At 42.6% G+C, this 1,153,433-nt stretch overlaps 3 protein-coding genes, 2 non-coding genes and 1 pseudogene across 10 annotated transcripts; 2 read left to right on the top strand and 4 right to left on the bottom strand.

The window, feature by feature from the left end:
• Window positions 1-1,117: 1,117 nt before the first annotated feature.
• Window positions 1,118-155,566, bottom strand: LOC124795194 (pyrroline-5-carboxylate reductase 1, mitochondrial-like). Of its 2 annotated transcripts, XM_047259098.1 has the most exons (6): window positions 155,416-155,566; window positions 79,197-79,267; window positions 61,812-61,991; window positions 27,885-28,097; window positions 23,435-23,600; window positions 1,118-1,276 (listed from the first exon to the last, which is right to left on the bottom strand). In XM_047259098.1, exons 1-6 carry the CDS (start codon window positions 155,483-155,485, stop codon window positions 1,164-1,166), a joined length of 813 nt encoding a protein of 270 aa, XP_047115054.1. In that variant the 5' UTR covers window positions 155,486-155,566; the 3' UTR covers window positions 1,118-1,163. The 2 variants fall into 2 exon arrangements, with proteins under 2 accessions (XP_047115054.1, XP_047115055.1); XM_047259099.1 differs by lacking the exon at window positions 61,812-61,991.
• Window positions 18,888-19,004, bottom strand: LOC124796934 (annotated as a pseudogene).
• Window positions 84,319-84,393, top strand: Trnat-ugu. The gene has a single exon. It is a non-coding gene; the product is annotated as a tRNA-Thr (tRNA).
• Window positions 155,567-234,792: 79,226 nt separating the features above from the next.
• LOC124796334 (FH1/FH2 domain-containing protein 3) lies at window positions 234,793-881,221 on the bottom strand. Of its 5 annotated transcripts, XM_047260468.1 has the most exons (27): window positions 881,073-881,221; window positions 874,092-874,341; window positions 861,874-862,111; window positions 858,009-858,271; window positions 842,882-842,957; window positions 828,840-828,888; window positions 467,777-467,886; window positions 402,088-402,146; window positions 394,790-394,857; window positions 384,946-385,051; window positions 378,286-378,492; window positions 365,456-365,636; window positions 353,385-353,510; window positions 349,932-350,152; window positions 343,319-343,441; window positions 332,335-332,564; window positions 323,614-324,142; window positions 307,716-307,876; window positions 304,871-305,053; window positions 284,615-284,734; window positions 283,445-283,719; window positions 279,881-279,955; window positions 279,388-279,580; window positions 279,148-279,280; window positions 272,272-272,439; window positions 251,056-251,126; window positions 234,793-236,310 (listed from the first exon to the last, which is right to left on the bottom strand). In XM_047260468.1, the coding sequence occupies exons 2-26, from the start codon at window positions 874,291-874,293 to the stop codon at window positions 251,068-251,070; spliced, it is 4,155 nt and encodes a 1,384-aa protein (XP_047116424.1). In that variant the 5' UTR covers window positions 874,294-874,341; window positions 881,073-881,221; the 3' UTR covers window positions 234,793-236,310; window positions 251,056-251,067. The 5 variants fall into 5 exon arrangements, with proteins under 5 accessions (XP_047116424.1, XP_047116422.1, XP_047116423.1 ...); XM_047260466.1 differs by lacking the exon at window positions 251,056-251,126 and having other exon boundaries at window positions 307,716-307,874; window positions 323,615-324,142; XM_047260467.1 differs by lacking the exon at window positions 251,056-251,126 and having other exon boundaries at window positions 861,874-862,108.
• On the top strand, window positions 394,122-394,196 carry Trnat-ugu. Its single transcript has one exon. It is a non-coding gene; the product is annotated as a tRNA-Thr (tRNA).
• Window positions 881,222-901,043: 19,822 nt separating the features above from the next.
• LOC124795763 (dentin sialophosphoprotein-like) lies at window positions 901,044-1,122,559 on the bottom strand. The gene is made up of 8 exons (XM_047259846.1): window positions 1,122,445-1,122,559; window positions 974,150-974,224; window positions 944,802-945,023; window positions 939,260-939,606; window positions 933,277-933,607; window positions 914,829-915,211; window positions 905,824-906,272; window positions 901,044-901,048 (listed from the first exon to the last, which is right to left on the bottom strand). The coding sequence occupies exons 1-8, from the start codon at window positions 1,122,535-1,122,537 to the stop codon at window positions 901,044-901,046; spliced, it is 1,905 nt and encodes a 634-aa protein (XP_047115802.1). The 5' UTR covers window positions 1,122,538-1,122,559.
• Between the last annotated feature and the right edge of the window lie 30,874 nt (window positions 1,122,560-1,153,433).

The raw sequence follows: 1,153,433 nt of genomic DNA, 5'->3' as shown, positions 1-1,153,433 counted from the left end.
GTGTGCTACCCTCTATCAATGCACCTGCCTTCTTTCCCTTTACTGCTCCTCTCCATTTCTGCTCCACAACCCCCCCCCCCCCCCACCTTGCCCCACCATCAACCTGCCTCGCATCTCCCTGACACTACCCCTGGCGGTCTTCAGCCTCCATCTAGTTCTTGCACCTGGCGGTCTTCATGCCTCCATCTAGTCTCTGCATGCTCTGCCAGACAGTGCTCATCCCTCCACCTATTTGTATCCCTTCCCCTTCCCTGCTGCCTCCAAATTGCTACTTTCATTCCATGTGACAGTTGCATTCTGGTCTGAGCTGCCAGAGATAGCAGTTGTGTGTGCATGCAGTGTGCTTCTCTGTGTGAATGAATGTCTGTGTGTTTTCTTTCCTGAAAAAGGTTTTGGCCAAAAGCTAAATCATAACAGTATTTTCATTGTGCCTTTTTGGAACTCAGTTTGTCTTCTTTGCGGTGAGTTGCAATCTGTCTTTATCCTTACATTGTTGAAAAATATAAAACTTTTTCAACATTGTTAAGGAAATGCTGTGTCTCTGAAAAAGAGTTGTGACATGTCGGTGTTCTTCTTGTCTCATTTTGTGACATCGAACATGAACCGTAAGCTCTATTTATTCAGAAAGTAACAACAAATCATTTGAAAATTTTCTTTATTGTTTTTAATGTTAAGTAACAGGTAGTTCTTAGATTCATTAAAAGTTCCTTGAATGAAATGTGTATATCCTCAATAAATAGTTGTCAGATATGCCCAATGAATGCAGTATGAATGCAAGTACTGTGGTAATCTGAATTACAACAACATTTCCAGATCAGTTACAAATGCCTATAAAGCCTATTTTTTGTTCTGCAGTCTTTGTTTCAGCAATAAATTATGAAATATGTTACTTCATGAGAAATTACATGGCTCCTTCTTTGTTATATATGGCACTTGACTATATATGCAAGTAGCCTATTCTCTCCTTTACAGCCCCCCCAAATCCATCTCTCTCTCTCTCTCTCTCTCTCTCTCTCTCGCCACTTACTATGTGTGGGGGCACACACACACACACACACACACACACACACAGAACCAATGTTGTGGTTTTTTATGCTCTTATGCATTTTAGTTCTTCTTGTAGTGATGTGATGTCCTGTGCTGTAGGTACTTATGGTTAAAAATTATCTCTTCAAATTCACTTCTTTACACTTCTTTGTGGCAACTTCAACTGCTCCTATTAGTGCAGCTCGTAGTCTGCTCTGTTCCAGCCAATAAAGAGCCTCGGCAGTGGAACCTGCAATGCAACACGTTTTTGTTATTTGTAATTATTGTGGAGTACATGTGGTATAACCATTTTAAGATCATGGGGATTTGTTGTTCATATGCAATGACAATGCTTCTCTGGTGATAGTAAAAATTGCTTTACTTTCTTTAATACATTACAATTTTATTAACCTGCACTGTATTATTATACAAGGATTGTACCAGAAGTGATATATTAAGTATGAATTGAAGAGAACAGCCATGTGAGTTTATATGATAGAAGAATGTTGGGCAATTAATACAATAATGGAAAGTTGTGGTAGAATGTAAATAATTAGGAGTAAAGGTAACAGCTTTCCAAATACTAGAGGTGTTGAGTCATCACCAGGCACAAAGTTTTGAGTTATTTATGTGCCTGTTGATGAGTCAACACCCGTGGTATTCCGTGAGTTATTACCTTTACTCCTAAATTATTTACACAATTATTTGACTTCTATTCAGGGGAGATGTAATTGTGTGAGCTATAACCTGTCTGAATAATAGAAATGTTTCTTGGACAAAGAATATCCTGTTCCTTGTCACCTCATTTTACAGTGAAAGTGAAGCTGTCGACAAAATGTTGAGTCACTCAATTAACATGCGGTTCAATAATTTGTGACAACGTCTGTTCTCAACAGCAGCCATATAAATAGTATTTTCCTTTATATTAAAAACAAATTTGGATTCTGCATTGTAGTAGATGTTTTTACCTCAAATGTGTTTCATGTTTTACTTGAAAAACCATCTCCTCTGGGCAAAATATTTGGTGTATGGGAGAAATTTTGTTGTGACAAGCTTTATAATTGTTGACTGGACTGCCCTTTAGCAACCAACTCACATTAACCTTGCTGCTGCGTGCTATTGTGCATGACCTTGTTTACCTTACTGCTTGCTTCAAAACAAGTGGATATTTATAGAACCCCTTTTTTATGTCTAAAATGAAGAGTCTTAAAACATTCAAATATTGAATTCGTTTGTTGTTTCACCTACAAATGTCATGAAAGGAAACTCAAAGCTGCCATTAATAGGCCTCATGATAATTTGCGTTCTTTATTTCCCTTTCTGATTTGCCAGTCCAAGCTCGTCAACATTATTTGGTGACACTAACTGAAAACAGTTTCTCAAATGGAGCAAACCCTCCACTAAGTTTGCATCTATTGGTTTGTTGTTTTGCTCCTGTTACTGCATAAATGGGGCAGTTATTTGATCAGGACAATGCAACTACTTCTTGTTTTTCTTCTTTACAGTTAGCTCACCAACATTTTCAATATTGTTTGTCTACCTACTAACCAACAGCTCAACTGTACAGTGAGGTGTTATCTTTATTTAATTTTACTATTAAAAATGAATGCCATTTAGAAAGTAACGTACTAGGAAGCGTGTGTAAGAATTCCAATATTTTTATTATAAGCTTTTGTTTAATGAATATGTTTTGTTCATTAGCGGCATTTCCCCAGAACAGAGAGTGAAAATACAATAAATAATGTAGTACCTTAGTCTCCAGTTTAGGTAATTTAAAACAGATACAAAACATCCTGACCAGAACTGTTTGGTTAATTTTTCTGTGTTGGCTTAATTTTAGCTTGTCATGTGCAAGGAAAACAAGGAATTTTAAACATATTTCATTCAGCACTTGATCATTAAAATCTCTTTCTGACGCAAATAACTCATTTTCATTTTTCTGAAACTGCATAATATGCTCGATTTTAATGACCGCTTCAGAACCCATGCCATACAGATCTCCCCTATCCCAACACCAGCTTTTATGAACTACACAGGTATGAGTTGTTCTTGCAACACATCCTTTGTTCTCATAATCCTCCTGGCCTCAATTTCTGCTAGTGTCTGCCCTGCAACCAACTCCCACTCCCACTCGGGAACCCAACTTCATCCAGTCTACACTAACGTCCTCTTTCCCACAGTCTCTCCTTCCTCTGTCTGTCATTTACTCCCAATCCATTCTTCCACATATTCATCATCGTGTGCTGCGTGAACTCATTACTGCCAGAGTCTGTGTGTCTCATTCCCCTGCAACTCCCCACTCGAGTAAACCTCCAGAACTGTAGTCTCGGTACTATGTATTCAACCAGAAACAAGGAATTCTTGAAAGTTTGCCAGGATAAGACCTCAAAACTACTTTCTGCAATCTCACACCCAAGACACTGCTCACTTCCTTCACCACCTTCCGCAGTTCCTGTCCCATTACCACTAGACATCTTGTTGGTCACTGTGGATATGGTGACCGTATACACCAACAGCCCCATGCCCATGGCCATGCGGCACGGAACAGTTTCTTTCCCATCCTCCTCTTGATGCCAAACCCAGCACTTCTTTCACAATCCTCCTAGCCAACTACATCCCAATTCACTATTATTCCAATTTTGAAATCCATAATCTGTAAACAAATCTATCAACAAATCTGTGGTTCTGCCATGGGTACTAGGAGAGCAGCATCCTGTGCCAACTTATTTATGGGCCATCTTCCTAAAAATCGATTCCTGAGTATTTGTTGTTGTTGTGGTCTTCAGTCCAGAGACTCGTTTGATGCAGCTCTCCATGCTACTCTATCCTGTGCAAGCTTCTTCGTCTCACAGTACCTACTGCATCTGTTTAGTATATTCATCTCTTGGTCTCCCTCTATGATTTTTATCCTCCACACTGCCCTCCAATACTAAATTGGTGATCCCTTGGTGCCTCAGAATATGTCCTACCAACCGATCCCTTCTTCTAGTCAAGCTGTGCCACAAATTTTTCTTCTCCTCAATTCTATTCAATACCTCCTGATTAGTTATGTGATCTACCCATCTAATCTTCAGCATTCTTCTGTAGCACCACATTTCAAAATCTTCTATTCTCTTCTTGTCCAAACGGTTTATCATCCATGTTTCACTTCCATACATGGCTACACTCCATACAAATACTTTCAGAAACGACTTCCCGACACTTAAATCTATACTCGATGTTAACAAATTTATCTTCTTCAGAAACGCTTTCTTGCCATTGCCAGTCTACATTTTATATCCTCTCTACTTCAACCATCATCAGTTATTTTGCTCCCCAAATAGCAAAACTCCTTTACTACTTTAAGCATCTCATTTCCTAATCTAATTCCCTCAGCATCACCTGATATAATTCGACTACATTCCATTACCCTTGTTTTGCTTTTGTTGATTTTCATCTTATATCCTCCTTTCAAGACACTGTCCATTCCGTTCAACTGCTCTTCCAAGTCCCTTGCTGTCTCTGACAGAATTACAATGTCGTCGGTGAACCTCTAAAGTTTTTATTTCTTCTCCATGGATTTTAATACCTACTCTCTATTTTTCTTTTGTTTCCTTTACTGCTTGCTCAATATACAGATTAAATATCATCGGGGATAGGCCACAACCCTGCCTCACTCCTTTCCCAACCACTGCTTCCCTTTCATGCTCCTCGATTCTTATAACTGCCATCTGGTTTCTGTACAAATTGTAAATAGCCTTTCGCTCCCTGTATTTTACCCCTGCCACCTTCAGAATTTGAAAGAGAATATTCCAGTCAATGTTGTCAAAAGCTTTCTCTAAGTCTGCAAATGCTAGAAACATAGGTTTGCCTTTCCTTAATCTATTTTCTAAGATTAGTCTTAGGATCAGTATTGTCTCGTGTGTTCCAACATTTTTATGGAATCCAAACTGATCTCCCCTGAGGTCGGCTTCTACCAGTTTTTCCATTCGTCTGTAAAGAATTTGTGTTAGCAATTTGCAGCCGTAGCTTATTAAACTGATGGTTCGGTAATTTTCACATCTGTCAACACCTGCTTTCTTTGGGATTAGAATTATTATATTCTTCTTGATGTATGAGGGTATTTTGGCTGTCTCATAAATCTTGCTCTCCAGATGGTAGAGTTTTGTCAGGACTGGTCTCTCAAGGCTGTCAGTAGTTCTAATGGAATGTTGTCTACTCCCGGGGCCTTGTTTTGACTTAGGTCTTTCAGTGCTCTGTCAAACTCTTCACGCAGTATCATATCTCCCATTTCATCTTCATCTACCTCCTGTTCCATTTCCATAATATTGTCCTCAAGAACATCGCCCCTGTATAGACCCTCTATATACTCCTTCCACCTTTCTGTTTTCCCTTCTTTGCTTAGAACTGGGTTTCCATCTGAGCTCTTGATATTCATGCAAGTGGTTCTCTTTTCTCCAAAGGTCTCTTTAATTTTCCTGTAGGCAGTATCTATCTTACCCCTAGTGAGATAAGCCTCTACATCCTTACATTTGTCCTCTAGCCATCCCTGCTTAGCCATTGTGCACTTCCTGTCGATCTCATTTTTGAGACGTTTGTATTCCTTTTTGCCTGCTTCACTTACTGCATTTTTGTATTTTCTTCTTTCATCAATTAAATTCAGTACCTCTTCTGTTACCCAAGGATTTCTACTAGCCCTCGTCTTTTACCAACTTGATCCTCTGTTGCCTTCACTATTTCATTCCTCAAAGCTACCCATTCTTCTTCTACTGTATTTCTTTCCCCCATTCCTGTCAATTGTTCCCTTGTGCTCTCCCTGAAACTCTGCACAACCTCTGGTTCTTTCAGTTTATCCACGTCCCATCTCCTTAAATTCCCACCTTTTTGCAGTTCCTTCAGTTTTAATCTACAGTTCATAACAATAGAGTCCACATCTGCCCCTGGAAATGTCTTACAATTTAAAATCTGGTTCCTAAATCTCTGTCTTACCATTATATAATCTATCTGAAACCTTTTAGTATCTCCAGGGTTCCTCCATGTATACAACCTTCTTTCGTGATTCTTGAACCAAGATTTTTTATGTTATGCTCTGTGCAAAATTCTGCCAGGTGGCTTCCTCTTTCATTTCTTAGGCCCAATCCATATTCACCTACTACGTTTCCTTCTCTTTCTTTTCCTACAGTCGAATTCCAGTCACCCATGACTATTAAATTTTCTTCTCCCTTCACTACCTGAATAATTTCTTTTATCTCATCATACATTTCATCAATTTCTTCATCATCTGTTTTGGGTGAGGGTTTCTATTCCCTGTAGAGGAATGGAAGTACACTCCTTATAATCTTATGATCTCTTGCCATCTGTCAAAAACCCTTCACATGGTCTCGTTGCACTGTTAAAGATTGTATGGGGCATGACAACTGTTGTTCATGTCACTTATTTGGCAACTTTTCCTTTATCTCTGTAGAGCTCCTGCATTGTACTATAACCGCTTCTGTTGCCACTATTATAAGTTGTCATGGGAACAAAGCAACTGCTGTTAGTGAAAGTGAGACCCTTCTCTGTAATTGATCAGTAACCTCTGCTAGCATATCTAAGTTCAATTTTGTACATGAATTTATAATGGTTTGCACTGGGGCTTGTCCACATCATCCAAAGCAGTGAGTTCATCAGCGATATGTCTGCTGGAAGGGTTTTTAAATGCCAAAGGTATTATGAAGGGGTTTCCTTCCTCATCTCTTCATGATATAGCAACTAAAGAATTTGTTGTTCTGCTGCTGTGGAAGTCCATTGTATTAACACTGACTTCAAGAGTTTGTAATGAAGGGAAATTGGTGGGATGACAATGATATCTTCCACCATAGATGTAAAGTTTTAATGAAGTTGGATGACCGTATAGGCAAACTTTGTCTTATGATTCTTTATTTCACTATAGAAAAATATTGCTTACACTTATGCACACCAAGTTTTTAGACAGTGTGGTCAAAACAGCAGTAGACAGAGGGCCACTTCCGAGATCAAACCTGTGGCACCGCTGCAGATGAAATTTCAGCCAGCATTGCTTGTGTCTCACATTTCCTTCTTCCTGCTATCTTGTAATTGTCTGTAAATTCCTGTCCTTCTGATGTCAACACGATTTACACATGTGCACTTTATATCTGTGAAACTGGTACTGTGTTCATAAAACTAGGGTCACGGTTGTTTATCTACAGACACACCAAAAAATCCCTGCAGAATACTTGATTGGTTTATTGATTAATATTGCTCATTACTTAGCTGAGAAATATAAATATTGAATGTAAGAAGCTCATTCAGAACAATGAAAACTAAGAGAATGCAGTCAATGATCTCAAAAACACAACTGTTCTAGGCCATATAGGAGCCTGTGTGCCTTCAGTGCTGCTTCATCAATTCACCATCATCTGATACAAAGTCCTGCATAACTGTTTCTAAAATTGATATATTTAGACCTACAATTAAGAGACAATGAACCATAAGGTACTAAATAAGAACCTTCATTAATAACAATAATTTCGGACAAATGTACAGTACGAAATGCCAAAACTTCACGAGATGTAAAACTTTCCAATCCAGTCCTAGAAGCATAATGACAAACAACAACAGCGAATGCAATCCAACCATTACCTATACTACTTGATTCGGATGATTTAGCAATAGAAAAATTCAATTTCAGACCTAAAAAGTATTTAGGACCTGACAATACAGATATACTGGCGATCTTCTTCAGATTGGATAGCTTCCTGCTGGTACCCTACATTGGGTAATGGGGATGGGGGCATGGTCTTCTTGCTGGTACCCTACATTGGGTAATGGGGATGGGGGCATGGTCTAGGGGTAGCATCTTTGCCTAGTGATCAAACATCCTGGGTTCTGGATCTGAACCCAGCCACTGCTTAAATTCTGAATAAAAATCCTCAGCAGTCATGGCCAAAGACTTCTGGTATAACAAGTCACTTTCATGCTGCCAACGGCTTTGTCAAAGTGGGTCGAAGAATGGACACTGGTTCAGGGCATTCTCTTGCCTTTGGGGTGGAAAACTGCCCCTAAAAGGAGGCAAACTCAGCATTGATCAATGACATGAGGATGCAGAAGGGAACGGAAACAACTGCATTCAAGACACACAATGTGTATCCACAGAACATGTGGCCTGTAATTGAAAAATTACTACAATAATCTCTCCAGTGGTGAAAGATTCCAGATTAGCCCCCCATTTGGATCACTGGGAAGTGACTGCCAAGGGTGATTTGACCATGGGGAAAAAATAGAATAACCAATGACAGAATACAATTCTATGATTTGGAGCATGGAATATCAGAAGTTTGAACATAGTAGGAAAGCTAGAAAATCTCAAAAAGGAAATGCAAATGCGCAATCTAGATATGGTAGGGATCAGTGAATTGAAAAGGAAAGAAGATCTGGATTTACAGCGAGATGAATATCAACAGCAGGAGTAGGATTCATTATGTATATGAAAGTAGGGCAGACAGCAAGCTGCTGTGAATAGTTCACTGATAGAGTTATTCTCATCACATTTAACAGAAATCAACATCAACAACGATATTTCAAGTATACAAGCCAATGTTGCAAGCAGATGATGAAAGAGGGAGATAAAGCGTGTGAGGATATTGAATGGGTAATCCAGTACATAGAGAGAGATGAAAATGTAATGACTATGGGGGATTGGGATGTGGTTGTAGAGGAAGGAATAGAAGAAAAGATTACAGAAGAATATGCACTTGGTAGCAGGAATGAGAGAGGGGAAAGACTAACTGAGTTCTGCAATAAATTTCAGATGGCAGTAACGAATATTCTGTTGAAGAACCACAAGAGGAATAGGTATACAGTAGAACCTCACACAGTGAGCATAATTCGTTCTATATTTGTACTTGTAGTGTGAAACACTCATTAAATGAAACAATTTAGCCCATATAAATTAATGTAAAATACAATAATGTGTTTCATGCAGAAATAGCATTAGAAGTTTTACCTTATTCATGCCATTCATTCAAAGGAAATTATACATACATCTACATCTATGTGGATACTCTGCAAATCACATTTAAGTGCTTGGCAGAGCTTCATCGAACCACCTTCACAATTCTCAATTATTCTAATCTCATATAGCATGTGGAAAGAACAAGCACCTATATCTTTCTGTACGAGCTCTGATTTCCCTTATTTTATTGTGGTAATCGTTTTCTCCCTATGTGGGTTGGTGTCAACAAAATATTTTCACATTCGGAGGAGATAGTTGGTGATTTGAATTTTATGGGAAGATTCCATCGCAACGAAAAATGCCTTTCTTGTAATGATGTCCAGCCCAAATCCTGTATCATTTCAGTGACACTATCTCCCATATTTCGTGATAATATGAAATGTGCTGACCTTCTTTAAACTTTTTCAATGTACTCCATCAGTCCTATCTGGTAAGGATCCCACACCACGCAGCAGTATTCTAAAAGAGGACGGACAAGCATAGTGTAGGCAGTCTCCTTAGTATGTCTGTTAATTTTCTAAGTGTCCTGCCAATAAAACACGGTCTTTAGTTAGCCTTCCGCACAACATTTGTTGTTTGTAATTGTAATTTCTAGGTATTTAGCTGAATTTATGGCCTTTAGATTTGACTGATTTATCATGTAACCGAAGTTTACCAAATTCCTTTTAGCACTCATGTGGATGACCTCACACTTTTCATTACTTAGGGTCAACCGCTAATTTTCACACCATTCAGAAATCTTTTCTAAACTGTTTTGCAATTTGTTTTGATTTTCTGATGACTTTATTAGTCGATAAATGACAGCATCACCTGCAAACAACCTAAGATGGCTGTGCACATTCTTTCCCAAATTGTTTACGTAGATAAGGAACAGGAAAGCGCCTAAAACACTACCTTGGGGAATGCCAGAAATCACTTATGTTTTACTCGATGACTTTCCCACAGTTACTACGAACTGTGACCTCTCTGACAGGAAATCACAAATCCAGTCACATAACTGAGATGATATTCCATAAGTATGCAATTTCACTATAAACTGCTTGTGTGGTACAGTGACAGAAGCCTTCCGGAAATCCAGAAATACAGGATCGATCTAAAATCCCTTGTCAGTAGCACTCGACACTTCTTGTGAATAAAGAGCTAGTTGTGTTTCACAAGAACAATGTTTTCTAAACCCATGCTGACTTTGTGTCAATAGACCATTTTCTTCAAGGTAATTCATAATGTTCAAACAAAATATATGTTCCAAAATCCTCCTGCATATCGATGTTAACAATATGGGAATGAAATTAAGTGGATTACTCCTACTACCTTTCTTGAATATTGGTGTGATCTGTGCAACTTTCCAGTCTTTGGGTACAGATCTTTTGTTGAGCGAACGGTTCTATATGATTATTAAGTATTGAGCTAATGCATCAGCATACTCTTAAAGGTACCTAACTGGTATACAGTCTGGACCAGAAGACTTGCATTTATTAAGTGATTTAAGTTGCTTCAATACTTTGAGGATATTCACTTCTATGTTATTCATGTTGGCAGCTGTTCTTGATTCAAATTCTGGAATATTTACTTTGTCTTCTTTCGTGAACGCATTTCAGAAGGCTGTGTTTAATAACTCTTCTTTGGCAGCACTGTATTCGATAGTATCTTCATTGCTAAAGCACAGAGAAGGCATTGATTGTTTCTTGCCGCTAACATACTTCACATACGACCAGAATCTCTTCGGATTTTCTGCCAGGTTTTGAGACAAAGTTACGTTGTGGAAACTGTTATAAGCATCTCACACTGAAGTCCACACTAAATTTTGAGCTTCTGTAAAAGATCACCAATCATGGGGATTTTGTGTCTTTTTAAATTTGGCATGTTTGTTTTGTTGTTTTTGCAACAGTGTTCTGACCTGTTTTGTGTACCAAGGAGGGTCTGCTCCATCGTTTGTTAATTTATTTGGTATAAATCTCTCAATTGCTGCTGATACTGTTTCTTTGAATTCAAGCCACATCTGGTTTACACTTATATTATTAATTTGGAAGGAGTGGAGATTGTCTCTCAGGAAGGTGTCAAGTGAATTTTTATCTGATTTTTTTAAAAGGTATATTTTTGTTCATTCTTGAAGGATTTTGGGGTTACAATATTCAATAAAGTGTTCTGTACTTTATTATTCATGATACATAATAAATTCTTTTTACTAGGAAGTTGTCTATAGTCATTTGTTTCTACCGGTACTTCAACACTTGGCAAAAATGCAACACAGCATTATTGGGGTGATGATTTACAAAGTATGATGCTACCAATTCCCATGCTTTCTGCATTTCTTTTATTGCACCAGAAGATTGCTGCTTTACTGTTACCACCAACACCTCTTCCTCCTCCTCCTCCTCCTCCTCCTCCTCCTCCTCCCCTTCCCCCTCTGTTATCCAAAGACACAATATCATTGATTACAGGCTCCACAGGTACTGACTCAAATGCCTCAGAGTTACATTTGACAATTCACTCCGGCCAAAGCTTCTTCCAAGCAGAAATGAGAGTTCTCTTGGTAACCCCTTCCCACCCCTCTTCTTATCTCATGCTCTTGACCAAAAGCACAATCTCATTGACTACAGGCTCCACAGCTACTGACTCAAATGCCTCAGGGTCACATTCGACAATGCACTCCAGCCAAAGCTTCTTTCAGGCAGAAATGAGGGTTTTCTTGGTAACCCCTTCCCATACCTTTTCAATCATCCTGACACAACGAACAATACTGAAGTAATATTTCCAAAACTTTCTGAGAGAGAGATTGGTAGTTTCACTCAACTCAGAGCAATGCTTCAAGAGCACTTTAGTGTAGAGTTTTTTAAAGTTAGACATAACCTGCTGGTCCATAGGTTGGAGTAACAGAGTAGAGCTGGGAGGCAGAAATTGGATCATGATTAAATGAAATTCTTCAATGAGGTGGTCTTGTAGGCCTGGAAAATGGGCAAGAGCATTGTCCATAACAAGAAAGACACGGAATGGCAGATTCGTCTCAAGCAAACATTTTTTCACTGAAGGACCAAACACTTCATTGACCCAGTCAGAAAAAAGACCAAGTATTTAGATTAGATTAGATTTGATTAGATCTACTTTCATTCCAATTGATCCATAGTGAGGAGGTCCTCCAGGATGTAGAACATGTCAGAAAAACAACAATACATGACAAATATTTACAACTCAAACAAATAAGCTAATGTACCATTCCACAGGTCCCAAGTGAAATGATTGTCATTTTTTAATGAACACAATATGAAAGGATCATTTTACAAATGCTAATGCACTGAATTTAAAATAAATTTTTTATTTATTTATTCATAAGATAATAAACATGTAATACAACTGTATGATACTTATTTACACACACACACACACTTATTTACAATGAACACATTACTGCACTGAAATTGTGCATTAATCATATCATACTTATATATATATTGGCCACCAATAAATCCTTTAGGCTTCTCTTAAACTGAATTTCATTGGTTGTTAAGCTTTTTATGGCTGCTGGCAAGTTATTGAAAATGTGTGTTCCTGAATAATGCACACCTTTTTGTACAAGACTAAGTGACTTTAAATCCTTGTGAAGATTATTCTTATTTCTAGTATTGATTCCATGAATTGAGCTGTTGGTTTGAAAAAGTTATATATTTTTAATGACAAATTTCATTAAAGAATAAATATATTGGGAAGGAGTAGTTAGTATCCCTAATTCCCTAAACAGGCTTCTGCAGGATGTTCTTGAGTTCACACCACATATAACACTTACTGCACATTTTTGTGCCCGGAAAACTTTAGCTTGGCTTGATGAATTACCCCAAAAAATAATCCCATATGACATTATGAAATGAAAGTAAGCATAGTATGCCAGCTTTTTCATTTTTATATCCCCTATGTCTGACACAATTCGCATTGCAAATAGACATTTGTTAAGATGCTTCAGCAGTTCTGTGGTGTGCTTTTCCCAGTTGACTTTATTATCAAGCTGTAATCCCAAGAATTTAACACTGTCCACTTCTTCTGTTGGCTTGTCATTGTATGTTAGGCATATACTCGTGGGACACCCCTTACAAGTTCTGAACTGCATGTAGTGTGTTTTTTTCAAAGTTTAGTGACAAAGAATTGACTAGGAACCAGTGATTAATGTCCACAAATATTTTATTAGCTGATCTTTCTAAGACATCACTTGAATTGCTATTTATTGCAATGTTTGTATCATCATCAAACAAAACGAACTTGGCCTCTGGTAATGATAATTTTGAAAGGTCATTGATATACAGAAGAAAAAGTAAGGGCCCTAAAATGGAACCTTATGGGACCCCACATGTAATTAGTTCCCAGTTGGATGATGCCTGATAGCTTGTTACATGTCTCTTTCCTAATAACACCCTTTGTTTCCTGCCAGAGATATGAGATTTGAACCATTTTGTAGCATTTCCTGTTATACTATAATATTCTAATTTGCTTAAAAGGATATTGTGATTTACACAGTCAAATGCCTTTGACAGATCACAAAATATACCAGTTGCCTGCAATTTTTTATCTAATGAATTAAGCACATTTTTCACTAAGTATAGATAGCCTTCTCAATATCAGACCCCTTTAGAAATCCGAACTGTGACTTTGACAGTATGTTATTTGAGATAAGATGGTTATAAAGCCAATTGTACATTACTTTTTTCTAAAATTTTTGAGAATGCTGGCAAAAGTGAATTTGGACAGAAATTTGATGCTATTTCATTATCTCCCTTCTTAAACAGTGGCTTAACTTCAGCATATTTTAACCATTCAGGAAATATTCCACTGATAAATGACTGGTTACAAAGATAGCTTAACATGTTACTTAACTCAGAATCACATTCTTTAATTAGCTTTGTTGATATTTCATCATACCCACTAGATGTTTTTGATTTTAAAGATTTTATGTTGGACATTATTTCTGCTGGGGTAGTGAGCGTCAAATTCATACTGTGGAAGTTACTTGAAATGTCTGGTCTGAGGTATTCCATAGCAGCATCTACAGAATCTGACAACTCCATCTTTGCAGTAACAGTTACAAAATGTTTGTTAAAAAATTCTGCAACACTACACACATCTGTCACCAATGTATCATTTACTCTTAATGCTATTTGACCCTCTTCATGTCTGGCTCTACCAGTCTCCTCGTTCACTATATCCCATATTGTCTTTATTTTGTTATTGGATGTGACTATCTTTTCCTTGTAATATATTTGCTTTGATGTCTGTATTACAGTCTTTAATATTTTGCAGTATTTCTTGTAATGTGGTATAGCATCAACATCGGAATTGTTTCGGATTGACAGATACAGTTTTCTTTTTGTTTTACAAGATACCCTTATGCCTTGAGTAATCCATGGCTTCTTTGTAGACTTTTCTCTAACCTTGGTAAGTTTTTGGGGAAAACAGTGTTCGAATAAGGTAAGCACTTTATTAGCAAAAGTGTTATATTTTTCATTCATGCCGTGAGCACTGTAAACATCAGTCCAATGAATGTCTCTGAGGAGTGTCCTAAAATAATCAATTTTTGACTTATTGAGTACCCTCTTGAGCTCAGATTTAACAGATTTTATATCCTGTTCAGTATTAACATTTAGCAGAAGGAACTGCATGTCATGATCTGAGAGGCCATATTTTGTTCATTGGACTTTTCTATAAAGATATTACCAATGGCTCTTTGTGAGCAATTGGCTACCCTAGTGGGGAACTTTACAGTGGGAATTATGTTGAATGATAGTGTCACTAACTCAAATACGTTCTTATTGAGAGAGTTTTTAAGGAAATCTGCATTGAAATCACCAGCAACCACTATTTCTTTGTTTTTGGTTGTTAAATTGACCAGTACAGCTTCAAGGTGGTTTACGAACAGATTAAAGTTACCTGCAGGTGCTCGATATACACTTAATATTATGAAGGATTTTTTGTGAAATTCTACTTCTGTTGCACATGCTTCCATATGCTGTTCTAGGCAAAATTTATGCATGTCTATGTTCTTAAATTTATGACAGTTCCTGATGAATGTGGCAACTCCTCCTTTCTCCATTTCTGATCTACAAAAGTGAGATGCTAACCTAAACCCTGTAACACTTAAAAGTTCTATACCAGTGGTCACATGATGTTCAGAGAGGCAGTTTATGTTAGCTGGGTTTGAGGCCTCTAATTCATGTATTTTATTTCTCAGTCCTCAAAATATTTTGATGCAATAAAGATAGCTGACATTTCACATTGACTGAGTTAAAATTGGGTAGAGTTAAAATATCTGCTGACTGTTGAAAATTCTTAACCAATGGCTGTTTATGCTAATGTAATAAGCTAGAATTATGTTTTTTAGTTTCTTTCTCAAAATGAAGATTTGTCTCAGTCCTAACCTCTCTTAAAATTTGGTTTCATTCTGTCCTCGCTACCCTAAAAAAGGGTCTTTTCTGAACCCTATTACCACTGGTATTTTATCACTCATTGCCTCCCCCCTTTAACTTTCCTGCTATTTTACCAGCCAGTTTGCCCTTCCCCTTCCTGTTGAGGTGAAGGCCATGTCTAGTATAATCCCACCTATTGAGAGAATCAACAGGAACCACACCAATGTGTGACCCTGCACCTGACATAAGCAACCGTTACAACTCCAAATTAACTCCCTTGACAGAAGAGTTCAAATGGAGTCGGTCATGGTGCCCAAGAACAGATACAAACTCAACACTTTCATTGGCTTGTGACCAGGCAATGTATTCTCCTCTGCTGTTATAAAGGTACATTTGGCATTTGCATCAGATAACCTCAGAATATATGAGCATCTTGGAGTTGCTGATGAAGTTCTCTGCTGCCTTTTTGTCAGAGCTGGCTGCTTCACCTTGCCTCACAACACTGTGGATACTGGTTCTTCTCTTGTGCTTCATGATCCACCCACAGCTTCTCTCAAACACTTCTTTGGCCACTGATAATCCTGGTGTCAACATAATGAGGTCAGTGAAAATCATTCTTGCCTTCTTACTAATGATGTCCTCATTAATAGTGTCATCTTGCAGTTGCTTTTCATTTATCCATATAAGGAGCAATCTTTCAAATTCATCCAGAATACAAAACTGTTGTTTAGATACTCTTGTCACTCCCTTTGAAGCATCCATCTCCTTAATCTAGTCCTTGTTCTTGAGGATATTGCAAATAATTGATGTAAACTGATTGTATGTGCATGCTAAATCAGCAACACTCACATGGTATTCATGTTTTGCAATAATTTTACATTTTATTTCTAAGGTCATTTTATTTCTGTTAGAGTTGTGCTCTTGCAACTTTATCTTCAGGGGCATTTCTATGAAGGTTATTAAAATTTTCACACAAAAAAATACTGTGTGAATGAAAGTTTATAAAAATATATGATCACAAGCTGCACTAAGATGGTAGCAGAAAGAGCACTAAACCCAGACTGCAATATTTGCCAAAGACATTGTTCATAAGCTGCTGCTGCTATTAATGAAAGGGTGTTCACATTGTTGAACCTTTCCCCTGCAGCATGTGAATGGCTGGTGATAGCACACTAAATTGTCATCACTCATTATGGGAAACATCACTCATTAGGTGAGTCATTTTTTTTATAATTTGTTTTGCTCATTATGCAAATTGTGTGTTATGGGAGGTGCTCCTTAAGTGTTGTTCCACTATACTTGGAAAATATCCAGAGAGACAGGAAGATTCCAGCTGGATTACATCATGGTGAAATAGAGATTCTGAAATTAGATATTGGATTGTAAGGTATATCCAAGTGCAGATGTAGACTCAGATCACAATTTAGTAAGGATGAAGAGTACACTGAAGTTTAAGAGAATCATCCACAAGAGTCATTTTGGAAGGAAATGCGATACTGATGTACTGAGGAATGATGAGACACATTTGAATTTCACTACAGATGTGGATGATGCATTAAGGAATACCAGAGTAGGCAGTACCGTTGAAGAGGGTTGGGCATGTATAAAAGTACGATCACAGACGTTGAACAGATGAACACAGGTACAAGGCAAGTAACTGCGAGGAAACCTTGGGTAACAGAAGAAATACAGAATGTTTATAAATGAATTCAGTGCTTTTAAAAATTGATAATAAATTGGTTTGTTTCTTTATATGGGCAAACCTTACAGCATAAGCAGTGGCAACTGTCCAAGTTTTTGATGCGCTACCCGCAGTTCACTTATGATGCTTAGGGTGCAGGTGTAGAATCTGTATCCAAGATGGCTTCACACCAGGAAGAGGTTTCCTTTGTTCTCAGGTTTGAGGTGTCCAGGCCTGTGGTTACAGTGCAGTGTGAGTTTCATGCACAGTTTAAGGAAGACCCACCACTCAAGAGTAACCTACGTAGGTGGTACTGACAGTTTGTGGAAACCAGATACCTTTGTAAGGAAAAGAGTCCTGGTCAACCTAGTGTGTCTGATGCAAATGTCGAAAGAGGTCACAAGGTATTCCACAGAAGTCCTTGTAAGACATTTAGTAAAGCAAAGCAGGGAACTGTTCGTGCAAAGGTTACAATGTGGAAGCTATTGCATAAGCAGCTATGTTTTAAACTGTACAAAGTGGGGTTAGTGCAGGTCCTTATGCCAGCAGATAAAGGAGAAATGCATGACTTTTGTGAAGAGCTGCAGTTAAAAATGAAAGGCAGTGGTTTTGTAGAAAGACTCATCTTCAGCAGTGAAACCACTTTCGATGTAAATGGTGAGGTGAACAAACACAGTGTCCATATGTTTGTACCTGGGTAAGCAATAAACCACATATGCAGATAGAGCACCAGCATAACTCTCCAAAAGGAGTGTTTTTTATGCAACATTGCACAAGAAAGCACATGGTCCATTTTTCTTTGAACAACAAAACAGTGTCAGGTAATTCATTTCAAGGTATGTTGGAAACCTGGTTGTTACCCATTCTGAATACCAGTCATGATGACTACATTTTGAAACTGGACTGTGCTCCACCCCATTTTCAGAGAAATGTCAAGAGCTTCTTAATCATGTTCTTCAGTAACACTGGACTGGATGTGCTGCAGCAGCAAACAACAATTTTCTTCCCTGGCCACCCGTTCACCATATTAATCATCATACAATTTTTTTATGGAGATTTGTGAAGGTTTATGTACCACCAATGCTCATGTTCCCTTTTTGTGACTGGATAAAGCATTTACTGCAGACCATCATGGAGGACATGCTATATCAAGTTTGGGAACACTTTGATTACTGTGTACATGTGTGTCATGTGACCAAGGAAGCACATTTTGAGGGACTGTGATTAATGCATCAGAAACCTGGATGGTTGCCACTGCTCATGGTGCCCATATAAAGGAATAAATTGATTTTTTTATTAATTTTTAAAATGGAACTATTCGTTTATAAATGTCCTGTACTTCAACTCGTCAAAAAAAGAAGGAAGTAAAAAAAAATGTTCATAGAAAGACAAGAATACTGCAATATAAATCCCTTAGGAATGAAATATATAGGAAGTGCAGGTCAGCCAAGGTGAAATGGCATCAGGAAAGATGTGAAGGAATTGTAAAAGAGATCATAGTTGGGAAAATTGACCAAGCATATACAAAAATCAAAACAGGCTTTGGGTAAAATAAAAGCAAAGGTGGCAACATTAAAAACTAAAAAAACTAAACTCCTCCCAAACAGGCCATGAAGGCCCAACAGTACCGACTGGCCTCCGTGTCATCCTCAGCTCCCAGGCGTCACTGGATGCGGAGATGGAGGGGCATGTGGTCAGCACACCACTCTCCCGGCCATATGTCAGTTTCTGAGACCGGAGGTGCTACTTCTCAATCAAGTAGCTCCTCAGTTTGCCTCACAATAGCTGAGTGCACCCCACTTGCTAACAGCACTCAGCAGGCGGATGGTCACCCATCCAAGTGCTAGCCCAGCCCAACAGCGCTTAACTTCGATGAACTGATGGGAACCGGTGTTTCCACTGTGGCAAGGCTGTTGGCAGCAACATTAAAAGTGCATTGGTAATTCCATTGTTAAATGCAGAGTCCAGAGCAGATAGTTGGAAAGAGTGTGTTGAAGGCCTCTAAGGAGAACTTGTCTGATGACGTGATAGGAGAACAAATTTCAGTCGATATGGAAGACAGAGAGTCCAGCATTAGAGTCAGAATTTAAAAGAGCTCTGGAAGACCTTGGATCAAATAAGACAGAAGAGATAGATTGCATTCCATCAGAATTCCAAAAATCACTGGGGAAAGTGGCAACCAAATGACTGAGTTGATATGTAGACTATGAGACTGACATGTCATCAAATTTTTGGAAAAATATTCGCACAATACCGAAGCCAGCAAAGGGAGGTAAGGGCAAAAATTATCATACAATCAGCTCATGCACCCAATATACTTACTAGAATAATATACAAAAGAATAGGAAAGAAAATTGAGGATCTGTTAGTTGATGATCGGTTCAACTTTAGGAAAGGTAAACATACCAGGGAGGCAATTCTGACATTTCACTGGCTAACGGAAGCAAGACTGAAGGAAAATCAAGTCATATTCAAGCATTTGTCAATCTGTAAAAAGTGTTTAGCAATTAAAATGGTGTAAGACACTCGGAATTCTGAGAAAACTAGGATTACGCTATAGGGGAAGAAGGGTAATACACAGTATGTGCAAGAACCAAGAGAGAAAAATAAGGTTGGAAGACCAAAAATTAAGTGGCCATATTAAAAGGGGTGTAAGACAAGGATGCAGCCTTTCACCTTTATTGTTCAATCTATACATCAAAGAAGCAATGATAGAAATAAAATAAAGGTTCGAGAGCAGGTTTTAAATTCAGAATGAAAGGATATCAGTGATAAGAGTTGCTGACGTTGCTATCCTCAGTGAAACTGAAGAAGAATTATGGGGTGTGTTGAACGGAATGAACAGTCTAATGAGCACAGAAATGTACTGAGAGTAAACTAGAAAAAGACAGAAGTAATGAGAAGTATCAGAAATGAGAATAGCAAGTAACTTAAAATCAAAATTGGTGAACACAAAATAGACAAGGTTAAGGAATTGTGCTACCTTGCAGGCAAAATAATCCATGACAAACAAAGCAAGAAGGATGTAAAAACACAGAGAAAAGTCTACCGGTATCAAACATAGATCTCAATTTGAGAAAGAAATTTCTGAAAATGTGTTTCGAGCACAGAATTATATGGTAGTGAATCATGGATAGTGGGAAAAGTGGAACAAAAGAGAATCGAAGTGTTTGAGTTCTGGGGCTGCAGAAGAATGCTGAAAATTATGTGGACTGATAATATAAGGAATGAGGAGGTTCTCTGCAGAATAGGTGAGGGGAAAAATATATGAAAAATACTGACAAGAAGAAGGGGCAGGACTAGAGACAAGCATTAAGATCATAGTAAATAATCTCCATGGTACTAGAGGGAGTTGTAAAGGGGAAAAACCATAGGGAAAGACACAGATTGGAATAAATTCAATGAGTAATAGAGGATGTAGGGTGCAAATGCTACTCTGGGATGAAGAGATTAGCATAAGAGAGGAATTCATGGTGGATCACATCAAATCAGTCTTCTGTTGAAACAATCCCTGACATGATCATCATGCACATTAAGGTGGAAAGAAGACTGACCAAAGGAAACAAGATACTCCAAGTCCACGCCGTTTGGCTTCACATTTATTTACAGAGGTGTTCATTTAGAGAAACATGCCAGTGTGTCATCGAACCTAAGGCTCCGCAGAACCTTCCTAAGTATATGACACAGCAATTCCCACGGTAGATCATTTCTCTATGAATTACAGTACAATCTGTGAACAGTGGTAGAGAGTGCTTAACATTATAAAATAACAAATTGATGTTTATCATTATTATAAGCTGCCACATCACACTTTTGTGCATTATGTGACTTTATGATGATGAGTCTGCATCAAGGATAAACTTTGCTGAGCACTACTTGATGCAGTTTACTTGATCACATAACATGTCAGATATTCCCATAATATCTTAATAATTAACTGATAGTGCATAATAGTATCAAAAGCTTTAAGTTAAGAGATATGGATCATCAGATGTATAATCATGATGAAACAGTGTTTATAATCAAATGGTAACAACAGAAATTCCCATGGAAAAATTTAAGAAATAAGATGGGTTTTAAAATGAATTGAGACAGAATTATCCTCCTCTTTTTCATAAATAAATCAGGTAGTCATAAAGTGCAACCTTTTTGCATAGTCAAAAGTAAAAGCCTGAGATGTTTGAAGTTGTAGACATGTCATTATTACAGTTCACCTACATGCATTAAGGAATGTTGATGACACATGACATCTTTATACAGTGGTTTTGAGAAGATTTCTTCCATGAGTTAGAAAGCACCTATAATTGTGATAGAAGAACCCCTGCTATGCTGTGTTGCAGTCAGGAGATAGAAAAACAAAAATTTGTTTTTGTCTAAAAACAGAATGACATCAATGCAGCCACTGTATTGAGGCATCATATTAGTATTTGAGGCTCATTGCTGCCATGAACTGTTCACCACAATAGTGAATTCAGATGAGGAATGTAAATTTTCTTGAAATCTGTAAATCTGAAGACTGTTACATATTTAGTAGGCCTGGTCTGGCAAAGTATCAGTCTGATCCTTATTAGGAATTTCTGGAACAAGTATTCCATTGAAGAAAATGTAACACATAAAGAATGTAGTGACACAGCTTCCAACTGCAATGACATTCAGTCTGCAAGCTATGTTCTGCCTTGCAGTATTCATCTTGAAGTTCTGAACCAGTGGGCAGCTGCTGACAATGTCCAACCAAATTCACAGATCATAGATTAAAAAGACATCATTAATATCATACAAAATGAAAAGGGTAAAGCAGTCAAAGATGAGGATTGAAAAGAAGAAGTGCCTCGTCCTGGTCAATATATATTTCAACTGCTTTGTTTTATGAAACAAAACATCAATAGACTGCATCTACTAAACTGTATAATAATAGTGTTAAATGTATGGAAATCAAACTGTACAGCAATCTCCCAAAACAAGTAGAAAGTATTCAAGAATCAACAGAATTTTAATAAGCCCTAAGAGCATTCCTAAAAAAGCATTGCTTTTACAGCACACAAGATTTTCTTGAATGTGACCTATCATAAATCTGTCATCCCAGCAGCCAGAGACTGTTGCATGTGTGTGCGAGTTGCATTTATGTGAGTGCATGTGTCTCTGATGAAGGCTTTGGTTGCCGAAAGCTCATTTTCTGACAGTCTTTTTGTTGTGTCTGTCTAGACTCGGCATTTTCATGATGTGGTGAATAGTGACTATCCTCCTCCTCATATTACTATCATAAACTAAATTAGATATTTTGGTTATCTTTAAAAACTAAATTGTTGTTTATAAATAACCTATTGTCCATAAAGAACTTTCACAGTTTTATGTGGCCAGTGTTGTTATTTGAAGTTATTCTAATATTATTATTATGAATACATACAGATCATATCTTCAGTGTTATGTTCACTATAGGAAAAAATGTTATGTATATGTATGTTCTTATATCACCTGTTTGACTTGTCCCATATCGTTGTTCATTTCTGTACACTGAATGATTTGTGTATCAATAAAGATACAATACAATACAAGAAAAAAGCATAGAAGATATTCCAAGTACATATGAAATATTAATAACATGAACAAAATGATTGTAAGCATGGAAAGACAAAGTGGCCAAAGCATATTCAGTTGTTGCATGTGCTGAACATAAAACAATATGCACAAAAGAAAATGCATGAAATGACCCACAAAAAAAAATTTAACAGACTTCTTTAGAGTGATAGAAAAATGAACCTATTGTAGGTTACAGATAGTGTTGTAAATTACTAGTTTCAACCTGTTTGAAGGGTGTGATGATTCTGCAGGTGTTTGTTTAATTAGTGAGAACTCCTCCAGTTGCTGCTGGTAACTTTATTGTGTCCACAACTGATTTTAGCTTTTACATTAGGCAATTTTCAAGTGGTCATTTGATATTGTTCCTCTACAATGTAGTCTTCTAGAACCACTTAAAAATGTCCTAATTTAAAGACTGAAACTGGTAGTGGATGTAATAAAATTCTCTACAGCAACTGGAGTGGATTTCATTAATTAAAAGGGTTGTAAATAGTTATTATTTTGTAGCATATTTTACATACCATAGTGTAATACTGTGTTTTATTTGGAACTACTGTAATGTTACAGTTGTTCATCAGTTATCTGATTGCTGTATTTGGTAAGTTTTTTTAAATGTTTTACTTCTAATACACTGTATGATACAGTAAAAAATTGCATTATGTGAATTCCATTTGTTCAACAACCCAGTTGAAATGTCTGTTCATGATTAAATTTATTCTAAGTGACCACTTTCATTTCCAAAAATAATATTCGTAGCAATGATGGGCTTACCTGCAGGGGAAGTCACATCATCACAAAGTTGTGATAAGTGTTGGTTTGACTCTACTGCTGTCTTGGCTGCACCTAGTACAGTTTGTGTCACTAGCCTTCTGGCCAATTCCCTTGGTAGGCCCATCCTCACACCTCCTGTACATAATGCTTCCATGATTGCATACACCTGAGTCAGATAATAACGTATGTTGTAACATGTATACTTCCCTTAAGACCAATGCCAGGGGTAATAGATATTTTCCTGTTTATTCATATTCATATCTTTATTTACCACTGACCATACACTGAGGTGGCAAAAGTTGTGGGATGGTGATATGCACATATACAATGGCAGTAGTACCACATACACACAATATAAAAGGGCAGTGCACTGGTGGAACTGTTATTTTTACTCAGATGATTCATGCAAGAAGGTGTTTGACATGATTATGGCCACACGACAGGAATTAACAGACTCTGAATGAAAAATGGCAATTGGAGCTAGACACTTGGGACATTCCATTTTCGAATTGTTATGGAATTCAATATTCTGAGATCCACAGAGTCAAGAGTGTGCTGAGAATACCAGATTACAGGCATTATTTCTCACCATGGACAATGCAGTGGCCAACAACCTTTGCTTAATGAGCGAGAGCAGTGGCTTTCATGAAGAGTTGTCTGTGATGACAGACAAGTAATGCTGTGTGAAATAACCACAGTAATCAATTTGGGACATATGATGAACATATACATTAGGACAGTGTGGCGAAATTTGGCATTAATGGGCACACAACTGATGCAAATGCCTTTGTTAACAGCACAAAATTATCTGCAGTGCCTCTCCTGGGCTCGTGACTGTCTCAGTTAGACCCTACATGACTGGAAAATCATGGCGTGGACAGACGAGTACTGATTTCAGATAGTAAGAGCTGCTGGTAGGGTTTGAGTGTGGCTCAATCCCCATGAAGCCATGGACCCAAGTTGTCAAGCTACTGTGTGAGCCGGTGGTGGCTCCATAATGGTGAGAGTTATGTTTATATAGAATGGACTGGGTCCTTTAGTCCAACTTAATGGGAGCATTGACTGGAAGTGGTTATGTTTGGTTGACTGGAGATCACTTGCAGCTATTCATGGACTTCATATTCCCAAACAATGATGGAACTTTTGTGGATGACAATGCACCATGTTACCAGTTTGAAGAACATTCTGGACAGTTTGAGTGAATGATTTGCCACCCAGATTGCCTCACATGAATCTCATCAAACATTTCTGGGACACAATTGAGAAGTTAGCTTGTACGCATAATCCTGCATCAGTAACATATTCACAACTATGGATAGCTATAGAGGTAGCATGGCTCAATATTTCTGTTGGGAGCTCCCAATGGCTTCTTGAGCCCATGCCATGTTGCATTGCTGCACTACACAGTGCAAAAGGAGGTGCCCCCTGACTTTGGTCACCTCACTGTACATACAATGGATTAAGCTGCATCTCTTATACATAATTACAGATGTACATAGTTAACAATACACTTAATTACAGTCATAGATAATTACTGTCATTTAGTCATACATTTGCAATTTTAACATATGTTCACAATCTGTATATCAAGAAGTCCTGATATATTATAAAACAGGATTTCAGCCAAGTAGTTAGACAATGTTCTTTGAAATAATTTCCAAGATATGTACCATGCTGGGGGTAATAAGTTATTAAAGATGGTCACAGAGCTGATTCTGGGTGAGTGGGCTACTTTTACCAGTCTGTATCTTGGAATATCCATTTCCATTTTGCCCCTGGTGTTCTGCTCATGAATATCTCCTCCTATGTGAAATTCTTTTATATTTATTATAATTTTTAGCTATGAGAGATGTATGCACAGGTTTACATTTTTGAGTATATTAAGTTTTCTAAACAGATGTTGACAGTGATCTCTTGGGTCAGTCCCACACATTTCTCATATGACCTTTTCTTTTTTATTTTCGGTATATCATGTATGATGAAGAGTGACACCCCCCCCCCCCCCTCCCCCACCAGCAGTCAATAAGAAATGTGAGACTGGAACAGACTAAATATATTATGTGAGCCATAGGTATTCAGAAGTAAATACATCTTGTATTCTCTAGACTATATATATTTCTCTTGATATTCTTTAGCAAAACTGACTGAAGTGTACTCCCCAGGTCAACTTATAGCTAATACGACATCTCAAAATTTTAGCTGATTGATTTTCTGTATTGTTAGATAGTTCTAACAGAAGATAACGATTCTCATCTGTGTTGCACAGAAATTATCTGGACGAGAACAATTTCACTGAAGCACCTAGTGATTCCAGTGACTTTTATTTTAATAATGAGTTGTCTTTATGGGTGGTAAACTATTTTTGTGTCATTTGTATAGTAGATCACAGAATAGGAAACACAACATGAGAAATTATTGATTGAAATTATGAAAAAGAATGAACCAAAAACTGATACCCGTGGCACCCCATCCTCAACAATTTTCACCAGAGATTCTCTGTTTCTCATAGAGACAAAATATTTTTATTACTGAAGTATGAAGTACTTATTTTTACGGATGTATGACCCAGAAAATTCAAGCCTCTCAAGTAATATTTCATCAGGAATAGACTCAAAGGGGTATGTAGGTCACATAAAACTATGAAGGCTATGTTCTTATTTTAAAAAGCAGTGAGTATCTGGTTAGTAACATCAAGAACTCCTGCCATGGTATTTTACTCCATCTGTAATACAACTGATTCTTTGGAAAGAGGTAATTTTCTTCAAAATAATCACTTAATTGATTGTATACAAGAGTTTCAAATATTTTGGAAATTATTGGAACTATTGAGATTGGACGAATACAGAATAAGGAATACCTTTAAGAAAATGGCAGCTGTATTCATAAAAAGTTGTTTGTGACCGAAAAACTGGGGCTTACATAGAAAACTAATTAAAAAATCTGAACTTTAATTTACACTGAAGCTGTATTAGAGAAGTAGGCACAAGCATAGAACAGATTGGACACATACCACAAAAAGGAATACATTTAAGAAAATGGGAGCTGTATTCACAAAAACTTGTTTGTGGCCTAAAAACTAGGGCTTACATAGAAAACTAATTAAAAAATCTGAAATTTAATTTAAACTGAAGTGCCTGTAGACAGGCGGAACAAATAAATAAATAAATAAATGTGCATTGGTTGGCAATGTCTATATAAGAAAAGAAGTGTCTGGTGCAGTATGGCAGGTTATCAAGATTTAAATGAGTTTGAGCGTAGTGTTATACTTGGCACATGAGTGATGGGACACAGCATCCCTGAGGTAGTGATGAAGTGAGGATTTTTCAATACAACAATTTCATGAGTGTACTGTGAATATCAGGAATCCAATAAAACATCAAATCTCTGACATTGCTGTGCACAGAAAAAGATCCTGCCAAAAAGGACCAACAATGACTGAAGAGGATCATTCATGACAGAAGTGCAACCCTTCCACAAATTGCTGCAGATTTCAATGCTGGGCCATCAACAAGTGTCTGCATGTGAACCATTCAACAAAACATCATCAATATGGGCTTTCAGAGCTAAAGGCCCACTCATTTAACATTTATGACTGCACAACACAACGCTTTGTGCCTTGCCTGGGCCCGCCAACACTGATATTGGACTGTTGATGACTGGAAACACATTGCCTGGTTGGACGAGTCTCATTTCAAATAGACATGCATGGTTACGGAGGCAACCTCATGAATCTATGTCAGCAGGGTTCTATTCAGTCTGGTGAAAGCTCTGTAATGGTGTGAGGCATGTGCAGTTGAAGTGATATGGGACCCCTGTTATGTCTAGATACAACTCTGACAGCTGACACATATGTAAGCATCCTGTCTGATCACCTGCATCGATTCATGTCCATTGTGCATTCCAATGGACTTGGGAAATTCCAGTAGGAAAATGTGACACCCTACATGTCCAGAATTGCTACAGAGTGGCTCCAGGAACGTTCTTCTGAGCTTAAACACTTCCACTGGCCACTGAACTCCCCAGACATGAACATTATTGAGCGTATCTCAGATGCCTTGCAATGTGCTGTTCAGTTGAGATCTCCACCCCCTCATACTCTTTTGGATTTATGGACAACCCTGCAGGATTCTTAGTGTCGGTTCCCTCTAGCACTACTTCAGACATTAGTCGAGTCCATGCCATGTCATGTTTCAGCATTTCTGCATGCTTGCAGGGGCCCTACATGATGTTAGGCAGGTGTACCAGTTTCTTTGGCTCTTCAGTGTATATAGGAACAGCGTTAATCAAGACTCATATTCCCAACCAAAGGCAGCATCAAAGAATATCAAAAAGAGAATAAGTTGTTAACTGAAAATTAAACAGACTCAAATTAGCACAAAATAGTATTACTATCTTCATGGCATTAATTTAGTTGTGAATAATGAGAGCAAGGATAATCTGAGCTACTTACATATGCTGGACCAGACCCACTTAATGCAGTAATAGGATCCATATAAGTTTCAGGAACCTCTTCACAAGTTCCAATTGAGCCAAACAACTTTTTTGTCAAATTTATGTCCTCAGGTCTGGCTGCACTTCCACAAGAGAATACTGATGCTGCACAACGAACAGTTGCTGGAGTATTAGGCATCACCCTGATTACACGAACATCTTTGGGTAGGCTCTGAAAGGTAGGAAATATGAAACATTTAAAATCAAACAATGGAAGATCCAGGATGGAATGTAACAATATTAGAGAAGAAAAGTTGCTACTCACTATATAGTGGAGATAATGAGTCACAATAGACACAGCAAAAAGATTCACATAATTTTAGCTTTTTGCCAATAAGGCCTTTGTCAGCAATAGACACACACACACGCACATACACACACACACACACATGCACACACACACACACACACACACACACACACACACACACACACACACATGCACGTGCGCACAAACGCAACTTGCACACACATGTGCAGTCTCAGATAACTGAAACGACACTGTGAGCAGCAGCACCAGTGCATGATGGGAGTGGAACTGGGTGGGGGTAAGGAGGAGGCTAGGACAGGGAGGGGGAGGAATAGTATGGTGGAGGTGGCGGACAGTGAAATGCTGCGTTTATATGGAGGGCAGGAGAGAATGTGGGGAGGGGGGTAAGTAGTGGAAAGGAGAGAAATAAAAATAAATTAAAAGACTGGGTGTGGCGTTGAAATGACAGCTGTGTACTGCTGGATAGGGAGCAGGGAGGGAGCTGGATGGGTGAGGACAGTGACTAATGAAGGCTGAGGCCAGGTGGGTTAGAGGAATGTAGGATGAATTGCAGGGAAAGTTCCCACCTGCGCAATTCAGAAAAGCTGGTGGTGGTAGGAAGGATCCATATGGCACAGGCTGTGAAGCAGTCAATGAGATGAGGGATATCATGTTTGGCAGCATGTTCAGCAACAGGGTGGTCCACTTATTTTTTGGCCACAGTTTGTCAGTGGCCATTCATGCAGACAGACAGCTTGTTGGTTGTCATGCCTACATAGAATGCAGCACAGTGGTTACAGCTTAGCTTGTAAATCACATGACTGGTTTCACGGGTAGCCCTGCCTTTGGTGGGATAGGTGATGTTAGTGATTGGACTGGAGTAGGTGGTGGTAGGAAGATGTATGGGACAGGTCTTGCATCTAGATCTATTACAGAGGTATGAGCCGTGAGGTAAGGGATTGGGAGCAGGGGTTGTGTAAGGATAGACGAGTATGTTGTGTATGTTTGGTGGACGGCAGAATACCACTGTAGGAGAGGTGGGAAAGATAGTGGGCAGGACATTTCTCATTTCAGGTCATGACTTAAGGTAATTGAAACTCTGGCAGAGAATGTTATTCAGTTGCTCCAGTACCGGATGGTACTGAGTTACGAGGGGAATGCTGCTCTGTGGCCAGACTGTGGGACTTTGGGCGGTGGTGGGAAACTGGAAAGATAAGGCACTGGAGATTTGTTTTTGTTCAAGGTTGGGAGGATAATTACGGTCAGTGAAGACTTCAGTGAGGCCCTTAGTATATTTTGAGAGGGACTGCTCATCACTGCTGATGCAACAACCACAGGTAGCTAGGCTGTATGGAAGGGTCTTCTTGGTATGGAATGGATGGCAGCTGTTGAAGTGGAGGTATTGCTGGTGGTTAGTAGGTTTGATATGAACATAGTTACTGATGTATCCATCTCTGAGGTGGAGGTTAACATCTAGGAAGGTGGCTTGTTGGGTTGAGTAGGACCAGGTGAAGCAAATGGGGGAGAAGTTGTTGAGGTTCTGGAGGAATGTGAATAGGGTGTCCTCACCTTCAATCCAGATAGCAAAGATGTCTTTAATGAATCTGAACCAGGTGAGAGGTTTAGAATTCTGGGTTTTTAGGAAGGATGCCCCTAGATGGCCCATGAATAGGTTGGTATAGGGTGGTGCCATGCGGGTGCCTATAGCTGTACCCTGGATTTGTTTGTAGGTAATGTCTTCAAAGGAGAAGTAATTGTGGGTGAGTATATAGTTGGTCATGGTGACTAGGAAGGAGGATGTTGGTTTGGAATACATAGGGTGTCTGGAAAGGTAGTGTTCGATAGCAGTAAGGCCATAGGCATTAGGAATGTTAGGGTACAGCGAACTGGCATCAATAGTGATGAGCAGGGCACCATGTGGTAAAGGGACAGGTGCTGTGGATAGTCAGTGGAGGAAATGGTTGGTATCTTTTATCTTGGAGGATAGGTTCTAGGTAATAGATTGAAGGTGTTGGTCTACGAGACCAGAGATTCTCTCAGCGGGGGCACAGTAACTGGCCACAATGGGGTGTTCCATTGCCTAGCCTAGCCACCCGTGGTCATCACATCTGCAGTGATGAGAGGGTCTCACTGAAGCCTTCATTGACTGTAATTATCCTCCCAACCTTGTACAAAAACAAATCTCCCATGCCTTATTTTCTAGTCTCTCACCACCTCCCAAAGTCCCACAGTCCGGCCACAGAGGAGCATTCCCCTCGTAACTCAGTAACATCCGGAACTGGAGCAACTGAATTACATTCTCCGCCAGAGTTTCGATTATCTCTCGCCGTGCCCTGAAATGAGAAATGTCCTGCCCATTCTCCTTTCCAACCCTCCTACAGTGGTATTCCACCGTCCATTGAACCTACACAATATACTCGTCTATCCTTACACAACCCCTGCCCCCAGTCCCTTACCTCATGGCTCATACCCCTGTAATAGACCTAGTTGCAAAACCTGTCCCATACATCTTCCTATCACCACCTACTCCAGTCCGATCACTTACATCACCTATCCCACCAAGGCAGAGCTACCTGTGAAACCGGTCATGTGATTTACAAGCTAAGCTGCTACCACTGTGCTGCATTCTATGTAGGCATGACAACTAACAAGCTGTCTGTCTGCATGAATGGCCACTGACAAACTGTGGCTGAAAAACAAGTGGACCACCCTATTGCTGAATATGCTGCCAAACATTATATCCCTCATCTCAATGACTGCTTCACAGCCTTTGCCATATGGATCCTTCCCGCCACCACCAGCTTTTCTGAATTGTACAGATGGGAACATTTCCTGAAATTCATCCTACATTCCAGTAGCCCTCCTGGCCTCAACCTCTGTTAGTCACTGTCCTCACCCATCTAGCTCCCTCCCTGCTCCAATTCCAGCAATACACAGCTGTCATTTCACTGCCACACCCAGTCTTTTTATTTCTCTCCTTTCTGCTACTTCCTCCTCCCCCCTCCCCTCCCCCCTACCCACCTTCTCTCCTGCCCTCCATATAAACTGCAGCACTTCACTGTCTGCCACCCCCACATACTATCCATCCCCCTCCCCGGCCCAGCCGCCTCCCCACCCCCACACAGTCACCACTCCCATCATGCACTGGTGCTGCTGCTTGCAATGTGATTTCAGTTGCCTGAGACAGCAGATATGTGTGCAAGCTGCATTTGCGTGAGTGTGTGTGTGATGTGTGTATATGTCTATTCCTGACAAAGGCCTTAATGGCCTAAAGCTATAATTGTGCGAATCTTTTTGTTGTGACTATCACGACTCAGCATCTCCACTATATGGTGAGTAGCAACTTTCCTTCCCTGATATTGAAACATTTAAAACTTATATTTACCATTCTAACTAAGATAGTCCATACTGTTATTTGAGTTAGAGGTAAATTTTGGGAGTTATATTGTTAGCACTTTGGAAATCAGTGCTCTTTAGTTCACCAGTCAAATATTCTCACTGTCATTGTGTTTATACTGAACAGACTCATAAGTGGAGACATTATCCACAACAACATAAATGTTTCACTGATTTCACGTAAGACATAGCTGCTGGAAAAGGTAGTATCAAGATTATAGTATCTAATTTTGACAGACAGAAGTGGAAAGACTCCTAATGGGCATGAAGATGATAGTGCAAGAAGCATTCAATGAATCCAAAAGTAAAATATGGTAACTGATTTGACTAAAATTAATAAGTTTCAGTGTTACATATAGTTAGTATCAGGAGAGAGACTAACATAATGTCCCTGAAGAGGAGCAGCATCCTTTAAAGTGATTGCAGTGACAACAGCTTGGATGATTGATTGATCTGACCTAGCAGCATTGGCCAGTATGGCCTAGCTATGTTGGTATTGTGAACGTCTGAGAGTGATAGGAAACCACAGCAATTATATTTCCTAATGTCCTGCAGTTCTGCTCTATGGTTTAATAATGATATCCTCTTGGGAAAACTTGTCCAGGAGGTAAATAATCACCCATTTGTATATCCAAGTGGGGACTCCTCAGGAGGGAAGAGTCATCAACAAAAACAAAGTTTTCTATGTGTTGGAGATTGGAACATTAGAACCCTTAACTGGATAAGTAGGTTACAGAATTTAAAAATTCTCATAGATAGGATGAAATTAGATATCACAGAAATTAGGGAAGTGCAGAGGCAGTAAGTGTAAGACTTCTAAGTGGTTGAGCACAAAATCAATTAGGGGTAATGAAGAAGTAAGCCTAATAAAGAATAAGAAAATAGGAATGCAGTTGAGCTACGGTGTACAGCATGGTGAAAAAATTTTCATATCTAATATAGACACAAGGTCATCAGTCACCACAGTAGTACAAATTTAAACACCTACTGGGTTTGCAGATGATGGAGAGACTGAAAGACTGTATGATGAGATAAAATAAATTGTTCAAATTATTAAGGGAGATGCAAATCTGACTGTTGTGGGTGACAGGAGTTCACAGTATGAGAAGGCAAAACATAGATTGAGGACATAGAATGAAAGGAGGAGTTACTTGGTTGAATTTTGCATGGAGCAAAATTTAATTATTGCCAACACTTGGTTTAAGAATCATGAGAGAAGTTTGTATACCTGGAAAAAAGCCTGTAGACACCAAAATATTTCAGGTAGATTATATCAGGATAAGACAAAGATACTGAGATTAGATTTCAAACTGCAAAGTATTTCCAATAGTAAAGGTGGACTCTGACAATAATGTATTAGTTGTGATCTACTGATTCAGACTAAAGGAAGTGCAGAAAGGTGGTAAGTTAATAATATGGAATCTGGATAAGTTGAAAGAATCAGAGGTTGATGATGGTTTCATAAAGAACATTAGCCAATGATTAACTGGAACACAGGAAATGAATACAAGAATGAATGTGTAGCCTTTTGAGATAATACAGTGAAAGCAGCAGATAGTCAAATAAACAAAAAGTCATGGCCCAGTAGAAATCCTTGGACAACACATAACGTACTGAAATTAACTGACAAAAGGAGGATATATAAAAATGTGTAAATGAAGTGGGTAAGAGGGGATGCTGAAGTCTAAAAAAATTAGAATGATAGTAAGTGCAAACTGACAAAGGAAGAATGGGTACTGGAGAAATTCCAGGCCGTAGAAGCAAAAATGACTACGGGAAAGACAGACAAATTGTATGGGGAAATTAAATAGATGTTTGGAGAAAAGAGGAGCACCTGTATGAATATTAAGAGGTCAGATGGTAAGTCCATACTAAGCAAAGAAGGAAAGGCAGAAAAGTGAAAGTGTGATGTAACAAGGTGAAATCCTCATCAGACTGCTGGGCATATGAGCTGCCTATAAAAAGAAGATCTATATGCCTCAGTGGCAGAGGTGCTCTACGGGGAACCAACCATCATATTTTTTTTATTTTTATTCCATGTTTGTTATTTATTCAGAAACAATTTTTTCACTTCATGAACCACAAAAAATTTCAAAGTACATATTTTGTGTTCTGGCATAACCACAAGCACCGGAACAAACTGTGTGTCAAACTTACACGAACATTGTATATAGTAAAGGACTCTGACTTGTTTGCATGTCACCCATCGCTTGTGACACCATTGTAAATTCCAAGTTAAGTATTGTCAGTTTTCTTATTTGTAATAAAAACCATTAATATTATTTGCCTGAATTATTGTACAGCATTCTGAGAATGCAGCATCCCTTAGGTACCCTATATGCAATGATTGGGTAGGACCCCAGATTTTGAATGACAAACATTCAACTAAGGAAAACACATACAATATGCTGCAACCGCAGTCTGGATGTTTAATCTGTTGCTTTATAGATTATGTTACTCATGTCACTACATGAAAAATATGTGACATATTTCCTTAAACTTACTCCTTTCTTTAAACTACGTACACCAGCAAAAAGTAAGTTGCACAAACATTTGAATGTGAGACAAAACATCATATTAAACTGTTTAAAGACTTTTACAATTAAGAGCAAATGGATAGATTTGTTCACAGTAACTCATCAACAGGCAACATATGTGGAAGAGAATTTAAACAAAATATTCTCATATAGTATTTTTGATTATAGACAAATTTGGAGCTCATAGAAATGTATGTGTAAGTCTGGCACAAGATGGTGCATAGTAATTTAACTCTAAAATTATTTTAGTATTATTCAGTAACTGTCCCCACAATTTGGAATGTTAGATGTTAAAATCAAAAGCTACTACCTGCAACTACCCATCAAGAGTGACTACACCCGGGGACTATCTACCACTTGGCTCTGCTAGACTGTGAAGTCCTCAAGAAATGAGAACAGGCAGAGTTCATTAAATCTGAATCTGAAAATCTGTCTTCCCAGGAACATAGCATGTGAGAAATCACAATATCAAACTCTCTGAACTGCCAGGGACCTGACATTCTTGATCTACATTGACTCAAGTTAAGATTAACTCATTCCACCGTCTCTCGATTGCACTTTATCTGAGCCTCTAACCCTGGAATTCTTGAAAATTGGCTCATCCAGATCTTTGAAACAGGAGTCACAGGACGGTGGCTGATATGAGTCTCCGAATGTCAGTTTCTCTAACTGATTATAGTTTGGAGGTGTGTACCTTGAATCACAAGATGACGGTGCCCCATCTGATGATAAATAATCACTCACACTCCTGTCATTTACTATGAGCACTTTTATTCTCACAGCATATACAAAGGTGTGTAGCATAGATCATGTGCTACAGAGAAATGATCTGGCAAAGATACAGTTGTTCTTGCTGCAGTAGGGCAGCACTATTATCGAGGGGTGTGGGGTGGGAGGAGGGGTGGTTGGAGCCAGTGGTTCTACATCCTCACAAATAGAATGGCATCAGAGTGACAGCTAGCAGTCATGTGGTGGTTTGTTTGTCAGGGATGAGTCAGAACATTCTGGACAGCAAGTGATTTGCAGACAGATACACATTCTTGGAAATGAAGTACTTAAGGCCGAAGAAGGGGTGTCACTGTTTGGGGATTGGAAAAACCTAGCCATTGTGAACCATGCAATCTTTTATAGCATGAAGAGATAACATTTCTCACACAGTGTGTAAAAATGCAAAGTGGAGTTTTATGGTCTTCACATTAGATGATATTTTGTGAAGGAATAAACATATTCATTAAGCAAAAACAACATATTGAAGACAATGTTGAGACTGAATTACTGGACCTCAGAGCTCTTGAACGCAAACAGCAGTTCCAGAGCTACAGATAATTAAAAAATGTATTTTACTACCACAATTTGAAGTTAGTTAACTCAATTAATAAACCTGATATGACACTCAGACCGATACCAATAGATCTCAGTGAGAGCTGTCTATTAATATATTCACTTACATCATTTGCTTGGCTGCAAAAGGCGGGTGTAACGTTGATGTTCAGTGCAGCGTTCTTTCACGGTGCGTGTGGTTTGACCTATGTAAGCCATACCACATTGGCACGGTATCTTGTAAATTCCGGCCTTTCGTAGTAACAGATTGTCCTTAACTGATCCCACAAGGTCCGCAATCTTAGATGGTGGGCAGAAAACCACTTTTACCTGAAATTTTCGGAGGATTCGTGCTATTTTAAATGAAGTGTTGCCAACAAAAGGAAGAAAAGCTAAAGATTGTTCTGGCATTTTCTCCTCTTTATTCACTTCCTGCTTCTTAGTTTTAACTGTTAGTGCCCTGTTAATCTGCTGGATGGAATACCCATGTTTGCTGAATACTGTCTTTAGATGGGTGAGTTCTTGAGATAAGCTATCTAGATCTGAGACAGTATGAGCTCCATGAACAAGTGTTTTAAGCAAACTCATGGTTTGCGATGGGTGATGGCAACTCGATGCTTGCAGGTACAAATCAGTATGAGTGGGTTTCCGGTAAACTGTATGCCCTAGAGAAGGAAGAATGATGGTTCTCTAGGGCATTCAGTTTACCGGAAACCCACTCATATTGATTTATACCTGCAAGCATCGAGTTGCCATCACCCATCGCAAACCATGAGTTTGCTTAAAACACTTGTTCATAGAGCTCATACTGTCTCAGATCTAGATAGCTTATCTCAAGAACTCACCCATCTAAAGACAGTATTCAGCGAAAATGGGTATTCCACCCGGCAGATTAACAGGGCACTAACAGTTAAAACTAAGAAGCAGGAAGTGAATAAAGAGGAGAACATGCCGGTACAATCTTTAGCTTTTCTTCCTTTCGTTGGCAACACTTCATTTAAAATAGCAAGAATCTTCCGAAAATTTCAGGTAAAAGTGGTTTTCTGCCCACCATCTAAGATTGCGGACCTTGTGGGATCAGTTAAGGACAATCTGTTACTACAAAAGGCCGGAATTTACACGATACCGTGCTAATGTGGCATGGCTTACATAGGTCAAACCACACGCACCGTGAAAGAACGCTGCACTGAACATCAACGTTACACCTGCCTTTTGCAGCCAAGCAAGTCCGCTATTGCTGAACATTGTATTTCTACTGGACATTCAATGGAGTATGAGAAAACAATGATTTTGTCCACAGCAACGTCTTTCTGGGACTCCATTATTAAAGAATCCATAGAAATACAACTGGCAGAAAATCTGTTAAACCGTGACAGCACCTACCAGCTGGACAGTGCATGGAAGGAATCTCATCATCTCCACGATTTGCTCAAATCGAAGACGACAGAGTGCGTCGACAGCCGTGGCAAACAGCAACGCAGAGGGCGACTGAGTTCCGCTATTCCACCAGCGAGGGCGCTGCCGGCGTGCAGTGTTGGTTCAACTATCAAGTTTTTGACGCATGAGCACAATAGTTACAGTACGCTATATATTGTGGAGCGGAGGATGTTACCGCCAGTCTGCGATGGCCCACCTGAAGATGACTGGCAGGTGCCCAGTTGAAATATCGTGCGAAGTATTGAACGACGACCCGAAATTTGTTTGAACAACAAAATTATAACAGGAAAAATTCTAGTAGAATGTAAGTACTTAAGGAATAAAGGAGGCCACTCACCTAAAAGCACAAGTTTTGAGTCATCGACAGGCACACATGCTGGAGTGTGTGTGTGTTTGTGTGTGTGTGTGTGTGTGTACTCTATCTTTACTCTGAAAGCTACGAAGTTTTCCATCTTTTTTGTGTGTGACTGTTGATGACTTACTGTTTCTGCTTCTTGGTGAGTGATCTCCTTTACTCCTAAAACAATTAACAAAATATTACACTGCAGCATACACTGATTTAGGTACTAGCTACCAGAATAAATACAGATTTCTATGCTTCAACAAAAATTAAGATCAAAATTAGGAAGTGTATATTAATAATATCATCAGTTATGTGAGAACCAGAAGAGCTACATTAGTTCTAAATCCGTAATTGTAGATAGGGGGTGTTCCCCTAAGGAAGATGATCTGTTTATTGTATCATCATAAAATTAAGATGGATTTTGACTGTTCAAGATCTCATATTTTATGCAAATTCTACAAATCACAGTAACTCATAAAATATTTTAATTAAAATATACCGGTAGTGTTTAGCGTCAGTTTGTTCAGAAATTAAGTATGTATGTTATAATACAATTATTTTGTAAATATCGTGTGTGCTTCAAAGGATATGAACTTTTGAGCCTGTTGAATCAGGATAGTGGTGGTTGGAGACCCAAGTTGGGGTAAAGATTATAAATTCCAAGACATGAATGTAGGGAGAGACTACTGCATGAGACATTTTTGTGTGAGGTACCTGGGCAAGTCTAGGTGATAGTTGAGCCACATGGGTGAAATAGTTGTTGGGACTTAGAAAATTAGTTGGTGCTTCATTATCTTCGATGTGACTTCATAGAATTTAACTTTAGTGAGTCAGCTATGCCCAACTGATCTTACCATTCGCTACACTCTACACATATAGTAAACAATCAATTTGACTTCAATTCTCATGTATGTCAATTATCATAATTTGAATTCAGCCTTGCATCATAATTATTTTGGAATATTTACAGTCTTTTTGAAGAATAATATCTGCAGCAGAAGAATGCAGTGGTACACAGAAAACCCTTTGACACAAATGAGCCAGTTCATCACCTTACACTGCCAAAGTAAGATTTTTGATATTAATAAAAATAAACTTTATTTTTTTTAAAACCCCAGGCCGGTGCAGAAGCATCCCTGAAGGAATACATAAAGGGGCTATATAGGGGAAACAAACTTGATGATAACATAACAAAAAGAGAAGAGAAAGAAATGATAATGAGATGGTATATATGACACTGTACGAAGAAATTCACAGAGCTCTGAAATACTTAAACTGAAAAAAGTCCTCTGGAATGGTCTATACTCCTCATCCCTGGGAGAGTGAGCTACAACAAAACTGTTCCACCTGGTGTGCAAGATGTATAAGACAGGTGAAATACCTCAGATTTCAAGTGAGTCATAATGATTCAATTTCCAAAGGATGTAAGTATGAATATTACTGAACCTTCAGTTAAATAAGACATAGTTGCAAAATACTAATATGAATTACTTACAGAGAAATGCAGAAACTGGCAGAGACCAACTTCAGAGTGGTTCCAGAGAAATGTAGGAAAATACAAGACTATACTGTCTCTATGACTTAAACTGAAGAAAGACAAGTCTACATTTATAGCATTTGTAGATTTATAGGGAGTTTTTGACAATGTTCATTTGAATATACTCTTCAAAATACTGAAGATATAAAATACAGGTAGAAAAAGTAATCTACAACTTGTACAGGAAGAGGTTGCCATCATATGAGTTAAAGAACATGAAAGGGGAGCAGCAGTAGATAAGGGAGTCAGACAGGGCTGTAGCCTATCCCCAATGTGGTTCTTCAATCCATAATTTAAGCAAGCATTAAAATAGAAAGGACTAATTTGGAAAAGGAATCAAAGTTCAAGGAGAAGATATGAAACCTTTTAGGTTTGCCAGTGACATTGTAACTTTGGTAGACACAGCAAAGGACATTGAAATCAGTACAGAATGAATAGTATTTTAAAAGAACTTCTAAGATAAATACCAACAATACCAAAACAAGGAATTAAATCAGGTGACACTGAGGATACTAGATTGGGAAATGAGATACTAAAAGTAAAAAATGTGTTTTGCTATTTGAGCAGCAAAATAACTGACAATGGCCAAAGAAGAGGAGATATAAAATACAGAATGACAATAACAAGAACAGAAATTTCAGCAAAAGAGGAGTTTTTTGACATGTAATGTAAATTTAAATGTTAGGAAATCTTTGTTGAAGGTACTTGTCTGGAATGTAGACTTTTATGCCAGTGAAATGTGAACATAATTTATGGGACATAGTACTTTATAGGGCCAATGTAAGATACAATGAAGTACAGGCTGCGCATAGCACTGAACACATTAATGGACAACAGTAATACAGGTTACATAATAGGCCAACCAGTCATCTCAAATCACCTAAATAATACTGTTTCTTTGTCTGGTCACCAAAGCACACCAGAAGACCAGCCCAGGTACCCTCGATAAGGAGGCCTGTGAGCTGTTTGGATGCACAATCTCTGAAATTTCGTGTATCATGAGTAAAGGTACATTACTCCTCCCTTTTAGGAAGTGGGAAAATCACATACAGACATAAAAACACTAAGCCCAGAAAAGTACAAGGTACAGAAAAATGTAGGGTTCAGAAAAAATGCATGGTACAGAAAAAGAAAACTGCAGCATGTGAAGGCCAGGCACTGGTGAGTTGGGGCAGAAGTGATGAGGGGGTGGTTTGGTACCTCTCTCATGAAAGGTGTTAGGGCAGGACCAGGGATGGCATCTCCATAGTGATGTCCTTGGTGAGGTCAGTGATCAGCAATGGCATCATCAGTATGGGCGTCAGAGATCATGGCCGCACAGGACCCAGAAATTGAGATGGGGGCTGCACCAGCTATGGCAGTCAAGGAGTAGGGGCAGAGGTAGGGACTCCAGACAGTGATTTGCCAGGCCGTGACCCCCACTGCTGTGCGAAACAGGCTGTCTGCAACACAAGAGCAGGCAAGGTGGGGAAAGCAGTGGGCCCTCCAGAACAGATCCCACCACGCACGGCCACAGCTGGTCAAAGTGATGGGATGTCTGCCCATCAGGAGTGTGAACAACATAAAGGTGCCAGCCCTGGCAATGCTCAATGATGGCAGGAACCCAGTTTGGCCAGTGGCTGCAATCATGAGCCCAGACAGGTGCACAAGGCTGGAACCACCACAGAGTCAGCGACACCAGTAGACATGGTGTCAGATGCAGCATGTGAAGGAGGGTCTGTGGTTGGCATCCATGTAGCAGTTCTGCCAGGCTCTCGACCCCCACCAGAGTGAGAGTGAAATGGTACAAACTCAAAAAATGGTCTAAAGCAGTTTCAGGGAATCTACCAGATACATACTTCCACATCTGAGTTTTAAATGTCCAAACCATTCAGTCAGCCTCACCATTAGGTTGAGGATGAAATGAGGGGGCTGTGAGATGATGAACACCACTAGCCTGACAAAAAGATGCAAATTCTCAAGAAACAAACTGGAGCCCATTATCAGTAGCCACTATATACGGAAACCCCCAACTGCAAAAATCTTAGACAGGGCTGAATTAGTGGTCATCATGGATGTGGATGGACAACAGGCCATGTAGGGAAACTTGAAATAGCTGTCCATGAGCCAATACAGATAATAATAATAATAATAATAATAATAATAATGAGTGTATGGCATTGGTGGCCGGGAGACCCCTCACGGGGCGGTTCGGCCGCCGCTCCACAAGTTCTTTAACGCAACTACGGCAACTTGTGAGTGAATGAGGATGAAATAATGATGAAAGACACACAACACCCAGTCATATCGAGGCACAGAAATCCCTGACCCCGCCGGGAATCGAACCTGGGACCCCATGTGTGGGAAGCAAAAATGCTATCGCAAGACCACGAGCCACAGACAGCCAATACAGATTTAGGAAGGACTCAGAAAAATTGACTTGTAGATGCTCCCACGGGCACTGCAGCATTGGCCAGGGTGAAAAAGACACCCGTGGGGCTACCTGTTGCTGAACACAGTGAGTGCAATCAGTGATAAGCTGCATAATGTCCCCATCTACACTCAGCCAATACACATGCCAGTGGGCCAAAGGTTTGGTGGGAGAGATCCCCCAATGCCCGAAATACAGAAGTCACAGTACTTATGGCATAAGGAAGCAGTGCCCTCTGTAGCTAACAAAAGAACTCCATGAAATACAGAAAGGCAGCACTGGAGAGAGAAGTAATTATGCAAGGGATCCAAGGCATGGCCTGGGGGTTTTTCCGGACAACTATGCCGCACAAAAGAAAAGACATGACTAAGTACAGTATCTACAGTCATGGCCGATGCTATTGTGGCACTAGTGATGGGAAAACCATCAACTGCATTCTGGTTCTCAGTACCTAAATAGAAACAAAGCAACTCTTCCTGGTCGAATGCCAGATTCAGCACGGTTGGAAGGCGAGATATGGCATTAACAGAGGAGTGTTGTGCCATCAGTGGGTAATGGATCTGATAATGATAACAGGAGAAGAAGAGAGCCCACCAATGCAAATGATGAGCTGCCTTGTCTGGCAAGGAAGCCAAAAGTTTAAGAAGAGCAACTAATGGCTTATGATCTGTGATTAAATGGAACTTAGAACCGTACAAAAAGACATGAAATTTCTTGAGGGTGAACATAATCACTAAAGCCTCCTTTCTTAACTGAAAATATCACTGCTGAGCAGGATTAAAGTCTTAGAAGCATAAGCAGTGAGTTATTCATACCTATCCTCATATTTATGCACCAACAGTGCACTAAGACCATGATGAGAGGCATCTGTAGCCAACACAAGATGCTGACCCAGCTGAAAAGTGGCCAGACATGGGGCAGGTTGAAGCTAAGATTTGAGCAAAATGAATGCTCGATCACAAGCTGGAGATCAGAAATAAGGCACATTTTTATGTAAAAGTGTGTCAGGCGCTGAGCAATGGTGAATGCATCCAGTAAAAGCTTATGGTAGTACACGTTACCTAGGAAAGCCTGCAGTGCCTTAATGGAGGTCGGCCATTGCAAAGCTGCAGTTGCATCAACATGATGATGCAACAGCTTGACACCTGTGTGGGAAACATCAAAATGTAGGTACTCAACCGATGTCTGAGAAAATTGTGATTTGGCAACATTGTACTTGAGACCAGCAGACTGCAAAACAGAAAACAACAATTGGAGATTGCTAAGGTGGTCTTCAGTGGAAGAATCCAAAACAGTGATATCATCAAGTTAATTGATGCACATGGCACAGAAGCTGTCAACTATTCTAAAAAATGCAGAAAAATGGAGGGCACACTAGCGATGACAAAAGGCAAGTGTTGACATTAGTACAGGCTGAAAGGTGTATTGACAAGAGAAGGTGCTTAGTGGCCTGAACCAAGGGAAGGTGGACATATGCTTCTTGACAAATCAATCTTGGAAAAGTAGTGGGCACTTGATAATTTTGTGAGCAACTTATCAGTGTGTGTATTTGTCATGGACTATAACATTGAAATCACCATAGAGGATAAGCTTATCAGTTTCTTAATGGTGACCAGTCATGTAGCGCATTCACTGGAAGAAATAGGCCAAATGACTGAGTGATGTCAAATGATCTAATTTAGCCTTGACAGACTCACAACACACAACAGGCACCTGAGATAAAACAGGGTGGGTGGACTCTTTCATGGTGGCACAACCAAGCACAAGGAATAACAGTGATGAAAACCCATAGCAGAGAGACTCCAGCTGCTGATGCAGAACCTGATCCAATGCTAAATTTACCTTATTGTCAATGGAGAAACTGAAAATGTTAAATGCATATAACCCAAATAGGCCTGCAGTATGGGAATGATCCAGAACATGGAAGGTAAGAGGGTGAATAACAGATTTTTAAAATACAGGAGTGGAGAACTGATCAAGAATCAGAATTTCTTGTTTATTGTAGCTAACCTTTATGAAGGGGGGACCGCCCAAGTCCATATACTTTTGTGCGTTTACTTAAGTCATTGCAGCTCCTGTGTCCACTATCATTTTTATCAGTTTATTAAACACACGCAAGTCAACAAACAATTTGTTCAGGGAGACAATCACTGTAGAGATACAGTTTATGTCCATTGGTGCTACTGTGTCCACCACATTTTCAGAGGAGTTATACTTCAATGCAGTGTGGCCTTTCATCTGACACTTGTTGCAAACAGCCCAATGCTTAGCATGTGCAGTTCGCTCATATTGGATGAGGCAGTGCAGGTAAGATGGGAGGGGGGCACACAGCCACTTTTATGATGTGGTCTGCTGCTGCTGTGGCCGTAACCGATGCTGTCCAATGTGACATTGAGTTTAATGTTGTACTGCTGCAACAGCTTCCCCATCATAATTAACACTTGCAGAGTGCCTAACAGGACTTGACTGAGCAACTCCCAGTACCTCCTCCCAGGCAGCAATCTGACTGCCTGTGACTCATGACACTTCAAAGAACTGTGTTATATTGAGCACAAGTGTCAAACTCTCACATTGAAGTGTCTTTTTACAGAGTTCCCTATCTGGGGCCAGATGAATAATAACATCACACATCATGTCATCAGTGTAGAATTTGTGATGGGTACTAGTGACAAATTTACAATGATAGCTCAACCTGGGTAATTCTGCAGCCCAGGCTTTGTAAGATTGATTTGAGTGTTTCTGACAATAGTAAAACACTACATTCATTACAGAGACGTGTTCTGTCACAGTCAGAGGTTGAGAGAAGCTTGTACATTTCATCAAGTGATAAGCTGGCTGGTTCTTGCAAAGGTGCAAGTTGGCATAACTGATACATGGACAATCAAAGACAGGAAAGAAAGAAAGCCCTACACAGGTTAGCATTGCCAGCACCAAAAACATGGAAATGTTGGTGTAACTGTGTCTTATAAAAGCTTCAATCAAACGGACGAGTAATCTGCCTTGAACATGCAGATACCACTTGACTAAGTGCAGTGGTGTTGTTCCATGAAAGCTTGTAGCTGGACAATGATATGTTGGAGTATTTCTTCCATTGAGATGTTTGTGAGGTGACTTAGCAGTGATGCTAACACACAGATAAAACATAACCCTCACTCATTGCCAAGTTTGTTATAGCAAGAACAAACACGATTTGTGGAACATAGTACTTTATAGAGATAATGTGAGATACAATGAAGCACAAGTTGTGTGTAGCACTGAACATATTGAACGGTCAGCAGTAATACGGGTTACAATATAGGCTAAGCATTCATTTGTGGCTGCTTAAATAATACTGTTTCTTTGGTGGCTCACCAGAGAGCACAAGAAGGCTAACTCAGGTGGCCTCTATAAGCAGGCCTGTGAACTGTATGGATACATGATTTCTGAAACTGCATGCATCATGAGTGAAGGTATGTCAAATGTGGATGACAAATACTTCCAACAAAAAGAAAATAGAAATTTCTGAAATGTAGTGCTACAGGAGAATGCTGAAGATTATTTAGATAGGTCATGTAATTAGTGAAGAGGTACTAAATCAAACTGGGAGAAAATAAAATAGTGGCTAAACAAAGGACTTGGTTGATAGGATGCATTCCAAGGTATCAAGGAACTGTCGGGTTAATAATGGATGGAAGTGTAGTGAAAAACAGTTGAGGGTGACAAAGACTTGACTACAGTAAACAGGTTCAAACAGATGCAAGTTTCAGTAATTATGCAAGGTGAAGAAGCTTGTAAGGATTGGCTAGCATGAAGAGCTGCATCAAACCTCCTTGAAAATGAACATTACAGCAATGCAAAGAAGTCAGTATACTGAAATCAACTATTCAGTCAATCAGTAACCATAATGCTACCCAAACAGATGATGTCATAAGGCTGAAATACTGAATTTGGTCTTCTGAAAGAGTCTGGTCTTCAAAGATCATGTTATAATTCCTCCTTTCAGTCATCACACAAACACTGAAATAGCAGGTATTGAGATAAGTGACTATGCAATGGAAAATCAATTAAAATTGCTCAAGAGTGGAAAGGAATATGGAGTGGATGACACACCTGTGAAATTCTACACAGATTATACAAAAGAATGTTTTTCCTTCTAACAACATTTATCGTTGGTCACTGGAGCAATGAAAGATGTGAAGTGATTGAAAAAAAGTGCAGGTCATTCTTGTTTTCAGGAATGATCCTCAGACAGAAATACATAATTATGGACTTACATCCCTAATGTCAATCTGTTGTAGAATATGTTCTATGTTCATGCATTATGACTTTTTAGGTAATGAAAATCTCCTCTCTTAAAAATAAACATGGATGCTGCAAAGAGAGATTTTGCAAAACACAATTTTGTGTCTTCAGCCAGGATACCCTGAGTGCCTTAGATTACAGTGGCTAGGTTGATGCCGTGTTGCTTGACTTCCAGAAGATATTCAGTGTAGTTCCACAGTGACATTTAGTGAACAAATTTCAAGCTTACTGAGTATTAGATTGAATTTGTGACTGGATTGAGCACTTCAAAGCTGACCAAACTCAAGGTGAAATTAACATATCTAAAGATAATTTTTGGAGGACAACAAGGTAGTGTTATAAAGCCCTTACTATCAACATATGTGAGTGATCTAGTAGAGTACATCAGAATATCTGCAAGGCTGTTTGAAGATGATGATGTCTGTAGGAATATTACAATGCCAGAAGACTCTTGCAAACTGTAGTAATAACTGCAAATTATCGATGATTGGTACAGCACTGTCAATTTATCAGTAATGTAAGTATTGTTTAGTATTGCACATAAATAGCCAAGAGATCCATAATTGCTTGAATATGCTATTGGTGATAAATTACAGAAACAGCATCAACCATAAAATATCTAGGAGTAAGTGTGCAGAGTGATCTAAAATGAAATGACCACATAGAACTAACTGTAGGAAAAGCACATGGCAGGTTGAGATCCATTGGAAGAATTTTAAAGAGATGTAATTCATCCACAAAATAAGTGGCTTACAAGATGGTTGCTTTATCTGTTTTTAAGTATTGGCCATCAATATTGAGATCTTTTACCAGGTTGGGTTAATAGAACAAATAGAGAAGCTTCAACAAGTAGTGGCACATTTCATCATGGAAATATAAAGTGAGTGCAAGAGCAATAAAATATTCTCAGATTTCTTGCTGAATCAATCTTTGGGTGATGTATTCTCTGTTCCATCTTATAACTTCAACAGAAAACATTTTCCAAAATGTTGTGGACATACTGAAAATTGAGGTAGCGGAAACCTGAGAAGATTTTATTCCATTAACATCCCATGATAACCGTCATTTGATATAACTGCAAGAGTGTTTCAAAGATGCCCCAGTGGCAGATTCTGCAAGAAAGATGTTGTGCATCACAGAGAGATGTACTGTCAAAGCTGAAGAGGTTGGCAGAAGAAAGTGGTAATAAATGCACCACATACTGATAACAAGTAGTTCCATATTTCCCCCAGAAAGTACTGTCTGCTATAAAAATTCCTCATTCCTATAGTATTTATGTTCTACTCTTTGAATTTAAGCAAATATATAACATGCAACAACGCAAAGTACTTTCTTGTGGGTTAGCACTTTCTTCCAGCAACTCCTTCAATTCCAAGAGCTTACATTCTTAGAAGAGTCTCGTAACATATTACTTCCTCCTACATGTGTTTGATAAAATGACCATGACCAAAAAATAAGAGAAATTAGAGCTAATGAAGAGGTTTACCAACAGTAGTTCTTTCCATTCACCATTCACAACTGGAACAGGCAAAGAGGGAAGGAATTATGTTACTACAAGTGCCCTCCAACACACACCATCATGTAGCTTGCAGAGAGTAGATGTAAATGTAAAAGGCAAATACAGACTACTTACTAAGATGAGTGCTACAAACTAGAAATAATTGTAAAGGTAGATGGAAATAAAAGGTACTCACTAACAGCAATAGGGAGAAAATACATAAATAAGTAATTTTTTTAAATTTCAGAAACTATAAACCACATATGGGCTGCAGGAAAAACATGGAAAGAGATAGACTCATGAAGCACTGAAAGAGACAAATGAAAGTGCTTTATCATTTAAAAAACAGTCTGTTTTACAGTTCACAGTGCAGAACATCCAAGGTCTGTGGTTTTCATTGACAAATATGATGTTGTTCTGCTAAGTTTTATCAGTATTACATCAAAGAACACATTCAGCTATAGGATATGGGGTTAAGTTAGTATAAACAGTTTGCTATCAAAAGTATTTTATTGACTTCTTTATGTGCCCAACTTTTTGATGTCTTTTGCTTACTTTCTCACACTTTTCCTGTCTTCTCATTTTCTCAATTCTTCCTTTAGTTTTAGTATAACAGTTTATTTATTTTCTTCTCACTTTTTTATTCCTAATTTCCTTTCCATCTGTGACCTGTGATTTCTTTTAGTTTCTATCTCTCATCTTTCAGCTGTTAACTGGTTCCTACCCATATTGTGTTTTGAATGTTACTTGTGTCTCCTTACCAGCTGCTGTCCTCTTATGAGATTTGGTGCTTGTAACAAAATTTACACCCTCTTACATTTGCAAGTTTCTGTCTGTCCAACTTCTTAACTCCCAATCTTTCAGAACTTATGAGTACAGCTGGGTGAATAATGGTATCGTATATTGTTCTGTACACATCTGTAGTCTGAAATTCTGTTCCTTGTCAAGAGTAACATTAAGTCTGAGTCACAGATAGGCACAACAAAAACACTGTCACAAATAAAGTTTTTGGCCAGTAAGGCCTTCATCAACAACAGATGACAGACACACACACGTACACATTCACACTCTCACGCAAACACAACTCACACACATGACTGCAGTCTCAAGCAACTGAAACCATTCTGTGAGCAGTAGCACCAGTGCAGGATCGGGGTGGCAACTGGATGGGGATAAGAGAGGCAAGGGCAGAAGTGCCGCAGGTTAGACAGTGGGCAGGGGAGTGTTGGTGGGGGGGGGGGGGGGGGGTGATAGAGGAAAAGGAGAGAAAAACCCTGTGTCAAAGACCTACTATACTTACCCCACCCTCCAAATCTCCCTCCCACCACTACACAGAATCCAGAACCTAAACAGACCCGTAACACAGTCATGAATCTTTCCTTCAGAAGCCTTAGCCCCAAGGAAATATCAGTCCTTTCCAAAGGCCTCATCTTTTGCACCATTCCCAAATTTAATCATGCAGGACTTGTAAAGACCTTCTCTCCCTTCCCAGTCCCTACAGTGGAAACACTTTTTCGCCACCAACCCTACCAATCAGACTCAACCAAAGAGCAATGCTGAATCATGCCTAATGCAGTTCACTCCTCAATCCAACCGTGATCCACCCCCACTGCCCTCAAATCACCCCCTGTTAACTTTCCAGAATTTCTTAACCTTAAACCTTGCCCCACCATCATTCTCCAAATCCCTCAAGATGCAAACTAACCTTAAATCCACAGAAAAAACTTATGTCCACCATCTAAAAACTGATACCAGTCTTATAATCCTACCTGCAGACAAACGCTCCACCACTGTTGTTTTGCACCGCAAGGATTACCAGGCAGAAGAACTAAACCAGCTGTCAGATACTTCCACCTAAAAACCTTGCCCATTCCAGAGATCCAGCAGGATCTCCAGTCACTTCTCACATCCTTAGGCTCATCCCAGAATGTCTCCCTGGAGTCTGGCTCTCTGCTCACCCCTACCACTTGCCGCACTCCTACCTTCTACATGCTTCCTGAAGTCCATAAACCCAACCACGCTGGACCCATTGTGGCCAGTTACTGTGCTCCCACTGAGACAATCTCTGCTCTTGTAGACCAACACCTTCAACTTATTACCCAGAACCTACATTCCTATATATAAGATACCATTTCCTCCATGACTCTCCACAGTTCCTGTCCCTTTACCACACTGTGCCCTGCTCATCACTATTGATGCCACCTCCCTTTACACTAACATCCCTAATGCCCATGGCCTTACCATTATTGAACACTACCTTTCCCAACACCCAATGGATTCCAAACCAACAACCTCCTTCCTAATTGCCATGACCAACTATATCCTCACTCACAATTACTTCTCCTTTGAAGGCAATACTTATGAACAAATCTGGGGTACGGCTATGGGCACTCACATGCCACCACCCCATGCCAACCTATTCATGGGCTATCTAGGGGAATCCTTCCTAAACACCAGAATACTAAACTCCTCACCTGGTTCAGATTCATTGATGATATCATTGCTATCTGGATCAAGGGTGAGGACACTCTATCCACACTCCTCCAGAACCTCAATAACTTCTCCTCCATTTTGCTTCACCTGGTCCTATTCAACTCAACAAGCCACCTTCCTAGATGTTGAGCTCCAGCTCAAAGATGGCTACAGCAGTAGCTCCATCCATATCAAACCTACTAACCACCAGCAAAACAACTGCCACCTGTTCCATACCAAGAAGTCCCTTCTGTACAATCTAGCCATCCGTGGTCATTGCATCTGCACTGATGAGTAGTCCCCCTCGAAATATATCGAGGGTCTCACTGAAGCCTTCCCAGACTCTAATTATCCTCCCAACCTTGTACAAAAACAAATCTCTGATGCCTTATCTTTCCAGTTTCCCACCACCTCCAAAAGTCCTACCGTCTGGTCACAGACAAGCATTCCCCTTGTAACTCAGTACCACCCAGGACTGGAGCAACTGAATTACATTCTCTGCCATGGTTTCAATTTCCTCTCGTCCTGCCCACTACCCTTCCCAACCTTCCCACAGTGCTTCTCCGCTGTCCACCGAACCTGCACAACACATATTCATCCATCCCTACACAACCACTGCTACTAATCCCTTACTTCATGGCTCACATGCCTGTAACAGGCCTAGATGCGAGACCTGTCCCATACATCCTCCCACCACCACCTACTCCAGTTTGGTCATAAAATCACCTATCCCATCAAAGGCAGGGCTACCTGTGAAACCAGTCATGTGATCTACAAGCTAAGCTGCAAGCACTGTCCTGCATTCCATGTGGGCATGACAACCAACAAGCTGTCCATCAGCTTGAATGGCAACTGACAAACAGTGGCCAAGAAACAAGTGGACCACTCTGTTGCTGAGCATGCTGCCAAACATGACATCCTTCATTTCAATGACTGCTTCACAGCCTGTGCCATATGGATCCTTCCCACCAAGACCAGCTTTTCTGAAATGGCTAGGTGGGAACTTTCCCTGAAATACATCCTACATTCTCATAATCCTCCTGGCCTCAACCTTTGTAAGTCACTGTCCTCATCCACCCAGCCCCTTCCCTGTTCCCATTCCAGCACTGCACAGCCTTAATTCCACCATTGCACCAAGTCTTGTACTTCTCTCCCTTTCCTCTATCCTCCACCCTCCCCACCTCTCCCCTGCCCTCTGACTAACCTGCAGCACTTCAGTGTCTGCCACCCCTACCCTACTGTCCCTCCACCTCCCAATCCCAGCCTCCTCCTTACCCCCATCCAGTCACCACTCCCATTATGCTGCAGTCATATATATGTGTGTGTGTGTGTGTGTGTGTGTGTGTGTGTGTGTGTGTGTGTGTGTGTGTGTGAGATCTATTTTTGACGAAGGCCTTACTGGCCAATAGCTTTATTTGTGACAGTCTTTTTGTTGTGCCTATCTGCAACTCAGCATCTCCACTATATAGTGAATAGCAACTTTCTTTTCATAATATTGTTACATTTCATCCCAGATTTTCCATTGTTTGATTTGTAACATTAAGTCTTGTTGATTCTCTGTCTCTCTCTCTCTCTCTACCCCCACCCCTTGCCTCTTTATTTATTTATTTACTTATTTATGGGATTGTTCATGAATCCATCTGTAAGAGTTGTGTACTCCACCAAAATGAAGCACAACTGCATACAGTCTACATTACTCATTAATTTTTGACTATAAGCAAGAATACAGGTGTTGCTCACATGCCATGCAGTTCAGACTTAGCTCTGTGTGACTTGTTCCTCTTCTCCAACAAGAGAGAGAGCAAAAATTTGACACTGTAGAGTAGACTCAAGTGGAGTTGCAGAACAGCTTAACAAAGAAATATCTGCAAGAGCCATTTTTAAAGAGGCAGAAATGTTCAGATCAGTATATTCACTCCTAAAGAGACTACTATGAAGGTGATGGTGCAAAATAAGAACTAGGTAAGATGTTATAATTTTAATTAATATATTTAAGGGATATTCAGTTACCAACCCACACATCTATACTACAAAAATATTAATAATTAATATATTTAAGGGACTTTCAGTTACCACCCCATACATATATACTACAAAAACCACCTTATGGTGGGTGCAGATGGCATTTTGTGTACCACTGTCACCTCTTTCCTTTTGTGTTCCTGTTGTGAGTGGCACACAAGAAGAATATTATTGGTAATTCTCTGAATGAATTCAAATCTCTCTAATTTTACCCTTTTTGTCTTTTGGTGGGAAACACACATGGAGAAGCAACATGTTGGTTTACTCATCTAGGAATGAACACTCTTGGAATCTTAACAATGAATCACACTATGATGCACAATGCATCTCTAGGTACCAGTGCCACTGGAGCTGGGCTTATGTGCTTTCTAAATAAACCTATGTTAAAATGAGCTTTTGTCCCAGCATCTTTTCTGTTTCCTCAGTCAATCCTCTCTGCTACTGATGAGTAATATTTGGGTCCAGGTTGAACTAGGGATACCTCCTTTGTGGCTGATTACACTTCCTAAATATTCTTCCAATGAATCCAAGTCTTGCATCTGCCTTTCCTGTAATTAGTTTTATTTGGCGATTCCACTTTAAACTGTTCTGTACGCATAGTCTGAGACATTTAATGAAAATGACTGCTTCCAATGATGGCTTGGCAATCACATAATTGTGCAATGATGGGTCTTCCCACCTATTTATATGCAACATATTCCATTTGTTTATGTTGAGGATCGCTGCCAACCACGCACCAAATGTGCAGGCCTACTTGTAGTTTGTTATAAGCTTATAGCACTGCATTTTGTCTGTATAGTGAACAGTAATGGTCCTATAACACTCCAATATGATACACTCAAAATAACTTTTACATCTTGTAATGTAACTAGTCAGTGACCTTATTTTCTCCACAAACTCTAACACACAATACATCCAAATATTTGGAATACCCAATACATTTGGACTACCAGATTACCCGATACACAAAAATACTTCGGAAATCATATATTTTGGTTTTGGTTTCATTTGCTATGATTAAATAAATTATAGAAAATTATTTCATTCAGGTACAAATACATTAAAATATACAGTAAGAAAATATTTCAAAATGTGAAAAGAATAAGCAGCTTTCACTCAGTTAATACTCGGCAGAAACCAAACCTCTATTTGAATTGGACTTCCTTAACTCTTGTGCAGAAAGGTGTGCAGCATACTGCTGCATCCATTTTCAATAAGCTACCACTTGAATTCAAAAGTCTTAGCAGTAATCCACGCGCTTTCAAATTGAAACTGAAGAGTTTCCTCATGGGTCACTCCTTCTATTCTGTCGAGAAGTTCCTTGAAAAATTTAGCTGATTCTTGTTGTATTGTTGCTTTCGTTTACTTAAACTTATGGACTGACTTTTTTCAGGTTCATAAACATTTTATTACTTTTATGTTGTAATTTCATGTACTTACATGTTCCATGACCTAGGAGATTTGCTCCTCAATTTAGTCCTATGGAACATTTATATATTAGTCTATAGAAAATAGAAAATAAACATTCACAAAAGTTTAAACACTCAAACTCAAAGTTTAAAATCTGGGTCAGTATGTAAAAACATTACATATGAGATTTAGAAACTTGAGAAGAAAACTGGGAGTGTAGCAAGAAAACTTTTGGCTATAGAAACAAAAACGGGAGAAGTAGAATATAGTCTGAGTAGTGAAATCAAACAAATCAAAGAAAAAATAAGTACCCACATGGGGAAAAATCAAATTGCTTTCCAAAGTGTCAACACAGGAATAAAAAATGTTTATGAGAATCTGAAAACCTGCATTTCTAATGTTAAAACAAATGATGAAACAAAATTAACAGCCACTGAAAGTAACCTTTATGAAAACGTGAAAGTAAATTATAGGAAGCCCAAGTTGGAATACTGACACAGAATTATGAAAAGGATAGATTGCTACTCACCATAAAGGTGATACTCTGAGTTGCAGACAGGCACAATGAAAAGATTGTAATATGCTGAGCTTTCAGCCAAAATCATTTTTTATTTTTTTAAAGTCATATATTCACACAAGTGCTGAGCATTCAGCCAAAATCATTTTTTATTTTTTTAAGTCATATATTCACACAAGCACGCACACCTCACACACATATGTTCAAGGAACAGATGCAGTGTGTAGTAAGAGTAGTGCCACATAAATTACAAAGGGTAAAAAAGGGGTGGATAGATGCTGGAAGCAGATAACTCAAGAAATTATTTGGGACAGCAGATGAAAATGATTTAATTGAGCTGAATAAGACAGCAGAAGCTGCAAGAGAACTGGCAGAAGGGGAATGGGCTACTGTAGAGAGGCATTCCACGTGGATCGTTATTTCAGAGAGCAGCATGTTGAACAACACATGCATGCTTTGACAGCTAATTAGAGAGGTAAAGGAATGCACCAGAGAGCATTGGTTAGTACTTTAAGCCAGAGTTTAGAGGCAGTTTAAACACAGATACATGAATAATGCTAACAAGACTATTGCAGTCCCTAGGAGATAGTATCGGGCTGAAAGAGTGGAGTTAACAAGCTAACTAAAGGCTCTTTATCAAACACTAAATGGGCAAATGAGTTGAGTGCTGTTGTCACCTGAGCAGTATCTGAAAGGTGTGGTGAGAATTACCACCAGAACTGCAGGTAGTAGAGAGCCCAGCAGCCAGAACCTGACTTTCTGCTAGCATGAAGCAACTGTGGAAGTATAATAAGGATAATGCACTGTTACATGTGCCACTAAAGGTACCAGTAGTGGACAAACACATATTGTTAAGGTGTTACACAGTGCAGACCTTTCCAGTAAGGCTAGAAATGGTGGGGAAGTTTGTGGAAATAACTTGGGGTGGTCACCATATGTCCTACTCATGAAATCCAGATAGGAAGTGGCACATGCACCATGCTATTGTTCAGTTGCAAGACAGAAGGTCAACCCTGCTGAAAGCAGGTGTTGGAACTGATGCTGCACTTACAGCGAGTGAGTCTACATTGGGTGTGCTCAATGTACAATGATATAGTAGTGATGGCAAGTTGCTGTGAACAAAGAAAGCCATGGGAGTTGCTTAGAGTTGAGAGACAGTTGGTGGTTGATTAATGGATCCATGTGTGATACTATGAGATCAATGTTTCATTTACCAGCTACAATTAACAGAGTGACTCTTCTAAATATAACACAACTGCAGCTATATTGGCCAGACAAGCATTTGGAGATGTTGCCTAAACAAAACATTACTGTTATTGGGACAATTTTGCCCCTTTTTTTCTTCTGCCTGTTTTGTTACCTCACAATGCAAAAATCATTTTTGAAACCATCATAAAATGTGACTCTCAATCTCTAGTTTTATAATACTTGAACAGATGACAAATTCATTATGTGTTTATACATTAAAAAATGAAAAACACATTTGGCAAAGTTACCTGGAAAACCAGATAACTTTGTCAACTGTGTTATAATCAGTGAAAATCACCAAAAAATTTCAGAAAGAGATATGTAAAATATTGAAACAGTATATACATTAGTATTAAACATTTTAATGCAGAGATAGTTACCAGAAAGGTACACACAAAAATGAAAATCCTCAAAGTTAGAAGTAGAAAGAAAAGCTTGACATTTCTATCAGAAAGAAAAATTTGTCTCAGTTTTAACTGTATGGAAGATTAATTATGTGCACAAATCTTTTACTTTCAGGGAAGCTGCATCTGGCACATTCGGGAAGTAAAAATTTTTTGCCCTGTCTGTTGTAAAGATACAACACCTCAAACTCCCTGTCTTTGTAGAACTGAATAAGTTTACCAAGAAAATGTCTGACACTTGCTTTAGTTGTGTAAGATCCCAGGTTGTTCTGGCATTCATTTTGTTTTGTTTACAAATTGTTGAATTTTGATCCTTCTCACAGCAAAAAGTGAGATGAACAGGACTGACTAATTTCTGAATAAGTTCTTTCATAGCTTTTGCATCTTGTTCAGATTCAGAGTTATTTGTGTCATATATATTTATATAAAAAAGTACGGTCAGAATCATTGCTGTTGTGATGGCTGTTCCTCTCAGTGCTCTTTCTTGGCTATTCCTGCCTATGTTATTCTTACTGCCAGCCCCCTCAATTTTATCCATTACAGAGATATCTATAAGAGACTGGTAGTTCATCAAATGTAATTCATCAACACCTTCTCATGGGGCTGTACCAGTTCTCCTTCTTCTCCCCTTCTGCAGATTGTAACTATGATTCCCACAACAGGCTTGAAGGTAGCTCATAAGTGTAGCACTAATTCTAGTAGGTGCGCCACTACCATCAGCCCTCTCTGTATCTGGGATTCTAGAATAAACTTTGTCAGGATTTAGTGTCACAGTATTAGATTTCTTGAACATCGATAAGATGTTCAATTTAATTTTCTCTTCTTCATCCAAAGCAATGAGGCCATATTTTGTTCCTTTTGGTCCTCCTATAATTCATATTTTCCTTAACAGTATAATGAAAAGGATTGTTGTTACTCACCATATAGAGTAGATGCTGAGTCACAGAAAGGTACAACAAAGAGACTGTCAGAAAGTCAACTTTCAACCAACAAGGCCTTTGTCAAAAATTGGTGATATATACTCATACGCACTCATGCAAACGCAACCCACACACACATGACCACAGCCGCTGGCAGCTGGAGCCAGTCCATTGTTTATGTTTCGCTTAACTGTTTTGAACAAAAAACCATGAAACGAGCATGCCGAAACTGCAAACATTAAAGAAATACTTGCTTTGGTAGAATTTATAACTGTTCCTGGATACTAGCATCCTCTACAAAATATCATTTTTTGCATCCTAGATCATCAGTCAAATTTGTCTTGTCATAGTTAACCCCTTAATGCTGAATGTTGTGAATTTGCATCATACCATTCCTGTTCTAATAACAGGGAGGTTAACTATTTTTGTATGCCAGTGCTGGTAGATGCTGATTATGCCTGAAGCTAGAAATGCTTCTGACAAGTGCTGCATTCTCCTGAGTATTTCAGGTACTTCTAAAGAACTGTGATTTTTTTTTTTATTTTTTATCTAGAAATTTATTCAAGCATTAAAGGGTGGAAGAACTCCTTCTAACAACTGTTTTTCAAATGACTAAAGTATGCTTTAAGCTATCTACTCTAACATTAGTTCGAGTGCAATAAATATTTTGGTACTTATGTGAACAAAGTTATTGTTTATGTCATTTCACAAAATAATGGTACTGTCATCAGCAGGTAAGTTATTTTTGAATTGTGAAATCTGCTTCCCCATGGAATCCAAGAGACTTTTCACATTGAACCATTGATCAAGAGCATCAAGAAATATTATTCCCCAGCTTGTACAAGTGGGGACTTGTTGCAAATCTCCTCTTCTTCTTCACTATTCAGTGCAATCTGGCACACTGATTACTTTAAATAGAGACACTGTACTTTGTTTTCGTTTTTTGAAGGGTATTGATCTCTTTTGGAGCTTTTCCACTGATCATTTGCTTATTAGTCACTGCAGAGACAGTTAGCTGTAATGCAGTGTCATAATAATTTTGATATATGTATGCTTTGGTTCTAATGAGCCTTCACATTTTAACAACCTATACACAGGCCCAAAATGCTCAAATAAAAAAAAGTGGGAAACAGGTAATATTCTAAATTGGCAAAGTTTTCCCTTATTTTCTGAGCTTCTTTGTACAACATTGCCAAGTTATATTATTATGCTAAATACACCACACAACTTTATTCCTAAAACTGATTCTGAAATATAATTATATACTGTATTGAACAAAAGAAATAGTTATTACTTGTTAGAATGAATAGGCAGGGTGAGACACTTTTGTAGACTACTAGAAAACAAAATGTTCCACAAGCTGAAAGAAAAAGCACTGACTGAGACCAGGAAATGATGAATGATTCTAAAATGTGTGCTGAATCTGTTGTTCATTGTTTGCACTGTGCAATGAAAGTATTAACACCTCTATTGGATGATCAAGGAACTTGGTAGAGTCAGACAATTTCATTCAAAAAGTGGAAAAGTTGCTCTAAAAAGTGTCCCAATTTATGGTACCTTCTTAAATGATATCTGGGAAACAAGACTAGCTCATATGCTAAGTCATATAATAGTTTCACAGGAGGGGCAAGATCACTGTGGACCAACTAATGCAGCCCAATGAAAAATATTGGGATGGTAGATAATGGGTAACTATGACCTTGAGTGTTGCAATTCCTAGTGCCATGATTTTGATGTAGACAGCTATTATTTCGCCGAGACAATAAGCTGTTCAGTAACCCAATCTGTCTTTAGGTAGTACTGGTTCTAGTGTACTGGATCCCTGACCAAGAGATGGAGAATGAATTTGTAGACCTTAAGGAAGATGGAAAGCAACCATAAAATTTAATGCAGTAAATGTATAGTATTTAAAATTGCCAGTCTAGTATAATCTTGAGAGAGCGTCACTTACTTTATAAATCCATAGGGGATGTAGCCATGGTGAAGATCCTGAGCAAGACCCAGGGGGATCTTTCTAAGGCATTTGACTCAGTTGACCACAAGATTCTATTAAATAAATTAGAAGCATTAAGAATAAGAGGGGTAGCTAATGACTGGTTTTGATCATACCTAACAGATAGGGTACAAATCAAACAATGGAAAATCCAGGATGGAATGTAGCAATTGTGCCTACTGCGGCTCAGCATCTCCGTTATATGGTGAGTAGCGATTGTTAGATAGGGTACATGGAGTACAGGTAACACATACTTCAAATAGATCTAAACATTTAGTAAAACACTAATCAGAACCAAAATACATTAATATAGGGGTTCCAAAAGGTAGTATATTAGGACCAATACTGTTCCTGAAATACATCAATGACTTTCTCAGAAGTGTTACAGATGGTGAAAAAGTTCTCTTCGCTGATGACAGCAATATTATTGTCACTGAGAAAACAAGTGAACTCCTTGCCGAGAAAGTGAATGAAACTCTCAAGGAAGTTTATGATCGGTCAATAAGCAATGAAGTGACATTGAACATAAAGAAAACTAATGCCATGAATTTCAGTTTGAAGAGGAGAAATGACAATGTTAAATTAAATGTAGATGGCACCTCTATAGACTGTGTAACAAATGCAAAATTTCTAAGAATGAATATTGATTCTCAGTTGAAGTGTTGTGAACACACAAAGGTACTTGCAAACAGAATGTCATCAGCATGTTATGCCCTTAGAATCCTATAATCAGTGTGTAACATGCAGTGTCTTTTAGTTGCATATTATTCATATGTACACTCAATCCTTAGCTATGGCATTCTTTTTTGGGGAACAAATGGACAAAATATGAACACAATTTTCAAACTCCAGGAAAGAGCCATAAGAATGATAACCAAAAATTCTAGTTGAGCTCATTGTAAAGATCTATTCAAAACACTAGGGATTTTAACTGCTCCATGTGAATACATTTACCAGACATTTGTACACATAAAAAAATAACACTGGCAATTACTGCACAAATAGTGCTGTCCATGACCATGCAACAAACATAAAACTCAAAACAGCATTTTCTACCAATGAATAAAATTGTACAATAAATTACCAAAAGAGATTAAAGAAATTGCAAAAATACACTTAATTAAAAAGGTAGCTAAAAAGTACCTGTTAAGAAATAGATTTCATACATTGAAGGATCACTTAGCTGCAACAGAGTAGGGGTTTGATAAAAAAATGTTATTAAATAAATAATAATAATAATGATTATAAAATATCCAACATTTCACATAACACCTTCACTTTATGTTTTTCCTTCTTTTTTCCTTTCTAGAAATACTTACTCCCAAGCTATGCATAGCGCAATACTAAACCTCTTCCTCTTTCTGAGCTCAACATCTCAACCATTATGGAGTGATGCTGACTCAGTTTTTCAGGATAGCAAATGGGAAGTTGCAGTACAGAAAATGGCCCAGAGATCACTGGTGTGTGTGTGTGTGTGTGTGTGTGTGTGTGTGTTTACTGAGTGAAGTGTTATGAAACAATGTGTGTATAGTGTGTGAAGTGACTGATAGTGAGATATGAGTGAACCATGTGGCATTACATTATTTAATAAGCTATTTTTTTAAAAATGTGTTGTATACCAGTAGTAAATCTAATGATTGTCCCTAACTAGAAGTCTGTAAATATATGTGTATACGAATTAGCTTATTTTAAATTGATCTAAATTTGTAAATATGAATATAATAGAGGGAAATATTCCATGTGGGAAAAATATATCTAAAAAGGGCCTTTACATATGTCTGCTTGTGTCTGTATATGTGCGGATGGATATGTGGATTGGAATGACTCCTTACCCTCTCCCTTAAAACCCACATCCTTTTGTCTTTCCCTCTCCTTCCCTCTTTCCTGATGAAGCAACCATAGGTTGTGAAAGCTTGAATTTTGTGAGTGTGTCTGTGTTTGTTTGTGTGTCTATCAACATACCAACACTTTCGTTTGGTAAGTTACATCATCTTTGTTTTTAGATAAATTTGTAAATACTTTGACATGTCCTATATCCTTGTAAAAAGAGAGTTACGGATGAATAAAGCTGCTACTACTACTACTACTACTACTACTACTACATGTTTATACTATTACGATCATGTGTATACTACATTTCATTTTGCACTAACCTATTTACAATTTTACCTTTTTGTCAAAACTTTTGCACTATTTTGTTGAAATCATATGTGCAGTGCATGGATAAAAGGAACATGACACTTATAAGGAGCATGAAATGTTGGAATATTGGTATATGATGCAGAATGTAAACACAACAAGTATTAAGAAAATTTGATTAACATTGATTCCTCTCCAATAATAACAGTTATTTTAGCACCTGAGCATTAACTGTGATGTGACGCTTTCCAGTTGTTTGATTTTATAACACAGTACTTATATAACTAAGGTATATCATGATGATATGAACTGTCAGTTACCCAGTGAGATGATAGAGAGTGCTGGACCATGATGAAGAGTGTGAAGTAAAGGACTTCCAAAAAAATTTTTATCAAAAGTCAGAAAAAAACTGATAAAAGCATTTTAGTCAGAAGTTTCACTTGTAATTACAAATTTTCTAAATTGAACTCTATATATATATATATATATATATATATATATATATAAAAATTGCTTTAATTAATATGATTTACTAGTAATAATAACTCATGGCATTGTAATATTTAAACACAATTTTGTTTTATCAAATATTTTTACACATTGTAAAAAAAGAACAGACCTTGATTCACACCCTTGTAGCACATGACCTGCATGCTTGTCCTGACAGAGTCGTGTACATATTTCTGATGTGCAATGCTCGGGGAGGGGGAAGGGGGGGGGCAGGGTGGTATGTGGTGTTGGAGGGTGGGTTGACACTTACCGAACTAAGTGATACCAAGTCAACCCGAGTGTTGGTGATAGCACTATCATGTATTTTACTTACCATCTATGTATACCAATTATGATATGAATTCATATGTTCACTGAGGTATGCATATAAACAAGACTTTTCTGTCATGATTAAAGAACTTTCAGCTAATTATATAATCCAATTAGGTAAATTAGTAGAACAATATTGTACATGTGGCATAGTAGCTGCAGATGTGAGCATCTGATATATGTATGGTTTTGTGTATGCGAATGTATGTACTTTTCCTAGAGAAAGAGCAAGTGTTCAAAAGCTAATGTGGCTGTTTTCTGTTGCATGTTTCTATATGCCACACATCAGTCAGATATAGGTGAGTGGTTGCTGCCTTCCCTTAATTTTATATATTATTTCATCCAGGAATTACCGTTGTTGGAAAAAAAAAGAACACTACTGGTTCTGTGCTTACCTTATTTATATTGGAGAAGCACACTGGTCTACTCCCCAGAGCACACCATCAGTGCTGGACGTAGCCTTGCTAATAATGTACACTTGTTAACAATTACTAAATCTGCAGGCATGGAATATGAAGAATCTCTAACATGCATTCATTCAAGGCAGTTGTCCAACCTCAAAATCATTTTGCAATTAAAAAAATCATTCAGTCAAAATGCCCCAATTTGTCTCCCATGGCTCACAGCATGTGACTACCATGTGAAGGAATACAACAAAGGGACTTTCACTGTTTCTAGGAGCCATACCCTGTAGCAGTGTGGATGCTACCAATACACATATTTCTTGAAAGTATAACAATGTGCCAATGTGCCATATTACATTCATTGTCAAAACGTGTGTGTGTGTGTGTGTGTGTGTGTGTGTGTGCGCACATGCATGCATATAATATTATTTCTCATACTTTGTAAGTAGGTTTTTATGAGTTTAGTGCATTGCTAATATACTTGATAAATATTGCATTCATTTGACAAATAAATAGTAGCTATTCTTACCATCTCTATTTCTTCTATTGAAATCCCCATGGCTATTGAGAGCAATAAATGTTTTTCAGATATGACAGGTTTTATGTCACTGAGGACTAGTGGTACCACCACTGGTTTCACTGCCAAAAATATCACATTGCACTGCTTCATGACAGATGAGTTACAGAACAACACATTTGCACCAAGTTTCTGTGAACAAAATGTTTCCTTTTTACATGTATGTTTCCATTAATGTAATGTCATTGAAAAATATATTGTCCAATAATAAAATGATGAGACAGAACTGCTGGTCACTAATTACCTTCAGGATATGAAATTTTTATTACTGCTGATAGACACATATAAAAGTGCACAAAACCATCTTAGATTTTCGGACTATTAGTTTCTTCCATGGGGAGGTAAGAAGGATATTTTGGGGATTGTTAAAAAGCAGGGGCAGAATTAGCCATCATTGTGCAAAAAGTCATTAAGAATCTGCTACTATACTCTCATTATTCGTTCTTCCACTCACACCAGCAGTATTGAATACTGTTGTGGGGAAATGCATCAGAGTGAGCTAATACAATACTGTAGTCATGCATCATTAATGGGGTCAAAGTAAGTGACTTTAAATCTTCATGAGTGCTATTCTTATACCTAGTATTCATTCCAATAACTGAGCCATTGGTTTGAGAAAGGGATACATTACTTATGATAAATTTTGCTATAGATTAAATATACTTGTAAGGTGTAGTTGGTATCCTTGTTTCCTTGAATAGTCCTCTGCAGCACTTCTTGAGTTCATACCACAAATAATTTGTATTACACTTTTTGGACTCAGAAAACTTTAGCTTGGCATGACAAATTACTCTAAAAAGTGATCCCATATGACAGAACGGAATGAATGTAAGTGAACTATGCTAGCTTTTTTATTATTATATAATCTAGGTATAACAAAATACACACTGTAAATAAAGATTTGTTCAGGTGGTTCAGCAGTTCATTGGTATGTGGCTCTCAATTAAATTTATTATCAAATTGTAATCTCAAGAAGTTAACACTGTCAACCTCTTCTATTCATCATATTTTACTGTATACTGGAGAGGGAGATTCTTATTAGTTCTGAAATGTATATAGTGTGTTTTTCAAAGTTTAGTGACAAATAATTGCCAAGGAATCATTTTTTAATGTTCATGGAAATTTCATTAACTAAACTTTCTGAAACTATACTTGATTTGCCACCTATCGCAATGTTTGTATCATTTTTAAGCAAAATAAACTCAGCATCTTACAATACACTGAGGAATGGTCATTAATATACATAACTGAAGGAAAGAGACCTGCAATAGAAGCCTGTGGGACATCACATGTAATTAATTTCTATTTGGATTATGAGTGATATATATTAATACAGGACTCTTTCTATCAACACTCATTGTTTTTTGTCAGAAAGGTGCAATCTGAACCATTCTGTAGCATTTCCTGTTATGCCACAATATTTTAATTTATGTGAAATTATGTAATTTATGAAGTCAAGTGTCTTTGACAGATCAAAGAATATTACCAGTAGCCATTATTTACTGTTTAATGAATTAAGTACATTCTTGCTCTTATATATTGAAATACTTAAGAAATCCAAACTGTGGATTTGATATTTCAGTTGTTGAGTACTACCTGTCAGAAATTTAGACACCAAATCAGCCTAGTGGCTGCTCTAGCACTTGAGGGTTAGGCAACCCCTTCAACACTGCTTGTGTGTGTCCACCTGCATACAGGTACTAGAGCAGCTGCCAGGCTGAACTGTTGTCGACATTCCTGAAAGTTTTCATTTATATTGGAAAACAATCAATTTTGTGACTTTTACAAGTTACTAATAAGGTGCTAATTATTTAGTCTCACCTGCATGGTTTGATAGTTTAGTTTTTGAATCTCTGCATGTTAATCTAATTTACTAGATACAGTTTTTTTCATTTTTGTCAATGTCGATAGTTGAGTTTTGCAGTGCGTATTTGTGCACTACCACTTTTAGTATGGATAGGGACTGTGTTTGCTGTGTGCATATGTAATCTGCGGTGGTGACACTGCAATCTCAGCTCCAGGATGGATTAGCTTCGGTTACACAGCTTAAGGTTGCAGTAGATGGCCATTACTGTAGGGACAGTGCATAGGAATCCAATGGACATCCAGCATGACCTACAAATCCCCAAGTCAGTCCACACCAGTGGCCAGCCTAGTTACTATTTTCATTGAGGTTGACCGCTCATTCTTTGTCAAATGGGCAGTTACCTTGGGGCATGGCAGGCTGTGAAATATGTCCTGAGGGGCCAAACATGAGCCCTCCCTGGTTAGTCTGACAGAATGCAGGTGTTATCTGTGGCTGATAATGTCCCACAGCCAGGTGCAGTCATTTGTCCTGCTTCAGAGGAACCTCCCAGCCTGCAAGTTTGGGCAATCACAGGGGGTGAAATTATTGGTAGCTGCGAGCTCCACTGTTAGATGCTTTATGAGGCCACTTAGAGAAGTGGCTCCAAGGAGGAGAAGAAAGCCACTATGCACTTCATGTGCATACTGGGTGGAGTCATTCCAGATGAGAGATAGGTCTTTCTGGATGCCATAAGGAGCACAGGCTGCAGCCAGTTCACTTTGGTACCAATGATGTGTGCTTCTTTGGATCGGAAGAGATTATCTCTGGTTTCAAGTGGCTATCTGAAGTGGTAAAGGCTGCCAGTTGTGCTTGCAAGATGAAAGCAGTGTTCACAATTTGCAGCATAGTCGACAGGCCTGATCGCAGACCTCTGGTACAGAGCTGAGTGGAGGGTCAGAATCAGAGTCTCAGATGGTTCTGTAACCATGTAGGCTGCAGATTCCTCATCTTGTGCCATAGGGTGGTGGGGTTTTGGATTTCATTAAATACACTGAAGAGCCAAAGAAACTGGTACACCTGCCTAATATTGTCTTGGACCCCCACAAGCATGCAGAAGTGCTGCAACATGACATGGCATGTACTCAACTATCGCCTGAAGTAGTGCTGGAGGGAACTGACACCATGAATTGTGCAGGGCTGTCCATAAATCCATAAGAGTACGAGGGGATGGAAATCCCTTCTGAACAGCACATTGCAAGGCATGCTGGATATGCTCAATACTGTTCATGTCTGGGGACTTTGGAAGCCAGCGGAAGTGCTTAAGCTCAGAAGAGTGTTCCTGGAACCACTCTGTAGCATTTCTGGATGGGCAGAGTGTCACATTGTCCTGCTGGAATTGTCCAAGTCCATTGGAATGCGCAATGGACATGAATGGATGCAGATTATCTGATAGGATGTTTATGTACATGTTACCTGTGGGAGTCATATTTAGAGGTATCAGGGGTCCCATATCACTCCAGTTGCACATGCCCTGCACCATTACAGAGCCTCATCCATTTTGAGCAGTCCCTTGCTGACATGCAGGGTCCATGGATTCATGAGGTTTTCTCCATATCCGTACACGTCCATCTGCTCAATACAATTTGAAATGAGATTCATATGACCAGGCAACATGTTTCCAGTCATCAACAGTCCAGTGTTACTGTTAGTGGGCCTAGACAATATGTAAAGCTTTGTGTCTTGCAGTCATCAAGGGTGTATGAGTAGGCCTTTAGCTCCAAAAGCCCATATTGATGATATTTCATTGCGTGGTTCACACACTGACAATTTCTGCAGCAATTTCTGATAGGGTTGCACTTCTGTCATGTTGAAAGATTCTCTTCAGTTGTTGCGTGTCCCATCTTGCAGGATCTATTTCCGGCCACAGTGATTTCAGAGATTTGATGTTTTACCAGATTTCTGACATTCACAGTACACTCACAAAATGGTTTTATGGGAAAATCCCCACTTCATCATTACCTCAGAAATGCTCTGTCTCATCGTTCATACCCTGATTATAACACCATGTTCCAATCTACTTAAATCTTGATAACCAGCCATTGTTGCAGCAGTAACTGATCTAACAGCTGCACCAGACCCTTGTTGTCTTATATAGGCACTGTCGACTAGAGCACCATATCCTGCCTGTTTACATATCTCTGTATTTGAATACGCATGCCTATACCAGCTTCAGTGTATATCAAGAGTCCATTACATGCTTGAGGCAGCTATATGGGTAGTGGGGGCAGTGCAACATGGACTGGTTTTTTTTTTGCGTTAGAAGGTCTCAGGGAAACTCAAAAAGGGCTTCGGTCTCAAAGAGTGAAGGTTGAACACAGGAAGAACATAGATCTAGGAACTGTCAGTATAGTGCTTGTAAATTATCATAGCTGTGTTGGGAAAGTAAAAGAGCTCCAAGGGCGAATAGAAAGCACTGATGCTTGAATTGTTACAGACAGTGAAAGCTGGCTAAAGCCAGAAATAACTTCAGCTGAAATTTTTGTGAAGTATCTAATGGCGTGTGTAGATATTAAAGTCCATGGAAAAGAAATAGAAACGTTGAGGTTCACCGATGACATTGTAATTCAGTCAGAGACAGCAAAGGACTTGGAAGAGCAGTTGAACGGAACAGACAGTGTCTTGAAAGGAGGATATAAGATGAACATCAACAAAAGCAAAACAAGGGTAATGGAATGTAGTCGAATTAAGTCAGGTGATGCTGAGGGAATTGGATTGGGAAATGAGACACTTAAAGTAGTAAAGGAGTTTTGCTATTTGGGGAGCAAAATAACTGATGGTGGTCGAAGTAGAGAGGATATAAAATGTAGACTGGCAATGGCAAGGAAAGCGTTTCAGAAGAAGAGAAATTTGTTAACATCGAGTATAGATTTAAGTGTCAGGAAGTCGTTTCTGAAAGTATTTGTATGGACTGTAGCCATGTATGGAAGTGAAACATGGACGATAAATAGTTTGGACAAAAAGAGAATAGAAGCTTTCGAAATGTGGTGTTACAGAAGAATGCTGAAGATTAGATGGGTAGATCACATAACTAATGAGGAGGTATTGAATAGAAATGGGGAGAAGAGGAGTTTGTGGCAGAACTTGACAAGAAGAAGGGACCGGTTGGTAGAACATGTTCTGAGGCATCAAGGGATCACAAATTTAGGATTGGAGGGCAGCGTGGAGGGTAAAAATCATAGAGGGATACACTAAGCAGATTCAGAAGGATGTAGGTTGCACTAAGTACTGGGAGATGAAGAAGCTTACACAGGATAGAGTAGCATGGAGAGCTGCATCGAACCAGTCTCAGGACTGAAGACAACAACAACAACAATGGTGTTCATAAAGGAACAACAATGGTGTTCATAAAGGATAGGCTATATACAGTTGGTAGTGACATGTTTGTTGCTGTAGTTTATCTTGGAGCAAAATTATAGTGTATTGTTCTTATGAGTTAGTAGGGCAGACACCATTCTTTGCAACCAGAGGATAATAATAATTGGGTTCTTTTACTGACCTTCCAGTTCAGATGATTGCTGAAAGATCAAAGAAAACTTGAGTTTAATTTCAAACATGTACTCAACTCATACAATTACATATAGCAGGTGGTCAATTTACCCTCTATACGTTGGTGAAAATGCATGTTAAATCTGGAAGTATACATAAAACATCACCCAAAATTGTGCAGAATACATTCTCTGAAAATTATTTTGAACAGTTAGTTCATGAGCCCATTCAAATAGTAAACGGTTGTGAAAACACTTGGCCTATTAACAAGTAATCCTGAGCTACTAACAACATGAAATTGCATACAGGGATCAATGAATTGCAGGGTTGTCGTAGCAAGGCTGAATACCATACCTCTCAAATACACCAAAAATAAACAAATAATATATCTATTCAAAAAAGCAGATAAAAATTCGCATGACATCTGTCTGAGAGACAATCTCCACTCCTTCCAAATTAACAGTGTAATTGTAGACCAGATGTGGCTTGAACTCAAAGAAATAGTATTGACAACAGTTGAGTCATTTATATCAAGTAAATTAATAAATGATTTAGCTGATCCTCCATGATATGCAAAATAGCACAAAACACTGTTGCAGAAACATCGAAAAAAGAATGCAAAATTCAAACAAATGCAAAATACGCCAAGATTTGTGATCTTTTACAGAAGTTTGAAATTTAGCACAGACTTCAATGTGAGATGCTTATAATAATTTCCATAATAAAACTTTGTCTCAAAACCTGGCAGAAAATCGAAAAAGATTCTTGTCATGCGTAAAGTATGCTAGTGACAAGACACGATCACTGCCTTTTCTGTGCAATAGCAATGGAAACACTATTAATGAAAATACTGCTAAAGCAAATTTGCTGGATGCAACCTTCTGAAATTCCTTCACCAAAGAAGACACAGTAAATATTCCAGGATCTGAATCAAGAGCAGCTGTCGAAATGAGGAACTCAGAAGAATATATCCTCGGAATAGTGAAGCAACTTAAATCACTTAATAAAAGCAAGTCTTCTGGTCCAAATTATATACCAGTTAGGTTCCTTTCACAGTATGCTGATGCAATAGCTCCATACTTAACAATCATTCACAACTGCTTGCTCAGCAAAGATCTGTACCAAAAGACAGGAAAGTTGGATAGGTCACATGACTATTCGAGAAAGGTAATAGGAGTAATCTACTAAATTACAAACCCATATCATTAACATTGATGTAGAGCAGGATTTTGGAACATACATTGTGTTTGAGCATTATGAAGTACCTCAAAGAGAACATCTATTGACACACAGTCAACAGAGATTTAGAAAATATCATTTTTGTGAAACACAACTAGCTATTTAATCTCAAAAAGTGCTGAATACTATCGACAAAGGATTTCAAAATGATTCTGTTTCTAGATTACCACATGGCTTTTGCATCATACCTCACAATCTGCTTGTAATCAAATTGAGTGCTTATGGAATATCATATCAGTTATGTGACTGGATTCTTTATATCCTGTCAGAGAGGTCACAGTTCATAGTAATTGATGAAGAATCATTGAGTAAAACAGAAATAATTTCTGGCACTCCCCAAGACAGTGTTACAGGCCTTCTGCTGTTCCTTATCTATATAAATAATTTAGGAGACAATCTGAGCAGCCATCTTAGGTTGGTTGCAGATGGTGCTGTAGTTTATTACCTAGTAAAGATCAAAACAAAATGTGAAATGATTTAGATAAGATATCTATATGGTACAACAATTGGCAATTGGCCCTATATAATGAAAAGTATGAGGTCATCCATATGAATACTAAAAGGAATCCATTAGACTTCAGTTACATGATAAATTAGTCAAATGTAAAGGCTGTAAATTTAACTAAATACTTAGGAATTACAATTACAGACAACTTCAATTGGAAATAACGTATGGAAACTGTTGTGGGGAAGGCAAACCAAAGACAGTGTTTTATCGATGGAGCACAGAAAATGCAACAAACCTGCTAAAGAGACTGCCTATACTACACTTGTCCATCTTTCGCAGTACTGCTGCATGGTGTGGGGTCCTTGCTAGAAAGGATCATTGGAGTACATCAAGAAAGTTCAAAGACTGGTAGAACATTTCAGATTATCAAGAAATGGGAGAGAGAGTGTCATGAACATGATACAGGATCTGATGTAGAAATCATTAAAACAAAGGCTTTTTTCATTGCAGTGGGTCATTCTCATGAAATTTCAACTATCAACTTTTTATTCCAACTGCAAAAATATTTTGTTGATGATGAACTACATAGGGAGAAATGACCATCATAATAAAATAAGGGAAATCAGAGCTTACACAGAAAGTTATAGGTGTTCATTTTTCCGCACACTGTTCAAGAGTGGAATAATACAGAATTAGTGTTAAGGTGGTTTGATAAACCATCTGCGAGGCACTTGAGTGTAATTTGGAGATTTAGTAACATTTTGCAGGATATCTTATACCCACCAGTCCACTTACAGGTAAGTGTAGAGCTATTAAGAAGAAATGTGGAAATGTAATATTTAAATCCCTAGACTTAAGTTCTTAGTATACAGACCTCTACATAGAAACCTGTGGAACTTAAATTACCACAGATACTATGGTAGTTATAGTGGTGGCAGTATAAAGGGAAAACGTATCCTTCTCTAAACCAGATGAAACAACTTCTGAGCCAACTATATTCCAAAACCAAGGTTTTAATTTTCATGAGTAATTTCAATAGCAATTTATTAACTAAAAATGATAGAAGGAGAGAATTAGAATATGTGATGAAATTGTTCAACCTAATTGCAGTAGTTAACTCTTCCACTAGAATAACATGTAACTCATGGAGTCTGTTTGACAAAACACCCATTGACAGGAGCAGGAGCAACTATATTAATGTAAGTCAGATTCTCAATAGATTCTCAGATCCTGATGGTCAACTGCTCACAGTAAATGACATTAGTCTTTGTGATGAAGTTAATCACTTCTTTAAATCTTTAAGGTCAGTCAATAATGATACCCTAGAAACCTTCAGTCTTCACTTGGAGGAGTTATACTGGTAATGAATGTCACTGAAAAGGTTAACCTGTTTTCTAACAATTTTGGGTCACTATCTGAAGCTGTATTTAGAAGAATTGTTAAGTAACAATTCTGAGGCTACAGAGGGAAACACTGGATTACTGGAGGAAGTTACATGAATTACTAAGGGTATATTGTACGCCCATAAAAAAATACTACTCTAGATTGTACTATAATATTTTAAGAAGAGGCATTAAAAATCCAAAAGTAAGTGCAACACACTGAATTTGATAGCTCCAGCAACAAAGCAAAAACTATTTGGCAAGTTATGAAAAGAAGAGTGGGAAAAAATAGAGTGCACATCTGATATACAAATAAGTCCAGGTGCAGATCCAAGGATGGGGTGGGAAAAGGGGAGAAGGGGGAAGAAGGGTGTCATGGGGATAAAGCCCCCTCCCTCTCCTTCAAAAAAAAGTATCATTAACGGTGACAGTCTCAAAAATGGCAAGGAATTCAACAAATTAGTAGCCACATTTAATATAACATAATTTTAGTTGCTTGTATGAGTGACTGCCCTCATGGGTGGACTTGCACCATGAACACACACACACACACACACACACACACACACACACACACACACATATCACACACACACACGCGCGCACACACACACACACACACACACACACACACACACACACACACACACATTCCTGGGTTGACCATTCCTGCTGTCAATAACCAATCCAGTATGGAACATTAGTCAACAGATAGAACCAACAAACAACAGAGAGTGAGAGAAGACAAATTTATGTCCAGGTAGAACTTGCTCCCAATATTCTTTGGATATATTCCAGCCTCTACCTTCCCATACAGTTTTAACCCTTCACAGCTCCCTCAAGTACTATGTAAGTTATTCCCTAATGCCCCAACACCTTTCCTATCTTCCTGACTCTTCTTCTTGTCTATGTTTTCCACATGTTTCTCTCCTCAACTATTCTGTGGAATTGACCCTATGCAGTCAAATGTGTGAGGCCATCTACACAAACGCTAAAAGGAATCCATTACACTTCAGTTACACAATAAATCAATCAAATCTAAAGAAATTGTACAAATTAGAACCACATTTAATACAGGATATTTTTCAGGAATGCCATCTTTACCTCTGTCAGTCTGCTTTTCATGTTTTCCTTGCATGAATTGTCATTTGTAAGTTTTATTTGAAGGTGGCAAAATTCCTTAATTTCATCTACTATGTGCTCCCCAGCAGAATTCCTTAATTTCATCTACTATGTGCTCCCCACATTTGATGTTAAGTTTATAGCTATCTCATTTCTGCTACTCCACATTACTTTCGTCTTTATTTAGTTCACTTTGAATCCGAGATATGTACTTATTATACTGTTCAGTTCTTACTTTCACTTTCACTGAAAGTAACAATCTTATCAGTGAATCTTAGCATTGATATTCTTCCCCCTTGAATTTAATTTCTGCTTCTGAACCCTTCTTTTATTTGCACCACTGCTTCTTTGATATACTGATTGGATAACAGGTGCAAAGAACTACATCCCTGTATTATAAACTTCGTATCCAGGGACTTCATTCTTTGTCTTTATTCTTATTTTTCTCGCTTGGTTTTCATATATATTGTATATTATACATCTTTTCATGGCTTTACATGGTCTACACCCATCAACCTGAGAATTACTAACATCTTGAACTATTTTACTTTGTTGAATGTCTTCCAGATCAATTCCCATTTCTTCTTCTAGCACATCAGAAGATAATTCCTCTGCTTTACAGAAGTCTTCAATGTACTCTTTCTGCTTATCTGCTCTCTCTTGCTTTTGCATTTGAATTCCTATTGCAATCTTAATGTTGCTTTTAACTTCAAAGAGAGTGTTATGACTATCCTAGTTAGACAAGATTTCTTTGCTGTTACCTTCCTTGTACCTATATTTGTCTGTCCAACTTTTGTAATTCACTTTTTTGTGATATCCATTCCACTTCAACTGAGCTGCCTATTGTGATATTCATTATCACAGTATCCACCCTACAGAACTTCAAATCCACCTCATCATTCACCAGTACTTCGATATCCCACTTGTTTTTGGCATTCATTCTTCCAGATGAGTCTCTCAAACTTTAGTCTACTCTTCACTCTCCATCATAACTAAATTGTGGTCTGACTGTTCTGACTGGATATATATCTGCTCTTGGGCATACCTTACACTCCACTATCTGATTTCCAAATCTCTGTCTGACAATGATATAATCCAATTGGAATCTTCCTCTACCTCCATGCCTTTTGCAAGTATATCTCCTCCTATTGTGATTTTTGAATAGTTGCAGCTTATTACTAGCTGAAATTTAATGCAGACTTCTATTAATCTTTCTCTTCTCCAATTCCTACCACTGAGCTCATGTTCTCCCGTAACATCATCTTCAGTTATTTTTACTACAACAACATTCTAATCCCCCATGATTATTAAATTATCTTTTCCCTTGACACACTGAGTTGCCCTCATATATTCTCCCTCTTCATCTCACAATAGCATATACAACATCTGTCCAAACACTTCTGAGACTGAGTTTTTTCATGGTGTACAAGCAATGTTGGTGCAGTAACTATGATGGCATCTTAAACTAACAACTGTAAATGACAGATACACTCTTGACCAGTCAGTCAGGAGCAGGCAGTTTTAAGTAGTGGATGTGCAGCCATAGTGTGTCAAAGTTGTTGTTGTGGAGCAAAATCTCTAAATTAAGTGCTCAAGACCTTCTCTAAACTGTTTGGAAGGAAGGAGAGAAAAGGGTGTGCTATGTTTGTCCTACGCACTCTGACTCTCAAACAAAAACAATGACATGTGAATGCACACTGCAACTTGATTGTAATGCAAAGCACAGACTGTTATTTTATGAAAAAAATAAAAATAAAACTATCACATGTGACAAGACTTTATGATGATGATGATGTTGGTTTGTAGGGTGCCCAACTTCATGGTCATCAATGCCTGTTCAAGATCCAAATCTGTCTGTTTCCAGTCTTGGCACTTTCCAAATGATGATGAGATGATGAGGACAACACAGACACCCAGACCCCGAGCAGAGAAAATCCCTGAACCAGCTGGCAATCGAATCCGGGGACAAGACTTGATGTTATCAATACCAACCTACTAAAAAACAATAAGATGTAGAAATTCACAGAAAGGGTCAATGCTTTGATGATACAACCAATATTGAAGCCAATGCAAAATGCAAGTTGGACGGCATCCCAATGGAGTACTCTTCTGAGTGTTTCATGTCACTGTATGAACATTCTGTGTGTTGTATGAAGTGAGGGAAGACTATGTAGAATACCTAAAGCAGTAAAACCACCATCTTCACTTTTCTCTGTTTTATTATCAATTTGGTTTCAAGACTTTTTGGACTGATGGAGTCTACCTGAATTATTGCTATTGATATTGGCTTGCTGCTGATTCTGCACACATGATCACTGTCTCTAGCAACTGAAGCCAGTCTGACTTCAGTTGCCTTGTCTACTTTCAGCAAAGGCCTTCTTGGCCGAAAGCTTACTTTCTGACAGTCTTTTTTCTGTGCATATCTGTGACTCACTTCTGCACTATACAGTGAGTAGCAACTACCCTTTTCATAATATTGTTACATTCCATCCTGGATTTTCCATTGTTCAAATCCTATTCTAGTTATATTATTTTCTGCTGCTGTCAGTACGACCATTTATTCATCTGACTGAAGATCCTTACCTTCGTCTTTCACTTTACTGATCCCTACTACCACTAGAATGAGCCTTTTCATTTTCCATTTCAGATTTCATGCCTTTCTTACCACTATCACACCTCTGACATTCCACACTCCATTTACTATCATTTATTATTCAATCTTTTATCATAGTCACTTCCCTCTTGGTAATCCCCTCATGGAAATCAGAATATGTAATCTTTCACCTGTGAAGAGAATCATCATCACACATTTTCAATTACTAGCTGTATATTCTGTAGATACACATTACATGTCTTTAATGCAGTGGTTTTTGTTACCTCATGCATCCTCATACCACTGATTATTGCTGACTCTTTCACCTCTTTGCAGTTCTCCACAAAAAGTGCATGAGACCTCCCCCAAACACTGCCTTCTATTCCTCCTTCTTTGACATGGCTGTCAGCAGAATGAGAGTGACTCCTAATATTGAAAGTCACTGGACACCATTGCTGATGGGACCAAGGCATTCTGATTACCAGTCAAAGATGCTAGTCCTAGACCTCCAACAATAAAAATAAATAACTGAATGACTGGCTTTCCCATAGGTAAAAGCCATTGAAAGAACAGCATTCTCCGTCATTTCTATCCTCATATATCCTTTGTTCATAGTCACCGTACTAAGCACAATACTGATAGTATTGAGGACAGTCTTCTATTTTACACTATGGAAATTATGACATTATCAGAATTGTGAGAGTTTGTTACCATTACAGTTCCTATATCTCTTATATTTCATGATACGTTCCTCAAATTTTTGGAGGAATGCTTTTAAAATGCTATATTTCTGTAAACTGCACTTTCATTGATGCTATATAAAGTGATGTCCTACATAGTTATGTAAACAAATCATTATTGTTATTATTATTATTATTATTGTTGTTGTTGTTGTTGTTATTATTACTATATTGAGCTGTATCTGATTCTGAGATATTTTATACATTTTATTGTTGTAATTATTATTACAATATTACTGTACAATCAATAAAATTGTAAGCATTCATAGCAGGTTAAAACAGTGGGTGACCACAAGCAATATTTTTGGTAGGTAGGGGAAGAGGCGGGAGGCAGCAGCTAACTGTAAACCTTCCCCTTCCAGAACCAAACTGGCTGTAAAGAATCAGTCAGTGATGTGACAGGCCTCCTACATGAAGTTAACATCACCAAAGTCAGTCAGATACATTTAACTCTTATCACGGTTGCAGAAATCAGAAAGGCAGCAAAAGAGATTAAAATAAAAACTTTATCCACAAGGATTCGTAGGTACTGTCACAAGTATATAAGTGCAGCCCCATGTCACACAATTAACAAATCCCTACATCGAGGTTCAATCCCACTGAAATTAAAATATGCATGTGTGAAACCACTTTTCAAGAAGGGTAAGAAAACTGAAGCAACAAACCACCATCCAATCTCTCTGGTAACGCATTTTGTCAAGGTCCTAGAAGAAACAATGTTCAGGCAGCAGTCAGAATCCTGTGACCTCTCCAAGGGTTATGACTGTGTCAAACATGAAATTCTGCCAAATAAAACAGAATTCAATGAGTTAAGCAGAATAGAGTGGGTGTGGACTAAGTTTTACCCAACAGACAGGTGGCATATTACTGACAATAAGTGGGGCACATTCAACTGTGGAATGCCACAAGGCTTGGTGCTGGGGCTCTTGATGTTCCTTATATTTTTAATGCAGCCCCCCCCTCCCCCCCCAACTGCCACCATTCTGTTCCATTGCAGTGAACAAATTTACCCCCTTTGCAGATAATATTTGTCTCCTACTGAATGCAACAGTTAGGGAAAATGTTAAAATCTCAGTTATTTGATGATAAATTCAGTTGGTTTAATTGTAATTAATTTCATGTGACAGAAAGAAAAAGAGGATATAAATATAAAACATAATGGACAAAAACTACAGCAAGTGGACTCTGGCAAATTCTTGGGTGTGTACATTGATAGCAAACTAAATAGGTCCTGCCATATCCTAGATCTGGGACTTTTGTCTTACACATAACTGCATCATATACACATAAGGATACTGTCAGTGAAGCTTACTTTAGATATTTGCATGCACTGCTGTTTTACTGCATCATTTGGCCATCACTGGCCTTCTGGAGGTGAAATTCCGAAGTTATTCAAGACACAGTCATTGAATACACCATGCAGATTACTGAAAAGACGTCAAGGAAATGGGGAAAGACCTCTAAATGGAAGACTAACAGCTTCCAACCAAGAATAAACAGTAGAAAGAAAAAAAATTGCCCTCGTCCTCATGTCACGTGGGCTCCTCTCATTCTAGGGTCTGAGTGAGCTAAAACTCCTCTCCAATTGTCTGAAACCTATCCCTCTTTCCTCAGTGACAAAGGAATTAACAGTTCTGAGTTCTAGAAATAGATTTTTTTCTGCTTTTTGTGTCTATCAGCACTGCTGGAATTTAGCCAGCTGGAGGTAAGTTCTTGTCAGCTATACTGTTTTCTTGCATCATTACAGTTTCCTAGTTCGCATAAAAATGTGTCATCCTAAGTCATTATGTAGCATATATGCGACATACAACTTTAATTTTTTTCTAGACCAGCAATTGAACTAAACTCCTATGTTTGGCTGAAGCACATACATTACACAGCTGCTTTGTGTGCTTCACTTGTTTTCGTTTCCGTATTTTCCCAAGTAGGTCTCAGCATTTGCTTGAAGTAAGGTGTTTATCACAATGTCAGCAAGACTTCAAGAAATAAAGTCAATTTGTTTTTTGTAATTTCAGAGTAGAATGTGTTTAGAACATAGTACAGTAAGCCAATATACCTTCCTCCATCAAATAAGTGGTAGTTCGTTTCATCACAACAATACTGTGATATTTTTATTTCAGTGAACCAATGGGTATACTTTCATGTTCCAGTGTTCTCATAATTTTATAGGTATTTAACATTGAATTTTCTGAATATTGCACATATTTCAGTTATTTTCTAATATATTTTTCTAATATAAACATTATTCCTAAAACTTTGGTGAATCATATCAGTTTGTTTAAAAAAATTGGTACTTTAGTCTTCTTTTGCCTCAGAACAATGAATTTACCACCAACATAAACCGATCATAAAATCTAAGCTCAGGACTGAGAAGGATAAAATAACTAAAATAATCATCAATGTGAATAAGTTAGCAGTGACTAGTTCAGCCTGTTATTATATATCATGACTCATTCCACAACTTTGAAGGTTCTTCTTCATAACTGGATTTGTGAAACCCAGTGTGAATGAATGCAGGATCAGTGCACCAATCATAAGTGTGAGAACAAGCTCAACAAAAGTTTATTCTTTTATTGTTGTTTAACCGTGATAAAAAATTGCTGTTTTGAAGAGCGCGCCACAGCACGTAGTGTGAAGCAGTCGCCCTCTGTTTCTGGCGGTGGCGCCGCTGTGGCAATCGCATCTTTGGTGTCTCCCTCTGGTGGAAAAGGGGAAAGGTTGCCTGTTCACGTGCATTTAAGGGGTGCTATGAGCTTGCCAGTCGGTAAGTCTGAGTCAGTCTCTCATACCTAGCTTGCTAGTCTGTCTCTCATCTGCATTTGTTAGGCAGTTAGTGTCTGTCTGTCGTTCGGAGTGCTAGTGTGTCTGTTGTTCAGATCAACCTTTAAAGTCAGCAAAATGAGAGTCTTTCCACTCCACCAGTAAGAGAACTCAGTGAGCAGTCGCCTGGTCAGGGCTTAGTTCCTGCATCTGAGTCTGCATGCTAGGCCGCCAGTCTGCTCGAGTTTGCTCAGGCAATGGTCATTGGTGGTAGGATCAGTCGGTTGGTCGGTCGCGCACTGAGACACTAGATGACTTGTCCGTCTTGAGCGTCGGTGCATGTGAGGTTGCCACGTGAGTCCAGTGGGCTGCAGCGTATAGCGAGAGGTAGTGACTTCGCAGTCGACATGAGAGCAACAGGAGTCAACCCACTACATCAGTCTGGCCGGTGCGAGCTGCGACGCCATGAGACGGGAGTTCGGCGCACCTTCCTGCGTCCATTGAAGCAGCTGGCAGTGGACGGTTCAGGAGAGCGATTTGGGGGGTGCTGCACCAGGTCTTCTTGAGAAGTCACAGTCTATTAGAAGTTAAGTGATTGGTGATATGTGCTTGATTTACTCTTGTTAAATTCTACTTTTTTTTTTTTTTTGTGAGGTCACCAGCCATTTTCCTTTGAGGTCATCACACCATTCTTCTTAGTTTGTCCACCCATGGGAAGGTGGTTGTTTACAAATTAGGTGGTCCGTTTTTCCCTTGTGGAGTAGCGGCAGGTTAGAACAACCTGTGGTTCAGGTTGTTCGGTAATCTCCCTATCAATCTACCGTACGTTACTAGCTGCCTCTGTCATGTTCGTCGGATTTGGTGTGTTAATGAATTTATTGCTTGGAGTGTAACAGCCTAATACCTGAAATATGTTTTGAACTTTGGAAACTTTGATATTATTGCCTATGATCTTGAGAGGCGGTATCTGTGTTCTGTAGAGCATCTTAACTATTGTTTGGCCAACCTTGTAGAATTTTATATAAGATTGCATTTCATAGGCTTTTATTTAAATGATCATTTTAGTACATAATGTTGCCACCCTTTCACCGTAAGACTTTTCTTAGAAGTTAAAATCAAGTTGCACCTTCGGTGGCAAGGTTAATATTTTAATTATTAGTGTTTTGTACCATTTCCATCCCTCCTACATGGGGTGCATAGTTTGCGTGCTTATGTAAATTGTTAAAACTCTTAGTTTAAAGTTATCTGGTGTGTTGCAGATTTGCACCAGTGTAGTCTTTCAGAGGATGTTGGAGCGGTCGTAACTACGGCCGTGTCAAAAGGGAGTGGCAAGGTTCTCTGCCTGAAAGCTCATACAGTCAAAACTTGTTTCTTTCTGCCTCTGAATAAATTGTAACTTTGATATTTAGAGAGTGCTTTCTGATTATAATTTTAAATCTGTTTCTTTTAAAAAATGCTTTTAGGCACTATTAAAGTGAATAAAATTCCCATTTGTTAAAAGGAATTTGGTTATGATTTCATCTGTTACTCCCGGGCAACTATCCATGCTTACATAGTGTGATTAAATGTGTTAATGTTTTTGATGAATCGCTAGTAAATAAAATAAATTCTTAAGAATATTCTTTGAAAATAAATCACGGTTCAGTTGTATTTTATTTTTTATCAAGGAATTCAAATTATTTTGATCCAACCCTGTACATTAAAAAACAGTAAATAGTTACCTGGAATGATTCAATAGAAGAATTGTCTGATGGATCACAACTGGCAATAATGGCATCAGCTTTTGTGAGACCTGTAACAAGCCAAATACTTTAAGAAATTTATTCTATTTATTTCATCACAATAGTTAAAAATCTACTTTGTGTATCAGTTCCCATTCATACATGGTTTATTTAAATTTACAAGCTGAGTCTAATAACAGATCTGGAGCTATAAAAGATGTATGATGCATGTAGCAATTTAAGAAATTACTTATGCATTGTGGGGACGCAAGCTCTATGGACTTCTGTCCCCAAGAATATCACTGCAAGAACAGTCCTCTGGACCTTGGGCAGTGTGTTCTGAGATGTCAAGCGTTTAAGCTGTCCATATAATGTGTATAAATAAATATTGTGTACATGAATTGGTAATGCTGACAGCCATTACACTTCATGAACATTGTGTTCATTACCCAAATCCTACATTGGTGACTCTGACGTGATATGAACACGCAACCTCCTGGTGACCCTGAGTTTTTTGACAACTGCACCATGACATTTTCGTGTGACATGTTGCTCCACCTCCATCCAAAGTGAGAATCCAACACCTTGCTGACCTGGACCCTACACACACCGATGGTCAGCCAGCTACAGTCAATGACAGCAAGTGTCATGAGCATTTATCCAACGACTTTTCACCACTTCAAGATGGAAATTGCAATACTTCTGTGTTTAATACCTGCACAACAATGAAAACTTTGTCACATCACCACAGACATAAGGAATGCCATATTAAACTTCCATCAACCACACTACCTTTAATGAACACTGAAAATGGTGCACACTAACCTTGTCAGACTACGTAACAAAGGGACAATGATGATCGATGGTCACTAACAATGGTGCTACCCTGCCACTGCCACCATTCTCGAGTGCAATATTCCAACTGATATACATTCAATTAGTGCTGATGCTACTCACAAGTCTCCCTATTGGCCGAGTGACTCTGCCATTATTGAGATTGACAGGCTAATAACAGACACCAACCACAGTGACATAACAGACGCAGAACAATCAGCGACAACAAATAAACATGCAGGTCAGTGTATTTGGTGGTCTCACAGTCAGATAGTGATTTTGAATAGAATGGTATAATTCCACAAACTGCTTTTGCTCTCACACGTCACATGGGTGACATCACAGCAGCTGCATCGCATACCACGGTACACCACGAGTGTGACATTCTGGCCCCGCCAATCACACCACTCACCACACCCCACCTTGCACTGAGATATGCTGATACCCACTGTGTGCTGGTACAGATGCTCAACACACTGTTTTACCATGATCACACATCAGCAGTTACTAGGATGTCACAACAGACTCATCAACAGCACTATGACCACAAGATGGATATCAGAATTACAACCTGACTGCTACACCACCTGAAATGACAATGAAGTGTGTCAAGTTAGAGCCAGACATTACTGCCATTCATACAGTGAACCCCATACCATGTGGGCTGGTGATCTACCACGAATTTATCCAGCTGACAATGAGTTCATGACATGCCACCAATCCTATGTGCACAACACACAGACCTACCACACCATGATGGCTTCCAAAGGACCGTGACTTCACCCCACTTACCGTGACATGTGCTATGATCGAGGGGTGCAATGCCATTAACATGGACTTACTTGCTACACCAGCCTCACCAAGCACTACATTTTGTTACACCGATGCCACCACAGCAACCGTGACAGCAGTGACGTGACTAATAGAACAGTGTGCACAGTGAACACATGGACAAACACCACCAGAAAACTGTGATATCCAACAGAACTACATATCTCTGCAGTCTGCCAATGCCTCTATACATCATATGGGTGACGGTACAGAAATATCAACTGTGCTGCGACACTCGGCGCTCCACGGGTATGACGTCACCACCCAGCCGGCTGTGCCACATGCTGGACCACAGCTCCAACCAGAATATCACACCACACCATGCCAACAGGTACAACAGACAGTGGCCATACCTCATCAGGCCACCACACTTGGTCCGAGCAATGCCGTGCAACTACTGCACGGGACAACTCAGTGGGAACAACCCAATGTCTATCAAACTCCACCTGCTGCAAATTCACACAGACTCACCAGAAATGTTGTTTGATTTATGTGAATGTATGAAGAGGACAGCAGGGATCAAGGATGACCAGAGCAAGCTGTTAATACTTCTCAACCTTCTCAGTGAACAAGTGGATCTTGTCAGCAATCTACTACTAAATACTCCGACTACACTTAAGTATAAGACACTGAAGTCACTAATATTGCAGCGATTATCACACATGCCAGAGCAACAACTGTACCTAGCCATAAATGAGATGACACTGGGCAATAACACACCATTGGTGTTATAGCACAAACTGCACCTGAAAATTGATAACAACCTACTACCAGATCAAGCCCTATGGTCATTATGGTTACCCAAGCTCCCAGAGAAAATACAAACAGCACTTCTAGTACATGTGGACACACTGTTGGAAACATGCCTACAACTGGCTGATAGGATGTTGGCACTCACACACCACCAGACACTGATCAGTACAAGGACACTTATCTATGACCACCATGCCAGCAGCAGATACAGTGCACAACAGACAAAGACAGGAGCAGTGGGAGACACAGCACAAAACACTGCACGCAGATACTGTGCAACCTCCTCCTCCCCCAGCAACTGGACCACAGCCACCTTGCAGGCTGCAACTGCTGCAGCACCACCACAATCACGGTGCATGGACCCACCTCCTGCAGGAAATAAACAAAAAAGGGAGATGCCCAATGACTGGGCCAGCACAACACAAATGAGCCAAAACAAAACGACAAGCAGCTACTGCTGGTTTCAAATGCAATTCGGCACCAACGCTCGCCACTGCCGACAGCTGTGTGGCTATCCAAACTACACTGGTAGACTGGCGTAGGTGCACCAGCCCAACTACTTTCAAGAAGCTGCCTTCCTACTGGAGGTACCAAAGCACGTAACATGCCACATACACAGGCAGATGGCGCATGACTGTTTGTTTATGAATGCCAGCTACCCCAGTACCTGCTGGTTGATATGGGTGTGGACATCAGCACACTACCCCCACATTTCACCACAGGAGATTACAAGCCCTCAACCACAAGACTCCAAACAGCAAACTATTTAATACTGGTAATGGGGACAACCTCCGCAATGCTCTGGGTAGATGACCGCACACTACATCCATGGACTTTCTTTCTGGCCGAAATGGTGGAACCGGTGCTCAGAGTTGACTTCGTCCATCATTATCACCTCATCCCAGATCTCAGCAGGGTTCTGTTATTACAAGGTGATGGACTGCGCTCTATAGGGGGCATCTGCAGTGACAATCTGCTGTCCATTACAAACCCTCCTCCTCCTCCACCACTAGACATCGAGATCACAATTAATCTTGCATTACAATGCGTAACACTGTGCGATGAACTCCATGAAGATCATGGCCTATGAGAACATCAGCAAAGAGAACAACAAAACATGTACAGAGAATAGAGAATGAGCAGCTACATAGCTGCCATCCTGAACTGGACAGCCAACTGCAATGAATATGGCAACAACTAAAGACGGCCTGGCACACCTGAGAGCCACATGATAACTGTACAACCACTAGAATGGATGCACAGGTCAGTACAGTGCCTATTATACTTCAAAAATGGTTCAAATGGCTCTGAGCACTATGGGACTCAACTTCTGAGGTCATTAGTCCCCTAGAACTTAGAACTAGTTAAACCTAACTAACCTAAGGACAGCACACACATCCATGCCCGAGGCAGGATTCGAACCTGCGACCAGAGCGGTCTCGTGGTTCCAGACTGCAGCGCCTAGAACCGCACGGCCACTTCGGCCGGCTATTATACTTGGTGATGCAGCTCTCGTGAGGGGGTTGAATAGTAACAGTGTTTACGCTCTCATGAGCAGGTCCAATAATGGTAGTGTTTCTGCTCTCATGAGCAGGTTTCCCACTGACAAGGCTACCACCCGTGCAGACAGATCAGACAACAGGATTCTGCCCCTTGGACCACCCCTACCAAACAAAACAGTTAGCATAGTTATGGACGGCACCAATCACAGAATTAATACAACACTGGGACCACGCATACGCCGCTGTCCCCGACACCTAGTCCCACACAAACTCAAGCCGGCCAAGGCAGCCATTGAAAAATTTCTCCAGGATGGTATAATCAGACCTTCAGACAGTGCATAGGCATCACCTATCACTACTCAGCCGAAGAAAGACAGTACATGACACCTCTGTGGTGACTACCAGTACCTCAATGCCAGAAGGATTATAGATAGCTACCAGGTCCCAAATATCCAAGATTTTGCACACAAGTTGGCAGGGGCAACCATCTTTACATACTGGATTGTAAAGGAGCATACCCCCAAATATCTATAGCCCTGGAGGACGTTCACAAAAGGACCATTATCACTCCATTTGGTTTATATGAATTCTTATTCATGCTGTTTGGGTTGAAAAAAGCCACACAGACTTGGGTTGTTTTTCAGTGTGCCACACTGTTACTGCTATTCAGACAATTTAATTAAATTCTCAAAATCCATGAACAACACCTGCATGGAGTATATGAGAAGCTTTCACAACACAGGGTGGAAATTAATACTGACAAATGTCAACTATGACAGTCTTGTGTCATGTTTGTCGGCACCTAGTTGATGCAACAGGCACATGGCCCACACAAGACAAAACTGAGCAGATTACTAACTGGTCCCCTCCCACAAATAACTAAGAATACATAAATTTCTCGAAGTTGTCAATTTATACCAATGACACTTACTCAATACAACTGCAACTCTATTTTTGGGAACAGATACTACCGTCATATATAGTTAAAATATGGCCTCCCGGCCATCGACCTTCTTGTGCGAACACACACACTATACCCGAACTCGTACGGGACTTGGTAGATTAATCTGCCACGAGTAATGAGTATGATGGGCAAACATCTATTAGGTGCACTACGAATGTAGTGGTGTGGACATGTTGAGAATGTGGATCTCACGGGGAGTGTGCAAGGGATAAGTCCCTGCAGACGCACTATCCTCTGTGCCCGCGGTGGCTCAGATGGATAGAGTGTCTGCCATGTAAGCAGGAGATCCCGGGTTCGAGTCCCGGTCGGGACACACATTTTCAACATGTCCCCAATGAAGTACATCAACGCCTGTTTGCAGCTTTGGTGTCCATTTAATTATCATTACAAATTGTTACATGTGACATAGAAAGGGTAGAAACCAAAGTTGACTGTTTGGAGGCTTTCACAATCTCCAAATTTAAAGAAACGAACAAAAGTATTGAATTAGTTAACAAACATGTCAAAAACACGGAAGTAGTCGTTTTAAATGAATTAATGAACCGAAAAGAAGAGTTAAAAATGTTGCAGGAACTCATTGTTTCAGAAAAAGAATTGTTAGGGGAAAGATTGAAACTAAATTCTGAAGTAGTTTCTGATAAGATATCTCGTATTGATGAGAAAGTAGAAAGTGTAACAATAGAACTGCAAACAGTCAGCTCTGATTCGATTCAAACCAGATGTTTGTGCATAATTGTAACAATGTTAGTTTAAAATGTTACCCAGGTGATGCGAAATTGCATCCGGTTGACTTTGTGCATCAGTGCAAAGACAGTTTCCAACCTAACATGCCAGAGTCTGTTAAAGTTAAATTTGCAAAACGTTTTTCGGATGGTGAAGCCCTTACATGAACGAACCAAAACATTGATACAAATACTACGTCTTTTGCCAATTTTGTACGCCAATTCTTGGGAAAGTTTTGGTCGGAAAACAAACAGGCAAGAATAAAATCTGAATTTCTTTACAGTAGCAAATATCACACAGGTCTTGCAATCAGCATGCGAGAATTTTGTGAAAAACAATTAGGGACATTGTCACATTTGAGCAAACCTTTGGACAAACTGATACAGATTGACACACTGAAACGGCGCCTACCACAACGTTTTCAGTGGGGACTCGTATATGGACCAGATGACAGTGTTGACGAATTTTTACGTTGTGTAGACAAAATTGACCGTGCATGGAAGAATGATGACAGACAGTACAATCAAAACGTCATAAACACTCAATAGGAATGGGGGGTCACAACAATATAATGGACACAGAAATAATAACTGGCGTGGTAACCAAAACAGTAGTTACAACAGACACGAAAACCATCAAGAACAGGGAAACAGTAACCAGCCTCACAACAGAAATTCCAACCAGAGAAACAGATAACCACCTCTTTGGGAGCCTGTCAATTTGAGGTGAATAGTTATGGCACAAACCAGGCAAATAGGAGGTTAAAGATACAGAAACGTAAAAGCAATCATAAATGTAATGTAAATAGGGATTACTACTTAGATGATACTAGTTATAAGCAAAACTTTTGGGATCACATGTTGAGTGAATTGAATAATGCACATACTCAAGCAGGACTACAGTTTGAACTTAATGAACATGACTTAGCATTAATTGATGACACATTAACACCTGATGTAGACAGAACTTATGATATGTATGGTATCACTAGCTTGTTTTCTGATGAAGGTAAGGATAATGAGGTATCTATATTAGTAGAAATAGGTAGCCAAAATGAGGAAATAACACCTGACTTAGATAATGAAACAGGTAGCAATTTCAGTAGTGTAACTTCAGATGTTGAACACTTAGTAGTTAAGGCAGATGTGCATGCAGAAGTGTCACCACAGATTATTTTGATGATGATTTTGATAAAGATAGTGTTGTGAAGGATGATGTATTTGAATATATATGTACACAAGAGGAATTAGATGGCATTATTTATGTTGAAGTTATTGATAATGGTGTTGCAGCTGAAAGTAACTCTGAAAGCGAAGTTGGTTCATGTGAAGATATTAAGAGTGCAAACAATGTATTAGTACCAATTTGTATAAAAGAAACCAGGTTCACAGGAGAGCTTCTGTAAAGTTTGGAAGGTAGGAGACGAGGTACTGGCAGAAGTAAAGCTGTGAGTACCGGGTGTGAGTCGTGCTTCGGTAGCTCAGTTGGTAGAGCACTTACCCGCGAAAGGCAAAGGTCCCGAGTTCGAGTCTCGGTCGAGCACACAGTTTTAATCTGCCAGGAAGTTTCACCAGTCCTAATTGTCCAAGTGTAAAGTGACCCGTTTCCAAATTACATACAAAAATAACCACTATTTCAGTATACATATAACTCGAGAATGATGTTTTGCTGATTAACATTGTTCTTATGTGAAAACCACAATATAAATGTTAAATTAATACTGTAACTAATCGAAAGAAATATTGTACATGGTCAGGATGTACCAGTAAACCTATCAGTATAAAATTACTACAGCAAATTAAATAGAACATATAAATAAAGCACGTTAATTGAATCTCCGATATATGTTAGCACTAAAATTCAGGCACTAGTTGATTTGTTATAAACAAATTTAGAAATGTAATTGTTACCTCTAACATAATTAGTCAGAAAAAGTTATATTAACTCGTAACTAAGCTGAAAATAGGTTCACCTTGTTCAGTACTGAGATTGTAAATTTTTAGCAATGTGTATCTCATATTCGGTTTAACTTTTAATTGCGATTTTACATAAAATTGTAATTTTCATTGTAGGTAATTCTTAACAAAAGTATAAATAGAGGTCATGCAGGTGCCTTGAGGCACTCGTTTTTTGGCTAGGGTTGCGAGCAAATGTATTGTAGGCTCACTCGTTCGTTGATTGTTGTGAACACTGTGTCATTTGATGTCAACTTTGGGTACATGTGATGTAACCGGTACAGTTCACCAGGCTCGGACACCAGAGTCCTGGAAGTATATTGGTGTTAAAACTGCACTGTACTTTGGAATTTATTTGGGAGTCTTCCGCAATCCTTTTCATAGGCTGCACAGTGACGAGACGAATCCAGGAATTTTACAACACCCCAAGAACTAAACAACTCTGACTGTTGGTAGAATTGACGTGAAAACAACAGTACATCGACTGGGCATTTCACTCAAAAGTCAAAACATTTGCAACGCGGAGGTGGGAAAATATAAACATCTCAACAGGCAGACTGCTATGCTGACCAAGACATCTAGATGAGTACAAGCTAGACAATATCTCCAGAGATGACCTGCACCATACCGCAACATAACTTCAGCTTTCCATGCCTTTGAGCAGGGAGCCCTGTGGGGACAAGCTCAATGGCCTTCTGTCCCCAAGAATATCACTGCAAGAACAGTATCTCTGGACCTTGAGCAGTGTGTTCTGAGACGCCAAGTATTTAAGTTGTATCTGTCCATATAATGTCTATAAGCAAATATTGTGTATGTAAATCAGTAATATGACAGTCATTACACATCATGAACATTGTATTCGTTACCCAAATCCTACAGCATATTTAAGTCAGTTTCTGTGTATTTGACATGTTCAATAGATACAAAGAACTAATGAAGAAACTTAATTTAAATTGCTACTGCCATGTGCTTTCTTTGATATTCACAGATGATTACACACTTGAGTAAATTTGTCTGTTGTTTTTATTTACAGTCTGAGCTGTGACTCAGTTCTTTTTCTGCATCTGCATCCACATCTACAGCCATACTCTGCAAACCGCTGTGAAGTGCATGGCACAGGGTATGTCCCATTGTACCAGTTATTAGGATTTTTTCCTCTTCAAATTAAAAATATAATAAAAACAGTGCAGACTGCATAAATTATTTTATTTTAAAACAACAATGACTGATCAATGTCTGATCATCCTCAGACTATTAATATGCCTTGCTGACTGTTGGAGGTTGTGGCATAGAGCACTTGTGGTGATTCCACCTGCTTTTAATTCTTTGTTTGTTGATTTTTGTCCTTGGTGTTGATGTACTCCATTGCTACACTGGCTGAAAAATGGGTTGTAGATGCCAATACACACTACTGTAAATCATTTAGCCGACAGGTGCACAGTTGCATTTCACAGTATTTCACTGTTAACAACCCGCCAATAATACACAGTTATATGGCTAGTGCACTATTGTTTAAACTTTTCATAAGCCTCATTAATAGCTAGCAGGCAAAACTCCGCATACTGCTACAATAGTTTCCTGTTGAACATCTATGAGCAGTAAAACCATAACTACAAAGTTCACAGTTATTGAAGAATAATCAGGTACATGCGGAGCAGACACTGTCACTGTTTTTACACATGGCCTAATTGTTTAACAATTATTACTGTTAAGCTGATGCATTGTTGTTGTCCTAAACAGCACAGTTTACTTGTATGAAACTCGGATGTGGGCTGACTGTCTTGTGACCAAGAATCAAGCCCTTATATATCATCACAATGATAGATGCTGAAATTACACATTGTTTAAAGTTATGTTTACAGAAAAAACAAATAAAACTTAACTCACTCAATTAACTGAATACATCGAAAATTGCATCTTTTTAACAGTTTCTTCTACTATATGGTTTAGGCCGAATTATTTGTTTAAATCATGAGAATAACAAATATAGATACACAAACAATACTTTTGACAAAACTGTTAATTATTTTGAAATTAATTAAGGGCTGGCTTTGCTAACATGTTTTTGAATAGAGCCAAATAGATACTTTAAGATTACTAGTACTTTGTCTTCCAATTGTTTACAATTATTACAGAATTTATACTTGTTTATATGTCAACAATAGAATTTAAGTTATGAAACAATCACTGATTTCACCCTATAACAAATGATACTAACTAGGAATAGTCACAAAAAATTAGAAAATCAATTACATACATAAAACTAGGCACAAAAGTAGATCCGGTGTTATATTACTTAAAACTAGGGGCCAATCTTTCTCTTTTATGAAAATGTAGATTATATTCATGTATGCTAATGGTAACTAGTTAAACATGAAAAAATGGATTTAAGGTGGCAGATGGCGAAACAAGAGGGTAATTAAAATTATTCCAGCTTGCTTTGTCACACACTAATTGCTTTAAGCTTACGCAAAGAGCAACTGATGGACCCATTTCACACCAAATCAAATGCACCAAATAATGTGACTATAGCATTGGAGCCTCTTTAAATATGCTGTCTACTGTTTTCCGCCACAAGTTGAAATCAAGAAACGGTATGTCCCACAACAGACTGGGGTGTCTCAATAGTCACATTCAGAATACACTGCACAATGAATGCTCTCAATTCATCTACATTCATAACTTGAGCACTGAATACAACATCTTTCAGATAACCTCACAGCCAAGAGCCACACAAATTAATATGATGTGATGTGAATGGCCAGCGTGTAGGAAAATGAGGGCTGATAATTCTAGCGTTTCCAAAATGCCTCTGTAACAACTGCTTATTGCCTTTGTGTTATATGGTAACAATATGCATGTAGGAGGGGTAGAGTCCAACTGGGGAACAGTAAATTATGGAGTTCCACAAGGTTCTGTCCTTGGTCTCCTGCTGTTTCTCATATATATCAATAACCTAGTTTTGTCCTCAAACAAAGCAAACATCTTTCCAATGTTTGCAGAGGACACAAGTATTGCTATAGACAATAAGACATTCCCTGACCTAGAATTAAATGCCAAACAATTACTTGGGGATATTCTGAATTGATTCACAATAAATTCTCTATCAATAGACCTCAGCAAAACCAATGACATTCATTTCCATTCTGATCACAAAAGCCCACAGGAGATAAACATTGCACATGCGAGCCAGCAGATACAGAGGGTAGATTGCATGAAATTCTTGTGCATACATATAGATAATGGGCATAACTGGTAACACCACGTCAACAAAACCGTGAAAAGACTTAGTTCAACAACATTTGCCATCTGGATAATCACCAAAATTGGCGACATCAATGCCTCAAAATCTACTTACTTTGGCTACTTCCATTCACTTATGTGTTATGGAATAATCTTTTGGAGCAATTCACCATTGTTGGAAGAAGTATCCAAAAGTCAGAAGAAAGTTGCCCGAATTTTGTGTGGAGTGCCTCCAAGAACCTCGTCCTAACCTCTTTAAGCAAATTGGATTACTAACCACTGCTTCAGAGTATCTCTTTCCAATTATGACATTTGTGCTTCACAGTCCTTCTCAGTATAAAACAAATGAAACATACTATCATCATAACACAAGAAGGAATTGTGACATACACTATGACCTGAAAAATTTGTATCTGGTGCTGTGCACTTCCAAGTAATATTAACTGTCTATGAGGTAATAATGTACTGTTTAAAAGTAAGCTAAAGGAGTTCTTGCTTGAAAAAAGTTTCTATTCTCTAGAAGAATTCTACAGCAGAGATAGCTATCGGTGATCTGTAAGTCAAGAAGATGGTCACTTACACTCTGTAAAAAATTGTTTCGATAAGATCTGAAAATTGTATCTTAACCTTTGTTAGTGAGTGTAATTAGAACTTACTGATTGTGTCACTTTACTATGATTTTCAATTTGTATTTGTAATCTTCATTTGTTGTCCAGATGGAAACAAATGTAATAATGAATTAAATGTTTTGACTCTTTCCTCATCCACGTGTTACCATGCAAAAATGGGTCTATGGAATACGTATTCCAATAAAAATAAATAAATTTGCAAGGTATGGAGGAGTCCCATCTTGCATAAAAATGATTCTACCCACAAATCTTCACTGTTGAAGGCTCGGAATGATGTTACAATGTTAAAGACTCTCATAGCATTTACCAGTGACAGTACAGGTAACAGGACCCACAGGACTCATCTCCTTGGAAAAATATGGCTCTACAATAAACGATGCCATCAACTCACATCACACAGTCACCCTTGCCAAATAAATTGGTACTGGCTGATGTGCCTGTGAATTTCCTATTGCCCATATTCTACCATTGTGTGTATTGTCTGTCCACAGAATTTTCCATGGCCATTCATTGTTCACTTCCATACAATGAAGAAATTCCAGAGTGAATGTTTGCCTTGTTAGCAAGTCAGCAGAGGCAACTTCTGAACATGTGTGATTTTGTATGGATAGCAATGCAGGATGTTACATAGGATTTTATGCACTGTGCTCACAGGCATGTCCAACGTTCAGGCAGTTCCCCATGCACTGCTGTTTGCACTCTGCCACTCAACGCCTCCTGCAATGCTGTGGCCACACCATTCTTATAAAAGAGCTTTACCAGCAGCACATGATCCCTCATGAAGAAAGTCATGTTGGGTGTCTAGGATGCAAACTGAGGAACATCTGTGCGCTATGTGTCTGTTATTGTGCATATTATGATGCTTACAGCACTGTCTATGGTCAACTTTTTTTTTCCCCCAGCATGACGATGCCTCCTGTTTCAGTAACATGTTGTTCTAATTTGACATCATTCTGAGCAGTGGTTCTCTTGCTGCAGTTTTGAAAGTGGAACTTTAATTACAAACACCCTGCATATAGTATATCTGTCTTAAGGGTTGTCAGGTGCATTATCTCTGGTGTTCTGACAGATATTTGCAATTTCGTTCTTGTAATGTGCAGCTGGTGTCACATCAAACAAATGCTACTCATCAAGTTTTATCGTGCAATGCCTAGTGTCAATGGAAAGTGTTGATTTCTTTACCACTACAAACAAAAAGATTTTTAAAGAGGAATTTTACATTCCCATTTGACTGAGCAATCCCAAATTAGTCTATTGAGATGTTCGTTTTATAAATGTGTATTAACTGGGACAGTAAAACACAAATAATAACCAATACTCCATCAGCGACAGCACCACCCTGGGCCACACTGAACACTACCACCATGCAGCAGCACTGCCCAGTCCCTGTTGGAGTACTGGTGATTCTTCATGTTTTAAAGCTCCTGTTAATAACTTAAAATTCTGCTTCAAAAATTATTTTGTTCATAATGGAAATAATGTCATGAGCAGTGTTTGTCTGAGGTGATTCCACCTGTACATCACAAAAATTGAAAATGTCTGGCAAAACATCAGAGAAAATGTGCCTGACTGATATGGATGTGTTTTAAAGGGCCGCTCTATAAATTTTTGCTGTCACAAATATATAGGTGAATACTGTAATCAGTTGCGAAAGTGTACCAGCATCTACAATTAAACTAACTGGTGGAAAACAACATCATGACCAAGACTACTTCTTTGAAGGCAAATAACAACGTAATCCTACTATCCGAACCTATTTTTGCATGCTTGGACAACAAGAAGAAGCAGCAGCCTGGGAGACTACCACCAAAACTTCATTATCAGAATGCTAAGTACAATTAATTCAGCTACACCTCCTTCATTTTTCCAAATTTAGATACTTTAGGATAGAAGATGAGTACTATAATTTGGTCATACCCAAAAGCTGTTGGGATAGGGGGATGAAGTGACATTAGATCCTTCTCAATGACTGTTCAGAAAATGTTGCTGCATATCACCTTCCTAAGTAGGCACCTGCTTCACGCACCCATGCTGACTGCTATTCATCGGTGACGAAGGCTGGAAGTTGCACAAATGGATATCCTCTGAGTGGCAACAGGTGGCCTTTTCAAATGAATCATGTTTTATGCTCAGTCAGACAGATGGCATGTATGGTGCAAAACTTCTGAAAGCAAACACCCTGCAACAGTTGTCAGAAAGTTACAGACCAGAAGAGGGAGTGTTATGGTCTGGGGAATGTTTCTTTTCCTTCTTTTTTTTAGGCACATTGGATGAACACAAGTATCCATTTGTCCTCGGGTACCCTATTCAGGCTTTAAGGAGGTGGTCACATTATGGTGTATCTCCTAAGAGTTGTCAGGTGCATTTACTCTGTTGTTTCGGCAGACATTAGGAATTTTGTTTTTGCAGTGTGTCGCTGGAGTCTGTAAAATGACTTTTTTTATAATAATATCAATACTTATATATCTGTTTGGAGAGAGAGAGAGATTGATTTTTGATTGAGATTTTTACTTTAATTCGTAACTGGTACCTGAATTTTGGTTGCTGCCTCCTTGAATGATTAGCTTCTGCACCAGTTGTTGACGTATTGCAATTTGGAGGAAGTTATTGTTCTTTAAGGTTTAAAATATGGCTCTGTTAGTTACTTGGCCATATTGCAGATAGCTTTGAGCCCAAGTTTTTGTAGCTGTTCATACCTAAGGGACCACTGTTGTAAGTAAGTAAGATCAAACAGCAATCTGCTTTTCGTGAGAAAAGGAGATTGCTTGACACACAAACTTCCTTCAAACTACACGTCCTGCTACATCAAAATTGGTCAGTGGAGTTCAGCACCATACTAGTGTGCAAGAACATAATCCAATTACTGTAATTAAGAAATTATGAGAGGTTGTTACTTATTGAATGAAAACTATAGAGAATGCATTTCTTTTCCTGTATTTTAGTGAACTTTGTACACTTACAATTCTGTTGATTGATAGACGGCAATGACAATGAAGTTCACCTCCTTTTCCAAAAACAAGATATTTCTAGTCTTCGCTTCCAAAAAATTTGTACACATAAATGTTTGGCAACTCTTACACATACTTCACTCAGTTTTATCACTAGAATATCAATTTTCATTAAATATAACAATATGTTCTGAGCGACAGCCTAGCAACACACCCTCTTTCCACAAGATACAGATTAACAGTCTTTTTTTTTAATAAAATAAATTTTTTTTTATAGTCCATACTCAAAGATTCTCTAATGCTATCGTTGTGGGGATTGTGTGCTAATGAGTTTCTTGCTGTCCAGCTGCGCTTCACTTCAAGTACTTTTTGAATCACATTTACGTTTGCGGTATTTACATACATTACTGAGCTTCTTAGAATAAAATCAGGCACAAATTAGTTAAAGAAAAAAAAGCAGTGATGCACACATAACATTACAAGTCAATCTAAATATATGGTGCTTATCATGTCTTTTATGTGACACCTGATGTCGATGAATAGTGTCACTTTATTTCCTCACAAAATGATTTTTAAAGTGGAATCTTGCATTCCCATTTCACAGAATGGCACCAAATTAGTCTAGTGTGATATTCATTTTATCAGTATCTATCAAAGGGAAATTAAAACAGAAAGAATAACGACTACTCCAGCAGCACTTCTGCATGGTGATAGTGGTGTTACCAGGCTTAGTGGAGTATCAAGTGGTGTGAACAGTGTCAGATGTTGAATGATCACTATGAAGCACAGGGAGATGTCACACACTAATGTGAGACAGAGTTATCAGAACCTGATAAGAGTTTTAAAGGGGCTTTATTGTGAGTCTCCATTTCACTGCCTCATTGTGCAATATCCAGATTTGTGGGACACTTGGTGTTGGAGTAGCTTGATGTTGGACTATGTAGTAATGTGATGGCAAGAGTACTTATCCTTAAGTTTCCAGGCGAACACGTCTGACCACCACAAGAGAGGATCACCATGTTGCATACAAATCACTTGAACCTCTTCTCTTTTGCACCTGACATCCAAGAATATGTTTGCAATATTTTGTGTTATCCCACATTATTGGTCTTAGACTAGCAGCAGCCAGACTATGGAATTACAGCAAAGTGTAGGTTGCTGTTAACACCACGATACAAACAGCTGCATTTAGAGTGGTGCTATGGTTGGGATGTGTGGAGTTGCATAGCATTGTGTTTAGAAATGAATTGTGGTTCTGCACTATGTTTTATGATCACTGTACTCCACCAATATGGGAAGCAGTTCCATACCCCAAGGTTTTGGAGAGGCACAATGGTGTTACTCCTGGTGGCATGGTGTGCTGAGCCATCAGGTATGACTTGAGGTCATGGCTGGTAGTGACTGAGAGAACTCTGACAGCACAAGGGTATGTCACTTACAACTTGCATCTTCACGTGTTACCTTTCGTGCGACAGTATTGTGCCACCATTTTTCAACAGGACAATGCTTATTTCACAAATGGTATGTGTCTCTATGAACTGTCTCTGTGATGAAGTGCACCCATGGCCAATGGGATCCCCAGATTTCACCCCAATAGAAAATATGTGGTACCAGTTCAGATGTCACCTACGTCCCAGTTTCAGAACCCAGAATATTTATGATCAGTTACATAAGTTAAATGCCAGCTTGCCTGAGGAGAGCATGCAACACATTTTGACACACTTATTAATCAAATCAGTGCATGCATTCAGGCCAGAGAGGGTGCAATGTTGTACTAATAAATGGCCTCATACTGTCAAATTCTTTGTAAATTTGATTCAGTTTTGTAACCATTAAAATAAATCACACACTCTCTTAAACCACAAATTTTCATTTGGTTCTTCTTTTGGGTGTTTTACTTTTTTGTCAGGCACTGTACTTACAGGGTAGCCAGAAACAGTCTGAAAATCTTGTAAGGTTTTCCAGGGTATGTTGTGCTGAAAAACACTTGTTGAGAAACACATTCGATACATTGTGCCGTTTCCAAGTTAATTAGCATTGAAATTAGCCAATCAGGTCTTTTGCATACAGATTCAGGCAACCCATCAGAGATGGTGTTGCCAACCCTGTTCTTTGTTTGGTTCCTTAAAACCAAACAAGAAAGCAATACAAAATGTGGAAAAGGGAGAGTAGTAAGGATTGAACCCAAGCCAAAGTCTGAGCAGTCTCGTAAGCTATCATCTACACTAAGAGAACAACTGACATTAATTTAATCTGGTGGTCAGCTTGAATTTGTGGGTGCAATGGCCGGATTGGCCGACTTCAATGCTCATCAACTCAGAAACAGCCCAATGTATCAAATGTTTTTAACAATTATTTGCCAGCACAACCTACTCTATAACAGCCTTACTAGCTTTTCAGACCATTTATGAGTGTACAGTATATCCTGCATGCAACCTTACAGTGTGTGGGGGAGAGTTCTGTTTCCACTTCCCTGTTCCATTCATGAATGCCGAGTGGTAAGAATGATTGTCGGTAAACCTTTGTATTGCCACCAATTTCTTGGATTTTCACAATGTGGTCATTTTGCGAGACATATGTGGGAGAAAGTGACATGTTACCCAACTCTTCCAGTTTCAATAGTAAACATCTCTGTGATGAACAACACCTCATTTTTAGTGCCTGGAGCTGGTGTTTAGAGTATCTCTACAATGTCCTCCATGATGAAATGTGCCAGTCTTTGTGGGACTTGTCTATCTCTTTTGTTAATTGAGATTGGTAAGGCTCCAAGAATGATAGCATTAGACAAGAATCTGTTTTAAATGTTTTGTAAGCCACTTCTTTCATACGTGAATTATGTTTCTTTGTGATTCTTCCTATGTATCTCAATCTGATATCTGATTTTGCTAATATTTATTTCATGTGGTCAGTCCACTTTATGTCATTCCAGATGGTTACTCTTCTTGCTATTTTCTTATAGATGCCTACACGATATACGAACAGCATCATGAAGCTTCTGACGTTATACACTAACGTTTGCCTGCTGATCATATATGTGGACTGTTAGTTGTAAAGGTGATCTGACATTAATGTTTTGCCTAGTAATGTGTTAGGATATGTATGTTTTTGTCAGTCTGGTGTTTTAATTGATATGTATTGTTGTCAGGGACAGTTTAAGGCCCAAGCAAAACAACCGAGCACAAAGGGTGCCAAGCTAAGAGACCACAGGTGTCAAAGTGCAGTATTTGTTTACATGGTATATCATAACTAGTACTGAAAACTACATCACTGCTTGGAAACTGCTAAGGAACAACTGACATGTGCAAGAAAATAACTGGCAATTGCTGGGGAACAACCAGCAGTTGCTACAGAACACCCGACAACGATAGCGAAAGGAAATGTAGAGGGCAGGACACATCAATTGCAGCAAAGACTCTCCATGAATGCTCTGTATGCATTCATCAGCTCATGGAGTACAATGTGTGATGAAGTTTTTTGTGGAACTGATTTGTGTGACATTCCATGTAGTACGGCAACATGTCTGCAACATATCATTTAAGTACTTCTGATTGTGGAGGGCTTGAAGCAAGTCAGAGTGTCATTATTGTGGTCACAGTAATGGTTGCATCCAAAAGTGTCATCTGAAGATTTAAAAAAGGCCACTGAAGATGGAAATGCAATTCAAAAGCATGCTGGTGGTCATAGATGGACCACCACACTGCAAGAGGACGATATGTAACCCTAGTGGTGAAAAGAAACATCTCGTTCCTGGACAGATCACTGCAGACCTTGCAGCTGCTAAAGGTACACACATCTCTGCCAGGACCATTTTGCAGTGGTTAAGTCAGGCTGGTTTGTAAATTCAGGAGCCTGTATCCTGTTTCAAGCATGCCCCTGTCAAGAAAGAATTCGTTGACGCAGGGAACATGTCAGTTGGGGTCAGCAAAAGCGGTCCCAAGAAATGTTCTCTGACGAATCTTGCTTGACTGTGGCAAGAGATTTTGGCCACCAGTTAGTCTAGAGAGAGAGGGAAACATGTTACATTTCTTGTTATAAATAAACCACTCAACGTCTATTATGTATGTACTGTGTTTCATGTTGTCCATCAATGCTTTTGATTATTCCTGTCCAACAATGTCTCTGTTCCTTAGCAGTAGTCAAACAGTGTATTTGCACAATCACTGGATCTTGATTATTTTTAAATGCCTTACCAAGACCCCAAGGAGAGAAAATTAATGACTGAGGTGGAGGGGGGGGGGGGGGGGGGGAGGAGAATGGGGAGCTAAATGATACGTCGTTTGTGCAGAAAAATATTCTCGATATTGCAGCCTGTAGATATATTAGGCCACTGGTACTTTATTTTAGGATTGTAATGTTGCTCTAGTCAGACTCTAATTCCTGATTTATGCTGGACTAAATAGGTAAATTATATGTGATGTGAAGAGTGAAGAGCTTAAAGACAAAAGTGACTCTCTTGATGTGATATTTCCAAGTAAATTAGCTCAAAGCTTGGACCATATACAGGAAGCACTGCTACAGTACAGAAAGTAATTGAAGGAAATATGCAATGAGCCGAACAGTAATGACACATTAATTCAAAGGCAATAATCATGATCATGCTGAATCACCAGGATTTATGATCGTCCCCTGGACATTAGAAAAGACAGGAAATGGTTCTGTTGGTCCTGGCGGAGGTTCGAGACCTCCCTCGGGCATGGGTGTGTGTGTCTGTCCTTAGGATAATTTAGGTTAAGTAGTGTGTAAGCTTAGGGACTGATGACCTTAGCAGTTAAGTCCCAAAAGATTTCACACAGATTTGAACACATTTTTGAAATGGTTCTCAACTGGTTGTGTGATTGCCACAGACAGCAATGCATGCTCTGTAACGTTCTTCCATTCTGGCCACAAGATTTGTATGGAGTTGCCGTGGTAGGGCGCTCCATCCCTCTGCAAGCGCATTGACGACTCTTGGATGGATGGTCATTGGTGCATGTGGACGAGCTGCAATAAGTCTCCTGAATGCATCACATATGTACTCTATGGGATTTAAGTCTGGAGTACAGGTAGATCAATCCATTCACCAAATATCCTGTCGTTCCAAGAGCTCCTCTGCCTGCGCAGTTCAACATGGCTGCATATTGTCATTCATAAAAATGGAATCAGAATCAAATGCACTCCAGAAAAGACGCATATGGACAAGGAGTACAATGTCACTGACACTGACTAATAAGTGTACTATGTTCAAGCACTGGAGGTCAGTACGCCCATGTAACATTACGCTTCCCCATTCTATAACACCTGGACCACCAAAATGATCATGTTCGACAATGTTCATTGGCGCATTATGTGTTCCCACCTCTCGTGATATGAGATATGACCAGTATCACTAATCAGACTGAATGTGCTCTCATGCAAAAAGAGGAAGTGACCCCATTCCTCATTGGTCCAGTTCCTACGCTTTTGGCACTATTGCAAATGGTGCATCCGATGTGCAGGTGTCGGTGGAACATAACACATTGCCATCAAGCAAAGAGACCACTCCATGCAGCCGCCACAGTGGATTGTGAGACTGCGTGCCTTGCAGTCCTGTTAAATGTAATTTCAATTGCACACATTGTTCGACATGGATCCCTTCTTGTCTGTTGCACAGTGTAGCGACCATCTGCTGCTATAGCTACCCATGGTTGACCACCTCCTTCCCTTTGGGCAGCAGTGCTTGCCAGTTTTGGAATGCTTCCCATACCTTTGAAACAATGCTGTGGGCATTGTCTACAATCGTCACACTTCGTCCTTCTTCCAGTTTCCCAACATTTCTTTCATGTGGGAACTCATCCAGATGCTGTCTCTGGACAATTTTGTAGTGAAAAACATGACAACAGTGCACCGTAACTCCTCGTTGACTCACACATGCTATCTTTTCCCATTCCTTCAAGTGCCGCTTGTTCGGGGCCAGCCCCATATGGAGCTATAGTCACGCTGGTCTCACACCACGTGACATCCAGATTTCTGTACACGAGTGGGAGACCGCTGGCAACAAATTGACGCATTTTCATCAATTTGTATCGAGCTCTTAGCAAGTCATGGTACTTTATCCACCCCGTGTTTAAGTTTTGCAGTCGTCCGAAGTATTTTCTCTGGTCTTTAGGCAGATATTTGCAGTTTCGTTTTTGCAACGTGTAGCTGGAGCCAGCTCCAACACCTACTGCTCATCAAGTCCTCCATGCGAGCCCAGTGTTGACGAAAAGCGTCACTTTGTTTCCCATTAGAAACAAAATTATTTTTAAAGTGGATTTTACGTGCACATGCGATAGGCCCTGTTAACACCTATCAGTGAAACGCGTAACGCACTACACTAATTTGGGAACAGCCTATCGAATGGGCACGTAAAATTCCGGTTTAAAGGCCACGTTATTTCTGACGGGAAACAAACCACGCTTTCCATTTACATTGAGTGTCGCATGAAAGACGTGATGACCAGTATTTGTTTTGAGTGACTCCAAATTGCAAAAGTGAAAAGGAAAGTATCTTCTGAAACACCTTAAAAAGTGCGCTTGATGACTCTTAGGGAGGCAGCGACATCTTTGTATGTTACGAAACATTTCGGTTCAAGGTTATGCTCGTTTCTTGCCTGTCTAAGACTAACACGATGGTTCTAATCAGACAAATGCCTTGTGATAGCATTATTCGTCCTTTGATAGGTAAGAAACCGTAACGATCATGAACTGTAATATATGTGACGTACAGAAATGTACTGTTTTAGCGGATGACAAGGGTCCTCCTATATGTTTAGTCGTGAGGATAGAGGTAAGAGTTAACTATCTTACCAAATGTTTTCGTCTATCTGTGCGTAAAATGTTACATTTTCTTATAATCAATGTGAATTACCAATCATCAATCCACTGCAGTCCTCCTTGCAGTTCACTAGTTAGGGATACTTCCTTCTTTAGTGATTGTGATTATAGTATGAGTTACTACAAGATGCAATTCATACTACTTATAGTAGAGAGAGGCACAATTTGAAGCTAGCGACCACAAATTTATTCTGTGAGTGTCGGCAATATGTAATACCTTCGACACGGAATAGTCCTGAACATAGTGGCTAGTGAAGAAGAATAATACTGTACAGTAAAAGAAAACATTCGTGAAAACATGGGCCATGGACGATCACCATACTGGCGTGTTGTGAGAAAGTGCGAATGTGAGACGAGCAGGCCGGCCTGGGTGACCGAGCGGTTCTAGGCGCTACAGACTGGACCACGCGACCGCTACGGTCGCAGGTTCGAATCCTGCCTCGGGCATGGATGTGTGTAATGTCCTTACGTTAGTTAGGTTTAAGTAGTTCTAAGTTCTAGGGGACTAATGACCTTAGAAATTAAGTCCCATATTGCTCAGAGCCATTTGAACCATTTTTTGAGACGATCAGTGGACGGACTACGGTCGCAATCCAGTGACGAAGCATGGAACACTTTACACATGAATTGGGGTGCAAAACTTAAGGACGAATAACTTGCGCATGACGTTACACTGGCAAGTTATGTAACTCAATGAAACTTGTACCATACATAGAAGGAACTGCTACAGTATAGTACAGACGGTAAACTAAAGTAAACTAAACCCCGTCCGAAGAGCCGTTGGAAGGCCCAACGGTACCGATCAGCCGCCGAGTCATCCTCAGCCCACAGGCGTCACTGGACGGGGATGTGGAGGGGCATGTGGTCAGCACACTGCTCTCCCGGCCGTATGTCAGTTTACGAGACCGGAGCCGCTACTTCTCAATCAAGTATCTCCTCAGTTTGCCTCACAATGGCTGAGTGCACTCCGCTTGCCAACAGTGCTCGACAGACCGGATGGTCACCCATCGAAGTGTCAGCCCAACCTGACAGTGCTTTAACTTCGTTGATCTGATGGGAACCGGTGTTAGCACTGTGGCAAGGCCGTAGTACAGACGGTAACTGAAAGGAATACATAATGAAATGGACAGGGATGATGATATTAATTAAAGAAAATAAGTAGGGTAAGGTGGGATAAATCCGACTGGGTGGGTAAACCCGACTGCCCTCTATTTGTGAGAAATGGCAAGGCGGAGCGATTTCGCATTAGTGTTACCATATAGAGCATTCGAAATAACGGAAATGTCACCTTGACAGCTTTGCCGCATTTGACATTTATACGCACAAAAGACAACAAGTGTGTTTTCGATTGTTGCAATTTAATTTTTGTGCAAATTGCATCGCTAGATTTACCTTATTAAATAAAACGATCGCAAAACAAACGGTAAGTGATTTTTTTCGTGCATTGAGTGACCTATTCAATGTAGGTATCGTTCTTGTTGGCAATTTTGTGTAAATAGTTTCTAAGTGTCCAGAATGAGATTTTCACTCTGCAGCGGAGTGTGCACTGATATGAAACTTCCTGGCAGATTAAAACTGTTTGCCCGACCGAGACTCGAACTCGGGACCTTTGCCTTTCGCAGGCAAGTACTCTACCAACTGAGCTACCGAAGCACGACTCACGCCCGGTACTCACAGCTTTACTTCTGCCAGTACCTCGTCTCCTACCTTCCAAACTTTACAGAAGCTCTCCTGCGAACCTTGCAGAAGTTTCATATCAGCGCACACTCCACTGCAGAGTGAAAATCTCATTCTGGAAACATCCCCCAGGCTGTGGCTAAGCCATGTCTCCGCAATATCCTTTCTTTCAGGAGTGCTAGTTGTGCAAGTTTCGCAGGAGAGCTTCTGTAAAGTTTGGAAGGTAGGAGACGAGGTACTGGCAGAAGTAAAGCTGTGAGTACCAGGCGTGAGTCGTGCTTCGGTAGCTCAGTTGGTAGAGCACTTGCCCGCGAAAGGCAAAGGTCCCGAGTTCGAGTCTCGGTCGGGCACACAGTTTTAATCTGCCAGGAAGTTTCATATCAGCGCACACTCCGCTGCAGAGTGAAAATCTCATTCTGGAAACATCCCCCAGGCTGTGGCTAAGCCATGTCCCCGCAATATCCTTTCTTTCAGGAGTGCTAGTTCTGCAAGGTTCGCAGGAGAGCTTCTGTAAAGTTTGGAAGGTAGGAGACGAGGTACTGGCAGAAGTAAAGCTGTGAGTACCGGGCGTGAGTCGTGCTTCGGTAGCTCAGTTGGTAGAACACTTGCCCGCGAAAGGCAAAGGTCCCGAGTTCGAGTCTCGGTCGGGCACACAGTTTTAATCTGCCAGGAAGTTTCAGTTTCTAAGTGTGTTAAATGAAAAATGGCATGGTGGGGTAAATTCGACCGCATATTTTTTATCGTTTATGTGTATGGAATTATTTATTTATGGAAACAAGGGGAATTCTTGTTTATTTTTAGGAAAATGGTACGAAGTTACAAACGTAAAACGACAAAACGCAATCAAAACGATACTCACGGAGCAGTTGCTGCAATGCAAATGTGAATGTCATTATGAGCTGTCGCTCATGATTTTAACATTCCGAGATCGACATTGCTGTTGCACCACTACGAAATGAAATCATCTTTTTCCAATTAAAATTTACATTCATTTAACTTTCAGTACATTTAGTTCATTTATGTAAAAAGCATAATTGCTTATAATTATTTCCAAAAAAACCGTTAATTTAGAACTATTTTTGTGCAAAATCAGCCAAAAAATAGGGGGTCGGATTTACCTTGTCAACGGCAAAAACGGACGTTTCTTGAAATACGGATATCTCAAAAACTATTGATGGTATAACAAAAATATTTTGCAAACAGTTGCTTCTTTATACACTACTGGCTATTAAAATTGCTTCACCACGAAGATGACGTTGTACAGACGCGAAATTTAACCGACAGGAAGAAGATTCTGTGATATGCAAATGATTAGCTTTTCAGAGCATTCACATAAGGCTGGCGCCGATGGCGACACCTACAACTTGCTGACATGAAAAAAGTTTCCAACCGATTTCTCATGCACAAACAGGAGTTGCCGGCATTGGCTGGTGAAACGTTGTTGTGATGCCTCGTGTAAGGAGGAGAAATACGTACCATCACGTTTCCGACTTTGATAAACGTCGGATTGTAACCTATCGCGATTGCGGTTTATCGTACCGCGAGATTGCTGCTCGCGTTGGTCGATATCCAATGACTGTTGGCAGAATATGGAATCGGTGGGGTCAGGAGGGTAATACGGAACGCCGTGCTGGATCCCAACGGCCTCGTATCATTAGCAGTCGAGATGACAGGCATCTTATCCCCATGGTTGTAACGGATCGTGCAGCCACGTCTCGATCCCTGAGTCAACAGATGGGGACGTTTGCAAGACAACAACCATCTGCACGAACAGTTCGACGACGTTTGCAGCAGCATGGACTATCAGCTCGGAGACCATGGCTGTGGTTACCCTTGACGCTGCATCACAGACAGGAGCGCCTGCGATGGTGTACTCAACGACGAACCTGGGTGCACGAATGGCAAAACGTCATTTTTTTGGATGAATCCAGTTTCTGTTTACAGCATCATGACGGTCGCATCCGTGTTTGGCGACATCGCGGTGAATGCACATTGGAAGCGTGTATTCGTCATCGCCATGCTGGCGTACCACCCGGCGTGATGGTATGGGGTGCCATTGGTTACACGCCTGGGACACCTCTTGTTCGCATTGACGGCACATTGAACAGTGGACGTTACATTTCAGATGTGTTACGACCTGTCGCTCTACCCTTCATTCGATACCTGAGAAACCCTACATTTCAGCAGGATAATGCACGACCGCATGTTGCAGGTCCTGTACGGGCCTTTCTGGATACAGACATTGTTCGACTGCTGCCCTGGCCAGCGCATTCTCCAGATCTCTCACCAACTGAAAACGTCTGGTCAATGGTGGCCGAGCAACTGGCTCGTCACAATACCCCAGTCACTAATCTTGAAGAACTGTGGTATTGTGTTGAAGCTGCATGGGAAGCTGTACCTGTACACGCCATCCAAGCTCTGTTTGACTCAATGCCCAGGTGTATCAAGGCCGTTATTGCGGCCAGAGGTGGTTATTCTGGGTACTGATTTCTCAGGATCTATGCACCCAAATTGCGTGAAAATGTAATCACATGTGAGTTCTAGTATAATATATTTGTCGAATGAATACCAGTTTATCATATGCATTTCTTCTTGGTGTAGCAATTTTAATGGGCAGTAGTGTATTACCTATAATGTAATGTATATAACGTTAAGATCCGACCTCGGATAAGCGTTTTATAGCCACAAGTAATTACTAGGTCGGATTTACTCCAACTTACACTACACTGAAGTCATCGCGTTTCATAACGGTCCCCTAGATATTACAAAAGGCGGGTTATCGCTTTTAATAGGGTGTCTGATCATCATGAGCGGCATTGTATGCTGGCGACTGGGTTGATAAGGAGTTCTTGTGGTGGGGCATTTTATTCTCCCACCAGAGCGGTTGAGAACTGCTGGATGTGGATGTGCCGCAATACGTTTGTGCCACACACGCTTGATGGGATTTAAGTTGCGGTAACGGACAGGCCAGTCTATTCGTAGAATATACTCTTGTTCCAAGAGCTCCCCCATCTGCGCTGTTCGGTGTGGTCGCACACTGTCATCCGTAAAAAGAAGTGAGGGCCGAAGGCACTGTTGAAAAGATGCACATGTAAAAGGAGCAGAATTTTACAATAGCGTTGACCGGTGAGTGAACCAAAAGGGCCGAAGGCACTGTTGAAAAGATGCACATGTAAAAGGAGCAGAATTTTACAATAGCGTTGACCGGTGAGTGTACCATCATCAAATATTTGGAAGTCGGCACGCCAAAGCAACGTAAAGCTTCCCCACATCATTACAACTGTATGACGAAACTGATCATTTTCGATTGGGCTGGACGAACCATCATATGGCGAGAAGTGGGAACATGTCGTGCACCCTGGAACTTTGTCAAACATGATTTTCTAAAGAATTACACTTTAAGATTACAAAACTCTCGAATATGACAACAGTTCTCGTAGGGGATCATTTATGAAATACACAGTTTTCAGAAAATATTAGATATCCTTTAGCGCAGCTAACCCACCATGCTGTGTTTCAAGTTAACTAATTGCATTTATGATTCATTGATTTTATAGTTATTGGATATTAGGTTTTAGGCTATCTTTTTGTGAATAACACAGTTTACACTTCTGAATATTGAAAATGAGTTATGAATCATTACATGGGTCAGAAATGTGTCAAGATTTATCTGAATGTTTGTGCAACTTTCTTCAGGCAGTACTTTATTATAGATAGTGGCATCATCTGTAAAAAGACTGAGAGTGCTATTAATGTTATCACAAAACACTTCTCAGTGGCGTACCTGAAATTGCTTGTATCATGGACAGTCAAATGAAAACGGGACAGAAAGGTAGCAAATTGTATCTCATTTCAAAAGTAACCTCCATAACTGTTAATACATATATCCCCACTGTGAAACAAGACAGTCAGTGACTTCATGGGAAAATGTTTGCAGGTGCCTGCAGGACCGTGATTATACGTAGGTATGCACCTCTTCGTCAGAAGCAAATCGACGGCCGTGGATGTCTTTCTTCAGGATTCCAGAGAATAGAAATCGCATGAGGAAAGACCGGCAATGTATGGAGGACGTGCAAGGGCTTTCCAGAGAAACTTCTGCAGCGTAGTCGAAACAGGCTTGGCAACACGTGGTCCCTCACAGTAGTGGTAAAATAAACAGCAACAGTGGTAGTAAACAATCGCCGCAATTCTAGAGCTGATGAACTTGGCCAGAATCTACACATTTATGCATTTCTTCTATACGTATAATAATTTATTACCGCTGTGCCAGACGGGTCTCCCAACCGCAGAGACTTAGTGCTGCCCGTACGAAGCAGGGGCGAGTCGTTAGTCGTCTATATTGCACAACCGAATAGACAAAAATGAAATGAAACACAACTCTGATCAGTGACCAGTAGGGGTGAGTGTTGTAGCTCGGAACACTTTTCAGACTTCCGACTCTAGCCAGGCCTGTAACAGAATTTCAATATATTTTCGTATTCTGTTTTTAAATTATGGCATTCATTTTTTTATGTGCAGCAGTCTATTTATGTAATTCTACAACTACTCCAGAAAATTAAGGTTCTTCGAATGTGAGAACATGTTCCGAGGTACAGCATGATTACGTACATAGGAGCAAACATTTTACTGAAAGCATTATAATTGAAAAAATATTATTTACACTGTACGTAGACGTCTATCTGTTACAATATTACTCTATTAGATACCAATAACTTGTAAGTGAAATCAAGTAAAGCCGAAGTTCTCTCAGAAATCAGTTAAAAGTTAAATACCTTTTGAAACTGAAGCTATTGGAAACTAACACATATTTTCGTTTTCAACACAGGTAAAACTGCCTGGACGTTAATAAAACTCGGTTACTTTGCCCCATATGCACCATAGTAAAAGACCTGCATATGTTTCAAGTTTAACCGTCCACACGTTATACAAATAGTTTTGAAAATATGTAGGATTATACTTGCTACAAAAATCTGTAACTGATGATTAACAACTTGTTCCAAATAGCTTTTAACACTTTATACAGCACTTAAATGTATAGAACTCGAAATATATTTTAAGACAAATAAAAAAAAGATGCACCACGGAGGAATTATCCGAACCAGATGGAAATCTGTGCATGTGATGTACATGTACAGACAAATAAATGATTACAATCTCAGAAAATATGGATTCAAGAGAAAGGCTTCACAAATTGAGCAAGTTAGTAACGCGCTGGTCCACCTTTGATCCTTATACAAGCAGTTATTCGGCTTGGCAGTGAATGACAGAGTTTCTGCGTGTCCTCCTGAGGGATATAGTGCCAAATTCTGTCCAGTTGGTGCACTAGGAAGTCAAAATCCCTAGGTGGTTGAAGAATCCTGACCATACTGCTCCAAATGTTCTCGTTTAGGGAAAGATACGGCGACCTTTCTGGCCAAGATAGGGTTTCTCAAGCACGAAGATAAGCTATAAAAAGTCTCTCCGTTTCTTAACGGGCATCATATTGCTGGAATAAAGTACAGGATGGCTTGCCGCGAAGGGCAACAAAACGGGGTTTGAAATATCGTCAACGTCCGCTGTGCTGTAAGGATGCCGCGAATGAGAACGAAAGGGTTCCTGCTATGAAAAGAAATGGCAATCAGGCCATCATTTGTCATTGTCGGGCCGTATAGCGGGCGACAGTCAGTTTCGTATCCCATCGCTGTCCAGGGGTCCCCAGACACGTCTTTGCTGGTCATTGGGATTCAGTTCGAAGCTGGACTCACCACTGTAGACAATTCCACTCTGTTCAATGAGATTCCAGGCCGAATACATGTTTGAGGATACCAGCCTGACTTTCGCCAGCTATAAGCATCAATATCCAGGAGTCGTGGTCTGTGGTGCCATTTCTTTTCATAGAAGGGCTCCTTTGGTTGTCATTCGCGGCACCCTTACAGAACTGTGGTACATCGACAATATTCTACTCCCCGTTTTGTTGTTATTCATAGGAAGCCATACTGCGCTTGCATTTCAGGTAGATAATGCTTGCCTGCGCACGACAAGAGTATCTACTGGTTGTCTTCGTGCTTGACAAACCCTACCTTGGCCAGCAGGGTCACCAGATCTCTTCCCAACTGAGAACGTTTGGAACATTATGGGCAGCGCTCTCCAACGGTCTCGGGATTTTGACGATCCAACGTGCCAACTATACAGAATTTGGCACTATATCCTTCAGGAAGATGTTCAACAACTCTTATCAATCAGTACCAAGCCAAGTAACTGCTTGCATAATGGCCAGACGTGGACAAACGCGTTATCGACTTGCTCAGTTTGTGAAACTCCTTCTCCTGAATAAATCACCTAATTTTTCTGAAAATGTAATCATTTGTTTATTTGTACATGTAAATCACATCTACCAATTTCCAACCCATTCGGATGATTCCTTTGTGGTGCGTTTTTCACAACAACAAAAACTGTAAAATATGCCCGCCGGTGAGGCCGAGGGGTTCTAGGCGCTACAGTCCGGCACCGCGCGACCGCTGCGGTCGCAGGTTCGAATCCTGCCTCAGGCATGGATGTGTGTGATGTCCTTAGGTTAGTTAAGTTTAAGTAGTTCTAAGTTCTAGGGGACTGATGACCTCAGATGTTAAGTCCCATAGTGCTCAGAGCCATTTTAGCCTAGACAGAATTTGGCATTATATCCCTCACTTGAAACATGGACGATAAACAGTTAGGACAAGAAGAGAATAGAAGCTTTTGAAATGTGGTGCTACAGAAGAATGCTGAAGATTAGATCGGTAGACCACATAACTAATGAGGAGGTATTGAATAGGATTGGGGAGAAGAGGAGTTTGTGGCACAACTTGACTAGAAGAAGGGATCGGTTGGTAGGTCACGTTCTGAGGCATCAAGGGATCACCAGTTTAGTATTGGAAGGCAGCGTGGAGGGTAAAAATCGTAGAGGGAGACCAAGAGATGAATACACTAAGCAGATTCAGAAGGATGTAGGTTGCAGTAGGTACTGGGAGATGAAGAAGCTTGCACAGGATAGAGTAGCATGGAGAGCTGCATCAAACCAGTCTCAGGACTGAAGACCACCACAACAACAACATCCCTCACCAGGATGTCCAATAACTCTTATCAATCAGTACCAAGCCAAATAACTGCTTGCATAATGGCCAGACGTCGACCAACGCGTTATCGACTTGCTCTGTTTGTGAAGCTCCTTCTCTTGAATAAACCATCTAATTTTTCTGAAAATGTAATCATTTGTTTATTTGTACATGTAAATCACATCTACCAATTTCCAACCGATTCGGATGACTCCTTTGTGGTGCGTTTTTCACAACAACAAAAACTGTAAAATATGACCGGGCGGTGTGGCCGAGGGGTTCTAGGCGCTACAGTCTGGTAACGCGCGACCGCTGCGGTCGCAGGTTCGAAGCTTGCCTCGGGTATGGGTGTGTATGATGTCCTTAGGTTAGTTAGGTTTAAGTAGCTATAAGTTCTAGGGGACTGATGACCTCAGATGTTAAGTCCCATAGTGCTGAGAGCCATTTGAACCATTTGTAAAATATGGCGGAAGCTGCTTATAGCGCTTTAGTGCGCATTCCTTTATGTGACTCTAAAATCAGTAACTAGACTGAAGCACCTACTAAAAACTATCACGTGTTCCTAGGTACACTACTCTCCCCTACTACATAAAAGCATCGCTTGATCACAGAACTTGACAGTGATACGATTGCTGCAGTAAGGACTACGCTGCCGATGGCTCAAGAGAAAGTGTACAGGTAACACGTATAGCCTAGTATCGGTACTGTTTGTCTGGGCTCGAGAATAAGCAAGAGAATCGTATACCAGTAGGTATAAACACAGAAGGTGAGACCATACCGCACGTCCTTTGTGATTGGATGACTACTCATTGATTATTTGCATAATATGAGTTATTTCCTGTTAATTAATTAGGGATTGTAGCATTCTCTCCTATTGTATAGTGGTGCGCCTTTTGGTAAAGTAGTAGCAGTGGATCACTTTCCTTGAACCAGAAAAAAACCTCACGGGTGACTCAGTTTCGTAGAAGTAGTAGAAATTCTCTATAGTAGACTTAATTGCCGATATTTCCTACCAGCATACATGAACGGCAGATTATTATATTCAAAATACCACCAGTTCATAAGCATAATACACGATACTTTTAGGTATTATTGGTGTTGAATATGAGAAATATTCGTATATTGATAATAATCCAGTGATGCAATGTCTCCTCACTAATGAACTGTTTGAGTATAAATAGTTTTAAACAACGCCTTACAAATAATAAAATCATTTGCGTTACAAGTTGTTTTTGACGATGAGCGAAGAATAGAAATACTTTATTGGAGTAATCAATTGTCATTACAATAGAAAACTACTTAAAAGATAGTAAAGGGTGATTGGACACTAATGTGAATCTACTACCTTACTGTTCTATAGCGACGTCAATGGCCAGAGAAACGTATCTCTCGTTCACTTGTACCACCACAAGAACGCTCTCTCAACGGTAGGTCACGAAGGACCGTTAATCTAAAGAGATAAGCACATGCGTATACAAACAAATGACAGTGAAGCGACTCTGCTACAATGGTGTATTTATATAACACATCGTAACCTACTCTTTATCTATAGTACGTAAACTTAGTTGACCTAGCACCTCTGATAATGGAATGGCGTCTCGAAATAGCGTGACCTAGAGTCCTCGCTCCCTGCCTCGATCGATTTCTGTTTACGAATCCCGTGTACCTTGTGAGTGCGGAATCAACGACAGCAAAACAGTCAGACCGCCGACATAGTTAGTGGTGATGTACAGTGCACGATGGTTGGACTGGAAGCGCTACAAATACTTTTAAAGACGAAAGATTTGTAGTAAACCCACGGGTCTGCCATCTATAGACATCATAGGTTTCTGAGGTACCTGACGATAAATGTTAGGCGTAAAAGACGAAAGATTTGCAGTGAACCCACGGGTCTGCCATCTACAGGGTGTTACAAAAAGGTACAGGCAAACATTCAGGAAACATTCCTCACACACAAATAAAGAAAAGATGTTATGTGGACATGTGTCCGGAAACGCTTAATTTCCATGCTAGAGCTCATTTTAGTTTCGTCAGTATGTACTGTACTTCCTCGATTCACCGCCAGTTGGCCCAATTGAAGGCAGGTAATGTTGACTTCGGTGCTTGTGTTGACACGCGACTCATTGCTCTACAGTACTAGCATCAAGCACATCAGTACGTAGCACCAACAGGTTATTGTTCATCACGAACGTGGTTTTGCAGTCAGTGCAATGTTTATAAATGCGGAGTTGGCAGATGCCCGTTTGATGTATGGGGCAATAGCCGTGGCGCGGTACGTTTGTATCGAGACGGATTTCCAGAACGAAGGTGTCCCGACAGAAAGACGTTCGAAGCAATTGATCGGCGTCTTAAGGAGCACGGAACATTCCAGCCTATGAATCGCTACTGGGTAAGACCTAGAACGACGAGGACACCTGCAATGGACGAGGCAGTTGACGATAACCCTAGTGTCAGCGTCAGAGAAGTTGCTGCTGTACAATTAACGTTGACCACATCACTGTATGGAGAGTGCTACGGGAGAACCAGTGTTTCCGTACCATGCACAGCGTGTGCAGGCACTATCAGCAGCTGATTGGCCTCCACGGGTACACTTCAGCGAATGTATCAATCCTCATTTCAGTGCAAATGTTCTCTTTTCGGATGAGGCTTCATTCCAACGTGATCAAATTGTAAATTTTCACAATCAACATGTGTGGGCTGACGAGAATCCGCACGCAATTGTGTGGTTCATGCACGATGGAGCTCCTGCACATATCAGTCGAAGTGTTCGTACGCTTCTCAACAACAGATTCGGTGACCGATGGATTGGTAGAGGCGGACCAATTTCATGGCCTCCACGCTCTCCTGACCTCAACCCTCTCGACTTTCATTTATGGGTGCGTTTGAAAGCTCTTGTCTACGCAACCCCGGTACCCAATGTAGAGACTCTTCGTGCTCTTATTGTGGACGGCTGTGATACAATACGCCATTCTCCAGGGCTGCATCAGCGCATCAGGGCTTCCATGCGACGGAGGGTGGATGCATGTATCCTCGCTAACGGAGGACATTTTGAACATTTCCTGTAACAAAGTGTTTGAAGTCACGCTGGTACGTTCTGTTGCTGTGTGTTTCCATTCCATGATTAATGTGATTTGAAGAGAAGTAATAAAATGAGCTCTAACATGGAAAGTAAGCGTTTCCGGATACATGTCCACATAACATATTTTCTTTCTTTGTGTGTGAGGTATGTTTCCTGAAAGTTTGGCCGTACCTTTTTGTAACACCCTGTATAGACATCATAGGTTTCCGAGGTACCTGACAGGATAAATGTTAGGCGTAAAATAAAGTTGCCTGTTAAAAATATAATTTAATTATGAAGATTGTGAACGAGACACTGACTTATACGTTGATGCGCTTCAGGAATTTCAGCTCAAAAAAAATTTTTTTATTGTTATTTCATCTCTCTTACTCACACTGACGAGAGCAGTAGGCAGTCAATGATAACGCTTATAACCGCTCTTCAGCCAGTGAGATCTAAAACATATATAATAATTAAAAGAGTTTAAAAACGTCTCAAAATATATGTTGTATAAGGTAATACATCTACATATTACTTTTAGTATTTATCACAATGTGAAAACTAATTTTTATCAGAATATAAATCACCTTGTTAACTCCACCTGGTGTTTGGTTTTATTAACGGTGATGGTACACGACTTTGGTCTGTTGGGGATCTGGGATGAACAGAGAATAACGAATTTTGTTGATTCGTGTAATTAGTGTACGACAAGGGTTTTTGTGGGAGACTTTTGTAAGAAGGACATGGTACGGAACTAATTGGGAAGAGGGCCCTGAACCAAGCTATTGGAAAGGTTGGCGGGGGAGGGGAGGAGGGAAAGAAGAGCGAGTAGAGGGAGCCCTGGCATGCAGAAGAGAGGTAGTGTTCTGCCAGCTGGAAGGGAGAGTGAATAGGTGAAAGCATGGAAAATTGTCGATACAATTGCAGCAGGGTACGACGATTGGCATTGCAAGTTGAAATGATTGGGTGAGTACTGTCGAGTTTGGGGAAGTATACACTACTGGCCATTAATATTGTTACACCACGAAGATGACGTGCTACAGACGCGAAATTTAACCGACAGGAAGAAGATGCTGTGATATGCAAATTTCAGAGCATTCACACAAGGTTGGCGCCGGTGGCGACACCTACAACGTGCTGACGTGAGGAAAGTTTCCAACCGATTTCTCATACACAAACAGCAGCTGACCACCGTTGCCTTGTGAAACGTTGCTGTGATGCCTCGTGTAAGGAGGAGAAATGCGTACCATCACGTTTCCGACTTTGATAAACGTCGGATTGTAGCCTATCGCGATTGCGGTTTATCGTATCGCGACATTCCTGCTCGCGTTGGTCGAGATCCAATGACTGTTAGCAGAATATGGAATCGGTGGGTTCAGGAGGGTAATACGGAACGCCGTGCTGGATCCCAACGGCATCGTATCACTAGCAGTCAAGATGATAGGCATCTTATCCCCATGGCTGTAACGGATCGTGCAGCCACGTCTCGATCCTGATCAACAGATGGGGACGTTTGCAAGACAACAACCATCTGCGCTAACAGTTCGACGACGTTTGCAGCAGCATGGACTGTCAGTTCGGAGACCATGGCTGTGGTCACCCTTGACGCTGCATCACAGACAGGAGCACCTGCGATGGTGTACTCAACGACGAACCTGGGTGCACGAATGGCAAAACGTCATTTTTTCGGATGAATCCAGTTTCTGTTTACAGCATCATGATGCTCGCATCCGTGTTTGGCGACATCACTGTGAACGCACATTGGAAGCGTGTTTTCGTCATCGCCATATTGGTGTATCACTCGTCGTGATGGTATGGGGTGCCATTGGTTACACGTCTCGGTCACCTCTTGTTCGCATTGACGGCACTTTGAACAGTGGACTTTACATCTCAGATGTGTTACGACCCGTGGCTCTACCCTTCATTCGATCCCTGCGAAACCCTACATTTCAGCAGGATAATGCACGACCGCATGTTGCAGGTCCTGTACGGGCCTTTCTGGATACAGAAAATGTTCGACTGCTGCCCTGGCCAGCACATTCTCCAGATCTCTCACCAACTGAAAATGTCTGGTCAATGGTGGCCGAGCAACTGGCTCGTCACAATACCCCAGTCACTACTCTTGATGAATTGTGGTATCGTGTTGAAGCTGCATGGGCAGCTGTACCTGCACGCCATCCAAGCTCTGTTTAACTCAATGTCCAGGCGTATCAAGGCCGTTATTATGGCCAGAGGTGGTAGTTCTGGGTACTGATTTCTCAGGATCTATGTACCCAAATTGCGTGAAAATGTAATCACATGTCAGTCCTAGTATAATATATTTGTCCAATGAATACCCATTTATCATCTGTATTTCTTCTTGGTGTAGCAATTTTAATGGCCAGTAGTGTAGATAACATAATGTGTTCGATGTGAGAATGTGTTCGATGTGAGAGCGGAGAAAAGGAAAGTTCATAAGTTCATTTGGGATTCGAATGGGTAAGATTAAACAGATACGGAAAGTGGAGCGGAGTGGATGCATTCCTGAATTTACAGGAAGTGACGCCTTTTGTTGATCAGCGGAAGGCATTCGATGCAGTTCCGAATGGCCCCTAATGAACAAAACACGAGTGTTCGGAATATCAGACCAGCTGCGTGATCGAATTCAGGAGTTTTTAACAAATAGAACATACGAGGGTAATCCAAAAAGTATGGTCTCATTTTTTTTATAAATACATAGACCTGTTTATTTCTACAATGGTTTACATCAGTTTACAGCTTGAATATTTAGCTACTTTTCGACATAATCACCATTTCTGTCGATGCATTTTTGTAGACGCTGTGGGAGTTTTTGTATGCCCATGTCATACCAGCTCGCCGCCATGCTGTTCAGAAAGTTATGAACCTCTTCTTTCCCCTCGTCGTCGGAGCTGAATCGCTTTCCGGCCAAATGTTCTTTTAACCAGTCCAGAAAGTTGTCCTATTCGGCTGCAGGGCGGTGAAGAAATGCGCGGGAAGCATCGACTCGTTGCCGCATGTGGTCTTCAGTCAGCATGCGTGGCACCCATCTTGCGCACACCTTCCGGTAGTTCCATGTTTCCGTTAAAATTCTGTGAGCGGTGCTTCGGGAAACCTCAGGAACCAACGTGCAGAGATCATCCAGGGTGATCCGCAGATCTTAACGCATGCTTTGCTCAACCTTCAACACTGTCTCCTCAGAAATTGACGGTCTCCCGCTCCTTTGTTCGTAGTGAATTTCGGTCGGACCAGCTGCAGACTCTCTACACCACTTACGAACATTTTTGACATCCATGCACGACTCACCATACACTTCCGTCAATTGGCGATAGATTTCAATCGGCGCAGTGCCCTTTGTGTTAAAAAACCGAATAACTGGGTGCAATTCGCACTTGGCGGTAACATCCATAGGGAGCTCTATTCTCAACGGCTGCGAAGCCAAGACTGAGCGCGGCGTGCGCATGTTTTACACAAAGCGCATGAAGCACTCTTCATAACAGTGTGACTAACTGCCACATAAACAGAGTTCTGTACTTATAAAAAAATAGAAGACCTTACTTTTGGAATTACTCTCGTAGCATGTCATTCTCTACGGAGAGAAATATTCAGACGTAAAAGTATCTTCAGGCGTACTCCAAAAGAATGTTATAGGATTAATATTTTTCATAATTATGTAAATGACCTAGTGGATGATATCGGGGGTACCAGGAGGCTTTTCGCGGATGGTGTTGTCACATACAGAGAAGTCACAACGCTAGAAAATTGTAATGAAATGCAGGAAGAACTGTCGAGAATCGACACTTGGTGCGGGGTTTGGCAATTGCTCCTCAACAAAAACAGATGCAAAATACTGCGCATTTATAGGCAGAAAGGCCCATTAGTGTATGATTACACGATTGCAGAACAATCACTGGAAGCGGTCACATTCATTAATCTAAGAGTAAGTGTACAGAGCTATTTAAAGAGCATAAAGAGAAACAAGCACATAAAACTAATTGCTGGTAAGGCAGATCCCAGACTGAGATTCAGTGCAAGAATACTCAGGAAATGTAGTACACCCACAAGAAGATGGCTGACGAAACCAATACCTGAATATTGTTTCTCGGTCTGGGATGAGTACTAGATAGGAGTGATAGAGGAAACAGAGAAGATTCAAAGAAGAGCAGAACATTTGGTTACGGGTTCATTTAGTAAGCTCGAAAACGATACGCAACTAACTCCAGTGGAAGACTCTGCAAGAGAGGCGTTCTGCATCATGGTGTGGTTCACTGTTGCAGTTCCGAGGGTGTACGTTCCTAAAAGAGATTCAATATACTGCTACATCTCACCAAAAGATCATCGACATAATACGATAGATATTCGAGCTCATACAGAGGCTTACCAACAATCGTTACTTCCGCGAACTATTCGCAAGTGGAACGGGAAAAGAGGGAAGTGACTGTGGTGCACAACGTACCCTCCGTTACACGCCATAAGGTGACTTGCAGAGTGTAGATGTAGATGTAGAGAGATATAATTAAATGGACCAGAAACACGGGCGAGATTGGTGTACTTGAAGGTGAGGTCATATCAAGTGTAGAGAATGATGGAGGGATGAAATCTCTATTTTCAGACTTTAGTAAATTTAGTCTACTGTGGGCTTTTTCTTGGATGGTTATTGGGTATGATTTTCATATTAGTTCTCTGTCAAGACTTAGTCCGACGTATTTTAGTGTGTTAGTTAATTCGATAGGTTTCTGTCCACATCCGCTGCGAAAGTATAAATCGCCAAAGGAGCAAGAGTCATCGCAAGCTGTGCAATGAATATACAGGGTGTCTCAAACTTTTTCGGTAAAACTGAAATGGGCGATAGCGGTTTCAGAACTGGTTGTATGGAATCTGCCGTTAAATGAAATGAGCGTATGTCATCGTTGGCCGGGAGGCCCCAACCGGGGAAGTTCGGACGCCAGGTGCAAGTCTTATTTCAGTCGACGCCACATTGGGCGACTTGCGCGCCGGTGATGAGGATGAAATGGTGATAGGACAACACAACACCCAGTCCCCGAGAGGAGAAAAATCTCCAGCCCGTCCGGGAATCGAACCCGGGCCCGCTAGCGTGGGAGCCGAGCACTTAACCACCCAGCTAAGCAGGCGAACGTTATCTGCCGCGTTATGGACATACACAGCGTACATTGCATTACAATAACGTAGCTCATAGTAATTGTTCAAAGTGACGACAACCAGTCTCAGTGCAGGCACGGCAAGTTCTGACACACTTTCTCGTAGATCCATGGTGTCTGTTGTAGCATGACACACGCGGCCTGGACCCTAGCAAGCAGGTCTTCATCCGTTTCTAAGGGGGTTTCATAAACTAACGCCTTGATGTAACATTAGAGGCAAGAGTCCAGAGGTATGAGAGCTTTGCGAGAGTGCGGCAGAACTGCATGCTCCGTTGCCATGCATGCATCGAGAGTCTCGGTCGTTACTTTGAACAATTACTATGAGCTACGTTGTTATGCGGTGTACGTATGTATGTCCACAAGACAATAAATATGCATTTCTGACGATTAGTTCTTATATCAATGTATTCGGTTGTGGACCCACTACCACCTTATCAATCTGATCCAAAAGGTTTGAGGCAAAATGTTTACCAACAGCGAAAACAAAACTGTCCAGAAATAAAGCAGGGTCGTCGTACGCGTTGCAGTATGACGAGATACGTCACTGAACATGTGACTGCTGGACGCCCGTTCGGCTTACATCTGTGCGAGAGGTGCGGTCCACGTGACTTGCCGGTTCCATCTATTACGGCTGGAGGCGGTGGCTGTCGTAGCGAGGTGCGACATCTCTGACTCGCTACCGATACCTGCTGTAGGCGGGGATACTAAAGACAGGACGGTTGTAAGGAGCGGTTTGAATGTCGTGGGAGCAGGAGCGGGGTGTGTTCGTTCTATAGCGTTGCCTACGACTTGGAAAGGTTGATCTTGAGGAGAGGTTGGTCGTACTAGGAGGTAAACTGGTCGAGATAGAGAGGGAAGATGATGTCGTCGGTGAACTTGAAGAGGTGGACAGAAGAAAAGGTGTTGCCATATCAGCAGTCTAGCGGATAAACAGGAATGGAAGTAGGACAGAGCCCTGGGGACACCGATAGTTGGGTGGAAGATACGTTTGTAGGCGTTGTTTGTTGTTACATAAGGTTGGTAGTTGGACAGAAAGAATTTAAAATGAATCGAACATAGTTTACTGGGACTGAATCTGTCTAGCGTCTGTAACATGCAAATTGAAGGGTCACTTAACAATACTGTGAGCAGCTTCACATCACATTCTTAACAGTTATTATTTTGGTGCATGACTTCGTGACGCTTTTGTTTTGTACGTTGGTATTCCGGTTACTATGAGTTTATTTATAGATTCTCATTTTTTATTTGAGTTTACATGTTATAATGTTGTCGTTTGTAAGTAGTGAGTGGAGCCGTGAACGCTAGAAACTGGAGTGCCAAGTAGAGAAATCGGAACATTTCCGACATATTTTTTCTGTTTGTGTTTAGAATCGGGGTGACAGCAGTGGAGACAGCCCGAAAAATTTGCACCATGTGTGAAGATAACGCTACAGGACAGAGCACGGCAAGAAAATAATTTTCTTGTTTTAAGGAGGGTCGATTTGACGTTAGTGACTTTCCACGTTCAGGAAGGTCTTTGGGGTGTCACGAGGGTAGTTTAAACGCGTTAACCCACAATCATCCACACAGCGTACTCGAGTATAGGCTGATGTGATGAACTGTGAACATTCCACCATCGTGCCGGCCGGGGTCACCGAGCGGTTCTAGGCGCTACAGTCTGGAACCGCGCGACCGTTACGGTCGCAGGTTCGAACCCTGCCTCGGACATGGATGTGTGTGATGTCCTTAGGTTAGTTAGGTTTAAGTAGTTCTAAGTTCTAGGGAACTGATGACCTCAGATATTAAGTCTCATAGTGCTCAGAGCCATTTGAACCATTTTTTCCACAATCGTTTGACATTTGCATGCAACAGGGAAGGTTAAAAAATCGGATGTGTGTGTACAAAATGCCCTCACCCAGAATCATAAAAATCAGAGGTGGGTCATATGTGCATCTCCGATTGCTTGTCATTAACTGGCTCGTGAACAACGCCACCATTCCTATCCTGTATCGTCACTGCTGACGAGAAATGATGTCAGGTGTGTCGCTCACACCAGCACAGGGAAAACTTTATTTACCAAGGAAAAAAAGTCTGTTTCGACGATAGTAACAAAATAACAATTACAATGTCTCACAAGCAGGAAGTGTTGACAGTATGGTGATCCCACATTCCGACAAAATAACACAATTAGGATCTTCATAGATAAATACACTTATATGGAAAATATTCTACGCCAGCTGAAGCTGTCCTGAATAACACGAGCATAGGTACACAAAAGCCTGTGCTGGATACAGTCCGACTGCACCCAAGGAAACAACCTTTTTTTTCCTTTATTTGAGGGCGGGCTGTCAGCAGCTTAGTACGCTGCTTTTCAGCCTACAGAATTTTTAAAACATAAGAGAAAGATAAGAAACAATAAAAACGGTGATCTAAATTGTAAAACTGCGGAAAATTGTGGAAAGTTAAAACTTGAAACAAAGGTTGGCGATGGTAATAAAATACACAGGAAGCAGGCAGGTAAAATAGTAGACAGACAATTAAAAAACACGGCGACAGTCTGGTTTCTGGTCGTAAGAGATATAAAAATCACACCCAGCGACAGTATGATTGCCGTTCGCAACACTTCGGAAAAGACGCACAACGCTGAACAACTCACTGGAAACACTGCACTAAAAAGTTAGCACGAAGATAACACACCACAGCCAAGGTCAGATTGGGGGGGGGGGGTCTGGACAGATGGGAAGAAAAAGGGGGAGGAGAGGAGAAACGAAAGGGGGGGGGAGACGGATTGAAAGGAGTCATAAGGAGGGCAGGGAAGATGCGAAAGGGAATAGGAAAAGGCAGAGGAGGGAAATGAAAAAGGGACTCGGGGGAGAGAAGGGAAGCAGAGAGAGGGTAGGCGGGGAAAAAACATGATGGAAGGGGGGGGAGAGGGAGCCCAGGAAAAGGAGAAAGGAAGGGAGGGGGAGGTGGGGATCAGAGTTGATAGGAGGGATAAATGGAGGGAGAGAGGGCATCACCAGGAGGGGGAGTCGACGGAAGCCACCTTGGGAAAGGAGATGAAGGGTGTAGAGATGGAGGGTAGGGGGGACACAACGGTGAAGGCGCGGCAGAGGGCGGGGGTTGGAGCTACCAGGGGATGAGGGGGATCAAGGTGGCGGGAGGTGTAGAGTATGCCGATATGTTCAAGGAATAGGAGCAGATGGGGGAAAGGAATCAGGTTGTAGAGGATCTGTGTGGGGGATTGGAGGCGTATATGGAAGGCGAGGTGGAGTGCATGGCGCTTGAGGATCTGGAGGAGCTTACAGAATTTGGCTGGGGGGGGGGGGGGGGTGGAACAACGATGAATGCTGAGTTCAGTGGTTTTGGTCCCTACGATGGACTTCGAGAACGTCCTAAGACGATAGGTGTGTAGCATCCGCCTGGCGGCTAGGAGGGGCACTCGAAGCCAGGAGAACTGACCTCTGCAGCTCTGGCGCCGACCTTAGTAGAGGCCGGCGGCGGAATACTCGCGGCACAAATTTCTGCTGACATGTGTAGCAGACGTGAATAGGTCCCTTGGAAGCGGCGGCCTTTGCTAGCGCTGGTACCGAGGCGTGCAGGGGCCATGCAACCTGCATGCGTGCTCGGCGTGCCCGAAGGATTGCCGATCACTTTTGTGAAGATCGCAGGTAAAGCAATGTGTTTATGCTATGCAAAGATAACGTTTGCTCTAAATGGTTCAAATGGCTCTGAGCACTATAGGACTTAACATCTTAGGTCATCAGTCCCCTAGAACTTAGAACTACTTAAACCTAACTAACCTAAGGACATCACACACATCCATGCCCAAGGCAGGATTCGAACCTGCGACCGTAGCCGTCCCGCGGTTCCGGACTGCAGCGCCTAGAACCGCACGGCCACCGCGGCCGGCTATAACGTTTGCATCTGGCGGAACAGCGACGGTGTGGTGTACTACGAATTGATTTCCCGAGGTGTAACAATAACTATTTCGTCGCACATAGCTATATCGAGTGGCAAAAGAACAATATTACTCCACAAAAAGAAAGAGAAACATGGTGAACAATGTGGAGAAGGTCAGAACGCAAAGTTGTGCTTATATGTCAGTAATAAAGTGGTAGTGCGACCTCCAGACCAGATGAGAGGAAACGAAGATCAGCAAATCGTAAATTACTTTCTTACATAAAAAATGGCGACGTGAACTGTTTAATAATCTAAAAATAACAAAACTGTATCGTTATAGATTACACTGATGATACCTTAGAACAAGAAAAAGACGAATCGTGTCTGGGGTGAATAAATTAAATGGCAGCAAGAAAAGGCGGTTTTATTTACATAACAAGTATTTCTATTATTGCTGCGGAGGATGGCCACGCAAACAAACTTGTGATGTTTATGTCCAACAAAGAACAGTCATACCAAGTGGCGTGCTGACTGCGTATCTGATTAGGCGTATCTGTATTTTTACCTGACCCTGTTGTAAAAAGTCTGTCTACTAGCAAGAAAGCAATACCAGCAAACCCGAAATGATTAAAACCTGTGAGCGATAATGACAAATTAGGGGCAAGTACGTTCAAATCTACTCGATCTTACTACGACCCTGTAAATCTGAATAAGTACAAAAGTGATCCCTGTGCGAAAATCCATAAACTGTGTGAAATAAATTTATTATCTCGTATTGGTGTCGCCTTGGGTAACGCGTTGTTCCGGTCTCAGCGCTACTAAACTAACTACAGTTTGAAAAGCCAAAATGCAAGATATTTGGCTGAGACACATTTAGAATTTCTTTAAATAAAAACGACTTGGAATTGGGAAGCGGAAAATGACTGAGGAAAACGACTGTGATATCTTACTTGAAAATTGTACTATATTGTGAAACTGACTTGGCAATTGTTACGCCATATCATAAAAATTACATTTACGCTAACAAATGATCTTTACAAAAAAATACACAAAAAGACTTCGGGTTACACACAAAGCTGGTCTCATTCGAATACGATCCACAGCAAAAGTGTATAAAAACATGAAGATTGAATACCTTATTGTCGATCGGTGCAACAATACGTAGAAAGATTCTTCATCAAAATTTCATATTATTAGCATTTTCTTAATTAATTTTACTTGAAATCTTATTTATTACATAAATCATTAATACACAACACTGAAATTATTTCCCTGAAGCCGGTCGGGGTGGCCGAGCTGTTCTAAGCGCTACAGTCTGGAACCGCGCGACCGCTACGGTCGCAGGTTGGAATTCTGCCTCGGGCATGGACGTGTGTGGTGTCCTTAGGTTAGTTAGGTTTAAGTAGTTCTAAGTTATAGGGGACTGATGGCCTCAGATGTTAGGTCCCATAGTGCTCAGAGCCATTTGAGCCACTTCCCTTAATATTTAACGTTAAGCGACTGCCCGCTCCGGAGCATCGTAACATGCACTGCCAGCCTCTGGCGCGCTATGACTGCTACTCTCGGGCAACCACTTTCTACTTCTGTACGACCTAACATGAGTTCTTTTTCTTACACATACTGTGCCTCAGAGATAGCTCCCTCGCAGCGTTCTTTTACACGTACGTCTTTGTAATCGATATATCACTTATGCTTTTGGATAATATCTCAAAAATTACAATTTTCATTATATTTACTTCTTTCAACCTCTCATACGACAGTATTGTGGTTCACTTTGCCAACAGCACAATGCTCGTCCACACATGGGACGTGTCTCTATGAAATGACTGTGTGATGCTGAGGTACTCCCACGGCCAGTAAAATCTCCAGATATGTCCTCTAAAGAACTTGTGTGGGACACCTACGGCGGCGACTCCCTCCCAGTGTCAGTATGCAGGATATCGAGGACCAATTACAACAGTTGTGGGGTAGCATCCCTCAGGAGAGGATACAACGGCTTTATGACACACATTCCAATCGAATCAATGCATTCGTCCAGGCCAGGGAGGAGTAAGGGGTTCAACATCATACTGAATAGTGGCTCATATTGCCAAGTCCTTTCTAAATTTGATCCAAATTTGTAATCACTGCAATACCATTACATACGAGGGTCACGCCAAAAGAAATGTACACTATTTTTTTTTAAATCCATCTTTTATTCTACATGTTTGAAATTTTTACAGTGTGTAGATACCTCCTTTAGGAACAATATTTTCATTTCTCTACATAATTTCCATCCCTCTCAACTGCCTTACGCCATCTTGGAACCAGCGCCTGTATACCCGCACGGTAAAATTCTGGACCAATCTGTTGGAGCCACTGTTTGGCAAGGTGCACAAGGGAGTCATCATCTTCAAACCTTGTTCCACGAAGAGAATCTTTCAGTTTCCCAAAGAGATGATAGTCACATGGAGCCAGGTGAGGACTGTAAGGCGGGTGTTTTCAGTGTTGTCCATCCGAGTTTTGTGATCGCTTCCACGGTTTTTTGACTGACATGTGGCCGTGCATTGTCGTGCAACAGCAAAGAATCCTGCTTTTGCCGATGTGGTCGAACACTACTCAGTCGAGCATGAAGTTTCTTCAATGTCGTCACATCAGAATTTATGGTGGTTCCACTTGGCAAGATGTCCACAAGCAAGAGTCCTTCGGAATCGAAAAACACTGTAGCCATAACTGTTCCAGCAGATGGTGTGGTTTTGAATTTTTTTTTCTTGGGTGAATTTGCATGATGCCACTCCATTGATTGCCTCTTCGTCTCTGGTGAAAAATGATGGAGCCATGTTTCATCACCTGTCACAATTCTTCCAAGAAATTCGTCTCCACCATTCTCGTACTGTTCCAAAAGTTCGCTGCACACCGTTTTTCTTGTTTCTTTGTGAGCCACTGTCAACATCCTGGGAACCCACCTGGCACAAACCTTTTTTAACGCCAACACTTTCAGTATTGTGTAAACACTTCCTTCCCCTATCCCAACAATTCGTTCACTGTGATTCGTCTGTCAGCAGTCACCTATTCGTTAACTCTCTGCACATTGGAGTGTGTGCAGTACGAGGCCTGCTGCTGCAAGGACAATCCTCAACCCTGCCGTGCCCGCTTTCATCACGTAACCTGCTTGCCCACCTACTAACTGTACTGCGATCGACACTAGCATCTCCATACACCTTTTTCAAGCTCTTGTGGATGTTTCCCACTGTCTCGTTTTCACAGCACAGGAATTCTATGACAGCACGTTGCTTCTGACGAACGTCAAGTGTAGCAGCCATCTTGAAGACATGCTGTGACAGCGCCACTCACGGGAACAGGTTGAACTAAGTTTGAAAACAAGCGGGAAGGATGTATCTACACACTGTAAAACTTTCACACATGCAGAATGAAAACTGTATTTTTACAAACATAATGTGCACTTTTTGGAGTGACGCTCGTGCATTCTCAATCTGTGAAACTTCATTTCGTATCCTCCTCCCTTCTGATTACTTTACTTCATTTTGTCAGGTTATGTATTTTGATAGTTGTTGTATTTTCCATGAGAGGGTGGTGTTGATATAAATGACATTTTCATGTTTCCCTCTTCTTAGCGTCTCGCAGAATATTATTTGCTAATCGCAGTACCTCCCACATGAAATAAATGTGTGATTCAAGTCACCTGATGTTGAGTCGCATGAGCGAGTGGGTGAACATAGCGTCCATCTTGTGCAGATGAATTTCCTTCTTGGAAGCGCACCCTATTTACTGACACCAGAGAGGCCTTCCCGTCACCGTGTTTCTTCACACTTGTCTTTCCCTCGCTGTAAGTAAAGGACTGTAAGCGCTCGTCGTGTTTTGTGGGTTGTGCCCCTCATGAGACGTTCCGCTCGTTCATTATGTTGGAGGCCTCGGTACAGAGGAATCAGAGAACCGCTGTAGACTTTCTGCTTCATGTTCATTTAGGTGGAAGTTGTTGGTATGTTCAAGCTGCTTCTCGAACTGGAGATGGGCACTGCATCTGCTGTAAAGTATTCTGAGGGAGCAAGTATAACTGTTGTGCCTAGAAATCAGAGAAAAAGAAGGCGCTACCCTCGCATGCATGATTCAGCTATCTTAGACCAGTCAGTAGATACACTATGTGATTGAAAGTACCCGGACAGCCCCAAAACATACATTTTTCGTATTAGGTGCATAGTACTGCCACCTACTGCCAGGTACTCCATATCAGCGACCTCAGTAGTCATTAGACATCGCGAGAGAGAGCAGAATGGGGCGCTCTGCGAAACTCACGGACTTCGAAAGTGGTCAGATGATTGGGTGTCACTTGTGTCATACGTCTGTACGCGAGATTTCCACACTCCAAAACATCCCTTGGTCCACTGTTTCCGATGTGATAGTGAATCTGAAACGCGAAGGGACACGTACAGCACAAAGGCGTACAGGCCGACCTCGTCTGTTGACTGACAGAGACCGCCTACAGTTGGAGAGGGTCGTAATGTGTAATAGGCAGATATCTACCCAGACCATCACACAGGAACTCATCATGGTCCACTGCAAGCAATATGACATTTAGGCGGGAGGTGAGAAACTTGGATTTCAGGGTCGAGCGGCTGCTCATAAGCCACATATCACGCCGGTAAATGCCAAACGAAGTCTTGATGAAGTTGGCACAGGCCTACATTGATGTTTTAAGCACCTTCTTGCTTCCCACTGTTGGAGAGCAATTCGGGGATGGCGATTGCATCTTTCAACACGATAGAGCACCTGTTCATAAACAGGTTACACGACAATAACATCCCTGTAATGGAATGGTCTGCACAGAGTCCTGACCTGAATCCTACAGAACACCTTTCATGCCAGGCCTCACCGACCGACATCGATACCTCTCCTCAGTGCAGCACTCCGTGAAGAGCGGGCTGCAATTCCCCAAGAAACCTTCCAGCATCTGATTGAATGTATGCCTGCGAGAGTGGATGCTGTCATCTTGGCTAAGGGTGGGTCCACACGATACTGAATTCCGGCGTTACCGATGGAGGGCGCCACGAACTTGTAACACTGTTACTACTTATGTGGTTGACTTCATAATTTTCATTATTTAGAGTCAATTGTTCTTTTTTTCACTATACAGATATCGTGTCTAAATCATTTTGCAAGTCGTCTTGATCACATGATGACTTAACACAACTGTAAATGGCAGTATCACCTGAAAACTATCTTATAGGGCTGCTCAGATTGTCTCCTAAATCGCTTATGTAGATCAGGAACAGCACAGGTCCTATAACAATTCCTTGGGGAATGCCAGATATAACTTCTGTTTTACTCGAAGACTTTCCATAAATTATTACGAAATGTCACCTTTCTGACAGGAAATCATGAATCCAGTCACACAACTGAGACGATACTCCATAGGCACGCAATTTGATTAGAAGTCGCTTGTGAGGAACGCTGTCGAAAGCCTTCTGGAAATCTAAAAATATGTAATCAATTTGGCATTCCCTGCAGATAGCACTCATTATTTCCTGAGAATAAAGAGCTAGTTATGTTTCATGAGAACGATATTTCCTGAATTCGCGTTGGCTGTATGTCAATGAATCGTTTTATTCTACGTAATTCATAATATTCTAACATAGTATATGTTCCAAAATCCTACTGAAAATCTATATGGATCTGTAATTCAGCGGATTGGTCTTATTTCCGTCCATGGGTATTGGTGTGACTTGTGCAATTTTCCAGTCTTTAGGTACGGATCTTTCGACAAGCGAGTGGTTATATATAATTGCTAAGTATGGAGGTATTTGATAAGCATTCTCTGAATGGAACCTGACTGGTATGCAATCTGGACCGGAAGTATTGCCTTTATTAAGTGATCTAAGCTACTTCGCTACACCGAGGATATGTATTTTTAAATAACTAAAAAAAAATGGTTCAAATGGCTCTGAATACTATGGGACTTTACATATATGGTCATCAGTTCCCTAGAACTTAGAACTACTTAAACCTAACTAACCTAAGAACATCACACAACACCCAGTCATGACGAGGCTTAAATAACTCATGTTGGCAGTTGTTCTTGATTCGAATTTTTGGAATATTAACTTGCCTACTTTGGTAAAGGAATACCGGAAAACTGTGTTTAGTAACTCTGCTTTAGAGGCGCTGTCTTCAGTAACATCACCATTGTTATTGCACAGTAGAGGTTATATATAATACATCTACGTCACATATACAGATTTCCGTCCTAATAGTGTAAGTCCTTAGTGTTGCATCTTTCGTTATATCCTTTAGAATCGATCTAACAATATTATCTTTTCAGTTGTCTTAAAACAAATTAAAAATGCAGACGGAGATGAACTTTGTGATCTCCTGGTGGATGTTGCACTGAGTGGTCGCAGATAGAGGGGCGCTCGTGTTTATTTGCTCAATAAACGGTGTACTTTGGGGTGGACTACGTTAATAATAACCTACTTTATGATTTTATCGTTGTGTTATTAGAAGGACACAGAACGGAAAGAAAAGATTTCATTCGTCAGTCGCTATCTGTTACATGAGAGACCGCAGAGGAGTCACGGGTTTACTTAGTTTTGGAATAGCAGAGCAGACGTTTGTGTGACCTCTTCTCCTGAAGGCGGGACAGTGGTTTGCGTGCTGCTATTTTGTTAGTATTTGGACAAGTTCTGTACAAATTATATATAAGGGGCAGTCAAATGAAAACGAGAAAGATGGAGGAAAGTAATTTTTTATTGTTTCAAGCGTAATCGCCATAACCGTTAACTCATTTATCCCATTGTGAGACAAGATGGTCAATGCCTTAATGGAAAAATATTTGCGGCTGCCTACAGAACTAAGACTATTCCCAGGCGTGCACCTCTTCGTCCGAGGCAAATCGACGGCCATATACGTCTTTCTTCAGGATCCAGTAACTTGGCAATCGCATAGGGCGAGACCGAGATTGTATGGAGGATGTGAAGGGCTTCGCGGAGAAATTTCTGCATCTTACTCGAAACACCATTGACATGTGGACGGCGACTGTCCTGCAACAGACTGATGTCGGCCGTTAATATTACTGAGCGTTCGGACTTGATGGCGCGTTAATTTTTGCTAAGCGTCCACTTACTAGCGTCTGTGAAATGTGCCGCCGTGTTCCACAAAATCATTGAGCAGCGGGCTCTTGCAGTAAAAACAAACGGCCATTATGATTTTCCCAGAACTTTAGATTTTTCCACTGAGGGGGAATTCATGTGCTTTCATTATTGGTTCTGACGCTTGCTCTTCGACTCAAAATGATGACACAATGTTACAATACGGGACAGGAAACTATATTCTTCATTGTGGTACCGTTCCAGGTGCCGCAGTGATATCTATATTATGTTTAACTTCTGCTCTTTCTACAGGCTGTGGGGAATCCACCGTAGCAATGACAGAAGGGTTAGTTACGCAATGAGCCTTCCCTGGCTGACTGTTGTCTTTAATTGATTCATAACCATATCGAAATCGTTTGTCCCACGCAAACATCCACTCACGTGACACACTGTGACCGTTATACACAGAGACATTCGGACATGAATTTCACTTCCTGACACTCCTTCCGCAGTCAGAAACCGCACTACCCCTAGCTATTTCTCTTTCTCGGCCTCCACAGTGAAGTCGGACGCACATGTGGCTCACGGACCTCGCCTCGAGCACGTTTAACAAACGGCACAGCAATGAAGGTTCGCGCTGTTCCTGAGTCCCAATAGAAGGCACTTCTGTACTCACACCTGTCTGCGTTGCCAATGTCCGCGCCATGCTCGTTATATAGTCTGTCTCGTTTTCATTTGACTTCCCTTATAGTTGAATTCATCTCTGAATGCTCTTCCCAAAGACACAGGAAAAGTGTTAAGTTCCATTTAAAATTAAATCGGTATCGTAATTAAGCAGATACAGAATTTAAAAATTATTTGCGTACGTCAGAAAATTTGCTACCCTGTACGCTTTAACTTAGCGAAAATCGCACCTCGATATCGTCTGTCAGTCAAAATGCTTGGGGACTGCATAAATAAAAAGTAGATAAAATTTAAGCTGCTGGTCTCAGTGCTTCAGATGTTTTACATAGTCTCCCTCCACTTGAGTACAACGTACAGAGCGTTCATATAACCATGTGAAACTGTCAGAAAAGTACTTCTTTGATATGTTGTTCAACTTGCACGTCACGCTGACTTTAATGTCAGTAATGTCGCCAAAGCGTAGACCTTTCATGTGAATCCTACTCACTGTTGCTTTGTGGTAGGTTCGCATTGATAACACCAAGTCTCGTCACCCATGATGATTTTTTTCAGAAAAGAATTGTCCGCGTTTTGCATTTCAATCAAGTCGTGGGAGGCGTCCACGGATCGTTATTTGTTCGGAAGTGAAGGTGTGAGAGACAAACTTTACACGCACTGCTCCCTTCTTCAAAACATTCTGGAGAATCATTGCTGAAAATTCTACGCACCAGTTATCAAAAGTGTGATATATTTACCATAACATGTTTCGTGACTACATTATTCCATTATCAAGTGCCGTAAAACAAGAAAACAAATTCTTGAGAACCAGCCACCAACTTATTTAAAGAGTGGCGTTAGGTTTAATGTTTTCTGTTCGCCATTATACATGGACGCACACATTACGACATAGGTCCAGTACTGGTTTTTTCGAATTCGCAGGGACTTGCCATACAATGTTCAAATATTTTACGATAGACAATAGAATCGTTGGCGGCTGCGAAATATGCATCACAGGCTAATACTGTCTTTGGTACGTGAAGCCAGCTGCCTATACTTTCCAACTGAGCCTTGTGAGAGTATTATGTACCTACGTGATAAGTTCAAGGAATAGCTTCATTATTGACAATGCATGTTTGCTGCTGGATTTTTTTCTCTTCTCGGTACGTAGAAGCTTTAAGGTATGTTGCACCACATGACCATATAAATATTTACATCGGTGTCAGTAGATGTAATGCTGCGATGCATTGATTAATTTCCTTGTTTTACAAGACTTGTTAATGGGATAATGTAGTTCCGTACATGTTGTTTTGAGAACTGGTGCATGTGATTCTCATTACTGATTGATGAGACAGTTGTACAATGTCTTCACAATAGATATTCTGGAGAACATCTTGAACACATAGTTTAGAGATTTTGCGCCATTGCAACTTGTGGTTCAAATGGTTCAAATGGCTCTGAGCACTATGCGACTTAACTTCTGAGGTCATCAGTCGCCTAGAACTTAGAACTAATTAAACCTAACTAACCTAAGGACATGACACTCATCCATGCCCGACGCAGCATTCGAATCTGCGACCGTAGCGGCCGCTCGGCTCCAGACTGTAGCGCCTAGAACCGCACGGCCACGCTGGCCGGCTGCAACTTGTGACACAACAACGTTGACACACTAAGGTCTCATGCCTACGACTTAACAGTGTCTGCTCACAAATGACTGGTCGAATGTACATCTGTTGTTTACAGTTGTTAGTTCAAGGTGCCACCGTAGTTACTATGCTGAGTCTCTTGTACGCCAGGAATAACATCAGTCTCGTAAATTTTTGGATAGACGCTGAATGTACTTGTTTTGTATATATTTTGGATGGCCTGTCTTAGCTGCCTCGCCTTGTAGACTAAAGCTAACGCCTTGGAATGAGCGACAATGACAAGTACTTCTAAGATGTAAACAGCACTTTATAATTGGATTGCATTTTTGAGTGTTCATTTGTAGACATAATCCATCTGACTTGGTATACTTACAATTAAGTTACGCTCATCTATTTTACTTGCTCTTCTTCTTAACAAGTGTCGCATTCGATTGTCCATCGAGATTTATGTATTAATGAATTTACTTAACCTAGCAATATTTAGGTGAATGCCGAGATGGTTCCTGTGAAAAGGACGCGATCTATTTACTTCCCTGTCCTCCTCCAACCTCAGCTTGCATTCCCTCTCTAAGGAGCTTGTCGTCGGCATGGCGTTATATATATAGTGTACCACTTTCGGACGAGGCCGCACATTAACAGACCGCAAGAACAAAAGGAATGAAGAGCAGACGCTTGAAACGAGCAGGTTCGATGAAGAAAATGGCTCGTTTCATGTTCAAAGAAACCACCCCCTGTGTTTATCTACATAAAAAAAAGAAATCCGAAATCTCGGTAGACTCACCGGAGTTTGAAGAGCGCTTCTAGCGAAGGCAAGTCCAGTGTCTTAAGGAATGCGTTACAGTTTGTTTTAATAGCACCTTTATCGCCTTATTTTCTTTATTAAATTGTTTTCTTTCTTAGTATAATGAAATCAAGTTTTCTGTGCAATGAATAACTTTAAAAATTAAAAATAATAAATAAACTGCACTTCAAAAAGGTTAAATCTTAAACAATCTTCTAGAGAGACAACCCTATTCTAGTAAACATGAAATACTATGTTTTCTCGAAAACTAAAATTCCCCCAGGAATCTAAGTGTTCTTGGAAGCTAAAAGCCCGCTTTTGGCCAACTTTAAAGTAATAGTATTCTCAAAAACAAAATATAATTATGCACTTACTGCGGTGTTATAGCTATCAGTAGGTCTTTCTGGAATTTGTTTCTATACTTGTCTCTGACACTGTAAAATAAAGCCGGAATGAGGTGAAGCCTGTGCTTTTTATGCGCATCTACGACAACATCGTACCACGCGGCACTGAAATTTGTAGGCAAGGCACAGGAGTGAATATTTTTCCGTAATTGAGGCCAGTATATAAGAGAGTATTTGAGTTGCGTATGATGTCGCGGGATGTTCCCAATCAGTATTTGATGAATCTACGCTGTTGCTAGCTCGATTCTCGAAATCTCTTCTCTGATGTACGAGGGCGTGCTGAAAAGTAATGCCTCCGAATTTCTTGTGTGAAACTCTTAAAAGCTTTTCAAATTAAAAAAACATTATTAACATTCTAAATCTTTATTATTCGTGTATATACAGGGTGATCCATTTATAGTGACCGGGCTAAATATCTCACGAAATAATCGTCAAACGAAAAAACTACAAGGAACGAAACTTGTCTAGCTTGAATATCAACTGCGTTTTTTTTTTAAATAGGAACCCCCATTTTTATTACATATTCGTGTAGTACGTAAAAAAAATATGAATGTTTTAGTTGGACCACTTTTTTCGCTTTGTGATAGATGGCGCTGTAATAGTTACAAACGTATAAGTACATGGTATCACGTAACATTCCGCCAGTGCGGACGGTATTTGCTTCGTGATACATTATCCGTGTTAAAATGGACCGTTTACCAATTGCGGAAAAGACCGATATCGTGTTGATGTATAGCTATTGTGATCAAAATGCCCAACGGGCGTGTGCTATGTATGCTGCTCGGTATCCTGCACGACATCATCCAAGTGTCCGGATCGTTCGTCTGGTAGTTACGTTATTTAAGGAAACAGGAAATGTTCAGTCACATGTGAAACGTCAGCCACGACCTGCAACAAATGAGGACGCCCAAGTAGATGTTTTAGCTGCTGTCGCGGCTAATCCGCACATCAGTAGCACACAAATTGCCCGAGAATCGGGAATCTCAAAAATGTCGGTGTTGAGAATGCTACAACGACATGGATTGCACCCGTACCATATTTCTATGCACCAGGAATTGCATGGCGACGACATTGAACGTCGTGTACAATCCTGCCACTGGGCACAAGAGCAATTACGGGACGATGACAGATTTTTTGCACGCGTTCTATTTAGCGACGAAGCATCATTCACCAACAGCGGTAACGTAAACCGGCATAGTATGCACTATTGGGCAACGGAAAATCCACGATGGCTGCGACAAGTGGAACATCAGCGACCTTGGCGGGTTAATGTATGGTGCGGCATTATGGAAGGAAGGGTAATTGGCCCCCATTTTATCGATGGCAATCTAAATGGTGCAATGTATGCTGATTTCCTACGAAATGTTCTACCGATGTTACTACAAGATGTTTCACTGCATGACAGAATGGCGATGTACTTCCAACATGATGGATGTCCGGCACTTTGCTCGCGTGTAGTTGAAGCGGTATTGAACAGCATATTTCATGACAGGTGGATTGGTCGTCGAAGCACCATACCATGGCCCGCACGTTCACCAGATCTAACGTTCCCGGATTTCTTTCTGTGGGAAAAGTTGAAGGTAATTTGCTATCGTGATCCGCCGACAACGCCTGACAATATGCGTCAGCGCATTGTCAATGCATGTGCGAACATTACGGAAGGCGAACTACTCGCTGTTGAGAGGAATGTCGTTACACGTATTGCCAAATGAATTGAGGTTGACGGACATCATTTTGAGCATTTATTGCATTAATGTGGTATTTACAGCTAATGTCGCTGTAACACAATGCGCTCTTAGAAATGATAAATTCACAAAGGTACGTGTATCACATTGGAACAACCGAAATAAAATGTTCACACGTACCTACGTTCTGTATTTTAATTTAAAAACCTACCTGTTACCAACTGATCGTCTAACATTGTGAGCCATATGTTTGTGACTATTACAGCGCCATCTATCACAAAGCGAAAAAAGTGGTCCAACTAAAACATTCATATTTCTTTACGTACTACACGAATATGTAATAAAAATGGGGGTTCCTATTTTTGAAAAAACAGTCGATATCCGTTTGACGTATGGCAGCGCCATCTAGCGGGCCAACCATAGCGCCATCTGGTTTCCCCCTTTAAGCTAGACAAGTTTCGTTCGTTGTAGTTTTTTCGTTTGACGCTTATTTCGTGAGATATTTAGCCCGGCCACGATCAATGGACCACCCTGTATATTTGTTGCCCTCTGCCACTAGAGGGCTTCCCATTGTAGCGTGCAACATAGCGGTGTTTAATGTAACTATGTCGATGTGTGAGGAACTGTGTGCTGCAATCGAGTTTCAAATTCGAACAGATCGTCCACACAAGGAGCACCCTCTCCTCCAGCATCACAGTATCAGACCACACAAGAGCGCTGCGACATCTGCAACAATCCGACGGTTTGGGTTCACTGTAACCGAAGGTCTTTCATACAGTCCCGACTTGGCCCCATCCGATTTCCGTCTGTTTCCGAAACATAAAGATCACCTTCGAGAACTTCACTTTCATAGTGATGAAGCTGTGCAAGAAGAGGTGAGGTTGCAGCTCAATCAATAAAGTCAAACATTCTACAGTGATGGAATCAACAAATTGGTCTCACGTTGGGAGAGATGTGTTCGTCGACATGGTGGTATGTTGAGAAAAAAATGTGTAGACGCGAAGATTAAAGAAGAAGATCGTTAATAACGTTTGTCTTATTTGAAAAGCTTCAAGAGTTTTCACATTAAAAATTCATAGGCATTACTTTTCAGCACACGCTAGTAACTGGTTTAGTACCCAGTTGAGTGGGTGATGCAGGCAAGAAGAGAGATATTACCGGGTAACCACGAGCAGTGGAACAATAACACAGAGAGACCACAATAACGTTTGGCTTTGGATCGCAACTAAAACGGTTTCAAAACGCAGGCAACTAAAATATCTTCTCGATCCGATGGAAGTTTGTCACTACTCTTCGAGGTACTGTCGGCTACTGTAAGAAATACTGCCTTAGGCAAAATCTGTACATGTGGCACTGGCGATTTTTTAGCCTGAAACTCGCACTGACAGGCGAGATGCTGGGTATCGCCCTTATAAGAACTTCGGGTGGAGGAGCGCTGGGAAGTTATGTGCCTCACAGAGCTGAGCTCGTGCTAACAATGTGGCAGCCCCAGATAGTTCAGCGACTGTCACAGGCACAAAACTTAAAGAACACCTTAAAGAACTTCATTTTCGTAGTGATGAAGGAGTGCAAGCAGAGGTGAGGTTGCAACTCCATCAAAGTCAAGCACTCTACAGAGATTGGTGGCGGCAGAGTTGCAGGCGCCTAGCCATGACTGCAACCCGCACCACTCAGTTACGTGGGGTGTAGCGGGATCGTCAGGCGCCAGCTAGATGTCACAAATGGAATCTAGGTGGAATAGGCCGATATAGCTGGCCGTTCCCCTCTAGAGGCTGGCATCTGTTGGTGCTCTGATCTCTGTGGGAGTATGCAGTTGAAACAAAGCGTCAACAACCGGATATTGCAAGTATTTTAGATATACAGTGTGAATCACCTAAAACTTACACCGCAGATATTGCAGAAATGGAAAGTGCTATTGCTGTGTGGTTTTCACCAACTGGAGTGGTAGTCAGCTGCTCGTATTGTTAGCCAATCAACAGATTGTAATAATACTTAGAAAGTGTATTTTTTGTGCAAAAATACACTTATTTAAATGAAATAATGGCTATTGACATTAACAAACTAAAAGTATGTCAAAATAAGAATATCAGTAGTGTTTGATGCAGAATTCCAGTGCGAGTCGGTTACGAGATATCGGACTTTCCAAAATTCCCACACCGATACTTGTACAGTCCCTATGGTAGCACACACTACACAACGACACAAGTGTATACACCAGTTATGTGGACTAACTACACTACTGGCCATTAAAATTCCTACACCACGAAGATGACGTGCTACAGACACGAAATTTAACCGACAGGAAGAAGATGCTGTGATATGCAAGTGATTAGCTTTTCAGAGCATTCACACAAGATTGGCGCCGGTGACGACAGCTACAACGTGCTGACATGAGGAAAGTTTCCAACCGATTTCTCATACACAAACAGCAGTTTACCAGCGTTGCCTGATGAAACGTTGTTGTGATGCCTCGTGTAAGGAGGAGAAATGCGTACCATCACGTTTCCGACTTTGATAAAGGTCGGATTGTAGCCTGTCGCGATTGCGGTTTATTGTATCGCGACATTGTTGCTCGCTTCGGTCGAGATCCAATGACTGTTAGCAGAATATGGGATCGGTGGGTTCAGGAGGGTAATACGGAACGCCGTGCTGGATCCCAACGGCCTCGTATCACTAGCAGTCGAGATGACAGGCATCTTATCCACATGGCTGTAACGGATCGTGCAGCCACGTCTCGATCCGTGTTTCAACAGATGGGGACGTTTGCAAGACAACATCCATGGGCACGAACAGTTCGACGACGTTTGCCGCAGCATGGACTATCATCTCGGAACCATGGCTGCGGTTACCCTTGACGCTGTATCACAGACAGGAGCGCCTGCGATGGTGTACTCAACGACGAACCTGGGCGCACGAATGACGAAACATCATTTTTTCGGATGAATCCAGGTTCTGTTTATAGCATCATGATGGTCGCATCCGTGTTTGGCGACATCGCGGTGAACGCACATAGGAAGCGTGTATTCGTCATCGCCATACTGGCGTATCACCCGGCGTGATGGTATGGGGTGCCATTGGTTACACGTCTCGGTCACCTCTTGTTCACATTGACGGCACTTTGAACAGTGGACGTTACATTTCAGATGTGTTACGACCCGTGGCTCTACCCTTCATTCGATCCCTGCGAAACTAAATTTCAGCAGGATAGTGCACGACCGCATGTTGCAGGTCCTGTACGGGCCTTTCTAGATACAGAAAATGTTCGACTGCTGCCCTGGCCAGCACATTCTCCAGATCTCTTAGCAATTGAAAACGTCTGGTCAATGGTGGCCGAGCAACTGGCTCGTCACAATACGCCAGTCACTACTCTTGATGAACTGTGGTATCGTGTTGAAGCTGCATGGGCAGCTGTACCTGTACACGCCATCCAAGCTCTGCCCAGGCGTATCAAGGCCGTTATTACGGCCAGAGGTGGTTGTTCTGGGTACTGATTTCTCAGGATCTATGCACCCAAATAGCGTGAAAATGTAATCACATGTCAGTTCTAGTATAACATATTTGTCCAATGAATACCCGTTTATCATCTGCATTTCTTCTTGGTGTAGCAATTTTTATGGCCAGTAGTGTAGTAACGAGACAACCGACCATCACAGTTTGTATTCAAAATGACCACTGGCAGCGGCAATACACGCTTCCGGTCTGGTATAGAACGAATGCTGGACACGCGCTAGCTTTTCAATGAAGATGTTCGAGCACTCTGCAGTAATACATCGACGCTTATGTCCTTGATGATGGCGTCTTTCAGCTTTCCCACCGAAAAAAAGTCTACAGGCATCAAATCCGGGGAATGGTCCAATCAAGACACAGGTCCCCTGCGCCCACTCCAATGATTTGGAATCAGTTCGTGAAGACATACTATAGTACTTCGTGCACTACTGGCTGGACAACCGTCATGTTGGTACCACAGGTTCCTCCTGGTCTGCAGAGGAACGTCTTCTAGCATCCGTGGAAGATGGTCTGTTAGAAGGCTGCGTTCCGTGTTCCGTCTATGAATAATGGGCCTATGACCTGATGACACACTACCCCACAACACACGTTTACACACCGTAGGTACAGTCGTTCCACCTGTAGGGGCCAACGAAGACTGTAAATAGACCAACAGCGCATGTTTCGGATTTACCTGGCCATGATTGGTAAATGTCGCTTCACTAAAAAGATACGTGACAAATCTGCAGTATCTTAGCGTAATACCAAGGTACAGAAGTTAACACGGTTCTCATAATCGTTTCCTTGCAGCTCTGGATGGAGAGAGATGTGATAGGCATGGAACCTATGTCAGTGGAAAATGCGAAGTACACTTGGCTGACTGATGCCACTTCCTCATGCGATTGCGTTTGAGCTAACGTGCGAACCAACTGCAACAAAAGCAAGATCATTAATTTCTTCCTCTTCTGTCGTCACTTGTTTCCTTCTGTTACATTGTCTAGTCGTTACACTACCAATTTCACGTAACTGGTTGAAGAGGTAGATAAGTAACTGTTAAGATGATTGATGTCTATTGGGATATCTTGCCGCATATACCTTACAAGAACGAACTGCATTATTCCTACACTCTCCATACACTACGCGCAATTCGGCTCTTTCTGCATTGATAAATCCCATCGTTCATTAACGATCTGCTGCATGGACTGTCACACACTAACTGACCAGCAAGTCGTAATGCAAACAAGGATCACCCGAGCACATTGTAAACACACATAACAACAACGTACCTAGCAATTACGCAGGTTGAAAGGCACAAACAAGTGTCGGTGTGGAAACTTTTCAAAATATGTTATCTCGTTAACGAGTCACAGTAGAATCCTGCAACAAACACCGTTGACACTAATTTACCCCACTTTTAGTTTGTTGATGTCAAAATCCATTGTTACATTTAAAATGTGTATTTACTCTTCCTAAGTATTATTACAAACTGTTTATTGAGTACCAATATATTGTGGCAAAACCACACATCAATAGCACTTTCCATTTCCCCAATACTTGCGGTGATACACACACTGTATAGCGACACTGTGAAGACTGAGCAGGCCTAGTCTTGGTGTGGCTGTTACGTTGAAGGACAGCTTGAAGAGATTTATTGATTTTATTTATTTGAGCATTTATGTCACATAGCAAGGTAGTGGGGGTCTTTTGGAGAGAATATAGTCAACGGTGAAAGATTGACTGATATATGTCAATGGTGTGAACCGAATATGATGAATGGATACCTTCATTAGGATGATATTCGCAAATTCACTTTACTTCAACATACACGACAACTTAAGATCACAATAGACTACGTTATATTAAGGCAAAGATCTTAACTTCGGATTAATGTAAGGGTATAAAGAGGAGCGGAACGTAGTACAGACCAACTGCCGCTAAAGGAGAAAATCTTCCTTAAATATGAAAATAACAACAGAGAACACCCAAAATATGACAACGCCATTGAAGAATGAAAATACAATCTAAAATTCCTCAAGAATGAGTCTGTACAATCCATGTCCAAATTACGTTTTATAGAGAAAATAAGAAAAATAAGGAAGAATAAGCAAGGCTCAGCAGATGTTATGTATGAACAGTTAAAAAATGTGTTCATGTGGTCACCCATGAAATGCTGGATCTGATCCCTAAATGCAGGTAGCACGACAACCGGTGGCATCAGGAATGGAAGAGCAGGTGTTGGATAAACGAAAGGCATATAGAACAAATCTTCACGAAGTTTCTCAAAAATAATACAGCAAATTTTTGGCTTCTCTCAAGTGTGCAACAATCCTCGAACTTTTCTCGTTGTTTAATGCAGCTTTACATGTAAGTTACATTAATAGAGTCAATATGTAAATCATGTGTATTTTTTACTGTTACAGAACAGTTAAGTTACAACAATAGTGCCAAGTATGTTTTGTACAGTTATAGAAGAAAATTTTACGTATTTTTATAAATAATACAGACAATTTAAGAGCTATTTCATTTTGGTGCAAATATCGAATTTTCGTTCGTTATCAGCGATCTGTGTGGAACCTTGACCATCATTAACTTTTACATACGAAAGTCGAGCAGTGTTTACGAAGCTTACTTATAGTATTTGGTGCATTTCGAAATAATACTTGAGTGTTACGAAAATATGCAGTTTAACTGATACACCACATTAACGCTCTCACCAAAACACACTATTTTTAATATGGTCTGTTGTCCTAAAGTGTGACGTCCGTGAATGAATATGCTATTAATATTGCTTATGGAGATGCAGTCTCTAAACTTTTTTAGGCTGTCTTGGTTCCATAATTCCTTTCACTAAATGTCACAGTCTGTTTTTGTACATCAATATTTATACCGCCAGTAATATACTCTCCTTTAGGACTAAGAGAAACCTTCATCGACGTGAAAACAGCATTGTGGCACATAATTAAGAGTCCACAGTTATGTTTTAGGTGTCAATTGTATCTTAACCTTACACAATAACAGCACTCTTCCAAAGCTTATATATTTTTGATAGATAAACATATTTTAATCGTGGATACAGTAGTTACACCAATATTGTCATTATCTTTAAGTATTTTTAATAAATATTTCAGGTCGTTCAGATTTTTTGAATATGACACCGATTTACGCATTTGAGGCCTTTCGGATATTTTCAACATGGCGCCAAATTACGCAATTCAGGTCTTTCAGATACTTAAGAACATGGTGACAATTTACGCATCTCAGGTCGTTCAGATAATTTTAAACATGGCGCCTGTGTGGCTAGATAATGATTGGCTATTTCGTTAATGCGGTTGAGGATGTGCGGATACTTTTAATCATGGCAAAGATGGTTGGTAATTTTACATATTTTTGATAAATAGTACAGACTTTTAAACGTGGAAATACTGTGACTTACGCCAGTATTGTCGATATCTTTACGTGTTTTTATGCAATGTGTGATCGTGTGTGTGTGTGTGTGTGTGTGTGTGTGTGTGTGTGTGTGTGTGTGTGTTATCTTGGTCTTTTTGAGCAGTATCGCAAATAGCCTTGATTTTGGTTTAATTTTCTTTTGTACAGACATACTACTAATTTATTTGGACAAAAGGGGAAATTCGTAACATTATTGGGCATACACCTGTGAAACCAAGACAAACTTCACACATTTTAAATTCGCATTACTAGTACTACGATTCATTTTATTCGAGTAAACAATAAATAAAAGAACCAACTTAAAGTACTTAAACTTAAGATTTGAAGGTACATGTTTAGACAAATAATACTACAAAGAGTTTGCAAATCATAGGTGGAAACATCAATGACAATGAAATTCTGAACCAGGCTTAGAGGTGTGCTCAGGTAGCCTGATTATTAAGGAACGAAATTCACCTTCAAGGACAACTTTCCATGAATTACTAAATATTTAAAACTTTCAAGTTATTCAGCCATACTTTTGTATTATCTGTTAACTTGCGGAAGTTGCTATATCACAAGCTGCAAAACCCATTTCTGGAGAAAACTGTCATTCGTTTGTACCTTCCCACAGTCTTTGGCAAGGGCCACTTTACCATCTACCTACTGCTTCCTCCTACACCATCTCGAATCCTGTTTAATGTGATCCGCAATTTTTATGGTAATTAAAAACTTAATACTTGCTTAGTCGGATTATCAGCCTAAAGTTAGGGACCGTCGTCGTCTGCCAATGTCTCTTCCATTCGTCAAGGTTGATAGGTTTTCAATTTGTGAAAAATAACTTTCGGGGTCTAAGGCGCCTTATTTGCTATAGATCTACCAGCAGAACGTGTACCATCCAGCAGCGCACAAGGAATCACAACCTACAGGTACAATAATCGAATCCCCCTCAGACGAGGGAACAGTGAGCAGTGCACAGTACATTCAGGAAGTCGCCACTCCTGTTGTTACACTGTGGAGGAGCGGAGTCCTCCTAGCAAGACATATCTCGCCAAAATATTTTTGTTTTTCCAACCGCAACCTCAGAGACGTCTTCAAAACCTCTGCCGAGTACGATGGCAAGAGCCAACCGCCATTGAGCTTGTGTGGGATGTCATAGAATTGTTTTATTCCAGTCCACAATTTTTAAGTACTGTAAAACTTCGTTACTCCAGCATAGTCATTAGGCGGAAATTATTTTCCCGGCATTACATGTTTTAGACTTCAGTAAGAAAATTGGTTTACTGCAGACCAACCTACTAGTATACTCTGTGCAAATTTGTTCATCACTGCGAGACTATTGAAAAATAAAACTAGTTTAACCTGCTTTTATGTTCAAGGCTTGCTCTCCCGCTGTAAATCCACCCCATCCCACTCCCTTTAACTTCTCTCCATTTCTAGCTTAAATATTATTTTACGCCACAGATGTAAACGCAGATGCGACCTATCACCTTAGTTTGTGTTCTATTTGATTCAGTACGTCTACATCTACAGTTACATATATACTCCACAAGCATCGTATGGTAGTACCACTACTAGTCATTTCTTTTCCTTTTACAATCTTAAATAGAGCCTTACGAGCCCTAACCCCTCTAACCTTATCTTCGTGGTCCTTACGAGAAATACGCATTGGCGGCAGTAGAATCGTTCTGCAGTTAGCCTCAAATGATAGTTCTCTAAATATTCTCAATAGTGCTCCACGAAAAGAACATCGCCTTCCCTCCAAGGATACCCATTTCAGTTCCCGAAGCATCTCCATAATACTTGAATATTGTTCGAACATACTGTTAACAGACCTAATAGCTCGCCTCTGAACTGCTTCGAAGTCTTCCTTTAGTCCGACCTGGTGCGGATCGCAAACACTCTAACAGTACTTAACGAAGGGGGCATTAGTGTCCTACATGCGGTATCCTTTACAAATGAACCATACTTTCCTTAAATTATCCCAATAAACCGAAGTCGACATTTGCCTTCCCTACTACAACCCTTACATGCTCTTCCATTATCCAACTTAGCCACTTAAAATTCGGATTCTTCTATATCCCGGACCTCAAAATATTGTTTTCTCTTCTTTTATGAGCTCACGTTTCACTATATTCCAGATAAACATTTTCAGAAAACACTTCCTGCCGTTTAGATTTAGACCTAATATTAGCAAATTTATACAGAGTTTCCCAGAAATTTTTCGACAACCGACGAGACGTTGCAGAGGGTATCATGACAAACAAATCGAGGATAGGAACCTGTGTCGGGAATGTCATGTAACGACGCTAGAGAGCGTCGAAGTTATAGGCGTCGGCGCCTACCACTAGACAACTCCTTCGGCACCAAACGTGACTGTTTACGCTGACGGAACATAGATGGAATGTCTCGCAATGTTTTTTGTTACTCAGTGATGGCGATTGCCACTGACGAGTGGAGAAGATGGTGCTAGCTGTTGCGTGGGAATTTCGGTGAATGACGGTTTCGGACACTGGTTTCTACCGTAATTTATTTATCTCCTGGCCCTCTAAAATCTCTTATGTTTTTTCGGTTTTTAGGAGGAAAATAAACTGCAGGTGGAAACCAGGGTCCGAAACAGTCATCGATTGAGGCAACATAGCATCGCATTCATAGGAGACAAGACCTGTCTAAGCAGCATCTCCACTGGCGATTATGGCAATCAGTTGCGATCACTGAATCACAAAAACATTGCGAGATGTTCTTCCTACTGCCCGTCAGCGTACAAAGTCACGTTCGGTTCCGAAAGGGTGGCTCTGTAGCATCATCGGATGACGTTTCCAGAAACGGATTCCTATCCTCAATATGTTCCTCAAGACACCGATTACAAACCCTCGAAATCTGTCGCAACATTTCTGGAACACCATGTAATTTTCCAAATCCGTTTTGTGCGCGGTCTCCTTTAAGGTTCCACCAGACTTTCCTAGAACTCTCCCAATAAATCTTGGTCGACCACACACCATCCCTACACCTAACCTTGTGCGTTCATTCCATTAATGCCGTTTCACTTTTTTTTTTTTTTTTTTATTTTTAGTCACCACTCTTCCGATTGGTTTGATGCGGCCCGCCACAAATTTCTCAACTTTTTCTTATCAGAGTAGCAATTGCAACCTACGTCTTCAATTATTTGCTGGATGTATTACAATCTCTAATTTCATCTACAGTTTTTAGCCTCTACAGATGCCTCTACAACTATGGAAATTATTCCCTCATGTCTTAACAGACATCTTATCTTCCTGTCCTTTCTCAATGTTACGTCTCGATATTAAATCGATGTATCTGAGTCAAGCAGCATACCATTAACTGTATCTGAGAATGTTGCTGGAACGGTCCTGTAGCCCATCCGCATTAACTTACCGTTATCCACATTCAAACCACGCTGTTGTTCATCATACCAAGTAGAAATTATTTCCAGGTCTTCCTAAATCTCTGCAGGGTCATTCAACGACGACACTTTTCCGAAGACAGTCTTTCATGACTAACCATCCTACCCAACGTTTTGTCAATGAATATGGAGAACAGGAGCGATCCTACCACGCCTCACTCTGACATTCAAACGTAGACTTTGTCCCTAATGAGCTTAAGGTGTCCAGATCGAAGCACTGTTTTGTATTACTCAAAAAGTCTTCGAGTAAGTCACATATCTGAAGACCTATTCCACATGCTTGGATTCTTGCTAACAGTGTCGAGACTAAGACGTTCTGTATAACGTACGCAAGTGAAGATTTGGAAGAACTGCACAATACGACCCAGAAACAAAAACTTGTCCCTGTAAAGGTTGGCGTGGAAATGAACCTCAGGAAAGAAAAATACTACACTATGTGATCAGAAGTATCCGTACGCCCCCAAAAACATACGTTTCTCGTATTAGGTGCATTGTGATGTCACCTACTGCCAGGCACTCAATATCAGCGAGTCATTAGACATCGTGAGAGAGCAGAATGGGGTGCTCCACGGAACTCACGGACTTCGAACGTGGTCAGGTGATTGGTTGTAAATTGTGTCATACGTCTGTACGCGAGATTTCCACACTCCAAAACGTCCCTAGGTCCACTGCTTCCGATGTGATAGTGAATCTGAAATGTGAAGGGACACGTACAGCACAAAAGCTACAGGCCGACCTCGTCTGTTGGCTGACAGAGACAGTTGAAGAGGGTCGTAATGTGTAATAGGCAGATATCTACCCAGACCGTCACACAGGAATTCCAAACTGCATCAGGATCCACTGTGCAAGTACTATGACATTTAGGTGGGAGGTGAGAAACTTTGATTTCAGGGTGGAGCGGCTGCTCATAAGCCACATATCACGCTGGTAAATGCCAAACGACGTCTTGCTTGGTGTAAGGAGCGTAAACATTGGACGATTGAACAGTGGAAAAACGTTGTGTGGAGTGACGAATCACGGTACACAATGTGGCGATCTGATGGCAGCGTGTGGTTATGGTGAATGTCCGGTAAACGTCATCTGCCAGCCGGTATATTGCTAAAAGTAAATTCGGAGATAGTGGTGTTATGGAGTGGTCGTGTTTTTCATGGAGGGGGCTTGCGCCCCTTGTTTTGCGTGGCACTATCACAGCACAGGCCTACATTGATGTTTTAAGCACCTTCTTGCTTCCCATTGTTGGAGAGCAAATCGGGGATGGCGATTGCATCTTTCAACACGTTCGAGCACCTGTTTATAATGCATGGTCTGTGGCGGAGTGGTTACACGACAGTAACCTCCCTGTAATGGAATGGCCTGCACAGAGTCCTGACCTGAATCCTACAGAACACTTTGGGATGTTTTGGAACGCCGACTTCGTGCCAGGCCTCACCGACCGACATCCATGCCTCTCCTGAGTGCAGCACCCAGTGAAGAATGGGCTGCCATTCGCCAAGAAACCTTCTAGCACCAGATTGAACGTGTTTTGGAACGCCGACTTCGTGCCAGGCCTCACCCACCGACATCGATACCTCTCCTCAGTGCAGCACTCCGTGCAGAATGTTCTGCCATTCCCCAACAAACCTTCTAGCACCTGATTGAACGTATGCCTGAGAGAGTGGAAGCTGTCATCAAGGCTAAGAGTGGGCAACGCCATATTGAATTCCAGCACTACCGATGGAGAGCGTCAAGAACTTGTAAGTCATTTTCAGCTATGTGTCCGGATACTTTTGATCACATAGTGTATGTCGAGGCGACAAATCACTTATAGTCAGAAACCAATCTACAGAAATTGTTCATAAACACGTCTCTTGGCCACAAGATAAAACTAGGGATAAACAATCAAAGCGCACAATAGATTTGAGCTGGGCAGAGTTCTGGAACTAAGATGAATCCTTACCAAAAAGAATTTTTTAAATAACCCGAAAGGTGAGGTCTATAATACTTGCATACTAAGATCTGGAAACTATGACTACGGCAAGTGTTCGTAAACAACAGGGCACACAACGAGCCATGGGGCGACAGTTGCTAGGTGTCAGCCTCAGGGATAAGATTCGATCGGAGGGCTTTAGAAGGAGAACGAAGGTAACACACGTTCTGTAGAAAATTGCAAGACTTAAATGGCAACGGGATGGACGCACAGATCGACAAGATTGCAGTAAGTGGCCCCCTAGTATTGTTCACTGAGACCATCAGACCACGAGAGGTATTCGAAAACCACAAAAGAGAGAGTCTGCTAATGTGAAGTTTGTGGCTGGAACACGACGATACCAGTTGCCTCAAAAGCGAAGACAGGGGTAACATATGGAGAAGGCCTATATTCGGCAGTGGATTGAGATAGGCTGAAGAAGAAGATGTAAACAAGATAGCGTGGTGGAGTTGTATCAGAAGCAACCTGAGAAATAATTAACTGTAAAGGATCAAACGATTCTGGCATCCGAGAAACTGTTTGTGAATTGCAGATAACAAGCGAAGGAAGCCGTTGTGCTCGCGCTGTGGTCAGAGGTCAGTTTCTTTGCGTAACCGCGAGCGAGTGGACTCAGTCGTAGTAGTGTGACGTCACGGAAAATGACAGCGGCGAGGTGAATGCGGCAGTGTGCAGCCGCGGCACAGATAACGCGGGACTTTGTCCGAGGGTGAGGGGTGGTCTCCGTCCAGCGCTTGGCGCGCAACCGCGATACGAGAGCACAGCCGGCCAGTGACTTAATTTCTGCAACGCCCATTAGCGAAAGCGCCGTTATAGTCCAGTGAATAAGGGAAAATTCGGGGAAAAAGTTCGTGTAGTCGCAATTTTTTGTGCAGTTGTAGGAGGGAGTGTCATGAACGACATACAGAAAATCCTGACCGGTGAAGTGTGAGCTGAGAGGGGGGACGGGGGGAGGAGCTTTTAAAGATCACTTTTTTATGTTTTTCAAGAATAGCTCAAAAACCGCAGATTTTTTCAGTAAAAAATTAAACTACATTACATTTACTACAAAAAAAGGACCTGTTAATTTTTCCTCGAGATTAATGGTTTCCATGTTCCAGGGGATGGAGAAATAGTGTTTTAATGATATAAAATTAATGTTTATTGTAACATTAAGTGGGTTAAAAGTATGAAATGTATGTATCACCTCTATGTGCAGCAGAACCTTATTAAGGGATAAATCTGTTCTGGGTTAATAACAAGGTGGAAAGGCAGGGGTGGAGAATAGAAGCGTGAAGGAAGATAGGTCGCCAAATTGTAGTCATGTACTTCCCTCCTTCATAGGTCTGCAAAATGAAGAGAGAGCAGGTTATTCCCCATTCCCTCCACGGCATTACGTCACAAAAAATAACTATAGGGTAGTTCACAAAGTTTTACAGACCCTTCCGCAGCTCGCCTTACGAACCACCGGCAACGTAGTCCGCAGACATGCCCAAGGGTGTTTATTTTCCACAGACTGCGTTAACACTACATGGAATACAGATATGAATTATTGATAATACTAACGCATGAAATGGATGTAGACAGAGTCTAAGTAAATCTCTGCACACTGCTATACGCTGCTAGAGGGGAAATTGGTTCTAAGTCTTCCCGTACGGCAGTTGTAAAATTCTTCTGACAATGGCAAGTTCCCCCACCACAAACGCTCCCTGCTTTTCATTTCACAGTAAGACTATACCTCTCCAGAATATCCTATAAAGTTCTCTCATGCGAGTAGACAAAATGAATTCATTGAGCTATTGTCACTCTAATGAGTGAGTACTTATTTCCTATGGTCGAATGTGCTATTATGCAGAAAAACTCAATAGCTGGAGCTGCCAAATGTCTACCACACTGAAGAGGCTGTCCTAAATGTAACAGGCTGGCAGTAGGTATTCGACAATGTTGATTTCATTGTCTCCAATATCAATGACTGGAACACATTTCAGAGCATGAGGCGCTGTAAAATTCATCACCCCAGCCTCAGCTCTCCCAACATCTGAAGAGGCCTAGAGGCTTAAATTAGCTCATTGTGCAACCCAACTTGCAAGATAGACTCTGGATGTGTTCGGTAGGTGGCTCCACTTCAGTGCAAACCACTCCACAAGTCCCTGCAGTTCCTGAATGGAAGAGTTTTATGCAGTCTACCAGTTACACAATTAACGGTGAGAGAAGTGCAGTAACTTTCTGGTCATTCATTAATTTAGCACTAAGTGACTACAAAACGGTTACATGGCTTTTCAATACGCTTTCAACTAAATACAACAGCAAGGCGCTATATTTACCAATCCAATCCCTTTCTCACCAACACTTCATAGGTCACTGACAACACCACACTTACAAATTAAGGTAGGAGCTCACTTAACAAATGTAAATAAGTACTCAAAAACTGGAAATAACTATGTAAACAGGAGCTCAGTGAAGCTATTTTGTCTACTCTCTTAAGAGAACTGGACAGGAAATGCTGGGGACGTAAAGTCTATCAATAAAGCGAAAAGCGAGTGACGCTCGTGCTGGGGGAAGTCGCCTTTCGCGGAAGAACGCTACATCTGCACACAGAAGGCCTAAGAATCAGTATCCCCTATAGTAGTTTGGTCCAGCGTGCAGAGATTTACGTAGAATCTGTATAAATACTTTTCTTGCGTTTGCATTATTAGCAACCCGTATCTGCATTCAACGTAGTGCTAACACACTTTTTGGAAAATATACGCCCCAGGCGGTGTCTGCGGACTGCGTCGCCAGTGATTCATAAAGCAAGCTGCGGAAGGGTTGGCATAACTTTATAAAACACCCTGCAGTTTTTTCTTTTTTTGTGACGTAGTTGGGTAGAGAGGGTGAGGACTCGCCTGCACGCTCTTCTGCCTGCAGACCTACGAAGGAGGGAAATTCATGACAACGATCCGGCGACCTACCATAATTCACAATTTAACCCTCCAAGCACCCTTTCCCTTCCATTCTTTTGCACCACTGAGAAACAATGTTTCCCTTAATAAGGCTCTACTGCACTTAGATTTGGCACACAAGTGTAATATTTATTCTTAATCCACTTCATTTATCAATAAATATTAATTTTATACGATTAAAACATCCATCTCCTGCAACGCATAAAGTGTTAGTTCCAAAGAAAAAAAACTGGGCACGTGCAAGTAGGATTCGCGTTCTGAGCGTTCGAGACACGCTTAATTATGTATACAGACAGTTAACACATCCCGGGAGTCGAGAATCTCGGCGTCTTTTGCCTGTTATCGACATCGATACTGGCAAGATAACGATCCCCGGAATATCAAGACTTCCGAGAATACTTTGATTTTAAGTTTGAAGTTGGGTAACAAATGACAGTAGAAATATTGTTTCTGTGATATAATCACAAATTAACAATTTTATGCTTTTTTTTTTTTGCTTTAGTTGTACTGTGAAACATTGCTTCTTTCAGATTTCGTGTTTATAGATCAACGGGGAGACACCTTTAGGTTTTAAAGAGTGAGTTTGCAAGTGTTAAAATATGTGATATAAATGGCCGTTTCTTTTGATTGCACTGACTTAGAAGCCTACGTTTTCTATACCGCCAACAGACCATACCCCTTAGTATGTCATACGAATTTCAACTTGATACGTTTATACGTTCCTGAGGAAAAGGAAACCGATGAGGCTTAGTGAAGCGAGCGTTGTAGTGCCATCACAATTCACAACGTAGGCTATACGAACGGTCGGGCGGATAAGCCGGAAGTTCCGTGATAATGATCGAGAAGATAGCTGTTGCCATAAATGCAAATGCAGCATCAGGAAACTGATGCCACAACCCATGCGAAATGCCGGCCGAAGTGGCCGTGCGGTTCTAGGCGCTGCAGTCTGGAACCGCGAGACGCTACGGTCGCAGGTTCGAATCCTGCCTCGGGCATGGATGTGTGTGATGTCCTTAGGTTAGTTAGGTTTAACTAGTTCTAAGTTCTAGGGGACTAATGACCTCAGCAGTTGAGTCCCATAGTACTCAGAGCCATTTTGAACCATGCGAAATCATACCGTCCAAGACGGTACAAGCAAGCCTATTTTTATTCGGTTTTTCACAGTATATTGCGACTGCCTATAGCACAGGATGAGATCGATTATAAAATTGAGAACTCGAAGAAATATAGACCGGTAAGTCGACGACATTCTACCCCCCGTTTTGTTTCTCTTCATGGCAAGCCACCCTGGGCTTACATTTCAGCAAGATAATGGCCTTCTACACATGGAGAGAGTTTCTACTGCTTGTCGTCGTGCTTGGCAAATACTCCCTTGGCCAGCAATGTCGCCAGATCTTTTCCCAGTTGAGAGCGTTTGAACCATTATCGACAGGGCTTTCCAACCAGCTCGGGATTTTTACGATCTAACGCGCCAGTTGTACAGAATATGGCACGATATTCCTCAGAAATACATCCAACAACTCTACTAATCAATGCCAAGCTGAATAAATTCTTGCTCGATGGCCATACATGAACCAACGCGTTATTGACTTCCTCAATTAGTGAAACTCTTTCTCTTGAATAAATCGTCTGAATTTTCTGAAATTGTGGTCATTTCTTCGTCTGAACATGTACAGTACATCACATCTACCGATTTCCATCCCAATCGGATAGTTCCTTCCTGGTGCATCTTTTTTGTCTTCGGGTGCATTTTTTTATGTTTTCTTCCGTTTTGTTTAGTCAAAATCAAGAAAATATGTGTATTTCATTCTGTAAGCAACTCGAAGACGTGGACCGAATGCATGTCTAAAACAACCAGTAGCAAAAAAGTAAATATTGTAATTGACTAGATTCCTTACATGGCGCTGAATTCCATTAGCTAACTTACGAGAAATTTTAGTTCAACTGTGCATAGACGAAAGGTTCAGACACATTTGAAGTATACGGTGCATCATCGCAAGCGGCAAGAGCATTGTAGCTTCGCTGAGTCCATTCATGGTCCAGACAAGCACACGTGTGCGATATAGTAGTCGTGCTCTATTAAACGTTAGGTTAATCTCTTTTAGAGTACAGACGTGGCCATGTATCTTGAGATAATGGCATCAAACCAACGTCCAACCACATCTTGGAATTAATAAAAACCTACTCGTATGCGAAAGATGTGGTACTGCTCTAATTAATCACGATATTTGGCGAATCATCTGCTGTAACTGATCGTTTATTCGAAACGACAACTTCATCTGTCACTGCAGTCTAGGCCTAATCATCCATAGCAGCTTTCGGTGTATACAATTCCAATCATGTAGAAGCTCAGCCACCTACCTCCACAACAGATAACCCCATTCCCACGAGGATGGCCAATCCTTAATCCCAAGCCATAACTTGCAATACATGTGACTAGCGCCATACCACACAGTCCCCAAATACAAACCATCCCGTCCTTCCTCTTTCCTCTAGTAAAACAATCCCCACCGTCTTCTGCCCACTACCTGAGACACTTGTCAGCTTCCCAACAATGTTTCTTCAGAACATCTTTTTCAACATTCCCACACTTTAAATCTGCTACCTTCAAACATATAAAATCAATTTCAGTATTCTTCCTCTTCCATCTCCGTGTAAAAAAACCTTGTTGTCAGAATCAGGCACAATTTTTCTTCAGCCTTCGTCTCCACAGTTCAACTGGCTCCTAGTAAAATTCTCACCACCCACAAAATTTCACAACATGAAGCGATAGACACCTCCCACTAAAACAGAACCAGTCAAAGCCCAACCTCCATTCTACACATGAACACAGTCAGCTCTCTCAACAGCCACATACTGACCTCCCCCCCCCCCCCCCCCACTATCAACTGTCAGGCATGCCACCTGCACGTCATCTACTGGGTCATCCATCACCCACAGCAGTCAAAACGGACACGACTCGAATGATGTCAGAAAATATACCCCAAATTCAGTAAAAGGCGAGAAGAGAGGATGTGTGTGTACCTAAAAGTCTCTCTTCGCAACATACGCTGTCTTAAGGGACTTAGCGTTAGTTAATGGATGAGGGTGATAGAGCTGGTTTATTAGTAGGCCTGAAAACCAGTTACAAAATGCTAAAATTACGTGTAGTGAACGCGTAAAAAGAAAATAGCGCAAATTAACAATGAACTTATACAGTTCTTTTGGCGAACTAAACATAGTTTCCAAAACTAAGACTTCAGTCAGTGTGAAACGAAAAGTTTAAAACCAGTTGTAATATCAGCTTTGAGTTAAGGTAGTAGGCTATAAACTCGTGACTGTCAAATCATTAAAAAACTGAGGCTTTTTAAGTGAGGAATGGAGAGGTACATTTTGCGAAACACTAGAGGAGACAGTAAAATAAAGATGTATCAGAGAACAAGCGGATTGGAAGACCCAATTACGATTGCGACAGAAATGAAATGGGTGTGGACAGCAACACGTAGCAGGCGAATGGACGGTTCAAATGGTTCAAATGGCTCTGTTCACTACGGGACTTAACATCTGCGGTCATCAGTCCCCTAGACATCAGTCCCCTAGAACTTAGAACTACTTAAACCTAACTAAGGACATCACACACATCCATGTCCGAGGTAGGATTCGAACCTGCAACCGTAGCAGTCGCGCGGTTCCGGACTGAAGTGCCTAGAACCGGAATGTACGGCACATCGACTGAAGAGACACTAAAAGTTAAGAAAACGGCGAGAACGCAACCAAGCGGAAGATAAGTGACAACAGTAGAAGGCAAACAGCAACAAAATGGATGAGTATCGCAGAAGATAGTAATGCATGGAGAGCTCTGAAAGAATCTTTTATCCAGCATTGGTACCATTCTCTAGAATCGAGGTTGTTTCTACACGTTTGTGCTCGGATGTAGGCGCATCGATACTGGCGACAGGAGAAACTTACGCCACCTGTGTTAGTTACTTCTCCCAAAGACCAAGTTCATGATAAATGTTATGACGGGGAACTACGCAGATCTTTCCAACTGAAGAAAAATAGAACATTTCGATACAACTACAGAATAAATAAAATAAAAATATTCATGTGGTTACTTATTGGTGACTGACACGCCTTTTTTCTTCAAAATCATTAATAATCTCTTCTCAAGAATTCACTGTGGTGTATAATAAGTTGCTAAGGAGAAATAGTTTCAGTCAACATTTAAAACACTTTTGTTATCTGTCAGATATTTCTTTGGGAAGATTGTCAGGGAGCTTTTAGTTGCATATTTCATCCCTTCCCAGACTTTGCGCCAAAGTCCTAGATCAAATTCCAAACCTGTCCGCAATGTTTCACAGAGCGAGTGCGTGCGACATTGTTGGTGGTAATTCATTTGTGGAAGGTCGTCCCTCTACATCAAGTGTTCCCAGACTTTTCCTCTGACGGAACACTCTGTGAATCCTAGTTTTTGATGGAACACTTTGTTTATTTTGAAAGTTAATAATTTCTTTTAAAAAATGAGGCAAACTTGTTTTATCCAGTGATTACCTCAGTTTTAAATCGTAACTAATGACACAGAAATCACAATAAGATTTTAAAAGATAATACTTTCAAAATCTAAAAAACATTCTTATTAACAGTTTTTTGCGGAGCATTTATTTACTTCCCGCCGGGCAGAATTCTGCGAAACATAGTATGGAAAATTCTGCTCTAGATACTACTCGTGAGCGGAAGAGTGTGCGTTCTAGACTGTCCCCTATCTCCTCTCTCATCACCATCAAAAACGCAAACAAGACGCTAAAATCCCGGTCACAGCCACACACAGATATATACTTGAGAAACAAATATTGCTCGTTACTTGGTGAAGAATCCGTTATTTAACAAAAAAAATCCTTTTCATCCTTCTATGTCTTTTGACTTTGTTATCTTGCGATGACGACACCGTACCCTGTCATTCTCCCTTCTGTCGGGCCTGGTAGTAAAGTGGTAGAACAGGTGCCTGGTAACAGTAAGGCCGCAGGTCGAACCCCGGAAAGCATTTAGTGTGCCTTTAACATGGCCTTCTCCTCTCAGTGACGTTAAAATTCGCCGAGAATTATACGTGCTTCGGATTCCACGTTAAACTGTAGGTCCCCTTTTCCAGGTAGAATTAATGTCTTAGGTAAGGGACATGCAAGTCGCCACATGGGATCCAGGCCGTTCAGGCACCGAAATTATCATTATTATTACATCCTCTCCTCTCACTATATAATTGTTTTGAAACATTTCGTAATGTATGTCGTTTCCTTGTCCAAAGAACAGCCGTATGGCTACTGCAAGCAAAACTGAGATACATTGCTAATGAAACAGAACAAAAACAACCTCAGAATGTACAGTAACTGGTTTAAATTAATCAGTTGTACACCCAACAATGCCATACGACCTTATTATTTCACGAAGAGGATAACATATGTTGTCATCCCCTATTCCAATTATACAAGTAACTGTTCCAATACATTCCATTATGTATGTCGTTTCTTTGAAGAACATCCGTACATTTGCTACCAGAAAAATTGAGAAGCATTGTCAGACAGAACAGAACTCAATCTCAGTCTATACAGTAACTAGTTTAAAGATAATCAGCTAAACTTAAGGAAAATAAACTTGAGAATGGAATTTTTAGGCCAGGTGCTCCGACACTTAAACTGTTGTGTGTAAATTTTGACTCTAAAGTCTAATTTGGAATCATCTCACAGACTCTCTATGTATTAACTACCAACGGTCACATACTTGAGTTAACTTGGAGTATAAGTGAGTGAGAACGTGTCTTTCGACTCGTACCATTAGTTTTCCATAGCCATGTAACATGCTGCATAGTGTTATGAGATAGCTCTTCTGGGACAAAAAAGATGAACAAAACAGAAGAAAGCGGTAAGGTGTTTGCAGACATCTTAAAAAGAGTGTATCCGGCGGGCCTCTTTTCGAAAACTAAGTGCTATGACAGTTTGCTCAGTATTTATACTCAATTACCCACTATACGCAAGAGAAAATCAGCACAACTACAAAGTAATACACGTCACAATCGAATCATTGAGGATTTAATAAAACTCAAACACAGCTTCGAATTAAACGTTTCAATTCTCTACGTTTCCAGGCATAGATTGTGCCATAAAAGATTTTCAAAAATTTAATACAAAACTGATTTTAAAAAAATGGTGACATGCGAGCCAGGAATTCCAAGACTTTCGAGAATGATTTAATTTCGAGTTTGAAGTCAGATAACAATCGACAAAAGATATTTTTTCGTATGGTATAATTAGAAATTAACAGTTTTTTTAATTTTTTTCCTTTGGTTGTAGCGTGAAACCTTGCTTTTTGGCAAATTCCATAATTCTACGTCAATTGTAACTACCTGTCGGTTTTGATGTCTGAGTCTGCGATCATCGAATATGTGAGATAAATGGCCGTATCTTTTGATTGCTTTGATATAGAAGATTTATTTTCTTACATCGTCAAGGGACCGTAGGTATTAACATAGGACACAAATTTCAATTTCATACGTCTACCTGTTCCTGAGAAAAAGGATTTTGAACAGTCGAACAGACAGACCTCTAAGGGTTACGTTGTTACCCGTGGCACTGCGTATTGTTTACTTTGTGCAAACTTTAGAAATCGATACCGATTGCATTTATAGTGCTCCAAAATGAAAGAATAAATTAAATTACCTGCTGCAAGGAAGCCGTTGGCGAGCGCATGCGCCATCTTTCCGGCGCCCAAGAACCCGAGGCGCAGCATGCTGACCACTGGCTGTTACTGCCCCTGGCCACTGCCTGCTGGCTACTGCTGGCGCTCTGCAGATAGACCGCTATCGCACACTGCCGCAGCCACAGGGGTCGGCCGCGTCTGTCGCAACTAAGCCTTTTATTTACTTCATATTCATAGTGACCTACACTAACATGACGTTCACAAGTTTCAAGGACGGTGGTTTCCTCGAAGAGACGGATATTTCTATGACTTTCCTACTCGTCACGTTTCGGCGAAGTGACTCATTGATGCTTCGCGTCTTTCAGAGGAATCCACTCGACTAGAAGCCCGGAAGTGTCTAAGCGCAGTCAGATACACAGATGATTAGTTTTAAAGAAATCTACGGTGTCTTTCAAAATATGAAATATTCATATACAGGGTGTTCAAAAACATGTGTCCAATACTTTGAAAGGTGTTAGTACTCATCGAAACAAGAAAAATAAGTCCAATAAACATGGATCCGAAAACGTGTACTTTCCGAGATAAACGCGTGTTTATACGAACGGCTGCCCGACGCTTGGTTGCGGTTATTAATAACACAGTTGTTGCGCTGGCGCTCCGTTAAATGTGTCGTCAGGGTATTGTGTTGTCTTACTCACAGTACTCTGCCTATCATTAGATGATCTGCTGTCATTTGTGTGGTTCGAGTCGTGTTGTGCGCTACGTCAGTTTTCGTCGTGTTTGTGTGCTTTATTCTGCAGTACTGTCAACCCTGTTGTTGTTAGAAGAGGAAGCCTACTACTCGACAAATGAAATGGCGGATATGATCAGTCTGCTATGATTTAACAAATGGACATAGTCTGCGAGGCTATGCCTTCTACGTTAAAAAAATTTCTCTGATAAGCTGTTCGGCAGACTTTTCCAGCGTCTGAGGGACGTAGGTACCATTGCACCTCGGAAACTGACAGAGGTAGGCCCCACACAGTTCGTACGCCTGACATGGAGGAGCGTGTGCTACATACAGTGGAAGAAACCCCTGGGATCAGTGTGCCACGATTAGCAGCAGCAGAAGGCGTGTCTAACTCTCTTATTTGGGGGCAGTTTATGAACAATTGCTGCACCAATATCATCTACAGCGTGTTCAGGCCCTAAGGTCACAGGATCATCATGGCAGACGGCGATTCTGTTAACGGCTGTTGCACGGATCCACTGTTCACATCCAAGAGTTTATTTACCGATGAGGCAGGGTTCACAAGAGATAGTGTTGTGAATTTCCATAACCAGCATGTGTGGTCAGACGTAAATCCTCAAACAATTCAGGAAAGAGGGCACCAACACAGACACTCAACGAATGGGCACGCGTACTTGGCTATAGATTATTAGGCCATACGTGCTACGACAAAGGTTAACTGGAGCACATTATCTGGACTTCTTCATTAATGTATTGCCTACTTTTCTGGAGGCTGTGCCATTCCAACAACAAACACAAGTATAGTTCAGGCTTGATTGTGCACCAGCACACTTTCATCACAAAGTCCGTGAACATCTAACGCAGACATTTTAGGACCGCTGGATTGGTCGGTTGAGTGGGGCGGGCGGGCGGGGGGGGGGGGGGGGGGGGGGGGGAGGGGGCGGGGACACGCCATGCCTGCTCGTTCCCGAGACCTCAATCCCTTAGAATTTTGGTTATGGGGACACTCGAAGGAATTGATCTACGCCACGCCAATCAACGATCTGCAGACAGGGTCGCGTCTTGAATGCGTGCCAGCAGGTACAACAACAACCGGTACACTTCAAAGGGTGCGTCATGCCTTACACCGAAGGGCAGAGAGTTACATTGTCATGAATGGACGCCACGTTGAACGCCTGTGCACACTTGTTTATTACAGGAAACTACTACTCAACAAAGTATTCGACACTTTTCTTTGAACACCGTGTATATGTATTACACAATATGTATTTCATAACGCCAAGATCCTGCATTAAATTTCAGAACCCTCTGCAGTACCTCATGGAGCGAGGTGACGTTGTTGATTGTGACCCATCCATCGGTGTGGCAGTTAAGCCAATATATAGCGTGAGTCGACAGAAATATGAATTGAGTGTAGGTTAAGCAACAAGGAAAATTCGTTATCGGACTGCAAGCGTGAATTATTATTATTGAGAACTAAGTTATTGCGGGGATTAAAAAATAATACGAAATCTCTCTGAATGTTTTGAGACCTGTGGATGCTCGACGGTAGGTGCAGGAGTGACAATTGATCCTGAACATAAGCAAACGAACGTACCAGTGATCCCTCCGTCAGTGCGTAAGTTGAGCCAACGTATGGCTTGAGTCGACAGAAATATGAAATGAGTGTAGGTTAAAAAAAAAGTTCAAATGTGTGTGAAATCTTATGGGACTTAACTGCTAAGGTCATCAGTCCCTAAGCTTACACACTACGTAACCTAAATTATCCTAAGGACAAACACACACACCCATGTCCGAGGGAGGACTCGAGCCTCCGCCGGGACCAGCCGCACAGTCTACGACTGTAGCGCCCTAGACCGCTCGGCTAATCCCGCGCGGCTGAGTGTAGGTTAAGTAACAAGGAAAATTCGTTATGACATTGCAAGGAAACTGTGAGGCGTGAATTATTATTATTAAGAACTAAGTTATCGTGTTATTAGAAAATAATACAAAATCTCTCTGAATGTTTTGAGACCTATGGGTGATCGATGATTGGTGCAGGGAGTGACGATTGACACTGAACATAAGTAAACGAACGTACCAGTCTTGAGCGGGAAAAGAGTGCCGTCACAGTTCGATTCACTATTGGCAATGAATCAACCGTAAATTGCCTACTAGTAACCATTAGCAGCAACCTAAAGTGCAACGATCATACAAAACTAGCTTTAGGAAAAGCAGACGAATGCATGACATTCCGTAGAAGAATCCTAAGATAGTTTAACTCACCGACGACAAAAGTCATTTCGTGAGACATTTGTGAGAGGAAGTAACATGTTACCAGACTCTTCTTGGAAAGTAAGTTCTCGGATTTTCAGCAGAAAATCTCTCCGTGATGCATAGCATCCCTGTCGTAGCGTCTGTCACACAGTATTGAAGAATCGCTCGAAATCCACTTCTCCCGTACATGAACTAAATATCTTTAATAATGCCGCAGAAGAAGCTGAGTAGCACCGTGGTGTAATGGTTATGATACGAAACTGTTCATTATGGCTCGAACTCGGGTTTCTCGCCCCGTAAACGGCGTCTCTGTCGTGGCCTGATGGGAGCCACTGTTCGTTGATAATGTGCGCTATCACAAGTTCCAATACTCAGCGCTCCACCAGAATGTCTCGTAGAAGGAGGTGTAATTAGATGAATGACGAACACTAACTTCACTTAACGAAGGTGCATTCAGCACTTGCACATACAACAGCGCGGAGTGAACTGCCTCCGGCCAGAACACATACAGTATATATACAGCTGCAGAAAATTCCAGTACAATGACTCTTGAAATTTGTGGATACTTCTAGAATGTACTCGAACCAAATATAGATATTAAAATTATACCGGCCAGGAGGTTTTGAACTCAGGACCCTCCATGGAGCAGTTTCGTACCATAACCACCCTCCATGGAGCAGTTTCGTACCATAACCATTACACCACGGTGCTCCTCAGCATTTTCTGCGACAACCCTGGTTCTACAATTAGTTTTATGCTGTCATTCCACTTTAAATGGTATCGGGTGGCCACTTCTACAGTAGTGGAAATCAGAATAAAGGCAGAGTTCCTACGAAAGTAACTGTACAATGTCTGAAGCAAAAGTGTATCGAATTTATGGTGAAAGCAGTAAATACATATACCACATAAACAATCATGACGAAATTACACAGTTTCTTTCGTAAAACGAGTAACAAGATAAAGCGTTCGTGATTACTGGATGGAAACTGGTATGAAGGCATTCAGTGTCCCGTTGTGTCATTGCATTGTTTGTACTTTGACTAACTTCCGTTCTCCTTAAACACTGCACTTAAAAAATTCTATTCGTCATTGATTTTGTTAGGGTTTGTAGTTCTTACAGTGCAGTTGCCCCACATTCTTCTCGTATAGCTCTTTTCAGCTCCCATATGGTCTCAAATTGTCTTCCATTGCAATAAACATGCGTTGTAGTCATCCCTAGAGGTTTTCTACGGGATGCTGATCCGAGTTACGTGCAAGTCTTAGCAAGACATTGATATCTTTATCTTCAAACCATTTTTGACTGTAGCAGAAACATGCACAGTGAAAGGTGGCTACACTGAGCCACTGCGCCAGAGATTGCGCCAAAGAGTATTATTAAGCCGCCTCCACAGCGCTTGTCGAGAGCTCGTAGTAGTCAGTGCCTGTTAAGAACTCGTGGCAGTCAGTGCTTGGAGAGAGCTCGTAGTAGTGAGTGCCTGTCGAGTTCTCGTGGTAGTCTGTGCTGAGATGTTGTAGGAGAGACTGTTTGTTGAGATGTGCTATTAGGCAGTGCTTGCTGAGATGTGATAGTAGAGAGTTAGTGTGAGATATAATGTAAGGATTAGAGTGATTTTCATCAGTATAAATGAGGTAATTAACTCCGTTTCTTTTTATTTCGGTATCCTAAATAATGCGTCATTACAGGTTCAGTCAACAAAGCATCTAGCGTGTGTTCTTGTATTAGAGTGTAATTCTGCTTTCCTTACGCAATTATCGTATTTCTAATTTTCTTTTATCACGTCAGTATAATTGGTATTTAAAAATTCTTGTCTTGTTGAAGAAGAACCGTGCCAGATGTGTACGCTGAGTCACACTCCCACACACAGAACAATTACATTTGTGCTTGGGTTTTGTAGGTTTTATAGTTGCTGGGGACTTAATTAATTAATTGTGTTAACGAAAAATTTCATTTCATTCTTGTTGTTGTTCTTTGCAGTCAGATAGCGTAATAATACTAGTCAGGGCCAACCGTTTACGAGACTTGCGTAATCGGACTTACAGCTACAAAAAAAACTAAAAAATATTTTCAATCATATTTAATTAAGCCCCCATGCACGTGGCGACCGCTGCTTCGGATCGTCCCTTGGAATCTTCTGATTGTAAAAATAGTAGATAGCAGTATTGTTGTAGTAATTTGTAGTTTAGTAATTGTAGTCTATTTTGCATGTGTAGATTTGGTAATTGTCATTCTTTTAATGGTATTTTTTTTCTCAGAATTTGATTTGTTGTCTTGTATACGCGTTTGACAATTTAGTGCAATTATTTCAATTGTTCGATTAATCGTGTTTGAAGGAAACATTTCGTGTGAATGGTATTGTTGGAGATAAAGTGTCATTGTGTGCAATTTTTATATAGTAACGAGTTTTGTATGATTTGTAAATGATTACGCGGTCAATGAAACAGGCAAAAATGATGAATAGTCAGAATGACGAAATTGTTGACATGGCGAACTCGCCAACACAGGAGAACAGTGTGATGAATAATGAAGTGGAAAACAATGTAATAAGTAGGGAAAATAGTCCGGAAACAGTTCAAAATTTTTCACAATCGAAAAATTCTCAGATTGCGTGGTTAACGACAGAAGAAATGGAGCAGTTGATGGGTGCTATACTGGATTTGGGATCTGAATTAAAAACATATAGGGAAACAATAGAAACACGGTTAGACTCACTGGGATCACAATTAGGAACAATTATAACCGAGATGGGAACTTTGGGATCTGAATTAAAAACCGAGATGAAAGCAGTGGGATCACAGTTACGATCTGAATTAGAAACTGATATGGGAACAATGGAAACACAGTTAGGCTCACGAACAGGGACATGTTTCAAATACACGAAAGACGAATCAAGTAAAGAAATTAGAGAAGAAGTACAACCGATTTTGAAGGCTCACAATAACAGTTTAATTTCAACAGAAATCAGACAAGAGGAACAGGACAGAGAACGGGAAGAAAAAGATCGCGTGATAGTGCAAAAATTTTCAGAATTAAATTTACAACGTGCACACGACAAGGAAGAAATAATTGAAAGAATCGAGGAATCCGTACCAAATGACAGAATAAATAACTTAACGCAACTAGTTAACTACTAAATGTGACAACACCGAAACCCGAGTCGCGACATTTACAGAAGACGTAAATAAACAGAAAGAACAATTAAGTGACTCATCGGAAAGAGTTAAGGAGATCTCAGATAAATTGACAAGTGTTAGTTTAGCAGAAGGGTTTGAAGAAAATAATTTGTTTCATTTACGGGATGCAACAAGAGAGCGCCAGGCGCGCGAACTTGACAATAATCAACATTGGGACTGGCACAGACGCGGTAGGTCTTTGTCGCCACGAGGCGAAAACTTTGACTATAAACACTTTTTGACTGTTCGGAAATTTAAGATCTTCCGCAATTCTAAGAATGACATACATCCATGTTCATGGTTAGATCAATTTACGTACGCACTTCCGCCAGATGTGCCACAAAGTCACAAACTGGAAATTATGTGCGGCTATTAAAGTACTCAGGGGATTCACTGCACTAAGTGAATATGTGCCGTAGCGAGCATAGGGCCCCGAGCTGTAGTGGTGCTATTTCTCTTTTAGTTTTCTGTACCGCTGCCTACTCTTTTACTATTCTTTGCATCTGTCAAACCAGCTCTTCGACTATCAATCTATCTAGAGAGTAAGTAGACAATAACCTGATATGACTATTTACCTAAAAGTGATTTCGGAAATTACCGTTTGGACTTACTGTATCTTCTGCAGCATTCATTCGTAGCTTAAATGAAATTTTACCTGTTTATCTTCGTGACAACATTACTTCATATGTTGACGATATTCTTATTGCTAAACATTCTTGGAGTGAGCACAACAAAATTTTGGATTCATTATTACGTATTTTTGGACGAGTTGGCACTACAGTGAACTTAGAAAAATCTGAATTTGGTCGTTCTCAGGTGAAATTTCTCGGTCACATTATTTCTACAGAAGGTATACTTCCTGATCAAAAAAAAATTAGACGCTATTCGTAATTATGCTGTTCTTACCACAAAACGTGATGTTCGTAGTTTTCTTGGTGTCTGTAATTTTCTTAGACGCTTTGTTAGATTGGACGATTTGGCCACACCTCGTTTTTGCGAACTATCTGGAAAGTTCTTTTTAAATGAAAATCAGTCGACAACTCTGTTTGGTTAGTTTGTATTCCGGATGAGTGGGTTAATAAGCTAATTTGGTATACGCATTTCAGTTATGCACACTTTGGTCCCAGAAAATGCTTTCATAAATTACGAGAAAATTGCTACTTCAGTAATATGGAAAAACGTATTCGATCTGTTCTGGCCAAATGCAAATTATGTCAAAAGGCTAAGCCGCCAACAGTTTCTCACAGAGCACCGTTGTTTCCTATCATTCCCGCGAAATTAAAGGAGATGGCTGCAGTCGATTTGTTCGGTCCAGTGGTTTGTTCTACTAATGGTTTTGCGTACATTTTCGTAGCAGTGGAGTTGACGTCAAAGTATGTGTGTTTTACACCTTTACGCAAAGCAACAGCTCGTTCAGTATCTAACGCTTTTATCAAACATTTTCTTAAAGAAGTTGGTCATGTTGATAAGGTTATATCAGATAATGGATCACAGTTTCGTTCTAAAATTTGGCTTCGTACTCTACAGCGTCGTAAAATTAAACCAATTTTCATTTCACTTTTTCACCCTCAATCTAACGCTTCAGAGAGATGGATGAAGGAAATCAATAAATTGTGTCGACTTTATTGTCATCAGAATCACAGAACTTGGGATCAGTATCTTCATATTTTTCAAAACATTCTGAATGAACTCTCTAATGATTCAACTTCTTTACCGCCTATACTGGTATTAAAAAATAAAGCACCGACAAATCGCATATCTGAAATCGTTTCTTTTCCACCTACTCGGAAACTGCGTCATTCTGAGGTTGTCAACCTGGCTCTGCAAAATATTGCATCTGCGGCTGCTAGAAGAGAGAAATCAGCTAAGCGTCCTGGTCGTTCAAAAATCTTGTCAGTTGGTCAAAAAGTGTTAATTAAGTCTCATCGTTTGTCGCACAAAGGAAAAGGCTTGTGTCGCAAATTTTTTCTGCTTTATAACGGTCCATATAGAATTCGTAAAATTATTCATGATAACACTGTCGAAGTAGAAACTCTTAAATCTCGATGCTCTAAAGGAATACATCATATATCTAACGTAAAAATTTTTGTGGAATGATATACTTTAAAAAAAAAAAAAAATTTGTAGAATGACATACTTTAGAGAAACTCAGAGCTACATGTAAACACGCAGAGAGTACAAGGATACCGCGCTGTGTTTTGGCGGCGGCACATACTCAAAGCAACAGTCGAGTCTGCGCGCCGCACAAGGCAGTCGTTGACCACAAACAATTGCTTCCTACGTCACGCGCCTACAGCTGATCGAACGGTCAGTGCGAATGCACTGACAGCCGTAAACAAATACACAGTTAAATTTCTCCGACTAAATTCAGTATAAAGCTATAGTGACTTGATGAATTATGTTATTAACATTCAGTATTTTTCAGGATACGGTTCTATAAAATGTTTAAGAACTTCAGGTAAATTCTGTGTGTCTCCGACGTTAAGAGGACTTGCTATCGAGAAATTTTCAGAAAGACTGTAATTTCCAAGAAGAAACTAATAAACTAAAAAGGTAACTATTAATTGAGTTCATTTTTCAGGTAACATATTTCCACTTAGGTACGTACTTTAGACGTAATTTGCTGCTCGCAATTACGTGATTCATACTTTGTGCTAAATTTCATGTTCTATGAAATTACTTGTGAAGCGACGTGCTTGCGTACGTTAACTGATTTTCACAATGATTATTAATGAACTGGGTTGTAACTTGTGTATATTATGCATCGCTTGGCTGCACTGCTTTTTCACTGATGTCATATTTTTCTATTATGTGCCTGCTGTGCTTATTTATTTAAATTATAATTGTCACCTGATTTATTGTGCTGATGTGGTTAGGTATGTAAGTTATACTTTGTGATTTATCTGCTTGCGCCTTCATGTTTACTTATTAGGATGACATATGAACATTTATTTGCTTATGCTGATATGATGCTCATGACCTGTTTGCTGCTATGCGTATGGATTGCATATTTATACATTTCTGTTTGTTGTCATAACTACTCTTTAATTTGGTGTATAGAAATGCTGATATACTGTGTATGAACATAGAATTTAAGTCACACTATTGCATTAATTATAGATTGTTCGCTTGGCAGAGCCTCGTTGTAGGAATTGTGCTGCATCCACTTGTTGACATTCTGTTCTCTACTGGTATATTTACTCGCTATTGCTTGTTTTGCTTACGATCAGTGCCTTATATTTTTAAGATAAGAAAATGAACTGCTATAATTCGACGAACGACATTGGTACAAAGAACTTCGTTGAGGTCACATGCGCTGAGGTTTTATGGAAGCTGTATAAATTTATGCTAATAGGAAGGAAGCTAACGACATGACATACCAAAACTAGGTTTAGACCATTGACAGTTATTACACTGCATTTTTCGCGAGCAATTGAAATTGGAAGTGACACTTGACACAAGAAACACTCCACATGTTTGCTTCTGCAATAATTCTTGAAGTGGTGTACACACTGTGAAATATTATGATCATTCACATTCCGTAATCGTACTTAATTACTGAGAGTTATTCGAACTAAGTCTGTTAGAGGACATGTATGCATTTCTTTTGTTTATAATTCATAATGAGTCGAAGATTTGGCTCAGATGGATTACACAGAGGTTGTGTGTTGACAATGTGTCTTCGGATTGTATGGGATGATGAGGTTTGCATTAGGATTTTATCTGTACTTGTTCGAGGAGACTGACTAGAGGAAAGAGTTGTTATGGAAGTGAAATGATATTGGTAATAAGGTTTATATGTATCGACGCATTGAAGAGGTACACTCCTGGAAATTGAAATAAGAACACCGTGAATTCATCGTCCCAGGAAGGGGAAACTTTATTGACACATTCCTGGGGTCAGATACATCACATGATCACACTGACAGAACCACAGGCACATAGACACAGGCAACAGAGCATGCACAATGTCGGCACTAGTACAGTGTATATCCACCTTTCGCAGCAATGCAGGCTGCCATTCTCCCATGGAGACGATCGTAGAGATGCTGGATGTAGTCCTGTGGTACGGCTTGCCATGCCATTTCCACCTGGCGCCTCAGTTGGACCAGCGTTCGTGCTGGACGTGCAGACCGCGTGAGACGACGCTTCATCCAGTCCCAAACATGCTCAATGGGGGACAGATCCGGAGATCTTGCTGGCCAGGGTAGTTGACTTACACCTTCTAGAGCACGTTGGGTGGCACGGGATACATGCGGACGTGCATTGTCCTGTTGGAACAGCAAGTTCCCTTGCCGGTCTAGGAATGGTAGAACGATGGGTTCGATGACGGTTTGGATGTACCGTGCACTATTCAGTGTCCCCTCGACGATCACCAGTGGTGTACGGCCAGTGTAGGAGATCGCTCCCCACACCATGATGCCGGGTGTTGGCCCTGTGTGCCTCGGTCGTATGCAGTCCTGATTGTGGCGCTCACCTGCACGGCGCCAAACACGCATACGACCATCATTGGCACCAAGGCAGAAGCGACTCTCATCGCTGAAGACGACACGTCTCCATTCGTCCCTCCATTCACGCCTGTCGCGACACCACTGGAGGCGGGCTGCACGATGTTGGGGCGTGAGCGGAAGACGGCCTAACGGTGTGCGGGACCGTAGCCCAGCCTCATGGAGACGGTTGCGAATGGTCCTCGCCGATACCCCAGGAGCAACAGTGTCCCTCATTTGCTGGGAAGTGGCGGTGCGGTCCCCTACGGCACTGCGTAGGATCCTACGGTCTTGGCGTGCATCCGTGCGTCGCTGCGGTCCGGTCCCAGGTCGACGGGCACGTGCACCTTCCGCCGACCACTGGCGACAACATCGATGTACTGTGGAGACCTCACGCCCCACGTGTTGAGCAATTCGGCGGTACGTCCACCCGGCCTCCCGCATGCCCACTATACGCCCTCGCTCAAAGTCTGTCACCTGCACATACGGTTCACGTCCACGCTGTCGCGGCATGCTACCAGTGTTAAAGACTGCGATGGAACTCCGTATGCCATGGCAAACTGGCTGACACTGACGGCGGCGGTGCACAAATGCTGCGCAGCTAGCGCCATTCGACGGCCAACACCGCGGTTCCTGGTGTGTCCGCTGTGCCGTGCGTGTGATCATTGCTTGTACAGCCCTCTCGCAGTGTCCGGAGCTAGTATGGTGGGTCTGACACACCGGTGTCAATGTGTTCTTTTTTCCATTTCCAGGAGTGTATTATTGAGGTATTATTGAGATTGTGTGAAGTTGATGATTATTGGAGTTTTGGTGGATAAGAGGTAAAGTAAGTGAGGAGCATATATTGGCAATAAGGTTTATATGTATCGACGCATTGAAGAGGTATTATTGAGGTATTATTGAGATTGTGTGAAGTTGATGATTATTGGAGTTTTGGTGGATAAGAGGTAAAGTAAGTGAGATGCATATTTTTTTTGTTGGTCTTATGGAACAAGGAGGATGAAGATAGCAGACTAGAACACTAAAATAGAAGGAAGATAGTCTATACACACACTTTATTAAATCACTAAGCAGTATATACTTTTTTTTTTGGAGAGAGGAAGTAATTGCATATCTTGGCTCACTGACAGTTGTTCAACAACAGTACATTTTGATCTGGCTTGGCAAACATTGGTCTTGACATGATGACTATGACGTTGACTTAACTATTATTGACTGTTATACATTGCTGCCACTACCACTTGATACACATGATGAGCATCAAATTTTGACAGAATTGCATTTACACAGTTAACACTATTCAATTACACAGTAGTACTTAATGTGAATGAAAGATGAGTGAGTGTGTTCTGTGTGTTTTCCTTTACTAATCCTACCCACCTATCTCCTAAATAATATTTTATTTGTTTGTAGTGGCTTGCATTGACACCCATAAATATTATAGGTTTTCTGATATTTGAGTATTTGTAATAGTTAATATGAAAATTATCTGACATCATTTGTGTGTTTGTTATGATTTGTATGTTTAGTGTAAAAGCATTTGTATGTGCATTCAAACTATTGTTCATGCCTGAACTGTCTGATTAGTGAAGATAAATATTGTGAACTGTTACCTGCACTTTTTCAACGTAATGTGTGACACTTAGGAATGATTAATTTCTGCTGATGAACTGTGTGATCAGTGATAGTGAATATTATGGACTGTTACTTGTACTTTTTCTACATGATTGGTGCCACTAGAACATGTTTAATTTCTGCTGATGAACAGTGTGATCAGGGATAGTGAATATTATGGACTGTTACTTGCACCTTTTCTACATGATTGGTGCCACTAGGACATGTTTAATTTGTGCTTATATACTCTGATGAACAGTGTGATCGGTGATAGTGAATATCATGGACTGCTCTCTGCACCCGCTCAACATTGCTGGGTGCAACTAATGGAACTGCTTCTACTCAAATGAAGTCACTTGTTGGTGTCTACACCTGCTCAACATTACTGGGTGCACAGAAGAATCTACTTCTATGGAAATGATGTCACTTGCCGGTGTCTGCACCTACTCAACATTGCTGGGTGCCACTGTTAGAACTGTTTCTACTGAAATGATGTTACTTCTTGCTGTCTGCACCTACTCAACATTGCTGGGTGCCACTGATGGATTGCTTCTACTGAACTAATGTGACTTGTTGCTGTATGTACCTCTTCAACATTGCTGGGTGCCACAGATGGAACTGCTTCTACTGAAATAATGTCACTTGTTGCTGTCTGCACCTACTCAACATTGCTGGGTGCCACTGATGGTTTGCTTCTACTGAACTAATGTGACTTGTTGCTGTGTGTACCTCTTCAACTTTACTGGGTGCAACTGATGGACTGCTTCTACTGAAATGATGTCACTTGTTGGTGTCTGCACCTGCTCAACATTGCTGGGTGCAACTGATGGACTGCTTCTACTGAAATGATGTCACTTGTCGGTGTCTGCACCTGCTCAACATTGCTGGGTGCAACTGATGGACTGCTTCTACTGAAATGTCACTTGTTGGTGTCTGCACCTGCTCAACATTGCTGGGTGCAACTGATGGACTGCTTCTACTGAAATGATGTCACTTGTCGGTGTCTGCACCTGCTCAACATTGCTGGGTGCAACTGATGGACTGCTTCTACTGAAATGATGTCACTTGTTGGTGTCTGCACCTGCTCAACTTTACTGGGTGCCACAGATGGAACTGCTTCTACTGAAATGATGTCACTTGTTGGTGTCTGCACCTGCTCAACATTGCTGGGTGCAACTGATGGACTGCTTCTACTGAAATGATGTCACTTGTTGGTGTCTGCACCTGCTCAACATTGCTGGGTGCAACTGATGGACTGCCTCTACTGAAATGATGTCACTTGTCGGTGTCTGCACCTGCTCAACATTGCTGGGTGCAACTGATGGACTGCTTCTACTGAAATGATGTCACTTGTTGGTGTCTGCACCTGCTCAACATTGCTGGGTGCAACTGATGGACTGCTTCTGCTGAAATGATGTCACTTGTTGGTGTTTGCACCTGTTGACCATTGCTGGGCTGGAATTATCAACTATTTGTTTTTTTTGAATAATTAAAAGTATTTTATGTGAACATTTGTATAAACTGATTTTTTATGTATTGTGTAAACTATTATGTAAAGCCACATGTATGAAAAGAATTTGTATTGCCTACTGTATTTTATATATTATGTTATTGAAAGGTCAGTGCAAAGCCAAACTTTGAACTAATTATGTGATATTTAGGTATTAATATTATCTTTTATTTTTGTCTGTATTTTTCTGGACGAATTTGGTGGTATTTTCACCACCAATGCTGGCAAAAATACCATCAAATTCTGGCCTGTAGAGGAGGGGCATACGAAAGGTGGCTACACTGAGCCACTGCGCCAGAGATTGCGCCAAAGAGTATTATTAAGCCGCCTCCACAGTGCTTGTCGAGAGCTCGTAGTAGTCAGTGCCTGTTAAGAACTCGTAGCAGTCAGTGCTTGGGGAGAGCTCGTAGTAGTGAGTGCCAGTCGAGGTCTCGTGGTAGTCTGTGCTGAGATGTTGTAGGAGAGAGTGTTTGTTGAGATGTGCTATTAGGCAGTGCTTGCTGAGATGTGATAGTAGAGAGTTAGTGTGAGATATAATGTAAGGATTATAGTGATTTTCATCAGTATAAATGAGGTAATCAACTCCGTTTCTTTTTATTTCAGTATCCTAAATAATGCGTCATTACAGGTTCAGTCAACAAAGCATCTGGCGTGTGTTCTTGTATTAGAGTGTAATTCTGCTTTCCTTACGCAATTATCGTATTTCTAATTTTCTTTTATCACGTCAGTATAATTGGTATTTAAAAATTCTTGTCTTGTTGAAGAAGAACCGTGCCAGATGTGTACGTTGAGTCACACTCCCACACACAGAACAATTACATTTGTGCTTGGGTTTTGTAGGTTTTATAGTTGCTGGGGACTTAATTAATTAATTGTGTTAACGAAAAATTTCATTTCATTCTTGTTGTTGTTCTTTGCAGTCAGATAGCGTAATAATACTAGTCAGGGCCAACCGTTTACGAGACTTGCGTAATCGGACTTACAGCTACAAAAAAAAACTAAAAAATATTTTCAATCATATTTAATTAAGACCCCATGCAACAGATGTTTTATCTTGTTGAAACTTCAGGCTTTCGTGCCCTAGGTTCTCATACATTCTTATCAGTTCTGTCACTAGCATCTCACTGTACTGTTCAGCCAAGTAATATGATTTAGCTTTGGCTGAGGAGGCTGCCCAAATCATAACACTTCCACCACCAAGATTTCTGCACATTATTACCTATCGCTCTGTTCTCAGATCATGCCAATAACACTGAAATCCACCCGGCCCATCGGAATAAAACTTCTCCCCATCACTGAATATCACCTTATCCCCAGTCCATGACATATGTTTTGCAGCAAACTCCAATCTAGTCTGTTTACTTTTGGGTGTTAGAGCAGGTCTCTGCTGTCATGTCATGTAACAAATTTTGTCGTACACGTTCGGCAAGTAGTGGCAACTGTAAATCAGAAAAAAAGTAGATAATAGTAACGGTTGTGACCCTTGATTTGCGCAATTGTAACCCATTAGATGTCTCAGGTATTTCTTTTACATTGCCCATATTTTCCGTTCTGTCCATATTGTGTACCCAACCCAACGAAATTATCAATCACAGCACCTGAACTGTTCAACTACTTGGCAGTTTGATGATTATAGAGTCCCATTTCTTAGAAAGCACCAATTTTTGCTTTTTTTAAATCACGGAATAACTGTCTTCCGTATAACATTGTCACAAGCATGGTTTACATACACAGCACGCACTGTCACTAATGGTGTGTGTTTCCTATCTGCAGTAAAGCCGCGTATACACACACTAACACCCCACAGAGCCGAATGTATTTACACAGAGTTCCACTTCTATTACCTGAGACGTTGGTTGACGTTTTGTTATATACTGCACTAGTCATCAAATGCAATACCATTTGACTGCATATGTCGGCATGTGGGATGTAGTACTATTGCATATACACGGTGGTTAACTATTCCATCCGACAATGTTAATTTTCTTACAAATATCCATGCCTTCATACTGATTCCCACTACTGTGGGCAGTTTACGGTTCTTACTGTTTCCAGTGAATTATTGGCAACAGTTCAAATGGCTCTGAGCACTGTGGGACTTAACATTGGAGGTCATCAGTCCCCTAGAACTTAGAACTACTTAAACCTAACTAACCTAAGGACATCACACACATCCATGCCCGAGGCAGGATTCGAACCTGCGACCGTAGCGGCCGTGCGGTTCCAGACTGAAGCGCCTAGAACTGCTCGGCCACACTGGCCGGCTATTGTCAACAGTGTAATCGAACAATGTCTCTCTCATCATATTTATGGGTGAAACATTACTTTTGTTTACATTCAAGATCAATTGAAGGATTTATTTCAATAGAAAGAACTGTCCATTATCTCCACTTTTCTGCTTATAATGCTTCTGAAATTAATGATACAAACAAACAGAAAGAAAAATTCATCTCTAGCAAGAAGTCATAAGCTTGAATATTTATGGTATCTCAACTGCAGAATTTTCAGCGCTCATTGGCACTACATGCACAAATCATCAATCCCTTGAAAATCTTCTTGCATTTCGCTACATTTCGGGCTTTGCAACATCCATATAGACAACACAATCGTCCATGATCATCTACAAGGAACTTTCGACGATATATTCTACAGCAGTTACACATATTTCAACTGCAACGCACTTGCAGCACACCCTTGTACTAGTCCGGTAGTTAATTTAACAACTATTTCATCATGTTAAGAACGAAGAATGGGAGGACTTGGCTCAGAATGCATTGCCGTCTGTGGTGATCACACACGCTGTTAAGAACCATGTCCTGCCGTTCCAGGGGACCACCATAAATCGCGTGTCATTTCTGTTCTTCTTGTTGGGTAATTCTTTCATTTACCTTCTGTACTACACTGTAACAGTTCTTTCTATGCACAGTATGTTCTAATTTTCATTGCGCTATCTTATTTGGCAGTGACCCATCATGCGAAAGTTACTTTCTTCCTTAAGGCGCGTTTACACTGAGTTCGCAACATTGTTCACAACATTGTTCGCAACATTTTTCGTGGCTAGTAATGGACTACCGATGTTCGCAACATGTTGGCAACATGTTCGCAACACTAAATCAATAATCTAAGGCTGCATCGATAGAGATCAAAGAAACATTGTTCGTGGCCTACTACCACTAAATTCCGCTGCGTAGCGTTAGTGTTCGTTTGCTCTGAGTGAGTGTTTTGGTGTTTGTTTTGCTGGAGTGTAGTGGTGCGTTTATTTTATGTCCCTTCATTTTTATTTGAAATGGAGTGGTCACGAGACAAAATTTTCCAATTGGTATCGCTCTATGAGGCAGAGGAGTGTCTGTGGAATGTACGTTGCGCAGATTACAAAAATACTAAAATCAAACATGAGTCATTACAAAAAGTTGCTGCGGCGCTTGGCACCAGCAGCAGTGACGTGGACAAAAAAATTAAATCTCTCTTGTCTCAGTACCGACGAGAGAAACTAAAACTAGAGGAAAGTAAAAAATGTGGATGTGGTGCTGACACACTTTACGAAACGAAGTGGTTTGGATTTATATATCTACGTTTCTTGGATGATATGGAACTATTTTGAACTATTTGAGATATGGCTCGCTTTGATAGGAATCTCCTGATGCCAGAAAACGAAGAGTAACACAAGTCTTTGGATCGCAGGGATTGTTTTTCTGAAATTTGTGACTTTCTTTGAAACAAATGGTCCTATAATATTCAACAACATTTCAAAATCTAACGGCGACATCTTACTGAAGTTGCGAAAGCCAGAACCGTCTTCCAAATTCAGCTCACAAAGCATGTCATTCCCGCCACGTCTTGTATAGTATGTTTTGGTCCACCGACGACGACTACATCGTTTTCTTCGTCTGTTTATTTCGTTAAGTATTATTAATGCAGCACCAAATGTCATTAACTCTTCCTCTTCACTTGACATAGCGTATCTCTTGATGTGAATACGCAAGGTAACGTATCAGTTCACCGCAGCAGACTATGCGAATACGTAGAAATGTTGCTCGCTAGTGTAAACGGGAATGTGAACAACGAACAATGTTGCCAACATGTTGAGGGAACAAGTTGTACACAATGTTCCGAACAAAAACATGTTCTGAGCTCAATGTAAACGCGCCTTTACGTTTCACACACCAGTATATTTTGGGACCAAATCAGATCTCAAACCTATTTAGCTCTCGTTATATAGACGGCAGTACTAAGTGCGTCCCATCTATAGACAATCTTATAGTAATATTACTGAACATATTCTTGTTTGAACTGGTGAAAAACTATTCGGTTTTCAAGAGTCGGTAACGTAACACTACGTTCGAGGCTGTTTGACTCAGACCCGTTAGTAAGAGCTGGATCGCACGACAGAGTTGACACTCACTGCCTCGGTCCGATTTCGTGGATGTCTACTCTCGGCAGTGGCACGTACTGCGTTTTTCAACTTTGCAAAAATTTCACAGAAATGTAACTTTCCAGGAGGGGACGACGTCTGAGGGAGAACACACGGATTCATTGATATTCACAACTAGTTGATTTAAACCACGTGAAACTATTTCTGAAATTTGCTTTTTAAGTTTTGTTGATAGCACTAAGAAACGCAATATTCATAGCAGTTTCTGATTGTTGCCAAAGTACGCTCGCCTATGCAGATTTCAAAATGATTGAAACACACACGCCAAAATGTGCGGAGTAATTACTGGACTCGAAGTCCTGAACAATGGATATTATCGTTTGTAGTACTGTCTGTTCGAGAGAGTTTATCGGCAGGCAGTGGTGCGGCTGTTTGTACTGCCTATCGGCGGTAGTGTTGGCAGAAACATGCATGTTGGCGTGCCCACTCATAATGGAAGGTTTTCAAATGATTGGAGCTGGGCTTCTCCAGTGGCTGAGTAAACGTAGTCCCCCACTGAAATGGCTACCAGTTACCCTCCCCATCACGAGAGAAACCCAGACTTTCAGACAGTGAGTGTGACAGCTACTATATAATATCACACTCGTCACTGTTTCCTCAAGCTGCCTCTGTAAGCAAATACCAGTCCGGTACGGTGTGTGAAAAGTGACCGTGCACGTCGAAAAACTATTTTTCGAGCAGAGCTAACATGGGTGCGAAACGTGGGCATTGAGGAAGACAAAAATGAAATGATCGTATGGCATTGTTGGCCGGGAGGCCCCATGCGGTTCCCCGCCGTATTGCAAGTCCTTAAGTTGACGCCACTTCGGCGACTTGCGTGTCAATGATGATGAAAGACACAACACCCAGAGATCACGAGGCTGAGAAAACCCCTGACCCCGACGGGAATCGAACCCGGGCCCCCACACGCGGGAAGCGAGAACGCTACCGCAAGACCACGAGCTGCGGATTGGGGAAGACAGAAATGAATCGATTGGAAGGCATTGAAAAGCGTGAGCTACAGGAGACCGTCGAACATCAGGTGGATTGATCGTGTAAGAAATGCAGGGGTCCTGTGGATGTCAATGGTAAATACTGCCAAATGGAGACAACGTTGAATCGAAGGGACAAAATTCACGGGTGCCTACCTCGACACGAGTTGCTGCTGAAAAAGTGTGTGAAACGAATATGTCGCAGGGACAGGCCTGGGTTATAACGAAATACGGCAGATCGTTATGGTATGGACCGAGGATAGTTGGCAAGCGAAGGGAGCGATATGAAGCAACAAACCTTATGTTGACGAGCAAGGCAACAAAAGCGCACATACAGTACACGAGGCAGTCCTAACCAGTCAGGCAATCCTCGTGGATTCTGGTAAATACACTACTGGCCATTAAAATTGCTACACCAAGAAGAAATGCAGATGATAAAACGGTTATCCATTGGACAAATATATATACTAGCACTGGCATGCGATTACATTTTCACGCAATTTGGGTGCATAGATCATGAGAAATCAGTACCCAGAACAGCCACCTCTGGCCTTAATAACAGCCTTGATACGCCTGGGCATTGAGTCAAACAGAGCTTGGATGGCGTGTACAGGAACAGTTGCCCATGCAGCTTCAACACGATACCACAGTTCATCAAGAGTAGTGACTGGCGTATTGTGACGAGCCAGTTGCTCGCTCACCATTGACCAGACGTTTTCAATTGGTGAGAGATCTGGAGAATGTGCCGGCCAGGGCAGCAGTCGAACATTTTTTGTATCCAGAAAGGCCCGTACAGGACCTGCAACATGCAGTTGTGCATTATCCTGCTGAAATGTAGGGTTTCGCAGGGATCGAATGAAGGGTAGAGTCACGGGTCGTAACACATCTGAAATGTAACGTCCACTGTTCGAAGTGCCGTCAATGCGAACAAGAGGTGACCGAGACGTGTAACCAATGGCACCCCATACCATCACGCCGGGTGATACGCCAGTATGACGATGACGAATACACGTTTCCAATGTGCGTTCACCGTGATGTCGCCAAACACAGATGCGACCATCATGATGCTGTAAACAGAACCTGGATTCATCCGAAAAAATGACGTTTTGCCATTCGTGCACCCAGGTTCGTCGCTGAGTACACCATCACAGGCGCTCCTGTCCGTGATGCAGCGTCAAGGGTAACCGCAGCCATGGCCTCCGAGATGATAGTCCATGCTGCTGCAAACGTCGTCGAACTGTTCGTGCAGATGGTTGTTTGTCTTGCAAACGTCCGCATCTGGACTCAGGGATCGATACGTGGCTGCACGATCCGTTACAGCTGCCTAAGATGCCTGTCATCTCGACTGCTAGTGATACGAGGTCACTGGGATCCAGCTCGGCGTTCCTTGTTACCCACCTGAACCCATCGATTTCATATTCTGCTAACAGTCATTGGATCTCGACCAACGGAGCAGCAATGTCGCAATATGATAAACCGCAATCGCGATAGGCTACAATCCGACCTTTAACAAAGTCGGAAACGTGATGGTGTCGCATTTCTCCTCCTTACACGATGCATCACAACAACGTTTCACCAGGCAACGCCGGTCAACTGCTGTTTGTGTATGAGAAATCGTTTCGAAACTTTCCTGATGTCAGCACGTTGTATGTGTCGCCACCGGCGCCAACCTTGTGTGAATGCTCTGAAAAGCTAATCATTTGCATATCACAGCATCCTGTCGGTTGAATTTCGCGTCTGTATCACGTCATCTCCGTGGTGTAGCAATTTTAATGGCCAGTAGTGTACAATTTCTGACAAAGAAAGTGAAGCACCCAGAAGACATGGCCGGATTTCAGTGTAACTTATAAACGTACGCACCATCGGCGGATACGTAAATGATTCAGAGTTGCAATTCTCTGTGACATATAGAACGGCCACCAGAGTGCATTGGCGTTGTGGTGTTTAGTGTTGTTATCACGTCTGGTAGGATTGAGTCATCACTGTCGAGGACACAGAGATGCCGCATTCTCGTGTGAGACACAACAGAGCTTGAGAGAGATCTCATTGTGGGTCCCCATTGGGGCAGTTGGTCGAATCGTGCAATTTCCAAATTTGTGGGGCATTTGTATGTGGCAGCGGTCCGATGTTGGTTCAAATGGCTCTGAGCACTATGGGACTCAACTGCTGTGGTCATTAGTCCCCTAGAACTTAGAACTACTTAAACCTAACTAACCTAAGGACATCACATACATCCATGCCCGAGGCAGGATTCGAACCTGCGACCGCCCCCGATGTTGGTCTGCATGTGAATGTGGGGGCAGGTATACTCATCGTCAAGGTTCCGGTTAACGCCTCACAACTGCGCCAGCCACCTGAAAACAAGTAGTGCAACATTCTATGACATTCGCACCATAGGTCGGAGACCAGCGGCAGCTGGATTACGCAGTTACCCTCCCATTCGTAGAATGCAGTTAACACAACAACACAAACGGCTGCGTTGGATGTGGTGCTGTGACCGCTAAGTGTGGACTGCTGGTGAATGGAGTAGTATTGTGTTCCGCAATGAATTGCTGTTCGATACTACCACAAGCGACCATCGTTGGAAAGTATGGAGGCGAGTAGGGGTGAGTGCTGTACTTCCAGTTTTTTGAAGAGACGCTCCTCACTCTTTGCATCATCGGGTATGAGTTTAGGTCATGGCTGGTAATGTTTAAGAGAACTTTGACGGCACATCTTCATGTGCGACCTCTCGTCTGATGGTATTGTGGTGCCATTTTTCAACAGGATAAAAAATGCTTCAAATGGCTCTGAGCACTGTGGGACTCAACATCTTAGGTCATCAGTTCCCTAGAACTTAGAACTACTTAAACCTAACTAACCTAAGGACATCATACACATCCATGCCCGAGGCAGAATTCGAACCTGCGACCGTAGTGGTCACGCGGTTCCAGACTGAAACGCCGAGAACCGCTCGGCCACAACGGCCGGCTTCATCAGGACAGTGCCCGTTCGCACATAGCACGTGTATCTATGAACCGTTTGTGTGATGTTAAGGTACTTCTGTGGCCAGCAAGATCTTCAGATCTGTCCCCCATAGAACATGTGTGAGACTAACTCGGACGCTGATGCACAGTATCAGTAACCAATTACGGAAGTTGTGATCCAGCTGGCCTCAGGAGAGGATACACTGGCCTTATGAAAAACTTCCCAACCGAATCAGAGCGTGCAGCCAGAGGCCAGAGGCGATGCAACGTCATACTGATAAGCAAGCTGATAATACCAAGTTCTTTGTACATTTGACTCGATTTTGTTATCACTGAAATAACATCACACGTCCTCTGAAACAGCGAAGTTTCATTTCATTTCCTGCTTCCCTTCTTGGTGCTTCACTATTTTTTGTCATGCAGTCAGGGTTGTGATATCCAGACAACGCGATTCTCGTACCAACCTCATGAAATTCTCGTATCTTAGTAAAAATTCTCGTACGTTTTGAAAATTTTTTGTTAGTATATATATAGCTGTACAATACCTTATTTACAAATGAATAAAACTATGAACAAGAATTATGAAACAAATTCGATGTCTACATCTTCTTCTTCCTGTTTCGTTTTATAAAGAGTGTCCGACGTCATTTTCTCGTACATTTCGTGTGTTGGCTCAAAAGTTACACATGTTCCGTTGTTTCCTGGTCGTTCTTTAATGCATTCAGAGGCAAGAAGTGCTCCATTCAGTGTACTGGTTTGGAGTCTGTTCCTAATTTTGGTTTTCATGAAGTTTACCTGAATTTGAACATGAAACTTCAATAACCTGACAAGTATTAAATCATATTATTAACTTGTTATTAGCTTCATTGCTTTACATACCTTAGAAAAAACTCTTTCGCAGTTTGCATTTGAATGAGGTAAACTCAAAATTGAGAGAGCGAAAACGCTCAATTCCTTAAATCCTTCAGATTCGTTGTTTAAAATATTTCACATTTTATCCGGAGATAGTTCCTATTGCAGTGAGTGTGGAAGACAAGCCAAAACCAGAGGGAGACATCTCCACTGGTCATCTGTAGCTTGTGCTAAATCGAGATCTGAGGGAGGAATTATACGTGGCAACAGTTCCATTAAAGGCATGAGTGTAGGTGTTGTATCTCGGTAACTTCGTGACAGGGCATTTGTAGGTTTGAGTGCCGCTAGTTTGGATAGCACTTTATCTTCCATATCATACCGTAATTTGATCTGGATCGAAGCTGTCTGTAATATTTTAGAATTAATAGCTCTCATTAGGTATGCCACACATAAACACACAAATGTATAGAAAACAATAAAACACAAATTATATATCATTTCAGGCAAACGAGGTGTACTCACCACAAGAAAGTTCCTGCATCGATGATAAAAATCCTTGATAAGATGTGGGTGATTATTTATCTCTGGTGTGCCAACGTTCTTCAGAATTTTCACACCCAAATACAGTTGTGAATCTTCCAGATGATGAGCTGCATTTTTTGGGTCAACATCACTGAGATTTTTTACCATGACATAAGTGCGTTTCATGAAATACACAAGTATTTCTGTATAGAGAGCTCTAACCATGTCATGAAGGTCAACAATTACTACTGCTCTAGACTGGAAATACTCGTTGAAAGTAGTAAATTTTGGTAGAATCCACTCTAAGAACATATAATACATTTTTGCAAAGGAGTCATGTAAACAGTTAAAAACTTGTTCAGCACTTAGAACTCGCTCAGAAAGCCATTTTTGGTTAAAAAACAGCATTAGAGCATCCCAGTTTTCCAGCACTGTCCTAACAACCGCGATCATTGACAGCCAACGTGTCTGTGAAGGATGTAGTAATTTGTGTGGTTCCAAGTTTAAAAATACCTGGAATAAAACATAATGTTTAGCCTATTTCCACACGATCGGACGTAAAATAAAGTCTATGAGATATAAAATGCTACAATACCTGAAATTCCTTGAACTCTGCCTGCCTCTTAGCACTGAGTTTGAAAAAAACCATAAATATTCCTCGCGAGGTCCTCACAAGCTCTTGGAAGGTTCTTGCACGCCTCGTTTGGCATATATGCACCGAATGACAAACACACTTCATTACAAAAATTCCAGAGCAGCTATCTCGGAATCTGCTTGCTACAGAATTACGAACTCCCATCATAGTATTGCAACCATCTGCTCCAAAGCCAATAATATTGGCAAATGAAATGTTATGCTGCTGAAACGTTTTTACTACACCATTGTAGAGATTTTCAGCAGTAGAAGCTTTCTCAACATTTAAGTCTCCATCTTCATAAACTTTATATAGCTCCCAAAACTTACTTTCAATACAACCTGTAAAAGGAGAAGTGATACAAAGCGGTAACTTTACAGGAAAATTTATTTTAGAATTAATTTGGTTATTATTTCAAAACTAGCTCTTATTATTACTCACCTGAATCTTTGTCATAAAAGCGGATCGCCACGCAGGAATTTTTCACAGTTCCGATATCGGTGGACTCGTCCGTCATTATGCTAAATTTGGCGTGTTGTAGTTTTTTCGCCAACATTTCTTTGTGTGACGTTCCAATAACATTAGAAACAATGGCACATGCTTTGTGCCGTTTAAGAGTCATTGCCCTTGCAATTTCCGAGTCTGGAAAAATATCTTTTAACAAATCGGATAAATGGTCAGCAACTAAAAATGCCACATTATGTTCTGCTAACAAGGGAACCTCCCCATGGCACCCCCCTCAGATTTAGTTATAATTTGACACAGTGGATAGGCCTTGAAAAACTGAACACAGATCAATCGAGAAAACAGGAAGAAGTTGTGTGGAACTATGAAAAAATAAGCAAAATATACAAACTGAGTAGTCCATGGGCAACATAGGCAACATCAAGGATAATGTGAGCACAGGTGCGCCGTGGTCCCGTGGTTAGCCTGCGGAGCGAGAGGTCCTTGGTTCAAGTCTTCCCTCGAGCGAAATGTTTACTTACTTTATTTTTGCAAAGTTATGATCTGTCCGTTCGTTCATAGACGTCTCTGTTCACTGTAATAAGTTTAGTGTCTGTGTTTTGCGACCGCACCGCAAAACCGTGCGATTAGTAGCCTGTCCAATGGAAACCGCAAACATTTGATTGCAAGGTCATAGGTCAACCGATTCCTCCACAGGAAAACACGTCTGATATATTCTATACGACACTGGTGACGGCACGTGCGTCACATGACAGGAATATGTTGTCGAGCCACCTAACTTGCACACTTGGCGTATGGGTAAAAAGATTCTTCTACCTTGCCCGATTTAGGTTTTCTTGTGGATGTGATAATCACTTCCAAAAAATTGATGAAAACATAAGAATGTGTCACATAAACTGCAACAAATGAATGCAACAGTTTCACAGTCGCAAAGTTTTCTCTGTGCTCTGTCAAAACATATGTTTTTAACGTTTTCAAATTTTTCCGTGTGTAGACCGTTAAATCCTGCATATGTCCAAGCAAATGTGAACATGTCCTGGAATTTTGGAGAGCGAAGTTGATTATGTGTGAGTGCCTGAACTCTGATAATTGTCTGAAAATAAGGAATTAAACTTTTCACTCGAGGGAAGACTTGAACCAAGGACCTCTCGTTCCGCAGCTGCTCACGCTAACCACGGGACCACGGCTCTACTGTACTCACATCGTCCTTGATGGTGCCTATGTTGCCCATGGACTACTCAGTTTGTATATTTTGCTTATTTTTTCATAGTTCCATACAACTTCTTCCCGTTTTCTCGATTGATCTGTGTTCAGTTTTTCAAGGCCTATCCACTGTGCCAACTTTTAACTAAATCTGAGGGGGGTGCGATGAGGAGGTTCCCGTGTAAGAATGCTGATAATTTGATTTCAGCTTTAGCAACCTTCCTCTTAACAGATTGTGCTTTTGTGACAAATTGAGCAACTGAAGGCTGTCGCACGGTAGCAGACTGCACCATGTTTAGGTGCTTCTTACTTCTGGAATGGTTTTTAATATTCTGGATTTCGGAAACCATGCTGGTATTGCAATATCTGCATCGCGCAGTGAGCGGATCACTATCGCGCACCAGCCAATTACGTAGACCTGGCATATGTAGCCACTCATCACGAAATTTTTGTTGTCGATGGACAGGCCATTCTGTCTTCTAGATGTCACCTGTATTTAGACGTTTTTTCTCAGGCGTGCACGAAAGTTTCGTGCTCGTGTTTTCATATTCACAGTCACTTCCCATTTCTCCTCTCACAGTAACACACAGTAACCCGAAACACTTACAAAAAGAAACTACACAGTAAATGAATTCAGCTAAACGTACTCGTAATGACTATACGCGAAATACGCATTGTTAAGAGTATCGTTTGTTGAAGACGAAACAATACCGTCTGATGAAATGTCTTTCGTTTGTACTTAACAGTTCCACAGTATTGTAGGGTAATTAGGTCTACTGTTTATTGGTTTTCAATAATATTCGATTAAAGTTCCATTTAGTGCTTTGAGATTCGTTGGCCGCTCTTTTTCTGAAACTTAACAATTCGAACTGAGTGAAATATGTCATGCAGAGCAAAGTGATTCGTTATTGTTAGCTTATTTAATTTATTTTCCACGGCCAGTCTTTGAAATAAGCCTCATTCTCGGCTTTAATCGTCTTGTCATGTCGGTAGTTTGGCGCTCTCTCTCCTGCCTGAAATTTGTTGATTGACAGAGACTGCATGTATTCGTAACAGTTTCTAATCATTTTAAAAATATAACAGATGAATTATTTTCCAAACAAATGTGTATAATGTATATTTGGTAAAAAATTTGGACCCGCCTCCATAGTCACACGACTTGGTGTGGTGTCACGAGCCACGAGCCCGCAACTACTAAGGTTCGAGTTCCCCCGTGTGCATATATGTTTCTGTGATGTCTGTAGACTAAGTTAGAATAGGATAGGGTAGACTAAGTCGTCTGTAACGACTCCAGTTATCGATCGGATAAAAAAAAAGTTTTAGGCAAAATTCTCGTGTGTTCGTGTACGATATTCACTTTTGCCTCGTACATCGTACAAATGACGTATGCGTACGAGAATTCTCGTACATATCACAACCCTGCATGCAGTGTACATCTCATTTTTTCCCTAGATCAACATTTTCCATTGTAATTCATGTCACCTCTACTAACAACTTTCAAGTAAAATTAAACATTGTTCTACTTAAAAATGTACAATAAACAGCTTCAGCAGCATGCTAACAGGTAAATAAGTAAATATTCAGTTACACAGACGCTATAGTCTACATTGTTGTATAGAAATGACATTCATTGAACATGTTCGTTGTGTTGAGTATCAGTGATTTACAGCTGTTGAGTTAAAGAAGTTGTCAAACTGATCTGATTTTAGTTAATATGTATGATTATTTTCAGGAGTACTTGGTTCTTCATATTGTTGGTTGAATTGTAAAGTATCGAACGGTTACATTCCTCAGTACTTCCGCCAGTCTTCTATGGCTGACCATTCAGAGACGTCATTGATTTGCTAGCCGGCCTCGGTGGCCGAGAGGTTCTAGGCACTTCAGTCTGGAGCCGCGCCGGGCAAGTCTTTAGGTCCAGATTGTATACCGATTAGGTTCCTTTCAGATTACGCTGATACAATAGCTCCCTACTTAGCACTCGTATACAACCGCTCGCTCACCGATAGATCTGTAACTACAGATTGGAAAATTGCGCAGGTCGCACCAGTGTTTAAGAAGGGTAGTAGGAGTAATCCATCTAACTACAGACCTATATCATTGACGTCGGTTTGCAGTAGGGTTTTGTAGCATATACTGTATTCAAACATTGTGAATCACCTCGAAGGGAACGATCTATTGATACGTAATCAGCATGGTTTCAGAAAACATCGTTCTTGTGCAACGCAGCTAGCTCTTTATTCGCACGAAGTAATGGCCGCTATCGACAGGGGATCTCAAGTTGATTCCGTATTTCTAGATTTCCGGAAAGCTTTTGACACCGTTCCTCACAAGCGACTTCTAATCAAGCTGCGGGCCTATGGGGTACCGTCTCAGTTGTGCGACTGGATTTGTGATTTCCTGTCAGGAAGGTCGCAGTTCGATAGTAATAGACGGCAAATCATCGAGTAAAACTGAAGTGATATCAGGTGTTCCCCAGGGAAGCGTCCTGAGACTTCTGCTATCCAGATCTATATAAATGACCTGGGTGACAATCTGAGCAGTTCTCTTAGGTTGTTCGCAGATGATGCTGTAATTTACCGTCTAGTAAGGTCATCCGAAGACCAGTATCAGTTGCAAAGCGATTTAGAAAAGATTGCTGAATGGTGTGGCAGGTAGCAGTTGACGCTAAATAATGAAAAGTGTGAGGTGATCCACATGAGTTCCAAAAGAAATCCGTTGGAATTCGATTACTCGATAAATAGTACAATTCTCAAGGCTGTCAATTCAACTAAGTACCTGGGTGTTAAAATTACGAACAACTTCAGTTGGAAAGACCACATAGATAATATTGTGGGGAAGGCGAGCCAAAGGTTGCGTTTCATTGGCAGGACACTTAGAAGATGCAACAAGTCCACTAAAGAGACAGCTTACACTACACTCGTTCGTGCTCTGTTAGAATATTGCTGCGCGGTGTGGGATCCTTACCGGGTGGGATTGACGGAGGACATCGAAAGGGTGCAAAAAAGGGCAGCTCGTTTTGTATTATCACGTAGTAGGGGAGAGAGTGTGGCAGATATGATACGCGAATTGGGATGGAAGTCATCACAGCACAGACGTTTTTCGTTGCGGCGGGATCTATTTGCGAAATTTCAGTCATCAACTTTCTCTTCCGAATGCGAAAATATTTTGTTGAGCCCAACCTACATAGGTAGGAATAATCATCATAATAAAATAAGAGAAATCAGAGCTCGAGCAGAAAGGTGTAGGTGTTCGTTTTTTCCGCGCGCTGTTCGGGAGTGGAATGGTAGAGAGATAGTATGATTGTGGTTCGACGAACCCTCTGCCAAGTACTTAAATGTGAATTGCAGAGTAGTCATGTAGATGTAGATATAGACTGCTACGGTCGCAGGTTCGAATCCTGCCTCGGGCATGGATGTGTGTGATGTCCTTAGGTTAGTTAGGATTAAGTAGTTCTAAGTTCTAGGGGACTGATGACCTCCAATGTTAAGTCCCATAGTGCTCAGTGCCATTTGAACCATTTTTTGAACCTGAAGCATTTCCGTAACACTCGTGTGATGATCAAACCTACCAGTAACAAATCTAGCAGCCCACCTCTGAATTGCTTCTATGTCCTCCCTCAATCCGACCTGATAGGGATCCCAAACGCTCGAGCAGCACTCAAGAATAGGTCGTATTAGGGTTTTATAAGCGGTCTCCTTTACAGATGAACCACATCTTCCCAAAATTCTACCAATGAACCGAAGACGACTATCTGCCTTCTCCACAACTGTCATTACATGCTTGTCCCATTTCATATCGCTCTGCAATGTTACGACCAAATATTTAATCGACGTGACTGTATCAAGCACTACACTACTAATGGAGTATTCAAACATTACGGGATTCTTTCTCCTATTCATCTGCATTAGTTTACATTTATCTATATTTAGATTTATCTGCCATTCTTTACACCAATCACAAATCCTGTCCAAGTCATCTTGTATCCTCCTATAGTCACTCAACGAAGACAACTTCCCGTACACCACAGCATCATCAGCAAACAGTCGCACATTGCTATCCACCCTATCCAAAAGATCATTTATGTAGATAGAAAACAACAGCGGACCTACCACACTTTCCTGGGGTACTCCAGATGATACCCTCACCTCCGATGAACACTCACCATCGAGGACAACGTACTGGGTTCTATTACTTAAAAAGTCTTCGAGCCAGTCACATACTTGGGAACCAAGTTAGGAGTCTGCAGTGGGGCACCGAGTCAAACGCATTCCGGAAGTCAAGGAATATGGCATTCGTCTGATACCCTTCATCCATGGTTCGCAAGATATCATGTGATATATCACCCCATTACATGAGGTTCCCAAAACCGGATTTTGTAAAGCGATTTCCCAACACCGCTTTTGGTTGGTCATGCAAACACTTCTGGAAATACGCTTCTAGTTGCCAGTTTTCCAATTCCGCAATCCATTTTCGCTCCCACGTAAACGCAACAGGTTTTGAAACGTGCTTGGGCTGTCAGGTTCCGTCTTGTTTTTAAAAATTTTCGACTAGTATGGAGGTGGTGACCTTTTGCACAGTGAAGGATAAGCTGAAATATTAAATTGAAGCTAGAATGAGATTTTCACTCTGCAGCGGAGTGTGCGCTGATATGAAACTTCCTGGCAGATTAAAACTGTGTGCATGACCGAGACTCGAACTCGGGACCTTTGCTTTTTTAAATTGAAGCTGTTTACACCTCGAAGGTACTAAAATCAATGGAAACTATCGTAGGAGATCGTTACCGAAAGCAGCTGATGCGTTTGAGCCCAGAACTGAAAGGCAGACGGCCATAATACAGCGATAGACTGGAAAGATGATTTTGCAGCATGACAGTTGCCCGACCCCATCTCGGAAAACCCGTCAAAACATACTTAGAGATATTGAAATGGGAAGTCCAACCCCATCCACTGTATTCTGCAGGAATGACTGACACTTCTTTCCATCAACGGTACGGGCCTGGCTGACCAGCACTTCCGGTAATACGAACAAGTGCAAAATTGGATCGATTCACGGATCTCCTCAAAAGACGCCCAGTTCTTCCGCCGCGGGATTCGTATGCTGTCCGAAAAATGGGAGAAAGTGGTGGCCCTTCTCTGTCCACGTTGAATATCCCCTGTTAGTCCTATATGGTGCGGGTCCCACAGACTTGTGTTTTGCAAGCAATCTCATTTGCAGACTGATAGCATATTTCTAGTATTCTGCCAATGAACCGAAGTCTGCACCTACTCTACCTACGACAGAGCCTATGTGATCGTTCCATTTCATACTCCTACGAAATGTTTTACTCATATATCTCCAAGAGTTGACCGAACCCAACTGTGACTCGTTGATAATGTAGTATTTGTTTACTGAAGGGCGCAAATTTACGTTTCTGAACGTCTATAGCCAGTTGTCAATCTTGCACCAGTTTGAAGTCATATCAAGATTCGATTGAATGTTTGTGCAACTTTTTTAAGCTTTCAGTAGCCGGGTGTGACCTGTGCTTTCTTCCAACTGCGGGGAACATTTGAAAATAGAGCTCAACATTTCTACTTTTGCTTTGCTAGCCTCAATTTCAGTTACTGTCTCGTCCATGAGTGTCTGACAGCCTTTATATATGAAAAATAATTTTTTGGATTTGGTGGGGGATCCTTTCGATATTCTGCTAAGGTAGTCGTTGAAGGTCTCACGCAATGCTCTCTCCACAGTCAAACTTGTCTCAATCAGCATCATCCTATGTGTAGCCCTAGTCTTTGTTTTAGACTTCAGCATGTACTGTTTTACTAGGCATTTATTTGTGAAGGGCATGGTCAACTATTCTTCTAAACCTGAGCCACACTTCTGAATGCTCTTCTCCAGAATAAATTGTATCCCACTCCTTACTGAGATACGGTAGGCTACTACCGCCGCTAACCTGAATTACCACATACAGAATCTTCTACTTGTTTTAGTTGCCGATTGTACTTCCATAATCATTGTTGCTACATCTGCCTCATGATCACTGATTCCAGTTTCTAACGAAATGTCAGAGGTGTAGTCTATTTGTTAATTTAAAGAAAAGTAATTATCCAAAGATGGCGACGAGTAGGCTATAGAAGTACTGATTAACGGTTCCGTAAATAATTATGATTTCTTATGTCAATATGGTGAAATGTTTAAATAGATACGCTTTTACGCTTGGTGCAGGAGTTAGCACACTGTACTCCAATTTGGAAGGACGACAGTTCAAATCCGCATCGGCCATCGTGATTTAAGTCTTCCGTGATTTCCCTAAATCTCTCCAGGCCAATGCTAAAATGGTCCCTGTGAAATGGTACGGCCTATTTCATTCCCTATACTTCAAATATGCCGAGATTGTGCTCCGTCTCTAATGACCACGATGTCGACGTGGTGTTTCCGTCCTTTTTACGCAGAAGTGGATACACTAGAAGTGCACAAAAGATTGTAAACAATAAACTCAGTTTGTGACTGTGGAAATAGGCTGACTTCTGCAGTTTGCATGACTCATTAACAGGTAAATGTAATGGCAACACGAACAGTGCTTTTGAAACGTTGCACTGCAATGTGGAAGCAGCGGAAATCTACAGTCTTAGACATAAAAACTGGCCGACGGCCGGCCGCCACAGAGACTAAGTCCGAGTCGTTCACTTAAGATGGCCAATAAAACTGACCGCCCCTGACAACTCTAATTCCGGCTATCTACACAGTCTGGCAACACTGTAAGATGCGGAAGTGTTAGGAGGAAGAGCTGTCTACTTCCGAGTTGTTCTCGGACTGGGTGAGCCCGTGGTCTTGCGGTGCCGGCACGGTTGCTCAGCGTGTTCGGTTAGAGGGTTGCGTGCCCTCTGTAATAAAAAAACTGAGTCAAAGAATCAACAATGAATTTGAACAGATGTCTTGTGACGTCCACCCAGACCAAACGCAACGCACAATATCGAACAAAATGAAAAAAAGTGGTAATATCGTGCATTCTAAACTTGTAGTCACATGTTCGCGTCCAGTGTATTTTTCTTTTAACCACATGTCGGTCTAAAGTTATGAGTCTGATTGAACATGGAAGATAATTCGCTTAACATTCTACCCACCAACAACAATAAGTATTCCGGAAACAATTCCGCAGGACAGCTCGTGGCTGTGTCGCGATCATAACAGCTTACGCTCGAGCGTTTCCTCGCGCTGCAGCGCCTGCCGGCCACCGGCCAGACGCCACCCGCCGCCTGAAATCCGGCGCCGCCAAGGTGAACGCGGCGCGACGCTGTCAGTGTATGTATCAACTGTCATTTTCGAATTTGAAGTTCTAATTATCATCTTGCAGTTAAGCATTGGATTTTGCATACTCGAAAATCATGAACTACAGTTAAGCATTTTAAAACTGACCGTTCTGGCATGAATGATTTTCCACTTTAAGGAAGTCTCGACTACTGATAAATGTGATAGATTACCATTTTACTGTCATGCGACATCTGCATTCAACAGGCAAAGTTCAGAAGTCTGGTGAAGGAGTACTGCATGGTCTAATTCGAAACAACAAAAATCAACGGAGTGACTTTTATTGAACGTCATCAGATCGTTCATTGAGCATTCCTATGCAGTACTGTTACTGGTGACGTGTTATGATGCCTTTATCGTTAACTTCCTAAGAAGAAATGAAAGTCTGAGCCCCACAAAAAGATGTAAACTCGACCAAAGAGTAGTGTGAACATAATATTTTACATCTGATAGCTCCAAAAGTGTGTTTTGGGCTACGAATTCTGCCTCAAGGGGTGTGTGCAACACAGCTGGAATTTGTTGCCAACAACATCCAGGAGATTGATAGGAAAGTCGTTTCTCAGGCACTTGAATTGATAGGGAAGTCCTCTCTCCAGCACTTGTCCCTCTCGTCATATATTCGTAAAATTTTACCTTCTTGATCGATCAACCGTCGACGCCATTCATTTCTAGACGAAAATACTCTTAAAAACTACACTGGCTTAATGACATTGTTAGAACCAGTGGCTTTCTACGGGCGTAGAATTTGTAAACAACTTTAGCATTGTCAGATCGTTTTAGATATCATGAAAGAAAATTCTGCTGCTGATTAATTTTTCTTTGATGATTACTGTTGCGTTTAGTAAACTAATGGAAAATGCAATTAAAATATTCACTGTACTAATACAAATTAAAATCAGCTTACTACAGAAACATCACGACAGCAGTCTATCTTAATAAAGCGTTAAGTGTCTGTAAGATGATTGAGCCTATTTTAACAGGAATTAGTAGGATATTACCGACTTTTGACTTCGTAAAGATTTGTATTTACTTCATTTCCTGTATCATTCGCAAGTATTATGAAAATGTGGCATTTCATAGATAAATTATGTATTCACAACAACAAAAAATATGTCGGCAGAAAACAAAAGTGACACGAATTTGGCAGTAGCGTACGGTTTTCGTTCTGACACTAAGGGTTACTGAAAGTAGCAAGACGAATTTTGCTCGAGCATTTTCTTATGATTCCCTTATTGAGTTTGTATCTGCCTGCTTGTAGCTCTGCTACAAAAGAATTAAAAATCTGGCCTTCAGCGAGTCTCGAAAGGCGAACGAAAGCAGCTTGCACCTGGCAGCCAAGCATGTTAGCTGGGGACTGGTTTTTTCCTAAAGTGGAAAGATATACTTTTGTGGTTGAATTGTTGGCAGATGTCAGTCAGACGTGTGCCGTTGGTCTAAGCGTTTCGGCGTGTTGAATTTGTACCAATGATTTTTCTATTGGTTTTTTTCTGTCCCAAATAGAGAGTTGAAGTCTCCCGTTAGTATTATCACGTCATCTTTACCAGAGATCTTCGATATTCTCTGCCACGCTACCTTGGACTCCCCAGAATCCGAAAATCCAACTGCCGCCTGTCGACAGCCGGGTTGTGTACCACCAAGGGTAAAGTTGACTTTGCTTACACAGTTCATGTTTGTTTGTGTTTCATTGGTTAGGTCTGGGTGAATCCAGGACCGGACAGGACCAGAGGGTATTGAGGCTTTGGAAGCAAATATTTTCAGCCGAGCTCATTGAGCTCACAGACGGTGAGCAGAGTAGCGGTGATTTTCACTCAGACGTGTCTGGATTTTGGTTTCAACGGATTGAGTAGCCGTTCAGGATTGTGTTAGTATTTGGTTCACCCCAAGTATTTGATTTCAAAATGGGTCAAATGGCTCTGAGCCCTATGGGACTTAACTTCTGAGGTCATCAGTCCCCTAGAACTTAGAGCTACTTCACCCAAACTAAACTAAATACATCACACACATCCATGCCCGAGGCAGGATTCGAACCTGCGATCGTATTTGTCGCGCGATTACAGACTGTGGCGCCTAGAACCGCTTGGCCACCCCGGCCGGCGGTATTTGATTTCCTCGGTACCACCCATATGGGGTAGGGTTTCCCCTATCCGCCACACGGGATTATTATTATATTTATTATTATTATTGTTATTGTTGTCATTATGTCATTAGCAAATCCGATATGGTGTGTCTTCCCACCACCGAAATAGATGTGTATTGTTCGATTCAGTATTTCCATCACATACATATGGGTTGTAATTACGTTACATTGCTGCTAGTAGACATATTTCTCACTTTTTCTTAGACAGTTGTTACCTGTTACTCCATCATAGGAATTTATGTGCGTAGCATTGTTGCAATACAGACGTTTAAGTTATCCGATTTCTGTAATTTCATTTTGATGCCAGATCGTTCTAATCGGATTCAGCCAGTCAGTCTTAATGTGGATATCCGACTACGACTCTCATCATATGATGGATTTTGTAAAACCACATTCTTAATCGGACTGTTGAATCTACATCACTTATCTAATACAGGGCCTGAATTCTTAAACACAGTGGAAAATAATAATCGAATATGCTTATTACAAACACGTTATATAAATATATGAACTAACGAGATAACAGTTTATTTACAGGAGCAGAGCCCCATCCATCATAGCAGAGCAGTGCGAGATTGCTTTCAGGGCCAAGAGAGGATAAAGCTGTTGCCGTTTGTTTCACGATCACCGAACATCAACCAGATAGAGAATATGTGGGCAGACGTAACAAGGTCATCGCCATGTAGACCTACAAATGCAACCGACCTTTCGACGAATACAGAAAATGTATTGTGGGAAGTAAACCATCACGCTACACTGTCGACGACTTAATGAAATCAATGGCCCTACGCCTTCGAGAAATGTTATGTAATGATCGTGGGTGGGGTGGTTACTAAAAGTATACTCGTCCACAAAACCCATGTGAACAATTATCTGATTATCGGTCAAGCTTTTCTCTGTGCAGCTCTTTAGCATAGAAGTCCATTTACTTTCAGTCTCCTGCTTACAATTCTTGCAATGCAAGGTAATTGAAAAATCTCATCCACTCAACGCCAGCTGAGGAATTGACTGGTGCATGTGTTGTTCAACACACAGTAGTTGTCACCCTCACTGGAATCAATGACTGTTTGCGTGTGCGTGTGTATGTGTGTGTGTGATTTTGTGTGTGTTTTCGTGTTCACGCACAATCTGAATCAATACTATTAACATTGGAGAGACGACAAACAATCAATATTGCATCAAATATGACTGTAAAGTATTTTAATGCGATGGGAAGTTACAAACTGAATTTTTTTCCCTCATATTACGTTAAGTAAGATGTATTAACTCCATAGTATCGTTAGCAGAGACAGGTCGCTCTTGTTGTCGAGGCTCGCGACAAGTGCAGCGATTAGCAGTGCCCAATGCCGCCGTGATTTGTTTATGTTGGCTGAGCGCGGACACTGCAGCAGACGCTTCGCCATAAACAGAAAGAAATCACCTTGGCTCTGACTGCAGTGAGCGGATATCACTGCCTGCGTGTTCTAGTAGTAACCAACGCGAGACTCTACTCACAGGTGCCATGGAGCAATTGCAACGGGTATCATGGCATTAGTCATCAGAATATTAACCAGTGATGAAATGTCCACTTTATTTGATTCCCAAGAAAATAGGAACCTTCTCACAAAGGAATGTGAGGTGATATCAAGATTTATCCAACATACAAAAATTAACTGCAGGGCTTTCATGTATGCAGTAGGAGCACACAAGGAAATATTATGTCTTGGAAGCGTATATTGCGTTTCCTCTTCTCATATTAACGCCCTTGTTTTAGTATGAAATGAGAAAATAAACATGAAAAACTAAAGTTCCTGAGAAGCAGATAAGTCAGTTCCTCTTCTCATATCATTACTTTTGTTTTAGTATGAAGTAAAAAAAAATAAACAGTTTAGGGTTGTGAAGCATAATATGACTCCAGATTCTTATCGTAGGCGCTATCGGAAACGCATAAAGCAGGGAGCTGTCCATTCTTTTGTCCATCAGAGGGTTGGATCCCCTCAGTCGACGACGTCAGGTTGCAACGCCTGGGCTACTCTCAGGTTGTAATCTCCGTCTTCGACGGTTGTGTCTGTCTGTCTGTCTGTCTGCCTGCCCGCCGCTTCCTGCTGTAGCTGTTCGTCCGTCTGTCCGCCTGCCTGCTCGCTGTCCGCCGCCGCCGCTGCTGCCTGCTGTCCGTCCATCCGTCCGTCCGTCCGTCTGCCTGTTCGCCGCCGACGCCAGCCGGTGCCCGCCGCCGCCTGCTGTCCGTCCGTCCGTCTGTTCGCCGCCGTCCGTCTGGTCGTCGCCGCCGCCAGCTGGTGGCCGTCCGCCGCCGCCGCCGCCGCCGCCAGCCGGTGCCCGCCGCCGCCGCCGCCGTTGCCGCCTGGTCGCCGCCGTCGCCGCCGTCCTGACCCTGGTCTACGGCCGTCTTCGTCTTCATCCGTCTTCGTCTTTGTCTGTCCCCAGTTTCTGTCCTTTCCTCTTCGTTCTGTTCGTTATTGTTTCTCCCTACCGTCATGTCCACCCCCACCACCGCTGCCACCGCTACCACCACCGCCATAGTTTATACTTCCCCTTCCGCCGCCTCCACCACTATCACCTGGTGTGCCCAGTCCCACCCCCCTCCTTCCATCCCTCCTCTTCTCACTCTCCCTTCGCCCTCACTCTTTGTCGCCCCCTCTCCAGCTTCTTCCTCTCGCTCTGATCCTTTCCCCCCACTCCCCCAGCCTGTCACTGCAGCTCCGGCTCGGGTGGTGGCCCGTCGGGCCACTGTCCATGCCCAGCTCTCCCCGTCGCCTTCGCCATCGCCGCCGCCACCGCCACTGCCGTCGTCACCGTCGCCTACGCCTTCACCGTCACCGTCACCATCTCCGGCGCCGACTCCGGCCCCGGGACCTGCCCCTCCCCGCCACATTCCAGTTGTTCCCATCCCCCACACCTCCTCCACCGCCGTCAAGCGCCCCGGTGGCACCCCTGCCTCCTCTGCTTCCAAAAAGGCTCCGCCTCGTCCTCCTTCCCCTGCCCATGATGCCATGGATGTCTCCCTGCCCGTCCCTGCCCCCTCATCCTCCTCCTCTACCCCCTCCTCCTACCGCTACCTCCTCTCCCGTCCTGATCCCTCTCTCCTTGAAGCCCGGAACCTCACCCTCTTCCTTCGCCAGCATTGTCCTGGTGCCCCCATCTCCCTCCTCACTCCTCGCCGTGATTCGGTCCTCATCTCCTCCCCCAGCCGAACCCTCCACACATACCTCCTTTCCCGCATCCCTGTCACACGCTTTGGCCCTCATGCCTCCCTTACCCCTGCTCCTTCTCCTTCTCCTACCCGCCAACCCCAACCCCCACGTCGCCCGCCGACCCTCACCGCCGTGATCACTCGGCTCAGTCCGTCGATCACGGAGGAGGAGGTGTTGGCAGAGCTCAAGGCCCATCCAACGCTGGAGGTGCGGGCGGTCCGCCGCATTTTCAACTCGGCCGGCCCCACCCGCCTTATGCGGGTTTTCTCTGAGGACGCCTCCTCCATTGACCGTCTCCTGAAGGAGGGTGCCCTCCTTTTTAACCAGCGTTATAAGGTTGACCCCTCCCATTCCCCTCCTCAATCCCTGTGCTGCCAGAGGTGTCTGCGCTATAACGCGCACCCCACAGCTGAGTGCCGCGAGGCCCCCACCTGCCCGCATTGTCGGCAAGCGCACTTCCTCAGGCAGTGCCCTAACCTCCAATCCCCTCCTTCCTGCAATACCTGCAATCTCCCCCATCCCACCTACTCCCAAAAGTGTAAAGCCCGACCCCCTCCAACCACTCCTGAACTCACCGTCCCTGTCCGTCCCCTGGACGCCCCCACCCCTCCTGGCAATTCCCTTCGTCCCCCCCCCCCCCACCGCTGAGGACATCATCAGGTTCCTTACCATCGTCCTCCAGAATGTTCATCCCTTTCAGCGCCCCCACACCCTCCAGCAGATCTCCCTTGCCGCCCGTTCCATATTCCAACTCAAGATGTACGCCACCTACTCCAACAACCAGGCCCATTTCACCTTCTCCCGCCTTGACACCCTCGTCTAAATCCCACTCATGGCGCGACAGCAACGTATCCTTTTCAACAACATCCGCTCCCTACCCGCCAACAGGAACCTCTTCCTGCATACACTTGCCACCCACCGCGTGGATACCTTCCTCCTTAATGAAACCTTCCTCCAAACCCACCACACCATTCACACTTCGCCCTACCTCCTCCACCGCTCCGATAACCCCCTCCCAATTGCGCGTGGCGGAGTTGCCGTTGGTCACCACCTCCAGATCCCCGTTCGGCTCCAACCTCTCCTTCCCGACCCCACCGAACACCTGATCCTTAGTCTCTTCTTCCCCGGCCTTACCGTTACCTGCGCCACCATCTATGTCCGCCCCAACGCTCCTATTCCCTTCGACTTCCTCTCCCACGTCGATCGTACCTTCTCCTCCTACGTGATCGCCGCCGACCTCAACATCCATAGTCGTTCCGCTGCCCAGTTACGGCGGTGGCATCGGTTCCTCTCCACCCTTCAAGACGACCTTGTCCCCATCCCCCAGCATACCCGTCCCGAATCCAACTCCACTCCTGATGTTATCCTCTCCTCCCCCAACCTCCTTGGCCGCATAACGGTGGATGTCCTGGAGCCTATTGGTAGCGACCATCTCCCTGTCCTCCTCACCGTTTCAGACGGTCGTCGCCCTCGCCCCGACCCTCGTACTGACCCTCCCCCTAAGTTTGTCCACGACTATTCCCGTGCCGACTGGAATGCCTACTGGGATACCCTTTCCACCCAGGTCGATAGCCACCCCTTCACCTACCACCACCCTGACGATGTCACCCATGCCGCCTCCTTTCTCCAGCAGACCTTGTCTGAGGCCGTGGAGGCCCACGTCCCTACTGTCGCCATCCACCCCCACCGTCTTACCTTACCCCCACAGGCTGTTCTCCTCCTCCGTGAATCCCGTCGTCTCTACCGTGCCTTCCTCCGCACGTGTGACCCGGACACACTACGACGCCACCGGCAACTCCAGCGACACGTTCGTAATTTGCTCGCGGCTAAGAAACGCCGGGACTGGCGACAGACATGCACCCGTTTAAATGCTGCCCTGCCAATCAAATCGTCCAAGTTCTGGTCGACCTTCCGTAGCCTTACCGGAACTAAACCCTCCCCCTATTATCCTCTTCTCCATGATGATCACCCTTTCCCTGACACCCTTACTAAGGCCAATCACTTTGCCTCCTACCTCTCCGATGTCTTTTCCATCCCCGATGATCCCCAGTTCGATTACTCCCTCTTCCCGGATGTCCGCGATCGAACTGACACCTCCGTCCCTTCCCTCGCCCCAGGTTTCCAGTACTTGGACAACATTGCACACACGGAACTCAATGCCCCTATCACTACACAGGATCTCATTGCTACACTCCGCACAAAACACAACACCGCTCCTGGTCACGATCGTGTCACCTACCGTAACCTTCGTGAAGCTCCTGTCTTTTTCCTCTCCACCCTGGCCAGGCTCTACAATGTAGTCCTGTCCACCGGTTACTACCCCGACCTGTGGAAAACCTCCCGTATCCTCATGTTCCTTAAACCTGGCAAACCGCCATCCGCCGTCTCCTCCTACCGTCCCATCTGCCTTACCTCGGTCTTCAGCAAGGTCCTGGAATCTATCCGCACCCGACGCATCCCCCAGCATCTCCGCCAGCACCGCCTCCTTCCCGTTACCCAGTGTGGCTTTCGGCCGTCCTTCTCTTCCGACGACCTTCTCCTTCACCTCACTCATCTCCTTTCTGAACAGCTTAATTCCCGTCGCTCCGCAATCTTCCTCTCCCTGGACCTCGAACGTGCATATGACCGCGTATGGCATTCCGGTCTCCTCTTCAAGCTCCAAACCTTCGCCCTTCCCATTAACTACGTCCGTCTGATCGGCTCCTTTCTCTCCCGCCGTCCTTCCTATGTCACCATCCATAACACAGATTCCTACACCTTTTTCCCCTCTGCCGGTGTGCCCCAAGGCTCCGTCCTCTCCCCCCTCCTGTATCTTTTGTACACGGCGGACATGCCGCCGCCGTCACCCCCCGTCCACCTTCTCCAGTTTGCCGATGACACTGCCTTCCTTGCCCTTGCCCCCACCCTGCAACGCTCCCAACGCCTTCTCCAATCCCATCTTGACCGATTCATCACTTGGTGTAACCAGTGGTTGCTCAAGGTCAATCCTTTGAAAACCCAGGCGATCATTGTAGGCAAAACCACCCCTTCCTTCCGCCTCCTTGATTTCTATCTCACCATCTATGGCTGTCCCATCGCCCTCACTCCCACCCTTAAGTACCTTGGCGTCACCCTCGACCGTCGCCTCTCCTGGACTCCCCATCTCCGTACAATCCAAGCCAAGGCATGTTCCCGACTCTGTCTCCTCAAGCTCCTTTCCGGCCGTACGTGGGGTCTGGACCCTTCCACAATCCTCCACACCTATAAATCTCTCATCCGCCCTATCCTTTGTTATGCCCATCCAGCCTGCATCTCCGCCCCCCCCCCCTACCTTTTATAAATCCCTCCAAATCCTTGAACGCCATGCTCTCCGCCTTGCCTATCGCATCCGTCTCCCCTCCCCCACGCGGATCCTGTATGATCTCATCCCCTTCCCCCACCTCCTCCTTTTCCTTGAAAGGATACGGATCCTGTACACCTCCCATAAACTTGATCCTCCTCACCCGCCTGTATCCCCGATCCTCTCCCATCCCCGCCCACTGCCGCGCCTGTATTCCCAAGTCCCGCCCGGTCTCCATCTCTCCACCCTCCTTACTCTCTCCCAAGGTGGCTTCCGCCAGCTCCCCCTCCCTGATGATGTCCTCGTCCCCTCCATCTACCCCTCCTATCAACTTTGATCCTGCCCCACCCCCCACTTCCGGTGTCCTTTCCTTTAGGCACCCTCCCTCCCTTCTCTTCTCTTCCCTTCTCTTTTCTTTTCCCCCATCCCCTCCCTCCACCCCCCTTCCCCCGGGCTTCCCCTACCCCTTCCTCCATCCCCCCTCTCTCCCCTGCCCGTGGCATCCCTACTCTCCCCTCTCGCTCTCCCACTCCCCTTCCTCCTCCTCCTCTCCTGGCAGGTCCCCGGACTCGCACACGCATAGTGATCTTTCGCGCGCCGGAGATCATCACCTTCTGTGTCTCATGTGTGTGACGCCGTTTAGTGTTTTTGGTGTCCGCCGTCCCGCTACTCCGTTCACTTGTGCCGTCAGATTCATCAGTGTTCTGTGCGCCGTGTCAACGTGTTTTCAGTGTTGTTCTCGTCACGTGTGAACGACCCCATGTTTTATGTGTCTCTGTGACCTCTCTCTTTTGTCCGTCACTTGTTCATTATCATTCTTCGTTCTTATGCTTTTGTGAACACTATGGCTGAAGAGCAGCGTAGTGTGCCGCTGCCAGCCTGCCTGATTTGTACGGGTATACAAATAACAATAAAGTAAAAAAAAAAAAAAAAAAACATTCTTTTGTCCAACAGTCTGTTTCCTTTCATGCATTACTCCCGCTAGGAGATTCTTATTTAAGGACTTGTAGGCATCAAGTTCTTCAGCAGAATAAGCCTAGTGTTATTATGCTAATTACGGTATGGAAAAAGTGCAACAAAGACTAGTTCCCCTAGAGCACATGTCTATATTCAGCAATAACTGCCAGCTGCCACAACACTTCACAGAATCTATGCGGCAGGCAACACTACTGTGCATGCACTTCAGACTTCATTCAGTAAGACGCCAGGTGATGGATGGAAACGTCAAATTAACGTCGTTTTCCGAGTCGTATTCAATCCAGGATGAGGTGTTATTAAGGTAGTTGAGCGTTCTAGTAATTACATTTTTATAATTCCCATATGAGTATTTCGATAGCCAAAAGAACCCGTTAGTGTGAAACCATCAGGAACTGCATTAATATCAAACTGCAAGAACTTGCGACAATACGTGGACTCTTCTCTTCGCTGGGTGTCCTATTACTGTTATTTAGGTTTCTCTCCGTCATAGTCGTAATGCAAATGGAACTTCAGAGGCGCTTTCCGCTATTCTTGACAAATGTCAGCAACTTGTAATCACTGCGAGTCACAACTGCGTGATGATAATGGTTCAGGTTGTCAGTAGTTGTGGTGGTGTTATGCTGTCAAACTGCGTTCAGTAACGTTAATGGTGGCGCACATAATTTAGCACTGACTGCCTACTTAAGTAAACATAGTGTTGTGGCGTCGTCGCTTCTCTTTATTTGGCCTCAGCTTGAGTAATCCGATTTAACGAACATAGTACTCCATTCGCGGGCTGCTAATGATACAATATGACGACAGAGATCATCGTGGGGGTATTACATTAATTCTGCAATGAATTGCTTTGCAAATATTACCCTCAGCTATGTAGCTGGAATGATTCATTATCAGGTACTCTATGTTGCATTTGGTTAAGTGATCAGTTCGCTGCAGTGCTGCTTCTACTGTTCGCAAATACTTGTATACTTCAAAAATGGCTTAAATGACTCTGAGCACTATGGGACTTAACTTCTGAGGTCATCAGTCCGCTAGCACTTAGAACTACTTAAACATAACCAACCTAAGGACATCAGACACATCCATGCCCGAGACAGGATTCGAACCTGGGACCATAGCGGTCGCGCGGTTTCAGACTGTAGCGCCTAGAACCGCTCGGCCACCCCGGCCGGCAGTATTTGATTTCCTCGGTACCACCCATATGGGGTAGGGTTTCCCCGTTTCAGCACCAGGTAGGCGGAGGCAAATAGGGGAGGGATCGAAGATTCGAGGCCTGGTCACAATGCCTCCCCCATACCTGTCACTGAGCAGCTGCATTATTCACATGTATTACATGTTTGCACCGATATATTACTTTAAATTAAAGAACAAAATTGATTTAGTTATTAAGGAATAAAATTCGTACTTTTAAACCAATACATGCCACTAAGACAGGCATTACGAAACTTCTGTTCCACTCGTTAAATCCTGGGTTTAGGAACGCTCTTGTTAATGTAGCAGTCAGCCTAGATTGCGTCCGAAAGTACTATGGCGATTGGATCTGTATAAGACTTCCACCAGCACAAACCAACACTAGAACCCTCTATGATTATATTACCAGAAATCGTCTTCACAAACCAATTCTTGTAAATTAACCTACAAAAAAACTGGAGGAACGTCTGGAAAAATATCAACAATAAAATTCTACCAACTAGAGTCAGGTAAAATAAATTACAGATTGCGGCCTCCAATGGCGTGCGTTCCTTGTAGAACATAACTTATAACAGTGAAAAGGGTGACGGAAAAATACGTAACAAACATTCATTCAGAAATAAACTCACAGTTTAGGTTATTATGCACTGGATGCATATGAGGTCTGTAACGAAGCCATTTATTTTTCAACAAATGAAAGAAATTTCGGAGCCGGAGGGGTTTTGCCAAAATAGAACAGTTATGATTTTAGAATCAACGTAAAAGAATAGTATTCTGCTTCTAACCAATAAAACTGTCCACCTCTTTGTAGATTGTAACAACTACAGAGGTATCTCTATAATCAGCGTTGTTGGTAAAATATTCTCAGGTATTTTTAAAAGGAAAGTGTGAGTATTAGTTGAGGACCAATTGGATTAAAATCGGTGTGGGTTTAGGCCTCTTAGAGGTTGCCAGGACCAGATCTTTAGCTTCCGGCAAATAATGGAGAAATGTTATGAGTGGAACAGGGAATTGATCCTTGCTTTATAGATCTAGAAAAGGCATATGACCGGATTCCTAGGAGGAAGTTATTGTCTGTTCTACGAGATTATGGAATAGGAGGCAAACTTTTGCAATCAATTAAAGGTCTTTACATGGATAGTCAGGCAGCAGTTAGAGTTGACGGTAAATTGACTTCATGGTTCAGAGTAGTTTCAGGGGTAAGACAAGGCTGCAAACTGTCTCCACTGTTGTTCATATTATTTATGGATTATATGTTGAAAACAATAGACTGGCTGGGTGAGATTAAGATATGTGAACACAAAATAAGCAGTCTTGCATATGCGGATGTCTTAGTTGTGATGGCAGATTCGATTGAAAGTTTGCAAAGTAATATTTCAGAGCTAGATCAGAAATGTAAGGACTATGGTATTAGCATCTCCAAAACGAAAGTAATGTCAGTGGGAAAGAAATATAAACGGATTGAGTGCCAAATAGGAGGAACAAAGTTAGAGCAGGTGGACGGTTTCAACTACTTAGGATGTATATTCTCACAGGATGGTAACATAGTGAAAGAACTGGAAGCGAGGTGTAGCAAAGCTAATGCCCACATAAAGCAATAGATAAAAAAATTTGAAACCATTCCTTATATTTGATTCTTCTTCAGCTTAAACTGTTCTTCTGTAATATAAAACATGTACTCTTCTAAGTTATAAGTTTTGTTTGTTACGACGTAAAACAGAAACTGTCCCAGAAGCCACGAATAACTGTTATTCTTAGCGGATGGGTAACATTTCCAGTCCGGTTGTAAAGCTTCATTTATCGGTATATGACTTTCTGCGGTTCTGTTGATAGTGCTAATTTCTTCCTAGTCCAGTTCCAAATTCTGATTCTATTTTCACATAAGAAGGTGCGCGCTACAGTTCCTACAAGCCGACATTTGTCACAGTATGGAGATGGTCTCAATTTGATTATCCATAATCGTTCCGCTGTGGGTATGGTTTCCTTTACAAAGTCGCACCATACGGCATTACTCTAGTTGGTATAATTTTGTTGTTGATATTTTTCCAGACGTTCCTCCAGTTTTTTTGTAGGTTAATTTACCGGAATTGGTTTGTGAAGACGATTTCTGGTAATATAATCATAGACGGTTCTAGTGTTGGTTTGTGCTGGTGGAAGTCTTATACAGCTCCAATCGCCATAGTACTTTCGGACGCAATCTAGGCTGGCATAGTACACTAACAGGAGCGTTCCTATCCCCAGGATCTAACGAGAGGAACAGAAGTTTCATGATGCCTGTCTTAGTGGCATGTATTAGTTTAAAAGTACGTCTTTAATTCCAAGTCCTCCGTTTTGCCTGTGCAAAGTCGCCGTGTGGAAGAATGCTTTGAAGATATTTTGTTTCCACACATACCAAGAGGCTACAGCTAATATTTTATGTGCAGTGACCTGCGGTATCGGTAAGACTGGTACGACATGATATATTTTGCTAAGTATGTATGTATTTATAAAGTGAACTTTCTGCAGTTGGTCTAACGATAGCATGCCATGCTCCTTCAACAAGGTTCCAATGACATTAAGTTTCCGCTCCCAGTTGTTCGTGGCCATGCGCTTGGGATTCGCCCTTAACTACAATCCGAGTTGGAGTCTCTCATCAGTTATATCTAACCAGTGCGCACCTATTGCACTATTGTAAGAACCTAGATGCAGGTTCATTGGGCTACAAGAATGCGTATGTTCCCCCAGCATGACAGTGCTCCTGCACATTCTAGTCGTCAGATGACACATTATCCAAACTTAACATTTCCCGGAAGATGGATCATTAGATATTGGCACTTTTCTTGGCCTTCAAGGTCCCCGGAACTTATCTCTTTGGATTTTTGCCTGCGGGGATGGTTAAAGGCGAAGTCTACAAAAAAAAAGTAAACCCAAGAGCCGATTTGATCATTTGGATTATGAATAGAGCAGCCCTCACGAAAGAACGCAAAGGCGACCTCAGAAGAGCTACACGTGGTATTATCAAGAGAAGTTAAATGTGCATTAAAGTTGGTGGGGGAATTTTTGAAAATCAGTTTTGAATGTCCTCATTTGCCTTTCTTTGAGTTTGTTAGGGTTACATACTAACAGCTGTATCTCTGTACTCAATCAAATGTAGACGCATTTATATGGAATTTTTTTTATGCAATTCGTCTGTACTACTACCTGCTAAAATATGTACTGTTCCTCCTGAAACACCCTGTATATGGATATATGTGTGGTGTCTGTTCTTTCGGATATGTCCGAAAGAAAATGCTTCATGGGAGTCTGCAACGACCTTCAATCTAGTTGCAGGGGCTGACAGAGATTTCAGAGCTGCTTGGCTGTCTCAATAAAAGTAGATGCTACGATTTTTGTAGGGTCTACTCTAATTCTCCTCCGTGCACATGCTGATAGAAGATACCGTGTAATACTGTGGCCATCTTCCCTAAAGAGATTCTAGGCAGTACACCAGACCCAGTACTTTCATTTGCTTTCGACCTGTCAGTAAACCACTATATTATGTCTCCTGAACGGTGTAGTGGTTCGTTCTTCCACTGCTCCCTGCTTCCAACTATTACATGGCAAGGTTTATTGAAACAGCTAGAAGTTATTGTATAGTTAGTCGGCATTTCCCCAGCCATCGCCATACTGATTTGTGATTCCGTATATTCTAACTATAACCAGTTATTTCCAATTTTTAGCCTTTATGTCCCTGCCGGTGCCTCCATTTTAAGCCACAGGTGTAAGGCGGGCATGTCTAGCATAATATCCATTCCGAGAGTGGATGTCCTGCCAATTCCCTCTGTTTGTGAAAGCAGGCCAGTCTCTGCACTTTGCCAGACTCCCTACCAGCCACCTTCTGTTCGACTTTGTTCATATTATAGCCCAACAAATTATCATTGGCCTCTTTGCAGAGGTGTATATTCAGTACGCACTGGGTTTAGACTCCAGTTTACCCTACAGCAGCTTCTAGTGCTTATAAGATTATCTTTCGCAGTGGAACATATTCTTTATGTGAGGTGTTCATAATAGTTTTCCATCCAGGGCTACCTCTAGATACACTACAACCCTCTCTAAAGTTTCATCGAGAAACATAATTTTTCAGTATGTGTGCTGGATATGCTTCACCATAAATAATACTACACCAATTTTCGTGGGGCTCGTCTTTAAATACTTTTTCACAATGTTCAGTGCACATAGGTTTAACAGTACTAGCAAATTTTCTAAGTCTTACTGTGAATAAATCGTCTACTTATTCTTTTCAAGAGTAGTCCCTCCCATTCAGCTCATCTATGACTTCATTCACCACTAGGTTCTTCATCTCTAACCATTTACTCGGAGGTCGTATTACTAGAACACCCGCGACATCCAGGAAGATACAGAGAGCGTCCAGAAAGGGTAGTGCTTTTTCCACAGTTTTACTTCACATGATTTGCTTCGCAAGTATTATGAAAATGTGGCAGTTCATAGATAAAATTACGTATTCACAACAACAAAAATATGTCGACAGAAAACAAAAGTGGCATTATGAATTTGGTAGTACCGTAAGGTTTTCGCTTTGACACTAAGGGTTGCTAAACGGAGCATGACGAATTTTGCTAGAGCGTTGTCTTACAATTCGCTCGTTGAATCTGTATCTGCCTGCTTGTAGTTCTGCTACAAAAGAATTAAAAATCTGGCTTTCGGCGAGTCTCGAAAGGCGAACAAAGACAGCGTGCACCTGACAGGCAAGCACGTTACCTAGGAGCTAGCGAACAGGTGCGGGTTTTTGACGTACTTATTGGCTCAGTAGCCGCTATGGCAGATAAACCGCAACATAAGAGACGAGAGTAGTTGTATTTCCTGTGTGGAACCACTTTCGTTGACTCAAAAGCATTAACTGATATCCTTATATCACATCTCAAGAGAAAATCACTCACAGTATTCAATTGAAATGACACAATAATATCAAGTGAATTTAGTAGGACAGTTCGGTGCCATCAAGGAAGTAACTCGTCGGTCACAGAGTTGCCAAACATATTCTGCGCTGTTGCCAAGTCTCAGTTATACTGCCAGAAAGCATACCAGCTGATGTGTTCTGTGAGTGATCTCGGAAGTGACTATAACTTTGTCTCAAAGTTGCGGGTGGCAAGGGCCGCAAGATCCTCATTATGTCAGTGAACCTTATTCGCATTTCTGTAAGTAGGTTTAGGGGCTAGAGTGCAATTACTTGTAATACATCGATGCACTAAATGTCATAAATTAATAACTGCGACAATTATTTGTGATTTACTGTCTTAATCGGACCGAAACCTTGAAAGCGTATTCACCAGACGCGATTCACAATTTTGGAGCTCCTACAGTGGTTGAGTTGGCAATGTATCTTTGCTGTACAATATTGTTATTGAGATCACTGTCATTGGCACATCCACCAGGAGACAGGCTTATTGTTGTCAGCTTTCCTGACGGATACTCTGCCTTTGCTCGAAATGTGAAGACTTAAGGTGAATTCGAACATTCCATATGGCGAAAATTTGATGTTTCTATTCTTCCATCTGTAACATGCAAATAACAGTTACAATAAGCGGCAGAAAAGCGCCTGTGAACCAACAGTTAATAATGCAAGCATAATTAGTGGAATCTGACAAATTCCATCTGTCACCTGATAATTGTGAAAAGCTACTTTTTTCATCTTCACAGCACCGCAGTATGAACTCAAGGGTTCCATACCTACACTTAATTTCGTTGTGATCGTTTTCAATGACAGTGGGGGAGCAGCAAAACCATCTGACTTGAAACATACTTTTCCATCGGGATTTGAATCTTTGGCTACATTTTTTTTTATAAAGGATGGGGCCCCTCCACGCCCGCACCAACGTGGTGACCAACACGAAAGTTCTACTGTCACCTCCGTATGGATGTTAGTTTTGAATCAAGGCGTCACAGGATGCAGGCTGTGATGTTATCCATGCGTCTGGGTAAGACTACTCATTAACATGGTCCATCAGGAGATAGAAGTGGTCGAAAGCGATCGAAGGGTAGCGGTTGTAAGAGCAGAGGAAAAAAAGTGCCAAGGCCAGCGCCAAGGGAAAAAAACCTCTGCGACAGTAGGATGGGTAGTAAGAGCAGTAGCGGTTTGCTAGCTGCGACAGAGCATGCAAGGTGAGGGGGGTTAGCGTGAGGTATCGTGCAACATTACCTATGTACTGCGTGGTCGTTCGCTGGGTCAGTCCGGTGCCGCGGCTGGGCTCCCTCGTTGTCTCCTGGGCCGGCCGCAGTGGCTTACTCCCTGTAACATAAAAGTTCGGCGCGGCAGCGCGGCGACGCTTGCGCGATGAAGACTGCCCTGGCGGTTTTCTTCTTTGCACCTTTCACCTGCGGTGCTGCTGGGGCAACCGCTGGGACAGGCGCGAGAACATCCTTCTGCGAGGTCGCAGGAGTGTTCGCAGGTACGACTGCACTGAGGCCTTGGGCGAAGACTGCTCGCAGTTGCCTCAAGGCCTCTTCCTTCTCTGCAGCCACGGCGGCTGCGAAGGCAGCCCTCTCCGCCGCCATGACGGCTTTGAGGGCTGCTGTGGCCTCCTTCACGGCGATGCCGAGCTCGAGGTCACATCTCTTCGCGGGAGGGCGAGCTGCGTCCTGGCTGCCCGTTTCCGAGCGGCCGTCCCCGCCCCTGGCAGGTGGATCTGCTGCTGCGCCGTCCCTCAGCTGCACCGGGCTGATCTCCGCCCTACGCCGTTTCCGACGTCGTCTGCTCTTCTGCTGCTGCCTCGGTGCGGCCGCGGCCGCTTCGCCGCCCCCGGCACGGTTGCGGCTAGAGAAAGCCGCGCAACCGCGCCAACTGGCGACGTGCGGGCCGCCACACCGGACACAATTCGGCAGAGCGTTGCTGCCGCGGTCGCAGGCGCGGCTGTCGTGCTCACCTGAGCACTTGACGCACCGCGCCGCGTTGCGGCAGTACTTCGCAACATGGCCCTCGCCCTGGCACCTGAAGCACTGGGGCTGAGGATCCATGGCGGTCGGGAGAGCCTCCGTCGTAACCGGGAAGCCCAGCAACTTCCGCAAGTCGAAGATGTCGCTCCCGCCGTCGACCGTTTGCACGGTCACGGCATAGAGCGGCGCCCTCTTCCTGTTGGTCCGGTTGTGCAACCTTGCGGCTGCATTACCAAACACGGCTCGCAGCAGCCCTTCCCGGACCGCTGCCTCGTCACAGCACCAAGGCAACCCCCTGAGGGGTGCCTTAGTCGTCTTCATCCTTCCTACGGAAGGTGCCTTCTCACGCGCCGGCGGCGCGTCGACGATGTGGTCGGCCACTGCGACCTTGATCGCCCTGTGGTCGGCCACGTTTGCGGCTCGAACGCAGATCAGCGAGTCTGTGTCGACAGACTCGTAGACCACCTCGTTCCGAGCGCAGTTCGTCATGTTGTCGAACAGCGCTTCCACCCGCCTTTGCACAAAGGGGGGACAGGCCGCGACTCGTCTTCTCGGGAGTTCCTTGCACGGTCGGCAGACTCAGAGAGTCCCACAACCGAAGGAAACTTCGTAGCGGCGGGTTTCCTCTGCGCACCCTTCTTTCCCATGCTGCGAGGCGCGGAACACGACAATTTGCACGCGTTGTCAAAACAACGCACGACAATTTGCTCTCCGCAGCGCCCACAGCACAGAAAACCTCTTCACGAGCTCTCAACGGCCGAGTAAGCGAAGCGCGCAACAGCAGCGATGCGTTCGCCTCGCCAGCTCAGGCCGCTCTCGCCGCCTGGTCTGCTGCTCTTTGGCTACAGTTGCAGTAGCACGTCCAGTGAGATATCAAGAATGTGAGCAATCACTCACTGCTATAGTATAGGCTAGGGCAGAAAGAAGCAGGTTTCCGACAAAGTAAACGGTGAGAGACACTGTCGCTGTCACTTATTAAACAGGAGTTGTTCAGAAAATTACAACTATATCTAGTGAAATGAGTAGGTTGATGCAGCTGCAGTCCGGCACTATCACTGAGTTGCCAAACATTTTCCGAATAGCACTTAAGATAAAAACGTGTGTGTGTGTGTCTGTTCTTTCGGACATTTCCGAAAGAACAGACACCACACATATATCCACATAGAGGGGGTTATATGGCATTTTTTCTGCAATTTGTCTGTACTACCACCTCCTACAGTATTTACTATTCCACCTAAAACATCCGGTATAATTATTTGGGTGCTGTGTCCAGACAGTGCCCACCGTCGAAGGTTCGAGTCCTCCCTCCGGAATGGGTGTGTGTGTTGTCCACAGCATAAGTCAGTTTATGTTAGATTAAGTAGTGTCTAAGCTTAGGGACCGATGACCTAAGCAGCTTGGTCTCATAAGTTCTTACTACAAATTTACAAAATTTTAAATCCAAAATACTGCATCTCGGTTCTTACAATAGTGCAATAGGTGCGCACTGGTTAGATGTAACTGATGAGGCCGGCCGGAGTGGCCGTGCGGTTCTAGGCGCTGCAGTCTGGAACCGAGCGACCGCTACGGTCGCAGCTTCGAATCCTACCTCGGGCATGGATGTGTGTGATGTCCTTAGGTTAGTTAGGTTTAATTAGTTCTAAGTTCTAGGCGACTGGTGACCTCAGAAGTTAAGTCCCATAGTGCACAGAGCCATTTTTGTAACTGATGAGAGACTCCAACTCGGATTGTAGTCAAGGGCGAATCCCAAGCGCATGGCCACGAACAACTGGGAGCGGAAACTTAATGTCATTGGAACCATGTTGAAGGAGCATGGCATGCGATCGTTAGACCGACTGCAGAAAGTTCACTTTATAAATACATACATACTTAGAAAAATATATCATGTCGTAGCAGTCTTACCGATGCCGCAGGTCACTGCACATAAAATATTAGCTGTAGCCTCTTGGTATGTGTGGAAACAAAATATCTTCAAAGCATTCTTCCACACGGCGACTTTGCACAGGCAAAACGGAGGACTTGGAATTAAAGACGTACTTTTAAACTAATACATGCCACTAAGACAGGCATCATGAAACTTCTGTTCCTCTCGTTAGATCCTGGGGATAGGAACGCTCCTGTTAGTGTACCATGCCAGCCTAGATTACGTCCGAAAGTACTATGGCGATTGGAGCTGTATAAGACTTCCACCAGCACAAACCAACGCTAGAACCGTCTATGATTATATTACCAGAAATCGTCTTCACAAACCAAATCCGGTGAATTAACCTACAAAAAAACTGGAGGAACGTCTGGAAAAATATCAACAGTAAAATTCTACCAACTAGAGTCAGTGCCGTATGGTGCGACTTTGTAAACGAAACCATACCCACAGCGGAACGATTATGGAAAATCAAATTGAGACCATCTCCATACTGTGACAAATGTCGGCTTGTAGAAACTGTAGCGCACATCTTATGTGAAAATAGAATCAGAATTTGGAACTGGACTAGGAAGAAATTAACACTATCAACAGAACCGCAGAAAGTCATATACCGATAAATGAAGCTTTACAACCGGACTCTAAATGTTACCCATCCGCTAAGAATAACAGTTATTCGTGGCTTCTGGGACGGTTTCTGTTTTACGATGAAACAAACAGAACTTAGAAGAGTACATGTTTTATATCACAGAAGAACATTTTAAGCTGAAGAATAATAGCAAATATAAGGAATAGTTTCAAATTTTTTTATGTATATGTGGGCTACAAAGAGGTTGACAGTTTTTTGATTAGAAGCAGAATACTATTCATTCACTTTTTTTTATTCCTGGAATATTCTTAAGCAGAAAACTATTCTTTCACTGTTTTTATCCCTGGAATATTCTTTTACATTGATTCTAAAATCAGAACGCGCTTGCGGTTTCCGAGAGAGGTCGCTGGGGCGGCTGATGGCAGCGCAGAGCAGCGACGGCAGCCTCCGCGCATGCGCCGAAGTCTTTGGTTCTTCATCCTGTAGGTGGCGTTGCTGTCCTTCCAGCTATCGGTTCATATCGTCGCCATTGGCCATCGAATTTGACGCCTCCAGGCATGCGCACTTCCTGCCTAAGACTGGCATAAATATTGGGCTCTAGTCATGCCTTAGCAGTGTGTTCGCCGCACCTGAAGATGTCGGCCAGTTGCGCTGACGAAATATTGTGGAGTTTTCACTATGACATCCGACGTCTCGCCCGAGAACCATATATACAACATGTTCGTCGGGAAAGCCTCAAGCAACAAATCCGATACCTGTACGGGGAGGAGATGGTAAAAGAAGTTAATAGTTTTGATAAACTACGGAATAAGAAGAGCAGACTGCTATGTGCCCTTACGTTTTTATTAAGATGCCGAGACCATTGAGTTATTCCGACGTTCGCTAAGGTGACGCACTTCATAACCTCTGCAGCCGCTAAAAGGATAAAAAATCGAGCAAGCCACGCACTGGTAAGAGAAAGGATTCACCATACTCGGCGAGAACTGGACTTCGTATCCAGATAGCTCTTGGCACTTCATTTGAAGATATCGTCAAGACTGTCCACTGATTCTTGGACGTGGGTTGACAGCGCTACTTGGGCGTTCTCAGACTGGAAACGACAACAAGACGCAGCACGTCAAATTGATAAGTTTCATCGCTTCAGAGACCGTTTACCACAAGATGAGAACTACGAAGTTCGTAGACGAACTGTATACAATTCAACGGACGAACCTTTGCCTGACGCGGCGGTATCGGTCTTGGAGAAAGGATTGAACTTCGCACCCACTCCGAGGACACCACCTGTTCTGGACATCATTAGCTCCGTCGAACAAGGCATCCTAAAACTTCCCAGGGAATCTGCCGAGGAGATCCGGCGGGGGACTTGCCGTGCTCTGACACGGGCTCAAGTGCCTAAGAACAACATAACAGCTGCAGAGAGGTCAGTGGTTCGATCCCTACGAGAAAACCCTGATATTGTTATTTTACCGGCGGATAAGGGAAATGCGACTGTTATCCTCTCCATGTCGATGTATCTGAGCAAGATGCACCAGCTTCTGGATGACTCTGCATATCGCACACTAGATAAGGACCCCACAGCCAAAATTCAGCGAAAAACTTTGGAGCTCCTCAAAAACAGCACGATCTCCGATGTGATTGCTAAGAGACTACGTATACAGGCGCCCGTATCTCCCAGGCTATACGGATTGCCCAAAATTCACAAGGATAATGTGCCACTGCGGCCTATTGTGAGTAATATCGGGGCACCGACGTATAATCTCGCGAAACGTCTGGCAGTGCACCTGAGCCCTTTAGTAGGAAAGTGTGAGCATCATATCCGTAGCTCACAAGACTTTATTCGTCGGCTCCAGAAGTTACGACTCGCACCATAAGATATACTCGTGAGTTTTGACGTAGTCTCACTTTTTACTCGAGTACCATTGCAGGAATCGTTGTTGCTCATTAGCGAAAAGCTGGATGGGGAACTTTTAGACTTATTCCAACATGTGCTCACCTCGACGTACTTTTTATTTAATGGACAATACTCCGAACAGACAGACGGCGTCGCAATGGGTAGTCCCTTGTCGCCCATTGTGGCTAATCTTTTCATGGAAGACTTCGAGGAGAGAGCACTTCAGACGTCGGATTTGAAACCTACGTGTTTTTGGCGATATGTGGACGACACCTTTGTTATCTGGCCACACGGCATTGCATCGCTGAATGTTTTTCTTGAGCATCTCAACTCGCTTCATCTCAACATCGAGTTCACGATGGAGATGGAGAAAAACGGCGAACTTCCATTCCTGGACGTGTTGGTACGGAGCAAAGCAGATGGCACATTAGGTCACGCAGTGTACCGTAAACCAACGCACACGGACTTATACTTACAGGCCACCAGCTGTTACCATCCTTCGCAACGAAGTGGCGTACTGAGGACGTTGGTCCGCAGAGCACGAGCCATATCAGACTCAGACAGCTTATCCAATGAGCTACTCCATCTGCGTACCACTTTCCAACAAAATGTATACACCGAACGGGAGATTCGCCGTGCCTTACAACAGAAGCGGGTTACCCAACGTGAGGAAGTGGAAGAAGGCGAAGAACAAAGGCGAATGGTCATCTTGCCATACATCGGCGGTGTCTCTTCAAAAATAGGAAGATTATTGAAGAGGCATAAAGATAAATGTGTCTTTCGTCCGCCGGCAAAACTCAGAGCTCTCTTGGGCTCATCTAAGGGCAGCCTTGGCCTAAGCAGACCCAGTGTTTACGAGATTCCTTGTAGCTGCGGCATGTCGTACATCGGACAAACTTGTCGCACTGTAGAAGAGAGATGTACTGAACACCGGCGCTACACTCGTCTGGAGCAACCAGAAAAATCTGCAGTGGCCGAGCATTGTCTCAGTATAGGCCATTCTATGAATAATCAACATACAAAAATTCTCGCATCGACAAGTTCGTACTGGGACAATGTTATTAAGGAAGCAGTGGAAATACGTAGCTCGACGAATCTTGTAAACAGAGACACGGGCTTTCAGCTTAGTACAGTTTGGGATCCAGCACTGGCCATATTGAAGTCGCTTCGAGCAGAGAGGAGTAATATTGGTCATAAGACGGATGACGATTCGCCACCAACATAAATTTTGTGTTGACAACGGGAGGATAACCAAGGCGCCTACGTGGACGCGCATTTTTGCTTGCGGGTTCCGACAGTGGTCGCTGGGTCGGCCGATGGCAGCGCAGAGCAGCGGCGGCAGCCTCCGCGCGTGCGCCGAAGTCTTTGGTTCTTCATCCTGTAGGTGGCGTTGCTGTACTTCCAGCTATCGGTTCATATCGTCGCCATTGGCCATCGAATTTGGCGCCTCCACGCATGCGCACTTCCTGCCTAAGACTGGCATAAATAGGGAGCTCTGGTCCTGCCTTAGCAACCCGTTTAAATGCTACCCTACCTATAAACTCGTCCAAGTTCTGGTCAGCCTTCCGTTGCCTTACTGGAACTAAACCTTCCCCTACTATCCTCTTCTCCATGATGATCACCCCTTCCCTGACACCCTCAGTAAGGCCAATCACTTTGCCTCCTACCTCTCCGATATCTTTTCCATCCCTGATGATCCCCAGTTCGACTACTCCCTCTTCGCGGATGACCGCGATCGAACTGACACGCCTGTCCGTCCCCTCGCTCCTGGTTTCCAGTACTTTGACAACATTGCACACACGGAACTCAATGCCCCTATCACTACACAGGACCTCATTGCTACACTCAGCACAAAACGCAACACCGCTCCTGGTCACGATCGTGTCACCTACCGCCACCTTCGAGAAGCTCCTGTTCTTTCCTCTCCACCCTGGCCAGGCTCTACAATGTAGTCCTGTCCACCGGCTACTACCCCGTCCTGTGGAAAACCTCCTGTATCCTGATGTTCCTTAAACCTGGTAAACCGCCGTCTGCCGTCTCCTGCTACCATCCCATCAGCCTTACCTCAGTCTCCAGCAAGGTCCTGGAATCCATCCTCACCCAACGCATCCACCAGCATCTCCGCCAGCACTGCCTACTTCCCGTTACCTAGTGTGGCTTTCGGCCGTCCTTCTCTTCCGATGACCTTCTCCTTCACCTCACCCATCGCCTTTCCAAGCAGCTTAATTCCCGTTGCTCTGCAATCTTACTCTCCCTGGATCTCGAACGTGCCTATGACCGCGTATGGCATTCCGGTCTCCTCTTCAAGCTCCAAACCTTCTTCCTTCCCATTAACTACGTCCGTCTGATCGGTTCCTTTCTCTCCCGCCGTCCTTCCTACGTCACCATCCATAACATGAATTCCTACACCTTTTTTCCCTCTCCCGGTGTGCCCCAAGGCTCCGTCCTCTCCCCCTTCTGTACCTTTTGTATACAGCGGACATGCCGCCGCCGTCACCCCCCGTCCACCTTCTCCAGTTTGCCGATGACCCCGCCTTCCTTGCCCTCGCCCCCACCCTGCAGCATTCCCAACACCTTCTCCAATCCCATCTTGACCGGTTCACCACTTGGTGCAACCAGTGGTTGCTCAAGGTCAATCCCTCCAAAACCCAGGCGATCATTGTAGGCAAAACCACCCCTTCCTTCCGCCTCCTTGATTTCTATCTCACCATCTATGGCCATCCTATCGCCCTCACCCCAACCCTTAAGTACCTTGGTGTCACCCTCGACCGTCGCCTCTCCTGGACCCCCCCACCTCTGGACAATCCAAGCCAAGGCACACTCCCGACTCCGTCTCCTCAAGCTCCTATCCGGCCGTACGTGGGGTCTAGACCCCTCCACCATACTCCACACCTATAAATCCCTCATCTGCCCTATCCTTTGTTACGCCCACCTGGCCTGGATCTCCGCCCCCCCCCCCTACCTTTTATAAATCCCTTCAAATCCTTGAATGCCATGCTCTCCACCTCACCTATCGCATCCGTCTCCCCTCCCCCATGCGGATCCTGTACGAGCTCATTCCGTTCCCCCAACTCCTCCTTTTCCTTGAAAGGATACGGATCCTGTACACCTCCCGTAAACTCGATCCTCCTCACATGCTTGTCTCGCCCATCTTCTCCCACCCCTGCCCGCTGCTGCGCCTGTATTTCCACGTCCCACCCGGTCTCCATTTCTCCACCCTCCTTACCCTCTCCCAAGGTGGCTTCCGCCAGCTCCCCCTCCCTGATGATGTCCTCCTCCCCTCCATCTACCACTCCTATCAACTTTGATCTTCCCCCCCCCTTCCTGTGTCTTTTCCTTTCGGCACCCTCCCTCCCTTCTCTCTCCTTTTCCCCCCATCACCCTTCCTCCACCCCTCTTCCCCCGAGCTTCCACTCCCCCTTCCTCCCTTCCCCCTATCTCCCCTGCCCATGGCATCTCTGCTCTCCCCTCTCCCTCTCCCAACCCCCCTCCTCCTCTCTTGGCAGGTCCCCGGACTCGTACACGCTCAGTGGACATTCGCGCGTCGCGCGCCGGAGATCATCGCCATCAGTGTCTCGTGTGTGTGCCTTCGTTTTGTGTTTAGTGTTCATTCGCCGTCACGCCACCACTGTTCACGTGTGCCGTCGCAGTCATCTGTGTTATGTGCGCTGTGCGCCGTGTCAACAAGTGTTAGTGTTTTTTCTCGTCCAGCGTGAACGGCTTCATGTTTATTGTTTTTCGTGTCTACAGTTTTTTGCCCGCCATTTTTATTGTTTTATCTGTGCCACCTCTATGTCATATTATTGTACCACTCACGGCTGAAGAGCAGCGTAATATGCTGCTGACAGCCCGCCTTGTATAAGTACTTAAAATAACAATAAAGAAAAAAAACCCTGCCTTAGCAGTGTCTTCGTCGCATCTGAAGATGTCGGCCAGTTGCGCTGACAAAACATTGTGGAGTTTTCACTATGACATCCGACGTCTCGCCCGAGAACCATATATACAGAACTGTTCTAATTTGGCAAAACCCCTCCGGCTCCGAAATTTCTTTCATTTGTTGAAAAATAAATGGCTTCGTTACAGACCTCATATGCATCCAGTGCATAGTAACTTAAACTGTGAATATATTTCTGAATGAATGTTTGCTATGTATTTTTCCGTCACCCTTTTCATTGTTATAAGTTATGTTCTACAAGGAACGCACGCCATTGGAGGCTGCAGTCTAATTTATTTTACCTTAATAACTACATCAGTGTTGTTCTACAATTTAAAGTAATATATGGGTGCAAACATGGAATACATGGGAATAATGCAGCTGCTCAGTGATAGGTATGGGAGAGGCATTGTGGCTAGGCCTCGGATCTTCGACCCCTCCCCTCTTTGCCTCCGCCTACCTGGTGCTGAAAGACTTCTCAACTTTAAAAAAAAAAAGTACTAGTGCAGTGATCAGCACGTGTGTCTAGTAAGCAGGAGGTCCAGGTTCGAAGCCCAGTCGGTCACAAATTTTCATCTGCCGTCGTTGCTGTATTTCAACGCGCTGTGACAGTGTCGACGTCGGTCCTTCGATATTTAAGATGCAATTGTTCTTTGAGGAAATGGAGATGATTTGCGAAGATTTGTCTTGCCATCAATGTAAAAGGACTTCAACGGCATCCAACCGTTAGTCATTGCTTTGTGCCAACGCTAGCCCATGTCATATATATGCGAATCAGATTGTAGTTCATATTTAGTCAAAGAATGGTCAGTATACAAGTATGCCGGCCGGAGTGGCCGGGCGGTTCTGGGATCTACGGTCTGAAACCGTGCGACCGTTGCGGTCACAAGTTCGAATCCTGTCTCTGGCATGGATGTGTCTGATGTCATAAGGTATAAGTTAAAAAAAAATGTGTGTAAAATCTTATGGGGTTAACTGCTAAGGTCATCAGTCCCTAAGCTTACACACTACTTAACCTAAATAATCCTAAGGACAAACACACACACACATGCCTGAGGGAGGACTCGAACCTCCGCCGGGAACAACCGCAACATTTTTTTCCATACCGTACTAGCACAATAACACTAGGCTTATTCTGCTGAAGAACTTGATGCCCCCAAGTCCTTAAATAAGAATCTCCTAGCGGGAGTAATGCATGAAAGGAAACAGACTGTTGGACAAAAGAATGGACAGCTCCCTGCTTTATGCGTTTCCGATAGCGCCTACGATAGGAATCTGGAGTCATATTATGCTTCACAACCCTAAACTGTTTATTTTTTTACTTCATATTAAAACAAAAGTGATGATATGAGAAGAGGAAATGAGTTATATGCTTCTCAGGAACTTTAGTTTTTCGTGTTTATTTTCTCACTTCATACTAAAACAAGGGCGTTAATATGAGAAGAGGAAATGAAATATACGCTTCCAAGACATAATATTTCCTTGTGTGCTACAACTACATACATGAAAGCCCTGCAGATAATTTTCGTATGTTGGATAAATCTTGATATCAACTCACATTCCTTTGTGAGAAGGTTCCTATTTTCTTGGGATTCAAATAAAGTGGACATTTCAGCACTGATTAAAATTCTGATGACTAATGCCATGATACCCGTTGCAATTGCTCCATGGCACCTGTGAGTAGAGTCTCGCGTTGGTTACTATAAGAACACGCAGGCAGTGACATCCGCTCACTGCAGTCAGAGCCAAGGTGATTTCTTTCTGTTTATGGCGAAGCGTCTGCTGCAGTGTCCGCGCTCAGCCAACATAAACAAATCGCGGCGGCATTGGGCACTGCTAATCGCTGCACTTGTCGCGAGCCTCGACAACAAGAGCGCACTGTCTCTGCTAACGATACTATGGAGTTAATACATCTTACTTAACGTAATATGCAGGAAAAAATTCAGTTTGTAACTTCCCATCCCATTAAAATACTTTACAGTCATATTTGATGCAATATTGATTGTTTGTCGTCTCTCCAATGTTAATAGTATTGATTCAGATTGTGCGTGAACACGAAAACACACACAAAATCACACACACACATACACACGCACACGCAAACAGTCATTGATTCCAGTGAGGGTGACAACTACTGTGTGTTGAACAACACATGCGCCAGTCAATTCCTCAGCTGGCGTTGAGTGGATGAGATTTTTCAATTACCTTGCATTGCAAGAATTGTAAGCAGGAGACTGAAAGTAAATGGACTTCTATGCTAAAGAGCTGCACAGAGAAAAGCTTGACCGATAATCAGATAATTGTTCACATGGGTTTTGTGGACGAGTATACTTTTAGTAACCACCCCACCCACGATCATTACATAACATTTCTCGAAGGCGTAGGGCCATTGATTTCATTAAGTCGTCGACAGTGTAGCGTGATGGTTTACTTCCCACAATACATTTTCTGTATTCGTCGAAAGGTCGGTTGCATTTGTAGGTCTACATGGCGATGACCTTGTTACGTCTGCCCACATATTCTCTATCTGGTTGATGTTCGGTGATCGTGAAACAAACGGCAACAGCTTTATCCTCTCTTGGCCCTGAAACCAATCTCGCACTGCTCTGCTATGATGGATGGGGCTCTGCTCCTGTAAATAAACTGTTATCTCGTTAGTTCATATATTTATATAACGTGTTTGTAATAAGCATATTCGATTATTATTTTCCACTGTGTTTAAGAATTCAGGCCCTGTATTAGATAAGTGATGTAGATTCAACAGTCCGATTAAGAATGTGGTTTTACAAAATCCATAATATGATGAGAGTCGTAGTCGGATATCCACATTAAGACTGACTGGCTGAATCCGATTAGAACGATCTGGCATCAAAATGAAATTACAGAAATCGGATAACTTAAACATCTGTATTGCAACAATGCTGCGCACATAAATTCCTATGATGGAGTAACAGGTAACAACTGTCTAAGAAAAAGTGAGAAATATGTCTACTAGCAGCAATGTAACGTAATTACAACCCATATGTATGTGATGGCAATACTAAATCGAACAATGGTCCCGGCGGAGGTTCGAGTCCTCCCTCGGGCATGCGTGTGTGTTTGTCCTTAAGATAATTTAGGTTAAGTAGTGTATAAACTTAGGGACTGATGACCTCAGCAGTTAAGTCTCATAAGATTTCACACACATTTGAACATTTTTTTTTAATCAAACAATACACATCTATTTCAGTGGTGGGAGGATACACCATATCGGATTTGCTGATGACATAATGACAACAACAACAACAATAAGAATAATAACAATAATCCCGTTTGGCGGATAGGGGAAACCTTACCCCATATGGGGGGTACCGAGGAAATCAAATACTGCCGGCCGTGGTGGCCGAGCGGTTCTAGGCGCTAGAGTCTGTAACCGCGCGACCAATACGGTCGCAGGTTAGAATCCTGCTCGGGCATGGATGTCTGTGATGTCCTTAGTTCAGTTTGGTTTAAGTAGCTCTAAGTTCTAGGGGACTGATGACCTCAGAAGTTAAGTCCCATAGGGCTCAGAGCCATTTGACCCATTTTGAAATCAAATGCTTGGGGTGAACCAAATACTAACACAATCCTGAACGGCTACTCAATCCGTTGAACCCAAAATCCAGACACGTCTGAGTGAAAATCACCGCTACTCTGCTCACCGCCTGTTAGCTCAATGAGCTCGGCTGAAAATATTTGCTTCCAAAGCTTCAACACCCTCTGGTCCTGTCCGGTCCTGGAATCACCCAGGCCAAACCAATGAAACACAAACAAACATGAACTGTGCAAGCAAAGTCAACTTTACTCTTGGTATTACACAACCCGGCTGTCGCCAGGCAGCAGTTGGATTTTCGGATTCTGGGGTGTCCAAGGTAGCGTGGCAGACAATATCGAAGATCTCTGGTAAAGATGACGTGATAATACTAACGGGAGACTTCAACTCTCTATTTGGGACAGAAAAAAACCAATAGAAAAATCATTGGTGCAAATTCAACACGCCGAAACGCTTAGACCAACGGCACACGTCTGACTGACATTGCCGGCCGGTGTGGCCGTGCGGTTACAGGCGCTTCAGTCTGGAACCGCGTGACCGCTACGGTCGCAGGTTCGAATCCTGCCTCGAGCATGGATGTGTGTCATGTCCTTAGGTTAGTTAGGTTTAAGTAGTTCTAAGTTCTAGGGGACTGATGACCACAGATGTTAAGTCCCACAATGCTCAGAGCCATTTGAACCATGTTTTTTTGACTGACATCTGCCAACAATTCAACCACAATAGGCTATCTTCCCACTTTAGGAAAAAACCAGTTCCCAGCTAACATGCTTGGCTGCCAGGTGCAAGCTGCTTTCGTTCGCCTTTCGAGACTCGCTGAAGGCCAGATTTCTAATTCTTTTGTAGCAGAGCTACAAGCAGGCAGATACAAACTCAATAAGGGAATCATAAGAAAACGCTGAAGTAAATACAAATCTTTACGAAGTCAAAAATCGGTAATATCCTACTAATTCCTGTCAAAATAGGCTCAATCATCTTACAGACACTTAACGCTTTATTAAGATAGACTGCTGTCGTGATGTTTCTGTAGTAAGCTGATTTTAATTTGTATTAGTACAGTGAATATTTTAATTGCATTTTCCATTAGTTTACTAAACGCAACAGTAATCATCAAAGAAAAATTAATCAGCAGCAGAGTTTTCTTTCATGATATCTAAAACAATCTGACAATGCTAAAGTAGTTTACAAATTCTACGCCCGTAGAAACCCACTGGTTCTAACAATGTCATTAAACCAGTGTAGTTTTAAGAGAATTTTCGTCTGGAAATGAATGGCGTCGACGGTTGATCGATCAAGAGCGGGAAAGGTAAAATTTTACGAATATATGACGAGAGGGACAAGTGCTGGAGAGAGGACTTCCCTATCAATTCAAGTGCCTGAGAAACGACTTTCCTATCAATCTCCTGGATGTTGTTGGCAACAAATTCCAGCTGTGTTGCACACACCCCTTGAGGCAGAATTCGTAGCCCAAAACACACTTTTGGAGCAATTAGATGTAAAATACACTCCTGGAAATTGAAATAAGAACACCGTGAATTCATTGTTCCAGGAAGGGGAAACTTTATTGACACTTTCCTGGGGTCAGATACATCACATGATCACACTGACAGAACCACAGGCACATAGACACAGGCAACAGAGCATGCACAATGTCGGCACTAGTACAGTGTATATCCACCTTTCGCAGCAATGCAGACTGCTATTCTCCCATGGAGACGATCGTAGAGATGCTGGATGTAGTCCTGTGGAACGGCTTGCCATGCCATTTCCACCTGGCGCCTCAGTTGGACCAGCGTTCGTGCTGGACGTGCAGACCGCGTGAGACGACGCTTCATCCAGTCCCAAACATGCTCAATGGGGGACAGATCCGGAGATCTTGCTGGCCAGGGTAGTTGACGTACACCTTCTAGAGCACGTTGGGTGGCACGGGATACATGCGGACGTGCATTGTCCTGTTGGAACAGCAAGTTCCCTTGCCGGTCTAGGAATGGTAGAACGATGGGTTCGATGACGGTTTGGATGTACCGTGCACTATTCAGTGTCCCCTCGACGATCACCAGTGGTGTACGGCCAGTGTAGGAGATCGCTCCCCACACCATGATGCCGGGTGTTGGCCCTGTGTGCCTCGGTCGTATGCAGTCCTGATTGTGGCGCTCACCTGCACGGCGCCAAACACGCATACGACCATCATTGGCACCAAGGCAGAAGCGACTCTCATCGCTGAAGACGACACGTCTCCATTCGTCCCTCCATTCACGCCTGTCGCGACACCACTGGAGGCGGGCTACACGATGTTGGGGCGTGAGCGGAAGACGGCCTAACGGTGTGCGGGACCGTAGCCCAGCTTCATGGAGACGGTTGCGAATGGTCCTCGCCGATACCCCAGGAGCAACAGTGTCCCTAATTTGCTGGGAAGTGGCGGTGCGGTCCCCTACGGCACTGCGTAGGATCCTACGGTCTTGGCGTGCATCCGTGCGTCGCTGCGGTCCGGTCCCAGGTCGACGGGCACGTGCACCTTCCGCCGACCACTGGCGACAACATCGATGTACTGTGGAGACCTCACGCCCCACGTGTTGAGCAATTCGGCGGTACGTCCACCCGGCCTCCCGCATGCCCACTATACGCCCTCGCTCAAAGTCCGTCAACTGCACATACGGTTCACGTCCACGCTGTCGCGGCATGCTACCAGTGTTAAAGACTGCGATGGAGCTCCGTATGCCACGGCAAACTGGCTGACACTGACGGCGGCGGTGCACAAATGCTGCGCAGCTAGCGCCATTCGGCGGCCAACACCGCGGTTCCTGGTGTGTCCGCTGTGCCGTGCGTGTGATCATTGCTTGTACAGCCCTCTCGCAGTGTCCGGAGGAAGTATGGTGGGTCTGACACACCGGTGTCAATGTGTTCTTTTTTCCATTTCCAGGAGTGTATTATGTTCACACTACTCTTTACTCGAGTTTACATCTTTTTGTGGGGCTCAGCCTTTCATTTCTTCTTAGGAAGTTAACGATAAAGGCATCATAACACGTCACCAGTAACAGTACTGCATAGGAATGCTCAATGAACGATCTGATGACGTTCAACTCCGTTGATTTTTGTTGTTTCGAATTAGAGCATGCAGTACTCCTTCACCAGACTTCTGAACTTTGCCTGTTGAATGCAGATGTCGCATGATGGTAAAATGGTAATCTATCACATACATCAGTAGTCGAGACTTCCTTAATGTGGAAAATCATTCATGCCAGAACGGTCAGTAAAATGCTTAACAGTAGTTCATGATTTTCGAGTATGCAAAATCCAATGCTTAACTGCAAGATGATAATTAGAACTTCAAATTCGAAAATGACAGTTGATACATACACTGACAGCGTCGCGCCGCGTTCACCTGGGCGGCGCCGGATTTCAGGCGGCGGGTGGCGTCTGGCCGGTGGCCGGCAGCCGCTGCAGCGCGAGGAAACGCTCGAGCGTAAGCTGTTATGATCGCGACACAGCCACGAGCTGTCCTGCGGAATTGTTTCTGGAATACTTGTTGTTGTTGGTGGGTAGAATGTTAAGCGAATTATCTTCCATGTTCAATCAGACTTATAACTTTAGACCGACATGAGGTTAAAAAAAAAAAATGTATACACTGGACGCGAACATGCGACTACAAGTTTAGAATGCATGACGATTACCACTTTTTTTCATTTTGTTCGGTATTATTCATATATATATATATATATAATATATATATAATATATATAATATATATTATATATATATAATATATATAATTCCCGGCAATCAATTGCAACAATGATGAATATAATAAGTTGTTGAAAGTCGTTTGTCGTGAAAAAACTGGCGACTTCGAACATCATTATGTTTTCCGCAAACAAAGTTGTATTTCACAAATGTTATTAATTGTCTTCATAATGTTAACCACGTATAGTTAACGGAAGACGTAGAAACGATATTCCGAAACGAATACGTATAGCGTAAGTCAAACGTTCGAATTAGAATAGAGACCCCACGAACACAAATTTGCTGTGGCAGGTATGAAATATAAACTCCGTTACTCGCTCGTTACACTTGAATGACAGATGTTGAATGGGCCGCAACGAGCCGCCGCATAACAGCGTAGTTGCCTGCTAACTTCCAAAGAAGGTAGATGCGGTCCCTAGCGCAACTTATAACACTGTCGAAAATCAGTGCGGACGGGAGAGCTTTGGTACACCCTGTTAAAAAAAAACGGAAAAATGGAGGCGGTACAATTGGAGACCGATCCGCCTTCACCAACATGCATAAGCAGTTCATTAATACTTTATGTATATATATTAATCGTCGAGAGTATTTCACCGCAACGGTTTCTTTTAACTGTCGATTTTCTCGTCAACGTCTGAGCAGCGCATCTTGGTGCTTTGCCACATTACACCTCTGGCCATGAGCTTTATTATGCGCAGTATGAATCGAATCTGAATTTCACAATTGGCGGCCTCCACTTGTTAGTCTCTGTGGCGGCCGGCCGGAGGCCAGTTTTTATGTCTAAGACTGTACATGTGCTTGCTCGAAACAACGATAGAGAGCCTCACAATATCCAAAGCAACAAACTTTCAACCAAAAATAACAGTTTTACTAAGCGAAGAAAGGTTCATCAGTTGACGTACTTTTCATGAACACAAAAATTCGATCAGATTCGATTCTCAGCTCAAGGTTAGAGCATCATGAAAGAAGTAGAATAAGAAGAACGAAATAAGTCTTAGTGTCAGTGGTGTTGAGGAACAGCTGAAATCGTTAAAACTGAACTAAGCTCCAGAGCCTGATGGAATCCCTGTCAGATTATATACTGAATTTGCAGTCATGTTAGCCCCTCTTCTAACTATAATCTATCGTACATACCTTGAATAAAACATTGTGCCCAGTTCTTGGGAAAAGGCACAGGTCACACCCATCTACGAGAAGGGGAGAAGAAGTGATCCACAAAACTACCGTCCAGTATCCTTGACATCAGTTTGTTGTAGAATCTTAGAACATATTCTGAACTCAAACATAATGAGGTATCTTGAACAGAATGACCTCCTCATTGCGAAACACCGTGGATTCCGAAAACATCGATCACGTGAAACCCAACTTCCACTTTTCTCACATGACATATCGGTACTGAAAGCTTTGGATCAAGACAGTTAGGTAGATGCAGTATTTCTTGATTTCAGAAAAGCATTTGACTCAGTACCATATCTACACTTATTGTAAAAAATTCGATAATAGGGATTATCAAGTGAAATTTGTGACTGGAGTCAAGACTTTGCATTAGGCAGGACACAGCATGTTATCTCGAATGGAGAGTCATTGTCAGATGTAAAAGTAACTTTGGGTTTACCCCAGAGAAGCGTGTTGCTGTTCATGTAGTATATTAACGACCCTGCAGGCGATAGTAGCATCATTCTTTTTGCAGATCATACACTTATCTGTAATGAAGTACTATCTGAATGAAGCTGAATAAATATTTAGTCAGATGCTGATAAGATTTCAAAGTAGTGCAAACTTCATAAAACGAAAAAACATAGTATCCTGCGACTATAATATCAACAAGTCGCTGTTGGAATTGGTCAACCATACATATACCTGTGTGTAGCAATATGTAGGGTTATGAAATGGAATGATCACATAGCAGGTTGTAGACATCAGTTTATTGGTAGAATACTGGGGAAATGGAGTCGGTCTACAAAGGAGATTGCTTATAAATCACTCATGGGACGCATCCTAGAATATTTCTCAAGTGTGTGGAACTTGTACCAAATAGGACTAACAGGGTCTATTGAAAGTATGCAGAGAAGGGCAGCACGAATGATCACAGGTTTGTTTAATCCTTGGGGAAGTGTCACAGAGATACTGAAGCAATTGAACTGGAAGACTCTTGAACATAGACTTAAACTATCCAGAGAAAGTCTACAAAGTTTCAAGAATGGCTTTAATTGATAGCTCTATGAATACACACTGAAGCGCCAAAATTAAATGTGTACAAAAATCTCACTTCTATATGATTTTCCCCGCAGAATACAACATTTATTGGTTAGGAAGTTAGATTAATTTTCTAATTCAACATTTACATGCAATGTACTTTATGTTAGCACTTTTGTTCGTATTCATGTGTGATGCTATTTTGTTTTACATTAAAATAAAATTTTGTTTAAATATTTATATTCACTTGCACTAACATGTTTGGAAACACGACTGAAAATTGATTGGAGTAATACTAAAGTAACATATAATCTATACAGTGAACAGAAAATAGTGTAAATAAACAGTAAAATTACATTGTTTGTACTGAAGATAATTTACAAGAATGAATGAATGAACTGGAAAAGAAATGAACACAAGAGTAAAATTGGTGTGGCTGCTTCTAATAAATTAAATAGTTTTCAAATCAGAGCTTCTCGAGTGTCTGAAAAGGAGTGCTTGTAATCAATGCTAGTACTGTCAACCCACGGCAGTGTCACATAGATTTTCAGTACTAAACCATTAAAATACTGAGGGATGTTCATTGAACAAGGAGAGATGCAGAATGGGGCTTAATAGGAAATATAGAAAAACAAACCAATGAGTCAGGGAACAGACCATGGTGGAAGACTTTCTTATGACTACAATTAAATTGAAATGTGGGTGGGTAGGGCATGTAGCCAGGCAAACAACAGCTTGTACATGTATGAAGTACTTTGATGATTTCTGAGAGAGGAAAAAAGAATGAAACAGTAACCTAATCATGTGTAGATGATATTATAAAACAAGAAGGTGCAACATGAAAGCTTGTAGGGGAAATCCCTAACACATGAAGTATTCTGAAGGAGATCTTTATGAGGCTGTTCACATCACTAAAGAACAATTTGCACAACTTTTTTGCAGGCTTGGAATGTCACCTTAAGCTATGCCAAGATTCAACAAAATTGATCACCTTCTCATTAGTGGAGAGGCAATTTATTACAGATGTGGATTATGCTGACAACCAGGATTTGCTGCATCCTGTGATCTTGCAACCCATTTTTAAATTAAGATTGAAACCACTCATTTTCTGTGCCTCTTGTACCTAGTGCTCCTAACTTGCTCAATAGTATTTTATTATTAACAGTGTCAAAAGCCTTGGACAAGTCTAAAACAATGTCTGTAACACAATCATATCTATCAAGAGCTTTATCAGTCTCTCTTTCATGACTGCTTTATTATTTTTGAGAATGAAGGCAGCAGTGAAAATGGCCTACAGTTTTCAGTGCTTTAGATATTACCTTTTGTTAGAAGGGCAGTCCTCATGCATCCCTTAGGTATCCTGGAAAAAAGACCTGAACTAAAGGATTCATTTATTGTGTTTGTTAATTGGGCTTGGATGCTATCTACGCACGCACTCAGAATAGAGACAGGAACTTCATCTACGCCTGCTGACTTTTTTTAAATTTTTAATTGTTGTACTGAATTCCTAACTCCAAACTCTGTTGTTGGGAACACCATCACTATGCTTGCGGTGTTAGTTGTTGCGGGTGCTGCATGTGTTTTAGGAAGATTTTGCTGCAGCTTCTCCGCAATATCAGAAATAAAAAAATGATCATTAACAAAATTAACTAATTCCTGAGGACATTCTATTACTTTATTCCCATCTCAGATTTGTATATTGTTATATGTGTGTCTGCCTCTTCCAGAGTCTTGTTTTATAACATCCCACGTGATTTTGCTTTCATTTTCTACATTGTAATAGTAATAATAATATAGATTTTACTGTATTTAGGCCATTACAACAATTGACAATGTCAAGTGAAGATACAATTTACAATATAGTGTGATAAAGTATTGACTACTGAAATATTTTAGCTTATATTACAGTAAATGTACAGCGTGTGCGAGTTTATACTGTCCTTTTTCCCCCTAAGGTAAGTCTTTCCGCTCCCGGGATTGGAATGACTCCTTACCCTCTCCCTTAAAACCCACACCCTTTCGTCTTTCCCTCTCCTTCCCTCTTACCAAACAAAAGCGTTGGTATGTTGATAGACACACAAACAAACACAAACACACACACAAAATGTGTCTGTGTTTCTTTGTGTGCTTTCGTTTGGTAAGTTACATCATCTTTGTTTTTAGATATATTTTTCCCACTTCACTGATAATTTTTAGCCGCTTCCCACAGGTTTTAACGTCATTATTTCGGCGCCAGACAATTGTTAGCCTCATTTTCATAATCTGCCACCACAAAACTACTCCTTTTAATACATTTACACGCAGTTATTTCGAAATTTTCCCGAATTTCTCCATCCTTTAACGTGTTTTGGCGGCAACACAACCACCTAACCTTTGTGCACATCGTTGTCTACCAACCCAAGTTCACCACAGGATCAACATAGCCCAGCTTTAACCAACACTTTTTCGCCTTTTTTCACACCAGATCTCCAGTTACTTTCAAGTTCACCTTTATCTCTCCCCATATATTTTTATTTTCATTTTCATTTCAGCCTCATGTTACACTTTCCACCTTCTAATACCATGTCACCCTCACAACACCCCCACAACGACCCCATTAAGTTTTATTTACATTTCCTCCGCAAACATGCCTTCACCCTAGCCAGATTACGCTCACATATTTTATTTTCTCAGGCTTGTCTGACATTTGGCATTACCCCCAAAGGCCTCACACTTAAAGTTCCCATCTCTGGCTGCAACCCTTCTTTCCATCAGTCCCTATACCAGTTCCAAACTGAACAATCCATTGCCCTCACCCACCTAATCCTTCTCCTACACATCAACTCAGCCAATGAACACACCCGTCAACTCCTATCCTTAATAAAAGTCCTCAATCTTTCCTCTCCCACATCCACACCGGCTGTTCAGAGCATCCTCCTACAGGCCAACCGCAAATTAGAACAGCATGCCACCCTTCACCTCAAAAAACTATCCAATCTCCTGGTTTCCCACCTCCAGAAAGGCAACTCACTCACCCTTCACAACCTTTCCAGCAAACCTCAACCTCCTCTCATTGCACACAAACCCAGTCTCTCCCATCTACTCAATCTCCCACTTCCAGCTCCACTCCCTCCAAAACCTCAAAATTCCAATCAACACAATCTGGAACCACAACACCCTAATTCAGTAGTTAACCTTTCCTCCAAACCTCTCTCCCAATCCGAAACCTCTGTCCTATCCAAAGGCCTCAGCTTCAGCCGCACTCCCAGATTCAACCAAACACCCCTCGTCAAAGATTTACTGTCTTACACTCGTACTCTCTGCTGGAAATATCACTTTGCCATGAAGAAAAATGATCCTAATCCTACTCCTAATGATCCAACTCCCCAAGACACTATCCAAATTGAACCCTGCCTGGAACAGTTCCATCCTCCGTCACAGCGGGACCCACCTCCTCTTCCTCAAAATCACCCTCTCCAAACCTTCCAGGAATTTCTGACTTCCAGCCTTGCCTCTCAATCCTTCTTAAAAAACCTTAAGCCTACTCCCAACATCACCACTGCTGAAGCCCAGGCTATCCGTGATCTGAAGGCTGACCGATCCATCGTCATTCTTCCGGCGGACAAGGGTTCCACGACCGTGGTACTTGATCATCGGGAGTATGTGGCTGAGGGACTGCGTCAGCTTTAAGACAACACCACATACAAAGTTTGCCAAGGTAATCCCATTCCTGATGTCCAGGCGGAGCTTCAAGGAATCCTCAGAACCTTAGGCCCCCTACAAAACCTTTCACCTGACTCCATCAACCTCCTGACCCCACCGACACCCCGCACCCCTACCTTCTACCTTCTTCCTAAAATTCACAAACCCCATCATCCCAGCCGCCCCATTGTAGCTGGTTACCAAGCCCCCACAGAACGTATCTCTGCCTACGTAGATCAACACCTTCAACCCTTTACATGCAGCCTTCATCAAAGACACCAACCACTTTCTCGAATGCCTGGAATCCTTACCCAATCTGTTACCCCCAGAAACCATCCTTGTAACCATTGATGCCACTTCCTTATACACAAATATCCCGCACGTCCAGGGCCTCGCTGCGATGGAGCACTTCCTTTCACGCCGAACACCTGCCACCCTACCTAAAAACTCTTTCCTCATTACCTTAGCCAGCTTCATCCTTACCCACAACTTCTCCACTTTTGAAGGCCAGACATACCAACAATTAAAGGGAACAGCCATGGGTACCAGGATGGCCCCCTCGTACGCCAACCTATTCATGGGTCGCTTAGAGGAAGCCTTCTTGGTTACCCAAGCCTGCCAACCCAAAGCTTGGTACAGATTTATTGATGACATCTTCATGATCTGGACTCCAGTGAAGAAGAACTCCAGAATTTCCTCTCCAACCTCAACTCCTTTGGTTCCATCAGATTCACCTGGTCCTACTCCAAATACCATGACACTTTCCTTGACGTTGACGTCCACCTGTCCAATGGCCAGCTTCACACATCCGTCCACATCAAACCCACCAACAAGCAACAGTACCTCCATTATGACAGTTGCCACCCATTCCACATCAAACGGTCCCTTCCCTACAGCCTAGGTCTTCGTGGCAAACGAATCTGCTCCAGTCCGGAATCCCTGAACCATTACACCAACAACCTGACAACAGCTTTCGCATCCCGCAACTACCCTCCCGACCTGGTACAGAAGCAAATAACCAGAGCCACTTCCTCATCCTCTCAAACCCAGAAACTCCCACAGAAGAACCACAAAAGTGCCCCACTTGTGACAGGATACTTTCCGGGACTGGATCAGACTCTGAATGTGGCTCTCCAGCAGGGATACGACTTCCTCAAATCCTGCCCTGAAATGAGATCCATCCTTCATGAAATCCTCCCCACTCCACCAAGAGTGTCTTTCTGCCGTCCACCTAACCTTTGTAACCTCTTAGTTCATATCTATGAAATCCCCAAACCTTCTTCCCTACCCTCTGACTCCTACCCTTGTAACCGACCCCGGTGTAAAACCTGTCCCATGCACCCTCCCACCACCACCTACTCCAGTCCTGTGACGCGGAAGGTGTACACGATCAAAGGCAGAGCCACATATGAAAGCACCCACGTGATTTACCAACTGACCTGCCTTCACTGTGATGCATTCTATGTGAGAATGACCAGCAACAAACTGTCCATTCGCATGAATGGACACAGGCAGACAGTGTTTGTTGCTAATGAGGATCACCCTGTGGCTAAACATGCCTTGGTGCACGGCCAGCACATCTTGGCACAGTGTTACACTGTCCGGGTTATCTGGATACTTCCCACTAACACCAACCTATCCGAACTCCGGAGATGGGAACTTGCTCTTCAATATATCCTCTCTTCCCGTTATCCACCAGGCCTCAATCTCCGCTAATTTCAAGTTGCCGCCACTCATACCTCACCTGTCATTCAACAACATCTTTGCCGCTGCACTTCCACCTCGACTGACATCTCTGCCCAAACTCTTTGCCTTTTAATATGTCTGCTTGTGTCTGTATATGTGTGGATGGATATGTGTGTGTGTGTGTGTGCGAGTGTATTCCCATCCTTTTTTCCCCCTAAGGTAAGTCTTTCCGCTCCCGGGATTGGAATGACTCCTTACCCTCTCCTTTAAACCCACATCCTTTCGTCTTTCCCTCTCCTTCCCTCTTTCCTGACGAAGCAACCATTGGTTGCGAAAGCTAGAATTTTGTGTGTGTGTGTGTCTATCCACGTGGGAAAAATATATCTAAAAACAAAGATGATGAGACTTACCAAACGAAAGTGCTGGCAGGTCGACAGACACACAAACAAACACAAACATACACACAAAATTCAAGCTTTCGCAACAAACAGTTGCTTCATCAGGAAAGAGGGAAGGAGAGGGAAAGACGAAAGGATGTGGGTTTTAAGGGAGAGGGTAAGGAGTCATTCCAATCCCGGGAGCGGAAAGACTTACCTTAGGGGGCAAAAAGGACAGGTATACACTCGCACAAACGCACATATCCATCCGCACGTACACATACAGGTGTCTGTGTATGTGCGGATGGATATGTGTGTGTGTGTGTGTGTGTGTGTGTGTGTGTGTGTGTGTGTGTGTATATATATATATATATATATATATATATATATATATATATATACCGAACAAAAGTGCTGGCAGGTCGATAGACACACAAACAAACACAAACACACACAAAAAATTCAAGCTTTCGCAACAAACTGTTGCCTCATCAGGAAAGAGGGAAGGAGAGGGGAAGACGAAAGGAAGTGGGTTTTAAGGGAGAGGGTAAGGAGTCATTCCAATCCCGGGAGCGGAAAGACTTACCTTAGGGGGCAAAAAGGACAGGTATACACTCGCACAAACGCACATATCCATCCGCACGTACACATACAGGTGTCTGTGTATGTGCGGATGGATATGTGTGTGTGTGTGTGTGTGTGTGTGTGTGTGTGTGTGTGTGTGTGTGTATATATATATATATATATATATATATATATATATATATATATATACCGAACAAAAGTGCTGGCAGGTCGATAGACACACAAACAAACACAAACACACACAAAAAATTCAAGCTTTCGCAACAAACTGTTGCCTCATCAGGAAAGAGGGAAGGAGAGGGGAAGACGAAAGGAAGTGGGTTTTAAGGGAGAGGGTAAGGAGTCATTCCAATCCCGGGAGCGGAAAGACTTACCTTAGGGGGAAAAAAGGACAGGTATACACTCGCACACACGCACATATGTGCGTGTGTGCGAGTGTATACCTGTCCTTTTTTCCCCCTAAGGTAAGTCTTTCCGCTCCCGGGATTGGAATGACTCCTTACCCTCTCCCTTAAAACCCACTTCCTTTCGTCTTCCCCTCTCCTTCCCTCTTTCCTGATGAGGCAACAGTTTGTTGCGAAAGCTTGAATTTTTTGTGTGTGTTTGTGTGTCTATCGACCTGCCAGCACTTTTGTTCGGTAAGTCACCTCATCTTTGTTTTTTATATATAATTTTTCCCACGTGGAATGTTTCCTTCCATTATATATATATATATATATATATATATATATATATATATATATATATATATATATATATATATATAAACTATTCATTAGCTTTGTATTCCAGCTTTTCTTCTAACAGAAAGTACACGCTTTCACACACAGACTCACACTGTCTTGAGTATTACAGTGGCCAGGATAGTGTGCATCTGGAGGCAGAGCTTGAGAGCTAGTGAATGCTGTGTTCTGTTATGTGCATGTATGTGCCACACAACAGTCTTGCTACAGGTGAGTGGTTGCCTTTCCCATATTTTACACAAAAGTACAAATTTGTTTCTGGATAGCTTCCATCTTAAGCAAACACTTTTTTCCCCTTCTTTTTACCCTGACATATTTCACCAAAGTTACAGCATCACCAGAGGGGTTTTTTATTTGCTTTCTATCAAATAACATGAGTAATTGCTTTTTACTGTCTACCCATATAAAATTTCAGTTTCTAAGTATACACAAATTTGAAAACAGAAATTTTTGTACATTGGTAACAAATGCTGTGGTTTCTGTACTTTACTTGAGGTGGAACCTACTCAAAAACAGATTTATTTGTAAGCAAACACAGGAAAAACAGTGTGCTTCGACCTCAAAATGAATAAGAAAATTATTATAGTGTTTATACATAATTAAACAATTAATCTCATGTGGCTCATAGGTTGGTGTAAATATTCTCATCTGACACCACTATTTCAGTAACTAATCATTAGTGCAGAGAGGTGAGGGGCAGGGGGAGGGGCTGCAAATGATACGTTGTAGAAAAATGTCCTAGAACCGGCCCTGCTTGTATTTCTCCCATCCTGTCTATCATGTATTTTTGCATATCATTATTTGACTGAGTTTGCATATTATTTCCCCTTTGTTTTTATTGCAAAGAGATTTCACCTTTGGTACAGTCATTTTTGAATGGGCCTTATTACAAATTTTGACAAAATGAGTTAAGGACTTACCAGAATGTATACATATAGATATGTCTTTCTGCATTAAAAGGCATTATTTCACACATTGTAAATGTGTGTTTGTGAGTCTGTTACAGTGACATCAATTTTGAAATGCCTTTACCCCAGAAATAATGCCCTTTAAATGATGAACATTTTGCAATACCTATCGCACTATACATTACGTTTAGCTGTCCATAGTTCAACTGTTGTTATTTCTGCACATGTGTTGTGAACTGTAAAATGACATCAAGTATTGAGTTGGAATGTAGTGAAAGTATCAAGAAAAACAAGAAAGGAGAAAGTAATGTTGGAAATTACAAACAAAATGTTATAAACACAGCAAGAGTAAAAGGTCATGAGAATACCACTTGTAAAGGAAAATGTGTTGCAGAAAGAAATATTGGTGAATAATGCAGGTCAGTACAGTGCTTACATAGCTTTATCAGAAGATATTATTACTTTTACCAGCGCATATTGCATCTGAAAATAGGACGACAAAGTAATGGTTTATTCATTTTGCTTCTCTTTTAATTGCTTTTAGGTGCTGTGTGAATGTAGCACAAAATATGAACAGGATGCATATTTAATTTGTTTTCTTGTTGCAAAACCAATATGCAGAAGAAGAAGAAGAAGAAGAAGAAGAAGAAGGAGAGCCATGTGGGATGAGTCTACTAGGAAATGATCACAAGCATCTTGCTCTGATTTTTTTGTGCCAGTAAATGTTGAATGACGTAAAGTGTGCCACCCAGTTTTGTTTTCTCTCTTTGAGAAAACAGTAAAGAGACTTCAGTCAATAAGGCTTCAGAAGAAGAGTTCACGAAATATGCAGGGAATTGATAATAAGAACCATGCTTGGTCACCTGCTCATGTCAAACTCATTCATGACCACATAGGGCCATTTCCTGTACAAGAGTCACGGCACTCCTCAAATGAATTTAGATATTTGGACTCTAAGTCCACAGTTCAGGGTATGTATCATTTGTTTTGAACAGAACATCCCACTTCTGGCATTACACCCAAGTGCTATGCAAAATATTTCACAAAACATTTCAATCTGTCATTAGGTCCACCAGAAGTTGACACATGCATAAAATGCTAAGAACTTAAATTAAAGATGAGAAGTCCTATGTTGAACGATGTTGCTAAAAGAGTAGCTGCTATGGAGCTTGTTGTACATAAGTTTTCCAAAATCGTGAAAATTACTGAGGAAGAATGCAAACACAGTGATTCACTTCTTGGTATTTGTTTTGACTTCATGCAAAAACTTCCCACTGCTAAACCTGAATGTACAGGATGTATTTCATCTTTGGCAGCTATGAGTAAATGTATTTTGTGTACATAACATGAAGAATAATGAGTCTTTAGTGCATGTATACCATGAATGCACTGCAAAGAAAGGAGCAAATGAAATGTGCTCCCTCCTGTTTAATTATAAAAGAATATGTGGCAGAAAACGTCAAAGAGGTATGTTTGTTTTCTGACAGTTGCACTGGGCAAAATAAGAATCACTATATGGTGCAATTTGTTGGACACTAAATGTTTTGATAAAGTGGAACAGTTTTTTTCTGACTCATGGACATTCATATAATGTATGTGACAGGAAATTTTCCATGGTAAAATGTGTAACCAGAAGAGCTGATAGAGCGTATACGGTGAAAGAATATTGTGGAATGATTGCCACTGCTTCCAGAAATCGAAGTTCATTCTAAAGCGAATAGAAACCAAAGATATCTACAACTTCTCCAAGTGGTGGTCATCATACTACAGGAATGGGGGTTGTCGAACAAAGCACAAGGTAGGCATGATCCAGAAAGTCAAGTTTCAGCCATTTTCCTTTATGCATTTTGAATACTGTAAGTTACAGTCAGGAGTTGTGGATTCTAAATTCATAAGAGGACTATAGAAGCATATAATTGATTTTTTATATCTGGGACTGTGCGTTGTTTTTAATTTTGTGGATGTTTACACTGGACCAGTGGCTACTTACAGAAACAAAATGCAGGACATTCAATCTTTACTTGATTGTATTCTACATGAATATAGGTATTTCTACAATGATTTTATAAAGTGGCCTGTAGACAGTACTGTTGCTGCTGCTGATCATGCTGATTATGATCAATGACACCATGTTGTGTGTACTTTGATTAGAGTTAACAATCAATACTGTGGTAATGTATGAGGAAAGAAATGTAAAACTTCGAAGGCTAATAAATGCATAATCTGACCATATGGATGAATTACTTCCTCAAGAAAAGGACCTTATTCCAAGATTTTGGACTTATTTTTTCACAGAGATTGCAAAACTTAGCAAATGCAGTAATGACAAGATGAACATTCCATGATGCTCTGGAAAGTCCATCCTGTTACTTTCCATATACTCACCCATGGAATGTTTTTCTTCATTTCTGAAAGCTTAAGGGTTTGGAGTAAGGCCCTTTCAAAAATGACTGTATCCTTTAATATTTATCCATTCTGAATTACATTTGTTGTTTCACCTGTTTGGGCAACATATTTGATTTATTTTATTAATCATTATTATCTGGTTGAGAGGTTCACTGTTAACATATCAGTATCTCTGGAAGTAACAATCTGCGCAATGGTATGAAACAACCAGTTGTACAATGAATTGTAGGTTCACTCAAAATAAATCATTAAATTATTTTATTATTAAGGGTGAAGCCTGCCATGACTCCAAAAATTTGGTTTAAATTTAATGGAGCTGAAAATGCAGCAAGTAAACAGTGGATTTTGAGCATAAGCATCACTATTTATTTTGTCATGTGATTGTTCTATACAAAAGGTTCTGTTACAATATAGTGCTGAACAGACAACACTTAGAAGACTAGCAAAGTTACATAATCATATCCTCATGAAGCATTTATCTGTCAATTATTTCTCAACAGGAAAACTTGAAGAAAATTTAAAGCTAAATATTGCTCACAAATGTAGTTTGTATATCAAAGAAAAGGGAACACATTTTATCCATACTATGTACAAATAAATTTGCTATTGGTCCTAGGCTGTCTCCTTCCTATGTATCTCAGTAACAGTGGAAATTGGTGATTATGGAATGATATTCTTTGATATGTGTGGTTTTACAGCACCACTGTTTTTTCCTACAGAGAATTACAATGTGGTTCAGTATTGGAATTTTCATGACAAATATTTTGCATAAAAATAATTCACCATAAACAGCCACTCACTGCAGATTTATTGAGGGACTTAAATATGTACCACAAAGGATCATTTCTGTTTCACCAACTTGTTTTTATCATCTACAGGAATTAGGTGGTTATCTTTTCCATAATTCTCAACATACATAAAGTTATCAGACTTAATGGTGTATCTTTCATTATATTTTTTTGCGGAAATAGTCGAAGAGCTAACACTCCCCACATGTTCATTTGTTACATAAATTTTCTGAGTAAACTTACCATCATTTTATTGGTCCAGCTGAGAATATCTCTTAATCCTCCACCGGGAATAATTCCTAGATGTTTCAGTCTTTTGTTTTTCACAGTTCACAATCATACTGGAAACAGCCTATCTTTGTCCGTATTTTGCAGTTTTTTTTTTTCCAAGATGGTATAGTCTTTAAGAAGTGTAACTAATAATATGAAATAATTTCTTTCACTGCTTATTTGTTATTGTGTGATGAAAAAACAGCAAAAGACCTTAAATAGGCAGGAGTATTCCACAAAATTCATGACTTTCTGTTGAAGCATTTGTTACATCATTAGTTGGAGACAGCTTTTTCTTGGACTTTATTAACAACTTGACTGTAAATAGCATACCCATTTCATACATAAAACACACACTTATAAAAGTCGTAAAATTTCTTTCTTTGTGAAAAACTTTCATCAGTTGTTCACCACACTATACATATGTACACTGAAATGTTGAAACTATGTTATAAAATGAGAAACACAATTTTTCTCAAATTTGTATACATTTTTTACAAAATAAATTTATACAAATGCAACAGTTTTGTATTGCTTGTACTTTTACATTTTAAACATATGACACTTCCAGTTGGAATAAAAAAAGACTAGGAACACACCTTCAGTACATAGCAGGTATAAAAATTCCCAACTTTCGTGCCACTGAGGTACTAGTAATCCCCCATTGAAATTACATAAATATCACATATAATGCACATACATTGTATCACAGTCTATCAAGCAAGGAGAAACTACTCAGTAGCCTTTTATATACGCAGCGAGGTGCTTCTTGTCCTCTTCTGATAAACCATTTTTAAGAGTTCTTCGCACTAAAACAAACAAGAAGATGCAGTAAATATTCATTAAAAGAATTATAACAGATACAAGCATGCAAAAGAGAGAGAGAGAGAGAGAGAGAGAGAGAGAGAGAGAGAGAGAGAGAGAGAGAGAGAATTATTCTATATATACCATAAATTAATTAATATTTTCTAACAATATATATTGACTCAGAGTACGCAATTTTGTCATAATAATGAAAATAATCAATTTTTGAAAATATAAGTAATTGGACAGATAAAAAGTCTACTCACCAAGCAGCGGCAGGAGGAGACACATATAAAAGGTATTATGTATGCAAACTGGAGCCAATGGCTCCTTCTTCTGGCAGAAGGATTGAAGGGGAAGGAAGAGGAGTGAAGGACAAGGACTGATGAGGTTTAGGAAAAGGGGTCCATTTTGTCTCAGATTTTGCCCACCACATCTAGAAAGCTTTTTGTCATCCTCCTAATCTCTGCAATATCCTTGTTGTCAGACCTTATGCTGCTCCTGCACCCATCTCTCTAATCTATGGCCCCTACCCCTGTGACCATCCCCACTGAGAGACTTGACCTGTGCACACCCATACCACCACCTGTACCAGAAAAATATATACTCTCAAAGGGAGAATGCACCTGTGAAACAACGTGTCATATAGCAGCTGTTACATAAACACTGTTCAGCCTGATACATCAAATTATCAGTTAGGATGAATGGGCACAGGCAGAGGGTGTATACTAGCATCAGACAGTATCCTGTTGCAGAGCATGAATTACGAGACAGTCATGACCTCGGTACCTGTTTCTCCACTTGTACCATCTGGATTCTTCCCCCATACACCAGTTTTTCAGGACTCCGCAGGTGGGAATTGGTGCTACATGTCCTTGGTTCTCGCCATCCACATGGCCTTAATTTATGTTATTTTCTCCAGTCTCAGCATTTCTTCTCAGTAACTGTTTCTTTATTCACTCAATTTTAGTGTTCTACATCTTCCATTTCCTGACCCGTCTATTTTCTGCTGTCTCCCTCCCACCTCTGTCACATACAAAACACCTACTTTTTGCTCTTTTTAACTCTTGCATGATGTTTTAGCAGTAATCTCTGTCTTGCATATTACACTGTTTTTTACCGTTAAGCTCTCAGGTTTTCAAATCTCATCTGGCTCAGTCTCCAACAATTGGTCTTTCCTTCTCATCCTGTCCGATAAGTCTTCTCTGACCTGGAGTACTGAGTGACTTTTCTGAATTCTACCGTATTTCATAAACCTCACTAGTCCTTTTCCTACACCCTTTTTCTTCCCCTTCAATCCTTCTGCCAAGTGAAGGAGCTACAGTACTGGCTCTGAAAGCCTGCATATATGATACTTTTTATGTGTGTTCTCCTGCCACTACTTGGTGAGTAGATTTTTTTATCTATCCAGTTACATTACATTTTGTTAAAAGTTGAAGTGAAAAGTCCATACTTTTGTTTCTCTTTAACTCAATGACACATTTACAAGAATCTATATCAAAATTAAGGAAAGGAGAAGGTCTGAGGTTCCAAAACACCATCTCTGAAGAAAGTGTTTGAAAATGCAAATGAGGAGTGTGTTTGAAGGAGTTTATATTCTACATGATTATCCAGGGCTAAATACCCTTTATTTGCAGCATCAGACTTAAAATTATATATCTCAGACAGATTATATTGATTGAAAACTCCTAAAATTTATTACAGACTTCTTCACTCTTTTACACCTAGCTGGAAATATACAACGGTTGGGACTTCAATAGTGGCAACTATCTATTTACAGCTCGTACAAAACAGATAGGTGTTTCAAAGTTGTACTGACCTTCAAAGTAGTTACCAGCATTGTGTATAGCCCATTGCCAGCAATGTGGAAGTTGTAGGATACTCTTAGCAGTGCCAGTTGTGTTGACAAGTTCGAGCAGTGAGGTCTATTTCCTGACCAATTTGTAGAAGTTCTGATGTGAATGCCATGAAGTGTTTCCTTACATTTAGAAATCAAGTTCAACTTACGACGGCTTAAGTCAGGGGAGTGCAGTAGGTGGTATAGCCCCATCAGTCAAACAAATTACTAACAGCTTGCACTGTACGTGCTTGACCATTGTCCTGCAAAATGATGGTCAGGTCCTGCAGAACGTGTCATCATTTCTGTCTCTAAGCTGTTCATTTTTGGAACACAAACTATGACCAGCTTAGAGACAGAAGTGATAACACTTTCTGCAGGACCTGACCACCATTTTGCAGGACAATGCTCAAGCACATACAGTGCAAGCTGTTACTGATTTGTTTGACTGATGGGGCTGCTAAGTGCTATACCACCTACTGAACTCCCCTAACTTAAGCCCTCATGAGTTCAACTCGATTTCTAAACTTCACTGCATTCGCTTCAGAACTGCTACAAATTCGTCGAGCAACAGACGATGCCACTCAAACTGTCACTGCAAAGAGTATCCTACAACTTCCACACTGCTGGCAATGGGTTATACACAATGCTGGTGACTATTTTGAAGGTCAGTAAAACTTTGAAACAGGTATCTATTTTGTACAAGCTGTAAATAAATAGTTATCAGTATTGAAGTTCCAACCTTCATACATTCTTTGAACTCTTTCACAAATATACAAAAATCCCCACATCTAAAGACATACTATGTAGATGACTGTGAAATGCATGGGCCAAATTGTGGGAAGAACGACTGCTTAAACGATTTTGTGTGTCCTGCAGTTAGCTGAAGCTTGTCTTAGTGGTTTTCTACAGGAGTGAAATGTTGGGGCTGGATTATTCACTTAACACTGGTTCTTCACACTTGGTAAGTTTCATGGAACAGTTAGTGTCTACCTTCAGCTGTATGCCAATTTAGGTTTTTTAGCACTGCTGTTACACTCTCCCATGAGTCAAACAAACTTATGACCTTTCATTCTGCCCTTCCTTGAATATACTCAATAACCCCTCTTAGTCATACCTGGTAAGGGTCACACATGCTTTGCTTGGGTAATATTCTAAGCTGGGATGCACAAATATTTTGTAACCAATCTCCTTTTCAGACTGACTACATTTTCCCAGTATTCTGGCAATGAATCAAAGCCTGCTGCTTGCTTTACATATGACTGGGTCTTTGTGACCTTTCCATCTCATATCCGTACCATGTGTTACACCTATGTATTTGTATGAGTTGACTGATTCCAGCTGTGATTCATTTATATTGTATTCATTGGATATAAATTTTCTTTGTTTTGTTTTATGAAGTGCACAGTTTTACATTTCTCTAGATTTAAAGTAAGTTGTCAATCTTGACATCACCTTGAAATCTTATCGGGGTATGACTGATATTTGTGCAGTTTTTTTCAGATAGTATTTCATTATAGATAAATGCATCAACTGCAAAAAGTTAGTCAGTTAGCAACCAAATACACTTCCCAGGAACACACCTGAAGTTAATTCTACTTCTACTGATAACTCTTAATCCAAGATAAAATGTGGTGTCCTATGTAACAAGAAACACTTAATCCAGTCAAAAATTTTGTTTTGATACTTGATATGATTGAAGCATGGGTGTGGTATGGAGTCAAATGCTTTGAAAAAGTTGAGAAATACTGCATCAACCAGATTTACTTGTTCCATGGCTTTCAGAATGCCATGTGAGAAAAGTGTGAATTTTTTCATATTCCCTGCCAGTTTGCATGGAAGAGGTCATTATGTTCAAGCTATCTCATTATGTTTGAGCTCAGAATATATTCTAGGATTCTATAACAGATGGATATAAATGAGATTGGACAGTAGTTTTGTAGATCACTTTTGATACCCTTCTTGTAGACAGATATGACCTGTGCTTTCTTCCGGTCACTGGGCATAGCTTTTTGTTATTGTTAAAATGGGAGCTAACTCAGGTAGCAGTTCTGTAAAGATTCCAACAAGGATTCCACCCAATCCTGGAATTTTGTTTGATTTTAGTGATTTCAGCTGTTTCTCAATGCCACTGACTAATATCTGTATCAATTGTCTTTGTAGTGCTGCAAGAGTTAAAGGTGGGGCAGTACTTCTGTAGATTCCTTTTTAAGCAACATTTGAAAAAGGTGTTCAGTATTCCTGTTTTCACTTTGCTTGTCATCCATGAGGGCCTGGACAGCTAAATTTAGTGCTGCTACTGGTCTTTTCATATGATCAGAGTTTCTCTGGGTAAAGTGAAAGATCTTTCAATAATATTCTCTGCAACAGTGACTGAAGACTTTATGCATTGCTCTCTTGACAGCCAAATGTGTTTCATTCAGCATCTCCTTATCTGCAAACCAATGTGTTGTTTCACATGTATTACACATTAGTCCCTGTTTCTTTAGAAGTTTGTTTAATGTGATTGTATACCATGGAGGATGCCTCCCATTGGGAACTGTTCTAAAAGGTACAGTATACATCCAGTGTTCAGTCAGTTGTTCTTCTAAACTTAGGGACACAGTTCCTCAACATACTCCTGCCCACAGAAAAATGTTTTGAGTGCCTCTTTGAGATATGCCAAGGTTGCCTCTTTATCTAGCTTACTGAACATGTAAATCTTACTTGTTTTAGCTGTCCTCTGTATTTTAGTAATCATTATTGCTACAACTGCCTTATGGTCACTCATACCAGGTTGAATATGGACATTCTGATAGAGGCCAGGTGTACTTCTTGGTATTAAATACAATGCAAGGGAATGCTTTTAGTATTATTTTGCAGGAGTTTTGTCATTCCTACCATCCACACAAGTTCTCAATTGCATCTGTGGGTGCACCTGGTGGTCAGTGGAAGGATGCAATTACAAATTTATACCCATCCTTGATATTGAATCTTGCCAAAACAATCTTACAAGCAATTTGAATTTCTATCTCACTGAATTTGTGTTTCTTGTCTACTATGACAAATACACAATATCCATATCCATTAGCCTCTCCTATCTATATGCCCTGAAATCTCACTTCTGTCGATATCAGGTTTTTGTCAGAATTTAAATGAGCTGTACTGCTTTTTACCACTGCTTCAGTATTTGTGACTGTGCTGTGAATGCTTCTGCAGTTGGTCACTAGGATTTTAATTATTTCATCTGTGTTTATGTGTGTGTGTGTGTGTGGGGGGGGGGGGGGGGGGTTATTGGCATTTCTTCAGGTCTTAACACTAATGCTTTGGTGTTTCCTGAAATTAACATTATCTGAATTTGATGGAGAGTCACAAAAAAAGAAATTGTGTGCTCTTCACACTCAAGTCAGCCACTTGGGTAGCAGCTTCTAGTGTGTATTGCAATCATGAACCATTTTGGAAGCCCCTATGGTTCTCAAGCATATGACACGAGTTCAGGAAGTCTCTTTCCTACCCCACCATTGTAAGGGACTTCTTTCTACCTTGTTAATTCTTTTCATTTCTTCATTTGCTATGGAGAAAAACCTCCACTGAAGAACAAAAAATTAGGTTTTCCTAGCAGCCATATACAGCTGTATGCTTTTTGAGAAAAGAAGCTCATATTATGTTAACAAAGTCTTTCTCAATGCCCTCTTTAGGAAAGTCAACTGTGGAAAACCATCATCTGAACATTCAGTACATTTTGTATAATAGTTTAATACTTGCTTTCAGCCTTACTTCATTTTCTTCCTTCATATTTCCTCAAATCTCTAAAGTCCCAATAATTTTCCCTGTTGCTATATTCTTCTGCTATTAACACACCCTGTGATCTTCATTGGTATGTGCACGCACATTAGTCATCCTGTCATCTTTATCTTGTAACAACTTTCTTGGTAACTTTTTTAACCAACTGTTCTTGTATTTTCTTTTTCAACACTTCTCCAATTCTTTCTCCTTCCTTTAAGATGAAATCTACTACCATTTCTGTTATTGTTAATGACATTCATTTTGTTTATTTTTATAAGTCTTATATATGTATTCCTATTTTCTTATTTTAGTTTATCTACACATTTCCTGACTCTACTTGACTTTCATATTTCTACTACTGTACCATCACACAGTATGGCAAAACATTCTTAGTTTGAAGCACTTTACTTGTTTAAACTGATTATTTCTTTTCACTTGGAGCTTGGTACTGTGCCTGTAATTTGCCACCATTTCTTTTCCTGCAGCTTTCATGACTCCAAAAGTACGAACTACATTAGTTATGAAAAGATCAATCATATGTTTTTTCCCTTATCTTGCGGATCTGTGTACTGATGCCTGCTGCAGTTCCTGTCTTGGGATATTCTAGAGCATCTGTATAAACTCTTGTTTTCTGTTTTTATTTAGTTATTTTCTTTAAACACCTAACATTAGAAAATTTTTTATTACAAGGGAAAATGAAAACAGACTTAGCAAACAAAAACAGACTTAACATATTCTGCTAAAACTGCACATCCGATCAACCAAGGAACGATGATTTTAATTCAGAAGACAAGAGATAAAAGAAAAGAAGAGAAATCTGAGAAATTTTTGCATACTGAATCCCACAAGTGATACCACATGCCTCACACTACGGAAGATACCAAAAACACTAGATGACAACTGTTTACTAGATGGATCCCAGCTTTCTCACAGAGTTTACTAAATTTTGGTTTTTTATTGGCAGCAGATTTACGAATGAATTAATTTGTGTTTAGTCCACTTGAATTATTAAGATAGATCATCAATACCTTGCTGTCAGAGTAAAGAAATAATATTAGATTCCTCATAACAATATTACATCCAAAATATTCCATTTCATTGAATTTTCTAATGGACTGATGACATAAAATGTTGTTGAGATACGGGTAGACATATGAAGTGTAAAATTTTTCTTTGTTTTCTCACAAAGTATTAGAAAGGTGAACAACAACTTTTTGTTAAGCTGTTATTGAACTATAATATCAGAATTGTGGATATACAGAAACTTAATTTTGTAATGAAGAGCATATTAAGAGCAGTGTTTTGTCTAGAAGGCATTTGAAGTAATGTATTATGATGCCTATGGGTTGGTCATATCAATATGCACTTATGTGAATGGAAGCCTCACTGATACTAAGAGGATGAACTTAGGTCACTTTGAGTAATGGAAACACTAGCACTGATGAAAGCTGAATAACATACTTCAAATGGACTAAGAATGTGAGAGCTATTTTATGGTAGATTTACTTTTGAATTACTGTCACTATGAGTAGATGTAAGTGTGGCCTGCTTGAATATTGTTTGCTAATAAACATTTTTGGAGATCATGCCTGTCTTTTAGAAAATATAATTTTGTTTCTCTTGGGCCAAAAATATTTCACTACTGTTGTGGTGGCTACATTATTTATTCTATTGCATTACTATACAGTGAGTAAGGTACAGTACTGTAAGTTAAAACAATGTAATGTGTCTTCAGTGCCACACTAAAATGCAATTGAATAAATAGCATATTCTCAGGCAATGATATAGCACTGTCAAAAAACATGTTTGAGTGAAGAGAAACAAAACTGTGTTTTTGGTACAGAAAACCTAATCTCAAAGAAATATTTATAATTACCATGTACAGACAAAAAGTTAATATTGCAACAAAATTAAATATAGCCTGCAGTCTGTTTACCTTTTGCTGACTCTGCAGAGCAAAAAGGAAAAGAAAAAAAAAAAGAATTTTGTTAGAACTATGATTTTGAAATTACACAATATAAAGACTAAACAAATGTCTTCTTGTGACCTTAACAAATAGAAAAAATACTTACTAGGCAAGAATAGATGTAAGTACAAACAAAAAAAACACAACCACTTGAGCTCTAAGAACCAGAAATTCCTTGACGAAACAGATGGAGAAGAAAGAGGAAAGGACTGGAGGAAATAAATCTAATTAAGAATGAAATAGGATAGTCAACCAAGTAAAAGTAAACTCAATGAGATAGTATGACAGGTATATGACCAATGGAACAATAACACGCAAACAAGAGTTGAAACCCTGAGAAGTCAGATGCGGGAGGCAGAGTAGACATCAGTCAGACAGATTGGAAGGGTAACAAAATAAAGAAGATGAAGAAATGACAAGTGCTGGAGATCTGCTTCCAAAGAGAGGAATGCAAAGGAGAAATTCCTATGCAATGGAAAACAGAGGGAGAGGGGCTGAGGAAACAGACAAGAAATGAAGAGGAGAAAATATAAATGAAACTAGTGATTAGAACGACATTGAGTCTAAATGAGTCTAAGAACAATGTTCATATTGTAATGAAAGTCAAAATTGTAAATTTCTGAGATAATGGGGCTGATCGTGAGAGTCGAATGTTAATGTAATTGCACTGCAAATTTTGGAGCTAGAACAGAGAGTGATAGGAGGAGGGATTTGGATTGGTGTTAGTCACAATGATATGAACCTCAAGGCAAGGAAACAGTGTTAGGAAAAGCATAGGATCTAACCAGGATGGTACTGAGGTTGTTGGTGTGATAAAAAGTTACTTTGCATCAAGTGGAGTATCTCATTTCAAGGCATGATTTGATTATTTTCCAAATAGACAAGTGGGCTGGAGCATTGCATTCCCAGCTAAGAGTGAATGATAAGAAATATAGCCTCTTGTTGTGTTTAGGAATCAATTATTTTATGGTTGGCACAGATAGTGTACTTGTTTTCAAGCTGGAGAGGTAATTATACATGAGGACAGTATGTGAGACTGGCTATTTATGAAAACATACATTTCCCACAACTGCCACATATTCAAGGAAAGAAATGATCTGTAAGTAAGGGATGATAACTATTTACGTGTAGTATTGCTGTTTGTTTGCCACTTCATATACACTGAGGTATGAAAGTGCCTGTAAGTGACATGGAGGTCAGAAATAACAAAGATGGTATGAGATTACAAAACAGATAAATATTATCTGTGCATATGGATTTTGAATTTCTAGAAAGTTTAGACAAAATATGGAACCCAATGAAAAAATTGCCACTATAGCAGAACTACATGAAAGTGGTTTACTTAAGCTACCCATGAAACAATTAACCCTTCAGGAGAGAGTCTTAGTACTATAAATATATCACTTATCTGTTTGTCTATCCTTCAATATGAAATATTATGGATGATTATGAAGTTTATTAATATTCAGATCTTTTGTCTTTCACTCTCCCATCCTCACTGCACGTGTGACCCTCTTAACCTGAGATGTGAGTGAAACCTGCCTCTCTTTCCGATATTTCCTAACCTATCCCTCTTTTGTCTCTGAGAAGGACTTGATAGTTCCATAAGATAGATATTGTTTTCCTACATTTTAGACACATTTTTGTCATTTGGCAGTACTTATAATTATTAATCTCATACCCCCATACAGTTGCAACATATCTCACTGACTTATAAATTTGGTATGCAGCACCAAGAGTTTAAAATGGTCTGACCATGACACAGTTTTCCTATACTTGATGACTGCAGAAACTGATTTGGTTTTCATTAAATTATCTTTTCTATTACATGCTTAGTGATTACGAACTTTTCTACATCCAGATCCATGCCTTACAAACTACTGTGAAGCGCATGGCAAAGGATATTTCCCATTGTACCACATATTAGGGTTTCTTCCCCTTTTATTTTGTGTTAAAGCATGGGAAGGATCACTGCTTAAATACTTCTTAGTGCACAGTAAGTAATCTAAAACTGTCTTTGGAGACCCTATGAGAGCAGTATTCCTCATTCAGGTATATTTTCACAGGGCAATTTACATATGCAATTCAAGTATTTCAGCATCTCAGTGACACTCTCCTATGAGTCAGACAAACCTGGAACTATTTGTGCTTGCCCTTGTAAATCTTAATTATTTTTTACATTTATTTGATATTTTTTGAATTTCTATCTCTGGGGTTAGTGCTATGATGACCTTATTCTTATTTTCAGTGGCACAAATATAGCTTTTTTAAGACATCTGTCGGGGAAATTATCTCCAAAATGAAATCACAACCAAGTAAACTTTCACTTACCGAGTCGAAACATTAACAGATGAATACAAATAGGGGACACAAATAGTATCTTTTGGAACAATGGGTGCCTTTATTTGAAAAAAGAAGAGAGGAAAAGTATGGGAAAGTGAGACTCCTGAGGAATTAAGTAATCAAGAAGTCCAGGATGCTGGTGACACATAAGAACAAGAAAAGAAGTAAATCAAGGGCAAAGTACATCTTTCTTCCCCATTTTCTTAATAAAGTGAAGAATATTAATTGCATCAAAAGAAAAACTCGTTTGAGAAAACCATAAAATTACAATGAACAGAAAGGCTAGACAGAACTTACCCTCAAGAGGAAAAATTCCAGCACTGCTGATAAGCTATACTAATGTACCAAAGCCTGTCTTAGCATTCAGAATTATAATTCCTTCTTCTGGGAGGAAAGAAGAACAGCGTGGGGAATGTTAGAAAATAGGGCAGGTCACTCAGATCCCAGGAAGAGAGGGACCCAGTAGCTTTGAGCACAAGAGAAGAGTTTTGTTTCACCTTCACCTCACAACAGCTGGTTTTCTCTCACCCTGAGATCTGTGTGACCTGCCCCTACTTTCTAACATTCGCCAATATTTCTCTCTTTCCTCTCAGAAGAAGGAACTAACAGTTCTGAAAGCTAGGATAGTTTTTGTACTTTAATAAGAGGGAGGATCTGCAAGTAAAGTGCAATAATTTTTTTTCTCCCCTGCTATTGCCGTTGGAATGTTAAAATTTCACAACTGAGTTTGAAGTTTGCACTACCGAGGGTATTTTGTTTTCATGTGCAATTCTAGTAAGACAAGCCTGAGCTAAGAAACAAACTTGATGTCCATGTAACTGGCATCAAAGTGTAGTTTGATATTTGTGGATCAAAGGGAATAAACTGAATGAAATTCACATGGACATATGTGGCATGTATATGGGCAACTGTATGGACCATAGCAATGTCTCCAGGTAGTGTGCATTCTTCCCAGAGGGCCAATTCACCACACTATGGGAGGCTGGTAACAGCTACAACCCACAGAATGTCAAGAGCCACCTAGGCAACAATTTTGAGCAACCGGCATGCGAAACTGCGAATCTTATCACAACAGTTCAACACTTTCTATGGTGCAGTGTGCTATATTGTTCATGATACATTGAAATTTCGTAAAGTTAGTGCTCCCTGGGTGCTTACGAAGCTGACAGACAACTACAAGGACCAGAGAATGATGACAAGCTTGGCTCACTTAACACTTTACAATGCAGAAGCATGATTTTCTGAACGGAATCATGACTGGTGTTGAATTGTTGGTGTACCACTACACTCCTGAAACTGAACAGGCCGCTAGGAAAGTGCTTATGACAATATTATTTGAGATGCATGGTGTGTTACTGGTGGACTTTCCTAAGCAGGACCATTATGAATGCTGCAGTCTATATTAAAATTTTAGTTAAGCCGTATCATGACTTTCATCATAAAGACCACAACATTAATGCTGATGGTGTCAAACTTCTTCATGACAATGCTTGTCCCCATGTTACTACTCCTGTTCATGAGAAAATTTAGGTGGGAGGTGCTCCAGCATCCACCTTGCAGTCTGGACCTTGCACCATTGGACTTTCATCTGTTTGGTCGCATGAGGAGATTCCTGGCCAGCCAATGCTTTGTGACAGATGCAGAAGTGAAATCAGCATTCATAGATGGCTGCACTCCAACCAAACAGACTTCTAGAAACAGAGTGTACTGAAACTGTTACCATGCTGGAAGAAATGTGTTGAGAATGTTGTTTTCTATGTAGAAAACTAGATAAAAGATGTTAAGTTCACTTCTCACTTTTTTGTTTTGTTACCTATTAAATTTTCTGGTAGTAAATTTATTATACATTACTTTCTGATATTCACTTGTATACGCCTACAAGCAGTACTGGAATTTTACCTCTTAAAGATAAGTACTGGCCAGCTATTCTCACGCCTTGTAATATAACAGAAAATATCAATGAATTTCTATCATGGCTTCAACGAAATATCTAACATTTTAGGTCACCACTTTTCTTATGCAATACAGCTTACCTACGTGTTATGTAGTTTGTGACATGTAATAGCAGTATTTGTACTTTTACAGCTTTTATGAATGTTGTGTCTGTAAATTTTAAATTAGATTAATGACTGATGTCACTTTAAATTAATTTACATGAAAGAGTACAACACACATACAGAATCACATACTGCTTGGTGAGTGCATCATTTAAACACAAAAAAATGCTGCAAGTTCAAGCAAAAGGAATGAGAGTGTGGCATTTCTAAGAAACTATTTTATCCCGGTATACTAGTGCACAAATGTTCTGTAACCTCAAACTAAGCTGCTATTCTGTGACAAGTTTTATCAAAACCAGTAAATCAGTGACAATGGACTACCAGTTTACCATGTAAGTGTTGTCATTCTCAACCAGGAACTCCTGTGTAGCCTAATGGAAAATTATGTGTTGCCTTGTTCTAAGCAGTGGAAGTAATGAATACAGACATGTGTGCATTAAAATGAGGACCACTGCTAACTGAATGTACCTGGTCACAGATCCACAGCATCAGTCTTGTTTCTTTCATGTCTAACATTGCACACATTTTCTGGTGGAGCGCAAGAACAAATCTGAAATAAGTTGCTTGCCTTTTGCCACGTGGTGTAAATCTTTTCATGATGAAATGTGTTTTGGTGTAAGCTTGAAGAAGCTTAAACTGTAGGTCATCTGACTGGTAGCGTGCTGGGCTGCCCCCACCAGCAATACACTAGTGAGAGCTGTACAGGCACTGTTGGATCCCACTGTGCTGCTGTACTACTGAGAAATGTCAGCCAGTCCTCAATGAGCTATAGTTATAAATGACTCAAGTACCTTACATTAATACTTGTTCCATAAATCATGAATATGGCATTTGTGATGTGGAACAAGTCAGCTTAACGTAAGTTAACACTTTTTTCCCTACTTCATATCTAAAAAAAATTATCTTCCTCTCTCTTCTCTTTTACTACTGTGCATCTAAAAATTCATGTATTGAGTAGGAGATGGCATCCAGAAATTCTTTTAATTTGTTTTTAAATGCTTGTTGGCTTTCTGTCAGACTTTTAATGCTATTTGGTAGATGACCAAATATTTTTGTGGCAGCAGGCAGCGTAATTCACCCCTTCTTGTGCCAGAGTCAGATTTAACCCATAATAGTGAAGATCATCCTTTCTCCCAGTGTTGTAGCCATGCACTTTGCTACTATTTTTGAACTGAGATGGGTTATTACCAACAAATTTCAGAAGTGAATATATGTACTGTGAAGGTACTGGGAATATCCCGAGTTCCTTAAATAAATATCTACAAGGTGGTATTGGGTGGGCTCCAGCTATTATTCTGATTACACCTTTTTGTGCAATGAATATTTTTCTCTTAATGGTGAAAGAAAACTGGTATAGCAGGCTAATTTACTGACATGTTTATCACCAAAATTTGCAATAACCCTAATAGAATAAGTAGCTGAACCTTAATGTTTCAACAGATCATCAATGTATTCCTTCCAATTCAATTTCTTATCAACGCATACACCCATAAATTTTGAACACTCTCCCTCAGCAACAGACTTCTGTTCAAAGCCCGTATTTATCGATGGCATTATGCCATTTACTGTACAGAACTATGTACAATGTGTTTTCTCAAAATTTTAGTGAGAGTATCTTGTATCATCAGCAAAAAGAACTAGCTTAGCATCTTCATTAATATGTAACTTTTAAGCTTCCTGTGCCTGATGATGTGTAAAGTACTCGAAAGAGGGGCAGACTGTGGCTGCACATTCCTAACACTTTTGAAAAGAGATGGGTATAGGAATGTGATTGTATGCAGTAAGTCAGTCACAGTCAGGTACAGTAGTTTGGTATGAACAAGAAAGTATTGCCATGAGTTCAATAGTTTCCGAGATATGATGTGATATTTTTGAAGCTGTTTATGAATGGGAAATTTTCATACACATTTCAAAAAAATTAATGTTAACTCTGACACTAATGAAACTTATGAATACATTTTGGCATGCTTAGATACACTACAGAGAGCTACACCATATATGAATTTGATATTTTTTACTTAATTTTTATCAGAGATAGGGGCTTCAATGCAATTTTTTATCAACACAGAGAGCAATGCACTGCGGTGGCAATCTGCAGACAATACGTAATGTGACAATGTCACAACTTCTGACCTTAAAAATCAGGTATCTACTAATGTAAATCAGACTACCATACCCCATACGTAATAGTTGCTTAGCGTTGCAAGCAGTCTCATATCTTTTGTATCAAGGTAGTATATCACTGTACCAGAGTGTGAAGTAATAGCATGCTTCCTGTTTTGCATCTGCCAGATGGATTGTTATTGTAACAATTTAAATTAATGCGTAGCAATAAAATGCTCATAAATTCATATCTAGAAAATGATTTCCTATGCTTATTTCATTGTGTTATGCTACACACAGAAGAGCAGTGCATTCAGTCAGTAGATGTTAGTCATCTCCAGTAAATCAGTGCTGAAAACAATATATTTAAGTTAAGATATTAGTAACTCAATATCACATTTATTGTTTTTTTTCCACAGTCTATATGTTTCATTTTGATACACACAACTATCCCATTGTAACTAATTCTTACCATAATGATATCTGTTATAACTCTGATTTAATGATAAGCAGTGTAGCAAAACCTACCATAGTCATGTGTTTCATTCCAATAATTACTCACACACTGACAGTTACATGAAATTACAGAAAATAAAAAAAAAAGGCTTTCATTTTCAATCCGAGCAGATGAATTCACAACATGCATACAAACATACTAGCACACATGCTAAGCACATACCAAACCTTCTGATCATGGTGACCCCCTACAACCTTCCATCACATTATTCTCCCGTGTTCGAGACCGCTTTACTATGAAAGAAACATGTGCACTGTTAGGCTCATTGTATAGGGTGTGAAAAGCAACAGAAGCACATAAAAATGCTATCAATTATGGAAGCTGTTTCTGTGTAGGATGACCGCATGCTGTGAGCAATATGATTATTAAACAAAAATTATCAGCAGTGCAGATACTTTATTTTTAAATACAGTTTTGTTGACAACCAATTTCTGTACAGAAATTGGCATTTATTGTTTTAGTGTATACTGTGTGAAATACTAAAATCAATATTTCAAAAGAAGCACAGCTGCAGTTTTGCAACACATTGGTAGCCATATCATAGGAATACAATTTATAGTTATTTCAACACATAAAGAAAGATCAAACATTAGTTACCATGGTAAGAACTGCCAAAACTTTATATTATACATACATTTTTTAAGACTATTGAGGTTTCAGAGGAGGTAACAAGAAACTAGACAGTGATATCTGTATAAAGCATTGAAAGGTTTAATTATAAAACCTACTGACACTTTAGGATGATGTGAATTGTAAAACATTGATAAAATATCCAGTTTATTTTATGCTACTGTGTTTTGGTTGGTCTGTGATCTGAAGTACATTTCCAGCATTCCAGCAGAGACTATTACAAAATTTTATTCTCTGCATGTTCCCTACTATCCCCAAATAGACGAACACGTCTGTTTTGAGATTTACCTGTACTCATTTTTGTGTGTAACTTTCGAGTTACTGTATGTATTTACTGAAGCTTTTTGTTATTTGTGGAATGTAATATTAGCAAATTAAATGAATGATAATTTTCCAAAACTGAACTCATATCTTGTGGTCGTAAGTGCTGCACTTTTCCAAGAAGAGAATTATGGATGTTACAAACACAATGAAAATTTTGTCTTTATCTGTGGCATTACAACTTAATAAAGATACTTCCCTCACTCATGTCTCACTAACCACGGACATTCGAACACTAGAGGCACTGAACCCTCATAAAAATTATAGACAAAATCTGAAAACCTACACTGCTATATACAAATCTTTATGTGTATTTACTGTCACGGTCACATCAATTTTACATCTACATCTATTCTCTGTGAATTACTACATGGTGAAACTTCCTGGCAGATTAAAACTGTGTGCCCGACCGAGACTCGAACTCGGGACCTTTGCCTTTCGCGGGCAAGTGCTCTACCAACTGAGCTACCGAAGCACGACTCACGCCCGGTACTCACAGCTTTACTTCTGCCAGTACCTCGTCTCCTACCTTCCAAACTTTACAGAAGCTCTCCTGCGAAACTTGCAGAACTAGCACTCCTGAAAGAAAGGATATTGCGGAGACATGGCTTAGCCACAGCCTGGGGGATGTTTCCAGAATGAGATATTCACTCTGCAGCGGAGTGTGCGCTGATATGAAACTTCCTGGCAGATTAAAACTGTGTGCCCGACCGAGACTCGAACTCGGGACCTTTGCCTTTCGCGGGCAAGTGCTCTACCAACTGAGCTACCGAAGCACAACTCACGCCCGGTACTCACAGCTTCACTTCTGCCAGTACCTCGTCTCCTACCTTCCAAACTTTACAGAAGCTCTCCTGCGAAACTTGCAGAACTAGCACTCCTGAAAGAAAGGATATTGCGGAGACATGGCTTAGCCACAGCCTGGGGGATGTTTCCAGAATGAGCTGTGAGTACCGGGCGTGAGTCGTGCTTCGGTAGCTCAGTTGGTAGAGCACTTGCCCGCGAAAGGCAAAGGTCCCGAGTTCGAGTCTCGGTCGGGCACACAGTTTTAATCTGCCAGGAAGTTTCATATCAGCGCACACTCCGCTGCAGAGTGAAATCTCATTCTGGAAACATCCCCCAGGCTGTGGCTAAGCCATGTCTCCGCAATATCCTTTCTTTCAGGAGTGCTAGTTCTGCAAGTTTCGCAGGAGAGCTTCTGTAAAGTTTGGAAGGTAGGAGACGAGGTACTGGCAGAAGTAAAGCTGTGAGTACCGGGCGTGAGTCGTGCTTCGGTAGCTCAGTTGGTAGAGCACTTGCCCGCGAAAGGCAAAGGTCCCGAGTTCGAGTCTCAGTCGGGCACACAGTTTTAATCTGCCAGGAAGTTTCATATCAGCGCACACTCCGCTGCAGAGTGAATATCTCATTCTACTACATGGTGTCTAGCAGAGATCAGTTTTTGTTGTACCATATATCACATACTTTATTTTCCAGTATAAAACACCATAATGAGTTTCTGTCCTGTCAGTAATTGTAACAAATCTAAAATTTCAATTTCAGAGACACAATGGAATCTTTGCTTTGAAAATTACTTAGATTGTGAGAAGCACCCCAAGTTATTTTTACTTTTCTGTTTATTTCTTTTACTCTCCCTTCAGGCATCCAGTCACTGGTTATGCTAAACTTGAAAAATAATCATAAATATGTTTCATGACTTCATTTTCAATGCAATGATTACTTAGTTTAGTATTATTATGTTTGATTCTCGGGCCTAGTTTCAAGTTTGCTGTGTTAAGTATAGTTTAAAATTTTTATGCACAGCGACTATCACTATCTACCCTTTTTTGTACCCAGCATATTTGAAAATTATGAAGGAAAGAACAGAGAACCACTCACTGTATAGAGGAGGTGTTGAACACTGGGTAGGTACATACGACAAATAATCAGAAACTTCTCGACATAGTAAACAAGTGTCATTACCCATTCCATTGTTTGTATTCCACACAGAAGTTTCGACTGTTGTCTTAATTTTGCACATAGTAATTTTTTGATGCTAACTCCCATAAGACATACTGATACCAAGGACACACTGCACATGTGCAAAATACTTTCTGTAAGTCATGCTAGTATAGCCGAACACTTGAGAAAGAGTAAAAAATGGCATAGAACACAGACATATAAATTTGTGACCATACAGTTAGCAAATCAGCTAGGTACTGATAAAGTCAATAACAGATTTCCTTACAAAGTTAAAGGAAAAAGCAGTCATCACTAAAGAAATACATCAAAACAGATGTAAACATTTTTTGAAGATGATTGGCAACAGCCATTAAGTGTTTTTTTGAAATAGAGGACACACAGCTGTCTGTATGTTCTTTATTGTCACAACTGGTTTCAGTTAATACTCATCATCACAGTCTCTACATAGAGTGAAAAAAGCATGAAACAAACACAAATGCATAGAGTACAATCAATTACAAATGAGGGGGTATAACTTAATACTTACGAAAGTTCATATGTTCTTTACATATCATATCAAGTCACAGCAATAATGCAATGATATTATAGCTACACCAGAAGTGCTGCACATCAAGACAACAAACAAGTTTCAATACTCGGTGCATCAGTGAAAGCACAATTATAACATTTGTATCCAGGATTAAGTGAATGATATTTCTTTTTGACACTGATTGCAATTTTTCCACAACTGTATCCAAAAGTTGTTTCTATTAAACAACCTATAGTTTCACATAAAAGTGTCAAGTGTCATTCTGGTTTGATGTGACTACCATTTGTGATGTGGAAAACATCCCACTGGTAATCAATTTCTTTGCGTAGTTGCAGCAAATGGGGTGTAACTTCTGCAACCAAAGTGTAGACTCGATTTTTCAGGTTGGCTAAACTGCTTGGTAGGTGAGGAACATGAACAGTGTCTTTAATGAAACCCCAGAGAAAGCAGTCCATTGGTGCCCAATCTTCGGAGCAAGGTGGCCATGTAATTGGCTCTTCACGTCCAATCCACCAACCTGGGAGAGGATTGTTGAGGAAACTTCAAACTTCTGTAAGGAAATGATGTAGTGCTTACTGGTAGTAAACCATCCCATCTCAGTTATCTTCATCGATCAGTAGAACTGAAAAGTTTTCAAGCATATCCAGATACACAATACCAGTGATGGTTTTGTCCATGAAGAAGAAAGGGCTGCACACTGTCAGTTTGTTAAGAGCGCAATACGCATTAACTTTGGGGCTGTCATAAACTTGTTCCAGGGCTGCCTGTGGATTTTCACTGCCCCATATTCTGCAGTTGTGGGTGTTCACTATGTCACTGATATGAAATATTGACTCACCACTCAAGATTATTGTGTTCAGTGATGTTTCATCATCCTCTATCTGATACATCATTTCCACAGAGAATTCCCCACTAGCAACCTTCTCTGCATCACTAATGTGCTGCGCCATTGTGAATTTGTGTGGTTTCAAGTGTAAACATCTGTGCAAAACCCACCAAGCAGTCTTTTGTGGAATGCCAGTCTTGCAAGATGCACATCACGTCGGTTTTTGTGGCTTGCAGGCAAAGTTCTCCCTACCCTGTTTGACATCATCATCACTAAGTAACTGACCTGCTGATTTATTGTGTTGCAGTGAACAACCCGTGTCAACAAAGTCCTTGTGCCAAGAGTAAATCATAGACCTTCTTGGAGGTTCTTTAGAATATTTGGTGTGAAATTTACACTGAAAAGTTGTTGCAGAGTTTGTTTCATGAAACTAAATCACATATTGAGTACACTCTGTACCAGTGAAAGTAGCCATTTTAACTGTGCATTATGCTGGCACTCCAGGCGGTGGAATTGGATACTGATGTACTATGTGAATCAAGCTTAAGATTCTTTGCTACAAAAAGACACATCTACCAATTCTGTTATTTATCTCAATAAATTTCTGTATCATTCCAAAGTTGTAGAGTCCTTTTTGACTCACCTTGTATAATAATAATACAGTTGTGATATCATTATGTAATGTTACTGCTCACAACTTCCATATTTTCTTTATTTGCACATAAATGTCAGTTTATATTATTTGTAGTTTGTTTATTACTGAACTTGAGGGGTTATCATTTTTTTTCTTTTTCATTATGCTCTTGTACAACTCAGTTATATTTTTGTACTATGTCTGTTTTAATTTTTAGTATATTTACTTAGATAAGAGATGTATATAAACTGCACTTGCCCTATCTCTGCTGTGTTGAGATTTGATACCAACATCTAAACCACATGATAGAAGGCAAACAGCCAAGTTGTTGTCATTAGAAATGATGTGAAGTGGAACTGTCAGTTACAATTTTTCAGTTTTTCTCTTTTATAGCTTAATCAAGTATTGATTTTCAATTACTGAATAGCGTGTTGTACTAGTATTACACATGCAGTAGTATGGTTAAACTGATTTCTCCAAAATTCTCAATATTATTGTAATGGTTATCACAATTACATTTGGCCAGATGAAAGATGAAAGTGTAACAAATAGGTGGAAACACTGTATTAACATTTCTTTCTCTCTCTCTCTCTTTTTCCCCCTTTACAAACAACAGAATTCCAGTTCTTCAGCTAATTCCTTTTGTGGGACAATGAGCCATTTAACTTGCTCCATCCAAAGGAGTTGTTGTTGTTGTTTTGGTCTTCAGTCCAGAGATTGGTTTGATGCAGCTCTCCATGCTACTCTATCCCGTGCAAGATTCTTCATCTCCCAGTACCTACTGCAACCTACATCCTTCTGAAGCTACATAGTGTATTTATCTCTTGGTCTCCCTCTGCAATTTTTACACTCCACGCTGCCCTCCAATATTCAATTGGTGATCCCTTGATGCCTCAGAACGTGTGCTCCCAACTGATCCCTTCTTCTAGTCAAGTTATGCCACAAATTTCTCTTCTCCCCAATTCTATTCAATACCCATCTAATCTTCAGCATTCTTCTGTAGCACCACATTTTGAAACCTTCTATTCTCTTCTTGTCTAACCTATTTATCATCCATGTTTCACTTCCATACATGGCTACATTTGTTAACATCGGGTATAGATTTAAGTGTCAGGAAGTCGTTTCTGAAAGTATTTGTATGGAGTGTAGCCATGTATGGAAGTGAAACATGGACAATAAACAGTTTGGACAAGAAGAGAATAGAAGCTTTTGAAATGTGGTGCTACAGAAGAATGTTGAAGATTAGGTGGGTAGATCACGTAACTAATGAGGAGGTATTGAATAGGATTGGGGAGAAGAGAAGTTTGTGGCACAACTTGACTAGAAGAAGGGATCGGTTGGTAGGACATGTCCTAAGGCATCAAGGGATCACAAATTTAGCATTGGAGGGCAGTGTGGAGGGTAAAAATCGTAGAGGGAGACCAAGAGATGAATACACTAAGCAGATTCAGAAGGATGTAGGTTGCAGTAAGTACTGGGAGATGAAGGAGCTTGCACAGAATAGATTAGCATGGAGAGCTGCATCAAACCAATCTCAGGACTGAAGACTACAACAACAACAACAACAACAACAACAACAACATGGCTACACTCCATACAAATACTTTCAGAAACGACTTCCTGACACTTACATCTATACTTGATGTTAATAAATATCTCTTCATCCGAAACGCTTTCCTTACCATTGCCAGTCTACATTTTATATCCTCTCTATTTCGACCATCATCAGTTATTTTGCTCCCCAAGTATCAAAACTCATCACCTACTTTAAGTGTCTCATTTCCTAATCTAATTCCCTCAGCATCACCCATATCCTTGTTTTGCTTTGTTGATGTTCATCTTGTATCTTCCTTTCAAGACACTGTCCATTCCATTCAACTGCTCTTCCAGGTCCTTTGCTGTCTCTGACAGAATTACAATGTCATCGGTGAACCTCAAATTTTTTATTTCTTCTCCATGGATTTTAATTCCTACTCCAAATTTTTCTTTTGTTTCCTTTGCTGCTTGCTCAATATACAGATAGAATAACATTGGGGATAGGCTACAACCCAGTCTCACTCCCTTCCCAACCACTGCTTCCCTTTCACGCCCCTCAACTCTTCCATCAGGTTTCTGTACAAATAGTAAGTAGCCTTTTGCTCCCTTTATTAGACCTCTGCCACCTTCAGAATTTGAAAGTGAGTATTCATGTCAACATTTTCCAAAGCTTTCTCGAAGTTTACAAATGCTAGAAACGTAGGTTTGCCTTTCCTTAATCTATTTTCTAAGATAAGTTGTAGAGTCAGTATTGCCTCACTTGTTCCAACATCTCTATGGAATCTCTTCCTCGAGATTGGCTTCTAACAGTTTTTCCACTCATCTGTAAAGAATTCGCGTTAGTATTTTGCAGCCGTGACTTATTAAACTGATAGTTCGGTAACTTCCACATCTGTCAACAACTGCTTTCTTTGGGATTGGAATTATTATAATCTTCTTGAAGTCTGAGGGTATTTCGCCTGTCTCATACATCTTGCTCACCAGATGGTAGAGTTTTGTCAGTGCTGGCTCTCCCAAGGCTGTCAGTAGTTCTAATGGAATGTTGTCTACTCCCGGGGCCTTGTTTTGACTTAGGCCTTTCAGTGCTCTGTCAAACTCTTCACGCAGTATCATATTTCCCATTTCATCTTCATCTACATACTCTTCCATTTCCATAATATTGTCCTCAAGTGCATCGCCCTTGTATAGGCCCTCTATATACTCCTTCCACCTTTCTGCTTTCCCTTCTTTGCTTAGAACTGGGTTTCCAGCTGAGGTCTTGTTGTTCATACAAGTGGTTCTCCTTTCTCCAAAGGTCTCTTTAATTTTCCTGTAGGCAGTATCTATCTTACCGCTAGTGAGGTAAGCCTCTACATCCTTACATCTGTCCTCTAGCCATCCCTGCTTAGCCATTTTGTACTTCCTGTCGATCTCATTTTTGAGATGTTTGTATTCCTTTTTACCTGCTTCATTTACTGCGTTTTTATATTTTCTCCTTTCATCAATTAAATTCAATATTTCTTCTGTTACCCAAGGATTTCTATTAGCCCTCGTCTTTTTACCTACTTGATCCTCTGCTGCCTTCACTACTTCATCCCTCAAAGCTACCCATTCTTCTTCTACTGTATTTCTTTCCCCCATTCTTGTCAATCATTCCCTAATGCTCTCCCTGAAACTCTCTACAACCTCTGGTTCTTTAAGCTTATCCAGGTCCCATCTCCTTAAATTCCCACTTTTTTGCAGTTTCTTCAGTTTTAATTTGCAGTTCATAACCAATAAATTGTGGTCAGAGTCCACATCTGCCCCTGGAAATGTCTTGCAATTTGAAACCTGGTCCCTAAATCTCTGTCTTACCATTATATAATCTATCTGAAACCTTCCAGTATCTCCAGGCCTCTTCCATATATACAGTCTTCTTTCATGATTCTTGAACCAAGTGTTAGCTATGATTAAGTTATGCTCTGTGCAAAATTCTACCAGGCGGCTTCCTCTTTCACTCCTTACACCCATTCCATATTCACCTACTACGTTTCCTTCTCTTCCTTTTCCTACTATCGAATTCCAGTCACCCATGACTATTAAATTTTCACCTCCCTTCACTATCTGAATAACTTCTTTTATCTCATCATACATTTCATCAATCTCTTCATCATCTGTGGAGCTAGTTGGCTTATAAACTTGTACTACTGTGGTAGGCATGGGCTTCTTGTCTATCTTGGCCACAATATGCCGTTTGTAGTAGGAGCAAACAATATATCGGTTTGGTAAGATGTGTTTGGTCATTTGAAGATTCACATCATATGTGTGGCATGTTTTATTATGCAAACCAGGCAGTGCTTTGCAATTGCTACATATGTGTGAGAACTGGATGTTTGTCCTAATCTCCTCTCCTCCCCCCCCCCCCTACTTGTCTCCTCCTGTTCTTCTCTTTTCCCATCTGTCCATCACTTCCTCTTCCCTCTCTCTGTCCATCTCCCCCCCCCCCCTCCTCACTCAATCTCTTCCACCTCCCCTCTCTGTCCATCTACACCTCCCCCTCTGTATGTTCAATTCCTCCCCCTACCTCTGCCCATCTCCTCTTTCCCCCTCTCTCTGGTCTTTAGCCTTGTTTAATGATATTCCAAATTCAGATCCTGTAGTAGCATTCCAATCATAAGCTGATAAGCTATAAATGCAAATTTCCTATTTTTAGTGAAAGCAGAAAGCAAGGAAGAAAATAAATCAGCACATTGTTTATATATATATGAGAAGAAATATATGTTGAAGAAACAATTTGTCTAGTGGTTAAAATGCCTTGCTACCTTTGTTAAAACTGACTGCGAGAAGGAAACAAAACTGCACATTTTCACAGCAGAGCATAGCACAGCAATTTCTTTTTAGCAGCAGCTTTTAACATAAAACCTGTTTATTGCTGTTTTAAAAAAATACATAGCCTATGTCCATCTGAATGTTTATTAGAGCATCATGTATATATAGCCTATTGTTTATATACAACCTGAACATTTATTAGAGCATCATGTTTATATAGCCTATGTCTTTCCAATAGTTTGTCAGTGTAGTAAGTAAAAATGTGAGGCAAACTGATCAAAAACTTTTCGAGATCTTTTTGCTAACAATGTTTCCCTATATATCTATGTCCATTCAAATGTTTATTCAAGTAATGTGTAAAAATCTGAAGTAAATTGGTCAAGAAGTTTTTACTGTTTCTGTAATAGTTTTTCCCCTTTTTATATTTAACATATATTTGCATATAATATATATTAAAATATATAGCATATGTCCATACGAATATTCATTAGAGTATCATGTAAAAATATGAAATAAACCATTCAAGAATTTTCCAGAGTTTCAGTAACAATGCTTTATATATTACATATATATTTATATATACATTAAAAAGATACATTGCCTATGTTCATCTGAATGTTCATTTGAGTACCATGTAGAAATTTGAAGTAAATTGGTCAAAGACTTTTTGAGCTTTTTGGTAACAATCTTTCCCCTTTATATATTACATATTTATTTATTTATTTATTACACAAATTTAAAAAATATATATAGCTTATGTCCATCCAAATGTTCATTAGAGTATCATGTAAAAATTTCAGGTAAATCAGTCAAGTGCTTTTTGAGATTTTTTGTAACCATTAAATGGTGACTAATCCTTATATAGTAGTATGGATGATCTCCATTCCTGTCCATAATGTATGGTTTTTACATAAAATAAATATTATGCTTTATGACTCTTGTTTAATCCAGTACAAATACTGAAGCAATATCAAGATAAGAAGCATAATACATATTAGGAAACAATGGATAAAGAGAAGTTGCCTGTAAACTGATGTTAACACTAGTCAGCTGATCGAGATGTTGGTTTCAATACAGTGATAATTATCATGTGTAGTTTATATCAGCTATGGTGTAAGCAAGTTTTAGTAATTTTCAAGACTGAATAGACGAAGCAACAATAGCTATATCTTTGCCTCAATTTGTTTTTCATAGCACTCAACTACTGTTGGTTAATATTTGTTTTGTTTACAATCAGTTATAATTGTTCTTTCACGTTTGACACACCATCTCTTGAATACTATTCCCTGTTTGTCCTTTCGCTCTGTAGTTCTGGTGGAGTAGTGTTACAACATGGCATGATAAATAAATAATATATGAACTTTCGTAAGTACTATGTTACACCACCTTATATATATCCGGCTGTACACTATGCATTTCAGGTTGTTTCATAGTTTTTTCTGTATATCGATACTGTGATGCCAGTTACTGACAAAACCAGTAGTGATAATGAAAGACGTATATACACCTGCATAACTTCCATAAAAATGTATTTTCATGCTGGTTTAACTGCAACTAAAATACAAAATATGGGTTAAAGTCCACTCACTGTGCCCACAGCTTCTGCATTGTGTGCTGACGTTCACAGTTTATTGACACTGATCATAGCCAATTGGTATGTGGTTGTTAATGAGAATTGTTGAATGTAACGCTTTCTTTGAACAGAAGATCAGAACTGATAACATTTGTTTTTGATGTGGAGAGAGGGAAGAAAACTAAATGTGATGACAGACTGACTTGTAGTGTAGCCCAAGACCAAAGTTAGGTTGAAATGTGACCAAGGGCGCCCATACTCAGGGGGTAAGGGGGGGCTGTGGTTCCCCTGGCTCTCAGGAAAATGTCAGAATTTGACAGTTTGACTGTGAGTTGGTGAAGCGAGCAAATGTCAACAGCAGGAGGGGGGTGGGGATGGTGGGAGGGGGGGGGGGGATGAAGGCTAGATGTGCTGACAGAGAGAGCTCTATCAAAATCCAAGTTCTATGTTAGTTTCAAATGTAGCAGTCTGAATGGAAAAAAAAACTATATGTACTGGCAGACTGACCTGTAGCAAAGCCCAAGGCTTGGATTAGGCTGGAATGTGACAGTGTTGTTATGAGTTGGTGAAGCCAACCAGTCCTACCAGTCCTCACAAGAGGGGGAAAAACTAATAGATTGGTGTGTAGTGTAGCCTGATACATACATTTGTCACTGCAATAATCTACTATAATGTCTCATATGTGTATTACACTATCAAAATTCTTTGAAAAATCTTTTATAAAAGCTATGATCATGCTTTAATTTTTATAAAAGATGTGATAAAATTACCCCAGTACACTATAAAAGATTTTATAGACAACTTTTTATAAAATATGTTTGACAAAGATTTTTATAGAGTAATGCAGCCTTATTTCTAACTTTAATGAAAATTCAATGATTTAGTTAAATTCTAACCTAAAAGATAAAAATACCAACTAACTTCACTTACAAACCATAAGAAATTATGAACAAGCATTGTGATTGTCTAAAACAACTGATGAATGCTTCATCCTATTCAGTTGTTACCAACAGCAGCATTCAACACAACAGCCGCTAACACCATAACTGCACTATTATTAAGATATGTATAGTGATTTATATCCAGATGATGGAAACAACACTAATTAATGATTAGTATTTTTCAACCTTAACTTTAATTCCTGTTCCCTGACTTTGCAGTTATTAACAGAAATTAAACACTCAAAATTAAAAATGCATATGGTTAAATAAAAGAGACTGAACACTTAACAGGAAAGTGAGTTCACAGTCCCAATACTGCATCCTATTTAAGTTGGTAAAATGAAAAGTGAATTCTAGTTTGGTGCTGTATTCTGGATTCTGACTTAGTGGATATCATTCATCCAAGAAGTTGAATTTTCGTGTAAACTTAGTTTAACTTCTTATACTTTGTTGGAGTAGATGATTCTATAGAGATTCAATATCTGTCAAGTGTTGGTGTGTTGGCTAAGTGACCTTTTTTTTAACAGTTATTATACATCATCTTGAAGATATGCATGATGCACATAAATCACCGATAAGAATCATAAAAAAAGGGAAGGGGGGAAATGTGTGCAAAACTAGATTAGTGTGGTTTGATACAATATTTACTTAAAATATCTCAAACATTTCTTGAATTTCAAATCAGATGTATCATCAGTGGATATAGTGACCTTCTCATTGACAGAATTTTTTGTAAGTGTCAACCACTGTTGAGAAAGAATAGTTCATTGAAATGTAAGGGAATGACTGGAAACTTTATGATAGAGAAAAAAATTATTGAAGATTTTAAAAACAACAAACAGAGGCTTGCAACACAAACTAAAGACATCTGCAAAATAAGGATGATGGAAAAGAGCCAGAATAAACATAGCTAGTTGTGCTGTATGTTTTAGTAGCAGAAAAACTTGTATCTGGAGACTATTTCTAGGAAGAAATAGAAAAATGGTGCTGGACCTCATTCATTTGTTATTTTGAATAGAAGTGAAAAGACTTGAAATAACATCCCTGGAATAGTCTAATTAAAGTTGAAGTTTATGTGAAAAAACAGGGAATCCTCATCATGTTTTTGACTGATCTATGTAGTGGTCACATACAAATTAAAATTTTTTAAAACGTTTATTAAGTTGGTTGTACAATGCACTTGTTTTGCACTTAGTGTGGTCATAAATTTCAAAATGTAAAACACCATGCATCTACTTAAATTTTGTTTAATTTTTACATGTATTAGGTGGGCCAATCATATTTTGTAAGTTTTTTTGATGAACAGAGTATCAAATATTTCATTGGCTATATATCATTACATGAACAGTTTTTTGCTCAGAGTTTGGGAATCAGTCCACTTGCTTTCTCAAACATCAGCTCCTCATACAGTCTTCCTGTCTATGTGAGTATGACTGTGAGTTCTGGTTATTGTATTAGTTTTATTTAGATACTCCTGCATTCAAAGTGTGAGAAAAGCCATTATTGCAACCAAACTCTTCTTGTAATTTATATTATCTTATCTCTTAAATTTCTGTGTCATTAGGAAATAGACTGCCATGCAAAGCTTTTCAATAACTCACTGAAGACTCGTTTTCAAAGACAGTTACCACCTTTTACCAGGCTCTCTCATTTTAGGCAGTTCTGGATTTCTGCAACAATTGATACGTGAAGAGAACAAACCATTCCTCTTATCGTCTTTCATAGTTTGTCTTGGAAGATGAATACAAAACTATTTATCACTATCGGTATTTTAAACACGAGGTGAACATTTGAACCCGCACTTAGCAAATGTTTTGGTGTTATAATTAGCATCAATTTGTCCAACATGATGCCTTAATCCAGTAGGTTATTACTGTCATGCATCTTTAGAAATTAAAGTATGAGATTCCATTTAACATAAGATAAATGTTAATTTTCTTAATTCCATCTTATTTTTCAAATGTATTATGCACATAGTTGCAAAAATCACACAGTTCCTATCTGTATACTAAATTGACTGTGAATAATGTCCCAATACAGCTGCAGTACTGCTCTGAGGGGCACCACACATGGCAATTAGTATTATAACATGTTTTAAGATTTTCTCCTGTTCATTCCCACAGATCAAGTGGAGAGAGAATTACAGCTTTTACACCTCTTTAAAAGGGCCAATGAATAAACTATAAGATGTGGAATGTAAGTTGTTTGAACATTTCATATGCCAGAAGAAACTCAAGTTTCATGTTATTATGTACTATTTATATCTCTATATATTAATATAGTGACTTCATGTTTTGGCATTTTTATTTTCATAGTCACTGTCATTTGAGGCACAATATGTTTGCAGGATTTTGATATCTGTTTTAATTTATGGTATTAGCTGTTTAAGGCATATTGTACTTTATTGTTGTTACTGAAACAAATACCAAAAACTTTTATGGTTGCAAGTGCCCTATCTCCATGTAAAAATTTTATCGTATTTTTAATATTTTGTGATCAGTCCCATATCTTGTGGAGACACAATATAAGATCACTCGACTTCAATAAATCACTATATGAGCTGTTGTTAGTCTACCTCCTTTTTGACTCTTCCTATGGAAATGAGTGTCTACTCAACTTTAGTAATAGTTTTCTTAAACACTTACCAGTTTAACAAGCCTGTGGTCATTCACGTTCAACTTCATTATACGTGTCTGATGTCCTCTGTCAGGCCAATTCAATGCTGATATCCACTTCTCCTTTATTTCATTATAGACTTAGTAAGCAACCTATCTTTTTTGTAGACAAACTGTGGCTTTCCAGTTTCCTACTAATGCAATAAAGCCTGGTATTCATTTTATTAAAGAACTGAATGTTTGTGAATGTTCTACTTCACATCTCTATGCATATTTGCCACCTGTCACTTATTATTCTTGGTACTTCTAACTTCGGCTGAAAACTTATATCAGAATTGTCCTGTGTTACTACATGCTTATTTTCTCTTTATGGATGTGGCATTTCTGTTATAAATGTAAGTGCTCTTTAATGGTGTTTGTGATAATTTACTGTATCTTGGCAACAGAGAACCAACAGTTACACATGCAGTAGTCTATATGAGTGTGTAATTAATAGTAGTTTAATATCCCTGCCAATGGACGTTAGCAATAGCAATGTGGGGGCACTCCAGTTAGACTCAGCTAGGCACTGCCAGGTGGATGTGGCCACCACATCACATCATTTGACCCACTTACAGCCATGGGTTAAGCTATCCACCATGGGTCAGTCTAGTACAGCACACTGCATGAGTAACAACCTGTAATGTCTAGCTGTTAATTGGATTTATACCTAGCTTTAGACAATGATTTTGTGGCTAATGTTCTTGGTGCTTATCCCGTGCTCTGCTTATGACAACCTTGGCTTTGTTCACAGATCACAAGTGTGTTTTAGGTTCCTGTGTTATGGGCCCAAAGTTTCTGGAACTGAGGCAGCAACATATGTCACAACAACACCAGTTTGTGGCTCAACAGGAACTACTCCTGCTACTAGTCTCTCTGTCCCCACTTGGGCCATTGATCCTGTCATGTGTTCTTCCAGGCCTTGGGTTGCAGCTTCATGGAAATTTAGTCTCAAGCCCTGCCTACACCCGGCTTTCCCCACCATCATCAGCAGCAGTTGGTTGCAGTTCACCTATGCAGACATGGCATATTTGTTTTCCTGGGATCGCTGTTCTTGTGTTGCTTAGTGGTTCAGTTCAGTATATTGAAACACTTCACATTGAGCTTTTGTAAGTTATTGTGAAATAGTTACATGATTTTTTCCTTCCTATGTATCAGATACCAATGGTTCTGCAACACAGTTTCAGTGGTCTTCTTCACTGTATCTTACAATCTTATTTGGAGGTTTTTGTGTTTTCAGGGGTTCTTTTTATGCGTAGTGTTTAGGGTATATTCAAAGCCTGTGACATGCAAGTTTGTGTTGCAGTAATCAGAAGCTTGTTGGTAACTTCTTAGGCACATGTTTGCACACTGCCTAAATGTACTTTTGTTTCATTCAAGCTATTGGGACAGTCTGTGTTGTGCCTTCTCACTTGGGTGCTGCACTTCTCTGACATGGTTGAGCCATCTCTTTTAAGAGGGGAGGGGTGTAGTGAATGCAGGCGTGTCCCCTTACATTTTCAGCGATCACACTTATGGATACACTTCCTTGGAGGTTATTTGTCAATAGACAAGTCACTGAGCTGTTTACCACAGTGCCTCCTGCAGCTGCCACAGCATTCGGAGGCGCAAGCTATGCCAATACATGGCATAAAGGTCACAATACACAGCACCTATTCACATCTGCAAGGCCATATGTTCACATGACACTGCACATAAAGTCTTCCATGGGCATGCACTTAGGTCGCTGCTTCACCCCTCGGGAGTCAGTTATGCTCCACACTCTGACTAACCATCAACCACTAAAAGTCTGCATTACAGACCCAATGCCTGCTGCTGTTGAAGACCACCAAGGCATTTTCTCGCACTTGCCATGAGCCCGTGCAATGTTGGACTTTTGTCAGCCACTTCTGAGAGCACTGTTCCACTGAATCTGTCTCTGGACTATCCATGAGCCACTGCCTCACAGAACCATGCCATTAAAGCACCTTGCTGCTCATCAGTTGAGTGCCCTCAAGCTCCCAGCCTTGTGGGACTGAGTCATTGCTTAATCTCCCTGCTCCTCACCTCTTCAATATTCATGGACATTTGTCCTTAGAAACTCAACTTAGTTAGTCCCTGTTGTCCTCATAAAGTGTGGATTTCAATTGCCGTCAGTCACATTACTTGGCGTAAGCACACAACACCTTAGTAGCTTTGAAAAAATCAAACAATGGAAAATCCGGGATGGAATAATGGCAATATTATGAAAAGGATAGTGAGGCGACCAATAACCTCTGACAACCTCGAAGGAAGTGACGTCATAGATGGTGGAATCCTGATTGTGACCTTGCAGTTGATGAGCGTGCCACAGCCTGGAGGAAGTGGAACTCGACTAAACGACAAGAACACAGGGCGAATTTCACAATGGTACAGAAATTGACAAGCAAGACCATCAGGTGTGTGAAGAGATCTTATGATCGATCAAGACTGGAAAAGTTGGATGAAGAATTTAAAATGTACAACACCAGAAACTTTTATCAAGCATTCAAAGAGGAACTCTGAGGGTACAAACCACAATGCCTTTACTTTAAGAATACACCCAGGGAGCTGGTCACTAATAACCACGAGAATGTGGAACTTTTGGCAAACTATTTGGTGCAATTGCTTAATTGTGAAGAGCCCACAGAAAGACTGCCTGTTGAAGATCCTCAAGAGATGCTCCTACCATCTAACCCACCAACTATACAGCAAGTTGCTAATGCCATCAACCATCTTAAAAACTGCAAGGCACCCAGGGAAGATGGCATCATTGCAGAAGCTCTGAAACCAGTTGGAAATACAATCACAGAGGCCCTACACCAGATCTTGGTTGACTGTTGGGAGACTGGCAGGGTCCCTGATGATTGGAAATCGGCTATCACACACCCTTTACATAAGAAAGGCGATTGCAGTGGTGTCAACAACTACCAGGGGATTTCTCTGCTGCCAACAGGATACAAAGTGCTCTCCAAGATTTTACTGGAAATGTAGAAAGTCAATGTGAACAAACAACTGGTGAATATCAAGGAGGATTTCAATGTGGTATACCCTGTACCAAGCAGATCATCGATCTGAAAACCATTCTCCAACTAAAACAAAAAAGGAGTATGAACATCACCATGGTTGTTGTCGACTTTATGAAAGCTTATGATTCCATTGACCACCACACATTCTTCTTAGTACTCCAAGATCGATGTATGGATTACAACACACACACCCTCATCAAACAGACTCTCACAGATACAACATCTAAGGTGAAGTTCACAGGAGAATTATCTTGGAGTTTCAACATCATAACGGAAGTACAACAAGGTGATAGTCTATCACCCATCCTGTTTAATCTGGTGCGTGATAAAGTCATCATAACCTGGGAATGTACACTGAAGAATCTAGGAATCAAACTGGTTACCATTGGAGCCGGGACCCGAAGAATCAAGATGAGGTCCTTGTCTTCGCAGATGACATAGCAATCATAACCAACAACTCTAAGGATGCTGTCCAAGCCCTGCATGAGTTAGCGGTGAAGTCAGGGTTACAAAAATCATATTAAAGACCAAATACTTTGAGAACCAGTGCTCCAGTAACACCCCTTTGACAACTATACATAGTACGACTGGGACTGGGCATTGTTTTTAAGCGACTATCATTACAACATCCATTTTTGTCCCACTGCCCAACATACCAATGCAGACATACTCTGACATGGAATTCGACTGCCATCAAGCAGCTTGTTTTGCAGTGGATTAACAGCTGCAAACCACCTTGGATGAATTCTTGTTGAACACATGTGATGTCACCACAGAACACATGTGATGTCACAATGGCAGCGTCCCACGACCCCCAAGGTTTTGTCTGAAGTCCAGAAGGAGTAGCTGGAACATGTCTGAAATCCAGGAGTGGCTGGAACATGTTTCCTGCCAGGCTGACCCAGTTTTTCAAAATTATTTCATGCTGTATTACTAGCTCCATGCACCTCAGGGCATCTTGACTTTGACCTCATAGGACTCTGACTACTGGGTTGTCAATCTTACTGGCTCTAGACCCACATCCTCCAGTTTTTTCATACATCTCACTGATGGATCAGGCTCATGAAGGCTATAGCCCGGTGGCATGTCTACTGCACTGGCATCAAAACCAACACTGAAACACATGCCACTCCCACGCCTTCAATCAGACATACCCAGTGCAGCATTTTTCACCGCGGAACTGCCTTGACTGCCCACAAGAGAAGGTTCACAGCGATTTTGTTGGGCAATTTCTGAGAGCTATGTGGCTGTTGGTTGTGGATGCCATTTCCAGTTTCTCATATGTGACACACATGTTGTCTACTACCACTACTACCCTCACCACCATCAGCACCCCTGAGAGAATTTTTGCTATTGAGGGGGCACCTTGCACCTTAGTATCTAACAACAGCTCTCAATTTACATCAAATCAGGTGGAGCACAGTTTGAGGCCTTCTGACACAAAAATGGCATCATCCATTTGACTACTGCCTTTTCACTGCAACTCCAACAGGGAAGTTGAATGGATGGTCCACAGCTTCAAGATTCAGATGTGGAACGTCATGCATACACCATTGGCTGAGGATGCCTCACACAGATTCCTTGCAACATATAAGCCCAACCCACCAACGGAGTTAGTTCAGCCAGACTTCTGCATGGGCGCAGGCATCATCACACCCTGTTAGATCTTCTGCATCCCGTGCACCATGTCCTCCTGCATACAGGCTCGCCTACACTCAGGGTGCCAGTGTATGTGCTCACAGTTTCATCTGGTGTCCAGGTTGAACCAAAGGGTTTATCCTAGGCCAGATGGATTCACAGCTGTTTGAAATCTAGACTGGCATCATTCACCTGCTGCACCACCACAGCTGTCTCTACAGAATCCTAGCCTCCTCCTCCGCTCCACAGAATTGACACTAGGGTCACCTCCAGCCAGGAATTCATTCCCTCTCCCATGCCTCCTGCACCATGGTAGGACTTCCAACCCCAGGACCTTACTTACTAATGTGCAGATGAAAGAATCACAGTTAGGTCACCTGTGGAGAAAGAACTTCCCCTCTGCCCCACACCCCAGTGGCACTGGACCAGTCTCAAGCTGCGGATCCACTGCAGCTCCTCCATCCTCACTGTCGCCAAGCTGGCCTCCTGCTGGGGTCGATCTAGGGCTGATGGTCCTGGATTCACCGGCAGTGAGTGATGCCTCTCCTGCCCCCCCACATTCACAGTCACCAGCACCGGTGAGGTCAACTTGGCCCTACATGCTGGTTTTATATTCCTGACAGCAGATCTTAGCAATGGCAACACGCAGGCACTCCAGTTAGTTTCAGCTAGGTGCCACCAGGGGCATGGCCATTGAGTTATGTGATCTGACCCACTGACTGCCACAGGTTAAGCGAGCTACCATACCTCAGTCTAGTACAGCATACCATACAAGTAAACACTGGTTACGTCTAGCTGTTATTCAGATCTTGACACTGCTTTGGACATTGACTTTCTGGCTCACATTCTTGGGGCTTATCCCGTGCTGCACTCACAACAACCTGGGTTTTGTTCATGGATCCACAGATCACGAGTGTGTATTTGGCATTGACTATTTACATAGAGCACCAAAAAAGACAATATCTAAATTATTTGAATTATAAAATTTTTCAATATAGGTCCTATTCTGCATTTAGTTTTTTAGTATTGTGATAAAAAAAAACTTCTTGCCATTGTGCTCTATAAGGGACACACATCAGGCGTGAGGTGTCAAGAAGAAGTAACCACATATAAAGACTTCAGCTATGTGACAATTTGAAGTCTATATGCAAATATAACCAGATGCTTGTTGCACACCATATACTTATAACACTCCCAAAGCATAATGTGTATATGCAAAAGATAGTACCAACTTAAGTTTCTGGAATCATGAGTTCTTTCTACCAGAGATTAGAAGACAAAATATAGATGTGAGAAAAATTGGTGAATAACACACAGAAACAGATAAGTCTTCCAGAATGTTGAGCTGCGATAAACGAAGGCTGGAAGGCAAATTGACAGTAAACAACTTGTTTTCCAACTACTCTATCTTGCTTCACCAAAAGTGAAACATTTGTTCATTTGTCTCAGTTTAAAATTTCACAGCCTGCAGTATGTTTTTGTTTCATCGTTATACTATGTCTCTTCAGAAGAAGGAAACCCATCCAAACTGAGGACCTAAATTTAAACTTTCACATGTAAATGAAGTGCTGTGGCATCTGCCATGGCACTGTCTCGAAAAGCAGGTTTTGAGTGTAATTATGTAACTCACCTTTAACATTAATGTTATTGAATTATATTATTATTATTATTATTTATAATGTGCAGGAACATGCAGACAATATATCCAAAAATTGTAACCTTTTGTGGATGATAACTGACGACAACTGTTTGACAAATAGCTACTTACTGTTAACTTGTAACTTAATGGACCAACATACTTACTACTGCAAAATTTTCAAGTAAGGTGCTTGCATTACTTAAGTGCAGAAGCTAATCAGGGAACTAACTGCAACAATTTTAATACTGCCTAGGATGTTACTGAAATAGTTCCTAAACTTTTTCAAGTAACCAATATATGAATATGAAATTCATAACTGAACAGGATAATTTTGCTAAGATGTTTCAAAAGAAGGTGGTTGGATACTCTTTTTGAGTATCCTATCAGCTTCTTTTGAAACATAAACAAATTAGACAATGGCTGAAAGACACTCAAATAAACTTTTTAGCTATGTTTGTCAGAGGAAAGATGCAGTCAAAGCATTGGCACAGAACAGACATGCAGTTGCTGGAAGGAAGAAAAAGTTACCCCAAACCCTGTCTCATGTAATATAAAGTGCAGGCAAAGAAACATATTTAGCCTAGTCAAGTACTCTTGCTTTTGTTTCATCATGTAACTTGGAGCTCTTCTTCTCAGTCCTAAAATTTACTTTTAATGAGAGAGGAATATCAGCTGTTAGACTTACAGGATTTGCGATCAGCATTTCTGGTTCGTTTGCGTTCTCGTGGTGTTGTCCTCGTATTTGGTGCTTTGGTGGCAGTTTTCACAAGAGATTCCAAAATTTCATCATCTCCATCTGTCAGGTGACCATTCACTGTTGCATCGCCAGTTGAAGGACTCAGAGCATTTCGACCTGAAAAATTGTAGTCCTCTAGTGTGTACCTACATTTTACTTGTAGTCCTCTAGTCTACATTTAAATTTTATGTTTAAACACATTGTGAGGCACATTCAGCTATGGGACAAGTTATCAAACCATGTCTCACTGTAGTCCTCTGGCAGTACCTCTCTTAGAAAACAGAAGAGTGTTAACAGCAGAGGTAAGCTGTGAGGCAGGTCATGAATCATGCCTGGATAATTCATTAGGCAAGAGTATTGTCAATGAAAGATACAGAGTCTGAAGCATTTGAATAACAATGGGTGTTCAAAGGAGGAGTGGTAGATTTTTAAAAATATTTCTAGTAATGAAGTGGATTACTAATGTGGCTACAAAATTGCTCAGGGCAACTTTCACTACATAGTAAGCCATATGAACGGTGATAGTATGTCTGATATATTCCTTTAGACTATGAATAAAGGACAGAAAATACTAAACTCCTGAAGCTTAAGTTATTTTAATTATACTTATCTGGAAAGATATGTGTGAGACAGGAAGAGTGTTAGAGTTGACTGTTACGCACAAACAGTAGATAGCACAGACATCTCAGCTATAGAACATCGCTGGAGAGGGTGAAATGATTTTTTATATTTACAAATGAAATGTTTATGCCCTACGGTATTAACATGGCCATCATCAGATTATTCCGATATTGTTTTGGGCTCTGATTACTTGGGATTTAATTGCAGTGAGAACACATACAATGGTTACTTTTAGGCTAATTTTGCAAAAAAAGAAATGTAGAAAGTGGACTGCCAAAGGAAGAATTAAGTAGCAAAGGAGAGGAGCACTATTACAAGGGAAACAACTGTGTTTCTAAATACTGTAAGCTACATGATGGAATACAAGCATTATTTGCGGGTGGTGCTCCTGCTGTTACTGAAAAGTTTTCCCATTAATATGGAAGAACTCTGGCAAGGAGATATTCAAGTATTTTCTCCTCCATACCCTTAATGCTATGTTCTTCAATGTTCATATTTTGCAACAACTTGATTTATTCATGAGCCAGTTTACAGATTCTTGTGTCATTCTCTGACGAGAACTGTCTGTTGTAACTGCAGATAAAGTAACCATAGAATTCACATGAATTCTTAAAACACTTAAATGATCTTCTTAGTTATAATGATTTAGTTGGATATTAATTTTCATTGTTATCTTATTTAAAATGTGATGATAACAGGGGAGGGAGGGAGAGAGAGGGGGGGGGGGGGGGGGGGCAGGGAAGGAGGGAGGCAGGGCCAGTATCGAATAATACAGATGTCACAACATTGAAAATCTGAGGCTGATTGTACATACAATTTGTACAAGAAGAAGCTCCTACATTAAAAAGGAAAAAAAAGTAGTTGATCCTACCACTCTGTTTAGCTTTCTAATTTATGAATAAATTTGAAATTTGCATTATTTTTAAGTTTTCATGTAGACTATTCTTTCTGTCTTTTTTAGATGTATGGAGGAGATCACAGTGTACATCGTAAGGATACTTTTTTTATAGTTATAATGACACTCTGATCAATTTTGATATGGTTACTTTGTTTACAAAAGGTCAAAGAAAGACTCATAACAACAACAAGTTCAATTTTTTTCTTATGATTGGCAAGTTGTTGCCTGATTGTTGAAAAGGAGCTATTTTTAATTTTGAGGCATTGCTTTCAACATCTGAAGATTTGCATTTTCTTTATTGATAAATTAAAAAACCAAACCTGAGAATCAACTTCACAGCGCACATCACAATGGTGTGGCATGGATTGTGCCTTTGTCATAATATATTCACGAGTTCTTAAAACACTCAAACAATCTTCTTAATCATGTGATGGTAACAGGGGGAGGGAGGGAGAAAGGGTGGGGACAGGGAAGGATGGAGGCAGGGAAGGGGCCCCTAAATTATGGTAGGGAATGATGGACTCCCTGGGCCACATAAATTGAGAAAACTGATTCAAATGTTTCCAATATCCATTAACTGCTGAACCAGCAGCAACAAGAGGAAGGCATGATCAATATACATGCAACAAAAGAATTCAAGCTACAGCATCACAAGCATCAAAGAAAGTATCAGGGTTGCATGTCAGAAGTGGTAAACAGTCTGGTGGAGTGATATGTGGAAGGGAAAAATTGTAAAACACGTTTGATTGTATGTATACTGTATGTGTACACTATACGTAGCAGTGTAAAGTTCCAAAATGTCAGATTGGCAGGGCTATATAGAATAAGCTCAGCCATTGGGAGTACTTCATATTTTATGCCCAAAAATGTTAAAATATCCAACCGCAGGATACCAGAACACAATCTGACTATTTTCTGATTGTTAATGATCTTAATTTAATGAGGCTCATATTTTTGCCAATGTCAGCCCAAAAGATAATGGGTTGCCAGCAGTGGTAAAACCTATTGTATCCTACTGTGGGCAAGAAGACATGGGTGTAGGATGAGTGAAGTTACGGGGCCGGTGCTCATCCACCTTGCTCTTCCTCTGTTCTGTCTTACCTTCCAGTCTTCTCTTCTATGTCATCTCCATCATCATCATCATCATCATCATCATCATTATCGGCCCTGCACAAACTCTGTGATGCTGGTGGCTGTGTTATGTTCCGATCCCATGCATCTACAGTATATCCCTAGCGCGTTCCTATTCCATCCACCTAATGTCTCTCCCTAATGCATTCCTATCTCATGTTCCTCCTACCTCCTGCCTCTTCTTCCCACATTCCTATCCTGTGCATCTGCTTCTTTTCCCATGCCTGTGAGTCACCTAATCCATCCAAAAAAAACTTACACCAATCAAGGTGGAGAACTGCAGTTCTGACACTTTGTAGCCATACAGATGTGTGTGTGTGTGTGTGTGTGTGTGTGTGTGCGTGTGGAACATCCTATTACACTAGATAAAATGACTTCAGAAATCAGTGAATATATTACTCCAACAGACTCATCCATTATTTTTATAAATATGTAGCAATATACGTTGCAATGCATTTCAAACAAATTTTAACAAAAGAATAGGAACAGCAAATAGCTTACTATGCAAACCAATAAATATCGTTTAACTTAAAATGGGCATCTTATTATTTAGTAATACACATTTTTACCCTGAACTCAAAAACAGTTACCAGAAACTACTTTAAGCAAAACCAAATTTTACCAATTTGTGAGCTGATGACCCCAACTCTCCTTTTGTTAAGCTATATTCCATCCCCCCCCCCCCCCCCCCCGCCCCCCCTTGAACAACTTCTAGAATCACCTCTCTCTGTGTGTGTGTGTGTGTGTGTGTGTGTGTGTGTGTGTGTGTGTTGTGGGTGGGTGGGTGGGTGTGCGCGCGCGCAGTACACTAAGCTCTTGCTAATCTGGCCTTTCAGTAATCTGGCCCACATCCACCCTGTAGTCACTCAAGCAGAAATGACAAGTACAATAATGAATACTCACATACAACAATGTTGTTAGTTAAATATAATGTTACACAATGCTATACTGAAACTGTAGCTTTCTTTAGGATTCAGCATCATGCTTCTGAAAGGAAACATGTTATGCTAGACCTCGAGTGGAAACTCAAAATTAGCGATAAGTTGAACTGATATTCTATGCAGAACGCCACTGCTGCTGAGTACAATGCTGGATAAGCAACCAGTTATGACCAAACTTTTAACAGACAAAGAGTTAATCAAAAGTATACAGAAAAGTTATGATGAAAGTGATGAAGAAGAAGACATAGGAGAAGAGAATGTGAAGAAATCTCACACTGCTGATGTTGAAGCTGCAGACATCATTCTGGAGTACATTATGTAACAATCAGAAACATGCAGTACCAATGTAATTGTTTTAAAGCTGTCGCGTGATAAAGCATACTGCCATCACGTATAATTATTGTAGTGAAACTAAAGAGCCTAGTGTAGTTCAAATAAGGATTTATGGGGAAGGTTGCAAAGTTCTCTGTTTCATGTACATAACTTTTGATGAAACAATGCCTCTACTGCTCTGTGGGTTGATATCTTCACTCCCAAAGTAATTTGGTGTATATATGCATCCACATACATATGTAACTATTAGCAGCTGATTTACAGAATCCTCTAAGCAGATTTTTGAACTTAATTAGTGGTAACAAATTTTTTTTTTTCTACCTTCCCTGCCTATCCAATTACCTCCATGTGGCTCATACCATAGTGCACAATGAATTTTCTGAATCAGTAACCAGAGAATTTTCCTGTTAATTTAATTAGGGAACAATCTTGAACAAATGGATCAACCTGCATCGTTTATTTTAAGGTACATATCTGAACATGTCAATACTGTTTAGTGCAAAAGGTGGTTCATGCACATGAAAGATGCAGAAAATTATTAATACCTGCAGTGTGTGGCTCTTGAAAGCTTATACTGTGTTAATTAAGCAGTTTAATAATTCCTTGACGTGCTATAACCTTCACCCACCTGCACCAGGAAATTTGGTTATTAAAATGAAAAATACATTTTACAATATTAGCTTTATAAACGCCTGTCAATTTCCAAGTACAGATTAGAAGTATGTGAGAAGTCATTAGTGGTGTTAAAAAATGCTTTCATTACACTTTACACATGCAACAAATATCTGCTGCTTCTGCATTTGCCACTATTATATAGACAAGCCACTATTACTTGGACAACTGAGAAACCTAATAAAGTAGATCAGCATTCAATAAACATGTGAGTGCTTTTAAAAAGGTACAACATGGATCAAACGTAAGATATTGTAAAATGGTAACATCACCTTGAGTCTCATACAAGCAGATTTTGATACTTAATTATATATAAGTGGCTACATATTACGATTCATGTTTTTACGCATTGGCAACATGCTATTTACAAGAATCAACTGGTCATTGTATGCGTAAGACCACCAGTAACCAAAGTGTACAGCTATGCCACTCATAATCTTCATAAGATGCATTTGCAAAAGAAATCAGTCCTTGAGTTTTCACTTTCACTAATCAAGGGTCCAGACCCAACCTTGGCAGAAAAACCTTAGATGATAGGAAGATGTTTATAAGTGGTTCACAGTTAACAGTTTAAGTCTTAATCTCAAAAAGACTCTTATTATGCAATTTCAAGTAATTCCTGGATAACAAGTAAAAATGGAGTCAATATATGGATAAACTAATCAAGAAGCTCATTCCAGCCTTGCCCTTACAAGCATCTATCATTGTACTGACTACAGACAAGGGTATTGGATTATTTTGCATAATTTTACTGGCTGTTGTATCACAGAATTATCTTTTGGAGCAGTGCACCAGAAGTGAATACAGTGTTTGCTCAGCAGAAGTGAGTAGTATGAATATCGTGTAAAGCAGAGAACCACAAATTTTGTAGAAGCTTTTCTAAGGAACTTTGAATTCTTACACTCACTTCCCAATATGTTTACTCCTTAATGATTTTTCTTACTGATAATGTAAATCAGTTTTTACTGAACTGTGATGTGCATAGTCTCGATATAATACACAAAAATAATTTTCACGTAGACCTTGGCTATTTGTCCAGGGTTCGGAATGGAGGCACATAATCTGGTAGTGAGATATTTAACAAGCTCCTGTCCAACATAATGCAAAATATCAGGAACCTCTACCAATTCAAAAGGAAATTAAAACATATTTCATTAACCACTCTTTCTACAAATTATATGATTAATTCAGGGATTTAACCATTTTGATCGGTAAATGGCAAGTTGTAGGATTCATTATAAAGCTATCTGACAAGTGATATTGTACCATAAGTAGGACTCATATTTATATATGTAGAAATATTTTCTTAGAAAAACACCATTGTAATCAAGTAAATATTTAACTACTAATAGCAGCTACATAATAAAACTAAGAACACAGCAGCTTTTTTTTAAAAAAAGTAGCAGCTTTCTTACTAACTTACTCAAGTTTAGATGGTGTGAGTGAGTAAAGCATTAAGCAGTATAATGGCAGATTACTCTTAATACAGTATACAGATTAAATTTGCATGATGTGTTAGTCTCATGTTAATGTACACCTTGACTTGTTCCACATTCATGAAGGTTCCCCTTTTTGATACTATCTATGGAACACAACAAATGAATGAGTTCTGGAAATGAGATGCTATAAGTATTCAATCCATTTTGCTATTTTGGAAACAAATTAACTGATGATGGCTGAAGAAGAGCAGCTACAAAATGCAGACTGACAATAGAGAGAAAAGTGTTTCTGAAAAGGAGAACTTTACTAATATAAAATATAATTTTATGTGTAAGAAAGTGTAGCCTTGTACGGGAGTGAAATGTGAACAATAAGTTGTTCCAGACAAGAAGACAATAGAAGATTTTGAAATGTGGTGCTACAAAAGAATGCTGAAAATTATATGGGAGTCCAAATAAATAATGAGGAGGCCATGAATCAAGTAGGGTAAAAATGAAATTTGTGGCACAAATTGACTAAAAGAAGGGCTCAGTTGATATGACACATTCTGTGACATTAGTGAATCATCAGTTTGGTAGCAGAAATACGGAAGGTAAAAACTGTAGAGAGAGACAAAGGTTAGCATACAGTAAGACGGTTCAAATGGATTTACTTTGGCACAGTTATTTAATGATCAAGAGGTTTGTACATCAGCTGCATCAAAACAGTCTTCAGACTGAAGACAGTGATGATGTCAATGAAAACAACAACAACAACATCATTTAAAAAAATTGGAGTTTCATTATGTACCTGCGTCCTTCCTTTGTCGACGCCATGGCAGTGTTAAAGTGCCATGAACACTTTCTGCATCAGAAACATCTCCACCCAACAGCTGCCGTAATTCAGCATCTGCACGATCCTCCTTTGTGCGAAACTTGCCAACCTACAAAACATAAAAAGTCCTTAAGGTATTAAATGACTACTTAGACATGTACTCTTCATCATTTCCAGTTAATATCTGTAACACTAATGACTTTGTGTACATCATACCTCAGTAATCATCTTCCCACGTGTTTTGTTGCGTTCACGATGATTTGCTTTTTTCTCGAGTTGCTGCAGTACACGTTCTCGAGTAGTGCGATACTCAAGAGCAAACTCAGAAACAGTGCGGCAAAATTCATTTGGTCGTAAATCCTGCACTCGATGCATCGGAATCCCCAGCCATAGGAGAAATTTATGAAACCTTAAACACAAATATTTTTTGCATCATTCTTTCATGAGCTGCATTATTACCAAGTTTTCTGTTACAGAAAAATAATTGGTTCAACATATACTGGTTTATTAGATGAATAAGTCTGCTCTGTAAAGAATTTTCTATAAATTGGCAACTGTAGGCATATCATCCAAATATGGAACACAAAATAATACTGCTGATTAGCTTCCAAAGAAAGATAAATGAAGTAAAGAACAAAACACACGCACACACGCACACACACACACACAAAATTGTATTGAAGTAATTGTTATAGTATTTATTACTAACCTGTTCATGACTCTTCTGTGCACTATCCCTAAAACAATAATCCTCTCGGCACAGTCTGCCAGAAAATCGGACATCCTGAAACAAACCAAATACCTTGTGACTCGTCAACATATTTTTAATGAATAATTTTTGAATAACAATGCAACAGGAAGGTCGTTGGTGATCCATGTATAATTTGTGTGACATGTCAGTGATACAGAATGAGGCAGTCTACCAAACTCCTGAAAAAGTTGCCTGAATAATGGCTGTGATTTAATATCACATAATAATAATATTCTTATAGTCTGCTTTTCTTAATAAAACTAGCTTTCTTAACTACGAGTTTTTATTATGTGATTACATTACAGAGAGTAACACTCCATGTGTTATTTATAAGTTGACTGCCAAGAGGCCACCAGTGGTGCAGTAGAGCAGCCTGCTTTGGCTATCAGTGGCCACATGGCAGTCAAAGTGTTAAAGGTAAGTTACCTCAGGCTATAATTTTGCAGGACATTAATGAATGGAAATAAATAAAATATGTTAACTTCGTAATTTATTTCACTCTGAGACCTGAAATCATGTTAAGTGCAAATGTCAGTTAACGGGCATACTTAAGGAGCTTAAGCAAGTGCTTTTATCCATTTCAAATTTTCTTACATACACACACAAATTCTGATGTTTCTGTGTTGATTATTAACTCTTAGTGTGATGACATAGCTGAAAACAATATAAAATTTAAAACTAAAGAGTGGAAAATCCAGGATGGAATGTAACAATATTATGGAAATGAAAGTTGCTACTCACCTTATAGCGGAGATGCTGAGGCGCTGATAGGCACAACAAAAAGACTGTCACAAATAAAGCTTTCAGCCATTAAGGCTTTTGTCAACAATAGACTACACACACACACACACACACACACACACACACACACACACACACAACTGCAGTCTCAGGCAACTGAAACCACACTCAGTGTGGCTTCAGTTGCCTGAGACTGCAGTTGTGTGCGTGAGCTGCATTTGCGCTGGCGCGTGCGCACATTTGTGTGTGTGTGTGTGTGTGTGTGTGTGTGTGTGTGTGTGTGTGTGTGTTTCATGTATTGCAAGAAGCTTTTTTTTTTTTGAGCCAAGGTCTAAGAGACAACATTAGCGCACGCAATCAATGATGGTACACCTTGCCAAAGCACATGATACAAAACTTGAAGACTTGGAACCAAAAGATGCTCCAGTTTAGGTAAGTCATGTGACTAGGGCCTCCCGTCAGGTAGACCATTTGCCGGGTGCAAATCTTTTGATTTGACACCACTTTGGTGACTTGCACATCAAATTTAGCTAAGCGAAGACTATATAAAGAGCTCACCTGATTTAAATTTCTGTCTCTATTCATTATAGTTACAGCAGACACAATGCAAATGAGTTTTTATGTAAGATGTATGATAAATCTGTCACAAGTGGTGAAAATTAGTTAACTTGTCAGTGTAAATGGAAATGAAGTCCCATGCTTCTTGAGAGAGCGTAGGGGAACAATGTAGGAGACTCGCACCGCCATACTAGGCAAGGTCCTAATGGAGGTGGTTTGCCGTTGCCTTCCTCCAACTGTAATGGGGATGAATGATGATGGTGAAGATGACACAACAACACCCAGTCATCTTGGGGCAAGTGAAAATCCCTGACCCTGCCAGGAATCGAACCCGGGACCCCATGCTTGGGAAGCGAGAACGCTACCGCGAGTCGACGAGTTGCGGAAAACTTGGCAGTAATTGCCATTTAAAATAAGAAACCCAGTTTTGCATTTATTAATGTAGCAGTTTTTCCTATAAACTTGTTTAGAATTTGTTCGTATTGATATTTCATCTTATTGTGCTGCTGTCCTTTTCCCTATACTTCTGGGGCAGGGAGGTGGAGGGGTATCAGTATAGGAGTGGGGGAAGACACATGCTACCTGTGGAAGCATGTAGGGATATGGTGGGAACAGGACAGTGGGCTGCTAGATGCAGCATCGGGAGAATGTATTGGGGTCAGGTAGGAAGGCCAAGGGAGAGGGGAGAGAAGTAGAAGAGGAAAAACTATACAGGTGCACTGGAGGGATAGAAGGCACATGTAGGGCTGGAGTGGGAACAGGTAAGGAGATAGGCAGATGAAGGACAAGGGCTTGTGATGGATGAGGCTATGCAGGTTAGAGGAATGAAGGATATGTTACAGGAGTGTTCCCATCTGTGCAATTATTCAGAAAAGCTGGTGTTGGTGGGCAGAATCTAGATGGTACAGGCAGTGAAGCAATATCTGAAGACTTGACTTCACCTTAAGACAACAGTGAGTTATTCATGTGTTTGTGTGTTTTGCCTGTGTCTGATGAAGGTGCCTGTGTCTGATGAAGGGATCAGTCAAACAATATAGGAAAAGACAGATTGCTACTTACTGTGAAGATGACATATTAAGTTGCAGACAGGCACAATTAAAATACACTTGAACACAAGCTTTCAGCCACAGCCTTTATCAGAAAAAGAAAGAGAAACGCACACCACTCATACACACAAGCAAGCACACCTCATGCACACATGAAGGGTACTTTGGACCAGACTGCATTCTGGTCTGAGCTGCCGGAGTTGGCGGTCAAGTATGTGTGAGGAGTGCTTGCTTATGTGAACAAATCATGTGTTTCTCTTTCTTTTTCTAACAAAGGCTGTGGCTGAAAGCTTACATGTAAGTATCTTTTAACTGTGCCTGACTGCATCTTACGTGTCATCTTTATGGTAAGTAGCAATCTATCTTTTCCGACATTGTTGACAGTCCAACCTGGAGTTTCCTTTATTTGAAGGTTTTGCCCGATAAATAATAACATCTTCCAGCCTTCTTTCAATGTGCTTATCTAGCACCTCAATGCCTCTTGTATGTGTTGAGTAGCAATCTATCCTTTTCTGATTGTTATTATTTCATCCCAGATTTTCCTTAGTATAGTACTCTGCATGTGACAAAATTAGTTTTATTAGTGCTGAAACTTATGATAGCTGACAATATCGAGCAACAAAGAGAGTTATTGGTAACAAAGATGAACAGTTCAAAATAAACTTAAAGTTTACAAGTGGTCACTGTGGTAGCTGGACTGCTGGTAGCTCTCTGGAAATACCGAGGAATTCCTTCTGCTGAGTGCCTGGTCTTGGTGCAGTTGTAGTTGTTCCTTCACATTTCCACTTACAATCATATCATGAACAGTCTGAAATATGATCTGATGGATCTTTTACTAAGGTGACATCCAATGATTAGTCCACTTTTGAAGTCACTGAACTCTCCTGACTGACTTATTTTGAAGTTACTGCTTCTCTACTGACAACACAATACTCCCTGTTTCCTTTTACAATGGCAGATTCACCTCTCATTACATCTAGCCATCAGTTCCATGTTAAATAGGGGTGTCTTGATACTTTTGATCAGATAATGTACTTACAAACAAAGCTAATATGGAATCAGTAATATTTACAGCAGATGATAAAACATAACTATGGCATGAAGTGTGTGAACTGGGAAGTAAGGGAGAGTAAAAGAAAACTAAGTAAACTCATAAAACTGACTACAGATAACTTACTTTGTCTTCATAGTGAAGCCATCATGCTTTGCAATAACTTTTAGATGGTCCCAAGAGGCTTTGCACTCTTGCTCCATTTTCTGAATGTTGGCAGCAAGCTCATCAAAATCAACTTTTGATGCACGTGTAACAGCACCAATCTCTGAATACAAGTCTGTTGAATCTGGAAATTTTTCCATAACCATATGACAAAGGTGGTGCAGCAGAGAGTGTTTATGCACTGTGTCCTTTACTTCTGGAACCTTTGCCAAATATTCTATCTGAAATCCTTTCACCTGAACAAAAATTAAATATAGGGTTTCAGTTGCACTGTGAGCCTTTGAGAATTTCATATCAAAAAGAGTACATAACCTCATTAAAGATACCTATTTAAGCAAACTGTTCAGTGTTGATACAAAAACAATGAAAAATTGCACATGCAATATTTTCATACAGATCTCTATAAAAGAAGAGCCTTTACATTGCTGATGATCTATTACTTTCAATGAAGTATAAGTCACTCAAAAAACTATAGCATATGGGTTAGGATAGATACAAGCAGAGGCTGGAAGCTGACAATACTGTCTAAGCAAATTTCATCTGTGACATTTTTTACCCTATTTTGGAGAATCATACAATATGGGAAACTGAAAGGTTAACTGTTTATTTCATTTATCGTAATTTAAAATGATTTATGTTTCTTTGGCAAAATATATGTTACAATAACGAATAAAAAGGTCCACAAACATTAGAGCTTTTTCCAGCAAATATTATTCAGTGTGTTAATCGTTAATTTGAAAAGAGAAATAGAAGTTTTTCAAAATAATACAATAATTCAGAAAAAAATTGCATTTTTACAAGATGCTAACCACGGAAGACTATTAGCATGAGCTCTTGACTACATTTACAGCTGATACTGCTGCACTACTCAGAGCAGAAATAATATGTTTCACACCATGATGATTTCTAGTAATCAAAATAACAATATACAATAAAATACAAGTTCCCAATAATTAACCCAATAAAAAACTCTTTTTTATGTTGTGACACCACTTGGAATAATCCTCTGGCCCTATTATCTATGTCAATTTTTAAGTAGTATTCAGATCTCAGTCAAGATTTTAAACTTCCATTCAAAACAGTTTATTAAAGAATGCATATTATATACATTTCTCAGTGTGTTCATCTTACCTCACTTCCATTTAGAAAAATACCAATTGAAAGCAAGGTACTAAGAATACCACGGAATGTTTTGTTGGATTTAAGGGTCTCCATTCCTTGCTTAAGATCCATGAGAGGTTCTGCTACTTCCTGTAGGTTAAGAAATTGAAATCAATTTATGACTTTATTGCAAGGAATTACAATAGACAGCAATATTTCAAACATGGGTGATGAAATATTTCAATAAAACAAAATGATCTGGGATTTAGTTACACAGGCAAATAACACATACATGTTTGAAAAACATCAGTCTCTATTAAACAAATACAAACACTATGTTCCAATGACACAATAATCTATTGTTACTGTAGCTACAACATATAAAGCTACATTGGGGAAAATAGTTTTCAATTCCAAGCATGTATTGCTATGTGAAACATACGAAATTATTGCTCCTTCACTTCCTAATTATGTTCTGTTCGAATGTCAATCTTCACTCACGTCTTTCCTGAAATCTAAAATCTAAGTAATCTCTTTCCTATTATCTCAGAAGCAATTTCTTCAGCTCTTGAAACTACTGTAATTCAGACAAATACCCTGTCACACTTATTGTATATATGATTCTATATTCTCCGGATGACTCTTTCTCCCCCCCCCCCCCCCCTCCCCCCACCCCTCACCACCACCACCACCACCACCATCCAAACCACCTTTTTAGAAATCATTCAGCACCTTAGAAAGAAGGTTGAAACTAGAATTTCTGTTTACATACAGTCTGCAAGTTACTGCTGTAGAGGTCCCTTCCCTTACTTCTGTCAATTTTTTACCAGACCTGAAGACTAACTGCCACAGGCATCCCTGGCCAGTGTAAGTTTCTACATGCTGCCTGGCAGAACGTCACTTTGGTCTGTATTTGTATTTGTATTTCTATTTATTTATTTATCCTGTGGATCACATATTGTACAAAGTACACACGATATAGGGCAAGTCATTTTTCTTAACAAATATGTAGTTTGGAGAAAAAAAAATAGGCAATGGACTGCCATTTAAAAAATGTACACAAAATTGTTCATTGATGAATATAGTAACTTCACATACAGAGAATACAAACAATTTACATGGGGAACTAAGAAACATGTAGGCAATGTAGTGCTACTTTAAATTTACACAAATAATCACTGAGATTACAGAATAGTGAAAATGTCAACTGGAAAAACAACAGAAGGACAATGTCATTTAAAAACTACATTAAACATGAAATTAACATTGAGATTTCACAGACAATTAAGTTTTAATACTAATAGAATGTGTACTTGTACATTCAAAAATCGAGTTAAAAAATTTTGGGAAGTGAAACTGAAACATAGTTGTGTATAGTAGATATTAGGTTATTATTTTGCCTACAGAATGTTTTACTCTAATCAGAGTATTTTACAAAGGACTTTATAATTTTTCATTTCCAGGAATTCTTGTACTGAATAGAAACAGTGCTTTGTCAGAAATGCCTTTAGTTTATTTTTAAATATTGGATCTGGAGCAGTTTTTATTTGTTCTGGAATTTTATTGTGTAATACGACACCCAGATGAGTTATATATTTTTGGTATGATGATGTCCTTGAAAAAATTTGATGGATATTAGATTGCCCTCTGGTATAATGAGCGTGTATATCATTGTTTTGGATTAATTTGCCTGTTCTTGAGAGGTATTCCCTGGTGAATAGGATTGTTTCTTGAATGAATAGGGATGGGATGCTTAGAACATTAAGTTTTATAAATTGACATTTACAGGATTCCAGCTTTTTGAGGCCACAGATTATTCTCAGTGCTCTTTTTTGTAGTTTAAAATATATTTGTGCTGTGAGTTGAATTTCCCCAAAAGATGATTCCATAGCGGAGCAATGAGTGGAACTGCGCATGGTATGCTTGCATTAGTGTGGATTTACTTGTAGTAGATTTTAATATTCTTAGTCCATAGCACAATGATGAGAGTTTCTTTGATAAGTTGTTTATATGTGTGTCCCATTTTAAATTTTGTTGGACCCATAGACCCAAAAATTTTGTTGCATTTACATTTTCAATTTTATCATTATTTAACTTTACTTGGATAGTTTTTTGATTGGATATGGGAATTAGATGGAAGTTGATACATACAGTTTTCCCACTATTAACAATTAGGCCATTTTTGTTAAACCACTCAGAAAGTTTTTTCGTAGAGTTATCAGATATTGTCTGAAGGGATTCAGAGCTAGATCCAGTCAACACTATGCTTGTATCATCAGCAAACAGAGTAGTTTTTTGTGGGCTCATACGTTCAACAAGATCATCTATGTAAATGAGGAAAAGTAATGGCCCTAGAACAGAACCCTGGGGAACACCATATCTTATTGTTCTTTCCTCTGAGAGGAAAACTGTGCTATTTATTTTATTCTGTACATTAATATCGTATTGAAGTGATACCTTCTGTCTGCGGTTTTGTAGGTAAGAGCATAGCCAGTTGTGAGCCACACCTCTTATTCCTCTTCTTTCCAATTTAGCAAGCAGTATTTTATGATCTAGTACGTCAAAGGCTTTAGAGAGATCTAAGAAGATACCTGCAGCTATATTATGTTGGTCAATTGATTTCAGTATGTGGTCCAACAGTTCAAAAATTGCTGTCAGGGTGGATAAAGATTTACTAAAACCATGTTGTTGAATGCTGATTGGTGCGTGGTTTTTTATGAAATTTATAAGCCTGTCATAAAAAAGTTTTTCCAGGATTTTTGAAAAGATGCTTAATATGGATAATGGTCTATAATTGGATACTAAATCAGGGGAACCTTTCTTTAGTAATGGTGAGACTTTAGCTACTTTGAGAGCATCTGGAAAAATGCCAGTTTTTAATGATTGGTTGTAGATGGTTGATAATGGCTTTACTATATGGGGAGCACACACCTTTAATATGAGGTCAGGTACTTCATCATAGCCACTAGAGATTTTATTGGGTAACAATTTTATTATGTTCCTAATTTCATCAGGGTTTGTTTCATAAACAAACATTGTAGCATTAGTGCTGTTTGACGTATTGGTGGAATTGAAGAACGATACCTCGCAGTTTGCCTGAATGAGATCTTCTGCTAGTGAGGTGAATTGACACAAAGACAGCAAGAATGCTGCCAGAGTGCTGTGGGAGACGAGAACAAAGCTCAGCTCCCATTGTACAGGAAAGGGTAGCAGGAACCAGTTGCCACCACCAACCATTAAAGTAGCAACACTTTTAGTGATCTTTAATTGCTGATCAATGATGACAAAAGTTATCTGACATACCAAGGAAGTAAGTAGGAATCAGTATTTCCCAGAAACTCTGGAGAAAGTATTGAAATGAGCTGGATCCAAAGGTCACTTTGAGATAGGAGGTAGTCACAATGTTGCATAAAGAATGAACTGGATTCAGATGGCATCCAGAATGATAAGCAATATTAATTTGGCATAATTCAATGAACAATTATGGTATCAGAAGTAGTCATAGGGCAGCTAGTCCTAGACTAGTTTGATTCTCTTGGGGCCAACTGTATAATCATTGCTTACTGGAGATCAACTATGGTCTTACTTCGAAAAATGAATACAGTTCCCAATTTCGCTATAATATATAAGACTCAAACTGTCTCAGCTGAATGAGATTCAGTGTTCATTAGAATTAGCATAAGACATTGTTGGCTACACCACTAAGTGAGCTAATGACACAATTATCAGGCTTTCATCACAAATATAATTGTACTTTATAGGTACACAGTATTTATTGTTGTAGTTTTTGTGTCATTAAGACAGAAGGAAATAGGTGGAAGATGCTAGTCAAACTTCCTCAAAAAATTTCTCCAAAGTCGAGGAACACAGATAGTCAGGATATCCATAAAATAAATGAAATGAAACAATATAATTTTCACTGCTTAATATTCTGAATATTGAACACTGCTCACCAAAGTGGCTGAGAACACTAGGAAAGCAGCATGTGGTATATTCAGGAAATTTGGTTTCAAGACTTAGTGCTCTCATAATTATCTTTATATCAATATTGTACAAAAAACATCATTCAGCAGCTGATATTTCATGGCCATCTGGCACTGGATATTAGAATGGAGTGGCCTATATGACTGCAAACACAAATGTAAAGTGTAGACAACTGTGTTATCATGTAAGGCTTTCAGCTGTATGTTAAACTTGATGCAAATGTACATATTATAGATTTCTGGTCATGGATTTTGGTAGTTTTCTATTTGCTGCTGAAGGTTTCACTAGTTTGTTAGTCATTGTTATTCAACACTACAGAAGCTGTGGGCACAAAGAGTACACATATGCACTGTCTGGCCCCGTACAGCTGTCATTAACACAAAGGTTGGTTTGACCATCAAAGTGATGTACCGTGCATGATCCTTTTGGAGGTGGTGTACCCTTAGCTTCCTCACACCTTTGAACAGACACACAGACATAGGGACCTATTGTTTAACATGGACTCTGATCTACAATGGAACTCAGCATGATTCTAGTTCATGGTGACATAATCGAGTGTAGTTCAGTCTGAGTCCATTTTTTCTAACAATCTAAACTCATACAATTGACTCTTATTGACTATGAGTTACGTTGAGTGATACCCCATATTTAGAAACCTTGTGTAAAAAAGTTGTTGAACATGTTAAGACAGCATAATTTCCATAATGTGAATGCAGAACCTACAAGACTAAAAGCACACTCTGATAATGTTTTTGATAACTGTCCTCATGCTATGTGTTCTTCCAAGGCGAATGGGTTAATTTTCTCAGATCAGACCTTAGTCTTACAAAATACAACATGGGAAAACTAATACGCTAGCTCAGAGTAACCAACAGGCTGGGATTATTTTTAAGAGGTACTTCATATCTCAAATTAGTTTACAAAACCTTCCAGAATTATTTAATACTTTGATATTTAGTATATGGCTCATGCACGGAGGGGAGCCACTGTCCACCACTGCATTTATACCCTCGTGAGCACATTTCAGTTTTAAGCAAGTGGCCTATAAAATTCAGTCAGTGATTAAAATAAAGACACAAAATACAGGAATTGATACATTTAAATAGCTGAAATCAAGACAATTCTGACAAATCTCAATTTATTCACAACTGATCAGATTATTTTGAGTGCTGGCTAAACACAGGATATATCGATGCAGAGATATAAAATGAAATAATTATGATCTTATGATATCAAGAAACATATAAAATCTATTCAAGATAGTCATACTAAGAACAATTAAATTGATTACATGTCTAGCAGTCGATGTAGAGCAGTTTGCAGGCAGTATACACAAATCTAACATTACTGAATAAAACACTCAGTCTCTAGCTCTCAGCTTAAATGTCAAATCATTGACTCTTGAAAATCCGTTACTTGATGTACATACATGTGTGGAACTTTATCACCTAAATAATCTTACCAGACCAGTGTCCACCAGCAAAAGACCTTGAAAAACTCTCTTTATGCTCTCAGTTCAGCGTGAATCATGTGACCAACTACTCTGGTCAACATTTTATCTGTGGCTAACATGCATTTGATCACAAAAGAGTCATTTACAATTAACATTTTAACTATATCCACTGAAAATTATTTGGCACAAATCTTTAAATGTTCTTTCATTTCATTCATAACTGCTATAAAGTTCATTTATTATTATTACATCATCAGAATTGACGCACACCATTATTACTATTTTTAATCATTACATTTTAACATCGACACACACTAGTCAAGGCTCTTACTTTATTTACTCCCGCTGTTTCCACACTGCATTATTCAAATGTCTTATTTTGTAATACTAATTTCCAACTTTTCTTACAATAAAAATACTATCAAATCTTATCATAATCATAAATGCAGAAATTAGACTGCTTTTTGGTGGATGATTTGTCTGGCACACAGGATTAGTACAAGGTGCCCAAAATTAAATTTCCAGATTCAAAGTGCTTACAAAGAAAAGCACTTCTCAGAATATCAAATTTGAACAGAATATTATTTACATAGGGGGAAACATCATGGGAAAAAAGTTGACAATAGATAGCGCTGTCAGTGTCAAAATATGCATGCACATCAACAGATGCACGGCACACAACTATTTCTCAATTTGTGTCCAAGATGCCACACATCACAGTCTCCATGAAGAATCATGTGCTGCTGATATAGCTCCTTTACAAGAATGGTGACTGCACATCAGTAGCCCTGCAGACATTCTGGGCACTCAACAAGCACTGGTGCGATATCTGCTAAGGATCAGGAGAAAATGGTTACAAAATTTGAAAAGACAGGTTCTTTTGAAGTGCAATGTGGCAGAGGGAAGAAAGAAGCTGATCAACGTCCGTCAAGGATGTAGTATCAGCACCACAGGAGAGGTCACGCAGCAGTGTGCAAACATGCAGTGCACGGGAAATTGCCCCAATGTTGGATATGCCTGTGAGCACAGTGCATAAAATCCTATGAAATATCCTGCAATGCTATCCGTTCAAAATCACCCATGTTCAGGAGTTGCTTCCTGCTGACCAGCCAACAAAACAAATGTTCACTATGGAATTTCTTGCTCACATGGAACTGGACAATGAATCACCATGAAACATTCTGTGGACAAACAAAGCCCATTGCCATCAGCAAGGACATGTCAGTATGCAGAACTGCAGAATATGAGCAACAGAAAATCTGCATTGACATCAACCAGCACCAATTTACTCTGAAAAGGCAACCATCTGGTATGGACTGACAGCATCATTTATTGTAGGGCCATATTTTTTTCAAAGAGATGAGTTCTGCAGGTCCTGTCACCTGTACTGGCACTGGTAAACATAATGAGAGTTTTTTTTTTGTGCCAAAATCATTACAACCCTTCAACAGGATGGATGTGTGGGTAAGATCATTTTTATGCAAGATGGCACTCCTCCACACATTGCACAGCCAGTGAAGTGGTGGCTGCTGCAGAGGCATTTCAGAAAGGCTAGAATTATCAGCTGTTGTTTCCCTACAGCCTGACAGTCCAGATCACCTGATCTTAACCCTTGTGACTTCTGGCTGGGAATTAGCTGAAAGAAGTTCTGCTCAGTGCTCCATTTATGAATGTAGGTAAAAAGAAGGACACATTGCACATCACATTCTGAACATGACCCCCAAGACACTCCAGTTTATTGTGGAGCATGCTATTTCTCAATTTCAACTTGTGGCAGAAAATGGCAGACAGCAAATTGAAAATGTCTTGTGCCAGTATCACAACAATTAGAAACCAATGTTAGTCTGCTTTATACACAGTTCTTGCTTGGCCCCAGGACCATGATGAAAAACTGATGTAATTTTGCTGTTTATGTGGCTTTTGGCTCCAGAATAATTAAAAATTGAAACCTTTTGTTCTTTATGTGGTTTTTGCCTCAGGAAAATTAAAAACTGACTTTCCCATCCAATGTGGTATGATCTTGCTGTTGTGGATGGGCTTACCTAACTCAGAGTGACATAACTGTTGACTGCTGAACTTCTGCAGTCATGCATACTGAACAGTGTGGATATTGTAATTTGCAACTTGAACTATAGCCATCTACTGTAGTTCAGCTGTCATTTGTAGCTAGCCCCATTAATGTTAATAATATACTTATTACTTACTGAATCTCATGCATTTGCGGTTGTGATTTTAAGAGCATTGGCAACATACTGCACTGGCACTTGTGATTATGTTTCCAAATCAGTTTCATCTCCTTGTCAGAAAATTCTCATCAAAATTCCACACAGAATGCAAGTTCCACAGAAGACAGTGCAGTAGCTGTGGTATCTGTGTTATTATGTGACACTGTCACTTTCAACTAGTTCCTCTTCCCCTACTTCAACATTGCCTTCAAGTTTGTTTCGCTTGTACAGTCCTTTTATAAACTCCTCCCAGCTTACTGTTTTACCTTCTTAGCTTAAGAATGGCTTGTCATCTGATTTCTTGACATGCATACAGCTGCTTCTTTACTCTCCAGAGGAAACTTTTGATATCCCTATAGGTGGTATCTACGCTACTTGTTACACATGCTTATATAGCCTTCCATTTGTCCTCTAGCAATTCCTGCTTAGCTATTTGCACTTTCTGTTAATTTACACGTCTGAATTTCCTATTATGTGCCTCATTTTCTGCATTTTTATATTTTCTCTTTCATTAATTAAATTCAGATTTGAACTAGACTCTGTCTTTTTTACCTATTTTCTCTTTTGCAGCCCTCACTATTCCATCTCTTTCCACTCCTTTCCCCTGTTTCAGTCAATCATTGCTTAAAACACCCTCTGTAACTGACAATAACCTCACATTCTCTCAATTTATCCAGGTCCTATCCCCCTAATTTCTTACATTTTTGCAATTTCTTCAGTTTTAATCTGCAGTCCACAGCCAGTGAATTATGGTCAGAGTCTATATCTGCCACTGGAACAGTCTTACGGTTCAATTGGTTTTGAAATCACTGCCTTACCATTGTACAATGTATCTTAAATCTTCCAGTGTCTCCAGGTCTTTTCACATCCTTCTTACATTAGTCTTAAACCAAGAGTTAGCAAAGATTAAATTATACACCGTGCACAATTCTACCAGGCAGGTCTTCTTTTATTCCCTACCCCCCAGTCCATATTCTCCGACCACTTTTCCTTCTCTTCCTTTTCTTATTATTAAAGTCCAGTCCCACAAAGGAATTAAATTTTCATCTCCATTAACTACCTGAATAATTTCTTTTATCTCAGCATACATTCTTTCAAACTCTTCATTATCTGCAGAGCTGGTTGGCATATAAACCCGTACTGCTGTGCTGCATGTTGGCTTCATGTCTGTCTTGTCTGTGATAAAGCATTCACTATGCTGTTAACAGTAGCTTAACTGCATTCCTGTTTCCTTATTCTTTTTTAGACCTTTTTCTACATTACTCCTATTTGATTTTGTATTCATGAACATGATTTATAAATTTATGTATTGTAAAAGATATCTCTTCTGAGCCCCTAAAACATCCAAGTAGACCCCAATCATTTAAGAAAGGTAGCAAAGACCTGCTTAACTATAGACCATTTTCATTAATTTGAATGCTATACAAAGTCTTTGAAAGCATCATGTATCAGCAAACATTTGACTACTTAGAACTGAATAAGATATCAAGCTCTTCACAGTTTGGTTGCAGGAAGGAAAGGTCAACATTATCACCCACAGAACTCTTGGTAACAGACATTTTATCAGCACTTGAAGACAATGTTTAAAGACACATTTTCTTCTGTGATGTAAACAAGACTAAGTTAGTTAGTTCCACAGTCCATAGATCATTTTGCATAATAAGTTGCAATGATGTGGAACAAGTCATTTTACATTCACATCATAAATTAATTTTGACTGTCTGAACATTCTGTTTTGGTCAGTAAATTGGAGTACCACAAAATTTGTGATGAAAGTTTAATGCTATTCAAATCATATTTTTATAAGAGAAAGCTGGTTGTGAGTTCTCAAGGTCATCTATCAAACCCACTTTTTGTTCAATATGGAATGCTTCATGGACCAAAGTTAGAACCCCAGGTAAATGACTTACCAGAAAATAGTGACGTAAAGACAAAACCACACTGGCAGTGTGGTTTCAGTTGCATGAGACTGCAGTTGTGTGTGTGAGTTGTGTTTGTGTGAGTGTATGAGTGCGGATATGTGTGTCTATTGTTGACAAAGACCTTAATGGCCAAAAGCTTTAATTGTGACAGTCTTTTTGTTGTGCCTGTCTGTAACTCGGCATCTCCGCTATATGGTGAGTAGCAACTTCCCTTCTTATAATATTGTAAACTTGTTAAGATTAATGCTTGACAACTATCTAACTTGGAAATATCATGCTGAACACATAACAGTTTTGATATCCACAACAATATATTTACTGAACATTGATGTTCTATGTAATTTTAGAATATGTAATGACAGAATATTTCACATTTTTTTCAATCTCTGTTACGCTATGGGTTAGTATTATAGGGAAACAGCAAAAGCATATCAGAAGAACGCATTCAGAGTAAGTGCAAGGGTACGTAACACAACACATATTTGTTCATAAAATGTAAGATCTGAAGAGCAATTAATTTATATATTTTGACAATGTTAACTATATTCTTGCTGAACTACTGAAAAAAATTGTAACAAATCAACAACATGAACATAACACCAGAAACAGCACATTCTTTGTTTTACCACTAAACAGATTAATAAAAACTAATGACACTCAAATTTGTATAGAAATCAAAGGCACAAAAAATTCTCAAATTACAATTAATATACGCATGTTAAATTAGTTGAGGAAAAGTTGCACATTTTCTTTTCAGAAAATCAATTTTACTCATTACAAGAACTGTTTCACATGCCCAATACGAGTGTAATATTTATTATAATTTATTTGTGTAAAATGCCACACCAAAAATATTAATAAAGTAGGTTAATTGTATTGACAAAGTACATATTATTTTATTTTATTTTGAGTTCCATTGATCCCAACATCAGGGTTGTTATGAAATGGAACAAGTTATTGTTGAAACAATATTGTAAAATCATGACTTTCTATAAAATTTACAATAATGGATACAGCTGAATGTAATATACAGATTCAACACCCGTGTCAACAATTGTTAGATCATAATATATGAAAATACGTTGAAAATTAGATTGGTAGCTTAAATAGCTGTGAAGAGGTACTGAATTGAAGTGGGAAAACTAATTTCTTGCCACAACTTGCCTAAAAGAAGGAACTGATTGATAGGATACATCCTGAAGTGACAAGGAATTGTAAATTTGGTACTGGAAGGAAGTGTGGGGGTTAAAAGTTGTATAGAGAGATCAAGGCAAGGCTTGAGTACAGTAAGCAGGTTTAGATGGGTGTAATTTGCATCATTTATGCAAAGATGAAGAGGCTTGGACAGAATAGCCTAACATGAACAACTGCATCAAACCAGTCCTAGGACTGAAGATCACCATCACTACCACCAGCTACAACAACAATTAGACTGTTTTTACTTCCTTCACAGCTATGAGTTAGGTGGGCAGATTCTGCTGTACAGTTCTTAAGGAAAAGCATATTTCTTTTTATACCACATAATACTGTTCTGTTTTCTTTTAATCTTCCTACACCCTTTCCAGCAGATTTTAATATGTTGTAAGTTATGGATACCACACTCTCAGAGCGATAGATCTGACAATTTTCTGGCAACTAAACCAATCTGATGCTGATCCTTTACCAGGCCAAAGACTTCTCAACATGGTAAAGGCAACATCACTGTGTCAGCTGCTGCAATGACTAAGTGTCTTGAAAACAGATGGCATTTGTCCAGGTCAGGAACAGCAGTAGAGATGAAGTAAAAGAGAAAAATGATTCAAATGGCTCTGAGCACTATGGGACTTAACATCTAAGGTCATCAGTAAAAGAGAATCAAACTGTACTTTATGCTGTGAAAACCATCTGTTTCAACACTTTGTTGTAAGGCTTTAACATTATATAGTAGTACATTGTAATTATTGCAGACAAAAACAAGCAAATAGAGCCAACTTTTTATCTCATCAGAAGTGATTCTTTAACTCCATTTCCACTTCCTTATTCATCGTCTTCTTGTCTTATTATGGACCCAATTAACTGTATCGGTCAAATGACAGTATCCCAAAAGGAGAGGAAAATCCAAATCACGTAGTCTGAGGGGGTTGGGTTGGGTTGTTTGGGAGAGGAGACCAAACAGCGAGGTCATCGGTCTCTTCGGATTAGGGAAGGATGGGGAAGGAAATCGGCCGTGCTCTTTCAAAGGAACCATCCTGGGATTTGCGTGGAGCAATTTAGGGAAATCACAGAAAACCTAAATCAGTATGGCCGGACTAGGATTGAACCGTTGTCCTCCGAATGCAAGTCCAGTGTGCTAGCCACTGCGCCACTTCACTCGGTCACATAGTCTGACTAACGAGATAATGACATTATGATGTCAGCTATAAATCACTATTGTGCTTACTTGATAATGAGCTGTTACCTGACAAAAGAACTGAACAAAAGTTATATAATGACTACCAGAGAAAAAATTACTTCTATCAGTGTAAATAGCTGAGTCATTCAGGCTTTATTATGAAGTAATCTGCTGGTAGTTTACACGTGTAGTATGCAACAGTAACCATTGTTTAGTTTTAAGAGCTTTCACAAAAAATGGACTATACAGATAAAAAATATAAATACGACAAGACAATGCCAAAAAATGGAAATATGACATGAATGTCTTTTTTAAAAAATGGCGTTAACAGGTACAAGGATGAAGATTTTTGTCTTGTCAGTGTTTGCATATGTAAGTAGTAAGAAAGATGCAATTACTTTCAAATACTAGTTTGATAAATAGAAAGCATGATGTATGAATCTCTTTGCGGTCTTACTGATTTCACTTGTGGGAATGTTAGCATCACTAACCAGAGAAAACGACTTGCAGTCTTACCTCTGACAGTCAAAGGGAGCAGTTCACTCTATGACTCAAGTGTGTTATGCCATTTATCCTTGTATATATTGAGTTTCTATAAAATAAAGTGTGTTGTGTACTTCGTACCACTGTGTCACCTATCATTCACTATCACTACATACCAGAGTTTCACATTGGTGACCCCGAACTTTGACTGAATGCCAAAATAGTGCAAATTTGCATCATGAAAATGTGACCATTGCACCCCCATTGTGTTACGCCAAATTCGAATTTCATTGAACTCTTGCACCCCTTGCTATTGACATACATGAACAGTACTCCATATGTTGGCCAAGTGATTAAAAGTGACAGTGACACTTCTCACATTGCAGCCTGTTTCCAAATTTCAGGCGTACGAGAATGCAATGCAACTGACAATCTGCTTATTGACTTTGTTACAGGCTCTACCAGCGTAACATCTACCCCTGCATTCCATCAACATTTTCAAAATCTGGACTACTGATCCATGCTGATCGTGTTGTGGTGTCATTATAGTATGCACTGGACATGTGTCCACCAATATGCATGCTGTCTCACCTGCACTGCATAGCGAACTGTCCAGCCTCCAATCCACTCGTCTGCATTACTGGCCACAGCTTACCTGCAGTTCTCCCCATGCTGTGCAGCTATATTCGAACCACATTACTGAAGTGAATAGGACTCACACTACCACCAGTCCATATGGATAACCTGAACCTGTGGTTCACAGTCGTCAAAAGCATGTTTACCTCAAACACCATCATCACAGACAACACAAAGTACATCACTCTACTCAGGAAGTTTGCCTCTCACACTGAGGTTATCTACAATGTCATCCTGACACTGCTGTCTATGGACAAGCATAGGACTGCCAAAACAACACTCTTATGATGCTTCTCCCAAACTCACAAAGAGCAACTCTGCCAGGTACATTACAATGAACATTTACAGGATGGGACCCTTCTGAATTGTGGCAGCATCTTCACAGCAAAATAGACCTGTGCATCATGCCCGACAAGATGCTGTGGATAATCTGGATTGTCAAGACCCCATCCCACATGCAGACAGCTTTACTTGCCACTAGTAACCAGTCTCCTGACATCCACCTGTCCCTGGCTGACTGCATTTTCACCATTTCCCAACACAGGCACAGCATCAACAAAGCTCCCAACAATGGTGTGGGTATGCACACTGCACTGTCACATGCACGAGCTCCTGCAGCCACTGACAATCACTGAGTGCTCCCAGCTCCAAACAATGCTGACGTCACAGTGGCCACCGCCCCTGTGTTTACAAAACAAACTCAGCTGTAGCTGTCACTTCGATATATCAGCATCCGTACACTCACAGTCTCACCTCTGTTGGTACCACACCTGCTTTGGTGACATCGCAGGCCCTGTTATGAGCCTTGTAGCTACCCAACTCACCTCATGGCCTGCAAGATGCACCCCAAACCATGAACAAAGCATAAGCCACCTCAACGAACGCAAAGTCACCACATGCCCACCAGCTTCTGATGTCGCTCTGAACAACCATCTGTATGTCCTCGACCACATCAGTGGGTTACATTTCCTGGTTAACACCAGACTGCAGATCAGCACGGGCTGCTAACAGCTCTCCTAGCACTATTAGGAGTATCCCGACACAGACTCGAGACCTCGGCTTCACTGCACCCTTCATATGGTTGTTCACCATTGCTGATGTTATGGAGCTGGCCTTAGGTGCTGATTTCCAATGGGCCTTTCACCTTGTGCACTTACTGCATGCACACGAGCTCACCTACAAGCCTCCTGACTGCACTGCTGATAGTATACGTGCCCCAGCTACCTCATCAACCCAATGCCAATACAATGAGGCTGACGTTCCTCCGCCCTCAGCCATGCCCAAGCAACAGTACATACAACACTGTGTGGCCTGTGCTGACTGCTTACTACATGTCTGTCAACAGCGTATGAACATGCAAAAGACATTCTCTCTCCTCCAACAGAAAAACATATTCCACACAGTCGCATCCAAACAACAGAGGCAGAACTTGCAGAGGGTTGCTCCACCCTCAAGTGCTTCTGTTCCTCACTTATTGCCTAAGCTTGTTGACCTGCACCTGTCACCCAATACCTCAAGCTGCTTGACACATCAGCCCCCACTTCACTATCTACCAGCTCAGTACATCGCCTGCTGCTTGTTCTGTGCCTGCTCCTTTGCCACCTGCTGTCATCCACGCCATGCTTGCACTACTGCTGCTCACCTCCCTCACCCCTGCGCCCATGCCAGATGATGCCTGCTGCACCAAATCCATGCCTGTGTAGTATGCCGCTTCCCAATCCATGCCTGTGCCTGCACAGAATGGCCTCATCCATTCTGTGCCTGCACCTGCGCCCAGCGATGCCTGCCATGCCATGACTGAACCTCCACATCTCGTGGACTGTACCACACATGCACAAGCACCAGCCTCACTTGGACAGCCCAGCTCAAATCTGCAGCTTCCAATTGATGCTGTCACCTCCCGGACCAAGCCAGCACTTCCACTCGGTTCTGTCTGCCGCACTGCATCTGAACTACCACAGCTCACTGACTGTGCCACACTTGTACAGACCACCACTTTGCTCGTGCAGCCCAGCTCTAGCCCACAGTTGACATCTCATGTCATTTCTGCTGTTCAGGACACTGACCTCCATGTGATCCACACTGACAAACTCTCAACCAGTGGCTCTGCTCCAGACAATCTTTTTATCTTGTCTGTCACCAACAACAGCACCGTGCACCACATTAACACTAAACCCAACCTGGTGGTTAGTCAGCTCCCCAGATGTTAACCCTGTGACTCCCTCTGCATGGCAAAGGCAGGGGTGGACAAACTGTTACAAGCTGGCATCATTCGCCCATCAGGTAGCAGCCGGGCCTCAAGCGTCCACCTCATCCCTAAGAAGGACAGCTCGGCCAGACTCTGTGGGGACTATCAAGCCTTGAATGCCTGCACAATCAAGTACAACTATCCAGTCACTAATATTGAAGACTTAACACTATCTTGCTGGTGCTACGGTGTTCAGTGTAATTGACTGTAAGAAGGCATATCTGCAGATACTGATATACAAAGATGGCATTCACAAGACTGCCACAATCACACCTTTGGGATTGTTTGAGTTCCTTTTTATGTCTTATGGACTAAAAAATGCTGCACAAGACTGGCAATACTTTATAGACAGCTTGATTTCTAATTTTCTTTTTGTTACACATCTCTGGACGATATCCTCATTGTTTTGCCAGACATGGACTCACACTCTGCCCACCTTGAACAAGTTCTCAGCACTCTTGAAGCCAATAGTGTAGTGATGAACACTGACAAATGTCAACTCTGTCAGGTGCAAGTCACCTTCTTGGGCCACATCATTAATGCTTCCAGCATCTGCCCAACTCCAGAGCACACCGAGCCGATTCATTACCTAAGCCACCATTTGACATCTATCACAAACTCTACTGTTTTCTCAGGACAATCAGTTTCTGTTGTTGTCATTTGTTCCACACCGCTGCCCTGCGGGAACCCTTAACACAAGCCCTCAAAGGCAAAAATACATATGGTCACAGGAAGCTCACGTGGACTACAGACATGCAGTGCTCCTTTCAAGCAATCAAGGATGATTTGGTTCAGGCAGGCACCTTGGCCCACTTGATTCTAGAAGCTACCCAGTCCAGCACCACTGACACTAGAAATTTAGCAATAGGAACCATCCTTCAGCAAGAGGTCAATGGCTCCAATCATTCCTTGTGCTTCTTCTCCTGTAAGCTGACTGAGGCACAGCACAGGTGGTTGGCTAATAACTGGAAGCTACTAGCTATTTACAAAGCTGTGAGGTATTTCAGAGAAGATACTGAAGGATGCCCTCTTGTCACTTTACATGGACCACCAGCCCCTAGTCGATGCCATCTGTATCCCACCCAAGGATGAGTGCCTCTACCATTACCATCACCTCGAACACATCGCACAATTCTCTACGGATGTCCGTCACGCAAAAGGCACAGACAACGTAGTCACTGACTACTTGTCACACACTGGCGCCATCTGAGCCATGATCAAGTTCGACAAACTCGCACAGCTCAGCAGGGCAACTCGATCCAAATTCTCACTGCCATCTACTTTAAATTCCACCTTACACATTGACAGAATTTCCAAGGCACTCCATGTTCTGGAATAGCACCTTAGCATCAAATGTAATTGGTCGATCCATCCTGAAACTCAGGTGCACATACTTATGTATGAGGTTCATTCAAATGAAACCTGATCAGTGCGTCTACCTTTTCCTTACATGTAAGGTGGCACCATGTAACTGTGGGTATGGTGGCACCATCTATTGGTAGAGAGACTGATGTGTGTGCCATCTGATGTTGCATAGCACCAGTGTGGTTTCATGCCAAAGAGAAGGTGGTCGCATATGTTATCATCCATTACCGAACATGCAGGCGGGTAAGCAGGAACAATGAGTAGTGATTTGATTTTTCGCGGCAGAGGGAGTTGGAGGCCATGAAATGTATTGATGGTTGAAGGCTGTGTATGGTGAGTACAGTCTGAGTCATTCAAGTGTTGTGGAATGGCGCAAATGATTCCTTGAGGGGTACAAGTCCCTGGAACGCAATGCTTTCTGGACAGACTCATCATGTCATCACACCGGAAATGGTTGCGGAAATGAATGCTTTAGTCTTTGACAACCGCAGAATCACCAAGGACAAGATCCATTGGTTACTGGGTATTAGCATTGGCACCGCCCACACCGTAATACATCAACACTTGAACTTTAGAAAAATCTGTGGGCAGTGGGTTTCCCGCCAACTGACCACCGATCAGCGCAAAACTTGAATGGTGCTGTCTTTGAGTCATCTGCAATGTTATCATGAGGAGGAATACGGCTTTCTGTTGCGTATTGTCACAGGTGACAAAACATGGTGTAACCCTTTTGAACTGGAAAGCAAGCATCAGAGTAAGAAGTGGAAACATGAAACTTCACCACCTCCAAAGAAATCAAAGGCCGTGCACATCAGTTCTAGTAACGTCATGATGTCCCCCTTTTCTGACCACAAGGGCCCACTGCATGTCCAGTTTCTGGAATGGGGAACCACCATCAATGCCGAGCATTATCAAGCCACATTACAGAACCCTAGATGAGTCATCAAGTCAAAATGCCAAGGCATTTTGTCCAATGGCATTATCCTCTTGCATGATAATGCCTGCCCACACATGACCAATGCGCTGAAGACAACATTGCAGCAGTTTCGGTGAGAAATGCCACCGTACAGTCCTGACCTTTCACCATGTGACTTCGAAGTGTTTGGACCTCTAAAACAAGCTATTCGCAGACATCGATAAGCAATGGATGACAAAGTGTGTGACTGGGTCCAGGCCTGAATCCAACAGCAACCTACTAGCTTCTTCAAGGATGGAATCAACCGGCTAGTGTCACAATGGGATAAATATGCCAACAGTTTTGGTGACTATTTTTGAGTATGTTTACTGTGTATAACAAAATTTTGGGTTAATAAAATTGTTACCATTATTTTACACTAGTGATCAGGTTTCATTTTATTGCCCTTTATATATGAAATGACATAATTTCAGAGACTTTACTCCTCTCATGTAGATATGATTTTGTATAGACTGAAGCGGTGAGTGAAAATTTGTACCAAGCCCAGGAATAAAACCTGTGTTTCTTGCTTACTAAGCAGGTGCATTACCCACTAAGTCATTCAACTGCACGGTATACACTGACACGCCTCCCTCCTCAATCCAAAGTCAAATTTCCACTCATCGCTTTATTTTGTGTACATAAAATCATATCTGTATGGAGAGCAGTGAAGTCTTTGAAATTATGTCATTCATTTGTATAAGCACCTGCAACTGGGTTTCAGGCTGGACCCCCATTTACATTTGTTGCTGCGGTGCTACTCCAGAAATATGGAGAACCTCAGCAATTCTGTTCATGTGTAAAGAGGAATTTGAAGTAGACTGGGATGGCAGTGAGAATTTGGATCAAGAGGAGAGGCATGCCAGGTTAATCCATGCAGTTGTGTGAACTGCTGTGCCAAAGTTGTTAGTGGCTAACACACCTGCCTAGTAAGCAGGGGACCCAGTTTTGATTCCAGGCCTTGTCACAAATTTTCATTCACTACTTCAGTCTACATACATAAAATCCTATCTCTATGAGACCTGCGAAGTCTCTGATATATTTTCATCCTGTTTCAAAATCTTGCCCTCCCTAGAGTCAAATCTACTGCTTACCCTATAATTGAGCAATTCATTTGGCTCCACATTAAGTGAGATCACAAGTTATGGATAAAGGTCGGTGTACTGGGCCAGCATTGTAAAACCACCTGGCACATTAAGTCCCTGCTAGGCATCTTCCAGGTACCAAAGGGACACTTCCAACACATTCAGGTGGACCTGGTGGGCCCCATTCTCCCATCCGCCAACAATCATTACGTTCTCTCCATTGCTGACCAGGCAATATGCTGTGCAGAGGCTACCCCCATCCAAGACATCACTGCTGAAACAGTTGTCAGAACTTTCATGTCTACCTGGTTCACACATTTTGGCTACCCTGCCTCCATAACCATGGACCAGGGTAGGCAATTCAAGTCCTCACTGTTTGCCAAACTAACTATATGCCATTACCTGTTACAGAACTACCACCTACCACTCTCAAGAATGGGCTTGTTGAGAAGTGGCTCTTATTTGTAATGGGGGTGACCAGTCAGACATACTCCTGTGAGAGTTGCTGGGTATCCACACAACACATAAACAAGACCTCAATGCCTCACTAGCTGAGATTTTATACAGTTAGATGTTATCCCTCCCAGTTGTTTCATCTCTTCCAACTGCTCCCCTATGCCAATGTTGCTTTCCACCTTCGCAGCGTCCAGCATCACATTTCCAACCTTCATGATCCCCCTTCTCTCCCTCCATATTCTTCCTAAAATTTTCATCTCCAAGGACCTAGCCATGCACAACCACATCATGCTGTGTGATGATACTACCCACACCAACTTCCAGGCCCCCTTCTCAGGCCCGCAGCCCAAACACCTATGACATTCTGCTTAACAGCAAGCTAGTCACAGCCTCCATTAACTGACTGAAACCTATCCGGTATCTCATCAGCTAGCCCCCTGAATAAGGACTCTACCACCACAATGGCTTCCCTTCCTACTCCCATTGTCCCTCTGTATGCACATTTAATCGCCGATGGCAGCCTGACAATTTTCACTATTCACCCGCCCACTCCTGACAGTGACCTCCTCACAGACCCGTCCAATGCACACACATAGGGGATACATCTTCCCCACCTTCACCTCACATGCTCACCTGCGCGGACTGCAACATCCATGCTTCCACCCATTTCCATGACTATCATCTGTACATCCTGCATCAGACCATGCCTGCCAGTACTTCTGCTGCCTCAGTCATTACCTTCAAACTGTGCTCCACACTACTGGTGGAGGGGGAGTGGGGAAAGGGGCTGGGCTCGTGGGAACGATAGTATCAGTGGCCAGAGAAAACAACTCACAGTATTATCTCTGATGGGAGCAGTTCGCTCTATAACTTGAGTGTGTTAAGTTGTGTATCCTTGTATGTGTCGAGTTCCTACAAAATTTAGTGTTGCCTACTCCATACCACTGTGTAGTCTATCATTCGTTATCATTTTGTATTGGAGTTCCACATGCTCAACTCATTTTACAAAACAAACAAAAATGACTTAACCAAAAACAGAATTTAAAATGAGAGGTAAGTACTGAATTAAGAGTTTTTCCACAGTAATCAGATATAGTACATACCTTTTCACTGTTCTCATAATCTAGTTTAAAGGCCCAGAGTTTCAATCTTGCAGGAAGTTCTGAAATTGATGCAAGTGTCAGCAAGAACTGTTCTGCACTGCCAAGTGGTAAGTCAGGATTGGCCATTTGTGCCTCTTGGATCTTAGTACATTCTTCTTCTGTTGGAAGCATTGTGAGAAGTTTCTGGAAAATAAATGTGATTACTCTGACATTTTTCACAATATTTATGTGAAACAATCTTAATTCATAACAGGCAAATAATTGTTGATATAATTTTATATTTCAGTCAGTTATATATATGCTGGTCAGTCGTAAGTGTTGATCTTTGTAAAAGAGTGTTTTGTATTTTTGGTGAGCTGAGATCAGTATTTTATAATCAAAAGATTATAAGAAAAGTAGATGTTATAAATTTATAGCACTACAAACGTACATGAAACCATAGTTTGTGGTAAGTAGGCAGTGTTAGTTCATAAATTTGTATATAATCTAGTCCTGCATTTCAGTGACTGATAAATGTCATACTAAGTTTAGTGTTCATTTGCGAAATAAACACTTGCTGTGAACAATATTGATTCGTTTTTTGGTATCCTGTAAAATTAATAATACATAAAGTAAGAGTAGCCTGTCTTGTCTAATGTCAAACTACAGATGTTATCTACATAATCAGATTCTTGTAACATCAACACTATTTGCTTATTTGAAACATTTTTTCCAGCCATAGTTAAGCACAGTACTTATTATGGTTCTCTAACGATCTTCTAGTTTTGATAACATTCTGTGTTTAATAATATGGGGCCTTTCTTTGTAGCTCCTTCCTTAGTAACAATAATAAAAAGTTATGGACTTCTGGCATAGGCTGCAGCATGGTTTGAAATCAAATTGATTTTCAGGACTGGCCTGCTTCAAGCCGAGACAAGAGCCACCACACTTTAACATTTCTGAGATGGCTAGATCACTGGTTGCATGCCATATGAATTTTTGTATGAACTTGGAAACAATCACAGACTATACTTTTAAAAAGTAACAGAATACTGCCTTCAATTTCTAGAACTTAGTCCAAAGCCTTCCCAGAATTTAAATGGCCTATGGTACCAAACTAGTTACTTTGATCGCATCTTTAGAGCGATCAGATTCCTGGATATCTTAATAAATGCTTTAGTAATAGAAACAATCACCACTTTGACCACTAAGGGTTTTTGTTCATGGATTACACTTACTTAATTTACTGAAGAGAAAGCAACTTACTGACCAGAAATTTACTGAATATACCATAAAAAAGAAAAAAAAACTACTAAAATATAAACTTGGACTGTCATATAATTAAGTTTCTTAAAGTAAATTCCAGACAATTCTTCTGCTGCAGTATAACTCTTCGATGCCATGTATCTTGAAACATAAACACTTTGGATACCTTGGTTATGGAAGCACCTGCCATATGAGCACCAACACAGAACACTGCACAGGTGCTGTTCAAGGGAAAATGCAACAATGCAACCTGCAGGGTTGGCTATCATCTGAGTTTATGTTCAGGCGTGCATTTCTCACAGTGTTTCCATATTTTTTTCCACCCCCTAAATATGAAGGCAGTCAAATCTGAGAGATCTATCTAGTAGAAGATGTCAGGTTACAAAATGGATTTCATCATCAGTGTATAAACTTCGGAAAACACTAAATGAGTTGCTTATACAGCAAAAGCACAATAATTACTACAGTAGCACAGCATAATTGCTATCAAAATTGGGACAAGCTTCAGAGAATAGTGAGATGAAAGATATGGATTCCTAGACCTTGTCAAGCAGCTGTGGTACAACACTGAAGAAGTTCATACTACAACAGTGCAACACAATGATTTCCACTAACAGACAAGTGAAAGGTGAAACACTGAAATTAGATGCCAGTGATGCATTACAGATGTCTGATAAATGCTACAGTTATGTGAAAAGCTAAATGTTTTAATATAAGAAGAAAGTTGAGACAAAATCACAATTAGCAGCATGTCTACATACCCTAAATAGGAACTTGTAACTTGCATTGGAAAATATTTTGCCTTTTGAGTCCAAGCAGTCAAAGCCAGACATTTGAAAGACAATATTAAGCAGGACAAGCCACGCAGGATTAGCCAAGCGGTCTAAGACGCTGCAGTCATGGACTGTGCGGCTGCTCCCAGAGGAGGTTCGAGTCCTCCCTTGGGCATGGGTGCGTGTGTTTGTCCTTATGATAATTTAGGTTAAGTAGTGTGTAAGCTTAGGGACTGATGACCTTAGCAGTTAAGTCCCATAAGATTTCACACACATTTTAACATTTTTTTTAAGCAGGACAAAGGTGTTCAAACTAAAATATTAAAAACACCACACTTCCAAACAATAAACTCATTATCTTTAGAAACGTAGCATACTTTATAATGAATAATCATGATCATCATCTTCATCCATAACTGGGGACTGTACTGACTTAACAATTTTACAAACGTATCATCAAATAGTAGAAGTATTGAGTTATCAACATAAAAAAGGAACCTTGATAGCTTTTGGAAAAATCCTTTTTTGAGCTAGAGTACACAAAAATATAATCCCCCACACCCTCGTCCCACAAATATGTGTATCTGTACAGCTATATTGTGCCAGCTGTACAAGGAAAGTTAGTTAAGTATTATTCTTTTATGTATGCCTGTCAATGACTCAACAATTCCATCATTTGATGAGCGGTTTCCTTTACTCCAAAATTATTTACATTCTGCCACAACTTTCCGTACCATATTTACAATAATTGCAGGTAGAAATCATAAAATATGCATATAAGAAATGATGTTAGTTATTGTGTTATCATAAAAGTAATTATTTCTCACCTCTATTCCTTCCCTGTTCATGATTGTGGCATCCATCTTCATAATGGCAGTTCGTATAGATCTTGGGGGAGGAAGCTTTGTCATTCCTATATTTATTGCATTTGAGCGTTTATGATCCAATACTATGATTTCCTTGTTTTTATTCATCTCTTGCTGTTTCTATTGTCAAAAGGAAAGCCAATGATATCAGACTTCATTTCAACACTGTATAATGGCAAGATTAATCATCTTAAGTAATACTCATAATCTCTTACTACAACATACTCATAAACAAAATACATTTCTATCTAAACATATAAATGTTCCAAAACAGGTCTTGAAGCCTGTTTCCAGCCAAAGGCAAGTACATTTTCATTTATATTTTCAGTTCTTTATTATCTGATACTAGAATGATAAAAATCTGAAAATGCATTATACCAAAGAAAAGGATCCCACTGGTTTAGTTGATGCACAGAAAAAATTAGGAATATACTGTGTTTACCTAAACAATGATCGTACCACAACTTGTGACCAACATTTTAATCACAGATGACAATTAATTGTTTACAAATTTGGTTTACTTTTTGTGGCAACTGGTCCCATCTTCTGCTAACATATTCAACTTACTGAGGCACAAAAGGCATTAAGAGTAAATGACTCATAGTTGCACACCATTTATAAATTCTTTTTTAGGATAATGACTTTCTGCAGCAGATAGTCCTTGATAATCAATATATATCTGCGAGTTGTGCAGTGTGATGGATGAAACACTTTTGTGTAATATGATATGGCTGATAGTTTTAAGAATGCCTTGATTTATGTAATAACTCTTTTTTCTGCTTTTATTTAACAGGATGATAGTCACTGATAGTAATTATACAAGGTGGTCAAAATAAAAATGGCCTGGGAAGTCATTATAAGATTGACACAGAGCTGGGGGCTGGCAGCAGCTTTAAAATGTCGTTGGGAATATGACTCCATCATAATAATATCCTATATGTGGTTATGGTTGGTTCTCCTCAAAACTGGAGGATGACCACACTAATCTCGATCCAGCGCTAGCAAGATAAAGAGCACCGAAAAGGGAGAAAGGAACCAGCAATAATCACATTTCACTTGTTTCCATCTTTTATCATGTTTGTTTTATTCGCATGTGTCCAATCTACACAATGTTAGTTCTACTATGTGACCACCAAGACATGCACCTAGTGAGAGGCATTTGCATGATTTGTCACATTGCCTACAAAAATATTACAGCCTACAAGAATGTTACAATGAGTGTGCATAAATGATACAGTCTACTGTGCCACCATCATATGCCTTGTTGTAGGATACATTCTGAAGTATATGAAAACTGGCCTGTGCAATTGCTAATTACAAGTTAGTGGTGTTTACCATTGGAAATGATTTTTTTTTAAATTTTAGTGGTAACATACAGTCTCCAATAATTGGAAATGATTTTTTTTTTAATTTTAGTGGTAACATACAGTCTCCAATAAGACTTTTACATTACTTTTCTGAAAATAACTATTGATATTGACTTCCTTGTTCCTGGCTGATGCCCTTTCATTATAAAACTTATAAGCGCCAATGCTTTTATCTCTATCCGACACAGTAGTAGTTTTGCTCAGTTTTCTCTTACCATTTCTTTGCACCTACATCATTTTCTTCTTTCTATACTTTTCCTTTCCTAATTACCTCCACTTCATCTTAATTATACCCTCTTGATCACCATTTTCTTTCTGTGTAGCTAATTACGGTCTGACTGTGATCTATTTCCCAGTGAGCATGTCTACACTCAGTGTTCTTATTACAATGGTATTTTTATCAGTGTTGTATGCATGCTAAGCTCTCAGGTTGCTATAGTGCATGCAACAACAGTAGTTATAATAATATTAACAGTAATAACAATGGTTATTATTAGTTAATGTTCATTTTGTGGATATAGTTATTATTACTGTTACTGTTTTTTGTGTCTGCAGATAATCAAAATTTCACAGGTCTGTGAGTTGTGAAAATAGAGCATCTACATATTGACAGAATAAGATGCAACTTGCCTCTGGTGGCATCAGTTAGCAGTATTGATCGTCCTTTAGCAGGTAACTTCATAACTGAGTTCGGAGGGGACTAGCTCACATTTCAATATGCTCTATGATGCACATTTTTGCCATTCACAGGCTATGTGCTAATTTCTTACTTTTCTCCTTTTCATTATTCATTTTCTTGTGCTGTTGCATTTTTATGAATGTAGCTGGAATCTCATTTCTTGTTGGCACATGGCATTGCCATAGAAATGTGTTCTTTTATAAAGTACTTCTCATCAGAATTTACAATGTATATATCGATTATCAAATCAACTTTCAGATGATCATGTCGTCACTATTCACATTTGTGTCAGTATTCTTGAGAAAATCCATACTATTTCAAGCAATCATACATGAAAGAAAGAAGATTGCCTCCATAACTGTGAGTAAGTTACAATGTGAACTTTTCTTTGCCATTTTGTCAAATCATTCAGTTATTATTCTTAAATTTCATGTCTCGAAACAGAGGCCTTGGTTGCAGTGCAGTCTTTTTCATGTACGTTGCATTTACCGATTACCTCCATTTTATCTTTTTGATGAAGTTTGGGTTGCAGTTAGCTTCTTGTTAACAGTGACATCATTATAAAAGGAGCAATAGCTCAAATGGAACAAGGGTATGGAAGGAAATTAGCCTTGGAGTTATTTAAGAAATTTTCATAGCACCCACACCACCTAACTTAGGAAAACAGCAGAAACCCTAAATTAGCTTGGGTAGATGGAAATTTGAAATCCATTCCTCACAAGTATAAATCCAGTGTCCTACTTGCCACACCATATTGATCAGGATTTATTTTTCCACCCAATTTCAAAGTATATATATTTGACTTTCTTGTTAAAGATTGTATTTTATTCCAGAGTCAATAAGATATGATGTAAGGTGCCTGGTAAATTTGAATCCTTCCATCCTTACTTTTCACTGATCAGCAAAACCTTATACTCATATGTATGCCTCTCTGTTTGTCATGTGAGAGTCTTCACTTACCAATCAAATCATTTGAGAAAGGGTTTTTCTTTATTATTGCTTACAACACTACATAATGCAAGAGACTAACTCTTTTCATACTTCGCATGCAGGACTCATATTCAGGAGTTAATTTTTTTATGTTTTTACTGAATCAATTATGGAAAATTTTGGGATCATTCTTTGGCAAAGAACACAGCTAATTTCCTTCCTTATCAATTCCATATTCTGATCATGTACTCTGTCTCCAATAACCTCACTGTTCTCCCTATTTTCATTATTTCCTTACAATAAAGGAAGAAAATAGCTGCATTGGCATAAAATTGATCTTAATTTAAACTACCTTACTTCAGAAGTGGCATATCAGACATTATTCATATAGGAATATGCGCAAGCAAATGCCACAGCAACTAAAGAAGACATAGTGTATGTTATTTCAACCATATTCAATTGCATAACAGTAAAAATCACTAAAATAATAGTAAATTACTAAACCAACCAGCTAACCAAATAAATTATTTTCTTCCAAGATACCATTTCTTTCTTAAATAGGCCCCAAAAAAGCAGAAGTCCCAAGAGCAGTACTCACCTCCTATTAGAGCAGCATGCCATTTCGTGATGACCATTCAAAAAATTGTGAAAGAGAACATAAAATATTAATAAGCATCAGAGTAAGTACCATAAGCCAGTCAATATAACGAATAATACAATAGAGATTAGAGAGCATGAGTAAATTGTAGTTATACACCAAAGTACCTTAGCAAAGCACACAGTCAGGGGATCAACATCCAATACCAACAAATCCAACAAGCAAAGTAGAACATAGGCCAAACATCATTCCGTTTTATATATTTTGTGATCACAGATAAGAATTTCTGCCAAATTATCAGGGCATTTCTTGTGCATCACATGTAGCACTCATATAATGAGATCACATAAAATATTAATGAAGCCATGAATATGTGTATTTTTCAATTTCTTATACATATGCGCATGCTACTATTGCCATCAGACTGATGTAATTCTCAGTCAAAAATCTAATTCCTAACTGTTTAAAAGTAAATTAAATATCTGCAAGCCAGAATTAATAGGTCAAAGTATATCTTTCAGTAACGTGAAAAATGTGGCACATTGTGACATTTTCATGCTGTCAGCAGTCTTCTAAGAACTGTAGTTTCATTTTGTATGACACAGACCTTATTTGGCTTTTGTTAGCACACTTTTGAATGCAGACAACTCCTGGGTTTGTTGGCATTTTATAACTTACACTTACTTGTATGGATAAACAAAATATAAAATCAAACAACATTGTGAAATAACATGTTTAGGAAAGAGAGAAATAGTTTTTTCTTTTTAGTTAAGGACAGCAGAAAAGTTTAAAATAAGCAAAATAAGTCATCATTTAGAGAAATTGTGAATTCCCTAACTCTTTAGAGCAGGAAACTAATTTAAAGACATTTACATCACCATACACAAATGTACTGATAACTTTTGCATCCAAAATTAACTTCTAGCTGACTCATCACAGGTCGAATGTACATGAAATATCAAGTATAGATTAGGCTACAAAAATTTCTTCCAATTTTTTTTCCATTAAATGGAACAGAGATATCCCAGCATTATACATTATATTGTATAACACCAGTGAGATATTTACTTGAATGGACACCATTTTCCTAGAAAATACCATGAGTCCACATTAGTTACTAATATTGTAAAAAGCTTACTGGTATACTTTGTGGATATTCATTGTTTTTTCCCCTACAATAATGACACACTATGAAAACCCATTGCTGCCTGCCTCAACTCAAATCTTCTTTGCCATAACCAATGAAACCTATCTCTAAACCAATATTCACCATGCATATGGTGTTTCAATCCATGGAAACCAGCTTTCCCAATGCCCACCTGAAAGTCTACCAAAAACCTCATTCATTGCAACACCAGCCAACTTCATCTTTACCCATAACTTTTTCACTTTGAGGGCTAGACCTAAAAATAAATGAAGAGTTCATTAATGGGAATGAGGATGGCCCCATACTACTGCAACTATTTCATGGGCCATATGAAAGGAGAAAGAAAACTGGCTTTCTGCGAATTGGAGTGTGGAATGTCAGATCCCTTAATCGGGCAGGTAGATTAGAAAATTTAAAAAGGGAAATGAATAGGTTAAAGTAGGATATAGTGGGAATTAGTGAAGTTCAGTTGCAGGCGGATCAAGACTTCTGGTCAGGTGAATACAGGGCTACAAATACAAAATCAAATAGGGTAATGCAGGAATAGATTTAATAAAGAATAAAAAATAGGAATGCGGGTAAGCTACTACAAACAGCATAGTGAACGCATTATTGTGGCAAAGATAGATACAGAGCCCACGCCTACCACAGTAGTACAAGTTTATATGCCAACTAGCTCTGCAGATGACAAAGAGATTGATGAAATGTATCATGAGATAAAAGAAATTATGCAGATAGTGAAGGGAGACAAAAACTTAATAGTCATGTGTGACTGGAATTCGACAGTAAGAAAAGGAAGAGAAGGAAATGTAGTAGGTGAATATGGAATGGGTGTAAGGAATGAAAGAGGAAGCTACCTTGCAGGATTTTGCACAGAGCATAACTCAATCGTAGCAAACACTTGGTTCAAGAATCATGAAAGAAGGTTGTATACATGGAAGAGGCCTGAAGATACTGGAAGGTTTCATATAGATTATATAATGGTAAGACAGAGATTTAGGGACCAGGTTTTAAATTGTAAGACATTTCCAGGGGCAGATGTGGATTCTGACCACAACCTAATGGTTATTAACTGTAGATTAAAACTGAAGAAACTGCAAAAAGGTGGAAATTTAAGGAGATGGGACCTGGATAAACTGACAGAACCAAAGGTTGTAGAGAGTTTGAGGGAGAGCATTAGGGAACAATTGACAAGAATGGGGAAAAGAAATACAGTAGAAGAAGAATCGGTAGCTTTGAGAGATGAAAAAGACGAGGGCTAGTAGAAATCCTTGGATAACAGAGGATGTACTGAATTTAATTGATGACAGGAGAAAATATAAAAATGCAGTAAATGAAGCAGGCATAAAGGAATACAAACGTTTCAAAAATGAGATTGACAGGAAGTGCAAAATGGCTAAGCAGGGATGGCTAAAGGACAAATGTAAGGATGTAGAGGCACATAGCACTAGGAGTAAGATAGATACTGCCTACAGCAAAATTAGAGAGACCTTTGGAGAAAAGAGAACCACCTGTATGAATATCAAGAGCTCAGATGGAAACCCAGTTCCAAGCAAAGAAGGAAAAGCAGAAAGGTGGAAAGAGAATATAGAAGGTCTATACAACAGCAATGTACATGAGGACAATATTACGGAAATGGAACAGGATGTAGATGAAGATGAAATGGGAGATATGATACTGCGTAAAGTGTTTGACAGAGCACTGAAAGACCTAAGTCAAAACAAGGCCCTGGGAGTTGACAACATTCCATTAGAACTACTGACAGCCTCGGGAGAGCCAGTCCTGACAAAACCCTACCATCTTGTAAGCAAGATGTATGAGACAGGCGAAATGCACCCAGACTTCAAGAAGAATATAATAATTCCAATCCCAAAGAAAGCACGTGTTGAAAGATGTGAAACTTACCAAACTATCAGTTTAATAAGTCGCAGATGCAAAATACTAACATGAATTCTTTACACACGAATGGAAAAACTGGTAAAAGCCGACCTCGGGGAAGATCAGTTTGGATTCCGAAGAAATGTTGGAACATGTGAGGCAATACTGACCCTATGACATATCTTAGAAAACAGATTAAGGAAAGGCAAACCCACATTTCTAGCATTTGTAGACATTGAGAAAGCTTTGGACAATGTTGACTGGAATATTCTCTTTCAAATTCTGAAGGTGGCAGGGGTCTAATACAGGGAGCGAAAGGCTATTTACAATTTGTACAGAAACCAGATGGAAGAGTCCAGGGGCATGAAAGGGAAGAAGGGGTTGGGAAGGAGTGAGACAGGGTTGTAGCCTATCCCCGATGTTATTCAATCTGTATATTGAGCAAGCAGTAAAGGAAACAAAAGAAAAATTCAGAGTAGGAATCAAAATCCATGGAGAAGAAATAAAAACTTTTAGGTACATTGTAATTCTGTCAGAGACAGAAAAGGACCTGGAAGAGCAGTTGAACGGAATGGACTGTGTCTTGAAAGGAGGATATAAGATGAACATCAACAAAAGCACAATGAAGATACTGAAATGTAGTCAAATTAAATCAGGTGGTGCTGTGGGAATTAGATTAGGAAATGACACACTTAAAGCAGTAAATGAGTTTTGCTATTTGGGGGGAAAAATAACTGATAATGGTCGAAGTAGAGAGGATATAAAATGTAGACTGGTAATGGCAAGGAAAGCGTTTCTGATGAGAAATTTGTTAACATCGAGTATGGGTTTAAACGCCAGGAAGTCGTTTCTGAAAGTATTTGTATGGAGTGTAGCCATGTATGGAAGTGAAACATGGATGATAAATAGTTTGGACAAGAAGAGAATAGAAGTTTTCCAAATGTGGTGCTACAGAAGAATGCCGAAGATTAGATGGGTAGATCACATAACTAATGAGGAGGTATTGAATAGAATTGAGGAGAAGAGAAATTTGTGGCACAACTTGACTAGAAGGAGGGATCAGTTGGTAGGACATGTTCTGAGGCATCAAGGGATCACCAATTTAGTATTGAAGGTTAGTGTGGAGGGTAAAAATCGGAGAGGGAGACCAAGAGATGAATACACTAAGCAGATTAAGAAGGATGTAGGTTGCAGTAGGTACTGGGAGATGAAGAAGCTTGCACAGGATAGAGTAGCATGGAGAGCTGCATCAAACCAGTCTCTGGACTGAAGACCACAACAACAACAATGAAAAAGCATTCTTCAAATCTCCTGAGCTGGGGCCCCTGGCTTGTTACAAATTTATGAAAAATATTTTTGTGTTGTGCTCTGAAATCTTTGTGAAGCAGAACTAAACTGCTTTCTGCAACAGAATAATTCTGTTCACCAAATTAAATTGGTGGATTTTAATCTCCATTTCCTTGAGGACCACATTCAAATTGTACTTCACACAACATCAACCAATAAATAGCAACATCTCCATTTCAACAGTTGCCCCCCTTCCATGTCAAATGCTTCCTTCTCTATGGTCTATGTATTTATGAAAATCAATTCTGCTCTGATGCTGTATCTCTTGAGACCTATATTAATCACTTCTATCAGGCTTTCCTCCCTGTCAGCTATTCTACTGATATTGTCAACAGTCAATATCTCTTGGTGGTCTCCACTTCTGCACCTCCAACCAAGAGACATTTAACTTTAAAAAACTCAATGTACCTTCCTTGTCACCAATTACCACCTAGACCCTGAAAGCCTCAAGGCAGGATTGTGACTTCCTAATTTCAAACCCTGAAATGAAATCATCTCTCCCTCATATTCTCCCCACACCACCCACTGTTGCCTTACATTGCCCTCCTAAACTTTATTGTCCCTATCATTTATCCTTATTTCCTTTTCCTCTTCCTTTATGTGTTTAATTGCAATACTCATATCAGTCTTTATTTTCCTCAGTGAGCTCCGTACTAAACTGGAGAGACAACTCAAAACCAACTTCGTACAGTAAAACATGATGTTTGGTGGATATGTCATATTGGCAAGGGGTATTCCGGGTTGTTGGTATTACTTGTGCAATTCTTGTAGTGAACTCAAACTGAATCTAGCCAGCAATATGTAATATTAGTGAACAGTGATTTCATTTATCCTGTGTAGCAGAATGATTTGTCAGCTTGCACTTACCTATCAGGGAGGCTGTGACATATTGCGTCATAGCTTGGCTTCATGGAGTAGTCTCTACAATTTAGTATTGGCTCACTGATTTTCCCTGGTTCTTTTACCCCCACCTTTGGTTCTCACTCTATTCTTTTTATTATCTCTGAATTAAAGTTGGCACGGAGCCTACTAGTGTGATACATTTGACATCCTACTGTTTCTCACAAGCTTTCCATCATTTTCATCCACCTAATTCCTCATCATAAGATGTGGTGGTCCTTCTTAGCTCAGCGTTTGAATGACCTGTCCCCCACCCTGCTCCCATTTACAGCCTCCACATCCAAATCCTCTTATCTCCCCGAAGAAGAAACCTGTTGTTCTGATAGCTAGAATTGCTAAGTTCTATTCTAAGTATATCTAACAACAGTACTGGGAGTGGTTAGTTAGTTTTTCTGTCTCTTTGTGATATTAACAAACTTTCAACACAGGAGAATTTTAGCATCACCAAGCCACAGCACTGTATACAAGAATTCTGCAGCTGAATTTCATCCATATCTTTTATACTTCAAGCATCTCAAGAGAGACATAGATATATCACATTTACTAGAAGAAAGTTGTAAATACACTGGTGTCCAAAATTAAAGCAACAAACTATTATTTCCCCATCCTATGTCATACGAACTCTCAACACATGCTCATACAATCATGTTCCACATAGAATATGGCATTTCTGGCATTGTACAAACACGTCCACAATGACAGGAGGGTACCTATCAAATGGGGTAACGCTTACAAGTAGTCCCATATCCACAATCGCCGTGTAAACAGTCAAAGACAATGCAGCATGGCACAGAGAAGATACCTGCCAGATTCTCTGCCGTGGAGGGCCTAGGAAGAATGGAAGCAGGTCAGATACAAACTGATGTGGCTCGCTGGCTTAATGTGAATCATTCTGTTGTCTTTAGGGTGTGGTGACAATTTATAGAGACCGAAATGTATTCCAAAGACCAGGGTGGGCTTGACCATGTGTGGCATCAGAAAGAGAGGACCGCTATTTGGCTGTAAATACAAGACAGTACCCCCTTAATACTGATTTCATCTGGAAAGTGATTCTCAATGGATCCTCATCTGGAGGGAATGTGGAACACAAATTCAAAATCCAAATATTGTGGAAAGAAACCTGTGTCAAGGAGGATCCCTGATGGTCTAGGCACGGATTATGCTGACCAACTGATCACCTCTTTTTGAAACTGTATGGATGAATTGGCATGGTTTAACTGCTGCCAGGTATCATGATGATAACTTGTGACCTCCTGTGTGGCTGTTGTGAGATGCTGTGGACACAGAATTTGTACTGATGGACAATAATGATCGAACTCCTAGAGCACATGAGATTGACGTTTTCTTGGAGACAGAAGATACTGCATGGATGGTGTGGGCTGCTTGCTCTTCTGATTTGAATCCTATAGAGCACATCTGGGATGCACTAGGGACACAGGTTGTAACCACCAATCACTCTCCAACACTTGCGGGCAGCTCTGCTGGAGGAATGGGCTTTACTGCCTCAACATGAGATTGATGACATAATTCACAGCATGCCCCATCGTCAGACCAGTGTTGCTGCCATACAAGGTCACACTCCATACTCAGCACATTGATTAGTTGTCAGAATGTATGTGCAAATCTTTTAAGTTGGAAAAAAAGGAATAACATTTTTCTCTACCTTTATGCATGTTGCAGCTTGTTTGTGTTATGTATTATTTACATTGTTTCTACTTTACTATCACCTCTGTTTATACTGTATTGTTGTCCACCCGCAGTAGCTGAGCGGTCAAAAAAAAAAAAAAAAAAAAAAAAAAAAAAAAAAAAAAAAAAAAAAAAAAAAAAAAAACGGGGGGGGGGGGGGGGGGGGTCAGCGCGACAGACTGTCAATCCTAAGGGCCCAGGTTCGATTCCCGGCTGGGTCGGAGATTTTCTCCACTCAGGGACTGGGTACTGTGTGTTGTCCTAATCATCATCATTTCATCCCCATCAACACACAAGTCGCCGAAGTGGTGTCAAATCAAAAGACTTGCACCAGGCGAACGGTCTACCTGACGGGAGGTCCTCGCCACACGACATTATTATTATACTGTATTGTTGCAAAGTAAGTGCAACCTCGAATAATTTACATTTGTTGCTTTAAGTTTGAACAACAATGTAATATCCATCTATGATGAAAGGTTTTCATTTATACTATTACACTGTTTCTTGGTCATTAGGTACCAGCTTACCCAACCTTAATTATTTGCAGAATGAATTTTTGCATTGATCCGAAATCTTCTGGCAGATTACAACTGTGTGCCAGACTGGGACTCAAACCCAGATACCTTAAACCCAGATATCTTTTAATCTGTCGTGAAGTTCCAAATCATATCATTCTGCTGCAGAGTGAAAATCCATTCTGAAAACAATCCCCTAGGTCATGGCTAATCTATTTTGTCTGCAGTATTAACTTAATGGTGACACAGTCTTAAATTACCGTCTCTCTTACTCTCTTGTAGCAGTGAACAAACTTTTTTTTCTTGAAATCAGAAAACAGGTTATTATTTTTGGTAAAGCATATTTTATTTCCATTCTAACAGAAGGACTAGAGTTTAAAGCTAACTTGAGTTTGAAATTAAACTAAGAAGAACGAAGGCTGAATTTCTATCAAGAAGGTTCCAGGATATGGTTATATTTACTACACAAATGAATCCTGTCCACAACAGTTATGTACTTCGTATGACACGGAGTCACACAACCAAATCAAAGGCCATCTCACAATGAACAGGGACATGCAGACTCCACCCTGATATCCACAACAACTTGTCAGTGTCATGCTTCATCACAATATATTTTAGTGATACTGAATCCTCCAAAACCCTTTCCTCTGAGTAAGTACCAAGATGTCTTAGAAGATAAAAGCATTTGGAATAGGAATGATTGAATGATACAAGGCTGTCTTCACCCTTATGACAAAAGAAAATTTCTACCTACACTAGTACACAGAAGAAACAGAAATAATAAATTTGTTTCAAAATATAATATGTATTAATAATGATCATTTATAATTCTTTCTGGTCTTTGATTAACTACACATAAGTTCTAGTTTTTTTTGACAACTGTCTGTTGTACGTCATCACAATATGACATGTCAAACAGCCCACAGCACAGAAATTGTGGCACTATTTCCATTAAGTGACTCATTTCTGTAATATCAAAAATTTCCTGTTGTCATGCATCTACAAACAATGACTTATTTTACTTACTTCAGACATAAATTATGATACCAAGCTGTGAATCTGAATTAGTATTAATTTTTTCTCTTAAGGGTCATTAACTCTAAACTGAATAAGTACCACAAATGGTAATAACGGCTCATTGGTGGTCAAATGGAGACAAAATCATTACTGATGTATGCAAAGTATGCAACCTGTCTGGTTCTAGTTTTACGGCTTCAGGTTTTCTGATTGCTGAAATATAGCACCTATTGTCACAACCTACGACAAATGCGATCTAAACTTGATTCACATTGCAGATGTGATTAATTTATTAAATTAACTTTCTCTAACCTACTTTAAAATGGTGCACTTCACTAGAGTTCACGCAACATTAGTAAAAACCTGTCCTTGTTTGCATTTTCAAGGAATACTGATAAGACATCGAATTATCTGGTTTCATGTGTGGATTTAAAATAATTATTTCTACAAGTAACATGTGATTAATTGATTTGTTAATATGATATGATACATTATAATTAGAGCCTTAAAAATTAATATGAAAAACAATTTTTCAAAGGCACCAGCATGTTTGATACAACAGGCTTTCACTTCTGAGATATATATGAGAAAGCACGATATTTTAAAGAGTACTACATATCACACGTAATTAAAAAGAATTTCATAACAGAAATTTCCTGTTCTACATAATAGATTATGCATCTGAAATTAAAAATCAGAACTGAATCTTGACACTTCAAATTCTGTAAGAATTAAATGTAGCGGAGATATGAGCCACTAGAGTGTTAGCAAATTCTGCTACATAAACGTTCAATTCTAATTACTTCACTTAAGTAGCTGTAAACAAATTATCAACAGCTGATACACAACTACATAACTACACTTCATAATGTGTAATGCAAACTGCGATATAAATCTAAATACTGAGGGCTGCGACGGCTTGAAAGATGTTTTCCAATAATAATATTCTGTTTATTTACCAGTAAAATACTGTAAAAGAGTCTATTTGGTAGAGCAAGACTATATTTTAAATGTTTTGTGGAACACTGTGAAAGAGAAGCAATGGAAAAGCTCTCAGTTATAAGTAACCTGATTATCGCTTTCACCTGGGAGAGCGAAGCATTGTAAATAACATCTTTAGCTTGCTAGCATTCCATGATTTCTAAGACACTTCTGTATTCTGTGACTTTATTAATTCCCCACTCCCCAGATAGTAGACTTGACTAAGGAAGGACATATTTTCAAAGGAGGGGCACTTCTATTGTTAAAAAAACAGCCGCCATTGCTACGAGATATCAGAAAATATTAATTTTTGTTAATATACACTCTTTTAAGAAGTTGAATATATACTGTAATACTTGAGCACTGAGAATATGAGATAATAATTGTTATCTTAAAAGGTAAAGTTTTTCTCATGTATGAAGTGAATATTATGCTCATCTTTCCTCTCCTAGTAATTACGATACTAAGTGCAAGCAAGCAGGAGACTTAGGACTTTAAATGCTAGGCAGTACTGTGTGATCCCTGTTTAACAACACAGTCTTTTGGAATGAACAGATTTTGTTTTGTGAAAAGTGAAAATTTGTGGAACTTGCCCTACTTACACAGGCTATCATAACTGTTCAGAATCATACCCATCTGACTTGCTCTTCAATAACAGCATCAAGAATTTTTCAGAGTTACATTATGACGCAGATCTTGAAAAACTGTTTCTTATGCTGGCTGCTAAGAACTTAAACCTTTGGTGTGCTTGATTGCACTCTGGAGACACCATGCATTACTGCAAAATTAACAATTTACTCTTTTTCAGCCAAGAAGACAGTAATTAAGATCCACAGCACTAAATATTTTATTTTTTATGAAAAAGTCAGTTTCAATTTTCGTATTCAAACATAACACCAAAGGACAGATTTATTTAAATCATTTAATACAAGGAAGGAATGAGGACTTGGCAAGAGTATGGAACAGTATTTACAATCAATTTTGCAGTGAAAAGATTCAAGGCTGCCAGCCTGTTTGTTCTTTTTGCTCTTATCAGGAATACTTAATAATTTTTCTAGTGGCCAAGGGAGGGTTATTAGAATATGCAGCTGATGGAAGTGTTTTATGGCTTTCCTGTATTTTTTTGTTGATGTTTGTAGCTCCAGAGAGTCCTCATGTTGTTCAAAGAAATAGCTGATGCTTTCTTTTCAGAAAATACTAAACAGTTTTTCCATGACTGGGTCTGTACACAGCAGTGAACAGACATGAGGAAGAACACTTCCTGCAGAACATATAAATAGATTTACAGTTAACATATGGTGGGAAAGAAAGAAGTCCTAATATTTACCAGTGAAGTTTTTATCTCATTGTATTTTTTGACTATTTATTAGGGTGAATTACTTGAATCATTTTCTAGGTTCAAATGTTTCCCTGTCTTACCGGATCAGTCTTGCAACTTTCTTCCTCTTTCTATTTACCCATGTTTCTTCACTTGACTACTTGTTTTTTGGATCAACTTCTATTTGTCCATTTTCATTAACTCATCATTAAAAATATTATAAAATTGTACATTTTGCACCCATACCATTTCACCTTCTATTTTTAATCGGCACTTACAGAAAAAGAAACTCTCCAAGAAATGAACATTTCTTTAACTTTTACTTGTTAGTCTTATCATGGTTTTAATTTGTTATATGTATTTACTCTTCTTCCATTGACTATTACACTTCATTTTAAAAATTTGAGATGGCAGACAATAATTCTATGTTCTGTCAACACGAGAGATATTTACCCCAAGAAACACCAATGTTACAAGCCTCCTTCACCAATGTGGTACTTATTCCATATGTGTTTACCGAGTAGTTCATAAAAAACAGTCAATTATTTACAGAGATTTGGGTTTGTGGCAAAGATACATTACAAAAACAATATTATCTAAAGTGCTATTGATAAAAATATTTCCTGGAAATATTGAAATAAAAAACAATTGTAAAAAATGAATTTTTGTACTTTATTTTTTATGAATGTGCAAGTTCACAAAAAACAAATTTCAAAACAATCTACTACACTACAGAAACCTTTGTTCAAAGTTAAAAAGAATACTTTTTCTGTGACATGCATGTAGGAAAGGTACATATGGGCAAAAACTACTAAGCAGTAAGCTTTCAAAATTTAAAAATTTATATAAATACATGATAAGGAGAAAAATTAAAAAAATGGAGGACAACAGTGGAACTATCTACACAGTGGGTATCAACAAGCTCAGGTGTGTGTGTGTGTGTGTGTGTGTGTGTGTGTGTGTGTGTGTGTGTGTGTGTGTGTGTGTGTGTGTGTCAGTGAGTGTGCATGTAGTTTTATTTTAGTTTGTAATTGTGATTTCATTTAGGTTTTACCTAAGTAATTATTACCAACATGGTGATTGGAGACAGAACCTATACCATGTGTAAATCTCATGCTTACAGAAAGCTTGTTACAGATCACGTAGTTAAACATGAAAACCGTCAGGGAAGCACAATGTAATAATAGTGCACTACATGCTATAAAAATTCCTGTCCATGCTTTGAGGTGTAGTAGTGCAAAATGATTTTTTAATTGCAAGTGGTAACACAAACTAAGGAACATATAAGCATTTTTTCCACAAAGAAGTTACTTAAAAACACATGCAGCAGAATGTTATGAATAAGATAATATTATGCAATAAAATGGGAACACACACACACACACACACACACACACACACACACAGAGAGAGAGAGAGAGAGAGAGAGAGAGAGAGAGAGAGAGAGAGAGAGAGAGAAATATCCCACAGAAATAACTTCGAGTCTCCTTCTACCTTGGCAATGAGGTCCTTGGCACGTGACTCAAACAGGTGCTCCAGCTTCTGCGTATCAACTGCAACAGAGGGAAGCTCATCCCATATAGTGCCTCCTACACCGTGCAACTTGGCTGCAACAACAGGATCATCACGAACTTCCTTCCAGAATAATTTGACTGTCTTTTTAGTCTTTCTAATTGGTGGAGATGTGGGTGAGTTTGAAAGCGCAGTTGTCCGTGGCGAAAGACCATTCCGCATAGCTGGTGGAATGGCAGCTGGCGGTGGTGGTGGTGGACCAACTCCTCTTAGGGCTGGTGGTGGTGGTGGAGCAACACCTCTTGGTGCTGGAGGTGGAGGAGGCGGACCACCATTGCAGATAGGTGACGGAGAAAGGAGGTCAGTGTCATCATCACTGACCAAGTCAGTAAAGTCCAAGTCAGCTAGAGCCAATGGCCGCTTGACCTTATTCACTAATTCCTCCCACTGTAGGTCAACTTCTGACTTTTTTACCTCTGGTGGTGGTCTAGGAGATGGCACAACTTCAGCCTGGGAAACAAAAAATATGTCACACTTTCAAAACTATAACCTTGTGTGTTCAGTATTCTAGGAGGAAATATAAAACTATTTTGAAAACTGTCAATGGCATATGTTATGAGGATACGAGATCCTTTTTCAGTTTACTGTTTATTTCTAGCAGATAAATTTCTATTTAGATAATTATTCGAATATATCGCAAAAAATTTTATTCACTAATAAAATATTAACATTTAAAGTGATTATTCATCTATGCAAATACAAACAATTACTTGTCAGTTGATTTTTTTGCTGCTGAGGGTCAGGTCAGTTTTTGTTTGATAAATAATTTAATACAGCTGTATATAGTGGTGTGCATTGCTGGCTCAGTGAGGAAACTCCAGATCATTACACTAAAAGCCTGGGGTTTGATCCGCTGTTGGTCATTATTTTCATCACTTGGGTTCCCTCCCCCCACCTACAACAATAATTTAAATGCTAAGTCAAGTAGCAATGTATTTTGGAGTAGGCTACATGTTGAACTATGGGCCCACCTGTACCCGGTGAGGGAAAGGCAAGGGCATGCCACTCCAGTATGACCATGACTTCTGAAACACTGCAGTGTTCAAATCAATCTTTGGGTTGGGCATCTTGTTACTTGCTTTGTAGTGTAACAAACATAGCATAAAAATACTCTGTAGGTGAATGGTTTTGCAGTTACACTACTGACATGACCCAATTCAACTGACTCTGTGATTGCCAGTATTTCCTCTCTTTGCTAATGGAAGCACTCTGTGTAACTAGTCAAAGATGACAATGTAACCACCAAAGTCTCTTATCTTCAGTACCTTCTTCAATTATAACTAAATTACTAACCTTATTGAATATGGGTGTCTCATTCATATAATTACATATAACTCTCATGTTTACAGCACTAGAAAATGAGTGAACAATATAAGGACTCCCTAGCATCAATAGACTTTAAATTTACAATCTCCTAAAATGGCATTAGACAAAGTGAATTGCAAAACTACAGAAAAATGTATTGCTTTGTGGAATGCTGTTGGACATCCAGAGTCATCTAAATTAACTGAAAGTTCACTAGAACTAGCTCAGAATAATTTTTGCCTAAAGAGATGAATGATTTTTGATTCAACATATCCCTATGCAGTTAATAGTGGTTTGGGATTCAAAAATTTCATAAGGTACAGAGAGCTTGACAAAATTAAGGAGAATCATAATATTGCAACACAAGGGCTACTTTCTATCCAGGAAGTATCAAGAGGCATTTTGAAGACTTTATTCATCTTTCTAGACAAAAGAAAACAATTGCAACAATTGCACCACTAAAATTTTATTAATGTATAGGTTCGCAGCCTCGAAATATTTTACAAATAAAACATGGTCCGTTGTATATTAATGCTCTTTATGTAATTGTGTGATTAGCTAATTTTGACTTTGTATAATTTTCAGGTACCTAAAATTGAAATACACCATTGTGGAAAAGACTAACATTGTCTGCATACATCATATCGCTATCGGTTTGTTGCAGGATTCTCGAACATTTTCTCAGTTCGAATATAATGAATTTCCTTGAGACAGAGAAGTTGCTGTCCATGCATCAGCAGGGCTTTAGAAAGCATTGCTCCTGCAAAACGCATCTCGCCCTGTTTTCACATATCTTGCAAACCCATGGATGAAGGGTATCAGACGGATGCCATACTCCTTGACTTCCGGAAAGCATTTGACTCGGTGTCCCACTACAGACTCCTAACTAAGGTATGAGCATATGGGATTGGTTCCCAAATATGTGAGTGGCTCGAAGACTTCTTAAGTAATAGAACCCAGTACGTTGTCCTCGAAGGTGAGTGTTCATCAGAGGTGAGGGTATCATCTGGAGTGCCCCAGGGAAGTGTGGTAGGTCCGCTGTTGTTTTCTATCTACATAAATGATCTTTAGGATAGAAGATGTCGTTGTTGAGTGACTGTAGGAGGATACAAGATGACTTGGACAGGATTTGTGATTGGTGTAAAGAACGGCAGCTAACTCTAAATATAGATAAATGTAAATTAATACAGATGAATAGGAAAAGGAATCCCATAATGTTTCAATACTCCATTAGTAGTGTAGCGCTTGACACAGTCACATCGATTAAGTATTTGGGCGTAACATTGCAGAGGGATATGAAGTGCAACAAGCATATAATGGCAGTTGTGGGGAAGGCGGATAGTCGCCTGCGGTTCATTGGCAGAATTTTGGGAAGATGTGGTTCATCTATAAAGGAGACCACATATAAAACACTAATACGACCTATTCTTGAGTACTGCTCAAGTGTTTGGGATCCCTATCAGGTCGGATTGAGGGAGGACATAGACGCAATTCAGAGGCGGGCTGCTAGATTTGTTACTGGTAGGTTTGATCATCATGCGAGTGTTACAGAAATGCTTCAGGAACTCAGGTGGGAGTCTCTGGAGGAAAGGAGGCATTCTTTTCATGAATCGCTACTGAGAAAATTTAGAGAACTGGCATTTTAGGCTGACTGCAGTACAATTTTACTGCTGCCAACTTATATTTTGTGGAAAGACCACAAAGATAAGATAAGAGAGATTAGGGCTCGTACAGAGGCATATAGGCAATCATTTTTCCCTCGTTCTGTTTTAGAGAGGAACAGGGAGAGAAGATGCTAGTTGTGGTACGAGGTACCCTCCACCACACATCGTATGATGGATTGCAGAGTATGTATGTAGATATACATGTAGATACAAAAAATTACAAGATTGTATTAACATAACCAAATTACAGTGATAGCTCTTCTTACATGCGTGACATCAACTTGCTTGCATCATGTCTTACATTGTATAATTAGCGGATTTATCTTCCACATATATGGTCACACATCATTCATAAATACATGTAGACAGAATCCAGATCATAATGCTATGCCATCAAGTGTCACATAGTAGTAACTGTAACTATGAGTACTGCAATCTGACAACTACAAGCAGCTGTTCTGATGTCATCAGAGATACATTTACAGCTAAGGTGGCAGAACTATTGATAGCAATGTGGAAGAAGTACATTACATTACTTGCAGGAATACTGGATTTAACTCATGTATTATATACTAAAATCAGTTTGTGTGTCCATTTGTCACAGATTACTTGCCACCGATGAAAAACAAATTCTGAAAAATGCGCAAACATTCTGCAAGTAATAATACATAGTCAATGTATTGTGCAAAAACATCACTTCAATAAATGAAAAGAAATTTACATTCGGCTCTGTCAATAACAGTACTCAAAAAATGATGACCATTTTTAGGATGCATGCTGACGTCTAGCAGACAGGTAGTGTACATGCTATGCTATTAAGAAGGTGAAGACAAAAATTTGCAAAACAACAGCATTAATACCTATACTTGCATCTATAAATCTGCACATCAAAAGAGAAGAAGGGAGTATTAATAGCAGATGTTCATCACAAGTTGTTGTTAATTAAATAATTTCACTATAATAGAAATTATTGGTTTTTTTTTATCAAATTATGGTAACATCCTACCAGTTCAGTAAACAGACTGTCAAGTGAAGCATTGTTAATGTGACAGTGGTCAACCAAACTTCGTAATCTGTCAACTCTGATGACACTGATATTGTGAGATTCTTGACTGCTTCAGCAAACTACTGGATAAAAATTGGACATAAAAGGAAATAATAGTAATTAAAGGAAATAATAGTAATTTTCTAAATAGTGAGATGAGGAACAGCAATGGTATTTAGCAACAGAAGATCCTAAAAATTTTAACAAACATAACTCCAGCTGAAGTGATATATGCAGAAGAAATATGAAATAAAAAATACAAAACTTTCAAAACATTATTATCCACATCACAAACATATATGCACAAATAATTCTGTTGGTTCCAACGTCACTTCATATTGTAACACCATGGAGATGGTATCGGTAGATTCAATAATACTTTGGATTCTACTGACTCTACTGATACCATCTCAATAACATTACGTGCTCTAGAAAAGACAAGATATGAGATACAGACCAACAAGTGATAAAATACAATGAATGAAATATTATCTACAATGTGCATAGAAACCAGACTGCCATTGTAAGAGTCAAAGGACATGAAAGGGTGGCACTAATTGAGAAGGGAATGAGACAGGGTTGTAACCTATCTCTTTATGTTGTTAAAATAAGGGTAATAGGAAGTCCTCGTATTAAGCTAGGTGAAGCTGAGGGAATTGGACACTGAAAATAGTAGATGAGTTTTGCAATTTGAGCAGTAAAATAACTGATTATGTTAGTAGTAAAGAGGATATAAAATGTAGACTGGCAATAGTGGGAAAATTTTCCTGAAAAAGAGGAACATGTTAACATCAAATATAAATTTAAGTGTTTTAAGGTGAACATTGAAGGTTAGATGACTACATTGGACAATCAATGAAGATGTATTAAATGAAATAAGAGAGAAAAGAGTTTTTTTGTGGCACAACTAAAAGACGAGAACTGTAGCGTAGTGGGTACAGGCACATATTATCATCTGAAAAGTTTATTTGATGTCAGGTAGCATTGACAGAGGGCACCTAGAGTTGCTGATTTCCAGTTTTGAATCACTTTTCACAGGAAAATCCCCTACAAGGATTGAAGGATATAGTGCAATAGTTTCTTCCAGCATATAAAATGTTCAGAACAATTATTCATGTATCATCTCACGTCAAATCAATATGGTAATATTATTAATATGGTCCCATAAGAACTTCTGAGCATCAAAAGAACAAACTGGTTTTTGTACTCAACAAGTGGTGTGTCAGAAATGAAAGCATTGCTGTTTAGATGAAGAAAAATTCTCTGAAAAATACTCAAAAGTGAAAATTACCTATACAGAATCAAAAGGCAATGCAAAGACTTAAGAGCTAAGTTACAAATATGAAATAAACATGTGTATCACATTGTACATTAGTTTAGTGTCTTGAGTTCTACAATATCAATAATATTACTTAACACTGGCACTGTACACTGTGAGAAGAAGAAAGTTTGCTACAAATGACTCAGTTCAAGGATCTGTAGTATATACCCTGGATCCCTGTCAGAATTTCAACCACAAAGCTGAAACCTACATATTTTGGAAGACAATACAGTCAGAAATATGTTTGATAAACAAGATACCAACTGGGAAAACATAAAAAACTTGAAGAATGTTGGAACTGTAGCACATAGATTGTGCCTTATATACTGTAAGTATCAAGGTGTCTAATTAAAGAACCTACTGAATAGATCAGTGAAATAGCCTACGGAAAAAAACAGTCAGATGAGTTCATCGACAACTGCTGCTATTTCGACAAGGAAACACCCTGCCATTTTCAAGGCACAAATGCAATAAGAGACTGCTGGGGTGGTCGGTGTGGCCGTGCAGTTCTAGGTGCTTCAGTTTGGAACCGCATGACCGCTACGGTCGCAGGTTCGAATCCTGCCTCGGGCATGGATGTGTGTGATGTCCTTAGGTTAGTTAGGTTTAAGTAGTTCTAAGTTCTAGGGGACTGATGACCACAGATGTTAAATCCCATAGTGCTCAGAGCCAATTGAACCATTTTTGAACGAGACGGCTAAACAAGGAAATTTAGACTCTTATTGGATGGGGTGGGGCTATATTAACCAAAAGAACAACTACTGCCACCATACAAGCAAAGATTAGTAATGAGAAGTTATTGATAAAGCAGCAAGTAGTATTGACTCCAATATTATGGAAACAATTGAGATAAAATTATCAAATGACACTATAAACAGAGACAGAGATTTTTGCTTGAGTTCTGCTTGAAATCCTCCTCTCTCAAAATCAAACAACAAAGGGGCTGGGTTCATGCTACTAGGTCAGCTGTTGGCAATTAATATCAATAACTTCTCACAATGGTCATCTTTGGTTGCCTTACAGCAATAGTTGTGTGTGTGTGTGTGTGTGTGTGTGTGTGTGTGTGTGTGTGTGTGTGTGTTGTCTTTTTTCATGTGCTGTTTTATGGTTCTTGGTTGGCCTAGCCCCACGTATATAGAGTTTAAGTTTCTTTGCACAGCACTCTCTCATGCATCTGTGCCTTGAAAATGGTGTGGTGTTCAACTGTTGAAATTTGTTTAAATATTGACCGTTTCTATTTAGACCCAATAAACTGTAGTGATTTAGTTGTAAACACAATGTTCAATGGGTTATCTGATTATGGTGGTCAAATATTAACAATAAAATTTACTGGCCATTACGTGCAGATAACAGAAGACAAGTATCATATCACAGAATCATAAACAATGACTCAGTCACAGTGTTTGTAGAGAAAGTACAGGAGGAACACTGGGAACAAATTTATAAAGCAGACAATGCCAATGAAAAATTTAACTCTTTTTTTTTAAACATATTCCTATAGCACTTTGATTCATGTTTGCACCTAAAACAAATAAGTATAAAACTGAACAGAAGCAAGGTTCAGAGGTGGATAACTCTGGGCATTAATGTATCTGGTGCCAAGGAGAGGGAGCTCTGCACAATTCAGAGAATTATGCACAACACTACTGAAGGCCTGAAATTCCATTACTACCAGTGTTGTAGAACCCTCCACTTTGTCATTAAAAAGCAAAATTTGTGTACTATGCCCAGAAAATGAAACACTCCAAGAATAAAGTAAAACTATTTCCAATGTCATTAAACAAGAAATAAATAAAAGTAGAAACCGAAATGAAATTGAGCCACCCAGAAAACAGCTCTGGCGTAAAAGGTGCCACTTTTAAATCACTGGCCCCAAATTCAATGATTGCTTCCTCACAGTGGTGCAAACACTGCACACAGTAAAATGCAACCACATACAAATGTGTTAGATTTACTTATGCAGACACTTATTGGATCACCAAATGATATTCGTTTCAAAAATACAACCCCTTCAGGAGATCCAAGAATTCATAACTTGACTATAAAGTAGTAATTCTGCTGGCTATGACACTGTTTCTATCAGAATATTACAACCTTGTGCTGTCTTGATAGGATTACCCTTTGTATCTTTGTTATCAATCAATGACCCAGAGTATAACTCCAGACACACTTAGATGTGCTGTAGTAACACCCACCTACAAAACTGGACATAAGCAAACCACCTGTAACTAAAGATCTGTATCACCTCTTCCTGTCTTTTCAAATGTATTTGGCAAAGGAATACTGACTCATGCAACTGAGCTGAAAGCTAGGATACTTTCATGTACTTTTATGCGTGTCTGTCAACAGTCTTAAAAATTTCTCTTTCTGAAGGCAAGTTCTGGGCAGAAGTTCTGTCTCATAATTTTACAGTTTTCTTTGGTGACCAGAGGTTGAATATACCGCTACAGCTGTAAGTTCTTTTATTTAACATAGGACCGGATTCAGGATCTTATACACCCATCTTCAGGTGTCATAGTGGTACTTTCAACCTCCGGTATATGCTCTGTTGTGGATGTTCCTCTGACAGGACTGTTTCTTTGGTGAATTTTCATTTTAATATGAAGTCCACTAATTATGGCTGTCTTCTTGGTTTCATTTATTGTTATAGTATTTGATCTGCCTTAATATAAACAGGATTGTGATGAAGTTTTTCTCAGCCATCATCAAGCCATCTGATATCCCTTGCACAGTTATATTACCCTGTACAATAATTTCACAATACACATGCTTAACCCCCTAAAATGTTCCTCCCATCTCCTTTGCATGTTCTTGCATAGTTTAAAAATGTACAAAAGCCTCATTCCACCATCTTTCTATTGTACACCAAGAATTTCCTATCAGACATTGCATGTAACCTACTTGACTTCAGCACTTGTTGTTTTTTTAAGACACACTCACGCAAACTGAAACCAGTTCTCTGAGACTGCAGACATGTGTGCAAGTTGCGTTTGCATGAGTGTATGTGTGGGTGTGTGTATGTGTGTCTACTGCTGATAAATGCCTTAGTGGCCAAAAGGTATAATTGTGTGAATCTTTTCGTTGTGTCTATCGCGACTCAGCATCAGCGCTATATGGTGAGTAGCAACTTTCTTTCTCTGGTATTGTTATAGGCAACACTAATTCACACAATTTACAAATCGAGAATCTGCAGATACTATTTCATACGTTAATTGCTCAACGACATACATGATATATTCAGAAACTGAAAACAATGAATGGTTATTTACATTATTCTAATTAATGCCTTTGACAAATAGACCCTTACCTTTGATTTTGACTTGGCCAGGCCTTCCTTAGCACGAGATACAAGTCCAGTCATGTCACCAGCAAGGTCTGGTGGACGCGGGCCTGTCACTTCATCTTGGTTCCCACCAACACCTGCATTTGCAAGTCTCTGTGTGAGATCACGTACTGAACCTGATTCTCTTTTGGGTGAGTCAGGAGTCTGTGCTGTTCCTTCCATCTCGTGACCAGATGTGACACTTTTCTGGTTTTCTGTATCAAGACCAAAATCTTTTTACTACATGTGAGGAAGACAATACCTTTCATTTAAATTGTCAAGCTTTCTGTACATTCTTCATATTAATAGTGTACAAGTGCACAATAACCTGCTGAATGACTGATGTATCTTTTTCTCAGGTAAAATACTTAATGAATTTTTATAGAGTGTTCTAATTTGTCTTTGATTAATAACTAACATGCAAAAGAACACTTTTTTCTTCTCATATGAGTTTCGTGCTTAAAAAATGTGCTGTATTAAACATTTACATACACACTACAGGTGTCTGTAAGAGGCAGTCTGTAAGAAGCATAGAAATTACACATTAGACCACATATCCATATCTGTTTTGTTTGTCCTTGTCTTTTCTATCTTTCTTTTTTGGCTGCTCTGTTTCCTCACTTCTCAGTTACTCCATCTTACCTCCTGCCAATGATCAGTTTTACTCATGACTACCTTGTTGATTACAACAGTTCACTGTCTTGTGCTTCACATTTCCAGTCTTTGACAATATGTGATAATTTCTTTCCAACAGCTGAAAAAAAATAATAACCATACCAGAGATGATACAAGTACAACTAGATGATGACAATAGTAAATTCCTGAGAGATTAAAACTAAATTAATGTCTGTGGGTTGAACTTGGTGTGTTGCAGTCCAATGGTGTATTTTAACTCATTACTTCCACTGTGTATCATCTACTTGACCTATGGCTCTATGTAATTTTTCTCTTCCTACATCACTTATACATCCTCTCCTAAACTTCCTCTTTTAATTTTCATACCAATCAAGCAATTTTCATTTCCAAAAGCTTAAGATTCAAATTACTTTTCCATTGTGTTTGACAATACTGACTATTTTGTGCCTGCTTTTTGGAAATATTGGTATCACTTCAGCCTTCCACAGCACCCATTTAAGGTGAGAGATGGCAACTGCATATTGTAAAAATAATAAAGAAACTGACTACATAGTGCAAGGTGGTCAGAAGGCACAATGTAGCCATACATGTGTACATGTGCGCATATGTATATGTGCATACATGTACTCTTTATTTTTAAAAAAATGATATTTACAAAAGCTACAACAATTTCCGGTCTTGTTTATGTGCCTTCCAGTGGCTCAACACCTATACTATTGAGTGAGTTGTTACTTTTACTCTTTAAATTATTTACATTCCACAAGGACTTTCCACTGCCCTTGCATAGGTGTAGATGTTGTTCCAAATGGGCAATGAGCGATATTTAAGTTTTGCTTATCAAAGAAACCTGATTTTTTTCCTTTATTCTTCCTTCTCAAAACAGGTGAGTCCCTTTCACTTGTTGCCTGGAAACCTGGTTCTCTTACCATCCTCCATCCTCTTTGTTTTCTCAAGAAGGAAACCTGTTGTTCCAAAAATTAGGAGTGCTGCGTTCTACCAGCAGTACTAAGAATTGTAACTTGTGAAGATAAGTACTCGTCAGCATTTCTTTCTCTGTGATTTTAACTAGTTTCTGAATTCAACTTCCTATTTTAAACAATCTTGAGAAGAAGAATATTTGTAGGAGCTGAACTTGGTGAAAATATGGATATTCAATAGCAGATTGTGTTTTAAACTGAAAATAATACAGACATTGCTTAATAAGCAGAAATAATTATAATACAAAAGTTATTTCTCTGTAATATTTCATTGTGACACAATGTATGCAACCAAATATAAAGTATGTTTGTCCAGAAAGTTGTTTCTCTTCACTATAGTGCTCACAGAAACAATGTTACTGTGGGACAATCCATCTGAATGGAAAAGAAAAGAAACCTCCATTGACATGATACACAATTCTTTAATTTTACTTTCCTCAGTTGTTATCATATTCCAAGTGCTTCCCTGTTTTGATTCTTTACACCCAAATTAAACTGGTAACACCACCTTCCACCATAATGATAATGCTTCACAATATCAAGATCTTCATCAACTCTTGTCAATGAAATTTTGCCTGTATGTACTCTGCCGCTCTCACTTCTGGTGTCACTGAATGCAAAACAAAAGAGCTACAAATACAAATAAGCTATTTTTCTATGATTAATCTCCCATTTTGTGTACCAACTTTATGAGAAAAGCAAAAAAGTGAAGTATTGATTAGTTGCCTTTTTGCACAATTTCTACAGTGTGCCCCGCATTTCACATGTATGGCAGAAACTCAACAAATAACATGGATTATTTCTGAATGATAGCTTGCCTTCTGAACTATTTTGAACTAGGAACTGCACTTTCATGTGTCTAGAGCTGTATCCTGGTATGTTTATGTAGCAGCTCTAAATAAATATAATTTTTCACTGCTCTTTGCTGCATATTTCTTTTTATACACTGCAGTAATATATTCACCACTGTGTGGCTCCCATTCAGAAATGGCTGCATAACCCTTTTTGACAAGCTCATACATTCTCATCAGGATAGAAGGCTACAATGAATTCCATTGGTTGACCATAACATTCATTACAACATCTACTGCAGTATAGCAATGATACGTAGAGAATGAAATTAGGACATTCACAGTAAATGGTCTTAAATGAATGATCTCACAATCTATATTCTTAGTTAACTGACAGGTTGTTTCCATTTATTTGCCCTGAGTTCAATAATATCTTTTAATATCTCTTGCCTTGTCCATTCTCCTGTACAGCTTTATCAAGGTATTTTATTTTTTCTAATTTAATTACTAATAGAATTTTTATTGTCAATTTTTTTGTTCACCATATATCTGTTTGACCGAAAGTACTACAAAAATTGTTTATTTGTGTTAATTCTTTTCCAACTGTTTATTCACTTTATTATTGGTCTTATGTTTACAGTAAAACTGTGTGATAATAAAACACAAATTGTTATTGCCACGATTTTTCTTTTTAACAGCCCATTCCCATTTGACCTGCTAAGATAATTTACTCTGTATTTTAAAACTAGTATATCTATATCTTATGTTAAGTTATCAACATCAAATTCTTTGAAAATCTGAACTAGAGTCATTCTAACAGCAGTCCCATACATGTTAAGACAATGCACACATGAAACCATGTTTTGATGTTGTGTTATTGTTATTATTATTATTATTATTATTATTATTATTATTATTACCATTATTACTAAAAGTTCTGACATTAACTGTACTTTTTAATTATTATCTGAGACTAAGAAAATATAAGTCAAACACATTCTACAACAGGAGTTAACAAAGAGTAGGAAATTATTATACAAAGACAACACAGAAAGGCATAAATGTAAAGTGTGATGAATAAAAGGCAAATGAGTACAGAGTGATCTTAGTATTCAGAAATGATACAAATGAGAAATTATTTTCAGATAAATTGCTATGAAATAGTACATAATACAAAGTTGCATATGACCCATGAAAAGTATAACAGAAAGGGTGAAATGTACTGTCAGCAACAATATTAAGTAAACAGAGATGACATGCACAATTCCAAGTACAGGATGATTGGAAGTTTTCAAGATTAGAGAACAATTATAGTTTGGAACAAGGAAGACGTTACCATGGAAAGGGAACAGTAAGTACTTCTATAAGGTCTATTTAATTGGATAGATAAAGGATCTACTCACCAAGTGGCAGCTGAACATAGACATAAAAGACTGTTGTGGTTGGCAAGCTTTCGAAGCTTCTTCAGGCAGAAGGGTTGAAGGGGAAGAAAGAAGGGTGAAGGAAAAGGACTGGAGAGGTCTAGGAAAAAGAGGTAGATTTTTGTGAAAGTCACCCAGAACCGCTGGTCAGGGAATACTTATCGCACACGATGAGAAGGAAATATTGATTGTTGGGGACTGTACTAGATGAGATTTGAAACCCTGAGAGAGTACCCAACAATCAGTATTTCCTTCTCATCCTGACCCATGGTTCTGGGTGACTTTGCCAAAATCTACCCCTTTTCCTAGACCTCTCCAGTCCTTTTCCTTCACCCTTCTTCCTTCCCCTTCAACCCTTCTGCCTGAAGAAGGAGTCACCAGCTCCGAAAGCTTGCCAATCACAACAGTTTTTTTTATGTGTGTGTTCTGCTGCTGCTTTGTGAGTAATTTTTTTTATCTATCCAATTAAATAATTTTATCAACAATTGATTGTTTTTGTTGTTATATTCTATAAAATCTAGATGTACATATGCCCACCACAAACCATTGAACAGAGCATGATGAACCTTAGTCCATGCTATTATCAGTCTCTTCTTTGTGTGTTCTATTCACAGACGGAGCAAGGGAAAAAATGACTACATGTGTCATTGCATGTTTTACCCCTTCTTTTGTCCGCCCCAGTAGCTGAGTGGTCAGCGTGACGGATTGCCGTCCTCTGGGCCCGGGTTCGATTCCCGGCTGGGTCGGAGATTTTCTCCGCTCAGGGACTGGGTGTTGTGTTGTGTTCATCATCATTTCATCCCCATCCGGCGTGCAGGTCGCCCAATGTGGCGCCGAATGTAATAAGACCTGCGATATGGCGGCCGGACCTGCCCCGCGAGGGGCCTCCCGGCCAATGACGCCAAACGCTCATTTCCATACCCCTTCTTTTCTCATTCTTCTGAATTTTATATAGGATGTGGGTTTTAAGGGAGAGGGTAAGGAGTCATTCCAATCCCGGGAGCGGAAAGACTTACCTTACGGGGAAAAAGGGACAGGTATACACCCGCACACACACACACACACACACACACACACACACACATATCCATCCACACATATAGAGACACAGGCAGACATATGTAAAGGCAAAGAGTTTGGGCAGAGATGTTAGTCGAGGCAGAATTACAGAGGCAAAGATGTTGTTGAGTGACAAGTGATGTACAAAGGGCGGCAACTTGAAATTAGTGGAGGTTGCGCCCCTCGTACATCACTTGTCACTCAACAACATCTTTTCCTGTACTCCCGCCTCGACTGACATCTCTGCCCAAACTCTTTGCCTTTACATATGTCTGCCTATGTCTGTATATGTGCGGATGGATATGTGTGTGTGTGCGAGTATATACTTGTCCTTTTCCCCCTAAGGTAAGTCTTTCTGCTCCCGGGATTGGAATGACTCCTTACCCTCTCCCTTAAAACCCACATCCTTTCGTCTTTCCCTCTCCTTCCCTCTTTCCTGATGAAGCAACCGTGAGTTGCGAAAGCTTGAAATTTGTGTGTGTGTTTGTGTGTTTTTATTGTGTCTATCTACCAACACTTTCTCGTTTGGTAAGTCACAGCATCTTTGTTTTTTAATATATTTTTCCCATGTGGAATGTTTCTTTATATAAAAAACAAACACCGCCCGAACAAGCCTTAAAGGCACCAATGATACTGTCTGGCCACCATGTCATCCTGAGCCACCCACACACCCCTGCAAGCCTACAATGTCCTGGCAGACTACACTGTGTCAGCACTGCAGCTCAACTGGTGATGGTTGTGGTGGTGGGGTGTCCAGCGGAGTGTACGAGGGGAGAAAGGAGATGGAAGTGGGATGTTGTGTTGGAGAAGGGTGGCTGACAAATGGGAGGGAGAGACAAGAGACACAGGAAGGGAATGTGGCACTGGTGAGCTCATTATGACCACTAGCAGGGACAGTTGTGCACAGTGCACAGTCATTTGGAGGGCTGGATTGGGAGGAGGAAGTAGAACACAGGAACAGGGAGGGTGCAGACAGGAGAGTGTTAGTGTAGGATAAGTGATATTGGAGTCACAAGGCAGGGCCAGAGTTGGATGTAGGGCAGAGGCTTTTGGAGATTGAAGCCAGGAGGATTATGAGATTGAAGGGTGTACTGCGTTGACAACTGACTTTGTAATTTGGAGAAGCCTGTATTGGAGGTAGTTCCAAATGGCACACATTATGAAGTAGCCATTGAAACTGACGATGTTGTGCTCAGCAGAGTGTTGTTTGTTGACCACTGCTTGACAGTCACCATTCATTTGGATAGACAGCTGGTTGGAGGTCATGCCCACATAAAATGCTGTGCATGAGCTACAGCAGAGATGACATATATCGTAAAACCTTCCACAGGTTACCCTCTCTATGATAAGATGGGATAAGAATAGGATCGGCATGTGACAGGACTTGAGTAGTATGTCCTAACTGGGTGTATCGGATAGGTCCTGCACCTTTGTCTTCCAAAGGGCTAAGACCCATATGGAAAATGATTAGAATGAGTATGGCATCAGGATGAATGATGATACTGTATAGGGAGGGTGGCATAATACCTTTTTGGGAGAGTTGGGGAGAACTGCAGCACATGACGTCTCTCATTTATGGGCATGATGATGAGTATTTAAAATCCTGGCAAAGAATATGATTAAGTTGAACCAGTCCAGGATGATACTGCATTCTTCTCTGACACCCTCTAAGCACATCCTGTTCATAATCCTGTCACAAGAATATCATATTCTATCAGAGGCACAGCACGAAAGCAGTCATAATCTAGCTCTGCCATAACTTCTGCACAGCATGCCATAACTTCTGCACAGCATTTTATATGGCCCACCAACCAGCTGTCCACCCGAATAAATGGCCACCATTGAACTGTGTCCGAGACCAGAGTTTGTCCACGCAGTGCAGGGCAATGCATTTAATACAGCACGTTCATTTTCAACAGTTGCTTCATAGCCCAAATCCTTTCCACTAGAACCAACGTAATTGAATTATGAAGATGGGAACTGTATGTGCAACAAATCCTTTAACTCCATAATCCTCCTGATCTCCATTTCCGCTCATATCTGCCTCACATCCACTTCCATCTCTGCCTTGTGACCGCAGCTTCAATCACCCTGCACTCACAACCTCCTGTTTGAAACCTCCCTCTTCCTCTGTTCTACCTCTCCCTCCCAATCCAGTCCATCATGTTGTTATGAGTCATGCATAACTCTCCCTGTCACCAGCCCAAATAAACTCACCAGTGACACATTCTCATCCTGTGCACCTACTATTTCTCCCTTCCAGTTGTCAGGCCCCTCCTCCAACTCAATCTCCACTCCCTGACTCCTTTCTCCCTTCATCCTGTCTACCATACTTATCCTCTCACCCAGTTGAGGTACAGTGCTGGCACAATTTAGTCAGTCAGGACAATATATCCCTGTGTGTGTTGCTAATTGTAACATTACTGGTTGTAAGCCTCGTCTTAGGTGTAAACACCAAATGTTGTTGGCAGTTAGGATGGGCAATTTTTCTTGGGAGGTAGGAGGAGTTTGCTCAGCTACCTGTACACAGAAAGTGGGGCATTGTGTGACTGGAAATGGCTCAGGGAGGTGTGTGTGCTAGATGAGAAGCAAGTTGTCCAATTTGGTCAAAATATTTTAGCATAACTGAGTGTTGGTGAAAGCTGTAGTTTAAACTGTGACATGTAGACATTAGCATTATTATTATGCAATAGTAATGCACTGCATAATGGCTTCATACATGTAAACACTTTGCCAATGTTTCAATCTCCAACATAATTTTCAACAGATGGTAGTGTAGAATAAACTATTGTTTTAATCCAGAAACTTGTGTTGATCTTTTTCATTTGGTAGCTGTACCACTTTTAGCTATTTTTGGTGGTGATGTTTTCAGACTTTATACAAGAATTCTTACTAACCCGTCAACTGCACGACTTTTGCTCTTTATTCTTTCCACCATTTACATTCCATCAAAAACTTTTCATGGCCTTATTTAGTTTAAAATACAGTACATTTAACAGTAAAAAAAAGTAAAAATAAAAATTTCCTGCCCAGGAAAATATGTCTGTTTTCTAAATTTGACTGGAAATTTCAAAACAGTGAACATTTTGTGTTTATGCTAGGCTGAAATTTTCTTAGCCGTTTCAGTAGCTGCTAAGAACATGCTTATCTTTTGTCTCATGCAGTATTCATTATGACCTATATTACAAAATAATTAACTGGGTTGAAAAAATTAGTTGTGAGAATAACTAGATTACAACTACAGGAAAAAACTAAATAGACCAGTGACCAAACAGAACATACAAAAAAAATAACCTTCTTATTTACAGTACAATAATGTGCAAACTTTTACCCCTATACTGCCATTTGGGTTCACTGTCTTCCCATGTCCCAAATAAACTCTTGTTGTTGATAAATGTTGCTCTTTCCTTATTTCACTGCTTCCTTCTCCATTCATTCTATGACTTTTATTTATTTATATTTCATCAACATTTACCTCTACATCTTCATCTACACACATGTTCTGCAAGCCACTGTATGATGCATGACAGACGGTACCTTATATCATTGACAATCATTTATTTTCTTGTTTCATTCACAAAATGAGCAAGGGAAAAATAACTGTCTATTCATCTCTGTGTGAACCCTAATTTCCTTTATCTGGTCATTATGTGAAATGTATGTTGGTGGCAGCAAAATCCTTCTGCAGTATGCTGCAATTCTTGAGTCTCTGAATTTTCTCAATAGTGTTTCATAAAAAGAACGTCATCTTCTCTCCAAGGAGTTCCATTTGAGTTCATGAAACATCTCCATAATACAGTACTTGCTTCTTGACTGTACCTACCAGTAACAAATCTTGCAGTACACCTCTAAATTGCTCCAGTGTCTTCCTTTAATCCGCAGCTCTCAAGAAAGGGTCACACGAGTGTTCTATAGGCAAACTCCTTCACAGACAAGCTACATTTCCCAAAAATTCTCACAATAAACCAAACTTGACCATTTTATTTCATTACTACTGTTCTTACATGCTCATTACATTTTTTATCTCTTTGCAACTTTATGCCTACATATTTAATCAATGTGACTGTGACAAGCAGCAGACCACTATTACTGTATTCAAACATTACAGAATCGTTTTTCTCACTCATCTGTATTAACTTATATTTTCATACATTCAGAGAAAGCTGCCATTCATCACTCCATATAGAAATTCTGCCTAAGTCATCCAGTGTCCTTTTACAGCCACTCAATGACAATACTTTCCCATATACTATAGCATCATCAGCAAACAGTCACAGACTGCTGCTCACCCTATCTGTCAGATTACTTATATATGCAGAGAACACTCCCCTTTTGTAATCCTGATAATATCCTTGTCTCAAAAGGACACTTACTGCCAAGGACAATGGGCCAGGTTCTGTTACCTAAAATTCTCCGAGCCACTCACATGCCAGGGAACCTATTCCATATTCTCGGACCTTCATTAACAGTCTGCAGGGGGCACTGTGTCAAATGCTTTCTTGAAATCTAAGAATATGGAATCTGCCTGTTGCCCTTCGTCCACTGTTCACAGAATATGATGTGAGTAAAGGGCAAGCTGAGTTTTGCATTAGCAATGCTTTCAAAATCTGTGTCGATTTTTGGACAGAGGCTTTTCTGTCTCAAGGAATTTTATTTTATTCGAACATAGAATGTGCTCTAGAATTCTGCTGCAAACAGGTGTTAAGAATGTTAGTCTGTAATTTTATTGGTCCATTCTTTTACCCTTTTTATCTACAGGAGTCACCTGTGCTTTTTTCCAGTCACTTGGGTCATTGCACTGAATGAGAGATCCATGGTAAATGCAAGCTAAGTAAAGGGCTAATGCAGTAAGTGTTCTCTGTAAAATCAACCACGGATTCGATCCAGACCTGGCAACTTATTTGTTTTCAACTCTTTTGATTGATTCTCTACACCAGCAATTCCAACTGCTACATCCTCCATACAAGAGTCTGGAGCCTCACTCTAGTCAAAAACAATGTTCTGTCCACATAACTTGCTTAACATGAAGGGAAATTCAATTTCATTTTCACAGTCACTCTAAATCATCCATTTCTTTCCTGTAAGTTTGACCATGTTGTACTGACAGTAACATATCAACACCTTATACTATCAATACATCTTTAAAAAATTCTGGAGCATCCACTTCCAAAAAGTCACCTGCAAAAGTCAATGGTGTAGCATGAAGTTTTGTACCTCTATTTTAATAAGTCACTGGCAACCTGCCACATCTTCACAGTAATAGTACTAAGTATCTATGGCTGGACAGCTTGTCTGGCACAGCAGTAATAAATTATATACACAAACCTTCCTCATGAATCAATCTGTCTATTAGTGAAAACTGTATTAAAATTGCTACAGTAGCTCCTGAGATTAGCCTTCACATACAGACAGAAAAATACAGCAGGGGCTTTATTTTGAAATATGTATAGATATTTGTACAACAGAAGTTTGTGCTGTCTAGTTGACATTAAATGTCTGTTAGACTGTATGATAATGCGTTCTGTTTAGTATTTAAATACTTGGCATGGTAATTCAGAATGTAAAGTAATGAATTGAATTCTGAGGGACAACAGGTTTTCAGATGATGTAATGTTCTTGGCAGTTTGGAACAAATGGCTAAACAGTTTTATGAAAAACATTTGATATAGTAATTGTATATTTTCCTGAGCTGTTAAAATACCTTTCCTTTATACTTTCATAAGTAAATTTCCAAAATAAAAAATAGCCATTACTGAAAAGCTAAAAAAACTGTTATTAGAGCTAGTATGGTGCAAAGAAACACAGTACACTAAAGTCGCAGGAATGAGACTACTGGGAAACTGCATGTAAGCACAAGAAACAATTTACTGTTGAAAGTGTGCTATACGCTCCAATACATTGCGTGTGTAAAATGCAGCCACACACTGTAGTTAACATGAATGCAGAAGGATTTTTTCCCTATGTAACCTTGGTGATGGACAGCAAATAATAATTAAAAAACACAATTGAAAAACTATAAAAAATATAGAAATAAAATTCTGATAAAAGTGAAAAGTATCAAAAAACAAAACAAAAATATAAGTACCGTGTGCCACAATTGAGGCACGCAAAGAGGCGGTGGTCTCCTGCTGCTCGCGGATGAAGCTCCGCTGGCGCTCGGCACGCTCTCTACGCCTCCTCAGAGCTGGTGTCACACCTGCATCACCGTCTGTCCGTGCAAAGTCCACATGTCACTACTGCTCACATATGATTAATTTTGAGATTATCTATAGTTGTCCTCTCTCTTCAAGTGAAATATTATAAGCATATAAGATACAACAAACCTTGCAGTTATATGATAATTTCAGCAGATTTTGCTGTACATTTTGGAAACAAAAATGAAAAGAAATATATTATGTGCAATCATCCCTCACAAAATGTCCTAAAAACATGAATATATAAGTAGCCTGGTCAATGCAGTCACTTTTAATGTCCGTATGTGTTTGATATACAAGCTCACCATCCATAGATGAATGAATTTTAGACAAGACAAAGACTACTCAACTCTTAATTTGAGAACTAGAGAGGCTATTTAGTTGGAAATAGAGTGTTAGTACATTATATTGTGGATCCTGAAGCATTTTAACTGTCTTGTGTTTCAATGAACTTGTCACAATTAATTTTACTTCAGTCATTTTTTAGTGTTATTGATAATACTTATGTAATAATTGTGTTAATGAAGTACGCTTCATTGCCTATATGTTTTTTGTTTTCTTATCTGGGATGAATGTGTCCAACATATTCTCAAAATGAACTTCGGTTAAACAAATCACATAAAATGACTGGACAGTACTCATCTCAAGAGGCCAAAATTCGTAATACTATTGATTAGTGGAAAATACTAATTCTAACTTTTGGAACTTCCTCTGTTTCTTCTTCCAGGAAGAAAGAGAGGTTGATTGGGGTAGGCTGGAAAGTAAGGGCAGATCACTCAACCCTTATGTTGCACGGAACCAATCTATTGTCACTAGAAGATACTCTTTTTTCCCCAAATTTCTTTTAATAAAGCTCTAGTTCACAGGTGATAGAATGGACAGATTGAGAAGTAAAGGTGAATTAAGGGGGAAGAGAAATGAAAAATGAAATGAGTAAGGCAATTTATAAATAGGCAGTAAGAAATAATAAAGGAGGAGGACAAGAGGGTGAAATCACTATAAAAAAGGAGAAAAATGAAAATAAATAAATAACTGAACATATAATGAAAATTTCTCATTCATGTAAGTGCAGTTTGTTAAGTGTAGAATGATGGTGGAGTGGAGATGGAATTGAAGTTCAGAGAAATTAGTAATGGGTGGGAGGATTCAAATAGTGCAGCAGTAACAGCCATTCAGGTCTCAGGAGTCATATTGTTCAGATTCAGATTCTTTATTTTCCGTTGACCACATGCAGTGAAATAGGCTTTATTATAATGATGTCAAGATACATAAGAAGTTACTATATTAGTTAGTGTTTACATTACAAGTACAAATTATTTATGCCGCATTAATCAATTGTACAGTATTGCAATCATAGACTTAAAACTCAATTTCTATGTTACAGGTATCCAAGAATTCTGTATGACTGCGGTATGGATTGTCTATTAACCATTTGTGCAGTTTATGTTTAAAATTATTGAAAGGTGTATTGAGTGCTGTATGTGATAATTTGTTAAATAATTTCAAACAGTTCACTTTGTGAGAGTTGCCCGTTTTTGTTCGCCTATGTCTAGGAATATCAATACTCTAAAAACAAAGATGATGTGACTTACCAAATGAAAGTGCTGGCAGGTCGACAGACATACAAACAACCACAAACATACACACAAAATTCAAGCTTTCGCAACAAACTGTTGCCTCATCAGGAAAGAGGAAAGGAGAGGGAAAGACGAAAGGATGTGGGTTTTAAGGGAGAGGGTAAGGAGTCATTCCAATCCCGGGAGCGGGAAGAATTACCTTAGGGGGAAAAAAGGACGGGTATACACTCGCACACACACACACATATCCATCCGCACATATACAGACACAAGCAGACATATTTGGTCTTTAAAGATCATCTACCTGTGGACATTTACTAATGAGCACTCTTTCTGAAGTACTAATTAATCTGGCACTACCTAAAGCCATGGCTTGTAATAGCTGTTGTTTCATCAATTTTGTTGATGACAATAGCCGCTCAGCTTCATCTAATATATTGTGGTATCATATGTGTAATAAGGCCAATACTTCTGAAGAAGATAGTTTTACAAATATCGAAACCATGGTCAAGGGATAATAAACCTTTATTTGCAACTGGTTGACTGATTTTTCAATCTGTTCATATAATTAAATGTATAAAATGGATGATAAATTATCGAAAACCTAAATGGGCTCACAATTACTTACCTTCAGAAGGAGCAACCCCCAGTACAACTGAAAGAACATAAAAAACTGTTATCTTAGCTGTTTGAGAAGAAAGGAAAGAGTACAGCAGGTCATTCAGAAGTTTAGTGAGATCACTGTAGTGGACTATTAAGCACTGTGCCAGAGTCAGCTCAAAGATGATAGAAGGAGGAGAGACAGAAAAGATGTACGGGTGAATATGGAAGAAATTAGTATGGGAAAAGTTAAAATATAATTCAAAATAAGATTAAGTAAAAAAAGTAAATAAAGGACTGGTTTCAATTAGCTGTGGTGGAGCTGTAGTAAGCTGTTGTGCGTGGATACATAGAACAGGTTCTGCAGTACGATTCATTACAGGGACAGAAGGAATGTTAGGATTTAACACCCTGTTGACAATGAGGTAATTAGAGACAATGTACACACTTAGATACGACAAGGAAATCAGCCATGTCCTTTCCAACATTTGACTTAAGGAAACCAGGGAAAGCACAGAAATCTACTCACTTAGATAGGATAAGATAATCAGCCATGTCCCTCTCTGTGCAGGTGTACGGCACATGTAATTTAATCATTTTCATTACTTATTGTGCAGAAGATGTACCTCAGAGACACAAAAATGTTAATGAATTCTTCTGTTGTTTCTTTGAACAAAATTTTCACAATTATGAATGGAGATACAAAACTGTGGATGTTCCACAGCAGTTTATTTAAGTTCCAAGTTAGTTTTTTTAATTTAATGAACTGAATCTGGAGATTCAGAATGTCATAATTTCATTGTAAAATAATACATTAACATATTAACTTATATGACACACTGAGCTGCATACAGAGACAACAAAATGGCTGTTACACATTGAGTTTTAAACCAAAGCCTTCTTCAAAAGGAAAATATATACACACACACACACACTTTCACACAAGCAAGCACACTTCATGCACTCATGACTGCTCATGGCTGCTCCAGCCAAAATGCACTCCAGCAGGAGTGGCCAGAGATAGTAGTCACATGTATGTGAAGTGTGTTTGTTTGTGTGAATGTGTGTGTGTGTGTTTTCCTTTCTGAAGAAGGCTTTAACTGAAAGCTCAAGGGGCAACATTCTTTTCATTGTGCCTCTCTGCAACTCAGCGTATCATCTTTATGGTGAATAGCAATCTATCCTTTTCATAATATTGTTGATATTCCAGCTTGGACTTTCCGTTGTTTAATTTAAATATATATTTTTGAACTATGCAATGCAAATTTTCTCCAAAATGAATTCAGTTGTCATAAACAAACTGTAGTCAAAGCTCTCAGTTTTCCACAGCAAATACTGTACAAATTACTGTGAATTAAAATACCTCTCCCCCCCTTTTCCCATTCTATATCCTCCTTGGAAAGAACTAAATTACACTGATAACAAATTGACCACCATGCTATATGTAGGTAGGACTTCATAGGTACTGGTACTTGCCAACAAGCTAAAATCCACCAGGAATACTATAGCCCACATTCTGAATAAGTGTAAAGACAAGGTTCCACATTTGAACTAGAGGTAAATTTATAGGATTTCTGCAATCTAAGTGACCAATTTAGTATTGGAGGGCAGCGTGGAGGGTAAAAATCGTAGAGGGAGACCAAGAGATGAATACACTAAGCAGATTCAGAAGAATGTAGGTTGCAGTAGGTACTGGGAGATGAAGAAGCTTGCACAGGATAGAGTAGCATGGAGAGCTGCATCAAACCAGTCTCAGGACTGAAGACCACAACAACAACAAGTGGCAAATTATATCTAGGTCAATCAAGGAGAGCTATAACTACTACACTTACTGACCATGATAGGAGTTGGAGACTGATAAAGAAAGAGTCTACCTTTGCTGAACGTGCTCTGAATAAATGTCATTCTTATGATACTGAATGTGATGTTCTCCATAGAGGAGCTAAATGCAGAAAACTAACATTACTTAGAATTCTGGCTATTAATAACCACCCATCAAAGAATCCTGACCTGATGCCTATAGACCAAACACAGTTTTATTATTCAGTATTACTGAAGAAGCAGCAGCTGCTTACTGTTTTTTGTCATCATTAGACAATGTGCTTGTCATAACTGTTCCACACCCATATTACATCATTCCATAGGCTCCTTTCATCTCTCTCTGTGCCCCCCCACCAATCTGCTTTCTTCGGCCTGTTCATCACATTCACCAGTTATTTTGTCCATCTAAAATAGTAGTCTGTGCCAGTGAATAGTCACTTGCACATAGTTTATGGCCTTATGCTTTTAATCTTTGGGTATACTGTAATATAAGATTTATTTGCTCAGAGCTTCTTTGTGAATTTCATTATGTTTTTTCAATAGATATTTAGTTGTAAAAGGACACATATTTTTGGAAAGATAAACTTTGTACAACTACAAAATTCCACTGACATTGTGTGGATTATCTTTTTAGACTTAAGTTACCTGAGGATGGTCTGTAAAGCTAAAATCAGTTCATAATAAACTATACAATATACATTATTGTGGAATATCAATATTGTGTGCTTAAGTTTTTAATATGTTTGGTTTTCATCCTAACTCATTCAAACTGGAGGAAGTGTATACTAAGTTTGAAAAAGAATACGAAAAATATTTGCATGCCAAGCAGCTATAGAGAACGCACAAAAGTTATATGGTCAATAAACTTTTGGAATTTGACGTTTTCACATCTGGTAGAATTGGAGGTAAGGAGTGGATGAAATGGACTTTACAATGATTACACAGCAAAGTTCCCCAGATTCATTTTCCATTTTACCCCCTTATGCTGTGTGTCTTGTCCCTTGATCATGAGTGACTTCCCTCAAAATACCTATTTTGCTTTGTTCCATTTTCCATCCTTTCGCACACAAAGGGAACCCAGAGTTTAAGAGTAGTGTATAACACAAATTATTTCCACATGGGTAGATCCAACTACACATAATTGTATTTGGTTGTTCCTACATAGAAAAAGTCTCCCAAATGAATCTACAACCACATATAGATAGAAAAACCTGTTATGCACCAAAGAACAACAGACATAGGCATGGCTAAGAAATACCACAAAAACTTGCTTTCAGAACCAGAGGTTCTTTCATCCAGTAAAAGAACTGTAGGAAAACATGGTAAACATAAACCTAGATGTTCAGTCAGTGACTGAAAGTAAAGTTCAAGGATGGGAGGGAGATTGCAGTTCAATGTCCTGTTGACAGCATGGTCATTAGTGACATAACACAAACTCAGGTTATGGAAATATGGGGAAGGAAATCAGCCATGCCCTTTTCAAAGGAACCATTTGAACATTTTCTTGGAGCAATTTAGGGAAATCATGAAAATAAACTAAATTCTCCCAAATGCAAGTCCAGTGCATTAACAACTGCACCATCTCTTGTAAAGCCCAATATGTTACCATGTGCCAACTTCATTTCCCAATAGTTTTCTATCTAACACAAATATTTATTGTGATAATATATTTATACAAATGGTAAGAAATAACAATGTACAAAAACAGATAGGTATAATGAATTTGACATAAAAATACCATATCTGTATCAAGAAAATTTAGTCATAGGAATGCTCTCTATTTGGTACCATGTTCATCTTTTCATATAAACCATTACTGAGGAATGTCTGACAAACAATATTTTGTTAATTTCTCCCGAAGTTGATACCATAATATCAGCTGCTGATAAAACTATACTACTACTACTACTACTACTACTACAACTAGAAAGTATAAGTACTGCATGTAAAACTATTTTGTAGTTTGAATAATTAAATATATGATTCCTAACCCTGAATTCTTGTATTCACGAAGAACTAAGGTTCAGGACATGTTGGTTTATGTTTACCATAGTTTACCTGAAAAACATCAGGTGAATGCCAAGATGGTTTCTTAGACAAGGCCAAGCTGAGTTTCCTTCCTCATCCTTGTTTAATTACATAAGTGTTGCATCTCTAGTATCCACGAAGTCACAAGGTTATTAAATCTCAAACTTGCTCCATTCCATTTAGCTCTATGTTATTTAGTTTCCACACAACACAACCAAACACCAGTGACCCTCATCACTTTCACAGTGGCTGCACATTTTCAATAACTATTGTGCAGCTATGAAGCCAAAGACTAAACAGTTCACTGTGTGTATTTCTGTGAAAGCTTTTGGCATTTGTGGGTTACTTCACTGTTCTACATATAGTTTGGCAGTTAGGTCTACAATGACACTAATATTTCTCAAACACATAACTGATACCAAAATGCACTTGCCTCTTGCAAAATTTGCAAGGCTTTTAGAATTGAAGGTAAACTTACTTCTGTCCTTATGGGAGCTGTCTCCATAACCAGGTGGTGTATGGGATCCGGGAGAACCTTCTTCATCTTGACCAGGGACCAGCAGTTGATTTGATGATGGTGACTGCTGTTGTTGTTGGCGAAGAGAGAATGGGGATGTGCCGGTTGAATGTCGGCGTGACTTACGTCGTCCAGTAGCTGGTACTGACTCTGTCAAAGCTTTCCGCTGCCGCAGTGTCTTCCTATATATAAAAAATAAGGCAAAGATATATTTTTAATCCATAATATGGACAACATAGTGCATAAATATTGTATATTATGAGTAATTATAGCTCACTTTCCTTGACACTCTCACATAACAAAAATTATTTAAAATATATCTATACAAGCATTATTAATTTAAAAACTGGAACATAAGCAACAAAATATGTTAAGATAGCTACTCACTATACAGTGATGGAATGCCTCCTTCATATGATGAGTGGTTACTGTGCTAATTAAATTAGTCATCCAACAGTATAAAATCTGTTTTCTGACCAGGAACAAATTAATCTCTTCTGTCAATTCTCAACTGTAAATGCACTCCCTTAACAGATACCTGTCTTATTACCTAAAATGGTTCAAATGGCTCTGAGCACTATGGGACTTAACATCTGAGGTCATCAGTCCCCTAGAACTTAGAACTACTTAAACCGAACTAACCTAAGGACATCACATACATCCATGCCCGAGGCAGGATTCAAACCTGCAACCATAGCGGTCGCGCGGTTCCAAACTGTAGTGCCTAGAACCGCTCGGCCACACCGGCCGGCTCTTATTACCTAAGTACAACTTCATATTTGTTCTGTGTTCATCTATCCATCGTAATTTGCTGATTAAGGTTGTCCCTCTTTTCCATGTGTACACTGTTCCTACAGAAAGAAACCTTGGCAGTGGGTTGATGACAGGTACATGTGGACAGGTGTGGGCAAGTGAGTGATACATAGTCAGTCTTGATGCCAGGCTGTAGCATATGTGTTCATACACCCTGAGCGCACGTGGGAAGGAGTGGCCACTTAGATCTACTTATATTTGTCTTCTATTTCCCAGACTTCACAGAATTTCTCATTAATACCATGCTTAAGTGAAGATTGGAAAACTAGGCAAGATGTACTGGCAGTAAGAGGGTATATCATGAAACTTGCTGGAGTTCTTAGTTGGTAAGAACTCTGTCTGCAGCAGACAAGGTTCCAAGATTGACTCCCTGTCTGACAAACAGTTCTCATCTACCATAAAGTTTTGACTAATTATCTATTTCTATAGAAACTATAGTAGAGAACTAGACATTTATAGCATGAAGAACAAGGCTTCAATAAGAAGAGGCATCTGACTATTCTGTCTCTTCTTTCCCCTTGTTTAATTTTTTTTTATGGAAAGAACAATAGAAACACAATAAAACTCACAAAAATTGTATATTTCATTGGCCAAATGCATTACATAAGATTTTTGATGATATAATAGTCTCTGCAGTTTCAGAAAAAGGATGTATTATGTATTTTGGCTAATTTACTGGGCAGTTATGATCTAGGAATGAACAAAAGCAAAATCAAAAAGATGGCAAAAGAGCACTTTGACATGCAAGTAAGATCAAGCATTAAGATAGGAAATATATCTACATCTACATTATTACTCTGCTATTCACAATAAAGTGCCTGGCAGAGGATTCAATGAACCACCTTCATGCTGTCTCTCTACTGCTCCACTCTCGAATGGCACGCAGGAAAAATGAGCACTTAAATTTTTCGGTGTGAGCCCTGATTTCTCTTATTTTATTGTGATGATCATTTCTCCCTATGAAGGTGGGTGCCAACAGAATGTTTTCGCAATCGGAGGAGAACACTGGTCATTGAAATTTCATGAGAAGATCCCATCGCAACAAAAAACGTCTTTGTTTTAATGATTGCCACTCCAATTCACGTACCATGTTGTGATACTATCTCCCCTATTTCGTGATTTTACAGAACGAGCTAACCTTCTTTGTACTTTTTCGAGGTCATCCGTCAGTCCCACCTGATGCAGATCCCACACCGCACAGCAGTACTCCAGAATAGGGCGGACAAGCATAGTGTAAGCAGTCTCTTTGGTAGACCTTTTGCACCTTCTAAGTATTCTGCCAATGAACCGCAGTCTTTGGTTTGCTCTACCCATAGTATTATCTACGTGATCATTCCAATTTAGGTTATTTGTAACTGTAATCCCTAAGTATTCAGTTGAATTTACAGCCCTCAGATTTGTGTGACTTATCATGTAATCGAAATTTAGCTGAGTTCTTTTAGTACTCACGTGGATAACTTCACACTTTTCTTCATTCAGGGTCAATTGCCACTTCTTGCTGCATACAGATATATTATCTAAATCATTTTGCAAGTCGTTTTGATCATCTGATGACTTTACAAGACGGTAAATGACAGCATCATCTGCATACAATCTAATACGACTACTCAGATTGTCTCCTATGTCATGAATATAGATCAGGAACAATACAGGGCCTATAACACTTCCTTGGGGGACACCAGATATTACTTCTGTTTTACTCAATGACTTTCCATCTATTATTACGAACCGTGACCTTTCTGACAGGAAATCACAAATCCAGTCGCACAACTGAGGTGATACTCCGTAGGCACGCAGTTTGATTAGGAGACGCTTGTAAGGAATGGTGTCAAAAGCCTTCTGGAAATCTAAAAATATGGAATCAATTTGACATCCCCTGTTGATAGCACTTATTACTTCATGAGTATAAAGAGCTAGTTGTGTTTCACAAAAATGATATTTTCTGAATCCGTGCTGGCTATAATGAAGCAAACAAATAAATAAAGATGGCTGCTTCAGACAATACACTAAGTGATAGTAATACATGTTTGGTGGGTATTAACAGACCAATCACAGCAGTCAAACCAACCTTCAAAAATAAAAATGATTTATCAATGAGCAACACTTTAATATAGGAGTAACTAAAGATGAAGTCAAGATATTAACTTGAAGGGATTTATCTATGGTCATGAAAGAGGAAAAACAGAGATGTATATAAGGATGTATGATGGAGTCACAAAAGCATCCAGTTTGAAAGAAAATCCAGTTGGCAAATATTGAAAAAATTAGACAAAAAAGGATACAGATTGAAATCTTCCAAAAGAAACACTGCATTATTTGGACATCTAATGCAGCATACCAAACTCATAAAGAATATCTTTGCAGTGAAAGTTGTATGAAAGTAAACAAGAGTTAAGCTCAGAACATCCATATTACAAAAGTGTGATTAGTGGAATGAATTGCACAGCTACGACTAAATGGTACAGATACTGAGAGATAGAGAAGTATGGTTATATCAACAATATCATAAGAGAATATCAACAATGACAGAAGGGAATGATATTTATGATGATTTCTTTTTCAAGGCTGTTCTGTGTTATTAAAATCATAACTATTTATTACCTAATGGCATCATCCAGTTGCTTCAGTGGTGTTCCCTTCTCTTCTCCATCCTCATGGTGGAGAACTGCCTCATATATTTGGAACTGACGAAGAAGGTCCAAGTCTGTTCCTTGCTTTGACATGTACCTGCAAATATTCAGAATTCTTTGTCATGGAAGTAAAAAGAAAGAAAGAAAGAGAGAGACATTTATAATTTTTATGATGTGCAACATTACTTTTTTATTCATTATGAGACACATTGAATTTATAACAAAAAAATGGAAGACATTAACTTTCCACATCCTATTCATCTAGTCTGCCTAGGAAAAGAACTATTAGTTCGTAAAACTAGGATAGTGTATCACAGTATTTTCATTGTGCTTTTCTGCAACTCAGCTGGTCATCTTTACGGTAAGTAGTAATCTACCCATTTTGTAATACTGTTGTAAGTTGTACTTATCAAACAATGGAAAATCCAGGATGGAATGTAACAATACAAGAGAAGGAAAGTTGCTACTCACCATATAGCGGAGATGCTGAGTCGCGATAGGCACAATAAAAAGATTCACACAATCATAGCTTTCGGCCATTAAGGCTTTTGTCAGCAGTAGACACACATACACATACACACACGCACACACACACACACTCACACTAGCGCAACTTGCACACGCGTCTGCAGTCTCAGAGAGCTTGTGTGTGTGTGTGTGTGTGTGTGTGTGTGTGTGTGTGTGTGTGTGTGTGTGTGTGTCTACTGCTGACAAAGGCCTTAATGGCCGAAAGCTATGATTGTGTGAATCTTTTTATTGTGCCTATTGGGACTCAGCATCTCCGCTATATGGTGAGTAGCAACTTTCCTTCTCTCGTATTGTTGAATGTTGTACTTAGTAAGTCAACCAATATAGTCCAGGTATACAATTCTGCCTTGGAAGAAATCACATATAGGGTTCCCCAGGGCTCAATCTTGGGTCCACGTTTGTTCCTCATACATGTAAAGAATCTTCCATTTGCAAGCAGAATTAGTTAATATTGCAGATTACAATAGCATTGTAGTCGATCCATGCGTGCATATAGAAACAGAATAATTCATAAACAATGATCTTAAAAGTCTCATTGACTGTCTTTCTGTGAATGGTCTCATTCTCAATTTAAAAAAGACACAGCATACTCAGTTCTGCACATCTATTGGTACTACACCAATTATAAGTGTAAAACATGGTGAGTAAATAATAAACATGGTGGAAATTTCAAAATTCTTAGGTACCCATGTTGATGAAAATTTAAACTGGAAAAACACATTTGGAACTCCTAAAACAACTTAGTTCAGCCACATTAGCTCTTAGAATGCTTGCAAATCTTGGGGTAAGACAAATCTGTAAGTTGACGTATTTTGCATATTTTCATTCAATAATGCCATATGGGATAGTGTTTTAGGGTAACTCATCTTTAAGTAAGAAAATTTTCATTGTTCAAAATCGTACTGAAATAATAATATGTGGTATTGCCCAGAGTCATCTTGCAGACATCTGTTTAAGGAGTGGAGCATTCTTACTACTGCTTCACAATATATTTATTCACTCATGAAGTCTGTTGTAAATAATCCACTTCCATTCAGAAATGTGGTGAGCAGGGATTGCTAACTTAAACCATAGAGGGAAACATTCCACGTGGGAAAAATATATCTAAAAACAAAGATGATGTGACTTACCAAACGAAAGCGCTGACATGTTGATAGACACACAAAGAAACACAAACGTACACACAAAATTAAAGCTTTTGCAACCAACGGTTGCTTCATCAGGGAAGAGGGAAGGAGAGGGAAAGACGAAAAGATGTGGGTTTTAAGGGAGAGGGTAAGGAGTCATTCCAATTCTGGGAGCGGAAAGACTTACCTTAGGGGGAACAAAGGACAGGTATACACTCGCGCACACACACACACACACACACATCCATCCACACATACACAGACACAAGCAGACATTTGTAAAGGCAAAAAGTTTGGGTAGAGATGTCAGTTGAGGTGGAAGTACAGAGGCAAAGATGTTGTCGAATGACAGGTGAGGTATGAGCGGCGGCAACTTGAAATTAGCAGAGGTTGAGGCCTGGTGGGTAACGAGAAGAGAGGATGTACTGAAGGGCAAGTTCCCATATCCGGAGTTCTGACAGGTTGGTGTTAGTGGGAAGTATCCACATAACCCGGACGGTGTAACACTGTGCCAAGATGTGCTGGCCGTGCACCAAGGCATGTTTAACCACAGGGTGATCCTCATTACTAACAAACACTGTCTGCCTGAATGGACAGTTTGTTGCTGGTCATTCCCACATAGAAAGCTTCACAGTGTAGGCAGGTCAGTTGGTAAATCACGTGGGTGCTTTCACACGTGGCTCTGCCTTTGATCGTGAACACCTTCTGGGTTATAGGACTGGAGTAGGTGGTGGTGGGAGGGTGCATGGGGCAGCTTTTACACAGGGAGCAGTTACAAGGGTAGGAGCCAAAGGGTAGGGAAGGTGGTTTGGGGATTTCATAGGTTACGAAGTTGAGGTGGACGACGGAAAGACACTCTTGGTGGAGTGGGTAGGATTTGAGGTACATCCTTCATGAAATCTTTGCCTCTGTACTTCCGCCTTGACTGACATCTCTGCCCAAACTCTTTGCCTTTACAAATGTCTGCTTGTGTCTGTGTATGTGTGGATGGATGTGTGTGTGTGTGTGTGTGTGTGTGTGTGTGTGTGTGTGTGTCCTTTTTTCCCCCTAAGGTAAGTCTTTCCGCTCCCGGGATTGGAATGACTCCTTACCCTCTCCCTTAAAACCCACATCCTTTCGTCTTTCCCTCTCCTTCCCTCTTTCCTGACGAAGCAACCATTGGTTGCGAAAGCTAGAATTTTGTGTGTATGTTTGTGTGTCTATCGACCTGCCAGCGCTTTCGTTTGGTAAGTCACATCATCTTTGTTTTTAGATATATTTTTCCCACGTGGAATGTTTCCCTCTATTATATATATATCTAAAAACAAAGAAGATGTGACTTACCAAATGAAAGTGCTGGCAGGTCGACAGACACACAAACAAACACAAACATACACACAAAATTCAAGCTTTCACAACAAACTGTTGCCTCATCAGGAAAGAGGGAAGGAGAGGGAAAGACGAAAGGACGTGGGTTTTAAGGGAGAGGTAAGGAGTCATTCCAATCCTGGGAGCGGAAAGACTTACCTTAGGGGGAAAAAGGGACAGGTATACACTCGCACACACACACATATCCATCCACACATATACAGACACAAGCAGACATATTTAAAGACAAAGAGTTTGGGCAGAGATGTCAGTCGAGGCAGAAGTGCAGAGGCAAAGATGTTGTTGAATGACAGGTGAGGTATGAGTGGCGGCAACTTGAAATTAGCGGAGATTGAGGCCTGGTGGATAACGGGAAGAGAGGATATATTGAAGAGCAAGTTCCCATCTGTGGAGTTCGGATAGGTTGGTGTTAGTGGAAAGTATCCAGATAACCCGGACGGTGTAACACTGCGCCAAGATGTGCTGGCCGTGCACCAAGGCATGTTTAGCCACAGGATGATCCTCATTACCAACAAACACTGTCTGCCTGTGTCCATTCATGCGAATGGACAGTTTGTTGCTGGTCATTCCCACATAGAAAGCTTCACAGTGTAGGCAGGTCAGTTGGTAAATCACGTGGATACTTTCACACGTGGCTCTGCCTTTGATCGTGAACACCTTCCGGGTTACAGGACTGGAGTAGGTGGTGGTGGGAGGGTGCATGGGACAGGTTTTACACCGGGGGCGGTTACAAGGGTAGGAGCCAGAGGGTAGGGAAGGTGGTTTGGGGATTTCATAGGAATGAACTAAGAGGTTACGAAGGTTAGGTGGACGGCGGAAAGACACTCTTGGTGGAGTGGGGAGGATTTCATGAAGGATGGATCTCATTTCAGGGCAGGATTTGAGGAAGTCGTATCCCTGCTGGAGAGCCACATTCAGAATCTGATCCAGTCCCGGAAAGTATCCTGTCACAAGTGGGGCACTTTTGTGGTTCTTCTGTGGGAGGTTCTGGGTTTGAGAGGATGAGGAAGTGGCTCTGGTTATTTGCTTCTGTACCAGGTCGGGAGGGTAGTTGCGGGATGCAAAAGCTGTTGTCAGGTTGTTGGTGTAATGCTTCAGGGATTCTGGACTGGAGCAGATTCGTTTGCCACGAAGACCTAGGCTGTAGGGAAGGGACCGTTTGATGTGGAATGGCACCCAGGACTTCCTTGTATCATATTAACATCACAACAGTGTTTTACTCGGTGATGATCACTCCCTTTTTCTAAAATTCTCATCAAATTTGTTCATTCAGTCATTCACACATATTGTTCTGAAAATCCCATCATGAACAAGTAGCTACTGACAAAAATTATGACTGGTCGTAACCTACTGATACTGATAACCACAGAAATTCCTCCTAAATTAATTTTTATGCAGATTTGAATCTTCCCAGATTTTCATTGTTAACATCATAAGCATCATCAGCTAATTATGATGTACTGAGACATTGAGGGAGCCACTCCTGCCTTTATACCTGCGCTCTACCTCCATAACTCATCCCCTGTGGTCCAGCTGACAGTGCTCTGTGATGCCATCAGCTCTCAGGTCCACACTCCCATCTACATTATTTGTGTCTACTGTCTCCTCTGCCACCAGAGGACACATCGATGAAGTTCTATCTTCACTTTCACTATTTTGTACTGTTCATCATATGCAAATGCTGTTGCTCCTTCAGTGATATGAGCTTGGAGCCCCATGCCTTGCCGAGTTGGTAGTCAGTATGTCTATTGATCAAGTGTTCCCCCTGCTTGGTTGCAGTCACTTCCCGGAACCTGGAAGTCTGTGGATTCTCATATTACCATACTTCATATAGTGCTTGTACTGCAGACAGCAGCACGCAGATACTGAAGATTTATTGAGTTGTCCTAGCCTAGTGTGGTATTGGTGTTAACCAATACATCTATCTTCCACTGTTCAGATTGTTTTGCCAATGTATGCATGCCATACTCTGAAAGGATGTTGTAAACACTTTCTAAGCCTAAGTTGTCCTTTTCATAGCCACATAGGCTGCACATCTTGGTGCCTGCACATGTCACACATTCAATGCCAAATTTGTTTAAAATACTGTTGGTCTTCACAGTGACAGCCTCTACATATGGTATACATGTTAAAACCTCTTTGTCTGTCCTCTTCTGTTTCTTCTTTTTCTTTGGAAGGTGACTGATGTAGTGCACATTCAATTTGGGCTATGGAGTAGCCATATTTGTGGAAGACTTCTCACAAATGCTTTAATTCAGAGGCGAAGCTTTTTTCATCTGATAGGATGCATGCATTATGGGTCACGGTCCTCAAGACACTACTCTTCTGGGCATGATGGTAGTAGCTATCAACCAGGACGTAATGGTTAGTGTGGGTTGGTTTGCAGTAAACTTTGTGCTCAAGTGATCTATCTGTCTTCCACCCCACCAGGACATCCAAGAACAGCATCTGTCCATCTTTCTCCAGTTTCATAATGAATCCGACATGGGGGGGGGGGGGGGGGGGGGGGGGTGCACATTAGCTCAGATAAAAGAACTCACTGAGTTTCCCCATTCTATGGGGCCACATCACAAATATGTAATCCACATGCAAAAGAAACTGGATGGTCTGCAAATGTATGAGTCCAAAGCTGTTTTCTCAGAGTGTTTTACGAACAGATTCCCCATCACTGGAGATAGTGAACTGCTCTTAGCTACATCCTCAGTTTGCTCATGACGTATAAGACATAGGTGGGTGTTAACATATGCCTGGACAGGTCTGTCATTTCATGGTCAAATATTTCACTTGTCAGTTCTATCAGATCCTTTGGTGGCACTCTGCTGAACAAATAAACAACGTCAAAACTGACCATTATGGCAATGTCTGAAATGTGTAGGTCCATCAGACTTTGTGTGAAGTCTGTCAAGTTGTTTACATGGTGGCAGGGTTTCCATACATAAGGACTCAGCAGTCTTGAGGAACCTGTCAAGCTGAGAGATGGAGGCACCTATATTGATGATTATAGGGTGTAATGGTGGTACTGGACTCCATGCCAAAAGGTTTCTGATGGTCTTCTCTGGTATTCCTGATGCTGAGAATTGTGCTGTTGTCCTCCTGTAGACCTCTTTTGTAGGGTCACTCTGTTGCCAAGTACAAGTGTTACCTCCTCCCCCCAGTAATGACTCACTCAAAGCATTAAAGGGTACACCTGCATCAGATCTCAGCCAAATTCTTATTCAACTACTAATTATCTCATAGGAAACTTACAAAATGTGGGATTGTGCCACTAGCTCAGAATGTGGGGCATTTTCTTGCACCAATCATATATTTTTCCACACCTTGTTCGCTGTTTATTTTGCCATATTTACCCAATTATAAGACAAGGTTTTTTCCAATTTGTCAGTAAAAAATGGAGGGTCATCTTACATTTGCAAATTAAGTTATTGCTGCGGAAGTTGATGTTTTTATGTTGTTTAATAGTGTATGTAGGGTTTAAAAGGTTCAAATGGCTCTAAGCATTATGGGACTTACGTCTGAGGTCATCAGCCCCCTAGACCTAGAACTACTTAAACCTAACTATCCTAAGGGCATCACACACATCCACGCCAGAGGCAGAACTGGAACCTGCAACTGTAGCAGCAGCGCGGTTCCAGACTGAAGCACCTAGAACTGCTCGGCCACAGTGGCCGGCTACGTAGGGTTCATCTTTAGGCCTCAGCAAATGATACTCATGCTCGAACAGGCTAAGATTTGCAGATACGCCAAACTGCTCCATATTGTATCGATGTTGCTCAAACCGTCATGTGCCATTTCACTCCTGCAGCACTAGTCCACAGGACATGCTAAAAACTATGAACTATCCACTACAACAATCTATCGTTCTGCTTAACATTTGGCAACTTTGTGAAACACAGGAAGAAATAGCACTACATCCTATAATCTTACAAACTCTTGTTGTATTTGAATAGTTTTGCAACAAATGCTCTCATACATATATGGATATCGTGAACAAACATAAATGCTGCATTTTAAGTAAAGCTAACATTAAAAAGCAAAAAATGTTGCCTTTCAAAAAACAGTACTAGATTCTGAACCCAGCTCAATATTTTATTAGATTACGAGAGACTGTAATGATTTGCAAAGTGGGCTGCAAATGAGAAATTTGGTTGCTGTTCATGTATTAGAATACTGGGGAAAAAGGATACATACTTTCAATCAGCTTTAGAACATGATGGTGACATTAAGATGAAACGAGAAGGAAAATTAATCCAGAATGAAATGTCTAACAAACAAAATAAACCATATTAAACTTACTCATCGTTGTTGTGAGACTAAATGACAGTGACAAGACCCGTCATGGAGACAGTACCAACAGACATCAGTAGATCACAGGATGAGTGAAAGCTCAAAAATTGGACTGAATTATGATTGTGATCTTTAATTTAGGTATCAGATGATGTTGTTATATATGACTTGCACCCTAAGATATTGCAGTCTTCATTTCACACTTGCTGGCACAGCACTATGGGCTTGACTGAGAGCTAAATGAGAGCGGGAAGGGGGTAGTGAGTGGGCAGCAAATTACAGCACATTGCTAATCAGGTGTACTTTGGCTTTTTAGGAAAATCTAACATGTATGAACTGCAGTTTGCTTGAATCCATTTCTAGTCAAAACTGAATTAACTTTAAAATTGTACAAATATTTGAGAATAGTATTAATCTCTGTGGGAGACAGTAACAGTCTGGATAGGAGCCAGTGGTGTACTTAGGTAGGTGTTTCATGCTCCAATGCTGTTAATTTTCACCGTGGTGTACGATGGGAACAAAAAAGGAATTTGCTAGCTGCTGGTTCTACGCAGCCTATTATGAGAGAGCAGCGGGCAGACAATAAGTTTGGAAGCAAGAGAAACTGTCACAGCCTCACGTCAGCATAGAAGCTAAATCGAATATGTATTCAGATAAAAGCAGCTGTATTCTCAGGTCCGACAGTAACCTCATAAATTACAACATATTCAGAAGAAACAGCCAAATATTAGCAACAACCAGGACATATATTTCACACCTTTGCTATTAGGATGATGATGATACCACAGATGATAGGGTTAGTAAGTGAAAAATGTAGAAAAGAAAATGCTGTTCACTGGGACATATGACAACACAACTTATCACTGTATTAGACAAAGCAATAATCAAGGAATGTGTATGGGCTCACAATTGTAAAATGACAATGGAACGGTACAAAACAATTTTATTTGTAGTTCGTGCATTTTATACACAGGTGCATCTGCTTGAGGGCTAATAAATGAAACTGCGCAATTATGCTAATTTTATATTTTTATTAATTGTAGACAGACTATCCACTGCACAGCTTACCACATCATCTTGAGTTAATCAGCATGAAAGCTTGGAATTACACTTTAGTTAACATCAAGGGTTGAAAAAATTTAATTTTGTACTGCAGAAAATTCTGTGAATGACAGGTAATTTCAGAGAGTCCAGTCCAGCAATATTTTAAGGGCTAGTCTAAAGCTGGAGAGCAGAATCAGTTTGTGACCACGCCAGGAACAGGAGCCATATTACTCGGCTTGGATAACTGGCCACCTGTTTTAGTGTGAACTTGGAATTATTCACACTTACATTTATTTGTGGTTGACAAACAGTTGGATCTTTTATTTACTTTCAGATGGTTGATCAGTCAGGGCTTTTGATCATTTGTGTTTGCCACTGTTGGGCATTATTTCTGTGGTGTAACAAATAATTGGGGCTTGTATTCCTTCTTTGTCTGCTGAACTATGATTTACTGGACATATTAGCACTTGGAACTTTGAAATTTTACAGCATTATCTACACTGTATGGGGCTCATGGATTAGTTTAAGAACTTAAACATTTTGTTTTGCTTTGCTGTTAATATCTGTTCAAGCTCACAACAGGCACAAGCGAAAAGTGAAGAGGTTAAAAATCAGCAAAACAGTTGCAAACAAGGGTTTATTGGACCTTGACTTAGGTTCTGATATTTGTAAAAATATCTTCTTCAGAAGTAGTGGACCTTGTTACATCACATTAGATTAGATGAAACCGAGTGGCTCTTGTCATATACAAAATTGACAAAATAAGAATTTTACGAAGCCATGGCTTTACATAGCAGACAGATTACATATGCCATACTGCAGAATGAATGCTCACTACTAAATGTCCACAGGTAGAGGCCCTTGTCAACATAAAATGGTAATAGGCATCACAGGAAAAAATATTTGCATAAGTTACTTTTACACAATGTCAGAGACTAAGGTCAACGGCTACAAGTGAAAAGTATTTATAGAAAACTTTTATTTTTTATGACCAATTTGTCTTGATTAGAGAAATTTATAGTAGTTTACCATGTCATTATTACTTACTTGTGTGATTACGGAAAATTGGGTGCAGTTGATTTATTAACTGAACTACAAGTAAGAAACGCAACCAACTCCCTACACAACATAGAGCCAAAGATAGAAGTAAGGTTGTATTTCAGTTCAGCCATATCCTAGAGGGCAGCATAAATTATTATTATCAACATGGGTGGTAACACTGCAAACTCCTTAAGTTGTTTGCACATTAGTTCCAGCTTCTCTTAAACCTCTCACCTGATTTGGCAGATCTGACTACAATTAGAGTCATCTACAGGAAAATGAGAAACAATAGTGACACATGGAATGCCCTTTGTCACATACCATGAAGTGGCTTCTACAGTATAACTATAGATCTGGGTGTAAATGTGAATAAAAATCTTGAGGGAAACCATATATAGTGGTTTGTAACTGCAACTTTAGTTTCATTCCTGTTATATTTTTTTGTTAATATTAAAATCTGTTATCTTCAATGGAGATAAGACTCTGACTGCAATCTGCTAATACCTAACTCCTCAGCAACCATTGCAAAAATTTTGTAATTTATACACTTGAAGGTCTCAACACAGTTGTAAACAATGCCAACTGGTTAATATACACTGTTTTTTCTTTCAACTAGAACTCAATTCTCCCTGTAGAGAATCCTTTACAGAAAGCAAAATTAGATGCTGCCGGTAAGTTATTGGGCTCAAATGTAGGCCTCTAAATCAATAATAGCTAACATTTCCTTGAAAAATAGGAAAAAGACTGGAATAAGAAATATAAATAAGTAATTGTGGGTTATTTGTATAGCTACCACCTATGCAAATTCCAGTAATTGGGAAAAAAGCATGTGTGGCGGCATTTCTTAAATTACCTAAGGATTTTCTGTCCTTGTCTTTTTCTAAAATACATCCTTCCCTTTCATAATGTGAATCTGGACTAAGGTGCCATTAACTCAGGATTTGTTTCAGAGCTATCACCCTAAGAATGATATTGATGTTTTAACACCACATACGATTTGACGTATTGCCTGTTGGCTTCTGTCTCAGGATCTTTGGCTGACATTTGTTTAATGATTTTCCTGACATTTTGCCAGCAGGAGTAGCTGGCATTGTCAAAGATTCATCCTACATTGCTGGCAGCAGACTAGAGTCAAGCCCACAGCCTGAGATTGTGTGTACCTGTCGTGCCAATGTCTGAGGCTTTTCCCTGGTTATTGACACTGTAGTTCTCCCCTTTGTACATGCAATGGTAATTTGCTGCAGCTTAGGAATCCAGGAATCATTTGTCTTATGTTTCTTTCACATTGTTGAAAGTAATTGTCATGTTTTGAATTTCTGTGGGTTCCCCAAACAAATCAATACAGCTGTGGTAGCTCTTGTCCATGGCTAGAAGCCCTGTGTTGGCAAATTGTATGATGTGATTGGTCTTACATTGTGTATTGTTCTGACATGGCCAATTTCTCCACTTGTCTGAACCTATAATATTGTTTGTGTTCAGTGATCCTGGCACTGGTGGATCTTTCACACACTCCAATATAGATTTTTCCACATCTACACAGTATGCGATACATTCCTAAGACTGTGAGTGGGTCCATTTTGTCTTTTGATGATCTGAGCCATTCTTTGATCTCCTTGGTCTGTTTGCAAATAGTCTTTACATTGTGTTTGGAGAAGTCGCAAAAATTTACAAACATGACAATAGTTTCAACAAGAAGAAAGAAAGCCTCAGGGTAAATGGATCCTGTATTCCCATGCTACAGCGAACAACCATTCCAGGTATCAAGGAGAGAAACATAGTGGTGATGACCAAGGAAAAGCCTTCAGACATTTGCGTGACAGCTACTTATAATCTCAAAATACAGGTCCAATTCCAGTCTGCCACCAGCTACGGGAATCTTTGAAAATAACAGCCACTCCTGCTGGTGAATCATGTCAGGAAAATCATTAAAAAAACTTCAGCTTGTGCTCCCAAGATGGAAGCATACAGGCAATACATCAACAAGTGCCCATGAAAGCCTCAACAATTTTATACATATGATTTGATGCACATTATTATTTCCTCAGTAACTAAAAATGGCTCTCAGCACTATGGGACTTAACATCTGAGGTCATCAGTCCCCTAGACTTAGAACTACTTAAAACTAACCAACCTAAGGACATCACACACATCCATGGGCATGATTTGAACCTGCGACTGTAGTAGCAACGAGGTTCTGGACTGAAATGCCTAGAATCGCTCAGCCACAGCGGCCGACTCAGTAGCACATATGAAGTTGCAGTAATCTTTCTTTCTCCCCCCCCCTCCCCCCCCTCCTCCCTGTCAGTTGGCAGGATCACACAGCATATAACTTTAAAGAATACTGTAGATTTTCGTTGGAAAACTACTGCCTAAAGTGAAATTCAGTATTTATGAGATTTACAAAATGTTTTATGTACTCTCTCATATACCGTGTGCTAAAGTAAATAATAATAATAATAACAATAATAATAATAATAATACATAAAACTACAAAAATCTCCACTTGTGTATTAGGAAGATCTTCATAAGTATAGAAACAGAATGGCATGCAAATGTTTTGGTTGTGTAATAGGTAGCTGCTTATGAGATATAACATAGACATAGAAAAGAAAACCTTTTTTCTTACATATATGAAATAATGAAACCTTACCTCTGTATTACAGCTTCAATGCCTTGTTCCTCTAGGGCATCAACCTGATCATAATATGTATCTTGATCAGGAATACCATTCAGTGTTTTGTTTATTAGTGTAGTTGCATATATGAGCAGTTCAGTGTCAGCTGTGTCAAAATCCTTCAGCAATTTTATTATGTTACTCCAGGGAAGAGCCCCTGTAAGAAAATAAAGAAGACATCACAAATGAAAATATGGTGAGTAGTTAAAAAACCTGTTACAAATGCAGCGATATGCATCCACATATTCTTCTTATTTTCGATGGCCAATTTAAATTTTTTACTCAAAAGTTGAATTTCTAGGTGAACCACAAACAGAGAGTTTATGCATTAAAATGTTTTACAGAGCCAGGACTAAATTAATTCATTTGTTAAGTGATGCGCAAGACCCATAAAAAACCACTGTGCCATACCTAGACCACCATGGTACAGCCACTCTAGTGTCTTTTTTCTTGTAACAAAAGTGAATATTTTACATCTCTGTGTTGTGTTTAGGAAATATCTCATGTTCCCAGAATGAAATTCTCACTCTGCAGCAGTGTGTGCACTGATATGAAACTTCCTGGTGGATTAAAACTGTGTGCTGGACCGATACTCAAACTCGGGACCTTTGCCTTTGATGGGCAAGTGCTCCACCAACTGAGCTACCCAAGCACAACTCACGACCTATCCTCACAACTTTAATACCACCAGTACCTCGTCTCCTATCTTCCAAACTTCGCAGAAGCTTTCCTGCAGACCTTGCAGAATTAGCAATCCTGGAAGAAAGGATATTGTGGAGACATAGCTTGGCCACAGTCTGGGTGATGTTCCCAGAATGAAATTTTCACTCTGCAGTGAAGTGAGCATCGATATGTAACTTCCTGGCATATCAGTGCACACTCTGCTGCAGAGTGAAAATTTAATTCTGGAAACATCCCCCAGACTGTGGCTAAGCCATGTCTCTGCAGTATCCTTTCTTCCAGGAGTCTGCAAGGTGTTCAGGAGAACTTCAATGAAGTTTGGAAGGTAGGAGACAAGGTACTGGTGGAATTAATGTTATGAGGACAGGTGATTAAGTCATGCTTGGGTACTGTAGCCCAGTTGGTAGCACACTTGCCATGAAAGGCAAAGGTCCCGAGTTCGAGTCTCAGTCCAGCACACAGTTTTAATATGCTAGGAGGTTTCCTATCAGAGTACACTCCGCTGAAGAGTGAAAATTTCATTCAGGAAACATCCCCAAGGCTGTGGCTATGCCGTGTCTCTGCAATATCCTTTCTTCCAGGAATGCTAGTTCTGCAAGATCTGCAGGAGAGGTTGGTGCAGTTAATTAATGAGAGTATTGCAGAAGGGTGTGGGGCTACACAAGTCCAAATACATGTTGTCATAGGTAGGAGGATACGGCCTGTTTTAGGATAAATTATGACAACAGGTTCCTCTCCCTTAAAAGTGTCTCAACCCATTTAGAGACTTCTTCAATGTGTATGTGAAAGGTAGGATGTACGTATTAATCAAAATGTGCAGTCTACTAAGAACAAATTACACTAGCCTGAAGATGAATTAAAGTCTTTGAACAGTATGGTGGTATGCATTACACAACCTTGGTGTGGGTAATGGTGGGATTACTCACTGAAAAATTCCTGTAATAGTTGGTGTTACATCTGTACCTTTTTTTACACTGAAATCAGGTGATAGGTGTACCTGCTTAAAGGAAGATCCTCTAACAAAGGTATCACCTTCACAGGGGGTCAGGTATCCAAGCAGAGAAGGAATTAGCATATTTCATTGTAATATAAGAGGTCCTAGAGATAAAATTAGTGAATTGCTTATATATGTTGACTGACATTATTGGTATATCGGAGCACCACCTAAATAATTTGACAATTCAGAGGCTTCCTTTAGCAGGATACAGATTAGCTGACTGTTTTTCAAGGAGTTCCTTGTGGAGTGGGGGAGTGGCCATGTACATAAAAAACAGTATTCCATTTGAGTCCCTAGTAGTATCACGGTACTGTACTGAATAGGTATTTGAATGTTGTGCAGGGGCAGTTGAATTTAGTGAAACTTAACTTCTAATTGTTGTCGTTCATAGTCCCATAACTCTGACTTCAGAGCATTTCTGCTCAAGCTAGAGAGGGTTCTTGGTTCACTTTATAGGAAGTATCAAAAATTAGTTATATGTGGTGACTTCAATATTGATTTTGTGTATGATCATGCAAGAAAAAGGGTGTTGGTAGATCTTTTAAACTCATATGATCTGAAGCAGACTATTTTTTTTCTCCCTAACCAGGGTGCAGGGGAACAGTACCACAGCCACAGACAATATTTTTATTCATATTCACTCTTCATTACTAGATGGGCCTTCTGTTAATAAAAGGATGAATGGCTTTTCAGACCATGATGCATAAATTTTAACATTAAAAGGCTTTTGTACTCAAACAAATGTAACATGTAGTTACAAACTATGCAGGAAAGCTAATACAATGGCAACAGAGAGTTTTTTAAATCTCGTTAAGGAACAAGAGTGGCAGAATGTTTATAGTGCTGATAACATAGATGACAAATACAATGCTTTCCTTAACACATTTCTCATTTTGCATTAGAATGCTCTAAACAGGGTACAAGCAGTAAAAGGCAGCTTGGGTGGCTGACTAGTGGGGTAAGGACATCATGTAGAACAAAGTGGGAATTATATCAAAATTTGGAAGTAACCACAATCAAGCTACAGTAGCCTATTACAAATAGTATTTTAAGGTGCTTAAAAATGTTGTTAGGAAGGCAAAGAGTATGTGGTAGCCAAAGAGAATAGCAAATTCACAGGATAAAACTAAAATCATATGGTCCATTGTGAAGGACGTGTCTGGTCAGCAGCATAAGGTCGACATTATAAAGTCAGTTCATAGTAAAAGTATTTCTGTACTGATAAGTCAGATACATGTACAGTATTTAACAATCATTTTCTGAGCTTTGCTGGTGAATTAAATAAAAACTTAGTCTACAGGGAACGATATAACTCTCTTGGAAAATGCCTTTCCGAGACTGATGTCTGAAATACTGCTCTGTGATACTGACAAGGGGGAGATTGATTCAATAATTAAGTCACTGAAGGCTAAGGACTCTCATGGATATGATGGAGTACCTAGCAGAATATTGAAGTATTGTGCTGCACATATTAGCCCTGTACTTAGCCATATTTGTAATTTTTCTTTTAGGAATGGTCAGTTTCCTGAATGATTAAAGTACTCAGTAGAAAAACTGCTTTTTAAAAAGGGAGAAAGAGATAATGTAGACAATTTTAGACATATTTCTATGCCATCGGTATTTGCTAAAGTTATTGAAAAGGCAGTGCATCTAAGGAAAATTGATAATTTTATATCACATAATTTGCTATAAAATGTACAGTTCAGCTTTAGAAATCATTTAACAGCTGAAAATCTGTATTCTCTTTTCTCTGCGAGGTGCTGGATGGATTGTACAAAAGGTTTCGAATGCTAGGTGTAGTTTTTGATTTACCTAAGGCGTTTGATTGTATTGATCACAAAATATTGCTCCAAAAGTTGGACCATTATGGAATGCAGGGAGTAGCTCGTAATTGTTTCACCTCTTACTTCAAACACAGACAGCAAAAGGTCATTATTCACAGTTCTGTGAATGGCTGTGATGTGGGATCTGAGTGGGGTGTGGTCAAATGGTGGGTGCCCCAAGGATCAGTGTTGGGGGCCACTCCTGTTCCTTATTTATATAAATGATATGCCTTTTAGTATTATGGGTAATTCTAAAATATTTCTGCTTGCTGATGACATTAGCTTGGTAGCAACATTGGCTCTGTTTCAAACAGTGCAGTTCATGACGCAAGTTCATGGCTTGTAGAAAATAAACTAATGCTAAATCACAGTAAGACTCAGTTTTTACAGTTTCTAACACACAATTCAACAAAAACAACATTTTAATTTCAGAGAATGGGTATATGATCAGTGAAACTGAACAGTTCAAATTTCTAGGTGTTCAGATAGATAATAAACTGTTTTGGAAAGCCCACATTCAAGATCTTGTTCAAAGACTTAATGCTGCCATTTTTACTGTTTGAATGGTATCTGAAGTAAGTGACTGTTCCACTAAAATTAGTCTACTTTGCTTATTTTCATTTGCTAATGCCGTATGGTACTATATTTTGGCGTAACTCTTCCCATTCTAAAAGGATATTTTTAGCTCAGAAATGGGCAGTTCGAGCAATAAGTGGTGTAAGTTTGCGAACCTCTTGTCAACTCCTGTTCACTAGCCTGGGGAATTTGATATTGGCCTCCCAATATATATATACTCATTACTGTCATTTCTTGTTAACAATATCAGCTTATTCCCACGAATTAGCAGCTCTCACTCCGTTAGTACTAGGTAGAAATCCAATCTGCATTTAGACCGCACTTTCTTAACTCTTGTGCAGAAAGGTGTGCAGTATACTGCTGCATCCATTTTCAATAAGCTACCACAAGAATTCAAAAACCTTAGCAGTAATCCAAGCATTTTTAAATCGAAACAAGAGTTTCCTCATGGGTCACTCCTTCTATTCTGTTGAGGAGTTCGTTGAAAAATTAAGATGATTCCTATGTTATATTGTTGACTGTGTTTACTTAAACTTATGGCTTGACTTTTGTTGGGTTCATAAACATTTCATTACTTTTATGTTGTAATTTCATGTACTGACACATTCCATGACCTTGAAGATTTGCTCCTATGCAACTAGAAGTTTAAATAAAAAATAAACAACAAAACACTGCATAAACTGACTGTCCGAAAAGTTCTGAGACTGATTTTCTTCCTGGTGTGTAAGTGACATCAGCAAAGTAACTACGGCAGCAGCTTGTACTAACATCTGGAAACAACATTTGTGCACATGGAAAGAGCAGGAAGTTTTAAGAAGTGGATCTGCGTCCATAAAGTGTCTTTGTAGCTGTACCACAAACCACTACAGAAGCAACATCTCTAAACCAAGAATTCAAGATATTATCCAGAATGTTTTCAAGAGGAGAAAAGTGTGTGCAAAGTTTGTCCCACACATCTTGACTCCCAAACAAAAACAACAATTTGATAGAAATGCAAAATGCAGGCAATTTGTTTCTGGAAAAAATCATCACGGGTGACAAGACTCCCTTTCCCATGGCCCTGAAGAAGGCTTTTGGCGAATCGGGGAATGCTTATACACAACAGTCTTTCCATTGCACCTATCTGCAACTCAGCATGTGATCTTTATGATGAGTAGCAATCTGCCCTTTTCATACCATGTTGAAATTCCAACCTGGACTTTCCATTGTTACATTTTAAAGGAAGTACAAAAATTATTTTAACCTGGCGCCATCTTGTTCTGACATTTCCAGATACTTAAATTTAACAATTCTTTACAAAAGCACCACACTAATCTGCAGTTCCTAAAATCACTCAGTTGCAAAATAATATGTAATGCAAAAAATAAAAGCACAGAAGCTAGGAGCACCAGGTGTAAGAGGAATAGCAAACAAATGGTTCCAGTCTCATCCATCAGTCTTACATGTCTGCTGATTATAAATTTTTAGCAAAACAACTGTCAGACAAGAAAAATGCAAACACAAGTGTTCCTCTGGGTAGTATACTGGGTCCATTCTGTTCTTAAAATATATCAATGGCTTCCCAAGATAATATAAAACAAGGAGAAAAAGTTCTCCTTTCTGATGACATCAACATCATAGTCAATGATGGAACATTAGAACTATTACAGAAAGCAAATGAAACTCTCAAGGACTGGGCAGAACATAATAAATTAACAGCGAACATCAAGAAAACAAACATTATGCATTTCAGCATAAAGATGGAAAACAATTGTTACATAAGTACATGTGATAAGTCATAGATTGTTTAGAAACCATGAAGTTTTTAGGAGTGAATATTGTCAATTAACATGGAATGGACACACAAAACACAAGCAAAAAGAATGTAATCAGCATGTTATGATCTTGGAAGTCTAATCATTTCATAATGGCCACTGTTTTGTGGTGATGTATTATTTCTACATACACTCAATTCTTAGCTAATGGATTCATCTCTGGGGATTGAAGGCACAAAACATGGACACAGTTTTTAAACTGCAGAAAGAGGCCATAAGAGTAATAACGAGAAGTACAGTTGGGTTCATTGCAAAGAACTATTTAAAAACTGGGTATCCTTGCTGCACCAAGTGATTACATCAACCAATATGTCGAATATGTTGTACAAATCAGGGAAGCATTACTAAGTATTTCACTAACAGTTCTATACATAATCATGAAACAAAATCCAGTTTGGACATACATTTACCTACGAAAAACAAACAAAAATAACTCAAAACAGTATTTTGATTCAGGGAACAAAACTGAATAATAAACAGTTCAAGGAGATGAAAAATATTACTAAAATACATCTCTTTAAAAAGGGTGATAAACCATTCTTCATAAATAATGTGTACTACAAATTATAGATTAATTTGAGGGCTCAGAGGAGTGGTTAATAATAAAAGGAGATAACTACACCATGTCACATGGTAATGCTTTTAGAAGAAAATCAGTCACATGCCAGGTTCTACAGTGCATGATAGTAATATTGTGTCATTCTGCACTCAATATCTCATTCATCATGGGGGGGGGGGGGGGGGGGGAGGCATGTTCCCACTCAGTTATTCTCCCAGACTCAGGGGAGGATATGAAGAAATGCATGGGGCATAGTTACATGTTTATGGGTGTGGAGTCATTTTCCAAACACATTGGTGTTAGTGCAAGGGGTATACAAGCATGTTCACGGTCCAGAAGTCACCAGCCAGTGTGTGAAGTGAGGAAGTGCAAAATTATGTTTTATATTATCAGTTATCAGCAGCATATTGTTGTAAATCAAAGAATATCATACAATAGAGACCAGCCAAATAAGGCTGTGCAGTTGTTAGGATTCTAACCTCATATTCAGAAAAATCTGAGATTGCCTTGTCTAGCAATCCTAATTTAGGTATTGTGTGGACTTCCTAACTCATTTCAGGCCTATGCTGGACTAGTCCCTTCATCAAGATCACCACTGACCATTTGCCCTATGCTTCTTTTGAAAATCTAAAAGGTCTCCATAAACTCTCTGACTCCTCAACCTATAAACTCCACCATAGTGATTCCATTCTAGGAGTTCAACATAATGTCCAATACCTATCGAAATCCATAGGCCCTTCCCATAACCTCTTCCCTGACTCCATCACCCTCCTCATCCCAGAAACTCTACACTAACTCCTTCTACACACTCCCCACAGTCCACAAACAAAACAATTGTGGTGCCCCATTATAATTGGCTATTGTGCTCCCACTGAAAGAATTTCTGCTCTTGTTGACCAAAACATAGCATCCCACATCAAAGATACTGACCACTTCCTTCACCAACTCTTCACCATCTCCACTTTCGATACCACTTGCTCCAGCATCCATCATGCCCATGGGCTTCCACTATCAAAACTACCTCGTCCAATGTCCTTCAGATGCAAAACTCATTACCTCATTCCTTATACAAATTACCAGCTATTTCCTGACACACAACTAATTTTCCTTTGAAGGGAAGGTAGACAAACAAATCTGCAGCACAGCATAACATTGACTTCAGTTTACTTGGGGAATTTTAGGAAAATGTGGTTCATCTGTAAAGGAAGCCACATATAAGCCACTAGCAAAACCCACTGTTGAGTACTGTTTGAGGGTTTGGTATCTGCAGGTCAGAATAAAGGAAGGTATCAGAGCAGTTCAGAGGTAGGCTGCTAGATCTGTTGTCAGTAGGTTCAAAAAACATGCAAATATTAAGAAGATGCTTCACTATTGAGAAAATTTAGAGAACCAGCATTTGACGGTGACTGCAGATCGACCATACTGCTACCAACATACATTGTGCATAAGGATCATGAAGATAAGATTAGAGAGACTAGGGCTCATATAGAGAATGTAGAGAGTCATTTTTCCCTTGTATTTTTGAGTCTAAATGGAAAGATCATGATTAGAAGTGGTAAAGGGTACCCTCCACCATGGAGCATACAATGGCTTGTGGAGTATCTATGCGGATATAGATATAGATGTAGATAACAAGCAGTGTCTTCCTTACCAAGAAATCCTCAATTGAGTCACAAATTTGGTGATGATCCCTTAACCATACTATCCCATCCACAATTCACATTATTAACTGAAATAGTATACAAAATATATACCATTAAAATTCCAAAGAAAAACTGAATTTAAAACTGTTGAGTTTCATTTGAAATAAATAAATAAAAATAAAGAAATGGGTAATGTGGCTTGTTTGCTATCATATTAAGATTCAGCACACTAAAAGCCACAAGAATAAGCCATTTTCATTAAAAAAGCTTTTTCATCATTAACCTATTTTTAATCATTGAGCTATATAATCTGCGTCAACAGAACCAGTTAATAGAACTAATTTCAGTCAGAATACAGACACTCTTCATGTATACAATGTTAAATTTATCTCATTTATAGTTTTTCACCTAAATAAAAATTATTAATGTATAACTGTGGTTTCTGACATTTGTGTGGTATTACAAGTGGCCAGATCACTGGCACGTTAAAGGCCCACCCAATCAGCATAAGGTGGACTAGGAGCTGAATAGCATCCATTTTTCATTTAACAGCTGTGCAGCCATATCCAAGAGGGAGGAAATATTCAACAGCAATACCAGCAATGTTACCCACATGTTATGCCTCAGCATCACGATCATTACCTTGCTGTGAGTGTCTGACTGGGTCCAACTGACACAGCAACTGTCTAGCAAATTCCTGGATCAGAACTCTCCTATCACATTGTGAGTTATCAACTATGAAAGTTTGCAGGGCACACTCAACTGCCTGCCATATAGATTTCTTTGACAAAGAGACATCACTCGGCACACCAAATCTGGTGTCTCTCCCACCTCAAATAGATCCAGGAATAGCAGGGTGTGGTACCATATTGTTCACAGTAGATACGTGCTGTAGCCTCGCAAGTAATTCTTCCATCATGTGGTGTATCCCTGGATCACCCTACATGCATGTAATATTTTATTTTTATTTTTATTTATTTATTTATTTATTTTACATATAATTCCTTCCCTGGAAGCAAAAGAGGGCTTAGGAAGAGCCAAATGCTCTTTTGTACCTTAGCTTCCTTAAGCATTATGTCATTAGGACTTCTTTTATCATGGGTCAGAGGGGACAACTGAAACCCCAGCATTTGCCTTTTAGCCAACAAAAAACATCTGTGTGGAAATTGATCAATATGGTAATTTGAGTGTTTCCATCTGTGGAAACAAGACATTATTACAAGCATACATTCGTTTCCTTTGGGTACTTGTAATAGCTGCAGTTTGTATGAATGACATCCTGCACTGATGTGCACCCCTTTTTTGTGGATAATACAGACCTGAGTTCCATCTGATGGAAACTACCTGATGCAACATCCCTCAACTGGTGGATAAGTATCTACAAAATCACTTGTACATAGTAGCAGCTTGTGCACCAAAATTAAATGCAGTCAAACAAGCATTGAAAACTTCAAGCGTGTGGATTTTACTCACTGCCACTGTGGACCACTGTTGAGCTTCACAGGCCACTATCCAGCAGTGCAAGACATCACACAAGCTGCTTCCAGATGGCCTCATCCACAGCATGCTCAGAGGAGCAGCTACGCATCCAGTGTTACTGGGCAAGGGCACCACACTCTGTACTGATATTTTGTATGCTACCAGTAGACGGACGCTACATATGGTGAGCAACATTATATACTGTACTTAATAGAACTGAAGATAAATCTCAATAATCTTTATTAACTACAGAATTCAAATAGTTTAATATCAATTTTAATATCCATTTTCAGTGCAGTTCTTGGGGAACTGGAAGATGATAATAATGTGATGACATTCAACAGATACAGAAATAATTTCATCAAATTTTGTAAACTGATACTTAATGGAATTAATAAGTTACAAATTTTTGTCAAGATTGTGATTTGTGTTAAAACTGAATCTATCACTGCAGGTGGCCAAATTATGTAGGTTGGAACTTCAATAGAGGCAACACAGCTGGGGAGACACTATGCAATGGAATCTAGTATTGTTGCTGATAGCACATGTTGTTGACATACTTACCTTACCTCCGAGCAAATGGACTTGCCCGTCCCACGTCACTGGTGTGCACACAATCGAGGGAAACACAATCACCTGTGAGCGAGCAGTCTAACGTAATGGGGTCACTACATTTTTCTAACAGGAACAACAGAGTTGGATCAAGACTGAATGTGCCAGAGGTCGTACAGCACGACAGTGTCATCAAGGTCTTCAAGAGGCATGTGGGGAATCGACATAACAGTGGCACTTTGGATAAAAACCTTCAATGAAGATTGGCAAACTGTGGCAGACATGCATCGGGCAGGTCGTCCTAGCGTTTCTGAAGAAGAAGTGCATGCTGTTGCCGTGTTAGTGGACAGTGATCGACGGCATATGATTCGTAAGCTCATCCACGAAACCGGATTAGTGCATATGACTGTGCTTCACATCCTAAGGGAATGCCTGGGCATGCGAAAAATTGCATCACAATGGGTTCCGCATGACTTGAGGGAAATGCAGAAATGGATGCCTTATGATGCTGCTCAGACACACTTGGACTGCTATGAGTGCAAAAGAGAGGCTCTCTTATGCCGTATCGTAACACTGGATGAGACATGGGCCACATCGTACAAGCCAAAACTGAAATGCTAATCCAATAAATGGTGTCATTATAGGTTGCCGCGAAAGTCGAAAGTGCATCAGAGCCTCAGTATGGTGAAAGTTATGGTGATTCTGGTGTATGACTGTGATGGTGTAAACGTAACACGTTACATTCCTCCACGGAAGACTGTCAATCGACAGTATTACTGTTCATTTCTGGAGCATCACCTGTGACCAGCTTTGCAAAAGAAGCAGCAACACTTTCTGCGCAACCCACCCATCATTTTGCATGACAATGCACGGGCGCATACAGTGCAAGCTGTGGCTGCTCTGTTCGATCGACGGGACTGGGAGGTACTATACCATCCACCATACTCCCTGGACTTAAGTGCTTGTGACTTTGATTTGATTCCGAAGATGAAGGAACCACTTCATGGCAATTAATTCAGAACTATTCAAGAGATTCTAAGGCAGTAGACTGCTCCATTTGCACCATCAACAGAACAGGCTGTGCTAATGGTATCCTAAGCCTTCCACATTGCTGGCAACAGGCTCTACACAACGTTGGTGACTACTTTGAAGGACAGTAACAGGTGCAAACATGTAACTCCTTTGTATCGGTTGTGAATAAATAGTTGCCACTATTTAAGTTCCAAGCCTTGTATAAAAGCCGTTGTTGGTAAAAAGCCACCAGAATATGGCAACTGAACATCCCAGAGGAAAGCTTTCAGAACTCGCTACAAAGAGCTCTGAGTATGAAACTATTTTATTGACTACCTCCAACAAAGGGAGAAATCACCATCATAATAAAAGAAGAAAAATTAGAGCTTACACAGAAAGATTTGTTCATTTTTCCCATGTGCTTTTCAACAGTGGTCGAGAAATAGTCTGAAAGTGGTTTCCTGAATGCTCTGTCATGAGCTTTAGTGTGACTCGCATAGCTGCCATGTAGATATAGTCATAAAAAGTGAGGTCACACTGTTCAGCCGAACATTTTCCTCAGGTCCAGAGGTTTGAAGTAGGACTCGAGAAGAGCAATTGCCTGGCTTTTTTTTAGTTGGTCTTCAGGAGAATAACACTCTTTCTGCAATTGCCATAGTCAGCCTCCAGATCAAGTGGACCTACACTTTAGGCACCAGGTCTGCAGAAGTTTATCTGTGTACTGAAACCTCAGAAGCTTATAAAAGCCTACTTGTTTTCAATGAACAATCATTTTGATCATATTATTTCTTGCTACTGACATTAACTGACTTAGCTACATTAACCTGTTATACAATAACCAATGAATCAAGGGATTATTTGTGCAGCCACTCAGATAGTGCCATATGCCCTACTGCTGTTGTATAATTATTTGATGACATCTCATTCCCTCTCATCATTATCTACTGCATTTCTTTATTGCTCATTATACGTAATCTCTTAGTAACTGTGTAATGATTTCCAGATACATTCTGTGTTCTTGTGGACAACTAAACATTATTTGCAATCAATTTCAGTGTGGTTATACTTATCAAATAGGGATCTTCCTTGTACATGTAATTGAAAATTTCAGTGTATATGTTTATTTAGTGTGAATATGTCCCTTATTTGAATACTGTTGTAAGCTCCCCACCTATCCTTTATTTCCACTGGTAGCTTTAATCATGTTGTTTGTGATTAATCTAAAGTCTGGAGTTAATTGCACATGTCAGCAGGAAATGGAGACTCTTACCAAGATCACATTCAGGACAGGAACGATCAGGTCAACAGATTCCCTTTTTAACAGAAACAATATGTTTACAAATGACATCGTACACTATATATCTTCCATATCATCTCTATTCGAGCACAAGTTTATCTCTCATGGCAATCTTTCAATCTGGTGCACTAACTTACATAACTTTCACTTGTAAAATTTTTTCTGATAAATTGCTTTGTTTATGAAACGTATGACCATTTTGTCAGCACAATATATTATAGAAAAAAAAAAAAAAAAATCACAATTCTGCAACAATACATATGCCGTGCAAAGGTGAGTGCACATTTGAGTGTCCTTGCATTATTATTACACCAACAAAGGTTTTACTTCATGCATTTATGGAGATTCTAGGAATGTTTCTAGATTATACTAACCATGCGAAGAATCAACAGTATGGATGGCTCGGATGAGCAGTAGGCAATTTGTTTCCACATACTCCACAAATACAAGCAGAAGTTTCAGTGCAGTCTTCACAACCAGACGGAACTTGCTGGCAATCAGTGTGTACAGCCACTGAACTGTCTGATTGTGTTCCATCACACCGTTCATTCCATCTACATACAGCATAACCTGGCCCAAAGCTGGAAATAAAATAATAGCTTCAGTTAACTTGTAAATAAACTTTATTAAGTATGCAACAATCACTGCTACTTACTGATAACTTATTCCTTGTCTCTCAAACTTGTCAATGGCACCTATTTGTGCAAATTATTGTAAATTGACAATCTTTGCTGGTGACACTATGATGTTTACTGATAATTAATCTGTGCAATAGACTGTGTTCTACAACTAATGCTTTACACATTACTTGATCTTGAAGAAACATGGATAAATATTAAATCAACTTACTATGGTTTTTTTCATCTCATTATGGCATATCAACTCATCTTTTGGGGAAATCAGCCACTGGCTAGAAAGGTACCATGTGCACAGAATTTAGTCATAAGAATCGTGAGTGGATTCCATCCTAGAACCCCATGCAAAAATCTTTCTATGGAACCTGAAATCCTCACATCTACAGTGTAATGCATATCCTCCCGGAATGTTTCATAAAGAAAAAATTACCCCTCTTCAGATCCAATAGTATGTATTGGTGTCACGATATTACAAGAAAGGACAACATCCGCAATGAGCATACATACCTCTATTTGGTAATGAAGGGAATCCATTTTACTGACTGTAAGATATTTAATGACCTCCCTTCACACATTAATGTCTAGTGCATGATAAGCTCCCCCCCCCCCCCCCCTATCCCCAAATTCCCCCCATCACAAGGGTCATTCTACACTACAGAAGAATACCTGGACCATGATATACAAAATACATATAAGTGTAACACCCAGAAACATTCTCAGATCCTTATTTGTGCACATGTTTATTTACTAATGTAGGCATATGTAAATACCTTATTTTTCTGTAATAAATCAAAGTGTACACACCTAATATGAAACTGATTAGAACTTTTTATGTAATACCACAGAATGTATTATAATAGCCACAACAAACTTGTAACAATAACTCATTTCATATCCTATTCCCAACATGGATCACCGGGGCACAGAGCTCTGGAAAATGGACTAAAATGAATAACATTTTCCTTTACTGCAGAAGATGTAATAAAGAAAAGCAAGAACGTTGTTTAATTAAACAGAAATGATTGATTTATAAATTGGATATAAATTACAAACATTTAAAAATTTCCTGACATTCAACAAAAACTGGACAAGCACGCATTGTTCACAAAAGTTCTATCAGATACTAGGGCCTTGTGGTTACAAGTACCGAATTGGCCATTATAGATCCAGTAAGTGATATTTGTATAAGTGAAATAATGCTGAACTGAAGAAAGGAACCACAACAGTTATAACTTAAAACAGTAGGCAGACAAACTGAGTAGAATGGACTAAAAAATTGGGAAAGTTTAGCTACATCATATGCAACAATAAAAATTTTTGTCTCTGTTCCGGAAACAGTTCAATTAGTAATTACAAAATGATAGACAGTAAGAATTTAAACATGGGGATAAAAAAATCTCTAAATATGTGTTCTGTCAAGGGCTAAAATTACACATTACACTCCAAAATAGATCTAAGGCACTCTACAAGAGTAAATAAAACTAACTGAAGGTATATAGTAAACTGCATGTTACACTTTAGAATACATTAATACAGGGTTTTTACCATTTTTTATTATCTGTAATTCTACAAGATCATCTGGGCCAAACATACAAAGGTCATTGAATAAGTCACTAAAAATATAGAAAAATGTGTGTGTGATATTTAGTGTGAACAGTATTAATTTCTTCTCATATTTTAGATCAACATCATATTTCTTGTGAAAGTACAAACACTGTTTTTACTTCCTATGCTACTTGGATCTTCTCATAAACATCAGCTGTGATGGACCCATAAGTAGAATTTATTCACCCCAAGATGGCCTACAAACTCGTAAGTGAAGTAGCACAATCCATTAAAAACTGATATTCACTTTCCCAGTTTCTAGCTTTTCCCTATACTCCCTCCTGGTGCAGCTTCGAATGTTGCCTCTGTCCCCATAAGCCTACATGTTACCCTGGTCTCTGTGCTGGGTGTGGATGTCATCTACACTTCTGCTTTTCACAGACACACATATTGGACAGTCACATGTTCTGTGCTGCAGAACATCCAAACTGGTATCCATCGACTTGGTCTTATATAGCACTGCCTTTTCCACACTCCTGGGACACTGAACAACCTAAATTTAGTCTAAAATGTCTATAAACTGAAGTTTTTGAGCTACAGTGCTCACTTGTGTATTAAACAGCACATCATTCTGCACCCTTGAATACAATGCTTGGATCTCATTTCTAAGACTAATGTTATGGGAGATACACCTTAATGAGTGAACCACAATTATGTTGTTATCCAACAGTACCTCTCCTCTTTGATGACCTCCTTACCCCCAGAAAATGAATTTTACTGTTGGATAACAACATAATTGTGGTTCACTCATTAAGGTGTATCTCCCATAACATTAGTCTTAGAAATGAGATCCAAGCATTGTATTCAAGGGTGCAGAATGATGTGCTGTTTAATACACAAGTGAGCACTGTAGCTCAAAAACTTCAGTTTATAGACATTTTAGACTAAATTTAGGTTGTTCAGTGTCCCAGGAGTGTGGAAAAGGCAGTGCTATATAAGACCAAGTCGATGGATACCAATTTGGATGTTCTGCAGCACAGAACATGTGACTGTCCAATATGTGTGTCTGTGCAATCATTTCCAGGAGGCATCAAGGCCACTGCACTTGTGAACTTTCGAAAGGCTATCGTTTACAGGGTAGTGGGGACTTCACAGTAGTCAGTATTTGATTTAAATGAATAGTTACTTATTTATCTTGGTCCTTCTGCACTTACTATTGTGACCTCTCATCCACACATCAATAGCTAGACACAAATGATACCAGAGCTTTAATTTCAAGCTAATAAGGATTCTATTACTCAGGTTGCTAATATGAAAAGGTTTCTGATCTGATCATGGCCACATGACGGGAATTAACAGACTCTGAATGCATGGGTCACTCCATTTTAAAAATTGCTAAGGAATTCGATACTCTTGAGATTGAAGGCGTCAAGAACGTGCTGAGAATACCAACTTTCAGGCATTACCTCTCACTGCGGGCAACACAGTGGCTGAAAGCCTTTATTTAACAACCAAGAGCATTGGCATTTGTGTACAGTTGTCAGTACTAACAAGCAACACTGTATGAAATAACCACGGAAATCAACATGGGTCATACTTAGGAAGTGTGGCGAAATTTTGCATTAGTTTACTATGGGTGGAGTAGACATTGCCTATTGCACCTCTCCTAGTCTCATGAGTCTAGGAACTGGATTATATGCATTTGCGTTTGCATTTGCATATTTGGCTCCTATTCACCGGTTGTTGCATATTTTAACTAAAAACTAGTGACGATGCCATATTTTCGCTCCATGTTTCCCATATTTTAAAAATGTAGATGGGCGATCTCTAGCTCGATCTAGTTTTGATGTCTCACAGATTGACCACGACCTATAGCTGCGTGTAATCGCTAACCGAGAGGCCACTGCCTAGCGAAATCATTACAGAGGAGAAACAGGAACAGGCAGACAGAGTCAATGCCCCTGCTCCCGCGCCCCGTGTTAATACCCTCCGCTGTCATGCCGTACGCGTCGGCAACAATTAAAATACGCAATTTTTTAGTCGCATATCCATTGTTTCAGTTTTGCTTTCATTTGCTTGTACACAGTTGAACGTGTTTAAGACGTGTAGTGCGTAATGCGTTGAGCGCCATGCCACCTGAAAAAAGAAATGTCGTTTCGTGGATAGCTGACCATCCTGAAACATTTATATATAACGGAATTGTTTTATATTGTCGAGTTCTCGAGAAAACGTTTTGTGCAAAAAAGGTTCAAATAGACCAGATGTCAAGACAAGTCTTCATATCGCAGGAATGCAGAAGAAAGGACCACGACAACAACTATTGATAACAGCAAGTTGCAGTAGCGCAAATTTTTCCGAAGGCAACGAAAAAAGTCGGTTAACAAGGGTCTGTGTGAAGCATTCATTGCAAGCAATATTCATCTTCACAAACTTACAAACCCTAACCTCAAAGGTTTCTGCGCAAATATTGCTTAAATCAAAATACACCAAATGAATCAACATCGCGCAAAAATTACATACCGACGATCTACGTAAATATTCTGGAAGAAATACGCAATGAATTCAGCATTATCCGGATTTCAGTTAACGAAACTACAGATACTTGTCGCCGTTACATCGCAAATTTAATTGTTGGTGCTTTAAAAGAAGAGCATTCTTCCTATTTAGCGGCCTACAAAGAACTTGAAAAAGTCAATCATTCTACGATTAGATTTGTAATTGAGGGTATGAGAAAAATATTTCCAGAATCTTCTGCAGATGAAGGGGTGTTTGTGTTTATTTCAGATGCTGCTCCCTATATAATCAAAGCAGGAAATGTCCTCCTAGTATTTTATCTCAATCTGATTCATGTGACGTGCTTTGCTTATGGAGCACATCGCCTTGCTGAAGAAGTACGTTCCACGTTTGTGAATGTAAATATTAATAGACAGATTTCATCAAGGTAGCTTTTAATCACTCCGGTATTAAAAAAAGACATAGCTGTGATTAGCAATAATTTTTCCCATATATCTGCAAACATCATAAAGCTTGAAATTCAAGGTTTGGCCTTGAATGAATCTATTCACTTAATAAATACAATTATTCTTGTGAGCTCCTTATTACTGGAGGTATTCCCAAGAAAACTTACAGAAAAATTTGAAAACATTTTAAACAATAACCCAGGCTTTGAACCCTTGTGCCAAATTGATAGTTTTATTAATGGGATGGATGAACTTTTGTCAGAAACAACAAGTGCCAACATAGCGACCAAATTCAAATACTGCCCAGTTACCTCAGTTGATGTAGAACGGTCCTGTTCTGCTTATAAAAATATATTGAGTAATTGAAGTCACAATCTTACTACCGAACGTTTGGAAGAGTACCTGGTCGTTTATGTTTACAATTGTAGAAAAATGTAAAATAAATTGTAAATGATGCTTTGGTCCAATAGTATTAATTAAAAGTCAATGCTGTCCAAAAAATCATGATTGTATGCTTTTTTTAAGTGTTACGGAGTTATTGAGCGTGCCCCTGTGCGTGGGCTATATCTCGAAGTTGTCCCTGTAAATATCGATTGTTTCGCTGCGATTCACTCACATCGCATCCGCTAGTTACCGACAATAATAGCGAAGATGGAACAATTCTTGAAATACGGTATACGCCCCCATTTTGCAAATTTTTAGAAAATAATCCCAGAAGGCCCCCTTCTTAACTTCTACCAGAAAGGATTCAGAAAATGATATCAGCGTTCTAAATATGCCAATTTTTGCGTGGCCGGCGCTCTTCCTCGTAGTTGATATGCGCAGGTTCGACTTGAGAAGTAATCCACGCAATAACTAGCAAGTTTTTCTACTACTTAATCTTTAATATTTCGACCCTTTTAATGCATTTTAAACATTTTTCTTGCACATTTGCATGTATATTTTAAGGTTTTTATGACGCATAAAATCCGGTCTCTACTCTTTACTATTTATGGCCTGGTCAGATGAGTCCCAATTTCAGTTGGTAAGAGCTGATGGTAGGGTTCGAGTTTGGCACAGACCCCACAAAGCCAAGACCCAAGTTCTCAACAAGGCAATGTACAACCTGGTGATGGCTCCATAAGGTGTGGGCTGTGTTTATATGGAATGGAATGGGTCCTCTGGGACAACTGGAACGATCAATAAATATAAATGTTTATGTTCAGCTACTTGGACACCATTCAGCACTCGCCTTTCTATGGATGACAATGCGCCATGTCGTCGTGCCACAAATGTTCATGATTGGTTCGAAGAATATCAAATGGTTGAAATGGCTCTGAGCACTATGGGACTCAACTTCTGAGGTCATTAGTCCCCTAGAACTTAGAACTAGTTAAACCTAGCTAACCTAAGGGCATCACACACATCCATGCCCGAGGCAGGATTCGAACCTGCGACCGTAGCGGCCTCGCGGTTCCAGACTGCAGCGCCTATAACCGCGAAGAATATCCCGGGCAATTCGAGTGACTGATTTGGCCACCCAGATTGCCTAACATGAACCCCATTAAACATTTATGGAACATTTTTGAGAGGTCAGATCATGCACAAAATCCTGCACCGGGAGCATTTTCGCAGTTATGGGCAGCTACAGACGCAGCATGGCTGAATATTTCTTCAGGGGGCTTTCAATGACTTGTTGAGTCCGTGCCATGTTGAGTTGCTGCAATATTCCGGGCAAAAGGAGGTGCAGTATGTTATTAGGAGGCATCCCATGACTTTATGTCGTCTCATTTTATTTGTTTCTGTTTTATTGGAAATATTATGTTTTCCTTTATTGTTATTTCTCAAGATTACTGTTGATATATACAATATAACCCATAGTAATATAATGGATGCCAATATGGGATTGACTCACCTCTTAGGATGTAGTTTTGGTAATTCTGGTCTGCTTCGGAGCCAACTTTGATGAGGCATGCTAGGCCATCATTCTGAACAAATTCATGGACTAGGTCTTTGTCTTCCTAAACAAGAAATACAAAGCATTTTATTATCAGAGAAATTTACAGCAAATTTCCTGAAAAATTCTATGTACATTAAATGGTTTCTCATTCACAAAACAGACAACAATGTGACAACTTTAGATGATGTAATAATACTCAGTGATGTGTGTTATTACAAACGGTAATAATGTGTTCTTCCATCGCTTCTTGATGCAACAAATTTGGATGAGAAGCTGTTTGTATTTCATAAATGTTGACTGTGTCCTATGTTAGTTGTACTATCAGGCAACCACAAGTTTTAATCAAACATACACTTCCATGTACCTACAAAATTGTGTCAAATCCATATAGGCTACACTGCACTGTAACCTGGAAAGAGCACTCCGTAATTAGCTATAATAAAATAAGAAGTATGTACAAAAAATACCAAAAGTAATTTTTTTAACCTGGTGGTACAACACAAAAACAGTCACCCACTGTATTTAGTGCTTTAATAAATATTCATCTCCTAGAACCAGTTATACGAAGCACATAACAGAATTCAACAAACTTAGCTGCTTTACAATTTGAATAACCTCCGTTCTTTTACTGGTATGAGCATTAATGAAGTAATGATCACAAACATGAGCACCTCCTGAATTTGTTATTACTGTTCTAGACGCTAACCAGCTGTTTCACATTTTGTTCTTCCAGAAGGGTTCAGGATTATCATCATTGCTCATATCTACTTCCTTTTTTCATTGTTTGTAGCTGGTAATTTTAATAGGTCAGCTTTGCTGTAACTGCAGTGCCACAGTCATAAAGTTTGATCTCTTGTTATAGCAGTTTACCCATAGTCTTAAATTAGTCTATCATAGCTCAGACTATAACTTTACCTGTTTTATCGTATAATTCTACTCAGTGAGAGATATCCATGGATTTTGTTCATTCTATGTGAAGCAAGAAATACACAGAAAGTCCAGAAACAGATCAAGCTAAGGTGGCAAATATTGACAGGTGGCAATTGTTGACATGGGTCAATTATTGCCTTGGAATGCAAAGGTATTGGGCACCAGCCACAAAGGGCACAGTGTACTTGGGATCTACCCAGAAACCCTGCCATTGCTGCATTTCATACGCATATGACCTGGCCGGGTTGTCCCTGCATGAGGGTGAATAGCAGAGAGTGGAGGGTTTGTAAACCTCTGGGTGGAAGAAAAATGTGGGTACTACTTGCACATCATTTCTCTTACACCTCAGAAGCAAATACAAGGTGTTCCCCACTGCAGAAAGGGCATCTGAGCCAGTGTAACTGTTTGTTTATCCTGTGGATGGTCTTTCTGCGAAGCCCAGAAAAACCCGCAGGTGAGCATGTCAGTCATTGCCACCTCAAATGTTAGACAGGTAATGGTGATTCTTAGGAAAATAGCTGACACAATGAAAAGGAAGGCCAGTTTGCTCTCTGCATATTTTCTGAATGAAGTCTCTCTGTCAGTGTGTGTTAAATGCATCAAGCACAGCCCACTGCAGATCGTAAATAAGTTGGCACAAATTGTACCTACCACCCAGGCTTAGAAGCTGCCTTTAGATGGACAACTGAACTGTGGAAAACTGCTCCTACATACCCCAGGGAGATGACTTTCCTGCCACTCCGAGTCTCCCTGCTGGCTCTACTACTTCGTGATCCTGCGTACACCACACACAGCGATGACTTTCCCGCCATTCCAGGTCTTTCTGTTGGCCTTCGTTCTTTCGTGCTTCTGCACACATTATATCCGTTGACTTCACAGTCTGGAGAGAAAGACGTCACTGTGGCATGTGTAGGAGCACATAAGAAGGGGTTTTCTAATTACTGGGAGGTCCAATGTTAGGCGTGTTATGATGCCGCTTAGGATGACAGCGTTCAGGGCTGGAAACAAAGCCAATATGCACTTGATATGTTTGCTGGTGGGCCCCATCTGAGATGTGGCTGTTGAGCATACAGTGTGAAGCCCTCTGGAAGCTGTGCCCTAAATCGGCACCAGTGATGCCTGTCGCATGGGTTCTGAGGCCATCTTCAGTTCTTACGAGTGGCTGGTGAAGGTGGTGAAGACAGGTCGCCTAGCACACAGGGTGCAAGCGGAGCTCACAATCCACAGCATCTTTCTCAGAGTTGACTGGGGTCCTCAGGTTTGGAACCGAGTGGACGGTCTCAACCAAAGGTTTCATCGTCTCGTGGCAGTCTTGGTTGCAGATTTCTGGGCCTGCGTTATTGGGTGGGGATTTGTAGGACTACCCTTGATAGGTCGGGGGTGCGATACACAAAGGAAGCAGCTACTCCAGTAGCAGAGAGCTTGTAGAGTGCACATGGTTGTTTTTAAGGCTAGGAAATAATTTAAGGTACTCTCATCAACAGTCGCCTGTCGATACACATGTAAGTAAATCAGACCGCATCCAGAGACAGGACGGTTCACAGTAAAAATTTTATCAGTAAATCGCCAAAGTATTCGTAACAAACTTCCCGAATTTACTGCCCTCCAGGAAAGTTCTCAACCTCAAATTATTCTTAGGTCAGAGAGATGGCTAAAACCCGAAATAAGAAGCTCTTAAATGAGATTTTCACTCTGCAGCGGAGTGTGCGCTGATGTGAAACTTCCTGGCAGATTAAAACTGTGTGCCGGACCGAGACTCGAACTCGGGACCTTTACCTTTCGCGGGCAATTACTCTACCATCTGAGCTACCCAAGCACGACTCACGACCCGTTCTCACAACTTCAATTCTGCCAGTATCTCGTCTCCTACCTTCCAAACTTTACAGAAGCTCTTCTGCGCAGAAGAAGGTAGGAGACGAGATACTGGCAGAATTGAAGTTGTGAGGACAGGTCGTGAGTCGTGCTTGGGTAGCTCAGATGGTAGAGCAATTGCCCCCGAAAGGTAAAGGTCCCGAGTTCGAGTCTCGGTTCGGCACACAGTTTAATCTGCCAGTAAGTTTCATATCAGCGCACACTCCGCTGCAGAGTGAAAAATCTCATTCTGGAAACATCCCCTAGGCTGTGGCTAAGCCATGTCTCCGGAATATCCTTTCTTCCAGGAGTGCTAGTTCTTCAAGGTTCGCGGGAGAGCTTCTGTGAAGTCTGGAAGGTAGGAGACTAGGTACTGGCAGAATTGAAGCTGTGAGGACGGGTCGTGAGTCGTGCTTGCGTAGCTCAGATAGTAGAGCACTTGCCCTCAAAAGGCAAAGGTCCCGATTTCGATTCTCGGTCCGGCACACAGTTTTAATCTGTCAGTAAGTTTCATATCAGCGCACTCTCCGTTGCAGAATGAAAATCTCATTCTCAAGACTGTCGTTGTTTTGTATATTCATAAATGATCTGGCAGATATGGAGAGCAGCAATCTTTGGATTTTCAGTGATGCTGTGGTGTACAGGAGGGTATCCAAGATAAATTACTGTACGTTGATTCAATATGACCTAGACAAAATTTGTAGTTGGTTCTTAATGTAGAAAAATGTTAGTTAATGAGGATGAGTAGGAAAAACAAACCCTAATTTTCGGATACGTCATTAGTAGTGTCTTTCTTGCCACAGTCACGTCGTTTAAATATCTAGCTGTAGCGTTGCAAAGTGGTATAAAATGAGGATTGCGTTAGGGAAGGCGAATGTTCGACTTTGGTTTAGTGGGAGAATTTTAGGAATGTGTGGTTCATCTGTAAAGGAGACCGCATATAAGACGCTAGTGAGGCCTGTTCTTGAGTACTGCTCGAGTGTTTGGGATCCGCACCCCAGATCAGATTGAAAGAATTGATTGAAGAAACTCAGAGGCGAGCTGCTAGACTGGTTATCGGTAGGTCGATCAACATGCAGTTGTTACAGATATGCTTCTTGGAGCCCAAGTAGGAATCCCTGGAGTGAAGAAGACATTCATTTCAAAGAACACTACTGAGAAAGTTTAGAGAACCAGCATTTGAAGCCGACTGTAGAATGATCCTACTGCTCCTAACATACATTTCGCACAGGGACCATGAAGATAAAGTAAGAGAAATTGGGGCTCAAACGGAGGCATGCAGATACTCGTTTTTCCCTCGCTCTATCTGCGAGTGGAACTGGAAAGGAAACAACTAGTCGTGGTACAGGGTAACCTCCGCCACGCCCCGTACGGTGGCTTTTAGAGTGTATATGTATATGTAGGTGTAGATGAGAGTGTGGAGCACCCAAAGAAGCGAAGAAATCAGCATGTAGCTACAAGTACCCAGAAGAAAGCAGGAACGATGTGTTATGCCATACTCGTGAGGAAGGTCAGTCACGGCTGCATCTTCTTAGCAAAGGCAGCGGCAACAGCCTCGGGTGCGGCCAGGGAGAAGACAGTGGCTGGATAACAGATGAGTCCTGGCACTGTGTGAATAAAGCCAACCATGGCTGCGGTTTCGCAGCAAAGGTGCAGAGCATGGAGACAATGTTGGGTGTGTCTAGAGGGAACACAGACAGGAATCTCGGTGCCAAATAGTATGATGTGCCAGCATCGTGAGGAAGGTCGGCTATGGCCGCACCTTCTTGGTGAAGGTACAGGGCAGTGGAAGCAGTGTCAGGCTCGTGGCCAGAGGAGGAGGCAACTGGGTGCTAGACGAGGTCTGGTGCAGTGGGAACAAAGGCATGCCCTTGGCGCCAAATGATTTGTCCTGCGCTGTGTCACCCTTGTGTGGAAGGCGGCCATGGGCGCATCTTCATGGTGAAGGTGCAAAGCTGCAGGCCAATAGTAGGCACAACTGAGAGAACGGCAGCAGTTGGGCAGGATAGCTGTGTGAGATGACACCTATTGTTGCAGCTTGTAGACTTCATCCTTATCACCAACTTAAGACTAGTGCCATTCTTGAGTAGAGTCCCATGTCAGCAACGTGCAGAGTAGTGGAATCATCATCAACAGGTACGGGTAGAAGAGGGTGATGGCCACGTGGTCGACGAGACTAGATAGTATCCTGAGCGGCAAGCTCATTGCAACAATTGATTAATTCCCAAGCACCATGAAAGTGACACTTTATTAACACGGCACAGGTAGAAAAAAAGTTCCCTATAAAGTAGCTTCTGAATGTTGCAACTGAACGGGATCCTTCTGACATGGTAATGTGACGTAGCCAAGAGTCTGCAGTGATCTGGGTGGCTCGTGACGCTAGTCCGCCGTGAAGTGTGTCGTGATGTTTAACTGCAACGGCCACTGAGGCACCGAGTTCGGGATATTCCAGCGTTGGACGGGCAAAGCCTCCAAAAGCGATGACTAGGCATAGGCGTGGCTCGCCGAGCACATGACACCAGGTGCAATGTAGACCTTGCGATGGGAACGCCGCTCTCGGCGCTGCGAGTGCTGTTGAGCTACGAGGCTGGCGCCTGCTAGAGGTCGGCATGTCAACTGGTGTGTTAGGATTTGTATGCAGTAAAGTTTCCGTAACACGCGGTGTACTAGCGGCGCTCGGCTCTCGACTGAAGGAGCGCCTGCGGCACGAGAGCAGGCTACCCGCCGGTTGCGAGCGTTGTGCCGGAAGCAGAAGTGACCGGCATACGTCCAGATATATGACGAAGTAGCTAAAAAGGTTCCGAAAATCAGTTTTCGTGTTCCTGAGTTGTGTCTTGTGTAAATGCAGCAACAGAGGATCGACGTTTGTTGCAGGGGCTGGCAGTTGACCATCAACGTAGGTGTTCGATGAAAAGATTGACGATAAAGTACTGGGAACAGTAATTACCGTAAATGCACTCCAAGGGAAAAAAAAGAGTTACCACGAAGGAATTACTCGAATGGGATGGAAATCGGTAGATGTGATGTACATGTACAGAAAAAACAAATGATTACAGTTTCAGAAAAAGTGGATGATTTGTTCAAGAGAAAGAGCTTCATAAATTGAACAGATCAGTAAAGCGATGGTCCACCTCTGGCCCTTATGCAAGCATTTATTCGGCTCAGCATTGATTGATATAGCTGATGGATGTTCTCCTAAGTGATATCGTGACAAATTCTGTCTAACTGGCTCGATATATCATCAAAATCCTGAGATTGTTGGAGCACCCTGCCGATAATACCCCAAATGTTCCCGTTTGAGGAGAGATCTGGTGAACTAGCTGGCCAGGTGGGGTCTGGAAAGCATGAAAACAAGGAGTAGAAACTCTCACCGTTTGCGGGTGGGCACTATTTTGTTCAAATTTAAGCCGAGAATGGCTTGCCATTAAGGGCAACAAAACGGGGCTTAGAAAATCGTCGACATACCGCTGTACTGTAAGTGTGACGCGAATGACAACCAAAGGGGTCCTCCTCTGAAAAGAAATGGCAGCGCAGACCATTATTCCTCGTTCTCGGGCCGTATGGCAGGCGACAATCATGTTGGTATCCCGCCACTGTCCACGATGTCTCTAGATACGTCTTCGGTCTGCAATCTCAATAACTGGAGTGGAATTGTCTTCAGTGATCATTCACGCTTTCAAATGAGCCCAAATGACCAGTGAAGATGTGTCTGGAGACGCTCTAAGGTGCCATTTCTTTTCGTAGTAAGATCCCTTTGGTGCCTCGGGTATGGATGTGTGTGATGTCCTTACCTTAGTTGGGTTTAAGTAGTTCTAAGTCTAGGGGACTGATGATCTCCGATGTTAAGTCCCATAGTGCTTACAGCCATCTCAACCATTTTTTCTAGTGTTTGTCCTTGCCAAATCCTACCTTGGCCAGCAAGGTCGCCGGATCTCTCCCCAGTTGAGAATGTTTGGATTATTATGGGCAGGACCCTCCAACCAGCTCGGGATTTGGACGACCTAACGTGCCAATTACACAGAATTTGGCACATCCATCAACCCTATCAATAAATGGGAAGCCGAATAACTGCTTGCACAAGGGCCAGAGGTGGACCAATGCGTTACTGACTTGCTCAATTTGTGAAGCTCGTCCCCTCGAATCAATAATCCATTTTTTTTAAATTGTAATAATTAGTTTGTCTGTACGTGTACATTACATCTACCGATTTCCGTCCCATTCGGATAATCCCTTCGTGGTGCTTTTTTCCTTACAGTTTACGTAGCAATATGAGTCCGGAGCGCTCTAGAGGGGAACTGAGACATAAAAGTAATTGTGGAAAAAGCAGATGCACAGTTGAGATTTACGGGAAATATCCAAAGAAAATTACATTCGTCTGCAAAAGAGATAGCTTGAATACTGCTCATCACTCAGGTAGGATTGTTGTTGTTGTGGTCTTCAGTCCAGAGACCGGTTTGGTGCAGCTCTCCATGCTACTCTACCCTGTGCAAGCTCCATCTCCCAGTACCTACTGCAACCTACATCCTTCTGAATCTGTTTAGTGTATTCATCTCTTGGTCTCCCTCTACGATATTTACCCTCCACGCTGCCCTCCAATGCTAAATTGGTCATCCCTTGGTGCCTCAGAATATGTCCTCTCAACCGATCCCTTCTTCTAGTCACATTGTGCCACAAATTTCTCTTCTACCCAATTCTATTCAATACCTCTTCATTAGTTATGTGATCTACCCATCTAATCTTCCACATTCTTCTGTAGCACCACATTTCGAAAGCTTGTATTCACTTACTGTCTAAACTATTTCTCGTCCACGTTTCACTTCCATACATGGCTACACCCCATACATATACTTTCAAAAACGACTTCCTGACGCTTAAATCTATACTCGGTGTTAACAAATTTCTCTTCCTCAGAAACGCTTTCCTTGCCATTGCCAGTCTACATTTTATATCCTCTCTACTTCGACCATCATCAGTTATTTTGCTCCCCAAATAGCAAAACTCCTTTACTACTTTCAGTGTCTCATTTCCTAATCTAATTTTCTCAGCATCACCCGGCTTCATTCGACTACATTCCTTTATCCTCGTTTTGCTGTTGTTGATGTTCATCTTAAACCCTCCTTTCAAGACACTGTCCATTCCGTTCAGCTGCTCTTCCAGGTCCTTTGCTGTCTCTGACGGAATTACAGTGTCATCGGCGAGCCTCAAAGTTTTTCTTTCTTCTCCATGGATTTTAATTCCTACTCCGAATTTTTCTTTTGTTTCCTTTACTGCTTGCTCAATACACAGATTGAATAACATCGGGGATAGGTTACATCCCTGTCTCACTCCCTTCCCAACCACTGGTCCAAAAGGTAAGATTAAGAAGAAGAAATAGATAAGATCCAACAAAGAACGGCGCATTTCCTTATGCTATTGTTTAGTCGGTGACAGCTCGTTACGGAGACACTCAACGACTTGAAAACCAGAGCTCATATTGATATTTACCGGCAGTCGTTCTTCCAATGCACCAGCAGCAACGGAAAGGAAGGGCAATGATGATGAAACCCCTGCACATCGAGAGTTATCATGTGGAATGCAGACGTGGATGCAGATGAAAATAATTCTCACATACTGTACGGTGGACATGAAAGGAAGAAAGCAAGATTAGGGTTCAACAGCCCGTGACGACGAGATCATTAGTGGCAGAACACATGCTCGGAATGGGGATGGAAATCGGATACCACATTTCACAGGAATCATCCTGCAATTTCCTTGAGCGGTTTAGAGAAATGTCAAACAACCTAAATCTGGATGATCTAGTGGACGTCTGAACCGCCGTCCTCCTGAATAAGAGTCCAACGTTTGTCTAATTTCTGCCTTAGCCGCCTCCCTCGATTGTGCGGTCCGCGGCTTTGCTTGCCCCGGCAGTACTCGGTACATCTTGACTTTTGCTTCTCGGCAAAGCTCGTCATTTCATTTAGCACTGGAGGCGACATTTTCTTACAGCATTCTGTGCGGCTTATTGTGAGCGACATGACAATTTTCTGTTTATCTTCTGCTATTTGTTCGTGGTGTAAATCATTTATTCCAGGGAAAAGCTGCACGGTCATCAACAGTAACTGTTGTTTCGAGAATAAGTTACTGTCTTCGTATATATAGCTAAAGGCTACCCAGCCATTGACCTTCGTCTGTGCGAATGCGCACAGGTTGCCCAAACTCTCACGGGAATCGCCAAAGCGTGCGCGAGTAATGAGTGGGTGGGCAAATGTCTATAAGGTACAATACATATGTAGAATTGTGGACAGTTGGGAATGTGAGTCTCACGGGAAGCGTGCAAGGGATAAGTCCCTGCAGTCGCGCGATTTATCTGTGCCCTCGGTGGCTCAGATGGATAGGGCGTCTGCTATGTAAGCAGGAGATCCCGGGTTCGAGTCCCGGTCGGGGCATACATTTTCAGCTGTCCACATCGAGGTATATCAACAACACCTGTCGGCAGCTGAGATTGTCAGTTAGTCATCATTTATTCCAAAGAATTTAAAGATTTAGCTGACGATGAAAGATAACGATGGACATGATTCATTGTTCTGTACGATAAGAAGCACTTTTGTGTTAAATATGCAGGCATAGAATACGCGATAGAATTGGTGGTGTGAATAGCAAAATTTTCGAATCGCTCCCATTATTAGATTGTCAGTTTCAATATATTTTCATGGAAATGAACGGAGATTGTGGAGATATCAGATATTACTGCAATGTACGAGGGCTACTCAGAAAGTAAGGTCCGATCGGTCGCGAAATGGAAACCTCTGTGAAAATCAAAATTTTTTATTTGCAACAGTTAGCTATACCTTCCAGCTACTTCTCTAGTAGTCGCCGTTCCGAATTCAACATCGGTCGTAGCACTTATTAACTTTCCAGTGCCCTCGTCAGCCACTTGTGCTTTCCGCCAGTTCTCGGCACTGGTTGTGCCAAAATGTTTCTGATGATAGCAGGCAAGAAAAGTTTTTCCCACACACTGTGCACAGATTACGTGACTCACCTGGAAGATCTGCTTCAGTGAGAAAAGGGCGCGCCGCAGTTCACGTCCCTCCGAGTTGAGGAGTTTTTCTGAAATGAAGGCGAAACAGAAAGTAATAATTCGACACTTTAATTTTTCACTAGCACTACTGGAATGAAACATTGTTGTATACTGTGTTTCTGTATTCTCAAGGCGGGCCAACAGAAAATAATAGCAACATTAACATTTATTCTCCTGTTTCACTGTATGGAATAAGTACGGTAGACATCAGTTCAATCCGTGTTGCAGCCTGTAAACAGACAGCTGGCTCCATGGCTTATGGAGTCACTCATTAAATGCAACGGTGGCGAGCAAAGTCGCATTAGTTTAAGAACGGTATCTGGCTTATATTATTTAATCTTTTGGTCCATATGTATTTCACTTATGACACAAAAGTAGCTGATGGAACTGTTGTGAACGAGCGATAAATAAAACCCTTCCAGAACTCTAAAGTTGCGACAAATGAAATCCTTCCAGAGCTCGAAAATTGCGTTAAACAATTTACCACAAAACTCCGCAAAGTATTATACCTATTTCAAAGCAAACAAATATTTATTTTACAGAACGAAATGGACCCACGCTAAATGTACAATAGGGGCTGCCTCTGTAGTTATCATAAATTTCGCACGGCTGAAGTACATCTAGAATATTCTCAATTGTCTTTTCCGAAGTCTCTGCTAAACAATTCAGCAGGAACAGAACAATATATTTTCCTTCCTGCGTCCATCATAGGCAGGTTGAGAAATCCATAAACATGTGAATTCATCGTATACAACATTCGTCCAGCAGCTGTCAAATATTGTATTTATTTATTTAGAATCTTGTGTATTCAATTAGCGAGAAATTTGCTTGGATGTAGGGCAAGTAAAAAAAATTACAAACATTGTTACATAGACTGCTACAGCGCAAAGTGAAATATAATGAAGTGAATATATCAGACACAAATTACGATATGAGATACAATATACTAAACTGTTAAATCGTAACAATATAGTAAAATATTTTTGCGCACATTATAATCATAATATTACTAAAAATGAATATAACATGAGCAAATAAAACAGATTAACATACAAGTAAAAGGAAGTGTAAGAGTTGCAAAATAAAGTATATTCGGAATATTTACAGACAGTTAAGAGATTCTTAATAATTACCACTACATTACGTCCATACTAAAAGTCAGTGAGACACAATTAAAAAATATACTCGCATCGAACTGTTCATGGTTAACACTCCCATACCAGAAAACAAATTTCCTGAGTACTAAGCTATTGCAGATAGAAAATAATTGCAGATTTATCAACAATTTAGAAAAATTATTGTTCTGAGTTACTTATACTTCCGAAATATAGACAGATTTTGTTGCTAGAACTGTTTGAATTCTTAAGATTCACTGTCAGCATGTTTAATTTAAGGAGGGAGAGAATCGAACACTTTTGTCTGGTTTATAGCACCATGCTAAGTTTTTTAGTTTATAACGCAGGCCAAGCATTCTTCGTGCTTTATGATTGCGATATAATTTGTTTTATTTGTACAGGAAGAGATTCTTGCAGTTCCACGCAAATAAACTGTAATAAGATGTAAGTCTGCATGTGTATGTGTGAACCTGAAGGGCTGCTGGTTGCCGCGAAAAATGAGATGGAACTACTGAAACTGCAACCACGTGAGCAGTTGCACCACCTGGCAAAAAGTTTTAACATTCTTTCAGTTTAGGTAAATGGAATACAGCAGATGACATGTATTTGGTGAACTCTCAGTCGGTCGTGTTCGTATGGAAACTTTAAAAATATTTGCTGAACATTTCAGCAAACGCTGAAACTGGTACTTTCGCCCCTGCAGCGTTGGCTCGACCCGCCCAGCCGAGGTGTGTTGCTTGTTGCGTGGGTGTGGGGGGTCGTGAAAGCGTCCAACGGCGCATCGCGCACACTGGTCGCCAATTCACGAATTTAGGTCGACAAAGCAACTTCAGCACAAAATGTTAGTTTCTCTTCGGTCTATATGGAGATTCAGCAGTTAATTATGATATGTTTATAGTTCCAAGGCGAAGAAATGTTCTTCAATCCTGTAACAATTTTCTGTAACTTCAAAGCCGATAACGAAAAGGATATCTGATTTTGTAAGTTGGTTTCTCACTTATGCTAGACCCAGTTTTGTATTAACTCCACCCACTGGCTGTGTCATGGATCATATTTTTTTCTTTCACAGTTTATTCTAGGGTGGCTTATTACATTGTGATGGGCACGGTACAGCACAGTTTATAGTCTGCTGTATGCTATAGTTACTTTTCTTTAAAACATTAATGTACACGTTGTGCAAAAGTAAGGCTTCGCCGCCTCTCCCTAACTGTTGTCCGACAGAAACAACTGACACACAATGCACAGAAAGCAGCATGGTATGACTCAGTCAGACACACGCAGCTCTGTAACATGCTCGTCACAAAGGTGGAGCGGCAATCGAGGCACTGGACAACCATAGCCACGAGGGCGATTTAGAGCCTTAAAAGCACGGCGGGCTCCACCGTTGCGACAGAATGCCTTGCTTTACGCAGTAGAAAATAGTTTGCGTCAAGATAAGTGTTTTTTGCCAAATGTTTGAACGCCAAAAGAAACAAGATTCCCAAGAAATTAAACAATAAATTTTGGTCCCAATTTTTATACTCAAATGAAGGGTGGGAAATGGACATATGGGATATCAAATTAACCAGTATGAAGTCTAGTTTTGCAAAAAAAGGTTTAACTGATTGAAAGTAATCAGCATAATTAAGAAACCCTTAATTCACTAGGAACTGAAGGAAATTTTTGTACCAATTTTCATAGACAGAGGAAGAATGGGAAACGGGGTATCAAAGTAACCAACGTAATGTCTAGCTTCGGGAAAAAAATTAATCCGAGCAATTCAGAAAAACTTACTAGTGGTTTGAGGGAAAATTACATTATGGGGTTTTATGTGAATTTTCAAAGCCAAACGAAGAGTAGTAAAACGACAAAATGGGGTGTCAAATTAGCCTGCCTGAGGCAGCACTCAGTCGGAAGTTAGATGGCTTGTGCGTAAGCAGAATCGGCAGAGCAATCAGAGGCAGATAGCTGGTTCAAATGGCTCTGAGCACTATGGGACTTAACTTCTGAGGTCATGAATCCCCTAGAACTTAGAACTACTTAAACCTAACTAACCTAAGGACATCACACACATCCATGCCCGAGGCAGGATTCGAACCTGCGACCGTAGCGGTCGTGCGGTTCCAGACTGTAGCGCCTAGAACCGCTCGGCCACATCGGTCGGCTCAGGGGCAGAGTCCCGATCACTCGTTAGAGTGAAGATTAAACGGTAAGCAAAGGCCAGGTCACAGGGATGACAATCAATATATACGATACTCGAGACGCTGCGAGAATCAAACACCAAATGCCTGTAACTTTTTTATCTCTTTTCCCCAATTTCGATTTGTCAGGTGGATTGTGATGTCTCTCTGTAAATGTCCATGATCATCCAATCTCGTTAAAGTATCTCGATACGGAATTTATGCCACTGCTGATGCTGCACTGCCTAAGTCATTAATTGTTTTATCGCCCATCGAAGATCGCCAATGTTGCGTAACTTCGTATCTCAATGTCGATGGCGGCCGGTGTTGTACACCATCCGCACTCAGAAGTACTGATTATGTCTTTTTGTATGGTTAGCGATCTTAACAATCTAAATCTCTAAGATCACTAATGCCTCAACCAGCATGATTATTTTTGTCAATTTGTTCTTAGCTGTGCGCACCTTCTTCCTGATGTCGACCATTTTATTCAGTACGTTCCGTCTGCTCACGTACGTCAGACCTGCTATGAATTCTGTCATAGCTTTTTCTGATTTCTGTCCGTGGCTGTACGTCGCACTTTTTCTGTGAACTGCTCTGTCATTCGATAGGACCGAGGCGTAATACGTCTTCCGCTCTGTTGTCATTCGTCCTTATCGATCGTCGCTCATCGGTTAAGGGTTTGATTTTTCCCGTCGGGAGTCTCGAGCTGCACAAGTCGGCTCAAGCTGTTCAGTCGTGCCTTCCTCTGCAGTTATTTTCCCCTTGTGGTTACTATTTGTAGGTGATCCAGCGGGTTTAATTCTTTTTGGAACTCACTATATCCCTTTAAGATGCTGGATGACATTTGACACCTGTGCATTTTGCCAGAGCATCCCCTGAGTTCAGTGCATGTAGCCACATTTCACACAACGTGCTGGAAACCAGCAATAGTTTGTTATCTGAGTCCAAAGCTGGCGACATTAGCAATGTGCGGGTTCATTGCGACAAGCATAGTGCTCCATTCGTATCTTCGTGCGTAGTGTATATCTAACGTCGTATATGGTATCGAATTTTGTGTCTTTGGTACTACATCATTTTCCTTCCTGCTCTTCAGCTCCTTGCACAGCTTGACATTGTTGGAGCTGTGATAAATCACTATGGGTGGGTTTTTAGTTTCAGTTTGTTTAAGTGATTCTTGATTGCCAGCTGTCTGCACCGGTTTCTCGCCTCTAGCTGCTCGTATCTGTTGCTGGTTTCAGTTTTTGTCTTCTTCCACTACTCTCATTGTTCGTATGTTGATGGTATTCGTCTTTGTGTCTCCTCGTTGTCATTTGCCCGTATTTTCACTGCCTCTTCTGTTGAGCTGTTTGCAGTGTCGTGATTTTCAGTGGCTGGTGGTTGTCCCTCATCCTCTTCTTCTGAAGACGAAGTTGTATTGTCCTCCAGTAAACTCTGACGTATTATTGTGTAGCTCCCCTCCCCATGTTGTTATCGTATCCGATGCCTCACCATACGAGCTCCTTTGCCGTCCGTGAACTACCAAAGGAATGTTTCGATGTCTCCAGCAGCTACGTGCACTGTGAACGCAGCCAGTGCTCCAGCCTGACTGAGGATCGCATACTTTTCTTTATGGAGGAATGTGGGTTGTTCGAGAGTGTGACTCTTTGCAGCCATATGTGGATCTGCTTCAATTATTGCATGGGTACGGGAGAAGGGGGATAATGTACATCCCCTCAACTGGGAAGGTATTTGGAGGGGATTGTTAGGGACATTTCCGGTATTCACGATATAGCCACTGGAAATCTCCGAAAATACTTGCCAGAACAGCTGGTACTACCAACTTGATATACTAGCCTTCCCGCTCGTTCATCAGCTTTCATTTTTTCCTCTCGTCGACTGTCATCAGGAGTTCTTTCTTCTCTGACAACCTCTACTGTCTGCTCTCTACTACGGTTGACGATCTTTGGACTTTCCTCGCTCCAGGTGTCGTGGGCGGCCTTGTTTGGGAGGATGCCGACGTCACACTGACGTGCGGTTTGGTTTGCATCGCGCATGACTCGATCTGTTACCGCTGGTGCGCTTCCCGCAATAGACGGCAGGCAGCTTCCATTTCGGCTGGAGATCATGGCCGGCCTTGTACACAGCTCTGGGCGGGAGATTTGCCCAGGTCACGTGGTGCCGACGGCGTGGCTTGGAGTTCACGTCAAGATCGATGGCGCCCTGTCCCCGCAACTACAAGAGTAACAACTGTTAAGCTGGGGTCTTCAGATGTTATAAAAAAAAATGGAAATACCAATGTGAATGTCTTTAAGGCGGTGCTGTGCCACCTTTAGTGTGTCAAGGAGGTGCCATTCGTTTGAGAGGGGCTGCTTACAGAATGATTACAAATTAATGAACGCTTTCACTGGACTATTCTTTCACAAAAACTGAAGATAAAAAACTTGATATGTTTGTCTGGATGGCCGTACGACTAATACGTTTTTCTCTCTTAAGCTTACTTCAAAGTACGGAAGCTTTTCACCAGGCACGTTTCGCTTTATCCATAAAGCACTGTCGGTGATGGTTCTATAGGCATTTTGCATGCACTGTACCCTTCATTTCTCAGCATAGAGAGAGTTCCGCTCCGATCCAGCAGGTGGCGCCAAGGATACAGTAGTTTTCTTGCCTTGCTTGGACGGTGGTATCATAAGCGGAGCCTCGCCAGCGCCACCCGAAATCAACAAGCTAGCAGCCGTGGTGACGGAAAGGAGACTGATGGAGAGGACCGTATAGCTAGACTGGAAACATGCGCCTGCGGTGCTGAGTGGAAGTTGGCAGCTGTCGATACTGAGAGAGCGAAGCGAAACACATGAAGACTAATCCAAACGATGTTTTTCTGGTTCCCGTGAAAACTGCGCCTGCAGTGTACGAGGGTGCTGTGTGTCGTCTACACAGGATTGCTCATGGAAGCTTTCAGGCATGGGAGTGTTCAGTTAACAGTCTTTGATATTTGTTATGGATTCCCTGGCGTGCCACAGTGGCTTTGTGTAGTTGTGTGGTAGTTTCGAAACGGTGCGCCTTTGATTATTATTTACTGAAAGGCGACAACAGACACACTATCATTAGCACACAATGACCTTGCCTACCTCGTTCTGCCTTATCGTAATTTGTATATAGGGAGGTCTTGGGGCATATTCGTGTAGATACTGTTAAAACATTGTTTCCAAAATTACCAAGTTTTGATATTTGTATTACGTTATCTTTCCGGGCTGATGTTTAACGGTACTAAACGCTTCTTATAAGCTTACTGTCTGATGCTATTCATAATGTTGGATGAAGAATGTGCGAGAGACGAAGCAGGCCGTCAATTAGTGAAATAAATTCGCTCACACCAACGTTATGGTGAGCCTTGTTGCAAGTTCTGTGTTATCTAAGTTTTAAGTGTGATATTATTTTATGCATGTTAGATTAAGGTTTTAGTTTTAACTTTTTAAGGTATTCTCTGATTGAGGGTTTCTACTTTGGCTGAACCAGAACTCAATTATGAATTGTCAGATTTTGTAGGTACGTTGAGAACTGATGTAGTTCCACACCTAGCGAACTGCTGGTAATGCTGTTTCTCTCAGTGAACATTTTTGCGTATTATTGTTTTCCATATTATCATTAGTGAAGGCGAACTAGTGAGGTTTTCCTTAAAACATTTTAGTAAATGTGTTTATAGTAGTGTTATAAACAAACGATATCACTGTTTTCTTATAACTACACCTTCACAAACCCCCGTCCTCCGCCACCACTTCCACGCCACAGCCTATGTTGCTGCTAAATATCTTCGTGTTTTGATCCCTGCAGTGTTAAAAAGAGTTTTCCTTAAGAATGTGTACAAAAGTAATAAGCCAGGAAGAATTTACACGAGTATGAGGAGCAAAAACACACTTTTTATCCTACATCATTCAAGAAGTAAAAAGAAACATGATGCACACATGTGCGTCAAGACCGAAACCCACGTATGTGTGGAGGTACTCACCGATTATGGTGTGCACGCGAACCGACAGCTGAGTCCGAAGGACGATGGAATTCTTGTGGCTGTAACAGAGAGAGAAACAGTTCATTAGACAGGCGGTGTACATATAGTGAAGTGTACTGTGTGTGTGTGTGTGGGGGGGGGGGGGGGGGGGCTGTTTTCCTCCACGTCGCTGACACTTCTACTCGACACATCAGCGTTGAGCAACTCTAGCTTCATAATTCTGGAATGATTAAAAGATTGGGCGTAACGTTTTGTTTAAGGAACTATGGTCACGTAGACTGTTCATAGAGGTTACCGCCATCACTGTGCGGATCATGCAGTTCCCGTGATAACTGCCGTGAATTTGGAAAGTTTAGCAGAGAATTTATGCTTGATGTAGCGGCCAACTGAAGACTGTAATATAAATGTACGGATTTTAAAGTGCATAGGTAAACATACGTTTTCCAGCGATGTATCAAGTAGAGTGAGTGACACTGAAATTCTTTCATGCGACAGTTCGAAACTGTATACAATGAAGCGGCCACGGCATTGTTATAGTGGGAAGAACGGATACTGGTTTGCCGTTCAGTGGGGGAACTGGAGAAAATGCAGAAGTAGATTGCACAACACGTTCTGGCACTCTAGCCAAGTTGCGATGGCTGAATAAGTTGACAACATTCGCAGAAGAGCTGTGCGCTTTGTGAGATTTATTTAGTTGGCGTAGAAAGATGACAGAGGTTTATAACAGACATTGCAAATGGAGTGAACGTGGTTTCTTTGTATTACGACACGGTATTTCAGTTTGTCAATTTGAACCAAACATATTCCTTTAAGATGTATAAAAACGTAAGTGTTGAGCAGATCAAGTAAAAACAGGTTGCAGCGTAACATATAGCAAAGCGACAAAGATAAAATGTCAGTAAAACCAACACCATCCCGTGTGTCAAACCGAGAAATTATCTCGTCAAGCAGTGACAATGATGTAAAAAGAGAACATTCTGGTAATCGAGAATGTCGGCTGTTGTTCATATCGTGTGCTGTCTGCGCGGGAAGTGGAAGGGAGGGCTGCTGATGAAACCGCCGCACTAGCTGCACTTGGCTCAGTAGGGAAGAGTGTTGTACAACTTTGGCACACTTTCTACCTAGAATACAAGTTTAATGAATTTTCTTTTTCCATTTTTAAATTTCGGCATCCACTTTTAATACGCTGCAGTCTTTTTCTGAAATTACAAAAATTACTCCGGAAAATTACTTGAAAAAATGTTCGAAGGTATAACATGGCCATGTATCTAGGAACAAAAAATTAGATAGAAATTTAAAAGCGTTGCAGTCGAGAAAACCTTATCAATACTGTATTTAATAATTTCTATCTCTGACGTCATTGCTCTGCTACACATCAATAATCAGCAAGTGAAATCAAATTAAACAGAAGTATTATCGAAAACCAGAGACGAGTTAAAAAACGTTTGAAATATAAGTTATTGGCAATTAAGATAAATTTCCATTTTCAAGACAGGGAAAGTTGTTAAGATATTTAAGAAACTCTTCATCATCAACAACATCATCATCATAATCAGTGTTCTGCCCTAGGACAGGGCATCACATGTAGCTCTCCATGCAGTTCTGTCATTTGCTGTCCTCTTCGTTTTCCCGTAATAGTTTTCTATCCTTCTACCCTTATACCATCCACCATCTGGTATCTTCTGCGTCCTCCTCTTCGTCCTTCATTCACTGTTCCTTCCACAGCGACCATGAGTTAACAAACTCTTCCCATTCAATGTACAAGCCAATTGCGTTGCCTCTTTCCGATTACGTTTATAGTTTTTCTCTCTTCCCCCACTCTTCTTAACACCACCTCACTTCTCACTTTGTTTGCCCGTTTTATCCCTTCCATCCTCCCCCAAATCCACAACTCAGATGCTTCTATTCTTCTTCGTTCCTCCTTTCTCAGTGTCCGTGTCTCTGCTCTACATCTCCATCTACTTTTACAAACACACTCGGCAAGTCATCGTATGGTGTGTGGCGGAGGATACCCTGTAGCTTTATTACTCATTTCCTTTTCTGTTCCACTCGCAAACAGAGCAAGGGAAAAATGACTGTCTATATGCCTCCGTACCAATCCTAATCTATCTAATCTTATCTTCGTGGTCCGTACGCGAACTGTACGTTGGCGGCAGTAGAATCGTTCTGATGTCAGTTTTAGATGCCTTCCAGCATTTCCCATTTGAGTTCACGAAGTATCACCGTAATACTTGCATGTTATTGGAACCTACCGGTAACAAATCTAGCAGCCCGCCTCCGAACTGCTTCGATATCTTCCTCTAATCAGACCTCGTGCAGATCCGAAACACTCGCAACAGCGTCCTATATGCCGTCTCCTTTGTAGGTGAACAAACCGAAGTCGACCATTCCCTACTACAGTCCTTAAACGCTCATTCCATTTCATATCACAAATCTCACGCGTTCCATGGAGGAAGAATTGCTCGACGAAAGTGGCCAGCATGTTCTCCAGACATGAACCCTATCGAACATGCCTGGATAGATTGAAAAGAGCTGTTTATGGACGACGTGACCCACCAACCACTCTGAGGGATCTACGCCGAATTGCCGTAGAGGAATGGGACAATCTGGACCAACAGTGCCTTGATGAATTTGTGGATAGTATTCCACGAAGAATACAGGCATGCATCAATGCAAGAGGATTTGCTACTGGGTATTAGAGGTACCGGTGTGTACAGCAATCTGGACCACCACATCTGAAGGTGGCGTGCTATGGTGGCATAACATGCAATGTTTCTTTTTCATGAGCAGTAAAAACGGCGGATATGATGTTTATGTTGATCTCTATTCCAATTTTCTGTACAGGTTCCGAAACTCTCGGAACCGAGGTGATGCAAAACTTTTTTTGACGTGTGTATTATTCTGAAGATACTGAGTTGCACCTACCAAATCACAAGAACTTTATTTAGAGCTATCTTAAACATTACGTAAAGATGAGTAATTTCCTGTTTATTACTTTTTTGGGCCAACTCTCCCGCACAGTGGCGACTGTTGTGAAAGAGCACAAGAGCTCTTTGCGGTTTTTTGGATATTTTTCTTTGAATGCTATTAAACGAAAAGTTAATCTAAAATACATGGTACTAAATCTACCATGTTATGCTACATTGTTACTCTTCTAGGCTCCGTGCAGCTTGGCATCAGGATAGCGAGCACAACTGCAATTGCGCACGTTTTAAGGAGGTTTTTTGCATGTGCAACTGGCGTGACGTAATTGCCTTATGGGCCAAATACATATGGATTTGATAAACAACGTGCACGATTCACTGCGTGCACAGCTAGCCTTTACCAATCAACTACAATTTTACGTCAGTGCCACCAGGTGGTAGCACACTTCAGCAAGTTTTTTCCCCATTCGCTTTGAGTAAATACCGCTAGAAGGCAGCACACTCCTCAGATATGCCAATTTACTCATTATATAGTAAAGCCGCACGGGGTAGCCGCGCGGTCTAAGGGCGACTTGCCACGGTTCGCGCGGCTCCCCCCGTCGGATGTTCGAGTCCTCCCTCGTGCATGGGTGTGTGTATGTTGTTCTTAGCGTAAGTCACTTTAAGTGAGTTTACGTAGTGTGTAAGCCTATGGACTGATGATCGCAGCAGTTTAGTCCCATAAAAACTTACCACCAAAATTTATTTAGTAAAATTAGGTCGGGTATCAGTATGTGTTATAGTTATACAGACAGAAAAACCTATTTCGTGGTATTCTGAATGAGATGTATATTAAGTTTTGGATTTTATCATACTGTAATCCATTTGAGGCGCTGAGAACCATAAAGCACATCATCGTCGGCTGTGACATCTGTTGATGTTATGCCGTGTCCGATTAATCTCTGCTGTAGGCCCACTTAACATAATATATTTTCCGTATTCTAGTCAAGTGACCACGTTGGTAGACAGTAGGCCCTACTACTTGAATTTCATCATTTCCACAAAAGGTAGTTTGCGTTTGGAGTTGGTTTTCTACTGTGCAGGAATCGAATTTCGTGAGCAGTGTCAACATGAAATCAGTTGAATACGTTTTAAGTGCTAACATAAAAAAAATTACCAGGAAAAGTCAACCGCAAAGGAACTAGGGCCTCCCAGACCATTTCCGTTGACTGAGAAAGTGACGACATCAAATACGCGTGACTACAAGTGAACATTTAACAAAGAAGTATATAACAAGCATAAGTTGTTGTGTGGATGCACTGTGAGAATGTCTGGTTTTTAGCCCAGAAATTAATTCATTAACTAATATGTGTGTTTAGCGATCTTGTACACTTGTCCGAAAAAATAAAAAAGCACGAAAACTCCTATTTATAGGAGAGCAGTCAAAGGATAAACATTATTTCAAAATCTTCAAATGTGTGTGAAAACTTATGGGACTTAACTGCTAAGGTCATCAGTCCCTAAGCTTACAAACTACTTAACCTAAATTATCCTAAGGACAAACACACACACCCATGCCCGAGGGAGGACTCGAACCTCCGCCGGGATCTGCGGCACAGTACATGACTGCAGCGCCTAAACATTATTTCACTCTTGACCTAAACTCTACTTAAATATTTGCAAAACAAAAAAAAAAAATTCACAAAAACAAATCATTCTTTTTTTCATACAAGTTACGAGTATTATTATTATTATTGGCAGTGGTCGTAGCTGTATAAATATGTTGATTAGCGTAACTGTTATACAGCAGATGCTATTAATTTCACACTCTCACGTTTACCTAAATCTAAAAATTTGTGAACATCCAGATTGAATACTCAAGAGCAGCCACTGCTCCCGCATCCCCAGCGTTGCAGTTACACTGCAGCCACTTTGGCAGGATGGAAACGACGAGATAGGACTGTTGTTCATTACTGTGTAAATTGTATTCCAGGAGATTCCGTTGACCCCAATACGTCTCTTTAGTTACACGTTTCCTTTCCCCGACGTGGCCGAGTCAGTAGGTTGGCAAATGATTAGTCTTGGCGGACCGAGGAGGTTGTGAATGAGAACAGGACACGTTTCACTCCCGTCAAGCAGTTCGTGCCCAGCTTGGGCCGAATAGATAGTTTTTGTATTCCAGTTCCAGATACGCCACGTTATTCCAGCCAATTCGTACTGCCACTGCGCGTACGTAGCGCTCACCGCTCGGCGCGGCGTTAACACCGTCTCTAGCACAATCGGTAGCGAAACCAGTGACGGGTAAAATGCGCGGTGCAGAACGGGGTCTTTACTTTCACACGCTGCCTTTGAGAGAGCGCGTGGGTGGTCAGAACGAGGTTGCCTACTGGTCCCTGCTGACTCGCGCACGCATCCCGCGACCCGGTCACTCCGATACAACCACAGGCAAGCCATGGCGCAGTACCCTTCTCTCCCTCTCTACGCTTCGCTCTGCGTTCTCTCCCCGTCGTACGTCTCGCTTTGCTCCTTTTACAATGCAGCAAACCGTTTCCGACTCCTGCTGAAATAATGATCATGGAAGGACAGTCGTTGTTTTAGGTGCAGACTATATTTATTACGTCATATTGTCCTCGTCGAAATCTTTGCTCTTACTTGTCGCCCCAGCGATTTCTCCCGGTTCTTATATACATTCGCTGACAAACGAAACATTGATACACGCAGTAATTTTGTTAACTACAGCCACAAAGTTGTTCAAAATTACAGAAAATTTATCAGTCGGTGGTTACAACTGAAATACGTGATATAGGGTACAAGGTCAAGTGCATATTTGTCGCTTTCATGGAAACATAAATGAAATGATTCAAATAAACAACGCTGATTATTTTGTTAATTACACAAAAATTGCTTCAATCCAAATATTTCTAACATGTTTCTACATAGTTTCATATATACGTACATTATTTTTTGGTGCGAACAGAATTTCGCTAAATAATACAGTAGCCCAAATCATCGCTTTGTTTACATGATCAATGAGATTTCGTTTTACGTGTTGCAGTAGTAAATACGTAATTAGTTGTTGATATAATTATCAACTGCATAGTAAACTAACAGTATAGTAATCAGAGTTGTCACAGGTTTCAAATATTATAAAAACAGTATTTTGGTCTCTCTTTCATTATTTGATTGTTCGTAACTGAAAAGTTCCACTTGTGACTAAACGAACAGTTTATACATTGAAGCGCCAAAGAAACTGGTACAGGCATGCGTATTCAAATACAGATATATGTAAACAGCCAGAATACGGCACTGCGGTCGGCAACACCAAAAACTCTCCGGTGCAGTTGTTAGATCGGTTACTGCAGTTACAATGGCAGGTTATCAAGATTTAAGTGAGTTAGAATATGATGTTACAGTCGGCGCACCAGCGCTGCGACACAGCATCTCCGACGTAGCGATGAAGTGGGGATTTTCCCGTACGACCATTTCCCGAGTGTACCGTGAATATCAGGAATCCGGTAAGACACCAAATATCTGACATCGCTGCGACCATAAAAAGATCCTGCCGAACAGAATCAATGATGACTGAAGTGCAACCATTCCGCGAATTACTGCAGATTTCTATGCTGGGCCATCAACAAGTGTCAGTGTGCGAACCATTCAACGAAATATCACCGACATGGGCTTTCGCAGCCGAAGGCCCACTCGTGTACCCTTGATGACTGCACGACACAAAGCTTTACGCCTCGCCTGGGACCGTCAACACCGACACTGGACTATGATGACTGGAAACACGTTGCCTGGTCGGACGAGTCTCGTTTCAAATTGTATCGAGCGGATGGACGTGTACGGTTGTGGAGACACCCTCATGAATCTATGGACCCTGCATGACAGCAGGGGACTGTTCAAGCTGGTGGAGGCTCTGTAATGGTGTAGGGCGTGTGCAGTTGGACCCCGTCTATATACGATTCGACTAGTGACACGTACGTAAGCATCCTATCTGATCACCTGCATCCACTCATGTCCATTGTGCATTCCGACGAACTTGGGCAACTCCAGCAGGACAATGCGACACCCCACACGTACAGAATTGCTACAGAGTGGCTCCAGGACACTCTTCTGAGTTTAAGCACTTGCACTGACCACCCAACTCCCCAGACATGAACATCATTGAGCATATCTGGAATGACTTGCAAGGTGCTATTCGGAAGAGACCTCTACCTCCTCGTACTCTTACAGATTTATGGACAGACCTTCAGGATTCATGGTGCGAATTCCCTCTAGCACTGCTTCAGACATTAGTCGAGTCTATGCCACGTCATGTTGCGGCACTTCTGCACGCTTGCGGGGCCCTACACGATATTAGGCAGGTTTACCAGTTTCTTTGGCTCTTCAGTGTATATCTTCCTAGCATCTGTCCGTCTTATCCTTGGTTTTCCATGGAAAAATGTATTCACTCTGCTACCTCGTCAAACAGACCTGTTTTGTCTTAGGCTATCAAGCAAGCAAGCGGCACCGCAGTAGGAAGTATAGTGATTTTTATGTCTGGATACACGTTGTGCATTATCTGAACAAAACTGTCTGGTATATACAATGTCCAGTCACATTAATGTGACCACCTGCCAAAAGCCAGAATAACCACCTTTTGCAGAAAGAGAGTCAATGACGTTCTGGAAGGTGCCGCTGGGATGTGGTGTGTTACCGATACCGGTGCCGTGCCATCTGCGCCAGGTTTCTCAGTTGAGGATCCATGGCGCATTACAGCCCACAGATTCTCAATTAGTATTAAATCCGTGGAGTTTGTTGGGTAGGGGAGTATCGTAAGGCCATCCTGTTGCTTTTCGAATGACACACATACACGGCGGGCTTTGTGATGCGTCGCATTGTGCTGATGGTGGGTCCCCAAGGATAGATGCATACGTGTGTTGATCCATTTTGCCTTCGAGAATGACGTGAGCACCCAGGGAAGGCCACAAGAACATTCCCCAGACACTATTCTCCCTCCTCCCGCTTGGGTCCTTCCGCCCATTGTTGCAGGGTGTTTGCTTTCAGACGTTTCACGTCCCACGCACCACAGGCCATCTGCCATCGCCCCACATATGCTGCTTTATGACTTGGTGGACTCTCTTGTTGCTATGAAAAATCATCGTCTCCGAACTATTTCTCTACTCTACGCTTTACACAGTGCTGTAAAATGTATTCATTAAACTTCCGCTTAGCGTTTTCGTAACCGCAATAAAATAACCACACGCTAATCACGATAAACACTGCCATACTGTAACACCATTACTTTTCGTACATCACTGTTGGGACTACACATGACGCCAGTTATCTTCTCCAAGCTTTCGGCAAATCCAAACCTCCATCGGATTGCCACAGGGTATGGCGTGATCCATCACTCCACGTCACTCGCTTTCAGTCATCCACTGTCCAGTGGCATCGATCTTTACACCACCCCGAGTTTAGCTTAGCACTGACTTTAGAAATGTGTAGCCTACGAGGAGCTGCTCGACCACTGTATCCCATTATTTTTAAATCCTTATGCAGAGTCATCGCGCTAGTTGAGCCGCTGTTGCACCCTGGCACTCACACGTGGGTCCTTTCGCTGATTTCGTCCAATTTTTTACAACCACCCTCTGCAATGCTCGACGTTCCCCGCCCGTCTTCCTTGTCTCGGTTCAGTTGTGGTTCCTCCTTCGCGACACCTAGTGGTCGATTCCGCATTACATGCGTGTGTCCCGATACTTTTGATCCAATAGAAAAGCTTGATAATTTTCGAACTTGGTGCTTCATTGAGTAACAGCCAGTTTTTCACGACACAGGAACAAGCAAGCAATCCTCTGCAAAGTATAGCTGGGCAGAGGACCTATTGTATGAGCGTTGAGATGCTAGATACAGAAGGCAGTTGACGTACGTCAGATGGGTGAGTGAGGCGCCTCTAGCAGCAGCACAGCACACCACAGCCCGCCTCGGCTATAACAGCGACAGCCACTTTAGTGTCTCGGCGCGGAGCAGAACTCCCGGTAACCGGAGCCATGGTGTCGCGAGGCGAGCACAAAGTGCGGCTAGTAGCAGGAGCTGCCGACTCTGTCACACGCCGGTGGCGGTGCCGGCGCGAACCCGAGACTACGCCTCGGCTCGCCTTCCACACCCGCCGCCTACTTGCGGCTGCCTCGGTGTAGCTATCACACAGTGACAACTCGAAAGGCCAGCGCTTTCCGGAGTCTGCACTGCCTGCAGCAATACTAGTGGCACGAAAGATGTGAACTCAATCTTCAGGGATAAATCTCTTGTGGGTATATTTTTCCCAAGACCACGAAGGCCTCATGTACTGATGGGTGGCGAAAGTCGAGCACTGCAGACGATGGTTGTAAAAGATTGGATGAAATCAGAGGAAGGAACGCATGTGAGTTCCAGGGTGCAATAGCGCTTCAACTATTGCAGAATATATATACTGACGAGCCAGAGAAACTGGTACACCTCCCTAATATCGTGTAGTCCCCCCTAGCACGCAGAAGTGCCACAAAACGGCGTGGCATGGACTCGACTAGTGTATGAATTAGTGCTGGAGGGAACTGACACCATGAATCCTGCAGAGCTGTCCATAAATCTGTAAGAGTACAAGCGGGTGGAGATCTCTTCTGAACAGCACGTTGCAAGGCATTCCGGATATCTTCGTGCCGGGGAGTTTAGTGGCCAGCAGAAGTGTTTAAACTCAGAAGAGAGTTCCTGAGCCACTCTTTAGGAATTTTGGACGTGTGGGGTGTCGCATTGTCCTGCTGGAATTGCCTAAGGCCATCGGAATGCTGGTGCTCATACAGGGTTCTTACGTACGTGTCACCAGTCAGAGTCGTATCTAGACGTATCAGAGATCCATCATCACTCCAACTGCACACGCCCCACACCATTACAGAGCCTCCATCAGCTTGAACAGTCCCCTGCTGACATACAGGGTCCATGGATTCATGAGGTTGTCTCCATTCCCGTACACGTCCATTTGAAACGAGACTCGTCCGACAAGGCAACAAGTTTCCAGTCATTAATAATAAAATGTCGGTGTTGATGGGCTGAGGCGAGGAGTAAAGCTTTTTGTCGTGCAGTCATCAAGGGTACACGAGGGACGTTCGACTCCGAAAGTCCATATCGATGATGTTACGTTGAATGTTTCGCACGCTGACACTTGTTGATGGCGCAGCATAGAGATCAGCAGCAATTTGCAGAAATGTTGCACTTCTATCACGTTGAACGATTCTCTTCAGTCGTCGTTGGTCCCGTTCTTGCAGGCTTTTTTTCTGGCCGCAGCGATGTCGGAGATTTGATGTTTTCCCGGATTTCTGATATTCACGGTACACGCCAGTTTCTTTGGCGCTTGAGCGTACACATAATGACAGGTTCGCCAATGCCCTGCCCTTTCATACCATGTATACCACATACTACCACCATCTGCATATGTGCATATCGCCAAAGATGGCGGTATTACCCCGTACACAAGGTATGAAAGGGCGGTGCATTAGCGAAGCTGTCATTTGTACTCAGGTGATAGATGTGAAAAGGTTTCTGACGTGATATGGTCGCCCGACGGGAATTAACGAACTTTGTACGCGTAATGCTACTTGGAACAAGACGCATGGAACATTCCACTTCAGAATTCGTTTTGGAATTCAATATTCCGATATTCATAGTGTCAAGAGTGTGCCGCGATTACCTAATCTGAGGCATTACTTCTCAGCACGAACAACGCAGTGGCAGACAGCCTTCGCTTAACGACCGAGAGCAGCGGCGTTTACGTAGAGTTGTCAGTGCTAACAGACAAGCAACACTGCGTGAAACAACAGCAGAAATCAATGTGAGACTACAACGAACATATCTGTTAGGGCAGTGCGGCGAAATTTAGCGTTAATGGGCTATGGCAGCAGACGATCGACGCGAGTGTCGTTGCTAAAAGCACAACATCGCCTGCAGCGCCTCTCCTGGGTTCGTGACCGTATCGATTGAATCCTAGGCGACTAGAAAACTGTGACCTGGTCATATGAGTCCCGATTTCAGTTGGTATGAGCCAATGGTAGGGTTCGAGCATGGAGCAGACCCTACGACGTCATGGACCCAAGTTATCAACAAGGTACTGTGCAAGCCGGTGGTGGCTCCATAATGGTGTGGACTGTGTTTACATGCAAGGGACTAGGTCCTCTGGTTCAACTGAAACGATCAATGAATGGAAGTGGTTATGTGCGGCTAGTTGGAAACTATTCAGCAATGGAATTTTTGTGGATAACAATGTGCCATGTCACCAGCCTACAATTGTTCGTAACTGGTCTGAAGAACACTCTGGACAACTCGGGCGAATGGTTTGGCTACCCAGATCGGCCAGCATGAATTCCATCGAATATTTATAGAACATAATCGAGGGGTCAGTTGGTGCACAAAATCTTGCACCGGCAACACCTTCGCAATTACGGACGGTTATAGAGGCAGCATGGCTCAGTATTTTCGAAAGGGGCTTCCAACGACTTTTTCAGTCCATGCCAAGCCGAGTTGCTGCACTACGCCGGGCAAAAGGTGGTCCGACACGATATTAGGAGATATCCCCTCACTTTCATCATCTTAGTGGATACTACCTGAGATACCCTGCGTTGTCTAGGTATTTATTGACAGTTGTGCTTCCACGCTCGTACCATCCAGCGTCTGGCCATTTGATCAATGTTTACGACGTCATATCTTCTGACGTCATATCCCCTGAACTACCTGTCGTACAACGATATAATTCTGCACTTACAGTCAGTGGTTTATGAACATACTGTCTGTAAAATGTGCGGCGAATACAGTAAGTAGTAAAGGAACAATAATTATAACGTCGTGCCCCATGCGATACTATTATTGTATAAACATTTTCCATTTATCATTTTGTAGGGCTTGTCAGCGAGAAAATATTTAGTAAATGTTTGTATGTATGTGGAAAGTTTGTTGCAAGTTACTAAGTGTTCTCATTCTCAAATACTGGATGAGTAAAGCCTGGGTAATCACACGTCACAGGCCACCCTTCTTTTTTACCCCCAGCCCCATTTCTTTGATAGGTAATTGGTTCTTACCCCACAGCGATTGCTGTCTGACAGTAGGACATATATGTGCAAAGTTTGGCCGAAATCAGTCCAGTGATTTAGGAGGGGATTGGTTTGTATAAGGGCTTTCCCACAGACCTACAGACATCCTCGGAGAACTAGGTGCGACAATACTATTCTGCCTGGTGTCCAAGTTGAGAAACACCCTTAGACTTCAAGAAGAATGTAGCAATTCCAATTACAAATAATGCAGGTGCTGACATTATCGAACTATCAGTTTAATAAGTCCTGGTAGCAAAATACACTCCTGGAAATTGAAATAAGAACACCGTGAATTTATTGTCCCAGGAAGGGGAAACTTTATTGACACATTCCTGGGGTCAGATACATCACATGATCACACTGACAGAACCACAGGCACATAGACACAGGCAACAGAGCATGCACAATGTCGGCACTAGTACAGTGTATATCCACCTTTCGCAGCAATGCAGGCTGCTATTCTCCCATGGAGACGATCGTAGAGATGCTGGATGTAGTCCTGTGGAACGGCTTGCCATGCCATTTCCACCTGGCGCCTCAGATGGACCAGCGTTCGTGCTGGACGTGCAGACCGCGTGAGACGACGCTTCATCCAGTCCCAAACATGCTCAATGGGGGACAGATCCGGAGATCTTGCTGGCCAGGGTAGTTGACTTACACCTTCTAGAGCACGTTGGGTGGCACGGGATACATGCGGACGTGCATTGTCCTGTTGGAACAGCAAGTTCCCTTGCCGGTCTAGGAATGGTAGAACGATGGGTTCGATGACGGTTTGGATGTACCGTGCACTATTCAGTGTCCCCTCGACGATCACCAGTGGTGTACGGCCAGTGTAGGAGATCGCTCCCCACACCATGATGCCGGGTGTTGGCCCTGTGTGCCTCGGTCGTATGCAGTCCTGATTGTGGCGCTCACCTGCACGGCGCCAAACACGCATACGACCATCATTGGCACCAAGGCAGAAGCGACTCTCATTGCTGAAGACGACACGTCTCCATTCGTCCCTCCATTCACGCCTGTCGCGACACCACTGGAGGCGGGCTGCACGATGTTGGGGCGTGAGCGGAAGACGGCCTAACGGTGTGTGGGACCGTAGCCCAGCTTCATCGAGACGGTTGCGAATGGTCCTCGCCGATACCCCAGGAGCAACAGTGTCCCTAATTTGCTGGGAAGTGGCGGTGCGGTCCCCTACGGCACTGCGTAGGATCCTACGGTCTTGGCGTGCATCCGTGCGTCGCTGCGGTCCGGTCCCAGGTCGACGGGCACGTGCACCTTCCGCCGACCACTGGCGACAACATCGATGTACTGTGGAGACCTCACGCCCCACGTGTTGAGCAATTCGGCGGTACGTCCACCCGGCCTCCCGCATGCCCACTATACGCCCTCGCTCAAAGTCCGGAACTGCACATACGGTTCACGTCCACGCTGTCGCGGCATGCTACCAGTGTTAAAGACTGCGATGGAGCTCCGTATGCCACGGCAAACTGGCTGACACTGACGGCGGCGGTGCACAAATGCTGCGCAGCTAGCGCCATTCGACGGCCAACACCGCGGTTCCTGGTGTGTCCGCTGTGCCGTGCGTGTGATCATTGCTTGTACAGCCCTCTCGCAGTGTCCGGAGCAAGTATGGTGGGTCTCACACACTGGTGTCAATGTGTTCTTTTTTCCATTTCCAGGAGTGTAGTAACACGAATTATTTACAGAAGAATGAAAAAAGACTGGTTGAATACAACATCTAGGGCTATCAGTTTGGATTCCGGAGAAATGTAGAAACACGCGAGGCAACATTGAATCTACGACTTATCTTAGAAGATAGGTTAACCTCTTCAGTCCTTATGTAGCATATATGCTACATCGAAATTTTATTGTTTTCTAGCCCAGGGAATAAACTAAACTTGCTGTGCGTAATTGTAACATATACTTTACACCATGTGCTTTCACAGCATCACTTGTTTTCCATCTTCACATGTTCCCAGTAGGTCACAACATATGCTTAAAAAAGGTGCTCACTGTAGTACCAGCAAGTGTTCGAAAAATAAAGGTAATTCTTTTTGTTTTGAGAAATTTTAGTTTAAAATGCGTCTAGACCCTGCTGTAATATGTTAATAGATCCTACACTATCGATTAAGTTTATCGCATCACAACAATACAGTGATGTTTTGTTTTCGATGGAGCGCTAAGATTACATTTGGTTCAAACATCACACACATCCATGCCCGAGGCAGGATTCGATCCTGCGACCGTAGCGGTCGCGCGGTTCCACACTGAAGCGCCTAGAACCGCTCGGCCACACCGGCCGGCGACTACATTTGGCCCGTATCTATATTTTCACATTCCAGTGACGTTGTTTTCATAACTTTTTGGTGTTTAATATTGAATTTTCCGGATATTGCACATGTTTTAATTATTTTCCGACATAAAAATTATTTACTTTGAACAAATTTATTTACTTTGAACACTGTCTAAAATTTTTATGAATTACACCAACTTTTTAATTTCAGTATTTCAATCTTATTTTGCCCAAGAAGACTGCATTGAACAACAACATAAGCTTTTCATTCATAAAATGTAAGCTCAGGACTGAGGAGGTTAAAGAAAGACAAACCTTCGTTTACATTATTCGTAGACTTTAGAGAAAGCTTTGTCAATTCTGACTGAAATACACTTTGAAATTCTGAAGCTGTCACGGGTAAGATACAGGGAGCGAAAGGTTATTAACAACCTGTACGCAAACCAAACGGGAGTTACGAGTCGAAGGGCATGAAGGGAAGTAGTAGTTGAGAAGAGAGTGAAATAGGGTTGTAGCCTATTCCCGATGTTATTCAATCTGTACTTTAAACAAGCAGTTAAAGAAACAAAACAAACAATTGCAGAAGTAATTAAAGTCCAGGTAGCTGATGACATTGTAAATCTGTCAGAGACAGCTAAACAGTTGGAAGAGCATTTGAATTGAATGAAAGTGTCTTGAAAGGAGAATATAAGACGAATACAGCAAAACCAAAAAAGAGTAATGGAATGCAGTCGAATTAAATCAAGCAGTACTAAGGGAACTGGATTAACAAATAAGAGAGTAAAAGAGCCGGCCGGTGTGGCCGTGCGGTTCTAGGCGCTTCAGTGTGGAACGGCGTGACCGATACGGTCGCAGGTTCGAATCCTGCCTCGGGCATGGATGTGTGTGATGTCTTTAGGTTAGTTAGGTTTAAGTAGTTCTAAGTTCTAGGGGACTGATGACCACAGATGTTAAGTCCCATAGTGCTCAGAGCCATTTGAACCATTTGAAGAGTAAAAGGAGTAAGTATGTTTTGCTATTTTGGCAGCAAAACAAACTGATGATGGCCGAAGTAGAGAGGATATAAAATACATACTGGCAAAAGCAAGAAAAGCATTTATGGACAAGAGAAATTTGTTAACATCGAATGTAAATTTAGTATTTAGTATACACTAAATAGAACTGGGAAAAAACGAAATTTGTGGCATAACTTGACTCAAATAAGATATTGGTTCATGTGATACATTCCGAGAAGTTGTGACGTTCTCATACACCCGATCGTCTGAGAAACAGGGATAGCGTGAGATACTCATACACAGCAACATTCACATCGTTAGTGGAATGCTTATAGCGGTTCTGCTCAGCCAGCAGATTTCAATCTCCCCAGCAGCTGATTTCCAGCAACGGAGCTATTTGTTGAAGGAAAGCTGTTTCCAGTAAATTACACGGTCGCGGTCTTGCCATCTGACGCAACACGCAGTTGTCTTTAAAAGTGGTGGAGACGACAACTGCGTAAAATAATGCAAGCTGGTTCGACCTTCGGACTACCAACATTACTAAGGCGAGAGAAACCTTACAAATGGAAAAGATGCGTGACTGGGTTAATGTTTTAGCGACAGCTTTTATATTTAATTAACACATTCAGGTTAAACGACACTCTCTTAGAAAGACGTCGACGATAGCTGCAGTGTCTATAATAGTTGTATTGTAATGTGTAAACAAGGTAGCATATTGAAAAAAATAAAACGGTCAGATAAACATCATTCTGAAATCATAAAAAGGCAGCGGCAGCTGGACACTGACAGGGTGGGCATGTAACTGCCTACGTCTGCCTCATGGTAGTACACTATCCGATCAAAAGTATAGGAACAAATATTTTTAACTCACCTGGGGACACTTTCAATGAGATTTCTGAATGTCTGTGGAGGAATGACAGCCCATTCTTCTCAGGAGCCTAAACCGGAGAAGTTAGTCGTGTCTGACGCTGGGATCTGGGACGAAGTAGACTTCTAATTCAGTGGCCGTCAAACTGCGGCCCGAATCAAATGTTCGTGCGGCGCGCGGCTCTCAGACATACTTTCTTTTATAATCTGCACTTTAATAAAAATAACAAGTAACTGTTAATCAGAACACAGGGATAAGTTGTGATCTAAATGACAATGACACTAACCAGAACACTAATCGCTTTATCTGACTTAATACACGTAAATCCGGATTAAGGCACAAAAACTACGCCACCATCAAGCCTCTATACTCTACTGTTCAAAAAAAGAAAAATATGGTTCGAAAGAACAGGGTGCTGAGAAACATATATTGGAGCCCTACGCCATAGCAGCGAATACTTTACCCTCCTGCTGGTCAAGGCGGCACACCACGATGCGTTCGGCGACTGAAGTCATGGACGGCCGCAATCTGTTATTAATGGCGCGTGCCCGAAAAATGCAAGTACGCGGTCTCGCGTTCGGTTAATTCGGAATGCAGGTACTTCCCTATGAGACTCTGAAACCCCGGTGGATTCCAGTGTGCAGGTGGACCTGTTTGCTGCTCTGCAAAACCAATTCGACTGCGTGCCACGGCTATGCGTAACAGAATATGTCAAATGTTTAGACGGCCGACTCAGGACAAATAAGTACACCCATGCATCACTCGTTGTGTGTGTGATGCTAGAAGCAGTACCTCAGATGGTTCAGAAGGTGAATGGCACACTAGCAAAGGACACAAGTCTCACTGTTTAGGTGGAGACCTGCAGTTCTTCACTAGCGAAGTGCCAGTACAAGACCGATCTTCACTTTCTGCCCGCTTTCCTCTTCAGCTCGGTAGCAAATGCCCATTTACATCTTAAACTTCCCCCACTTTAGCACAAGCCAATCACGAGCTGGAACCCGGCATTCGAAGCTCAGAAGCTCCCCATGCTCTGCATACACAGATTTGAACAATCAGAGACTTTAAAGTTAATTGGGAGAAAAGGAAAAAAGATTCAGCTTCGCGGCCTCTTTCCCACACATTTACGCCATGTCTTTTGCTAACAACATGACCAGGATGGAACCACACCCCTCCATTAAAAGCTAGTTATCTCCCCTGTTGCATCCATTTCAAAGTTTCCAAAGAACAGCCATAAACTCGCTAAAAGCCTCGTGCTTTCACAAATATGTTTTGTAACAGAGTCTGGACGTCTGGGCCCCAGTGACCTGTCCCACGGAAATTCGCAGAATGCTCACAGTTGTCTTGTTGGCTTCCTGCCTGATGAAGGCCCATCCTCTGCTTTACTGCCGGTCTACAAAGCGCTGGCCACTGCAGCGGCTACTTCTCAGCGCTAGTCAGTCTACCTGGACGCGGATACCGACCGACTAGCGCCAACCAACGTGTCTGCACAATGAGACCGCAGAACTCTGGCGTCCGGAAATGTTTCCAGCCAGGTTTTGGAGAAAAAACGCGCTTCCCTCGGGCCACCGCCGCTGTGCTTTTACTGCAGTTGTTTAAATCGGCACCCTATTCCTTTGAATGCAGTTAAAGCTTACCGTTATTCCTTCCCTAGAGCATGCAAGCAAAAACATTAACTACTGTCCACCATTTCATCATGATGTACAAAGTCAAATCGTAATAAAGATCATCTTCCCTCAGAACATGAAGTGACATAACACCAAATCCGAAGTAAGAGTGCCCTGCAATCTCTCATACACACATCAAAAAACGTTTAGCATCACCCCGATTCCCAGAACTCCTGAAGATAGACGTTGACTGTGGATATTGTATCTCAGACACAGTCCCTTTGACTGTTCAGAGATGTCAGTAAACCAGCCCAAAGATGTAAACAACCATGCATGAGCAGTGATTATTAGATGGAGAGGGTCCGACAGCTGATCAGTTCCAGTCATTCCACTAGGAGGGAGGTACACGGCTCGTGTTGTCTGTAGTTCAACCATGCCTAAACGATCAATACTGCGGTTCGACCACGTCCGCATTGTTACTTCATGCCAGGAAGAGCTCTCAACAAGGATAGTGTCCAGGTGTCTCGGAGCGAACCAAAGCGATGTTGTTCGGACATGGAGGAGAGGAGGAGATACAGAGAGACAGGAACTGTCGATGACATGCCTCGCTCAGGCCGCCCAAGGGCTGCTACTGCAGTGGATGACTGCTACCTAAGGATTATGGCTCACAGTAACCCTGGCAGCAACGCCATCATGTTGAATAACACTTTTAATGTAGCCACAGGAGGTCATGTTACGACTCAAACTGTGAGCAATAGGCTGCATGATGCCCAACTTCAGTCCCGACGTCCATGGCAAGGTCCATCTTTGCAACCACGACACCATGCAGTGCGATACAGATGGGCCCAACAACATGCCGAATGGATGGTTCAAATGGCTCTGAGCACTATGGGACTTAACATCGGAGGTCATCAGTCCCCTAGAACTCAGAACTACTTAAACCTAACTAACCTAAGGACACCACACACATCCATGCCCGAGGCAGGATTCGAACCTGCGCCGTAGCGGTCGCGCGGCTCCAGACTGTAGCGCCTAGAACCGCTCGGCCACCCCGGCCGGCATGCCGAATGGACCGCTCAGTATTGGCTTCACATTCTCTTCACCGATGACTGTCCCTGATGTTTTGGGGTGGCATTAAGTGGGGCGGATGTATGCCGCTGGTGGTCATGGAAGGCGCCGTAATGGCTGTCGGATGAGTGAATGTCATGCCAACCGATAGTACAACCATATCGGCAGCATATTAACGAGGCATTCGTCTTCATGGACGACAATTCGCGCCCCCCATCGCGCACATCCTGTGAATGACTTCCTTCAGGATAACGACATCGCTCGACTAGAGTGGCCAGCATGTTCTCCAGACATGAACCCTATCGAACATGCCTGGGATAGATTGAAAAGGGCTGTTTATGGACAACGTGACTCACCAACCATTCTGAGGGACCTATGCCGAATCGCCTTTGAGGAGTGGGACAATCAGAATCAACAGTGCCTTGTGGATAGTATGCCACGACGAATGCAGGCATGCATCAATGCAAGAGGACGTGCTGCTGGGTATTAGAGGTACCAGTGTGTACAGCAATCTGGACGACCACCTCTAAAGGTCTTGCTGTACAGTGGTACAACATGCAATGTGTGGTTTTCATGAGCAATAAAAAGGGCGGAAATGATGTTTATGTTGATCTATATTCCAATTTTCTGTACAGGTTCCGAAACTCTCGGACCGATATGATGCAAAACTTGTTTTGATGTGTGTAATATGCATCTAGTGACTAACTGCCGAGTCCAAAAGCGTCAACTAACGGTCAGAGCTTCTTAAATCGTAGTTTTCTTGATCAGCAACGAACAAAAATACAGACACAGTAATTTTTTGAGATGTGCTTGATTTTTATTGAAATTGGTGAATTCGGCCGTGAAGAGTTAACAGCTTATGTCAGGGACGGAGTGGTTACGTAGCGCGGACACTGCGGAACTAATGGGACGGAGTGGTTACGTAGCGCAGACACTGCGGAACCAATAGAAGAGATGGGGAATATTTTATTGTTTGTTTTCCAATGCTGACAGCTCACACATGTGCACAACTTGAATTGACCAGCTCCTACGGTGCAAATGTCAATCGAAAGTAACATGGTTCGATTCCCGGCTGGGTTGGGGATTTTCTCCGCCCGGGGACTGGTTTGTGCTGTCCTCATCATTTCATCATCATCGTCGTCATCATCATCATCATTCGTGACAGTGGCTGGATTGGATTGTGAAGAAATTGGACTGCGTACTGCACTGTTGGCACTGTACATGATGGCAGGTGACATTCTCCATACATTTGGCAGGCCCAACCAAATCACAGGATTGCCGCAGGGTATAGCGTGATTCATCACACCAAATCACTGGCTTCCAATAATTTATTGTACAGTGGCGTCGCTCTTTACGCCATCTCAAGTGTCCCTTAACACTCAACACATAAATGCGTGAGCTGCTCTAACACTGTAGCCAATTCTTTTTAATTTCCTACGCACAGTCATCATGCTAGCTGGACTGCTGGTAGCACTATTGGCACTCACCAGTTATTCCTTCTGACAATTTTAAGCGAATTTTTACAACCACACTTCGCAATGCTCGACTTTCTCTGTCCGGCGTGATCCTGGTTTAGCTGTCGTTCTTCCTTTGTGTTTTCACTTCACAATCGCATTACCAACAGTCGACTTGAGCAGCTTTAGAAGAGTTGAAATGTCCATGATGGGTTTGCTACTGAGATGACATCCTATGACTAGTCCACGTTCGAAGTCACTGACCGATCTATTCGCCTGTTACTGTTTCTCAACCGCCAACACAATGCTCCCCACTCACTTCTATACCGGCGGGTTCGCCTCACGAGACACCTAGTGATCAGTTCCGCATTACATAAGGATTCCCAAGTTTCTCCGCGTTCTGTTCACGGACGAAGCGTGGGAGGAAGAGCTACTTGTTGTACGTACTCTGATTTTACCTGCACGATCTCTACGGGACATATGCATAATGGGCTCTAGGCTATTCGCGCTTGCCGCCCTGAGAGATGGAGCTTGAAGGTTTATCATGAGATGCACAAACATATTTCTTAGAGTATCTACCAGTTACGCTTATTCTGCAATTCCGTTTTGCACTCTCGGTAGTGAAACAAGTGTATGGCAATTTGCGTTGTAATAATCCAGTGGATGGGTTGGGTTTGGCGAATACCCGGAGAACGTCACCTGCCGTCATATGCAGTGCCAACAGTGAAATACAGACGATGAGGATGATGTTTGATTCGTGGCGCGTCACCAGCGCCTGTACAAAGTTTCAATTTTTACGCAGTCCAATTTTTCCATAATCCAATCTAGCCAGTATCACGAATGATGATGATGATGATGATGTTGAAATGATGACAGCAGAAGCACCTGCCCGGGAATCGAACCCGTGACCCGGAGGCATCAACGCTAGCCACGTGAAGTACGAAGGAGGTCGTATCAACGTATGGGGCTGTTTTTCGTTAGTGTGTGGTCACTTTATTGCACTTAAGGAAGCGCTAAATTCGGAAGAATAAAAATGCATCTGTGAGTCGGACCTGACGTAAGTCCCACACACTTGAGCGTGTGTTCTTATACAACATCTTACACGATGTTTTTTCAGTTGTATGACATCACAAACTCTAAAAAAATGGTTCAAATGGCTCTGAGCACTATGGGACTTAACATCTATGGTCATCAGTCCCCTAGAACTTAGAACTACTTAAACCTAACTAACCTAAGAACATCACACAACACCCAGTCATCACGAGGCAGAGAAAATCCCTGACCCCGCCGGGAATCGAACCCGGGAACCGGGGCGTGGGAAGCGAGAACGCTACCGCACGACCACGAGCTGCGAACCACAAACTCTACTTTTTCATTTATTACTCCTTTAGTCAAAGGCTATCACGCTTTTACGTTTCGTGAAACGCGTAGTTAAGCGTTTCCTCACGTCAACAGCTAGTGGCTGTCTTTGCATCAGGTTCATATTATCTCGACATCTAATGAATATTAATGCAATTTTTGCAAGATATAATTTCCTCCTAGATAACTGCATCAAATGCAAAAAGCCTGAGATTAGAACTAATACTAACTGCTAAGCCATTAATATATACAAAATGTAGAGCGGCGGTCCTATCACGCTACCCTCGGGCACACCTTATATTACTTAAGAGTCTGCACAAGACTGTCCACTCATCATAACGTTCGGCTTCCTGCCTATAACGAAATGTTCGAACCAGTCACAAAACCTTGTTACATATTCCACGGGGCAGTATTTTCTTTACAATGTATCGATATCAGAATGGAACCTGACGATCTAGTGCCGAAGTGAATGTCAGGGAGCCGAGAGATCGCGCGATGGAATCCCGGTTGGACCACAGAAATTTTCTTTCTACCTTTAATTTAGCTTTCACCTCTCAATGACGTCAGGGTAGCCAGAAGAGGCGCATGATTCGGATTCCCGACTGGATAACTGGGGTAGGTTAGGGGCACGCAAGCCACCGAAGTAGTGTCCAATTGGAAGAGTTGCACTTGCTCGATAAACCACACGAAATTATCATAATTACTGAATCAAAAAGCTTTAGAAAGTACGGAGACACTGAATCTAGCTGGTTTCCTCTATCTATGACAACGATCTGTCGTGCGTGAAGAGCGCGAGTTCAGTTTCATTTGATCAATTTTTCGGAACCCGTGCTGATTTCCACAAAAGGTTATTTTGTTTTAAGTAGGTCACAATGCTCTTGTATTCTATTACAAATAGATGTGACTTAAGTGAGATAATAATTCTGTGGATCGGTTCTACTTGTTTTTTGTGGATGGAAGTTGACCACTTGCTTTTCATTACTGGCAAATTCTGTTTTCGGAGAAACTAATTATGAACGCTGGTATGGCAGTCCCTCAAAAAGTTTCCATTTACCACCGATATGTTTATAGGTCCATTGTCCACAACTGCTCATCAGGAGTTATTCTGAAATCTTTTAAAATTTGAGACCTAGCATCTATTTTAAGAACTAATCGTGAAACAATCAAACTCACTCTCTGTTTGTTACTGATGATTAAATTACCTCCAGAGCAAAATGTCCATGGTGAAGTACCTGTCAACCACGTGAAATAAGCAACCTGTACTTGTGAGAACATCACGGCGGCTCTTGCGTCGCTGACAGACAGGATCGTATTATCCAGGCGTGGACATCAATCGGGCCACATCAAACAGAAATGTAAACATAGTCTTGTTACTCTGAGAAAAACTTCTCCGACCCCTGGTCTCAACTGGCTGAAATAGCTTGTTACACGCTGTTCCATCACAAACTGAGATTCTGAGAGCCATGGGTGTAACCCAAGGTAAGGGCTGTTCCATCCACGACGCAATGCAGTACGCGGGCACTATTACTGGAAAGGATTACATAACCTAGAAAAAAGTGTCTACATTCCGAAGAAACTAATTCGTTACCTTCATAGTTCATTTAACTTCCTGTGGGTATTTCGAAAGGAAAACGTGGTTACCTGCATCTCTAAATATTCAAAAGCAGGTAACGTTGAGAGCATCGGAAATGGCTCAGCGACTGCTTGTTACCGTGTAATATAATCTGAAGTATGAGCGGCGCATTTTCGAATTGTTTGAGATGCACACATCACAGGGCGTCCTTATTTTTCAATCCTTACTTCTTATTCCAACTTCTGAAAGGAGAATGTCAGGCGCTATAAGGTTGGTTCAAATGGCTCTGAGCACTATGGGACTTAACTTCTGATGTCATCAGTCCCCTAGAACTTAGAACTACTTAAACCTAACTAACCTAAGGACATCACACACATCCATGCCCGAGGCAGGATTCGAACCTGCGACAGTAGCGGTCGCGCGGTTCCAGACTGTAGCGCCTAGAACCGCTCGGCCACTCCGGCTGGCTGCGCTATGAGGTGTTACACTCCCGTTTCCTTCCGGAGCAAAACGCGACATGCTATACAATTCCATTTTGAAGTCGTTACTTATTTCTGTGTACAAGTTAGCCCGTAAAAACCATCCAAGAATTATTACGGCTCGTGTTACAGAACTGCAAGTGATGTTTGCACGAGTCATGAGTCTCTTATTCTCGTTGGCCAATTTATTTTATACGCTGCGGCAAACGACATGGGATGTTGGTGCAAGCAGTGTGAAACGGCTTTTATTGCACAACATAAACTGGCCCCCGTATTTACGACAAGCCGGAGTAGCAAGAAAAGACAAGAGAGAAGCAGGAGAGGGCGTAGCGCAGTGTTTAGCAAACAGCGCGTTACACGTGGCCGGCGTCAACGCCGACAAACATCTGCCCGCCAGCCCGCGGCTCCATTCGTTAACAGCTTTCTGATGTTATCCGCACTGCGCAGCAGCGACGAGTTCCGTTCCAAACATAACACGTTCCTTCGTTTGATAGTTTTGTGGTCGCTACAGAAATACGTTCCTATTTGCTTCGTCTCTTATCGCTTCTTTCACTTTTGACAATCATTTGATACAGTGGAAACTCGATTAACCGTCATCTTCGGGACCGTGGTCGTGACGGTTGAGCGAATAGACGGACAACAAAAACACTGTATTCCTCCAAAACATAACCTCAATCAATTATTTTATGTATAGACACATATCACTCTCACAGTAATATAATAATATTTCGGAGCGAAAACAAACACGATTGTAATAGCAAATAAAACTATTTATTACATGATAAAAAAAATCCGTACAGTAGCTACAAAAGTTGCAAAATACGTAATGTAGAGTACTGTACTGTACTATAAACTTACAGGTGAAATAGTTTATCTAGCTTGGCTCAGAGCACTATGGGACTTAACAGCTGAGGTCATCAGTCCCCTAGAACTTAGAACTACTTAAACCTAACTAACCTAAGGACGTCACACACATCCATGCCCGAGGCAGGATTCGAACCTGCGACCGTAGCGGTCGCGCAGTTCCAGACTGAGGCGCCTAGAACCGCTCGGCCACTCTGGCCGGCTTTATCTAGCTTGGAAATAGTCAATTTCTTCTGCCGCTTTTCAGACATTTTATCAAGTCACTGTATCACACACACCTGCACTAAATACGGTAGTGTAAAATATTAGTCAATAAAGCTTATTCAAGTGGAAAACACGTAACACAGCACAGCCCGCTAGATACACTGCGACAATTACAATCTTCTCGCCACAACTGGAAATCGATCCAGTGGCGATTGTTGACTCACAAGTGAGACAAACACAAGAAAAGGGGGAGATGTGTTAGAACGTCAACTGAAGGTCATATTTTATGTAGCATTCTACGGCGGGGAGGGGGGGGGGGGACATTCACTTCCCACTAAAATAGAGTAAATAAACAAAGCGAACGCCTCGCTGCACCTTAGAGCATGCTGTTATTACAGTATTATTATGCTGTTACAGCAGTGACGGTTAACAGAAACTGACGGTTTAAAGAGTGACGGTTAATCGAGTTTTTACTGTAATGTGAAAAATACCGTGCAGCGCGCGGGTTTGGTACTACGTTACCGCAGAAGCCCCTGTCGGTTCGTACGTCTTCGCATACTAAAGAACTTCGGGTTGCAGGCAGCTGTATTTTTACAAAATTATTTCAATAAATAGAAATTTTTGCTATAACACCTTTTTAAAGTCGGACTAAAAACTATAACATAATTTTTCCTAGCCCGATACAGATTCCTAACCCCACACAAACAGTTCTGAAAATCTGTGATTTTCTATTTTTAATAGCTATGAAAATACTTGTAAAATTTATAAAGAAAAACGTGGAGCGTTTTGCAGTAGATAATGGTTCGGAGGTGAGCTATTCATTCATCAACGATGTATTGCATGCGGCCCACGTTTTTCATTACAAATCTTACAAGTATTTTCGTAGCTATTAAAAATTCATAAGCACAAATTTTCGGGACTTATCTGTATGTGGTAAAGAATCTGTATGGGGCAATGAGAGATTATTTTATACTTTTTAGTCCGATTTAAAATGAGGAATATTTAAAACTTATTTTTGTTCAAATTATTATTTTCTGCTTTTCAGTCTTGTGTGTTCGAAATTTTTCAATCAATTTTAAACATTCTGATGCGATTACAACAGAGAGGTGTGGCAAATTTCAAGTTTATTTCAACTTCAATTCACCAGACTTAATCAATATATTGCTTTCCCCTGTGTGACTCTCACGTAAATTTACTGAAAAATTAGGAAGATTCAGCTCACACAGAGGCTTAACAGCAACCGTTCTTCCCGCAAACCACTCTCGACTGTAACAGAAAAATAAGGAAAATGGCAGCGATACACTAAGTAGCCTCCGCCACTAAGCGGACCAGAATGTCAGTTAATATTGCATTGTAATCCAGATCCGAACTTCTTTGAAAGCCCCTAGCTCATTGGGAAGTTAGTTTTAAATCTACTGAAAAAATTTCACCGAACAGACAGACAGACGAAGAACGAGTTAACAAAAACATAGTAAACTGAATCATTTATATACCAAATTTGGCTCAAATTGCTCCAGGTATCCCTGAGTTATGTTATGGGGGTGCTAGGAGTCTTAGTCCCATAGTATTTTTTGTTTTTTCGACGTTGGAAGCGATACGTGGGCGCAGTTTGGTAATAACTGTTTCTGGCCTTAGTGAATTAGTTGTCGCCGACTCTTCCTGCAGCAGGTAATTTACGCACATTGCGCCTGAAGGAGCTGTGACGCAATCTGCTAAACACGGCCATCGGGCAGGAACCCCAACTGGACAGGCGGTGCTCCGTGTTACGGTTAATGTCACCCCGTTTCACCCCCACTTAGACCCGTATTACAGATAGCTGGTTCTCTACCCCACGCTTCTGCAGTGCCATCCAGTTCCGACCTAAGTTTAAAATTTCAGGTCTCTAGCTCGTCAAGAAGTTAGTTTAATTTCAATTGTAAAATTTATACCGCATAGACAGACAAGAAAGCGACCTCATAAAAGCATGTTGAAAAATACCACGTTAAACCGCAGACTCTTCTATCATCGACAGGATAAATCAGTTCATAGGTCGAAGGAAGGTGTTAAGTTATCACCTCCGGTAGGTCCTTGCCTAGTAAAGCACTTTGGATTGAAGGGCGCTTTACTTTTTTTAACTTTTATATAGCGCTTCACGGATAGACAAAAAGGAAATCCATAAAATTTATTGTCTTCCATCATAAACAAATAGTTTTACGCCATTTACACTGTGTGTTCTATACTTACGGTCTGACCTATTTCCAGCGACATTCTCCGCGTAGAGAACTCTAAGATTTTGACCAAGCGAGGGAGGCCCGTTAGTTAAGAGAACTAAGGAAATTTACATCTAATTACGAATTTCGCAAGCTACGATATACGAGTATTGCATTGTGGAAGGTACTTCGTACCACTGCTACTCATTCCCTTTCTTGTTCCAATAGCAAATGAAAAGAAAGAAAATGCACCTATTTTGGCCTTATGAGAGATGAATGTTCGAGTCAGTAGAATCGTTATGCAGACTATCGCAAATGCTGCTCGTCTGAAAATGATAAATAGCGTTGCGCAAAAAGCTTGTTTTCTTCCCTTCAAGGATTTTCACCTAACCTCAGAGAGCATTTCCGTAACACTACTAAACTGACCGAACCGACCGGTAACAAATCTAGCAGGACGCCTCTGCTAGGATGGCTTCCTTTAATGCGACGTGGTGGTGTAAAGCGTTCCCGGTCAGTTGGTTATTCTTCCGCCTTTCAGTAAGCATCAGTTTTTATTGTTTAAGGATAATCTGGGCTTTTGGCTCTTTAATATGATATTCCTACCCTCACGGAAATCACCTGTTGCGGAGAACTTAATTAAGAAAGCGGATATGAATTAAACAAGTCGTCGCAATACGCCTCCTGCTGGCGGGAGTGATGATTCCAGATACATAATTTTAACATTTGGAGACAATAAGAACCATAAACATTAGAAATAAAGACGGGAAGAATCGTTGTTAGATTCACAAGGCACATATATATTCTGTAAATTAGCATATACGAAATTATGTTCAGTACCAGAATGTACACAAAGTTACCAATGTAAAGGGTGTCCCAGAATTGTTGCGACAGGCTTCGAGAGGTTGCAGAGGGTGTCTTAAGGAACAAATTGAGGATAGCAACACGTGTCTGGAAACATTATCCAACTGGTCGTAGCTCTTAAGGTATGCTTATTAGAGCCCATGTTTACCAGACTTTTTTGCTTCGACTGACCGTTCCTGTCATAAATCCGCGAATACTGACCATTCCTCCTGGGACACTCTATATGTAACTTTCTAAGTTTCTCGTCTGATGTGTAGGGTCTAGCGCCGAACCTTTTCCAGACGCCACACTTCCTCTTTTGACGTAAATTTACAATTTATACACTGTATTTCTAAATTTACATGTTACACCTTCTACAGTCTCACAAAACACAGCCTATCTGATGCTGATCGTTGGACATTTTCACCCTGTCAGTGTTATACTACAACAGCAAGATAGTTTACTGAACTTCTGTGCTAAGTGCCGGCTTTACACCCCTGCACAACAAGTTACTCCTGCACACTTTGGCACTCCTGCACACTTTGGTAAGAGGAAAAGAGTCGTTGATTAGCAACTGCAGCAACGCCGTCGTTCTCAGACTCTCATATTCGCAGAGCTTCAGCGAGTTGGACGGGTGCTAGTGTAAGACACGTAACAGCGGCGCCTTGATTGCTACTGTATGCAACCTTCAACACTGGAATCGCACACGCTCCGTTTACGATCTGTACTGAACAGATGTTTTTGAAATCAATTGCTGCACGAGTTGACATTCCTGTGGTTGTCAGTTATCATTGCATGTGTTAGCTATACTTCTTTTTTTCTTAAAACAAGAAGGAGAATCAGTATGTCCAATGTGGTGAGTGTTGTGAAGAAATTAAGTGGTATACAAAATGGAAATGAATTATTGAAATAAAAAAGCAGATACTGTTCAAGTAAAGACACATGGTGAATATTTTTCTATGTATGATAAAGTAAATTTGAATTGCCTATTCGGTAGAAATATTTGGAGAAAGGAGAACCACTTTCATGAACATCAAGAGCTTTGATGGAAACCCAGTTCTAAGCAAAGAAGGGAAAGCAGAAAGGTGGAAGGAGTATATAGAGGGTCTATACAAGTGCGATGTACTTGAGGACAATATTATGGAAATGGAATAGGATGTAGTTGAAGATGAAATGGGAGATATGATACTGCGTGAAGAGTTTGACAGAGCACTGAAAGACCTGAGTCGAAACAAGGACCCCGGAGTAGACAACATTCCATTAGAACTACTGACAGCCTTGGGAGAGCCAGTCCTGATGAAACTCTACCATCTGGTTAGCAAGATGTATGAGACAAGCGAAATACCCTCAGACATCAAGAAGAATATAATAATTCAAATCCCAAAGGATGCAGGTGTTGACAGATGTGAAAATTACCGAACTATCAGTTTAATAAGTCACAGCTGCAAAATACTAATGCGAATTCTTTATAGACGAATGGAAAAACTGATAGAAGCCGACCTCGGGGAAGATCAGTCTGGATTCCGTAGAAATGTTGCAACACGTGAGGCAATACTGACCCTACGACTTATCTTCGAAGAAAGATTAAGGAAAGGCAAACCTACGTTTCTAGCATTTGTAGACTTAGAGGAAGCTTTTGACAATGTTGACTGGAATACTCTCTTTCAAATTCTGAAGATGGCAGGGGTAAAATACAGGGAGCGAAAGGCTATTTAAAATTTGTACAGAAACCAGATGGCAGTTATAAGAGTCGAGGGGTATGAAAGGGAAGCAGTGGTTGGGAAGGGAGTGAGACAGGGTTGTAGCCTCTCCCCGATGTTATTCAATCTGTATATTGAGAAAGCAATAAAGGACACAAAAGAAAAGTTCGGAGTAGGTATTAAAATCCACGGAGAAGAAATAGAAACTTTGAGGTTCGCCGATGACATTGTAATTCTGTCAGAGACAGCAAAGGACTTGGAAGAGCAGTTGAACGGAATGGACAGTGTCTTGTAAGGATGATTTAAGTTGAACATCAACAAAAGCAAAACGAGGACAATGGAATGTAGTCGAATTAAGTCGGGTGATGCTGAGGAAATTAGATTAGAAAATGAGACACTTAAAGTAGTAAAGGAGTTTTGCTATTTGGGGAGCAAAATAACTGATGATGGTCGAAGTAGACAGGATATAAAATGTAGACTGGCAATGGCAAGGAAAGTGTTTCTGAAGAAGAAAAATTTGTTAACATCGAGTATAAATTTAAGTGTCAGGAAGTCGTTTCTAAAAGTATTTGTATGGAGTGTAGCCATGTATGGACGTGAAACATGGACGATAAGTAGTTTGGACAAGAAAAGAATAGAAGCTTTCGAAATGTGGCGCTACAGAAGAATGCTGAAGATTAGATGGGTAGATCAGATAACTAATGAGGAGGTATTGAATAGAATTGTGGAGAAGAGGAGCTTGTGGCATAACTTGACTAGAAGAAGGGATCGGTTGGTAGGGCATGTTCTGAGACATCGAGGGATCACCAATTTAGTAATGGAGGGCAGCGTGGAGGGTAAAAATCGTAGAGGGAGACCAAGAGATGAATACACTAAGCAGATTCAGAAGGATGTATGCTGCAGTAGGTACTGGGAGATGAAGAAGCTTGCACAGGATAGAGCAGCATGGAGAGTTGCATCAAACCAGTCTCAGGACTGAAGACCGCAACAACAACAACATATTCGGCAGTAATAACATTAACATTCAAGCGAAATTTTAACACAATTTGATTAAAACAGTGACGGTGCTGAAATGCGTAGCAACAGAAGAGCGATGGTAAAGATGGGAATGGAAGCAATGTTACTGATGGTGTTGATGCAGATCAGGCATTGAAGGTTGAGGCTTTCGATGGTAAAATGGAGTTTTGAACATCTGGAGACGAGGAAATAGAGGAGACAGAGATGGGGACAAGACAAGTCACGAAGAATGTCGTAACAGTCGAAAACAGATGGGACTGGGGTAAAAGAGGACTGGGGGGGGGTGTTTAGAAAATCTCTGGCGTAAATAGAGTGCCACGTCTATAATCTGGCTCTGCTCCAAATAACGTTAGAAGTCTAATGAAACTTGATGTAAAAAACAAGAGCAATTCAGTAAATATTGGCCTTTGCATCAGATTATTTGTCACTTCTTTATTATCCAATTATTATATGTTTATCTATCTGTTGTTGTATCTGTTCGTGGCGAGCAACAGTTCGTGCGTGTGACAGTCTGTACTCGGAGCTGGTTTTTCGTGCGCCGCCCTGAACTTATTATATGCAGCTTATTCTTAAGAACTTTATTGGAAGACTAACAACTTCGTATCTTCATACCTGCTTTTATTTTTGGAAGAGTTCGTTATTTTCTGAATTTCGGATGTAGAGCTCAGTGAGCGTACCCGATGAGTAGATTTTGTAGAAATGGTTTCTCAGCTCAGTGCCTTTGATTTTTGTGCTGAATTCCTGGCTCGGAACCGTGCGTACGCTCCTGTGGGCCCGGGTCACGAGTGGGCGCGGATCAAGGTGGCCGGGCTGCTCACTCGCTGCCCGCTTAGGCCAGCCGCCAGGAATAGCCTGCACTCCAGGTGCGCCGAGCCTCGGCTACTTACCTTCCAGTGGCTCTTCTTACCATCGGCCCGAAATGACTCATCGGAGAAAATTCTGCGGTACAAAAAGATCTGCCTCCATTCACTCATTGGTCTTCCTCTGTGGTATAACTGCTGTGGTCTTTAGTGCAAAGAGTGGTTTGAAGCGTATCTCCACGTTAATGTATCGCATGCACACCAATTTGTACCTAACTACAGCGCACTACATCCATCTGCCCAGCTTACTGCACTGGAGCACTGGTCTCCCTCAACAATTGTTATCCCACCACACTTCCTTCTATTACGAAATTAACCATTCCTTGCTGACTCATGCCCAATCCTTTTGATTAGTCACATTGTATCATCGAGTCTTTTCTTCCTCATTCAGTTCAATACTTCATTAGTTACTCAATCTGAACATCCAACCTTCGGTGGTCTTGTGTACCTCTTTATTTCAAAAGATGTTATCTCTTTCCCTGTACCTTTAATCGTCCACATTTAATTTCCGTAAGAGGCTACACTCCACACAAATACTCTTCGAAAAGGCTTACTAACACTTGTTAACAAATTTCTCTTTCTCAGAAATGCTGATGACGTTCTGCATTTTATAGCCAGCAACTAACTCCCTAATCTGATTCTCAGCATCACCTGAGTTAATTCAACTTCATTCCATAACCCTCGTCTTTTCAGGACGCATCAATTCCATTCATGTGTTACTCCACGTTATTTGTGGTTTGTGACAGACTTACAATGTCACCAGCAAATCTGATCGTTAATCCCATTTCTATATTTCTCCTTAGTTCTCTTCTGTGCTTGTTAAATGCTCATATTGATTAAAAGAGGGAATAGGTCACAGCACTGTCTCTCTCATGTCCTTCGCCTTTCGTAATGTCTTCCTAGTTTGTGTACATGTTGCAGATAACATTTCGCCACCTGTATTTTATGCAAGATGATTTCAGAATTTAAAAGACAATTTGCCTGTCGATATTGTGAGATGCTTTTCCTAAATACACAAAAACTATAAATGTTGATCTGCCTTTGTTCAATTTATTCTCTTAGATAAGTCGTAGTGTTAACATAGCCTCGCGTATTTCTAAATTTTTTCCAGAAACCAAAGTGACGTTCAACAGGCTGTCTTTTAACATAGCTGTTTCACTGAAAATGAACCACCCCGCCTATGTCCCCAATAAAATCTGAGAGCAGTGCGGCCCAACGTACACTACTGCGCCCAAGATCCTACTTTGTTTCCTCATTCGCCCGTTTAGTCGAGACCAAGGAGCGAAAATTAACGGAAGGACTTGAAGTTTCTCCTGTTCTGCCCATAGCAGCAAAGCTATGTCTCGTGTCGGCCTAGAACCTAGAGCACTGCAGGCGAGAGAAGGACGAATAAACTTCGCACAACCTGGCGCTAGTTACCGAACCATTACGTCTAATGCCACACCGCCTGCGCGCTTGCATAGCTACGCGGAAGTCACGCAGACGCGTACATGCCGTGAAGCTGCAGTATGTGCAAGGTCTGATACGCCACCTCCTCTGCGCTGCGTTGGAAAGTAGCTATTCGTTATGTTTTCTTAGCCGCGTGGAAGGGACCACGAGGCTTTTGAATCGCAACGGGCGAGTGCTCGCACGTGCGAAGAATGCCCGTGACACCGGACCGCGTTAGACAGCGAGTGATGGGGAGCGTGTGCTGAGCTCTAGGCTTCACCACGCGGATGCAGTCTTCTACTTGACCCCCATCACCTGCCGGTCGACATCTCCAGTGCAGTCGCAGTTGCACTCTTACCCTTGTCGTTTCCCCGCCTGGCGTCGATCCAGAGACTGCAGTGCTTTCCGAGGCACCGTCTGCGAAAGTCCTCGACTTCCTCCGACCTCTCAACTGACTTACCCAGCCAGTTCCAGTTACGACGGAGGGGGGGGGGGGGGGGGGGAGCGGGGGGGGGGGGGGCAAACTGTTGAGGTCATCGGTTCCTAGACTCACACACTACTTAAGCTAACTTACGCTGACAACACACACAACCATGCCTGAGAGAGGACTCGAACCTCCGGCGGAGGGGCCGCGCAATTCGTGACATGGCCCCTCTAACCGCGTGGCCACTCCACGCGGCTAAATAGCAGATACGTAAACTAATTCAGACCAGAGCTTTCTATCGAAAAACGGTATAACTCTCACAGATTCTGTCCCTATTCTCCAGTTTTAACATGAAAATAATTTGCATCGGTGTTTTAGCGAAACAAATTGTTGAAAGTGATTATCATACCTACGACAACATCTGCAGTGGAGCTATCTATCCCTATTGCCAATAGAATAAAAACCATACTAAACGGTACTATGACGCAAAGACGGCCATTAGCACTAGCAGTGTTCTGAAACGAGTGAGACATTGTTCGTCTTAGATTTCCACGACCCTACATCCACACTGCCCAAGTCACCTGACTGTGTGCGACGTACCACTGTCTCATCCCCCTATCCTTGTTCCAATCGCAAGTGGCGTGTGGGAACAATGTTTGTCGGTGAACCTCCGTATTAGCTATAATTTCTCGAATTTTCTCATTACAGTCGTTTCGCGAGTTAACACTCCCCACACATCGAGAGAAGGATGGACTCTTTGTACAAAAGAAAGCAGTGTGAGATTAATGTTTTTGCATACATAGCTATTTTTTTTCATGTTATCCCTTCCATGTTAGTTAACTGTAGCCTAGTAGTCCATCTTCCAGTGAACCCCCTATGCAACCTCCATAAAGCTTCTTTGTGCGTGCGTGCGTGCGTGTGTGTGTGTGTGTGTGTGTGTGTGTGTGTGTGTGTGTGTGTGTGTGTGTGAAGCCCCATCACCTCCTGGTAACATAATTGCACTGAAGTATGCGCGGGAACTCCATGTTCTTCACTGTGGTGGAAGTTATGAGAGCCAATCTATGGACTACGATCCTAATACCTGCATTGTTGAACTAATATTTAGTTCTCATTTCCCAAAGTCCTAGGAAATTTATATCTGTGACAGATCCTAAGAACGTGTCTTGAATTTTTCAGTCTTACTTCGATTATCAAGCGCAACGTCTCTGGCGCTCATGCCATTCCTAAAACCAAACTGATCGTCACCTAACGGATCCTCAATTTTCTTTTCTGTTTCTCTGTATATTATTCTTGTCATCACCTTGGATGCACGAGCAGTTAAGCTGACTGTGCGATAATTCTCGCACTTGTCGGTTCTTGCAATCTTCGGAATTGTGTGGATGATGTTTTTTCCTCAAGTCTGGTGGTATATCGACAAGCTTACACACTCTTCACAGTAACTTGAATAGTTTTTCTTCCACTTCTCCCAAATGATTTTTAAAATTTCAATGTAATGTTACCTATCCCTTTTGTCTTATTTGATCTTAAGTCGTCCAACACTTTTAAATTCTGATTCTAATACTGTATCCCCTACCTCTTCTCTGTCGACTGCTGTCTGTTCTATCACGTCATCAGACAAGTCTTCCCCCTTACAGAGGCCTACAATGTACTCATTCCACCTATCCGCTCTTTCGTCTACATTTAACAGTGGAATTCCCGTAGCACTTTTAATATTACCACCCTTGCTTTTAATTTCAACGAAGATTATTTTGACTTTTCTATAAGCTTTTCTTCTTCGATTTCTTCACATTTTTTCTGCAGCCATTTCCCCTCAGCTGCCCTGCACTTCCCATTTATTTCATTCTTAAGTGACTTTTATTTCCATATTCCTGAATTTCCATGAACATCTTGCACTTCTTTTTTTCATCGATCAGCTGAAGTATTCCTTCTGCTATCCATGGCTTCTTCGCAGTTACATTCCTTGTACCAACGTTGTTCTTTCGCAGGTCTTTGGTCACCCTTTTTTTAGATGTACTTTCCTCTTCAACTGAAATGCCTATTGAGCTATACACTATTTCAGTATCTACAGCCTCAGAGAACTTCAAGCGTACACTAAAAGATCAAAAGTATTCGAAAACCCCAAAAACATACGTTTTTCATATTAAGTGCACTGCGCTGCCACCTACTGCCAGGTACTCCATATCAGCGACCTCAGTAGACATTAGACATTGTGAGAGAGCAGAATGGGGCGCTCCGCGGAACTCACGGACTTCGAACGTGGTCAGGTGATTGGGTGTCACTTGTGCCGTACGTCTGTACGCGAGATTTCCACACTCCTAAACATCCCTAGATCCACTGTTTCCGATGTGGTGGTGAAGTGGAAAACTTGACGACGGATATATGGCGGGTAGACTGGTGTGCCGGCGATAAGCGCCCAAGAGTGTTTTGTTTCCGACACAAAGGAAACGATTAAGGACAAATGAGATCAATTCCAGCCGGGGCACAATAAACTTACTAATCCATCACGAGGCGCCAGGGAGAAGGGAGCTGTGGTGGGGTACATTGCTATGCATGTGTACTTAACGTGTTCTCTGCTGTTGGTTTACGTTATCAGGAAACGTCAGGCCAATTTTATTTTGATCACCCTGTGTAGTCCAACTGCTATCGTATCAGTTCCAGTTGGCTCCTTCTGTAGAATGCCTTGCTTTCCAGTTTCACAAAAAATTCAAATGGCTCTGAGGACTATGGGACTTAACATCTGAGGTCATCAGACTCCTAGACTTAGAACCACTTAAACCTAACTAACCCGAGGCAGGATTCGAACCTACGGCCGTAGCAGTAGCGTGGTTCCGGACTGAAGCGCCTAGAACCGCTCGGCCACAACGGCCGGCTCCAGTTTCAGAATTACTTATTTTTATATATGTCATTTTTGCGTTAGTGTGATGATCGAAAGCAAGAAATAAAATGCTGCTATCTCCAGTGAAACGACTTAAAGAGACATTAATATTTCCGTCTTCATGGTATCACCTGCCGTTTTGGTGTCAGTCTATAATTAACGAGCTAACTGAAAAGACTGGTCACTTGGCTAACTAAAGCAAAATTGTCATCACAGGCATCGACATGCTGAAGGAGGCTTGCTGTTGTCTTCCTCCGACCCTGAACTAATTTGCACAACCAGTTGTAGGGGTACCTATGGTTTAACGTGGGCTCTGAAGCACTGATTAACTTGGCATTTTTCATATGCTGTCAGAGGCAAAAATATCTAAAAAAATTATCCTAGGACCAACTGAGGCGCAAACCTAGATCTTTGGATTCGTAGTCCGTAACTGAACCACATTTTGAGTATGCAGGTGAAAAAATAAAATAAACAGTTCGGTAGGCAAGATTTCGCTTTTCTATACACCAAAATTATTCTGGAATAGCTCTCCTTATCTCGTTTTGAGAATTAAGCACACAATCTTTCTACAGTATCACATGAATTGACAGCAAGAGATATCTTGGATGATGACGTCAAGTTGACATGCGGAGGTGTTGGCCGCCATTGGCGTCTCGTTTTCTCCATCACAAGCTACTAATATGCAATGGAAATAAAGTCAACACGTCCTATCATGTATTGTGATGCAGAGGTGTACACTTTCTGCTTTTGAACTGTCCATGCTTATCTGTTAGCCAAGCAGGCAAGTTGCCGCTCGTTGTCAGCAGAACGGGTAGGCTGCTCTGCTCCCTTCGAAGCCAAGCTATGTCCAACCCAAGCGGGCTTAAAGGAATCTTACTCGCCTGCCCGTCTTCCCGCGGTGCTACGCTACGTAGCAGTTTATTCTGTACGCTTCCATTGTAGTGTTATGAGAAGGGTTTGGAAGTTGAGAAGTCTTTTTTTACTCGGATATCACGAGTCTCAAAGAAACATGTATTCATTCGTAATCACTGTACGCCAAGAAATGGTGGATTTTATTTGTCATTTTTTTCCTTTTCGGCGTATTTCGGGCTTATTTATTTATTTCGGTATGAACAGTTTTCTCAGCAACATCACCCGTTTTAGACCAGTCTATTGTCAATTCGAACCATGTTTTCTATAGTAAGTAGAACCATCTCTGAAAGTTGAGATTCCCTGCACATACGAAGCTGCATTATAGTATGCAGCAACGCCAACTAAAGTAAGGTTTTGGAAGTCTGGTTTCTGTAGCCTTAGTGTGTTTAACCCAAATATAACCCCAGTTACACCAATTCTAATCACTTTCTCCAGGATGTGTATTGCAGGTTCGCTGAATTCATTTTAACAAACATGAAGTTTGTTATTCATAAAAAAATGTTCAAATATGTGTGAATTCCTAAGGGACCAATCTGCTGAAGTGATCGGTCCCTAGACTTACACCCTACTTAAACTACCATGTGCTAAGAACTACACATACATCCATGCCCGAGGGAGGACTCGAACCTCCGGCGGGAGGCGCCTCAAACCACGCGGCCACTCCGCGCGGCCGTTATTCATATTATGTTAACCTAAAAAGTACATGTCTAAAACAAGAAGCTATTCTTTCACACCAAGCTTTCTTCGCACTACGTTGCATACTATCAGAGTCTGGGCTTTTACATCGGCTTAGCCACATTTTTTTCCTATGTGAATCAATATTTGCCTTAAATTTAAAATGTTAAATGGCCTCTAGTTATCAGCACACATTTCCGTACACTAAGTCTACGCTCTCTTTCGAAATATTACGGAGTGAGGAAACTGCTGGTCAAATTTGCAAACCATGTCTTAACATACTCGAGGTTCCCAAATGACTTTTTTAGTAACTTTTTAGACAACTTCCATTGCGAGACAACTACCGGTTTATTTGAAGCTGCCTCATAAGCCCACGACAACTTTTTTGTTATTTAACTTGGCTCTCTCTCGTGACTGGTACGTATTCCCCAATCCTTAATTTCTCCTCAGTCTCCTTTAAGTCTGGTTTGTTCGGTCTGCTGTTCCCACCGTTCTGATAAATGAGTTGCAGTGAAACTACATACACGAACATATAACTGGTTAAGCACACTGGATTGATAGTGCAAGCTTTTGTCGGGTGCAGCAGGCTGAATGGGTCCCGTGAAGCTTCTAGAAACCCAAGTTGGGCTGCTTTAACCATTGCACAGCAGTACACGTTTACTCTTATGTCTTGGAGGAGGATGGATGATTTAATGGCTGCCGCGGAGATAGGGGCAGGCAGTCTGGAAGGAGACTTGATACACCTCTGTTCGGATCTCGTAAGGAAGAGGCACATATCTGAGCGAATGGAAAAGTCAGCGAGAAGAGAGACCCCAAGGACATAGCGACGGTTTGGGGGAATGTCGGACACGGAAGAAGCAGCCGAGGGTGTTTCACAACGACCGCGGACGGCTGTGTAAACACGGCGGCCCGCGTGGGAAGTGCGAGGAGGGGAGGCGCTGAAACCTGACGCCAGCGGCGCCTTGGCCGCTGCCAGACTGCAGGCACTGCCCGCCAAGAGGGGCGTCTCGTCTTAAGCGGCCCTCACGCGGCTCAGTATTTATGACACAGTAACGTTGCATCAATGCATTGCGCGGAAATGCGGGGCCAGGGACGGTACAATAATACCGCGCAATACTTAAGTCTGGGAAGCGTCACTTATATGTCGGCACTCGACAATGTGAAACTCGCATGCATTGCGACTGAGTTAATTGCTTTGCAAATCACAGGCATAAATTATGCAGAGCGGCCGAAACATGTCTGAAAAGCTGCCAGGAAACATTTCAGTGGACCAGGCGCAGCACAGATTCGTAGATCGCAACAACTAATTACAAATTAAACACGTGAATTGTGTTGTTCATCGTGTACTTGTGCTGTTTTCTATACATATCTCTACTGCAGCAAGAGTCAGCAACGAAATAAAGCAATTATTTCCAGGCTAATAATTGAAAGCTTGTATTATCTTACGTCTCTGCTGTGACAGCTGTTGAAAAAAAAAGTACATGCTCACTGGACATCTCAACCGTTGTCAGTTTTCTGCTACATGTAAAATAACATTTCTGCTTACTGTCATGACACCACGGTCTTCAGTTTCCTTTTCTGTTGTTCTGGAGTCCTCCATCGGGCATGGGTGTGTGTGTTTGTCCTTAGGATAATTTAGGTTAAGTAGTGTGTAAGCTTAGGGACTGATGACCTTAGCAGTTAAGTCCCATAAGATTTCACACACATCTGAACATTTTTTTGTTGTGGACAACGGCGTATATGGCATTTTCTGATCAATCAGGAATTTCTGCATGGTGCTTTCGTATACATCTGCCAGCTCACTTCCTGATCTTCTGTCGTTTACTTCTTTCAATTCTTTGCGAAAATTGCTTCGCAGCGAGATGAATTTCTCTAGGTCTCGCAATACCACCCTTACACGATGCACTATACTGCACAATATATTTGGCGAGCATCAATATTTTTAAAGCTCCCCCACAGTCTTCTTCGATATACTGCACAAGCAGCCAATAACGATCTCAGACGGTTAATATTATTGCGCAGTACACAGTATCATCCTTTCTTCCATCCCTGTTGTTCCTGATTTCTACTTTTTTATGCCTTGAATGCCTTCTAAATTTAGTATGTCTGTCAGTCAGTCAACTATTTGGTCGAGAAGGATCTCACCCAACCGAATCTCTCCTTGCAACTGCGTGAATTGAACGCAGATGGATATGATCAACACCGATGGCCAGCATTGCTAATTTGTGGGGAATCCCCCAAACTTCGGGGATTTTCAATTCGATTGGGACTCCTACGATGGTTTCCACCTTTTGTCTCCGGTTTTTTATATATATTTTTTTAAAAAGTTCTTTTCTTATTTATGTAATTCATGCTATTGTACACATTTCTGCAGAAATACATAAATATTTATTTTGTTATACTGTTCTCGTTCATTCGATAGCAGGTTCAAGTTTTCTATTCTATGATCACTCCGAGCATTTTCTGTGTACTCTGATAGGTCTCCTCTTCATTTCTCAATTTCTCTCTGTTGCTTGCATTGAAACTAGTTTTTTTTTTCTTACAATCTTTCCTTCAAGTATCGTTTTCTGTTTAATTTAAGTCCATTGTTAAGCATTCAGAAGCACATGAACATTTCGGTCTTACAACTGTGCTACTGAGTTCTCCTTCTGCGTGTCTAGGCATGCACCTTTTACTGCAGGTATTTTCTGTTGAACCATACGCTATTTCTACTGCACATATTCCTACAGCTACTGTAATTATTTTCTAGTTCATTCTGCTATTTGGTTTCTCCAAAAGATTTAAATTCACTGACTCGTTCTAAATTAGCTATCTGTGTTCCTATGTACTTCGTTGCATTTTCTTTAAATGCGTCATTAAGTTTGTATTTTCAGCTGGAATTCTGTAACCAATTTTTTTGGTTACTACCTCCAGAAGTTTTATTTGAGTCGCTCCTTGTGTCAGATTTTCTGAAAGTACACAAAATAGTCTTCAAAAGTTACGCATTTCATATAATTAGACTGGGTTTCCTCCATATAATTATTGTTTAAAAGGCGTGTAATTTTTTAGGTTCAAAATCCAGAAACAACTTTCTCCAAAACACAGTTGAACAATGAAGGTTCCCCTACATCATTTCTTATTTCAAGTGGCTGAAAGATTGCTTTATGATCATTGTTGTTGAATTTCGATTCCTATAAGCGAGGCAGACTGACAGCTCTTACCCTCCCCAGCACCGACCAACAACAAATGCTGTTAGGCGACGAGGCTGCTAAAGTTGTCTCGATGTCCTCGGAAGGAGGCTTTGTAGCAGAATGGTGAGGTTTCTGGCAAGTGGAAGCAAGAGCAAGATGTCAACCATCAAAAGGATTACGATGCACTTATACACAAACGTAACGAGATTTAAAGTTGATGAGTAGAGTACAGTGTAGTTGGAATGAGTTTTACGGGTGAAGACATGGAAGTGGAGGTGTCATGGGGAAAGCAGTTAGCGATGACAGAGAGTGAAGGGAGGCATATAGGATATTACAGTTTAACGTTCCACCGACGACTCCGTCATTAGGGACGCAGAACAAGCTTGAATTGGGGAAGGAAATCGATGGTGTAGGACCCAACATACCGTTGAGGTATGAAATTCACGGAAATCATGGATTACGTAAATATGGATGACCTGATAGGGATCTGAAAACGAAATCAGTGTCGCACTTTGGTCGGTTGGTGGAGCAGGGTACTGACATGACGATCTTACATATAGGGATGTAGGGCTTCGCAGGATTGGAGTAAGAAGGATGAAGAACCCACATACATCACCAGCCAAAGGAAGTGAAGCATCTAGAAGACAAGGTCAATACAACTTCGTACAAGTACACAACACCAGCGAGTACGTAAATGATTAGAGTAGCAGTTCACTGCGACAGATAGAATGGCCACCAGTGTGATTGATACAAGGCGTGGTAGGGTATGCAAAGGCCTGAAGATTGTAAGGTGTTGAGTGGTCACTGTGAAGGACACAGAGATGTCGTACACTAGTTTTAGACAGCGTAAGCATGACCGGACAGAGCTTGAAAGGGACCTCTTCGCGGGTCTCCATTGGGACGATTGGTAGCATCGCGCAGTATCCAACTTTGTGGAGCATTCGGATAAGACAGTGGCCCAATGTTGAACTGCGTGTGAACGTGAAGCCAGGCATACTCGTCGACAATATTCTGGTCGACGACGGATGAGCAACACAAGAGAGGATCGCCGTATTGTGCGATAAGTACTTCGTAACTCTTTCACATCTAATCCAAGAATATTCTGTCATTTCGCATCACTGGTCGGAAGCTAGAAGCAGCCGGACTACGGAATTATCATCTCATTCGTTGGCTGCCTTCAACAAAACACAAATAGCTGTGTTTGGCGTGGTACCATGACCCGGAAGCTTGGACTGCTGATGAACAGTGTCACATTCTGTTCAGAGACCAAAGGAGGTACCGTAATACCTCAAATGTTATCATCGGCGAGTATGGGGGCGACCTGGGGAGAAGTCTAACTCTTACAATGTTTTGGAGTGGTATCGTGGTGCTAGGAGGCTCGGATTTGACTTAAGATCAAGGGTGGTAGTGACTGAGGAAACTACGGTGCATTACATGACTGAGGTGCATTACGGTATGTCATGGACATCCTATGTCCTCGTGCGTTACTTCTCATACGAGAGCATCATGGTACCATTTTTCAACACGGCAATGCCCGTGAACTCGTAGCAGGTGTCTCCATGAACAGTCCGCGTGATGTTAGGGTACTTCCGTAGCCAGCAAGATCGCCAGATCTGTCCCCAATAGAGCTTGTGTGGGACCCGCTCAGATGTCAATGCACGCATCGCAGCCAGAAGGGGTGCAACGTCTTTGTGATAAGCGGGCTCATACTGCCAGTGTCTTTATAAATTGCATTCAATCCGAGAAGTTTCATTCCGTTTTCTCCTCTTCTTTTAGATGCTTCACTTTTTTGTCAGGAAGTGGAACTAAGGTGTATATTGGATTCGATGATACGGGTCAGTAAAATACGAGGGTTATTCGGAAAGGAAGGAACGATCGGTCGCGAAATGGAAAGCACGGTGAAAATTCAATGAAGTTTTGCACAGGTGTGTTGGGCAGTGTCTCTAGTATGCCCGTCGATCGCGTTACGTCGTTCTTTTTAGTTCTGAGCACACAAAGAGCACATAAAGACAACTAGAACAACAGTGTCTCCCGCCAAATACGAGGGCCTGGTGAGAAATTTCGCATGAAGGTATGCAGCCAACATTACATAACTGTCGTGCGTTTTCTTCTTCAAGACAATTCTCAGCCGCATTCTGCATGGGCAATGAAGATGCTCCTGCATCGTTTTCAATTGGAAATGTTTGATTACCCACAATACAGCCTGCAATTGTCTCCCTCTGAGTTTTACCTCTACTCACATGAACCGCTGGCTACGAAGGCAACATTTGGCACAGACAACGAGCTGTAAGCCAGCGTAGAGAATTGGCGGAAAGCACTGGCGGCTGCCTTCTATAACGAGGGCACAACGCTACGACAAACATCTAAGTCGGATCGGCGACTATGGAGATAAGTAGCTGGAAGTTGTAGCTAACTGTCGCAAATAAAACCGTTTTGGTTTTTCAGTGTGGTTTCCATTTCGCGGCCTATCGTTCCTTACTTTCCTAACAGATCTTGTACAACGAGTACGGCGCTGGTCGAAACACGTCGTGGCCAACAGCTTCGCGGCCGATGATGGCGTACTCAACTCGAGAAGCCAGACGAGAGCGCCAGGTGGGCTCCTCTGTGTACACACCTCCGCGTGCGCAGCCAGTTCACAGCACGCCTTCGCCTAAGAGTACAGCCGTCCCTCTCCCAATGACAGGAAAGACGTTCGTTCGTGTCACTCCCGGTCCGGCCCTGTAGCGTGAGTCACAGCACATGACACTGCAGATAAAAGTTGCAGTGACTGTCTCCAGGAGGGAGCGACTGATATTTTCACACCAGTTTAATACTTCGTAGCTGCGCGTTTAAACAAACTCACGCTCTCGGTAACATATGGCGAAGTAAGGACTTTATCGAGTACCTTTTTAATGACATATTGATTTCCCGCCTAGCCCGAGACGTAGCCGAGCGTTCGCGATATATGTTAGGCAAGTTATCTAGTGTGACGTCAGAAGTTCGCTGCGAGGCCCTTATTTCCCGAGGACCGCAGTAACACGGAAGTGACGTCAAAATAACGTATCACTCGCTGCGAAACTCGACAACAGTCGACCCAGTAAGGCGGGAATGACACTAGCTTCTCCCGTGTGTGCGTGGACACTCGGAAATCGCAACATATCGCAGAAAAAAAGCTAAATATTTGTTACAAGGAAGAACATAAATGTCGTTGTCGCTCTTCTCACTCTCTGTAATTTCATCTTTCGCTTTTTTAATCACGCTGAAGTCAAAACACCGAAGAAAATCATTGCTGAGATCGTGCGCTCTTATATGTAAGTTACAATGAACATTGTAGAACATAATTCGTAACTTTCTGCCTCTACTCACTAAGCAACACTTTTAGTCAAGCAACTACGGACATTAATTTTCAAATAAAGGTTAATGCCACAGATTAACTGACATTTAATAATAACAAATAGTACCGAGCCTGACATGTTTCTAATAAACCTTCAATGCGCCGTTGCCTTCAAATGGCGTACCGCCAAACACACAGCTTAAAATAAGGAAACAACAAAATACGTAAATCCAATATAGCGTCTCTAAAGTGCATTTGTGGACTGCTATCGAGTTAAGTTGCACGTCAATTTGACGCCAAACACCAGCAAGGCAGGAGTGACACGAGTGCCTTCCCGCCGAGCAGAACTGCTCTCTTGTATGGTCGGCCATTTGCTTTACTATCTCTCTTGGCAATAAGCTCACTGCCGATCTGCGCGTTTCCGAAAATCGGGAAGCCGTTCTCGTGTTTCGAGAGGCCCAAAATAGCGCTGGCCATTACGACAGCGACAACGCACTTGGCACATTCCGCCCAGTGCCAGACAGGTACGTTTTCAGTAACGGACGCTGCCTACCTCCAGCATGCCTTTCAATTTAGTTTTGTGACAAATGAAGCTTCGGTTGGTTGGCGTCTATTCTACCTTAATTTCAAGAGATCATTACTTACGTCGAAAACATTTAGCAACAGTCGTACTTGTCTTATTGTTAAAGTATAAGGGGCAATCAGAAAGTTTCCGTTCGAAGGCATACAGCCCACAATAAATATGCTAATCAGCCGTGAGCAGTGAGGCTATCATCCCACCGTCGCACCAGGTTGAAGATACCCGTTTGGTAAAATACCGTGTCCTGCTGCATGAACGGGTCAATAACTGTCTGCTGCACACCCTAATCCGATAGGAATCGTCGACCTTTCAAGGCCATTTTTACGGCACCGAAGGCATAATAATTTCATGGGGAGAGATCAGGACTATGGGACGGATACTCAAGTGTCTCCTGCTTGTGTTGGAGTAACTTCTGCTTTCCGACGTTTGCGATATGGGGACTTTCGTTATCAAAAACCAGCACCAGTATTCCTTGTCGCATCATTCCACAACGGTGGTTTTCGACAAATATGATGCCCCATATACACTACTGGCCGTTAAAACTGCTACACCAAGAAGAAATGCAGATGATAAACAGGTATTCATTGGACAAATATATTATACTAGAACTGACATGTGATTACATTTTCACGCAATTTGGGTGCATAGATCCTGAGAAATCAGAACCCAGAACAGCCACCTCTGGCCGTAATAACGGCCTTGATACGCCTGGGCATTGAGCCAAACAGAGCTTGGATGGCGTGTACAGGTACAGCTGCCCATACAGCTTCAACCCGATACCACAGTTCATCAAGAGTAGTGACTGGCGTACTGTGACGAGCCAGTTGCTCAGCTACCATTGACCAGACGTTTTCAATTGGTGAGAGGTCTGGAGAATGTGCTGGCCAGGACAGCAGTCGAACATTTTCTGTATCCAGAAAGGACCGTAAAGGACCTGCAACATGCGGTCGTGCATTATCCTGCTGAAATGTAGGGTTTCGCAGGGATCGAATGAAGGGTAGAGCCACGGGTCGTAACATATCTGAAATATAACGTCCACTGTTCAAAGTGCCGTCAATGCGAACAAGAGGTGACCTAAACGTGTAACCAATGGCACCCCATACCATCACGCCGGGTTATACGCCAGTATGGCGATGACGAATACACGCTTCCAATGTGCGTTCACCGCGATGTCGCCAAACACGGATGCGACCATCATGATGCTGTAAACAGAACCTGGATTTTGCCATTCGTGCACCCAGGTTCGTCGTTGAGTACACCATCGCAGGCACTCCTGTCTGTGATGCAGTGTCAAGGGTAACCGCAGCCATGGTCTCCGAGCTGATAGTCCATACTGCTGCAAACGTCGTCGAACTGTTCGTGCAGATGGTTGTTGTTTAGCAAACGTCCCCATCTGTTGACTCAGGGATCGAGACGTGGCTGCACGATCCGTTACAGCCATGCGGATAAGATGCCTGTCATCTCGACTGCTAGTGATACGAGGCCGTTGGGATTCAGCACGGCGTTCCGTATTACCCTCCTAAACCCACCGATTCCATATTCTGCCAACAGTCATTGGATCTCGACCAACGCGAGCAGCAATGTCGCGATACGATAAACAGCAATCGCGATAGGCTACAATCCGACCTTTATCAAAGTCGGAAACGTGATGGTATGCATTTCTCCACCTTACACGAGGCATCAAAACAATGTTTTACCAGGCAACGCCGGTCAACTGCTGTTTGTGTATGAGAAATCGGTTGGAAACTTTCCTCATGTCAGCACGTTGTAGGTGTCGCCACCGGCGCCAACCTTGTGTGAATGCTCTGAAAAGCTGATCATTCGCATATCACAGCATCTTCTTCCTGTCGGTTAAATTTCGCGTCTGTAGCACGTCATCTCCGTGGTGTAGCAATTTTAATGGCTAGTAGTGTAATAACAACACGCTGATTATATGGGCGCATTTGGTAATAACGTAGCCGTACATCACGTTTCCGCATTTACCGCACCCACGTGGGAAAGACACGAATGCCACACTAATCTCTTGTCTACATGTCGGGGCTTACAAACCCGCACGGGATCCACGCTACGTTCGTTGCATATACACTGCACCAACAATCTCAAACGGAAACGTTTTGAACACCCCTTGCAATACTACTCTGAACTTTTCGGAGTGTAAAAAACATCTAAAGTGGTTTGTATGTATGGTTTTACCAACAAGTACTGAAAAAAAGGACAGAAGTATTTGCTTTGTCATTAGCCATTTATTTACGTAAAGACACTGAGCAAGGTGTCACAGTAGTGAAGACACTGTAATTAACTAGTAGATACGCTGCATGGCCGTTAGTGGAACGCATGGAGGTAATCCAGGAAGTTACAACCTACTGCGCATTCCCGCTGCACATATTGATGTCAGATTTCTGTTAACGATCTACGGGTTTCCTCGACATCTATTCTCCGTGTTGTGCGAGTGCCAACGTTATTGTGCATTCTGTGATTAACAGTGAGACACAAAATCCTGAAGACTGTGGGACCAAGTGTGTTGCTTGATGTTAATGCCCGGAACTTGAAAACTACATACAGTTACCTTGAACTAAAGGAAGAATGTAGTTATACAACAATGACGAAAAATGTGAGATAATTATGTGAAATGATGAGTAATGGACAAATAAATGTGCACGACGAAACTGGGCCGAATAGTCCATCACTCGTCGCAGATGATTTGGCGAATCGAGTGAAGCGCGAAACCGTGCCAGACGAAGGTGTAATCTTCGACGAGTTACGAAAAAGTATCTCAAATATTTCTCGGCTGCAGCAAAATTTGTGCGATCTTCTCGCAGCAGAAAACACATTGGATTACTGCAGTACGGCAGTTTTGACGCTGATTCATCGGACGCTAATTGGGCCTAAGAAATGGCTCTGAGCACCATGGGACTTAACTTCTGAGGTCATCAGTCCCCTAGAACTTAGAACTACTTAAACCTAACTAACCTAAGGACATCACACACATCCATGCATGCCCGAGGCAGGATTCGAACCTGCGACCGTAGCGAGGGCCTAAGAACAATGCAGATCAACATTGTATTACCGTAAAGAAACTACAGTGGGCAATGTAAAATCGTAAGTGTCGAATGCTTTTTCGCAGTTTTGTGCATTTTCAAAATGCCCGCCCTCACACTGCTAATACAACCAGAGGCTCGTAGGATCAATTTGAGTGGGAAGCAACTGAAAAAGATGAAAGCAATTAAGTCGCAAGTTCTAGAAGGAACCGCCATTTAGGTTTTACAGAGTACTCTCTCACTCAGCTAAAAATCCCAAGAGACTGGCAAAAAGCACAGGTCACTCGAACGGACCCGCAAAAAAGACAAGCTTGCTTAATATCGATTTATTGCAGAATCCTTGAACATATTTTAAGGTCGAACATAGTAAATTTCCTTGAGACACAAAAGCTTCTGTCCACAAATCAGCGTGTATTTTGAAAGCATCGGTCGTGCGAATCTCTGGCTGCCCTCTTCTCACATGACGTCCTGCTAACCATGGATGAAGGCAACAGGCAGACTCCATATTTCTAGATTTCCGGAAAATGTTTGACACGGTGCCCACTGCAAACTGTTAACAAAGTTCCTAGCATTTGGAATAGGTTCACGGACACGTGAGTGGCTCGAAGTCTTTTTAAGTAATGGAAACGAGCAGGTTGTCCCCGATGGCGAGTATTCATCACATACAAGGTTGTCGTCATGACTTCCCCAGGTAAGTGGATAGGACTGCTCTTGTTCACTCTACACATAAATGATCTTACGGATAGGGTAAGCAACAATCTACAGCTGTTTGCTGATTACGCTGTAGTATACGGGGAAGTACTGTCGTTGGGTGACTGTAGAAGGGTGGAAGATGAGTTAGAATTTCTATTTTGTGCGATGAATGGCAACTTGCTCTAAATGTAGAAAAACTTAAGTTAATGAAGATGAGTAGGAAAAACCTGTATTTTTTGAATACGGTAGGTGTATTAGTGGTGTGCCGCTTAATAAAGTCACATCGATTAATTATCTGGGCGTAACGTTGCAAAGCGATGTTAAATAAAACGAGCACGTAAGAACGGTAGTAGGGAAGACGAATGGTCAATTTCGGTTTATCGGGAGAATTTTAGCAAAGTATAGCTCATCTATAAAGGAGATCGCGTATAAAAAAAAAAAACCGTGCGATCCATTTCCTAGTATTGCCTGAGTGTTTTGGAGCCCCTCACGTCGTATTAAAGGAAGACATCGCAGCCATTTAGGCCCTCGCTACGGTCGCAGGTTCGAATCCTGCCTCGGGCATGCATGGATGTGTGTGATGTCCTTAGGTCAGTTAGGTTTAAGTAGTTCTAAGTTCTAGGGTACTGATGACCTCAGAAGTTAAGTCCCATGGTGCTCAGAGCCAGCTTGCTGCTGGATTTGTTATCGGTAGGTTCGAACAACACATAAATGCTTCGTGACTTCAAACGGGAGTCTTCCCTTTCTTTCGATCTGTCTCTTTTTCATTTGACTGCCCCTTGTATTTTAAGTATTCCAGCAATTTTATTTCTATTACTGATTTAATATTCGCCAGTTATTTCTCTTTTTGCTATCAGTTTACTTTTTCGTCAATTATTATTTTCTTTTCTTTTGTGAATTAGAACACCGGCGCATTAACTTCTTGTACACTATGTACCTATGACTGGAGTGCTGCGTGTTAGTTAGCAGCATTCCTCCCAGAATGCTGGCACCAATACCGTCTGTATCTTGTACCCGAGTTCGACGCACAAGAACTCTGAAATAAAAGTGTATTGGCCGTTGGCCGACTCTGAGAAGGAACGCCTTGAATGTGAGGTCGTAAAAGGCCAATGATGTCTACGGCATTCGATGCCACAGATATTGTCTATCTTGCAACCACAATATTGGCTGCTAATATCAACAGGGGGTGGGACTGGAGGTATCGAATTGCTAAACTAGCATGAGGCTGTTCATTTTTGGAACACAACCTACGACCAACTTAGAGACAGAAGCGATGACACTTTCTGCAGGACCTGACCATCATTTTGCGGGACAATGCTCCAGCACGTACAGTGCGAGCTGTTACTGATTTGTTTGACTGATGGGGCTGCTAGGTGCTATACCACCTACTTCACTCCCCTGACTTAAGCCCTAGTGAGTTCAACTCGATTTCTAAACTAAAGGACACACTTCATGGCATTCGCTTCAGAACTGCTACAAATTCGTGGGGCAACACAACTGGCGCTGCTATGAGTATCCTACGACTTCCACATCGCTGGCAACGGGTTATACACAATGCTGGTGATTACTTTGAAGGTCAGTAAAACTTTGAAACACGTATCTACTTTGTACGAGCTATAAATAAATAGTTGTCACTATTAAAGTTACAAACCTCGTATCTCCATGTTGGCATCCAGGGAGGGTTATCAGCTTTGTGTTCAGAATTTTAATTAGTTTCCTCCCTCTACTGGTAGATAAAGTATTTCACTAAACAGGCAAAGTATGACTCTTATACAATTTAAAGATCGTGTACAAAGGTAAATTTAACGATGTGCGACAGTGACAGAAAAAAGTTATAATTATTGTTAGTAAAAGTCCATCCTGAGTTACTAAAACCATTTAATCTAATTGCAGAAATACCATTTTGCTTATTTACAAAAACTTTGAAACTTATTCTCATTGATGATAGGTGTATCTGTCAACTGCCATCCCTTGCAATACCGCGTGTGCAGAGAATCACATTTACAGAAAAAGAACCAAGTTTGATTGACGAAAACACCACAAAATAAAAATAAGATACGAAGGCAAACGGCACGTAGCTATTTCTACATCTACATCTACATTCATACTACGCAAGCCACCTGACGGTGTGTGGCGGAGGGTACCCTGAGTACCTCTATCGGTTCTCCCTTCTATTCCAGGCTCGTATTGTTCGTGGAAAGAAAGATTGTCGGTATGCCTCTGTGTGGGCTCTAATGTCTCTGATTTTATCCTCATGGTCTCTTCGCGAGATATACGTAGGAGGGAGCAATATACTGCTTGACTCCTCGGTGAAGTTATGTTCTCGAAACTTTAACAAAAGCCCGTACCGAGCTACTGAGCGTCTCTCCTGCAGAGTCTTCCTCTGGAGTTTATCTATCATCTCCGTAACGCTTTCGTGATTACTAAATGATCCTGTAACGAAGCGCGCTGCTCTCCGTTGGATCTTCTCTATCTCTTCTATCAACCCTATCTGGTACGGATCCCACACCGGTGAGCAGTATTCAAGCAGTGGGCGGACAAGTGTACTGTAACCTACTTCCTTTGTTTTCGGATTGCATTTCCTTAGGATTCTTCCAATGAATCTCAGTCTGGTACCTGCTTTACCGACGATTAATTTTATATGGTAATTCTATTTTAAATCACTCCTAATGCCTACTCACAGATAATTTATGGAATTAACTGCTTCCAGTTGTTGCCCTGCTATATTGTAGCTAAATGATAAAGGATCTTTCTTTCTGTGTATTCGCAGCACATTACACTTTTCTACATTGAGATTCAATTGCCATTCCCTGCACCATGCGTCAATTCGTTGCAGATCACCCTGAATTTCAGTACAATTTTCGATTGTTACAACCTCTCGATATACTACAGCATCATCCGCAAAAAGCCTCAGTGAACTTCCGATGTTATCCACAAGGTCATTTATATATATTGTGAATAGCAACGGTCCTACGACACTGCCCTCATAACTTTTGCAGTGGGGTCGGTGCAAAGCCGAGCTATCCGTTGCCAAGGTAAGAAACAAATCTAGGGCGTAAATTAACCTTTTGAGAGATTTTAAGATCAGTCTTCAATTTTAACATCAGTCTTCATTAGCAAAATTTCATGTAAATCCAACACACGCGCCGTTACGTAGAAGTTAGCCACTGCATGTGATTGACTCATGATAAAGTTAGTCTGAGTATGTGACTGATTATGACAGTTTTCCTGATTGTTGTTATGAACCATTCTTCATGTACAATCTAATTTAAAGACAGCCAGATGCGTTTCAAATGGATTAAAATCACACATGGAAAAAGTAATTTGCACAAGTAAGTTCGTGCTTAAAAGTGGAGTAGTAAAGGCAATTCTAGATCAGACACGTTAATCGGAATTTAAAAGTACTCGCTTTCACATTGCTAGCGAGAGGTTTTGGCACACAAGTAGTTTGTCAAGTCAGTTCCGTGTATTGCGTAGGGGCGCCCGGATACTGTTGATCAGATAGTGTACAGGGAGTAGTCCGGTTAAGAAAAGATGACAGAGCGGAACGCCGTCTGCGCAGCGCGGCCACGGATGTGGCGGCAAATCGCTTTAGGGCCGCGGACGCCTGTGACATGGCAGCGGCTCCTCTGCGGAGCTTCCCAATCCTGTTTGCCGCGTCTGACGTCACCTGCCGGTCAACATCCCGCAGCCACCTCTCGGAAAAAATACGGATGCGGCCGCTTTCCGCATCGACATCTGCACTCTGCCAACTGCGTGGCAGAGAGTGGGAAGAGCGACTGCTAGTACGTCTCTGTGCGAGCATTTGTGTTATTTTACCCGCGACATCGCTACAGGATAGATGCCGAGGGCGCTGAAGCATCTCCGTATTATCTGTCACGAAAGACTGTTCTCCAAGTTGTCACAGCAGGCTCTCGCGAGATGTACGGCACCTTTCTTCGCCTGTCTGCCGGGTAATATTTTTGTCAACATTACTCTTGCACTCTGTCGCCAGTCAAACAAGCCTCACTTCTTTGCTACATTGGACTGACGCAATATTCAAGTATCAACCTACAAATGTTTTCTCTGCAATATCTTTCGTAGAAAAATTGCAATTTCTCCGTATCGTGGGCTTCCACTTGTTTTAACTGCAACTCATCCAATGTGGTCCTTCCACTTCATCACTCTACACGTTCTTAATCACAAATGCTGGCCGCGGTGGCCGAGCGGTTCTAGGCGCTTCAGTCCGGAACCGCGCGACTGCTACGGTCACAGGTTCGAATCCTGCCTCGGGTATGGAGGTTAGTTAGGTTTAAGTATTTCTAAATTCTAGGGGGAGTGATAACCTCAGATGATAAGTCCCATAGTGCTCAGAGCAAATTTATGTATGATTTGACTAACTCTAATATAACTCATTAATTGCATAATTAAAGGAGACCACATTTCAAGCTTCCGGAGCTTTCGGGAGCTAATTTCCAATCTGCACCAGTCTCATTTTTTGTGGCGATCTAACAGAATGTGAGTGTCACATTACTGGACAGAATTTCCTAGTAGATAACTCCCTCATCTGATAAAAGCGTGGGACAGCAACAAAACACTATCCGCTACATCATTAATATACAATATGAACAGCAACGGTCCTATTACACTCCCTAAAACCTGTATACAGGGAGAGATTAGCCAGCGCCATTACAGCGGCCATGTTTCGTCCATGCTGTAGTGGAAAGTACCAATGGACAATAGCGAAGGGGAAAAAAAGTAAGTTCAAAATTACGAAAACATCGCTATCAAACGTTTTTTCAGCTATTGGATGCTCTTCTATAAGCATCTGGATAATTCTGCTTTGAAGCATGTTCAGAAGACAAATCACTGCACTAAAAAGAACATCTACTACAAATTTGCATGTTATAAGAGTTGTTTTTTATGTCAAGTGCAAAAAGTTAAAAATGAGGCAGACATTACACCAAATAAGATAAAATTGTAAGCAGTCGTCCATTTCAGGCGGTTTACAAGTGTTTAAAGATGTAACACAATGTAATAGTACGACGCTTTTGCAGAATCACTCACGAATTTAGGCTGAGTGCGTTTCATGGGTAACTTTACGAATAACAGGCCATTATATACTGCCATACAGCATTATACCATAATAACGAAATGAAATAACAAATACGACAAGAAAACTGTGTATATCCCACAAAATGTCTTAATTTAGAGAGTAAATCTGCATGAGTGGTACGTCATAAGATTATTAAGTATCGTTAAGGTGATTTGTTAAGCATAATGTCTTCAAGTGGACGTGTATTTACAGTAAACAGTGCAACAGCAACCAAACAGAAATACGGAACAAAATATGCTCACAATTCATCAGCGCCAAGAGTCAGCGTTAATACCAAAACTGAAACATAGCGTTGTGTTATGGCTCATAATAGAACTGAAACATTACGATACCAGCAAGGACTGGCGTAAATGGGCTTCATAAAGCCTGGTGGTAGTAGATGCGAAATTTTAAAGACTTACAGTGCATCAAAAAATCAGTACAATGCAATATTTGGTAGAGCAGGATGAAACTAAAACAGTCACCTAGAACTGTGAGAGTCAACGTGAGTAAAGTAAAGACGCAGTCAGTTATCGTGACAGAAATCCTTCACAGGAGTCATTTGACAGCTTCTTCTAGAGTAAAATTCAAAAGGTAGCACAGTATCTACAGAAATATCTGTCACTCAACTGCAAATGTATTTGTTTGCAGTGTTTTTTCTATCTCCTCTACTTACTGCAAGTACCCAAAGATTTCTTCTTTCCTCGTTCCATGGAAATACAAGCTTACGAAATCCATCGATATTACTGACGTATGTAAGTCTTTCATTTAACAATAGTCATTTCACATTTCACATGTCTGTATAAAATTTTAATTCATTTCATACGGTCAGTAATTAAAAATAAAATGATATTTTTATTGGATTTTATTGCGATTAAATACTTATTATCATTTCCATTTGACAATAGAAATAGAATTTAAATAAAAGTAAAAAAACTTGCCACTAGCGAGATTTGAACCGTAGACACTTTCATTATTAAAATTTGACGGTACACAGTGTCTAGATAAATTATCGCGAAATGTTTTGTACTTAACAGTGCTTGGAAATAATCGGTTCATCAAATGTGATTTTTTTTAGTTTTTCTGTTTTAGAATTGAATTGTATTGCTTTAGGTTGTCAGAGGTCTGCTGCTCAGCACTGTAGGCAAAGTAAGGCAGCAGTCACCATTTGGTGGAGGGAGAAGTCGGAAAGTCATCCACAGACACTACACTGCTGTTATGTATACTATAAACAAAATCGAAAAGAGTTAGTTGATAACGTCCCCATGTCAAATAAAAGCTGGCATTTACGCTCAAGTGCATGATTGTCTGACCGAAGTGCAAACACGCTCAGAGGGTTAACAAATCCGAAAATAGCTCAGATATTTTGCAGTCATTTGCACAAGTCTTCAAAACAATGTTCCCACTCTGGAAAGCACTGCGGACATACGAATCGAAGGAGATATGCGCGTCCGCAGCTCGTGGTCGTGCGGTAGCGTTCTCGCTTCCCGCGCCCGGGTTCCCGGGTTCGATTCCCGGCGGGGTCAGGGATTTTCTCTGCCTCGTGATGACTGGGTGTTGTGTGATCTCCTTAGGTTACTTAGGTTTAAGTAGTTCTAAGTTCTAGGGGACTGATGACCATAGATGTTAAGTCCCATAGTGCTCAGAGCCATTTGAACCATTTTTGGAGATATGCTCGCAGAAGTGGCATCGTAGCTGATCAGCCAATCACGTGTGACTTCACCTATGGCCTCTCTCCTGTATATATGCTCTCTAACATCCCCCGTGGTACATGCCAACTACTACTGTAGTGTCTGTAACTTTCCGACTTCTTCTTCCACCAAACAAATGGTCATTGCAGTGCAGAGCAGCAGACCTGTAACAACCTATAGGAGATACGCGCCCTTCGACCAGTGATGTGTTTGACTTAACGGTGAGACAGAAACGTTAGTGTCAGGAGAATGTTTGCGAAAATGCTAGTTTTCACGCAGCCGCTGTTTACCTACAGGGACCGAGCAAACACATGTTCACATACCGCGAGCCAACGCCAGGCAACTCCAGCTGGCACTCTTCCATTATTAGGGTCCTCGAAATATTTCCACGTCCACTTTCCAGCTGACGGTCTAAAAATGAACGTTTAGAATAAATGAGTTGCCAGATTGCGTACAGAAACAGACAGTGCGCTTTTACTCTCAAATCTTTCCTTCCAATCGTCTCTTAAATAAGCAGTTTAGGACACTTGTCGGCAAACCGCCGCTCGCGGCGAGCTGCATGCCGCTCTTCGGCCCTCTGACTGCGGCTGCTTTTCCACGAAATACGACGCGTCGGCGTGCATCTACAGTGCTGAAGCATCATCGACAATTCCAAGAAATTTTAGTTGAAACGGAGAGTGAGTGCACAGATCTGCTGCACTGCAAGATACGTTGTCTGGCTAAGTGAAAACGCTTTGGTTCCTTATGAACAGAAATTAAAAAACTTCTCTTTGAGAATATAGTTTTCACTATCCAGTGGATTAAAAAATTTATTTCATGGTATACGTTACGTCTCATCTAAAATAGCTTACTCGTACACTACAGGGGAAAGGACAGACTATTTCGATGTTAGAAGTTATTTCATTCGAAAATAAGCTATCTCTTTTTGTTCTAGATTTTGAAAAGAAAAACTTTCATGCACTTTCGAAATCTGTTGAAAAAAACTCCAAGAAAATAATTCTGATACTGACGTTTGCGATTCCAAAACACTTTTAAATATGTGGGAAGCTTTCCTCTGCAGGTTTGAGGAAGTGAGAAAAAAGCAAAACACTTAATGCTACTGTAACATAAAAAAGACAAAAAGAATTATGGAGCTCGAAATTTTAAAGTCCGTGTGCTGATATAGAAATAACGGGGCAAAACAAATGTGAACTTCCAGAATGAAATTAGGCGAAGGTCCCGAGTTCGAGCCTCGGTCCGGCACATAGTTTTAATGTGCCAGGAGGTTCCAAATGTGAACTTACTTCACAGCACAAGTGGTCTGCTTTGAAAGATCTGTAGAAGAGAGATTATTTTTAACACCTGGGAAAGTATTCCTAATTTATAGAACCAGCTTAAAAAGTTGGCGTCTGGCCTTCTTTCCTTATTCATGTCTACATATTTATGTGAAAAATAATTTTCAAGCGTTAACCTTATCAAGAGTAAATCGCGAAATCGTCTTCTTGATGAGAACATGGAATCGTGCCTAAAATTAAAAGCAACATACAAAGTTGAGTCACCGAAACTTTCCTTGGGCATGCAAGGTCATTTTTCATATCAGTGTTTGTCAGTTATTGCGATGATTTAATTTTAAGGCTACATTACAGTTTAATGTCATCAATAAATAAGATCGTTATTAAGTATGACGTCAATTTTCATTCAACGTATAAATAGTGTATCTAAGACTTAAAATTTTAAGTGAAGTGGTTAAGTTAATTTTAGGTAGCAGTGTGGATTGAAAGAGCATGTACTGTCGAGTAACCAGAAAGGAATGTTGAGGAAGATGATACAAGTACACCAGACGAGTGTGGATGGAACAATTGGAAGGGATCGACCCCAGTGAACGCACCTCAGATTGCAGATGTTTCTGGCAAAACCAGTTTAGGAGTTCCCTAATAAAGTTAGTAACACCGTACCTACCTACACAGTTCAAGCTTTAAAAAATTGGCTTCCAAAGGATATTTCAATCATTGTACTGTTGATATTTGGCTCTGCTGACTAATGGGTTTGGTGACTACTGGGTTATCAGAAGTTGCCATCACTGTCTTCCACAGGCTACAAGGGCTGAGCATCTATTTGTTCCGTCTTCACAAAAATTCACTATTTCGCTGGTGCCGTGACGCTCGACTCGGAGGTAGCCGGTTCGAATCTTGGAGACGGGAGAAATTTTTACCGCCAATATTTGGTTGACAAACAGGGCAGCTGACGGCGTAATGTTCCCGATCATCGAACTGTGCAAGAGTATGCTAGATTAAGTTAAAACTATCTTCGCAGTATCTCGTGGAGTGAGGGTGTGACACTTTTGATGATTATCTGTCCGTTACATGAGGACGTGAAGCCATCCCAAGGGAGTAGGATGTGTGGTGGCTGGGTTTCACCTTCTCCCTTCTCTGATAAACATACAAACGACACATCCCACTGTACGCGTACTTCCATTGCAGTCAACTACACTCAACAGACACAACTCACGCACAGCGTGGAAAGTAGCTGTTATGCACCGAGGAATAGAACCCTGTCCCAGTGGACGGTCCGGAGGTCTGCCAGCCAACAACGCCACGCAGCTCTTTATTTCTTTATCTTCCTTCTGGAATTGTAGGTAAGGATTTTCTTTGATACTCTCCCTCGCTGCTTCTGTTCGCACCTATCTTGTATGAGGTTCATTCAAATGACACCTGGTCAGTGCGTCTACCTTTGCCTTACACGTAAGGTGGCACCACGTAACTGCTGGCATGGTGGCGCCATCTATTGGTAGAGAGACTGAAGCATGCACACCGTTTGATGTTGCATAGCGCCAGTGTGGTTTCACGCCGAAGAGGTGGTCATACATGTTTTCGTCCACTACCGAACATCCAGGCGAGTAAGCAGGAGTGATTGGATTTTTGGCGGCGGAGGGAGTTGGGGGCCGTGAAATGTATCGACGGATGAAGCCTGCGTACGGTGAGTACAGTCTGAGTCGTTCAAGTGTTGTGGAATGGCGTAAACGATTCCCTGAGGAGCGCGAGTCACTGGAAGACGATGCTCGTCCTGGACAGGCTCATCCACCGTACAGTCCCGACCTTTCACGGTGTGACTTTCATGTGTTTGGACCTCTGAAACAAGCTATACGCGGACACAGACTCGCAACGGACGACGAAGTGTGTGACTGGGTCCAGGTCTGGATCCGACAGTAGCCTACTAGCTTCTTCAAGTGTGGAACCAACCGGCTAGTGTTGCAATGGGATAAATGTGCCAACAGTTTTGGAGACAGTTTTTGAGTATGTGTACTGTGTATAACTACATTTTTCAGTTAATAGAATCGTTACCGTTACTTTACACTAGTAACCGGCTTTCATTCGAATACCCCTTATATTATATCATTAAATGTAAGGCGTGTGGGATTGCATTCAACAGGATCAAAGGAAGGAAGAATAACCTTACGAAATCGAAAAAATCATTTGTGAAATAGAAACAATAATCACAATAAAGGCAGTTTATTGGAAATGGTTCGAATGGATCTAAGCACAATGGGACTGAACATCTGCCGTCATCAGTCCCCTAGACTTAGAACTACTTAAACCTAACTAACCTAAGGACATCACATACATCCATGCCAGAGGCAGGATTCGAACCTGCGACCGTAGCGGTCGCGCGGTTCCAGACTGAAGCGCCTAGAACCGCTCGACCACAGTGGCCGGCTTTATTGGAAAGAACACATGTTTGCACATCTGCGAAATCAAACTGTGCCGCCGGGTAACATTCAACACGTTGTGTTCCACCATGTAGACTGTGACATGCTTAAATGCTCTTTCGCATGCTATCCATTAGATGGTCGAGATGTGGCAGTTGCTTAAAACGATGGAACTATCAGGAAGCGTCAAGGATGATCTCTGACTTCGTATGGGCGGCGTGTACGAATGCCCATGCCAATGGGACAATAAGTACACACGCTGCATATGATAACCGTTTAAACGCACCACAGTGGCGTAGGCGAAGCTGAGGTGAACAAATTGATATCCGACACTTGTGGTCTATGAAGTCGGGAAACAGCCTGAAATTCGCCTACAAAATCCATACGAGATTTGGCCTATAATCGTCATTGATTAAAAACCCATTGTTCTTGCACTGACATAACGTAAAATTGACTTTTATGTCACTTTACCCCAAAATATTGTTAATTTTAATAGCACAAAATTAAAAATTAAATCGTTTTGTTTGTATGGTCTTGTGCTACTGTGCTACGTTTAAATAGAACTGTACACATGATTGGTTTTTGCATAACGCTCCTCACGGAAAAGTTTAAATTAATAGAAAGTCACGATCGACTGTACTTCTGAACTGACGACCATGAGGAAGGAGAACAGTGACTCAATGACAATGACACAGAGCTACCGTGTCCAAAGATTTAGAGGTCAATACGCCCACCCGACTTTATGCCTCCCAACACCAGAACACCTCTATCACCAAAACGATTATGTCCACCTATGATCGTGGATTTATTACTTTTTCCCACCTCTCCCCATATGAAGGTATGTCCAGCAATGTCGTACGTCATCGTTTTGGTGGTCCAAGTGCTGCGTTGTGGGCAGGCATAAAGTTGCACGGGCATACTGATTTCCCAGTCTTTCCAGACAACGTTACTGTGACACTGTACTCCTTCCACATGTGCGTCTTTCCAGGGGTGCATTCGCCCGTGACTACATCTTTATGAATGACAGTGCGCGACCGCTTCGAACAGCGCAGGTCCAGGAACTCTTCGAACAAGTGACTATTCAGCAAAAGTATTGGCCGGTCCGTTTCCTCACCTTACATTCCATCGAGCACGTATGGGATGCCTTGGGTAGGTGGTGTAGGAATGGAACGCCTTACTCCTTACCAACTCCTTGCCAACCTCGTGACCCGAATGGGAGCACGTTGCGGAGCATGCAGTGCGATCCGTGGTGATCACACAGCCTATTAATTATTGTCTTCGAATAAAAGTGTGCCGGCCGGAGTGGCCGTGCGGTTCTAGGCGCTGCAGTCTGGAACCGAGCGACCGCTACGGTCGCAGGTTCGAATCCTGCCTCGGCATGGATGTGTGTGATGTCCTTTGGTTGGTTAGGTTTAAGTAGTTCTAAGTTCTAGGGGACTGATGACCTCAGAAGTTAAGTCGCATAGTGCTCAGAGCCATTTGAACCATTGCGTATTTTTTTCCGTTACCTTCTGTACTATACTGTAGCCGTTCCTTCTATGTACGTTCCAAGTTTCATCGAGATTGTTACTTGGCAGTGACGCATCTTGCGAAAGTTACCTACGTCGTTAAGTTTTGCACATCAGTGTATAACCAAGGACTCGCGGCGCTGCCGCTACTTATGCAATCGTAGGGCATCACGATTATTATTTACCAATACAATGACTGACCGGTTAACAGCGAATATTTTCCTGGGTGTGTGTATATGTTCAAAAATGTTCAAATGTGTGTGAAATCTTATGGGACTTAACTGCTATGGTCATCAGTCCGTAAGCTTACACACTACTTAACCTAAATTATTCTAAGGACAAACACACACACCCATGACCACGGGAGGACTCGAACGTCCGCCGGGACCAGCCACACAGTCCATGACTGCAGCGCCTCAGACCACTCGGCTAATCCCGCGCGGCGTGTGTGTATGTTTGTGTGTGTTTTGTATACAGGATGTTTCTGTAAGAGCGTGCAAAAATGTAACAGGACAGAGAGAATGCTCTATTGAACAATTTGAGGTAGGGAAACTGGGGTCGGAAAAGACAGCCTACGGAGATATGGAAGTAAATTTTTCTACCACTTTGTCTAGAATTACTATTTTCCACCTTATTTACAACTAACATGCGAACAAGTTTACACGTGTGTGTGTGTGTGTGTGTGTGTGTGTGTGTGTGTGTGTGTGTGTGTGTGTATTGAACTGGGGACCTAGAAACGACGGAGAGATTTCGTCCCGCCGTAGCCTTCAGTGGTCACAACCCCACAACAAGCCATAGCAGTCCACCCACCCCACCCCCGCCCAACACCGAACCCAGGATTATTCTGCGGTTCGGCCCCCAGTGGTCCGCCCCTCTCTCCCACCCCCGGAACGTCTCATACCAGACGAGTGTAGCCCCAAATGTTTGCGTGGTAGAGTAATTATGACGTATGCATACGTGGAGACAGTGGTTGCGCAGCAATCGCCGACATAGTGTAACTGAGGCGGAATAAGGGGAACGAGCCCGCATTCGCCGAGTCAGATGGAAAACCACTTTAAAAACCATCCACAGGCTGGCTGACACACCGGATCCCGACACTAATCTGCTGGGCGGATTCGTGCCGGGGACCGGCACGCCTTCCCGCTCGGGAAGCAGCGCGTTACACCGTGCGGCTAGCCGGTACTGTTATGTTTATTTACATGCACATTCTTTATTTCCTACAAGGAATCAAGAAGGACGAGCACGGTTACTAGAAAGTCATGATGCGGGTTTTTTTTCTTGTCCATAAGGTGGCTCTGTTGTATCGTGCTGTGAATCAACGACAGACGATTCATTACGCAGTGCTACTCAGAGAAGTGCAGCACAACACGATGGAGCAGTACCGCTACAGTTTCGCAGAACTCACTGACATCACCTGATGTGTGGGGAAGTAGATGCAATGCTCTCGCTGCCGAGACTGTACAGGGAACGATTGTCTAACAGGTATCATCCGCCACGAGGTGTGTTTATTTCTCTCGATCGACGAATGCGGGAGACTGGTCCATTGGAAAGAAGAAACGAGGGACCTGGCAACATGAGGACCACTCTCGCCGGCCTCTGTGGCCGAGCGGTTCTAGGCGCTTCAGCCCGTTACCGCGCTGCTGCTACGGTCGCAGGTTCGAATCCTGGCTCTGGCATGGATGTGAGTGATGTCCTTAGGTTAGTTAGGTTTAAGTAGTTCTAAGTCTAGGGGACTGATGACCTCAGATGTTAAGTCTCATAGTGCTTAGAGCCATTTGAACCATATGAGGACCATTCTCACACATTTTTAGGAAGAGGAGGTGCTGGAACGTTTGGCGGCACACCTCACTACGAGTACTCGTCGTATTTCACGTGCAATGGGCGCTGCACATACTAGCGATTGGCGAGTACTCCACGTACAACAATTACACCCATATCACCCACAACGAATCCTTACAGTGCTTGTGACTCACTATGCACGAAGGCTCGCACTGCGTCCGTGGTTGCTTCTGACAATGGATTAATCGATGATTTCCTTCAAATCGTGCTGTTTACTCACGAGGCCTCATTTGATCGTGATGGTATTCCGAACAACAGGAATAGCCAGGTGTAGGATGAGGGAAACCCTCGCTGTAGTATAGTTACACTATCAAGTGCGTTTTGCTGCGAATATCTGGGCCGGCATTGTAGGCAACAATCTCATTGGGCCATATCTTCTACCTGGCCGTCTAAATGGTCACCTCTATTTGAGGTTCGTGCAAAGAGTTATACCTGAGTTTTTGGACAACGTACCTTTGGCTGTTCGTGAAAAGAGGCGGATACAACATGACTGTCCACCGCCTCACTTTAGTGTTGATGTCCGCAACCACCTCAAAGCTTTATTTCCTGGTCGCTGGATTGGAACGGGAGGCCCTTTTCCATGGCCAGCGAGGTCACCTGACCTGAATCACCTTGATTATTTCCTGGGGGATGTCTGAAGGCACTTGCTTATGAGACCCAAGTAGATACGGAGGTAGAGCTAGTTGCCAAAATTGTAGTTGCCTGTGATGTGATTCGAAACACCAGTGATATTTGTCAGGGTGCGTCAGAATCTTGTTCGCCGATGTTATGCCTGCATTGAAGTTGATGGCCGTCAGTTTCAGCACATTTTGTAAGATACAGTACAAATGGTACGTTCATAGTGTCATTGATTGTATTTGCAGTTACCTGTAATTAATGTAAATAAAAAGGTACACAGTGATGTGATTTTATTCCTATTATCTCCCTAAGCTGTCTTCTTCGACTCCACGTTCCCTACCTCAAATTGTTCAGTGGACACCCTCTATGTCCTGTTAAATCTTTGCACGCTCTAATGGAAACGCTCTGAATGTATTATACCATTTGGAAGACGGCTATAATTTTATTTTACTAACTAATCTCTATTCAGAGAATGTTACATTGACACATACGCACAAGACGACATGACATGAGGATGAAGTCCATTTTCTAATTGGTAATTAATTTTTAAAATCAGTTTACAGCAGTCTTCGAAAAAGGTAGAGGAATGAATGATAAGTAACACAACTCGGTATTAGCTACTAGCTCAAAAACGCAAACTGTTATGGCCAAAAGAATACAAAAACCAGCGCGCTTTTTTGCCACAGAGAGAATGAGTCTTCGAGTAGGAGCGAACTGTTCTGAGACTTGTGGTACTCGTGGAACAGTACAGGATAAGAAGGGAGCCACTATAGCACTGAGGTCAAATTGTCACCTTGATTACCACTGTACGCAACCCTCAACATTACACTCGTACTAGCTTCGTTTCTGATAATGCAGGCGGCATACGGAATGCTGGGGTAGGCGGGGAATGTGAATGCCAGTTCGTCAGCCTTTAGGGTGCCGAGGACCAGCAGTAAACCTGTTGTCTGCTCTGTCATCAAATAAGTCCACAGAAGCTCACGAGTCACAGCTGCATACTGCCCCAGTTGTTACAGTACTACCACTAGCCTGCAAAAAGGAGCTAACAGTTTTGTTGTCATCTCTTCGGGGTACCTATGAGCCACAACTGCCAGACAGCTGTCATCAGATGGTGGTGTTGACGAACGTGACCTCTAGGAAGCCGATTTTCATTGTTTTGTGCCTGCCAACCCGAGGCTGAATGTTCGAGTGATGTCGCTCTGACGTACGTCTGTAACTTCACCTGCTGACAGTACAGTGGCCTAGTGCGCAAGCTCTAAGCTTGAGATGGTCTTTCAAGATATGTTGACAGACTGAATAGTGCAATTCGCACTGTCTCGTTCGCGACTGTAGAAACGGCGAACTCTGCACTGAGAATGCAGGTTTACTATCACCTACGTTATACAGGAAGCTGTACGCAGCGATTTCCTGTGGTCAACAAATTTATCGAGAAAGATGTTTACGATTTACAAAACACAAACTATGCAATTCATGAGGGAGTAGCGAAACAAGATTTGAGCAGTTACATTCAGTCTATCACAATTGATTTCTTTTCCAATTGGATCTCTTCTTATGGAGCCCTTCTATCGTATCAATTTTCTGACCTTTGTTGTTTCTAGTTGACTTTTGTTTCTTGTAAGTTACCCAGATCTCGTTTTCACACTACAGTAAAGGCAACTCCATAGTTTAATAAATTTTGTCATTGCATTCTTTCAGGTTCAATAATTAAATGTTCTTGATAATATTCCATATATTGCTGGAAATTCATGCAGCTCTTCAGCTATATCACTTCCATAACTCGTATGGCACATATTTAAAATGTGATACCCGTTCAGCTACATCGTTGTTAACTGTTCCCATCGACTACAACTTAAGAGATCATAACTTCGTGTTCTTTACTACTTTATCTGAAGTGCTCTATTAAAAATCCTAAAAATGCCTATTAAGATGGCATAAAAGAATATCAAAAGGATTAAGTCAGTGCGGACAGTGGGCAAGGGTAAGGCAGCTGTTCCGTAGAAAACTCAGATCTAGAGCTAAAGTACTTGCTAAACAGTCCTACTCGCTGCCCAGATGCAAGATTACAGGACGACAGACAAATACGGCTAACTCAGTAATTATCCTCTCCAATCTGAAATCACCATCAACGTAATGGATAACTCGCATTCAGCGAATTTATTTCGGTCGAATTTTAATTGGCCAACACTACACTAAGAATCCAGGGTGTAGTAATGTCTGATGCCAGTGGCGTACTTCTAAGGGCGTTATCTTTAATCAAACAATTGTCCCCTTGAAGGGTGTCTTAAGATGAGGGTACACGACACGCCTTTACAGCCACATGAATTTACTCTTTCTTTGTTTCTTTAAATCACTTCAACAAAGACTGCGTATTGTTTCTGCCACCGTATTTTTGAAACCCGGAAGGAAATGATGTCTTTGAACACGCATATATCGAGGGACCAATACTGTCCAGACATTTCAGGTAATTTTCAGATGACCGTTCTAAAATGTAGGACATGTGTGAACAAAGGAAAATTCGGGTCTAACTTCCCATCGACTATGAGGTCCTTGAAGCTAGAGCAAAAGCTCGGATTGGCGAATCCTTTTCAAAGGAACCATATCGGCACTCAGCTCAATCGGTTTAGGGAAACCACGGAAACCTTAATGTGAATATTGGGAAAAGGATTTAAACTCTGATCTTTCCAAAACAGAATCCAGTACTTTTAACACACACTGCTCTACCTCGCTCGGTGACGTGTATGCGGGCGCCGTTTTCTGTAATAACGATCAGTTCGTTTCCTGATCGATGCAAAGCTGGTACTTACTTCTTGTGGAAGTTCTCGAACTCGTCCTGCTGCTCATTGATGGATGCGTCCAGGTCCAGGTATGCCCCGTAGTCGCCATCTTTGTACAGCTGCAACGCCGCATCATCGAGCTGGAACAGAAAAGGTGAGCGTTATTGCCAACTGTCTAAGGAAATGCTAAGTACAGTGCATTTCACACACCGCTCGAACAGCAACGCACTCGACAGAGGACTGCAAGTGTAAGAGGTCCGAGTTCAATTCCCCGACGCGGAATTGATTACCAGGCACGTCACGCCTGTGTGAGGGAGGCACTGTGGAATGCAGCCTCCTACTGTGTGCTATATAAGAATAAAAGCTGCAAGACGTACAGAAAATGACACATACAAGTGGATAGAACATCACTCCAAATTTCAGTTCGCAACACACATATTGGCATTGTTGAGGAGCGCACACTAGGTGGGAGGCGTGTCAGACCATGGCGTATAAGAGAGGGATCTGTGCGTTTTATGTCCTTGAATCCCTAAACGTCAGTCAATTGTGGCGGTTCAGTGACGGTTTAGCACAAAAATCCGGTTAAAGTTCCAACAGACGAAACAATCCCTGGGAGATACAACACATTTAGTGTAACTGGCTGCTTATGTGGTGCAAAGAAAAAAAAAAAATCTCGCCAGGATCGTAAGTAGAGGGCAGAGTGTGTGCGGCAAACATACGTCACGGCCTTGAAAAACTCTACGGCACGTGCGGGCAGAAAACTGCAGATACCGCAGTATACTATGCGGCGCATTTTACGCAAATGTCTGAGTGTAAAACCATACCCGCTACAGTTGTTACTTGCTCTGACTATTCGGGACAATGAACTTTGTTCTGATTTTTGAGATGACTTAAAGCGGTTTCTGGGGAAAGATGGTTTCTCATGTAAGTTGGTTTTCAGTGGCCATGTTACACACGTGCAGGAAGATGAATCGTCACAACGTGTGGGTTTGGTGCACTGAACATCGACACCAGATAGTGGAACACATTCGCCTAAAGTTAACCTATTTTCTGCCTTGTCCTCTTCGGAAGTTTATGGACTACTTTTCTTTGCAAAGAAAACTTTGACAGGTTTCATGCAACTCATTATGCTGCAGTAATGGCTTAGGCTACATTTTAACAAGACAGTGGAAACTTCATTCACAATCAGGTGCTGCTCCATTACACTTTCCTCCAAAATTTCCTCAGTGCGGAAGTGCCTCAGTACGGGATTGGACGTGCTTCACATCAGTAAACTCCTCTTCTTCGGTGGCCCTCATTGTAACGTGATTTAGCTCTACGTGATTTCTTCTCATGGGATTATGTTAAACATAGTATGTCCCTGCCTAAACTGCCACTGAATTTGAAAAGTTGCAAGGAAGGATAATTACAAAAATGGTTCAAATGGCACTGAGCACTATGGGACTTAACTTCTAAGGTCATCAGTCCCCTAGAACTTAGAACTACTTAAACCTAACTAACTTAAAGACATCACACACATCCATGCCCGAGACAGGATTCGAACCTGCGACCGTAGCGGTCTCGTGGTTCCAGACTGTAGCGCCTAGAACCGCTCCGTCACCACGGCCGGTGGATAATTACACCTTCGGCCATATCGATCACAATGGTTGGACCGTGTACGGCAAGAGTTTGACTTTCTTACTGACGTTTCCTGCATCACAAACGATGTGCAACAGGTGAACTAAAAACTTGGAGATATGATCTTTCAACTGACGTGCATCTGTTTTCTAGACATATTGTAGTTTCCGCTCAGTCGTCTTCTGAAATCTCGGAGGAACTTACGAACAACACTGTACTTCTTCAGTCTATAAAGTGGTTACCTTCATTTATGTTTTTACTTAATCAATAAAAAAAGCTGGAACTGAGTGAATGACGTTGGTTTATCAAGTACTTATTTGGATTACGTTCACAGTATCACACTGAGGCAATGCATTAAATGAAAACGTGAAAAGGACTCTTCTACACACTCGGTAGCGGCACTGTTTCATACATACAGGGTGAGTCAAAATGATTTCACAACTTTGGAATGATATGTAAATTTATTGACATAACTTACAGAATTGGTGGGGGAAACAGCTACAAGTTTTAAATAACAGTGTCAAGTGCGATTTTGGTTCAGTACAACTACCATTTGTAATGTGGCAAACATACCACCAGTAGTCAATTTTTCCCATACTCACTGAAACAAACCGGGAGTAACTTGTTCAAAGGCAGCGTAGATTCGATTTTTCACGTTGGCAAAATTGTTTGGTAGAGGAGGAACATACGCTCGGTCTTTAACGAAACCTCAAAGAAAGAAATTCAGTGGTGTCAAGTCTGGGGAGCGAGATTTCCATGCGATTGGCCACTCAAGGCCAATTCACCGACCTGGGAAGCGATTATCGAGGAAACCTCATCTACATCTACATCTACATGATAACTCTGCAATTCACATTTAAGTGCTTGGCAGACGGTTCATCGAACCACAATCATACTATCTGTCTACCATTCCACTCCCGAACGGCGCGCGGGAAAAACGAACACCTAAACCTTTCTGTTCGAGCTCTGATTTCTCTTATTTTATTTTGATGATCATTCCTACCTATGTAGGTTGGGCTCAACAAAATATTTTCGCATTCGGAAGAGAAAGTTGATGACTGAAATTTCGTAAATACATCTCGCCGCGACGAAAAACGTCTTTGCTTTAATGACTTCCATCCCAACTCGCGTATCATATCTGCCACACTCTCTCCCCTATTACGTGATAATACAAAACGAGCTGCCCATTTTTGCACCCTTCCGATGTCCTCCGTCAATCCCACCTGGTAAGGATCCCACACCGCGCAGCAATATTCTCCTGCTGGTAAAAGGGGGTACTGATGCACTACGTGAATCAAAATTGAAGCTGTTTGCTACAAAACGACACCTCTACCGATCCTGTAAGTTCTATCAATAAATATCTATATTTTGTAAAGTCCTTTTTGACTGTACATAACTTCATATTTTCTTCAACATAATACACTAAAAAAAAAAGACACGCCACGAATGTGTTATGTAAAGTGGTCTCAAATTGATATTCGTACACGTATTGACGGAAAATCCAAAATTCTAAACTTGACGGCCGATGGATGAATGTGTGACGCTGCACCGCGATTTCATCGCACAGCTGATAAGGATACTAAACAGAGGACTGTCGTTACAATGACAAAGTATTAGTGAATTTCATTCCGTGTACGCAGTTGGACAGCAACTATGCCTCGCACACAGGCGCGTGAACAATATAGCAAAGGTCATCATTCCAGAGAGGGCGTGGAGTTGGGCTCAAAGAAGCCGGCTAGAGTAATCAGCGAGTCGCCACTGTTCGAAAATGTTGGCAGGAATAGATGAACCATGGCCAATCACAGCATCCAGATGGAATCGGTCGATCTAGAGAGAGGACAGAACGTGAGGACCGAATAGCCGTCAGAAGAGCACTCAAAGCCCCAGATTCATCATTTATCTTCGATCCGACGAGCTACTGGTGCTTCAGTGACCAGAAGGACCAATAACAGGTAGCTCACAGGAAGGGGGCTGAGCTTCCAGCGCCTATCGCGCCGACTACCACTCACCTCTGTACACCAACAAGCCCTTTTTGCAGTGGTGTCTCGGCCTGGAATCTCACTGACTGGAGTAGAACTGTCTTCAGTGATGAGTCCCGCTTCGAAATGAGTCCCGATTACTACCGAGGACGCGTCTGGAGACGACCGAACGGCGGTGGGATACCGACCTGACTGTCGCCCGACATACGGAACGACAACCAGGAGTGATGGTCTGGGTGGCATTTCATTTCAGGACCCTTTTGGTTGTCATCCGTGGCTCTCTTACAGCACACCGAGCGGGTTAGCGCAATGGTTAGTACAATGGAGTTGCATTCGGGAGGACCACGTTTCACACCCGCTTGTGTCCAGCCATCCGATTTAGGTTTTCCGAGATTTCCCTAAATCGCTTAAGACAAATAATGGGATGGTTTCGTCGACAGGGCACGACCGATTTCCTTCTCCATCCTTCCCTAATCCGAGCTGGTGCTCCGTCTCTAACAACCTCGTTCACGACGGGGCGTTAAACACTGATCTCCTCCTCCTCTTACAGCACAGCAATGCGTCTACGATATTCTACGCCCCGTTTTGTTGCCCTTCAAGGCAAGCCATCCTGGACTTATATTTCAGCAAGATAATGCCCGCCTGCATACGTCGACAGTTTCTTCGTGCTTGCCAATTCCTACCTAGGCCTGCAAAGTCACCAGCGCTAATTGGACAGAATTTGCCACGGCGTCCCTCAGGAGGACATCCAATAATTCCGTCAATGCCAAACCGAAGAACTGCTTGCATAAGGGCCAGAGGTGGACCAACGGGTAATTGCCTTGCTAAATTTGTAAAGCTCTTTCTCTTGAATAAATCATCCAATTTTTCTCAAGCTGTAACGATTTGCTTGTCTGTACTTGTACGTCACATCTGCCGATTACTGTCACGTTAGGATAATTCCTTTCTCTTCGAGCTTGTTTACTTTCAAGGTACTTATCACTCTATTCTCAGTTGATGGAACTATCTAATTAGTTGTTTATCGCCTTCTCATAAATATCGCCTTCTCGTAAACTATCTATCTCCTTCTCACGTGTCCCGTTGAGTACTTCGGCAATTTTCTAGCAAATATATTTATTTTTCTTCGGCATTTGTGCGACTTGTTAAGGCCTATTCCAACGCGATACGAAAATTTACTCGAACTTACTGTTATATTGCCATCCTCAAATCTGTTACAAAGATAAATATTGTGTAAGCGACAGGTTCAATAAGTTAACGCTAAATCTAACGAGTCTTAGTGATACATAAAATATAAAATTTTAAAATATTTATAGCCACGTATAGCAGTCATACATACGATTAAAATATTCTGATGCAAATCATCGTAAAGTTAAACATGTGAGTACTTGGTGCGTGCTGGTAATACTCAGATTGTGTCTGGTATTTATACAAGAGACTAATGCCAACAGAGGGAACTTTTAGCTAGAGTGCATATTAAACCAGTGTCGTCAGTGTGATGATTAAATTGCGACATGCACAGTCATTAGTTACAGTTTTTTTAATTGCTTCCCATAGCAAAACTAGCGTCTGACAATAAAATTTAACTGACGTGGAATTGGATTCATACTTAAAATACTAATACACAAATATAAGACAGCCAATAGCCTGACTAGGTAAAACATGTAACTTGTTTAAGCTAGTATAAAAAGTGTAACAATAAAATAAAATAAATTATACTAGCTTGTTTGTTTTACCTAGTCAGGCTAGTGGCTGTATTATGTTAGTATTTGAACTTTTTATGGTATTTTAAGTATGAATCCAATTTCACATCAGTTACGTTTTACTGTTAGACGCTCGTTTTGCTATGGGAACCAATTAAAAAAACTGTAACTAATGACTGTGCATGTCGCAATTTAATCATCACACTGGCGACACTGGTTTAATATGCGCTCTAGCTAAAAGGGCCCTCTGTTGGCATTAGTCTCTTGTATAAATACCAGACACAGTCTGAGTATTACCAGCAAGCACCAAGTATTCACACTGCTATTGGAAGTAATTTTTTTTAAAGTAGCTAATGACTGTGCATGCCGCAATTTAATCATCACATTGGCGACACTGGTTTAATATGCGCTCTAGCTAAAAGTGCCCACTGTTGGCATTAGTCTCTTGTATAAATACCAGACACAATCTGAGTATTACCAGCAAGTACCAAGTATTCATATGTTTAACTTTACGATGATTTACATCAGAATATTTTAATCGTACGTATGACTGCTATACGTGGCTATAAACATTTTATAATTTTATATTTTTGTATCACTAAGACTCGTTAGATTTAGCGTTAACGTATTGAACCTGCCGCTTACACAATATTTATCTCTGTAACAGGTCTGAGGATGGCAGTATGCCGAAACCGGTAATAAAGTGTAAGAAATCTGGGTAATCAAGACGGACTTGTGAAAATAAAGTGCCAAAAATAATTGGTTGGTTGGTTGGTTCGTGGGATTGAAGGGACCGGACTGCTAGGGCCATCGGTCCCCAAAAATAATTGCGGACTCATTTACACACTTTATCTCTTCAATTAATAACTTATTGTTATAAGTGACAGTTTCTAAACTGTGTTTTCTTAAAGATCAAAGGAAAAGATCTCATAAGCTCCAATAGATAAGTTACTACAGCTTGCACCAAGCTCAACTTAGCCGTTTCCATTCTATGCTGTAAAGCTCGTACTAGCGTCAGGGCATGTTTGTTTGTAGGGCGGTGATCCTATTTCTATCTGTTTACACTACGGCACACGGCGATCGGCACTCGCCGTTGAGATACGCAGTTGGCCCTGAGCTATAGCAACAGCGCGCCTACCTAGCCTCTGGGTTTACCAACAACCTGGAGATTCTCACCGCAGGAATGGGGTCAGTACATAAACACCGCAAAGAAGCGGGCCAGGGGGCAACGAGCCCTAAACGAATCAGAAGCGTTCAGGGAATGTAAACACCTCACCATCACGAAAAAGAACATTCCTACATATAAATATCGAGTGGTGTATGTCTGTGTACGAAAATATTTCAATCTTCGCATAAACGGAATTCCTTCACAATCTTCTGTGTCTTTTCTTCATTTATATTCTAACAGGTAAACAGAGAGCTTCGTAGGAGCTTTTTCCTCACTTAACCTGTCTATACAGATTGGGTTCGTATGGGTAGCTCGTAGTGACACAGATAATCTATATCTTCGCATTAGTTTTTAATTATCTAGCAACAGATGTAAACTGAACTGAGGTGGAGAAAATCAAACCAGCTTTTGGATTTTTCAAAGATCTGACTAACTTTCAACCTACTAACATGTTCCCATCTTTCAGCTAACAAAAAATGGTCCAAATGGCTCTGAGCACTATGGGACTTAACATCTGAGGTAATCAGTCCCCTACAACTTAGAACTACTTAAACCTAACTAACCTAAGGACATCACACACATCCATGCCAGAGGCAGGATTCGAACCTGCGACCGTAGCGGTCTCGCGGTTCCAGACTGACGCGCCTGGAACCGCCGGCCGATTTTCCAGTCGTCTAGGGTCCAACCGGTATGGATACGAGCCAAGAGAGGCGCTGAAGCGATGTCGTGCTGTTAGCAAAGGCACTCGCGGTGATCGTCTGCTGCCATATCCCATTAATGCCAAATTTCGCCGCACTGTCGTAAGAGATACGTTCATCGTATGCCCCACGTTATTTCTGCGGTTTTTCAAGCAGTGTTGCTTGTTAACACTGACAACTCTACGCAAACGCAGCTGCTCGCGGTCGTTAAGTGACAAACGCAGCTGCTCGCGGTCGTTAAGTGAAGGCCGTTGGCCACTGCGTTGTCTGTGGTGAGAGGTAATGCCCGAAATTTGGTATTCTCGGGATACTTTTTTCACTCTATCCCTTCGCTTAATAGTCAGCGTGTACATTTCTGAGCAAGTGGTGTCTATATACAAGTGAATAATACGGGAAAGAACGTTATCACACAAAAGATATCAGCATACATTGGAACCAAAGCTGAGAAAATCAATTTACAATTCCTCTACTTGCATTACCCCGTAGTTTTGATTATCTGTTGATGTTAATAACATCTCCTAACTGGACAGACTTGTCGGCAAGCAATTATCTGCGACCTTTACTTTTAAGAAATATACTTACTTTCCGCCTGTCGATAACTTTTCTTATTACTGCAAACCGACCGTTTTTGGGTAGTGTCACCCCCTTCAGATTTGTTAAATAATATAAAAATAAATAACTAATGGTTTCTAACCTTATGTTTTCAATATTACAAAGCAAAAAATTTCCATCTGATTCCAATACAAATATTGCACCACATATCATCTATAGTATGGACCCTATTATACAGTAATCACTCTTACTAACGGAACACTGTCAAGATAGTCATATACTAAAACCCAACTAGAACCCTGCCGCTTTATACTTTTCGTGCTTTGACTTTGACAACCAGAAAAACTATATTTCTGGAACGTTATTTCATGCTTTATAAAAATGGATTGGAGAGTCCCGTCAGGTAGTAATGATATTAACATCGACAAACATTACTTTGTGAGTAGTGGTGTCAATAATTTTGTCTCTCATTGACACACAAAAACTCCTTACAATGGGAACAGTTTGAACAAGGTCTTTATTCTATATTGTAAATAGCACAATTTTCACATCTCTTACACTAGCAACAAAATATGGCCATGAGCTACAAGGATTTTGGGTTCAAATTTCACTTGAAAGTGAAAATCTTTTCTTTCTCTTTTCGTTCTGAAAAGAATTGAGAGATATTTCGTGTTATCACTGCTGTCTTCCAACTGAATTTCTTCAGCTTCTAGAGAATAAATGGAAGTATTCTGTTGACGATTGAAACGTGGCGCGGCGTCATTTTTCGTTACTTTGACGTGTAAATTGTTGAGTTCAAATACTTCAAGAATATGTTTTTTTTAATAAACGAAAAGCACTATTTGTTATGATGTTGTTCTATCAAGAACCGACAGAAGGTGCAGTTAACATTTTTCTTTCTCCCAGAATCACTACTTTTCTCATTTGATGTATCAACATCAAATGGAAAATTCTCCTAGTCTCTCTGTATCTTTCAACTTTCTTGCCATGGCCTGTCACGCAATAACAGAAATTTATAGGCCTGACAGGACAAGTAAAGAATTATTTATACGAATGAAAAATCTTCAATATTTTCTGCTTCTAAACAATTATTAGTATACAGAGACTTACCACGAAACGGGAAAGTAATATGAAGCCCGGATTATCACAGAAAACACTTAAAATCAATTGTGGAATGACCAACTTCCAACTACACGCAACCAAACAGTGAAAAATAAAAATAAATATAAAATGATTGACCGACTGAAAATAAGTATCTCCTATTACTATTTTTATTAATGTATACATCACGCTGGTAGCTGATTTGCAACGCAATAGTATAGTGTTTATTATAATATCTGGTGTAGAATAGAACTGTCCAGTGGATACCAGTAACGAAAATAAAGACGCTTTACAAAAGGTAGGAAAAAAATTAAGATTGTGTGCATCAGCTATAGCCTCAAATGCAAGTAATTTTTTTCATATATTTCTCTTCATTTTATTAGCTGTTTGAGACAATGAAGATGCTGCATGGTTAGCTTGTACATCCACCACAGATAATGTATAGTGAATAAATGACTGCCACTGACTGGTCACGAATGGATAACTTATTATTGTACTCGAGTATTTCCTTGTTAGCCTAACCTGAGGCTGATAAATTGCTCTGGTCAGATGACGGGAAAATACAGAACGAATATTTAGTGCTGAGAGGCAAAAGTTGGCGAGATTTCCAGCTTCCAGGAACGCTCCCAGTTGTACGATCTGTCTTACCCACCCGCGTACGACCTTAGCTGTCACTGGTACCTTAAAATAGGCTTGCTGCGGCCTACGCTCGTACCTACGTTCGTATTGCGCGATTCGTAAAGACACATTGGCCGAGGTTAGGAACTCCTAATTACCTATCTTTCTTTTTCCTTTACATTTATAATAAGCTCCATATATTTAGTACTTGGACGCGCTCTCATGTAATTCTTAGATTTTATGATCAATTCCCACGGTAATATTTAGATTTCTGTAGCTGGAACTTTTATGTCAGTTCTATGTGCTATTTTCCAACGAAATTATAGTTTGTTTCTACACTGTTCGATTCATTAAATCGTGAAAATGCTTACATCTTTCATTTGTTGTTACGGCAGTCTGGTCAAGTACACGTCATGAATGGCTAGTAGACGTAGGACAGCTTCAGCAGCCTAATGGGGAAGGTTTTTCCTGTCCTCTGCGGCCGCGGCCGTCTTTCCTTCACGAAGTATGAGAACTGTGTGCATAAGTTTATCTGTGGACCGTAGGTGACAGCAAGGTCATGTGTGTAGTGTAATGTCGTGTTCGTGTTCGAGGTGATGAGAGAAGAGAGAGAGTAAAATCCGGTGCCAACACATAGCTTACTCCTCTCGCAGAGCACCAAGGGTGCTCCCAAGCTTAACGTCCCTCAACGACAGACAGCTCACTACCAACAGTGTTGCATGCATGCCCTCACTCCGTGAAACACTTTGAAGAGGTTTGGAATTTAATCCAGCACAATGGTGCAAAGAGTGGCGATAAGGGACTTTACGCCACCACCCGCCCTGCGCCCTCTGCAGTAAAGACAGAGGAAAAACTGCTAACAGTACGCGGCGTACCCGGAGGTCACCCATCCAAGTACTGGCCGCGCCCAACGGTGCTTAACTTCTACGATCTGAAGGGAACAGGTGTACCCATCTCGGCATTCGGCACGCGATTATATTTGTAAATAATGTGTTTAAATGTGTGTGAAATCTTATGGGACTTAACGTCTAAGGTCATCAGTCCCTAAGCTTACACACTACTTAACCTAAATTATCCTAAGGACAAACACACACACCCATGCCCGAGGGAGGACTCGAACCTCCGCCGGGACCAGTTATATTTGTATTTTTTAAATTCCAGTTTCTGTTTGGACAGTAATTTTAATAAAAAAAGTTAACGACGAGGTTAATAGAGTCGGAGCAAGTGCTTGGGTATGGGATGGATTGGAAAGAAAATCGATAACGTGTTTTTGGAAGGAACTAAACTGGAACTCACCTTAAGGGGAACCACGAAAAATCTAATTCTGGATGGCTGGACGAAGATTCGAATCGTCGTTCTCCTGAACGCCTGTCTGGTATTTTACCACGTCGCCATCTCGTCGCACTGCAATCCGGACGGAAATTTTCTAAGACATCACCCCTGTTCTCGCAGTGGCGCCGTCCTCGTGACTATTGAGGACTCTCGAGCCGACATCCGCTATTCCAGTGGAAGAGGACTTTGTGCGGTTTGGAGATCATAGGTCATTGTTTCCGTAATTCGTCTACATGTTGTGTGGTTGGTACTCTCTAGATTGGCTTAAGGGCTAGTGACTTTTCTGCTGGAGACAAATTTCCGAAAAGTCCTGGCGGGAAGCAGCACTTTGCAGAGGAGTGCTATCAGTGGGAGGAACGAAAGGGACCTTGGAAATGACTGCACTTTGCTCTTAATTTGCTGAAATGAGTGAACGTCAAAACAATTATGTGAAGTCGCTTGAAGCTCAGGAAACCGAGAAGTTGGAGCGCATGAAATCGAGAAGTTGCGTGTAGAAGATGAGTTGTGTGCCCTCCAGAACTGAGACGTCATCTTAAGGTGTTAAATATTTCTGAAGTTGGCGGTTAGTGAGCCTTCGTGATCAAAAATATTACTTTTATAAAAACAGAAAGTCTTAAAGTATTCTAAAGTGAAAAGTGCATTCCCATGCACGAGTTTGGAATTCTGCTTAGTCACTTTCTGGCTTTCTAGGCAGGTGTAGCAGTTTAGTGGTTGTGTAAGTTCTCGGTAGGAAGAGATCTTATATCGAAGTGTGGTGTCGTTATTTAGATGTTTTATAAAAGAGTCTAATTTGGAGAAGTCTGTGTAAAGCTAATAAACAACCCTTGTTCCTGTGGAAATTTTATGAGTATTGTGAGTGAAAGTTGACCTGTTGACTTATCCTGTTTTGGCTTGGTGGAGGTTATCGCCAGAGGTAATTAGGTGATTTGAGTGTTAGTGGTGTATGTTAACCAGTAGAGTGTAATATAATTACACAAAAAATTTCGATTATCGATGTCAAGCTAGTCACGACACCCAATAACAAACTCTTTGACCCAAATCAAAATTTATAAAAAGGAAATTCCAAATTTTGTATTATACATAGACACATTTATAATAACAGCACAATATTGCTGATTTCCTCCTGATTCTACTGGTACCATACAATCCTTCCGAAAACATATTTTAAGAAATTCATATTACTAATGTTGAAAGTACTTTAATACGTTAGCCTAGATTTTGCCACGAAGAATTGAGATCTATAGTAACTAAAAACCATAACAGGATAATAGATTGTAAGGAAGATCAACTCATTCCTCTAATTCCAGGATTGCATAACATTAACAAAGGAAGTTGTTGCGTTACATCCAAATTCGATTAAAACACTTTTTTGAAAAGTAAAATTTATTCGGCATATTCTGGAGGAAAAGATCAAGTTTTAATCATACGATTGTAATCCAAAAGCTTTAGTCGAATTAATTTTACCACAATATAAATCGTAATATTAAACATTCCAAAACTTCGGAAATATTAGGAACTCGAAAAATCTAGGACTAGTTTTGGAATGATCATTAAAACTTCTTTACGATGAAACATTTTATACATAATTTCTCAGTCGTTTGAAATTTCGTAATAAATTCACTTTTTTTTATTCTGCTAAGATAGCGGAGGGGTTTGTGAAAATAATAGTGGACTCAAATGTGGTTATTACCACATTAATATGCATTCATTTAATGTGACACAGAAAAACTATTTTCTGTTAATACAAATGTAAACTAAAATAGCTCTAGCCTTCAGGCAGCTTGCTTCTATTACTAAGCACATGTTAATACTTCGATTTGCGACATCACCTCCCTTAAACTGGTGGAGAGAGGGATGACTTTAAAAACGTTTCGGAGAGACGCCAAGCACCACTTGAGCGTGAGTTGAAATTATAGTAGGTCACGTAGACGTAAAATACTATTAATTTTTGTGAATGTCAACCAAATATAGGTTGGCAACAGTGTCCGATGCCTACCATGAGCGTCTTTTATAAATCTTTACAAAACATACATTGTGCTATAACGATATGTGTAGTAATGCACTTCCCAGATGTGGGGGTGCTACGACTCTGTTTCTGAGAAATGGCGAGTGGCTTTAAAGACTAAATGGTCGACCACAAAAACAATATACAAATCCGAAAGCACAAACCGAAAGCAATCTAAAACGTGAGAGCCAAGAGTCGCCAACAGCGTACAAACAAAGCTACAATAGAAAACCTACAGAAAAACCAAGAGCAAGCGAGTAATTGTGTGCGAAAATAACGTTGGCGATCACGAAGCTTCGGAAATGCCAACGCAACTGGAGGAGGAAAGAGCGCACATTTTCCTCCTAGCTTACACCGCGAGGAACTTGCCAAGTAACATGACGTCCACGCTATCTTCGGTGTAGACATGAAACCAAACAACTTCGGATGGCCAACGCTGGTGCGTCGATCTCGATATCAGAGTCCAGTGAGAGTACTAAAACAGGTTTTGATTTGTCAATAGTTACATCGCTCATAGTTAAAAAACCAGACAGCACAAGTGGCGTGCGGATCCAGAGGCCCTAAATCAGCTTCAGCCACCGAATTCTTCACATTACACTGATGAAACCCACGAGTTCAATTCTTGGCATGTTGTTCTGAACAGGGTCTCAGACTTTTTCTTTATCGAGACCAAACAGGTAACGACGCAAGTGGTTGGATCTCGGAACCTCGCACACTTGCTGAAATCAGTGACATAGCTGCAGGGCAATAACTACTGGTTTTTAAGCAGTGAGAAGTTCAACGTCGTCTCGCAGGTCAAAGAAGGCTGGGGATCCTTATTCAGATTATCTTGTACGTACAGCATTGATCTTGGTCCGTCAATAAACATTTCCTATTTATCTTGGGCCCCAGGACCCGTGGATTCCGACCGTGGCCGCAAGCCAGACTTTGCCACGGAAGCTCCGCCATCGAGTCGAAGGCAGGTTTCAGTTTCAAGAGAGCTAATGCGAAATGTTCACTTTTTGTGCCACCTCCACCAGCACACCTACCAGAACCACAAGCTCATGTCAAAAACGCCTTTGAGAACCGTTAACGAAAATGCTACACCGTATTTAAGACGTTTAAACCCATAGAAAGCGGAGCAGAAAGTTACTCGAAATGTAGCACACAAATTAAAACCAGAATAGCAAAGACTAAAGAAGCAATGGCAAGAAGAGGATTGTTTTCTGAAGCAATGTGGACAGAAATTTAAGAAAAGATTGAAAATGTATTTTGTATGGAGTGTCCTCTTGAATGGTGCTGAAACTTGGACATTGAGGAAAGAAGATAGGCAAGGGTGGAGGCTTTTGAGACGTGGATGTGATGGAGGACGGGAAAAAAAGAGGTGTAATAAGAGTGGGAAAGCAGAGTCGATTAATGAATGTAATAAAAGAAAGGGTATGTGGAATGGTAGAGGATGCGAGAAAGGAAGAGATTTCAGATCCCAGATGATGTGCATGACGGCAACATTAAGAAGGTAGCAATAGACCACCAGAAACAGAGATGCAAGGGGCCTGCTAGCACAGCAGGAAACTGATGACGATGCCATATGCTGTCACATACATAGGCCGAGTATTTATCGTTGTCTGCTAGACCAAGTATTTGTCACTGTCTCTTTTGCATAGCCGGACGGGATTAGCTGAGCGGTCTCGCGCTGCAGTTTTGGACTGTGCGGCTGGCCCCGACGGAGGTTCGAGTCCTTCCTCGGGCATGGGTGTGTGTGCTTGTCCTTAGGATAATTTAGGTTAAGTAATGGGTAAGCTCAGGGACCGATGACCTTAGCAGATAAGTCCCATAAGATTTGAGACACAATTGCACAATCTCTTTTGCATAACATTAAAACCAATACACACGCTCACTATTTGAGACACTCTACTCAACTTTAATCGATTAAACGACTAAAAGAGCAATAGCTCATCTTCTGACCATACATGGTGATTCAGCTGCACCTAGCACTGTGTTTTATGCAGCCCGTAAAGTCTTCAAATATCACGTGCAATATTTTCATATTCCCTCGCTCATTATGTGCAGTCTGTTAGTCCTACTGAAGAAAATGCAAAGTCCTTTTTTTTTTGGCAAATTCAATGTAGTTGAATTTCGTAATGGAATAAGTTTCCGCTGGAGGCCACAGTTTTCGAGGTATTGCAGAAGGTCACTTTTCTATTTTTTCTTGAATAATTTGAAAACTAAGGCCACTAGCGAAAACGCATCCCAGCACAAAATATAACTATATTAAATTTTCTACAAACATGTCCTATTCATTTTTCTGTAGGACTAATAGTTTTCACGTAGCTTGCAAGAGAATATGAAAATTTTGCGTGTGGTATTTGAAGATGATGCGAGTTGCATAAAACCCAGCAGCAGCGACAACTGAATCATCAAACAGTCAAAGGAAATGATGATGTCTTCTAAAAAGTTTTGTATGAGTGTGAATACCAACCGCAAAAAATGAACTTCTTGTTAACGTTAACATACTGAAATGTGCAGAAACACAAAAACAATTTTATGTTGATAATTATTACTTTGCAACCGTCTAAATTGCAACTGAATAAAACCATTTTTCTTGCCATATGCGTTTCGCCTTTATTGTTCGCGAGGCATCTTCAGTGGAATATTTGGTAGATGCTGGTCTGCATGTGTTCTTTTTCTTGTTTTACAGCTGCTGTCCTGGTGCTGTGAAAACAAAATATCTTAAGGTAGAAAACAGAAGAACAGCTGTATAAAAGGGAAAAGAACGCGTACAGACCAGCATCTACGAAATTTGCTGCAGAAGATTCCTTGCAAACAGTAAAGGCGAAACGCCTATGACAAGAATAAATTATTTTATTCAGTTGTGATTTAGACGGTTCTATAGTAATTATTGTCGACATAATATTACACACAACTGAGGACGACAGCACAAGAAATAGTTAACGATGTTACGCGAAAATGAATTTATTTTTAATTGCGTAAAGCAGTCGTAGCAACACTGGAGTTTCCCTTGAATAAACTGTTCAGAACTTCCTCTGTAAATAACTGGCAGGTAAAAATACGCGTAGGTAACTGCGGCAGAAGGGTACAAGTAACGGCTGTGTGAAACGCTGTTGTAGGATAAACCCCTTAGCTAATTACTCCAGCCGGACAAACGCCAAGGCAGCAGCGCATGCGCTCTCTGCTCCGGAAATGCCAGAGTCTGGCGGCGGGCAGCGCCTGCAGATGGTGTCACGCAGACACACAATAGCGACCAGCTTCCTGCTTCGCGTTTCTCCACAGACGGCTCCATCAGCGCGCTGACACGACCAAGTTACTCGAGGAGCTTCCATCAGTCTGATAGCAGCCTAAACCCACTGAATCCCTGTATGATGCATTTGCTGGATACACGGCTCTGTCGAAATACATCCTGCAGATACCGGAGGAACAACTGTATAGTTCGGTAGGAGACAAACGAGTGGGCTTTAGGGAAGAGGAAGACACTGCGCTGAAAACAGATAGTTAAATTTGCGCTTGCGTGAGTGTGTGCGTGCGTGTGTGTATGTGTGTCTACTGCTGACAAAGGCCTTAATGGGTGAAAGCTATGATTGTGTGAATCTTTTTATTGTGCCTATCGCGGCTCAGCATCTCTGCTATATGGTGAGTAGCAGTTTTCCTTCTCTCGTATTGTTACATTCCATCATGGATTTACCATTGTTTGATAGTTGAAATGAGTTTGATTATAAATGACTTTGCTGCTACCAATCACGATTTTCTTTTATTTACATTTTACACGACGCGTTTCGAGAAATTCCTATTTTGAAGCTCGTTTCCTGCAGCTTCGTCGAAACGTGTCGTGCAAAATATAGCCGGACATTGTGTCCGAGCGGTTCTAGGCGCTTCAGTCCGGAACCGCGCGACTGCTACGGTTGCAGGTTCGAATCCTGCCTCGGGCATGAATGTGTGTGATGTCCTTAGGTTAGTTAGGTTTAAGTAGTTCTAAGTTCTAGGGGACTGATGACCTCAGATGTTAAGTCCCACAGTGCTCATAGCCTTTCTTTTTTCAAAATAAGCACAAAAGAAAATCGTGACTGTTAGTAGAAAAGTTATTCATAAATGAACCAACTGCTTTCACGGACGTAGGCTTTCACAAATCATTTCTAATGGACCAAATGAAACAGATATTTACGGTGAAGAGCTCTATGACTCCACTGATATGTAGAAACTGATAAGAATCATGAAGCACTGTTCGGTGAAACTGGCGCTAACATATGGATGAGATTCAGGGGTACATTCGACTGTCAACGTAGAAAACAAACAGGGAGCGGAGTAAGTTATCAGACACTGAAGGGCAATAAACCATGAAATTGGGGTACCACAGATATTTCTAGGGGACAAGAAGGGCGACTGAATACGACATTGCTGTAATACATAAGACAGAAGAAACATCTTGATAATCTGAGCGATAATACAGTAGATCTCTTACAGCACAGCAAAGAGACAATATCAATGAGGACGGGAAAGAAGCAGAAGAAAGAGTGAAAAATTTACGTAACTGGGAGAACGTGAAACAGGATTAGTAAAGATATACGAGAGATACCAAAAATATGTGAATGGAATTCTGTATAAGAAGGTAGGCATACATGGTTACTTTGTTAAGCTTTCGCAATCGTACTTCAGAAGTAAAATTTAAAGCTAAAGCTGTCATCGACCCGAAGGTTGCTTTAAACATCTCAGTCCTTTACTAGGCACGAGATTATTGCAGCTGGTATACTCGTGCCGTCCTCCAACATTTGAACTGACGTACTCAGCCAGTTACGGGAGGTTTTATAGTTTAACGCCGCGTGGGCTTAGCCGTCATGGACTGTGCGGCTGGTCCCGGAGGAGGTTCGAGTCCTCCCTCGGGCATGGGTGTGTGTGTTTGTCCTTAGGATAATTTAGGTTAAGTAGTGTGTAAGCTTAGGGACTGATGACCTGGACTGATGACCTTAGGAGTTAAGTCCCATAAGATTTTACACACATTTGAACATTTTTTATAGTTTAACGTCGACTCAACCACGGTGTGACTTACATTTTTCGCTGTAGAAAATCGCTGCCAGATATGACAGAGGAAGTGAATGTCAGAAATAAAATGTTAGGAACAAATGAAAATTGAACCATGAACCTTTGGATCAGTAGGCTGACACATAATTTTCAATCATAATTCTTTTTTTAACGCCCTCCTTCCTCCCCTTGTAGTTGTCCTTCTCTCGTTAGTTCTTCCTTCCTCTGAACCACCGAACCACAACCTACTCACTGGGAAGACATTGGAGAAACGTCTGCATCCATAATATGCAAACCACTGAAGCGCATGGCGGAGGGTACTTTCCACTGTACCAGGTATTTCGGTTTCTTCTCACTCCATTCGCGTACGGAGCGCGGGACGAACGATTGCTTAAATGCATCAGTGTGCGTTGTAATTAGTCCACTCTTGTCTTCGTTGTCCGTACGGGAGTGTTACGTCCATACGGGACTTACTTAGGGGCCATAGTACATTGCAAGATTCCCAATATAACAGTGGCCCTTGTAACTCTGTACAGTACTTGTCTGTGTTCAAGCATCTGCCAGTTCATGTACCTCAACATTGCCGTTGACGCTCTCAACTGAGTTAAAACTGTGACCTTCTTGGTATGCCTTCAATATCCTCCGTTGGTCCTGTTTGGTATGGGTCGCACATGTTTGAGAATATTTTACGATTTTCGCACTAGTGTTTTATAAAGAATCTCCTTTGTAGGCAGATCGCATTTTCCCATAGTCCTACAAATGAATCGAAGTCCGCAGCTACCTTAACTATGGGTGAGCCTAGTTGATCACCCCATTTCATATCCCTTCAGATTGGTACACCTCGGTATTTGTAAGAGTGTACTGGTTCCTGCTGTGAGTCATTGCTATTGTAATCACAGCACACTACGTTTTTCGTTTCGTGAACAATTTTACGTTTATGGACATTTAAAATAAGTTGCCAATCTTTGTAGCACTTTGAAATCCTCTCAAGATCTATCTGCATATTTGTGCAGCTTTTTTCCAGATAGTACTTCCTTATTCATAATTGCGTAATATTGTACACCAGGTCATTAACGTACAAAATCAAAAGCATTAATTCCCAAACACTTCCCTGGGGCACACATCAAGCTACTTTTATTTTTGCCCATGTCTTCCGATTCCAGATAAAATGCTGCGTTGTCCGTATCAAGAAGTGCTCAGTCTAGTCACAACTTTTGTTTGATACCCGGTATGATAGCATCTTCCTTAATAAGTTGCAGTGTGCTACTGAGTTAAACTATTTCTGAAAGTAAAGAACGCTGTACCTACCTAATGAGTTTCCAGATCATGAGCGAAAAAAGTGCGAGTTGGGTTTCGCATGGTCGATATTTTCAGAATCGATGTTGGTTGGCATGAACGAGGTTTTTCTGTTAGAGTTAGCTCAATGGATTGGAGCTCACAATATACGAGGGTCATTCAATAATTAAAGGGACAAATTCGTCTGGGGAAAAAACTCTTAGTAGGGCAAGTTTGGTACTTATGGCTTTAAGTTGGCATTACTGGGATGAGCCCTGAACAGCTGATGTATCAACATTGTTTTGTTTATAACGTCAGAAATACATTTCAAGACGGCGAGTCCGCTTGAAACGTCCACATTAGTTGAACAATGTTCTGTTATTCGTTTTTTACTTGTTGAATGCGAGAAACCAGTGAATATACACTGCAGAATGTCTAAAGTTTATGATGAAGATTGTATGAATCGTGCAAACTTTTACAAGTGGGAATAACAGTTCAGAAATGGTCGCGACTCAGTGACCTACGAACACCGTTCTGGCCGACCAGTTGTAGTTTCAACTCCCTCACTTGAAAGTCGAATTGGTGACATTATTTGTGCCGACCACCGTGTGACGGTGGAAATGATTGTTGATAAGGTTCAAATTAGTACTGGTACAGTCCATAACATTATCTGTAACAAGCTGAAGTAGCGCAAAACACGTGTAACACGGGTCCCAAAGGAGTGGACGCTGCTACACATGGAAAAATGGTTGAGAGTGTGCACAGCTAAAGGAACGTTATGAAAGAGAAGGTGAGCACTTCAACAAAATTTTAACTTGCGATGACACTTGGGTTGACTATTATGAGCCAGAATCAAAAAGACAAATCATGGAGTAGAAGCACACCAACTCACCTGTCAAGAAAAGATTAAAAACCCAAGCATCAGCACGAAGAGTCATGTTGACGGTGTTTTGGGATGCTGAAGGTCCAGTTTTTGTGATTATCTCCAAGAACAGCTTACAACGAACACCCAATACTACTCTGAGTTGTTTTTAAGCAAGGTGAAGCCAGCCACGAGAGAGAGAGACGTCGTGGATCTCAGAGGAGAGGTTGATTCTCCAGCACGACAACGCACGTCCTCATATTGCTCAAGAGCGGAGAAGGTAAGGGAGGGGGGGTGGCGACAGAGGCATCCAGTAATCCCTCTAACATGAATGATTACGAGCGTAAGATCGTTAACGAATGGCGTCCCCCACCACAATATTACTACGACATGGATCAAAGCTGACGGGCGGTACCGAAAGCTCAAGCTGCCCCGTTTTGTGGATCACATCTGCTGTCCTCATAGTAGGCGACTGTGACCTGTGCTTTCTTCCAACTACTGCACATAGCTCTTTTGCTCGAGAGGTCTACGGTGTTTTATGGTTAAACGGTCTAACTCAGCCGAAAATTCAGGATGGAATCTTATGGAAACCCATCAGTTCCTTGCACTTTTGTCAATTTTAGCTCTGACTGAGAAGGATAAGCACATTTTCCTCGCCGGCTGGAGTGGCCGTGCGGTTCTAGGCGCTGCAGCCTGGAACCGAGCGACCGCTACGGTAGCAGGTTCGAATCTTGCCTCGGGCATGGATGTGTGTGATGTCCTTAGGTTAGTTAGGTTTAATTAGTTCTAAGTTCTAGGCGACTGATGACCTCAGAACTTAAGTCGCATAGTGCTCAGAGCCATTTGAACCATTTTTGAACCACATTTTCCTCAGGTATTATGTTCCGGCAGAGGCGACAGGGGCAGTGTAGTTTTGCAAGGGGGGTGGCGGTCTGGAATTTTAGCTGCGCCAACATATTACATGTATTCGCTAATGAAATTCGTCACAAATAATCCATCACATATTGAGAAGAACAGTGATGTCCACACCTACAACACCAGGGGGAAAAATTATCTTCATTACCCTTTGTTAAAGCTGTCAGGGGCTCGGAAGAGGATTCAATATGCAGCAACAAAAATTTTTGTTCATTTGCCCAAAACATACAATATCTGACATGTTGGATGTTAATCGGGGAAACGACGACTACCGCAGTCGAATTCACCCCTCCGCCGCCCCACACCGAACCCAGGGTTACTGTGCGGTTCGGTCCCCGGTGGACACCCCAGGGAACGTCTCACACCAGACGAGTATAACCCCTTTGTTTGCGTGGTAGAGTAATGGTGGTGTACGGGTACGTGGAGAACTTGTTTGCGCAACAATTGCCGACATAATGTAGCTGAGGTCGGATAAGGGGGAACCAGCCCGCATTCGACGAGGCAGATGGAAAACCGCCTAAAAACCATCCACAGACTGGCCGGCTCACCGGACCTCGACATAATTGCACAGGGCAGATTCGTGCCGGGGACCGGGCGCTCCTTCCCGCTCCAGAAAGCCCTGCGTTAGACCGCTCGGCTAATATCTGACGGGTAGTGAAGCTAGTTCCAAGTCTAATTTAAAATAATTTCTCCTGGACAACTCCTCCTATTCCACTGACGAATTTCTACTTAAAGACTGGTATCCAGTAAAATAATAATAATATGTAGTTGCATGAGAAGGACTAATAACAACGTGTTCATGAGCACATATCCTGCAAACCGATTCGTTCTACATCATTTCGGTGAAAAAATCGTTGAAATGACCTGTGGAACACGTAACTAACTATCAAACTAGCAGTCGCCTGCCTGCGCTGGGACGGCGATGGGCAGGCAGGCAGCGCGCGCCGATCTGCCATCGCTCTCTCCCCCAGCTCCCAGTACGTACTTCCTGGAGTGTCTGAGCCACTGGCCTCGCCGCCTGACCTACGCTGACAGCACCCGTCTCTCCCAGATTAAACCAGCACAGCACTTTCTTCCCAGCAGCCTTACTCAGCCTCAAGAACTACGACGTTATCCATCAGTTCACCGTAAGTAATCCGGGCACTCATCTCACACGAGTTTTGTAACGGAACCTCGACGTTGACCATCACTGTCACACTTTTCAGACCGTTAATTTCTGTCTATCTCAGCGCGACGCATCAACAAAATAACGTACCGTCTTCAACTCAATTTTATCGACGTTAGATAGTATAGATGAGGTGCAGTACAACCTCACAAATTTTATAAACACAGTTTTCTGTCCGAATCACGTTTTAATATTAATATTTAGTTTGCCGTGATGTGCTCTGACAGCATGTTACACATTACTTTGTCTGGTTACATTTGAAGTATGTGGGATGTTCTACTGTGTGCATCAGTGAGGTTATATGGAGAAGATGGCTAATTCAACTCTTGCACTTTTATACTGAATATATTCAATTAAATAATCTGTAACTTACGTCTGGTACGAACATTAATTGCAATCTCTGGCAAACAGAACGCGAAATAAAACAAAAGCAGCGCTTGCACTTAACTTCAGTATAAAAACGGATATGTGGAACAGAATGTTATGTTTTGTTTTGTTTACTGTTCTATGTGCAGAGACTGAAAGTATTTTGTCGCCACACATAAGCTATACTACATTTCAGTGAGAGAAAGCTTTTGACAATGTTGACTGGAATACTCTCTTTCAAATTCTGAAGGTGGCAGGGGTAAAATACAGGGAGCGAAAGGTTATTTACAATTTGTACAGAAAGCAGATGGCAGTTATAAGAGTCGAGGGACATGAAAGGGAAGCAGTGGTTGGGAAGGGAGTGAGACAGGGTTGCAGCCTCTCCCCGATGTTATTCAATCTGTATATTGAGCAAGCAGTAAAGGAAACAAAAGAAAAGTTCGGAGTAGGTATTAAAATCCAGGGAGAAGAAATAAAAACTTTGAGGTTCGCCGATGACATTGTAATTCTGGCACAGACGGCAAAGGACTTGCAAGAGCAGTTGAACGGAATGGACACTGTCTTGAAAGGAGGCTGTAAGATGAACATCAACAAAAGCAAAACGAGGATAATAGAATGTAGTCGAATTAAGTCGGGTGATGCTGAGGGAATTAGATTAGGAAATGAGACACTTAAAGTTGTAAAGGAGTTTTGCTATTTGGGGAGCAAAATAACTGATGATGGTCGAAGTAGAGAGGATATAAAATGTAGACTGGCAATGGCAAGGAAAGCGTTTTTGAACAAAAGAAATTTGTTAACATCGAGTATAGATTTAAGTGTCAGGAAGTCATTACTGAAAGTATTTGTATGGAGTGTAGCCATGTATGGAAGTGAAACATGGACGATAAATAGTTTGGACAAGAAGAGAATAGAAGCTTTCGAAATGTGGTGCTACAGAAGAATGCTGAAGATTAGATGGGTAGATCACATAACTAATGATGAAGTATTGAATAGAATTGGGGAGAAGAGGAGTTTGTGGCACAACTTGACTAGAAGGAGGGATCGGTTGTTAGGACATGTTCTGAGGCATCAAGGGATCACCAATTTAGTACTGGAGGGTAGGGTGGAGGGTAAAAATCGTAGAGGGAGACCAAGAGATGAATACACTAAGCAGATTCAGAAGGATGTAGGCTGCAGTAGGTACTGGGAGATGAAGAAGCTTGTACAGGATAGAGTAGTATGGAGAGCTGCATCAAACCAGTCTCAGACTGACGACCACAACAACAAACAACGGATATGCGCAACATAAGATCACAAAGTGTTGCATTGTAACTCACAGTCCCAAAGAAAAGACACCATGCATTCATATAATTGATTCGCCTCGATGGACAATGAATCCACCAACTTCAGTGTGGATGCACACTTACGTTCGACCTCCTGCGGGAATCTCAAAGTAGCGAGCATGGATGAGAGGGACGGGGACATCGCAGAGGTGGCGCTACGTGGAAATGTGGGTCGGCGGGGAGGCGAACTGAGATAAGTCCGCGTAATTGCAATAGACACTGCGTCCAGTTCGCGGAGTGATTAAGACAACTGATTAGTAAGTAGGAGATCCCGGGCTCAAATCCCGGTGTGGCACACGTTTTCTCTTGACGCTGCTGATTCCGCATGAAGTCACCATTAGCTGTCATCAATAGTTCCTTTACTTTACTTTCCTTTCTCCCCCCCTCCACCTTCAATTTTCACAACCAAGTAAACTTTGCCACCTAACTTCAATGGTACACACAACGCCGGCCGGGGTGGCCAAGCGGTTAATGGCGCTACAGTCTGGAACCGCGAGACCGCTGCGGTCGCAGGTTCGAATCCTGCCTCGGGCATGGATGTGTTGATGTCCTTAGGTTAATAAGGTTTAAGTAGTTCTAAGTTCTAGGGGACTGATGACCTTAGAAGTTAAGTCCCATAGTGCTCAGAGCCATTTGAACCATTTGTACACACAACACCGAAAAAAGCATTGCACTTGGAGTAATGTAATCAGGACGAAATAATGTGGAATTATTAGAAAGCCACCTGCTCATGGCAGAATGCTCCCCAAACAGGTCGTAATAAACTAAATACAGTTACTAAAATGTTACTGAACAGGAAACTGTTTCGTTTGTATGAAAAAAGCATATAAGCTACCGGAAGATGAATTTTGTACGTTCGAACCCAGTAATGCTACATTTTTTCAATCAAATGAACCAAAACAAAACTGCGTCTAGTTACTTCTGTATATTCTTAAATATAGGGGATGCTGTAAGAAAGAGTGGGTTTGACGTCACGTCGACATCGAAGTAATCAGGGACGGAGCACAAGCTCGGATTGTGTCAAGGATGGGGAAGGAAATCGGCCGTGCCCTTTAAAAGAAATCAATCCGACATTGCCTGGAGCGGTTTAGGGAAATGACTGAAAACGTAAATCTGCATGGCTGGAAGCGGGTTTGAACCGTTGTCCTCCCGAAAGCAGACCAGTGCGCTAACCACTGACCGCCTCGATCGGTGGGGAACAATACTAAGTCAGTTACATTTCATTACATTTTAGGTAACGTATAGCTCACTACACGACTGACAATAACTCTACGATGACACTCTCATAGGTAGGACTCGAGACAGTCTCAACCACTTACTTAAATACGCACTTCTTTTCGTTAAAGGATTTCGCTTAAAAACTTTAAAGACTTTCCGATAATCGAAAAGTCAAAACCCACCTGACGATAACAGGTCATTGTTGTCTGCATTTTACATTTGACAGGGAACGGTAATGTTCTCGTCCGAGTGCCGTACACAGGGTACATTGTGATTTTTGAAGAGCCACAGTTGTGACTCCACGACAGTTATCTGGTCTCAGGCCATTTGTTAGTATTTTACTCGCACTCCACGTCTCCTGTGCACAGGAAATTTTATGTAATTATAAGCATGAAGGCAATTGACCAACGAAATTTCCACCGTCACGGCAGTAATTAGACCAGGCAACAACACGGGGAATATGAAAGTCTCTGCCTCAGATGACACGAGTTTCTGACCTCGTGCTGTAAATCGGAGTGGACCTTGATATCTTGGCACATTGTGTTCTTGGGTTCCGTAATGCAGTCATTCGTGTTCCAATTAACAGCTCGACGATTAGAATCACTATTGATACGAACGAGGGAGCACAGCTGAATGTGCCAGCTATCGTTTAACAAGATTTATGTAGCACAAAGAGAAGCTTTTTAGAAATGATTTTGTGTCATCGCACCCGTAAAATTGTTAAACTCACTGCCAAGCAGGATGTTTTATTGTACCACTATCGTAACGAGCATCGTACGTACGAATTTGACAAAGCTTTGAGCGACTTTTGTTTTTTGAAGCCATACTCGCCATCGATGGCGATCCGAGGCTGTGCAGAAGTGACATTCATCGCTGAAGGCGACGTAACGCCTCTTGCTGGCAGTCCACGCTTCCCAAGTACGGCACCAATCCGGAGGCGCCGTGTTGTTTACGGTAGCCTATTCCCTGGATAACGATTCATAGAAAATGTGAAAAGCGATCAGTGCTATTTTAATAACAATGCCGACAGAAACGAGCAACAGACACGTGGGATAAGAACCGGTACTGCATTGCTGAGACAATAACGAACCTGTTACTGTGTGGTATGGTCTGCTGGGTGGTGCGCATGTGCAGCACTTGCCTCACACGGTATATGTGGTAGTTTCTCATTGTTCTCGTCGGACATCAGTTGTATTAAAGAATGGCACTATCCCTTGTCTGGAAATATTTTACGAAGTTTGGTATCACTGAAGTACAAAACTCCATTCGCTTTAAGAGATTAAGAACGGGCAGAGTCAAACCACATAAGGAGAAAAATTTATAATTTAACAATTCATTCATAGCTTACAATAAAGATAGAAAGCAGCTGAGCTGTGTCTGTCTCGACATAATATGCCTTTCTCTGCTTAACATGAAAAATAGAGCTTTTCAATACCAGTTTTCAACATTTAGCATTGACTATTCTAATGCCTAAATATGGTGTGATTCCCTTTTACAACATGATTTTTGAATAGTGTCTCAAAAAATTAGAATCATTAGGAGGATACTGGTGTTTTTTATTGTATTCAGCCACAACCGCTTTTCGAGGAAAGCAGCGGACGGACTAAATTTTCTTTCCATTTGCCTGTTTAATTTAAAATTCTGATTATGAGCGCCATGAAACTGAGAAAGCCAATATTTTTCAATATTTCTTCGATTTCTACGTGTATTACACGAAGCAATAGGAATAAAAACTTGTAAAGCAGTTATTTCGAAAACCGGAGACTCTGAACGGTTTTAACAGCCGGATTCAACTACCGTGAAGAAAAAAGATATAAACGAAAACCTGTTGTTTCAGCGATAACCGCCATCCATGTGCGGGATTACAAGGGTTACTGCTGTGAGTCCATTTCTTTTGCCCAGTTGGAACATGTGAAGAGGTTACGCTGTACTCGGTGCACAAAACGGGGACCCTCCACTGTGTCAACAGACTTGATGGAACACCGCCTTTAAGACGATGCGGTATCCCCCTTGTCCTATTCAGTCCGTCATTGGGACGCTGTCAGATCCAAACGCCGCTCATGCCGGACGTTGCACAATCCTACCAGCCGGCCACAACGACGCCCCCTTTCAGACTCTGTTGTGTACTGGTGATGACCTGTGGACCTGTGGAATGCACCCTAGGCATACTGCACGCCCTTAAGGCCTGACAGCAGCGTTACTAGGTAACAACAGAAACGCAGTTTTTTAACAGAAAAGTCAAAAAGAAAGTATGTATTTACTGATGAAGTTAAAGCTGATTTTCCATTCCTAAAATAAGAACAACAAAGCGATTTTTTTTTTGCACTACCTGTAAAAGTACTTTTTCAATACACCATTGGGGTCTATCCACTGTGAAGAAACACAAGCTTACGGTTTCAAGCAAAAGTTTCTTCACACAGTGTGATGCGTTTTGTTACAAAATGTGAGAATGATGAAGAAAGACATGTTGCTCCTGAGGAAGATTTTTTAGCTTTCTATGCATGAAATATAACCATTCCTTCAGGTCAACGGAATGCACTACTGTAATCATCAAGAAGCTGTTTGAGCTGAAGTTCCAGAACAAAGAGTGGATCTAGCAAATGTGTTGACCCCACAGGCACTGCATCAAATTTGTGAGGGGTTGAGAGATGTTCAAAAATGTTCAATTGTGTGTGAAATCTTATGGGACTTAACGGGTAAGGTCATCAGTCCCTAAGCTTACACACTACTTAACCTAAATTATCCTAAGGACAAACACACACACCCATGCCCGAGGGAGAACTCGAACCTCCGCCGGGATGAGCCGCACAGTCCACGACTGCAGCGCCATAGACCGCTCGGCTAATCCTGCGCGGCGGTTGAGAGATGCAAAGTACATTTCACTTATGGTGGAAACATCTGTTCACAAATTTGTAAGATTCATACCAGTGCTTCTTAGATATTTAATGCCAAGCAAGGGCATTCAGGTAAAGATGGTTGATTTCCAGAACGTAACAAGTGAAAAGGCTGAGGTTATAACAAACCTTATCATGATAGTTCTCAATAAATTTCATCTCAGGGGGAAAACTGTAACACTGTGTGGTGACAACTGCAAGAGATGCAGGAAGAAAGGGACAGGGCGATGTTTTTACACGAATTAAACCTTTGCTGATGAGCAATATTCGTGGTGTAGGTTGTGCTAGCTCTACCTGGCACTAATGCTAATAATCTGTCTGCCCTAGCTAAAGACGCCGTCATATTAAAGTGATATATTGTGTTATACGACAACAATAAAACAAAAAATTACTCGATTAGTAATGCAATAATAGTAATGCGATATTTTTAGTGTGAGTTTTAACAAAAAGTTGCGATGATCTACGTAAAGGCAGCATAAAAAAAGTAGTATTTTAACATAAATGTGCTATATACATACACCATTAACGAAAGTTTCCACAAAATGTCGATTCCTTTCTGCTTTTAATTTGTGCCCCGTATTTTGGTTTTGGAAGTCTGGTCACGGATGGCTGCAATTCTGCTCATTTACATACCGGTTGATGTTATGTGTACTGAACTGAGTCTACTCCGGACCATTAGTTCTAGGTGAATCTTCGAATGTTTCGCGCTGTTGCGAAATGACGGCAGGTGGGCGACACCTGAGCCGCAGCAGTAGTAACAGCAGTAGTGTGGTCCCTCCCACTTGACGCCTGGCCAGAGCGTCGGTGATTCAGACAGCTTGCCGCCTTATTTTAGCGACGCGTAACTCTCGCGCCTGCGTCACCGAGCGCCGCTCGCCAGAAACTATTGCTTAGCGCCACACGTGTTATTTTAGCGTGTTTCGCCCGAGCCAGTGAACCGACAAATCTCGGCAGGCAGTTGCACCGTTGGTCCACGAGATCACAGCAATGCATCGAGCGTCAACACATTCTCAGAATGAACAGGGCGGAACCACTTTACGTTGTGCGAAGGCTGAACAAAAAGCATGGCACCTGTACTCCAAGAAGAATGTAGACATTATGAAACCTTTTTGTAATTTTTTTATTGTCTTCGCATTGATATTTCTTCTTAGCATTTCCACTCTGTGGTAGACTCCCCTCCTCGCTCTTGAAACACGTCTTCTTCCGGGATTTTTTGTCCAACTTGCTCCATTCAAATACTTGTAATACTATCTTTATGTATTGTGCATTTTGTGTGTGTGTGTGTGTGTGTGTGTGTGTGTGTGTGTGTGTGTGTGTGTGTGGGTGGGTGGAGTGTCATGTTTATGTTGTATGATGATGATGATGATGACGATGATGTCACGTAGTCTAGCATCAAGGGAGCCTCCAAGCTCGATGTCCCCATCCGACTGACGGGTCACCATCAACAGTATCCCATATCCTCGCATCATGAGACTGTGCAAAGGTCTGGTATTTCAGCCAGGACATTGGCGCAAATTCTAGTGATCAGGAACTTTACACCACCACCTCTCGTCTCCTTTCCGGCTAAATACTGGCCGTATAAACTTTTTCCACCACCAGGATTCGAACTGGCTTACTCCATGTCGAGCGCCACCGCACAAGCTTGCGTTAGCGACCTCGGTCCCGGAGAAGTCTTCTGGATGCCGATGACCTTCGTCTCACTGTTAGTGATGTTCGGCCAGCTTTGCCTCGATCATGCCAGTGATCGCTGTCATTTTCCAGGTTGTGTGCAGTTTCGGCTGCAGTCTGTAATGAATTTGTCGGTTGTTATCGTGCTTTGATCGTATTGCCTCTGTTACCTCTCGTGTGTTATCCCTTGTCAGACAGTACATATACCCCTTTACTATCTTTCTGCAGGGAAACACTGGATCATGTGTGTCTAAAAACTGCCTGCACGGTGTCGAGGCATTTTCTTGGTCCGTAAGATCTGATCCGTCCCCAGTAGACCTCCTGTGGAATCAGCTCAGGCGGCAAGTCCAACCTAGCGTCAATATGCTTGATATACCGAGGACTATTACAAACGGGGAAACATCCAGTATCGAAAGAAGTAGTCGCATTTCCACATTACCGTTACTAGGTGGTTTACAGTGTCAGCTATTGTACCCCCTGGTGTCAATGTCACTCACTGTGTAAGGCCAGTCGATCGTCTTGAACGCCTATGCTGTAAGGATACACCAGTAATTTCCCTCAGACTCTCTCTCACTGGTTTGATAGTTATGCCTCTGTTATATCTCGTGTGTTATCCCTCGTCAGACAGTATATATACCACTATACTATCTTCCAGCAGGGCAACACTCGACCACACACACACACCATGTGTGTCTAAAAACTGTATGCAAGGTGTTGAGGCACTTTCTTGGTTCGTAAGATCTTCGTATCCATCCCCAGTAGAGCTCATGTGAAATCAGCTCGGGTGTCAACTCGAATTTAGTGCCAATGTGCATGGTATAGAGGACCAGTACAGCAGTTGCAGGCTAACCAACTTACCTCAGCAGAAAATACAACGGCTGCGTGATACCCTTCCCAACACAACCAGTGCATGCATCCAATCCCGGTCAGCTGCATGTTCCGTGGATTATAATTACGACCTCTCGCTATGAGGTGGAACGAGTCAGTTTTACAATTACAGTACAACTTCTCAGAGGAAAGTATGACAACACACTGACCACTAACATGATTTCTTAGGTTTATTATCCCGTATCTACAGCGATTCACAGTTAACTATATTCAGTCTCTCCATCTATTAAACATAGAGTCAAATTCTTTTCATCACTGGGTAGATGGTTAAGAATTATTGTGGCTGAATGCTTTCCACGCCCACTAAGGCTAAGTGACGAATAGTGTAAATCATTTCTTTTTCTAGCATTATATTTGAGTTCCTGTTACATTCAAACTGAGATTAGCTGCTGACAATAAACTTCTTAAGGAAGTAAATGTTCGGTGAAAGTGTTATTGCTACGATCGTCAGTTTACAGAGCTGTCTATAAGAGCTTCTAGAGTGGATAGCACGTACCCTTCTCACACACTTATGTGCAACAAGCTCATCCTTCCGCAGTTACGACTTAACCTGGAATACGATGCTATAAGGCACTAGTGAATTAAAAGAAGAAAAGAAAGACAACGTTTTGAAATCTTCATTTAGAGAACCTGTTTTTATTCATAACTCAATAGTTGCAGATCTTAGACATTTACCAAGAACTGTTGACGTGAGACTTACAACTCAGGTTCTTACTCGTATCAATACAAATACCTACGAATTTAGAATATTCTGTTTCTCCGATGCATTATTTCTAGTAGTGTGGAACGAACATGTGCAGTAATAAATTTTTGTGTATTATGTCTTATACACTGAGGCCACAAAAATTATGGGAGTCCTCCTAATATCGTGTCGGACCTCCTTTTGCCCGGCGCAGTGCAATAGCTCGACATGGGATGGACTCAACAGGTCTTTCAAAGTCGCCTGCACATAGCCGTCCATTTCTGCGTAAGTGTTGCCGGAAGAGGATTTCGTACACGAACTGACCTCTCGATTATGTCCCATAAGTGTTTGATGGGATACATATCTGACGAGTGACTTGACCAAATCATTCGCTCGAACTGTCCATACCGTTCTTCAAATCAATGACGAACTGTGGCACGGTGACATGTCGCACTGTCATCCATAAAAATTCCATCGTTATTTGGGAACATGAAGTCCATGAGGGGCTGCAAATGGTCTACAAGCAGTCGAATATAACCATTTCCAATCAAAGACCGGTTCAGCTGGATCAGAGGACCCAGTTCAGACACTGTCAGCTTGCATACTGCCTTGGGTCGTCGTGGGCTCTAGGCCACCCTCGAACCCTACCATCAATTCTTATCAACTGCAGTCGGGACTCATCTGATCAGGCCACGATTTTCTGGTCGTCTAGGGTCCAATCGATATGATCTAGAAGAGGCGCTGCAGGCGATATCGCGCAGTTAGCAAAGGCACTCGCGTTGGTCATCCGCTGCCATCCCGCGTTAACGACAAATGTCAACCTACTGTCCTAGTGGATACATTCACAGTACGTCCCAGATTGATTTCCGCGGTTATTTCACTCAGTGTTGCTTGTCTATTAGCACTGACAAGTCTACGCAAACGGAGCTGCTCTCGATCGTTAAGTGAAGCCGTCGGCCACTGCGTTGTCTGCGGTGAGGGGTAGTGGTTCAAATGGCTCTGAGCACTATGGGACTTAACATCTATGGTCATCAGTTCCCTAGAACTTAGAACTACTTAAACCGAACTAACCGAAGGACATCACACAACACCCAGCCATCACGAGGTAGAGAAAATCTCTGACCCCGCCGGGAATCGAACCCGGGAACCCGGGCGAGGGAAGCGAGAACGCTACCGCACGACCACGAGATGCGGGCCAGGGATAGTGACTGGAATTTGGTAATCTCTGCACACTCTTGACACTGTGGTTCTCGGAGTACTGAATTCCCAAATGGTTTCCGAAATGGAATGTCCCATATGTCTAGCTCCAACTACCATTCTGCGTTCAGTCCTAATTTCTGTCGTGCGGCCATAATCCCGCTGAACACTTTGCACATGAATCACCTGAATACAAGTAACAGCTCTGCCAATGCACTGCCCATCTATACGTGTACGCGATACGACCGCCATGTATATGTGACTATCGCTATTCCACGACTTCCGTCACCTCAGTGTACCGGGTGATCAAAAAGTCAGTATAAATTTGGTTCAAAAATGGTTCAAATGGCTCTGAGCACTATGCGACTTAACTTCTGAGGTCATCAGTCGCCTAGAACTTAGAACTAATTAAACCTAACTAACCTAGGACATCACACACATCCATGCCCAAGGCAGGATTCGAACCTGCGACCGTAGCGGTCGCGAGGTTCCAGACTGTAGCGCCTAGAACGGCTCGGTCACTCCGGCCGGCTAGTATAAATTTGAAAACTGAATAAATCACAGAATAATGCAGATAGAGAGGTACAAATTGACACACATACTTGGAATGACATGGGGTTTTATTAGAACCAACAAAATACAAAACTTCAAAAAATGTCCGGCATATGGCGCTTGATGTGATCAGAATAGCAATATTTAGCGTAACAAAGTAAGACAAAGCAAAGATGATGTTCTTTACAGGAAATGCTCAATATGTCCACCATCATTCCTCAACAACAGCTGTAGTCGAGGAATAATGTTGTGAACAGCACTGTAAAGCACGTCCGGAGTTATGGTGAGGCGTTGGCGTCGGATGTTGTCTATCAGCAGCCCTAGAGATGTCGGTCGATCATGATACACTTGCGACTTCAGGTAACCCCGAAGCCAATAATCGCACAGACTGAGGACTGGGGACCTGGGAGGACAAGCATGACGAAAGTGGCGGCTGAGCACACGATTATCATCAAACGAAGCCCGCAAGAGATCAAATGGCTCTGAGCACTACGCGACGTTAACTTCTGAGGTCATCAGTCGCCTAGAACTTAGAACTAATTAAACCTAACTAATCTAAGGACATCACACACGTCCATGCCCGAGGCAGGATTAGAACCTGCGACCGTAGCGGTCGCTCGGTTCCAGACTGTAGCGCCTAGAACCGCACGGCCACTCCGGCCGGCGCAAGAGATCTTTCACGCGTCTAGCAATATGGGGTGGTTCTAATAAAACCCCATGTCATTCCAAGCATGTGTGTCAATTTTTACCTCTCTATATACATTATTCCGTGGTTTATTAAGTTTTCAAATTTATGCTGACTTTTTGATCACCCGGTATTTAGGCATTGATTTTTTTTTTAGGAACCATACATTGAGATTCACGAACGAGTCCAAGATTCGTCGTGTCAAACGGTGCAGCGGACTTAACAAAATGCGACACCGTGCAACTGTATTGGAAAAGCCAGGAGGCCGCAGTGAGGTGAGGTGAGGTGCGTGGCGTGGGAAGCTGGGCGGGAGAGTGGCCAGCGCGGCGGCTGCACGGCGCGGGCAGCCGCGGAACGAGGCTGCGAGGCCGGGCTGCGGGTTCTCCAGCTCCAGCAGTCCCTGGGGACGGATGTAGGCCGCGGCAGAGACCTGTGGGCGGTCTGGTACTGGCTCTGCCTCTGGCTCCGGTGCTCTGCTCTGCCTCGCGGGGCCTCCACAGCCACCAGGCAGGCAGGCTGGGACGGCAGCGGACGTGGTCGCACCTCTTTCCTTCCTGGTCGCTCGCTTCACCTACAGCTAGACGACGCTCTCCCCAAGCCGCTGTAACCTACGCGACGGAGGGTACTCCCCATCGTTATTAGTTACTCTGTGGGCAACCGACGGGCCGCAGGCCGGATCCGGCCAGCGATTGTTTTCAATTCGGCCTGCGGAAAAAATTCAGTGCCATATTTTGTTTCTCTGTTCTTTATCGTACTAACATTAGTACGAGGGTCACTCCAAAATAAATGCACTCTATTTTTGTAAAAATACAGTTTTCATTCTGCATTTGTGAAAGTTTTACAGTGTGTATATACATCCTTCCCGCTTGTTTTCAAACTTAGTTCAACCTGTTCCCGTGAGTGGCGCCGTCGCAGCATGTCTTCAAGATGGCTGCTATACTTGACGTTCGTCAGAAGCAACGTGCTGTCATAGAATTCCTGTGTTGTGAAAACGAGACAGTGGGAAACATCCACAAGAGGTTGAAAAAGGTGTAAGGAGATGCTGCTGTCGATCGCAGTACAGTTAGTCGGTGGGCAAGCAGGTTACGTGATGAAAGCGGGCATGGCAATATTGAGGATTGTCCTCGCAGCGGCAGGCCTCGTACTGCATACACTCCAGACTATGTGCAGAGATTTAAAGAATTTGTGATTGCTGACAGACGCATCACAGTGAACGAATTGTCACGCTACGTTGGGATAGGGGAAGGAAGTGTTTGCAGAATACTGAAAGTGTTGGCGTTAAGAAAGGTTTGTGCCTGGTGGGTTCCCAGGATATTGACAGTGGCTCACAAAGAAACAAGAAAAACGGTATGCAGCGAACTTTTGGATGGAGATGAATTTCTTGGAAGAATTGTGACAGGTGATGAAACATGCCTCCATCATTTTTCATCAGAGACAAAGAGGCAATCAATGACGTGGCATCGCCGGCCGAAGTGGCCGAGCGGTTCTAGGCGCTTCAGTCTGGAACCGCGCGACCGCTACGGTCGCAGGTTCGAATCCTGCCTCGGGCATGGGTGTGTGTGATGTCCTTAGGTTAGTTAGGTTTAAGTAGTTCTAAGTTCTAGGGGACTGATGACCTCAGATGTTAAGTCCCATAGTGCTTAGAGCCATTGGAACCATTGGTAGTGGCATCATGCAAATTCATCCAAGAAAAAAAAATTCAAAACCGCACTTTCTGCTGGAAAAGTTATGGCTACAGTGTTTTTCGATTCCGAAGGACTCTTGCTTGTGGACATCATGCCAAGTGGAACCACCATAAATTCTGATGCATATGTGACGATACTGAAGGAACTTCAAGCTCAACTGAGTCGTGTTCGACCACATCGGCAAAAGCAGGATGTTTTGCTGTTGCACAACAATGCACGGCCACATGTCAGTCAAAAAACCATGGAAGCGATCACAAAACTCGGATGGACAACACTGAAACACCCGCCTTACAGTCCTGACCTGGCTCCATGTGACTATCATCTCTTTGGGAAACTGAAAGACTCTCTTCGTGGAACAAGGTTTGAAGATGATGTCTCCCTTGTGCACGCTGCCAAACAGTGGCCCCAACAGGCTGGTCCAGAATTTTACTGTGCGGGAATACAGGCGCTGGTTCCAAGATGGCGTAAGGCAGTTGAGAGGAATGGAAATTATATGGAGAAATGAAAATATTGTTCCTAAAGGATGTATCTATACACTGTAAAACTTTCAAACATGTAGAATAAAAGATGGAAAAAAATAGTGTGCATTTCTTTTGTAGTGACCCTCGTAGATAACTTGTGCATTGTGGACGTATTGGAATCCGGCAGCTGAGAGGCAAAATCGCATAAATATTTTTTTTTTTTAATTTTCAACAACCGGTTCGATAGGCTTTGCTGTCAAAATTTTTGTTATAAAACGTGTTCTTTGTGAGCTGGGACCTCACGCCAAGCTGTCATGTTAGAGGTAAACTATAGCACATTATACACAGGTCTGTCAGAAATAAAACTTTTACAATCAAAAAGCACATTGTGCACATGGCTAAGACTGTATACGAGTATGTAGTGCTCACAGATTATTGTTACCTCATAAAAATGACAGTATACAATAAAATGCACAGTGATTTTTCATAACGTGACAGTCAACTTTGAGAGTTACGTATACGGACATGGCCATGTGCACAAGGTACTTTCTGATTTTAAATGCTGTATTTCTGACAAATCTTGGTATAATGCGCTACGTCTTATAAAAAGAATTTTTGAAGATCTGAAAATGACGGCAAAGTCTATCGAAACCGGTTGTTGAAAATAAAGAACTATTTATGCGATCTTGGCTCAAGAAAGCTTTTTATATGCGGTTATTTTTCTATTACGACGCTTCACGATTCCTGTCAGCCCTTCTTCAGCTCTGTGCAGGTATTCGCATGTGGTGAACATTCTTTATTAACGACACTGCACTGCACGATTTTGTAACGGAAGTTTTTAAGATAACTATTTTAAAACGCCATAAATAAAGATAAAATATTCTCTACGCGTAAATAAATGTAAACATCTGGGTGCTTTGAGGCATAATTTGTTGGCGATGCGAGTCAGGAAAGGGTGCCATTCATATCGGTGCGTTATCCAATAAACTTCAACGTGACAGACGCAATACTTTTGACCTGTCGCGTGTCTAGGCATTCCGTGAGCTTAAGTAAGCATGTGAATCAGGCCCAAGGTCACCGAACGTTGCCCACGCCTGCTCTGTCCTACTCCACTAGCGCACTGAGCGAGGAAAAAATGCCTATGTTCCCCTGTTGCTTCCGCTGTTGTTGTTTTCAGTCCGAAGACTGGTTTGATGCAGCTCTCCACGCTACTGTCCTATGCAAGCCGCTTCTTCTCCGAAAGATTACTGCAACCTACATCCAACTGAACCTGTTTCATATATTCTTGAGTCTTGATCCCTTCCTCCTACACTTCCTTCCAACACAAAACTAATGATTCCTTGGTGTCTCAGACGTGTCCTACCAACCGATCGCTTCTTTTACTCAAGTTTTGCAACAAATTTGTTTTCTCCCCTACTCTATTCAGTGTCTCCTCATTAGTTACGCGATCTACTCAGTTACTCTTTTTTCTGTAGCACCACATTTCAAAAGCTTCTATTCTTTTATTCTCTGAACTGCTTATCGTCCATGTTTCACTTCCGTAAAAGGCTACACTTCCACACAACTTCCGAAAAATCTTCCTAACACTTAAATCTATATTCGATATTAACATATATTTCTTCTTCAGAAAGGCTTGTCTTGCCATTGCGTCAACATTTTATATCCCCTCCACTTCGATCTGCATCAGATATTTTACTGCTCAAATAGCAGATTCATTCACTACTTTTAGTATCTCATTTCCTCATCTCATTCCCTCAGTATCGCCTGCTTCAATGTGGCTACATTCCATTACCCTTGTTGCGCTTTCGTTGACGTTCATCTTACATCCTACTTTCAACACACTGCCCATTCCATTCAACCGCTCTTCCAAGTCCTTTGCCGTCTCTGACAGAATTATGTTATCGGCAAACCTCAAAGTTTTTATTTCTTCAACCTGAACTTTAATTCCTTCGCCAAATGTTTCTTTGGTTTCCTATAGCGTTTCCTCAATGTTCAGATTGTAGAACATTAGGAACAGGCTACAATCCTGTTTCTGCACCACCGCCTCCTTTCATGTCCTTCTAATCTTATAACTGCCGTCTAGCTTCAGTACAAGTTGTAAATGGCCTTTCCCTCCGTGTATTTTGGTCGGCGACCTTCAAAATTCCTGGCCGCAGCTCGTTGTCGTGCGGTAGCGTTCTCGCTTCCCGCGCCCGGGTTCGATTCCCGGCGGGGACAGGGATTTTCTCTGCCTCGTGATGCCTGGGTGTTGTGTGATGTCCTTAGGTTATTTAGGTTTAAGTAGTTCTAAGTTCTAGGGGACTGATGACCATAGCTGTTAAGTCCCATAGTGCTCAGAGCCATTAGAACCTTCAAAATTCCGGAGTGTGCATTCGTCAACATTGTCAAATGCTTTCTCTAAGTCTACAAACGCTATAAACTTAGGATTGCCCTTCCTCAATCCGTCTTCTAAAGTAAGTTGTAGTATCAGTTCTGATTCGCGTGTTCCTACATTTCTCCGGAATCCGTATTGTTCTCCCCCGGGGTCAGCTTCCCTCAATTCTTCCATTCTTCTGCAAATAATTGGTGTCAATATTTTGCAACCAACACTTTTTAAATTTATGGTTTGGAAATATTCACACCTGTCAGCACACGCTTTCTTTGTATTTGGAATTATTACAGTCTTCTAGAAATCTGAGCGAATTTTCCCTGAGTCATAGGTTCTGAGCGAATTTTCCCTCCGTCATAGGTCTTGCACATCAGGTTGAATAGTTTCGTTTTGGCTGTCTCTCCCAAAGACGCAACAGTTGTGAGGGAGTGTCGTCTGCATCAGGGACCTTGTTTCGACGTAGGTGTTTCAATCCTCTGTCAAATTTTTCTAGCAGTATCATATCTCCCATTCATCTTCATCTACTTCCACTTCCTTTCTACAGTATCACCTTGTAGTTCATTTTTCTTGTACAGCCCCTACATACATTCCTTCCACCCTTCAGATTTCCCTTCTTTCCCTGCACGAGATGTATCCTGTTCTTCAGCAATGATCCACCCACATTCTACTGTGTCAACGGGTACCGCCGTGTTGTAACCGCAGTATCTCTCCCGGGGTCTTCCACAGCTTTTTCTGTGGATGAAACATTTTATTACACCATCTGTTGGGCTCTGGCGTCGGTTGCGGCCAGCACATTTTCATTCCAGCCTGGTGATCCTGTAGAGGACGTCTGTTAGCAGTGTTCTGCTGCTGATCACTTCGCTCCAGAGGCTGATGCACAGCGCAAGCCTCTCTGTTGTTCTCTGTACACATTGTAATTTATGAGCATTCACACTTCATGAGCCCAAGTTTCTAGACTGAAGTTGTGACTGGCACTGCACAAGAATTTTACGCTTCCTGTTATTGAATTACTGTAACAGCCGTCCTTGATTTTCAACAAGAACTGAAGCTTTTGCCGACGAGTTCAAACCAATGCTCGTGGAATTTCTGCACTTTCTTTGGCGACCCATTTATTAGCTTTACAACCAAGATGGATGTATTTGGAGATGAATTAATGATTTCAGTAGCTCATTGTTTCTTTCTTTTTGGACCCGGAACTTAAGATTTTCACATATCCATCTCCAAACCAAGTGCTGCACAGGTAACTTCAATTCTTCAATCATATTTGTAAATTTGGTCAGTTTTTCATTCATCACCACAACATCTGTAGAAAATTCTAAGTGTTTCACGGACTGTCCACCGATTTTGATCCTTCGATTATATCAGTCCAAACCTTTAAATACGTCTCGCACGCTAGGGTAAATAACCTTGTAAATATCGTCTCCCTTGGCGTATTGCTTTGCCTACTGGAATCTTGTTGCATGTGATGTCCTCTTCTGCACTCAGTGTTATCGTTGTTTCTTCGTATTATGATTCGAGAGCCTTATGTATTTTTGAACCGCTTAAGACGAATGCCGAGATGTTTCCTTTGGAAAAATGGGTCTGAGCACTATGGGACTTAACTTCTGAGGTCATTAGTCCCCTAGAACTTAGAACTACTTAAACCTAACTAACCTAAGGACATCACACACATCCATACCCGAGGCCGGATTCGAACCGGCGACCGGAGCGGTCGCGCGGTTCCAGACTGTAGCGCCTAGAACCGCTCGGCCACCCTGGCCGGCTTCCTTTGGAAGGGCACGGCCGATTTCTTCTATCCCTACCCAATCCGAGCTTCCGCTCCATCTCTAGTGATCTCGTCGTAAACGGGACTTCGAATTGCCATTTTCCATCTCGGGCTTGCACCGAGCGTCTCAATTCCTTATATCCGCTCTACTTGGTAAGCTCTCCAATCACTGGAGCAGTGAGTTGGAAAAGACTTACCTCGTGTTTTGTACGCAGTTTCCTTTACAAATGCGCCGCACTTTCCAGGAGTCTTCCAACAAATTCATGTCTTCCGTATTGTGGCTTTCACGTGTTCGTTCTATTTCGTGCGGTTTCGTAGTTTCTCCCTTGGTATTTTAAACGATATTCTAGGGTTTATAAATGTGCCACCAATCTTGTTAATGGATATTACCGGTTTCTAAGATCTTTGAAGTACTCCTGGTAACTTCTAAAATGAGACAACACTAATCTGAAAGTTAGCTTTATTTGAGAAGTATCTACAGCTTTCGGTGTTACTTTTTATTCTGTTACTAGCTGGCGAACCCGGCACTGCCTTGGCATTTATTTTGCCAATTTCCTATTACAATCGAAAACAAAATACGAACTCTGTTTGTAACGCAATATTCCGGGCAGTTTCCATACGCTGATCGCAGTTCCTTCATGTATCTACAACGCGATTATGTAAAAATCTCTGTAGCAACGCCTCTTCACAGCTCTAGAGATGGCTATCGTTTTCGCCTACAGCTGTTTCTGCTTCGTAGTTGAAAGCCGTCAAAAACGCTACCAAGAGTCAGGGATTACTTCATACATGATACGGCATTTTTTCACGCATCCCAGTGTTTGTGAACTCATACCTGTTGAACTATGTGACTTGCAGTCATATATTTGTGTACATACATTCAGCGGGATATGGGGATATTATCTGCAAAATGTGTTGCGAATAGAGTTAGTAGCAAATAAGTAATATATCTAAAGTTCATGCATAACGCGCAGTTTTTCAGGGGTCTCAGTGTTTATGACGTCATATCCCCTGAACTACGACAGGTACGTGGTTTTTCCACCATGAGCGACTGCTGTCTGAGAGTAACGGATGTGTGTACCAGCTCTGGTTGGAATCGGCCCAGTAGTTCAGGAGGAGATGTGGAACAATACACACACACACACACACACACACACACACACTCACTCACACACACACAAGTATACACAAGTATATGTATTCACTATGTGATCAAAAGTATCCGGACACCCCCAAAAACATAAGTTTTTCATATCAGGTACATTGTGCTGGTACCTACTACCAGGTACTCCATATCAGCGACCTCAGTGGTCAGGTAACTGGGTGTCACTTTTGTTATTACCGATGTGATTGTGAAGTAGAAACGTGGAAGGGGCACGTACAGCACAAAACAGTACAGGGCGACCTCGTCTGTTGACTGACAAAGACCGCCGACAGTTGAAGAGGGTCATAATGTGTAATAGGCAGACATCTATCCACACCATCATACAGGAATTCCAAACTGCATCAGGGTCCACTGCGAATACTGTGACAGTTAGGCGAGAGGTGAGAAAACTTGGATTTCTTGGTCGAGCGGCTGCTCATAAGCCACACATCACGCCGGTAAATGACAATCGACGACTCGCTTGGTGAAAGGAGCGTAAACAATGGACGATTGAACAGTGGAAAAACGTTGTGTGGAGTGACGAATCAAGGTACACAATGTGGCGATCCGATGTCAGGGTGTGGGTATGGCGAATGCCCGGTGAACGTCATCTGCCAGCGTGTGTGGAGCCAACAGCATAATTAGGAGGCGTTGGTGTTATGGTGTCGTCGTGTTTTTCATGGAGGGAGGCTTGGACTGCTTGTTGTTTTCAGTGGCACTATCACAGCACAGGCCTACACTGATGTTTTACGTACCTCTTGCTTCCCACTGATGAAGAGCGATTCGAGGATGGCGATTGCAAAACGATCGAGTACCTGTTCCCAATGCACGGCGTGTGGCGGAGTGGTTTACGCGACAATAACATCCCTGTAATGACTGGCCTGCACAGAGTCCTGACCTGAATCCTGCAGAACACCTTTGAGATGTTTTGGAACGCCGACTTTGTGGCAGGCCTCACCGACCGACATCGATCCCTCTCCTCAGCGCAGCATTCCGTGAAGAATGCGCTGCCATTGCCCAAAAACCTTCCAGCACCTAAGTGAACGTATGCCTGGGAGAGTGGAAGCTGACATCAAGGCTTAGGGGGCCCAACACCATATTGAATTCCACCATTACCGATGGAGGGGCCACGAACCTAAAAGTCAATTTCAGCTAGGTGGTTGGCGGTGTAGAGTAACAGGATTTCCAATGAGAAGAAATGCTATCTCCTCACATCGGAACTCTTAAAAAACACTTTCTCAAAATAATGAACAAAAATCTAAATGACAAGATTGATGTTTGCGGCTGGCGGAGACGTGTGAGGGGAAATGAAGTAATCGGCGTACTGCGCTACCAACAGAATTTGCAACGTTTAACTTCACCACGGAAATATATATACAATTTTTTACAATATGTATGAATTTAGTAAAAAGGTAAAGTCTGTGGTGTAAGCCCCGTGACCGGTCTATCGACCTGATTGCAGGTGGAGTGTTGCCCTTCTTATCGCCGCGGCACTAGGAGGAGCAGGGTTGGCGTGTCCCTCACCCTGGCCGCCTTTTACCCCTAGGAAGATCTCTGATAATTTGTGAGGAGGTTGAGTGGCCCTGGAGCCATCCTGGAGAGACTGCAACGAGGAAAAATCCCCGCCATTATCCGGGATTGAATTCGAAACCTCCAGGGATGACGTCTGTTTTACCCGTTAGACTACCACGGCCACACGGTTATTCAGTACAATTAAAACATCCAGAAGATATATGTACCGAAAGTGGCCGGGGTATGATTGTGGACCGCTATCTTGTAGGTTGTAACCGTACCAGCTGGCAACTGACGGAGCTGCTTTGTGGAAGAGAGCTGTGGCTACTGCTGCACATTGTCAGCAGGCCGTGGGACGAGCAGGCAGAGCAGGGCAGGGCCGTCCAGAGATCAAGAGCTCCTGCTACAGTGGCACATACCTTCCGATAGGACTGTTGATATGTTTAAAAATATCGGGAATTCGGTATAGCGATATTTTAAGTTATATCATATCGGCCCTCGTTATATCGAAGTATTGATATTTCAACAGAAAAAATATCTACGCACCGACATATAAAAATATCGGCTGTTTGTTTTTTTTTTTTCACTTCTGCAAAACGCCACCGACCTAACAGTTGCAGCGCAAGAGTTGCAAACGTTGCGGATTCTGTTAATAGCGCAGTGCGCCGATTACTTCAGGATTTCCCACACACATCTCCGCTCCCCGCAAAGACCAGTCTTGTCATACGGATTTTTGTTCATCATTTTCAGAAATAGCATTTCTTCGCATTGGAAATCTTGTTGCCTCTACACACCGCCAGCTCCCCCCCTAGGGAAACTGAGCATCTTAAACTATTAACACTCCCTCACATAGTGAAAGTAAAGTTACGTCTTACCACAATTTCAACAGAAGAGTTTCAAATATTTACCGAAAGCGGCGAAAAAAAAAATATAAAACCAATATCGGCACTCGATATTGCCATTTCGATATCGATATACTGGGAAAAATATCGGAGATGTAGATATTTTTTTGGAAAATACATCTACATGTGGATAAATCAATATTTAATTAACAGCCCTACCTCCCGGCAGAGTACTACACCTCGTCTGGGCTATTTTTCTAAATGGGGACAGCTGCAAGAAACGATCCCTGAGACGGTAAGGAGCGAAGAACGTCATATACGGGGTACGTCCACTGAAGATGAAGATAACGATATTAAGGGTTCTCACAGTATCGACACCAGGTAGATGGCCCGCCAACATGAGGTAAGTCTGACAACTGTATGGAACATTCTTCACAACTACCACTACCTGAATTACTAACAACACGTTCAGGTCTTCTTACTTACTGTTTACTTACGGTTTTCTCGCTGGTTCGTCACGCCCTGTCATTCATCCTATTCACAGATGAGGCTATTTTTGCAACAGACGATATCGTCAACCTTCATACGGCCCTGTAAGATACTACTTTGTCTTCCTGATTTAAGTGAGTGATTTCTTTCTACACGTTTCCACCACTCCGTCTCTCGAGCTACTGACTACTTTTTTAATCTTTTTTTTTTTTTTTTTTTTTTGGAAGATCAATGCAAAGGACAAAAATATATCGTACAATGTATATTAATTGTAGCTGTAATTATTATGTTGCATGTATCGTACAGTGCTTGAGTTGGGATTGAAGGGGAGCGGGAGAGGGGGGGGGGCGCAGAGAGCCACATACCAACGATGACCTGGGCCACATAAGCTGCCGGATGTTTATTATAACATCAGTCAGAGACTATACGGCCACAAGCAGCGAAGGCTGTTACTTTTGTAATGACTGTAATGAATTAAAAGATTATCCTTTATCCGTGAAAGAAATGGTCCGTGTAAGTTTTGCTGAGAGCATGAATTAGGAGCCATCCACTTCATTTTGTGATATGTAGTACTGAATACCTTTATGTTCATGCGCTAGAAGACAATAAAGGAGCGTTTCTCAATCCAGACGTTGTTTTTGTGTAGAATTGACTGAATATTGTGAAAATTCACAGTGGGATTTATTTTTTTTAGAGTAATCTTAGTTTTGGAAAGTAGGATAGTTTGATGTTATTTTTACTCAACACCACGCCCTCGAATGCACTGATCTGAGTGAAATAAAGAAATAAATAGTCAAACAACAGGTTTTTATGTTGTACAACAGTGTAGTTTAACATAGTAACAGAGAGGGTCTGCTGGAAAGAAAAAGGTTATATTTAATTTTGAACTTAAGGTCAAGCTTCTTATATAAAATAAGAAATGAATTTTTCCTGGTACCATTGAATACGCTGCAACACCTCTCTGCAAGAGGATAGTACGAAGTCAACTAGGCGCACAGTTTAAAAAGAAATCAGCGCTAGTTATATTCCGATAAGAAGTAAAAAGATAAAAATTTATTCACGATTTCATGCAAAAGTCTAAAGCGTTTGGTATCATGAATATAGAAACTCATTACACCAAGCAAATCGCACAATAAAGATCATACTAAATCGCAAGTTTTAACGAGAATGCGTTGCCTTACAGGATCTCATATTAAAAAAAATAATAATCATCCGACAACGATTACCATAGTCCGGCAGTGCGTACCAGATATCACTATATTACAGCAATACAGCGCCAACATTATCAACAATTTGTCATCACGGCTATTTTGTGTTGTAAATAAAAAAGGAAATCTAGTGCATCTGATAAGAGATTCTCCACGGTATGATAGCAGCTAACCATCAGCACCCGTTCAGTCTACGTGTATTCGCGGGGATTATTGGAGACTGCCTTGTGTGACCAATCACTCTCCCGCAACGCCTCGCAGGCGATACATGTCTCTATTTCCTGAAGGCGAACCCTGCCTCTCCTACTCCGCCGCGTCCCAGCAGAGGTCCTATCACCAGTTTTGGACAAAGGTGTGGCTTGCCTGGCGCAATTAGGGCGCAGAAGACAATGTGGGCTGAGGTCTGATAAGATACACTGTGTGACCAAAAGTATCCGGACACCTGACTGAAAATAATTTACACGTTCGTGGCGCCCTCCGTCGGTAATGCTGGAATTCATTATCGTGTTTGCCCACCCTTAACCTTGATGACAGCATCCACTCTCAGGCATACGTTCAATCAGGAGCTGCAAGGTTTCTTGAGGAATGGTATCCCATTCTTCACGGAGTGCTACACTGACGAGAGGTATCGACGTTGGTCGCTGAGACCTGGCACGAAGTCGGCGTTCCAAAACATCCCAAAGGTGTTCTGTAGGATTCAGGTCGGGACTCTGTCCACGCCAGTCCATTACATGAATGTTATTGTCGTGTAACCATTCCGCCACAGGCCTTTCATTGTGAACAAGTGCTCGATCGGGTTGAAAGATGCAATGGTAATCCCCGAACTGCTCCTCAACAGCGGGAAGCAAGAAGGTGCTTAAAACATCAATGTAGGCCTGTGCTGTGATAGTGCCACGCAAAACAACAAGGAATGCAAGCCCCGTCAATGTAAAACACGACCACACCATAACACCACCGCCTCCGAATGTTACTGTTGGCACTACACACGTTGGCAGATGACGTTCACCGGGCATTCGCCATAGCCACACCCTGACATTGGGTCGCCACATTATGTACCGTCATTCGTCACTCCACACAACGTTTTTCCATTGTTAAATCCTCCAATGTTTACGCTCCTTACACCAAGCGAGGCGTCGTTTCGCATTTACCGGCGTGATATGTGGCTTATGAGCAGCCGCTCGACCATGAAATCCAAGTTTTCTCACCCCCCACCTAACTGACATAGTATTTGAAGTGGATCCTAATGCAGTTTGGAATTCCTGTGTGATGGTCTGGGTAGATGTCTGCCTATTACACCTTACGACCCTCTTCAACTGTCGGCGGTCTCTCTCAGTCAACAGACGATGTTGTGTGCTGTGCGTGTCCCTTCATGTTTCAACTTCACTATCACATCAGAAACAGTGAACCTAGGGATGTTTAGGAGTGTGGAAATATCGCATACAGACGTATGACACAAGTAACACCCAATCACCTGACCACGTTCGAAGTCCGAAGTCCTTGAGTTCCGCGGAGCGCCCCATTCTGCTCTCTCGAGATGTCTAATGACTACCGAGGTCGCTGATATGAAGTACCTGGCACAATGGACCTAATATGAAAACGTATGTTTTGGGGGTCGTCCGGATGCTTTTGATCACTTAGTGTACTTTAACAGAATGAGAGGGATAAAATCTCGTAAGATGCTTAGCGCAGGCGAATTTGGAACGGACAGAAGTTGTTGGCTTCGTAGGAAGTGAATAAACGTGCACACACTTAAATAATTCAATTTAAAAACCATTTATTTCTCAGCCAGTCAACTAACCGCTGTTGTACTTACAATATTCTGTTAGTCCATCTCTTCCAGACCCTTTGTCCACTTCCTTCTTTCCCCATTCTTTGTCTATCACCTTCCTGTCCATCTGCTCCTCCCTTTGTCTCTCTGATCATTTGCTCCTCCTCCTTGTTCTGTCTACCACCTCCTTCCCGCCTCTAAGTCCATCACATCTTCCCCTTTCTATCTCTTCATCCCCCCCCCTCTCCCTTACAATGGATGGTGGCCCGTGGTATCTCTGCCAAAAGACCAAAATGTTGGCGCTCGAAAGTGTTTAGGAGCCCACTTTTTATCGTACATGAAGGAACATGGAGGTCTGCAGCAGTTCACCCCTAAGTGTTAACACGTTGACCCAACGACATCGTGAGATACGACTGCAGTGGGCACAGGACCATCGGGATTCGACAATTGATCAAGGGAAACGTGTCAACTCTTCGGGTGAACCAAATTTTTTGCTACACTAGGTCTCTGGTCGTCTCCACAAACGCTGTCATCGAGGTGGACGGCGGCTCGAAAAGTGCAGCGCGCCACGGACACTGGCTGGTGGGAGCAGTATGATGGAAGACATTCTCCTACGATTGCATGGGGCCTGTGATAGTAATCGAAGACTCGCTGACAGATACGAACCATCTGCATCGTCTCACGCTTGATGTCTTCCCCGACGACGATGTCATCTTTCAGTAGTGTAATTGTCCATGTCTCAGGGCCAGAACCGTGCTGCAGTGATTTGAGGAGCGTTGTAGTGGCCTCACGTTGATGTCTCGGCGGCCAAATTCGCCTGATGTAAATCCTATGGAACCCATCTGGGTCGCTATAGGGGGCCCGCGAATCAGCGGGATGTTATTTACGCGTATTACATGACTTGTACGTGGACATCTAATGCCACATACCTCCACAAACATACGAACAAACTGTAGTATCCCTGACAGACAGAATCAGTGATATACGAGGTTGGTTTGAAAAGTTCTCGGAATGGAACAGAAAAAAGTACTTATATCACTGCAAGCTCTTTTATTTTTCAATGTAGTCTCCTTGTAGTTTAATGCACATGGTCCAACGATGTTCCAGTGCCTTGATCCCATCTCGAAAATGAGTTTCCTCCAGGGCTGCAAAATAGTTGTCAACTCCCGACAATCAATTCTTCGTTTGAAGTGAGTCTTCGCCCATGAAGAAAAATTTTCAGTTTTGGGAAGAGATGAAAGTCTGACGGAGCCATATCAGGCGAATAAGGTGGATGTGGCAATAATTCATACCTTAGTTCGTGTAATTTTGCCATGACGACGTCACAAGTGTGCGGGCGCGCATTGCCTTGATGGAAGATGACTTTCTTCCTTGCTAAACCTGGCCTTTTTTCTCGTCTATTTTGTTGTTGTTGTTGTTGTTTTGTTTTAATTTGTCCAGGAGGTTGGAATAGTATTCTAGTGGGGAGATAATCTACAAACAGAATCCCAGAACAATGATGCCATTACCTTTCCCGCCGAAGGAATTGTCTTTACTTTCTTTGGTGGCGGACAATCAGCATGTTTGCGCTGCTTTGGCTATTGTTTTGTCTCTGGGTATAGTAGACCACCCAAGTTTCATCTGTCATCACAAACCGGAACAAAAAATCTTGTTCGTATCCCCTAAAACGAGCCAAACACTGTTCCGATACATCCATTCTCATGCGTTTTTGATCCAGCGTCAAGAGTCGCGGCTCCCTTCTTGCAGATAATTTTATCATTTCTAATTCTTCAGTTAAAATGTGATAGACCCTTTCAGATGGCAGCTGGTAAGCGTGAGTAATTTCTCGTACTTTCAATCGGCGATCCTCCTTGACCATTTTGTGCACTTTTGCAATGATTTCTGGAGTAGTGATACATCTTGGCAGACCACTGCGTGGATAATCATCTAAGCTGTCCCGACTAAATTTAAATTCATTTGTCCACTTGGCAACAGTTGAATATGAAGGAGCGGTGTCCCCCAGTGTATTCTGGAAATCGGCATGAATGCCCTTTGCGTTCATACCTTTCTTTAGGAAGTACTTAATCATGTTAAAGTCAGTACTGCCATTAGACAGTTGTTTATTTACAGTGTTACATTTCACAATATATATAAATGACCTAGTAGATAGTGTCGGAAGTTCCATGCGGCTTTTCGCGGATGATGCTGTTGTATACAGAGAAGTTGCAGCATTAGAAAATTGCAGCGAAATGCAGGAAGATCTGCAGCGGATAGGCACTTGGTGCAGGGAGTGGCAACTGACCCTTGACATAGACAAATGTAAGGTATTGCGAATACATAGAAAGAAGGATCCTGTATTGTATGACTATATGATAGCGGAACAAACACTGGTAGCAGTTACTTCTGTAAAATAGCTGGGAGTATGCGTACGGAAGTATTTGAAGTGGAATGATTACATAAAATTAATTGTTGGTAAGGCGGGTGCCAGGTTGAGGTTCATTGGGAGAATCCTTAGAAAATGTAGTCCATCAACAAAGGAGGTGGCTTACAAAGCACTCGTTCGACCTATACCAGAGTATTGCTCATCAGTGTGGGATCCGTACCAGGTCGGGTTGACAGAGGAGATAGAGAAAATCCAAAGAAGAGCGGCTCGTTTCATCACAGGGTTATTTGGTAAGCGTGATAGCGTTACGGAGATGTTTAGCCAACTCAAGTGGCGGACTCTGCAAGAGAGGCGCTCTGCATCGCGGTGTAGCTTGCTCGCCAGGCTTCGAGAGGGTGCGTTTCTGGATGAGGTATCGAATATATTGCTTCCCCCTACTTATACCTCCCGAGGAGATCACGAATGTAAAATTAGAGAGATTCGAGCGCGCACGGAGGCTTTCCTGCAGTCGTTCTTCCCGCGAACCATACGCGACTGGAACAGGAAAGGGAGGTAATGACAGTGGCACGTAAAGTGCCCTCCGCCACACACCGTTGGGTGGCTTGCGGAGTATAAATGTAGATGTACACTTACACAATCATGATTTCGGCTTCAAAGTGCCATTATCAAGTATTAAAATACGACAGTATGCCATCTTAGGCATAATGGCACTTTGAAGCCTAAATCATGATGTGTAAGTGTAAATGTAACACTGTAAATAAACAACAGTCTTATGGCGGTACTGACTTTAAAGAAATATATTATGACTGTGGCCCCGCATTATGAAAAAAATCACTTAATCACTGCTCTAATCTCGATTTTTTCCATCTTCGCAAATCACTACGCGGGAACAGCAACAGAACCACGTCACCGCTGCAGCTCTCTTCCAAGAGCACTGAAGTGGCACGTGTTTACAGGCAACAGTCCAATGACTATCACGTGAACAACTCGTTAAACTAGCACTGACCTATCGTGGTGACTCCGAGAACTTTTGAAATCACCCTCTCATTTAGTTCCAAAAACGGACTAACATGTTACTAAGCAAGTGGTCATAATATTTCGACTTGTCAGTTTAACTACCCTGCATAATTGAGCAGCACGTGTCCAATTACGCTCCCCTGGGTGACAGTAGATATTACTTGGATGACTGTATAGGACTCTCTATCCAGCATAATAAATACGCTGCGTCCTGAGTATCACGAAATGTTTGATCCAGTCGTAAATTCGATATCTCGTAGGAGGAGAGAGTGGGAAAGTGGTACTTGGGGCGGCGGCCGGCGATCGGCCCTTGACAGTGGCAGAGGCTGCCCTTTGTGGAGGGCGGGTGGGTCGCCGGGGATTCTTGGGCTCATTTTTTTGTGGAGACACGGAGTTTTGTGGTGGGAACGCAGCCGGCAGCGCCTGCGGGCACACCTGCCGCTTCCGCTCCCACAGTGGAGCGCCGGCGGCAATTACGCATGCCCGGCTCTAATTGCCTGCCGCATTCAGTCTCCGCTGAGAAAGTGTCCAGTCAGCCACCCGCCTGGGGAATACCACAGCCGTGGAAGGCCCGCACTTCCTCCCCTCCAGCCATCTCGCGCCTTTTAAGTGGCTTCTTCGAGGCCTGCTTCCTGCCGCGTTCTTCGCTTATAGTAGTACGCATTAGAGTAATTCCGCCTTTCACTGCATAATTACAACAATCGGCAGTGAACTATGGAGAACATAACATTCGAAACGACTTCAACGGTAGTTTCAAGTTGATGGACTCTTCGGTCGGTCTTTGATGGAGAAATTTTATCACTGACAATGAAACGTACAATTTATTTCCATCGTGAGCCCGTTTCTGACTTGCATAGCTGTCTTTAGGTTATGACAGGATTTCGTCAACGATTTTACCGCGAATAAAACTGCTAAAATCGATTTAGAGCACGAGACTATGCAGAAAAGGCGTGACCTCAGTCACGTAATTTATCATACAAAAGGGGCGATCAAAAAGTTTTCGTTCGAAGGCCGTACAGTCCTGAATAGTTATGCCAATCAGGAGGAATCGCATTTGGTAAAACTCCGTATCCTGGTGCATGAAGAATTCTCAAACTGCCTGCTACACATCTTCGTCCGACAAGAACGTCGACCCATCAAGGCCGTTTCTCTGGGACCGAAGGTGTGATATTCGCATGGAGAGAGATCAGGACTCAAGGCAGGTGCTCTGATGTCTCCCACTTGGGTCTCCCAGTTGAGGCTAGTCTTCCAGATCGGTCGGTGTCTTGTGTCGAACTGTGCTCAGCATTGAACTTGTCGTATCACTCCACCACGGTGGCTTTGGACAGACATGCTGCCCCATACACATTCTTCAATCTCCGATTGATGTCTGCCGGTGTTCGCACTTCGGTAGCCAAGAAAAGAATAATAGTACGCTGATCCTGTTTGGGCGCATTTGGTAATAATGTCACCATAGTTCACGTTTCCCTATTTACCGCATGCACGTTGCAAAAACAAAAATGCCACACTAATCCTCTGTCTACATGTCGGTGCTTGTATAGCCGCATCGGAGCCGCGCTACAATGCATACATGCTGCAGCAAAGCCCTCAAAAGGAAACTTTTTGATCGCCCCTTGTATAATTCCCATTTTAGCACTAGGAACTTAGTACTGTTGATTTACAGTCCCATATATTCAATGTAAAAATGTTGCATTTATATTTTGTAGATATCTTAGGAATTATTAGGCTGCAAGCCTGGTAAGTATAAATAAAATTTAACAATGTAGCTTTGACCATGGTTTTTTCCCCAATTATAGACCCACGGTGAACTAAACCACTTCAAAGGAATTCCTATCGAGTGGCTACCGAATAGTGTGCCGAAGCTCGTCCAACTCTGTGGTCGCTGGGTCCCCCCTCTCCTTTAAGTTGTTTGTATAACAAAGTCTAACTCACAACGTTTCTTATATTTTTGGTAGCAGGTTTCGGATCTACGAATGGTTGTAAAAATTTGAAATCAGCTGTACGTTACATACAAATAAATTTATCGGTCATCAAAATAAAGGAAATAAAATTATTTATAAATGAGCGTATCTGGCTACCTAAAAATTGCAGAAACTGTTGCGCGTCGTCAGTTGAGCTGCTAACCGCTTCCTTAATCGAGCTCGCTAACGCACGTCGTCTCGGAGAGAAGCCGGTTCAAATCCGGGTGGTGGATGAAATTTTCGCAGCCAGTATTTGGCCGTAAGGGTAGGAGACTGGCTTGAAGTTCCTGATCACCAGTACTTGTGTCAATGTCCTGCATTAAACTGCGAACCTATCTGCAGTTTTGAATAAATAATTCTGGGTATTAGGTTGCGTCATTACAAAACACTAAAACAGGGGTATTTAGTGTTTTATATTACGTATATAATATATATACACCCCTGCTCAGCGACCAATAGAGAAGCGCATGTTGGGAATTACTGGAATCAATAGGAAGTCAAATTGCTCACGGAAGACAGTCAAGTGACGATCCTAATTAAAGTGTAATGAAACTGGTTGGGGCAAATTGTCAGGCGAAATGATGGTAGATAGAGCAAGGAAGTTCTTTGCAGGAATCCAAGAAATACGAAAAACATACGGCACTCTGTTGTTCTCAAACTTCTTTGCTGTGTGCACCGCTTCCCGAAGAAAAATAGTGTCAGCCCCCAGCGTAATTTATTAATAAGAATAGAATTTTTTGTTTTTTCTTTGTCTCAGTTTTATTTTAGAACAATTTTACTCAACAGAAGACAATACTACATGAACTATTACAACGAAAACACGGAAAAATTATTTATTTTGATCACATTTTCATTTATTCCAAAAGTATAAAATGAACAATATTTACAATCGAGCAAAAATGGACCTCAAGAGCATTAAAAATTTAAATTACAAAATTCATTGTGACGCATGACCTTGTTTTTGAGAAGGAAGTTTCTCAAGACGTGGCCTGAAAGCGGAAACAGCCACTCGGAAGTTCTTTGATTAGATTTAGCTTTCAGCATTAGTTAGACTACATAACTACCAAAGCTGAAAAGCCTGTCTCGCACAAGTATGTTCTTGCAAAAGGAATCACGACCTTCATTACATTTGGGCTCAACGTTGGGAATTCCTTGCTAATATGTATCCAAAACTGCAACGAAGACACTCCATTACATTTACTCGTCAGTGAAATATCACAACTGAGATCCTTATGTTGTTCTTGCTGTTTTATATTTAGACATGATCATTGGAACATTTTCGAGAACCATCGCCCGAATGGAAGATGGATAAATGACAGTAGAGAACAGTCAGGAGCAACATGGAGGCGTATAGCACAAGCAAAATGACTGGTGATGTACGAATTATACGGAAATTTTCACTTTACCCACGGTAACGTACAGCTTTCAGGTATGCAGGAAATAAATTGTCTGCATAACCATTTAGTCCATCTAGGCACCATGAAACCGTAGCAGGTCAACGAAAAGCTGGAGGTTGAAGGCTCGCGGTGAGCTTGCACGTGGAGGCTCGGTGGCGGGTCGTTAGCGATTGTAAGCAGCCGCAACGGCGCTGACAGGAGGTTCTCCACGGCGCAGGTGTAAAAATAGGCCAGCGCCGCTCCTCTCCGCCTTTGTGTCTACTGCCGTCGACGCATCCTGTTACACATCCCAGGCGGACCGCTGCCTTCACTCTTGATCATCGTGAATCGTGCTTCCAGTCACCGCCCCCTCACGTTCACGTTTACCGCGGCTCTCCAGTATCTCCTCTAACTAAAACTGCGGGAATGAGTCTCGTCTAGATCGCCAAATCTTACCGACGTGTTCCCTCCCAGCTCGCATTCTGTCTCAAGCACTAAGTGGTTACAGAAATACTAAAAGAGAAACGCCTTTTAGGTACAAATCATTTTACAATTCCTAAAAATTTCGCCCTAAAAATTTATCACTCTGCATCCTTTCGAACCGATTCTGGAAACTTTACGACTCTGACTTCGGCGCATCAAAAGTATGGTTTTGAAAGGATTCAGTAGCTTCTCGAGGTGTGAAAATCGCTGTCCCCGCATTCTTGATTGGACATAAGAAAACAAAAAGAAAATCGTTGAGGGGTAAATCAGGAAAATTCTGTCAGTAACATACTAATTTAATGATTTCCACCGTCAAATAATCAACTGCTTAACGTGTTGTGTGACATTGTTCTGTTGAAGAAGGATCCAGTTTTTTCGACTGACCGGCCGCGGTGGCCGTGCGGTTCTAGGCGCTTCAGTCCGGAACCGCGTGACTGCTACGGTCGCAGGTTCGAATCCTGCCTCGGGCATGGATGTGTGTGATGTCCTTAGGTTAGTTAGGTTTAAGTAGTTCTAAGTTCTAGGGGACTGATGACCTAAGATGTGAAGTCCCATAGTGCTCAGAGCCATTTGAACCATTTTTTTTCGACTGTTTTTCCTGATTTCATCTATGACTTGTGGCAAACATATTGTCGTTCATCCTACAGCATTAACTGTTCTCTGAACCATTATTCTTTATATGCAGATACGCCTTGTGTAACGAATGAAACAAGCGATCATTGTTTGAAAGTGCTTCGCGAACGTCCAGCATTTATTGGTACCGTTTTTGTTTTCTTTAAAAAAAATTCCCAAACAGTTGATTGCTGACTAGTTTCTGGAATATATCCCAGTTTCGTCTCCTGCTATGCTGTTACAGAGGATTTTACGTTTCCTCAGTTGATTACATTTTTGAGGCACCATGTCGCAGGTTGCGCGGCCCATCCCGCCGGGGTTCGAGATCTCCTTGGGGCATGGATGTGTGTGTTGTTCATAGCGTAAGTTAGTTTAAATTAAAGTAGTGTGGAAGTCTAGGGACCTCAGCAGTTTGGTCCCTTAAGAATTCACACAAATTTTCGAGCATTTTCTTACTCTAACTTAACCTGTTTTTGGCCTTCAATCAAATTGTGCGAAATTCATCATAAACGAATCCGTTTCACATTTTTTTTTATGTCCATTCAGTCAGTCAGTCAGTTAGTTCCATATTCCATACATCATCTGAACAATTCTTTTATCGAAATGATGTGCGACCCGACAGTTTACAGGACACGTTTACATGATTAATGTTAACATTAATGATCATAATATCTTTTAGTCCTACTCACGCCACTACCCTTAAAAATTTACTGTCCCCTTTTTATTTTTTTCTGGATACCAGTTTTTAAATATTCGTCCTTGATGTAGAAGAAATTGTCCAGGAGAAATGATTTTAGGTTAGTTTTGAAACTTGTTTAGCCACCTATCAGACATTTATGTTATTGGGCAAATGATCAAAGATTTTTGAGGCTGCATGTCGAACTTCTTTCTGACCTGCTGCAAGCTTCAAAAAGGGATAATAAAGGACATTTTTTCCATCAGTATTCTTCTTAAGTTGTGACAGATTATTTATGGCGAATTTCATTAGCGAATGTATATATGTCGTGATGATGCAGTTAAAACGTTTAACTTCTTGACGAGGTACCTAAGCGAGACCCGCGGTTTAACGCCAAGTATTACTGTTACTAATGGTTTTTGTGTAATCAATACTTTCTTTCTGAATGATAACTCTAGAAAATTATTCCGTAAGACGTGGAAACATAGAAAATATGCCAGGAAGTTGATCAGTTGTTTTCGAGACCGGCAATTATACGACGATCAAAAGTCGCTGAACTTGTCAGTTTGAGAAGCTCACTAATACGCTTGTCTCAGTTCATGTTTTCGTCAGCAAGTACAGCAGAAAATTTTGAGCATTCTACTCTGTTTACTGACTCCTGTCCCTGTGCTACATCAGTTGTTGTAACGACTCCATTTGATTTGCAGAACTGAAGGTAGTGTGTTTTCTCAATGTTGAGGGAGAGTCCATTTTCAGAGAACAACTTAATAATTATCTGAAAAACATCATTAACATTCCGTTGCTTTTCCTCTAATGAAATTTATTACAACACTAATATCGTCTGCAACAATTATCAATTCTGCTTGTTGAATGTAACGTGGAAGGTCTTCAAATGCCTGAGGAACAGGAGTGGACCCAAAATTGAACCCTGAGATTTAATGTCGACGCAATGCGACGGTATCTAAGGATCCCTCTAGCTCACGGTGGATCACATGCCGAGCTTCAATCATGCTCTATACTTTCCGGATGTTTCTGAAATCGATATGCTTAGTCTTCACGAAATTCATCGCCAACGACCACCACGAAATTCTGCAATCAAACTGTAAACCGTTTCCTCTGTTGATGAAGTTGGACGAAGCGATTCGAGGCGTCAGTGTTGAGTTAGGTCTTGAAGGAAACCGTAAAAAAAAAAAAAAAAATCATCCTACGAAAACCTTCACGTGAACTTATCATTTTTCACAACAATGTTCCTTTAAACACTCACATAAAAAACAATCCTAGTCCCGTTACTGAACTGACATTGTTTTGGCAGTAACAAATTTTAAAGCAACACTAATATCACATCTCAACTGCCATATCTAGCAGATGGTTGAGAAACGTAAGAGACGACCCTCGTACCACTGACAATGGGGTTTCCAGTAGTTTCTCTGAACCACCGACGCTAATTGGTATGGCAGTTCCTTAAAAAGGTCGGGGCTGCTTCGTTCCTCAGTTCTTCCACCAACAGTCTCGAAGTCAAAAACTGTGAGCTTCCTAGGAAAGCAGAGCCCCAGCACTCCCTGGTGTAACCACGCAGCCGATTGGCAGCCACTGGTGCGTAGCGCTGCGAAGAGCAGGCGCGGCCGTGACGACACCGCTTAGCGCCTACTCTTCTCCGCAACCGACTAGGGACTTACGAGTGCAATATGCATCACAGTTAAAGCGAACAGATTTCCTGCTCTCAAAATGTACAGAGACGGGCGACACGGCAACACAGCGGTGGCCGCTGCGCGCGCTCTTTCCTGGTACTGCATTTCTCTGGAAAGCTCGTGCCGCGGGCCAATCCCTAATGCAGCCATTGTTTCAAGATGTCAAGAGTCAGGCAGCCGCGACCGGAGGTTGGCGTTTGAGTAACTGTGAAAACAAACAGCACTCCTCGTGACTGCATATGTCTCATATCAGAAAAACAGTTCTGTTCTGCCTTCTTCATTCTCGTTGTTTGGTTCCGTCGAAATCACGATGAATGTACAGGGTGACAATAATTGAACTATATGAAACAAAATCGTCATAACTTCTGATCGGTTTGCGTTAGGACGTTCAAACTGCACGGTTGGCCGGGGAGCATTATGGGAGTTAGTAAGTGCATGCATGGTTTGGTTTAGCGACGAAGCCTACTTTCATTTGCATGGGTTCGTCAATAAGCAAAATTGGTGCATTTGGGGGACTGAGAATCCGCTTTTCGCGATCGAGAAGTCTCTTCACTCTCAACGAGTGACTGTGTGGTGCGCAGCGTCGAGTCACAGAATAATTGGTGCTATATTCCTTGATGGCACGGTGACTACCGAACGGTACGCGAAGGTTTTGGAAGATGATTTCATCCCCGTTATCCAAAGTGACCATGATTTTGACAAGATGCGGTTCATGCAAGACGGAACTCGACCCCATCGACGCAGGAGAGTTTGATGTCCTGGAGGAGCAATTTGGGGACAGCACTCTGGCTCTGGGGTGCCCCGATTGGCCGCCGTATTCTCCGGATCTAAACATATGCGACACCTTCTAGTGGGGCTATATTAAAGACAAGGTGCAGAGGAATTACCCAAAACCATTGCTGCGCTGTAAAGTGGCCTTCAGAAGGTCATCGACACCATCGATGTTCCGAAACTTCAACGGGTCATGCAGTATTTCGTATTAGTCTTCTGCACCACATCATTGCCAATGATGGCAGGCGGATCGAACATGTCATAATCTCAATCTGAATATTTGTAGTGACGTTTACGTGTTGAATAAAGTGTGTGCACGTCGTAGTTTGTAAATTATTTACTTTTTTCTCATATAGTTCTAAAATTGTCACGTTGTATTTCTACTAGAAACCAGCCTCTGATTCTTTAAGGAATCTAACTGTCATGAGTTAACCTGTTTCGAACACCTGACTACATTACAAATGATTAATGTGTTCAATATTTGATGCTAATCGTGTAAAAACCAGTACGGTTGAAGGCACTATACCCTAATTATTTCAGTAACTTTTGTTTCGGAATATTCGACCACAGACTAAAGCAAAAGTTTAAACTAAAACTGTGTGCATTCAGATAATGCTTCATCTGGATCCAAGAAAATCTATGCATCACCCTCTCTACCACTGCACCAGGAATTCTGTCATCCGCCACAGCAACGATTGCGATCAAGAAGACCAGCAAGTGTTACTGCAGGACAACTCATCGCGGATGGTTTTGATCTAAACGAAAGCTGGAAGCATGATCGGTCAACAAAAACATTGGGAACAAGAGCCCATCACCTTGATCCCACAAAGAAGCCACAAGGTTTTGACCTACCGGAGAACCTTTGGTGCCGCCTCAACAGGTTAAGGACTGGATATGGTTGTTGTAGGTACTTCAGGTACAAATTGGGCTGGATCAGTTCACCAATGTGTGAATGTAATCAAGAAGAGCAGACAACTGAACATCTAGTCCAACGCTGTCCACTTCATTCATGCCCTGGAATTCCCGATGACTTGTTCACTCTCACACCCAGCTTAATTAACTGGTTGAAAAACACGCACTTTAAGGTTTAATCTTGTCTAATATCATATGTATATTGTATAAAATCATTTGCCTTATATCAACTGTATATTGTATAAAATCAGCAAACGATTAAATAAATCGGGATGAACAGTTCCACCGTGATGCACTATTTGACCCCGTACTTAGCAAGCACCATTACCTCGGTGTCGTTTAACGTTTGCCGTGGAAGAAGGAAAAGCAAAAGAACTGTTATAAGAACGAACGCAGTCGATTAAACTTTTACTTTCACGGTCTTACCTCGTTGAATACAATCTCGTCATACCACCGAAGTAAAGCAATGTGAGACGTGGCCAGTACTTGGATGGGTTATCGCCTAGGTACGCCACGTGCGGTTAGCAGCTTTCCCCTTGTCTTAACGCCGGAAGAAGGGAGGGTGGATGACTTAAAGTCTCTGATCACCAGTCTTTGCTCCTATGTTCTGGATTAAATTCCAAACACATACGCAGTGTCTCATGAAGCGGGGACATTGTCGGATGGGGAAATTAAGCCCGGCGGCCCCTATTCGAGAGGGGTAAGCTACATGACGGTAAGGGGTTTCACCTCTCCCTTCTCATCATCACGTAACACAAACTTAACACCACACTAGTCACCCATTACTCTCGCCAGCACTCGCCAGATACACTTAAATCCACAACTCTCATATTTTGCGAAGGAAAGGTACCATAATGTGCGAAGGCGGCAGAACCTCCCCTACGGGGTCTGCCTGTGAACAATATCTTACGACTTTATTGTACTTTTTCCACACATACCAATGTAAAGGTCAAAATCAAAACTACCCGTTGTGAACTATGTGTCGTACAATGATTAATTTTGCAGGTAAATTTAATGGTACCTGTGAACACTGCCCGCAGAATTTGTTGCGAACGGAGTTACCAGTGAAGAAGTAATGAATTAAAAAGTGATGCCTCATGCTGTAGTTTTACGGCATGAACAGCGAAAATGTACTGGGATTTTATAATAAAATTTACTTAGAGATCCAGTGAGGGCTGTAATTATCGTATGCCAGCAAAACTTGGTAGATATTCTAATATTCTAATGCGTTAATGCGGAATCGATTTACGCTGGAAAAAAATTAGTTTCAGTTTTGGTCATCAGGTGCAGGCATACCGTTGACTGTATTATCTTTTTTTTTTTTTTTTTTTTTTTTTTTTTCCCTGAGCACTATGGGACTTAACTGCTGAGGTCATCAGTCCCCTAGAACTTAGAACTACTTAAACCTAACTAACCTAAGGACATCGCACACATCCATGCCCGAGGCAGGATTCGAACCTGCGACCGTAGAGGTTGCGCGGTTCCATACTGTAGCGCCTAGAACCGCTCGGCCACTCCGGCCGGCTGACTGTATTATTAACCGACGCTTACACAATGTTTTCAATATGAGGACAGGAGACGTCGATGAGATGCTGCATCCGTAAAACGACGTGATCAACAGTTGCTCGCAGCCGGTAAAATTTGACCAACGTGTTCTTGCACACTGGCCTTCAGATCAGGTGGATATCGAAAGTGTCCCTGGTAAATGCGTTCTTGCAGATATCCCCCGAGCCAAAAGTCAAGTGGATTCAGATGACATTTCAGGCTATGCATCTGGAAAACGTGTGTTGGCTCAAATGGTTCAAATGGCTCTGAGCACTATGGGACTCAACTGCTGTGGTCATAAGTCCCCTAGAACTTAGAACTACTTAAACCTAACTAACCTAAGGTCATCACACACATCCATGCCCGAGGCAGGATTCGAACCTGCGACCGTAGCGGTCGTGCGGTTCCAGACTGTAGCGCCTTTAACTGCTCGGCCACTCCGGCCGGCCAAAAAACGTGTGGTGATAGCACTTTCGTACAACGTCGCAGTAAGCAGATTTTTCACTGGGCGAGCGACATGAGGTGTTGCACCGCATGAAAAGAGCAGTTTCCACACAGTTGCGCTTTTCCAAAGAAGGAATCACATGCTGTACAAGGTGGTCTCGATAAAATGCAGACGTCACGGTACACCTACAGGCCCTCTCAAATAAGAACGGAAGGTTCATGTGAATCCACACCATAGGGTCACATACGACGAGTGCAGTAGCTCAACGTGCACTACATGCGGTTTAACGGTACCCTAAATTCCGCAGTTCTGTGTATTCACTGTTGGAGGCTGCAATGCAAAATGTGGCTCGCCACTCCATAGAATATTGCCTGGCCATATGTCATCAACTTCTGTCCATGCTAGACACCGAAGAGCCCGTACTGTTGACCATAGGAAGACAAATCTCGTGACACTGCACTAGCACTAGCACGAGCTGCGTGGTCAGTTACAGCAACAGCAGCCTCGCCAGTAACTTATAACGGGGTAGTACGCCTTCCTCCTCCAGGTGCCACACCAAGCTCACCTGTGTGTTTGAATAATCATCTTCTTTAAACCATCTACTGACGTCAGGTCTCTACTCAGACTTTCAGTCGGCAATGCTCTGTCATTGCAGCACTGTCATTGATGTGTTTCAAATAAAACTGTTTCACGAACAGCGCACGGTTTCGCTTCTCGATACCTATACTGTTCATTCACGTTATGCACTGTCAAATGACAGCGTGAATGTCATACCGTCAAACCGCGTGCAGCGCGAGATTTGCGCCTGGTGACCAAAATTGGGACTAACTGTTTTTCAGCGTAAATCCGTTCTGCATTAACGCATTAGCATATGTACCAAATTTCGCTGCCATTCGATAATTACATCGCAAACTCAACCTCCGCGAGTAGCTGCACTTTAATTACAGCCACCCGGTAGTAAGCGATAAACACTTTTGCTTCCATTAGTTTGTGGGAGGGAACGGAGGACGAGAAAAGCTTTCAAAATGCTCTCATTCTCAAATACTATCATATAATTTGAGCACTTGTAAGTTGCACTTCCTCAAGACACATACACATTTTCTAACTTTAATAACTGGCTTATTGCGTTAAACCATTAACATATCTTAATGAGTATATTATGAAAACATTTAAAATTTTGAAATTCGATCAGTAACTATATGAAATATTGAAAATCAAATTTCTGTGGCTCTGGAAGCCGTTAGATAGGCAAGTTTCAACTCGGAAGAAGTCACTAGCTACAAAGAATTAACTTGGATTTGGGGGGGAAATAAATATTTACATCCTTTTTAAAGGAACCATCCCAGAACTCGCTTTAAGCGAGGGGAGGGAGGGTGTACGTAAAACTGGTCATAATGTCGAAAAATTTTTGGCACCATTTAGTTCTGTAGCATGTTTGAAATTATATCCACAATTTTCAGAGTTTGATTCGTACTGTAAATCATGTATACTGAAGAACCAAAGGAACTGGTACACCTGCCTAACATCGTGCAGGACCCCCGCGAGAACGCAGAAGCTCTGAAATAGTGCTGGAAGGAACTGCCACAATGAATCCTGCAGGGCTGTCCATAAATCCGTAAGAGTACGAGGGGGTGGAGATCTCTTCTGAACAACACGTTGCAAGACATCCCAGATATACTCAATAATGGTCATGTCTGGGGAGTTTGATGGACAACGAAAGTGTTTAAATTCAGAAGACTGTTCCTGGAGCATCTCTGTAGCAATTCTGGACGTGTGGGGTTTCGCAATGTCCTGCTAGAATTGTCCAAGTTCGTCGGAATGCACAATGCACATGAATGAATGCAGGTGATCAGATAGGAAGTTTACGTACGTGTCAGAGTCGTATCTAGACGTATCAGGGGTCCCATATCATTCCAACCGTACGTGCACCACACCATTACAGAGCCTCCACTAGCTTGAACAGTCCCCTGCTGACATGCAGTGTCCATCCGCTCGATTCAATTTGTAACGAGACTCGTCCGACCAGGCAACATGTTTTCAGTCATAAACAGTCCAATGTCGGTGTTGACGGGTCCAGACGAGGTGTAAAGCTTTGTGTCGTGCAGTCATCAAGGGTACACGAGTGGACTTTCGGCTGCGAAAGCCCATATCGATTATGATTCGTTGAATGCTTCGCACGCTAACACTTGTTAGCCCAGCACTGAAATCTGCAGCAATTTGAGGAAGGGTGGCACTTCTGTCATGTTGAACGATTCTCTTCAGTCGTGATAGGTCCCATTCTTGCAGGATCTTTATCCGACCGCAGCGCTGTCGGAGATTTGATGTTTTGCCGGATTCCTGATACTTACGGTACACTCGTGAAATGGTCGTACGGGAAAATCCCCACTTCATCGCTGCCTCGGAGATGCTGTGTCCCATCGCTCGTGCTCCGACTATAACACCACGTTCAAACTCATTTAAGTCTTGATAGCCTACCACTGTAGCAGCAGTAACCGATCTAACAACTGCACCAGATACTTGTTATCTTTTATAGGCGTTGCCGACCGCAGCGCCGTATTCTGCCTGTTTACCTATGTCAGTATTTGAATACGCCCACCTAAACCAGTTTTTTTGGCGCTACAGCGTAAAAAGCCACCTTGTTTCAACCAATGCATAGTACCAGACCCCCTCACCACCCCTCCCCTTTTTTTCGCAATTCTGTCCTTGTTTGTGGTGTTTTATTATTTCTCGAGATTAGAGAAGTATCTGAAGAGTAGTGAGGCAGTTTACGATGCGTTATCTTCGTCTGCCCTTGGCTATCTTTGCCTGCTGTGATGTACAAACATAAACATTTATTGTCCTGGTTTTACTGCAAGAAGAACGAGTGTCTGTAAACTTTCCAACTGGATTGCCGTTTAAAACGCCAAGATACAGCAGCTAGGCTATTAAGAAAGTGACTGAAAATAAATAAACAGTTTCAATAAGGTATCTAAAAGGACTGATAATATGCGTATTGCTAGTACTTAAATGTCAGACAAGAATACTACCAAAAGGGCATGCCAGAAGTATCAGACTAGAAGAAAAGGGCCACATGGAGACCAAAAGGCCCAAATGTGTGATTACGGGCACAAGGTACTTGTTTCCGGCTTAGATGCTAGTAAAATCTTCTTTTATGCATTTTCCTCAACTCACGTATTTCATTGTATAAGGAAGATTGTTTATTGTTTGCTGAGCCTTTGCAGATAAAGCGTGAAATTTGCTTCACGCTTTTTAAATACTGTTCCACAACTTTCTGTGGTACAGAATTTTTCGAACTGCAGCTCTGCCAAATTTATTAAAATTTTATGAAGTAAAAATTGCCTTGTATCAAACTCAAAAATTTTAAAAATGATCAGAATTCTGAAAATGTTATTACAGCACTGGCACACAGATCTGTTTACCTAGTTACTAAGAATAACCGGTCACATTGTGAGAATGATAACTAAAGTAATCTTTAAGAAAATGTTTCTCATGTGACAGTATGAGTTCGAAAAATATGCAGTATCTTTACGGCCAAATTATACGACTAAAAAAATTGAAAAATTAAAAAAAGTTGTTGTTACAGCCAGTAGCTTAGTACAATAAGTGTAAAATTTGGTTGCGTTGTCTCTCAAAAAGCAGAAGTTCCATCAGCTTATAACTTCCTGTCCATTTCCTCCTACGTCCTCCTTGAGCGATTTAGTGGGAGCCACGGTAAACCAAAATTGAAAGCCTGGGTACAGAGTAGAACCGCCGTCCTCCCAAAGAACAGTCCATTGTCTAGGCGCTCCCTCACGTCGCTTGTGGTGCCTACAGCACGGATCGCTCACCTTCCCCATGAAGTAGGAATGGCGGAACCAATATCCGGAAACCATGGGAGATCTAAATTGTGGGACGTGGATTTCATTCTCGCTATTCCCAAATACGAATGAAATACATCCTAATTACTGATTTATCCACAATATCCAAAAATTGTGTGTGTGAGAACTGGCCCGAACGTTAAATATGCCACCTACGAAATACTCGACAGTGAAAAGAAAAATCTGTTCAAATGGCTCTGAGCTCTATGGGACTTAACATCTGAGGTCAACAGCCCCCTGGAACTTAGAACTACTTAAACCTAACTAACCTAAGGACATCACACACATCCAGGCCCGAGGCAGGGTTCGAACCTGCGACCGTAGCGGTCGCACGGTTCCAGACTGAAGCGCATAGAACCGCTCGGCCACTCCGGCCGGCCAAAAATCTGTGACATATCTTGCCGAGAGCTGCGTGGTTGATGGTATGGGAACTTCGCTAATTCGAATCAGTCTCACACATAATCTGAAATAAATGCAGAAAACTTGTCTCCACTCGGATGACATGTGTCACAGGGACTCAAGAGCGACTCTTGTTCAGGCTTCATTAAGAAAATATGTTACCAAGTAGAAATACCTGGATGTTGCGTAAAATTAATTCGAATATTCAACCCGCTGAAATACGTAGCTGACGCTGGCACCTTGTGTGAACGTCATTACAAAGCTGTGAAAAATTCGTCGACTTCTCTAGTGAAACCTCACTTTTCCCCTCCCAACACCACACTCACAAAAACACAGGCCATCAGTTCCGTTGCTAGCTTATCTAGAGCTCTCGCCGAGGAAAATACACAATGGAACATGATGAGTTATGTGAGCACTGGACATTAACGAACCGGATGTCACAAAGTATTATTTCAGCTTTTCCAATGTGTACAACCGGCAATTCGGGTTAGCCGAGCCTGTGTGTGTGTGTGTGTGTGTGTCACGCACAGACAGGAATGTACACATTTATTACCGTAGACATGAACTGGTGAGCAGCTACCTTTCACTTCCGTAAAGCCACGGCGGAAATGCTAAGGGAGTGTGAACCTCACGATGTCTGTCGTGTAGCATGTGACTAAGATGCCATTCATGCAGTATAGTTCGCAGTTCTGTTAATTCATGTCTCACAGTGCGATTGAATAAGGCAAATGCCTACACCTAAGTAACGTAAAATAAAGATTACTGGCGGTAAATCGTATAGGAAGTGGAAAAGAAAATCAAATACGCTGGCAGACAACTAAGTTTTCATGCATGCGAAAGAATGAAGACGGGAGTGGATTACTGGAAATCGGATGCAATGCATCACCAAAAATCGAAGAAAGGCATTAATTAAGGTAAAACTGTATAAAAGCGTTCCGTTTTGTGACAGGTTCTACTTCAGCAGCTCAAGAAATATTATTTGATTTCCGGTATCAGCACAGGCGACGAAATGATAAATATCACAGTAGCAAAGTGTACAGTCTCTGTTTTGTTTTTCTTTTTTTCCCAATTTCCCTGCCCTGTCTTGCAGGTAGATGCGTACTGACTGCAGCCTAAAAGTAGCTGTTCTGTACTAGCGTTGAAATCTCCGAGGCAGCTGCTTCAGGAACACGCTGCTTCATAGGACATCATTTGCAGCGGTTGCCTGCTATTACACTTTAAGTAGCTGCACGGCGTACGTCGAAGCATATGCATCTCAAGACTTTCTCGCAGTTGCCTTTCGGTACTTACAGAACGGATAAACTACGTCACCGAACCATAAAGCAGACGTGCTAGCTTAGTAAATGAGAACATTATCGTTCTAATGGAGCATAACTTAGACTGTAGGCTGTTTCCGCATGCTGCAATCATGCCGCTGTACAGAGTGTTCGTGTTAAACATATACTAATACAGACTGTAATAATTTGAGACGTAGTTGAGATAGGCCGGCCGGAGTGGCCGTGCGGTCCTGGGCGCTACAGTCTGGAACCGAGCGACCGCTACGGTCGCAGGTTCGAATCCTGCCTCGGGCATGGATGTGTGTGATGTCCTTAGGTTAGTTAGGTTTAATTAGTTCTAAGTTCTAGGCGACTTATGACCTCAGAAGTTAAGTCGCATAGTGCTCAGAGCCATTGGAACCATTTTGAGATATTTTCTGGCTCTTTGTTTCTACAAGTATGGTTAGTTAAAATGTTTTCTGCTTTTGCTTGCGGCAGTTGGTACGGCGTAACTGTTTTGATCACGTAAATATGCGGCAGTATCCATGTGGACTCCACAGCAAAAGGCGATCTGTGTGCTTTCTCTCGCGGAGGTAAAGTCTGTTACACTGGTACAACATCGTTTTCGGCGTGAACATGGATTCCCGCCAACTGACGATATTCCCATTTACGTAACATTCACGACATGGGACAAGCGGTTTCGGGAAAGTGGGAGTTTGTTTCGATATTGGACCACCACGTCGAGCACGGAGTTCCAGAGACTACTGCTGAATTAATCGGTAAGCCGTTCCAGCGGAGCCCTCGTAAATCAATCCGACATGCAAGTAGGCAGTCGAAATTACTCCACCTGACAGTACACAATGTCATCCATAAAATGTAGCGCCTCCAGGCGTAGAAATTGCAGATACGTCATAAAATCAAGAGAAGTGGAATACAGATTAAGGCGTCTCTAGCGCCACTAATGACGTGCGTATCGAGATGTATTAGGTGTGTACAAAACATTACGGTTTACTATACTTGTAGAAACATAGCGTCAATAAATCCTTCAATTATTTCTCAAGTTATTTCAAAAATGTTGAAATGTATGTGAATTCCTAAGAGATCAAACTGCTGGGTCTTCGGTTCCTAGACTTACACACAATGTTAACTAACTTATGCTAAGAACAACACATACACCCATGCCTGACGGAGGACTCGAATCTCCGGCGGGATGGGCCGTGTAATCCGTGACATGGCGCCTCAAACCACGCGATCATTCCGCGCGGCCAAAGTCACGAACTATTTGCCACCTAGAATAGCTTTTCCGAAAGCATGATAGGAGCTGAAAAGTTTGTGGGACAAAAGTTGCATGGGGCAACGGGTGTCGTAATATGGCGTTGGTTTTTTGTTGCTAGGTGGGGTCACTTCAGAGATGTGAAGATAAACTTTTTTTTCTTTTTTTTTTTAAATGGGATGCTATAGTCCGGTAATTATTTTCTGATAGCTGCTATCGAGACGAATCCAATGATGTATAACTGCAAAGTCTTTGAAGATCATCGAAGGTCACAAAGGTGGTATGAGCGTCCATTTACAGAAAATAAGTACCAAATTATAGCATCCCCTTTAAAGAAACAAAGCTGACCTTCATATCTCTGACGCGACCCCACTTAGCAACAAAAAATCAACGCCATATTATGGCCCCCGTTCTCCCTTGCAACATCTGTCCCACAAATTTTTCAACTACTATCATTCTTTCGGAGTTATTCTAGGTGGCAATAGTTTATGACTCACCCTGTATATTATCATATGTTAACCCTGTCTTCGTAATCAGCTGCATTCGTTTTGAAATCGAGCAAAACTTAACGATCAGCGTAAAACCGATCCTTACCAGTTAATTTCTTGGTTCTACTAGGGTGATAACTTGATTCGGTGTTTCCGTAACGTATGCAGTTGACAACAACATCGGCAACTGTGGCTGCGACACATGCACAGAGAGATATGACAAGGGCAGTGGTAAGACGTTGGAACCAACAGTGGTTAGAAATACCGCCTCACCATCCAGATTCAGGTTTTCCGTGATTTCCCCCAAACTTGTAACGTTTCTCCGTCGTTCCCCAGATGTCCTCTAATCTCCGTCTTCAACTGTCATTCGTTTCCAAAGTGATTGGTCGGATCCAAAAAGCAAAATGTTTGTAAATACCCACAGTGCAATGAACGAATAATAGCAACATTCCCAGCTGTTGCACATATCCAAGTGTTGGTACTTGGTTTGTTTTGCCGCGAATAACGAGTTTGTAGAATTAAGAGCGTGGAATACTGGAGGATCGTCCACAATATCCACAGAGCAACAGATACCGCGTCCAGGTTGATGCTGTGTTCGCTGACTTTCCGAAGGCGTTCGACACAGCTACGCACTGCCTAATGGACAAAATACCAGAGTATGGAACACCACACCAGTTGTGTGATTCGACTGAAGAGCTTCTAGCAAACAGAACATAATATGTCCTTTTCGACGGAGAAAACTCTTCAAGTGTGAAAAGGAGCTTCCTGTTACCCCAAGGGAGTATCATTGGACAGATACTTATCACAATATGTATAAGTGACCTGGTGTATAACGTCACAAGTTACACGAGGCTTTTTGTGGATGGTGCTGTTGTGTGCAGAGAAGTCGCAACGCGAAATGCAGGAAGGCCTGCCGAGAATCGACGCTTGGGACAGGGACTGGCAACTGGCCCTCGACATCAACAAAAGTAACGTGTTGCGCATAAACAGACAGATCCATTACTATATGATTACACCATTGTAGAACAATCACTACATGCTGTTACTTCCATATGTACAATGCGTACGTAATGATATAATCGCAGGTAAGGCAGATGCCAGAGTGAGATTCACAGACAGAACCCTCGAGAAATGTAGTCCACTGACCAAGGAGGTAGCTTACAAGACCATAGTTCGGCCAATATGTTAGTGAATATGGGATGAGTGACATATACGCCCGACATAAGAAATAAAGAAGATCCTAATAAGAGCTGCGTGTTTTGTTACAGTTTCCTTTAGTAAGCGGGAAAGCACCATAGAGATGCTTAGCCAAATGCACTGGCACACGCTGCAAGAGCGTTACGGTTAATTTCTTGTTAAAATAAAAAAAAAACGCAAAAGATTGAAACAAAATTTGACATTCAATGTGTAATTTTGATTTATAGAGGCTTGTAATTCTTTATAATCAATTCCTTGCGAATTTTCATGTTTAATTATGAAATAAAAGAGACATTTGAAAAAAGGAAACAAAAGTAGCATGGACGGGTCTCGAAACAGGGTCGCCTGGACGAGAGTCTCACTCGCTTGCCACTTTTTTTTAAATTTCATTTTTTTCGTTTTCGTTCGTTGCATCTGATCGCGCCGGACGTCGTAAGAAACCCTTTTAAGTTCGTTGTTGATCTATTAACTCAGTCTTTTTATTACAGAGAGTAGCTAACCCTCTGACCGAACTCGCTGAGCTACCGTGCCGGCATTTTTAAATCTCATTTTGTTCGTTTTCGTTCGTTGTATCTGCTGGGGGGCAGACGTCGAAAGACACCCGTTTCAGTTCGTCGTGGATCCATTAACTCAGTTTTTTTTTTTTTTATTACAGAGGGCAACTAACCCTCTGACCGAACACGCTGAGTTACCGTGCTGGCTTCACTCGGCTACTCGCTCACTTGCCACAACAGTGAAACTTTTCTGTATATAAAGAGCTGCCCGAACTTTAAAAGGCAATATTTCAAAAACGAGTCCGCATTGGCACCTACAATTTTAGGGTGTGATAGGGGCCTATCCACACTATACGCAGGCGAAGTGGGAGCTCATAACTCGATGCACCTCCCAGAAGGTCCCCTCGTTAGCTGCTCGTCTTCGCAAGCCTTTATTCCGTTGTATGGGTTCCACTGCTCTGAATTTAGCGTCACATACTTGACGGAGCACAAGATCAGTTTGGGGAAGGAAATCGTTCGTGTCCGTTCCATAAGACCTATCCCGCCTCTTGCCTTAGCCAATTTCGAGAATTTCCGGAAAACTAACCCGGATTGACGAATAAAAATTTGAACCAGTGCCCTCCCGGACAGGAATGTGGTGCATTAACCACTGCACCGCATTATCTTTACAGTTGGTAACAATGGAATGTTGCATAAGTACAAATTTCCAGAGCATTTAAGTAATTCTTCAATGCATTTGAACCACCCCCAGGTCGATACCGTCGCGAAATAGTCAGGACACTTGTATGCAAACGTGCCCGGCCTCTCGCTGGACTCTGCGCAGCTTGCAGTGGGCGTCTGCAGCTCGGAGGCTGGTCCTGGGATGGAAGACAAGGCCGCGAGGCCTACGCCGCGCCGTCCAGGGCCCGCGACAATAGCCCGCCTGCTGCTCCGGCCGGCCCACTGCGCCGGCGTGGGCTGCGGCGCCGAGTCGGCGGAGGCTGCGTATTGGCACCTCACTGCTCGTGCCGAGCGGCATATGTCCGGTCGCTTTGATCACTGCTTCCACACGCAATTAAGAAAGGTGAGTTTCTACTAGCAAGCGTTTTCTGAACTACACTACTGCCCATTAAAATTGCTACAACACGAAGATGACGTGCTACAGACGCGAAATTTAACCGACAGGAAGAAGATGCTGTGCTAAACAAATGATTAGCTTTCACAAGGTTGGCGCCCGTGGCGACACCTACAACGTGCTGACACGAGGAAACTTTCCAACCGATTTCTCATACACAAACAGCAGTTGACTGGCGTTGCCTGGTGAAACGTTGTTGTGATGCCTCGTGTAAGGAGGAGAAATGGGTACCATCACGTTTCCGACTTTGATAAAGGTCGGATTGTAGCCTATAGGGATTACAGTTTACCGTATCGCGACATTGCTGCTTGCGTTGGTCGAGATCCAATGACTGTTAGCAGAATATGGAATCGGTGGGTTCAGGAGGGTAATACGGAACGCCGTGCTGGATCCCAACGGCCTCGTATCACTAGCAGTCGAGATGACAGGCATCTTATCCGCATGGCTGCAACAGATCGTGCAGCCACGTCTCGATCCCTGAGTCAACAGATGGGGACGTTTGCAAGACGACAACCATCTGCACGAACAGTTCGACGACGTTTGCAGCAGCATGGACTATCAGCTCGGAGACCATGGCTGCGGTTACCCTTAACGCTGCATCACAGACATGAGCGCCTGCGATGGTGCACTCAACGACGAACCTGGGTGCACGAATGACAAAACGCCATTTTTTCGGATGAATCCAGGTTCTGTTTACAGCATCATGATGTTCGCATCCGAGTTTGGCGACATTGCGGTGAACGTACATTGGAAGTATGTATTCGTCATCACCATACTTCACCATACTGGCGTATCACCCAGCGTGATGGTGTGGGGTGCCATTGGTTACACGTCTCGGTCACCTCTTGTTCGCATTGACGGAACTTTGAACAGTGGTCGTTACATTTAAGATGTGTTACGACCCGTGGGTCTACCCTTCATTCGATCCCTGCGAAGTCCGCAGCTCCTGGTCGTGCGGTAGCGTTCTCGCTTCCCGCGCCCGGGTTCCCGGGTTCGATTCCCGGCGGGGTCAGGGATTTTCTCTGCCTCGTGATGACTGGGTGTTGTGTGATGTCCTTGGGTTAGTTAGGTTTAAGTAGTTCTAAGTTCTAGGGGACTGATGACCATAGATGTTAAGTCCCATAGTGATCAGAGCCATTTGAACCATTTTTGATCCCTGCGAAACCCTACATTTCAGCAGGATAAGGCACGACCGCATGTTGCAGGTCCGGTACGGGCTTTTCTGGATACAGAAAATGTTCGACTGCTGCCCTGGCCAGCACATTCTCCAGATCTCTCACCAACTGAAAACGTCTGGTCAATGGTGGCCGAGCAACTGGCTCGTCACAATACGCCAGTCACTACTCTTGATGAACTGTGGTATCGTGTTGAAGCTGCATGGGCAGCTGTACCTGTACACGCCATCCAAGCTCTGTCTGACTCAGTGCCCAGGCGTATCAAGGCCGTTATTACGGCCAGAGGTGGTTGTTCTGGGTACTGATTTCTCAGGATCTATGCGCCCAAATTGCGTGAAAATGTAAGCACCAGTCAGTTCTAATATAATATATTTGTCCAATGAATACCCGTTGTTCATCTGCATTTCTTCTTGGTGTAGCAATTTTAATGGCCAGTAGTGTAGATCATCGCACAAACTGAATACGGTGTTGGGCGGAACTACACTGACGTAATGTCATGGCATAGCGATATGCTCATATACAGACGGCGGTAGTATGGCGTACACAAGGTGTAAAACGGCAGTGCATTGGCAGAGCTGTCATTTGTACTCAGGTGATTAATGTGAAAAGGTTTCCGACTTAATTATGGCGGCACGGCATGAATTAACAGACTTTGAAAGCGGGATGGTAGTTGGAGATAGAGGCATAGAACATTCCACTTCCGAAATCGTTAGGGAATTCAATATTCGGAGATCCACAATGACGACAGCATGCAGAGAATACCAAATTTCGAGAATTACTTCTCACCACGAACAACACAATGGCCGACGGCCTTCACCTAACGACCGAGAGCAGGGGCGTTTGCGTAGAGTTATCAGTGCTAAAAGACAAGCAACACTGCGTGATATAACCGCAGAAATCAATGCGGGACGTATGACTAACGTATCCTTTAGGACAGTGACACGAAATTTGGCGTTAATGGGCTATGGCAGCAAACGACCGAGCCGAGTGCCTTTGCTAACAGCACGCCATCGCCTCTAGCGCCTCGTGACCATGTCGGTTGGACCCTATATGACTGGAAAATTGTGGTCAGCTCAGATGAGTCCCGATTTCAGTTGGTAAGAGTTGATGATACGGTGCGAGTGTGCCGCACACCCCACGAAGTCATGGACCCAGGTTGTCAACAAGGCACTGTGCGAGCTGGCGCTGGCTCCATAATGGTGTGGCTGTGTTTACATGGAATGGACTGGGTCCTCTTGTCCAGCCGAATCGATCATTGACGAAATGGTTATGTTCGGCTACTTGGACACCATCTGCAGCCCTTCGTGGGCTTCATGTTCCCAGGCAACAAAGGAATATTTAGGGCTGACATACGCGATGCCACCTGGCCAAAATTATTCGCGATAGGTTTGAAGAATTTTCTGGACATTTCCAGCGAATGATATGGCCATCCAAATAGCCCGATATGAATCCTATCGAACATCTATGGGACATAGTTGAGAGGCAGTTCGTGCACAAAACCCTAATCTGGCAACACTTTCGCAATTATAGACGGCTATAGAGGCGTAATATTTCTGCAGGGGACTTCCAACGACTTGTTGAGTCCATACTACGTCGAGTTTCTGCACTGGGCCACTCAAAAAAAAAAAATAGTAATAATAATAAAAATAAAAAAATAAAATGGCTCTGAGCACTATAGGACTTAACTTCGGAGGTTATCAGTCCCCTAGAACTTAGAACTACTTAAACCTAACTAACCTAAAGACATCACACACATCCATGCCCGAGGCAGGATTCGCACCTGCGACCGTAGCGGTTGCGCGGTTCCAGACTGCAGCGCCTAGAACCGCTCGGCCACTCCAGCGGGCCGCCACTCAAAAGGAGGTCCAACATGATACAAGGAGGTACGCCATGACTTTTGCAAGTAACTGTGCATCTATACACATACTCCGCAATCCACTATATCCACTATATACCGCATGGTGGAGGGTACTTCGTACCGTTGCTTGTCAAATGGAGTAACAGTACATGATTACCTGTATGCTTGTAGTAGGCACGAGCACTTATACACAATGCGTCCCAGTTCTGTTAGGACTGCTTGTGTGAAATTCAAACTCCAATGCTATCTCGCTGTGAGCTGCGGCGTTACGATACTTCTAGCTTCAACAACAGCCACTTAGAAGGTCGTAGTGCTAGCATCGTTACAGCAAATGTCGTGGCCGCGAATGTCACCAGTACGTGTCTGACACTCGTCGGAAAATGGCGACGGTGTTGGCGAGAATTGAATTGGATCCAAATACGCAGAGGCCGGTTCCTGGCTATTCACGACAGTGCTCTAGCACATAAAGCGAAGATCGTGGTCGATTTTTGGACAGCAAACGGATCACAATCCTGGATCAGCCCCCCGTATTCTCCCCAGCTGGCTTACAGTTGTTCCCTAAATTGATGTTGGCAATGAAAGGACACCGTTATGACGCAGTCAAGGACAGCCAAGAAAACTGTACCACAGTATTAAATGCAGTTCCAAAAAAGGTCTATAACGAATATTTCAAAACACTTTTAGAACGATTTCCGTTACGAATCAATTTAGCGGAAGACTACTTTAAAAAAATACAGTATTTTGTGGTCATAATCCATGAGTTTTATTTTCTGCACCCACAGTCCTAACTGAACTGGGACATAATGCGTATTCCTTATTTTGCCCTTGCGGTCGTTTGCAAAATGACGTATTAGGCGCTAGTTATGGAGACACGAGCAGTCTTGCAGAGGATATATTAGCGTAGAAAGCTGCTTTAAACCATTCTTAGCTCTGAAGACCACAACAAGAACAATAAGGTTTCGATGAGTAAGGAAGAACGAGTATCAGTCGCAGTTTTGTGTGTGAAAAAAATATGTTAACGCATAAATTGTGCGAATAGATTATTATAAACACCATTGTACCTGCAAATTCGCTTGTGGAGTCCATCTATATCGTTATTTTCTAGTATCTGTTTATCGAAAACTTTATTTGCTCCTGAAGACCGACACGTTTGAATCGCTAAGACTATGAGACTTATAAAGCGCAGACAATGGATGAGCTCACAACGGATGGATCGTCTCTGTACTTGTTTGTAACGCATTATTTGTTTTAGCTGTGATATTATGGTATCACCGTAGGCGCGTGCGCCATGCGTAACATTGTTACGAATTACCTTTCTGTAAAGGTATAAAATTGTGTAGCGTGATCAAGCGCTTAGCTAGACACTGACTCGAGTGTCATTGCGAAGAGCTTGCGGAAACTGCTAAGTGAGTCAATAAAAATATTTTACGCAATGTAAATGAAAATAAGTATTAAATTAAAAATTACAAAATAATAAATGATGGCTCTGAGCACTATGGGACTTAACTTCTGAGGTCATCAGTCCCCTAGAACTTAGAACTACTTAAACCTAACTAACCTAAAGACATCACACACATCCATGCCCGAGGCAGGATTCGAACCTGCGACCGTAGCGGTCGCGCGGTTCCAGATTGAAGCGCCTAGGAGCACTCGGCCACACCGAATAAATGATGTCGTCTCATATGTCTCGTAAGTATGCTCAGCAACACAGAAAACACAAGTTACAGGAAAGTTCGCGGTGAAAGGAATAAAAGAATGCCAGAGGTATGGCAGTGTCGAAAAGGAAATGAACGAACGGCACAAAGCGATTACATAGCTGTCTTCTGGGGCATACATCGACCAACGGAAGTTCAAACTTGTGATTTATCTGTTCTCTACACTACTCTGTGTAACCCCTGTACTAGAGATAATGGTAATTAAATTACATATTAAAACGAAATACTTCTTATTACACTGAAGCGGCAAAGAAACTGGTATACTCATGCGTATTCAAATACAGAGGTATGTAAACAGCAGAATACGGCACTGCGGTCGACAACGCCTATAAAGACAAGTGTCAGGCGCAGTTGTTAGATCGATTACTGCTGCTATAATGGCAGGTTAACAAGATTCAAGTGAGTATGAACGTGGTGTTATTGACAGTGCATGAGCGATGGGACACGGCATCTCCGAGGTAGCGGTGAAGTAGGGATTTTCGTGTACGACCATTTTACGAGCGTACCGAGACTATCAGGAATCCGATAAAACATCAAATCTCCGACATCGCTGCGACCGGAAAAAGATCCTGCAAGAATGGGACGACGACTGAAGAGAATCGTTCAACGTAACAGGAGTGCAATCCTTCCGCAAATTGCTGCAGATTTCAATGCTGGCACATCAACGAGTGTCAGCGTGCGAGCATTCAACGAAACATAATCGATATGGGCTTTCGCAGCCGAAAGCCCACTCGTGTACCCTTGATGACTGCACGACACGAAGATTCACACCTCGCCTGGACCCGTCAACACCAACATTCAACTGTTGATGACTGGAAACATGTTGCTGGTCGGACGAGTCTCTCTTCAGATTGTATCGAGCGGATGGACGTGTACGGCTTTGGAGACAACCTCATGAATCCAGGGACCCTGCACGTCAGCAGGAGACTGTTCAAGCTGGTGGAGGCTCTCTACTGGTGTGGGGCGTGTGCAGGTGGAGTGATATGGAACCGCTGACACGTCTAGATACGACTCTGGCAGGTAACACGTACGTAGGCATCCTGTCTGATCACCTGCATCCATTTATTTCCATTGCGTATACCGATGGACTTGGACAATTCCAACAGAACAATGCGATACCCCACACGTCCAGAATTGCTACAGAGTGGTTCCATGAATACTCTTCAGAGTTTGAACACCTTCGCTGATCACCAAACTCCCCAGGCATGAACGTTATTGAGCATATCTGGGATGCCTTGCAAAGTGCTGTTCGGAAGAGGTCTCCAGACCCTTGTTAGCTTACGGATTTATGGAGAGCCCTGCAGAATTCATGGTGTCATTTCTCTCCTACTTCAGACATTAGTCTAGTCCATGCCACGTCGTGCTACTGTTGCGGCACTTCTGCGTGCTCGTGGGGGCACTAAACGGCATTATGCAGGTGTACCAGTTTCTTTGGCTTTTCAGTGTATTTTATCACGACGATTTCATGAAAACTCTATGTGCTAAATTCAGTCGGTTGCTGCCGACCTGCGGGAAGCATGTTGCCCTGGAGTTGCAATGCCCCGTTACACACACTACCACATTCAGATCGAGACTGCTAGCATGGCGCCAGGCGTGAACGTTAAAATGTCGTTAAGCCTGACCGAGACGATATTACACTACGTGATTCTGACGTCAAGGAGTTGTCAGAAATTCTTCTAGAAACGACTTGAAATGAAAACATGAAATCATCCTGTTGTCGTGGACTTCAGTCCGAAGAATGGTTGATGCAGCTCTCTACACAGGTCTGTATTGTGCAAGCCTCTATATGTGTGCACAACTGCTACGTAATAAAAGAGAACTAAGAGAAGCAAAAGCATACCTGACACAAAAGCTGAATGAAGCGAAAATGAGCGTAAGGAGAGCAATGAGAGAAAAAATGTTTTGGTCGTAAGTAAAATCAGTAAGTGGATCGAAATCATCTATTCATTCACTCAGTGATCATACTGGCACCGAAACTGAAGATATCAGAGAGAAGGCCGAAATACTGAATTCTGTCTTCCGAAACTGTTTCATCGTGGAAGATCGTATCACGGTCCCTCCTTTCAAAAGTCGTACGAACGTCGAAATGTCAGCTATTGAGATAACCGATCGCGGAATAGAAAAACAATTACAATCGCTTCATAATGGAAAGGCGTCAAGACCAGATGATATACCTACAAGATTCAAGACAATGCGAAGGAACTTGCTCCTCTTCTAGTAGTAATTTATAGTAGATCGCTTGAGGAACGAAGGATACCTAGCGACTGGAAGAAAGCGCAGATCGTTCCAGTTTTTAAGAAGAGCCGCAGGATAGATGCACACAACTATGGACATATATCGTTGAGGTTAATCTATTGTAGGATTATGGAATATGTTTTATGCTCAAGAATTTTGACATTCTTGGCGAAGGAAAATCTCCTCTATAAAAATCAATATGAATTCCGCAAACAGAGATGCTGCGAAACTCCGCTCGCTCTGTTCCTCTATGAGATCCACAGCGCTGTAGACAATTGCGCTCAGGTTGACTCAGTGTGCCTATACTTCAGGAAGGCTTTTGGCACCGTCCTGCACTGCCGTTCAGAGAAAAAAACCGAGCTTATCGAGTATCGGAGCAGATATGTGACTGGATTGAAGACTTCCTTGCAGACAGAACTCAGCAAAATCGACAGATGTAAAAGTAACTTCCGAAGTACCCCAAGGAATTGAGATAGGACCGTTACTGTTTATAATATATATAAATAATGTAGTAGAAAGCGTCGGACGTTCTTTAAGACTGTTCGCAGATGATGTGATTATCTGTAAAAAAGAACCAACAGTAACGAAGCTGCTGGAAACAGTACCTGCAGTGTAATGTCTAGGATTAGCTGTCTAGAGCGACCTTAAGTGGAATGACCACATAAAACAAAGAAAGAAGGATCCTTTATTGTATGATTATATGATAGCAGTTACTTCTGTAAAATTTCTGGGAGTATGCGTGCGGAACGATTTGAAGTGGAATGATCATATAAAATTAATTGTTGGTAAGGCGGGTAGCAGGTTGAGATTCATTGGGAGAGTTCTTAGAAAATGTAGTCCATCAACAAAGGAGGTGGCTTACAAAACACTCGTTCGACCTATACTTGAGTATTGCTCATCAGTGTGGGATCCGTACCAGTTCGGGTTGACGGAGGAGATGGAGAAGATCCAAAGAAGAGCGGCGCGTTTCGTCACAGGGTTATTTGGTAACCGTGATAGCGTTACGGAGATGTTTAACAAACTCAAGTGGCAGACTCTGCAAGAGAGGCGCTCTGCATCGCGGTGTAGCTTGCTCGCCAGGTTTCGAGAGGGTGCGTTTCTGGATGAGGTATCGAATATATTGCTTCCCCCGACTTATACCTCCCGAGGAGATCACGAATGTAAAATTAGAGAGATTAGAGCGCGCACGGAGGCTTTCAGACAGTCGTTCTTTCCGCGAACCATACGCGACTGGAACAGGAAAGGGAGGTAATGACAGTGGCACGTAAAGTGCCCCCCGCCACACACTGTTGGGTGGCTTGCGGAGTATAAATGTAGATGTAGAACGATTTGCAGAATAACCTCCAGAGAATTTATGGATAGTACAGGCCCTGGCAGCTGACCTTGGACGTAAATAAATGTAGCATATCGCGCACACATAGGAAAAGAAATCCACTATTGTACAACCACACTATTGATGCGAAACTGCTGGAAACAGTACCTGCAGTGTAATGTCTAGGAGTAGCTGTCTAGATCGACCTTAAGTGGAATTACCACATAACACAAAAGGTGGGGAAAGTAGATGCCAGTCATAGGAAGAATCTTAAGGAAATGTAACTCATCCACGAAGGAAGAGGCTAAAAATCAGGCGCTTGTTCGACTGATTCTTGATTACTGTTCACATATCTGGGATCCCTAGGAGGTAGGACTGATAGAAGAGATAGAGAGGATCCAACGAAGGGATGCGCGTTTCGTCACGGGATTGTTTAGCCGGCGCGAGAGCGATACGGAGATGCTCAACGAATTCCATTGGCAGACGTTACAAGAGAGGCGTTGTACTCATGGAGAGCTTACTATTGAAATTTCCAGAAGACATGTTTCGTGAAGAGTCGGACAACATATTACTAACCCCCACATAAGCCTCGCATAATGAACACCGAGGAGAAAATTCGAGAAATTAGAGCCAATACAGAGGCTTACCGACAAACATTCTTCCCGCACGTTATTCACGAGTGAAAAAGGTGGAGAAATCAGTTAGCGGTTCAAAAAGTACGATACGCCACACACCATTAGGTGACGTAATTCCCTCATCACCTGACTTAATTCGACTGCACTCAGTTACCTTTCTTTTACTTTTATTGATGTTCATCTTAAGAATGCTTAAGACACCGTTAACTCTGTTAAATGACCTTCCAAGTCCTTTGCTGTCTCCTACAGAACTGCCGTGTCATCGGCACACCGCAAAGTTTTTATTTCCTCTCCCGGAACTTTATTTCTCTTTCCAAATTTGTCCTTGGTTTCCTTTAGTGCTTGCTCAATATACAGACTGAACAATGTCTGGAATGTGCTACAGCCGCGTCTCATTCACGTCTCAACCACCGCCTCCCTTTCATGTCGCTATGATCTTATAGCTGTAGTGTGGTATCGGTGTACACATTGTAAGTAACCTTTCCCTCCCTATATTTTATCCCTACTACCTTCAGAATTTCAAAGAGCGTATTTCAGTCAACATTGTCAAATGCTTTCTGTAAATATGCAACTGCTTTTCTTCGGTCTGTCTCGTGGGATACGTCGTAGGGTGAGCATTACCTCGTGTACCAACATCTCTGCCGAGCCGAAACTGAGTTTCTCGGAAGTCAACTTTTTCCATTACTCTGTAAATGATTCGTGGTGGTATCTGCAACCATGACTTATTAATCTGATAGTTCGGTAATATTTCCACGAGGTGGGCTGCATACGTTCTGGCGTAGCGGTTAGCGTCGCTCGCTGGAGTGCTGCTAATTTGCAAAAGATGTGATCCGTGATACGAAAGTGACTGGGCTGAATGCAAGAAAATGGGAAATACGTCCACTCTGTCGGAAGATAGCCATCAATGAGAGAACGCAGCCTTTCGAATTTATCGTTTTAGCAGAATGTAGTAATAAAGTTATTCTTGTTTGGGACTTCTGGCAAGGATCACAAGGAGTAACCGTCGGTGGAATATCAGTGGTTCAGATTCGCAAAACTACTTCAAAATGCACAAATAAAAATAACTGCAGGTGGATGGATTCGAACTGGCTTCCATAGCACGCCAGCCAGTAGCGCTTAACTGCCAAGCCACATAGCACAGAGCCTAGCTTGAAGCACTGCTCAGCATTCTGTGAGGCCATTCGTCTGTGGGTGGTAGATAGTTGCAACATCGCCCACGCTATATAACCGCCTGCCACCCACAGATCAATGGCCTCTCAGAGTGCTTTAATAAAACATTAGCACATGTAATACCGGCGTACGTTGATGTTGAACAGAGAGACTGGGATACAAGTCTGTCTGTCGTAAATTCCCATATAACACAGCGAAGCAAGACACTATACGCTTCACACTGTTCTTGTCGCTCCACGGCCGCAACGTCGAAACGACAATGGATACACTATTTCTGTTTCAACCGGACGATTTGTAGCAGCAATAGATGTTAAACGAAAGACCAAATTGACTGTGACATAATTTTCGTTGAATAAATTGGCAGTTTTGTGTGGGGTGGCAAGTGAAAATGTCATGATTTTTGGACTGACTGTACTGTTTAGTTATTCATGTACTTAATGTGCCGTAACGAACACAATTGGTTTGAAAGTCATATGAGAGTATGGTTTGTTAGATCGAGAAGAACTTTTTAGACAATCGTAGGTCTGAAATGCGGAGTCCTGGTCGTTACGGACAAAGCAATGGCCTACAAGCGACAACAACTATGCCCAGTAATCACACCACGTTGACTGTATGTCAGAGATTTTTTCCGACTCAACTGCTGTTGTGCTATGGTTTTGTGCGTTCTTAGGCGTTTCGTTTAACTTAAAGGACAAGCTCAACACAGTAAACAACGAAATCTTCTCCGATGTTACAAGTCTTAGATACGAAAATAAGTTTTCCAAATTTGCATAAAGACTGAAACTTTAAAATTTAGCTTCATTTCATTTTTGGACGTTTATATTTTCTGAAACTATTTGTATGGAAGTGTAGCCATGTATGGAAGTGGAACATGGATGATAAATAGTTTAGACAAGAAGAGAACAGAAGCGTTCGAAACGTGGTCCTACAGAAGAATGCTGAAGATTAGATTGGTAGATCACACAAGTAATGAGGAGGTACTCAGTAGAACTGGGGAGAAGAGAAATTTGTGGCACAACTTGACTAGAAGAAGGGATCGGTTGGTAGGACATGTTCTGAGGCATCAAGGGATCACCAATTTAGTATTGGAGGGCAGCGTGGAGGGTACGAATCATAAGAGGGAGACCAAGAGGTGAATACACTAAGCAGATTCAGAAGGATATAGGTTGCAGCAGGTACTGGCAGATGAATAAGCTTGCACAGGATAGTGTAGCATGGAGAGCTGCATCAAACCAGTCTGGACTGAAGACAACAACAACACATCTATTTGTGTATCGTATACGTGCCTCTCCCCGATGTTGTTAAATCTGTTCATTGAGCAAACAGCGAAGAAAACTTAGGAAAAAATTGAAAGGGGATCAAAATTCGAGTGGAAGAAATAAAAACTACGACGTTGTAATTCTGCTAGAGACGGCAAAGGACTTGGAAGAGCAGGTGAATGAAATGGATAATGTCGTGAAAACAAATTATAAGATGAACATCAACAAAGATAAAACGAGACTAGTGAAATTTAGTCGAATCAAATCATGTGATGCTGATGTAATGAAATTAGGAAATGATATACTAAGAGTAATAAACGAAAATAACTGACAACTGATGAAGTAGAGGATATAAAATGCAGTCTTGGCTAGCAAGAAAAGCAGTCCGATAAATGAGATGTTTGTTACTATCGAATATAAATTTAAGTAGTAGGAAATCGTTTCTGAAGACAAATGCCTGGAGGGCAGACTTGTATGGAAACGGAATGTGGACGATAAAGAGATCATACAAAATGAGAATAAAAACATTGAAATGTTGGGTTACAAATGACTGTCGACGATTAGAAGGGAAGATCGCCTAACTGATGGTGTTGTTGTTGTTGTGGTCTTCAGTCCTGAGACTGGTTTGATGCAGCTCTCCATGCTACTCTATCCTGTGCAAGCTTTTTCATCTCCCAGTACCTACTGCAACCTACATCCTTCTGTATCTGTTTAGTGTATTCATCTCTTGGTCTCCCCCTACGATTTTTACCCTCCACGCTGCCCTCCAATACTAAATTGGTGATCCCTTGATGCCTCAGAACATGTCCTACCAACCGATCCCTTCTACTGGTCAAGTTGTGATACAAGCTTCTCTTCTCCCCAATCCTATTCAATACTTCCTCATTAGTTATGTGATCTACCCACCTAATCTTCAGCATTCTTCTGTAGCACCACATTTCGAAAGCTTCTAGTCTCTTCTTGTCCAAACTATTTACCGTCCATGTTTCACTTCCATACATGGCTACACTCCATACAAATACTTTCAGAAATGACTTCCTGACACTTAAATCTATACTCGAAGTTAACAAATTTCTCTTCTTCAGAAACGCTTTCCTTGCCAATGTCAGTCTACATTTTATATCCTCTCTACTTCGACCATCATCAGTTATTTTGCTCCCCAAATAGCAAAACTCCTTTACTATTTTAAGTGTCTTATTTCCTAATCTAATATTCTCAACATCACCCGACTTAATTCGACTACATTTCATTATACTCGTTTTGCTTTTGTTGATGTTCATCTTATATCCTCCCTTCAAGACACTGTCCATTCCGTTCAACTGCTCTTCCAAGTCCTTTGCTGTCTCTGACAGAATTACAATGTCATCGGCGAACCTCAGAGTTTTTATTTCTTCTCCATGGATTTTAATACCTACTCCCAATTTTTCTTTTGTTTCCTTTACTGCTTGCTCAATATACAGATTGAATAACACCGGGGAGAGGCTACAACCCTGTCTTACCCCTTTCCCAACCACTGCTTCCCTTTCATGTCCCTCGACTCTTATTAACTGCCATCTGGTTTCTGTACAAATTGTAAATAGCCTTTCGCTCCCTGTATTTTACCCCTGCCACCTTTAGAATTTGAAAGAGAGTATTCCAATCGACATTGTCAAAAGCTTTCTCTACGTCTACAAATGCTAGAAACGTAGGTTTGCCTTTCCTTAATCTTTCTTCTAAGATAAGTCGTAAGGTCAGTATTGCCTCACGTGTTCCAGTATTTCTACGGAATCCAAACTGATCTTCCCCGAGGTCGGCTTCTACTAGTTTTTCCATTCGTCTGTAAAGAATTCGTGTTAGTATTTTGTAGCTGTGGCTTATTAAACTGATTGTTCGGTAATTTTCACATCTGTCAACACCTGCTTTCTTTGGGATTGGTACTATTATATTCTTCTTGAAATCTGAGGGTACTTCGCCTGTTTCATACATCTTGCTCACCAGATGGTAGAGTTTTGTCAGGACTGGCTCTCCCAAGACTGTCAGTAGTTCTAATGGAATGTTGTCTACTCCCGGGGCCTTGTTTCGACGCAGGTCTTTCAGTGCTCTGTCAAACTCTTCACGCAGTATCTTATCTCCCATTTCATCTTCATCTACATCCTCTTCCATTTCCATAATATTGTCCTCAAATACATCGCCCTTGTATAGACGCTCTATATACTCCTTCCACCTTTCTGCCTTCCCTTCTTTGCTTAGAACTGGGTTGCCATCTGAGCTCTTGATATTCATACAAGTGGTTCTCTTCTCTCCAAAGGTCTCTTTAATTTTCCTGTAGGCAGTATCTATCTTACCCCTAGTGAGATAAGCCTCTACATCTTTACATTTGTCCTCTAGCCATCCCTGCTTAGCCATTTTGCACTTCCTGTCGATCTCGTTTTTGAGACGTTTGTATTCCTTTTTGCCTGCTTCATTTACTGCATTTTTATATTTTCTCCTTTCATCAATTAAATTCAATATTTCTTCTGTTACCAAAGGATTTCTACTAACCCTCGTCTTTTTACCTACTTGTTCCTCTGCTGCCTTCACTATTTCATCCCTCAAAGCTACCCATTCTTCTTCTAATGTATTTCTTTCCCCCGTTCCTGTCAATTGTTCCCTTACGCTCTCCCTGAAACTCTGTACAACCTCTGGTTCTTTCAGTTTATCCAGGTCCCGTCTCCTTAAATTCCCACCTTTTTGCAGTTTCTTCAGTTTTAATCTACAGGTCATAACCAATACATTGTGGTCAGAGTCCACATCTGCCCCTGGAAATGTCTTACAATTTAAAACCTGGTTCCTAAATCTCTGTCTTACCATTATATAATCTATCTGATACCTTTTAGTATCTCCAGGGTTCTTCCATGTATACAACCTTCTATCATGATTCTTAAACCAAGTGTTAGCTATGATGAAGTTGTGCTCTGTGCAAAATTCTACCAGGCGGCTTCCTCTTTCATTTCTTAGCCCCAATCCATATTCACCTACTATGTTTCCTTCTCTCCCTTTTCCTACACTCGAATTCCAGTCACCCATGACTATTAAATTTTCGTCTCCCTTCACTATCTGAGTAATTTCTTTTATTTCATCATACATTTCTTCAATTTCTTCGTCATCTGCAGAGCTAGTTGGCATATAAACTTGTACTACTGTAGTAGGTGTGGTACTGAATCGATATGTGAAAAAATGAAATTTGTGGTATAACTTGACTAAAAGAAGGGAAGCATCAGTTCGCTAATGGAAGGACGTGTGTGTGGCAAAAATTGTGGAAGGACACCAAGGTTTGAATACAAGAGGGAGGTTCAAAGGTATGTAAGTTGCACTAGTTAAGCAGAGATGAAGAGCCTTTCACAGGATCACACGATACAGTAGCGTGAAGAGCTGAATCAGACCAGTCTTTGGACGGAAGATCACATCAACAACATATATGTGTATGTAAACACGTGTATTTAATAAAGTGCGTCACATGCAGATGTATAAACGAGATGTAGCTGGCGGATTGGTGGATACCACCTAAAACCAGGTAAACAAAAATAAAAGGAATTTGGATTGTTCAGCTTAGGGTATTAACTTCGGCTTACTTAAGCACTACTAATGGCGCACTGTAGAAACAATTTCGGCGAGATGAATAGTGGGAGTAGTTGAACTATAGCGATAGGCCGGCATTGACTGCTTTCCGGCTGCGGAGAACATTAGCGAGCAGGCAACACTGCGTTTACTGCATCTTCGTCAACGCTAGCTGAAGTGACGCGTGAAGTTAACTGTCAGTTTGAAATTATCATAAGATGACATGTCAGACACATTATATACTGTGTTGTCTGTTATTTTCTAGAAAGCAGGCACCGTACTTCGATTTCTATGGTCTCCACTGCTCCCATCTCAGCTCGCCGACAGTCTTTTCAAACAGGAAAGAAGGAAACAATTTTAGGTTTTAACGTCCCGTCGACGAGGAGATGATTAGAGACGGAATACACGCTCGGTTTGGGTGAGGACAGGGAAGGAAATTGGCCGTGTCCTTTTCTTAGCTATCATCTCAGCATTTGCTTTTAGTGATTTAGGGAAACTACAGTAACGATAAATACGGATGTCTGGACGGGTATTTCAACCGCCAACTTAGAGTGCACTTACAATATCTGCACTTTTCAGCGTAATGTTGTAAGTTGGGAAAGTTTATGATCAACGGACACGCTCGGTTGTTCGTTGGCGAAGGTCACGTCAGCGAAATTGTTGTTGTGGTCAGTCATAAAACGTGCGTCAAGGTCGTGACGGCTTTCACATTTCTGCAGACGCAGGCGCACTCCGCCGTCTGCTGGCCTGTAAGCGTGACGTAGGGGGCGATGGGTGGCGCCGAGCCGTGGCGGATCTCTAGCCGCACCGTGTCCGTCGCGTTACGCTAACCAACTAAAATCGGCCTTACTTCGGCACGTAGCTGGCCATTGATTTCCGTTTGGTCACGCCTCGATTGTCACGCTCGCTATACAGAGGCGGGAACTATTCCAGAGGCGGTGTTGTTTTCCAACCCGTATAACAATATGTGATATTAAATAGCGAACACTTCTCGATGATTTACAAGGTCACGAGCTGACTTTCGACTTCTGTGTTCACCGTCAAGTGACTACTGAATGCCGCAAACATAGATAAAAATACGCGTGGCTTGCACAGACATTATTTACACAGAAGATATGGAAATAATGGCATGTAGGAGTGTTTGCATGGAAAGTAAAAAATAATTTTTTTATGTTTCGCAAAAATAGTTACACAACTAAAAAAGAAAACAAAGTAATTTATGTGGGGATAGGTTAGATTAGTGTTGTTTTAACGTCCCGTCGACAACGAGGTCATTAGAGACGGAGCGCAAGCTCGTGTTAGGGAAGGACGGGGAAGGAAATCGGCCGTGCCCTTTCAAAGGAACCATCCCGGCATTTGCCTGAAACGATTTAGGGAAATCACGGAAAACCTAAATCAGGATGGCTGGAGACGGGATTGAACCGTCGTCCTCCCGAATGCGAGTCCAGTGTGCTAACCACTGCGCCAACTCGCTCGGTATGTGGGGATACATTATCAGATGATAAGAAATAAGTTGAATTAGCAATCTTAACCCACATTTTTAACTAAAATTAAATGTAAGAGAAGGAGAGAAAGAAATTAAGTCTGGCCGTTTAATACTGACCTGGCACCCAGTGTCACGTGTTTGTAGATTTTCAATAGTTTCAGTGGTGTCATCTTTCCGCTTTTCTTAAAAGGATGTAAAACTTCAGACTCTTCATCATATGAATGATTTTCTGTCAATAATGATCGGCAATTGTTGGAACAACCCGCTGGAGATTGTCAAAGACAGATTCAGTGTTTTCAGATTTTTCTTTTTTTTTAAAGAAAAAAAGCGTCTCTTAAATGATACAGAATGTAAAGTTCTATATTCGTTAAAAAAAAAGCACAAAATGAACCTACCAGAGCTACAGGACATCAACTAAAATATGACACAGGACGCTGGCTTAGCATTAAATGACCAGACTCAACTTCATTTCCCCCTTCCCCACTGCTAAATTAAGTTTTAGTTACAAATACCAAGTTAAAATTGTAAATTCAATTTTTTTTCACCCGTTGTTATATGTATCCTCATATAAAAATTTTGTTCCTTTTTTAGTTAATATAGCTATTTTTGCGTAACATAACAAGTGTTATATTTTCCTATGTAAACACTCCTACATATCATTATTTTCGTATCTTTTATGTCTTCTGTATAATTAATAGCTGTATAAGTGGCACGTAATTTTATCTGCGTTTGCAACATTCAGTTCTCCCCTATCGATGGCCTAAGAAGCCGAGCGCCAAATAAATGTAATTTCGCAGAAGATCTGGAGGTATTTTCTATTTAATATTGCTATAATGTTCTGCAAGCACCGACGAAAAACTCAGCTAACGCAAAAACATGCGAAGTGGAATAAGTGGAACTGTTCCCTGTATTCTGGACAGGAATACGAGTGATTCGACAGCTTAAGTCGTCAGACGGTCGAAGAAGCCAGGAAAGTAGTCCTCCATGGTTCACTTCGTGGTCCGTTGCTTCACTCCACGTATATCAGTATTTCTTCCATATTATACTCTTGTGAAATTGTAAATTTTAGGTCATCGGTCCCTAAGCTTAACATTACTTAATCTAACTTAAATCTAACTTACGCTATGGACAACACACACACCCATGCCAGATGGGACCGAGCGAGGTGGCACAGTGATTAGCACACTGGACTCGCTTTCGGGAGGACGACGGTTCAATCCCGCGTCCGGCCATCCTGATTTAGGTTTTCCGTGATTTCCCTAGATCACTTCAGGCAAATTCCGGGATGGTTCCTTCGAAAGGGCACGGCCGATTTCCTTCCCCATCCTTCCCTAATCCCAGCTTGTGCTCCGTCTCTAATGACCTCGTTGTCGACGGGACGTTAAACGCTAATCTCCTCCTCCATGCCAGATGGAGGACTCGCACCACTGACGAGGGCAGCCGCGTGGACCGTGACAAGACGCGGCTAAACCGCGTAACTACGAGGGCAGTTCAATAAGTGATGCAACACATTTTTTTTTTCTGAAACAGGGGTTGTTTTATTCAGCATTGAAATACACCAGGTTATTCCCCAATCTTTTAGCTACACAACACTATTTTTCAACGTAATCTCCATTCAATGCTACGGCCTTACGCCACCTTGAAATGAGGGCCTGTATGCCTGCACGGTACCATTCCACTGGTCGATGTCGGAGCCAACGTCGTACTGCATCAATAACTTCTTCATCATCCGCGTAGTGCCTCCCACGGATTGCGTCCTTCATTGGGCCAAACATATGGAAATCCGACGGTGCGAGGTCGGGGCTGTAGGGTGCATGAGGAAGAACAGTCCACTGAAGTTTTGTGAGCTCCTCTCGGGTGCGAAGACTTGTGTGAGGTCTTGCGTTGTCATGAAGGAGGAGAAGTTCGTTCAGATTTTTGTGCCTACGAACACGCAGAAGTCGTTTCTTCAATTTCTGAAGAGTAGCACAATACACTTCAGAGTTGATCGTTTGACCATGGGGAAGGACATCGAACAGAATAACCCCTTCAGCGTCCCAGAAGACTGTAACCATGACTTTACCGGCTGAGGGTATGGCTTTAAACTTTTTCTCGGTAGGGGAGTGGGTGTGGCGCCACTCCATTGATTGCCGTTTTGTTTCACGTTCGAAGTGATGAACCCATGTTTCATCGCCTGTAACAATCTTTGACAAGAAATTGTCACCCTCAGCCACATGACGAGCAAGCAATTCCGCACAGATGGTTCTCCTTTGCTCTTTATGGTGTTCGGTTAGACAACGAGGGACCCAGCGGGAACAAACCTTTGAATATCCCAACTGGTGAACAATTGTGACAGCACTACCAACAGAGATGTCAAGTTGAGCACTGAGTTGTTTGATGGTGATCCGTCGATCATCTCGAACGAGTGTGTTCGCACGCTCCGCCATTGCAGGAGTCACAGCTGTGCACGGCCGGCCCGCACGCGGGAGATCAGACAGTCTTGCTTGACCTTGCGGCGATGATGACACACGCTTTGCCCAGCGACTCACCGTGCTTTTGTCCACTGCCAGATCACCGTAGACATTCTGCAAGCGCCTATGAATATCTGAGATGCCCTGGATTTGCGCCAAAAGAAACTCGATCACTGCCCGTTGTTTGCAACGCACATCCGTTACAGACGCCATTTTAACAGCTCCGTACAGCGCTGCCACCTGTCGGAAGTCAATGAAACTATACGAGACGAAGCGGGAATGTTTGAAAATATTCCACAAGAAATTTCCGGTTTTTTCAACCAAAATTGGCCGAGAAAAAAAATGTGTTGCATTACTTATTGAACTGCCCTCGTATTACACTCTTATACCTATCACTTATGCGGTGACGACAGCCAGCTGTGTCTAAGCGCCAATCCTAAGGATACTGCTTCCGCTATCCACGTATCAATGATAAACTTTGCTCGGTATTACAATGGGGCACGAAGCTGGGTGTTAAAGTGAATCGTAAGAAGACACAGCTGATCTTTATAAAACACCAAAAGTTGATCAGCGATCATTTTCGAGAAATAGCTCCTCCCACACTCCTTGATAGTATCCAATTACCCTATGAAAAAAACGTAAAAGATTTCGGCATATAATCTTGGTCGAGCTAGTAATCTGAAAAGAATAAATTGGTACAATTTGTAGGAAATTTCTCGCTTATCTACACGCAAGTCACAAGTTTAGAAAAAAGAAACAAAAAAGAGTCGCATAGCATAATTGGCTGGGAGACCCTGTTTGCGTATGTTCTGTCGCCTAATTGGAAAAGGTTTTCTTCCCCCTCGCCCAAGGACTCCTTCCCTCGCGGTGTGCGATAGTTGAGTCTTAAGAATATCTGTTGACTATATCTGTATTCGCCCATCCGGTTAGTCAAAAATGGTTCAAATGGCTCTGAGCACTATGGGACTCAACTGCTGAGGTCATTAGTCCCCTAGAACTTAGAACTAGTTAAACCTAACTAACCTAAGGACATCACAAACATCCATGCCCGAGGCAGGATTCGAACCTCTGACCGTAGCGGTCTTGCGGTTCCAGACTGCAGCGCCTTTAACCGCACGGCCACTTCGGCCGGCCATCCGGTTAGTCGTGCGGTCTAACGCACTGCTTTCCGGGCGGGAAGGCGTGCCGGACTCCGGCACGAACCCGCCCGGCGGATTATTGTCGCGGTCCGGTGTGCCGGCCAGCCTGTGGATGGTTTTTAAGCCGGTTTCCCATCTGCCTCGGCGAATGCGAGCTGGTTCCCCTTATTCCGCCTCAGCTACACTATGTCGGCGATTGCTGCGCAAACACTTTCTCTACGTACGCGTACACCATAATTACTCTACCACGCAAACATTGGAGTTACACTCGTCTGGTATGGGACGTTCCGGGGGGTACACTGGGGGCCGAACCGCACAATAACCCTGGGTTCGGTGTGGGGCGGCGGTGGGGTGAGTGGACTGCTGTAGCCTGTTGTGGGGTTGTGTACCATTGAGGACTACGGCGGGGACGAAGCATCTCCGTCGTTTCTAGATCCCCAGTTCCATACATACAGCCGGCCGAGGTGGCCGTGCGGTTCTAGGCGCTGCAGTCTGGAACCGCGAGACCACTACGGTCGCCGGTTCGAAACCTGCCTCGGGCATGGATGTGTGTGATGTCCTTAGGTTAGTTAGGTTTAACTAGTTCTAAGTTCTATGGGACTAATGACCTCAGCAGTTGAGTCCCATAGTGCTCAGAGCCAGCCAGCCATACAATACAATATAATATCTGTATTCAATAATATCCTCAGATTGTTTGTAACATAGTTTAGTGCCGTGATGTCAGCCCCTCCAATGCTCTGTTATTATAACCCAATTGTTTCCCTCGTTCCGTTTCATGCTCCTCTGCTGCTGCTGAGTCCCTGTGTCGCTGCAGGCAAACACGAAGGTAATCGCTTGTTTGTCTCGTATGAAAATGAGACAGATACGTGACTGCACACCTGTGTCAGAATTCCGCACTGATTATAGACGGCACAGCAATACTTCCCCACGGAGACCTTAAGAGTCGAGCTCTTCTGCTGTGGACTCGCCGAGTGGTCCAGCGCAGCGGCGGCGTGCTATTGATCTTGTGGCAGGGATGAGGGGGGACGGGGTGGGGCTGGCCTCGCGCCAGTACACTCGCAGGCCGCTAACCTCACAAGGCACACAGCACATCTGCCACTTTCCAGGCGTGCCCACTGCTGCCGTTTTGTACTCCTAAAAACCGACGTGTCACAACACACGCAACACCACCTCTCCCTAAACAAAATTTTGATTCCCCCAAGTTTTACGCAAAAATTGGTTTAGGATCTCGCTGGCAAATCTGCATGGTAGTGAACCCTCCTATGAATTGACCCACACGTAGTCCCAGAGATCCATCACAATGCAGCATCTGTGATCTACCGTTCACTGCTCATGCAGTAAAAATCAGGTTGGTACGGCTTCTAATGAAACTTGGAGACTACTTACCGGCCAAACCACTGTTTCCATATTAATCTGTGGCAGTCGGCACATGCGGGCGCCAGCAAGTACGGGCGCCAACAAGTCAAGTTCTACTTATCTTCAAGCATCTTCAATTAGGCAGTTCCCTGTGTGTTTCTTATAAAGAGGAATCCAACACAGGGTCTCCATCAATCATTCATAATTTATTGCATTTCGCTATATGCCGATCTATCTCCAGTTCAGTTTCGTAACAGTCAGTGCCACATCTTCAACTTTTGTCTTTTCTCGTATACATTTATTTCCTGTTCATTTTCCTTATGCCCAACAAGCATTTTTTCAATGCTCGTTGGATGACAATCAATTTTTGAACTGTTTCAGCATTTAACATCCATGTTTCACTTCCATAAGTTGGTTCTGGTAGTAGATAATGTTTAATACCTTTCGTTTAAGGTAAAACTGGGAATTTAATCTTTGAATTGAGCACTGAGTTTCCTAAATGAACTTATTATGAGTTATATATACCCTATTTTCTTTAAATGACAATGCGCTTGTTGTTTTCATTTGACTTACGCAAAAAATTCGTCACTTTTCCTATATTTCATTATTAATTTTAACTGTTTTCCTATCGGCATATTAATTATACCTTATATGCGTCTTACAGTGATTAAATCCTCAGGCCTTCCCTCACACCTGTTACGTTCAGTTCGTCTACTATTGGCCAACGTTCTTCTGTACACGAGGCAAACAAAATAATGTCACCTGCAAATCGGAAACGGTTCATCGTCATGATCCACAAACCAGTTGTTTTCTGTCCTGTTCCATTTAGTAGCTCATCAAATGGCTCTGAGCGCTATGGGACTTAACTTCTGAGGTCATCAGTCCCCTAGAACTTAGATCTACTTAAACCTAACTAACCTAAGGACATCACACACATCCATGCCCGAGGCAGGATTCGAACCTGCGACCGTAGCGGTCGCGCGGTTCCGGACTGTAGCGCCTAGAACCGCTCGTCCTCCACGGCCGGCAGTAGCTCATCACTCCGTACTTTTTTGTGAAACCTTGTTCAGCACTAATTTCTTTCAAGTTTCTTCTCTCGTTTTTACGCTGTCTACGTTTCACTTTCGCAAAGTACGAAGTTTCAGAGGTACATATGCAGTATCCTTTTCTTAAGATCCATATCGACATTTCATACCTGCAGACAGTTTGTGGCAATGTGTTTCTGATCTCTCCCTCACTTCAACTCTCTTAATTACTCTTGCTTCTGTAGGTGAAGGTCCTTCGTATACGCCGACTGCAGTGCCTTTCACAGTTAAAATGTTCAAGAAAGTCTGCAGTTTGCGTTCTAACACAAGTAATGACTTCTCCACACAGCAGTTAACAGAAGAAAAAAGTAATAAGCAACCAACACAGTTTACAGATAAACTAACGGGAAGCACAGGAAAAAAGAATCGCGAGAAAGAAACGAGGGAGATATAAAAGCACAAGGTAACATACAAACTTACAACGAGCTCCAGCTCTGTCACACCACATAGAAACTCTTTCAAGAGCATGGTCCTAACAAACTTAATCTTTACATCCGCCGAGCTAATAACCATTTCATCGCAAGAGCAATGAAGATGCGAAACTTACGCGAATGAAGCATTTACTAAGTATAAGATCCACTGAAGAAATGACTTACAAAACACTCTTCCACCGATGCTTGATATTGCTTGTCAGATTAATGCAGGAGATACACAATGTCCAAAGAAGAGCAGCGCTATTTGTCACGAAGTCGTTTAGTAAACGCGACAGTGTTGCAAATGGCTCTGAGCACTATGGGACTTAACGTCTGAGGTCATCAGTCCCCTAGAACTTAGAACTACTTAAACCTAACTAACCTAAGGACATCACACACATCCATGCCCGCGAGGCAGGATTCGAACCTGCGACCGTAGCGGTAGCGCGGTTCCAGACTGTAGCGCCTAAAGCCGCTAGGCCACTCCGGCCGACCGACAGTGTTGCAGACGTTTAAAAAGCGCAATAGTCTTACGTGGAACTGCCTTGGCAGACACTGCAAGAGAAGTGTTGTGCATCACTCATAGGTTGTCTGATAAAAGCGTGAATTAAGCATGGCGGCCAAGTCAGGGAATTAACAACTCATACGGATTCGATAATAGATTTTTTTGCCCACTACTCGCGAAATGAACGGGAATGGAGGATATGACAGTGGTGTCAGAAGCACCCTCAGCCACATAACAGATATTGATGTAGGTGAACTTTTACATTGTCTAAATACAAACGTATCACAAAAGTGTTGCATCATCCCTTTATCTCGAAATTCATGTAACAGAAACAAAAATTAGCTCTTAAGCATACGTATATATTCATTTGCAATCTGTTCCTACACCAAATCAGACTTGAGCAGCGTCAATACTTGTTCGGATGCTGGCTTGAACCCGTCATGCCGTCGATGAGATCATGAAGCCAATTCAGATCCACATTGTCCCATTCTTCAATGGCCATTTAGCTAAGTCGCGCAGAGTACGAGATCGATGTCGACGTCAAAAAACAGCTCGTTTCAATCGGCCGCACACGTGTTCGAATGGGTTCAAGTCTGGGGAACGTGCAGGCAACTTCACTCTGGTGATAGCATGCTGAAGGAAAGCGTTCACGAGAACAGCACGATGAGCACACGAGTTATCATCCGTCAACATGAAATTGTCATCTAAATGTTGGCAATACGGTCCCGCTATAGGTTGCAGAATCTCGTTCCTGCGCCGCAGAGCAGTGAGACTGCCCTCAGTAAAAACGAGAGCTGTAAAGCGGCCCCATGTAACGCCACCACCAACATCTTGATGTACAAGTGGAACACAGAGTTGGAAGAGTTGCCGGTTGTCTCCAAACACGTTGTCTGCGATTATCAAGGTACAAACAGAACCCAGTTTCGTTCGTAAACTGCATCTGAAGCTAATCCTCGTCCATTCTGCTTATTTCTTGCCCATCTGTGACTGAGTCCATGGCGTTGTGGCGTAGGACGAGGAGTCCGCCATGATCGTCAGGAGTGGAGTTTCGCATCATGCTGTTGCCTCCTAACAGTTTATTGCAATACACAACATCCTGTAGCCGTTTCTAACGCCGAATTTCGTTCTATAGCACTCAGCCCACGGTTCCTTTGACTCAAAATCCGTAGATATTAATCATCATGTGCACCTGTCGAATGCGGACGGCTTGCGTGGTTTAAGTCCCCAATACTAACTGTCATATCCGTGCCACATTATTTTAACTCCGGTGCAAACGTTGAGCGAATTTCCTAGTGGTCACTCTACAGTTCCACAGATGTCTCCAATGCGTCCCTACGCGTTCTTTACTTTCAACTGAAACACCGCAGTCCATTTGAGTGCGGCGATCTGCCCATAAGCGGCGCTCATGGTAACTGTGTTTGCATACAAACAACGCCAGAGGTGACCTTCCGAACGGTACAGGAACAGTCACAATAGCAACGTACCTGCACGACACATCGGAATGATGGAAATTTTTGTTGATGTGTGTATTAGGTTTAGTCGGAAGCCGTTTCCATTGTTTGCTGAAACGTTAACACAAGCAAGGGCAGACATTACTACGGCGACAACAAATGCGATCGTATTGCGTGGATGCTGGGTGTTTCTGCAGCCACGCCTCACCTCCGCCTCCGTGTCGTCCTCATCGCATGCGCGGCCTTCACGCTTTGGATGGCGCATCGCGTCAGCAGAGCGCAGCCGGCCCACTCCCTGCCCGCGCCTATCCTGCTCCATCAGCAGCAGGCCTAGTCACGTAATCGTTTGGAGTCGGCTACCGAAAACAAAATGATCGTCAATATCTACGGTGCAGTCTTAGCTTGAGACTTTTCCGCCATGTGTCACCCACAAGTGGAGAGGGCTCAGCAGCTTTGTCGTACTGAAAACAAAATGATCGTCAATATCTACGGTGCAGTCTTAGCTTGAGACTTTTCCGCAATGTGTCACCCACAAGTGGAGAGGGCTCAGCAGCTTCGTCGTCACGTTCTTTATGAAGGAAGAGCACTTAATTGTTGACTAATAATACTTCCAACCACGGATTCATACAAAAGGGTAACATTACAAATCCAACGACAGTAATTACTTGCAGACTGCTTGAATATCTAGCACGACGGTAAACTAAAAACGTAAATTTCTGTTATATTCGGTATGCATGCGACAGAACGCCGAGTATATACCTCGGACTGTATTTCTGCTAAAGAGGTGGGGTCAAGCGATTAGGATACACCTTTGGCTAGCGTCCCAACAGGAGGATCATCTTAGTGTCACTATCCTACAGTACACCGAGCGAGGTGGCGCAGTGGTAGCACACTGGACTCGCATTCAGGAGGACGACAGTTCAATCCCGTGATTTCCCTAAATCGCTCCAGGCAAATGCCGGGATGGTTCCTGTGAAAGGGCACGGCTGACTTCCTTCCTTAATCAGATGAGACCGATGACCTCGCTGGTTGGTCTCTTCCACCAAACAACCCAACCGTATCCTACAGTACAGGGTAAAGTACGAATATTACAAACTTCCTCCTACTTGGGCAAATGGAGCAAAGGGGTTTGTTCTTTTTGCATTTGGTGTGGCCTACAGTGGGCTTCATGAGACTTACGGAGGCATCATTAGTTCACTAGCTGATTCTGGGAAAACACCAAAAAATGTTTTTTACTACACTCCTGGAAATGGAAAAAAGAACACATTGACACCGGTGTGTCAGACCCACCATACTTGCTCCGGACACTGCGAGAGGGCTGTACAAGCAATGATCACACGCACGGCACAGCGGACACACCAGGAACCGCGGTGTTGGCCGTCGAATGGCGCTAGCTGCGCAGCATTTGTGCACCGCCGCCGTCAGTGTCAGCCAGTTTGCCGTGGCATACGGAGCTCCATCGCAGTCTTTAACACTGGTAGCATGCCGCGACAGCGTGGACGTGAACCGTATGTGCAGTTGACGGACTTTGAGCGAGGGCGTATAGTGGGCATGCGGGAGGCCGGGTGGACGTACCGCCGAATTGCTCAACACGTGGGGCGTGAGGTCTCCACAGTACATCGATGTTGTCGCCAGTGGTCGGCGGAAGGTGCACGTGCCCGTCGACCTGGGACCGGACCGCAGCGACGCACGGATGCACGCCAAGACCGTAGGATCCTACGCAGTGCCGTAGGGGACCGCACCGCCACTTTCCAGCAAATTAGGGATACTGTTGCTCCTGGGGTATCGGCGAGGACCATTCGCAACCGTCTCCATGAAGCTGGGCTACGGTCCCGCACACCGTTAGGCCGTCTTCCGCTCACGCCCCAACATCGTGCAGCCCGCCTCCAGTGGTGTCGCGACAGGCGTGAATGGAGGGACGAATGGAGACGTGTCGTCTTCAGTGATGAGAGTCGCTTCTGCCTTGGTGCCAATGATGGTCGTATGCGTGTTTGGCGCCGTGCAGGTGAGCGCCACAATCAGGACTGCATACGACCGAGGCACACAGGGCCAACACCCGGCATCATGGTGTGGGGAGCGATCTCCTACACTGGCCGTACACCACTGGTGATCGTCGAGGGGACACTGAATAGTGCACGGTACATCCAAACCGTCATCGAACCCATCGTTCTACCATTCCTAGACCGGCAAGGGAACCTGCTGTTCCAACAGGACAATGCACGTCCGCATGTATCCCGTGCCACCCAACGTGCTCTAGAAGGTGTAAGTCAACTACCCTGGCCAGCAAGATCTCCGGATCTGTCCCCCATTGAGCATGTTTGGGACTGGATGAAGCGTCGTCTCATGCGGTCTGCACGTCCAGCACGAACGCTGGTCCAACTGAGGCGCCAGATGGAAATGGCATGGCAAGCCGTTCCACAGGACTACATCCAGCATCTCTACGATCGTCTCCATGGGAGAATAGCAGCCTGCATTGCTGCGAAAGGTGGATATACACTGTACTAGTGCCGACATTGTGCATGCTCTGTTGCCTGTGTCTATGTGCCTGTGGTTCTGTCAGTGTGATCATGTGATGTATCTGACCCCAGGAATGTGTCAATAAAGTTTCCCCTTCCTGGGAAAATGAATTCACGGTGTTCTTATTTCAATTTCCAGGAGTGTATATTTTCACCGTGGACCAAAACCCAGTCGATGATTCCAAGACGGCTACACACAAAAAATGTCTAAAATCTTTACTACATGTTCCTAAGATTCCGATCTCGAACAATATTGAAAATCTTCTTCATGTCTTTGTCCCTTTCCGAGATGCATAGGTTCAAAGTTACCCTACTTGCACATTAACACGTATAATCGGCGTGAGACGAAGACACAGTTTATCAAGTGACGCAGCACGGAGAAATATGCTGTGAAGTGTCTCCGTTGTCCTCTGGGAACCCCATGTAGTAATACTGAAGCACACGCAAAACTTTTTTGCAAACAAGATCCGGTCTTTGGTTGTAACATTAGTTTCGCGTTATTTCAATTTAACATAAGTAAACTATCTAAATTTTACTGACCAATACATTTCTTTTCATGTGAGTTACACGTCCTCCTGCAGCAGGAAAAAGTAGGGAACCAACGGAAAAATGCTCCTACGGAAGCACAAAAAAATGGGTAACCAGCTGCCTCATTCATCTTCCTCAACACCTTTAAAAATTTTCACAATAACATTGGCATGCGAAAATATTCGCGGTTTTTTATGCAGAGAGAGAAGAAAGTGTCAGTGGCGAAGACATGGAAGTAAGAAAACCGGAGGACAGAGAGAGATAGTGACAGTAAGAAGAGACAGCAGCAGTAGGAGGGACGGAATGAGATCCTACCAGTAAGAGAGAGCAAGAGGGAGACGGTGTCAATGACAGGAAACTGTAGTTTAGGACAGAACAAAGGCAACTGTAACTGTGACACAGGAGACTATGACGGAGAGACATAAGGAGATAATGACAAATGAGTTGAGGTGAACGAGCGACTCAGAAAGGGCAACTTGGAGTGTGTGGGTATGAGCGATAGACTGGTGGATGTGATTGAGTGAGAAAGAGCAACTGAGAGTAGATGGGTATGAGCGGCAGACTTGTGGGTGCTTCGAGAGTTTGACGTGAGTTACATGTTAAAAAAAGGCGCGAATACGTTCGCTTGCAAAATTTTTGATAAAATTTTTAAAGGTTCTGAGGAAGGCATATGAGGCAGCTGGTGCCCCACTTTTCAAAATGGTTCAAATGGCTCTGAGCACTATGGGACTTAACATTTGAGGTCATCAGTCCCCTAGAACTTAGAACTACTTAAACCTAACTAACCTAAGGACATCACACACATCCATGCCCGAGGCAGGATTCGAACCTGCGACCGTAACGGTCGCGTGGTTCCAGTCTGTAGCGCCTAGAACCGCTCGGCCACTCCGGTCGGCCCCAATTTTCAGTTAGGTCTTTTTACATAAACAGGAACTTTTTTTTTGTGCTCCGATAGGAGCATTTTGCCGCTGGTATCACTTTTGCGCGACCTTCTGTAAACACCGAAGTGTTCCCTACACGTAGGAACCAATGGCTAGCGACGGCGAATCAGCTTTAATATAAGCCGAACAAATAATTTGAAAACTGATCTACGAAAAGGACCTTCTGACTTCTTATACGTCCTTTGACCGAGTGGTCTTTCCAGGCAGTCTGATTTCACATCTCGAACTATTGATTGTAGCTACGACAGGAGCTGGACGAGTGTTTCGCAATATTATTGCTTGCCGAAATCTTATCGAGTCATGCCTTTTGTGTTGTAGTGCTGAACATCAATAGCAACTCATTAATATGAAGACGATTTCTTTTCTTTTTGAAGTTGTTACCCGCTAGGAACAACCGTCGTTTCTTTGCAAATGAAAATGAAACGAGTGAAGAACGGCCTACTTAACGGAAATTCTGGGTGGAACGAGAAGTAGAAATGAGAATGAATGAGAGCGACCGGAAAGCACTCGCCTCGATTGCTTTGCGAGGCCGCGTCGCCGCCCGGCATTAGGCAGAGCAGGAGGGAAGACCCGCAGAGATAAGTGTATAGCCAACGACCGCTCGCCGTCTTATCTCGCCAAAGTGCAGCACACCACACCACACTACACTACAGTACACGACGCGACAAGCGGGGCTCCGGTAGCCGCGCTTGGCTGCCGATTCTGCGAGGTACACCGTCCACCTGTCCGCAGGCAGTGACCTCAGCCACGTGACTAAAAGCCTTCCTTCTCTAAGTGGAACCAGCAGTATCGAATTCTGCCGAGCGGCGGGGCAAACGCACTGGGTAGAAGCTGCCCTGTCCTACGATAGAGCGGCAGTTCAAATTTAGGTCCGGTGCTCTAAGATTTCGGTCTTGCGTTCTTTCCCTAAATCGCTTAAAATAAAAGCTAAGACGGTTCCTTTGAAAAGGACTCGGCCAATTTTCTTACCCAATCCTAGCTTTCTCAGACTCTAATAACTTGGTCGTCGACAGGATATTAATTATTCTTCCTTCCATGCTGCTCGCATATTTAGGTGTAGTCTCTGTGACAGACTCACGTCAGCTTTCTTCATTAGCAAAATTGCAAGAAACTCCCAATCGTACTAAACCTCCAGAAATATCTCAGTGTAGCCTGTCAGTCCGTAGATGGTGGTATAAGGAGCGCACAGTAACTGGCCAGTGTAACGGGGCGCACAGTATAGCTGGTCAGTACATGGGGCTACTGGCTGACTGGCCACACTTTCCTACCCTAGTTTTCCGATAATTAAGCCAGTCCGTCCTTGAACTGACTTAGTGAGCCGCTGCGTAGGAATTCTTCCCGCCTATACTGTGGAGATGCTCTCGTACTTTTATGTCCCCTTGCGGAGCCGTATCAGCGCCTTCGGATTCTGAAAGTGCAACACTACGGTCTGCGTTTTACGTAACGAAGCTGGAAGAAGTCTTTTTGCGCAAATAGTTTTTTTACAGTATGTTAAGTGGTTTATTTATTTAAGTAACACTGCAAAATGAACTTGGTCACACTGATTGTAAGCTAACCATTAACGGTACGAGAGTAGGGTCTACCGCATGACTAGACTGAAAGGCATACTATCATTAACTGCTGACTAGAGCGCATAGACTGTAAAATGAAAGTGCAATCGGTATAGTTCGTATAAGATCGTATATCTTCAGTTATGCCACAGTTATTCCTTTATCTATTAATATCAACGTTTCTCGGCACTGTAAAATTACTGAAGGGTAGTATTTATTACCCGTAGACACTTCCTAATGTCTGAGTGACAAATACCAACTTTTTTCCGCGACAGAATAAATGTACTTTCCCTACCAATCTCTTTGGTGAGTCACGAGCGATTTTTGCATCAACAACTCAGCCCACTGGCTCTGAAAGCGCCAGATGACCAAACTACTCTGCTGGGAACTTATCGCTCATTCCTTACTCTTTATGCACTGCAGCGCTGATACATTCACTTCACATATGTGAAATAACAAAACTGGAAATAAAGTAAATGCGCTCTTATCTGCACATGGGTAAATTACAAAGTACGCGAGAAAGTCAACAAAATAGGTGCACACGACCATAGCAGTACAGGTACTATTGACGCCCCTTGACGTCTGCATAAAATCATCTCCATAGTGTGTACTTTAACCTCACTTGCCATGGAATGTGACACATCGACTGCCGCCAAGGTCGACAACATCTCAAGTTCTAAATATCCGTCTTTATTTTAACCTCGTTGTGTAGAAAAGCTGCTGCTAGTCCAATCAGAAAGAAACACACACACACACACACACACACACACACACACACACAAAGAAAAATAGAAGATATTCGTCCCGCCTGCCAGTTTTCACATGCAGCACAAATATTTTTGTGGTTTGCCCAATAACCTAAACTGTGAATCTGTCTGCTAAAGCAAATTTTGAATCTGATCAGAAATAATTTCTCCACAACAGCTCCTTCTAATATGATTGTTTCTTGTGGTCTCCTGTCACAAGCTCTCCACGATAGTTTACTCCGTGCCAGCTTCTCATCTCTCATAATTACTGCATCCCACGTCCATTTAAACTTGCTTACTGTTTTCATGCCTTGGTCCCTCACTACAATTTTTCTCTCACACACTTTCATCCATAACCAAATTGACGATTCCTTCATGCCCCAGAAAGTGTCCTATCAACTGCTCCCTTCTTTTAGTCAAGTTGTGCCATAAATTCCATTTTTTTCCGGTATTCCCACATTAGTTATTCGATTTACCTATCCAATCTTTCAGCGATCTTGTACAGCACCATATTCAGAATGCTTCTATTATTTTCTTCTCTGTGTTATCTGTCGACGACATTTCATTCAGTTACAAGCCTATACCTTCCTAGACATGCCTTCAGAAAATATTTCCTTACACTTAAATTTACATTACATATTAACGAACTCTTCTTTTCCAGACACAATTTTCTTGCTATTGCCTTTTATACAATGAGGTGACGAAAGTCATGGGATACCGATATGCACATATACAGAAGCCTTTTGTACAATGAGGTGACGAAAGTCATGGGATACCGATATGCACATATACAGAAGGCAGTAGTACCGTGTACACAAGGTATAAAAGGGCAATGCATTGACGGAGGTGTCATTTGTACTGAGGTGATTCATGTGAAAAGGTTTCCGACGTGAAAGTGGACGCGCGACGGGAATTAACAGACTTTGAAAGCGGAATGGGAGTTGGATCTAGACACATGGGACATTCCATTTTGGAATATTCCGTGATCCACCGTGTCAAAAGAGAGACGATAATACTAAATTTCAAGCATTACATCTCACCACGGACAACGTATTGGCCGACGGTCTTCACTTAACGTCCGAGAGCAGCAGCGTTTGCGTAGAGTTGTCAATGCTAAGGGGCGAGTAACACTGCGTGAAATAATAGCAGAAATCGATGTGGGACGTACGACGAATGTATTCGTTTGGACAGTATGACGAAGTTAATCGTTAATGGGCTATGACAGCAGACGACCGATGGGAGTGCCTTTATTAACACCACGACATCACTTACAGCGCCCTCCTGGACTCGTGACCATATTGGTAGAACAATAGACGCCTGGAAAACTGTGGCTTGGTTAGGGGAGTCGATTTCAGTTGGTAAGTATTGATGATGGGGTTCCAGTGTGGCGGAGACCCCGCGAAGCCATGAACTCAGATTGTGAACAAGGCACTGCGCACGCTATTGGTGGCTCCATAATGGTGTGGTCTGTGTTTACGTGAAACCACTGGGTTCCCTAGTCCAACTGAACCCATCATTGACTGGAAATGATTATCGTACTTTCAACATTGCAGCCCTGTCAGCAATCGTGATAATCTAAAATACAAGAAACCATCAGCCTCGATTACGGTAATGAAACTAACCTTTACCTGGGTTTCAGCCCAAATAATTGAGCCTTCTTCAGAAGATATACCTGAATCTATAATTTGTCTAAGAGGGCATGGTCTAGAAAAAAAGCTAAAACAGCCAGAATAGGTGTAGTCGCATTTTAAAAATACGGTACATAAGTACTAAGTCAAAATGTTCGGATACTTGGAGACATGAACTTAATGTTCCCAAAGAACGAAGGAATTATTATGGATGACAGTACACTATGTCATCGGGCCATAATTGTTCGCAGTTGGTTTAAAATCAGTCTGGACAATCCGAGCGAATGATTTGGCCACCCATGGAACATTTATGTGACATAATCGAGAGCTCAGTCAGTGCACAAAATCCTGCAACACTAACACTTTGGAGTTATGGACAGCTATAAAGGCAACATGGTTCAACATTTCTGCAGGGGACTTCCAACAACTAGTTGAGCCTCGTGTTGCTGCGCCACGCCGGGCAAAAGGAGATCCGACCTGATATTAGGCGGTATCCCATGACTTTTGTGACCTCAGTGTACCCGCTCTATTTCGGTCATCCTCAGTTAATTTGCTGCCCAAATAGTAAAATGCAGCTACTACTTTCAGCGTCTTATTTCTTAATCTAACTGCCTCATCGTCGCCTGATTTAATTCAGTAAGGTTCCATTATTCTTTTGTTACTTTTGTTGACGTTCATACTATAACCTTTTTCAAGACATTGTCCATATCGTTCGTTTGCCGTCTCTTATCGAACTATATGTCACCTGAAATAGCAAAAGTTTTTTTTTCTCTCTGAGCTTTTACCCCTTTTCCAAATTTTTCCTTGGTTTCCTTGACTGTTTGCTAAATGCAGAGACTGAACAACATCGGCGATAGGCTGCTGCCCTGTCTCACTCCCTTCTCAACCACTGCTTCCCCTTCATGTCCTTTGACTCTTATAACTACAGTCAGGTTTCTGTAAAAGTTGTAAATAAAGACGCTATAAACGTAAGTTATCCTTGTACATTCTATCTCCTAAGACAGTCGTAGGGTCAGTATTACCTCGCGCGTTCTCAAATTTATCGGGTACCGAATGTTATCATCTTCGAGGACGGTCCCTATCAGTTTTTCCATTCTTCTGCAAATAATTTCTGTCAATAGCACAGCTTGTTTTCTTTGGAATTAGAATTATTAAATTTTTCTTTTTGTCTGGAGGTATTTCCCCAGTCGCATATACCTTGAACAGCAGGTGGAAGAAGTTTACCATGACTGGCTCTTCCAAGATCTCTATAATTTTGAGGGAATACTGTCAACTACAGGGACCTCGTTTCCAGTTAGGCCTTTCAGTGCTCTGTCTAATTCTTGTGGCAGTGTCATATCTCATCTTCGACTACTTGATCTTTTTTCTGTAATATTGTCCCCATGTTTGGGTTGAGGTGATATGGGAGGAAGAGACCAAACGGGGAGGTCAACGGTCTCATCGGATAATGGAAGGATGGGGAAGGAAGTCGGCCGTGCCCTGTCAAAGGAACCATTCCGGCATTTTCCTGAAGCAATTTAGGGAAATCACGGAAAACCTAAATCAGGATGGTCGGACACGGGATTGAACCGTCGTCCTCCCGAATGCGAGTCCAGGATGCTAACCACTGCGCCATCTCGCTCGGTCCCCATGTTTGTTTATTCTATCGACCTAGTGTATACTACTGTAACCTTCCAGACTTCCCTCTTTTACTTAGTACTGGTTTGTAATCTGAGGTCTTGATATTCGTGCAGCTCCAAAGGCATCTTTAATTTTACCATGAGCGAAATCTATCTCAGCCTAAGTCATACATTGGTCCAGTGGCTTGCATTTCTCATTTAGCCATTCCCGTTTTGCAAAATGTAAACTTTCGCGGCCGCAAATGTCAAACTTGCTGAAATATTGCGGGCTATTATACCGTGGTCGAGTGAATTTCTTTTTAAAACACGACATTTCTTTCTGTTTTCCGGAGGACGCCCTCAAGGCCGTTGTAGCTTTTCCGTAAGTCCGATGCACACCATGACTCGCCACCAACCTCAAGGTGGTTTCCGTGGTATAGATGTAATGTAGAATTTGTCCAAATGATATTTTAGGGCGACTAGGCGAGGCGGCCGGCCGGAGTGGCCGAGCGGTTCTGGGCACTACAGTCTGGAACCGCGCGACCGTTACGGGCGCAGGTTCGAATCCCGCCTCGGGCATGGATGTGTGTGATGTCCTTAGGTTTAAGTAGTTCTAAGTTCTAGGGGATTGATGACCTCAGCAGTTAAGTCCCATAGTACTCAGTGGCATTTTTATTTAGGCGAGGCGGTGATAGATGACGGTGTATGAGTATGGCAGTTAGGGAGCAGTAGCTGTCCAGCGTACCAATTAGAACTGTATGGACGTCATTAGACACTTGCCGTCGTATCCTTGACTGTGAAGGTTGATAATGTGGCCAATCTCTTACGATTACACTCATACTTGAGGGAAATGATGAGTTCTTGCACGCTAAGCAACTATGGCCATTCTGGTGGATTGTACTCGTGCATAAAATTGAAAACAGCTTTGCAATCGAAAATGTACGGCAATGAAAACGAAATAAAGGGAATTTTTGTCTCATCCAACAACAGCCAGTTCCATAAAATGATTGCAACACACCTCAGTGCTTTGGAGGCGGTACCACGTTAAAAAGGCCGTACTCGTCTAATTATCCTGTGATTTTTCTACATATAAAATGAATACTTGGATGAAATTATTGTGGAGGGCTAGGGCCACCAGCCTCTATAGATGAGTGCCCTGGTATTCGATCCACGAGTAGCCATTTCGAATCCTGATGGCGAAATAAATTTTTATTGCCAGTATTTGGCTAACAAACAAAGAACAATTGTAAAGCACCAGATATTGCACCAGTAACCTGGGCTAAATCCTAAACATGTCTGCATTATTTCGTGGTTATTCATCTGACGGCCTCCCGTGGCGCTATCGAAATTAGCATACTGTTCGCCCGCACTGGGGTTCGCATTCTCCTCCCTTACCCTTGCCTCATGTCAAGTCGTCCTCAGCCAAAAAGGCTGCTTTCAACGTCGCAGTGATTTATAAGCCACTGTGCCACTGCACGTGCTATATTCTTGTCTTTCTCCGACCTGTGAAGTGGCATAGCTTGTAATAGAGGGATTTACAATTATCGTGGATCCTGAACTACGGTGCAGTTTGACAATGATTCATGAATGAGGAAAATTCCAGGATTGAAACACGCGATAAATGACAGACAAAATCCTAGGACTCGCTGAGGTTCGAATCATCAGAGAACTGGATTAGCCGTCTTACACTCACCCACTTAGAAATCGAGCCACACTTGCCACCCTGCACTCTAGTCAAACAACACAAACACTGTTCTAAGCGGAGTTTATTGTAATCACAGCTATCCCCACGGCAAAGACGCACACTTTAGCCGGCCGATGTGGCCGAGCGGTTCTAGGCGCTTCAGTCTAGAACCGCGCTGCTGCTACGGTCGCAGGTTCGAATCCTGCCTCGGGCATGGCTGTATGTGATGTCCTTAGGTTAATTAGGTTTAAGTAGTTCTACGTCTAGGGGACTGATGACCTCAGATGTTAAGTCTCATAATGCTTAGAGCCATTCGAACCTTTCCATCCGCATACTTGACGCTTCAAAACAGGCCAGAGGGAAGCAGTCGCAAACCACCTTCATTATTCGCGAGACAGCACTGCGAGGCTCGCACGTAGTTCTAACGCGTGCGAGATGACCTGATTGACATCTAGGGGTAGGGATGTTTACACTTAGTCGGTCCTCGCTCAAAGGGACAGTCTTCGTTTCGAGGAATACAGGCAACGTTGCAGTACTTGATGGTTTGTACAAAATTTCACAAGTCAGCTCTAGAAATACGTCCGGGAGCAACACCATACGGCGTCATGGCTGGCAGTCTTGCCGAAGCGTCGGTGTTGACCGTCCGTTCCCAGCGTAAGAGCCGCCGCCGATGTCGATGGGCGTGGCGCGCCCGGCCAACGCAAACACATGAAAGGCGAGACCCTGAGATTGCTTTCTGTAGGCAGCGGTGTGGGCTCTGTGGCAGAGCACACACTGTGCACAAAGTGGCCGTTAAAAAGCGACGTCTACCTACGTATCATCTTCCTGAGAATTACGCCATGTCACGTGTTTCTCGAGGACTGATCAGTGCAAGTGAGTGTGCGTTTCTTGCGATATTTTGCCAAGATAAAGCGAGATATGCGGTCAAATTTAGGTCATGAATCTCTTTATAACAGTGAGTGATTGAAGTGGCGTGAATGAAGCTAGTTTACGCTGAACGGAAATAAATACGTAGAAAGGGACAAGCAAGCAAACGTCACAGACTACTTCAATAGATGAAGTCGTGTACGTAATAGAACTTCACTAGAAACATTTTTTTCAATTTAAAAGGTGAAGTGACCATTCCTAGTTAACGGAGTATTTCATTAACCCGCAGTTGAAACATTTAAATCTGACACCTTAAAAAAGGGGAGGGAAGTGGGAAGACTGCCGCTGTCGTAGTTCGTTCAGTTGCCGCCGTTCATGTTCCAGCATCTTTAGGCAACAGCACCAGCGGACAGCGGGACAGGTAAAGCTGCCCCTCTGCATATCCACATCAAATACCGCGGGGAGAATAGTTAACAGCAAACAGTTTAACCCTTAATCTTACAAATACTCCTATTATGCAGTTACAAGCAAATCACAGCTTCTTACGGATAGCTGAAACGTAGATCAATGGACATATACTGGATGAGATTCCATTTGTGAATTTCTTGCACATCTAAATGGATAATAAACTGAGGTAACACCAGCGCGTGAGTAATACGTTAACCAAAAACCACAGTTCTGCCCGCTTTATACGAAGGCAAACTCCACCTAACGGTGTCAAAAGGGATGCCTAAACCTCAGGCGCTAGAGCAGCCTCGAGGCTGAATTGGTATCGACGTTTTTGAGAAGTACATTTTTAGAGTGCTCAAGAAATGTGCGTCGGTGGCACCGAGGTTGTTGCGGAACTTGGCGGTCTTTGCCATTTTAATCACGCAGATGTCAACGTCGAACGGTCCCTAGTGGTTCCACCGCACATGGCACAGTAAAAATTGCTCTGTCACCCTACACTCCAACGGGGTGAGATCACGTTCAACGGAACTGCTGATGTGGCAACAGTGGCCCAGTTTGTCAAGAATATCGTCCTGTTGCTCATCGCACTACGTACTGTCTTTTTCGACTGCGAAAAGTGTGCGAATCAATGCGCCAAAGGAAGGGGTGGTATCATTCACGCCCTTTATGGCATCCCCTACACGCTTTTACTTGTCGATTGATAGCGGAGGTGTATTTGAAATATATTCGTCTGACATCCATACAAAAACCGCGTGATTCCAACGTTGGATGTCGTGTTTCTGACTTATATCGCAGAGGCGTCAAAAGAAGGGGTGAAATGTGGCAAGAGGGGCTGTAACCAAATTCCCATCGTGTGACGCGTCCGCAATGGCGTTAGGCAGAATTTTGCTGAAATTTGGCGCCATGTAACATCATTAACCCACCTTACAGCTCACATAAACTTCAGAGCTGTGGCCTGTTTCTCGAACGTGTCGGTGTCATAATGTTTTGGCTCATCAGTGTATACGATGTAATATACTGCAACGATACAAAGAATGTCTCTTTGTGCTAGATATGTAAAGCAGTTGTCCTTTACAACATTTAGCTCTTTTGATACTTTAACACTCGATAGCGTTACATGTTGTAGAAGCCACTTCTCCGTACTGATCTTTTTCTTATTATTTGCGAAATAATAACACTAAACACGAGCTTCCGTGGCCGAGGTCATACCTGGTATTTAGCGGTCACCCACATATATAATGCCCGCATCTCGTGGTCGTGCGGTAGCGTTCTCGCTTCCCACGGCCGGGTTCCCGGGTTCGATTCCCGGCGGGGTCAGGGATTTTCTCTGCCTCGTGATGGCTGGGTGTTGTGTGATGTCCTTAGGTTAGTTAGGTTTAAGTAGTTCTAAGTTCTGGGGGACTGATGACCATAGATGTTAAGTCCCATAGTGCTCAGAGCCATTTGAACCCACATATATGTGGGCCGGCCGCGGTGGTCTCGCGGTTCTAGGCGCGCAGTCCGAAACCGTGCGACTGCTACGGTCGCAGGTTCGAATCCTGCCTTGGGCATGGATGTGTGTGATGTCCTTAGATTAGTTAGGTTTAAGTAGTTCTAAGTTCTAGGGGACTGATAACCACAGCAGTTGAGTCCCATAGTGCTCAGAGCCATTTGAACCACATATATGTGAGTCGCCAGAGACTCCATACCGGGTTTGGCAATATTGTATCTTTACCGGAATAATGACAAGCACTTTCTCTATTTTTGTACCTTTCTACTGGAACGATTCACTCGTCTCCAACGCCACAAGCGCTACCGCCAATACTTTGCTAATTATCTGGATAGTGTCTTCTTGGACTCTCCCCGCAGGTGGGGTGTGCCAGGTATGAGACGTTAATTTTATTTGCGTGTCAGTTTTACGGACCGCAACAAATGACGGAACCGTGCAGACCCTTTCTCTGTGAAGACGTGCCTTGCCCCAATGGCGGGTTAGGAGTATCCGCGGATATCTTGTAGCTAGTAGCCGTGGTTGCAGTGTCTAATGTTGGTTCCACCAGAAGAGCGGCCTTTATGTTGTATTTATGGTTTAATTTTGTGTTTGTTCTTTAGATATCTTCTTTATCCCTAGATGGGCACAATTATACAGATAAAGGGACAGGTCGAGACAAGAAAGAGGGGGAGCACAGTGACCAGACTTCGGGTTTCGCCCCAACCCAACCTGTCTCCATCGGCCCGAAGCTGACGGCTCTACTTCGTGCGCCGCTGGACCAGAGGATAAACCAGTTCGAGTCCTGCTGGGGGGAAAAATTATGACTGTCAGTATTTGGCCGGCAAGGGGAGGAGAGGCGGTGGTGTAGAGTTCCTGATCACCAGACCTTGCGCTAGTGTCGCGTTTAAATGCCAAACCTCTACGCAGAGTCTCATGAAGTGAGGCTATGTTACACTGACAATGGTGATCCGTCTGTCGGATGGGGACGGTAAACTAGACTACCGCCTTAGTGCTATTCGCGAGGAGTAGGCTAAGTGCTGGAAACCAGGTTTCACCCTCTCCCTTCTCTCATCACCACCATACGCCACTAACAGTACACTATACTCCGAACCCCCCTCCCCTCACACACACACACACACACACACACACACACACACACACACACACATGCACATGCGTAATACATACATGTAGTATTATAAATATTGTAATGGAGTATGTTACCAAGAAGCAAACAATTAAATAGCATGAAATAGAATAATTATCATAAAAGAGAAATTTAATTAATTTGGTAATGGCTCTGCACTATAGAAAAAATGATTCACGATATGCGAAAGCTGCACTGCGGTAGGAAGGTGTAAATGCGACTTGAATACTGGAGACCAGATGTGCGGACGGTCGTTCGAATATGATCTGCTGAGACAAACTTGAACGTGTAAAGGGCTCTTTACTTACTCCGCTGCACAGTACTTCGCTCTCGGCCATTAAGCTGCTGGAATGGAGCGGAGCGAGTGACAAGCAATCGGTGCGCGCGGAAGTTTAAAAGCCGTTCTTTCAGGAGATCATAGCTGTGTACTGCCAGAATTATGGCCCAAATTTCGGCGAGGGATCGATTTCTGGGGCTGATATCTTGCAAGTGTGCTTTTTTTCGCCTTCAAATATGAGGACAACTTGGTGATGTTTCTTTGTAAAAAAATCGTTCCCACAGCTGAAGCTGCATCACGGGAACTTTAATTGCACTTCTAACGCTAATGACTCCATGTAAGTCATCTGTAGTAGCATGAATCAGACAGCTGCTGATGACTGTACCAACAGACGCTGCAGTCGTTGTAATCAGTTGGGAGTTGTGGAGGGCGGAGACCGTGCACGTGTGGCCTGTATTTTGAGCAGAGCTGAGCGCATTCTTACGGCCTCCTCTTCCGGCGTTTTTCTTGGACTCGCCGCCCCCAGTAAATCACGGCGGCTGTATGCCGCTCCACCTCCACTGACAATCTGTGAGGTCCGCTGGCACGCCGCCAACCGCCACCTGACCGGCTCCCTCCCGAGCCCCAAACACACGGAGATGTAACTCGAATAGTAAGGATCCTCGCCGCGAACATCGCACCTAACAGTCTGTATAGAGCCCAGGCAGCCAGTACACGTAACACCAAAAGCCGCACACCACCTGAAGAAGAGGGGTCGGTCGTCGAAACACTGTGCATAAAAGGGAAACAACAATTCGTCAGGACATCCGGAAGCTCAGTATCGCACCGAGAAAACCTGCCATTTACGACGCGTTTGGAAATAAAAACAAAAGCGTGTACGGTGTAAGTAAACAAACAGATTTCAGTAGCACGATGCACAATTACACATAGCGGACGAAGCAACTAAGAATAATAGTTCAGAAACAAATGTGATCGTTTGTCACTAATTAACATCTTGAGACTGTTAAAAAACAGACGGTACTCGGGTTTGACAGCTGAGAAGGAGTAATGAAGACTGTTTTTCATCTCCGAAAGAATAGAATCTCATGATTCCGAGGCGTATTTATACAGGATGATAGAGAAATGCCGACGTCAGCCGCATGAGGGCACTGAAATAATTCAATGACAAGTCAAAGTTAGAGCCAGACCAGTTCTCGAACCCGGATATCCTGCTTTGTGTGAGTGGATAGTGGGCCACTAGGGACCTAGTGCGCGACAAGTTGTGAATTTGGATCGGACGTACAGCGTGCTCCGGTAGCAGAACTGGTTGAGGCGACCATTCGCGTAAAGCGGGACATCCGGGTTCGAGTCCCAGTCCGGCACAAATTTTCACATATCGCCATTAAGTTTTTTCAGTGAACTCACGCAGCTGACGTCAGTGTTTCTCTATTATCGTGTCTTACATTATTGTTTGTAGAAAAACATTCTCACGACATGCACTTGAGAGATGCAGGTTTCTCTTGTACCCACTAAATCGTGCACAGGCGATTTGTTCTTATAATATCATAATTTAGAAAAACGGAGCAACAGTGAATAACAATTGTAGTTGAGTATAATCACAAATGACTGGGAGAGCTGCATTTAGAGGGCATCAATACATCAAGACATTGATAGAGAGTGGGAAGAAAAATAGATCTGAAACAAGCCAGATTAAATACCTTCCTATGATGTGTTACGAATATTGTGATAGTTACTTCGCAACAGGATAGGGTCTCCGCAAGTTCACAAACTTCCAGCAAGCTAGAGTGGCTGTGGGTCAGCAACTTCTGTTAATCAGTACAAAGAGAAACCAGTCCAAATTTTACTTTTTTTATTCACTCGCTGACCAGTTTTTGACCGAGACCCCATCTTCAAATCACCGTAACATAGTCAAAATGGTATTTCCGAAGATGTGAAAGCCATGTCAAAAAACTGTAACGAACAGTTACGGCGCATCAGATAAAGCGCTGTAACTGTTCGTTGCACATTTTTGACATTGTTTTGATACCTTCGGAAGTACCATTTTTGACTATGTTACAATGATTTGAAAATGAGTCTCGGCCCAAAACTGGTCATCGAGCGAGTAAAAAAAGTAAAATTGCATCTTTGGTTGGGTTTTTCGTTGTTCTCTCCGCAAGTTTAGAGACATATATGCTTAATTTCTATCTTAGTTTTGTTAGCGAATAATAAGTATATTCATCAGGACATTTTATGCATACTGCTACTACGCTCCAAACCAGCATTAGTTTTAGTTTCAGTCGGCTCTCTTGAAGTACAACGACGTTTTCAAAACATCTACTCACCAATAAATGTCATACGAAAGGGAGTAGTGGCTCTTACCTGAAACAAAAGAATTTTTTTTTCATTAGCTTGTGGATGAAAAGAAACGAAACACTTTGTGATAAGTCATGTTACAATGCAACATCAATATCTTTAAAATATGACTGAAAACAATTCAAACTACTGAAAATACGATCAAACGATAGCATTTTTTTTCTACCAAAGAAACCAATTTTGGAATAATGACTGTGAGAATGCAATAAAATTAGCTAGTGTAGCCAAGATATGCACCGCGAAGATATATAAAACATAATAAAAGTGTGTTTTATACCTTTTCGTGATCCCTCTCTTGGTTACAAGATGACTATGACGACCATATAGATCGAAATAGGTCATAAAACAAAACTTTTTTTATCAATGAATGTACTAAATTCCATAAATTTTAAACATTGGATAGATGTGTCCCCTCGCTGTGAAATTTCATCTTAACAAAATAAATTGAAATGCTAATCTTTCGCACATTGTTCTGTTAAACTCATTAAACAGGCGCAGAGAACTGCTCCAAAACGAACAGGAGGAAACTGAAAACGAAAAGGAAAAGAAATTGTCTCTAGAAATACGCCTCGTGCAGTTTTTTAGTGAAAGGCCTAAATAAAAACACATAGCTGTTACGTTTTGGGCAAGTTTTCTCATTTAGTGTCGCTTATTACAGATTCCAGTTTCATCAAAACAACGACGCGCCTTGACATTCTTCAGATACACAGAGCTACACCCTCTGTTCAGGCTACACCACGGCAGATTAGAGCGCAACGTGCACAGGGGTTCAAGGCTTAATTTTTCGAGTAACATGCAAACGTATTTTCTCAAGATATGCGCTCCGCTGAATTCATCCATTAACAGTAGACGCCTTTGAGTTTTTTCTTCAGAACTGAAAGGCATGTAGTTTGAAGGTGACCTTAAAAGGCTAAACTGTGAGTGTGGGTGGGAGTCGACAGCCGCGAACAGCTGGCGCAAGAATTTTTGAGGCCGCGACAGTCATCCACAGCACCTCAAAAATTTTCGAGAGGGTAAGCCAATCATTTCTTAGAGGATGTCAAATTTATAGCAACATTGGAAGTAGAAATTTCGAGCATTTTTTGTTAAAATTAATATTTGAAAAAACAAGACTGACTAAAATATAACTTGTTTTCTTTTCCACCAGCGTCTTAGTAGCTAGTGACGTGCTTAGTAGTGGGACTTATTATTTTAACACATTAATGATTCAAAAATGTTCAAATGTGTGTGAAATCTTATGGGACTTAACTGCTAAGGTCATCAGTCCCTAAGCTTACACACTACTTAACCTAAATTATCCTAAGGACAAACACATACACCCATGCCCGAGGGAGGATTCGAACCTCCGCCGGGACCAGCTGCCCAGTCCATGGCTGCAGCGCCTTACATTAATGGTATTACGGTACTTTTGGTGTAGCTGACTTAACAATGACGCTTTGCCGAGTACAGATGACAGAAAAATCGCATATATGGAAACAGATCACACACGTCCAGTCACATTAATGGGACCACTGCCTATATTCGACGACAATGTGCAATAACCACTTACAGATGGCAGTACTAACAGTAGTGGATATGTAAAATGGGCCGGGGTTGGGGGGCGGGGGACGTGAAAAACAATGCGGTCGCTGCCCTAATGCGGAAACGGATCGATATATCTGACGTCCAAGAGGCATGATTATTGGTTTTCGGAAGAAGGGTGGAAGCATTTCCGAAACGGCTGAGTTTGTGAACTATTCGCGAGCCGCCGTGGTTAAAGTGTCCTTTGTCTAGAAAAATGGTTCTAAATAAAACTGGCACCGTTCAACTGTGATGCACCGCGGGGCATAGATGGCAAGAGTGGACGACAGCTGCGGTGATGTGCACGGGTGAATGCGTGCAACTGTAGAGCAACTGACCGCCCTTATGAGCCAAGAGACTACCAACAGTGTCTCCTCAGCGACCGTCCAGTGAACGTTGCTGCGTATGGGCCTCTGCAGCAGGCGCCTGGTTCATGCATCCGCCGTGCTCACTGCTATTGATCGGCGACGTAGGCTGGAATTTGCACGCCAACAGTGTGAACTAGACGCCCACTAAGTGGCGACAGGCGGCCTTTCTGATAAACCACGTTTTATGCTCCATTGGAGAGATGGCCGTTGGATCGTCGGAAGGGTCCAAGCCCAGGAGAGAGCGTTACAGTCCGGGAAATATTTTCATGGTATTCCCTGCGTGATCTCGTCATTCTAGAAGGCTTCTACATCTACATCTACATCCATACTCCGCAAGCCACCTGACGGTGTGTACCTCTATCGGTTCTCCCTTCTAAATGGCTCTGAGCACTATGGGACTTAACATCTCAGGTCATCAGTCCCCTAACTAACCTAAGGACATCTCACACATCCATGACCGAGGCAGGATTCGAACCTTCGACCGTTGCGGTCGCGCGGTTCTAGACTGAAGCGCCTAGAACCGCTCGGCCACCAGCGGCCGGCTCTCCCTTCTATTCCAGTCTCGTATTGTTCGTGGAAAGAAGGATTGTCGGTATGCCTCTGTGTGGGCTCTAATCTCTCTGATTTTATCCTCATGGTCTCTTCTCGAGATATACGTAGGAGAAGAGCAATATACTGCTTGACTCCTCGATGAAGGTATGTTCTCGAAACTTCAACAAAAGCCCCTATCGAGCTACTGAGCGTCTCTCTTGCAGAGTCTTCCACTGGAGTTTATCTATCATCTCCGTAACGCTTTCGCGATTACTAAATGATCCTGTAACGAAGCGCGCTGCTCTCCGTTGGATCTTCTCTATCTCTTCTATCAACCCTATCTGGTACGGATCCCACACGGCTGAGCACTATTCAAGCAGTGGGCGAACAAGCGTACTGTAACCTACTTCCTTTGTTTTAGGATTGCATTTCCTTAGGGTTCTTCCAATGAATCTCGGTCTGGCATGCTTTACCGACGATCAACTTTGTATGATCATTCCATTTTAAATCACTCCTAATGCGTACTTCCAGATAATTTATGGAATTAACTGCTTCCAGTTGCTGGCCTGCTATACTGTAGCTAAATGATAAGGGATCTTTCTTTCTATGTATTCGCAGCACATTACACTTGTCTACAGTGAGATTCAACTGCCATTCCCTGCACCATGCGCCAATTCGTTGCAGATCCTTCTGCATTTCAGTACAATTTTCCATTTTTAGAACCTCTCGATATACCACAGCATCATCCGCAAAAAGCCTCAGTGAACTTGCGATGTCATCCACAAGGTCATTTATGTATATTGTGAAAAGCAACGGTCCTACGACACTCCCTTGCGGCACACCTGAAATCACTCTTACTTCGGAAGACTTCTCTGCATTGAGAATGACATGCTGCGTTCTGTTATCTAGGAACTCTTCAATCCTATCACACAATGGATCAACACAAGTACCAATCTCCTTGGGAACCATGTCCACCCTTACATGCCTTTTGTTTTTCCTCGGCACGATGACATCTACCAGCAGGACAATGCAACGTTTGACGTAGCTCCCAGTGTACGTGCATGGTTCGGAAAGCATCAGGATGTGTTTACCATACTCTACTGGCCACCAAACTTCCCGGATTTAAACCCAATCGAGAATCTATGGGACCACCTTGAAAGGGATGTTGGCGTCATGGTTCCTCAACCGAGAAAACTAACGGAGAGGGCCAAGGCACGGGAGTCGGCATGGTTCCGCATCCCTGTCGTCTCGCAGCGGCCCCGTTGCAAAAGGTGATTATTCAAGCTTCTGACCGGTAGCCACATTAATGTGACTGAACAGTCTGTGTAAACAGATATTCGTTATATAATAATTCTAATCCCAAAGAAAGCAGGTGTTGACAGATGTGAATATTACCGAACTATAAGTTTAATAAGTCACGGCTGCAAAATACTAACACGAATTCTTTACAGACGAATGGAAAAACTGGTAGAAGCCGACCTCGGGGAAGATCAGTTTGGATTCCGTAGAAATGTTGGAACTCGTGAGGCAATACTGACCCTACGACTTACCTTAGAAGAAAGATTAAGGAAAGGCAAACCTACGTTTCTAGCATTTGTAGACTTAGAGAAAGCTTTTGACAATGTTGATTGGAATACTCTCTTTCAAATTCTAAAGGTGGCAGGGGTAAAATACAGGGAGCGAAAGGCTATTTACAATTTGCACAGAAACCAGATGGCAGTTATAAGAGTCGAGGGACATGAAAGGGAAGCAATAGTTGGGAAGGGAGTGAGACAGGTTTGTAGCCTCTCCCTGATGTTATTCAATCTGTATATTGAGCAAGCAGTAAAGGAAACAAAAGAAAAATTGGGAGTAGGTATTAAAATCCATGGAGAAGAAAAAAAAACATTGAGGTTCGCCGATGACATTGTAATTCTGTCTGAGACAGCAAAATACTTGGAAGAGCAGTTCAACGGAATGGACAGTATCTTGAAAGGAGGATATAAGATGAACATCAACAAAAGCAAAACGAGGATAATGGAATGTAGTCGAATTAAGTCGGGTGATGCTGAGGGAATTTGATTAGGAAATGAGACGCTTAAAGTAGTAAAGGAGTTTTTCTATTTGGGGAGCAAAATAACTGATGATGGTCGAAGTAGAGAGGATATAAAATGTAGACTGGCAATGGCAAGGAAAGCGTTTCTGAAGAAGAGAAAGTTGCTAACATCGAGTATAGATTTAAGTGTCAGGAAGTCGTTTCTTAAAGTATTTGTATGGAGTGTAGTCATGTATGGAAGTGAAACGTGGACGATAAATAGTTTGGACACGAAGAGAATAGAAGCTTTCGAAATGTGGTGCTACAGAAGAATGCTGAAGATTATATGGATAGATCACGTAACTAATGAGGAGTTATTAGATAGAATTGGGGAGGAGTTTGTGGCACAACTTGACTAGAAGAAAGGATCGGTTGGTAGGACATGTTCTGAGGCATCAAGGGATCAGCAATTTATTACTAGAGGGCAGCGTGGAGGGTAAAAATCGTAGAGGGAGTCCAAGGGATGAGTAGACTAAAGAGATTCAGCAGGATGTAGGTTGCAGTAGGTACTGGGAGATGAAGAAGCTTGCACAGGATAGAGTAGCATGGAGAGCTGCATCAAACCAGTCTCAGGACTGAAGACCACAACAACAACAAGGTATCGTTGGAGCCCGGGGCAAGAGGGAGGGGGGGTGAGGGGGAGGGGATAGGAGAGAAAGGATGAGAGAGAAAGAAGATTGCAGCACACGCAGCAGAAAAGAGACATTAACCATTACGTTTCGAGTGGACTTTGATGGAATTAATGTAAGACTACCCTGTTTCGTGTAGGGATACAGAAACTTAACATCTGCCGTGAAAGAAACTTCGGCCCCGCTGTCTCTCTGGATGAGGCAGTGCTGGCGGAGCAGCGGACGCAGAGAGCGCGGTCGCGGTGTAATAACAGCGGCCGACGGACGGGCGCCGCCCCGCCACCTGCTTCGCATCGCGCGTGTTTATTTCCGGCAGCCAGCAGAACGTGCGTCCTGCTGCTCGAGCCACACACGTTTTCTGTTACCTTCATTATGGGGCCCCCGGTTTACTTCCGTTTGGGTTTCTGGCATTCTTATCTCCGAGTGCATTTCAAAATCACACCCTAAAGTTTGTAAGACGAGGTGAAAATGTTCCTATATTTTCCCGGGAAATTCATGTAGACAGTAACACCAATCCAGGTTTGAGGTTATTTCACGTCAGTAACTTCCCTCGTACGGATGATAAACTGTAGACTGAATCGAAAGCGCGAGCATCTGGAAATTAAACCTGGGCACTGAAACGAATCCCTATCATTGTGTCACCTGATGAATACACCCTTATTTATTGAACTGTTCGATACCATTTATATTCCAGTGATGTTTCATTGAAAACTGCATATTTATTTTCAGTACAGGAGTATTCCGTATAATTATGATGTTTGGCGACTACTACTTGAAATTTCACTTATCTTTTTATATTTTTTCAGTTATATTTTGAAAATCCACTTTTCTCATTCTCGTGATACTTTTGCCGGCTGGGGTGGCCGAGCTGTTCTAGGCGCTACAGTCTGGAACCGCGCGACCGCTACGGTCGCAGGTTAGAATCCTGCCTCGGGCATGGATGTGTGTGATGTCCTTAGGTTAGTTAGGTTTAAGTAGTTCTAAGTTCTAGGGGACTGATGACCACTACAGTTGAGTCCCATAGTGCTGAGAGCCATTTTTTTCGTGAAACTTTTGGGAACATCAATTATCCTGTGAAATTGAATTTGTTTCTTACGTCAGTAACCGACAGATAATGCTATATCTAACATTGCCCAAATCACGAAATTTCACTACCAAAATTATGCTTAAGAATGTATAATTGCTTTTTCTCTATAAAATACGTTTGTCTTCTTATTATTACTTTCTTTATAAATGTCATCTCAGAAATGCTGTAATGCTACCTTACAAACTCTTTGCACAGACAAGGTTCAAAAGGCTCTAAGTACTATGGGACTTAACATCTGGTGTCATCAGTCCCCTAGACTTAGAACTACTTAAACCTAATTAACCTAAGGACATCACACACATCCATGCCCGAGGCAGTATTCGAGCCTGCGACCGTAGCAGCAGCGCGGTTCCACACTGAAGCGTCTACAACCGCTCCGCCACAACGGCCGGCACACAGGCGAGGTGTGCTATCCTTGTTCACTTTACTATTACCTGGTGGAGAGTCTTTGTCAAGTGTTACACGTAGAAAGCCAAATCTGTGACTTGCTAGTATGTTACATAATGTGAAATTACATAATGTGATTACGGCCAAATCTTCTTCAATAAGAATGTTAACTTGTGTAACACACCAGGTCGTGTTGAAATATAAGATCAGACAATCTTAAAAACAGTTTTTAATTTGAAATTGGTCATTTTAAATCAGTGTCATTCATTAAGTCAATGAAGAGAATCAATGTATTATCAGAGTCGAATCAGCAATATACTATGATAATAAAACGCTAACAGCTTAATGTTTTTCGCTAAACTTGACAAAACCAGAGCATCCGAAGAAATCATACTCCTGATTTTATACGACGACTAGCCGAACCAAAAATATGTATGAGAAATCAAGTTGAGTATATTTACTGATTGCTAACTACTGCTACAATCAATTAGGAACAGCCTGTACAGTGTACACAATCCCGCTTAAAATATAAATTTATGTTTTAGCTGGTGCTGACAGAAATGTCGAAATTTAATTATCTTCATTTTACTACGTTTGCGATTACTGAACTGAGGAAACGGGGTTGTTACAACACTTAACTAGCCCGCTTTCCACGTTGATCATTGTACTTCCAACGAGTTCGGTACAGCCTGCCCTGCACAAATTATGAATCATACAGAGGATCTGTAGCCGCCTCAACTGCGTCTGGAGCAGGCTTGCAAGATGCAACGCGTCCCTTTACAAACGGGGCTCATCCACAACGCTCAATGTGATTGTGGCCTAATGGAGCACACAATCTACCAGATTATTCTATGAACGCCCGCTGACAAGATTCCAACTATATTCACACAATCTACCAGATTATTCTATGAACGCCCGCTGACAAGATTCCAACTATATTGGAAAGACACTAGAAAGGCCTCTCCTAAAGTTATTTCATGATTAATCTTCCTGACAGAGAACTAAGATGGAATGGTGAATTGATAAAGCCTCTAATCTCTCTCTCTCTCTCTCTCTCTCACACACACACACACACACACACAAACACACACACACACACACGCACATACACACACATATTGTGAATGAGGTGAGGGCACCAGATTAATCTTCCGAAGTGCTCTTTTCGTAGTGTACAACAGTTCTGACTTTTGCAATACACGCGATTCTTATCATTCGTTACCTTGCATACTGAAGCACAATAACTGACGAATGCTAAGTAAGTCTCCTAGATTCAAAAAGGAAAATTTTCAACACGACAGTAGTGTCATCCACATTGGATCTTTGCGAATGGGACAATTGTCATATTTTAAGTACGAATTGAAGTGGTAGGCGAATGGAAGTGCTAACCCTCAATCTCGTAAACATTAGCTTCATTGCGTTATCTATTGAGTTTCGGATGCACCATATTCTGGTAACGAGCAGTTTCATTTGCACCGCTAGAAAGAACTGTCTACTATATAAATTGTTGCAATAATATTCTTGCCTCTGAATGTGACCAGCATGACGCTTTCATGCATTACAACATTCTTCCTCAGCAGATTAAGCTCACCGCTCTACCTTTCCCACGTCTAAAGAAATTCGTTGCTGGACTGTTAGCATCCATGCCCGAGTCAGGACTCGAACCTGCGACCATACCGGTCGCGCGGTTCAGGACTAAGCGCCTAGAACCGCTCGGCCACGCCGGCCGGCTGTTAGCCTAATGACCGCATATATAACCGAATGGTGCCGCCCTGGAGTCTCAAATCGAATCCAGCCACTGCTAAAATTTGTCGGCAAGGTCAAGGGTCTGGTCACCACCTGTAATAAAAAAAAATCTGAGCAAAGTCCTCATTTATGTAAATGTGAAAGGTGTCACACGACATCCGCCAAGAAGCACTGACGATATAATGACGAAGTAAAAAATCGTGGTGGGGGGAGTGTGTGTCACTGTCTTCGGTGCAGAATGACCCGGGTTCGATTCCCTGTACCCCTTCAAATTTTTCCGGGGTAGGAAGGTCTGGAACAGCGTCCACTCAGGCTCGTGAGACCAAAAGAAGAGCTTTTTCAATAAAGAAATATCGCTCCTCGTAATCCCTCTCAGACAACAGTCGGAACAGGCCTAAGGTATACTTCATGAGAGGTGTGTAAAAAAAATGGTTCAAATGGCTCTGAGCACTATGGGACTTAACATCTGAGGTCATCAGTCCCCTAGAACTTAGAACTACTTAAACCTAACTAACCTAAGGACATCACACACATCCATGCCCGAGGCAGGATTCGAACCTGCGACCGTAGCAGTCGCGCGGTTCCGGACTGCGCTCCTAGCCGGCAGCGGTGGCCGCGCTGCTGCTACGGTCGCAGGTTCGAATCCTGCCTCGGGCATGGGTGTGTGTGATGTCCTTAGGTTAGTTAGGTTTAACTAGTTCCAAGTTCTAGGGGACTGATGACCACAGCAGTTGAGTCCCATAGTGCTCAGAGCCATTTGAACCATTTTTTTTTTTTTTTTTTTTTTTTTTTTGACATCACACACATCCATGCCCGAGGCAGGATTCGAACCTGCGACCGTTGCGGTCGCGCGGTTCCAGACTTAAGCGCCTAGAACCGCTCGGCCACAACGGCCGGCCAGAGGTGTGTACGATTCATAACTAGTTTAATGAACTTTCGCCAGCTGCAGGAGGATACTTTAAATTTACCAGAATCGAACTTCACCGGTAAACTTTACTCACTGGAATACTTTCGGACGAAGTGATTCCACCTAATGCATTTTTTGCTATCAAAAAGTCTTCCATCGTGGGGCGGAACCTTTCAGCTTTGCCCTCGTACACGTATTATTTCTGTTAACTTAAAAAAAGAAACAGAAGTAGCTGAAAGCAGGCGAGTGGCCGGCTTTGAACAGGCCTAGTGTCCCTTTGTCCTTGTCTCCGCAGTGACATAACCCGCTCTCCTCCGAACACAGGACAAGACGGCCAACGTAAGCTCCTGCCGATACAATTCCGTGGTGTGTGAAACGCAGAGCATAGCTCGGGACGAGCGCGTGGTCGGCCGCCTAACGGTCCCGTGGTCGAGTCCGGGCGGTGGCAGCGGCTGCGCGTGACTTGTTCGGCCGCCAGTGGCCTCAGGCTGCCGCTGTGGCGCGGGTACCGTAGGGGCGGCGCAAACTCAGAGGCAATCTCTGGCCACGTTTACGTTCCCATCAACGCTCTCGCCACGAAGCTTCACTTTTGCCCCCTCCGTCTTCTCCCTTCGCCATTTACATAGATTCCGCACTATTTTATGCCGACTGTTCCTTGGTTTTGTAGGATGTTCCAAAATGATCTTCGCAACTTTGGTCACTTATACTTAGCAAGATGTATGAGACAGGCGAAATACCCTCAGACTTCAAGAAGAATATAATAATTTCAATCCCAAAGAAAGCAGGTGTTGACAGATGTGAATATTACCGAACTATCAGTTTAATAAGTCACGGCTGCAAAATACTAATGCGGATTCTTCACAGACGAATGGAAAAACTGGTAGAAGCCGACCTCGAGGAAGATCAGTTTGGATTCCGTAGAAATGTTGGGACACGTGAGGCAATACTGACCCTACGACTTACCTTAGAAGCTAGATTAAGGAAAGGCAAGCCTGCGTTTCTAGTATTTGTAGACTTAGAGAAAGCTTTTGACAATGTTGACTGCAATACGCTCTTTCAAATTCTAAAGGTGGCAGGGGTAAAATACAGGGAGCGAAAGGCTATTTACAATACGTACAGAAACCAGATGGCAGTTATAACAGTCGAGGGACATGAAATGGAAGCAGTGGTTGGGAAGGAAGTGAGACAGAGTTGTAGCCTCTCCCCGATGTTGTTCAATCTGTATATTGAGCAAGCAGTGAAGGAAACAAAAGAAAAATTGGGAGTAGGTATTAAAATCCATGGAGAAGAAATAAAAACTTTGAGGTTCGCCGATGACATTGTAATTCTGTCAGAGACAGCAAAGGACTTGCAAGAGCAGTTGAATGGAATGGATAGTGTCTTGAAAGGAGGGTATAAGATGAACATCAACAAAAGCAAAACGAGGATAATAGAATGTAGTCGAATTAAGTCGGGTGATGCTGAGGGAATTAGATTAGGAAATGAGACACTTAAAGCAGTAAAGGAGTTTTGCCATTTGGGGAGCAAAATAACTGATGATGGTCGAAGTAGAGAGGATATAAAACGTAGACTGCCAATGGCAAGGAAAGCGTTTCTGAAGAAGAGAAATTTGTTAACATCGAGTATAGATTTAAGTGTCAGGAAGTCATTTCTGAAAGTATTTGTATGGAGTGTAGCCATGTATGGAAGTGAAACATGGACGATAAATAGTTTGGACAAGAAGAGAATAGAAGCTTTTGAAATGTGGTGCTACAGAAGAATGCTGAAGATTAGATGGGTAGATCACATAACTAATGAGGAAGTATTGGATAGGATTGGGGAGAAGAGAAGTTTGTGGCACAACTTGACTAGGAGAAGGGATCGGTTGGTAGGACATGTTCTGAGGCATCAAGGGATCACCAATTTAGCATTGGAGGGCAGCGTGGAGGGTAAAAATTGTAAAGGGAGACCAAGAGATGAATACACCAAGCAGATTCAGCAGGATGTAGGTTGCAGTAGGTACTGGGAGATGAAGAAGCTTGCACTGGATAGAGTAGCATGGAGAGCTGCATCAAGCCAGTCTCTGGACTGAAGACCACAACAACAACAACTTCAGAAATGGGGACAGAAAGGAGTGGATTGTGGCATAATGTTCACATAGATCCAAATGTTATTCATTATCATATTTATTGACAAAAAGGGAGCAGACTTGGTAACCAGCTTCTTCTGCACTTTTTGCCCTAATAGTGAGATCACCTGCGAAGGCTAGGCAAATGAGTACTATCTTGTATTTTTATAACCAGTTCTCAATCTACAGTGTCTGTACGTGTCGTCGTCCGTTTTTTTTTTATCAATCCAAATTGTCAAAGGTCCCTCTGAAGCTAAACGTCTGTCCTAAAACCACCAATAAACGGAATTGAAAATCAGCAAGTTCAGGCGCTTGCTCAAAACTATTGCTTCTTACTAAAACGTTGGTGGTTGTGGTGTGCGTACTGTAAGATCTTCAGTACACACACACCATCAGATTACTTGACTTGTCGCTGTAACGAAGTAGGCGAGTGTCAGCAATATGTCTTGTGGTCTTATCGTGGCGTGTTTATCTTCTGCCGTTAGAGTAGCAGATTGACGGTGACCAACTTTAAACAGAACTTGATTAATTATCACACACATTTATTAAAATAATAACAAGCGTAAAAATTACTTAACTGGGTTCTGGATGCTATTTACAATTGACAATCTGAAGTTCTTTTGGTATTGGTACGTTAATCTTATTCTCACATATATCGCTGATACTTGACAAAAGTGTCTATACATTTATCTTCATTAGTATGTACAGGAATATGGTAATCTTATTAGGAGCAGACTGAAACTTGACTATAGACTGGTACAGACTAATGCAGACAAATGCAGACTGACTAATCGGAGGTCTGTACACTCGTTATAATACATTGCGCGTTCATGTATCACTGCGCGAGTGTGATCCGCGAGGAGAAAAGGTTCTGCGTTAGCAGCAATCTCATTGGCTGCGTTACATATTAATACGCGGATCGGCGGAAGCAGAATTTGGTCCGTCTCTATGGCAGCGCCATCTCGTAGTGCGGAGACGGACGAGCGCTGCGCCTGCGCTGTTGTGCTTAGCGGGGCGCGCTCTCGTGGGAAAGTTGTGTGCGCCCTGACTACGCGGAACTATGTACACAACAGTGGTTAACTTCGGATTTGCCGGCCTTGACTTTCTCATACTAAAAGACTGATTATGGGAAGGAATAGAAAAAGTTAAGGGAGGTCGTATATCAACAGCAACACATCCGATAGGCTGCTGCTGAGTCATATCTCTATGTTCATTAAAAGCACTGTTTATACACAAACTCGGGTACAGCCGCAGTAACCGATTCACAGTTTTGATCCTCGATACACGTGCTTGAACAGATTTTCTACGATTTGTCTAGGTCGCATCAGATCAATACCGGGGTGACAGCTTAAACAAAGGGCGTGACGTCGGCGGGCGCTAAACTGCGGCGACGATTCACGTGAAAGGAACTGCACAATGGAAGTCGGTAAGTGGGAACACTGGTGTTCGCGCAGCTGCTGCTGCTGCCAGGGTTTGCACAAGGCGTCGCGTGTTTCGGCTCCTGCGAGGCACTATTGTCATTGCGATGCAGCGTGCCGTATGAGTCGTGCAGATGACACGCCACCGCCCAGTTTAGTCACCTGTGACACCACAAGCCACACGCAGGAACACGAAGCTTCCCCCTCCTCCCGCCTCCTTTTCCCTGCAGGAAATGTCTTCACTGGTTTTAAAGCCTCTTTACTACTTTTTCACTTAGTTTTAGCTATTGCAACTGACTAAGCTTTACAGCCGTGAACCTTACCGCGATGAAACCTGTTCTTCAGCGTATTGTGCTTTAACGAAGGTTGCGATTAAGAACCCAACAGTGATCTACGGAAATTTGTTATCTTTTGTTCTTTCTGTTCGCGAATAATCCGTTTCGTAACGTACCGGGTCTGTTACTTCCTTCTTTTGGGATGTTTGTTTACTCAACGTTCATATCGATTTTAATCACTAGAGCTATCAAGGGCGGCTGTTAGAGACGGTCGGCCCTTGTGACCGAGCGGTTCTAGGCGCTACAGTCTGGAACCGCACGACCGCAACGGTCGCAGGTTCGAATCCTGCCTCGAGCATGGATGTGTGTGATGTCCTTAGGTTAGTTACGTTTAAGTAGATCTATGTTCTAGGGGACCGATGACCTCAGATGTTAAGTCCCATAGTGCTCAGAGCCATTTGAACGAATTCATTTTCAGTTTTTGTTTTATTTTACATATTAAAACGTTTCGGCTGTGTAACCATTCGCAATCAACTGCAAACATTAATTACCATACAAATTACAACGAAACCTTTGGTTATAGTCACGAGAATAAAACGAGTACCACCCAAAACATACGTAGTTACTAGGTTAAGCATTGCTTTCTTTTTATTCTATTTTTAGTCTGATTTTATTCTGGTGTCTATAAGCAATGGTTGCTTTCTAAGTTGCTTTCATATTATGTTTCTCTGATACGTATGCAGTTACTTGAGAACGTAAGTACAGCCGAAAGGTGACTGTACGTAAAATTAAAACAAAATTGAAACGAATAACAGTGACTCTGTTACAGCTAAACTAATGAAAGAAATTGCCCTATTTGCAGACCACCTGCAAACAGCCATGGTCTCTTCAACATGACAGCTTTCTGCGTAAACTACAGACAGGTTCATTGAGTGAAATACAGATTAAAGAGGATCATCTAGTCAGTTAGGAGCGGTCTGAGAGTTGTCTTTGAGAGCACTACGCAACACCAATATCTGGCTGTCACTGTCCTTTCCATTGGTCAATACAACCAATAATAATGTGGGAGAGCGTAAGGCCGCAAGCGAAAGGAATTTGCAGTGCCTCGTAAGTGGCTGTAATATAATGGGAGATGGGAACTTTGACTTCAGGTCACCTTCCACCGAGAATCAGCAAATCTGCTAACTGCGGGACAAGGCTACAGTCGAGTTACGTCAGAAAGTCAGGACTCCGGATGTAGTGAGGTGAATCAAATGAATGGTCTATAGGCCGAGTAAAGGCTACTGCATTACTTCTGCGAAGTAATGTCTGAGGAATAACTACGGAAGAACAGACGTCCGGCAGATAAGAAAGGCACCAGAGACATGGTTTTGTTATACAATAACCTTTACTGCTGCCAGTCGCAATTACCTTTTATTTATTTCTTGCACGGCGCATTTGAAGAAATGATTCCCATTCTCTAGCGTGTTTTTCGTGTATTATGGCATTTATGCGTGGTGTTTGCGATGTGAGCGGCTGAATTATTATTTTGTCTTCACTCGATTACTTTGCAAACTGGTAAACAACAACTGCCGAGTACTATTCAAACTGTCTGGTTCAAATAGATAAGAAAACACGTTAGTAGATGTCTGAATTTTGGAAGGAAAGAACTGATGATTGTATCGGTGTCCACAGACGCCCTTTATCATTGGGTAAAACGAAAGACATGAACTATACTATCTGATCAAATGTATCCGGACACCTATTAACGGACATTACTATTGGTTCCGTCCATCCTTCGCCTTCATGATGGCTTCAATTCTTTTGGGGACACACTCAGCGAGGTCTGTGGAAGAAACAGCAGCCCATTCTTCCACAAGTGTTGAAACCAGAGAAGATAATGATGCTGGACCCTAGGGGATGAAGCGAAGTCGACGTTGTGACTCATCCCAAAGGTGTTCCCTTCTGTTCAGGTAGGGACTCTGGGCAGGTCAGTTTATGTCAGGAATGTTGTTGTGCACAAACCATTGCCACACAGCTGCTGCCTTTTAACAGCATGCATAGACATGCTAATTCAAACAGCCTTCGTCTTCGAGCAGTACACTATGCAGTAAAATGTGATCATATTCTTCTATATTTGCGTTTTTTTAAACGCCTACCCACAAGAAGCATCTCTTCCGCACTTCACTGTTGCACTACACAAGATGGCACGCAAAGGCGCGTTTACACTGAGTTCGCAACATCACTCACAACATTGTTCGCAACATTGTTCGTGGCTAGTAATGGACTACCGATGTTCGCAACATGTTGACAACATGTTCGAAACACAAAATCAGTGATCCACGGCTGCGTCGGTAGAGATCAAAGAAACATTTCTCGTGGCCTGCTACCACTAAATTCCGCTACGCAGCGCTAGTGTTCGTTTGCTCTGAGTGACTGTTTTGGTGGTTGTATTGCTGGAGTGTAATGGTGCGTTTATTTTATGTCCCTTAATTTTTTTTTTTTTTTGGAATGGAGTGGTCACGAGACAAAATTTTCCAATTGGTATCGCTCTATGAGGCAGAGGAGTGCCTGTGGAATGTACGTTGCGCAGGTTACAAAACTACTAAAATCAAACATGAGTCATTACAAAAAGTTGCTGCGGCGCTTGGCACCAGCAGCAGTGACGTGGACAAAAAAATTGAATCACTCTTGTCTCAGTATCGACGAGAGAAAATAAAAATAGAGGGAAGTAAAAAATCTGGATGTGGTACTGACACACTTTACGAAACGAAGTGGTTTGGATTTAAATAGCTACGTTTCCTGGATGATTTGGAACTATTTGGGATATGGCTGGATTAGATAGGAGTCTCACGATGCCAGAAAACGAAGAGTAACAGCAAGTCTTTGGTTCACAGGGATTGCTTTTCTGAAATTTGTGTCTTTCTTTGTCTGCAGCTCGTGGTCGTGCGGTAGCGTTCTCGCTTCCCGCGCCCGGGTTCGATTCCCGGCGGGGTCAGGGATTTTCTCTGCCTCGTGATGACTGGGTGTTGTGTGATGTCCTTAGGTTAGTTAGGTTTAAGTAGTTCTAAGTTCTAGGGGACTGATGACCACAGATGTTAAGTGCCATAGTGCTCAGAGCCATTTGAACCATTTTTGTCTTTCTTTGAAACAAATGGTCCTACAATATTCAACAACAAATTCAAAATCTGACGGCGACATCCTAGAGAAGTTACGAAAGCCAGAACCGTCTTCCAAATTCAGCTCACAAGCATGTCATTCCCGCCACATCTTCTATAGTATGTTTTGGTCCACCAACGACGACTACGTCGTTTTCTTCGTCTGTTCATTTCGTTACGTGTTATTAATGCAGCACCAAATGTCATTAATTCTTCCTCTTCACTTGAAATAGCGTATCTCTTGATGTGAATACACAAAGTAACCTATCAGTTCACCGCAGCAGACTATGCGAATACGTAGAAATGTTGGTCGCTAGTGTAAACGGGAATGCGAACAACGAACAATGCTGCCAACATGTTGAGGGAACAAGTTGCACACAATGTTCCGAACAAAATGTAAACGCGCCTTAACGTTCTCCTGGGATTCGACAAACCCAGACCCTCCCATCGTATTGTCACCGGGTATAACGTGATTCAGCACTCTAAATCACTCGTTTTCAGTCATCCACTGCCCAGTGTCTTTGGTATTTACACCGCCCAAGCTTCGCTTGGATGGTAGCACTTTGGAACCCACGAGTTATTCCTACCGCTGATTTCGACCGATTTTTTTTACAAACAACCGAAGTAATGTTAGACGGTCGCTGTCTATCAATACATAAAGTCTGTCTCGTCTTGGTTTAGCTATGGGTGTTCCTTCGCGTTTCCACTTCACTATCGTAACACCAACGGTCGACATGGACAGTTGTAGAAGGGTCGAAATGTCCCTGATGGACTTGTTACCCAGGTGACGGAGTTCTCCTAACCGTCCCATTCTGCTGTTATGCTTCCCTACTGACAGTAGGCTACTCCCCACTTCTACTGATATCAGTGTGCCCCGCCTCTAGTGAGATCTAGTGGCATAGCCCGCATTACATACGGAGGTCGGGTAGTTTTGTTTGTATAATGTATAAACTGGTTAACATAGAACAGTATCCACCGTATCTATCTCATCCCCCTGCGCCCTTTTCCTTGTCTGGATGACACTACATTTGAAGGAAAATATCGATCGATGGAAAACGTGGGAGTCCATTCGAGACGTTACAGCAATCTTACATGTGTTTTTTGCAGTCCCTGCTGAATTACACTTCAGAAATGGAAACTATACACTGGAAAAACATTGGACAAGAGGATTACATAGGAAAAAAACAAAAAAAAAATAAAGTCGTTGACCGCGAGGCGGAGGGGTTTTCAATTTGCCCTGGTACTGGTGTACCTGCTGCGGCCGCAGCATCCGGCCGGCCGCTGGTGGACGGACACAGGGGGGACGCGGGAGTCGCGTCGTTATAACGGTGAGGGGTGGAGTGGGGTGGGGCGCGGAGGGGAGAGAAGGGGAGGCGGGCCTGTACCGGCAGGCTCAGGCAGGAGGCGGCCGCGGCGCCGGGCTTTCGCGGGCGGTGACGTCAGCCCTGCGGGGAGCCAGTGACCGGCCGGGCTCTGGAAGGACGGGTGGTTGGAGGCGGTCGGCCGGCGTGGTGTGCTCGATAAGACTTTGGCGTTTGGGAAGGTACTCAGACCAGAGAGGCAGCTGACGCCATCCTTCGTTATGGAAAAACACACTTTCCTACGAGTTGAAGACCAACGAGTCCGGCTAGGTAGCTGCGCGGTCAGCGCCGCGGATTGCTAAGCGAAGGGGCCCGTGTTTGACTCCCGGCGGCGTCGGAGATTTTCTCCGCTCGGGGATTCGGTGTTGTGTTGTCTGAACATTGGTATCGTCATAACTGACATTACACTATTATAAAGGGGCGCTGTTCACCCTGCACATCGAAAAAGCAATGGTGGAACTTCAGAAGTGGAATTACAGTTCAGCATAAATTTTGTCTCTGATAAGATTCGATGAGGACATTCCTATGTGAAAGTGAGGAAGAATTACAGGGCCTGTCGACTGTAACAAACAGCCTACTGAACACACCCTATCAGCAGAGTAGGGACCAAATTATCAAAATTGGTAGCTACGTAGAAATCGAATCCTGTTACACTAGAATAAAATTTTTAAAAAATCGAAAAGTGCACAATTGTTTTGTGAAAGTCTTGTCTACAGAAAAGAAACAAATTAGATTAGGGAACACTGGACACGCTTCTGTGTGATGCTCGAAATCACGTACGGCAAATTAAGTACCGATTAAGAAGTTAAACTCAATGGTTAAGGCAGAATTTTAAAGAGTACTAGAGGATATTTGTCTGGTGGCTTATGACTTCGAGTATCATTCAAAGGCGCGTAAAATGTTGCTCTAATCTAATTTCTTTCTTTGAGACAAATCAGGGTGCGTCCCATGCTTCTATAATCTATATTATTTCTTTCTTTTAGACTAATCATTTCACAAAACAGCTGATCTTTTTTCACTTTCAAGTTCCGTTCAGAAGCGGTTTTCCACATCCGGCTAGGTGAATGCCGGGCTGGTCCCCACGTTCCGCAGACACTTGAAAAGGGTCGCACTATTTCATGGCTTACACTAGACGCAGACAGCTGAGGTACACTAATTCCGTCCCGGGGAGGAGGGGGGGGGGGGGGGGGGAGGGGAGTGTACAGGGTGGTAACAGGAAGGGCATCCGGCCACCCTCTGACACTACTAACACCGCCAAATCCGTAGCAACAAGGTAGACCCCCCGTTGAAGCGGGACAAAGACCCAAAGGAAATGATGATGAAGTTTTCTTCAGGAACCATTACTTATAAGATACTTAAATGTAGATTAGTATTCTATTACGATTATATAGATCGAGGGAAAGCAGACAAATTTAAATTTATGTTGTGATTTGATTTCTATGTTATTTTTTTCTAGACGACAGAACGAATTTTTCCTTAAATCAGCGATCAATTTTTTATTAATTTCCCTGGTTACTTTCAAGTTTTCTTTTCATTTAAAATATTAGACCTCATGCTGATCAGTTTGATATCCAATTTGTCCATTTTGCACACTTCGTTTGGTTATGAAGATTTCACTGAGTGATGTTTAGGTAAGCATGTTTCCGCTTCGCTCAAAAATTTATGAATTGTCGGGAAACCGGAAAAAAGAGAATCGAAAACTTTAAGAGCACGAAGAAAATTAGGACAACTTATGAGGAAAGAAGAGCAAAGAACAGTTGGAAAAATGTAAGTAGTACAAGGAACAGGATGATAGCACTATTGTTAAGGCATTATAACCTCCACAGTGCTAGAGGAAGCCGAAGACGAGAAAGACTGTACGTTAAAATATGGCTATAGGGCTTTCATCACTCTAAGATTTGCCATAAAATAAAATTGTGGCCACAGATACGAGGATTATTCGGAAGGCAACGAACGATTGGTCGCGAAATGGAAACCACAGTGAAAATACGATGAAGTTTTGCACAGGTGTGTTGGGCAGTGTCTCTAGTATGACCGTCGATCGCATTACGTCGTTCTTTTTAGTTCTGAGCACACAGGGAGCACATAAACATACCTAGAACAATAGTGTCTCCCGCCAAGTACGATGGCCTGGTGAGAAATTTCGCCTGAAGCTATGCAGCCAACATTAAATAACTGTGGTGCGTTTTCTTCTTCAAGACAATTCTCAGCCGCACCCTACAGGGGCAATGAAGATGCTCCTGCACCGTTTTCAATTGGAAATGTTTGATTATCCACAACACAGCCGGTAATTGGTTCCCTCTGAGTTTCGTTTCTGCTCACATGAACTGCTGGCTATGAAGACATTTTGGCACAGGCCAGCATAGAGAACTGGCGGAAAGTGCTGGCAGTTGCCTTCTATAACGAGGGTATTGGAAAGATGGTACAGCGCTACGACAAACGTCTAAGTCGGATCGGCGACTATGGAGATAAGTAGCTGGGAGTTGTAGCTAACTGTTGCAAATAAAACAGTTCTGATTTTCACTGTGGCTTCCATCTCTCGACCTATCGTTCCTTACTTTCCGAATAGCCGTCGTATATGGATTCATAGACCCTACTGCTTCATCAGATGATGATGTATTGAGGTAGAAAGAAGTACTGCTTCTACTATCGATCCTCTCGAAGCAAAATTTTTGAGCCAGGGCCACGCACCCCCTCCATTACGATTTCTTGTGTACGATTGGCCACGGACGTGATGTCGGATCCTGTGACCGCTTAGCAGGTAAACACGTAAAAAGTGTGATGTTCTCACCAAGTATACGCTGCCCTAATTGTGCTAATATACAGTACATTTGTATGGCTCATGTTCAAACAGAGTCTTGTGCCAGTTATGTATGTTCTGCACTTAGTTGTTTCGAATTTGCAGAAAATGTATTTTTGATCCATTGATGTATACCGTTTTTCTTCTGTGAAGACGGTTGTTATAACTCAGACCCAAAGAGAAAAAAATACAATTGTACACTGATGGCGCAGATACGCTTTTTTTCAAAATAGCATAGTACGAAAAATGGTGGTTCGGCTTACAAAAAATGGTGTGTGTTTTCTTCTTCAATTTTCGTTCAAACAAGTACACAATATTTAGAAAACACATTTTAACGATTTTGGGCCATAACTTAAAACGCTTTGTAAAACATGGGCCTAAGGCAAATTGAAATCGCAGTGTGCCTGCAGAAGAACTTCGTCGTCTAAACACTCAGGCAAGACATCATCACTTTTTTTTCTTTTTTCTTCTTCAGTGACCGCTTGTCGTCCACTGCTGATTACAAGACACTCCAAATTTTTACAGCAGATCATATAATGGAAAATAAAATTTATTACGTCGGAAATGACCCAGAGAGAGAATTAAATTGTTTTTGGGTTACTTACTGACATTTTCTATACTTAGTTCATCGCAAGTTCAATCCTAACCCGCTCAGCACGACCAACGACTGTAGCGCGATACATCTGCACCAGATTTTGTAACATCACTGGAAAACCTCTGTTACCGTATCAGTTATTTCATTATTGTTCTAGCTTGAGGACGCTCTCAGGCATACTAATGGATTGAAACTCTTCGCCAACCACCGTGTTGAATGATAATCTCGTGAAGTTTTCGTTCAAATGGCTCTGAGCACTATGGGACTTAACTTCTGAGGTCATCAGTCCCCTAGAACTTATAACTACTTAAACCTAACTAACCTAAGGATATCACACACATCCATGGCCAAGGCAGGATTCGAACCTGCGACCGTAGCGGTCGCGCGGTTCCAGACTGTAGCGTCTAGAACCGCTCGGCCACCATGGTCGGCAAAGTTTTCGTTTTCAATCTCATAGGACAATAGCTTTCTCTTTCTTACCTGTCGTGCTCATGTGTACTTACGTCATTGATAGGCGCTGTCAAAATGCTGCCATGTGTTCTGTAGTGCAAAATATTAAGCGCAGGCCGTTTCTCACTCCATTTTAACCCTTAACGTCCCATGTGCGGTCTCACAGACCGCTAGCGTTTATTGTCACTCCGTTGCTAACGCATAGGAGTGGGGTAGGAGATTACAGCCTTGTCTAGTTGTCCTTCCCCGAATCTGTCTTAGTTTCCTTTGTCAACAGTCACCTGAATGCGACGTCGACCTACCCTACTGTTTCTTTCGTGCTAGCGGCACCTAAGACCGCACCTGGGACTTTTCATTATGGATTCAGTAGCCTGGTCTTTGTCTGCTGAGGTCGAGGATATTGTTTTAAAGTGGTTTGAGGACAAAGTGATGTTGGATTAGGTGGTTACAACGAAACTGAAAGTTAATGTAATTCAGAATAGGAAGAGTGCGAAAGTGAGGACCTTTCTGCATTTTTTCTTTAAATTAAGTTTGAAATTTATTTGGCTATATATTTTGTGTGGTATTAAAGTAACATTTCACATAGAAAAGTGAACTATTTCACTGAAATTGCTGAATACAATTTTTATGGCCATTTAAATATATACCTGGGACAGAATGTGACAAAAAACTATCTGGGACGCTAAGGATTAATCGTTTTCTGCGCATGTATTCGATAAGCTTTTAGAAAAAAAAAAATCTGTCGCTACCAATACGGCAGATTTCGGAAATATGAGTTTATTGGATTATTTGCGAAGAGTGTTTTAGGTGCGTGAAAGGTAAAGTACAACACAGGTAAACAGACAGCTCCTGGCAAGAGGGGAAGGGGGATTTTACAATTTTATGAAAAGTTCTGTGCATTAGAAGGTGCCTGCGTGGGAACTGGATGGCTTTACCGATATTGTGGTCGATCAGCTTCGCACCAATCTATATATATATACAAATAATAAAACTGGAAAACCGTTGTGTCTGTACATTGAAAACTTTTGCCAAAAACAGATTGCGCATGATGTAGGGAGTGTAACAGCATGCAGTAAGACTGTTTCTAAAAATTTTATCTGTGTGTTCGATCACGTTAATCTGCAAAAATTCTAGACGAATTTTCGTCGAATTTTTGTGTGTACATGGGGCAATAAGTAGACTTTATTTCAGCAAAATCGGATCACAGAGCCGGCCGCTGTGGCCGAGCGGTTCTAGGCGCTTCAGTCCGGAACCGCGCTGTTGCTATGGTCGCAAGTTCGAATCCTGCCTCGGGCATGGGTGTGTGTGATGTTCTTAGGTTAGTTAGGTATAAGTAGTTCTAAGTCTAAGGGACTGATGACCTCAGATGTGAAGTGCCATAGTGCTTACAGCCATTTGAACCATTTTTCGGATCACAGAAAAAAAGGTATCTTAATTTAAAGTTTCAGGAGTCTACTTAGCTTGGTAGTTCGGATGTATACTTCAGTGACACGATGGCCCGGTTAGTTCTTTATCTCAGTGACAGATGTATTTTCGGAAGTTTACGTCGGTGACAAAATTAATCACCGCAATCTTATATTTACGAATACAAAATAACATTGAATTTACTTGGCTAGGAAATAAAGATTTACTGATTTCCCTTTGTGCATTAAAAACTTAACGAAATTGGTTTGCTTCTTTCCACAGGTTTTATTTATATTTGACTTCTTGATTGCTTAGTAATTTGTCTGCTCAGTTATTACATTTTGATTTTTTGTTTACGATTAAATATCCCCAGAAAACGGTCCAGTATTTCTCAAAGCCTGAGGACTATGTGGTCTCAACAATCCATTGAAAATCGTGAGGCGAGACTTGGTATGGCTCAAGAAATCGCGCTTTAACTCTTTCTTTGGAAACACTTTACGAAAGCAAGGTGCGACGTAACGCTGATCGAGAGCGTTATGCATTATCTCGTTCCTCATTACATATTATAAACAAGTCCTCCAGCCTTAGATACTTGGTGCTATACACGTGCGAAGCCGGAGTGGGTCGCCAGTGAAGCGTATGACAGTTCCAGTTGTGAACTGGATTACTCGAATTCTAGTATAAAAGGAGCTGAAATATTACCAGACAACTTCCCATAAGTAGTGCTTCTGTGGCTTCATTATGGTCGGAGGAAGGCAATGGCAAACCACCTCCACTAGGACCTTGCCTAGTACGGCGGTGCGGGTCTACCGCATCGTTCCCCTACGCTCTGTCACGAAGTATGCGACTTCATCTATGGCTTCATTATTTGGTTGCCCGGAGAAATCTCGACAATACACTTACATTACACATATCTCGCACACGCAAAATATCTTACGTTTTCGACATGTTTTTCTGCTGCTCCTACTCTCACGTTAACTTTTGCTTCCCGCCTGGTGCCTTGTGCCGCGTATTGCAGAGTTTTATCGAATATGATTTTATTGTCCTTACAAATACTGTTTGCCTGGTGATCGTCGGTTTTACAAATCATTGTATACCGGGAATCTGACGTTTTGTATTATTGTGCTGCTACAATACGTCAGTTGAAGCCAAATCCTGGAGCAGATCCCAGCAGCGGGAAGGTCAACTTGTGCAACTGCAAGTTAAAGAGACCGCTTACACAACGCTCGTTCGCCCTCTTCTGGAGTACTGTTGTGCAGTGTGGGATCTGCATCAAATACGATTGACGGAGGACACCGAAACAGATGGAAGAAAGTTAGCTCGTTTTGTATTATCGAGAAATTGAGGACAGAGTGCCACGGATATGAAACTGAGGTGTCAGTCATTAAAACAAAGGCGTTTATCGCTGCGGCAGGACCTTCTTCATGAAAGTTCATTCACCGACTTCTCCTCAGAGTATCAAAATATTTTGTTGGCGCCCAGCTACATAGGGAGAAATGATCATCATAATAGAATACGAGAAATCGGAGCTCGCTTTAAGATCTTACGATGAACCTTCTGTCAAGCACTTAACTGTAAATTGCAGGGTAATTATGTAGATGTAAAAGCATCAGCCGGTAAGGTGATGTGCGAGCTGCGACGCTGCAGCACATAGTACCGTAGTAACGGTACGTTCGCGATTGTATTCGACAGGACGTGATTTACACTCTACAGAAAGGAGATTCCAATTAAGTAACAACAAACGCGGAGGAAACATAGCGCAATGCTTACTTTCGTTGTAAACTTAACGGCGGACTGCAGCAACAGCGCTGACCTTAGGAATGTGGCACTTTTCAGCAGTCGCAAGTAAACAGGCTGTAAATACAAATGTAATATTTCTTCCATAATGCAACAATCTTATTTTTAAGTAGCTCAAAAACACTTCCGACGTCAAATTTACTTTCAAGATTACACCCATAAATTTATTTGTAACACAAGAAATAATTTGTTTAAGCACACATTCAGTTACTGGACTGAAGGAAGTTCTTCGGTATTTTAACAAATTCTTGAGAAACTTTCGAAATGCTTTTATATTAGAGGAATAGCACATTTTATATTGACCAGGTCCATATGAAAAACTTGAAATTAATTAATGACAAATGGCTCTGAGCACTATGGGACTTAACTTCTGAGGCCATCAGTCCACTAGAACTTAGAACTACTTAAACCTAACTAACCTAAGGACATCACACACATCCATGCCCGATGCAGGATTCGAATCTGCGACCGTAGCGGTCACGCGGTTCCAGACTCTTAGCGCCTAGAACCGCTCGGCCACCCCGGCCGGCAATTAATGACATATCGGATGCAATTCAAGGATTTCATGGGCTATGTCCACAAATAAAAGAATACTAAATTTCACTAACTGATATCAATCTCGGTAATTTGTGCATATAGACTGAGATTCATTATACGATTCTTCGCATTCATCACAAATGGTAACGATTCACAGAGCCTCATTCACTCAAATATAGGCGTTGAGTGCCGCAGAAAGAGTGTAAATGTCTGTTATCACACAGAGTTGCGTTATACGTATTAGTGAAGCAAAGAAGATGGACGACATTGACAAGGGAATGCCCAGGGGCAGGCGTAGGATTCAATATCAGTTTGAAGAAGAACGGCTGTACTGAAATCTCAAAGCTAATTGGCCGTTTGCTGCTATTCTTCTTTAAACTTACAATGCCAGATGTCTCTGGGTTCTAAAAGCTTACAGTAGCTTTGTATCTTTAATCCGCCTTGTTTTTTTCCCTCGTGCTGCCAGTCAGTGCCCTATCAGTTATGAAGTAACAGATCTAATAATTAATTTAATAACCCGCCACTCCCACCCCTCCTTTCAGTTCAGGTCGTGCGTCATTGGTTATCGAGTTCCCTATAGTGTAAATAATCGTGAAAGCCAAATAACTTCTAAGTTTTCACAAAATTCTAATCTTTTCGCAGTGCTCCATTTGGTGGTGAGTTCGTGGGCAGCCAGTCGACTGATACTACATATATTTATGCGACTTTCCACGTCGTCATGAACAAACTTGAATTACCACATGATGATGGTTGTGGTGATGGTGTTGATGTTGTATGTGGTTATAACATTGTGTGAATACGACACTATTAACTCGCTGAATTCCGATAAATATCAGGATGATCGGCATCACATGATCTTTTGAATTCAGTCAACATTAATCTGAAGCTACCTGTATGGACAATATAAAAATGGCTTTGGATTGCAAGAAGCGAATTTGATAATCAATTTACACCACGGATTTAAACAGCTCATCTATTTTAAAAGTCGCCATTGTGAATGCCACATTATATACTCGACAATGGTGCCTCCTTTTTTCCGCCCAGACTGCGCTGCGCTGGAATGCTGGGTAAATCTGGCGCGCATATTAATGTGACGTAAACACGTGAGTCACGCGAAAGGTCTGCAGGGCGGCATCACGTTTCCGTGATAAATAACGCACGGGACACGGCGAACGGTCCAGATGGTTAGCACTGGCACGTTTTCAGCGGATATCCCTGGGGCTGTAAATGTTTGAAGAAACTTTCCCTACCAACAGCGCTAAACCTCAATACGTATTACGGAATAGCATAGGAGACAGACGGGTGAGCAACTGCGACTCATGTAAGGGATGCCGACGGAAACAAAATAAATTAACCACATATGTCTGCCTATGCAACTGAATGAAGGAAATTTTCGTTTTGTGGTATTTTCAGTGTTGCCACCAAATAAGTGGCAATATAGGAGAAACGAAAATTGCATTTATTCAATTACACATAATCTAAAATTCATTGTTTCAGTATGACTAGCAACTGAAGTCGACAGAGCAACAGCTTTGAAGAGGTAACAACATAAACACTGTTTCCGCAGCAGAACATTTTATCCTGGTCAATTTCATAACATACTAACGTATTTTAGAATACCACATCTACGTGGATGTTACTTGGAGAGAGCAGGATGTTTAAGATAAATTACATAATGGTAAGATACAGAATTTGAAACCAGATTGGAAACCGCAAAGTATTTCCAGTGACTTTGAACACAATTTATTGACTATAAAATATAGATTAAATCTGAAGGAACTGCAGAAAACTAGGAAATCAAGGACCTTTATAAACTGAAAGAATCAGACGTCACTGAAAGTTTCAAGCAGATCATTAGGCAACGATTGACTTAAACAGGGGAAAGAAATACAAAAAATAAAGAAGAGGTACCTTTCCCTGATAAAGATAAGCAGTTGAAAACCTTGGATAACACACGAGATATTGCCTTTTAACTGGCGAAAGGAGAAAACATATGAATGCAGTAAAAGAAGGTTGCAAAAAGGAAAACTTACGGATAATGTGCTTCGTTTTCCAGAACTGTTTGAGGATAACTCAGAAATCCTATATTTTACGATGAAGAATAATCAAGTTCCATTTCTGATACAAAGAAATTATTTGCATACGTGAAAATATGAAATAATTTAAGAGTAGGGGAGAGTGTTGTATACGGAGGATAATATGCGTAGGAACACATGTTGCTTCCCGGACGATTTTAGAATGGCATGAAGCAAAGCGCACTAGAAGCCGCCGTAAGCTCTTTCTGACATTTTCTACTGTTTATCTTCTTCTGCTACATTATGTTGTGTTTTGTGCAGCTATTGTAAATATTCCTTGGTCTACAAATTTAAGAGCTCTGTAATACAATGAAGCTAATTTGAAGATATTTTTGATTCTTCGTTTACAGATTTGTATAGTGACTAAACTTCTATATATTTTTAAAGCCATTTGCACAACATGTGGATGGTTCAGCCATACACCGTCTGTCGTGCACCATCTTGTACCTTGAAGCGGTAGAATATCTTCTACCGTGAAACGTGTGATATTTGGAAATGAACTGACTTTCTTTAATGTCTTAACAAATTTTCCTGTGTTGAAAATGGTAACTTGTATTAACTGCTAATAGCTTCTATTTCAAAATATTTTTGAAAGTTTTAACGGGTTTTGATAAGATTTCTGCTTAGTTTGATTTCACTTACTGATTATTTATTGGTGTCTAGTTGAGTATTATGTATGGGATAGAAACTAGTAAATACAATAATGACAAGATTTTCTCGATTGCAACGTTTTTAAATTTCAGTCGAATATTTGATCGTAGGTACCTCAGCATGTCATACCTTGGAACGTGTTTTCACGTTTGGAAAAACCTTAATTTTCCGGGTAATTTCTGTAATTTCAGAAAAATACTGCAGCACACATGGATGCTATCATTTCAAAATGGAATGAGAAACTACATTAAACTTATGTAAGTCAGCAGGCTTTCGTGCCCGTTGTCACTGAAGTTAAGATCTGGGTTATTAGGACGCGTCATATTTCCTCTAAAATAATCAACGTTTCGACCCCTCTGCTGGGATCTTCTTCAGGATCTTCCGGTTCCACTATTGCTAGAACACTCTAGCAGTAGTTGACACCGGAATATCCTGAAGAAGATCCCAGCAGAGGGGTCGAAACGTCGAGTATTTAGAGGAAATATGACGCGGCCTAATTACCCAGAAGATTTTAACTTCAGTATATTAAATTTCTATTACAGGGCTGAGTGGAGACAAAAGTTTCAAAATTGTTCCAACACACTCCTCTACAGTGTTTTTCATCGATGACCAGCCGAAAGTCACGAATTGTTTGTCAACAATGATTCTTTCTTAGATCACACGACACGAAATACGAGCCGTACAAAAAGTCTTCATACTAAGCAACGTCTATGGTTGGAGTCGCGTAAACAAGCTCTTTCGTGATGGATATACATCACTAGGCAATATGTCGTGGTACTCCTCGTATTTCACTCAACACAACTGCATGACACCGAACAGGATAACTTCCACGGAGCTGACTATTCTCCAAACTGGGGGTAACAGATAAAGTTGTCTTAGTCGGAACGAGCGAGTGACGCAACCTCCCACCTCTCTCGGTTCGTCGCTACAGGCAGCTCCACGGCCAACGCTACACCTGGCCAGCGACACACGCACCGCCCGTTCCCTCACGCACAAACTTCCTGTGCGTAGGTGTTGCTGCCTGTGTCTAGCGTGGTAGGGCGACAAGCTTCCCATCCCAGATCGATGTACGCAAATAATTTATAAGATCCTGACGCAGCGTCCACTTGTATTGAATGTTCGCTTATGTACGACAAAGTACGCTTTACGGTCTACTAGAACATGCTATGTTTAGATACACTGCAGCTCTCGGCTTCAGAGGTTTGGTGCGAGTTGTTTCCAGTCTCTCAACCTGCTTACTCATTTCACATTGTTTACTTGAAATTTTCATGAAAAGCTCCGTAACCCCCCTTATGAAGACTGCGAGCCATTTTCTCGTCCCTCAACAAATAATCCGTAATACACCAACATAGTGTTTGCTTGGACTTCTTACAGTAAACAAATAAATACAGAACAAAAAATTAGAGTCTAGGTGTGAACAGATGGTATAGCATTTATTTACTCGCAAAATTTACGAAATAAGTCGGTTTTTACCATTTAAAATACAGTGAGTGTTAATACGGTGTTATTCTGGTTAAGAAACTGAAGGAAACATGTTGCTTGAAAGAGCACAACATGCAGTACGTAACTCTCTCCAGAAACCATCTGCAGAAGCTATCTGCTACATCTCCATGCACGTTTCATATCCTACTTGAAATGAATAATGCGAGCTGTTGCAAAAACATTCTTCCCTAATTATCATCAAAAAGTTACACCAGTTACGATTATGGTATCCACAAATGGCAATTTCTCGAATAGGAGCAAAGTGTGGGGCCATCAAAATATTTAACTATGTACCTCCCTTGTGAAGTATAGGCCCTGACAGACAACGAAAACAGTTCTGAAAAGAAAATCAAAGCATTTCTCCTTGAGGACTACTACTAGTCCACTGATCAGTTTCTAAATAGATAATATCTGAGAAATTATCAGCAGTCCTGGAGGCAGTTTTTAAGTCCTTACGGAGGAAAGCTGAATATGTATGCGTGGATGGAACGCATCTGAACGAACTTTGTTTTGCTGACGACACTGTAGTTCTTGCTTCTTGTGCGGATACACTTGTGTAACGAAAGAAACAACTTAGGACAAATTTGACCGCAGGCATAAAAATTTCAATAACGACAAAACGGAAGAGGCAATACATCCACAAGAAAATAGTAAGTACAGATTTACAATGAAATGAAATGATCGTGTGGCACTGTTGGAGTAATTACTTTTACAGTTTACATGTGGTTTCGAAATGAATCTTCATGTGTTACTGATATTCTTAGATAATTCCTCTGTCACAGGTACAACGATCTTGAGCATATCTGAAGCCATGCTGATTTTGTCGATCTGTTCGTAAGTACCCATTACTCACGTCTGATGGTACCTACTACTTTTAGTTCTTAAAATTTCTCTATCACACAGGAACCTGATGAAAATCCATGCCACGACTGGGACTGGCTGTTAACAAAGAGCTCCTCAACGTATAGACAAGTGATTAAACCACAACCTTCATAACATTTCCAGTACTGTTGGGATCGGGCTTCGTCGCGGCGCGACATGTAGCTTCATCGAGCATTCCACCCCCTACTCGCAGCCGGTCCGGCCCTCACAACGCATGCAGTGAGTCACGCCGGCGCCTCACGCACAAAGGCGTCGTGGTGCCTCACGCACGGCTGAAGAGGGAACCGTCAAGTTCTACCCGCTAACCGGCGTTGCTCGATATTCCTCTTCGGCACCTGTGTGCGATTTCGCTAGAAATACGACGCCTTCGGTTCCTCTCCTCTGTAGCAATTCAGTAACGTGTCGGGAAACCACATGGCAACGTCGTAGAAGAAAGTCAGGAGTCAGATACAGGGTGATAACGTACTCGCCAATTCAACTATGTGACGAAACAATGCGGAAATGTATCGGGAGTCTAGTAACGCAACACCGACATCGGTGCCGTTAACGAAAGCCTTCTGTTCCTAGTGTACGAACAGAAAAAGCTGATATATACGTAGAATATAGTGGCTGGTGTCAACCATGTTAAAACCCTTCTGGTTGTACTGCTAACGTCACTTACAGGGCTATTACAAATGATTGAAGAGATTTCATAAATTCACTGTAGCTCCATTCATTGACATATGGTCACGACACACTACAGATACGTAGAAAAACTCATAAAGTTTTGTTCGGCTGAAGCCGCACTTCAGGTTTCTGTCGTCAGAGCGCTCGAGAGCACAGTGAGACAAAATGGCGACAGGAGCCGAGAAAGCGTATGTCGTGCTTGAAATGCACTCACATCAGTCAGTCATAACAGTGCAACGACACTTCAGGATGAAGTTCAACAAAGATCCACCAACTGCTAACTCCATTCGGCAATGATATGCGCAGTTGAAAGCTTCTGGATGCCTCTGTAAGGGGAAATCAACGAGTCGGCCTGCAGTGAGCGAAGAAACGGTTGAACGCGTGCGGGCAAGTTTCACGCGTAGCCCGCGGAAAATTGGCTCATGCCACAACTGGAGACCGACAGCACTGACTTCATCTTTCAACAGGATGGTGCTCCACCACACTTCCATCATGATGTTCGGCACTTCTTAAACAGGAGATTGGAAAACCGATGGATCGGTCGTGGTGGAGATCATGATCAGCAATTCATGTCATGGCCTCCACGCTCTCCCGATTTAACCCCATGCGATTTCTTTCTGTGGGGTTATGTGAAAGATTCAGTGTTTAAACCTCCTCTACCAAGAAACGTGCCAGAACTGCGAGCTCGCATCAACGATGCTTTCGAACTCATTGATGGGGACATGCTGCGCCGAGTGTGGGAGGAACTTGGTTATCGGCTTGATGTCTGCCGAATCACTAAAGGGGCACATATCGAACATTTGTGAATGCCTAAAAAACTTTTTGAGTTTTTGTATGTGTGTGCAAAGCATTTTGAAAATATCTCAAATAATAAAGTTATTGTAGAGCTGTGAAATCGCTTCAATCATTTGTAATAACCCTGTATAAAATACTTAAAATGCTATAGATACGACAATAAGCTACGTTTCGGCCGTATTGCAGCGACCTTCCTCAGAACGTAGACTAATTATCTGGAGCGAAACTGCTTCTGTATATTGCATTTATAACGTAGGATGCGGGATCTGGTAGCGTCTACTAAGGATGTAGCAAAACCCGTTAACACCGCTGGTGTACACGAGATACGGGGGGCGGTGTCCCTTCAGTGGCCAAACAGGAAGGCCTGTTTGCAATCACATATCACAGCATGAGCGCTATGTTCGGTTGGGTCAGCACTACAGATCATCGCGATTGTGGGCAAAGTTTCAGGAAGTCCGAGCACTTGCAAGACAGGAGGAATGCGAACACGCAGAATAAAAGGGTCAACTAAAATCCTGACTGCATCAAAAGAGAGGACTGGTTGTCAACTACCAGCAAGCCATATAGTCCATGAGCTGTCTGCTATGCATCCCCTCCTCCTCTCCTAAAATAACATCGACCATTTTTATTTTAGCGCTAATAAAATGTAATAAATGTGACGTCGGTGGGAGAAAAACATTATTTTAGAAATTTAATATATTGCAGCACCTATTTCCCAACTAAAAAATCTATGTCTTGAGCAATCTCCCTGCAACACGAGTACTTTTAGCCTTTTAAGTATTTTATAAAATGACGGGCAATGCACACAAAAGGATTTTAATGAGAAAGATTGGTGAGTTTCACAAGATCTGTATTTGCGGAATCCATGATAATTCCCGCGGAGAATAGTTATTCAAAAAGGTCATAAGACGTTACTATAATACATGTTCCATAATTCTACAACAGAGAGGTATGGGTCTATAATACGGTTATGTCGGGCAACCCTTTCTGAAAACGGGAATGATTGAAAGGACTAACCGTTTTACTCTCTTCCGCAGTGAAACAATCGGAAAGGTCATATTCAGTATTTTGACCTTATCTCTGTCACCTTCTGCTTCGGTGCTACGATTGCCACTGAGAAAATTAATAAATAATTATGAGTTTTACCCTTTTACAGATATTACGCAAGATCTAAACTTATTAGCGTTTTACGTCAGATTGGTGTTTAAATTTTACATTCAAGTTCATTTCATTTATTAACTAGGCTTTGACTTGGATTAAATCCTTGTTGTAGCTCGCATTCATCAAACACGAATACAAGACTTAGATGCACAAGCATTTCAGTTCTACAGTCGGCAGTTGGAGTAAGACATTAGGAAGAAAACACCACTGGAATTCCTGCATCGCCTCTGCTATTCATGTACAGCAAACATGCCCGCTTTTTATGCTGTCTAGCTATACCTATGTTACAGCATAAATTGAGGTGCAGCGAAAGAACAACGTGTATCGTCGCCGACGAGAGTGCCCTGTATAAAAACATTGCGCGAACACACCACACAGGATTCCGTTGCCCCAGCTATACAATAGCATTCCTGTCACCAGATTTGAAACAGACCATGTGCTACTGAAGACACCAAACATTTCTTAGAGCAGCTTCGCAGCACGGAGGCGCACCCCCGTTTCGCACAGCTGTGGAGGAAGAAAAGATCGATAAAAGGGCGTCCTGTGACGGGAAAGAGAGCCAAGCCGCCTGCCGAGGGTCGCCCAAACTGCAGTCAGCGACCCTGCGGCTGTTAGCAGATTGGAAATGATGGCTCAGACCACTTACACAACTGACATGTGAGGCCTACTTTCACAAACTTTTTGTAGTTCTCGCGATATGGAGATAAACACAAACTAGGCCTAACTGGTTCCTGCAGCTAGCCCGAGAGGACTTAGGCCCATATTGCAAAGATTTTCGAAAAAGTCTCGGGCCAAAATGCTTCACTGGAGCTACTTCTCTGTCGTAAAATTTTTCGTCATAGTTGATCAGGAATAGATGTCAAACATATAATCCCCTGTGTGGCAGCATTCAGTGTAATGTTGGCGGCAAGCGCGTGGTTTGAAAAGAAACAGAAATGGAAACGGTTGTATGTGAAACTGTGCATAGCGAAAACAGAAGCTCGAAGCATGAAACAATTTACATCGTGAGTTACAGGACCTAAAGATCTACAAAAATAATTTTATAATGGACGAGTAAACATAATTTTATAATGGACGAGTAAACATTTCATTTTGTTCTTCTGTAATGGCCAGTCCAATGAAAAAGAGACAGATGGTTAAAAGTAGGTAAACTGTTTACTATTTCAAAAGTAATCGCCATAACTGTTAATACATTTACCCCACTGTCAGACTGGTTGGTCAATACCTTGATGGGAAAATGTTTGCAGTCGCCTATGAAACGTTGATTGTACCCACGGGTGCATCTACTCGTCTGAAGCAAATAGGCAGCCACGAACGTCTTTCTTCGGGGCTCTAAAGATATGCAAATTACATGAGGATGGATCGGGACTGTATGGAGGATGTGTACGGACTTACCAGAGAAATTTCACAACGTAGTGTAAACAATCTTGGGAGCATATGGGCGGGCACTGTCCTGCAATAGAATGCACTGGCCGTCTTGTACCACAGTGGGAAAAATGTATTACTTTTGAAGGTATAAACGGTTTACTTACTTTTTTCCATCTGTTTCGCTTTCATTTCACTGCCCTAAATAGATACTAAGAAATGCCATTCCTGCTAAACGTCATTTCGTGGTTACGTTAAGAATTTTAACAACATGTGAAAGCTATTCGAGCTCGCAATATAGTACTCACATTCCACAGCGTAATGTTCCAGAAACACATGAAGCTACATATTAATAAAGAAGGAATTTTTGAAAGGAAGCATAACATCTTTAAACTCCGCCTGAAGAGGCCTCGAAACCCAAAGGTACCGACCGGTCACGGTGTCATCCTCAACCGATAGGCGTTCAAATCGTTCAAATGGCTCTAAGCACTATGGGACTTAACATCTGTGGTCATCAGCCCTCTAGACTTAGAACTACGTACACCTACCTAACCTAAGGACATCACACAAATCCATGGCCGAGGCACGATTCGAACCTGCGACCGTAGCAGTCGTGTGGTTCCGGACTGAGGCGCCTAGAACCGCTCGACCACAGCGGCCGGCCCCGACAGGCGTCACTGAATGCGGATATGGAGGAGCACGTGTTCAGCACGCCGTTGTCAGTTTTCGTGACCGGAGCCGCTACTTTTCAGTCAAGTAGCTCCTGAGTGCAGACGGTCACCTGTCCAAGTGCTCGGCAAGCACAACAGCGCTTAATTTCGGTTATTTGACGGCAAGCAATTTTACCTGCGGCAAGGCCGTTGACACAGCGTTTTTATATCAACGAATAAATACGTTAATTTCACTTTCATATTCTTTATTAAGACCACATAGATTTCCACACGACCATAGAGTTTTCTTTTCATTCAATCTGGACGTATGTGAAACGACTGACTGCGTGCCTGAATAACCTGGTGGCCTATTTAATGAACTTTCATCGGTCTCTTCTCCCACATCCTACAACCAATAAAATGCACAATATACAGATTATTACGCTCTTGATTGACGTTTGTTTATCTCTCGAGGGATACTATTAACGAGTACCAATAAACACTGCGTTTATAAATATACGAAGTGCTCGTGCCGGTATTGACACTTCTCACGGTCTATAAATAAAGGCGAATGTACGTGAACAATGTATTTGCACTTCGTAAAATAAATGCATTTACAATTAATTGCATTTCTAGATACTTTCTTTTAACTTTTCCGCCAAATACTGACTCCTTACTCCATTTCAGTTCTTCCTTATTTCATCCACAGTACAGTTACTTCGAATGCAGCTGACCGCTGCGGCTATTTCTTTATAATAGTCCAGCCATTTACCACTCCGTGTTATGAAGAATTTTGTATTCTTCATACTTTGTAATGATGATTGTGATGGTTGCCAAGCACCAAATACATTTCGCAAGTGAAGCGACAAATATACAACGACGAACTTTTAGAGAGGTGAGATGATAGCACCTGAGATATACGGGTCTTACTGATCCGCCGGCAAGAGTCTCCAGTCCCAGTTAATCCTCGTATTATCAAGTCAAACGTTGAGTCGTATATTACATAACGCACTGAGTGAGACAGGCGAAATGTTGGAAAGAGACGAGGTCATATCCAGTTCTACAGGCTCCTCCTTTCGGTAAAGTGCAGTGATGTTCACACAAAACTACCACTTGTTGACGCCTTTTCTCCAGTGTTAATCACTACGTTACCGGGGCTCCCAAATATAGTTTACATAACTGCAGGTAAAGTCTGTGGCAGAAGCAGGAAGAGTGCAGCCCTTCTTCGCCTCGGAACTAATACGGAGAGGGTAGCAGGAACATCGCCTCAGCCACACTTCAACCCGTTAAAGATTGGCGCTGCTAATTTGATAGCAGCCTTAGTGGACCTGTGGCTGTCCTGTAGACTGGAGCGGTTAAAAAATCGGTGCATCATCTGGGATTGCACTCCGGACATGGAAGTTATTTCCCAATACCACTTGTGGTTGGTCGTATAAACACTCGAACATCATTTATCGAAATGCAGTTCTAGTTGCTAGATCTGTTCTTCCAATGTCGATACACGCTCGCTTGTAAATGGCCAACCGGTTTTGCGATGGACTTGGGTTGTCACGACCCTACTTGCTTTTTACAAAAGGCGGCTGATCTGTGTGGAGTAACTTTGTTCACAGCTACAGATAAGAGGACATATTAGACTTGTTTATTCATCTCACTTATTCAACTTTTGGAAACTAGCCATTTCGCTAACTAAATCGGAAACGGGAACAACCAATTTTCAAAGGCCATTCGTATGAAACAAATGACGACTGAGGTTTGGAGAACTTATATTTAACTGGGCCAGCAAAGTCGTCTTACAGTAAAAGTGACGCATGTAAACGTAGCAAATAATAGCGCGAGTTCAGCTGAGGCGGGAAATTTTCGAGTTCGCACTGTTATTAATGTAACCACTGTTTACCGGTGAACCGAGCGAGGTGGCGCAGTGGTTAGCACACTGGTCTCGCATTCGAAAGGACGACGGTTCAATCCCGCGTCCGGCCATCCTGATTTAGGTTTTCCGTGGTTTCCCTAAATCGCTCCAGGCAAATGCCGGGATGGTTCCTTTGAAAGGGCACGGCCGACTTCCTTCCCCGTCCTTCCCTAATCCGATGAGACCGATAACCTCGCTGTTTGGTCTCTTCCCCCAAACAATCCAATCCAATTTACCGGTGAGTGTAGCAGTGACACAAAAGGAACGCTCATGGTAAGCCATACAAGGAAGGACGATGGTGAATACAGCAAAAGAATTATTGATTCACAACATGGCGGTAACAAAACAGACATTTCATTAAATTTTCATTTCTTTACGCAGATGTGAAACACGGAAATACTTAATTACCGCTCAGAGAAACCGAGAATGCGACAGAGCTGTTCTTCAGGAAAACGTACAGTAAAGACGTGGTCGCCTTGAAGCCGAGCCAATGTCATCAGCCATCGCAGCGTACCGGCCGGTCAGCGACCCGTTTGCGCTCCTGGGAACCACCTCCAGACGATATAGATCTCATATATCCACAAGAAAAGTGGCCATTTTGCGCGGAGGCAAAAACCACCTCCAGATAATATAGCTCTCACATATCCACAAGAAAAGTGGCCATTTTGCGTGGTGGTAAAAACACTCTGCGGCTAGGTTTCTGAACCTTTCCCTTTGGATCTCCCAGCCAACAATGCCATACGACTGCACTTTTCCGCGAGTGAATGTGCGAAGGAACAGGTTACGCGATGTGTCTCGCCCGCCGCACATAGCCAGAAGTGCACACAGATTATGACCGTGGATGTAGTGGGACTTGGCGCGTCGTAACGGAAGTTTCAAACTGAGAGGTGGAAGACAGTGTTTTCAAGCCTATTACTACAACTAGCGCTGTATTACAAAAGCGGCCGCAAGCAAGCAGGGTCCTATGTTGAAGCTCGTAACCTCCCGATTTTTGCTTCCATTTTGTTTGGTCCGTGATTGTGCCCTGCAATTGGTTATATTTTCTTATGATCCTTTGGACTCTTCCATTTAACAGGTGCTGATTATCTTGTCAGCAAATTTGCTTTTGTATTGATACTACGATGCGATTGTGCCCGTCCCGAAACGGTAGCGACTTCTCGGCCGGTGGTGTGCCAGCGAAATGCTGCACGGTTCAGGATTCAATAGGAGTGGGCAAAAAATGACGTATCGGTTGCAAATCACAGTGATTGTGAAGTCAAAGTTTTCGCAATAAGAACTTTATCTGGCAACTATTTCATTCGCAACCAGGGTAACAAGTAGCGAGTAGTAACAAGCAGCATTTAATATTCAGCGCCGTGTGCCATCTGTTGACCTATGTTCGTATGTCGTTCGAAGAACCTTGTGTCTCACGCTATGGATGTTTAACCTAACTATGATCGAAGAAATGAACCAAGAAGCTAATCTGCTCGGAGAAAAATGTTACACTGTTGTCAGCGGCACTGACATGTTTGCGTAGAGTGTGATATTGAAGTTCCCCCTCCCCTCTCTGAAATCTTGGTTGTGTAGCGCAGCCCGAGGTCTAGATTAGTTTGAAAGATGATAATTCGGTTGAGAGTTGGTGCAGTCAACGAATGTGAATACCTAATAGATGTTGCGGTAAACTGATCTTTAGTGTAGCCTAATGTTTACGTCAGCGCCATATTTAAACAAACTTAAAGCAGACTTACATGCATGTCAGAGAAAGAAACCACTTTGGGCCATCCACAGCTCTACGAAAAACTTCGAAATTTATTGTGACTGAGAATTCTTTGACATCAGTTGGTACCTGGGTTTGAGTACCAGTGCTGCACAAATTTTCGTATTCCACTATTGGGTAGTAGATCTGTACCTAATACAGCTGATGTCAAGGAATTTGCAGTCAGGAAATAAATTTCATAAAAAAAACACTTAACATATTTTTCATCATATAAACTGAAACTGGAAGGTAAATTCAGAAAACCTATATTACATACGTAATGGACAAGTTTATGACGAATATTTTGATGTGTATTTACACATGTATCGTACATATACTACGACAAATGCAAGGGGGTCCACTAAGTGACTTTTAACAAATATTTAGCTGCAGTGTATTCTCAAGTAGATTTTTTTTCAACATTACAATACACAGGTAAACTTGTGTAAGTATCTTCAACTATTGCACTTGAACTATTCTTGATGTCAACTTTTAGCTGGAAGATCTGTACTCTTCTCTCTTTTTACTTGCCTATCATCAACCTTATAGACACACCAAATCTTTATCGATAACTACTTGGCAAAAAATTGGGTATTTGCGACAGCTTTAACAATAGAAGAATAGAATTTTCATTATTCTCTTACAGTGTATTTCGTATTTATTTATCATCCCTTTCAAATCGCGTGATTCCTTCAACGACACACTTTTGAAATACTACATTTGTACAGTTTACAAATGAGAACATACCACTTCCGTTCCACTGACACAGAATACTAGAAATAACAGATAGTGCGTGCCAATGCCTGTTAGTTTCTACTTGTGACTGCGACTAATCACAGTGTACTATCTACGGCAATAAATCACATTTTAAACCTAGCAATACCAACACATCTTCCATAACACGTAATATCAGGGAGGAGGGCGCTCTATGCCCATCACAAAACTAAAAAGAAACAAATTTCGTTAAATATATTTAACTTTTATTAACAACACAGTTTTTGAATAGGTATTGATGTATAAGTCATATAGAGAAGCTAAAAACATCTTTTAGCACAAACTTAGTAGCACCAACGCATTTTCCGCGGAGTTTAAACTGAATGGAGGGATACTATATAACCACCACAAAATATTTTAAAAAATGTAAATCTCGTTAATTGTCGTTGATTTTCATTCACATCAGACTTTTTAAAGTTATATAGATGCGTAAGAAGGGTCCTGAACCTGAAAATATGAACATGACATTAGTTGCGAAAACTATCATTCACTACTAAGACTTGAATTTTTGGCTTAAGTTTTATAACGAAAATTAAAACAGTTACGTTATCTGATACAAGAAATCTTTAAAAACAACATATACTTTTTTAAGGAATTGAAAATGTGTAGTGCCAGGCTATATTACATTTTGCGAGGGTCAGTGTTGCGAAGAGGTTACAAATTGTGAATGCATAGATTGCGAATCTAAACTGTGCCAAATCGCAACTACACTACTCGCCATTAAAACTGCTACACCACGAACATGAAGTGCTACAGACGCGAAATTTAACCGACAGGAATAAGATGCTCTGATATGCAAATGATTAGGTTTTCAGAGCATTCACACAAGGTTGGCACCGGTGGCGCACCTACAACGTGCTGACATGAGGAAAGTTTCCAACCGATTTCTCATACACAAACATCAGTTGACCGGCGTTGCCTGGTGAAACGTTATTGTGATGCCTTGTGTAAAGAGGAGAAATGCGTACCATCACGTTTCCGACTTTGATAAAGGTCGGATTGTAGCCTATCGCGATTGCGGTTTATCGTATCGTGACATTGCTGCTCGCGTTGGTCGAGATCCAATGACTTTTTGCAGAATATGGAATCTGCGGGTTCAGGAGGGTAATACGGAGCGCCGTACTGGATCCCAACGGCCTCGTATCACTAGCAGTCGAGATGACAGGCATCTTATCCGCATAGCTGTAACGGATCGTGCAGCCACGTCCCTATCCCGGAGTCAACATATGGGGACGTTTGCAAGACAATAACCATCCGCACGAACAGTTCGACGACGTTTGCAGCAGCATGGACTATCAGCTCGTAGACCATGGCTGCGGTTACCCTTGACGCTGCATCACAGACAAGAGCGCCTGCGGTGGTGTACTCAACGACGAACCTGGGTGCACGAATGGCAAAACGTCATTTTTTCGGGTGAATCCAGGTTCTGTTTACAGCATCATGATGGTCGCATCCGTGTTTAGCGACATGCGGTGAACGCACATTGGAAGCGTGAATACGTCATCGCCGTACTGGCGTATCACCCGGAGTGATGGTATGGGGTGCCATTGGTTACACGTCTCGGTCACCTCTTGTTCGCATTGACGGCACTTTAAACAGTGGACGTTACATCTCAGATGTGTTACGACCCGTGGCTCTACCCTTCATTCGATCCCTGCGAAACCCTACATTTCAGCAGGATAATGCACGACCGCATGTTGCAGGTCCTGTACGGGCCTTTCTGGATACAGACATTGTTCGACTGCTGCCCTGGCCAGCACATTCTCCAGATCTCTCACCAATTGAAAACGTCTGGTCAATGGTGGCCGAGCAACTGGCTTGTCACAATACGCCAGTCACTACTCTTGTTGAACTGTGGTATCGTGTTGAAGCTGCATGGGCAGCTATACCTGTACACGCCATCCAAACGCTGACTCAATGCCCAGGCGTAGGAAGGCCGTTATTACGGCCAGAGGTGGTTGTTCTGGGTACTGATTTCTCAGGATCTATGCACCCAAATTGCATGAAAATGTAATCACATGTCAGTTCTAGTATAATATATTTGTCCAATGAATACCCGATTATCATCTGCATTTCTTCTTGGTGTAGCAATTTTAATGGCCAGTAGTGTAATAAACGCAGTTACGGAAAAGTAACATTCACAGAAGTCAGTGATATTGGAAAGTCACAATTTAGCCGGTCCCTGGGACTGAGGCTTCTCAGCTGGATGCAGGAGGCCTACCCCCCCCCCCTCCCCTCCTCTCCACCCCTCTCACCCACATACCGCCCCGCCCCTCCCCGCCACACACTACGGCGGCGTCACCGCACTCGAGGACCGGTCTGAGCGGCAGCAGCGGCTTGCAGCTACATACGGCCTGTCGCTGACGCCGAGGTGTTCCCGTAACGCTGGTGCTCTGTCGAGCAGTGGCCAGGGGCGGGCGTGTCAGGTGAGCCGGTTCGTTCATCCGCAGTTTCTGTGCGTCCTGGCGACTCGTTAGCCGTGTCTAGGTAGTGCACACTTCTGCCGCGCGCTGGTAAGAGACCTGCTGCTGTCGAGTATGAGCACCCCCACACTGGAATTCCTCCTCCGTGCCCAAGTACGTTCCTTCGAATTCTACAAGGCTTTCTTTGTCAGAGGGATACCTTCATTGATAACGAAGGACCACTGGATGTTGAACACCCGCGAGGGCCGTCAGCTGAACCCTTGTTTTCGCGAGCTACCCACACCTCTACGAAATACTTTTAGCGGATAAAGGTCAGCAGCAAAAAATACCGGGACGCTCATCAGGCGTTTCCTACTCCCAACAGTAGAACTCCTACGCAAAGAACAGCTACCTGCCGGAACTTTTCAGATTATTTCCACCAGGTGTTCCAAAACACCTACGTTATTGGGAACGTCACTCGCCCTTAAGCCAGCCAAGAAGCTTCAGCCCACAAACCAATTCAGGCGGATTTCGGAAAGACCGACCGACCATAACCAGGCTGGACAAAGTCACCTTGTACCACAATACAGGAAACCGGCTCAAGTGACCACAACCGCCGTGAGGACGACCCACGGCGTGGCGACAAATGATGTCTTACAATTTTTGACGTACATTCCAGCACAGTAGACTGGGCTAACCAGCACGGTAAACTGGGCTAAACGGACAAAGTAATGTCAATACAAAAGAGCTGGAAACGACGCTTGTGTGATTAATTCACCACACGCCCAGCGGAGAGAAGAGGTGGTTCTCACTGAGACGATACGATATGATTAGCGATTCCACCTGCGGTATGACGCGGAGGCAACCCACATTGATGACGCGCAGAGAAAAGTAGTTGAAGCGACTTCACTGGTCCGCACTGGGACGACAGCGATATGACACCGACACGTATCTCTATCGCATCGCCTGTGCAACAGGAAGTCCTGGTTGCTCCACGCAGCTGTGTCGTACGACATATATTTCGGGTCATGAGAAGTGACTCAAAAGATATGTAAATGAAGCAAAGCTAATCCATCCCTCTACTTAGTTTCTCAGTAAAACTTTTATTTCCCGCATAAAAAATTAAGAACCACGGTTTCCAGATTCTCCTGTATTCTTTACTGTGCAGGTTTCCTCATCCGATTCGAAGAAAACTAGATGGTAAAAAAAATTATTTCTTCACGTTTTATAGTCTCACATCACAGCCTGATTATGAATTGGTTTGCTTTTCGGTACTGCCCATAGTTACTGTGATCCTTCGCAAATAAGTAAACACAGTTTACTTTCGTGGGTTTTAGGGCATACATCGTGCTAACGAAATACAGCCCACATATCGAAATGGTTTTTAACGTAGAAGGAGAGCGATGCCTCTTCGCCTGTGTTTTCTTCACTATGCAGGCTTTCTCATTCTATTCTAAGAAAACTACTCGTTAAAAACATGATTTATTCGCATTTTATAGTCCCACATCACAACCTGATAATGAACTGATTTTATTTCCGGTATTCCCCATAGTTATTGTGATACTTCGCAAATAAGTAAACTGCCTGGCATGTTTTGAGCAGTTTGCGGTGAAGAATGTAGTCGCGGGCCAGTTTACTTTGGTAAGTTTTATATCATACATCGCTGCGCACAAATACAGTTCACATATCGAAAGTGTTTTTGACGTGGAAGGAGAGCGATACTTCTTTCCATATAGGAGACAATACGTGAGATATATTGGAGAGTGTTTGGAACGAGGTTCACAGCTACGTGCCATACGCGAGGCTATTGGTCTGCTAGATGAAGTGCAGAGCTGCTTCTTGTTTCTCTTATCCTGCCGATACAAGCAGAAGCTGGTAATGAAAAAAACTTGGTGAAATCAAAAGACACCGGGGCTCATCTGCTGATGATGCTGACGGTATGCTTTTTGAGTCTATTCTCCATGATTTCACGAAAATTTGTGACAAGCATAAAAGAGAGCTGAAAGCCACATTCCTGTTACTTCTGACACTTCGTGGTTCTGCTTGACATCTCGATCTTCTTCCGTTCCTTCAAACGCATTATCTACACCTACGCAGAGTTCACCGTCCACTGCTACACCGTCGATGGCGAATAATCACTTCAAATCGAGTCTTTCTTCTTAACATTCCTCAAGCTGAATCATATGCCGCTTTGCAAAACTGAAGAACTTTAGAAATACTATTCTAGCTTTATTAATTTGTAACATCATTTATACAGGGTGAAGAAAAATTCGCGCACTCGGATTTCGCAGCGTGATTCCTCTCATTCTAGCAATACAAAAACTCTGTCACAAAATTTCGTCTTGCACATATTTCCAGCAGTAAATGGACGTTAAAGATTGGCAGTCTGGCAATCACTGTACTCACATGTACGGTAACTACCTTTGTTAGCATATCAGAGCAGTGCAATGCAGCTGGTGAAGTGGATAGCGTTTTGGGTCAGCATGCAGGAGGTCAAGGGTTTGTTCTGTGTCGACGAGTACTTTTTTCTGTTTACTAATTGCAGTCTGCGTGCTACGGTATCTGGTATCTTAATCGTCATACAGAAATTACAGTGGGTCTTCTACAAAACATTTGCACTTACGTACTGCGAACACAGAAACGGAAGTACAATGGTTTTCACTGGTCACCTTTTAAAGAAGCCTTTTGCACGTCGTGGACGCGAATTCTTTCGCACCACTGCTTCGACTAGATTCCAAACCTGTTTCCTGTGTACCCTCTCCCAATGGTCCCATCAATTAGTACCAACAACAATTCTTGTCACTTTCAGGTTCATTACATTTCGTTGTGTCTCTGCGTTACCAGTAGGACTAGCAACGTGCTTTGCAAATAATTTCACAACATCCATTATGTAAATGTCGAATACATGTGGCTTAAGAAACGGTGTACACTATAGCATTATATGACAGAATGAAATTGGCAAATTATTTAAAAAAAAAAAAAAAAAAAATCAACGCCTCCACCCAGAATCGCGCCCTCGACCTCCTGTATGCTAACCCAAAATTCTACCAACTGCACAACGCTACTGCTATATGTTGAGAGGCTGAAGGAGGTAGACTACTTACTGTACATATTATTACTGTGTTACCAGATTGCAGACTGTCAATCTTTAACGTCCATTCACTAACGGAAATATGTGCAGGACGAAATTTTGTGACAGCCATTTGTGTATTGCTAGTGTGTGAGCAAGCGCGCTGCGAAGTCCGAGTGCGCGAATTTTTCTTCCTCCTGTATATGTACCACATTGAATAAACTACCATACAAGGTGGTCTTACTAAAAATAAACTTCACATAACCAAATTTTTAACGTCATTCACGCTGTTTCACTTACTGTAATGAGAAGCTTCGCAGCTGTAGAGATAGCAACTGTTCTGCTTTGTCAGAGTAGTTTATATTAACTGCTCCAAAAAGTGAAAAGTATCTGAACTCATTCTGTAGAATTCGTGGAATCTGTGTTCGTGCTGAGATCTCACGACAAAATACAGCCGAAGTATGTTTGATATTTCTAAGATTGTGCAGGTGTATTCAGTACTTCCTTTTCTTTTTCAGTTTTTTGATATGACACACCGTCCTCTTCAGAAGAGCTCGTGATTGCAACTGAGACTGAAACAGAAACGTGAGTCGTGCCGTCTAGCTGCTTGTCGTATCGCGAGTCGCATATCGCATCGCATATGGTATCGTCTCAGTGGAAACAAGAGTGTCGCATCGATGAAGGCCGCGTCGCGCGACCTTTATTAAATGTCCGTGCCGCACATCGTATCGCCTCCGTGAGAATTCCGCCTTAAACATTACAGAATCAGTGGCAAGAACAACGTAAAACAATGTCATATTATGCCAATAATATATTCTATCAACAACACAATAGAAAACGAATCTTGCGGCTGCGAACCTGAGTCTGGTCACGCACTCTGTAAAACCCGACTGTACCACCTGGAATGGTTTGTGGGAGCTATTAGCATCCGCGAAGGTAAGAATGTCCGGCCTCCTCGTAAATGGAATATAGTGCTCTGGGTGGCTATTAGGTTTACAGCGGACTTCACAGCTGCGGCTTGGTTTTTTTCCGCTTCGAACATTCTCTACGCATCATCAAAGTGTAGTCAGACGTATCATCCGCTGCGACTGTAAGTGGTCATATGGTGATCACTGGATTTTCTTTTTGGAAATGCATAATATCACTTGGTTGGCATAAAATGCCTTTCAAAGCGTACAATATACGTGTCGCTGTCGCTATGCTGATTATCAGTTCGATATGTCAAATATGATGGTGGTCTTGGTTCAAATGGCTCTGAGCACTATGGAACTTAACACCTGAGGTCATCAGTCCCCTAGACTTAGAACTACTTAAACCTTACTAACCTAAGGACATCACACACATCCATGCCCGAGGCAGGATTCGAACCTGCGACCGTAGTGGTCGCGCGGATCCAGACTGAAGCGCCTGGAACCTCTCGGCCACACCGGCCGACGATATGGTCTTGTATTACATTGTATGGCAAGACAATGCTGAAACCTACGATAAGACGTAAGGTGTTTTGGGCATTTCGTGAAAATGTACTCTAAACAGCAAAAATCTTATAAAACTATGCGAAATAAGTCCGAACCAGATACCATTGACAAGTGAAAGACAGTCTGCCAGTAAATCTGACAAAATCGCAAAGCCTGTAATCTATACAGTTCGTAATTAACGTATGTCAGAACATCATCATAATGAACATGCGTATTTACTCTCACAAATTTTCTGTTGCTCAAGAACTGAGGCGTCCAGACAAGCAGGCTCCTATTCAACCCTATCGTTTGTTTCTGACTGAAGTGGTATTATTTGGATAGTTAGTTTTTCTTTTCTTTACGTGAGGCCTGGTTCAATTTGTTCGATTATGTGAATTCACAGACTAGGTGCAATCATCCATCAGACTATCTTCTTATGAGTGCTGAACAGCCTTTGCATAATGATAAGTATGCTGTTTGATGCGGCAATTTCCGAGCTATTTTTGTTTTGGCCACCCTGTATAATAATCTACCAAGAACAAAATGGCATTCACGTTAGCAAGCCGTAAAGTTTCCCAAAACACCGACCTAGTGAAACCCATCTCCCCAAAGCCACATAAATCCTAAGACCCGCGTGTCGAGGAAACAAAACGCATTCGGCGTGATCAACTTTTTGTAATTTACCACAAAGATCCTAAAATACCGTCAATCGCGAAGTGTTTTTATTATTATTATTATTTCTTTGGAGTGGTTCTGCTGTGGAAATGAATGTAGCGAGTACGTGGAGAGTGCAATGTCGCGTTCGTTCTGTTGATAATAACACGTGAGAAAAGAGTGACCCATGGACTCACGCCATGAGAAACTGCGGAGGCGTGCGGGAGTGGACACTGGAACACACAACAGAAACTTTACCGCCTCTCTTTCTTTGCCAGCCAAATATTGGTGATGAAACAAGGGCTAAATAGAGCCAACAGGCAATCGCACGTACCGACCAAAGCTATGGAGACGGAGAGGAATGCCGACGAGCTCACGGAACAGAAAATCTGGGCGAGGATTGAACGTAAAAAAAAAAAAAATGGTTCAAATGGCTCTGAGCACTATGGGACTTAACTTCTGAGGTCATCAGTCCCGTAGAACTTAGAACTACTTAAAACTAACTAACCTAAGGACATCACACACGTCCATGTCCGAGGCAGGAATCGAACCTGCAACCGTAGCGGTCGCGCGGTTCCAGACTGTAGCGCCTAGAACCGCTCGGCCACTCCGGCCGGCATTGAATGTCACTCCCGTGTTTTAACTTCATGTTCGATATTGCATCTTCATGCCGTAACAACACATATGAGAAAGTTATTTATCAATGAGTATCTGGCATTGGATTCAAGCCTGCACCATAGTTGGGACATGAGATGAAAATCCCAAATTTAGATGCACGTAAGTGCAATGCTTCGATAGCGACAAACATTTGCGAATGGAAGAACGAAAGAGGGAACGGTGGTTTTACGTTGCGCGTAAAGTTGACAGTGCTCCCGTAACCCATTCATTAAAAAGGTTACAGGCTGAGATCGCATCTAGAATCCCGCAGTGTATTTGTTGGTGTTTCATCAAACACTGTCGTCATAGAAGCTAAGTGACACTACATTAAGTTCATTTTGTTCAGGTTACAAATATAATCTTTTTCGTAGCATAATGAATGTTTAACATAACGTACTCTGCGCGATTAAATGAAATGACGTTGGTATAAAGCCGCCAGCAACTGACGAAAGGAAACTTAACTACATATGTGTGCTATGCATTTATTTCTATTCTACAGACGTCGAAGGTTACACGGCTATATCGGTAAGACCTATAGCGCACTATATCAAAAATTTGTGAAATATTTTTATAATATTTGGTTTTATACAGTCTGTTGGTGTAATAAGGTTTACGGTATCTTTCATAAAAGTTGCAGCGTGGTCCTAATTTTTGCGAAAGACGTGTCGAAGAACTTTGACGGTGTAATACGACCCTTGTCGTGCTTCTTAATCTCAGTGATTACATTGTATCTAATCTTCTTGGTGTCCTTTGGTTGCTACGATTCTTTGCGTTACTCGGTTATACGTTAACTCTGTGCGGACTGGCGCTATGCTAATGCTGAATTCTAGTTATAATAATACTGCACAAACTTCATGCTAATTTTACTTCCTGCCAGAGGTCGTCTCCAAATTCACACCGAGTCAGGTGGCGCAGAACTTAGCACACTGGCTCACTTTTGGGAGGAGGACGATTCAAATCTGCATTCCTTGAAAGGGCACGGTTGATTTTCTTCCACATCCTTGAAACAACACGAGCTTGGGTTCCGTCTCTAATGACCTCGATGTCGATGAGACGTAAAACATCAATCTTTTTTTTTCCAAATTCACCGTAAGAATCGTGGATTGTTGCGCGTAAGACACTTGTCGACGCTTGACATCATAATGATTATTCTTTCACGTGGAGTACTCACAATCACTCTACGACCACTTTCGCTTACGGAAGTTACGGAGCCCTAGTTCGGAAACTGTAAGGGTGGATGTGTGAACGGAGGACCATAGTTGTGGCTGTCTTCGCAGATTATACAAAACTTGCATCGGAACGTGCTCCCTAACGTTCGCCCCCAAGTGGACGAACTGCTACTACGCGCTCGGGAGACCCGACCCGTCCACAGTCCCACATTTCTGGGTGCAGTTTCCAAACTTTTAAACAAATACTGCAGGCACTGTGAACACTGACTTGGGCTACCTCTTCTCTATCTATATAAATTGAAATCATTTCCTCACATCTGTCTGCATGTGCAGGCCAATCTCAGGAGTAGATTAAATGTATTCGCAACTGCAAATACGGACAACCATCAGCTGTATAACTGATTGGCGACACTGAAAATTTGTGCCGCACCTGTACTCGAACGTGGGTTTTTTCGTACAGAAGTTAAGCTGTAAAGAAGATACTATTGCCACCTGGCGACATGGGACATCAAGGGACATGCAAGCCACCTAAGTGAGATCCAATTGATTGCAATCTCTTCGTAACCTGTGGTTTTGAATTATTTACGCATAGAGTAAAACACAGCATGGGATCACCTTTACTTCGCTTACATAAAGAATTTTTTGCAGCAGCGCAACAGATGATTCAACTTCCAGCTTTTTGCTTTTAGAGTCAGACGTAGATGCGAACACGATTCCATGCATGGTAGGGCGTAAGATACTATCTGTTTGGACAGTTTCAAATTATACGTATCTACAACTGGTGAGAAAGAGATTTATGTCTTTTAAAAATCATAAAGTCATGGTCACGGTCTCCTTGAATGAGATTCATAAATATCTTACAGATGAATGCACAAGATTTCGAAATTCCTTTACAGATGATTGATGGACACATTTCGAAATATTACGACTATTCCAGACATCCAATTTCTGCTTCCCTCAGATTACCAGATGCAATTCACTCTCTTAACTGACTGCAAATTCTTCGAACAACGGGTAAGGGAGATACTCATAAGTATCGTAATAAATATCACCAATAAGGAAAAGATAACTACCTCATCTGATGTGAGACGTACAATTTGAAATAATCAATTATTTTTAATGAGTAGTTGCCCTGCAATCATTTGAGAACAACTACTTAGCGAAAAAACATGCGAATCCTAAATATGTGGTGTTTTTATTTTTTATGCTTTAAGTAAAATGTTTATATCGAAAAAGTACTTCAGTAACTTTGCTTCGTTTACACACAGTATGTTGTTTCAGCAGCACAGAAGATGGCTAACTTTCAGCAAAGTTACATGTGGACACGATTCTTTGTGTGACGCGGAAATGATGTCAGCCATAACGTGACGACGACAAAGAACTGTGGCAGTGAGTCTGAACAGTTCACCTCAGCGCGAAATATCCTTCACAACAGGAGGGCTGTAACACGAGCTAAACATGTAAACCATGCGTGGTTTTTTTTCTTATTTCTTCTTTTATTTATTTTTTCGATACATATTGAATCACAAACAAACACACATACATCCACGACCCGTATACAATATTTAAATAGGACGTAAACATATTGCTTAAATCATAACGTGCCCACACCATTGCCATAAGATGTTACTTCAAACGCCGATTCGATATGGAACACGTAACATTCATGCCTCCTGATTGAGTCCCTGGAGCGCACAGCTTACATCGCCTAACTTATATGAAAATGATGATATTCACTTACTTAACATTGTTCTCTGAATTTTGTTCGTGGTCCCCCAAACAAAATACTGTCTGTTCATTTTCTAAAGAACCATGACTCGGCAACTGTCCACTGTCGCTGTTTCGATGTAACTAGCAAGACTGTAGGTCTTCGGAACAACATTCACTTGTCTGCCGTCGCTACAAACTTAAGTTCTGATATATTGATTCCAGCTTAATTTCGCCGTTTCGTAACGCGATTTGCGATACAATTTATTAGTACAAACTGAGTCACTCTGACGCTGCTGCTTCGTTATGGTGACGCCTTCAACCCTTTCGACTCGCGATTGTGGAAAGAATGATTCGCAGTAACGCTCACAGAATGATGATGAATGTTGTTAAATGCTGGATAAACAGCAGAAGAAACCGCTACCCCCTCTTGCTCGGTCAAGACAGCGAGCTGCTGCATACCCTGGAAAAAGCGTGTCCAATCTGCAGAGATTGGCGTTAAGTTTAGGCCATCAACTCGTCCGCTTCCCGCCGCACAAATGCGGTCTCAACGCAATTGAACTCGCCTGGGCAAAAGTAAAAAGACATCTTAGAGAAAGAATTGTGACTGCGGACACGCCCGGTGGAGCCTTACCAACGCCTGCCTTATAAAGTGTCACTGAAGAGGGCACCGCAGTAAGGCGACACGATTAGAAAAAGTACTGGACGAGCGATGGCGTCATGGAACTTGCAGTGCAAGTGAAACGGATAGTCTAGAGTGACTTTGTATGTAATGTGTAGGGATTGAATGTACATGTTTTCTGTGACATTAAAAATAAGGAAGTCACTGGTGCCGTATACAGTGCTTTGTAAATTTTACCTCCGTCTTCCTAAACTAAATTTGATTTTAATTTCATTTGGCCACTGTGTTCGTAGTTGCCTTACAATTCTTAAGGGTGCCGTATTTTCAACTCCTAACAAATGTTCAAGCACATGACATTTGCAGATGTAAGTGGAATCACATGAAAGGGAAGCAGTGGTTGGGAAGGGAGTAACACAGGGTTGTAGCCTCTCCCCGATGTTGTTCAATCTGTATATTGAGCAAGCAGTAAAGGAAACAAAAGAAAAATTCGGAGTAGGTATTAAAATTCATGGAGAAGAAATAAAAACTTTGAGGTTCGCCGATGACATTGTAATTCTGTCAGAGACAGCAAAGGACTTGAAAGAGCAGTTGAATGGAATGGACAGTGTCTTGAAAGGAGGATGTAAGATGAACATCAACAAAAGTAAAACAAGGATAATGGAATGTAGTCTAATTAAGTCGGGTGATGCTGAGGGAATTAGATTAGGAAATGAGGCACTTAAATTGGTAAATGAGTTTTACTATTTGGGGAGCAAAATAACTGACGATGGTCGAAGTAGAGAGGATATAAAATGTAGACTGCCTACAGTAAGGAAAGCGTTTCTGAAGAAGAGAAACTGGTTAACATCGAGTATAAATTTAAGTGTCAGGAAGTCTTTTCTGAAAGTATTTGTACGGAGTAAAGCCATTTATGGAAGAGAAACATGGACGATAAATAGTTTAGACAAGAAGAGAATAGAAGATTTCGAAATGTGGTGGTACAGAAGAATGCTGAAGATTAGAAGGGTAAAGGTCCCGAGATCGCCGGCAGCTGTGGCCGAGCGGTTCTAGGCGCTTCAGTCCGGAACCGCGCTGCTGCTACGGTCGCAAGTTCGAATCCTGCCTCGGGCATGGATGTGTGTGATGTCCTTCGATTAGTTAGGTTTAAGTAGTACTAAGTCTAGGGGACTGATGACCTCAGATGTTAAGTCCCACAGTGCTTAGAGCCATATGAACCATTTGAAGTTGGGTAGGCTCAAATGGCTCTGAGCACTATGCGACTTAACTTCTGAGGTCATCAGTCGCCTAGAACTTAGAACTAATTAAACCTAACTAACCTAAGGACAGCACACACATCCATGCCCGAGACAGGATTCGAACCTGCGACCGTAGCGGTCGCTCGGCTCCAGACTGTAGCGCCTAGAACCGCACGGCCACTCCGGCCGGCGAAGTTGGGTAGATCTCGTAACTAATGAGGAGGTACTGAATAGAATTGGGGAGAAGAGGAAGTTGTGGCACAACCTCACTAGAAGAAGGGATCAGTTGGTAGGACACATTCTGGGGCATTAGTATTGGAGGGCAGTGTGGAGAGTAAAAATCGTAGAGGGAGACCTAAGCATTAATACACTCAACAGATTCACAACGATGTAGGTTGCAGTAGTTACTCGGGGATGAAGAAGCTTGCACAGGATAGAGTAGCATGGAGAGCTGCATCAAACCAGTCTCTGGACTGAAGGTCACAACAACAACATGTTGAAATAGTCTGTCGTTGTTTACGATTCGACACACTGTCGTCTGCTAATTACGACAAGTCGGTACCGACTGAGACCATTCCACTTATATCGGAACAGCAACTGCCGACCATCACTACTTTTGTGTTAGCAGAAGATCCAACACCGTGTTACGAGTGGAGGCCGAAATGCACGCGTTTTAGCTCACGCAGGCTGGCGTGAAGAGGGAAGAACTATACTGACGTGAGGTCTGGAACATGACAAGGAATGAGAATTCGGAAAGCGGACGTAATTAGTTTGATACTTAACCTTAATCCATTAATGATGAACGTCGCTCTTGACGGTACATGAGTCACAATATTATCTGTTCAGAATACATTCTTGAAGATAGTACTTATAGTAACTGAATATGGCGCCTTGCTAGGTCGTAGCAAATGACGTAGCTGAAAGCTATGCTAAACTGTCGTCTCTGCAAATGAGAGCGTATGTAGACAGTGAACCATCGCTAGCAAAGTCGGCTGTACAACTGGGGCGAGTACTAGGGAATCTCTCTAGGCTAGACCTGCCGTGTGGCGGCGATCCGTCTGCAATTCACTGATAGTGGCGACACGCGGGTCCGAGGTTTACTAATGGACCGAGGCCGATTTAAAGGCTACCACCTAGCAAGTATGGTGTCTAGCGGTGACACCACAACTACTCCGTGGGTCATTAGAAAGTGAGAAAACGACGTGCCAGTCAAGTCGTCTGGCCGTGGATACTTAACACTACACGTGTGAAGCCGGACCGGGTCGCTAGTAGAGATTAAACTGTAATAGTCGTGAACATGCGGTGCACTCTGGTGAGCTGGTATCGATGAGGCTGCCGTAGCACAGGAAGAAGCTGCGGGGAAAGGCCGCCGGCGGCGGCCTTCTGGGGTCTTCGTCCGCTGCGGGCCACGCCCGGCCGCCGCAGGCGAAGTGTACTCACCGTCTGCCACACCGCGCCGCGATCGGAGAAGCCGTCGGCGCGCAGTACACGGCCCGTTCTACCACGTGAGGTGGGATCGCAGCTTACCCTTCACTGGCCGCCCTGAACTCTACATCGCCAGACACACCACCATATTCAAGCATACAACGTAACCGCGTTACGGGGCCTAATTGTGCACGATAAACACGATGACCCCAAACCCACCGGCAAAATTGTGGTGGTTGTCCAGCAATACCTTCCGAGCATTTAGGCGTAAGCGAACCGTGGTTTCATCAAAGTCGATGCGGAGTAATAATATACAAGGCAAACGTGCATACAGGTACGATATCCAGCGTCACGAGAGACAGCGCCGACGGCACACGGAACGAGCTGGTTAACACGATTTTGCGCTCTCCAGCGGCAGTTCTCGGCTTCATTTGGATCGCAAATCATACAGCTTACGAAAATGGACGAAAATGAACCCGCGTAGAATTCCTACGTTACCTCTATTAAAACGCACAAATCCTCTCTTGATCATATGCTTATCATGTTGCTCTGCCTGTGATATACATAAACAAAAACTTCAATGTCCGTGAACGTCAAATACGACAAAAATGAAAGACATATGACCACTCACTCCTGACAGAGAGCGCACTTACATTTACAAAACATCAAATATTACAGAAATTATTTCTGAAAGTCCAGTCTTCAGAGAACGTGAAGGTGAAAAAATTGGCTCTGAGCACTATGGGAATAAACAGCTGAGGTCATTAGTCCCCTAGAACTTAGAACTACTTAAACCTAACCAACCGAAGGACATCACACACATCCGTGCCCTAGGCAGGATTCGATCCTGCGACCGTAGCGGTCACGCGGGTCCAGACTTAAGCGTCTAGAAACACTCGGCCACAACGGCCGGCGGAGGTGAAAAAAAAGTGTATATAATAGAACGCGAACCCTCTACCGACGTACTCTCTTTTCTGAAACGGAACCCCTCAACCGAATACGCTATGCTCGAACGCAATTACTTGCAACCTCGTATTTCATTTTGAGCCTTCTTAAAGCTGTAATCCCCAGAATGTTACTAGCCGTCATTTAATTATAACAAATCCTAATAAGAACGACACGTTGTCATTAATTATCACTAGGTCGTTGCCTTAAAGAGGCTTACTATCACAACACGTGAGTTATAACGCAAAAATAATTAAATCTGAAAATTCTTTAACCACTAAATGACGTTTCCCGTCATTTTGTTACAGTGAACGATACCAATAACAATTCATTCTGCCGGCCGGAGTGGCCAAGCGGTTCTAGGCGCTACAGTCTGGAGCCGCGCGACCGCTACGGTTACAGGTTCGAATCCTGCCTCGGGCATGGGTTTGTGTGATGTCCTTAGGTTAGTTAGGTTTAAGTAGTTCCAAGTTCTAGGGGACTGATGACCTCAGAAGTTAAGTCCCACAGTGCTCAGAGCCATTTGAACAATTCATTCTCTAGACAATGTCGTGGTGCTTAGAAACAGCATATATTCGTAGTGCGTAATGTACAACACAAAACCCACTGAATATGGGCTTCTAATGTACACAACATATACCGAGCATCATGTTGCTTTCTGCTTATTACGTAAGAAGCGTTTTTGTTCCTATTGTTCCTTTACATGGCACGTTGCCGAAATGTCGTAGAATACATCTTGTGTTTCATTTGACAAAATGGCTCCGCAACGTGAAATAGCAGTAAGTGAAATGCTATCTTGTACGGCGCCACAGCAACGATAGCTACGTCGTCCCGTGTGCCGACGGTTTAGCGCAAGAGCCGTCGGACGAAACACGTGTCGCTAGAATAGCTCAGCACAGCGTCGTCGTTAGAGCACTGCATACGCTTGGCGAGCCGAATCAGCAGCAGTTGTTCCCCATCACTCGTTATCCACGTGGTTCTGTCTCCCTCGCCTCCAAGTGGGGGAACACTCGTCCAGTGCGAGCTTAAGGTTCGAGTGTACTGCAACGGTTGTCGCGACACGAACGGCGCGGCAGTAGCCGTGCGGCTGTCAAATTACACTTCTTTGGTGTGACTGTATGCAACCCTCTGCCGAGCACTCGGAAGTATTACATTCCGTGTCACTGGACAGTCGCACGGACACTGCCGCACGATTCGTGCAGCCACAGACGGTGCACTATAAGAGCGCCTTAATAGGCGCGTGGCCCCTCCCACGCAGCTAAGGACACACGAGGGTTAGACACGTCATCACGCAACGCGAAGCTCACGGAAGAGAAAACCGGAAGTTTGAGTACTTTGCGCGTCTGCGACGTTTCCGCGTTCGTATGCACCCGCGTGAGCAGCCGTCGTATGCACCCGCGTGAGCAGCCGTCATTGGGCGAACTAGTGTCGGTCATCTTCAGCAGCTTTCGCCATGCTATGCAAAGTGTATTCGCCCTCCCTCCCTCCCTCTCTCTCTCTCTCTCTCTCTCTCTCTCATCAGTTTGTGTTGAAATATAAGATCAGACAATCTTAAAAACAGTGTTTAATTTGAAATTGATCATTTTTAATCAGTGTCATTGTTTAAGTAAATGAAGAGAATCAATGTATTATCAGAGTCGAATCAGCAATATAGTATGATAACAAAACGCTAACAGCTAAATATTTTTTACTAAACTTGACAAAACCATAGCATCTGAAGAAATCATACTTCTAATTTTATACGACGACTAGCCGAGTCAACAATATGTATGAGAAATCAAGTTGAGTATATTTACTGATTGCTAACTACTGCTACAATCAATTAGGAACAGCCTGTACAGTGTACACAATCCCGCTTAAAATATAAATTTCTGTATTAGCTGGTGCTGACAGAAATGTCGAAATTTAATTATCTTCATTTTATTACGTTTGAGATTACTGAACTGAGGAAACGGGGTTGTTACAACATTTAACTAGCCCGCTTTCCACGTTGATCATTGTACTTCCAACGAGTTCGGTACAGCCTGCCCTGCACAAATTATGAATCATACAGAGGATCTGTAGCCGCCTCAACTGCGTCTGGAGCAGGCTTGCAAGATGCAACGCGTCCCTTTACAAACGGGGCTCGTCCACAACGCTCAATGTGATTGTGGCCTAATGGAGCAAACAATCTACCAGATTATTCTATGAACGCCCGCTGACAAGATTCCAACTATATTGGAAAGACACTAGAAAGGCCTCTCCTAAGGTTATTTCATGACTAGTCTTCCTGACAGAGAATTACGATGGAATGCTGAATTAATAAAGTCTTTAATCTCTCTCTCTCTCTCTCTCTCACACACACACACACACACACACACACACACACACACACACACACAAACCGCAGAACCGCGTGAACGGCACGCGGATCGGCCACGCGCTTTCTGACAGCGGGAGGAATGAGTCCAGCAACCCCTCTAGTCGACCGTTGGTGAAGTGATTGTGAAGAGGAATCGCGAACCACAGCTAAGCTACGACCATGGACACCACATGTACTGACAGACAGCGGAGAGTGGTTGTAAAAAAACGCATGAAATCAGCGGAAAGAATCTCTCCAGAGTCCCAATGCAACTAACAGAACAGCTAGCACAATGACTGTAACCAGGGAGTTAGAGTAGGGGACAATAGTTAAACAGCTCCACATCAGCCACTCATTCCTGTAGTGTACGTTAACAAGGGAAATTCCGCATCGCACCTCTCTCAGATTTAGTGGTAAGATGACCCAGTGGATAGACCGTCAAAAACTGAACTCAGATAAAGCATAAAAACACGAAGAAGGTGTACTGAACTGTGAAAAAAAAGCAAAATAGAGACAGTGAACGGTCCAAGAACAAGAAGTGCAATAACGGGCAGCATGAAACAGCAACAGTGTCGTGGGTAAGTGGTCATAGGGTTGGATTGCCAAGCGAGTGAGCCGTGTTCTTCGTGCCTTTTTTTCGCAACATTATGAATTGTCTGTACGGTCATTGAAATGTTTGTTCTCTTTCTGTAATCTTGGCCGTTGTTATAGCGTTGGCTATAGAATATGAGTCATGTGGTAAGAGTACGCTACCGTCGCAAGTAAACGTGATGTATAGTGAGAGCAGGCGAGATACCACATAGACGTCTCACAGAAATGAAAGCAACAAATAAACGGGTGTGAACTATGTTGCAAAACGGAACGCAGTGTCAAAAATGTTTGAAACAAATGTTTTGACAGAGCATAGAGAAACTGTGTGACTGTGATACTGTTGCGTTCATTTGTTGCAGCTTATGTGACAAACTATTATGGTTTCATCTATTTCCTTGGGAATGAACACATTCACGTTCATACGAACATCTATTTCGGGCAAGGAGGCATTTCTCACTCACTTACCAAACGTACAAATTACGTGCGTCGATAAGAGATTCCTATCATAAGACACACGTGCTATCACTAATGCTGACAAGGGAACCTCCCCATCGCACCTCCCTCAGATTTACTTATAAGTTGGCCCAGGGATAGGCCTTGAAAAACTGAACACAGATCAATCGAGAAAACAGGAAGACGTTGTGTGGAACTACAAAAAAATAAGCAAAATATACAAACTGAGTAGTCCATGTGCAAGATATGCAACATCAGGGAGAGTGTAAGCTTACGAGCGCCGTGGTCCCGTGGTTAGCGTGAACAGCTGCGGAATGAGAGGTCCTTGGTTCAAGCCTTCTCTCGAGTGAAAAATTTAATTTTTTATTTTCAGACAATTATCAAAGTTCATGCACTCACACATAATCAACTTCGCTCTCCAAAATTCCAGGACATGTTCAGATTTGCTTGGACATATGCAGGATTTGACGGTCTACACACGGAAATATTTGAAAACGTAAAAAAACTTGTTTTGACAGAGCACAGGGAAAACTGTGCGACTTTGAAACTGTTGCATTTATTTGTTGCAGTTTATGTGACAAACTCTTATGTTTTCATCACTTGTTTGGGAGTGTTTATCACATCCACAAGAAAACCTAAATCGGGCAAGGTAGAAGAATCTTTTTACCCATTCGCCAAGTGTGCAAGTTAGGTGGATCGACAACATATTCCTGTCATGTGACGCACATGCCGTCACCAGTGTCGTATAGAATATATCAGACGTGTTTTCCTGTGGAGGAATCGGTTGACCTATGACCTTGCGATCAAATGTTTTCGGTTCCTATTGGAAAGGCACGTCCTTTCGTCTACTAATCGCACGGTTTTGCGGTGCGGTCGCAAAACACAGACAGTAAACTTATTACAGTGAACAGAGACGTCAATGAATGAACGGACAGATCGTAACTTTTCGAAAATAAAGAAAGTAAAATTTTCACTCGAGGTAAGACTCGAACCAAGGACCTCTGGCTCCGCAGCTGCTCACTCTAACCACGGGACCACGGCGCCCCTCAGTTCAAATTGTCCATAATGTTGCTTATGTTGCTCATGGACTACTCAGTTTGTATATTTTGCTTATTTTTTCATAGTTCCCCACAACTTCTTCCTGTTTTCTCGATTGATCTGTGTTCAGTTTTTCAAGTCTATCCACTGTGTAAATTTATAAGTAAATCTGAGGGGGGTGCGATGGGGAGGTTCCCTTGTGTGACACACCGGACGTGTTTTCCTGTGGAGGATTCGGTTGACTTGTCGCCTTGTCATCAGACGTTTGATATTCTCAATCGAAAGCCACTTAGCTTCGGCTGCTAATAGAGCAGTTGTGCAGAATCAACTGTCATTATGGGTCCCTCGCCGTTGCAAATGGACGTTACATCACGACACAAATTTCAATAAATCCAACAGCGAAAAAGCAATAAATAAATTGGAGCGACAGAAATTTGAACACAGGTTGCCCGCTTAGTAGTGCAATACTGTAACCACTTGACCACAACACAATTTCTATGCCCGGCTGCCCTGATTTGCGCTTCCTGTTTTTGGACCGTTCACTGTTTTTATTTTTACTTTTTTTCGCAGTCCAGTACACCTCCCTCCTGTTTTCATGCTTGATCTGCGTTCAGTTTTCGACGAGCTGACCACTGTGCCCTCTTACCACCAAATCTGAGGGGGTGCGATGGGAGTTTCCACTGTAAGCAACGCTTGTGGTAGTGTAAAGAGTGATGTCACTGGACATGGATGACTGGAAAGCAGTGATTCGTAGTGATGAATCATACTTTATCCTGTGGCAATCCCATGGAAGAGTTTGGCGAATGACTTGAGAATGTTACTATCCAGCAAGTGTGGTGCCAACAGTAAGGTACCGAGCAGGTGATATTAATGTATGATGGCGTTTCTAGTGGTTGGGTGTGGTGTCCTTATCTCGTTTAAGAAAGCACTAAATGCGAAAAGATATTAACACATTCTAGATCATTGTGTGCTGCGTTCAGTGACAATTTAACCTGTTATCTGTGAGGTAATTGTTTGTCATCAGTAATATTCCTGAAATGAACTGGCCACTCTGGTCACAACCCGAACCCACAGGATCCACAGACATTCAAGCACCTCACGGAAAGTGTCCCCTGCAGAATTCAAGCGGTCGTAAATGCCAAGGGGGGAGACACCCCACAGTAATGTCCACTAATAGGTGTTCGGATACTTTTGTTCAGACAGTGTAGGTGTATTTGTTTACGTGAATACAGAATGAAGTCGGTGACTTGCTCCACATGTGCAGTGTACCTGCCCCGCTGCTGATGTGCATTCTGTGTAGGTTGTCATTTTCGAACGGCTTTTACTCAATTACGAGAGGGTTGCGGCCATATTTCAAATTGGCTTGATTGTTAAAACTATTGAAAATAAAGAAACAGACTATGTATAGACTTTCACCAAATTTGAATGGTGATATTATCCTATAATCAAGAATTATATCACGGCAGAATACTGAAATTCATTAGTTTAATGAAAAAAATCAAATTTAGTGTTTTAATAACACCAAAAATTTTCTTTTTGGCGTGATAAATGGGAATAAATTATGCGATTAAACACATAAGATGGACGTTACTATAGGAAATGGTGAGATGGCGGCTATATGACAGTTTAAACAGATGCCAGAGAAAAATAAAAAGAGCAAAATGAGTGAAAAAACAAAAAAAGCTGTTGGCACACCAGTATTCGACTTCCTGTGCATTTCGCGTGGTCTGTGCGAATCCATTGTGCTCCTTCCAGACTGCTGTTTTCTCCTGTAATCTGTCTTTCTAGACAAAGTACTGGCAAAATTCGTTTTCTATAAATAGCTGCGTTATTGAAAGGCTGACAAGTTTCTTCAATTAACACGATAGTCATACATCCTACTGTTCGCAGACATTCTGTTAGCGCGTAAAATAGAACTGGAATTTTCATTGCATTTGTTGAATGCGCTGTAAAAAGATACTTAATGTTATTATTCCTTTCCCTGTTCTTGTTTGTTACACAACTCAATTCAAACTGCCGCAGTTTTCCAAGGCGTTTCACTGTTGAGACGGTCGCTCATGTACGGCCGCGTTCGCCGACCGCCATAACCCTTGCGTCGACCCCAGGCTCTTGCAGAAGCAGGAGTGGAGGAATAAACGGCAAAAAGGAAATAAAAGTAGACGCAATTACCATTGTATGGCCGCTGCGTGGAGTCAGTTTTTCTGTTTGACGGCACTTGTCGATCTGCTTATTTATTCAGGCAGCTCCTCTGAATTCGCAGCGAATCCTGTTCCAGAAGTACCGTCCCAGAAAAAGAAGTACAGTGCACTCGACCCCAGACCTCCAGTGTGAGCACTGCAAGTCAGAGACAGTCGATTTCGAGTTCGGTATCGCCTAACTGATATTCGCGTCATTCGACTAATGTCCAGCTCACAACACAAGTGGCGTCAGTGCACAATTACGTATTTGACAAATGCACGAGGAGGTACCTAAAATTTTAATATGACATAAAATCTAAAATGCAGTATAAGTAAAATCTACATTAATCTCTTCCCGAACATGCACAGAAAAAATCTACTGAATTAACACATCCCCTAGTCGAGCGTCTTGTACTGCGCTTCTTCCAAAGAAGCTACACCATAATTCTATATATACAGTTTATCTTCAAGATACTGATGCGTACTGTTTGTAAAATCGCGCGACAATGATACGACACATCCCAACCTTGCGTAATGGCCGGGAAAATTTATTCACACGTGTGTCAGGCAGTTATTACTTACGAAAGTATCCCTGTGCACTATAGCCTGTTTGCCAAATCCACAAGCAACGATTTAACTTTTAAAATCACATAAAATCTAAAATACACTACTGGCCATTGAAATTGCTACACCAAGATGAAATGCAGATGATAAACGGGTATTCAGTGGACAAATATAGTATGCACGCAATTTGAGTGCATAGATCCTGAGAAATCAGTACCTGGAACAACCACCTCTGGCCGTAATAACGGCCTTGATACGCCTGGGCATTGAGTCAAACAGAGCTTGGATGGCGTGTACAGGTACAGCTGCCCATGCAGCTTCAACACGATACCAAAGTTCATCAAGAGTAGTGACTGGCGTATTGTGGCGAACCAGTTGCTCGGTCACCATTGACCAGACGTTTTCAGTTGGTGAGAGATCTGGATAATGTGCTGGCCAGGGCAGCAGGCGAACATTTTCTGTATCCAGAAAGACCCGTACAGGACCTGCAACATTCGGTCGTGCATTATCCTGCTGAAATGTAGGGTTTCGCAGGGATCGAACACATCTGAAATGTAACGTCCACTGTTCAAAGTGTCGTCAATGCGAACAAGAGGTGACCGAGACGTGTAACCAATGGCACCCCATACCATCACGCCGGATGATACGCCAGTATGGCGATGACGAATACACGCTTCCAATGTGCGTTCACCGCTATCACGCCAAACACGGATGCGACCATCATGATGCTGTAAACAGAACCTGGATTCGTCCGAAAAAATGACGTTTTGCCATTCGCGCACCCAGGTTCGTCGTTGAGTACACCATCACAGGCGCTCCTGTCTGTGATGCAGCGTCAAGGGTAACCGCAGCCATGGTCTCCGAGCTAATAGTCCATGCTGCTGCAAACGTCGTCGAACTGTTCGTGCAGATGGTTGTCGTCTTGCAAACGTCCCCATCTGTTGACTCAGGGATCTAGACATGGCTTCACGATCCGTTACAGCGATTCGGATAAGATGCCTGTCATCTCGACTGCTAATGATACGAGGCCGTTGGGATCCAGCACGGCGTTCCGTATAACCCTCCTGAACCCACCGATTCCATATTCTGCTAACAGTCATTGGATCTCGACCAACGCGAGCAATGTCGCGATACCATAAACCGCAATTGCGATAGGCTACAATCCGACTCTTATCAAAGTCGGAAACGAGATGGTACGCATTTCTCCTCCGAGGCATCACAACAACGTTTCACCAGGCAACGCCGGTCAACTGCTGTTTGTGTATGCGAAATCGGTTGGAAAGTTTCCTCATGTCAGCACTTTGTAGGTGTCGCCATCGGCGCCAACCTTGTGTGAATGCTCTGAAAAGCTAATCATTTGCATATCACAGCATCTTCTTCCTGTCGGTTAAATTTCGCGTCTGTAGCACGTCATCTTCGCGGTGTAGCAATTTTAATGGTCAGTAGTGTACAATGAAGTAAAGTATCTATTCATTCAAACTTACAATTTGGCGTCGTTGAAAACGTTCAGTAAAACAGCAAGTGTAGCCAGGACACACACAGACAATAAACAGATTTCTAAAACCCTTTTGAATAACCTTTATCTAATGCAGCCGAGATGACGCAGTCACTAAAACACTGGACTCGTTCTGCGGAGGACAGCGGTTCAAATTCTCGTCAGGCAGCCAAGATTTAGGTTTTGCTTGGGTTCCCTAAATTGCTTAAGGCTGTGAAATGACATGGCCGATTTCCTTCAACATCCTTCCCTAATCCAAACTTAAGCTCTAACTCTGCAGACCTCGTCATGGGCAGGACCTACAAATCCGATCTTCCTTCCTTTTATACAGGGTGCGGCAAATAAAAGAGGCTCGGAGAACAGAGAAGGGAAATACAGTATTAATCTGACTATAGCAGATGTTGAAAGTGACCACTATTCATCTCTTGGCCCTTTTGGGCCCTAGACAGCAAGTTGCTGGAAGTGGTTCGAAGCTGGATTGCTGGAACTGCTGCATCCGAAATGTTTTGCTGCAGTTTTCGAAGACAATGAGGGTTGTTGCGATACACCTTAGACTTGAGGGCTCCCCACTCAAAGTAATCGCACACCGACAGATCAGATGGCTTGGGTGGCCCAGCAACGGCCGCGGCCCGACTGACCTCTGCTAGCAACTCTGTCAGGCGTGAAGACTGTGTAAAAGTGCTGAAAGGTGCACGTGGCTGGCGTACACGTGGTGTGGTTACACGCATACATTCACGTCTAATGGTATCCCCTCGTCCGGGCCGCTTTTATTTGCTTCACCCTAAAGTGTCTGTTCTTTTCTCACATATCAGTTTTTGCACTTGATCAATATTTTCTACGGATCATACCATTTGTATCCTCACTACGCATGCTGATGAGTGAAACATCTGGCGTTAACTACGCTCACAAAATGTCTATTTAACTCACAGACGCCGTCGGCTACGTAAATATAGTAGACTATTTTTGAAAGAACATGCAATGCGAATTGGAAGGAAAACTACAACCTAAACACCACATTCACTACAATTCAGTTGTAGCTAGCTTCTTTGGTCAGCTTTCTGTTTTTTTTTCCTATCACATAATCAAATGTGTTTTCTGAAAACAATAGTAAAATTTTTTTGTTATTGTAGAAACTTGAAATCAAAAAAGAAAATTAATTACAAGAATGCTTTTTGACATCTGTGGAAAATTTTGGGGCATTTAAATAAAAAGTTTGTTCTCCAGCAATATAATAGTAGCTTCCTTTTCCCTTCTAAAGATACCACCAGGTACCGAAGGCCGTGGCGGGGAGAGAGAGAGTAGGGGCGGGGGGGGGGGGGGGGCGAGGAGTTTCTGGACACAGTGCAAGAACCAAAAAGTATTAGAATATTACACGCCAACTACTGGGCGTGATGCAGGAATTGCGCCATAAACTGGTTCTAATGTCCCTAGCGGTGAGGACGACTCTATAGGTGGCAGCTGAAAATAATCGGCAGCTTTCTCAAACTGATGAGCAGTTAGACGGGAGTTAATTTACTAATCATTAACGCGAAAGGGCAAATGATTACCGTCAATTGTACAATCTGTTGGCAAGCTCAGAGATAGCACAAAAAGTGAAAGACGTTGTTCAGACACTGGCTGGTACATCAGCAAGAAAGCAATAGGAGCGAAAGTAATTACAACACCAAGGAAGGCCGCACACTATTGTGAATGGAGTCAGGCAGGTACTGCAAGTACTTATGGCCGCTAACTGCCAGTCACGGCCACCGTTTAATGTTTCATGCAGAGCCAAAGAACGCCGAGCGCAAACCATAAATTTAGTAACCAAGGTTCCTTTCTACAAGAAGTAGTTGCCGATGGCAGCACGATTCACGACCAGTGGTGTAGGAATATGTATGCACTCCGCTTGATGTATGCACTCCGCTTGTACATCCTTCCTGTAGATCAGAAATTAAAATATGCTACCAGTTTTCGCAACTGTCACAAATAGTTTTTTTAGTTCTTAACAATAATTTTGGCTATGCATTTTGGCAGATCTTTAATTACTGACCTTGCTCCTTTAACAGTCAATTACAGGGCAACATTTTAATGTAGCTTACGTAGGCTGATGGCATGAATGTGCATTAAACTCAACGAATAACTGAAAACGATAAATACAATTCACTTTTAAAATATTCCATAGCACTTATACAGGTATCATAGTGCTTTCTACCTTTACGTTATATAATGGGGAATTGTATCCAGAATTCTGGAAACAATTCCCCAGGATGTTGCTAAGCCGTGTCTCGACAGTAACCTTTCTTCCAGGAGTGCTAACCCTGGACGTAGCGCAGGAAAACCGCCGTGAAGTTCAGAAAGTAGGAGATGGGGTGCTGGCGGAAGTGAAGGCATGAGGGCGGGTCATGAGTCGTACTGGAGTAGCCGAGTCGTTAGAGCGCTTGCCTGCGAAAGGCAAAGGTCCCGGGTTCGAGTCCCGGTCCGGCACACAGTTTTAATTTGCCAAGAAGTTCCATATCAGCGCAACCTCCGCTGCAGAGTGAAAATTTCAATCTGGAATGAAGTTAGAAATAGATAAAGTAGATAACATGAACTGCAATATCAAACTTGGACAACAATCGAAGTGTCAGAGATAACCTTGTCGCCGCTGTGGGTCGTGTTTTCCTTCGCTATTAATCGTCCAACATGATGAATAATTAACTTCGAAAACGCTTTCTTCCACGCACAAATCGGCCCAAGAAGCATTCACAAAAACAGCACTAGCGCTTTCTTCTAAGACTACGATTTCACCTGTTTCAGAATAATAATACGGGCTGCTGCGACACTTGCTGCTAGCAAGGCGGACATCTTCAGTGGAGCGTCCGAGCCATCTGGCTCGGTGGAATGGAACCAATCATGTGCACGTATCGTGACTAAGGTATGCAACTGAACGGATGTCTCTTCCTGCGTCTGAGACACGCACCGACACACGACGACTTGGCGCAAGTTGCACAGCTGCAAATGCTACACGAGGCTTCCGATAAACGGACGACGTGCGCTACCGTACACTTTGAAGATCTGCCGAAAATGACGCTGTGGCTCGCGCCTGTGGTGTCCGGAATTGCACGTGAAATTGCTCTCCGGATTTAAATCCTTCGACAGTGCACCACAACGGGCCTGGAATACCTAAGTTGTGGTTACAAAAGTGAAAGCCTCGACCGAAAAGAAGTTGCGCTCGCCCTGCGAGATAGCGAGCGCAATGCCTGAGTTCTCTGAGAGCTGGAGGGAGAGGGAGGCGGCCCAGCCGGCTGCAGCGCGCAGCTGTTGCATTCCAGACCCCCCCCCCCCTCCCCCCCCTTCATCGATCCCGCCCTTTGTCCCTTCACAGCCTTGACCGCCACCTCACCTGCGCCAACTCGTCGGCTTCTAGTACAGATGGCAAAGCGCTGGAACTTCGTCTTGGTCCAGTTAACCAATATGTTTACAGCGCGAGATGCCCTTGGCTTTCCACCCAGAAAACCTCTTTTGGTAGCTGAGCAATTTTTTACAAACAGTCCACACTGACCGGAAAAGGCGAACAGGAACTTCTTATTCCTTTTTGTTTAGCATGCTTTGGGGTCGTTTGATTATTCTATTTACGTAGACGATGCATACAATTCACTACAGCTGTCATTGTGGGTACAAGAAAAGTGTCAGCTGAACATCGTGAATATGGAGTTGTTGGGGCGGGATGGGATTTCAGTCCATATTTGGCCTATTGGCTGTACGATGGATGGTCATAAAGTTTTAATTATTACCGCTAAAATGTAAACAAGTAAACTTAGGAAGTATTTATTTTGTTTATCTGCAGGTGCATGATTCAAATGGCTCCGAGCACTATGGGACTTAACATCTGAGGCCATCAGTCCCCTAGCACTTAGAACTACTTAAACCTAACCAACCGAAGGACATCACACACATCCATGCCCGAGGCAGGATTCGAACCTGCGACCGTAGCGGTCGCGCGATCCCAGACTGTAGCGCCTAGAACCGCTCGGTCACGCCGGCCGGCCGCAGGTGCATGTCTACAGTCGTGGTACATGTTGAAAACCTCGCGCCAAAGTACCTTGAAATTCAAAAAACAAAAAGGCCCAACACGTTGATAAAGCTGTGTTGCTGTGGTCTTCAGTCAGAAAACTGGTTCGATGCAGCTCTCCAAGCTAGTACATCCTCTGCAATCCTCTTCATCTACTGCAACCTAAGTCCATTTGAGCCTACTAACGTTATTCGTGCCTGGGTCTCCCTCTAGAATTTTGACCTCCCTCACACTTTCTGCTCACACTTTCTGCCATTGCAAAATTGACAATTCCTAGATATCTCAGAATTTGCCCAGCAACCTATCCTTTTTTTTTTAGCGAAATTCTATCATACATTTCTTTTTTTCTCCAACTCAATTCACTACCTCCTCATTAGCTGCTCAATCTACCCACCTAATCTCCACCATTTTCTGTAGCACCACATGTCAAAAGCTTCTATTCTCTTACTATCTCAAATAATATTGCTATTGCCGCCCGCTCGGTTCCGCGACTGCTCACACTCATACTAAAAGCTCACCGAAACAAGGCACCAGCGGAAATGTTGCAGCTGTGTCAGGTCAAAAATGAATTGTATTTAGCTGCCTTTATCATCAATGAACGAGTGCTGAGTGTACCAATACGGCCGCGAGACAACGCTGCAAAGCAACCAACGGAAACATGTGAATTCATTCCCGGCGGAAAAGGTAAAGGTTTCTACATCATGGAGCAAGAAGATGCTAAGTGTATTCTGGAACTGCTATGGTGTGGTGATAACCCATTATGCTTGCTAACAGATCATGCTTGTACGAGGTAAGTCGCTAAAGGAGCATACCACCGAAATCTCCAGGCGAAGTTACGGAAACTGTCACGACGAAGCATTGCGGGAAGCTGTCCAAGACAGTTATTTTTGCTCCACGAAAATATCCAGCTGATTCTGCATAGGAAAGTTACAGATATTGCTTGTTTGGACTACTAAATTTTGCCCCACCCCTGATTCTCCTGACACGTCGTGCAGCAACTTCCTCTTTCCAGAACGATAACGAGGTGATTTTAATGGAACGTTTTCTAACAGACAAAATGCAGACTTCTACAATCAGTCTCCGCCAAATCATCCAACGTCGAAAAATTTGACGCGCTGAAGAGTGAATAGGTGGAGAATGTCTTACAAGTGCAGCATTATCTTTTCGAGGTGACAATTGAAACTATATGACTGTTCTCGTAGATGACGGAGAAGCCTGTACAGAATTGAAGGATCACTTTTACGAAACCCCGTAATTGTCTCCCATTGCGACGCACAAATTCGAAATCTGGTTCAAAACAGCCTACACTCTTCCCCTGTAGTGGTACAAAATCGTGGACCTTGCGGCGTTACCCTTGGGCTCGACGACCCTTGAAAAAGCAAGGTGTCGACTTGCGAAAAAAGGCCAGAACTCAGAGAAGTTCACGTGTAAAGTGAGTTAATAATGTGACGCGCTATCGCCGGCCGTGCGGCGGACTTCCGCTGCCGCTAATCGCGTCATCCAGAGCAGGGCCTCTTATTATAATTACAGTGTTTCTCAAGAACAGTGCATCACTTACCAGCGATCAAACTGTTTCCGTTTGTTGGCGTTGGTGAAGCGTATACGCAACGTAGGCGGCCCCGATGCGGGTATGTGTAGAGGGTGAGTCACTAACTATTGCCACGTATAGTAACACCGAAAGTATGATAGAAGCTGAAAGCTTTGAGAGACAAATGTTGCATGGGACAGCGGGGGCCATAATATGACGTTGTTTTTTTGTTGCTGGGTGGGGTCGCGTCAGAGATATGAAGGTCAATTTTGTTTCTTAAAATGGGTACTATAGTTTGGTACTTATTTTCTTATAGCGGCTATCGACACGCAGCGTTAAATTCCTGCGAGTGGCCAAGGAAAACACTTCAGGCTAACTGCCACTCAGAGTCGATAAGGGAAAGCCTCAGGGGGTAGCATAAAGAGTGTCAATGAAATCACCCCTTTCTTTGGGACGTTGATTCCCTCACATTTCGAGGTCGAAAACGACTGTTTGCGTGCGATGAGCAACAGGATGACGTTCTTGACAATCTTTGATACTGCTGACATACCCCTGACGCTTCAACCCTTCTTCAAGGGCATTGTGGACTAGTAACCCCATTTAACGTGATATTACTCCCCTTTTAAGTGCCATGTGAACGCAGGTTTTGCTCTCGTGTGTAGGTTGAACCAACACGGACAAGTTCAAAACCATTCGACGAAATATAAACGTGATCCGAAGCAGCGAAGAGGTCTTTTTCTTATAATGGTCCAATGGTTCCAACTATACATCACAACAAAAATTTCCGTCGTAGTGCGCTCCAAACAGGTACGGAAACGAAGAGAAAAATCTCCTGCCCAAGTCGCGAATCGAACCCGGGCCCCTTACGTGACAGTCCGCCGCGCTGGCCACTCAGCTAACGGGGCCGGACTCCAAAAAGGTGAAATCATGTTTAATGCGGTTGCTAGCTGACGATGTTTTTAAAGAAGACTTCAAGCTTCAAGGATATGTCAGTAGTATCAACGATTGTCAAGAATGTCTTTCTGTTGCTCATCGCACTGCGAACTGTCGTTTTCGACCGCGAAATGTCCCAAGGAAAGAGGTGATCTCATTGACGCCCTGTACGCCACCCGCTGAGACCTTTTCGTTTACGTTCGGAGCAAGCGGTACGTCTGAAATGTTTTCATTGGGCGCTCGTAAGAAAACCGCGTGATTTCAATGCTGCGTGTCGCGGTTCTGATCTCCATCGCATATCCGTCAAACGAAAGAGTGAAATGCCAGTGAGAGGGGCTGTGACGACCTTCTCATCATTATGACACGTCCAAAGCGGCGATGGGCAGAATTTCAGGGCGCCACCCTTTTGTACCATTACAGAGGCCGGTTGTACGTACTTTTGAGCTAGATTTCAAACATGCGTCGCAATGGGAGACAATTACGAGGTTTCGAAAAAGCGATCCTTTAATTCTGAATAATTACAAATTCTCACATTAAGATTTCCTTCGATAAAATTGGGGCCTATAATTTTGTCCTCGAGAATCCCACACCATACATTCACCGACTACGGTTTTTGATGTGCAACTTGCGCAGCCAAAATGGATTTTCAGTTGCCCAATAATGCAAGTTATGCAAACTAACATTTCCATGGGTCGTGAATGTGGCATCGTCAGTAAACAAAATAAAATTAATAAATGTGTCATCCATCTGAATCTGAAGTTGAGGCCATTGGCAGAATTCAATGTGACGCATACAATCTGTACCAGTTAATTCTTGGTGGAGACTGATACGGGAAGGATGATATTTATGGCGATCGGAACACGAATAACACTACTCTGGCTCAAGCCAAATTCCCTTGCTGTTTGATGCGAACTAGCACAAGGAGCTCGAACCACAGAGGCAAGAATACAATTTCTGCTTCCTCGTTAGTAATTTTCCTTTACCGGATATGTTACCGATGCTTTAAAGATCTAGTTGTTCTGAATTTATCACACACGTGTTTAAATGTACGGCGTGTTGGGTGAGTATGTTGAGGATATCTCTCTCAGCATATAAGTCTCTAGCTCCTACTGAATTTCGTAGGCATTCTCCGTAAATGAGAGGCATATCGACTTGTTCTTCGAAGGAATATATCATTCAAATTCGCTTGATTCGACGATACTAGTCTTACCGTTCCTATTAGTGTTGTATTGCGAAACCGTCGAATGGTGTTTACATGTGAACAGCGCGTCAGATGGATACGCTGTATTCGGCGAATATTTACTATTCGCACGATATATTGTCAGAGCATGTGCTTCGATAAGTGCTGAAGTGATATGAAATACCAATAAATCCATGATAAGAAGATTGTAGCACTGCATTGCTGTAAATGGACGTTCACGCCACCTTTTTGACCTTCGTTGACTTTCAAAGACCTCACTGTTACACACCGTCGGATTCTTGTCGATAGCCGGCCGGGGTGGTCGAGCGGTTCTAGGCGCTTCAGTCTGGTTAGTAGTTCTAAGTTCTAGGGGACTGATGACCTCAGATGTTAAGTCCCATAGTGCGCAGAGCCATTTGAACCATTCGTGTTGATAGCTGCTATAAGAAAATAAGTACCAAACTATAGCCGGCCGGGGTGGCCGAGCGGTTCTAGGCGCTACAGTCCGGAACCGCGCGACCGCTACGGTCGCAGGTTCGAATCCTGCCTCGGGCATGGATGTGTGTGATGTCCTTAGGTTAGTTAGGTTTAAGTAGTGCTAAGTTCTAGGCGACTGATGACCTCAGAAGTTAAGTCCCATAGTGCTCAGAGCCAGCCAACCAAATTATAGTATTCGATAAAAAAAACAAAGTTGACCTTCATATCTCTGACGCGACTCCACCTAGCAACAAAAAGCCAACGTCATATTATGGCCCCCGTTGTCCCATGCTACATTTGTCTCACAAACCATTCAGGTACTATCATACATTCGGAGTTGTTCTAGGTGGCAATAGTTAGTGACTCACCCTGTATATACACGCCTATGTTGCCTATGCGCTGCACCAACTCCCACAAACGGAAACGGTTTGATCGCTGGTATGTGATTCACTGTTCCTGAGGAACACTGTAATTATAAGAGGCCCTCGCTGGATGACGCGATCAGCGGCAGCGGAAGTCTGCCGCACGGCCAGCGATAGCGCGTGACTATCTCGCTGCCGAGAGACCGCTGACAAACGGCACGCGGTAGCTCGCGCCCTTATCGCTGGCCTCCATCGCGCGCCGCGCACATCAACGAAACATCTCGAGACCCGAGAGAGGCTTCGCGTTCGCACGTGACTGTTCTTCCGGAAGACCCCAATTTTACTGTGGCTCACGTTTACATCGTCATTCCAGCGTCTTTAGGCACACAATTGCGCAACCAGAAATCAGTCATATATCCAACAGTGCTAGTAACAATACATTGCTTCACAGTTTCCAGCCGATATCACGTAAAAAAAAAAAGTTTCCTAATGTACAGGATGGTTGTAATCAAAACTTCACTACGTAAGAGAGCCCCCATGAAATACAAGTGGTCGTAGGTCAATGAAACTATGTCGATACATTTGTAAGAACATGTGGAAGATAAGCACTAAAAAGCACTCCGTCTTCAGGCCACGAATGGCCTACTGGGACCATCCGACCGCCGTGTCATCCTCAGAAGAGGATGCGGATAGGAGGGCCGTGTGGTCAGCACACCGCTCTCCCGGTCGTTATGGTGGTTTTCTTTGACCGGAGCCGCTACTATTCGGTCGAGTAGCTCCTCAATCGGCATCACGAGGCTGAGTGCACCCCGAAGAATGGCAACAGCGCATGGCGGCTGGATGGATGTGGAAGATAAACAACAAGTAATTTATTGAAAGAAACACATTTTAATTTCGACATGAGAGAGTTCAAATGATTCAAATGGCTCTGAGCACTATGGAACTTAACTGCCGTGGTCATCAGTCCCCGAGAACTTAGAACTACTTAAACCTAACCAACCTAAGGACATCACACACATCCATGCCCGAGGCAGGATTCGAACCTGCGACCGTAGCGGTCACGCGGCTCCAGAATGTAGCGCCTAGAACCACACGGCCACTCCGGCCGGTCACATGAGAGGGTAACAACTGTTAACTGCATACCATGTTTACGTTCCAGGGTACAGACGTTACCCAATGTGACTACCATCTACATCCACGACAGCTTGGAACCGCACTAGAAATGCCATTACACAATTGTTCGCAGCATATTTCGAACGGCGGAGCATGGATGTTCGATTGTCGCGACAAAGCTCTGTACTGCTTGAAGAACACACATGGCGTCCAGCATTCTCAGCCGTGACAACAGTAACTTCTCATTCGAACATCCGAATCATGCTCTTCAACTCCGGCGCGGAAAGAGGACCTCACCGTATTCCTTAAATGCGTCGATACCTGCGCTGAGCAGCAGCACAACTGCTGTGGTTTTGATAAAACAGCTTTATGAGTAAAGCCCTGCTTGCCTTGCGCTGATACACGCTGACTCTGCAACTGTTATGCCAAGTGATGCTTGTGTTTCCACCCTACGTCGCCGTACCAGTAACAGCAAGTCATAACACTAACACTACAAACGACGCAAATCCTGCAACACACAGTCTGAACATCATTCCGATAAAATTGGGACCCATACACTGGCTCAATTAGCGTAAGTTTAGTTATGAGCACCCTGCGTTTTTATCACTAATATTTCTTTATTCGTTTTTAAGTTTCTACTGCATAATTAATCACGATATTTTTCTGGAACGGTGAAAGTGATACTGAATTTTCTTATAGTAATACTTCCCGCAGCAAAAGCTCAACCACATAACACGGGATGTTCGTTTGTAGCTGTAGTAAGAGATGCGTAAATTCAAAACAGGGATTACGCCAACTGAGATACATATAAAGAAAAAAATTCTTAAACAATATGTTATACGAGTAACATAAAGGTAAGTCTGTCATCAAACTGAGGTTGATTTGAAACCCGCAAGCATGGTCATGGTGCAGGTGGTACGCTCTTACCAACCTTTGAACTTGACTTACTGACTTACCCAGCTAGTTATAAGATGTCCAACAGTTTTAACGTGGTCTGTGAAGCTGTCACTTTCAATACGGTACAAATTAGCTAAAACAGCGACAAGGAACAGAAAAATGTCTTACAAGACAATGGGGATTGAATTCCGCATCTTTGAATGAGAATAACTAGAAACTTAACTTCAAAATTGATGAATTAGATGACGTTAAGGAATTCTGCTACTTTCGAAGCAAAATAAGCCATGATGGACGAACCAAGGAGGACATTAGAAGCAGACTAACACAGGAAAAGGGGGCATTCTCAGCCAAGATAGATCTACTGGATTCACACATAAGCCTTGTTTTGAGGAAGAAATGTAGTGGAAGTGTGCATATGGAGCATAGCGTTGTATGGAAGTGAAACACGGTCGGTTGGAAAACTGGAACAAAGGAGAATCTAAGCGTTTCGAGATGTGGTGCAGCAGAAGATAATCGAAAATTAGGGGGACTTACAAAGAATGAGGAGGTTCTGCGCATAACTGATGAAGAAAGGAGCAGACTCGGGGACAGGACGATAGGGCATGCATTTAGACATCAGGGAATAACCTCCGCGGTTCCAGAAGCACATGTGGAAAGCAAAAACAGTACGGGAAGAAAGAGACTGGAAAACATTCAGCAAATAATTGAGGGCATAGGGTGCGACAGCTACCTGAGATGAAGAGGTTGATGCAATAGCTAGAGTTTGGAATAATAGATGACTGTTTATGAGTTTTATTTTCTTAATGCCCGTGTTTATACGATAAAAAGTGACTTTCTGACACATGAGTATCATCCTCAGTATACTGGGAACCGCATCCCCTAACAACGAATACATGTAGGCGTAAATGACACAGAACCAACACAAGAAACGAAAACTGAATAGTACGAAAGAGAAGCAATTACCTGTAAATAGACATCCTGCGTCCACCCAATACGATGATCTTGTGATTTAACGATAGCCACATGGTGGTCACCCTTTCTTTGGTGAAGTGTTCCAATAGTCCTACTCTCTGCCACTGTTGCGTGTCGCTTACGTAAACGTCGATAGTAGTATCTATTTGCTTCATCTGAATTGGCGCCGTAGCTGATTTTCATGGTCGCCACCAACTTGACGTCATATTTTGACGAGGAAAAAGCACACTTGCAAGATATCAGCCGCAGAAAGCGATCCCACGCGAAAATTTGGGCTTAATTCTGATAGAACTCAGTCATGATCTTCGAAAGTACAGCTTTTAAACTATTTGTCACTCGTTGCGCCAAACTACAGCCGCCTAATATTCGAGCGTAGCGGAGTGACAACCACAGCCCTCATATTCACGGGATGTTGAAGGCGATGGAATGGAAGGGGGAATGTGGACATATCCATCCAACGAGTTTTAAAATCTTGTTGAAGAACACATGTTATCTTTCGCGGAAAGATAGGCCTCTGTAAGCTCAATATTATTTTAACAATATTCTCGTACTGATCATTCTGCAGTTATGTATACATCTCAAAATCAAAATTAATGAACCCAAGTAACTGAAGAATTATTTTGAAATGAGGTAAAATATTTTAAATTTACAATTTAAAAATACCAATCACGTTGAAGAAAGTGCATCTTTTGCAGATGTACATCACTTTCACAGTGCCAGCCCTTTTTTTTTAAACTGCACAACAGCGATGTTAATAATGAAACAGCGCTTCGCTATTTCTTTGCTGAGACATTAATTCGTTACTTCCAGTTGCACTTCATTTGTGAATTGCAACACAAAAGTGTTCAAAGCAAAGAGATCTCTAGGACCAGCTACAGGTTAGAAATCGCACATTTTGACACAACAAACAAACATGTTACTTACGTCAAAACAATATTTCCCAAACCTCTTACTCAATCTCTGTACAGTACTTAGCCGGCCGCAGTAAGGTGGAGCGAGTGACGAACAATCGGTAAGCGCGGAAGTTTAAAAGCCGTACTTTCAAGAGGTCATAACCGTGTATTGTCAGAATTATAGTCCGAATTTTCACTCGGTTTCGGTTGCTCAGGCTGTTCCCCTACAAGTGTGCTTCTTTCTCCTTAAGTCGAGTTGGTGATGTTTCCTTGTAAGGGAGTTTCAGGCGATGACATTGAACAGCAGCAACACAGATATTTTACTTCCCCAATTTGCGCCTGTGCTCCGTCCTTATTGACTTCACCTTCGACGGAATATTAAACACTAATATTCTTTTTTTCCTGCTCCGCTGAAAAGACGCGAACGATAATCGCTGAAAGCTAACTATCAGACTTGTTGGCTGAAAGGAGGGCGTCCATTAATTACGTGAGGGATTTTTTTTTCTTAATTTGAACCCCCTCCCCGCCTGGTGAGATGTTGTGCGACCCCCGTCACCTCACGTACAGTTTATCCTATACTTTAAGTAATTATATATATTTGATATGTTAATGTGTTTGCTTCATTACACTAAAAACATCTAAAGCATATCTTTAATATACCACAGTTCTTCTGTGACATAGAGGATGATTACGTAGCCTTCCAATCTCTTGGTTTATATGGCCACTACAAGAATCTTTGTCGGTGAACCTCAGCTTAGCTTCCTTCCACGGACGATTAACGTCTACTGGCACGTTTGTTTCGACTTGTCGGCATGTCGCTTAATATACACATTGTATAAGTTTTCATACAATTTTTTTGTTGAACACTATAAAATCGTCTTCATATGCATTGCATTACATCACCACTGACGCTGATTGACAAGCAGTGATTTCGACCTGAGTGGCCCGCAACTGCCGAATGAAATCTGACGCTTGTGCGGCACTTGTTTCAAATCCGGGAATCTTGGACATACACAAGTGTAAAGCATTAAGTTCAATTCAGGGAGGCCATAAAGGTTGGAGAACACTTCAATATCGTCTATGCTCGGTGTTAATTTTATAAAACAAATGTTACCCATTATAATAACGTATATTCTCTGAAGTAAAAAAGTTGACGTGAGATTTTCATTGCCTCTGCCGCATTCCGTCTTTAAATGAGATTGCCTGAGGTTCTGCCGGACCTTTCTAGCCAGATTTTGAGCTTACGTATCACCTAAAGGTAGCGTGATTTGGATCACAGATGTTTCCATTATTCTGGTAATCACCTGTTAACACCACAAGCGAAACTGTGTTGTGTCACCGTTGAATCACCCATAGTACAAAGAATGGGTGTTTCTGTGCGTGCTCCGAATGTGTCACACGTCCTGGTCTAGGAGGGCCGCCAAGTAGGACGTGATAGTAGTGTTAGCGACCCACTCAAAGCACATTACTCTCTGCCTTGGAATCACCCTGGTGCCACAGTGTTTACTTCAAGACCGTAAACATTTACAAAGTTACCTCAGGGGCGTCCGAAGGAAGTGGAGTTTCAGTGTAGACTACAACGTAAAACTGTCGGAACGATTAAAAGAAGCGGCATTTATTCACCGCCGGCCGCGGTGGTCTCGCGGTTCTAGGCGCTCAGTCCGGAACCGCGCGACTGCTACGGTCGCAGGTTCGAATCCTGCCTCGGGCATGGATGTGTGTGATGTCCTTAGGTTAGCTAGCTTTAAGTAGTACTAAGTTCTAGGGGAGTGATGACCACAGATGTTAAGTCCCATAGTGCTCAGAGCCATTTGAACCATTTATTCGCCAACAATATTTTTTTCAGTTCTGGAGTCACGACTGATAAAAAATAATTGAAAACTTTACCGCTTACAATAACAACTACCGCCGCATAACGACTAAGCACAAAACTGTACAATCGAGTGATCGAGTAGCATGAAGTATTGTCTTTATATTTTATTCTTTCATGTCTCCTTCCACGCATAATTTAAAGTAAAAAATTATAGTTACTCAATTCGGTAATAAATTCTGAAATGCTGTCGAAAATAGCTATCAACACTAAGCTGAAATAAAAGTATGCGCATTGCGGAATAAAAGATCCAATAAAACAGATGTTACACTGTTGAACGAGGATATTATTATATCTTGAAGGATAGATGTTATGGTATAGAAAAACGATATATCGTATATTAAAACGTTAAGAGTGTAGAAGTTATCTCTGATAGAGGTCTCTTAACGGAATCACACTCTCTCAACTGAGAACAGGGAAATGGAAAGTTAGACACATCGAATACTTTGGAGAATAACTCCTTTGGAGAATAACTCGCTCTTCGAGTTTTGCGAAATCAGATAACGATTTTCACAAAAAAAAAACAATTGGTTTGTGAGGATGGTTACAAAAAATGGCTCTGAGCACTATGGGACTTAACTTCTGAGGTCACCAGTCCCCTAGAACTTAGAACCACTTAAACCTAACTAACCTAAGGACATCACACACATCCATGCCCGAGGCAGGATTCGAACCTGCGACCGTAGCGGTCGCGCGTTCCAAACTGTAGCGCCCAGAACCGCTCGGCCACTCCGGCCGGCTGATGGTTACATAGTGGGCACTTAAAGGTTACTAAGTAGCACATTTCTTAAATTTCATAAAAATGAATATCTTAGTCGTTACGAATAACAGTACCTTCCATAGTCCATACACTAATCATCATTTGCAGAGAAGAGGGGAAGCAATAATGATCGACCATAAATCTTCATTTTTCGATTTGTCCTGTCATATTAAGACTAGTAGGTAACAATAGACATAGAATTTAACATATAATTCCTCTTTTATTGAAATATGCAGACGTTATCACTTTTTTAGAGGAAGACTTGTATTTGTAACATGTAAACGCTTTTTGAAACTCCTCGTCTACATAAACGATTCACAGTGCACGCAACTGCGCTCTGAACATTTTAAGTTCCTTCAGTTGATCCGACTTAATAGGGATCTCTATGACAAGAAAAAAAATCAGGCTGTATCAAGTTTACCTTTCTCGCTGTAAAACTGGCCATCTCTGATGTACTGATTATTAAAGGTGGTTGCTGACGCAGAGATTCCGGGTTCTACTACCAGTGTTTCCTATGAGTTTCCCTTGGTAGAAAGTTCACTCACTTTTGCAATGCAAAACGAGAAGTTGAATGACTCGGCGGGGACAGAGGCACGCTGGCCGCCGCAGTCGCCTGTGATGCTTTGCTTTCTTCAAGCCATCGGCTTCACGCCGTCCCCTATCTTTCCCTATCTTTTCACCTCCACGCACCTACTGCAACCATCGCACTCTCTAATCTGTTTCACATATTCTGGTGTCTTTCTGCCCTCTCTTGTTTTTCCGTCTATGGCTTCTCACAGCACCAAGTTCACTATTCTGTATGCCGTAGCAGACGTCCCGCTAACCTGCCCGTTTCGGTAAGGGTCTCCCGCAGATTTCATTCCTCACTCATTGGTTTTATTACCCGTCAGGGAAGAGTTCTGACAAGACACTGGACTTGTATTCCGGAGGATGGCGGTTCAAACCTCCCTCCGGTTTACGTGACTTCCGTAAATCGCTTAAAACGAATGTTGAGATTTAATAATTTTTTCATAATGCGGGGCCAGTCATAATATATTTCTTTAAAGTCAGTACCGCCATTAGACTGTTGTTTATTTACAGTGTTACATTTACACTTACCCAATCATGATTTCGGCTTCAAAGTGCCATTGTCAAGTGTTTTAAGTGTTATAAATTGCCTAAGATGGCAAACTGTCGTATTAAATTACACTACTACACACAATGTCTTAGAGTCGATATTTCTGGCAGCGCCTACTGCTTTCTTTCATTACTAATTACACCATCTTGACTTTTGAGTACGCTCCGGGGACAGAGCCAAACTTCCATATGTACCAGTGTCTGCTACCCACAGTCCTCGCACAATTTTGTGATTCCCACACAGGGAAAGAGGTATTTAATTTCTCGTCAGACTGCCTTGACTTTGGCTTGGATGTCTGCATGTCGGAAGGAAAATTGCATCAAACCTTACAGACACTGTTGAGTACAGACACTGCACTTATGTACTCAGTAGCTATTAAAAGAAGGTGGCATTTTCAGCTTTTGCTGTATAATTTAATAAATTCATTGTAGTGGTACCTGGTATGAGGAAAACAAAGAAGGTATCCCCGTACAATCTCTAAGTTTGTCGGTGGGTTTCTGTTTCACCAAGTATTTATCAAATTTAATAGCGAAAACTCTCGTGAGTGAATATAAGGTTAATACTGCAGTAAACATGCGTCCGCAAATCAGCCGTTTGCGAGATCGAATGTTTGGTTATGATTTGCCACTGATTCCAGTATGAAATATTGTCTATTATGTACAAATGTATTTGAAATGTAAACTTCCTAATTAAGTAATCGGACTCAAATTTCACTAACTTGACTGGGGTCGACAAAATACGCACTGACAACGTTTCGAAACGAGGCATTGTTAGTGCTTATAATGTACACGTTAACTCTACACCTTTCATTAGCCTCCATCAGAGTAGCAAGAAAATCAAAGCGGAAGAATAGACTGCAAGGAAACAAATCCGAGACTAGTCTCTGCATTTCTAGAGGAAGTTGTCAAATCCATGGACTCAGAAAACTAAGAAGTAATACCTATTAACGGAATATATTTGAACCACCTTCCCCTTTATATTTTATTTTATTTTACAGATTAAGTTTGAAAGATCAGTTACAGTAAGACTAAAATAACACATAACCAATAAATCGAGAAGAGTAAAAATTAACAGCGAAACCGCAGAAATAGTTGGTTAGTTTTTGTATTTAAGGAGCAAGTGAAGACAGTTGTAAAAGGGCTAAAAGCAAGACTGAAAATGTCCAGCAGTGTTTTTGGTTAATGAAATAGGATACCCAAAACTGAGTTTCCGATGAGCCTGAAAAGCAGAAGTTTGCAATGAGTGTGTATCGCCAGTTCTGACTTACTGATCTCTTGTATCTTCAATGCGAAAACGACTCGAAAACTATGTTTGTAAAGGGAGCGATATACAGTTGCATGTTGGAAACTACTAGGGGAGTCAGGAATGGCCACAAATACATCAGCGAACAGAATGGAGCGCAAGATGTAATTACGACCTCCATGAAAATGAAATGGAGCCTGACGAACAGTGGAGTTCTCTACTAAATTCTGAGAGATAAAAGCACTCCGTCTTCACGCCACAAGTGGCCCATCGGGACCATCCGACCGCCGTGAATGATGAGCCATGACTATGGTGTAATGCAGGAGTTGGATTAATTGTTGCACATGCCTGCCTTGTACTGGAAAATGTGTTGTTATAATTACGTTGAATCTATATGACTACTGATCCTAATGCTGAAATCTATACCTGCAGTAAAAAAGACAGGTGATATTGCAATTGATTCTGACCTCCCCTCTGTACCACTATTAGATAGTTTCAGGGTAATAAAAAGGTTAAGGAGCCACCATGCCAAGAAGGTCACTACATAATATCTAGATAAGCATGGAAGTTATTTGCATGCTCATCGGATTCCTGCAAAGTGTCGAGATGACCTAGTTTGGTAAGCGATAAGACTGTGTCATCACATTGTTTACCCGTTTACAGAAAATATGGTATCGAAGGGAAATGAGAGTTCTCCTCCCTTTCTCTATACACCTCCACCATCCTCCACTTTCTATCTCCTCCTGTCCCTTTCTCTGTCCATCTACTACTCCTCTCTCTCTTTACTCCTCCGCCCTCCTATGTCCATTGCTCCTCTCCACGCTCACTATCCATCTGCTCGCTACTCCTCTGTTCATCACCTCCTCCCCCTCTGAATCTATCTCCTCCTGTCCAATCTATCTCATCCTCACACCTTTTATCTCCTCTTCTCCTCTCTGTCCATCTTCTCCTCCCCCTCTCTCTATTCATCTCCTCCTCCCCCTGTCTGCTCCTTCCCTCTGCCTGTGTCTATCTCTTCTTCCCTTCCTCTGTTCATTGCCTCCTCCCAGTCTCTTTGTCCAACTACTCCTCTGTCTACTCTCAGTCCATCTCCTTCTCTCTCCTTCCTCTGTCCATCTCCTTCCCCTTTTGTCCACCTCCTCCTCTCTCCTTCCTGCGTCAATCTCCTCCTTTCGGTCTCTGTTCATCTCCTTCTCCGCCCTCCTCTATCAATTTCCTCCTCTAACCATTTTCCCCTCCCCACCTCTGCCCATCTCCTCCTCCTTCACATTTGTGTTCATGTTCTCCTCTGTCTATCCATTTATTGCTTCCCCTCCTCTCTCCATGTTATTACCCTCATCCTAATAGGAGGTTGCTGTTTCTTGCCCCCGCAGTGTCTTTCCAAATAGTAAATAATACTCATTCTGCCAGGTTTTGCTGGAAACGATGCAGGGATTTACGACGTTTTTAACCGCGGCTTGACTCGCATATGCCCGTCGTATATATTTCACGTATTTTTAATATATTCCACAAATATTTGTGCACTTATTTCACTTGTATATCTAGGGAATTACGCCCGCTGTTTGGATTTCACGCGTTGGTTGCAAAGAAGTAATAACTTTAGACGTCATGCACAATGCGGCAGTTTTTCACGCGTCTCACTGTTTATGACGTCATATGTCCTGATATATGAATCGTACAATGATACAATTTTGACGGTACTTTCAGTGGTGTATGTGAATACTGTCTGTAAAATGTGTCTGAATAGAGTTAGTAGCAAAGAAGAAATAAATTAAAACGTCATGCTTGATGCCGCAATTTTACTGCGTGAACGGCGAAAATGTAGTAAGTTACAAACTTACCCGCACAGTGATTATTACCAGACAGTAAATTATTTGTGTACCAAGTTTGGTTGAAATAGGTCCAGTGGTTTATGAGGAGTTGTGGAACATTCATATATACGTACATTTTTATATGTATGGATACGTACAGAAAATGAAAAAAGCACGTAACTTCTAAGAGCATAGTCTGTTCCAATAATGTCTATCAGCTGCAGATCAGTGAATAGTAATTTTCATTGTAGTCTGAGGATTAGCAGCGTCGGGCGCTGTTTGTTCTAACATCACTGTGAGTCTTCCGAGATCAGACCGTGGAACTCGGTGAGCGGCGTGTTGAGAAGACGCGCAGACACACTGGGACGCTCAGAGTGGGGCTGAAGCCGGCGTTCTCGATGGCGTGCGTAGCGCCACTAATAAGAATACGGGGAGCCGAGACGCGGTGGCGCCAGCAGTCTGCGAGTTACGTGGGCAACGCGCCGTGTGCGTCGCACATAACATACCATACCACCGATAGTGCAGACGCTAGTAGTGCTTGGGCTGGAACATGATAAGGTTCCTTCAACGTTCCTACACCGTTTCTTTGGCGCTACAAAATTAACTAAGCCGCCACTGATTTCTATCGAATGAAAATATATTCTCTCTCTCTCTCTCTCGCTCTCTCACACACTCTCAAGCAGATGTCAGGTGGAAACAATAGTGGAGAAGGAAGAGGACGACAGTAGTGTTTAACGTCCGTCGACAACGAGGTCATCAGAGAGGGATCACAAGCTCAGATTAAGGATGAGAGGGAGAGGAAATCGGCCGTGCCCCTGCAAACGGACCATTCTGACATGCCGGAAGCGATGAGAGAAAAAACTGAAAACCTAAATCAGGATGGTCGGACGTGGGTTTGAATCGTCATTCTGCCGAACGCAAGTCCAGTGTGAAAACCACTGCACCACCTCGCTCGGTGCGAAACATTTTTTGGCAGAGTGGTCCGCTCTGTTATTTACTGAGCACGCGTCTACAGCCTGTCCTGAAGGAAAGAAACTGACCCGCTGTTGGCGTCGAGGCGCCACGTCGCTTGTCGCGCCTGCTTGCACGAGATATCGCCAGCTGATACTGAGCTACTAGGAACGCCTCGATTGCATGACATCTGCTCAGCGGCTGTCCACAATGCTATCTGAGGCTGGTCAGTGTCAGAGATAACAGCGCGTCACCGCAAAATTCACAACCAAAACAATAAAACTTCAGATGCAGGTCAGTGTCCCCATTTCTAGGTATTTCTGAACACGCAGTTATCAAAAGCTAAGCATATCACGACGACACACTTCAACTGAAAGCAGGTGAAATGATAACGACGCGTTTGGTAAATTCAGTCCTCATCGCTAGATTTAAGATCATCATAAACTATTAAAAGTTACTGACACTCTAAACTTTAGTCTTTCGACGGAAAAAAATGTTAATATGTAACGTGGCAGAGATTACTTCCGTTAACGCTACCATTTCTCCCCTTTCCATTTCAATCCCCGAGTAGTCTGCGGTTCGAAGGCCGACGAACGAAAATGCTGTCTACGAAGTGAAAACAGGAATATACCGGAATACGAAGAGGTTGACCTGGAACAGGATCAGATGGGCAGCAATGGTCTCAGAAACCTGCCAGCGGACAGAACACCTTATGGTGATGATGATGTAAAACTCCAATCCTTAGTGTTGTCGCTGCCCCACAGTACAGGGTGTCTATAAATGAATATCGGGGTTTTAACGCTTTATAATATTTATTATATTAAACTTACAGTTATAAATGATATGTCAAATGAATGAGCAACTCTAACAGTTTTACAAAGAACCTTATAAACGTTCAATGTGAGCACCATTTGTCACATGGCACACATGAAGTCTATAGCCGACTTCTTCCCAAACGTTGATAAGTGTGTCTTCAGTGATTATAGCAACGACTGTTTCAGTCCGGTTTCTTAATTCAGGGAGGTCTGTTGGTAGCGGAGGCACGTACACACGATCAATGTTGATGAAGCCCCAAAGGAAAAAATCGCACGGCGTTACGTCGGGTGAACGTGGAGGTCACGCAAAGCAAGCTCTGTCACTGGGCCCCTTGCGCCTAGCCGGCCGGAGCGGCCTAGCGGTTCTAGGCGCTACAGTCTGGAACCGCGCCACCGCTACGGTCGCAGGTTCGATTCCTGCCTCGGGCATGGATGCGTGTGCTGTCCTTAGGTTAGTTAGGTTTAAGTAGTTTTAGTTCTAGGGGACTGATGACTTAAGTCTCATAGTGCTCAGAGTACCTACCTACCTTGCGGCCTATCCAGCGCTTGGGTACATGGGTAAATAGACTTGACGTGTGCCGTGTGACAAATGGTGCTCACACTGAATATTTATAAGGTTCTTGGTAAAACTGTTTGAGTTGCTCTTTCACTTGACATATCATTTATAACTGTAATTTTAATGTAGTAAATATTATAAAGCGTTAAAACCCCGACATTCATTTATAAACACCCTGTATGTATCAACCGACGGTTGAGTTCACGTTCATTGTTGGTCGAGTAGTGTCTGCATTGCGAGTCTGACATGTTCAATCGTTTACAGGGTATCCCAGGACATCTTTAATTCAAAGGCGTTTTTCGTTGCGGATGAATCTTCTCACCAACTTTCTCTTCTGAATGCGAAAATATTTTGTTGGTGCCGACCTACATAGCGAAAAACGATCACCATCATAAAATATCACGGAAAACCTAGATCAGGATGGACGGACGCGGGATTGAACCGACGTCCTCCCGAATGCGAGTCCAGTGTCTAACCACTGCGCCACCTCGCTCGGTATGGAGTAGGAATTAAAGCCAGGAGAAGAAATAAAAACTTTGAGGTTTACCGTTGACATTGTAATTCTGTCAGAGATAGTAAAGGTCTTGGAAGAGCAGTTGAAAGGAATGAACAGTGTCTTGAAATGAGGATGTAAGATAAACGTTAACAAAAGCAAAACATGCATAATGGAATGTAGTCGAATTAAATAAGGCGATACCGAGGGGATTAAATGAGAAAACGAGCTCGTGTGGAAAGATATAGGTGTTTGAAGCAAAAAAAACTCCATATAGACATGTGCTCTATTTCGAATGGTTTCCAACATAGGACACATTTAATGTACATTGTTATTTGTTTTCGGAACTATTCACAACATTGTCATTGTTTACAACGCACCACAATAGTGCAGAGGAATTGGATATAGGGCACTTGTCGTCCATGAAGCCAGAAAACTACCTAAAATTGGCATGTAGGAACTACCTAAGGTTAAGCGCATACGCGTCGGGCGAGATTTTCAAGATTCTCTCGCTCTCTTCGCGCAAAGTACACTGTCCAGTCACATCAATATGAGCATTTGTCAAAAACCTGGATAACCAACTACTGCAATGCGAGACAAAAACATTCCTCAGCCCGTAACGCTCCCAGGTTTCTTGCTTTCAGATGTTTCACGCAGTACACGCCAATGAGCGTCTGTCCGAACATGATTCATCTGACCAGTTGCGGTAACGGCGTGCAAATTCCAGCCTTCGTCGTCGATGAACAGCCTTCAGCATGGGTGCATAAACCAAGGCGCCTGTTAAAGAGGCCCATACGCAGCAACGTTCGCTGAATGGACATTGAGGAAACACTGTTAGTAGCCCCTTGGTTCTTCTGGGCAGTGTGTTGTTAAACAGTTGCACGTCTATTCGCCTGTACTCATTTTCGCGGGCGTTGTTCACTCGTGTCATCTGTGGCCCGTACTGCAACGTTGTTATCTCGGCGCCGGTTTTGGACTGCGCCATTTTGCCATGCAGGACAACTTGCAAATTTAGTCGTTGAAATTCTTCCACCCTTAGCCCCAAAGTAACTGATCATGCCCTTTTGTAGACGAGCTCCGTTTCCGCATTACGAGCCTGCACTCTCTCCTTATCAGTGTTTTCCACATATTCTTTTCCTCTCCTATTCTGCGCAGAACCTCGTCATTCCTTACCTTATCAGTCCACCTAATATTCAACATTCGCCTGTAGCCCCGACTCGTAGAACGTTATCCTTCCGATATGCTTCATAGTATATCCTGCACTGCAAGTGCTGCCACCTGCCATCCGTGAATAGTTACTGCACGCTGACGTCGAACCTAGGCGGTGGTCGCTTTAATGTTAACTGGACTATGGATTAGTCCTAGAGAAATAAATGAATAGGACCTTTTTTGTAGGAAATTTAATGTAATTTAACTTTGAACTCCGACACTTTGTCTCTAGAGACCGCAGTTTTCGAGTTTTTCTTTTTTATCTTTTGTCATCAGTCTTCTGATTGGTTTGACGCGGCCCGCCACGAATTCCTCTCCTGTGCTAACCTCTTCATCTCAGAGTAGCACTTGCAACCTACGGCCTCAATTATTTGCTGGATGTATTCCAATCTGTCTTCCTCCACAGTTTTTGCCCTCTTCAGCTCCCTCTAGTACCATGGAAGTCATTCCCTTTTGTCTTAACAGATGTCCTATCATCCTGTCCCTCCTCCTTATCAGTGTTTTCCACATATTCTTTTCCTCTCCTATTCTGCGTAGAACCTCGTCATTCCTTACCTTATCAGTCCACCTAATATTCAACATTCGCCTGTAGCCCCGACTCGTAGAACGTTATCCTTCCGATATGCTTCATAGTATATCCTGCACTGCAAGTGCTGCCACCTGCCATCCGTGAATAGTTACTGCACGCTGACGTCGAACCTAGGCGGTGGTCGCTTTAATGTTAACTGGACTATGGATTAGTCCTAGAGAAATAAATGAATAGGACCTTTTTTGTAGGAAATTTAATGTAATTTAACTTTGAACTCCGACACTTTGTCTCTAGAGACCGCAGTTTTCGAGTTTTTCTTTTTTATCTTTTGTCATCAGTCTTCTGATTGGTTTGACGCGGCCCGCCACGAATTCCTCTCCTGCGCTAACCTCTTCATCTCAGAGTAGCACTTGCAACCTACGGCCTCAATTATTTGCTGGATGTATTCCAATCTGTCTTCCTCCACAGTTTTTGCCCTCTTCAGCTCCCTCTAGTACCATGGAAGTCATTCCCTTATGTCTTAACAGATGTCCTATCATCCTGTCCCTCCTCCTTATCAGTGTTTTCCACATATTCTTTTCCTCTCCTATTCTGCGTAGAACCTCGTCATTCCTTACCTTATCAGTCCACCTAATATTCAACATTCGCCTGTAGCCCCGACTCGTAGAACGTTATCCTTCCGATATGCTTCATAGTATATCCTGCACTGCAAGTGCTGCCACCTGCCATCCGTGAATAGTTACTGCACGCTGACGTCGAACCTAGGCGGTGGTCGCTTTAATGTTAACTGGACTATGGATTAGTCCTAGAGAAATAAATGAATAGGACCTTTTTTGTAGGAAATTTAATGTAATTTAACTTTGAACTCCCACACTTTGTCTCTAGAGACCGCAGTTTTCGAGTTTTTCTTTTTTATCTTTTGTCATCAGTCTTCTGATTGGTTTGACGCGGCCCGCCACGAATTCCTCTCCTGTGCTAACCTCTTCATCTCAGAGTAGCACTTGCAACCTACGGCCTCAATTATTTGCTGGATGTATTCCAATCTGTCTTCCTCCACTGTTTTTGCCCTCTTCAGCTCCCTCTAGTACCATGGAAGTCATTCCCTTATGTCTTAACAGATGTCCTATCATCCTGTCCCTCCTCCTTATCAGTGTTTTCCACATATTCTTTTCCTCTCCTATTCTGCCTAGAACCTCGTCATTCCTTACCTTATCAGTCCACCTAATATTCAACATTCGCCTGTAACCCCGACTCGTAGAACGTTATCCTTCCGATATGCTTCATAGTATATCCTGCACTGCAAGTGCTGCCACCTGCCATCCGTGAATAGTTACTGCACGCTGACGTCGAACCTAGGCGGTGGTCGCTTTAATGTTAACTGGACTATGGATTAGTCCTAGAGAAATAAATGAATAGGACCTTTTTTGTAGGAAATTTAATGTAATTTAACTTTGAACTCCGACACTTTGTCTCTAGAGACCGCAGTTTTCGAGTTTTTCTTTTTTATCTTTTGTCATCAGTCTTCTGATTGGTTTGACGCGGCCCGCCACGAATCCCTCTCCTGTGCTAACCTCTTCATCTCAGAGTAGCACTTGCAACCTACGGCCTCAATTATTTGCTGGATGTATTCCAATCTGTCTTCCTCCACAGTTTTTGCCCTCTTCAGCTCCCTCTAGTACCATGGAAGTCATTCTCTTATGTCTTAACAGATGTCCTATCATCCTGTCCCTCCTCCTTATCAGTGTTTTCCACATATTCTTTTCCTCTCCTATTCTGCGTAGAACCTCGTCATTCCTTACCTTATCAGTCCACCTAATATTCAACATTCGCCTGTAGCCCCGACTCGTAGAACGTTATCCTTCCGATATGCTTCATAGTATATCCTGCACTGCAAGTGCTGCCACCTGCCATCCGTGAATAGTTACTGCACGCTGACGTCGAACCTAGGCGGTGGTCGCTTTAATGTTAACTGGACTATGGATTAGTCCTAGAGAAATAAATGAATAGGACCTTTTTTGTAGGAAATTTAATGTAATTTAACTTTGAACACCGACACTTTGTCTCTAGAGACCGCAGTTTTCGAGTTTTTCTTTTTTATCTTTTGTCATCAGTCTTCTGATTGGTTTGACGCGGCCCGCCACGAATTCCTCTCCTGTGCTAACCTCTTCATCTCAGAGTAGCACTTGCAACCTACGGCCTCAATTATTTGCTGCATGTATTCCAATCTGTCTTCCTCCACAGTTTTTGCCCTCTTCAGCTCCCTCTAGTACCATGGAAGTCATTCCCTTATGTCTTAAAAGATGTCCTATCATCCTGTCCCTCCTCCTTATCAGTGTTTTCCACATATTCTTTTCCTCTCCTATTCTGCGCAGAACCTCGTCATTCCTTACCTTATCAGTCCACCTAATTTTCAACATTCGTCTGTTGCCCCGACTCGTAGAACGTTATCCTTTCGTTGATTATTTAACCTTTTTCTCAAGGTAACCTCCCCCCTGGCAGTCCCCTCCCGGAGATCCGAATGGGGGGCTATTCCGGAATCTTTTGCCGATAAAGAGATCATCATGTCATTTCTTCAATTACAGGTCACATGTCATGTGGATACACGTTACGTGTCTTTAATGCATGATTTCCAATGGTTTCCATTGCCTTCTGCATCCTCATGCCGTTGATCATTGCTGATTCTTCCGCCTTTAGGGACAGTTTCCCACCCCAAGGACAAGAGAGTGCTCTGAACCTCTATCCGCCCCTCCGCCCTCTTTGACACGGCCGTTGGCAGAATTAGCGGTGACTTCTTACGCCGGAAGGCTTCGGCCGCCAGTGCTGATTATTAATCAAAAATTTAAGCAGCGGCGGGATTCGAACCCGGGACCGAAGAGGTTTTGATTATGAATCAAAGACGCTACCCCCCTTTTTATTTTTTAAACATTTTGTTCGTTGTTGATCGTTGTGTTTGGTCGCTGCGGACGTCACATGACATTCGTTCAAGTTCGTTTGTTGATCCTTCCACTCAGTGTTTTATTACAGAGGCCAACCAGCTCTCTGATCGAACACGCTGAGCTACCGTGCCGGCTCTTCCCCTAGACCACGGGTCTTTTTTTTTTTTTGTGGTTTTAGGGCGCACAACTTCAACGGTCATTAGCGCCCAGACTACGTGAGGAATGCACCGCGAGTCACAAGTTTAAAACAGCAACGAAACGGAAAATACGATAAAAGACAGACTGACAAGCATAGGATTAAAAAAGGAAAACAGCAGAATCAAATGTCCTTTGAGAGGGTTGTCAAATTGATAAAATGAAGAACGCGAGCAGCTGCTCGTGGGTCATCCGCTACAATGGCTTCTACAGTACATGGCAGGCCAAGATCAAGACGCAGGGTGTTAAAATCCGGACAGACCGTTAAAATATGGCAGACCGTCAGCAATTGCCCACAGGGGCAGAACGGCGCCGGCGCAGCCGCCAGCAGATGGCGATGGCTGAACCGGCAGTGGCCAATTCGTAACCGGGCCAAAACTACCTCCTCCCGCCGAGAAGGGCGTGAGGACGTCGTCCAAGCCACGGGAAGAGGTTTCAGGGCCCGAAGTTTGTTGTCTGTGAGTGCAGCCCAATCGGCATGCCACTGCAATAAAATGCGCCGACAAATTACCCTGCTACAATCGGACGAAGGGACACAACAAGATGCTGTCCGAGGCTGGAGGACCGCAGCCTTGGCCGCGGCATCTGCAGCTTCGTTCCCAGGGATACCGACATGGCCAGGAACCCACATAAAGCTAACCGGAGAACCAACGTCCACCAGCTGCTGAAGAGAGCGTTGGATCCGGTGCACGAAAGGGTGAACCGGGTACGGATCACTGAGGCTCTGGATAGCGCTCAGGGAATCGGAGCAGATGACATATGCAGAATGTCGGTGGCGGCAGATGTAAAGGACAGCCTGGTAGAGGGCGAACAAAGGCCATGGAGCCGGTATTTGAAACTTTGTGCCCCGACAATAAAGGAACACCCAACCCCGTCATTGGTCTTAGAGCCATCTGTATAAATGAAGGTCATATTAATGAACTTCGAACGAAGTTCGATAAAACGGGAGTGGTAGACTGAACCGGGAGCGAGCAGAGGTCAAGGTGGACGCGAACCTGAGCCTGGAGCCAAGGTGGCGTGTGGCTCTCGCCCACTCGAAAGGTTGCAGGGAGTGAAAAATTAAGGTGTTGAAGGAGGCGACGAAAGCGAACTCCAGGGGGTAGCAGGGCAGAGACATACAACCCGTATTGACTGTCGAGAGAGTCATCAAAAAAGGAACGATAAGACGGGTGGTCGGGCATTGCCAGTAGCCGACAGGCATACCGACAAAGCAGTATATCGCGCCGGTAGGTGACTGGCAACTCACCAGCGTCAGCATGAAGACTCTCGACGGGACTAGTATAAAACGCTCCGATCGCAAGTCGTAAACCCCGATGTTGTATGGAGTTGAGGCGGCGTAAGATGGATGGCCGTGCAGAGGAGTATACGAAGCTCCCATAATCCAGCTTGGAGCGGACGATCGACCGATATAGACGAAGCAGGACGGTTCGATCCGCTCCCCACGACATACCACTGAGAACACGGAGGACATTTAGAGAACGGGTACAACGGGCAGCCAAATATGACACATGTGGAGACCAACTAAGTTTCCTGTCAAATGTAAGACCTAAAAATTTTGTTGTCTCCACGAATGGGAGAGCAACGGGACCGAGTCGTAAGGACGGTGGGAGAAACTCTTTGTAGCGCCAGAAGTTAATACAGACCGTCTTCTCGGCAGAAAAACGGAAGCCATTGGCGACACTCCAGGAGTAAAGACGGTCAAGAGAACGCTGAAGACAGCGCTCCAGGAAACACGTACGCTGCGCGCTGCAATAGATGGTAAAATCGTCTACGAAAAGGGAGCCTGATACATCAGCTGGGAGGCAATCTATTATTGGATTGATCGCTATGGCGAAGAGAGCGACGCTCAAAACTGAGCCCTGTGGCACCCCATTCTCCTGGTGAAAGGTGTCTGACAGGACAGAACCCACACGTACCCTGAACTGTCGAGCCATTAAAAAGGAACGAATAAAAAGAGGGAGGCGACCGCGAAGGCCCCATGTATGCATGGTGCGGAGAATGCCCGCCCTCCAACAGGTGTCGTAAGCCTTCTCCAAATCAAAGAACACAGCCGCGGTCTGGCGCTTCCGCAAGAAGTTATTCATAATGAAGGTCGACAAGGTAACCAGATGGTCGACAGCAGAGCGGCGCCTACGAAATCCACATTGTACATTGGTAAGTAGGCGTCGAGACTCGAGCAGCCAAACCAACCGAGAGTTAACCATTCGCTCCACCACTTTACAGACACAGCTGGTAAGCGAGATGGGTCGATAACTGGAAGGCAAGTGCTTGTCCTTCCCCGGCTTAGGAATCGGGACAACAATAGACTCGCGCCAGCATGCGGGAACATGTCCCTCAATCCAGATGCGATTGTAAGTACGAAGAAGAAAACCTTTACCCGCAGGAGAAAGGTTCTTCAGCATCTGAATATGAATAGAATCAGGCCCTGGAGCGGAGGACCGTGATCGGCCAAGTGCGTTTTCGAGTTCCCGCATGGTGAATGGGGCATTATAACTTTCACGATTCGAGGAGCGGAAGTTAGGTGGCCTAGCCTCCTCTGCCTGTTTGCGGGGGAGGAAGGCAGGGTGGTAATGAGCGGAGCTCGAAACCTCTGCGAAAAAGCGGCCGAAGGCATTGGAGACATCCTCAGGGGCCACAAGGACGTCATTCGCGACCGTCAAGCCAGAAACTGGTGAGTGGACCTTAGTGCCAGATAGCCGGCGCAGGCTACCCCAGACAACAGAAGAAGGAGTAAAACTGTTGAAGGTGCTTGTGAAAGCAGCCCAGCTGGCTTTCTTGCTGTCTTTAATAACACGACGACACTGAGCACGTAATCGTTTATAATTGATACAATTCGCCACTGTAGGGTGGCGTTTAAAGGTGCGTAAAGCACGTCGACGAGCACGTAAAGCATCTCTACATGCTGCGGTCACCAGGGGACCGGTACGCGACGTGGAGAAGGAGGGTGAGGGATGGAATATTCAGCAGCAGCGAGAATTACTTCCGTGAGGTGTGCGACCTGACGATCGCAGCTTGCGAAGGTTTGATCCTGAAAGGTCGCCCTGGAAGAGAAGAGCCCCCAGTCTGCCTTGGAGATGGTCCAACTAGAGGAGCACGGAGAGGGGGTATGCTGCAGGAGATGGATAACACACGGGAAGTGGTCGCTCGAATATGTATCAGAAAGTGCATACCACTCAAACCGGCGTGCAAGTTGGGGAGTACATATAGAGAGGTCTAAATGGGAATAGGTGTGAGATGTGTCCGAAAGAAAAGTAGGGGCGCCAGTATTGAGGCAGACAAGGTTGAGCTGGTTGAAAAGGTCTGCTAACAGGGAGCCCCTAGGGCAGGATGCTGGAGAGCCCCAAAGGGGATGGTGGGCATTGAAGTCTCCAGTTAACAAAAATGGTGCAGGTAGCTGAGCAATAAGTTGCATCATATCTGCCCTGGTAACGGCAGATGACGATGGAGTGTAAACGGTACAAATGGAAAATGGAAAAGTGGGGAGAGTAATGCGGATGGCAACTGCCTGCAGGCGGGTGTGCAACGTGATGGGATCATAGTAAATATCATCCCGGACCAGCAACATAACCCCTCCATGAGCCGGGATACCTACCACAGGGGGTAGGTCAAAACGCACAGAGGTGTAGTGTGCCAAGGCAATTTGATCGCATGGGCGTAGCTTCGTTTCCTGGAGGGCTACGACGAGCGGACGGTGCAAGCGGAGCAGCAACTTCAAGTCCTCTCGATTGGAGCGAATGCTGCGAATATTCCAGTGAATAAGTGCCATCGTAAGAAAGGGAAGATAAAAGAAGGGGTCACCTCGAAGGCCGCGGAGGGCCTGGCTTCGAGCGAGCACTGCCGCCGCTATCAGTAGGCGGACAATCTTCGTCCATTGGGTCTATAGGTTCATCGGCCATCTTGGGAAGATGGCCGGGAGGGGGAGCTTCCTCCGCCGGTGAACGGCCAGATGTTCGGCTACCAGTGGAGCGGCCAGGCGAAACGGATGACGGCCTGGGGCGGCAACCGCTGGGTGGCGCAGGAGAAGAAATGCGCCGTGGCGGAGAAGGAGAACTGTGCTTCCTAGGAGCCTTCTTGGAAGGACGTTTGGTGGAAGGACCGGTCGAAGGCTGGGAGGTCGAGGTACGTAGGAAGTCTGCACGGGACGGTTCCTTCTTAAAGGCCCGTGCATCTGACTTCTGGGTCTTCATCTTGGCAGAAGCTGATGAAGGTGCGTGGGTCTGAGGGGTGACGGGAGGAAGAGGAGACGTCGACCGGGCGATCTTAGCACTGGCCGAACGGACGACCGTGGTGCTGAAGGTCAGATCGCATGTCTGGGTTGCCACCTCCCTGGTAGTCCGAGGAGAGGCGAGGACAGTACTGTATTTCCCCGCTGGGAGCAGCGTGGGCTTCCTACTAGCCAGTAGCTTGCGAGCAGCCGAGGTGGACACTTTCTCTTTGACCCGGATTTCTTGGATACAGCGTTCTTCCTTGTAGACAGGACAGTCGCGGGAGGATGCGGCATGGTCAACCTGACAGTTCACACAACGAGGAGACGGAGGTGGACAGTCACCCTCATGGGCATCCCTGCCACAAGTGACACGTTTAGCCGCATTGGAACAAGACTGTCGAGTGTGATTGAAACGCTGACACTGGTAACAGCGCGTAGGTGTCGGGACATAGGGGCGAACAGATATAACCTCGTAGCCCGCCTTGATGCGCGATGGCAGCTTAACACTATCGAAGGTCAAGAAAAGTGTCCGGGTCGGTACAAGGTCATTGTTGACCTTTTTCATGACCCTATGGACAGCCGTCACGCCCTGCTCAGCGAGGAAAGATTGAATCTCCTCGTCAGTCAGTCCGTCGAGGGAGCTAGTATAGACCACACCACGAGACGAATTCAAAGTTCGGTGAGCCTCCACCCGCACAGGGAACGTGTACAGGAGTGTGGCCCGAAGCAGTTTTTGTGCCTGAAAGGCGCTCTCAGTTTCTAGTAATAAGGTACCGTTACGCAACCTGGTACAAGATTTGACAGATCCGGCTATGGCATCTACACCCTTCTGGATAACGAAAGGGTTGACAGAGGAAAAATCCTTTCCGTCCTCAGATCGAGAAACGACGAGGAACTGTGGGGCAGGCGGTAGTACTTTTGTCACTGATGGCTGGTCACGTTTCCGTTTTTGGGCAGAAGTCGAGACAGATGGAGTGAAATCCATTGCGGAGGAATCCCCCATTATTGCCAGCGTCTCCGATGGCGCGCTCCTTCCTTGTGGGGACCCTCTCAGAGGGCACTCCCGCCTTAGGTGAATGTTTACACCTCAGGTCACACCTCCCGAGAACCAGACGGAGGGACCAATCGGCATGGTCAGAAGGTATCAGCTCAGGCAATCACCCCTCCCCGGGCCTGGCCTTTACCAGGGGGTACGCGCGTGCCTTACATGTCTACCCAGGGCGGGGAATTACGCGTTACCCCGTCACCGGCTACGCGTGCGAACGCGTGGGTCGGCCTTCAGGCACGCACAGGGAGGAAGGAAGAAGAGGAAAAGGAGGAGAGAGAGAGGGAGAGAGAGGACAGACTGTCTCAAACGCCGAGGCGGAGACCAGAGAAGGCAAGGAGAAGAAGGTAATGAGAAAGCAAGGAGAAGAAGGCAATGAGAAGAAGGCAATGAGAAGGCAAGGAGAAGAAGGCAATGAGAAGGCAAGGAGAAGAAGACAAGGAAAGAGTAAGGAAGACTGAGGTGGAAAAGAGCAAAGAAAGGAACCTACCAAAGGAAGGAAGAAACGAGAAGTGAAAAAGCAAAATGACCGCAAATAGAGGTCGTGGAACCGTCCGTCTCCGAACGCAGGCGCTAACGACCCCCTTGAGGGGGTGGGACTCCTTTTAGTCGCCTCTTACGACAGGCAGGAATACCTCGGGCCTATTCTAATCCCCGGACCCGCAGGGGGGACCACGGGTCTGACCATTCGAGTTATTCAATAAAAACGTACAATGGTGACATGAAATGTTTTATCTCGAAAATCCCTCGGAATAAGACATAAGTCCATGCGAAGTTTTTGCGCCGGCCGGTGTGGCCGAGCAGTTCTAGGCGCTTCAGTCTGGAACCGCGCTACTGCTACGATCGCAGGTTCGAATCCTACCTCGGGCATGGATGTGTGTGATGTCCTTAGGTTAGTTAGGTTTAAGTAGTTCTAAGTTCTAGGGGACTGATGACCTCCGGCAAATGTTCACTCCAGTTACATGTCTGTCCGTATGCACATATCTTGTTTACTAGGTGACGGTGAGGTATTGCACGCACAGTTACGCATCTGACACGTCACACTGGCGGGTTACAGAAAGGTCACGGCAAACCACATTCGCTAGGCGTTCGCTGTGAGCGGATCGGGAGCGTAGGCTCCCTCTCTGCCACTTAAGACCCAAGAAGCCACCAGGTACTTTTTTTTTTTTTTAAAAAAAAAAATCTTTATTTCATCAATATCATGTTACAATATAACCTACTGCCTAAATACATTAGTAGGTCCTAAGTTATTACTAATTTGTATCTGCAGCTACTTAATATATTAACACTACAGGTTTTTCATCCTACATTCCATCACCACTATGGGGGTTAATCTATCATATTTTATGTTAGTTGTTGTTGTTAAGACTACACTACCTGCAGCGTTACATGCGTGCCAGAATAGATACAAACCTACTTGTTTGGCCATTCCCACTGAGCTAATCCCAGTGGGAGTGCCCCTGGCACTGGGCGGGCCATTGATGCTTTCGCTGCAGTTCTATACTATTTCTAATATCCTAGATTGATCTTATAACTAATCTTATATCTAGTGTCGTAGTCGGTGCGTGTCAAGTCCGTGGTGATGTACTACCCCCCAACCTATTCCAAAAACCTGGCGGATTCCAGCCGTGAGGCGGCTGGCCAAGTCCACGTTACGAGAAGCGCTGCGCGGAGCTGCGGTTAATGACGGTTCGGAAGAACGGACCTGGCATCGAACCCGGATCCGTCTGGACGCGAGCGCGGCAAATTGGTAGAAACCGAAATGACGGCAAACAGTCACGTCATGCGGCGGGAGAAGAACGCTTTCGGATGGCAATGAGCAAAAAGCGGCGGCCTTGGAGCAGCCAGCGGGCGGCGGCGCCCACAATGGAGGCGAGCCTCGGCGCATTAATGGCACCGGTTGCGTCGGTCGCAGCCCGTAGCCCGCGCGCGCGTGCCGGACTAACCCACTTCCAGCACTGCTCGCTGGCGACGGCAAAGGTACCCAGTCAGCAACGACTAGCTCCATCTCCTGCAGCACAGATTTTATACTACCAGTACTTCTGACAGGGGTGTACCAGTTATACCGAGAGATCGGTTAAAAATTAAATGGAATTTTTGCAAATACAAGGTCGTATATAGGGTATTTCCACGTATTCCTACAACAGGTACTATTGCTTTGCAACAATGTTATTTCCGGAAACCAATATTTCTAGATGTATGCGAGAAGAATTCGACACGGCACTGAAAGATATAATTCGAAACAGGGCCCGGGAGCAGACGACATTCCGTCAGGATTACCGATGGCCTCGGGAGAGCCAGCCATAACAAGATACCGTCAGGCTTTAAAAAGAATGTAATAATTCCTGCTGCAAAGAAAGGAGTTAAGTAAGTCACAATACGCATACGAATTATTTACAGAACAATGGTAAAACTAGTAGAAGCCGAGCTGAAGGAGGGTCGATTTGGGTTCCGGAGAAATCTACGAACGAGCGAGGCAATACTGACACTATGACCTATTTTATAAGATACGTTAAGGAAAGCCAACCTACCTTTACAGCATTTGTAGACTTAGAGAAAGGTTTAGACAATGTTGACTGGAACATTCTCTTTGAAATTCTGAAGGTAGAAGGGGTAACGCACAGAGAGAGAAGGGCTATTTACAACGTGTACAGAAACCAGACGCCAATTGTAAGAATCGAGGGGCATGACAAAAAATGGTTCAAATGGCTCTGAGCACTATGGGACTTAACATCTGAGATGATCAGTCCCCTAGAATTTAGAGCTACTTAAACCTAACTAACTTAAGGACATCACACACATGCATGCCCGAGGCGGGAGTCGAACCTGCGACCGTTGCAGTCGCGCGGTTCCGGACTGAAGCGCCTAGAACCGCTTGGCCACCGCGGCCGGCAGGGGCATGACAGGGAAGCAGTGGTTGAGAAGAGACTGAGGCATGGTTGTAGCCTATCACCTATGTTATTCAATCTGTACACTGAACAAGCATTAAAGGAAACCAAATAAGAATATGGAGTAGGTTGGTTGGTTGGTTGTTTCGGGGAAGGAGACCAGACAGCGAGGTCATCGGTCTCATCGGATTAGGGAAGGACGGGGAAGTTAGTCGGCCGTGCCCTTTGAAAGGAACCATCCCGGCATTTGCCTGGAGCGATTTAGGGAAATCACGGAAAACCTAAATCAGGATGGACGGACGCGGGATTGAACCGACTTCCTCCCGAATGCGAGTCCAGTGTCTAACCACTGCGCCACCTCGCTCGGTATGGAGTAGGAATTAAAGCCAGGAGAAGAAATAAAAACTTTGAGGTTTACCGTTGACATTGTAATTCTGTCAGAGATAGTAAAGGACTTGGAAGAGCAGTTGAAAGGAATGAACAGTGTCTTGAAATGAGGATGTAAGATAAACGTTGTTGTTGTTGTTGTTGTTGTTGTTGTGGTCTTCAGTCCTGAGACTGGTTTGATGCAGCTCTCCATGCTACTCTATCCTGTGCAAGCTTTTTCATCTCCCAGTACCTACTGCAACCTACATCCTTCTGAATCTGCTTAGTGTATTCATCTCTTGGTCTCCCCCTACGATTTTTACCCTCCACGCTGCCCTCCAATACTAAATTGGTGAGCCCTTGATGCCTCAGAACATGTCCTACCAACCGATCCCTTCTTCTGGTCAAGTTGTGCCACAAACTTCTCTTCTCCCCAATCCTATTCAATACTTCCTCATTAGTTATGTGATCTACCCATCTAATCTTCAGCATTCTTCTGTAGCACCACATTTCGAAAGCTTCTATTCTCTTCTTGTCCAAACTATTTATCGTCCATGTTTCACTTCCATACATGGCTACACTCCATACGAATACTTTCAGAAATGACTTCCTGACACTTAAATCAATACTGGATGTTAACAAATTTCTCTTCTTCAGAAACGCTTTCCTCGCCATTACCAGCCTACATTTTATATCCTCTCTACTTCGACCATCATCAGTTATTTTGCTCCCCAAATAGCAAAACTCCTTTACTACTTTAAGTGCCTCATTTCCTAATCTAATTCCCTCAGCATCACCCGACTTAATTAGACTACATTCCATTATCATTGTTTTGCTTTTGTTGATGTTCATCTTATATCCTCCTTTCAAGACACTGTCCATTCCATTCAACTGCTCTTCCAAGTCCTTTGCTGTCTCTGACAGAATTACAATGTCATCGGCGAACCTCAAAGTTTTTATTTCTTCTCCATGAATTTTAATACCTACTCCGAATTTTTCTTTTGTTTCCTTTACTGCTTGCTCAATATACAGATTGAACAACATCGGGGACAGGCTACAACCCTGTCTTACTCCCTTCCCAACCACTGCTTCCCTTTCATGTCCCTCGACTCTTATAACTGCCATCTGGTTTCTGTACAAATTGTAAATAGCCTTTCGCTCCCTGTATTTTACCCCTGCCACCTTTAGAATTTGAAAGAGAGTATTCCAGTCAACATTGTCAAAAGCTTTCTCTAAGTCTACAAATGCTAGAAACGTACGTTTGCCTTTCCTTAATCTTTCTTCCAAGATAAGTCGTAAGGTCAGTATTGCCTCCCGTGTTCCAGTGTTTCTACGGAATCCAAACTGATCTTCCCCGAGGTTGGTTTCTACTAGTTTTTCCATTCGTCTGTATGCTGTATGTCCATCCTTGCCAACGTTAACAAAAGCAAAACATGCATAATGGAATGTAGTCGAATTAAATAAGGCGATACCGAGGGGATTAAATGAGAAAACGAGACACTTAGAAAGTGCCTGATGAGTTTCGCTATTTTGGCAGTAAAATAACCGATGATGGCCGAACTAGAGAGGATGTAAAATGTAGACTGGCAATGGCAAGAAAAGCATTTTTGAAGAGAAGCTTGTTAACATCGAACATAGTTTAAGTGTTAGGAAGTCATTCCTGAAAGTGTTTGTATGGAGTGCAGCCATCAACGAAAGTGAAACACGGATGATTAACAGTTTGGAAAAGAAGAGAACACAAGCTTTTGAAATGTGGTGCTACAGCAGAATGCTGGAGGTTGGATGAACAGATAACGTAACTAATGAGGAGATACAGAAGAGAAGTGGGTAGAAAAGAAATTCGTGGTACAACATGACTAGAAGAAGGGATCGGTCGAGAGGGCACATTCTGAGACCTTAAGGGATCACCAGTTTAGTATTGGAGGGAAGTGTGGGGTAAAAATCATATAGGGATACCAAGTATTGAATACCACAGGCAGATTCAGAAGATGTAGGTTGCAGTAGTTATTCGGAGATGAAGAGGCTTGCACAGGATGAAGTAGCATGGAAGTTGCATCATATCAGTCTTCGGACCGAGACCACAACAACACCATTGAGTATATAAAAAAGTGTGAAGTGTTCCTAATGTAGTTAGTGCTCACCAGAACAGTTCCTATAATGATGTGTATGGAAATCAATACCTGCTGAGATATGGGTCAATATCTCTTCTCATTCCCATCTGTCTGCTGCGTGGAGATAAACACTGTACCACACATCCTGAGACATCCTTCAGCCCTTCTTCGCTGTGAATCACGCAGTCTTTCAAATACACTGGGCTCCATTCGGATTGAGTCACATGCATTGGTCAGAAGCTCCTGCAACCTCTCCCTATTGTCGATGTTTGGGCGTACACAAATGGCTTTAAATGCCCATGTAGCCAGAAATCCAAAGGATTTAGGTGTGGTGAGTGGAGATGGCCCGTTACCGGACCTCCTCTACCAATCCGTCGCCCATGAAACTTTGCGATGAGGTACTATCGCACAATCTGTAGAAAATGGCTTGGAGTCACGTCGTGCACAAAGGGTAACGTTCTCCAACAGCGCTGGTAACACAGCGCACAGAAATCGGTGATACGCGGCACGTGTTATTCTGCTTGAAAAGGTGCACGGCCCTATGAGTCTGTCACCGATAATTCTAGCCCACCGATTGATACTTAAGTTCCTGTATGTCCATCATTGCGACTGGAGATCTGGAGACGTCGGTCGCTCACTTATGTAAGAAAATGAAACACAGCCGTCCTTATGATGTCATTCATTGTATCGCTACCAGTTTCGGTGTTTCAATGGACCCTCTTCAGGCCTTAGCTGATGCTGAGGTGGTTAACACCATCCGTATACACGATGCATAAGTGGCCAACATCTATAATTAGTTTTCGCAGACCACCTTTAACGTACCATATCCAATGACGCCGTTGGCAGAGGATGACACGGCAGTCGGTAGGTACCGATGGGCTCGTCAAGGTCTGTAGAACCAGTTTAGGTTTCACCGTGAAGTGACAAGTAACTGCTGTGTCACTGATGGTCTCGTCATTATAAGGCGGTTCATAGTACTAGACTCCATACTCAGCATCACTATCTATATCATTTATAAGCCAGCGATCAGTAGGAATCTCGATCGGCTATTTTTTCAATACCTATTTTTTAACCCCACACACTTCATCATAGCAGTGACTTACAACCATGGAATCATCGAAGAAGAAATAACAACAAAAAACATAAGGACAACTTCAAACGACGTTTAGTCGATGGATTTTAGGTTAAGAAGGAAATTTAGGCAGAAACCTTCTACCTAAATGTACATACCACCATAAATAACGCGATCTGGACATTGAATTAGAGTGATGAGTAATTAATAATTAGCAAATACCTCAGTGATACTTCCCAGAAGCACTACACAGGGTGTCTCTTCAATGGGTCCATTTTTTACAACGTGGAGCTGGAGTCAGCCCAAACATATCTTGTCTAGCGTCAAAGGAAAGCTGTCTGTTTGTTTCCCTTAAGAAACGAAATTATTTTCAAATCGTGATTTTATGGGCCCATTCGATAGACCGTTCCAAAATTAGTCTACTAAGTTATTCGTTTTATCGATACGTATTATGAGGAACAGTAAATCACGAAGAACAGTACCCCAGCACCGACTGAGCAGCGCTTCTGAATGTCGGTAGCAACCAACGCGGGCCAGGACGGTGTTGTCGCTGCTGGAGTATTCGTTACTCTTCGTGTTTTACTGTCCCTGTTAGCACACATCGAATGGGCACGCAAAATTACGATTTCACAATCATTTTGTTTGTAGCGAGAAACAAACCCATGCTTCCAGAATGAGATTTTCACTCTGCAGCGGAGTGTGCGCTGATATGAAACTTCCTGGCAAAGGTCCCGAGTTCGAGTCTCGGTCGGGCACACAGTTTTAATCTGCCAGGAAGTTTCCAACCCATGCTGTCGATCGACACTGAATGACGAAGTGAGCAGTATTTGTTTGGGCTGACTCCATCCATCTACACGTTCCTAAGACGCAATTGGAAATATTCGCCGAAACACCAGTGAAAATACGCCTGATGACTCTTAGGAGAGACTCCCTGTATAATGAGAAGCTCCAATACAATATACAACTAACATCACCAAGTGACGATTATTTGAGAGAATTCCTCTGCTTCCTGTAGGACCACGAACGCAATTCCGCATCACACTATTCAAGGAAACAGTAAAGTGATAGTAAAACCATGATGGTCTTGAAGATGTACCACCATGATGATTTCTGGGACAACACTGAAGATGTAGTACGATTTTCATACCACCGTGCTTCATAGATGTAAGCACTTCACGTCCAGGAAGGGGAAGAGCAGTTATGTGTACAATGTCAAAATGGCTGTTACAAAGAAAAATGACAGCTCTGTTCCAGAAACACTCCATAGCTAGATCAGAACCATTCTACAAGGTTCCGTTTCCCCAGGGAGTGCTAGTTCAGCAAGCTACGCAGAAAAGGTTGTTATGTTGTTTTCTATTAGTGATTGTATTACAATTCATTTCGGTAGGAATCCAAGAAATGCGTGGACTTTGGAAAAGAAGAAAGAAGATATTGCAATTTGGACAGTTCTGTCGAGCTTTGAGCCAATTGGGATGCTGCTAGAATGTTGTCTCCGAAAGCGAAAAAAATGATTTAAATGGCTCTGAGCACTATGGGACTTGATATCTGAGGTCATCAGTCCCCTAGAACTTAGAACTACTTAAACCTAATTAACCTAAGGACATCACACACATCCATACCTGAGGCAGGATTCCAACCTGCGACCGTAGCAGTCGCGCGGTGCCGGACTGAAGCGCCTAGAACCGCTCGGCCACTACGGCCGGCCCGAAAGCGAAGATCTGGACTTAAGGCTCGCCCCACCACAGTCTTATTCTGTTAATGATTTTATAGCAATGTGGAAATGGAGCGCTCACCTGCAATACGTGAATTGTGCTTATTCAGTTCAGTTGTCCATAAAACTGCGTTTCAAATTTACTCTCATGCAATTAATGTCGCCGGCCGGTGTGGCCGTGCGGTTCTAGGCGCTTCAGTCTGGAACCGCGTGACCGCTACGGCATGGATGTGTTTGATGTCCTTAGGTTAGTTAGGTTTAAGTAGTTCTAAGTTCTAGGAGACTGATGACCACAGATGTTAAGTCCCATAGTGCTCAGAGCCATTTGAACCGATTAATGTCGGGAACCTCAAATTCCACGCTCAGGTACGTTTCAGATGCAGTCAATATTTGCAATCGAAAGCATAATGCCAATCAAGACGTCAAGCCTGTATAGATCACAAGAGCGATACAACCACCAGCCCACAAACCGAAGTAGCGTGCATGTAGATTGATATTTTTTTTTAAAAATGCACATTTGTCTGGGCAAGCGAGTTGAATAAACAGAAATCATAGTGTGCCTATGCTCACAAGATTCATTAAGGAGCACTTTTCAATGCACAATCAAATCTCAGCTGTTCAGTAACAGTATTCGTAGATCTAATAACGTTCCTTACATATTTTTGGGATGGTTCAGATCTAAATGAGATGCTCCCAATAATATTAATGACAAGTATAAGAGGTAAAAGAAACGAAACAATAAGAATATAGATGTATCTCGTCCATTTATACAGAAACTATGGCGTTAGCATAACATGACAGATCAAATTCCTTTGATAAAAAAAATAACAAAAACTTAAGGGCTGGATTCGAGAACTTAAAAAAATCTGAAAATACAAAAAAAGGAAATTTGAAGCGAAATAATAATTTTCTAAACACTGGTGCTAAAACTAGGATAAAACAGGAGTAAAGAAAGGAAAAAACAAACGGCATAAAAATGAACGCTGAACGATAAGAAAACGACAAATGGGAAAAGTATTCAAATGGTTACAATGAAGGAAAAATAAGTGTGAGTAACAATATAGGCAGATAAAAGAAGACATCAGCCGAACTGTCTTCACGAGGTGAAAGAGAATAGTAAAAATTTATCAGTTCTGTAAATAGAAAATGGCTACTTTTGTAGACGTGCGTCAAAGTGCCCAAAGATTTCTGGTTTTCTCCCGCATTTTGGTCACTGGTATTTAATGTTTCCCTGAGCACTACTCAACTAGTTGCTTTTAACTGATTTAGGCTCAGAATGACAGAGACAAGCATTACTTGACAAATTACAAATGAGCCTAACACAGTAAGTAAATCACCGCATATATTTCAAAGATCAGACGCCATTTTACGCAATAAAACGGCACTGGATTTAAATAAATAAATAAAAAAGATGACCATCTTAGCTGATAAACATCAGTTTACATAAATAAAACGGAGACAGAAACTTTATCATCAGCAGGTCTCCATTACACAGCCAGTTACGTTTTTAGAACGCGGAGCTTATTTCCTATTATCAAACTTCGAGAAAATCGTATTGCTGTTGCGGCATGCGAAAGGCTAGTGTTACGTTAAAACTGGTTTCGTAGCTTCGCTGTATTAGGCGCTGCACTGAGACGGAATGAAATCACTACTGGCCTGACCTCGTCTTAAAAAATGTGTTCATTCCGGCGTGGCGTTTATTGCTGAAACCATGGCCAGCATTTCTGAAATATGGTGAAAAGAGATTTCTTGAATTTCCTGTGAAACTTGAATACTTTGCAAGCAAATGCGTCTCGGATAGGCAAGCTTCAGCACAAGACATTAGCTCACTGGTTCCCGAAGGTAGGGAGGAAGAAAGGAAGGAAAGGAGACAGAGTTTAACGTTCCGTCGATAGCGGGATCATTAGAGACGGAGCACAAGCTCGGATCACGAAAGGATGGGAAAGGAAGTCAGTCGACCACTTCTCAAAGTAATCATCCCGCCATTTGCATGGAGTCATTTAGGTAAACCACGAAAAGCCTAAATCTGGATGCAGTACGGGGATTTGAGCTGTCGTTCTTCCCAAGGCGAGTCATGCTAACTACTGTGGCACCTCGCTTGGTACCGGCTCCAAAGAGAGAGGACAACCTTAAGTTGAAGAAACACATTTCGAGAACGATTCCAAGTGACATCCCTAATCACTGTGCATCACACGGAGTTTCCTTGTTTAGCGAAAATGTGAAACAACCATGAAAGGCATTACTTAAGGCACTATTTAAACAGTGCGTCGGGTAATACTTCAAGTAGATCCTATAAAGTGTGGGTATGTCAATTCAGAGGTCGCACGAAGGCAAGGGCATACCACTTCCAATACGACCATACCCAGTTAAGCACTGCACTGTTCAAAACAACTTCCGGAATGACAGCTTCCTCTTTTAATAACTGAAAGAAAGTAGGCTGAGACCATTTTCCTCTGGTTAAAACCACTCAAGAATTACTGCTCCATTGAGTGTTTTCATAATGTGCTATTTTCGAAATGATATCTACGTGGACAATAACACCAGAACACTTCCACAAAGCAACGTATGCTGAATAGAAGTGTCACAATCGTAGTATACGAAAAAGTTCAGAAATATGAATATCCTTCCTCAGAATGAGCTGAAGTTATGGAGTGATCGAATGAAGAGCAGGATTCTCTGGCTTTTTGTACAAATCATTTATTTCGGCATTTTTTGCAGAAATAAGAACTTAGGGCTATTGAGAGATTTAGTTCTTTACCTAAAGGTCATCAGTATTTAGACTCAAACCCATGCAGTGCCAACTACCCTGGAATGGGAAACGGATGACATGACTCTCTCTCGTCGGGCTACTTTAGGGGGCAGCGGACGTTCGCAAATCTAAACACGTCATCGGCCCAAGAGTCTGCATGTTGACGCTAGGACTGCGAAGGAATAGAGCATCTTACCTGTTCTACGTAAGATCAGCGCAATTGAGGGATTCGTAGTACTATTGAGTGTGGTATCATCCACGCACGTTCGCAACTGTCGCAAAACACATTTGTATAGCAGTCTAAAAAGACGTTTCACATGTCAAGAATTATATAGAACAGCAAAGCGCGGTGTCAATTTCATATTGTGTAACGTCTGTATAGACCCCGTTTAAAGGTGGTGTGATACTACTGTAACTAATACATTTGTCTGTGAGATTGATGTAAATATTTGATTAATATCGAGCAAAGATCATAACTATTCCCATGACACTGTAAATAATATTAACCAAATAACTGATAGACCGTGAATTTAAATATCTGCAGCACCGTCAATAGTTAGAAGAATATAGTCTGCGAGGATGTGGCGGCACAGTCGGGTACGGCTACGCATAATTTATCTCTCGCACCTATTTACTTCTTTATCGGGAAATATTTGACGCCACAACGTAGTTCCGTTAAACATTGACTCAAACAAGTTATCACCGAGAAGATAAGTAGGTATGAGATCATGCAAACTACTGAACAGAAAAACAACAATTTCGATTTTTTATCCTTTATAAATGTATTCTCGACTGCAGCAGAAAATTTCAGTCGGCGAATTGCCCCCTAAAGTCCCCTGACCGTACGTAAAATATTAGTGTACACATACGAATTACAATCGTAAGAAAAAAAACTCAGAGCTCAATAGACGTCTAACCATAACGACGGTCAGCGGAAGGAGATCGAATATGTTACAAGACTTTAAATATCCTCCCACTAGACAACAGATGCATGAAATTCTATGAACGAATCTAGTTCGGTAACTACAGCTGAGATAGTTCGAAAATGCTATGCTGATCACACAAAATATTATTTAATTGCGTTTTGACAGTACAGCAGATGGTGGACGCAGTATGAAAACAACTGGTTTGTGCAACGAGAAGGATAGATTATGGTAATACATGGTCAGATGATCTCTGTATACTCGTTCATTGTTGAAATTCAAATTTTGCCTGCAAGCATGCGTAGAATAAAATGTTTGCTTGATCATGCGCTGATTACACTATAATAATCCTGCAATGACGATGTTTCTACAAAAAAGAAATTTTATAAATGCTCTTTTTTATGTCTTCTGCGAGAAATGTCACTGCATAGAAACTGCGAGATTTTACTTAGCAATAATTGAAACAAGGATAATGTGGCATTAAAAAAAAAAAGAAACCAGAATGTGATTAACTTGCGCGTAACCATTTATTAAATTCTGAAACGTATCGAATCGATTATTTATATCTTCGTGACATATACTGCTACGAGGCAATAGGAGCATAGAATTCTGTTTTGTCTAACAATCGAAAAACTTTTAATTTTTACAGGGCTAAGCTTTATAACAACATGTAGAAAGAAGCATACGTTTGTTTCTTTATTCGTATGGGTCTTTTTTGTTTCGCTTTTATTATTTAGTTCTCCGACCCGTCGATGTTTGGCACTTGTATCCTTTAACGAGATCCTAAAATGAACAGTTCTGTTGAAATAACCTGTTCTTTCGTTCTAGACGAAAATGCTGTTTTTCCTTGGTCGGAGCGCTAGAAGGGGATCCACTTAATACTATGAGAGCTACTAAGAAGCTACTCTAAATTGCGGTGTCCGTTCGAAACCTGATACTAACGGCCGTCTTTTAGAAAGTAACGGCTATCACAACTGCGAACAAAAAAATGGCTCTGAGCACTATGGGACTCAACTGCTGAGGTCATTAGTCCCCTAGAACTTAGAACTAGTTAAACCTAACTAACCTAAGGACATCACAAACATCCATGCCCGAGGCAGGATTCGAACCTGCGACCGTAGCGGTCTTGTGGTTCCAGACTGCAGCGCCTTTAACCGCACGGCCACTTCGGCCGGCTAACTGCGAACAATTTCGCTGCACTTGACTAGGAAATTGCTTTAAAAGGAAACTAGGTTCCTCTCTATGGCTCTAGCAGCGGTCGGAGTATCACGTACGGCAGCTAGAAATATTTTGGTTGTGGCTTGGCACACACACTCTGAAGCTCGTATTGCGCCAGGTAGACCGACGCATTCAATAGAATCGACCTATGCGAAACAAGCGATGACTTAACTCCTCATTATGAACTGCGTACACTACGTATTGTGGATTAGTTCCCATTTGTACTTGTATCCACTGTAAGAAAGCGGAGGCACAAAAAGATTCAAGGTACGCGTCCTTGCGCAAACTTGAGCTAACAAGTACTTGCATAACGAACAGGTTGTAGAGCCGTCATTTCTGTCTTCGAATTATCATTGTCTGCGGCTGTATTAAATGTGATTCGATACGCAGTGGTTACATCGACTACTTGTTGGCTCACAACGAAAACTGTTGTATAGTTTTCTCTGCTAAATGACAGCAGTAGAGGCATGCTGCATTTTAAGTGTGCTCTCGGCGGCACTGTACACTACAGGGCCAGCAGCGTGTCATACAGCCAAAGAAATTATAATTATTAAAATGCTACTAACCACTTTTCTATATTGTTTATAATAACTGAGTGTACAGAAGCATTATATCTCGGTAATTCAGAGATAAAAACCATTATGCTTGAAACAGAATTTACGTTTTTTCATTTATTTGAAGGTAACAGCGATTTAATCAATTAAGCGATTAGACGAAGCCGGAGAACTTGATTTTAGTTCAATAATTCTAAAACTCAGGTTCTCATGACTTTAGTACCCTCTCGCTGTCGTCCATGTGATGCCGCCTTATTGCGCAAAAAATTTACTTCTAATTCAAAAAACCTTAAAAAAATCCACATCGGTCGAAACAAAGTCAACTTACATGAGCCACTTGGCTGTTGTTGTCTGGCGGATTGGCTTTGATATGAGGAGTTGGTACGAGTGCGTTCGGGACTGTTGTCAGCCTTGCATAACTTCTGCATGTCGCGATCAGCACAGATTTTAATGTGCGCGCTAAATTGCTTGATAAATAAGCTTGGACGATCTTTCAAGTCACATTTTTCAAATATGAAAAAGCCATGTTATATGGACATAAATTCGGATAGGCTTTATTGCCATTGCCTTTCCTATATCGCCTTACGATCATTTCCAGTCAAGTCTCCATAGTACACTAATACTGAGATCACACAGAGACATAATGAACCGAATAGTGTAGGTGGGGGCAAAGTGCCGCCAAGTATGATTTTTCCCAATATTGTGGTTAATGAGTGATAGATTTTTCCACGATTTCAGAGTGAAGTGATGGGTTGTTACCTACAACCCAATCAAATTCCAGCTCTGTCTGACTGTTAATTATAGAGAAATTTACAATTTAGCTAAAACAAAAATTGCGCGGTTTTACCCCACAAAATGGGGTACAGTTTCGCTGTGCGGGTATTTGCCCCATTTCAGGTAAATTTAGTTATAAACGTGCGACTGCCTAACATGAACACTTGCAATAATCCTTTGTAATCTTGTTGTATAGTAGCCAAGTTACCCAATATAATACTGAACTGAAAGGTCTCGTAAGTCTGACCACATTGCTTGGAAATAATTGAACAAAAATAGCAATTATTTCTCCACACGAGGAGGTTAATAGGGTAACAGGCAAGAGTTCAAATAGTGAGACTACGTTAACTAGGTACTTAGTAAACAGTGTACTTTGTGAGGTCCTCTGATTCTTCCTGCAAGTTCCAGGCTCTTGTTCTTCTTTTTCTTGACATATTTCTTCGCATATACTAAGTTGGTATCTGTACCTTAGCTAATGTCAAGATGTCAGAAGTCAAATACAGGTACAGGAAGCGGTGGATCAGTTCCTGGCCTCCACGTCCTCCGGACTTAAAACGTATTTGCGGAAGCTTTTGTAAGTTCCTGAGTATCGAACTCCGGAGCAGAAAGCAGAGAGGGTCCGTGTTTGCACCGTGAAAGGCTGTGAAACCAAACGCAATACTACAGTGGTATATTAGCGCATCCGGGAATAGCCCGGGATTCAGTGCGGCGTCGGTTTATGACGCCACAGCCCTGGCGAGCTTCATCAACCGTCGAGACGAGCAGGTGTCCATTCGCAAAGAAAGAAACTCCAGATAACTAAAAATCAACACATATCATTTCAGATCCCCAACTCATTTTAATGACTGACTCACTGGTGAACATATTATCAAGTTAGCAATTTTAGTTCGAAGTTCCCCAAACATTAAACACAAATTTATCCCTGATTAAAAATTCTGAAAGAAGAGTGACCTAAAAGATTCGTTCCTGACATACATGGTTATCATATATGATTGAAGTGATTTCAGAAATTCACTGTGGCTGCATTTACTCACATATTATCACAAAACTGAAACTCATGAAGAAAAACTCAAACATTATTGTACTGTTGCAGCGCACTTCAGATTTCTTCCACGAGAGTGCAGCAGTGAGCAGTAAGGCAAGACGGCGACAGGCGCCGAGGAAGCTTACGTTGTGCTTATAAGGCTTTCATACCAGTTTGCCGTAACAGTGTAAAGACACTTCAGAGAGAAGTTCAACAAATATCCACCAATTGCCAAGTTAATTCGACGTTGGTATGCGCAGTATAAAGCTTCAGGATGTCTCTGCAAGAGGAAATCAACCGGTCGGCCTGCAGCCCCTTTTTTCTTCTGCGAACAGACCGTTACAGGGCATGTTTATCGGGATATGCTGGAAAACTGGCTCATGTCACAATTGAAGACCGACACTGTAGACTTCATCTACCAACAGAATGGTGCTCCACCCTACTTTCATCAAGATGCTCGTGGACTCTTAAACAGGAAACTGAGAAACCGATGGATCGGTCCTGATGGGCCTGATGATTAGCAATTCGAGTCATGGCCTTCACGCTCTCCCGACCTAACGCCATGCGGTTTTTTGTTGTTTTTTTGGGGTAGGGGGGGGGGGGGTATGTGAAAGATTTAGTGTTTACCCCTTCTCTACCAACAAACCCATCAGAAATGTGAAATCACATCAACTGTGATTTTGAATAGATTACCAGAAACACGCTGCGCCGAAGGTGAGAATAACTTAATTATCGACATTTTTAGTTTTGTTATGGCTGTGTGACAATATGTCGTACTACAGCTACAGCAATTATGTGAAATCGCTTCAGTCATCAGAATGCCTGAATCCATGTTCAGATGTGATCGTTTTGAGAGGATTTGATCATTTGTACAAGATGGCGGCGGATACCGTTCAGACTAAAATTCAAATGCCCTAGAGGGGGTGCAGGGCTACAAAAAGACTATGTTTCGATCATTAGAATCAAAGCAGGAGAAGAAATCTCTGTTCTCGACGTTCAAAAATGGTTCAAATGGCTCTGAGCACTATGGGACTTAACTTCTGAGGTCATGAGTCCCCTAGAACTTAGAACTACTTAAACCTAACCAACCTAAGGGCATCACACACATCCATGCCCGGGGCAGGATTCGAACCTGCGACCGTAGCGGTCGCGAGGTTCCAGACTGTAGCGCCTAGAACCCCTCGGCCACCCCAGCCGAGGTTCTCGACGTCCCGGCAGACAATACGTGAGTACTGTCCCTCTCTACGGTTGGTACAATCACTACTTTTTAAGATTCGAATCACACAAGTTGGTGGACGTTCATAAGCGCAGAACCTCACAGCGAGCCGCACCAGCCTCAGTTTGTCAGCTTCTCTTCGGACAAACGGGAACAATGGTTACAACAAGATGGCTCCAACAAGCATGCGATGCACTCTCGGCACATGCCGCGTTGAGGCAAAGTAATTTTTGTCTGCTCATTACCTTTTTGCAGCAAGGATCACTGCAAGACGTGCAGGAAGACAGTCAGTGAGGGTCTGGAAGGTACTGAAAGGGCTGTGGAGCCATGCCAATTCCAGTGCGCTAAGTTACTCAGTTGCGGATCCATGGCGCAAATAGCCCGATCGAGGTGGTTCCACAGATTCTCGGTTGGGTTTTAATTCGAGGGGTTTCGACGCCTCACGCACGTACAATGCGAGATGTGAGACACGTCGCAGTGTTCTGCTGGTAAATGTTATCGTGATGACGAAAAACATACAGCAAGTATGGGTAGACAAGGTCCCATGCATAGTTGCGCATTTGTGTTGATCCACTGTGCTTTCCATAATCACGAGATCACTCAGGGAATGGCATGATAACGTTCCCGAAACCATAACACAGGCAGGGGGTTTGTTTTCAGACGTTTCACGCGGTACACACCAACGACCATCTGTCCGATGGAGCATAAAACGAAACTCGTCTGAAAAGGCCACGTGTCACCACTCAGCGGACGTCCAGTTGCGGTACGGGCGTGGAAATTCTATTCTTCGTCGCAACAGCAGGTAGCACACAGGTGCATGAACCAGGCGCTGGTTGCGGAGGCCCATACAAGGCAATGTTCGCTGAACGGTCGTTTAGGAGACACTTTTGGTAGCGGTTAGTTGCTCAACAGTTGCGCATTTATTCGCCCGTAAACATCTGCGCAGCCGTCGTTCACCCCTGCAAACTAGACCTGTGGTGCACCACAGCTACCTCGGCGTCGTTTTGGGATGGCGCCATTTTCCCATGCACGGTATTGTGGTGTCACCGCCAGGCACCACACTTGCTAGGTGGTAGCCTTTAAATCGGCCGCGGTCCGTTAGTGTACGTCGGACCCGCGTGTCGCACTATCAGTGGTTGCAGACCGAGCGCCGCCACACGGCAGGTCTAGAGAGACTCCCTAGCGCTCTCCCCAGTTGTACAGCCGACTTCGTTAGCGATGGTTCACTGACTACATACGCTCTCATTTGCGGAGACGACAGTTTAGCATAGCCTTCAGCTACGTCATTTGCTACGACCTAGCAAGGCGCCATATTCAGCTACTACGAATGTATTCTGAACAGATAATATTGTGAATCATGTACCGTCAAGAGCGACGTTCATCATTAATGGATTAAAGTTAAGTATCAAACTAATTACGTCCGCTTTCTGAATTCTAATTCCTTGTCATGTTCCAGACCTCACGTCAGTATAGTTCTTCCCTCTTCACGCCAGCCTGCGTGAACTAAAACGCGTGCATTTCGGCCTCCACTAGTGACACGGTGTTGGCTCTTCTGCCAACACAACAGGTATCCTTTAATCACGGCAGCACGCGCACAATTTACAAACATAGCCGTTTCGGAAATGCTTCCACTCTTGGTCGAAAGCCAATGATCATGCTCATTTGGACGTCAGATAAATCGCTCCGTTTCCGCGTTACGATTGCAAAGTTCGCCGCCCCCACACCCATCCCGCGGACACGCTTTATGTACCCTCCACCGCTACTGCTGCCACCTGCCATCTGTCAGTCGTTATTGCACTTTAACATCGAATACAGTCGGTGGTCACATTAACGCGACTGAACCGTGTGTTAAGTAAGAGGTATAGAAAATGTTGTTGTTGTTGTGGTCTTCAGTCCTGAGACTGGTTTGATGCAGCTCTCCATGCTACTCTATCCTGTGCAAGCTTTTTCATCTCCCAGTACCTACTGCAACCTACATCCTTCTGAATCTGCTTAGTGTATTCATCTCTTGGTCTCCCTCTACGATTTCTACCCTCCACGCTGCCCTCCAATACTACTGGTGATCCCTTGATGCCTCAGAACATGTCCTACCAACCGGTCCTTCTTCTCGTCAAGTTGTGCCACAAACTCCTCTTCTCCCCAATTCTATTCAATGCCTCCTCATTAGTTATATGATCTACCCATCTAATCTTCAGCATTCTTCTGTAGCACCACATTTCGAAAGCTTCTATTCTTTTCCTGTCCAAACTATTTATCGTCCATGTTTCACTTCCATACATGGCTACACTCCATACGAATACGTTCAGAAATGGCTTCCTGACACTTAAATCTATACTCGATATTAACAAATTTCTCTTCTTCAGAAACGCTTTCCTTGCCATTGCCAGTCTACATTTTATATCCTCTCTACTTCGACCATCATCAGTTATTTCGCTCCCCAAATAGCAAAACTCCTTTACTATTTTAGGTGTCTCATTTCCTAATCTAATTCCCTTAGCATCACCCGACTTCATTCGACTACATTCCTTTATCCTCATTTTGCTTTTGTTGATGTTCATCTTATATCCTCCTTTCAAGACACGAATTACAATGTCATCGGCAAACCTCAAAGTTTTTATTTCTTCTCCATGGATTTTAATACCTACTCCGAATGTTTCTTTTCTTTCCTTTACTGCTTGCTCAATATACAGATTGAATAACATCGGGGAGAGGTTACAACCCTGTCTCACTCCCTTCCCAACCACTGCTTCCCTTTCATGCCCCTCGACTATTGTAACTGCCATCTGGTTTCTGTACAAATTGTAAATAGGCTTTCGCTCCCTATAGAAAATAGGAGAGCAAATTATTCGGATTTTCTTTCGACATTTACGTTACATACTATTTCACGTGTTCTCTTGCATTACGTAGATAATCTATCAGTGTTAAGCAAAGGAAACTTGAATACTAAAATAAAGAAAGAGGAAGAACGTGAAAAAAAAGTAACTGCATGAGGTTCGAGCAGGTGATGTATTAAGTCGCAGTGGTTTTTGACATAGGACATGATATTCATCGTAAGCGTTAAATATGACGTCTACTGTTCTTGTCTTAATTCTTATATTGAAAATACCCGAAAAATTACAGCTCCCAATTTCAGGGCATATCTGAGACTAGGGATTTGTATAAAAGCCAAACTGCAGATTTACGACTCCGTCTGGAAGTATTACAGAGTTTTTAATTATACTTCATTCATAAGCTCCCAAGCATATTAAGAAGAACCTTTATCAACGTTTCCGCCGTTAGTCCTTGAAGCAGCACACGTGGGATAAAATTATCCACGGTAATAAAACTGTTGGAAACAGTCGACCATACTGAAACTAGGTGATGAAGTTTAATGTTAGGACGTAACATTAACTGGAGGAAAGTCATAAGGAAGCGTAGATAACCGAATGTAACGCGAAGAGCTCCGGGAGAAAGCTCCCTGTCCGGACACAACACGCCTCCAATGGAAGGGACGCGGGGTGAGGAGATGGTTCCGGAGACGGCGTAGCCAACCACTGCATCAGGCACGGGGACGCAGATGTCGATTACAGCAGGCGAGATAGGGGGAGATCTACCACGCTGTCTACTTTATGCCACGTGAGAGCGGGATCTTCACCTCAGATGCTGTGCAACGGTTTTTAGACGTGCAACACATGTGCTCAACTGGGAATAACTTCGTCAGGCTTTAATCTCTTAATATCGTAACAGACTGCCTACGGATACTCGTCCAGTGAAGTGGTTTGTCTGTCGCTAGGCTTTCCAAACAACTGAAGTGACAAAAGTTATAGGTTACCTCCTAATATCGTCTCTGACCTCATTTTGCCCCGCGTTATACAGTAGCTCGACGTGGCATGGACTCACGTCTTTGGAAGTCCCCTATAGGAATATTACACCACGCTACCTCTACATCCGCCCATAACTGCGAAAGTGTTGCCGTTGTTGCATTTTGTGCAAGAAATGACCTCTCAATTATGTCCCATAAATGTTCCACGAGATTCATGTCAGGCGATCTGGGAGGCCATATCATTCCCTCGAACTGTCCAGAATGTTCTTCAAACCAGTCGGGAACAACTGTGGCCTTATGACATAGCGCATTGTCATCCAAAGAAATTCCATTGTTATTTGGTAACATGAAGCCCATAACGGCTGCGAATCATCTCCAAGTAGCTGAACATAACCATTTCCAGTCAATGATCGGCTCAGTTGGACCAGAGGACCCAGCCCATACCATGTAAAAACAGCCCATACCATTATGGAGCCACCACCAGCGTGCACAGGTGGCAACTTGGGTTCCATGGCTTCGTGAGGCCTGCGCCACAATCGAACCTTATCAACTAAAATAGGGACTCATCTGACCAGGTCACGATTCTCCAGTCGTCTAGGGTCCAACCAATATGGTCTCAGCCCAGTAAAAGCTCTGCAGACGATGTCGTGCTGGTAGCAAAGGCTCTCGCGTGGGTCATCTGCTGCCATAGCCCATTAACGCCAAATTTCGCCACACTGTCCTAACGGATTTCTGCGTTTATTTCATGCACCGTTGTTTCTCTGTTAGCACTGACAACTCCAAGCAAACGCCGTTGCTTTCGGTCGTTATGTGAAGGCCGTCAGCCACTAGGATGTCCGTGGTGAGGTAATGCCTGAAATTTAGTATTCTCTGCTCACTGTTGACACTGTGGATCTCGGAATATTGAATTTCCTAACGATTTCCGATTTGGAATGTCCCATGCGCCTAGCTACAACTACCATTCGCCTAGCTACAGCTACCATTCCGCGTTCAAAGTCTTAATTGCCGTCATGCGGCCATAATCACGACAGGAATCTTTTCACATGGATCGCGTGAGTACAAATGATTGCTTTCGTCAGTGCACTAGTGCGGAAAAATCGGTCGTGGTTTCTTGGCGTCTGTCTGAAGTGACTAAAGGAGACCACTAAATTAAAATGGTGACAGCATGATTTGAAACTGGCTTCTGCGAAGTACGAGCCTATTATTACGCCGTCTGAGTCATCTCCCTCAGACTTACCTTACTGCGAAGGACAGCGCTCTGAGGAAGTTGTTTCTCGAGCGCTTTATTACCCTCTTCACTGTATGAAAATCATTGCCTTTCTTCTTTGGACTGCAGCCTGCCACAGCATTTCAGTAATACAAGTAGCAAAAAGAAATTATAAAGCACCATTGATGTTGTGATAACTGGTGATATCCGAACACCTTTTCGTTCCAATGTGGCAACTTTTCGCCAGAACTAACAAAGCCGTTGGACGTACAGTTAAGTATCTAGCAACGTCGCTACGGCTAACCCCTAGAAGACAAAAAGTTTCGTGAGGATATGACATTATGCGTAAAGTTTGTTGCAATTCGCTAAGTGATCTTATTCTCAAATAATGGATGACTGAATTATGGGTATTCGCGCGTCGTGCGCTGCATTTTGACCCCACTCACACACCATTCCTTGATAGATGGTTCTGAGCCCCACAGCGATTCTTTCCAGACGGTAAATGATACATATGTACCAAGTTTGGTTGAAATCGATGATGTCGTTGCGTACATCCATTATTATAATATGTATGGATTTATTTATTTATTTATAAATAAATAAATCTCTCAGCAATTTGAGGTCCCTTCCATCCATGTGACATCAGCTGAGAGAGGACCACGAAGATCCTTCAGCAGTTTAGCTCTTTCGACTCGTTCGCACAGATGCCATACCGTGGCGCGGGGTCGCGCGAAGGCTCCCTAGCGGCCGCGGCGTGAAACCACTATCAGCGACGCGCGAGGCTAGTCATGCGATGTGTAGTGCCACCGAATAGCCAGGAAACGTTTATCGGCGGACACGGATGTCACTCTTACAATCTTAAAACAGCTTTAATAAGGTTCGCCAGTCCTGTGTTAAAATCGTCACTAGTCCGAAATCTATGGCGTCCCGTAGCAACGTAACAGCTTTCAGATGTATTGCGAGTACTGATCATTGGACTATAAACTCCGGGAAATACATCTTTTAGAAACTGGCCTCTAGTAATTTCCGCAGAAAACTCCACAGGGGAAAATACAAGGTCAAGAGTCATCTAAAAGACATAAGTTTACGAGTGAACGGAAAAATCAAATCCAGTCTACTGAATTCAATTAGAGCTAGCTAAGTCAGCATTTTTCATTTCACACCACCTGCTGCTAGAGGCAGGCTGCATGATCTGATAGGAGGAAGGCCTCTGGCTATTAACCACGAGCGTATTCACTTGGTCGCAATACGCGCCTACCGACACCGTAAAAGAGAAACAGAACTTGACACTCGCGCACAAAAACGCACTTGCGAATTGCAATAAGGTTACTATACTGCAAAAATAATTATATCGATCACTTTGGCTCATCAAATCCAGCTGACGACGTCAAAAGCCACTAACACTAATACATAGCGCGTCCAGGTGGCCCTCGGCATACCTCCACGACGCAGGATGGCACAAGGCCGACTCTCGATTTTTAGAGCTCCCAGAAAGCCCCAAAATCGTTTCATTGTTCAATTCTTTCAATCCATCAGGCTCAGAAGTAGAACGTGGACATTCTCTTGCGCCATATACACTACTAGCCATTAAAATTGCTACACCACGAAGATGACGTGCTACAGACGCGAAATTTAACCAACAAGAAGAAGATGCTGTGATATGCAAGTGATTAAGTTTTCAGAGCATTCACACAAGGTAGGCGCCGGTGGCGACACCTACAACGTGCTGACATGAGGAAAGTCTCCAACCGATTTCTCATACACAAATAGCAGTTGCCCGGCGTTGCCTGGTGAAACGTTGTTGTGATGCCGCGTGTAAGGAGGAGAAATGCGTACCATCACGTTTCCAACTTTGATAAAGGTCGGATTGTAGCCTATCGCGATTGCGGTTTATCGTATCGCGACATTGCTGCTCGCGTTGCTCGAGATCCATTGACTGCTAGCAGAATATAGAATCGGTGGGTTCAGGAGGGTAATACGGAACGCCGTGCTGGATCCCAAAGGCCTCGTATCACTAGCAGTCGAGATGACAGGCATCTTATCCGCATGGTTGTAACGGATCGTGCAGCCACGTCTCGATCCCTGAGTCAACAGATGGGGACGTTTGCAAGACAACAACCATCTGCACGAACAGTTCGGCGACGTTTGCAGCAGCATGGACTATCAGCTCGGAGACCATGACTGCGGTTACCCTTGACGCTGCATCACAGATAGGAGGGCCTGCGATGGTGTACTCAACGACGAACCTGTGAGCACGAATGGCAAAACGTAATTTTTTCGGATGAATCTAGATTCTGTTTACAGCATCATGATGGTCGCATCCGTGTTTGGCGACATCGCGGTGAACGCACGTGGCTCTGAGCACTATGGGACTTAACATCTATGGTCATCAGTCCCCTAGAACTTAGAACTACTTAAACCTAACTAACCTAAGGACATCACACAACACCCAGTCATCACGAGGCAGAGAAAATCCCTGACCCCGCCGGGAATCGAACCCGGGAACCCGGGCGTGGGAAGCGAGAACGCTACCGCCCGACCACGAGCTGCGGACCGGTGAACGCACATTGGACGTATATTCGTCATCGCCATACCTCTCGCAGAGCCGTTCACGGTGCTTGGGCAATCACTAACCCCTTAACGTGCCTTAAGCCTTCCTCAAAAGGGACGTGTTTCTCACTGCCAAGGACGCCAGACGTGGTGTCCTTCGTGGTTGCTACACGCTCTGAAACGACCTGGGCATCATCGTGATTTGCACCACTTGCAACAAGGGGCTGTCTGCACCATCTGATAGGAGGGAAGCTCCTGACAATTAACCACGTGCTTACTCACCAGGTCGCAATTCGCGCCTACCGACACCACAGAATTTGACGCCAGCACACAGGAACGCACTTGCGTTCATGATTTGCGACCGCAGCGCTCTCTGGTGGCAGCTGTCGGCGGCATCTTGCGTGCAAATCACACAGTTTGTTTAAGAACGTAGACACGCGTGAAATAGCTGCGGTACCTCTGCTCGCGATCGTCAATGAAGGATGGAGTCAGCCAGTGATGTAGACTGCAGTCTTGCAGTTCATTGGTCCATGTTCCCTGACATGTTTACAAAATCGAACAAACTATCTGCTGAGCTTATAATAAAAAACTAAATGACTTATCATAAATAACATCGAGCATTGGAGATCACACTTCTATAAAGTTAACACGAAGGTCCCAGAATCTTTTAGAAAACATAAGGTGAGAATTGAGTTTTCTCATTTTCAGAGAATTTAGGGGCGATCTGTTTTAATTGTTAAAAACCATTCAAATGCCAATATCACATAAAAAATCATTTATTTAAGGCAACTGGTTTCAACAGTTATTGCTGTCATCTTCAGATCTTTAATATCTTTTTGTTATGAAACATGTTCATTTTTTGCCGAAACTTACACACAAGATGTCAAGTGGATGAAACTCAGCACATTACAAACTTTTGTCATCGTTAAAATATTTAAAAACGTTTTAGGGATGACAAACGTTAATAATGTGCTCAGTTTTAGCCATTTTACATCGTGTGTGTGAGGTTCAGCGTAAAATGAACATGTTTTACAACAAAAAGATGTTAAAGATCTGAAGATGGCAGCAATGACTGTTGCAACCGGTTGTTTTGAATAAAGGAATTTTTATGCGCTCTTGGCTTTTGAATTGTTTTTAAGAAATGAGGTGAGAAAAAATAATGCAAGTACCCAGACGCGAACCTGGTCCCTTTTCCTTCTGAGTTCACGACTCTATAAACTACACGACGGTTCTAACATTACAGCAGCATCTAAATGACACAGTATGTTATACGATTTATACAAATGCCTAAAGACTGTAACCACAGATGCCATTATTTGATATTTAACTCTTAACAAACCAGAAAAATGTGCAGTATCACTGGAACGGCATACTTTCTTAGTAGGCATGTTATAATACGAGAAGCATCGGTATGGGAAACATTTAATCAGCGATACGTAGTTTCCCGTAATTCTACTCTAACAAATGTACCAAAAAGACGCGTTATCGAGAGATCTTCAACGCGCCAGTGACTTGAAACAGCTTATATTCACAGCATCTAGGTAATATAAAAAACACCAAAGATGTTCAGCTACACGTGACTTAATCCAGTACTGCGTCTCGTAATTGCTCCTTGTGATGTACAACCGTGGTTGCATGTCATTGGCCACGTTCCTCTCCATGAGGTAAAAATCCTACTTTCCAGATTCTTTCTTTCACACTTCGCGATGTAGTGTACGTGAAATTTCAAGCTGTGACTTCATCTAGTCATTTCCTTACCTGTTCCACCCTCAAACAGAGCGTGCGAAAAGTGACTACCTATATGGCTCCTTACGAACCTTAATTTCTCTCATCTTATCTTCGTGCCCCTTACGCGAAATGTACGATGACGGCAGTAGAATATTACGCGAAATGTACGATGACGGCAGCAGAATATTTCTGGAGTCCGCCTCAAATTCCGTGAGAGCACCTCGCAAAAAGAGCATCGTCTTCCTTCCAGGGATTCCCATTTGATTTCATGAACCTACCGGTAACAAATCTAGCAGCACATCTCTGAGTTGCTTTGATGTCTTTACTTTATCCGATCTGATGGGGATCCCAAAGCCTCGAACAGTACTCAAGAATGGGTCGCATTAGCGTTATATACTCCGTCTCTTTTATAAATGAGCTACACATCTCCAAAATGCTCCTAATGCATTCACCTTCCCTACTACCATCCTGGCGTGCTCATTTCATTTCATATCGCTTTGAAACCTTATGCCAAGATGTAAACCGACGTAACTGTGTCAAGCAGCACATTACTAATGCTGTATCGGAACTTCACAGGATTATTTTTCCGATTCATTCGCATTAACTTCAGTTGTTCTACGTTTAGAGGAAGCCGCTATTCATCACACGCACTAGAAATTCTGTCTAAGTAATCTTGTATATTCCGACAGCCACTCAACGACGACACCTCCCTGTACAGCACAGCGTCATCAGGAAACAGTCGTACACTGCTGCTCAGTCTGACCATTAGATCATTTGTGTTCTCACACTTCTCTGAGGCACTTCTGACAATACCCCTGTTTTGATGTACACTCGTCGTCGAGGGCAACGTACTGGGTTCTATTACTTAAAAAGCCTTCGAGCCACACACATACCTGGAAACGTAAACTGTCTGCTCGGACCTTCGTCAACAGTCTGCAGTGTGTCAAACGCTTTCCGGAAATTTAGAAATTTGGAATCTGCATGATGTCCTCCATCCATAGTACGAGGATCACTCCAAAAGAAATGCACACTCTTTAAAAAAAAAACATCTTTTATTCTACATGTTTGAATGTTTTACAGTGTGTAGGTACATCCTTTAGGAGCAATATTTTCATTTCTCCACATAATTTCCATCCCTCTCAACTGCCTTAGCCATCTTGGAACCAGCATCTGTATACCCGCACGGCAAAATTCTGGACCAACCTTTGGAGCCACTGCTCGGCAGCGTGCACAAAGGAGTCATCATCTTCAAACCTTGTTCCACGAAGAGTCTTTCAGTTTCCCAAAGAGATGATAGTCACATAGAGCCAGGTCAGGACTGTAAGGCGGGTGTCTCAGCGTTGTCCATCCGAGTTTTGTGGTCGCTTCCATGGTTTTTTGACTGACATGTGGCCGTGCATTGTCGTGCAACAGCAAAACATCCTGCTTTTGCCGATGTGGTCGAACACGACTCAGTCTTGCTTGAAGTTTCTTCAGTGTCGTCACATATGCATCAGAATTTATGGTGGTTCCACTTGGCATGATGCCCACAAGCAAGAGTCCTTCGGAATCGAAAAACAACGTAGCCATAACTTTTCCAGCAGAAGGTGTGGCTTTGAATTTTTTTCTTGGGTGAATTTGCATGATGCCACTCCATTGATTGCCTCTTCGTCTCTGGTGAAAAATGATGGAGCCATGTTTCATCACCTGTCACAATTCTTCCAAGAAATTCATCCCCATCATTCTCGTACTGTTCCAAAAGTTCGCTGCATACCGTTTTTATTGTTTCTTTGTGAGCCACTGTCAACACCCTGGGAACCCACCTGGCACAAACCTTTTTTAACGCCAACACTTTCAGTATTCTGCAAACACTTCCTTCCCCTATCCCAACGTAGCGTGACAATTCGTTCACTGTGATGCGTCTGTCAACAGTCACCAATTCGTTAACTCTCTGCACATTGTCTGGAGTGTGTGCAGTACAAGGCCTGCTGCTGCGAGGACAATCCTCAACCCTGCCGTGCCCGCTTTCATCACGTAACCTGCTTGCCCACCTACTAACTGTACTGCGATCGACACTAGCATCTCCACACACCTTTTTCAAGCTCTTGTGGATGTTTCACACTGTCTCGTTTTCACAGCACAGGAATTCTATGACAGCACGTTGCTTCTGACGAACGTCAAGTATAGCAGCCATCTTGAAGACATGCTGCGACGGCGCCACTCACGGTAACAGGTTGAACTAAGTTTGAAAACAAGCGGGAAGGATGTATCTACACACTGTAAAACTTTCACACATGCAGAATGAAAACTGTATTTTTACAAAAATAGTGTGCATTTCTTTTGGAATGATCTTCGTGCGTAGGAGATATTGTGGGTGAAAAGGGCGAGCTGAGATTCGGACGGACAATGCTTTCTAAACTTCTAATCTTCCCTCCTTCTATGAAACCTCCTCCTGATAGGGTAGGAAATGATATAGTATTTGCCTAGCGGTGCACCATCCCCAGATCGTTTAGAATTCGGACACGTGTGGTCTACCTGGATTGTCGTCTACCATACAGCCTATAAAACGTGCGGGGACCGCTGTACCCAGCGAAGCTCAGATACCCTCGCAGTCCTGTGGCCCCACAACGCGAGCGAGAGGAGCCGCAAATGGCCGGCGGTCGGGCCACGGTTCTTCCCGTTAGGACGCGGTGCGGAGGACCCGAGGTCGACCCCCGCGGCCGGCCCGTGACCTTCTGCGGCGGCACAATGCGGGGCCGCTTTCCTGCCACCAGCCACCAGCCTGCTGCCCGCTGCCGGCGTCGTTGCCAGATGGCCCCGGCTGCCAGCCGGTCGCTGCAGGTTCCTCCTCTTCCTCCTGCCGACTGGTCCTCGCGATCCGCCTGCCAGGTACGCGTCCAGATTTAACGTCGACCCACACTAGGCGTCAACGGCACAGTGCAGCAGCGTCAAATGGTGTTCACGCTAAAAACGGAATGTCCACTCAAACGTATCTTCACTTAGCCCAATACCGAGCGGTAAAAGTGAGTCGAAATATAATACCAGAATTTAAAAAAAAATTAGCTACGATGTAATTTATTAACTACTAATGCGAAATTCATAATGGATGTTCACGACAAAATTTGTATGGTAAACTTCCGAGAATTAAAAATATAGGGAAAGTGTCGCTCAAACATTTCAAACATCGACATTTATTTGCTAGACAAAATATCTACATAAAAACATCAAACAATACATAGAAGGCAATGCATGGAGCCCTTTTAACTTATCCATTGTATGCAATAATGAGAAAAATAATTCTATGATTGAATACCCCTCGAATTTTTCTCTGTTCAAAATTTGTTCAATGAATTTTTTTGTGTATTTACGTTTGTTGAATGCACTATGCGGGCTTTATGTTTGTTCTGGTAACGCAGAACCTAAATCAATCAATGTTCTCTTTCGACCCACCGGGATAGCCGTGCATGTTAAAGCGCCGCTTCTGGGATGCGGTTGTGTGCCGGGCAGTCAGGATGTGGTTTTTAGGTGGTTTTCCGCATCCCACTAGGCGAATACTGGGCTGGTACCGAAGTCCCGCCTCAGTTACACGATTCACGTATAATTAGAAAACTTTCGCTCACATTCACATGGATAACGCTACACGCAGACAGTTGGGGTAATCATATTGCCAACCGGGAGGGGGAGACGAGCTGGTCACAGGAAGGACATCAAGCCACCCCGTAAATGAGGGTGCCAAATGCATTAATAATCATGCGCACTGTGTGCCGATGCGGGACAAAAACACAGGAAATCATGATAAATCAATTTTTTGTATCTTTCAAATCTTGGGCAACTTTTGTGGAAGAAAATTCACAGGAAAAATGATTCAAGTTACGTAACGTTGACAGTGTGTTGCATAAATTAAAGAATAAAATAAATATGCAGAGGGCAAAAAATCGACTATCATAAATTGAATGGGTGCTCGGGAAAGAAGTTAACTTCCGATGTTCAGAGACGACGCTACTTCTCACCTACCAACGTCGACGTCAGAACTTTCTTCCACAGAATTATTTACGTCGGCATTCTGTCCCGCTCCGTTCTGTGTTCGGCCCGTGTGAATCCCGCCATTTGGAACGCACAAAGTGAAATGTTTTAACGTTCCTCTCTGTTACCTGACGCCCAGAGCTAACGCCCTTTAAAATTTTTTTTCGATTCCACAAAAGAGCAGTGTGGCAACCGATACACTGCCTTTCAGCCAAAATGTTACGTTTTCTAAAAGAAAAATGATGTAATAATTTAGCGTTGTTCAGTGGCCGAGTGCAAGTCTTAACCGGCGCCAATTTGACGAATCATTAATCTAGCCCAGTTTTCCAGCCGGAGAAAGAGGGCTTAAGAGTTTCGCGTGGCATCCGAACCACGTGCCGTTCCTCGCGGTTCTTCACATCATTGAGAAGGGAAGGCTAGACCGAAGGCAAACTGAAATTTTACGGGGTCCGGTAGGGATTCGATCCCGTGACCTGTTTCCAGGGACACGCTCTACTGCTGGACCATCAGGCCCGACAAGGTGAAATGAAATGCATGTCGACGATCGTGACTAGTGGACGTGCTGGTCGCAACGATGTTGGCGAAGGCACGAGTCGGTAAACGGGACTCTGAAAATTGTAAGCTGCGGAATTCCCTGGGAGGGGAGCAGCTGTGAGAAAGCAAGCAATGTACTCGCTGAGATGGGCCGCCGGCCGCTGTGGCCGAGCGGTTCTAGGCACTTCAGTCTGGAATCGCGCGACCGCTACGGTCGCAGGTTCGAATCCTGCCTCTGGCATGAATGTGTGTGATGTCCTTAGGTTAGTTAGGTTTAAGTAGTTCTAAGTTCTAGGGGAGTGATGACCTGAGATGTTAAGTTCCATAGTGCTCAGAGCCATTTGAACCATTTTGAGATGGGCCTTCGAGACGGATTTCACGGATCCAAAGAAAGAACGCCAGCCAAAACGTTAGTCACCTCGAACCTAATCGGGTGTAGTCCTGAGCATTGTTCGAGTGTTTTTGACTCCCACCAGGTCGGATTAAAGAAAGACGTCCAAGCAATTCAGAACCGCGATTCCAGATGTGTTACTTGTCGGTATCTTCAGTAAGAGAGTGTGGCGGAAATGAGCTCTGATCGACTTCCTTGGAGGGAAAAAGATCGTTTCACGAAACGCTGTTGAGGAAGTTTAGAGGACTTGCATTTGAAGCTGACTGGCGAACCAGTCTTCTGCCTCCAACGTTCGTCTCGAGTACGGACGAAGTATGGGAGACTAGGGCGCTTATTCTGAAGTATCTACGTATATGTAGAACGCCTCAGGAGCCTCGCTAACAGCTGCAGTTCGCATTGCCATGGACTGCATAATGCTCTGGCTATCACCGCCTGAACACTCTTGCACGTCGAGCACAACCGTGGATGCCCTCTCCTACTTCCGAGTGTGCTGTAGTTCCAGGTAGCTACAGGGACTTTCACTGAGGTTCAAAGCAGGGACTTTGCTGGTTGTCCGGTTGTATTATTTCTCCAGAATGTTCCTCAACTAAGCAGACACAACTATAGCCAGGCAGGCGCGAGAATTGTATCTTGAATGAGAGAGATGGCCAAGATGTGGATCTCGTTCGCATGAGTAGTAAACAGCGAACACTGGCTACGCAGTAAGTTGATGTACCGATACCGCTTCGAAAACCAAAAATTCATCATTGTGCAATAACTACATCCCCAAAAGGGATGTCTGTCATAAACCAACTCTTGCAAGCTATTTAGTGAAAGGTTTCCTGGTACCTGCGCTAAAAGTGACGTAGCCCAAGATCCAGACAGAGGCAGAAACGTGATTCGTCTGGTTCGGGAAAGCGATTACAGTCGTCCACGTCCCACTATTGATCTCTTTTCGGTCATTATAGCTGTACGGAAGAAACAAAGGAAAAGTTTAACGAATCGGGCGGTGAAATTAGAGATATTGTTCCAGAAGGAAAGTGTGGACAATACGTAGACGTGCACGGAAAGTGCAGCATCATCACAACGTACAAGAATCGACGAGGAAGCGGTTCTGTTCCACTTGGTCTTATTTTGTGCACGTTTGACTGTGTTTATTATATAAAAGGCAAACTGTAAAAATTGTCTGTGGCATTTATTTTATTTGCTTCCACGACGAGTTTCGAAGGTTTACAACCTCATCCAGAGCTGGATGCAGTGGTTTACATGTGTGATTCTTCTCCTGGATGCAGCCAGTCGCCTGCCTTGTGCTTCACTCCAAAAATCCAGTGGTACAAATGTGTGTGTTCAACAGCTTGCTGTGTTCTTCTTGCTGGAACGTTTTCCAAGTGAAACATACGGGCCGGCCGCGGTGGTCTCGCGGTTCTAGGCGCGCAGTCCGGAACCGTGCGACTGCTACGGTCGCAGGTTCGAATCCTGCCTCGGGCATGGATGTGTGTGATGTCCTTAGGTTAGTTAGGTTTAAGTAGTTCTAAGTTCTAGGGGACTGATGACCACAGCAGTTGAGTCCCATAGTGCTCAGAGCCATTTTTTTGAAACATACGGAAGAAAACAGCCTTCATCTAAGAGAAGAAACACATATGCATGTGATTCCCACAGATGGTTGTTTCCGTGTGTCTTTTGTATGTGTGTGCCGGCCGCAGTGGCCGAGCGGTTCTAGGCGCTACAGTCTGGAACCGCGTGACCGCTACGGTCGCAGGTTCGAATCCTGCCTCGGGTATGGATGTGTGTGATGTCCTTAGGTTGGTTAGGTTTAAGTAGTTCTACGTTCTAGGGGACTGATGACCTCAGAAGTTAAGTCCCATAGTGATCAGAGCCATTTGAACATTTTTTTTTTTTGTATGTGTGTAGATCAATTTTATAAAGAGAAGTAATAGTCACCTAATGAACTACGTAACACTGGCGGAATGAGTGAATGGAAGTGAATATGGTAGGTATTCAAAAGCTTGCCTCTATATTTGGAAGAGTAAAAATGTTGGGAGTCGCTACGAGTAGTTCAATAGCTTTTGTCTGGTTCAGAACTGTGTTGAAAGTAACAGCTGTTGAGTGCGCTAAGTTACTTTGTTGTGGTACGGTTTTGTTGATTTTGTACAAGTGCCGGGAGCGGTTTTATTGCCTCACAGCTTGAAAAATTTGGGCGACTGGTTAGATATGGTAAAACGTGTTTGTAATTGTCAGAATTTAAGGAGGTGAACAGGGAGTGGACATTCGTATCACGAAGGAACCTAGTGAATCATTAACTAGAGGGTATAAGCTACAGTCGATTTAATTTTAAAAGTGACCAACGTGATATTTGATACTGTTTGCAGCTCTTTCTAGACTGGTTTACCATTTCTCACTAGCGGATCGAGTACGTGCGCTTCTGCTACAAATCGCCCTCGCTCTTTGTTATTCTCGACTGACTTTCTCGTACACTACAATGTCGCGCATTGCTTCCGGCTGGTGGAAGTTTCAAATCACAGCGAAAGCAAAGCTGACAGAAATGTAACATTACTCGCATGGTCAAAAAGTAGCAATTTACGTACTTCAATTGCTACTCTTTCACGGCCAGGCGTAGCCCAAAATAGTGGCCAACGCGACCCTATGACCTCTGTCAGTTGGATGAGATAGCCGGTGATAAACTGCACTTCAGATTAACTCTGCCCAGTCGGACATGCTGCAACTTTTGGCCGCGCACACTTTATTAACGCCCACCAGAGCTATATGTATTACGTAAGGACTCACATATCACCAGATGGAAGTCATGCCATCGACGTCGTTTACAGCAACAACATTTTTACTTAGTTACGATCGACAGTTATTACAAAAATATTTATATCACGTTTCAGTCAAACAATCATGTTGTCCTTAAACACTGAACTGTTTGCTTTAGCTTCAAAAAGAGACCATTCCGTGAATATTCATACCACTATTGTTGATGGTACTGACATTCTGAAACTAGTAATTTGAACAATTTTGTATTAATTAGCGATTCTAACTACATAAGAAATTGCTGCTGAATACATGTAGGGCCAACATCTTCTAAGTACAGTTGACACACACAGGAGTTTTTCAATGTCTTCTAATTGTCTTATTTTATTCAAATAATTCATTTAATTATTCATGATTCATTTAGCTGTGTCTCTGAATTAATATACTGCCTTGCAAGAAACACAGATCATTTTCCTTAAGTCGTGACTATCATTTATATGCTCGTCGATGACCTTTAAAAATTATTACTTTATTATTAATTTGCTTATAGCGTCGCGTTTTAATGATTTATCCCTGTTCTACTTCTTTTTGTATATAACAGATCAAATCTGTACATTACCAGAACATACAGCAGTTCTACAAAACTACCGAAAAACTTTCTTTAAGACATAAACTTAATTCTAGTTTGCTTTCTCAGACGTATCAGTCTGTGCACAAGAGATTTCCTGTTCGACTGCTGTTTAAATGCTTCAGAGCTGTCGATGTATAAACGTCATCACATAGCGCATCTAACAATCGGATGGAGAGACAAGAATTTGCTTTGATTGATATGTCTGCAGAGTAACAATAACATGGAGAACTGTAGCTGATGTATTCTGTGTGCTTGGCCATAAAGTAAAGGGTGTCACACTCAAACCTCCCTGATTTCAAGGACCCAGGAGAGAAAAACCACAGTAGATACGACAGTGAAAAATGCACCACATTGTAGAGCACCTCAAAGAATTTATATTTCCGCGTCAGAATGCAGCATGGTCGCATGAAGTGAAAATGGCGACTCCACAGCAGCGTGCGCAAGCAGTAGTGTGGCTTGCAGAAGCAAAATCGCCGACTGCTGTGCAAAGAAATTATTATCGTGCGTTTGAACGTGATCTACCTGATTTGAAAACAATTAAGAAATGGTATAGGAAGTTTCTGGCAACATGAAGTGTTCTGAAACATTCTGGCGGTGCACGTTACGGAGTTTCAGAAGAGACAGTGGAGGATATCAGACAAACGTTTTTCAGAAACCCACGTAAGTCAATTCGTCAAGCATCTAGGCAACTTGATGTACCTCGATCAACGTTGCATCGTGTAGTTCATCAGCGTCTTCGTATGTGTGCTTAAGTGCAAATTCTGCAACATCTGATGCCGAACTACAAATCACGCCGACAACAGTTTGATGCGGATATGCTTTCATCTATCAGGAAGGGTTAATAGGCATGATGTTCGAATTTGGGGTTAGCAAAATCCGCACGTTGTCAAGGAACATGTTCGTGACAGCCCTAAACTAAACGTCTGGTCAAGATGGAGCTCCGCCGCATTGGTTAACGCCTTTTCGCAAGTTCTTGGATAGGAAATTTCCCAATCGTTGGATTGGATGCGGAGGACCCATTGCCCTGCCACCGCGTTCACCCGACATTACGCCGGTTGATTTCTTCATGTGGGGATTCGTGAAGGACATGTATGCGACAAGAGTGGACGATATTCCTACGTTGCGGCATCGTATCACTAATGTTATTGCAACAATAACAGAGGAAATGCTACAAAGAACCTGGCATGAAACTGAATATAGACTCAATATTCTTCGTGCTACAAATGATTCACATATAAAGAAATAAATTCTTTGAGATGCTCTACAATGTGGCGCATCTTCCATTGTCGTATCTACTGTGGTCTTTTTCCTGGGTCTTTGAAATCAGGGAGGTCTGAGTGGGACACCCTGTATAACACAACAGATAATATTGTATGTTACGCCCTCGGCGTACGGCCTGACTGCTATGCTGCCTGATTGTGAATCATTTCCTCCAATAGTACGTTAATGAAATATGTTGGAGAAACGTTATAGCTGCAGATATCTGCAAGAAAAACCAATGTGATGGGATGTCAAGGGAAACTGAGCACTCAACTGATAAAATTATGGAACAAGTAAGCAGTTTCAATCACTTGGGACATTGTGACACAGTGGAAATTAACAATAACACAAACAAATTTCAAAGAATGTTTTATATAGTTAGCAGGATATTACGAGTGAAAAACTAGAAGTCCGCAGCTCGTGGTCGTGCGGTAGCGATCTCGCTTCCGAAGCCCGGGTTCCGAAGCCCGGGTTCCTGGGTTCGATTCCCGGCGGGGTCAGGGATTTTCTCTCTGCCTCGTGACGACTGGGTGTTGTGTGCTGTCCTTAGGTTAGTTAGGTTTAAGTAGTTCTAAGTTCTAGGGGACTGATGACCATGGATGTTAAGTCCCATAGCGCTCAGAGCCATTTGAACCAAAAACTAGAAATGTTAATATAGTACAGTAATAAATGGACAACAAGCGGATCAAATGGCTCTGAGCACTATGCGACTTAACTTCTGAGGTCATCAGTCGCCTAGAACTTAGAACTAATTAAACCTAACTAACCTAAGGACATCACACACATCCATGCCCGAGGCAGGATTCGAACCTGCGACCGTAGCGGTCACGCGGTTCCAGACTGAAACGCCTAGAACCGCACGGCCACACCCGCCGGCACAAGCGGATCAGGATAGATGATTAGAAGCTGCTGATACGAGATTACATAAGTCCTGTGGTACGTTATACAGCGCTGAATAAAAGAGTGGAGTAATGTTATCCGGAAAGAACTAAACATTTTCAGTGCAAATGACAGACTAATAGACAATAAACCACAATGCAAAGAAAATATCGAACCGATGAACAAACAGAAGTCCAAAGATCTCGCTGGAGCATAAGCCAATAACACGATGGAATACAGGAAGATCCCTCACCATTACAGGGTAATTTTTCTTGAAGATGTATATATCAGGACAACAGTTCAAAGAGATGAAAGTCAGAAAGCTACACCAAACTCCAGCACTTTAACTTCCACAAAATATATAGTTATGAGGTGAAGACTTCGCCCAGATCATTTGAGAGCTAACTAATTTACTCCCATTCGAGTAGTCCTCTCAAAGTCAGCACCTGCGCCAATCAACTATTATCTTTGTGGGTGCGTACAAAGCTGCCGTCGAACGATAATACCCCTTTAGGGCATGGCCGCAGATTTTGCTTTAAAAGTCGTAACTGCTCATCAACATTCAGCACAGCATAGCAGCCCTGGCGTCATCATCTCACGCGCCTCTGCGCTGAGCTGCAGAAAACACTCCAGCAGCTGCCCTACCAGACCTTCCTCCGCCACCCACGAGGGTCCACAGCAGGCTCTACGGGCTCAGAAAGACTCTCGAAACTTTGTCAATATTTGAGGCCTTGCACCCAGTTCACACTGAGCCCCCTCCGCTTCTCTCATTCCTCACCTCTAACATCCAGACCGACCGCTGTTTATTTCATGGACACGCCGCTCCAGTAAATCATCCACAAACTTCTACTGAGTATTTAGCTGCACAGTTCTTCACTTCCGTCTCTATAGTCAACATCTCGTCATATGCAAGTTTGTCGCTTTTTTTTTCACAAGATCTGGTGCCGACGGCAGGCGAGTGGAGATGAGCGTCCCCAGCAGCACAAAAAGGGTTTTTTTTTCGAAAAGTTAATAGCTACTGCATGCTAAAAGTAAATTTTTGTCAAAAGCGAAATTAATAGGTTTACAGAGTATTTTATAATTCCTATTACCTGCTTTTGGGGACTGTGGAGATGACTTATTAGATAAAGTTTCGATAAAGATACCACGTCTAGAAATTAGCCTTTGGTACATATGTTTGAAGACCGGATCACTTTCAAATCTCCCGCTTCACAGCATCGTACATGATGGTAGAGCTGCATAACGCATGTATCGAGAACCTTTCCCAGATCGCTTCAGTCCATCACATACCAATTCTTAACAACAATTCCACAGCCAAGATCGCATAAAATATTACTTTATTTAAGACAACCGGTTTTCAACAAACTTTGCTGTCATATTCAGGTCTTAAAAATCTTTTTGTTGTAAAACGTCTTCAGTTTACGGCGAACCATGGGCGCATGATGTCAAGTGGATAAAAATCACTACATTATAAAAGGTATGTCATCGCTAAAATACTTAAAAACATAAATTACCTTCTGCAAAAGGCCATGTTCATATACATATTTCTGACAGATGCTTGTTACATCATACAAACACGATTCACAATAGCACATCTGATTAAATATGTTGGACATATTCTGAACAGTGTGAATCCACTTCCGCAGTTGATTCGCACTGTTTAGAATACATTCAGCATATTTAAACAGATGTGCTATTATGTATCGTATTTGTGTGATCTAACAAGCATCTGCGAGCAATATGTATACGAATACGGCCTTTTGGACATGGTGCTTTATGTATTTAAATATTTTGGCGACGACAAACCTTTTATAATGTACTGATTTTTATCCACTTGACACCTTTTGCGTGAGTTTCAGCGTAAAATGAACACGTTCTGCAACAAAAAGATTTTTAAGACCCGAAGATGACAGCAAAGTCTATTGAAACCGGCTGTCAGCAAAGTAGTAATTAAAACCCGTTGTCTTGAATAAAGAAATATTTTATGCGATCTTGGCTGTTGAATGGTTTTTAACAATTATTTACAGATCGTCCTTTAGAACTCTCAAAACGAGAAAATTCAAACATATCGTACTGGTCCAGTTACAAAAACGGCTTGGGGATGTGGTACGTATGCAACTCAGAGGGTTGACTGGCGCTCCGTGGACCAGCACCAGTGTAGTGGCGGATTCACCTCGTTTAACGAACAGCCGGCTCGCCAAGTGCTCCTGTAGAGGACAGAGGTCTGAGCTCATTGTCTCCACTGTGTGCCTACCATGAAACGGTAGATTTGAAACTGATCCGATCTTCAAACTTACACTCCTGGAAATTGAAATAAGAACACCGTGAATTCATTGTCCCAGGAAGGCGAAACTTTATTGACACATTCCTGGGGTCAGATACATCACATGATCACACTGACAGAACCACAGGCACATAGACACAGGCAACAGAGCATGCACAATGTCGGCACTAGTACAGTGAATATCCACCTTTCGTAGCAATGCAGGCTGCTATTCTCCCATGGAGACGATCGTAGAGATGCTGGATGTAGTCCTGTGGAACGGCTTGCCATGCCATTTCCACCTGGCGCCTCAGTTGGACCAGCGTTCGTGCTGGACGTGCAGACCGCGTGAGACGACGCTTCATCCAGTCCCAAACATGCTCAATGGGGGACAGATCCGGAGATCTTGCTGGCCAGGGTAGTTGACTTACACCTTCTAGAGCACGTTGGGTGGCACGGGATACATGCAGACGTGCATTGTCCTGTTGGAACAGCAAGTTCCCTTGCCGGTCTAGGAATGGTAGAACGATGGGTTCGATGACGGTTTGGATGTACCGTGCACTATTCAGTGTCCCCTCGACGACCACCAGTGGTGTACGGCCAGTGTAGGAGATCGCTCCCCACACCATGATGCCGGGTGTTGGCCCTGTGTGCCTCGGTCGTATGCAGTCCTGATTGTGGCGCTCACCTGCACGGCGCCAAACACGCATACGACCATCATTGGCACCAAGGCAGAAGCGACTCTCATCGCTGAAGACGACACGTCTACATTCGTCCCTCCATTCACGCCTGTCGCGACACCACTGGAGGCGGGCTGCACGATGTTGGGGCGTGAGCGGAAGACGGCCTAACGGTGTGCGGGACCGTAGCCCAGCTTCATGGAGACGGTTGCGAATGGTCCTCGCCGATACCCCAGGAGCAACAGTGTCCCTAATTTGCTGGGAAGTGGCGGTGCGGTCCCCTACGGCACTGCGTGCATCCGTGCGTCGCTGCGGTCCGGTCCCAGGTCGACGGGCACGTGTACCTTCCGCCGACCACTGGCGACAACATCGATGTACTGTGGAGACCTCACGCCCCACGTGTTGAGCAATTCGGCGGTACGTCCACCCGGCCTCCCGCATGCCCACTATACGCCCTCGCTCAAAGTCCGTCAACTGCACATACGGTTCACGTCCACGCTGTCGCGGCATGTTAAAGACTGCGATGGAGCTCCGTATGCCACGGCAAACTGGCTGACACTGACGGCGGCGGTGCACAAATGCTGCGCAGCTAGCGCCATTCGACGGCCAACACCGCGGTTCCTGGTGTGTCCGCTGTGCCGTGCGTGTGATCATTGCTTGTACAGCCCTCTCGCAGTGTCCGGAGCAAGTATGGTGGGTCTGACACACCGGTGTCAATGTGTTCTTTTTTCCATTTCCAGGAGTGTATTTTACATCCAAACGATACAATGTCGCACATGGGATCAGTATCAATACTTAATTTAATAAATCCCTTCTACAACTCCTAGAAGCCTGGAACAGGAATTGTGAAGCCCCGCTAAGTGGCCACGTAGTTAGAGGCATATGTCACGAGTCGGGCGGCCACTCCCGCCGGAGGTTTGAGCCCTCCCTCGGGCATGGGCGTGTGTGTTGTCCTTAGCGTAAGTTAGTGGGTTGGGTTGGGTTGTTTGGGGAAGGAGACTAGTCAGCGAGGTCATCGGCCTCATCGGATTAGGGAAGGACGGGGAAAGAAGTCGGTCGTGCCCTTTCAAAGGAACCATCCCGGCATTTGCCTGGAGCGATTTAGGGAAATCACGGAAAACCTATATCAGGATGGCCGGACGCGGGATTTAACCGTCGTCCTCCCGCATGCGAGTCCAGTGTGCTAGCCACTGCGCCACTTCGCTGGGTCGTAAGTTAGATTACGTTAGTTTACGTAGTGTGTAAGTCTAGGGACCGATGACCTCAGCAGTTTGGTCCCTTAGGAATTCACACACATTTGAACATTTTGAACAGGAATTGTGAAACACCTTGTACATCACAAAGCTTTCCCTAGTGCCAGTCACCAAGCTAGGCGGTGCAATGGTTATAGGACACTCACAATCGGGAGAACGACGGTTCAAATCCGCGTCTGACCGTCCAGATTTAGGTTTTCCGTGATTTCCCTAAATCGTTCCAGCCAACTGCCGGGATGGTTGCTTTAAAAGGACACTGTCTGTTTCCTTCCTCACCCTTGAAATATTCAGAACTTGTGCTCCGTTTCTGGTGGCCTCGATGTCGACGGGACATTAAACCCTCAACTTCTTTCCTTCCTTACTTTACTACCCTTAGTAAATATCTTCGACGAAAATGTCAAGTATATATTTCATACTCGTGAAGTTCTACTAAACGGATGGACGACACACAATATAGCCATTCACAGGTCTGGCATTGTTTACAAAACTTGTCACACGAAACGTATTTGAGGGACAGTGAACTGTATTTAGAAGCTTCGCTAAATGCTTAGAATTGTACAGCCGTCTTCGTATAAACGCCTGGAAAACCTCCTTTTATTTTATTAAAATATTCACGTATTTTCGTTTATGCTGCCTCACGTATGTCATGTATTTGCATTTTAGTTTACTTTTGATTTCTTAATATATCTTAATATAATTGTAGACTTAGAGAAAGCTTTTGACAATGTTGGCTGGAATACTCTCTTTCAAATTCTAAAGGTGGCAGGGGTAAAATACAGGGAGCGAAAGGCTATTTACAATTTGTACAGAAACCAGATGGCAGTTATAAGAGTCGAGGGACATGAAAGGGAAGCAGTGGTTGGGAAGGGAGTGAGACAGGGTTGCAGCCTCTCCCTGATGATATTCAATCTGTATATTGAGCAAGCAGAAAAGGAAACAAAAGAAAAATTCGGAGTAGGTATTAAAATCCATGGAGAAGAAATAAAAACTTTGAGGTTCGCCGATGACATTGTAATTCTGTCAGAGACAGCAAAGGACTTGGAAGAGCAGTTGAATGGAATGGACAGTGTCTTGAAAGGAGGATATAAGATGAACATCAACAAAAGCAAAACGAGGATAACGGAATGTAGTCGAATTAAGTCGGGTGATGCTGAGGGAATTAGATTAGGAAATGAGACACTTAAAGTAGTAAAGGAGTTTTGCTATTTGGGGAGCGAAATAACTGATGATGGTCGAAGTAGAGGGGATATAAAATGTAGACTGCCAATGGCAAGGAAAGCGTTTCTGAAGAACAGAAATTTGTTAACATCGAGTATAGATTTTAGTGTCAGGAAGTCATTTCTGAAAGTATTTGTATGGAGTGTAGCCATGTATGGAAGTGAAACATGGACGATAAATAGTTTGGACAAGAAGAGAATAGAAGCTTTCGAAATGTGGTGCTACAGAAGAATGCTGAAGATTAGATGGGTAGATCACATAACTAATGAGGAAGTATTGAATAGGATTGGGGAGAAGAGAAGTTTGTGGCACAACTTGACCAGAAGAAGGGATCGGTTGGTAGGACATGTTCTGAGGCATCAAGGGATCACCAGTAGTATTGGAGGGCAGCGTGGAGGGTAAAAATCGTAGAGGGAGACCAAGAGATGAATACACTAAGCAGATTCAGAAGGATGTAGGTTGCAGTAGGTACTGGGAGGTGAAGAAGCTTGCACAGGATAGAGTAGCATGGAGAGCTGCATCAAACCAGTCTCAGGACTGAAGACCACAACAACAACAGCAACAATATTTTCTAGAAAAATCTGAGACAGTTTCAGTTTTAGGAGCTATATTACTGTCGCCTACAATCGTTGCAAATGTAACAAATGATGGATACACAGAGAGAAAACTATGACCCACACAGATCGGAATGTACGCTGCTTCCAAGAGCCCACTGCGCCAGTATATGTAGCTTTTAGAGACAGCAAACAATTGTGCTACATAGCCAATGTCGAGGAATGAGCGAAGAGGGAAGATAAGTGAGGTACTCAGCACAGAAGGGCTTACAAAACAACTACGACACAAAGCGCTTTGGCGGGACGTACCTGGACTGAAATCCCGATGCTGGTGCGCGTGGGTGCCCCTCAATGATGTAATGTTGACAGTTCCCAGCCAGCTCTCGCTGGAGATCTGTATTTGTTGTTGCCTTCTTACTTGCTTCGCTGCAGATAATTTTTCTTGTGTGGAGTGCGTAAATATTTTTGCTGCCCCACTCCAAAGCCTCGTTCAATAAGAATGCCAGGACATTAAAAGGTTACATCCAATAGTCTTTCGTTCCACACTCATTGTCTCCAGGAAGCTACAGCAGAGACGGCCAAGGACGGTAAATGTAATTAGCGGCGAGACAAAAGCAGTAAAATTAAGTCTGACTTCTACGTAAAAAGTTTATTATTTAATTACAACGACATTTATGCCACAAGGAAGGGATAAAGAAACAGTGTTTAACGTCCCGTCGACATCGAGGTCACTGGAGACGGGAGGTCATTAGAAAAGAGCACAATCTCAAACTGTTTTGTTAAGGATGGGGAAGGAAATAGGTGGCGCCCTTTTCAAGGGAAGCATCCTGGCATTTGCCCGTAGCGATTTCGTGAAATCACGGGGATCCTAAATCAGATGGTGATTAGAAACATCGTCCTCCCAAATGCGAGTTCAGTGTGATAACCATTGCGCTACCTCGCTCGGTAATTATTCTATGGCCGGCCGGAGTGGCCGTGCGGTTCTAGGGGCCATAGTCTGGAGCCGAGCGACCGCTACGGTCGCAGGTTCGAATCCTGCCTCGGGCATAGATGTGTGTGATGTCCTTAGGTTAGTTAGGTTTAATTAGTTCTAAGTTGTAGGCGACTGATGACCTCAGAAGTTAAGTCGCATAGTGCTCAGAGCCATTTTTTGAATTATTCTATGTAAATAATGGAATGTAGACGAATTAAATCGGGTGATGCTGAGGGAATTAGATTAGGATATGAGACACTTAAAGTAATAGACGGGTTTTGCTATTTGGGGAGCAAAATAACTGATGATGGTCGAAGTAGAGAGGATGTAAAATGTAGACTGGCAATGGCAAGGAAAGAGTTTCTGAAGGAGAGAAATTTGTTAACATCGAGTATAGATTTAAGTGTCAGGAAGTCTTTTCTGAAAGTATTTGTATGGAGTGTAGTCATGTATGGAAGTGAAACATGGGCGATAAATAGTTTAGACAAGAAGAGAATAGAGGCTTTCGAAATGTAGTGCTACAGAATAAAGATGAAGATTTGGATAGATCACGTAACTAATGAGGAGGTACTGAATAGGACTGGGGAGAAGAGGAATCTGTGGCGCAACTTGACTAGAAGAAAGGATCGGCTGGTAGGACACATATTGAGGCATAGAGGGATCATCGGTTTAGTACTGGAAGGCAGCGTGGAGGGTAAAAATCGTAGAGGGAGACCAAGAGATGAATACACTAAGCGGATTCAGAAGGATGTAGGTTGCAGTAGGTACTTCGAGATGAAGAAGCGTGCACAGGATAGGGTAGCATGGAGAGCTGCATCAAACCAGTCTCTGGACTGAAGACCACAACGACAACAACAACAGATGGCCTTATGATTTATGGCAGTTTCCCGGGTCGTTAATGATACTGTGGCATCTCACTTAGGTATTAAAAAATTCTCAGTTATCTTTACTTGTAAAGCTTACTTCAAGAGCGCATAGCATGATCTCAGACGCTTAAAAATTTAAAATTCGTGAAACTAGTTGCCGTTTTGGTACTAACTCTGATTTGATGCCTCCGCATTCTTCGGAAGCACAGATTGTCAACGAACTCATGTCTTTTCGACTGTAGTTAGCATCAACATAGAATGCAGTTATCACACCTCTGCAGCAATTGTACTCCCTACTAGCCAGCAAGCAAACGAACGTAAATATAAAGCTTACACTATATAAGGCAAGGGTCCTACCGAGCGAGGTAGCGCTGTGCTTAGCACATTGTACTTGCATTCGGGAGGGCGACGGTTGAATCCCGCGTCCGGCCATCCTGATTCAGGTTTTCTGTGATTTCCCTAAATCGCTCCAGGCAAATGCCGGGATGGTTCCTTTGAAAGGCCACGACCAACTTCCTTCCACGTCCTTCCCCAATCTGATGAAACTGATGACATCGCTGTTTGGTCTCCTCCCCAAAACAACTCAACCAGCAACGGTCCTACCCGTATTACTCTACAGCTGCTCAACGGGGAGGATCACTAGCACCACGAACCTCAAGGTACTACAGTTGATTCAGAACAGGTGTATAAGACTTGTACTTGGTACCCCGAGAGGGGCTCGAGTCAATTGCTTAACCAAGAAACCCACTTGCAACCGATCTGTGACCAAATAAGGATTAAAACCCAAACTCTACTGATCAAAATCGGCATGCTACGATCAGTCAACATACACTTGGAAAACACATACTAAGTCACCCCAGAAAAACGGCACCAGGTACGAGTGCCTCGCACAACTGTGGAAGCAACCCAATAAAACTACAAGCTAATAGCAGGAACCACCACTGCAGTAGGGCGCCCAGATCACGAGAAAGCCCCTGCTCAGGCCTACATGAAGCTAAAATTGAATCATAAACTTCCTGTACCACAGAAATCTAATCTCAGTTCAAGGTAGCACTTCGGAACCCCCCCACCCCATCCCTAAGAAAGCAGTGCAGTTTTCATGGCTGCAGACGACAACTCCAACATTATACTGAGGTGACAAAAGTCATGGGATAGCTGTATACGCTTACACAGATGGCGGCAGTATTGCGTAACAAGGTATGGGCAGTGCATTGGCGGAACTAACGTTTGTACCAGGTTTCCGACGGCATTATGGCCTCACGGCGGGAATTAACAGACGCTGAACACGGAATGGCAGTTGGAGCTAGACACATGGGACATTCGATTTCGGAAATCATTGGGGAATTCAAGAGTGCCCCGAGAACACCAGATATCAGGCGTTACCACTTACCAAGAACAGCGCAGTGGCCAAGACCTTCATATAACGACCGAGAGCAGCGGCGTTTGGGTAGAGTTGTCAGTGCTGTCAGACAAGCAATATTGCATGATACAACCGCAGAAATCAATGTGGTACGTACGACGTACGTATCCAGTAGTATAATACGGCGAAATCTGAAGCTAATGTGCTATGGCTGCAATTTCCGAGTCGAGTAACTTTGGTAACGGCACGGAATCAGCTGCAGAGCTTCTCCTCAGCTCTTGACCATATCAGTTGAAACCTACATGACTGGAAAACCTCAGACGAGTCCCGATTTCAGTTGGTAAGAGCTGGTGGTAGGGTTCGAATGTGGCGCAGACTCCACGAAGCCATGGACCTAAGTTGTCCACAAGGCACTGTACAAGCTGGAGGTGGCTGTGTTTGCGTGAATTGGACTGTGTTCTCTGGTCCAGCTGAACCGATAAATGACCATTTGTAGCCGTTCAAAGACTTTGTTCCCAGACAACGATGGAATTTTTATAAATGGCAATGCGCCATCTCACTGGGCCACAATTGCTCGAGATTGGTTTGAAGAACATTCTGGACAATTTGATCGAGAGGCCAGTTCGTGTACAACATCCAGTACCGGCAACACGTTCTGTAGGGGACTTCCAACGACTTGTTGAGTCTTTGCCACGTAGAGTGGTTGCACTATGCCTCGCAAAAAGAGATCCAACACGACATTAGGAGGTATCGCCCGACTGTTGTCACCTCATGGTATTGCCTCCGTGCTCTACGGAAGCCATGACACAACGTACCGTTCTCCACTAGTCTTCCTCTAGCCTATTTACTAAGCGTACCAAGAATGGTACAAACAAGTATTTTGTAAGCCACTTCTCTTGTGGATGAGTTAAATTTCCTTTGAGTTCATTGACAAAATTTCAGCCTGGCATCTGCTTTTCTTGCAACTAGCTCTAACTTTCCCGTAGCGATTGTTTCCAGTAGTTTTTCGATATCGATCCGGTAAATTGTATATGTAGTGAACAATAATGGCACAACATACCCTTGACGTACTCTCGAAATTAGTTTAATACCTGGGGATGTCGCCCTGTTAAGAATGATGTGTTAGATTTTATGTGATATCAAGTCGTGAAATCAATCAGAAAGCTTGTCCGATACTCAGTAATCTGGTGTTTTGCTCACTAAGTGACAAAGCCGAATTGTATCGAAATTCCTACCTGAAGTCAAGTGAAGTGAAGGCACTATATATCTACTTGTATCTATCTTTAAAGTCTCCCGCAGCAGTTTCTGTCCGTCTTTTCAGTCTAATCCCAGGAAGCGCTGTATAAATAGTACAAATTGGCTGAACTATAATGAGTTCATGTCCCTCACTGCTGTGATGACAGTGTCATTGCGGTGAGAGCCGTAAGGCCACCCGACTGCAACACCAGGACAGCGTGCAAGTTATACGAAAGTGATGATATTGTTGCCTAATGTTGTTTACTGAATTTTTGTCATAGCTCTAAGCAGTTGGTGGTAAACAAAATTACCGCTACTCCAAATAAGTTATCCGGCTTCCGGCTGTAGATACTTAATGTCACCTGCGCGAAGCCAAGGCAGGTCGCTAGTGCATTTACAGCCGTCAAACCCAGCACCACCTGTTTTCATGAAAAGGCATGCGTACAGTCGTAATGTACGAAACGGCATAAAAAAAGTGCACAGATACTGAAGCTCATTTCTAATACGCCTTTTAAGCCTACACACTTACATTGGTCAGTCAGAACATTATGACCACCTACCTAAATAGCCTGTATGTCCACCTTTGGCACGGAAAACAACGATGACACATCGTGGCACAAAGCAATGAGGCCTTGATAGATCGCTGGAGGGAGTTGCCACCACATCTGCACAGACAAGTCAGCCAATTTCCCTAAATTCTTGTGAAGTGACGCCACGTTCAATCACATCCCAGATGTGTTCGATCAGGTTCAGGTCTGGCGAGCTGGGAGGAGGGAGGGGCAGCTCATGAATTGAACTCGCCACTATATACCGCGAACCAGTCCATCACACTCCTGGCCTCGTGACGGGGCGCATTATCTTGCTGGAAAACGCCACTGCCGTCGGGAAAAATGATTGTTATGGAGGTGTGTAAGTGGTCTGCACCCAGCGTACGATACACCTTACCCGTCATGGTGCCTTGGATCCACAGACGCCCACAAGAATGTTGCCCAGAGCATAATGAAACCCCTGGCAGGCTCTCTCCATCCCATAGTACAGGTGTCAAGGAGCTGTTTCCCTGGAATACAACGTATTCGCGCCCTTCCATCGGCATTATGAGGAAGGTATCAGGATTCAGTGGCAAAGTCTGACACTGGGCCAACATCCAGTGCCGATGGCCATATGCCCCTTTCAATCGAAGTTCCCGATGTCGTGGTGTTGACACATGCATGGGTCGTCGGCTGCACAGTGTGTGTTAATATACACTTGTACTATGTCCAGCATTATAGTCGGTTATTAGTTCCGCCACAGTTCGCCGCCTGGCCTGTTTTACCAGTCTGCCCAGCCTACGCCGGACGGGGTGGCCTTGCGGTTCTAGGCGCTTCAGTCCGGAACCGCGCTAACGCTACGGTCACAGGTTCGAATCGTGCCTCGGGCATGGATGTGTGTGATGTCCTTAGGTTAGTTAGGTTCTAGTTCTAAGTTCTAGGGGGCTGATGACCTCAGAAGTTAAGTCCCATAGTGCTCAGAGCCATTTGAACATTTTTTTTGCCCAGCCTACGACGTTCACCCAACTCCACGACGTCTGGTCGTGATTTCACCCTCGTTTTGCCAAGTGCTGAAGACACTCACCCCAGCACTCCTCGAACACCCGACAAATGGTGCAGTTTCAAAATGGTTCAAATGGCTCTGACAACTATGGGACTTAACTTCTGAGACCAGTAGTCCCCTAGAAGTTAGAACTACTTAAACCTAACTAACCTAAGGACATCACACACATCCATGCCCGAGGCAGGATTCGAACCTGCGATCGTAGCGGTCGCCCGGTTCTAGACTGTAGCGCCTAGAACCGCTCGGCCACTCAAGCCAGCTCGCGCAGTTTCCAAAATGCTCGTGCCGAGCCTCCGAGCCATCACAACGTGTCCTCGGCCAAACTCAGGTAGAATACGCGCCTTCCCCATTCTTCACACGGACAGCACGCTCACTGATTCTACATGCACCGTGCGTGTGTCTGACTAGCAGTCATTCCTCGCCAGGCAACGCTGCTGTCGCCTGAACGGGTTTGTATTGACGGTAGGTCGGTGGTCATATAATGTTCTGACTGATCAGTGTAGCTTAAGTACACCAAATTCTGTAATGAAACGAATAAAAGGTAAATCAAAACGATCGGTAAAATCGTCGGAACTGTCCAATTTCTAACATTCCTGTTAACTAAATGATTTCCAGTGAGAAACTAACCTTTTCCTTTTTTATAAAAAATATACCAGGTTTACCGGTATGAAATGAGCGTTAAGATACAAATGTGTCGATAGGGAATATTTGTTGTGAACGAGCCTTAATTTTTTTTGTTTGGTTGGTATGACATCTGTCAAAGATATTTAGTATACATCAAGTCATGGAACAAACAACATCATATGTTTTCATCGTGTTAACAATGTCGAATTTTGTACCAGAAAGTGTTGATTTGCGGAAAGCATTAATTTTTGTTTCCATTTGAAAAAAAGTGCTGCAGAGTCGCATCGAATGCTTGTCGAGGCGTATGGTAACCATGCTGTATCAGAAGCAACATGCAAAAGATGGTTTCAACGGTTCAGAAATAATGATTTTGATGTAAGAAATGAAGAGCGTGGAAGACCACCAAAAAAGTTCGAAGACGCCGAATTGCAAGCAGTATTGTATGAAGATAATTCTTTGAGTCAGAAGTGAATGGTAGCAATGCTAAATGTTGCAAAACAAACAATTTCTGACCGTTTGAAAGCTATGGGAAAGATCCAAAAGTGTGGAAAATGGGTGCCACATGAATTGAATGAAACACATGTGGAAAACCGAAAAACCATTTGTCAAATTTTGCTTTAAAGACATGAAAGAAAATCAATTTTGCATCGAACTGTTACTGGCGATGAAAAATGGACTTATTTTAAGAATCCTAAACTGGAAAAATCATGGGTTAATCTGGGACAACCATCAACATCGACTGCAAAACCAGATCGATTCGGCAAGAAGACAATGCTCTGCGTTTGGTGGGATCAGAAAGGTGTGGTGTATCATGAGCTTCTAAAACCCGGTGAAACTGTGAATACTAATCGCTACAGACAACAAATGATCAATTTGAACTACGCATTGATCGAAAAAAGACTTGAATGGGCCAGAAGACATGGCAAAGTAACTTTTTTACACAACAATGCACCTGCACACAAAGCAAAACTGGATCAGGATACAATCAAAACACTTGGCTGGGAGCTGCTACCTCGCCCGCCGTATTCACCAGACTTGGACCCTTCCGACTACCATTTGTTTTCATTAATGGGACACGCATTGGCTGAGGAACACTTCGATTCCTACGAAGAAGTCGAAAATTGGGTGTCTGATTGGTTTGCTTCAAAAGACGAACATTTCTATTGGCGTGGTGTCCACAAATTGCCAGAAAGGTGGTCAAAATGTATAGAAAGCTATGGTCAGTACTTTGAGCAAAATGTTTTTACTTTTCAATTCAAAATTAGTGTCCCATTTTCACAAAAAAACGCTCATTTCATACCGGTACACCTGGTAATTATCTCGGCTGTTATGCGGTTTATGAGTGCAACAGAGCAACATAATTCCCGAAAATGTAATTACCATGGAGTATCTGTTACTTCGCCACGGCATATGATTTGACTCCGATGCTGGGCTCTTTATCTTAGGGCTTCCTTTTCTTTTTCTGGCAGAGGAATTTTTTCTGCCCTAAGCTGGTGCTGGGGACGCACGTAAAAGTAATACGGCGGGTAATTGTAGAGTGGTTGGTATTAACCACGAAAGCTGGGTCACGAAGGCTCTGCGTGACTGCTCTATCGTCGAGGCCCAGGGAATTACCATCAGCATTAGCACCGCTCCGATTCCGCGGCTCGCCCGGAGCAGGCCGGCTCTTGCCGATCGGTCGGTCCCTGCTGCTGTGTTACACACGCAGCGGGCAGGCTGCTCTTCACGCATCTCCGACTGGCGCCACAGCCGTGTGCCATTTTCCCGTCTACTACCGAATCTCCTCCTCGCGTTTACTCGCACTAATCGTATCAAAGTCGCGGCCGTAAAGACGACATTAAAATTGTGCCAGGGTACTTGGAAATTAAGTCTGCGCCGTGCAAGAAACTTAACATTGGTTTTTGCTTCATTTCTTTGTTCACTTGTACTGACAAGGAGCTCACTGGACAAGAAGATCTATTTTAAATATAGTACACTCTGGAGCAACCTTACAGATTGTACAGCTACGGTAACATTCCAATTACAGTTTAAACCATTCTAAAAAAAAACGCAGAACGACGATGCGCTACGAAATCAATTTAAATTTCCGCACTTTAATTGTCTGCTGTTATTGCCGAGTCTAGCTGCACAGTAATTAACTCAAGAGTTTTGCGTGCGTTGTACGAGTATGTGTGAATGTCCACATACTGTTTTAGGTTCAGCGTGCTCAGTAACTCTATGGAATCCTATATTCAGATCACGGCAGTTCGTCTGGTAGCGCTCGTGTGGGTGTGGGAATTCCTAAGAGACCAAACTGCTGAGGTCATCGGTCCCTAGACTTACACGCAACTTAACTTAAACTAACTTACGCTAAGAACAACACACACACCCATGCCAGAGGGAGGACTCGAACCTCCGACGGGGGAAATCCATGACATGGTGCCTCAAACCGCGCGGCCACAGCGCGCGGCGGTAGTGCTCGTAAACATGAAGAGTGCAAAATAAAGTTCTCGTTAAACACACACACACACACACACACACACACACACACACACATATTAGGAACGAAGGTGGACAGGATACCGTCTCACCCACTCACGCACTCAGAAGTGCATCTCCGAACATACTAAACTGAAGCATTACAACTATGTTATTAATCAGAATTTCTCTGTTGCAGGATTTCAGGAACACATTTTCTTTGTTACAGAAGACCAACTACCTAAAACATCGAAAAAGAGGACGATGAAAAAGTATAAGAAAAATCCTTCGATTCACTCCAGGAACCATCCAATAGATCAAACATTCCACAGTTACATTAGAAAATACAAATTAGAATTTTACATCAGGGAAATGAAACCAGACAGACTTACAACACAAACAGTTGAATTAATGAAACAAGAAGTAAAGCGATAACAGAGACAGTTAAATGGATTCGAGAAATAAAAGAATGACACAAAATTGCTAGGGGTTACACAAAAGGTTAACTGGATTGTTTAATCTTAATAGCGGCATATTGACTGGGAGGAGATAACGAAGAAGACTGGAGCAACATGATTTGATGGAAAACAGCTCATCGGAAACAAAGTTCGATGGGAACAGCTCACAGCAAAAAAAAAGAAAAATTTGAAAGAAATATGGACACGGAAGGCGCACCAAAGTTTCTAAGTTTTTCAAACAGTCCTAAATGAGCTCATTCCCATAAATAATACGAAGCACTGTAATACTTTCCAACACACAAATACTTCATATTGCTTTAAACTGAACAATCATTGTTTAGAAGCTATCCTGTGTAGGTGTTTTGTTACCGAAACAACAACCAAGAAAATAGGAATAAGGGCGAAAGTAGTTACACATTTAATGAATTTTCTGAGACGTGGACAAGTGGAAATAAATCCAAACTATTTTCAACTTAAAAAAGCTAACAAAGGAAAGTTCAGTCACTGTGAAAGGTCTCTCTGCTGAAGTCGACGGGCAGGATCGACTCTTCAGTGGCATCAGGTTCAACGCGGCGCCATCTACCACAGATTGGCGAGGTCTTAGATGCTACAGTGAACTCAGGACACATTCATGCGGTATCGATAGCTACGATGCCACGGCGTCGGTACAAGTTCTTAGGTTGGCACTACGACACAGACACCGACGACAGCGCCCTCTAGCCGGCGCTGTGCAGCTTTAGGAGAGCCGCTCCAGATTCAGTCCATTTGATTCCGAGCAGACGACCAAGCAACATTGTTTCTATTTGATAGTGGGCAAGCCACTACAGATTTTGCCTTCGTAACTTCTAGCCGATGTTAGGTTTGATTGATGAACGGCTTCGCACCTATGTGCTCATCTGTACGCAATGTTAAGTTAAAATTCTTGTAGTCAAGTTATTGTGCAGTGATATAGAAAAACCACTTTTAATTACAGTACCGAAGCATTTCCCCTTTTCCTGCTCCTACTCACTTCCTATATTCGGCCTACCCTTCAGTTTACAGGAGCAGACCCACGCACCGCCTCCCAGGCGGGATACAAAAATTTACACGTACTGTCGCAAGAATTTTATCACAGAATAAAGTCTTATGCACATAACTGGTCATAGCAGACGATCACAAATACACAAATATCTGAAGATTATATTGACGATCTAAATGGCGCTGAACAGCAAATGAAATTATGGAGTTGTGATTGGCACACTTTGACCTGGATGATCTCGATATTAACAGCCTGAGAAACAATTTTCCAGACGCATGTTCTTGAAGGGTTACTCGTACTTGTATTACCCATGTATAGATAGAAGGACGAGGAACGTCTAGCACATTGCGCTGTCTCAACACAGCTCCCAATAGGTCTGTTGTCTCCCCAAGAGCGCCGCAAACAAGATGTTGGGAATATCACAATACATACACCTCTGTATGCAGTTCTTATGCTGCAACATCTGACCTGAAGACGTCTCTAGTTTTCAGTTTATATCAGTAACTGTATAAATAAAACCTGTGATTCTCAACCGGTTCTTTTTTAAAAGGCAAGTTGGTACATAGCAGATCATATCGGCTGTGCTGCGCTAACGTACAGCCATAGAAATAGTCAGAGCTTAAGGTAATTCGTGACTGAGAACATTGTTCTAGGAATGGGACAATGCAGGATTCCTCCCTGTTCCCCACAAGAGATGCTGGAAATTTTTCCTTGGTTTGAAAATAAATACCGGAGCTTATTGTATTCACGTTCCTATCCATCAATCACATATATGAAGTACGGCTGTGAGGAACTGGGATTATTCTACAGGCTGTCCCACTTAAAATCGGCAAGCCTCACGTACTGGTTAATCATGTCTAGTCCAATACTTTGTGAAGTGGCAACACTCTCGGAAGCTGGGTACACTGCATTTTATCGGAAAGTTGAGTGTAGCTGTGTGCTCGTGCATCAATTGTTGTGAGAAGCTCGTATTGTTGAGTTGTTATACAAATGGGGCAGTTTGCTTTAGAACAGCGAATTGATAGTGTGGAGTGTTACATAAAGACGCCAAGGAATGTAAAGAAATCTTTCAAGTGAAGTACCTGGTAGGAAACTCGCCACGGCCAGCACTTTTCAAGATCTGTACAAGAAATGGAGGTTGCAGGATCCGTTCAGAATGTGCAGAGAAATAGACGACTGACAGTGAGGACGCCTGAAACAAGAGGCAGAAATCGGGTAGAAATTACGAGAAGTCCCCGCAAGAACGTAAGGAGGTTATCGCAGCAGATTGTTATATCTCGCACATCGTGTCGTATTGTGCTAAAAGATATAAAATTTAAAACCCATCGTGTATGATGCGAGAGTTGGAAATGGAAATGCCGTGTGGCTAGGGCCTCCCGTCGGGTAGACCGTTAGCCTTGTGCAAGTCTTTCGAGTTGACGCCACTTCGGCGACTAGCGTGTCGAATGCAAGACTTGAAATTTAAGGATAAGAAAAAAGAGAGTTCATTGCTGTAACTAGTTGTTAACAATCAAGTTCTAACGGTTACTTGGACTCCTTGCTTTACTTCAAGTCAGATGAGCCCCAGTTACATTTGTCTTGTTATGAAACCCCCAGAATTGTAGATACTGGTCGCAGGCCAACCCAAATATTCTGCAGAAGATAGGTGTTTGGTGTGCGTTTTCCGGCGTGCGCATTATTGACCTCATATTTTTCGATTGCACATATAACAATGTCAGATATCTAGAGATCTTCCACTCTTTCTTGTACACAATTAAAGACGTAGAGAAGCTGTTTGCAGTATTCCAAGCTGTTTGCAGTATTTCAAGATGGAGCAACCAGTCACAAAGTATGACCAACATTACCAAGGTGTTTCCTGAAGACTTGTCACTAGAGGCATCTTGCCCCAAAGGTCCCCAGACTTGACAGATTTTTATTGATGGGGCACACTAAAAAGCCAAGTGTGTGCTGACAATTCTAGCATAATAGACGATCTTAAACGGAACATTCGTAGAGAAGTTACCATTACGTCTGCTGAATTCAGCGTCATCACACGAAGCCAGCGATGCCTGGATGCATATGGCCACCACTTACAGCATCTCTTAAAAACAGGTATCTACATGTTTTTCCAACTTTACTATTACCTATTCTTTTTCAGTTAGTTCATTGTTACCTGAATATCAGGCGTGAGCTGTACCGCTTTTATTGGGACACCTTGTAATAAACTGCTTTGCCTTTGTCGAATGGTGAGAATACGGTGGTAAAAAAGTACGGCCAATCGTGGGCATGTTCCTTTGTGTTCGCGAAGATTTATCAACAATCAGCAGTAAATAAAGTGAACCATATTGAAAATAAATACTATCCACTCAGGTCTGAATAAAAAATATCGTAGCATAGCGTTTTAACATTTACGAAGTAAACATTGATGCAGGAGGAAAGTACATCATCCCGCTAACAAAGCAAAGCATCCATTTATCGGTGAGACGTACCTAGGGCATGGGAGGCCTGCACAGACGCACAGTATTCCGAATTACAAATCCAAGGTTCTACAAATGCATCATCTCATTCTTCAGAGAAAGACCCATACGGACAGGTTCTACCGAGAAAAATTCAGATGAGGGATTTTTCTTTGAATTATTCCGATAAAAAGAAAGTATGATACGCTTCACGCGTTATCGTTCTGATATCTCTCAAGCGCTCCTAGCGTTTGGCACGCCCTGTCACAACATGTTCATTCTGCGATAACACCGCTTATCTTTTTCTTACAGGGAATGGCGCTTTGATGTCACACACGCGGTATCCCGGTGACGGTGGAATTTAAATTAAAATATATGTAACAAACGTTGATGATAATGTTTGGTTTGTGGTTCGCTCAACTGCACGGCCATCAGCGCCCGGTAGCAGATGTGAAATGCTATTCTATGTTAACAACTAAAGCACCATTAACAATTGCGTTGATTGATTTCGGCACATTACAGATATTTAACAACGAAAATTCAGATACTCCTAGACCATACAAATAAATTGTTGTAGGTACGTAAACAACGCTCCTGTGTAGACAAAGTCGGGACGCTTATGAGGATTCCCTGATAATCCATTCGATTCTTAATGCCGTAAAAAAATACCAAACTGATACTTATTGCAAGTCGTAGCTTGAGATACATGATAATATCGAAACATCTCTGGCCACTAGTGTTTGACTTTTATTTACGCATCCGCCACTTTTCGCCGCTAATTCTATTGTCAAATTCGGTTTTTCATCTCTTGAGTTCCAAACGTCTCCGCCAAAGACGTACATGAGACTGGTGACGGTAGGTCGGGGACTTCAAATCTAATGGCGCAAATCTTGCTCTTCCAGAGAAACAGCGGTACACTGTGTGTCGACATAGGATAGCACCCTCTTCGTTACATTCGTCTACGAAGACACTACACTGGCCGTCACACGACCCAGGCTAACACCTGACATTTCATAACACACCGGAGGTTTTCCTACCACCTGCCTTCAACAACACAGTCTCCTGCCACACCTTCACTGACGTGACGCCACAAGCAGTCGACCATATGTTCGCCCTGAAGATGGCCCCTGCGATGGGCTGAAACCGGTCGCCACTAAATAAATAAAAAACGCGGTTAAGACTGTTTTCTTAATACTAAGCTAATTTATATTAATCGATATTAATCCATAACCAAGTTGTCCAACCTTATATGCTTTTAAGTTCTGATCTACACAAAAACTGCATGTTTAATTGTTTTTGACTTTTTGTCAGACTGTAACTTTTAACATCTCCTTTTTCCATGTTGATTCTGCAAGATATAACCCAAGAAATTTCAATTTCTCTTTCTCTGCGGGTATACGCTGTTCAAATGGGAACATAACGCTTATCACTTCAGAACTTTTCATCTTCTAGACATACAAGAAGCTCATTTACCTCGTTTTCAGCCCTGTACGTTCTGATGAAGCAAACAAGTATTACTTTTCTGGAATTTGTTATAGATATTATGGTCCTATTCTGTTTTAATGTCTATCAAGACTATCAGTCTATAAAAAGACTCCAACCCAAAAACCTGTGCCCTTTGACTCGAGAATCACAAGGATTTTGCCTTGCGTTGTTGTGGCACCCCTTGCGCTTCCTGGAGGGTGCTCAGCTAGTCTGTTCTCCTCCCTCCTACTCAAATGTATGCCATAATTTGTGTATCCCCTTCTCCCAATTACAGCACAGCACAGATATGGGACTTCGTTTCAATCAAAGGCAAACCGCTCAGCTCTTCGTTTATTCAGTTGTCAACTGTGTTAATCCAGGGCTGGTCATGGCATTGCAGAACCTCCACAAACCCTCCACGAGTGTATGCTGTTGCTATTTCCCCTAGGTCATCTTTAATCCAATACTGTAATTTACTAGCCATGCTGTTTCTTGCTGCTGCTACTATGAGTAGCTGACCTTCTTTATCAAAAAATCTGCAGAAAGCCCCTTTGTTCGCTGTCACCTGACTAAGCTTGGCACTAGGTTTCATGATGCTTGTGACCTGTTCTCCTACACCTGGCTTTTCCTGTAGCATTTGGCCTACAGTCCTCCCGTGACTGCTACGCAGGAAAGGGACTGTTTTCTTTCCATCTGAGTCTGCTCCACTTCACTTGCTCAAAAACTGGTTGTGGTTCTTTCCTTATTTCAGGTATCAAGTAATGGTGACTGCAAACCAATATTTGACCTACGGGAGGGCTTTCGGTTTAATGTGATCTGCGAAGCTCGGTGCAACTTGATATTCACAAATCATTGTCAGATATGAAAGAAGCGATAAACGCCAGAAAAAAAAAATCATAGGCGCGACTGTGAATTCCTCAGCCAGAGGTTGCAAAACATCTTAGACTAGTTGGTTGGTCGAACCGGTAGGCCAGCTGGTGGCTGAGCAGTGTCGGGGGCAGGAGAGTATCCCGCCTGGCCACAGGAATCCCAGAGGCCGCAATCTGGCAGAGCGGCCGCGGCGGTTACTCAAGGCGTCAAACGACCGCAGCTTTCTGGGTACCAGCTGTGGTTTTGCTTCGCGTTGCGGCACTAACCTGGCGAGAGACGTCCAACGTAGAAACGCTACCCGAAGTTGCCTCTGAAGTGGCGAATGTCACGTGTGGGGCACCTAGTCGGAAACCTCTTTCTCCATACTCTTTGACAATAGAGAATCGTTACGTACAGCTACCTATGTACTGGACGAAAAAGTAAATCTAGATTCTCAGTGCACTATCGTGAGACGTAAAACATACACGATTAATCATGTAGTGATCTCCTACGGTCTACAGCAAAGCTCATACTATTTCTTCTTCCTGAAACGCACCGTTCACATGGCCTCTTCCAAGCTTCTTTTTTCTCCCACTGTATATCGTTTAGCAACTCCTCTCATTGCAGTCCTCTTCAGTACACGTCATACTTCACCTGGTCTCTCCATCTTGCTCGCGGTTTTCCAATTGGACTTCGTCCAGATTCTGTCAATTCTAGGGCTCTTCTCGTAAGTCTTTCTGGTCCCATTCTTTTAACGTGGCAAAACCATTTACGCCTATTACTCTCCACATTTTCTTTTAGCACCCTGATCTGCAGGGTGTTTCGTATTGTTTCATTCCTTATCCTGTCCCTTCTCGTCTTACCCACGATCCCTTGTAGAAAGCCTATCTCTGTTGATTGTATTATGCTCAGGTATTTTTTGTCCAAGTCCAACATTCTACCGGCCGGAGTGGCCGAGCGCTTCTAGGCGCTTCAGTCTGGAACCGCGCGGCCGCTACGGTCGCAGGTTCGAATCCTGCCTTGGGCATGGATGTGTGTGATGTCCTTAGGTTAGTTAGGTTTAAGTAGTTCTAAGTTCTAGGGGACTGATGACCTCAGAAGTTAAGTCACATAGTGCTCAGGGCCATTTGAACCATTTTTGAACCAACATTCTGATACACAGGTCAAAACTGGCAGATAATATGACTTGTACATCACGATCTTTGCTTTGGCAGTTACTTTCCAATTTATAATTACGACCAATACACAATAATAAAATTCTGAACAATTTTCAAAATAATAAAATTCTGCACAATTTTCTATTCTCTCCGAAATTTCATCCTTGATGTTTCCTTTCCTGGTTAATTTACTTCTTAGACGCTTGCAAGAATCTACTTCTTTAATAATTTTTTCATTGCAAGTTACATCCTTCATTTTTTTTATATTTTTGCTGCTGATTTTCAGTACTTCAATTTTTGTTAAGCCCATTTCCATGCCTGCTTCTTTAATTACTCTATGACTGGCATTTAACTGTTCTTCCAATTTCTGCTCGCTTTTTTTCCCAAACCATAACATGATTGTGAGGATGAGTCGTGAATAGTGCTTGGGTAGCTCAGTTGGCAGGGCACTTGCCTGCGAAAGGAAAAGGTCCTGCGTTCGAGTTCCGGTCCAGCACATAACCAGGAAGTTTCAAAGAAATTGTATCTTGTAAGATATTCTACCCACATTGGCTTTATGGGATGGTTTTGCAAACAAATATCTTGTAATTATTACTATCTGGCAGCAGCGCTGAAGATGGTTGCAGCTTTAAAAGAAACTCACGCACTTCTCATAACGATGCAACGACATTTCGTTTTCTTCATTCCACTTGTGAAGTTTTTCTTCAACGAAATTTGTCAGTATCTCTAATTAATAAAATAAAATGGAGTCATGGATTACAATATTTTTCCTCTTCAAATAAGAAACTGTCTGTTCAACACTTTTTCATTTTGACACGCTACCGCCACAGTACCAATCAAAATAAATTATTGCTTCAGTTTATAAATGTTGATACTGTGATTACTGTGGTGCCAAGGACGTTAGAGACATAAGCTAAAATGTATTAATTTATCGTGTGGTATTTCGTTTAATCAAGCGAACTCTCAACTAACGTATATACAATTCTACAAAATACATTTAAAAACGGAATTCCTGAACTTTTGAGCATCTCGAAAGAATTTTTCGGGGCATCGTTTGTTATGATGAAAAACCGGGATAATCCCAGTTTTCCGGGACGTTTGGTCGCTCTAATAATGGGTGAAGCCGCGTGGGACGATAGAGATAGAAACTCCATAAATTTAAATAAAAAAATTATTTATCTAAAAGTAAATTTGTAAATAAACCTTTTAAACCCAATCAAGAAGCCATGTTTAATGTAAGAAATACGAAAAATTCGTATTTAAGTAAATAAACACACAAATTTCGAAAATACTTCATTTTTAAAAATGTACTTTTTTATTCGCCTCTTCTTGGAAAAACATACGTTATTTGTCACAAAAAAGTTGGCAACCTTAGTCACGGTTCATGTACACTAATCAAAAGGCTGCAGCTCTCGAAATGCACCTCCCCTACCACATGGGAACTGCCAAGCCTGCCGTCGTCCCGTACACCCCATCGGCGCCGCCTGGGAGGTATGGGCCAAGTTCTGTACGCACTCTATTTAGGGGTGTGCTTTCCTTCTTTTCGTAATTTTTTGCTTTTAATTCACAGTAAAGTTTTTTCTGGTTTCGTACGGTTATTCTTTCAATCTCTGCTCTCCTCGGATGTATGCCAACACAGGTTCGCAGACACGCAGTTGGTGTAAGGCTTTTAGAAGAGCTGAGACACGCTGAGAATACAGAGGGACGCCGGTGCAGCAGCCGCGCGACTGTCGGACGTCAGCGCCAGAAGCGGCTGCTGTCGCTTCCCTGCCGTGGTCTGCTGGCGGAAGCTGACGCGGCGACACACTGACGGCTGGCGTCATCTTCGCTGAGCATTCGGACGGCCTGGAACTGCTACGTGAAGTAATCTGAATACGACCTCTCCTTATTCTTCCTTACGGCCAGTGCTCCAAATTGGTTGCATTTACACTACTGGCCACTAAAATTGCTACACCGAGAAGAAATGCATATGATAAACGGGTATTCATTGGACAAATATATTATACTAGAACTGACATGTGATTGCATTTTCACGCAATTTGGGTGCATAGATCCTGAGAAACCAGTACCTAGAACAACCACCTCTGGCCGTAATAACGGCCCTGATACGCCTGGGCATTGAGTCAAACAGAGCTCGGATGGCGTGTACAGGTACAGCAGCCCATGCAGCTTCAACACGATACCAAAGTTCATCAAGAGTAGTGACTGGCGTATTGTGACGAGCCAGTTGCTCGGCCACCATTGACCAGACGTTTTCAGTTGGCGAGAGATCTGGAGAATGTGCTGGCCAGGGCAGCAGTCGAACATTTTCTGTATCCAGAAAGGCCCGTACAGGACCTGCAACATGCGGTCGTGGATTATCCCACCGAAATGTAGAGTTTCGAAGAGATCGAATGAAGGGTAGAGCCACGGGTCGTAACACATCTGAAATGTAACGTCCACTGTTCAAAGTACCGTCAATGCGAACAAGAGGTGACCGAGACGTGTAACCAATGGCACCCCATACCATCACGCCGGGTGATACGCCAGCATGGCGATGACAAATACACGCATCCAATGTGCGTTCACCGCGATGTCGCCAAACACGGTTGCGACCATCATGATGCTGTAAACAGAACCTGAATTCCTCCGAAAAAATGACGTTTTGCCATTCGGGCACCCAGGTTCGCCGTTGAGTACACCATCGCAGGCGCTCCTGTCTGTGATGCAGCGTCAACGGTACCCGCAGCCACGTTCTACGAGCTGATAGTCCATGCTGTTGCAAACGTCGTCGAACTGTTCGTGCAGATGGTTGTTGTCTTGCAAACGTCCCCATCTGTTGACTGAAGGATGGAGACGTGATTGCACGATCCGTTACAGCCATGCGGATAAGATGTCTGTCATCTCGACTGCTAGTGATACGAGGCCGTTGGGATCCAGCACGGCGTTCCGTATTACCCTCCTGAACCCACCGATTCCATATTCTGCTAACAGTCATTGGATATCGACCAACGCGAGCAGCAATGTCGCGATACGATAAACCGCAATCGCGATAGGCTACAATCCGACCTTTATCAAAGTCGGAAACGTGATGGTATGCATTTCTGCTCCTTACACGAGGCATCACAACAACGTTTCACCAGGCAACGCCAGTCAACTGCTGGTCTATCAGACCCCTATGTTTCAACTGAGATTAAAGGCGCAAATTATTTGAAATTTTCAATTTAAGTTATATAACATTTATTTTTAAAATTATTTATGTGTTCCCAGAATGAAATTTTCACTCTGCAACGAAGTGTGTGCTGATAGGGAACTTCCTGGCAGATTAATACTGTGTGCCGGACCGAGACCCGAACTCGGGACCTTTGCCTTTCTTGAGCAAGTGCTCACACAGTTTCAGTCTGCCAGGAAGCTTCATATCAGTGCACACTCCGTTGCAGAGTGAAAATTTCATTCTAGAAACGAAACTCCAATCTGTGGCTAAGCCACGTCTCTGCAATTTCTTTTTTTCCAAGAGGGCTACTCTAGCAAGTTTTGCAGGAGAGCTCTGTGGACGGGTCGTGAGTCGTGCTTGGGTGGCTCAGTTGGTAGAGCATTTTTTCATGAAAGGGAAAGGTCCCGAGATCGAGTCACTGTCCAGCTTATAATTATGATCTATTTACGTATTGTATAAATATTACATGTTGATTTTATTGCACTAGGCAAAGCCTGCAGTAGTCTACTTTTTACCATACAAAATCATGTACTCTTGTGCGATTTTTAAATGCTACACATAAATGAACTGTTAGATAACTGAATTTTGCATTCTGAAATAATATTGTATCTCTGTAGCAAACACGTTTACACGTAAACTAAATTCCAGGGTTTAAACTATCACATAAACATTGCTCTTCACACGTATAAAAAGGAAATCTGTAACATTGACATTCAATGCTGGCGTCTACATTTGTCTTTACCACCACTCGGAACACATTTGATTTTAGCTAAAACTTTAAGTATGTAGTTGGAGAAACAGAAAGATCTCCATTCCAACTGTTCTGAAGTTCTTTCTGTTGTGCTGGACTTCTGGCACAACGGTAAGGGGAGGTGGACTACAGAGTGGTGCAGCAACATTCGGCATAGCAAAGTGGGACAAGAGCAGAAATTAGTGAACAACTTACACAGCGAACAGAAGATTTACTTGTTTTTCTCCAAACGTATGAACACTCATTACTAGACCTCGGACGTTTAGGTTCTAAAAATCTTAAATTAGGTACCTGAAACAGGTTGTATCACTTACAAAAATAAGTTCTAAAAATCAGAAAGTAGGTGACCAAAATCTTGCATTTTACTGTCTAGAAAGGTAAACAGAGTGACAAAAATGCACATTATTATTGTCCATGTCCATAATTACAGTCAGAGTAAATAACTAACACTTTCTCGAGATTTTCCGTTGAGAATTGTATCTCTCGTCTGTTAATAGCATCTTATATGCCGAGAATGAGCGTTCCACGTCAACAGATGTCACTGGAGCATATTTAAATGACGATATTAGGCACAATGGGACCGCACACTCATGTTCTGTTGATTTACCCGATAAGATGTCAGCCACTGTGCAGAGGATGGTCAGTCCTGTTTTTTTGTAGCACTGTCTTTAGTTTTCCACTAACTTTCATACCAATAGAACCTGGGACCAAGTTGATTTTTTCAGGAAACCTCTTCTATCAATCGCAGCTACATGTAGACTGGTTTCCCTAAACACTCTAGAGCTTTAATAATAGGGACCAAAAAGCATAATGAGATTTTATGTATGCAATGTCGTTGGAAATTGTTGGGTCTTTTAAAAGATCCTCAGCTGAAGTAATGCTCACTGTTTCCTCCCACAATTTAAGAATAATGTTCTTAATGTATTCCAAATACTCGCTGTAATATTCCATGGTCTCTAGCCACGTTCCCCAGCGAGTAAGCATGGCTTCTGGTGGAAGTGGTATGTTGGGAAGTTCCTCTCGAAATAACTGGATTCTTGTAGGTGCTTTAATAAAAACCTTCCTGTTGGTTGAAACTAGCTTATGTACATATGGAAATTCGAGACGTAATCGTCTCAGCTACACGATTCGTGGCATGGGCAAGACATGTGATACGGAGCAAGGTTGGATAAAATACTTTCAACAATTTAACAGCAGTAATCATGTATGCGGCTGCAGTGTAGATTACAAGTACTTTATTTTCATTTAGATTGTCGGGGAAAAGTAATTTGTGGGCTTTATTATCAAAGTGAGCAATTATTTCCTGGTTAGTCCTTTTTGGCTCCTGGCTGCAGATGAGATGAGGTATAGAGCGAGTGTCAGGATCTAACTTTCCAACAAGCAAATTAGCCACATATCAACCTTATCTGTCAGTTTTCTCATCGACAAAGATCCACATGTGTAAATCGTCTACATCTTCTCTAATACTGCTCAATGAATTTTCCTATAAAGTATCTAAATATTTCTTTATCAATGTGCGTTCTGATGGAATGCTGCGGTGACAGCATTTCTCTAGAAAACTTTTGAACTGGCTATTTTCAACTGCATTGAATAGTATGTGTGCTGCAACAATGCCTCGACACAGGCACTAACGTTTGTTTCAAATTCGATATATTTTTTAAATTTGCCTGGTGTTTAATCCCCGCAACATGCTGACTTAAGTGCGACCTCTGTTCAGAACGTACCTAAAAACAAAAAGAAAAATACTTTGTGGAAGAATTTACATACGAGATTTGCTTAGCAAAATTAACCTACATTAAGGCTTTATAAATAATATTTTTGCGTTTGCATGTGTCTGGTCCACGTTAACTCGGGGAAAACAGTGGCATCACCTGTGAGTCGGCGTAGAAGATAAATGGTTAACATTTGTTGGAAACATTGTAGTGAATAACTCTTCCGTCTGTAGATAAATCACGAAATTCTTGTAACCACTGACGAATCGGAGATGACTTGGAGTTGGTTACTTTCGGCATGCTTGACTTTCCACAAATAGACTGTCGCTGTGAAATATTTCACCACATCCAAGCAGCACGCTGACCAGCTGAATGAAGACAGTGCAGGTGTTTTAAACAGGCTATTCCGAGGGCAGGAAGGCGCTGGAGGCAGATAACAAGGCTTTTCCGTGCCCTGCCGGCCTATTTGACGGTTCACAGCGAGCGACAACACTTTACGGAGCAGGGCGGGTTGGAACAGTCCGGCGTATGTTTTCGTCGTCTGACTCACGATTGGCATTCACGCATGCAAACAAACCAGTCATCATTCAATTACTGTTTGCTAAGTAGCCAGGATGACCGGATTTTTAAAAATTAGTTACAATCAGGTGCTAACATGAAATTAGGTATTTTAGGTGCCCATACATGTCAGCATTAAACAAAAAACGCCATATTGCAACCGACAACAAAACACTACATGGTTGCCGATTTAAAAAGTTTGGGGGGGGGGGGGGGGCGTATAGAAGCATTCCGTCATAATTTACCTGTGACAGCGAGTTTGAAAACTTTCGCGTGTGCTGGGAGACCACACCTCGTGACAGCAGTGTAAGCTACAACGTAGCTTTACCATGACTGTCATTTTCGATATCTACCTATATAATTTGGTAGAATTAAGTACAAGTGAGATGACGTGCAGGAACAGCACATGCCTCATGAGCCAAGGATACATATGAGCGAAAGGGTATTGTAAAAATATTACTACAGTAGCTGCTTATGAGAGTAAGCAAAAGACTGATCAACGCTGCATTTAATGTATATCGGAGGTCCCACTCTCCTTGTTGATAAGTACAGGCACTGTAAAGTGGGGCAAGCGACGGAGGCTTTCGAGTGCCACAGAGAGCTGACAGGAAAGGGAATAAGAGAATGAGTTTCCGCAAAGTTATGTAAAAGGATGACAGATTACAGTCTCTCACTCGAAGACGGCCTTCATGACTCCTGATTCCTAAGAACGTGAGATACAAATTTTAAAATTGCTCAAAGTACAAATGGCGACGGAGTGCCTCCAGATGTTCGAAGGAAATCCAAGTTAATGGTGATCATTGTACTAGTGCAAACAGATAGAGATGAGAATAATGGAAAGGTGCTGTACCCAAAAGTGTTTAGTTATTTTAGAGAAATAAAGTTACACATCAAGATCCAAGATGATCAACACGATCTCCCGATTAAACATCAACAATAAAATAACAATATTTCTGAATGCCAAGCTCAGAAATCATTATGCAATAGTTAAACCTAAAGCGCTGTAAGCAGCGTGATACATTACAAGAAATAAATACAGTATAAAAAATTGGGAACCAAAGGTAGAGGAAAATTCTTGATCTGCTCAAAGAAACTAGAATCTGGCGAAGACAGCAAAAGCATATTTTGAGAATATTTAGTACAAAAATTTGAAAACTAAAGGAAGAAGAAACTACTTAGCTTGATTAAAAAAAAGTATGTGCAAATCATAAATAGAGATAAAAAACAAGGATAGAAAGAAAAGTAGATAAGTGTTGCCATACAGTGTGGATTAAACAACACCAATCGAATCTTTAACCTATTTTATAAATAACAAAACTATGAGGGCATTGTATGTAGACCTGAAAACAATAGATGTGGGAAGTGAAATTTGCAACCTGCCGTTTCAAGCTTTGCAACATCTAAAACCTCACAGCAAAAAGCTAAATTGAAAGTCAGGGAAAACATAGCTTAAAGAAGCAAATGACCATACCAAATACTGAGCAAAGCTTAACCCTAGCAATACCAACTCATTTTCCACAACGCACGTGAGGAGGAGTGCGGGTCTTTCTGTCCACCCTAAAAAAGGTTAAAAAACAAAATTGTTTAATTGTTGTTGACTTATATTAACAACACCTTTTTTTAGAGAGATACTGATCTGTAAGTGTGGTAAAGAACCTGAAAATACCCTTTCTGTAGACACTTAGCAATGTCTACGCATTTTCAATACTACCAAGCTCGGTAAAAAAATTTTAAAAATAAAAATTCCGTTGATTGTTGTTGACTTTTACTTACAATGGACTTTTTAAAGAGATACTGAAGTGTAAGTAAGTTCCTGAATCTCCAAATATTGAATATGACACTGACTGCGGAAAGTGACATCACTACTAAGACTTAACACAAAAATTTTAATTTAACTGAAAACTTTAAAGCATTTATGAAACCTGATACAAGAATTCATTAAAAACGATATTTTAAAATATAAAATAACTGACTGAATTACAATATTTTCTTAAGGTGGACATAGAATATCATCCTCCACTCCCATGTCATTGCAAGGATTAAATCGAAGAGAAAGAAGTATTTCAAATAGTGTGCATCTTAACGAAACGTTTAACAACTAAGAAGAAGGATATAACACAACATGGGAAATAACTGCTTCATAGAAGACACGTCCTCAGGCAAATGACCAGACAGTATCATGGGCGCTAATTTTCTTGAAGAAACAAAGTCTAAAGAAGCGTGTTCGAATCGTCACTGTCCCCAGAACATGGTACAAAAGAACGCCTCTGCCATTAATCACTTTGGGTGTGATAGCCCAGAATCACGCTACGGATAAAATTGAATATTGTGTAACAAACCAGTCATCAGTTTCAAATGACAAATCTCCTCGAAGTTATGGGAACGTCACTTATGAAACAGCTCATAAGAGAAGGGACGGATCAAACTACTCCGGTAATGCTTAGGTGGCAGGTAATAGACTCGGGAAAGCAATAAATGCTGTACTTTTAAGACTTGGATTGCGATTCCTTCTACATGGTGAACTGATCTTTATCTGAAATTGTGGCTTACAGCAGGAGCAGTGATATTCTCATTTATTGGCCGAGAAGACGGAAGCAATATGAAAAAGACGTAAGGATGAGAGAGAAGGAAAGTTTCCACCTGAGAATGGAATTCGCGCCATTCGACGTGCTGTTTGATGTTACTGAACAGGAAGCCATGCGCAGTAATGGAGAGTTCGCTCCGATGCTAGCCAGGGCCGCTCCCACGCGAGATGGGAAATGCACGGCGACCGCCAACCTTCACCCCGGGCAGCGGCAACCTCCGGGAATCGCGGACAAGTTCCCAGCGGCCGACGAGGGCTCACAGCTCCCACGCGAATACTGACTGCTCCAGCCGGCGGGGCAGGGCAGGTTCAGCTGTAGCTGCTAGCTGGCTCTGTGGCTGGCCACTCTGCTCGCTCCCCAACTGCTGGAAACACTTCTCACTCAAACCGTTTCTCTTACAGACCGAACACTTTTCAACACACGTCTTGCCGTTTCAGCTTCAGTACAGGACGACTAGTTTCATAATTTCGTGACAAAAAAACCGGGTAAGTGCGAGTAGGAATCATGCACCGAGGGTTCCCTGCAAATTTAATCATGTAGACCGTTCATTCACCCAGGGAATCGAGAATTTCAAGTTTTCGCCCGTTACCGATATCGATACTGGGCGTATCTTTTGATTGCACTGGCGTAGAAGCTTAAATGTTTAACACCGCAAAGGGGCCATGGATCTCCATATGTGACTTAATCTTCTGCTTCATGAGAAAAAGAAGTCTTAACAGACGAAGAGACAGACAGTCAGGTAGCAAATGACAAAAACTTTTTGTCAGGTGAGATAATAACATTATGAATTAACAATTTTCGGATTTTTTTCCTTCACTTTTATTGTGAAGGCCTGCTGTTTACCTATTTCATTATACTAGGTCATCGGGTAGTGTCCTATAGGTTTTGATGAGTGAGTTTACGAGTATAAAAATTTCTGAAGTAAACGGCCGCCTCTTTTGATTGCACTGAAATAGAAGCTTAATTTTTTTAAATCGCCAATAGACCATAGGCCTTAGTAGCTGACATAAATTTGAAACTGATACGTCTACCAGTTACTAAGGAAAAGGGATCTTAACAGACGGACGGATGGACAGTCAAATAACAAGTAACGGTTTTTTCCGAATGAGATAGCTATAAATTAACAACTTTCGGATTTCCCCCTTGGGTTGCACGTTGAATTCTTGGCTTTTCCCAAATTTCAAGATTCTATAAGCCAAAGGGAAGTATCCTATAGGATTTGGTGAGTGAGTTTGCTAGTATAAAAATATGTGACGGGATTGGTGTATCTTTTGATAGCATTGACTTAGCTTTCGCCTTTTACGCCGACAAGGGACTACATTCCGTGGTATGTGACATACATTTCAACTTGATTCGTCACGCCGTTCCAGAGAAATGGGGGTTTTAACAGACGGACGGGCAGATAGCTGAATGACAATTTTTTTTTCGTGTGATATAATTACAAATTAACAATTTTCGGATTTTTTCCTTCAGTTTTACTGTGAAACCTTGCTTCTTGCCAAATTTCATGATTCCAGGTCAGCAGGAAGTATCTTATAGATTTTGATGAGTGAGTTGTATCAAAATACGTGACGTAAGTGGCCGTACCTTTTGATTAGACTGACTTAAAAGTTCCCATTTTTTACACCGCCAAAGGACCACAGACTTTAGTATGTGCCAATATGATTCAACTTTATATGTCTACATGTTTCTGAGAAAATGGTCGGAGAGAGAGAGAGAGAGAGAGAGAGAGAGAGAGAGAGAGAGAGAGAGAGAGAGGCGGACACCCAAGTGATCCTAGAAGTACGGAACCCTTAAAAGTAAAACACATCGAAAATGTGAAACATCTTATAGCATAATTACCAACGACGGCAGGCAGGTCAAAAAATTATGTTTCTTTTGAACAAACGTTGTAGAACATATAATTTCTTCCATTAGTAACAGAGATATAAGCCAGCAGAGTACATGGCGATATTCAGGAATAAGCCTCATCCACAAATGGAGCGGAGAAAGTCCAAATTCCAATTAAGCCACCGCGATCGAAGCTTGAAGACCATACCTGCTGCTCAGGACGGGGACTATTCACTACTGTGAGTCGTACAGATTTAGTACGAATTCGTTCACCAATAAATTTATACCATTTACATGCTTCTGTGCTCTATGTGCCCTTGTTTGGTCCAGTCATTGTTTTCGTACATTTCCCGGCAAGAAGTCTCAATGACTGTGATTATTGCCAACGTGTATTGCACATCCAGCTTCGCAGGAGTCCGGACAATAAATTCAAGAAATATTTCCATTTTGTCTCTATATTGCTCACTCATCACTTAAGCGAGGAACAAAGGACATAGTGTTATTACGATTCATGTTCTCCATGCCACTGCATTTCAAAAGAAAAGATCTACCGGATACAGCATAAGAAAGAGATAGTTTTCAGGAATCACAACTGTCAGGAATGCTTCGGCAGTTACATTTGATTTGCTTCCAATGGTAGCGTCATCTTACACATGTTTCCAATTGTGTGTCAATTAGGGATAAGTTCTGGTGACAAAAGTGCACCGTTTCTTCTATGTACTGTTCAGATTCGTATTTTACAGTCTTCGGGGGTGAACACTTCTACAACATCCAGATCACCCCGTACCACTATCTGCATACTGACCGACACAAAATTCATAGTTACCAGCGATCTAATATAGTACAGGGTTATTACAAATGATTGAAGCGATTTCACAGCTCTACAATAACTTTATTATTTGAGATATTTTCACAATGCTTTGCACACACATACAAAAACTCAAAAAGTTTTTTTAGGCATTCACAAATGTTCGATATGTGCCCCTTCAGTGATTCGGCAGACATCAAGCCGATAAACAAGTTCCTCCCACACTCGGCGCAGCATGTCGCCATCAATGAGTTCGAAAGCATCGTTGATGCGAGCTCGCAGTTCTGGCACGTTTCTTGGTAGAGGAGGTTTAAACACTGAATCTTTCACATAACCCCACAGAAAGAAATAGCATGGCGTTAAGTCGGGAGAGCATAGAGGCCATGACATGAATTGCTGATCATGATCTCCACCGCGCCGAAAATTCAAAGCGTTTGACTTTGTCATAGGGTGTCAGGGCTTGTAGCAATTGTAAACGGTAAGGCTTCTGCTTTAGCTTTTTCTGTAAGATTTTCCAAACCGTTGGCTGTGGTACGTTTAGCTCCCTGCTTGCTTTATTCGTCGACTTCCGCGGGCTACGCGTGAAACTTGCCCGCACGCGTTCAACCGTTTCTTCGCTCACTGCAGGCCGACCCATTTAGATTTCCCCTTACAGAGGCATCCAGAAGCTTTAAACTGCGCATACCATCGCCGAATGGAGTTAGCAGTTGGTGGATCTTTGTTGAACTTCGTCCTGAAGTGTCGTTGCACTGTTATGACTGACTGATGAGAGTGCATATCAAGCACGACATACGCTTTCTCGACTCCTGTCGCCATTTTGTCTCGCTGCGCTCTCGAGCGCTCTGGCGGCAGAAACCTGTAGTGCGGCTTCAGCCGAACAAAACTTTATGAGTTTTTCTACATATCTGTAGTGTGCCGTGACCATATGTCAATGAAAGGAGCTACAGTGAATTTATGAAATCGCTTCAATAATTTACAATAGCCCTGTACATAGTCTCCACCAGTGGCGGTCTCTGTGTAAGAGCACAAGAGCACGTGAACGCCGTAACTTTGACATTTATTGGCTACTTTTATCTGAATGCTGTTAAACGTAACATAGAGGTTGCAGTCCGGAAGATACGGCACTTAAATCTACCGCGCTACTACTCCTCTGTACTCCGTGAAACTTGGCATCAGGGTCGCTCGCACACCTTCAGTTGTGCACGTTTTACGGAGCTTTTCCGAATGCGCAACTCGCGTAACGTAATTGCATTACGGGTCGAATACATACGGATTTGATAAAACAACGTCCTCGGTTCATGACGTGCACATCTATTATCCGTTCATCATAAGAATAAACCTGATGTAAACATTGCTCAGTTGGTAGAGCATTTTCCCACGAAAGGCACAGGTCCTGAGTTCGTGTCTCCGTCCGGTACACAGCTTTAATCTGCCAGGAAGTTACACATCAGTGCACACACTGCTGCAGAGTGAAAATCTCATTGCCGGCCGAAGTGGCCGGGTTAAAGGCGCTGCAGTCTGGAACCGCAAGACCGCTACGGTCGCAGGTTCGAATCCTGCCTCGGGCATGGATGTTTGTGATGTCCTTAGGTTAGTTAGGTTTAACTAGTTCTAAGTTCTAGGGGACTAATGACCTCAGCAGTTGAGTCCCATAGTGCTCAGAGCCATTTGAACCATTTTTGAAAATCTCATTCTGGGAACAGAAAAGTAAATTACGAGGAAAAGTTAGCCGCAAAGGAACGAGGCCCTACGAGAACAGATCCTTTGACTGGGAGTGTGCCGAAATCAAAATGCGCAGTTAGCACAAGTTGTTATGTGGGTACAGCGTAAGAATATTTGATTTTCAGCCCAGAAATAAATTCGTGAACTAAAATATCTATTAGGGATCTTGTAAATTTGTCCGAAAAAATGGAAAAGCGAGAGAATCCCCATTTACACACAAATGCGAAATGGAGAGTTGTGAAAGCTTACACATTATTCCGTTATTGTTCTAAAGTGAACTTAATTATGTACAAAATAAAAAGAATTCCACAAAAAATTCTTTCTTCTGTCAGATAAGTTATTTATCTTCATCTTATTATTATGGTTACTACTATTATTATTATTATTATTATTGATAGTGGCTGTCGTATGAACTTGTTGGTAAGCATAACTGTCATACAGCAGATACTATTTACGACCCGCCACTGATCTCCACGCACCATTCCTTCAAGGCTTAAGGTACAGGCGGTAAAGCATCTATGCATTCTAACAACAAATAACTTTGTATAGCATGCTACTCGTGAACTTGGCATCACGCTAGCAGGGGATGTGGGGAGAACATACAGGGTTTGCTGCGAGAAGAGGTGGAGTGTGAGGGTGGGGGGATAAACTCCGCCTCCATATACTGCAAGTAAGTAGTGCAAAGTTAGCACAAATCTGTACTGTGAGCTTCCACGAACTCCTGATATCCGGCCTACTTTTCTAAATTGAAGCATAAGATAACCCCGCGATTGGTCAACAATCGCATCACAAATCAAAACACATCAACGACAGCGTAGCTCATTTTCAGCGAAAACGCAAACGACAATGCAGTCAACACCAGCTGAAAGTACGCTGCACTATTGGCAATGAACATCTGCAGGTCACAACCGCACAAAGTCTCCCAACTGCTAGCGATCAGAAGTGGGAGTCCGTGTTTCCCACGAAATAATACGACATAATCGACACAATGGAGGTAAGAGTACGCAGCGACACCCTTTGCATTTTACTTGACTTATATATGTAAGTACGCCCAGAAACCCATTGGGGATATGACTATTACGTAACACAGCTTTTCTGAATTCATCTTGAAGTTTAAGTTAATACAATGAAAAGTGTGTTAAATATGGCACGAGTGTTACACACTGTAGCGTGTAGCCGATTCGGAGAACGTTGTTATTGAAACTTTAATTAATCTTTTCTTATTTCGTTTAACCGGGCGACAGTCACTTTTTTTACTTTTGCAATTACCGGTTTCAGTTGTGATTTATGGCACCTTCAACTTCAGTACAGCAGCATAAAACGCGTAACTCGAAGGCGAATCCTTTTGCAGACTATTTGTGAAGGAAGAAACAGTTTTTGGTTTTAGGCTAAATAAAATGAAAAAATACAGATAATGTATCGTTAGTCATGAAAATAATAACGATTGCAGCTCAATGCTCGATGTTCTACAATAATAGCTTGCACACCTCCCTCGCCAATATCCGCTGACTGCTGCGATTGCAGTGGCAACGTTGCTCATGGAATCAGTGCAATTTTCGAACGCACTGATCTTACACATCCTAAAACACTCACATGTAAACTAAAGAATGCGTATTTAGTTTTTAAACTATTGAAACCTCCTATGACAGTGTAGTATGGGAGATTTCAGAGAATGGAAAGAAATTAGTATTTAACATCTTATCGATGATTACGTCATTAAAGACAAGGGAGCACGAGATCAATAGGTGGATGCACGTTGGCAGTTTTATTTTCAAAGCAACCATACGGACATCTGCCTTGTGGTTATGAGAAGCTTCGTGAAGCGTACCTCTGGAACGCCGTCTCCCAAATGCGGTCCAGTATCTTAGTACGGCGCCACTACGCTTCGCCCTATTTGGAATAATAGATTTTCCCAATATCCAGTACATAAAGGCCTACGGCGCGAGAGCTGATATTGTATTCTGTTTTTCTGCGCTACGAAATGAGAAATGTTGTTTATCTCTAGAATATAACAACAATATTGCTAAGAGTTTATTGCGAGCATATTGTTGTCACTGTTTGCATCCAGCCCGTTCATTACCTGGATTCGTGGAAATATTTACAGGGAGAACCAAAATCCAATCGGACGCCAGTGCGCGCTTCTTGCATACTAACAATACAAAATTGTCTTTTAACAAAATTTCGTCCCGTGCATATTTTCGGTGGAACTGACGCCATAGAAAATCAGTTTGCCAACTATGTAATCACCTGAATGACACATATCTTCATTCAGTACTTAGTCGGTGTGTTGCTCATTTAGTGCACTGGATATGACGAGAGTTATTCGTTAGAATACTTCAATTCGAGAATTCGATTCAGGGGCCAGGTGTAATTTTTTTTATTTCTCATTTTGAATGATCTACTCAATAATGTTGTAGTATACTGTTTCTTAAACGATTCGTATCCCTCAATTACAGTATTTTTTACGTTTAATATAACAAAGGACGTTCCAGAAAAATTCATAATCAATCAAAAATTAATTAGATACCTGTCCTAGGACAGAAATAACTACGAAACGTATCAGTGTGGAGGTGTTAAAAGTAATGTATTTAGTAAAAGCGACCTTTTTTTGTAATTCTGGAGAACTGAAGAAGCTATGTTGGTATGGGTCGAACGACATGGTAGGATATATTTCCTGGAGGAGAATTGAGTAAACGTTCAAAGACAAAATACTTCTTAAAAATGGAGTAATAAAAACCATTGTACTCTCATTTCTACGTTGGTATTAAATAATTGTCCGTGTTTTGAGTTAGACCAGCTGTAATTACTGTATAACCACCGAGAAGTCGGATACCATACCACGTAGTTATTACACCTAGATTCGAAAACGAACTCTTTAACACATCCCCTACCCACTCCACTAACTGGCCAGCACACCTACAGAGTACTGAGTGAAGGCATTGTCGCACATATTATTTCAGTGTTGCCAAACGGCCTTTCTCTGACTTTCATCACAGACATTTTTGTATTGTTAGTACGCAAGGGATGGCGCTGCGGCGTCCGAGTGCGCGAGTTTTCGTTCACACAGTGCACAATTATGTTAATTCTGACACCTTCTATAGCTCATGCAGCAAGAGTGTGTCAGCAATACATCTTTGATTTCATCCTTTTAAGCAGAATGTCGTCTGTTTCGGTTGTAGGTAGGTTTTGTTTTGTCCTTGCAGTAAAAACGTATTCTCCCTCCAGCTCCATAGCCATTCTAGAATGTGGTCAATAATCGAGCGTTTTTGCCCGCGTTGCTCTCCGGCGTGCAGTCGAACTCAAGGTCTCGCACATGTCGAGACAGTATTATGTCACTGTATAGATCGCTCAGCTCTCACACTTGTTTCGAGGGACAGTGACTGACCTGTTATTTTGGAAACAGACAAACTCGAGGTTTTTTGTATATAGACGATACAACTCAGTTTTAGAGAACGAACTATTCGTTCTGCGGTGGAATGTGCACATAATCTGCGCTGTGTCCGAGTCATATTGCGTTACGGGACTTGTGAGAGGTCAGCGAGGACGGAACGTAGCTTTACCAAAGGATGTGGGATCTTCGAGGCCACCGTAACAAAAGGAAGTCAGTTGTGACGGAGGGCCAAGCACCCTGGGTCAGAGCTTTCCCAACGAAAGGCAAGGTTCGAGTCAGAGACCGGCATACATTTTTAACCTGTCACGGCAACTCAGTGCGTGTAGGCCGAAATTATACTGAAGGCACTACGGGCAAGTTTGGGCATCATACAGCGAATCTCTATTTTTTAAAGATTGTTTTAAAATGTTTTCTCATTAGCAGTTTTGAATCCGAATCAAACTTACCACAACGTTCTATAACACATGCAAACATAGTCTATAAAGACTTAACTATAATGCATTCCTTCAAATCAAGGGCGCCCGTACGTTAGTTGTTGGAGTAGGGCGGGGGGGCTAGGCCTGGAGTATTTTTTATTATTTTGGAAGACGTAAGGCGACTTGTAAGTAGCCACAAAAGGTTCTGCTTCCGACGCTGTTAAAACCTCTGTAATACCGAGTTTTAAATCATTTTCTTGAAAGACAATAACTGACTACATTATATTTCTTTTTCTTCCCCTGAGAGATAGGGGAGGCGGTGGTGGGGCCGCCGCGGATCCCTCTTGTCCTTGGGTATGCACGCCCTTGCTTCAACTAGTCCAGTATTTTTTGTCAATTAAGGACAGCATCAATCCCATATGTTTTCGCTGCAGTTACGAATCGGTTAGCCGTGTGTTTTTGTTGACACTGTCATGTGCTCGCCAGAGTTGTGGCCGACGGCGGGAGGCGTGCTGTTTGGTTTTGGCCGGTGATGCGAGCGGCAGGTGGGTGCAGGCAACGTCTTGTCCTGTGGCGCGGGTTAGCGACCCGGCTGGCTGTGCCTTCGCCGGCCCGGCCCGGCCTTGACCACGGCGCGGCGCACGTGCGACTCGACTACACAGTCTCTGGACTCACCCGGTGCGGCGCCCGCAGAAGACGGTGGACGGCGGCGATCTGCGTGGCCAGGGGCAAGCCAGTGCTGAACGTGTGCAGCGGCGGCCGCGCCGGTTCCGGGAACGAGCTGCAGTACGCGAACGGGTCCACGTCGTCCAGGAACTGCACGCGGCACGTCAGCCCGTCGCCCTCCATGCTCACCATCGCTCTCGCCTCGCCCTCCTGTCGCCGCGACCTCCGCGCACAGACTGGAGCCGCGACTGTGGCGAGTTGCAGGTGCGACGCGAAGCTGCGCGACACTAGCGCTACCGGCGGGACGGAGCGCAACTGCCGTCGCCAGGTGTGCGCCGTGGTCGCGCTGCCGACAGCGTCTACGCTGACCGCTCCTCTTACGACAGGGGAGAGAAGCCTCTTTACTGGAGACTTAGCCCACGACATATACAGGGTGTTACAAAAAGGTACGACCAAACTTTCAGGGAACATTCCTCACACACAAATAGAGAAAAGATGTTATGTGACATGTGTCCGGAAACGCCATGTTAGAGCTCATTTTAGTTTCGTCAGTATGTACTGTACTTCCTCGATTCACCGCCAGTTAGCCCAATTGAAGGAAGGTAATGCTGACTTCGGTGCTTGTGTTGACATGCGACTCATTGCTCTAAAGTACTAGCATCAAGCACATCAGTACGTAGCATCAACAGGTTAGTGCTCATCACGAACGTGGTTTTGCAGTCAGTGCAATGTTTACAAATGCGGAATGGCAGATGCCCATTTGATGTATGGATTAGCACGAGGCAATAGCCGTGGCGCGGTACGTTTGTATCGAGACAGATTTCCAGAACGAAGGTGTCCCGACAGGAAGACGTTCGAAGCAATTGATCGGCGTCTTAGGGAGCACGGAACATTCCAGCCTATGACTCGCGGCTGGGGAAGACCTAGAGCGACGAGGACACCTGCAATGGACGAGGCAATTCTTCGTGCAGTTGACGATAACCCTAATGTCAGCGTCAGAGAATTTGTTGCTGTACAAGGTAACGTTGACCACGTCACTGTATGGAGAGTGCAGTTGTTTCCGTACCATGTACAGCGTGTGCAGGCACTATCAGCAGCTGATTGGCCTGCACGGGTACACCTCTGCGAATGGTTCATCCAACAATGTGTCAATCCTCATTTAAGTGCAAATGTTCTCTTTACGGATGAGGTTTCATTCCAACGTGGTCAAATTGTAAATTTTCACAATCAACATGTGTGGGCTGACGAGAATCCGCTCGCAGTTGTGCAATCACGTAATCAACACAGATTTTCTGTGAACGTTTGGGCAGGCATTGTTGGTGATGTATTGATTGGGCCCCACGTTCTTCCACCTACGCTCAATGGAGCACGTTATCATGATTTCATATGGGATACTCTACCTGTGCTGCTAGAACATGTGCCTTTACAAGTACGACATAACATGTGGTTCATGCACGATGGAGCTCCTGCACATTTCAGTCGAAGTGTTCGTACGCTTCTCAACAACAGATTCGGTGACCGATGGATTGGTAGAGGAGGACCAATTCCATGGCCTCCACGCTCTCCTGACCTCAACCCTCTTGACTTTCATTTATGGGGGCATTTGAAAGCTCTTGTCTACGGAACCCCGGTACCAAATGTAGAGACTTTTTGTGCTCGTATTGTGGACGGCTGTGATACAATACGCCATTGTCCAGGGCTGCATCAGCGCATCAGGGATTCCATGCGACGGAGGGTGGATGCATGTATCCTCGCTAACGGAGGACATTTTGAAGATTTCCTGTAACAAAGTGTTTGAAGTCACGCTGGTACGTTATGTTGCTGTGTGTTTCCATTGCATGATTAATGTGATTTGAAGAAAAGTAATCAAATGAGCTCTAACATGGAAAGTAAGCGTTTCCGGACACATGTCCACATAACATGTGAGGAAAGTTTGGCCGTACCTTTTTGTAACACACAGTATAGTCTGCGAGAAGTGACAGGTAGGCTGTGTGACGTCACGAAGTCGATGCCTTGCCAGGGAAAGTTTTACGTCAAATCCCATCTTAATCTTGGAAATAACGTAGATTACTGTCGATATTTTGAACGTTCTTTTTAATAAGATAGGTTATCGCCTCCGAGAACCATAGCAAGAACCAATATGTGGTGTTGACGATGTCAGATCCGTTACTTGAGAAACTTTGCCAAGTCCCTAATGCAGTGGGAAAAGTTCACCACTACCGTTATCTACATCTACATTTATACTCCGCAAGCCACCCAACGGTGTGTGGCGGAGGGCACTTTACGTGCCACTGTCATTACCTCCCTTTCCTGTTCCAGTCGCGTATGGTTCGCGGGAAGACTGCCGGAAAGCCTCCGTGCGCGCTCGAATCTCTCTAATTTTACATTCGTGATCTCTTTGGGGTCCTCGGGAGGTATAAGTAAGGGGAAGCAATATACTCGATACCTCATCCAGAAAAGCACCCTCTCGAAACCTGCACAGCAAGCTACACCGCGATGCAGAGCGCCTCTCTTGCAGAGTCTGCCATTTGAGTTTGCTAAACATCTCTGTAATGTATCACGCTTACCAAATAAGCCTGTGGCAAAACGTCGCCGTTCTTCTTTGGATTTTCTCTATCTCCTCTGTCAACCCGACCTGGTACGGATCCCACATCATACTTCCTCTAAGCGTAATTGAAAACTTACATCTGACACTCTTTTTTCTTTGATGCCTACGTGCAACAACAACAACAATCAGTCATTTAATTGAATACAATTTTAATGCGGTGCAAATATTTGTTACTAGCGGTAGTGCCCGAGATGTTTAGTATCTTCCACACACAAAGTGATTAGCTCTGCCCTCGTCCATACTCACAGCGAACGCAAGCCGCTTGGGAAACTACAGTCGCTTTAAATCGAAGGGCGTGTTTCAATCACTGGGGATCAACGGAATGCGACAAATAAATGCTTCTCCACCTGCATGAAAAGACGATAAGTTGCACCATCTGTGGTTACATTTTGCGATAGCTACCACATGTGTTTTTGGAGAATTCGTCTTCTATTGTTTCAGCCCAGTTTTCACTGTTTTAAGTAGGCCATGTCTGAATACAACATACAGTGTTCAAACAATTTACGTCACAGTTCGGCAATTCTGGTATTCTCTTCCGTCTTTTGATCGGCGGAAACGCTGCAGTATTGCGCTGCAAAGGTGTATCATCACTAGACCTCGGACTTTAAGGTTCTCAAAATCTTAAATTAGGTACTTAAAATAGGTTCTATCACTTACAAAAATAGGTTATAAAAATCAGAAAATAGGTGAACAAAATCTGACGTTTTATTCTCTGTAAAGATAAATACATTGACAAAAATCCACATTATATTATTGACCAAGTCCATAATTACAGTGACAGTAAATAACCAACACTTTCTTCAGATCTTCCGTTGAAAAACTGCATATCTTGTCTGTTAATAGAATCTTATCTGCTGAGAACAAGCGTTCCACGTCAACAGATGTCACCGGAGCATATTTAAATGACGGTATTAGGCACAGTGTGACCGCACACTCATGTTCTGTTGATTTACCTGATACGATGTCAGCCACTGTTCAGAGTGTGTCAATCCTGGTATTTTTTTTTGTAGCACTGTCTTTAGTTTTTCACTAACTCCCATACCAATAGAGCCCGGGACCAAGTTGACTTTTCTGTCGCCTCTTCAATCAATTGTAGTTGCATATAGACGGGTTTTCCTGAACACTTTAGAGCTTTAATAATACGGATAAAAAATGCATAATGAGATTTTATGTATGCAATGTCGTTGGAAATTGTTGGGTCCTTTAGAAGATCTTTAGCTGAAGTAATACTCGCTGTCTCCTCCCACAATTTAAGAATAATGTTCTTATTGACTTCTCGCTGTAATATTCCACAGCCTCTAGCCACGTACCCCAGAGAGTAAGTACGAGTTCTGGTGGAAGTGGTATGTTGGGAAGTTCCTCTCGAAATAACTTTAATAAAAACATTTTTGATGGTTAAAACTAGCTTACTTAGTGTGGAAATTCGAGATGTACCGTAAGAGCTACACAATTCATGACATGGGCAAGACATGTGACATAGAGCAAGGCTGGATAAAACACTTTCAAAAATTTAACAGCAGCAGTCATTTATGCGGCTGCATCAGTGTAGATTACAAGTACTTTATTTTCATCTAGATTGTTGGGGAAAAGTAATATGAGGGCTTTATTAACAAAGTGAGCAATTATTTCCTGGTTAGTCTTTTTTAGCTCCTTGCTGCAGATGAGATGAGGTACAGAGCGAGTGTCAGGATCTAACATTCCAACAAGCAGATTAGCCACATATCGACCTTGTCTGTCACTTGTCTCATCGACAGAGATGCACATGTATGAATCGCCTGTATCTTCCCTTATACTGCTCAGTGTATTGTCATATAAAGTATCTAACTAGTTCTTTATCAGTGTGGATTCTGATGGAATCTCTAGAAAACTTTTGATTTGGCTATTTTCAACTGCATTGAATGGTGTGTGTGCTGCAACAAAGGCTCGACACAGGTCAAGATGAAATTCGTTTTTGTTTGTTGCATTTGTTTTAGTTACAAATGTTTGTTTCAAGTTTGATTTATTTTTTAAATTTGCCTGGTGTTTATTCGCCGCAACATGCTGACTTAAATGCGACCTCTGTTCAAAATGTACCTAAAAACAGAAATAAATGAGAATACTTTGTGGAAGAATTTATGTACGAGATCTACTTAGCAAAATCAACATATATTAAGGGGTTAGAAACAATATTTTTGCGTTTGCATGTGTCTCGTCCAAGTTAACTCTGGAAAAACAGTGGCATCACTGTTCTGTGAGTGGGTGTAGCAGATAAAAGGTTAACATTTTACTTACGTCTTTGTTGGAAACATTGCAGTAAATAACTCTTCCGTCTGTAGAGAAATCAGGAAATTCTTGTAACCACTGACGAACCAGAGATAATTTGGAGTTGGTTACTTTCGGCATGCTTGACTTTCCACAAATAGACTGTCGCTGTGAAATATTTCACCACATCCAAACAGCACGCTGACCAACTGCATGAAGACAGTGCAGCTGTTTTACGAGTAAACAGGCTATTCCGACAGGGCAGGAGGGCGCCGGAGACAGATCACAAGGCTCCTCGGTGCCTTGCTGGCCCATTTGACGGTTCAAAGCGAGGGACAAAGCTCTGCGGAGCAGGGCGGACTGCAACAGCCTGGCGTATGCTGTCCTAGTGTGACTCACTATTGGCGTTCACGCATGCAAACAAACCAGTTATCATTCAATTACTGTTTTCTAAGTAGCCAGGAAGACAAGAAGAGTAGTTTTGGTCATACAAATTTTATTTGACTGGAGTTTTAAAAATTAGATACAATCAAGTTCTAACATGAAATTAGGTATTTTTAGGATTTTTAAAAAAGAGGTACAGTCAGGTTCTAACATAAATTAGTTATTTGAGGTACTATAAAATTACAGTTCTCGATGAAATATTTGCAAAATTCTTAGCTGGGAAGACCGCGAGAGAATGTTAGTTATAAAAAATTTGTTTAATTGGATTTTTAGAATTTAGTTACAATTGGGTACTAACCTGAAATTAGGTATTTTGAGGTGCTATAAAACTAGCCTTTTCGACCATAAATTCGTGTATGTACAACTTTTATTGCCTGTATTTAATGAGGAACAAAATAGGTTTTAACCTAAAATCCGAGGTCTAATCATTACGCTGTTCAACAGAAGCCGATAATGTTTAGGGTCATCTGTATTTTATGCAAACCACTTTTCTTTGTGCGTATTCCATGTACCCTTAACATTTCTTCCCTTTCCGCTTCCATTTGCTAATAGTACTTAGTATGCATGAATGTAAGTGTACCTCCCTCTGAGCTACAATGTATGTGATTTTGTGGTTAAGGTCAAGTCGCGAAATGTATGTGACAAGAAGTAATGCGTTGCGTGACTCCTCCTGCACTGTAGCTCTTGGAATTTTAATGCTAAACTTCTCCGTGATGCGCAATGCGTCACTTGCAGCGTCTATCTCCAGAGTTTGATGATCATCACAGTAACGCTCGCGTGCGTATTAACACTTGACGAAAACCGCCGCTCTGATTTATCTTCTCTATTAATCATTTCTGGTAAAGAATCCGTCCTGATGAACAGTACTCAAGAATCGGTCAAATGAGAATTTTGTTTGCCATCTTTTTCCTCAGGAAATCTCGGTCTGGCAGCTGATTTTCCTACAGTTAGTTTAGTGTGGTCTTTACATATTGCGTCGCTCAGGATGGTTACTCTGGCACGTTTTACGATGGTTACTGTATCAAGCAATTTACCGTCGACAATACAATGCAGTTGTAATGAGGATTTCAGCCTATTTATGAGCAATACATCACATTCGTTTCCGTTAAGGGTCAAGTGTTATTCCCTGCACCAAGTGTCGATCCTTTACAGATCTTTCTGAATTTCTCATTTGGCGCTGCAACTTCCATCAAAAGAATCAACCAGGAACAGCCACATTATGCTTCCCACGCCACCATAACGTTTCTGTAAGACTGTGTTGGCGAGCTCCCGAAGTTACTGTTATATGTGAACATTTCGCCCTTTTAAGAACATGTGTTGAGCACTATGTCCTTGAAAGTTCTGATTTCAGTCACAAATCTAGTGTAGTATTCGGTAAGCGTTTATTTTGCTGATTAAAGGACTGTGATAACTGTGCTAAATGATCTCCGAAAGTCAAGGAACCCGTCAATAGGCTCGGCCTCGTCATGGACGAACAGAGTAAGCTAATTTTCTAAATATTTTAATTGATATACTCTGACGGAAAAAATCCCAACGCCAAGAAATAATTAATTTATAGTAATGAAATTTCTGGAATACATATGTCTGGGTAATATATTCAAGTGATTAAGGTTGCAAGATCACAGGTTAGTATAAACTCGAGTATACGAAGTGCGACAATAAGGTAATGAGACTGATTTTCACAGCAAGATGTGGGAACCCTGCAGGCTTGCGTAGGCACAATATCTTTGACCTTGGTCTATAAGCTGCTTCTAGTCCAAATGGTACATCGATGCAACTGCTCAGTCGTGAGTTATGCTGTAATAAGTTAACACGTGTTTGTGTTTCTCGTCACAGAAATGGAACCGTATAATATTGCGCAACGGTATGCCATTTCTTGTTGCGTTAAATTGCGTGAAAGCACGACGAAAACTTACATAAGCTTCAGAAGGCTTTTGGAGAGGAGGTTATGTCAAGAGCTCAAGTTTTTCGTTGGCATAAAATGTTTAGTGAAGGCAGAACGAATGTGAAGATGACGACTGCAGTGGACGACCATCGACCTCATGGACAGATGTCAACTTGGCCAGGGTGCGTGAACTCGTAAGATCTGATCGAAGATTATCCGTGAAAATGATTGCAGAAGAACTGAACATCAGTTGAGAAATGGTTCGTCTAATAACAACTGAAGATTCTGCTTCACGATAATGCGCCATCCCAAACTGTTCTGTCAGTACAGCAATTTTTAACCTCAAAACAAATTTCAGTACTACCACAGCCACCGTATTCACCAGATATCGCTCTGTGCGACTTTTTTCTATTTCCAAGAGTCAAAACGGCGGTCAAGGGACACCATTTTCAAACAACACGAGATGTCCAAAAAGCTATGGCGAGGGTCTTGGAGGATATTACAAAAGATAAGCTCCAGAAATGTTACCATCAATGGCAGAAGCGCTGGAAAAAGCGTGTGCAATCAGAAGGGAACTACTTTGAAGGAGACAACACTAAACTTGACTAAAATGGTAAGCAACACTTTTTTTCACATCAGTCTCATTACTTTATTGTCGCACCTCGTAGTTATTGCAAATGTGAAATGCTGGTACATTAATAACCAGTGGAATCGCCAAAATGTTGAATACAAGCTTGCAAACGTACATGCATTGTGCCGTCCAGATGTCAGTTTGTGAGATGGAGTTCCATGCCTGTTGCACTTGGTGGGTCAATACAGAGACGTTTAATGCTGTTTGTGGATGACGCTGGAGCTGTCGTCCGATAATGTCCCATATGTGCTCAATTTGGGACAGATCTGCTGATCGAGCAGGTTAAGGCAAAATGTCGACACTACATAGAGGGTGTTGGGTTACAACAGCGGTATGTGGGCGAACGGTAACCTCCTTCAATAAAATTCTTCAGGGTATCAGACCGCATCGTCATAATTTTAAATTGCGCCAACGTTTCGGCCAGCGTTGCAGCTAGCCTTCATCAGGGCCTTACGTTAACGTAAGGCCCTGATGAAGGCTAGCTGCAACGCTGGCCGAAACGTTGGCGCAATTTAAAATTATGACGATGCGGTCTGATACCCTGAAGAATTTTATTGAAGAAGAACGGTAACCTATTGGTAAACACCCCCTGTAGTGCTGTTCATGAATGGCACCGCAACAGGTCGAATCATCAGACCGACGTGCAAATTTGCAGTCAGGCTGCATGGGATAACCACGAGACAGCTCCTTCTGTCATATAAAATCTCACCCCAGACCATAACTCTAGGTCTACGTGCAGGGTGTCTAGCACGCAGACAGGTTGGTTGCAGGCTGTCAGCTGGCCTCCTCCTTGTCAACATACGGTCATCACTGGCACCGAGGAAGAACCAGCTTTTATCAGAAAACACAACTGACCTCCCCTCTGCCCTCCAATGAGCTCTCGGTTGACACGACTGACATCCCAAACGGCGGTGGTCTGTGGTCAGTGGAATGCACGCTACAGGGCATCAGGCTTGGGTCTGTACTTGACGTAACTGATTTGTAACAGTTCGTTGAGTCACTGTGGTGCCAACTGCTGCTCGAATTACTGCTGCAGACGCAGCACAATACGTCACGACCAACGCCGAACACGATGGTCTTCCCTCTCGGTTGTGCCATGTGGCCGTACGGAGTACGGTCTTCTTGTGGCAGTACTTTCCGTTGACCGCCGCTGCCAGCGATCATGCACAGTGGCTACATTTCTGCCAAGTCTTTCTGCAATATCATAGGAGGAAAATCCAGCTTCTCATAGCCCTATTACACGACATCGTGCAACCTCAGTGAACTGTTAATAATGGCGTCCTCATCTTCTTAAAGGCATTCTTGACTAACATCGACTCAGTACGCCCTATCTCAAAGGTAGCTAACGCTCACGACCATTACTGCTTTATTCAAAACAAACTTGATTTCCATTCTCATAGTAGCGCTACCAGCGCCACTCTTAAGCGACTGGCGCGAAAACTGAATAGACATCTTTCAGATGTGGTAACACACCCACCAACTTTTTCCATCTCGCACTTCTCCTTGCTGTTGCGATTTTATTTCCGTCCGTGTATATTTATTTTTGTTTGAAACCCGTGTCACTATGTACTACTAAGGCTACTTGTTTATCCTTACCGATAACGACAAGTTTCAATGTTTTATTTCAACATTAAATGCAGCTTTTTAATATATGTGATGAGATCGTGTCTATAAGTACCTCTTATCCCCACCAACGATAACAGGAAATGAAAATTTAACCAATTTCACGATCAGGACCCAGGGACTGTGTGAACCGTGCCAAGCGCAGCAGAATCCAGTGCAGTCGCAGGAGCTGCGTTTGTTTACCTAAGCGCTCCCCGTGGCTTTAATGTCGGCTTTTGAAGACGGAGTTGCTACTTGTCCTTCAAGTAGATCTTCACATGTCGCCAAGAGGCTGAGCAGACTCCGTCCATCCTCTCAACGTGAAAAAAACCTTGACGCTACTACAGACCGATCCCGGGTCAGTCAGACAAGGTGGCCACTCCTCCACGGACGAGAATTAGCGTTGAAACGTAAATCCGCTGTTGGTACAGACACTCGTTTATTTCTGGACATACAGATGAGCAGTGGCGTAGAAAGCCCTGTAACAATGGACATCAACGAGGAGGAGAGAAAATCTTGTCAGGGTGGTTCGTCAGTTGTCGGTCTGTCTTACAGAAATCTTGCAACGCGAGGGTTTTCAATATACCTGGTATTAAGGCTACACTTCTCACCAGTGCACGTGGTAATGACTTTAACAGGTGTTATGACAGAAAGAACACAGAACCAAAAATGATGCATGTTTATTATTGACACAGCGAAAATATATGTCCAATTCACATGCCTTAGTCCGTTCCGATAAATAGGGTCCAGATTGCACGGCCACGAGTAGACAGTGCGTGATGCGGTATACCAGAATGATGGTCCATTATTCGGCGCCTAGTCGTATTTCTCGATAGTAAACGTACGTAGCAGCGTAGCACAACGAAATGAGATGAACTGGCTGTAGCAGCTTGCGTGCTTGCTTAAATAAGATCGCCCATAGTATGTTTGCCTGCGCGGGGGTTGTGGTGGACGAAGACGAGATTCGCATCCTGGTCGCAATGGTTCGCCCTTTATCTTCCGTATCGAAGACGGTCTGTCTGGCCAGCCGACGCGTCTTCCCGGCATGCTGTGGTTAGTATTGTTGTTAAAGGGACATTGTACGTGAAATTCGTTGAAATTTGACATTTTCTGTTTTCTACCCCATGATATACTTTGGACTTTCCTGAACATTACATTGTATACTACATTAAAATCAGACAATTGTGAGACCTTCAAATAATATTTTCAATGTTGACGTGTGACTGTCAAATTTCGCCGCTACGCATATACTGCAACAGTTCAGTAGTCGTATCTTGGGAACTACATAGTCTAGAAAGCTGCGAATTACTTTGTTTTGTGCCTACTGCTACGTCTCAGAAGTTGGCAATACGAATAAACAAATCAATCCTTGTTTCTGATACTAGTTTTCGTTGAAAGTAGTGTGATTATCGGCTATTCAGGATTCATGAGGTTGTCTCCAAACCTGTCCATGTCCATCCGCTCGATAAAATTTGAACCGAGATTCGTCCGACCAGGCAACGTGTTTCCAGTCATCAACAGTGCAACGCCGGTGTTGGCGGACCCAGGCGAGACGTAAACCTTTGTGTCGTTCAGTCATCAGGGGTACACGAATCGGCTTTCGCCTCCGAAAGCCCATATCGATAATGTTTCGTTGAATGGTTTGCACGCTGCCACTTGTTGATGTCCCAGCAATGAAGTCTGCAGCAATTTACGGAAGTGTTTAACTTCTGTCATGTTGAACGATTCTCTCCAATCGTCGTTGGTTTCGTTCTTGCATATCTTTTTCCGGCCGCAGCGAAGTCGGAGATTTGATGTTTTACCGGATTCCTGATTTTGACCGTAAACTCGTGAAATGGCCGGTCTGGAAAATCCCTTCACCGCTACCTCGGAGATACTGTGTCCCGTCGCTCGTGCGCCGACTACAACACCACGTTCAAACTTACTTACATCTTGATAACCTGTCATTGTAGCAGCAGTAACGGATCTAACAAAGACACCAGACACTTGTTGTCTTATATAGGCATTGCCGACTGCAGCAGAGTATTCTTCCTGTTTGGCATATCTCTGTATTTGAATACTGGCCTATACCAGTTTCTTTGATGCTTCAGTGTATTAGCCTTCACGCCGCATATTGAGTGGTGTCTGTTCTTTCGGGTATGTCTGAAAGAAGAGACACGACTCATACAGACATATAACTAATATTTGTTCCATAAAAGTTTCACGGTACTGCAGCCTTGAAGACACCCCATCAGGATAATGAGAACTTTACAATTGAAAGAGGACTCACTTAAGAAGATTTCATAAAACCAAAAGTATTCCCAGCAGTCCTAGAGGAAATTTTCAATACCTTAAACATAGACAACGAAGCAGAAGTACATTTTTTAGTGTAATACATCTCAACCACTTTTGTTTTTCTGGTGACATTGTACTGCCTGGTGCAAATAAACGTCAACTACTGCAAGAACTTAAAGCACCGATTCCGAAGATAGGTTTGAAAATCAGTTACAATAAGATTAACATAGCATATAAATAAAAAAGATCAACAATAAGGCAATGGAAATTAACTCATCAGATGAAGAGTTTTTATACGGGAAGAGGAAGTGAAACAGGAAGATTTGACGACAGGCTGGCTGCCGCGGTTGTGTGTATGTGTGTGTGTGTGTGGGGGGGGGGGGGGGCAGTTGTCGTTCAGTGCGCAATGTGCGTTTGCTGTAGTCGCGTATTACAAAAACTCGGATAGTTTTGTAAAGGCTCATCGCGCTTTCCACCGAGAACTTAATTTACTCGCACGAACTCGCGTGTTATCTTCAACTTTGAAGCCATACTTTCTTGAAGGTGAAAACGGTAACACGGTGATGGTAAACTCTAAAGGTTATGCTGACATGACAGTAACATTTTCTCTGTCTAAACGCAATGCCAACGACCCAGATAAAAAAACATTCTTCCAGCAAGATGATGCAACAAACAATACTGCTGAAATGGATTTGGCTGGACACGGATTTCCTGGTCGTCTTATCAGCAGAAATGGCGATATTCCGTTACTTTCCCATAGACCAGATTCATCGTCTCCAGAATTTTTTTATTTGGTGTTTCTTCACGTCCAGGAAAACGATATAAGACCCAGAAACGATCTGAATGAATGAAACTTTCCTTTTCTTCCGTGATATCCATTCTTTTACTTTTCCAGATTTTGTGCAAAGTTTCAAACAGGTAGAAATTTCAGTACTTTCAGAACTCGATTTAAAGTGCATGTAGACTGCTACAGACTCGATAGATGTAACAAATTAGCAGTGACAATACACGTTAAAAGCACAGGCCACCCGTTGAAAAACGAAAACAACTTTGAAATTTTACACAAAAAGGGAAAAGTGAAAGAGTGGATACCATGGAAGAAACGGAAATTTTCATCAAAATACAGTAGACTCGTGATGATCCGACATTTGACCTTTCACACTCTCGGTAGTCCGATTCCGCGTCGGAGGTCGGCACTGCGCTGGCTCCAGATACAGGCAGGCACATAACTTGTCACGACAAGCAGTTGTTCCCGCCCGCCACGTGCCTCACGCCAGTATAAAACAATGTGTTATTGAGAGGGCTCCTTTCATGTTATTAGTGAATTTGAATTTTCCTACGTGGATTAATTGTTCTTTTTTAATTTTTGTTTCGAAAAGTGTTGCGTGATAGCGAGCACAAGTGGAAACGCTAAATGTAAGCATAATTTAACTCTTACTGATAAATGGGAAATTATTAAAAGGTATGACAGTGGTGAATCTCCAACTTCCATTTCTAAAGCTTTTGGTATTTAGCATCGCTTCACGTAGTTACAAGTTTGGCCAACAGATCACAGTGGCGTTTGCTATCATGACTCGCCGTTTATTTGGAGTGCAGAACATGTAACGCCGGAAATGCATATCCTCCTATTTCCATCTATTGTTCTATAGATTTTTCCTTATTTTGTTACCTAAAGACGTAACATTTCTGTGTCTTTGTATATTGTAATTGCTTTACTATTTGTATATATATGCATTTATGTCGATGTATAATTGGTTTGTTTTGCGAATATTATTTTGTATTTATACGCTGGGTCTGGCCTAGGGAAAACTATGCTATCGAACGAATACATCGATAGGTCGTGTGGAGAACCAAAGTGTTTAGGTTCTTTGGTAGTGTTAACTCTGCCGCATGGAGCGCGGGCAGGGGGAGTCTGGCTGGAGTAGTGCAGTGGAGCAGGTGTGTTGTGTGACGCTCCCGCGAGTTGCCGCGCTTTCGGGGTTTGGCAGCATGTAATTGCGCTCGAATTGCTATGATAGTTTCTGACATGGTGTCGCGGACGGGAAGCGTTAGCTGGCACACATCAAGAGCCCGTTTCGGCTGGAGACCGTGTCGAGAAGAAGGCGCGTCAACATCCAGCTTCTGCAACAGCGATGGCCGACAATGAGTGACTGTCGCCACCTCCTCGATCGACGACTTCAAACCTTCAATCAACCAACAAGGAAGACTGGTAGCACGTAAAGTTTTAGAACTGTATGGCAGACCTCAGCTTTTCAAACTGTTAAATTTTTCTCACTAAATTACAGCAACGTAGCATGAACCTTTGTTGCTCATTGTCCCAATTGCATGACCAAGCAGGGTCCCTTCCTTCGGAATGAACCCGAGTGTCGTTGAAATTCAAACGCCAGCATTAAAGTAATATCATTCGATTTCACTGCTTTAATTTCAATGTTCAGTTAAGGTATTCATAGCTGGCTACAATATTTAGATTACCCAAGGACAAATTAAGAGTGCGAGTTTTGTTACCGTATTTTAGCTTACCTGCGACTGCAGCTCAGCTTGGTACGTACTAAATTTTACTATTGTTAATTATTCAGAATCATTTAATTCAAGTTCAAAGTTAAATCTCTTATTTCTAAATTGCGTAGATTCAAGTAGCTTTTGAAATGATTGTTGAGGTAGCCCAAGACTAACCGTATTTTACTGAATTTCGATGTGCTTCAGAAACAAAGCTCACTATTAATTTCAGTCATTAAATTAACTTTCAATTTTTCGGTTTTATTAATTCTTTTGCTAAATTAAGTCAGAGTGTAGCGAAATTTATTACTTCTGACAAACTTTCAGTTTTCACACAACACGTGTCAACCTTCAGTTGCTACGCTTCTAGTGCTAATTATATGTGTAATAACCTTTCTTTTTCAGTTGCTATAGTAATTGTCCATAGGACTGGCGACCGTAATTTCCCCCAAATCTCAAATATCCAATTACTACTAGTTAATTGTTAACGTAACGGCCGCACATTTACTTTCTTTATTAACTTTACCCTGTTTCAAAATTAATATCCACCAGTTTCATTTGCATTTTTCCTTTCATTTAGATGTAACCCTTTCCTCCCTCTTCACCGACAGATAAACTTCGGTGACAATTGCTTTCCCCAAATTTCCATCAGGTACACGCGGTTTAATTTTTCACTGTCATTAAGGTCGATAAGTGAGGGGGAGGTTACAAACAGAGAAGTGTCGTGAGTTGTGCTACTGCATTTGTGAGTGAACAAAAACTGTTGTGTTTAGTTTTATTCTGTGTATACTGAAATTCTTGGTTATGGAACCAACTTAACGTAGTTCCTCAAGGGAAAGGGAAAGAAATACGGTAAGTTTACAATACAGTTATGTATGCTTTTTTTGAGTAATTATTATGTAATTTCTAATGATGCCATTTGGAATCATTATTTTATTTATTAACCAATAGCTTCAAAAGAATTTTTGCAATGGATATGGCATATGTGCAACGTATACAGCAAATATTCATCACAAAAAAATTTTCCCCAATTTTTTTCTAAATGTGACGCACAAAAGGTTAACATTCCGCAAGAAGATGCAGACAGTATAAAACAGCGGTAAAGCAGAACAATTATTAAAACTGTAGATGACTCTAAGAGCAAAACTCTGGGCATGAGCGAATACCCTCAAGTTGAGGAAGCTCTGTACGTTTGGTTTAAACAACAAAGAAGCAGACATCTCCCTATTTAGGGAGATATTTTAAAACAGAAAGCCCAGTTTTTTTATCGTGAAATGATCAACAGCGATGATTTTCGAGCCATCGATGGTTGGTTTGAAAGCTTTAAGAAGCGGCTTAGCATTCGTTTTGTTGCAGTTGAGCGGAGAAAAACTACCACCTGACGACACTGAAGTTTGTCAATTCATTAAAGATTTAGACACCAAAATTGACGAACTAGGCTTACGCCCAAACAACTGTATAATGCCGATAAAACAGGCTTAAACTGGCAACAACTCCCAACAAAATCTTTTGTAATGGAGGAAGAAAACAATGTTTCAGGAAGGAAACCCCAAAAAGAGTCATGCGTTAAAACTCTTACCTGTGGGAAGATCAGGTCCCCACAGGCATTTAAAAGCATAAAAGTCAAATCTCTTCCAGCGACGTACAAAAGCCAAAGCCAAGAGTGGATTACTGAAGAAGTTTTTTTAGATTGCTTTTCTAACCATTTTGTACAAGGAGTCAAACAACACTTCAAGAGAAAAAAATCTGGCATTGAAGGCCCTTTTGCTGTGAGATAATGCTCCAGGACAACCGGACGAAGACGAATTGAAAGTTAAGATGTTAATGGTTATATAGAGGTTTGTATTTGACAAAAAATACGACTGCACTGATTCAGCCGATGGATCAAAATGTTATCAAAACACTGAAAGCACATTACAAAAAGCGGCTGCTGATTGATATTGTCAGCCAATCTGACGCAGACATCACATCTGTCATAAAAAAATTAACATCAAGGATACCATTGTCAACACAGCATTTGCTTGGCGTCAAGTCAAGCCTTTAACTCCGATAAAATCTTTAGAAAATATTTGGCCAGAAAACCCATTTCTTACAAAGAAAGACGACAGAGATAACAGATTTGAAGATAATAACGAAGTTACCAAGGCCGCAATTACATTTTGTGATGAAATTAACATTCCACAAGAAGATGCAGAAGAATTGAGAAGATGGGTGTTAGACGACAACCTTGTATCTGAACTGACAGAAGAGGAGATAGTTCAGGAAGTTACGGCTCATGTTGTAGACGACGAACCGATTGAGGCGGCCACGGAAGTGAAATGCACTGTCATTTGCTATGAGGCTATAGCGGCTGTCAACACTTAGGTACGTTGATGTGAAGAGAGGGAACTCGACTAAGAGAACATTATGATGTTAAAGGACATTCAAGAAAAATGCAATTTTGTCAATAAAAGTTTGTTTGGAGACCGTGGCTGTTATATAAAATAAATTGTTAATGGTGTACAACAACCAACCACAAATTGGTTTTACGTTACTTTATTTAAAAAGTACTGTTACCGGTTTCGAATTTTTCACAATTCATCATCAGACGGTGTTTTTCATCCTTTAATCAAAAGAAATTATACATTTGTTTCCGGTGAGTTGCTGTACACCATCAACAATTCAAGAAAAAGTCACAACGGACTCTTTGCGAAAGAAAAAAAAATGTTGGATTTTTTAAAGCGATAAATACGCCGTTTGCATATATTTATTTATTTATTTATCGTATGGCATACGTCGCTACTATTATAGACTTTATATACAATTTAATTACGAATTGACATCCAGGCACTGAATATAATCGATAGCCTCCTCTGTTGGAGCTAGGAAATCGATCAAGGTTTCCTTGTAAACTGAAATGCTCGGTTTTCACAGATGGAAGAAACAAACTGCTGTTCGTGGCCACGTCACGTACAGAGAAAAAACAAGTGTACGAAAATTTAGTCGGATGAAAGAGAAGCTGAAGTACATAATATAGTGAGAAATATGATGCAAAAGAGACAAGTTATTTCTTTTGAAGAGCTTGAATTTATGCTTTGCTCTTGGTAGCATAGAAGTGTGTTTTTCTTTCTGTTTGTTAAAAGCTGGATTTTCTGATATTCTCCTAACTAAAACAATAAAAATCACCTTAAACAGCTTGAGTGCCAGTGGTATGCAAGAAGAAGCGGCTTTGCATTACCAGCACAGAACGAGAATGTAACATAATATGTACACGGTCGAGTCACATTAGTGTGACCACGGCCTATGTTCTACATCAACGTGAAATAACAACTCACTGACGGCAGGTGGCAGCATGTAAGATTTGTGGCTTTGCAGCCATCATTTTTTTATTCAGCTACAAGAAGCTTTTTTTTTTAGAGCAGTTTAGAAGGCAGCTGTGACAAGATGACGTAATGTGGTGTGAGGTACCGATGACAGATGGTTTGTTCAAGAGAACGACCTCCTAAATTGTGGTTCTTCTCCGCGATTGGCTGCTGCCTTCGGAAGTTGCGCGCCAAAATGGTAATCTTCTACTATTAAAGTATTTGAAAAATTAAACAGCGTATTTACTTGCATTTAAAATTAAAGCATCTCTCAATAGCGTGCTATCTTTCCATTATTTCACAAGTATTAAAACCAGAATAATAATAAACAACTGCGAAACGAAACCTACGGCTGTTTTCTGCGCAGAGGACAACTACAGAAGAGTGCAAGTTGGTGAAAATTAGCCGGCCGAAGTGGTCGTGCGGTTAAAGGCGCTGCAGTCTGGAACCGCAAGACCGCTACGGTAGCAGGTTCGAATCCTGCCTCGGGCATGAATGTTTGTGATGTCCTTAGGTTAGTTAGGTTTAACTAGTTCTAAGTTCTAGGGGACTAATGACCTCAGCAGTTGAGTCCCATAGTGCTCAGAGCCATTTGAACCATTTTTTGGTGAAAATTTATTAGAACTTAAGCTTCCCACTCAGGGCGATGGAAGCTAATAGGCACCTCGCGTGTACTGCAGTGTGAGTACAAATGAGATCATTGAGACGTCATCTGTGGTAACACAGAGGAGGTATGAAGAAGAGAAATATTTTAGAGGGAAGGCGTTATTCATACACACGTAAATATCACCCTCTATCTCTCTCTAACGCTCTTTTTCAACTTTCCGTAAGCACTAGCAGTGGAGGGTACATAAAGTGTTCCGGGGAGGATGCAGAAAACAGTGCAGTCGTTGTCGTCATGCAGAAACGGGATGATTTATCTGACGTGCAGAAGGGCATGATCATTGGTTTTTGGGCCAAGGGTGAAAGCATATGCGAAACGGCTAAGTGTATAAACTATTCAAGTGCCGCCTTGGTTAAAGTATACCGTGCATGGCAAAATGGCGGTGTCGAGAGCAGGCGCTGAGGCAACTGCAGTGCACTGCGAGGCATATATGACTGGAATGAATGACGGCAAAAAATGTTCAAATGTGTGTGAAATCTTATGGGACTTAACTGCTAAGGTCATCAGTCCCTAAGCTTACACACTACTTAACCTAAATTATCCTAAGGACAAACACATACACCCATGCCCGAGGGAGGACTCGAACCTCCGCCGGGACCAGCAGCACAGTCCATGACTGCATCGCCTTAGACCACTCGGATAATCCCGCGTGGCGTGAATGACGGCGTACGGGCCGATAGATGTGCAACTGTTGAACAGCTGACCGCCCAGATGAACCGAGGAGTTACCAATAGTGTCTCCTCAACAACCGTTCAGCGAACGTTACAGTGTATTGGTCTCCGCAGCAGGTGCCTAGTTCATGCATCCATGCTTACTGCTGTTTATCAGCGACGAAGGCTGGAACTGGCACGCCAGTGCCGCACTCGAAATCCAGTGAGTGGTGACAGGTGGCCTCTTCCGAAGAATCACTGTTTAATGCTCCAGCACACAGACGGCCGTTGAGTGTACGGTGTGGAACGTCTGAAAGCAAACATCTTGCACGTTTTATGGTGTGGGGAATGTTTTCGTGGCATTCCCTGAATGATCATGTCATTCTGGAAGGCACAATGGATCAATAAAAATATGCATCTATCCTCTGGGTACATATCCACCTCTACATGCTCTTTGTTTTACCTCGGCATAATGGCATCTACCAGCAGGACAACGCAACGTGTCACACAGCTTGGAGTGTACGAGCGTAGCTCGAGGAGCACCAGGATGAGTTTCCGCATTTCCCTGTCCGCCAAACTCCACGGATTTAAGCCCAATCGAGAATATGTGGGACCATCTCGGTCGCTCTGGTCGCTCCATTGATACTCAACCGAGAAATGCAGAGTAACCGGCCTGGCCTCGGCGCTTGAGTCAGCATGGTTCCACGTCCCTGTCGGTACCTTCCAAAACCTCATTGATTCTCTTCTTGCACGTTTCGAAGCGGTCCACGCTGCAAAATGACAGTTGGTCACATTAATTTGACTGGTCAGTGTATAATCAAGCAGCTTCCTTTTGAAAATGCGTTTGATTTCTATTTGTTTATAAATTCTTTCATTGATAATACAGCATATTTGTCTCGTATTGCGCGTCACACGAAGTCAGCGGCATTCATATTACCCGCTCCGTACAGCTGCACGTCATGGGCTTGACACATGTCACGCCTTGCGGATGCCTCCCGCGTGACGCGGGGCTGTTACTCACAACAGCAGCTCCTCCTTAGCGACTAAACGCTTAACGCGCTGCTAGTCTGACGCCGTGCCGCTGGCCAGGTTTCCCACCCTGCGTGACCGAAATACACAGCCGTGTCGAGTCGCCAGCGCGGAACTCATCGCATTTCTCGCCACGGCGCGACGGCAGCGATGATACGCGCGTGACCGAGTGTGGTCGCAGAGTCCACGCGTTCCCGGCCACTTCCTCAGTGATTACAGCGACGCATGACTCACTCATCCGCAGTTTCCTCAACAGAGCGGAGCACCAGCCTGCCAAATGCACTCTCATTAGCTTCGCCGCAGCTGCGCTTCCTCATATTTTCGTCTCTCTTCTTAAGCCATACCGAGACCAGTTCATTTGCAACCGGTACTCGCTACGTTTCACAACGTCTCCAGAAGACCTTACCATCCTTGATCACCGAACACCGTTGGTGCTCGATCGTATCCTCATTCCTTAGAATAACCGAAGATCTCGGCTGTAAACAATGGTTTTGACAAATTGCACAGTAAAGTTTCAATGAAGCATCGTATTGCAATTATGACGTTCCTTCAGATGAAACTTGGTCAGTGCGCCTAGCTTTGCCTTACACGTAAGGTGGAACCATGTAACTGCAGGGATGGTGGCGACATATATTAGTAGAGAGAATGACGCGTGCGCACCGTTTGATGTTGCATAGCGCCAGTGTGGTTTCACGCCGAAGAGAAGATGGTCACACAAGTTATCGTCCACTACCGAACATGCAGGCGAGTAAGCAGGAACAACGAGGAGTGATTCGATTTTTGGCGGCGGAGGAAGTTGGAGGCCGTGAAATGTATCGACGGATGAAGGCTGTGTACAGTGAGTACAGTGTGAGTCATTCAAGTGTTGTGGAATGGTGCAAACGATTCTTTGAGGGGTGCGAGTCACTGGAAACGATGCTCGTCCTGGACAGGTTCATCGTGTCATCACGCCGGTAATGGTTGTCGCAGAATCACCGTGGACGAGATCCATCGGTTACTGGACATTAGCGGGGCACCACCCACACCATAATGCATCAACACTTGAACTTTCGAAAAATCTGTGCGCAGTGGGTTCCCCAAAAACTGACCGCCCAACAGCGCAACACTCGAATGGCGCTGTCTTTGAGTGATCTGCAACGTTATCATGAGGAGGAATACGGTTTTTTGTCTCGTATTTTCACAGGTGACGAAACATGGTGTCACCATTTTGAACCGGAAAGCAAGCGTCAGAGATAGCAGTGGAAACATGCGACTTCACCACCTCCAAAGAAACCAAACGCCGTGCACAACGGTTTTGGTAAGGTCACGATGTCCTTCTTTTTTGAGCGCAAGGGCCCACTGCTTGTCGGGTTCCTGGAACGGGGAACCACCATCAATGCCCAGCGTTATCAAGCCACTTTACAGAGCCTTAGAGGAGCCATCAAGTCGAAACGCCGAGGAATGTTGTCCAGTGGCGTTATCCTCCTGCATGATAATGCCCGCCCACACACGGCCAATGGGGCGAAGACGACATTACAGCAGTTTCGGTGGCAAACGCTGGAACATCCACCGTACAGTCCCGACCTTTAACCATGTGACTTTCACGTGTTTGGACCTCTAAAATAGCTTTTCGCGGACATCGATGCGCAATGGACGACGAAGTGTGTGACTGGTTCCAGGTCTGGATCCGACAGCAGCCTACTAACTTCTTCAAAAATGGAGTCGACCAGCTATTGTTGCAATGGGATAAATGTGCCAACAGTTTTGGCGACTATTTTTGAGTATCTGTACTATGTATAACTACATTTTTGAGTTAATAATGTCGTTACCGTTACTTTACACTAGTGCCCGGTTTCATTTGAATGCCCCTTATACATGTAGTATGATTTTTTAATTCACATAATTCATTGTTTCCAAATTCTAGATTTTCGAAAAGCACTTGACACAGCACGGTACCCCACAGTAGGCTCTTAACGAAGGTAGCTGTATATGGAATAGGTTCCCAGATATATCAGTAGCTAGAGGACTTCTTAAGTAATAGAACCCAGTATGTTGTCCTCGATGGCGAGTGTTCATCAGAGACAAGGGTATAGTCAGGAGCGCCCCAGGGGTAGTACTGCTATTGTTTTCTATACACATACATGATCTGGCGGCTAGGGTGGGCAGCACTCTGCGGTTGTTTGCTGATGATGCTGTGGTATATGGGAAGGTGTCATTTTTGAGTGACTGTAGAATGATACAAGATGACTTAGATAAAATTTCTAGTTGATGTGATGAATAGCAGCTGGGTCTAAATGTAGAAAAATGTAATTTAATGCAGGTGTTCAGGAACAACGAACCCGTGACGTTCGGATACAGCATTAGTAGTATCCTGCTTGACACAGTAATGTTGTTTAAATATCTCGGGTAACGTTGCAAAGCGATAGCAAATAAAATGAGAGTACGACTATAAGGATTATGGCAGGGAGGCGAATAGTCGACTTCGATTTATTGGAAGAGTTTTAGGAAAGGGTGGTTCACCGGTAAAGGAGACCGAATCTAGGACGCTAGTGCGACCTGTTCCTCGGTACTGCTCGACTGTTTTGGATCCGCACCAGGTCGGATTAAAGGAAGACAAAGAAGCAATTCAGAGGTGGGCCGCTAGATTTCTTGCTGGCAGGTCCGAACAACATGTTAGTGTTATGGAGATGCTTCGGGAGCTCAAATGGGAATCCCTGGAGTGAAGGCGGTCTTTCCGAGGCACGTTATTGAGAAAATTTAGGGAACCGGCATTTGAAGCTGACTGCAGAACGATCTTACTATCGCCACATTCATTTCGGGTAAGGACCACAAAAGAATGATACTGGACATTAGGGCTTATGCGAAGGCATATAGATAGTCGGTTTTCCCTCGCTCTATCTGCGAAGGGAACAGGAAAGGAAAAGACTAGTTGTACAGGGCACCTTCAGCCACGCACCGTACTGTGGCTAACGGAGTTGCTTGAATATGTAGATGTAGATGTAGTCTACTCTAACACCATATTTTTAAAATGTAAAATTCTACCCAAAATTTTCTTCTTAAAAATTCGTCAGTTGGTACTTAACACTGTTTATCTGCAAACGAAGTGCACTTAACATGGGTGAGCATTGACTTACCACTGTTTACTTGCTTGGCGAACTAACGAAATATTAGTGTGTAGCATCTAAAAAACACAACTTATAAAAGGTCCTAACTATTTCAGTTTTTGATACTAACATTTGCGTCAACAGTTTCTGCAATAATAAATAAACAATCTCTAAAATTAAGTGTGCGCTGATATGAAACTTCCTGGCAGATTCGCAGGAGAGCTTCTGTAAAGTTTGGAAGGTAGGAGACGAGGTACTGGCAGAAGTGAAGCTATGAGGACGGGGCGTGAGTCGTGCATGGGTAGCTCAGTCGGTAGAGCACTTGCCCGCGAAAGGCAAAGGTCCAGATTTCGAGTCTCGGCCCGGCACACAGTTTTAATCTGCCAGGAAGTTTCAGAACGACAATGGTTCACGTGATATGAAATCAGCGTTCTCCAAGGCAGGGAAACGTGAAAATATCGAACATTCACGTGATGAGCCACAGATCGCATTCCTTTCTGCGGCGCTAGATTCGGTAAAATAGGCGAAGTCTTGAGAAGACGAGATGGAAGAACTATTTTCCGGTCTCCTAAGAAGTAAGAGGAGATGCTACATCCTGTAAAGAACAGTCTCGGCCTCGGGATCCCTGGGATTTATAACATCCGTTGTGGATGCGGAAGCAATTACATCGGTCAGTCCGTCCGCAGCGATTCTGACGGCTGTGCAGAACATTGACGGCATATTGAAAACTCGAGAACTGGAGAAATCTGCAGATGCTCAGCACAGCCTCACAAACAAGCACAAGATACTGTTTGACGAAATAAATGTTTTATCCCAGGCTCCTACATACTGGGGTTTTGTAATTACAGAGGCTGTAGAAATAAGAATGTGCGAGAAGAACTTCAACCGTGACAGCGGATATAATCTTAGCGGTGCATGGAAGCGAGCTCTCGGTGCAGAAAAGAGAGATATTCGTCGCAATGTTTTCCCTATCGAAGCCGTCTATGGGCTATACAAATTTAAGGTAATCACAACGGCAATTCTGACAGTCATTTGCTCTTGACGAAGATGATAGAGGTAATCGTCGAAAGTTCTAAGTTTTACCTTGAATTGATGCGGCAAGAAGTCCGAGAATCCTTATACGAATATGTAATTTGAGGCAGATTTTCGATTTTACTTTAACACGCCATGAAGCACATTAAGTGACGATATTTTTCTTTTTTATAATTCGTTGAGAAGCCATCAATTAGATGGCTGCTCTTGAGGTGAAAAAGCTACGTACAAGAAAGGCGCGTTTCTCTACCGTAGAAAGAAGTGAGCACGGACAGAATTTAATGGACCATTTGCAAACAAGGTTATCTAAGGTGGCACAAGCTCGGAAAATATCTGAACGGGGAAGGAAATGTGCCATTAGGAAAGCCAAGTCTGGGCTTTGGATCTTAATCTTCCAGAATCTTTGCAACAGGAAACATTGGTGGGTTTTTACCATCACGAGTCGTTGGCAGTGGAATGCTGCACCTACACTGTATTTATGAACAGTTCTTTTCTCAGGCGAGACTTTTTTAATAGGTCTAGAGGATCATCGAATGTTTTTTCGAAAGGTGCACCAAATAAGAAGAATGCCCGACCACTTTAATTCGGTGAACCGGGGCTAAGTACTTACAACTCTTGGCGGAAAATAGGAAGTTTAAATACAGATGATCGGATGAGTTAAGAAAACTACGAAAACCGACTGTAAGAACTGACATTTTACCATAGAATTGCTTTAGTAAACTTTTCTCTTGATTGTCAGTAAAGACAGGAGTAGAATATTATATCACCTACTCTAGCGGCCAAGTATGACATCGCACACTTGAACAATACGGTCTGAAATGACCAGACGTGCTCCCCAGGTGGCTATAGAAAGTTGCTACCTATGTGGGCTGCAACATTTCGAAGGCTGTATTTCAAGTCAGTGGGTAGTTACAATTATAGCTGACCAGCGGGAACCCGTTTGCGTTAGAGCAACGACCTTTGACGCCAACTGCTGAGTGTGGGCGAACTCCATGTTAATGAGTGGCGTTACAGAAAGAAGTCGTCCAGCGTTGAACAGAAGTTACAGGAAAACTTTCTGTGTTTCACACGGCGCACACGGAAAAACACCGACAACGTGAAGAATGTTGAGCGAGATGGGAACCTCATCATTACCAAGACGGAAAAATTCGTGATTTGGAAGCTGTGGGAGGGTCAAAGTTCGAATTTAGTGATGAATGTGCGTCTGATATATCGTTAAGAAACACAATAAAAGCGTTCCTCCGTACAGTAAATTAGAAAGAGGGTACCATAGACAACCTCACAAAAGAGTTTAAAAAGGATTCGTGGTGTAGAGACTGGCGCTCACTGGGAAATAAATGCAGCTGTGTATTCAGTATTTCAGTCGCAGCCTGGATTCATGCCATGGACTCTTCCTCTTATGTTACATTGTATTATTTACCTCATTTTCCTCGTGATAGCACTGTATCATGTTTCTTGAACTAGCAAGTAAATACCAACCACCAATTTTATACAAAACCGTCATCATAGTTTTCATAATACGGTACTTCACAGAAAATAGTCAAGAACTGTAAAGTCTGCTGACCTTAATTTCTTCCTGCGTGTTCTCTGTCATGTTATTACTACGTACCATTTCACTCCATTTGCATGATATTGATAATGACCTCAATTTAAACGACAAATTATAAGGGTTTTAACTATGTTCTCCGAGAACTCGACGAATTATTCAGTAGGTGATCAGCCCAACTGCCACATTCATTTGTCAACCAGATTCAGGATGGAATTTTAGGTCCTGTAGGCTCTTCGTAGCAGTCAAGTCAGAGACCGATATTATTAAAGTGCATGACTTCTCTTTCCACTTAATTTTACTTCATCTGTCAGATCCCTGCATTTCACAGTCTTCTCACTGGAGATATTTTGCAAATTGTTTTATGGTGAATAGTTAATTTCTGTTAACTGATTAAAGTTTATTATTCTTTCATACTATAAGCTCATTTGGGCGTTACTGCTATTTCATAGTACAATCTGAAATCAACATAGATAGTACACATGTCGTCAATTACGTGGTATTTTAGATAGAGTATGTACAAAGGTATATTTACGTTAACTTGTTCATGGCGTTTGTAAATACTACCTCTGTGTCTGGTCGCTATTTTATTGCTGTCTTATATTATGAACAAGTATATATTTTCGTAAGTTTTGACTGTTGGTTCTGTTTTGACAACTTATTAACTTGATCCAGGTTTACTTAGGTTAAGTTGTTATAACGCATTAATACACTGGATTAGTATATGATCCTAATTTTCTAGCTGTCTTATACTGTTAATAATTACAGATTTTTGATAAGAGTTGACAGTTCTGTATTGACAGCTTTGGAATTAATTTCATATTTTAATTACGGAATCTGCGAAAAATATTACATACGACAAACGGCACATAACTTCTATGACAGATGCAGAGAGCATGCAAGAGATTCCGACACTAACCAATCGACCTTCTTTCTACATGTAAGAACGCACAATTGTAACACAGAAAACATCGAAACAGCATTCATGTATTACACAAAATTACAGAAGGAGTCAGTATGAATATTCTAGAAGAAATGGAAAATTACCTACACATAAAAAACAGCCTACGAAATATTCTAAAGGAACAAACAGACGTTTTTAGAAAATTTTATTAGCATCCGAGTGACAACATAGACCAAAGATTACACAAAAACAGCTGAAACCACGGTATCTATGATTACACAAATAAAACCTGAAATCACGATATCTATGATATAGATAAACAAATGTAAGCATAGAGCATCTCTGGGTCAAGCTGTAAAGCTGTCAAAATAGAACCAACTGTCAAGTCTTACGAAAAATATGCAATTATTGACGATATAAGATTGCAAGAAAATTACGACCATATACAAATCGGGTAAATCTATATATGTTCTAACAACTTAACATAAGTAAACCTGAATCAAGTTAATAGGCTGTCAAAATACAATCAAGTGTCAAATCTTATGAAAATACACAGTTATTCATAAGACACAAGAAAGTCGCGACCAGACATAGATGCAGTATATACATACGTTAAGAACAACACAACGTAGGTATACCTTTGTGCATATTCTATGTAAAAATAGCATCTAATTGACAATCTGTCCTGTGTATAATAATTGCATTTTGTACTAGAAAATGGCAATAACTCTGAAATAAGCTGATAAAGTCGTACGAAAGAATAATAACCTTTAAGCAGCTAACAGGAATTACCTATTCATAAAAATGTCATGCAGTGACCTATATTAGGCTGCGGGCCCTACAGTCTGAAAATGTTTGATGAAGGTTACAACGGAGTCTACGAGGAAGGTGAGTTACACAGATTTTTTTAACATTTTTATCGGATTGCTTTATCGTTTATTATGCTGCAGTTCCAGTAAATTTTGTTTTGGGTAGTTTCCTGTGACAGTGGAAAGGTCGAATCTATAGTACCGAGAAAGGACTTTTATCGACTGATAACCGCTGCATTTATGTGTGGTAAAATATTTTTAAGAACCGAACTTTTCAATAATATTCTAAGTGTGCTCGTGTTTTACATTCAGATATAATGTGGACCAAGGTTTCCTTTTGATGTCGACAATCGCTGCAGCTGTTAGCTATTCCTTACTGCGTCAAAATGTACTGTTCGTTTTTAGTCGGAATGACATGTGTTTTTATTGGTATTTTTGCCTGCATATTATCACTGCTATCACTATCAGTAATAATGGCGACACGTAGCTAGGTAGATGAATGACAGAATAAAAACCCAAAGATTAATAGTTAATTCTCATTTGTCGCTTATGTCATCTCTGGCAATGACTTGTTAATGTGAAAAATGTCAAACTGCATCGTGGTTTGGAGTCCATATTAAGTTGTGGACTCCCTCCACTCATAAAGTGTTGGGTAGCTCTGTTCAGAGTTCGGAGGAAGGCAATGGCACACCACCTCCAACACGACCGTGCTTCGGATTGAGTACAGCTTTACTAGTGTTGCTTTTATCAGATCTTAGAATTATTATTCTAAATGGCATTACTAAAAGTTTTCTGTGTTAGAAATAATGTAAATCTAGATCGTAGCATCCTTTCAATATTTTCCTTATTATCATCATTTGTAACATTATAGCGACTGTCATCATTTAATTAAATTATAATGCAAAAAATATCGTGTGTGTAAAACACTGCTCGATTTAATATAGGGCCTGAAGATGTCAATATGATTAGGTTAAATAAGTAGGTAAATCAGTATCAACAAACATGTGGGGAAGTAGTTTTAAACTCAACATAGGATCCTATTGCAGTCAAAGCTATACTGCTTGAACCAGGACTCCATCGACCAAACTTCCGAGGTGCTAATATAGACCAAAAGAAGATAAACACTTCTAACAAACATGGAATCTAAAAAAATACTGTAAGAGATATGAACACTTGTTCATCTTCTATACTGCGAATCACATATTTTCTTCTGCAAGTTATTTGCTTTCCGTATTTTGCGAGGAGGTAGCATGGAACAAAACAAGGAAAAATGTCCACTAAACATGGGCTTTAAAAAGCATCCCTTAAGAGCTATGAGAGCTTGTTCTGTAGAAGAGGGGTGTTGCACACTAGCTAAGAAGAACAAGTGCTCATAACTCTTAAGGTATACACTTCATGGTCTATGTTAACTGGACAATTTTTTTCTTGTTTTGGTCCGTGCTACCAGCTCTCAAAATACGAAAAGCAAAGAGCTTTCAGTAGAAGAGATGTGTCTAATAGTAGCGGAGAGGAACAAGTAGTCATAGCGCTTAATGTATGCTTTTTAGAGCCCTTGTTTACTAGACAAGTTTTTCTTCTTTTTGTCTGTATCACCAAACCTGAAAGTTAGTCGGTGGAGTTCTGGCTCACCCTGTATCTGGGATGACTTTTGATGCTTACAGAAAGTTCGTCTGGGATAATTTTCGAGACGAAAGTTCCTCTTCCATTTTTTAATCGACCAACCCTAGACTTCTCAGAGAGTGAAAGCAATACGCGGCAGATTTATTTACAAGTACGTCATATTACCTCGAGTTGTTATTGACCAGACGGCAGTTCTGGCCAAGCCCGGAGGAAGAATGATGTTCCCGAAGTCACGACCCTCTATCGCTCAGTCCACTACTGAAATTTGTCGTACGCTTTACGACTTTAACGAAGAAGCTCCTTTAAATCTTTATAATGTCATCACCTTGCTTATACACTCCTGGAAATGGAAAAAAGAACACATTGACACCGGTGTGTCAGACCCACCATACTTGCTCCGGACACTGCGAGAGGGCTGTACAAGCAATGATCACACGCACGGCACAGCGGACACACCAGGAACGGCGGTGTTGGCCGTCGAATGGCGCTAGCTGCGCAGCATTTGTGCACCGCCGCCGTCAGTGTCAGCCAGTTTGCCGTGGCATACGGAGCTCCATCGCAGTCTTTAACACTGGTAGCATGCCGCGACAGCGTGGACGTGAACCGTATGTGCAGTTGACGGACTTTGAGCGAGGGCGTATAGTGGGCATGCGGGAGGCCGGGTGGACGTACCGCCCAATTGCTCAACACGTGGGGCGTGAGGTCTCCACAGTACATCGACGTTGTCGCCAGTGGTCGGCGGAAGGTGCACGTGCCCGTCGACCTGGGACCGGACCGCAGCGACGCACGGATGCACGCCAAGACCGTAGGATCCTACGCAGTGCCGTAGGGGACCGCACCGCCACTTCCCAGCAAATTAGGGACACTGTTGCTCCTGGGGTATCGGCGAGGACCATTCGCAACCGTCTCCATGAAGCTGGGCTACGGTCCCGCACACCGTTAGGCCGTCTTCCGCTCACGCCCCAACATCGTGCAGCCCGCCTCCAGTGGTGTCGCGACAGGCGTGAATGGAGGGACGAATGGAGACGTGTCGTCTTCAGCTTCTGCCTTGGTGCCAATGATGGTCGTATGCGTGTTTGGCGCCGTGCAGGTGAGCGCCACAATCAGGACTGCATACGACCGAGGCACACAGGGCCAACACCCGGCATCATGGTGTGGGGAGCGATCTCCTACACTGGCCGTACACCACTGGTGATCGTCGAGGGGACACTGAATAGTGCACGGTACATCCAAACCGTCATCGAACCCATCGTTCTACCATTCCTAGACCGGCAAGGGAACTTGCTGTTCCAACAGGACAATGCACGTCCGCATGTATCCCGTGCCACCCAACGTGCTCTAGAAGGTGTAAGTCAACTACCCTGGCCAGCAAGATCTCCGGATCTGTCCCCCATTGAGCATGTTTGGGACTGGATGAAGCGTCGTCTCACGCGGTCTGCACGTCCAGCACGAACGCTGGTCCAACTGAGGCGCCAGGTGGAAATGGCATGGCAAGCCGTTCCACAGGACTACATCCAGCATCTCTACGATCGTCTCCATGGGAGAATAGCAGCCTGCATTGCTGCGAAAGGTGGATATACACTGTACTAGAGCCTACATTGTGCATGCTCTGTTGCCTGTGTCTATGTGCCTGTGGTTCTGTCAGTGTGATCATGTGATGTATCTGACCCCAGGAATGTGTCAATAAAGTTTCCCCTTCCTGGGACAATGAATTCACGGTGTTCTTATTTCAATTTCCAGGAGTGTAAATTAGTTTTATTTCCTTTCTCTTAGTCACTAGCTAGCTACAGAAAAGTAATGATATCACCGAAAATATTGCTCTGAGTAAACAACTGGGATATAGGGTGAAAATTAATAATACCGACAAACTGCAGGGATGGATTCCTGATTGGAAATGGAGGAAAAAAAGGTCCTATGATCATGTGTCCGGAAATGCGTCGTTGCCACTGTAGATTGCGCTGACGAATGACAGTTCTTCTGACCACGTACCGTGTATCTTTTGTGTAGCAGGCTGTGTAATTTTCGCAACTTACTGTAAGCAGCAGAGTGGTTTGGTATTCATTCCGGGAACAGGCCTAGTTGGGCTTTGCGTACGGCCAAGCAGATGGAAACGGTCGAGAGGCAGCACGGCTTTACCACAGCAACTACCCTTACAGACGCCAACAATATCACACAATATTTCAAGCACTTTTTGGGCGTTTGTGTGATCATGGGTCTTTTCAGACAGATGAACGTGTCGGGAGGTGGCGGACTGTGCGTACACCAGATTTGGAGGACCGGGTTCTACAGGCAAGTGGCTCGCCAACATGGTGTAAGCCAAAGTACGATTACGTATGTCCTGCTTGACAACCACTACTATCCCTGACACCTGCAGTCCCATGGAAGCCATTTAGAACATCTCTCGTGACGTTGATGCGATGCAGTTCTGTACTGTGTTCGGAGACTATTTGTTGTCGTTGCACGCACGCTGCCCGTTTCCGGGCACATGTTCGTAGGATCTTTTTTTCTCCATTTCCAGTCAGGAATCCATCTCTGCAGTTGTCGGTTTTGTTGATGTTCATCTTTTACATCTTTTCCATTTCTTTCAGCATTATGTATACGTCGTTTGAGTTTCCGTGCTCATCGAAATGTCACCATGTATACTATGATTAAATTTTTATCCCTTCGTTTTTAATTGTATTCTTCCCGCAATTAAAGTCTTAGTTTGTGCGACAAAGCATGGCGATGTATTTGCGATAAGAAAACACGCATATTTTTGTTGAAACCAAAGAAAAGCAGTAACATGTTTTACGCAGACTCAAAGAAGCTGTGCACTGGAAAAGAAGATGTTTAAAATAGACACGTGTCACAGGCTGATGACAGTGACGACCTGGTGGGCAGCGGGCCACGTGCAAGCCACGCCACGCGAGGCGCTGGAAGCTGCCCAAGGCGAGGAGGTCGCCAAGGTGGAGACACATGCACAGTTCCCGTTCCCAGCCCATGACTGTGTCAGGCAAAACGCCACGTCATCAACAGCAGCCGTAGTAGTGCAGTCAACGAAGGAAAAGCAGGGGGAAAATCGTCTAGTCACAAATCTTTACACAGTGCTAGGAGAGAGTGTCATAGTAACATACGAGAAATCCTAACCGGTGAGGTGTGTGCGTTGGGGTGGGGAACGGTTAGACGCCCACTTTTTCACGCTTTTCTCAAATAACTCGAAAGCTAATGCTTCTAGAGAAAATTTTTCCGTGTATAAACTACATTACATTTCCTACAAAAAAGGTCCTGTTCACGTTTTCTCTAGGACTAATATTTTCCGCGTTCAGGGGATGGAAAAATCGCTGGTTATTAAAAAGATCGTTCTAAAGGGATAAAATTAATGTTCATCCTTAAATGAAGTTGAAACGTCCCCTTAGAAAAATTTATGAATGACTGTGCTGATAAACCTCTTACGTTATTTGATTTTCAAACAGCTGAGCAGAACTGAACGTACTCAGACATTTCGCTCTTTACCTATTCTGATCAACACTAAACTGACACACAATATTTTTAGCGCCACGCAGTGTGACTTTCAAAAATCCCTACAAAAGAATGGCCCTGACTAACAATAACCTATACCTTTCACAAATCACTTACCTCACAAAAATCTTCGTTACTCGAACTACTGCAATACAGCGAGGGCCACTACTGCCAGCTAAATAAAAGATTCTAACTACTGAAGGGACTAACTACAGATAGGCATAGTTAGCAAATGAAAGAGTTTGATAAAGAACAAACAATGTATTTACCTTAATAGTGTTCAAAAGTCATAATATATATATATATATATATATATATATATATATATATATATATATATATATATATATATCAGTTCATGACATCCAGTCTTACAAATTTACTGTCTCTGATGGACACACGTCCAGATCATCCGCTCTCAAAACTCCGCCATCTCTCTCCCCACATCCACCACTGCTGGCGGCTCACCTCCAACTGCGCAACGCTACGCACTGTTAACAGCCAACTGCCCAACACTACAATAGCGACTATTTGAACAATGCCCACCAGTCACAGACTGCACACAGCACAGCCAGTGATTTTCATACAGAGCGCTACATGGCGTTACCGTCATAAAAACCTAAACAGCCTGCTTACAAAGTGACTTAAAAAAATTCAATTTATGTACCGCATCTCAATGGAATAGAGCTGTATTAAAGAAAAAATTGTGTTCGGGGGTAAGACTTCCTGGCAGATTAAAACTGTGTGCCGGACCGAGACTCGAACTCGGGACTTTTGCCTTTCGCTGGCAAGTGCTCTACCGTCTGAGCTACCCAAGCACGACTCACGACCCGTCCCCACAGCTTCAATTCTGCCAGTACCTCGTCTCCTACCTTCCAAACTTCGCAGAAGAGCTTCTTGGAAGGTAGGAGACCTTAGGGAACGTTTTTTACGTAATGTCTCACTTAACAAATACAAATAAGTACCCACTTAATAAACTGACAATTAGTCCATTATACAGCGTGGTCCATTGATAATGACCGGATGACCGGGCCAAACATCTCACGAAATAAGCATCAAACAAAAAACTACAAAGAACGAAACTCGTCTAGCTTGAAGGGGAAAGAAGAAGACATAGGTCCAATATTAATTAAAATTAAGAACAGGTTTTTGGTTGGTTGGTTGGTTGGTTGATTCGGGGGAGGGGACCAAACAGCACCAAGCGTGGTGGCGCAGTGGTTAACACACTGGACTCGCATTCGGGAGGTCGAAGGTTCAAACCCGTCTCCGGCCATCCTGACTTAGGTTTTCCGTGATTTCCCTAAATCGTTTCAGGCGAATGACGGGATGGTTCCTTTAAAAGGGCATGGCGTATTTCTTTCCCCATCCATCCCTAATCCGAGCTTGTGCTCCGTCTCTACTGACCTCGTTGTCGACAGGACGACAAACACTAATCTCCTCCTCCCCTCCACCAAACAGCAAGGTCATCGGTCCCATCCGATTAGGGAAGGAAGTTGGCCGTGGTCTTTCAAAGGAACCATCCTGTCATTTGCCTGAAGGGATTTAGGGAAATCACGGAAAACCTAAACCGGGATGGACGGTTGCGGATTTGAACCGTCTTCCGAATGGGAGTCCAGTGTGCTAACCAGTGCGCCACCTCACTCGGTAATACGTTTCTGACATAACTAGAGTCTCTACAGAGATCTCAACCTCACTCGAATTTCAAAGTATTTACGTGTTTCTTGTTACAGATCACGAGTCAAGTGCTGAAACGTTGGCAGTTGTACTTGTTTGCAATGAATATGCATTAGTTTTCTACTTTGTTTAACTGTTTCCATCCCAGACACCAACCCAGTATTTATGAGTGAACGGTTACTAACCGGCAGCTGTGAAGAACAGCGAACTATTATAACATTTATGGCTTTAGTAGCCATAATATTCAACCGCAAGCTTTACTTCATAGTTTAGTTGAGGTTGTATTAACTGGTGTATGGCGTAAGAAATGGATTGAGGTGCAGACAGCAGATGGTATAGTGGGTACCGATTCTGTGATAAACTGCGCCAATTTATAGTGTGTGAATCTGATTCGTTGCCGCAACAGGAGATGTAGGGACTACCCTTGGGCCAGCGCCCAATATTAATATTTTTTAAAAATATGACTCAGATTTAATTGACAATCATACTAGCTACCCCCTCGACAGTAAGCTATCATCCAATAACTTTATATTTCATTTTAATAACTACTTTTAATAACTTTAGAATGACGATATGCAGACGAAACACGTCGTCCATCATCGGTTCGCGTCAAAAATACGCACTTACTGAAGTGATTTGAGGTAACCACTTGTGTCAGGAAGGTGGGGCCATACGGTACAGTTTGTTCTAGGGGCCGTACGATTAAAATCTGAGTTGCGCGCCGTATATAATTATCATAAGAAATCACGACTCTACAAGCAGACCACGAAACAGACGAAGTAAAAAAGTTTGCTTCTTTGGAAGCAAAATAACAGATGACGGATGAAGCAAGGACGTAAAAAGCAGACTGATAAAGGCAAAGAGGGAGAAGTAGGTGAACTGACCAGATGAGGGATAAGGAGATGCTCCGCAGAATAGGTGAACAAAGTAACATACGGCGAACGCTTATAAAAATACGGGACAGGATGATAGGACATACGTTAAGACATCAAGGAATAACTTCCAAGGTACTACAATACAAACAACAAATAAATGTGGACACTGGGTGCAAATGCTCCTCTCAGATGAAAAGGTTGACACAGGAGAGAAATTCAAGACGGGCTGCATCAAAGCAGTCAGAAAAAAAAGGCTCAGCATTAGGATAGCCACCCTAATTTCCGAGCAAGGTGGCGCATTGGTTACCATATTTGACTCGCATTCGGGAGGACATCCTGTTCGGCCATCCTGATTTACGTTTTCCGTGATTTCCCTAAATCGGTTCAGGCAAATGCCATGATTGTTCCTTTGAAAGGGCACGGCCGACTTCCTTCCCTAACCCGATGGGACCGATGACCTCACCGTTTGGTCCCCTCCCCCGAATCAACCAACCAACCACCGTAATTTTTGCTAAAACTGTGGAATCATGACTGAAGACATAACCATAAATTTTATAGCTTGTGCACAGATCTGAGTCTTGCTTTTTCAGATTCACAACGGTCGTAAAGCAGTCTTAGAGCAAACAGCACACGGGTCGGGTGCGACGCTGTTTCACCACAGAGGTAGTTTAGGCTTCCGTTAAAGCCGGAAAATCCCCAGGTAAATACTGTTTGCGTGGAACATTAGGACGAAATTAGAATCGGTTGTATCACAGCATTGAGCTGAACATAAATTTTACGTGCTGCCAAGCATTAATTGACGTCAAATGCCGTAGTTATAGTAGAAGAAGAGGAAAAATTTTTGCCTTGAACAGATGGAATGCAGCGTTAAGATTCGAGTTCATCTTAGCTGTTCGAGCAGTTAAATTTCATTCGTTAATGAGCATTAATACCTCCTGAGTGAGCATTCAGATACGCTGAATATAATTTTTGTCGCCAATGTACATTGCATCTAAAGCTACATGACTTTGGTATGACGTAAAGTCTGCTTTCACCGCTCTGCTGATTTTGGATGTCATTCTATCGCTAGTACATGCAGATCCCTTTCAAAAGAACTGTGGATTTTTTTTTGTATACGAGTTTCATGGGCACATTAATAATTTGAATTCGGTATCTGAAATAAACACAGTAAAGCTTTGAAGTGATAAATGCAAAGCATTTTGCTTTTTTGCGGCGACTGCATACTGCAAATGTCGCTTTATTCCAGTTACAGAAAGATAAGGGAGAGCCACCGTTAGTTTCAGGTACTGTAGTTCACTTAATCGTATTACCGAGTCTCTGTTTTAACAAATTATGCTGCAGTGACAGTGCGAAATGGGTCGCTAGTACTCGAATATAAAATTGTCGCGAAAACATCGAATTTGGAGCAACAATATGTAGCAGATTAGCGATTTACCACACTTTAAAGTAAATCATAGTTTGAAATAAATTAAAATTTTTCCGATTTTACTTCCCAGTAGCATACGCGTGCGGAGCTATGTGAAACCACTCTTCGGACTGAAGGTTACAAAAAAACGGTGCTATACGTTTAATGTTATTTCACCATTAGAGAAATTGAAATATTAATCATACATACTTATTCTCCAAGTCACAGGTACTAGTACTATATTTTTCCGCTCTGACTATTTTAAAACAAGCACAATGTGTCATACAAATCTTATCCGCAGGTGCGAAATACGTGGCCATTCAGTCACGTAAATTATCCTACAATAGCAACTTTTTTTTTTTTACATTGTGTCTTGAAAAGGTATATGATTTGAGGTCCGGGGAACGGTAAGCGAGGAAGCCCACTCTTAATCAAAATTTCACAATTTTATTTAACACTATCAATTGACTTTGATGACACTGATCACTATTTAATCTGCAGTGAAATTGGTATTGTGAGGCCTAAAGTGCAGGAGGTCAGGTCCATGTGTAGGAGGATAAGAGTGGAGAAAGTGCAGGATAAGGAAGTCAGACACAAGTACATAACAGTGATCTCAGAAATGTACCAGTTAGTTGAATGTAGTCAATTGCAGTCACTGGAAAAGGAATGGACAAGGTACAGGGACACAGTACTAGAAGTGGCCAAAGAATGTCTTGGAACGGTAGTGTGTAAAGGTAGGATGAAGCAAACAGCTTGGTAGAATGACACAGTCAAGGCAGCCTGTAAAAGGAAAAAGAAGGCACATCAAAAATGGCTACATACTAGAACTCAGGTAGACAGAGAAAGTTATGTTGAAGAAAGAAACAAAGCCAAACATATAATTACAGCATCCAAGAAGAAATCTTGGGAAGACTTTGGAAACAGGTTGGAGACCTTGGGTCAAACTGCTGAAAAACCATTCTGGAGTGTAATTAGCAGTCTTCGAAAGGGAGGTAAGAAGGAAATGACAAGTATTTTGGACAGGTCAGGAAAACTGCTGGTGAATCCTGTTGATGCCTTGGGCAGATGGAGGGAATATTTTGAAGAGTTGCTCAATGTAGGTGAAAATACGATCAGTAATGTTTCAGATTTCGATGTACAATGGGATAGGAATGATGATGGAAATAGGATCACATTTGAGGAAGTGGAGAAAATGGTCAGTAGATTGCAGTGCAATAAAGCGGCTGGGGTGGATGAAATTAAGTCGGAACTCATCAAATACAGTGGAATGTCAGATCTTTAATGGCTACACAGGATAATTGAAATGGCTTGGGAGTCGGGACAGGTTCCATCAGACTGGACGAAAGCAGTAATCACACCAATCTTTAAACATGGAAACAGAAAAGATTGTAACAACTGCAGAGGTATATTTTTGATCAGCGTTGTGGGTAAAATCTTCTCAGGCATTGTTGAAAGGAAGGTGCGAGTATTAGTTGAGGACAAATTGGATAAAAATCAGTGTGGGTTTAGGCCTCTTAGAGAGTGTCAGGACCAGATCTTTAGCTTACGGCAAATAATGGAGAAGTGTTACGAGTGGAACAGGGAATTGTATCTATGTTTTATAGACGTAGAAAAGGCGTATGACGGGGTTCCTAGGAGGAAGTTATTGTCTTTTCTACGTGATTATGGAATAGGAGGCAAACTTTTGCAAGCAATTAAAGGTCTTTAAATAGATAGTCAGGCAGCAGTTAGAGTTGATAGTAAATTGAGTTCATGGTTCAGAGTAGTTTCAGGGGTAAGACAAGGCTGCAACCTATCTCCACTGTTGTTCATATTATTTATGGATCATATGTTGAAAACAATAGACTGGCTGGGTGAGATTAACATAGGTGAACACAAAATAAGCAGTCTCGCATATGCGGATGACTTAGTTGTGATGGCAGGTTCTATTGAAAGTTTGCAAAGTAATATTTCAGAGCTAGATCAGAAATGTGAGGACTATGGTATGAAGATTAGCATCTCCAAAACAAAAGTAATGTCAGTGGGAAAGAGATATAAACGGATTGAGTGCCAAATAGGAGGAACAAAGTTAGAACAGGTGGACGGTTTCAAGTACTTAGGATGCATATTCTCACAGGATGGCAACATAGTGAAGGAACTGGAAGCGAGGTGTAGCAAAGCTAATGCACTGAGCGCTCAGCTACGATCTACTCTCTCTGCAAGAAGGAAGTCAGTACCAAGACTAAGTTATCTGTGCACCGTTCAATCTTTCGACCAACTTTGTTGTATGGGAGCGAAAGCTGGGTGGATTCAGGTTGCCTTATCAATAAGGTTGAGGTTACGGATATGAAAGTAGCTAGGATGATTGCAGAAAAAATACTGTAAGAGCTATGAACACTTGTTCATCTTCTATACTGCGAATCACATATTTTCTTCTGCAAGGTTCACAGGAGAGCTTCTGTAAAGTTTGGAAGGTAGGAGACGAGATACTGGCAGAAGTAAAGCTGTGAGGACCGGGCGTGAGTCGTGCTTCGGTAGCTCAGAGGGTAGAGCATAATCAGTCTTAAATAATGATGATGATGATGACTATCAATTAACATAAGGCACACACTGGTAGACTGAGCAAATTATTCAGTTGAAAAATGGCAAATTATCATTAAACTATCGTATCATACATCAAATGCAATAAATTTGAAAAAGGCGCCAGCAACAGATCTAGTGGAGTAACATCCAAATCAATTTTTAAAGCACCATTGATTAAAGCATCAACTTAAGACCAAAAATTTTTTGTTTTAAAACGCCCATTAGTTAAGCATGTAATTTAACATAAAAAGTTTTGTGCCGTACGGGGAATCTTTTCTTAATGTAGGTTAATTCTTACAAAGATGAAAACAGCAACCAGCCACTATTAATACGGCTGTTTATTTAGGTAAATAGCGCCGTTACCGAAACTTCCTGGCAGATTAAAAGTGTGTGCCCGACCGAGACTCGAACTCGGGACCTTTGCCTTTCGCGGGCAAGTGCTCTACCCTCTGAGCTACCGAAGCACGACTCACGCCCGGTCCTCACAGCTTTACTTCTGCCAGTATCTCGTCTCCTACCATCCAAACTTTACAGAAGCTCTCCTGTGAACCTTGCAGAACTAGCATTCCTGAAAGAAAGGATACTGCGGAGACATGGCTTAGTCACAGCCTGGGGGATGTTTTCAGAATGAGATTTTCACTCTGCAGCGGAGTGTGCGCTGATATGAAACTTCCTGGCAGATTAAAACTTTGTGCCCGACCGAGACTCGAACTCGGGACCTTTGCCTCGCGGGCAAGTGCTCTACCATCGTCGTACTCGCACAACAGTCTACTAAAACATTGAACTTACAACAACATCAGGAGGCAAGAAAAATCGCATTCCAGTGAAGAGTGTTGCAGCCCACGCCCTCGTCGATGGACCTTGTGTATTTCTTGGATGTTCTCTTAATTTTAGCTTGGATATAAACGATACTTTCCCACATGGAAATGGATGGTAGAGCACTTGTCCGCGAAAGGCAAAGGTCCTGAGTTCGAGTCTCGGTCGGGCACACAGTTTTAATCTGCCAGGAAGTTTCATATCAGCGCACACTCTGCTGCAGAGTGAAAATCTCATTCTAGCGCCGTTACCGGTTTCGAACTGGTAAGTTCATCATCAGACGGCTGTTCACATGATTTTCAAGATACACTTTACATTATCGTCAGTTTTCGATTTTTATTCTTGCACTATGGCGAAGTATTTTTCGTGTGTTGTTGCGCTACGGTAGAAAACAGTGTTAGAAGCGCCCTATATGAAAATTTCGCACTCTAAAGATTCGTACCTCAAGTTGGCAGCACCGCTGGTTGTGGCAGTGGAAAGATCGGTGAATCCGCCAGGCAGTACATCACATCGGATACCAATTACGTAAAGTGTACTTCACTTTAGACATGTGCCCTTGCATATGACAATATCAGTTTTTGATTGAGAGGGTACTTGTGTAGTTCATTCGGAATTTTTATCATCAGTAAAGGCATGTCTGAGCAACAGACAGCTGCATCGTTTGGGACATTTTATTTTAAGAATTACATGTACTTAAAGACGTGGCTAATATAGTATCTAAATTATAGATATCTGCTGTACCCTACTGCGTTGTTTTGCACGGAATTGGGATGAGTGGGTAAAGCATGAGTGAGAATAAAGCAAAACAATTTTCTAATAAGCCAACCAATTTCCAGATCACACTCGAGTTTTGAAATGATACAGCGGAACTGTTACAGAAACAGTTAACTTTGTTCTTCTCCGGAAATCTGGAACATCGGGTGTAACAGACTCATGTGGGTGCATTTGTATGTCTATCCTTTTAGCAGGACGTCTCTGGGACGACGGCCGTTTACTATCGTGATAAAAAATAAAAACACCTACAGCCGTCCTTATGATTCTATTATATTTTGTCGCTACCAGTTTCGACGCTTCATTGCGTCACCTTCAGGCTGTTTTGATGTGGTACAGGTTGATACAATCCCCATGCATAACCCATCAGTTGGCAGCATTACTGGATTCGCAGATAATGTGACAGCACTCCAACCATCAAGAGTTGACAGTTGATAGTTGGAGTGCTGACACAGTATCTGCGAATCCAGTAATGTTGGCAACTGGTGGGTTACGCATGGGTATCGTATCAACCTGTACCGCATCAAAACAGCCTGAAGATGGCGCAATGAATCGAAACTGGTAGCGACAAAATAAAATAAAATCATAAAGACGGCTGTAGGTGTTTTTATTTTTTATCACGTGGGCGCAGAAGCGTAAAGTACTTGCTTTTGCTCTCTAGCTCGTGATTAGGCGAGGTGTTTGGCCGGCACGCTCAGACCGCTGCAGTTGGAGCCGCCGGTAGTGTGGAGACGTCTGGCTGTGACGCACCGCGAGACAAAGGCTTAGCCTGTGGCCACGTAGACCCCTGGGCGCGCGAGCCGCTGTCGAAATCGCGTCGCAGCCAGAGCACGACGCAGCGCCCTAAAGCGAATATTTCGGGCGTCGGAGGAGCTGTCCCTGCCAGCGTCCAGCGGCCAGCATCTCGGCTGCTCGTCACAGCCAACACACGGCACACACTCCCCTCTAAGGGTGCCGCTAAACGCAAAAGAACGCTCTTAGTGGGACAATGCATTTTATGAGAAAGTTGGAAGTGTCGCAATGGGTAACCCATTAGATCCTGCGATCCCTAATTTTTATATCGAAAAATTCGACAGTCGGCTCTAAAAAATGCAAACAAGAAATAATGCCGATGGCATCGGTTTGTCGATGATTCATTCGTGGTTTAGTCACATGGTAAGAAAGCTTCAGGAGAATTCCTTTGTTATTTGTATGAGATAAATCGAAAAATCCAATGGAAGTGGAGAAGGACAACGCAATATCCTTCTTGGGTTTTTCAGTTATGAGACAAGCTGATGGAAAGTTGAAACATAAGGTTTTTCGGAAAGGCATATACGGATAGATATTTGCATAAGAACTCCATCATCCGCAACAAAAGAGAGGTGCCATTAAAAGTCTTGTTGGCAGAGCCAAAAGAGTTTGCGCGCCGGAACACCTGGACGCCGAATTAAAACATCTGACACACGGTTTCGAGAAGAATAACTATTCAGGCAAAGAAGTAGAGGTAAATAGGGTTTTGCGAACGAACAACAGTAGAAAAAAGGACAACGATAAAACAGCGATGGAAGGACACGGTATCTCTCCCTTTTATCAAAAAAATAACTCATCATGTCGGCAAGATTCTACAGAAACATGACATTAGACCGATTTTAAACCAACTAAGAAAATACGTCAAGCACTTCTATCTCTAAAGGACAGACGCCTTCCTCTGTCATGAGATCGAGTATACAAGCTTCCGTGTACTTATAGAAGGTCAACACTGGAAATTCAAAGAGAAGCGTGAATACAAGACTGAAAGAACATGAAAACAGAAAAATCAATTGTAGCAGAGCATGCTCCTCAGTCAGGAAATAATGAAGTGAAGTTCTCCGTAACCACTATTTTATCTACTATGACAATACTATCCTAAATAGAGAACCATCGAAATATACAATCAGAGTGATAATTTTAGCCGGTTGTTGTGGCCGAGCGGTTCTAGGTGCTCCAGTCCGGAACCGCGCGGCTGCTACGGTCGCAGGTTCGAATCCTGCCTCGGGCATGGATGTGTGTGATGTCCTTAGGTTAGTTAGGTTTAAGTAGTTCTATGTTCTGGGGGACTGATGACCTCAGATGTTAAGTCCCATAGTGATGGACAGTGGATCTGCAGAATCGATAGATAAGTTTTTATCTATGACAGAGGACAATCAGTAGTAGTATGGACAGTGGATCTGCAGAATCGATAGATAAGTTTTTATCTATGACAGAGGACAATCAGTAGTTAAGTTTTATCTCTGACAAAGATTATCTACGCTGATCACGTGTAAACTGGACCACGCCGACTTTACACAGTACTTATGTCTCTCTCCGACGTCCGACTCGTCAGTCGGCAAGAATCAGCGTCGCTAGGAGCACCTCCGAAGATGTCCAACGCAGCTCCGGAAGAAACGTCGGATGCTGAAAAGTTTCGTCGACCACGGCCACACAGCCCGGAAGACTCACCAGTAAACTCTTACTTGATTTTGTAGATATTTTTTCATAACCGGCACCATTCTTGACTTTATAGATTTTGTAGTGGACATTATTTCTAACTGCTGTAGTGAGGGTCACATTCATATTACTTAAGTTATTTGTAATGGTTAGTTTGGCATATTCCTTGGCAGTATCTATTGAAACTGACGACACGGTCTCTTCAATGTCAACATCAAGGAAAACCACCACAGCTGTGTTATTACACAATTTATTGCGTCATGATCGGTTTCGGTTTGAGAACATCATCACGTTTACCAATTGTACCACTATCATAATGTAAATGGTCTGGTTGTATTATGTAACGTTAAAGATACAGTTTGGAAACACTGTTCATAAACATTCTGTCGACCGCCTGGCGAGCAGAAACGGCCCGCTGTTTACACAGCTCGCTGTGCTTCCGACAGGCGGTCGACAAAATTGTTTGTGTGAACATTTAAAAAGAAAAGTAAATTACGTAAGAACCAACATTCAAAAATTTCTGAATAAGGAGACTGAAAAGGAAGACGTGGCGTGGACTTTCAGCGGACACGTTTTCCATAATTTCATCTTATGAGGGTGAATGCGAAATGCAGAGTTGGTGGACAGCAGCAAGATCTAACGCTCGTTGACTCATTCGGCCGTCGTGGATTGCTGAATTTTAACTGGTACGTAGAGATAGATCACTACGACGTCAAGAGATAACATCTACATTTACAAGGCACCGTTAAGTACGTGGCGGAGGGTAGCCTGTGACACTACTACTCGTGTCCTCTCCTGTTCCACTCGCAAACAGAGCGAGAAAAACACGACTGTCTGTATGCCTCCGTATGAGACCTAATTTCTGTTCACTTTTCTTTGTGGTCCTCTCGCGAAATGTACTTTGGCGGCAGTAGAAATCGTTATGCAAACAGCTTCAAATGCTACTCTTCTAAATGTTCTCAACAGTACCCATCGAAAATAACGTCGTCTTCGCTTCAGGGATTTCCATTTGAGTTCTCGAAGCATCTCCGGAATACTTACTTGTCATTCGAACCTACCGGTAACAAATCTAACACTCCACCTCTAAATTGCTTTGATGTCTCGCTTCAGTCCAACCTGGTGCGGATCCCAAATACACGAGCAGTACTCAAGAATGGCTCGCACTGATGTCCTATACGCGATCTCCTTTACAGATGAACCAGCCTTTCCTAAAAATTCTCCCAATAAACCGAATTCGACCATTCGCCGTCATTACTACAATCCTTACATGCTCGTTCCATTTCATATCACTCTGTAACGTTACGCCTACGTATTTAATCGACGTGACTGTATCAAGCAGCATACTACTAACGCTGTACTCGAACATTATGGGTTCGTTTTCCCTAAACACTTGCCTTGGCTTACATTTGTCTACATTTAGAGCTAGCTGCCATTCATCACACCAACTAGAAATTTTATCTATCTTATCTTGCATCTTCCTGCAGTTTCTCAAAGATGTCACCTTCCCGTACACCACAACATCATCAGCCAACAGCAGCAGTTTGCTGCTCACCCTGTCCGCTGTACCATTTATTTACATAGCGAGCAACAGCGGTGCTATTGCACTTCCCTCTGGCACTCCTGGCGATAACCTTATCTCTGACGAACACTCGCCATCGACGACATCGTACTGCGTTTTGTTATTTAAGAAGTAAATTATCGACACGTATTACAGTAGCTAAATTGGAAATGAATCATAGGACTATGCACTTTACGGTGTGACTCTAGAGAAACTTTGACCACGTCACTTATTTGTACGACATCTGGAAGCGCTACGGATACTGATTGCGAACGCGGCATGAATACCGGTTTCTGAATTATCCGACGAGAAATCATGATGATCTGAAAGGACAAAACATAAAATGGAAATGACATTTAAACGAAATGTAGAAGATGATTTCTGTTCTGTACGAAATGCACTATCTGACGAAAAAAGTGAAGACATGGTCGTTTGTTACTGTAACTTCGTACACGTATAAACAATCGGCAAGTATGTAAATGATTAAAGTTCCGCACAACTCTATTGACAGGTAGAACGACCACTAGGGTCGACTAGCTTTGTTCGTGGTTAGTGCTATTACCGGTCTTGGTATGGTACATAAGGAACCGGAACTGCATCAGATGTTGAGTGATCACTGTGAAGGACTCTGAGATGAAGCGTACTTGTATGAGACAGCGTTATCAGTACTTGACAGAGATTCAAAGGGCGTCCTTGTGAGTCTCCATATGACCGACTGGTCGAAGCGTGCAGCACCCAGATTTATGGGCTACTCTGGTATGACAGTGGCCCTAAGGTGGACTGCATGGGAACCTGAGGGCATGAATCGCGGTTCTGCACAACTCTATTGACCATAGTCGGAGAGTATGGCCGCGACCTGGTCACATTCTTTTGAAGAGGCACCGTGGTGTTCGTCCCGGCGTCATGGAGTGGGGAGCCATCGGGTATGACATTTCACCGACAGGGAAATCTGACGGCACAACGGTACAATGAGATCCCTCGTCCTCACGTGTCACCTCTCATGCGACACAATCGTGGTGTAATTTTTCAATAGGACAGTCCTCATCCACACATGGTGCGTGTCTCTGTGAACTGTCTGCCTAGTGTTGAAGTACTCCGTGACCACAAAGATCACCAGATCTGTCCCCCATAGAACATACGTGGGACCACATCGGACGTCAACTTTGTCCCAGTGACAGTACCCAGGATATCAAGGAAGAGTTACAACAGTTGTGGGCCGCGATGCTTCAGGACAGTATACAAAGGCCTTACGACTCCCTTCCTAACCGAATAAGTGCATGAATCCAGGCCAGACGTGGTCCAAAGTCATACTGATATGTGTGCTCTTTGTAAATTTGACTCTATTTTGTAATCATTGAAGTAACATCACATACCCTCTCAACCCGTGATTTTTTATTTCGTTTCCTCCCTCCCCTTCTGCCTGCTTCATTTTTTTTGTCGGGAAGTGGATATACACTGAAGAGACAAAGAACCTGGAACACCCATCTAATATCGTGTAAGGGCGCCCCGAGCACGAAGAAGTGTCGCAACACGATGTGACATGGACTAGACTAGTGTCTGAAGTAGTGCTGGAGGGAATTCACACCATGAATACTGCAGGACTGTTCAAATGGCTCTGAGCATTATCGGACTTAACTTCTAAGGTCATCAGTTCCCTAGAACTTAAAACTAATTAAACCTAACTAACATAAGGACATCACACACATCCATGCCCGAGGCAGGATTCGAACCTGCGACCGTAGCGGTCGCGCGGTTCCAGACTGTAGTGCCTAGAACCGCTCGGCCATCCCGGCCGGCCTGCAGGGCTGCCCATAAACCCGTAAGAGTACGACGGGGTGGAGATCTCTGCTGAACAGCACTTTGCAGGGCATCCCAGATATGCTCAATAATGTTCATGTCTGGGGAGTCTGGTGTCCAGCGAAAGTGTTTAAACTCAGAAGGCCGTTCCTGGAGCTACGCAGTAGCAGTTCTGGATGTGTGGGGTGACGTATTGTCCTGCTGCCCTGCTGGAATAGCCCAGGTACGTCGGAATGCACAATGGACATGAATGGATACAGCTGATCAGACAGGATGTTTACGTACGTGTCACCTGTCAGAGTCGTATCTAGACTATAAGAGGTCCCATGCCACTGGAACCGCACGCCCTCCCCCCCCCCCCCCCCATTACAGAGCCTCCACCAGCTTGAACAGTCCCCTGCTGACATGCAGGGGTCCGCAGCTCGTGGTCGTGCAGTAACGTTCTCGCTTCCCGCGCCCGGGTTCCCGGGTTCGATTCTCGGCGTGGTCAGGGATTTTCTCTGCCTCGTGATGACTGGGTGTTGTGTGATGTCCTTAGGTTAGTTAGGTTTAAGTAGTTCTAAGTTCTAGGGGACTGATGACCATAGATGTTAAGTCTCATAGTGCTCAGAGCCATTTGAACCATTTGACATGCAGGGTCCAGGGACTCGTGAGGTTGTCTCCATACCCGTACACGTCCATCCGCTCGATACAATTTGAAACGACACTCTTCTGACCAGGCAACATGTTCCCAGTCATCAACAGTCCAACGTCGGAGTTGACGGGCCCAGGCGAGGCGTAAAGCTGCAGCAATTTGTCGGAAGGGTTGCACTTCCGTCACGTTGAAGTATTCTCTTCAGTCGTTGTTGGTCCCGTTCTTGCAGGATCTTTTTCCGGCCGCAGCAATATCGGAGATTTCATATTTCACCGGATTCCTGATATTCACGGAACACTCGTGAAGTGGACGTACGGGAAAATCCCCATTTCATCGCCACCTCGGAGCTGCTGTATTCCATCGCTCGTGCGCCGACTATAACACCACGTTTAAACTCAATTAAATCTTGTAACTTGCCAATTTAGCAGCGCAATCGATCTGACAACTGCGCCAGACGCTTGTTGTCTTATACAGGCGTTGCGAAGCGCAGCGCAGTATTCTGCCCGTTTACATATCTCTGGATTTGAATACGCAATGTTTTTGGCTCTTCAGTTTATTTTTCAGTGACTTAACTACTGTTTACTTTTGAAATAAACGCCAAAGAAATGCGCTCCAGCTTTTTAAGTACAAGGTCTGCTTATTTTTACAAAAACATTTTTTAATGTAAAACGTTGTATTCTTTCTAAAAAATATTCGTCTATAAAATTTACATTCTTCTGCATGCTTTCGAACTAATTCTCCAAAAATGTTTTCTGTATGATGCTGCTACCGCAAAATCATGGTTTTGGAAGGGCTCAATAGCTTATTGAGTTGACGAAAATCACTGTCCGCACATATTCTGTTTGAAATAAGGAAAGAAAAAGAAGTCGTTATAGATGACATATTAATTCGAGTTTTTCTCCGTGAAATAATCTATCAGTCAGGACAGAGACTGGGTTAATGAAAAACATAGACATGATAAGATGGTGATTTTAATGCTTCAGGGATTCTACTCGAACTTTAGTACAACACACGAAACGTACATTCAGGTGCGTGAAACTGTTGGAAAAATCCTTCATTGCGATGTTGTTCAACTTGCGCGTCACATTGTCTTGAATGTCGGTTATTTCGTCAAAGTGTTGACCCGTCAGAATAATTTCCGCACTTTGTCGTTTTGCGGTTGATTCGTATTGACAACATCAAATGTAGTCACCCGTGACGATTTTTCCAGTACATTCAATCAAATCGCGGCCGTCGTCCACGCGTCGTGATTTTGTTCGGGAGTCATGACGTGCGGGAGAAATTTTGTATACACTTTCCTCTTCTTCAAAAGGTTTTGAGGAATGTCTTGAACACTTGATTTAGAGAGGCTGCTCCATTGCGATTTGTGACACAACAACGTTAACACACTAAGGCCGCACGTTCAGTACTTAACTCTGCCTGCTTACAACTGACTGGTAGAATGCACATCTTGTTTACAGTTGTTAGTCCAAGCTACCTCCGGTGTTACTACGCTGACGTCACTTATACGCCAGCAATAAAATCAGTCTCGGGCCTTTTTGGAAGCCGGCCGCTGTGGTCGGGCGGTTCTAGGCGCTTCAGTCCGGAACCACGCAGCTGCTACGGTCGCAGGTTCGAATCCTGCTCGGGCATGGGTGTGGGTGATGTCCTTACGTTAGTTACGTTTACATAGTTCTACGTCTAGGGGACTGATGACCCCAGATGTTAAGTCCCATAGTGCTTAAAGCCATTTAAACCATTTTGTACCTTTTTGGACGGACGGTGTATGTGTGCCGTGCTACGTGACAGCTGACATTGTCATGATGAAGAATCATACGTTTACGTGTCGCAAAAACAAATTGTGTACTATTTCTCTTTAAATGATGTTCAGTCCTGTAAAACAATGGACGCGACGTGTCCTGTGTTACGAAAGGGCCAAGTCGTCATTTTCTTGTAAGAGCTTCGCAAATGAACCCTTTTTTTGGTTTCGGTTCACTTTGGAACATCTAAACGGTTTATTGCTGTTTAGTATCCGAAGCCAAGACTTGTCACCCATTGCGATGTTGTACATGAATATTTAATTTCTGAATAGGATTTTGTGAGCATTTCTTTACACCAACTGACGTGAGCCTGCTTTTGAGCTTCGATCAAATTGTACCGAATCCATATTCATGCAAAATACGGAATTTACTGCAGTCTTCGATGTGTCTAGGGATGCTGATCCTCATAAATCGATTTTGTCGAAATAATAATCTATTTTTGTGGGCCTTGATGAATTTCATCGTTGACGAAGCACGACAATGTAGAAATTTTGCAAACCTACTGTAAACTCTTTTCCGAAGGAGACTGCCGAAAGTAGAACAAAATGATTCGAGGCATTGATGTAGAATCACGTCTTTACGAAAATCGTAAAAAGTAATCTATCAAGAAGCTACATGTGAAATTTCCATTTCTTGGGAATGCTGTTTCTTTAAAATATTGACAGTCGTTCGTTAAAAATTCAACTTTTGAGTTATTCATTCTTACGTGAGATATGAATCGCAGATCTGTTTGCAAAGGCTTTCTGTACGCGTGTTATTGATTGCTAAACATACTAAAGTCTGTGGCTGGTAAAGTGAAGGTATGTTTGCTAGGAAATACTTTGGAGGATTAGTAAACCGGCCATCAGAGATCAGCACGACCAGAGCTATGTATTAGCGTGGCCTGTTGAACGGACACAAAGGCCGTCTATTCCACTGCTGTTTGCCGTTTGTACGGACGATTTGCTTTTTCCTGCTACTCGACACTGGTCGGAGCTGGCTTATGGACGGTATGTATTTGAACTGAGGTTAAATTCTGATGGCTACTCTCGTGCTTCCGTCTGTGAGGTTTACGATGAGGCCACGGCGTTCTTGGCTGCTTGGTGTAATATATATATATATATATATATATATATATATATATATATATATATATATATATATATGTTTTTCACCGCTTGTAAGTCTATAGCTGTACATTCATTGGTGTTCAGACTTAGTTTTCATTGTCCAAAGAGATGGTTCTTGTGCCATGCTAGCGGTACAGTATCGCTATTTCACTTCTTCGTCTGTGACTTTAGCGTGTTGGCTTCGTTACACTCCCACTGATTTAATACTGCTGAAAGTATTTTGGCATGTATAGAGTTTTCCTTTGTCCCAATTTTCGTATTTGTTAATGCTTATTGAAATTAGTATTAATAATTAGAAATTCCACGAAAACATGTATCATTTAGTTACCTCCCCCAGTCACTTATGAAATCATTGCTGTACTTCGTCTACATACGTGGCCTTATTTTCATTCTTGTATCTGTGCTTGATTGGGTTGGGCACAAACTTCAATGTGAACTCTGACTTCAGCAGAATTATTCGTGAAAGTGGACCCAAACTGTACACTCATATAATCATTCATGCCCTGTTTTCTTTCTGTTGCGCAATGTAAGCATCTTCTACTCTTGAATAGCTTTAGTAAGTCATGGTCAGACAGCGTTAAAACATTTTCTTGGGTCAAAATTTTATATAAAATAGGCATATTTTTCAGGGAATTTTAACCGAAGTAACATATTTTTGTGTTCTGAATTCAGTTCAAAAACTGAATAGGAGGGTTCAAGAAAACTGTAGACGAGCTACTCTGCCAGTTACTGAGCCGTCATTGTCTTAACAATAATAATTGACAAATTTTAACGAATTAGTAAAACGAGAAATTTTAAAACACTGGTAAGAATACATCTCAAGACGGCGAACTAGTGGCCGTTTGTAAGAACTTGAAATGACTGATATCGGTGCACAACTTTTCCAATGCTCTGAATAGGGCCAACACGCAGTTTCTGGTGCGAGATAAGTTCGCTTTCCAGTGCAAATGTAATTTGTCGCGTTTCGATAAACATCCGCTAGTGGAAGTGACAATACAACTTCAGTGCCGAGGTCTTTGTTGACAACTGTTTATTCATAAAGACCTTTGTAATGAATCTCAACATCAATAACTGGCGAGCGTAATATGAAGATTTTTTGGTTTACATTACATGTCTGTACTACGTGAATTATATTCCATAGATTGTATGTGAAGAGTCACTGGAATATGGAAAGAAGTCTACGATACAGAATGTGTTTAAATGTAGTCAATGCTGCCTCATACTTCGGTAACTCATTGCCGTAAAAGGCGTTCTATGCGTGTTCTGTAAAGAACGAACTTCTGGCTTTTGCGGCACACGACTATACGCAGCGAGGACAGAGGCAGACTTGCGCAGGACCAAAGCACAACGATTCCCAACGGCCTCCCTTACGGTTGCCATGGCGACACGACCCCTGCTGCTAACTTTGCACACAGGGGAGCCGTCTCTTCCTGTTTTTACTGTGGGCGAGCCCGTGTTAATGAAATAATAAAAAATAGTCTCTAAAAGTTTAGTGTGAAAATAAAGGCATTACTGTGTCTATTAAACAATACATAATGGCCGTCATCTCTGCTGTACTAAAAGTGCAGCAAGACACAAAGGATTTGTATGGAGTTCAGAAATAGTCAAAACGTCATCACTGCAGTGCAAGTAAAGATAGCACGGGAACCATCTGTACAACTGTAGTGAAGGATTTGTTCCACCCGAGGTGACGCAGATATAAAGATACTGGTATTATCTTTGGGAGGATAGGGATTCAAATCCACGACCGGCCATAGAGGTTTAGGAATTCCTCTGTTTCCGTTAATTGTCTCCCGGGTTTCCCGTGATGGGTTTTTCAAAAGCCGTTTGCTGAGATCACTAACGCATGCATGCACTGTGGCCTAGGCTCTGTGGTAGCCAATTCCTGAATTAAATTCCAAATTCCTCCACAGTGTCTCTTGAAGTGAGGCCATGAGATACTGCTGATGGTGAACCGCCCGTCGGATGGGGATGTTAAGGTCTGTGACCCTCCTGGTGCTATTTGAGAAGAGTAGTTATACGCCGCCACTGGATTTCATCCTCTTGCACTTGCCGCTCCCCCTCTCCACCACCTTTTGAAATCTGGAGTAAAGAATTTTTATTCATACAGCGAGGGGATAACCATCAGTCTTATGGTCCTTATAGGCTTAACAAGCTTTTTGTTTCACACATAAAAACTTGGATCTTATGACATGACACGTCTCGAAACTGACCAACTCTTTTATATAAAAAATGGTAATTTTATAGTCCTGACCCCCCCCCCCCCAAACACACACACACCCTAACCATGACAAATTTCTGTGGATGCCGTGGACCTTTTCCAGGTGGGCTTAACAAGATATAGAGAAGGCCCAAAGAAGAGCGGCGCGTTTCGTGACGAGGTCGTTTAATAATCGCCACAGCATTATGAAGATGCACATGGGTCTCTGAAGTAGTTGTTACAGAGAAGCGTTGAGCATCACAGAGAGATTAAAATTCCGAGAGTCAGGGAACACAGATCTCGCTAAATGATCATGAGGGAAAATTAGAGGAATCAGAGGTCATATCGAGGCTTCGTGGCACTCGTTCTTCCTGAGAAGTTCGACTGTGGAGTATAACAACAGACTCATCGTCCACGGAAGTTTAAACCCTAATTTAATTCTTTTTTCCACGACTGAGGTAGCAGGGTTGCCAACAGCAGTGTCGCCAAACATTTGGCGTACACAGGGAGTAAACGATAAATATTTACAAAGTACCGCAGTGGCGTAGAAGTCGAGACGAACAAACTGATATAGGGCACTTTTGGTTACCACCCGGGAGGAAACTGCCTCAAATTCGAGTACAAAAGCCACGTAAGGATATGCGCGGCGAGCGCGGTTTTGGATGAAATCGATATCGAATATTAAAAAACCCCTTGTTCCTGCACTTACCTAATATACCATAGAAGTGTGTGTAAATTTTTCCTCGAAATACTGCGAATTTTAACACCATACAATTAACCATTACCGAGCGAGGTGGCGCAGTGATTAGCACACTAGACTCGCATTCGGGAGGACGACTGTTCAATCCCACGTCCGGCCATCCTGATTTAGATTTTGCGTGACTTCCCTAAAATCATTCCAGGCCAATGCTGGGATGGTTCCTTTGAAAGGGCACGACCTACTTCCTTTCCCGTCCTTCCCTAATCCGATGAGACCGATGACCTCGCTGTTTGGACTCTTCCCCCAAACAACCCAATTATATTGTTTTGTTTTTCTAGTCTTCTTATAACAAGACTACTGTGCTTTTGAAGGCTAAGATTACGTCAAATTGTAAATGTAATTTGTTTTTGTACAGCGTTTACGAAAGTATTTTTCTTTCAGTAACTCACGGGAGAGTTTAATAAAGTTAACGAAGTAACAGAGCACGCAGGTGGCGTAAGTATAGATAGAAGATATCGACAGTTTCGTTCTGCTGCCATGCGCGGTAGCTTAGGATAATTTCAGGCTGTTACCAGGCTTTGTAGAGAGCAAGTGTCCTATATCAATTTGTTCGTCTCATCTTCGCCTACATCAGTGTGATACGTTGTAAACAAGTAAACAATTATCATTTACACCTTGTATAGTAAGAATTCGCCTTTAGGTGGGACATCTGTCGTACCAAAAATAAGTTACGTATTAGCGAGCCTTCTTAAGATTGACGTCTCTCGTTTCCCGATTTTCGCTTTGCTGTATCCTTGCAGTCACTCTATTGAAGGTTTCTGCGGCAAAAAAATCACAAATAGCACCCAGCCATGTTCTAAAAATCTTCTTTCTTTAGGTATCATTTTTCAGTATTGAAGTATTTTCGTGGATTCTTCCGAAGTGCCAGTACGACAGTAGACGTTTTGTCTCAAACTTTGATTACAGTCCATTCTATGCGCGTTATTTCACCGGGAGAGCGGTGTGCTGACCACACGCCCCTCCTATCCGCATCCTCAGTGAGGATGACACGGCGGTCGCATGGTCCCGATGGGCCACTTGTGGCCTGAAGACGGGGTGCTATGCTCGTTATTTCACAGATCTTCAAATTCTGTACGTGTTCACGCTTTGAAACATCTCTATTACTTCTGTAGAAATATATTTGAAAAGCACGGATTTTGTTGCTTCTTTCGTTCAGGACGCACGTTTCTAGGCTGTGGATGATAACACTTCGTATTATAGAGCGACTCATAATACGGACGACGATAGTTCATATTCTCGCCGGTCAGTCACATTTAGTTCTCTGTGGCATCCCTTAAGGCAAATGACAGGTTGGTGCTATTGGAAACGCTACGGCTGATTCTTTCTCACACTTCTCCCAGTGAGAGCTTCTGCTAGACTCTAATGACCCCGTCGTCGACGGGACATCAAACGGTGATCTTGCTTCCTCGTAGAGTGATATAAATGGTTTTTGATGGTTAGTCATTTTGTCGCTAGTTGATCATTGTTCTTCTCTATTAGCCACCGTTTTTTAACGTTGACGTGTCAGCGTTTGGAGAGTTGTAAAGTCCTGATTGGAACTGCTCGTATACGTTGATAAAGAGGCAAATGTAGACAAGAGCGTAATTGCTGCATGAGAATCGTGGTAGAATTTACATTTCACGGTCGGCAGAGGCAAGGAATTCCGAAGCACCTGAGAAAACCACCGCCCCGCAATCAATGTGGCGCCATGGAATGCCAAATAAGGGTGAGAGCGCGAGGGGTGTCGCGCCGTTACGGCCGTGCTGAGTGTACACACAGGTCCGCAGGCTGCGGCTCTCTGGCGCTCTCGTGCCCGCCGTTGGTCTGATATTCGCCGCCCTCCTACTGAATTTGGCGCCTCCGGGCACGTCTCGGGTATTCTCCGCGGTGGCGGATCTGAGAAGGCGGCCCTCGTGCCTGGCCTGCAGACGGCATGGCCGTCGTGCACGACAGGCGGGGCTGCGCGCCTTTTACGATTTCTGCAGCCGCGCGGATGGGTGCGGACGCGTCGCCAGAATGGTCAAGCGGGCCTGGACAGAGGCGTCGGACTCTGTGTACTCCCTGCATCACAGCAAAAACCATTACGTCTTTTACGCCCATTACGAGTGAGGAATAAAACATAATATTCAGGATAAGAAGTGATGGGTCTATTAAACAGGCTGAGCTTTACCATGCACCACCCTTTTCTTTTACGGCCATGGATCCTTTCCACCTTGACAGATACACGGAGAATGACAGTTTAACGTAAGTTCTGAACCATGGCACAACTTTGCATTTTCTATACACTTAATGTATTTGGAGTGAAGAAGCCACCTTGAGTGCCTAAAAAAAACCTTTGCGCAGATTCTAGAGCCTTATTCCACACTTCGTAGAAAATTATGGTGCAAATAGCTCTGAGCACTATGGAACTTAACATCTGAGGTCATCAGTCCCCTAGAACTTAGAACTACTTAAACCTAACTAACCTAAGGACATCACACACATCCAAGCCCAAGGCAGGATTCGAACCTGCGACCGTAGCAGTCGCGCGGTTCCGGACTGAAGCACCTAGATCCTAGAACCTCTCGGCCACCGCGGCGGCAGAAAAGTACGTAGGATGAAAAAATTAATCATATTAAGTTGGTATTCCTGAGACATACTGAGTCTCATCTTTATTTGTAATGCAAGTTTAGAAAGGAATAGCGATGGGCTCAGGGGTGCGTTAGAATTTGAATCGGTGAGGGAGACGTACTAGGATAGTCCGTGCAGGCGCGGTATCTGCGGTGCCAGAGCTGCATAAACGAATAGCGCTTCTGTCCAGTAAGCAGCAGTTCACGATTCGAATCCCGGCGCTAGTACAAATTTTGATTCATTGCTTTTGCTTGCATCATTATCACAGATGAAAAAATTCATTGTCAGTACGCTACGCTTCACAACGATCGACTCGTTTTCACCTCCGATGTAAATCGTGTTGCCTTCATTGGACGTGTTGTTGTGGTTACTTTATAAAGAATCTTATGCTTTTATCAGAATAATCAAACTTCAACATTTTGAAAACCATCTGTGCCGTCGTACGTACTCTAACGGAAATGGAAACTGAATGAACTGACACCTCTTGTTCGAGGTATCTACGTGTGGCGGTACGACACATAACGTGAAAAAATAATATTGAAGAATTTCGCAAATTTAACAAAACTGACGTAACGAAATAAATGTTATCACAGAAAAATCGAAAAGACTATGTAATCAACTAATATGATCTATGATTGTTATTGCAATTTCTGTTCCTTTTGATAAAGGATCGCACACGCTTCCCTTTTGTTTCTTCACAGTGTAAGAAGCCGTTTCGTGACGAGGCATAAGACTAAATATAATCAAATATTGCTTAAAAGTGTCGCTAATGTTTTACTGTAACAACTCCTATATTCATGAAGTGATATACAGGGTGATTCAAAAAGAATACCACAACTTTAAAAATGTGTATTTAATGAAAGAAACATAATATAACCTTCTGTTATACATCATTACAAAGAGTATTTAAAAAGGTTTTTTTCACTCAAAAACAAGTTCAGAGATGTTCAATATGGCCCCCTCCAGACACACGAGCAATATCAACCCGATACTCCAACTCGTTCCACACTCTCTGTAGCATATCAGGCGTAACAGTTTGGATAGCTGCTGTTATTTCTCGTTTCAAATCATCAATGGTGGCTGGGAGAGGTGGCCGAAACACCATATCCTTAACATACCCCCATAAGAAAAAATCGCAGGGGGTAAGATCAGGGCTTCTTGGAGGCCAGTGATGAAGTGCTCTGTCACGGGCTGCCTGGCGGCCGATCCATCGCCTCGGGTAGTTGACGTTCAGGTAGTTACGGACAGATAAGTGCCAATGTGGTGGCGCTCCATCCTGCTGAAATATGAATTGTTGTGCTTCTTGTTCGAGCTGAGGGAACAGCCAATTCTCTAACATCTCCAGATACTGTAGTCCAGTTACAGTAGCACCTTCGAAGAAAAAGGGACCAAAAACTTTATTGGCTGAAATGGGGAACAAATGTACAACTAAATGAAACTTTATAGCTCCCTTAATTCGCCGACAGATAGTGCTTAGCTCTGCCTTTTGTCGTTGCAGAGTTTTAAATTCCTAAAGTTCTGGTATTCTTTTTGAATCACCCTGTATATTAACGATTTATGCACATTTCATAGGGGAATACTGGCGCAGAGGTCAACGCCAGTGTTCTAAAAGATAACGGCCTAGAGTCGGAATAAATACTTTAATATTTGCTAATTTTGACAAATAATTAAAAATAAATGTAAATGTAGGAGATTTCTCTTCATTAGTGGTTCTTCTTTTGAAACAGTAATAGTAGTCAGTTTTTCTAATATTGAATGATTTAACGTAATTGCAGTGAATATTTATGATCTCCACTTTACGGATAAATAATTGACGTAGGTAAACTGCAGCTGCCGGCCGAAGTAGCCGTGCGGTTTTGGGCGCTGCATCTGGAACCGCGAGACCACTACGGTCACAGGTTCGAATCCTGCCTCAGGCATGGATGTGTGTGATGTCCTTAGATTCGTTAGGTTTAACTAGTTCTAAGTTCTAGGGGACTAATGAGTTCAGAAGTTGAGTCCCATAGTGCTCAGAGCCATTTCGACCATTTAAACTGCAGCTGTCAAGAAAATTGTAGCTGTTCATCTGGAATATTGTATGTAGATGCTGTCTTTTGATACAAAAACAGATTGTTGGGCAATCTAACTGCGAGAAATACCATAACTTAGTCGATGACGTAAATAATTTTCCTGTTGTGAAGCAGGCAGAATAATACTAGGCGCTACAGTCTGGAACTTGGAACCGTGCGACCGCTACGGTCGCAGGTTCGATTCCTGCCTTGGGCATGGATGTGTGTGATGTCCTTAGGTTAGTTAGGTTTAAGTAGTTCTAACTTGTAGGGGACTGATGACCTCAGATGTTAAGTACCATAGGGTTCAGAGCCATTTGCACCAATACTAACTCCAACTTTGCATAACAAACAAAAACCAACAATACACATACGTAAATAGAACCACCACATATGGTGGACTGTGGTTAAAAAGATGGCTAAATCTGCCGCAAATTAGGCCCTGGAGATTTGTTCTGTTTTAGAAATTTCAGATGTTTCTCAACACCACTGACATCAATATCCGTATCACCCATTTTTGCAGTGGTAAGATAGCTAAATTGGACTGAAGTGACATTTGAAAACGGTGTTCAGCACTTTTGCTTTGTCACTATCAGTATCAGTTTCTGTCTCGTCCATAAGCGTCTGTACATCAACTTTGATATCATTAAAAGCTTTTACGAGGAACCAGACTTTCTTTCTATTTTGTCGGAGATCTTTCGATAACATTCTCCTACAGTAGTCATTGCAGGCTTCACGCTTAGCCCTCCTGACAGATAGACGCGTTTCACTCAGCATGGCCGTATCTACAGCCCTAAGCTTTGGTTTACACCTACTATATAGTAGTCGGACTTTTTTATTTACAAGTTCCTTGACAGTGCCTGTATACCATGAAGGTCCTTCCCATCACGAACTGTTCTATCAGGAGCATATCAAATGCATGCTCGACTACTTTTTTAATCCTGAACCACGATCCTTCTACATTATCTTCTTCAGAGACAATTTTTTCGAGTTCCTTATTGAGATACAACACTACTGCCTCTTTACATAGTTTACTGAATATTAAAGCCTTCTACTTGTTTTAGTTCTACTCTGTAGTTTGGCAATAATTATTCCTACAATTGTCTCGAGGTCACTGATATTAATTTCAATGTGGACCTCCCTAAGGACGTCATGTCTATTTGTTGCCTTTACATCTAACATATTTACATCATGAGTAGGTTTCCGAACTATCTGTTATCAGTAGTTCCCAAGAGAGGAATTTATTACTGTTACGCTCGACGTTTTGTCACGCCCGGTACTTAAAAACCGTAATTTGCCGAATTGCTTGTTGAATGACTAAAGTCTCCTCCGACGATGACAGGGTGGCTGGGGACTTGCGAACTGGAAAACTTAAGTTTTCTCTATTTTCTATTACTTATGAAGGTCAGTTTTGTGGTCGATAAAATGTTAATATTACACGTTTATGCCCACCTTTGATATTGCGTCTTGCCCACACTGCCCATACGCACTATAGTCTCTCTTATGTTGTTCATATGGTCCTTACGTGAAAGTTGTTTTACACAGCGTTTCGCAAGAGGAAAATAACTCTTCCTTGAGCATCTCCATAAGTATTTGGATGAACTGAGATAGCTTGCTGGTGTCTGAATTCCTTCGATTTTTCTTTCGGACCAAACTGACGAGAAACACAAATATTCGATCAGTATCCGTGAGCATGACACACATGAGTATTGCATGAGGTATACTTTACATATGTGTAAAATTTAAAAAAATCGCCCAACTAATTATATTACTTCTGCCTCTTTTGCATCCGAAACAGTGGCACTGTGTTTTGGAACTGCTGTCAAAGGACTCAGTTGTTTGGATCTTGAATCGAAAGTCCTCGCAGTATGAAGTTCGCATATCACGGTGCATTAGATTCAATGAACCTGTAGCATGATTTGTAAAAGATAAAACTACTGGTTATTGTTATTGTTGGCCGGCCGGAGTGGCCGGGCGGTTAAAGGCGCTACAGTCTGGAACCGCACGACCGCTACGGTCGCAGGTTCGAATCCTGCCTCGGGCATGGATGTGTGTGATGTCCTTAGGTTAGTTAGGTTTAAGTAGTTCTAAGTTCTAGGGGACTTATGACCACAGCAGTTGAGTCCCATAGTGCTCAGAGCCATTTTTTTGTTATTGTTGTTGTTGTTATCGTCGCAGACTTCAGTCTGAAGACTGGTTTGATGCAGCTCTCCATGCTGTTCTATCCCGAGCAAGCCTCTTCGTCTCCGAATATCTGCTGCAACCTACGTCCTTCTAAATCTGCTTACTATATTCATCTCTTGGTCTCCTTCTACGATTTTTACCCCCAACACTCCCCTGCTATACTGAGCTAATGATGCTTGACGCCGTAGGAAGTGTCCTGTAAACAGATCCCTTCTTTTAGTCAAGTTGTGCCACAAATTTCCTGTGTCCCCAATTCTATTCAGTACCTCCTCATTATTTACGGGATCTACCCTTCAAATCTTCAGCATTATTCTGCAGCACCACATGTCAATAGCTTCTATTCTCGTTTTGTCTAAACTGTTTACTTCCCGTGTTTCCCTTCCATATGTGGCTACATTCCACACGAATGCCTTCAGAAAAGTCTTGCTAATTACTTAAGTCTATATTCGACGTTTACAAATTTCTCATCTTCAAAAACGCTTTTGTTGCCATTCCCAGTCTACATTTTATATCCTCTCTACTTCGGCCTTGACAGTTATTTTCCTAACCCAAATAGGAAATCGCATCTACTACGTAGTGTATTGTTTCGTAATCTAATTACCTCAGCATGACCTGATTTAATTCGACTACAATCCATTATCCTTGTTTTGCTTTTGCTGAAGATCACCTTATAACTTCCTTTCAAGACACTGTCCATTCCGTTCAACTGCTCTTCCATGTCCTTTGGCCGGCCGGGATGGCTAAGCGGTTCTAGGCGCTACAGTCTGGAACCGCGCGACCGCTACGGTCGCAGGTTCGAATCCTGCCTCAGGCATGGATGTGTGTGATGTCCTTAGGTTAGTTAGGTTTAATTAGTTCTAAGTTCTGGGGGATTGATGACCTCAGATGTTAAGTCCCATAGTGCTCAGAGCCATTTGAACCATGTCCTTCGCTGTCTCTCTCAGAATTACTATGTCATCGACAAACCTAAAAAGTTTTTATTTCTTCTCCCTGAACATTAATTCCTATTTCAAATTTTTCTTTGGATTCTTCTATAGCTTGGTCAATGTACAGATTGATTAAAATTGGGGATAGCCTGCAACCCTGTCTCACTCCCTTCTCAACTACAGCTTTACTTTCATGCCCTTCGACTCTTATAGCTGCCGTCTGGTTTCTATACAAGTTGCAAACAGCCTTTTCGCTCCTTTTACCACTGCTGCTTTCAGAATTTCAATGAGAGTATTATAGTCACCGTTATCTACAAATGCTATAAACTTAGGTTTGCCTTTCCTCAATCTATCTTCATCTTCACGTTAAGGATCAGTATTGCCTCGCGTGTTCCTGCATTTCTCAGAAATCCATATTGGTGTTCCCCGAGGTTGGGTTCTATCAGTTTTTCCATTCCAGAAATACTGGTAATTACTACTAATTTGTTTTTGAAACGAACTGTTCGTCTATTTACTTGTTTATTGTCAGATGCAGGTGGATCGGCCGCCAACGACTGGTGTATAGTTGATTTGTATACTGCAACTAGAAGAAATTGTGACAGCACAGGTTTCTCATAGCTAAATGGGGAGACAAATTTAGGTAAATTCCATAGGAGTGAGATAACTCATTGTAGATGCAGATACGTCCGTCGGCTGTAGACCTTAACGATGGGCCGTCTCGGTGCTATTCCACACGAGCAGGCTTTGAGTCAACTTTTCTTTCAGTCTATTTCTACATCTTACGAGCACTCGTTAGGCCTCCTGGTGACACAGAATCGTTTGTGACTTCAAAGGCGGGTTTGAAAAACGCAATGACTAACTACATCCACTAGGATCTGCCCAAGACAGCAGTGCGGAACTACTACATCGTCCTTGTTGATACGGCACTTTATTTACGGCAGCATGGGGAGTCAGAGTCGTCGCATTCCACCTTCGAATGTAGCGCAACAAACCGTGCTTAGTGAAAGATACCACACAGAGTACTGTCATGTATAGGAATTGACTGTTCGCGAAACGACTAATACGATCTGGGGAATGTCGTTTGATTAGTGTGTACCAAGTGGGCAGTGGAGCGAGTTCTGGGTGTCAAAAGGCAGACTAACAATTTCAAACGTTCATTAAAACAAAAAATTAACACCTTTCTAAATTTTTACGTTCAGGCGAATTAAAAAGAATATATGAAATTAAAATCTTTCACAAGAACCATTACTTCCAATCAGTCGAATTTTAAAAACATAAAATTAAAATTCATTCACAAGAACCAAACATTTACAGGACAATAACTCCTTGTAAAATTTGATTATCATTACCGTGTGGTGAAGCTACCCTTGTCTTTTTTTTTAATCGTAGGCCAATCATTTAAAGAAACTCCGTGAGTAATCCATAAGTATATAACAATAAATTTTAAGAGACCATTTACACATCTTGAAAGCAAGTAAATATCCAAAATTTATGATACAATCAAATGCAACGACAGTGGTTTAAGCTACACAAGGTTCTATCCGAGTAAGGTAGTTCCCTATGACTGTACCTCGGTCTACATATTCAAGCCGCCCCAGTCCTCAGTGGTCCCGTTATTACTAACAGCCCTGGCTGCCCAGTCAGTGTCAACTGACATCGGATCGTTCCAAAGCCAAGCATTTACCGGACCTCCAATGCCCATCCAACATCTCAAAAGTCAAACATTTCTTTACACAATCAAATCAGTCGTTTGCTGGCTACGAATGTAGTATCATATTACTTCTGTAAAGCTCAATAATCTTCAATCTTCTCCGTCTCAATTCACAACTATAAGACATCTCCACATGCTGATTGAGCCACCAATCCAGGTAAGCACTCACATAGTCCAATGTCCCACAGGCCGCCACCACCCGACTTCGCACTACCTACGCACCCCTTCCCTTTACGACTCCAGATGGCGCCACGAGCGTAGGTCAAGAAAGGATAAGTTGGCCGACGAGGATTCCACCACAGAAGCCTGGCACCGGAGTGCCGACCACGGCAAGATTTCAACTCTGAGCCAAGAAGTGACTTGTTTCTAATCGAGAAGAGGTTCCTCCAGGATTCAGAGCGAGTAAGCGGGGTTCCCAAAGACAATATTTGGGAGGAGTTTTCAATTTCTGGCACTCCCCGACAGTTGAGGGAAACCTTCTGAAAACCCTGGTCGGAACCAGACGATTGTAACTAGTTTCAATTTGTTTCTGAGTATGATTACGTAGTCTTTCCCGACTAAGTCTTGAAAGTCTCTTCGGGTTTGCTGCCGGATCCTAAAATCAACTTGACTCGATATTTCGGTGATCCAACTGTTCGCCATCTTCAGGAAGTGCTGCTTCTGCTGATGAGTCCCGCTGAGAACTGATGACGCAAAATTGCAATTCGACGTCCTATATAGGCCATCGTTCAGTACACGGCGCATGCGTCGCTCATCACGGTTTCTGCCTTCCAAAACAGGAAGGTGGCGCCGCCCTTAGTGAAACACTGCTGGCAACGATATATCGCAATCAAGGCCGCACCGAAGAATGTTCAGTTTTGATGCGAGATAATACAGGATTCCACGTTTTGCTAAGAGGAAACCCATTGTCTCTGTTGATTAAATTATCAGCCAACCTAATTTCGATCGCCTCTTTATAGACACAATTCCAAAAACCGGAAATGTTGGCAATCACAACAGTTTCCTCAAATTTCATTTTGTGTCCCTCATTTGGCAGTGTTCTGCTACGGCCGATTTTTCCGGCTGTTGTAGCCTCGTGTGACGGCGATGTTTCACACACCTGTCACTCACTGCGCGAATAGAACGGCCAACGTAAGCTTTCCCACATTGACACGGGATTTTGTACACCCCGGGTTTCCTAAGTCCCAAATCATCCTTCACAGAGCCGAGCAGAGCCCTAATCTTAGAAGGTGGACGGAACACACTCTTAATGTTAAGATTCCTTAAAATTCGTCCAATCTTAAACGATAAGCCTCCAGCATAAGGAAGAAAGTCCACAGATCTATGTTCCTCTTCGTACACCTCCGGAGATGGTCCAAATTCCATAGCCCGACGAATCTGTTTCTAGGTGTATCCATTTTCCTTAAAAACAGTCTTTGTCACCCATAGTCGCCAATTTATTTATGGAGGACTTCGAGGCCATGGCACTGAGGACTTCAGCTTAGCAACCAAGGTGCTTCTGGAGATACATGGACGATACCTTCTTCGTCTGGCCGCATGGACGTGATGCTCTTAACAGATTTTTGGACCACTTCAACTGTCTTCATCCCCGTATCAAATTTACTATGGAGGTTGATAATGATGGGATGCTTCCATTTTTAGACGTAATGGTTTATAAAAAACCAGATGGAACTTTGGGACACAGTGTTCACCGAAAGCCGACACACACAGACTGGTATCTGCACCCTAAGAGTTGTCATCCACCACACCAACGTAGGACTTTGGTACGGAGAGCATATGCCATTTCCGACGCAGACAGCTTAACCCAAGAACTTGAGCATTTGATGACTGTTTTTAAGGAAAATGGATACACCTAGAAACAGATTCGTCGGGCTATGGAATTTGGACCATCTCCGGAGGTGTACGAAGAGGAACATAGATCTGTGGACTTTCTTCCTTATGCTGGAGGCTTATCGTTTGAGATTGGACGAATTTTAACATTAAGAGTGTGGTCCGTCCACCTTCTAAGATTAGGGCTCTGCTCGGCTCTGTGAAGGATGATTTGGGACCTAGGAAACCCGGGGTGTACAAAATCCCGTGTCAGTGTGGGAAAGCTTACGTTGGCCGTTCTATTCGCACAGCGAATGAAAGGTGTGTGGAACATCGCCGTCACACGAGGCTACAACAGCCGGAAAAATCGGCCGTAGCAGAACACTGCCTAAATGAGGGACACAAAATGAAATTTGAGGAAACTGTTGTGATTGCCAACATTTCCGGTTTTTGGAATAGTGTCTAATAAGAGGCGATTGAAATTAGGTTGGCTGATAATTTAATCAACAGAGACAATGGGTTTCCTCTTAGCAAAACGTGGAATCCTGTATTATCTCGCATCAAAACTGAACGTTCTTCGGTGCGGCCTTGATTGCGATATATCGTTGCCAGCAGTGTTTCACTAAGGGCGGCGCCACCTCCCTGTCTTGGAGGGCAGTAACCGTGATGGGCGGCGGATGCGCCGTGTACTGAACGGTGGCCTATGTAGGACGTCGATTTGCAATCTTGCGTCAGCTCTCAGCGGGACTCATCAGCAGAAGCAGCATTTCCTGAAGATGGCGAACAGTTGGATCACCGAAATATCGAGTCAAGTTGATTTTAGGATCCGGCAGCAAACCCGAAGAGACTTTCAAAATGTTTATGAGTATTCTTTCCATTGTCCCATATAAAAATTAAAAAAATATGCATGTGCTCATGCGTGCGTGCTTGTTGTATGGCTATCCAAAATTCCCGCGTTCACTCACGAGTTGATTTCAAGATTTTTTTCTGTCGATTATCGCTCCTTTAAGCTGTAGTAACGATTTTTATGTGTCAGAAGTGCCGAGTTGTACAGTGGTTCGGAAACCACGTTTAACTGACTGGGTAGGTCATCTGAAAATTGCCACTTCCAATAGGACTGTGCATGGGAAAGTACTGCGGCTTGTCTCGTGATGAGCCTGGCGAGGATGTGATGTTGGGTATTGCAAGCACTCCGCTATGAGCTTCATGAAGTGCTCCTAGGATGTATTACTCCGGCGCTGCTGATGTGTTACCAAGGTTTCTGATGACACGGACGCCTTTTTATAGTCAGCAACTGAAAACGATGTTCTTACTAAAAGACTTCCAGAGGACTGGATAATGTACAGTGGATCAGAGATATTCGACAGTAGTCTCATTGTAATAAAGTAGTCTGTACTTCCAGCACGCGTCTTTGAATTGTGTGGCACAGATCCTGAGGGCCTAACCGCCTAAGTAACATGGCACATCTACGAGTATTTAATATTGTATTACTTAAAACTGATATTTACTTCCAACAGGTTAGTCGGTGGATTTTCAGGATAGATTATTCTATCCGGAACACAGAAAGGCAGCCACTGGTTATGGCTTTATCAAGTCAGTGTTTCAATTACTACTATGGTTACACTTTGTACTGTGCAATCTGAACTGCGTAACAAGACTGCAGGTTTAATTGTAACAGCAATACATGAATGAAATAAATATCGTTTTATTACTTTCGCTGCTTGATAACAACGTAAACAGCTTTCAACTAGATGTTACGTGATGAAGTTATTTCTCAGTAAGGCCATGAAATATATAGCTGTTGGGAAGTATTGTTACGTCACGTAAGTTCTCTGTTAGCACGAAAATTACCACAGATATTTGTGGAACATGCGAAATTTCACGAATAAGCCAGGGTGACCGCGGCTTGAAAATGTTGCCATAAGTAGGAAATTAGTGTGTCACTTAAAGTTTCATCAGCGCAGATTTGCCGAGAAATTGAAGGGTAAATTGCGTCGCTTAGTCATTAGCTAAAAGAGGAAGCCAATTTCTGCGAGCAAACTCATTAAGATGAGCGTAGAGCTCAATTAGCCGCCAGCGCAAAATTAGGTCGGCAGAGCGGAACATCCTCCGTAATTAGTTCCACCGGATAAACTGGCAGCAGCAGTATCGAAGGAAAAGCAGCACCCAACTGTCAGTCAGGAGCCATGTGGGAAATGCCTACAAAAAAGTGAGTAGAAATGATCTATGTATCTATTGTCCTGTACCGCTCGCATTTATTTCTAGCAGAATACTGAAACATATTGTCAGTTCAAGCATTATGACTTTCCCGGAACGAAATAACGTTCTCCGTAGAAATAAGAATTGTCTTTGGAAACATCGATCATGAAAACCGCAACTCCCTTCGTCTCATATGATACCCTCAATGTTATTTGATAGAAGTAACTAAGTTGATCCGGTGTTTCTCGTTCGAAAAGCTTTTGATCCAGAACGGTTTCTACATAAAAATGTTCCTGTCGGATAGATAAGCAGGTTTCCGACTGGTTCGAACATTCCATGACAGGCGGGAGGCAGCACGTTATGATGAATGGGCAGCCATTTGCCGACTCTGAAGCAATATCTGGTGTGGCACAGGGGAGTGAGATACGACCGCTGCTGTTAGTGTTATAATTAATGAATTAGCGTATAATATTAGTTGATTTTCATAGGTGATGCAATTTGGAACACACCTGTCAAATTCTTGATTGTTAATGTTCTGAATAATTTAGCAGCCTAATGTTTGAGCTATGTGACAATGGCCTAATGGTTAAAGAGGTTCGGGTTTGCTTACAGGACATGCTATAACGAGTTTTACCTGCTTAATAACATTTTAGTTAGGAAATATATGTTGTGCAGTAATCTAGGTCATTGTAAGTTTTCACTATATGAAGTTATACATGGTGGTAATAATCAGACATTCGCTGCTTGAGAAGGCCTTCATGAAAAACTTGTGATTGTATAATGAAACTTTGTGAAAACATTTGTAAATATATGCGCCGGCCGCAGTGGCCGAGCGGTTCTAGGCGATACGGTCTGGAACCGCGCGACCGCTACGGTCGCAGGTTCGAATCCTGCCTCGGGCATGGATGTGTGTGATGTCCTTAGGTTAGTTAGGTTTAAGTAGTTCTAAGTTCTAGGGGGCTGATGACCTCAGAAATTAAGTCCCATAGTGCTCCCATAGTGCGGAGAGAAGTAACGAATAAACCACTGCGAGAACCGCATTTTAATTTCCACATGAGATGGTAACATTTGTTTATTGCGTACCATGTTTACGTTCCAGGTTACAATCGTTTCCCAATGTGACGATCACCTGCATCCACGACAGCCTGGAAGTTTGTACGGTTGTTGTTGTTGTGGTCTTCAGTCCTGACACTGTTTTGATGCAGCTCTCCATGCTAATCTATCCTGTGCAAGCTCCTTCATCTCCCAGTACCTACTGCAACCTACGTCCTTCTGAATCTGCTTAGTGTATTCATCTCTTGGTCTCCCTCTACGATTTTTACCCTCCACGCTGCCCTCCAATGCTAAATTTGTGATCCTACCAGTCGATCCCTCCTTCTAGTCAAGTTCTGCCACACACTCCTCTTCTCCCCAATTCTATTCAATACCTCCTCATTAGTTATGTGATCTACTCATCTAATCTTCAGCATTCTTCTGTAGCACCACATTTCGAAGGCTTCTATTCTCTTCTTGTCCAAACTATTTATTGTCCATGTTTCACTTCCATACATGGCTACACTCCATACAAATACTTTCAGAAACGACTTCCTGACACTTAAATCTATACTCGATGTTAACAAATTTCTCTTCTTCAGAAACGCTTTCCTTGCCATTGCCAGTCTACATTTTATATCCTCTCTACTTCGACCATCATCAGTTATTTTGCTCACCAAATAGCAAAACTCCTTTACTACTTTAAGCGTCTCATTTCCTAATCTAATTCCCTCAGCATCACTCGACTTAATTCGACTACATTCCATTATCCTCGTTTTGCTTTTGTTGATGTTCATCTTATATCCTCTTTTCAAGACACTGTCCATTCCGTTCAACTGCTCTTACAAGTCCTTTGCTGTCTCTGACAGAATTACAATGTCATCGGCGAACCTCAAAGTTTTTATTTCTTCTCCGTGGATTTTAATACCTACTCCGAATTTTTCTTTTGTTTCCTTTACTGCTTGCTCAATAACATCGGGGACAGGCTACAACCCTGTCTCACTCCCTTCCCAACCACTGCTTCCCTTTCATACCCCTCGACTCTTATAACTGCCATCTGGTTTCTGTACAAATTGTAAATAGCCTTTCGCTCCCTGTATTTTACCCTTGCCACCTTCAGAATTTGAAAGAGAGTATTCCAGTCAACATTGTCAAAAGCTTTCTCTAAGTCTACAAATGCTAGAAACGTAGGTTTGCCTTTCCTTAATCTTTCTTCTAAGATACGTCGTAAGGTCAGTATTGCCTCACGTGTTCCAACATTTCTACGGAATCCAAACTGATCTTTCCCGAGGTCGGCTTCTATCAGTTTGTCCATTTGCCTGTAAATAATTCGCGTTAGTATTTTGCGGCTGTGACTTATTAAACTGATAGTTCGGTAATTTTCACATCTGTCAACACTTGCTTTCTTTGGGGTTGGAATTATTATATTCTTCTTGAAATCTGAGGGTATTTCGCCTGTCTCGTACTTCTTGCTCATCAGATGGTAGAGTTTTGTCAGCACTGGCTCTCCCAAGGCTGTCAGTAGTTCTAATGGAATATTGTCTACTCCCGGGGCTTTGTTTCGACTCAGGTCTTTCAGTGCTCTGTCAAACTCTTCACGCAGTATCGTATCTCCCGTTTCATCTTCATCTACATCCTCTTCCATTTCCATAATATTGTCCTCAAGTACATCGCCCTTGTATAGACCCTCTATATACTCCTTCCACCTTTCTGCTTTCCCCTCTTTGCTTAGAACTGGGTTTCCATCTGAGCTCTTGATATTCATACGAGTGGCTCTCTTTTCTCCAAGGTTTCTTTAATTTTCCTATAGGCTGTATCTATCTTACCCCTAGTGAGATAAGCCTCTACATCCTTACATTTGTCCTCTAGCCATCCCTGTTTAGCCATTTTGCACTTCCTGTCGATCTCATTTTTGAGACGTTTGTATTCCTTTTTGCCTGCTTCATTTACTGCATTTTTATATTTTCTCCTTTCATCAATTAAATTCAATATTTCTTCTGTTACCCAAGGATTTCTACGAGCCCTCGTCTTTTTACCTACTGGATCCTCTGCTACCTTCACTACTTCATCCCTCAGAGCTACCCATTCGTCTTCTAATGTATTTCTTTCCCCAATTGCTGTCAATTGTTCCCTTATGCTGTCCCTGAAACTCTGTACAACCTCTGGTTCTTTCAGTTTATCCAGGTCCCGTCTCCTTAAATTCCCACCTTTTTGCAGTTTCTTCAGTTTTAATCTACAGGTCATAACCAATACATTGTGGTCAGAGTCCACATCTGCCCCTGGAAATGTCTTACAATTTAAAACCTGGTTCCTAAATCTCTGTCTTACCATTATATAATCTATCTGATACCTTTTAGTATCTCCAGGGTTCTTCCATGTATACAACCTTCTTTTATAATTCTTGAACCAAGTGTTAGCTATGATTCAGTTATGCTCTCTGCAAAATTCTAACAGACGGCTTCTTCTTTCATTTCTTAGCCCCAATCCATATTCACCTACTATGTTTCCTTCTCTCCCTTTTCCTACTGTCGAATTCCAGTGACCCATGACTATTAAATTTTCGTCTCCCTTCACTACCTGAATAATTTCTTTTATCTCATTATACATTTCTTCAATTTATTCGTCATCTGCAGAGCTAGTTGGCATATAAACTTGTACTACTGTTGTAGGCGTGGTATTCGTGTCTATCTTGGCCACTATAATACTATATTGTACGAATACTATTTCAAAATTGTTAGCAGCACTTTTCGTACGGTGGACCACGGAATCCTTTGAATTTAGGATTAAAGAATCACAACATGAGGCAGTCGTTCATACTAATACCAGCGAATAAATGCGCCTATCGGAGCACATAAAAATGCGATATGTTCCTGCTTATTTAAAAGAATCTTATTGAAAAGTGGGGTACTGCCTCATTCTACCTTCCTCAGGAACCTTTAAAAATGTTTCCACAAATTTTGGCTTGCGAACATATACGCAATTTTTTAAACGTGCAGATCACCTCAAAATCCCTCAGCTCCCCTAACTGTAACTCAATTACATCCACTAGTCCAACGCTGTAAGTCGTTCATGCGCATCCACTCCCAGTTTCCCTTTCTCACGCGCTCATTCAGCCCATCTCATTGTCATTATCTCTTTATATTTCTCTGCCATTGTCTCCTGTGTCACAGTCACTGTCCCCTTGGTTCTATCCTATTGCTACAGTCTTACTATTAATATCTCATTCCTTCCTTCCTCCTGCTGCTGTCTCTTCTCATTGTCTATCTCTCTCTTCCTCGTTGTCATTGTCATATACTCTGTCTCTCATTATCAATGAGTCCTACCCACTTTCTCTTTCTCTTTATTCCTCCCCCACTGGCACTATCTTCTCCACTCTTTTTCCTAGCACTGTTCTGTCAGTGTCAACTACGTTTCACTGCCACTGTGTCCCTCTCTTCCTCTAACACTGCTACTGTCTCCTTCGCTTTTTCTGTAACACAACCACTGTCTACTAGTGTCCAGTATTTATTACTTTTGCGTCTCTTTGCCACTGCCACTGTCTTCTTCTATCTCAGCATAAAAAAGCGCGAATATGTTCGTATGCCAAATTTCTTGCGAAAATTTCGAAAGGTGCTGAGAAAAGTAGACCGAAGCAGCTGGTACCCCACTTTTCAGTAAGTCCTTTAAATAAACAGGACTATATTCGTATTTTTTAGCTGCGATAGGAGCTTTTTTCGCTGATTCCCTTCTTTTCCCTGCTGCAGCAGGGCATGTAACTCATATGAAAAGAAATGTATTGGTCACTAAAATTTAGATAGTTAAACTGAAATAACACAATATTAGTTTTGCACCTCAGACAGGATTCTACGTGCAAAAAAAATTTGCATGTGCATTAATGCTACTGGATGGTGGTCCCAGATGATAAGGAAGACACTTTACAGCATATCTCTCGGTGCTACGCCACTTTGTAAACTACGTTTTACCCCTCACGCCGGATTTTACGTGCGTATCTTACGCTTTGAAGCAGGGCAACTTGGAACCTCTGCATCTCGGAAACGAGTAAGATAGGAAGAAAGTTTTCAAGGTTGTTGGAGATCGGTATCTTAGGAATACATGGTAAACATTGCAGGTATTTGCTGTGCATGTACGCCTCGGAATTGCAACTGGGTTTTGTTACCCAAAAAATAAGTTTTTAGTGTTCCTCGATTTTTCAAATCAGGAAGATGGCTCTTCTAGATAAATGCCTAGAGAATATATAGTTAAAATTTGAGCGCCTTACTGCCGTTATTTATTTAGATTTCTCCTCATATCGCGTTTTATGCGTAGAAGTGGAGTAACTTTGAACATCTGTACGTTGGAAAAATATCAACAAAATTTTCATCGTTGTTAGAGATCAAGATATTAGGAATATATAATAAAAAATTCAGCTGTGCATAGTCGTATTGGAATCCTCGGCTGCTTTTTGGTCTGCTGGTGACGGCGAAAATGTAGTAAAAACCCTTTTTGTCAGCTTTTCCGAGAAACCGCCCGTGAACTAATGGTGTCTGCATAAGTCACCTCAAGCCCACTGCAGAGCACGTCAGACGCAAAGAGATCCAACCAATTTTCTTCATTTGCCTAAGCAGGAGGGAGAGTGTAATCTTCATACTTTGACCTTGTACTACAGGATAGTGACACTAAGACGATCCTTCTGTTGAGTCTGTTGATCCTTCTGTTGAGTCTCTTGAGTACACAAATGATTCAAAACCCAAGAACTATCCAGAACAATTGACTCTACCTTTTTATCACCAACTGTACCCGAGGTACGAGCACCGGAAAATCCCGTTTTTATGCGCGGCGTTTTGGAAAACCTTAGGTACGCGCGCTGGTTCATGCATACCGATGTCGGAGTAATAGTGTGGCGACATTTCGAGTGGGAGGGTCGTTGACTCAACTGTAGATAAAACAAACAGTATGCTACGATTGATTGGTAAGATACTGGGAAACAACAGAGTGCCTACAAGAAAGATTGCAAACTAAACTGTTGCGCGGAACATAGTTTGTATAATGCTGAAATGTATGGTACCAATCTCAGTTTTAACAGGGTATACCGGGCGTACACAAAGAAGGGCGGCGCTAATGGTGATAGGCTTGTTTCACTGGTGAGGAAATCTAAAAAAAAGTTTTAAAATCTGAAATGGCTAACGCTAGAAGAAAGATATCGTACATCTCGAGAGAACCACCTTATGAAACTTCAAGAACAGTCTTGCAGGCTAGAAACGACGAATATTGTTCACTCTGCTACGCATAAATCCCACAGAGATTGTGCAGGAAAAGCAGAATATAGTAACAGCTCGCACAGAGGCGTAACGCGTTTTCCCCACGTTCCATCTGTTAATGGAACGGGGGGAAACCTACGATGTGGTAAAATGACAAGTACTCTCTGCTGTCCTTCAGAGAGATCTTGGAGTAGACATATGAGGTAATGTTGCCTGATTTCTGGCTTTAGCCGGGACATGTCCGGATTTTTACTGTCGTGTCCGGCCAAATATATATAAGTCTAACCTGTTCGGCTTTTGTTATTATCGGTGAAATAGAGAACGCACAACTCACGCCCCTACCGAGATAATGACGTAAACGCAAGAAATAAGTATTAGAAGGAATATGGAGTTGGATCTACATCTACATGTGTACTCTGCAAATCACACTTAAGTGCCTGGCAGAGAGTTCATAGAACCACCTTCACAATAATACTCTATTTTTCCAATCTCGAACAGCGAGCGGAAAGAACAAACATCTGTGTTTCCGTGAGAGCTCTGATTTTCCTTATTGTATTATGATGACTGTTTCTCCCTATGTAGGTAGGTATCAACAAAATATTTTCGCATTCGGAGGACAAAGTTGGTGATTGAAATTTCGTGAGAAGATTCCGCCGCAACGAAATCGCCTTCGTTTTAATGATGCCCATCCCTAAATCCTGTATTATGTCAGTGACACTCTCTCCCCTATTTTGTGGCAGTACAAAACCTGCTGCTCTTCTTTGAACTTTCTCGATGTACTCCGTTAATCCCATCTGGTAAGGATCACAGACCGAGCAGCAGTACTCCAAAAGAGGAAGACTCTTTAGAATCTGTTACATTTTCTAAGTTTTCTGAAAATAAAACGCAGTGTTTGGTTTGCCTTCCCCATTCATTTTCTGTGTGTTCTTTCCAATTTAAGTTGTTCATCATTTTAATTCTTAGGTATTTAGTCGAATTTACGGCCTTTAGATTTGACTGATTTATCGTATAACCGAAGTTTAACGGATTCCTTTTAGCACGCATGTGGGTGACGTCACAATTTAGGCTCAGTTCCCAATTTTTGCACCATACAAGTGATTTCTAAATGCAATTTGTTTTGATCTTCTGATGACTTTACTAGACGATAAACGACAGCATCATCTGCAAACAACCTAAGACGGCTGCTCAGATTGTCCCCTAAATCTTTTATATAGATAAGGAACAGCAGAGGGCCTATAACACTACCTTGGTGAATGCCAAAAATTACTTCTGTTTTACTCGATGAGTTCCCGTCAATTACTAGAACTTTGACGTCTCTGACAGGAAATCACGAATCCAGTCACATAATTGAGACTATATTCCATAAGCACGCAATTACACTACAAGTCGTTTGTGTGACACAGTGTCAAATGCCTTCTGGAAATCTAGAAATACGGAATCCATTTGAAATCCCTTGTCAATAGCACTCAGCACTTCGTGTGAGTAAAGAGCTAGTTGTGTTTCACAAGAACTATCTTTTCTAAATCCGTTTTGACTGTGTGTAAATAGAAAGTTCTCTTCGAGGTAATTCATAATGTTCAAACACAATATATGTTCCAAAATCCTGCTGCATATCGATGTTAATGATATGGGCCTGTAATATAGTGGATTACTCCTACTACTTTTCTTGAATGTTGGTGTGACCTGCGCAACTTTCCAGTCTTTGGGCACGGATCTTTCGTCGAGCGAGCGATTGTATATGGTTGTTAAGTAAGGAGCTACTGCCTCAGCATATTCTGAAAAGAACCTAATTGATATACAGTCTGGACCAGAAGATTTGCTTGTATTAAGTGCTTTAAGATGCTTCACTACTCCGAGGATATCTGCTTCAAGTTACTCGTGTTGGCATTCTGGTATATTTACTTCGTCTTCATTGGTGAAGGAATTTCGGAAGGCTGTGTTTAGTAAATCTGCTTTGGCAGCACTGACGTCGAGGTAGGAGGCATTGATTGTGTCTTGCTGCTAGCATACTTTCCATACGATCAGAATCTCAGTGCTATCCTTACTTCTGTGTGTCATGTTTTTCTTCGCAGACCGAACGAGCCTACCACCCAATGTCACAACCACACTTCCTTCAGAACGTGGAAGCAAATTAGTATGTGCGGATCAACCGAAGCCTAATCATATTAAGACACATACTCACATCGGGAATTAGTCTGCGCTGGACCTTCGCCGTTTCGTTTTTATTTCTTTATGAATCTAATTGAAATGATCGAAGTTATTGAATATCATTCCGTTTTACGTTCCAAAAGTATAGATAATCGTGAATTTTGTTAGTTTGATGAAGGAATTCCAGTTTATTTCTTCATAAATTCATCTTAGAAAGAGGACTAAGCAACTGAGAAGGCTTCCCACTTATTTGCTATCATAATTGCCAAATTATAAGATTGTTTACTGATTTTTTTGTTTAAATACGTTTAAGGTTTGTTTCGCAAAAACGACTGTAAGTGATTATCAATAAACAATTAAAAATTCCTAACTCTGTTTCTATCTAACACGTTGAGCAGTATCAAGAATTCCATTTAAGGTGTATGCCAAGACGGTACCTTTAATAAGGACTTGGCTGCACAACGCAGCTAGTATTACGTTTCTGAATACCTAATTGCTGTACGGACACTTAACTGATCTCCCTTTCTTCAACTATGAGTAACTTTCATCGTGGTATAAGCCAATCGATTACGGTGGACGAGACACTAATACAGCTCCGGCGAAAGAACAGGTCCGCAAATTAAACGTAATGTTATTAAAACTCTTCTTTGTCTTGAGCTACCGTAAGCGACACAGAATCTTACAACTTCGCCGTATTGAAAACGCAATAATGATTGTGTACAATCAACAGAACTCGGTAGTGAACGTGTCGTGTAACATAAATTTCATTATAAAAGTTCGCAAACATTTTCTTTTTGTTTTAAATCAGGTTTTCAACTCATTAACTAGCAGCGTTACAGCGAAAAGAATATCCCCATAGATCTTGCAGCCCTAAAGCTATTAACTAAATTCAAAATTTGCTGCTTTGATTTTTCAGTACAAATAATGCATGTAACATAGTTTTCCAGTAATATGGTATAAGTTTGATGAAGATGCTAGTCGGATCAGAGGAGGTAAGAAAACTTTTTGGGTTCAAACTCAAAGTGCTTGTAGTAGTGCACTGGTACAGTATAACTGCTCTGACACACATGAACTAATGCTCAATTACGTAGACATATCCGCCGTAAGTATGTTCAATGTCAAAAGAAAAAGAAATCGTACTCTACATGGAATGTCTGTCCTTAAACCGGCTTCAGAAGAAAAATCTATGTTCAGTTTAATGAAGTATGAACTGGATGGGATTATAATCGCTATTTGGTTACTGCTCTTATTTTGGAGCTCGTACAAAATGTATTCGTTGTTCTGCTAATACGTAATTAAACGCATTAGAACCCGATGCTTATCGAGCTTGTTCTCGTTCGCACGGAAACGGCGGACACTAAGACGCTAGCGACGCTTCTGCCATCTGTTGAGAGCGTGCTTACCTTGATCATGCCGTCTCGGGCGCTCGCCGGGCCATCTGACGGTTGGCTCCTGTAACAGCAAGTCGCAGACATGAGATCAGAAAGTATTCTCTATTGAAAACACTATTAATAATAATAACATTACATGCTGCATAATTTCTAAGTACCTATAACAATTCTAGGAACAGAGTATAAAGTCTTTTGAATTTACCGTGCGCAAACGAAGCCTGTGTTAGGAAACATACTGAATATATTTTTTCTGAGGCAATATATAATACGTAATATATTATGTTACTGATTTCCTAAGACTAACATCTTCACCAACAAAATGTTTTGGTTATTTTAGAGACCGAACATGCTCTGCCTTTTCAATAATGACTTAATTTAGCTAATTCTGCATGTGACGAATTCACTCAACCCATTTAACGCCATTTTTTGCACACTGCATATCAATTTTTATTTATATACATCATGCAAATAGGCGTTTTTTTACACCACAATTTATGGAAATGGTGTTTAGCAGCAGCTGCGAAAAGTGGCCACCACAAGAAAGTTGGGCCTGTATCTTTTCTCGCAAAATATCATCATACAAATTAGCACACTGCTCGCGAGCAGTTCTCTAGAAATAAAATTAGTTTGTCTCGTGCTGCTTAACGATACATACCCTCGTCAACGTTTTTAAAAGTTTATCATTAATTTTTCCGGAATCCATGTTATACAAAACGCGTAACAAAAGAGTTCTTATAACTGAATTACGCGGTCTTGGGCATTCGGATGTTTCACAGACGTGGAAATATAGTTTTCGCAGAACAAGATGCAACGTTAATAATGTATCTTTGGGAAATATGAATGTAAGTATCGATTATTGCCCTGATAATATTCAGAATTCATCGAAGTTTACGTCTACACCTACATCCCTACTCGACAAACTGTATAGCGCATGACGGAGGGTATTTCTCACAGTGTCATGTACTGCGTTACTTCCTCTTCTATCCGCGATTGGATACCTGGTAAAATGATTGCTATAGTGTTTGTGCGCGCTGTCTAGTTTTGTTTTTCCGGTCACTACGGAAATGATAAATAGTGTTGCAGTATATTCCTAGAGTACTCACGTAATGCCAGTTATTGAAATTTTCTGGGCAGACTTAAGCGGAATAGCTAGCGTCTATCTTCCAAATGTCTGCCAGTTCAGGTTTTGAAACATTTTATTTTTAAATTTTATTTTATTTCGTTTCAGACAGAGCCCATTTCACCAGATACAATTATTGAATATAACAAGACAAACAGGACATTCGTCTGATTTCTTTACAAAATATAGAATATAATTAAATGATAGTTTGGAGTTAACAAAGTACATTAGTCTGGTTGCACCTTACAATAAAATTACGAAAATGTAACAATATAAACACACATAGCGAAACATTAAAGGCATCCTCAAATTTTAAAGTGAAATGGCAAACGCGTTTCGCTACGGACTTATTCATGGAACTAAGAGCTACTGTAAGAGAAAATAGTCATGAATTTTTTAAAAAAAGTTTTGCACACACATAAAGGAAATAGTAATACTGAGTGTAAAGTTATCTATGAGACTTCAACGGGACATATGAGTTACCTGTGGAAAACTGCTTCCCTGAGTCTGTTCATATTTGATTCTACATTTACTACCAATTTTCAGAGTGTTGTCGGTGATGGCCATTCAATTACCTTACTGGCTGCCCCTAAGCCCGAATATTACATTGTTCATACTCGTCGGTATTGCGCACCTGTGGGTTCAGTACTACAGGTTCAGCGTTCTCATAGACGATCAAGCTTGAAGAAATGTGTCAATATTGTGCTAGTTGCATTTCTTTTCTTAGCCACAAGATTAACGACAAGAGACTTCGTAGATTCTACGTGGTGCAACATTTTACCTTCAATTGTATTGACGTACTAGCCTCAGGATTAATGATATGACACATTAAAGCAAATCTTCGATGGTTATGAATGAAGCAATATTCACCTACAATCTACAGAACACGACAAATAGTATGTGTGCCTCCTATTTGCGTAATGACATCTTCGTGTGAAAAACTCAGATCAGAGCATTATCTTGTATATTTTGTAACCTGAACCCTAACTCTTGTAATGTTATTTATAATTGTTACTTATTGTACTCACTTCGTTGTATTTTTTTTAAATTCATTCACCTTGTATTACCATAGCTAAGACAGTCGGTATGAAATTTTTTCTGGGGGTCAAGAGCTAATGCAAAGCTCTCATATGTTTCCTGCTATTGTAAATAATTCACCTTTACTGTAATGGGACAAAGATAAATGGGCACACTGCATGAGTAATGAATAATATTATTGTCTCTGTGTGTAGTTTTATCTGTGGTTGACTTACTAGACAGTCGGTTGTGCAGCGCTGGGAAATTCTGTGAGGCGTAGTAGCTGAGTTTTTCAGAGAATGAGATTTTTATCTGTGAAACTGGGAGGAAGTATCTGGAATACTTTATTATGTAGATGAAATCTCGTTTATATTGATGGAGAATTTTAAAGGTACGCTTGTAGTCTCTTTGTAATGAGAGAATTCTGTAACTGTCAGTCTTCTTATGTTGTACAGTGTTTTTATCAGTAATTAGATGTCTTAAAATCTATTATCTTTAAAGTAAAACCCCATCCATAATCCACAGTAAAGTTTTAAATATTCTGTCATGTGTGCATTGCACCTTACGCCACGCGTAGTAACGTACTGTTTCTGACAAAAAAAAGATTAGATTATTTATCTTGCACTGCTACATCTGTTGATTTGTATTTGCTTTCGAGAACGTCGGTACTTCAGACACAAAAGCAGCATGCTGAGCAAGAGGTAAGTCACTTACATTTCAGGACAGATCTCACCTTTCATTCTTGAGCAAACAGTGCGTAGTCGGAAGTGGTAGAAAAACAGAAACTTACGATTCAGTGGTGTAAACTGGAAGGTTGCATAACAGGATTTGAATCATAAGTTAATATTTCGCTAATAAAGTGGTAAATGACCAGCGAGAGAAGGCCACAGTTGTACACGTGCAAGTGTGTGTGAACCATAACATATAAGAGAATTAACCAGGCAGAACTAATGTGGTTGCAACCCAATTCAGCTAACAATTGAGATATCAGATGAATTGAAGACGCGTACTGCGACTCATGATTGGTTAAAGAAATAGAAAATACTCGCGTTTTACAAAAATAAACTGATTCCATTCCCACAATTGATTACAAGTACATGTATCGACATTTATCATAAGGAAGTATGCTGTTCCTGTTGTCCAGTTTGTGTTTATTGCTAGTATTTATGCTGTCGAATTATTTTTGAACTTGCTTCTCCCACACTTTACCGTATAGATCTGATTAATGATAGTCTACATAAAAAATAGTGTCTTATGTAGAATTGTGTCCCTGTAGAATTCGAGCAATAGAATTACGATACAAAAAATGCAATACATGCGATAAGTACCCACTACGCGCAAAAACTGCAAGTTTTTTATGTTTTATCTCATTCTTACGACATGCCAGGAGATATTGTTTTAAATGACAAAAATAAATCAACTTTCTCATCCTTCTCGTTTACTTGGTACATCTCTTCCTTTTTTTCAGTCTTAAAGATTATTTCTTTCTGTTTTATTACATGTTTAACTAGTTTATGACAAGCTATTGATTTCCTGACACCAAGTTCGAAAGTCGTATTTTGACATTCATGATTGCACAGATATTCGGTGAAATAAATTGATTGAGGGATTGATATGCAAATGGCCCCACACTGGTTGCAAAAAGTATAGTGAAAGATGCTAATTACAAAATTATAATTACATGGAAACATTTATGTTTCTTATTATTACACTACACTGCATTTTAAAACTTATAGAACGATGTTTTGTGACTGTAAGCTGATACGTAAAAATATTCTTCATTCTGATTTCAAATCCATTTTTTTATCAGGGCAGAATTTTGTACAGAAAGCTGTCTCAACTTGTAGCTGAAATCACATGTTTTTCCAAGAGCACGTTTTTTAATTGCGCTAAAAATAAATAATTTATTTTGTAACCTCGTACAGAGATGCAGAGTGTGCACGTGCACACTACATTAAAGTGCACAGTGGTATATGTGCCCCAAAAACGCCAATATTTATTACAAAAACACAAAAAATGCATGACAATTGAATTTCCCTTCGCTGATTTCACTGCATGAAGTTCGTTCTAAGATGGGGCGCAACAGGTATTGAGCCAAAAAAATCCCATTACCTAAACATATACCTTTCAGGTTACGTTTTGACGAGTCTAGAAACAACCTCCACTGTCTTGGATCGTAAATGATGCTAAAAAAATTCAATAAACCCTCAGTGTCACACCAAAATCCATATGGTCTTCTTTTTTAAGGAATTTTATTAACTCCGTTTCTCTGTTCATCTACCAAAAGATTGATATCCGCGTATTAGCAGATGTTTTGCTGTAGTCTTGACCCAAGCAATTCGGATACATCTGTTTACATATCGAAGTCATGCGGTAAATCATTTAGTTCGTTTCGACTAAATAATTCTTGTGCAGAATCTTCTTCCGGCTTGTAGCCCTCACCATCGTCGCATTCGCTATCTGAGTTGCTCACTTGTAGCAAATGTTCAAGAATGATAGGTAGAACTGGAATAGGAAGAGATTCTCTATGCGAACTGGTTGTAAGGCTGAATATATGTTGGGTTATTTTATGTCGTTCTTACTGTTTCGTTATGACCTTCAACGTTAACCATACAAAAATAAGTCGTATACATGACTCTTTGCGACTCCCTCCAAACCACAGAAAATGCAAAAGGTATTGCATTCCTCTTCCCATTTTTCCACAGTCTCAGTCGCTCAAGAAATGTATGGTATACGTTGTATGATGCCCAGCTTTTGTCTTGATCATCAAGCCTTATATTGAAGTACGTGTAGTAGACATTTATCACAAAATTATTAATGTCCTATCTTTGCCTGGCAATTACGTAGCTACAGCAAAATAATAGAATATGTTTGTGTTATTTAATCACCCAATGGAGCTCATTTTTAAGAAAATATAAAGCAATATTTAGCAGCGCAGACATAACCTCACAACACTATACTATGTCAACAATGAACTAAAGTTTCCCACCTAACAGCCAGATGGGTGAGGCAAGTGTGGCCAAATACTCCATCTTACGAAAATAAAATTTCCCTTACCAGTAATAAAATTTCTCTGTATGGAACATAGGCTGAAATGAAAAATGAACAAACGTGCGCAGCTCGACCCTATGACTAAATCGAGATATTCTTTTTAAACAAAGCCGTGTATACCCCCAGAACCTAAAGTACGATTAACTGCAGGTGAAGACGCAACTGCTTTGTTCGTATGAATTGCTGTTAGGAAGAGAAACTACGCAGCAGTAACCGTTAGGTACCGTCGCGTAAGCACGTTTTTTTTACAAATCAAGTGAACTCATTTTTCATTTCAACCTAAGTTCCATAAAGAGAAATTTCTGAAAATGTACGTTGGAGCACGGTATTGCAAGGTAGTGAATTACAGACTTTGGGAAAACGGGAACGGCAGAGAATAAAAGGATCTGAGGTGTAGTACTAGAGAAACATTTTGAAATTTATGTGATAAGGTATGGAATAAAGAGGTTCTCCGCGGAATCGTTGGGGAAAAGAGTGTGTGGAAGACACTAACAAGAAGAAAGAACAGGATGATAGGACATGTTTTTCTCCCCTCCTTCTCCTCAAAAATTTAGGAAGAAGACAGAAACTTTACAAAGTTTAATAATTTGCTCACATTAGTTTCATCATGCACTAAACAGGAGTGCAAATCCTCTGACAAATAAATGAATACATCTTTTTAATCGTTCCACGCAGTTACAATACGATACGCGGTACTTACATAGTAAAGTCTGAAAGATACAAGACTGTCAGTCGTTCTGCCGGGTAAACCAGCCATGCGACATCGGCTAGTGGTCTACGTAACAGTATTCGTAGGCTTATGTCCACTAAATGAAGTTTTGTTTCTGGTGAGAGGACTTCAATGACCACGGCTTGTTATTTATTACTTCCAGTCCCTCATTCCTCTAATCGCAAATGCCTTGTTTCCACAACACTGCAGAATTGAGGAAAAGAAATTTTATACTGTCACAAGTTGTTCGGTACAGGTGTTCTGTTAGTTCGCCCCTACAGTATTCTTAATTTTTATCAGGAGAACGAGGGAACCTCAGATAATTTAAAGCACATGAATAAATTAAATGGCAGCGACGGCGGAGAAGGAAGACTTCGGAACGGCGTAGCTGGCAGATGAGGCAACCCTCCTTTCTGGGATTAAATGAGAAGGGAACCACTGCCTTGTGGTGGAGGAGAAACTCCAAAGGCTAAGGGAGACAGCCCCAACAGAAAATCCTTTCTTGCGTTAGGCCTAGCAAGCCAGTAGGAAAGTCTTCATATATTGCTTTCAAAACAGACGAGCCTCGGAACGAACCACTCAGGATATAACCCCACTGCTTCTTCAAGTCTGGTGCGAATGATGGGAGACCTGATGATATTCATCAGTACAAGAAGATGAAACCAACTGGACTAAAAAATAACCTAAATATTGGCACCTGTAATATATTAACCCTGGAAAAATGGAAGAAATGACAGATGTACTAACAAGAGAGGAAGTTAGATATATTGGGATTAGGCGAAACAAAGTGGAAGGGAAAAGGTGAGAAGAATTTGAGAGGAGGAGGAAAACTGTACTGGAGTGAGAATAACAGGTATGGATAAAATGGTGTGACAGTGATGGTGAATAAGAACATACAAAGCTGTATTGAAAGTGTGAGGTATATATCAGACAGGATCATAATCTTAAACCTGAGATTCCAAAAAGAAACACTAAAAGTAATCCAGATTTATGCACCTCAAGTGGGATGTAACGAAGAAGAGAAGATGGACTTTGAAAATGTGTTAGAAAACCATATAGAGAGTGCTAATATAATGATGGGAGATTTTAATGCACAGGTAAGCAAAGACAGAAAGGGATTTGAGCAAGTATTGGGATGTTTTGGATATGGAGGCAGAAATGAAGAAGGGGAAAGGTTCCTCGATTTGTGCCAGAGGAATGGAATGAAAATCGCAAACAGCTGGTTTATGAAGAGAGAAAGTCATGTTATCACCATATACAGTTGGGATGGAAGAACCAAGAGTGTAATTGATTATATTCTAGTAGATAGGGAATGGGGAGAGAAAGTAACAAATGTGAAGGTAATTCCAAGTGTGAATGCAGATGGAGACCATAGATTACTGGTGGGACAATGGAAAATGAATCAGTGTGTGAAAAATAGAAAACAGAAGAAACTTATGAGGATACGGGATTGGAAACTGAAGGAGAGTGAATGTGCTGAGAAGTACAAAGTATTAATCACACAAAAATTTCCAAAAGAAGTTTTCTGCGATGTAGAAAAAGAATGGAGTTTATTCAAAGACACTTTAGTCGAAGCAGCACAAAAATTATGTGGCAGAACATCTGGAAAGGAAAAAATAAGACAGACAAGTTGGTGGGATGATACCACAATCCAAGCAGTTAGAAGAAAAAAATGGAGCATGGAAAAAGTGGTGGAAAACTAAAAATGACGAAGACCATAAAAGATATATAGAGAAAAAGAAGAAGTGCAAAGAAACAGTGGAAACAGCAAAGAAAAAGGCATGGGAAGAGTTTACAGAAAAACTTGAAGAAGATGTGAAGAGCAATAAGAAAATGTTCTATAAAATGATGAAAAATAAAAGGAAGGCTTCTGAAGTACCAGTAAAGATGGAAACAGAGGACGGTACCATTATTGAAGATCCAGGGAATATAAAAGATCTCTGGAAAGAACATATTAAGAAGCTGTTAAACACTGAGGAGCAGGTACATGAGGAAACAACAAATAATGGAGAAATTGAGAGAAGTTGGGAAGCAGAATTAGGACAAATTACACGGGAAGAAATGGAAAAAGCTGTGAAGAAGATGAATTGGTGGGGGGGGGGAAGGTCACAGGACCTGGTGAAGTATCAGTGGACATGACAAGAGCAGCGAGTCCAATGGGAATGCAGTGGCTGTATAGAGTACTATCAAGCGTGTGGAGAAATAGTACAATACCTGACGACTGGAGAACAGGAGACATTGTTCCCATCTTCAAGAAAGGCAATAATAGACTTTGTAAAAACTACAGAGGAATAACCCTTATGAGTCATACAGCCAAGATTTTTGAAAGAATTTTACAAAATCGAATAAGTGAAAAGATAGAAAAGGAGCTGAGTGAAGAACAGCATGGGTTTAGGAAAGGAAGAAGCACGATCAACCTGATATTTTCTATCCGTCAACTGATGGAAAAAAGTTGGGAGTATAACAAAAGGGTGATAATGGTTTTTATAGACATAGAAAAGGCGTATGACTCAGTTAACAGGGAAAGACTCTGGGAAGAAATGAAGAAGATAGATATAGTAGATGGATACATTAATGTAATAAAGACAATGTACAGAGGACACAATTGTAGAATTAGAACACCATTGGGAAACTCTGAATACTTCGAAATAAGACAAGGACTTAAGTAATGAAGTCTTCTATCATCTGCACTTTTTAATGTTGTGATGGAGGGAATGAATAGGGCAGTTAAAGATATAGTAAAACAAAAAGACAAAAAGATGATTTTTGCGGATGATATGGTGATATGGGGTGATAAAGAGGTAGATGTACAGTTATAGCTTGATGCGTGGAAGGAAATAATGAAAAGGTATGGATTAAAAACAAATAAAGATAAGAGTAAAGTAATGGTATTTGGAAGAGAGAAAGAGATCAACGGAAATATTACCTTGAATGGAGAACCCCTCAAAATGGTAGAAAGTTTCACTTATTTAGGGAGTGAAATATCTGAGGATGGAAGAATAACTAACGAAGTTAATAGGAGGCTACAGAAGGGAGGCAATTTCTACCAAACAATAAAACACCTGGTTTGGAATAAGGAAGTTTCAAAAAAAGCAAAACTCCTTATGTATAAGAATTATTACTTCCCTATTTTCACCTATGGTGGAGAAACATGGACAATGACAGAAAGGAACTTAAGCAGACTGCAAGCAGGAGAAATGAAATTTCTCAGAGCAGTTAAGGGAAAAACAAAAATGGACAGAATAAGGAATGTAGAGATTAGAAAGGACCTTAAACAAGAAAGTATGAGAAAAGAAATTGAAAAAAAGAGATTAAGATGGTATGGGCATGTTAAGAGGATGCATGGGCAGAGACTCCCCAAAATTATGCAATAACTAAAGATGGATGGGAAAACACCTAGAGGGCGCCCAAGAACACGGTGGAAAATGGGAGTGAGAATATCTGTAGAAAGGAGAGATGTGACCTGGCAGCAAGTGGAAGAAGAAAAGTGGTGGGAGGACCGAGCCAAATGGAGAGGACTCGTCAGCACCCAGACTCGGCAGTAGCTGGAGCGGGATTCGGATATAGATAGAATAAATTAACCCTTTAAGTGACAAATTTTTTCCCGAGTTAACAATGAAATACTTCTCAGTGTTTACTATGTGGGGATAGTAATGAATAAAACTGATCATTTATTATTTACTGCTATGGCAACCATGTGCTATGGGATCGTAAATATTCATACAAATAACTCAGGAGAAAAATCTGTACATAGTAAACAATGGCACTTCCAGTGGTATGTAGATTTATCACTGTCGCTTAAAGTGTTAATACAGTAGCATTTGATCAGGTAGGAAAAGTTATCGACTATATACGATCTCGTGCTTTATTATTCCACGGGTAATGGAATTATGAAAAACATTCGGGAAAGACGACTCATTTGCTGTTGCTTTTTACCATGAACGTAAACGAATATTAATGTATGATATTCCATTTAAAAATCGTAAAAAAAGCGGCTTAAAATGTATCTCGGTGTCCTGGATTTCCTGTATGTCTTCGAACATAAAAATAATCAAACTTCCTTCAGTAATATAGAGGTAACCCTCTCCTTTGTAGGCAGTGACGTTACTATGGTACACATCTACTGATAAGTGGTTGATCTCCAACCAGGCCAGTACTAATTACAGGGGAAAAAATAGAAATAAAGTCCCATGCTTCTTGACAGAGCGTAGGGGAGACCCGCACCGCCGTACTAGGTAAGGTCCTTATGGAGGTGGTTTTCCGTTGCCTTAGTCCGACCGTAATGGGGCTGAATGATGTTGATGAAGACGACACAACACAACCCAGTCATCTCGGGGCAGGTGAAAATCCCTGATCACGCCGGTAATCGAACCCGGGACCCCGTGCTCAGGAACCGAGAACGCTACCGCGAGACCATGAAATGCGGACACTAATTACACAGAGCAGTATCAATGTCTGCGGATTCAAGATGAAAGGTTATTAACGATAAGTGAATGAATTCTGCTACTTTGGAAGAAACGCAATGCATGGCGAAAGAAGGAAAGAGGACATATGACGCAGATTAGCGGAGGCAAAGAGGGCATTTCCTAGCCAAAAGGAGTATATTACTATCATAGGTCTTAACTTGAGGAAGAAATTTCTGAGAATTTTCTTTTGGACCACAGCAGACATTAGAATTTAAACATTGGCTCTGTGAAAGTTGGCAGAGAGAGAACAGGGACGTTTGAAATATGGTACCGCAGAACTAGGATGAATTGTAGAATTAGCGAAAAAGGAATACATATAAACCACTCATTAGAACAGTGGTTCACATTGTTTCTGACACTGTTACTCCCGAGTGCAATCAGATATTAGCTGGTACCACCCATCCCCTCGCCGCTCTGCCACCTTCCATCATCATCATCATCATCATCATCATCATCATCATCATCATCAATAATGACTCCTAATTAAACTTTCGAATGAAAAAGAGTTTTCTTTGAATGCTTTCGTTTTTAAATTGGCGAAAGACGAGTGATATTTAGTTTTCGTAGTTGTTTTACTGAAACTCGAGCTAATGAATAAGTGAGAAAGTGGTGCTGCTTATTTCTATCGAACGTTTTTAAATGAGTGATGAAGTCATTCAAACTGCGTCGCGAATGGTACCTACAACTCCTTCTCAGAAAATAAAGATAACTATCCGTATTGAGGATAGGTATTTGTTACCAAACATGCTTCTCCGGAACCACTCATCTCACTAGTGACACTTGCTTCACCCACACCCGCAGCGCCGTTCAAAATCAACCAAATTAAAATCTGTGTACTGTATTTTGGTCTCCTCTCTGTAAATCGCTTGGTTGCTGGAAACTTGGAAGAGTTCAAGTTGATAATGCTGTGTCTGACCACTGCCAGCAATGATGATGATAATAATAATAATAATAATAATAATAATAATAATAATACAGTCTAGGTACTACAGTAGTGTTGTAGCCATTAAATAGTTGCTATTGTGTTGTACTGTCGATTAGTTCGTTTATTGTTGCGAAGTGAGTAATGAATCACTTCCTGGTCCATTTCGGGAATTACCTTCAGCTCTGAGAAGACACCTTTATGAGATATTTAAGCATATGTGATTTATAAGTTTCAATTTTACTGTCATAGATGCATGGTAGAAAGAATGTGTGTCGTGTATGAGAGGAAGATACAAGCTGTAACTTCCACCATATTGTGCTATGCATTAATGATAGTATTAAAAATTATTGGGCACTTACGTAATCAGAATTACGGTCTTACTAAATGGTGATAACAGTGATGATCTTTTAAAAACACTTTAGTTTCGTGACCAGAACACAATTGAATCTTTTTGTTTTTACCGCTCAGAAATTACGTTGTCCACTTCAGGGGATGATTACCACAGGTTGGGAACCATTGCACAAGAAAAAGGAGCACCATGCTGCGTTAAGGAAGATATCAGGCAAAAACTTCCATGCTACCGATGGGAGGAGTGGAGCGCAAGAATTGTTGGAGACAGTAGATATTGGAATACAAACAACAAGTAAATGAGAACGTTGCGTGGTGTTAATCTGAGATACAGAAATAGGCACAGGAGAGGAAGGCGTGGCGGGTCATGAAACAAGGCTGTACAACATTTTTGCACAAAAGCCAATACTGACATTGTGGGATGGCACATCGGGCTGTGTATGTACCGATCTTATTATTATCTGGCGACCTACATGACTTAGTATTTTATGAGCCCTCAGTAGACTAGCTGTAGTAAGTGCGCGACGAGTAGCCTGCCGACCCCCCAAGTACGGACCGTCAGCACCATTCGGAACACTTCGTGTCGACTGTTCTCTGTTTCAGGTTGCTACCGCCCTCAGTGACACCAAAGTTGAAATACTGCAAAGACGGTTTCACAAACGCAACAAATGTGTCGCCACACCGAGTAGCATATTGCAGTTGCATGTGTGAACTCCCAGTTTTTAGTGGCGCAACTTAATAGACGCCACTTTTGTCATTGCACAAAAAGTTCAGCTTGGTTGTACTTTGTTGGGCCACTTCCTTTCCATCACATGTCCCTGGTGGTAGTATTTCGAAACAAGCATTTTGTCGCAGTTATCGTGGACAACTGCTGCTGTACTCCATTCGATCTCAGTATGTTTTCATTTTTTTTCTGAAAACAGTGAAAACAATGGTCAACAGATACACTTTCACAGCTTCTGGAACTACAAGAACAGCAAGCTATGTCTGATTTTCTGCAGCAATGTGTGTGTGTGTGTGTGTGTGTGTGTGTGTGTGTGTGTGTGTATGTGTGTGTGTGTGTGTGTGTGTGTGTGTGTGTGTGCAAACCAGTGGCGTAGTGGCGTATTCCAAAATCTTAAAATATTTTTGGACGAATAAATAAATAAACTTAATACGTGTAACCAAAAAAAAAACGAGTCGTATAAACTTCATGATATAAACGAATACAATAAGATTCTAAAATCTTGGAAGAGTAGCATCTCTCCAGATGACATTTACATGCCAGCTGTTGGTTAGTTTGCAACTGCAGGCAGTATTTTCGTCTCTGAGTGTTATTTCTTTTAAAAATGTGTTTGTGGACCCTGATTTATCCTTGTGCGAATCAATTTTCGGATTCAACATTTGAGGTTTCCTCTTCCGTATATTTAACTCCTGTCACAGCTGTAATGCCTCAGCCTGCACTGTATCATTAATACGAGCCCATACGATTTCGGGTGCCGCCATAGTGAAAACTGTGCAACGACATAGAACTTATGGTGTCCGGTGTGAACAATAACTCACTATGCAACTACAGGAAGTCACAAGCTGTGGCGCCACATTAGTTGCGTGTGTGAACCTGGCTTGATTGTCTGACGAAGTGTTTCGTTGACTGTGTGAGCGGATAAATCAATGTTTAGTAAATGTTTTGAATGCCATTTTTCTTCTGCTCATTGTGGTTTATCACAATAGTCTTAATTTAATATCATATTCCTTGCTACAATTATGTACCGCATTTGAAGACGACCATCTCTGTAATGTGCATTCACGAATCCGTATTACTTTAGTGTCAAAATTTATACCACAGCAGCTGATCGGCATGAGTCGCCCACGCCAGTGAGTTGGCAATACTGGTAGACAAACAATAAAACGTTCCTCCTCCCACACCCTCCGCAGTGGCCGCACTACATACCCTCAGCTCCTGAGGTAAGCCACCAACTTTATTTAGCTCACGGGCGACTTCAGAAACGTCATTTACAATTAAGCACGTCCTGAAATATTATTGTCTCTGTAAGTATTTTTTTGTTATGAGCAGGAGAACTATACCCTCAGGAAGCCTTTAACGTTAGTTGATGTTCTTGGATTCAGCTGTTAGTTGCTAGATGCATATTATTACAAAGCAGGTTGACCGCAGGCTGCACGAATATTTGAATCAGGTCGCACTTTGACGACAACTGCCGTAGACAAATGCCCCTTTCCCCACCCCCTCTGCCCCCACCATAGCCTTATAGAAAAGTGCACTTGGACTGTAGCATGATATCAATATGTACAAAGAAAGTTAAAAACGTGAAAATGTTGTGTTGCTTCTCAAATTATGTACCAAAAAGTCCTGTCAACGATAAAAGATGTAACTTATGGCCGAAGGTACTTCAGTAGTGTATACTAGTGTGGTATACTGACCTGCGACGCACGATGGTGGGCCTCTGGGCGGAGCTGTCGTGCAGTCGCACCGACGCGGCGTCCACCTCCTCCACGTCTGCCAACACAACACAGACAACACACGCTTTACTGTCCACGCTCCAGAGTCCAAAACGAAAACACAGCACAGTATCTCTTCCACAGAACTAGCCGACTCTACAGTGTAACTCCGTAATGGTGCTACAGACTTCCGAGGGTGGCAGAGAAGAGTAAATATATCAATTTGAGTCAAGGGACCCAATTCCGGAAACGACTGAAACGAAAGCTATAAGTGAAAATCATTCTGATACCTCTGACAGCCGGCCGGTGTGGTTGAGCGGTTCTGGGCGCTTCAGTCTGGAACCGCGCGACCACTACGGTCGCAGGTTCGAATCCTGCCTCGAGCATGGATGTGTGTGATGTCCTTAGGTTAGTTAGATTTAAGTAGTTCTATGTTGTAGGGGTCTGATGACCTCAGATGTCCCATAGTGCTCAGAGCCACTTGAACCATTTGAGCCTCTGATATTGGACCTCTTCTACTGCAAGCTCTTTGCTTTTCATATTTTGGTAGGGACAAAACCAACAAAATATGTCCAGTAAACATGGTCTGTTAAGCATATACCTTAAGAACTACGAGAACTTGTTCATCTTTGATACTGTGAAACACATCTCTTCTACAAAACTAGTGCTCGTAGCTCTTAAGGTATGCATTTTAGAGCCCGTGTTTACTAAGTTTGGTCTACATTACCTCTTCTTAAAATATGGAAAGCAAAGAGGTTGCAGATATCAGAACGATTTTCATTTATAACTTCCGACTCTGTCTTATCCAGATCAGGGTCCCTTACCTCCAATTGATACATGTACTCTTCCATCATCCCCGGAAGTCTGTAACATCATCACAGAATCACTCTACGTAAAATCAGAAAAAAAGACTAAATAGAGCGCGGTAACCAATTCATAGTTCGACTAATGTCAGCTCCTGGTAGACACGATTGATTGGTGGAATTCCAACATGACATTGGTGGAAAGAAAATGCTCCGTAGAACGGAAGACGAAGAGACCAGATAAATTAATGAACGAACGGTCTGAATTTAATACATTAGTAGCGTATTGCGCTATCAAAAGAAATGATTTGATTCGAACCCAACACATTCAGCTGTTGGCAATATGTCAAGTGGAATGTGGCAGCAACTATTATACACTGATGTTTCTGAAAGTAACTTTAAAATATATTAAATACTGTTCAGAGCTCTTCTATGAACTCCTGATACTAAAATGCAAAAACTATATAATAACCTAAGACAGATTTTACCTTTCTATACACCTATTTAAATTGTTCATTGTTAAGTGTTGAAGATCGGCAAATTGGTACAATGTTGAATGCAGAAATTAGTGGAAATGATATGAATGAAGAAACCTCTTCATTCAGACATGTACTGTGAAGAAATTACCTCAGCGAAGAAGAGTAGTAGAGAGTCTGGGGATGTGAGCCAGAGGAAGAAAGATAATTAGGCTGCTGGATGACACTCAAAAAGGTCGAATTTGGTGGCCGGTTAAGAAAGAAGGAAGACAAATGTGAACAAAAATATGTAATGTAAAGCTCTCAGAAGGCTACCTTTTACATTGCGAGTTATGTTAGAGTGTTTGCATGCAGGGTGATTCAACTGCCTCTACCTCTAAGTTCTCTGCAACCCACAACACTTTCAAAAACCACACGCGAGAGATTAATATTCTCTCGCTCGCTACGTGCCAACTAATATTAACACAGAAAAAATGAACAGGACCTTCCTGTAGGAAATTTAAAGTAGTTAAATTCGGTATTGTGATAAGTTTTCGCTGGTGGCCACAGTTATCGACTTACTCGAGAATAACGGGTTTGAAAATCGCTTCTGTAGATTTTTCTCGAATAATTCGAAAATTACGGCCTCTACTGGAAACTTGTTCCAGTACAAAATTTAACTACATTAAACTCCCTACAAAAAAGGTTCTGTTCGTTTTTTCTCTGTAGTTCTAGTACTTTGAGCATAGTGAGAAAGAGAAAATGAGAGTCTTGCTTGTGGTATTTGAAGGCATTGCGGGTTGTATAAAATCCATATCTAGAGGTGGCTGAATCACTTAGTTAAAGTACTAGGCACCAACTGTACCAGCTGTCACATTCAGCGGTCGCGCGGTTCCAGACTGTAGCGCCTATAACCGCTCGGCTACACCGGCTCTCCTGGATGAGACCTCACTAATAAGTGTCAAATGCAGGCCTATGGACATCACCGCGGTTCCACCACATGAATCCTCGGTAGCAACTAAACCTTTCCCACACTGACAACAGAACTTTGCCTGATGGTCATCATGCAAGCGCTGTTCTGACGGGACTCGAGCTCTATATTATTGCCGTTCGGCATAGTAGCTCTTGTACGCTCATGCAAGATACAGAGTGTTAGTTACCAACATTTTATTACTACAGGACCCTTACCAGGGTGGATAATATAAGAGAGAGAGAGAGAGAGGGGGGGGGGGGGAGAGAGAGAGAGAGAGATGTGGCAGACGCTACAAGAGAGCTAGTAGTGCATGACGAAGAGGTTTACTTTAAACTTTGTAGAGCGTTCTGCTTCCTCCCATGTACAGTCGTGGACAAAACGAGCGAGACACCTCGCCTTTTCGTTATGCTGATCCGCACAGCTTTAAAGTCTGCTCCACAGCATAACTGGCAAGGCTACCAACATACTATGCAAGTTCGTTCAGCTGATGCGCTGAGATAGCTAGCACTGGCGAAACTCGCGCTTCGAAGACGCCACAGCGTCGTCTGCCACCACTTCGTGGGAAACGAAATACCTCAAATATAAGCCAATGTGTTGTATTCGCATATCTGTGACTATGACTTGGATCTAAAGTGTGGTTATGGATAGTACGTATGCTCAGATTGCGAATCTAACATCATGAAGAAGACAAGGGGAAATGAATTAGGCGTCCTTCCTCTTCCGTAACATCAAATATCTTTTAGTTATTCTTTCTTAAATGAACTGCGCAGAAAATCATTCACCAAAAGTGAATAACTTTTTAGTAACACCAGATGATATTAACAGCTTGCCGGCGCGGGTTAGCCGTGCGCTCAACGGCGTCATATCGCGGACCGCGCGGCTCCTTGCGCCGTCAGTTCGAATCCTTCCCTGGACATGGATGTGTGTTAAGTTAGGTAGGTTTAAGTAGTTCTATGTCTAGGGGACTGATGACCTAAGCAGTTTCGTGGCATAGTTCTTGGAGCCATTTTTTGACCTTTTGTGTAAATTTTCTTTACATAAACGGCCGTACCTTTAGATTGCGTTGACATAGTTCACTTTTTTACACCACCAAGGGACCGTATACCGCAGGAAGTGCGATACATTTCCGCCTATTATGTCCGCTCGTATTCGACGTGAACGTGTTGTAAGAGTTGGGTAGACAGATAGACGGTCAAGAAAGTGAGACTAGTAGGGTTCCGTTTTTACCGATTTACGTGACGAAGTCCTAACAACGAAAATAGCTACCACAGTTACTGAAGATGAGGGACGCATAGTAATTTCCCCTACTATTTATTCGAAATGTTCCAGTTGCAGTCGATACATCAGCATATTAATAGTAGCTACGCTTTCGATCCAAATCACGTTTACAGGAATGCAAATAAAATCCATTTGCCTATACACGTGGTAATTCAGATCCCACTATTAATGCCACCGCGTTTTAGATGTGCGAGCATTCCAATTCCTAGCTACCTTATGGAACACTTCGGCTAATGAACGTTTTCTGGCTGTGGTACGTCTAATGGAGAATTCGAAACATTGTAGAATACGTTTGGCAGCTACGTCACCGTTTATTTCCTGGGATGGTGCAGAATTATACTACTAAATTTACTCGCTAATAACAGTTTTTTGTTATTTCGATAAACATCCCGAATGATTGTCACATAAGCGGTGACATAAAGGTAGACAACTCATGTTTTTGAATCCAGAAAGCTTTATGCAACAGAAACTGCAGATCATTTTGCCATTTTCATTGCGAAATTGCTGGCTTGTTCATGTCTGGGGTAATAATAGAGGGCTGTGTGCCTGGGTTGTCTGCTAGCATAGTGAAAGGTGTTTGCTACTGCAAGGGAGGTCTGGTTTGTTTTCGGTTCTAATCTCGGTGGAGGCAGATAGACTATCAGTAAAGGAATTTTAAGAAATTCTCGTGCCTCCCAGTACGTTTTATTGCTACCTTTATTCTGTACCGGCGCCCTGTGGATGTCGATAAGAAACTCTTGTAGAATTTCATACTTGTTACTCCCTACTTTTTCCGCTTCTGTCAATAATTGAATTGACTTAAGTGTGGCTCTGAATGAAATTTCGTTATGAATCTTCATGCATTGCTAAATTTGCACATTTTCATGGTAGGTCAGAAACGGTAATCCAGTATGACTGGTCTGAACGTTGACACAGACCATTTCGCCGCCGAATGCGTATAATATTTTGCTAATTCGTAACGATCTGGGGTACTTTGTCTTACTAAAACAGTTATGTTATCTCGATAAGCTGAAATTCATTTTTACTAATACAGTTCAGACTAATTAGCGTTTCTTCTTTCATTCATATCTTATATTTACGTGTTGTGGTTAACACACTAATCAGCATTAATATAGTCTTACACATGATTGAAAACAGTCTGACAAATTTCGGATAGTTTTTCAATTTCACGTTTGTGCATAGTATGTTGGTAGCACTTCGTCGCCTAGCCTGTTATGCTGTGTAGCAGACTTTACAGCTGTGCGGATCAGCATAACGAAAAGGCGAGGGGTCTCACTCGTTTTGTCCACGACTGTACGTGTTGTGAAAAGACACGACAGGGTTTCAGAGAAATTAGACCTCATATAAGGTTTAACAACAGTCGTTCATCCCACATACCATTCATGAACTGAAAAATTAAGCAGCGAGATGAAGGAGGTATAAGAAGTACCCTCCGCCACACACCGTAATAGTTGGCTGAGTATAGATATAGAGGTCAATGTAGGTTGGTTTCAAATGTGAAAGTTAATGAATAGCGTGTGAATATATGGTATTGTAGCTTACAGTGTTTCCGTCGTAGGTGGATCCAGCCCTCACTCCTGTTTAATGCGTATATTAACACGTGAAATCGCACTGGTATACCGTAGTTACAAAATCCAGTATCACCAGAAATAATGTGATACCAGTGGCCTTCATAAACTCCTTTCATTTGCCCGCGAAAGGCAAGGGTCCCGAGTTCGAGTCTCGGTCCGGCACACAGGTTTAATCCGCCAGGAAGTTCCCTTCCTTTACCGTTCCCAAGGGGATTTTGAAGCGCTCGTGTGACAATTATAGCGTTCTAAATCGCGTGTCGGCAGTACAGTAGTACTCGTATTTGCCGTGTATTGGATACGGCAATAGCTGTTCTTACGCTCAAATGTCGATAAAGAAAAGAAAATTTTCTGACGAACGCTAATTACAGCCATGTTTGCAACATTTACATGCCCAAAAATAATATTTTGGCAAGCAACTCAACTATGGCAGTTACTTCATTTACATCGACCATGACAACATGTGTAAAAATGTAAAAGCGAAAACATCGACTAAACCTTGAAACAGTACAATTGACACATAATCTGACGAATCATTTTGCTACAGATGTTGCTTATTGCAGGAAGTCATTATTACCTTTCGATAACTTTTAGCTCATTGGAAAGTTCACAGTGAGGAGTAAACACAACGAATTTTAGAGCATGCAGAAGCTGTTTAGATAATATCCATATATTAAAAAGTAAATTGTGTTAAATCGAAATACCGAAACACAACTAATTTTCATAATTAGCGATACTAGCACCATTTTTGGATTTTTATAACACTGAAAAGTCGACATTAAATTTTAATTTCGGTTTTGCGACCATCACAACCCTCACCGAGACCAAATTCCTTCAACAGGAATACTAAATTATATTTTTATAGCTATTGATTGCTACGAAGAAGCAGAAATACTGTCTGATAATTATCAATATATGTTTAATATTTACCATAAATTTGAAAGATTATAGCCGGCCGAAGTGGCCATGCGGTTCTAGGCGCTATAGTCTGGAACCGGGCGACCGCTCCGGTCGCAGGTTCGAATCCTGCCTCAGGCATGGGTGTGTGTGATGTCCTTAGGTTAGTTAGGTTTAATTAGTTCTAAGTTCTAGGCGACTGATGACCTCAGAAGTTAAGTCGCATAGTGCTCAGAGCCATTTGAACCATTTTGAAAGATTATTAATAACCTGCGCAAGGAAATTAAAGTGTGAAAGTTAATTGACTTTGGACCAAGTGCGAATTGGTTTGACACAAGTAACAGGAGGGGAAGTCGATGTCGAGATGTGTTCGGAGAGAGACATTTTTATAGATCCTCGTCATGCTGTATTGTTGCGCATTGTTGTACTTATGTTGCAACTTTAATGATTCTAAAGAAAATATGAGGAACAAGAAACTTAAATAAATAATGACAATTATCAAAACCAGCAGGTAGTCCTTTTATTTATAGCAGTTAAGTTCATCGTGCAAGTTAATGCAAGGCTGAGGTTGTGAGCCGGAGATACCGACTGCGCAGTTTCTACTTCTACGTGAGCATCAAGAACAAAGCTAAGTATTCTGTACTTACTTGTTTTCTAGAACAGAAACAGGGAGCGCAGGGCGGAACACACGTCAGGGGTGTCGGCACATCCTAATTACAGTCGCGAATTCGAGTAACTGTCACATAGTCTAACAACGAACCGCTTACGCCAGAGAGAAACAAAATGCGACGGAGTGCAGGGGCTGCACTGGCGTCGCTGTGATTTGCCGAGTGGCTCTACAGATGTCGACATGGCCGATTGCCGGGATTAAAGCTAATTACGCCCGCGCGTCCGTTACTACACTTGCAGTGCTGGCAGCGGGCAGCGGGCCCTGCCTTAACCAGACACGTCCCGCAATTTCCTCGCGTCGTAAACTAGACTGCTGCGTAGCGCCTATCTGTAAACAGCCTAGTGAGACAGACGGAGAAGTCGGCAGGGCGAGGCAAAGGAAACAGCAGGCGACGGCCAAGGGCGATCTTTCACAGCTGTTGGTGCGACACCAACAAGAGAACCGTACGAATTTCCTCTCTCCAACCTGATTCGTACTGACATGGCGTGTAAGGTACGACTAGGACTTAGCGTAAACAGGAAGACGCAACTCTCAACCGTTTTTGAGAAAACCGAGTTTGAAAATTATAGGTGTACCTACGCTTTATGCTTTGTAGGGCCGCTAGTGTAATGTGAATTCTGCAAAACTGTCATATAAGAAATAACTCAATACACAGTTACTTGCAGATTTCCGTTAAAAAGATAGAAATACGAATGTCTTGTAACGTGTATACTTATTTTGAACATGAGTTCCTTTTCTGATATTATGTGAAACTGTTAAAAGCTAAATAAATATCTTTAAAAAAAACAGCGTCCGCTGCTGAGCGAGTAAGCCCTTAGTTTGATAAAGTGAGGTCTCTGGATCGAATCTCGCTGCTGGTATTTTTTATTCTCACGTAATTCTAACAACAGGTTTATTTTGACCATGCAAGGTAGCGATATTTAGTCATTAATTTACTCTTTCATGATCTTTAACACGAAAACGAGAGGAAATGCTTTTTTTCTTAAGGAGATTGTAAATGAAAACATGATACACAAGAACTTAGAATCAAATCGGTGCAGTAATTTTATTTGTATTATTGTATCTACATTTGTTAAAAGTATAATGCTTAAAGTATGCAGTACTGCTCGAATCTTAATGATGCTGATCATAACAATACGGAATCCTGTAGTTATCGCGATATACAGCAGATGTAATGAACGCCGAATTTTTGTATGTCCATTTTTTTTCTGTGTCTATTGCAAGACAGATTTGGTTCACATTCACAAATGGTTCTCAGGTGTCACACATTTTCGTGGCGAACCTCACGTAACTAAGCGTAGCAACAAACATTGGGTTGGATAACTCACAAATAGAATTAATACCGGCAGTATAATGGAAATGCCAAGTGCCTAGGGTCTCCCGTCGGGTAGACCGTTCGCCTGGTGCAAGTCTTTCGAGTTGACGCCACTTCGGCGACTTGCGTGTCGATGGGGATGAAATGATGATGAAACACACTACACCCAGTCATCACGAGGCAGAGAAAATCCCTGGCCCCGCCGGGAATCGAACCCGGGACCCCGTGCGCGGGAAGCGAGAACGCTACCGCAAGATCACGAGATGCGGACATACCGGCAGTGAGATTCGATCTAGAGACCTCAGGCTTATGAAACTAAGCGCATACTCGAATGGCTGCGGACTCCCTGCATATTAGCTACCACGCAAAGTATACAGGGTGTTACAACAAGGTATGGCCAAACTTTCAGGAAACATTCCTCACACACAAATAAAGAAAAGATGTTATGTGGACATGTGTCCGGAAACGCTTATCTCACTTCCCGCGCCCGGGTTCCCGGGTTCGATTCCCGGCGGGGTCAGGGATTTTCTCTGCCTCGTGATGACTGGGTGTTATGTGATGTCCTTAGGTTAGTTAGGTTTAAGTAGTTCTAAGTTCTAGGGGACTGATGACCATAGATGTTAAGTGGTTGTGGTGGTGGTTAGTGTTTAACGTCCCGTCGTCAACAAGGTCATTACAGACGGAGCGCAAGCTCGGGTTAGGGAAGGATTGGGAAGGAAATCGGCCGTGCCCTTTCAAAGGAACCATCCCGGCATTTGCCCGAAACGATTTAGGGAAATCACGGAAAACCTAAATCAGGATGGCCGGAGACGGGATTGAACCGTCGTCCTCCCGAATGCGAGTCCAGTGTGCTAACCACTGCGCCACCTCGCTCGGTAGATGTTAAGTCCCATAGTGCTCAGAGCCATTTGAACCATTTTTTTGGAAACGCTTAATTTCCATGTAAGAGCTCATTTTAGTCTCGTCAGTATGTACTGTACTTCCTCGGTTCACCGCCAGTTGGCCCAATTGAAGGAAGGTAATGTTGACTTCGGTGCTTGTGTTGACATGCGACTCATTGCTTTACAGTACTAGCATCAAGCACATCAGTACGTAGCATCAACAGGTTAGTGTTCATCACGAACGTGGTTTTGCAGTCAGTGCAATATTTACAAATGCGGAGTTGGCAGATGCCCGTTTGATGTATGGATTAGCACGGGGTAATAGCCGTGGCGCGGTACGTTTGTATCGAGACAGATTTCCAGAACGAAGGTGTCCCGACAGGAAGACGTTCGAAGCAATTAATCGGCGTCTTAGGGAGCACGGAACATTCCAGCCTATGACTCGCGACTGGGGAAGACCTAGAACGACGAGGACACCTGCAATGGACGAAGCAATTCTTCGTGCAGTTGCGTCAGAGAAGTTGCTGCTGTACAAGGTAACGTTGCCACGTCACTGTATGGAGAGTGCTACGGGAGAACCAGTTGTTTCCGTACCATGTACAGCGTGTGCAGGCACCATCAGCAGCTGATTGGCCTCCACGGGTACACTTCTGCGAATGGTCCATCCAACAATGTGTCAATCCTCATTTCAGTGCAAATGTTCTCTTTACGGATAAGGCTTCATTCCAACGTGATCAAATTGTAAATTTTCACAATCAACATGTGTGGGCTGACTAGAATCCGCACGCAATTGTGCAATCACGTCATCATCACATATTTTCTGTGAACGTTTGGGCAGGCATTGTTGGTGATGTCTTGATTGGGCCCCATGTTCTTCCACCTACGCTCAATGGAGCACGTTATAATAGTTTCATACGGGATACTCTACATGTGGTTGATGCACGATGGAGCTCCTGCACATTTCAGTCGAAGTGTTCGTACGCTTCTCAACAACAGATTCGGTGACCGATGGATTGGTAGAGGCGGACCAATTCCATGGTCTTCACGCTCTCCTGACCTCAACCCTCTTGACTTTCATTTATGGTGGCATTTGAAAGCTCTTGTCTACGCAACCCCGGTACCAAATGTAGTGACTCTTCGTGGTCGTATTGTGGACGGCTGTGATACAATACGCCATTCTCCAGGGCTGCATCAGCGCATCAGGGATTCCATGCGTCGGAGGGTGGATGCATGTATCCTCGCTAACGGAGGACATTTTGAACATTTCCTGTAACAAAGTGTTTGAAGTCACGCTGGTACGTTCTGTTGCTGTGTGTTTCCATTCCATGATTAATGTGATTTAAAGAGAAGTAATAAAATGAGCTCTAACATGGAAAGTAAGCGTTTCCGGACACATGTCCACATAAGATATTTTATTTCTTTGTGTGTTAGGAATGTTTCCTGAAAGTTTGGCCGTACCTTTTTGTAACACCCTGTATAAGCACACCTAAAATTTTCAAATTCGATTTTTTCGATAAGGATGAGAGCTGCATCTCCCTATCTAAACATTTTGAAGTCTTAGTCGTGCCCTACGCACCTTGTCAATACGAATCAAATCGTTGAGAGAGCAGTTCGTATGGTCCCCTTGCAAACGAAAAACTCTTTCCTTCCAGGGAAGGATACATTAGTACCTGTTGAAGAAAGGAAGTTCGCAGTGATTTATGGTGTCCCAGTTTAGATGTTTTAACTGCTGATCAGTTACGTGCTAACAGTAGGTAATGTGCGTGTGAAGAAATCTAGGGTTCCATGCAATATACATTGATACTTGCTGACATCATTAGAGAAAACTTGGATTCGACAAGTATTGAAAATGCACTCTGTTTTCGAACTGTCTGTTATGCAAGCTTATTTCTCTTGCGGACGTAAAAGATTGGTTATTTATGTTTAGTAATTCCTACGAACCTATTGTAAAGCCAAGTACAGTACTGTGAAACTTGTTATCACTGAGGAATAAAAAGTGTAACTAAAGGAATTTGTGATGTCCGCGTACATGTTTGCAGTAAATATTTATGTCTTACTTCTTAACAAAAAAATGGCTCTGAGCACTATGGGACTTAACAGCTATGGTCATCAGTCCCCTAGAACTTAGAACTACTTAAACCTGACTAACCTAAGGACAGCACACAACACCCAGTCATCACGAGGCAGAGAAAATCCCTGACCCCGCCGGGAATCGAACCCGGGAACCCGGGCGCGGGAAATTTCTTAACAGAAGGAACGTGTTTGAGAAACTTGATGGTAGATTTCACATTGTACTGCGTTTTCCATTCTGTCTGGTGAGATTAACTTTCGGAATAACTTGTAGTTATTAGTCTCTTATGTGAAATCGAACCTGCACTTTGGTATTAAAGTATGAGTGGTCCATTATAGATTCTAACAATGTACATTATTCGTCCTTTCACAGAGTTACGAGATATTAATATCATATGTTCCTAGCTCCCAGTCAAAGCGACGCGGCAGCAAATGCACAGATTATTGTCAGTTTTTCCTGAATCGAAGAAGTTGCAGATGCATTTTGATTTATTATCTCGAACAGTTTCAAGAAGTAATTATAATCATCAGAAGTTGTTTCCGTTATGCTTCGTACCATAGTTTTCGAAAATCGACTAAAAGAAGTCATGGATGCTCTGAGGCTATGTATTACTCGAATAAGATACTTTATTCGCTAAATTTTAACCTACAGTCTTCTTGATGGATGTACATAAGGGTCAGTCAAATGGAAACCGAACACCCGCCACAACGAGACTATGGAACCGTTCCATTCATAAGTCATCCCCACACGCATTATTTATCTCACTGGGGGGGGGGGGGGGGGGGGCGTCCGCGCATATCTTTCTTCGGGTCGTCAAAGATCTCAAAACCACATGGTGAAAGATCCTGGCTGTATGGAGAATGTTGCAGTGTTTTCCAATCAAATCGCCGAGGCGTAGCCTTCTTCCGATTGGCAGTGGGGGCTGACATTATCGTCCAACAGGATAATGCAGTGCGAGAGTCTTCCTGAGCGTTTTGACTTTATGGCGCTTTGCAGTTTCTGCAAAGTGTCTTCATAGTGCTCCGCATTGACTGTGGTTCTACGCCCGAGGAACTCAACGAGCTGGGGATCAACCTGTTGCACCCGCACACTGTCAATCGGTGAAGGGTATGCTTCGACAGTTTGGTTGGGAAACACTGCAGCATCCTCTGTACAGCCCGAATCTTTCACCGTCTGATTTTCACATCTTTGGCGACGTGAAGCAAGATGTGCATAGACGTCGGTTTCAGTCGGAAAAGAATGAGTGCAGTTGTGGATCCCACAGCGGGCGATCACGTTCTGCGAAACAGAAACTGATTGTCTCGTCTCCCAGTGGAACAAATGTCTTGACGCGTGGGTTGATTACTTTTGAATGGAACCATTCCATGGTTCAAATGACTCTGAGCTCTATGGGACTTAACATCTGAGGTCATCAGTTCCCTAGACTTAGAACTACTTAAACCTAAGTAACCTAAGGACATCACACACATCCATGCCGGAGGCAGGATTCGAACCTGCGACCGTAGCGGTCGCGCGTTTGCAGACTGAAGCGCCTAGAACCGCTCGGCCACACCAACCGGCTGAACCATTCCATGGTCCCATCGTGTCGGGTGTTCCGTTTTCATTTGACTGTCCCTCTTACTTAGTTGTATGCAAATAACCCCTTGTAAGTCTGTGGCTCGTGAAATCGTTTATATAGTTTCCCGGCATATCGTGCAAGGGGACGCGCTGCTCTCCCCTTACAAAGCAAAATTTTTATCACAAAGAGATTACGTTTACTGAATGCACGATCAGCAGCACAGCTACACAATGACTCCGCTCCCCAGCTACCTGTACAGGTGACAGACATACGTCCATTCATGGCGGTGTCTCAAACTCTCTGTCGCCGTGAACGGTAGGTCAGCCGTCTCCAGGTAGGGCTACACATGCAAGGTGTCCCAGAAGGAATCACTATTTAACTATGACAGGAATGATAATTCGAAGCGAAAAGGTCTAGTAAACGTGGGCTCTAAGATGCATTACTTATGAGCTATACGCACTTCTTCATCTTTACTACTGTAAAATAAATTTATTCTTCTGCAAGTTCTTTGCTTTCCGTATAATGAGAGGTGACAGCATGGACCAAAACAAGAAAAAAAAGGGTCCCGTAAAATGGACTCTAAAGCGCATGTCCTTAAGAGCTACTGTGAAGCACATCTCCCCTACTGAACAAGTTCTCACAGCTCAAAAGGTATGCATTTTAGAGCCCATGTTTATTTGACAATTTTTTCTTGCTTTTATCCGTATTATCTCCACTCAAAATATGGAAAACACGGAACTTGCAGTAGAAGAGATTTGTTTCACAGTATCGAAGATGAAATAGTTCCTATAGCTCTTAAGGTACGCAATTGAGAGCCCGCGTTTACTAGAGTTTTTTGCTTCGAATGATCGTTCCTGTCGTATATCTGAAAACTGATCATTCCTCCTGGGAAGCCCTGTGTCAGGTTTCCGACTGCCAGGACGCTACACCAGGCAGATTGACCTAACCAATTACAAAACCGTGACGCTAGATGCCACTAGATGTGGCAAAAGTGACAGAGAGAACGAAACACTAGTAAATATACAAAGTGACATTGCTGTACAACCATGAGCGTACTAAGAGATAGGCACCTTGTATTTATATGGATATTTTATCATACATGTGCTAGTAGTAGGTCCTATATGGATAAAAAAAGAGAAAGTGCAGAAGCATGTTACACACACATACTGCCTGACAAAAAATGTGAAGCATCCAAAAGATATGGTCGGAAGTAATTGTAACTTCTTACAGACCGTTGGCAAGTGTGTAGAAGATTATAGTTGCCATTCTCTTGGCAAGTAGAATGGTCACCAGTGTGCATTAGTGTTGTTCGTGTTTAGTGTTGTTGCGTAGCCTGGATAGTGTATATAAGGAGCATGAACAGTGTCAGATGTTGAATGATCACGTAAACGACATGGAGATGCTGAGTGCATGCGTGAGACAGCTTTATCAGCACCTGACAGTGTGTGAAAGGGCTGTCCATTCGACCAGTTGATCGAATCCTGCAGCATCCAGACTCGTGGGACATTCGGATTTGGTAGTGGGTCGATGTCGGAATGCATGGCAACGTGAGCGCAGGCATACTCGTCAAGGTTCTGGTCGACAAAATCCGGCCACGATTAAGGAGAATGGCTGTACTGTCCGCCAAACACATTGTAGCCCCTTTACAACTACGTCTGCCATCAGAGAACAAGTAATGGGCTCCCTGTAACATCCTGTCTCACCGTGCACCATTGGTCGGAGACTACCAGCACCTGGACAAGCGAATTGCCGTTCGTTGTGTAAGCCACAAGACAAACGGTTGGGTTTGGAGTGGTACCGTGATCAGGAGGCGTAGGCTCTGGTGAATGACTTTGCATTGTGTTCAGCGATGAGTTGCGGCTGCGACTGCGCCAGTTGATCATCGGAAGGTAGTATGACAACGATATAGAGAGGGGTTCTATCTTCCAACGTTCTGGATATGCACAGCAGTATTGCTCCTCGTATCATGGTGTGCAGAGCCAGTAGTGTGACTTCAGATCACGGCATGTAGTAACTGTGGAAACTCTGACGCTACAATGATACGTCACTTACATCCTCCGACCTCACGTGCTACCTCTCCTGCGGCAGAATTCTGGTGTCATTTTTCAACGGGACAACTCTACGCAAACGCCGCTGCTCCCAGTCGTTCAGTGAAGGCCGTTAGCCGCCGCGTTGTCTGTGGTGGGAGGTAATGCCTGAAATCTGGATTCTCGGCACGACGTTGACGCTGTGCAAGTCAGAATATTGATTCCCAAACAATTATCCGAAATGAAATGTCCCATGCATCTAGGTCCAACCACCACACCGCTTTCGAAGTCTGCTAACACCCGTCGTGCGGCCATAATTGTGTCGGAAACTTTATCACGTGAATCACCTGAGAACAAATGTCAGCTCCGAGAATGTACTGCCCTTTTATACCTGGTGTAATTGATAACGCTGCTATCTGTATATGTGCATATAGCTGTCTCATGACTTCTGTCATCTCAGTATATCAAGGCTGAAAGGCCTTGGCAAGGTGTCTGCTGTGGGTGCCATTTGTTTGTCTGGTGCGCTTGTTTACTTAAATCTGTTGTGGGAGGGTGTACAGCCTCAGCACTACAGGCGACACCGCACAGTGCCAGGGCTGTGGCCGGTGGTTACCTTGAGCGTCCTCGTCGTCGTCTTCGGCGGCGAGACCCATCTGGCGGCGGCGCAGCCTGGCGACGCCCATGGCGGGCTCGACGAGCGACGCGACGCTGCCCAGGATGTCGTCGATGTTGGTGTGCGCGCCGATGAAGCCGCGGCTGCGCCTGCGCGCCGTCCCGCCGGTCTGTTGGGCAGCCTCGACGTCGGGCCCGACGCCGGGCTCAGGTTCGGTGTCCGGCACATTGTCGTATGGCGAGCGCCGCCCGCTGTCCGCCTTACTGCAAGCGAGATAAACGTACACTATGGCAGCGTCGTAGAATCAGCAATACTTCACTTGTGACATTCATACAAATTAACAATCCGTTCGTGAAGCGAAGAGGAAGACCGGTGTTGAAGACTGAACCTTGTACGAATTTTGACACTACTGTGTGCTGGAGTTATTTGACACCTGACTTTTTTAGTTTATTTAATTCCTTAGTTTTATTAGGTTGGTGCGTATGTTCGTAGCGTTTTTGTTTCGCGTGTTGGTATTCTAATTGCTATGGTCTTATTTATCGATTGTCACTTTTTAATTGTAATTCACTGTTGTTATTTCAGTTTACGTATTGTCACTTCGAAATAGTAAGTGGAGCTCTGGATATTAGAAAATGGAGTGCCAAGTGGAGAAATCGAAAAATTTCCGACATGTTCTTCTAAAAAAATGTTCAAATGTGTGTGAAATCTTATGGGACTTGACTGCTATGGTCATCAGTCCCTAAGTTTACACACTACCTAACCTAAATTATCCTAAGGACAAACACACACACCCATGCCCGAGGGAGGACTCGAACCTCCGCCGGGACCAGCCGCACAGTCCGTGAATGCAGCGCCTCAGACCGCTCGGCTAATCCCGCGCGGCCATATTCTTCTGTTCGAGTATATTAAAGGGGTGACAGCAGGGAAAGCAGTCGGAAATATTTGCTCCGTGTATGACAATAACGCCAATGGACAGAGCATGGCGAGAAAATGGTTTCCACGTTTTTAAGCAGGATCGTTTTGACATTAGTGACTCTCCACGTTCAAGAAGACCTTCGGTGTTTGATGAAGATCGTTTAAATGCATAAATCCACAGCCACCAACGTCACTGTGCTCGAGAACTCGCAACATTTGCCTGCAATGGGGAAGGTTCAAAAATCGGGTGTGTGGGTAAGCCAAAATCACAAAAATCTGCGGGTGGCAATACGCCCATACCTGCTTGCTCGTCATCAATTGATTCGTGAACAATACCGACCATTCTTATCCTGTATCGTTACTGGTGATGGGAGGTAGTGTCTTCACGTTAACATAAGGAAAAGAAAGGAATGGTTGACACCAAATCACCTGACCACGTTCGAAGTCCGTGAGTTCCGCTCTCTCACGATGTCTAATGACTACTGAGGTCGCTGATATGGAATACGTGTATATAGCTGCAGTAACATGTTATTCGGCAACACTCGACATGGTTCTAGATGAACTCCCTTATGAACACATCGCATATTTTAGGACTGACTGAAGCTAATGAGTTTATTCAGAATTATGTCCAAATTTTTATAAATATAATATTCATGAATCTATGTGGTACTCGTGAAGATGATGTCATACAAACAAACAAATATTTAGATTTGGATTCTGGAATGAGTTTTAGGAACAAGCGAGGAACAGTAATGAACGTTGTCTCTTACGATAACTTATGTAATCGACGTGTTACACTTCTGTCTTAGTGGAAAGATAAGAGTTGGAGCAATGGATGTAGACACAGAATATTACGTATTGTGGATGTGGAGACCGGTGAGATTGAAGATGGCATTTGAACTGAAAAATTTCTAACACGTCCCTCTATGGAATTTAAGGAAGTACGGAAAATAATAATGTATCCGCGGCCGGAAAGCGAATGGTTCATTACGATAATGAACTGTCACGCTACGCCCCATAAGAAAAAGAAGATGAGGAAGACACTGTGACCTGACGGTATCAGTTATTAGCTATCCAATACGGCGTACGAATTTCCACAGCATCGAGTTGTCCCATTGTTATTGTTCAGCGCCCATTACCATATAACAAAAAGGGGAAAAATTGTGCATCTTTGCTTTCAGTGAAATGGCATGTATTTCATGCAGAATCTGGATCACTGCTGTTATCACATCCAAACCGTTTTTATTCTAGCTTCGTTATCGGTACTGATATTGTCATCACTTTGCTGCCGGAATGGAACATTCCATAAGTAGGAACTCTTGTCATGAACTCAGTTTTTGTTGTGTTCAGTGAACTGCGCGATGAAAGATAGGTTTACAACATGTATCGCGCAATGATGTTCATGTCCAAGATGGGTGTATAACAGTCAGAATGAGATAAACAAAAGTTAGCCAGGTTAGGAAGAGATACATGATAACATCCAACCATTCAAATGGCCCATCATTGAAAAGAAAAATCTTGATAAGTGCTTGTAGGACTCGAGCACCGAGGGTTCCGTGCAAACTTAATAATGTACGAGTATACAGATGGTTCATCCAACCCGGGAATCGAGTTTTGCCTGTTATCGATATCGATACTGGCAAGACATCAAAATATGAGACGTAAATGGCCGCATCTTTTGACTGCACTGACGTGGAAGCTTAAAGTTTTCACATCGGCAAGGTACCATAGACCTTACTATTTGTTACGTTTACTCGTTCCTGCGAAAAAGGGTTCTTAACAGTCGGACAGACGGACAACCAGACAGACAGACAACAAAGTCATACTATAAGGATTCCGTTTTTATCGATTGGAACCACGAAAATCAAATGGAGCTGCAGGCGTAAGTAAAGTCTCAAAAAAATGGTTCAGATGGCTCTGAGCAATATGGGACTTAACTTCTGAGGTCATCAGTCCCCTGGAACTTAGAACTACTTAAACCTAACTAACCTAAAGACATAACACACATCCATGCCCGAGGCAGGATTCGAACCTGCGGCCGTATCGGTCGCGAGGTTCCCGAATGTAGCGCCTAGAAACGCTCGGCCACTCCGGCCGGCAGTAAAGTCTCCTGCCATACTATAAAGAAGAAAATACTCAACAATTCCTCCCTCTGATAATTGAACATGGATACCTAGGAAAAATGTGGCTCGGTGTGCGAAGGAGGGGGGCAGTGTGATCTATGATATAAGACACGGATGCTTTGTTTTGAAGGAAACATTGGCCTGCTCTCATAACTGTATTGGATGCTACCTGCTAGATATGCAGTGGGCTGAAGCCTGCCGTGCTGATATGAACATGTGATACATATCATCGTGCTGAGCGTGTCCAAATGTCGATGATACTGTTGGACACCTTGGAATCCTCGCCGAATCGCCAGAGCATCTGGCACGAGTGCTGTAGCAGGATACGAAAGTGGACTGAATATCTTAGTAGGTGTAGTAGAGTGTCTTACTGGCCAGCGATCCTCCTCGCCACTGGAGCATCTCGAGTTAGAGAACGCCCTTGGGCACCTCGAAATATTTGCAGGATTACCTACACATCCGACACGACTACTCAGTTGGATGCAAAAGTGGACTAGGTCTCTCGGAATTTGTGGCACAGTGGTGTTACAGACCTGCGGTCCTCCTCTTCGCTGGAGCTGATCTCGAACATCTTTACAGAATTGTCTACACACCTGACAAGACTGCTCTGCTAGATGCAAAAGTGGATTGGGTTTCTCAGAATTTGTGGAACAGTGGTGGCACTGACCTGCGGTTCTCCTTATCGCTTGAGCTGATCTCGAGCTTGACGACACCCTCGGGCGCCTCGACATCCTTGCAGAACTGTCTAGTCATCTGACACGACTGCTCTGGTGGATGGAAAAGTGGACTAGGTTTTTCAGAATGTGTGGCACAGTGTTGATACTGACCTGTGGTCCTCGTCGCTGGAGCTGGTCTCGAGCTTGACGACGCCCTCGGGCACTTCTGCGTCCTTGCAGAGCCACCAGGGCAGCTCCCCCGACTGCTGCGGTCGGATGCGGAAGCCGGGCCCCACGCGCTGGGAGCTGGGCGCCCTCTGGAGCGCGGCCAGCTTCCTGGAGCTCGGGGCGCGCGCCAGCCCGCCGCCGGCCGCCACCTGCGCCGCGCTCGGCGTGCGGGACACACCTGCTGGCAGCGGCGCAACCTCGCTTCAGTCCTCCCTGCCTAACTGAACAGGCTGCGGGTGCCGGATCTACTCTACTGACCATTAAAATTGCTACACCGAGAAGAAATGCAGATGATAAACGGGTATTCATTGGGCAAATATATTATACTAGAACTGACATGTGATTACATTTTCACGCAATTTGGGTGCGTAGACCCTGAGAAATCAGTACCCAGAACAACCACCTCTGGCCGTAATAACGGCCTTGATACGCCTAGGCAATCAGTCAAACAGCGCTTGGATGGCGTGTACAGGTACAGCTGCCCATGCAGCTTCAACACGCTACCACAGTTCATCAAGAGTACTGACTGGCGTATTGTGACGAGCCAGTTGCTCGGCCACCATTGGCCAGACGTTTTCAATTGGTGAGAGATCTGGAGAACGTGCTGGCCAGGGCAGCAGTCGAACATTTTCTGTATCCAGAAAGGCCCGTATAGGACCTGCAACATGCGGTCGTGCATTATCCTGCTGTAATGTAGTGTTTCGCAGGGATCGAATGAAGGGTAGAGCCACGGGTCGTAACACATCTGAAATGTAACGTCCACTGTTCAAAGTGCCGTCAATGCAAACAAAAGGTGACCGAGACTTGTAACCAATGGCACCCCATACCATCACGCCGGGTGATACGCCAGTATGGCGATGACGAATACACGCTTCCAATGTGCGTTCACCGGGATGTCGCCAAACACGGATGCGACCATCATGATACTGTAAACAAAACCTGGATTCGTCCGAAAAAATGACGTTTTGCCATTCGTGCATCCAGGTTCGTCGCTGAGTACACCATCGGAGGTGCTCCTGTCTGTGATGCAGCGTCAAGGGTAACCTCAGCCTTGGTCTCCGAGCTGATAGTCCATGATGCTGCAAATGTCGTCGAAGTGTTCGTGCAGATGGTTGTTGTCTTGCAAACGTCCCCATCTGTTGACTCAGGGATCGAGACGTGGCTGCACCATCCGTTACAGCCATGTGGATAAGATGACTGTCATCTCGACTGCTAGTGATACGAGGCCGTTGGGATCTAGCACAGCGTTCCGTGTTACCCTCCTGAACCCACCGATTCCATATACTGCTAACAGTCATTGGATCTCGACCAATGCGTGCAGGAATTTCGGATACGATAAACCGCAATCGCGATAGGCTACAATCCGACCTGTATCAAAGTCGGAAACGTGATGGTATGCATTTCTTCTCCTTACACGAGGCATCACAACAACGTTTCACCAGGCAACGCCGGTCAACTGCTGTTTGTGTATGAGAAATCGGTTGGAAACTTTCCTCATGACAGCACGTTGTAGTTGTCGCCACCGGCGCCAACCTTGTTTGAATGCTCTGAAAAGCTAATCATTTGCATATCACAGCATTTTCTACCTGTCGGTTAAATTTCGCGTCTGTAGTACTTCATCTTCGTGGTGTAGCAATTTTAATGGCCAGTAGTGTACCTGTCTCTCTCTTTATCGGGAACAGCAATTTAAAAAGGAAAATAATTTCGCAATGGTGATCACACGATGCTGGTTGGTCGTCCTGTCATTATCTGCAAGCAACTCCTTTGGATACGGAATGCTAAAATGTGTAGTCGGAATGCAGCAACTGTCTGTTTTCCGATTCGCGGAACCGCTACTTCTCGTTAAAGTAGCTCCTAAATTGGCCTCAAGTGAATGAGTGCATTAATTCTAGTTCTCCCTCACCCGAGGAGAAAGCTCTGGCAGTAGCGGGAATTGGCCACATTCCTCGGGATTCACACATAGTGACCGCCCACTATGGAGGCAAGCCTGTATTGCAGTTAGAAAAACCGTAAAGGACGAATTAAATGGTGGACTCATTTTCTGTAAACAGACGAAAATCCAGCCAACATCCCTACAGATTTTTCTAAAATGTACATTATCCGATAAATCTCGGTTGCACCATTCTCCAGGGGAGGAGACAGTACAATACATCTCGGATGCCACATATTCTGTACAAAGCACTGTACGGCATAGACGTATGAAATATACTCCGTCCGTCCAAAACGTTCCGAAATTGATTTTATTCCTGTGTATAAGCGACGTGAACGGTAACTAAGGTGGTAGTTTGAACTAACAACCGTAAACAACAGATGTGTGCATTCGACCAGTGAGTTGTGAGCAGGCAGTATTAAATAGTGGACTTGCGCACGTAGTCTGCCAACGTCCTTTCGTCACAAATCGCAAAGAAGCAACATCTCTAAATCAAATGTTCAATACATTTTCCAGGTGCTTTGAAGAAGATAACAGTGTGTGCAACGTTTGTCCCTTACGCCTTGACTTCCGAACAAAAACAACGACGCGAAGTCTCCAGCCTCATCGTGGACGAAGATACTTGCTGTTATCAATACGAACCTACCACAAAACGACAAGTGCTGAAATTTACGTGAAGGTCAACGCTTTGACTACAAAACCAATATTCAAGCCAATGTGACGCGCTAGTTGAACAACATTCCGAAGGAGGATTTATCTGACATTTTCACATGATTGTGCGAACGTAACGTCTTGCGCGTTGTACTCAGGAGTGTGTGTGTGTGTGTGTGTGTGTGTGTGTGTGTGTGTGTGTGTGTGGAGATATTTAGACCACCATCTTAACTTTTATATTTATTAATCCAGTCTCAAAACTTCTTCGACAACGGAGTAAACTGCGCCTATATAGAAACAGCTTTTCATTACGTTAACAGGGTTGGAATCTTTGCAGTTCTGAAGATCTGAGGAATAAAACGTAGTTGAACGAAAGATTATGTACAACATGTACAGTGGACGGACTACACTTATGATCCAAAGGACATGAAAGGAAGGCAGTGTTTGAGAAGGGAGTGAGACGTCCACCAAATCAGTACATTGAGCAGACAGTAAACTAAGTTAAAGACGACTTCTGAAAAGGAATTGAAGTTCAAGGAACAGAAATAAAAATTTTAAGATTTCCCACTAACTTTCTAATTGTGTGAGAGACAACAAAGGCCTTGGCTCAGTTGAACGTAACGGATAGTGTCCCGGAAAGAGATTATAAGATGAACATCAACGGAAGCAAAACAAGTCTCATGAAATGTACATGTAGAAAAAACACCAGACAGTGAAGAGGGAATTATATCAGGAAATGAGATAGTAATAGTAGTAGAGGAGTTTTACTGTTTGAGGAACAAAGTAACTGATAATGCTATAAATAAAGAGGATAAAAAATGCAGACTGGCAATAGCAAGACAAGTCTAACCGGAGCGCTACGAAGAACACACAAAGACGCGAAACGCGACAAAGCAGAGCGTCCTTAATGTGAAAACCAGGCATGTTCGCTCCGTTGTGTGCAGCGACTCGAACCCTGCGATTCTATGGTGGACTCTCCGTAGCTTGACTGCAGGAAAGACAAAATTAGAAACTGGTGTTCAAGGTCTCAGCTGGAGAACTATGTGACTTTTTTTATCACTAGGCAGTCCCCGCACTGCAAATAACTATCACACTAAGAATCCCCAGACTACATTTCTAACCCTGACACTTTCCATCTAAAACACTTTCCAATAAACACAGCGAGATAAACAGAAGTGGGAATCTCTTCTCAAGCGATTGTCGACGACAGCATCAGAATTATATTGAGAAAGAATATTATGGACAGCTTAGTACCAGGCCTGACAGACCGAGCGAGGTGGCGCAGTGGTTAGACACTGGACTCGCATTCGGGGGGACGACGGTTCAATCCCGCGTCCGGCCATCCTGATTTGGGTTTTCCGTGATTTCCCTAAATCGCTCCAGGCAAATACCTGGATGGTTCCTTTGAAAGGGCACGGCCGACTTCCTTCCCCATCCTTCCCTAATCCGATGAGACCGATGACCTCGCTATCTGGTCTTCTTCCCCAAAGAACCCAACCCAGGCCTGACAGACATATTTAATTTTTCTTTTGTGAGCGAGATATGTTCCACTCAATGGGAAAAACGCACAGTCCGACCTATTCTTAAGAACGAAAACCCACAAACACGTTGTGGTTACCACCCAAGAAGCCTTTTACCCGCTGCATTCAAGCTATTGAATGTATTGTTCACGATCAAATTATTGAAAACTTACGTAAACTGTACATGACAAATATCAGTCCGGTTTTTGTAGGCACCACAGCAGAAACACGACACTAATTAGTGTAGCTGATGACCTTACATATGCCACGGAAAACCGCGAGACCAAAATATTAACACTGCCAGATTCCACCAAAGCATTTGTTACCGTCAACTTGACACAATACTCAGAAAAATGTGACAGCTAAAATTTTCGGATAGTGATTTGAAAGCAGTTTGAGAAAGAGATAGCAGAATGTTGTCTGTGGGAATGAAAAGTGGTCCTGCAAGCATGTTCTCTCATGAAAGCTAAAGAGCTCATTCCTGGTCCATTACTGTTCTCCCTGTATGTCAATGACATCTCGTCGATCCTGTCCTGTAAATATCATTTCTATGATGACCTTGAGATTTACGTAAGTGTCAGGCCTGAAGATAGAGATCCAGATGATTGATAACCTGTCTTCAGTGGAGAGATAAGCACAAAACTTAGGACCTAAACTAAATTCGAAAAAGTCAGAAATAATTTTAATATCCCATCATCAACTAATGAGTTCAGAATTCCGCGAAAAGTTTCTCCTGTTCATCAACCGTACCCAACATCAGGTCACAACACGGTGAAGTGCTTGGGTGTGACTTTGGAGGAGCATCAGCATCTCAGATAGGTAGAAAATACTGTCGTTACATACAGGAAGGCTTCCACTTGCCTCTGCTCTTAATAACTGTCGGAATATAATTCCACAGGGTGTGAAACATACGCTTGTGCAATCAGTCATTACGCCAAACCAACACTATTGTGACTTAGTCCAACACGGCACGGGTAGTGAAAACACTAAACAGTTAGAACTAACTATGAACGCTTGAGTGCGTTACATCTGCAACATCCGTCTGTCTCTGTACTTCAAACGCCCATTTAAGTTGGCTGTTGTACGGTCTGTCTACTTCATCAGCTCCTCAGTGTGGGATACCTCCTAATATCGTGTCGGATCTCCTTTTCCCGGCGAAGTCCAGCAACTCGAGGTGGCATGGACTGAACAAGTCCCCTGCAGAAATATTGAGCCTTGATGTCTCTATAGCCGTCCATAAGTGCAAATGTGCTATTGGTGCAGGACATTGTGCACGAAATGACCTTTTGATTATGTCCCATAAATGTTCGATGGAATTCATATCGGGCGATCTAGGTGGTCAAATCATTCGCTCGAATATTCCACAGTGTCCTTCAAACAAATCGCGAACAATTGTCGCCAGGTGACATGTCATCCACAAAGATTCCACCGTTGCTCGGGAACATGAGGTCCATTGATGGTTGCGAATGGCCTCCAAGGATCACAACTGAGCAATTTACAGTCAATGATCGATTCAGGTGGATCAATATGCCCAAAGCATTAGAAGTAAACACAGCCTACGCCATTATGGAGTCACCATCAGTTGCGCAGTGCCTTGTTGACAACCTGGTTCCATGGTTTGGTGGGTCCTGCGCCACACTCGAACCCTACCATTAGCTCTTACCATATGAAATCGGGACTCAGAACCAGGCCACGGTTTTACTGTGGTCTAGGATCCACCCGATTGGTCACGAGCCCAGGAGAGGCGCTGCAGCAAAGGCATTCGCGTCGGTTGCCTGCTGGGATAATCCAGAAAGGGCAAATTTCACTGCATTGTCCTACAGGGTAAATGCCACATTGATTTCTACGATTATTTCACGCAGGTTTGCTTGTCTTTTAGTACTGACAACTCTATGCAAAAGCTGCTGCTCTCGGTCGGTAAATGTAGGTCGTTGGCCACTGCGTTGTCCGTGGTGAGACGTAATGCCTAAAATTTGGAATTTTCGGCACACTCTTGACGCTGTGAATATCGGAATATTGAATTCGTTTAGGACTTCCGAAATAAAATGTCCCAAGTGTCTAGCTCCAACTAGCATTAGGCGTTCAAAGTCTGTTATTTCCCGTCGTGCGGCCACAATCACGTCGGAAACCTTTTCATACGAATCACCTCATTAATATGTGTACATCGTTATCCCACGAGTTTTGTCACCTAATTATACAAGTGAATCACGTAAGTCTTACACCGCAAATATTAGGAAATGGAGAGTTCTATTGGTGTGCGGTTTTGACAGAATGGGTTGGTAATCAGGAGCCTGTACTGTTAGACATTAAACAGATTTTAATAATACTTATGAAGTGTATTTTTGTGCAGACATACACTTTTTCAAATGAAACAATGCCTATTGACATTAACAAGCTAAAAGTAGCGTAAATTAGTGTGTCAGTGGTGTTTGTTGCAGGATTCTAGTGAGAGTCGTTCAGTAGATGCCGTTGTGTGAAAAGTTTTCACACCGACGCTTGTTTGTGCCCATTCAACCTGCGTAGTTGCTAGGTACGATGTTATTATATTTGCTTACAGTGTTCTTGTGTGATCCTTGAGTGTTTTACGAGTTGCTAGTCATTTAGTGTGTGGCAGTCTAAGCAGTAGGTTGTGGGTGGACAATGGGATTTATCAATGCAGCAAATGCCAACATGCTTATGGTGTAAGGAGAGTGTAGGAAGAATGCAGTTCGTTCTTGTACGGTGTAAGCGGCTAGATATCCCAATAGATGTGACCATCTTGACAAATATTTATCAGCTCGTCAACCAGTTACGTAAAATTGCTAGTGTAGCATTTAGACAACTTAACAGAAGGAAACAACTGACGGCAGAAGAGGAGGAAATCAATGTTCTTGTTGCTATTGCAGTTGATCCGCATGTTAGCTCTCATGCAAGCGGACGAGGAAGTGGTATGAGTCAGGCAAGTGTCCTATGCATTCTTCATCTACACAGGTTCCATCCCTATCATATTTATCTCCATCAAGAGCTGCATGGAAATACTCCAGATGTATCATGTATCTTGTTTAGTGATGAAGCCACATTTACCAATCATTCAATGAACCCTCTGCTAGGCACTTAAATGTGATTTGCAGAGTATCCATGTAGATGTAGATGGTAAGGTAAACTGTCGAAACATGTACTATTGGTCTATTGACAATCCGTGTTGGCTTTGTCAAGTGGAACGTCGGCGTCCATGGAGTGTAAACGTGAGGTTTGGGATAGTGAACCATCAGCTCATAGGCCTGTGTTTCATGGAGGGATACTGAACGCGCACAAGTATCGCAGCCTCCTAACGGATCATCTTCCACGTATGGTAAAAGACGTTCCTCTGCGGAGTATGGGGAACATGTGGTACCAACAGCCCAAAGTGCACGTAGTACTACAGCATGTCTGCACGAATTGTTTTCCAATCGTTGGATTGGATTCATAGGTCTCTTCCCCGGATTTGGTGCCTGTAGACTTTTTTCTGTGGGTAAAGCTGAAAGACGCTGTCTAGAAGGAGATACCAACTACATTCGATGATATGCAACGAGGTATTACTGCAGCCTACTTGGACATCTCCGGTGAAATGCTTGCACATGTGCAACTGTCGTGCCATACCAAACTGGAAGCGTGTATTGCCGCTGCCGGCGGTTATTTTGAACACATCTTGTGATGGTGAGTTGTCTCATTACTGGTCAGAATCCATATAATTAGTGTATGAGCCCGTGGTGTTCTCCGTGTGCGCTACCACATCTGTTGTACAAGTGTCGGTGTGGAAACTTTTCAAATACGACATCTCGTCCTGCAATAAACACCACTGACATTCTAATTTGCCGTACTTTTAGTTTGTTAACATCAATAGGCATTGTTCCCTTTAAAAAGTGTATGTTTGCACAAAAAATACACTTTCTAAGTATTATTACAGTCTTTTTATTAGCTAACAATCCGAGGTTCTGACAACCAACTCATTTTGTGAAAACCGCACACCGATAGCACTTTCCATTTCCGCAATATTTGTGGTGCAAGTTTTACATGATTAACATTGTATATATGCCTCAGTACTTGGCATTAGACGTCAAGTACCTGTCATCCCATCATAACACCAATGCAAGATCTAACTTATCTAGTTTCCTAGCTGAGCTCATCTATAAAATAGAGACGTCTGAAAATTCATCCTCTGTTGCTGTTGTCCGCTTCTGGAACGGACTACCCCGCACTCTGCAAAGTAATCAATTATATCGACATTTTCTTTCTCTGAGTTGCCAAGCTGGTCTCTTACACCTTGAACAGATGATAATTCAAATGTCTCCCAGGACAAGACGCCCAGTTTAGTATGCGATTGTCTCATACCAGTGTTTTTGGGATGAGTGTTTTTTATTCTTAAGAAAATTTTCGTGCAGTTCTGAACGTTCGAGGTCACGCACTTCCCTTGTTAGACTACGTGGCTTATTACTGAAACTAATGTGCGTTCTGTTCTTTGTAGAAGTGTCTTCACCATGAAATCTACGCTCTTATTCGCGTTAAGTTCAATTAATAAGTAACCCTGCAACTAAAAATGAAGTCTCATACTACTTCTTGACAGCAGAACAGTTTCCTTTGGTAGACAATGGGCTAAGGAGAATGAGATTGAATATAACAGTTTTAAGTACCAAAATATATAATAAAATAAATATTTATGTGAAAAGTATTTCAGAATAAAGATGACTGTTCGTATTCCGGATTGTCATATTCAACTCCATGAAAAACCATGAAGCTTGCAGGTTCGTCTGTTGCTAGTGTCAGCTTCCACAGTCTCCATATTTTAGATCTGAAGATGACATAATGCGAGCGAAACCAATCACTGGAATAAATACGCGCCATCCAGACTGTGTTTTATTGCAAACCACCCAATATCGTTCAAATAACCATAAACAGGAATATCATAGACCAAGTATCTTGCACTCACTATTCACTACCTTGTACTCATCTTTGCATATCCCACATCCCCAGTTTCCATATAAATCATTGACGTCCACACTGCTCATTCACCTTACTTGCATGTTTAAATAAACACGATGCCTGAAAAAAGAGTGGGGCCCCCATTACTGGATGACGAATGGAAATGAAATCACACGTGTTGAGATGGTACGTGATGTTGTTTCAGTCATTACCATATCGCGCCAAATTTACAAAGAAATTGGCAGTAACAGCCCACTTATCAGGATGACGTTGCATCCCCTCTGTCCTTGACACATGCACTGATTCGGTTGGGTAGGGTGTCATAAAGGTGTTCGATCCTCTCGTGAGGCAAACTGGCCTACAGCTTTTGTTAACTGGTCCTGGGTACTGCCACTGGGGCAGAGATGACGTCCGGGATGGCCCCACACATGTTCTGTTGTGGACAAATAAAGGAACTTTGCTGGCCACAGCAGTATCTCAACATCATGTAGACAGTGCATAGTGACACGTGTCATGTGCGCACGTGTGGACGGACATTGTCCTCTTGAGAAATGGCGCTTCAGTATTGTGGCATGAGGGGTAACACATGAGGACGCAGAATGTTCGTGACCTATCAATGTGCCACTAAAGTTCCCTCAGTCGCTACTAACCATGACCTGAAGTCATACCCTATTGCGCCCCAAACAGTGACGCCGGTACTAACACAGCTGTGCCTTTTCAAAACATTAGAATGAAAACCGTGGTTCATCGCTGAACACAATGAGACACCATTCGTCAGCTGTCCATGCTTCCTGGTCAGGACACCACTCCAAACTCAGCCTTTTGTACAGTGGTGTTAACAGCAGCCTACGCATCGGACGGTAATTCCTTTGTCCGACAGCTGTAGTCTCTGACCAATGGTGTGGGATGACATAGAATGTTGCGATGGTTCCGGGACTTGTTCTCGAAGGCAGATGTGAAAAGTTTCCGATGTGCTTGGTACATAATACAGTGATCCTCCCTCGTGCTGATGAGACGTGGTCGACTAGAACTGTGGTGTCACCGCCAGACACCACACTTGCTAGGTGGTAGTTTTAAATCGGCCGCAGTCCATTAGTACATGTCCGACCCGCGTGTCGCCACTGTGTGATCGCAGACCGAGCGCCACCACAAGGCAGGTCTCGAGATACGGACTAGCACTCGCCCAGTTGTACGGACGACGTAGCTAGCGATGCACACTGACGAAGCCTCGCTCATTTGCAGAGCAGATAGTTAGAATAGCCTTCAGCTAAGTCAATGGCTACGACCTAGCAAGGCAACATTAGTAACATTGCATGTATCTAAAGAGTCTCACTTGTATCGCCACAATCTCCAGATGTACCAAAAGGATGGATTAAAGTTAAGTATTCCAGAAGCTACGTACTTTTCTTTATAGCATTCATTACGTATCCTGTTTCAGACCTCACGCCATCCTGCTTTAGCTTAGCGCGTGCCTTTCGGCTTCCTCTCATTGTGTCTAGGCTGTCTTGTCTAGACACAACAAGAACAATGGTGGCGTGTATGTCTGCCCTCATGTTCCCTTGCAATCCAACATTAGGCCACTGTCACATGCGAATGCCCCACAAATCTGGATATTGCGCTCTTCGACCATTCGGGCAAGTGGAGCCCACAATGAGGCTAAAAAACACTGTTATGTTCTGGTAACGTTGTCTCGCACGAGTAAACAGCATCTCTGTCCTTTACATTGATCGCTCAACATCCGACGGTTTTCAGCCTCTTGCGTACCCTAGCATGTATGGCAACAACACTAAACATGAACAACACTTATGCACTCTAATGGGCATTATACCTGTCACAGAGAACTGCAATTCCAACAATTTACTTACCCTCCAATGTTGTTTACTTGCAGGAAATTATATTGACATCTGGTCACATGTTCTGGGTGCTTCACGTTTTTGGCACACAGTGTACATATGAACAAAAATCATTCGACATTTGGCAAACCATTCATAAAAAGAACTTTTTAAAGAAGACTGGTAACCAGAATTAGTAGATAAGTTGAAATCATCATACTACCATAGGTCTAGCCAGGGGAAGGTAAGTAAACGGTGGTGGTGCAATATTTTGTCGTGTTTGTCGTCAACAAATGCGCATTGCTTCAGCCAACGTGAAATTAGGCCAAAAAATCAGTGACAAACGAAGAAATACCTGGGAAATGTGCAAGAAGATGACAGTTCAGATATAAGTGGAGATCACACAAAATCTTTCATACATAGTAAACGTCACACTTCGATACCTTTTGTAACGAACTGTTTTGAGATGTAGAAGCAAACCAGAAATGTAAATATGTTTCACTCCAAACAACTACCAATATTTTAAGTCATCAAAGCGAAACTCATTTAGTTCAATAAATACATATTTTTTTAGTAGTTGAAAAGATGGATTTGAAATACCTTTAATAATTTAAAGCAACTGCAGACAATATGGCTACACAAATGTAAAATTTATACTGTGTCTGTTCGTATAGAAGAGAATTGTCTGACAAGTCTAGATGTAAAGGGTGTTATCAAGGAAGACAGCCATGTTGACTTGAAGCACAGGGCGTGTGGCACAGACAGGCAGAGTGGAGTACAGACAGAGAGTGCACAACAGAGAGAGTTTGGAGGACGGAGAGAGTATGGAATACAGAGAAGGTAAGGAATACAGGCAGAGAATAAAATAGAGACAGTGTGGAGTACAGACTGGGTGTGGAATACAGATAGAGAGTGGAGTACAATAGGGTGTGGAGTACAACAGGGTGAGGAGTACAAAAGTGTGTGGAGTACAACAGGGTGGTGAGTACAACAGGGTGGAGAGTACAACAAGGTGGAGAGCACAAAAGGGTGGAGAGTATAAAAGGGTGGCGAGTACAAAAGGGTGGAGAGCACAAAAGGGGTGGAGTACAACAGGGTGGAGAGTACAAAATATTGTGGAGTACAGATAGGGTGTGGAGTACAGATAGGTTGTGGAGTACAGATAGGGTGTGGAGTACAGAGATGGTGTGGAGTACAGAGATGGTGTGGAGTACAGAGATGGTGTGGAGTACAGACAGGGCGTGGAGTACAGACAGGGTGTTGAGTAGACACAGGGTGCAGAATACCGACCACCGGCCAGCTGGAGGCTACTGGCGATGCGAGCCACACCCTCGGGCACCTCGGCGTTGGGGTCCAGCCACCAGGCGCGCTCCCCAGACTGCACGTGCCGGATGTGTCGCGCCAGCTTCTCCTTGTCCTTGTCCTTGTCCTTGTCCGTGGGAGCCTCGCCGGAACCGCTGAAGAAGCTGGTGACGGGTGCCAGCGCACGCATCAGGAACGACTTGGCCTCCTCCCTGTCTGCCGGCTTCTCCACAGGCTCCTGAGCACAAGAGACGGTAGCATCAGCACACTTGCGGAGGGTCAATTGCGAGTCCGTTGAGAGGAGGTTCAGAGTAACAGCTGCCGATGGGATTCTTCTTGGGACGGGCGTTTTATTCCCCTTCGTGGGCCCGCCGTGGAGCGACTACCTGGCTTTTGGTGGCGCCTAATGGTAGCTATTACAATGTGATTGTTTCCGTGAGAAATTAAAGTACCTGGACTTTGAAGTGAATGTCCACCCTTGTAGTTATGAACGATTACCCTGTTTTGGCTATGCGGATATTTCTGCTGAAGTTGGAAGGAAGCAGTTGGAATCGGTGTATATATTGTTAGCGATGTGCATTTCCAAATACAGTGATGGGATCTCGGAATCTTTCGATTGCAGGTAGGGTAATTATCTTTGGTGTTGGAATAGTTACAGTTTTAATCGTGTCTCGTCGCTAAAAACGAGGCTGGTGACCCCACTCCTATCGAAACTGTACCTGAAGAATAGTAGTGCCGAGAGTTATCCTCTTTTCTAAATCTTATGATCCATAATATTAGAGTGTTGTGGTGTGTGATGTCCTTAGGTTAGTTAGGTTTAAGAGTTCTAGGGGACTGATGACCTCAGATGTTAAGTCCCATAGTGCTCAGAGCCATTTGAACCATTTTTTTAAATGGAAATGACTAATAATGAGGGTCCAAAGATCTATGGTAAGAGTTGGGAAGAATCAGATCAAACTACACTTGAAGGCTGTATTGGTTTGTTCTTTCTGGCTGGTGTATATAAATCGAATGATGATTCAACAAAGAGTCTATGGGATCCAGAAACAGGTAAAGCTATCTTCTCTGCCGCTATGGCACAGGAACGATTATGTTGCATCTCACGTGTTAACGTTTGAATGATAAGTCTGATAAAGGAGCAAGAAGAGCAAATGACAAGTTAGCACCAACAAGAGCTCTGTGGGGAAAGAGTACGGAAATACTTTCGAAACTGTTTCTGGCAAAAATGTGGCTGTACATGAGCTAATAAACGCTCGTATCATTATGACTCAAAACAGCATGGGCGTACAGCTTTTTTAATAAAAAAGAAGGAGGGGTAAGAAGATTCGTGAAATTCTTCATGAGCAATTCCCTAATTCTAGCATTCCTGCAAAAATTAATCCTTAGAAGATGGTAACAAAATAGCGCCCCATCGTCGGTGTCTCCAATTCTAAGCATATTTGTAACTCATCAGGTAGCACTTTGCAGAAAGTGACTGCTAGCCCGAAGAATTTGTCAGGTCGCTTCAGCAAAAAATAGGTGTTAAAAATACAACCGGTCATTCTGTACTTAGGTCTTTACACCTGAAAACTTACCAAGATTCATGTGCTGAGGTATTACTTACAGCTGATAAAAAAAGAGCATCAAGTGTTGCGAGTGGTTGCTTAAGTCGTTGTGGATGGAAAACTTGACCCGACACTGTGACGAAGCTTGTTTTTACCTTTGTGTCCATGTGAGTATCCAGAGTAATTACCACTGGTACCGTGAAAACTCTCACGTGGGGCATCACCATCGTCCTCGAGGTAAAGAAATGGAATTTGGTGCGCGTTTTTGACAGCCACGCTATCGGGTCAGTGTTCTTTCGAACCACTGTCAGTACTGACGTTTCTTTTATTGTAACTTCCAGTTAATGTCTTGTCTGCCAGTGATTTTTGCCTACGGTGATATATAGAAGGGAAAGCGTATGAAAATAGCCCCAAAACGATACGCTAGCAGGATTAAAATGTACGCTCGAATACTGAAACAACGGATGTTACAGTTCGGCGTAAAGTGAGACTGACTGTGGTTTCACGATCACAAACGTACATAGAGAGACAGGGCGACCACTTTAAACATATATCACAATTTTTAAAATTATTTTATTATTTGGAAGGAAATGGTGCTTTTTAAAATGGTTCAAATGGCTCTGAACACTATGGGACTTAACATCTGAGGTCATCGGTCCCATAGAACTTAGAACTGCTTAAACCTAAGGACGTCACACACATCCATGCCCGAGGCAGAATTCGAACCTGCGACCGTAGTGGTCACGCGACTCCAGACTGAAGCGCCTAGAACCGCTCGGCCACACGGCCGGCGGTGCGCTTTAATGATTGGATGTACCTATTATGAACGCAGAGGTGCTTTTATCTTGCAAATAGTGCGAATGAAAAGAGAATTCAAGACAAATGTAGATACTATAGTGAAATCACATAAACTTTCAGGTAGAAGCGACTAAATTTTAAGGAATAAAATCAGAACTAACAATTCTAAATGGGCTAAAAGTATTCACATTTTTTCGCTCTTAACAAAAAACAGCTGTTTTCATGAAGAGACTTTCCAGGAGACATTGTACAAGACAGAGCACAATGCAAAATTTCAATTGACAGATGAAGTCTTATGGAAAAACCGTACATCAGATGTGATATAAAAACTTGACAGGAGAACCTAGAAAAGTTTCGTCGCGACGTGAAGAGATCTTGAGAGAAGAATAAAGGAGGTACGAATACAACAGCTCGTTAAGTTCATTCGCGCTCTTTATGTGATCGTAACCTAGTCTGACATTGAAAATATTATGCACTCTGAGAAAAAAAGACGCACCACGCAAAAAAATTACCCAACTGGGACGGAGATCGGTAGATGTGATGACATGTACAGACAAACAAATGATTACAATTTCAGGAAAATTAGATGATTCATTCAAGAGAAAGGGTCTTACAAACTGAGCAAGTCAATACCGCGTCAGTCCTTCTCTGTTCCTTATGCAAACAGTTATTCGACTTTCCATTGATTGATACAGTTGTTGGCTGTCCTCCTGAGAGATATAATGTCCAATTCTGTTCAATTGGCTCATCAGATCGTCAAAATGCCAAGCTGGTTGGAGGGCCCTGCCTATAATGCTCCGAACTTTCTCAGTTGGGGAGAGGTCTCGCGACTTTGCCCGTCAAGGTAGGTTTTGGCAAGCACGAAGACAAGTAGTAGAAACTCTCACCGTGTGCGGGTGGGCATTATCTTGCTGAAATGCAAGCCGACGATGGCCTGCCATGACAAGCAACAAAACAGTGCGTAGAATATCATCGACGTAGCGCTGTGCTTTTAAGGTGCCGCGGATGACAACCAAAGGGGTCCCGCTGTGTAAAAAAATGGCACACCAGACCGTCACATCTGGCTGTCGAGCTGAATGCCGCGTGACAGTCAGGATGGTGTCTCACCGCTATCTGGGGTGTCTCCAGGTACGCATTCTCTGGCTATTGGGGCTTAGAATCTCACTGACTCGAGTAGAATTGTTTTCAGTGATGAGTCTCCTCTTGGATTTGAGCCCCAAAACTCAACTTATGAAGCTCTTTCTCTTGAATAAAACATCCAGTTTTTCTGAAATTCTCGCCGTACATGTACATGTACGCCACATCTACCAATTTCCGTCTCTTTCGGGTGATTCCTCGGTGGAACGCCTTTCTCTGTCTTAGAGTGTGTTAGGGATACTGTCGGTCATTTGAGTTGTACACTCGCAGAGAAACAACTAGTATTCAAACGTTGCACTAGGCAAGACAGTATCAATTTATTTCCCCTTCATGTATACATGTTTCATAACATCATGGGTTATTTTAAGTTGGTTGTTAATCTATAATAATACAGTATCGTACCTGTGGCTTAAATACAGAATTATTGTAAGATCACAGTTATTTTATTTTACAAATTTCCATTTGAAATATTTCGCCATCGCCATCATTAGTTCAAAGACTACGGGATATAAAAAAATGTAGATACTATGCAGCTCATCAAAGCTTACCACGCCTGCGTTTTGCAACTACCACTGTGAATGTCCTCTTATCGATCTGCTGATGGCGAGGGCGTAACGCGTGTTAAAACAAAAAAACATTGGGATGAAGTAAAAAGTTCTGCGTGTAAGAGCTAAAAACATTCATTTATCCCATTGCTCATTTTTTCTTCTAAATTTTCACTTATGGTTTAGCTTGTCAAACTTTTAGGTAATTTATGGCTTTTACATACATTCTGCTTGTTGCAGTGAGTTTTAGCCATTTTACACTGTTGAAAATGTAAAGTATTACACTACGATACACAGGTCAGATGTAGAGGGTGCTTTAAAGTCTTTGCAGCAAAATATGTCTAGAGGTGATAATTACTTCACGACTGCAGTGGCTTTACCGCTGAGAGGCGCCAGGGCGAAGGCACTATGCGGCGTGCGTAAGCCTTGTGTGTTGTCTATAATCCTGTCAACTCTCCATATGGAAGGGGATCCGTTCACCGAAATTAGAGTTCTTGATTTGCTTCGAAACTCTCTTTCTCTGATTAGCGACAGTCATTCTTAATACTTCACTCACACTGGCGTAAGCAACGTGCAGAACACAGGAGACCTGCTAGTTGGACGAAAACTCGTCGTCGCCGGGAAGCAACAGCAAAAATTTAGTCTCTCATACTAGGTGTTCCCCAAGACGTGATCTGACGTCCCTAGAGATTCGATACAAAGATTTTAAACGTCCTGCATATAAAACTTTATGTAGATGTTCATCAAATGGTTAAACTTTCATTCTGTTTGGAACTTATGTCTATTATGAGCATTAGTAAGATGTGTGTTAGATGACAGTTTGGCTTTAGGAAAGGTAAAGGAGTCAGAGAGGCACTTATGACGTTGCTAATAGAAGCAAGACTAGAGGAAAATCATGACACATTCATACGATTTGCAGACCTGGAAAAAGAGTCAAATGGTGAAAAATGTTCGAAATTCTGAGAGAAATAGAGGTAAGCTGTGAGGAAATACGGGTAATACACAATACGTACATGAGTCAACAGGGAACAGGAAGAGTGAAGGACCAAGAACGAAGAGCTCGGATAAAACAGGGTGCAAGACAAGGATGTAGCCTTTCGCCCCTACTGTTCAGTCTATGTATTGAAGAAGCAGTGATGGAAATAAAAGAAAGGTTCAACAGTGAAGTTAAAATTCAAGGGGAGAGGATATCAATGATTCGCTGATGAGATTACTGTCCTCAGTGAATGTGAAGGAAAATTACAGTATCTGTGGAATGGAATGAACAGTCTGATGGGTGCAGAATACGGATTGAGAGTAAATCGAAGAAAACCGAAAGTAATTATAAGTACCAAAATGAGAATAGCGAGAAATTTAACATCAGAATTGAGGATTACGTAGTAGATGAAGTTAAGGAATTCTGGTAGCTGGGCAGCGAAATAACCAATGACAGACGGAGCAAGGAGGACATAAAAAGCAGCCTAGCACTGGCAAAAAAGGCATTCCTGGTTAAGAGAAGTCTACTGGTATCAAACATAGGCCCTAATTTGAGGAAGAAATTTCTGAGAATATGCATTTGGAGTGCAGCTTGTACGGTAGTGAAACATGGTCTGTGAGAAAACTGGAAAAGAAGAGAATCGAAGCATTTTAGATTAGGTGCTACAAAAGAATGTTGAAAATTAGGTGGACTGATAAGGTAAGAAATGAGGAGGTTCTCTAGAGAATCGGTGAGGAAAGGGATATATGGAAAACAATAACAAGCAGAACGGACAAGATGGTAGGACATCTGTTAAGACATCACGGAAGAATGTCCATGTTGCTAAAAGGAGCGTAGAAGGTAAAAACTACACAGGAAAACAGCACTACTTTGAGATGAAAGCCAGCCATTGTGGCCGAGCGGTTCTAGGCGCTTAAGTCCGGAACCGCGCTGCTGCTACGGTCGCAGGTTCGAATCCTGCCTCGGGCATGGATGTGTGTGGTGTCCTTAGGTTAGTTAGGTTTAAGTAGTTCTAACTTCTAGGGGACTGATGACCTCAGAAGTTAAGTCCCATAGTGCCCAGAGCCATTTGAACCATTTTGAAACTGCACGATTTGTCGGGTGTTCGAGGCGTGCTGGGGTGAGTGTCTTCAGCACTTGACAAAACTAAGGTGAAAGCACGACCAGACGTCGTGGAGTTGGGTGGACGTCGTAGGCTGGTCAAAAAAAAAGTTTAAGTAGTTGTAAGTCTAGGGGACTGACGACCTCAGATGTTAAGTCCCATAGTGCTCAGAGCCACTTGAATTTTTTTTTTTTTTTTTTTTTTTTTTTTTTTTGAGATGAAGAGGCTGAGACAGAAGAGAAATTCGTGGTGGGCCGCATCAGACGAGTCATCATACTGAAGCAAAAAAAAAAAGAAAAAAGAAAAAAAATTGTTTTCTTATCCCTGTCAAGCAAATGAGGGTACCGAAAAACGCAGTGGTGTGAACTTCAGTGTGGAAGTCTTGTAGTATCCTGCTAGAAGAAACCCATTTTGTGCCCTGGCCATGAAGCGTAACACAAGGTTTACCATTCTTCCAATATACTGGCTAACATTTAGCCTCCCTTCAAAGATTACCCAAATCAGTCCTATTATCGTCTCCAATAGGATTTCGACAATAATTGCTTTCTGTGACCTTTGAACAGGTCGTCGAAAGTCATGCCATCACCGATCTGATCGCCACAAACAGAAGCGCTGGACTCCACAGGATATCACTCAGTGTCCCAGTTCGTCCCTGGTTCGAAATCGTGCACGTCTTTGCGTGTAATAGTGTTGGTTAACGTGAGATACAAGGACTGTATGTTAGCTCGTATGAGCGGTATTTAAGCAAAGGGTGTAAAGTAAATCAGTCCAAATAGGAGACAAACAGGTGACCTGCATACGACGGAATTTTGTTGGTCGTAATGTTATAAGAAGTAAACGAAGTCGGTGGCAGACAAAGAGACAGACCTGCTCAGACTCTGACTCTGTGCTGGACGTCTCCTCGGAGGACTCCGTCTCGCTGCTGCTGCTGCTGCTGCTGCTCTCTGAGGCAGAGGCGGAGGCGGCGGCTGGGTGCTGGCCAGTGCCGGGCGCTGCCGGCGCCGTCACCAGCACCTTGGGCGCCGAGCTGCTGGCGGAGATGCGGGCCTCCGCCCCCGCAGGCGCGGCCGGCGCGTTGGCGATGGCGCCGTCGGAGCCGGAGCGCAGCTTGCGGCGCACGGCCGCCTCCAGGTCGACGTTGAGCGCCGACTTGCGGAAGTCCTTGTTGCCGGCCCTGGGCGCCACGGGCGGCAGCTTCCGGCCCAGGCCCGCCCCCGCCGTCCCCGACGACTGGGAGCGCGACAGCGGCCCCTGGGGGCCGGGCGGCGGGGGCGGTGGAGGCGCGGGCGGCGGCTTGTCGGCACCGGCTGCGCCTGCCACAACAGACACGACATCCTCACTCGACAGCACAGCTAGCGGTGCAGTGTGGCATCGCGAGGATGACCTACACTTCGCACAGCTCAGAACTCTTCCTTCGCAGTTTCCTTTCAGTCTCCCACCCGATTGCACTGTGCAGCTACAGTGTTCCCTCCTCTACTTCTCTCGAAGGAACGACACGGATTCAGAGAAAACCACTCGTGTAAACCACCGCTCACTTTATTGATATGCGGTATCTTGCATATACCACATACAGGTCGAAAGGCAGATTCTTTCTTCCTAAATTGTCGAAAGGCCTTCGAAACTGATCTAGGTCATGTAATATCGAAATACGCTGAAGCTAACAAGTGAACCTACCAAAGTGATACTCTTCGATTTTGATCGGCTTTGAACATGTTGTAGCGCAGAGCAAAATAACAGACACGTATTTTTTATAACTGCCCGACAGGCCATTAAGAGAGTGTAACACCCCCTTTAAAAACAGAGTTTAATATCCAGAATGAGATTTTCACTCTGCAGCGGAGTGTGCGCTGACATGAAATTTCCTGGCAAATTAAAACTGTATGCCGGACCGAGAGTCGAACTCGGGACCTTTGCCTTTCGCGGGCAAGTGCTCTACCATCTGAGCTACCCAAGCACGACTCACGCGCCTCCTTACAGCTTTACTTCTGCCAGTACCTCGACTCCTACCTTTCAAACTTCACAGAAGCTCTCCTGCGAACCTTACACAAATAGCACTCCTGAAAGAAAGGATATTGCGGAGACATGGCTTAGCCACAGCTTGGGGGATGATTACAGAATGAGATTTTCGCTCTGCAGCGGAGTGTGAGCTGATATGAAACTTCCTGGCAGATTAAAACTGTGTGCCGGACCGAGACTCGAACTGGCAGAAGTAAAGCTGTGAGGAGGGGGCGTGAGTCGTGCTTGGGTAACTCAGATGGTAGAGCACTTGCACGCGAAAGGCAAAGGTCCCGAGTTCGACTCTCGGTCCGGCACACTGTTTTAATTTGCCAGGAAGTTTCATATCAGCTCACACTCCGCTGCAGAGTGAAAATCTCATTCTGTAAACATCCCTCAGGCTGTAGCTAAGCCATGTCTCTCAGGAGTGCTATTTCTGTAAGATTCGCAAGAGAGCTTCTGTAAGGTTTGGAAGGTAGGAGACGAGGTACTCGCAGACGTAAAGCTGTGAGGACGGCGCGTGAGTAGTGATTGGGTAGCTCAGATGGTAGAGCATTTGCCCGCGAAAGGCAAAGACACCGAGTTCAAGTCTCGGTCCAGCACACACTTTTAATCTGGCAGGAAGTTTCAGAGTTTAATATTTTTGAATGAATACCGCTGAAACGTAACAGATACAAAAAAAAGTTCTATGGTTTTTAATGTACGTTAAAATGACCGAGCGAGGTGGTTAGCACACTGGACTCGCATTCGGGAGGACGACGGCTGAAACCCGTGTCCCACCATCCTTATTTAGGTTTTCTGTGATTCCCCTAAAATCGCTTCAGGCAAATGCCGGGATGGTTCCTTTGAGAGGGCACAGCCAACTTTCTTCCCATTCTTCCCTAATCCGATGGAGCCGATTACCTCGCTGTTTGGTGTGCTCCCTCTCCCACTATTTAGTTTCTTTATTTCGACGTTTGACTAACAGCAAAACTTATAACACCGTTAATAGAAAGTTCAACCGGGTATGATGAAGAGGTAACGCGCGGCCGCGCGGTGAAATTGTGCTGCAGCCTCACACATTCATCCATCAGCCGCCAAAGTTTACAATTTTTAGTTGGCACCTGTATGTATATCCATTTGTGACCCATTTACCTAACTCCTTGCCTTCTTTTTTACTTAGAGTGTGTTAAACTCAATTTCTTCAGGCTGTGTTTCACCTCCTTAACGGCCGTACGGGCACGTATAAGAAAGTACGTGTCTGTTATTTTGCTCTACACTGCAACACCCGGCCGGTGTGACCGAGCGGTTCTAGGCGCTTCAGTCTGGAACTGCGCGACCGCTACGGTCGCAGGTTCGAATCCTGCCTCGGGCATGGATGTGTGTGATGTCCTTAGGTTAGTTAGGTTTCAGTAGTTCTAAGTTCTAGGGGACTGATGACCTCAGAAGTAAAGTCTCATAGTGTTCAGAGCCATTTGAACCATTTGAACACTGCAACATATTCAAACCCGATAAAACTCGAAGTGTATCCCTTGGGTAGGTTTACTTGTGAGTGTTTTCATAAATAACCGGTTGGTTCGATGAACAACACGACGAGGCGGTCAAATAAAGAGTACAAGCTTTGTTGAGGACGACCACGACTGCGGAAATCTCCGCTCTCGTGTTTTCCACCTTACTGCGGAAGACTCGCGAGATTAAAGGGTACGAGTACCTCTTCTCTATTTTTACACGAGATGTACATCGGAAGAAGTATACACTTCTCGACTTGTACGAAAATGCAGGCTCTCTTGTGGTGGTTCCTTAAAAGACACCATGACCAACCCCTTCTCTCATTCTTCTCCACCACACCTTGGATTCGGTCTCTAATAGCGCCGATGTCGGAGGCATTTATTTCGGACCTCTTCCTCACTGTCAGACGAGGCCGTATGAAGACTTACTCTATAGTCCCTTACAATGTGTGTGAGTTATTGACCTAATGTTAGTATTCTTCGAAACCATATTTGTTTCCCCGTAAGCTGAGTGCTTAAAACGTGTGAGCACCTAACTGATCACCTGCATGTGAAACGTTTCACGAAACAGTTTCCTGTCCTTCATAGTTCGAGTTTAAAGGTAATTTTCATAATTTAAATGGTGCATTTGTAAGTACCTCATAGTAACGGTTCAAAATATAGTGACTAGTTTGGTCGGAAGTGTAGGTAACATATCAGTACAATCAACGAAAAACTTTTTCTTTACCAGAAACTCATTTCGATCTGCCTGGTAGTAGCAAATGCCGTCTATAAACAGTAATGACTATAAGAAATATCATATCATTTACAAATACAATAATTTTGAAATACACTCTAAGACAGGAAAAGCGACGCATCACGAAGGAGGTATGCAAACTGGTCACAAACTGTTCACAAACTGATATTTAGGCATGTATCTACAGAAAATGCAAAATTGTAAACTTTGGCTGCCGATGGATGAATGTGTGATGGTGCAGCGCAATTTCACTGCACAGGCGGCAAGGACAGTAAACAGCGGACATGTCGATACCACTGCACAAAAGTTTTTGCGAATTTCATTCCGTGGACTCAGTTGGACAGTAACTATGCCTCGCAGACAGGCGCGTGAACAGTAGAAGCAGATGTCCGCAATCGACATCGAAAAAATGCAAAGAAGGGCAGCTCGTTTCTTGTTATCGCGCAATAGGGGTGAAAGTGTCACTGATATGATACGCGAGTTGGGGTGGCAGTCACTGAAACAAAGGCGGTTTTCTTTGCGGCGAGATCTGTTTACGAAATTTCAATCACCAACTTTCTCTTCCGAATGCGAGAGTATTTTGTTGACACCAACCTACGTACTGAGAAATAATCATCATAATAAAATAAGAGAAATCAGAGCTCGAACGGAAAGACTTAGGTGTTCCTTTTTCCCACGCACCAATCGAGAGTGGAATGGTAGAGAAATAGTATGAAAATGGTTCGATGAACCCTCTACCAGGCACTTAAGTGTGAATTGCAGAGTAACCATGTAGATGTAGATGAGAGACAAGATGTATTTAGGCTCAAAGAAGACGGCTGGAGAAATCGGCGGCTTGCTCGACATTTGAATAGGAGCGGTGCCACTATTCGAAATGTTGACGGGAATGGGTGAACCACGACCGAACACAGCGTCAAGAAGGAAGCTGTCATCCAAGACAGACGACAGAACGGAGGACCGAGCAGTCGTCGGGGAGGCACTCAGAGCCCCGAATTCATCATCATCATCGAGCTGTGCTTCAGTGACCACAAAGATCAGTAATAGGCTGGTCACAGAAAGGGGGCAGATCTCTCGGCGCCGCTTGTGCCGACTACCATTGACCTCTGTACAGTAACAAGCCCATTTGGAGCGGCGTCGGGTGCATTCGGTTTGGAAGTTCAGTCAGTTGTCTGCAGTGAGGAGTCCCGCTTCGGACTGAGCCCCGATCACTAGCGAGGATGTCTTTGGAGGCGCGACCCGGGCAGCATTGGGATATTAACCTGACTGTCGGTCACCATACGGTCCGACAACCAAAAGTGATAGTCTAGGGTGCCACTTCATTTCATAGCAGGGCCCCTACAGCACAACAATGCGTAGACGATACTCTACGCCCTTTTCTGGCGCCCTTCATGGCAAGCCACCTTGGGCTTCAGCAAGATAATGTCCGCCCGCACACTATGAGAGTTTCTCCTATTTATATTCGTCCTTGCCAAATCCTAACTTGGCTAGTGGATTTCATGGGGACTGAAGAAGGTAGCTGAAACAGACAGCGTTATTTACTGATGTGAAAATTAACTGAGAATGATTCCCCAACAGCAATATAGGCCCGCCCGTTTAGCCGAGCGGTGTAACGCACGGCTTTCCGGAGCGGGAAGGCGCGCCTGGTCCCCGGCACGAATCCGCCCGGAGGACTTGTGTCGAGGTCCGGTGAGCCGGCCAGTCTGTGGATGGTTTTAGGCGGTTTTCCATCTACCTCGGCGAATGCGGGCTGGTTCCCCTTATTCCGCCTCAGCTACACTATGTCGGCGATTCCTGCGCAAACAAGTTTTCCATGTACGCGAACACCACCATTACTCTACCATGTAAACATAGGGGTTACACTCGTCTGGCGTTCCCTGGGGGATCCACCGTGGGACGAACCGCACAATAACCCTGGGTTCGGTGTGGGGCGGCGGAGGGGTGAAGTGGACTGCGGTAGTTGTCATGGGTTGTGGACCACAGCGGCTGTGGCGGGGACGGAGCCTCTCCGTCGTTTCTAGCTCCTCGGTTAACATACAACAGCAATATACGAGTATTTAAAAAAGCAAGTATTATACCATCATATACACAGCTATTTTTATCCAAACAAACTCAACCATTTGGTTATGGTACCTATTCCTTTCAGATTATTCAGCCAGTCTCACTGCGTGGGGTACAGTAAAAGATTAGCGAGTCAAAACAAAGTTTTACCTAAGTCTTATGAAATGGTAACAGTGGAAGCTGATTGTGGAGAATAAAAGAACTGTTGTTGTCAGATTATAGATTGATAAGTATTCCAGAATGCAGCAACAAAAGGTAGGGTAGCAAATGTTCGTAACAATAATTGTAGAGCAGATGAAAACTTAAATAAAGCGACGGATGTGGTGACCTTGAGGGAGGAATCAAGAGTGTTTCTAGTGGGAAAGGAAGAATCTGGAAGGTTGCTTAATGGTGCTACAATAGTATTAGATGTGAATTTTTGGAATGTGAGATGTTTGGAAGTGAAAAGCTGTTGAAGAAATTAACAGTAAATACAACGTTAAAAACGCCGAGATGGCTTGTGACAGTGATTAGAAGTACTTTAATGAGATTGGGTTTTAAGCTCAGCTGGACAACAGAAATGTGAGCTAGTAATGCACGTAGTATAACGATAGTCAATTTTATTGTTGAATTGCCACCTTAAAAAGAACTAACAGAAAGAGAACACCATGAAGAATACTGACATCTTTTAGATGGAGATTTAAACGTTAAAAAGAAGATGGTGTAAACAAAGAAAACACGGGGAAGAATTAAATGACACTAATAAACCTGAACGGCAAGAGGAAGAGCAACAACTGCTAGAAAAACTGGGACAAGGAAGAGAGATAGCGTTGGAATAAGCTGCGAATAAAATGCTTCCACAGATAGGAGATACTGATGAACCACTAGCAACAGTATCTCAAACAACAATTACATCGAAAACATCTGGGATTATTCAGCAAGTTTTCTAAAATCAGGAAACATTCATAAAACCGTTAGACTGAGGACGGTTAAATGTGAATGGACAAGTGACAGAAGCTCATTAGTGTCTAAAAGATGATACAACTGAAAGTATAGAATCTCAGACACTGTAACTGGACTCCTAGTTAATTAACTATTAAGTAATGTGTGAGAATATAGGTGAGCAGAATGAAAGTTTTTAACTAGAAATTTGTAAAATAGGTCCAGAAGCTGACATAATTGGCAGACTCTGGAGAAAGAGATTGAAATATATGAGTTTAGACAACTGTGAGAGAAAGAACAGTTAATACTATCTACAACAATTTAGCGAGATTTTGATGTATTGGAGAGCAATGGAATATGCCATATGGAAACTAAAATAGTTGATGACCTTGACGTGGAAAACAGTAATGTGTTGAAAACAGTTATTGGGTACATTTTAATGTGAAATGAACAACAGGAAGAAGGCGAAAAAAGAAGAAATGAAAGAAATGAAGAGAGTAGCGAAGTATGATATGTTTTTAGGCTTATAATTAGTTGAAGGATGAATAATAAGAGAAATGAATCAAAGGATTGAACTGATTTACAAGGAAAATGTTTTGGAACTCATTCAAAGGAGCTGTTGTTTTAACCATTAAGAATAAGGGGAATTCCTAAAGCCAACCAAAGTGGAAACAATTCGAAGGTTAAATAGGCAAATAATAGAGGGTAACAATAGAAAATGTAGGGAAAACCTTGCAGAAAACATGAATAATATTTCTCTATATAACAGGACATTGCTCTAAATAACATACAACAAGTAAATAATATTTAATGGTGTCTTAGAATAAGATGTAGCTGGTGAAAAAAAATTCAGATGTGCGTAGTCAATGGTGAGTAATTAGTGTAAGCAAGTATCATTAAAAATAGCGTGGTCTTAAAAGAGAACAATGTATAGAATAGCGATGAGCTTTGAAATGTAAAGTTACCCAAGAAGTTGTTGAGACTATATGGGGAAACCATGCAGCTATCCAGTAATGACTGTAAACTGAATGAGTAAAATATAATTAAGTAATAATGTGATATGAAAAAAGTTTTTTAACGAGTGCATATTTCGTTCAGTTATTACAAATTTCGTGCTGAGAGGTGTTGCATGAAGTACAATGCTTGTTAGTATGTCAGTGTTAACAATTTAATCATATGATTTAAAGAGTGGGAAGGTTTGAGGTTAATCATCCAACCATCGTAACAGAGTGAGAATTTCTAAGCAATAAATATTAGGCAAATATTCATTTCTGCAAATCTTGACTAGAACACTTCACTTCAGTCACTACGTCTTTACAAACATCTAGTGATGAACTTACTTCGAGATTTATTTTACAATGGTAGAACTATTTATTTCTCAAGGTTGACCAGACTAATAATGGATGTAGACGTAAGTTCATATAATGATAAATTACACAACGTGTTTTTGTATCTTTTGCTCTATAATATCATACATAATTTATATATCGTTTTTAAAAATGTTATTGCATAATAAAATGAGTTTAGTGCAGTCATAAGGTTAACTTGATATTTCACTTTAGACAAAAGTATTTCAAAATTATTTCGTTGGTTAGTCAGTAATTAGCCTCATGGTTTTCTTTGAGTCTGAAAAGATACAAATGCAATCAAGTTGTGTAATTAGACTTACAGGGGATTCGTCACTTAATTATTCTGTACTGAAGGACAAATTCATTTAACTTTAGCCAGTATTAAAATATTATAAATCAGATTTTTACTATCATTAACTACTCGAATATGGTATTATTATTTAACTTAATATAAATTTTTCTGTCTTACTATATTACGAAATTTGCAATCCAGTCAGCGCATATTAATAATATTTTTTTTATTCAGACCGATAGTATTATTAGCTGCAAAATTTTTTTTATAGAATTTCCCAAGTCCACTATAGAGCTCTGAATACTGTAACGATGTTAGCTCGTAAACAATGTTAAACGGTGTTACATATATGATTGGTTTGACTCTCGTTACATCTACTAACGATCCGACAAGAAGCCCAGGATTGTCTAAACCCACTAAAACTAAGAATAGGCTGCACGTGAGATTGTATCCACCTGTCGTCCACCTCAGCTACAAAAGCTTCATTGAACCTGTCCTTACCGAAACTCTCGTAGCTAGGGTCTCTACATTCCCTAAATTTTATCATTTTTTACAGGTGCTTGAACACCATGATACCCTTTTTGTTGTCTGTACTCGCCTCCCTTGTCCTACATGTATTCTCTAGCAGTTACTGAAATTTCCTTCTGTCCTTAAAGCTCTTGAATGTCGCAGACAATTCATAGGATACATAAATTTGGAATCTGTCAGTGTTAATAATTTAATTGTGTGATTTAAGTGCTATGCTGGAAACACACACGCCCACACGTACCACACCTGCAAGTACACACACTCACACTAACACATACAGTCCTCTGTCCTCTCATTTCTAGGGTCAGTGCTGTGCCCATATTGACATACAGATCCCCTGTGCACATCTCTCTGTAAACCACTTTCTGCTCTTGGACAACGTTTGACATACTCCCTCTTTCCGATCGAGAAGTCCATGTCGCGTCTGTCCATCTTGTCAATTACTGTCCTCGCGCTCTATGATCAAGGCGCTTCAATACCAAATAAGGCCTCGTGTTAGTAGACTTCAACCGATCCTTCATCCTGTCCCGTTCTCGACTTCCTGCTTGCACAATTCTCAACGCTCGATAACCGTAAAGACATACTGATACAATCGCAGCTTGTCTTAACTCTGCATCCTACCTTTCCACACTTCCTGTGACCCAATCGTCCTGCACAGCCGTCTGCTTGGCAGAAGCGGCTTTTTTAGCATTTCTCTCTCTCTGTCTGTCTCTCTCTCTTGCTGTGTGCGTACGTGCGTGTGTGCGTGCGTGTGTGTGTGTTTGGGAACGTGTAGGCGTATGGTGTGTACATGTTGGTCTGTGTGTTCCAGCGTAGGTCTAAAACGCCTGGAGCAATGGCAACGAAATGCGGTACACGTATGAATTATTACGTAGGAAAACTCGGTATGAAAGCGTTGGCACGTAAAAATAACCGAAAACTAACAGTGTTGTGGTTGTATATGCGTTGTCCCTATGCTGACTGTTAACGGTCGCGAGTAACTTTTCACTGCTTGGAATGTGAGCTGATGTGGAGAGGAAATGAAATTAATCGAAAAGATAAGACATATCACACCGAGATTTATGAAATGAGGTCACTTTGACTTGTGGAGGACACCTGTGTTCATTAAATCTAGACTGGACGAAATATTCCCTTGGTGAATGACTGTCACCGTTCCTTTCATTATCTCTACCGACACCGCGCTTTGTTTCTATTCCTTTTTGTTACATCACCCCCCCGTGCCAAATATTGGAGGGGGGGGGGAGAGAGGAGGGCTGTAAGCGGTAATGGCAACCCTCTTTTCAGTCAATGAACAAAAAAAGTAAAGTAGATGAAAAAACAATAAACACTTAGCGAAAGTATGTAGATTGAATTTAAAATTCTTTTAAAGGTGAAAAATAAAATGGAAGTTTTGTGATATACGACGGATGACCTTTTCCACTGGTAGTACAAACAGTAACAATAGAAGATAAAATGACGTACCAAAAGCGCACATTTAAAACATGTTGCCGAAACACTGATACGTGAAAGAAGAACTTTCCTGTCACCAGAAATTGAGAGCAGCCGCAATGGGACAGGGAGTCAGTTCCTGAAGGGGAAAAGGTTGGCCAGTGAAGAGGGTAGGAATATGGTGGTTTAAGGATGGAGGACTGGTGCATTGCAGCGTTGTGGTAGGAGTGGCTGTTAGGGCAGATGAGGGAGTGGAGTAAAGGGGGGAATTGGTGACACTAATAGGTGTTGGGAAAAGGGGGGGTAGGGGAAGAAGGGCAGAAGGGGAAAAAGGGGGTATGGAAATGTATAGAGGGGATTAAGAGGAAACCCTGTTAAGGTGGACTGGGTGGAGTGGACCTATAGCTGGTAGGATGATTAAATGTCAGTGCGAAATTCATGATGTGGGACGGAGAGATGGTTGACGTTTCGTTGGGAGAGCATGTGGAGGATGTGTAAGTGGAGGGTTGGTAGGATGTGTTGGTAATGGCGCGGCAGCTTACGAGTATTGGATAGTGAAGGGGAAAAGATAGGAGTATTGGAATCGAGTTTGCAGATGGTGTAGACTATTCAGAGGTGTTCAGTGTGAATGAGGAGAGACGGGAATGCGATGAGTTGGTAAACACGCTTTGTAACTTTTAACCATTTTTTAAGTTTTAAGGAGCGGATCTAATTATGAGAAACAGGTTGCGAGGGGCCGGTGAGCCAGCTGAGGGGAAAAAAGTGGGACGAAGAGACTCGCATGAGCGTTCTGCGAGCCACTTGGCACACTGGTGAGCTCATAGTGCCGCCGTCGCCACTGAACCTGAGCAAACTCTATCTATCGCACCGAGTGGCTCGCAAACGACCAACACACTTGCCAGCAACGTGCTGGAGATCGGCCCTGTAATGTATTCGCCCTTATCAATTTGTTATACATTCACACAGGTGAATGTGATCGGTTATCGAGCAACGAGAGCGCTGGATTAGTGATTTGTTGTTGCTCAGTGTAGAGAAGGTCTTTGTAATTGCGTAGTGCAAGCTGATGGATGAACGAACTAATGTGTGTGTCTCACTCTTGCCGCAAGTGGGCTCTCAGTAAAATAAAAATAAATACACTGATTAGCTAGAAAAATGTATTTGTTTTAGTAAAACTGAATAGCGGGATACAGAGTGCCGCTTATCTGATTTCTCGTCAGTCACTGGGTTTCAGTGTGGACCACCTATGTGCATCATCAGAACAGCGTGTGTCAATTTTTGGTGTACTGAGTGTGTGTTGAAATTTGACATGCATGATATGTAAGACGAAGGTGGTGATTGTCTGCCATTGTGTTCAAAAGTAATATATATGATTTAACACAGTGCAACTAATCACGACATTGATTACCTCAAAATCTGACGGTTAAATTCATTATTATTATTATCATGCAGTCGAAGTTCTGTTGTAAGATCTTCCGTGCTAAAACCGATTGTCTTTAACCATCAATCCACGTCAAAAAAAGTAACAGTTAGGCTGCTAAATTATTAAAACAGTTAACAATTAAGTTACGAGGCGTGTTTTGTAAGTAAGGTCCGTTTTGTTGTAGACACTAGCAGTTCGCACGCATACCGCAAAGAGTGCGTGCGTCGTGTACCGGCATGCCTCGGGAACAATTGTGCTCAGTTTCAGCTGTGTAGCTAACCTGTACGGTTCTGTACTGTGCTTTCAAAATGTTTAAGACTATCAACCCGCCAGCCGCGTGTGAGGTTCGCTGAGTGATACGGTTTTTGTCAGCAAGGAACGTGTCTGCTGCAGAAATTCATCGACAGATTTGCGAAGTGTACGGTGATACTGTTATGAGTGAAAGAAAAGTGCGTAAGTGGGTACGAGAATTCAAAAATGGCCGTGACAACGTCAATGATGAGAACCGCCCCGGTCGCCCTTTTCTGATTAGAGACGATTTGGTGGCTTCAGTTGAACCGAGGATTCTTGAGAACAGGCGCTTCACAATAACAGGTCTCTCAAACGAATTTCCTGACGTGTCATCAGTGCTTTACAACATTGAACACCTTAAGGTTTGGAAACTGTGCCCCCGTTGCGTCCCTAAACTACTAACAGAGAACCACAAAAACCAAAGATTTGAGTGTGCGATGAAGTTCTTGACTCGTCATCACGAAGAAGGTGACAGCTTCTTGAGTCATAGCGTAACTGGAGACGAAACATGTGTTTCGCATAACACGTCCGAATCGAAGCAACAGAGCATGGATTGGAGACACACACTCGCCTACAAATGTGAAGGCGAAACAGACTCTGTCCCAGCGCAAAACCATGGCGTCGGCGTTTTGTGACAGGCATGGTGTTTTGTTGGTCGACTTCATGCAACGAGGAACCACTATCAATGCAGAAACGTACTGCCAAACCATGAGAAAGCAACGCAGAACGATTCAAAACAAAAGACGCGGCATGCTGACAAAGGGAATTGTCTGTCTCCATGACAATGCAAGACCTCACACTGCAGGTCAGACCCGCGATTTATTGGACGGTTTTGGCTGGGAAGTTTTAGACCACCCACCCTACAGACCTGATCTTGCACCGAGCGATTACCATCTGTCCCTCCACCTCACACAACAACTCAGTGGCAACCGTTACAATGATGACGACGATGTGAAAACGGCAGTGAATTCCTGGTTATCGAAACAGGCTGCCAGTTTTTCTGAAGAGGATATTTTAAAATTGGTTGAGAGGTATGATAAGTGTTTGAACAAACGTGGCAACTATGTCGAAAAATAGAGTGAAGTATGTACTATCTGAAAATAAATTTACTTTTTTGAAATTATCTTTCGTTGTGTACTTACGTTCAAAGGGACCTTACTTAAAAAACACGCCTCGTATATTGTGGTGTCACATGTTCACGTCCGTTTTTATTTCTTCCTTATACACTACTAGCCATTAAAATTGCTACACCACGAAGATGACGTGCTACAGACGCGAAATTTAACAGACAGGAAGACGATGCTGCAATATGCAAATGATTAGCTTTTCAGACCACTCACACAAGGTTGGCACCGGTGGCGACAACTACAACGTGCTGACATGAGGAAAGTTTCCAACCGATTTCCCATACACATACAGTAGTTGACCGGCGTTGCCTGGTGAAACTTTGTTGTGATGCCTCGTGTAAGGAGGAGAAATGTGCACCATCACGTTTCCGACTTTGATCAAGGTCGGATTGTAACCTATCGCGATTGCGGTTTGTCGTGTCGCGACATTGCTGCTCGCGTTGGTCGAGATCCAATGACTGTTAGCAGAATATGGGATCGGTGGGTTCAGGAGGGTAATACGGAACGCCGTGCTGGATCCCAACGGCCTCGTATCACTAGCAGTGGAGATGACAGGCATCTTATCCGCATGGCTGTAACGGGTCGTGCAGCCACGTCTCGATCCCTGAGTCAGCAGATGGGGACGTTTGCAAGACAACAACTATCTGCACGAACAGTTCGACGATATTTGCAACAGCATGGACTATCAGTTCGGAGACCATGACTGCGGTTACCCTTGACGCTGCACCACAAACAGGAGTGCCTGCAATGGTGTACTCAACAAGGAACCTGGATGCACGAATGGCAAAACGTCATTTTTTCGGATGAATCCAGGTTCTGTTTACAGCATCATGATGGTCACATCCGTGTTTGGCGACATCGCGGTGAACGCAGACTGGAAGCGTGTATTCGTCATCGCCATACTGGCGTATCACCTGGCGTGATGGTATGGGGTGCCATTGGTTACACGTCTCGTTCACCTCTTGTTCGCATTGACGGCACTTTGAACAGTGGACGTTACATTTGAGATGTGTTACGACCCGTGGCTCTACCCTTCATTCGATCCCTGCGAAACCCTACATTTCAGTAGGATTATGCATGACCGCATGTTGCAGGTTCTGTATGGGCCTTTCTGGATACAGAAAATGTTCTACTGCTGCCCTGGCCAGCACATTCTCCAGATCTCTGACCAACTGAAAACGTCTGGTCAATGGTGGCCGAGCAACTGGCTCGTCACAATACGCCAGTCACTACTCTTGATGAACTGTGGTATCGTGTTGAAGCTGCATGGGCAGCTGTATCTGTACACGCCATCCAAGCTATGTTTGACTTAATGCCCAGGCGTATCAAGAGCGTTTTACGGCCAGAGGTGGTTGTTCTGGGTACTGATTTCTCAGGATCTATGCACCCAAATTGCGTGAAAATGTAATCACATGTCAGCTCTAATACAATATATTTGTCCAATGAATACCCGTTTATAACCTGCATTTGTTCTTGGTGCAGCAATTTTAATGGCCAGTAATGTACGTCTTACGACAATTGTAAAGCCATAACTGGGATGTCGTAGGTCGCCAGGGCTTCTTGGCGACGCCTCCGACAACATCTCCACGTTGCGGTTATGGTGGGGGTGTGAACGAGATGACAGTGAGAGTGGATAGATGGAGTAACTGGCCAGTGAGATGTGAGTAGAGAGTAAGCAGCCCTCACCAGTCTGCCTGTCGGCGAGCGAGGTTGCCGAGAGCGTGGACTTGGAACGCGCCAGGTCTGCGGGCGGCGGGCAGGGTGGCGGCTTGGAGGCGGCGGACCCAGCAGAGCTTCCGGCGCTCGCAGAGGGCGCCCGGGGCGGCTTGCCGGCCGCGTCCGCCTTGTCGGACAGCGACGAAGCCGAGCCGGACTTGGAGCGCGGGGCGTCGGTCAGCGACGACGCCGACGCCGACGGCGAGCGCGTCCTGGTCGTCTGCGCCTGCATCTCGGAAGGGGTAGTCTTGATGGCCGACGCGTCTGCCGGCGCAGACGCGCGGGAAGACTCGGAGTCGTGCGGCGTGGCCGCCCGTGAGTTGGGGGCAGACGCAGCCGCCTCCGCTCCCGCCGGCGGTGGCGCTGGTGACTTCTCCGAGAGCGATGCCGCTGAAGACGACTTGGAGCGCGTCGAGAGGTCCGAGTCTGACCTCTGGAGGCGACCTGTAACGGATGATTGCGAAAAGAATGTTGGAAATTGTTGTGGCACAACATCAGTAAGTAATGCAAACATCTTTTTTCTAGGCCAATTCCGGGTGAAAAAATGCGGAACTGGTTGTGGGTGGCCGTGCAATGTGTCCTCTTCAGCTCCTATCAGTTCCATGAAGTGCCAATAGGTGGCGGCGCTACACGTAGCCCTGAAAATGGCGTCTGTAAAGCCGTCGGCACACGGACCGTGCTGTCGAACGTTAACGTTGAACGATGCGACTTGTGCATACGGAACGTGGGCCCCAACGTGGCATACGCGATCGCAACGCACTCCAGCGGCAGTTGAGGGATGCTTCTAGTTCGTAAATCACACTGTTTACTCCCCGGCCACGCGTAAAATTCCCACGCTAGCCCTATTAAAACGCACATTTCCTCCATCGTCCACTAAAAGGAAAGTACCATGTCCAATCAATAAGGACACAGGCTTATAAAAGTTCCATTAGAAACAGTGCATTACAAACTTTGGAATACTTCTCCGCATAAGATAAACATTATTTCATCATTCTCACATATTAGTAAAACCCTAAGGTCTGTGTTACTTGATCACTGTTCCTACCCAGTAGCAGAATCTTTGTAACATGTGAACTGTGAAGCGTAAAAGAGAAAGGAGCAAAATATCTTTATACAAGTAGCGCAAGCAAAAGTAGATTAAGTCAATCGAACACTGTCACCCCTCAAAAAAGAATGGAACTTATATTTACGTAATATCAAATATTATAGTATATATTTATATTAAAGTAATAATAAAGCATCAGAACCTAATAAAAACGCGAATGCTAGGAAAAAAATTTGGGAATGTCGAGTCGCGAACCACCGCCCCTAACTGACAACTCTTTTCAGGACAGTGACGGTACTTTTTTTTAATAAAAAAATTTATTCAAAAAACAATGTTACACATTCCAAATACATACTAAGTTCATGTATTAACCATGTACACATGTTATACATGAAGTTATTTAAACAAAACAGTTTGATCATTTCAATTACGCTGATGTTAAAGAAACACAACAGAAGATTATGTTACTGACTAAATTACCAGAAAGAATTAAGTTAAACATCAAGAAAAGTTTTTTTAAAGACATTCAAACTTCAACCTGAAGAAATAAAATCTGCACTTTGAATGACATGAGCTCCAATCTTTACAGAAGCATAATTAGTTCTTTATGATGGATATCAGCAAGTTGGTTGGATAATTTTAGATATAAAACAATTTAATAATCATATTAGACAATTTCTGTAATACTTGAGAATGGCGGAAGGAAATATATAATAAAGTTGACTAGCCTTCCAACTACACTTTCTGGACATTAATTGAATGTTAAGTATCTGAAGTGATCAGACCTATATAATCAGTCTTTCACTGCGAAACTGACTTACACATTACATTGCAAAAATGAACAGGGTAATGTGCCAGCCATTGAATATTACATTTATCAGATAGAATCTTATGGTTTTAACCAATCGGTAAGGACATTTCTATAAAAACTGTCTGTACTCATTACACTGAACCAACATCACACATCTTACATGTAATCATATTATGTTACCCCTTGCTGGAAACCTTAATCGTAGATATGTTACTAATTGAAATTTAATTGTAACAAATTGTACCAAGAACAATACGTTTTGGGTGAATCTTCAGTATGTTGCTGCCTTCAAATTGGCTACTCTCATAATACGCAAGTTACAATAATTCTTTTGCCACGAATATGATGTTTCTCATTATTTTGTTGGAACGAATCACAGAGTTAACAACGGGTTTTCCAGCGGTTCTCAATTTGCTGGTGCTCAGAAACGGCATATATGCATATAGGCTTAAAATGAATGCCAATATGGCGCCTCACAGCTCTGTACTGAAGGGAGACGGCGTTGTACCATCTCATTGGTCAACGCTCAGACGCACGCTCAGAAATCTGACATGCCAAATATTGCTCTGCACGTTCGGAAAGACTCCCGAGCGTGCTATTCCACGCTATGACGTCAGAAACTCGGCACGCTCAACGCTCAACGTTCGGATGCACGGTCCGTGTGCCGACGGCTTAACGGAGTTACGCTCCAAGCAGAGAGCTGTCTTTCAGTACTTTTTGGCGGAAAATAACCATCCCCAGATAATCGTAGGCCTTGTGAACTGTCTACGGAGACCTGGCAGTGCAAAAAGGGACGGTGAGTAGCTGCGGGAGGCGTCTGGCTTCATCACAACAAGGTCGCGCAAAACTCTCCGAGCTCCCGCGTGTTGGCTAGCCGCGCACAGCTGTGACTCCTGCAATGTTGGAACGTGTGGACACTCTCATTCGAGGTGATCGACGGTTCACAATCAAACAACTCGCTGATGACATGGACTTCTCTGTTTGTGCTGCTGACACACTCGTCCACCATTTGAAGGTATGCTTCCATTTGAGATGGGACCATTAAGTTACGGTCAAGAAATTAAAACAGCCATCCGAGAAGAGTGGCAACCCTGTAGTCTTTTGAAGATGTGAATGAAACGCTTTTTCTTCTTTGTAGAAGGACCTACCGTCAACAAGGAAATCAGATGATCGGGTAAAGTATTTAAAGTGTGAGCCTATGAGGATTGTACGGGGTGGTTTAGAGCTGAGTTACATGAGTAGCGGTGTGTCCCATGCCTCAGACGGAAAATGCAACATTGCCCCTTTGTGCCCCACAGAGTACCCGATTTTGCCCAAACGTATGTGATGTAACCATATATTGCACAGTGCTGAGCTATACATTGAGATCACAAAAGTCATGGGACAGCGGCATGCACTCATACAACTGGTGGTAGTGTCGTACACACAAGGTATAAAATGGCAGTGTTTCGGTGGAACAGTCACGTACTGTACGGAACTGGTTACGTTCAGCTATGTGGAGACCATTCGAAGCCGTCGCAGAACTTCATGTCCCCAAGAAACGATTTTTATTTTTATGGATGACAATGTGCCTTGTCACCGAGAAACAATTCTCCTCGATTGGTCTGAAGAACGTTCTCGACAATTCGACAAATGATTTGGCCATCCAGATCGCCAGACATGAATCCTATCGAAGATTTATGGGACCTAACCGAGAGATCAGTTTGTGCACAAACTTTTACGCTGGCAACAGTTTCGCAGTCATGACGTTTATAGATGCAGCATGTCTGCAGTAGAAGAGCCAAAACCAAATGGCGTAGCCTATTTATAAAATGGAGTGTTGTCCGGTAATCCGTTTTCTGCATTTAAAGAAGAACAACGGTGCAACAATCCATGTTGAGTTGGTGGAAATGTAGGTCAACAGTGTACCATCCTAACTGGCGTAGATGATTCGAGTGTGGTCAACAAGGCCGGTTCGTAAACACTTTTCTATCTAAGCGACTTATAACCCCCCCCCCCGCCCCCTCCGCATCCACTTCTGTTCCCTCGTACACCTTCACCCGTGTCAATTTTCGTTACGAAGCTTGAAGTCAGTCTTCGTTACTAAGTTTGATACCGACTGTATACAAACACCTGTCCTGTAGAGAAGCCTTTCATTTGCGGCACCGCTGGAGCCCTTCTCAGCGGCGGCTTGTGTAGCTTAGGCCTTAAACCGGCCGTGCTGCTCAGATAAGTAGCAAAACATCTTTCTGTGAAGAACCGGCAACGACAAAAGAATCTCAAGTCCTACTGCACGAAGACAATCACGGTCGAGGTAATATAGAAAAAGTGAAATAAACCATGGATCGGTTTTCGACAAGTTGTACTATCTTTTGAACACGATAAACGTCACCGCCCACTGGGTTTCATTCTCACACTAATCTAAAAAGTCTGCCAAAGTGAGGAAGCAGGGAAAATGTGGCATCTGTGTCAGACCAACCCAAACGACCTCTTTAGCTACTGTATCACCAATGGATGAGTGCAGTACGCTGTACTGTCATCCCGAGACAAAGCAGACAAACAAGCAATGAAAACACGTGCATTGATCCTCCGCCGAAAGAGATGAAGACCCAAGCATTGTTGGGCAAGGAGATGCCGAGTGTTCATAGGACCACACTGGTGTGGTAGTATAGAATATGTTTTTAAGTGGTGAACCATGACAAAAGCATATCGAAATCTCCTGACGAGGTTACATTAGGTAGTCAAGAAGATGCGTCGGTGGGAAGATGCGAAAGAGGGAGGGGGTGGGGGTGAGGGTTGCTGCATGATAACGCCTCAGTTCATTCTGCAGAGGACACGTGCTGCTTCTTTGGACTACCAAATTTTGCCTCTTCCACCCCGTGAACTCCTGATTCGACACCCACTGACTTCTCCCTCTTTTCCCAGATGAAGAAAACATTGTGTAGCAGGAACTTCCAGAATCACGACGAGACGTTTTTGGAGATGGAATGTCTCCTGAACAACCAGAACAGCTTAACATAGAAACTGGGAACAACACACCAGCTACAGAACTGCAGGTGTTCTCCTATCTAGGAAGCAAGATTACACAAAATGGTCCCAGCAAGGGAGTTATCGAATGCAGATTGGCCCAGACGAAGGAAGCCTTCTTCATTGAAAGAGCTCTACGAACATCTTTTATAATTGATATGGAGATGGGGAAGAAGTTCCTGGATATATACGTTTGGAGCACAACATTTATAGAAGTGAAAAGTGGACCATAATAAATATAGCGAAACTGGTCGAAGTGAAATGTGCTACCGGAGCACGATAAAGTTAAATGGGCAGATTAGAGTCTAAATGAATAAAAACTAAAAGTACTTGGTCAGGAAACAGGTAGCTGTTGCACACTGACTGGAGGAAAATTTACTGTACGTACGCTTCTGTACGCATCCTAAGCTGTCTGATCTTAGTCTCACAATAACTACGAGAAATATACAATGGCGGTGGCAGAAGCCCATGTATCACCATTACCAGGAAAGTTGACACGTTGGGCAGACCTCTGTTGCGGCCTCTAGAAATAGCTAACTTGGCGTTAGGAGGATAAGTGGGAGCAGGTAGGGGCGCTGCACTCTCTCCTCTTTCCACTTCCCCTGTTCGAATCTCCTCCCAGGTGACGTCAGGCTACAAACAATAAGCCATACTATTAAGAGTCGGAAGCACCTGATGGAGAAGATGGCGAAATCTTAAACGCTCGAATGTCTGCTCAAACACGACATGACTTGAGTATTTGAAATCTGGTGACTTAAAATGTTTGGAGCACTACTGTCCTAATAACTTTGTCTTTTATTATAATTTCATTTTAACAGTTTTCAATGATATTTCTTTCTGCTCGTTTTTTCATAGGTACAAGGTTTGTAATTTCTTGTAGTAATCAGTTTTGCGTGATTATTTTCTTCCATGAAGGGTCTGTTAATCAGTTATAATATACATGTAAGTGTTTTTGTGAGTACACATTTTAGAATCTTGGCTTTAAATGAAAAATTTGGCATGCAAAGTCCATAGATTTTGTCTGATTTTAAGATACGACAGTTGTTGGCGTGTGCATATGTTTTTAATTTTTCATATTACCTCTAAAATTTGTCTTTTAAATTTTTTTTTAACATTAATTTGCGTTCTTGGTGCTGGTGTTTAAAATACTACCTTAACTTGATAGGCCACAGAAAACATAAATAATTGCAGAGTACGCTGTTATTCTCCCACTTGAATTTAGTAATTCAACCAATATGGTCCGCAGACGTAATTCTGATTGGGGAGAAATCACATATGGGGTTCCCCAAGGCTCAATCTTAGGTCTGCAGTTGTTCCTCATGTATGTAAAAGATCTTCTATCTAATATACAAAAAGCATTTCGAGATTACATTACTATTACAATCAATCCAAGCATATGTGCAGGAACAGAAGAAATGGTAAACAATATTCTTAAAAGTGACTCTGAATGGTTTTCTGTGATCGGTCTCACCCTCAATTTTAAGAAAATGTGGCATATTCAGTTCTGCACATCCAGGGATACTACACCAACGATAAGTGTAATACAAGGCGAGGAAATAATACAAAGGGTGGAAACTTAAAAATTCTCATGTGTCCATATTGATGAGAATTTAGACCGAGAAAAGCACATTTGCACTTAGAATCATTTCAAATCTGCGGAGAGACAAATCAGCAACCTGACGTATTTTGCATATTTGTATCCAGTAATGTCATATGGGATGGTGTTCTTCATTGCTCAAAAACGTGCTTTAAGAATAATATGTGATGCTCACCCACGATAGCCTTGTAGACATCTATTTAAAGAGCTGAGCGTTCTGACTACTGCTTCACAGTATATTTAGTTCCTCACGAAGTTTCTTGTAAATAATCCACTGCAGTTCAAAAATAACGATGATTGGACAACATGGTTTGGGATTAACAGGGATTATATAAATTAACTTAGTATTAAGAAAACAGTCTTAATCGCGTTTTTTATTTATTTAGTGCCGACCGGTTTCAGCCCATCGAAGGGGCCATCTTCAGGGCGAACATATGGTCGGCACTAAATAAATAAAAAAAACGAGATTAAGACTGTTTTCTTAATACTACAATGACGATGATGTACGTAATTACAATGCAAGAAGAAGAAATGACATTCATTACTCCACAATCAGGTTGTATTTAGCACAAAAACGGGTGCAAAATGCTGCATAAAATTTTTTTGATCACCCATCCAGTGATATAAAACGACTTATAGATAGCTGAGTAGCATTTGGATGAAACTGAAAAAGTTTCTCCTTGACAACTATCCCTATTACGGAGAAGAATTTCTCTTATAGGTTTGTGTAAACGGTGGTTGGTAGAAATTACTAACTCGCATCTGTACTTTAAAAAAAGAGTTTAGAAATATTTAGCATGTAACCATATTTTCAAATTAATTTGCGATATGAATGTAAAGTGGCTTGTCTCATATCATTACGACTGATCGTGCCATATGATTCACAGAACATGAAGCTAATTAACTAACGTAGAAAAAGTTTTTCCCCCTCCTCCCCGCGTCTCCCCAGCTTTCCCTGTCATCCATAAAAAGCAGGACTTTACTAAAATTTCAGTTTTTTTATCATATGACGAAATGTATATTTATGATATTCAAAGTTCGCAACTACATTTGTTTGTCTGTGCAGCCTTTTATGGATTAAGCACACCTGAAAACGGCAACTATTTGCCGAAAGCGCTAATGTGAATTTTTTGATATGCGTCTAAACTACCGTTGACATATTAAATCTATATCTATATATAAAAGTTCTGTGTGTGTACGTACTGACAAACTTTTCTCCATGACCACGCACTGCCACCCATTCTTGAGGTTGGTGGTAGATAGCCGTTGGTGTTATGCTGTTGACAGGGGAATTTGGTGGCGATGCGTGGTAGTGGGCAAATGTGGCGTGCAAAAATACGCGACATATGGCACAACAAATACTCTTAGGAGGAGTTATGTACTCTGTGACTTACGAACTTAACCGTGCACGTGAAAATGCGTTTTTTGTTTCATTCGGCCGACATAATGCCATGCTTGTGCGGATTCGTCATTCAGACTTTAATAACAATGCGTAATATTAAACAGATCAGTTTTTAATATCTCAGCGGGTTTTTGTCAATCACACTTTACCGAAGATCGACAGAGACACAAAGATAAATATCCAGATAGACTCTAAGATAAAAACACTTGTAACTAACAAATGAATAATTGAGCGGCACACTACAGTGATTTCGGACAAACATTTCGCTTATTCTTCGCGAGTGTAATCCTTCTTGTAACTAGCGCGTTTTCGTCAGTCACTTCACCTATTCTTCTTTTGCACATTGACCACGTCGTAATATTGGCCTTATGGTGTTACCGGCGGTTAAATATGTCTCTGTAACGTAATTTTAACGCCAGTGTGGTTGGAGTAGGTCAGCATTGTACAAGCAAGTATATTCACTAACACGGAAAAGTTCAAAAGTCTTAGAGAAGATAGATTTTTCTAAGAGACCTAAGTGTTCCACATCGCGCATTGTATTGAGATATCTGCTAAACACAATTACCCACTTCCATCCTCCACAGCATTGGTGTAACACGTTGGGGATTCTGTCACCATTACATTGCATCGTGAATGAAAAAATGAAAACATTTTAACATATACGGTAAATTTCATAAGTCATGCACACACATCAAAAAAAGTTTTGCATCACCCCGGTTCCCAGAACTTCTGAAGACAGACGTCAACTGTGGATATTGTATCACAGACACAGTCCCTTTGACTGTTAAGCGATGTCACTAAGCCCGCCCAAAGATGTAAACAACCATGCATGAGCAGCACCTATTAGACGGAGGGGGTCCGACAGCCTATCAGTTCCAGTCATTCCACCAGGAAGGAGGTACACGGCTCGTGTTGTCTGTAGTTCAACCATGGCTAGACGGTCAATGCCGCGGTTCGATCGCGTCCGCATTGTTACTTTGTGCCAGGAAGGGCTCTCAACAAGGGAAGTGTCCATGCGTTTCAGAGTGAACCAAAGCGATGTTGTTCGGACATGGAAGAGATACACAGGGACAGCAACTGTCGATGACATGCCTGGCTCAGGCCGCCCAAGGGCTACTACTGTAGTGGATGACCGCTACCTACGGATTGTGGCTCAGAGGAACACTGACAGCAACGCCACCATGTTGAATAATACTTTTCGTGCAGCCACAGGACATCGTGTTACCACTCAAACTGTGTGCAATAGGCTGCATGATGCGCAACTTCACTCGCGACGTCCATGGTGAGGTCCATCTTTGCACCCACGATACCATGCAGCGCAGTACAGATGGGCCCAACAACATTCCGAAAGGACCGCTCAGGATTGGCAACACGTCCTCTTCATCGATGAGTGTCGCATATGTCTTCAACCAGACAATCGTCGGAGGCGTGTTTGGAGGCAACCCGATCAGGCTGAACGCCTTAGACACGCTGTTCAGCTAGTGCAGCAAGGTGGTGGTTACCTGCTGTTTTGGGGTGGCATTATGTGGGGCCGACGTACGCGGCTGGTGGTCATGGAAGGCGGCATAACGGCTTTACGATATGTGAATGCCATCCTCCGACCGATAGTGCAACCATATCGGCAGCATACTGGGGAGGCATTTGTCTTCATGGACGACAATTCGCGCCCCATCGGGCACGTCTTGTGAATGACTTCCTTCAAGATAACGACATCGCGCGACTATAGTGGCCAGCATGTTCTCCAGACATGAACCCTGTCGAAAATGGCTGGGATAGATTGGAAAGCGCTGTTTATGGACGACGGGACCCACCAACCACTGTGAGGGATCTACGCCGAATCGCCGTTGAGGAGTGGGACAATCTGGACCAACAGCGCCTTCATGAAGTTGTGGATAGTATGCCACGACGAATAGAGGCATGCATCAATGCAAGAGGAGGTGCTACTGCGTATCAGAGGTACCAGTGTGCACAGCAATCTGGACCACCACCTCTTACGGTCTCGCTGTATGGTGGTACAACATGCAATGTGTGGTTTTCATAAGCAATAAAAAGGGCGGAAATGATGTTTATGTTGATCAATATTCCAATTTTCTGTACAGGTTCCGGAACTCTCGGAACCGAGGTGATGCAAAACCTTTTTTTGATGTGTGTATTATTTAGCTTTACGTAGGAGTATTTATTGCTCCATATTTCGCGGATTTTCGCCCACCACACTCATCCACTGTCGCGCACTGCGGCCAAACTATCTTACTAAGAGGATAGCTGCATTCATAACATCCTTAATGAGCTACATGTCTGCACACATCTCACATCTAGAATGGTACTCAAGTCTCCTCCCACGGCAGTAATTCTGACATGGACAGTGCCAGGTTTCTCAGATAATCATCATAGGAAATGTATGGGACTGACCTATGATGGAGGAGACGTTCCTGGAGGAGGCGGCGCGGCTGAGCGCGGGCGGCTTCCCCGCCTCGGCGGCGCTGGCGGTGGCGCTGCCGCTGGGGCTGGACGTGCCGTTCTCGTCCTTGGAGTCCGGGGAGGTCCTGGTCCTGGGCAGGCTCTTGAACGAGATGGCCCGCGTCACGCCCTTGGAGGGCGCCTCGGCGGATGGCGTGCTGGGTGCGCTGGCGCTCGAGGCCGCAGCGGCCTTATCCTTGTCCTTGTCCTTGTCCTTGGTCGAGTCTTGTGCAGAGTCACCGGAAACCGATGGCGCGCTCGGCGACTTGGCAGCGCTGGTCACGTTGGACGCCAGGCTGTCCGAAGAGAGGGAGGCCGACGTCCGTGGGGAGGATGACGCCAGCGAGTAGCCGCCCACGCGGGAGGAGCCACTGCCCGACGAGTAACGCGAGGAAGAGTACCTGCGGCATAGCGCGCATTGCACAGCTTATTACACGAGTAGCGTGAGGATGAGTAATTACAACACGGCATGCGTGGCACAGCTTATAAGATGTACAGAGCGAGGGTGCGTTCCTGCAGTACAGTGTGCATGGGACAGATTTTTACTTGAGTAGTGCGAGGATGAGTACCTGTGGCATAGCATGCATGACACAGCTTATTACATGACTGACGTGAGAACGAGTACCTGCAGTACACTATGCACTGCATACATTTTTACATGAAAAGTGCGAGGATGAGTACCTGCAGCACAGAACGCATCGCACAGTTTATTACATGAGTAGCATGAGGACAAATGCCTGTTGCCCAGTTCGCATGGCACGGCTAAGTACACTACTGGCCGTTAAAATTTCTACACCAAGAAGAAATGCCGCTGATGAACGGGTATTCATTGGAAAAATATATTATACTTGAACTAACATGTGATTACATTTTCATGCAATTTGGGCGCACACATCCTGAGAAATCAGTACCCAGAACAACCACCTCTGGACGTAATAACGCTCTTGATACGCCAGGGCATTGAGGCAAACGCAGATTGGATGGCGTGTACAGGTACAGCTGCCCATGCAGCTTCAACACAATACCACAGTTCATGAAGAGTAGTGACTAGCGTATTGTGACGAGCCAGCTGCTCGGCCACCATTGACCAGACGTTTTCAATTGGTGAGAGATCTGGAGAATGTGCTGGCCAGGGCAGCAGTCGAACATTTTCTCTATCCAGAAAGGCCCGTACAGGACCTGCAACTTGCGGTCGTGCATTATCCTGCTGAAATGTAGGGTTCCGCAGGGATCGAATGAAGGGTAGAGCCACGGGTCGTAACACATCTGAAATGTAACGTCCACTGTTCAAAGCTCCGTCAATGCGAACAAGAGGTGACCGAGACGTGTAACCAATGGCACCCTATACCATCACGCCGGGTGATACGACAGTATGGCGATGACGAATACACGCTTCCAATGTGTGTTCACCGCGATGTCGCAAACCCGGATGCGATCATCATGATGCTGTAAACAGAACCTGGATTCATCTGAAAAAATGACATTTTGACATTCGTTGAGTACACCATCGCAGGCGCTCCTGTCTGTGATGCAGCGTCAAGGGTAACCGCAGCCATGGTCTCAGAGCTGATAGTCCATGCTGCTGCAAACGTCGTCGAACTGTTCGTGCAGATGGTTGTTGTCTTGCAAACGTCCCCATATGTTGACTCAGCGATCGAGACGTGGCTGCACGATCCGTTACAGCCATGCGGATAAGATGCCTGTCATCTCAACTGCTAATGATACGAGGCCGTTGGGATCCAGCACGGCGTTCCGTATTACCCTCCTGAGCCCACGGATTCCATATTCTGCTAACAGTCATTGGATCTCGACCAACGCGAGCAGCAACGTCGCGATACGATAAACCGCAATCGCGATAGGCTACAATCCGACCTTTATCAAAGTTGGAAACGTGATGGTACGCATTTCTCCTCCTTACTCGAGGCATCACAACAACATATCAGCAGGCAACGCTGGTCAAGTGCTGTTTGTGTATGAGAAATCGGTTGGAAACTTTTCTCATGTCAGCACGTTGTAGGTGTCGCCACCGGCGCCAACTTTATGTGAATGTTCTGAAAAGCTAATCATTTGCATATCACAGCATCTTCTTCCTGTCGGTTAAATTTCGCGTCTGTAGCACGTCATCTTCGTGGTGTAGCAATTTTTTATGGCCAGTAGTGTACATAAGTAGAGGGAGGACTAGTACCGACGCCACAGCATACATGCCACAGTTTATTACATGAGTATCAGGAGGACGAGTTCCTGCAGCATGCATGGCGTAGCTTATTACCTGAGCAGCGTGAGGACGTACCTGCAGTATAGTGTACATGGCGCAGATTTTTACATGAGTAGTGCGAGGACGAGTACCTGCGACACAGCGTGCATTGCATAGCTTATTACACGAGTAGCGTGAGCACGAGTAGCTGCACCACAGCATACGTGGCACAGCTTATTACATGCAAGCCTGAGGACTAGTACCTGTGGTACAGCTCATTTGACAATTTTTTACACGACTAGCGTGACGACGAACATCATTGGCACAGTGTGCATGAATAGTTTCTTATACGAGTAGCTGGAGTTCAAGTGCCTGTCGCACAGCACACATACTGCACCCTCGTCACGAGTTCCATGGCATTTAAAATCCCCAGGGTGACGTACATAGGGCAATCTCATTATTTGTTTACATTTTGTGATTGTTACTTATTGCTGCAGTGGGCAGATTGTTTCAAAAAGCGTTTGCATCAAATGTCTAGACGGTAGTAGGCACCAGCCATAGGAAGTCGAGATTTCAGCGAATGAGCACTCTGCCCCCGGCAGCTGAGTGGTCAGCGCGACAGAATGTCAATCCTAAGGGCCCAGGTTCGATTCCTGGCTGGGTCGGAGATTTTCTCTGCACAGGGACTGGGTGTTGTGTTGTCCTAATCATCATCATTTCATCACCATCGACGCGCAAGTCGCCGAAGTGGCATCAGATTGAAAGACTTGCACCCGGCGAAACGGTCTACCCGACCGAATGAGCAGAATTTAGTAAATTGGTGTGCTGCGTACTACCTATGCCAGTAAATCGAGTGTTTTTCGACACGAATACTATAAGAATGAGTGCCTCTAAGTGGAGGAAAATAATATTTTACAAGGGAACCTGGAACTTTAGTTTTGCTCAGCTTAGACCCTTTGACGCGGAGCATATGACTGAATTATAAGCAACACACATTGTTTACTCATACAGCAGTGTGCCTACGCCCTACTGCCCCCGTAGGGGAATAACCAATATGAAAGGACGCCTAGCATCTCCAGAAAGCGTCAGCAAACGTTTTGTCTCTAACAAAAGTTGTTCATATGATCTATGCCCCCTAGACGTTTGATGCAAAACTCTGAAACACCAGGTGTGTAACACTATTTCAAGAATGTAAAGAACCATAGAAAACTTCTCCTGCCTGAGACGATGTTTAGTAACGGTACTTGCAACGTATCAGTACTGGTTATATCCACGGATCGTTTTGTTGGGCATTGTGGGCACCAATCCCAGTTTTCTGTATCCAGTGGAAAAGGGAGGAGGCTTTGTCCAGCCTGGAGAGAGCGGGTTGAACTTTCTGTAATATGTCTAAGTGATTTATGGTCGAAGTCTATTATGCTAACTTAGACGTTAATGGCTTTCGCGTGTAAACAAGTGTTGTCCAACGCTTATAGGAAATAAAGTTTACAAAGGAGTGCTATCACAGGCAGCAGAAAATGACCATGAGAATGTTCCTAAGGTGACTAAATGAAAGGTCTGCCAGCGGAGTTCTCGATATCACAATCTTGCTACTCTCAAGCAAAGATGATGTACGTATCAAGTTAGAAGCGAGTGATACTTCGTCATTCATAAACGTATTATTTCAGCACACAGATCTTAAAAAAATCACCAGTGTGATCATTCTGATTTATTTTCTCCAGCTTCTAGGAGAGCATTGCGGCTTAGGAGGCATGCTTGTACTTACTAGGCAGAGACCGAATGCCAGATTGCGGAGCACAAGCTAGGTAGAAGTGGCGTTTCATAAATAGGCGAATTTGTCGAATTCTAACTAGATCAAATAAATGTTATTTGTTTTCATGGAATTTGACTGTGATGTGTCTCTTACTAAATTATTTTTGATCGGTACTCCTGTTCGTCTTCCTGGAGACTATCAGTGGAAGTTACTGGCCACCAAATGGACTATCTGTCACGTACGTTTTCCAGTTTACTGTTCAAATGTCGGAATGTTTCTGAAAGGGTCAAAGCGAGGCTGGTGACCCTCCTCTAAACAGTAATAGTACAGTTAACTGACATGGGTGCATCAATAAACGCCTTCCAGTAAAACGTGGGAGCGGGCACGGTCCGTGCGGGTCCTCCCGTTGGAGGTTCGAGTCCTCCCTCGGGCATGGGTATGTGTGTTGTCCTTAGTGTAAGGTAATTTAAGTTAGATTAAGTAGTGTGTAAGCAGTTTAGTCCCATAATACCTTACGAGAAATTTCCAAATTTCCAAAGTGGGAGCGGAACGTCGCATAACGTGCCTTGTGCATTCCAGCCGCAGCAGCGAGTACGACTTCGCTTAGTGCCATGAACTCACCGAGGACGAGACGTAAGGAAGTTTCATACTTTCGACTGCTGAGGTGGTGCAACCAAGTCCATTCTTGTACCCTTAACATTGGTGCAGAAAGTTAAGAATTTCGAAAGCTGTCTGCATCAGCCCAGCTGCACCCAAATCTTCATTTTCTGATGAGAAGAATCCAGACACATATTAGTGGACTTTAATGTAGTATGTGTGCATCCTTCACCTTTATGATGACCTGAACTCTGCTGGTGACACTTTCAATGAGATGTCTGTTAGTCAGTGGAGGAAAGGTAGCCCATTTTTCCTGAAGAGTTGAAACCAGAGAAGCTATAATGTAGGACACTGGAATCTGGAGCGAAAGCAACACGCTAATTCATCCTAAAGACGTTCCATTGCGTTCCGTTGGGACAATGGGCAGGCCAGTCCATTTCAGTAATACCACACAGCGAAGTCCACTTTGTCTCACTTTACAGTTAAACGTAGTATTGAACTGTGCGATACAACTTTCATAATGCAAGATAGCGGCCATTTCGCAGTTGAACTGTGCGATACCTCTAATGTCACAAGCCACATATCGCTTATCAATTATGCCATCACCCATTGTAAATGACGTCATATACATTACATTACTAGCTTTGCATCCTTTTCTACAACGTCACATCGATACTGACTAAACAGGCACTCAGGATGTGTATAATGCGTTGAATCACGACTAGTATTATTTTTAAAAAATAAGCTTCATCTGAATTGCGTAAAATGGCGCCATGTTGAAAAACGTATGGCCAGCCGCTGTGGTCGAGCGGTTCTAGGCGCTTGAGTCTGGAACCGCGCTGCTGCTACGGTCGCAGGTTTGAATTCTGCCTCGGGCATGGGTGTGTGTGGTGTCCTTGGGTTGGTTGGGTTTAAGTAGTTCTAAGTCTAGGGGGCTGATGACCACAGATGTTAAGTCCCATAGTGCTTAGAGCCATTTGAACCATTTGAAAAAAGTATCACCACTAGTACAAAATATTCATGTCGAAAAATATTTAAGCTTCACCTGAATGATGTAAATTGGCACTATTCAGCAAAGTCATATATATCTCTCTCTTCTCTCTCTCTCTCTCTCCTCTCTCTCTCTGCCACACAGATACTCTCTCTCTCTTGGTGTAAGGCACAATTCTTTTCAAAATCGTAAGTTTCATCGGTAAAACATACACATACACTCATAGAGGAATTTCTGTGTTTTACAAATGTCTTGTGCTATCTATCAGAAACACGTAAGCTTCAGCGCAAATTAGTGTCATGTTCATAGCACCTGGACAGCCTGCGGTACACGTAAAAAATATGTAAGTGGTGTAATTTCCACACCTAAAATACGTGTGAAAAATGCGTCGGCAACAGTATGTTTATGTCAAGTGGCACAAAGTTATTTTCATGCCTAAAATATGTAAAAGGCGAACACTTGACATAATCATGGTATGTGCTGCTGAAATATTTTTTGACATACACTTTAGACATGTAAATTCTGCAAGTTATAACCTTTACATATTTTGCTGGACATTGCGATGCTGACACAAACAATCATTGTCCCAGAACTTCAAATGGTTCACATGGCTCTGAGCACTATGGGACTCAACTGCTGTGGTCATCAGTCCCCTTGAACTTAGAACTAATTAAACCTAACTAACCTAAGGACATCACACACATCCATGCCCGAGGCAGGATTCGAACCTGCGACCGTAGCAGCAGCGCGGCTCCGAACTGGAGCGCCTAGAACCGCACGACCACCGCGGCCGGCTGTCCCAGAACTGTTCCCCTATTGTACAAAGTACATAATTATGTGACATTTGTACGTATCCTATCGCATTTAGTGTTTTCTTAAGCGCAATAATGGAACCACATCCTAACCACGGAAAACACCACCACACCGTGACATGACTTCTCCGTACTTCACTGTTGGCACTAAGCATGACGACAGGTAACAATCTCGAGCAATTCGCCAACCAAACCCTTTCGTCAAACTGCCACTGGGTACTGCGTGATTCATCACTTCAAATTACTCTTTTCCAGTCATCCACTGTGCAGTGGCGTCGCTCTTCAATCCACCTCAAGCGTGAGTTAGCACTAACTACACAAATGTGTGGCTTATGAAGAACTCCTCGACCATTGTAACGCGTTCTTTATAACTGCCTATGAACTGTGCTAGCTGAACTGCTGGTAGCGATTCGGTACCCTGATGCCCTTCCCTGATTTCGTGCTATTTTTTACAACCACTCCAGCGCTCGCCGGTCTCTGTTCGTCAGCACACAAGATCTGCCTGGTCTTGATTTAACTGTGGTTGTCCGCGTTTCCATTTTACATCCAAATCACCAGTAGCGAGTTGGCCAGTTTTAGAAGACTTGAAATTTCCCTAACGGATGTTTGAAGTCTCTGAGCTTTCCTGACCGAAGAAATCTGCTATTACTGCTTCTCTACTGCCGACGCTATACTTCCCTCCTCCTTTCAAAATGGCGCGTCCGTCTCTCGTGATATAAACTAGTCAGTTCCTCATTAATTAGGGGTGTCCGAATACTTCCGATTGGGTAGTGTAAATAGGAATACTATTCGAATATAATTGATGAACGGTCGTACCACATCGTAAGTTCCATGAAAGTAAATGGAATTTACGGTGTTCCATTAAAACTCGCGAATGATGCAATTTCCATTAAGGGGGAACGACATGACGACGGCCAAAAAAAACTCGAAATTTTTTTATTACGGAATTAGAATGTTTATAAACTGTAGAATTATACCCCAAAATACTTGCCAAAAAATAACGATTCTGTAAGCGTTTGAAGCCGAGCGTGCACGGCATGCCTTGGCGTTAGAGAAATGGTTCCGCACTCACGCTCCCTTCGTTACTTGCGTGAGATATTTAAGGTTTTCAGTGAACCTGATTTGCTCTCGCGTTGTTTGGGCTGTTTCACTCAAAATGTGAATGAAAGTTTCAACGGTCTTAACTGGAGATACGTTCCCGAAATAACATCCAGTTGAAGTGAAATTGCCAATATTGCTTCAAATTTGGCCGTACGTCTATTCGACGTAGGCCAAATTGCATTACTGTACGTGGCAAATGCCCGTCAAGTCAAAATTGCTGTAAAATGCACCGATTCTGTGAAGATAGAGACTCCAGCGTCGATGCGCTAAGCGACGAAAAGGGCGTTGAGAACGAAAATGAGGGCTTATCAGGTCAAAGTAGCAGATAACAGCCATCCACTATTTCGGGGCGATAGTTATTATGGACCGAGCATCGACGATATCCCGTAAGTTTGAAGCTTTGTCCCCTTTTTTGTATGATAAATAACCGTCAAACTTTAAACGCGTTTTTCTCAAAACCAAGTTTTTCGGCATGGTTGTCGTCGATGACGCAACAATTTTCATCCGATATGACTGGTTTTTCATCTCCCTTGAAGCAAATTGAATTCTCCTCAATTCATTGTAGCCGATTTTTTGGTTGATATTTAGTATATTTTTGACCAGAAAGAAGGGTCCATTTTTCAAATATCTGTAATTTATCAATTTTTTTTTGCAGATTTCTACGATGAACTGAAATCGCATCTGTAAGGATCAGTGTGATACGTTAATTTCATGTTTGAGATAACCATACAAGTAGTTACAGCGACAACTGTCGATCTACCTCCTTTCAGAGTTGCCTCAGGAAAATTCCAATTACGCAGTGAAGATGTTAATATTTTATACCAAAAAATATCAATTAAAACGTCAATGTACGCTATATTCATTGCAGCAAACCCCGTTTGTCTAGTACATTCAAGTACGGAAAAACGAAATCCTGAATTTGAACAATATTTTCGTTCGTCACATTGTCGTTCCCCCTTAATCACCACTTCCAACCAAATACTGGCTCCGCAATTTGATATAAGGCCTCTGTCCACCGGGCACGTCCTCGCCCGTTCTGTTTCGTAACGATACACCTGTCAATATATTCCAAGGCGTGTCTGCAAAATTGAAGACTCTGTGTTTCCAAATGATCGATCATCTCAGTTACTGATCACCCCTGGTCCCTAGAGACTACCATCTGTTTGTTTCCTAACCTGAAGAAACAGCTAAACGTTGTCATTTATATGACAATGAGTTACTGAGACAAGCTGATTGTTATATATCTGACCATGATTTCTACTTGAATGGCATAGAAATGTTGGAACAGTGATGTAACAAGTGCATCATTGCGTATGTGTATGTGGGGGAGAAGGCGGGCAGAGGTGGAGGGAGGGGATGTATTGAATAAATGTGTTCTGACAGAACCCTAAATCTATTCGTTCTGGAGCTTTTCAGCCTCCCCCTCCCTCGTCTCCCTCGCCCGTCTGTTGATAGACATGCCACTACTTCCTGCACAGGGCTAGGCAGCAGATAGCAGGCATCAGGCAGTACCTGTCCAGGTAGGAGGTCCAGGGGGAGGGCCGCGAGGCGCCGGCGAAGCGCGAGGTGCGCGATGTGTCGTCGCCGCGGTCGGACTGCACGCCGCAGTCCTGGGTTCGTGGCCGGGCGGCGGCGCTGGGGCGCGCCACGGTGCGCTCGAGCACGCGGGCCAGCTCGGCGCGCCGGCTGCGCAGGAAGGGCGACGGCGAGGCCGAGGGCGGCGTGGGCGACGTGCCGCGCGACACCACCGTCACGAACACCGTCTGCGAGGGGCGGCGCCGCACCGCCTTCTGCTTTGCGTCCTCTTCCTCCTCGCTGCTCTCTGACTCGGACTCCTCCGTCTCAGACTCCTCCTCTTCGCTGGAGCTCTCCTCGTCCGCCTTTCCATCCTGCACCTGCAATAGCAACGTGCTCTTGTTCACTGTCCTTGGCCCGAGACGAAAGCACCACGGTCATTTACATCGGTATCTACATCTACGTGAATCAGGCTAGAATGCGAGTCTGGTGGAGCTTCTGTGGCTACTACGAGGTGCATTCAAGTTCTAAGGCCTCCGATTTTTTTTCTCCAGACTGGAAAGAGATAGAAACATGCGCATTGTTTTAAAATGAGGCCGCGTTTATTCTCAATACGTCCCAGAGATGACAGAACCGTATGGCAGATGGAATTTTACCGCCAGTGGCGAGAATGAGAACTGTTTTAAATACTTAAAATGGCGACGTTTTCCTTACTTGAACCGCGTGCAATCATTCGGTTTCTGAATTTGCGTGGTGTGAAACCAATTGAAATTCATCGACAGTTGAAGGAGACATGTGGTGATGGAGTTATGGACGTGTCGAAAGTGCGTTCATGGGTGCGACAGTTTAATGAAGGCAGAACATCGTATGACAACAAACCGAAACAACCTCGGGCTCGCACAAGTCGGTCAGACGACATGATCGAGAAAGTGGAGAGAACTGTTTTGGGGGATCGCCGAATGACTGTTGAACAGATCGCCTCCACAGTTGGCATTTCTGTGGGTTGTGTGCACACAATCCTGCATAACGACCTGAAAATGAGAAAAGTGTCATCCAGGTGGGTGCCACGAATGCTGACGGACGACCACACGGCTGCCCGTGTGGCATGTTGCCAAGCAATGTTGACGCGCAACGACAGCACGAATGGGACTTTCTTTTCGTCGGTTGTGACAATGGATGAGACGTGGATGCCATTTTTCAATCCAGAAACAAAGCGCCAGTCAGCTCAATGGAAGCACACAGATTCACCGCCACCAAAAAAATTTCGAGTAACCGCCAGTGCTGAAAAAATGATGGTGTCCATCTTCTGGGACAGCGAAGCCGTAATCCTTACCCATTGCGTTCCAAAGGGCACTACAGTAACAGGTGCATCCTATGAAAATGTTTTGAAGAACAAATTCCTTCCTGCACTGCAACAAAAACGTCCGGGAAGGGCTGCGCGTGTGCTGTTTCACCAAGACAACGCACCCGCACATCGAGCTAACGTTACGCAACAGTTTCTTCGTGATAACAACTTTGAAGTGATTCCTCATGCTCCCTACTCACCTGACCTGGCTCCTAGTGACTTTTGGCTTTTTCCAACAATGAAAGACACTCTCCGTGGCCGCACATTCACCAGCCGTGCTGCTATTGCCTCAGAGATTTTCCAGTGGTCAAAACAGACTCCTAAAGAAGCCTTCGCCGCTGCCATGTGAAAAATGTGTACGTCGAGGCGTAACGCCAGTTTCATCGATTTCGGGTGAGTAGTTAATTAGAAAAAAAATCGGAGGCCTTAGAACTTGCATGCACCTCGTATCAAATGGCTCAAATGGCTCTGAGCGCTATGGGACTGAAAATCTGAGGTCATCAGTCCCCTAGGCTACTATCATTTATAGGGTCAGTTTAAGGCTGCACGGGGCTCGTGCCACTGAACATCTGCAGGCTCTTACTCAACAATATACGTGTGTGTCTGTAATAATAATAATAATGAGCGGATGGCATTGGTGGGCGGGAGACCCCTCGCGGGGCGGTTCGGCTACCGATCCACAAGTTCTTTAATGCCATTACGGTGACTTGCAAGTGAATGAGGATGAAATGATGATGAAAGACACACAACACCCTGTCATCTCGAGGCAAAGAAAATCCCTGACCCCGCCGGGAATCGAACCCGGGACCCCGTCAGCGGGAAGCGAGAACGCTACCGCAAGACCTCGAGCCGCGGACCGTGTGTCTGTGATCTGCGGTTTTCAATGGCGAGGTTATAAACGCTCATACTGAAATTAGTAGGAACCAATCTTGTTAAAATAGCTACAAAAGTCATTAAATGAGGAGAGATAAATCCTACACAATTACACTCATTCTTTCGCAACCTCACTCATCGTCACCTGCGCAGTCACACTATATTACATCCGATAAGACGGGACCGGAAAGAGAGTGCCAAAACGCGCGTGAGCCTGATATGGGGGCTGCGTGCAGGCCAAAGCTCGACCTATATGAAGATGATATCTATTCATTAGGACAAAAAAATGGCTCTGAGCACTATGGGACTTAACATCTGAGGTCATCAGTCCCCTAGAACTTAGAACTACTTAAACCCAACTAACCTAAGGACATCACACACATTCATGCCCGAGGCAGGATTCGAACCTGCGGCCGCAGCGGTCGCGCGGTTCCAGACTGTAGCGCCTAGAACCGCTTGGCCACTCTGGCTGGCTGTTGTTTAGGACATTTCTGAAACAACAGATACCATCTTCATATAGTTAAGGCTAACCGGCCATTGATCTTCTTCTTCTGTGCTGGATGCACAAGCATTGCCCGAAATCTGCTGCGAGTAATGAGTGTAATGAGCAGGGGCAGTACGAATGTAGTGTGTGGACATTAAGGTGGGAATGTGGGTCTCACGGAAAGCGTGCAAGAGATAAATCCCTGCAGTCGTCCTATCCTCTGTGCCCTCGAGGGCTCAGATGGATAGAGCGTCTGCCGTGTAAGCCGGAGGTCCTGGGTTCGAGTCGCGGTCGGGGCACACATTTTCAACTGTCCCCATTGATGTATATCAACGCCTGTCGACAGCTTAGGTCTTGATTTAATTATCATTTCATAGCTCGACCTGTCTCGGCTTTGCTCGATCTTCCTCGGAAGTACTTGGTACAGCGTGACGTTTTATTTAGCTAGGGAAAGAAAGAAAAGGGGTAGGTGTATAATCGTGACTCCTAGCCGCACAGAGCACTGCCGCATTGCAATGGCGAAAGTTGAAAATTTGTCCTGGACCAGCAATCGAACGCGGATGCTCCGCTTTTATAGTACGGTTGCCTTAATCGTCTCGGTCACCCGGACGTGCCTAAAAAAAATGGTTCAAATGGCTCTGAGCACTATGGGACCTAACATCTGAGGTCATCAGTACCCTAGAACTTAGAACTACTTAACCTAACTAACCTAAGGACATCACACACATCCATGCCCGAGGCGGGATTCGAACTTGCGACGTAGCGGTCGCGCGGTTCCAGACTGTAGCGCCTAGAACCGCTCGGCCACTCCGGCCGGCGGACGTGCCTCCCGTCCGACCCAAATTAGGCAGCTGATTGCATCCTGCATTGCAGCGTATCATGTCCAGTATACACCCTACTCGCAACTTCTAGATTCCCGTAGGTGTTCTAACGATATTTGTGCATCCGCATCGAAACAAATATCATGGAGCCGTCGCGCTCTATTATATTAATGTAACTGAGTGTTGTTTCTTCTGTCGGACTTTTTTCTATACCAATTACAAATAGCAAAGGGCAAATGCTGCTGTCACCACTATTCTGCCTAACTGAAGGGAGTCGTGAGACCGACAAATGCAGCGCCGCAGTTTTGAATAAAATGTAACTGAGCGTTGTCTGAATGCTCAATTTAGCCGACTCGCGGTGTCAGTGGTGTTTGTCCTTCGCTATTTGTTCGTGGTAAAAATAAATTTCCAGGTTCAGTGACTGTTTGCACAAACAGATGCAAGCCATTAAAAATAAATAGGAATGGCTGAAGAGAGGGATGGGAATTCTCAATCTATTATGCAGTCGCGTAGTAGATGGGTACTGCAGATTTTCTACGAAACAACATTATAACAATATGCAGAAAGAATCTTAACATTTATTTGATATTGAAACAGGAAAAAACTTACACGATTGACACGGGATTCGTTGTTCTGTATACAAAGAAGCATTTTGTGCTAAATTTTGCAGGCATACAACGCTTGTAAAAATTATTGGTACGATTAGAAATATTTCTGGATTTGGACGCATTATTCCACTGTTTCAGTGTCAGTTGCAAAAATTTCGATAGAACTGAACAAAAAGTGCAGAGGCTTTAATTACTACTGCAAAGTAAGTTCATTTAGTCGAGGGACTTGCCTGGAACAATTTTTCGATTTAAAACCCGCAATGGTTAGAGTTATGAAGGTATTAGAACATCCGGAATGGATTTCAGATGTCGCATTTTAAGTGTACTTGACTGCGCGCTGCCCACGTTGAGACATTACAAGGTGAGAAACAGTTTGTTTCTGATTTGATGGCGATGCATTTAAAAAGAAAATCGCATTGTAGAAGGGACAAATTCTGACAAACACCAGTTTCTTAAGGTCAATGGCCTTAGAGAAAACGCGAAGTTTGAAGAATTCGTAATGTTCTTGGAAGAATTACAAGGATAGTTTTCTAAAAGTTTTGAGGGCACTGCCAGTCTTACATCTGTTTTAGAGCTATTTGCAGACAGTTTGCCATTTCACTTCGAAGTGTCCCTGTGCATGTGCAAGTGTAACTGATTGACCTGCAACGTAATACCCGTTTTAAAGACAAATCCCGGTACTTTAAAACTTTCCAGGACATCTACATTGTTTTCCTCAAGAAGGGTTTGTGCTTCTCCATAATGAGTTTGCAAGCGTGATAAAATATTTAAATCGACATTTGTGTGTGAATCGTCTTTCTCCAATCATGAAACTAAATAAGTCACGATTATGTGGCAACCTTGTAAGTGGGCTGCTTCTGTGTTGGCAGCGCTGTGTAGCGCTTTGCATTGGATCTCTGACTGCGATTTCTTTGTAAGAGACTCTATGGCTGGTTGGACTCGTTGTTGGCAGTTAATCGCCAGTACTGTTGGGCAGTTGGAAGTTAGTCGCCAGCAGTGATGGAAGTACCGTTGGGCAATTGGAGGTGAAGAGCCAGCAGTGATGGATGTTAGACGTGAGAAGCTAGCATTGATGGAGGGTAGATCTCTGAAGTGTTAGCGTAGGCTAACGATCTGTATATGTTCGACTTGGATATTGAATATTATTCATGATTATATATCTTTGTACTAGATGTCAATGACGATTTATATTCGTGTCTCAACTGGATGTCACATTATTAAAGTAAAAAAATACATTATTTGGTTTGCAACAAAATCTTTCCTTTGCTAACCACATGCCTATTAGTAGTTAGTGGCTTTAGTAGTTAGAATTTCTTATTAAGCTGGCAATATTGACGCTCGCTACATTGCAGTAGTTCGCATAATGAAGATTTTTGTGAGGTAAGTGCTTAATGGAATGTATAGGTTATCTTAGGATTTCTTTTTAGTCAGGGCCATTCTTTTGAATTAATTATTTGAAGTCAGCTTATGTGCTTTTTTGAGCAGTCAAATTACGTTGTGCTAGGATATTGTGGGTCTCAGTGATTCAGCAATTTAAGTACAGACTCACTCATTTAAATTAAGAAGTTTCAACCTAAGTGCGAAAGAATGTGACATAGTCTGCGTCTGTCTGTATACTATTTGTACCAGATAAAAATTATGTTACGTCTCCAGTGCACCAAAACGAATTAAATTATACTGAAAATTTGTTTCGTTTGTGATCTATGTTGTTGAGAAATACGAAACCAAGTCGCATTCTGTGCAACTGCATTGCCATCTGAACGCGGTGCGCTCGTAGTTTCCCCCTCTTCCATCTGACAGCGGGGCTGAAGTGTGGGAAGCGTGCAGCCAGGATGAACGCTACGGCACGCGACCAGGGCAAGAATCTCGTGCCCAGGTCTTGGCTGCCAATGCCCTAAGATAACGCGAAATCGCTGAAATGTTCTAAAACTAGTAGCATAAGAGTAAAGCTAAAATAACTACAAAGGGAAATGAGATTGGCTGATCACTTACAAAAAAATTGGATGAGCCAGTCACACACAAAAAATTTCTCCCTGAAATTCTCGAGATAAAGGCGGACGTGTCACGAATCCTTAGAAGTCTTACCACATTCTCTGATTTTCAGTTATAATTGAGGACAAATCTGTCAGTAAATTAGTTTATGACTCGTTTACTGTACTGAAAGCAGAATCTACTAAAATGTAGCGCTCTGTGGTCTGTAAACCATCCACTGGAAAATTACTCAACCGTATGCACTCCTGTTTTGGTAATGCATTACTTTTATTTGTTATTAATGTGTGAAGGTAACGTCTCATAAAAGTTTATTTTGATAAAGTGTGCCTAACTTACCCTGTGCTCTTTGATTTTTAAATCATTATCGCACCAACATAACCAATAACAATCACAAAAGTAAAGCTACGTCACAGTTCTCTGTTATTAGCTCCAGTCACAAAGCAATGAAGAACTGCGTTGTATGAGTAGGAAGTCTCTCCATAATAATGTTGACTGGTTGACTGCTTAGGCAGTGATACTGACCAGATGATCACGACGTTCTTACTCCTGCTTCCACTGACTGAGAGGACTAAAATAATCACTTTTACACGGCTCTTCCATCGCTGCAATCCTCGGCGAACGGAACTGTCTTGCACATACTGTGCCCAAGCTGATTAACTCTTACAGCCCACATCAAAAAGCAAAATACGTAATCTTGTATCCTCATAAAGTTTATAATCCGGATACAACGCCATAGCACTGTGCCACACAGTAAAATGTCACATGACACCGGTTGGGAAATCCTGATCTGTGTAATGCTTAGTGGTGAAATCCAGAGACCTATCATCGCGCTGCATACCGGAAAATAATGGCCTCAAAATTCCTGTCACGGGCATCTAGGGGTTGTAGAGAGGAGCAGTAGATAAAGTTATGTTAAGAAACCCATGTCCGGAAATGTACCATTTGGAAATAAAATAAGTTTGAAGGTATTATTGCTTCACGGTACGCACACGAACTGAGAAGAGAGCGCCGTCTTCAGTCCTTCTAATTGTGACATCACATACCATTTTACCCTCAGACTACAACAGCAGCTGGTATGTCCGCAAGTGGGAGGGTTGTCTGTGGTGCACGACGCTCTCGTCTTTGGAGAGGACATCCTTTGCCACGCCAAAGAGAAAACTCGATGATGATAACTGGAAACATTGCCCATATACTGGGCTCCTGTACAGCACAAAGGTCAGAGCTCACTGTTTCCGCCGTGTGTGTACCGTGAAGTGGGAGATTTGGAAGTGATCCTTCAACCTTATTTTACATCCAAATGGTAATTTTTTGGACTCGAGTTTCTTATCAGAACTTGGTCTATAAATCCCAGAAGCCTGTAATAGAAACTGTTACACAGACTTTGTAACTGGCTTGAACATTAAAATATGGATGAGAACTTCACAGAAATGAGTTTAAAAATGGTTGACAGACGTACATTACAGGAACAACCTTACAGAACCACAAATTACTAACCTTAATACAAACGAAAAATATTTTTAGTCGAGCTTTGTTAACACTGTAAAGAAACAGCCATATTGGTAAGATCGTTAAAATACAGATAAAACACTTCCACCAATTTACAATATACAGTGTTATTCAGCTGCCCCTACCAGTTGGTTTTATGCAACTCACAACGCCTTCAAAACCCACGCGCGAGATTTTCACTTTCTTTCGGTTTCTGCACAAAAATTGTGAGTCCAACAGATAAATGAACATGACCTTTTTGTAGGGAATTTAATCTAGGCCTAGTTAAATTTCGTACTGGAGGCCATGGTTTTCAAGTTGTTCAAGAAAAACGCGTTTGAAGGTCACTTATATACGTTTTTCATTCTACATAAAATTTCCTACAAAAATGTCATGTTCATTTCTTCAGTAGGACTAACAGCTTAGGCGTACTGAGCGAGAGAATACGAAAATCTTGCTTGCGGTATTTGAATGAGTTATAGATCGTATAAAACCTAGTGGTAGTGGCACCTGACTCACCATGTATATAAAATGTGGTTTAATAATATGGAACTACACAGAATATATTATTAAAAAGTTCAAAAATACAGTTTTATGTCAAATGTGCGCTTATAATCATGATAAATCTATTTTCAATTCAAAATTGATAATAATTGATTTTCCTCCTTAGAAACACACATTGTGATATGAGTCCCTTACATCGCGGGTCCCTGTGAGGTGCTACACGTCCTGTGCAGTATAGATTAAGAGCCTCTTGTCGTGTCTCCCGTCCTTGTGCCATTCGCGAACAGCGCGTGTAAAGAGCAGCTGTCGATAAATCTCCGTGTCAGCTCTAATTTCTCTAATTTTCATCGTCATTTCGCGAGACTATGTTTCCCTCTCTGTGGTATACGATGCCTCTCTCTCAGCACCTGCCGGTGGAGTTTGTGGAGTATCTCTGCAACGTTCCCGCGCTTAATAAGCGACACTGTGACGAAACGTGCCGCTCATCGTTGGATCTTCTTTACCTCTTCTGTTAATACGACCTTGTTAAGATTACCAGACAGAGAGTATACGGACGGCTAGAGCAAGCTGTGTTCCGAAGATTTCTTTTTGCGGAATACATGTTGATTTTCATAGAGAGGATTTTTCCTTATCCAAAACTCTCATAATGCTTGCACATAAAACATATTCCATAATTCTACAACAGATTGACTTCAGTGATGTAATCCTATAATTAAGTTTATCTGTCCGATGATCCTTCTTGAAACCGGGAATGATTCGCAAATTTCAGCAATCAGTAAGTAGCGTTCGTCACTACAGGTACGTACGATAAACTACTGCTAGAAGGGGAGCGAGATCTTTCACGTAATCTCCGTAAAATCTCGCAAGCGTCTCAGTCGGTGCAGATATCTTTCCCCTGCTGATCAGTTTATCTTCCACGCTGTTATTTTTCTGTAAATCGTCTTACCTACACCTACATATATGCTCCCGCATCTGAGGGTAGTTCTGATACCACTATCATATTCCTTCTTTTCGAGTGGATACATAACCAAGTCAGGTGGCGCAGAGGTAACACATTAGACACTAAACCACGACGATGGGCGCTCGAATCCCTGTCCGCCCATCCAAATCGCTTAAGGAAAATGTTCGTGTGGAAAAGACGAGGACCATGTCCCTCCCTATCGTCTCTAATGAGCTTACTATCCGTCTCTGATGCACTCCTAGTCGAGATGACGTAACTTCCTAATCCTTCATTTTGAGATGTTCGGAAAAAAGGACTGTCAATGAACAGTCGTACGGAAGGGGCACAAGCTCAGAACTGGAAGGCAGGAGCTATCCCGTCATTTTGCCTCAAGTGGTTTAGGAAAACCAAAGATATCTAAATGCCTCGATGACTTGTCTGAAGACCCGTCACTGATCCATCTCCCTCAGTGAGAGAAACAGACAGGTATAACGTTAGACAGAGGAGTATTAGAAGAAGTCATACGAAGTCGAAACAGTTCTGAAGTCGTATCTCCCAAAATGAAAGAAGATGACAATACAATCACCAGGAGGGTGTAAGAAGAAAATGTCATCCATTACCTCCACAACACAATGCTGTGACAAACAACGTCGTCATTCTATGTTGAAGAGCTGTCCTATAGTAAGCGTGGAGACAAACTATTAACAGCAGACCTACATGCACGGATGAGGCACGCTTTACAGGAGACTCCTCCTCTGTTACGCAGTGTTGCCTAGTTGCTAGGGTAGGTAACTCGGCAGTATGTGAAGGTCAGTCCTCATTGGTAACATAAACGGTTTTCTGAAATGATGTGAAGACATTGATCCACTTGTTACAGTGATAGTTGGTCGGACTTTCCTTTGTGAAAAAATACCATCAGATCCGAATCACTAATAACTACGGGACTAATACAGAATAAACAATGGCTGTGCCCGCAAGGCGTAGTGATGTCCAATAAAAATATTCGCCGAAATATAAATGAAAATCGGTATTAAATTGAAAAGTACAAAATAATGAGAGATGTCGTCTCGTATGACTCGTAAATATGCTCGAGATTATAGAAAGTCGGAGGAAAGGTTGCGTCGAAAGGGATCCAAAAAGCCTAAAATTGTCCAGTGCCTAGCGAATGCGAAAGCTACGGTAGCGACAAAAAGAATTGAGAAAATGGGCGACAGCGATTACACAGCTGGCCCATCGTTCGTACAATGGACAGCGACAATCCAAACGGATAATGTGTTAGCTTCGTTGGAAGGCAATACAGAAAACAGTGACAATGTAGACAACGGCTACGGCACAACGCCAGACGAGTATGCATCGTGACCACCAAACATCGTCGTGTTGTGAACCAATGATACATGCCATAAACTTGTGATTTATGGGTTCTAAATAACTATTATATTAAAGAGATTGATAATTAAAATTCATAGGCTATTAGTACGAAAAACTTGCTATGATTTTGTCCCAACGTTTTCACGAAATATCTACGGCGTGGACCCGAACTGTGCATACAAAAACTATTGTTGATAGTCATATCGATAATAAGTGTGAAATTCTGTGTACCCTGTTAAACACAGAATGTCTCGGCTGTTGTAGAAATTAATACATAGTCTAGTTTATAATAACAGCCACTAGATGTCAGTTGTCTTCTGTTTTGCTTGGTAACCGCCATATGTTTAAAATGGCTGCTTCGCAGCAGAAATCGTTTGTGTTTTCGAGTTTGCGAAGTGCAATTCCGTGGTTTCAGTGCAAAGACTTTTCAGGTTGAGGTACCAAATTGATCCTCCGAATGGGTGGAACATTCGCAGATGATATAGGCAGTTTCTAGGTACGGGATGTGTATGTAAAGGAAAGAGTCCTGGCCATCCTCGTGTTCCTGAGGAAAATGTTGCACGATTTCAAATTGCTTTCCAACGTAGTCCTTTAAAATCAACTCGTCGTGTCTACAACAACAGTTTGGCGTGTTTTGAGACGTCGGTTGGTTATGAAGCTGTACAAGTTACAGCTGTTACAAGCTCTGCGTCCTCCTGACAAACGCAATCGTGTTGCATTTTGTAACGAGATTCTTGATGCTACTGACAATGATAACACTTTCGGACAACGCATCGTGCTCAGTGATGAAGCGACTTTCCATGTTAGTGGTCAAGTAAACAAACACAATGTTCGAATTTAGGGCCTACAGAACCCACAAGCAGCCATTGAATATGTACGAGATTCGCCCAAAGTCAACGTGTTTTGTGCTATATCCCGATCATTTGTTTACAGCCTGTTCTTCTTTGAGGGAAGCACGGTTAACGGTCAGCAGTATCTCCCTATGTTACAAAACTGGTTGTTTCCGAGGCTGCACGAAGACAACTTCATTTTTCAACAAGACAGGGCACCCACTCACTGCAGTCGCCAAGTGCGTGAATATCTGAATGAAAGTCTACCGAACCGTTGGATTGGTCGTCATGTCGCTGATAGACGACACATTGATCATTTGTAATCTGAACTTGAGAGGTTCGTAAATATGTGTGTAAAGTTTCATATTCGTATGTCCTAAGGTTTAATAAATCTATGCATTCGATGTATGTGTATTCTTTTTGAAACACCACGTATTATTGACATTGGCAGCTCTTGGAAAACGCTAAGGTAATGAACTGTGGAAAATCGGTCGCATAGTAATGGAATTCAACTGTCTTCAACATGTTGTAACGATATGACTATGGAGAACTTTCGTCAATACTGTTTTCTCTTCTTTACTGTGTCTGAAATATGTAGTTAATAGCACCACAATTTCTTATTTACTGCAAATGTATGTTTAAATAATAGAGTTTATATGTATAGCTATACAACTTTGTAACGAGAATTCGTGGTGATTCGAGATGACCTATCGACAGTGGAGAGTTTGAGTCCGGCGAGCATCCGCAACAATAGCGTATGTGGGTAGTCGTGTTTTTTATGTTTGGCACCACCCAGAAAGAAAACCATGTGAACTGAACTCGTACATACAGCAGGGGTTCTAACGATAAACGTACAGAGAATCGTGATCCTTAACGAAATATCCTAATGTGATTTCGCGAGGATTATAGAAAACGAGTGCTTACTTCCGGGTGAAACAATGCGTCAGCGATATTAATTGAACTGCATAAAGATTGTCAGTGACTGAGTGACCTGTGAACTGTGTTACCCCAAGAAATGAACAACTCTGATATCTTCATTAGCATGGACAGTAACAGTGTTCGCTCATTTACACTCAGTAATTGATTGTGTGTCACGTGTTCATGTTGTACACATCGACAGACTGGAGCGCAACAATATTAATTGTTGCGACAATAATAAAAACAACAGAGCAATTGTCAGAATATCACCTGAAACCGAAGAATTAAGGTACTGAGGGCACTGCTGCAAATTCAAGGTCACCGAAATATCGGCAGCGCCCCGCTGTTGTCCAGCCACCAGGTAAAATGCTGAGAAACCAGAGGTTTTTATTGTGATGGAGCGATGTGAAAAGCAAGCGCTTTTAAGCAGATCTTATGAACTAATTATTTTCTGTTTAAAACTGAAGAGTGTTTCTTTCGTAATAAATCTAATATAATGCATATAATCGTAGTTGATTCTGTAATTAATAAATTTCTGTTTATCTTTCCCAATCTTCATGAAGTGATGCTTCCTGCTGAAACGTATTTAATGCAGCACTGTAACATACAGGAAAGTAATTCACCCTAACAGTTTCCCTAATACGTATTTTGTTGTCTAATTCAAAACTAACACATGCTAAATTCACTAGTGTAAATACTTCCACAGTTTTTTTAGGACGTTCCGAAATTGATTGTGTTCCCGGCATGTAAGCGACGTCAGCACAGTAATTACCGTGGCACTCGAACTAACTGCTCTAAACGATATATCAGCAATGGACCGGTCAGTTGTGAACAGACAGCTCATGTAGTGGACGTGCGAGTGTAGTGTGCCAACGATGATCACAAATCGCAGTGAAGTAACATATGTAAATCAGGTGTTCAAGGCATTCTCTAGAAGGTTCTGAAGAAGAGAAAAATATGTGTGAAGTTTGTTCAACATATCTTGACTCCGGAGCAAGAACAACGACGCATGGACGCCTGGCGCGACTTGTTTGAAATGAAGAATGTCGACAATTCTTTCGTGTAATAAATCGTCACGTGTTACGAGACTTGGTGTTACCAATATGACATAACTGACGTCAAAGACAATGTGTCGCGTGAGTTTAATAACATCCCCCCAAAAAAGAAAAAAAGACTTTTCTTACAATTTCAAATGGTTTGATGAACTTGTGCATTTTACGTAAGTTGGGGAAATTATGTAGAATACTTCTCGCATTAAAATCTCTACGTTAACTATTTTGTGTTCATCCAGTCTCCAAACGTTTTGGACAGATGGGGTATTTCCACCATTAAAACAGATCATGAAATACTTTCTTTTAATGTAATATTACTTAAAAACGTTATTTAAGAATCAATTTTGTTTTGTAATCAAGTGTCATACTGATACTGCTAAACTGTAAGTGCCACTAATCGTAACCGTTATTGAGAACTCCACCAACAAAAACCATTACATAAAAATAAACATAATACCAGAATTCTTCATACACAAAAGCACTGGATTCAGATATAGACACAAGAAACGAACGAATACCAATCCGTATAATGGCACAGATGTTTATACAATTAACGACTGTCAAATTAAGAACACCCCATCTGAACAATTCCAGATCTGTAACAACGCACCTACGGGATACTGGTCACTCAATAACAAATGCAGAACACAGTTTGGAGATCTTATTCAGGGAAAGCAAAAAAGCTGTATTGAATATTGTAGAAGAGGTGCAGATTATAAGAGCTAGTTATCAGACACCTTCACAAGTCATGAACAGTCAAACAGATCTCAAACATCGCAGTCTTTTATTGAATTTTGATTATTTAGGGTCTTTCGACTAACTTTAATTGTGGGTTCGCTGTATAATTTTACTTACAGTTTCTTATAATCCGCCCTATTGTGTCTGCTCATATACTCATCTCCTCTTTCCAATACCGACCTCCTCCCTCCCCATTATTCCCCGTCCCCTTCTCCCTATCTTTCTCTTATGTACTTCCCACTTTACTTCACACCCTTGTTCTTATAGAGTGTTTTTATGTATTTTCTTTAATAGTAAGACCGTCTATATAATATATATATCACTGTTCTCTCGGAAGCTCACAGTGTAGAAGGCGTGCATGTCAGTGGCCCACCACGCCTGTTTACAGTGTTTAACGTTCGGCTATTACCTGGACTCCGCAAGTCTTCCTTTAACCCAGGAAGCCATTTGTGACGGCCTTACTACTTGGCAGAATGAATGCATATTCCGCATACACATTTGTAAGCAACACTTTCTGGTAACTGCAGTTTAGGACGAGTAATTTCGCCTCACATTGACTTTCATTCAGGAACACACCCGCCAACTGTGATGATATACATGCGTGGTCAGAATAGGAGCGGTAGGCACAGGTGTGTTCTCCGCTGTCATCTCAAAAATCAGATATTCAACGGTCTGGACGGTTTCACATTGCGACATGTGAGTTCGACATTATTGTTGTAATTATTATTTCATTTGGGTTTACTTTAATCCCTGATGGACCTACTTCATCATTACTTATATAATACTTCTATTTTAGAGACGTCTGGTGCTTTCCGAACGTAAATTGACAATGATAAACGGCTTTCTTAAGTTTGACTACCCTTGGTGGTTGCGTCAGTTACTGCTCTTCATTGCATCTTGGAACAAACATTAAGTCATTTAGTTACCTTGGACATTAAACCTTGTAAGTAATGTATGACAGTTGCTCATGTCTTTTGTTGTTAATTCGCATGCTATGATTTTAATTTTTAGTGTTAGGAATTTTGAACTTAGTAATTCAGTAGTGCTGCACTGATAAAGCTTTTTACTAAATTTTTTTCGCAGAGATACACCTGAGGATGTACCAGTATGATACGAAGCGATTACAATAAAACAGTGAATGCGGCAGAGTGGACTCTCTAACAGTTTTACCAACATTTCAATACTTCAACACATTTTCATTTGTTTGAATATTCTCTTCAATATGAACCATTCAATAAAAGTTTCTGTCATTTCATACAACTCAGCTAATAATTTTTAGAGTAGTATCCACAATCGCTGAAAAGAATTTGAAGTCTCACTAGTCAGACTATCATTTTCCGTGTAGTAAACATTTCTAAATTTAGAGTGACGAAAGTGGGTGTATGACATTACGCGGCAAGCGATCCTACCATAACATCTGACTTGTTTCTCTCTGGTTACGAGCTGCAGCTGCAGCCAGGTCAGTATAGAAACCTGACAGCTGGTGCACACTTGTTTTGTTGTTTATGTTTACTTTTTGTGAAAGCTATTAATCTTTAAATAGCCAGTGTTTTTTTGTAAACTCAACAACTTTCGGGGGCATGAAAATATCTTATGTACCAGTAATAGTTGTAAATGTCGATTGGTTACCAAATTCAATGCCACTGAAGTACGTTTTACTAAACTTTACGGTTCAATATTTTCATCGTTAACTAAGTTTTTGGATGCACGAGAAAGAATATAGGGCCAATATAGAAGTTGGACAGAATATTAAATTTGTTTTATGTGTCCTGTTTCAGTTGCGATTTAAATATTTTTCTGATGAAAAGAATCAAATAACTGCATCACAAACAGAATGAGCTTAAGTCGCAATTGCATACATACTCAATTCTACTTTTAAAATTTTGGTTGACAAACCCATTTTATTGCAACATCTAGCTTTAAAGGCTCTCCAGGCGTCTATATAATTTCGGCTTAAAAACCACTGCAGGTCCAAATATCGCCAAGGTTTTTCTGCTTTCAGATAAGATTACAAATGAAGAGGGACAAGACAAAGGTGAAGGCCACTGAGGAAATGACTGGACACTGCTGACCGGAACAGGCGAAATTACCAAATCTGTGAAGGAAGGAGAAAAATAAGAGGAAGAAAAAGAAGAAGAATCACTTGTATAGTTCGACATCACCATATCGGATGGTAGAAGTAGCCAATAACAGGTATAACTGCACTTTGAGTCCTAGGTTTCAAATTATTGCGAATAAGATTGTCTCTGTTGATTTCGTCACAGGAATACTTCCTCATAAAAACTTGAAAAACAAAAAATATAAACCGAATTTCAACACATTTATTTGTTATGTTTAGATTTGCTTTACAAGTTTTTTACTTTTCATGTTTTCAGTTTTGCAATAATGGGGACATTTAGTCAGCGCGAGAGCGTTACGGAGATGCTGAACAAGCTCCAGTGGCGGACACTTCAAGAAAGGCGTTACGCAATACGGAGAGGTTTATTATCGAAATTACGAGAGAGCACATTCCGGGAAGAGATGGGCAACATATTACTACCGCCCACATATATCTCGCGTAATGATCACAACGAAAAGATCCGAGAAATTAGAGCAAATACGGAGACTTACAAGCAGTCGTTCTTCCCACGCACAATTCGTGAATGGAACAGGGAAGGGGGGATCAGATAGTGGTACAATAAGTACCCTCCGCCACACACCGTAAGGTGGCTCGCGGAGTATAGATGTAGATGTAGATACTCTTAAACAAAAAAGCTTGTAACGAATTAAAAACTATATATTTGTTATTTGTATTTTTGAATCGCCCTGTAACTTACAAGGCACTGTATCTCTACCTCTGTACAATCTCTAGCCTATTTATGTTGGTGGCTCATATGTGTGTGACATCTAAAGATAAAAGTGGATATTGATAACCAACCTCAGGGTCCTTTCTGTGGGAACGTATACTGACTACCTTTATTCTTGTATACAATTTTGTAATATTTATGCCATATTACTGTAACAAGTGCTGATTGTAGCTTACGTGTAGTAAAGTAAAACTTAAAACAGGCTGCTGGCTACATCCAGCAAAATTTAAATCCAGAAGTTTTTAAGTACGAGTGTGAGTCAAATGAAAACTTTAAAATATTTTTTAAAAAATATCATTTATTGTGCAGAAGTGGTACAAAACTGTATCACTTTTCAACATAATCTCCCCCACGCTCAATGCAAGTCCTCCAGCTCTTACAAAGTGCATAAAATCCTTTAGAAAAAAATTCTTACGGTAGTCCGCGCAACCACTCATGGACCTCGTGGCGTGCCTCTTCATCAGAACGGAATTTCTTTCCTCGCATTGCGTCTTTGAGTGGTCCAAACATATGGAAATTACTTGGGGCAAGTTCTGGGTTGCTCGCTCTCTTCGTTCCCGCTTGGTGGATGTGAACCCAGGTTTCGTGCCCAGTAACGATTCTTGCAAGGAAGCCATCACCTTCTCGTTCAAAGTGCAGAAGAAGTTCTTCACAAGCACCAACACGTCGTTCTCTCATTTCAGGAGTCAGCTGCCGTGGCACCCATCTTGCAGACACACTGTGAAACTGGAGCACATCATGCACAATGTGGTGTGCTGACCTATGACTAATCTTTAAACATGCTGCAGTGTCATTCAGTGCCACTCGGCGGTTTTCCTTCACTATGGCTTCAACTGCTGCAATGTTCTGTGGAGTCACAACTCGTTGTGCCTGACTTGGACGAGGAGCGTCTTCCACTGAAGTCACATCATTTGCGAACTTCCTACTCCATTCATAGACTTGCTGCTGTGACAAACACGCATCACTGTACTGAACCTTCATTCGTCGATGAATTTCAATAGGCTTCACACTTTCACTACGCAAAAACCGAATAACAGAACGCTGTTCTTCCCTGGTGGAAGTCGCAAGTGGGGCGGCCATCTTTATACTGATACTGCGACGATATGTGTGCAACTGCACTATGCCGCCACCTACAGGCCATTCTGCACGATGTTTGTAGCACGCTTACCAACTTACAGGATAACGGCGCGAAATTTCAATTTGTTATTACAAATTTAAGGTTTTCATTTGACTCCCCTCGTAATATTGAAATCCATATGCTCCGTCCTGAGAAATATTACGCCACATCAACGCATATTCTATAAAATAACACTGAAATACTTTCAATAACTGGTAAAATGTTAGTGATATATAGAGGTCAAGTAAATTATCAGATGCATTTTATGTTGACAGCCCTGGAATTCAGACGACATTTCCGACTACAATCTAGTTGGCAGGCTCAATGAAGGTCAGTGACACTCAGCAGTATGAAAGTATTAAATCGTCAGATTAACAGTCAAAGAAGACAAGAAGTCAGTGAACTATGAATATAATGCAGATAAACAGTGGTGTGACCAAACAGTAACCACCATTATACAATGCTCCTCGTTGAACATAAAAAAAACAGTGACGAGTATAACAGCCGTCGCCGAAAGAAGTTACCTTGTTGGTGGTCGTGGTGTTAGTCTTGTCTTCTCGTGAGGCTGTGGTTGCTGTTGAGTTGTCTAGCCTGGAGCGCAGAGGCCCGTTGGTGTGGCTGAGGTAGGACGCGGTGGGGCCGAGTGCCCGAGAGTCCGTGCTGTTGGAGGTCCGGTAGGGGCTGCGCTCCTCTGGGCGCGTCCTGGCAGACGTGGAGCCGAGAGAGGGGGAGGAGCCCAGCAGCGGAGGGCGGTAGGGCGAGCCGGAGGGCCGCTCCTCCGCCCTGCTGGGCCGCTCGTCCGATTTGCTGGACAGCAGCGACGACAGGTACGGGGAGCGCTCCTCATTCCTGGACCTGACAATGGACACCGTGAAGAATAGGTTCAGAGTACCGCAATTCCAGGCTGTGGCGAACACATGCAACGATCTGTGGGAAAAGAGATGTAGTCTACAAGGGTTGTAACTTTAACAGTGATAACTACACTACCGGCCATTAAAATTGCTACACCAAGAAGAAATGCAGATGATAAACGGGTATTGATTGGACAACTATATTATACTAGAACTGACATGTGATTACATTTTCACGCAATTTGGGTGCACAGATCATAAGAAATCAGTACCCAGAACAACTACCTCTGGGCGTAATAACGACCTTGATACGCCTGGGCATTGAGTCAAACAGAGCTTGGATGGCGTGTACAGGTACAGCAGCCCATGCAGCTTCAACACGATAACACAGTTTATCAAGAGTAGTGACTGGCGTATTGTGACGAGCCAGTTCCTCGGCCACCATTAACCAGACGTTTCCAATTGGTGAGAGATCTGGAGAATGTGTTGGCCAGGGAAGGAGTCGAACATTTTCTGTATCCAGAAACGCCCGTACAGGACCTGCAATCTAAGGTCGTGCATTATCCTGCTGAAATGTAGGGTTTCGCAGGGATCGAATGAAGGGTAGAGCGACAGGTCGTAACACATCTGAAATGTAACGTCCACTGTTCAAAGTACCGTCAATGCGAACAAGAGGTGGCCGAGACGTGTAACCAATGGCACCCCATACCATCACGCCGGGTGATACGCCAGTACGGCCATGACGAATACATTACCACGATGTCGCCAAACACGGATGCGACCATCATGATGCTGTAAACAGACCCTGGATTCACCTGAAAAAATTACGTTTTGCCATTCGTGCACCCAGGTTCGTCGTTGAGTACTCCATCGCAGGCGCTCCTGTCTGATTCACCATCAAGGGTAACCGCAGTCATAGTCTCCGAGCTGATAGTACATGCTGCTGCAAACGTCGTCGAACTGTTCGTGCAGATAGTTGTTGTCTTGCAAACGTCCCCATCTGTTGACTCAGGGATCGAGACGTGGCTGCACGATACGTTACAGCCATGCGGATAAGATGCTTGTCATCTCCACTGCTAGTGATACGAGGCAGTTGGGATCCAGCACGGCGTTCCGTATTGTTCTCCTGAACCCACCGATACCATATTCTGCTAAGAGTCATTGGATCTCGACCAACGCGAGCAGCAATGTCGCGATACGATAAACCGCAATCGCGATAGGCTACAATCCGACCTTTATCAAAGTCGGAAAAGTGATGGTACGCATTTCTCCTCCTTACACGAGGCATCACAACAACGTTTCACCAGGCAACGCCGGTCAACTGCTGTTTGTGTATGAGAAATCGGTTGGAAACTTTCCTCATGTCAGCACGTTGGTAAGTATCGCCACCGGCGCCAACCTTGTGTCAATGCCCTGAAAAGCTAATCATTTACATATCACAGCACATTTTTCCTGTTGGTTAAATTTCGCGTCTGTAGCGCATCATCTTTGTGGTGTAGCAATTTTAATGACCAATAGTGTATTTATTTGTAAGTTATTCACAATAGATACAGGTTTCTATGTTTTACTGTCCTTCAGAGTAGTCACCAGCATTGTGTATAGTCAGTTGCAACCGATGTAGAAGTTGTAGCATACCCTTAGAAACGCCAGTTCTTTTAATTGTTCGAAGGAAACCTTCTATTGCCCGAAGAATGACTGTAACAATTCTGAAGCGAATGACATGAACTGCTTCCTTCAGTTTAGGAGTCAAGTTACAGTGACAACGGTTTATGCCCAGGGCGTGTGATGGGTGGTACAGCACTTCCCAGCTCCATCTACCGAAGAAATCCGTCACAAATTAAGCCATTTTTCTCAACATTGTCCTGCAAAGTGATGGGCGGGTACTGCAAAACATATCTCCGCTTCTTTCCCTAAGGTGGTCGCAGGCTGTGCTCTAAAAATGAACAGCTTAGAGAAAGAAGCAGAACAATTTCTGCAGGACACGCCTATCATTTTGCAGGACAATCTTCAGGCGCAAATGTCGTAAGTTGTGACTGATTTGTTCGATCGATGGGGCTGTGAAGTGTTTCCACCAAGAACACGTCCCGGACTTAGCCCTGAAAGAAGGACTTCATGACATTCACTTCAGAACTGTTACAAAGATTTGTCGGACAATAGACCGCCCCACTAAAACTATAAACACAACTGGCACTGCTAAGGATATCCTAGGATTTCCACATCGCTGGCAACAAATCTAAAGAGCTATGAACACTTGCTCATCTTCGATAATGTGAAGCACATCTCTTCTAATGCAAGCTCTTTGCTTTCCATATTTTGGAAGGAGGTAGTATGGACCAAAAGAAGAAAGAAAATGTCGGGTAGACATGTGTAGACAAGTGCTTATAGCTCTTAAGGTATGTACTTTAGAGCCCATATGTACTGGATTTTTCTTTCTTGTTTTGGTGTACGGAATCTGTCCCCAAATTTTTGAAACGTCGTTCTGAGACACTATGTACTAAATACCGATGATAATTTTGAAGGGCAGTAAAACTTTGAAACATGTATCTATTTTGTCTAAGGTGCAAATAAATAGTTGCCAGTATCAAAAACCCTCTTAGTTGAAATTGGCTATCGGTAATCTGCAGAAAAAATGGTTTAGCCCATAATGTATGACGATAGAGAAGACCACCGGGTCTCTGGTACCTGTTCCTGGCCCGAGCTGCAAGCACCTTCGGATATGACTGCGTGAGGCCGAAGTGCAGCACTGCATCCTGCCGAGCTGTCTACTATAATTCTGCTTCAGGCATCCGACCACTTGGAGGAGTGCATTACATCACATTACGAGGCAGGTCGCACTTGGTATATGGACGCACCGTAGGGTGCTAGTAACTTCAGAGATAGCTCTGAATTAGGGTGTCGCTCGATGTCAGAATAAGCGGCTGTGGACCTCAAACTCCTGAGAATGTTTGGGGTCAGTGCTAGACTCAAGTGCAGCTGGCACTTGCTCCAACCGTCTTTGATAGAGGGTGGCTGACACCAGTAGAGGTGAGTCGCGGCACAGGTACTGCTAGCTGGCGCTGGACACACAAGGTAAACTACTCGAAATTCGGCGAAGGGACTTTCTTTAATACCACTTTTGGACCCTGGAACATTCTAAGGTTTCCATTTTTGACTTCTTACAGACCAAGAATGTGACAACCTCTGTGTTGTTTTGGGTGTGGAAGGTGAGAGTGGTGGATTCCTTGCCAAGGGGAATTTGTAGTCGATAGTGAGTGGGTAGGCGAACTGGGGCCTAGCGCCTCCCACAGCCTCCTACTAAATGCCGTGTCATAAGCTACAGATCGATCTCGTTGTACAGTCATTTGCTGTACTGTTTAAAGAAGGGGACTATCGCAGAAGGCTCCTTCTCTTCATGATTGTTTGTGGTCTGTGGCCATTGTACTGATAAACTGCTGGTCAGTGGCTAAAAATGCTCCTCTTTGGAAAAAGCGAATCTCTTAGAAGACCGGTGTGCACGGGGGAAACTCCCTATTGGCAGAGACCGCGGGTCCATTCTTGAAGCCCAAAATCTCGTTGGTAAGCTCAGGAGTAAGATACTACTGGAATTATATGACATGTGCCTGTTAGCTGTCTTCGTTATGCTAGTGAAAAGATTCTTTCGTTTTCAACCATGTTGTTGTTGTTGTTGTCTTCAGTCCTGAGACTGGTTTGATGCAGCTCTCCATGCTACTCTATCCTGTGCAAGCCTCTCCATCTCCCAGTACCTACTGCAGCCTACATCCTTCTGAATCTGCTTAGCGTATTCATCTCTTGGTCTCCCTCTACGATTTTTACCCTTCATGCTGCCCTCCAGTACTAAATTGGTGATCCCTGGATGCCTCAGAACATGTCCTACCAACCGATCCCTTCTTCTAGTCAAGTTGTGCCACAAACTCCTCTTCTCCCCAATTCTGTTCAGTACCTCCTCAGTAGTTATGTGATCTACCCATCTAATCTTCAGCATTCTTCTGTAGCACCACATTTCGAAAGCTTCTATTCTCTTCTTGGCTAAACTATATATCGTCCATGTTTCACTTCTATACATGGCTACACTCCATACAAATACTTTCAGAAACGACTTCCTGACACTTAAATCTATACTCGATGCTAACAAATTTCTCTTCTTCAGAAACGCTTTCCTTGCCATTGCCAGTCTACATTTTATATCCTCTCTACTTCGACCATCATCAGTTATTTTGCTCCTCAAATAGCAAATCTCCTTTACTACTTTAAGCGTCTCATTTCCTAATCTAATTCGCTCAGCATCACCCGACTTAATTCGACTACATTCCATTATTCTTGTTTTGCTTTTGTTGATGTACATCTTATAACCTCCTTTCAAGACACTGTCCATTCCATTCAACTGTTCTTCCAAGTCCTTTGCTGTCTCTGACAGAATTACAATGTCATCGGCGAACCCCAAAGTTTTTATTTCTTCTCCATGGATTTTAATACGTATTCCGAATTTTTCTTTTGTTTCCTTTACTGCTTGCTCAATATATAGATTGAATAACATCGGGGAGAGGCTACAACCCTGTCTTACTCCCTTCCCAACCACTGCTTCCCTTTCATGTCCCTCGACTCTTATAACTGCCATCTGGTTTCTGTACAAATTGTAAATAGCCTTTCGCTCCCTGTATTTTACCCCTGCCACCTTCAGAATTTGAAAGAGAGTATTCCTGTCAACATTGTCAAAAGCTTTCTCTAAGTCTACAAATGCTAGAAACGTAGGTTTGCCTTTCCTTAATCTTCCTTCTAAGATAAGTCGTAGGGTCAATATTGCCACACGTGTTCCAACATTTATATGGAATCCAAACTGATCTTCCCCGAGGTCGGCTTCTACCAGTTTTTCCATTCGTCTGTAAAGAATTCGCGTTAGTATTTTGCTGCTGTGACTTATTAAACTGATAGTTCTGTAATTTTCACATCTGTCAACACCTGCTTTCTTTGGGATTGGGATTATTATATTCTTCTTGAAGTCTGAGGGAATTTCGCCTGTCTCATACATCTTGCTCACCAGATGGTAGAGTTTTGTCAGGACTGGCTCTCCCAAGGCTGTCAGTAGTTCTAATGGAATGTCGTCTACTGCCGGGGCCTTGTTTCGACTTAGGTCTTTCCGTGCTCTGTCAAACTCTTCACGCAGTATCATATCTCCCATTTCATCTTCATCTACCTCCTCTTCCATTTCCACAATATTGTCCTCAAGAACATCGCCCTTGTATAAACCCTCTATATACTTCTTCCACCTTTCTGCTTTCCCTTCTTTGCTTAGAACTGGGTTTCCATCTGAGCTCTTGATATTCATGCAAGTGGTTCTCTTTTCTCCAGAGGTCTCTTTAATTTTCCTGTAGGGAGTATCTATCTTACCCCTCATGAGATAAGCCTCTACATCCTTACATTTACATTTTGTGAAATATTAATAATGCTGTTATTATTATTTTGCTGATTTACTTATGGACGCTTTGTATTTTTAAGAGGAGTCTGATAATAGCCAACATACCGAAACTTGTAACCTGTTAATAAAGAGTCAGTGCGGCTTGTATTTTCGTTTTATTTACCTCTGTGATATCATTCGGTCGCTCTTCTCCAGTTGGTTTTATGTGAAAGTTAATGGAGTGCCGACGGCATGAGGAGTTACCTGGCAGAGTAGGGCGTATACGAAGAGGTCCGTTCGCGGTCGGTAGAGGCGCTGTCGTCGGTCCTGCCGAAGACGGGCGCCGGTTTGTCGGCGTGCGGGCTGCGCGGCAGCGTCGCGCTGGAGAACCTGCTGGAGCCGGGACTGGAAGTGGATGGGGATGTGGGTGCGGACTCCCGCGACGTAGAGCGCGAGTAGGAGGGCCGGTGCGAGAGCATGCGCAGCTGCAGCTGCAGCGGCAGGGTGGAGCTGCCGCCTGGCGTCTCGGTGCTGGGGCTGGGGTCACGTGACCGCCGGCCGCTGCTCGTCGTAGGCGGCAGCGTCACCGGGGGTCCGTGGCTGGCGTCCGCCTGTGGGCAGCCGAAGGGTCGACGCACTCACTCTCACTGCTCGCCTGTAGGCTGCTCTTACTCTGCGAAACTTAAAACATGTAATTGGCATTCAACGAAAGTGATGTGAGCCCTATTTTCATTCGATGTGTTGTTGTAAATTCTGTACAACGGATATTTTTCAACAGAACTCCTCAATAGTCGATTTGTCAGGCCATAGAGGGTCTGAGCACAAGCAATATGATTTTTAGAATGAGATTTTCACTCTGCAGCGGAGTGTGGCTGATATGAAACTTCCTGGTAGATTAAAACTGTGTGCCGGACCGAGACTCGAACTCGGGACCTTTGCATTTCGCGGGCAAGTGCTCTACCACCTGAGCTACCCAAGTACGACTCACGCCCCGTTCTCACAGATTCAATTTTGCCAGTACCTCGTCTCCTACCTTCCAAACTTTACAGAAGCTCTCCTGCGAACCTTGCAGAACTAGCACTCCTGAAAGAAAGGATATTGCGGAGACATGGCTTAGCCACAGCCTGGGGGATGTTTCCAGAATGAGATTTTCACTCTGCAGCGGAGTGTGCGCTGATATGAAACTTCCTGGCAGATTAAAACTTTTTGTCGGACTCGGTCCCGAGTTCGAGTCTCGGTCCGGCACACAGTTTTAATCTACCAGGAAGTTTCAATGTGATTTTTGGTTGGCAGTAGCATTGTCGATGCCAGTAGCATTCTGTGAAAAGTAAGTGAGGGAGTCGGGTCTTGTTCACGCCACTGAGCGGTTCGGAATTACCTAGCTGAGCACAGAGATACAAATATAGAGGATACTGAATTTTTGAAGTATGATTTGGCAAAGACTCATTTGAAAAGTGTGAAGATTTTCAGGTAATGTTGTCACTGCATTGCTTGCTCGCACGTAATTTATGATGTGTTTGAAAAAAGGCTAAGCTTTTCCCAAGATTTGCCTTTATTTGTTCAAGTCAATTAGTTCTACTGGCGAGACGTGATTCAAATGGTTCAAATGGCTCTGAGCACTATGGGACTTAACATCTGAGGTCATCAGTCCCCTAGAACTTAGAACTACTTAAACCTAATTAACTTAAGGACATGACACACGTCCATGCCCGAGGCAGGATTCGAACCTGATACCGTAGCGGTCGCGCGGTTCCAGACTGAAGTGCCTAGAGCCGCTCCGCCACGACGGCTGGCAGACGTGATTCATTACAGTTATCTGCTCACATAACTTGCACTCAGAGTTTTACTACTCCTTTATCAGTCCGTCTTTCATGACAGAGTCATACTTTTATAATAAGTGATTTTGTAAAGAAGTCTTTTGGTTGTTAAGGAATAAAGTTCATAATATAGTTTTGAATGCTAGTATCTTTTCAGTCATTTAGAAACTCGAGTATTTCCTACCGTCTCCTCGTGAAAGTTTTATTTTTTGATTGTGTGTCGCCTTATGGCACTTAGCGGAACGCAGTTATTTCGGCTTTATGTATCATCTGCGTAGCACATCTGTATGTCATTGCATTGCTCTGCACAAGGCTTTCTCCTCTTTGGCTAGATTGCTGCTGCACTGCATTTTCATTTTCGTCGCTTTCGAACGGTACCGAGTTCCCGTTCCCACAGGAAAGCAATGAAAATTTGGTAGGGCCAGGTTAACATCAGTCAGATCATTTTCAGTTAAGCCTTGCATTTCAAAATTGTTAGCAGATTCAGTTTAGGTAAAGTTCAATTCAGATTTCATTTCTTTGTTAAATACTCTTATTCTTACAGAGCAGTGTTACATTTGCTGTGTAGTATTTAGTATTTGGAAATTTATTTGATCAATTTGCATAGACAATTTTACAGATAATTTTCACGGAAATATTTTTAACAAATGTTCTGTCAAAATTCGATTTGTCATATTATGTAGAACTTTTTTTCCGTTAGTTTTCCGTATTGTAACTGTAAGTCAGCTTCTGTGATATCACTCATTGTAGGGCTGCTCACTGCATTGCACGGTACAGAATTTCACAGGGCAGTTTATTTAGTTTAAAGTTTTACGTTTTCTGGAAGTTCAATGTAATACAGTTATACAAATTCAGACATTTGGCGACTCTTTTTATCAGACAGCGTTCACATAATCACAGCACTTGTATTGTTCGAGTTCAATTTCATTAAAGACATACCCGAAAGTTTAAAATGAGGATACCAGTCTAGTTTAGTTTACAACAACAGAAACAAGAACAACAACAACAGAATAAAACAACTTACAGAGTGAAATATACGTTGCCTGGCAAAATAGTGAAGCACCCAGAAAGAGAGGAGGAAATTAAATGGAACTTCAAGGACTGAGAGGGTACAAGACGTTATTTCAGTGATTACAAAATCGAGTCGTATTTACGAGGAACTTGGCGTTATGAGTCCACTTATCAGTATGACGTTGCACACCTCTGACTTGGATGCATGCACTGATTCGGTTGGGAAGGGTGTTGTGTAGTCTTTGTGCCCTCGTCTGAGGCTGGGAGAAAGTGGACCTCCGAGCTGTCACAACATACGTCTTTTGTGATCAGGTCTGCGGATTTTGATGACTAGAGGAATATCTCACCAGCCCACAGAGACACGTGCCATGCGTGGACGAGTATTCAGCTCCGCGATATTGTCACATGAAATGTAACACAGTTGCCATCAGATTTCCATTAATCATAACCTGACTCCCCACACCAGGAGTAGCTAATACAACGGAGCACTGAGTGAAGTGGCGCAGTGGTTAGCACACTGGACTCGCACACTTGGGAGGACGACGGTTCAAACCCACGTCCGGCCATCCTGATTTAGGTTTTCGGTGATTTACCTAAATCGCTTCAGGTAAATGCTGGGATGGTTCCTTCGAAAGGGCGCGGCTGACTTCTTTCCCCATCCCTACCTAATCCGATGGGACCGATAACGTCGCTGTTTGGTCTCCTCCCCCAAATCAACCATCCAACCAGCCACAACTGTGCACCTCCATAACGGTGAGAAAATGGATCACCTCGACAGGCCACTGCCATACTCGCGGAAAATGGGTAGTCTGGGGTAGTGTAGAACCTCGATTCATCGCCGAACAGCCGGCCTCGGTGGCCGAGCGGTTCTAGGCGCTTCAGTCCGGAACCGCGCGACTGCTACGGTCGCAGGTTCGAATCCTGCCTCGGGCATGGATGTGTGTGATGTCCTTAGGTTAGTTAGGGTTAAGTAGTTCTAAGTTCTAGGGGACTGATGATCTCAGATGTTAAGTCCTACAGTGCTCAGAGCCATTTGAACCATCGCCGAACAGAATCTAACGCCATTCATAAGCAGCTTATGTTCTCGGTCACAGTACCACTCCAAACTCAGTCGTCTGTGTTGCGGTGTCAACGCCAGCCTAAACACGGGACAGTACTTCCCTAGTATGGCTGCTGCTAGTATCCGGCCTATGGTGACAGATGACACAACACGTACAAGGAGTCCACTACTTCTTCCTAGATGGCAGCCACAAATCTGATGGCGTTACGCTGTGCTTGGTGTACAATATCGCGATCCTCTCTTCGGGTGATCAGACATCCGAGTGCCCTAAAAATCTGAATATTGCGCGTTTCAACCGGCCGGCCAAATGAAGACCGCAAATGGGTCCCACTTCACACTCTGTCAGGTGCTGATGACGCTGTCGCACACGGCTACGTGGCATACCCGTGTCTCTCACAGTGATCACTTAACATCCTATGCTGTTGAGGCCCATTACATACCCGACCAAGCTTGGTAACAACACTAAACGCGAACAACACTAATGAATTGGGGTGACCATTCTATCTGTCACTGAGAATTGCAACTGTGATCGTTTACATACTCGCCCATAGTTCGTACGCGTACGAAGTTACATTGACATCCGACTATATATTCAAGATGGACTTTTTTTTTTTGCCAGGCAGACTGTGTAGACTGGAACAGGCGAAGAAAGCGTAATTCAATAAAAGAGCTCTGCTCGAAACGAATGTGATATAGAAATGAGAAAGACGTTAGCGGAAGTGTATATCTGGAGCACACCAACGTATGGAAGTGAAACGTGGACTGTGTAAATGCCGGACAAGTAGCAACTGGAAGCGTTTGAACTGTGGCGTTATCAAAGAATGTTTAAAGTTAAGTCAACGAATAGGATACATACTCTGCAAATCACTTTCAAGATGACGGGAAATGAAGAAGCAATAATGAGGATAAATTAAGAAAGAAGTGTATGGAACATCATTACATGAAAAAGGGACAGCATAGGAGAATATCGGATACATAATTGAGAATGGAAGGAGGAATCTAAGAGTAAAATGATAGGTGCAGACAGATAATAGAACATGCAAAGTGCAACATGTATTGGCTACAATGACAAGTTCAACACAAAATAGGGATGGACGGAGAACACTAACAAACATTTCGAAAAACTGTTGACTAAAACAGAAAGGACTAGCAGTGTTCTTTTGCAATCACATAATCGGTGCGCAAGAGCTTCTCAATAACGGATGAACTAAGAAACAGTGTACTTTAACTTAAAATGTGATATTGTAATTACCTGATGTAGTCAGCATGGTGACAGCGACCTGTAAATCTTTGTTTGGCCAAAATCACAAAGCAGAAAACTGTGATTACTAGTTTCAACTCCCCCAAAACCGTCGGAGTGTATAACAGGATACAAACAGTGGTGCCTACATCAACGCAATAAGTAAGACACTTAGACATTATTGTGTTAAACTCCTCAAGGAAATTTCAGCTCTAGAAAAAATAGAATAAAAACGCATTGCTGTCATCCAAAGCCAGTGGCACGAAGCTACGCACAACAGAAACCCAGTGAAAACATACCTTACTGTCGCATTTATAATATGCGTATGTAAAACATGTAGCACAAACACTTCTGTAGTAATTTGAATATGACGGAAGCCATAATGTCAGGTCATAGTGTCTGTCAAAGTCAATCATATCAAGAAAGCAAACAAACTGACTAGCACTGTGGCGCCATTCTTAAAATATTTCTGACTTGTGAACTTGTTTTACCATTTCCAGAGCTGAAGATGACCGTTTAAGCAGTTAAAACCAATAATTATTGTTTTATACTTTGCGACCTTGGGCAAAGAAATGTTTTAATAAAATCTACAACACTACACTGTGATACTTCGAGTAGAATTTTTTTGAATGCTGTAAGTGAACACTGAAATACCAGCTGCTTGTGGTGGGTACTCACCCTGCTCCTGTGCGGGTAGGTGCCGTACTTGGTGTCAGAGTAGGAGCCAGTCCTGGTAGAGGAGTGGTCGCGGCCAGCCGGCGGGTCGAGCTGCGAGCCGTACTTGCGGTCCGAGGACAGATCCCTGTGGTAGCCACTGCCGCTGCCGCCGCAGGAGCTGCTGCCGCTGCGGTAGCCAGAGCCCGGCGTGGAGCCCGAGCTGCCGCTGAGTCTGCGGTCATACTGAAACAGGACAGGACGTCATTACTACTAACTCGGAAGAGGAGCTACAGGAACAGGAAGGGTCAAAAACTGGTTCAATTGGCTCTGAGCACTATGGGACTTAACATCTGAGGTCATCAGTCCCCTAGAACTTAGAACTACTTAAACCTAACTAACCTAAGGACATCACACACATCCATGCCAGAGGCAGGATTCGAACCTGCGACCGTAGCAGTCGCGCGGTTCCGGACTGAAGTGCCTAGAACCGCTCGGCCATAACGCCCCGGCAAGAAAGGGTCACCCCAAGTAGTACTTTGGGTAGAACTTCCCTGGCTCTTCTGGGTCACATTGCAAGATCCCCCGCTTCTAAACTGATACTGTTATTACTGAGCTTAGCCGCGAGTCCGTAGAGGGTGGTATATGTGACGTACAGTATAACTGGTCAGCATTTCCACCCGGAATTTGCGAGTGTAAGTCGGACCTTCCTTGATCCGTCTTGGTGGGTCGAGTCGTCGGATTTCCTCTTAGTTTCAAAATCAGCGCACACTCCGATGCAGAGTGAAAATTCATTGCCACAGTTGGCGAGGAAGAGAACGCCAGTGACGTCACAACCAGGAGCGCGGCTATGTAACGGCGAGGCCACGGCGACACGGTAGTCATTTACCACTTGACAACGGACGAGGAGAGTTCGGTCGAAAGCTCATAAGATTTTCAGACCTGATACGGCTGGAAGCCCGAGGAGATTTTATTAATCATTTTTACTGTTGAAAAAGCCTTATGGCCAAGCAATAGCATTTATATGGATAATTTTACTGTTGACTAAACCTTACTACTCCGTTTTTCTTGTCAAGCAATATGTAACTCTTTTCCACTGTATGAAATTTTTTATGTTGCTTTTTGCTGCATATATGACATCCATGGACTACTTGTAAAGTATCTGAGGAAGACGGTTTTACACTTACCGAAACCTAGATAAAGGTCTGAATAAACTTTTAACGTGCAACTGGTTCGCTGTATCATCCCCATTGTATCCATAATTCTACAATTGCTGGATGCTGCCATGTTGAAGATTTTACCATACACGACATTGCCTATTCGTTCGTCGTTCTGTTTCTGATTACAATATGATATTCTTACGTAGATAAATAACAAAGCAAGAGAGAGAAGAAAGAAGCAACGATTTACTAACCCATCAGATAGCAAAGTCACAATTATTCAGGTGGTAGAGGGTCCTAAAGTGAGTAATTACTTTGTGATCTTTAAGCTCTTGTTCCGCAGTCCTTCTAAATTTCTTAATCGCCGACACTATGTACTTAGGGCAACGTATCCTAAAGCTGCTGCAGCGAAAACTTGAAAAAAAGATAAACGCAGTCTACTCACAAGAAAACCGTACTTATCACAAATGTTCCTGATGTTAGTTCTGCTGCCATAATTTAGGAATAGTTAATGATAATTTGTTCCTCCATCAGAAACTTCACTTTTGAGCTAAAAAATAATTTTTACAATTAGCACTTCTAGACTGAAAATAAATATACACACAGCGCTAGAGCGTTGGCCACACTTACATAAATATTGACTATGAATCAACGAAGTCTGTGGTAAGTACACAGAAAAATGTGATCTATCTGCTGAATTATTCGTTATTGTTGCATTTATTGTATGGAGATAATTGTTAAGTAATCAATACAGTCCTTAAATATGATAATTCCATTCCAGAAAGCGATCGGCTATCGCCTACAGACCAGCCCACAACCACACAGCGGTGCATTGCGGGTTGCCGCCCGCCCCATACGCCAGCAACAAAACCGTTTGCGACTACACCTGTAGCAGCAGGGCCTAAACCCATTGCTGAAGAAAGGAAGTATCCCAACCAAAGCCCGCCCAGTTAGCCGTGCTGTCTCACGCACTGCTTTCCGGGCGGGAAGGTGTGCCGGTCCCCGGCACGAATCAGCCCGGCGGATTAGTGTCGAGGTCCGGTGTGCCGGCCAGTCTGTGGAGGCTTTTAAGGAGGTTTTCCATCTGCCTCGGCGAATGCGGGCTGGTTCCCCTTACTCCGCCTCATTTCCACTATATCGGCGATTGTTGCGCAAACACTTTCTCCCTGTATGCTTACACCATAATTACTCTACCACGCAAACATTGGGGTTACCCTCGTCTGGTGTGAGACGCTCCCCGGGGGGAGGGGGGTGGGGAGGGAGGGGGTCCACTGGGGGCCGAACTGCACAATAATCCTGGGCTCGGTGTGGGGTGACGGAGGGGTGAGTGGACTGCTGTAGCCTGTTGTCGGGGTTGCGTACCACTGCGGCTAAGGCGGGTACGAAACCTCTCTGTCGTTTCTAGGTCCCCAGTTCAGTACAATACAATACATTACAACCCCAACCAAAAACAGGAGCGGCAGAAAGATATGCCTAGGACCACAGCTGAGGAAAGTGCACGAAAGAGAAAAGAAACTGAAGTAACTGATTCCGACATCTTTGAAGAGCGGCGACTGCGGGGATAATGTCGATCACTTTGGAGTCTCCACACTAGATCTATTGTAATAACAGACGCAACTCAATTTCGAGGAGGAAACAGGAATATATAGAGTAACAGATATGTCTGCACCATACAAAAAGTACTGGAAAATGACCTAAAAGTCATGTCACTGAAGTCTATGGTGATGGAAAAGTAGCTTTTCAGTTAAATGAAAAAGACAGTTCTCTTATAAATAAGAGTGATGTGATGCGGAAATTGCCAATTCCTAATGTTACTACTGGGTTGGGAAATGTCAAACGAGGAATCTGCTTTGTGTTTAACGATCCCGTTGATGTACATGGAAAAATATAAGACAGCGATTCTCTTTTGCGTGTCTCTTACTTTTGTATTAATGTCAATATATTAAGTATAATTGGAAACAGTTACTACCCACTGCTGGCCGTCCTTATTGTATTAAAAATAGGAGAAATAAATAAAGAAATTTCTGTAGTTCCCTCTGATGTAAGTTTCATGCCACAAATATCATAGAAATATGTTCCAAAGGAAAATTTCAGTTATGAATATGTATCGTTTTGTGTGTTCTCTATCTCATTTTTAAGATCTCTACCATCCATCTTCCGTATACATAGCAATATCACATGTGTATCATACTTTGGACTAGGAGTATCATATTTAAGAGTTTCAGTCCAGAAAATGATAGACTGTATTTATTTTTTCTAGGTTACAATTGTAAATTTTAAAGAATTAAATACAGTATCATTATGAAGCAACTTATACCCTCCAACATTTGAAATGTTTTTCCTAACAGTTACTCTTTTCCTTTCGAAAATACAGACTGATTTTGTGATTTTGTACCACATTTAGGTCTTCTTATCCTAGTTTTTATGTAACAACTATTGGCAAATTTCCGCTATAAAGCCATTTTGAAGTGAATGATCCCGTGACTACACCCCACATGACATTAAAACAGCAACCAGGACATTGTAACAAGCAGGTGAATTCCATCCACCTGTTATATTTTTCTTCCCCTCTTTTTTTTTCTAAATTTGTTCAGTAGTGTTATTTTTATGACATGTGCAGTATCTAGGACTCTCAACTTCTGAGGCAGAGTTTTTCTAATTCAGCTTTAGTATTTATTATATTCCTTTAGCTATCACGTGGTAAGGAGCTAATTACAAATACCAGTAATTTTACTTGTTATCATTGTTCATGTGTAAACATATAGCCTGCTACTAACTTTCAGCTAAAGAAGATTAAAATTATATATAAATACCTTTGTAAGTGAAGTATCTGTACAGGTAATGATGAGAAAATGTCACGAAGACTTGCAGTCATCTAATTCCAGAGTAATTAGCATTCTTAACTAAAATAATGTTGCTGAAATAGAATTCAATATTTTTGCAAAGTAGACAGCATAATTCAATAGCAATTATTGTTGTATCTAAAGATTCACATTCAGGAGAATATTTCACAAGAGTTAATCAGGAACACAAATTTTTAATTGTAGCTTGTAAAACTCCAGTAAATAAAAATAGATAAATGTAGCTCTGAGAGGCTGTTGGAAGCCATTTTAGTCAGTCTGCGAAAGATTATGACAGGTACAAGATCTATAGGTGGCATCTCTGAAAATATACCGCAGACGGGTTAGAAAGAATCAGAAGTCGTGGACTGTGCCGAGTTCTAGCTGACTTTCGCATCCGGGAGATCATAGTATAGTTTAGTGACTGTTTTTAATGATTGACTGTAAACTTGCAGTTAAGCTCAGGAACTGTGCCAAACTTCTATAATGACCATCTATTGTGACAATTTGGTCAAACTGTGAAGTGTGTCATCATCAATAGTTAATTACTATGTACACCGTTTTCGTATCTATTTGAGTGTTAGACTACAAATACAGTAATTTTAGAAATTTATTCAGTGACTGTGTTAATTATACGTGTTTGTCAGGCGAGAACTGTTGTGAATAGTCACGTCAGTGTTAGGGTTTCTGCACTCGATCAATATCAACCTAGAATAGCAGGTGGCTAACGGATTATCTGTGCACAAATTGTGATATATGATACACGATTCGGCCATAAATCGTAGGCTGTTCAACATAAATGTGCAATTAAAGTATCTGGACTGTAACTTCAATGTAAACTATATTATTAATAAGAGTCTACTTTCGACAAACACTTTTCAGGCACATTCGATGGAGGCGCAGCTACTGGAGGCGTCTTAGCAAAGACAAATAGCGACATGTTACAGCATCTAATCGTGCGACGTATCACGCAATCTGTAAATACACAAGCACGAGTTCTGAAAAACTGGGCACGGAGCATCCTATAACTCGCGCTGACTAATGAACGGTCGTCGCCATAGCGCAGGAACCATTTCGTGTGAGAACATGTTCCGTGCTCAGTGTTGCTGACCTTGTGGTTGTGCGTTCACCAGTTTTGTCATAATCGAACGATTAGGTGCTGGTTTCTACATAGCACGTATTCTCGTACTTGTTCACGAGAGAATGGTTATACAGCCGAAAATGGGCAAGAGTGTGAAGCTTTCCTTTCGTCCGTTCTTCAAAGCTTCCGTGGTGTCGCGCGAAGTCACGCTCGCATTGCGTCCACGCGCGAGGGAAACTTTACGACGTGGCGCCCCGCGTGTTTAATTAGAAACGTTTACTCGCGGAATAGGATTAATTGTCTGCACTGCCAAGCTGTACAGCGAGTCTAAATAAGAGCCGACAGCCTCGCTTTGTCCCACAAGGCAGTGGTAAACATCTCTCTACTGCACTGTCAATAATCGAAGGCCTGTAGCCGGCCGAAGTGGCCGTGCGGTTAAAGGCGCTGCAGTCTGGAACCGCAAGACCGCTACGGTCGCAGGTTCGAATCCTGCCTCGGGCATGGATGTTTGTGATGTCCTTAGGTTAGTTAGGTTTAACTAGTTCTAAGTTCTAGGGGACTAATGACCTCAGCAGTTGAGTCCCATAGTGCTCAGAGCCATTTGAACCATTTGAAGGCCTGTAATAATCCAACTACCGACAGTAAGATCCCTATGTCCGACCACCGGACTGGAATGTGTACACCGCCAGCATTTCATACACGGCCTATATACTGGCCACTAGCAACTCTCGACTATAATTACCACAACTACCAAACGGGGAAAGAGTCACACAAAAACACCACTCTCAAATTTGGAAGGAAAAAGTGGAATTTATTGACGTGAATTAATCCTGCTAATGCTTCCACGCTTTGTGCTGAGGTCTCTCTCTTTGCCGAACAAGTCCCCACTCACTGACCTCCAACAGTTGCCGAGAAAAAAAGGAAAATGCCTGAGCGGCATTTCACGCCCGTGTCCGGTTATGCATTTCGGATTCTCCCAGTCTTCCGTACTTCACTTGGTTGATCAAAAAGATTCAGTTATTCCCGACTTCGGAAATACACAACGAAAACGTCACCTTCGCCTCAGAAGGCACACGACCCTCCGCCGCATACCCTAATGTGGCTTGCGGAATATATATGTAGATGTAAACTTTTACAGCCCATGAGCGCCGCGGCCAAGTCCAAACCGCTCCAAAAGTTATGCATTTAAACGATTCAGCCAATCATAATCAAGAGTAGAACGTTGACGTTTTCATTGACCAGCTCCTGCTTACGTCAGGGTTCTGCAGCCTAGAAGCACTTGCAGAGCTTTTGTGCAAAGGGTACCGACTGCCCTGGAGAAATCACTCCACGTTGAGCCAGCTTCTTTTGCACAAACCACAATCCACTTAGGAAGATTAGGAAAAGACTGGCACATAAACTCCATGCTGAGGAAATCCTTCTTCCTCCAAGTAACGACTCTGTCATAGACAGCAGCCCCAAGAAGAGCACATAGGCGCCGCCAGAAAGTGAGCTGTTTCAAATAGTTTGAAAAAAAATTCTGTTTAATCCAAATATACAGTCTTGGCGGAACTACGAGAAATGTTTGATAATGAAGTAATGATCGCAAATGGAACCTTAAAAGTGAATTGTCCAAACCGACATGTCGAAACCCACCCTGAAATTTTTCATCCAGGAAGAATTCGCCGAAAGAAATGTACTGTCAAAGGCGCATTGCAAGTATTTAAAAATGTTTAACGTATTCATTTTTGCGGCACGAAGAACCGCATATAACAGCGGTTTGTACAGTCCTTCCTGCTCAGCGCGCGAATCAGCGAATAATACACAGATGAAGCTGTCACAAGAGAACGTAGCACCGCTTAGCTTGAAGTCCAAAATACACACAAGTACACACGTGAATTTTAAGCAAATTAAATAAGTTGTAGTTCATGTCGCCAGAGAAGTAACTGTCACACAGAAGGCTAACAGCAGAACGATAATCAAGGCAGTGTGTAATGTTACATTACGGACGACTTCCACCAGCCAGATTCTTAATTTGTTGACTTTAAATATTTTTGAACAATTTCTGCAGAACAGTTCTGATGATAATTGTTGAATAATGTATATTTCGCTAACAATGAAACAGTTCCTTGTTTATTCCCTGTATCGTCACAAAAATGCGAATTTCTATTGGACGACGAAAACAAAAATTTTTCTTGTACCACGCCCAAGAAAGAAAAGTTGATGGATTCAGGCAATTTACAGAAATTACTAATTTAATTTAGACAGAACTGGTATGGCGTAAGAAATGGTTGTGGCCGTTGTTTTGCATATTATGCTGCGTACCGAGCATACTCGATCAAATTCGTAGAATGTGGTGATGCAAATTGCCAATGCAGAAATGACGGAAATTTAACAATACTGTTCCGCAGATAAACCTGAAATGACAAAGAACTGTCGGAAATTATACTGTTCGACGATTTTCTGAAAAAGATTTACACTGTTGAAATTTTTTTTAACGAGAGGCTGAATCATACACTATTAGTTCTGGGTTGAATCCGAAATAAATGTATTTCGTCGTCCTAATGACAGAGGTGTCATTATGTAAAGGCCAAAAGCCCAACAAAATCAATCTATTATTTTCTGAAAATGGTAAGAAGACGTTTCGGATGTAATAACGAACATACCATCCCATTTTTCCGGATTTTACTACATTGGTTACAAGACTTTTGCAAGGAAACAGTTCTTTTCTTTTAATTTTTGCTCCTAATCTGCCTTGATGTTTCTGAAGACATAGATAAAGTTACGGAAATAGTAATTGACTGATACTTATCACTGGCACTGTTTTATGTAAAGGTGTCAAAACAGTCATCGAGTGTACAGGCGACTCTGTTATTTTTACGCTCGAAAAGATAAACTATGGTTTGCATGTGACTTGACGGGTTAAATTTACACACAGCACTTTCGTTTTACGACAGCTAAGGAATTTCTTTTTAGCATGACCTATAATGGCATCTGATCAACTTGAGGTAAACGTCGTAATTTTGCGGCTTCCTTTGCCGTAAAATTTGCCGAATCTGTTTAACCAGCTCGAAGAAACATGGAAATCAGTAATTTTAACTTCATCTGCAATTCAGAGTACCTAGTGTCGCAGATCTCCCTCGGCAATGGCACACTCCTAAATAGTCTGAATAGTATTCCTTTCACACTTTTGCAAGTTTCATTTTGGCGCATATTTCGTATTTTGTGTAAGTCTTTCTTCCATTTATACAGTCCATATAGATATTTCACGGAACGAAACCGGCTTTGCACACTGCTTAAGTTTAAGCGTTTTCTCCCTCCTTCGTTTAACCTTGTTTAGTCTTCAGTCCGAAAACAGATTTGATGGAGCTCTCCATCCCAGTCTATCCTGTGGAAGCCTCTTCATCTCTGAGTAACTGCTTCAACCTACAACCTTCTGAATCTGCTTACTTGATGTGTAGCGGTACCACTGTTTAGGATAGGGAAAGTTAGTTTTGTGCGATATTCGGAGCACTAGTTAAAGGCAGGTGTGGGCTGAATTGCAGTAAGTCAGTAAGTTACGCATACCAGCAGTTGTGAAGGCAAATAAAGGCCACAGGGGCGTAGAACTGCCAGAGAGGGCGCACACAGCAGTTTCCACGATGCAAGTTATAGGCAAAAGAGGGCCACTGGCCAACCTAAGTGTTATGCATATGTGATGCGAAGCGGTGCGCTTGGCAAAATAGAGGCGCACAGCCTAGTATAAATAGGTACCGTTTCTAACGAGATTCATTCAAGTGTGGCATCTCTCTTGGACGGCAGGACATATCACACCACCGGGCTACATGGGCTGCCAGTGGCCCAGTCCACAGCGGATTGTTGGTTCGACCCTCTGAGGCCGACGTGGAGTCCACAGCCAGCCAGCGGCGGGCCACTCTTTGGCTCTCTACCGCGGGCAGTCGTCTCAGCTCCCGACACACGCCAGAGACTTCCCGAGGCGAGGGCTGCAGATTCGGACGCCGGATAGCGGGCGCTTGTTCTTCGCTGTGATCTCAGCTACAGGTGCGAGGAGAAGGACGCAGCTGGCTGCCCACGGCTCACACTGACCAGCTCTGAGTCGGCTGCTGGTGCAGCCATCCTGACATCATCGGAATTCAGGGGGCCAGCCAAGGCCGGTACGACACAACGTTGTGTTGCACAGGCCGCTGGGGTGTTTCCTCAGCATTGTGGGGCCCTGTGACGCAAACCGAGGTGAGCGGAGCACTGTAGTAGAAACAAATTTGGAAAGTTCTTGCCGAGTTTTAATACCGCACCTCCTGGCTCCCACCCACAACAGATGTCTCAGAATGTATCCTATCAACCAATCCCTTTTTCTAGTCAGGCTGAGAAACAATTTCTTCTTCCCAGTTCTATTCAGTACTTCCTAGTTAGTTACATGATCTACTGTTTATCGTCCGAGTTTCAATCCCATACACGGTTTTCCAGTCGTCTAGGGTTCAATCAATATGGTTAAGAGCCCAGAAGAAGCGCTTCGGCAATGTCGTGCTGTTAGCAAAGGCACTTGCGTCATTTATTTGCTGTCATAGCCCGTTAACGCCAAATTTCGCCCCACTGTCCTAAGGGATACATTTGTTGTACGTCCCACACTGATTCTTGCCGTTATTTCACGCAGTTTTGCTTGTCTGTTATGCTGACGACTATAGCAAAAGCCGCTGCTCTCGGTCTTTTAAGTGAAGGCCGTCGGTCACTATGTTGTCCGTGGCGAGAAGTAATGCCTGAAATGTGGTAATCTCGGCACGCTCTTGGCACTGTGAATCTCGGAATAATGAATTTCTTTAGGATTTCCGAAATGGAATGTCCCGTGCATCTAGCTCCAGCTACTATTCCGCGTTCAAAGTTTGTTAATTCCCATTGTGCGGCCATAATCACGTCGGGAACCCTTTCACATGAATCACCCGACTACAAATGACAGCTATGCCAATGCACTGTCCTTTTACACCTAGTGTATGCGAAACTACCGGCATCGGTATATGTGAATATCGCTACCCTTTCACTTTTGATATCTCAGTATACATGATAGATCTTCCATTATTTCTTGTCTCAGGAAAAGAACAAGGAAACTAAACGTGGTTTGCAAAGGAAGGAGAGAATATTAAGAAAAAGGGAAGTAAAAGATGAACTAATCAGCGTTGAGTATAGAAGCACACAGTCTTGAAAGTTCAATGTGGATGGTATTGCGATCCACGTGTGTCTAATAAACAAGGGTTTGTGTCGACGAGAAACGTCTTCATAAATCTGCTGAGGAAGTGACTATTGATAAATGATGGCTATGTGTGCGTGAGAACCTTAAGTCGTGCAGAACTATAAGACGTCGAGGTTTCTCGATCTTAGACACACATTAATCGACATAGGAGAGATTTACGGAAAACTATCTGCAAAGACTGTTATATGTTATTCAACACCGTGTCGCAGCACAGGGCGAATGTTGTAAAAGGCTAAAAGATGTACTGTAGTTATGCCCGCGGTAAATGTTTATGTAACATTGAAGCAGTGCTCAGCAACACGTAGCGCAGGAAGGAACCTTCTTCTAACACTAGCGACCCGACGGGCTTCGCACGGATGGCACTATTTCTTAACTAGAACATCAGATATATTCTTTTGCTTAAGAGTCAGTTTCTAAATAAGCCAAAAAGGGCAAGTTGGTACCCACGAATCCAACGTGGTTGACTGCATTGAAATCGGTACAAAGTCATTATCCGGCCTTGTGCGAAAAGGTCTCTGAGAAGGGAGAAACAGGTTGAATTGAAGGAATTGCTATCACGCTAACAAACGAACTAACTTCTCTCCTCATAGTATCTATGCTATTCTATTACTGTAAATATTATATGTTAACGTTTAATTTAGAGAACATTTTGTATTGTGGGAATCCACAGCTGCAGAATTACATCATGATGAAAAAGTCCGCTTCGGCTCTACGATAAATATTTATTTATGAACCAACTAATTTCATGGCGTTAGAGGTACGTTTTCAGGGATATATCTGTCTATAAACAATAGCAAAACCTATGAGATGCATTGGATAAAGAGGCAGAAGTTTCTTAATAGAATTAAAAAAGATCTTCGTCTATCTAACTCCCAGTCAGCCTTAAGCAATCATCTGCGTGAGGAGGCACACTCCATTACAAATCTGCAAAACAGTTTTAAAGCCCTTCATCTGGAAAGAAAGGTACATACTTGCAACATTCACGAAGAAATCAAAACATTATGACACAAAATAAGCCTCCCAATGCGTACCATTTATGGGTAACCAGAGGTACAACATTGCAACATTTTAGCAAACATCAACTGCTTAAATAGAATAACCTAGTTATATATGCTATTCCCTGTTTTAAACTATCTTTATACGGCGCTATTTCGCCTTTTCTCGTAAAATCATTATTCTCCACGCCACCATTTTCCTGATTGGCCTCCACTATTGTTGATTCTTATGAGGTTCATACATCGCCATTTATGTATTTTGTATGCCTAAAGACGTTTTTTAATAAATTTTTATGCAATTATTTTTATTTGATATTTTAGTGTTTTAGGCAGGGTACCCCCTCCCCCCCATCCTTTGAGGTAAAAAAATAACCTTTTGTGATTATGTTCTTATACCTTTTATTTGTAAAATTACTTGTAAAGGGGCTACCCAGCTTTCTCTGTCACATGTTACGATTTTGTTCTCACGTCGCCTCTCGTTATTTACATTCTTACGCGTTTCCTTTTACGGAGCCGTCCCCAATTCAGCTCAGTTGCAGTCTTGGCGGTCTCAGGGTGCTTCATGTCGTCACGACAGTATTACGCCTTTGGCATTTCTGTATAATATTTTTAATTTTCCGTTTACCCAGGCCTTCTTTAATCCCGATGATGGTTTATTTTGTAACCAGAATTTTATCTAGACTTGTCTTTCGTTACCTATCGTATAATTATTCAAGTTCTGTTCTGAGACCTATTTTGTTTCACCAAGTTAGCGTAGGTTTTCTTTACCTATACATTAATATGTTTTATACTTTTACATCCAACTGGTTTACCGATTTATTTTTATTCTAGGTTTCTTTCATCGGAATGATGTTCCCTATATTCTGTCCTATTTTAACTTGACCACCATCCTCTTGACGGTTGAACATTTTCGATACAACTGGACAGGGAATTTTGGGTCGTCTACTGGTTATCGCTTGAACTAAGTTATGAAATGTTAACATACAATTTCGTCCATAATTCAACTACATTGTAACCGAAGCAGTATCTTTATAATTTTTGCTCTTTTTTACATACAGATGTATCGAGGAGGATGTGGCTCTAACACTATGAAACTAGATGGTTCATAAATATTTATCATGCAGCTGAAGCGATCTTTTCGGTCGTGATGTAATGTATGACAAGCTTTTTAAAACGTGAGGATTTGTACAGACCTTCAAGGAGACCTCCAATTAGTGAAATCACCTACACGGTACCTTCTGCTTCTGTGGAAGATGATTTCAATATAGCAAATAAACCAGGCGCTTCAGGATAAAGAAGCCTCTGAAATATGAATTTTACATAAACGCCTGAAATTATACACAGGACTCGCATTCAGGAGGATAACGGTTCAAATCAACGTCCAACCAGATATAGATTTTCTGCGATTTCTCTAAACCGCTCCTGGAAAATGCTTGGATGGTTCCATTGAAACGACAAGGCGGATTACTTCCCAGTCCATAAAACAACCGAGCTTGTGCTCTAACGACCTCTTTGTCGACGGGACGCTAAACACTAATCTTCTATCATTTCCTTTTGCACATATTATTCTTAGAGGAAAAGTTAATTAACTGTTAAGAGGTGCCATAAGCTAGCTGCTGTTCTCTGGCCATAACTCCGTTATCGAAAATGATATTTGAAGATAAAAGACGAGAAATCACGGCAGAGGTAAGGCGTGAAATTCATTTATTGCTATTTTAATAGCCCCCAGTGACCAGTTTCAAAGTGAAATACCGACTGCCAATCGAAAGCGGTTTCGATTACAAAAACGAAGATGGGCCTTATAGGCTCAGTCACGGGTTTCTCTAACTTAAAGAATAGACAGATATATGGGGATGTCGTCGGGGTTGAATCTGTAAGCAGTTTTGACGTATGTCTGAAATGCAGTGGAACTTATCAGATAACTTCAAAAACAGAACATTCTTTCATCATACTCCACAAAAGTCTACTCCCAGCGAAAGTAAAGAAGTTTGCTTTGTGGGCAGATGTCGATAACAGTATTAGTCCAACAGATGAGTTGGAGAAATATTTAAAGCGTATTTCAAAATGGAAGGAAATGTACCATGTTACTAGAAAACACTGGGCAAAACTTTCCGACCCTTCAGACGTTCGCCGGCCGCGGTGGCCGTGCGGTTCTAGGCGCTTCAGTACGAAACCGCGCGACTGCTATGGTCGCAGGTTCGAATACTGCCTCGGGCATGGATGTGTGTGATGTCCTTAAATTAGTTAGGTTTAAGTAGTTCTAAGTTCGAGGGGACTGGTGACCTCAGATGTTAAGTCCCATAGTGCTCAGAGCCATTTGAACCTTCAGACGTTCACCAGAAAAGTATTATGCAACCAAGCACACAGCTCGGCTTCTGAAAGTAAGCTCTATTTTGCTGCTTTCATTCTCAAAGCGATATGTCCACTCTCACGCACGGACAATGCTGATGCTCTTCTTTTTATTCATAGTAACTCTAACAAAGTCAAACGAGCGAAAAAATATGCTGAAACTTATTTTCGTTTACTGTTGCTGTAACTGAGAAGAATATTTCGTTTATTACACATTTTTCTAGGTGTGTTTGATTTACCTACACTGTTTTTCAAACTATTTTTTGATTTATTTAAATGTAATACAAGATATATTATTTCCAAACTACAACTGAACAGCAGTGGTGACTTTTGAAGCTTTATTTCAGCCTCAGGTTATCATGTTTTAAAGTTAGTATTTAGAAAAATATATCATATTACTCACAAGCGACTTGTTTGCCTTTGTTTTATATGGGGTGATTCAGCGGCTCCTACCGCTGGGTATTATGAAACCCAAAAGCCTTCAAATATCACGTGAAACTTTTATATTCTCTCGTCCACTACACACAACGTAGAGTCCTACGGAAAAAGTAAACAGGACTTTTCTGTAGGAAGTGTAATGTAGTTACATTTTGTACTGCGATGAGTTTTCGTTAGAGGCTGTAGTTTTCGAATTACTTAAGAAAAACGTACAAAGCGACCTCGAGAACTGTGGCCTCCAGCTAACCGGTACCCCATTACAAAACTGTTCATTTTTTTTAAGGGCTAATCGTTTTCGTGTAGCGAACGAGATAATTTGAAAATCTTGCAGGTGGTAATTGAAGGCGTAGAGTGCTACACAAAACACAGCGGCAGGGGCCGCTGTATCAACTTGTATGTTACCGTTAACCTGTTAAGACTGTAATTAGCATCATAGCTAAAAATACATGTACTGTTACGAAAGTAGCACGTCAGATAATCATCAGACACTCATTGTACTTGTTTAAAATACATCTTACAAAGTGGCTCAAGACATTTGTGAATAGAAGAGTGCACTTAAAATATATCACGTTCTACAGGTAGCCAATGTCAAATTTCATTAAATACTGTATATCTCCCTGAGGGTAGGGGACAGTGGGATCCACACGTCGGATGTGAACTGCAACAGAGTGCAAGATGTCTGAATTCTTGTACTTGCTTGCGGTTGCCAGCGCAGTGGATTGCAGCTAAATGCGCCGGGCTGCAGCAGCTCAGAGCCACGGTCTGGCCGAGTTGGTGGCTGGGCTGGGAAAGCCTATGGGCTGGGACCACGGTGCGCCCAACCTCTCTGGACTAGACTGGAAAGTGCTGCTCTGAGATGTAAAGGTTGACACAGGAGAGCAAGTCGTGACGGCCATTATCGAACGAATCAGAAGACTTGTGACTCCAAAAAAGCGTGGGAAAATACGTTCTGTCTTGTACAATACAGGGTGCGTCTGGAACGTTCTATGAATGGTCTCAGAAAGTAAAGGAAATAAGAATTACAAAGAAAATACCTTTACAGGCCTTCAAAACATCGTCATGAGCTAAAACACATATCTAATATCAGCTGTAAAGCTGTTCGAAACTATCAGCATACGCTTCTTGTGGAATCGTTGAAAACACCGTCTTCACGCGCAGTTGTGTATCTCCATCATTGCAGGAGATGAGACCAATACGATCAGATGACCGAGTGACAGTAATTGTGTTACGTGACCATTTTTGTCAAAATCGCCTATTACCACAATCAAACTCCATTAAACTGAGAAACTCATTTAATGTAAATTGATTTCCAGTTAGAAAAGGCTACTAATATCGTACATTAATTTATTATTCTGGAGGATTGTTTGAATGAGTAGTTGTGAATTCCATTGAACGCATATTGAGCAGAGGGCACCAGAAAAGAGGAGTGAGGGAGTTTCGGGCCATTATGGGGTCGCAGTTCTTTTAAAAAGGCATGCGCTGCTACCGCGAGGGCAGGAGGAGAAAGCAATGGGCCTATACAGGGTGGTCCATTGATCGTGACCGGGCGAAATATCTCACGAAATAAGCGTCAAACGGAAAAACTACAAAGAACGAAACTTGTCTTGCTTGAAGGGAGAAACCAGATGGCGCTATCGTTGGCCCGCTAGATGGCGCTGCCATAGGTCAAACGGATATAAACTGCGTTTTTTAAAATAGGGTCCCCCATTTTTTATTACATATTCGTGTAGTACGTAAAGAAATATGAATGTTTTAGTTGAACCACTTTTTTCGCTTTGTGATAGATGGTGCTGTAATAGTCACAAAGATGTGGCACACAATTTTAGATGAACAGTTGGTAACAGGTAGGTTTTTTAAATTAAAATACAGAACGTAGGTACGTTTGAACATTTTATTTCGGTTGTTCCAATGTGATACATGTACCTTTGTGAACTTAATATTTCTGAGAACGCATACTGTTACAGCGTGGTTACCTGTAAATACCATATTAATACAATAAATGCTCAAAATGATGTCCGTCAACCTCAATGCATTTGGAAATACGTGTAATGACATTCCTCTCATCAGCGAGTCGTTCGCCTTCCGTAATGTTCGCACATGCATTGACAATGCGCTAACGCATGTTGTCAGGCGTTGTCAGTGGATCACGATAGCAAATATCCTTCAACATTTCCCACGTAAAGAAATCCGGGGACATCAGATCCGGTGAACGTGCGGGCCATGTTATGGTGCTTCGACGACCAATCCACCTGTCATGAAATATGCTATTCAATACCGCTTCAACCGCACGCGAGCCATGTGCCGGACATCCATCATGTTGGAGGTACATCCCCATTCTGTCATGCAGTGTAGCATCTTGTAGTAACATCGGTAGAACAGTACGTAGGAAATCAGCATACAATGCACCATTTAGATTACCGTCGATAAAATGGGGGCCAATTATCCTTCCTCCCATTATGCCGCACCATACATTAACCTGCCAAGGTCGCTGATGTTCCACTTGTCGCAGCCGTCGTGGATTTTCCGTTGCCTAATAGTGCGTATTATGCCGGTTTACGTTACCGCTGTTGGTGAATGACGCTTTGTCGCTAAACAGAACGCGTGCAAAAAATCTGTCATCGTCCCGTAATTTCTCTTGTACCCAGTGGCACAACTGTACGCGACGTTAAAAGTCGTCGCCATGCAATTCCTGGTGCATAAGAATATGGTATGGGTGCAATCGATGTTGATGTGGCATTCTCAACACCGACGTTTTTGAGATTCACGATTCTCGCGCAATTTGTCTGCTACTAATGTGCGGATTAGCCGCGACAGCAGCTAAAACACCTACTTGGGCATCATCATTTGTTGCAGGTTGTAGTTGACGTTTCACATGTGGCTGAACACTTCCTGTTTCCTTAAATAACGTAACTATCCGGCGAACGGTCCGGACACTTGGATGATGTCGTCCAGGATACCGAGCAGCATACATAGCACACGCCCGTTGGGCATTTTGATCACAATAGCCATACACCAACACGATATCGACCTTTTCCGCAATTGGTAAACGGTCCATTTTAACAAGGGTAATGTATCACGAAGCAAATACCGTCCGCACTCGAGGAATGTTACGTGATACTACGTATTTATACGTTTGTGACTATTACAGCGCCATCTATCACAAAGCGAAAAAAGTGGTCCAACTAAAACAATTATATTTCTTTACGTACTACGCGAATATGAAATAAAAAAGGGGGTTCCTGTTTATAAAAAACGCAGTTGATATCCGTTTGACCTATGTCAGCGCCATCTAGCCGGCCAACCACAGTGCCATCTGGTTTCCCCCTTCAAGCTAGGCAAGTTTCGTTCTTTGTAGTTTTTTCGTTTGACGCTTATTTCGTGAGATATTTGGCCCGGTCACGATCAATGGACCACCCTGTATATTGCGTGTTAGCCAAGGTTCAGCAGACCGGTGGAACGCTATTGAGTAATGAGAGCCGGTTTCTAACATACATGAAATGTTTTCGCAATTGCGAATATGGACAACCGTCAGCCGTATGTCCGAATGACGAAAATGAATAATGTATGCAGATCCAAAGGAACATTGCAACGTAATTCGGAATAACACAGGCGCTACAAATCGTATATATCAGTCGACACCGGGCAAGCATCTTTCAAGTAACATGTCTCGCCTGTACGGGAATATACATAATAGGTGTACAAGTACAGGTTGTAGACACATGGCTGACGAGATTTGGGTGTTGCCGTGAGTGGTGCTCGAATTGCCTTGGTAAGGCGACCGCTTGCGATAAGCGGGATATCTGGGTTCGAGTCCCGATCCGGCACAAATTTTCACTGTCGTCATTTCATTATACAGCTGATGGATGTCCATATTCGCAACTGCGAATACATTTTATGTGTTTCATGACGATTCTAGTCTCCACAGTGCCTTCTCCTCTAGACACGCATGCATGTTCAAAGGAACATTGCGTCGTAATTCGGAATAACGCAGGCACTGCAATATCGAGTTTTTAACATGGTGTGTCCGCCAGCGCCAGGGAGGCACGCCACATGCCGACAGCGCCAGGGCGCGCCGTATCGCAACGCGCAGCACCCTGCAGGAGGCCTGTGTTCTGGGAACTGCTGGCCAAGGGATGGCTTAGAGGTAAGACTTGTAAGGTGCAGCTCTTTTGTGCTTGGGAGTGAGGCACCCACAGCTGTCAGCCTGGCGCCAGGCTAACTGAATTTTTATCGACTCTGCTAGGAAATAACAATACCAGCTACCATTGACTAATATAAATAACTAATGGTGTGGGAGAACAGAACTCGCTTATGCATACGTGAAGAAGTCCATCTTGGGTGAAACGAACAATACGACACGTAGTCCGAATAAGAGATTGCGTATTTCTGAGCTCCAGCACTAAAAAGTCCCAGTATTGATTAATTATAGTAAACAATTTATGGAAGGGAGACTGCTGCCTTTTAGAATATTTCTGACTGGTCGCCACTTCGAAGAATCGCTGTCATTGGTGGTAAAAATCATGCACAAGACTCACGCTCACAAAGAAAGAGTAAAAAAAATGCAGCTTCTTTCTGGGAGTGCTCTGTAGAACGACACATCCGAGACTGGACATTGTACTCTTCAACAGAGAGAGGGACTTCGGGCGCTGGGCAGCCTTCGGTGCAGAATATTGCAGCCACCAGAGGAGCCACTCACGGGCGCCGATAATGTTAAGCATTTAAGCTCGGTCAGCAACAGCAGCGATCACTAACCAAGTTGTAGGAGGCATGTGAAGAATTTGGACGGATGTTAGGACTTCCATTATTAGCAAAAAATGGCTCAAGTGGCTCTGAGCACTATGCGACTTAACTTCTGAGGTCATCAGTTGCCTAGAACTTAGAACTAATCAAACCTAACTAACCTAAGGACATCACACACATCCATGCCCGAGGCAGGATTCGAACCTGCGACCGTAGCGGTCGCTCGGCTCCAGACTGTAGCGCCTAGAACCGCACGGCCACTCCGGCAGTTGTAGGCTCTACATGTGCTGAGTCATGGGAGTAGGTGCATGCATAATTCTTTCTGAAGGTCTTCCTTTCCTCTTTGATTAAATTTTGGCACTCAGTGTGTGACATCTACAAACGTAGTTGTTTCCCCAAATACTCTGTTGACTTTAACGTATTGAACTCAGACACGTTATCCGTTCTTTGCCAAGATGGTGATATTTTAATTCAGTTGAAGACAGTGTTAATATTTCATGAACGTAATTGTCTGCTATCACTTGTGCACTTCGTGTCGAATTTGAAATCTACAGGGACTTATAATAAACAGGAGCTAATAGAGGCCACTGTTTCATTCTCTCGTTTGTGAATTACAGGATCCGTGTTTCAAAATTCAGTTCGTTAAATTGTCTGTGGCACGACACCTGTAATTAAATTCGCGTGATCCTATGGGGAATGATCTGTTTATCGGTAGCGTCACCCATTGTGGCTCAGTCTGACATCCGTAGAAGTATGTCTGTTGCTCAGCTGTAGCCTCACAAATAGCAAGGTGTTCATCGTCTTCGCCGTCTCCCTCAGGTAGGAATTCGTTATGGACCAACTCCTTGCTGTGGAAAAAGGGCGATTAGTATCGCATTAATCTTGGATTTTATCTGTCGATTATTTTTGGGTGGCAGGAAAGACGATGAACACCACTCCATTGACTGTCGCTAGGTCTCCGGATCGTATTGGTAGCAACAGATTTCATCTGCCGTAATGACGCAGATGCCCAGCAAAGCGTGACAACGTTGCTTCGATCGATTTCACAAGAAGTGTTTGCTAACAGCTTTACGGACGATGTCAAAAATGGCTCTGAGCACTATGGGACTTAACATATTTGGTCATCAGTCCCCTAGAACTTAGAACTGCTTAAACCTAACTAACCTAAGGACATCACACACATCCACGTCCGAGGCAGGATTCGAACTTGCGACCGTAGCGGTCACGCGGTTCCAGACTGAAGCGCCTAGAACCGCACGGCCACACCGGCCGGCAACGGACGATGTCAGAAGTGTGTTGAAACTAATGGTGATTACTTTGAAGGGCTGTAAAGGTATTTTATTTGTAATTCTTGTTTCCTTTATTTTTCGAGACCATTCACCAAACTTTTCAGAAGGACCTTGTTTGGTGCCATATGTTAGCTTTAGTACATAGTATATTTACTATTATGTTTGTAGATTCATTTATATAAAATAACTGTCTACCAACACTAGAAAATTTTAAATCATATGTTCGAATTTTTACTTGAAGAGCCTATTGCATGAATGCCTCGTAACGGCCGCTGGATCCCTCACTAAATTGTTAACACTGGTCCACGGCACAGTTGTGCATTTGAATTTGACGAGATAGGAAGTGCCCACCTTATTTTAGTGTGATACGTTTCGTTACATACACAGGTATATACACTGCCTGATAAAAAAGTAAACTACCCAGAAGGGAAGGAAGAAACGAAATGAAACGCCACAGACGTTTGATGTTATTTCAGTAATCTCAAAATTGAGTCACATGTACAAAAAACGTGGCACTATGAACCCACTTATCAGTATGACGTTGCATCTCTTCTCGACTGGAGGCATGCATTGACTCTGTTGGGAAGGGTGTCCTAAGGCCATCGCACCTGATGCCAGCTGGTCCACAACACCTGTAACTAGTCCTTGATGTCTCACTGGTACAGAGTTGAAGTTCGAGCCTGTCACAAGTATGTCCTGCTGGGCACAAAACTGACCACGGGAGTACCTCACCATCATGCATATACACTGAAGCGCCAAAGGAACTGGTATAGGCATGGGTATTCAAATACAGAGATAAAACAGCCAGAATAAGGCGTTGCAGGCGGCAACGCCTATATAAGACAACAAGTGTCTGGCGCAGTTGTTAGATCGGTTACTGCTGCTGCAATGGCACGTTATCAAGATCTAAGTGAGTTTGAACGTGGTGTTATAGTCGGCGCACGAGCGATGGAACACAGCATCCCCGAGGTACCGATGAAGTGGGGAGTTTCCCTTACGACCGTTTCACAATTGTACCGTCAATATCAGGAATCCGGTAAAACATCAATCTCCGACATCGCTGCGGCCGGAAGAAGATCCTGTAAGAATGGGACCAACGACGACTAAAGAGAATACTTCAATGTGACAGACGTGCAACTTTTTGCATCCCACCTGGAAGGCGGCGCGTGAGTCTGCTCCTGAAAACTGAAGGGTAGGCCGAATGTAGGATGCTAGGAGGAGCAAGTGAGGTAGAACACGTGGTACTGCAATTCAAAATGGTTTTGCTTGACTTTGGCTGTGATGAGCACGTAGGTGCGAAGCTGTACATCGAGTTACAAAGTTACAAGTAGTGGCTCGCCCACTATGAAACAGAAACAATGTTGCTTGGTCGTCTGCTCGGCATCAAATTGGCTGAATCTGGAGCGGTGCTCGCAGTGCTGCACAGCGCCGGCTATAGGGGCGCTGTTGTCGGTTTCGGTGTCGTAGTGCCAACCTACGAACTTGCACCTACGCCGTGGCATCGTAGCTATCGATAACACACAATCCTTCCGCAGATTGCTGCAGATTTCAATCAGAATCAACAAGTGTCAGCGTGCGAACCATTATACGAAACATCATCGACATATTCTTTCGGAGCTGAAGGCTCCCTGCTGTACACTTGGTGACTGCATGACAATAAGCATTACGCCTCGCCTGGACTCGTCAACAGCGGCAATCGACTGTTGATGGCTGGAAACATTTGCCTGGTCGGAGCGTGTGCAGTTGGAGTGATAAGTGACCCCTGATACGTCTAGATACGACTCTGACAGGTAACACGAACGTGAGCATCCTGCCTGATCATCTGCACTAATTTATGTCCTTTGTGTATTCTGACGATCTTGGGCAATTCCATCAGGACAAAGCGACACCCCACTCCTCAGAATCGCTACCGAGTGGCTCCAGGAACACTTTTCCGAGTTTAAACACCTCCGCTGGCCACCAGACTCCCGAGACATGAACTTTGTTGAGAGTATCTGGGACGCCTAGGAACCTGCTGTTCAGAAGAGACCTGTACCCCCTCGTACTCTTACGGATCTATGGACAGCCCTGCAGGATTCATGGTGTCAATTCCCTCCAGCACTACTTCAGGCTTTAGTCGAGTCCATGACAGGTCGTTTGAGGCACTCCTGCTTACTCGTGGGGGCTCTGCACGATGTTAGGTAGGTCTACCTGTTTCTTTGGCTCTTAAGTGTAGTTCATAGAATCATGTGCAATGTGTGGACGAGCGTTGTCTTGCTGAAATCGGCACCACGATACTATCGCATGAGAGGTAACACATGAGGACACAGGGTGTCCGTCAAGTACCATTGTGCCATCAGATTTCCCTCAATAACAGCCAGCCGTCATCCGAAGCTCTCCATACCATGATGCAAGAAGTAATATCGAACTGCCTCTCCAAAACATTGGAGGAATGGGACCTGTCCTCAGGTAACTGCCACGGTCGCCGACGATGGTCATCCAGGGTAGTGCACAACAGCGATTCATCCATAAACGAAGCGCGACACCATTCATCAACAGTTCAAACTTCCCAATCACGCCACCACTCGATACGCAACTATTTGTACTGTGGCGTGACGGCAGTGTACACATGGCACGGTAACTCCCTAGACTAGCTGCTGCCAGTCTCCGGCGAATGTTCCTAGATTACACAGAATGTTGTAGGAAATCCATTACCTGTTCTCGGATGGTAGGCGCAGAGGTGAAGGGGTTAGGATGTACATGGTGCACAATAAGGAGATCCTCCATTGTGATGGTCAGACGTGGTCCACTGAAAGCTTACGATCAGTGTGCCTATATTCAATTTCCCATGCCGTCCTATATCGGGTCACTGCACATCTGAATGTCCCACAAATCTGGATATTGCACGATTCGGCCAGCCGACCAAATGGAGGCCCAAAATGAGGATCCTTTAAAACTCTTCCAGGTGCTGACAACAACGTCTTACTATAGTACACGGCATCTCTGTGTCTTTCTCAGTAATCGCTCAACGTTTGACGCTGTTCACATCTCTTATATACCCTACAAGGTCTCGTAACAGCACTAAACACGAAGAGCACTGATGTATTGGTGGCCGCTCTGTCACGAACTGAACGAAGTGATGCAATGGTAATGACGATTGTTAAAATCCGCGTCCGATTTAGGTTTTCTGTGATTTTCCTAAACTTAAGGAAAACGTCGAAGTGATTCCTTCGAAGCGGCACGGCCTATTTTCTTCCCCGCGCATCCTTAATGCGAACTTGTGCTCGGTCTCTAACTACTTTGTTGTCGATGGGACCTAAGCCTCTAATCTTCCTTACCTTTTCCTTCTACCTGTCACGAAGAATTGCACATGTAATCATTTACGTCCACCTTCCCCCCCTCGCCCCTCTCAATCGTGTCTGTATGTACGAAATTACATTGTCATCCAGCCAAGACTTCCCGGTGCTTAATTCTTTTGTCGGTCAATCAATACACAAGATGTTTCAAAAATTATCAAGTATTTATGAAGGAGGTAGTATTGATCCAAAGCTAGAAGTAAGGTTCTTAAAATTAGCTCGCAAACTAGTACCTATTGAGATAAGGGCCGAGTAACGTGTAGCATTAAGTCGTGTAGGACGTCACAAGAGATGGGACAATAAATTACCGCAATACACACACGCGTGGGTAGATGCAAATCCTTACGTAATCCTGAAAGTGAGGCATCAGTATGGTTTAGTTATGAGCTTATAGACAAGAATCGTCTGTGACAGGCACATGGGGGCATACAATGTCTCAAACAGAATAACAGACGTTACGTATCACCGATTTCTGCGCGCTGAATTACCAGCGTTGCCCTTTCAGAGGGGCAGCGACTGTGTTTTATGCACGACTGGGGACCACCTCATTTTCTACGAACTGCGTGAAAGTACCCAACGCAACGTTTCATGGGCGATGGAGTATCGAGGAGGTGTTGGAACTAAATCCGCTGGATTTCTGGCTGCAGGGGCATTCAAAGGCACTAGAGTATGCCCAAACTGTCGACGATGTACAGGCGTTACAGCTGTGTGTGACCAATGCATGTGTTGCAAATCGAATGGAGCCAGCTGTATTTGGACGAGTGCCTGGTTCATTGGGTAACCGTATGTACATTAAAATAGTATTAACTAGATACTAAACTGGCTCGTTACACACAGAGGGAAGATTAGGGCTTTTTGTGCGGAATAAATCATCTGCAGTTTCTACCTAAAGACAAGAAGTGGTCTCGAGGAGAGTTAATTAAGTGGAATTCATGGATGTTGTTCTCTGCCGAGGGAAAGAAAATCATGCTGATGTTTGCCGCGCGTCAAATTTACGATCACATAAATCGCGGATAAGGCTGCTTCCTCGCTTGTCGGCTGACCATTAGCTTGTGACCCCAATAAACTTGCTCATTTTCTGGTCTCATAAATAACTGCCCTCCATATGAGGCTAAAGAAAACTGCATGCCTTTCGGGCTGTTTGTCAAGGAGAGGGGCTCCACTGATTTTCGCGGCGAGGTGAGGCTGCCGCACGGTGTACATGCGTCTTGACAGGGTTCTGTGTTTCACCTCGGTGTGATATCCGTCCACGACAACGGGTAACGGTCAGAGCCAGCGTTAGCGAATACTATCAAAGTGCACTGCGACCGGCGCAGTGCAATCAATGACAAGTATTTCAGGTGTTAAATGTTTCGCAGTGAATTTGCGTGCTAAGCGTCCCTTGTGGCGGCGTGGGTACAGAAGGACGCTGTTAGATACTGGAGCAGACTGTATCTGATGGACACACGTGTATCAAACCAGCTGATTTTCCGCTGTTGTCCGGTTACGTATTAATACCATGTGACCCTCTTCAGTCCCCCACCTCATACCTATAGGTTCTAGGAATATCTTACCCCCAGTACTTTCCCAGAAGGTAAGTGGTACATGTACCAAGCATGGGTGAAATACTTCCACACATTCCACAATTACGCTTCACATGTCAACCTACTTCTCTTCCATCACCCCACCACCAACCTCATTCCCCTACCCACCTCTGTGGGGCAAGTATCATGAGAACTGTCACCAGTCAGGTCAGTAACTGGAATATTATACATTACATGCACTACTCCACTTCTAAGGGTGTCCAACGACAGGAATACTAAGTCAAATATACACCAAGGGGGCTTAAAATTGCTCTTTACTCGTTAACAGTTGAATTAGCTATGTTTTCATTACGTTGATAATAGATGGATGTAGAATGTATTTCATACTCTATTAGTTTAACATTTCTCAAAGGTGAACGGACATGAACCTCCCAACCCTCTTCCCCCCCCCCCCCCCCCCGCCCCCGAAAAAAAGGAAAAGCGTTTATCTTTTTGTACATACGCATACGTTTCCAAACTCCTCAGTTTTCTTTTGGAGAGTAAAGCAGTATGAAAACCAAGAGTGGGGAAATTACAGCTTATGTTTTACAAAGGTTAGTTTTCAGTTTCTTGGTTTGTTGCATCGATGGGCTTGCTTCTTGAGCGCCTGAGGAGATCACTGCAAAAGTACACATTCACAGATTTATATTTTGTAAATTCTGGTTTTGTCAAAGTTGTGAGAGTTTATTGGCATTTTAGTTCTTAAATCAATTGCATCATACATTTCTCTCAATTACAGTTTGTTGGAAGTTGTTTACAGAGATGTACTAGCACATACGTAAACAAATTATAATATTAAAAAAATTAATCATTATTCTTATTAAAATCCGGAGCACCTGTGGCACGTTAAAAAGGGGGATGACAAAAATTAACTTTTTTAGGGGATGGGGAGTGTGGAGAGATTGTAACAAATTGTGAAACCCCCTGCATCCCACTCCCCAGAATCAAATCTGTTTGTCAGTTAGTCTGTTCCTCGCTCCATAGATTAAATTCACGAGAAACGTTATGCTTTGAAGCATGCAGTAGCACAAAAACAGAACGCTTATATACAACTTCAGAAATAAAAAAATAATAATTTATGGCTACCTGCTGAGTATTTACAATTTTCAATGAATAATTCTCTCTATTCAAAATTTTCTCTGTGGTATAGAAGGAACTGATCACACAAGTTTTCTCGCTGAAATGGAGTGACCCAAGCCATCAGAAGCGGCCGGTGCAACATTTGCTCAGTCTCAACAATTCGTTTCTGGAAACGCTAATCCTTTCCATTAATGGCTACGATATCCTCACTAAACGATTTGCCCTTCACGCTGTATTGGATACAGTTTGTGTGGGGTGAACTGCAGATGTTTCCATAAAATTTCCGTCAGTGTTGACGCTGGTAACTGCAAGTGGTGATTAAATACCCCGCACCACCAAACTGATTTCTGCGGCCTCCGAATGAAACAGCCACTCGATGAGTCAGGTAGGTGCTTTTTAAGTTGCACCCCTCCACCAACGCGTCCTGTCGTATCTCTTTCTTTAAGTTGTTCGTTTCATCTTCTGAACGATGTCACAGGTGTAGCACGACACACAAATTGCCAATGAGGAACGGGCTTGTAAATTGTCCATGTTTCTACATCGACATTAGTGGTGCCATCTTGAAAACAGCATAAAATCGTCTTTGATGAGCCCATGGTGCATATTTTTCTATGGGAAAGCATGAAGGAAGAACTCTGTATGAAACTCAAGTAAGTAGGGCAACTGGGTGGTTGCATCCGAGTTCTTGTTTTCATTGTAGAACAAGGACATTTCAGACACAGCGACAAAATTCAGTGTTTCTTGTAATCCGTGCAATGTGACCAGCAGTTGTTGGTGTGAACAAAGTAGAGGAAAGTGGGATAAGAGCAGGTAATCGGGTGAAACTGGGTACCGTGTTTCTGATGTCATTATTTATGGCCTTTGGTGGAGAGACACAGAATTACGCTCCACTAATGAAGGCAAGTTCATAGGCTTAGTCGATCTGAAAACAGCGTTCGACAATGTAAAATGGCACAAGCTTTTCGAAATCCTGAGAACATATACAAAACGTACAAAAAACCAAGAGGTAACAATAAGAGTAAAAGACCAAGAACGAAGTGTACGAAGTAAAAATGGTGTAACATAGGGACGTAGTCTTTCGCCACTGCTGTTCAGTCTATACGTCGAAGGAGCAATGTGGAAATAAAAGAAAGGTTAAAGAGCGGGATTAAAATTCAAGTTGAGAGGATTCGCTGATGACATTACTGTCCTCGGTGAAGGTGAGGAAGAACTACAGGATCTTCTGAAGAGAATGATCAGTTTAATGAGTGCAGAATATGGATTTAGAGCAAATCGGGGCCGTGCGGGTTAGCCGCGCGGTCTCAGGCACCTTGTCACGGTTCGCGCGGCTCCCCCCGTCGGAGGTTCGAGTCCTCCCTCGGGCATGGGTATGTGTCTTGTCCTTAGTTTACAAGTGTGTAAGCCTAGGAACCGATGACCTCAGCAGTTTGGTCCCATAGGAACTTACCACCAATCTCCAGTTTCCAGTAAATCCAAGAAAGACGAAAGTAATGAGAAGAAGGGGAAATGAGACCAGCGGGAAACTTAACATCTTAACTGGTTATCACGAAGTTGATGAAGTTAAGGAATTCTACTGCCTAGGCACCAAAATAAACCATGATGGACAGAGCAAGGAGGACATAAAAAAGCAGCCTAGCACTGGCATTCCTGGCCAGGAGAAGTCTACCAGCGTCAAACATAAACCTTAATTTGAAGAAGTAATTTCCGAGAATGTACGTCTGGAGCACAGAACTGTATGGCAGTTAGACATGGACTGTGGGAAAACTGAAACAGAAGAGAATACAAGTATTTAAGATTTCGTACTACAGAAGAACGTCGAAAAATATGTGGGCTGATAAGATAAGAAATGAGGAAGTTCTCCGCAGAACCGGCGAGGAAAGAAATATATAGAAAACACTGACAAGAAGAAGGGACAGGATGATAGGACATTCGTTAAGACCTCAGTATGGTGGCACAGGGAGCTGTAGAGGGCAAAATATGCACAGAAAGAAAGAGTTTGGGATACGTACAGCAGATGATTGAGCATATCGGTTGCAAATGCTACTGTGAGATGAAAATCTTGGCACAGAAAGAAAAAAGAAAAGCTCAAGAAGAAAGAGCGACCATATTAGGTTGTTGTTGCTCTTCAGTTCACCCCGTCTGTGAAGGTACGTTTGTTTTACGGTATCCATTGAGTGATGTTCTTATGATTTTCAACTGAGATTATTTAATGGCCACTTCACTTATAAAAACTTTGTTTAGTCAAGAATATGACATGTTCTACGGTCGCAGGTTCGAATCCTGCCTCGGGCATGGGTGTGTGTGATGTCCTTAGGTTAGTTAGGTTTAAGTAGTCCTAAGTTCTAGCGGACTTATGACCTAAGATGTTGAGTCCCATAGTGCTCAGAGCCATTTGAACCATTTGAACCATGACATGTTCGTTTATTTTTAAACTGCGATTATTTAATAGTCATTACAGTTATAAAAGTTATGTTTAGTCAGGAGTATTATATGATTAGTAAGTATTTATGCACTAGCAAACAACGGGGATTTGGTTGAGCAATAGTGTGCTTTTGTTTCGTTTTTATAACGTCTGCTCTTGGGGTATGACCAGACACACTGAGTGGGGTCAAGACCGGGCATTACCCAGCCAATCCTTTGACAATGATTCTGTGGATGAAGACGATAAAAACAGTTTAGACGTCAGTTGCTTGTATTCTGAAGACGTATTTTCAAATTCAGAAGGAGACTGGATTCAACGCGAAAAATGTCTTCACTGGTTTCAGAAAAGCTGTAGCGGAGCAGATGATGTGGATTGTTACTTTACATGTGAAATTTGTGAATAATATTATTAGTTAAATCATATTACAGTAAACAATTCTGCCGCTTTTCCACTGAATATCTTATTTCTCTATATTGCCATAAAGTATTTACGAGTGCCCACTCCTACTCCACTAGTGGATTAACATGAAGTCATTTGACTTTTCCTATGAAGTGACCTCTCACTAAAAAGTACTGAAGCTATTAGTTTTAAGGACTAATATATTGTGCCCAATTAAATAATGAATAGTTTTTCTAAATCTGACAATTTATAAGTTCAACAGTTTAGCTCTAAAGGGTCTTGTAGCCTTAGCTCATCGATCTTACCCCGCTTTTCTCTGCTTAGTTTGACACACTCTCCCGTGGATATAATATTTATTCGTAAAGGTTTGGGATATTGCTTTTGTTCGTAAAGAGTATGCAACCACACTGTACTGCAAGGGTAAGACCATCCTGCAATAAACACAGACTACGCTGCCTTACCTGGCCGGTATCTTTGGTCGCCCCACTGTTGGCCCCTACTCCATAACTTGAACTGCCACTCTTGCTCCACGGTGTCTGAAAAGAGACAAGTCACATGTCAGTAGAACTATACAACACTCAGGCCGGAAAACACTTTTTTATTTAAATTCAGAAAACTGTCACAACAGCACCGGCTGTAAGCTCAATCTGTTTTCAGTATGTACAGGGAGTTCACAAAAGAATGACCTAATTGTGGAAGGCAATAATTACGAAACATGGGACGTGCGGGCCAGGAAATGTTGGTTGTTTGAATGAGTGTGATCTTTTTCAAAAAATCGTCGTTCGGCCACATCGGCCGGCGTTAGATGTCAATCAATGGGTTTTCTCAGTTTCCAGTCAAGAGTAAGAAGGCTCTCAACAGAAGGTGTTTGGTGTGCTACAGTTTGCAAAGAGTGAGTCGGGGATTTCCATCCAGCGTGCTTTTCGTCGGCTTTTTGGCATTGATCTGTCTACACTCAAAAACATTCGTCGTTGGTATCGCCAATTTGAAGAGACAGGATTCTTACGCAAAGGTGAGAGTCCAGATTGACCTCGCATTTCCGATGACAGGGTGGGAAGAGTTCGGCATACGTTTGAACGGAGTCTCCGAAAGTCTACTCATCGCTCAAGCAGAGGACTGGCAATGGCTCATAGACTGTCTGGCGAGTGTTACGGCGTCGTTTGGTCTATAAACCATATGGGCTACAATTATTACAAGCTCTTACGGTTATTGATAAAAGGAAACGGGCTGGTTTCAGCAATGTTCGGCTAGAGGACGTGGTAGATGGTATATTTTTACCAAGGTTAATTTTCAGTGATGAAGCAACAATTCATGTTAGCTGTAAGGCAAACCGACATAACGTGCACATATAGGGACTCCAGAACCCTCATAACATTACTGACCACGAAAGAGACTAACTTAAAGCGAACCTTTTTTGTGCCCTTGTGAAAAAGTCTGCGGTCCATTCTTTTTTGAGGAAAGCACAGAGACTGGAGTGAGTTGTCTTCAAATGCTGTACAATTGGCTTTTTCCACAACTTCAGGAGGACCCCGTTGACTTCCTTTTCCAACAGGTTGGGTCTCCACCGCACTGGCACATCAACGCACGTCACTTTCTCAAGGACAATCTGCCTCAATGCTGGATAGGGCCCACAGCACCCCGAGACACTGGCTACATTCTCGGCCTCCAAGATCACCACGCGTGACTCCAAGCGATATTTTGTTGTGGGGATATGTGAAGGAAAGTGTATTCAGCTCCCTCTTACCTCGTGACATAGAAGAAGTGAAGAACAGAATAACAGCTGCCGTAACTTCTGTAAAAGCAGATCCATTGTGTAAAGTTTATGAAAAGCTCAGCTACCGTCTAGGTCTTGTTAGTGCTGCTGCTTGTTGGCACATATAGCATTTGAACAGCATAGCTAAAACCTTAAGATTTTGTCGGTATTTTAATTCATCCCATGCAAGTAGTATGTTTTTGTCAACAAGTTTGGAATATTGAAATCAGGTCATTCTTTTTGAAACATCCTGTATGTTCCACATGCTCACGCATCTCGTCACTAAGAGGCTACAGAACGTATCATACCTAATGTATTCTAAATGGACCAGTAGCATGACTAGCAATGCCAGTCATTACAGCAGTACGACTATAGTGCTGGGTTCCACTTATATGATCACTGTTAGTTATGATTGTGCATTCCCCACGTCATGAACGTTCAACATTGTTCTGTAGCATAACCTTCTTGCGCTACTGAGTTAGCATAAAAATAAACAAATATATTGTTCTACAGATCCTTCCAATTAGAACAGTGTGTTAAATTTGTAAGCAAACATTGTGCAGGAACCTCTCTGGTATCTTGTAAATATTACATTTATATACCATTATATTTACACCTTAGAGGCATTTTTGTTTAATAACTAGAGAACATTTAGGATGAATTGTGAATACACAGTACTAGAAAATGTCCTTATAAACTCTGGCTAGGCTTCTTAATGGTGTGCTATATTCCGATGCAAAATTTGATAACAGGTTGATGGGAGGGATCGGACCTGTTATGCAAATCCTCAAGTATTGGAAAACAAAAATAAAATAGTACCTTATTACTCACTTCATCTATAATTCATTTCAATATTCAGATCTGTGAGGCCGGCCGCTGTGGCCAAGCGGTTCTAGGCGCTTCAGTCCGGAGCCGCTCTGCTGCTACGGTCGCAGGTTCGAATCCTGCCTCGGGGATGGATGAGTGATGTCCTTAAGTTGGTTAGGTTTAAGCAGTTCTACGTCTAGGGGACTGATGACCTCAGATGTTAAGTCCCATAGTGATTAGAGCCATTTTTAGAGCCAGATCTGTGATGTAAATTCCCATAAACAGTAATGTTCATTCAGCACCCATTTTCAGCTTTAGTAGTTTTAGGAAAAAGCTGCTAGTGGTCTCTCAACTTAGTACAGCTGCATAAATAGCTAGAATGAGACAGCAGATAAGAACGGCAACTGGGCGGGGTAGGTGAAAGAGCAGTCGATATTGTCAAAGTTTCTGCTTTTTCATGCAATAGAAGAATCTGTCCTCCCACTCATTTATACTGAAACATCAAGGAGGATAGTAGATAAAGAAATTTTACTTAATGTGCTTACACAATATAGTAGGAAGAATGCTTGATTAAATCTGTAAAGGATTTCGGGATATAAAAGGCTACAACTTTTCCCAGCAACAGCTACTCTAACCCAGTTGGATATCGAGCCAGACTGATTATGGATGATAGATACGGCTACATCATTCCATGCTGTTTCAACACTATGTCAGAGGTCCTTCAACAATAGTTGCTTGTCTCTCGGCACCCTGTGACCAGATGTTTCCAACGGGTAATAAATAATGGCGTGTGACGAGGGCCTCCCGTCGGGTAGACCGCCCGCCTGGTGCAAGTCTTTCGGTTTGACGCCACTTCGGCGACTTGCGCGTCGAGGGGGGTGAAATGATGATGATTAGGACAACACAGCAGCCAGCCCCTGAGCGGAGAAAATCTCCGACTCAGCCGGGAATCGAACCCAGGCCCTTACGATGGACAGTCTGTCGCGCTGACCACTCAGCTGCCGGGGGCGGACTCCAACGGGTGAGAGACCTGAGAACATCTGTATCGAGAAAGGAGTCACGGGCAATTACGGTCTTGCGCTATATTTTCTAAAGGCAATGTCATGCTCACCTTGAACATAGGTCATAGCCACAGGCCTTAACACGTCAGAAATGTGGTTGATCTTGTCCAAATTACCGGCTATGCAAACCAGACGTAAAAGCGTTGTGTATCCAGTGATCCCCATACCACAGCACTAGGTGTTCGGTCTGTCTGACGATGGCGAAGATAATGTGGCAACGTCCGTTCTCCTCGGAATCTCAGCACACGGATATGTCCGTCATGGTGCTGTATCCAATGGAGACACGATGACGTGGTGGCCCTGCTGTGTCCAGTGTTGGCGTCTGGTGCCACTGTTGTCGCACCTGTCTCTACTGCCGCGTCAAGGCAGATCGCGACAACGGTTGCCTTGCTGACAGTGCGTTGCTCTTCAAACGTCATAGCACTTTTTGCGTGACTACACTTCCTGCTACAAACAACCCAATTTTTTCCTCAGTGTGTGTGACTGCTCTTTCACCTATCCCGGCCAATTGCCGTTTTTATCTGCTGTCTCATACTAGGTATTTATGCAGCTGTACTAAGTTGAGAGACGATCCCGCTTGGCTAAGTGAACAATATGTGTGTCTTCTCGGACGCTAGTCGTATTGGACCGTTGAGATTCTGCATGACGTTGAGTACGGCTCTCCTGAACCCATCGACCTCACACTCGCGAGTCATTCATGGGATGCCGGCCAGTGCAAGCAGCAATATTGTGGAACGATAAACTGTCGAATTCGGACATGCGCTTGTAGACATTTCTCCTTCTTACACGTAGCGTAACAAGATCTTCTCACACACAAATATGATTCGAAATTCAGTTTCTGAGTAAGAGACTCATTACATAATCTTTCCTTTTATACAAAATTGTATATGACGTTATTCATCCATTGAGGTGACAAAAGACCTGGGATAGCGATGTGCACTCACACAGATGGTCCTAATATCGCGTATCTACGATAGAAAAGAGCAGTTCACTGGAGGAGCTGTCAGTTGTACTCATGTGATTCAAGTTAAAAAGTTTCCGATATGATTATAGCCACACGACGGGAATTAATAGATTTTGAACACGGTATGGTAGTTGGACTGCACACATGGGACATTGCACTTTGGAAATCGTTGGGCAATTCAGTATTACGAGATTCACAGTGCCAAGGGCGCGCTGACAATACCGTGTTTTGGGCATTAACTCTCACCACGGACAACACAGTGGCCGACGGCCTTCACTTAACGATCGAGAGCAGCGGCGTTGTCAGTGATAACAGACAAGCAGCAGTGGTGAAATAACCCCAGGAATCAGTATGGCACGTACGACGAACGTGTCAGTTAGGACAGTGCGGCCAAATTTGGCGTTAATGGGCTATGGCACAAACGACCGACGCTTGAGCCTTTGCTAAAGCATGACATCGTTTACATCACCCATCGTGGGATCGTGGCCATATCGGTTGTAACCTAGACTGAAAAACCGTGGTCGATAAGAAGAGTACCGATTTCAGTTGGTAAGAGTTGATAATAGGGTTCGAGTGCGGCACAGAAGCCGTGGATCCACGTTGTCGACAAGATACTGCTAGCTGGTGGTGGACTGTTTACATGGAATGGACTAAATCTTCTGGTCCAACTGAAACGGTCATTGATTGGAAATGGTTACGTTCGGCTGCTCGGAGACCATCTGCAATCATTCATGGACTTCATGTTCCCAAACAACGATAGTATTTTTATGGATGACAATTTCCCATGTCAGCAGGCCACAAGTGTTCATGATTGTTTTGAGCGAATGATCTGGCCACCAGATCACCAGATGTATGGGACATAGTCGAGATGTCAGTCAGTGCACAAAACATTTTCGCAGATGTAGGCAGCTATAGAGGCGGAATGGTTCAACATTTCTGCAGGGGACTTCCAGCGACTTGTGGAGTCCATGGCACGTAGAGTTGCTACACTACGACAGGCAAAAGGAGGTCCGACACGATATCAGCAGGTATCCACAGTGAACGTAGTTTGTGTGGATGAGCCGAAACCTTAATCGTTTGCATATCCAAGAAAGCAGTGCATTTTATGACAATTTGACGTTCGTTTCTTGCCGTTTTCAAGGTGTCGCTATTTTGATAACCAATAGCGTATTCCCCACAACTGTCAGCCTGTGTGAGTAGATTGGGATTTGTAGTTTCTGTACTTCAGAAAAGTGGTCTGCAGTGGCTGTTTCTGTCTGTTTATGAGTGAATGAATGTGTGAGCTGTGAATTATTACGGTTTCACGTTAAGTGACCTACGTTGCCTTTGTTGATTTTAAATTCTTCATCACATATGTACGATCTTTTTCTTGGAAATGAACGAGAGAATGCAACCAAGCAAGTTGTTACACGACAAATTAGTAAGGAAACAGGAGAGTAAAGTTCGTGCAGCCGCGTTACTCAGTCACTTGGAAGTATCAACAGCCACCAGCTGGGAAGCGTAAACATTTCAACACCGTTACTCGGTCAGGAAGACAGCAACCTCGATACTTTTGAGACTGCGAGCGAACTCAGCAAGAAACTGTTAGAAAAGCGCAGACCGGACTTCCTTCGTTACTCCCTTAATGTTGTGTAAGAGACACTAGGTAGAGCGCAAAAACGTCTAGTAGGGGTCTGACTAAGCAGTAAAGACACTGTAACAAAGTCTTTAACTAAATTTAGCGGAACTGAAGACCACTGACTACTCGACAAGAGCATAACCGATTCGGTCATTACGAATGACGTTGTAGAGTGGAGGCTCTCCTCGACGACTTACATACTCTACGTTCACGAGATGAGGACTCTCGATCAGTAGGCTTGATGGCGCTTATGTCGTTCGCACCCGATTCTCTTGTTATAATATGGTAACATGTTGTGTGTGAGATTGTTCTGGTGTCGGTCTCACATTTGCTGCCTTACGAGATCAGCGACCCGTAGCCACGGACAATAAAGTCCAGCCTCCGGTACTGAAGTCCACAGTCCAGGGGTTTGCCAACAAGGCTCTGGTCCAGGGCAGAAGCTGCCCTAAAACTAAAGCGTCACAAGTCTGCCGGCACCTACCATACCATCGGGACAGGTTCAGCACGACATCACGGCATCCGTCATCGAGGTCCACCTGATGGTACAACTCGGGCAGTGACCAGGGAGGGATTGAGTACTAGCCGAGACGGTGGGTGAATCAAACATACACGTCGCGGGCACCATTATCTCCAATCAGAGCTACCGACGCGGTGTGACTGCCTCGCTAGCGGGCGGCAAACTGTCGCACCAGGGTGTCATTAACTTCTACCGGGCTGATGCAGCTTTCTCGACAGCCCTGAGTCCGCTATTGGATTCAGCGGACTCCTCTCCGGCTTACGTAGCTACCAGCAGTTGCAGAAGATACGACAACGTCTTGTATTCTGAGTAATAAATGGAATGATCTTGAATACTGTTTTATTGCATCTAATGACGTAACCCAGGTCCTCGGTCTGTGTCCTGACAAAACAGGAGGGGATTCAAGTCCGGCAGTGGGCGGCCCCCACGATTTTCCTGTTTTCAGTACAGAGTCGAAGAAACTCGTAAAATCTGTGTCGTAACATATTGCGGAAACATCTGTGATAATACGTGGCGGAGGACAAGCTTGTGAAATGTTTACAGTTTTTGTAGCCTTTGATCATAACCGTTGACAGGAAGAATGACGAGAGGAGAACGACGATTAAAAAGTTTGTGACAGTTATTAGAGTGATTAAATAAATCGTGTAAGCAAATTTTTTAGTGAAGAGCTACTGTGAGTTATTATTCCAAGATAATATATCACTGGCTGAGCTTTTAAAACGATTATTATGTATACATAAGCAAAATATTCTAAAGGAATGCCATAAGAGTGGCTACATGAGAAAATTTTTAGAGCCTCGGTTAATGTTACTTCTGTAGTTCACTACACACAAAAGAAGGTACCAGAAACGGCGAAAGACTTGCTTATAACTTTGGGTGAGCACATTAGATAGGCAGAAAATACTATCGCTAGCTGCAGAAAGACCTACTTCCCCCTATGTACCTCGAAAGTAACGGAACATATTTTCACAGGATGTGAAACGTAATCTTGTGCAATCACTCATTTGGCCAAATAACTACTATTGCCCTTTAATCCACCAAGGCAGAGGTGGTGAAAACCGTAGACGGTTAGAACCTGCTATGAACACTTGCGTGCGTTATATATGCAACATTCGTCTGTTTTACCATTCCATTGGTTTATATGCCCATTTAGGATGGCTGCACCCTGAAAAGTTGCATGACTACGACCAACGATTTTTAATGATTTTTATGTTTTACCAGGACTACTAACGACCAAGGAAAGAACCTCAGCCGTTTGCGCAACAGATACTATAACTTCCGGCCACGGGGTCGACTCCAACCCATCGCCAACAATCAACCTTGAATCTTTGACACCGCCAGCCTCTTGCACTGGAGAAACGTCAAGAAAATCATTAAACAGACATCGAACGAATATAGAGAGACGAAAAGCAACAAGAAATTCGTTAACAAGTGGCCACAATAGCGCCAACATGACTAGATTTATTTACTTCCAAGCTGCGCCCATCTTTTAAACAAAAAAGTTCGCAAACCCCTCTGTTGCTGCTTTCCGCACTTGGAACAAAATGTCCTCCACCCTACGCATAATTAAATACGTCATTGCGTTCGAGACAAAAATGAAGCATTTCATTTCGTAAATCTTATAACTTTTCCATTTCCTGGATGGTTGCAATACACTGAAATTAAATCTTTATTTGAGAAAAGAGACAAAGAAGTGCTGTCAAATTTCTACCCATTTTCTCTCTTGCCAGCAGTCTCGAAAATTTTAGGAAAGGTAATATACACCCGCCTTCTTAACAATATGACAACAAACAATCACTGTTTGGAATTCTAAATGGTTTCGGTATTGAGAAGCCTATCTACACATACAGCGAGAATGTGCTTAATTCATTAGAGAAAAAGAGGCTACTGGTATATTTTGTGATCTGTCAGAGGAATTTGACTGTGTAAATCAGAATATTCATTTATTTAAATTAGAATATTACAGTGTAACAGGAAACGCCCTGGAATATTTCACATCGTATATCTGCGACAGGAATCAAAGGGTGTCACTGGGAAAGAAAAGTTTATTAAGCTATCAGGCATCATCCAATTGGGAAAGAATTATATGTAGTGTACTACAAGACTTCATCTTAGAGCCCATACTTTTTCCTGTGTATATCAATGGACTTTCATCTGCAACATCATCAGATGGCAAGTACGTTTTGTTTGCAGATGATACATACGTTACAATAAATAGAAAATCAAGTTCAGTCTTAGAAAGAGCAGTAAATGAATTCTTCATAGACATCTATTAGCCAATTCTTTGTCACTAATCTTCGGAAAATCACACTATATGCAGTTTAGAAATTGTAAGAGATTTTTCGCCAGTATATGGCTAAAAGATGAAGACAAGGAGATAAAGAATTTAAGAGAAATTCTTGGGATTATCGCTTGATGATGAATTCAACTATGTGTATCATACCACAGAACTGCCGAAGCACCTAAACAAACCTCTATTTTGCCGGCCGAAGTGGCCGTGCGGTTAAGGGCGCTGCAGTCTGGAACCGCAAGACCACTACGGTCGCAGGTTCGAATCCTGCCTCGGGCATGGATGTTTGTGATGTCCTTAGGTTAGTTAGGTTTAACTAGTTCTAAGTTCTAGGGGACTAATGACCTCAGCAGTTGAGTCCCATAGTGCTCAGAGCCATTTTTTTGAAACCTCTATTTCCAAAGCAGCTGTTGTCAGACATAGGTGACATAAAAGTAAATAAGTTAGCTTACTAGGCATACTTGAGTTACACAATTTCTCATGGTACTATTTTTTTTGGGAACTCATCGAGCTGAGCTAAAAGTTTCGAGCACAAAATAAGTAATAAGATTCTTTGTGGTGTGAACTCAACAGCATCCTGCAGAGACCTGTTTATGGAACTAGAGGCACTAACTACTGCTTCCCAATATTCCTTACCGCAGTTGGTTATTAGAAATATATCTCTTTTCAAAGTAACAGCCAACTTCATGGAATCAATACTACACCTAAGAATAATCTTCACAAAGATTTAAAGTGACATTCTTAGGCCCAGAGACGTGTCCATTATTCTGGATCACATATTTTCAATAAATCGTCAGCAGCAGTGGAAAGTTTGCTGCTAATGAAGTTCAGTATGATACGAGCCTGAAGGGTTTGTCAGAGATAGACCCGATTGATGTTTGTGTGTTACTAATAATATTAAAAAATACGACTATTACGTTCAGTCTGACTTTGTGTAAATTCAGTACAGCAATGTGATCACTGCAAATAACTATTGTAAAATGATTTTTCTATTAAATGATGTATGGATACAATATCCTAAGAATTTTCATGATACATACCTTAGTGTATTTAACATTTACATGTTTTGCGACAAGTTTGGTATTATCTTTTAATTGGAAATATGCATTTTTTCATATCCATGAGAAACATTTCTTCTGGGTCTTATGGCAGCTCAATTAGCATATTCGTTTTTCTTTGTAAATATTTACTGTGTTCTTGGTTTCTGACATGTATTGCATCCTGGAAAATCACCTCACTGTGGATCTACAGGACGGATAGTACGTCTAAAATAATCTAATCTAATCCATAAAAATTAACTCTTCTCCCAGTTACGGTTTATTTCTATTTTCGTTTCTCATTCGGTCACTCAAATTTTGCCCCTCTCTTAATCAATTTTGTTGTACCATATTTCTGTTTGTCTTCCTTCCCATAACCTCAAGTGCACTGCTGCGACGGCTCACTATCTAAATATAGCTGCCTCTAATTTATCTTTGTTGTTCTACTTTTAACCTACAAATATAAGCTCTCTGTTTTCGGGACGGACGACGATTGAAACCCGCTTCCGGCCATCCTGATTTAAGTATTTCCATGATTTCCCTAAATCGCTTCAGGCAAATGCTGGGATGGTTCCTTTGGCACGGTACGGCCGACTTTCTTCCCAATCCTTCCCTAATCCGATGGGACCGATGACCTTGCTGTTTGGTCCCCTCCCCTAAATCATTCAACCGACCATCTCTGTTTTCACAGCTTATGTAACAACTATTCTTAATTGTTGAATTACATATTAGACATAAGACCTATTATAAAAATGTGCATAAGGAATGAAATGTAAACTGTGAAGAATGGTTCAAATGGTTCGAACCACTATGGGACTTAACACCTGAGGCCATCAGTCCCCTAGAACTTAGAACTACTTAAACCTAACTAACCTAAGAACATCACACACATCCATGCGCGAGGCAGGATTCGAACCTGCGACCGTAGCAGCAGCGCGGTTCCGGACTGAAGCGCCTAGAACCGCTCGGCCACAGCGGGCAGCACTGTGAAGAACGCCTGGCTCCATCGGAGAGAGACATTATGTTTCTGATTTTGAACTGATCATTTCTGTGCCGAAGTGCCAACCCTGTCATTTATTGTTTTTCTGTTTTCCTTCAAACAGTCTAACCGAATAAGTCCGGCCATCCCGAACTGAGAATCGCACGTTGGTGCTGGACTTCATCACAGACCACGTAATTCAGTGGCGTCTAGAAAAACAAGAGCACGCTGAACCTGTGCCTCCTGAAGCACCTAACATATGACAAATAGTCATAACTTCATGACAAAAGAAACGAGAGAAAGAAGACATTGAGGTAGACGAATGCACGATTTGTAAGAGTAGCTTGATGCAAAATAATGTCACCTGGTTTTCTTCAAGATATGTACAGAATTTAATTAGTGAGAACCAGACGACTGACTTACAACAGTCCGCAAGGATGGACTGCGCAGATCTAAAGCCCAGTTGTCGGGTCCTTGACCAGCGTCGACAGCCAGTGTGAGATCAATACAGGCGTGAAGTGACCAACGACAACTGGAATCACTTACGACAGTCGTCGTCTAATTTCGGATATCTAGCACAAGTTCTGCGTTCTCTCACTCTCTGCACCTCCCACTATCGAGCATCTACGAAGGTGGAAAAAAAATTAGGGAAAACCGTAAATGATATCTTGGACACAGATTATGATGCAGCAGCAAAAGATACGCTACACGATGGAGGTCAATGGACACAACTCCAGCGGTCGACGCAACACCTGGCACAGTGACCTGAAGGCTGATGGACGTCACCCTGACGTGACAAAGGGTCGTACGAAGCTGAAACAATGGACCTAAATGGTGAGACCTGCCACAGAGCGGAGTGAAAAACGTGATGTAAATCGAATACACAGAAACTCGTGGTATGTGCTATTGAGAAGAATTTAGCGCAGTCCAAAACACAGCTTCAGGCGCGGAGACATCAAAAAGTAATCTATACATTATTATGGCAGGCCAAGAAACTTTTATTGAACACTGCACTTCACTTCAAAGCTTCACAGATACACAACATTATTTTTCAACATAGTTACCAAGTCTCTGCAAACAACAGCCGGAATGTTCTATTAGTTGTTCAGTTCCTCGGTAGTATAAACTCACTCCTTCGCCACAGAGCCAGTAAGATAACCGCTCTGTGAACTTCTACATCGCTGAAAAATCTGTTTCCCTCCAGATGTTCCTTCAGCCTGGTGCAAAATCTGGACTTCCCGATTAGCATCACTCACGTCTGTGCTGCCATGGTCAGACTGTCGGTATTATTTCACTACGGCGAACGTGACATTGCATTTAGTCCACATTATCACAAGAATTTCACGGTAAATATGGTTGTGATTTAGAAGTTTCTCCTAGCACAGTCCCAGTTACCGCACCATTTTACTCCCACACTGTTGCACCTGTTATCTGTACCGCAGCAGAAATGTGTCTGTTGGAAACCCGAAACATGTACTCTCTTCTGATAATGAGCCACTCTCGTTGCACAATGGTATTAGCGCGGGAAGATATGTGTAAACTACTTTTTGAAGTCTCTGCGTAGTAGCAACTGTGTGAATGCAAGAAACTGGCGGTACGGCGTGAAGCAGAAGTTGGAAACACGGAAACGAACAAGATCAGTGGACAGCCAGGGTCATTATAATCGATATGATCGTCTTGAGAGATTCAGCAACTGTAAAGACAATTAATCCTCATTTATTGTTTCGTCTCAGTTGCAAATTTTTAATTAGGTTACATGTTCCTGTCCCTGTCGATCATCTTTAGATCGAAGCAGTCGCCTTAGCAACCAGTCTTGTCTACTCAGAACCACATATCAAGTACTAATTGGATCTGAAGATGATCCAGAGTGATCGAAACATGTAATTTATTAAAAATGTGCAACTGAGACGGAACAATAAATTAGAATTAGACGAGATGAAAAGATGTCTCGGAAACGATGCATCTAAGGAAAAAAAATATTTCAGGTGAAAAGTTAATATTAGTAAAGGTGACAGCTGCCTGTGTTACAACTGGCCACCTCCTAACAACCCCTACTGCTTGGGTGGGATCAACTTCGCAATTTCAAACGAGAAAACCCCCATTTTTGTTGCATATTCGGATTCTACATAAAAAAATACGCACTGTTTACTCAAACTATTGTTTGCCATTTGTGGTACATGGCGTTGAAATCGACAAACATCAAGTGTGCCTGTTTTTGCAATTAAGAACCGACGCATTTGATTCTATATTTCATTTGGGCAACAAGGCAGCTGTTTCTGTCAGTACGTTTGCGTGTGATTCTGATTATTGGAGACGAAAAATGAGTAGCGGAAAGTAATTATCTCTGTCGTGTTTACAGATCTGAAGCGAGTTCCCTAGACTGATTGAGTATCGATTTTCCGAGTATCAGTTGTTTCACACGAATGCAGCATGTAAATCAGCAGCCGGCCGGAGTGGCCGTGCGGTTCTAGACGCTACAGTCTGGAGCCGAGCGACCGTTCCGGTCGCAGGTTCGAATCCTGCCTCGGGCATGGATGTGTGTGATGTCCTCAAGTTGGTTAGGTTTAATTAGTTTTAAGTTCTGGGCGACTGGTGACCTCAGAAGTTAAGTCGCGTAGTGCTCAGAGCCATTTGAACCATTTTTTTGTAAATCAGCTGTACTGAGTTGATCAGCATGGTGGAGTGACGCTCAGTAGTATGGTAGTGTTTGAATAAAGGAAGAGTACGATTTCCTCATGGACGTAAGCGAAGTTGTAAGGAACAAAAGGAAACTGTTAAAAAAAAAGATGTTTAAAAATTTTATCTATGACAATTAATGTGCGTGAAATTTTTATTATACTACCCGCCCAGGTTATGTACCGTACATATTAGAATAAAGTGCTTAGTGGAACATTGTAGTAGGGAAGATGGGTATAATTTCGAGGATAGTGCACCTAGGAACACGCCAGGCACAGTACGGTGGCTTGTGGAATATCTACCTAATGAAAATGTAGACATGATGTTTTGTGATCAGTGTGTCAGTCTAGTGACCGGTTTAAGACTCATATGAAGGAATGCGTACCAGAGACCGCCAAAAGCAGTTTCTGTTCTTATGAGACTTGGGGCAGCATTTCTCAGTATTTTAGTTCTACACATTTATGTGTTGTACAATACATTTAGCTGTTTGGAAGATACTTTTAGTTCCCAAGTTACGGATTTTCATAGTGAGTAAAATTCTATTTATTTTTAAAACTAGTTGTATAACCGGAGAATGGTGAAGCCACACTTCGTCAGAAGAGCACCAATTTGTGCCGTGGAACGGAAGAACGTCTTCTGCCATAGAACATATGACTTTTACTAATGGACTGAGCTAATGTCGTAACAACTCTCCCTGTCTTGAAAATGGGAAATCATGTTAGTTTTAAATAGCTTCCGTTTCAATAGATTTTTAACTTGCAACTATTGTTTGATAATATTTATAATTTCATTTCATTTACTCATTGGTATGTTTTAATAATGTAACAGACTAGTAAATAAAGAACTGACAAAATTTTCGCGACTGGAACACTTTTAAACTGCAATAGAATGTTTGTTCCTAGGTACTCGATCTTTTTGCGGACGTTTTTGTAATTTCAGGAAAGGGCTGCAGAAATAAAAAGTGAATGCCATAATTCAAAAATGGAATAAAAATATATTTAATTTTTATTACAGGGCTGGCTGGAGCGGGAAGTCTGGAAAAAAAGGAAAATTGTGGTAAGTTCCTATGGGACCAAATTGCTGAGGTCATCGGTCCCTACCTAGGCTTACACACTATTTAATAGAACTTAAACTAACTTACGCTAAGGACAACACAGACACACCTATGCCCGAGGAAGGACTCGAACCCCCGACGGGGGGAGCCGCGCGAACCGTGACAAGGCGCTAGACTGCGCGGCTACCCCTCGCGGCGCGGGAAGTCTGAAAAGTGTGTCCACTACAATATTTCTGAGACTCTTGATGGTTAAGAGTCTCCGAATGAATGAAGGCACGTACCTATTAGTGTCCACAGAATTAGTGGATGTTTTGTCTCCATCTGGTAATTGTGTAATAGATGCTTGGCCCTAAAAGAGCGAATGGGTGTAGACTTTGACAAATTATCCAGCTTAGCACATTATAGAGCAGTTGCCAAACAGTAACGTTTTGCTAATTCAGCAAAAGAAATAGCCTTTACGTAAGTCTTTGCATCTAATAAAGATGGAATGTGCTTCGTTTCAAATAAAGGATCTAAATCACTACTTGATCATACCAATACTTTTTCTTCTTCTCCATTTCACACCAAATCATTTCATCCGCATTAGAACAAAATTTTGAGACTCAGTTCGCAACATGACACCCCAGTCACGTCTCATGTAAGGTAGTGTGTTCACTTTATATGGAGCAAAAACTGTTCCATAGAAGTGGAGCTGCTATCCGGCAGACAGACCTGCCTGTCCGGCTCGATGTTGGAGTGTTAATATGTCTAACGAGGACGGTGGTGGGGAAAGAGCTTTATTGAAAACTACATTTGAAATTCATGTAAACAAGTTATATGTTTCGACATCGTATGTATAAAGAAGTATCATGTCTTGGAAAAAGGCAGAAATTTTAAATATGAGTTGTTAAATATGCTCCAGTTTGAAACTAAACATTACTTAATCTGTATCCAGCACGTTGAATGAAGACAAACTTGAAACTTCACGAAACCCGCCAGCTGCACACAGGGCATCGGCTGCATAACGACGTTGGAGCCATCTGGTGGCCACACGTAGCAACACGTAGGCTGCCCGTGGGGAAAACCCGCGGCCGCCAGTCCTGCCAACGCTTCCCCTTCCCGTCCCGTCCGCGGATTTATAATTAGCGGCTAGAGACCTCGGCCGCTTTCGCCGCCGTGCTATTGCTGGGCGTGACCGAAAGCCGACGATCAGTGTGACGTCTCGAGGCGTGACACGCACGTCGTCCGCCTAGTGGCCCACCCACGCACGTTTCAGGATGTCGAACTGAGAGCGAGGCGGCCAGTACAACGGTTACCACATCAAGAGTCTGCGCTCGAGCTGTTGATAATCTGTGGGGCCGTTACCAAGTTACAGCAGGCATCAACACCGCATCCTTGAGAAATTAAGGCCCACCGTTCCACCGGTACTTTATACCGCCTTCCCCTCTCAGATCAGGAAATCATTCCTGGAGTCTACCAATCCTATCAAGCATAGCCTACCCCACATCCTGCATTACTGATCCTTCCCAAAACTCATATCCTTTTTTACACGACTTCCTCTCCAATCTCTTCCGCGTTCAAACCTCTCACCTAGAACATTATAACAGTAACTCCTATCTCCGTAATCTCTACAAATTTGAAGAATACGCAAATCAACAATGCATTGATATTCGGATTGTCGTTTTTGTTCCAAACAAAGATTTTCTTTGCTTCATGCGACTTGGCCACTGCCAGCATGATCCCCCATCGTCGAAATGTTAACAAAAAATAAAAAGGAAACCAATTCTCCTCTGACAACGGAACTTCAACGGACTCTGTATCCCAGACAACAAAATCTACACCAACATACTGATCCGCGCTATTAGCTCTAACGCCTCTCCTCTTATCACAACCAAATTCGAGACTTTCCTGTCTCTCCTCCCCTCTCCACCTTATTTAACCTTTTCTTTTCTTCTCTGTACTATAGTGACAGTTGCCTACACAATTTCTCTTTCTGATCAGATCCCTCCGCCACCCTCGCCCCCTTCTACACAGCTATCTCGTTATTTACACCCTCACCCTACAACCCTACAGTGCATCTGCCCTTTCCTCGCCTGCCTTTTCCCAGTCCAAGTCATTCCAATTTTCAGAAAACAATCGTAACTCGTTTTTAAGATCTTTCAAGTTTCTAGGTGGTATTTTTACATTTGAAAATGAGGAATGAAGCCAACAGTGACGTTTTCTACCCGAAGATAATCTCATTTTCCGTAAAACACCTGTAAATATTTCGTACTTCAGTAGTCCTACTTAAATTAGTTGAAATTTGATTGCGGAACGAGCGGGACTGCTACCGACAGCAGTACATCAGTGGCAAATGTACTAGCATTGCCGATTCCCACTGTGATGTCACTTCTGCTGAACAATACAAAAACTTAAGGTCGTCCCAAGAAAATTAAGAGCAGAATTTTGAAATGCTTGGAGAAATTGTTCTGCCAGGTCTATATCATACGTGAATTTCAGAATTTCTGTGTAACTTTTGTAGCAGCTTTAAACCGTATACTTGTTGTGAAATTTATGTTGCCAAAATAAAAAGTAGTAAACACTGCTTTCCGCAGCTTACACGTAACAACCGACAAGCGATACAAAACTTTGGTAAGATCTGTTGCCGAACTAGGTAGTTTGTGAATCAAATAAAAAGACATTTTTTTAGTGAGTTCAATAGTTTTCGAGATATACCGTGGTAAAAAAATCCGTAAATCTGGAAAGGGAAAGAATATATTTTGACACGCTTCGATACCATACATACCTGCACACTATGCGAGTTTCATATTTTTTTTACTTAATTATTGTAGGAGAAAGAGACTTAAAAGCGATTTCCATCGCTGTGGAGAGTGGAACGTAGCGGCGGCTGCCTGCAGGCAGCGTACAATACTTACTGCAAGAGGGCAGCAACTTTGGACCTTAAACACAAGATGGCAATTGATTTAAATTGACTTTTCCAATTCTGAAGGGATTTACGTATTCTGTTATCGTTTGGCTGCACAGCTGACCAATTGTATCGCTGCAGCCCATCCCTCGTCCATATGAGGTGAGGGAGATAGAACGAGAATAAAGAAAACAAATCGTCAGTCCAAAATGTTTCGCCTGCTTTCTAGGAAAGTGCAGTGCATCTGCAAAGGAAATAGCCGGGAATACGCTATTACTACAAGTTCTAGAGTGTTGTTCCAAATTAGGGGCCACTGTAAAGTAGTGATGGAAGCAGACATCGAACAAGTTCAGAGACGCACTGGTAGGATCATAACAGGACCTCACAGCGAATATGAAGGAGAGACAGTAATATACGTGGAAATTAAAAGGGAATCCTTGGTAGAAAGACAATGTCATTCCCGTCGGTAGCCTTACAAATCTTATATACGAGGAAAACTACGTACAATTCTGTTGCCACCATCGTATATCGCGCGCTGGGACCATGAGAGTAAGATAAGGCTGGTTCAAATGGTTCAAATGGCTCTGAGCACTGTGGGACTCAACTGCTGATGTCATTAGTCCCCTAGAACTTAGAACTAGTTAAACCTAACTAACCTAAGGACATCACAAACATCCATGCCCGAGGCAGGATTCGAACCTGCGACCGTAGCGGTCTTGCGGTTCCAGACTGCAGCGCCTTTAACCGCACGGCCACTTCGGCCGGCTAGTAAGATAAGGGAGTTTAGTATACGTACAGAGGAAAATAAACGGAGGTGTCAAAAGTCATAGGACAGTGATATGTACACACACAGATGGCGATGGTATGGCGTGCACAAGATATAAAAGGACAGTGCATTGACGGAGTTGTCGTTTGTGCTCAGGTGATTTATCTGAAACGGTTTACGACGTGATTACGGCCGCACAGCGGGGATTATCAGACTTTGAATACGGAATGGTAGTTCGAGTTTGACGCACGAGACATTCCATTTCGGAAATCGTTAGGGAATTCAATATTTCGAGATCCACAATGTCAAGAGTCTGCCGAGAATACCAAATTTTTGGCATTACCTGTCACCACGGACAAAGCGGCGCCCGACGGCCTTCACTTAACGCAGCGGCGTTTGCATAGAGCTGTCAGTGCTAACAGACAAGCAACACTGCGTGAAATAACCCCAGAAGTCAATGTGGGACGTACGACGAACGTATCAGTTAGGACAGTGCGGCGAAATTTGCTGTTGATGGGCTATGGCAGCAGACGACCGATGCAAGTTGGTTTGCTAGCAGCGCGTCATCGCCTGCAACGCCTCTCCCGGTCTCGTGACGATATCGATAGGACCCTAGACGACTGGCTTGGTGAGATGAGTCCCGATTTCAGTTGGTAAGAGCTGAGGTTAGGACTCGAAGCTGGCACAGACCACACGAAGCCATGGTTCCAGGTTGTCAACAAGACCTAAATACTAGTACGCTGTTGTCGGTATCTTACTTCTGTTCCATGAGAGAATAAAGAGCAGGGCATTCAACGGTCGCTTTGTGGAGCTGTAGGGTCAGGTAATCGCTGCAATGACCGTTACATGTTCAGCACGAAGTCTATTTTGTTTCTACACTGCTTTGCAGCCAGTACTACTCTGTACACAAATGTCTCAAAAAATGGTTGAAATGGCTCTGAGCACTATGGGACTCAACTGCTGAGGTCATTAGTCCCCTAGAACTTAGAACTAGTTAAACCTAACTAACCTAACGATATCACACACATCCATGCCCGAGGCAGGATTCGAACCTGCGACCGTAGCAGTCTCGCGGTTCCAGACTGCAGCGCCAGAACCGCGCGGCCACTTCGGCCGGCGCACAAATGTCTCGTTTCTTCTGACTTAGTCCCGGTATACCTCGCTGAATGGTTTTTGTTTCGACAGAATGGAGTTATTTCCGCCTACAGTATCGTGATAGGCTTGTAAATTTGCTTTTATCTATGTCTGATCATATTTTTATTGTAATGAAACAAGTTGCTTTATATCGGATGCTTTGCCCGATGTATTTATTGTGTCTCTTACGTTTAAAGCAGTATGTGAGCAATTTCTGGCAATGTATAGGTCGTTACTGGTGTGTTTCAGCTAACCGATGAAACATATAATTCTGGTGGTAGCTTATAACTTTGAAAAGAAAATGATTAAAATACTTTTTTTTTATTCGCGGACGTGGTCACATTTACTCTTACATCTCTATCTTACCGGTGTTATACATATATGACAACACATGATCTTCAGCGAGGATAAGTCTACTGTGATGCACTTTTAAGACGACTGTGTCCGGAAATATAAATTATTTTGGTAGGTATAGTAAACACGGTTGTCTCTACACGATAAAAGAAGTTGCACTTAATAAAACAGAAGAACTGTTGGGGAATTTGACCGATTCGCTGAGTCTTCCTGCTTGATTTATTATATCAGTAAGAACCACTTAAAATCGCTAAGCCGCTTAGTCCAGCGTTGAAGCAGGAGGATAAAAGAAGTACTGACTTACAAGGACATGTAAATAAATAAGGCTTCCATTGTCAAAGTGCTGAGTAAGCAAACGTCGAACATTGTTTACAAGTTACCACTGAAAATGTGCCGCGCCATCCACAATTAGCCTTGGCACCAATAACACAGTTCACGTGAAGCGTCACAGCGACAGCTTAACGGCGTCTCTCATTACTCGGGTCAGATTGTCAATTTAAACTCTCGAATGTCGCGTTTTTACATCTACGGCTTTTTCGACAACCTGTCACTCACAAAGCGCTCCGCCTGTGACTCTTAGTCCTCAGAAAGCGCGCTGCAGGGCGACCTCCTTATTGAAACAATGAGCACTGACCATGGAAGTCCGTACTCTAGCGTCGGTCTCATATACTGCGTCTTCTACTTTGAGGGGCGCTGCTACGGGACGAACAACATCTGTCAACTACAGTCTGTACAATAAAGACATTCCATGTCCACCGCCGGAACTAGTAGAAGAATCCCTCCCCCCCCCCCCCCCCGCCCCGGATAAGATCGTGATTTACGGATTGGACATGCGGTAGACGACACCTAACGTCACTGACAAGGACTCGTTTTCATCACGGAAGCTTAAGAGCTTCAACTCCATGGGTTAGGCGGTAAAGGCTACCCAAATTGTTGGAGCGACCCGATATCAGAAGGTAATTTTTGTCATATCTGAGGTGTCTACATCCACACGTAATGCAGCAAATCGCCTTATGGTGTGTGACGGGGGATAGTTTGTGTATCTTACTTCCCCCCTTCTCTGCTCTAAAAGCGAATGGTGCACAGAAAGAACGATTCATGGCAAGTATCCATGTGAGCTAATTTTATGTTCATGATCTTTTTCCGAGATACACGTAGATAGTACACTGATTGTCTCTTATAAGAACGTATGCACTCGGAATCTCTTGTAGCGTCTCCACTGTAGTTGGCCGAGCATCTCTGTGATGCGTTCCCGCTTGCTAAACGAACCTATACGATACGCGCTGCTCTGCTTTGGATCTACTCTGTTTCCTCTATCAAATGTGGTACGGACCCAAGATTAACGAACAGTATTCACAAAAAAAAAGGCTCTGAACACTATGGGACTTAACTTCTGAGGTCATCAGTCCCCTAGAACTTAGAACTACTTAAACCTAACTAACCTAAGGACACACACACATCCATGCCCGAGGCAGGACGTGTACAATAAATACGCCTAGAACCGCTCGGCCACTCCGGCCGGCAACAGTATTCACATATCGGTCAAATGGGGATTTGATAAGCTATGCCGTTCGTCGGTGGACTACAACATTTGAGAATACTTCCAATGATTCTCAGTCTGGCACATGCCCCTCTTGCGTTTGGAGTTATGTGGTCGTTCCACTTTAAATTTCTCCATACGTATAGTGTCAGAAGATGAATGGATGTGACAGTCTGCATGTTCATCAGTCGTGTAATCTTTCAATAATTAGTATTACTGCCTTTTTGTGCACGACACGCTACACCTGTTCATACTGAACCAAGAGTTCATTTTCTTCAGGTCTTCCTGCAATTTACTTCTCTGTGTACAGTAGTGTCATCCCATAATAGTCATTTGGAGTTCTCGATGTTGTCCACAAGGTCATTTATATATACTGGTTGATTCTTATTAACGTTTAAGAAGACCAAAAGTGTTGTGGATGATGCTGAAACAAGTAATTTAGTATAACACACATGGGGCAGCAAATGTCGGGAAATGCCATAAAAGTGAATGACGAATGTTGAACATTTGACTTCACCAGATGACGTACCTCGCCGTACGTGCAGTGGTTGTGCTTCTTGATTCTACCCTCGCCGGTAGGGGACAGTGTTACACATCGTTCTGCTGGGGTACTCTGTTTCCGTACTTGCATTACCCGATGTGATACGTAGTGCTCGCGATAGTGGTAATGCAAAACTACGATGAATCAATTTACATTAATGAAAACAGAGTAGACTACAGGACTGATGTGTCTCACTGCCCATACCGGCAACAGTAGGATCGACAAGCCGAACCAAAGCACGTGAGGTGAGGTACATCATCTAGTGTCATGTCACACGGTTCGGTACGACAGAGACATTTAACATCCTCTCTAGGGTCACATCACATAGCGCAGTTGTCAGCGACAATCAGTTACTATCAAATTAAAAACTTCTTCAGATTTCAGATGAAAATGCACGACTGAAATGTGCGTACAAATATAGGTGAAATATGTTAAATACATGTGAAAGAAAACGCGCACACACACACACAAGCACTCATATATATATATATATATATATATATATATATACAGGGTGTTTCAAAAATGACCGGTATATTTGAAACGGCAATAAAAACTAAACGAGCAGCGACAGAAATACACCGTTTGTTGCAATATGCTTGGGACAACAGTACATTTTCAGGCAGACAAACTTTCGAAATTACAGTAGTTACAATTTTCAACAACAGATGGCGCTGCGGTCTGGGAAACTCTATAGTACGATATTTTCCACATATCCACCATGCGTAGCAATAATATGGCGTAGTCTCTGAATGAAATTACCCGAAACCTTTGACAACGTGTCTGGCGGAATGGCTTCACATGCAGATGAGATGTACTGCTTCAGCTGTTCAATTGTTTCTGGATTCTGGCGGTATACCTGGTCTTTCAAGTGTCCCCACAGAAAGAAGTCACAGGGGTTCATGTCTGGCGAATAGGGAGGCCAATCCACGCCGCCTCCTGTATGTTTCGGATAGCCCAAAGCAATCACACGATCATCGAAATATTCATTCAGGAAATTAAAGACGTCGGCCGTGCGATGTGGCCGGGCACCATCTTGCATAAATCACGAGGTGTTCGCAGTGTCGTCTAAGGCAGTTTGTACCGCCACAAATTCACGAAGAATGTCCAGATAGCGTGATGCAGTAATCGTTTCGGATCTGAAAAATGGGCCAATGATTCCTTTGGAAGAAATGGCGGCCCAGACCAGTACTTTTTGAGGATGCAGGCACGATGGGACTGCAACATGGGGCTTTTCAGTTCTCCATATGTGCCAGTTCTGTTTATTGACGAAGCCGTCCAGGTAAAAATAAGCTTCGTCAGTAAACCAAATGCTGCCCACATGCATATCGCCGTCATCAATCCTGTGCACTATATCGTTAGCGAATGTGTCTCATGCAGCAATGGTAGCGGCGCTGAGGGGTTGCCACGTTTGAATTTTGTATGGATAGAGGTGTAAACTCTGGCGCATGAAACGATACGTGGACGTTGGCGTCATTTGGACCGCAGCTGCAACACGGCGAACGGAAACCCGAGGCCGCTGTTGGATCACCTGCTGCACTAGCTGCGCATTGCCCTCTGTGGTTGCCGTACGTGGTCACCCTACCTTTCCAGCACGTTCATCCGCCATGTTCCCTGTCCGTTGAAATTTTTCAAACAGATCCTTTATTGTATCGCTTTTCGGTCCTTTGGTTACATTAAACCTCCGTTGAAAACTTCGTCTTGTTGCAACAACACTGTGTTCTAGGCGGTGGAATTCCAACACCAGAAAAATCCTCTGTTCTAAGGAATAAACCATGTTGTCTACAGCACACTTGCACGTTGTGAACAGCACACGCTTACAGCAGAAAGACGACGTACAGAATGGCGCACCCACAGACTGCATTGTCTTCTATATCTTTCACATCACTTGCAGCGCCATCTGTTGTTGAAAATTGTAACTACTGTAATTTCGAAAGTTTGTCCGCCTGAAAATGTACTGTTGTCCCAAGCATATTGCAACAAACGGTGTATTTCTATCGCTGCTCGTTTAGTTTTTATTGCCGTTTCAAATATACCGGTCATTTTTGAAACACCCTATATATATATATATATATATATATATATATATATATATATATATATATATATATATATATATATGTGTGTGTGCGTGAGAGAGAGAGAGAGAGAAACATATGTGACATAAATCATGCGCACGTTTTATGATGTGTGTCTACCTACTTAAAAAGAAGAAGAGGCATTGCAATGCATAAAGGGCACCTTATAAATCTTGAATATGTTGGACGTTGTTAGCGATACTCACACTTGTGCCGTTGTGGCGGCATTCCAAGTGGTGAGATCTACGCTGGGAGCTAGGTGCACACTCCTCTCCCCCTCTCCCCCTCCCCCCCTCCCCCTCTCCACCCCATCCCCCGCACTACCCCCTTCCGCCACAAGGCTGCCGGCCAAGGTGTGGGCGACGCTGGTGACGTCACGGCCGCGTCGCCAGCAGAGGCAACAGCCTTTCACGTAAACACGGCTGCTGAGGAATGTTAGCTGCTTCTTTTATTACGTATCAGCATTGTTGACTGATTACAAAAAAGACACTGGTACCAGCTGAGAGGATTACGAATGAGAAAGAATGTGGCGGTCGGCTTGTTTCAACACGAAAACCGATCAAAGTCGCCCACTGCTTGACTTAAGGGGCGGTTTCTTTTGTTTCAAAAAATCGATTTATTTAAAATTGCATTTTTGGATCCATAAAAGTGTTTAGAATCCACCCTTGAAGCGGTTTTTCCGAATACAGAACAGAAATGTTTGTTATTCGCGGTTGAACAAAAGAATGCACCTGCCTGAAATCGCCCTTTTTCACGCACAAGTTTTTTTCTTTCGGAGGACGAGTTATTGCACCGGTGCTTGGGAGGAAACACACAAAATTCAAATGAAAGTTTGAACGCGTGTGTTTGGAAGTTAGCCGCCAAGCATTTGCATTCTGGTGCGGAGACTGTGGAGATTGCGACTTTCCTGGCAGTGAGCAGCTTCAACGAAGGGTATTCAGCAATTCTGAAGACCATGACATCGATGGACGTCGCCCTGGGCCTCTATTGGACGCAGTTCGCCAAGCATTCGGACGACCACCGGATTCAAGCGGCCGAAAACAGCTTGTCAGCGGCCGTACGAGCGGCTCTGGAGCAGCGCGGGATGGCCCAGATCGAGCAGAACGCCCTCTATGTGGAAGAGGAAGGACTACTTTATGGACCTGGAACAGCAGATTGAACGTACGTTGCATAATATTGCATATATACGTAGTCAAAACTTCAAACGCGTTTTTCTCGGAATGACGATTTTTTTATCGCGCGGTATGGTAACTTCAAATCTACTGAACTGATTGACGTGATTCTTTGTTTCCGCAGAAGATAACTAAATTGTCTAGGCGTTCTACCACTTTTATTCCGATCCATCAACTATAAATACTTTCACTTGGTCGATGAAGTCAAAAAATCGATGAAAAAACCCTATTTTTTTAAAAAATGGCCGCCATTTTGTTTCCTACGGTACAAATAACTTAAACGAGGTGCAACTCCTAAAGAATCTTATATACTTCGCTAACTTCGACTCAATTTTGATTTCAGACGAGCCGGCTGACCTGTGACATACCGCGACTGGAGGTCTACATGGAAATTTTGTTTCGTTTCGACGGCACTTCCGCCTTTGCTCTTCGACATTTCCGGTCGAAAAAATTCCAGTTTGTAGAGGAAATATCAATAAACATTATTACTTAATTTGACATTGTTACTATAACACACCCCGAGAAAAAAATTCTCAAAGAACATGCTTTTTTCGGACCAAAGATAGTAAACCACTCCTTAAGGCAGTGCCTGACGTTCGTGCTGCCACCCTGGCTAAACCGCTGTGTACGACGGCTCCCTTGACGTAGCAGGTGAGGCTCTGACGATGTCGACGATGTCATTGGAGACGGACCGCAAGCGCACATAGAGGAGGAAATGGGCTGTGTCCTGTTTCAAGGACCTGCCACAAATCAACACACTTGAAACCATAACTTCTTAACTTTTTATGTTTAAAACGGTACTATTTGTAAATAATGCTTTTATATGACTGTTGCAAAACTGATGTAGAATTTTAATTTATGCTGTGTTCTAAAAAAGTTAAATGAGGAAATATGTGAATACAGTGGAACTTGTCAGAACCCGCCAGGGTAGCCGAGAGCGCTAACGCGCTGCTTCTTTGACTCGTGTAGGCGCGCTGGCCCCGGATCGAATCCGCCCGGCGGATTAATGACGAGGGCCGGTGTGCCGGCCAGCCTGGATGTGGTTTTTAGGCGGTTTTCCACATCCCGCGATGTGAATACCGGGCTGGTCCCCACGTTCCGCCTCAGTTACACGCGTCGCAGACATTTGTAACACGTCCGCACTATTCCACGATTTACACTAGATGCAGACCGTTGGGGTACACTGATTCTGTCCTGGGGGGTATGGGGTGGCGGCAGGAAAGGCATTCGGCCATCCCTAACACTAACATTGCCAAATCCTTTGTAACCAGGCCGAGAACTGGAACTTGTCAGACTACAGAATTGCAATGAAATACAAAAGGACATGAAAAATTAAGTTACAAATTATAATGGCAGGCCAAGTAACTTTTACTGAATGCTGTACTACAGTCAAAGTGACACAGGTAAATAACATCATTTTTTAAGATAGTCACCAAATCTTTGCAAACCATGGACGGAATGGAGTCAATTGGGTTGTTTTAGGGAGGAGACCAGACAGCAAGGTCATCTGTCTCATCGGATTTGGGAAGGACAGGGAAGAAAGTCGGCCATGCCCTTTCAAAGGAACCATCCTGGCATTTGCCTGGAGTGATTTATGGAAATCACGATAAACCTAAATCAGGATGGCCAGACGCGGGATTGAACCGTCGTCCTCCCGAATGCGAGTCCAGGGTGCTAGCCACTGCGCCACCTCGCTCGTTAATGGAGTCAATGATCCAGATTACGCGTACTGGGCACCCAATCTGAACTAGCTTATAAATTACGCCATCGTCCCAGACGCCGTCAAATCCTTTCTCTATGTCCTGCTCCTGTTACTTCTCTCCTTGCTTGGCCAGACAAATGTGTTGTACCAAGCGGAGGGATTGTTGGACAGCGGAATGCTCAGCGCGGAGTCCAAACTTTTCAGGCGTGAGGATATTGTTTTTAGTCATGAATTGATGGAGGGTGAAAAGAGGCCGAGTGCAGAATGTGTGCGAGTCATCCAGTTTATGCCTGGAGGTGCCAGCGACACAGTGGTTCCTGCAGTAACATTTATTTCTCAGGCTGAGTATTCGGTGTTACTAAGTGTCTTCACGGTGTGTAAGCGCTTGCCGCGAAGACGTCCTGTCGCCTCATCAGCGAGCTGTGATGTCGCCGTCACAGGTCAGTGAGCCGCAGCCGCGCGCTGTGCTGGCGGCATCGTGGGGACTAAGAGGCGTCGCGCGCGCAGCAGTCTGTTGGCTGGAAATTCCTGGTTTCCTGCTAGAATCGAAGTATTAGCATGTTGGCTTCGCCTTCGATCTTGGCTTGTACTGGAAATCAGGTAAGGTTGTTATGTTTATTAACTGCGGTAATGGTGTTTTTTTTTTTGTGTTCGGTACTTGACCTAGTTGCCTTTGTCAGCTCTGTGTGTCTTTTGTATTTGCCTATACATTCGTGTCTTATCACTAATTGCTGTGTCTAAATCTTAACTGTAACAGTAATGCAGTGGTATATCAAATTAGTACAATTTTTACATATACACTGGGGAATACTTATGTGGTGTTCTATAATACTAACATATTTTCTCTTTATGGTGACTACAGTAGTTGTCAGATTTGTCTCAGCTTCCAATTTTACCGTGTAATTGTTTACAATTTTCAGAGTGATACAGTTATGATCCCTGTGAACAGACCATTAAATTGAAGGTTCGTTTGTTGTTACAGTCTGTTTTTCAGGCTAACTGAGAAGTTAGGGGTGTTGTCTTTTTCAGTTCCTCAGCAGATCTGGCCATCTTGTAGTGCTCAGCCTGTGTATTCTGTGACCTAGGTTTCTTATTAGTGTATTCTGAGAGTTCTGTGCCTTTTCATAGAACATTCGCGCTGAGAAGTTCTGCAGTACAGTGCAGCTGCCACCTCAATGTTCTTGGAGACAGCCCGTCCCGCCGTTCAAAAATGGTTCAAATGGCTCTAAGCACTATGGGACTTACCATCTGAGGTCATCAGTCCCCTACACTTAGAACTACTTAAACCTAACTAGCCTAAGGACATCACACACATCCATGGCCGAGGCAGGATTCGAACCTGCGACCGTAGCAGCAGCGCGTTCCGGACTGAAGCGCCTAGAACCGCTCGGCGACAGCGGCCGGCCAATCCCACCGTCAGGTGAGGACTGCCGACTGTGGTCAAGGACGTCAGTTGTGAAGACTAGGCACTTGTCATCCACCACGAATTGACCAAGGCTACAGTAGATGTTCACGAGTTGGTCAGGGGGCTGCGCGAGCGCCTCACGCCTATTCAGTGTGGAGATGACAGCTGATCATTCGCTTTGACTCGTAATGGAGGAGGGAGGGCCAGGGCCCACCCCAGTCTTCTCCTCAACTGCGATGTTCCAGTGGGCAGCAATGGCAGAACCAAGGCTGAGGTACGCATCAGGTTAGCTGCGTCTCTGTCTTGAAATCAGCAGGCAGCTAGCAAGCAGGTCAAAATCGATCAGTTTGTCCTGGTCTCATTGAAACTCAGTGGACTGTCATTCTCTATGGTTCTGGTAACACGCACAGGAAGGCAGCACAACTGCATGTCAGTTGACCTCAGAAAGCCTCGTTATTTAAAGGAGTGGGCCTGTGTCTACGACGTGGTGCCTTTGGGTGTAAGAATGCATTTTCCTTCTTTGTTGGTATCACTAGAGCTCCTTGCCTTACCGTGGTAGTTCAATAATTATTCTGAATCGCTGAGCTATGGCCTTTCTGCAACGTTGATTATTGCAATGACGTTCTGGGGCTGAAGTTACGTAGGGTTAATTCACACTACATTGTTGTGTAGCACTGGGGCGTATGCGTTTCTGCTTGGTGGTTGTGTGGGAATGATGACCTGGTGTCGAGAAATGTAATAATTACCAACAGCCGTTATTTTGATATTGTTTTATTAGTCAACCAGTTTCGAGGTTCCAAACACGTCATCTTCATGCCTGTGGAATATAGTTTCAGGCCAGCAAATGATGACATAATAGGATGTCACACATACTATTGCATAAATGAAAGAAATGATACATATTAATGTATATAAGTAAAAGAAACCAGTAATGAAGTAAAATAATCAGGATGTAATGAAAGATATACTATGAACGTATAACGTGATATGCATACACAAAATATAAACATCAGTCACCTAACAGATATAAAACTACTACTTCATAGTTATTTCTGTTAGTTCTGAAGTTCTTACTGTATGAATGCATAACATCTTGTACGTTCATAGTATATCTTTCATTATAACCTGAATATTTTAATTCATTACTGGTTCGTTTTACTTATATCCATTAATACATATCATTTGCGTGACCGCTACGGTCGCAGGTTCGAATCTGCCTCGGGCATGGATGTGTGTGATGTCCTTAGGTTAGTTAGGTTTACGTTCAAATGGTTCAAATGGCTCTGAGCACTATGGGACTTAACATCTGAGGTCATCAGTCTCCTAGACTTAGAACTACTTAAGCCTAACTAAAATAATGACATCACACACATCCATGCCCGAGGCAGGATTCGAACCTGTGACCGTAGCAGCAGCGCAGTTCCGGACTGAAGCGCCTAGGTTTAAGTGGTTCTAAGTTCTAGGGGACTGATGATCTCAGATGTTAAGTCCCATAGTGCTCAGAGCCATTTGAACCATTTTGAACGTGTCATTTCTTTCATTTATGTAATACTGTGTAACATCTTATTATGTGTTTATTTGCTGTCTTGCAACTTCTTTGTATAGGCGTGACGTATTCAGTTTGATGTGACTGGAATGTGGATACTGGTTGCCTAACAAAACAATGTGAAAATAACGGCTGCTGGTAGAGTATTGTTACATTTCATCGAACAGTCATTGTCCCACGCTCCTGCGCCCAGGATGGAGTTACATTTGGTACCCTGACGTCCGTTACATCGGCGGTACGTCTTATTGACATTCATATTGGCACACCAGCATACAGCTTGTCTTCTCTGTTCTGAGTTCGACTGGTGGAATTTAAAAAATAAACACGTACAATAAAGTTATTCTGCTGTGCAACAGTTCTTTCCGTTGGAAAATCTCTCTGCTTCTCTTATGTTATTTCAGTTTGCCGATAAGATGGAAATTACATGGTGCAAGATATGAACATCCTGATCATCATCATCCTCGACTGCACAATCTTGATAAAATTGTTGGCACGTTTTCACTACGGCTGGACGCAACACTGCATCTTTGTCTAAATACCTCCAGAATTTCACTGTGAGCCTGCGTGCGATTTATACGTTTTGCCCGCAAGAATGGAGTCCGTCTTACTTCAACTATGGAGTACGTTTCCAGCTGCAGTGCCATTCCAGTCACACACTGTGATGCATCTGTTACCCACTCCGCAGCAGAGCTGCGTCTGCAGAAAACCTATAACACGGACTCTTCCGACAATGCGTCACTATTATTGTGTACTCGTCTTATTAGCGTGGGAATGACGTTTGTAACTTTCTGCAGCCCATACGTATATTCAGGAATAGGTGGTCTTCCAACCTTTCTTTGGAAACATATGAAACAGGCTGGGAGAGGCCTACTCTAGCGCTCTTAGCGTTAATGACTTATACAGCTGTAATCAAGGTCTATGTTACTAAATGGCTATCCCGGTTCATGGATGAAGGTGCACGATTCAGTTGCAGTTTATCTAACGGCTTCCGAGGGCAACAATAATTTGATTTTATTATTTCATATAATTATTGACAGCATTTAAAAATTTAAAGCCGGCCGCGGTGGTCTCGCGGTTCTAGGCGCTCAGTCAGGAACCGCGCGGCTGCTACGTCGCAGGTTCGAATCCTTTCTCGGGCATGGATGTGTGTGATGTCCTTAGGTTAGTTAGGTTTAATTAGTTCTAAGTTCTAGGGGACTGATGACCACAGATGTTAAGTCCCATAGTGCTCAGAGCCATTTTTTTAAAAATTTAAAATGCTGTCATAATCAACTCATTAAGAGGTATAGTCTTATGTTAAATGTTTAACACAGTAAATCCGGAACGTCTTAAACAAAATCGACTACTGTAAGCGTGCGCACCTTTTAGACCAGTAGCAAACCACGTCGAAAGTGTGTCTCTGATACCAAAGATCTATAGATTGTGTGATTATAGAGTTTACGTAATGTCATTTGACATAGTGACTGGAGCTGTGGACGCTAGAAATTGGAGTATCAAGTGGAGAAATCGGAACATTTCCGACATAATGTGCTGTTTGTGTTCTGTAGAAGGGTGACTCAAGCTTCGCTCTGCCCTGCTTGAAGCGACGCATGTAGCGCCTTACTGTGTCCGTGAAGCAAAGCAAAGAGGTCGGAAAAAATATGGAAACGCCACGAGAATTGCATGCTTGAACAGAAATGCAGACGCCAGCAAAACCCGCTGGTTGCGCCGTTCTATTTGAGCATGAAGGCGCCTGCGCAGTTTTCTCAGTATGTTGCAAATATCAGTCGTGGCAGAACAGTGTTCTCTGCGGTTGTGAGCTCATTATGTTGGAACTAAGAGAAGTCGAAAGTGGGCAATTTGTTGATGCTCGTACGACGTGTGTTCCCATAACCAAGGTATCCCAAGTGTTTGGTGGTTTAAGAGATAGATTTATACCACATGCAGGGAAAGCGGAAAAACGTCATCCACTAAGTCACAACGTGTATGAAAGTATATGTTGACTTATCATGACAGACGATCATTGAAGACGATTGTGACGAAAAATAAGACGACGACTGCAGCAAAAGTGACTGCAGAACTGAATATCGCAGTCGCGAACCGTGTCAGAACCAAAACAACACGAGAGGACCTCCATAAGTAGAGAATCGGGGGGCGAGCTGGAATTACAAGGCCATTCGTCAGTGATGCGAATGCTCGTAACAGTAAAAAGTGATGCAGAAGCCGTAAAACTAGGGCTTAAGAGCAATGTAAGAATGGATGGTCTTGTTCCACACTGTTTCCAAATTATGGCCATGTATACTTCCCAAGAGTGAAACATGGCAGGGGTTCTGTGATGATTTGGGCAGCCATATAGTGGTATTCCGTGGGACCCACTTTTACTCTGCAAGATCTCGATATGAAATGGCTCATGTCTGACCTTTTAATATACTGTTTTTTCTTTCACTTGTGAGTGTCCGTAAAACTAATAATAACTTCGAGGTTCGCCGATGACACTGTAATTCTGTCACAGACAGCAAAGGACTTACAAGAGCAGTTGAACGGAATGGACAGTGTCTTGAAAGAAGGGTATAAGATGAACATCAACAAAAGCAAAACGAGGATAATGGAATGTAGTCGAATTAAGTCGGGTGATGCTGAGGGAATTAGATTAGGAAATGAGACACTTAAAGTAGTAAAGGAGTTTTGCTATTTGGGGAGCAAAATAACTGATGATGGTCGAAGTAGAGAGGATATAAAATGTAGACTGCCAATGGCAAGGAAAGCGTTTCTGAAGAAGAGTAATTTGTTAACATTAAGTATAGATTTAAGTGTCAGGAAGTCGTTTCTGAAAGTATTTGTATGCAGTGTAGCCATGTATGGAAGTGAAACATGGACGATAAATAGTTTAGACAAGAAGAGAATAGAAGCTTTCGAAATGTGGTGCTACAGAAAGATGCTGAAGATTAGATGGGTAGATCATATAACTAATGAGGAGGTATTGAATAGAATTGGGGAGGAGTTTGTGGCACTACTTGACAAGAAGAAGGGATCGGTTGGTAGGACCTGTTCTGAGGCATCAAGGGATCACCAGGTTAGTACTGGAGGGCAGCGTGGAGGGTAAAAATCTTAGAGGAAGACCAAGAGATGAATACACTAAGCAGATTCAGAAGGATGTAGGCTGCAGTATGTACTGGGAGATGAAGAAAATTGCACAGGATAGAGTAGCATGGAGAGCTGCATCAAACGTCTCAGGACTGAGAACCACAACAACAACGACGTGAGTGTCCGAAAAATTCTAAAATACGAAGAACATTGCCTCAGCGTCGGAGTGCTTTCGCAACATACCTATCGGTTCACCAGCACTTCAACTAAACTTTGCTCATGTTTTGATCTCTAGTGCTCTGTCTCACAGTCTCAAAGTGCATGCTCCGCAACCAGTAGCATGCGGCCCTGTACCAGACGATTCTACTAACAATGCTTCTACTGTGATTCCGTAGATTTTCCCGACGTCTTACATGCTTATGTTCTTCACGGATATGCTACAGGATCATATCCGGCAGCACACCCGTGAAGAGCATAAACAATGCGTCTACTGGTTTCGCATCCAAATTTTCTGTGTCTGTATAAGTTTTATGTACGCTTTCGCTCGTTGCCGGCGAAACTTCTCGCTCTGCATACTTGCAAGGAGTCCAACAGTGTTAACGGTATAACCTCACTGTTGGCCATTGTGCAGGAAGACTTACTTGCTGCTCCCGCTGAACACTGCGGGCATCTGCCACACACCTCTGCTGAACCGCGTTTTGTGCTTTGCCACTGGTGAAAACTTCCGGAGAATTTTCCACGGTTACATTGACGTCTCCCATTTCGACTCGAAACAAATTTGCACATCACACAACTGATAAGCACACGATACCGCTTCGTTTACGGCAGCTGCCGCGCAAGCCAGTCGGAGACGGGTCGATCGACAAGTGCGCGCGCTGTGCACCGAGACAACTCGGCAGACGGGCCTGCACTGGGTGAAGCAGAGGGCACGGCGGGGCTGCGCGCCGACGGCTGCCAGTTTAATTAAGATGCCGTAATGGTGACACGGCGGTGGGGATGCGGGGAGCCAGCCGTCGGTCTGTTGTTAAACTGGGCGGGGATCACCGCCAAGGGACGCGACAGTGATCTGGCCTGCCAAACACGTGAATCACGTTGATGATACCGCGAACTGCTGGTCATCCCAGGTGAAAAAGTTACTGCAGCAGCTCCTGCGCAAAATCTATCAAGTTCGTCCGTGTGTGTGTGTGTGTGTATCCTTGGGTCCTACACCCAACCTCTTCATCTCAGAGTAGTGCCCATACCCACGGTATTCAATTAATTAATGTATATATTCCGTCCGCCCAAAAAAGTTTGATTTTATTCCTGGTGCATTTGCATCGTTGGCGATGTAACTGCGGTGGCAGCTTGAACAAACAACTGTAAACAATACATATGTATTCGACTAGGCACTTAATGAGCAGGCACTGTTGAGTAGTGGACGTGCGGCTGTAGTATGTCAACATTATTATGTCATTCTCTAGAATGTTTTGTAGGAGAGAAAAGTGAATGTAAAGTTTGACCGTACACCTTGACCCCCGAAAAAAAGCGACGACGCGTGGACATCTGCCGCGAGTTGATTGAAATGAAAAACGAAGAAAATACTGTTCTGGAAAAACAAAAAAAAAAAAAAAAAAAAAAGCAAAAATGGATCAAATGGCTCTGAGCACTATGGGACTTAACTGCAGGGGTCATCAGTCCCCTAGAACTTAGACCTACTAAAATCTAACTAACCGCCGGCCGGAGTGGCCGAGCGTTTCTAGGCGCTTCAGTCTGGAACCGCGCGACCGCTACGGTCACAGGTTCGAATCCTGCCTGGGTTTAAGTAGTTCTAAGTACTAGGGGACTGATGACCTCAGATGTTAAGTCCCATAGTACTCAGAGGCATTTGAACCTAACTAACCTAAGGACATCACACACATCCATGCCCGAGGCAGGATTCGAACCTGCGACCGTAGTGGTCGCGCGGTTCCAGACTGTAGCGCCTAGAACCGCTCGGCCACCCCGGCCGGCCTGGAAAAACCAGCTTGGTGTTATCAATACGGAACTACGACAAAACGATAAAGTGCAGAATGGGTCTCTGATCTCGTTCGCCAAGGCTGAAGAAGGTGTGAATGTGGCGAGTAGAACAACGTTTCAGAGAAGGATTTTCTGACAGTTTCACATGGTTTTTTGAAAGTTGTCTGCGATGTACTTGAGTGGGGAAAGACTATATAGAGCACATGTTGCGTTAAATTTTCATCTTAACTTTTCTCTGTTTTATTTTTTCATTAATCTAATATCAGAACTCTTTGGAGTGACAGGGGGGGGGGGAGGGGGGAGGTATTCTAACCTCTGTTTTTGCTTGCAATTTTTACTCCAGGAAATTAATTCGCAGTTGCAAATATCGACTACCATAAGATGTGTAATTGAATGACGACAATGAAAATTCATGCCAGACTGGGACTCGAACACAGGTTTGTCGCTTATCACGAGAGGTCGCCCTACCAGTAGGCTATCCAAGCACGACTCGCAGCCACACCCAAACTTCCATATGTCTTCAAACCATGTATCTACAACCTGTACTCGTACCTTACTGAAGTAACATCACGTACCCTCTTAACCCGTGATGTTTCGTTTGCTCCTCCCCTTCTCGGTGTTTGAATGTACGTCATAAAGCCGAAAAAAATATCTCCAGATTTTAAACATGGCTGAAACAGCAACTGTTGAAATTCTTCACGGTAAATGAGGACAGCCAAATTACTTGTAACGACTGCCCAAACTATTACATTGGTCAGACAGGTAGACCCATTAAAGGAATGTATAAGGAAAACAAGCTAGGTAAAATGGGGAAAACGTACATAATTCTACGTTTGCCGAACATCTATGGCTCTTACAGCACACACCACGTAAACTGGATGACGTAGAATTGCTTCATCAAGTGAGCAAGGGTTATAAACTGGACCTGCTCGAAGAATTAGAGATTTTCAACCATCTGGCTCAAAAAGATGGTTTTGTTCTTAATGAACAGGTGCAGCTGAGAAACAAAATTTTTAGACAGTTTCAAACCCCTCCTTGCATTAATGTAATATTGTCTGGCTGACTAGAAGTTAGTTTTCTTGCCCTGTTGATGCTGGTGGAATGCGCTTTTCCTGTCTTGTTGGGATTTTACGTGTTTTCGATGTTTGCTGTTTGTGATTTTCGATCTTATGTTTTTATTCACAACGACAGATGGTTTCGTTTTACTTTACAATTTTGGTTGTTTTCGCTAGTATGTAATTTACCGTTTAGGTAGCGCGAGATCTCGCGCATAACACTAGTGCCCTCTCTCGTTAGATGTTTTCCATAGCGGAAGCTTCATCTGCTGACACTAGGACACAGGTAAATTGGTTCCATAGTTTCTGTTTTACGTAGATGTTTTTAAATGGTTCTGATATGTTTTATTTATTGAGACAGAAGGTTTGAATTAGCACAACTTTTAATAGTTTTGATGCGCATGTGTATGTATCAATGGATTTTAATGTGCGCGAGTGTCTCGCACATACCACAAGTGCCCTCTCTCGGCGAAACCATCTGCCCTAGGGCTTTCACACTCTCGTCACGATAGTTCATATGCGAAGTACTGATGCTAAACTGTGTTTGTATTGACGCTGTGCCCATAATCATGTTGTATAAATGGAGATGATGTCTTAAGTACTGACGACGCCTTTGGCACAATTGTTTTATTAATCTCCATTGCAGGATGTAATTTTAGTAAGTGACTAAAAGTTTTTGTACCTGTAATACTCTGGTAATTTTACGGTTACTTAAGCTATAGTGTTTTCTTTCTCCTGCAAGACTCGCACACGTTACGTGGACATTCGCGCGCCGGAGATCATCGCCATCAGTTTCTCGTGTGTGTGCCATCGTGTTTGTGTTTCGTGTTCTTCGCAGTCACGCTCCTACGTTCACCTGTGCCGTCGAAGTCGTCAGTGTTTGTGCGCCGTGGCACAGTTTTATAGTGTTTTTTTTTTCGTCGAGTGTGAACGGCTTCGTGTTCTTTCTTTCTGTGTCTACGGTATTTTTGCCCACCGCTTTGTATTGTATCTTCTGTGCCTCCTTTGCATTTTCATTGTACAACTTGAGGCTGAAGAGCAGCGTAATATGCTGCTGCCAGCCCACCTTATGTAAGGTGTTAAAATAACAATAAAGGAAAAAAAAACTTTCTCCTGCAACTGTTACCGTGACGAAAAAAATATGGTATGGCATGTATAGTTTACTCTTACGTAAATAATCATTGGTTTTCATACGCTACTAGAAACTCGTGCTAGGATGATCCCTTCAACAAGATTACGCTCGATTTCCTTCGGCGAGCTTGTTCAGCTGCCCCAGTGCTTCAGTAACAGATCTTCCACAGAGAGTCCATTTGCTGCAGAGCGGGGAGAACCGCTTCGTCACACTGCACAGCGGTTCACTACCGCCAGCGTCAAGGGACTGACTACTTGGCACGACATTTGGTCGTAGTTGAAGCGCCGTACACCCAGCCAGCGAGTGGCGGTGAGACTCCACGGATCCTGCGTGCCGCGGCCGCCCCCACAATTAGCGAGACACGCTCTTACGCACGCACGCAGGCACACACGCCGCTGCCAGCGCCGCCAGCTAATAAATTTAACAAGCGCCGCCCATTCAGATTTATTTGTTTGTCTACTCCGGCGACCCCTTCACACCGCTACGTGCTTGAGGATCTCGCTGTGGGCAGCTCGCCCCCAAGTGGGCGGAATGCGCCCTTTCATTGGTACATTGGTAGCGGCGTTTACTTTCAACCAACGCCTAGCTTCCAACACAGAGGGACCACTTGATAGCTTCAGAATTCTCTCCTAATGCCTCGCCGGGAGGTTAAGCACTTATTAAAGTGAGCGCAATACGGAGCAGTAGTTTATTATCCTCACCATTTAACCCCAATGGTTAGGACGTGATGAATGGAGCGGACGACAACCTCAGAAACGAAAGGGATCCTGACCATGACAGCCTCGTTAGACCTTATCAAAGAAATGTGTTTTAATACATTTTTAGATAACCGTAGCCGTTGTCATAAGCAATCGAGTTTCCAACTTGTATTATGTGATCGGCTTGTTATTCTTGAATCAGATAATAAACCGCTGCAGTTGTAAATGCTTTTATTGGTCCAATTACGGCCGGTTTCGGGCGATTATAAGTCCATTTTCAGGCGAGAAAGACTGCAATAGGAAAATGGAGAAACTGTACTAAGAGACTGTGAAACGTCCCCTTTGAACAATTGTACATGACTGTGCTTAAACTGATACACAATATTTTTTAGCGCAACGCAATCTGACTATCGGAAATCCCTACAAAAGAAATGGCCCTGACTAACATTAACCTAGGCGTTTCACAAATCGCTTACCTCACAAAAATCTTGGTTACTCGAACTGCTGCAATACTGCCAGCTAAATAAAAGATTCAAACTACGGAAGGCACTAACTACTGATAGGCATAGTTAGCAAATGAAAGATTTTAATAGAGAACAAACAATGTATTTACCTTAATATCATCAAAAGTCATAATATATATAGGAGTTCATAACATCCATTCTTACAAATATCAAAACTCCGCCATTTCTCTCTCCACATCCATCACTGCTGGCGGCTCACCTCCAACTGCGCAACGCTACGCGCTGTTCACATTCAGCTGCCCAACACTACAATGGCAGACAACAATGCAAACCAGCCACAGACTGCACACAGCACAGCCAGTGATTCTCACACAGACCGCTACGTAACGTTGCCAATAAGAAAACATAAACAGCCTACTTACAACTGTAAACCACTTAAAACTTGTTTATTATACAGGGTGTTACAAAAAGGTACGGCCAAACTTTCAGGAAACATTCCTCACACACAAGTAAAGAAAAGATGTTATGTGGACATGTGTCCGGAAACGCTTAATTTCCATGTTAGAGCTCATTTTAGTTTCGTCAGTATGTACTGTACTTCCTCGATTCACCGCCAGTTGGCCCAATTGAAGGAAGGTAATGCTGACTTCGGTGCTTGTGTTGACATGCGACTCACTGCTCTACAGTACTAGCATCAAGCACATCAGTAAGTAGCACCAACAGGTTAGTGTTCATCACGAACGTGGTTTTGCAGTCAGTGCAATGTTTACAAATGCAGAGTTGGCAGATGCCCGTTTGATGTATGGATTAGCACGGGGCAATAGCCGTGGCGCGGTACGTTTGTATCGAGACAGATTTCCAGAACGAAGGTGTCCCGACAGGAAGACGTTCGAAGCAATTGATCGGCGTCTTAGGGAGCACGGAACATTCCAGCCTATGACTCGCGACTGGGGAAGACCTAGAACGACGAGGACACCCGCAATGGACGAGGCAATTCTTCGTGCAGTTGACGATAACCCTAATGTCAGCGTCAGAGAAGTTGCTGCTGTACAAGGTAACGTTGACCACGTCACTGTATGGAGAGTGCTACAGGAGAACCAGCTGTTTCCGTACCATGTACAGCGTGTGCAGGCACTATCAGCAGCTGATTGGCCTCCACGGGTACACTTCTGCGAATGGTTCATCCAACAATGTGTCAATCCTCATTTCAGTGCAAATGTTCTCTTTACGGATGAGGCTTCATTCCAACGTGATCAAATTGTAAATTTTCACAATCAACATGTGTGGGCTGACGAGAATCCGCACGCAATTGTGCAATCACGTCATCAACACAGATTTTCTGTGAACGTTTGGGCAGGCATTGTTGGTGATGTCTTGATTGGGCCCCATGTTCTTCCACCTACGCTCAATGGAGCACGTTATCATGATTTCATACCCGATACTCTACATGTGCTGCTAGAACATGTGCCTTTACAAGTACAACACAACATATGGTTCATGCACGATGGAGCTCCTGCACATTTCAGTCGAAGTGTTCGTACGCTTCTCAACAACAGATTCAGTGACCGATGGATTGGTAGAGGCGGACCAATTCCACGGCCTCCACGCTCTCCTGACCTCAACCCTCTTGACTTTCATTTATGGGGGCATTTGAAAGCTCTTGTCTACGCAACCCAGGTACCAAATGTAGAGACTCTTCGCGCTCGTATTGTGGACGGCTGTGATACAATACGCCATTCTCCAGGGCTGCATCAGCGCATCAGGGATTCCATGCGACGGAGGGTGGATGCATGTATCCTCGCTAACGGAGGACATTGTGAACATTTCCTGTAACAAAGTGTTTGAAGTCACGCTGGTACGTTCTGTTGCTGTTTGTTTCCATTCGATGATTAATGTGATTTGAAGAGAAGTAATAAAATGAGCTCTAACATGGAAAGTAAGCGTTTCCGGACACATGTCCACATAACATATTTTCTTTCTTTGTGTGTGAGGTATGTTTCCTGAAAGTTTGGCCGTACCTTTTTGTAAAACCCTGTAATAGTAGTGGGAAATGACTACCCAACTATATACATGAAGTTGATACTGTTTGGTTAGAATGAAACATGGGTGTCGCATCGGATAATCAACAAAATTGCCTAAAGAAATGACACGTCGAAGGAAGAAAAAAGGAGAGAAAACCCAAGAAAGTATCAACAAAAAACGTAAGAGCACGTATACCATGGAACGCGTGGCAAGATGCCGCAGACCACCATTTATCCTATTTTACAGAGCAGACAATACTCCAACCGCACGATCTGTTAAGAGTCGTGGACGTCCAACCAATTAGCGCCTAATGCTTGTTTCACTGTCCTCCTACCTCTTTCCCTAGATGCTCACGCCAGTAGCACGCAAACACTCAATCAGCTTCACCGTTTTCTAGATACTTGTTTATAGGCTTTGCGTAATAATAATTTGCCCTTTGCCGAAGTCGCTTATCTCAATAGATTTCCCAATTTGCAGCCCATATCTTCGCTACAGTGATCTACCGTCCGCGTCTGCACCGCTTACATACTTTTGTTACCGCGTCACGTGACCGCGATCGCGACCAGTGGGCCACGAACGTCCCGTGGGCAGTGGTCATAATGTTTTGGCTTATTATTGTACGTGCAAGTTTCCGAAAGTGAAAGAAAACTAAGATTTAAAAGTCATTTGCTAATAATAATACTTTGATCTGCAGTTCTTTTCAGAAATACTGGACTTAAATTGTTAGTTAGAAGATGTCGGCCGGCCAAAGCGGCCGTGCGGTTAAAGGCGCTGCAGTCTGGAACCGCAAGACTGCTACGGTCGCAGGTTCGAATCCTGCCTCGGGCATGGATGTTTGTGATGTCCTTAGGTTAGTTAGGTTTAACTAGTTCTAAGTTCTAGGGGACTAATGACCTCAGCAGTTGAGTCTCATAGTGCTCACAGCAATTTGAACCATTTAGAAGATGTCGCTGCTGACACTTTTCCCACACTAACGCGTATGAGTAGCTACACAGTGTGAAAATTTCTGCAAAAATCAAAATATCAAAATGTACTGTGTGGGTACAGCTAAATGTAGAAGTGGAAATACCTGACCAAAGGTAAACTAACTGCTCTCTGATGAAGTAGCGTCCACTGTAACCATACTATGCTGTTTAACAATTTATGAATGTGATGATAATAAGTGCAAGTGCCTGCCCCTCAAAAATCGAATAAAATCTGGGTGCTACAAGAAAGATACTTATCAAGAACTTCGACAAAATGACCAGTCATAAAGGAAGACAGAACCAGATAACCTGAAAGAAACTTGAAAAGATTTGGAAATGCCTACAAATGAAATACGAACGTGTAATTGTTGAAATGTTCAAGAGAATGTATTTATTTTATTTCATTACTAAAACGAAAACAAAATAAATTGATGCTATATACAAACTGACTGTGGGTCTTGATTGACAGACGGAGTAGTTTCATGTTCGTTGTAGTTTCCATGTATATACAGGGCGTTTCAAAAATGACCGGTATATTTGAAACGGCAATAAAAACTAAACGAGCAGCGATAGAAATACACCGTTTGTTGCAATATGCTTGGGACAATAGTACATTTTCAGGCGGACAAACTTTCGAAATTACAGTAGTTACAATTTTCAACAACAGATGGCGCTGCAGGTGATTTGAAAGATATAGAAGACAACGCAGTCTGTGGGTGCGCCATTCTGTACGTCGTCTTTCTGCTGTAAGCGTGTGCTGTTCACAAAGTGCAAGTGTGCTGTAGACAACATGGTTTATTCCTTAGAACAGAGGATTTTTCTGGTGTTGGAATTCCACCGCCTAGAACACAGTGTTGTTGCAACAAGACGAAGTTTTCAACGGAGGTTCAATGTAACCAAAGGACCGAAAAGCGATACAATAAAGGATCTGTTTGAAAAATTTCAACGGACTGGGAACGTGACGGATGAACGTGCTGGAAAGGTAGGGCGACCGCGTACGGCAACCACAGAGGGCAACGCGCAGCTAGTGCAGCAGGTGATCCAACAGCGGCCTCGGGTTTCCGTTCGCCGTGTTGCAGCTGCGGTCCAAATGACGCCAACGTCCACGTATCGTCTCATGCGCCAGAGTTTACACCTCTATCCATACAAAATTCAAACGCGGCAACCCCTCAGCGCCGCTACCATTGCTGCACGAGAGACATTCGCTAACGATATAGTGCACAGGATTGATGACGGCGATATGCATGTGGGCAGCATTTGGTTTACTGACGAAGCTTATTTTTACCTGGACGGCTTCGTCAATAAACAGAACTGGCGCATATGGGGAACCGAAAAGCCCCATGTTGCAGTCCCATCGTCCCTGCATCCTCAAAAAGTACTGGTCTGGGCCGCCATTTCTTCCAAAGGAATCATTGGCCCATTTTTCAGATCCGAAACGATTACTGCATCACGCTATCTGGACATTCTTCGTGAATTTGTGGCGGTACAAACTGCCTTAGACGACACTGCGAACACCTCGTGGTTTATGCAAGATGGTGCCCGGCCACATCGCACGGCCGACGTCTTTAATTTCCTGAATGAATATTTCGATGATCGTGTGATTGCTTTGGGCTACCCGAAACATACAGGAGGCGGCGTGGATTGGCCTCCCTATTCGCCAGACATGAACCCCTGTGACTTCTTTCTGTGGGGACACTTGAAAGACCAGGTGTACCGCCAGAATCCAGAAACAATTGAACAGCTGAAGCAGTACATCTCATCTGCATGTGAAGCCATTCCGCCAGACACGTTGTCAAAGGTTTCGGGTAATTTCATTCAGAGACTACGCCCTATTATTGCTACGCATGGTGGATATGTGGAAAATATCGTACTATAGAGTTTCCCAGACCGCAGCGCCATCTATTGTTGAAAATTGTAACTACTGTAATTTCGAAAGTTTGTCTGCCTGAAAATGTACTGTTGTCCCAAGCATATTGCAACAAACGGTGTATTTCTATCGCTGCTCGTTTAGTTTTTATTGCCATTTCAAATATACCGGTCATTTTTGAAACACCCTGTATATATGCATTGTGTGTGTGTGTGTGTGTGTGTGTGTGTGTGTGTGGGTCTCCACGTCACACAACTGATGGTGCAGAAAATTATGTTTATAGTGTGCTGTGTACATTAATCTACAGCGTCCTAGTGAGGAATAGAGAGAGTGATGGGACATTGAAGTAATTCATGTACTTTGTTTGGGTTTATATAAATCAGATCATGTGTGCTCTCTTTTGCATTCTACTACTGTAATATGAAATTTGATTTGTCTAAATGCTGGTGTTGACTCTATAAAGTGAATTCTTGGGTCCAGCTGCAGTTCTTACACTGGTCTGTCAAATATTCATGAAATAGAGGCAACAGTAAGTTTATTTTAATCAAAATTTTCTTATCAGCGAAAGAATGTGTAGAGTGAGATCCGTTTAAAAAAATCCTGTTAATTATACGGTAGCAGAAAGTCAAAACTTTTGTTTTATTTAGGTACTTTAAATGCCAACTCTGTCGCTACTTTTGTTTTTTTTACTGAAATTAAATATGTGCTTTAAGCAAACTGACTCTGTGGCTTGTTTAAGGGCTATTTTTAGGTATTTTCAGGTTCATGTACTTTCTGTGTGCACATGTGTTTGCTATGGTTAGCAAAAAAATGTTCAAAGGTGTGTGAAATCTTATGGGACTTAATTGCTAAGGTCATCAGTCCCTAAGCTTACACACTACTTAACCTAAATTATCCTAATGACACACACACACACACACCCATGCCCGAGGGAGGACTCGTACCTCCGCCGGGACCAGCCGCACAGTCCATGACTGCGGCGCCTGAAACCGCTTGGCTAATCCCGCGCTCTATGGTTAGCAATTAAATGCATTAATGTGCTGTGAATGTCATGCTACAAAAAATTGCCATGTAGTGGCTCGGAGGCTCCTGATAAACCGTGTAGCTTGCAGGATCTTTTAGTGTCATGCGAAACAGACTTAACTTTCTTAGTGATATTTTAGCATTCAGACCAGTTTCAGACAATTTGGTCAGGTTTGAGGAATTCTGTTTAGTGATGTTGTAATAAGTTGGACCCAGATTAGTTTGATCATAGTCCAATATGCTGTGTGTCTACATGTACGTGTGTGTGTGTGTGTGTGTGTGTGTGTGTGTGTGTGCGCTTATGATGCTGGGCATACAGGTAGCTTATATCTGATACAACGCTGTCTGAATCTATGATTGGAGAACTTTAGACGTGCTCTCTTTTATGCTATTTTCAAGAGTGCTGTGACTTGCTCCTTCTCTGTATAGATAACTGCTGAATACCTGGTACGATAGTAGTCACTGACTGAGTCTGGAAGTCTGTAGATTTTGGTGATGTCAGTTTGTTCTTTCACCTGCTTCTCTTACAAGTTTTACTATGTACGTAGTTCTGCTGCTTTTCCTGTTTTTATTTAAGTGAAAAGGAGGGGCGTTTGCAACGTTACATCGTTCTCTTGTACAGGGCGGCCAAAAGGAAACCAGCCTGGAAAATATAAATAAGACTGAGCGGAGACACTGAGCGGAATTGACTCTTGTTAACGAACTGCTTGTTACAGAAAATGCTGGAAACTGTTATTTTTATGCACCATTTGGATACTGTCACATATTTGCGCATGCGCATCTCCCCAATGCTCTGTCCCGAGTACTTCGCTGAGTCATTCAATACGGTTAACTGAGTGAGGCCCGGAGACGTGTTCAGTGACCAGTTCAATGCAGCACGAAATTGTGCTCATGATAAAGCAGCGCGTGTTCACAGTCAAGTGTTATGCGAAGCTCAATTGATGGGAAATGTATGCGGAGCTGTTTGTAGAAGACTGGAAGTGTTTCGACAAAGCCTCCAGAAAAGTCTGCAGTGCAGAACTCTGTGGCAACGGTGGTCATTTGCAGTGTCTTCTGTGGGTTTAATAAGGGATAACAGCACCGTAGAATTAAAAAAATCATTAGCTTAAAATATTCTTTGAAAATTCTAAAATACGAGGCAAAAGGTTTAATCTCCGAAAAAAAAAAATTCTATAGAATTCTGCGCTCCTGTAACGCCTCGGATGAACTGAAACGGCTTATCAACGCCAGCTCGATACTTCCTGCGGTGTCTGTAGTGTCCGGGTGTAGTTAGAAGCGTTTCAAAACAATAATACAGTACGTTAGCTTGGCGTCAGCAAGTGTTAGTACGTGAAGGAAAGATACAATTCTTTCGCTTCTAGTTTTGATTTTTGTGTGGAGTATTGAGTTTTGATTTTTGTTTGTGATCTTATAGTTGTATACAGTTTTGTCTTTCAAGTAAGAAAGAGTGGTAAGAAAGTGTACTCGAGCAGAAAAGAAACGAAAACATGATATCTAACGCTGCGTCGAGGCAGTATCTCACCAGAACGTCCAAAGAATAGATACGAGGCTTAAAGCAGTTCGGGAGGAGTTAGTGCCTCTGCTAAGAAACTGAAAGACGATGACCAGGATTTTGACGTGAATTATGGATTCAGCTATAGGATTATAAATGTTCTTGCCGTTTTCTCTGTTGTTTCTCAAAAAGGGAAATGCAAAACGCGCAGTGCAGACGTCGGCTAGCAAGAACGAAGTCCTCTAGGTTTAGGCTCTACAATAATCATTGCTTGTCCAAACTGCCCACGGTTTTAGCGGGCTGTCAGTTTCATCTTGACAATGAACAGTGGGATTTGTCTCTTAATATTTACATTGTCGCAAGACGACTATTTAAAATACAAAGAAAACTGCGAGTACTCAACTCTCATTGATATATGGGGTTTTTGGTAGGACACATCTATTTTTAAAACCATTGTAATTCTTTAATGTTTCAATTTCTTCTACAGAGCACTTGAAGACACCTCTCCGCTGATGCGAAACTGGTAAAGACTTTTTAACAAAAGTATTTTAACAGCCAGTGCGGAAGATTTTATTCAACATGTACAATTTTGGCTGCGGTTGCCCGACCTCTAAAATACAGTAATATGCCCAGAAGTTAATTTACCAAGTATTATGTGTGTGAAATAAACCGTCGAATCGTCCTGTCAACGAAACAGCTTGGAGTAGGACTAAAAGGAATTGTAAGGTTTTGTGTGTTCATGGAACTGCCGAGACCGGTATTTCAATCTTCTATCATAAACTAGTGGATATGATTATGATCACAACGGCAAAAGTACGACAGGCCAGTCCTGGGATAGCGGATAAATGGTAAATGTTTTCTAAAACTAGAATTTTTGCCTCTGGATTCTTACGCTAAAAGGTACTGCAAAGTACGCGATCTCAATTAAATACAAACGTCACAAGATATGAGGAAAAGACTGACAAAATGTTTCATATGTTTCGTATCAGTATCGTACTCGGTACAGGTAGCGAAAGTTCAGTAACACTCGGCACGTAATGACACGGTGAACGGCGGTCGCTAACCACTAAGTTCGCAAAGTGAATAGCTGGATGGAAACAAGAATCCAAATCACTGAAAGGCCTTCTAATTATACAAAACCACTCCAGACTGGATACCGAAAGAAAGAAAACAGTGCAAAGAGTAACAGTCGAAACTATCAAATGGTGTGGTCCGAAAATTTCAGAACTAACAGTTAAGTGTCTGTGCGTGAGCGGACGCATGTTTAAGTGCAGAGCTCCACCAGAGGATGCCCCCTATACCCATTGCGAGAAACTATTATTACTTGCTAGGTGGAGTACCTCAGACTCCATGCCGATTCTGCTGCTTGGCAGGGAGTCCCAATCACTGAGAGACACAAGAGTATAGAGGGTCCTCCTGTATGGTGCTGAAACGTGTACCATGAGGAAGAAAGACAATGGATGTGGTTGTGGACGTTGTAGACGATGGAAAAAATAAGCTGAATGGATAAAACGAAAAATGAGGAGGTACCGAGAAGAGTGGGAGAGCAGAGAAAGTTACTGAGTGTAATCAAAAGGAGGAAAACAAATTGGATTGCCAGTTATTAAGAAAGAATGAGGAGCATATAGTGGCAGACGAGTAAGGCAGAGATTTCAGATCCTAGTTGATGTGCTGGATGGCAGCATTAAGGAGGAAGCGATGGACCACCAGAAAACCTGCTGACGCGGAGGGCCTGCTAACGTAGCAGCAAACTAACGACGACGTCTTAATTTTTTTCATAAAATTTAACAGCTAGCAACCGACATTGGACGTTGCAACACGAGTCTGTTGAGACCCACAAAACCATTGGACTTCATTAAGAAACGATCAGATCGAAGTGGGTAAAATAGAGGGTGCTGTAGGCCAATTTCTACCAAGTCCAGAGCAGAACTGGTAGGTAGCAGAGTAGAATCAATTTGGGAGCTGGTATACGTTCAGGTATGCTTTATGGACGGGATATAAATAACACCATTACAACTAATTTAATTTCAATATTATTTTTATTTCTAATCATTTTTAAATTTTATGCTACATTTCTTTTAATATTGCTGTTGTTATTGCATTTAGCTGAAAAAATCATACATTTGTAACTATTCTGGCATTGTCGTGTGTTATAACATGTGCTTATAAGATCTGTTGTAAAATGAAGTAAGTGCTGTAACAAGCTGTCGTCGTGTAATTGGGCACTTAGATTATGGCTTACAAAAGCTTTACAACATTAAAAAATGAATAAAAGTGTCAAACTAGATGACATAACAAGTGAGGAAATTAACAAAATATGAAGTAATGGAGAAGTTTATGTTCACATAACATGCTCACACAGGCTGGGCTTGCACAATGTATCTTCCGTGGGCACGCCGTTTGATCTTTTTCTCTGTATTCCATAACCGATTGATTAGCTGAATGTCTCAAGATGGAATTACACAATTTTGTAACCGAAAACATGCTGCACATATTAACAGCAACACTAAAACGAGATGACTGGAACATGTCAAACATCAAGTATTAATAAATAAGCTGAACGCCTAAGAATTCCATTTGGCAAAATAGATGACAAAGAAAAGACCATACCATCAGTCGGAACAGGTACACTGCAACAGGATTGGAGCAAACCGTTAATTAGACTGCCTCGTGTAGCGAGCTTATATTGAAGTTCACGCGAAGTCCTTCTTGCTATGGAGGGAACATCGTGAAAATAATCGTGAAGACCATGACAGTAGAATTACACATAAAAAACGTGTATCCTATTAGCTCTAATGTAATTCTCCCTGACGCCTTTGCTTCAGCACCATGTGCTTGTGTTTCCAGTTAATTCAAGCCTCTGACGGACAGTTGATAGCCTGGCAAGGATCAAACATCTCTAGACAGCCGTCACACCAGACTGTTGACGCACCGTTTTCTCACTGTTTACACTTGGAGGTACAAAGCCAGAGCGACGAAACTGAAAACTAAACTGTGGACAGAAAGTAGAAACAACATAAAAGTCGTTTAAGACAACTAGTAGACGCCCGCTGTGTTGCTGAATGACACTGTATAGAAGTAATTTGAAGAATAAACACAATCATTTCGTAAACAAACTTACTATCAGTGGGATGGATGCCAAAGTCTCGCTGATGGTATGGGTTGGTTACATGATACCGCGCTAGTAAGAAAATAGACCTATTTGGCATTTCCTGAATAAAAAGGGTTTTCAACCTTCGAGCGCAAGGGCCCATTTCCTCGCGATGTCTGATTGTTACATCTTACCATTAAATCTATTTGCTGATGGTAGGTGTCTGTAACGTGTGTGTGTGTGTTTTGTATGATGATGATAAGAGAAGTGAAGGGGTGAGGCCGCATGCCAGCAGATTGCCTACACCTCTCGAACAGCATTAAGGGAGTGCTGAACTAAACATTTCCATGTTTAAGCTTCCAACAGAAGCCAGCATCTCCAATGGCGAAGTTCTCGGAATCAAGCAAGTCCTTGTATGCAACATATCGGTTCAATGACATCCTGAAATGAAATGATCGTATTGCATTGTTGGCCGGGATATCCCATTCGGGTTCGGTCGCCACATTGGGCGACTTGCGGCCGATGATGAGGATAACACGACAGCCAGTCCCCAAACGGTGAAAAACTCCAACCCGGTCGGGAAACGAACCCGGGCCCAGTGCATGGGAGGCAAGCACGTTACCACCCAGCTAAGCAGGCGGACGACATCCTTACTGCCATGGATTCAATTAGTACATTGGAACACCTACAAAATAGTCCAAAGCTAACAGCCCTGTGCTTGATGTGCATAGATTTATCTACCAGTGTGAGCGCCAACACAAACATCTTCAGTTATTGTGGGTCCAGGGACACTCTGGTGTCTTATCGAACGAGTTGGTGAACCACCTGGCAAAACTTAGTATTATTGATGGCCAACCTTAGTGCACTTGTCTACCGCATACGGATTTCGTTGCTGGTATAAAGAAGACAAACTTTCGAGAACAGCCTCAAGATGCAACAGTTCTCATAACAGTGGAAAGGAAGACTTTAAGCAGCAATGCAACCGAGTGCTCTGTGAAGAAGCCTGGTTTTCACAGGTAAAGTTGTTTAGATGACACTACTATAATTCACTTCACGGTTTTTATCCTTCACATCTTACAGGATGATTCAGCCATCTCCGTGCTACGGAAAATATCCAAATGATGTCGCAAACGTCAGCTGTGTGATACTAGAGTGTTCACGTTACGATGTACAACGGCTCAGGCATCTCACGGACTTGGCGGGAGGAGGAATTCCCCAAGTTTCGTCCATGAGAGACCTGTTACGGCAACTGTCCTCAACGAACTGTCAGCATTCCTGTTGAACAAAGATGCAAAGCAAGCAACGAAAATATGTTGGTGGTGCAAAATGTGAATCGATTTAACTGACTTTGTAGTGACATCATGAACAGGTTAATTCATATATGAATACAGGGGACGGCAAAAATATTGGAACAGCACAAATACACTCATGCTCATAAATTAAGGATAATTGCAGAATGTTGTGCCACACAACGTGGCACTACACAAAACTGGTGCTAATAGCATAGGCACTTAGGAAACACACACGACACAGATCTGTAAGTCCACAGTATTGGTGATAAGTTGAGAAAACCGTCCCGAAACACATGTGCTACAAAACGCAACTGTTTCCTGCGCATGTACCCCGACATCAATATGGGATATGATCACCATGCACACGAACATAGGCCGCACAACGGGTTGGCATACTCTCGATCAGGTGGTCGAGCAGCTGCTGGGGTATAGCCTCCCATTCTTGCACCAGTGCCTGTCGGAGCTCCTGAAGTCTCGTAGGGGTTTGAAGACGTGCAGTGATATGTCGACCGAGAGCATCCCAGACGTGCTCGATGGGGTTTATGTCTGGAGAACAGGCAGGCCATCCATTCGCCTGATATCTTCTGTTTCAAGGTACTCCTCCACGATGGCAGTCCGGTGGGGCCGTGCGTTATCATTCATCACGAGGAAGGTGGGACCCACAGCACCCCTGAAAAGGCGGACATACTGGTGCAAAATGGCGTCCCGATACACCTGACCTGTTACAGTTCCTCTGTCAAAGACATTCAGGGGTGCACGTGCACCAATCATAATCCCACCCCACACCATCAAACCACGACCTCCATACAGGTCAAGGACATTAAAGGGTTGCTATCTGGTTCCTGGTTCACGCCAGATGAAAACTGTTCAGACTATACCTGGACACGTCCGTGAAAATAACCTGAGACCACTGTTCCAATGACCACGTACTCTGTTCTTGACACCAGGTTTTACGGGCTCTCCTCTGACCAGTGGCCAGTGGAATGCATCTTGCAGGTCTCTGGACGAATAAAACATGTCTGTTCAGTCGTCTGTACACTGTTGGTCTGGAGACAACTGTTCCAGTGGCTGCGGTAAGGTTCCGAGCAATGCTACCTGCAGCACTCCGTGGCCGTCTGCGGGCACTGATGGTGAGATATCGGTCTTCTTGTGGTGTTGTACACTGTGGACGTCCCTTACTGTAGCGCCAGGACACGTTTCCTGTCTGCTGGAATCGTTGCCATAATCGTGAGATCACACTTTGCGGTACACGGAAGGCCGGTGCTACGACCTGCTGTGTTTGACCAGCCTCCAGTCGCCCTAGTATTCTACCCCTCATAACGTCATCAGTGTGTTCTTTGAGCCATTTTCAACATACAGTCACCATTAGCACGTCTGAAAACGTCTGCACACTTACTCGCTGCACCGTACTCTGACATGCACCAACACACCTCTGCGTATGTGGACTGCTGCCAGCGCCACCGCATGGTCATACCCCGAGGTGATTTAAACCCGCAAACCGCCCACCAGAGCGTTGTTTCACCATGTATCAGCATTATCGTTAATTTATGAGCATGAGCGGACATCACATTACCACGCCTAATACGGTGCAGGAAAATCGTTGACGTTCAAAACAGCTTCCAGTCGTCTCAGAATGGATAAATGCAGGTGCTTTATGTTTCTCAAGGGAATCTTATACCATTCTCCTTGCAAAATAGTGGCACATTGAGGTAACAATGATGGAGAGAAAGTTTTAATGAATGGTTCATATTGCAGAAACTGCTCGTTGGCAAAACTGCAATTCCTTATTTAGAATGCGTTGGGGTGAACTTAGGGTGTGAATGTAATTTCTAGTTGTTATAGGAGATCCACAACCTTGACTTTGTTGGCGGTTTGTAATATATTTTATGTTAGAAGCAGTGTGTCCATGTTGATGCATGTGAGCGGGAATTGCAGATTTACTTAAATTTTTTCATCTAAAGGCATCCATGTGGACGCGGTATCTTATATTAAAGCTCTGGAATATTATGAGAAATACAAGAAAATACAAGTTTTGTGAATAATTGGCAGGTTTTGTTCCACAGAAATGGACTAGAAGACTGGCAAGGAAACACTGAAATAAACTGTTGTGCCTGTGCGATTTGGTTTTGAAAAGCGCTAGACTAGGCGAACCGCCACGTGCTGATGAGAGTAGCTACTTGGTTGGTGTTCAAATGCTGCCAGAAGAAGTGTCACGAGTATTTAAAGAAGATAAATATCATAAATTTTTATTTGTGGGACACCCGCAACTGTTTAGCATCATGTTCATGGTAAACATATCCGCCACAGTTGTAAAATACTTTTATTGACCGAAATCCTGCACGATAGAAGTCGCTGTATACTACCACGGTATCGGGCTCTTAGCCCCAACATCAGGTGTACCTGAAATCTAGCAGCAGTAGGACATCGTACCCATGCCCAAACAACTGGTTGGTGTATATTGTAACAGTCGTCTTCCCGTAACCACACAGGTCACACAGCGTGCTGTATCAGTATTCGACAGCATACATTCCCGGTGTCAATTTTGTGACAATTGGCATTTTCCCAGGCCGTGATTGAAAGTTCGGATTCTTGGCAGCTACAATTTGGGATACTATTTGGCGGTTCATCTACGGTAGATCTTTACCTACTAGTTGTTTGGGCATGGACATGACGTCCTACGGCTGCTAGATTTCAGATATATCTGATGATGTGACTAAGATCCCGAAACCGAGGTAATGTATAACGATTTCTGTCATGAAAGACTTTGGTCAATGAAAATATCACAATTGTGGCGGATTTGTTTACCATGGACGTGAAGATAAATATGTTGTACGTCTTACTTCTGCTGTAGGGCATGTAATTCAGTGGTTTTAATGGGCAAATATACTGAAGTGCCAAAGTAACTAGTATAGACGCGCATATTCAAATACAGAGATATGTAAGCAAGCGGAATTCGGCGCTGCGGTCGGAAACGCCTATATAAGAGAACAAGTGTCTGGCGCTGTTGTCTGATCGGTTGCTGCTGCTACAATGGTACGTTATCAAGATGTAAGTGAGTTTGAATGTTGTGTTATAGTCGGCGCACGAGCAATGGGACACAGCTTCTCTGAGGTAGCGATGAAGTGGTGATTTTCCCGTACGACCATTTCACGTGTGTAACCTGACTATCAGGAGTCCGGTAAAATATCAAACCTCCGACGTCGCTGTGGCCGGAAAATGATGCTACAAGAACGGAACCAACGACGACTGAAGAGAACCACTCAACGTGACAGAAGTTCAAACCTTCCGCAAATTGCTGCACATTTCCATGCTGGGCCATCAACAAGTATCAGCGTACGAACCATTCAACGAAACATCATCGATATAGGCTTTCGGAGCCGAATGCCCACTTGTGTATCCTTGATGGCTTTAGGCCCCGTCTGGGCCCGTCAGCACCGACATTGGACTGTTGATGACTGGAAACATGTTGCCTGGTCGGACGAGTCTCGTTTCAGCTTGTACCGAGCGGATGGTCATGTACGGATATAAAGACAACCTCACGAATACATGGTCCCTGCGTTTCAGCAGGAGACTGCTCAAGCTGGTGGAGGCTCTGTAATGGTGTGCGGCGTGTGCAGTTGGAGTGATATGGAACCACTGACACGTCTATATACGAATCTGACAGTTGACACGTACGTGAGCATCCTGTCTGATCGCCTGCATTCATTCATGTCCATTGTGCATTGTGACGGACCTCGGGAATTCCAGCAGGACAATGTGACACACCACATGTCCAAAATTGCTACAGAGTGGCTCCAGGAACGCTCTTTTGAGTTTAAACAATTCCCATAACCACCAAACTCCGCAGACATGAACATTATTAAGCGTATCTACATCTACAGCTACATAAATACTCCGAAATCCACCATACGGTGCGTGGCGGAGGGTACTTCGTACCACAACTAGTATCTTCTCTCCCTGTTCCACTCCCAAACAGAACGACGGAAAAATGACTGCCTATATGCCTCTGTACGAGCCCTAATCTCTCTTATCTTATCTTTGTGGTCTTTCCGCGAAATGTAAGTTGGCAGCAGTAAAATTGTACTGCAGTCAGCCTCAAATGCTGGTTCTCTAAATTTCCTCAGTAGCGATTCACGAAAAGAACGCCTCCTTTCCTCTAGAGACTCCCACCCGAGTTCCTGAAGCATTTCCGTAACACTCGCGTGATGATCAAACCTACCAGTAAGAATCTAGCAGCCCGCGGCTGAATTGCGTCTATGTCCTCCCTCAATCCGACCTGATATGGATCCCAAACGTTCGAGCAGTACTCAAGAATAGGTCGTATTAGTGTTTTATAAGCGGTCTCCTTTACAGATGAACCACATCTTCCCAAAATTCTACCAATGAACCGAAGACGACTATCCGCCTTCCCCACAACTGCCATTACATGCTTGTCCCACTTCATATCGCTCTGCAATGTTACGCCCAAATATTTAATCGACGTGACAGTGTCAAGCGCTACCCTACTAATGGAGTATTCAAACATTACAGGATCCTTTTCCTTTTCATCTGCATTAATTTACTTTTATCTATATTTAGAGTTAACTGATCTGGGATGCCTTGCAACGTGCTGTTCAGAAGAGATCTCCACCCCGTCGTACTCTTACGGATTTATGGACAGTCCTGCAGGATGCATGGTGTCAGTTCCCTCCAGCACTACTTCGGACATTAGTCGAGTCCATGCCACGTCTTTCTGCAGCACTTCTGAGCGCTCGCGGGGCGTTACACGGTATTAGGCAGGTGTACCAGTTCCTTTGGCTCTCCAGTGTATGACAGCATCTCTCTTGTAAGGACACTGTATTGTTCGGTGTTGCTTCCCCTTCCTGATTCTCGGGCTTTCAAATGGTTCAAATGGCTCTAAGCACTTTGGGACTTAACCTCTGATGTCATCAGTCCCCTAGACTTAGAACTACTTAAACCTAACTAACCTAAGGACATCACACACATCCATGCCCCAGGCAGGCTTCGAACCTGCGACTGCAGCAGCAGCGCGGTTACGGACTGAAGGGGCTAGAAGCGCTCGGCCACAGCGGCCGGCTTTTCTCGGACGTAAACACGACGGTGGTGCCACACGGGCAGAGAGGTCGACACGTGTCTGAGCGTGGCCGCCCCAGCAGGTGAGGAGCAAAGCAGAGAACGTACTGCCCGCCTGTCCCAAGGTGCGTGGCCCTGTGGCAGGTGTCGCAGCGGCCAACGCCAACACGGAAGGCGAGGCAAGGCTAGCGAGGCGGCGGCAGCGAGCGGCGGGGAGGTAAAAATACTGGCCGACGGGCCCGGCCGATGCTCCCGGCTAAATACAGCGGCCAGCGTGGGAAACCCGGCGGCGCGTGGGTGGCACGAGCTGCGCACCAATTAACGGCCCGGCGGCGAACGTCAAACGCGTATCCGCCGCAATGAACGCCCGAACGAGGAAGGGTGGCCGCCGGTCCACACCAGGCCAACAGTTCAGTAGAGTGACGAGTGATGTAGTAACGCGACAGACAACATTGTTAGGTCAAGAAACGGTTTAGTGGGCCATATCAGCTAAGCTGGGAAGTAGCACAATTCACCCATCAGAGGGCAGCTGTAATACCGTCTGTGTAGCACAGTGCATTGTTGTGGTCTCCAAGTACGAAGGCGGGGCATAATGTGTCTTGTGCAGAGGTGGAGCACACTTTCTGGGGTCGCCAGTGCGCCCTTGTCTCACGAGGCGACCGTCAGACCTGTCAATGACGGATTTCGATGAGTCTTAAGTATGTTGTAGAGGGAACTGTCCTGACTACCTCGCTAGCAGCTTTTCAATCGACGGGTCCTAGTTTTCGATAAAATCAATGTTGAAATATATCCATAAGGACAATCACGTGCCGCTGAGAGAGCGTTGCACAGTGGCTAAATTTCGCTTTTGGTTGCTGGTGGTCTGGTTCAAATCCCACCCATGTTTTTTTATCTCTTTCTTTATCGCACAGAATACCATCAAACAGTATATTTCATGCAAAATTATTTAAAAATAGCCATTTTCGCCGTAGTAATTTCATTAATAAATCAATCGCTACAGCAAATTTTACTCAAATATGTATTCCGTTTCTGCCGGCCGGAGTGGCCGAGCGGTTAAAGGCGCTACAGTCTGGAACCGCACGACCACTACGGTCGCACGTTCGAATCCTGCCTCGGGCATGGATGTGTGTGATGTCCTTAGGTTAGTTAGGTTTAAGTAGTTCTAAGTTCTAGGGGACTTATGACCACAGCAGTTGAGTCCCATAGTGCTCAGAGCCATTTGAACCATTTTTTTTGTATTCCGTTTGTATTAATTTGCTGCGTAAGTTCGTCGCTCTCTTTCGTAAGTTTAATATACACAACAAATACATTTAACAGAGTCTTTACTCATCACTAAAGTATTCTCCTTCACTATTTACAACAGTTAGCCAACGCGACGGAAATGGTTCAAATGGCTCTGAGCACTATGGGATTTAACTGCTGTGGTCATCAGTCCCCTACAAAAATGGTTCAAATGGCTCTGAGCACTATGGGACTTAACATCTGTGGTCATCAGTCCCCTAGAACTTAGAACTACTTAAACCTAACTAACCTAAGGACATCACACAACACCCAGTCATCACGAGGCAGAGAATCAGTCCCCTAGAACTTAGAACTACTTAACCCTAACTAACCTAAGGACATCAAACACATCCATGCCCGAGGTAGGATTCAACCTGCGACCGTAGCGGTCGCGCAACGGAAATATTTCTATTTTGCGACTTCAGAAATAACGTGGTTTTGAAGCGAAGGGTTCGGCGAGCCATGTTCGGACCTCATTTTGATCCGGAAACGAAATTCCTTGAAGGCTGTTCGATAGAGCCGGTCGGTGTGACCGAGCTGTTCTAGGCGCTTCAGTCTAGAACCGCGTGACCGCTACGGTCGCAGGTTCGAATCCTGCCTCGGGCATGGATGTGTGTGATGTCCTTAGTTAGGTTTAAGTAGTTCTAAGTTCTGGGGGACTCATGGCCTCACATGTTAAATCCCATAGTGCTCAGAGCTATTTGAACCATTTGTTCGATAGAGAGCAGAAATTGTGAAAATCTGAGTCCGCAAGATCAGGCGAATAAGGTGGATATGGAATGACTTCCCAACCCAACTCCTGTCTGTAAAGAGTTTTTTTTTTTTTTTAAGTCTGACCGAATGCTGGCGTGCGTTCTCGTGGAGTAGCATCACTTCACGCAGTCTTCCTGGTCGTTCTTCTTGGACTGCGTCTGCAGGAAGTCTCAGTTGTTGACAATAAATGTCAGCAGTGACGGTTACACCTCGGGGAAGCAATTCGTAGTACACTACACCGTTAACCAGATGCATAACATTATCTTTTGTGGACGCGCACAGGTCTTTGTACGGAGACTTGCTGCTTTGTTTGGGCTGAACCATTCCTTTCTTTTTCTTATGTTAGCATAAAGACACCAGTAACGACGTAGGATAGGGACGGTCGGCGTTGTTCACGTGCCAATTAATGACGAGCAAGTAGAGATGCGGAAACCCGCAGATTTTTGTGATTTTTGCTCAGAGCATACAGTTCCCACACACACGATTGTTTAACCTTCCCCTTCGCACGAAAACGTCGCACGACAGTGGAATAATCACAGTTCATCACTTATGCCAGTTTTCGAGTACACTGGCTTGGATAATTGTGGATTAATGTGTTTAAACGATCTTCATAAAATCCTGATGGTCTTCCTGAACGTGGTGGGTCACTAATGTCAATACGATCCTCCTTACAGAGAGAAAACAATTTTCTTGCCGTGTTCTGTCCAATGGCACTATCCCCATATACGGCGAAAATGTTTCTGGCTGCCCCCTCTGCTGTCACCCCTGTACTGAACTCAGACAGAAGAATCCGTCGGAGGTATTTCGATTTCTCCACTGGTACTCCATTTTGTAGCGTCCACTGCTCCACCCACTATCTCCAAATGACAATACGTAAACTCACGCAGGAACAGTGAACTACAAATAAACAAATCTATAAATAAAACCATAGAATCTGCAATACCAACATGAAAAACAAAAATGCTACGAACTTACGCACCAGATTAATAATTCGTAGTTAAAATTTCAAATATTTTGACAAAGTTCGCTTCCTACGTTTTCTAAACGTGATTTATGCCCTCGCCATTGTGGGCCGTTACGGAATTCCTAGGCACTGTAAAGCGGCAGCAGCGCCGCCGTCAGTGCAGAGTCTGTCAAAAGGATACAGGAAATGGAAAAAGCAAGCGTTTTTGCAGAAGGACAGCCAAAAGAAGATCTGTCAGAAGTAGAGGAGTGTGACGAACTATCGAAGGGTGAACTCACTAACACCGTCAGATACATCGAAAGAATGCTTCACGATTTGAAGCTTCATACACATAAGTCCGATTTTCACAGATTCTCTTGCAAATGGAAATGCGATATCCAGCACATTACAAGGTCTGTTGACCGAAAGACGAATCATCATTGTGGATGATTTGATAGACGTAATTTATTCTACAACAAACAGAATAAACTTTTGAAGAAAGTTTGCTATAATGAGTGATTTTTTAACAAAATTTGAGAACTGCTTTCAATGATTATATAAAGTACAATCACCCACAATACGACAATCTTCCAAAGAAGCAGGACCACTAGCCTTCACTCATAAGTGAATACTACAATCGGAATTTATCTTACAACGTCTACGACAAGACAAAGACAAACTCCCGTGCGGTAAAAGGTAGGAACCCTCACTAGCAATAATAATCTCAGAAACAGGTATAGTGCGGTAAGCTAGGATTTCCCTAGTTTCAAAGGATTCCAAACCTGCTCTTCCTGCATTGTTACAAGCAACGAAAGTTACAGTTATCCATCCGTTACCCAAACTGGAAGAAGAAGAAACTTTCACTAAAGAAAAATTTAACTTCGCACCACAAAATAAAGTAGGTCCATGATTAAGAACAAATTGAGTAGTTTTACCAACTCCTCTTACTTCGTTCTTTTTACCCTTCGCAGAAGATGTCGAAGCACCAAGAGTGCCGTCCACATTGACAAGTGATTTGTAAACCAGCATTGCGACGGAAAAAACGAGTTTTTGAATAATTGTGAATGATATATACCGTTCAATGATAGTCTGTGCTATGAAATAGGAGCGAAAAATACGGAGGCATGATATGAACACGTACCACCATCGCGGTAGACGCGAGCCTTAGCCACTGCGCTGAGCTCGCTAGACAAGACACGCCTAATATTACAGTTATAGGAGGTACGTTGAAACTTCGTCATCGATGTTCTCGGTAACAAGGGACCGTCGCATGCAAAGCCGCTAGCCAGGTACTCACGACAGGTCCCTCTACAAACATAGCTAAGACGCATCACAGTTCGTGATCGACAGGTCTGGTTGTCCCCTTGTCAGTTCTACGGCGCAGGTTCTAGCTGTTTCCTATCCTGGGAACTTTTTTTTTTAAATCTTATGGGACTTAAATGCTAAGGTCATTAGTCCCTAAGCCTACATACTGCATAACCTAAAGGACAAACACACACACCCATGCCCGAGGGAGGACTCGAACCTCCGCCGGGACTAGCCGCTCAATCCATGACTGCAGCGCCTTACGCGCAGTCCGGAACCGCGCGACTGCTACGGTCGCAGGTTCGAATCCTGCCTTGGGCATGGATGTGTGTGACGTCCTTAGGTTAGTTAGGTTTAAGTAGTTCTAAGTTATAGGGGACTGATGACCACAGCTGTTAAGTCCCATAGTCCTCAGAGCCATTTGAACCATTTTTTTGCAGCGCCCTAGACCGCTCCGCTAGTCCCGCGTGGCTACCCTGGGAACTAACAGTACTGAGGTAAGCGCCACACTGGGACACTCGTTCTGCTTCTGACTATCCCTAAAAACTCTCTCTGCCGCTTCTGAAAGTAATACTTGCTGTGCTTCGCTCTTGCCATATACAATGAACGTATTCCCACTATTCCTAAAATAACATGAGAATAAATGGTAAATGTTGAAAACATCTAGGCACACGCCAAAGTCAATGATAGCACAATGATGCTATTGTCTGGTGCGTTACACGGAACGCTGCCCCTCGTGAACACACATTGCACCACCACTCACCTCCTTACGTGCTCACCAATATAGCGGTCCGTCTTTACACACACTCTCTCTCTCTCCAGTAATATGTTCTTTGTGGATTGTGTTGTGTACGACTTTCCACACAACTGTATGGAGAGTTGGCCTAGAAAATTGTGTGGCAACTGTCATCGTAGGAAAACTAGACAGGACCAGAAATGATTAGGGAACAAGCTAACACAACAAACAGAAGATTTACTTAACTTGCATTTATCCAAGTGTATGAACTCATTACAGACAACGAAGCAAGAAACAGGGTCCACCTATCACAATGTCAGCAAGGATAAGACTCGCTGTAATAAGCATGATCAACGGTGTCCTATCTAAGAGGCTCGTGGGATGAGCGCCTTCTGCAGACCGTCCTACATCATGGCCGCAGAGGGTTATCGTGGTCCAGAGCCGCTGCAGGCATGGCTCAGCGAGCGCCCACCATTGGGTCCATCGGATCCCACGCGACTTCTGTCTGCGACTGATAGAATATTATAGTTCCACTGTCAACTGTATTGTCTGGGGAGTAGTACTGATATGTGATAACACAGATTGGAAAATGGGCTCATTGGAGTGATGATACAATGATCAAGATTATTACTGCATATGCAGTCTAGGAGAGCAACTCAAAAGTGTAATGTCGAATTGGATGCTCCAGCAGGACATTTTCACCTCCTATAATTAGTTTTGCAACGATTATTCCTTCTCTACATTTTTAATCTCTTTATCCACTCTTCCAGTCCCATGCAGATAGCCGGATGCATTAACGCGGCACTTCCGGGTTGTGATGAGTAGCTCCATCCTCACATGGAATGCACCCGCGAGACTAATGATCAAGACTCGTGTGCAAGCCAGCCCAGATGTGGTTTATGGGTGGTTTCTCACAACCAATTGAGTGAATACTGGGCTGGTGGTACCCATATCCAGCCTGAGTTACAGGATTCGCAAACTTCATGAAAAAACGTTCTGATATTTTGACGTGGGTTAACACTAGATGCAGACAAGATAGGGTACAGAATCCCCATCCTGGGGGGTAGGGGTAGAGGAGGAAACGCGTTGTGATAGCAAGGGCATCAGGCCACCTACTATCACTAACATGGACAAATCCAGATTAACATGCTGACCCTGTGGCAATAAGGGATAAAACCAGGAGAAAGAAGAAGATGCTCCTCCTTCGGATAAGCTTTGTTGTGAGTTGTATTGTTCTACTGCTCTTCCTTTCCGAATCGTGCTGCAGCACATACTCCACAGTAGTCGACACTTCACCACCAAATAAATCGCCTGTGGATGCACACCCACCAATCTGCCGTTTTCACGTTTACTAGAGCTACTAAATCACTGGTCACTACATTAAATTAGTGGCCCACAGTGAAATACTATAGGCGGCCTTTCGTTGTCTTTTCTAAATTATTATCTTTTCTAAATTACCTCAGATTGGCTACATAACTTGAACATGTTAAACTATATGAAGCACTTCTACTACTTTGGAAGCATAATAACGCATGGCGGGGAAAGAAAAGAGAGCATAAAAAAACAGACTAGCAAACACGAAGAGTATTTCTAGCCAATGGTACTCTATTGCCCAAAATTGACCTTATTTAGAGATAAGAATTTCTGACAGTGTACCTATAAAGCACAGGAAGTCAATCACAGGGTGAAGAAAAACCAGAAGAAAAGGGTATCGGAACGCTTGAGGTGTGATGTTGCAAAAGTACGCTGTAAATTAGGTGACCTGGTAATAAATGAGTAGTCCTCCGAAAAATCAGCTAGGAAATGAGTGTGTGGGAAACACTGACTATCAGAAGAGATGGGGTGGTAGGATATGGTAAAGGCAGCAGGGAATGGATTATTTGGTAATAGTAGTCGTTAAATCTGTATAAAATGCTTAGCTTTCGTCAGTATATAGCAAACCAGCCCCCTAAACGACGACGGAATTCTATAGATAGTTTTTGACTTGTAAATAATAGATTTCAGATTTTAGTCGTCCTTTGGAATTTTTATTGGCAGATGTAGATTTCAGCTAGAAACTAGCCATTCTCAACGCACTATCATTTTTGGTCAATGCATGTAATGCCTGTTAGTCGGGCTTCATCCACAGTTCATTGAATACTCAAATGTATTCAATGAACTGTGGATGAAGCCCGAATGCATTTGAGTATTCAATGAACTGTGGATGAACCCGACCAACAGGCATTACATGCATTGACCAAAAATGATAGTGCATTGAGAATGGCTAGTTTCTAGCTGAAATCTAGATCTGCCAATAAAAATTCCAAACGACGACTGATAGCTAAAATCTATTATTTACAAGTCAAAATAACAGTCGCTGCGTGCAAGAGCCTCTGAATGGACGGTAACCTGATGAACGGTTTTTTTTTCTTTTCTTCCATCAAGATGTATAATATGGCACCTACTGTTATGTAAGCTTTTGGTTTTAGTTGCTCACTTTCACACACTGCTGAGTGTAGCCCATGTTCTACATCTACATCCATACTCCACAAGCCACCTGACGGTAGCACAATCTAATTTCCACCCCTCTTTGGTGACTTAGGTCTTGTACTGCTGAGACAGAATCTTGTGCTTGTTCACAACAATATGTCCAGCCACGGCTGGTTTTCTAGTTTTCTGCGATTGCTATGTTGCTGGTTCTTAGCATACTTCTGAGAACAGGTCCACTTAATTGTCTCATGTAGCGGCTACCACGTTCACATGGAATATGACAAATTTTGGGAGGCTGAGGATATGGATATCCTTCACATGGAGCAGTATCTCGGGTTTATTTATTTTTCATGTTTATGTTTTTCTGCGAAGACAATAGTGGATATTCCGGAACACTGGGAATGCGGAATTAACGCGATAAGTTACCTAGGACATTTTACGAATCAAATACAGGGCGAAATGCGTCATGATGATGCGTCAGCATCGTTAGTTCCGCAGCGCACAACCCTCCTTGCTGGCGTTTATAAGGGTTACTATAACTCGCCACCAACTGACGCACAGTGGCTACCACGCTGTGCTAGGGACGCAGCGTGAGGCAGAGACGAGTCAAAAGAATCTGTCTGCGTGAAGAGGTCAGCCCAGCGCCAACTCAGATTAATGGCGCGCTGGCCGCCGTCGTACAATGTAGTAGCACCGACAGCCGTGCCTTTGTTTACTGGCGGGGTCACTAGACACTCCTCCCTCTCTTGTTTACGACGGGTTGCTGGGTGGGCGCTCTGCACGGAAGCGGCGGTTTTGTTTGTGGGTGGCCAGCTAGTGGCTTGTAAACTTGTTTTCAGCACGGATACACCACTATACTGTCGATTATTATATTATTATAGACTAATATATTATTATAGACTTGAAACCTTCAGCTCCGAGCTCATGACGCATGGTCACGCGTAGTAAATATTTAAAGAAGAATAACGGATTATCAAAATGGTTCAAATGGCTCTGAGCATTATGGGACTTAACGTCTGAGGTCATCAGTCCCCTAGAACTTAGAACTACTTAAACATAACTACCCTAAAGACATCACACACATCCATGAACAAGGCATGATTCGAACCTGCGATCGTAGCGGTCGCGCGGTTCCAAACTGCAGTGCCTAGAGCCGCTCGGCCACCCCGGCCGGCAAAGGTTTAGATGATCCCTGATATGCCTTAGATATATAGGGTGATTCTCTAATGACATTCAAAACCTCCAGGGACAATCAAGAAGGGTAAATTTATCAATTTGAGGAAAGGGACCCTTGTTAGGAAACGAACCACATGAAAATTAAACGCTAAAATCGTTCTGGTACCTCAAACACTAGCAAACGTGTACTGCTACCGCATCTATTAACATTGCAATGTAGGTAACTGTCAGAGGTGGTAGTATGGATGAAAACAAGATAAAATGTCCAGCAAATATGGGATCTAAACTGCCTACCTTAAGCGCTATGGTCACTCGTTCAGTAGGAGGTGTGTCCAACAGCAGCGAAGACGAATGAATAATCATCCTCTTAAGGTATGCGCTTCAGGGCCCATGCTCATTGGATATTTTTTCCTTGTTTTGGTCTATATAAATATATTATAATTTTCTCGCTACAGCACATCAGGAAGCATGTGGATATCGTCTAAGTGAGGCTGGCGAAACCGTTTGGAAGATGCCCATCTGCAGAACGCGATAGGAGCAATAACTCACCAGAGTCACGAGTGGCCCGAGAAGGAAGGAAGATAAGGGTTTAATGTCCCACTTGAATGATAACAGATGAAGCACAATGCATAGAGGATGGAGTAAGGAATTTGGGGAAACAATGGAAAAGATAACTGTTGATGGATGGACGAGGATTTCAAACCATTTCTCAGAACGGTAGAACGTTTCCTTCACCTCCGTGCCTGCTTGCTATCCGATGTCCCAATCAACATATGAGGGAATGGACCAGAATGTGTGGCTGGTTAGAGTATGTTGGCGGATTGGCTACTGATGTACTGAGCGCTTATTCTGTGCCATCTCCGGACACAGTGGTACATTTTCCATCTGCCTTCTGTTATTGTTTTGAGACATTACGTGATTTAGTGGAGCTGTTTGCGTTGGGTGTTGTGTGGCTGAGACAGCGGCAAGCTGAGCTACCAGAGTTCAAAGAAGAGAGCCAAACCATGTAGCATCTTCAATTTCATTTTAGATTACACGAAAATTTAGATGTATATGTTGTGATGGTCTTCTTACTTTTAATCGAGTTCACGTAACGTCCAGATGATAATGTATCACCATAATGCATCTACTAGTCACTCCATTTCCTGTTCCATTCCCAAATGGAACGAGGAGAAAACGACTTTTTAGACGCTTCTGCACGAGCCTTAAGCCGCGCGGTTAGAGGCGCCATGTCACGGATTGTGCGGTCCCTCTCGCCGAAGGTTCGAGTCCTCCCTCGGGCATGAGTGTGTGTCTTGTTCTTAGAATGAGTTAGTTTAAGTAGTGTGTAAGTGTAGGGACCGATGACCTCAGCTGTTTGGTACCTTAGGAATTCACACACACACACACACACACACACACACACACATACACACACACACGAGCCTCAATTTATCTTGTCTTTGTGGTCCTTAAGCGAAATGTACGTTGGCGGAAGTAGAATCGTTCTGGAGTTATTCACAAATGCCAGTTTCTGAACTGTCTCAATACTGTTTCGCCAAAGCAACGTCCCATTTGAGTTCACGAAGCTCCGTGGAATTAACTGTGCAGAAATATCTGAACGACCACATAAGAGTTCAGAGTGGATGGTTAAAGATATTCGGACTAGGCGTATATGGGTGGTAGGAATGGCTACAGCTTTTTGCTCCAGGCATTAGTTCACAGAGACATCTATGAATGCGTGCACATATGCGAGCGTCTTGATTTCGATGAAAGGAAATAAAAAAATAAAGCAGAAATAAAAAAATAGAAAATAGACTAATATTTGTAAACTATGTCAGAAGTCATGAAAGGTGAAAATGGCTGTTGTCATCCGAAGCCGGCCGTTGTGACCGAGCGGTTCTAGGCGTTCAGAACCGCGCTGTTGCTACGGTCGCATGTTCGAATCCTGCCTCGGGCATGGATGTGTGTGATTTCCTTGGGTTAGTTAGGTTTAAGTAGTTCTAAGTCTAGGGGACTGATGACCTCAGATGTTAAGTCCTATAGTGCTTACAGCCATTTGAACCATTTTTGTCATCCGAAGACGACAGCAGCTATGTGCAATGCCGATTGTAGAACGAAGAAGGCAGCAAAGTTACCATCTTAGTTTTCCCCTTCTCTCTCTAAATAGCGTGACCGATACCGTCACACACGACAGGTAATCTGTCCAGAAACTTGTGTTCGCAGATACATGCGCGTATTCTTAGAATTGTTGGGAAATGATTCCGGTCGCTACTACAAGTTTTTAATGATCGGTCGTTTAGTTGTTAGATGCCTAATCGTCAAAGGTATAAAATACAGCTTAATGATTTACAAACGAAAAAAAAATCAAAAACTCGGAGCAAAGTTTGAGTTTTATACCCGAGAAACAGTGCGCTTTGTAAAACGATAACGGGACGTTGGAAGCGTAGCAGAATGTTGTAGCACACCAGACGTGGACTTCTCTTTTGAGAAGAGAACAGCAGGGAGGCGCGTGGCGTCTCGGCGGCCGGCGCCGCTGTTTGTTTGAACGGAAGCTGCGAGACAGCCGGGCGCGTCCAACCAACGGGCCGGAGTGTGTGTGGGCAGTGCCACGCGTACAGCACAGGAATACGCCGTCGCTGAAAGCCACGTGCTCGGCATTCGAAAACTGGTGCCAAGTGCAACAACGTCACGCGCACACCCCGCTGCAGTGGCGCGTATTTCACGAGGGAAAAAAGTTTATCAAGTTCTTCTATTTCCTGGCCTTTTCTCCCCGCATCTTCTCGAGGTCGGCGTGTTAGACCGAGTTTGGCATTGTTAGCAGTGTAAGGTGACCGCATGCCCTTTTTGTCGCCATCCTTCCCAGTTGTTAAACTTTTACGGTACGTAACACTACCACACAGACAGCATTACGTGTAAAATGTAAACCACAGTACTCAATAAATGCCCCCGACTAGCGCTGTCTGCTAGACAAACATGCGTGCAGCGACTCACTCATACTACCACACAACATTTCCAGCACTCTGATACCTGCTCGCTCTGCTACCTGCTCATGATACCGTCTACTCACTCTGCAGGACATACGATAAACACCAATAAAAGTAAAAGGCAGGTAATAGGGAGCAGTCGAAATGACGATGGGGAAATTAGATTAGAAAATTAGTCTGTAAAGGTAGTAGACAAGTTTTACTACTTGGGCAGCAAAACACACTACTGGCTATTAAAATTGCTACACCACGAAGATGACGTGCTACAGACGCGAAATTTAACCGACAGGAAGAAGATGCTGTGATATGCAAATGATTAGCTTTTCAGAACATTCACGCAAGGTTGGCTCCGGTGGCGACACCTACAACGTGCTGACATGAGGAACGTTTCCAACCGATTTCTCATACACAAACAGCAGTTGGCCGCCGTTGACTGGTGAAACGTTGTGTGCCTCGTGTAAGGAGGAGAAATGCGTACCATCACGTTTCCGACTTTGATAAAGGTCGCATTGTAGCCTATCGCCACTGCGGTTTATCGTATCGCGACAATTCTGCTCACGTTGATCGAGATCCAATGGCTGTTAGCAGAATATGGAATCGGTGGGTTGAGGAGGGTAATACGGAACGCCGTGCTGGATCCCAACGGCCTCGTATCACTAGCAGTTGAGATGACAGGCATCTTATCCGCATGGCTGTAACGGATCGTGCAACCACGTCTCGATCTCTCAGTCAACAGATGGGGACGTTTGCAAGACAACAACCATCTGCACGAACAGTTCGACGACGTTTGCAGCAGCATGGACTATCAGCTCGGAGACAATGGCTGCGGCTACCCTTGACGCTGCATCACGGACAGGAGCGCCTGCGATGGTGTACGCAACGATGATCCTGGGTGCACAAATGGCAAAACGTCATTTTTTCGGATGAATCCAGGTTCTGTTTACAGCATCATGATGGTCGCATTCGTGTTTGGCGACATTACGGCGAACGCACATTGGAAGCGTGTATTCGTCATCGCCATACTGGCGCATCACCCAGCGTGATGGTATGGGGTGCCATTGGTTATACGTCTCGGTCACCTCTCGTTGGCATTGACGGCACTTTGCAAAGTGAACCTTACATTTCAGATGTGTTATGACCCGTGGCTCTACCCTCCATTCGATCCCTGCGAAACCCTACATTTCAGCAGGATAACGCACGACCGAATGTTGCAGGTCCTGTACGGGCCTTTCTGGATGCAGAAAATGTTCGACTGCTGCCCTGACCAGCACATTCTCCAGATCTCTCACCAACTGAAAACGTCTGGTCAATGGTGGCGTAGCAAATGGCTCGTCACAATACGCCAGTCACTACTTTTGATGAACTGTGGTATCGTGTTGAAGCTCCATGGGCAGCTGTACCTGTACACACCATCCAAGCTCTGTTTGACTCAATGCCCAGGCGTATCAAGGCCGTTATTACGGCCAGAGGTGGTTGTTCTCGGTACTGATTTCTCAGGATCTATGAACCCAAATTGCGTGAAAATATAATCACATGTCAGTTCTAGTACAATATATTTGTCCAATGAATATCCGTTTATCACCTGCATTTCTTCTTGGTGTAGCAATTTTAATGTTCAAAAATGTTCAAATGTGTGTGAAATCTTACGGGACTTAACAGCTAAGGTCATCAGTCCCTAAGCTTACACGCTACTTCATCTAAATTATCCTAAGGACAAACACACACACACCCACGCCCGAGAGAGGACTCGAACCTCCTCCGGGTCAATTTTAATGGTCAGTAGTGTTAGTGACTATGTCAAAAGTAAAGAGAATATTAAATATAGGCTGCCTATACGAAAGACAACTATCTGGAGACGAGAACTACGTTTCTGAAAGATTTTATCTGGAGTGCAACTTTACAGGGAAGTCAAGAACTGAGTAGACCATTTTAAAATGCGATGTTACAAAATCGGACGGGTACGAGTCGGAGTCGAGCTCTGGGGGTTCCGTACGTTACGCACACAGATAGTTCAGCTATACATTTTGATGAGTACGTTTCTGTGTAGCAGAATAGGAGACATAAGTGACCGTTTCCTTTGACTGTATTGACTTAGAAGCTTAAATGTTTTACAACGCCAGGGGACCGCAGACCTTAGTAATTGACACAAATTTCAACTTTATACCTCTACCTGTTCCTGAGAAAAATGCTTCTTAACAGACGGGCAGACAAATAGGGAGACAGACAAATAGCAAATAAATATTTTTATGTGCTATAACTACAACGTTTCTAGCATTTGTAGACTCAGAGAAAGCTTTTGACAATGTCGACTAGAATACACTGAATTCTCAAGGTGGCAGGGGTCAAATACAGGGAGCGAAAGGCTATTTACAATTTGTACAGAAACCAGATGGCAGTTATAAGAGTCGAGGGGCATGAAAGGGAAGCAGTGGTTGGGAAGGGGGTGAGACAGGGTGGTAGCCTATCCCCGATGTTATTCAATATGTATACTGAGCAAGCAGTAAAGGAAACAAAAGAAAAATGTGGAGTAGGAAATAAAATCCATCGAGAAGAAATAAAAACTTTGAGGTTCGCCGATGACATTGTAATTCTGTCAGCGACAGAAGAGCAGCTGAACGGGAAGGACGGTGTCTTGAAAGGAGGATATAAGATGAACATCAAGAAAAGCAAAATGAGGATAATGGAATGTTGTCAAATTAAATCAAGTGATGCTGAGGGAATCAGATTAGGAAATGAGACACTCAAAGTAGTACATGAGTTTTGCTATTTGGGGAGCAAAATAACTGACGATGGTCGAAGTAGAGAGGATGTAAAACGTAGACTAGCAATGGCAAAGAAAGCGTTTCTGAAGAAGAGAACTTTATTAAGATCGAGTATAGATTTGTGTGTTAGGAAGTCTTTTCTGAAAGTATTTGTGTGAAGCGTAGCCATCTATGGAAGTGAAACATGGACGATAAATAGTTTAGGCAAGACGAGAATGGAAGCTTTCGAAATGTGGTGCTGCAGAGGAATGCTGAAGATTAGTATGGTAGATCACGTTACTAATGAGGAAGTACTGAACAGAATTGGGAGAAGAGGAATTTGTGGCACAACCTGACTGTAAGAAGGCATCGGTTAGTAGGACATGTTCTGAAGCATCAAGGGATCCCAAATTTAGCATTGGAGGGCAGCGTGGAGGGTAAAAATCGTAGAGGGAGACCAAGAGATGAATACACTAAGCAGATTCAGAAGGATGTAGGCTGTAGTAGTTACTTGGTGATGAAGAAGCTGACACAGGATAGAGTAGCATGGAGAGCTGCATCAAACCAGTCTCTGAACTGAAGACCACAACAACAACAACTACTACTTACAGTTTTCAGAGTTTTTCCTTACTTGTACTGTGAGAATTTGCTTCTCGCAAAATTGCATGATTCTAGGTCAACAGGATGACCCTGTGTGTTTGGGAGTATCGAAACATGTGACATAAATGATTATATCTTCTCATTGCATTGAGTTAGAAGCTTTAGTTTTTTACACCAACAATGGACTGTCGACCTTAGTATTTGATATAAATTTCAACTTGATACCTCTGATCGTTCCTGAGAAAAGAAAAGGTACGTGCAAATGGACGGACAATAAATTAATTGCTGCTGAAAGAGTTCCATTTTTATCGGTTGAGGTACGCAACCCTAAAAAGAATTCTGAATATTAGATAAGTAGCAATGGAAGAGGCTCTACGCTGAAATGAGGAGAACACATGCGTTTATGTCACAGAAAGTCAATACATAATATTTCCTTGATTGATTTTGACTTCAAGTGTTATTTGTAGGGTGTATGTAGACTTCAGTGTCCGACTGTACATCATAGATGTTTGGGAGTTGCAAAGGCCTCTGGAATCATATAGTTTCATCCGATTAAACACACTAATAAAATTTGTGTGCTCGCACCCTAAGCGGCCCCCACGTCATGAGCAGTATGAAAATCATAAGCAGCGGGAGTATAATGGAGAAGGAGCTTGCAGAATGAACAGGTAGCAGAGGGAGTAGGTTGTAGAGCTACGCTGCGTGCGAGGTGCTGGCAGCAGCGGCGCGCCTTACGCTACCAGCCAGATGGACACCGCAGTCCGTGTAAACAGCGCCGCGACGCGCTGCTATTTGCGTCCGTGTCTGCGTCTGCGTCTGCAAGCCTGCGTGTTGTGAGGACCCAGGACCCTGTGCTCAGCAGGCAGCGGATGATGGTGCCCAGCAAGGGTTTAAGGAGACCAAACAGCGAAGCTCAGCACTCTTCTTCTCTCCACCAAGACAGATGTAGTGCACGCAGAGTATAGAGTAAATATGTGAGCACGCGTGAGAAAGTGTTCTAAATGTCCAACGAATAATTTAGGAATAAAGGAGACGACTCACCGAAACCAGAAGTGCTGCGACCTTGACAAATAAACAAAGAAAAGGTACAGAGCTTTGCTTTGCTAGCTTTCGGAATGAAATTCCTTTCTCAAGCTGTAGTAGAAACACGCACAAAAACACACATACATACACACACTCACTCATATGTATACGCCTGTCTCCCTACATTGTGCTCAGTCGACTGCCAGCTCTTTCCTGGCCCACGGTGAGTGGGAAAGTGCGGAGGTGTCTGTGGGCTAGCCAGCGGTGCATACAGAGGAGGCAGGTGCCTGGCGGCTGGGCGTGCGATTTCACAGACTAGGGCGTGAGATGGCAGCACACAACTAGCTAATACGAATTAGGCGGGGCTACTGGGACAGGGGACCGTGTACACACCACACCCACACACACACACACACACACACACACACACACACACTATTGGGTCGTGGCTGGGGGGGGGGGGGGCGGGCAGCGAGTTACCTTAGGTTTATGCCAGGGAGGTCGCAGGAGCGAAGGTTGTGCTGTAAGGATAGCTCCCATCTGTGCAGCGTGTTCTAAATGTCTGCGTAGGGTGTAACTGAGACGTAACATGGGAAACAGGCAGGCAATCACCTACTGGTTCGTGGAAAAAACAGGTTGGTCGGCATACAGACCCCGCGTGATCAGTCCAACGCCCAGGTTAGATCTGGGGTCGGCATACTGACCTGTCCCGGAAGCGATCGTGTGAACACTCGCGACTACCCACCTGGGCGTGTGGCAGGCACGGGAGCTGGTAATGATGCCAATTACCCAAACTCCTAGAAAGCCTCTTATATAGTCACCAAGTAAACGGAAAACGAGTATACGGAAAATCGCTACAGGTACCTTTGACTGGACTGAAGGCTTATTAGCAACAATAACTATGTCGTTATTAAGGGAGAAGCAAAACAAGAAAATTCAGTCCGGAACCGCGCGACCGCTACTGTCGCAGGTTCGAATCCTGCCTCGGGCATGGATGTGTGTTATGTCCTTAGGTTAGTTAGGTTTAAGTAGTTCTAAGTTCTAGGGGACTGATGACCTCCGATGTTAAGTCCCATAGTACTCAGAGCCAAAACAAGAAATGAAGGTAGTGGCCGGCGTATCTCAGTGTAATGTGGTGAAACCATTGCTGTTCATGATCTATACAGGATGATTCTTATTTGCGGTTAAAAACCTACGAAGCGACGCAGATGAAGCTGAGACAAGTATCTTAAAACAGTATGAGACACAGGGTGTTGCAGATGTCGGGAAAGACCTCAAAAGCGGATGACAAATGTTGACCATCTGACATCACCATATGACGTATATCACTGCACGTGCAGCGGTTGAGCCTATCGAGTTGTCACACCTGACTATCCCAACCAAAGTCGAGTATTAACGTCGGTGTGGCTCTGGGCCCACGTCCGTGGCTTTAGCGCGTGGTGCTGGGGGGTTCGGATCTTGCGTCTGGCAGGCAGTATTTTTTTCATTGCATTAGACAGTTATGTGTTTACACTGATACAGGGTTTATTATTTATAATTTACCATATCTCTGTCTCCACTGATTTATTACAAAGTAAGGTACAACAAAACCCCACCATATTGCGTCACAAGTTGTTAAGTATAAGTTTCCGAATTCCATCGTTACCAGTAAATGACGTACGTCTTCTGTACTAAATAATGTATGTAAACAAAAAACAAGAATGGACAAAAGGAAAGAAACACAAAATAAGAACAGCTTATATTTGGTTACAGCGAGGAAAATAATTTCGTAACATCTACATTTACTACAGACTATATTTACAAAAGATTAGTTCGAATGCAAAAGGTTAGTTCGAATGCAAGTATTGCACCGCTCAATCACCCGTTCACGCCAAAGCATCTGGTGACGTCACATGTTCAACATTTCTCATCCACTTTCGGGGTATTTCCCGACATTTGCGATCCCATGTGTCTTATATTAAATGACTTATCTCCCTCTCATCTACGTCGTTTCAGGGGTTTTTAAACGTTAGTCAGAATCACCTCGCCGGCCGGTGTGGCCGAGCGGTTCTAGGCACTTCTGTCTGGAACCGCGCGACCGATACGGTCGCAGATTCGAATCCTGCCTCGGGCATGGCTGTGTGTGTGATGTCCTTAGGTTAGTTAGGTTTAAGTAGTTCTAAGTTCTAGGGGACTGCTGACCTCAGATGTTAAGTCCCATAGTGCTCAGAGCCATTTGAACCATTTTAGAATCACCTCGTATAAACAACCCGTCGAATATGGTCTGCAGCTTTATGAAGCATTTCGCAGGTGACGCATTTGTTTACAGGGAACTAAGCTGACATCATTGTAAATCTGTTACAAAACTGAAACAGACAGCAAGCGTCTGCTGTAAGGACTGCCTGCTGACACTATTTGCAAATAAATTAAATGTATTTCTGTGTTATCAGTCTTCTGACTGGTTTGATGCGTCCCACCAAGAGTTCCTCTTTGTTATGTCAATCAAATGGTTCAAATGGCTCTGAGCACTATGGGACTTAACATCTGTGGTCATCAGTCCCCTAGAACTTAGAACTACTTAAACCTAAGTAACCTAAGGACATCACACACATCCATGCCCGAGGCAGGATTCGAACCTGCGACCGTAGCAGTCGCGCGGTTCCGGACTGCGCGCCTAGAACCGCTAGACCACCGCGGCCGGCTTATGTCAATCCCTTCAGCTCAGAGTAGTATTTGCACCCTACGTCCTCAATTATTTGCTGGATGTATTTCAGGTTCTGTCTTCCCTTACAGTTTTTACCCCCTAGAGCTCTCTCTTGTACCATGGAAGTTATTCCCTAATGTCTTAACACTTGACCTATCATCCTGCCTCTTCTTCTTGTCAGTGTTCTCCATAAGTTTCTTTCTTCGCCAGTTCTACGTAGATTCTCATTTCTAACCATTCTACTTCTACTTTTCAGTGTCCTCCTATAGCACCACATGTCAAACGCTTCGATTCTCTTCTGTTCCGGTTTTCCGACTGTCCACGATTCACTACCGCACAATGCGGAGACATTCTCATAAATTCCTTCTTCTTATTATGGCCTCTATTTGATCCTAGCAGCCTTCTTTTGGCCAATAATGTCTTCTTCGTTTGTGCTGGTTTACTATTTATGTCCTCCTTTCTTCGTTCGTCATGTGTTATTTCTCTTCGAACGCGAGGAATTCCTTCGGCTACGTCGTAGTCAACAGATTTATCGCTGCTCTGATTTATTTATGCTAGTTCCTCTTATTTTCGTTTTTCCTCCGTTTACTCGCAATCCATGTTCCGCACTTATTAGACTCTTCGTTCTATGCAACTAGTCTTGTAAGGTTGAACAAAAAAGTAAAAAAATTGGTGCCCCATCTGTTGCTAATGGAGTAAAGAGGATTACCACTACATTTTAGGCAATACATTTCAAACGGAAAAGATTCATTTTGATCAGCAAAAACGATTAATGATCAAATTTTTCACTTTCACGGTTGATAGCAATGTCATCAGAGAATCCTGTCACTGATATCCTTTTACCCTGTATTTTAATCCCAGTCTTGAACCTTTCTTTTATTTCCACCGTTCCTTTTACGATGTGCATATTAAACGGTAGGGGAGAAGCGCTGCAACTCTGTGTTACACCTTTTTTAGTGCAAACACTTCGGTTTTTATCTTCCATTCTTATTGTTTCGTCTTGGACCGTGTGTGTATTATATACTACCCAGCTCTTCCTGTAGCTTACTGATAGTTTTGTCAGAATTTTGAACATCTTGCACCATTTCTCATGGCCGAATGCTGTTTCTAAATGGACAGATTCTATGTGGGTACCTTGATTTTTCCTCAGTCTTCCTTTCATTATCAAACGAAATGTCAGAACTGTCTCCCAGCTCTCATTACCTTTCCTAAGGCCAAACTGAGCGTCATCTAACAGATCCTCAATTTTCTTTTCCATTCTTCTGTATATTATTCTTATTATTTGATGCAAGCGTTGTTAAGCTGGCTGTGCGATAGTTCTCGTACTTATCTGCCCTTGCTGTCTTCGGGATTGTGTGGTGATACGTTTTGAAAATCTAATGGTGTGTCACGAGTCTCATATATTCTACACGCCATCTTGAAAAATAGTTAAAATGTAAATGTCGTGTGACTAGGGCCTCCCGTCGGGCAGACCGTTCACCGGGTGCAAGTCTTTCGATTTGACACCACTTCGGCGACTTGCTCGTCGATGGGGATGAAATGATGATGATTAGGACAACACAACACCAAGCGGAGAAAAATCTCCGATACAACCGGGAATCGAACCCGGGCCCTTAGGATTGACATTCTGTCGCGCTGACCACTCAGCTACCGGGGGAAGGCGGAAAAATCGTTTGGTTGCCACTTCTCCCAATAATCTTAGAGATTCCAAAGGAGTGTTGTGTGTCGCTTCTGCCTTATTTGACAGCAAGTCTTCCAAAGCTCTACTGAACGCTGACTCTAATTCTGGATCTCCTACGTCTTCCATGTCGACTACCATTTGTTCTTCTGTCTCATCACCAGGCAAGTCCCCCCTCTGGTAGAGACCTTCAGGGCACTCTTCCACTTAACCGCTCTCTCCTCTACATTAACAGTGCTCATTTGATTTTGACGCCCTTGCTTTTAATTTCATAAAAGGTTGTTTTCACTTTTCTATATGCCGAATCAGTCCTTCCGTAGACCACTTGCGCTTCGATTTCTTCACATTTATCCTGAAGCGATTTCCTCTTAGCTTCTGTGTGGTTCCTATTTATTTTATTTCTTAGTGACGTACATTTCTGTCTTGCTGCCTTTCCCTGACAATTTTTGTACATTCTTATTTTGTCGATCAGTTGAGGCATTTCATCTGATACTCGAGGTTTTTTCGGACCCACCTTCCTCGTCCGCACGTTCCTCTGAACAAATTCTATGACTCCTCTATTTAAACATCTCTTCATGAGGTCCGCCAAATTTTGTGTAAAGCGCAGGAAGTGTGGAAAAAAGAGATGATATCGTTTGGCAACGGAATTGACCTTCAGTTTCTGCAGTCAGTCGCAACCTTCAAGTATCTAGGAGTTCTGTCCAGAGCAATCTGAAGTACGAGTATCACATAAATGTAGCTCTGAGGAAGTGAAGTATCATATTTACATTTATCGGGAGAGCCCTAAGGCAGAGCACTTCACGCATGAAGGTGGTCGCTTAAAAATTATTCATTCGACAAATTCTTGAATACCGTTCCACGCTCGGAGACTCTTCTCGAGGTGAACTGATGGAGGAGATAGAAAAGATCCAAAGAAGAGATGCACCGCTTGTCAAAGAGATACCGAACCGAAGTGGGAGACAGTACAAAACAGACGCTGTGCCTCGGGAAGAGCTGGCCGTTGTGGCCGAGCAGTTCTAGGCGCTTCAGTCCGGAACCGCGCTGCTGCTACGGTCGCAGGTTCGAATCCTGCCTCGGGCATGGATGTGTGTGCTGTCCTTAGGTTAGTTAGGGTTAAGTAGATCTAAGTCTAGGAGACTGATGACTTCAGGTATAAAGTCTCATAGTGCTCAGAGCCATTTGAACCATTTAAACCTCGGGGAGAGTCTTACAAACACATTTCCGGGAGATCAGTTTCCGAGATGAGTCAAGAAACCAGTTCTTTCTCTAACATCCATCACGCATAACGACCACGAAGCTAAAATAAATGAAACTGGGGCTCATATCGAGCCGTAATTTCCGCGATGCAGGAGGAAGTGGAGTGAATGACAGTGTGGCACTCCGTGTAGACAATATGACGGCTTCCGGAGTATCGAACACGGAAGATGATCATAAAACTACGTAAACAAGTCAGCAACGTAAAGCGTAATGTTTTAATCTTAGCGGCCGGCCGCGGTGGTCTAGCGGTTCTGGCGCTGCAGTCCGGAACCGCGGGACTGCTACGGTCGCAGGTTCGAATCCTGCCTCGGGCATGGGTGTGTGTGATGTCCTTAGGTTAGTTAGGTTTAAGTAGTTCTAAGTTCTAGGGGACTTATGACCTAAGATGTTGAGTCCCATAGTGCTCAGAGCCATTTGAGCCATTTTTTAATCTTAGCGGCTGGTCCGGATGGAACAGGAAGCGGGTTAAACGAAGCGAAGCGGCTGATAGCTATCGGCAGCACACTAAGACGCGGACACCGCGTTATGTGGGTGTTGCTAAGGCTGACAGCGGCCGCTAGTTCATAGCAGCTTGATCGTGATCGAGCTGACGCGGGTGGTGTTAAACGGCGTGGCATCCTCCCCTCCACTCCGCCCAGCCGCCCCCTCCCCAGGCCGCCGTATCGGAGGCCTGATCTCGCCCCGCCTGGTGGCAGCGTCCCACAGCTGGTCCTGATTGAGGATTTCCTCAATGCGCCGCCGCCCGCCTCCCTGGCACCGCGCCTCAACGCGCGCCTCACTTACGCCGCGAGACACTTGTCAAGGCTGCTGCAACCGGCTCTCTACTGCACAAGCCACTACAGGCTGCTCTGTACGCCTCTCGAATTTGCACGCTGCTCGAACTAATCCTCCTCATTTTTAACATCGCTGTTCTTAATACCTGTGCTGAATCTTCAGCTAATTCCTGATCAACTTCCAGAGTGCTTGATGTCTTGTGCATATTCCAAAGTATTTCCACTCACCATATTTTTTACGATTTCATCTCTTCGCACTGTCATTATTTTCATTTTCAACGTCCATTTCTACTTAATAATCTTTCCCTGTAGTTTCACAACGTCCATTTCTACTTAATAATCTTTCCCTGAAGTTTCAATCACCTGCTGCCTCTCTAGAAAATGTGACTACTGTGATGTCGTCCGAAGAATGGGGTCCCATGGCAAAGTTCGTACCCCACGACGGAACCACAAGCAAGGACAGTCACTACCTGATGCAGCAACGAATGAGAGACGTCGGCGTAGACACTCCCTCGAGAGGTTCCATAAACCGACACTGCTGGAAGAGTACGTACGTGAGATATTCATTCTTAAGGTTTTCTTGTTGAAAATCTCTCTGTCAGATTACTATGTTGTGACCAACACACATTGCATACGCACGCACGCCACAAAGAGCCTACGTCCTGCTGTCTTTCAGGGACATAATCAGTAATAAACAGACGCCTAGCGTCGCCAAAAAGCATCAGCGAACATGTTGTCTCTGACAAAAGTTGTTCACCATGAATAAATCTATCATCCATATACCTATATACACCACGTGATAAAAAAGTATCCGAACACCTGGCTGAAAACGACTTACAAGTTCGTGGCGCCTCCATCGGTAATGCTGGAATTCAATATGGTGTTGGCCCACCCTTAGCCTTGATGGTAGCTTCCACTCTCGCAGGCATATGACAGCTTCTACTCTCGCAGGCACACATTCAGTCAGGTGCTGGAGGGTTTCTTGGGGAATGGCAGCCCATTCCTCACGGAGTGCTGCACTGAGGAGAGGTGTCGATGTCGATCGGTGAGGCCTGGCGCGAAATCGGCGTTCCAAAACATCCCAAAGATGTTCTATACTATTCATGTCAGGATTCTGTGCAGGCCAGTCCATTACAGGGACGTTATTGTCGTGTAACGACTCCGCCACAGGCCGTGCGTTATTAACAGGTACTCGATCGTGTTGAAAGATGCAACCACCATCCCCAAATTGCTCTTCAACACTGGGTGCAAGAAGGTGCTTAAAACATCAGTATAGGCCTTTGCTGTGATAGTGCCATGCAAAACAACAAGGGGTGCAAGATCCCTCCACGAAAAACACGCCTGCAAATTTTACATTGGCACTACAAAAGCTGGCAGATGACGTCCATCGGGCATTCGCAATGCCCACACCCTGCCATCGGGTTGCCACATTATGTACCGTGATTTGTCACACCACACACCGTTTTTCCACTGTTCAGTCGTCCAATGTTTACGCTCCTTACACCAAGCGAGGCGCCGTTTCGCATTTACAGGCGTGATGTGTGGCCTATGAGCAGCCCTTAGACCATGAAATCCAAGTTTTCTCACTTCCCGCCTAACTGTCATAGTACTTGCAGTGGACCCTGATGCAGTTTGGAATTCCTGTGTGATGGTCTGGATAGATGTCTGTCTATTACACATTGGACCCTCTTCAACTGTCGGCGGTCTCTGTCTGTCAACAGACGAGGTTGGCCTATACGCTTTTGTGCTGCACATATCCTTTCAAGTTTCCATTTCATTATCACATCGGAAGCAGTGAACGTAGGGATGTTTAGGAGTGTGGAAATCTCGAGTACAGACGTATGACACAAATGACACACAATCACCTGACCACGTTCGAAGTCCGTGAGTTCCGCAGAGCGCCACATTCTGCTCTCTCACAAAGTCTAATGACTACTGAAGTCGCTGATATGGAGTACCTGGCAGTAGATGGCAGCAAAATGCACCTAATATGAAAAATGTATGTTTTTGGGGGTGTCCGCACACTTTTGATCAGATAGTGTATAAAAAATTTGAAATACTCTGCACACTAACAAACTTAGGTGTGGACGACAGTATGCAAGGTTTTTCAGGGTGTCGTTGACAAACTTCTAAGAATATCGGATAACACTCAAGAAGAATTAGATGTTGGCAAGTAACGTGGCAAAGCGATACGAGGTGAAACAAGCAAGTGAGAACTGTGGTACGGGAGGCGAATGGTCGACTTCGGTTTATTGGGAGCATTTTACGAAAACGTGGTTCACCTGTATAGGAGATCGCATATATGACGCTGGTGCGACCTGTCCTTAAGTGCTGCTCGGGTGTTTGGGATCCGTACCACATCAGTTTGAAGGAAGACATCGAAGTAATTCGGAGGCGGGCTGCTAGATTTGATACCGGTAAGTTCGAGCAACACGTAAATGTTACGGAGATGCTTCGGGAACTCGAATGGGAATCTCTGGAGAGAAGGCATTTTTTTCTAGGAACACTTTTGAGAAAATTTAGAGAACCGCCATTTGAAGCTGACTGCTGAAAGAGTCTATTGCTGCTAACATACTGGAAATAAGGGCTCATAAGGAGGCATACAGACAGTCGTTTTTCCCTCGCTCTGTTTGCAAGTGGAACAGGAAAGGAAATGACAAGTTGTGCTATAGGGTACCCTCCACCACGCACCGTCAATGGCTTGCGGAGTGTCTATGTTGGTGTAGATGTAGATGTAGATATTACCTGTAGGTCCTCATTTATAATGTGTATTAAAATGGTCAGCAAAAATGTAATCAAGCAGACTGAACACTAATAGAAAATAATAAAATAACAGTAGAAAAGAAAAAAAATTACAATTAGTTAAAAATATCTGTGAACATGGAATAATAAAAGATGGAACAATAAAACGGATATTCGACTAGGACATGTATTATGGTATTCCTTAAGACCACTCATACGAGAGTAGTTTGGCGCTTACGTAGTCGGCGTTTAGCGATCTTGAACATTTGCCCACAGCGACTGCGTTCTTGAACTGTTTGCATCCAGTTCGATTCAACACTTAGCGTGACGTTTCGTCTATCCAGCGCTATCTAAGTCAGGACAACATGTGATTACCACATCAGTTCGTTCAGTTTCTGGTTGTTCCGTCTGCTCCAGGCATGCGCATTTCGTACTGAGGTTCAAAGACAGTTAGCAACATTTTTCAATTGAAAGCCAACAGTGCCTCGTCGTCGTCCTTTGTGGTTTAACCCTCTGTTTGACATAACACTAGTAGAACTATTGTTGTATTATAAGCCTTGAGTATGAAAGCGTGATATTATTATGTTTCACACTAAAATATATTCTGGATAAACTAATAACCGACGCTTGTACTCCCAGCTTTAAGTGTTGTGGCTATTACCAAACTAGGTACGCAGGTACCGGATGGTTAGAACTAAAGTGCAGCTACTGACGGAGGTCCAATATAAGTTGTCATTATTGCATTACATTGGAAGATATGCTACTGTGTTAATGCAGAACAGATTTATATTGGAAAAGAATTAGTTCCAATTTTCGTCATCAGGAGGTCATATTGAACAAATGATGTAACAGCGATTAATAATAAAATCAGCATTATGTCTTTCTCACTTGTTTGATCTTCTTTGTCCACTCTCAGTTCCTAATTCACGACATATGGAAACGTCTTTCTTGCATTCACAGTGCCAGATTTGCACATAATGGTCAAAACTGAAACTAATTTTATTTCAGCGTAACTCCGTTTCACTTTAACGCAGTAGAATATCTACCAAGTTTCGCTGCTATACGATAATTACAGCCCACACTGGGCCTATGTAAGTAGCTGTGTTTTAATTGTAACCAGTCGGTAGTTACAGGTATCCTGGGAACAAGCCACTAATCGCAATATTATTACTCATAAGAGAAATAAATCAGGTCAAACTTCTAAAACACAACGAAATTATTTTCAAATATGGAGCTATGCCTGTTTTACCGCACACCAAGGTCATTTTCCTATAAAACTTTGTACCTATGTACAATCGATGCTTGAAGGTTAACAAATCTAAAGACTAAAAAGTCACAGATCACTAAAGACCCGATACCGTCAAACATACAGGTTTATATTTTTTAGACCGCACAAACTCTATGCCAAACGTCTCTATTAATTTGTACACTTTCCAACAAACGACGCGTCATGTTACATAATCGACATTTCATCACCCCTATTCACTCTCTCATTTACAACCAGCATTATACAGCGAGATAGAGAACTATTGCAACATATGCTTGTCAAAATCTTGTTACGAAATGGCTTTTGATATTGGACTACCATAGTGCAACTGATGTATCAGGTCCACACGTTGCCCTTGTAAAGTTCGCATACTTTCCTAATCCACTGTGTTTTAATTACGTGACTGAATCTGCAAATTTGCACTTCATTGACGAAAATGGGAAGAATGTATGATTACACAGCAACCTCTGTTTTGGGAATGGGTCTAAGTACAATATGTCTAAAATTTATTGTTTTCAAGCAGATGTTTAGCATTTATCCAAAATAATAACTGCTTACGTGTCTAGTGAATCTGGCGGTCATAACTGCCTGTTAGACGGTATTGTTTCACCAGCTATTTGTGCCTTTGTAGTCGTAGGTTCCTTGACCTTCTAACAACGACAGTGTAAAAATACGGGAGTTTGAAGTGTATCACCTTGATGCATGACAGAACAGACAAATCACTGTATTTTAAAATAAATTTTATTCAGTTCACTCGTTAGAACTGATATAGTTGCCTTGCCAGTATACAAGATTACTCTGCTGCGATATCGACGTGGCGTGAAACAGTACAATCTACATCTGCGGCTGTACTACGTAAGACACCTAACAGTGTGTGGTATAGGGTATTTGTGGTAGCAGTATCAGCTTCCCCCTCTTCCCATTTCCATTCGCTAACAGAGAACGACTGGTTTCTCCGGTTTTCTCGCTGTGGCCATTTCGAGATGTTCGAGGGCGAAGTAATTTGTCGCCAGACTCTTCGTGGAACGTACGCTCTCGGAATTTTAGCAGTACACGTCTAAGTAATGCGCAGCCTCTTTCATGTAGCACCTGCCACTGGTGCTGGGTGAGAATCTCCATTACGCTTCCGCCCATCTGTATTACTAACAATTGAAATGTCGTGTGGCTAGGGCCTCCCGTCGGGTAAACCGTTCGCCTGGTGCAGGTCTTTCGAGTTGACGCCACTTCGGCGACCTGCGCGTCGATGGGGATGAAATGATGATGATTAGTACAACACAACACCCAGTCCCTGAGCGGAGAAAATCTCCGACCCAACCGGGAATCGAACCCGGGACCTTAGGATTGACATTCCGTCACGCTGACCACTCAGCTACCGGCGCCGGACTACTAACATTTAAGCCAACTCGAGGCACGGAAGCAGCCCGAGTTGCAGGTTGCCTATCTATTGGCTTCCAGGCGCAACAAAATTTTATTTGCAATATTTCATGTAAATAGTGACCAAGTTTAAAATTTTAAAATGTTGACATAATCAACTCATTAAGAGGTATAACCTTACTTGCAAGATTCAACACAGTAATAGAAGTATTATAGTTATAAACTATGTACATGTCTTGAGGCATCCCAAATCACCACACGCAAATACCTAAACTATATTCGTTTAGTATTTGAGAATGAGAGGACTCACTGGCTGGCAACAAACTGTAGACATAATTTCAAACCTATTATAAACTATTTTGCTCCGACGCCACCTGCAAAATGGCGAAAAGAAGAAAAAGTGTCGCTTGCTACATTTTCGCTGTTGATGCAATGAACTGTCGCATCAGGAATGAATGTTTGCTTTACTACTTCCTTACTGCTTCTCTATGTCGTCATAAACATTCAGATGCTTGAGAAACTAGCTTTTGCTTAAAACGAAGCCCAAATTACCCAGAATATACTCGTCCAATATTTGATAATGAGAGCAAACAGTGACTTCCAACAAACTTTAAATTTAATTTCAAACCTTTGTAAACTTTCTGTTGATTACATCCTTAATGTCAAATATATAACACATAACTCATTTGTAATGACAAATTTGAAGTTATTTTATAGTTGGGAGTTCGATTCTTTAAAGAATCGTGGGTTTACTGGTGCCAAACGAATAGATCTTCTTTGTCTCCTCCATTATAGGTCCAAAATGATCGATATATACAAGAAACACTCTTAAAGGTGTTTTGTAAGCTACTTCTCTCTTGGATGGATAACATATCCTTAAGACTCTTCCTGTGAAGCCAAGTCTGACCTCTGCTTCTGCCATGTTTTGTCTTGTGTAGTAATTCCGCTTAGATTTCTCCCAACGGGTGTCACTCAGAATTTTAGGTTCATTTCTGCTTCGAATGATTTATTGCCAACAGCATAATCGAAAAGTAATGAATCACTTCTCCATGTCGGCAGTCACCTCAATCCGTGGTCACTTCTCGGTCCAAATCGTCTGAGCTCTGATGTGAATCAGCCAGCACGATAGCTAGAAAGAAGAATCAGTTCGCGAGACAAGGGGCACTTTTGGGTCCACACTATCTTTTTCCGCCCTCTACGGTGAAGGGGCGCTGATCTGTTTGGCGTTGAAATCAGCACAATGAACACACATCCGTTTTGTCATCCAGATTTTGAAGCTGCTTAGCTCATTGCTCTTCTTCCCATAGAATAATATTTTGTGTGTTAATGGTAATATATGATCTTTTAACGACACGCAGTCCGTTGAATGGGGTATGCATATGAAGCATGAGAGAAGTCACAGAAGTTACAAAATAGCTCGAAAGGTTGCTAACAGATGGCGCTGCACATTGTGCAGCTCGTACAATACCAGGGTCCATAACTGAACTTGTCCTCCGAAGGCAGTTTTTGCAATCACATCAAAATCTTTCCCAACTGTCCACCACTCAGAGTTTGGAGGTGGAGCAAATGAACAATGAAATATTATGGCGTCACATCTTTAATGTCTGAACGGCAGTGGATTCAGATGCCACACAGATCGCTGATTCAAGCTCGTCCATTGTGGTGGAACGATTCCGGTGAACAGTGGCTTTCAATGTGCTCCACAAAAAATAGTCACAAGGAATCATATTGAGCGATTATGGAGGCCAATCCATTCGTGCGCCAGTAAACTCGCAATAATTCAACGCAATGACTATATCCCCGAAGTATGTATCAAGAAAGCGAAACGTCTCTTCGGTGCCAATCCATTCCTGCGCCAGTAAACTCGCAATAATACAACGCAATGACTATATCCCCGAAGTAAGTATCAAGAAAGCGAAACGTCTGTTCGGTGCGCTGCGGTCTGGCCCCATCTTGCATGAACCACACGGTGCCTGGTCGATGTGTGGCGACACATTGTTCCAAGACTGCAACATAACATTCACTAGTGAACATTTATTGTACGAAAAAAGGACCAACAATACCTCAGCTGCATAATGCAGCCCAAACAGTAACTTTGGGAGAAGACAGAGTGTTCGCTTCACATAAGGGGCGATTTTTCGGAACCGCAAAATCGCCAGTTTTGCTGATTCACGACTCCATTCAGGTGGAAATGTGCTTCATCTGTGAACCAGATGCAGCCAACATCAAATTCTTCGTTATCAACCATTCTGAGAATCTGGTTTGCAAAGCGAGCTCTCTGTCGCACAGCTCGTACAGATTTGGCCTAGTGGGTTTGGATTTTGAATGTGGGCTCTGTCGCAGTATTTTCTGCGTGCTGGAATGCTTCAAACTAGTCTTTGATGCTATTCTTCGGACGGACTCTTGTTTTGCTGACTAATCCAGAAACCGTGGCGATATTTTCGGGGGTAACTATTTTTCCTGCAGGCAACATTTCTCACTAGAACATCAGCCACGCTGCCTATCTATTGGAATGTCGCGAAGAGCCTGCGAATGGTTTCCGCAATGGGTCCTTTGGGAACGTTAAATTGTTTTGTAAACTGCACCTTGTTCCCCAGGATTCTGTGTTAACCTTTGGTATTCCAGAACCAGAAAAATACGTTGTTCAATGAAATACACGATTTCAAACTCTTTTGGTACACAAACCCCTTTTCATGATTACGCTGTAAAAATTATCGCTCTGAGCTGTTGCGCACTATTTGTAGGCACTACGTATTGCGATTTTTGGAACTATTTCAGAACATCTGTACAACGTTTGTACAGAATTCTTGCAGATTTCGCATTAATCATAATATTTGTTGCATTCATTTATCGATCTTGGTCTCCAAGATATTTAATTTCGAAATCAGGATCTCCTTGGCTGAATACCCTCTACTTTTTCTCCCATGCGTTAAGCTTCCACATGTTCCATTTCTGCACACGTGCTCACTTAAGATCTACCACATCGAATGTACTACATGCTCTTCGGCAGCGTTTAAAGCAGAGAGGGAATATGCTGCCTTCTTCAGTCGTATCCCCCTCCCAGATCATGAACTTCGTCTCGACATTTACTCCTTCTACGTGCTTTAAACCCACCCGATTTATTCCACTCCTCTCCCTCCCTTCACCATACTTCTCCTACCCCATATTTTCCCTTGCATCCTTCTTTCTTTAGCTCATTTTCCTCATAAAATTTTAGCCCCTTTAATAACCCTCTACTGCAACTCCTCTTGTATTCCAACAGCCACTCCTATTTCCTCAATACATCAGTACTAGTCAACATCCATATATCAACTCCTTCCTACTTTTCTCAACGACAGTTCTTTCCCTTAAAAAACAGACTGCCTACCTCAGAGTAGGTCCTTCCAGCTTTAGTGCCAGTGAACTGCTTCTCTTTAATATCAGTGTTCTGCTTCACGGCTTTTTAGAATGTTTTAAAATGTATTGCGTTTTTGATTACACCTTTTGTTACAAATGTTTTTGACTAAAAGCGAAGGACATGTCTCTTATATAAAGAAACTTCCATCTCATTTCCACCTTAACAAAGTCTTAAATTCGTTGTCAGAATGTCACGTTTTTGTTTATTATTGTTTCATATAGTTTACATTTTCTTGACAATTGGCTGAATAGTAAGCTGGCTGTACCGGTGACAACTCATACGGGGCGATGGGGGCTGAAATAACAATAAAGAAAAAAATCTGCCGTCAGCAGTAATGGGAAGTTGATCTGAATACAGTTTTCAGCTATGCACCTAAGTTCGTGATGCTGTTGAACTTCAAGATTCGCAGAGACGGAGACCTCGGAATATATTTCTGCTGTCACACAAGCTCAGGTCTTTTCAATAGATGTTGCAGGATACACAGAGTAAAAATAGGCGCACGACTAGAATTTCATTTAGAAAATGTAATTTTTACACTTGCATAGTTAGTAGCTGTATGAGGCCTAGAGTAAAACCTCTAGTTCCAGTTTTGTATTGCATTAACTCTTATTAAACACCCCTTTAATGATTCCGTAGTGCTTTCCGAAAGCTCTTTATCACTACGAACTTAAAAAGGAAGTTAGTCACATTGCGTTTATTCATACATGGGTCGGGTTTTATATAATGGGGTGATTTACTGAGCATTAAAAAGTGGGCCACAGTCTCTTATGGCGTTACAGGTTAAAGTAAAACGCAGTGGAAGCTTTCAATCTTGTAACAGAGAACTGCATCGTCTGCTCCAGTATCAAGCCCCTCGTACAGTGGTCTGCTCGGATTACTTCCCCGCCAGAATGCGGCGTGCCTCATTGTTTGTGAGGCCTCGGCAGCCACCGTGGTGGGAGTATTTTTACCAGCGGCCGGCCCGCCGCCGCTTCCGGTGTCTCTTCCTGACCGCCGCGCTCTCGAAACCAGCGGAGCCTTCGAAAGCCCAGCCTTCTCCACCACACATATGAGATTGACTCTGTACATCTGTGACAGAAACCAGTTAATTATACTAGTAAGCGAATGTTCAACAGAAACGGAAGTAACATTAAGAGTGCCACAAGGTAGGGTTATAACGCCTCTGTTCTGAGTATACACGGATGTGACAAAAGGGATACCTCCTAATATTGTGTTGGGTCTCCTTTTACCTGGCGTAGTGCAGCAGTTAGACGTGGCATTGAATCAACAAGTCGATGGAAGCCCCTGCAAAAGTACTGAGATATGCTGCGTTTATAGCCGTCCATAATTGCGAAAGTGAAGCGTGTGCAGGATTTTGTGCACGAACTGACTTCCTCATTATGTCCCCTAAGTGTTCGATGGTATTAACGTCGGGCGATCTGGGTGGCCAAATAATTCGCTTGAATTGTACAGAATGTTCTTGAAACCAATCACGAACAGTTGTGGCCCAATGAGATGGCGCATTGTCATTCTTAAAAATTTAATCGCTGTTTGGGAGCATGAAGTCAATGATTGACTGTCACTGGTCTCCAAGTAGCCGAACATAGCTATTTCCAGTCGATGATAACGGGGAGCAGAGAATCGAGTTCATTCCATGTAAATACAGCCCACACTATTGTTCAAATGGTTCAAATGGCTCTAAGCACTATGGGACTTAACATCTGAGGTCACCAGTCCCCTAGACTTAGAACTACTTAAACGTAACTGACCTAAGGACATCACACACATCCATGCCCGAGGCAGGAGTCGAACCTCCATCCGTAGCAGCAACGAGGTTTCGGACTGAAGCGCCTAGAACCGCTCGCCCACAGCGGCCGGCCCACACCATTGTGAGTTGAACCCTTCCATCAGTTGTTACCAATTGAAATCAGATCTCATCTGACCAGGTCATGGTTTTCCAGTCGTCAAGGATCCAACCGATATGGTAACGAGCCCAGGAGACGCGCTGCAGGCGATTTCATGCTTTTATCAAAGGCAGTCGTATCGGTCGTCTCTTGCCACAGCCCATTAACGCCAAATTTCGGCGCTCTGTCCTGTCGGACAAGTTCACCATACGCATTGTTGTTTGTCTGTTAGCACTGACAACTCTTCGCAAACGCCGCTGATCTCGGTCGCTAAGCGAAGGCCGTCGGCCTCTGCGTTTCCGTGGTGAGAGGTAATGCCTGAAAATTGGTACTCTAGGCACATTGTTGTCACTGTGAATCTCGAAATACTGAATTCCCTAACGATTTCCGTAATGGAATGTCCCATGCATCAATCTCCACCTGCCATTCCGCGTTCAAAGTCGTTAACTTCCGCGGTCCTGCCATAATCACGTCGACATCTTTTCATGTGAATCACTTGAGTACAAATGACACCCAACCGTTGGACTGGCGTTTTATACATAGTGTACGCGATGCTACTGCTATCTGTATAAGTGCATATTGCTGTTCCATGACTTTCGTCATCTTGTGAGCGTGTGGGTGGGTGCTGTTCTGTCGTTCTGCGCAACGGATTAATCTGAGATGTACCTTTTACCCTGTGGCTCCTGCAAGATGCAATTTCCACCCCCACACTACTACAGAAGTCAGACAGACGCTCCTAACGTTCTAAAGAGAAATGCCTGAACAACTTTCAGCAATAAATATCTTCTGGTGCCGTCCGCTGTAAAGAAATGACACAAAAATTCACAAAATTTCTTACGTAACTAGTGGGATACTTGGGTACTGGGGTAGTGCTAGTTAGTGTAAGAAAAACATGAACTTACGAAAATTATTGTTTATTTTGCCAAAATTATGAGAAAACACAATGGCACTTTTAGTTATGAACTGAACAAGTTATTTCCAGGTTCTTTTCGGAAAGTGAAGTTACCTCTCAAGGATAGGATTCGCTAATGAAATTTCTATACAAAGTTTAAGATTGTTATTGACTTGGCAGAATGGCTGAGAGCTGCGCCTACTCAACTTGAATAATTATCCGTTAGAATGTTGTTAGGTACGGTCGAGGCTGTCGCATGTGAAATGCAGTGAAATGTACTGTTGTGGAGGGAATATGGGTCTCGCAAGAGCTAAAGCGCACAATACCGTAAGCTGTGATGACTGCTGTCTGCACCGCCCGGTGCTGACAAATAAGATAACTCTCGTTCTATCTGGATTGACCTTCACCAATCAAACTCTCCCTACGCCTTGATGAAGTCAAGGACTCCTATTCGCCCCTAGTCTAACTACTGGCGTGGTACACCGGTCAGATAACCAGTCCACTGCAAAGCCTCTCAATAATTCGCTCGCAGGCGTTTAGCTATAACTCTGTCCGTTCACACCGCACAATAAGTGTGGCGGCCAACACAGTGAACAATGCTTAATAGCAAGGACTCAATATAGAGTAGCACTCCGATTCGCTCTCGACAGAGGTGCTCTCCCAGTACTGAGGAGAGACTCGTTCCTCGCTCTTTGCGTCCATGTACGAGCGCGCACGCTCTCGTTACGTGTTCTTGCTCCAAGAGTGACAACGGAACGGCGCCTCTCCACGTCAGACGTGAAGAGGTATGTCTTCTGGTCTCTTCCATTACTACTTAAGCTCAAGGCGTCAGAAATATTCTCTGCCAATCAGCATTGCTCTTCTAAAACGGGAGAATGACGTTTCGTTTAAGGCAACCAATCTGGAAATCTGTAGCATCGGCGTTTGGCGTTTGCTGTCTCCCTGTGAAAATCTCTGAATCTGTGTGCTATATTTGTAAAGAATGCGTAGGCTGCGCGCTCCCACACAATGTAGCGGAATTTGCTTTTAAGCCGAATACGGGATCGTTCTTCCTTTCACTCGGGCAAACGCTGTGCGCTCCACGGGCAGCCGAGGTTGACTCGTCCTCTGAAGGGACCGGTCTCCTGGCGTGCGGTCTGCCTCTCTCGAACTAAAAGCTCCTGTGAACATCGTGTCTGGAATGTTTGTGTGTACGCCAGCCTCGAGTATTTCAGCCACGGTGCGCTTACTTGTTATTTACATATCGTTTACATGAATTCATACAACACTGACTTTATCTTATCGAGTTTGGGTTCGAACGAAGCGTCTTGATGTGCGAAATATGATTGTGAGGGCAGAATATGTAAGCAATGAAGGTCAGGAGACCACGACGTCTTACAATCGCAGTGTACATAAATGGTTTGTTAGTTCACTAATCACGCATCTTGTACAGGAAAGTATCGTCAGTGGAGTGTATTAAGAAAATTTAAAAGACTTGGACAGCATTTCCACTTTCTTTAATGAATAGGTCCGCAGCTGGTGGTCGTGCGGTAGCGTTCTCGCTTCCTGTGTCCGGGTTCCCGGGTTCGATTCCCGGAGGGGTCAGGGATTTTCTCTGCCTCGTGATGACTGGGTGTTGTGTGCTGTCCTTAGGTTAGTTAGGTTTAAGTAGTTCTAAGTTCTAGGGGACTGATGACCTCAGATGTTAAGTCCCATAGTGCTCAGAGCCATTTGAACCATTTTAATGAATGGCACAACTGTTTAAATGTATACGGGTTGGACACAAATATGGAAACACCAAAAATACATCCCAGTGCTATACGGTGCACGAAACTCGTTGGCATTCAAAACAGCTTCCACTCATCTTGCACTGGATATATACAGGTACTGTATGGAATCTTATACCGCTCGTCCTGCAAAGCAGGGGCAAGTTCAGGTAACAATGCTGGAGCTGGATAGCGATCACGCACTCCAAAATAGGTCACAGAACTCAATAATGTTGAGATCTGATGACTGTGGTGATCAGGGGAGATACGACAATCCATCCTCATGCTCACAAAGCCAGTTCTGGACGATACGAGCTGCGTGCACAGGGCCCTGTCGTTTTGTAACATACCATCACCATTGGGGAACAATCGTTGTACCATGGAATGGACCTAATCATATAATCCATGGCTATCTTGCAGAGTGATCATAGGGCCCATGGAATACCACGATATGGCTGCCCAATTCATCACCGAACGCCAGCTATGTTTCACTCCCCTGACGTAAACTCGGTCAGAATCTGAAAACCTTGCGAAACAAGGCTCGTCCGACCGAACGACATTCTCCTATTGCTCCATAGTCCAAGCTTAATGGATTCGCTGCCACGTTTTCCTGTTCCGGGCATGACTGATGAATGGTTTCCGAATGACAGATCGCTCCGCAGTTCCGTCTTTATACAGCTCTCTTCGTCCTGTTTTGGTGATCGCAGGGTTCGCGAGTGGATCATTTTGTTCCGCAGTTTTTGCAGCTGTCGTCATCATATTTATCGTCACAATCCTCTTCAGTGACCACTTAACACTCATTTCCGCCTCACTGTGATTCAGCGGATAATATTTTTCTGCTTCCCCTGAATACGGTATTGATCATCGATACGGTACCCCTTGAACCACCAAATTCTTCGGCTACCTTCGTTACAAAAGCACCCACTTTGAGGACATTTCACAGGTACCGTACGTGGTCAAATACTCGTACAACAGCGCAATCTGTATGCTTGGCTACCGTATACATTTATGTTAAAGGATGCATTTGTCACAGTGGTTCCATATTTTTGTCCAACCCCTGTAAATGAATGCAAGGAGAGATGATCCAATAGTATGCAATTACAAGATTACTGGGGAACTTCTGGTCTCACTTAATGTCGTTTAAGTACATGGTGGCCCCCGAAACACAGTAAGTTTTCATTTGGTTACTATAAGTTTTAACGTATATTTACACCAATATCACTTACAACTCTATACACCTATAACACTGAACACTTTGCTATTACTGGACAGCCAAATACAAGATTTTTTTCTTAAAAATGCATCACACAAAGGGATTACATCTTTGGCAATGTATAGCTGGAGATGTTCGGGGAAGGTCTTCATTGCGTCATCAACCGTTTCTCCCGATTTACGGCTTTTAAGTCTTCAATATTGTCCAGTCGCTGTAGAAAACATTTGTTCTTCAGATGATAACCCAGAAAAAAAAATCATGGGCCGAAAGATTCGGTGATCTTTCCGGCCATGGGATGTCACTGAACCGTGAGTTTAATCGACATGGAAAGCAGCCCCTCAGTGTTGGCACTGAATTATGGGCGATATCTGTCACAGCCGCGTCTTTTTGAAACCATATCCCGTTTTGGCGGCAGTGTCCCTGCAGTGGTGGTGTGAAGAAATCGTTAATCACCAGATTACACCGTCCTGGATTGAAACTCACTAGCTGTCGTTGTTTTCAAGAAGATATGGGCCAAAATTTACAACTGACTGTCCAATAGCTCACCAGACGACAACCATTGGGCTACGCTGCGCCTTTTCACGAATGAGGTGCGGATTAGTGTACGAATAATGTCAGAAGCTTTCTTTATTGACAATACAGAAATTGTGCTTTCTCACTTTATCTCCCGGCCGTAAAAGTTGCGCCACTTGCAGCTTATAATGATGAAATCTTAAATCCTGTTTCACAAACCTCAGCAAAGACTTAAGAGGGATTTGTAATGTTGGGAAACGAAAACAGACGCATCACTGACGACTTCGTTGTAGAGTTGACGAACTCGTCGGATGCTCTCCGGCGTTGAACTTCAATTTCGAGTCCCTTACGCTTCACAGTGATTACAAAAGTCACCTCACGCTATTGTTTTATCGACATGGGTATTGCCATTCTGTCTGGGACGTGGAGATCGCGATCTCTTCCACGGGGTGTTGTGTGGCGGTCAGTTGTAACGCTGTGAACACGACAGAACTCCTCCACTGCTTCGATGCGCACACTGATTTGAATGGGGTACTATGTGAGTTCGATTAGGTGCGGTAGATGTCGCGACTACATCTGCATCTCATCATGGTGGCTCTTTAAAAAGGTACTATCTCCATTGGAACAGGCTGTATATGGTGGCAGTAAGTAAGATGCGACATGAAATGGGATGTTCACATAAAATCAATATTAGAAAGAGCGGAAGTAAAACTTAGTTTTTAGGAAAGCTTACGTGTCTATAGAGAAGTTGCGAAAGTTGCAGAGTTATGCTTTAGAGTTTAGAGCTGTGGTTCGCAGCCTGGGGATAATTACCCCCTGAGGGGTAAAATGTAATTTTCTGAGGGTAAAAACAAATCGCATGATGGTTCAAATGGCTCTGAGCACTATGGTACTTAACATCTATGGTCATCAGTCCCCTAGAACTTAGAACTACTTAAACCTAACTAACCTAAGGACATCACACAACACCCAGCCATCACGAGGCAGAGAAAATCCCTGTCCCCGCCGGGAATCGACAAATCGCATGACACAGTGTCGCGGACGGTACAGCTTCTGAAGCGGATGTATAGTAATAGTAGTAGTAGTATTAGTTGTTGTTGTTCTTGTAGCTTTATTCAAAACTCGGCCAGACTTTTACGAGGGTATTGGACGTGTCTTTGTATCAGAAATTAAGAACAGGAAAAACAACTTAATTGAATGTATGAGCATTATCTTCATCATGTAGTCCATGGACTACTAGATGAAGATATTGTTCTTACACTTAATTACGTTATTTTCGTTGTTTATAAATTATAATACCAGGACATGTATAATATCCTTGTAAAAGTGATCTACCGACTACGTAATGGAGATACACACACACTTAGAACTTTGTATCATGCTTCTATGAAATTAATACTGAGACACATGCTTCACGATGCTTAAATGTCTCATGAGAATGCTTTCACAGAGTTTTGGGTATTTCCCACAACAGACCGGAATTTCCTTAATTATTGATTTCTCAACATTCGTAACAATGAGCGAACTAATTGACAGCATAACAGTAAGAATGTAATGGCTACTACACTGCTGTAGAACCTACACTACATTGTTATTGTTATTATTAGTGGTAGTGGTCAGACACAATGCATTGTCAGCCTGAAGTCTCCTAATTTATGTTAGTTCAGCAGTAATTAGTCCATAAATCAAGTTATTTACAAACAGTAGGTCTAAATATAAGAAACGCGTCTAACTTGTTTATTTTTAAATGGGAGTGCAGGGTGCGGGTGAAGGAAGGGTTGTAAGGGAGTAGTGATTCCGTGGAAGCATGTTTTGTAACAAATTTCTATCACCAATGTGGATAGTTAGCGTTCTTTTCTGAGAAGAAGCTGTAGGTAGCACTCGCAATGCATTGAAAATTGCTTTATCATTCTATGAAAAAAGATTGTTACAAATAAGCAATCCTTGACTCACTATGTCGCGTTTTAGTAAAAAATACATATAAATTAAATGTTGTTTGTCTTTCGCCATTTTAGAAATTAAAGTGCTCAAAGAAAACTCCTTTTCAGTCTAAAGTTTAGTTAGGGGCTAATTTTGATCGTGGTAGGGGAGGTTGGGTGTGAAGGTGGTAACAGCTAATAACAAATGATTTACAGTCATTGTCAAGCAGGCGTGACAGCAGGCATCGAAAGAATTCGGAGTCGAGCTACCAGGGTCGTAAACAGATCAGTGGTCGGGGAATTCAAATATAAATCTTTGGAAGAAAATCGACACTGTTCTCTCGAAACGCTGTGGGGTGAGTCTACAAAAACTGTATTCGAATAACACTGTGTGACCATCACACTTGCCACCGTCGTATGTCGCGTGTAGACAGTCGCTGTTCCCTCACTCAGTAAGCGAATTAGATAACATTGAAAGCTGTTAACAGTAGCACGCAGTTCTCTCTATCGCGCACCACAGAACGACTTGCGGAGTTTAAATGTAGATGCAGACGTGCAGCTACCTAGATGGAAGAATAAAGGAATTATAGAGGTGTACATTGTCGCCCCGGCAATTCGTGAAGCTATTTCGGCGTATGTTACAAGACAATATACGAGAACGGATTCGGAGGCGTTGGACCAATATAAACTGTGTGTTATGGCGGACCGACTGGTGATGGCCTCCCGTTTATTTTTGTCGCGCCCATCCTTTGGAAGTCACGGCCACTGTGGGGCTGTCGAATACGTGCAAGCACTCTTAGAGTGCAGAGGGGAGTGGTTAGTGTCCCGCAGGGCAGCAAGTGCTGGGCCACTCGGCCAATTGCTTGGCGTGCGTCTGCGCTGATGAGAGGCCACGGCCGTAACAGACACTGATGAGCGGGCCCTCCCCCTCCCCCTCCTCTGCCCTCTGTCAGATAGATAAAGGAGAGGGGGTCGTGCCGTGAGATACGTAGACATGGAACGAGAACTGGAGCAAGTCATACGCCAAGGCCGAAGCGAGCTACGACGCAAAACAGGCCAACATTATTTTTAATAGTTTTCAACGTTTAAGGTATTGCAGTTCACTTTTAACTTAATAGTAATTGTAAATATTCCTAAATTATTTCATTATGATCCTTAGAGAGGTGCCTCAGACGATTCGGTATGCATATTTTTTTGAAGTATGTTAGCATTACTGCCACTGATATTTTCGAATCTTTACTTAAAATGTAATTGTTGAGAACCGTCGCAACTCCATTTCAATATTAGTTCTAAGCAGTGCTTTGCTTCTGAATCTGTGCCTTGTGCCGGCCGGTGTGGCCGTGCGGTTAAAGGCGCTTCAGTCTGCAACCGCGTGACCGCTACGGTCGCAGGTTCGAATCCTGCATCCGGCATGGATGTGTGTGATGTCCTTAGGTTAGTTAGGTTTAAGTAGTTCTAAGTTCTAGGGGACTGATGACCACAGATGTTAAGTCCCATAGTGCTCAGAGCCATTTTTCTGTGCCTTGTAACACTTCCTCTAAATACATGCACAGCCGTTATGTCGGTGAAATCTAATAATTCTTGCAATTTAATTTCAGCCGAAGTTTCAGTGACAATAATTGAGTCTTCTGTTGGATGCCATTGTGATTTCACTTTTTTGGCTAATGAGTAAAACGATATATAGCTTTTTTTGCACTCTGTGTTACTTCATACTGCTTCCTGTTAGCTCTGCGTCATTAAAAATCACCTGCTATAAGCTTCGTTACTTTCTTCTCTTCATGCATTAGAATCCTTTTCTTCAGTTTCCTTGTCCTTGTTAGAGTCTCCGTAATTTTTTTAATCGTGTCAGTCACGTGAGGGTTTCTAGCAGCTCTCTGGCTCATACTGGTAGCAAATGTCAGTTCCTCAGGGGTAGAAAGCTGTCGCAAATCTTTAGTTTTCCTACGTTTGCTCTCTGCACTTGACTCACTGAAATCTTTTTACGGGCGGCCTGAAGAAGTGAAATAAACTGTAGGTGCATTCACGTCCATCGCTAAGCAGTCAGCATTCTTCTCCGGTAAACACTTCTCCTCATTCTTTGCTGAAAGCCATTTTTTTCTTAAATTCAGGTTTGAAATATATGAGCGGACCATTAAGTAAACTTCTCTCAGTATCTGGGCGCCTAGTTATTTCATCGACTCTATTTTCCATACTCCTCAGTTTTTCATCGAATGATCTAGCAGAAGATTCCTTAATCACCTGATGTACAGACTCTTTATAAAATTAGTTTGCCATTTTCAGTGGCTGAAAACTGAAACAAAAGTGATTTTTAGTATGCCAGTAATGTTACAACTTTTATCTATCGAGCTCGTGGCTCAAAAACAAAATATTTGAGTAGTGCCAAGGCCACTTTTACAACAGAAAGAACTAATTTTTATGCTTTTCCTTTCCGAAAAGAATATGTATGTATATCTGCATCCCTTAGTTTTTCGTATCTAAAATAAACGACCCGTGAAACACAGTCCGGTTTCATTAATTACGAAAATAGAACTTAAAAGTTACATTTTATAGCACACAATCATGACAAAAAGAGATAGAACTTGAACATCACAATAACAAAGAAGTAGCTACTTACCAAATATCACACGCTCTCAAAAACGCGAAAATATTGGTAACAAACCAATGGGTATCAGCAACAACAGTACAGGCATCATTAATGTAATCGCGGCTCAGAGTGAAAGGTTTAGCCCTTTGTCCGCCAGATAGCCGAGCTTACGACTTTAACTATCGACCGATTTCAACAGTTCCATTATTTCCTTTCTTCTTAGAATTATTATACCATCCTTGATGTTGTTCTTTTCTGGTTATGTTAAATACGTGTTCTATTTTTTATTGAAAATACTGACTGTTGATTGAAAAGATCACTAAATGTGAATAAACGAAGTTTTATAGGTTCACATGAGTGATGAAGAGACGTACTTAGTTTTAAGGTTCTGTGTGTGTGTGTGTGTGTGTGTGTGTGTGTGTGTGTGTGTGTATTGTGTGTATGCTGTATTGTACCGGGGACCTAGAAACGACGTAGAGCCTTCGTCCCGCGTAGCCCTCAGTGGTTCACAACCCCACAACAGGCCACAGCAGTCCACCCACCCCGCCGCGCCGTCCCACACCGAACCCAGGGTTATTGTGCGGTTCGGCCCCCAATGGACTCCCCCCTTCAGCCTTCCCCCATCCACCAGGAACATCTCATACCAGACAAGTGTAACCTCAAATGTTTGCGTGGTAGAGTGATTATGGTGTACTAGTACGTGAAGACAGTATTTGCGCAGCAATCGCCGGCATAGTGTAACTGAGGCGGAATAAGGGGAACCAGCCCGCATTCGCTGAGGCAGAGGGAAAACCACCTTATAGACCATCCACAGGCTGGCCGGCTCACCGGACCTCAACACTAATCCGCCAGACGGATTCAGCTGGGGACCGGCACGCATTCCCACTCGGGAAGCAGCGCTTTACACCGCGCGGCTAGCCGGGCGGGCAAGGTCGTTTGTAATCGTAACACGCGTGAATTTTTCGATAATATAAATAAAAACAGTACATTATTTTAAAAAATCTTATATATCCGTAATGGAAATTTGGGAAATTTTTTGTCTTTGAAACTGGCTCTCAATACTGAACCGATCAGTACTGTAGCAATACTTCAGAATAGGTCCGACAAGCCACCACATACTTTCAAAACTGCTAAAGAAAATGACAAACTAACTCAAATATTAAGTAATAAAACTTTTCAGTGGTGTCATTGTGTTATAAATTTAAGTAATTAGAATAGCTTATATTTTACGTGCAAGCTGTTACAATTCTTTAAAATGTAGATTTGCTTCAGTTTTTAAATAATCATCTAGTGAAGCCACAAAAGAATTAGAACCTAGCTAATTCCTTAATCAAGAAAAACGTTCTCCGGCAGAAAAAGCTCTTCTTCAACTGTTGCTAGGGGTCGACAGACATGTCTCAAGCTTCTGTAAATACAGTTATGAACCCACCAGCTGGTCAGTTACTATAAAATGTACTTGCTATAATCGTCATGCGAACTTTAAGTTTTGCAATTTTGCCCAGGATTTCGGTGAAAATACGCCTCTGTGCTGCTGGAAGACGAGTAGCGTAGACACGGAAAGTGTAAAACACCGAAAACAGTCAGATTGCTTCGCTAGTCATATATGCAACCATACGGATGGACGTACACAAATACTGCAACTGTTTTACTTTGTTGCCACTGTCATCACACTTCTTATGGTGCGGTAAAATTTCTCGTTGTCTAAAATCACTCACGGAAGTTTTTGTTAAACAAATGCCCACCAGGAAGGTTCTTTGGAATAAAATATGATTAAAAACAAACTGTTTCCAACATTATAAATTAGCTCTGCAGCTCCGTACGCGAGGACGCAACGCACGCCTGTGGGGTGGTGTGCTATTGGAGTAAACCGGTCAAACCCTTTTGGTGGAAGCAATTTTCACCGCCACTATTTGGCTGGAAAGGGAGGAAAAGTGGTAGCATGAAGTTACTGATCACCACTGCTTACATCAGTATCCTAGATTAAATTCAAAACCTCTCTGCAGTGTCTCACGAAATGAGGGCATGTGACGCTGTTGGTGGTGAGCCGTCCGTCAGATGGGACGTTATGCTCTGCAGCCCTGCTACCCCTTCGCGAAATTCGAGAAGAATAGCCTGTGTGCCGGCAACAGGTTTCATATATTCATCTTCATCATCATACAACAGAAACATGATACACAACAGTACATTATACGGGCATGCATTACACTCTACAAATACACAACCTTCAGATATCCACAAGGGAGGGGAAGAACAACCTTTCTGACAGATGGCTGAACCGACCCCGTTGGATATCCCACCCAACAATGATATGCGAAGTTGTTTACATTATCTTGTAACTTTACGCCGTAGTGTGACCAACTACTAATAACTCTGCAGCAACACTTCAGGCAGGCGTGTGCTGACTCTGGTCATGGAAATAAAGTTTCGATCAGATTAAGTCTTCTTACATATGTAAGGATCTAGAAGCGTATTTCATTATGAGAAAGACGCATACAGCCTACAGAAAATCAAGGAGGCCTTTGGAGGAAAGAGAAGAAGATGTATGAATATCAAGAACTCAGATCAGTCCTAAGCATGGAAGTGAAAGCTGAAAAGTGGAAGGAGTATACAGAGGATCTGTGCAAGGGAGGTGCACTTGAAGGGAATGTTGTTGGTTTGAAAGAGGACATAAATGAAGATAAGATGGAAGATATGATACTGTGAGAAGAATTTGACAGAACACTGAAAAACCTAAGTTGAAACAAGGCCTCTGGAATAGGCAACATTCCGTCAGAACTGCTGACAGCCTTGGAATAGCCAGCCATGGAAAGCTCTTCAGTCTCATCAACACTATGACCGAGTCATGAGAAATATCCTCAGACTTCAAGAAGAATATCATAATTTCAATTCCAAAGAAATCAGGTGCTGATAAGTGTGAATGTTACCGAACTATCAGTTTAATAACTCACGGTTGCAAAATACTAACATCAGTTCTTTATACGAGGGTTGTCCAGAAAGTAAGTTCCGATCGCTCGCTATATGGAAACCACAGTGAAAAATCAGAAACATTTTATTTGCAAGAGTTAGCTACACTTTCCAGATACTTCTCTACGTAGTCGCCACTCCGACTTACACATTTATCGGAGCGTTATACCAAATTTCCAACACCATCGTCGTAGAGAGCAGCCGACTGTGCTTTCCGATAATTCTCTACGCTGGTCTATAGCGCGTAGCCTGCGCCCAAGGGTTGTCTTCGTACCCAGCGTTTCATGTGAACAGAGATGATACTCAGGACGAGCCAATTAGGGCTGTGTTGTGGATCATCGAACACTTCTCATTGAAAAGGCTGCAGGAGAGTCTTTACTGCCCCTGCAGAGAAGAACAACCTCGGGGCAGATCAGTTTGGATTCCGGAGAAATACTGACCGTTCGACTTATCTTAGAAGATTTGTTAAGGAAAGGCAAGCCAACGTTTACAGCATTTGTACTCGGAGAAAGCTTTTGACAGTGTCAAGTGGAACATTCTCTTTCAAATTCTGAAGGTAGCAGTGGTAAAAGGAGCGAAAGGCTATTTACAACTAATACAGTAGCCAGACGTTCGTTATAAGAGTTGAGGGGCATGAAAGAAAGACAGTGGTTGGGAGAGGACTGAGATGGGGTTGTAGCCTACCCCCAATGTTATTAAATCTGTACATTGAGCAAGCAGTAAGGAAAACAAAAGAAACATTTGGAGTAGGAATTAAAGTTCAGTGAGAAAAAATAAAAACTTTGAGGTCTTCCGATGAAATTATAATTCTATCAGTGACAGCAAAGGGCTTGAAAGACCAGTTGAACGGATTGGACAGTGTCTTGAAAGGAGGATATAAGATGAACATCAACAAAAGCAAAACAAAAATAATAGGATGTAGTAGAATTAAATCAGGTGATGCTGAGGGAACTGGATTACGTAACGAGAGAGATTTATTATTTTGGCAGCAGAGTGAATAATGGTGGGCGAAGTAATGAGGATATAAAATATAGAGTGGCAATGGCAACAGAAGCGTTTCTGAAAAAAAAGAAAAATTGTAGACTTAAGGGTTAGGAAGTATTTTCTGAAAATACTTATTTGTATGAAGTGTAGTCATGTATGGAAGTGTAAACATAGACGATAAAAAGTTTAGACAAGAAGAGAATATGAGCATTTGAAATGTGGTGCTACAGAAGAAGCTGAAGATTAGATTGGTAGACCACGTGACTAATGAGGGGGTACTGAATAGAACTGTGGTGAAAAGAAATTTGTGGGACAACCTGACTAGAAGAAGGGATCAGCTGATAGGAAACATTCTGGGATATCAAGGGGTCAGCGATTTAATAGTGGACGGAAGTGTGGAGGATAAAAATTGAAAAGGGAGACCGAGAGATGAATACAGTGAGCAGATTCGTAAGGATGTAAGTTGCAGTAGTTATTCGAAGATGGAGAGACTAGAACAGGATAGAGTGGCGTGGAGAGCTGCTACAGACCAGTCTTCGGATTGAAAACCACAACAAAAACATATGAAATCCGGCAATAACCATTGTACATTGCCAACGCTTTGTGGCAATCGATCTTACCGTGAAAGGTAGTCATAGGAATTCATATGTGTAACACATGTTGGTTCATCAGAGTATTTTCCTTACATTGGCTAGTAGATGACAGTCGATTATTATGTTAAATTTTTGAAGAACCATTTTACAGTATTTCCATTTATCGCTATCCTGTTAAAAGTTCACAACGTCTTGCGCAAATACAAACTATGTTTCTTTGGCTGGCTTCCATCTTATGATTGAATGCCCGAATGTCTTTGACACCATAAAATGATTATCTCTGGATATGTTGTCTGTTTCGTTCCGACTCTGGCCGGAGTCAGTACACGTTTGATTGTTGTGTTACTGCTATGTCGTTTGCAGCTGGCCACGCTACGTCTCAAACACAAAAGGTAACAGACTGGAGAAGGATTTACGTTCACAACAATATTATGTTGTGCAATCTGTCAGCTCATTTGCATCTATTATTTACGAGATATCGTGTGTGTGACGGAACCCATGTTTTGCTCGATTGATATTTCCTGAAGCCAACCAGAAATGACAAACCTTAAGCTCTTACTACGCCAGCGTCACAACTGAAAAACCTATGACGGGACGAGTACTCCGAACGTAAAGTATTGTGCAACCTGTGTTTCCCCCGATACCAGTGGCGGCATGGAGACAGAGATTACAGTTTGTAGGGTATTTCCAAACGGGTATCCGCTTTAATTTTTGGTCGTGTGACAAAGTGCGGGTAGAGGGACTGCTTGCAGCCGACTGGAGCGGTTTGCCTCTTTCGCAACTGACGCGGGCTTCAACTGATTCCGTCACAACCTCATTTCTCGCAGTTAACAAGGCAGCAAAAGAACTGTGATGTCACGCCACTTCAGCGCGTTACGTCGCTATCGGCTGATTATGTCACGCCAGAGATTTAACGCTGGCCCCTGAGCTCCGTGTCACCGTCCGCAGGGCTGCTCTGGCGGACCGCAGGGCAGTCAACTGGACGTCCACTCACTACTCCGGAAAAAAATAAATTAATCTTTCACTCAAGGACTCCCTGCGCGATAACTGAATGGGACAGCGGTGTCGTCAGAATTTGGAAGACAGTGTATGACTTCAGATTACAATTACGCTCCACAAAAGCTACGATTTGGTGGGATCACCGGAAGTATTGGTGGCATTGGTAGGGGAAGCAATATAAATGAATGTGTAGACAGAAACTGAGAGCCGACGATATCCCTTTGTTTTCTTTCTTTCTTTTGTTTGTCTTTTGCACTTTATTAGAACCTCCCGTAATTCAGTGTTAGTTCATTGTATGTTTTATATCTTACAGAATATAAATTGCATTTTACAAGTAATAAAATCTAGTTTATCGCTTAACTTCTGTGCCTTTATGTAACCAAAGCAATTATATTTGATATTAGGTCTATAACTTTGCTTCCGCCGTTTTGCAATAGACGGCAGCAGCGGCAAGTGGGATTCGGGTGGTTGGTTATAGGTGTAATACAACAAGCTTAGGCATCTGTAAACATAATGCCATAAAAATATTAGTCGATTTGTGATTGCATCATTAGGTTATTCTCAATTAAGTACGTCATATTACGTACCCATTTCTCGCCATTTGTGGGAAGTTTTAATTTTCTACTTTAATATGAAGAAATCTGCGGCTGTGGCTCTCAAAATGCTGGGTAAGACCAATTGTGAGGGAACTATTAGTGGAAGAACGTGCAGAGAATGTTTTCAACGCCTTAAGAACGGCGATTTTGATGTCGAAGACCAGCATGGCGGGGGAAGACAGAACGTTTTCGTAGCTACTGAAACAAACGAAGTCACAGGACATCATTATCGAAAGCAATTGATGCGTTCGAACCCAGCACTGAAACACAAACGGCCACAATACAGCGATAGGCACATAAAGGTAATTTTGCAGGAGGTCAGTGCTCGATCCCATGTCGCAAAACCCGTCAAAATATACATGGAAACGATGAAATGAGAAGTCCTATCCCTCCCGCCGTATTCTCCATACGTTGCTCTGACTGCCACCATTTTCGATCAGTGGCATACAGTCTGGCTGACCAGCACTTCCGATCATATGAACAAGTGCAAGATTGAATCGATTCATGGATCCCCAAAAAAGACGCCCAGTTCTTCCGCCACGGGATTCGTATGCTATCCGAAAGGTGGGAGAATATAGTGGCCAGCGATGGGCAATACTATGAATCATAATTTTTCTTGTAAGTTTTTCGCAATAAAGCATTGAACTTCGAGAAAAAATGGCGGAAGCAAAGTTGTAGACCTAGTACAAGAACAGTTTATTATATTGTTATTGTTATTTTGTACTCTACAGCATACTTCTTACTCATGATCAAAGGCAATGGTTTCCTGTTATTATTGATAAATGGGAAATTTGTTTATTAATAACAGAAACAAGTTTTATGCAAGTTCAAAGAAGTACTGAAGTGATGTTTGACATATTTTTGTTTTGCGTTGTTTTTTAAATTTAGCTTTTTTTAGGAAATTGCGATTTCTGTCTTTGTATGATAAACCTGTATTGTTTTCTTTTTTTTTCTATTACATTCCTCTGTTTCACGTTACATATAAACAGTTTTCGAATAAAACCTGAATTAAACATTGACAGTTTCAATTTTGCCATATATATTGTTTACTTTCAAGTAACAGACAGGAGGATAACTGTGGAGAACAAAAATGCTCCATAGTTTACCCAGCTCTTTATATGTCCTCATTGACTTTCTAGATGGTTCTCCACTTCTAGTTTTTAAGGAATCTAGTAAGACACGGACTGTATACGCAAAGGAGGTAGTCATCAGGTATGCAACACACATAATGTACAGGCAACGCGGTTACGACCTTAACTAACCAAAGCTGCTAGGAAAACTACTGTAGTCTGTGCTTGCATACGATAGTCTACAGTAAGGTGCCTTAGTTTTACAACTCTACTTCACACCACCCTTAATTTTCATACTACTGGCTTTAGTCCGAAGACTAGTTTGATGCAGATTTCATATTCTAGTGTATCCTTTACAAGCGTCACCATCTCTGTGTAACTGCTGCAGCCTACAAGGATTCAAGTCTTGTCTCTAACTACAATTTTTACTCTCCCCAGCTACCTTACATTACCAAAATGACGATTCCTTGATACACGGGGTTGTGTCCTGTCAACTGATTTCTTCCTGTAGACAGGTTGTGCCACAAATTTCTTTCTTCTCCGATTCGATTCAGTACCTCCTCATCAGTTATTCGATCTTTCTATCTAATGTTCAGCTCTCTTCCTTAGCGGTGCATTTCTAAATCTCCCGTCCCTTTCTTGCCCGAAATGCTTATTATTCATATTTCACTTCTGAAGAACCCCACAAACGGTACAAATATCTCCAGAAAAAGAGTTCCTAACAAATTTATATTCGATGATAACGAATTTGTCTTTTTCAGAAATATTTTTCTTGCTATTGAGAATCTGCATTTTACGTTCTCCCTACTTTGGTTGCCAAATAGCAAAACTCATCGATTGCTTTTAGTGCATCATTTCCTAAACTAATGCTGTCAGCATCATCTGATTTAATTCGACCACATTCTATTACTCTTGTTGTACTTTTCTTGATATTCGTCATATAATATCTTTTCAAGACACTACCCTTTCCGTTCATCTGCTCTTGCACGTCCTTTGTTGTTTCTGACAGAATTACAACGTCATCAGTACAACCTCAAAGTTTTTTTTTCTTATCCCTGAACTGCAATTCCTATTTCAAATTTTTCTTTGATTTCATTTACTGCTTGCAGTTTGAATAACATCGGGGATAGTCGGCAAATCTGACAACTGCCAATTCCCTTTCACGTCCCTCAACTGTTATAACTGCTGTCAGGTTTCTGTACAAATTGCAGATAATCTTTCGATCCCTATATTTTGCTCCTGATACCTTCAGAATTTCAAAGACTATATTCCAGTCAATGTTGTCAAACCTTCCTTTAAATCTACAAATGCTGTAAATGTAGACTGCAGCCTAACTTCTAAGATATGACTCAGGGTCTGTATGGCCATGCGTGTTCCTACTTCTCTCCAGAATTCAAATCTTCCCCGAAACTGGCTTCTACTAGTTTTTCTGTTCTTCTGTAAATAGTTATGTCAGTATTTTGCAATGGGTATTAAACTAGTGGGTTGGTAGGATTTACGCCTGTCAATGGCGTACTGGGATTCTCCAACTGTAAAAATCCTCAGGTTTTAAAAGCCTTCCTATAAGTTAAAAGCTGAATTATAAGAATTACAGTAATAGAGTAGCGTAGATAATGTGGGAAGAGAAATTAATTCGTCCATCAGTATGATATCATTTCCTTCTATTCGGCCTGCTTCTCTCTTCCCAGAGAGCTTTTCACACAAAGCCGAAAATTGTATTTTCTACCGAGTCAGTCGCCTATTGCAGCATGTATTGCTGGACCCTTCCAGTGTTCTGTCAAGGAAATTGAGAAGGCTAGTTTTCCTTGCCTAAGTGACAAGTTATGTCGCTGCAGACAAAAGAACTTGAAGTTGTGGGCAACAGACGCGTTTATACTCCGCAAAATATTTAGCAGGACGGTGGTGTGCGACATAAACAACGGAAACCATTCAATCGCGAGGAAGTACGAGACGCACGGTAGCGTTCCCACCTTGACTATGTGTAAAAGGCATGTCTTTCGCACCTGTCACGGACGTAACAAGAGGCATGAATCACCTCAACAATTCTCTTCCAGCGCCTCGCCCGGTTTTGGCTCGTCTGGAACAAGTCCGTAAACAAAACACAGGGTTTGAGATTCCAGTCAACAAAACAGGACACAGTCCATGTTAGATAATGTTCCTTCAAATGGTTCAAATGGCTCTGCGCACTATGGGACTCAACTGCTGTGGTCATCAGTCCCCTAGAACTTAGAACTACTTAAACCTAACTAACCTAAGGACATCACACACATCCATGCCCGAGGCAGGATTCGAACCTGCGACCGTAGCAGTCTCACGGTTCCGGACTGCGCGCCTAGAACCGCGAGACCACCGCGGCCGGCGATAATGTTCCTTCTTGCGCTACATGTTCTCATATCTGTAGTTGGTGAGCAATTATCTCTTGTTGTAAGAGCACTTACTTCAGACATAATTTAATCTTTTAGTCTATTAGTATGTCCTCCCACGTACCGCGACGCCATTGTGGGAGAGATATAATAGCCTTTGTGGATACGTACTCGCTCCATTGTCGACTAATGATTGAGTAAGATTGAGAAACCTTCACCTCCTACAGTTTCGTAGGACTTAAAAGCCGTCGGCACGCAGGACGAGGCAGCTGACATTGTCGTGCACGCAAGCCTCACGAGACGCAGCACGTTTAATGTCCTCATATTTTGTGTTAGAGTCTCCTAAGGGCTTTAATCGCTGAAATATTATTGACATTTAATTATAACGAATACTAACAAGAAAGACACGTTTTCATGGATTTTCAATGGGTCGTTTTCTTAAAAATGCTTACTCTCATAACACGCGCGTTATAACGCGAAAGTAACAACAGTAAATACAAAAATTCTTTAACCACCAATATGACGTTTCCCGTCATTTTATTACAGCAAAAGATATCATTAACGATTAGTTCTCGATACATTCAATATGCTGGTACTTAGAAGCTACATGTATTCTTGGGGTGTAACGTACCACATAAAACCCACCAATTATAGGCTTCTACTGAACACGACGAATATAGTATGGCGTCTCGCTTTCCGCGCGTCCCGTGGGTAATGTTGCTTCCTGTTGGATCTACTTTTTGTGGAATGCCGCCGAAATATAGCAGAAATTTTTTTGTTTCACATGACGAAATGGCTCCTCAACTCACTCACAGAGCCAGGCGTTTGTTAACAACCAGTTCCTGCGCAGGTTTGCGAAGTCGTTTCTCGTCAGTACAAGAGACTTGTTTATTGGACACACATGAATGGTGAGAAATACGCGAAGCGACCATTTATCATGAGCGAAAATTTGACTATACAGCGAAAAGCAAACAAAATTGGCGCTTTTCTCATCACAATACATTATAGTCTTTGATACCGTCCAAACTGAACTTTTCAGATTAGGTTCAGACTCCGTGGTCCAACTTTCACCACTGATTAGGTTTTCTTTTATTTACCTTTTTCTGGACATACTCTCCTTCTTTTGCAAGCCACGTTTAACTTACGTGAAAATAAAAAATAAAAAAAGCCAGTGACCATGTGAATGAGCCTAGACACCTCGGCACACAGCTCTAGAGAGCCTATATGTAGAAAGAGAGAGAGAGAGAGAGAGAGAGAGAGAGAGAGAGAGAAAGAGGGCGTGGTCACAGCCGCTACGGCGGCCATATTTCGTCCAGATTGCGGCGCAAGCTACCAACGGACGATTCCGGGGTGCAGAGTCCGCTGAAATACTTCTGTCACTGAGACGAAAACACAAGATGACATTGCGAAAGAGATGCTTGATGAACTATGAGGTCATTGCTAGGCTAATAATGCTCTCCCTACTGCTATTTACGCAAACATTACATAGAGTTTATACAGTGAACGTAAAATCTGGTTGGGGACCTAAACATTTCTGTTTTGAAACTTGTTCAGGAGACAAATCAGTGCATTAAGCAGATGCTCAAAGCTTAGAAGATCGTTTTCCACGTAAAACGCAAAAAGTAAAAACTGGAAGACATTATTGCAGGGTAAGACCGTAAATCGTAAACAATCGGACGTTTCAGGCGTCAACATGTGTTTGAAGATGGAATTATTCACAGGTTCAAGCTGATCGCCTTTCATGGGTAACTTTACAAATAACAAGGACTTATAAGATCCCACAATGTTAAACTGTACTGCAATAACTAAATAAAGCAACAAGTATAACAGGAAAACAGTCTCCCTCACACAATAAATATAATGACTTAAATTAGACAACAAATTTGCAGGTGTGATATGTCAGGAGGTTGTAAAATGTCGCTAAAACGGTATGTTCAGCAAAGAGGTTTGAATTGTACGCTTATTTACAGTGAACAGTGCTTCATCAACAAACTAGAAATGCGAAAAAAATATGCTAACAATGTATCCGCGACAACAGTCACGGAAACCGAAACGAAGCCTTGTCTTATGGGCCATATCAAAACTCGGCTTGGAACTTCAGGTTACCGGGAAAGACTGGTAGATACAGTATTCACAAAGCCAGGCGGTCGTATGCACGAAATTTTAAAGAAATGTAGTGCATCAAAAAATCAGTTCATTGCATTACTTGGTGATGTGAATGATATTTGCAGGAATAAACTAAGTCGCCTGAAACTTTGAGAGTCGCCGTGAGCCAAGTAAAGAAGTAACTAACTGCCGTGACATGCATCTCTCACAGGCCCCATCTAATAGAATCTTCTTATGTGAAAAAGATTCAAAAGGCAGTACAGTATCTACAGAAATATCTGCTAGAAACTGCAAATTTATTTTTAGTCGATGTGTTTTATATCTCCTCTGTTTACTGATATATATCCCGGTGGGGTCAGAGACTTTCCTGCCTTGAGATGACTGGGTGTTGTTGTGTTGTGTTCATCGACATCATATATATATATATATATATCTAAATCATTATATACATAATTTTCTAATAACAATTACTTTCTTTAACATCCTTTTATACGTAATTGTTATTAGAAAATTGTAATTCAATACTTTGTAGCAACAACTCTACAAACAGTCGTATTATGCATCTATTTTATTCAAGCAGTACCGATTTCGTGGCTTGTAGACACATTATTAGGTGCTCTTCTAAACAAAAAGAAATAAAAAGTGATTGTGATTGAACCCTTATACATCAAAGTGATACCAGAGCCATAGTCGCCTACTTAAGAGAACAGATTACAAATAAAGTTGCAAACATTAAAACATAGTAAACAACATGGTGGAGAATGAAGAAGGCCCAGACTTCACAGTTAAAACGTAGCGTCCGCCGAGCGGAGAGCCAATCTATAAAAATTTGAGCGACGGGAAATAACCAGTGCCTTGTAACAAGGACGCAACTATAACTAAAGAGCGCAAGTGAGATGCTGGAACAAAAGCAACTTATCATCGAGGCAAGAAGGAGAAGGCTTACCAGCAAGTCAGCACAACAATAAGTTGTTCGTGTGTTTTTATCTATTCTCATAATTAGCTGCTTCTGGCACTGGAATTACTGTGATGTATAGGCATTCAGTCCCTATCATTGTTTATTTCTTGTTGTTTAGATATACATCTGATAATGTGGCTACAAGCCACGAAACTGGCAGTGCCTTAATAAAACTGGTTCAAATTACAGCTGTTTGCGGACGTTTTGTTACAAAATGTACTGTCACAGCTGCGGATGCTCCGACCATAGAGTCGCTTGGATTCAGTATTTGTTTATTATCATTTCCATTTGATAATAAGTGTAGAATTTAAGTAAGAGTAAAAGCTATGATTTTCAAACTTTAACGAAACACGCTGAACTACCGGCAATTAGAGTAAAATGCATGATATGTTTCGTATTTGACAATGCTCTAAAAATCTTCCAATCTTCAAAGTGATTTTTCGAGTCTCTTTGATAATTACGTCGAAATGCTTTATGAAACTCATGTCTGGGTATTATCCTACAAATCCTGTAAGATTGAAGAAAACTGTAGATCCTCTTGCCACCTGCTTCTTGACCAAAGTGCAAACACATACAACGTGTGCAAAAGTAACTCAAATACAGTGCAGTCATTGCCACAAGCGATGAAAATATTATAGCACTGTAAAGCACTACGAAAACACGAATCGAGAGAGCTCCGTGTACGAAACATGGCGTGCAGCTTACCAGCCAGTCATATTCTTTTTCACCTACAGGCGCTCTATACAGAATAGGTGACAAAGTTCTCGGATATGCACATATACAGAGGTCGGTAATATCTCGTACACAATGTATAAAAGAGCCGTGCAGTGGTGGAGCTGTCATTTGCACTCAGATGGGACATGTGAAAAGGTTTCCGGCGTGAAAATAACAGACTTTGAACTCGGAATGGCAATTGGAGCTAGACATATGGAACATTCCATTTCGGAAATCGTTAGGAAATTCAGTATCCCGAGATGTACAGTGTCAAGAGTGTGCCGAGAATATCAAATTTCAGCCACTCTCGCACCACGAACAACGCACTGGCCGACGGTCTTCGCTTACCAACCGAGAGCAGCAGCGGTTGCGTAGAGCTGCCAGTATTAATAGACAAGCACCACTGCGTGAAGTAACCGCAGAAATCAAGGTGGGACGTACGACCAACGTAGCCATTAGGACAGTGTGGTGAAATAAGACGTTAATGGGCTGTGGCAGTAGACGACCGACTCGAGTGCTTTTGCTCAGAGCACGACATCACCTGTAGCGCCTCTCCTGGGCCCGTTACCATGTCGTTTGAACTCCAGACGACTGGAGAACCGTGTTTTGGTCAAATGAGTTCCGATTTCAGTTGGAAAGAGCTGATGCTAGGGTTCGAGTGTGGCGCAGACCCCTCAAAGCAATGGATCCAAGTTGTCAACAAGACACTGTGCAAGCTGGTGGTGACTACATAGTGGTACGGGATGTGTTTACATGGAATGGACTCGCTTCTCTGGTCAAACCGAACCGATCATCTGTTGGAAATGGTTATGTTCGGCTGCTTGGAGAACATTTGCAATCGTTTATAAACTTCATGTTCCCAAACAAGAACGGAATTTTTATGGATGTGCGGGCTTTCAAATAAAAAATTAAATGAGGTGTTGGGGCCATCAACTATGTATCTTCTGACTCAGAGTTGAAATGTTAAAAGTTTGGCTTGTTTCGTTGTCTAGGGGCTGGGATACGTAGTTGCCACATTACAAGCCAAATACTGCTGAGTCTACAGTACACAACATGAATAGACACATGAATCGAATGGTCGGAGGTTCCTATCACCCGACAGTTGGGAATTTTTAATGCAACATATTAATTTATAAATGAAAGATTGCAATGAAATAAAATCTGCAGGTACTATCGTAGCGACTTTAAATGATGAGTACGATAGCAGCAGTAGCTTTTAGAATGCCGTTTATTACTGCAAAACACTTATTGCTGTCGATGGTCCAGCAATTAAATAAAATATAAGCTGAATAATAGGAAACAATGGATTCCTACTTCACGTAATTAGTTATGAACAACAACATAGCTCGCGAGATATTCACTTCCAAACGCATAGTACGTCTTCACTGCAGAAGCCACGGAAAACTCACAGGTGCACAAGTCGGCACTACGAAATATTTCTATCTCCCGCTACCACGCGCAAATCTTCTCCACTCTCCAAAGTCTTTCCCTCAACTGTGAGTCCATCGCGCCGTACTGTCCAATACTCTCCCGTGTCCTCTCCCGCACCTCCCTTACTTACGAGCGCTGTGATTGGCGATAGCGCTCCTGTCATGTCTCCAAGCCAACGCACTCTCACAAACATTTTGAAACACTTTCGAAATACTAGATTTACATTTAAATAACTTGAAATTAGATAAATATTCCTACGGCTGGACCATAAACACTCTCCAACACACATTATTAAATACATAAACAAATTAAATAAACATGTATCAAAGGAATAGAACAGAGACAAGCCAGTAGCCTAATGTCTCTGTGCTTTCTAAAACACTGTAAATAATTGACCAATTTCTTCATGAATAGTATATATCGGATATAAACAAAAACATAGATGAATAAATATGTTTGTAAGTATGCTGCTACCGTTTTTTCGTGTGACTGTGGAGTACCTGTGGCCTGACGCGATTAGTAGTAATCGGCCACTTTGACCTCCAACAACTCATACACTATTAAGTTACAAGCCTGTAATTTATACTAATTTAGGATTACACTAATAGCTTTCTAAAGACACGTCGATCAACAAAATCGAATGAACCGTTTAGATTCTGGAAATTAGTTTCTGGGTGTCACTTGTATAATTTATCGTCAGATACTAAACTTTAAACTAATAAAGATATTGAAAATCTGATTAGACCATGAGAATCGTCGTGCAAATAATGGTAAGGTATATGTTTCTCTCTGAGGTATCATGATTCATCTGGCTACTATTAATGTCTATACAAACTGTGAAATGTCTGCCACTAAGGTTTCACAAAGTCTGCCATCTTTGGCACTCCCGGCATGTCTCCTTCATTGACATAGCGTCACCATGGAATTCCCAGCCACGCGTCGGCTGGACCACACGCTGGGGTTACCCCCCTTGCTCAGCTAATGTTCGGCACCACGTGGTTGTATACCGGGCCCCGTCTTGCCGAGCGGCCCGTGCTGCCATGCCGACTTAGAATACTTTCAGGGCGTCACAACTCGCCTGTTACCTCACAGATGACAATGGGCCGTGTCACCCCGCCACAATTGTTTACAATTTGTCTGAATAATATTCTGGACAGGAATGATTTAACAGCCCAGACCGCCCTGCGTGAATCCCATCGAACTTTTATGGGACATAATCGATAGGCCACTTCGTGAACAAAGGCCTGCACTAGCAACACTTTCGAAATTATGGATGGCTGTAGAGGCAGCATGGCTCAATATTTCAACAGGGGCTTCCAACGACTTGTGGAGGCCATGCCAAGTCGAGATGCCACACTTTGTCGGGCAAAAGGGAGTCCGACGCGATATTAGGAGGTATCACAGTAAGTTCTCAACACCATCCCACTAGTCACTCACCTACGCTGCGTCCTTGTACCGCAACAACTCACAGCGGCGCAAAGTGCTAGGTCTACACGGCCGCCCTCCCCCCCACCCCCCCGCCCCTTCAGTGACGTCTGGGTCTCGCTTCGTCTATGCCTCTTGTAGCCCAGTGAGAAGCGGTGTGGCCGCAGCTTAGGGGGTGGGGGGTCGTGTTATCTGTTACTCTTTCGTCACCCTATCCACAGATAGGGTACGTAATGGGAACGGGAGGGACGGGGGCATGGAAGATCTGGGGGTTGAGGGGGGGGGGGGTTCAAACGGTTCAAATGGCTCTGAGCACTATGGGACTTAACATCTGAGGTCATCAGTCCCCTAGAACTTAGAACTACTTAAACCTAACTAACCTAAGGACATCACACACATCCATGTCCGAGGCAGGATTCGAACCTGCGACCGTAGCAGTCGCGCGGTTCCGGACTGCGCGCCTAGAACCGCTAGACCACCGCGGCCGGCAAGGGGGGGGGGGGGGGTGCGGCGGCGGAGAAGCAGGGAGGAGGATAGGTCAATGATTCCGGAACTCCTGTTATTACATACCCCACAATGCATAGCGGATTGTGGAGTGTATACTGATATTTGGATATGGACTGCGGCCTTTCTTCCCGTTATGTTATCGCACATAAGGCTCACGTTTGTGAAGCAGGCCGCCGCGAGTTGTGCGGTTCACCGACCGACCGCTGTGCGGGCTGCGCCGAATTTCAGAGCAGTTAATTGCGGGTCCCGCCGGCCCCAATTGGCGGAGTCTGCTAACAGGCAGGCCGGGGTATGGCAACACCAGAGAGAGCGCCCGGAAACACGGCCGTCTATGCAACAGCGCGGCTCGGCGTTTGTCTTTGGTGTGTGACGTCAGGGACGCTGAGCCCCGCCCTACAGTAAGTCCCTGGAGCTGCACGGGGATGGAACTCTTTTAGGGACATTTGATAACACGCCCTTGGTTGGTTGCCGCGCCACTTGCAGTGCTGAAAGTTTATCAGTCCATCATCTCGCTTTCTTATTGGCTCATTTTTAGTGTTCCCTGTTGGTTTCATCACACTGTGCTTCTGATTATGACTTCTCGTGTTTATTGCACTCTTTAAATTGCGTTTTAAATATGTTACTCGTATTCTGATTGCGTTCTTCTCGCATCAGTATTAGTGGGTGGGGTACATGATTCCAAATTTGTTACATGCAAAACAGAGGCTGCTTTTTTTGCATGGCGTTCTACAGACTTATGTGTATCTGTTATTGCTTACGAAGCTGGGTGTGAACTACTCGATTTAAATGCATGTTGTTCGTATCCCCCCTTTTTTTTGCGCATCCGTTTTCTGTACTTCTTCGCCTTCAATGGAGAACTCCATGATGGAAGATTTTGACAGTATTGGTATTCAGCTTTATTAGATCTTGCCAGGGAATGAGTCTGTAATTCTGCTTTGAATGGTGTTGCTTCTTGACGCTGAGTGACTTGCTGAGCGTGGATGAAGATGTAGACGAGAAGGCCCTATACTTTGGAGTCTTGGTGACTAGAGCATTCTTCCTTGCAACTGCTAAAAATGCGAAAGTAGTTACGCACAAGTTTTCACACGTTCTTAACAGGTACTGCAAACAGCATATTTTATCAGCAGTGGCCTTCATTAAATTCTAGAGTACGAAAAACATATGCAATCTATAATAACGTAGAAGAGGAGCAATATAGTTACAGTGGATTTAAATTGAGCAGTTCACACACGGATTCGCAAGCTGTAACAAGTGACATGAGTCCACAGAGTACCATGTGACGAGACCAATTTCAGTTTCATATGAAACAAAAACAAATACGGAATAGTTTACCAGACACACAATATTACAGCCGGCTGATGTAACCGAGCGGATCTAGGTGCTTCAGTCTGGAACCGCGCGACCGCTACGGTCGCAGGTTCGAATCCTTCCTCGGGCATGGATGTGTGTGAAGTCCTTAGGTTAGTTAGGTTTAAGTAGTTCTAAGTTCTAGGGGACTGATGATCTCAGATGTTAAGTCCCATAGTGCTCAGAGCCATTTGAAACATTTCAACCTAATATTACGGATGAGAGCAAAAATTAAGCAGAAAACGAGCACCGTATATAAGTTGCAATTCAGAGAGTGCCATACGCACATGATGATCGTAATCAGGAACGTAATTTCCACTTGATAATAGTCACACGGTCGAAATTGCAATAATGGGTTTTACAAATAAATACACTTTACCTCCAGACGACCTGACCTACCCATAAAGTATAAATGAAAAATACTATCATTTAGTACTAGTCTTTCCGCTCCATATTTTTCGTATAAAAAGTTCGCTGTCAAGTCACTTGGAATGCTGCTGACTTTCTTTGTTTCCGTGTCGAGTCTTTCTGATACTCTGATGTACTGCGCTGGAGCTGTCTCCACGTCACCGGCGATGCATCTTCACTTGTGTTCGTCGCCAACCGAGATGGGTGACAGTTTAATTAAAATGCTTTTGAATTTTACGTGCGATACCAGCGGGGCTGTATTACTAATATCTGTGCAGTTGTGCTCTCAGAGAAATAAAGAGCAATTGTTTCATGTGCAAATAATTGTCTGTATATGGGTGTTTCTCTTTTTTCAGAAGCCATACAGGATCTAAAAGCTCCGTAAAAATAAAAACTAAATTGCCAAGTCATATCGTACTGTTTATTCTTACTATGTATTTAACCAAATACAGGGTCATAAAAAAGAGTTCAGCACTTTGAGAGGTGTTACTATGGATCAAAACAAGAGAAAAATGTACAGTAAACGTGGGCTTTCAAATGCTTATTTTAAGAGCAATGAGTGCGTGTTCCTCTTCGGTAAGGTTAAACACCTGTCTTCTACTGCAAGCTCTTTGCTCTTACGAATTACCTACAGAATGCAGTAAACAAATGAGTTACAAATGAAATTAAATTATTCTGTTGCTCTGAAACAGCAGAGCTGCTAATGCAATCTGCATGCTATTACAAACGACCTGCACTTATGAACCATCGCTAGAGAAGGTGGTCGATACGGTATCCATTTAATTCATGGTAAGGCGTACTTCTGACGGATGTCCCAGCGAAACACACTCTCTCTGAAACCTCTAGGTTGGTCATGGATGCTCTTGCAGCCATTTGTGACGCGTTCCTGCAGTGTTTTTACATCATTAACAGGGCTTGCATACACCAAAGACTTCAAGTGCCCCACAACTAAAAATATAAGGGATTAGGCAGGAGTTGGCCAACGTACCGGACCTCCCCGACTATTTCATTGCACGTTAAATATCTGTATGAGGGGTTCTCGCATATTTCAGAGCAAACGTGATAATGCTCCTAATTCGTCAATCACATCCCCAGCCATTGTTGGAAAGGTAGCTCCGCTAGCAGGACAGGCAAATTGTTCGATAGAAGCTGGAGATACGTTGCTCTAGTCAACCTGTTTCCTGGTACGTAAGGTCGCTAGTAGTAGCAAAGTGCTTGTAGTAGAAGGGTTTCACAGTAGCGAACATCTGCATCTACATTACATGATTGCTCTGCAATTCGCAGTTAAGTGCCTGGCTGAGGATTCATCGAAACACCTTTAAGCTACTTCTCTACCGTTCCGCTCCCGAACAGCGCGTGAGAGAAACGAATATGTAAATTTTTCCGTGCGAGCTCTGATTTCTCTTATTTTATTAGGAAGATAATTTCTCTCTATGCAGGTGGGCGCATAAAAATGTTTTCACACTCTGAGGAGAAAGTTGGCAATTGAAATTTCATGAGAAGTTCATGCGGTAGCGAAAAAAGCCTTTTTTTAGTGACTGTCACCCCAGTTCGTGTATCATACCATGGCACTCTCTCCCCTATTTCGCGATAGTACAAAACGAGCTAACCTTCTTTGAACTTTTTCGATGTTCTCCGTCAGTTCTATCTGATGTGAATCCCAATTCGAAGAGGGTGGAAAAGTGTAGTGTAAGCAGTCTCTTTAGTACACCTGTTACATTTTCTACGTGTTCTGCCAACTGACAGCAACATCTGCAATCAATCTAAGAGGACTAGTCAGATTGTTTCTTAAACCGTTTATGTAGGTCAGGGGAACGCCAGCTATTACTTCTGTTTTACTTCATGACTTTCCGGCAGTTATTACGAAATGTGACCTTTCTGACAGGAAATCGCGAATCCAGTACACAAGTGAGACGGTACTCTATAGCCCCGCAATTTAATTAATAGAGGAAGAAGTGGTGCAAGCTCTTAAGGTGTGCATTTTAGAGTGCATGTTTACTGATATTTTTGTCTTTTTTGGGCTCGCACTGCCATCTTTCAAAAATGGAATACTTTTTTTAACACCCTGTGTATGATACTCAATAACTAAAAATACGCTCTTCTGGGTTAGCAGTTTCTTCCACCGATCTCGTCATTTTGTTCGTGAGATGTCAGCAGTGAATCCGGAGAGTACAATACAGACTGATGAAACATGGGCTAACGAGCGTTATACGCGGCCCGGTGAATGGACAGAGAACACGCGTCGTGCTGCAATCAGTGTGCCGACAGGGAAGGGCGTGCTACTCGATTTGTTTATCACGCTTGCTCTATAAGCTGTTTTGTACCTTTAGTGCTTGCAGCAGCTTATGCACATCACGACTGAAAGGTGACAACAGTGCTGCCAGATATAAGGTACCTCCTGGCAACGTAATGAATGTAGCGGCTGTCTACACACCAACCCACGAAACAGACATTAGCCAGATGCGCAATAGACGCTTCGAATGCTACTGACGGAGGCGAACGCCATCACAGTTTTTTGGTCCGCCAGTGAAGAAGAAAAGGTGGCATAAAGATTCCGGCACAAGACTTGGCGAAAATGAGATGGCTTACATTCGAGAACCGTCCGCTGTGTTCCACGACTGAGGGTATGTAATGAGTCCGTCGCTGATCATCCAGCCCTGAGATGAATTCGTTGCTCTTGGTCGATTCTGGCTGGACTCAAGGAGCGTGGGCTGACCAACAGTGGATTTTATCACACCGTTTCCCTCCTCATACACCCTTCCTTTTCTCTCTTATAAGTTTCTCAGACAGGTTCAAATGGTTCAAATGGCTCTGAGCACTATGGGATTTAACATCTGAGGTCATCAGTCCCCTAGACTTAGAACTACTTAAACCTAACTAACCTAAGGACATGATACACATCCATGCCCGAGGCAGGATTCGAACCTGTGACCGTAGTAGGCGCGCTGCTCCGGACTGAAGCGCCTAGAACCACTCGGCCACAGCAGCCGGCTCAGACAGGTAGAGTTTAAAACCCGAAGTACGTGATACAAACATTATTGTTCTTATTATTGCAGAAGCTTATTGGTTCAGATCGCATAAAAATGCACAATGCTCACTAGTTTGAGAGAATTAAATCGTCATCTTCAGGTCATTTACAGAGAAAGAAATATTGCAAGGCCAATCCAGTCCGTCGACTCTTACCATTATTTGGGCCGAACTAATATAGACGACTTTACATACTACCGTCTCTCTCGTACAATAAGAGAGTTAGCTGCGTGCACAGTGCACATTAGTTTATATACGCATAAAATGTTTTCCTGTTGTGTCATTGTTGATGTATAAAATGTTTTCATGTTGTAACATGTTGACATCTGATAAATCTCAACAAGGACACAACATGAAAACATTTTATACACGTCTTATACATTTTATTTGTAACTATTGTACACTGCCCGCACAGCTGTTCTCTTATTCTATGATGAGAGACGGTACTAATGAAAGTAGCGTCAATCTATTTTTGTTCGATCTGGGGGAATAAATTTCTGTAACAAGAAGAATAACCTTGTTTAGATTCTGTGTCACCTCCAATACAGCTGACAATGTCAGTCAATCATAATAATATGATACAAATGTTCATCATCGTCATGTTGTTGACGTCATGCAGAGGTGTGTCTGTGTGTTTTGGTTTTTGTGTATAAACAGAGAGCAGTGAAGTAATATGAATAAATCACCTACCAGTAGGTTTAGAGCTTGTTGGTTAACTCGCTTAAAAATACTTACACGGAGGAGTAGTATTACTTGTATATAGACCATGTCTATAACAATACTGAAAGCAGTCCGTTTCACGGCAAGTTCTCAGCACTCAGAAAAGTCTCCATTTGACTATCCCACGTGTAATGGAAGGCAACGAGATGGCTCGATCTGTGTGTGGCAGCCAGAGGTGGCACCAGTCTGGCAGAGCAGTTTCTGGGAAGCGCCAAGGGGGCGGTCCGGTGGAGGGGGGAGGGGGGCGGGGACCGCAATCGTGAGCTGTTTTTCTTGAAACGGCTGTTGCTGGAAGCGCCGGCAACTCCTCACACCCGCGCTTACTCGACTGCACGAAACTTTTTTTAAACTCGCTGCGTAACCATAGGAATAGAACATGGTGAGAAATCGCAATTTCTTCAGATTTTAAGTAATAAACACACTGACCGATCTGATTCAATAAATAAATAAAAAAATGGCCATGTGAGAGTATGACTCGCGCCATTAGGGTTCCGAACAAAAGTAATTATGTATATAGACACTTCATCCATGCCCGCATCTCGTGGTCGTGCGGTAGCGTTCTCGCTTCCCACGCCCGGGTTCCCGGGTTCGATTCCCGGCGGGGTCAGGGATTTTCTCTGCCTCGTGATGGCTGGGTGTTGTGTGCTATCCTTAGGTTAGTTAGGTTTAAGTAGTTCTAAGTTCTAGGGGACTGATGGCCATAGATGTTAAGTCCCATAGTGCTCAGAGCCATTTGAACCATTTGAACTTCATCCATTATGCCAAACGAAGATCTCGACGATGTTGATACTGGCAAGATATTGGTCCCAAGGATTCCAGTCTATCGAGAATATTTTAACTTCAAGTTTGATCAAAAGAGAAAATAACTTTTTTTTTCATGTGATGTAATAACAACTTAACAATTTTCTGCTTTTTTCTGTTACTTGTACTACGAAACGTTTCATCTGACCAAATTTTATGATTCTACATGAAGAGAAAGTACCTGCAAGTTTTGGCCGGCTGGTGTGGCCGTACGGTTCTAGGCGCATCAGTCTGGACCCGGTGACCGCTACGGTCGCAGGTTCGAATCCTGCCTCGAGCATGGATGAATGTGATGTCCTTAGGTTAGTTAGGTTTAAGTAGTTCTAAGTTCTAGGGGACTGATGACCACAGATGTTAAGTCCCATAGTGCTCAGAGCCATTTTGAACCTGCAAGTTTTAATAAGTGAGTTGGCGAGTATCAAAACGTGTGACATAAATGGCTATATCTTTTGAGTTGCACTGATTTACAAGCTTAACGTTTTTACGCTACCAAAGGACTATAATCCTCAATTTGATACATCTACCATTTCCTGAGGAAAAGGGGTCTCAACAGATGGACAGCCAGACAGTCTCATAAAAAATTACAAAATAGTTTTTTCCGAGTGATACAATTACAGCGGCAGGGCTGCAACAGGGACCTACCGGAACGCCGTGACTCGCGGTCTCACCGCACGCGCCTCACGGCTGTCGCAGCTGGCTTTGATCCGTATTTAATAAACGCTGGGAGCGCGCCAGTGCAGATAAGACAGCGTAGTGCTCCGCACGACAGCTTGGCTCAGCCTATGGTAGTCAGAGATCAAAGGCCGGCAACGAAATGAAGTGGAAAAGAAAACGTCCGACATCTGCCATGTCCTCTGATGGAACTGCAAATTTGCCGCTCTGACATTTAATCTTTCGATGATGACACGGTAGTTTAGCGTTACCACGTTTTAAAATACCACGGGCATTTTTCTTGAGCACACAGATGCCTCCAAGCAGCACTGCTACGTTCGTTAATGTGAGCTGCACAGGGATAAATTGTGTTGACGGCGATTCTTTCACTTTCCTCCTGTGGAGAGTGCGCTTTGTTTGGACGGGATGCAATCGTATGTCTGGCGGACACTACTGTACGGAAACGAGTCGTGAACCGAGAGAAAACAGAGAGATACGAAAACGCAAGCGTTTGAACTGTGGTGCTGCAAGGGACGCAATATACAGTGCCGGAAAAAATTTGGTAAACACTTTTAGAGGTATCCAATTAACTCACTATACGAGGGTTGGAACTTTAATAGTGGCAACTATTTATTTACATCTCGTACAAAATAGATACGTGTTTCAAAGTTTTAATGACCTTCAAAGTAGTCACCAGCGTTGTGTATAAACCATTACCAGCGATGTGGAAGTCGTAGGATACTCTTAGCAGCGCCATTTGTGTTGACAGTTCGAGCGGCGCGGTCTATTGTCCGACGAATTTGTAGCAGTTCTGAAGCGAATGCCGTGAAGTGTTTCCTTCAGTTTAGAAATCGAGTTGAACTCACGAGGGCTTAAGTCACGGGCGTGCAGTAGATGGTATAGCACTTAGCAGCCCCAGCAGTCAAACAAATAAGTAACAGCTTGCACTGTACGTGCTTGAGCATTGTCCCGCAAAATGATGGTCAGGTCCTGCACACTTCTGTCTCTAAGCTGATCGTAGGTTGTGTTCCAAAAATGAACAGCATAGAGAAAGAAGTGTGACACTTTCCGCAAGATCTGAACATCATTTTACAGCACGGTGTGTGGATGTAAGCTGTTACTGATTTGTTTGACTGATGGGGCTGCGAAGTGCTATACCACTTACTGCACTCCCCTGACTTAAGCCCTCGTCAGTTCAACTCGATTTCTAAACTGAAAGAAACACTTCAAGGCATTCGCTTCAGAACTGCTACATATTCGTCGGGCAATAGACCGCGCCGCTCGAACTGTCAACACAACTGGCACTGCTAAGTTTATCCTACGACTTCCACATCGCTGTAAACCGGTTGTACACCATGCTGGTGACTACTTTGAAGGTCAGTAAAACTTTGAAACACGTACCTATTTTGTACGAGCTGTAAATAAATAGTTGCCACTGTTAAAGTTCCAACCCTCGTATGAAATGATTACATTTACAGATCAACAGCACAAGCGTTTCTGAGGTACCTGGCATCGGCCCATGCTGATATACCTATGTTAGTACATGGTGTAGCCTCCACGGGCGGCAATGCAGACGCTGACTCTATCGTACAGAAGATGTATACTGCCCTGGGATACGTTATACCATACGTGCTCCACCTGTTCACGTAGTTTTGTAGGAGTAGTTGGCTGATGTCTCGCATAAGAGACATGTTCGGAGATCGTGCTGATCACGAGAGTTACTGCACGTATTGCAGAGAGCACTGAGTTTCACGGGCGTCGTGTGGGCGTTTCATTATCCTGCTGCAACAACACATCTCCTTCCTGTTGCAAGAACGGCAAAAAGAATAGGTTTAACAACATTCTGCACGTACTGAGTGCTGGTTAGCATCCCTTCCGAAAACATCAAAGATGAACTAGAGTTGTAGCCTATCGCATCCAAGACAATAAGGCCTGAGGTGGGCCTGTCAGTCTCGGACGAATGCACTCTACGAGGCAGCGTTCACCAGATCTATGACGTACATGCAAACGGCCTTCACTTGATGGCAGCAGAACCTGCTTTCATCGCTGAAGACCACGACTCACCATTCCAACTTCCAGGTGATCCTCTGACGATACCAGTCCAATCGTACACGTTGATGCTGTGGTGTGCGTGGAAGACGGGCTAGAGGACTGCTAATGAGCGGTTCGCAGTAGTTCGTGTTGACACGTCTGGGCTCACAAGCCTTCTTATCTGTGATATAGTATCTGTACGATTTTCCACTGCTGCCTGTACAGTACGACGATCCTCGTGGACTTCTGTGCTGCGTGGACGTCCAAACCTCGTCTACGGGTGTGAGAATGTTCACGTGACCACTGATACCAGCATCGTTTCAACACTGAAGCACCATGTCCATATTGTTTGGAAATTCTCCGAAAGGACCAACCCGCCACTCGGAAGGCCACAATCTGACCCCTTTCAAACTCGCTTAACTGGCTGTAGGAAACACGACTGCATCTCCGTGGCATGGTTGCCTGCTTGCCTGCTCGCTTCACATACTTGCACTACACTGAGCCTTCTGACTGTGAGCATTCCCTATTATTGGGTGGACACAAGATGGAGCTCTGGTGGCTGTGCCACTACGCACTACGTTGCCGGATGACGCTAAATCATTATAAATACATCTACTATCCTCCAGGCGGGCCGGCCGCTGTGATCGAGCGGTTCTAGGCGCTTCAGTCCGGAACCACGCGACTGCTACGGTTCGAATCCTGCCTCGGGCATTGACGTGTGTGATGTCCTTAGGTTAGTTAGGTGTAAGTAGTTCTAAGTTCCCCATGAACCATGGACCTCGACGCTGGTGTGGAGGCTTGTGTGCCTCAGCGATACAGATAGGCGTACCGTAGGTGCAACCACAACGGAGGGGTATCTGTTGAGAGGGCAGACAAACGTGTGGTTCCTGAAGAGGGGCAGCAGCCTTTTCAGTAGTTGCAGGGGCAACAGTCTAGATGATTGACTGATCTGGCCTTGTAACACTAACCAAAACGGCCTTGCTGTGCTGGTACTGCGAACGGCTGAAAGCAAGGGGAAACTACAGCCGTAATTTTTCCTGAGGGCATGCAGCTTTAAGATTATATGGGTGAATCACATAACTAATGAGAAGGTATTGAATAGAATTGGGTAGAAGAGGAGTTTGTGGCACAACTTGACTAGAAGAAGGGATCGGTTGGTAGGACATGTTCTGAGGCATCAAGGGATCACCATTTTAGTATTGGAGGACAGCGTCGAGGGTAGAAATCGTAGAGGGAGACCAAGAGATGAATACACTAAGCAGATTCAGAAGGTTGTAGCCTGCAGTACATACTGGGAGCCCGCGTCTCGTGGTCGTGCGGTAGCGTTCTCGCTTCCCACGCCCAGGTTCCCGGGTTCGATTCCCGGCGGGGTCAGGGATTTTCTCTGCCTCGTGATGGCTGGGTGATGTGTGATGTCCTTAGGTTAGTTAGGTTTAAGTAGTTCTAAGTTCTAGGGGACTGATGACCATAGATGTTAAGTCCCATAGTGCTCAGAGCCATTTGAACCATTTTTGAACATACTGGGAGATGAATCAGCTTGCACAGGATGGAGTAGCACGGAGAGCTGCATCAAACCAGTCTCAGGACTGAAGACCACAACAACAACAACAAGTTCTAGGGGACTGATGACCTCAGATGTTAAGTCCCATAGTGCTCAGAGCCATTTGAACCATCTGAACCTCCAGGTAGCACATGCTGTCATCGGATAAAAATCGATGTCGTCTTTCCAGGTGTACTATTTTTTTACGGCAGTTTATAAGCTGCAGACGCCACTGTAGTGAATGTATCGAATTTTCTAGTGCATATTCATGCGCATGAATAAAACTATCACAGGATATTTGTCATCGTCATCCGACCAGCAGTACATTCCAAATTAACTGATTTTCCCTTTATAACCTGCGTCTGAGTCGTTTCTGCACCAGAGACCAGGGGCTGGCTACGTCCTTTCCCAGTACTCCGGGGAGACTGTAATGGCGTCAAGGGAACTGTCTGTTTACGGGCGCCATACCTGTCGTATACATCTGCAACTGTACTGCATGAGTCACCTTACACAATGTGGAGGAGATTACTTCTAACACCATTGTCATTCCCCTCCCCACAACTCCCCCTTTTCTTATTTCCGTGGTGCACGGGAAGATCTGTAAGCCTTCGCATAACGCAGAATGACTCCGACCTTCCCATAGTGAATATTTCACGTGGAAGCGAGCATGCATTTCTTGACCCTCATGTAATCAATGGCACCCCATACCATCACGCCGGGTGATACGCCAGTATGGCGATGACGTATAAACGCTTCAAATGTGTGTTCACCACCATGTCGTCAAACACGGATGCGACCATGATAATGCTGTAAACAGAACGTAGATTCATCCGAAAAATGATGTTTTGCAATTCGTGCGTCCAGGTTCGTCGTTGAGTAAACCATCGCAGGCGCTCCTGTCTGTGATGCAGCGTCAAGGGTAACCGCAGCCATGGTCTCCGAGCTGATAGTCCATGCTACTGCAAACGTCGTCGAACTGTTAGTGCAGATGGTTGTTGTCTTGCAAACGGCCCCATCTGTTGACTCAGCGATCGAGAGGTGGCTGCACGATCCGTTACAGCCATGCGGATAAGATGCCAGTCATGTCGAATGCACGTGATACGAGGCCGTTGGGATCCAGCACGGTGTTCCGTATTACCCTCCTGAACCCGCCGATTCCATATCCTGCTAACAGTCGTTGGATCTCGACCAATGCGAGCAGCAGCGTCACGATACGATAAACCGCAATCGCGATAGGCTACAATCCGACCTTTATCAAAGTCGGAAACGTGATGGTACGCATTTCTCCACCTTACACGAGGCATCACAACAACGTTTCACTAGGCAACGTCGGTCAACTGCTATTTGTGTATGAGAAATCGCTTGGAAACTTTCCTCATGTCAGCACGTTGTAGGTGTCGCAACCGGCGCCAACCTTGTGTGAATGCTCTGAAAAGCTAATCATTTGCATGTCACAGCATCTTCTTCCTGTCGGTTAAATTTTGCGTCTGTAGCACGTCGTCTTCGGGTGTAGCAATTTTAGTGGCCAGTAGTGTATATCAAGACCTCGATTGTAAACAGTAGTGAGGGACAGTTGATTAGAAACCGAGTTGTGGCATGTATTACGTGGTAGATGATGTGATTTACTCTTGCTGGTTGACAGTACCGCGATAAACTGAGAAATTCGAGCTCTGTCTCTAATTTCGTATTGTCACTAATGGCAACCTTGTCGTGCTGTGTGAATGTAAACAGCGGTAAATTCCAAAAACTTGGCTGGCAGTAGTAGTAACGTGTTCTGCGTTCGTGCCAGGAAAATGGTTTTCAGGGACGTTTCGTACGAATTTGAAGATTATTTGGATAACATAAAGGTACTGACTATGTTCCTGAACGCAAATCCACTTCCAAGGCAGTTGTTAATCAGCTAAATGAGAATAATTCTATAAGCAAGTGAACAATATTATTTCCCTTACTGCCGGCCGCTGTGGCCGAGCGGTTTTAGGCGCTTCAGTCTCGAACTGCGCGCCTGGTACGGTCGCAGGTTCGTATCCTGCCTCGGGCATGAATGTGTGTGATGTCCTTATCTTAGTTAGGTCTAAGTAGTTCTATGTTTAGGGGACTGATGGCCTCAGATGTTAAGTCCCATAGTGCTTAGAGCCATTTGAACCATTTTCCCTTACTACTGTTTGCATGAATTTACATGACAGGGTGATAGCAGAAATGTTAAATGCCACCCTTAACATAATTTTATATTGGGGAAATCATAGATTAATTTCTGAAGTTGTTATAGTCATGATGTCAAAGGATGGTAACACCTATCTTTGTATTCTAAACCAAAACAATTTAAACCTTTTTAATTTGTATTTTTGAGATGTTTCACAGTAATGTGTCGTTAACTCGCCCAGCAAGTAAACAGTGGTAACTCGGTGGGAGACCATGTAAAGTGCACTCAGTTTGCAAAACAACGTTACATGTGCAGTGATATATCTTTAAGAATAAAATTTTACGTAGAACTTACGATTTTAGGAGTATATCGCTACTGTAGAAATATTTGAAATCAATGATTTATCTGAGTAAGAAAATCCCAATGGATATACCTGAAGTATCTTATGCGTTTTTATTGACACTTTACTGTACAACTGCTCGAAGCAACCAACTTCTCCCTGACCATCGCTTACAGCTGTGGTCTTCATTCGTCTAAACCGTGGGCAATCAACAGTTCTGCATGTGAGCCATGCCCTGATATGAGTACCATAACACACAGCCTCGATGCACACCTTCACCACCAGGAGGCCACACTGAGTGTGTGGAAGGGGGAGAGGAGGAAAGTGCGAACGCCCCACATTGAAATGGCAGTGTAGTTGAACAGCATACAACTTTGTTTCATATTTCACTTTTCTCAAAAACATAGATGCCAAACAAAACAAATTTTCAGTATTGTTTGATTATGTTTGGTGCACTGAAGATATAACATAATTTTCATCTGGTACAAACTGTCAGCAGATAATGACACAAATTTTTGCACTCAGGTTGCCATGTAATCACGACTTGATGAGTTTAATAATCGAGAAAAAGGCCTCGCACACAAATATGTCGATGGAAATATTGCAGCACTTTGGCAATCTCATTACGGAGACATGGAAACACTACGTGGAAAGCAATGTAGATGCCCCGGACTGTTTTAGCATGGGTTTCTCATTAAGACGGGAGTTACCTTCCAGGACAATTCAGTTACACCTACACATGCGCAGGGCGCTTTCAACTAAAGCGGCAAACGGCCCCGAAATCATTTGTAACATTGTCAATGTCCTCAAAATGTTTAGGAAACTATTCTTGTAATGCTTTCATGGCCACGATGAATTCTTCAAACCTCGCGTTTCCTTTAACGCCAGTGAGCATAGGGAACTGGACTGTGGTTTACAAAATGTGTCCGTTCGTAACGCAATTTTCTTTTTAAATGCATCATCATCAAATCAGAAATAAGTTGTTTCTCATCTTACAGGGTCTTATTGTGGAGTGTGTGCAGTCTGCAGTCCATTCCGGATCTTCTAAGTTTCGTCCCTGCACTCCTTTTTCCTTCATAAATTAAATAATAGCGAGTTTTAAGTCAAAAAATCGTTCGAGCGTGTACCTTGACCTAACCAACGTACTTTTCAGTAATATATAAAGTCTCCATATTATTAATCTGTTTCTTCGAAAACCGTCGCAACTGACAATGGAAGGATCCGCGTGACTTCAGAAATTTTTCTATACGCGTGCTGCAAGGCTGCAAATTTAAAGCAAAGTTCTTCTTGATGTACAGAACAATGAATCCTGTCTGTCGATCATTGTAATGTTTTGCTCTTTCACTGTCAACTAAATCTTTAAATTCCTTCTGCATCGTTTCATATCAAACCTGCAGTATCCCTCGCTTATGCGACAACATAATATATAAGAATCTTCAACATCGCAGCGCGTCAGCAATCGTTGGTTAATATATTAAAAAACTAAAAACCCGCCTCGATTGAGAGAAAAGCACCTAGTGTTAATTGTTAACCCAGGTTTCGGCGCAGATAACTACACCTTCTTCGGAACAACAATAACACCCACAAGTGCGTAAGAAGACCTTTGTCAATGATTAAAAGAACACCATAGCTATACATTTATAAACGAAAAAGAAAAGGAAAAGCCCGCATCTCGTGGTCGTGCGGTAGCGTTCTCGCTTCCCACGCCCGGGTTCCCGGGTTCGATTCCCGGCGGGGTCAGGGATTTTCTCTTCCTCGTGATGGCTGGGTGTTGTGTGTTGTCCTTAGGTTAGTTAGGTTTAAGTAGTTCTAAGTTCTAGGGGACTGATGACCATAGATGTTAAGTCCCATAGTGCTCAGAGCCATTTGAACGATTGTTTTGAAGAAAAGGAAAACACAAACAGTACATATGTACAAAGTCAAAGCCACTACTTAACTTAATGGTCTACGCCAAAACCTGGGTTAACACTTAACACTAGGTGCTTTTTTCGCAATCGAAGCGAGTTTTTAGTTTTTTTAAAGCATAATATGTATCGAGAATTCTCGTTCCTCTCTTCTGCCATTCCCAATCATTTTAATGGCTTGTGACGATACATCGCTATACAGCCTCTTTTTGTGCAAACAGCCACTGGACCTGTGAACGTCCTTCATACAACGAGCAAACAGCGAAGAATAAAAAGATTCTGTTAAACTGAAGAGAAAGAGAGTTGTGCCGACCGAAAAATGCCACACCGCAATATTAAATGAAATGTCGTGCTGTACCGAGTACTTTCGGGAAGGAAGGAGCAAAGCCGAGATATGTCGAGCTTTGGTCTGCACGCGGATTATAAACCGGGCCGTGTGAAGTTTGGCACACCGTGGCCTGGAGTAAATCGTAATGTACAGTTTGCTCGAACAACATTCATTTGTGCTCCTTATCTTCGTTTTCGGAAACCTATATTTGATGTCGAGTGCACAGTTTACCTGCAAGCAGGTTTCCCAACACCAGAGGCTGTGACAGGTACGTATACACAGAGCCGCCTGCACCCCGCGCGGCCCCCGCTCGGCCATATACGGCAGCGAGTGCGCTGCGCGTACTGCCGGCCTGACCCTACGCCGCGCCGCGCTCTTGTCTGGTCCCGCCAGCCGAGCGGCGACTGACGTGGCCGCGTGTGTTCAGATAAGCGCCAGACCTAGGCCGGCGCGCCTGACCTCTGACCTCGGCAGGGCACCTTATCTGCCCGCCTGGCAGCGGAGGGGAGTGCGAGCCGCGAGTAGGTTCTGCGAATTTTGGAGCGGGAATCGCCGCTCGAGTGGGACGCCCATATGTCAGCCGAGATAAAGCTGTCAGCGCGGAGCGACGTGCGCAGTAGCTCACTGGGATTCGCGCGAGAGGAACGTAGCACATGTTTACACATGCGTGGCGCAGCGCTGGCGACTCTGGAGGGGAAAGTACGACGCAGCGCATCCTCCAGGGAGTCTGTCTCGAGCGGGAGAGTGCGTAGGCGAGTCATATGCGGTCTCCTTCAAGTGAACAACCGAGAGGTGGCATAAGACGAGGCTCCGACGTAAGGGCCATGATGGAGGACGCCAGTTATAGCGCACACGTTCCGATAAAACTGGTCAAACATGTTGAAAATTTTTTGCCACCAGATAGTTCTGTAGCATGTTACATGTGTCGTCTCCAATTTTCAGAGTTTAATTCGAGCTGTAAGAGATGCAAAAGCCATCTTGTTTCAGCCAATGCGCAATGCCACGCCACCTTTTTTACGCGACACTGTCCTTGTTTGAGATGTTTTATTATTTCCTGCCATCAGAGAGGTCATCAGTAGAGTACGATAAGCTGTGAGTCGATTTACGATGCGCTTAATTACGATTTATTAAGGAAATGCGCACATGGTGTAACAAAAACGCGAATGGAAGGTTTAATAACCTCATTTAGAAGGCTGCCCAAAGACAACGTTTTGCTCGTCTACTATTGTCAAAATTTCCTTATATGATGCCTGTCTGGTGTTCCATTGTGGTAAAATTGAAAGAATCAGGACTTTTATGGAACTGCATTTTGATGCAGGCTGCTTCACTGGAAACCTATTGAAGAAGACTGTGCCGCGCGGTGTGGCCCCGCGGTTTGAGGCACCATGTTACGGATTGCGCGGCCCCTCCCGCCGGAGTTTCGAGTCCTCCTCGGGCATGGGTGTATGTGTTGTTCTTAGCCTAAGTTAGTTTAAGTAGTGTGTAAGTCTAGGGACCGATGACCTCAGCAGTTTGGTCCCTTAGGAATTCACATACATTTAAAGAAGACTGATGGTGTGCGTGTTGCTAATTCTGAGGTTTCATTGAAGGATATTGCCAAAAGCTCATGCCCGTAGAATCAGACTAGAAGAAAAGAGTTACATGAAGACGAAGAAGATGTAATGTACGTTTATGGCCACCACTGAGGTACTTGGTTCTGGCATAAATGTTAACAAAATGTTCTTTATGTAATTTCCGCAACTTTCATTTTTCGGTGTATAAGGAACACTTTCTGTTGAACGATCGCAAATAAAAAGGCGAAATTTGCTACTGACTTCCTACACTATAATTCTTACACTATAATACAAGTTCCCGCGGTACAAAATTATTCAGAGTACGTTACTGTAAAATTTATTTAAATTAAAGAAATGTTGCGAGAGTTCTAAGACTGACATTGAAAAATTGGTAGACAGAATTATATATATAATTACTAAGAATACGTTATCACACTTTGAAGTTAAAAATGAAGTAACGTTTAAGAAAATGTTTCTCATGTGATAGTATGTGTCCTAGAAATATCCGGAAACGTCCTGATCAAATTATGTGACAAAAAATTAACATTATAGCCAATACAATAATGGCAACATGTGCAAGATTTGACTCAATTATCTCTCAAGCAGTAAAACATACTTAAGCGTTTACGTACCCCTGTAAGTTTTCATACGTCCCTACTTAACGCTACCCATCTTTCGATTGGTCTGATACTGATTTCCATCTTTTCCTACCTTTTGATAATATTTGCGCGTCTACGTAAGTGCCCCATCCACATCCAACATCTTCCAGCATTTGTCAGCCCCTACTCTGACCGTGCTCCATTTTTCCCTCTACTTCCGCTTCTTCAGCCGAGGTGACTATTCCTTAATGGTGAAGCAGCTGTCTCATTGCCCTTTTCCTTCCCCTTGTAGGTGTCTTTCACAGACTTCTTTCGTCATCTCTCTTTCTTTAGTGCTTCATTTTTGCGTTTGAAAGGTAGCTTTATTTTACGGGGAAACTTAGCATCATAGTTATTTCGTGGAATCAGACTTTCATTCTAGACACCCACCGCACGTCGTTTGGTATATTCAAATGGTGGTTGCGTGGTGTGCTTAACGTGATCTGATTAACCGGACTGAGCAAACTGGTGATGGGTCCATACTGGTGTGGACTATATTTACATAGAATGGCCTGGAACCTCTGGCCGAACTGAACCCATCGTTGACTGGAAATGGTTATGTTCAGCTACACTACTGGCCATTAAAATTGCTACACCATGAAGAAGACGTGCTACCGACAGGAAGAAGATGCTGTGATATGCAAATGATTAGCTTTTCAGAGCATTCACACAAGGTTGGCGCCAGTGGCGACACCTACAACGTGCTGACATGAGGAAAGTTTCCAACCGATTTCTCATACACAAACAGCAGTTGACCGGCGTTGCCTGGTGAAACGTTGTCGTGATGCGTCGTGTAAGGAGGAGAAATGCGTACCATCACGTTTCCGACTTTGATAAAGGTCTGATTGTAACTTATCGCGATTGAGGTTTATCGTATCGCGACATTGCTGCTCGCGTTGGTCGAGATCCAATGACTGTTAGTAGAATATGAAATCGATAGGTTCAGGAGGGTAATACGGAACGCCGTGCTGGATCCCAACGGCCTCGTATCACGTGCATTCGACATCACAGGCATCTTATCCGCATGGCTGTAACGGATCGTGCAGCCACGTCTCGATCCCTGAGTCAACAGATGGGGATGTTTGCAAGACAACAACCATCTGCACGAACAGTTCGACGACGTTTGCAGCAGCATGGCCTATCAGCTCGGAGACGACGGCTGCGGATACCCTTGACGCTGCATCACGGACAGGAGCACGTGCGATGGTGTACTCAACGACCAACCTGGATGCACGAATGGCAAAACGTCATTTTTTCGGATGAATCCAGGTCTGTTTACATCATCATGATGGTCGCATCCGTGTTTGGCGACATCGTGATGAACGCACATTGGAAGCGTGTATTCGTCATCGCCATAGTGGCGTATCACCCGGCATTATGGTATGGGGTGCCACTGGTTACACGTCTCGGTCACCTCTTGTTCGCATTGACGGCACTTTGAACAGTGGACGTTACATATGAAATGTGTTACGACCCGTGGCTCTACCCTTCATTCGATCCCTGCGAAACCCTACATTTCAGCAGGATAATGCACGACCGCATGTTGCAGGTCCTGTACGGGCCTTTCTGGATACAGAAAACGTTCGACTGTTGCCCTGGCGAGCACATTCTCCAGATCTCTCACCAATTGAAAACTTTTGGTCAATGGTGGCCGAGCAACTGGCTCGTCACAATACGCCAGTCACTACTCTTGATGAACTGTGGTATCGTGTTGAAGCTGCATGGGCAGCTGTACCTGTACACGCCATCCAAGCTCTGTTTGACTCAATGGCCAGGCGTATCAAGGCCGTTATTACGGCCAGAGGTGGTTGTTCTGGGTACTGATTTCTCAGGATCTATGCACCCAAATTGCGTGAAAATGCAATCACATGTCAGTTCTAGTATAATATGTTTCTCCAATGAATACCCGTTTATCATCTGCATTGCTTCTTGGTGTAGCAATTTTAATGGCGAGTAGTGTACTTGGAGATCATTTGCACTCATTCATGAACGTCATGTTCTCAAACATGTCGCTAGACCACAATTGTTTGCAATTGATTTGAAGAACATTCTGGACAATTCGAGTGAATGGTTAGGCCACCCAGATTCCATCGAACATTTATGGACATAATCGAGAGGTCAGTTCGAGGAAAAAATCCTGCAGTGGTAATATTTCCGCAATTCTGGACGGCTATAGAGACAGCATGTCTTCATATTTCCGCAGGTTATTGCCAACGACTTGTTGAGTCCATTCCAGGTCGAGTTGCTGCACTGCACCGGGCAAAAGAGATCCGCCACGATGTTAGAAGGTATCCCATGACTTTCGTCACCTCGGTGTACTCTACACCAACGTCCTCAACGGAAATTCTTTGATCGCTCCTTACAGTTTTGATGCGAACAGTAATTTCCGGTCATCGGTTCCATGTCAGAACTTTACCTACATCTCCTAGAAGCCTGCAGTAGGGACTGTGCAATACTCTGTAAAGTCGTTCCGCTGCTATTACGACGGAGGCGGCGTCGTCGTCCTCCGCAGCGGCCTTGACCACCACTCGACATGCAGTCCAGTCAGCAATTAGGCGGGCAGCTGCATACGCCACGCGCCATTCCGCAGTAAACACTCCGCTCGCCGTTTAAGTCTGACTGCCGGAATTACTGCGGCACGTAATCGAGTGGTGTCATCGCTAAACTGGCTGAAAACGCGAGGAAAGCTGTTAAAATCTAACGCATACTGGAAAAATTACATCTCCCAACTAAGCCACTATCACTGAAGCAGCATCTAAACAATCTGCGAGCTTAACTGTGTCAAATGTAGCTGATGTGGCGAAACCCGAAGGTGTACGGTATATTTAAAGCTTGGTCTGCTGAATGCATCAAGAAATGCATGAAATCAGTTTTACAGCTCCATTAAGTCGACGTTACTTTGAGAGGCATGGGGCAGGACATCTGCCTTGGCTTATAGAAGGAACCATCCAAGTATTCACCTTAAGTGAATTAGCGGAATCGTGGATATGAATCAGTGATGTTAAGCGGGTGATGTTAAGCAGCCGATCCGTTCTTCTAACAGGTGGAAGCCAGGGAGACAGATTCCGTTTGCTGCAGCCTCAGAAGCATAGCACCCCACCTACAAGCAGTTATTTCTTAGCTCGGTCAGTCAAGGTTAACATTGATATATACAGAGAAGGCATTATCAGAACTATAAAAACCCTGATTTGAATCTATAGTTTGAATGTATTATTCACCAACTGTTTACATGTACACAATCTGATCAAAAGTTTGCCGGCACCTATTAGTGGACAGTAATACGTCTTAAAATCTACCGAGGATACTTTCAATGAGGAGTATGAATGATTGTGCAGGAATGGCAGCTAATTCTTCTTCAAGAGCCGAAACCAGAGAAGATAGTGGCGTTGGAAGCTGTGGTCTGGAGCGAAGTCGACATTCTAAACCACCCCAAGGCTATTTCTTTGGGTTCAGGTCGGGATTCGTGGCAAGCCAGTCCATTTAATACATATTATTGTACACAAAATATTGACTCATAGATGCTGTTTCATGACAGAGTGCACTGACGTGCTGTGGTTAACGATCGTCAACTGAATTGTTACTCTACTGCACGCAGAACACAATGCTGTGAAATTTGTTGCCGGCCGCAATGGCCAAGGGGTTCTAGGCGCTTCAGTCCGGAACCGCGCGACTGCTACGGTCGCAGGTTCGAATCCTGCCTCTGGCATGGATGTGTGTGATGTCCTTAGGTTAGTTAGGTTTAAGTAGTTCTAAGTTCTAGGGGACTGATGACCTCAGATGTTAACTCCCATAGTGCTCAGAGCCATTTGAACCATTTTTTGAAATTTGTTCATAGGCTTCCGCATTTAACGTTTTCTTAAGTGCAATAAGAATAAGAGGTACCGCGCCATTCTATCCCTTTGACGACGTAGATTAGTGTTCATATTTTAGGTCATGATCTCGCTGCTCCCCAATACTACATTTGTTATGTGTGGTTTACGACTTTTTTACATGAGAAAATTGTGGGCATAATGTTGTTATAAATGCATTTGTAATCTGTAGAGAACGTGTACCGGAGAGGGCATAGTGGAGGCGACAGAGCACAGAGAGAGATGGATTGGAGGCAGTAACTGCTGAGTGCAGCGACCTGGCTGTGTGAGGGCTTCTGGGAAGCAGCGCTCAGTAGTTGTTACCTGCAGAGGGACTTCTGGCCAAAACTCTCTCCTTCCACTTAGGGTCAGACAGAAGGGCGCCAGTTCGCAAAACATTTTACCTGGGGCAGGTGGCAGTCCATCACGAAGGCAACCAGTTGTCGGAAAATGGTGCAGGAAGTCATTTAAGAGAGGCTGCTGTAAACTGAGCTTTCGTGCAATTGGTGGGAAGGTCATAAAACTCTATGCACTCTCATGTTAGAAGCTGGGACGATCCGGACAGTGTGGTTGGCGTATAAGTTTAGTGGAGGCAAGACTGTAACCCCCATGACGATATGAAGTCGCATGGTTCTTTTACCGAGCGGCAAAAACACATATTTCACAGGCATGACTCTCTGGGATGCTTAAGAGCCATCTTCCAGAAATTAGAAATGGTCAGCCCAGAAAGATTAGATCCTCCATAAATGAGGGACTGTGGCCCCATCCAGGCAAACGTTTTTTGCTAAGACATAGCCATGCTCACTGTGAGAATGACGCATCCGTAGTCTAAAATCTTATTTTTTCAGACAAGAAAGATTTGGAGTCACAGATTGGCTCCTCTCAGGATATGCAAAATGGACACTTGCTCCTCCGCCCTTTCCCCCCACCCCCCCCCCCCAACCCCCCCGCATGAGAAGTGGAAACCATGGTGCTGTGTCTGGTTTGGCTAACAGGTCAACATAACAGTCAAAAGGGGAGATTCAATGCGTAGAGGATTCGGCTAGGCTAATTCGGCTCCCGTACCGAGGCTTGGTGAAAAGTGGTTGTAATTCATTGCCTCTTTTATACTCTGGTCCTCTCCCTGTGGAGAACTTCAGGTGTTTCCCTAGTGGAGGAGGCTTGTGGTCTGTATCTTGCGGTGTGCTAAGAGCCTGTGTCTGTTTACAACTGTACTGACAATGGAACTGCATATCATGTTGGACATATCATGTGTCATGAGGGTGAACTTATTCGTCCTGAGTCGACCGTCTGGTGTTTGACAATTCCAGCACTCTCTGTCGTGCCTGTGAGTGCAATTAGTTCGGTCAGACCAGCGAATGGGTACACCTCACACTGAAATTTGCCAAGATTTCAGGGCTCTGATAGGGAGACTTCCAGTGTTCTGATAATCAGAACGCCAGAACATGTAGCATGCAAATTTTCATGGGTGCATCTAAACAGTACAGCTGACACAGCGCACCACTCCTCAGCCACAGTGCCGCATTTTCTGCTGCCGCCTGAATGAACATGGAAGGGTAAAGTATTGCTGCACCAATATAGGGTTGTTAAATGATATCCACAGCTCCCTGTTCTCAGGTGAAACGTAGTTTGTGGTACACTTGATCACAATTGATTCCATTTGTATAGAGTTGAGCCTCACATAGGATTCATGTAAACAAAATCAGACTGCGTGGTAAAAGGGATTCATTCAGGGGAGAATTTGTATAGCTTCCACCCCAATGTATGCTGTGCCAATCAAACACCATTCCTGTTCTAACTTTCGTTTGTTATTTGCGTGTAAGATTTATCAGCTATTTGTAGTTACAACAGGATTAATAAAAACTGTCATTATTTTGTAAACATAAGTACGCCACTGTTCTCACTCATACTCTCTCGCTTATTCACTGTTTTTATTTCATTGTGGAGGTAAACGGATACACTAGCAATTTAAGGTTCAATCTTATTAAATTAATTAATTTGATTAGTAATTTGAGTTCTCATAGTGACCGCTGGCATAGGCAACAAAAGTACCATGAGTAAAATCACTAATTTATTTATAAAAGTTAAGGGTGTAGCTCGCAATTTGAAGGTTAGTGAGAAGATAATTCTTTTCATTATGCAAAAATAATACCACTTAGAGTCACGCAGACATATATTTATGATTAAAGATAGCGACTCTTGCAAGAGGACCACATCCTAACCACGAAATAAACTCCCATACTCTATAACCACTCCTGTGTACTTTACTGTTGTCACTAGACATGGTGGTAGGTAAGGTTTTCCAGGTATTCACCAAACCCAGATCCTTCATTCGGATTACCACGGGATACAGCGTGATTCACCACTCGTTTCTATTCATCTACTGTCCACTGGCGTTGCTCTTTACACCACTTCAACTGTCACTTAGCACTGAGCACAGAAATATGTGGCTTATGAGGAGATGCTTCACCACTGTACCCCATTATTTTGAACTACCTTCAGACATTCTGCTAGCTGCACCTGAGGTATCACTTTGGAACTTCCTTCCACTGATTTCAAGCGATTTTTTTTTACAGCTTCCCTCCGCAAAATACGGTAGTCCGTCTCCGACAGTACACGAGATCTGCCTGGTATTGCTTTAGTTGTGGTTTTTCCTTGGCGATTCTACTTCACCAACAATCGACTAGGACAGCTTTAGAAGGACTGAAATGAACCAGGAGGTATGTTATTCAAGTGACATTCTGTGACAAGTCAACATTCGAACTCACTGAGCTCTTCTGGCCGACCAATTCTGCTGTTACAGATTCTCTGCTGACAACACAATACTCCACACCTCGTTCTATAATGGCGGTTCTGCTTCTCGTTAAACCAGATGGTCAATTCCGCATTACATATGGGTGTTCGAATACTTTTGATAAGTTTTCAGGAATCACATTTTTGTGTTGTAATCAAAGGGAACGAGTGCAATGTTTTGGATCACCAGTTTTCAATGGTTAATAAAAACATGGATAAGAAAATAATTTCGTCTCACATTTGTAAAAGCAATGTTGGGTGAGACGAACGAGAGAGAGAGAGAGAGAGAGAGAGAGAAAGAAAGAGAGAGAAAGAGACAGGGCGAGACAGAAAGAGAGAGAGAGAGAGAAAGAGAGAGAGAGAAATGCGTTGAATGAGAAGTGACAGTGTAACTTGGTTTTGTGTCAGCCAGCCAGTAGTGTGGGCGTGGTAGATCTCCTGCTCCAGTCAGTATTGAAGGCCACTCGTACGTTGAACGTTTCTAACTACATCAGATGCTCTTATTGCTGCCTTCAGCGCGTGTAACCTTAGTACCGGACTCTCATCAACATGGAACCTAGCACGGAGTCCATTGCGGTAGACGCTGACTACACATTTGGGCGTTAGGTGTTGACCACTCCAGAAAATCAAACAAAAACGAAAGTGCGAGTGGATAATCCTGCTGGGGCCTGTATAAGGACTCGGTCGCAGCAAACACTACGGCTTACTGACGTGATGTGCGGTATTGTCACTTTGAATGGAGATTCCTATTAAAAAATTCTGTTGAAGGAATTTTACGGACCAGTTAGATTGCCATTGCCTGGCTGGTCCTAACTGTCAACTATCTGTCAACAGAGGTATCCTTATGCTCATGGCATCGTAGTTCATACAAATTAACGTATATAACGGCCACTGTTAACTTGGTGAAAATTGCTAATTGCAAACTGAGTGTAGCTACGTTAAAATTACCATCATACTAGAAATACTGCCGTCCCAAACCAATAATTTAAACCAATTTCATTCCCTTTCTGTAGCCTCGAGGGTATATAGGAAATCGTTAGGCAAAATTCTAAATATGTTAACTACGAACACATTTGTTAACAAAAAGTGGCATACTTGATCACTTCCATCGCCGAATGGTTAGTGTCACTGCCTTCGGTGCCAAAGGAACCTGGTTCGATTTTTTCTGAGTTATAGAGGTCTGGAACGACGTCAACTGCGACATTTTTAGTTGGGTACGATTTGCGCTGTACGGTAACTGAAGAAAAGTTCATCTGCCAAGATGGCTACAAAAAGTATTTTATTGGATAACCGGTTTCGGCAGAGCTATGTTAACATCATAGCATCTTATGCTTTAAAATACTACTAAATATTGTCCATCAATTTTGCAAGTGTGCTGTGCGAAACAACTTGCAATACTGACGGACAATACGTATTAATATTTTAAAGCTTAAGATCCGGTGATGAGAGCATACCACTGTCGAACCCTGTCATCCAATAAAGTGCTTTTATAGCGATCTTGGCTTGTGAAGTTTTCTTCAGTTACCATCTGCCTCGTGAGGTAAAGTGAAGAGCTGGTTGACTAGAGAATGAACTTCGTCATCAGAATTCAGCTACCGGCATTACTGGCCGGAGGGACTGGCGACATGCTGCTCACATCATAGACCACGCCTCGTGTTGCCCTGTAGTGCTGCAGTGCAGATGTTGCACCGCGCGACGGCCGCACTGCTGCTGCTGCGGCTGAATGCGTGCTGGGGCCGGCAGACAGCGGGCTATCTCATCTCCGGCCGGCGGCGTTGTGGATGCAGCCCGCGGTGCGTGTCTTGTATTACGACTGCGGCCAGGGATGGATGTCCCACGTCAGCACCAGCATCGCTCAGAAGCTAAGTCCCGTCAAGAGTCTCACCCGAGTCCGTGTTCTGGCATCTCCACGTAAAGTGTCTGCTCTCGAGTCTCGTAGTGAAATGTCACCTTCAGTGAGACGAAGTCAAGCACCCCGCACTAGGATGATTTCTCTATGGGCGTGCGTAAGCATCCAATTTGACAAATTTCCTACCTCTTTTTTTTTTGGCGCCAAGCGAATTATTTTACCGCCACAATTACGCACCTACATCTACATACATACTTCGCACGCCACCGTACAGTGCGGGACGGAGGGTACTTTCTACCAGAACTAGTCATTTCCCTTCGTGTTCAACATGCAAATAGAGAGAGGGAAAAACCACTGTCTTTATACACTATTGGCCAATAAAATTGCTACACCAAGAAGAAATGCAGATGATAAACGTGTATTCATTGGACAAATATATTATACTAGAACTGACATGTGATTACATTTTCACGCAATTTGGGTGCATAGATCCTGAGAAATCAGTACCTAGAACAACCACCGCTGGCCGTAATAACGGCCTTGATACGCCTGGACATTGAGTCAAACAGAGCTTGGATGGCATTCGCAGGTACAGCTGCCCATTCAGCTTCAACACGATACCACAGTTCATCAAGAGTAGTGACTGGCGTATTGTGACGAGCCAGTTGCTCAGCCATCATTGACCAGACGCTTTCAATTGGTGAGAGATCTGGAGAATATGCTGGCCAGGACAGCAGTCGAACATTTTCTGTATCCAGAAAGGCCCGTACAGGACCTGAAACATGCGGTTGTACATTATCCTGCTGAAATGTAGGGTTTCGCAGGGATCTAATGAAGGGTAAATCCACGGGTCGTAACACATCTGAAATGTAACGTCCACTGTGCAAAGTGCCGTCAATGCGAACAAGAGGTGACCGAGACGTGGCACCCCATACCATCACGCCGGGTGATACACTAGTATGGCGATGACGAATACACGCGTCCAATGGGCGTTCACCGCGATTTTGCCAAACACGGATGCGACCATCATGATACTGTAATCAGAGCCTGGAGTCATCCGAAAAAATGACTTTTTGCCTTTTGGCGCACCCAGGTGCGTCGTTGAGTACACCATCGCAGGCGCTCCTGTCTGTGATGCAGCGTCAAGGGTAACCGCAGCCATGGCATCCGAGCTGATAGGCCATGCTGCTGCAAACGTCGTCGAACTGTTCTTGCAGATGGTAGTTGTCTTGTAAACGTCCCCATCTGTTGACTCATGGATCTAGACGTGGCTGCACGATTCCTTACAGGCATGCGGATAAGATGCCTGTCATCTCGACTGCTAGTGATACGAGGCCTTTGGGATCCAGCACGGCGTTTCGTATTACCCTCATGAACCCACCGATTCCATATTCTGCTAACAGACATTGGATCTCGACCAACGCGAGCAGCAATGTCGCGATACGATAAACCGCAATCGCGATAGGCTACAATCCGACCTTTATCAAAGTCGGAAACGTGATGGTACGCATTTCTCCTCCTTACACGACGCATCACAACAACGTTTCACCAGGCAACGCCAGTCAACTGCTGTTTGTGTATGAGAAATCGGTTGGAAACTTTCCTCATGTCAGCACGTTGTAGGTGTCGCCACCGGCGCCAGCCTTGTGTGAATGCTCTGAAAAGCTAATCATTTGCATATCACAGCATCTTCTTCCTGTCGGTTAAATTTCGCGTCTGTAGCACGTCGTCTTCGTGGTGTAGAAATTTTAATGGCCAGTAGTGTATCTCCGTGCGAGCACTATTTTCTCTTATTATCTGTTCGTGGTTCTTAAACGAGATGTACTTTGGCGACAATAGGACAGTTCTGTAGTCAGCTTCAGTTGCCAGTTCTCTAAATTTTCTCAGTAGCTTTCCCTCGAAGAGAACGGCGCCTGCCCTCTGTGGATTCCCATTTGAGTTCTCGAAGCATCTCCGTAATGTTTGCGTCTTGAACGAACGTACCGGTAACAAACCTAACAGTCCGCATCTGCTTCTGGCTCTTCGTTTAACCCGACATGGTGTAGATCCCAAACAATGGGGCATTATTCGAGAATGTGTCGTGTTAAGGTCCTATATGCGGTCTCCTTTACAGGTAAAACGCACTTTCTGAAAGCTTTCCCAATAAACCAAAGTAGACCATTCATTTTCCCTACCACACTCCTCACATGCTCGTTCCATTTCTTATCGCTTTGCAACTTACGCCTAGGAATGAAATAGAAGTGACTCTGTCAAGTAGTACAATACTAATGGTGTATTCGAACATTGCGGGATTGTTTTTCCAACTCAATTGCGTTAACTTACATTTTTCTACATTTAGATCTAGCTGTCATTCGTCACACGAACTAGAAATTTTGTCTAAATCATCCGATATCCTCCTACAATCATTCAACGTCGATACCTTCCCGTACAGCACAGCTTCATCAGCACACAGTCTGAGATTGATTCTCACTCTGTTCGTCAGATCATTTATGTGTGTAAAGAATAATAGTTGCCCTGGATCGCTACCGACGATACTGTTCTCTGATAAACAGTCGCCTCGGTGGACAATTTACTGGGCACTGTTACTCACAAGGTATTCAAGCCACTCACATGTCTGGGGACGTGTTCTGTACGCTCGTACCTTTGTTAACAGCCTGCAGTGGGGCACGACGCCAAACGCTTTTCGGAAATATGGCAGTATGGAATCTGCCTCTTGCCTTTCATCCATGGTTGCAGTATATCATGTGACAAAAGAGAAGGCTAAGATTCGTACGAGCGATGCTTTCTAAAAACGTGCTGATTTGTGGACAGAAGTTTTTCTGTCTCAAGGAAATTTATTATTCCTATGGTAAAATAGCAAACACAACAGCTGAGATAATTATTTACTTATTGTAGGAAGGAACTGTTTCACTTGGCAAGTTGTGCCTTCACTGTGAACTGTTAACGTCCCGTGTCCCGTGAACTTATCCTCTTGTCTTGTATGCTTTCGTAAAGCGCTTATACAAGCCTACACTCCAGGCTAACAATATGCTTTTAGCTCCACTTGTTCGGACACAGTATAGAGGCTGCGGCGTCCCTTCACCTCTGACTGACAGCAGTACAGGTGCCTGGCCTGCGGGTATTGTACCTGATCAACATGCTCAGCATCCCCTCTGGCCGATATGTTACAACCGGTACACGCAGCAGGTTCCAAGTATCCACGAGTATCGTAAATGTCAATGACGTCCTCGGTGCTAACCACGATCAGTATTTCTTCTTAGCTTCATTAGGGAACAAGTGTAGGTAACATGTGCGGCACGCACGATATTGCAGTTGCTTGCATGTTAGTGGTGAAATTCAAAGCGAGTCGTGGTTTTCATAGAGAGTGAATATGGTTTCACCAACATTAGCCCTCTCCGCACTGAGCCTTCCTACAGAAGCGTCAGTGTCTTTCGATCGCGTTTCCAAAGGCATAAATTCGATGACCTTGCCTGTGCTAGGAGGCTCACTTCTTCCACGTGACTTCTGAGCCCATTAATGTTTCACTGCAATAGGGGAGTTGCTTGGTACTGACATCTGTCTTTCCCTTTTCTCGTTACAGAGGATCTCACAATGACTCGAATAACTGCTCAGGGTCTATTTTGGCTCCCGGAAACAGAAAAAAACTTTCTAAATATGTCGTCGCCAGAAAGCAACAATGTCTTTCAATTTGACAGCTTCATATGTATTTTCTGCTGATTTTTCTATCTTTAGTCACGAGTCTCTGTTTTAGTAGATAGAGGACCACTTATCTGACTTGAGGTTTTAATGCAGTATGCACCAGAGCTTACACATTGTCTGGAACATCAGTCATTATTATTGAACTAGCGTTAATTTAGGTGAGGTCTTGCTTGGTACGGTACATTTGAAGATGCCTTTACTTGTACGATCGAGAACAATTACAATTTAAAATGGATCCAAAACATGTAAACAAACTAAAGAAGCCGTTTAGATTAGCATGTTCTTCACTTAAAACACCTGTAATTTTATTCAGTTTAATGAAATACCTTATGTACTTTCTACTACCAGTTCTGGAGCAATGCAGTGGAAGTAAAGAAATTATTCCTTCGGCCAGAGAGGACATAAAGAAATCTTTTTACAGTAGGCACCTGAACTTAATGCAAAGCTCTGAAGAGAAGATAATCTTGGAAGTTTTACTTTGAGTTCTCAGCGTCGGTACTCGTAGTAGTATTTTTTAACAACAGGCAAAAGCAATCTCAGATGAGATGTGAATTGCACAGCGAGTGCAGGAGCGCCAGTTCTGCGAGGTTCGCAGGAGAGCTTCTGTAAAGTTTGGAAGGTAGGAGGCGAGGGACTGGCAGAAGTAAAGCTGTGAGAACGGGGCGTGAGTCGTGCTTGGGTAGCTCAGTTTGCAAACGACACTGACAGAGACGGATAAGGCAGCGCTTATGGAGCCACTCACAGAAGACGATATAAAGGTGGCACTCACAAAAGAAGCAGCCCATAAATCACCAGGGCCAGATGGGATTACGCTAGAGTTTTATCAAGAATTCGAGGACACGATGATGCCACAGTTGGTGTCGATGTACAATGAGGCGATGCGTCCGGAGATGCGCCTACCGTCGGATTTTGTGACGGGCTTTCTTCTTCCCATCCAGAAGATGGCGGGGAGTCGCAGTGTTATTCAATATGGCCTCTCACTATGCTAAACACCGACTATAAAACCTTTGCACGACTACTAGCGTCTCGTCTCAAGCTGGCGATATCCAGGACAATATCCCCTGATCAGGCTTGCCTAGGGGTGCGAAGCAACATCTCCTCTGTGTTAAGTGAATACCGTGACGTTATCGCCCTTGCGGAAACGTGTAAAATGCGAGCAGCGATGATATCTGTGGACTTCGATCGTGCGTTCGACAGGATAAACCATGACTTCTTGGCGTCAGTCATGAGCCGAATGACGATTCCACCTGTTTTCATCTCCATCGTTATGAGGCTAATACGAGGGGCTACGTCGAAGGTGATTGTAAACGGTCGGGAAGCGGGCTCGAATTTCTATTAACAGCTCAGTCCGACAAGGGTGCCCACTCTCCATGATGCTGTATGCGATAGAGCTTGAACCGCTGATGTGTGTTATGAGGTGCTCTCTTACTGGGATAGCGCTTAATGAGAACTCTTTCGTTTGTCGCGCATATGCGGACGACCTGATCCTTCTTGTCAGATCAGGACATGAAGTGCGTCAGGCTGTTGAACATCTAGACTCTTACGGGACGGCGGCAGGCAGTGTCGTTAACATGACGAAATCGAAAATTATACACATTGGACGGGGTCTGGAAGACGTACCGGCACCGTTTCAGACGGTGGAATCGCTGAGATGTCTGGGGATTACATTTACCCGTTCACTACGGCGGTCAGCGGCGGCGAGTTCTCGGCGGCTTCTGCAGAATGTTCGTCTGACTATACGCTACAACTCACTGAGAGCCTTTGACATGATCCAACGTGTCGCATACACCAACGTGCACATAGCGTCACGACTGCCCCATTTAGCGCAGATCCTACCAATACCGAAGGGTATTGCAGACCGCTTAATGGCTTCTTTTGGTTACTATGTTAGTACTGGGATGTTATTTAAGATAAAATATGATACGTTAACGCTACAGTTCCGGAACGGTGGCCTCAACCTCACAAACGTGCGAAACAAAGCTCTGGCGCTTTACATGTGAGCGATAATACGAAATTGGCAACAAAGAAAGCATACCATAACGTCAGCTCTGATAGAAGTACTTGTTCCACCTTCATACGAAACCCCTATTGCGGTGGGCAACATTTCGCCTTCTCTTGCACACATTGCCTCATTTCTTGTTGATTACAGTTATGTTGTCTGAAAGTACCTTCGACGAGAATACCCACGACTCGGGAGATCTATAGATGCTTGATGGATCACCATGGCCGCAACATAATGGAATTCAAATTCCCGTCGAGAACGTGGAACCACATTTGGTGTGCAGTGCACACTCCATTACTGTCAACAGCAGCGAGATCGATGTGGTATATTCTTATAAACCGTAAACTTGTGACCAGGAGTCGATTACATACAATTCATATGGTCTATTCTCCTCTTTGCACAAACTGTGGACTGTTAGCAACGGGAGAACATGGTTTAGTGTGTGGCGCACCGAGGGACGTCCGGATGCTGACGCGTCGAATACTGGCCTTCCTTCGGCGCACTAACTACACAGAAATCACATCAGATGTACTTTTTCTACCGGACAAGACCTTTTTTCCCAAACAAAAGACATATGCGGTCAATTGGATCGCTGGACATGCGACGAAATATTTGTATTCGTACGATATTAAGTGCGTGATGGATTATTGGATGTATTTACAAGAGCAACACGAACTCATACGGAGTCATACGAAATACAGGACTTACTTATCCAATTTTTTAGGAAGTGTTTTTCACAATCCGCCCGACAGCTGGGATGTCCCAGAACTGAGAAGACTCCTGCAGCAGAACGACTAGAGACAGTACTGCGCGGTTCAGTTATATTGGCATATAGCACACTGAGAAGAACACTGGCCCCTACCTGTTGGCGCCAGTTATGACTCGATTATGTTAAAGTGAAATAAAAAAACAAACCACACACACACAACGATGGTAAACACCGAAACCGCCTCAGGTAATGGTCCTTCGAATGGTCGACGCAGGAGAAATACATACCGCCCACACTGGCAGAAATAGTCAAGATTGTATGGCTTTCTGCCAGGTTTATGATGCGACACCGCGTGCTGCAGGGATTGTGATGCAGATGATAACTTCATTTTCACTGCCACCTGTGACTAGGAATGTCATTTACTTTTTTAAAAAAAATAATAGAGAGGGCGTCCTTTGCGTTTTCCAAATTGTTTTTGCTGTCTCGATACTTTTCTTATCCCTAGGACAGCACGAATAAAGATTGTTTGTTTACCCTGCCTTCCTGTTCCCAAGAAAAAAAGAAGTGGTCGCGTTGTTGGACCATAAAGCAGAGGAACCGCGTTTTTATTTTTATTTTATTTTCTTTCTTACAACATAAAAAAAGATGGATAGAGCGTCTGTCATAAAAAAAAGAAAAAGAAAAAAAAAGTTGGTAGAGCACTTGCCCGCGAAAGGCAAAGGTTCCGAGTTCGAGTCTCGGTCCGGCACACAGTTTTAATCTGCCACGAAGTTTCAATATTAATAATGACAGTGGAATAGCAAGAGACCTGCAAGAAACGGAGATAAATCACTGACGTACATAAATTTGTACATACAATAAATATGTTTCAGATTTAACTCTCTTAATTAAGCTTAAATTTCAGTTGCAAATGAATATTTTGTTTCCGGCAAAAGAAAAAAAATTAAAAACCCATGTAGTAAAGTACTGGCCTCTTTGTGTAGTATTGTAACAGTGTAACAATTATTGAACTATTTGAAATAAAATCGCCATAACTTCTGAACGCTTTGCGTTAGGGCGTTCAAACTGCACGATTGGCCACGGGGTATGTTGGGAATTAGTATGCGATGTGTGGTTTGGTTTAGCGGCGAAGCCCGTTTTCATTTGGATGGGTAAACAGGCAACAGTCCGGAAGTACGCATAAAATATCGTCCGAAAGTGTGCTAAACGCATTCTCTGAAAATTATTTCGAGCAGTTAGTTCATGAGCTCACGCGAATAGTAAACGGTTGTGAAAACACACTTGACCTCTTAGCAATAAATAATCCTGAGTTAATAACGAACATCAAAACCGATTCAGGGGTTAGTGAACACAGAGTTGTCATAGCGAGACTGAATATTGTAATCCCCAAATCCTCGAAAAATAAGCGAAAAATATACCTGTTCAAAAAAGCAGATAAAATTCAACTGACGCCTTCCTAAGAAACAATCTGCACTCATTCCAAATTAATAATATAAGTGTAGACCAGATGTGGCTTAAATTCAAAGAAATAGTATCGGCAGCAATTGAGAGATTTATAAGGTGGTTCGATGAACCGTCTGCCAGGCACTTGAATGTGATTTGCAGAGTATCCATGTAAAAAAATAAAAAATAAAATAAATAAATAAAAGAAAATTTAGTCCGTCCACCGTTCGCTGCTTTTGTCGAAAATGATAAATTGTTGACTACTACAAGAAAAAGCCAATATTCTCCTAGTGATTCTAATTTTTTGAAACCCTGCTTAAATTTGTGTCGTAATCGGGGACATTACCACCATTTGGAGATTTGAAATAGCCAGAGCTAAAGGGTCAAAACTGAGGTTGAAAAACGCTGTTTTTCGCGTTAATTCTTTCGTTTTCATGGGCTGCAAGCAGATATAGGTATATTATGTAGACACACTCAACAGATCAGCTACTTCCTATTTTAATGTATACTATGAATACTGTTGTTAAGTTTTCAATTTATTACTGTTATTGTAACTTCCGCTCTATTTTAATACGTTGTAGAAGTGGGAGACAAATTCTTAATCTCTTAAAGCAAATAAACATTTTGCGTTATTGCTACGTCACTTCGTAAAAATATTTCCAGGCTTGGGTTGGTACCATATTGAAATACAACGGATGCCCTTCGACGACAGCGGAAAAAGACGCACAGGAACTGGGACATTATTATCTCAGCAATGCTCTGTCAATCCTTATGCCATGTACGAGTATTTGTTGCTTGTTTCTGTCGGTATTGTATTAAAAAAAAAAGCACTGTTCGTTTTTCCCATTTTCTGTAATAACGCAATATTTCACGTTAATGCAAATTTTACGAATAAAAATTACTCACTTTTTAAAAGAGCTTTACTCGAAACGGGAAATTTTAGCGCTGCTGCTATGGATAATTAATATTACGGTTCTCTTACGCGGTTATTAATAAACAACAACAAGAACAACAAAAAACACCTGTTATACCCGAGGCCAAACAAATACCGAAATATACCGGTTATTCAGAACCAAAACAGCGGTATCGATTCTAACCCGTCAGTTTTCCCCATACCTGCCATTGATCTCACTCCGGTGCGCCGTAAATACGAATTCACCGTTTCACATATGGCCAGCTCCACAGCACGATTTGGGGTGAGAAGACTGGACGTGAACATGCACATACGATAGCTGCATCGCCTGACAGTTACCTCGGCATCGTCAGCTGGCGCCAACAGGCAGGCGAGGCTGGAGCCCGCGACGCCGTCGACGGCCGCGTCATCAACGACGCCTGCCAACTCCATGCGTCGCGGCGCGAATGGGTCGGGTGCCGGCGCGCGACTGGCCGCTGGCTGAGATAACGGCCCCCGTCTAACGAGACCAATTGTCGGGAAAGGGGGGGGGGGAGGGACTGCTCCCGCCGCTGCATCTGCCTGACAGTGGGCACGCACTGCCGAAATGCAGCGAGTGCTCACTGGAGTATCCGCAACGAGAGCGTTCGTAATATCGTGACAATATTCCTCTTCTTAATCTTATCCCTTGTGCTGGAGATAACCGAGACTGAGTTAATGCAAATGTGTGTACATACAGGGTCGTCCCAAGTAACTCTGCCACCCATTTTATTTCCAAAATGAAACAAAATGTGGAAAACGCAATTGATCAGGAATGCATGTATGTTATTGATCACACAATGAGCAGGAATGCATCATCCATAAAGGTGAACGAACCCCGTTTTGAGCACAAAGTTAGGTTTTTTAAATGGCAATGTATGTTTTTTTACGTAAAAGAACTAGAGGTACATTTAGTGATAACAGATTTGGTTTCACTGTTTTAAACTGCATACACTCGGAAATATTAGATTTTAAAGAGTGGCAACGGTACCGCAGTTTCCGCCTTAATGCGCTGGAGAACGGTTGCCTGCAGTGTCCCGACATGTCCTCACACAATGTCCAGGAAAAAAATCACTTTGAACACAAAGTTACGTTTATTTAAATGACGAATGTATGTTTTTTTCTGCAGAAACGAAAATAAAAACGGTAGGTACAATTTTGTAATAAGTCGTGGTTCAAATGCCTTAAAAACAATTATTAGTGGTACATTAACTACAGGAACTTCAGTTTAGTGCGTGATACTCAGCACGGAAAACGCATTCGCAAATAACCAGGAACGCCACGTTCGATGAACCCGCGTCACTTCAGCGGATAGTCGAAGTGCCCACTTTCTGCATCAGTACACTTGTAGAGACAGTGAGCAAATGAGGGTTGCATAGATTGTAGTGTTTCCTCGGATACTGTCGCTCACGCAGTGGTAATGCGTTATTGCATATCCGCTGGTGTTGCTGGGGGTTCGTGGTACACACACTCTTTCACTGCACCCCAGAGAAAGAGGTCTAATGGCGTCACATCGGGGAACCAGACTGGCCAGCTCAACGGAACTCCCCACCCTATCCATCTGTTTGGGAATATTACAGCCACAGATTCCTAAGAAAAAGGTGCGTAGTGTGCGGAGCATCCATTTTGCTGTAACAACGCTGATAGACGTTCCAATTCCATGTTCTCCACGGGAAGGAGTAGACTGTCTTGCAGAAATCATGCATATTGCCGCCCGATTAATGTCCCCTGGTAAAAATAGGGAACAACAATACGGGTGCCAGTGAGGCCGCATCAAACCTTGACACCACACTGCAGTTGATGAGCAACCACACGAAGACAGTGGAGATTTTGCATGGACCAATAGTGCACGATTCGCAGATTCACACGACCACGATGTGTAAAGGAAGCTCCATCCGTAAACAACGTATCACGCACGAACTCAGGATGACTTTGCAACTGCTGAAGTGCAAAACAACAGAACTGAATGCAGGATTCAGTCCTTCGTGAAGTGAGATATGATACAGATGATACGTACGCCTTTGCAAAATTTTCGACGCACCATTATCGCTTATTGCAGAACTGTGTGCAATGGGTCGTACACTCACCTCAGGATTGTGCGCTACAGCAGCCAGAACAGAAATTTCGTTGTCATTTTTGTTTGTTCTCTTTGTATGTTGACAATTTCTGGGCACCCAGCTCCCTGTTCCCATGAGACTTGTGCAAATGTTGGGAACGGTACGATGTGAAGAATGCCGTAGGTCTGGCTACCGTTCAAAGTACACTGCTACAGCTATTGTTGCTTTCTGCGACATTCGCCGTAAATTAACATCATGTCTAGTTTTCCTTCATTGTTGAAAACCGGAATGTCGGCGACACACCCGGAAATTTCTTGAGCCACAACAAAACAGGTAAAGCTCTTCCTAAACGTACGTGAAATGTGTCACAGAGTATTTTCGTTTTTGACAGCAGGCCCAAGCAGGAGACATAGTAAGTTGAACAGTGAAGGCAGAAGGTGCGTACTGACAGTGGTCTGTTTACAGAAGTTTGCAGGACAGTGCAGGCACCCTTGACCTGCGCATTACGGCAGGAATCATGGCATCATTTCCGTCCTTTAAAGTTTCAGAATTTATGAAGTTTAGGACAGTGAAACCAAGTCTGCCATGGCTAGTTGTACCTCTAGTTTCCATTTGTGTAGAAAAACTTCAACTTTGTGATGAAAGTGATGTTCGTTGACCATAGATTACACATTCCTGGTCGGCCGTTGTGACCGAGCGGTTCTAGGCGCTTCAATTCGGAACCGCGCTGCTGCTACGGTCGCAGTTTCGAATCCTGCCTCCGGCATGGATGTGTGTGATGTACTTAGCTTAGTTAGGCTTAAGTAGTTCTAAGTCTGGGGGACTGATGACCTCAGATGTTAAGTCCCATAGTTCTCAGAGCCATTTCATTTGAACACATTCCTGGTCATTGTATGAGCCGCTGACGTAGGCGCATCCCTGCACAATTGTATTTTTCACATTTTGTTACTTTTCGGAAATATGTGACGTGGCAGAGTTAGCTGGGAATCCTGTAAAAGATCACAATTTGTCTAAATATGTTATCTTAAAATTCCCATTGTAATAATTTTAGTCCATGTGCTTCCACCTTCAGTTGATTGGCACCATACAGCTCTCACATATTATGTTTTTGTGTGCTACAATGTGTAACATAGCAAATTATTACAAGTTGTCATCTTGCATTGGAAGCGTGGCTTGCCGTGGTGCCGGGAGGAGAGCAGATTTTGGTTCTGACGCTGGCACAGCCGACTCTGGCTCCTGGGCCGAACGAGCCGTGTACTTGCCTAACGCTGCGTGCAATACGTTACGCATACGCTCTATGAATCTGAAGAAGTACTATTAACTATTAATCGATCTTGTTCATACTTAGTATACCAAATTCTATGCATAAAACAACAATGTTAAAATTTCAAATCAATAGCTTCAGTACATTTGGAGATAAAAAGGTTTACCCAAAGTACATAATAACCGTGCTGCCATTGTGAAACTGAGTTAGGGAGTGTAATGTATTCATCTATCGTTTCAACTGGAACTGTAATCAAGAGGACAGGTTCATATATTACTTGCCTCGAGATGGCTGGGTGTTTGTTTTGTCCTCATCATTTCATCATCATTGATGAATATCGCGTGATTGGGCTGAGCAACGGTTGGGAATTTGTACGGGTGCTGATAGCCGCGCAGTTGAGCGCCCCACAAACCAAACATCATCATCATCATCAGGTTCATATATTCTAATGTTCTGGAATTTTCTGTAGCTTCATAACCACATATTCCCGACGTAATTAAAAGTACTTTGGAACATTATTATTACAGCGTGTTTTATTTGTGTGAGTGTTTTGGAGAGACTGAGAGAGTGCATGGAGGACGTATGCAAAATGAGAATGTGGTATTATATTAATACTATGTAAATGTATGCATGGGAAAGTTGTTATGCAATAAGGGAATTTGTGATGTGTGTTGAATTTGTAAAAGGCAGCCGGAAGGGGCGTTAAGTATTACATTTATTAGTTCAAAAAATGGTTCAAATGGCTCTGAGCACTATGGGACTCAACTTCTGAGGTCTTTAGTCCCCTAGAACTTAGAACTAGTTGAACCTAACCAACCTAAGAACATCACACACATCCATGACCGAGGCAGGATTCGAACCTGCGACCGTAGCGGTCTCGCGGTTCCAGACTGCAGCGCCTAGAACCGTTCGGCCACAACGGCCGGCAAATTTATTAGTAATTTATTTTTTGGAAAGAAATCGTATTTTATTTTTCATTAAAATTTATTCAGTTTCAGAATTACGAAATTTCTAGTTTAAATTAATTGTGGTAATGTGACCGACTGTCATTAGAAATGCCGTGAATATAGAAGTGATGAAGGCGATCTCATTGGCTGCTTATACAGCGTGACAGTCACTGAACTATATCAAAAAACCTAAATTAGTTACTAATTGCGGCGTGAACGCTCTTTATTCAACATGTAAACGTCACTACAGATATTCAGATTTAGGTTTTGGCACGTTCGATATGCCTGCCATCATTGGCGATGATGTGGCGCAGACGAATAGCGAAATTCTGCATGACCTGCTGAAGTGTCGAAATATCTACGCTGTCGATGTCCTCCTGAATGCTTGTTTTCAGCTCAGCAATGGTTTTGTGGTTATTGCTGTACACCTTGTCTTTAATATTTCCCCACAAGAGGCATTCGCATGTGTTCAGATCCGGAGAAAATGGCGGCCAATCGAGGCCCATATCAGTGGCCTCTGGGTACCCCAGGACCGGAATGCTGTCCCCAATGGGCTCCTCCAGGACATCAAACAATCTCCTGCTTCGAAGGGGTCGCGCTCGGTCTTGCATGAAACACATCTTGTCGAAATTAGTGTCACTTCGGATAATCTGGATGAAATCATCTTCCAAGACCTTCACGTACCGTTCGGTAGTCACCGTGCCATCAATGGATAACGCATCGATTATTCCGTGGCTGGACGTTGTACACCACACAATTACCCTTTGAGGGTGAAGAGACTTCTCGATCGCGAAATGAGAATTCTCAGTCCCCCGAATGCGCCAATATTGCTTATTGACTAAGCCATCCAAATGAAAGTGAGCTTCGTCGCTAAACCAAACCATGCATGCGAATACTAATTCCCATCATGCTCCGTGCAGTTTGAGCGTCCTAACGCAAACCGTTCAGAAGTTACGTTTTGTTTCATATAGTTCAATAAATGTCACCCTGTACTAGCCAACAGGAACTGAGCATTTTTCCGCTCGATTGAGCAGGGCTTTGAGACATTATGGCGAGCACTTCTTTACAAGAAGGGTACTGAACGACTGACTGTGTTAACTCGCAAGTAGTCGTGGGCGAGTGAATGCTTAGGAAGTTCTGGCTGCTTTCGGGTGTGAACCGAACTGCTTAAACCTAACTAACCTAAGGACATCACACACATCCATGCCCGACACAGGATTCGAACCTGTGACCGTAGCGGTCGCTCGGTTCCACACTGTAGCGCCTAGAACCGCACGGCCACTCCGGCCGGCACTAATAACAGAGACAGTAACATTGTATAATTAACGCCAGGATATTAAATACAGACTTGATAGCCATGTTCTGTGTTTTAAAGACAATAAACCAAATTAAAGGAAGTTTTAGACTTTTTTTTCAAACGAGTCATGTTAGAATCCCGAACACTCGATAGTTTAACTAACTTTCAGCTACTGCCCATGGACTGGAGTTATGTGGCCTCTGCGTGGTAGGTATTTAATCGAATTTTCGTCAACGGGGCTTTTGTCGTCTAAACCAGTGTCTATCATCCCAGAGTGATGGGGCAGACAACCTGAAACCTATCCAGGTCGATGGAGTGTTTGAGGGATAGTGAGTGAGAAAAACGATGTTATACGGAGTACAATTAAATTGTATCCTAATGAAAACAGGCATGGAATGCTATGTGAATAAGAAGTAGGATTAATGATTAAATTGGCATCTTTCTGGATATATTTCACGGTATCGTATCTTATAAAGTTTCTCCTTTCAGTTGCAAGAGGGGAATATTTATCTTTTCTGATGTGCATGTTTAAAAAAGTTTAAGCTCAGCAGTATTTTCGATGTTTGAAGCTATTTCGTTTCCTGTTTAGAATTCCTTTCGTTGAAAACGACTGTGATCTAATGACTGGCAACAGTTGGACATTTGCACATGTAAATTAGTTCACATTTCCAGTGACGATGTCAAACGAAAATAAATAAATAAATAAAAGAAACGAGTTAATTGTAAGCGGGTTGGAGTAAGTTTCGATAACAAAATGGATGAAGTAAATATAGTTACTTGAATGTAAAATTTCCGAAGCTTACAATGGGGCAAAGCATCTTCTCATATTGATCTACGTTTGTTTCGACAGGATTCAGTAAAACAGAACTATGATCTTCATTTGTAACTTTATGATAGTAAGAAAATCTTTCATCAAAATAAAACTGCAGAATCCAAAACAATACCAAACATTTGGTCCAAAAATAAGAGATTTGTAGTGATAATCACGCCCAGGCGTTACTGCCTGCAACAGACCTGGCGTTCGCCGTGCCTAGCTGACGTGACGTCACGAACAAGCGCCGAGGCGTTCCTTTGAGTCGGTGTTGGTAGAAGGCAGAAATATAAATGCTGTTAATTCCAGATATCATTGCATTAATCTGCAGTTTACATAATGATTTCCAATTATTTCCTTTGTAAAGTTTTTATTTAACTGAATTCCCAGAGATATTGCAAAACGAAAAACGTGGAAATCTGTTACAAGGAACTACTACTGGCTATAGGAGGAAAACTTTAGCAGGTGGCAGACAAACGTCTCTCGCGGCTATTAGAGGACTATCCTCCGCTTCCTGAAGCGCAAACGGCATGACGTGCCACCACAGTAAGACTATCCCATAAAATTACGGTCATGGTGCTCCACCATCACCATGGTGCGTCAGGAGAAAATGTTGAAAAACTGCCATGATTTTCATACCACCATACTTCAAAGAGATACCGGTCTCGAGAATCAATTTGCAGTTTTCGGTAAGCTTTGGTAAGGAATTGTAAATGTATTTTGTACGGCACTAGTACCTGCCAAAGTTCGTGATGAACATAAAGGTCAACAGGAAGATAATACATATTTCTTGGAACAAGGGATAAACTCGAATTAACGCCTCTATATCCTCGGTGATTCCTAAACTGCAAATACCGGAATTCATTTGGAGCTCCTTAGTAGCGTACCGGTGGAATTGGCAGGCGGGAGTGGCTAGGAGCTAAAAATGAAGTGTCGAACCGAGCAGGAAGCAAACAGCGCCCTCTGCAGCTGCTACGAGTCAGTGACACACTGGCACAGACGAGCGACATCAGCGAAGCTGCAGCAAGTCCCGAAGGAGAATCATCTTACTGTTCTGGCTGGGCCAAGTCTGCAACTTCGGGAGGTGGCATACACTTCTCGTATGCATGAGATGAAGCACGTTCAAACACCAGTTTCGTGCTAGCATCACCGCAGTTCTCACATTAGGCTATACAGTTTATACAAGCATCATAGATTTCTTAAGATATTGTAACTTCGTTATGACGACCGGTGGAGAGTAAGTTAGCTGTTATACGTGGAATAACATCAGCCCTCATGTGTCTACATGTCTGGGCAAGCACAGCCCATGATGGGCGGCCTCCGTCCAACCCGTCCCAATGCACGATGCGGGAGGACACAAAGTCTCGCTGCCATGCATTGCATGTGGAGGAGTGTGGGCAAGAGCGCGCATCTATGCATCATGCTACTGAGATAGCTATGCATTATCCAGTGTATAAATTATGTAACAAATTTAGTAACTTTTTAACGTGGTTATGTTCACTGAGGTAAAAAAAAATTCTATTCCCTCATAGGGCCTGGCTACTTTTTTTTTTTTTTTTTTTTTTTTTTACTTTCTAAAGTAATCTTTGTTCTTCTTCAGGGTTCAAGCTATCTCCATACTAAATTTCCTTAAAATTGGTTCAGCGGCTTAGTTGTGAAAACGTAACAGACAGAGTTACTTAAGCATTTATAGTATTAGTGTGAAAGAAGGGATTAAACACATTCAAGATTGTATAAGCATTCATTACGTGGAATCATATTACGTAGAACATATCAACCAATGGAAGCATTTTCACAGATATGATAAAGATTTTTTAAAGAGTAAATAAGTTTCTCTGACTCGCATTTAGTCTTCAAATCAATAAATATCTTGTAATTTCAAAAGTAGCTAGTGTTCTTCATCAGCGTTCAAGCTATGTCCATACCAAATTTCATCAAAATAGGTTCAGCTGTTTAGTTGCGAAAAGGTAACAGACAAACATACTTTCACCTTTGTGAGTTTTTTTCTTAAAAAGTATTAAAATGAAGAAAGGATAAAGAAAAGTTTCAGTCAGATTAGTATAGTCATCTTATTTGTATTATTGCATCTACAGTTGTGACAAGCATGTTGTGTAACCTATGCAGCATTGCACGAGTCAGGATGATACTGATCGTAGAAACATGGACAACACCACCTGTCGCGACATACAGATGGTGAAATGAACGGCGAATTTTTGCAAGTACATGGATTTTTTCAATGTGTCTATTGCAAAACAAACTTGCCTTACAATCATAAACGATTTTCGGTCGTCACACAGTATGGAAGCGTAGCACTGAATATTGGTGCGGGTACTCACAAAAAGAAATAGTACCGACAGCGAAATTCGATCCTGAGAGCTCCGCTTATGAAACTAACCGCTTACTCGCTCGTCTGCTGACTCCGTGAACAGTAGCGACCCTACAAAGCGTACAGCGAAAGCACGCTTATAATTCTCAAATTCGATGTTCTCAAAAACGATTGAGTGTTTTGTCTTCTCGTTAACACACATTGAAGTCCTAGTCGTGCCGTACACACCCTGTCCATACGAATCAAATGGGTGAGGGGAAGATCTACAGAATGCAGTAGACAAATGAGGACACATTGGTTCTGTGAGTTGCCGAAACCAGCAAATGTGAAAGTGAAATAAAGACTTTTTTTTGGCGTAGATTGACGTTTACGTTTGTACCATTTTAACGTACTCTGGCAAATTAGAAACTCTGCTGATCCAAGATAACATAATAACGTGCTCTCAGTTACTTACTGAATTCTCTAGATTGCTCTTAACACCCAAGAGCTCTCAGTAGAAGAGATGTGTTTCACACTGCTGAAGATGAACAGGTGCTGGTAGCCTTAAGGTATGCATTTTTGTGCCCTTGTCTACTGGACTTTTTTTCCTTGTTTTGGTTCATACTACCACCTCTCAAAATATGGAGCAGTTTTTCTTAACACCCTGTATATGCCGCAGTGTAACATCGATCGCTCTCATCGTTGAACTGCTGGCTATTGTCCGTGTTTTTCTGTTCCTGTAAACGCAAACAGCTAAACCGAATACAACACTTGACTAATGTGCTACCGCTCTATCAAATGGTTCAAATGGCTCTGAGCACTCTGGGACTTAACATCTGTGGTCATCAGTCCCCTAGAACTTAGAACTACTTAAACCTAACTAACCTAAGGACATCACACACATCCATAACCGAGGCAGAATTCGAACCTGCGACCGTAGCGGTCACGCGGTTCCTAGAACCGCACGGCCACACCGGCCGGCTACGCTCTATCAAATGGACACATAAAAACACCTCGGCACAGGCTTGTAGCGACTAACAAACCCACGTTTTCCTACGATTACAGGTGTCGTACGGAAAACATGGTCATCAATGTTTGTTTGTAGTGTCTTTAACTAAAAACCACAAAAACTAAATTGCAGATATCAGCCGAAACATCTGAGGAATAACGCCTGATGAGTCTTAGAATTTTTCTAAAAGTTGTATGGTATTACTACTGCGGGGAAAATAAAGGAAAATAAAAAGACCTCTACAAGTATTGTTGAAGAGTCTCTGTTCATTAATACTTTCAAAATAATGAGCGATTCGTTCAAGACAAAATTAATTGTGGAAATGTCCTAGTGTCACTGGACGTGGAAGATGGCAGTTGTAAAGCAAAACGCGCCTACGTGACACAGCAGCTTTCGTAATCACGGGTTTGCTGAGCTTCTCATGAAAGTAACTTCAGCTGGCGCTATATAATTCACCGTCTCGTGCACTAATGCTGCTCTCTCTCTTTATTAGTCGAACAACTTCTTAGCAGACAACGCAGAGTTTCAGCCGACCTTCTTACCTGTAATTCCGTACCCAGAAGCCAACCATATTAATTGGCGTCTTATTAAAAGGTGGGATGGCCAAGATGTAACGTCTCGTCGATGCCGAGGTCATTAGAGATGCAGTGCGAGCTCTGTTTGACAATGAGAGGGCAAGGAAGCAGCCGTTGAGGAGCCATCGCAGCATTTTCCTGCTGTGACTTAGCGGAATCAGGGACGGAGTTCGTATCTCGCTTCTGCGGCGTCGCTCCGGCCTACCTGTTTAATGGGAAATGTGAACACAAGTTGTGAAATAAGAGTTTGGCTTCATTCCGAATCACACTGATTTGATCAAGTTCTCTTGGCGTTGTGGCGTTCCGCTTCTGCGCGCTCCTTTAGCCTTGTGCTGCCTGGATGGTTGTAATCATAAACGGGCGCTTGGAATAGCATTTCGGTAATCTTGGCAGATGCGAGCCAAGCGTGGGATACGTGGAGTATTACGTCATACTCCTCCCTCAGCACCACTGTTTACGCATCTGCTGGCAACGGATCGCTACACAGCAAGAACGACTCAACTGGAAATACCCAAATGTGTTACTTACACACATGTTAAATGAAAGGTGCTCAAGAGCGTTGGCGGGACAAAAAACAGCAGACGAAGTGAATGTAGGATCTGTTACATTCACTGACACCAACATGTTAAATCGTCACTTTACTTTACAGATGATAACACATTTTCTTACATAGTAACTGGTAAAGGTGGTGGTAACTACCTAACTGAAGCAGTAGCACATGCATAAACCAGTGTTCCATCACCCCATATGTCGTGCAGGAGTGTTGCTATTATGAGTGGTCCTCAACCGGTCGGTAGGCCACCCTGACGTCATTTGTAAACATACACATAGTTATCAGGAGCGTTACTTACTGGCAGAATCCCATTACCTACGGGTAGAACAACACACTCGAAAGTTTTGCAGCATTGTAGAATTTTAGAACATGTTTTTTGCTCGCGTATCATGTCGTTTCTGGAAACCCAGAATCTACTCTGTAGGAATCAACATGGATTCCGGAAACAGCGATCGTGTGAGACCCAACTCGCTTTATTTGTTCATGAGACCCAGAAAATATTAGATACAGGCTCCCAGGTAGATGCTATTTTCCTTGACTTCCGGAAGGCGTTCGATACAGTTCCGCACTGTCGCCTGATAAAGTAAGAGCCTACGGAATATCAGACCAGAAGTGTGGCTGGATTGAAGAGTTTTAGCAAACAGAACACAGCATGTTGTTATCAATGGAGAGACGTCTACAGACGTTAAAGTAACCTCTGGCGTGCCACAGGGGAGTGTTATGGGACCATTGCTTTTCACAATATATATAAATGACCTAGTAGATAGTGTCGGAAGTTCCATGCGGCTTTCCGCGGATGATGCTGTAGTATACAAAGAAGTTGCAGCATTAGAAAATTGTAGCGAAATGCAGGAAGATCTGCAGCGGATAGGCACTTGGTGCAGGGAGTGGCAACTGACCCTTAACATAGACAAATGTAATGTATTGCGAATACATAGAAAGAAGGATCCTGTATTGTATGATTATATGATGGCGGAACAAATACTGGTAGCAGTTACTTCTGTAAAATATCTGGGAGTATGCGTGCGGAACGATTTGAAGTAGAATGATCATATAAAATTAATTGTTGGTAAGACGGGTACCAGGTTGAGATTCATTGGGAGAGTCCTTAGAAAACATAGTCCATCAACAAAGGAGGTGGTTTACAAAACACTCATTCGACCTATACTTGAGTATTGCTCATCAGTGTGGGATCCATACCAGGTCGGGTTGACGGAGAAGATAGAGAAGATCCAAAGAAGAGCGGCGCGTTTCGTCACAGGGTAATTTGGTAACCGTGATAGCGTTACGGAGATGTTTAGCAAACTCAAGTGGCAGACTCTGCAAGAGAGGCGCTCTGCATCGCGGTGTATCTTGCTCACCAGGTTTCGAGAGGGTGAGTTTCTGGATGAGGTATCGAATATATTGCTTCCCCCTACTTATACCTCCCGAGGAGATCACGAATGTAAAATTAGAGAGATTCGAGCGCGCACGGAGGCTTTCGACAGTCGTTCTTCCCGCGAACCATACGCGACTGGAACAGAAAAGGAAGGTAACGACAGTGGCACGTAAACTGCCCTCCGCCACACACCATTGGGTGGCTTGCGGAGTATAAATGTAGATGTAGATATAGATTTCAGTTGAAATTGAAGCACGAGTAGAAACGTGTTAAAAACGTCTGTGGAACGATACACTGAATATCCATCAAGCCACGAAGAACAATCGCAACCAATGATCGGATCCGCATCGTCACATTACGCGCAGAAGGCTTGTCAACCAGGGAAGTTGATCGATGCGTGCACCGGAGTCCGCCACGTAGTACGGACATAGAATCGGTTCCAGCTGAAAATTGGTTTTGAGGGTTGCATCGCATGGATCGTCCACTTTTGACAGATGTACAGGATGAGCGATATCAACGACTTTTTAGTATAAGGAGCCGTGGGCTGAGAGCTCCAGAGCTGAATTCGGCGTTCGAAGAGGCTACAGGACGGCAAGTATCGTATCCAGTTGATGGAGGCGATTCTCCATTTCCGACGATGATGACGAGCACCATGTCTTACATCACAATGCCACGGACTCTATTACAGGTGGGCAAGAAATCATGTAGAATGGAAGATGCAGGAGTGGGCTCGGGTGTTGTTTACGGACGAAACTCATATCCGTCTGTACCCTGATAATCGCAGACAACGTGTTTGGAGACAATCCGCTAATATCTAACACCTTCAACACTGTCTCCCACATGTGTGACTAAGTGGCGATGGTGTGATGTTCCGCGGGTGGCATTACATAGGTCCGCCACACACCGCTCGCGGATGTTGAGGGCAATTTCACTCTCTACGATGCAGGGACGAGAGTCTGGAACCAACAGTGGATCGTATCGCCAAGATTTTGATGACATTTTGAACTTGACTGATCATAACTCGCGTGCTCATCGTGCTGTTCTCGTGAACACATTCCTTCAGCACGCGAGGGTCAGCCGAATACAGTAGCCTGCCTTTTCCCCAGACATAAATCTAGTTGGAGATGTGTGGGCTCAATTGAAAGGAGCTTCTTTTCCGACAACAACCGATTACTTTGCGCGCCTTACGCAGAATTGCCGTTGAAAAGTGGGGCAATTTGGACCAGGGCTGGCTTGATGATCTCATCGATGGTATGTCAAGATGGATTCCAGCTTGCATCCGAGCAAGAGGTCGGTTCGCCAGGTACTGACGTAGCTCATGAGTGTTCTGAAAAACCCTCCATGGGAAAAAAGACGATTTCGTTGTCATACAAAAGTTTTTACTTAATTTTTTTTAAATTTGATGATTTGAACGCAATGTAAATGAACATATAGATGTGAGTCAACGAAAATGTTTATATTCTGTGCCAATCATTTCGAAATAAAGGGTCGGATGCAAAACTTTTGTTGATATGTGTACGTATTGTGGCGAATGCTAAAAAGAAAATAAGGTTATTTATTGCAATTAGTACCATTTCTTATCCTCGCTACTCGCTTGCGAGAACAGCCTATTGCTCTAGCCTGCAGCGTCTAGTGGCGCTCGGGGAAGAGATTCAAGTGCATCTATTGTCTGCCTGTAACACGATGGTGGGCAGAAAACGCCTACCAACAGGGTAGCGCGCCGATGAGGGGGCGCTGATGAAGCGACGCGGAGAGATACTGAATAATCCTTTCACAGACACTGTTTGGTCTTTATTGTTTCTTTACTAACATGATCAGTTTCGAGGTACTCAGTCTCATATCTAATGCAGGATGGCCAAAAATTGGACGAAGATGTACAGTACAGGAGAACGTGGTACTTTTTAATGTTCTGAACATCATGAAAGTCCATGTATGAAAACGAACTGCATGCCACGCCTTCAAACTGTTTGAGTGTTTGTGATGCACACTTCATGAAGCTTTTAATATATCGCATTTTGTTCGTGGTCGGAATATACAAAAATATACAAAAAAAGCACACTCTACTGCACTGTACCAGGTACCATTTTCTTCCGTTTTTGATCATTCGACAATATGATCTAGGTAGCATGTAGTAATGAGAATGAATGTGATGAATAATTACAGGACGTGTTGAGGTGAAAGAAAAATCCACTGAGTACACAATTTTCATTGAAAATAAATCAAAGACGAAAGTCTTGAGGATCAGCGGACATGAGACTAGCGACAAATTTAACATAAAACTAGGACGCATATTGTCGACAAACTGAAGTAATTTTACTACGTCTAAAGCTATGGTTCCCAATTTTTCGTAGACCATAACCCCTGAATGTAATCATACATTAGCCAGTACGTCCGCCTTCCCCCGCACTCAACCCCCACTCCCTGCCATGTCTTGACCACACCCCCTCTCCCACATTATCACCAACTTTACCACCTAACTAAACTGTGGAATGAAAGACTTTCCTTGGAACAGTTTTATTTTTTAGATGATGAAAGATCAGTGGTATTTTGTTTGTATGTATGTGTATGTGTGTGTGTGTTTGTGTGTGTGTGTGTGTGTGTGTGTATGTGTTTATTTAGATTGGATGACGAAGAAATTCATAGTGCATCACAAGTGGTACCCACAACTCCTTCTTAGAAAAGAAGAGGGGCCGACACTTGTTACACAGAACAAGCTTCCCCTGCATTACTCTTCTCCGCTGCGGCACTTGCTTGACCTGCACAGTGCAACCCCATTTAAAATCAAACAAGTTCAGGTGTGTGTACTGTACTTACTGTTCGTAAATCACTTCATTTCTGCACTCTTTACTTTTGAAATGGCGGAAATTGAATGACTTCAATTTGTTAATACTTCGTGTCTAGCCACGCTAATAATAATAATAATAATATAAACAATAGTAATAAAAGTGTGTACAGCACTATAGCACCCTTTATGTAATTACTGCTGTGCCGTTCTGTCAATTAATTCATTTATCTGTTTCGAAGGTAGTGTCTACACTTGCAAAAGACATTTTCTCGAGATATTTAGCATTTGTTACGTATGTGTCTCACACTTATTATGAGCGATGTACGGGACAAAGCACAACATACACTCCTGGAAATGGAAAAAAGAACACATTGATACCGGTGTGTCAGACCCACCATACTTGCTCCGGACACTGCGAGAGGGCTGTACAAGCAATGATCACACGCACGGCACAGCGGACACACCAGGAACCGCGGTGTTGGCCGTCGAATGGCGCTAGCTGCGCAGCATTTGTGCACCGCCGCCGTCAGTGTCAGCCAGTTTGCCGTAGCATACGGAGCTCCATCGCAGTCTTTAACACTGGTAGCATGCCGCGACAGCGTGGACGTGAACCGTATGTGCAGTTGACGGACTTTGAGCGAGGGCGTATAGTGGGCATGCGGGAGGCCGGGTGGAAGTACCGCCGAATTGCTCAACACGTGGGGCGTGAGGTCTCCACAGTACATCGATGTTGTCGCCAGTGGTCGGCGGAAGGTGCACGTGCCCGTCGACCTGGGACCGGACCGCAGCGACGCACGGATGCACGCCAAGACCGTAGGATCCTACGCAGTGCCGTAGGGGACCGCACCGCCACTTCCCAGCAAATTAGGGACACTGTTGCTCCTGGGGTATCGGCGAGGACCATTCGCAACCGTCTCCATGAAGCTGGGCTACGGTCCCGCACGCCGTTAGGCCGTCTTCCGCTCACGCCCCAACATCGTGCAGCCCGCCTCCAGTGGTGTCGCGACAGGCGTGAATGGAGGGACGAATGGAGACGTGTCGTCTTCAGCGATGAGAGTCGCTTCTGCCTTGGTGCCAATGATGGTCGTATGCGTGTTTGGCGCCGTGCAGGTGAGCGCCACAATCAGGACTGCATACGACCGAGGCACACAGGGCCAACACCCGGCAACATGGTGTGGGGAGCGATCTCCTACACTGGCCGTACACCACTGGTGATCGTCGAGGGGACACTGAATAGTGCACGGTACATCCAAACCGTCATCGAACCCATCGTTCTACCATTCCTAGACCGGCAAGGGAACTTGCTGTTCCAACAGGACAATGCACGTCCGCATGTATCCCGTGCCACCCAACGTGCTCTAGAAGGTGTAAGTCAACTACCCTGGCCAGCAAGATCTCCGGATCTGTCCCCCATTGAGCATGTTTGGGACTGGATGAAGCGTCGTCTCACGCGGTCTGCACGTCCAGCACGAACGCTGGTCCAACTGAGGCGCCAGGTGGAAATGGCATGGCAAGCTGTTGCACAGGACTACATCCAGCATCTCTACGATCGTCTCCATTGGAGAATAGCAGCCTGCATTGCTGCGGAAGGTGGATATACACTGTACTAGTGCCGACATTGTGCATGCTCTGTTGCCTGTGTCTATGTGCCTGTGGTTCTGTCAGTGTGATCATGTGATGTATCTGACCCCAGGAATGTGTCAATAAAGTTTCCCCTTCCTGGGACAATGAATTCACGGTGTTCTTATTTCAATTTCCAGGAGTGTATGTGTGTAGTGGGTGGACTATGTGAGGGGCCTGTAACGTCCACCGCATTAATGCTACTGAGAAAAAGTAATTATTTATAACTTATATAATCAATAATAGAGTCTTACAAAATTCTAATAATAGTAATGATTTTTTTAAAATAATTTAATTTTGTGACTGAAACAGAATCGAAATTTTTTACCCCGCAGAAAATTTCATTTTATCCCTGAGGGGGTTATTACTGCAAGGTTGGGAAGCAACCAACAACGTATAAAGGCAAAGCAATAAGTACGTAAGGAGCAGTCTAACACAAGCAAGGAGGGTATTCCTTGCTAAAGGAGACCTAGTAATATGAAACGTTCGCCTGAATTTGAGAAAGAAATTTCCCAGAATACACCTCTCGATGAAAGCACCGCATGAAAGTGACCGGAGCGAATGTCGGTAAAGAGAAACGAAGCTTTGAAATGTGGTGCTAAAGGACTCTGGAACTGAGTGGGCTAGTTACGTAAGGGACGACGAGTATCTCTATGAAACAGGGGAGGAAAGGAGTATGTGGGAATCATGGGAAAGACCAGGATGGTAGAATGATCGTTAACACTTTGAGGAATAACTAGAGGGAGTCGTAGAGGCCAAAAAATGAAGGGTAATGTAAAAATTGGAATATCTTTAAAAGTTAAGGCATTGTGTGCAAGAGTTACTCTGAGATGACGAGGCAGGAAATCGTGGCTGCCCACGTAAAACCAGTCAGAAGACTGATAGAAGAAAATCTCGAAACCGATCCTGTGATTAAATAAACAGAAAAACTAACAGTCACAGTGTGAGGACTATTCAGCACATTCCTGAACTCTTTACTCTGGTCGAAGGACTGCTACATAGTGTCCATTTTTAATGGGAACATTTTGTTTACCACGAGACTAGAGTAACGATAGAGTAGAATGACTAAGGAAATTCATTGTGTCAGAACTAACTCTACTCTTGGAGGAGAACTTCCTGATAGTTCTGGACTGAGTACGTGGATTTGGCACTCTAACACAGACACCTGTCTTCTAAGCCGAGTGTCTACCTGACAAGGGAAAGGCCTCAGAGACGGCCAATCGATTCGTCACGTATTTGGCAGGTCGCTTGTGTACAACCTAAGATAAAAGACTCTTAAGATAGTTTGGCTCAAAACTCCCCGTTTTTGAGAAAATACCTATGAAGTTCAAGATGCGCAATCGATTAAGAATTGCCAAGAGCTACAAGTAAGTGGTAGTTCAGCATTTTTTATCAATATATATGGGGTTCGCAAGCACATTTTTTCCTAGAAGTCGGAAAACTTTTTCGACTGCCGTTTATATACCTATCAGGTAAGAACTGTTCAACGAAAGTGCCCCTGGCGTAATGTCTAAGGATTCTGGCTACGGAACCGAGAACTTGTGTTCGATGCCCAGTCGCAGTCTGCAGGTATCTTTTTTATTTGTATTTTTTCCGTTTGGAACTGGTAGGCACAGGAGAGTTTATACCGTAAGTAAAGCAATAAGGAATAATAACAAGGTAGACAAATGAATTTCTCAAACAACTTGAGTTAGTAAATTAGTAAAATTTTGATCCTGGTCGCTTTGCAATGACATTTTCATTTACTCTGTCACATGTCCCCAACTTCCTTCGAACAACTAGAAGCATGGTATCTGTAGTATAAATATTCGAAGCAAATATACTTGCGGCACCAAGAACATGTAACGAATACAGTCTTCTCGCAATTACATTGTTCTTTCGGAAGATTCGGAATAAACAAATTTCGTTTACATTTAAAAATGTTTCATTTTCGGAAATTTATTTCTGTAATTCTGAAGCCTTGAAATTCACTGTTTAACTTGGCGATAAAAATAAATATCACCTGCCTGGCACATAGGTATGAAGTTTGGCAGAATTACTTCTACCGTGCAAGTCGGTTGATGCTCGTCATTCATAACCATGTTATCATACATGGCGGAGTTTGTTTGTCCGCCCCAGAAATCCAATATATGACAGAACTTGTTTCAGCAATGTATGGTTTTCAGATGTCGTCAAGATATGTTTTCTGAACTGAATTCTCGTATTTCCCTGATTTCCAGCAATTGAAGTAAACATTTTTTAACGAGTCGGTTGAAGGATTGGCCTCTTCCATACTCCGAGGACCAAGTTAATCACAAGTTTCTTGTAAGCGCAGGAATATCTTAGGCAACAATTTTCCAGACACTATGATGGAATATTGCACCGTCTACAAATACGTTATTTTATGCACATTACCAACTGCGACAAAGGTTAATTTTTCTCCCGTATGAGACAAAGTGTACCGAATGTTCGTCTTCACAGCTATCTTATTCCGAATTGTTTTCATACAAAGAGCTTAAGATTATCATTAATTACTAATCCAAGTCGTTTGAGAAATTTATTTGCTTGTTTTGTTATTATTTCTTATTGAAATCCATACCTTACTATGCCTCCTATTCCAACCAGTCTCGACGTGAAGAAAAAACATGGAAAAAATAACTGCAGACTGCAAATGAGAAATGACCACTAGTTCTCTGCTTCCGAGCCAGATGCCTTGGTAGCTACGCCAGCGGCGATTTCGGTTAACAATTCATAGCTAATCGGTACAAAGTGGCATTCGAAAAAGTTTATTTGTACGATTTCTGGGAAAATAAGCATTTGTGGACTCCATTATCTATCGCTCCTTTCAGTTCTGAGTCGACAGTTATCGTGAACTTAAGGGATAGTGTTCTCAAAAACAGAAGGTCTTCGGCCAAAATAATCTGTCTTTCCTTTAAGGTTGTACACATGAGACCAGCCAAATACGAGCCGTATCGGTTTGGCCGTGCATGAGGCCTTCCCCTTGCAAGTTGAGCTCCCCTCACCACTTGTCTAGCAGTACTAATCTTCTTTCTTATGGTGATCTGAAGAGGCGTTCTGCTGATGCTGCGGCCCTAGCTATCATTGGGAAAAAAGGTTGAATGCTGTTGCTAGCGGATCGAATTTCAAGCACGGTATTATTCTGTGAGACGATTTTAATTCTGCAGTATTTAGGCTGCTGCGTCGGGGACACTTTGTCGCGTGCGGTACAACTGGCGGAAGACGAAAACAGAATTGCAGAAACAGATTTTTACTGTCGTGTTTACATGTTAGGCCTGAGTCGATTTTGCTAGATCAATCAAATACTATTTTCCTAGTGTCATTGTTTTCCCCGAGTGGCGTTTTTAAATCAGCTGGTCCGATTTGTTCAGCACTTCTGATGTGAAATTATCAGTTTTTATTTGTTTATAAGTGGGATACTACACAGTTTCCTTACACATGTTTGTATGCTCGTAACGAGGAGGAGGAAGAGGGTTTTGCTCCAGAAGAGATCCTTAAAAGTTTTACCCATGCAAATTAATGTATGAGGAATTGTTTTATTAAACCCAATGAGAACAAACAATTTGTAGAAATAAAAGCGATGCGATCATCGGCCGATCATTATTGTACTCCATCGTTTTGCAGACGGCGAATGACTATAATACAATTATCTGAATAAAAAGACATTCATTTTTATTGGGAACGATAACCTATGTCACAAAAAGGGAGGGTAGTTGCAGTAGCTTACCAACTTGACAGGAATGCAGTGTCTTACAAAGCAGGTCATCTTTGCTGATTCAGAAAATTTATCAGCCTTGATGTGTCCCATTCCATGCAACGAAGCTAAAATTTGCTTCTCTTCGTTAAAATGAATGGAATGAATAATATTCTGGATAGTCCAGTATTGGCATTTTTTCTTCGTTCCACACAAAATAACTTTTTCGACTCTTTAAAAACCAAGTCGCCACCTGACAATCGAATCACGACTGAAATGCAATAAACTGTTTACATGGAAAGAACATCATTGTGGAGACTGAAATTCGCAGTCGACTCACGTTTATAGACTCGATAACCAGAAGCGGTATCGGGAAATCGGTTTACGGAAAATTGGACTGGGCACATCCGTAAACGCGGTGACTGAGTCGATTCTGACTGACCGAGTGCTAGTCGTTGGAGGTAGCCTCATTTGTGGATGCTACTGAGAAGGGCAGACATCACGACAGCACTAGTGTAGCAGAGATGACATTACGACTCGGCCCACAGGGCCTGAACTCGTCCGTGGACCAAGCAATGACATCTAAACTTAATCCAGCAAGCCAAACGGCAGACCCCGATAAACACGACGAACAATCGGTCTCTGTGAGACAGCGCAGCTCGCAAGTTTAAATTAAGACCAAGACCAGCCTGGGGACGCAGCTTTGAATGAGCTAACTTGTTGGCAATAGATTTCAGCGGGTGAGACACAACACGTCCCAGAACATTTGTTTTAAATCACCCACACTTTTGGTATTTATTCCATATATTATGCACAGATAGAAACATGAAATTATAGACATACACCGAGGTGGTAAAACTCATGGGATATCTTCTGGTACAGTGTCGGCCCGCCTTTTGCCCGGCTTAGCGCAACAAGTCCCCTGCAGAAATATTGAGCCATGCTGCGTCTATAGCCATTCATAACTACAAAAGTGTTGCCAGTGCACCGTTTTGTGCACGAACTGACCTCTCAACAGCGTCAAATTAAGGTTAGATGGGATTCATTTCGGGCGATCTGCGTGGCAAAAGCATTTGCTTCAATTTTCCTGAATGTTCTTCAAACCAGTCGCGAACAATTGTGACATGGTGACATGGCGCATTGTCATCCATAAGAATTCCGTCGTCATTAGGGAACATGCAGTCGTCATTAGGGAACATGAAGCCCATGAATGGCTGAAAATGATCTCAAAGTAGCCGAGCGTAACCACTTCCAGGCAATTGTCAGTTCAGTTGGACCAGAAGACCCAGTCCATTCCATGTAAACACAGACCACACCATTATGGAGCAAACAGCTTTCACAGTGCCTCGCTGACAACTTGGATCCATGGCTTCTTGTGGTATGCAACACATTGGAAACCTACCATCAGCTCTTACCATCTGAAACTCATCTGACCAGGTCACGGTTTTCCGGTCATCAAGGACCTAACCGGAAAGGTGCTGGACGAGCTGTCGTGCTCTTAGCAAAGGCACTCGCGGTAGTCGTCTGCTGCTATAGCCCATTAAACCCAAATTTCACCGCACTGTCCTAACGGATACGTTGGTCGTATGTCCCACAATGATATATCTGGTTATTTCACACAGTGTTGCTTGTCTGTAAGCACTGACAGCTGAACGCAAACAGCGCCGGTCTCGGCTGTTAAATGAAGGTCGTCGGTCACTGCGTTGTCCGTGGTGAGAAGTAATGGTTGAAATTTGGAATTCTCGGCACACTCTTGACGCTGTGGATCTCGGAATATACACTCCTGGAAATTGAAATAAGAACACCGTGAATACATTGTCCCAGGAAGGGGAAACTTTATTGACACATTCCTGGGGTCAGATACATCACATGATCACACTGACAGAACCACAGGCACATAGACACAGGCAACAGAGCATGCACAATGTCGGCACTAGTACAGTGTATATCCACCTTCCGCAGCAATGCAGGCTGCTATTCTCCCATGGAGACGATCGTAGAGATGCTGGATGTAGTCCTGTGGAACGGCTTGCCATGCCATTTCCACCTGGCGCCTCAGTTGGACCAGCGTTCGTGCTGGACGTGCAGACCGCGTGAGACGACGCTTCATCCAGTCCCAAACATGCTCAATGGGGGACAGATCCAGAGATCTTTCTGGCCAGGGTAGTTGACTTACACCTTCTAGAGCACGTTGGGTGGCACGGGATACATGCGGACGTGCATTGTCCTGTTGGAACAGCAAGTTCCCTTGCCGGTCTAGGAATGGTAGAACGATGGGTTCGATGACGGTTTGGATGTACCGTGCACTATTCAGTGTCCCCTCGACGATCACCAGTGGTGTACGGCCAGTGTAGGAGATCGCTCCCCACACCATGATGCCGGGTGTTGGCCCTGTGTGCCTCGGTCGTATGCAGTCCTGATTGTGGCGCTCACCTGCACGGCGCCAAACACGCATACGACCATCATTGGCACCAAGGCAGAAGCGACTCTCATCGTCCCTCCATTCACGCCTGTCGCGACACCACTGGAGGTGGGCTGCACGATGTTGGGGCGTGAGCGGAAGACGGCCTAACGGTGTGCGGGACCGTAGCCCAGCTTCATGGAGACGGTTGCGAATGGTCCTCGCCGATACCCCAGGAGCAACAGTGTCCCTAATTTGCTGGGAAGTGGCGGTGCGGTCCCCTACGGCACTGCGTAGGATCCTACGGTCCTGGCGTGCATCCGTGCGTTCCTGCGGTCCGGTCCCAGGTCGACGGGCACGTGCACCTTCCGCCGACCACTGGCGACAACATCGATGTACTGTGGAGACCTCACGCCCCACGTGTTGAGCAATTCGGCGGTACGTCCACCCGGCCTCACGCATGCCCACTATACGCCCTCGCTCAAAGTCCGTCAACTGCACATACGGTTCACGTCCACGCTGTCGCGGCATACTACCAGTGTTAAAGACTGCGATGGAGCTCCGTATGCCACGGCAAACTGGCTGACACTGACGGCGGCGGTGCACAAACGCTGCGCAGCTAGCGCCATTCGACGGCCAACACCGCGGTTCCTGGTGTGTCCGCTGTGCCGTGCATGTGATCATTGCTTGTACAGCCCTCTCGCAGTGTCCGGCGCAAGTATGGTGGGTCTGACACACCGGTGTCAATGTGTTCTTTTTTCCATTTCCAGGAGTGTAGAATTTCCTAACGATATCCGAAATGGAATGTCCGCTAGCAAACCGCATTCAAAGCCTGTCAATTTCCGTCATGCCGCCAGAATCACGTTAGAAACCTTTTCACACGAATCATCTGAGTACGCGAAACCATTCCCATCTGTACATATGCATATCGCTACCTCACGACTTTTGTCACCTCACTATATTATCGGTAGTGTTGCTGCGCCTGATTAGGAAAAAAATCGATCGTTTGATGTAAAATTCCGTCTTGTTTGTCGAGAGTAACGGTGAGAGATATTATGTCGGTATGTGGATGCTCGTGGAGTCCGTTATATGTTAAGCAACTCTGTGAACTTCCCTGTAATGTCTCAATGGCGAGAGCTGGCTTCCGCGAACCACTAAGGATATACAGCTTCTATCAGAGGCCTCTAGGTATTGCAGAGGGAACTTCGTGCATAAAATTTTGATAGGGGACCATTGCCTTGAAAAGTACCGTTTGGATATAAATTAAGTTTGAATGTCGGATTACTTTCAAATCTCGCGTTCCACAGTACGCACACAGTGGAGGCAACGAGCCTTGTGACCTGTGTGCTCTACATGAGCCTATGGCGTGGGAAATGATGCAAGTACTCGTCGTTGGGTTCTCTTCTGCGTTACGGACGACGCCCCCTTCAAAGACGAAAGTGCGGCACGTCCGTGGGGCACCACTACCAATCTTCCCAGTTCAGAACGTAACACTTTCTCCCAACCGTTTCTGCAGTCGGACGAGTACGTTATGTGATATCACGGAGGACAGACGACGGTGCCCTCTTCTCAGTTGGTGTGCGTTCCTGAATCGGGAGTTTTGAAATGTATTTTATATCCAAACGGTACATTTTCGGACATGGGTTCCTTATAAAAACTTTATCTATCCCTAGAAGTCCGAGCAAGCACATCGATCAGTCGATCCGTGCTGTTCCCAACACCAGCGACACATTCAGAACCTTGATTAAAACAAATCAATGGTTGCTGAGCACAGCCTCACAAGTAGACTAACGTTTATGTTGATGAAACAAAAGTTACTTTGGTAGCACTATTATCCAAGATGCCATAGAGAACAGAATTTCAACCCATGTGGTCCAGAATGAAAACTTTTTCGAGAGCTTAGTTTCGCCTTACATACTACTGAGGACAGCACGAGAAAAGAGCACCCATGATGACTTTTGTGAAGAATGTCACATAAGAGTGGGTGCTGAAATGTAATGACTTCGGATTTTCTATGCGAAAACTTTTCAAGGTTTTTAAGTAAAAGCCAGCCGCTGTGGGCGAGCAGTTCTAGCCGCTTCAGTCCGTAACCGTGCGACTGCTACGGTCGCAGGTTCGAATCCTGCCTCGGACTTGGATGTGTGTGATGTCCTTAGGTTAGTTAGGTTTAAGTAGTTCTAAGTTCTAGGGGACTGACGACTTCAGATGTTAAGTCCCATAGTGCTTGGAGCCATTTGAACCATTTTTTAAATAAAACAAATGCTATGAACGTCCTACATCTTCATTTTTCATGTCTACAGCCCTCTGCCGCTAGAGGGCTCCGAACTATATCGTGTAACATGGCGGTGTGTATCGTAATTATGTCGGTGCGCGGGAAACAGTGTGCTGTAATCTAGTTTAGAATTCGAGGAGTCCGTTCGTACAAGGAAGACCCTCTCCTTCAGCATGTCAATGCCAGACAACACACAAGCGCTGCGGCATTTGCAACAGTCCGACGCCTTGGGTTCACTGTCATCGCTCGTCCTCCTCACAGTTCCGATTTGGCCCCGTCCGATTTTGACCTGTTTCCAAAACTTAAAGAGCACATTCGATGACTTCACTTTGTTATGGATGAAATTTTGCAAGGAGAGGTGAAGTTGTGGCTTCTTCAACAAAGTCAAATATTCAACACTGAGAGTGTTAGTAAACTAGTCTCTCGGTGGGAGGAATTGTTTGCCGCCAGGATGACTCTGTTGAGAAAAAAATGTGTAGCCATGAAGAATAAAGTATGTTGTTGTTTTTGTTGTGGTCTTCAGTCCTGAGACTGGTTTGATGCAGCTCTCCATGCCGCTCTATCCTGTGCAAGCCTCTTCATCTCTCAGTACCTACTGCAGCCTACATCCTTCTGAATCTGCTTAGTGTATTCATCTCTTGGTCTCCCTCTACGATTTTTTCTCTCCACGTGGCTCTCCAATACTAAATTGGTGATCCCTTGATGCCTCAGAACATGTACTATAAACCGGTCCCTTCTTCTTGTCAAGTTGTGCCACAAACTCCTCTTCTCCCCAATTCTATTCAATACCTCCTCATTAGTTATGTGATCTACCCATCTAATCTTCAGCATTCTTCTGTAGCACCACATTTCGAAAGCTTCTATCTCTTCTTGTCTAAACTATTTATCGTCCATGTTTCACTTCCATACATGGCTACACTCCATACAAATACTTTCAGAAACGACTTCCTGACAGTTAAATCTATACTCGATGTTAACAAATTTCTCTTCTTCAGAAACGCTTTCGTACCAATTGCCAGTCTACATTTTATATCCTCTCTATTTCGACCATCGTCAGTTATTTTGCTCCCCAAATAGCAAAACTCCTTTACTACTTTAAGTGTCTCGTTTTCTAATCTAATTCCCTCAACATCACCCGACTTAATTCGACTACATTCCATTATCCTCGTTTTGCTTTGGTTGATGTTCAATTTATACCCTCCTTTCAAGACACTGTCCACTCCGTTCAAATGCTCTTCCAAGTCCTTTGCTATCTCTGACAGAATTACAATGTCATCGGCAAACATCAAAGTTTTTATTTCTTCTCCGTGGATTTTAATGCCTACTTCGAACTTTCCTTTTATTTCCTTTACTGCTTGCTCAATATACAGATTGAATAACATCGGAGAGAGGCTACAACCCTGTCTCACTCCCTTCCCAACCACTGCTTCCCTTTCATGTCCCTCGACTCTTATAACTGCCATCTGGTTTCTGTACAAATTGTAATTAGCCTTTCGCTCCCTGTATTTTAAAGTATGTTAAAAAGCTTTAATAGTTTTCACATAAAAAATTCAAAGGCACTATTATTCAGCACGCCCTCTACTTCCTGTTAAGTGATGTTTCAGCTCCGAATGTGCTCTAAGATGCTTTTACAAATAGATGTGAGTGATGCAGAACGGTAGTTGTTTGGATCCGTTCCATTTTCTTTTTTGTGGGTCGGCGTGACCTGACTTTTTCTGCTTAAGGATTCTGCTACAAGAATCCAGAGCGGAGCTAATTTACTTGCAAATTCAGATTCACTCAACTTGTCACCACTGTAATCGAATGTACGAGGGGCTTCTATAAGTGACGCAACGCATTTGTTTCTCCAAGCAGGTTCGCTCTATTCAGGCTTCCAATCTGCCATATTATTCCGATTTCTTTCGTCTATAAAACCCTATATTTCAACATAATCGCCGTCCAATGCGACGGCCTTACGCCACCTCAGTGGGAGGGCCTGTATGCTCGCATGGTACTATACTACTGGTCGAATTCCGAGCCGTCTTGCTGCACCAATAATCTCTCCAAAATTTTCTCGACCAAGCTCGTGACGCGCAAGCAATTCCGCACGGATGGTCCTTCGTTGCTCTTTATGGTCTTCTGTAAGGTGGCGAGGAACCCAGAGGACACATACTTTTAAGTGCCCGAAATGGTGGACAAGAGTGTCAGCACTACCAACAAAGACGTCCAATTGAGCAGCGAGGTGTTTGATTGTAATCTGTCAATCACCTCGAATGAGAGTGTCCGCACGTTCTAACATTGCAGCAGTCACAGCTGTGTGCGTCTGGCCGGCACGCGAGAGATCGGAAAGGTTTGCGCGACCTTGTTGCTTTTGTTCAGTGAAAGGCCTCCGTAGACATTCTGCAAGGATCTATGAATATCTGCGATGCTCTCGTTTTCCGCCAAAAGAAACTCAGTGACAGCTCTACGTCACGAATGCATCTCCGTTTCAGGCGCCATTCTGAAAGCTATGTATAGTGTCGCCACCTGTCGGTGCGTTATGAAACTACAAGAGCTGGAACGGGAATATTCCACGGAGTCCCACAACAAATTCCACATTTTTTTCAACCGAAATTGACGGAGATAAGAAATGTATTGTAGTACTTATTGAATGCCTTTCATATAAAATCAGATAGCGTCAGGAACCAAATCGATCCTCGAAATTTGAAGTTGTTAGGCTTTCGGTTGACAAGAAAAACACTAGAGCACTAGGTAATACGTGGCCCGCCCTTGTGATAGCCCCCCCCCCCTTCCTCCCACCAATCTGCCTTAGGATGTGATGCGTTATTTTCGTGTCTAATATCTAGTGTAGTGTTTGAGTGTTCAGTGTAGTGTGCCCCGTTTTACAGTGTTGCGAACAGAAACCATACTGAGGCGTGTTTTTTTTTTTTTTTTTAATTGTGCCTGTGTACTTACTGTATGTCTTCGTTAACATCGTCAACCCCTCGTTTATTCTACTGTAATTGCAGCAACTTTTCCGCCACTTCATTGTTTTTAACAAAGTCACCGTTTTATCACCTTTATTATCTTGTTTGTTATCTTCCCATTATGTTTTTTTAAGCTCTTCTATCGGCTGTAGAGCGGCGTATTAAGCTGCTGTTAGCCCGACCACCACTCTTGAGGGGAGAGGGGGGGGGGGGGGGAATCGAATTTGAATAAAGAAAAAAAAAGTGATAGGCTGCCCTGTGTCGCGTGTAGAGAGCATCCCCCATGTGCTGGAACAAGTTTAGCGTCGATCACCAGCAAATCCTAGACCTGCTACCGGGAGGGCACGGTTCCAAGGCTAGCCTTTTATTCCTGAGGCTGTCACACGCACATCCACAAACACACACACACCCACACACACATACACACACACACACACACACACACACACACACACACACACACCTCTACCTAAGTGTGCGCGCCTGCCTGGCCCACCATCTGGACGACTGGGCAGAGGCATTCGTTATCTCGCCGGAAGGTCAACTCTGGCGTCAGTGTCGCATACTCGACCTCGATAGGCCCCTGTTGACCTGTTTCTCCGCCAACCCGTTCCTTCCACAAAATTAATAGCATCGACGTGTACGACCTTCACCCTTATTCGTCGACAAATAAAGCGTCCTAAGAACGTGTGAGTGGGTGTACTAGCAATTTCTGGTGGAGCTCGTTTTCGTTATTCTTTTATCCCGATTTTTTGTGCTTGTTTCTGAATGTAGTGCCTCCTTTTTTCAGAATTATTTTTTTTATTTTTACATGGCTTCCTGTTTTCCGGCTATTTAGTTAACTATAAGGGTTATTCAATAACAACCGGATTCTTTGTAAAATATGTATAACGAGACAGGAATACAACACTTATTTATATTTGAGTGTAATCCCCCTCAAGTTCTATGGACGTATGCCAGTGTCGGACAAGATTCTTAATTCTACATTCAAAAGATTCTTGGCGGCATCTGCGCAACTAGTTATGCACTCCTGTCTGGACTTACTTATCATCAGCGAACCTTGAGCCACTAAGGGCTTCTTTCAGTGGGTTAAAATGCACCAAAGTTTCATTTCCCTTTACATTATGATGAAGAAATATTTCCCCTTCAGTCTCGTACTGTCGCAAAAGCTGCCTGTACACACCCTTGCGCCTCTCTTTCATTTCTTATTTCAAATGTTTCGGAACCCACTTCACACATTGTTTTTAGGTACAATATGATGGGCTGATCCGACACTAACGATCATCGTCGCTGCAATATTAGCGATTGTAGCACCCCTATTTTGTCGTGTCAGCACATCAGCTGTCGCAGTATTGTTCTCTGTGACTACGCAGAGCGTCTTGGGGGCGTCGAATCTTCAACACTTCTTACACCTCATTTGAACTTATCTACCCACTCGTACACTTATGTTCACTCAAATAACTTTCACCCCACTGTATTGCCATCCGACGACGAATTTTGATTGGGTTCAACCCTTCAGTTAACAGAAATCTAATGGAACTCTGCTGCTCCACACGTAGTACAAATTTGCAAGATTGCTGCCATCTTGTTTCACTGATTCCCACTTCGCGGGTCCGGGGTGCCTATCTGATAAAAATTCTAGCACACAAAAAATAACAAAGTACAAACTTTGTCCAAGTTATGTATTTTTATACATCTTCTCCGGTTATTTATTGAATGGATGATGTGTAGTGTTATTTAGTTTGTTGCACCTGCTCGTATAGGCTAAAGCGCAGCGCGCTAGCTTACACTGAACGTGGTTGAGTATTGTCCTGCAATATGAAGGTCGGGTCCTGCAGAATGTGTCATCACTTCTGTCACTATGCTGTTCATTTTTGAAACACAACCCACGACCACCTTAGAGACAGAAGTGATGACACTTTCTACAGGACCTGACAATCATTTTGCAGGACAATGCTCAAGCACGTACAGTGCAAGCTGTTACTAATTTGTTTGACTGATGGGGCTGCTAAGTGCTATACCACCTGCTCCACTCCCCTGAGGTAAGCCCTCGTAAGTTCAACTCGATTTCTAAACTGAAGGAAACACTTCACGGCATTCGCTTCAGAACTGCTACAAATTCGTCCGACAATAGACCGCGCCGCTCGAATTGTCAACACAACTGGCACCGATAAGAGTATCCTACAACTTGCATATCACTGGCAACGGGTTATACACAATGCTGGTGACTGCTGTGAAGGTCAGTAAAACTTTGAAACACGTATCTATTTTGTATGAGCTGTAAATAAATAGTTGCCACTATAAAAGTTCCAACCCTCCTAAATGTTTTACTTTTTTTGACAAGTGAAAATAGCATTCTTGTGCTGAGGATATCTGTGGTGTGCGTACTGTAAGACCTTCGGTACACACACCATCAGATTACTTGACTTGTCGCTCTAACGAGGTAGGCGAGTGTCAGCAATATGTCTCGTGGTCTTATCGTGGCGTGTTTATTTTCTGCCGTTAGGTCAGACGATAGAAATGCCACTTGCACGCTTAGAGTAGCAGATTGACGGCGACCAACTTTAAACAGAACTTGATTAATTTTCACACACATCTATTAAAATAATGAAGATCATAGATATTACGTAACTTGATTCCGGATGCTGTTTATAACTGACAATCCGAAGTTCCTTTGGTCTCGGTACGTTAATCTTATTCTCACATATCTCTGATACTGGACAAAGTGTCTATACATTTCTCTTCATGGCTATAAACAGGAATATGATAATCTTATTAGGAGCAGACTGAAACTTGACTACAGACTAATGCAGACTGGTACAGACTTGTGCAGACAAATGCAGACTGACTAATCGTAGGTCTGCACACTCATTATAATACCTCGTGCGTTCATGTATCACTGCGCGAGTGTGATCCGCGAGGAGAAATAGTTCTACGTTAGCAGCAATCTCATTGGCTGCGTTACATATTAATACGCGGATCGGCGGAAGCAGAACTTCGTCCGTCTCTAAGACAGCGCCATCTCGTAGTGCGGAGACGGACGAGCGCTGCGCCTGCGCTGTTGTGCTTAGCGGGGCGCGCTCTAGCGGGAAAGTTGTGTACGCGCTGACTACGCGGAACTATGTACACAACAATATCCATAACCGACAATCATGCAAGTCTTTGGCCTTCATCATTAGAGATAAACAATAATAAAAATAAGGAATAATACAACGAATTTACGTTATCGTTTAGTCATAATTGTTCCAGCATTTGGAATCTTCACCGAGCAGACACAGTAGCAAGCATCGATCGAATTGAGAGACGCACCGCTAGGACAGTGACATAGCGAGCGAGATCCTCCAGGCGTCAGCAGACCGCAGTTCAATTACAGCTGACTGCAGTTCAAATCCCCGTTCGA

Source organism: Schistocerca piceifrons, chromosome 4 (assembly GCF_021461385.2).
Source record: "Schistocerca piceifrons isolate TAMUIC-IGC-003096 chromosome 4, iqSchPice1.1, whole genome shotgun sequence".
In the NCBI taxonomy this organism is placed as follows: domain Eukaryota; kingdom Metazoa; phylum Arthropoda; class Insecta; order Orthoptera; family Acrididae; genus Schistocerca; species Schistocerca piceifrons.
This window is presented reverse-complemented; position numbering and strand designations above follow the sequence as displayed.

Coding starts and splice junctions, on each gene's coding strand:
- LOC124795763 (XM_047259846.1), bottom strand. CDS start 1,122,537: ATGGAGTTGGCAGGCGTCGTTGATGACGCGGCCGTCGACGGCGTCGCG. Junction 974,225..1,122,444: donor CGCCAGCTGACGATGCCGAG/GTAACTGTCAGG, acceptor GTCTCTTTTCAG/ACACCGTGGAGCAAGAGTGG. Junction 915,212..933,276: donor ACACCACGACCACCAACAAG/GTAACTTCTTTC, acceptor TTGCTATTGCAG/GTGCAGGATGGAAAGGCGGA.
- LOC124796334 (XM_047260466.1), bottom strand. CDS start 874,293: ATGCGTGCGCTGGCACCCGTCACCAGCTTCTTCAGCGGTTCCGGCGAG. Junction 365,637..378,285: donor TACTGTTGATTCTTCGCATG/GTTAGTATAATC, acceptor ATTTTCTTACAG/GGGCTCTTCCCTGGAGTAAC. Junction 307,875..323,614: donor CCAAGGACCTCATTGCCAAG/GTAGAAGGAGAC, acceptor TTTTGACAATAG/AAACAGCAAGAGATGAATAA.
- LOC124795194 (XM_047259098.1), bottom strand. CDS start 155,485: ATGCTGCGCCTCGGGTTCTTGGGCGCCGGAAAGATGGCGCATGCGCTC. Junction 28,098..61,811: donor CAATAGAAGAAATAGAGATG/GTAAGAATAGCT, acceptor CCTACCTTTCAG/AGCCTACCCAAAGATGTTCG. Junction 23,601..27,884: donor GTGGGTCTGGTCCAGCATAT/GTAAGTAGCTCA, acceptor TATCTGACTCAG/GTGTATGCAATCATGGAAGC.